Source organism: Bos grunniens, chromosome 17 (genome assembly GCF_055505025.1).
Source record: "Bos grunniens cultivar Pamir isolate PY7600 chromosome 17, Bosgru_T2T1.0, whole genome shotgun sequence".
Lineage (NCBI taxonomy): Eukaryota > Metazoa > Chordata > Mammalia > Artiodactyla > Bovidae > Bos > Bos grunniens.
Genome location: NC_141181.1, coordinates 19,205,670 through 20,359,102, shown reverse-complemented (window position 1 = coordinate 20,359,102; position 1,153,433 = coordinate 19,205,670). Strand labels below are relative to the sequence as shown.

Here is a 1,153,433-nt window from a genome sequence, read left to right as displayed (position 1 = left end):
TTAGTTATCTGTTCCATACATAGTACTGTATATATGTCAGTCCCAATCTTAGGGAGTAGGAGATTTGGGGAAGATAGCAGTGGTAGTTTACAGAAGAGAACCACAAAGAATGATAGGATAGTGTAGTGATGTTGGAAGATGAAAAATCTTTGTGAGGCATTATTGTTTTGAGAAACAAGGAGCCATAATGTTTATTTGAGGTTTTACCAATTGTCTGCTGTGGTATGATATGCCCTGGGTGTTTTATCCAAGTAAAAGTCTGGATCCTGACTCTTAAGCTTCTAATACATTTTGAATACAAGTTAAATCAGCTTTAGAAAGGGCCAATGATGCAGATATATCTCTCAAACACAATGTTGAATGAGAGAAAGTAGATACAAAGGGATGACTTATATTAATGATTTAATTAATAGAAAGCATAGGTAGCTCAACTGGTAAAGAATCCCCCTGCAATGCCGGAGACCCTGGTTCAATATCTGGGTTGGGAAGTTCCCCTGGAGAAGGGATAGGCTACCCACTTCAGTATTCTTAGGCTTCCCTAGTGGCTCAAACAGTAAAGAATCTGCCTGCAGTGTGGGAAGCTTGGGTTTGATTCCTGGGTTGGGAAGATCCCCTGGAGGAGAGCATGGCAAACCACTTTGGTATTCTTACATGGAGAATCCCGATGAACAGAGAAGCCTGGTGGGCTACAGTCCATGGGGTTGCAAAGAGTTGGACATGACTGAGTGATTAAGCACAACACAGCACTTAAAACAAGCAAAGCCAGTCTGTCCTTTACAAAGTTACAGCAGTGGTTGAACTTGAAGGAGGTTGTTACAGAAAAAGGTAAAAAGAGCAGTGTTGAAAATATGCTGTGTCTTGATCTGGATATTGGGGTCACAGTTATGTACATTGTGGGATAATTCATCAAGATATGTGCTTATTAAATGATATGAGTTTTTGTTCTGTAATTATAATTAAAAATTCTAAATAAATTTATTGATAAAATGACAAACATATAAGCTTGAAAAGAAATCTGGAATTTTTTAAAGGCATATTTTGAGCAAATTCTTAGAAGTGGTTAATGGTAAATGATTAAAGGCTCAATGATATTCTCAGTTGTGAAAATGGGGAATTTTTTTCTTTTTAAAGATAATTTTATTTACAATGTTGTGTTAATTTTAGGTGTACAACATAGTGATTCAGTTATACATATACATATATTAATTATTTTTCAGATTCTTTTCCCATATAGATTATTACAGAATATTGAATGAAGTTCCCTGTGCTATATAGTAGGTCTTTTTTTTATTATCTATGTTATGTATAGTAGTGTATGTATGTTAATTCCAAGCTTCTAATTTGTTCCTCTCTTCATGTTTCTCCTTTGGCAACAGTAAGTTTGTTTTAGAAATCTGTCAGTCTCTTTCTGTTTTGTAAATAAGTTCACTTGTATCATCTTTTACAATTATTCCACGTATAAATGATACCATATGATATTTAATTTTGTCTTTCTGATTTACTTCACTATGACGGTTTCTATGTCTGTTCATATATTGCATATGGTAATATAGCATTCCTTTTAATGAATAAGTAATATTCCATTGTATATGTGTACCACATCTTCTTTACCTGTTCGTCTGTCAAAGAACATTTAGGTTGCTTATGTGTCTTGGCTATTGTAAACAATGCTCCAATGAACATCTTTTTGAATTATAATTTTCTACGGATATATTCCTAGGAGTGAGATTCCTGGGTCATATGATATTTCTATTTTTAGTTTTTTGAAGGAATGTCCATAATGTTCTCCATTGTGAAATACCAATTTACCTTCCCACCAGTAGTGTAGGAGGCTTCTCTTTTCTCCACACTCTTTCCAACATTTATTGTTTGTGGCCTTTAAAAAATTCATTTTTTATATAAAAAAATTACTTACTTTTAATTGAAGGATAATTGCTTTATGGTATTGTGTTGGTTTCTACCAAACATTAACATAAGTCATAGGTTTACCCATGTCCCCTCCCACTTGAATATCCTTTCCATCTCCCTCCACATCCTACCCCTCTAGGTTGTTACCAAGCCTCAGTTCGAGTTCCCTGAGTCATCCAGAAAATTCCCATTGGCTATCTATTTAATATATGGTAATATAGGTTTCCTTGTTACTCTCTCCATACTGCCCACCCTCTCCTTCCTGCCCTCCCCAGCCATATCCATAAGTCTATTCCCAATGTCTGTGTCTCCATTGCTGCTCTACAAATAGGTTCATCAGTACCATCTTTCTAGATTCCATATATTTGTGTTAATAGTAAACATTTGTTTTTCTTTTTCTGACATACTTCAGTCTGTATAATAGCCTCTAGACTCATCTACCTCAATGCTGCTAAGTTATTTCAGTCGTGTCCGACTCTGTGCGACCCCATAGATGGCAGCTCACCAGGCTCCCCCGTCCCTGGGATTCTCCAGGCAAGAACACTGGAGTGGGTTGCCATTTCCTTCTCCAATGCATGAAAGTGAAAAGTGAAAGTGAAGCCGCTCAGTCATGTCCGACTCTTAGCGACCCCATGGACTGCAGCCTATGAAGCTCCTCCCATAGGATTTTCCAGGCAAGAATACTGAAGTGGGTTGCCATTGCCTTCTCCATCTACCTCAATAGGACTGATTCAAATGCATTCCTTTTTCAGTTCAGTCACTCAGTCATGTCTGACTCTTTGCGACCCCATGAATCGCAGCACGCCAAGCTTCCCTGTCCATCACCAACTCCCGGAGTTCACCCAGACTCATGTCCATTGAGTCAGTGATGCCATCCAGCCATCTCATCCTCTGTCGTCTCCTTCTCCTCTTGCCCCCAATTCCCTCCCAGCATCAGATTCTTTTCCAATGAGTCAACTCTTCACATAAGGTGGCCAAAGTAGTGGAGTTTCAGCTTTAGCATCATTCCTTCCAAAGAAATCCCAGGGCTGATCTTCAGAATGGACTGGTTGGATCTCCTTGCAGTCCAAGGGACTCTCAAGAGTCTTCTCCAACACCACAGTTCAAAAGCATCGGGCTGAGTAATATTCCATTGTTTAAATATATACCACAGCTTCTTTATCCATTCATCTGTCAGTGGGCATCTAGGTTGCTTCCTTGTTCTAGCTATTGTAAATGGAGCTGCAATGAACATTGGGGTACATATGTCTTTTTCAGTTTTAGTTTCCTCGGGATATATGTCTAGTAGTAGGATAGGTCGTATGGTGGTTTTATTCCTAGATTAAAAAAAAATCCCTATATTGTTTTCCATACTGGCTGTATCAATTTACATTCCCACCAGCAGTGCAAGAGCATTCCCTTTTTTCCACACCTTCTCCAGCATTTATTGATTATTTATAGATTTTTTTTGGTGATGGTCATTTTGACTGGTGTGAGGTGATATCTCACTGTAGTTTTGATTTGCATTTCTCGTGCGTCAAGGCTGTATATTATCACCCTGCTTATTTAAGTTATATGCAGAGTACATCATGAGAAACCCTGGACTGGAAGAAACACAAGCTGGAATCAAGATTGCCGGGAGAAATATCAATAACCTCAGATATGCAGATGACACCACCCTAATGACAGAAGTGAAGAGGAACTAAAAAGCTTCTTGATGAAAGTGAAACAGGAGAGTGAAAAAGTTGGCTTAAAGCTCAACATTCAGAAAATGAAGATCATGGCATCCGGTCCCATCACTTCATGGGAAATAGACGGGGAAACATCCATTATGTTTTATTTTTTTGACTTTATTTTTTTGGGCTCCAAAATCACTGCAGATGTTGACTGCAGCCATGAAATTAAAAGACGTTTACTCCTTGGAAGGAAAGTTATGACCAACCTAGATAGCATATTCAAAAGCAGAGACATTACTTTGCCAACAAAGGTCCATCTAGTCAAGACTATGGTTTTTCCAGTGGTCATGTAATGGATGTGAGAGTTGGACTGTGAAGAAGGCTGAGCACCGAAGAATTGATGCTTTTGAACTGTGGTGTTGGAGAAGACTCTTGAGAGTCCCTTGGACTGCAAGGAGATCCAACCAGTCCATTCTGAAGGAGATCAGCCCTGGGATTTCTTTGGAGGGAATGATGCTGAAGCTGAAACTCCAGTACTTTGGCCACCTCACGCGAAGAGTTGATTCATTGGAAAAGACTCTGATGCTGGGAGGGATTGGGGGCAGGAGAAGAAGGAGACGCCAGAGGATGAGATGGCTGGATGGCATCACTGACTCGATGGACGTGAGTCTGGGTGAACTCCGGAAGTTGGTGATGGACAGGGAGGCCTGGCATGCTGCGATTCATGGGGTCTCAAAAATTGGACAAGACTGAGCGACTGAACTGAACTGAACTGAATAATGAGTGATGTTGAGCATCTTTTCATATGTTTATTAGCCATCTGTATGTCTTCTTTGGAGAGATGTCTATTTATATCTTTTTCCCACTTTTTGATTTGGTTGTTTGTTTTTCTGGTATTGATTTGTATGAGCTGCTTGTGTAGTTTTGAAATTAATCCTTTGTCAGTATTTCATTTGCTGTTATATTTTTCCCATTCTGAGGGTTGTCTTTTCACCTTGTTTATAGTTTTCTTCACTGTGTAAAAACTTTTAAGTTTAATTAGGTCCCTCATGTTTATTTTTGCTTTTATTTCCATTACTCTAGGAGGTAGTCATAGAAGATCTTGCTCTAATTTATGTCATTGAGTCTTCTGCCTATGTTTTCCTCTAAGAGTTTTGTGGTTTCTGGTCTTACATTTAGGTCTTTAATCCATTTTGAGTTTATATTTGTGTATGGACTAGGAAGTGTTCTAATTTCATTGTTTTGCACGCAGCTGTCCTGTTTTCCCAGCAGCACTTATTGAAGATACTGTCTTTGCCCCATTGTATATTCTTGCCTCCTTTGTCAAAAATAAGGTATCCATAGGTGTGTTGATTTATTTCTGGGCTTTTTATCTCATTCCATTGGTCTATATTTCTGTTTTTGTACGAGTATCATACTGTCTTGATGGCTATCTCTTTGTAGTATGGTCTGAAGTCAGGAAGGTTGATTTCTCCAGCTCCATGCATCTTTATCAAGGTTTCTTTGACTCTTGGGGGTCTTTTGTGTTTCCATATGGATTGTGAGTTTTTTTTGTTGTTGTTCTAATTCTGTGAAAAATGCCTTTTGTAATTTCATAGGGATTGCACTGAATCTGTAGATTACATTTGGTAGTATAGTCATTTTTGAAAGGTTGTTGTTGAATCACGCGAAGACACCGGGATTATTGGCCCCTGGAAGGAGAAGAATTCAATCCAGGGCCAGAGACAAGGCTTGATCGCTCAGAGCTTTTGTGTAATAAAGTTTTATTAAAGTATAAAGGAGATAGAGAAAGCTTCTGACATAGGCATCAGAAGAGGGCAGAAAGAGTACCCCTTGCTAGTGTTAGCAATGAAGTTATATACTCTCCAATGAATCCAAAGAATGTCTGGAGGTTGTAAAGACCTCACCAGACCTACTCCCATAATTTACATTTTAAGATAACAGAATTAGCTAGAAGGTTTAATCCAGAGACTGTCCTAAGGCAGGATACATTATTGTTATATAATCCTAAGGAATGTAGAGAAGGAAAAAAAAGTTTGTCCTTTCTTCCTCCTTGAGAATTCCAGACCCCTCTCTCCTTGGGGACCCCTAGACTTCTTATCAACCTGCCTAGGAAATAACTCTCTCATTTTCACAATATTGATTCTTCCAACACAGGAACATGGACTATCTCACCATCTGTTTATGTCATCTTTGATTTCTTTCATCAGTGTCTTATAGCTTTCTGTATGTAGCTCTTTTGTCTCCTTAGACAGGTTTATTCCTAGGTATTTTATTCTTTCTGTTGCAGTGGTAAATGAGATTGATTACTTAATTTCTCTTTCTGATATTTCATTGCTAGTGTATAGGAATGCAAGTGGTTTCTGTGTGTTAATTTTGTATCCTGCCACTTTGCTAAATTCACTGATTAGCTCTAGTAATTTTCTGATGGTATCTTTAGGGTATTCTGTGTGCAGTTTCATGTCATCTCCAGTGAGAGTTTTACTTCTTCTTTTCCTATCTGGATTCCTTTTATTTTATTTTTTCTGCTTTGATTTCTGTGGCTGTGCTGTGTGTGCTGAGTTTAGTTGCTCAGTTGTGTCCAACTCTTTGCGACCACATGAACTGTAGCCTGCCAGGCTCCTGTGTCCATGGAATTCTCCAGGCAAGAATACTGGAGTGGGTTTCCATACCTTTCTCCAGGGGATCTTCCCAACCCAGGGATTGAACCCAGGTCTCCTGCATTGCAGGTCAATTCTTTACAGGGAATCAGTCGATTCCCTGTCTGAGCCACCAGGGAAGCCCATGGCTCCCAAAACTATTTTGAATATTAGTGGTGAGAGTGGGCACCCTTTTCTAATTCCTTATCTTAAAGGGAATGCTTTCAGTTTTTCACCATTGAGAATAATGTTTCCTGTGGGTTTCTCATATATGGCTTTTATTATGTTGAGGTAGGTTCCTTCTATGCCAATTTTTGGAAGAGTTTTTATCATAAACGGGTGTTGAATTTTGTCAAAAGCTTTTTCTGCATCTGTTGAGATTGTCATATGGCTTTTATCTTTCAATTTGTTAATATGGTGCATCTCATTGTTTCATTTGTGTTATATTGGAGAATCCTTGCATCCCTGGGATAAACCCTACTTGATCATGGTGTATGATCTTTTTAATGTGTTGTTGAACTCTCTTTGCTAGAATTTTGTTGAGGATTTTTGCATCTATTTTTTATTTTTATTTTTATTTTTTTGGCCACACTGCATGACATGTGGAATCTTAGTTCCTGGATTAGGGATCAAACTTACACTTCATACTTTGGAAGCATGGAGTCTTAACCAGTGGACCACTGGGGAAGTCCCCTGTCTGTAGACTTTTCAATGGTGGCCATTTTAACTGGTATGAGGTTATACCTCATTGTAGTTTTGATTTTCATTTATCTGAAAATTAGCAATGTTGAATATCATTTCATATGCTTTTTGGCTATCAGGAATTTTTTTCTTAGAGTCAAATATATGCAGGAAGCTTGAGTGTTAATCACAGTAACTATAAAAATGCTACTAGTAATAATCACTGTTACAATTATTAGTATTAATTAACAGACATGGTTGTAAGTGTTTTACTTAAACTAATTTAACCCTTACAATGACTCTTGCTACAGTTAGTTTATCTTTGTTTTAAAAATTCAAAAATTAAGCTATAGAGTGAAGTACCTTGTCTAGGTAAGATGGAAAAAAACATGTTATTTAAGAAAAACTAATCATACATAATTAAAAGAATAAAGGAGGCTGTGCAGCTGTTTAGAACTGGCGATGGAGGAGCCTGGTGGGCTGCAGTCCATGGGGTCGCTAAGAGTCGGACACGACTGAGCGACTTCACTTTCACTTTTCACTTTCATGCGTTGGAGAAGGAAATGGCAACCCACTCCAGTGTTCTTGCCTGGAGAATCCCAGGGACGGGGGAGCCTGGTGGGCTGCCATCTATGGGGTCGCACAGAGTCGGACACGACTGAAGCGACTTAGCAGCAGCAGCAGCAAAGACCTGGAAAGACCATGAAGCTATCTATGTTCTCATCTTGAATGGCCATATTGGGAGTCTCAGGAGATACTGAAAAGCTGTATGGACATTGACTTCAGCTATACCACTGGAAGCTGAATGCTGCGACTCATTTCACCCATTGGTGGAGGTTTGTCCTGGGGACATGGTGAGCTAGAAAATCCTTAGGTAGTGAAGATGAAAGCAGATATTTTGTAAGGGAAGCTTTGTGGGTGCTGGGGATTGTCCACAGCTCCAGATAAGCTCATGTGACCCGGGGATGAGGGTGAATTACCTGGAGAATCTGATTCAGTGCCACCCCTCCCCCTCAAAAAAAACACTTTCCCGAGGGATTTCAGCATGTATCATCTGTCTCCAAGCAGCATATATTTCACTGCTGAAAAATAAAGTAAACTTTTACAGAGATTATAAATTGAGAGATAAGATTATGAATAGTTCAGAAAATTACAGCTCAGAGAAGCCCAACAACTTGTAAGCTACTTCTGCCTAGCCTGTTTTACCCAAGTCATAACTTGTTTTACCCAAGCATCACACCACCTTCCAAAACTTGTCTCCCTTAATTTCTCAAATTCCAACCTTAGTTTATCTCTATGAATAAATGGCAATAAAGTACCTATCAAAACTGCTGCTGCTAAGTCACTTCAGTCGTGTCCTACTCTGTACGACCCCATAGACGGCAGCCCACCAGGCTCCCCCGTCCCTGGGATTCTCCAGGCAAGAACACTGGAGTGGGTTGCCATTTCCTTCTCCAACGCATGAAAGTGAAAAGTGAAAGTGAAGTCACTACCAAAACTTAGCTGTGTAAAAGTCTCCTTTATCAGGTGGTGTTTGGAAGTCTATTTTTAGCAGTATTTTGGGGGTTTTTGCCAGATAACACTAGGATACTTCAACAAGCTTGTTTGACATAGGTTTTTCTGGTGTTGGGATGGGGAGTGAATGGAACATTCCCTCTTTTCTCTGAAATATGTTTTGTTGCTAAAATTTGCATACTTCAAGTATAACTAATACTTTTTGTTACCAGTATTTTTCATGTCACGATGTGTCCCTTTATGTTCTTTATTTACTTGCTAGTGGGATTCATAATATTTCCTTATTCCTTTGTTCCAGTCCTTCATCTTAAAAATGTTACCTGTTTATTCTAAAGTCTTTGGCTCAAGCATATTCAGATTATTGTTTAGACTTATTTCTTTCTTTCAAATTTTGAGTATAGTTGATTTACCATGTTGTGTTAGTTTAAGGTGCGTAGTGTAGTGAATGTTAACTATATACATATATCCACTCTTCTTTAGTTTCTTTTCCCATAAAGTATGTTACGGAGTATTGAGTAGAGTTCCCTGTGCTATATAGTAGGTCCTTATTAGTTATCTATTTTATATGTAGTAGTGTTTATGTCAGTCCTCATCTTCTAATTTATCTCTCCCAACGCAATACCCCCTGGTAACCATAAGTTTGTTTCATACATCTGTAAACTCTTTTCTGTTTTGTAGACAAGTTCCTTTGTACCCTTTTTTAGATCCCACATATAAGCGGTATCACATATTTGTCTTTCTCTGTTTGACTTAGTTCACTCAGTATGATAATCTCTAAGTCCATTCATGTTGCTGCAAATGGGATTATTTTGAAGGTTTTTCTTATGGCTGAGAAATATTCCATAGTATGTATGTACCAAAGCTTTTTTATTCATTCCTCTGTTGATGAATATTTAGGTTGCTTCCATGTCTTGGCTATTGTAAACAGTGTTGCAGTGAACACTGAGGTTCACATATCTTTTCCAACCATGCTTTTCTCTGGATGTATGCCTATAAGAGGGACTGCTAGATCATATGGTAGTTCTATTTTTAGTTGTTTTTTTTTTTTTTTTTTTTTTTAATGAAGTTCCATACTGTTCTCCACAGGGGCTATACCAATTTACATTCTTAGCAACAGTGTGAGAGAGTTCCTGTTCCTCCACATGCTCTCCAGCATTTATTGTTTGTGGATTATTTGAAGATGACCACTCTGACTGGTTTGAGGTGATACCTCATTGTAGTTTTTTTTTTTTTTTTTTATGCATTTAGTTTTAATAGTGTAATCACATTAAAATTCCCAAAGGATCCTAGCGCATAAAGAAACCTGGTTGTAAATTTTTTTTGTTTTTTTGCAATTAAAAAAATTTTTTTTTTATTTTTATTTTTTTTTTGTACTTCTCTGATGATTAGTAATGTTGACCAATCTTTTCATGTTTTAGCTATTTGTTGTTGTTCAGTTGCTCAGCTGTGTCCAACTCTTTGTTACCCCATGGAGACTGAATCATGCCAGGCTTCCCTGTCCATCACCATCTCCCAGAGCTTGCTCAAACTCATGTCCATTGAGTTGGTGATGCCATCCAAACATCTCATCCTCTGTTGTCCCCTTCTCCTCCTGCCTTCCATCTTTCCCAGCATCAGAGTCTTTTCTAATAAGTCAGCTCTTCACATCAGGTGGTCCAAGTATTGGAGTTTCTGCTTCAATGTGTCCTTCTAATGAATATTTAGGATTCATTTCCTTTAGCATTGACTGGTTTGATCTCCTTGCACTCCAAGGGACTCTAAAGAGGTTTCTCCAACATTACAAGTCAAAAGCACCGATTCTTTATTACTCAGCCTTCTTTCTAATCCAACTCTCACATCCATACATGACTACTAGAAACACCATAGCTTTGACTAGATGGATATTTGCTGGCAAGGTAATGTGTCTGCTTTTTAATATGCTGTCTAGGTTGGTCATAACTGTTCTTCAAAGGAGCAAGTGTTTTTTAATTTCATGGCTGCAGTTATAATCTGCAGTGATTTTGGAGCCCAAGAAAATAAAGTCTGTCACTGTTTCTATTGTTTCCCCATCTATTTGCCATGAAATGATGGGACTTGATGCCATGATCTTAGTTTTTTTAATGTTGAGTTTTAAGCCAAATTTTTCACTCTCTTTCACTTTCATCAAGAGGCTCTTCAGTTCCTTTTTGCTTCCTGCCATAAGGGTGGTGTCACCTGCACATCTGAGGTTTTTTTATATTTCTCCTGGCAATCTTGATTCCAGCTTGTGCTTCATCCAGTCCAGCATTTTGTATGAATGTACTCTGCATATAAGTTAAATAAGTAGGGTGACAATATACAGCATGATGTACTCCTTTTCCTATTTGGAACCAGTCTGTTTTTCCATGTCCAGTTCTAACTGTTACTTCCTGATCTGAATACAGGTTTCTCAGGAGGCAGGTCAGGTGGTCTGGTATTCCCATCTCTTCTTTCCCATTCTTTCTCTGTGGAAAGAATTTTCCACAGTTTGTTGTGATCCACACAGTCAAAGGTTTTGTCATAGTCAATAAAGCAGAAATAGATGTTTTTCTGGAATGCTCTTGCTTTTTTGATAATCCAACAGATGTTGGCAATTTGATCTCTGGTCCCTCTGCCTTTTTGAAATCCAGCTTGAACATCTGAAAGTTTACAGTTCACGTACTGTTGAAGCCTGACTTGGAGAATTTTGAGCATTACTTTACTAGTGTGTGACATGAGTGCAATTTTGCAGTAGTCTAGTCAAGTCTATGGTTTTCCCATGGTCATATATGGATGTGAGAGTTGGACTATAAAGAAGGCTGAGTGCCGAAGAATTAATACTTTTGAACTGTGGTGTTGGAGAAAACTCTTGAGAGCCCCTTGGACTTCAGGGAGATCCAACCAGTCCATTATCAAGGAGATCAGTCCTGGGTGTTCATTGGAAGGACTGATATTGAAGCTGAAACTCCAATACTTTGGCTACCTGATGCGAAGAGCTGACTCATTTGGAAAGACCCTGATGCTGGGAAAGATTGAGGGCAGGAGGAGAAGGGGATGACAGAGGATGAGATGGTTGGATGACATCACCGACTTGATGGACATGGATTTGGGTGGACTCTAGGAGTTGGTGATGGACAGGGAGACCTGGTGTGCTGCAGTTCATGGGGTCACAAAGAGTTGGACATGACTGAGCAACTGAACTGAACTGAACTGGTATTGCCTTTCTTTGGGATTGGAATGAAAACTGACCTTTTCCAGTCCTGTGGCCACTGCTGAGTCTTCCAAATTTGCTGGCATATTGAGTGCAGCACTTTCACAGCATCATCTTTCAGGATTTGAAATAGTTCAACTGGAATTCCATCACCTTCACTAGCTTTGCTTGTAGTGATGCTTCCTAAGGCCCACTTGCTTCACATTCCAGGATGTCTGACTCCAGGTGAGTGAGCATACCATCATGATTATCTGGGTCATGAAGATCTTTTTTGTACAGTTCTTCTGTGTTTTCTTGACACCTCTTCTTAATATTGTCTCCTTCTGCTAGGTCCATACCATTCCTGTCCTTTATCGAGCCCATCTTTGCATGAAATATTCCCTTGGTATCCCTATTTTCTTGAAGAGATCTCTAGTCTTTCCCATTCTGTTGTTTTCCTCTATTTCTTTGAATTGATCACTGAGGAAGGCTTTCTTATCTCTCCTTGCTATTCTTCAGAACTCTGCATTCAAGTGGGTGTATTTTTCCTTTTCTCCTTTGCCTTTTGCTTCCCTTCTTTTCACATCTATTTCTAAGGCCTCCTCAGATAGCCATTTTTCCTTTTTGCATTTTTTTTTCTTGGGGATGGTCTTCATCCCTGTCTCCTGTACAATGTCTTGAACCTCCATCCATAATTCTTCAGGCACTCTGTCTATCAGATCTAATCTCTTGAATCTACTTGTCACTTTCATTGTATAATCTAAAGGGATTTGATTTAAGTCATACCTGAATGGTCTAGTGGTTTTCCCTACTTTCTTCAATTTAAGTCTGAATTTGGCAATAAGGAGTTCATGATCTGATCCATAGTTAGCTCCCAGTCTTGTTTTTGCTGACTATAGAGCTTCTCCATCTTTGATTGCAAAGAATATAATCAATTTGATTTTGGTGTTGACCATCTGGTGACGTTCATGTGTAGAGTCTTCTCTTGTGTTGTTGGAAGAGGGTGTTTGCTGTGACCAGTGTGTTCTTTTGACAAAACTCTATTATCCTTTGCACTGCTTCATTCTGTACTCCAAGGCAAAATTTTCCAGTCACTCCAGGTGTTTCTTGACTTCCTACTTTTGCATTCTCCTTTTAAAATGTTTCTATTTGCTTTGCTAGTATTTTGTTGATGATATATGTGTGTATAAAGCAAAATGGCTGTCTGGGGAGGCCTTAAAAATAGCTGTGAAAAGAAGAGAAGTGAAAAGCAAAGGAGAAAAGGAAAGATATAAGCCTCTCAATGCAGAAGTCCAAAGAATAGCAAGAAGAGATAAGAAAGCCTTCCTCAGCAATCAATGTAAAGAAATAGAGGAAAACAACAGAATGGGAAAGACTAGAGATCTCTTCAAGAAAATTAGAGATACCAAGGGAACATTTCATGCAAAGATGGGTTCGATAAAGGACAGAAATGGTATGGACCTAACAGAAGCAGAAGATATTAAGAAGATGTGGCAAGAATACACAGAAGAACTGTACAAAAAAGATCTTCACAACCCAGATAATCACGATGGTGTGATCACTGACCTAGAGCCAGACATTCTGGAATGTGAAGTCAAGTGGGCCTTAGAAAGCATCACTATGAACAAAGCTAGTGAAGATGATGGAATTCCAGTTGAGCTATTCCAAATCCTGAAAGATGATGCTGTGAAAGTGCTGCACTCAATATGCCAGCAAATTTGGAAAACTCGGCAGTGGCCACAGGACTGGAAAAGGTCAGTTTTCATTCCAATCCTAAAGAAAGGCAATGCCAAAGAATGCTCAAACTACCGCACAATTGCACTCATCTCACACACTAGTAAAGTTATGCTCAAAATTCTCCAAGCCAGGCTTCAGCAATATGTGAATTATGAAATTCCTGATGTTCAAGCTGGTTTTAGAAAAGGCAGAGGAACCAGAGATCAAATTGCCAATATCCACTGGATCATCAAAAAGCTAGAGAGTTCCAGAAAAACATCTATTTCTGCTTTATTGACTATGCCAAAGCCTTTGACTGTGTGTATCACAATCAACTGTGGAAAATTCTGAAAGAGATGGGAATACCAGACCACCTGATCTGCCTCTTGAGAAATTTGTATGCAGGTCAGGAAGCAACAGTTAGAACTGGACATGGAACAACAGACTGGTTCCAAATAGGAAAAGGAGTACGTCAAGGCTGTATATTGTCACCCTGCTTATTTAATAATATGCAGAGCACATCATGAGAAACGCGGACTGGAAGAAGCACGAGCTGGAATCAAGATTGCCGGGAGAAATATCAAGAACCTCAGATATGCAGATGACACCACCCTTATGGCAGAAAGTGAAGAGGAACTCAAAAGCCTTTTGATGAAAGTGAAAGTAGAGAGTGAAAAAGTTGGCTTAAAGCTCAACATTCAGAAAACAAAGATCATGGCATCTGGTCCCATCACTTCATGGGAAATAGATGGGGAAACAGTGGAAACAGTGTCAGACTTTATTGTTTTGGGCTCCAAAATCACTGCAGATGGTGACTGCAGCCATGAAATTAAAAGACGCTTACTCCTTGGAAGGAAAGTTATGACCAACCTAGATAGCATATTCAAAAGCAGAGACATTACTTTGCCAACAAAGGTTCGTCTAGTCAAGGCTATGGTTTTTCCTGTGGTCATGTATGGATGTGAGAGTTGGACTGTGAAGAAGGCTGAACGCTGAAGAATTGATGCTTTTGAACTGTGGTGTTGGAGAAGACTCTTGAGAGTCCCTTGGACTGCAAGGAGATCCAACCAGTCCATTCTGAAGGAGATCAGCCCTGGGATTTCTTTGGAAGGAATGATGCTAAAGCTGAAACTCCAGTACTTTGGCCACCTCATGCAAAGAGTTCACTCATTGGTAAAGACTCTGATGCTGGGAGGGATTGGGGGCAGGAGGAGAAGGGGATGACAGAGGATGAGATGGCTGGATGGCATCACTGACTTGATGGACGTGAGTCTGAGTGAACTCTGGGAGTTGGTGATGGACAGGGATGCCTGGCGTGCTGCGATTCATGGGGTCGCAAAGATTCGGACACGCTGAGCGACTGAACTGAACTGAACTGATTCTTCAGGGCTATTGACGTGTAATTTTCTTTTTGTGATGTCTTTCTCTAGTTTTAATATCAAAGTGATGGGTTCCTATTAGAATGAGTGTTCCTTCCTCTGCATTTTTTGGGGGGGCAAGTGGGGAAATTTTCAGAAGAGTGGTGTTAACTCTTCTCCAAATGTTTGGTGGAATTTGCTTGTGAAGATGTCTGATTCTGGACTTTTGTTCAGAGTTTCAGCTTCAGTACTTGTGATTTTTTGGGTCATATTTTATATTTCTTATTGTTTCAGTTTTGAGAGATTGTATCTTTCTAAGAATTTGTCCATTTCTTCTAGGTTTTCCATTTTAGTGGCATACGGTCTTGTAGTAATCTCTTATGATTCTTTGTATTTCTGTTGTATCAGTTGCAACTTCTCCTTTTTCATTTCTAGTTTTATTGATCTGAAATTGAGTCTGCTCCACCCTTTTTTTTCTTGATCAGTCTGCCTAAAAGTTTATCATTTTTGTATATCTTCCCCAAGAACAGTTTTGAGTTTCATTAGTCTTTGGTATTGTTTTCTTTATCTTTATTTCATTTATTTCTGCTCCAATTTTTATGATTTCTTTCCTTCTCCTAACTTTGGGTTTTATTTGGTCTTCTTTGTCTAGTTGCTTTAAGAGTAAGGTTAGGTCGTTTGAAATTTTTCTTGTTTCTTGAGCTAATGTTGTATTGTTATAAACTTCCCTCTTGGCACTGCTTCTGCTATGTTCCATAGGTTTGGTTTATCATGTTTTCATTGTTATTTGTCTCTAGGTATTTATTAATTTCCTCTTCAATTTTCTTTCAGTGACTCATTGATTATTTAGTGACATATTGTTTAGCCTCCACTTATTTTTTTTACAGTGTTTTCCATGTAATTGGTTTCAAATTTCATAGGATTATTGTCAGAAAAGTAGCTCATTATGATTTCAGCTTTCTTAAATTTACTGTGGCTTGATTTGTGACCCAAGATGTGATCTATCCTCGAGAATGTTATGTGTATACCCGAGAAAGTGTTTTCTGCTGCTTTCAGATGAAATGTCCTATAAATATCAATTAACTCTATCTAATCCAGTGTATCAGATAAGTCTTGTCTTTATTGATTTTCTGTCTGGATGATCTGTCTATTGGTGTAAGTGAGGTGTTAATGTTCTCCACTATTATTGAATTACTGTTGATTTCCGCTTTTATGGATGTTAGCATTTGCCTTATGGTTTGAAGTGTTCCAATGTTGGGTGCAAAAATATTTATAGTTATATCTTCTTCTTGGGTTGATCCCTTGATCATTAGGTAGTGTGCTTCCCTATACTTGTAGCAGTCTTTATTTTAAAGTCTATTTTGTCTAATAAGAGTATTGCTACTCCACCTTTCTTTTGATTTCCATTTGCATGGAATATTTTCTCCATGCCCTCATTTTCAGTGTGTCTGTGTCCTTAGGTCTGAAGTGGGTCTCTTATAGAGAGCACATATACAAGTCTTGTTTTTGTATCCATTCATTCAGTTTATTTCTTGTTGGAATATTTATTCCATTTACATGGTAATCTTCAGTATGTATAATCCTGTTGACATTTTATTAATTGTTTTGGGTTTGTTTCTGTGTGTCTTTTCTTCCCTACCTGTTTTTCTTTCTTGTGTTTCCCACCTATAGAAATTCCTTTAGCACTTATTGTGAAGCTGGTTTTGTGGTGCTGAATTATTTTAGCTTTTTCTTGACTATAAACTTTTGATTTCTGTCTTGACTTTAAATGAGAGCCTTCCCGGATAGAGTATTTTTTGTGTGTATTATTTCACAGTAGTCTTTAATCTTTGAAAAAGATGCTTCTTTGCTCTTAACCTTTTGAGAAACTGTTTAAAATATTCATTTTTACTTATCTTTCAAATATAATTATCTTCATATAAATGTTTGTTGTATTATTCAGAAGCACACTAAAATATGACTTTATTTGGGTGAATTGGTGTCTTTAGAATTTTTAGTCTTTTTATCCAGTATTTGGTATGTCTCTCCATCCCTTAAATATTTTAGAGACTTTAGGTAAAGTATTATTGTCCTTATATAGTTAAGTTTGCATACTTTTTTTAAGTTTTATTCTTAAGTATTTTATTTTTGTGACTAGAGTTAATTATATTTTCTAATTTTATATTCTTTTAAATTATTTCATATTAATATATAGAAATCTACTTATTTGTGTGCAGTGCACTTCTTTACACATACATCAGTGACTTTTTAAAAATAGCTAACAAAGTGTGCCAACAACATTTATTACATAACTGTTAATTTCCCAATTAACGCTGTTGCTTCCTAATGATATGTGTTAATACTATTAGTTCCCAAAACATAAATTAATTTCTTCTTTTGTATCTTTACAGTTTATTATGGAAATATGGCTCATTCGAGTTTCATCAATTTGAAACTTTAAAATGGAATTTAAGAAAAGAGTTTCAAATTTCTAAAATTAAAGTTAAAAATTATAATTTGAGTTGGAATTGCATTTTTTTAATGCAATTGAAATGTTGAAATTGTTCAGCAATTTGAAAATGTTCAAGCTTTTTGTTCTATAACATGCTAAACCTCGCATTTCCATCTTTTTATGTACTTGATATTTGATGGTTTTTATTGCTTTCTTCATATATGTTTATTGTAGTTATATTGTGACTATATATGCTATTATGAATGAGTTTGCCATTATTTATTTCTAACTAAGCTTTGTAGGATACAACAATTATTAATTTCCTTGTCAAGAATTTTTCTTATACTGACCTATTGGACTAAATTTTATTTACAAATATAATAATTTATTATTTAAATATTATTCTGAATACTGTCCTTCTGTAAATAAAAACACTTCCCTAATAATTTAACTTTGTACTGTTTTATATCTCCATACATAAGCCATACTTTTTATATAATTATCTCTTTCTTTTTATTTTTTTAATTTTTTTATGCAATTGTTTTTATTTATTCAACTCTAAAGATTGACTGCAGCAATTTTTGGATGGTTGACACCTTAGATTAACACTAATTATATTGCTATAAATTTGGTTCAGGGTCAGAATGGGAATCAGGAAAGAGGAAGAACAATAGCAACAAAAATCTTCAAACACTGAAATGAAGAAATACTTTTTTCCCTTGAATTAATGCTACTTTCCCATAGACTTCCCTAGACTGGTTTGCAGCCTAAGGTCATAGAAAACAAGGCTTGGGCATATGGAAGAAACCGCAGGTTAAGCCATGGTGCCAAGCGAGAGACTAAAACCGCGATCCGAGTGTCAGTCTCAGGCACAGCTTAGGAGCACAGGCAGATTCTCAAATGCGTCCCAGGGTTCTTCCATTTTCACCTATTCAATCCCCCCTTTTCTGGCCAATTCAGGGCTGTACACAACCCCCTCGCTGCCTCTCCTGCTCACACTGTTGTTTACAGGGAACCCAATAGGCACGTGCGGCTCCTGCTGTGACAGAAAGGTAGCAAGAGCAGCCGTGATCCATCTCCTCCTGAACGCCTGGACAGTTGGGCTGGCTGAGGATGGCTTCTTCAGGCCTCCGGAAGGCCCGGAGCCCCGGGAAGAACACTGCTTACCCTTGGGAAACCTGGCAACAGTTGCCTGTGATTTCTGGTGGAAATGACCAATCAGAATCAATCCATCTCACCGGGAAAGGTCAAGGGAAAGAAGCTTCCCTTCCAAAAACGGTAAAGAGAAAACGAGGAGAGAAGAAACCAAAATATTTAGAATGGCAAAATATTTAGAATGGCATAAAAAGTGATATGCGTAAACTTCTTTTTGTTATTAAATCTAACTGTAAGTTTCCTAAAGTCCAGTTACCAAGTTGAATTGTGTGGGAAAGAAGAGAGAGACCGGCTGGAATCTTCCTCAGGAGTTCACGACGTCAGGCTGAGAGGTCCTAGGTTTGCGCTGGAGGAGCCCCTTCCTGAATGAGGGCTTGGGTGGGCCGGGCTCCATGCTGGCTCCAGTCCCATTGGTCCCTGCAGAGTGAGCCTGGCCCCGTTCACTAGTGTTTCCTGGTGCCTGGGGTGGAGCACTCTGGTACCTGGAACCAGATGAATACCACGAGCTATTTCTGTAACGACCCACGCTGTCATGTCGCCCTTGGTTCGTGGGGTCACTGGACTTTGGGCCTTGTGGCCTGTAGCCTTGTCCTCCTCGTCTGTTTCCCGGCAATGCCTCTCGGTGAGGCTGGTAGGATCGGCCACCGGAGTTTGCTGTGGTTGCAAGCGTCTCTCCCGGTGCCGAGTTCTTCTTGTTAGCGCTTGTAAGGCTGGGAGCAGAGGCGCAGGTGGAAGCAGCAGCAGCAGAGGCGTCGCACGGGTTACTCAAAGACACAGATGCAACCAAGCTACATCGACACCGGGTCGAATAGCTGTTCTTTGGATGGGACACTTGTCCAAATGAATCAATGTTCTTCTTCAGGGTCTCTACATCACAGGTGAATCGGGCCACTCGTCCCAGATCCTCATCATATTTACGTTCACTAACAAAGTGCTTGATATCAGCTCTGAGCTCGACCAACTGCTCTTCTGACATCCGAACAGCTACATCAGTCATTTTCTTTAGAAGTTCGGCTTTCTTTTGACGGCTAAGCAAAATTTCCATTGCTTCAGCTTTCACTTTGTCCATTTCAGCAAGCAACGCCACTTCCCGATCCATTAAACAGCTCTGCAATTCGGCAAAAGCTTGTTTCATTTTCTTAATAGAAGCATCCATCTCTTCTTTAACTACAACTCGATATCATGCAAGAGACACTGTGCAGCGCTGGAGGTCTTTCACAGATTTTTCAATATTAGAACCCAGCTTTTTGTTGGTGGAAGAGAGGGGAACATCTTCCATGCCTAGATTTGAAAGCTGAGGTCCTACAGTAGGTCTTGAGAGAGACTTGGCAGCATTCTTATTTTGTTGAGAATTCTGAGTAGAGTGCATAGTCAAAGATCTGGACTCGAAATCAGAGACACCATTCTCCAGCATGGATCCTGTTCTATCCAGCATTTCTGATGGGGCAGACTCAGGATCCTCCAGTTCTCTGGCTTCTATTGAAAGTGTCTCCATACCTTCACTGAGTGAGTCCACAGACTCAGTATCATTGATGGCACCGTTGACATGATAACCATTAACACTACCTTTCTCTGAGGAGGGCGCAGATTGTTCCTCTTGAATGGAAACCGATTTGTTGGAATTGGGATACTGTTACTTGGTTCTGCTGCAGGTTTTGGCTTGCTTTTCTTCTTTTTGTTCTTTTTCTTGCCTGTTACTGTCCATTCTTTGAGTACTTCACTGGCACTACCTTCCATGAATGCTTGTACTGTTTTGTCCACACAATTATCAAAGTGTTGCAAAACCAGGATAATTTCATTGTTACTCTTATTGGGAACTATTGCACGCACTGCATTTATCTTTTCTTTCATGTTTTCAAAAGCTCCTCCTTGGGCCAGTACAGTATTGGACTGCAAATCAAAAATGAATCCTGATGAATCCTTCTGGTTTTGTTTCCTAGACATTTCAGGTTTCTTTAGTCTCAAAAAATGCAGAAGAAAAGTATTATTTTGCCTTGTCTTGGTTCTGACTGTAGTTGTCTTTGATTTAAAAGGAGATGACTGAAGGTGATAAATATAAAATCCTGGTTATTTGAAATCCTGTTCACTAGCCGTCGATCTCCTTTTCTTCTCTCATACCAAATTCATGTCAAGAAATATCATTGCAGACATTCATGTCTCTTTTTCCAGGGAGATTCAGGCTCCTCCATCCATGGGATTTTCCAGGCAAGAGTACTGGAGTTCTCTTTCTTTTTAAATTGAGTAGAAATGCCTCTAATGTGGTGGTTATTAATATACTGGGGCAAAAAAAAAAACTTTTAAAAAATATTTTGGGAGTTATAAATCTTGTTTAACGATAACAAAGTTGTATCATTCACAAAACTTAAATGCTACTGAAGACTTTCAAAGACCATTTACCCTATTTTACTATATATGGCTGCTTTTCATACCTGATACTTATATCAGGTCTTTTGGATATTTATAATCTGGTGCAAATACAGCAGAACAAATGACAATTAAATAGTGCTCTGTTTTTATATTTATGTGATCCCTGACTTGGAAGTATGTTTATTATTCTGAGAAATGCACTTCATCTCTGTCATCTCTCCGATGTAACTGTGCTTCTTATCTCCAAATCAATAAACCTTAAAAGTGCCTTGTAATAGTTACAGTATGTTCCTCCAGGGAGAAATTGTTGTGTTAGGTTTTTGATGGGTTTTGACACTCTACCAATTTCATCTGACAGTGAATTGAAAGTTGAACAGTGCACTGAGCCATGCTGGTAATTTAATACTGTCCTTGGAATATTGTCTGTCAATCTCGAACAGAAAGTCATTATTTGTGAAAACTTGGCCTAAGTTTGTTCTATATCATGGGTTTGGTTTCATCATGAGAGAGAGATTAAGAAGGAATATCTTAAAATAAACATGATAGTCTTATTATTGTTAGTGTAATAATGTTTTTAAGACTGAATACAAGACAACGAAGTAGATAACAGTCAACACCATTCACCATACTTCTGCCTCTCCCACAGTTGCTTCAGTTTTCTTCTATTAAAAACAGAAGACATTGCCTCAAATCCCAGTGCTTCCCTACTATCTGCTGCTGCTGCTGCTGGTGCTAAGTCACTTCATTTGTGTCCGACTCTGTACGACCCCATAGATGGCAGCCCATCAGGCTCCCCTGTCCCTGGGATTCTCCAAGCAAGAACACTAGAGTGGGTTGCCATTTCCTTCTCCAATGCATGAAAGTGAAAAGTGAAAGTGAAGTCGCTCATTCGTGTCCGACTCTTAGTGACCCCATGGACTTCAGCCTACCAGGCTCCTCTGTCCATGGGATTTTCCAGGCAAGAGTACTGGAGTGGGGTGCCATTGCCCTCTCCATCCCTACTACCTATAGGGTCCTAAATAGGTCATTTAAGTGATCTAAGATGCACCTACTTTAACTGAAAGAGGAAATAATGATGAGACAAAGTTTGTCAAGTTTAAATCACTATACAAATGCCATTGCCTTGATTTTGTTGCTCCAGCTTTGAGAACCTTGTAGTGTGGCACCTTACACAGACAGCTTGCTGGAATCTTTCCTGGATTTTCAAGTTTCCATTTCTTTATTGTTGTTGAGTTGCTAAGTCGTATCTGACTCTGCATTTCTGATAGGCAGGACTTGTGTATCTGAAAATCTGTTATAGTAAAACTATCACAGGAAAAGTTTAAAATCAATATAACACATAACTAAGAGTAATTGGAGGAACTGATGAAAAATTTGTAACCTCTAATATTAAGTTTGTCATAATAGTTATAGAAATGAGAGAAACTGTTATAAAAACCCAAGGCAGTCAGGAACCCTTCGAGTACTGAGTAATACTCTAGGGAGTATGAAAATGTCAACTGATAAGGAATCCTAAGGGATTCCTTAGGAGCTTTTTTGATAGATCTTGGAGCTCTGCTGCAGAAGCATGAATACAGGAGACATATGGTGAACTCTGAGGGTACTTTACACTTCAGAAGGCTTTTGAGGATAACTGATCTGTCTGGTAAAAATATAAGGTGATAATTTAAACTATCATAGTGGATATTCACTAGGTACTAGAGGTGCTTTGGGGTAGTAGTAAATTGAATTTGACTCCTACTAATTTTGTATATGTTGGGAAATTTTCCAGAAAATTATTTGAGTCTAGATCTCGTATACATCTGATACATTTATATCTGTTTCAGGTTACTAATCTAAAAATGATATGATAATAAAACACAAACCAAACAGCAAACATACAAATGTTACTCTTTATATGCTTGAAAAATTATGGTTCGCCTTTTTGTGTAAAAATGTTTTTGTTAATAAAGGGAATGGTTCAAGAGATTGAACATTTTTATTCACTGTTAGGAATATTTATTTTTGGTATAGAATTTAAAGAAAAGAACTTGAAATAATTACTTCAGCAGTTGAACTGAGGAACTAAAAGATCAAAGGAATTTCTCACTTATTTCAATAACTAAGAAGTCATAAATCTTTCCATTCTTAAATTCATGTGATGGAATATTATATATGTGAATGGTTGTTTAGTGTGAAGAAATTGTGCAACTGTCAATAAACATATTAAGATGGTGTATAGAATAGGAAAATATTTAAAGTAAGCAAGAAGAGTACTTCCTGAACTACCTTAAGATTAGAGGCCTGTTAGAAAATTTTCATCTTCTAAATATAGTCAGGCAGAAAATTGTTACTCTTTTGAAGTAAGTGGTTAAGAAGCCCAGCTCTGTCATTGGAATGGGAGCAATCAGAGTGGAAGGCAGACTAGCTGAATTTTTTATACAAGCAAAATCATAGTCAAAAAGTGCATACACACACACACACACTTTTTAGTGGTCAGGAAGTTTAATATCTATTTATTATTTGATTCTGCTCAGGATCAGGATTAGGAGGTAACAGCTTTCCAAGGGAAAAGATATAAAAACACTTAGATCTAGAAATACAGTGTTTTCTAAATATTCAAGGCTTATTTGTCTAAGTACTTGAGAACCTTACTGGCTTGTATATGAGTAATGCAAAGTAGATAAAAACCCACTGTAGAATTCTACAATACACAATACATGCTACAATAACTATAATTCACAGAATTCCAATCATGATGATTGTTAAGGTTTCCAAATGAAATGCCAAAGAATGAATGAGTTTCTTAGATTTGGGAAGCCAATAAACAAGGTCTTGAAGTTATTTGGCTGAATCTGTGCTATATGCTTTGATTGCTGGGTATTGGCTTCATTGATGGGCTGAATTGTATTTCTTCAAAATCTAAGGTGGAAATCCTAGCTGCCGGAGCCCCAAAATGTAATGATATTGGATATAGGGCCTTTAAAGTGGTATTAAGTTAAAATAAAGTCATTAGAATGAGCTGCTAATCATATGACTGGTGCTTTATAAGAAGAAGACAATTGGACAGAGATATGCACAGAGGCAAGAGTAGATGAGGATACAGAGAGAAAATAGATGGCCAACCATAAGCCAGAGAAAAAGGCCTGGGAAGAAACCAGCCTTGCTAACACCTTGATTTCAGATTTGAGTCTCCAAAATTGTAGAAAATAATTTTCTGTCATTTAGTCCATCTAGTCTGTGGTATTCTGTTATATTAGCCTAAGCAAACTAATATATCATCCTTAAAAGAGGCCCACCCTCTTTGGGAATATTAGCTGTCTGCTCTCTTATGTCAAAGACTGGAATAATGTAATAAGATAAAATTTTTCAAAATATGAGAATTTTTCCACACTGAGGTGGTGTGACAGAGGGTAGGAAAATGATTCTGGGCTGATATTTTGTATGTAGTGGATAAAACTTTCCATGAAGATTATAGCAAATTTAAGGATAATAAATAGCCAGATTTTCAAGAAACTTTGATAGTCTTTGATAGTCAATAGCAAAGACAGTATTTGAAATAAACTATAAAATTCTCAAGTATTTATTTGGAAGTTACTGACACTGGCCCATTATTGTCTGTAGGCTTATTTGTTGGAGTGGTGGCTTAATAGAGCACTAGGGGTCTAGTCTTGTCGGTCATCACAGAACCTTTCAACTTCAGCTTCTTAGCATTACTGGTTGGAGCATAGACTTGGATTACTGTGATACTGAATAGTTTGCCTTGGAAATCAACAGATATCATTCTGTCATTTTTGAGATTGCACCCAAATACTGCATTTCGGACTCTTTTGTGACTATGAGGGCTACTACATTTATCCTAATGGATTCTTGCCCACAGTAGTAGATAAAATGGTCATCTGAATTAAATTTGCCCATTCCAGTCCATTTTAGTTCACTGATTCCTAAAATGTCAGTGTTCACTCTTGCCATCTTCTGTTGACCACTTCCAATTTACCTTGATCTATGGACCTAACATTCCACATTCCTATGCAATATTGTTCGTTAGCATCAGACTTTACTTCCATCACCCATCACATCCACAACTAGGCATTGTTTTTGCTTTGGCTCCATCTCTTCATTCTTTCTGGATTTATTTCTCCACTCTTATCCAGTAGCATATTGGGCACCTACCGACCTGGGGAGCTCATCTTTCAGTGTCATATGTTTATTGCCTTTGCATACTGTTCATGGGGTTCTCAAGGCAAGAATACTGCAGTGGTTGCCATTCCTTTCTTCAGTGGACCACCTTTTATCAGAACTCTCCACCATGAGCCATCCATCTTGGGTGGCCTTATACGGCAAGGCTCATAGTTTCACTGAGCATTGACAAGGCTGTGGTCCATGTGGTCCATGTTTGGTTAGTTTTCTGTGACTGATTTATAAGACCTTCTACAACTAACACCAAAAAAAGATGTCTTTTTCATCAGAGGGGACTGGAATGTGAAACTAGGAAGTCAAGAAATACCTGGAGTAATAGGCCAGTTTGGCCTTGGAGTACAAAATGAAGCAGGGAAAAGGTTAACAGAGTTTTGCCAAGAGAAAACACTGGTCATAGCAAACACCCTCTTCCAACAACACGAGAAGCCTCTACACATGGACATCACCAGATGGTCAATACTGAAATCAGACTGATTATATTCTTTGCAGCCAAAGATGGAGAAACTCTATACAGTCAGCAAAAACAAGACTGGGAGCTGACTGTGACTCATATCATGAACTACTTATTGCAAAATTCAGACTTGAGATGAAGGAAGTGTGGAAAACCACTAGACCTTTCAGGTGTGACCTAAATCAAATCCCTTTAGATTATACAGTGGAAGTGACAAATAGATTCAAGGGATTAGATCTGATAGAGTGCCTGAAGAACTATGGACAGTGGTTCATGACATTGTACAAGAGGCAGTGATCAAGACCATCCCCAAGGAAAAGAAATGCAAAATGATTGTCTGAGGAGGCCTTACAAATAGCTGAGAAAAGAAGAGAAGTGAAAGGCAAAGGATAAAAAGGAAAAATATACCCATCCGAATGCAGAGTTCAAAAAGAGCAAGGAGTGATATGAAAGCCCTTCCTTGGTGATCAGTGCAAAGAAATAGAGGAAAACAGAATGGGAAAGACTAGAGATCTCTTCAAGAAAATCAGAGATACCAAAGGAACGTTTCATACAAAGATGAGCATAATAAAGGACAGAAATGGTATGGACCTAACAGAAGCAGGAGATATTAAGAAGAGGTGGCAAGAATACACAGAAGTTCTATACAAACAAGATCTTCATGACCCAGATAACCATGGTGGTGTGATCACTCACCTAGAGCCAGACATCCTGGAATGCAAAGTCAAGTGGGCCTTAGGAGGCATCGCTAATAATGTGATAGTGGAGGTGAGGGAATTCCAGCTGAGCTATTTCATGTGCTAAGAGATGGTGCTGTGAAAGTGCTGCACTCAATATGCCAGCAATTTTGGAAAACTCAGCAGTGGCCACAGGACTGGAAAAGGTCAGTTTTCATTTCAGTCTCAAAGAAAGGCAATGCCAAAGAATGCTCAAACTACCACACAATTGCACTCATCTCAAACACTAGCACCCCACTCCAATACTCTTGTCTGGAGGGTCCCATGGACAGAGGAGCCTAGAGGGCTGCAGTCCATGGGGTCGCTGAGGGTTGGACACAACTGAGTGACTTCACTTTCACTTTTCATTTTCATGCATTGGAGAAGGAAATGGCAGCCCACTCCAGTGTTCTTGCCTGGAGAATCCTAGGGACGGGGGAGCCTGTTGGGCTGCCAACTATGGGATCACACAGAGTCAGACACGACTGAAGTGACTTAGCAGCAGCAGCAGCAAACACTAGCAAAGTAATACTCAAAATTATCCAAGTCAGGCTTCAACAGTACATGAACCATGAACTTCCAGATGTTTAAGCGTGATTTAGAAAAGGTAGAGGAACCAGAGGTCAAACTGCCAGCATCTGTTTGATCATAGAAAAAGCAAGAGTGCTCCAGACAAACATCTATTTCTGTTTTATTGACTATGCCAAAGCCTTTGACTATGTGGATCACAATAAACTGTGGAAAATTCTTAAAGAGATGGGAATACCAAAGCACCTTACTTGCCTCCTGAAAAGTTGTATGCAGGTCAAGAATCAACACTTAGAACTGGACATGGAGGAACAGACTGGTTCCAAATTGGGAAAGGAGTATGTCAATACTGTGTTTTGTCACCCTGCTTATTTAACTTAAATGCAGAGTACATCATGTGAAATGCTCAACTGGCTGAAGCACAGGCCTGAATCAATATTGCCAGGAGAAATATCAATAACCTCAGATATGCAGATGACACCATCCTTATGGCAGAAAAAAAAAAAGAGAAACTGAAGAGTTTCTTGATGAAGGTGAAAGAGGAGAGTGAAAAGCTGGCTTAAAACTCAGCATTCAAAAAACTAAGATGATGGCATATGGTCCCATCATATTATGGCAAATAGATGGGGAAACAATGAAAACAGTGGCAGACTTCATTTTCTTGTGCTTCAAAGTCACTGCAGATGGTGATTACAGCCACAAAATTTAAAAATGCTTGCTCCTTGGAAGAAAAGTTATGACAAACCCAGACAAAACATTAAAAAGCAGAGACATTACTGCTCACCAAGGTCCATTTAGTCAAAACTATGGTTTTCCAGTAGTCATGTATGGATGTGAGAGTTGGACTATAAAGAAAGATGAGTACAGAAGAACTGATGCTTTTGAACTGTGGTGTTGGAGAAGACTCTTGAGAGTCCCTTGGACTGAAAGGGGATCAAACTAGTCCATCCTAAAGGAAATTAGTTCTGAATATTCCTTGGAAGGACTGAAGCTGATGCTTCTATACTTTGGTCACCTGAAACGAAGAACTGACTCATTGTAAAAGACCTGATGCTGGGAAAGATTGAAGGCAGGAAGAGAAGGGGACAACAGACCATGAGATGGTTGGATGGCATCACCGACTTGATGGACATGAGTTTGAGTAAGATCTGGGAGTGGGTGATGGACAGGGAAACCTGGAATGCTGCAGCCCATGGCGTCACAAAGAGTTGGATATGACTGAGCGGCTTAACTGAACTGAGGGGCTGCTGCTGCTGGTAAGTCACTTCAGTCGTGTCCTACTCTGTACGACCCCATAGACGGCAGCCCACCAGGCTCCCCCGTCCCTGGGATTCTCCAGGCAAGAACACTGGAGTGGGTTGCCATTTCCTTCTCCAATGCATGAAAGTGAAAAGTGACAGGGAAGTCACTCAGTCCTGTCCGACTCTTAGTGACCCCATGAACTGCAGCCTACCAGGCTCCTCCATCCATGGGATTTGCCAAGCAAAAGTACTGGAGTGGGGTGCCATCGCCTTCTCCAGAACTGAGGGTCTAGTGCTATATTATTACATAGTAGGTAGTGAGTACATTGGAGAAGGCGATGGCACCCACTCCAGTGTTCTTGCCTGGAGAATCCCAGGGACGGGGGAGCCTGGTGGGTTGCCATCTATGGGGTCACACAGCGTCGGACACAACTGAAGCAACTTAGCAGCAGCAGCAGCAGGAGCAATCAGTACATATTTGTCAGATGAATAATGTTGTTTTCCATACACATTTTCCTTCCCAGATTTTATTTTTGAAAATTGATTATGTTGTATAAAGAACCTGTACAAATTTTTTTTTGAAAATTGGCCAGGGTTATTTATCTCTTTCAAATTTTTATCATTTTTTACACTATTATTAGCTTTTTTATTTCTAGAAATTCTATTAAATGATATGTTTAAAATTTCTTTTTTAAGCAACATTTTATGTTATATTGGAGTATAATTGAATAACAATGTTATGTTCAGGTGTACAGCAAAGTGATTCAGTTATTCGTATTTGTGTATCTATTCTTTTTCAAATTCTTTTCCCTTTAGGTGGTTATATAATACTGAGCAGAGTTCCCTGTGGTATATAATAGTTCCTTGTTGATTATCCATTTAAAATATAGCAGTGTGTACATGTCAGTCCAAACTCACTATCCCTTTCTCTTCCCCTCCCCTCTGGTGACCATAAGTTCCTTGTCCAAGGCTGTGAGTCTGTTTCTATTTATAAATAAGTTCATTTTTTTCTTTCTTTTCTTAGATTTTGTACAAAGCCATGTTGTCTTTGACAACATGTTTTCACTCTGTATGACAATTTCTAGGCGCATCCGTATTGCTGCAAATGTCATTATTTCATTCTTTTTAATGGCTGAGTATATTCCACTGTTTGTGTGTACCACATCTTCTTTATGCATTCATCTTTTGATGGAAATTTAGGTTGTTTCCGTATTTTGGCTACTGTAAACAGTGCTGCAGTGAACATTGAGGTACATATATCTTTCTGGACCATGTTTTTCCCTGAGTGCCCAGGAGTGCGATTGTAGGGTCATACGGTAACTCCAGTTTTTTAATGAACTTCTGTGCTGTTCTTATAGTGGCTGCACCAATTTACATTCCCATCAACAGTATAGGAAGGTTCCTATTTCTCCACAATCTCTCCAGCATTTCTTGTTTGTAGATGTTTCGGCATGGCAACCCACTCCAGTATTCTCGCCTGGAGAATGCCATGGACAGAGAAGCCTGGTGGGCTACAGTCCATAGGGTTACAAAGAGTTGGACACGACTGACATGACTTAGCACACACACATTCTGATTGATATGAGGTGTTACTTCATTGTAGGTATTTTTTTTTTAATTGGAGTATAATTACTTTACAATGCTCTGATAGTTTTGGTTGTAAAACAAAGTGAGTCAGCTATATTATGCATATCCCCTGCTTCTTGAGTTTCCTTTCCAGCCACTCTTAGTCATCACAGAGCACTGAGTCGCACTCCCTGTTTTTACAGCAGCTTTCCACTAGCTAGCTATTTTAGACACGGTTGTGTATATATGTCAATGCTACTCTCCCTTCGCCCACTGTTTCCACATGTCAGTTCTCTATGTCTGGGCTTCTGTTTCTTCCCTGTGAATTAGTTCATCTGTACCATTTTTTTGGGTTCCATCTATATGTGTTAATATACAGCACTTGTTTTTCTCTTTCTGACTTTCTTCACTCCATATGATATACTCTAGTTCCACTCACATCACTACAAATGCCCCAGTTTTGTTCCTTTTTATGGCTGAGTAATATTTAATTTCATATACGCATCATATCTTCTTTATCCATTTATCTGTCAGTGGACATTTATCTGTCTTTTGGTTGGAGCATTTAATCTGTTGCTTCCATGTCTGGCTATTGTAAATAGTGCTGCAATGAACACTGGGATTCATGTATCTTTTTGAATTAGTTTTCTCAGGGTGTATGCTCCGTAGTGGGATTACTGGGTCATATGATAGTTCTATTTTTAGCTTTTTAGCGACCCTCCATGCTGTTCTCCATAGTGGCTCTATCAATTTACCTTCCCACCAACAGTGCCGGAGGGTTTCCTTTTCTCCACACCTTCTCCAGTATTTACTGTTTGTAGATTTTTAAATAATGGCCATTCTGGCCACTGTGATACCTCATTGTGGTTTTTATTTGAATCCTCTAGTAATTAATGATATCTATTTGCACGAAATACCTTTCTCTTTCCCCTCATTTTCAATCTGCATATGTCCTTAGATCTGAAGTTGGTCTCTTATAGACAGCATATTTATAAGGGTTTTGTGTTTGTGTCCATTCAACTAGTCTGTCTTTTGGTTGGAGTATTTAATCCATTTATGTTTAAGGTAATTATCAATAAAAGAAAGTGAAGTGAAAGTGGTTTAGTCATGTCCAACTTTTTGTAACCCCTTGGGGTCTCTTGCATTGCAGGCGGATTGTTTACCAGCTGAGCTACTGGGGAAGACCCAGTTATCAATATGTGTGTTATTGCCATTTGTTTCTTGTTTTGGATTAATTTTTGTAGATCATTTTTCTTCCTTTCCTCTTTCATTCTCTTGTGATTTGATGACTCTGGTGCTGTGTTTGTGTTGGCTTTTCTTTTTTTGTGTGTGAGCTCATGTCATACTTCATTGACCTGAGATCATCTATGCTTAATATTTCTTGGTTTTATGTGATTATGTTTGTATAGAGGACAGGTTTTTTTCAAATAGTATTTCAATTATAAAAAATAATTTGTAGCACCATAAAAAATTTAGAAGTAAAAATATATCAAAAATTATTAGGTTGGTGCAAATGTGATTTTGCACTGCGAATTTTAAGTCAATATAACTAGGCTCAAATACATTTTTTTAAACCAAAATAGGGACCATTATAATTAACCTATTTTTTTGCCAACAGGAAATAAGTTTGTTTATTCATATAGTGTAAAAATCCATGCTTTAGGATTTGATGAACTCTTCAGTTCAGTTGCTCATTTGTGTCCAACTATCTGTGACCCCATGGTCTGCAGCATGCCAGGCTTCCCTGTCCATCAATACCTCCTGGAACTTGCTCAAACTCATGTCCATCAAGTCAGTGATCCCTCCCAACCATCTCATCCTCTATCATCCCCTTCTCCTCCTGTCTTCAATCTTTCCCAGCATCAGGGTCTTTTCCAGTGGGTCAGCTCTTCGCATCTGGTGGCCAAAGTATTGGAGCTTCAGCTTCAGCATCAGTCCTTCCAATGGATATTTAGGATTGCTTTCCTTTAGGATTGACTGGTTTGATCTCCTTGCAGTTCAAGGCACTCTCAAGAGTCTTCTCCAGCATTACAGTTCAGAAGCATTAGTTCTTCAGCATTCAGCCTTCTTTATGGTCCAACTCTCATATCCATACATGACTACTGGAAAAACTGTAGCATTGACTATATGGACATTTGTTGGCAAAGTAATGTCTCTGCTTTTTAATATGCTGTCTAGATTCATTATAGCTTTTCTTCCAAAGAGCAAGTGTCTTTTGATTTCATGGCTGCAATCACCATCTGCAGTGATTTTGGAGCCCAAGAAAATGAAGTCTGCCACTGTTTCCATTGTTTTCCCATCTATTTGCCATGAAGTGATGGGACCAGATGTCATGAACTTAGCTTTTTGAATGTTGAGTTTTAAGCCAGCTTGTTCACTCTCCTCTTTCACCTTCATCAAGTTCCTCCCTGCTTTCTGCCATTGGGATGGTGTCATCTGCATATCTGAGGCTATTGATATTTCTCCCGGCAATCTTGATTCCAGCTTGTGCTTCATCCAACCCAGCATTCTGCATGATGTACTCTGCATATAAGAAAACATTTTCTTCCTCTTTCTGGTTGTGTTAAGTGCTTTCCCTGCAAGAAGTTGTTGAGATGCTTGAAGAAGTGGTAGTCAGTTGGTGAGAGATCAGGTGAATATGGCAGATGAGGCAAAACTTTGTGGTCCAATTCATTCAACTTTAAAAGCATTGATTGTGTGATGTGTGGTTGGGTGTTGTCATGGGGAAGAAATGAGCCCATTCTGTTGACCAATGCCAGCTGCAGTTGTGGCAGTTCTTGGTGCCAGTTTTCATTGATTTGTTGAGCGTACTTCTTGGAGGTAGTGGTTTCACCAGGATTCAGAAAGCTGTAGTGGATCAGATGGGCAGCAGTCCACCAAACAGTGACCATATCCTTTTATTTTTGGTGCAAGTTTGGCTTTGGGAAGTGCTTTGGAGCTGCTGCTTGGTCCAGTCACTGAGATGGTCATTGCTGGTTTTCATATAAAATCCACTATCTGTCACAAGTCAGAATATGATGGAGAAATGGTTCATTGTTGTATAGAATAAGAGAAGACAAAACTTCAAAATGATTTTTTTTTTTAATTTTTGGTCAGTTCATGAGGCATATACTTACTGAGCTTGGTCATGTTTTCAAATGGTCAGTGTTAAGCTCTTTGGGAAACTTATATTTGTAAGAAGATCAGCTTTGAGATCTTCTCAATTGGTCATTGTCAATTTCCAATGGCTGGCCACTATGTTCCTCAACATCAAGACTCTCATCTCTTTGGAAAATTTCTTGAACCACCATTGTGCTGTATGTTCATTAACAGTTCTTGGGCCAGATGGGTCATTGATGTTATGAGTTGTCTCTGCTGCTTTACGACCCATTTTGAACACAAATTAAAAAAAAAAAAACACTTGAATTTGCTTTTTGTCTAGCATCATTTTCATAGTCTAAACTAAAATATAGAGCAAGTAATGTCTTTAGCAAAAAATCATAATTCAAGAAATGTGCATTCAGATCAGATCAGATCAGTCGCTCAGTGGTGTCCAACTCTTTGAGACCCCATGAATCGCAGCACACCAGGCCTCCCTGTCCATCACCAACTCCCGGAGTTCACTGAGACTCATGTCCATCAAGTCAGTGATGCCATCCAGCCATCTCATCCTCTGTCGTCCCCTTCTCCTCCTGCCCCTAATCCCTCCAAGCATCAGAGTCTTTTCCAGTGAGTCAACTCTTCGCATGAGGTGGCCAAAGTACTGGAGTTTCAGCTTTAGCATCATTCCTTCCAAAGAAATCCCAGGGCTGATCTCCTTCAGAATGGACTGGTTGGATCTCCTTGCAGATCTCCAAGGGACTCTCAACAGTCTTCTCCAACGCCACAGTTCAAAAGCATCAATTCTTCCGCGCTCAGCCTTCTTCACAGTCCAACGCTCACATTGATACATGACCACAGGAAAAACCATAGCCTTGACTAGACGAAACTTTGTTGGCAAAGTAATGTCTCTGCTTTTGAATATGCTATCTAGGTTGATCATAATTTTCCTTCCAAGTGTATAACATAGCCTCATTTACCTAAGAATCTATTCCAGTATCACACAAAAAATTTCAACAATGCAAAACTGCAATTACTTTTGCACCAACGTAATACATTTTCTTGAGAGTCCCTTGGACTGCAAAGGGATCCAACCAGTCCATTCTGAAGAAGATCAGCCCTGGGATTTCTTTGGAAGGAATGATGCTAAAGCTGAAACTCCAGTACTTTGGCCACCTCATACGAAAAGTTGACTCATTGGAAAAGACTCTGATGCTGGCAGGGATTGGGGGCAGGAGGAGAAGGGAACGACAGGATGAGATGGCTGGATGGCATCACTGACTTGATGGACGTGAGTCTGAATGAACTCCAGGAGTTGGTGATGGACAGGGAGGCTTGGCGTGCTGCGATTCATGGGGTCGCAGAGAGTTGGAAACGACTGAGCAACTGAACTGAACTGAATACGTTCATTGACATATAATGTGATTTAAATAGTACCATGTTCTCATATCCTTATAGAACTGTGTGCTCTTTTCAATTTCAAAATAAGTACCCAAGATTAACATTTATGGGACTAGAAACTCTAGAAATCTACACTTGTAGGATTATACTTTATAATTTATTGACTCTAAATCAAAGCACCTAAATTTATTTACTATAAATAAAACACACATGGTAAATATCTTAAAAATACAATTTCAATGCAATTTTTGACAAAGGAATATTAAGAATTAATTTGAATTATGAACTGTGGTGTTGGAAAAACTCTTGAGAATCCCTTGGACTACAAGGAGATCCAACCACTCCATCCTAAGGGGAATCGGTCCTGGGTGTTCACTGGAAGGACTGATGTTGAAGCTGAAACTCTAATACTTTGGCCACCTGATGCAAAGAACTGACTCATTGGAAAAGACCCTGATGCTGGGAAAGATTGAATGCGGGAGGAGAAGGGGACGACAGAGGATGAGATGGTTGGATGGTATCACTGAGTCAATGGACATGAGTTTGAGTCAACTCTGGGAGTTGGTGATGGACAGGGAGGCCTGTCGTGCTGCAGTCCACAGGGTCGCAAAGAGTTGAACACGACTGAGCGACTGAACTGAACTGAACTGATGTACTCAGTATGATAATCTCTAGGTCCATACGTGTTGCTGCAGATGGCATTATTCTCTTTAATGGCCGAGTAATAATTCCATTGTATATATGGACCACATATTTTTCATCTATTCATCCATTGTTGGACATTTAGGTTGCTTCCAAGCCTTGGCTATTGTAAACAGCACTGCAGTGAACATTGGGGTTTATGTATCATTTTGGACCATGCTTTTCCCTGAATCTATCCTCGGGAATATATGCACCGACTTGATGGACATTGTTTGATCAAGCTCTGGGAGTTAGTGATGGACAGGGAAGCCTGGCATGCTACAGCATAGGGTTGCAAAGAGTCAGACATGACTGAGCAACTGAACTGAACTTATGAATATTCCATTTTGACTATTCTGACATTTACTATAACATATCATGCTTGTAAAAATTATTTGGATTATTTTCAATTTCTTAAGGTATTGAAGATTTAGACATGATTTGTGTTAGCATGGAATTTTTCCGTGTGTACTGGAAAAAGCAATGACCTTTCAGCAGCTCCTTTAATCTCGCTCAGCCTCAATTATTGGTCTGTGAAATGAGTAAAGTTATACTGAGCTACTTAGCTCACAAGGTATGTAAAAGTTAAGTAAATTGATGTATATATAAGAAAGTCATATAAAAGCACCATATTTATACAGGTATCATTAATGTGATCTTGGCTGCCATAATGTTTGTAAACAGCTGAGTAGTATACAGTTTACTTGGGTATTCTCTAAACCAAGATATTTTGAGCTCAATCTCTCCATTACCAGAACAGACAATATATTGTATGTCAACCAATGAAATCTTAAAATATTTTTATAGATATGTAACTCAGTAGTGAAAATTAGGGGAAAAAAATGGACAAAAATGAGGGGAAGGAGTTGTCTGCAATGGGAGAGTGAATGGCACAAAGGTGAATCCAGAAGCAAGAGCTTCAAATGAAAGTGTGTCTTTTACCAGAAGTGTTCCCAGTATAAGTGTATAATAATCCTGAAAGTGACTGCATTTTATGAACCAAAGCAGATAATTGAAACAGGTGTCTGGCATTAGGAGAGATCAAAATAGTTTCTCTTCTTTCTGCTATCAAGATGAGGAAGATGTAGTAGAAGTGCATATTGATTCCAAGGAGACCACCATGCCAGCTCTGTGTAGCACACGGAATTGTGCAAGACATCCCAAATGATTAAGAATGAAAGACAGTCAAAACAAGGGAGCATGATACACAATAAAATAACTTTGTTTTGCTCTTGAATGTCTATTATCTTTCAAAGATATTGAGGCCAGTGATTATGTTTTCATCTGCTAATGATCACTAAAATAGTGTGTATTTTTAGCTGAGACTTAGTATAAAATTTTTTGATTGGCTAAACATGAAATCAATGCAGTGTATATGAAAGATAGCTGTGTGCGTATTTTCTCTGTCAGATTATGGAGGTGAGAGTCTGGAGACATAGTTTAAAATGGGATAAAAAATGAGTTGACTTATGGTCAGAAGTGAAAATTCTTTATTTAAAAAAAAACTTATGGAGTTTTCGAAGGTTACTGAAAACTCCACATATTGAGGCAGTATATCACTATCTTCTAATAGATCTATAATAAAAAGCATTGCAATAAGTTCAAATTCATTGCTGGTGTCAGTTTAGCCAAACATTAATACTAAACATAAGATATGAGAAATAATATTGGATAATATTTTCCCAGGACATTAATTTCATTCTATTTACATGATTTTTTTTTTTAACCAAGGACTCTAGAGTGTATTTAACTACAGTTCTTTTTTTCTCCTAATCCAGTTTTGAAGCCATAACTAGGAGTCAGTCAATTCTCCTTCTTGAACAGCTGGTTAAGTCCATGTTCCCTTATCAGCCTTTCATACTGGGGTCACTATGCACCTGCCCTAATTGCTAAGAGCAGGTTTCAGAAAATAAGAGACAGAGAGAATGAGTGTGAGCTCATGTCAGTATTCCCCAGAGTTTGCAAAATTATTCAGATATATAGGGAGCCCTGGAAACCTAGCTAACCCCATCCTTCTTTTTTTTTTTAATATGATGAAGTCACTAATTTTTTATTGAATTCTAGTTCATTTAAAACGTTGTCTTAGTTTCAAGTGTAAAGCCAAGCCATTCAGTTTATATTCAGTTTATATATATATATATATATATTTGGTTTATATACATTTTTTTTCAGATTGTTTTCCATTATCAGTTATTATAAGATACTGAGTGTAATTCTGTGTGCTATACAGTAGGTCTTGTTGTTTACCTATTTTATATATTGTGATATGTGTGTGTTAATTGCAAACTCCTAGTTCATCTCTTTCTTCCACCTCGCTATCCCCTGTGGTAACTGGAAGTCCCCTTTGTATCTGTAAGTTCTTCTCGATAGCTCCAAATTGCTGTTACTCAGTTCTCAGGTGCAAGTGGCTTTTTGGCCCTATTTGGCAGCCTTCCAGTGTTTGGGGCTGTGTAACAAACAGTTCACCCTTTGACCTATCTTAATGTCATTTTGTTGTGTTCACTGTCAAAAGAATCTTTATATACTGTAAAACAGATAGGTGGATGCAAAATTGATGAAACATGCAAAATGTCTTTAAGCATCTCTTCATCCCCATGGGAACCAAATTATACAGACTCTGATAATGATGAATAGCTATCCTATTAAACACTATTATATGCAAGGACTGTTACATGGATCATTTTTATTTCTTAAAATAAACTTGAAGTTCTGACACTATTAACATTCTATTTTATAGGCCAATTAAAAGCCCTTAACAATTTTTAATTGTTAAGAGATGCGGGGGAGAGAGAGAGAGACTGAAAGAGTGGCTAAGCAAGCCACCTAAACACTGATAAAGACATCTGAAAATTAGCTGGGGAGATTTTGGAAGAAACTGTTTGATGATGGAGTAGATGCTTCTATGCAATTACCAAGACCCATTTTATTTTCCTTCTGGACACACAGCTGCCTAAATTTTGCAACTGCCATGCAATTAAGTATTGTCTTGCACAGAAGTCTAATAAAGTTATGGCAATAAACTTCTATATTTGGGCTATAGAAACCACTGAGGAATAAATCTCTATACTTTTTTTTTCCTTATTGACTTCATGTATGGAAATGACACTCAGAGTGACCTTCGGACCCAAAAGTTAGAGAAAAAACATATAAGGAATCTGCATTTCTTTCTCAGTATTGCAGAGGAGCTACCAACAGGGAGGAATACCTGTTTTTTACTGATAAGAGTGATAAACAAATTGTATTAAATTAGCCTATCAAGTTCAATGAGTTTATTGACTATGTCAACTAGCTTATAAACTGAAACTTATTAAGATAAGTGATTTCCAATAGTTTGGCTTTGTGATGAGAGATTGTGGTTGGGCTATGGTTTTGTAGGAAGTACTAGAAGAGTTAGGCCTTTGACATTTGGGCAATGGTAATGGCTTTAGTTTCGGGCTTGTGGAGATTGAAAATGTGTGCAATATCTCAGTAGAGGTCCTGGAAGGCAATTGGATGTATGCTGCTGGTGGAGAAAATGTAAGAATTCTGCAAAGGAGAATTTGAGTATCAGCAATTCCAAGTCCACATTTCAGAGTGGCATAGAAAAGAAAATGACCTAAAAGGATTAATATGAGATAGAAGTAAAAAAAAAAAAAAAAGGAAAAAGAAGCTATCTGAGGTAACATCAAGAGCAATAGCAATAAACTTTTTAGTTAATTTACTTTAAAAGTAGCCTTTACCTTGATTCTGTTTGCTGCTGCTGCTGCTGCTAAGTCGCTTCAGTCATGTCCGACTCTGTGCGACCCCATAGATGGCAGCCCACCAGGCCCCGCCGTCCCTGGGATTCTCCAGGCAAGAACACTGGAGTGGCAAGAACTCCTCCAATGCATGAAAATGAAAAGTGAAAGTGAAGTCGTTTAAGCAACAACAAAATAAAAAATGGTGTGAACTTAGAGGTGCAAGGAGTGAAGTTAAATGGAGTAGAAATAGAGCAGTGGGATTTTTATTGTAATAAAATAATTCTTTCCATTATGTAAGAGATAACCATATTGGGTAAAAGTAATGGTGAGAATTGTCCACATTTAAATTTTAAATAGTGATCATGGAAGATTGTATTCTAGTTAGAGATTAGTAGGTTTGAAAATACATATAATTCTAGCAATTGGCTCATCTGCTATGAAACAAAGCTAAATGGCACATTTATATCCTGTCCATATAAATGCTTATTCAACCCAAATGGAAGCCATTCTTTTTTAAATGTATTATCCTAGGCTTATTCTCATATAAAATGTGTTTTTATTTTTATTTTTTTAGGTCAATAAAGTTTTTTTAGAAAAAGGTTATTTTATCCTGGGTTATAGTTGATTGACAATATCGTGTTAGTTTCACATGTACAGCAAAGTGATTCCTCTGTGCGTATATGTGTATCTGTTCTTTTTCAAAGTCTTTTCTCGTTTAGGTTATTACAGAATGTTGAGTTCCATGTGCTGTAGAGTAGGTCCTTGTGAGTTACCTGTTTTAAATATGTACTGTGCGGGTTTTTCTGGTGGCTCAGATGGTAAAGAATCTGTCTGCAATGTGGGAGACCTGGGTTCAGTCCCTGTGTTGGAAAGATTCCTCTGGATTAGAGCATGGCAACCCACTCCAGTATTCTTGCCTGGATAATCCCCATGCACAGAGGAGCCTGGCAGGCTGCAGTCCCTGGGTCACAAAGAGTCAGACATGGCTAAGCATGCATGTGTATACATCAGTCCCAAACTTCTAATTTATCCTTCCTCCAAACCTCGGTAACCATAAGTTTGTTTTCTAATTCTGTGAGTTTATTTCTATCTTGTAAATAAGTTCATTTGTATCATTTCTTAAAATTCCACATATGAGCTTTATCATATGATATTTATCTTTGTCTGACTTCTATTTTCAACTTTCACCTTCTGTGATAATCTCTAAATCCATCCAAATAGCATTATTTCATTTGTTTTTATGGCTTAGTAATATCCCATTGCATATGTGGTATGTGTGTGTGTGTGCATGTATTATTTTGAATTATACTTTTTTCTGAGTATATGCCCAGGAGTGGGATTGCTAGATCATGTGGTAGCTCTATTTTCAGTTTTTTAAGGAATCTCCATACTGTTTTCCATAGTGACTCTACCAATTTACATTCCTCCACATTCTCTCCAGCATTTATTATTTATAGAATTTTGATGATGGCCATTCTGACTGGTGTGAGATGATACCTTACTATTGTGATTTGCATTTCACTGATAATTAACAATCTTGAGTATTTTTTCATGTGCCTCTTGGCTATCTGTATGTCTCCTTTGAAGACATCTATTTAGGTCTTCTGCCTATTTTTTGATTGAGTTCTGTTTTCTTGATATTGAGTGGCTATATGAGCTGTTTTATATTTTGAAAATTAACCCCTGTTTATGTGTTTTGGAGATTAATCTTTTTAAATTATATAAGACAAAACAGATTCAAGCAAAGTAACTCATAAAAATTTCATGGCAAATTCATTAGAGGATCATATCTCTATTTTTTAAAAATATTATAAAATTGCCAATATGCTACCCTTCATTTTGACACATAAAATTGAAAGTGACCTTAGGAAAATAATGAATGGCAAATGTGATTCTTAAATGTTAATGAGTCAAGCAATGCTTTATATTTGACTAACAATCCAATTTCTAAAGCATCTATAACAAGAATTTATTGTAATGCTACAATCAACAAAAGGGAAAGCTTTGTGATTTGCTACATGTTTATTGTATCAGTCATTCATCTATGCTATTAACAATCAAGAGATACTCTTCTTCTCTTAGTTTAAATGCCAGAGAACATATATTCCTACACAGTTCCTCAAACCTGGTGCTGCTGCTAAGTCACTTCAGTCATGACCGACTCTGTGCGACCCCATAGACGGCAGCCCACTAGGCTCCTCCATCCCTGGGATTCTCCAGACAAGAACACTGGAGTGGGTTGCCATTTCCTTCTCCACTTCACACCTAGTATGAGTTTACCAAATATTTGTTAAATAAATTAATATATGACAAAGTATAAAAGAACTATTATGTCTTTGTACACTGTAATCCAGTTCTTATTTACCTTCTGAATTTATTCTTATTAATACTATTTATCCCCAGAGTTCTTTATAATCTATAGCAGGTATTAGTACTTTTCTAGGTTCTATAACAAAAGATAGCTGAAGAACATCTCTTAGCTTACTTTGATTACTAAATGTGTTTTGTTAGCCAAAGACAATTAAATTCAGGGTAGCTCTTCTGGTAGGAATTTTTTAAAATGACGCAATGACATAGAGTATTAAGCATAACATTGAAAGCATAAAAATTGAAACTCTCTTTCAAAAGGAAAGAGTAAAGAGATGATGAAAACAAATATGATATCCTTTTCAAAGAGTTACACTTTGAAAAGGAGAGCAAAAGAGAAATTTTAAACATCATGGCTTTTTGGTATCACTTCTTCACTGGTAAAAATATAATTCAAAATCGTTACGTGCTGAAACCTGCAAACCATAAAATTTGGGGTAGTTTTATTTTCAAATACCTGGGGCAGACATGGGGTTTGGCAAGCAACTGATAATTCTTTATGGAGTTTTTATTCTGGTTGCTAAACAAGACACAGGGAAGATGAAACAAAGAAGTTGACAATAATACACATCCTTTGAGAATAACACACATTCCTATTTCAAATTCTGTGTAATCAACATTTAAAGTGGCGGAATACACATCTGGGTCTCACTATTAGGCATTTTTCCCAACATAGAATTGTTCATAGTGTTTGATTCATTTATAACATTTAAGAATAAATGTCTGATTGCAGTAGAACTTAAACATCAACATGTTAGTTTACATCTCAAATGGAAGGCAGAGAGTAAAAATATTTTCCTCAAAAATCAAGGCATTTTTTTTCTCCCCATTCTCTGTTCATGTTCTGCTGTGGCACTTCTAAGTTTTATAATTGTATAAGATCCCCAATAGCAGAAGTTTTTAAGTGACTTGATTTTCTAAAACTTGTTTCAATATGGTGTGTGACTCAGCATGTGTTTATTTACATGCTACAAAAAACATCCCAAATTTCATTTTTGTCGACAATCAGCCACTTTTAAAAATCAGAGTATAGTTGATTTTACAATGTTGTGTTAGTTTCTGCTATACATCAAATTGAATCAGTTAAACATATACATGTCATATTTGTCATTAAGTATTGAGTAGAGCTCCCTGTGCTATACAGTAGGTTCTAATTAGTTATCTATTTTGTATATAGCAGTGTGTATGTATCAATCTCAGTCTCCCAATTTTTCCCTCCCCATTTTCTTCCTTGATAACCATAAGTTTGATTTCTACATATATGACTGTTTTGTAAATAAGTTCCTTTGTACCGATTTTTTTTAGATTCTACTTATAAACAATATCAGATGATATTTGTCTTTATCTTTTGACTTACTTCACTCAGTGTGAGTATCTGTAGGTTCATCCATGTCACTACAAATGGCATTATTTTTTCATTTTTATAGCTGAGTAATGGCACCCCACTCCAGTACTCCTGCCTGGAGAATCTCATGGATGGAGAAGCCTGGTGGGCTGCAGTCCATGGGGCTGCTGAGGGTCAGACACGACTGAACGACTTCACTTTCACTTTTCACTTTCCTGCATTGGAGAAGGAAATGGCAACCCACTCCAGTGTTCTTGCCTGGAGAATCCCAGGGACGGGGGAGCCTGGTGGGCTGCCATCTATGGGGTTGCACAGAGTCGGACAGGACTGAAGTGACTTACCAGCTTAGCAGCAATAATCAGCCACTTTTGACTGTTTTTAATGCCCATCACCAAGTATCATACAAGTTACTGTACTTCATGGAAAAGCCTTATTTTGGAGTTGTATCTTAAAAAAAAAAAAAAAAAACTTCATAGAAAATAAATCATCATTAACTAAACTTTGTTATTCTGATCTTCAAACAAAAATTGATTCAAAACATCACAGACAGTGACAGTTTCAAAAAAAAATGTCATACTACTTGAGATATATGGCCTAGCAAAGAGAAACTTATGAATGAAAAGATTTCTTGTTCAAAGAATTTCATTTCCTAAACATGAAAGTCCATCTAATTTTCTCCAAATGAATGCCAGCTCTAGTATATTTTATGACTACCTTTATTGGTGTTAGTTAGAGCCTGAAATACAATGAAATGACCCTAATATAGGATCTCTCAAAACATTTACTGGACTCTCCAGGAAGCTGTGTCAGCCTAGAATTGGAAGTATTCCAAAACCATTACTTAGTAACTCTTCAGGGAGTTGTATTTAAAAGAATTTCATCTGAATAAGTAAACCCATCTCATTTTTAATGATGATGTAAAATAGCATTCTTCCATTTCAGTGTTTTCCCTTCTTGAACTGATCTTAGTCCTTCTCTGAAGATGGATTGGGTTCTAGCAACTTCTCTGAACACCTGGGAGGAATAAGCCCTGGCTCCTTGCCATTGTTACAGAAGCATTTGTCTCCTGTAAACCTAATTAATGAGTCCTTATCCAGAGATCCCAATGTGATAGAAGGTGTTAAATGACTGTGGACCACCCCTTGTGAAATCATGTCTACAGTAATCATCATGGGGCATGGTATGCAAGAAAAAAATTGTTTCAAAAAGAAGCTGTCATCCTGAATTAACATAATGTAAAATGGCAGAGCACAGATGGTTCTGTGTTTTTTTTTTTTTTTTTTTTAAACAATTAAACCTAAGAACGTAACACAGGGTCTTGGTGTTCATGTTGTGCCAGTGACTTCAACTCAATGGGGAAAGAGTGCTTGGAAAGCACGTTCAGAATAAAAAGTACCCATCAGTCTACTTTTTGTGCCTATGAAGAACTCTTCACAATTTGATTATGGATCCATCTACTACTGCAACCAGGAACAGGTAGTTCCGCATATACCCCAGAATTGACATAGGGCTTCTTGTTCCCATTTTTAATTTACTTTCATTTCTTCTGTTGGCTCCAAAACCACACCTAAAAGAATGAAAAGAACACTTATTTTCAATGGAAGGCAAGAGAAGGAATGTTTAGAAGAGAATTATTCCTCAGTCTGTTAGCTGGACTTAGACTGCATTTAGAGTGAATACATTAAAGGGTACCAAACAGTGGCACTTGCCAATTTCTGTGTATTAAATTTTTTTCTATAAAGTCTATCCATATGAGCTTGAATTGAACCATCATAAACATCTCCAGCAGTCCTATCTCCAGAAAAAAAAAAAAGACTACTACCAGCTGTTTCATATACACAATCACTTGTTCAATCTCAGAGTTCCTGTGTTTTTTCTTTCTTGTCATTGGATTCTACTGTGATTCCAACCCCCAGAGGTGCTTTGACTTTAGCCCCTTTTTTTAAATTTGCTGACCTTCACACCTTTCCAACATACAACCAACAAAAGTTGAGGGATATCCTCCTGCAGCCATGAAGTTACACCCCCTCAGAACTCCAGCCCTGGGAAGCATAACTGATGAAAAATCCCAGCTACTGTGGTTGAAATCCACCACCAAGTTCACACAGAAGCCACCCTTACTCCAGACTTTGTTCAACAACAATTGAGACCGGCAAGGATACTGAATCAGCTCTACTTCTGTGTGTTATAGGACTCCATTGAAGGCAATATGCTTCCATGAAGACAGCAGGTGGTGTCTGAGATTTGCACATAGTCTCTATACAACATCAATAAAAGACCAAAATTAAATATTGTGCTTTTCTTCAGGTTCTGTTAAGCAACTCAAGGGGATTAAATAGTTAATTTTATTCAAATGATGTGATAAATCACTTTTTTCCAAGAGAGACCTGCCTGATTCTGGTTTAGAGTTATTTATATTCATGTATTCAGCACCTAAGGTGGCCCAGATGGTAAAGAATCTTCCTACAATGTAGGAGACCTGGGTTCTGTCCCTGGGTTAGAAAGATCCCCTGGAGAAAGGAATGGTAACCCACTCTCGTATTCTTGCCTGGAGAATCCCATGGACAGAGGGACCTAGTAGGCTACAGTCCATTGGGTCACAAGGAGTAGGACACAACTGAGCAACCAACACTTTACTTATTCAGTACCTATTATTTTTCTAAGGAAAGATCAGTGTCCAAAAATTTTTTTTGTTTATAAATACTTATTGAATTAACTGATATGAATTTTTTTTATCATCTACTTACAGTGGAAAATGACCATCAGTGTTACATATATCAGATCACATTTTATGCAGAAAACCAGGTAGGCAGGGTTTCACTGTTACAGAAAATGTATATAGGAAAAAGATGCAAATAAACAATTCATAGAAGAAATAATATTAAGTAAGCACATAGAAAGCTCCCAGTTTCGGTAATAATGTAAGGAATATAAATAAAAGATACATCTGAGATATTTATCACCTATCACTTTGTCATTGTTCAGTACCTCAGTCTTTTCTGACTCTTTGGGACCCCATGGACTGCAGCATACCAAGCTTCCCTGTCTTTGACTCTCTTGGAGTTGGCTCAAACTCATGTCCCTTGAATTGATGATGCCATTGAACCATCTCATCCTCTGTGCTCCCTTCCTCCTGTCTTCAATCTTTCCCAGCATCAGTGTCTTTTCCAGTGAATTGGCTCTTCACATCAGGTGGCTAAAGTTTTGGAGCTTCAGCATTAGTCCTTCCAATGAATGTTCAGGATTTATTTCCTTTAGGATTGACTGGTTTGATCTTCTTGCTGTTCAAGGGACTCTCTAGAGTCTTCTCCAGGATAACATTTCAAAAGCATCAGTTCTTTGGTGGTCAGCCTTCTTTATGGTCCAACTCTCACATCCATACATGACTACTGGAAAAACCATCACTTTGACTATATGGGCCTCTGTCAGCAAAGTAATGTCTCTGCTCTTTAATGTACTGTCTAGGTTGGTCATAGCTTTTCTTCCAAGGAGCAAGTGTCTTTTAATTTCATGGCTGCAGTCACAGTCTACACTGATTTTGGAGCCCAAGAAAATAAAGTCTGCCACTGTTTCCACTGTTTTCCCATCTATTTGCCATGAAGTGATGGGACCTGATCCTACAATCTTAGTTTTTTGAATGTTGAGTTTTAAGCCAGCTTGTTCACTCTCCTCTTTCACTTTAATCAAGAGGCTCTTTAGTACCTCTTTGCTTCCTGCCATTAGGATGGCGTCATCTGCACATCTGAGGTTATTGATATTTCTCCTGGCAATCCTGGTTCCATCTGTGTTTCATCCAGCTCAGCATTTCACATGATGTACTCTGCATGTAAGTTAAATAAGCAGGGTGACAATGTACAGCCTTGACATACTCCTTTCCCAATTTGGAACCAGTACATTGTTCCATGTCCAGTTCTAACTGTTGCTTCTTGACCTGCATGCAAGTTCTCAGGAAATGGTTAAGGTGGTCTGGTATTCCCTTCTCTTTAAAAATTTTCCACAGTTTGTTGTGATCCACACTGTCAAAGGCTTTAGCGTAATCAATGAAGCAGTAGATGTTTTTCTGTAATTACTTTGCTTTCTCTATGATTCAGTGGATGTTGGCAATTTGATCTTTGGTTCCTTTGCCTTTTCTAAATCCAGCATGTACATCTGGAATTTCTTGGATCACATATTGTTAAAGCCTAGCTTGAAGAATTTTGTGCATTACCTAGCTAGCATGTGAAATAAGCATAATTGTGTGGTATTTTGAACATTCTTTGACATTATTTGCAAAAATGAAAAAAGATCAATGCATGATGGTTAGGAAGACATAGAGAAGTAGTCTATTTTATAGATTTCTGAAGTCATACAACCTCTTTTATGAGGGTTATTTGACAATATAAAAATTTCAACCATGCTTTCCTTTATATACAGAGTAATTCTTAAAATAAAAATACTCATGATGTAAATTGTACTGGTAATAATTAGATGATTTGTTTACCAGCCAGAAAATTGAACCCAATGTAACTTATCAAAAAATTAATAAAATATCCATGTAACTTATGAAGAAAACATACACATCTTCTAAATTTAAAAAAAATGTTTATTTGTGTGTACTTGTTTGCATGTGTGTTATGTTTACTCTTTGTTTTTTAAAAGATCCTGGGAACCATTATTTATAGCATCATCTTACTTTGTTTTCAAATAATAATATGCATATTTGTGTGACAGTAAAAAAGTTAGGAAAGATATGAATCATATTATTAACAGTGATTTACTTTAGGCAGGGAAGATTATGGGGGATTTTCATCTTGTATTTTATAAGATTCTGTACTATTGGAATGTTTTGGTAATAAGCATAATACTTTCATAATCAGGAGAGTAAAACCATTAATTCTAAATTCATTATAATTATGTAGTATTATACTTTTGCAATATAATTTTATATACACTTATACTTTTGTAATTATCCTTTTATAATTATGATTATACTTATATCATTATACTTATGTTTATAGTTTTGGTTTCATTTTGAGAACTAATTCCCTTTTTTCTATTTTAATAATTTGGGGCTCTGTTATTAGGCAGAAAATATGCTTGAGTAATTGAAGTTCATAAAAATGATAACACACAATCCAATCATGTCATGCTGGGCTGATATATATATATATATATATTGCTAATATTGTATGTGTGTGCATACACACATGTATATGTGTATGATTCAAATATTTTCAATTATTTGATTTTGTTCCAAATAGGTATGGTGTCCCATGGACACAAAAATATTCTACAAAATGCTGCTGCATGCTTTTATGCTCTTTGTAAGTAATGTCATGATGAAATAATAATTTACTACCTATCTTTCTAGAGTTCAGCCAACCTATGTGCATAGATTTATAGAGTCAAGGGATCTATTGAAATAGTCATTCCTGGGGGTCAGTTTTCAATCTCCTCTTCCCTTTTAATGACTAAGATAATTTCATTGCCACCTTTGTTTCCAATTCTAGCTCAGAAGACCTCAAGGGCCCTATTGATAATCACACGATCTGAAGGCAGAGATAAATGACCCATTGTGTTTTATTGAGGAGTTCTAATGCAGGAACTGACAGGCTGTGTGAATTACTGAGCTATTAGATCATTTCACAGAGAAAGTGTTGTACTCTTTTGTGTATCTACTTTCCCGCTCTACAAAAATGATGATTCATACATAATTGAAGGGATGTCATTTCAACACTATGGCTAGAATTTTGAAAATCTCAAACAGCTTGTATTTTTTTCATTAGACTATAATTCTTTCTTTAAAAGAAAAATTATGAGTGTGGAGGAGGGATGAGTATTTTGGCTTTTCCTCTCACAAATGTTCTTGAACAGAACTGCTCTCTACTTCCCATACCAGATGGAGGAGTAGAAACATACTGAAGTTTTTGGCAAAGAGGGGAGAAGAACAGTGTAAATCATTCCAAAGTGGTACATCAGGGGAATCCCTGGGGAATTAGCCAAGACCATGTTGTAGGAGAAAAGGGAACTAGTTGTATTTATAACTTGTTCTTATTTTGCAGATTATTTAAAAGGCAGATATTCAAAGACAAAAGGAAATGTGAATCTGGTTATTCTTATGAGGAACTACAAACTGAGCTATGTCCTTTAAAAATGATGAAACCTAAAGCAAAACATATATACATGTGAAAATCCCTGTGTAAAAATCGGACTCACTATTGTCAATACTTCTTACCAGTACACCAATATAGTATATTTCTCTTCACAGGGAAGTGGCTTGCTATGTATAGTATGATGGAGAAAATATGTTTGCCTTACTTTATTTTCAAATTGACCTGTTTTTAAAAGAATTATATATATATATATATATGAAGTCGCTCAGTCGTGTCCGACTCTTTGCGACTCTGTGGACTGTAGCCCACCAGGCTCCTCAGTCCACGGGATTCTCCAGGCAAGAATACTGGAGTGGGTTGCCATTTCCTTCTCCAGAGGATCTTCCTGACCCAGGGATCGAACCCCAGTCTCCCGCATCTCGGGCAGACGCTCTAACCTCTGAGCCACGAGGGAAACCATAAAGATATATATATATATATATATAAATCGGGGTATAGTTACCTTAGAATATTGTGTTAGTTTCTGTTGTACAACAAAGTGAATCAGCCTTATGTGTCCATATATCCCCTCTCTTTTAAAGCCCCTTCCCCAACCATCTAGGTTACCCCAGAGCGCTGAGCTGAGCTCCCTGTGCTGTATAGAGGGTTCCCACTAGCTATCTGTTTTATATATGATAATACATACTTTTTAGTCCCAATCTCCCAATTTATCCCACCCACCTTTTCCCCCCACCATCTCCACATGTCTGTTCTCTATGTCTACGTCTTGAGTCCTGCCCTACGAATAGGTTCATCTGTACCATTTTTCTAGATTCCACATATATGTGTTAATATATGATATTTGTTTTTCCTCTTTCTGACTAATTTCATTTTGCATGACAGATTGAGTCCATACACATGTCTACAAATGACCCAATTTCATTCCTTTTTATGGCTGAATAATGTGTGTGTGTGTGTGTGTACCACGTCTTCTTTATCCATTTGTCAGTGGATGTTGAGGTTGTTTCCATGTCTTGCCTATTGTAAACAGTGCTGCAATGAACATCCGGGTGCATGTGTCTTTTTGAATGATGGTTTTCTCTGGATATACACCCAGGTGTGAGATTGTTGGCAGCTCTGTTTTTAGTTTTTTAAGGAACCTCCATACTGTCCTCCATAGTGACTATCAATTTACATTCCCACCAACAGTAGGAGAGCATTTCCTCTTTGCCACACCCTCTCCAGCATTTACTGTTTGTAGATTTTTAAATAATGGCCATTCTGATGGGTGTCAGCTGATACCTTATTGTAGGTTTGCCTTTCTCTGATGATTGGTGATGTTGATATCTTCACATGTGCCTTTTGGCCATCTCTATGTCTTCTTTGGAGAAATGTCTATTTAGGTCTTCTGCCCAATTTTTGATTGGGTTGTTTGTGTTTTTGTTATTGAGCTGTTTGTATGTTATGGAGATTAATCCCTTGCCAGTTGCTTTCTTTGCAGATTTTTTTTTTTTTTTTCCCATTCTGAGGATGGTCTTTTCATCCCATTTATGGTTTTATTTGCCGTGCAAAAGTTTTTAAGTTTAATTAGGTCCCATTTGTTTATTTTTGTTTAATAATATAATTTTTAATCACTGGGTAATAAGGTATTGCCAGATAACTGTGCATACTGTATCATGAGAGATGATAATATATACAGCCTCTGTATCAGTTAATGTAGCAGTAAGTACCCTGAGAAAATAATGAGCATTAAAAGAGGAAAAAGAAACTTGCTAGGATAATTGTCAGAATTTTAAATTGAGAATAAGCTACCTGAAGTTCAAAAAAGCTAAAAAATATACCTAATTCACTATACCTAGTTAATAATTAATACATCTGAGACTTAAGTCTATATCTGTTTGAGTCTAATGTCTATGTGTTTTGGAATCATGATACCTTGCCTTTCCCATGGAACTGTTAAAATTCACTTTTTCTGTAATGTTGCAAAAATGATTTCATGAGAGAGAAATTTCATTATCTCATATCATTGCATATTTTGAGACATTTTAAAATTAGTTTCTCTAATGTTACTTTAAGATATTTATTTATCTCTCTTCTACTTTGAGCCAAAATGTGTTTAAATTAACATGAAATATCAGAATGACAAAAACTAAAATGACAATTCTGACTTAAGTTAATGTTACTCTCTTATGTTTTATAAAGTTTATCTTAGGTAACAGAGAAGTTAGAGGTGCATTTATAGACCAATGTATTAATGACTGGTGGACTCTCTGTTTTAAATGAAGAATATACCAAATTTAAAATAGTCACGAAATAAACTGAACAAGAAGAAACATTTCCCAATCTACATAAGAGATACTGATTTTTACACTCAATTTACTCATCCTTTGTTTATTTAATGGAATTCTACATTCTCCCTCATAATTTTGGGGAGGTCCTTTTCTATCATTTAGATTTTTCTGCTAATTTTTCTGTTAATCTTGAGCATATTTTTCTTTACATCACAAGCATAGTTATAATAGAGACTTTAAAGTCTTTGTAAATTCAAAAATCTTGTATCTTAGCATTCATTTCCAGTGAAGGTCAACTTGTGTGCTGTCTCCCAGACATTATGAATATATGTTGTAAAAATTCTGTGTTCTATTACATTCCTCTGAAGAGTGCTGAATTTTGTTATTCTTATAGCCATCAGTTAATTTGGTTGGAATATAATTGCAAACTCTCTTTTGAATGGTAGATCTTGCCTTGGGCTTCTTGAAGTCTGGAGTCAGCCAGGAGTTTGAGGGTAGTTTACAGAGTTCAAGGCTCCTATCTGTGACTCGACCTCTTTTGGAAATTTTCCCTTATTTTCCAACAGTTGTGATTGCCTGAAACCGGAAGGATTACTGGCTTTTATCAGTGATTGAGCTACCCTCTATGGCATACGATAAAAACTCTCACACCAAAAGTTGTAAAATCAAGAAATTGCTGTATACCTTCCCCTCATCCAAAGGTTGATTTCCCTCCTGAATCGCTTTGCTTTTGGTTACCTTCTAGTGCCTTTGATAGTTTTGTTTAGGTTTGGTTTTTTGCTTATCTAGGGATATATTTCTGTAATTTTAATCATATCAATTTTATCAGTTCTGTAATTCATTAGCATACTTATTGGGTTGCAAGTAACAGATACAACCTATTCTATCTTAAATCAGAGAGGTCAAGAGCTCACACTACTGAAATATCCAAGGTTGATTTCCAGAATAGCTGGATTAAGATTCTCAGTATCACCAGGAATGTATTTTTCTTATATATATTACATCTTATTTCTGATTCCTCTTCATACGGTTTGTCCTGAAGGATTCTCTCCCCATACAGTTTTTAAAACTCCAGACCTAAATGCTATCAGCTTAAGGACCTCAGCAGAAAGACATCTTTCCCACTGGTTCGAGGAAAAGTCTTAGAACCAACTTGCATTTTTTTGGCTGGTTGATCCATCCCAAACTAATCCCTATGACTGCAGTGGACCAAACACAGATCATGTGTTTTTCCTCTGGAATGCCTGTGAGTCCAGTCCCATCTGGGGCTTCCCTGGTGACTCGGATGGTGAAGAATCTGCCTGCAATGTGGGAGACCTGGGTTTGATCCCTGGGTCGGGAAGATCCCTTGGAGAAGGGAATGGCTACTTACTCCAGTGTTCTTGCTTGGAGAATTCTGTGGACAGAGGAGCCTGGCAGGGGCTACATTTCAAGGGGTCACAAAGAGTTGGACATGACTGAGTGACTAACACTTTCGCTTTCAGTCCCATCTAATCCACATAACCTAAGAGTAAGGAGAGCAATTCCCTAAGGAAAATCAGGTGATAATACTTAATGAAAGAGAGCATAGTAGATAAGTCAAACAACAGAATCTCTCTGTTGGCACAGACAGGAAAAGAAAAACATGTCAAGCTGAGAGAAGGGTAATAACCAGTAACAGATGGTGACCAAAGTAGGCTCTTGTTAATTGACAGCTTTCTCCTTAGTCCTCTTGAGAGCCAAGTCTGAGTCCCCTCTTAAGCACAGTGCCTTTCTTTGACTCTTTTCATTAGAGTTCTGATCTCCCTTCCCTTTGCCACAGAAACAGGGATTTAGTTCAGTTTCATTTTACCAACAGTAAACAAACTATTTTCCCTATGCTGCCCCAGAGCAGCTCCGGACATATGTCCAACAAAAACGTCTCCTTTTCTAGAGGACTTGGAATAAACACAACAACTTTTGCTGGCAACAGTGACCATAATCTACTGAGAAAAGGAAACAGAATCTCCATGTCAAAAAAAAAAAAAAAAAAAGATCAATAAATGCAACATTTTATAAATAGAATAGTTAAAAAGACTAGTTTTTTTGGGTTACAGATAATTTTTGTTCTTTGTGTGATTCATGCTGCTGCTAAGTCACTTCAGTTGTGTCCGACTCTGTGTGACCCCATAGATGGCAGCCCACCAGGCTCCCTTGTCCCTGGGATTCTCCAGGCAAAAACACTGGAGTGGGTTGCCATTTCTTTCTCCAATGCATGCAAGTGAAAAGTGAAAGTGAAGTGACTGCAGCCTACCAGGCTCCTCTGTCCATGTAGTTTTCCAGGCAAGAGTACTGGAGTGGGGTGCCATTGCCTTCTCCATGTGTGATTCATACAGATACATTAAAAGAATGTACAATTTTACTGCTAGTACTACTGCTAAGTCACTTCAGTCGTGTCCGACTCTGTGTGACCCCACAGACGGCAGCCCACCAGGCTCCCCCATCCCTGGGATTCTCCAAGCAAGAACACTGGAGTGGGTTGCCATTTCCTTCTCCAGTGCATGAAAGTGAAAGTGAAGTCGCTCAGTCATGTCTGACTCTTAGTGACCCCATGGACTGCAGCCTACCAGGCTCCTCCATCCATGGGATTTTCCAGGCAAGAGTACTGGAGTGGGGTGCCATTGTCTTCTTGCTTAGAATAAAAATAATTCAAAATTTTTTAAATTAATTAATTTATTTTAATTGGAGGCTAATTACTTTACAATATTGTAGTGGTTTTTGCCATGCATTGATAGGAATCAGCTACGGGTATACGTGTGTTCCCCATTCTGAACCCTCCTCCCACCTCCCTCCCCATCCCATCCCTCAGGGTCATCCCAGTGCACCAGCCCTGAGCACCCTGTCTCATGCATTGAACCTGGACTGGCGATCTATTTCACATATGATAATATACATGTTTCAATGCCATTCTCCCATATCTTCCCACCCTCACCCTCTCCCACAGAGTCCAAAAGTCTGTTCTTTACATCTGTGTCTCTTTTGCTGTCTCACATATAGGGTTACTGTTACCATCTTTGTAAATTCCATATGTATGCATTAATATACTGTATTAATGTTTTTCTTTCTGACTTCTATGTATAAAAGGCTCCAGTTTCATCCACCTCATTAGAACTGATTCAAATGCATTTTTTAAATAGCTGAATAATATTCCATTGTGTATATGTACCACAGCTTTCTTGTCCATTCGTCTGCTGATGGACATCTAGGTTGCTTCCATGTCCTAGCTATGATGTGTCCATTATAATGGCCCTTAATCCCCAATTCATCACAATTCATCAACAAACTACAGAGTTGGTTGTTGTTGTTCTGGCTGATCTTTCCTGGGTGATGTGCATTTATAAGTCATCTTTGTAGTATTAGTAAACTCACTTCTAATATTACCACTGCTTTTCTCTCTACCAATCATCTCTATAGGGAAAGATCTTTTAATTGTTTTTACTATGTTTGGATTTTTTTTTTCTCTTTCTTTATTTGGAGAAAGCTGCTTTACAGCTCTGGTTTTACCTCTATTAACTTGTTTAGACTTCTGATTCCCCTCCCTCACCTATATCATTGCCCATTATATTCAGTCCACTGTAGCAAGTAAAAATTCTGATTCTTATTCATCTACTGTGTGCGTGCTAAGCCATTTCAGTTGTGTCCAACTCTGTGCAACCCTATGGACTGTAGCCCACCAGGCTCGTCTGTCCATGGAATTCTCCAGGCGAGAACACTGGAAGAGGCTATTAAACAGAAGATTCTCTTGAGATTTTATATTAGAGAAACTACATATATTTTGTCCACTTCCCGATTGTTCTGTAAAGAGAAGCAGAATCCCAAAGCAATCGTGAATTGAAATTTGTCGTCTTGTTTGCACATCTTCTGATAGACGTGTTTTCTGCTCACCCCATAAACATGACTATCACCTCATAAGCCATGTTCCACTGTATCCATTGGCTTTTACCATTTCCTCAAATGATTAAGGGAGGAAAAAAAGCTTAAATTGGGCCAAACTTATAAGACCAAAGTACGAACTCACTTTTAAAAGATGGGCTACTTCAATCACTTACACGAAGAAATAAACTATAGCAGATGTTTGTTTTCCCACTTGTCCGTGTATCACCGTATAAAATTGGCAGCGCTCTGCCAAATGGCCTGTACAACTTGCGTTTATATGTGTGTATATGTTTTCATTCATTTGTATGCTCGTATAGACACATGTTTATGTGATACATATCATATTACTCCGTACTTAGGGACAGCATTTACATAGCCCTGTGTCAGCAGTTCATTCATCTATCCTGGGAATAGTGTTAATTGCTCTATTATACTAATGTTTTATATATAACCCACCCTTCAAATGAGCTTCATTTAAAGTTGGCAGTGTTGGTTTACACCTGCAAAAAGGTGAGTATTTTTGTCCTAACTTGGGAATAGAGAAGACTGTTTCTCATCATTTGGTATATACCTAAAGAATAATATTTTTGTTTGCTTTGATTATTATGCAAAGCCACAGGGCAGACTTTGTATTGAAAGAAATTTGCTATAGAACTTTAGGGGAAAATCATGACTTGAGAGTTATGAGAATAACCACATGTTAGATAGGATATTTATTTAAAACATTTGTTTGAATACATATGAGGCAGAGTGAATAGAATTACAGAATTATCTTGTTTATAAATTCACTATTCCATTATTTAGATAGCATTGCCAACTTTAAAAATAAATTTTACCTTTCTTAAGATATTTTACTAATAGAGACTATATTTTCTTTCTTTGCATAATACAAATAGAAAACATTCAGCTATAAATAGGTATCCTCAGTCACACAGTTTATTTGAATAGCATAGATTAAGTAATTTAGAGATATGTGGGGTACTCTAATTCTAATATACAAAATGTGTCAGTTAAAGTATTAACTAGTAATGATCTCCATTGGTCCATGATGATGCGGTATCAATGATTTAGAGGCTTTGAACCATCACATAAGTTTCATGTGACCTTTTTATTTTCCACTCCAACACCAAGGTCACCTTAAAGCTCCCCCTGGGTACAAGTTGGGAGGCCAGTGGCAAAGAGAGAGAGGGAGGGAAGGAGAGGGGGTGAATATACACTTAGACTCCATTTTTAAAATTAAAAGAGGTTCTGTGAAATCTGAGTTTTCTTGAGAGTTTCTGAGGATAATTTGGACTGATAAATTCTCATGTAGTTTCTTCCTTGAATAGTTGTGTCTTCCCAGAGTTCACATCAACATGGTGTTTATTGAACATCTGCTCTATGCCTCTGGGGACTCTGAGAAGGACTAGGAATATAAGGAGGAGAAGCTTGTATATTGATCTCATTATTTCTGTTGTATGATAAATAAATGTTGTCTTAAACGAACTGCTTCAGCAAGTAGTAATGCTTTAAGGCATTTCCTAAGGAGTTAAAAAAATAAAATGGAGTGAGAAGCCCCGCTGTTATATTCAGTTAGTTCTTTCCATTATACTAGCTTAGTTTTGTTTTCCAGGTCTCTAAACAATTACCAACATTATAGGTGAGATAGAAGAAATGTTGACTTCTTGATCTCAACCCCACTTTTTATCTTATTTGTACCATTATCTGTCTCTCAGTATTACTGTTGAGATAAACCTGGATACAGAAAAAGCACCTCCCTTCTGTATATAAACTCAATCAATGCAATAAATAAGATGTGTGTCCTTAGGAAAAGAAACCAAGATATGCTTATCCTTTACTGGATGACTGCAAGATAGAAGAAATGGCTAAAAACATACCTAGATTTCTTTTTTTCAGTTTGGTTACCTAAATAAGTAAGGGCTAAAATTCATCAGAGCTTCTGTGCTATGTTGGTCTGAGTAGAGAAAATAGATGCACAGGTCATAAATTAAGGCCTGGAAACAGCCTGTGAACTTCTGCCAGCAATAGCTAATTTGCAACAATAGGGGCTTCGTGAAAATGACAATTTCAGTCGGCATGGAGAGGAAGGCAGAGCTATTTGAAAGGATGGAGAGCCTAGTGTCTGCCAATTGATGTTGGCAGGGGATTGTCAACCCACTGAGTACTAGGACTCATCAGCATATTTAGTGTTATGAGCACAGACATTGTCTTTAAAAACATAAGCCATGAGAGGGCAATGCGGGCTGCAGACTGCAGAGAATAGCATTTCAGGCAGGTGGATGGCACAAATACTTATAAAAGTTGTGGCAAATGGAAATCAGAATAGAAAGGAACCAGATATGAGGGCAAAGAGAAAAAAGGCCAGAAGTAAATTCACGAGAAATGTGAGTATAGAAGTTATAATAATTTTTTCTATTAATATAATAACATAAGGAACAAATGTTGACTGCCAAAAAAAGAAAAGATAAGTTAATGCTAGCAAATCCAGAAAAACACAAAGGGAATAAAAATTATTCTACTATCATCACCACAAATAGTACTGTTATGACTACTTTAAGATCTTCTAGGATTTTTAGCTCCATAATTTAAAATAATTAAAAGTATTAAGAGTTTGTTTGGACAAATCTATTATAATGAAGATAATGTTAGCTTTCCTTCCCCTACATGTATTATAAACAATTAATCTGTAAATTAGGGTAATTTCAGTAAACACAAATATTATAAAGACCCTCTGTTAACTTGCAGTTTTACTTACATAATAGCAAATAGATATTTTGAGAATATTTGCTCATGTTCATATAATGATTGAAATTAATGAGACTATAAACTAGTTCTAATTATATTACACTAAATTCCTCTGTTTCAGAAAATTTGTGAACAGGTGGTTTATGCCACAGGAAAGCCTTTCAGTTGTTCATTAAATACATAGTCTTACTTAGTCTTAGGTACATCATGCTTTAATTTAGTATTGAAAATACAGGTGATAATACATCTTTAGGTACAGTGAGATACCATGTTAAAGCAGTAACTGATGAGTTTTCCTATTCTAAGCTTTATGGAACTTCTCCAGTTGTATCTACCTTATCTCTCAGCCTGGGAATTGAGTTTACAATTTTCCCTAGAAAAATTATACTTTTAGAGGCACTGAGTACCTGCTCTTCAAACCTTTCCTTCTCAAACCCAGAATAGATTAATACACTCTCACTGATGAAGGGCAAAGAGAGCTTAGGGGGAAAAGGAAGAGAAGCAAACTCTGGACTTCACTGCAGACTTTGCAGCATTAGAACAGGGCTCTGCAGTGGAGCAGGGGTATTGATTGGGTTGCTCACATTGGATGGGAATGGGAGGTGGTCTTTCCACATCCTTTGGGTTCCAGAATACCATAGAGGGAAAAAAAAAATATCCCAGTATCTCCAAAAAATTTTAGGCTTTCATTAAGAGAAATAAGCTACTCTTTCGTTAAGAGAAATAAGAGAGACTCAGGAGAGGCTGAACCCTGGGAACCTCTGTAGACACCAAGTTGAAAAAGTGTCCTGCACACCTCTATAACCATGGCTTCCACAGACTAAAACAGAGGATGGCCTCAGGTCTGCCCAACCTGCCCCACAACCAATTGCATAAAGGTAGGTCAGGTTTTTCTGTCATTAGTTAGAATATGGTTTGACAAATTTTAATAATCCTGCTACAAAATAGAAAAAGTAGAAAAAGATCACTTGTGTTCATCCTTGGGAGTTTCCTGGGTAGCTCAGCTGGTAAAGAATCCTCTTGCAGTGCAGGAGACCCGGGTTCAATTCCTGGATTGTGAAGTTCCCCTGAAGAAGGGATAAGCTACCCATTCCAGTATTCTTGGGCTTCCCTCATGACTCAGATAGTAAAGAATCCACATGCAATGCATGTGGGAGACCTGGGTTCAATCTCTGGGTTGGGAATATCCCCTGGAGGAGGGCATGGCAACCCACTCCAGTATAAAGAGTTTCCCTGGTGGCTCAGATAGTAAAGAATCTACCTGCAATGCAGGAGACCTGGGTTCAGTCCCTGGGTTGGGAAGATCCCCTGGAGAACTGAATGGCAACCCACTCCAGTATTCTTGCCTGGAGAATTCCATAGACAGAGGAGCTTGGTGGGCTACAGTCCATGGGATTGCAAAGAGTTGGACACTACTGAGTGACTAACACCTGTTTTGAATATTCAAACTCGACAAAACTGCATGCCTATTTAGGCATATAAAATATGCCTAAAATAGCATATTTTAGAGCTGCTACTTACATCCTTGGGCTTCCCCAGTGGCTCAGGGATAAAGAATCCACTTGCAATGGCAGGAGATGCAGGTTTGATCTCTAGGTTGGGATGATCCCCTGGAGGAGAAAACGGCAACCAACTCCATCCAATATTCTTGCTAGGGAAATCCCATGGACAGAGAGCCTGGCCAGCTACAGTCCATAGGGTTGCAAAAAGCTGGACACAACTGAGCACACATACATTCTTAATTAACCTCACAGTAACTCTGTGTTGTAGGTGTTACAGGTCCCTACTCTATTCACTCATCATAAATAAAATGTCTTAGAGCTATTAAGGGCCCAAATGTTCACCAGAGTCTGGATATTCTCTGTTAGATGCCTTTTGTGCCCCACCTAACCTCTACAGAGTCCAAATTAATTCTTTTTTTTTTTTTTTTTTAATGGCAACCAGGTTTGAGATGGTGTGGCCTAACAATTACATCTCAGCAGCCATGGGTGCCTCACACTTATGCCTGTGCAATGTGAAAATGAAGGGTTGTTCATTATCCCATGAATGACCTTCGACCAATGGGGCTTGGGAGCCAGGGATCGATTTTTCACTTTTTGTTCCCTTGAGTAAACCATTCTGGCTTTTTAGAATCTCTTGGCATGACTGAACCTCAGTTATCCTCACCAGTAACCAACTCAACAGTGAATCTCCTGCTTTATGTCACTTCCCTCACTTCTGCAGCCTGCTCTCTACCATTCACTCCCCAATAAACCATCCATCCATCCACTCATCTATCCATCTCACACACACTCACATGTGTGCAATAGGATGTCTGTGTATGTGTTGTAGGGAAAGAGCTATGCCACTAATTTTTTTAAAAAAGGTTTAATTTATGGTCTCAGAAAGCTTATGGTTTTCTGGAAAAATTGCTAAAGCTAGAGATTAGGGGAGTTTAGACACTTTTTTGAGACTAATGAGAAGTGCAGCTGGATTTAAAAACTGGACTGAACATTCTCAAAATGTGTTCTTTCCACTATAAAATGAAAACCAGCAATTTATAAGTGCTATAGTTTATGTTGCAATGTTGTTAAAATTTTCACTCATTAAGTATACTGTATTTTCTTCAAAATAGACAATGATGTTAGAGATAAGGAAAATGGCATATTGTATAAACTGATTTAGGTTGTGATGTTTAGCAGCATGTTCAAAAAAAGAAAGTTTGGGTGAAGAACCACGTGAAGAGAGTGGGAGAATAAAAATACAAATAAATTGTTTAATTCAGAGGAGATTAAGTCAGCAGACATCAAAGAATTCATATAAATCATTTGGACCCTCAAATCCAAATAACTTCCTTTCTCTCCATCTACAGTTTGAAATAAAGTCTTTGGAAAAATAATGTCCTGAAAAGTACAAAATTAATTAGTAGACCTCTACTAAAGCTTGAAAGTTATGGCTATATATTGTGTTACTTCTGCCAAATAGTTGTAAACATTTGATTAAAGACTCTATAGAAAGGCTATTTTTCAAAATCACTACAGGTTGTCTTGAGTTATACATATTTGAATTTCAGTGTAGTTAACATTACATGATAATATTCTAAAATATAAGTACTATTCATGATGTCATTTTCTTCTAATCAAGGGTTCATCTTAAATAGTATTATCATATTTATAGAAAAATATACAACTGATCATTATATTTGTTTTAGGGAATTTAAAAGTTCTTCCACAGATTTTCAGAGTCCTCATAAATTCCTGAGGTTTACAGCTCAAAGTCTAGTGGGTACCATAAGGGAGTAACCAGGTGGACTCTGGTGTCCCTACCTGATATTTCAACTAGAGCAGCCTTCCTTAAGTATGTTGCTTTGGCCTCCTGGTAAGATTGGGCTTCCTGGTAACTCAAGTAAAGAATCCACCTAAAATGCAGGAGACCTGGGTTCAATTCCTGAGTTGGGAAGATCCCTTGGAGAAGGAAAATGGCAACCCACTCCAGTATTCTTGCCTGGGAAATCCCATGGACAGAGGAGCCGGTGGACTACAGTTCATTCCATGGGGGACACAAGAATTGGACAAGTCTTAGAGACTAAACCACCACCACCAAGATATAATCATAGGAATGTTTTATTGAAATAATTGAGAACTATAAAAATTAAAGCAATGATGCCAATTGAAAGAAACATGTTATTAAATTTAAAATAATTCAAACAAAATTACAGATTTAGGTGTGTTAAAATGTTTATATCTTTAGCTTGACTTGCAAGGTAACTAAACTTAAGGAGGCCAACTATATGTTTAATGCTAAAAGAATAAGTGCAATTAAATAACAAACATGACAACATAGAAATACATGGTTGGACATTTTACACACAGGTTAAAATTAGGGATATATCATATTTTTAATCACTGGGATTTTAACAAATTCCTTCAACATTTATTGAGCAGCTGCTTTGTGTCAATCCCTTTCTGACAAACAGGGCTATCCCAGTGCACAAAATGCCTTCTTGGAACATTCTAGTGTAGAAAAGGAAAACAACAAAAAGAAACAAACCAAAAGTAAACTATATCTTAGGTTATGTGACAGTTTCCTATGGCTACTGTAGCTATCAAACACAAATTTGGTGGCTTAAAACAACACAGATTTATTCTCTTACAGTCCTGGAGGACAGATGTCTGAAACCACTTTCAGAGCGTTGAAGTCAAAGCATCAGCAGAACTCTTGGGGGAACACTATTTCCTGGCCTGTTCTAACTTCTGGAGGTTACCTGCAGTCTGATTCATGACCTCTTTGCCCTGTCGGGCCAATCTCCTTTCATCACCAATCTCTTTCTCCTTTTTTGTATTCAGTCTCTTTCTCCTCTTTTAAGTGCACATGTAATGGCATTATAGAGCTTGGTTCATATAAATAACATGGGATAATATTCCTGTCTCAATCTCTTTAGTTTCATTACATCTGAAAAGGTCCTTTGGTCATGTTAGATAACATTCAGAAGTTCTAGTCATTAGGACCTGAATATTTTTTTGGGTAATCACCACAAGTGATTACCATGCAACATAAGAGACATTAAGAGTAGTCTTGAAGAGCTATTTTTAAGTAGTGTCATCAGGGTAAGCCTCATTGAGTAACAATTGACCAAAGATGGGTAAACAGTTGGTTCTGTGAATATCCAAGGTAGAGCACTACAGGGAGAGTAATATCCATTTAAAGAGTTTAAGGAGATGTGTCCACTTGTCCATGATTGAATTGGGAAAGAGGATAGAAATGGAATTATAAGTCAGGAAGCAAGTGGAAGGGTTATATAACATTTTTAAGGAAATCAGTTATTCTCAGTGAAATGAGGAGCTGTTTCAGGTATTGGGGTAGAGATGTGACATGCCTTAAAGCAGACTCATTCTGGCTACTGTGTTGAGAGTATTCTAAACAGCAAGAGTGAAAGGAAGGAAATCCATTAGAGAGAGATTGCAGAAAGGTGAGAAAGAGCTTATAGCTGGTACCAGAGTGGTAGTAGAGAAGATGGCAAGAAATGCTCAGACTCTGAATATGTTTGAAAATTGTTCCCAAATGATTGGTCAATAGGTTGAATGGACTATAAATGAGAAATTGAGGAGAAAAGGCATCTCTGAAGTTGTGGACTAAGCTTTAGAAGGAAAGGACTGTAGGAGGATAAATTTAAGAATAAGGTCAGGAATTCATCTTTAGATGTGCTAGTTTGAGATTTCTATTGGGCATCCAAGTGAAAGGTAAAGTAGCTACCACTTGAGCAAGCTGTAGAAGGAAGTATCTCAGCACACAGCTGTGCTTTCAGTTTCAGGGAGATAGTGAAGGGTATAAGGAATTATTCATAATAGTCCAGTTCAGTTCAGTTCAGTCACTCAGTCGTTTCCAACTCTTTGTGACCCCATGAATCGCAGCACGCCAGGCCTCCCTGTCCATCACCAACTCCCAGAGTTCACCCAGACTCACATCCATTGAGTCAGTGATGCCATCCAGCCATCTCATCTTCTGTCGTCCCTTTCTCCTCCTGCCCCCAACCCCTCCCAGCATCAGAGTCTTTTCCACTGAGTCAACTCTTCGCATGAGGTGGCCAAAGTACTGGAGTTCAGCTTTAGCATCATTCCTTCCAAAGAAATCCCAGGGCTGATCTCCTTCAGAATGGACTGGTTGGATCTCCTTGCAGTCCAAGGGACTCTCAAGAGTCTTCTCCAACACCACAGTTCAAAAGCATCAATTCTTCGGTGCTCAGCCTTCTTCACAGTCCAACTCTCACATCCATACATGACCACTGGAAAAACTATAGCCTTGACTAGATGGACCTTTGTTGGCAAAGTAATGTCTCTGCTTTTGAATATGCTATCTAGGTTGGTCATAACTTTCCTTCCAAGGAGTAAGTGTCTTTTAATTTCATGGCTGCAGTCACCATCTGTAGTGATTTTGGAACCCCAAAAAAATAAAGTCTGACACTGTTTCTCCATCTATTTCACATGAAGTGATGGGACTGGATGCCATGATCTTCTTTTTCTGAATGTTGAGTTTTAAGCCAACTTTTTCACTCTCCTCTTTCACCTTCATTAAGAGGCTTTTTAGTTCCTCTTCACTTTCTGCCATAAGGTGTCATCTGCATATCTGAGGTTATTGATATTTCTCCCGGCAATCTTGATTCCAGCTTGTGCTTCTTCCAGCCCAGCATTTCTCATGATGTACTTTGCATATAAGTTAAATAAGCAGGGTGACAATATACAGCCTTGACGTACTACTTTTCCTATTTGGAACCAGTCTGTTGTTCCATGCCCAGTTCTGGCTGTTGCTTCCTGACCTGCATACCAGTTTCTCAAGAGGCAGGTCAGGTGGTCTGGTATTCCCATCTCTTGAAGAATTTTCCACAGTTGATTGTGATACACACAGTCAAAGGCTTTGGCATAGTCAATAAAGCAGAAATAGATGTTTTTCTGGAACTCTCTTGCTTTTTTGATGATCCAGTGGATGTTGGCAATTTGGTCTCTGGTTCCTCTGCCTTTTCTAAAACCAGCTTGAATATCTGGAAGTTCATGGTTCACGTATTGCTGAAGCCTGGCTTGGAGAATTTTGAGCATTACTTTACTAGTGTGTGAGATGAGTGCAATTGTGCGGTAGTTTGAGCATTCTTTGGCATTGCCTTTCTTTGGGATTGGAATGAAAACTGACCTTTTCCAGTCCTGTGGCCACTGCTGAGTTTTCCAAATTTGCTGGCATATTGAGTGCCACACTTTCACAGCATCAGCTTTCAGGATTTGAAAGAACTCAACTGGAATTCCATCACCTCCACTAGCTTTGTTCATAATGATGCTTTCTAAGGCCCACTTGACTTCACATTCCAGGATGTCTGGCTCTAGGTCACTGATCACACCACCGTGATTATCTGGGTCGTGAAGCTCTTTTTTGTACCGTTCTTCTGTGTATTCTTGCCACCTCTTCTTAATATCTTCTGCTTCTGTCAGGTCCATACCATTTCTGTCCTTTATCGAGCCCATCTTTGCATGAAATGTTCCCTTGGTATCTCTAATTTTCTTGAAGAGATCTCTAGTCTTTCCCGTTCTGTTGTTTTCCTCTATTTCTTTGCATTGATCACTGAGGAAGGCTTTCTTATCTCTTCTTGCTATTCTTTGGAACTCTGCATTCAGATGCTTATATGTTTCCTTTTCTCCCTTGCTTTTCACTTCTCTTCTTTTCACAGCTATTTGTAAGGCCTCCCCAGACAGCCATTTTGCTTTTTTTGCATTTCTTTTCCATGGGGATGGTGTTGATCCCTGTCTCCTGTACAATGTCACGAACCTCAGTCCATAGTTCATCAGGCATTCTATCTATCAGATGTAGTCAGTCCCTTAAATCTATTTCTCACTTCCACTGTATAATCATAAGGGATTTGATTTAGGTCATACCTGAATGGTCTAGTGGTTTTCCCTACTTTCTTCAATTTCAGTCTGAATTTGGCAATAAGGAGTTCATGATCTGAGCCACAGTCAGCTCCTGGTCTTGTTTTTGTTGACTGTATAGAGCTTCTCCATCTTTGGCTGCAAAGAATATAATCAATCTGATTTCGGTATTGACCATCTGGTGATGTCCATGTGTAGAGTCTTCTCTTGTGTTGTTGGAAGAGGGTGTTTGCTATGACCAGTGCATTTTCTTGGCAAAACTCTATTAGTCTTTGCCCTGCTTCGGGAGGGTAATAAAACAATGTATTGCCCATTACTGGATACTCCGGGGACTGAAGAAGGCACTTTCTATAGTTCCTGGGATAAGAAGCCTAAACTGATACTGCCTCAGGAAATGGGCCCACGTTCACCCTAAATTAAGAACATCTGGGAAAGTCAGATTTTTTTTTTCCTCCCCTAAATGCATTGTCCCCATTTGGCCCCTGGTGATGATAGAAAATGCTTTTCAGAGGAGTGGCTTTGGTCCCAGGACACAAGGTTTACTCTTAATCTGTGTTGAGGGTACAGCAGGTTCATTAAATGTTCCCCTTTAGTCTGTGCTGCCTCACTTGAGGGAGCCTGGTTTTAATCCCAGTGCCTGGTGCCAAGTGTTGATCTCTGTCTGGCAGGATTGCTTGGAGAAAATGTGACTCCCTCTTGAAGATGATTGATGAAGTTGAGGACATCTGGAAAAGATACTCTGCTTAGCTTGGGTCTCTTCTGGATCCCTGTGCATATAAAGTAGAAATCCTTGGGGAAACATGGTCTTAGTTCTAGAGTATACGTTCACAGGGAATAGATGTTTATATTAGAATTTTGCATATTAGAACACCCTATTCTTTATAATCTACTTCACTCTAAACTAAGTTATTCAGAGCATCCACTAAGTTCTTAATTTCAGCAACTATGTATCTTATTTCTGGACATTCCATTAAAAATATTTCCAATTCTTTTTTTTTCTCATAATGGGTTTTATTTTAATTGTATTTTGTATTTCTTCTTTTATTACTCTGATCATTTAAAAACGTATAGTTTATGGTCTCTTTCAAGTTGTTCCATCATCTCAAGTTCTTGGGATGCGTGCCAATTCTTCTATTTATTTTGTCTGCCACTCACTTTCTTTAGAGTAAATGGATTCTGTTTTTTTCCTAAATTTTTAAACTTTTAGCTCATTAGCAGCTGGCATTTTGTAAGTGTGTGTTTGGGAGGTAAGAGGCATATCAGACCTGACAAAGATTAGTTGTTTCCTTGTGATATCCTATGGGATTCACATGAAACCTGATATGAAGAATTTTCCTTTGAAAAGAGAAATAGTTAATATTTGTTTCTATAGGGTATTTCAGAGGGTGGGTCCCAAATGGGGCTTGATCTGGTTTCCTTGGTGGTGTTGATTTTTAGACTTGGGATTCCCTCAAGATACTGTACATTCTGTACCTATAGTATTGTGTAGTTTAGGCTTGTTTTTTTGATTATTTTTCTCTCTAGCCTGGAGAGTGGAGATATATGCTATGTTGTTTTGTTGTTATTTACTCACTGAGTCATGCCTGACTCTTTGCCACCCTGTGGACTGTACCCCACCAGGTCCCTCTGTCTATAGGATTCTCCAGGCAAGAATACTGGAGTGGGTTGCCATTTCCTCTTCCAGGGGATCATTCCAACCCCAGAATAGGACCGGGATCTCTTATGTCTCCTCCATTGGCAGGCAGGTCCTTTACCACTAGCACCACCTGGGGAGCCACTTCCCAATCAGTGCCCTGGGCCGGGAGCAGTGGCTTGCTTGCTCTTTATTCTTGACTTACTCTTGAGCTATTTATTCCAGTGTCCTGGATCTGTATGAGGATTTCAGTTCCAGATGGTCATCTTTTATGAGCTCATTAAAGTGAAAATGTTAGTTGTTCAGTCATGTTCGACACTTTGTGACCCCATGTTCTGTATGAGCTCACGCTGCTGCTGCTGCTGCTGCTGAGTCACTTCAGTCATGTCCGACTCTGTGCGACCCCATAGACGGCAGCCCACCAGGCTCCGCTGTCCCTGGGATTCTCCAGGCAAAAACACTGGAGTGGGTTGCCATTTCCTTCTCCAATGCATGAAAGTGAAAAGTGAAAATGAAGTCACTCAGTTGTGTCAGACTCTTCGTGACCCCATGGACTGCAGCCTGCTAGGCTCCTCTGTCCATGGGATTTTCCAGGCAAGAGTACTGGAGTGGGGTGCCATTGCCTTCTCCCATGAGCTCATGACCAGTTCTATAATCATTGTGTGTTGGCATTTGAAGCTCTGTTTCTGTCCATAAGGTTCGATTCCTGGGTGGGGAATATCCCCTGGAGAAGGAAATGGCTACTTACTCCAGTACTCTTTCCTGGAAAATGCCACGGACAGAGGAGTCTGGTGGTCTACAGTCCATGGGGTTAACAGGCCAATGCCTGGTCCATCTTCCCCATGGGTTCCTGCAATGTCTTCTCTAACTATAACTCCCTTCCTTATTTCAGACTCTGGAAATCCTTTATTTTATACATACAGCTTTATATTTACTCATTATGCAATATTTGGAGCACAGATATAGTTGCATTGAGAAAGTAAAAAGTAGCTCAATCTACCAACTTCATGGAACTGGATTTTTCCCTACTTTTTAAAAAATCAGTTTTTATTAGAGTAGAGTTGCTCAGTTTCTAGTGTACAGCAAAGTGAATCAGCCATATATATATATAAATCCCTTCTCTTTTGGATTTCCTTCTCATTTTGGTCACCACAGAGCATTGAATAGAGTTCTTTGTGCAATACAGTAGATTCTTGTTAGTTATCTATTTTATAAATAGTATCAATAGTGTATACGTGTCAATCTCAATTTCCCAGTTCATCCCATCCCCGTTTCTCCCTTGGTATTCGTATGTTTGTTTTCTGTATGCATGTTTCTATTTTTGCTTTGCAAATTTGATCATCTATACCATTTTTCTAGATTCCACATGCTGCTGCTAAGTCGCTTTAGTTGTGTCCGACTCTGTGCGACCCCATAGACGGCAGCCCACCAGGCTCCCCCGTCCCTGGGATTCTCCAGGCAAGAACACTGGAGTGGGTTGCCATTTCCTTCTCCAATGCATGAAAGTGAAAAGCAAAAGTGAAGTCGCTCAGTCGTGTCCGACCCTCAGCGACCCCATGGACTGCAGCCCACCAGGCCTCTCCGTCCATGGGATTTTCCAGGCAAGAGTACTGGAGTGGGGTGCCATTGCCTTCTCCGAGATTCCACATATATGCGTTAATATATAATATTTGTTTTTCTTTCTGACTTACTTCACTCTATATGATAGTCTCTAGGTCCATCTACAACTCTACAATTGATCCAATTTTTTTCCTTTTATGACTGAGTAATATTCCATTGTATATACATACCACATCTTCTTTATCCATTCCTCTGTTAATGGACATTTAGATTGTTTCCTTGTCTCGACAACTGTAAATAGTTCTGCAATGAACATTGGGATGCATGTATCATTTTGAATTATGCTTTTCTCTGGCTATCTGCCCAGGAGTGGGATTGCTGGGTGATATGGTAGTTCTTTTTTTTTTTTTTTTTAATTTTTTAATATAAATTTATTTATTTTAATAGGAGGCTAATTACTTTACAATATTGTATTGGTTTTGCCATACGTCAACATGAATCCACCACGGGTGTACACATGTTCCCCATCCTGAATCCCCCTCCCACATCCCTCCCCATACCATCCCTCTGGGTCATCACAGTGCACCAGCCCTGAGCATCCTGTATCATGCATCGAACCTGGACTGGCGATTCGTTTCATATATTATATTATACATATTTCAATGCCATTCTCCCAAATCATGCCACCCTCTCCCTCTTACACAGAGTCCAAAAGACTGTTCTATACATCTGTGTCTCTTTTGCTGTCTCGCATACGGGGTTATCATTAGGATCTTTCTAAATTCCATATATATGCATTAGTATACTGTATTGGTGTTTTGCTTTCTGGCTTACTTCACTCTGTATAATAGGCTCCAGTTTTATCCATCTCATTAGAACTGGTTCAAATGTATTCTTTTTAATGGCTGAGTAATACTCCCATTGTGTGTATATGTACCACAGCTTTTTTTTTTTTTTTTAAACTTTACATAATTGTATTAGTTTTGCTAAATATCAAAATGAATCCGCCACAGGCATACATGTGTTCCCCATCCTGAACCCTCCTCCCTCCTCCCTCCTCCCTCCCCACACCATCCCTCTGGGTCGTCCCAGTGCACCAGCCCCAAGCATCCAGTATCGTGCATCAAACCTGGACTGGCAACTCGTTTCTTACATGATATTCTACATGTTTCAATGTCACTCTCCCAAATCTTCCCACCCTCTCCCTCTCCCACAGAGTCCATAAGACTGTTCTATACATCAGGGTCTCTTTTGCTGTCTCATACACCAGGTTATTGTTACCATCTTTCTAAATTCCATATATATGCGTTAGTATACTGTATTTATGTTTTTCCTTCTGGCTTACTTCACTCTGTATAATAGGCTCCAGTTTCATCCACCTCATTAGAACTGATTCAAATGTATTCTTTTTAATGGCTGAGTAATACTCCATTGTGTATATGTACCACTGCTTTCTTATCCATTCATCTGCTGATGGACATCTAGGTTGCTTCCATGTCCTGGCTATTATAAACAGTGCTGCGATGAACATTGGGGTACACGTGTCTCTTTCCCTTCTGGTTTCCTCAGTGTGTATGCCCAGCAGTGGGATTGCTGGATCATAAGGCAGTTCTATTTCCAGTTTTTTAAGGAATCTCCACACTGTTCTCCATAGTGGCTGTACTAGTTTGCATTCACACCAACAGTGTAAGAGGGTTCCCTTTTCTCCACACCCTCTCCAGCATTTATTATTTGTAGACTTTTGGATCATAGCCATTCTGACTGGTGTGAAATGGTACCTCATAGTGGTTTTGATTTGCATTTCTCTGATAATGAGTGATGTTGAGCATCTTTTCATGTGTTTGTTAGCCATCTGTATGTCTTCTTTGGAGAAATGTCTATTTAGTTCTTTGGCCCATTTTTTGATTGGGTCGTTTATTTTTCTGGAGTTGAGCTGTAGGAGTTGCTTGTATATTTTTGAGATTAGTTGTTTGTCAGTTGCTTCATTTGCTATTATTTTCTCCCATTCTGAAGGCTGTCTTTTCACCTTGCTAATAGTTTCCTTTGATGTGCAGAAGCTTTTAAGGTTAATTAGGTCCCATTTGTTTATTTTTGCTTTTGTTTCCAATATTCTGGGAGGTGGGTCATAGAGGATCCTGCTGTGATGTATGTCAGAGAGTGTTTTGCCTATGTTCTCCTCTAGGAGTTTTATAGTTTCTGGTCTTACGTTTAGATCTTTAATCCATTTTGAATTTATTTTTGTGTATGGTGTTAGAAAGCGGTCTAGTTTCATTCTTTTACAAGTGGTTGACCAGATTTCCCAGCACCACTTGTTAAAGAGATTGTCTTTAATCCATTGTATATTCTTGCCTCCTTTGTCAAAGATAAGGTGTCCATATGTGCGTGGATTTATCTCTGGGCTTTCTATTTTATTCCATTGATCTATATTTCTGTCTTTGTGTTAGTACCATACTGTCTTGATAACTGTGGCTTTGTAGTAGAGCCTGAAGTCAGGTAGGTTGATTCCTCCAGTTCCATTCTTCTTTCTCAAGATCGCTTTGGCTATTCGAGGTTTTTTGTTTTTCCATATAAATTGTGAAATTATTTGTTCTAGCTCTGTGAAGAATACCGTTGGTAGCTTGATAGGGATTGCGTTGAATCTATAAATTGCTTTGGGTAGTATACTCATTTTCACTATATTGATTCTTCCAATCCATGAACATGGTATATTTCTCCATCTATTAGTGTCCTCTTTGATTTCTTTCACCAGTGTTTTATAGTTTTCTATATATAGGTCTTTAGTTTCTTTAGGTAGATATATTCCTAAGTATTTTATTCTTTCCGTTGCAATGGTGAATGGAATTGTTTCCTTAATTTCTCTCTCTGTTTTCTCATTATTAGTGTATAGGAACGCAAGGGATTTCTGTGTGTTGATTTTATATCCTGCAACTTTACTATAGTCATTGATTATTTCTAGTAATTTTCTGGTGGAATCTTTAGGGTTTTCTATGCAGAGGATCATGTCATCTGCAAATAGTGAGAGTTTTACTTCTTCTTTTCCAATTTGGATTCCTTTTATTTCTTTTTCTGCTCTGATTGCTGTGGCCAAAACTTCCAAAACTATGTTGAATAGTAATGGTGAAAGTGGGCACCCTTGTCTTGTTCCTGACTTTAGAGGAAATGCTTTCAATTTTTCACCATTGAGGATAATGTTTGCTGTGGGTTTGTCATATATAGCTTTTATTATGTTGAGGTATGTTCCTTCTATTCCTGCTTTCTGGAGAGTTTTTATCATAAATGGATGTTGAATTTTGTCAAAGGCTTTCTCTGCATTTATTGAGATAATCATATGGTTTTTATTTTTCAATTTGTTAATGTGGTGTATTACATTGATTGATTTGTGGATATTGAAGAATCCTTGCATCCCTGGGATAAAGCCCACTTGATCATGGTGTATGATCTTTTTAATGTATTGTTGGATTCTGATTGCTAGAATTTTGTTAAGGATTTTTGCATCTATGTTCATCAGTGATATTGGCCTGTAGTTTTCTTTTTTTGTGGCATCTTTGTCAGGTTTTGGTATTAGGGTGATGGTGGCCTCATAGAATGAGTTTGGAAGTTTACCTTCCTCTGCAATTTTTTGGAAGAGTTTGAGCAGGATAGGTGTGAGCTCTTCTCTAAATTTTTGGTAGAATTCAGCTGTGAAGCCGTCTGGACCGGGGCTTTTGTTTGCTGGAAGATTTTTGATTACAGTTTCAATTTCCATGCTTGTGATGGGTCTGTTAAGATTTTCTATTTCTTCCTGGTCCAGTTTTGGAAAGTTGTACTTTTCTAAGAATTTGTCCATTTCTTCCACGTTGTCCATTTTATTGGCATATAATTGTTGATAGTAGTCTCTTATGATCCTTTGTATTTCTGTGTTGTCTGTTGTGATCTCTCCATTTTTGTTTCTAATTTTGTTGATTTGATTTTTCTCCCTTTGTTTCTTGATGAGTCTGGCTAAAGGTTTGTCAATTTTATTTATCCTTTCAAAGAACCAGCTTTTGATTTTGTTGATTTTTGCTATGGTCTCTTTTGTTTCTTTTGCATTTATTTCTGCTCTAATTTTTAAGATTTCTTTCCTTCTACTAACCCTGGGGTTCTTCATTTCTTCCTTTTCTAGTTGCTTTAGGTGTAGAGTTAGGTTATTTATTTGACTTTTTTCTTGTTTCTTGAGGTGTGCCTGTATTGCTATGAACTTTCCCCTTAGGACTGCTTTTACCGTGTCCCACAGGTTTTGGGTTGTTGTGTTTTCATTTTCATTCGTTTCTATGCAAATTTTGATTTCTTTTTTGATTTCTTCTGTGATTTGTTGGTTATTCAGCAGCGTGTTGTTCAGCCTCCATATGTTGGAATTTTTAATCGTTTTTCTCCTGTAATTGAGATCTAATCTTACTGCATTGTGGTCAGAAAAAATGCTTGGGATGATTTCTATTTTTTTGAATTTACCAAGGCTAGCTTTATGGCCCAGGATGTGATCTATCCTGGAGAAGGTTCCATGTGCGCTTGAGAAAAATGTGAAAAAAATATGGAACGCTTCACGAATTTGCGTGTCATCCTTGCGCAGGGGCCATGCTAATCTTCTCTGTATCATTCCAATTTTTAGTATATGTGCTGCCGAAGTGAGCACGATATGGTAGTTCTATATTAGTTTTCAAAGGAACTTCCATTCTTTTTTCATTTTTTGTTTTATTTCTTTTTTGGAGGTGGGTGGGAAAGAATTATTTTTTAAACTGTATTAAACTTAAAATAACCCTGTTCTTCATTCTTAATTTTTTTACCTACTCTGTATTCCTCTATTAATATTGCTTCAGTGATTTCTAAACCCTTGAAGACAAATCCTACATGCAAGTGTTTTCAAGATAATATTTTTGAACAAAGTATATATTTCCACTGTGGGAAACACCAACATAATAGTCTCATTATTTGATAATTTCACGAACAGTCAATAAATCCCTACATGAAAACTAATTAGAACAGTTAATTCTAATTTCTCAACAAATATAATTTTTTCAACTAAGTTCAGTTGCTCAGTCATGTCTGACTCTTTGCAACCCCATGGACTGTAGCACAACAGGTTTCCCTGTCCATTACCAATTCCTGGAGCTTGCTCAAACTCATGTCCATCGACTCGGTGATATCATCCAACTATTTCATCCTCTGTCATCCCCTCTCCTCCTGCCTTCAGTTTTTCCCAGCATCAGGGTCTTTTCTAAGGAGTCAGTTCTTTGCATCAGGTGGCCAAAGTATTGGATCTTCAGCTTTAGCATCAGTCTTTCCAATGAATATTCAGGACACATTTCCTTTAGGATTGACTGGTTTGATCTCCTTGCAGTCCAAGGGACTCTCAAGAATCTTCTCCAATACTTCAAAAGCATCAGTTCTTCGGTGCTCAGCATTTTATGGTCCAACTCTCACATCCATATATGACTACTGGAAAAACCATAGCTTTTTTAGCAATTGTATTTTTTGCACATTTTAGGAAATGAACCATTACTTAAAGTTATTCAGAATCTGAAAAAAAAAATTGTTACATAATGGAAATTCTTATAGGGAATGTTATTGATTATTAAGTATGATTACAAAATACTTAATCTCTGTTCATTGACTATATCAATTCAGTTTGCTAATTTTATTAATATTAGCACTGTGTATAAGAATAAATGTAATATAAAATAGTGTTAAATCTTATCAAAACTAAATGGTAAAGATACAAAGCATCATCAGAAAGATAATTATCTGTGTAATAGACAGCATGGAAATTATGTGCTTTGGGTATTTTTTAAAATCTCCATTAATAATTGATTTGTTCAAATCATATCTGATTTTAAAAAACAGAATATATTTAAAAATTTAACTCACCAGTTGGAGTGGATTACAAAAATATTTGACAGACTCTGTATTTTCAGATCAGATCAGATCAGTCGCTCAGTCGTGTCCGACTCTTTGAGACCCCATGAATCGCAGACGCCAGGCCTCCCTGTCCATCACCAACTCCCAGAGTTCACTCAAACTCATGTCCATAGAGTTGGTGATGCCATCCAGCCATCTCATCCTCTGTCGTTCCCTTCTCCTCTTGCCCCCAATCCTTCCCAGCATTAGAGTCTTTTCCAATGAGTCAACTCTTCGCATGAGGTGGCCAAAGTACTGGAGTTTCAGCTTTAGCATCATTCCTTCCAAAGAAATCCCAGGGCTGATCTCCTTTAGAATGGACTGATTGGATCTCCTTGCAGTCCAAGGGACTCTTTGTCTTCTCCAACACCACAGTTCAAAAGCATCAATTCTTCGGTGCTCAGCCTTCTTCACAGTCCAACTCTCACATCTATACACGACCACAGGAAAAACCATAGCCTTGACTAGATGGACCTTTGTTGGCAAAGTAATGTCTCTGCTTTTGAATATGCTGTCTAGGTTGGTCATAACTTTCCTTCCAAGGAGTAAGCGTCTTTTAATTTCATGGCTGCAGTCACCATCTTGCAGTGATTTTGGAGCCCAGAAAAATAAAGTCTGACATTATTTCCACTGTTTCCCCATCTATTTCCCATGAAGTGATAAGGCAAGTATAAAAAATCATAAATAAATTATTTTTTTTAAAAACCCACAATATGAAGAAACCATATAATTGATTATCATGAAATAAAGCAGTAACAATTTATTATATAATGGATCTTAAACTTGGCCTTTCAGTACTGACAAATTTAGGATTTGTATCATATAGTTTTACATCAGTTAAGGATTGTGTCTCCTCTAATGTTATTACTTAAAAATTCCCAGCAATTTACATTTGCTACTCAGTGCCCTTAGTTCCAAGGCAAGTGCTTAATGAAGAAAAACTGAATGGTGAATGAATGAACTGTTGATCAGAAACACGACCAGAGAACCAAAAAGTCACTGGTTAACTAGTAAGTACTTGGAGAAAGACACTCAACTCATTACAAAGGCTTACAAGAACACCTCAAAAAAGTTAAAGGGTCTAAACTTTGTGAAAGTAAAATCCAACGGCTTGGATGGAATTCTGAATTTGTGATTGTGAGAAATCTTTACACAAATCTAGACACCTTAAAGTAATGCTATTTTGTGGGTCTTCTGATCTGCTGAAAATATGCCTCATCTATGCTACCTGATACAGTAGCCTCTAGTCATATATGGCGATTGAGTACTTTGAATGGAGATACTGTGACTAGAGAACTAAATTTTGAAGGTCATCTTAAATCTGATTTTAATTTAAATGGACACATATATATGTCATTATAGCCCTACAGAGTTCTCTGTGATGGAAAATAGATATGGAAGCAGCAAGGATCTAACCAAAAGGAACCAAGGTTGGAAGTAATCAGAGGCAGCTATGCCCTGTTTCTCATTATTGTTGGTCATACATTCCTTTAATGGGTACATATACACAAATATCACACACCATGTGCAGTGTCAACAGAAATCAATCATTATATATGTAATGACTTAGAAACTGTGAACATTTATGACTTAGAATCATGAACAATTCCTGAAAAAGGTACATACTGAATACTCCAGCTGGGAGATAAGTCAGACAAATAAGCATAGATATAAAAAGTTCGCTACTACAAATGAAGTAAGATATCTTTGTCTAAACAGTTGCTTCACTTACAGTGAGGATACAATATATGTGATGTGTCAGTGTGTGATGCAAGTGATGTGCCAATGAGCTTGCTTTATATGTGTAAGAAGATTGTAAATGTTTAAATAGTAAATGGTGTATTTTAGATAGATTATATTGGGTAAAATGAGGGTATCTTATTCTCTAAAGTTACTCCAGCATAAAACTCAGTTCTAGGCATATAAAAGAGAGTTAACTGTTACTCTTTTCTTTTTTATATGCAATGAAAACATATCATTATTCTTTGGAAGCCTTTTATGATGTATTTTTAAAATTAATTCTTGAAACACTGTGTGTTTAGTAAGGCAGGCATTATTGTTATCTATTTTTTCAGAAGCAAATAATGTAATAAACTGATGGACCTAATCCACTACCGTGTATGTAATAAATGAATGAAACCAGGATTTGAAATGGGTCCTTGGGAAATAAGGTTAGCGTCGTTTCTACTCTATGCTCTTGGCCCTCTATTAATGGTGACAATAATGGCTATGATAACTACAGGGGAAAAATAATGATGTTGATAATTATCATCATTTACATGAACTATGAATTAGTTCCTCTAAAGAGATTTACACACACTGTATTATTCTCAAATAGAGCTACCTTCCTCATTGATTGTACAATATTCCCTTTTTCATAATGTGCTGTTGGAAATTATAGTCTTCTTTTAAAATTTTATGTCATATTCAAATAACTTTTTAAGTTTTATATTTTTCCTTTACCTTATGCTATTTCCTCATACATTCTGGTTTACAATATTTTCTTCTTTTCTAGTTTATCAGACTGATTTCTGACTATGATCTTAAAATCAGAAAAAAATTTGGAAGCTAAATATAGTTCAGTTTTACACCAGCTCAAAATACAGAAATCATCACTATGAACAAAGCTAGTGGAGGTGATAGAATTCCAGTTGAGCTATTCCAAATCCTTAAAGATGATGCTGTGAAAGGGCTGCACTCAATATGCCAGCAAATTTGGAAAACTCAGCAGTGGCCACAGGACTGGAAAAGGTCAGTTTTCATTCCAATCCCAAAGAAAGGCAATGCCAAAGAATGCCCAAACTACCACACAATTGCACTCATCTCACACACTAGTAAAGTAATGCTCAAAATTCTCCAAGTCAGGCTTCAGCAATATGTGAACCATGAACTTCCTGATGTTCAAGATGGTTTTAGAAAAGGCAGAAGAACCAGAGATCAAATTGCCAACATCTGCTGGACCATGGAAAAAGCAAGAGAGTTCCAGAAAAGCATCTATTTCTGCTTGATTGACTATGCCAAAGCCTTTGACCGTGTGGATCACAATAAACTGTGGAAAATTCTGAAAGAGATGGGAATACCAGACCACCTGATCTGCCTCTTGAGAAATTTGTATGAGGTCAGGAAGCAACAGTTAGAACTGGACATGGAACAACAGACTGGTTCCAAATAGGAAAAGGAGTACGTCAAGGCTGTATATTGTCACCCTGCTTATTTAACTTATATGCAGAGTACATCATGAGAAACGCTGGGCTGGAAGAAACACAAGCTGGAATCAAGATTGCCGGGAGAAATATCAATCACCTCAGATATGCAGATGACACCACCCTTACGGCAGAAAGTGAAGAGGAACTCAAAAGCCTGTTGATGAAAGTGAAAGTGGAGAGTGAAAAAGTTGGCTTAAAGCTCAACATTCAGAAAATGAAGATCATGGCATCCAGTCCCATCACTTCATGGGAAATAGATGGGGAAACAGAGGAAACAGTGTCAGACTTTATTTTTCTGGGCTCCAAAATCACTGCAGATGGTGACTGCAGCCATGAAATTAAAAGACGCTTACTCCTTGGAAGGAAAGTTATGACCAACCTAGATAGCATATTCAAAAGCAGAGACATTACTTTGTCAACAAAGGTTCGTCTAGTCAAGGCTATGGTTTTTCCTGTGGTCATGTATGGATGTGAGAGTTGGACTGTGAAGAAGGCTGAGTGCCAAAGAATTGATGCTTTTGAACTGTGGTGTTGGAGAAGACTCTTGAGAGTCCCTTGGACTGCAAGGAGATCCAACCAGTCCATTCTGAAGGAGATCAGCCCTGGGATTTCTTTGGAAGGAATGATGCTAAAGCTGAAACTCCAGTACTTTGGCCACCTCATGCGAAGAGTTGACTCATTGGAAAAGACTCTGATGCTGGGGGGGATTGGGGGCAAGAGGAGAAGGGGACGACAGAGGATGAGATGGCTGGATGGCATCACTGACTCGATGGACATGAGTCTGGGTGAACTCTGGGAGTTGGTGATGGACAGGGAGGCCTGGCGTGCTGCGGTTCATGGGGTCGCAAAGAGTCAGACACGACTGAGCAACTGATCTGATCTGATCTGATGCTTACAAAACTTACTTTCAAGTGAGATTCATTAAATTTAAATTCACAGACATAGATAGATAGAATAAAAGAAAGAAATTACTGCCAAAAATCAATGAAATGTGTTTTCCCCTTGGAAGAACCAAAGAGTACATACTGTCGTACTTTGAGTAAAGAATAATTTTCAGCACACTTATAGATCACAACATAAAACGAAATGTATTTTCAATCACAGATGTACACTTTAACTGAATTCCTGCACAGCCAAACAAATGGAATAAAAATGAAAGTTTTCATCCAGCACAGTTTGGCACAATTCAGACAAAGGGATAAAATTATTTACTTATTCATTTTTTGAACTCAATGAAATAATTTGCATGAGGCTAGCCTGGTTCATCCTGAAATAAAGTGAGAGTAAATGGGAAGCTATTACTTTATTGATTTCACATATTTACTACATGGAGAGATTGTGACTCCAAAGATTTGGTAAATGCAAAAGTACGGTTGTAATGACATACCAGACCGAGCCTGGCAATGGACTCACCACAAATGTTAATGGGATTGGACTGGGAAAGAGAAAATGAGAACTAGATCTTTTAACTGATTAAAAACTGATTAAGAACATGTAAAGGAAGTTAAACATATTTAATGTTAGAGCTGTGGTCCTGCTGTTTTAGAACATTTTAAAAAAGAACTAAGCATCTCTCCCTCTCCCCCACTTAGGGCCCCCTCTCTTTGTCCATTCCAAGCTATTCTTACTTTCAGAGTCAGAGGAAGGGAAGTCCATAGCTGAGAATAGGTCTGTTGCCCCAGAGCAGTTGCATATTCCACACAAACTAAAGGCCCCAGCATGGGCGTTAGAGGAACTAGAGTTGTGAGCACTAAAGGAAAATGTTGTCTATGGTGGGTGGTACATTCCAGCAGGTAGTAGGTTAGAACAGATGAGTTATCTTGAGTGAAGCATGAAGATTAAGAATTTGGCTACCTGAGGAAATGCCTGTCACTTTTATACATTGATCCTTGCCTTGATGGTTTTTGTTTTTCTTATTTTCTGACAATAAAACTTGTTTTTAACTATACAAAATAACCAGGGTATAAAAATGCACATTTTATACACAGGAAAAACTGCTGTTGGACTTCAATATAATGTATTCCTGCTGCTGCTGCTAAGTTGCTTCAGTCGTGTCTGACTCTTTGCGACCCCATAGATGGCAGCCCACCAGGCTCCCCCGTCCCTGGGATTCTCCAGGCAAGAACAATGGAGTGGGCTGCCATTTCCTTCTCCAATGCATGAAAGTGAAAAGTGAAAGGGAAGTCGCTCAGTCGTGCCTGACTCTTTGCGACTCCATGGACTGCAGCCCACCAGGCTCCTCTGTCCGTGGGACTTTCCAGGCAAGAGTACTGGAGTGGGGTGCCATTGCCTTCTCCGAACGTATTTCTAAGGTTTCTTCAAGAAAGGAATATTGCCCTGAATTATAATCTTGAGTCTTTACAGAAGATCGTGTATCCCTGGAGGGATAACAGCCGCACTAGGGAAACCCACTGTCTCTCCACATGCACGCTATTGGCATTTGGGCCTCACAGGCTCTGCATCCTGTGGGATTGTCCCATGCATTGCAGAATATTTGACCTTCCTACTAGTAAATGACAGCAGTGTCTCATAGTCATTCAAGGACAAAAAAAAAAAAAAAAAATGCCCCTTCTCAACATATATACAGTGTTTCTAAATAGCCTCTAGGGAATAAAGGTGACTTCGTTTCACCTGTGTTAAATACAATGAAGAAAGATTGCAGAAGAGGGACTTCTGACTCTACCTGAGGCTATGAAAGAGGGAAGTTTGTTAATACATAATGAATAAGGGACAGATAATTATTCTAGATCATTGTTTTATGAGTCATTTCTCCTCTGTGTTTTCTTACTTCTTTACTTACCTGTTGTTCCTAAGATTGTCTTTTTGGTTTTATCTATTGAGCTTTCTGTTTATCTATCTATCTAGTGGCTTTAGATACTTGGTTACAAAAGTACGCTTATTACCATGAAAGGGAACCCCGTTTGCAAGCAAAATTAAATCACAGTGGGTATATACACCAACCATAACAGTACTAACTTGCCTGAACTCCTCTCCTGTTCTACTCCGCGACATTTTCTTGACTTGATTTTAAATAACCTTTCTAGGAATTATGAGTCTGCATTTTAAACTCATTTCAAGCTTCACTTCCCCTGCAAGGCTAAATCTATCTACATGGAAAGTTCAAAAGATGTTGATTCTGTAGTTAGATTCACATGGTTCCATAGCAAGATGGGGAAAGAAACATTCCAAGCGGGTAATGAGATCGTTTGTTATGTTACTGCCCCTCCCCTCCCACCCCTGAGGCCTTCTGACCTCAAACCTGACCTCACCAGTTGGAGAAAACTGTATTGTGCAGAAACAGCCCAATTCAATACAACAAGCATTTTTTGATTTCCCTAGATTTTGTTGTAGTCCTATGCAAGATTGTGTAAGGGCATGGGTGACAGCTCTCAAAGTGCCCAGTGTTCAGGTAAATGGAATAACTGTAATGAAACATGACAGTTGCTCTAACTGTAGGATTGCCACTGACACTCTCACTCCTAATCAAGTCTGTGTTAGTTCAAGTGTCGTCCTCTGAGGGCTCCAGTTTCACTGGATAATCTGATCCAAATGATAGGAGCTAGCAGCTCACAGGACTCTGAGATCAATAATTCCTCATTTTATAATCGGAGAGAATATAATCCAAGTGATAATAACCTGGTCACATTTATCCAGGGAGCCACCCTGGATAAATGCTTGTTAAAGGACATCTAAGCAACTTACATGCATTTTGCAATGGTTTTCTGAAGATTAGGTGTTCAGTTTGTTTTTGTTTTTTCATATTCTGTAAGGATGATTGGCCTCAGTGCAATAAGGAGAAAATGCAGAGGGGAATTATTTGGAGTGGAAATGAGGTGAAATTTTGAAGGTCTAAGGAGATAATTTAGAGATGATGTCTTTAACTGTGTTGTGTAAACATTTATCTTGTATGACCTCAGTTAATCTAATTATTTCCCCCAAAAGGACTTCAATTCCTAAATTATAATTTTATTTGGAGAAATTTAATTGAACATTTTGTAAAAGTCCATTAGTTTTGTATATATATATATGTATATATATGTATATATAGTGATGCTGTGTGCCTGATATCATTACTTCATTAAAAAACAATCTGCAGAATTATAATCATACAGAGCAGAGTTCCTTGTGCTATGCAGTAAGTCCTTGTTGGTTATCTATTTCAAATATAGCAGTGTACATGTCAGTCCTCAGATCTTAGTCTATGCCCCACCAGCAAGCTTTTCCTCTGGTCACCATAAATTTGTTCACAAAGTCTGTGAGTCTGTTTCTACTTTGTAAATAAGTTCATTTCAATCTTATTTTTTAGATTCCACATATAAGTGATAGCATATGGTATTTGTCTTTGTCTGCTTTACTTCACACCCAAAACTAATATAACATTGTTAATCAAATATACTCTAATATAAAATAAAAAAAACAGTGTTGTTCAGTTGCTCAGTCATGTCTGACTCTGTGCAACCCCATGGACTGCAACATGCTAGGCTTCCCTGTCCTTCACCATCTCCCAGATTTGCTCAGACTCATGTCCATTGAGTCAGTGTTGCCATCAAACCATCTTGTCCTCTGTCATCCCCTTCTTTTCCTGCTTTCAGTCTTTCCCAGCATCAGGGTCTTTTCCAATCAGTCAGTTCTTCGTATCAGTTGCCCAAAGTATTGAAGCTTCACCTTCATCATCAGTCCTTCCAATGAATATTCAGTGTTGATTTCCTTTAGGATTAAATGGTTGATCTCATTGCTGTCCAAGAAACTCTCAAGAGTTTTCTCCAACACCGCAGTTCAAAAGCATCAGCTCTTTGGTGGTCAGCCTTCTTTACGGTCCACCTCCCACAACCATACATTACTACTGGAAAAACCATAGCTTTGTTGGCAAAATAATGCCTCTGATTTTTAATACACTGTCCAGGTTTGTCATAGCCTTTCTTCCAAGGAGCAAGCATCTTTTAATTTCATGGCTGCAGTTCACCATCTAAAGTGATTTTGGAGCCCAAGCAAATAAAGTCTGTCACTGTTTCTATTGTTTCCCCATCTATTTGACGTGAAGTGATGGGACTCGATGCCATGATTTTTGGTTTTTGAACATTGAGTTTAAAGCAAGCTTTTTCACTCTCCTCTTTCACCTTCATCAAGAGGCATTTTAGTTCTTCTTCACTTTCTGCCATAATAATGGTGTCATCTGCATGTCTGAGGTTATTGATATTTCTCCTGGCAATCTTGATTCCAGCTTATACTTCAACCAGCCTAACATTTTGCATGATGTATTCTGCATAGCAGTTAAATAAGCAAGGTGACAATATACAGCCTTGATGTACTCCTTTCCCAATTTTGAAACAGTCTGTATCTGCCTGTTAAAATTGAGGATGATTCACTGTTGATCTAAAATAATAAAATGAATCTATTTGTATATTTATCATTAACTAATTGGTTATCTAGATGACTAAGTTTCATACAAATGAAAAAAGACTTGTTTCATTTTCTCTCAAACAATAGCCTTCTTAAAACACTAAACGAGATGCTATGTATTCAATACAATAGTGTACTTCCATTAAAATACTTTCTGCTAAAAGGTCCCCTAGTAGAAAATCTAGACAACATGACCTGCCATCCAGATTCCTTTACATTTTAAAACAAACATGAAGAAAAATGAGTGAATGCATATTTTCACTCAAAGAAAATTTTCAAAGTGCTACATGGTCTTTTGTTTTACCTCCCTTTGGCATCTTAACTTGGCATCTAAACTGCAGATGAAATACATGGAAATTGTTTCCTATATCCTTAGTCATCCATACTGTTCTTGTTGATGGAAGATTTCTATAGGGGAAAATAAAACATTTTCTCAAATAGGATTAAACAGTTGTGCACCTCGTTGTTTTGGGGATATAGTATATCCTAATAGCACTTAGTGCTTTTTAAATACAAGTGATGATTGATACAAGCTACAGTAGGGATGAAGTTCTATCTTTGCTACATTGCTTGCCTATGCAAACTGTGGGAGATATTTACACTTTATGCCAGAAATATGAGCAAGTGTTAGTTTCCATGGCATAGAGGTAAAAAAAGTACAGTGATTTAGAAAAATTTTCCCGGTGATCATAACTCAGTGCACTAGAACATCAGTATGCTCACATTTTGGCTCCAAGTTGAAAATTTTAGAGTTAAATTAATAGAGATAATATGTCCAAACTTACATCTCAGTGAAAAGTTGTTAATGGTTGGTTGGTGATGTGTTTTCCAAGGATCACAAATCTTTATTTTTCATTATTGGCATATGCTAATGATACTAAAAAATGCAATTTGATTTAGCTTTTTTCAGGGGGAAAAAAAGCATAGTCAAAATTCAGTTTGAAAGGAGTAATTCCAGTGTGCTCTTCAGACAGCCACCTAAGCAGATAACCTTGTTTTTATTTTAATGATGTTATAAAAGAACAATCAAATATGAACTTGCTCTTACTTCCATTAAATCTCCCAGGCCATTTGCATTTGTGTACTTTCTGCCTCCCTCCAGTTACAACCTTTAGGAAATGTTATTACTTCAGTCAAATGCTAACCTTTCTGCTCTGGATGCCATCTGCTCTTCCATCTCAAGGATTTTGCTCCTTGATTAACCCCTCTTTCTTGCAAGGTTGGCTTCTTTTTCTCCTCTTAACCAATTCACTGAGCAGAGAAACATGCATTAAATCTCTGATTATCAGGAAAAAAATAGTACAGGCTGTCCTTTCATCTCAGTCTTTCCATCTATGGCTACATTTCTCTGATATCCTTCACAGTAAAACCACTTGAAAAAATTGTTTGCAGTTACATCTTTACTTCCTCTTCATCTCCCACTTTTCTCCTGAAATAATTTGAAATGTCTTCACATTCCACACTTCATGGACATTGCTAATATCATGGTAGCTTTGCCAAATTTAATAATCACTTGTTGGAGTTTATATTTCTTTATCTTCAACAGCATTCAACACAGTTCACAAGTCTTAAAATATTTTCTTCTCCTGCCTTCACTCTTACTGTTCTCCTGGTTATTTTTCTTCGATTTTGAATTACCTTTCTCAAAGATCATTGCTGCTTTCTCCTATTTCTATTGGACTTGAAAGTGTTGAAATGCTTTAGTGCTCTAAGCCCCTTTCTCTGCTCCAGGTAATTTTTTCTCCAGATAATAAATCTCATTGAGAGCAAAGGCTTTAAATAATATCTCTATATCTTTCTTTATTATTGACATCTGTAGACTCATTTCCAAGCGGTCCATCAGTTATCTACCTTGAGAGGAAACTAACCATCCTAAATTTAACAAGACCAAGCAAAATACTTGTTACTCCAAACCTGCTCCTTCTGCTTTCTTATTTATATCGGTAGATGCCACCTCTGTGTACCCAGATGCTCAAGCCAAAACCAAAGAAACATTCTTGATTCCTCTCTTTTTGTCACCGTAGCATCTAATCCACTAGCAGACCTTGTGGTGTAACTTCCAAAATGTATCCCCAAAATACAGTCCCCTTCATTCAATTCTCTACCCAGGAAATGGAGTTTGCATATCCGTAAGTGCTTTACTCCAGTTTATGTGCTTTACTCCAGTGACTTCTTATAATCACATAGAATCTTTTCATCATGCTTAGAATCTTTACATTTCTTTACAATTTCTGAGTCTGGCTATTAGAATCCCATCCTGGTAACTTTACAACTCCTTTCTCTGTCTATTACAACCACATTGACACTCCTTCTATTTCTTATTTGTATATTAGCACATTGTAGAAACGTTCTCCTTTACACAGAATATTACTTTTTCTTCCTGGAATACTCTTCCCCATAATCTTAGAATATCTGGATTTTTCTTATAATTCAAGCCCAGAACTGTAGTGCTGGTTATACAGGCCATCTGTGGTAGCCATATTCAAGTTTTAGCTCAGATTTCATTCATGGAGAAGGACTTTCTTATCACTAAATCTAAAACAAAACAAGAATTAAACAATACAACAAAATTCAGAGTAATTTGTGGAATTTGGAGCAGAAGTGTAAATAAATGTGTTCTGCTATTTTTACTTAGAAGTCTCTGCTAATATTTAAAAAAAATTATTTGTAAAATGAATGATTTTGATCCATCTGTCCCTGAGAATAAACTCTACAATATCATAAAAGCTGACAATCCTGTAAACTATTCTAATTTCATTCAGCTAGACAAATAGCAGGTAATAAACATGTATTTGTTAAACAATAAGTGAATCAATTAAGTAGAAAGAGCATGTGATTTGAAATTAAAGAATTTGCATTCAAGTTATAGGAATGACCTTTTGATACTTTGCAACTTTGAGCAAATATACTATCCTTTCTAAGGCTCAGTTGCCTCAGATTCAAAACTGGGAAAGTAATTCTAATAATAACCTCTCAGACAGAGGTATTTTAAATACTAAATAAGTACTGTGTATGTGTGGGCATGCATGCTAAGTCACTTCAGTCGTGTCTTACTCTTTGTGACCCTATGGACTGTAGCCTGCCAGTGTCCTCTCTCCATGCGATTCTCCAGGCAAGAATACTGAAGTGGGTTGCTGTGCTTTCTTCCAGGGGATCTTCCCTACCCAAGGACTGAATCCACATCTCTTATGTCTCCTGCATTGGCAGGTGGATTCTTTACCACTAGTGCCACCTGGGAAGGCTGGTATATTTATATCTATATCCATATCCATATAAATATCTGTATTTATCACTTTTGCAATATAGAAAGCTTTACAAAAGGAAATGTCATTATTAGGTAAAAATCTCACTTAGTAAATATGATATCACGGATAGTTTTAGTGTTACAGAAAATTTTAAAAAAGACTACAGACAGAAACTGTTATATAAATAGATTGAGGGGAAAATGGAAATGGGAACCTGAATAGAGCTTTAATAGCAAAGCTTTACTCGTATACATGTAATCCCTAAAGATCAGTGTGGTCAGGAATAAGAGTAAAATGAAAAGATAGAATTAAGAATTGCTTTGGCATTAAGTTTGGAGACCAGCAGTCATATAGCACAAAAGCATGAAAAGAGACATTATATAGCTTGTATTATTAGGGCAGAAATACAAAGCAAAATGGATAGAACTTCCAGGTGTAAATGGCCACTTGGACAATCCTACCAAAATGATAGTAGTCCAGTTTTATTTTGCTTATAAATATGAGATGGAAAGAGAATGGATGAAAAGAGTGACAGGGTTTTTAAAACTGGGGAAAAGATATAGCAGAGACCTTAAAGTATTCAGAAAAACTAAATCCTAAGCCAAGAGTGAAAAAACCCAAGAGCTAAGCTGGTGAACAGTTCAGAATTCCTAAAGGTCCAAAGCTTGAGAGCACCAAGCTTTGGGGTTATGGAGAGACGGAAAGCTACAATAAAATATAAGCTTGAAACTCTGTAAAATTAAACTACTTTCTCAGATACACTTCCAATAGCAACTGTCCTTCATGAGTGTAATCATACGAAGACTACAAGGACTGTGAAAGTTGGAGCCCCATATAAACAAAGAGGTAAATAGAAGTTGGGAGAAAAAGACTAGGCTGAAAGATTAAAACTTGAAAATGTAAGCAATATACTCAGAGGGATAAGAAAGCATATTGAATAGGATAAAAAAATATTAGTTTTCCAAAAAAAATGAAGGGAAAGATCTTGGAAATTAAAACTATAAGGAGTCTTCAGATTTCAAACTGAACCACTGCATTCCTTTGGTAAATTCCATTTCCGTTCTCAAAAATAGTGCTTTCACAGTTTCCCTTCTCTCTTCAAGCCTCTTTACCCTCAAAACTTTTCTCCTCTAGTCTCTGCATCTATGTGCAATCACACCACCACAATGCTCAACCCTCAAACCTGCTCTTTCTCATGCTTCCTCTTACCCTGCTCTCCCTGCTATCACTTAACACATAGTATATCACCAAGTCCTGTTGACTCTACTTCCAAAACACGTGCTTAATCCATCCATTTCTCTACATCTCCCTCACTCTCACCCCAGTCTTCATCACTGCCAGCTTGCATTTGGACTACCGCAATAGCGTCTCCCAAATCTTTCTCATTGCACTTAAAATTAAAAGCTAAATTTCTTGAAGTGAAGTGAAGTGGCTCAGTCGTGTCCGACTCTTTGTGACCTTGTGGACTGTAGCCTACCAGGCTCCTCCGTCCATGGGATTCTCCAACTTAAAATCTCAACATAATTCAGGTCCCATCTTCCTTTGAGTTCATTCAACCCCTTTTTCTCTTATTTACTGTACTCACTTCCCTCCAGTCATAATGACTATATTTCTTTTTTTTTTTTTCTTTTCTTTTTAATTAACTTGAATGCAATTACAACATTCCCTGGTGGCTCAGAGAGTAAAGCATCTGTCTACAATGCAGAAGACCTGGGTTCAATCCCTGGGTCAGGAAGATTCCCTGGAGAAGAAAATGGCAACCCACTCCAGCACTCTTGCCTAGAAAATCCCATGGATGGAGCAACCTGGGGTCGCAAAGAGTCGGACATGACTGAGCAAATTCACTTCACTTCACTAATTGCAACATTATGTTAGTTTCTGCTGTACAATGAGGTGAATCAGCTATGAGTATACATATATCCACTCCCTCTTGGACCTCCTCCCCCATCCCACCCCTCTAGATCGTCACAGAGCACCTAGCTGAGGGCCCTGCATTATACTGCAGGTTTCCACTAGCTGTTTTAAGCTTTCCTGGTGACTCAGTCAGTAAAGAATCCCCTGCCGATGCAGGAGATGATGCAGGAGACAAAGGTTCAATCCCTGGGTGGGGAAGATCCCCTGGAGAAGAAAATGGCAACCACCCCAGTATTCTTGCCTGGGAAATCTCATGGATAGAGGAGGCTGGTAGGCTGTAGTCCATAGTAATGTATGTATGTCAATCCTAATCCCCCAATTCATCCCTCCCTCCCCTTCCCACATCTGTGTCCACATGTCCCTTCTCTGATCTGCCTCTGTTCCTGCCCTAGAAATAGGTTCATCTGTACCATTTTTCTAGATTGCACATATTACTCAGCCATTAAAAGGAACAAAATTGGGTCTTTTGTAGAGATGTGAATGGACCTAGAATCTGTCATACAGAATGACTATATTTCAAATGCTTCATTTTTCTTAGAAAACTTTGAGCAAGTCTGAATTTCCCCTAAAAGTGACTTGCTATATTTTGTTTTTTCACTGTTAGTATTGTCACCTAAAACTTAGAGGGGGCTTGCCTGTTGACTCATTGGTAAAGAATCTGTCTGGCAGTGCAGATGTGGGTTCAATCCTTGGGTTGAGAAGATCCCCTGGAGAAGGAAATGTCAACTCACTCCAATATTTTTACCTGAGAAATCCAGTGGACAGTGGAGCCTTGTGGGTTAAGCCCAAGGGGTCAATAAAGAGTCAGGCACAATTTAGCAGCCAAAGAACAACACTTAGAGGACTGACTATCTTTGAAGTCTCATAACATTAAGGCATATCCTGGGTTTGATAAATCCATATTGACTTAATTTGAAATACACCTCACCCTTTAATCTGTCGATTCAACACTTCCTCGATTTCAGGAACACTGTCTTAAATTGTATCCCTGGATATTCTGTTTCTCCTTTTCTTTTTTTCTCTTCCAGGTAACAAAATATGCATACCTTTCTTTGGCTCTATTCTCTTTAATTTTTAAAAAAATTATTTGAGTTTGTTCTTCAAGTGTATTATCTGTGTTGCTGCTCTATTTTCATCCATATCCATTTTTCCTTCTTTCTGTGATCCATAGGACCTCATTTTTGTTATAATTTAAAATTTCCCTTCTTTTTCTTGAGCACCATCAACTAATTTTTCATATTCTTTTGTTGTCTTCTTTTATCCTTAAGACCTGTATCTCTGCTGCAAGTTCCTCATTCATGGAGGCTGAGTTCATCCAGTTCTCTGAACCCCATAGACAGCTGCATAGCATGGTTTCCCCTGACCTGCAGCAACACTCTTCTGCTATGAGCTCTTAACCTTCCTTTTGTTTATTGTGTGTCTTCCTTCCTTCCTTCCCGCTTGCTTTCCTTCTTCCCCAACCCCTACCTCTGTGTGTGTGGCTTGGAATTTAACCATCTTCAGTTCTCAAAGACCTGGAATGATCAGTAGCTTCTGCAGTGGCCCCTCTTCTAAGCCACATGCACAGTTAACTAGTTGCAAGGAAGGTGGCTTTTCGTGTTTCTTTTCACAACCCCTTTCCTTGACACTTTGTGGCTCAGGCAACTTCTCAGTAGCTCCTGCAACCAGTACACCACTCCCATCTTATTTCAGACAGGGTGCCACGAGATTAGCTCATAAAATCTGGACAGTCATTGCATAGTGCATGCTCTGCCAGCATGGTCTTGACTCGGCCCATCAGGCATCTTCTCTCAGATCTACCTTCCCCACATCACCTCCTGGAAGCACATCCTATGTTGTCTGATAATCACATCCCACATCTTTTGTCAGGTCTACACTTCCCACATCTACCAGATCTACACATCTCATGTCATATCTTAGATCAGCTGGTCTGATCTGTCCATCAGATCCGCATGCCCCATGTCATATCCTAGATCAGCTGGTTTGATGTCATCTGTCAGATCTCTACATCCCAAATAGTCTCCGAGATCTGCATGTCTGATGTCCTCCTATAGTGGGTGATCTTAGTCTAGAGCCCGTAAGGGTGGCACTTTGTCTTGTGATCTAGCAGGGTTAGGGTTATACCCCAAAACAATACACAAGAATTGGGAAGAGAGAAGTTCACACACAGGAGGGATCCCCCATGATCAGAGAAGTGTAGTCCAAAGATGCTTTAAGATGGCTGGAGTCCTGACAAATCCATTTTTCCTAGCAAGGTTTTTTTTTCCCTAAAAAATGTTAGCTCTATGAAACCTCCTGCTAAGACCTGCTTGAGATGCTCTGCTATGTTGGTGTTGGACATCTCCTCCTTTACAAGATGTGAATTTGGTCAGGTCTCTGGCTTCTGGTCTCACCTGGAGTGGATATAGTCCTGCTCTAACTCCCTCAGGAAGCCACCTTGCTGTGTGGACCATAGGGGATGGGGATGAATGAGTTAAGATAGTGTAAGCTGCTGAAATAAACACCTATCCATATGATGGTCAACAGGAAATCAGTTATGTAGAGCTCATATAAAGTCCAAAATATGAACTGCTGATTGAAGATGTGTCCCCTCCAGAGGTGACTTAAGTATCCAGGTTACTTCTTTTTGTGTAGCTCCAGCAGTTCCATTATTTGGCCTCCAAGGTCCAAAGTCAAGCTAGAAGGTCAAGGAACAATGGGAGGTTCATAGGTGATTTTATGAGTGAGTCATGGCAGGATAATCATCTGTTCTGCTCACCTTTCCTGACCTCAATCTCGTCACTTCTCCTCACATGGCACCTGAGACCTGGTACGCTTGGTCTAGCTGTGGGTCTTGAAAGTCTAGGATGCACGTGTGACCATTGCAGAGTCTCTGCCCCTCAAGTGTTCAGGAGAATGACACAGACCAGGTACTGTGCTGAGTGAAGGCGGAGCTTCTGATGTGCCATCAGGATGGGACTGTGTTGTACTGCCTTGGTTCATAGGATTCCTCTTCTTTGTGCCTACGTAACGCTTAGGAACACCTAAGCCAGCACCATTACTCTGGTGTTACTCTTGGGAAACTTCCCCGGTGGCTCAGTGGTAAAAATCTGTTTGCCAATGCAGGAGAAACAGTTCAATTCCTGGGTCAGGCAGATTCCCTGGAGAAGGAAATGGCAACCCACTCCAGTATCTTGCCTGGAAAATTCCATGGGTAAAGGAGCCTGGTGGGCTACACTCCATGGGTTCAAAGAGTTGGACACAATTTAGTGACTGAACAAAAACAAAGGAATGCAAAGTAAAGGAAAAAAATGGGAAGAGGGGAGAAGGAAAATCAGAAAGGGAAAGAAGGAAGGAATGAACAAAGGAAACAGGAAAGAAGGTAAAAATAGGAAAAGAAAAAAATGTAGAGGGAGGAGGAGAGGAAAGAAAATCTGCTGTATTTGAATGTTTTGAGAGACGATTTATATTTAGGAAGAAGATTGGAGAATAATTTGATTATACTGCCAAAAAAAATGAGACAATTATTAAACTTATGGAAATAAGTAGATTATTAAAAAAATCATAATAAACCATTTGACATAGTTGAGCATAGGAAAGGTGTAATTGGATAAGAGAATATGATAAAGACTCTCTCTTTAACCAAACTTCATGCGAGCTCCTTGAGTCCTCTTTTCCATGAGACTTCCTCCTGAGCCATGTCTTCTGCCTGCAAAGCCCATTTCAAGCAAGAATCCTGCTAATCAGTTTAGCAAGAATTCCTCCCACCCTTGATAGCTGATCTCATCCCCACTCCTGACATCTGGTCACCTTGGCATGCCTCAGCAAAAATCCTGTTAATTCGGCTTAACAAACATGCCCCACTGCTTGATGTCTCCTCTTAGTAGTTTTCCATCCACTGACTCCCTCACTCTGCTCCTTGGCAACAAATCCCCAGATGTCTTCACTCCATTCAGAGTTGAGCCTGAGCTCTCTCCCCTATAGTGAGAGTCTTGAGTCTGATCTCTCTCGCCTATTGTGATATTCTTGACACCTATTGCAATAGTCCTGAATAAAATATCCCTTACCATTTTAATGAGTATCAAAATATTTTTTCAACAGGTACATATAAAAGAACAAATCCTAACCTTCTGTAGGGGAAGGTAATATTCCTAAAAGAAAAATCAAAACGTACCAGCATTAGTATGGTTTTAGACACATGGAGGTAAACATCAAATGAAAAAGCTTAGGTTTTAAATGGTCACATTTGGAAGTGCGGGGATGTGGGGATTACTTTGAGGAAAGGAAAGGAGGACTTTTGCTTTTTATCAACCATGTAGAATTATTTGTGTGTGTAACTTTTAGTTTTTCTTAAATGCATAGAATACCAAACTGAAAAACAAAATTAATTATGTGTGTTTATAAATACACACATACATGTATTACAATCTATGGATCATTAATATTTGGATAGATGAAATCAAAATCATTTTATCATACATTAAATTCTTAATTACTAAATAATTAAGATGAGCTTTAATGAGTAGTTAGGGCTATTTTCAGGATAGATGTCATAAAAGCTATGTTCTTTTAAATTTGGTCTAAAGATCAGAAGCTGATGAGTAAGATGAATTGACCCAACATTTCTAGTGTGATGTACAAGTCTTTCTTTTCCTAAGCAATATAAAAAGGTTTCCATGGAAATGATCTCCTCTATTCAAACTGCACAGGAAACCCCAATTGTCACCTCCACCCTTTGACCACTGCAGTATGGGCCTTACTTTCTTTTCTGTTTCATCCATCCCTTTTCCATCTACCCACTAACACACAATAGCATGGTCAATATGCTGTGACTTGGAACTATCCACACTCGAAGCAAATAACTGAGACCCACTCAGCCTGAATTGTCCTCTATCTCTCAAGGGAAAGAATAGGACATAAGGAGGGAGAGAGTGGTTAGAGTATATGCCAAGGAAGCAAATGCAGAGGCTCTGAAATATTTTCCCTGCATGCTTGTTTCCTTTTTCTTGGATATCTAATTGGAAGCTGTGAATATCCACCATCCCACTGTTTCTCAGAAGTCTAATTTGAAGCCAATGTGGTTCTGCATTAGAATAAGCTCAGCATTTGCCAATGACGTCTGTGTTTTGCAGGTGTCACTGCCAAGTGCCAATGCTATCCAATATTTGCTCACCACCACCCACGTGGGATCAAACCCACACTTAATAAGACAAGGACTGCATTGTCATGACATATGTGCAATAATATTCCTTGCGTTTAAGCCCCAGAAGCATGGTTATTTAGCTAACAGAGTCTTCTACTATTATCATAGCAGTTTTTCTTCCAGCAGTAAAAGTCTCACCAACTACAGTTAGGCATTTTCTGCTTTCCAATTACTTGCTGATGCTATGCCAAGTACAGAGCAATATTTTCATGTATCATTAAACAAATGCAGTTGTGCTCCCCAAACAGGTTTCATTTTGGGCTAAACTATATCCATTAAAGCTTTCATAAATGGCACACCCTTCAGCTTATAGTTTCTTTTTGCTCATAAATATTTAAGCTGCACAGATAATACCTCAACTTCCCAGCAAGTGCTGCATTAGCTGGGCAATCTTTAAAGCATAAAACTTTGTAGCAGGAGGAAACTAGGAAGGGAAAAAGAAGTTGTACTAATAGCAGAAAATGTAACAGAATCCTAGTATCCCTTATTTTTAAAAATAATATTTTTCCTTCCTACAAATATAAAAGTAATCATTTGAAAGATACATATAACAATGATAGTACATATAAGGGTGAAAAGTAAAAGTGTTAGTCGCTTAGTTGTGTCCGATTCTTTGTGACCCCATGGATTGTAGCCACTGTCCATGAAATTCTCCAGGCAAGAATAGTGGAGCCATTCCCTTCTCCAGGAGATCTTCCTGACCCAGGGATTGAACCTGGGTCTCCTGCATTATAGGCAGTTTCTTTACAATCTGATCCACCAGGGGATCTACACATTTAAAAGTAGTAGGTCCTATGGATTTAAATTTTTAAATGGGCAATTTTTTTTTTTCCTGAACACTTCAGTCAGTTCAGTTCAGTTGCTCGGTCATGTCGGACTCTTTGTTACCCCATGGACTGCAGCAGGTGAGGCCTCCCTGTCCATCATCAACTCCTGGAGTTTACTCAAATTTATGTCCATTGAGTTGGTGATGCCATCCAACCATCTCATCCTCTGTCATCCATTTTTCCTCCCGCCTTCAATCTTTCCCCGCATCAGGGTCTTTTCAAATGAGTCAGTGTCCACTTCTTCACATCAGGTGGCCAAAGTATTGGAGTTTCAGCTTCAACATCAGTCCTTCCAATGAGCACCCAGGGCTGATTTCCCTTAGGATGGACTGGTTGGATCTCCTTGCAGTCCGAGGGACTCTCAAGTGTTTTCTCCAACACCATAGTTCAAAAGCATCAATTCTTCGGTGCTCAGCTTTCTTCACAGTCCAACTCTCACATCCATACATGACTACTGGAAAAACCATAGCTTTGACTAGACGGACCTTTGTTGGCAAAGTAATATCTCTGCTTTTTAATGTACTCTCTAGGTTGGTCATGACGTTCCTTCCAAGGAGCAAGCATCTTTTAATTTCATGGCTGCAGGCACCATCTGCAGTGATTTTGGAGCCCCAGAAATAAAGTCTGTCACTGTTTCCATTTTTTCTGCATCTATTTGCTATGAAGTGATGGGACCAGATGCCGTGATCTTAGTTTTCTGAGTGTTAAGTTTTAAGCCAACTTTTTCACTCTCCTCTTTCACTTTCATCAAGAGGCTCTTTAATTCTTCTTCGTTTTCTGCCCTAAGGGTAGTGTTATCTGCCATATCTGAGGTTATTGACATTTCTCCCAGCAATCTTGATTCCAGCTTGTGCTTCCTCCAGCCCAGCATTTCTCATGATGTACTCTGCATATAAGTTAAGTAAGCAGGGTGACAATATACAGCCTTGACGTACTCCTTTCCTGATTTGGAACCAGTCTGTTGTTCTATGTCCAGTTCTAACTGTTGCTTCCTGACCTGCATACAGATTTCTCAAGAGGCAGGTCAGGTAGCCTTATAGTCCCATCTCTTTAAGACTTTTCCACAGTTTGTTGTGGTCCACACAGTCAAAGGCTTTGGCATAGTCAATAAAGAAGAAGTAGATGTTTGTCTGGAACTCTCTTGTGTTTTCTATGATCAAACGGATGTTGGCAATTTGATCTCTGGTTCCTCTGCTTTTTCTAAATCCAGCTTGAACATCTGGAAATTCATGGTTCACATACTGTTGAAGCCTGGCTTGGAGAATTTTGAGCATTACTTTGCTAGTGTGTGAGATGAGTACAATTGTATAGTAGTTTGAACATATATTGACATTGCCTTTCTTTGGGATTGGAATGAAAACTGACCTTTTCCAGCCCTGTGGCCACTGCTGAGTTTTCCAAATTTGCTGGCAAATTGAGTACAGCACTTTCACAGCATCATCTTTCAGGATTTGAAATAACTTAACTGGAATTCTATCTGAACACTTAGAGTGAAAAATAAGCCTTAACCCAGAGATGTTAATGTAGTAATTATAAGAGTGAAGTGAAAGGAAAGTCTAATTCTGTATTTTTGTCACAGAAAGTTTGAGGTGAATGAAAGACTGTTCTGTACAGGGTGTGAATTGCCTTGGTTTGGTTAGTCGGGGATAATAATCTGGTTGCTAAGAACCAAAACCCAGATCTTCTCTCCTAAGTGAAGGGAGATTAATGTTAAGAATGCAAAGTAGAACCCAGAACCCAAATGCAGTAATTCCTCGGGCAGTAGTTCCCTCCTCTTCCTTTTGGTTAAGCCTCAGAAGCCAAGCTTTGCTCATCTCTCCTTCTGCTCTTTTTCATTCTCTGTAAAAGAATCTTTCTCAGCAAGGTTCTTAGTTTCAATTTCCTCATAATTTTAGTTTATCAGAAGATTTGGGTAAGCACTGAACGAACTTTGATCATGACTTTCTATAACCCTAAAGTTCCAGGAACATCATCTGGAAAACACTTTCTGTAACACATTTCAAATTTTTGGGAGGAAATGATAAAGTCAGCCTGATCATATGCTGAACTCAGTTCTGTCATTCAGTGCAGACATTGATTTCTAGGCTTAACTTCATCAGAAACTAGACCAATTTAACATAAGCAATGTAAATAAGAAACATATTCCACAAACGTCTATGAAAGAGTCTTCAAAAAAGCTTAATTGGAGGTCAAGATTTTAAAAGAAATAGGGATCTTCTTCAAAACAATTTTATATTTTGCATTTGAATTTACAAATTGCACTCATGTACATTTTCACATATGCTTCTTGTAACACCCTTGTGATATATGGAGGGTGGTAGCACTTTATTTAAAAATAGAATACCAAAAGTCGGAAAGGTGTGATAGAATGGCATTTAGGTTAAGCATTTGGACGCAGCTGCTATAAGTACCTGCGGTGTGCCCATAGATTTGAAACTCTTTTTATAGCTCTAAACCAAGCTTATAGAATGAAAAGGGTTGTTTTGATGTGGGTGCTATGGACAAAAAATATGGCGCTAGCTTCTTACCCTCTCATTCTTTTATTCTGGTCTATTGGAAGAATTCTTTCAAGGAAGATAAGCTGTTTATCTGTTGGCTTGAATGAGGCTTAAGTTAGGTTTCCCTGGTGGCTCAGAGGTTAAAGCATCTGCCTGCAATGCGGGAGACCTGGGTTTGATCCCTGGGTAGGGAAGATCCCCTGGAGAAGGAAATGGCAACCCACTCCAGTATTCTTGCCTGGAGAATCCCATGGATGGAGGAACCTGGTGGTCTACAGTCCACGGGGTCACAAAGAGTCAGACATGACTGAGCGACTTCACTTCCACTTCACTTGCGCTTAAGTTAGTTCAGTTCAGTTGCTCAGTCATGTCCAACTCTTTGCAACCCTATGACCAGGCTCCCCTGTCCATTACCAACTCCTAGAGCTTACTCAAACTCATATCCATCTAGTTGGTGGTGCCATCCAATCATCTCATCCTCTTTTAGCCCCTTCTCCTGCCTTCAGTCTTTCCCAGCATCAGGGTCTTTTGAATGAGTCAGTTCTTCACATCAGGTGGCCAAAGTATTGGCGCTTCACCTTTAGCATCAGTCCTTCTGATGAATATTCAGGACTGATTTCTTTTACGGTTGACTGGTGTGATCTACTTGCAGTGCAAGGGACACTCAAGAGTCTTCTCCAATACCACAGTTCAAAAGCATCAGTTCTTTGGGGGTGCTCAGCTTTATTTATGGTCCAACTCTCACATCCATACATGACTACTGGAAAAACTATAGCTTTAACTAGATGGACCTTTGTTGGCCTAGTTATATCTCTGCTTAAGCATGACCAAATAATAATCTACTAAACTGAAAAAAAAACAGCAAAATAAAAGGGATGTTATTAATAATTAAAATAGGATGACAGATATAGTCCTGATGGTCTTATGTCAACCAAGTTCTGTCTCCACCCTTCTTAAGATGTATGTTATGACTCTTTCCTTCTAGAATACAGTTCAGATCCATGGGCCAATCTTCTCTTTCCTGGAGAAAACTTTGTGGTGTGGGAAATTTGTATTTCAAGGGTTGAAACAGAATGAATGTTATTACAATGTCTTAAAGTGTGGTGAGGCCACAGAATTTTTAGTGCTTTTCACTTATTTTTTGTATACTGAAAAAAACCTGATTCTTTCACCATACAGTGATCAGAACCAGGGCCTCATTACCTTAGAGATATTTAGTTATAAGAGTTCTTGAGTAAATATAAAAAGCCTTTTATAGGGAATATGTTTTATAACCTTTCTCTCAAACTTTGACTTGCTTTACAGCAAATGTTTTATATTTTCACCCAAAGTATGGCTTGCTGTTGCAATTCGTTAACAGTGGCTTTTGAAGAGCAAAAGTTTTTAATTTTCGAGACTAAAATATTAACTTTTAGTTTTCATGCTTTTTGTATTAAGTCACAAAGATTTTTCTAGTTGTTCTTCCAGAAGCATTACAACTTTAGATTATACAGCTATATTTAGCATCCACTATGAGTTAATTTTCATATAATTTTTGCATATTCTGTGAAATAAGGATTATTGTTCAATTTCATTTATTTGTGTTTCTATTTACATTTCAGTATCCAAGTGACCCAGCTGGTTAGTTGAGAAGATTAATCTATATGGCTAGATAATATGCCATATTATGGCATATTGTGGCAACATATTATGGCAACAATATGTCAGTTGTTTATCAGTTTATCACTTGATAGGTATTTGAACTGCTGCTGCATTTTGGCTATTATGAATAATGAATATTTGTGTGTAAGTGCCATTATGAATATTTATGTACAAGTGTTTGTGCATACCTGTGTTTTCGATTATCTTGGATTATTCTCAGGAGTTGAATTGCCGAGTCATGTGGTATTTGTCTTTAACTTCTTGAGGAACTATCAAAACACTTTTTATCAAGTCGCTACCACATTTAATTTCCACCAGTACTCTTGCCTGGGAAATCCCATGGACGGAGGAGCCTGGTAGGCTGCAGTCCATGGGGTCGCTAAGAGTTGGACACGACTGAGCTTCACTTTCACTTTTCACTTTCATGCATTGGAGAAGGAAGTGGCAACCCACTCCAGTGTTCTTGCCTGGAGAATCCCAGGGACGGCGGAGCCTGGTAGGCTGCCGTCTATGGGGTCGCACAGAGTTGGACACGACTGAAGCGACTTAGCAGCAGCAGCAATATACCTGGCTTCCAATGTTTTCACATCTTGTCAACATTTGTTATCATCTCTTTTTGATTATAGTTGTTCTAGTGAGTGTGAAGTGTTATCTCACTGAGGTTTCAATTTGTATTTCCCTAGTGACCAATTACATTGATCTTTTCATATGCTCATTGGCTACTTATACTTAATAATTCTTTGGAGAAATATTTATTCAAATCCTTTGCCCATTTCTAAATTAGATTATGTAACTGTTGTTGAGTTATGTGTGTGTTAGTCACTCAGTCGTGTCCGACTCTTTGCAATCCCATAGAATGCAACTCACCAGGCTCCTGTGTCCATGTAATTCTCCAAGCAAGAATACTGGAGTGGGTGGCCATTTCCTCCTCCAGGTTGTTGAGTTGTAAACATTCTTTATTTATTTTGAATACTAGGTCCTTATTAGGTATATGATTTGAAAATATTTTCTCCCATTGTGTAGGTTGTCTATTACTTTCTGATTGTGTCTTTTGAGGCATGAAAAGTGTTCCATTTTTATGAAGTCCAGTTTATTTTTCTTTAGTTGTTGAGGCTATAGGTGTTATATCTAAGGAATTGTCACCTAATTCAAGGTTATCAAAGTTTATACCTATGCTTTCTCCTAAGCATTTGTTATCTTTTGCCTTTAGGAATTTTATTTTATTTTTTATCCTACTTGGATTTTGTTGAGCTTCTTATCAGATGTGTAAATACTTTTAACAAATTTGAAAAAAAAAGTGACTATTATTCTTTCAAGTACTATTTTCCCCCTTCTCTCTTTCCTTTCCTGCTGGTACTCTCACTATATGTATGTTGGTATAGTTGATGGTATCTAACAGTTTTCTCAGGCTGTTTATTTTCTTTTTCTTTTTTTCTTGTTCCATAGACTAAATAAACCCAACTGATCAGCCTTCAGGTGTGCTGACTTTTTCTTCATCTGCTAAACTCTGCTACTGATACCCTCTAGCAAATTTTTCATCTTAGTTACTATACTTTTCAACTCTATTGCATCTATTTGGTTTTATTTTATAATTCATACACCTTTATTGATATTATCTTTCTGGTTAAACATCAAACTAATGTTTTCCTTCAGTTTTTAAACATAGTCCTTTAATTCTTTGAACATAATTAAAACATATTTAAAATAAAGGATGTAGTGTCTCTGTCTAGTAAAAACAGATGGATTTTCTTAGAAACAGTTTCTATTGACTGCTTTTTTTCCTGACTGTGAGCCATAATTTTCTATTTCTTTCCATATCTAACAATTTTTGTTGAAAACTGGATGTTTGAAATAATAGAATATGGCAGTATTTCTCCTTTACCAAGATTATTGTTGTTTGCTAAAGGATATCTCTGAACTAATTGTGTAAAGTCACTTTATCATACTGGCCACTGAAATCTTAATTTGGCTATCAGCCAGTCAACGGGCAAAGATTATTCTTAGCTGTCTCAAACGAATAAGCCTCCCAGTCTCTAGGGAGGCATACTCTCAATACTGTGTGGATCACAATAAACTGTGGAAAATTCTGAAAGAGATGGGAATACCAGACCACCTGACCTGCCTCTTGAGAAACCTATATGCAGGTCAGGAAGCAACAGTTAGAATTGGACATGGAACAACAGACTGGTTCCAAATAGGAAAAGGAGTACGTCAAGGCTGTATATTGTCACCCTGCTTATTTAACTTATATGCAGAGTACATCATGAGAAACGCTGGGCTGGAAGAAGCACAAGCTGGAATCAAGTTTGCTGGGAGAAATATCAATAACTTCAGATATGCAGATGACACCACCCTTATGGCAGAAAGCCTCTTAATGAAAGTGAAAGAGGAGAGTGAAAAAGTTGGCTTAAAGCTCAACTTTCAGAAAACGAAGATCATGGCATCTGGTCCCATCACCTCATGGGAAATAGATGGGGAAACAGTGGAAACAGTGTCAGACTTTATTTTTCTGGGCTCCAAAATCACTGCAGATGGTGACTGCAGCCATGAAATTAAAAGATGCTTACTCCTTGGAGGGAAAGCAACCTAGATAGTATATTGAAAAACAGAGACATTACTTTGCCAACAAAAGTCCGTCTAGTCAAGACTATGGTTTTTCCAGTGGTCATGCATGGATATGAGAGTTGGACTGTGAAGAAAGCTGAGTGCTGAAGAATTGTTGCTTTTGAACTGTGGTGTTGGAAAAGACTCTTGAGAGTCCCTTAGACTGCAAGAAGATCCAACTAGTCCATTCTGAAGGAGATCAGCCCTGGGATTTCTTTGGAAGGAATGATGCTAAAGCTGAAACTCCAGTACTTTGGCCACCTGATGCAAAGAGTAGACTCATTGGAAAAGACTCTGATGCTGGGACGGATTGGGGGCAGGAAGAGAAGGGGACAACAGAGGATGAGATGGCTGGATGGCATCACCGACCCAATGGATGTGAGTTTGAGTGAACTCTGGGAGATGGTGATGGACAGGGAGGCCTGGCGTGCTGTAATTCATGGGGTTGCAAAGAGTCGGACACGACTGAGCGACTGAACTGAACTGAACTGAAACTTCACTTGGATATGTGTAAATATCAGTTCAGTTCAGTTGCAGAGTCATGTTCAACTCTTTGTGACCCTATGGACTGCAGCACATGAGACTTCCCTGTCCATCACCAACTCTTGGAGCTTGCTCAAGCTCATCTCCATTGAATCAGTGGTGCCATCCAACCATCTCATCCTCTGTCATCCCCTTCTCCTCCCGCCTTCAATCTTTCCCAGCATCAGGCTCTTTTCAAATGAGTCAGTTCACATCAGGTGGCCAAAGTTTTGGAGTTTCAGCTTCAGCATCAGTCCAGCAATGAATATTCAGGACTGATTATCTTTGGGATTGACTGATTTAATCTCCTTGCAGTCCAAGGGACTCTCAAGAGTCTTCTCCAACACCACAGTTCAAAAGCATCAATTCTTTGGTGCTCACCTTTCTTTATAGTCCAACTGTCACATCCATACATGAACACTGGAAAAACCATAGCTTTGACCAGACAGACCTTTGTTGGCAGTGTCTCTGGGTTTTAATATGCTGTGTAAGTTTCTCACAGCTTTTCTTCCAAGGAGCAAAGGTCTTTTAATTTCTTGGCTTCAGTCACCATCTGCAGTGTTTTTGGAGCCCCCAAAAGTAAAGTCTCTCACTATTTGCCATGAAGTGATGGGACCAGATGCCATGATCTTAGTTTTCTGAATGTTGAGTTTTAAGCCAACTTTTTACTCTTCTCTTTCACTTTCATCAAGAGGCTCTTTAGTTCTTCACTTTCTGCCGTAAGGGTGGTGTTACCTGCTTATCTGAGGTTATTGATATAACCTCAGTTTTGATTCTGTCCTATGTTTCATCCAGCCCAGCATTTCGCATGATGTATTCTGCATATAAGTTAAATAAGCAGAGTGACAATATACAGCCTTTGACGTGCCCCTTTCCTGATTTGAAACCAGTCTGTTGTTCCATGTCTAGTTCTTATTGTTGCTTCTTGACTTGCATACAGATTTCTCAGGAGGCAGATAAGGTGGTCTGGTATTCCCATCTCTTGAAGAATTTTCCAGTTTGTTGTAATCCACACAGTCAAAGGCTTTGGCGCAGTCAATAAAGCAGAAGCAGATTTTTTTTTTTTTTTCCTGGAACTCCCTTGTTTTTTGATGATCCAACCAATGTTGGCAATTTGATCTCTGGTTCCTCTGCCTTTTCTAAAACCAGCTTGAACATCAGGAAGTTCATAGTTTATGTACTGTTGAAGCCTGGCTTGGAGAATTTTGAGCATTACTTTATAGCATGTGAGATGAATGCAATTGTGTGGTTGTTTGAACAGTCTTTGGCATTGCCTTTCTTTGGGATTGGAATGAAAACTGACCTTTTCCAGTCCTGTGCCCACTGCTGAGTTTTCCAAATTTGCTGGCATGTTGAGTACAGCACTTTCTCAGCATCATCTTTCAGGATTTGAAATAGCTCAACTGGAATTCCATCACCTCCACTAGCTTTGTTCCTAATGAGTCTTCCTAAGGCCCACTTGATTTTGCACTCCAGGATGTCTGGCTCTAGGTGTGTAATCACACCAGCATGGTTATCTGGGTCATGAAGATCTTTTTTGTACAGTTCTTCTGTGTATTCTTGCCACCTTTTCTTAATTTCTTCTGTTTCTGTGAGGTACATACCATTCCTTTATTGTGCCCATCTTTGCATGAAATATTCCCATGGTATATTTAATTTTCTTGAAGAGATTTGTATTCTTTCCCATTCTATTGTTTTCCTCTATTTCTTTCCACTGATCATTGAGGAAGGCTTTCTCATCTCTCCTTGCTGTTCTTTGGAACTCTGCATTCAAATGGGTACATCTTTCCTTTTCTCCTTTGCCTTTAGCTTCTCCTCTTTTCTCAGCTCTTTGTAAGGCCTCCTCCAGACAACCATTTTGCCTTTTTATATTTCTTTTTCTTGGGGGTGGTCTTGATCACTGCCCCCTGTACAGTGTCGTGAACCTCCATTGATAGTTCTTCAGGCACTCTATCAGATCTAATCACTTGAATCTATTTGTTACTTCCACTGTATAATCATAATAGATGTGATTTAGGTCATACCTAAATGGTCTAGTGATTTTCCCTGCTTTCTTCAGCATAAGTCTGAATTTGGCAATAAGGAGTTCATGATCTGAGCCACAGTCAGCTCCCTGTCTTGTTTTTGCTGACCATATAGTTTCTCCATCTTTGGCTACAAAGAATATAATCAATCTGATTTTGGAGTTGACCACCTGGTGAATTCCAAGTGTAGAGTCTTCTGTTTTGTTGTTGGAAGAGGGTGTTTGCTATGACCAGTGTGTTCTCTTGGCCAAACACTGTCAGCCTTTGCCCTACATTGTTTCATACTCCACGGCCAAAATTTCCTGTTACTCCAGGTATCTCTTTGTTTCTGACTTTTGCATTCCAGGCTCCTATAATGAAAAGGACATCTTTTTTGGTTGTTTTCTAGAAGGTCTTGTAGTTCTCCATAGAACTATTCAACTTTAGCTTCTTCAGCATTAGTGGTTGAGGTGTACACTTGGATTACTGTGATATTGAATGGTTTGCCTTGGAAATGAACAGAGATTATTCTGTAGTTTTTTGAGATTGCACCCAAGAACTTCATTTTAGACTCTTTTGTTGACTATGATGGCTACTCTATTTCTTCTAAGGGATTCTTGCCCAGAGTAGTAGGAATAATGGTCATCTGAATTAAATTTACCCATTCCAGTCCATTTTAGTTCACTGATTCCTAAGATGTAGATGTTCACTCTTGCCATCTCCTATTTGAACATCTTTTCCTGCAAGAACTCCAAAATTGCAACTCATTGCTGAACAACCATCCACAGGAGAATATTGGATCCCACCAAAAAAAGATACCCCACATCCAAGGACAAAGGAGAAGCCACAGCAAGAGGGTAGGAGGGGGAAAACTGTATTTAGAACCAAAGCCCATACCCATCAGAGATGTTTGGAGGGCTCAAACAGAAGCTTGTGTACACTAGGAGACCCCACAGAGACTGGGACAGACCTGCCTTTGAGTGTTTGAATGTCTTCTGCAGAGGTATGGGCCAGCAGTGGCCTGTCGCAGGGGCAGGGGTTCTGGGTGCCGTAGACCTGGGTATGGCATAAACCCTTTGGAGAAGGTTGCCATTAACCCCACCATAGAACTGGCATAACTTACACAGGGCTAGGGAAACAAACTCTTGGAAGGCACAAAGAAAACCTTGTGCATAGCAGGACCCAGGAGAAAGGACCCCAAAAGAGACTGACCCAGACTTGCCTGTGCATGTCCAGGAGTCTCTGGAGGAGACGTGAGTCGGTGGTGGCCTGCTGCAGGGTTGGGGCACTGGGTGTGGCAGTGCATGCACAGAATCTTTTGAAGAAAGTTGCCATTATCTTCATTACTTTCAGGATAGTTTGGTCTCAGGTCAAACAACAGGGAGGGAACATAGCCCCACCCATCAACAGGAAATTGGATTAAAGATTTACTGAGCATGGCCCCTCCCATCATAACAAGACCCAGGTTCCCCCACAGTCAGTCTCTCCCATCTGTAAGTTTCCATTAGCCTCTTATCCTTATTCATCAGAGGACAGAGAGAATGAAAATCACAATCACAGAAAACTAATCAAACTGATCACATAGACCACAGCCTTGTCTAACTCAATGAAACTATCAGCCATGCCATGTAGGGTCACTGAAGACAGATGGGTCATGGTGGAGAGTTCTGACAAAAAGTGGTCCACTGGAGAAGGGAATGGCAAACCACTTCAGTGTTCTTTACTTGAGAACCCCATGAACAGTATGAAAAGGCAAAAAGATAGGACACTGAAAGATGAACTCCTCAGGTCAGTAGGTGTCCAATATGCTACTGGAGAAGAGTGGAGAAATAACTCCAGAAAGAATGAAGAGACTGAGCCAAAGCAAAAACAGTGCCCAGTTGTGGATATGACTGGTGATGGAAGTAAAGTCCAATGTTGTAAGAACAATACACACACACACACACACACACACATATATATATCTGTATAAAAATTAAGTATTTTTGTGTCCACATTTGTAATATATAGTGTTCTGTAGTTTTATATATATTTTTGTAATATCTTTCTGTCTTTTAATATCATAACAACAGAACCATCATAAAATGAGTTGGAATCATTTCTATTATTGAATAGTATTGACAATTTCTAATCATTCTCTATTATTTTAAAGAACTTATATAAGATTGAAATTATTTTTCCTTAAACTTTACAAATAATTTAACAATAAATAAATCTGGGCCTGGAATATTATTTATGGGAATACTTTTAATTATGCACTGGATTTTTTTAATAGAAAGGTACAGAGCTCTTATCATCATCTGTTGCCCTTTTTTTTTTTGTTTAAACTTAACATAATTGTATTAGTTTTGCCAAACATCAAAATGAATCCACCACAGGTATACATGTGTTCCCCATCCTGAACCCTCCTCCTCTCCCTCACCATACCATCCCTCCGGGTCGTCCCAGTGCACTAGCCCCAAGCATCCAGTATCTCAAAGAGGACACTAATAGATGGAGAAATATACCATGTTCATGGATTGGAAGAATCAATATAGTGAAAATGAGTATACTACCCAAAGCAATTTATAGATTCAATGCAATCCCTATCAAACTACCAATATTCATCATCTGTTGCTCTTTAACTGAGTTTTGCTAGTTTGTCATTTTCAAAGACTCTGCCTATTTCATTAAAATTATTAAATTTCTTGCCATAAAGTTTATTAAATAATGGAGGATTCCAGAAAGTTTTTCTTATGAGGGTTAAGCTATCTTACTGAACTAGAAATTAAAACTAAGCATTTGAACATAAGAATACACATTATCATTCTTGCTTTCAACAGAACAATGATGTTTTCATACAGTGTAATCTCTGAAAAATTCTAATCATGAGAAAAATGAGGATTTAAAAAGCATTTGATGTTTGAGAATTATTAATAAAATTATTTTTATTTTACAGACCCACTTAAAGTGTTTGATAATTTGATAATTGCTGGCATAATCCATCTTAGAAATTGTCAATACTGTTCACTAAGTTGCTTGGACAAGAAATGTAAGAGAAATTCTACCTTCATTTTTCCTCGTCAAAACCCAAATCCAATTCATCAACAGTACATGGCCAAAGTAAGATATACAAGTATTCAGTTGTTTTAGTTGGCTGTAGATTCAATGTGAATTAAGTGTTATATGACCACCATATTCTGAAATTCCTACCGCCACTGTTTTCCCACCTAGTATAGTTGCTTTCACATCTTATATATGTTTCTTTCATCTATCTTTCCTCTCTACTTTTCTTTATAATATTAGGGAAGAAAGCCACCATCTGTAGGAGGGCTAGCATATGCTGTGCACCACTGCCCACTCCATCATGTTTTGCATCCCAGTCTAGTGCTTACTCTTTTTCCCTGCCGGAAATAATCAAACATTACAACACAAGAGAGAACCATAGACCTCCTAGAGCTATTTGTAACAGTTGCCTTGTGTCTACTTCACTGGTTCCAAATCCACTTCCCAGTTTATTCTGTCTCTATCTTATTTAAAACTATTGAACCAACATCCTCACTGGATCCTAACTCTAGTTTCATGGGCAGAGATCATGTTTTTGTTCTTCCTAGCATATCATAATTGGTTTTACTTAATTGATTTGCCACTCCAAATTCTTCAGTTCCTTTGGCTCCAGCCTCTGGAAACCAGCCTCTAACATGGACAACCAGCCCTTTGCATATTGTAGCCTATGACAGAGAGTGGTTCAGACAACTTCATCTTTAGTTCCCTTTTTTGCATTACTCTTCATCTTTTGCTCATTAATGCATATACTTGACATTCTTATTCTTTCATCCTTCTTTACTTTCTTTCCCTTTCATTCTACTCTTTGTATGATCTGACAAGTATACTAGTTATAAAAAGAAATAATTTTTCTAAGTTGAATGTTTTAAATGGAAGAACTTAACATTCTTTTCTACAATGGAATGTTTATAGATAGCCAACAGATTTGAAATACTATCCAAGATCTGCCAGCAACATATGGTTTTGTTTAGAAACTGTGTTCATATTGAAATAGGATTTTGAACATCCTTTAAACAATCAACTAAAAATTTCAGATAGTTTTCTTAGTTGTTTACTGAAACCAAATAACATATTTTGGCATGGCTCCAAGGATTCATTAAATTGAAAGAATATCATTAAAATGTCATACAATATGACTCAAAGTCAAAAAGTTAGTCAAAAAAAGTCACATTTTGGAAATAATATTTAAATATTTTCCCCTTACTTTGAAAATGGTTGGCAAATTTAGATGTGCAGTATAAAAAGAAAAAATGACAGCCTGTGAAATATTTTACATTTGAGATGATAAGGGCTTTTCCATATTATAGAAGACATCCTATATGGCAATTATAATTTTTTTTTAAAAAGTAGATCAGTATATTTCAAACAAGCAGAGTCACAGAGGAAAATAGGAAAAAAAGTTGTCTTATGGCTTCTTGTGTTCTCTAACTAACTTGAAGCTGGTATTTTTGTTCTAGGATGCCTAATATTTAAGTGTTGCTATTAATAAGATATTCTGATAATATATAAGATTATATTAAGAATCTATCATGCTATATTTATTTGACTCACTGGGCTAGGTAATTGGAATCTCTTTATTTTTCTCCATTTGACCCCCGTCCAGACTCCATTTATTTGCTCTCTTAACCACTCAATGTTTTAATAACTTATTTTCTAGAATCTAGTATTATATACATGAGAATAATAAAATCTTTATTTACTAGAGGATTATAAAGAGTAACATGAACATTTGCTATGTACTTTGAAGTTTTATAGGAACATGATTTTCACATGGAAAGCATTAATTTTTATCAAATAAAGTTGTTTTCATGATTGTTATTATTTGCAGATTCTTGTGGATTAAATCATGGTATGTCCTCCATGTAATCCACAATTTTAGTTAATTCTTTTTCTAACACTTAACATTATACAGGACATCTATAGGAAGCAGTTTTAAGGACCTGACTCCTTTACAGAGAACAAAAGCACCATTGAGAGGCAGCATGGAAAGTCCAATGTGACTTGTGTTAAAAACTGTAACATCAGTTTATATTCAATTGGGCCCCTACAATGAGTACAGTGTCCAAATTACTATAATGTAATTCACATCATTATACTGACAACCTCCATAAACTGTTATGTATTACTTCATATTAAAAAATAATTAAGTTTTGATAGCATCAGAGCACCTCATTGTAACTCAAATCCAGTATAAAATAAATCTCATTTTATTGATCCTCTAGATTAATTTTTGTCTCCTCTAGACTGCCTATAAAGAACCAATTCAGATAATCAAAATTAAGTTTAGTGGGAAGATAATATTTAAATGAATAATAGCTGGATTGCATCAGTAAACTCTTCTTTTCAAAATAGTCTTACATTGAAAGCATACCTAGGAAATAATATAAATGGAATTAAAATGATTTTAAATAGTTTAAAGCTATTCTTATGATAATTTAATCCATCATTTATAATAGCAACCAAAACCACCCTAATACTGATAACAAAGGCTCTAGATGTTTCCTTCCCAAAACACAGGTTAGAGGTCATGACTTTCAAGTTCTTGATATTTCTCTTTACTTTTTAAAAAATAACATTTAAAACACATGAAAAGATGCTCAACATCACTCATTATCAGAGAAATGCAAATCAAAACCACTATGAGGTACCATTTCACGCCAGTCAGAATGGCTGCGATCCAAAAGTCTACAAATAATAAATGCTGGAGAGGGTGTGGAGAAAAGGGAACCCTCTTACACTGTTGGTGGGAATGCAAACTAGTACAGCCACTATGGAGAACAGTGTGGAGATTCCTTAAAAAACTGGAAATAGAACTGCCTTATGATCCAGCAATCCCACTGCTGGGCATACACACTGAGGAAACCAGAAGGGAAAGAGACACGTGTACCCCAATGTTCATCGCAGCACTGTTTATAATAGCCAGGACATGGAAGCTACCTAGATGTCCATCAGCAGATGAATGGATAAGAAAGCTGTGGTACATATACACAATGGAGTATTACTCAGCCATTAAAAAGAATACATTTGAATCAGTTCTAATGAGGTGGATGAAACTGGAGCCTATTATACAGAGTGAAGTAAGCCAGAAGGAAAAACATAAATACAGTATACTAACACATATATATGGAATTTAGAAAGATGGTAATGATAACCCTGTATACGAGACAGCAAAAGAGACACTGATGTATGGAGCAGTCTTATGGACTCTGTGGGAGAGGGAGAGGGTGGGAAGATTTGGGAGAATGGCATTGAAACACGTGAAATGTCATATATGAAACGAGATGCCAGTCCAGGTTCAGTGCACGATGCTGGATGCTTGGGGCTGGTGCGCTGGGACGGCCCAGGGGGATGGTATGGGGAGGGGGGAGGGAGGAGGGTTCAGGATGGGGAGCACGTGTATACCTGAAATTTTTTTAATTTTAAAAATAAAAAAATAAAAAATAAAAAAAAAATAAATAAAATAAAATTTGAGGAGCTCTTTGTATATATGCTAAAGAATTCCCATATATTGTTTGTAATAGATTTAACAGCCATAAGGGAAAGATGCTGTTGTTATTCCCCATTATGGATGTGCCTTGGAGTAATGAAGTATCTTGCTTAAGAGTAAACCCATGAACCTCTAACATGGACTTTAACTAGGACGGCAGAGAGCATTCTGGTTACTATGGAGCTTATGTATATTGGTGACTCTACTTCTGTTTTGTAAATAAGTTCATTTGAACCCCTTTCTCAGATTCCACATAGAAGTGACATCATATGATATTTGTCTTTCTGTATTTGACTTACTTCACTCAGTATGACCATCTCTAGATCTATACATGTTGTTGCAAATGGAGGTATTTGATTTATTCATACGGCTGAGTAATATTCCAGTGTGTGTGTGTGTGTGTGTGTGTGTGTGTGTGTATGTGTGAGTATGTATATATATATATCATTTCTTCTTTATTGATTCCTCTGTCAATAGACATTTAGGTTGCTTCCATGCCCTAAATGCCCATGCTATTGTAAACAGTGCTTCTCTAAAACTGGGAGTGCATGTATCAATATTCTCTATATACAAAGGAGTGGGATTGCTGATCATATGGTAGTTCTACTTTTAGCTTTTTAAAGAATATCCATACCAATTTCCATGGTGTCTGTACCAATTTACATTCTCACCAGTAGTGTAGGAGGGTTACCTTTTCTCCACACCCTCTTAAGCATTTATTGTTAGTAGATTTTTTTATGATGACCATTATGACCAGTGTGAGGTGACTCTTTATTATAGTACAGTGAAAGTCAGAGTCAGACATGACTTAGTGACCGAGCAAGCAGCAAATGATAATTAGTGATATTGAACATCTGTGCTTTTTGGCCATCCGTATGTCTTCTTTGCCAAGAAAATGCACTGATCATAACAAACATCCTCTTTCAACAACACAGGAGGAGACTCTATACATGGACATCACCAGATGGTCAACACCGAAATCAGATCAATTATATTCTTTGTAGCCAAAGATGGAGAAGCTCTATACAGTCAGCAAAAACAAAACCAGGAGCTGACTGTGGCTCAGATCATGAACTCCTTATTGCCAAATTCAGACTTAAATTGAAGAGGGTAGGGAAAACCACTAGACCATTCAGGTATGACCTAAATCAAATCCCTTATGATTATACAGTGGAAGTGAGAAATAGATTTAAGGGCCTAGATCTGATAGATAGAGTGCCTGATGAACTATGGACTGAGGTTTGTGACATTCTACAGGAGACAGGGATCAAGACTATCCCCATGGAAAAGAAATGCAAAAAAGCAAAATGGCTATCTGGGGAGGCCTTACAAATAGCTGTGAAAAGAAGAGAAGCAAAAAGCAAAGGAGAAAAGGAAAGATATAAACATCTGAATGCAGAGTTCCAAAGAATAGCAAGAAGAGATAAGAAAGCCCTCCTTAGCAATCAATGCAAAGAAATAGAGGAAAACAACAGAATGGGAAAGACTAGGGATCTCTTCAAGAAAATCAGAGATACCAAAGGAACATTTCATTTAAAGATGGGCTCGATAAAGGACAGAAATGGTATGGACCTAACAGAAGCAGAAGATACTAAGAAGAGGTGGCAAGAATACACAGAAGAACTGTACAAAAAAGATCTTCATGACCCAGATAATCACGATGGTGTGATCACTGACCTAGAGCCAGACATTCTGGAATGTGAAGTCAACTGGGCCTTAGAAAGCATCACTACAAACAAAGGTAGTGGAGGTGATGGAATTCCAGTTGAGCTATTCCAAATCCTGAAAGATGATGCTGTGAAAGTGCTGCACTCAATATGCCAGCAAATCTGGAAAACCTCAGCAGTGGGCACAGGACTGGAAAAGGTCAGTTTTCATTGCAATCCCAAAGAAAGGCAATGCCAAAGAATGCTCAAACTACCGCACAATTGCACTCATCTCACATGCTATAAAGTAATGCTCAAAATTCTCCAAGCCAAGCTTCAGCAATATGTGAACTGTGAACTTCCAGATGTTCAAGCTGGTTTTAGAAAAGGCAGAGGAACCAGAGACCAAATTGCCAACATCTGCTGGATCATGGAAAAAGCAAGAGAGTTCCAGAAAAGCATCTATTTCTGCTTGATTGACTATGCCAAAGCCTTTGACTGTGTGGATCACAATAAACTGTGGAAAATTCTGAAAGAGATGGGAATACCAGACCACCTGATCTTCCTCTTGAGAAATTTGTATGCAGGTCAGAAAGCTACAGTTAGAACTGGACATGGAACAACAGACTGGTTCCAAATAGGAAAAGGAGTTCATCAAGGCTGTATATTGTCACCCTGTTTATTTAACTTCTATGCAGAGTACATCATGAGAAACGCTGGACTGGAAGAAACACAAGCTGGAATCAAGATTGCCAGGAGAAATATCATATGCAGATGACACCACCCTTATGGCAGAAAGTGAAGAGGAACTCAAAAGCCTCTTGATGAAAGTGAAAGTGGAGAGTGAAAAAGTTGGCTTAAAGCGCAACTTTCAGAAAACGAAGATCATGGCATCTGGTCCCATCACTTCATGGGAAATAGATGGGGAAACAGTGGAAACAGTGTCAGACTTTGTTTTTTTGGGCTCCAAAATCACTGCAGATGGTGACTGCAGTCATGCAATTAAAAGACGCTTACTCCTTGGAAGGAAATTTATGACCAACCTAGATAGCATATTCAAAAGCAGAGACATTACTTTGCCAACAAACGTTCGTCTAGTCGAGGCTATGGTTTTTCCAGTGGTCATGTATGGATGTAAGAGTTGGACTGTGAAGAAGGCTGAGCGCCGAAGAATTGATGCTTTTGAACTGTGGTGTTGGAGAAGACTCTTGAGAGTCCCTTGGACTGCAAGGAGATCCAACCAGTCCATTCTGAAGGAGATCAGCCCTGGGATTTCTTTGGAAGGAATGATGCTAAAGCTGAAACTCCAGTACTTTGGCCACCTCATGCGAAGATTTGACTCCTCGGAAAAAGCTCTGATGCTGGGAGGGATTGGGGGCAAGAGGAGTAGGGGACGACGGAGGTTGAGATGGCTGGATGGCATCACTGACTCGATGGATGCGAGTCTCATTGAACTCCGGGAGTTGGTGATGGACAGGGAGGCCTGGCGTGCTGCGATTCATGGGGTCGCAAAGTCGGACACGACTGAGCGACTGATCTTATCTGATCTGATGTCTTCTTTGGAGAAATGTCTATTTAGATCTTACACACATGTTTTGAGTTTTTGTTGTTGTTGTTACAGACCTGCATGAGCCATTTGTATATTTTGGTGATGAATCTTTTGCCAGTTGTTTCATTTGCAAATGTTTTCTCCCATTCTGAAGGTTGTCTTTGTTTGTTGTTTCCTTTGCTCTGCAAAGACAACCCTTTTAATTTAATTAGATCTTATTTGTTTGTTTTTCTTTTCATTACTCTAGAAGCTAGATCAAAAAAGATCTTTCTGTGATTTATTCAGAGAGTGTTCTGCCTATGTTTACTCTAAGAGTTTTAGAGTATCAGACCTTACCTTTGGCTCTTTATTTTGAATTTATATTTATATATGGTGTTAGAGAATTATACTTTCATAATTTTACATGTTATCTATTCAGTTTTTCTGGCAACACTTATTGAAGAGACTGTTTTATCTCCTCTGTAGATTCTTGCCTCCTTTGTCATAGATTAGGTGGCCATGAGTATGTAAGTTTATCCCTGGACTTTCTGTCCTGTTTTATTGATCTATATTTCTGTTTTTGTGCCAGTGCCATACTGTTTTGATTATTGTACCCTTGTAGTCTAGTCTCAAGTTAGGGAGCCTGATTTCTCCAGCTGTTTTTCAAGATTGCGTTGTCTATTATGGCTTATCTGGTGACTGAGAGGTTAAAGCATCTGCCCACAATGCAGGAGACCTGGGTTTGATCCCTGGGTCAGGAAGATCCCCTGGAGAAGAAAATGGCAACCCACTCCAGTATTCTTGCCTGGAGAATCCCGTGGACAGAAGAGCCTGGTGGGCTACAGTCCACAGGGTGGCAAAAAGTCAGACACGACTGAGCGACTTCACTTCACTTTGTCTATTAGAGATCTTTGGTGTTTCCATATAAATGATCAAAATTTTTGTTTGAAATCTGTGAAAAATGCCATTTTGTAATTTGATAGGAATTGCACTGAATCTGTAAATTGCTTTCAGCAGTATAATCATTTGCAGAATACTGATTCTTCCAATCCAAGAACGTTGTGTATATCTCCATTTTTTGTGTTATCTTTGATTTATTCCCTCAATATCTTATTATTTTTTGTGTACTGGTCTTTTGCCCCCATAGGTATTTTTATCCCTAGATATTTTATTCTTTTCATTGTGATGGTAAATTGGATTGTTTTATTGATTTCTTTTTTCTGATCCTTCTTTGTTCATGTATAGAGTATAGAATGCAAGAGATTTCTGTGTATTAATTTTGTACCACACAGCTTTACCAAATTCATGATGAGCTCTATAGTTTTATGTGGAATATTTAGGATTTTCTATGTATTACATCATGTCATCTGCAAACTGACAGTTTTATTTCTTTTCCAATTTGGATTCCTTTTATTTCTTCTCTAATTGTCATGATTAGAACTTATAAAATGGTGTTGAAAATAGTGGTGAGAGTAAACATCTTTATTTTGTTGCTGATCTTATAAGAAATGCTTTTAGGTTTTTCACCACTGAGGATGAGGTTTGCTGTGGATTTGTCACATGCAGCCCTTATTATGTTGAGGTACATTGCCTCTGTGCCCACTTTCTGAAGAGTTGTTCTCATAAATGGACATTGAATTTTGTCAAAAGTTTTTCTGCATCTATTGAGCTGATCATATGGATTTTAGTCTTCAATTTGTTGATGTGGTATATCACACTGATTTGTGCATATTGAAAAATCCTTGCATCTCTGGGATAAATGCCACATGATCATGGCGGGTGGACCTTTTAGTTTGTTGTTGAATTCAGTTTGCTAGTTTTTTGTTTAGGATCTTAGTGTCTATATTTGTCAGTGATTTTGGCCTATAATTTTCTTTTTTGTCTGAGTGATATCTTTGATTTTGTTATCAGGATTATAGTGGCTTCATAAAACGAGCTTAGGACTTGGAATGAGTTCCTTCCTCTGCAAGTTTTTGGAAAACTTTGAGAATATGTGTGCTAACTCTTTTCTAAATGTTTGGCAAAATTTGCCTGTGAAGCCATCTGGTCCTGGACTTTCATTTCTTGCAATATTTTAAATCAGAGTTTCAATTTCACTACTTGTGCTTGTTCAGTTCATATTTCCTACTTCTTCCTGGTTCAGCTTTAGGAGATTGTAGCTTTTTAAGAATTTGTCCATTTCTTCAAGGTTGTCCATGTTAGTGGCATACAGTTGCTTGAAGTAACCACTTAGGGTCCTTTGTATTTCTATAGTTGTAACTTCTTTTTCATTTCTGATTTTATTGATTAGTGTCCTCTTTTTTTTTTTCTTGATGGGACTAGCTAAAGGCTTATCAATTTTATCTTTTCAAAGAAACAGTCTTTAGTTTCATTGATCCTTGCTATTGTTTTCTCTCTTTCATTTATTCCTGCTCTGATCTTTATGATTTCTTGGTTATTTAATAACGTATTGTTTAACCTCTATGTGTTTGTGTTTTTAAGTTTTTTTTCCTGTAATTTATTTCTAATTTCATGATGCTGTCATTGTAAAAGATGTTTGATATGATTTCAATTTTCTTAAATTTACTGAGGCTTGATTTGTGACCCAATAAGTGATCTGTCCTGAAGAATATTCTGTGTGCACTGGAGAAGACAGTATTCTGCTTTTGGATGGAATGTCCTATAAATATCAGTTGAGTCTATCTGGTCTAATGTGTCATTTAAGACCTGTGTTTCCTTATTCTCTGTCTGGATGATCTGTCCATTGGTATAAGTAGGGTGTTAAAGTCTCCCACTATTATTGTGTTACTGTTGATTTCTCCTTTTATACTGTTAGCATGTGCCATATCTATCTAGGTGGTCTCATCCGGGATGTACAAATATTTGTAATTGTTATATCTTCTTGGATTGATCCATGATCATTATGTAGTGTCCTTCCTTGTCTCCTGTGACAGTTTTTATTTTAAAGTCAATTTTGTCTGATATGAGTATTGCTCTTCCAGCTTTCTTTTGATGTCCATTTGCAAAGAATATGTTTTTCCATCCCCTAACTTTTAACCTATATGTGCCCCTAGGTTTGAAGAAGTTCTCTTGTAGACAGCATATATATGGGTCTTGGTTTTATACTTATTCAGTTAGTCTGTGTCTTTTGGTTGAAGCATTTAATCTATTTATTTTTAAGGTAATTATTGATATGTAGTTTCCTACTGCAATTTTCTTGATTGTTTGGAATTTGCTTTTCTGTCTTTTTTTTTCCATTTCTCTTTTATGTCTTACCTAGAGAAGTTCCTTTAACACTTGTTGTAATGGTGGTTTGCTGATACTGAATTGTCTTGCGTTTTGCTTCTTTAAAGATTTTGATTTTTCTCTTGAATCTGAATGAGAGCCTTGCTGGGTAGAGTTCTTGGTTGTAGGTTTTTTCCCTTTCATCATTTTAAATATATCCTGCTACTCCCTTCTGTCCTGCAAAATTTCTGCTGAAAAATCAGCTGATAACATTATGGGGATTCTCTTATAGTTTCATTGACCCATTTTAATATGTATATGATTTGTTGTTGTTGTTCAGTCACTAAGCTGTGTCTGACTTTTGTGACCCTATGGAGTGCAGCATGCCAGGCTTCCCTGTCATTCACCATCTCCCAGAGCTTGTTCAAATTCATGTCCATTGAGTTGGTGATGCCATCCAACCATCTCATCCTCTGTCACCCCCTTCTCCTCCAGCCTTCAATCTTTCCCAGCATCAGGATCTTTTCTAATGAGTCGGCTGTTTGCATCAGGTGGCCAAAGTTTTGGAGTTTCAGCATCAGTCCTTCCAATGAATATTCAGGACTGATTTCCTTTAGGGTTGACTGGTTTGATCTCCTTGCATTCCAAGAGACTCTCATAAGTCTTCTCCAACACCACAATTCAGAGGCATCAATTCTTTGGTGCTCAGCTTTTTTTATGGTCCAACTCTCACATCCATACATGACTACTGGAAAAACCATAGCTCTGACTACACAGACCTTTCTTGGCAAAGTAATGTCTCTCATTTTTAGTATGCTGTCTAGGTTTGTCATAGCTTTTCTTCCAAGGAGCAAGCGTATTTTAATTTCATGGCTGCAGTCACCATCTGCAGTGATTTTATCGCCCAAGAAAATAAAGTCTGTCACTGTTTCCATTGTTTCCCCATCTGTTTGCCATGAAGTGATGAGACTGAATGCCATAATCTAAGTTTTTTGAATGTTTAGCTTTAGGTGTATATGATTATGTCATTACAAGTGGAAAAGATGTAGTTAAAATAATGTTATGAAACATTTTTCTAACACAGATTTTGATATCCTGAAGATAAGTGATTCTAGTTCATTAGTGATATTATACATATATCTGTTTACTTAGGAAAAAATCTCATGTTCTAAATATAATTGAAATTAACTTTGTTCTCATAGTAAATTTCAGACTTCTCCATTAAAATTTATTTTTATTAAGATTTATGATAAATAACATCTGACTTTATTTTGAAATCAAAGAATTGATAGACTTTTTACACATAGAAGTGTGACTATACACTAATATCATTTATAATGTATTTAAACTCACATACTAATGTAACAAAAAGATTGAAATTAAATAGAGCATCTTTGGTTGATTGCCTCTGGTTCACTTAAAATGACCTTTGTAAAGTGTAAGGTGAGGTCAGATACAAACACATGGTTAAAGGGCTCATGTACAAAACAGGGCAGTCTGTCAGCACAGAAAGCAGTCTGTTCTTTCAGGGGCGTGGCTGTGGTGAATGTGTGAGGTTGACCTGAAATGGTGTTAATTCCAAACCAAACCCATATGTTCAGTCACTACTGCTGCAGTGCTTGTTTGACTTCTTCAAACTGTTAACAGTCACTTTTTACGTTGCTTACAAAAATGGTGATTTTACATATTTATTCAGTGAGTCAGTCTCAAGGTTGACTGACAAAGATTGCAGAGAATTTACTTACCTTAAATCCATATTTCCTTACTCAAGATGTGGTCAGAATGTTAAAGAAGCAACATAGCATGCAGACAGGCGTAGTATAATTCCCTACGGCCTACTTGTGAGAAATAAGTCTAAATTCAAAGATGAAATTGTGCATTCATAAATCACTGAGTGGCATTGGGGGAGCTTGTGGTATTTTCCCTTTGAAAAGGGTTAGGTTGACCCACAAGACAAGAAGGTGAATATATGCTCATTATCCTCAAGGCAGGCAAAGTGAGGCAGCTGAAAGCACTAACTCTAGAGCCTGACAGCTTATGTCTACATACTGCTGAGCTGCTGACTGTGAACTTGGGGTGGGGATAGGGGCTCTTCAACCATCACTGCCTCAGTTCCCTCACCCGTGGTGCAGATAAAAGTAATGCTTCCTAGAAGGGCTTGTTGTGAGGACTGAGTTATACATGTAATGTATTTTAACTGGAACCTAACATAGAGTAAACACTAGGTAAGTGTAATCTGTTTTTAAACTGATATCTTCCTTCATTTTAACTGCCTGGTCGCACAGAGTCGGACATGACTGAAGCGACTTAGCAGCAGCAGCAGACTGAGCCTTGAGAGACAGAAAGTAAGGGAATGTTCTGTCTAGGGAGCTGCTTGGTTATGAATACAGTGATCCAGGCAATGCTGTGAGGTTGTGCTGTAATGGGGTCATTCTTACAGATGAAGTGTCTGCCTGGGCTTGCATCCTAGATTGTCCCTGAAAAGCAGTATTACCTCAGGAGAGTTATTTATCCCCTTTGCCTCTCAGTTCCCCTTCAGTTATGTAGGAAAAATACCTACATCTCATGATTGGGGTGGGGGGTGGGTGGAGTTTCCCTGGTGGCTTAGGCAGTAAAGAATTTGCTGGCAATGTGGAAGACTCAGGTTTGATCCCTGGGTCAGGAAGATCCACTGGAGAAGGGAATACCTACCCACTCCAGAATTCTGGCCTGGAGAATTCTGTGGGCAGAGGAGCCCGGTGGGCTACAGTCCATGGAGTCGCAAAGCATCGGACATGACTGAGCAACTAACACAAGATTTGGGGAGAGATTAAATAGGTTACCACATATAAAGGGCACAGAGCTTTATTTAGATGTGTGTGCTCAGTTGCTCAGTAGCATCCTACTCTTCAGGACCCCATGATCTGCAGCCTGCTAAGCTCCTCTGTCCATGGAATTTTTCAGGCAAGAATACTGGAGTGGGTAGCCATTCCCTTTTCCAGATTTTCAAGAACTGGTGATAGAACCTGAGTCTCTTGTATCTCCTGAATTGGCAGGCAAATTCTTTACCACTGTGCCACCTAGGAAGTCTAGCATGTAGTAAAGTCTATAAAGCTTAGCAGCTTTTATTCAGACAAAGAGAGTGTAAGGCAGAGATAATTTGGATGGCATTAAGTAGGAAGGAGTAGGGAGAAGCAAGGAGTTAAAAATGGGTTAAGAGAATTAACAGTAATAATAAGTATTCTGAGAGAGGCAGAAAATAATACCTAATGGCAGAAAGAAGGATAGGATTGAGTGAGGGTGGTCAAGAGTCTTTCCTGGGTTGGGATCCCCTGGAGGAGGAAATGGCAACCCACTCCAGTTTTCTTGCCTGGAGAATCCCATGGACAGAGGAGCCTGATGGGCTACAGTCCATGGGATTGCAAAGAGTCAGACACGGCTGAGCGACTTAGCACACACACGCACAGTCAAGAGTCTACATTTTTTAAATTCAGTGAGCCATGAATCCTAATCCTAATGAACAAGTTTGTTCATTGTGTGATTTTTTTCCTTTTAAAAATATCTCTAGATTTCAAATTTAATACCTAATTCTGTTATTCTAGTTTTCTATACTTATATTTTAACCATGTGTTCACAGTTTTGGCATCCACTCATACAGTTACAGATATTTCCAAGATGTTTTTAATCTTTTGATATCTTGGAGCTCTCTTATACTTGAAAGAGTAAAAATGATTTGAGGCAATAGTAAGAATGAGGCTCATCCCCAAAAGAGCAAATTTGTCTCTACTTTATCTACATAACCACAGGATAGAAATGTCATCTCACTACTGAGATGTGATGGTGCTGCAAAAGTGGAGGTCGTTCAAATAAGACACAGAGTCCTATCTGGCTAGTTCAGTTGTACACTCACTCAAGCTACTGCCTTCTATTTTGGGACTAACCAGATTAAATAATCAAATATATTCTTTTTCTATTTTAGAAATATTTTGTAATCCTGAACACTTGGGAAAATAGAGAATGGTAATTATGTAACAGAATAATTTATCCCAAAGTACTTACCAAGGACAACATCAAGGCTAATACTGTTGTCAGCTGGTCATATACAAAAAGTCTCCTAAAGTGTTTAATTACAGCCCAAAGAACACATCTGACATTTATTTAAGCAATACCTATTCTATAAATTCTTCATTGTATTAATTATAATCATATAATTGCAATCCCATGGATTGTAACCCACCAGGCTCCTCTGTTTGTGGGATTACCTGGGCAAGAATACTGAAAAGGGTTGCCATCTCCTTCTCCAGGGGAACTACCCAAGCCAGGGATAGAACCCAGGTCTCTTGTACTGCGGGCAGACTCCTTACCAACTGAGCCACAAGGGAGGCTCTGTTCCATAAATTCTTAATTGTATTAATTATAATCACATAATTAGGTAGTTAGCTATTTTCATTTAGACTATTGCTACTTAGTATTATTATGAACCAGCAGATCATAAATAGAAATCATCTAGAAGCTTGCTAGAAAGGTAGGCTCTGAGGCTCCAACCCAGAGTTGCTAGAATTGTAGCCTGATAAAACCCACAGGTGACACTTTAGTAGTAAGTGTAAGATGCATAAAGCTAAACTAGCTTCTCAATGAATGTTCCATATCAGAATCACACACAGGAGAACTCATGGATTAAGCTGAGTTTTTATATGTCAGTCAGCAAAGTAGACAGAAATAGAATCTAGAAATAACTAAGCATTTTAGAGACAGAGAACATGTAATTACCCTAATTAGCAATAAGACAAAATTCAAACTACATATGTGTATTCATAACCAAGATCCATAGGGAAAAAGTAGCAAAAGAGAAAAGCAGTTGGTCAAAGAAGAAAAATAATCAGGAACCAAAATATTCACTAGTGAGTACTAGATTTTTCTGGTTAACTTTTAGTTTTGACAGTAAATTTTTTATTGGTTTATGTTGAGGTGTTTTGTTTGTCTTTTAGTTTCTGCATGTGCAAAGACCAATTCTAGCTCAGAATCCAAAGACAGAGTCAAAAAGTAATTGCACAAATTTGAAACAGAGAGAGTGGGGTAAGACCACCAAGCTAAGTCATCCCATGTCATCTTTCATTTCATTGACTTACTTGAGTCTGGGTGTTCTCTGTTTTGAGTTTGTTGCACTGGGATGACCCAGAGGGATGGTATGGGGAGGGAGGAGGGAGGAGGGTTCAGGATGAGGAACACATGTGTACCTGTGGTGGATACATTTTGGTATTTGGCAAAACTAATACAATTATGTAAGTTTAAAAATAAAATAAAATTAAATTTAAAAAAAATCAAACATAATGCTATAGAAAAAAAAAATAAAAGAACATTCATGATGTTCATCTGTGTAACAATAGCTGCTATACATACATGTTAAGTAATGTATAAATAGTGAAATTTAACATTTTAGGTAAATATTGTCCATTTGGTTAGATAGATGTAATTTTGAAAATCCTGGAAGATTTAGGCAATTATTTGCAGATGTGCGGAAAGAAAGATGGGTTTTCTTTTACTCATTATTGATGCCTTTTCTAAAACCTTTGTTAAATTTGCATTTAGTCACATATTTCCATTGTGGTAATTAAGAGTAAATAAAATTAACTGTTAAATAATCCAACCCAATACAAACCAATACAATACAATTATGTGAAGAATCCACGTAATTCATAAATGAATTCCTAGTAAAGTGATAGTCTGAAACTTTCATAGTCTCTTTTAAAAAGATAATCAAAATTCCCTTTTTGTTTTATTTCTATCTGATGAGAATTTTTAATGTATTTATAGGGAGAAATGTGTGAGAAAAGAAAGACTAGACATTGGGAGAAGTTTTCTTTTGTAAATTAAAAACTGAGATACTAAAGTAATAATTAAAAAGAATGTTTGTAATGTAGTCTATTTTTTCAATTTTTTAAAGATACTATATTTCAGAGTTAGTTAATAATTTTTATTAGTGGGGTCAAAACCATTGTTGATACAGGGCAACACTCTGTCTGCTCTAGCTCCAGGTAAAATCTGCTAAAGTCAGGATTATAACATCTAAATATTAAGGACATTTCTGAAATATCAAAGGCTTCTAAGGTAATCCATTCTGAATGAGTCATTGAAAAAGATACTTCTTCTAGGAGCTAGTTCAATATTTAGTGGTAAGTAAATTAAACTGAAAATCCTTAAAAAGTTTGAAAATATTTTAATTTATCTTTTTCATCTATTTTAAGAACCACTATATTAGCAGAAATGAAAATGTTTGAAAATTACTTCTGCAGTGTTTGAAATTCCTAATGAAATTCCTACGCAGCCATAGGCAATTATAGTTAGACTTCTCATTGGAAATCTAATCCTACGTGATTATTTTACAGAATAGAGAACATTTAATCTACAGGGTCCTTTTTAATCATAAAATGCTGTCTGTTTCTGAAAAGTATGTGTGAAAAATAAGATATAACTTCTCATTTTGGTAAAACTTGACTCCTCAACAATCAATACCCTGTCTGTCTCTCTCTTTCTCTCATTTTGGATGAGGATAAAACTTTTTCTGTGCTTCCCTAGTGGCTCAGTCAGTGGTAAAGAATTCGCCTGCCAACGCAGGAAATGCAGGTTCAATCCCTGGGTCAGGAAGATCCCCTGGAGAAGGAAATGGCAACCCACTCTAGTGTTCTTGCTTGAGATATCCCATAGACAGAGGAGCCTGGTGAGCTACAGTCATGTGGTTGCAAAAGAGTTGGAAATAACTGAGCAACTGTGCTGTGAGACTAAACACCAATAAAAACCTTTTCTGCCCTGCCTTTTTCATTCTTGCCTTCATTTGTTTTTCTAATCCTTTAAAACTTTACAGTGGAGTGCACTTTTAAACTTACTATGCTTTTTGAGCCTCTCCTCCTCTGGCATATTCATACCAAAATATTTCTCCTTCTAAGTTTCAGCTTAAACCCACCAAGTCAACCCTACCTTTAAACTTCATGGCAAACCAGAAATGAAATCAGCATTGGGAAAGTTTTAGAGTAAGATAAGACTATTTTAGTCTCTTTCTTATACTGTAAAGCTCACACCTCTGGGACGTTTTTGGTTACCTTCAGAAGAATGATTTAGATCTTGAATATCAGTACTTTCAATCACTAAAGGAAATGCAGTGATTGTTGTGTGCTGTATAACACTCGGTTTTGCTAATGAAGTACTTGTATATTTATTTCAGAATTGGAAAGCTAGGTGACTTTCACATGTTCACTAACTCTGAAGCTTAAGTAGGTCTTTAAAAGTTAGGGTTCAGTTCAGTTGCTCAGTCATGTCCAACTCTTTGTGACTCCATGAATCGCAGCACGCCAGGCTTCCCTGTCCATCACCAACTCCCGGAGTTCACCCAGACTCACGTCCATCGACTCAGTGATGCCATCCAGCCATCTCATCCTCTGTCGTCCCCTTCTCCTCCTGCCCTCAATCCCTCCCAGCATCAGAGTCTTTTCCAATGAGTCAACTCTTCGCATGAGGTGGCCAAAGTACTGGAGTTTCAGCTTTAGCATCATTCCTTCCAAAGAAATCCCAGGGCTGATCTTCAGAATGGACTGGTTGGATCTCCTTGCAGTCCAAGAGACTCTCAAGAGTCTTCTCCAACACCACAGTTCAAAAGCATCAATTCTTTGGTGCTCAGCCTTCTTCACAGTCCAACTCTCACATCCATACATGACCACTGGAAAAACCATAGCCTTGACTAGACGGACATTTGTTGGCAAAGTGATGTCTCTGCTTTTTAATATGCTGTCTAGGATGGTCATAACTTTCCTTCCAAAGAGTAAGCATCTTTTAATTTCATGGCTGCAATCAACATCTGCAGTGATTTTGGAGCCTCAGAAAATAAAGTCAGCCACTGTTTCCACTGTTTCCCCATCTATTTCCCATGAAGCGATGGGACCAGATGCCATGATCTTAGTTTTCTGAATGTTGAGCTTTAAGCCAACTTTTTCACTCTCCCCTTTGACTTTCATCAAGAGGTTTTTTAATATGAGATGAGTGTAATTGTGTGGTCATTTGTGCATGCTTTGCATTGCCTTTCTTAGGGATTGGAATGAAAACTGACCTTTTTCAGTCCTGTGGCCACTGCTGAGTTTTCCAAATTTGCTGACATATTGAGTGCAGCACTTTCACTGAATCATCTTTTAGGATTTGAAATAGCTCACCTGGAATTCCATCACCTCCACTAGCTTTGTTCATAGTGATGCTTCCTAAGGCCCACTTGACTTCACATTCCAGGGTAGATTCACTTGAAAAAAAAAAAATCAACCAAAGGGAGATTTGTGATATTAATAAAAGAGAGAAACATAGCTAAAGTCCTACAGAAAACTAAATGAAATATACCAAGAATTGTCAAAGATGATTTAGTTCAAAATTCATCCAACCAAGCAATAAATGATAAGGGAAATTTATGGGGGTTAGTAAAAACAGGAAATAGGAAAAATGAGGGCACTGTGGTGAAGATATTGGATGATGTCAATGAGAATGTAATTAGAATAGCACAATGGCGTGTATGGTTATGGTTTTAAAAGGAGACGTGGAAAATTATCCTGTAGTTTGTTTCTGTCTTGAAGCCAATTATTTCCTATCTTTCAAAAATTATATTTCCTCATTTCAATTATAAGTCGATTGTTTTAAATACTTTTGGACATGATAAGTTGAAACAGTCCAAGATTTATAAATTTTTCAAGTAGGATTATTCCTCAAGTCTGTATCATTTCTCATCTCAAAATGTGAATAATATACTAACAATTATGTTGTTCAAAAATATCTTTCCATTGCTCTAAGGTAAACAGCTTTTCTTTCTTTCTTTCTTTCTTTTTTTTTTTGTTTTTGTTTTTTTAACTTTTGGGCACTCTGGAGGTTTTAAATCTAATCTTTGACATTCCTTCTATTCAAGAGTAAAGACAAATCCCCTGCTAAATCTGCCCCAACTTGCAGATTTCTGAACAAAATAACAAATTATTATAACTTCACATCACCAAATTTGGTGTTCCTTTGTTACATGGTAATAGATAACTGATTGAGTGCTCAAACTACCGCACAATTGGACTCATCTCACACGCTAGTAAAGTCATGCTAAAATTCTCCAAGCCAGGCTTCAGCAATATGTGAACCGTGAACTTCCTGATGTGCAAGCTGGTTGTAGAAAAGGCAGAGGAACCAGAGACCAAATTGCCAACATCCGCTGGATCATAGAAAAAGCAAGAGAGTTCCAGAAAAACATCTATTTCTGCTTTATTGACTATGCCAAAGCCTTTGACTGTGTGGATCACAATCAACTGTGGAAAATTCTGAAAGAGATGGGAATACCAGACCACCTGATCTGCCTCTTGAGAAATTTGTATGCAAGTCAGGAAGCAACAGTTAGAACTGGATATGGAACAACAGACTGGTTCCAAATAGGAAAAGGAGTATGTCAAGGCTGTATATTGTCACCTGCTTATTTAACTTATATGCAGAGTACATCATGAGAAATGCTGGGCTGGAAGAAGCACAAGCTGGAATCAAGATTGCCGGGAGAAATATCAGTAACCTCAGATATGCAGATGACACCACCCTGAACACATGAACACCCTGAACACATGAACAACACCCATGAACACAGGAGATGACCCTAATGAATTCAATGATCTAGGAGAATGTTGAAAATTCCACGTAGCTGCTTCTTGATATTTATGGGAAAAAATGTAAAAGGAGAGAGCAGGGTGAGGGACTGCTGTGTTAAGTGTAAATGAGCCAGAATTTGCTAAGTTCAATAATAAAACACTTTCTCTTTCTAGGCTTTTCCATATGACCAAAAAAAAAAAAAATCTTCAAAATTTTGGTGCACAAAATCTAATTCTGTGTAAAACTGTAGGGTTCATATATCAGAAGGAATTGAGATGGGTAACTCAGAAACCCTTTCCAACAGATGGAAGGGCTTATAAGAATTAGAAGGGCATGTTTTTCAAATCCTCCCCATTTAACAATGGGGTTTCTAAAAGTCTTAAAGGACCTTGTTGTCTCAGAGAACGTCATTCAGGAACCCAAGATAGAGAAGGACTTTTGCAAAAAGACTTGTAGATGTGACTTTTAACTAGTAGAACATAATTACATGGAAAACCCACTCAAATTTAGAATTGAAAGTAACTCCAGATAAAAATAAAATGGATCCTTAAACTTTTATGGGCAGAAAGCTGGTTGAAAAGAATTCATGAGCCCAGAGAATGCAGACAAGAAACGCAGACAGTAATTCTTATAGAGCCACAGTAATTCTTATGAGGCCTAATTTGTTGTTGGTCTTGTTCAGTCGCCAAGTTCTGCCAGACTGAGGACCCATGGACTGAAGCATGCCAGGCTCCTCTGTCCTCCACCATCTCCCAGAGTTTGCTCAAATTCAAGTCCATTAAGTAAGTGATGCTATTTAACCATTTTATCTTCTGTCACCGGCTTCTGCTTTTGATTTCTATCTTTCCCAGCAACAAAGTCTTTTCCAATGAGTCAACTCTTCATAGCAGGTGGCTAAGTATTAGAAATTTAGCTGCAGCATCAGTCCTTCCAATGAATATTCAGCATTGATTTCCTTTAGGATTAACTGGTTGGATCTCCTTGCAGTCCAAGGGACTCTCAAGAGTCATCTCCAACACCACAGTTCAGAAGCATCAGTTCTTCAGTGCTCAGCCTTCTTTATGATCCAAAATAAAGTCTCTCACTGTTTTCATTGTTTCCCTATCTATTTGCCATGAAGTGATGGGACCGGATGCCATGATCTTAGTTTTTGTAATGTTGAGTTTTAAGCCAACTTTTTCACTCTCCTTGGCCACCTTCATCAAGAGGCTCTTTAGTTCCTCTTTGCTTTCTCCCATTAGGGTGGTGTCCTCTCCATATCCAGGATGTTTGGCTCTAGGAGAGTGATTACACCATCATGGCTATCTGGGTCATTAAGACCTTTTTTGTACAGTTCTTCAGTGTACTTTTTTCATTTCTTCTTAATCTGTTCGGTTTCTGTTATATCCTTGCCAATTTTGTCCTTTATTGTGCCCATCTTTCCATGAAATGTTCCCTTGGTATCTCCAATTATCTTGAAGAGACCTCTAGTCTTTCCCATTCTATTGTTTTCCTCTATTTCTTTGCATTGTTCACTTAAGAAGGCTTTCTTATCTCTCCTTGCTATTCTTTGGAACTCTGCATTCAGTTGGATATATCTTTCCCTTTCTCCTTTGCCTTTCTATTCTCATCTTTTCCCAGCTATTTGTAAGGCCTCCTCAGACAACCATTTTTCCTTTTTGCATTTCTTTTCTTGGAGATGGTTTTGGTCTCCTGTACAATGTTATGATCTTCCATCCATAGTTCTTCAGGCACTCTGTCTATCAGACCTAATCCCTTAAATCTATTTGTTACCTCCACTATATAATCGTAGGGGATTTGATTTAATTCATACCTGAATGGCCTGGTGCTTTTCCCTACTTTCTTTAATTTAAGTCTGAATTTTGCAATAAGGAGTTCATGATTTGAGGCACAGTCAGTTCCTGGTCTTGTTTTTGCTGACTGTATAGAGCTTCTCCATCTTTGGCTTTTCACCACCAGACACATCCACAACTGAGAGTTCTTTCTGCTTGGGACCAGGCAGAAAGAAACTTTCTTTCTTTCTAGAGCTATTAATTTCCCTCCAATCTTCCCCAGTAGCATATTGGACAACTTCAGACCCGGTGTGCTTATCTTCTGGTGTCATATATTTTTGCCTTTTCATGCTCTCCATGGGGTATTTTAGGCAAGAATACTGCAGTGGGTTGCCATTTTCTCCTCCAGTGGATCATGTTTTGCCAGAACTCTCCTCTATGACCAATCCTTCTTAGGTGGCCCTGCATGGCATGAGTCATAGCTTTGAACTACTCAAGCTCCTTTGCCATATAAGGCTGTGATCCATGAAGGAAGATGCTTTCAAAGGCCCAGCCTCCAGTCCTCCACCCCAAAGGCTGTCCCCAACCCCAAAGGCTGTCCCCAACCCCAAAGGCTGAGTCCCCAACCCCAAAGGCAGAGTCCCCAGTCTCCAGTCTATGGACCTGTACCTCCTGTCAGATAAGCAGTGGCATTAGTTCAGAAATAAAGTATGCTGTAAACATAATATGCTTGAATCATTCTGAAACCATCCTCTCACCTGCGCCTGCACGAACCCCCAGCCCTAGTTTGTTCAAAAAATCATCTTCCATGAAACTGGCTCCTGGTGCCAAAAATGTTGGAGACCATTGGTCTAAAGGATGAAAACAGGCCAACTGGAGTTTACAGTTGTGATAGACTAGTGACTGCTATGCACCTCTTGTTACTCCCTTTTGAATGGGAACATCTATGGCAATTATCTTACATCATCCCCTTGCTCTGTGTCATGTGTGTTACAGAGGAAAGAACTTATTTATGGCCCAGGTCTTCAGACTAGTAGAACTGTACTTAAGGAGCTGCCTACAAAAAGCCAAACCCATGGAGCCTCACCTGCACCCTGGTCTTACCTGAACCTACTTTGGTTAATGAAACTTCAGGCTTTGAGCCTCAGACCAATTGTGTAAAGTGTTTTAGGGTCTTGAAAGAAGGTATATTTTACATGTGGTGAGAATATAAATAATTTATGGCCACAAGGTATACTGTGGCAGTTTTAAAGCATGACTCCAAAATGTTTTGACATTCCTCCCATTGATCAGTAGCTTTATATGCCTCATCATTAAATTTAGGCTCTTCGACAGCTTAACCAAAAGTATAGGCTGGAAGTGATTCTTTACTAGTTTTAGTGCTAAGTCACTTCAGTCATGTCTGATTCTTTGTGACTCCAGACGGTAGCCCACTAGGATCCTCTATCCCTGGGATTCTCCAGGCATAAATACTGGAGTGGGTTGCCATTTTCTTCTCCAGGGAATCTTCCCAACCCAGGAGTCAAACTTGCATTTCTTATGTCTCCTGCGTTGGCAGGCAGGTTCTTTACCATTAGCACCACCTGGAAAGCCCCATACTAGTTTTTAGAGCCAGGGTTTAAAAATGGGTGGATTCTGTTTCCTGAATTTTTCAATTACTCCTGAGACCTAGTCCTTCCCTGTGAGAGGAGAAGACTCTGGGGAGGCCAATATAAAAGAAAATCAAGCCCTTAGCCATCAGTCAGTACTAATTTGCCAACGTTATGAGAGAGCTACTCTGCAGTCTACAGTTGTACTATGAGAAGCAAGGGGCTGATTTCACAGAGTCCTGCTCAAATTGCATATAAATGAGTAAAATAAATAATTCATATTGCTTTATGTAACCAAGTTCTGAGGTGGTTTTTAATGCTGCAATAGATAACTGACACAAGTCTACTGTGCAATGTTTACTCAGCAAACCAAAATGAAGTGATTCTTGGGACTTCCCTGGTGGTCCAGTGGTGAGGACTGGACTCTTTCAGTGCCATGGCCTGGGTTGGTTCTGAACTAAGATCCTAAACGCCATGTGGCATGGTAAAAAAAAAAAGTTATTCTTCAGATCTGTAAATTTGTATCCCTATGTCTTTCATAATTCTTAAATTGTGTTTTCAAAAGATTTCTCTGCTAATTTCTCTGTAATTGATATTATCCCATTACAAATCTATGGCAATACATTATTTCTACCCCTTCCTTACAGGAGCTTAGTGGGATCTATTACTTGCATGTGGGATAAGTCATAAATAAAATTTATACAAAATTAAGCTTTATAGAAGATGAATATTAATCTAGGCTCTCTAGAGAAACTGAACCCACAGGAATGAGGGAGAGGGATTTATTATAGAGAATTGGCCCATGCTCTTATGGAGGTAAGTGTAAAGTCTGCTTGGGCCAGTGACCCCAGGTCAAGTTTGAAGGTCTGACCTTGCTGTAGCAAAGGGAAGAGCTGATGTCCCAGCTTACGGCCGTCAGGCAGGAGAATTCGCTTACTCAGGGAGAAAGAGAGAGAGTCAGCTTTCTGTTCTATTGAGTCTTTCAGTGGTTTGGATCATCAGAGAAGGGATCTGCCTTACTCAGTTCACAAATGTACTTGTTAATATTACCTAAAAACACCCTTATCACACTCTGAAAAGCATTTTGTAACACTACAAATCATGTTTGATGAAACATTTGGGTATCCTATGGCCCATAAAATTAACTGCCACAGGGAACTAGACATCTGGGAGTATGAAGTCAATTGGGCCTTAGAAAGCATTACTGCAAACAAAGCTAGTGGAGGTGTTGGAATTCCAGCTGAGCTAGTTCAGATCCTAAAAGATGCTGCTGCTCAAGTGATACACTCAATGCCAGCAAATCTGGAAAACTCAGCAGTGGCCACAGGACTGGAAAGTGTCAGTTTTCATTCTAATCCCAAAGAATGGCAATGCCAAAGAATGTCCAAACTACCACACAGTTGCCTTCATATCACATGCTAGCAAGGTCATGCTCAATATCCTTCCAGCTAGGCTTCAACAGTACATAAATTGAGAACTTGCAGATGTACAAGATGCATTTTCTGGATTTAGAAAAGGCAGAGGAACCAGAGATCAAATTGCCAACATCCGTTGGATCATAGAAAAAGCGAGAGTTCCAGAAAAACTACTTCTGCTTCATTGACTACACTAAAGCCTTTAATTATGTGGATCACAACAAACTGTGGAAATTTCCTAAAGAGATGGAAATACCATTCCGTCTTATCTGCCTCCTGAGAAATGTGTATGCAGGACAAGAAGCAACAGTTAGAACTGGAACAACATAAAACAACACACAGGTTCAGAATCGGGAAAGGAGTAGGTCAAGACTGTACACTGTCACCCTGCTTATTTAACTTATATGCAGAGTACATCATACAAAATGCCAGGCTGGGTGAATTGCAAGCTGGAATAAAGATTGCAGGGAGAAATATCAACAGTCTTAGATATGCAGATGATACCACTCTGCCGGGAACCATCTCCCGGCATATTGCATATTGAGTGCAGCACTTTCACAGCATCATCTTTCAGGATCTGGAATAGCTCAACTGGAAGTCTATCACTGCCAGGAGCCAGCGTGAGGAACTCCGCCCATCTCAAAGGTCATGAGGAAGGAGGCTCGGCATACGCAAAGGCGGGATCGAGCCTCAGGAGTCCCCCTGGAAATTCTCGAGCATCTACCCCCAAAACCAGAGTCTGCCTACTTTCCGCTTTGTGCTCTCACCTACACCTCTGACTTTACGGGGGGCTGTCCCCCACTACCTCTCTCTGAAAAAAGAGTTAGCTTACAGCTCCAGTTAATAATTCCTGGGTGTGACAGTGTTTAACCTACAAACTCCTTTGCAAGTCCTCTAGCCTGCCTGAATAGGTTTTTCTGGCCACATGTGACTGCTCAGAGCCTCCCAACTGTGAGAGGCATGAGATGTTCTAAACTGTCTAAATACAGATTCCTTTGAGCAGTTAAAAGATTGATTAGAAATTGTATTGGTGAAGGGATTTTCACTTCTTGGGTCAATGTTTGCTGCTAAGTCTCCATATCCCTTACCTGCTATGTCCCTGGCAGTGTATTGATTAATATAATTGGTGTAAGTAGTAGCTTTAATGTTTGTAACCTGGGACCCTTGAGTTAATTCTTTTTCTTGTTATAGCCCACCACACCTTTGCCCTATAGGAATGCAACTTTAATGCTTTTGGAGGGTGGCGCTTGACTAATCACCTTTAGAGAAAAATAAGTTTTCTGAAGAAAGGGTCTTAAAATGTTAACAGGCCTCCGGGCCAGAAGATGATGCAAATCACCTAAACTTTTGCATATGATAAGTTTGCAGGAAGAAAGCCTGGCTTACTGCATGAGTCTACCCCTTCCCCCATTATCCTCTATGCATAACTTAAGGTATAAAAACTACTTTGGAAAATAAAGTGCGGGCCTTGTTCACTGAAACTTGGTCTCCCCATGTCGTTCTTTCTTTCTCTTTCTGGCTGAATTTTTCCTCTGAGGTGGGGAAGCTCGTCAAGCCTACTAATTTTGCCTGGGCTTCTAAGACCTGACCAGGGAGGCCTTAGTGTCTCCTCTCCTTCGGAAGAACGGGAGGATGCCTGTGGCCTTCATAGGTGACATAAATTCCCTGCTTTGGAATTTTATTCAGCCTCTTTTCTTCACTGAATTTCTTCACTGAGCTATCCTTATTTCACCACTCTTTATATCCTTAATTAATGTTTAATTAAGCAGTTGTTTCCTGATCCTCGCCGACGCCGTCCCCGCTTCGAATTCCCTGGATCCACCGGGGCTGGACCCCAGCACCACTCCAATGGGAGAAAGTGAAGAAGAACCAAAGAGTTTCTTGATGAAGGTAAAATAGGAGAGTGAAAAAGCTGGCTTAAAACTCAACATTCAAAAAACTAAGATCATGAGATCTGGTCCCATCACTTCATGGCAAATAGATTAGGAAAAAAATGCAAGTAGTGACAGATTTTTTTTTTTTTTTAATTTTCTTGGGCTCCAAAATCACTGCAATGACTGCAGTCATTTAATTAACATTAATTTATCCTTGGAAGAAAAGCTATGACAAACTTAGACACATTTCTAGTGTATTAAAAAGCAGAGATATGTTTGCCAACAAAGGTCCATATAGTCAAGACTATGTTTTTCCAGTAGTCATGTATGGATGTGAGAGTTGGGCCATAAAGAAGGCTGAGCACCAAAGAATTGATGCTTTCAAACTGTGATGCTAGAGAAGACTCTTCAGAGCCCCTTGGACAGCAAGGAGATTGAAACAATCAATCCTAAAGGAAATCAATCCTGAATGTTCATTGGAAGAACTGATGCTGAAGCTGAAGCTCCAATCCTTTGGCCACCTGATACAAAGAGCTGACTCATTGGAAAAGTTGGGAAAGACTGATGGGAAAGATTGAGGGCAGGAGAAAAAGAGGGCAACAGAGGATGAGATGGTTGGATGGCATCACTGACTCAATGAACATGAGTTTGAACAAACTCCAGGAGATAGTGAAGGACAAGGAACCCTGATGTGCTGAAATTAATGGGGTTGCAAAGAGTCAGACGGAACTAGTCAAAACAACAACAAAATATTTAATGAAATATACTGGAGCTAGAAATCCCCAATCCCCTGTAAGAACAAATTTCTACTCTTGAATAAAGAATTCCCTTTTTCCTTACCCTCAAAGAAATCTGTCATTGTTGAAGAAATATTGCTGTGTAAATTAACTTCTATGTGTGCCTTATTTTTCAATCTGTTCTTGAAAGCACCTTATCCTTATAGATTTGCATTACTTCCTCCCATTGGATGTCTTTAACTGGATGCCCCACTGCTTCGTAATTATACATGCAAGACATTTAACTTGATCTTGTAACAGGATTCATACCAAAGTTTTCTCCAAATGAAAGCACCATAGGTTAAGGCCTCATTTCCAGCCACTCAAACATGTTTTAGGGTAAAAAAATTTCAAATAAACATAGTTTCTAGTGTTCAAATCTTATACAGATTCTTGACTTTGTACAAATATTGACATAGCAATTGCCAATGGTTAAAAAACAGCTAGTGATTACCCTCAGCTACTTTCTAAGATACTGGAGTTCTTTTCAACATTATATTGCATTTGCTACACATCTAATTGTCATTTAAAGGCAAGAATGTAAAGAATTTCAGACCCATTCCAGGCACAAAATTACACACTTAATTAGTATATCTTGCTTCAAAATTTGAAAAGATTGCTTTTCATTTTTAGAATTGGAAAGTGTACTATCATTTTCAATAAATTCAGAAATCACAGTGTGGTATGAAGAGTTATGTATAGAGCTTAATGTATAGTGATTAAATTTCAGTTTCATTTCAGAGATTTGGATATCTTTCTAGAGCCAGTTAAGTCGTCATACAAACTATGAGCCACCTTTGCATATACTCGTTGCTTATTTACCACTGGTTTATCAATACTGAATTTTATAATAGAAGTTAACACAGAGTTGGATCTAATATCTGTCACTAAATAGCTATTTTTGACCTGGCACAAATTATTTAATCTTCTGGAAGCTCAGTTTTCTTGACTGAAATGAGGATAATCACAGTCCCTACCTGATAGAATGATGGCAAGGATTAAATAAGGCAAATATCTTAAATGTTTAACAAAGGGCATATTAAACTTTCAATAGGTGCTATCTGTAATTATTTTAAATATAACATAATTAGTGTAGTGTCTGAAATTAATGTGAGAAAATACATTTTGGTTCCTGAGGAAATTAAGCTCTCTTTTAAGGAAGATGCAAAGCCACTCAGAGAGAGGTTGACCTCCTGTAATTCTATAACATGTGGTGACATTTTCAAGTGATCATAAAGATAACTTCAAGAGTGTTCAAGTTTTATCCACTGTTCCATCTACCCCCACCCCACCCCCACTCCCCTGTTTGACTTCTTACAGTTTTTGTGTACAGTTCCAGGTGTTTCCTCTTTGAAACTTATGGACCTTCTCCATCTTTGTTCCTGCTCTTGTTCTTTTCTTTCCTAATTAGGCCTCTCTGTTAGGTAGATGACTCTTCATATGCACTGGGCACAGATTACTCTTCAATAATAAGTGACACTTCATGAATTTAGAAAGGGGGGTTCAGGAAGGGGAACACGTGTACACCTGTGGCGAATTCATGTTAATGTATGGCAAAACCAATACAATATTGTAAAGTAAAAATAATAATAATAATAATAAAGAAATGATAAATTTTTTTTAAGTCAGTAAAGACAAATTACCATACTCTTGCTAATGTACTTTTCTCTATCACATGGTCACTCATCCAACCATTTCAAGGAAAGATCTAAACAGAGGTCAGTCCTTCCCAAATGAAAAACAACATAGCCTGTGTCAGCCTAGCCCAGGGTCAAATGGTTCTTCTGATCTTTCCATTAGGAGCATCATCTTTTGTTAGGGTTAGACCAGTAGTCATGTGCTTATGAAGATGGGGGTGGAAAGTAGATTCCATCAAGTGTTGCTTAGGGATCTTTCTATGTTAATGCTTAATATGTGCTGAGACCGTAGTCAAGATGGAGAAAAGGTCTGACTTTTAATTTCCATGACTACTCTTTGTTTTGAGCTACTACTGCAAAAAATACAGTAAGAAGGTGGTGTAGATCTTGTTCTAGAAATCAAGTTAGATTTACTTGTCTCCTCTTAGTTAAATTGTGGTTGGGCTAAAATAGCTTGTGGGGCTTCCCTGGTGGCTCAGATGATAAAGGATCTGTCTGCAATGCAGGAGACCTGGGTTTGATCCCTGGCTTGGGAAGATCCCCTGGAAGAAGGGAATCATAACCCTTTCCATTATCTTTCCTGGAGAATTCCATGGACAGAGGAGCCTAGTAGGGTACAATCCATAGGGTCACAAACAGTTAGACATGACTGAGTAACTAACGCTTAATTTGTTTTCCTTCCGTACTTAAAATAGCTTGCACCAGCTTGCTAAAGTAACAGGAATGAAGTGAGCTTTGAAACAACAGTCAGAGTCAGGTTAATAGCTATGACCAGGGTTCCAGAAATAATTTAGCACCACTACACTTAAATTAGAAAGGAAAATGTTGGCTAGAGTTAATGAGCTGTTTGAGGGTCACTGAGATAATTATACAAGAAAAATATTATTTTGCCTTTATGCTTTACAAACCCTGCCTCCTGAGAGAGCAGCAGCCTCCTTTCCTTGGGATGCTTTAAAGATACATCGTAATAATTTACTCATTATGTAGCCCTCACAATATTCATTACAGATCTAAAAAAATACGTCTTTCATAATTAAAAATAAGATATTTCTGACTCATTAATATGCATTGAAAGAAACAAGATAAAAATGAAATCAGTATTAGAATGTAAGTTTCTAATATGGTGGCCACCTCAGCCACCCAACTCCCATATTACTAAGAAAATCCTACCAAGTATAAAACTGCTTTCCTTTACTACTACTCAGTTTGTAAAATCTATTTCCCTCTGGAGATTATATGTCCAACAACAATAAATATAGTGATAACCTGTCTCAACTATTAGGAATGCATAGAAGAATTTTGTCAGTTTTAATGAGATCTTGATGGTATTTAACTAGACCTCTTAAGTGGTATACTAGATGGCCTTATATATGAAGCTTTCTAAGTCAGAATAAGCCAATTCTTTAATCCATCCAACAGAGATAAGAGACAATGCAATCTAAAGTTTATAAGGCATCTACTATAGGCCAGGCTTAGTTCTTAATGAGACCACATTACTAAATTTTAACTATGATCAATTCTATCATCATTCCCATTTTGCAGGTGTACAAATTACATTAATTAGATTCTACAAGGTTCCAAAGCTAGTTATGGAAAAAAATCAGGATTTAAACTAGTGCTTACCTTATTACAGGGTACAATTTCTTACCATTATTCTTTACTACCCCAATTAATGTTTTGAACACAAAAATCATGGCAGGCATTGTGTTACATGTAAGAATAGATAAACATGCAAGTTCTCCAGATTTCACACTTCAGCTGGTAAACCTTGTTCATATGGTCTGTGAAGCATTTACTGTTGCCCAAGGAAAGGAGTAGTTAACCCTATCTCAAGGGAATCTATCAGAGAGGTCTTGAACTTGACTTGAAATATGAATATATGAACAGCAACAGGGTGGGGAGGATAGGCAAGGTAGACTTGTGTGTGAAAACACATGGGATATGGAATAAATGCCATATGTATTCAAGGAGTTAAAATTTTGCCAGTATGTTGCTTTGTCTGGAGTATGGAAATCAAGCAAATCAATCAGGCTAGAAAGAGACAGTGCTGAAGAGTTGAGAACTAAACAAATTTGCATATAATGCTAAAGAGTTTGTATTTTACTCAGCAGATCATAGGAAGCAATTGATAAGTTGTCAAGGGAAGCAGATTTAAATTTAGAAAGTAATTCTCAGGTGATAATTTGAAAAACATACTAAAGGAATACATAGGAAGGTCAGTTAGGGTTCTGTTGCAATAATTATTTTCAGCTGAAGGTAAGGGAGGAAATTGAGTACAACCAGGTTTCTGATACTGGTGATAGAGCTGATGTTAATTTAAAGAAACAGGTACATTAAAAAATGGGGTTTTTCTTTAACTTCTAAAGTGACTCCTGGCTCACATTTGTACTAAAATCCTTGAACTTCTGAAATTAGGCCACCCTCAACTGGCCTCCAATGCCCATCTCAGATATGACCAGAGGATGATTAGATTGGGATCAACTGGAATGAAAAGCTAAGGATGTGGAGGAATTCTGATGGGGAGTTTCTCCACATGGGAGGAAATGAAGGCCTGACCAAAGGATTTATTTCCCTGCCAAGGCAGGAAATGTTAACCTGCACAGTAAGATTTCAGCAGTGTTATGGATTCACAGCCACTGTATAAATCTTAGAGTTCCTTTTCTTCAGTTGAATGTATTATTTCAAGTATACTGTTCTTAATGATATCAGGATACAATTATACATAAAGGGTTGTGATACAGATTACTTGTTTATTCGTTTGAGGGTCATCTGCCCAAGAGGAGCCATTTGTTGTTGTAGTTTAGTTGCTAAGTGGTGTCTTTCTCTTTTGCAACCCCACGGACTATAACCCACCAGGCTCCTCTGTCCATGGGATTTCCCAGGCAAGAATACTGGAGTGGGTTGCAACCTGCATCTCCTGCATTGCAGGTGGATTCTTTACCCACTGAGCCATTGGGGAAGCCCTTTAAATAGGTAACTAAAAGTTAAATGAGGTCCTGTGAGTAGGATTTAGTCCAGTATCACTGGTGTCCTTATGTAAAGAGGGAGACATACTGTGATGTGTATGCGTAGAGTAAGCCATTTGAGCACACAGTAAGTAGGTGCCCATTTGCAAGCCAAGGAGAGAGGGTTTATGAGAAACCAAAACCACTAAACAACCTCACCTATTATGGGTCTATTTTCCAAAAACACAAAGGTAATTGTCTATGAGATGTGATCCCTTATTATGTAGAAACTAGAATGTTAGTTTGATGCCAGAGTAAAGACAAAATGAGGGAGATTCTCTTTCCTTTTTATATTTGGGAGATAGATGGACAAAAGAAACATCTATATCTTAATGTTATAGTGTGATCTATAATCATTTTTGCTCCTTAAATATATGATTACATCTATAAAATCCTCCCCCTGCAACCAAAATTTTTACAAAATCTTTGCAAGAGTCAGCCATATGTGGATCTGCCTATGCTGAAAAAGATTCTACCTCTTTGGGTATATTTGAGACATTAGTTAACAATGAGTGTATGTGCCTAACTGGGCTTATCTTGGTTAATCTTGAATAATTGTAGCTATGAAAAGATTTTACATATCCTACTTTTATTACTACTCACTAACTGATATTTCCAGTATAGCAGAAAGCATATCCTGTTTATAGAGACTTTTCCAAGACACTGTTTTTATTTTCCCCAGTGTTTGCGACAATGGTTTTGATTCATCTTTGCTGCTGCTAAGTCGCTTCAGTCGTGTCCGACTCTGTGCGACCCCATAGACGGCAGCCCACCAGGCTCCGCCATCCCTGGGATTCTCCAGGCAAGAACACTGGAGTGGGTTGCCATTTCCTTCTCCAATGCATGAAAGTGAAAAGTGAAAGTGAAGTCGCTCAGCCGTGTCCGACTCCTAGCGACCCCATGGACTGCAGCCTACCAGGCTCTTCCGTCCATGGGACTTTCCAGACAAGAGTACTGGAGTGGGGTGCCATTGCCTTCCCTAGATTCATCTTTAGACTACACCAAACACACAGTAAATATGGCAGTATATTTCCCATAAAAACAAAATCAGTATATAACTCTTACCTGTTTGAGCAAATTAGAACAATGATTTTTGACTCTTTAATCTAAAAATAGTATACTACAGGCCCAGAATCAGTTAATGAGTTAAAAAGGAAGAACAAATTATATAAATTGTAAGTTGAATTAAATTGGTTTTGGCAACATGTTTACTATGTGTAAATTTGAACAGATCCAACTGAGCTTTTGAAAAATAATTTTAAAATATCCCTAAAGCTATTTTCAAGAAATTTTTGTGATTGAGGGAAAACAAAAACAAGAATGATTTAGTTGAAGTGATTGGATTCTGACAGTTTGTTCCAGTAGGAGTTAGATCCTATCAGAAGCAGGGTGCGTTTCAGTTCAGTCACTCAATCCTGTCCAAATCTATGTGACCCCATGGATTGCAACACACCAGACTTCCCTGTCCATCACCAATTCCCAGAACCCATTGAAAGTCTGTCCATCGAGTCAGTGAGTGCCATCTAACCATCTCATCCTCTGTCATCCCCTTCTCCTCCTGCTTTAAATCTCTCCCAGCATAAGGGTGTTTTTCAGTGAGTCAGTTCTTCTCCTCAGGTGGCCACAGTCTTGGAGTTTCAGTTTCAGCATGAGTCTTTCCAATAAAAATTCAGGATTGATTTCCTTTAGAATGGACTAGTTTGATCTGCTTGTGACCCAAGAGGCTCTCAAGAGTTTTCTCCAACACCGCAGTTCAAAAACATCTATTCTTCAGTGCTCAGCTTTTTTTATAGTCCAACTCTCACATCTATACATGACCCTGGAAAAACCATAGGTTTGAATGGACATTTGTTGGCAAAGTAACGTCTCTGCTTTTTAATATGCTGTCTAGGTTTGTCACAGCATTTCTTCCAAGGAGCAAGTATCTTTTAATTTCATGGCTGCAGTCACCATCTACAGTGATTTTGGAGCCCAAGAAAATAAAGTCTCTCACTGTTTCCCCATCTATTTGCCATGAAGTGATGGAACCAGATGCTGTGATCTTAGTTTTCTGAATGTTGAGTTTTAAGCCAACTTTTTCACTCCCCCTTTCACGTTCACTTTCAAGAGGCTCTTTAGTTCTTCACTTTCTGCATAAGGGTGGTGTCATCTGCATATTTGAGGTTATTGATATTTCTCCTGGCAATCTTGATTCCAGCTTGTGCTTCATCCAGTCTAGCATTTCACATGTTGTACTCTGCATATGAGTTAAATGAAAGGATGTACTCCTTTCCTGACTTGGAACCAGTCTGTTGTTCCATGTCCAGTTTTAACTATTGATTCTTAACCTGCATACAGATTTCTCAGGAGGCAGATCAGGTGGTCTGGTATTCCCATCTCTTGAAGAATTTTCCACAGTTTGTTGTGATCCACACAGTCAAAGGATTTGGCATAGACCATAAAGCAGAATTAGTTATTTTTCTGGAACTCTCTTACTTTTTCGATGATCCAACAGATGTTGGCAATTTGATCGCTGGTTCTTCTGCCTTTTCTAAATCTAGCTTGATCATCTGGAAGTTCACAGCACATGTACTATTGAAGCCTAGCTTGGATAATTTTGAGCATTACTTTGCTAGCATGTGAGATGAGTGCAATTGTGCGGTAGTTTGAACATTCATTGGCATTGCCTTTCTTAAGGATTGGAATGAATACTGACCTTTTCCAGTTCTGTGGTCACTGATGAGTTTTCCAAATTTGCTGACATATTGAGTGTAGCACTTTCACAGCATCATCTTTTAAGATTTGAAATAACTCAGTTGGAATTCCATCACCTCCACTAGTTTTGTTCATAGTGATACTTGACTTCACATTCCAGGATGTCTGGCTCTAGGTGAGTGATCACATCATCATGGTTATCTGGGTCATGAAGATCTTTTTTGTATAGTTCTTCTGTATATTGTTTTCACCTCTTCTTAATATCTTCTGCTTCTGTTAGGTCCGTACCATCTGTGTCCTTTATTATGCGCATCATTGGATGAAATGTTGCATAGGTATCTCTAATTTTCTTGAAAATATCTCTAGTCTTTCCCATTCTATTGTTTTCCTCTATTTCTTTGCTCTGATCACTGAGGAAGTCTTTCTTATCTCTCCTTGCTATGCTTTGGAAGTCTACATTCAAATGGGTATGTCTTTCCTTTTCTCCTTTGCCTTTCACTTCTCTTCTTTTCTCATCTATTTGTAAGGCCTCTTCAAACAACCTTTTTACATTTCTTTTTCTTGGGGATGGTGTTGATCACTGCCTACTGTATAATGTCATGAACCTCTATCCATAGTTCTTCAGGCACTTTGTCTGTCAGAGCTCATTCCTTGAATCTATTTGCCACTTCTACTGTATAATCATAAGGGATTTGATTTAGGCCATACCTGAATGGTCTAGTGGTTTTCCCTACTTTCTTCAATTTATGTCTGAATTTTGCAATAAGGAGTTCATGATCTAAGCTACCATCAGCTCCTGGTTTTCTTTTTGCTAACTGTATAGAGTTTCTCCATCTTTGGCTGCAAATAATATAATCAATCTGATTTTGGTATTGACCATCTGGTGATGTCCATGTGTAGAATCTTCTCTTGTGTTGTTGGAAGAGGGTATTTGCTATGACCAGTGCATTGTCTTGGCAAAACTCTGTTAGCCTTTGCCCTGCTTCATTTTGTACTCTAAGGCCAAATTTGCCTGTTATTCCAGGTATCTCTTGACTTCCTACTTTTGCATTCCAGTCCCCTGTGATGAAAAGGACATCTTTTTTGGCTGTTAGTTCTAGAAGTCTTATAGGTCTTCATAGACCCATTCAAAGTCAGCTTCTTTGGCCTCAGTGTTTGGGGCATAGACTTGGATTAGTGTAATATTTAATGGTTTGCCTTGGAAATGAAGAGAGATGATTCTGTTTTGGAGATCATTCTGTTTTGAGTCGTTTTTGAGATTGCATCCAAGTACTGCATTTTGGAATCTTTTGTTGACTGTGATGGCTACTCCATTTCTTCTAAGGGATTCTCACCCACAATAGTCGATATAATTATCATCTGAGTTAAATTCACCCATTTCAGTCCATTTTAGTTCACTGATCCCTAAAATGTCAATGTTCACTCCTGCCATCTCCTGTTTGAGCATTTCCAATTTACCTTGATCTAGGGACCTAGCATTCCAGGTTCCTATGCAACATTGTTCTTTACAGCTTTGGACTTTACTTCCATCACCAGTCATACCCACAACTGAGTCTTGTTTTTGCTTTGGCTCCATCTCTTCGTTCTTTCTGGAGTTATTTCTCCACTCTTCTCCAGTAGCATATTGGGCACCTACCGACCTGGGGAGTTCATCTTTCAGTGTCATGTCTTTTTGCCTTTTCATACTGTTCATGGGGTTCTCAAGGCAAGAACACTGAAGTGGTTTGCAATTCCCTTCTCCCATGGACCACATTTTGTCAGAACTCTCACCGTGGCCTGTCCATCTTGGGTGCCCCTGAATGGCGTGGCTCCTAGTTTCATTGATTTAGACGGGCTGTGGTCCGCGTGGTCCATATGCACAGGCTGCTGACCTGTACCTCCTCAGGACACTCACACACTCAAAGGCAGGTCTCTCTCTGTCTCTGTGGGTTCTCCTGGTGGCACAAGATTTCGTTTGGGCCCTCTGAGTGTCTCTGGTAGGTATGGGGTTTGATACTAGATGTAATTTCTCCCCTCCTACCATCTTGTTGGGGCTTCTCCTTTGCCTTTGGACATAGGGTATCTCTTTTTGGTGGGATCCAACATTTTCCTGTTGACGGTTGTTCAGCAGCAAGTTTTAATTTCAGAGTTCTCACAGAAGATGCGTGCATGTCCTTCTACTCCAACAGGGTAGAAAGGGAAGGTAGGTGTAATATAAGAAAAGGAATCAACTATAAAGGTATTGATTTTAAATTATTTAACAATAATTTACATTTTGCATTAATAAGATTGGGCAATCTTCATTAATAAAGAAATATGTATGCATTTACTTAAAAGATAACAGATTTTTAAAATATGTTTTTAATGAGTCTCTTTTAAGTATACATGACATGGTCGACAGAAATCTAAGTGACTAGCATTCTGGTGTTTTATCATTTTGCATTACTAAATATCTGATGCATAAATAATTATTGCATATAAATATAGGCTAGTTGTTCAAAATAAGTTTTGCACCATTCAATCCAATGTATATTCTGTAAACTTCAAATCTTATTCTTCAGTGGACAGCAGTCTTTTAACCCAAATCACTTACAGCCTATATTGGTTGCTCCAAATTAAATTTTTATTAAAATAAATCCTATAAATAATTTAATTTTAAGTTAGTAATCTGATAGTTTACTTTATCTAGAAATATACTGCATAGACTTTATGTATATAGAATATTCAAATTTTATTTTTCCAAAAGCTTGAATATCCACCTACTGTGGACATTAAAAGAATGTGAAAATCAGGACACATGCCCATTCTTCCCTGCTCACTAGGGGACAAATATCACTCAAGGGAACAGGTGTTCTTTCCATCCCCTCTGCCAACTTCCTGCCCACTCCCAGGTGATGGTTCTATTGGATACATCAACTGGATGCCAGAGCTTGAAAGGCCCACTACCATTTGGCTTGAGCCCTTTTATATATGGCTTTCAGAAGTGAATGTTAAAGAGAACCTACCGCAACAGACTCTGGGAAAATGTCCAAAATATGTGAAACATCATAATGGAAGGAAGCAAGCAATAATACTGCCCTCTTCTGATTCAAGGAAGAAGGCAAGCAGTTTCAAATGAATATGGGCTTTCCTAGTGGCTCAGAGGCAGAGAATCCTTTTGCTAATGCATTATTGATTATTCTAGAACCACGAGTAAACAAAATTGATAGATAATCTATGACATACTATTGATTATAAAGCAATCTGATTTCTGAGATGCTAACATGTGAAAAAAAATTAATATCTGCTATTTAATGAGTGCTTTTACTTTTGTCAGAAATTGTGCTTAATGTTTTATTTACAGTAATTCACTCTCAGAGCATATAAACTATTAGTAGTATTGGGTATGTTTATGGTGCTATTTCTACAAATTGAGAAAATTGAGGCTTAGAGAAGTTAAACAGCTTCCCCTTGGCTAGACAGCAGACAGAGAGGTTCTCAGGATTTGTACTCAAATTATATCTGAGTAAAAAATTAGGTAGGAAATGATGAGTGCACAGTAACTAAAGGGCAAAAGAATTGTGAATATTAATATTATTTATATCATAGATATGAGGAAACTTGAATAACTGAATCTAATGGGTAAAGTAAAAATAGGAATCCATGCTGCTTCTATATTTTCAAATACAGGGAATTACAACTAAAGCCATTATCCTTACAGTCATGGGAGTATTCTGAAGGGTAACTGAATTCAGGGAAAAGAATATTTGTGTAGGAAAGGCTGAGTTTCCAATAATGTCAGGGAAACGAATTTGTATTGCCATTTAGTTTTACACATATGGGCCTGAAGCAAAGGTGAGTAACCAGGGAGTGGGATGTAAAAACCTATGAGAGGACAGATCGTGTGAGTCTTTAAGGAGGTGAGCAGGACACACAGAACCAAATTAGAGTAAGAACCACAGTTATGAATCAAGAGGAAAAGGGCCAGGTCTGGAGAAAGAGAAACTAGCAGAAAAGAACAGAAGAACAAGAATAATAAAGAGGCTTAAAGATCAAAAGTCTAAAGAATTGGAGAGATTTAATAAAACACGAATTGAGAAAAGGTTATTGAATTGAGGTAGGCAGGTGGTGATATTAACAGAATAATTTCCGTAGTAGGGTGTTTTCAAAAGCCAGATATGCAGAGGATTAAAACGTAAATGAGTTGAAGCTGTGGCACAGGTGTGACTCACATCTCAGGAATTGGCAATAAAAGGAAGAAGGGAAATAGAATGTTACCACGGAACTCTGCAAAAAGGAGAAATTTAAAATGTCAGCAAAAGAGGCATTGGGGAACAAGAATGAATCAAATGCAGAACATAATTTGAAAATGCGCTATAGATAAATGTTTGAGGGGTTTGAGAGTTCTTCTGTTCACTGCCCAATATTTTATTGAGTCAGTATTGTGAACAGCACTGCCAAGGCTGGGGTTGGGATGATGGCTCAAAGCATGCTTCCCGAGCACAAGTTGCTTAAAACTTAGATGGGAAAACTGAGATATTAAAAAGCAACTAAACTATAGCAAATAATATATAGTAGGCAAAGGAGACACAAAGGAAAGGGCCTACCTCAGATGAAGGACAGCAAGGTTGCCATGGAAGTGATGTCCAAACTGACTTTTAAAACCTCAGTGTGTGGAGGGCAAGGGGGCAATGAGAAAAAGCCAGAGTTTAGGGGAGCATTTAGCTCTTTTAGAAAGCTGTACATAGAATGGCGTGGGTCTTGAATGAAAGAATAATGATGGGAGATGCAGTCAAAAAGCGTAGAAGGGTTCATGTGAAGAGGATTCATGTTCTAAAATCATGGCATCCGGTCCCATCACTTCATGGCAAATAGATGGAGAAACAGTGGAAACAGTGAGAGAATTTAATTTTTTAGGCTCCAAAATCACGGCAGGTGGTGATTGCAGCCATGAAATTAAAAGACATTTACTCCTTGGAAGAAAAGCTATGCCCAACCTAGACAGCATATTAAAAAGCAGAAACATTACTTTGCTGACAAAGATCTGTCTAGTCAAAGCTGTGGTTTTTCCTGTAGTCATGTATGGTTGTTAAGAGTTGGACTATAAAGAAAGCTGACACCAAAGAATTGATGCTTTTGAACTGTGGTGTTGGAGAAGACTCTTGAGAGTCCCTTGGACTGCAAGGAGATACAACCAGTCAATCCTAAAGGAAATCAGTCCTGAATATTCATTGGAAGGACTGATGTTGAAGCTGAAACTCCAATACTTTGGCCACCTGATGTGAAGAACTGACTCACTGGAAAAGACCCTAATGCTGGGAAAGATTGAAGGTGGGAGGAGAAGGAAACAACAGAGGATGAGATGGTTGGATGGCATCACCAACTCGACGGACGTGAGTTTGAGCAAGCTCCGGGAGATGGTGTTGGATAGGGAGGCCTGGTGTGCTACCTTCCATTGGGTTGCAAAGAATCGGACACAACTGAGCTACTGGACTGACTGACTGACTGACATTTAGCTACAGCTGTTTATAATCAGGTTGCAAACACACACAGAAAACACTTGTGGAAAGTTTAAGCTGAGTAAAAATATAATCTTCATATGATTCAGAAAATCTCAGTAGATTTTCCATGAAAGCCCATCTTTAGTATTTTTATCAAATAAATGGTATGTTAGTTATATATTCATTTCCTGTGACTGCTGGAACATATTATCATAAACAATGGCTTAAAACAGCACAAACTTATCATCATATAGTTCTGAAAGTCAGAGGATGAAACTGGTCTCCCTTAGGTTAAAATCACAGCTACCCTTCTTTCTAGAGATTCTAGAGGAAAATATTTTTTATTTTTCTTTTTTTTTTTAACCTTTTCCAGCTTTTGAAGGCCATTAACACTGTCTCTCTCTCTCTCTTTTCCTTTTTATTGGAGTATAATTACTTTACAGTGTTGTTAGTTTTTGCTGTACAATGAAGTGAATCAGCTACGTGTATACATACATCCTCTCCTTCTTGGACCTCTCTCCCACTCCACCACCATCCACCCATCCAGGTCATCACAGAACACCTAGCTGAGCTCCCTGTGCTTTCATTCACAGTCCTTTGCTGAATCTATAAATCCTTCTCATGCTACCATCTCTCTGGTTCTCTCTCTCCTGCTTCTCTCTGTTATTTATAAGAACTCCTGTGATGTGTCAAGCCTCCCAGGTAATCCAGAATAATCTCCCCATCACAAGGTCAGCTGATTAGCACATTTAATTCTTTCTATGATTCTTTAATTGCTCTTTGCATTTAACCTAAACAAATCATAGTTTCTGGGGATTAAACATGGATATCTTTGGGAGGCCATTAATCTGCCTGCCACAACTATGTCTAGAGACAGAAGAGACAGTATGCGATGGGAAAGATCAGTAATGAGTCAACAAGCATTCAATTAATATTTGCTATATGCAAAGAACTTTATCAAGTATTATATATGTTTAAATATCAAAAGACATAGTATGTCCAAGAGAGTTGCAGTCAAACTATAAATATCAAGGTCAAACAAACTATAAACTAATACAGCAAATGAAGATAGTATAGTAAAATTTGAATGAATAAGTATGGAGAAAATTAATTAATTTTAAAAATAATAAAAATAAGATGAATTCTACCCAGAAGTGATTTTCTAAAGAAGGTAAGTTGGTGTCCTTGAAGAAATAATAGACATGGAATAATACAGAATGAAGAAAAGCATTTCAAGTAAAAGGGTTTTTTTTTGTTTTTGTTTATATGTGGCCAGGTAACCCATTATTCTTGAAGAAAACTATCATTATGGGGACATCTGACTTATGCAAAGTGGTATTGATCATTATATTTGGAAGATTCATATTTGAAGGCAGAATACCTAAATTCAAACTGGGGGTATTCTCAATTGCCCTCTTATTTCAGAAGAGTCATTATTTCTCCTAGAAAAATAATATATTTTACCTATTCTCTGTAGATTAATGTCATGATCATGGTATGAATGTTCCTTATAAACTTTAGAGTGCTATGTATGTTGGTACAGTTAGAGTAATTATGATGGCCCTTAATTACTGCTGCTGCTGCTGCTGCTGCTAAGTCGCTTCAGTCGTGTCTGACTCTATGCAATCCCATAGATGACAGCCCACCAGGCTCCTCCATCCCTGGGATTCTCCAGGCAAGAATACTGGAGTGGATTGCCATTTCCTTCTCCACCTTAATTATTAGATTGAAGAATTAAGATTCTAATTTATGAAAAATATAAATCATAAGTTTATGATTCACAAACTGCGAGTTATATATAGAGTATTATAGACACTTGATATAGAATTAAAAAGATTAAATCAAAGGGTACAATTTGAAGGCCACAGTTAAAGTAGACTAAGAAAAAAATGAACTAGGTTTGGATGAGGAATAGAGAACTGCACGGACACATTTGCAGTGAAGGTGTTACAATGAAATGCATCCATAGAAACTGGTAATTGACTTGGCAGGGATTGGAAGAAGAGCAAGAATGTAATACCTAAGATTGTGCATAGGAACAAAGGGCTTCTGTGGTGACTTAGATGTTAATATTGTGGGTGAAATGGCTCTGTTCAGGCTTAGCAGTGTTATAATCTGATATTGATGTCTGCCATTAAAGTGATAGCACATATGTGTAGTTTTAGTACCTATCGTCTTTGACAATGAGAAGTTCAGAGATTCACTGTATATGTGCTTATGTTCTTTATAGCAATTACCACAGCACTTTGTACTTCCTTGTCTTTCTAAATTTTGATTACACGTTTCTTAAGGTCAAAGCTGTCTCTTTCTGTCACTGCTTTTCATAGTGCCTATCATAGCAATAGCTCAGCAAATATTTAAATGAATCAAATAGTTACACGGCTTTCCTGAGTTTGTCTCATACAGTTTTTGCAAGTAGCTGTTTCCGCCATGAATTGGCAGAGGCCGTCTCTAGTCAATTTGTGCATCATCGATCATTTAATACACAATGGCTTTGCAAATCCTTGGCTCCCAATAAGTGTTTTCTCAGTTGAGTTGAGGACATGCAACTTTGACAAAAGAAGTCATATAGCATACAGCCACACACTTTGTAAATTACCCTCAAATTACAAAATGGGCTTGATATTCCATTATGGTGACATATCAGTATTTCAGACTGAGTATTGGAAAACCATACATATCACCAAAATGAGAAAATTAGATCTAGGTATCAACTCCATCAAAGGAATATCCTGGCATCTTGGCTGTTAAAGATGGTAGGAAGGAGAGAGAAAAGAAAGGACAAAGAAAAGGAAGGAGAAAAGAAAATTCAAACTCTTTCAGAACACACTTTTTTTCCCTCCTACCTTATATCCAAACAAAAAAGATTTCACTGTTCCCATAGTATAGCAAATAAAATACCTTTTATTAAACTATATTTTTATAATTGTCTATAATAAATTGTTGCTGACATTGAATTCACAGTATATGTTTTGTACATCCTCTGGGGCTTTAAGTCATATCGCAACATGGTCTGAAAATTAGGCAGCTATTTGGTTGGATAATCTGATAGACAATACTTTGCTTTGCTTTTAAGAAGCCCAAATAGCCAAAGATGATCAATGGGAGAACTTTGCAAGGAAGTCTTTTGGTTCCCATATGACGCAACATTTTCTTTCTACTTATCAGTGAGAGGCACTTAATGAAAAAGACTGAATACCTGCCAGAGTCAACAAGACTCATTCCCAAAGAAAATAAAAGAGAACCAAATGATAGCTTGAATAAGTGTTTAGAAATGCTAGTCTTTTCATTTCCTTCATAGGAAATAAGTGGGAAAATAGCATTTCTATTTATTTTTGAATTTATTTATGGAATTTCTATTTATTTATAGAATGTGTATATTTATAAGCTGCAGTTCTGAATAATGAACTCCAGTGGCCATGCCAAATCTCCAGCAAATTGCCCAGCAGGCAGGGAGGTGTGAAGGTGGGGGCAGTGACAGAGTGGAGAGAAAATCACCACCTTTAGTCACTGAAATAGCACCTTGCCTGGAATCAGAATATATAACCGGTATGTCACTGTTTCACAAATCTCATTATGCAGTCAACTACCTATGTTTACTTCACCTGGACCAGCTCGACAGACGACATCATGGTTTGTTCTCAAATCACAAAGTTGCAATATCTTACCAGTCTAGCTCCTAGGTGTAGGAGGACTCAGAAAGATTAAAAACACTCGTTGTTGGTTCAGCGCCCTCCTTAACAATCAGCTGCTCCTCTCCGCCCCTCTGCCTTTCAGTGATTGCGCAGCTCCAGTTCTATTATTGAAGAATGGCTTGAAGAAAACGATACTGCTCTACAGCTCATAACTTCCTTGACTCCCTTCAATTTTCTAAGATAATAGCCAAAGGATGCAGAGACTGTAATCAAGAGCTTCTTTCTTGGATGCCAGTTGACATTGGTAGATCTCTAAGATCAATTTTCTCCTGGCCACCTGTCATCTGAGATGATTTAAAAGGAATTCTCTTTTTCTAACTTGATTTGAAATTGTCTTAGTATCTTCAGAAAACTTTAGCCTAGGCATTAAATGATGGCAATTAAGGAATTTCAATAGAAGGAATTTTTTAGATCAGTGTGCATTTATCTGTAATTTCTATGCCTTTATTTAGAATTGGCTTAGTTTACAATGCTGAAGCACATAAACTGTTTACATTGTCAAAGGATTAACTTTCACAGTTTTCACATTCTACCATTTGGTATATAAACCCTTAGTTATCTTACTGTGGTTCTTATGAGGTTCTCAGTTCAAGATGTAATTGGTTTATATTATATATGTAAGATAAGGCCATGAGTGTGTACATGCTAAGTCGTGTCCAACACTTTGCAATCCCATGGACTGTAGCCTACCATGCTCCTTTGTCCATGGGATTTTCCAGGCAAGAATACTGGAATGGGTTGCCATATCCTACTTTAGGAACTCTTCCTGACCCAGGGATCAAACATGCGTCTCTAGCATCTCTTGAGTTGCCAAGTAGATTCTTTACCATTACACTATGAGACCAGATCTACATTAGCAATATAAATATTTTCAGGATAAAACCTTTACAATTTAAGCCTGTAAAGGTTTTATCCTGAAAATATTTATATTGCTAATGTAGATTTTATCCCTTTTTAATATAAAAGTGTTCTACATTATCTGATATTCTTTATACATTGTTTCCATTAGGCAACTTCCTTCCTTAGCAGTAGGTACTACTTACTATGGTCTTCCCTGGTGGTGGTTCAGCAGGTAAAGAACCCTCCTGCAATGCAGGAGACGTGGGTTCAATACCTGGGTCAGGAAGATCCCCTGGAGAAGGAAGTGGCAATCCACTCCAGTATTCTTGCCTGGGAAATCCCATGGACAGAGGAGCCTGGCAGGCTACAATCCATGGGTTCACAAAAGAGTCAGATATGACTTAGTGACTAAACAACAACTACTGCTACTTATGTAACAGAAATAGTATATGTACTTTGATACCACAAAATCTTAGTCTCCACTGCTCCATTTTTAGGACCCCCTAATTAAAGCATGGGCTTCCCCGGTAGCTTAGTGATAAAGAATTCACCTTCCAATGCCACAGACACCATTTTGATCCCTGGATTGGGAAGATACCCTGGAGAAAGAAATGGCAATGCATTCCAGTAATCTGCCTGGGAAATCCCATGGACAGAGGAACCTGATAGGCTACAGTCCATGGGGTCACAAAAGAGTGAGAAAAGACTAAATGACTAAACACCAACAATTAAAGTGCACAAGCACTTGAAAACTTTTAGACCTTCACTACTTAAAGTATGGCCTGGGTACCAGCAACAGAAGCTCTGGGAGGAAACTTAGATATGTAGAATGGCTGGCCTCACCCTAGGCCAACTGTATCACTATCTGAAGTTTAACAAGATTTCCCGGATGAATTTTATTTAATAGACTGGAGTTTACCACACACTGCTTTAGACATTTTATGTTGCATCATAGATGGCCAGAGGAAGGCAGTCACATTCCTGCCCCTCATCCTTTTAAAAGGGATATTTTTGGAGTAAGAAGATATTGGCTTCCAAGCAGGGAGACTTGCTGATGACTTGTCATACTGGTCGGAATCAATAGCTTCCTTCGAACCCAGATCACTATCCATTGGCTACTGTTTACTGGTCTAATTTTATCACTTCTGGTAGTAGTAATTTTTTCTAAAAGTGCCATTTTTATTTCCTTTTTTCCCTCTTTAGAGCTTCTTTTCTGTCACCATCTCAGCTAAGCCCTTTACTAGTAAAATGGTAAGTACCATAGCTCTCAAACAACCTGAATAACATTCTCCAGTGACATTTTTTCTCTTTCTCTTTCCACCATTCTGGCTGCTAGAAACAAGCACTATTCTAGGCCCAGTTTGAGTTCCAGGAATTGATATTTCTTCCCCTTTCACATGGTTTTTGTTGGAATCAGCAGTTTCTTCACAGACTTGTGCTGATCAGTATTCAGCGGAATATACCACCACAGAGCCTCTCCATAGCTCAGAGGTGTTTTTCTGCATAGTCTTCTTTCTCCTGTCCCCTGATCTATGAACTCTAGCTGCCTTGCTGTTTGTGCACCTCAGCTCCATCCCTTTACTGCAGAGAGAATGCCAGGCTCCAGTGAGCACCCCCTCCTGCCCTGTTGCCAGGCTCCGGTGAGCACCCCCTCCTGCCCTGTTGCCGGAAACTCTCCCGGAACAGAAACCTGAGGCAGTTGGGGGCCCCTTTCCACTACCTTTACCATCCTCGTTTGCTTCTTGTCATTCAAGGATACTTGGTTTTTGTTGTTTGACATCCAGTACCTGAAAAATCACAGCTAGTTTCGTTTTGTTTTTGCTGTTTTAAGCCAGAGGTAAATCCAGTCCATGTTATTTCATCTTGGCCTGAAGTAAAAGGCTCAATTTCATCTTGATGTGAAGTTAGCAAGCAATATTAAAATCACATTTGCATAAAGAAATCCTTTACATTGGTTCTTTAAAACTTAAGCTTTTATTTTAAATAAAATTAAAAGCCATTGTTGAATTTGGAGCATAATGACATGAAAATGTGCATATTTTAAGAGGGGGAAGGTAATGAATTAGGCCCATTTCTCTCTGCAACCTATGTATAGAATATGCTCCGTAGATGCTTTTTGATAATGTATGTGCATGTGTTCAGTCGTGTCCAACTCTGCGACCCCATGGATTATAGCCTGCCAAGCTCCTCTGTCCATGGAATTTTCCTGGCAAGACTAGTGGAGTGGGTTGCCATTTTGAGAAAGTAATCTAGTTAATTTTTTGCCTTAGAACCTGGATAGAGTATCTTATCAATTTATTTAATATAAATGTTTAAAGTATCTATTTGGGTTACTATTTATTTGTCTATTGTAATATTTCAGACTCCACACTAGATATATGATTTTTCCTATTCCAACCTCTTCTTACAAAAATTAGATAAGTATATTGCACCCATTTTGGAAGAGAAAAATGAGACTTAGCAAGTTTAACATCTTTCCTAAATTTGCACATTTGGTAATAAAATTAAATGTCAAGTTTGTCTGGCTGAAGTGTCTATGCTTTGAGACATTTTACATACATTCAAGGTATATAATAAGTACATTCAGAAAACATAACTTTCACTTTTTTGCTCGAATTGAAATCTGACTCTCAAACTTAATCACTGTTTTCCCTGAAACCTTCTAGTGAGCCATGAGATGGGACAGATTTCTTCTTTGCTCCTTATTTTCTACCCTTCAGACTCTTAGCTGCCATCCCTTTTCCATAAACCCCCCAGGTTTGAAGCTCACTTGCTCTTATAGGGCACATTACCTGCCACCTGTCTTTTCTGTCATCTCTGTAGGCCTGGGATTACTCCTCCTTACTCCTAGGAGATTTTAGCAATTGGTTATGATGGGATTCAGAGCACATCACCCCCAAAATATGATGCCTTGTCAGTGTTAATATTTTAAGCTGAAGGAATTTGAGAAATGGCAGGTTCAGAAAGGACTTTGTGACCATCTCCCTGAAACAGGACCTAAGACTCTCATGTGAGAAGTGTTCTTTCTCTACTGGGAGGAAAAGAGCCTTCTCATCTCTAAAGATGGAAGGACATGAGGGGAACCTGAACCATATGACTTACTCAGTTCCCCTCCGTTCACTACACTTACTCAGATGCATGGGTCTATCACATTTTGACGTGATTTCCATTCTTCATCAAAACCATAAAAATGTTCAGTTCAGTCTGTTCAGTTCAGTCACTCAGTTGAGTCCAACTCTTTGTGACCCCATGGACTGCAGCATGCCAGGCTTCCCCGTCCATCACCAACTCCCAGAGCTTACTCAAACTTGTGTCCATTGAGTCAGTGATACCATCCAACAATCTCATCCTCTGTTGTCCCCTTCTCTTCTCGCCTTCAATCTTTCCCAGTATCACAGTCTTTTCCAATGAGTTGGTTATTTGTACCAGATGGCCAATGCCTATCCACAACTGCAGAAAAGAGAATTTTCTTTTGAAAGGCTCTAGCCTAATGCCATCATGGCCCACTCACAGAACAAAGGATTGAGCAAATACCAAAGGGGAGCTTGAAGGCTGCATACCGGCCCCTCCCCGCCTGGAGGCAGAGAGGCAGGCTTGAGACAGCCAGAGCAAGGGGCTACTACAATCTCAGCCCCAGAGATGGCATCTTCTACCAAACTATGAGCAGGCTCCCAGATGCTAACCACGTTTTCCTGAGATCCTGGATGGTTGACATCCGCCAGGAGGGTCACAGCCTGAGATCAACTCTCCAGAAGAGACATATGACACACCTGAGGTGATGCTCTCGCAGCACACCTGGAAAACCAAGCAGCCTGGACAGGGAGGTGATTAAGACACATGGCCCACCTGGGACAATGTGCTCACTATGCACCTTTCACCTGTGCTGCTCAGACCTGGGAAGGGCACAAGGCACACCCAACCCACAAAGACTGAGCCAGAACTGTGTCAGTACCTCCTGTGGAGGTACGGGTCAGCAGTGGCCTGCTGCAGGGCCTGACGCAACAGACCTGGGTATAGCTTAAGCCCTCTTGGAGGAGGTCGCCATGAACCCCACCATAGAACCATCAGAAACTACACAGGACTGGGGAACAGACTCTTGGAGGGCACCAACAAAACCTTGTGCACACCAGGACCCAGGAGAAAGGAGCAGAGACCCCATGAAAAACTGAACCAGACACGCCCATGAGTGTCCAGGAGTCTCCAGTGGAGGCATGGGTCTGCAGTGGCCTGCTGCAGGGTCGGAGGCACGGAGTGCAGCAGCACATGCAAGGGACCTTTTGGAGGAAGTCACCATTATCTTCATTACCTCCACCATAGTTTGGCCTCAGGTCAAGCAACAGGGAGGGAACACAGGCCCTCCCGTCAACAGAAAATTGAATTAAAGATTTACTGAACACATGGCCATACTGATGGCCACACCCATCAAACCAAGACCCAGTTTGCCCCTCAGTCAGTCTCTCCCATCAGGAAGCTTCCATAAGCCTCTTATCCCTATCTATCAGAGGGCAGAGAGAATGAAAACCACAATCACAGAAAACTATCCAAACTGATCACATGGACCACAGCCTTGTCTAGCTCAGTGAAACTATGAGCCATGCCATGAAGGGCCACCTAAGATGGACGGGTTGTGGCAAGAGTTCTGATAAAACATGGTCCACTGGAGAAGGGAATGGCAAACCACTTCAGTGTTCTTTCCTTGAGAGCCCCATGAGCATTATGAGAAGGCAAAAAGATATGACACTGAAAGATGAACTCCCCAGGATGGTAGATGCCCAATATGCTACTGGAGAAGAGTGGAGAAATAACTCCAGAAAGAATGAAGAGATGGGCCCAAAGCAAAAACAACACCCAGTTGTGGATGTGACTGGTGATAGAAGCAAGGTCTGATGCTGTAAAGAACAATAATGCATAGGAACCTGGAATGTTAGGTCCATGAATCAAGGTAAATTAGAAGTAGTCAAACAGGAGATGGCAAGAGTGAACACTGACATTTTAGCAATCAGTGAACTAAAATGGACTGGAATGGGTGAATTTAACTCAGATGACCATTATATCTACTACTATGGGCAAGAATCCCTTAGAAGAAATGAAGTAGCCATCATAGTCAACAAAAATGTTCAGGTTTAACCATTTATTTGACTGGGTCTTCATTTCCTTATAAAGCTTCCCATGTCATGTAAAACAAATTTGTACATGTTTCTCGTACTAATCTGTCTTCTATTACAGAAACACAGCTGAGAAGCTAACATGGATAGAGGAAAGGTATTTTTCCTCCTCCACGGCTCAATGTAACTCTTACTCTGGACATGATAGTCAGTGATTTCTGTTCCATGAAAACGCTTAAATTTTTAAATGTGCTTCTTTTAAAATGTATATGGGTTTCATCTCATTCCTCGGCTCGCTACTCTATAATGGCTCTTGATTTCACTCATACACATATCATTGTAAAAGTGTATTATTTTTAAGTACGGTGACAATATAATGTTTTTTCTAAACAAAAGCACTTTTGAGAGTAAAAGAAAGCAGTCGACAATTGAGCTGGAAAATAGGCAAAACTATAATTCTTCTCAACAGAGTAAGACTTACAGACACCTTATCCATAAGGTCCTACATGAGCTGGCTTCTACCCCATTCTCTTTCCTCTAACACTTGGCTACTCACTCACTTTGCTCAGTTTCACTGATTTCTTTGTTCTTCCGTTAATACACTGACAATTAAGGACTGTACACTGACTGGTCTTCTATTTGGGGAAAGATTCTCCTTCATTGAAATCTCATACAAGGGAGGCGTTTTCTAGCAGCAAACCCACCTCGGCTCTGTGAATTGTCCAAACGCCTTCAGACAGTTCAGTTCAGTCGGTCGATTGTATCCGACTCTTGGCGACCCCATGGACTGCAGCGCACCAGTCTTCCCTGTCCATCACCAAATCCCGGAACATGTTCAAACTCATATCCATTGAGTCAGTGATTCCATTAAACCATCTCATCCTCTGTCATCCCCTTCTTCTGCCTTCAGTCTTTGCCAGCACAAGGGTCTTTTTGAATGTGTCAGTTCTTCACATCAGGTGGCCAAAGTATTGGCGCTTCAGCTTTAGCACCAGTCCTTCCAATGAATATTCAGGACTGATTTCCATTAGGGTTGACTGGTTGGATCTCCTTGCACTCCAAGGGACTTCTCCAAAACCATAGTTCAAAAGCATTGATTCTTCAGTGCTCAGCTTTCTGTATAGTCCAAATCTCACATCCATACATGACTACTGGAAAAACCATAGCTTTGACTAGACAGACCTTGGTTGGCAAAGTAATGTCTCTGCTTTTTAATACACTGTCTAGGTTGGTCATAGCTTTTCTTCCAAGGAGCAAGTGCCTTTTAATTTCATTGCTGCAGTCACAATCTACAGTGATTTTGGAGCCCAAAAAACAAAAGTCTGTCACTGTTTACATTTTTTCTCCATCTATTTGCAATGAAGTGATGGGACCAGATGCCATGATCTTAGTTTTCTGAATGTTGAGTTTTAAGCCAACTTTTTATCTCTCCTCTTTCATGTTCATCAAAAGGCTCTTTAGTTATTCTTCACTTTTTGCCATAAAGATGGTGTCATCTGCATATCTGAGGTTATTGATATTTCTGCTGACAACCTTGATTCCAGCTTGTGGTTCATCTAGTCCAGTATTTTGCATGATGTACTCTGCACCTAAGTTAAATAAGCAGGGTGACAATATACAGCCTTGATGTGCTCCTTTCCCAATTTGGAACTAGTCTGTTCTGTGTCCAGTTCTAACTGTTGATTCCACTTGCATAGTCAGTAAAGCAGAAGTAGATGTTTTTCTGTAATTCTCTTGCTTTTTCAATGATCCAACAAATGTTGGAAATGTTGAACTGTGGTGTTAGAGAAGACTCTTGAGAGTCCCTTGGACTACAAGGAGATTAAACCAGCCCATCCTAAAGGAAATTAACCCTGAATACTCATCAGAAGGACTACTGAAGTTGCAGTTCCCATACTTTGGCCATCTGATGCAAAGAGCCTACTCATTGGAAAAGACCCTCATGCTGGGAAATAAGCTAAATCTAGCCTTTTCTAAATCTAGCTTGAACATCTGGAAGTTCATGGCTCACATACTATTGAAGCCTAGCTTGAACATCTGGAAGTTCTAAATCTAGCTTGAACATCTGGAAGTTCATGGCTCACGTACTATTGAAGCCTAGCTTGGAGAATTTTGAGCATTACATTGCTAACGTGTGCTGCTGCTGCTGCTGCTAAGTCACTTTAGTCATGTCCGACTCTCTGAGACCCCATAGACGGCAGCCCACCAGGCTCCACCGTCCCTGGGATTCTCCAGGCAAGAACACTGGAGTGGGTTGCCATTTCCTTCTTCAATGCATGAAAGTGAAAAGTGAAAGTCAAGTCGCTCAGTTGTGTCCGACTCTTAGCGACCCCATGGACTGCAGCCCACCAGGCTTCTCCGTCCATAGGATTTTCCAGGCAAAAGTGGGGTGGAGTGGGGTGCCATTGCCTTCTCCGTGCTAACGTGTGAGATGAGTACAATTGTGCGGTAGTTTGAATATTCTTTGGCATTGTCTTTCTTTGGGATTGGAATGAAAACTAACCTTTTCCAGTCCTGTGGCCATTGCTGAGTTTTCCAAATTTGCTGGCATATTGAGTGTAGCACTTTCACAGCATCCTCTTTTAGGAATTGAAATAGCTCAACTGGAATTCCATAACCTCCTCCACTAACTTTGCTCATAGCGATGCTTCCTAAGGCCCTCTTGACTTCCCAATCCAGGATATCTGGCCCTGGTGAGTGATCACACCATCGTGGTTATCTGGGTCATGAAGATCTTTTTTGTATAGATCTTCTGTGCATTCTTGCCACCTATTCTTAATATCTCCTGCTTCTGTTAGGTCCATACTGTTTCTGTCCTTTATTGTGCTCATCTTTTCATGAAATATTCCCTTGGTATCTCTAATTTTCTTGAAGAGATCTCTAGTCTTTCCCATTCTATTGTTTTCCTTTATTTCTTTGCATTGTTCACTTAAGAAGGCTTTCTTATCTCTCCTCACTATTCTTTGGAACTCTGCATTCAAATGGGTATATCGTTCCTTTTCTCCTTTGGCTTTTACGTCTCGTCTTTTCTCAGCTATTTGTAAGGCCTCCTCAGACAACCATTTTGCCTTTTTGCATTTCTTTTTCTTGCAGATATTCTTGATCACTGCCTCCTGAACAATGTCACAAACCTCCATCCACAGTTCTTCAGGCACTCTGTCTATCAGATCTATCTCTTAAAACTATCACTTCCTCTGTATAATCATAAGGGATACCTGAATGGTCTAGTGGTTTTCCCTACTTTATTCAATTTAAGTCTGAATTTTGCCAAAAGGAGTTCATGATCTGAACCACAGTCAGTTTCCAGTCTTGTTTTTGCTGACTGTCCATACCCCTTACCCTACTTTTTTTCTTACTCTACAATACTTTACGCCTCAGAAAAAGAAACTGCCTTGAATCAAAATAATAAATTGACTTAAGACATTTTTGTCCTCTACAGAACTGACAAACCTCTAGGAAATCTGGCTCTTTACTTTGTTCATTCAGGAAAACACTGTGATCCATCTCTATGGAAACTTTTAATTGACCAGTTGTGTCCTCTTGGGCATAGTCAGATTCAAGAATGAGATGAAGAGGATGCTCAATTTCTTTACATAGTATAGTAACGAACAGTGAATTTCTGTAGGCCATAGAAGTAGAGAGATGACTGAGAATAGTACAGTTCAGTTCAGTCACTCAGTCATGTCTGACTCTTTGACAGTAGAAATTTTAGAAATATATGCTCTAGAGAGAGGAGTAGCTGAGGTCTTTGGATACTAATGTATAATGCTAAATGTTAAATGGTTCCTTTTCTGTGTTTTAGTTATACAACTACCTTAGCATTAGTCCCCAAAGTGCTGTACATTTCTTCAAAGTACCACAGTGTTGCAGGAACAGATGAAAAATGCAGGGCTCCATATTGGTAATAAAACAGGTAAGGCAAGGGGAAAAATGGACCATTTGAGATGTCAGGAAAATTGTGATTTTGAAATGGGACGAAAAGGACTATCAAGGGTACTTTCTGTTTACTCCCTACAGGTGATCCCTGTCTTTCATGGTTTTTGAGCTACTTTACTTCATCAGTTGTAGAAAACATGTAATAATGCAAATAATGCCTATTCATAGAAATGTAAGTTGGTTGTGTCCAGAAGTTGTATAATCACTAAGTCATGTTCAACTCTTTGCGACCCCATGGACTGCAGTACACCAGGCTTCCTTGTTCTTCACAATTCCCCAGAGTTTGATCAAATGTATGTCCATTGCATCAGTGATGCCATCCAACCATCTCATCCTCTGCCACTCTCTTCTCCTTTTGCCTTCAATCTTTCCCAGCATGGGGTCCTTTCCAATGAGTTAGCTCTTTGCATTAGGTGGCCAAAGTGTTGGAGCTTCAGCTTCAGCATCAGTCCTTCCAATGAATATTCAGGTTTGATTTCCCTTAGAATTGACTGGTTTGATGTCCTTGCAGTTGAAGGGACTCACAAGTCTTCTCCAACACCACAGTTTGAAAACATCAATTCTTCGGCCTTCAGCCTCCTTTAGGGTCCAACTCTCACATCTGTGTATGACTATTGGAAAAACCATAGCTTTGATTATATGAACCTTTGTAAGCAAAGTGATTTTTCTGCTTTTGAATATGCTGTCTAGGTTTATCATAGCTTTTCTTCCAAGGAGCAAGTGTCTTTTAATTTCATGGCTGCAGTCATCATCCACAGTGATTTGGGAGCACAAGAAAGTAAAATCTGCTACTGTTTGCATTTTTTCCCATCTATTTGCCATGAAGTGGTGGGAGTAGATACCATGATCTTAGTTTTTTGAATGTTTTAAGCCAGCTTTTTCACTCTCTTCTTCCACTGTCATTAAGAGGCTCTTTAGTTCCTCTTCACTTTCTTCCATTGATTATTGCCTATGCTATACCAATTTTTGCATCTATTTTAAGTTCATTTTAGCATTTCTTTACTTCATAGTTATTTTAAAAAATTTCCTTTTAGTAAGTAATAACATGTTTTCAATTCCTTCAGTAATTGAGTTAAATGAAATACTTGACATCTGTTCATTTTTATATTTCTAAAAGAGCCAAAATGTTACCTTAAGGAAAGAAAAGTATTCTTTAATGAAGCTAAGACTATCAGAAATCAGACTACTTTGGGCAACATTGGAATATATCTGGCTTAAGATTTTGCAAAAGTAAATAATTTGTGTTCTGTCAAAAGTTTATCAGAAAATTCATCTTTGAAATTATAAAAGGAAGACATGTGTTCTTTCTTAAGTTTTGTGAGTAAATATAGGTATTTACATAGCAGTCTAAATTGTGTAGTAGATGTTTTGAAAATCTTAACCCTTTTCATGCCACTACAGTGCTTATCTGACTATTTAGCTTTTTTCCCCTTTCAAGTATTTTAAATGTGTTTTTAAATTTCTTTTTGTTTTTGGTATTTTTTCCTGTGGAAAGTCTTAAAATCACTGGCTTTTCCCAAATAACAGAGATCAAATTCAGCAAACTTTTTCTATAAAGGAACAGGTAGTAAATATTTTATGCTTTGCTGGCCATATGGTCTCTGTCACAACTATTCAGCTCTGCTGTTGTAATGCAAAAGCAGTCACAGAAAACACAAACAAATGAGCCCCAAAAACTTTTTTGCACAAAAGCAGGCTTTGGCCAGTGGGCCATTGTTTGCCAACCCCTGAGATAGATTATGATTTGTTTACTCAGAGCTTATTATAAAACTATTAAAATAACTAGTTGGAACTTTTGGAGTTAGAAATTATTTAATGTAATTAAGAGTAAGAAGGATAAGACAGATTTTTTTTTATCATTCTATTAAAATGTGTATAGATATAGAAGATTATAAAGAAGGTTAAATAATGGGTAAAAAATATAAAAATATTCTGTAATTCAATAACATTGCCAGTAGCACGGCACGATGAATATAAAAGATCCATAACTAAAGATCCACTGCTTAAAACAAAAAGAAATTTGATCAAAATCAGAGTAAAAGTGAGTCTTCTAGTTCAGTTCAGTTCAGTTCAGTTCAGTCACTCAGTTGTGTCTGACTCTTTGCAACCCCATGAACCGCAGCACACCAGTCTTCCCTGTCCATCACAAAAACCTGGAACTTGTTCAAACTCATATCCATTGAGTCAGTGATTCCATTAAACCATCTCATCCTCTGTCGTCCCCTTCTCCTCCTGTCCTCAGTCTTTCCCAGCATCAGGGTCTTTTCAAAGGAGTCAGCTCTTCACATCAGGTGGCCAAAGTATTGGAGTTTCAACTTCAACATCAGTCCTTCCAAAGAATACCCAGGACTGATCTCCTTTTGGATGGACTGGTTGGATCTCCTTGCAGTCCAAGGGACTCTCAAGAGTCCTCTCCAACACCACAGTCAAAAACATCAATTCTTCAGCACTCAGCTTTCTTTATAGTCCAACACTCACATCCATACATGACTACTGGGAAAAACCATAGCGTTGACTAGACGGACCTTTGTTGACAACAGTCAAAGGCAAATTTGGCTGTGGAGTACAGAATGAAACAGGGCAAAGGCCAATAGAGTTCGGCCAAGAGAATGCACTGGTCATAGCAAACACCCTCTTCCAATAACACAAGAGAAGACTCTACACATGGACATCACCAGATGGTCAACACCAAAATCAGATTGATTATATTCTTTGCAGCCAAAGATGGGGAAGCTCTATACAATCAGCAAAAACAAGACCAGGAGCTGACTGTGGCTCAGATCATGAACTCCTTATTGCCAAATTCAGACATAAATTGAAGAAAGTGGGGAAAACCACTAGACCCTTAAGGTATGACCTAAATCAAATCCCTTACAACTATACAGTGATAGTAGAAATAGATTTAAAGGACTAGGTCTGATAGAGTGCCTGATGAACTATGGATGGACATTTGTGGCATTGTACAGGAGACAGGAATCAAGACCATCCCCAAGAAAAAGAAATGCAAAAAAAGCAAAATGGCTCTCTGAGGAGGCCTTACAAATAGCTGTGAAAAGAAGAGAAGCAAAAAGCAAAGGAGAAAAGGAAAGATATACCTGTTTGAATGACTTCTATGGTGGCTCAGATGGTAAAGCGTCTGCCTACAGTGTGGGAGACCTGGGTTTGATCCCTGGGTCGGGAAGTTCCCTGGAGAAAGAAATGGCAACCCACTCCAGTACTTTTGCCTAGAAAATCCCATGGACGGAGGAGCCTGGTGTCCATGGGGTCGCAAAGAGTCGGACACGACTGAATGACTTCACTTCACTTCACCCATTTGAATGCAGAGCCTTCTAGAGAAGGAGATAAAAAAATGTAATCAACTCCAAGGCTTTGACAGTGAGTTGTCGAAGTTTCAGTCAATTTCTTGTTGTTCTATCAAAACTCAAGAGGAATTTGAATCGAGGAATAGCTCTGATATGCTACATCAGAAGAATATAGCAAAGACAGCAGCTATTCCAGAATAGGCAGAGTATATGCCCACCCCACCCTAAGCCTGAAGATAAGGAATGAATAGGAAAATTCCCTGGGAATTAAGTCTGGTCAGATAATAAAGAAGACACTTAGTGTCTTTTCAGAGGACAAAGCAGGAGTCTTTAATTGCTGTTGTTTCTCTTCGTTCAGTCCTGTCCAATTCTTTGCGACCCCATGGACTGTAATATGGCAGGCTTCCCTGTCCTTCACCATCTCCTGGAGCTTGTTCAAAGTCATGTCTGTTGAGTCAGTGATGCCATCCAACCATTTCGTCCTCCATCGTCCCCCTTTCTCTCCTGTCTTCTGTCTTTCCCAGCATGAGGGTCTTTTCCAATGAGTACGCTCTTTGCATCAGATGGCCAAAATATGGGAGCTTCAACTTCAGCATCAGTCCTTCTGATGAATATTCAGGGTTAATTTCCTTTAGGATGGACTGGTTTAATCTCCTTGCAGTCCAAGGGACTCTCAAGAGTCTTCTCCAACACCACAGTTCAAAAGCGTCAATTCTTCAGTGCTCAGACTTCTTTATGGTCCAGCTCTCATACCCATACATGACTACTGGGAAAACCATAGCTTTGCAAATACAGACCTTTGTCAGGAAAGTAATGTCTCTGCTTTTTAATACACTGTCTAGGTTGGTCATAGCTTTTCTTCCAAGGAGCAAGCATCTGTTAATTACATGGCTGCAGTTACAATCCACAGTGATTTTCTAACTCAAGAAAATAAAATCCATCACTGTTTCCATTGTTTCCCCATCTATTTGCCATGGAATGATGGCACCAGATGCCATGATCTTAATTTTTTGAACATTGAGTTTTAAGCCAACTTTTTAACTCTTCTCTTTCACTTTCATCAAGCGGCTCTTCAGTTCCTCTTCGCTTTCTGCCATTAGGGTGGTGTCATCTGCATATCTGAGGTTATTGCTATTTCTCCTGGCAACCTTGATTCCAGCTTCCTCTTAATCCAGCACAGCATTTCACATGATGTACTCTGCATATAAGTTAAATAAATACAGTGACAATATACAGCCTTGATGTACTCCTTTCCCAATTTTGTTCTGTGTGTCATTCTAATTGTTGCTTCTTGACCTGCATACAGGTTTATGAGGAGGCAGGTAAGGTGGTCTGGTGTTCCCATCTGTTTAAGAATTTTCCCCTTTGCCGTGATCCACACAGTCAAAAGCTTTTGCATAGTCAATGAAGCAGATGTATATTTTTCTGGAATTCTCTTGATTTTTCTATGATCCAAGGGATGTTGGCAGTTTGATATCTGGGTCCTCTGCCTTTTCTAAATGCAGCTTGTACCTCTGGAAGTTCACAGTTCGTGTACTGCTGAAGCCTAGCTTGCAGGATTTTAAGCATGACCTTGCTAGTATGTGAAATGAGTGCAATTGTGCTATAGTTTGAACATTCTTTGACATTGCCCTTCTTTGGCATCGGAATGAAAGATGACATTTTCCAGTCCTGTGGCCACTGCTGAGTTTTCCAAATTTGCTGGCATATTGAGTGCAGCACTTTCCCAGCATCATCTTTTAGGAACTGAAATCACTCAGCTGGTATTCCATCACCTCCACTAGCTTTGTTCATAGTGATGTCTCCTAAGTCCCACTTCACATTCCAGAATGTCTGGCTCTAGGTAAGTTATCACACCATTGTTGTTGTCTGGGTCATTAAGATCTTTTTTGTATAGTTCTTCTGTGTATTCTTGCTATCTTTTCTTAATATCTTCTGCTTCTGTTAGGGCCTTACCATTTCTGTCCTTTATTGTGCCCATCTTTGCATGAAATGTTTCTTTGGTTTGTTTAATTTTCTTGAAGAGATCTCTAGTCTTTCCCATTCTATTGTTTTCCTCTATTTCTTTGCTCTGATCACTGAGGAAGGCTTTCTTATCTCTCCTTGCTGTTTGGAACTCTGCATTCAGATGAGTATATTTCCTTTTCTCCCTGCCTTTTGCTTCTCTTCTTTTCTAAGATATTTGTAAGGCCTCCTCAGACAGCCATTTTGCTTTTTTGCATTTCTTTTTCTCACGGGTGGTCTTGATCATGCCTTCTGTACAATGTCATGATCCTCCATCCATACTCCTTCAGGGACTCTGTCTATCAGACCTAATCCCTTGAATCTATTTGTCACTTCCACTGTATAATCATAAGGGAATTGACTTAGGTCATACCTGAATGGTCTAGTGGTTTTCCCCACTTTCTTCAATTTAAGTCTGAATTTGGCAATAAGGAGTTCATGATCTGAGCCACAGTCAGCTCCTGGTCTTGTTTTTGCTGACTGTATACAGCTTCTTCATCTTTAGCTGCAAAGAACAATAAAAGCCATAAGACATCCTATGTGGTGCTCTGGTAAAGAACTCACCTGCCCATGGAGGAGACTTAAAGAGACTCCTGTTCCATCCCTGGGTCAGGAAGAAACTTTGGAGGAGGGTGTGGCCATCCACTCCAGAATTTTTCCTGGAAAATCCCATGGACAGAGGAGCCTGCTGGGCTACAGTCCATGGAGTTCCAAAGAGTTGGACATGACTGAAGCAACTTAGCACACAGCACTATTCAGTAAAGAGAATATTTGATGGTACATGAAGACAAAGTTGACTATTTTACTGTGCTGTTATGTAGTCCCCTAAAAAGCCAAATGGACCTCACCCAAAATTTGGTTCATGTTGAGACAGTGCCGCACACAGGAAAAGGGTGTGAAAAAGTTTATTACTTATGTAATAAAGGCTCTGGAGAGTATAGGTAGTCTCTCAAGCTATTTCTCAGATCTGAAATGGCTTCAGAAAACAAAGGTGACTGGCTGAAGTTTTTATCATCTTTATTAGATAGGGCTGGAGAAGAATCTTGCTTGGTTTGAATCTCTCACCTGTGCCATAGGAAGGCAACACAAGTCTCCTTATCAGCTTGATCAGGTGTAGCATACCAGGGGAAGAGGGAAGGCTGAGGCTCAAAGCTGTCAATAGTCAAATATAAAAAAAAAATTGAGTCAGACTTCTTATTACATATAATACCCTGTACCATTATCAACATTCACATTATTCATATATTAAAATTGAAAACACATATATAAGAGAATAGACAGAATACATCATGAGTCTATCCCACAAAGACGTTCATAGGTGACAACTTAGCAGATGGTTCTGTATCTGTAGATCTCTAACTTGGCTGTATATTGGAATCATCTTGTGTGTTAGTCATTCAGTTGTATCTGATTCTTTGTGACCCCATCAAGCTCCTCTGTCCATGGAATTTTCCAGTCAAAAATATTGGAATAGGTTGCCATTTCCTACTCCAAGAGATCTTCCTGACCCAGGGATCAAACCTGTGACTCTTGTGTCTCCTGCATTGGCAGTGGGGTTATTTACTGATGACACTTGGGAAGCCTAGAATCATCTTAAAGGCATGAAAATATTTTTGGTATTTCTATCTCACCTCCAGAAAATCTGATTGAATTGATCTGAATCGAGTCTCGGTCATTGAATTTTATAATCTCCCTAGTTGATTTTAAATTGTAGCAAAGTTTAAGCATCACTGTTGGAGAAGACATGTGTGTGTGCACATTTTTTGCAGTAATAAACAGGGAATATAACTATTCATACAGTTTATAAGCAATTTTCATTTAACATATCATAGGATATCTTTCTGTGCCTATAAATACAACACCCACAGCATCATTATAATGCCTGCCTTACTATATCAACATACTGTAACTTCTATCCCAACAAGCCTCTGTGCAGGACACTTACATTATATCAAATTTGTCATATTTTTTAAAACACTTAAGAATATCTTTTATATGTACAATCTTGCTCATTTTTATAATTCTTAGTGAAATTTTTCTAGAAATATAATCACTGACTTATAGAATATAGATATGTTTAAGTCTATTTTCTGTCATCCCTCCAGCAGGAAATGAGGTTGTGTATATCCCTAAAACTCCACCATGCTGGGTATTAAGGTAGAAATAAAAATGTAATTAAATTCTGTAATTTAACTTACTTTAAACTGAACAACAACAATAACATTAAAAAAACACACAAACTCTGACTCTATTTCCTCCCTAACAGCAAGTCTGAAGAACTGATTCATTAGAAAAGACCCTGATGCTGGGAAAGATCAAAGGCAGAGGGGAAGAGGACAACAGAGAATGACATGATTGGATGGCATTACCGACTTGATGGACATAAGTTTGAGTAAACTCCAGGAGTTGATGATGGACAAGGAAGCCTGATGTGCTGCCGTTCATGGGATTACAGAGTCAGACACGACTGAGCAACTGAACTGAACAGTAAGTCAGTTTTCCCAGATTGGTTATTCAGTCATCCTTGATTTGCTAAACTCAGAAAATTTATATCTAAACTGGGGCAATGATAATACCTACCTCACATATTTTCAGGATGAACTAAATTAGTTAATATATATTAAACACTTAGAATAGTATACAGCATATAATAAATACTCAGCATGTGATCACTATTATTTTCATGATCATCGTCCTGACAATATTTACTATATACTGTGAGTCTGTTTCTTGATTCTGAGTTCTGTGGGACTGGATCATAGCTAACTTTGCCCCAGTTGCCTAAGTTTCAGTGAGTATAGCTTTGACATACATATCTTCATATCAGAACATTTTCTGCTTTGTCAAAATGGGCCACTGTTCTGGCTATTTTCACATATTCTATTGAAGAAACTTAAAATCATATTGTCAGATTCAAAAGGGAAATTTCATTCTGTTTTTTTATTCTGCCTGAGTTAAATACAAGTCAATTAGAGCAAGATTTACATTGCTTACAATTCTTTCTACCTAATGGAATGTTACACCTCTTCCTATTGTCAAATTTCCTCTTACATGCGCCTATAAATTGATGTAGTTTTCCTCAGAGAGATTTTGCGTATTCTTATTAAGTTTATGCTAAGAATTTTGTATTTTTATTGATTGTCAAAGGATTACTTTTATGTTATATTTTCTGTTTATACTTAGTATATTTGATTGATGGCTTTTTTAATATTTATTTATAACTGACTGACTTCACTGAATTCCCTGGGTAGTTACAATTCAAGGACATTATAATTCAAGTCTTCTCTTTGTGTGAAGAATGCTGTGTGTAGCAGCTAAATCTTCATTCCGGTTTAGGATGGGATTAAGAGACAGAGTAGAGGGGATAAACTATCCTCAATTTCACCTTTAGAGTTAAAAAATGTGCTATCCCTTTTAGTTAAAGAGTCTGTACTTCATTTTTGGAGTCAAATATTGTCATGACTAATTATAAAAAGTTTTAGGTAAGAAGGTGACTAAGAAAATATAATGTTGTTGTTCAGTTGCTCAGTCATGTCTGACTCTTCAGTTCAGTTCAGTGGCTCAGTCGTGTCCGACTCTTTGCGACCCCATGAAGAGCAGCACGCCAGGCTTCCCTGTCCTTCACCATCTCCCAGAGCTTGCTCAAACTCATGTCCATTGAGTTGGTGGTGCCATCCAGCCAGCTCATCCTCTGTCTCTCCGTTCTCCTCCTGCCTTCAGTCTTTCCCAGCATCAGGGCCTTTTCCAGCATGTCAGCTCTTCTCATCAGGTGGCCAAAGTATTGGAACTTCAGCATCATCCTTCCAAATATATTAAATAGAGCCTTACCTCACAAAATTAACCACCACTGTCCTTTTACCCTAGCAGTTATAACAAGTATATCTCTAAACTTTATTTTCAAAAGTATATATTTGAAGTAAAGTAGCTCTAAGTGTGAAATAGATGAGGAAACAGTGTCAGACATTTTTTTTGGGGGGGGTGGTGCTCCAAAATCAGTGCAGATGGTGATTGCAGCCGTGAAATTAAAAGACACTTACTCCTTGGAAGGAAAGTTATGACCAACCTAGATAGCATATTAAAAAGCAGAGATACTTTGCTAACAAAGGTTCGTCTAGTCAAGGCTATGGTTTTATCCTGTGGTCATGTATGGATGCGAGAGTTGGACTGTGAAGAAAGCTGAGCGCTGAAGAATTGATGCTTTTGAACTGTGGTGTTGGAGAAGACTCTTGAGAGTCCCTTGGACTGTAAGGAGGTCCAACCAGTCCATCCTAAAGGAGATCAGTCCTGGGTGTTCATTGGAAGGACTGATGCTAAAGCTGAAACTCCAATACTTTGGCCACCTCATGCAAAGAGTTGACTCATTGGAAAAAACTCTGATGCTGGGAGGGATTGGGGGCAGGAGGAGAAGGGGACGACAGAGGACGAGATGGCTGGATGGCATCACTGATTCGATGGAAGTGAGTTTGAGTGAACTCCGGGAGTTGGTGATGGACAGGGAGGCTTGGCGTGCTGCTCTTCATGGGGTCGCAAAGAGTCGGACACGACTGAGCCACTGAACTGAACTGAATTCAACTGAAGTGTGCCCCAGTGGACTCCTAGGGGTGTCCAAACTTTTTTTTAAGGTGATCTGTGATATCTAAGGAGAAAGCAATGGCTCCGCACTCCAGTACTCTTGCCTGGAAAATCCCATGGATGGAGGAGCCTGGTAGGCTGCAGTCCATGCTAAGGGTTGGACATGACTGAGCAACTTCACTTTCACTTTTCACTTGCATGTATTGGAGAAGGAAATGGCAACCCACTCCAGTGTTCTTACCTGGAGAATCCCAGGGACGGGGGAGCCGTGATATCTAAATTATCTTGTATAATAGCACTGTTATCTACTTTTGCACTTTGTTGCCATTTACAACAGCTTTGTTGCCATATTTTAATTTCATGCCATTTATGATTATGAAATATTTGTAATAAAACTGGTGTTATTAGCATGAATCAAGGCAGCAGTATGAAGGCTAGTAATCATGGCATTTTTCATGTGCCTGCAGACAAAACAAAAATACAGTTTCAATTAAGAATGCCCTGATGAAACAGTAAAATCTACTAACGTTATTAAATCTCAACCCTTATGCATGCATCTTTTTAAGGCTCTGTGTGACAGTGAGAAATGCACAAAAAGCACTCTGCAGAATAATATGTTGGTGACTGGATGAAAAACACTTATATGACTATCTGAGTAAAGAGGTGAACTAGCCACTCTTTTCACAAAGCACCAATCTTATTTAAAAGAAGATTCCCAAGCTAATGATTGTGCCGGAGTGAGTGAAGTTGCTCAGTCGCGTCCGACTCTTTGTGACCCCATGGACTGTAGCCTACCAGGCTTCTCAGTCCATGGAATTCTCCAGGCAAGAATACTGGAATGAGCTGCCATTTCCTTCTCCAGGGGATCTTCCCAACCCAGGGATGGAAACGGGGTCTCCTGCATTTTAGGCAGACGCTTTACCATCTGAGCTACCAGGGAAGCCCAATGGTTGTTCAGACCTTCATATTTGACAGATATTTTCTTGAAAATAAATTCAGTGAGCCTGTCACTTCAAAGAGAATGACTGACAATATTTGTTATCAGTGATGAAATCTGAACTTTCAGTTGAAAATCAGAATTTTGGAAAGCTTGTCTGCTACCACAGGCTTGATAATTTCCCAATACTTAAAGGTTTTCTGATGAGATTAGAAAAAATAGCAAATGTGTTTTTATGTTATTATTGTACAATCTATCAGAGTTCAGAATATCTACACAGCATAAGGAATCAATTTTCCAAATGACCAATTCATGATATTACAAAATTGTATATGAGTCGATGATCCATTCAAAATGAAAGAGTGATGAATGGATTTTAACTTAACAAACTACAGAAATTTGCTGGTTTCAGATTCCACACCACAGTTAATCTTTAAGAAACTATTATTTAATCAAAGAAGAATATTAACAACCATCTGTAGACGCTATTAAAACACTCCTTTTTCCAACCACATATCTGTGTAAAGCTGAATTTCCTTCATACATTTCAACCAAAACAATGTATATAGCAGGTCAAGTACTATCTGGGCACCCAGATTTCTTCCTTTAAGCAGGCCATTAACGGGATTTGACAGAAACATAAAACAGTTCCACTCACCTCACTGATATTTTTGTTAGGAAAAATAATTATTTTCATAGAATATGTTAGTTATATTAACGTATAATGGATTTATCCTCTTAAAGTTAGTAAAAAAAATATCTTAACACTTTTCTCTATTTTCTCATACTTTAAGTGTTAGTAGCTATAACCCCAGAAAAGGCAATAGCACCCCACTCCAGTCCTCTTGCCTGGAAAAATCCCATGGACGGAGGAGCCTGATAGGCTGCAGTCCATGGGGTCGCTGAGGGTCAGACACGACTGAATGACTTCACTTTCATTTTTCATTTTCATGCATTGGAGAAGGAAATAGCAACCCACTCCAGTGTTCTTGCCTGGAGAATCCCAGGGGCAGGGGAGCCTGGTGGGCTGCCATCTATGGGGTTGCACAGAGTTGGACACGACTGAAGCAACTTAGCAGCAGAAGCAGCTATAACCCACAAAGACACAAATTTTGAGGCATTTAAGACACTCAATAGTTTTTCAGAGTGTAAATTGTTTTAGGACTAAAAAATTTGAGAACCATTGATATGGGGCAGTGGGGTGGGAAGGATTATCTAGCATCATGGTAGAACTTGCCTCCACCAAAATAAAGAGACCTTGATTGAACTTCTAAGAATGCCAATCCCCACTGAGAAATTCAGATTTCACTAAAGACTGTCCTGGAATATCTGAGATGGGTTTCCTGATGAATTTCTGATTCATCCTTCCTTTGGAAATCTTCTGCTCCTGGTTAGCACTAGAAGAGATTGTATTTGGTTACAGTGTTATGTCTGTGAGTAGAAAGAGGCTGAGAAATAGGTGCCATGGGGAGCCTTAAGTTCTACTTAGATTTTAAGTAATTTATAAGCTTTGGGCGACAGAGGATGAGATGGCTGGATGGCATCACTGACTCGATGGATGTGAGTCTGAGTGAACTCCGAGAGTTGGTGATGGACAGGGAGGCCTGGCGTGCTGCGATTCATGGAGTCACAAAGAGTAGGACACGACTGAGTGACTGATCTGATCTGATAAGCTTTGGTGACCTTTATAAGAGCAAACTACATAAAACCAAGTTTATTGAGATGTTTAGAAAATTAACTCCAAATATAATTATGTTTTTGTCTATTTTTCCTTTCAGTTCTTTTATTATTATTATTATTTTATGTATTTTAAATCTCTGTTGCTGTGTGCTTAAAATTTTAGAACTATTATGTCTTCTTGATGCATTTACCCCTTCTTATTACATAATGTTCCTGTCTATTCTAGTCATATTCTTTGTTACAAAGTTGTCTTTTTCTATTAATATAGCCATTTCTGCTTTCTTTTGATTATATTTGTAGATTATGTTTTAAATTTCCATTCAATTTAAAGTAGCTTAGTTATAGATAGTATCTGTTTGGGTCTCTGTCTTCTATTTGGTATGTTCAAAGCATTTATAATACTTTGATATTGATATGTCCATTTTGCTAGCTATGTTCTATTTCGTCTGTTGTTCATCCTGTGTTTCTGCCTTTTGGATTGATGAGTTTTTGTGATTTTATTTTTTCCTTCATTGTTATTCATAACTTTCAAGAAAAAAGATTTTGCCTTAGAATGTATATAAATACACACACACGCGCACACATATAATTAAAAGTGGACTGAAACAAGAGCTGACAACCTGTTACATAGCAATAGGAAGTTCACATGGTAACAACCTAACATAACACATGCCCAGTACCTCTCTCCCATCATTTGTAATACTCCCATCTTATGTTTTACTTTCATGAATGTTATCAGTGTATATAAATTGCTTTCCCATTTGTTTTAGATAGTTTTGTTCTATAGCAATTAATTTTCTTAAGTTTTATGTTTACACTAATTCATGTCGCCTTCATTTCTTTGAGTTGACCTATCTTCCCTCCAACAGAGAATATTGGGCCCCCAAATCTGTGATAGTTTTCTGTTGCTGCATAACAGTTTGTTGTCATTGTTTAGTTGCTAAGTCATGTCTGACTATTTTGCAACCCCATGGACTGTAGCCCACCAGGCTCCTCTGCCCATGGGATTTTCCAGGCAATAATACTGGAGTGGGTTGCCATTTCCTTCTCCAGAGAATCTTCCTGACCCAGGGATCTTCCTCACGTCTTCTGCATTGACAGGTGGGTTCTTTACCACTCAGCCACTGTGTAAGAGGTTACCACAAACTTAAAATGACACCCTTAAAATGGTTAATTTCCTGTTATATGAATGTTACCTAAAAACATAAATAACCATTTATTGAAGCCAAGGATTTTTATTCCCTTAAGTAACTGATTAGAGCTTATTCAACTGAAGGTGATTAAAATGGGGATAAAAAGAAAACAGAAAAGACACATTTATAATCTAAGAATTCCTTTGGTCAGAAGTCCAAATACAGTGTCTTCTCAGAGTCATCAAGGCTGAAATCAAATTTTTAGCTAGGGCTGCAATTTTGTTTCAGATTCTGGTCACCTTCCGTGATCATTCTTGTTGTTGGCAGAATACAATCTCTCACGATTGTAGGACTAAGGTCCTTATTTTCTTGCTGTCTGTTAACTGGGGGTCATTTCTAGAAGCTGGACATGCCTGCCTTTCTTTGCAAATCCTGGCAGATTGCTTATTCAAAGTTAACCTGAAAATCCCTCTGACTTCAGGATGTGGAGGGACAAATTTAGGATTCTACCTCCCACCTCACGTTATTCATGATGCTCCAAAGGTTTCACGTTTGTCTACTGTTTGTTTCTTGTGTTTGGGATGAGATGGGTGTGGCAGATTTTTCTCAATGTCTGTTGCATCTATAGCTTTAAACCTTCCTCTTCAACTTCACTTCAGAGAGGGTCTTTCTCTGTGCTCTTGACCTTCCTCCAGCAGTGAACAGCTATGACTTATAACTCAGATTATTATCTTGCTTGTGGAGGGTAGGAAAGGGGTTCCCAGGTGTTTGGGGTCAGCTTCTATCTTAGGTAGGTAGTATGTTCCTGATTTTTGGTTGTGGAGCCTTTTCTATGCTTTTGCCCATCTCCACCTGTGGTAGGACACTTCTGATTATCTGGCCCCAAGATGTATTCCTGCCCCTCCTCCAAGGGTGGTGGTTGTTGTTTAGTCACTAAGTCGTGTGCCACTGTTTGGACCCCATGGACTGTAGCTTGCCAGGCTCCTGTGTCCATGGGATTCTCCAGGCAAGAGTACTGGAATGGGTTGACATTTCTTCCTCCAGGGGATCTTCCCCAACCAGAGGTGGAACCCTTGTCTCCTGCTTTATAGATGGTTTTTTACTGCTGAGCCACCAGGATGCTTAGAGAGAATTATTTTACATTCTTTTCCCCCAGCTGGAATGGGTTTTCACCCTTGCCCTAAAGGTGATATGATTTGCTATCCAGTCTTGCTGATTCAAGGCTTTTCTTTCATAGAGGAGATAGAGACTAAAAGATGTTATCTTTTTCCTAGAAATGCACCAAAAAACGATTTCTTGGGTCTCTTACCCCCATGTTTTGTCATGAGTTCATAGTGAGGTCTTTGTGGAAGAAACTGTGAGACTGTAAAAATTCAATACTTCTGCATTTTCACGTTTAGCCATACTCAACATTGAACAATTTATTTAAAATTTTGGCCTCCGGAGTATCCTGTATTTGTTCCAGATAGGCAAGTACTAGCATCCTATGTCTCCTTAGATATCTCTGCTTTTCTTTAATATTAGCTTAGGTGGTTGCCCTGCAGCCATAACTCTCTGATAGATTCAAGATAATGGGATTCTGTAGGTTCTCTGATGCTATATTGTTGTCAGTGTGGAAGCAGCCCTCTTAGCTTTTTTACATCCTAGGAAAGCTTGTTAATTTTTGTTGTTATTGTTGTGGGTGTCCATTAAAATCAATTCCCATGAGGATAGTAAGTATACCTGTGGATTCACCATCTCTGATTCTTGTTTGATGAACATTATGTATTTGTTGAATGAGTCAATAAAGATGTGAACAAAAGAATGGTTACTAACAGAAAGGCACAAGAAGGAATTAAACTTTATGATCACTTTTAGATTTTTACTGCCAGATATGTGAGACAAAAATTTGTCTCATTTTTAAGCTACTCATGTGTGAAATTTGTTATAACATCAAAAGAAAACTAATCTACATGGTAGGAACAGAAGGTATGAAGTTAAAACAAACTCAAAGTATGACCAAGTGTTTACAGAGATGGAACCAGAGAAATAAAACCACTAATGTCATTTCTATTTTTATCAATGTGTATAATGTGGTTATTTTTCATAATATAAAATGAATTTATAATTGAACTTTTAAAAGTATTACTACTAATATCTGCTGTATCTATTGCTCCTTGAATTCAGTGGGAATGATTTTTTTAGTACACTGTGTGCACAAATGTTGATCAGAGACAACAAGGATTTTAGTTACATGACCATGACCATGCTAACCATGTTATCACTTAATAGTTTGACTTATTTCATCTCTTGGTACTTGAATCCCTAGATTTATATTCTAGCAAGTGACATCTTTAAAATCCCCTTCTCTGACTGTTATTCTTGGCATTTGTCCAGTCTTGATTTTAACTTTCCCATCTCCAGAAAAAAGTGACATAAACGACATACTTGTCAACATAACAGCTTGTACATGATTTCCCACCAACATCTCATACATTAATGTATCTCACATGTGCATACCTTAAATCTTTCTGAAACCCAAATTTTTACCTGAAATAGACTGAAAATCAACTAGCAATGATGGCAAATTTTCACCAGAAAGGACATTTATAAGATATGAGTGCTTGAAATACATGGTTGTGTTGAAAACTTCCTAACTGCTTGAGTTCAGTTCAGGCTCTCAGTCACCTCTGACTCTTTGCAACCCCATGGTCTGCAGCACACCAGGCCTCCCTGTCCATCACTAACTCCCAGAGCTTGCTCAAACTCATGTCCATCAAGTCAGTGATGCCATCCAACCATCTCAGTCTCTGTCTTCCCCTTTTCCTCCTGCCATCAATTTTTTCCAGCATCAGGGTCTTTTCCAAGGAGTCAGTTCTTCACATCAGGTGACCAAAGTATTAGAGTTTCAGCTTCAGCATCAGTCCTTCCAATGAATATTCAGGACTGATTTCCTTTAGGATGGACTGGTTTGATCTTCTTGCAGTACAAGGACTCTCAAGAGTCTTCTCCAACACCACAGTTCAAAAGCATCAATTTTTTGGTCCAACTCTCATATCCATACATAACTACTGGAGAAACCATAGTTTCGACTAGATGGACCTTTGTCAGGAAAGTAATGTCCCTGCTTTTTAATATGCTGTCTAGGTTGGTCATAGCTTTTCTTTCAAGGAGCAAGTCTCTTTTAATTTCATGCCTGCAGTTACCATCCTCAATGATTTTGGAGACCAAGAAAATTAAGTCTCTCACTGTTTCCATTGTTTCCCCATGTATTTGCCATGAAGTGATGGGACCGGATGGCCATGATATTACTTTTTTGAATGTTGAGTTTTAAGCCAGTTTTTTCACTCTCCTCTTTCACTTTCATCAAGAGACTCTTCAGTTCCTATTCACTTTCTGCCATTAGGGTGGTATCACCTGCATATCTGAGGTTATTGATATTTCTCCCAGCAATCTTGATTCCAGCTTGTGCTTCATCTAATCCAGCATTTGGTATGATGTACTCTGCATATAAGTTAAATAAGCAGGATGACAATACCAGCCTTGACATACTCCTTCCCTGGTTTGGAATCAGTCTGTTGTTTCATGTCCAGTTCTAACTGTTGATTCTTGACCTGCATACAGATTTCTCAGGAGGCAGGTCAGGACGTCTGGTATTCCTATCCATTTAAGAATTTTGCACAGTTTGTTGTGATCCTCACAGTCAAAGGCTTTGGCATAGTCAATAAAGCAGAAGTAGATGTATTTCTGGAACTCTCTTGCTTTTCCTTTGATCCATCGGATGTTGGCAATTTGATATCTGGGTCATCTGCTTTTTCTAAATCCATTTTGTACATCTGGAAGTTCTCAGTTCACATACTATTGATGCCTCACTTGGAGATTTTTGAGCATTACTTTGCTCACAAGTGAGATGGGTGTAATTGTGTGGTAATTTGAACATTTTTTTGGCATTGCCTTTCTTTGGGATTGCAATGAAAACTGGACTTCTCCAGTCCTGTGGCTACTGCCGAGATTTCCAAATTTGCTGTCATTTTGAGTTCAGCACTTTCACAGCATCATCTTTTATATTTGAAATAGCTCAACTGGAATTCCATAACCTCCGCTAGCTTTATTCATAGTGATGCTTCCTAAGCCCCACTTGACTTCACAATCCACGATGTCTGGCTCTAGGTGGATGATCACACCATCATGGTTGTCTGGGTCATTAAGATCTTTTTTGTATAGTTCTGTATATTCTTGCCACCTCTTTTTAATATCTTCTGCTTCTGTTACGTCCATACCATTTCTGTCCTTTATTGAGCCCATCTTTGCATGAAATGTTCCCATGATATCTCTAATTTTGTTGAAGAGATCTCTAGTCTTTCCCATTCTATTGTTTTCCTCTACTTCTTTGCACTGATCACTGAGGAAGGCTTTCTTATATCTCCTTGCTATTCTTTGAAACTCTGCATTCAGATGGGTATATTTTTCCTTTTCTCCTTTGCCTTTAGCTTCTCCTCTTTTCTCAGCTATTTGTAAGGCCGCCTCAAACAACCATTTTGCCTTTTTGCATTTCTTTTTCTTGGGGATGGTCTTTATGACTGCCTCCTTTACAATGTGTTTAGTTCAAGATATATGAAGAATTCTTCAAGGAATAATGACTATGATTAGACCATTTACACCATTGTTCTCCATATATGTGGACCACTAATTTCAACTATGCTTTTATTAATACAGCGATAGATTTCTTGGTGATCCTAAAGTTGCTCAACTAAAATATTGAAATGGCTATGCCCATGAATATGACACACTCTCCCTTTAAAACTTATATTTCTAATCCTATAAGTAAATTGTGTATTTATTCTTTTTTAAATTTTTATTTATTTTAATTGGAGGCTAATTACTTTGCAATATTGTAGTGGTTTTTGCCATACATTAACATGAATCAGACATGCGTGTACCTGTGTTCCCCATCCTGAAACCCCCTCCCACCTCCCTCCCCAACCCCATCCCTCAGGGTCATCCCAGTGCACCAGCCCTGAGCACCCTATCTCATGCATTGAACCTGGATTGGCGATCTGTTTCACATATGAGAGTATACATGTTTCAATGCTATTCTCTCAAATCATCCCACCCTCGCCCTCTCCCACAGAGTCCAAAAATCTGTTCTTTACATCAGTGTCTCTTTTGCTGTCTCACATATAGGGTCATCATTACTATCTCTACAAATTCATATATATGCGTTAATATACTGTATTGGTGTTTTTCTTTCTGGTTTACTTCACTCTGTATAATAAGCTCCAGTTTCATCCATCTCATTAGAACTGATTCAAATGCATTCTTTTTAATAGCTGGGTAATATTCCATTGTGTATATGTACCACAGCTTTCTTATCCATTCGTCTGCTTTAATGGACATCTAGGTTGCTTCCATGTCCTGGCTGTGGTAAACAGTGCTGCAATGAACGTTGGGGTACATGTGTCTTTTTCAATTATAGTTTCCTCAGTGTGTATGCCCAGCAGTGGGATTGCTGGGTTGTATGGCAGTTCTATTTCCAGTTTTTTAAGGAATCTCCACACTGTTCTCCATAATTCTGTACTAGTTTGCATTCCCACCAACTGTGTAAGTGGGTTCCCTTTTCTTTGCACCCTCTCCAACATTTATTGTTTGAAGGCTTTTTGGTAGCAGCCATTCTGAGCAGCATGAGATGTTACCTCATTGTGGTTTTGATATGCATTTCTCTGATAATGAGTGATGTTGAGCATCTTTCCACATGTGTGTTAGCCATCTGTATGTCTTCTTTGGAGAAATGTCTGTTTAGATCTTTGGCCCATTTTTTGATTGGTTCTTTTATATTTCTGGCATTGAGCTGCATGAGCTGCTTGTATATTTTTGAGATTAATTCTCTGTCATTTGTTTATTTGCTATTACTTTCTCCCATTCTGAAGGCTGTCTTTTACCTTGCTTATAGTTCCCTTTGTTGTGCAAAAGCTTTTAAGTTTAATTAGGTCCCATTTGTTTATTTTTGCTTTTATTTCCATTACTCTGAGAGGTAGCTCATAGAGGATCCTGCTGTGATTTATGTCAGAGAGTGTTTTGCCTATGTTTTCCTCTAGGAGTTTTATGGTTTTTGGTCTTACATTTAGATCTTAATCCATTTTGAGTTTACTTTTGTGAATGGTGTTAGAAAGTGTTCTAGTTTCATTTTTTAACAAGAGGTTGACCAGTTTTCCCAGCACCACTTGTTAAAGAGATTGTCTTTTATCCAGAGATCAAATTGCCAACATCCACTGGATCATGGAAAAAGCAAGAGAGTTCCAGAAAAACATCTATTTCTGCTTTATTGACTATGCCAAAGCCTTTGACTGTGCGGATCACAATCAACTATGGAAAATTCTGAAAGAGATGGGAATACCAGACCACCTGATCTGCCTCTTGAGAAATTTGTATGCAGGTCAGGAAGCAACAGTTAGAACTGGACATGGAACAACAGACTGGTTCCAAATAAGAAAAGGAGTACGTCAAGGCTGTATATTGTCACCCTGCTTATTTAACTTCTATGCAGAGTACATCATGATAAATGCTGGACTGGAAGAAACACAAGCTGGAATCAAGGTTGCCAGGAGAAATATCAATAACCTCAGATATACAGATGACACCACCCTTACGGAAGAAAGTGAAGAGGAACTCAAAAGCCTCTTGATGAAAGTGAAAGTGGAGAGTGAAAAAGTTGGCTTAAAACTCAACATTCAGAAAATGAAGATCATGGCATCCATTTCCACCACTTCACGGGAAATAGATGGGGAAACAGTGGAAACAGTGTCAGACTTTATTTTTCTGGGCTCCAAAATCACTGCAGATGGTGATTGCAGCCATGAAATTAAAAGACGCTTACTCCTTGGAAGGAAAGTTATGACCAACCTAGATAGCATATTCAAAAGCAGAGACATTACTTTGCCAACAAAGGTCCGTCTAGTCAAGGCTATGGTTTTTCCTGTGGTCATGTATGGATGTGAGAGTTGGACTGTGAAGAAGGCTGAGCACCGAAGAATCGATGTTCTTCAACTGTGGTGTTGGAGAAGACTCTTGAGAGTCCCTTGGACTGCAAGGAGATCCAACCAGTCCATTCTGAAGGAGATCAGCCCTGGGATTTCTTTGGAAGGAATGATGCTGAAGTTGAAGCTCCAGTACTTTGGCCACCTCATGCAAAGAGTTGACTCATTGGAAAAGACTCTGATGCTGGGAGGGATTGGGGGCAAGAGGAGAAGGGACGACAGAGGATGAGATGCCTGGATGGCATCACTGACTCGATGGACGTGAGTCTCAGTAAACTCCGGGAGTTGGTGATGGACAGGGAGGCCTGGCGTGCAGCGATTCATGGGGTTGTAGAGAGTCGGACACGACTGAGCAACTGATCTGATCTGATCTGATCTGATATTCTTGCCTCCTTTGTCAAAGGTAAAGTGTTCATAGGTGCCTGGATATCTCTGGGCTTTCTATTTTGTTCCATTGATCTATTTTTCTTTCCTTGTGCCAGTACTATACTCTCTTGATGACTGTTGTTTTGTAGTATAGTCTGAAGTCAGGCAGGTTATTCCTCCAGTTCCATTCTTCTTTCTTAAAATTGCTTTGGCTATTCGAGGTTTTTTGTATTTCCATACAAGTTGTGAAATTATTTGTTCTAGTTTTCTGATAAATACCATTGGTAGCTTGATAGGGATTGCATTGAATCTATAGATTGCTTTGGGTACTATACTCATTTTCACTATATTGATTCTTCCAATCCATGAACATGGTATTTTTCTCTGTCTATTTGTGTCCTCTTTGATTTCTTTCATCAGTCTTTTATAGTTTTCTATATATAGGTTTTTCTTTCTTAGATAGATTTATTCCTAAGTATTTTATTCTTTTCATTGCAATGGTGAATGGAATTGTTTCCTTAATTTCCCTTTCATGTTTTCTCATTGTTATGTATAGGAGTGCAAGAGATTTCTGTGTGTTAATTTTATATCCTGCAACTTTATAATATTCATTGTTTAGCTCTAGTAATTTTCTGGCAGAGTCTTTAGGGTTTTCTATGTAGAGGATCATGTCATCTGCAGACAGTGAGAGTTTTACTTCTTCTTTTCCAAGCTGGATTCCTTTTATTTCTTTTTCTTCTCTGATAGTTCTCGCTAAAACTTCCGAAACTACGTTGAATAGTAGTGGTGAGAGTGGGCACTCTTGTCTTGTTCCTGTCTTTATGGGAAATGCTTTTAATTTTTCACCATTGAGGATGTTTCCTGTGGATTTATCATATATGGCTTTTATTATGTTTTCTTCTATGCCTGCTTTCTGGAGGGTTTTTATCATAAATGAATGTTGAATTTTGTCAAAGCCTTTCTCTGCATCTGTTGAGATAATCATATGGTTTTTATCTTTCAGTTTGTTAATGTTGTGTATCACATTGATTGATTTGCGAATGTTGAAGTATCCTTGCATTCCTGGGATAAAGCCCACTTGGTCATGATGTATGATCTTTTTAATGTGTTGTTGGATTCTGTTTGCTAGAATTTTGTTAAGGATTTTTGCGTCTATGTTCATCAGTGATATTGGCCTGTAGTTTGTGCCTGTGTGTGTGTTTGTGGCATCTTTGTCTGGTTTTCCTATTAGGGTGATGGTGGCCTCATAGAATGAGTTTGGAAGTTTACCTTCCTCTGCAATTTTCTGGATGAGTTTGAGTAGGATAGGTGTTAGCTCTTCTCTAAATTTTTGGTAGAATTCAGCTGTGAAGCTGTCTGGTCCTAGGCTCTTGTTTGTTGGAAGACTTCTGATTACAGCTTCAATTTCCATGCTTGTGATGGGTCTGTTGTCTATTTCTTCCTGGTTCAGTTTTGGAAGATTATACTTTTCTTTTCCAAGTTGTCCATTTTATTGGCATACAGTTGCTGATAGTAGTCTCTTTTGATCCTTTGTATTTCTGTGTTGTCTGTTGTGATTTCTCCATTTTCATTTCTAATTTTGTTAATTTGATTCTTCTCCCTTTTTTCTTGATCAGTCTGGCTAATTGGTTTGTCTATTTTATTTATCTTCTCAAAGAACCAGCTTTTAGCTTTGTTGATTTTTGCTATGATCTCCTTTGTTTCTTTTTCATTTATTTTTGCCCTAATTTTTATGATTTCTTTCCTTCTACCAACCCTGGGGTTCTTCATTTCTTCTTTTTCTAGTTGTTTTAGGTGTAGAGCTAGGTTATTCATTTGATTTTTCTCTTGTTTCTTGAGGTAAGCTTGTACTGCTATGAGCCTTCCCCTTAGCACTACTTTTACTGAATCCCATAGGTTTTGGGTTATTATGTTTTCATTTTCATTCATTTCTATGCATATTTTTATTTCTTTTTTGATTTCTTCTGTGATTTCTTGGTTATTCAGAAGCATGTTGTTTAGCCTCCATATGTGTGTATTTTTGATAGCTTTTTTTCTGTAGTTGACATCTAATTTTACCGCATTGTGATAAAAAAAAAAAAAAAGATGCTTGGAATGATTTCAATTTTTTGAATTTACCAAGGCTAGATATATGGCCCAGGATGTGATCTATCCTCGAGAAGGTTCTGTGTGCACTTGAAAAAAAGGTGAAATTCATTGTTGGGGTGAAATATCCTATAGATGTAAATTAGGTCTAACTGGTCTATTGTATCATTTAAAGTTTGTGTTTCCTTGCTAATTTTCTGTTTAATTGATCTATCCATAGGTGTGAGTGGGGTATTAAAGTCTCCCACTATTATTGTGTTACTGTTAATTTCCTTTTTCATATTTATTAGCATTTGCCTTACAAATTGTGGTGCTCCTATGTTGGGTGCACATAATTTATAACTGTTATATCTTCTTCTTGGATTGATCCTTTGATCATTATGTAATGTCCTTCTTTGTCTCTTTTCACAGCCTTTGTTTTAAAGTCTATTTTATCTGATATGAGTGTTGCTACTACTGCTTTATTTTGGTCTCCATTTGCATGAAATATCTTTTTCCAGCCCTCACTTTCAGTGTGTCCCTTGTTTTGAGGTGGGTCTCTTGTAGACAGCATATATGAGGGTCTTGTTTTTGTATCCATTCAGCCAGTCTTTGTCTTTTGGTTGGGACATTCAGCCCATTTACATTTAAGGTAATTATTGATAAGTATGATCCTGTTTCCATTTACTTTGTTGTTTTGGGTTCAAGTTTATAAACCTTTTCTGTGTTTCCTATCTAGAGATCCTTTAGCGTTTGTTGAAGAGCTTGTTTGGTGGTGCTGAATTCTCTCAGCTTTTGCTTGTCTACAAAGCTTTTGATTTCTCCTTCATATTTGAATGAGATCCTTGCTAGGTACAATAATCCAGGTTGTAGGTTTTTTTTCTTTCATCACTTTAAGTATGTCCTGCCATTCCCTTCTGGCCTGAAGAGTTTCTAATGAAAGATCAGCTTTTATCCTTATGGGAATCCCATTGTGTATTATTTATTGTTTTTCCCTTCCTGCTTTTAATATTTATTCTTTGTGTTTGATCTTCATTAATTTGATTAATATGTGTCTTGGGATGTTTCGCCTTGGGTTTATCCTATTTGGGACTCTCTGGGTTTCTTGGACTTAGGTGGCTATTTTTTCCCCCATTTTAGGGAAGTTTTCAACTATTATGTCCTCAAATATTTTCTCATGGCCTTCCTTTTTGTCTTCTTCTTCTGGGATTCCTATGATTCAAATGTTAGGGTGCTTAACATTGTCCCAGAGGTCTCTGAGGTTGTCCTCATTTCTTTTCATTCTTTTTTCTGTTTTCCTCTCTGCTTCATTTATTTCCACCATTCTATCTTCTATCTCACTTATCCTATCTTCTGCCTCAGTTACTCTCCTGTTGGTTGCCTCCAGAGTGTTTTTTATCTCAGTTATTGCATTATTCATTATTGATTGACTCTTTTTTTATTTCTTTTATGTCCTTATTAAACATTTCTTGCATCTTCTCAATCCTCGTCTCCAGACTATTTATCTGTAACTCCATTTTGTTTTCAAGATTTTGGACCATTTTTACTATCATTATTCTGAATTCTTTTTCAGGTAGACTCCCTATCTCCTCCTCTTTTGTTTGGTTTGGTGGGTATTTATCATGTTCCTTTACCTGCTGAATATTTCTCTGCCTTTTCATCTTTTTTAGATTGCTATGTTTAGGGTGGCCTTTCTGTATGCTGGTAGTTTGTAGTTCCTGTTTATTGTGGAGGTTCCTCCCTGTGCTTGGGGTTGAGAGAGTGGCTTGTCAAGGTTTCCTGGTTAGGAAAGCTTGCATTGGTGTTCTGGTGGGTGGAGCTGGATCTCCTCTCTCTGGAGTGCAAGTGTCCAGTAGTGAATTTTGAGGTGTCTTTGTGTTTGGTGTGACTTTTGGCCACCTGTATTTTAATGCTTAGGGTTATGTTCCTGTGTTTTTGGAGAATTAGCTTGATATGTCTTGCTCTGAAATGTTTTGGCTCTTGGGTGGAGCTTGGTTTCAGTATAGGTACAAGGGTTTTGGATGAGCTCTTGTCGATTAATGTTCCCTGGAGTCAGGAGTTTTCTGGTGTTCTCAAGTTTTGGATTTAAGCCTCTTGCCTCTGGCTTTCAGTCTTATTCTTAAAGTAGTCTCAAGAATTCTCCATCCATACAGCACTGATGATAAAACCTCTGGGTTAATGGTGAAAAGATTCTCCACAGTGAGGGAAACCCAGAGAGGTTCACAGAGTTACATGGAGAAGAGAAGAGGGAGGAGGGAGATAGAGGTGACCAGGAGGAGAAGAGGGGGAATCAAAAGGGGCGAGAGCAATCTAGCCAGTAATCAATTCGCTATGTGCTCTCCACAGTCTGGAACACTCAGAGAGGTTCATGGAGTTATACAGAGAAGAGAAGAGGGAGGAAGGAGATAGAGGTGACCAGGAGGAGAAGAGGGGGAGTCAAAGGACAGAGACAGATCTAGCCAGTAATCAGTTCCCTAAGTGTTCTCCACAGCCCAGAACACTTAAAAAGATTCACAGAGTTGGGTAGAGAAGAGAAGGGGGAGGGATGAAGTAGAGGTGACCTGGGGGAGAAAAAGGAGAGTCAAAAGGCAGAGAGAGCAAGCAATCTAGCCAGTAATCACACTCCTAAGTAAAAATGACATTGGAAGATTGGGTTCTTAAAGGTACAAAATTGATGACAAAAACCATAAAGCAAAGATTAAAAATCTAGAGTAGTGGTCAGACTCTCAAAAAGACAATATTAAAAAAACAAAATCACAAAAATTATAAATATATATATATATATATATATATGAAATTTGCTTTAAAAATAGGGTCTTTTTTGGGGGAAGGTAATAGGTTATAAAGAATAGCAAGAAGAGATAAGAAAGCCTTCTTCAGTGATCAATGCAAAGAAATAGAGGAAAACAACAGAATGGGAAAGACTAGAGATCTCTTCAAGAAAATCAGAGATGCCAAAGGAATATTTCATGCAAAGATGGGCTCAATAAAGGACAGAAATGGTATGGACCTAACAGAAGCAGAAGATATTAAGAAGAGTTGGCTAGAATACACAGAAGAACTGTACCAAAAAGATCTTGACGACTCAGATAATCACGATGGTATGATCACTGACCTAGAGCCAGACATCCTGAAATGTGAAGTCAAGTGGGCCTTAGAAAGCATCACTATGAACAAAACTAGTGGAGGTGATAGAATTCCAGTTGAGCTATTCCAAATCCTGAAAGATGATGCTGTGAAAGTGCTTCACTCAATCTGCCAGCAAATCTGGAAAACTTAGCAGTGGCCACAGGACTGGAAAAGGTCATTTTCATTGCAATCCCAAAGAAAGGCAATGCCAAAGAATGCTCAAACTACTGCACAATTGCACTCATCTCACACAGCAGTAAAGTAATGCTCAAAATTCTCCAAGCAACGCTTCAGCAATATTTGAACTGTGAACTTCCAGATGTTCAAGCTGGTTTTAGAAAAGGCAGAGGAACCAGAGATCAAATTGCCAACATCCGCTGGATCATGGAAAAAGCAAGAGAGTTCCAGAAAAATATCTATTTCTGCTTTATTGACTATGCCAAAGCCTTTGACTGTGTGGATCACAATCAACTGTGGAAAATTCTGAAAGAGATGGGAATACCAGACCACCTGATCTGCCTCTTGAGAAATTTGTATGCAGGTCAGGAAGCAACAGTTAGAACTGGACATGGAACAACAGACTGGTTCCAAATAGGAAAAGGAGTACGTCAAGGCTGTATATTGTCACCCTGCTTATTTAACTTCTATGCAGAGTACATCATGATAAATGCTGGACTGGAAGAAACACAAGCTGGAATCAAGATTGCAGGGAGAAATATCAATAACCTCAGATATTCAGATGACACCACCCTTACGGAAGAAAGTGAAGAGGAACTAAAAAGCCTCCTGATGAACGTGAAAGTGGAGATTGAAAAAGTTGGCTTAAAGCTCAACATTCAGAAAACGAAGATCATGACATCCGGTCCCATCACTTCATGGGAAATAGATGGGGAAACAGTGGAAACAGTGTCAGACTTTATTTTTCTGGGCTCCAAAATCATTGCAGATGGTGACTGCAGCCATGAAATTAAAAGACGTTTACTCCTTGGAAGGAAAGTTATGACCAACCTAGGTAGTATATTCAAAAGCAGAGACATTAGTTTGCCAACAAATGTTCGTCTAGTCAAGGCTATGGTTTTTCCTGTGGTCATGTATGGATGTGAGAGTTGGACTGTGAAGAAGGCTGAGTACAGAAGAATCGATGTTTTTGAACTGTGATGTTGGAGAAGACTCTTGAGAGTCCCTTGGACTGCAAGGAGATCCAGTCAGTCCATTCTGAAGGAGATCAGCCTTGGGATTTCTTTGGAAGGAATGATGCTGAAGTTGAAGCTCCAGTACTTTGGCCACCTCATGCAAAGAGTTGACTCATTGGAAAAGACTCTGATGCTGGGAGGGATTGGGGGCAAGAGGAGAAGGGGACGACAGAGGATGAGATGGCTGGATGGCATCACTGACTCGATGGACGTGAGTCTGAGTGAACTCCGGGAGTTGGTGATGGACAGGGAGGCCTGGTGTGCTGCGATTCATGGGGTCGCAAAGAGTCAGACACGACTGAGCGACTGATCTGATCTGAGGTTATAAAAATGAAAATTAAAGGAGTAATAAATAACTTAACGGAGAAGGCAATGGCACCCCACTTCAGCACTCCTGCCTGGAAAATCCCATGGACGGAGGAGCCTGGTAAGCTGCAATCTATGCGGTCGCTGAGGGTCGGACATGACTGAGCGACTTCATTTTCACTTTTCACTTTCACGCATTGGAGAAGGAAATGGCAACCCACTCCAGTGTTCTTGCCTGGAGTATCCCTGGGACGGGGGAGTCTGGTGGGCTGCCGTCTATGGGGTCACACAGAATCGAACACAACTGAAGTGACTTAGCAGTAGCAGCAAAGAACTTAAAAAATAAAAATTACAAAATTATACTAGTAGAATGTATCTAGGAATTTCTCTAGAGTTGTTGAGGACGGTGTGGGGTCAGTTCAGTTTCAGATAGTTCCTTGTTCCAGCTTATACTTCTTCTCAAGGTCTATAAGCCCCTTCCAATGTAGTCAGTGCTAACTACAGGGTTTTACTCTGTTGCATCTGTCACTTCCAGAGCAGTTCCCTCTTCTTTGTTTATTTTGGCTTCTCTGTTTGCAAGTCTCTTCAGTGTCTAATTTCTGCCCTGACAAAAGGGGGCAAAGGTGGTCACTTATTTAGGCTAACTTGTTCAGTTCTGCTATAGAGAGGGAAAGTGAAGTCGCTCAGTCGTGTCCGACTCTTTGCAACCCCGTGAACTGCAGTCCACCAGGCTCCTTTGTCCATGGGATTCTTCAGGCAAGAATACTGGAGTGGGTTGCCATTTCCTTCTCCAATGGGCAGGGAGGAACACTGCAAAAAAATATCACTGGCATGTGTGGGGAGTGCTCACAGGGTCTGGGCCACACTGGGTTTGCCCCCACTCATGGCGCGTGTGCTTTCCAGGTCTACACTGCTCAGACTCCAGAATGCTCTGCAGGGGAACTGTCTAAAGCAGGCCCTGTGTTGCATGCTCTTCCCAGGCCTAAGCCACTCAGGTTCAGGTTCTTAGGTACTCCACAAAGGCACAGACTCGGTTGGGTCTGTGTTTTGTGCCATTCATAGGTCTGAGCAGCTCAGGTGACCAGGTGCTTGGCGAGCGCACTCTCCCAGGTGGGTGGTGGGTCTTATCACCTCCCCAGTCCCAGCCCCTCGGTTTCCTGGGTGTGCCACCAGAGCATCGTCTCAAGTATGCAGTGTGTCTCCTCTGGGGAGCTGATCTCTGACTGTGACTCTCCTGGCAGATGTGAACTGCCCAGGATCCCAGGAAGACTTCATTAGGAACTGGGAGCCTGCTCACAGTTTTGTGGAGGATGCTGTCTCTGGGGCTGATATTGCCCCTCACCTTCTGGCTCTGCTGTCTCCCACCTGCCTCTCTGCCTCCAGCAGGCGGAGGGGCCAGTCCACAGCTGGCTAGCTCTCCTCCGGTATTCACTCAGTCCTTTGTTCTGTGAGCAGGCCAGGCTGTGCTTCAGAGCTTTTCGTGGGAAAGTTCTCTCTCTCTCTTTTTTTTTCTCTCTGGCTATTCCCACAGTTTGGGTTGCTATTTCACGTTAGCTCCCTCAGATTGTCCTCAGGGCCTTCAGGCCGGGTCCCCACCCTATGCATGCAGCCCCTGCCTCCCTGTTCAGCCCTGCTCCCTGATGGCAGACGCAAGTGTCCGGGCTACCTCTCCGCTTGATGTCGCGGCTAGGCGTGTAGTCTGTGGATTCTTTTTTTTTTTTTTCTTCCTGGTTATGTTGTCCTCCAAGATTCTAAAATTCCTCACAGACCCACCAGTGAGAGGGTTTCCTGGTTTCTGGAAACTTCTCCTTCACGACTCCCTCCCTGGGACGGGTCTCCATCCCTAACTCTTTTGTCTCTCTTTATCTTTTATATTTTGCCCTACCTCCTTTTGAAGAGAATAGGCTGCCTTTCTGGGTGCCTGGTGTCCTCTGCCAGCGTTCAGAAGTTCTTTTGTGGAATTTTCTCAGCGTTCAAATGGTCTTTTGATGAATTTGTGGGGGAGAAAGTGATCTCCTCGTCCTGTTCCTCCACCATCTTAGTACTGCCCCCTGTACTTATTCTTTAAATAATCTCACCATACTCTGCCAGTATCTTAAGGTTAAATTTTTGAGGAATTGATTTTCCCATGATTTAGGTTTTGGTTCAACTCTTATTATTTGAATCCCTATTATAAATAGCCCTTTTTATATACATTTATATATATATTAAACTATATATTTATATATTATATATAAATATATATTTTATATTTATATATTATATAAATATATGTTATATATGTTTGTTTATATATGTATTTTAATATAAATATTATATATATAGCCTTTTTATACATATTAGCTAAAAAAGTACTTTAGTGAAGATACTTTGTAAATCTTTGTCATCTGACATATGAGTCTAATCTATGGACAGCAGATAGGAGAGAGATTGTTGTTGTTTAGTTCCTAGGTCATGTCCAACTCTTTGTAACCCCATGGACTCCAGCATGCTAGGCTTTCCTGTCCTTCTCTAACTCCTGGAGTTTACTCAAGTTCATGTCTAGTGAGTTGATGATGCTATATAACCATTTCATCCTGTCATCCTCTTCTCTTCTTGCCCTCAATCATTCCCAGCATTAGGGTCCTTTCAAGTGAGTCAGCTCTTCAGATCAACTGGCCAAAGTATTAGTCCTTTGGCCAAGTATACTAGTGGCCAAGTATTAGTATTGAAGCTTCAGCATTAGTCCTTCTAATGAATATTCAGAGTTGATTTTCTTTAGGATTGATTGGTTTGATTTGGTTGCAGTTCAAGAGACTCTCAAGAGTCTTCACCAGCACCACAGTTTGAAAGCATTAATTCTTCAGTGCTCAGCCTTCTTTATGGTCCAACTCTCACATCTGTACCTGACTACTGGAACAATCCATAGCTTTGACTATATGGACCTTTGTTGACAAAGTGATATCTCTGCTTTTTAATACTCTGTCTAGGTTTGTCACAGCTTTCCATCTAAGAAGCAAGTGTCTTTAAATTTCATGTCTGCAGTGATTTTGGAGCCCAGAAATATAAAATCAGCCATTGTTTACACTTTCCCCACCTTCTTATTGCCATGAAGTGTGGGACCAGATGCCATGTTCTTAGTTTTTTTAATGTTGAGTTTCAAGCCATCTTTTTCACTCTCACCTTTTACCCTCATCAAGAGACTTTTTAGCATCTCTTTGCTTACTGCCATTAGAGTGGTATCAGCTGAATATCTGAGGTCACTGATATTTCTCCTGACAATCTTTATTCCAGCTTGGGATTCATCCAGCCTGGCATTTCTGCATAGAAATTAACTAAGCAGGATGACAGTATACAGCCTTGACATACTCCTTTCCCAGTTTCAAACTGTTGTTGCACATCTGGTTCTAACTGTTGCTTCTTGACTTGCATACAGTTATTTTAGGAGGCAGGTAAGGTGGTCTGGTATACCCACCTCTTTAAGAATTTTCCACAGCTTGTTGTGATCTACACAGTCAACTTCCCTGGTGGCTCAGATGGTAAAGAGTCTGCCTGCAATGTGGGAGACCCAGGTTTGATCCCTGGGTCAGGAAGATCCCCTAGAGAAGGCAATGGCAACTGGCTCCAGTATTCTTGCATGGAAAATCCCATGGACAGAGGAGCCTGGAGGGCTACAGTCCATGGGGTTGCAAAGAGTTGGACACAACAGAGATTCCAAAACTTTGGCTACCTGATGTGTAAAACTGAATCATTAGAAAAGACTCTGATGCTGGGAAAGATTGAGGGCAGGAAGAGAAGGGGATTACAGAGGATAAGATGGTTTGATGGCATCACGGACTCGATGGATGTGACTTTGAGCAGGCTCCGGGAGTTGGTGATGGACAGGGAAGCCTGGCGTGTTACAGTACATGGGATCACAAAGAGTCAGACACAACTGAGCGACTGAACTGACTGAAAGACTAACACTTTATCTTTTCACACAAAGGCTTTAACTTTTGGTCAATGAAGCAAAATTAGATATTTTTAAGGAATTTCTTTGCATTCTCTACAATCCAAAGAGTGTTGCTAATATAATATCTGGTTCCTCTGCCTTTTCTGAATCCAGTTTGTACATCTGGAAGTTCTCAGTTCATGCACTGCTGAAGCCTAGCCTGAAGGATTTTGAAGATTACCTTGCTAGCATGTGAAATTACATGCTAGCATGTAGTTTCAACATTCTTCGGCATTGCCCATCTTTAGGATTGGACTGAATATTGACTTTTCCCAGTTCTGTAGCCGTTGCTGAGTTTTCCAAATTGCTGGCATATTGAATGCAGCACTTTAACAGCATCATCTTTTAGGATTTGAAGTTCAGTTCAGTTCAGTCACTCAGTCGTGTCCAACTGTTTGTGACCCCATGAACTGCAGCACTCCAGGCCTCCCTGTCCATCACCAATTCCCAGAGTGATTTGAAGTAGCTCACTGCAATTCCATCACCTCCATTAGCTGTGTTCATTCTAATGCTTCCTAAGGCTCAGTTGACTTCACACTACAGGATATCTGGCTCTAGGTGAGTGAACATACCATTGTGGTTATCTGGATCATCAAAACCTTTTTTATGTAGTTCTTTTGTGTATTCTTACCATTTCTTCTGCTTCTGTTAAGTCCTTGCTATTTCTATCCTTTCTTGTGCCCATTCTTGCATGAAATATTCCCATGATATCTCCAATTTTTTTGAAGAGATCTCTGGTTTCTCCCATTTTATTGTTTCCCTCTATTTCTTTGCCTTGTTCACATAAGAAGTCTTTCTTATCTCTCCTTGCTATTCTTTGGAACTCTGTATTCAGTTGGGTATATCTTTCCTTTCCTCCCTTGCCTTTTGCTTCTCTTCTTTTCTCAGCTATTTGTAAAGCCTCCTCAGAGAATCACTTTGCCTTCTTGCATTTCTTTATCTTTGGGATAGTTTTGGCTCCCACCTCCTGTACAATGTTAGGGCTTCCCTGGTGGCTCAGATGGTAAAAAATCTCCTGCAATCCAGGAGACCCAGTTTCAATTCCTTGGTTGGGAAGATCCCCTGGGGAAGAAAATGACCACCCATCCCAGTATTCTTGCCTGGAGAATCCCACCGACAGAGAAGCCTGGTGGACTACAGTCAATGGGGTCACAAGAGTTGGAAATGACCGAGTGACTAAGCAATCCCAGAGGTTCAATGCTACGAACTTCCATCCATAGTTCTTCAGGCACTTATCAGATCAAATCCCTCGAATCTATTCACTTCTCTACTGTATAATCATAAAAGGATTTAATTTAGGTCATATCTGAATAACCTAGGGTTTTCCCTACTTTCTTCAATTTAAGCCTGAATTTTTCAATAAAGAGTTCATGATCTGAGCCACAGTCACCTTCAGGTCATATTTTTCTGACTATATAGAGCTTTTCCATCTTTGGCTGCAAAGCATATAATCAACCTGATTTTGGTATTGACCATCTGGTGATTTCCATGTGTAGAGTTGTCTCCTGTGTTGTTGGAAGAGGATGGTTGCTATGACCAGTGTGTTGTCTCGACAGAAATCTGTTAGCCTTTGCCCTGCTTCATTTTGTTCTCTAAGGCCAAACTTGCCTGTTATTCTAGGAAAATTTGATTTGCCTGTTATTCTAGGCAAGTTTGACTTGCCTGACTTCCTACTTTTGCATTCCAATCCCCTGTTATGAAAAGGACATCTCTTTTTTCGTGTTACTTCTAGAAGGTCTTGTAGGTCTTGATAGAACTGTTCAACTTCAGCTTCTTAGGCATTAGCAGTTGGGCATAGACTTGTTTTATTGTAACGTTGAATAATTTGCCTTGGAAATGAACGAAGATCATTCTGCTGTTTTTGATATTGCATCCAAGTACTTCATTCAGACTCTTTTGTTGACTTTGAGAGCTAGTCCATTTCTTCTAGGGATTCTTGTCCACAGTAATAGATATAATTGTCATCTGAATTAAATTGCCCATTCCATACAATTTAGTTCACTGATTCCTAAGATATCAGTGTTCACTCTTGCCATCTTCTGCTTGACCAAATGCAATTTATCTTGAATAATAGACATAATATTCCAGGTTCCTATGCAATATTGTTGTTTACAGCATCAGACTTTACTTTTATCACCACACACCTACAGCTGAATGTCTTGGACCCCTTCATGGATCACAGCTTTGTTGTGAAGTGGCTTGCATAATCTAATGAAGCTGTGGGCCATGCCATGTAGGACCACCCAAGTCAGATGAGTCATAGTGGAGAGTTCTTATAAAATTTGCTCCACTGGATGAGGGAATGGCAAACCACTCCAGTATTCTTGCCTTGAGAACCCTATGAACATTATGAAAAGGCAAAAAAATATTACACCAGAAGATGACCACCTCCCCGACCCAGATTGGAAGGTGACCAATATGCCATGGAGGAAGAACTGAGAAATAGCTCCAGAAAGAATGAAAGGGGGGAAGTAAAATGGAAGCGATGCTCAGGAAAGAGGGAAAACAAGGAGAAATTAAATGAATTATGTGTGCCTTATATTGAAATGAGTAATGTTCAGATGTTTCAATCACATACTTGAATTTGTTCATACAGGGACAAGGGCTCTGGTGTACTCTGATGTACCTGCCCATTAAAACAGCTCAAAGATGGAGTGGATGTACCCTTTTCCCTCTTTCACTATAAAGCTGTGTGCAGTTTTCAGACTGCTGACTGAGTGAAATTTGGCATGGTGGTTTCATTAGCACACTGTTTTGATGAACTGAACTCACCAACCATAAACATCTAAAGTGTGGTGACAGTCAGGTTCATTTTAGAAGGCCTTTGGTTCTGGGAAGTAGAAGAAAAATAATCTACATTATTTGCAAAGCCCTTCTGAGAGCCCTGGTTGAGCATCCGGTTTTGTTAACTGAAATAGAAACAATTTTCTCTTGACTTGCTAGTGTTCCCTCCTCTTGACAGGTACTCAATGAAAGAAACTAAAGCACCTTTGTGTAATTAAGTATTAGCCTGTGAGAGCCACTCTGACTCATTCCTCATTTTAAATTGTTTCCATCTACTTCTTTTTTTTGTCTAAGTTTCTATTGGGTGTTCTGTCCACTTTTCTAACATATTCCTTTACCACTACTATTTCTTTGTCTCTAGTCTTGTGTATCTCCTAAATTTCCCTTAGCCCTGCAAGTCACAGACACACATTGCTTTGTATTTTTGTCTTTCCATCTTTTTTGTTTGAAAATAAAGCTTGAGAGCTAAAGAGTATTCAGTTGAATGTATCCTCAGTTTAAGCAAACTAGGGGCTTTTAAAAATGAATCATGTATTTCTTTGAGATGAATTCTGTTAGTAGAAGAATTCTGCCCTTTCTAAGGGCACAGGAAGAAAAATTTCACATCTGCAGGGCTCAGCCACTTAAAAGTAAGGGTATAAAGCCATTTTGAGGAAATGCTAAGCCTTCAAACTTATCTTACACTGCAGCCAGCTTTTATGGCCTATTTTAGGAACTTAGTATGAGCTCCTCTGTTTAATGGGCAGGTTAATTTTAAGCTTAAAATTATTAAGAATTCCAGTAGAGTCATAAATAATGCAGTTTATAATATTCTTATCAAGCACATAAAGATACATTTGTCTTCCATTAACAACATACTTTTAAAGTAGTCTGACCTCTTCAGATGTGTAAGAGCATGCAATTAGTGCAATTTGTCACAGGTCTTTTACACATTAATAAGATGTATTTAATTGTCTGTTTTGTCTAATTAACTTTTCAGACACTGGCAGCTCTTGTTCTTTTCATACAAAGCAAGTGTGCCCTATTTGCAATTCTAATACTTGACAGAGACTTCTGACCAAAAAGGACTTCCCACATGGTGCAGTGGTAAAGAATCCATCCACCCACACAGGAGATACAAGAGACGCTGGTTCGACCCCTCAATTGGGAAGATCCCCTGGAATAGGAAATGGAAACCCACTCCAGTATTCCTGGCTGGAAAATCTATGAATAGAGGAGCCTGGCAGGCTACAGTCCATGTGGTCACAAAGAGCTGGACATGACTGAGCATGCACAGATGCTGTCTGACCATAAATTCAAGTCTACAAATCTTAGAAAAAGAGCATAAAGCAATTAAGAATCCAACAGAAATAGTGTATATTTTAGAATATTAATATTTTAAGTGTAAGGAATAAGGAAAATCCTGGGACTTCCCAGGTGGCTCTGGTGGTTAAGAACCCTCCTGCCAATGCAGGAGATGTAAGAGACCTGGGTTCAATCCCTGGGTCTGGGAGACCCCCTGGAGAAGGGCATGGCAACCCACTCCAGTATTCTTGCCTGGAGAATCCCATGGACAGAGAAGCCTGGCAGGGTACAGTCCATGGGGTCACAAAGAGTCAGACACAACTGAAGTGACTTAGCATGCATGAAGGAAAATGCTACTTAAAAATAGGTGTCTCTAAATCATGAGATAAATTTATATTACAAAATAAATGGAAAAAGTAAACATTCTAAGAATATATTCATATATAAGTTCCATATAGTCATCTCTCAATATCCATGAGAGATTGGTCCCTGGACCCTCCCCTCATACCAATATCCACAGATATTCAAGTCCCTCATATAAAACAGCCTAGCATTTACCTATAATTTATGTACATCATCTCTTTTGCTTTAAATCATATTGATTACTTATAATACCTAATACAATGTAAAAAAATGTAAATAGTTGTAAATAAAATATAAGTACTATATAAATAGCTGCCTGCATGGAAAATTCAAGTTTTGCTTCTTGGCTCTTTATAAAAGTTATTGGTAATTATTTTGATCTGGGTTGGTTGAATCTATGGAGAGAGAACCCAATGAATATGGAGGACTTACTATAGTTGATTTCATACTTGTTCATTCTTTCATTTGCCATTCTCATTAATTTATTGATTAATTCATTTTTGAATGCCAACTTTCTACAAGATTGTTAGTGGGTGGAGATGTGAAGATTAGCAAATAAAAACACTACTTTTAACAGAATTTATGATACTTGACCATGAAATTAATAGTGAAATTAACTGAATCTTGAAATAAATACCTATACTCTATATGTAAACTTTTATTTTCCTAGTGAAGTGTAGATCAGAGTGAATTTTTGTGACATATTTGTTCAACATGAGCTAGTATATCTACTCCGTTCTTCATATTTTTAAGTGTAAAATTAATATATTTTAAGCACAAGTATTTAAAAAATCATTTCTAAATATTTTAAAAATATTAAATATATTCAAAATATTATTTTAATGGATATAATAATTCTAATAGGTACTGTATTCAACACTAATTCTGCAACAAGTAACCAGTGGGCCCTTTTAAAATTCTGAATCTGTGATTCTGAATAGAAGCTCTATAGGGAACTGTGATGTTGTTTGAAACATGGTATCAAAACTGTATTTACTCAATATGACAAATATTGGTACATTTTACATTCTATATCTGCAAGTATTTTCTTAGGATACCCTCTAGATTTGAAATGCTTGGATCAAAGTCCAAATTTAACAGGTTTTTTTAGAACTCCTAATTCATACAGTTAAATCACTTTCTAGATAATTCCCAGAAATTTGACACTATATGACGATACCATTTTTACTCAACTGTATTATTTTTAAAAATTCATATTTGATTTTAAAAATTCTCTATATTTTACATTATGAGTGATATCTCTCCTGTAGGTATTTGAGTTGTGTGTGCTGTGTATGTGCTTAGTTGCTCATCTGTGTCTATAGCCCGCCAGGTTCCTTTGTCTATGGGGATGCTCCAGGCAAGAATACTGGAGTGGGTTGCCATGGCCGCCTCCAGGGGATCTTCCCAACCCAGGAATTGAACCTGGGTCTCCTTCATTGCAGGAGGATTCTTTATCAGTTGAGGTACCAGGAAAGCCCCATTTGAGCTGTGTGCATAAAATTAAATATTTCCCTATCATATTAGTTACAAAATTTTTTTTAAGAAATGCAAATTTTCATTGTAAAATAATGGTGTACTAGTTAAAACAATGTGCTCTGGAGTCAGAACACCTGGGTTCTAACCATGGCTATGCTTTTACTGGCTGTGTTTTCCTGTGTGATTTCTTAAACTCTCTCTTCTTTAATTACTTCATCCATAGAAGGGACAGTAATAGCATCTATATCATTGAGTTATCATGAGAATTAGATGTAATTCTCTTGATGTAAATTAAAAGATGTAATGAAAAAACATTAATGCAAATCTCTTCAAAAAGCTTTCATTCTTTTAAGCTGGCTGCTATCCTTTTAGCAGCTATAATGTTAGATTGGATTATCATTCTTTTTTCTTCAGGGCTCACGCCCACTCTCATTAGAATCAACCCTAATCTTCTCACACTCACTCACTATAAGCTCTCAGTAAATGTTAGCATCGATTTATTGTTTCACTGTAATGTTAAATATATAGACATTTTAAGTCTAATTACCGTCTGTCCCCATACGAAGATATCACATTATTATTGATGACATACCCCAGGCAGTGCTTTTCATTCCTGTGATTCATTTATTTTATAATTGGAAGTTTGTATCTCTTGTAGAAATTTCACTCACCTGTTTCTCTCATTCCCCTACATGCGTCCCCTCTGGCAAATACCTGTTTGTTCTCTGTATCTATAACTCTGTTGTGTTTGTTCATTCATTTTGTTTTTTAGATTCTACTTATAGGTGAGATGTATGGTATTTGTCTTTCTCTGACTTTTTTCACTTTGCATAATGGCTTTTAGGTCCATCAGTGTTATCACAAATGGCAAAATTCTTTTAAATTGTAGGATAATTGCTTTACAATGTTATATTGTTTTCTACTGTACAACAATGTGAATCAGCCACAAGTGTGTGTGTGTGTGTGTTTGTGTGTGTGTATCCTCTCCCTCTTGAGCCTCCATCACACCCCTGTCCCATCCCTGTGGGTTGTCACAGAGTGCTGAACTGGGCTCCTTGTGTTATGTAGCAGCTTCCCACTGGCTATCTATTTGACACATAGCAGTAGTGTATAGACGTTAGTGCTACTCTCTCAATTCGTTCCACCACAGTGTATTCAAGTCTGTTTTCTACATTTGTGTCTCTATTCTTGCTCTACAAATAGGTTATCAGTACCATTTTTCTAGATTCCATGTATATGTGTTAATATATGCTATTTGTTTTTCTCTTTCTGACTTCACTCTGTGTGAAAGAGTCAAGGTTCATCAGTCTCATTTCCACTGACTCACATTTGTTCCTTTTTATGGCTTTTACATACACTTCAGTGTATGTAATTACAACTTCTTTAACTATTTGTCTGTTGATGGACATCTAGGTTGCTTCCATGTCCTGAATATTGTAAATAGTGCTGCAGTGAACATTGGGGTATGTGTGTCTTTTTTAATTGATTTTTTTCTTAGTGTATATGCCCAATAGTGGGATTGCTAGGTGGTATTAGTTTTATTCCTAGTTTTTTTTTTTTTTTTTTTTTTTTTTTTTAAGGATCTCCATACTGTTCTCTCTAGCGGCTATATCAATTTACATTCCTTCCAACAGTGTAAGAGGATTCCATTTTCTCCACATCCTCTGTGACATTTATTATTTGTAGATTTTTTCATGATGGCCATTCGGATCAGTGTGAGGTGCTACCTCATAAAAGTTTTGATCTGTGTTTTTCTAATAATGAGCATCTTTTCACATATCCATTTGCCATCTGTATGTCATCTTTGGAGAAATGTCTGTTTAGGTTTTCTGCCCATGTTTTGATTGGGTTGTTTGTTTTTCTGATATAGAACTACATGAGCTGATTTTGTAAAAAAAAAATCTACATGTTTTATAGATTAATCTTTTGTCAGTTGTTTCATTTGCAATTTGGCTTCCCTGATAGCTCAGCTGGTACAGAATCTGCCTACAATGTGGGAAATCTGGGTGCAATCCCTGGGTTGGGAAGATCCCCATTTTACTCAATTCTGAGGGCTATTTTTTTCATCTTGTTTATAATTTCCTTTGCTGTGCACAAGCTTTTAAGTTTAATTAGGTCCCATTTGTTTGTTTCAGTTTCTATTTCCATTACTCTAAGAGGTGGGTCAAAGAGGATTTTGCTGTGATGTATGTCAAAGAATGTTTTGCCTATGTTTTCCTCTAAGAGTTTTATAGTTTCTGACCTTCTAGTTAGGTTTTTAATGCATTGAAAATTTGCTTTTCTGTATGGTGTTAGACAGCGTTCTAATTTTATTCTTTCATAAACAGCTGTCCAGTTTTCCCAACACTACTTCTCTGTATCTATGTTCATGTCAGTACCATACTGTATTGATTACCATAGCTTTGAAGTATAGTGTGAAGTCTGGGAGCATGATACATCCAGCTCTGTTCTTCCTTTTCAAGAACATTTTGGTTATTTGTGATCTTTCTTGTTTCCATACAAATTTTAGTTTCTAAGTCTAGTTCTGTGAAAAATGCCATTGGTATTTTGATAGGAATTGCATTAAATCTGCAGATTGTCTTTGGTGGTATGGTCAGTTGAACAGTATTAATTTCACTAGTCCATGAGTCCAGTATATTTTTCCTTTTGATTCATGTAGCTTTCAATTTCTTTTATTAGTGTCCTAAAGTTTTTCAAGTCCAGTTTTTATTTTCATACCTCCTTAGTTAGATTTACTCCTAGATATTTTATTCTTTTTGATGCATTGTAAAAGGGATTGATTTCTTAAGTTCTCTTTCTGACAGTTCTTTGTTAGTATATAGAAATGAAGCAAATTTCTATATATAATTTGGTATGCTGAAATTTTACTGAATACATGTATCAGTTCTTGTAGTTGTTTGTTGGTGTCTCTAGGATTTTTTTTTAAATATATATATAGTATTATGTCATCTGCAAACAATGTCAGTTTTACTTCTTTTCCAATTTGGATTCTTTCTGTTTCTTTTTCTTATCTGATTTCTGTGGCTAGGTCTTTTGATATTATGTTAAATTTGGTAAGAGTGGGCATCTTTGTCTTGATTCTGATCTTAGAAGAAATGCTTTCAGCTTTTCACCATTTAGTAGGACGTGGCTATGGTAAATACTCTTACAGTGGTCATCATTTTGCAATATATAGAAATATCAAATCACCACTATTTTGTGAACTAGGAACTAACATATTATTGTAGAGTTCAGTTCAGTTCAGTCACTCAGTTGTGTCTGACTCTTTGTGACCCCATGGACTTCAGCACTCCAGGCCTCCTAATCCATCACCAACTGCCAGAGTCTACCCAAACCATGTCCATTGAGTCGATGATGCCATACAACTATCTCATCCTCTGTCGTCCCCTTCTCCTCCTACCCTCAATCTTTCCCAGCATCAGGTGTTTTTAAATGAGTCAGCTCTTCGCATCAGGTGGCCAAAGTATTGGAGTTTCAGCTTCAGCATCAGTCCTTCCAATGAACACCCAGGACTGATCTCCTTCAGGATGGACTGGTTGGATTTCCTTGCTGTCCAAGGGACTCTCAAGAGTCTTCTCCAACACCACAGTTCAAAAGCATCAATTCTTCAGCACTCAGCTTTCTTTATAGTCTAACTCTCACATCCATACATGACCACTGGAAAAACCATAGCCTTGACTATATGGACCTTTGTTGACAAAGTAATGTCTCTGCTTTTTAATATGCTATCTAGGTTGGTCATAACTTTCCTTCCAAGGAGTATGTGCCTATTAATTTTGTGGCTACAATCACTATCTGCAGTGATTTTGGAGCACCCAAAAATAAAGTCAGCCACTGTTTCCACTGTTTCCCCATCTATTTGGCATGAAGTGATGGGATCAGATGCTATGATCTTAGTTTTCTGAATGTTGAGCTTTAAGCCAACTTTTTCACTCTCCTCTATCACTTTCATCAAGAAGCTCTTTAGTTCTTCACTTTCTGCCATAAGGGTAGTGTCATCTGCATATCTGAGGTTATTGATATTTCTCCCTGCAATCTTGATTCCAGCTTGTGCTTCCTCCAGCCCAGTGTTTCTAATGATGTACTCTGCATGTAAGTTAAATAAGCAGGGTGACAATATACAGCCTTGACGTACTCCTTGTCCTATTTGGAACCAGTCTGTTGTTCCATGTCCAGTTCTAACTGTTGCTTCCTGACCTGCATACAGGTTTCTCAAGAGACAGGTCAGGTGGTCTGGCATTCCCATCTCCTGAAGAATTTTTCACAGTTTATTGTGATCCACACAGTCAAAGACTTTGGCATAGTCAATAAAAACAGAAATAGATATTTTTCTGAAACTCCCTTGATTTTTTGATGATCCAGCAGATGTTGGCAATTTGATCTCTGGTTCCTCTGCCTTTTCTAAAACCAGCTTGAACATCTGAAAGTTCACGATTCACATATTGCTGAGGCCTTGCTTGGAGAATTTCAGCATTACTTTACTAGCGTGTGAGATGAGTGAAATTGTGTGGTAGTTTGAGCATTCTTTGGCATTGGAATGAAAACTGACCTTTTCCAGTCCTCTGGCCACTGCCAAGCATATTGAATGCAGCACTTTCACAGCATCATCTTTCAGGATTTGAAATAGCTCAACTGGAATTCCATCACCTCTACTAGCTTTGTTTGTAGTGATGCTTCCTAAGGCCCACTTGACTTCACATTCCAGGATGTCTGGCTCTAGGTCAGTGATCACACCATCGTGATTATCTGGGTCATGAAGATCTTTTTGGTACTGTTCTTCTGTGTATTCTTGCCATCTCTTCTTAATATATTCTGCTTCTGTTAGGTCCATACAATTTCTGCCCTTTATTGAGCCCATCCTTGCATGAAATGTTCCTTTGGTATCTCTAATTTTCTTGAAGAGATCTCTAGTCTTTCCCATTCTATTGTTTTCCTCTATTTCTGTGCATTGATCACCGAAGAAGGCTTTATTATCTCTCCTTGCTATCTTTGAAACTCTGCATTCAAATGGGTATATCTTTCTTTTTCTCATTTGCTTTTGGCTTCTCTTCTTTTCTTAGCTATTTGTAAGGCCTCCTCAGACAGGCATTTTGCTTTTTTGCATTTCTTTTCTTGGGGATCAAATCAAATCATTGACTCATGTTTCCAAAGATTTCAAATATAATCTTTGTAACTCGTGTATTTTGTATTCCTAGCATTTTTTTGTGTCTTTCTTCTGTTGTTTTTTCATCTTTGCATTTTTGTCCTCTTCCCAGTTGTGATTTCCCTTTTGAGTCTAAGCGCCTGTGTCTCAGAAGTCTTTTCTTCTTTGATGTATTTGATAACACGAAGGATATAACTCATAGTATTTCCATATTTTATTTTTAAAAATCTATTTTTAGAGATGTACTTATTCTCTGATTTTCTCCTAATCTTTTTGGGAAGAGGGCTTATATTTTTAAAAAATTTTCAACCCTCTGTTAGTGAATAGGGATATATTTATGTGGGCTTGTTTTTTTGCCAACAAGTTGAGTAGGTAGTTGATCTCTCTTGTTGCTGACTTGTAATGTTTTGTCTTCCTCCCAAATAGAACTAGTTCAACCTGAAATGTCCTGCATCTTTTCATTTGATGTTGTCCTGAACATAAAGATGGAAATTTGTTTCAATATCTTTGGAGACTTTGAAGGCTTAGAAAAATGGTACTGATGAAAAATCTGAAGAATTCTGCTGTTCAAAAACAGGTCAGGACATATTTATTGATTATAATCATTATTATAAAACTTGTATTATTGTCAAAATAAACTAGCCACATCCAATTCACAAGTGTTAATAATACCACTGGCAACTAGAATCACAGAATATTGTGGCCACTGAAAACTAGAATCATAGAATATTAAAACTGGGAAGGAAGATAATCATTCAGATCAAGCTCAGAATTATTTTTTAACTTGAAAAAAAGATTTTTTAACTTAAATATATTTATTTTAACTGGAGGATAATTGCTTTGCAGTATTGTGTTGGTTTCTGCCATACATCAACATGAATCAGAAATAAGAATACATTCGTCCTCTGTCTTGAGCCTCCATTCCACCTCTCATCCTATCTTTCCCCTTTGAGTTGTCACAGAAAACTGAATTTGAGCCCCAAACATCATATAGCAAATTTACACTGACTGACTAATTTTACATGTGATAATGTATATGTTTCAGTGCTCCTCTCTCCATTCATCCCTCATTGCATCCAAAAGACCAGAAGCCCAAAGATGTAAAGTAGGGATTTGATGGCAGATTCTGGAATTTGACTCAGAGTACCAAGTGTCAGTGATGTTCTTATGATCAGGAATCAAAGGTTCAGGAATCAAGACACTAGGACAGGAAAACATGAAAAGTTCACCAGTTTGATAAGTAGATAAAGACAAAATAAACACAATAAGAAAAGAGTGACCTTTTTTTCCTGGCCCCTACAAAGATTCTTCCAGAAATGTCTGAGTGTGTGTCATTGCATTAGGAAGTGATAATGTATCTAGACAGCAATAGGTAGATTATATTTTAAAGAACCTAGGACTTAAAAATGTATATTCCTGCCTTACTCGCAGCTGAGATTTGGTATTAATTGATAAAGTTGACAAAGCATGGAAAAAGAGGATAGTTTTTTTAAGTTGCTGTTAGATCCATATCTCAAATCCATTTGGGAGTTATATATGTTCAGTTTTCTCACCAGCAAAATACCAAAAGTGAAATATTTCTTTTGCCAGTTATTAAGTTATTGCCAGTTAAGTTTTCAAGTTATTAAGATTATGAGTGAGATTATGTATATAGTGAATATTCAAAAATCCATTTTCTAGTTCATCTCCATAAAGGACCATTCAGGGGTCTGTTCCTCACATCAGGGCAATTGTCTGAGTCAGAGCACAAACATTTAAGGCTGAGAGTGAAACAGCTGATCTGCGGCAGCCTAATGGAATGAGAATCAGACAGTCCTTGCCCCAGCCCTACATACCCAGGACAGGGATGCAGGTCCCCTGGAAGGCACAGCAGCTTGGAGCTGGAACTTAGGGATTGTGGAGCCATCCCAGGGCAAGGGCTGCTGTTGACTGCAGAGAGATGGATCAAGGGGATGTGAGGGAGGAGATTGTGATGGGAAGTGCCTGTAGAGGAAAATTGGGCAGCCATGGAAGCAAGGTGATACTGCTGAGTCACACGTAGGGGGTGGAGCTATCACCATAGCCTCTCTCTCCCCACATGACAGCATCAGCAGCTGAACAATAGAGAGGCTAGCCCAGAGAGTGCATGACACATGGAACTACAGAGTAGGACCCTAGCCAGGGGGCTCCCCTCTATGTGCCTGACACACTGAACAACAGAGAAGGACCCCAGGCAAGGAAGCCCTCTAAGTGCCTGAACAGGCAGAGCTAAGGGAAAGACTATCCAAAGAGGCCTTTTGATTGCCAACTACAAGAGGCTTGAAAAAAAGACTCTGAGAGGGCCATAAATCCTGTGGTGGAGGCAGTGAAGTCCCTGCACACTTGGTGCCACCAGGGCCCCTGCAAGCAAAGCAGCTGTGCCACCTTCACGCTCATCTCTTACTGGGGCAGAACTGCCACAAGCAAAACATGTCTTGTGTCTATGCGCACAGGGTCACTTTAATCATGTCCAACTCTTGCGACCCTGTAGACTATTGCCTGCCAGGCTTCTCTGTCAGAAGTGTTCTCCAGGCAAGAATACTGGAGCCTATTGGCCAATACTGGTTGCCATACCCTTCTAGAGCACTATATTTCCTGATGCCCTAGCCACCAACATCCCTGAGTAGCTGGTGTTGTCAGAACCCATGGGACCCAGGCAGCTGCACCATCTCCACACCTGGCCCTCATAGGGGCAAACCCAAGTCCTCCAGGGCAGCCTCGGGAGCAAACCCCAGTGGATGACCCACATACAGAGGTAGAAATAAAACCATAGTTGAAACCCAGGGGCAGTGTGGCTAAAGAAGAAGACCCAAAACCTTCCCACCAGCTGTACAAGCTGCAGATTAAATCCACACAATCAACTAGGCAGACTCTGTGTCTATGGAATATATAAAAGCACATTGAAAGCTCCCACAAAATAAAATGCATTAGTTCTGATAGCTGTGGACATTGGAGGCAAGAATACACAGATGTAGGACCAGAATAGTATCTGAGCTGCCCCCAAAACAGGTCCAGGGATTAGCACAGTGCTGGAGGGCATCCTAGAGAGGTGAGGTGGACTATGACTCTGAGAGAGGGAAAGGACTCTTGACAGCAGTGACTCAAGAAAAACATGTATTATTCCTTGTTTTGACTTGTTCTGTAGATTCTTTTGGATTTTTTTCCTGTTTTTTTTTTGTTTGTTTGTTTGTTTTTTACCCCCTGTTGTAGTTGTTAATTTTATTGGCACTATGAAATCTATTTAAGATTTTGAGCTTTTTTTTTTCCTCAGTCACATTTTTTATTGTTGTTATAAACTTTTGTCTCTACATTGGGCATAGCAATCCTCATCAGACAAAATGGACCTTAAAATAAAGAAGATTACAAGAGATAAGGAAGGACACTACATAATGATCAAGGGATCAATCCAAGAGGAAGACAAAACAATTGTAAATATCTAGGCATCCAACATAGGAGCACCTCAATACATAAGAAAAACACTAACAGAAATAAAGGAGAAGTCAACTGTAACACAATAATAATAGGAGACTTTAACACCCCACTCAAACCAATGGACAGATCATCAAAACAAAATTAACAAGGAAACACAAGTCTTTTTTTAATGAATTTATTTATTTTAATTGGAGGCTAATTACTTTACAATATTGTAGTGGTTTTGCCATACATTGACATGAATCCACCATGGGTGTACGTGTGTTCCCCATCCTGAACCCCCCTCCCACCTCCCTTCCTATCCCATCCCTCTGGGTCATCCCAGTGCACCAGCCCTGAGCACCCTGTCTCATGCATTGAACCTGGACTGGCAATTCGTTTCATGTATGATAATGTACATGTTTCAATGCCATTCTCCCAAATCATCCCACCATCGCCCTCTCCGATAGAGTCCAAAAGACTGTTCTATACATCTGTGTCTCTTTTGCTATCTTGCGTGTAGGGTTATCGTTACCATCTTTCTAAATTCCATGTATATGTGTTAGTATACTGTACTGGTGTTTTTCTTTCTGGCTTACTTCACTCTGTATAATAAGCTCTGGTTTCATCCACCTCATTAGAACTGATTCAAATGTATTCTTTTTAATAGTTGAGTAATATTGCATTGTTTATATGTACCACAGCTTTCTTATCCATTCGTCTGCTGATGGACATCGAGGTTGCTTCCATGTCCTGGCTATTATAAACAGTGCTGCAATGAACATTGGGGTACACCTGTCTCTTTCAATTCTGTTTTCCTCAATATTATGCCCAAAGCAATCTTGAGAAAGAAGAATGGAACTGGAGGAATCAACCTGCCTGACTTCAGGCTCTACTACAAAGCCACAGTCATCAAGACAGTATGGTATTGGCACAAAGACAGAAATATAGATCAATAGAACAAAATAGAAAGCCCAGAGATAAATCCACGCAGCTATGGACACCTTATTTTTGACAAAGGAGACAAGAATATACACTGGAGAAAAGACAATCTCTTTAACAAGTGGTGCTGGGAAAACTGGTCAACCACTTGTAAAAGAATGAAACTAGAACACTTTCTAACACCATACACAAAAATAAAATCAAAATGGATTAAAGATCTCAACGTAAGACCAGAAACTATAAAACTCTTTGAGAAAAACACAGGAAACACAAGTTTTAAAGGATACATTAGAGGAGATGGATCTCATTGATATATTCAGGACATTCCATCCAAATGCAGAAGAATACACCTTCTTCTTGAGTGCACATGGAACATTCTCCAGATTAGACCACATCTTGGGTCACAAATAAAACCTCAGTAAATGTAAGAAAATTGAAATCATATCTAGCACCTTCTCTGACCACAATCCTATGAGACAAGATATCAATTATGAGAAAAAAACTGTAAGAAACACAAACACATGGAGACTAAACAATATGTTTCTAAATAAACAACAAGTTACTGAAGAAATCAAAAGGGAAATCAAAACGTTTCCAGAAACAAATGACAATGAAAACATGACAACTCAAAACTCATGGCATGCAGCAAAAGCAGTTCTAGGAGGGAACTTTATAGCAATACAATCCTACCTCAAGAAACAAGAAAAACATCAAATAGACAACCTAACTTTACACCTAAAACAACTGGAAAAAGAAGAACAAAGAAACCCCCAAAATTAGTAGAAGGAAATAATCATAAATATCCAAGCAGAAATAAATGAAAAACAAAAAATGAAAGAAACAATATGAAAATATTAATAAAACTAAAAGCTGGTTCTTTGAGAAGATAAACAAAATTGACAAACCTTTAGCCAGACTCATCAAGAAAAAAAGAGAGAAGAATCAAATCAACAAATTTAGAAATGAAAAAGAAGTAACAACAGACATTGCAGAAATATAAAGAATTATAAGAGACTATTATGAACAACTATATGGCAATAAAATGGATACCCTGGAAGAAATGGACAGATTCTTAGAAATGTTCAATCTTCTGAGGCTGAACCAGGAAGAAACAGAAATTATGAATAACCCATTTAGAAGCACTGAAATTGAAGCTGTGAGCAAAAATCTCCTAAAAACAAAAGCCCAGGATCAGATGACTTCACAGGAGAATTCTATCAAAGATTTGAAAAGTGAAAGTTAAACTCACTCAGTCACATCCAACTCTTTGCGACCCCAAGGATTGACCATGGATCACCAGGCCAATATACTGGAGTGGGTAGCCTTTCCCTGCTCCAGGGGATCTTCCCAACCTAAGGATTGAATCTAGGTCTCCCACATTGAAGGCAGATTCTTTACCAGCTGAGCCATAAGGGAAGCCCAAGAACACTGGAATGGGTAGCCTATCCCTTCTCCAGGGGATCTTCCCAACCCAGGAATTGAACCAGGGTCTCCTGCATTGCAGGCAGATTCTTTACCAACTGAGATATCAGGGAGAAGAGCTAATGCCCATCCTAAAACTGTTTCAAATAATTGCAGAGGAAGGAACACTTCCACACTCATTCTACAAAGCCATCATCACCCTGATACCAAAACCAGACAAAGACAACACAGAAAAAAAAACTACAGGCCAATATCACTGATGAACATAGATGCAAAAATCCTCAACAAAATTTTAGCAAACAATTCAGCAACACGTCAAAAAGCTCATATACCATGATCAAGGTGGGTTTTATTCCAGGAATGCAAGGATTCTTCAATATATGCAAATCAATCAATGTGACACACCATATTAACAAATTGAAAGATAAAAACCATGTAATAATCTCAATAGATGCATAAAAAGCCTTTGATAAAATTTAGCATTCATTTATGATTAAAACTCTTCAAAAATGGGCATGGGGAACCTACCTCAACATAGTAAAGGCCATACATGATTAGTCTACAGCAAACATTATTCTCAATGGTGAAAAAAACAAAGCATTCCCCCTAAGATCAGGAACAAGATAAGGGTGTCCACTTTCACCACTATTACTCAACAAAGTTCTGGAAGTCATAGCTACAGCAATCAGAGAAGAAAAAGAAATAAAGGAATAAAAGGAATCCAGATTGGAAAAGAAGACGTACAGCTCTCACTGTTTGTAGATGACATGATACTGTACATAGAAAACCCTAAAGATAGTATCAAAAAATTACTAGAGTGCATCAGTGAATTTAGCAGAGTTTCAGGATAAAAAATCAATACACAGAAATCACTTGCATTTCTGTATACTAACAATGAAAAATCAGAAAGAGAAATTAAGTAATCAATTACATTCATCATTGCAACAAAAGGAATTAAATATCTAGGAGTAAACTTACCTAGGGAAACAAAAGAACTATACACAGAAAATAATAAGACAATGAAGAAAGAAATCAAAGATGACATAAACAGATGGAGAGATATTCCATGTTCCTGGGTAGGAAGAATCAATATTGTGAAAGTGACTATACCACCAAATGCAATCTACAGTTTCAATGTGATCCCTATCAAATTACCAATAGCATTTTTCACAGAACTAGAACAAAAAATTTTCACAATTCACATGGAAACACAAAAGACTCCAAATAGCCAAAGCAGTCCTGAGAAAGAAGAATGGAGCTGGAGGAATCAACCTTCCTGACTTCAGATTATACTACAAAGATACAGTTCTCAAGACCATATGATACTGCACAAAAACAAATATAAACAAATGAAAAATATATAAAGCCTGGAAATAAACCCATGCACCTCTGGGTACCTTATTTTTGACAAAGGAGGCCAGAATATACAATGGGGCAAAGATGGCCTCTTCAATAAATGGTGCTGGGAAATCTGGACAGTTACATCCCAAAGAATGAAATAGAATACGTCCTAACACCACACACAAAGATAAACTCAAAATGGATTAAAGACCCATATGTAAGACCAGAAACTATGAAACTCTTGGAAAAGATAGGCAGAACACTTGATGACATAAATCAATGGAAGATCCTCTATGACCCACCTCCTAGAGTAACAGAAATAAAAACAAAAGTAAACAAGTGGGACCTGATTAAACTTAAAATCTTTTGCACAGCAAAGGAAACTATAAGCAAGGTGAAAAGACAACCCTTCATATGGGAGGAAATAATAGCAAATAAAACAACTGACAAAGGATTAATTTCCAAAATATACAAGCAGCTCATACAACTCAATGCCAGAAAAACAAACAACCCAAATCAAAAAGTGGGGAAAAAAAACCTAAACAGACATTTCTCCAAAGAAGACATACAGATGGCTGATAAATACATGAAAAGATGCTCAACATCACTCATTATTAGAGAAATGCAAATCAAAACCACAATGAGATATCACCTCACACTGGTCAGAATGGCCATCAACAAAAAGTCTGCAAACAGTAAATGCTGGAGAGGGTGTGGAGAAAAGGAAATGCTCTTGCACTATTGGTGGAAATGTAAATTGATCCAGCCACTGTGGAAGACAGTATGGAGATTCCTTTAAAAACTAGGAATAAAACCACCATATGACCCAGCAATCCCACTCATAGGCATACCCTGAGGAAACCAAAATTGAAAAAGACACAGGTATCACATTGTTCATTGTAGCACTATTTACAATAGCTAGAACATGAAAGGAGAAGGCAATGGCACCCCACTCCAGTACTCTTGCCTGGAAAATCCCATGGACGGAGGAGCCTGGTAGGCTGCAGTCCATGGGGTTGCGAAGAGTCGGACACGACTGAGCAACTTCACTTTCGCTTTTCACTTTAATGCATTGGAGAAGGAAATGGCAACCCACTCCAGTGTTCTTGCCTGGAGAATCCTAGGGACAGGGGAGCCTAGTAGGAGGCCATCTATGGGGTCGCACAGAGTTGGACACGACTGAAGTGACTTAGCAGCAGCAGCAGCAGCAGAACATGAATACAACTTAGATGTCCATTGACAGATGAATGGATAAAGAAGTAGTGGTACATATAGGCAATGGAATATTAGTCTGCCATAAAAAGGAACATCTTTGAGTCAGTTCTAATGAGGTGAATAAACTTAGAACCTATTATACAGAATGAAGTAAGTCAGAAAGAGAAAGATAAATATTGTATTCTAATGCATATATATGGGATCTAGAAAAATGGTACCGAAGAATTTATTCACAGGGCAGCAGTAGAGAAAGAGACATAGAGAACAGACTTATGGACATGGGGAGCAGGGAGGAGAGGGTGAGATGTATGAAAAGAGTAACATGGAAACTTACATTACCATGTGTAAAATAGATGGCTGAAGGGAGTTTGCTATATGGTTCAGGAAACTCAAACAGGAGCTCTGTGTCAACCTGGAGGGGTGAGATGGGGAGGGAGATGGGAAGGGGTTGAGGAGGGAGGGGATATATGTATACCTATGGCTGATTCATGTTGAGGTTTGGCAAAAACCAACATTTTAGAAAGCAATTATCCTTCAATAAAAATTTAATTAATTTTAAAAAACAGATTGTTGAGTGGAATGATTAATTAGATCATCTATATCATCCTTTTTTGTCCCCATTATGAAGTCATGACTGTGAGAAATATATACCTGATTAAAATACACTGGGATATTTTTATTCTATCATTCTTTGGCTTTTGTACAATGAAGCCACTCTGTGAGAAGAGGACAGCAGAGTGTTAGTACTGGGATCAAATGCCAAGTCCACTACCTGCCAAGCTGATGAGCTTGGATAAATTGGTCAGCCTTCCTAAGCCTCAGTTTCCTCAATATTAAACAAGAAAATGAATCATTTCTAGCCTTATTTGAGGATCCATTAATTTATTATATTTGCACAGTATATTTGGCACATACTTACTGAGTGCTTACTAGTGTGTGGATGACAGAGGGATGAGAAGGTTAGATGGCATCACTGACTCAATGGACATGAATTTGAGCAAACTCTGGGAGATGGTTAAGGACAGGGAAGCCTGGCATGCTGCAATCCATGGGTCGCAAGGAATCGGACATGATTGAGCAACTAAACAAGTGCTCATTAAAATACATAGTTATTTTTCAATAATTGCGGTGTTTTATACATTGAAGTTAAACATGTTGAGGATTGAATCTACATTTTTACATGTTAAACCATACATTTTGATGTTAAACCACTTAGAAAAATAAGTTGTTTGCAAATAAGGATCTTATTTTAGTGCTTAGTCGGCTTTCTCAGAATGAATTGAAACTTGAATGTTTGTTAAAATTCATACTTTTAACTATCCTGTAGTTGAAAACTGTGACACAATACTAAGCAGCATACAAGCAATTTTCTAATGTTTTCATTAGAATAATGACATTCTCAGCAATTCTTTCCTTCCTTGTAGTTGTTGAACATTTTATATATAAATTATCATATATATATGTGTATCACAAAACTTAGTGGAAAGTATTCATTGCAAAAGATAAAGCTTTAAGGAGAGCATAGTATTATTTTAAGTATAGATTTTATTTTTATATGAAATTCTGTGGGAAAAAAAAAAAACCCAGCTGAAGTAAGGATTCTTTGTCTGATTCTAGAACACCCAAAATGATGTTATATAAATCTTGTCTTGCTATACTCTGTATAGACTGACAGGGACAGAATGAAAACCAAAGCAAATATGAGGTAAAAATGATTTTTTATTACTTTAGGTATTTCTAGATGTCAGATAAAAATGAGAACATTGCTAAAAATTTTACAGAGTGACAGCTCTGCCTTATGGATAAAATTCTAAAGTTTGATGTATGAGGCAGAAAATGTGAAAAATATTATGAAGTACTACTCTGACATAATGATGGAAAGCTGCTGGAAGTGTGCTAACACCAGAGAAATATAATAGAATAAAGTTAAACTTGGAAGAATGTAATTTTTTAAAATCCTGCCTACCACAGAAACATGAATTTTGGCCTTCAAAAAATGCAAACCACTAACCTTTATTTTTTATTGACTTATAAATGTTCACCTTTATTACTTTGAGATTAATTTCTCAATGAATGCCTTTGTGTATTTATCAAGTATGAAATATAGAAAGTTCTTTAAGAATCGGTTGGTTTGCCATGCTCCATTCCACTAGATTACTGTATGATAAATTACTAATTCAGTGTTGTTATACCTGTATTCTCTCTTCATGCACTCTTCTAAGTGATAGTAGGCATTTGTTTCCTTAGTCCGCATAGTAATCATTACCCTTTATTTACATTCACATTAGTAAATTAGATGATCTATTTCAATGTGTCCTAGCCTTCATCTTTCAGGATGTGAACACCTAACTCAGATTTGGGCAACTGGCCTGACTCTCCTAAAATTTTTGCTCTTAGGCTGATTTATGTCAATATTGGTTCCTGAGAAAATCATCTTTTACTGTCTGGAAGCCTGAACCTGCCCTGAGCTTGATATAGCAATTACTGTTTTGCCTCTATAAGAAACCCCTTTCCTTCAACTAAATTTTGCCTTTGTTAAATTAGCTAAAGTGGTTTCTGAGGCTTAAAACCAAAAAGAAAAAAACAATATAGGCACCATGTTTATTAGTTGAAGGCATGTAGTTGAAAGTGCCACGGTGTTCTTAATACCTTTAGTAAGATAAACCTCCTAGTTCTATAAATAATGCTGTCATGGAATTTTATTTTGAAGGAAATTCTGGTTCACTGATTTATTTCCCCCCATGTATTTCTGATGTTGAGAACACTCCTTATGAATTAGTAAATTAAGTCAAATATTATTTATTATCACATGCATGTAGATAAAAGTTCCTACATTAATTCTACCATAGGGAATCTTTTTTTTGTAAATGCTAACCACGTAATATAATGTATTTATATTTTGCAACCCCATGGACTGTAGCCTACCAGGCTCCTCTGTCCATGGGATTTTCTGGGCAATAGTACTGGAGTGGATTGCCATTTCCTTCTCCAGGGGACCTTCCTGACCCAGGGATTGAACCCAGGTCTCCCGCATTGTAGACAAACGCTTTACTGTCCGAGCCACCAGGGAAGTCTAATGTATTTATATAAGATTTATATTTTTCAGATTGCAGACCAGAATGTGAATTACTTTATTTTATTGTCATGAATGTTTTTCATGAAGTTTTGTTATATATAATATATATTATATTATATATTTGTACAACATATATTTATAACATATGTGATATTAATATATATGTGTGTGTGTGTATATATTCATATGTCTATAGTATTCAGCAACTGATTCAAAGAAAGAGACTTCATTTCCTTAAGAATGCCACTATTCTGAACAATTTAATGGAAACGTTAGAAAATTACATTTATGTTGCTTAGCTTTAGAAAATCTCAAATTTTATGTAATTTACCAGGTGTACACTTTATTTGGATTTAATGTATTATAGGCACCAATGAGAATCATAGCCATACAAATAATTATGTTAGGGTTTATTTCTCACTAGACATATCTATATAAATATTAACATTGAACTAAACATAAAAGGTTAATTGAATATAATTTTTATTCATTTAATTTATTTGCATTAAGACATTTTTGAGTCATAAATGAGATAATCCATGAAAAGCTCAACAGAAAACTGAAGACATCATAAATTCTCGATTAATATTAGTTGTAATACTGAAAATGTAATATGATGATGATGATAATGGTGTTTCACATCAACTTGACAATGATCTTGTCTAAACATTACTTTTTTTATCATTAATATTCTTGTAATCTGGTTAGGATAGTATATATTTCTCACCAATACTTGCTATAATCAAACTTCTGTGTTTTTCTTATACTGATGAGTGTGAAATTGTATCTTATTGCTGCTTTAATTTGTATTTTCCTGAATTGTGCAACTGAACCCTGTAAATTACTTAACTACACACCTTGCCTATTTTTTATTTAAAAATATTTATTGATATAGTTGACATGTAATTTTATTAGTTTTAGGTATACAACATAATGATTTGATATATGTACATATTGTGAAAGAGTACGACAATAAGTTCAGTCAACATCCATCACCACACTAGAGTTACATAGCATTTCTTCCTTATTCATTCATCAGTCAGTAGATACATAAGCTGTTTCCATGTCTTAGCTATTGTAAGCAATGTTGCAATAAATATGGTGAAATATACAAATGTATAACATGTACACATACACACCTATATTTGTATATTTCTATTTTATATGTGTGTGTGTGTGCGTATATATATATATAGAGAGAGAGAGAGAGAGAGAATGAATGATTTTGTTTCCTTTGGGTAAATACTCAAAAGTGAAATAGATGGATCACAAGTTATTTCTAATTTTATATTTCCATCAACAATGCACAAGGGTTCTCTTTACTCCATATCCTCACCAATGCTTGTTATTTTCCATCTTTTTGAAGATAGCTATTCTAACAGTTGTGAGGTGATATTTCATTGTGGTTCTGATTTACATTTACATGATGACTAGTGATGTGGAGTACCTTTTCAATGTACCTGTTCATCAGTTCTGTGCCTTTTTTTTTTTTTGGAAAAATGTCTGTATAGATCTTCTGCCTATTGTATCTCTTTTTCTGTTGTATCCATTCTTTTCCTTTATTGGTCAATTTATAGCCCTTAAACAGTGGCAGTATAGCTGTTTTCCAAATTAAGTGTTGCCATTCCACACTTTAAAAATGTTTTATTGGAGTATAGTTTATTTATGATGTCATATAGTTTATTTATGAGGTGTAAGGGGCTTCTCTGGTGGCCCAGAGAGTAAAGAGTCTGCCTGCAATGCAGGAGACCCAGGTTCAATCCTTGGGTCTGGAAAGTCCCCTGGAGAAGAAAATGGCAACCTACTCCAGGAGTTTTGCTTGGAAAATCCCATGGATGGGGGACCCTGAGGGGCTACAGTCCATGGGGTTGCAAAGAATTGGACACGATTGAAAGACTAACACATTTTCAGGTGTAAAGCAAAGTGAGATCAGTTCTACATATGCATATATCCATTCTTTTTTTTTTTAAGATCTTTTTTTTCCCCATGTATGCCATTAGTTCCCTGTGCTATACAGCAGGTTCTTAGTAATTACCTATTTTATATATAGTAGTGCATATATGTCAACCACAAACTCCCAATTTATCACTTTTTTTAATCCCCTGGTAACCCTGAGTTTGTTTTCTATATCTGTGATTCTGCTTTGAAAATAAGTTCATTTGAAAATAACTCCATTATTTTTAGATTCCACATACAGGTGATATTACGTGATCCTTGTCATTCTGTGTCTGACTTACCTATTTCTCATACTTCCAGTATAAGAATCTCTAAGTTCATCCATGTTGCTGCAAATGGAATTATTTTGGTTTTTCTTTTTTTTTAATATGACTGAGTAGTATTCCAGTGTATTTATGTAGCACATCCTCTTTATCTATTCCTCTGTCGATGGACAGTTAGGTTGCTTCCATGTCCTGGATCTTGTAAATACTGCTACAGTGAATATTAGGATGCATGAATCTTTTTGAATTATGGTTTTTCTCCAGGTAAATGTCGAGGAGTCAGATTGCTGGATTATATGAAAACTCTATTTTTAGCTTTTTAAGGAATCTCCATACTGTTCTCCATAGTGGCTGCACCAGTTTACATTCCTACCAACAGTGTAGGAGGGTTCCCTTTTCTCCACACTCACTCCAGCATTTATTATCTGTAAATTTTTTGATGATTGCTTTACGACCAGTGTGAGGTGATATCTTATTATAGTTTTGATTTATACTATCTTTTGATTTGTATTTAATTTTTATCTAATAATTAGTGATGTGGAGCATCTTTTCATGTGCTTTTTGGCCATCTATATGTCTTCTTTGGAGAACTGTCTAAGTCTTCTGCCCATTTTTTGATTGGATTGTTTGCTTTTCTGATGCTGAACTGCATAAGCTATTTGTATATTTTGGAGATAAATCCCTTCTTGATTTCTACATATGCAAATATTTCATCCCATTTTTGAGGATTGTGTTTTTGTGTTTTGTGTGATTTCCTTTGCTGAACAAGAGCTTTAAAGTTTAATTGGATCCCATTTGTTTATTTTTTAAATTTTATTTGTATTATTCTAGAAGGTGGATTGAAAAAGATCTTGCTGCAATTTTTGTCAAAGAATGTTCTGCTTATGTTTTCCTCTAACACTTTTAGAGTATCCAGACTTACATTTAGGTCTTTAATCCATTTTGAGTTTGTGTGTGTGTGTGTGTATGGTATTAAGAGAGTGCTATAGTGTCATTCTTTTTCATGTAGCTATCCAGTTTTCCCAGCACCTCTTATTGAAGAGACTTATTTTCTCCATTGTATAGTCTCTCCTCCATTGTCATCGATTGCATGAACATAGGTGTGTGAGTTTATCTCTGGATTTTATAGCCTCTTCTATTGATCTATATTTCTGCTTGTGTGTGTGTGCCAGTACCATACTATTTGATTACTGTAGCTTTCCTGAACTCAAGAACCTGATTCCTCCAGCTGCATTTTTCTGTTTCAAGATTGCTTTGGTTATTTGAGATCTTTTGTGTTTTCATCAAATAGTAAAATTTTTGCTCTAGTTCTGTGAAAAATGCCATTAATAATTAGCAATTGCATTGAATCTGTAGACTGCTTTGGGAACTACAGTTGTTTTGCAAAATTGATTTTTTGGATCTGAAAGCTTGGTGTATGACACAAACATCTGTTTGGGTCATCTTTGATTTCTTTTTTCAGTCTCTTATAGTTTTTAGAATACAAATCTTTTGTCTCCCTGTGCTGTGCTATGCTTAGTCACTCAGTCGTGTCTGACTTTTTGTGACTCCATGTAGGCTGTCCGGCTCTTCTGTCCATGGGGATTCTCCAGGCAAGAATATTGGAGTGGGTTGCCATACTCTCCTCCAGGGGATCTTCCCAACCTAGGAATTGAACTGGGCTCTCCTGCATTGCAGGTGGATTCTTGTCTCGATAGTTAGGTTTATTCCTAGATATTTTATTATTTTCAATGTGATGGTAAATGGAATTTTCCCCTTAATTTCTCTTTATGATGTTTCATTGTTAGTGTATGGGAATGCAAGAGATTTCTTTTGTTTGTTTTAATTTTGTATCCTGTGACTTTACTGATTCATTGGTGAGATATACTAATTTTCTGGTAACATCTTTAGAATTTTCTATGTATAATATTGAAAGGTTGTTGCTAAACCATAAAAGATGCCAGGATTCTTGGCCTCCAGAGGAGAAGAATTCAATCCGGGACCAGAGACGAGGCTTAATCACTCAGAGCTTTTGTGTAATGAAATTTTACTAAAGTATAAAAAAAATAGAGAAAGCTTCTGACATAGACATCAGAAGAGGGCAGAAAGAGTGCCCCCCTGCTAGCCTTTAGCTGGATGTTATATAGCTACTGCTGCTACTGCTAAGTCACTTCAGTCGTGTCCGACTCTTTGCGACCCCATAGACAGAAGCCCACCAGGCTTCCCCATCCCTGGGATTCTCCAGGCAAGAACACTGGAGTGGGTTGCCATTTCCTTCTCCAATGCATGAAAGGGAAAAGTGAAAGTGAAGGCATTCAGTCATGTCGGACTCTTTGTGACCCCATGGACTGCAGCATACCAGGCTCCTCCGTCCATGGGATTTTCCAGGCAAGAGTACTGGAGGGGGGTGCCACTGCCTTCTCCATATATAGCTACTGCTGCTGCTGCTAAGTCGCATCAGTCGTGTCCGACTCTGTGCGACCCCATAGACGGAAGCCCACCAGGCTCCTCTGTCTCTGGGATTCTCCAGGCAAGAATACTGGAGTGGGTTGCCAAAGAAGAGAAATGTCTCAGAAATCTTGAAGAAAGACAGATTACCATACAAATAGTTTCATTAACATAGATTAGGAGAACAGTGTATGAGTATAACATACTGGTTTGTCAAGTCAGTTCTGAGCCTAAACCTGGGCCTCTAGGTGGAACCAACTTGAAGACAGAGTCTAGGGTAAGTACATAGTACATTAACATAGCTTAAGACAAACATTTCCATACGAAAAATGCATTGGTTAGCTCAAGGTGTGAGAAAAGTTACGTTCAGGTGGAACCAGGAGTCATTATGGCAACACTGAATTTTAAGAGAAACCTCTTTTTAAATTTGTGTAGAGAAGGGGAAAAAATTTAACACTAATTTGTTTCCTCCTGCCACTCAAGAGAGAGAGAAAAAATGTCTGACATTTGCAGCCTATTTCCTCCGTTTGGAGACCCCTGGCCTTCCTGCCTGTTACCCTCTCAGTATCATGTCATCAGCAAACAGTAACAGTTTCACATCTTCTTTTCCAATTTAGATTCCGTTTCTTTTCCTTCTCTGATTGCCATGGATAGGACTTAAAAAATTACATTAAATAATTATTTTATTTTTTTCTTTAAATCTTCAGTTTTTTCCTTTAACTCTTCTATCTCTTTGTTCAACTTTTTTTTTCTTTTTTGGTATCTTTAAAAATATCAGCCTCCATTCTTTTACCGGATTAGAGCAGGTTCTAAATCCAGTGACTGTTTCCCTTATAAGAATACCTTGTGATGACAGGCAGAGATTAGAATTATGTATTTATAAATCAGGGAAAATCAAGAATTGTTGACAACCAACAGACGCTAAGAAGAGGCAAGGAAAGTTTATTTCCTAGAGCCTTCTGATGAAGCATGGTGCTGTCAGTGCCTTGCTCCAGAACAATGAAAGAATACATTTCTATACTACTAAACCAGTCGGTTTACTTTAATCTGTTACAGTAGCTGTGGGAAAGTAATACAAGTATAGAGATGATTTTGTCAGATCTTATCAACTATCCTGCTTTCTAGAGTATATAAAATGATGTATTAAATCACTGCATCCGAAAAGCTTGTCCCTGTCCATAGATACTTTGACTTCAAAAAAATGTAGGTTCAATTCAAATCCTTGTTTCTATGAAGATTTTAATGAAACAACAGAAAATATAAGTCAAAATATTGCTAATATATTGTCCAGATAAACTTTTTTTTTAACTTCTCTGCATATTTGACAGACAGTGAAAGCATAAATTTTGGCAAATTCCATTCCATTTATAAATTTCATATCAGTGAAAATGAAAAACTTGTTACCTGCTTAATGTCTTACACATGTAAAAAAATGCTGCTAAATAGGGGTATGATTTTCTCACCTAAAGATATTAAGGCTTTCATAATGTAAGTCATAAATAAATAGGGTTTGTTGAGTAATGATCCCCAAAGATATCTCAGTCCTAATCCCCAGAATGTGTGACTGTTACCCTATATGGTGAAGGAATTTTATAGTTGTGAATGTTAATCCTGCAATGGTTAGATTATTCTGGATTACCCACATAGACCATTAAATGGAATCCCACGTGTCCCCCTTAGTTAGATATGTTTCTACAAGAAAGCTTTTACTCTCATGAGCCATAGAAAAGATGCTAAAATGTTGGCCTGTTGTGTGTAAATATTGATCTAGAAATACTTGCATGTGGAGGAAAAATAAAATTTCCTTCTCTAATTTGGAACTGCATTGAAGATGAGAATAGAGATTGCAAGATTATAATAAAATAGAGAGTTACATGCTGTTTCCTTAAAATGTTTGAGAACTTTTGAGGCCATAAGAGGTCTAGAAAAGAATGAATTAACAGCATCTAAATTGACCAGTATTACATGTAGGTTTTGACAAAAATTCAAACTCTGGGAAAAATCAATTTTTTGGAATAGCACTGTTTCAGAATATTTTGATATCATCAGAAAAGAACCAAGTTAAACAGAACTTTCTCATTTTCTTTACTGTAATTAATTTGTATAGAATGCAAGTTAAATTTTACAGGATCAGTGGCCTCTGTGCTTTAAAATCATTTTCCCTAAGAAAGAAATGTTTAAGTTTTTAAATAATATCTAGTATGCTTCCAAATTTTTAAAAATGATGCAATTTCAGACTTAATATATGTAATAAGTTTATAGGTACAAAGGGCCTGATTGACAAATAGCTGATGATCTACCAAAATAAGTCTGTGGATACCAAGTTGGCATTTTGGGAGTTGTTATTGTTGTAGTCAATGAAACAGAGGCAGATTTTTTTTTTTTTTTTTCCTGAAATTCCTTCCTTTCTCTTTGATCCAGTGAATGTTGGCAATTTGATCTCTGGTTCCTCTGCCTTTTCTAAACCCAACTTGAATGTCTGGAAGTTCTTGGTTCACATAATGCTGAAGCCTAGCCTGGCAAATTTTGAGCATAACCTTACTAGCATGGGAGATGAGTACAGCTCTCTGGTGGTTTGAACATTTTTTACTACTGCCCTGCTTGGGAATTGGGAATTTGCTGACATAGCAAGTGTAACATTTTAAAAGCATCATCTCAGGATTTTAAGGAGCTCTGCTGAAAGTCCATCACCTCCACTAGCTGTACTGGCAGCAGTGCTTCCTAAGCCCCACTTGACTTCACACTTCAAAGTGTCTGGCTCTGAGTGAGAGACTACACCATCATGGTTATCTGAGTCATTAAGATCTGTTTTGTACAGTTCTTCTGTGTATTCTTTCCATCTCTTTTGATCTTTTCTGCTTCTATTGGGTCTTTACTGTTTCTGTCCTTTAATGTGCCCATCTTTGGATGAAATGATCCTTTGATATTCCCAATTTTCTTGAGGAGATCTCTTGTCTTACCCTTTCTGCTGTTTGCCTCTATTTCTTTGTATCTTTCTTTGAAGAAGGCCTTCTTGTCTTGCTATTCTCTGGAACTCTGCATTTAGTTGGGTGTCCCTTTCACTTTCTCCCTTGCTTTTCCCTTCTCTTCTTTCCTCAGCCATTTGTAAAGTCTCCTCAGACAACCACTTTGCCTTCTTGCATTTCTTTTGTTGAGGGGACGGTTTTGTTTGTTGTCTCCTGTACGATATTACAGACCTCTGTCCATAACTCTTCAGGCACTCTGCTCACTAGGTCTAATCCCTTGAATCTATTTGTCACCTCCACTGTATATTCCTAGGGGATTTGATTTAAGTTGTACCTGGCTGACCTAGTGGTTTTCCCCACTTTCTTTAGTTTAAGCCTGAATTTTGCCATTAGGAGCTGATAATCTGAGCCACAGTTAGCTGCAGGTCTTGTTTTTGATAACTGTATATAGCTTCTCCATCTTCAGCTACAAAAAATGTAATCAATCTGATTTTGATACTGACCATTTGGTGATGTTCATGTATAAAGTCATTTCTTGTGTTGTTGAAAAATGGTGTTTGCTATGACCAGTGTGCTCTTTTGACAGAACTCTGTTAGCCTTTGCCCTGGTTCATTTTGTACTCCAAGGACAAACGTGCCTGTTTCTCCAGGTATCTCTTGACTTCCTACTTTTTGCATTCCAGTCCCCTCTGGTGAATAGGACTTCTTTTTTGGTGTTAGTTCTAGGAGGTATTCTAGGTCTTGGTAGAACTGGTCAACTTCAGCTTCTTTCAGCATTGGTGGTTGGGGCACAGACTTGGAATAATGTGATGTTGAAAGGTTTGCCTTGGAAACAAACTGAGATCATTCTGTCCTAACTTTCCAGGTTTGTATGCAATACTGTTCTTTAAAGATAGGGGTTTTACTTTCATCACCAGACACATCCACAACTGAGCTTCACTTCCACTTTGGCCTAGCAGCTTCATTCTTTCTGGAGCTATTAACAGTTGTCCTCCGCTCTTCCCCAGTAACATATTGGACACCTTTCAACCTGGGGGACTCATCTTTTGGTGTCGTATCTTTTTGCCTTTTTATACATTTCACCAGGTTCTCACAGCTAGTATACCAGAGTGGTTTGCCATTCCCTCCCCCACTGGATCATGTTTTGTCAATTCTCTGCAATATGACCCTTCTGTCTTGGATGGCCCTCATTGCATGGCTCATAGCATCACTGAGTTTGGTAAGCCCCTTCACGACAAGGCAGTGATCCATGAAGGGGATTTTGGGAATACTAACTTTTAATCTAAAAATCAGCTGTCACCAATAAGTTAAATTCCCAAGTATTTCATGTTCAAGTGTGTGTTTTGAGATTATTTACATTGATATTATCGTGTAGATTGACATCAGGACTTGGTGGAATGTGAGCTTGATAAGCACAGACCTGTAAGTCAGTCAGTCAATTTCACATTGGACTATCCTCAATTTGCCACTCCTGTAAGTTTCTTTACAGAGAAAATGAAATAGACATTTACTTGCTGAAAGTCCTTCACACCTCTATACAATTTTGACAGTGCTATTTGCTACCTAAGAAAAAGGATGTACTGAAAGATACAGGCAATTCAGAGACGTATTATTTTGAGAATAAACTAAGTAAAATTATCTGTTATACTATAATAGAGGAGATAAACATATTGTGGCTGACATAACACAAAGTGGCTACCACGTTGCCCACCTCATACAATTTTGACCCCTTAATTGTGGATAGGGCTTGTGACTTGCTTTTATTTTTTATTATGAGTTTCCTTTTTTTAAGAGCACTTAAAAGTTCACAGAAAATTTTGACAGAAAAGTAGAGATTTCCCTATACCCCTGCCCCCATACATGCATAGCTTCCCCTGTTATCAGTATCCTCCATCATACATTTGTTAAAATTGATGAGCCTACATTGATACACCATTATCTCCCAAAGCCTGTAGTTTACATTTTGTTTCACTCTTGGTGTTGTACATTCTATGGATTTGAAGCTATAAAATGACACGTGTGCATCATTATGATATATTTCAGGTGTTTTCACGGTCATAAAAAGCCTCTGTACTCCACCTCTTCATCCCTCTCCTCTACCTCCAGTTTCTAGCAATCAGTGATCTCTTGATTGTCTCTATAGTTTTATTTTTTCAGAATGTCGTAATTGGAATCTTACAGTACGTAGGGTTTTCAGATTGGCTTCTTTCAGTCATTAATACGCACTTAAATTCCCTCTGTCTTTTCATGGCTTAATAGTTCACTCCTTTTTAGTGCTGAATAATATTCCATTGTCTATGTATGTTGTTCTGCAGGCTCTCAGTCATGTCTGACTCTTTGTGACCCCATGGACAGCAGCATGCCAGGCTTCCCTGTCCTTCTCCATCTCCTGGAACTTGCTCAAATTCATGTCCATTGAGTCGGTGATGCCATCTGACCATCCCATCCTCTGTCATCCCCTTCTCCTCCTGCCTTCAATATTTCCTGGTATTAGGGTCTTTTCTGATAAGTCTTCACTTCATATCATGTAGCCAAAGTACTGGAGCTTCATCATCAGTTCTTCCAATGAATATTCAGGATTGATTTCCTTTAGATTTGACTGGTTTGATCTCCTTACAGTCCAAGGGACTCTCAAGAGTCTTCTCCAACACAACAGTTCAAAAACATCAATACTTCAGTGCTCAGCCTTTTTTATGGTCCAACTCTCACATCCACACATGACTACTGGAAAAACCATACCTTTGACTAGACAGACCTTTCTTGGCCAAGTAATGTCTCTGCTTTTTAGTGTGCTGTCTAGATTCATCATAGCTTTTCTTCCAAGGAGCAAGCGTCTTTTAATTTCATGGCTGCAGTCACCATCTGCAGTGATTTTGGACGGCAAGAAAATAAAGTCTGTCACTGTTTCCATTGTTTCCCCATCTATTTGCCATGAAGTGATGAGACTGGATGCCATGACTTTAGGTTTTTGAATGTTGAGTTTAAAGCCAGCTTTCCTCCTCCTGCTTCACCTTCATCAAGAGGATTTTTAGTTCCTCTTTGCTTTCTTCTGTAAAAGTGCGATCATCTCTATATCTGAGGTTATTGATATTCCTCCTGGCAATCTTGATTCCAGTTTGTGCTTCATCAAGCTCGGCATTTCACATAATATATTCTGCATATAATTTAAATAAACAATGTGACAGTATACAGCCTTGATGTAGTCATTTCTCAATTTTGGACCTGTCTGTTTTTCCCTGTCCTGTTCTAACTGTTGCTTCTTGACCTGCATACAGGTTTCTCAGGAGAAGGTAAGGTGGCCTGGAATTCCCATCTCATTAAGAATTTTCCATAGTTTGGGATCCACATAGTCAAAGGTTTTAGCAGAGTCAATGAGGCAGAAGCAGATGTTTTTCTGGAATTCTCTAGCTTTTTGTTTTTTCTATGTTGTAACAAATATTAGCTATTTGATCTCTGGTTCTGCCTTTCTAAATTCAGCTTGAATATCTGGAAGTTCGTGATTCATGTACTATTGAAGCCTAGCTTGGACAATTTTAAGCATTACTTTCTTTGCTAGCATCTGAAATGAGTGCAATTGTGCAGTGATTTGAATATTCTCTGATACTGCCTTCCTTTGGGATTGGAGTGAAAACTGACCTTTTCCAGTCCTCTGGCCACTGCTGAGGTTTTCAAATTTGGTGGCATGTTGAGTGCAGCACTTTAGCAGCAGCATCTTTAAGGATTTTAAATAACCTACTGAATTGCATCACCTTTAGTAGCTTTGTTCTTAACAATGCTTCCTAAGGCCCACTTGACTTCACACTCCAAGATGTCTGGCTCTAGGTAAGTGATCACACCATCTGGTTATCTGGGTCATTAAGAGCTTTTTGTATGATTTTTCTGTGTATTCTTGCCACCTCTTATTAATATCTTCTGCTTCTGTTAGGTCCATTCCATTTCTGTCCTTTATCGTGCCCATCTTTGTATGAAACGTTCCCTTGGTATCTCTAATTTTCTTGAAGGGATCTCTAGTCTTTCCTGTTCTGTTTTTCTCTATTTTTTGCATTTTTTACTTAATAAGGCTTTCTTATCTCTCCTTGATATTCTTTGAAACTCTGCATTCAGATGTGCATATCTTTCCTTTTCTCCTTTTCCTTTGGCTCTTCTTCTTTGCTCAACTAGTTGTAAGGCCTCTTCAGACAATCATTTTGCATTTATTTTTCTTGGGAATGATTTTGATTACCACCCCCTATTGAGTGTTATAAACCTCTGTCCATAGTTCTTCAGGCACTCTATTAGATCTAATCCCTCGAATCTATTTGTTACTTCCACTCTATAATTGTAAGGGATTTTATTTATGTCATATCTGAATGGTATAGTGGGTTTCCATACTTTCTGCAATTTAAGTCTGAATTGGCAATAAGGAGTTCAGGATGTGAGCCACAGTCATCTCCCAGTCTTGTTTTTGCTGCCTGTATAGAGCTTCTCCATCTTCAGCTGCAAAGACTATAATCAATCTGATTTTGGTATTGACCATCTGGTGATGTCATGTGTAGAGTCATCTCTTTTGTTACAGGAAGAGCACGTTTGCTATGACCAGTATGTTCTCTTGACAAAACTCTGTTAGCCTTTGCTCTGCCTAATTTTGTGCTCCAAGGCCAAATTTGCCTGTTACTCCAAATAGGTATCTCTTGAATTCCTACATTTGCATTCCAGTTCCTTATTGTTGGAGATAGATCTCCGGGACTTGGAAACGGTGAACCTGAACGAACAACACTTGGACAGTCTCTGCAAGGACTGACAAGTTTATTTCTGCAGTCAAGCCTTTTCATAGGAGCAAGGAACAAAGAGCTTAGAGCATACAGCCAGAAGATCACGTACAAGGCTAGGATAAATCAGTAAAACATACTTCAAGGAACAGCACATTCTTAATGACCTATGTGTTTATCCATGACCCATTTTCTCAAGCAATGTCTTTAATGTTTAATTGTTAAATCTAGGCACCGAGCATAGCCAAAAGCAGGAAATGTTCTTCAGCAATCAGTACACAAATGCCTGGGTACTTCTGGCCCTTCACCATTTTCCCACAGACTTTCTCCTTCAAGGCTATTTAGCACTGTGCCTCCCAACACCTATGATGAAAAGGACATCTTTTTTTGGTGTTGGTTTTAGAAAGTCATGTAAGTCTTCATAGAACCATTAAACTTTAGCTTCTTTGGCATTAGTGGTTGGGACATAGACTTGGATTACTGTGATAATGAATGGTTTGCCTTGGAAACGAACAGAGATCATTCTGTCATTTTTGAGATTGCATCCAAGTACTGCATTTCAGACTCTTTTGTTGACTATGAGGAGTATTCCACTTCTTCTAAGGGATTCTTGCCCACAGTATTAGATATAATGGTTATCTGACATAAATTAACCCATTCTGATCCATTTTAGTTTTCTGATTCCTAAAATGTCAGTGTTCACTCTTGCCATGGTGACCTCTTCCAAGAGTATCTGTGTATAATACAGTTTACTAATCTAGTCACCTATTGAAGGAAATCTTGGTTGCATTTTGACAAGTATGAATAAAGCTGCTATAAATACCAGTGTGCGGATTTTTTTGTCAACAGGTGTTCTGCACTTAGTGTAGACAGCAAGGGTTGCAATTGCTGAATCTTTTGGTAGTATGAGGGGTTTAGTTTTGTAACAAACTGCCAAACTCTTCCAAAATTGCTACACCATTTTCCATTTCCACCAGCAATGAATGAGAGTTCCTGTGTCTCCACATTCTCATCAACATTGGTAGTGTCATTTTGGCAGATGTTGGCCATTCTAATAGATGGATAGTAGTATACTATTATTTTACATTGTATTTCTTTGATATGATTGGGAGCATCTTTTCATATTATTTTCCATCTGTGTATCTTCTTTCTTGAGATGCCTATAAAAGTCTTTGGCCCATTTTTTTGATAGGATTATTTGATTTCTTACTGCTAAGTTTTGAGTTTTTTGAATATTTCCTATATGGAGGATAGGTTTTTGGGTTTTTTGTTTTGTTTTGTTTTGTTTTGGTCACACCATATAGCATGCAAGATCTTAGTTCCCAGACCAGGAATTGAACCCATGCCTCCTGCATTGGAAGTGTAGAGTCTTAACCTCTTGACTGCCAGGGAAGTCACTGTATGTTTTCAATAAATACCCTTTATAAGGTATATTTTTTGCAAATATTTTATCCCAGTCTTTATTTCTATTATTTTGGCATGTCTTTCACAGAGCAGAAGTTTTTAACTTTAATGAAGTGCAGTTCATCCTTTATTTCATGAATTGTGCCTTTGGCATTTAGTATAAAAAGTAATTACCATTCCAAAGGCCATTAAGGTTCATTTGTTTTCTCTTGGTAGTTTCATAGTTTTGCAATTTAGATTTATGTCTATGATTCATTTTGAGTTTTGTGAAGGGTGTAAGGCCTATTTCTAGATTTATTTATATATTTATTTTTACATGTGACTGTCTGGTTATTCCACCACTATTTATTGAAGAAATTGTGGTCCATTGTGTTACCTTTGTTCCTTAGTCAAATCCAGGATTCTTGCCTGGAGAATCCCATGGACAGAGGAGCCTGGAAGGTTACAGTCTATTGCATCACAAAAATCAGACACAACTGAGCAAAAGCACACACACACACACACACACACACACACACATCAGTTGACCATATCTATGTGGGCTAATTTCTGGGCTCTCTATTCTCTTCCACTAACCTATTCATTCATTCATTTGCCAGTACCACACTGCCTTGATTACTGTCAATTTAAATAAGTCTTAAAGTCAGTCCTTCATATTGTTGTTCTCCATCAATATTGCATTGACTATTACAGACTCTTTACCTCTCCATATAAACTTTAAAAATGGCTAGTAAATTTCCACAAAATAACTACCTATTATTTCAATTGGGATTATATTGATCTACAGATCATATTAGGAAGGACTGATAATATTGAATCTTCCTACCCATGAACATAGAATTTCTTTCCATTTATTCAGTTTTTCTTTTTATTCATCAAAGTTTTGTAGCTTTTTTCATACATATCTTATACAAATGGAGAAGGCAATGGCAACCCACTCTAGAACTCTTGCCTGAAAATCCCACTACGGAGGAGCCTGGTAGGCTGCAGTCCATGGGGTCGCTAAGAGTTGGACACGACTGAGCAACTTCACTTTCATTTTTCACTTTCATGCATTGGAGAAGGAAATGGCAACCCACTCCAATGATCTTGCCTGAAGAATCCCAGGGATGGGGGAACCTGGTGGGCTGCCATCTATGGGGTCACACAGAGTCAGACACGACTGAAGTGACTTAGCAGCAGCAGCAGCATCTTATACATATGTTGTTTGATTTATACCTAAGAATTTGATTTGGGGTCATCCATTGTGTTTTACATTTTCAGTCCCATGTGTTCCTTGCTAAATATAAGGAAATGATAGACTTTTGTATATTAATCTTGTAATTAATGCAGCCACCTTGCTTGAATCATGCATTTGTTTCAGGAAGTTTTTTGTTTAATGTTTTTCGATTTTTTACATAAGTGGTCACTTCATCTACAACCAATGACAGTTTCAATTCCGGCTTCCCAATCTATGCAGACTTTATTTCTTTTTATCAACTTTATTATTCATATTGACTTCTAGCATAAGGTTTATAAGTAGTAATACCTGAGGACATCCTTAAATTGTACCTGGCGTAGTAGGGGAGCATCAGGTTTCCCACCAGTATGTATGTAATTAGCTGTAGATTTTTTGTGTGTAAATTCTATATGAAGTTGAGATAATTTCCTTCTATTCATAGTTTACTGAAAGTTTTTATAAAGAATGAGTGTTGGATTTTGTTGAATATTTCTTGTATCTACTGATATGATCATGTGATCTTGATTTTTTTCTTTTTTAGCCTATTTATGTGATGGACTTTTTAAATTGATTTTCAAATCTTGAAACTGCTTTCCATAACTAAGTTAAATCTTACTTGATCATAGTGGATAATTCTGTTTATATGTTATTAGATTTGATTTGCTAATTGAATATTCTAAGGGTTCTCTCATTTGACATGAACAGTGTACCTTATCCAGAATAATCAACTACATCCTGAAATTCATGTAATTAATCAGAATTTGTGAGTCATTCTTAGTTTGGTCTACCAATTGAGAATCAACATTACATCATCAACAGTACACACACACACACACACACACACACACACACACACACACGTGTATATACTTCCAGATTAATCAAGTAGAAGTGTCTTATCTCTAGGCTGTGGCTATAGGCAGCAGCATTTAAATATCCCTATGTAAATGCAAACAAATAGAGGAAAACAATAGAATGGGAAAGACTAGAGATCTCTTCAAGAAAATTAGAGATACCAAGGGAACATTTCATGCAAAGATGGGCTCAATAAAGGACAGAAATGGTATGGACCTAACAGAAGCAGAAGATATTAAGAAGAGATGGCAAGAATACACAGGAGAATTGTACAAAAAAGAGCTTCATGACCCAGATAATCACGATTGTGTGATCACTGACCTAGAGCCAGACATCCTGAAATGTGAAGTCAAGTGGGCCTTAGGAAGCATCACTATGAACAAAGCTAGTGGAGGTGATGGAATTCCAGTTGAGCTATTTCAAATCCTGAAAGATGACACTGTGAAAGTGCTTCAGTCAATATGCCAGCAAATCTGGAAAACTCAGCAGTGGCCACAGGACTGGAAAAGGTCAGTTTTCATTCCAATCCCAAAGATAGGCAATGCCAAAGAATGCTCAAACTACCGCACAATTGCACTCATCTCACACAGCAGTAAAGTAATGCTTAAAATTCTCCAAGCCAGGCCTCAGCAATACATGAACCATGAACTTCCAGATATTCAAGCTGGTTTTAGAAAAGGCAGATGAACCAGAGATCAAATTGCCAGCCTCCACTGGATCATTGAAAAAGCAAGAGAGTTCCAAAAAAATATCTATTTCTGCTTTATTGACTCCGCCAAAGCCTTTGACTGTGTGGACCACAATAAACTGTGGAAAATTCTGAAAACAATAAACTATGGAAAATTCCAAAAGAGATGGGAACACCAGACCACCTGACCTGCCTCTTGAGAAACCTATATGCAGGTCAGGAAGCAACAGTTAGAACTGGACATGGAACAACAGACTGGCTCCAAATAGGAAAAGGAGTACGTCAAGGCTGTATATTGTCACCCTGCTTATTTAGCTTATATGCAGAGTACATCATGAGAAACGCTGAGCTAGATGAAGCCCAAGCTGGAATCAAGATTGCTGGGAGAAATATCAATAATCAGATATGCAGATGACACCACCCTTATGAGGGTGGAAATAAAAGATATGCAGATGACACCACCCTTATGAGGGTGGAAGAGGAACTAAAAAGCCTCTTGATGAAAGTGAAATTGGAGAGTGAAAAAGTTGGCTTAAAGCTCAACATTCAAAAAATTAAGATCATGGCATCCGGTCCTATCACTTCATGGCAGATAGATAGGGAAACAGTGAAAATAGTGTCAGACTTTATTTTTCTGGGCCCCAAAATCACTGCAGATGGTGATTGCAGCCATGAAATTAAAAGACACTTACTCCTTGGAAGGAAAGTTATGACCAACCTAGACAGCATATTCAAAAGCAGAGACATTACTTTGCCAACAAAGGTCTGTCTAGTCAAGGTATGGTTTTTCCAGTGGTCATGTATGGATGTGAGAGTTGGACTGTGAAGAAAGCTGAGCGCTGAAGAATTGGTGCTTTTGAACTGTGGTGTTGGAGAAGACTCTTGAGAGTCCCTTGGACTGCAAGAAGATCCAACCAGTCCATCCTAAAGGAGATCAGTCCTGGTTGTTCATTGGAAGGACTGATGTTGAAGCTGAAACTCCAGTACTTTGGCCACCTCCTGCAAAGAGCTGACTCATTGGAAAAGACCCTGATGCTGGGAGGGATTGGGGGCAGGAGGAGAAGGGGATGACAGAGGATGAGATGGTTGGGTGGCATCATCGACTTGATGGACATGGGTTTGGGTGGACTGGGAGTTGGTGATGGACACGGAGGCCTGGCATGCTGTGGTTTGTGGATACGACTGAGCAACTGAACTGAACTGATGTAAATACATCATTATAAGTTCAAAATATATATTAGAATTTGTCTCACATATTGCACATTGGTTCTGCCTCTACTACCAGCCCCCATTTTCTTCTTTTCTTAAAAATATTTCAAGTAGTTATTGAAAAGAAACTGTTAGTCAAATTTAACATTTAAATTTTGTTTAGTGGGTTTAGTTATAACAGTACTTTGTTTACTAGTATCCAGTAATCCTAGTAAAATTTCTTCATCCTTGTTAGTCCATTAAGGCAAATGGACTTTGGTCCCCTGCTTGGGTTGTAGTAAGAGATCCTAGTCATCTAGCCAGTCAACTTATAACATCTCTTTAATTCATACCATTTCACTGGCACCATTTGGAAGAGACTCTGGATTCCTCCTTTGTGTTATTATCACGAAAATTAATCAAGGCTATAGCAAATTGAGTAAATTCATTGTGGTCTTTGTGCAATATTAGGGGTTGAGAGTAGCTATACTACCTATTTTTTATGGTAATCCATTAAATTTTTAATAATTGTTCCATCTATCTCTTTTTTATGTCATTTTTAATTATCTGAACATTCTAGCTGGTTTAATTGTCACAAGAGTAATATTTTATCCATTTAATTTGTATTATTTTCTTCTTAAATTGTAACTATTTTCCCATTATTCAGCCCCATTCTGTGGAAGCTCAGCAAGGATGTACTCTACAACATCTGTCACATCTCTCTGCCTTATGTGACTTTAATCTTTAAAAAAAAAATTATTGGAGTATAGTTGATGTACAATGAGCACACACACCACAGAATTTCAGGTGTACAGGAAAGTGAATTAGTATCAAAAGAATATTGACTCTTTTTTAGTTTCCTTTCCCACTGAGTAGAGTTGCCAGTGCTATAGAGTAGGTCACAGTTATCTGTTTTATCTATAGCAGTGTGCACATGTCAATCCGAGTTTTCCAATTTATCCCTCCTCCCCCATAACCATACGTTTGACTGATGCACCCGCAACTCTGTTTTGTAAATAAATTCACTTGTAACCTTTATTTTTGATTCCATGTATAAGCAATACCGTATGATATTTGCTTTTATCTCTCTGACTCACTTCACTGAGTATGACAATCTTCAGGTCCAGCCATGTTGTTGCAAATGGCTTTGTTTTGTTCTTTTTTTTGGCTGAGTAATATTTCACTGTTAAAGCATGTATTCTTTATCCATTCCTCTGTCAGTAGACGTTTAGGTTGCTTCTGTGTCTAGGCTATTGTAAATAGTGCTGCAGTGCATTTGGGGTGCATGTATCCTTTCGAGTCAGAATTTTCTCCAGATATAGGCCCAGGAATGGAATTCTAGGATCATATGGTACTTCTGTTTTCAGTTTTATAAGGAATCTCCATACCATTCTCCATAGAAGCAATATTGAAACATGCTCACTAAAGACTTTTTAAAAAGTGTTCCACATTCAAAAAAAAAATGCACACAAACTGATGCTCAATATCACTAATTATTAGAAAAATGCAAATCAAAACTATAATGAAGTATTACCTCATACCAGTCAGAATGGCCATTATAAAAAAATATACAAACAATAAATGCTGGACAGAGTGTGTAGAAATGGAAACCTTCCTCTTGGATGAGGGTCACATGTCATTAGGGCTTCCCTAGTGGCTCAGACAGGAAAAAATCTGCCTGCAATGCAGGAGACCTAGTTTTGATCCCTGGGTTGGGAAGTCCCTTTAAGTAGGAAATGGCAACCCACTCTAGTATTCTTGCTTGGAGAATTCCATGGGCAGAGGAGCCTTCTGGGTTATAATCCATGGAGCTGCAAACTGTCAGACATGACTGAGCAACAAACAACACACACGTCATTAAAAAATATGCCTACCTCTCTTTGGTGTCACGTGTATCCACCAAACAACAGATTCATGGGCAGTAAGTTGTAGTACTTGGCAGCCTTTAGATTTTTATCAGTTATTTTTGTTTTCTCCAAAGCAACCAAAAGCAAAGGAAGTACCATATAAATTTCTAAAGATCCATTTAGCTTCCTCTCTGTTGTGGATCTACCACCTGCAATTCCCACACTGGTAAGTGTTCTTTGCTTTCAGTTGTCACAGTAATTGAGTGAGGGCCTCTAAATGGAGGTTGTCAGGAAACCATCCTGGCTTTGCAGATTCTCCATTCTGCCATTTGTCATCCTTCTTTTTCCTAAACCAAGCCTTAGCAATTACTTGCATTATAGAGTCAAGTGTATTACAATTAACCTGCTTATAGTGCCAACTGTAGCAATTAAACAGTCAGATAATTGAAATAACCTATATAGGATAAACTCATTTACAGTCTTAATAAAGGATATGATTCAAGAAGAGAATGGAAGTGCAAGAAATCATCTTTAAGATGATTTCTAAAATCAGAAAGCTTCCAAGCACAGCCTCTAGAATTTTTCACAGAATATGCTTCATTTTCAAATTATATTCCTAAGTCTTATGTTCCTAGTTTCATTGGAGTCAAAGTACAGGTTGACTCAGGGGTCTCCTATATTCCACTGGTAAAGTACCTAAAACCAAGCTGTATAATCAGTTAAACAAGGTGTAAGCCATTAATTAATACATTTTTGATAAACAATGGAGACAAGAGTATAGCATCTCCAGGGAAATTGTGAACTTTAAACAGGACATTAAAAGTACTAGTACCAGCATAATTTATTTTTATGTTGGCCAAGTGTTAGAACCAAATGTTCAAGCATATCAGATTTAAGCATGGAACTACCCTAGACCAGCTTTAAAGCAAACCTATTTTTGAATACCTTTTCCTCATTTGCCAAAATGCTTATTTATTTTAAAAGAATGTTAAATGTTGTCTGATGCTTTTTTCTGCATATATTGAAATAATTATATAGTCTTCCTCCTTTATTTAGTGGTACAGTGTCAAATTGATTTTTTTTTATTAATAGACCTTATTTCTTAAAAGCAGTAATAAGTTTATAGAAAAGTGAACAGAAAGTACAGAGAGTTTCTATATGCTCCTTATTCTGTTACCCACAGTTTCCCCTATTATTGACATCCTGCACTGGTAAGCTGCATTTGTTACAAGTGGTGATCCAAAACTGATCCATTATAATTAATGGATCCATGGCTTAAATTAGGGCTTATTCTTTGTGTTGTACAGTTTTATGGGTTTTGCCAAATGCATAACATCCTGTGTTCCCCTTTATGGCATCATATTGAATAGTTTCACTGCCTTAATAATCTATTTATTGTTTAGTTGCCAAGTTGTGTCCGACTCTTTGCAGCCCCATGAACTGCAGTGTGCTAAGCTTTCTTATTCTTCACTATCTCCCAGAATTTGCTCAAACACATGTCCGTTGAGTCAGTAATGCTATCCAGCCACCTCTTCCTCTGTCACCACCTTGTTCTCCTGCCCTCAGTCTTTCCCAGCATCAGGGTCTTTTCCAGTGAGTTGACTCTTCACATCAGGTGGCCAAAGTATTGGAGCTTCCGCATCAGCATCAGTCCTGATGAAAATCTCTTAAGCTTTACCTATTCATGCATCTGGCCTCTACTCCACCCCCATCCCAAACAGTGGAAAACCTGATCTTTTTACTGTCTTCATAGATTTACATTTTCCAGAATGCCATGTAGCTGGAATCATACAACATGAAGCCTTCAGACTGGATTCTTCTACTAAGCAATATGCATTAGAGGTTCCTCCATGTCTCTTCATGGCTTGAAAGCTCATCTCTTTTTATCACTGAATAACAGTCCATTCTATAAGCATGCCACAGTTCGTTTATCCATTCACCTACTGAAGAACACCTTGGATACTTGGTTGCTTCTAAGGTTGGATATTATGAGTAAAGCTGCTATAAACCACTGTATGTAGGACATAAATTTTTGACTTATTTGGATAGGATTACAATTTATGGATCACATGGTAAAACTATATTTGTTTGTAAGAAACTGCTAAATTGTCTTCCAAAGTGATTGTGCCATTTTGCATTCCTGTCAGCAACATATGAGAGTTCCTGTTGCCCTACATCCTCCTTTACTGTTGTCAGTGTTCTGGATTTCAGCCATCCCAGTGCAAGCGAAAGTGTTAGCCTCTAAGTGGTGTCCAACTCTTTGCAACCCCATGGACTATAAAGCGCCAGGCTCTTCTGTTCAAGGGATTTTCCAGGCAAAAATACTGGAGTGGGTAGCCACTCCCTTCTCCAGGGGATCTTTCCAACCCAGGGATTGAACCCAAGTCTCCTGCACTGCAGGCACATTCTTTACTGTCTGAGCCACTAGGGTAATAGTGTCTCATTGATGTTTTAATTTGCCTTTTCCTCATGACATAAATGTGGAGCATCTTTTCACATGCTTATATCTGGATGTCTTCCTTGTTGAGCCATCAGTTAGTCTTTGGCCTGTTTATTAATCAGATTGTTTGTTTATTTATTATTGATTTTTAAGAGTTCTTTGTATCTTCTGAATACAAGATTGATTTTTTTTTTAAATGTTAAACTTGCATTTCTGGAATAAACTCCATTGGGTCAAAATATATTATTCTTCTTATATATTGTTGGATTTTGTAATACTTTATTAAGCACTTACTATCGATATTCATGAAGTTATTAGTACGAAGTTTATTTTCTGTGATAGCTTTGCCTGGTTTGTGACCAGAGGAATCTCAACCAAATGAAATGTGCTGGGAAGTACATTCTACTCATCTATTTCTAGAACATATTCACTGTAGCTTAATCTTAATTCTTAAATATCTGATACAGTGGAGCAATTTAATACTGGAGTTTTCTTTGTGGGTAAATGTCAATTATTATTTCAATGTCTTTAATAGATATATGAGAATTAAGATTTACTATTTCTTCTTTTGTCAGTTTTTGGTAGTTTATGTCTTTCAGGAATTTATCCTCTTCATTTAAGTTATCAATATTATTGGTGTAAAGTTGTTCCAATATTACCTTTTACCTTTAGTCTCTGTAGGATCTTTAGTGGGGCCCACTGTTTCATTCTTGACACTGATAATTGTGTTCTCTTTCTTTTTTCCTTATTCAGTCTAGGAGACCATCAATCTTGTTGATGTTTTCTAACAAATAACTGGTTTTTTTTTAAAGATTTCTCTATTCATCTGTTTTCTATTTTATTAATTTCTAATCTTGTCTTTATTTTCCATCACTGTACTTATTTAATTTTCTAACTTTTTAAGGAGAAGGACTAATTAATTTTAGACTCCTCATTTTCAATAGAAGTATTTTAAATTGTATATTTCTCTTTAAGTGCTTCAAATTTTGACTTTTTAATTATCACCTAGTTCAAAATATTTTCCGACTTACATTATTATTTTTTTCTTTTTACCTGTGAGACAGTTAAATGTCATTTACCTAAAGTCCAAATATTTGGGTTTTTTTCTGGCATTCTGCAGTTATTGGATGCAGTGTAGTTTAGATTTAAATTTGACTAAAGTAGTTAATGGTGTCAATCAGATGTTCTCTGTCCTTACTCATTATTTTTATCAAGCTCCTGAGAGAAGTATATCAATAACTTCTCCATAATTGAGTGAAGTATATTATGGTCTCTAACCATTATTGTGGATTTGTTAATTTCTCCCATAAGTACTCTCAATCTTGCTTCATTTATTTTAAAGCTCTGTTACTAGGTAATATACATTTATAATTCAGAAAAGTATGCTTACTATAGTATGATTTTGGAAAAAATCACCAAACATTCCAGACATATTTATCAATTTACCTATTATTTATCTACTTATATAAATATACAATACATACTTGCATGGAAAATATGTGTATGAAAGAATGCACAAAGTATCTGAAGGAGGAGAAGAAGAAGGAAGATAGAAAGTAAAACATACAGTTTAGGAGAAATTTTTAATTGAAATTTTACCATATTTGCAATGTAATGGTGGCTCAGATGTTAAAAATCTGCCTACAGTGCACAAGACTCGGGTTTCATCTGTGGGTCAGGAAGATCTCCTACAGAAGGAAATGGCTACTTGCTCAATTATTCTTGCCTAGGAAATCTCCTGGACAAAGGAACCTGGCAGGCCTCAGTTCATGGGGTCACAGAGTCAGACACAACTGAGCAACTAACAATGAGAGAATAGGCTATAATGTTATTGTTTAGAATTCAAATTGCTGTTAAGTATTTTCAAAATTACTTTCAGTTGATAAATATATTTCCTTACTCTCATAAATATACAGACCTGCCCATGCAATGTGTATGCATGTGCACACACACACACACACACACTGTAGCAAGAAGGAAAGATTGAATGTTATTTATTTGTTTACCTGAAGAGATATAGTTTCAAATTCTGAAGGATTAGTGTTTGCATTTTGGTTTGTTTCTGTTGTTGCATATTTTAATTACTGTAATGGAAAGATAATACAACACTTTTTTAAAATTAAGTAATCAAAAAACTTATTTAACAATACTTATTGGGTATACGGTGATCTTCTGAATGATTTGTATGTCTTATGAAAATAATTTCAGGAATAAAGAAATGCAATTAGGATAATTGTACACTTTTTCCCTGTCTTGTACATTTTATTATGTCAAAAGAATAGAAGAAGTCACCATATTTTTCTTAAATGTAATTGCTTCTTAATCATAAAGCTGAATCAATGTCATATACATAAAAAACAATTGATCTCTCCAAACCAGCTAAAATTACCATGCTAAATATTAAAAAAAAATATGGCTTAGGGCTTTTCTGGTGGCTCAGATGGTAAAGAATCTGCCTGCAGTGCAGGAGACTGGTGTTCGATCCTTGGGTCAGGAAGATCCCCTGGAGAAGGGAATGGCTACCTACTCCATTATTCTTGCCTGGAGAATTCTGTGGACAGAGGAGCCTGGCTGGCAGGTGGACTACAGTCCATGGAGTTGCAAAGTCAGACAAGACTGAGTGACTATCTTTTCATAAGAGACTCAGTACTTCAGCTAAATAAGTAACTCATAATTTGAAGATAGCATTTTATTGGGGGAAAATAGTATAAATTCTCTTGCTATGTGTAATTTTGCTTAGTAATTGTGAGTTTATTCTAAGATATATGTTCATGAATTTATTATTCATATTAAAATCTCAAATACGCTTAAGTAAGCAAGAGCTAGAAAAAAAATTTCTATGTCAAAATATACATGAAACAATTTAAATATTATTCATACCACTGCACTGCATTCATTTCACATTAGAAATCACCTTCACTCTAAAGTTAAAATTAGTTTAAATGTATTTTGAATTAATATCAATGCTCAAAGCAAAGTTACCACATCTGAAGGACAGTATCACAACTACTGAAATAGTAAAAATTTATATATTTGGTAGTCATCATTTTTGTAAAATACTAATGTAAGCTAGCACATAATCTTTATTTTGTTTAATGCAAGTGTGTTAATATTTGGATTCCTTTATGAATTCACCTAAATAGAATTAATTAAGTATATGTTGAACATCTACAATATACAAAAACTAGGCTAAATACTACAAAATATAGAGATGAGCAATTGTAATAAATAACAAATATAATGATAAACACAATCAATGACATTAGATACTCAACCTGCTATAGATTGTTGGAGAAAGGGGAAAATCACATGAAGTTTGATGGGTCAAGACATTTTTCAGTGTTAAAGAAATGATGGAGGGAGATAAGACCAGATGAGAATAAATAAGAGAGCAAGAAGATGCCTACTCTGCCAGGATATTACTTTATTATCATTCAGGACAAATGTGAATTGTTGGTACTTTACACTTCATTTGAGAAATGAAGCTTAAGAATTGAAGTAATTCCATGATTTGATTCATTAGATGGAATGTTTGGAAACTAAAAGGGGATCCCACAAGTATTCCTCTTTCAAAATCCAGGACAATTTACAACCTACCTAGCTTTCTGTGTTCTCCTGTTTCTTCTGAAACAGACCCCAGATATGCTATTTTTGAGACCATCTAGGGAAGGACTTCCCTGGTAGCTCAGAGGTTAAAAGCATCTGCCTGCAATGTGGGAGACCTGGGTTCAATCCCTGAGTTGGGAAGATCCCCTGGAGAAGGAAATGGCAACCCACTATAATATTCTTGCCTGGAGAATCCCATGGATGGAGGAGCCTGGTGGGCTACAGTCCACAGGGTTGCAAAGAGTCGGGCATGACTGAGCGACTTCATTATAGGGAGTAGAACAATTCTATATTTATAAACATTCTTATTCCCATGGAGCAGAGATACACAACCTCTTCTACAGACTGCACATGAAAGAGTTTTACAGATGATATATAATTACTATATATATATATATATATATATGTATGTGTATGTATATATATGTGTGTGTGTGTGTATATATATATATATATATATATATATACACTCTTTGAAGATAGCTCTGATAGGCAGCATCTAAGATGGATGGCAGTGATTCCCATCCCTTGACATTCATGCCCAGGTGTAAACCTCTCCACTTCATGTGGGCTGAATTTACCAACTCCTTTCTTACAAAGAGATTTGGTAAAAGTAAAAGAGTGATGCTGTGTCAATTCGGAGATCAGGTAATAAGAGTGTAACTTCAATTACCCAAGGAAGACCAGATGCCACATCTTGAAGCATCCCTGCATGATGCATATCCTTTCATGGAGCAAGGTACTGAGATATGCTAAAACCCAATGAGTGAGTTTATAATTGGATCCCTCTCCAAAGCTAGCCTTCAGATGAGACTGCAGTCCCAGTTAAGAGCTAAACCAAAACCTTAAGAAAGATCAAATTCAGAGGTGACCAGATCCAGACCCACCAAGTCTGTGAATAATAAAAATTATTTTTAAATAGCTAAATTTTGAAATATTTTGGTACATAGAAATAATACAGAGGCATAAAAATTCACTAGACTCAACTCTTTCATGTCTTAATGACACAGCAGTCTTCCCTTCAATCCAAGTGTCCCAGATTGTCACACAGCATCTAAACCCTCTGAACTCAAGTAACATTTGAAGGCACTATTCGGTTACCCACATTAGTAACTATTGGAAATAAATTTGCAATAAATAAAAATATATGAGAAAAAGTATCTTGGAATTAAGAACATAATTTGAGAAAATGCTTTGTTTTTATGCATACTATGTGAAAAGACATAGATAATTTAGTTTTTGGCAACCCCAAAGATATCATAAAATAATCAGAACACTTTAAAGTTTTTTCCTTATTATCATTCATGTTCTTATATATTTAATTACATAATAGATGTTAAGATACTTAGTAGGTTATTGATTATGGATATGAACACAATTTAAAACAGAATTTGAATTTTGTACAGTGGTGTTATTTTATATTGAATATAAGATAATGTCATGTATGGATGATCCATAAGGGAGTAAGATTTGGAAAAGAACAGAATTGTTAAATATGTTAATGTACTCACCCATTATTTTATATCAAGTTCATTGAATATTTTAGTTATTTTATGTCCTGAGTATTATTCTTCAAGGCATTACATCAAGGTCTAAAAGCATGTTTTGGCTTCCATTTGTAGATAACAAAGTCACTTTGTCCATCTTTTTCCTGAATCCACAAGGACAAGAAATGAGAAACAGAAAATAATAAAATTGATAAAATTAAGACAAAGCACACAGAACAAAAAAAATAAAAACAGGGAGTAAGGTTGCCGACAGCAGAAATGATTGGACCAATCATCTGAGCAATAAAGAGAAATGAGAGAAAATTGTCCCTGTGTATATAGATCAGAGTGAGAGGAGCACAGAGAATGACAAATTCCGTTACTTTCTTAGAGGTCATTTCAAGGTGCCCTTGATTGGAATTGCAATGTTTGGATAAAGAAAGAGTCCTGTCTGACTCTTTGCGACACTTTGGACTGTAGCCCACCAGGCTCCTCTGTCCATGGGATTCTCCTGGCAGGAATACTGAAGTAGGTTGCCATGCCCTCCTCCAGGCAATCTTCCCAGCTATCACTAGCACCACCTGCGAAGCCCAAACGACCAAGGAGATACCCTTAAACCACATGTATCACAAAGGTGGGTTAAGGAAAGAGGCTGGAAAGGACCCACCCAGATATATAGTCCTTGAAAGAAGAGTCCCTTTAGGATGCAGGATAAAGCAGCTCTGGGGAACATGAAGCTCTGTAGTTTTCAATCTTATCTGCTAAAAAGAAGAAAATGCCATGTTATAATACAATAAATCTGTGTAGGAAGATTGAGAAGCAAAGGGGTTACATGTTACCTCAAAGACAGAGAATTTTAGAAACTACAGGAAAAAAAATATACAGGTTGGGCTATTACATCTTATGGACCCTTTCCCTCAAAATCTCTTCTTAAAAAAACCTGGATGATGGAGAACAGTCTCTATTTAAGGATGAATGAATTCTCAAAGGGACTAAGCAAAGACAATACTACTTTGGGGTTCCCAGGTGCTGCAGACTTGTAGTTAAGACCATTCAGCGCTCAATGTCTACAGTGTTCTCAGGGCTATATGAGAAAGTACAACTCAAATATTTTCTATTCTACATGTGCCAATAATTCAGTAACTTAGAACAGGGATGCTGGCTCAGTATGTATAAGTTCAAATACTTGGCCACCAGTAGTAGCTATGTGAACTTGAGCCAGTCACTTATATTCTCAATTTCCTCATCTCTAAAATGCAGATAATAGTCCTTTTTAGTAAGAAAGTTATTTCTAGAATTAACTTAGTTAACACTTATAAAAAACAAAATAAACTCAGGTATATAGTGGGCGTGTGTGTGCTGTCGCTTCAGTTATATCCAACTCTTTGCAAACCTATGAACTGTAGTGCGCCAGGCTCCTCTGCCCATGGGATTCTCCAGGCAAGAATACTGGAGTGGGTTGACATGCCCTCCTTCAGGGGATCTTCCCAACCCAGGGATCGAACCCATGTCTCCTGTAAGGTCTCCTGTACTGGCAGGCGGGTTCTTCACCACTAGTGCCACCTGGGAACCCCATATAGTGGATAGTATGCACATGTTAATTAATTAAGGAAAATTAATGTTAATAATTTTCTACAAACAAAGCTAGTGGAGGTGATGGAATTCCAGTTGAGCTATTTCAAATCCTAAAAGATGATGCTGTCAAAGTGCTACACTCAATATGCCAGCAAATTTGGAAAACTCAGTAGTGGCCACAGGACAGGAAAAGGTCAGTTTTCATTCCAATGCCAAAGAATGCTCAGACGACTGCACACTGGCACTCATCTCACACGCTAGTAAAGTAATGCTCAAAATTCTCCAAGCCAAGCTTCAACAGTACCTGAAGGTACCTGTAAAATATCTGGACATAAGGTTTTTGAAGGGTACTTCTTAATTTTCTCAAGCAGTTCTTTAGAACTGTTCCTTTAGATGTCCATCTCACTTGGACAGTTTTTCTAATCCAAGTTTTTTAATTAACTGATATGGAGCTAAAGCAAGTAGTCAAAAATAAGCCTTTTATATTCTCTTATATTTATATAATATAAAATATATTTTATATTGTCATTCAGTTTTATATGTGCTTAAACTTTGATTTTTTTTCTGATTTCTGTTTTATAAATTTTTGCTAGCTTTGATTTTTTAAAATTAATTTCCTCTCCATTCCTTTGTTATGTTTTGTTGTTCTTTTAATTATTTTGTAAACTCAATGTTTCCCTTTGCTTCCATTTTTTTCCTTTTTCTTGTAAGCTAGGTACATTATAGTACTAATTTTTCACCTGAACATTTTACCAGATACCACAAAAGATCTGATGGTGTTATTGCCTTTATACTCTGCAATTTTAGTTTTTATTTTAACAGCTAAAAGTTAAGATTTGGTTTTAAATTTCTAGCTGGTATGTTCTTGGTCTGTGCTCAAGTTCTGTTTTTGCTAATGTTTCAATTTCTAATGTTATTATACTTTGATCAAAAAAAGTGACTCTTTAATAATGATTTCTAAGAATCCTGGTGAAACATATATTAAAATAAAACTTCCTGCGTGCTTGAAAAGTATATTCTATGCATTCAATATATATAAGTACATAAACATGTACCTATTTCTTTGTATCCTACCACAAATATATTATTTAGTTCTATATACTTAAACAGTTTCAATAAAATTATTACTGGCTAATAGGTAAGTAACCCACTCCAGTGTTCTTGCCTGAAGAATCCCAGGGATCGGGGAGCCTGGTGGGCTGCTCTCTATGGGGTCACACAGAGTTGGACACTCCACCTAAAATAAGGGAAAGATTTGGGAAAAATAGTTTGTGGTGTCTTTACGGAACAATTGGGTAGCATATAAGAAATGGAATTATTTCACTTTAATATCATCATTCTGCTTTCTCCAAAAACAAAATTATTTTGAATATTCTTGATAGTACTAGGTGATCCAATTACACATGCAGTATATAAATAAGAATATTTTTGCCAGATGGTGTTACTGTATTTGTGCAAAATTCTGAAGACTCAAACAGTATGGTTGGAAACTATAAGAAACTGTATTAAAGTGGTTAGCTACACAACTATAAAGTCCATAATTTGTGTACATTAACAGAGAAAATCAAATGAGAAAAAAGATTTCATTTGCAACATATCCTGAGAGAAAAGAGAAAGAGAGAGGTATGAAGGGAGGAAAGAGGGGAGAGAAAAAATGATAGATAATATATGGTGGCAGTGTACTTAGAAACTGCAGATATACAAAGAAAACTTGAAATATTTGTGTAAGACATGAAATAAGACTTGAGTAAGTGGAATCAGGCTTCCCTGGTGGCTCATAGGGTTAAGCATCTGCCTGCAATGCGAGAGACCTGGGTTCAATCCCTGGGTCGGGAAGATTCCCTGGAGAAGGAAATGGCAACCCACTCTGGTATTATTGCCTGGAGAACCCCATGGATGGAGGAGCCTGGTAGGCTACAGTCCACGAGGTCACAAAGAATCGGACACGACTGAGTGACTTCACTCACTCACTCAAGTGGAATCATAAACAACGTTTTTTATTAAAACTACTTCATATTTAAGTATGTCATTTTCCCCTCAATTAATCTGAAATGCATGTATCAAATTGTTTCTGGGACTCAACAGTTCTCATGTTAAAATTCTTAACAAAAAATATTTTTGAAAAGGCCAGGATGGTCTAAAGAGAAAATGAGTAGAAGGTAAGTAGTCTCATTAGGTAATGGAAAGATACTTAAAGCTTTAACAATTAAAACAGCTTCATATTGGCCCCCAAATAGGCAGACATTAATGGTGCCAATTAGCAAATTAAGAAGTAAACATGAACAAGTATTGGAAGATAACATATGATAAACTGCCATTCACAATTAGTGAATAAAATGCAGATGCTCTGTAAATGTCAGATACATGGCTAGTCATTAGAAAGAAAGAATGCTGATTTTTAATTCCTCTTGAAACAAACATTAACTGCAAATGAACCAAATAGTTAAATATTAAAAATAGAATCTATAAAGGCACTGTAATAAAAAATATATTTTTAAAAGATTCTTAGTTGAAGAAGTCCCTTATAAGCAAAATTTTAAAAATTTAGATGAAAGTATGCCAAGTATAAAGTAAAAAGAGAAACTATATTCATCCACATAATTGTAGATCGTGATCGTTGTTGTACAGTTGCTAAGTTTTGTCCAACTCCTTGAGGCCCCATGGACTGTAGCGCTCTAGTCTCCTCTGTCCTGCTCTATCTCTGAGTTTGCTCAAATTCATGTCCATTGTGATAGGGATAGTATACTCTTTACATTGGTATATGTTCACTGCACAAATATAACACTTGCTCTATGATTAGGTCCTTCTATTTTTTTTTACTATTCTATGTAAAGCTGTCATGAATATTCTTAAATCTGTCTTTGGTGGACATGCACACTCATTTCTCTTGATAATCCACCTATGAAAGGAATTGCTGATAGGAAACATGTTTGGTAGATCTTACTCAACAATATTCAGTTCACTTCAGTTCAGTTGCTCAGTCGTGTCTGACTCTTTGCAACCCCATGAATCACAGCACACCAGGCCTCCCTGTCCATCACCAACTCCTGGAGTTCACGCAAACTCATGTCCATCGAGTCAGTGATGCCATCCAGCCATCTCATCCTCTATCGTCCCCTTCTCCTCCTGCCCCCAGTCCCTCCCTGCATCAGAGTCTTTTCCAATGAGTCAACTCTTCACATGAGGTGGCCAAAGTACTGGAGTTTCAGCTTTAGCATCATTCCTTCCAAAGAACACCCAGAGCTGATCTCCTCTAGAATGGACTGGTTGGATCTCCTTGCAGTCCAAGTGACTCTCAAGAGTCTTCTCCAACACCACAGTTCAAAAACATCAATTCTTCGGTGCTCAGCTTTCTTCACAGTCCAACTCTCGCATCCATACATGACCACTGGAAAAACCATAGCTTTCACTCGACGGACCTTTGTTGACAAAGCAATGTCTCTGATTTTCAATATGCTGTCTAGGTTGGTCATAACTTTTCTTTCAAGGAGTAAGCGTCTTTTAGTTTCATGGCAGCAGTCACCATAAGCAGTGATTTTGGAGCACAAAAAAATAAAGTCCAACACTGTTTCCACAATTTCCCCATCTATTTCCCATGAAGTGATGCAACCAGACGCCATGATCTTCGTTTTCTGAATGTTGAGCTTTAAGCCAACTTTTTCACTCTCCTCTTTCACTTTCATCAAGAGGCTTTTTAGTTCGTCTTCACTTTCTGCCATAAGGGTGGTGTCATCTGCATATCTGAGGTTATTGATATTTCTCCCAGCAATCTTGATTCCAGCTTGTGCTTCTTCCAGCCCAGCGTTTCTCATGATGTACTCTGCATATAAGTTAAATAAGCAGGGTGACAATATACAGCCTTGACGTACTCCTTTTCCTATTTGGAACCAGTCTATTTTTCCATGTCCAGTTCTCACTGTTGCTTCCTGACCTGCATATAGGTTTCTCAAGAGGCAGGTCAGGTGGTCTGGTATTCCCATCTCTTTCAGAATTTTCCATAGTTTATTGTGATCTACACAGTCAAAGGCTTTGGCATAGTCAATAAAGCAGAAATAGATGTTTTTCTGGAACTCTCTTGCTTTTTCCATGATCCAGCAGATGTTGGCAATTTGATCTCTGGTTCTTCTGCCTTTTCTAAAATCAGCTTGAACATCTGGAAGTTCACAGTTCACATATTGCTGAAGCCTGGCTTGGAGAATTTTAAGCATTACTTTACTAGCGTGTGAGATGAGTGCAGTTGTGTGGTAGTTTGAGCATTCTAAGAAAGGCAATGCCAAAGAATGCTCAAACTACCACACAATTGCACTAAACAATATAGTTGTACTTATTTACACACTCACTCACTATGAAAGAAAATTTACCTACTATAGAAATTGTCTAACAAACGGTATTAGCAAATCTTCTGTTCTAGCCATTGATGGGTATATACTGATACATATTTACAGTTTAATTTGAATTTCTCAGATTATTAATGATGAGCACCTTTTATAAAATTAATTATAATATTCATATATTCTTTTGTGAAGTATCTCTAGTGTTTTGCCCATTTGCTCTTTAGATTTTCTATTTTTTTAATATAAATTTATTTATTTTAATTGGAGGTTAATTACTTATTTGATTTGTAGGAGTTCTTTATATGATCTGAATTGTTGTTTGGTCATTCAGTCGTGTCCGACTCTTTGCAATCCCATGGACTGCAGCATGCCAGGCTTCCCTTGTCCTTCACTATCTCCCAGAGCTTTCTCAAACTCATGTCCATTGAGTTGGTGATGCCATCCAATCATCTCATCCTCTGTCGTCCCCTTCTCCTCCTGCCTTCAGTCTTTCCCAGCATCAGGGTCTTTTCCAATGAATCAGCTGTTTGCATCAGGTGGCCAAAGTATTGGAGCTTCAGCTTCAGCATCAGTCCTTCCAATGAATATTCAGGGTTGATTTCCTTTAGGATTGACTGGTTTGATGTCCTTGCCCTCCAAGGGACTCTCAGTCTGAATATAAGTCCTTTCTAAGTTATATGCAATGTAAATATCTTCCAATCTATGACTTCCTTTTCATCCTGTTAACAGTATCTTTGATGAACAGACAAATTTAAAGATGCCTCCTTCAGTTTTCTATTGCTGCGTGACTACACATTATATTATTTACTCACAATTCTCAGTTGAGGAGGGTATGGCAGTCCCTGGTACTTGCATTTCTTGCCTGGTAACCTGCTTCCCATAGCACAAAAGCAGAATGCCTTGTCTTCCACATTCTTTTAAAGTGCATTACAGTGTCACAATTGTGCCGGTAGACCCAAACAAATATTCTTATTATAGTTTGTATTAACAAAATGCCAAAAATGAATCAAATGTCTATAAATATAAGGCTTAGTAAAGGCATCAAAATACAGTTGTTGAATTAAATATTCAGTATGCGGCTACTAAGATAACGAAGTAGAATGAGCCAAAATATATAGTGAAAAGTGAAAATTGCTTGAGAGGAAAAATGTATATATGTGTGTGTAGGTATAATACCTGTCTTTTGTTTTAAAACTCAGTGTATTTGTGTATATTCATAGGCAAATTATGGTAAGATATACAAAATAATATTAACACTGTTTGCATAGCAAAAAGAGCCTTTTGGAATCTTATATAGAAAAGAGTTTCTCCTTTTCACCCCTTTTTGTCATAGGCATATATTAATTTTCCTTCATATATTAATAAAATATATAAATGTACCATTTCAACATGTCAACATTAGCAAGATAAATAATGCTAAATAAGTGCATATTTAGCACACAATTTACATGGCTGTCATGAAGATATTGTCATTATTGCTTTTGATTTTAAAGTTTAAAGTTCAACCTATATATTTCTAAGTACACAAAAAAAGAATAAAACTTGATGATAATAAAAGCAAGATGAGAACCCCAGTAAAATGTCAACATAATCAGGAACACCCTCAGGCAAAAATGAATTCTCTGAGAGGATTTTTTTTTTTAATGGTTTCAGAAACTTACACAGATGTCTGAAAATAGTATATGTAACAACATCCACACTAGATAAATTTCAGGATGCCACAAAGCATGTGGTGCCAGTTAATAGGAGGCATCACCGTACCTCCTATGGAAGCGTCTGTCAGGAATGCAGTTGACCTACTCTTGTTCACTGTGCTTATTTAATCTTGACTTTCATAACCCTGATAGGAATCATCTACTCTTGCATTCCCCATGCCACACTGTTTCACTTGGGTATTTTTGAGACATTTATGATGTCTATGACTTATGAAAAATCATTAAAATGTAGCATTTTCGGGGGTTCCGATGTCAACTACCAGTTGTCTTTTCCATCTTTTTCTCCCTTGGATACAGTTGTGTTTTCCATTTTACCATTTAATTCATCTTTACTAAAATATCTGATTCTACCTTACTACAGAGTATACAAGAGAGCATTAGGCTTCATCACAGAGACGTTATCAGCACTCACACCTGAATTCTGAGTCAGTCTCAAATGTCATTTCTGTAAATACTTTACAGCACTTGTTTTTCTCCATGGTTTTGAGAATTTTGGAATAAGTAGACATTCGTATTGATGAGATCTGTAGGCCTACTTTGTTAATATAGTACTCCAAAATATTATTTTTTTTATTTTAATCATCGGACTATTTGAGGTCAGAGAAGCAGGAGTGTGTTACTGATAATTTTTAAAAATGATAATTTTTAAAACCTAAGATGTGACTTGGTATTCAAATAAAATTGTGTTGGAAATACAGATTTGAAAGGTAACCAAAGCCCTAAGTTTAGCCTGGAGCAAAGCTTCTAGGCAAACTAGGGAAAAAATGGCTTCCATGGGCATTTGCCTACAGGCAGTATTTTGTTACAGTGGCTATGCAAGTTGCTGAGTTACCAACTAGGCTCTAGGAGCAATTTGCAAAATGCTATGGTTTGAGTGCTTACCCTTCTTTTTCTGTAACTTCTCTCTCGAGCTGGGTCGGAAAAACAGTTATAGCTTTAAGAAAAAAAAAAAAAATGTTCACATTCTACTGCTTTTAGCTTTAAAAGCTCTGAGCTAGTACCTACGTGTTGCAGAAGTTTTGATTAAAAGTTAAGAAAAAAAATCAATACTTTCTGATTCCTGTGATCCTGCTATTGCAATCACTTGCTTTATGATGAATAAAGCTATTATTGTTGCTAAGTGAACCAGAAAAATCTAGACTCAGAGCCAGACCTAAATTATGACATGAAGTCAAATGTCAAAATGAATTTTCACTTTTTTATTGCTTCATGTATTTTATTTACTGTAGTGAACATATAGACTGTGAAAACATAAATGTCATGTCTTCTCTTTGTAAAAAGAACATGTTCTAACCCCCTAGTTGCCAAATTACTGGTAAAATGGGAACATTGCTGCTTTTATTTAAACAAAGAAACAGAATGTTAAGATGCTGCCTTTGTTATTAGTGTAGACAACAAATTATTTTATGCTTTTATTACTCTATATTGCAAATGTGGAAAATAGATGGAAATAATAAATTACAAATAAAATAATTATGATGTAATCTCTAAATACAAAGTACAAAGGCAAATGTAGTGACAGCAGTTTCATGAAATATGTAGAGGGTCATGAGGCATTTATGGAATTAATTGCCTAGTTCTGAATTGAATAACTCTGTGTAAGCACATTACTCATACAGGTATGAAAGATGTTCCTCAAGGCATCAGTGTAAATACTTAAATCACATATCCAGTCCCTAGAATAAAGCAAATATAATAAGCATTACGTTCTTCCCAGGTGGCAATGGTGGTAAAGAACGTGTCCTCCAGTGCAGGAGACGTGAGAGATGGGGGTTTGATCCCTGTGTCAGGAAGATCCCCTGGGGGAGGAAATGACAGCCCACTCCAGTATTCTTGCCTGGAGAATCCAATGAACAGAGGAGCCTGGTGGGCTACAATCCATAAGGTCAGTAAGAGTTGGACACGCCCGAAGCAACTTGAAACATACACATGCAATAAGCACTACAGAAATATCGTTCACCTTTGGTTCCTAGGAACATATGTCCTTTTAGCTTATTTTTATTTTAGGAAGTTTATGTCATCAGCAGGGTTTAAAGATTAAAAGAATAGAAATAATTGAAGCCATTAATATAACATCCAGTTCTCATTTCTATTAACTTTTCTATATTTCAAATGATTATTTTTGCTTCACCTATATTTATGTTAAAATGAAAGATTATCCAACTATACTAACTGTAAAAGCAAATGGAAATTACAAAATATCTTGAGGAAGAAAAAAGAGTGGTTATAAGAACCACTGTCCAGTGAAGCTTTATAAACCAGCCAACAAATCTTTGAAAATCTCTGATATCCTGAGCTATAGGTAAGTTAATACTAATGTAACCAAAAAAGAATAAATGAGAGCAGCACAAAGAATAGAGAAGTGTAAGAGTGAGAAACTGGGCACTGAATGACCATAAAAGCTGAAATTGATCGAAAACTTTGTTAGTGCTGTGCACTGTGCTTTGTACACCATTCTGAATCCCTATATCCCTGCAGTGTGGGTTTCATTATGTAATTATAAAGCCATGGCAAACTACAGTCAGTGAAACTAACAAAGCTGCCTTCAGTTTCTTCGGCTAATAGAAGGCTGCTTTGGCGTCTGAAGGCAAGTTGGCCTCCAGCACAGTTCATGCCTTGCTGCTGCTGGGCTGTCCCTCAAGTTTAAGGATGGCTTCTGTGTTTATTACAGAAGAAGAGAGATGTCTCCCAGACAGGAAGAACCTGACCTGTGAATCATTTGAAAACAAATGATTTGACGACATTTGACAACAAATGATCCATAACTGATGAATTATGTACCAGAATACTGGGAGAAGTTTCAGATAGTCACTAGGAGCACACTCAGTTGCGTATGACTCTTTGCGACCCCATATGGACTCTCGCTCACCAGGCTCCTGTGTCCATGGAAGTTTGCAGGCAAGAATACTGGAGTGGGTTGCCATTTCCTATTCTAGGGTATCTTCCCTACCCAGGGATCAAACCCATGTCTCTTGTGTCTCCTGCATTAGCAGGTGGATTCTTTACCACTCTGCCACCTGGGAAGATTAAGGAGGTGACATTACTGTTGGAAGAATCAAAAAGAAGAAAAAGATGGAGAGATGTAGCTTGTGTTTTCCAAAAGACAAAGAAATTAAATTCTGATAATTATTAGCAGATGTTATTATATAGATCCTGGTTGTTAAGTTTCTAGAATTCAATATTTAAAATTTGTGTGCTTAGAAAATGAGACCATTAATCACCAGAAGTCTTAATTGCTTCATTTAGTACATGTCATTATGACTAATATAATTTTCTCTTTCTTCTTATGTGAAATTAACAAGGCATTTGTCAAGGTTTTTCATATAATCTAGTGGATAGGAACAGAAATGTGGGTGACACAGAAGTTTTGAGAGACATTTTTTCATAATAATTTAACCAATAATATGAATAAAGACACTAAGTACGTTTTGCAAAATTTGCAATTAACAGGAAGGAAGTGGTCATTAGTGAAAGTAATTAAAATCTAAAGGAAGCTTAACATAATAGAACAATCTGCCTAGTAAAATGAACTTAAAAGTGAGTAAATAAAAATTCTTGCATTTAGTTCAAAAAGAATGGAAGAAAATAGTAATGTGGTTGGGAAATAGTCTCTGGGATGTGAGAAGGCTTGATATCTGAATGTTAGCTACTAAACTGAATATCAGTTTGAATTAATACTTAACAGTATGTTGGCATAAAGTACCAACCCATATAATTAATACAATGCTATCCTAGATGACTAGAACTGTAGTTTTGTTAGATTGCCAAACTTCAGAATATTGACTTGGGGTTTGAAATGACCAAAGCTTTTCTCATTGCAGAGCCATCCAGGGATAAAAAAGATTTCCTCTGCAGGTTATATGTTCTCAACTATGGCAGATATCAAAAGTGCATATGTGTATATTATATATGAAGTTGGGGCTTCCCTGGTGGCTCAGAAAGCAAAGAATCTGCCTGCAATTGCAGGAGACCAGGATTCAATCCCTGGGTTGGGAAGATTCCCCTGGAGAAGGGAATGGCAACCCACTCTAGTATTCTTGCCTGGCTAATTCCATGGACAGAGCAAGGTGGTGGGCTACAGTCCACAGGTTGCATAAGAGTCAGATACAACAGAGCGACTAACACTTTCACTTTATATGAAGCTAAGCATTTTAGTTTTTTTCCCTATTTAAAGTGTATAATTCAGTGATTTTTGCTACAACCAAAACTGTACAACAATTTTGCATCCATCACCACAATCGATTTTAGAACACTTTTATTCCCTTTCACACATGCCCTGCCTCCCCCAGTTCTTGGCAACCACTGATTTATTTTCTGTCTCTAGATTTGTCTGTTCTGGATATAGTGTATAAATGGAATCATATGTGGTCTTTCATGACTAGATTCTTTTACTTAGGATGTGTTTTCAAGGTTTACCTGTGTTAGAGTTTGTGTCAAGACTTCATTTATTTTTATTGTTTGATAATCTGTTAACATACTTATCAGTTGATAGACATTTGGATTGTTTCTGCTTTCTGAAAGTTCTACGATTGTTGTGAATAATGCAACTACAAACATTTGTGTATGAGTTTCTGTGTGGATGTATGTTTTCAACTCTTCAAATATATACCTTGAAGTGAAATTGCTGGGTCATATGGGCTTCCCAGGTGGCACAGGGTTAAAAACTGCTGCCAAGGCAGGTGATGCAAGAGATTGGGTTCTATCTCTGGGTCCGAAAGATCCACTCCAGTATTCTTGTCTGGAAAATTCTATGGACAGTGGAGCCCGCAGGCTACAGTCCATGAGGTTGCAAACAGTCAGACATGACTGAGCATACACAAGTACATAGTAATTCTATGTTAACCTTTGGGAAGAATTGCCAGACTATTTTGCTAAGCAGCTGCACCATTTTACATTTCCACCAGCATTATATGCACGTGTGTGCTCAGTTGTGTCCAGCTCTTCGTGACTCCAGGGACTGTAGCCCACCAGGCTCCTCTGTCCATGGATTTTCCAAGCAAGACTACTGGAGTGGGTTGCCATTTCCTACTCCAGGGGATTGTCCCAACCCAAGGACTAAATCCATGTCTCTTACATTGGCAAGTAGATTCTTTACTCCTGTGCCACCATAAAGGTTCCAAGTTCACATCATCATCAACACTTATTATGTCTTTTTTATTATAATTATAATGAGAGCCGAAGAATTGATGCTTTTGAACTGTGGTGTTGGAGAAGACTCTTGAGAGTCCCTTGGACTGCAAGGAGATCCAACCAGTCCACTCTGAAGGAGATCAGCCCTGGGATTTCTTTGGAGGGAATGATGCTAAAGCTGAAACTCCAGTACTTTAGCCACCTCATGCGAAGAGTTGACTCATTGGAAAAGACCCTGATGCTGGGAGGGATTGGGGGCAGGAGGAGAAGGGGACGACAGAGGATGAGATGGCTGAATGGCATCACTGACTCAATGGACATGAGTATGGGTGAACTCTGGGAGTTGGTGATGGACAGGGAGGCCTGGCATGCTGCGATTCATGTCACAAAGAGTCGGACATGACTGAGCAACTGAACTGAATTGAACTGATGATGTAGTATGTCCCTGTGGTTTTGATTTATATTTCTTTGGTGGCTAATATTAAACATTTTTCTTTTTTTTTTTAAATTTCTTTATTTTTTATTACTTTTGCTGCACTGCAGAGCTTGTGGGATCTTAGCTATCAATATTTATCATATAATGAAATAAAATTTAAAACACATATTAATTCAATTAAATTTAACAATAATTAACCTATTACAGTTAACACATGGAGAAGGCAATGGTACCCCACTCCAGTACTCTTGGCTGGAAAATCCCATGGATGGAGGAGCCTGGAAGGCTGCAGTCCATGGGGTCGCTGAGGGTTGGACACGACTGAGTGATTTCACTTTCACTTTTCACTTTCATATATTGGAGAAGGAAAGGGCAACCCACTCCAGTGTTCTTGCCTGGAGAATCCCAGGGATGGGGGAGCCTGGTGAGCTGCCATTTATGGGGTCGCACAGAGTCAGACACAACTGAAGTGACTTAGCAGCAGCATAGTTAACACACAAGTAACACTTTATGAAAAATAGCTATTTTTTTAAAACAAAACCTTAATGACAGAAGTGACACTTTTGCAAATCTGTTTATGGGTGAATCTTTCATGGAGAGGTGGGTTATGATATTCGCTTCTGTATTCAATCAATTATATCTTGGTGTTGGTTAAGGGACATAAAGGAAATCTGGCCTCACACAAATACACTGGAAAAGAGAAGTATTTTAATAGCTTTTTCAGATAATCATGTATTTTGTTTGATATTATACTAAAACTTAACAAGTAGTATTACACTAATGGTTATTTGAAAATGAAATCTAAAACTGTATTAATCAGTTTTTTCTTCTGTGTCATAGTTAATATCTTGATCTATTTTATACTTTCTTTTTAAGGAAAAGCTTTATATTTTAATACCCTTTTCTCAAATTAAAAAACATTGAGATATAATTAACATATTAATTTCCAGGTGTACAGTATGATGTTTCAATATTTCACACTTTGAATGGCTGGATTACCAAGAATCATTTTGTAAATGCAGACATCATTTGGAAAATATTGGTTTACTGAGTTATGCAGACCTTCCAAAAGGTGAAACATTTCATCAGAGAGTATTAATAAAAGTCCCATTCATCAGTACTCATGCTAATCTCATCAGAGAAACCATTAAGTATTGGGAAGCTGTGAGTTTCATACAAGATTTTCAAAATTCTGATTTGAGCTATCAAGCCCAAATTTTATTATTGGCAATAGCTATCAGTAGTAGCTTTCCCTGAAATAACAATTACTATATTCATTTTTTCAGAAAAATGGCTGCAAAATACCCAAATCTACATTACCTTAGTTTACATAACACTTGATTTTCAGTTAAAAAAATTTCATGAAAAGAGTGGCCTTTTCTGTTCATAACTCAAACTATTGCCCTTCCTTAGGACAACCATCGTACTATAATACTTAACAGAAATGTTTTATGTGTACTTCATACTAAGCCATACAGGCTAATAATAAAACAGATGTGTATTTACAAAGATTTTCAAAAATAATTTTTACTGTTTTATTTAGGAAAATCTTAAGTCAGTTAACTCTTTTATTTTTTATTCTTGAAAGCAAATGCATGGTGATGATATTTATGATTATTATTATGCTGCTGCCTTGATTTCTACTGAAGTGAAAAGTGAAGTCGCTCAGTCATGTCCAGCTCTTTGCGATCCCATGGAATGTAGCCTACCAGACTCCTCCGTTCATGGGATTTTCCAGGCAAGAATCCTGGAGTGGGTTGCCATTTCCTTCTGCAGGAGATCTTCCCAACCCAGGGACTGAACCCAGGTCTCCCTCATTGTAGGCACACACTTTATAGTTTAAGCCACCAGGGAAGTCTATATTCCTACTGAGTCTAGATTTCTACTGAGATGCCAGTATTTCTACCAATTTTTTGCATCATCAGTGCAAAGTCAGTATTGCAAACAAAAGGCAAACAATGTCTCATTATTATGAAAATAAGATGACCTTAAGAACCCCTGAAAATTCTCAGAGAACACTGGGATGCTACAGAACATGCTTTGAGAAACTGTGGTTGGAAGTGTGGGATACAGAGCTTTCCTACCTGGGTATGAGTTACAGCTCTGACTTTATCACTGTGAGCAAATCACTTAAACTTGCTTCACCTTATTTTACTCCTATTTAAAATGGAGATAATTATAGTGCTAATCAAAACGGTTATGTGAAAATTAGAACTGTCGATATAGTACTAAATTTTTCTTAGCTCTTGGTACCATATTAATAAAGCACACTTGCTTATTAACTTAGTAGGAGTACTATGTGTTCTGTTAATTAATTGTGTTACTCTATTATCTTTGAAATATTTAGTAATTTAAGTTTTCCACTTCTGTGAACCAGTTTTCTCCATGAGCCAAAAAATGGCAGTTTAAATTAATCTTCTAAAGAACAATACTCCCTTGCTCTAATTTTATCTTGATCTTCAGAAGATAAATCCATTTCTTTCTCTTTACACGTAGCATTTATAAACATTTTTATTACATGGCTTTTCTTTACTTTTTAATTAAAATATATTTAACACATAACAGTGTGTAAATTTAAGGAGTCCAACATGTTACTTTGATCCATATGTATATTGTAATATGATTCCCACTGTAGCAATAATTAGTACCTATGTCACAGTTCGATTCAGTTCAGTCACTCAGTTGTGTCTGACTTTTTACAACCCCATGGTCTGCAGCATGCCAGGCCTCCCTGTCCATCACCAAGGCCTGGAGTTTACTCAAACTTATGTCCATTGAGTCAGTTTGATGCCATCCAACTATCTCATCCCCTGTCATCCCTTCTCCTCCCACCTTCAATCTTTCCCAGCATCAGGGTCTTTCCCAATGAGTTAGCTCTTTGCATCAGGTGGCCAAAGTATTGGAGTTTCAACTTCAGCAACAGTCTTTCCAGTGAACATTCAGGACTGATTTCCTTTAGGATGGACTGGTTGGATCTCCTTGCAGTCCAAGGAACTCTCAAGAGTCTTCTCCAACACCACAGTTCAAAAGCATCAATTCTTCGGCACTCAGCTTTCTTCACAGTCCAACTCTCACATCCATACATGACTACTGGAAAAACCATAGCCTTGACTAGATGGACCTTTGTTGGCAAAGTAACGTCTCTGCTTTTTAATATGCTGTCCAGGTTGGTCATAACTTTTCTTCAAAAGAGCAAGCGTCTTTTAATTTCATGTTTGCAGTCACCATCTACAGTGATTTTGGAGCCCCCTAAAATAGTCTGCCACTGTTTACACTGTTTCCCCATCTATTTGCCATGAAGTGATGGAACCAGATGCCATAATCTTAGTTTTCTGAATGTTGAGTTTTAAGCCAACATTTTCACTCTTCTCTTTCACTTTCATCAAGAGGTTCTTTAGTTCTTCACTTTTTGCCATAAGGGTGGTGTCATCTGCATATCTGAGGTTATTGATATTTCTCCTGGAAAACTTGATTCCAGTTTGTGCTTCATCCAGTCCAGCATTTCTCATGATGTACTCTGCGTATAAGTTAAATAAGCAGGGTGACAATATACGCCCTCTGTCACCACACATAGTGATTTCTTTCTAGTGGATAGAATATCTATAATTTACTCTTAGCAAGTTTGATGATTATGATACATGACCATATACACTATATACATAAATAATACATCACTATATACATAAATACATTATAATACATGCACTGATTTAGATCCAAGTTACTCTTAAACAACACTTGTCTTTTTCTTCTACTCTACTCTCCAACTTCCAGTAGCCACCATTTTACTCTCTCCTTTTACAATTTTGACTCTTTTAGATTCCACATACAAGTGATACCATAGTTTGTCTGTTTCTGTCTGACTTACATCACTTAGCATAATGTCTTCAAGGTCAATCTATATCATTGCAAATGGTAGGATGTCCTTCTTTATCATGGCTAAATAATGTTTCTTTGTGGAGGGGTGTGTGTGTGTGTGTGTGTGTGTGTGTGTACATACCACATCTTTTTAATCCATTCATCCATTGATGGTCACTTAGGTTGTTTCAATATTTTCACTAATTTGAATAATGTTGCAATAAATGGGAATGCATATATTTCTCTGTATTGCATTTCTGTTTCCTTTCTCATACCATATAGTAGATCTATTAACTTTTTTAATATATCCATATTGTTTTCTATAAAGACTGCACCAATTTACATTCCTATCAACAGCATTCAAAGGTTCTCTTTTTCCACATCCTTGCAACACTTGCTATTTCTTTTTGATGCTAGCCATTCTTCTAGCTGTGAGGGGATATCTCATTGTGGTTTTAATTTGCATGTCTCTTATGCATTTACATGTCTTCCTTGGAAAAATGTTTCTTCAGTATTTATACTCATTTTTAAATTGGATACTTTTAATTTTTTTTCTGCCTTTGAGTTATATGAGTTCTTGATATATATTAGATATTAACTCCTTATCCAATATATGGTTTGCAAAATATCCCTCATTTCATAGGTTGCCTTTTCATTTTGTTGTTTCTTCTGCTGTTCAGCTTTTAAGTTCATGTACTCCCTTTTGTTAAATCTTGCTTTTGTTGCTCATGCATTTAGTGATGTACACAAAAAATCGTTGATCAATGTTGAATAATTTTCTATGTTCTAGGAGTACTATGGTGTCAAATCTTATGTTTAAGTCTTTGATCCATTTTAAGTTAAATTTTGTGAGTGATAAAAGGAATTAAATTTCATTGTTCTGCATGTCTTTACCCAATTTTCCCAGTGACATACGTGGAAGAGACTTTCCTTTCCCCACTGGATGTCTTGATTCTATTCTATTCCAGTGGTTTATGTATCAGTTTTTTGCCAGTGCCATACTGTTTTAATTAATATAATTTTGTAGTATGGTTTGAAATCAGGACATAGAATACATATGTCTTTATTCTTCTTGCTCAGAATTGCTTTGGCTATTTGGGGTCTTTTAGTCCCATAAAAATTTTGGATTTTTTTTTCTATGATTGGCTTTGGGTAGTATGGATATTTTATAATGTGAATTCTTTCAATCCATAGACATACAATGTCTTTCCATTTTTCTGTGTGCCATCTTTGATTTCTTTCAACAAAATCTTGTATATTTCATTTTACAGATCTTTCACATCCTTGGTTAAATTTATTCCTGGGTACTTTACTGTTTTTGATAATATTGTAAACAAGATACTTTCTTTAAATTTTTCAAGCCATTTCGTTATTAGTGTGTAGAAATACAATTAATTTCTGTATGCTAATTTTACATTCTCCAACTTTAAATTATTCACTAATCAATTCCAATAAATTTTTGGTTGCGTCTTTGGAATTTTTTGAATATAAAATTGTATCATTTGCCAAAAGTCAATTCTACTTGTTCTTTTACAATTTGGTTGCATTTTATTTCTTTGTCTTGCCTAATTGCTCTAAGCAGGCCTTGCAGTACCATATTGAATAACAGGTGTGAGAGTGTCAATCCATGTCTTGTTCCTGATCTTAGAGAAAAAGTTCAATATTTCACCACTTAATATATGTGCTGTGGGTTATTGTATATAACCTTTGTTATGTTGAGATATGTCGCTTCTATACCTTATCTGCTGAGGAATTTTTATCATGTAAAGATGTTTTATTTGTTAAATACAGTTTCTGCATCTGCTGAGATAATCATGCATTTGTTATCTTTTATTCTATTAATGTAATGTATTTTATGTATCAAATTGTATATGTTGCAACATACTTTCATCCCAAGGATAAATCCCATTTGGTCATAGTATGTAACACTTTTCATGTATTCTCAAATTTAGTTTGCTAATATTTTGTTGAAATTTTTGTCTATTTTTATTAGGAACATTGGTCTATAATTTTTATTTGATTTTAGTGTTCTTCTCTGGTTTTAATAGAGTAATGCTGGATTATTCAATAGAACAAGTTTGGAAATGGTCTCTCTTTTTCAATTTTTGGAAACATTTGAGAAGCATTGGCATTAATTCTTCTTTAAATGTTTGCTAGAATTCACCAGTGACACCATCTGGCTCTGGGCTTTTCTGTTTTGGCAGATTTTTTATTACTGGTTTAATATCTTTACTCATTATTTGGTCTATTCAGATTTTCTACATCTTCCTGATTTAGTCTTGGTGGGTTGTGTGTTTCTAGGAGTAGATAACATTTTTTCCCTAGGTTATATAATTTTTTGGCACACAGTTGTTCATAGTACAGGCATGGATGGTGCATGTTCAGTTGTGTCTGACTCTCTGTGACCCCATGGACTGTAGCCCGCCAAGTTCCTCTCTCTGTCCATGGAATTTTTCAGGCAAGAATACTGGAGTGATTTGCCATTTCCTCCTCTAGGAGATCTTCCTGGTTCAGGGATCAAACCCACTTCTCTTGTATCTCCTACGTTGTCAGGCAGGTTCTTTACCACTGGCACTACTTGGGAAGCCCTAGTTACATGCATACCTCATTTTATTGCCCTTTGCTTTATTGAATTTCCAGATACTACATTTTTTACAAATTGAATGTTTGTGGGGACTCTCAGTCAAGCAAGTCTGTCAGTGCCATTTTTTTGCAATAGCGTTTACTCACTTGTGTCACATTTTGATAATTCTCACAGTATTTCAATTTTTTTATTATTATATTTGTTATGGTAATCTGTAATCAGTGATCTTTGGATGTTAGTACTGTAAAAAGATTGAGACTTGCTGATGTTTCAAATGATGGGTTAACAATAAAGTATTTTTAGCAGTAAAGTATTTTTATGTAAGTTATACACATTTTTAGACATAATGCTATTGCCCACTTAATAAACTACAGTATGATGTAACATACCTTTTATATGTGTTAGAAAATAAGAAAATTGTGTGACTCACTTTATTGTAATATTTGCTTTATTGGAATTTTCTGAAACTGAACCTGTAATATCTGTGAGGTATGCCTATAGTCTCCTATGACCCTATGTTTTTCTGTAGTATTAGTTGTACTTTCCTTTTTAATTTCTATTTTTGAGTGTTCTTTTTTTTTCCTTGATAGTCTAGCTAAAGTTTTCTCAATGTTGTTTATCTTTTTGAAAAACCAACTCTTAGTATCACTGATCATTTTTACTGTTTTTCTCATCTCTAGTTCATTTATTTCCATTCTGATCATTATTATTTCCTTCCATCTGCTAACTTTGGGCTTAAATTGTTCTTTTTTAAATTCCTTGAAGTATGAAGTTAGGTTGTTTAGTTGAGATCTTTCTTATTTCCTGATGTTTGTATATTTTGCCATGAAATCCCCCCTTAGAACTGCTTTTGTAACATCTCATAGGATTTGGTAATTTGTATTTCCATTTTTATTTATTTATTTATTTTGGTATGTCTGTTAAGTCTCTGTAGTCTAAAGCATAGGTCAATTCCAACATTTCCTTTTTTATTTTCTTTCCAGATGATCTATCCATTATTGACTGTAGGGTATTGAAATCTACTATTATTGTATTGCTCTCTAATTCTTGTTTCAGATTTGTTACTATATGCTTAAGATACTTAGGTGCCCAAATGTTGGGTATATATATATTTATATCTTCTAAATGTATTGAGTCCTTTTACTTTATATAAAGATCTTTGTCTTTAGTTACCATTTTCAGCTTCAAGTCTATTTTATCTGATATAAGAAGAGCTATAATAGGAAAAGGAGTATGTCAAGGCAGTATATTGTCACCCTGCTTATTTAACTTATATGCAGAATACATCATGAGAAACACTGGGCTGGAAGAAGCACAAGCTGGAATCAAGATTGCCGGGAGAAATATCAATAACCTCAGATATGCAGATGACACCACCCTTATGGCAGAAAGTGAAGACGAACTGAAAAGCCTCTTGATGAAAGTGAAAGAGGAGAGTGAAAAAGTTGGCTTAAAGCTCAACATTCAGAAAATGAAGAGCATGGCATCTGGTCCCATCACTTCATGGGAACTAGATGGGAAAACAGTGGAAACAGTGTCAGACTTTATTTTTTGGAAGTCCAAAATCACTGCAGATGGTGACTGCAGCCGTGAAATTAAAAGATGCTTACTTCTTGGAAGAAAAGTTATGACCAACCTGGATAGCATATTGAAAAGCAGAGACATTACTTTGCCAACAAAGGTCCGTCTAGTCAAGGCTATAGTTTTTCCAGTGGTCATGTATGGATGTGAGAGTTGGACTGTGAAGAAAGCTGAGCGCCAAAGAATTGATGCTTTTGAACTGTGGTGTTGGAGAAGACTCTTGAGAGTCCCTTGGACTGCAAGGAGATCCAGCCAGTCCATTCTGAAGATCAGCTCTGGGATTTCTTTGGAGGGAATGATGCTGAAGCTGAAACTCCAGTACTTTGGCCTCCTCGTGCGAAGAGTTGACTCATTGGAAAAGACTCTGATTCTGGGAGGGATTGGGGACAGGAGGAGAAGGGGACGACAGAGGATGAGATGGCTGGATGGCATCACTGACTCGATGGACGTGAGTCTGAGTGAACTCCGGGAGTTGGTGATGGACAGGGAGGCCTGGCGTGCTGCGATTCATGGGGTCACAAAGAGTCAGACACGACTGAGTGGCTGAACTGAACTGAACTGATATACACTTTATTTTGGTTTTTACTTGAATGAAATTTCTTCTTCTGTCCTTTATTTTGGACTTCCCAGATGGCTCAGGGGTAAAGAATCTGCCTGCCGATGCAGAAGGTGCAGGAGATACAGGTTTAATCCCTGAGTCAGGAAGATCCCCTCGAGAAGAAAATGGCAACCCATTCCAGTATTCTTGCCTGGGAAATCCCATAGGCAGAGGAGCCTGGTGGGTTCTAGTCCATGGGGTCTCAAAAAGAGTCAGACATGACCTAGCAGCTAAACAACAACAACATCCTTTGTTTTGAAACTATATGTGTCTTTAGAGCTGAAATATGTTTCTTCTAGGTAGCAGACACCTCTGTAACTAAGGTTTTATGACTTTTTTTGCTTCTTAAAATTCAAGAGCCTATTAGAAATTTTTCTTTTGTATTCCAGAAGGTGGAGCTATAGCTCAGGTTTGTGGTTTTTCCCTGGCCTATTATCAGATTAGCCTCTTTGTCTACTCTGGCTCCCTCTAAGTGTTTGCTAATGGGGCCTGCAACAGAGTGCTGTGGGAGGGAGGGGGAAATGTGGGTTTGGCACTTGAGGATTTGGGGATACCCAGAGGCCTGGAAGGGACATCCTTGAGTGGGATACTCCCAGAGGTTTGTGGATAGACTTCCTGCTGAAGTCCTGAAGCCAACAGCAGGGAATATATTCCTTTAATGCCCTTTGATATTCTTATCTGTTTCCTTCTCTTTCTCCTTCTTTCCCCTACCCAGTCATAGAGGTTCCTCCTCAAAAATCAAGAGCTGTTGGAGACAAACAGCTTTCTCCAGATGTAAGCCTCACCCCTAGGGTGGTTGAGCAATCACTCACAACTTTTGCTTCCCACCTCCTTTGCAGGAGAGGTCACCATTACAGCAGCCAAAAGTTTAGTCCCTGCGGTGTAGCTCTGAGGTGGAAGCAGGGTGGCGTGAGTCTCCCTGTCTTCTATGTCCAAACTTACCTCTGTCCTGATTCGATGGAGTGTTAGAATCTCGCCTCTAGCAGGCTATGCTTTTTATAAATTCTTTCTCCATGGGTATCTGCCCAGTTGTACACTCTCCAATTTTTTTTTTTTTTCCTTCCTAATCAAGTCCAGTGGAGTGTGGAGCAGGTTCCCTGAATCCCTTGGATCCACAGCCCTTACCAAATTCTTGTTTGTTTATTTTGGGATGCTCTTGTGGGCTAGAAACCTGGGTCCCTTGGCATAAAGTACAGAGGTACTTTTGTTTGGTTATGAGTATCTGGTTAGTTGTTTTTAAAAAGGAGAGGTAAAAAAAAAAAAAAAGAGGAATGACTTATGCTACCATGAGGCTGACATCATTCCTAATAAATCCTCCAATTTTATAATTCATAGTTTAGAAAGAAAAGATTTCTAGTAGATGTCATCTTCTGGAGAAGTCAAGATTACATAGCCAATGTACATTATCTTTTTAAGTAAATTTGTAAAATATGAGTTTGATTTATTTCATGTATAATTAACAGATTTTTGAAATAAGATATCTATACTTCATTTGAAAAAGAAAATTCTTGATTCCTGTTTTATAAATGAGGGAAGTCAAAGACTATTATGAATCATAAAGGAATATCTACTGTTTGTTGGCAAATAGGATGTGTTTATTGTCGGAAACCTTTGGCAAGTGCTCAGAATTCTGAAAAATATTAAACTCCTGACCTAAGGTAAACAGGTTGAGCAGTAGATGAGAAAACATACAGTATATATGTATTTATGGTAACCTCCTCTCTGCCATACACATACAATTAAAATTAAAAGTCAACATTTTTAGACATAAGTATATATGTGTTAATTTGTTAGAGTTATACTCTAGCCAACTGTGGCTGAATTCCCAGCAGGACCAGTTTCTTAGGCATGCAGCCTGTGTAGCTATTAGAAAGGCCTTCCCACCTCTGGTCAAATGCTCTATTGTTATTATGTTAAATTTCTCTATATTTTTTCAACAGGGGTTCTACATTTTCATTTACCACTGGAACCCAGTAGTAGGAATGAATATAGTTAATTCCATATTCAAGGATGAGCATATCAAGAGACAGACAGGTGGAGGACAATGTAATTTTTTATGATCTGGTCATGGAGTTTTTGCAGCATCAAGTTTACTACCTTCTACTAATATTTATTGGGGCAGAGTTTCCCTGGTGGCTCAGTAGTAAAGAATCCACCTGCCAGTGACAGAGACACAGGTTCCATCCCTGGGCCAGGAAGATCCCCTGGAGAAGGAAATGGCAATCCACTCCAATATTCTTGTCTGGAGAATTCCATGGGCTGAGGAATGGTGAACTACCATACAAGGGGTCACAAAAGACTCAGACACAACTAAATGACAACAAACAATTCATTGGGCCAAGTCACAAAATTCCATCCATTCAAAGGAGGAGAAAAGGACTACCTCTTCAAGAATGAAAATACGTCTATAGTCATTTTTTGGATTTTACCTTCCATTCATGTAGAAATTATATGAGTAGTTAACATATGGGCATTACCCCAAATACAGCTTTTCTTCACAACTCAAAGTAATGCTTAGAAAAATGCATGTTCCTGGGAAAGAGTTAAGAACACAAACTTCAGAATCTAACCCCTGAGTTTGAGTTCTACTTCCTATTGGGATTTTGGCAGGGTGCTTAACTTACTAAGTTTTCTTATCTACATGATTAGAATAATCATAGAAATTACCTTTTATGATTATGCATGTAAGGCTTAAATGACTTGGTACATGGAAAACTATGGGCCCTCAGTATTTTGTTATCTGATATGATAGACTTATATAGACAGAATATAATGAGCAATAAGACATAATGCTCCCTACTCCCTTTAACCTGTCACCTCAGACTCATAATGAAGATTACAGTAGAATGACGTAAAGAGAGTGTATTCCCTTGCTAGAGCTTCAAATGGCTTAACAGAGTGCCACAGACTTGGGGTGGCCTCAACAACAAAAACTTATGTTTTCATAGTTCTGGAGGTAGAAGTCTGAGACTGAGGTGTCAGCCAGCTGGTTCTTTTCAAGAACCAAGAGGGAAGTAACTGTTTCAGGTCTTTCTCCTGGCTTTTACGTGGCCATCTTTTCCTTGTGACCTGACATCATCAGCACTTTGTCAATGTTTGTATTCAAATTTTCTCTTCTTTTAAGGACACCAGTCATAGTGTGTTCAGCCCATCCCAATGGCATTATTTTCATTTAATTAGCTTTTTCAGGACCCTTTCTACAAATAGGATTACATTCTAAGATATGGGGGTGGGGTGATTAGGGCTTCAACATGAATTTCTGCAGGGATACAATTCAGCTCACAACAGACAGTAATTTTGGTGAATATCATTATGGAGAAAATATATTTCGTTGATCAGAAGTTATCAATAATTTGCCACAAAATTTTCCTAAAGTTAATTAGTTTTTGAAAGTAACTGAAAATATCATGAAAGAGTGATTCTTATTTTCATAAGCCTGGATAATGCCATTGGATTACTAATTTCATAACTGTGAAAAAAAATGTACCATATCCCAGCATGTAATTTTTCTCTGCATAACCACTTTCATCAATAAGGCTAGTGGAGGTGATGGGTTCTGGTTGAGCTATTTCAAATCCTAAAAGATGATGCTGTGAAAGTGCTACACTCAATATGCCAGCACATTTGGAAACTCAACAATGGCCACAAGACTGGAAAAGGTCAGTTTTCATTCCAATCCCAAAGAAAGGCAATGCCAAAGAATGTTCAAACTACCACACAATTGCACTCATCTCACATGCTAGCAAAATAATGCTCAAAATTCTCCAAGCTAGGCTTCAGCAGGATGTGAACTATGAACTTCCAGTTGTTCAAGTTGGATTTGGAAAAGGCAGAGGAACCAGAAATCAAATTGCCAATATTCACTGAATCATCAAAAAAGCAAGAGAGTTCCAGAAAAACATCTACTTCTGTTTTATTGACTATGCCAAAGCCTTTGACTGTGTGGATCACAATAAACTGTGGAAAATTCTGAAAGAGATGTGAATACCAGACCACCTTACCTGCCTCCTGAGAAATCTGTATGCAGGTCAAGAAGCAACAGTCAGAAATGGACATGGAACAACAGACTGGTTCCAAATCGAGAAAGGAGTACATTAAGGCTGCATATTGTCACCCTGCTTATTTAACTTATGTGCAGAGTACATCATGTGAAATGCCAGGCTGGATGAAGCACAAGCTGGAATCAAGATTGCCAGGAGAAGTATCAATAACCTCAGATATGCAGATGACACCACCCTTATGGCAGAAAGCAAAGAAGAACTGAAGAGCCTCTTGATGAAAGTGAAGGAGGGGAGTGAAAAAGTTGGCTTAAAACTCAACATTCAGAAAACTAAGATCATGGCATCTGGTTCCATCACTTCATGACAAATAGATAGGGAAACATTTTTTTAATATTAAAAAATAGTGAGAGACCTTATTTTGGGGGGCTCCAAAATCACTGCTGATGGTGACTGCAGCCATGAAATTAAAAGATGCTTGCTCCTTGGAAGAAAAGCTATGACCAACTTAGACAGCATATTAAAAAGCAGACACATTACTTTGCCAACAAATGTCCATCTAGTCAAGGCTATGGTTTTTTCAGTAGTCACATATGGATGTGACAGTTGGACTATAAAGAACACTGAGTGCCAAAGAATTGATGCTATTGAACTGTGTGGTATTGGAGAAGACTTTTGAGAGTTCCTTGGACAGCATGGAGATTCAACCAGTCAATCTTAAAGGAAATGAGTCCTGAATATTCATTGGAAGAACTGATGCTGAAGGTGAAGCTCCAATACTTTGCCCACCTGATGTGAAGAGCTGACTCATTGGGAAAGACTGAAGGCAGGAGGAGAAGGGGATGACAGAGGATGAGATGGCTGGATGGCATCACTGACTCAATGGACATGAGCTTGCACAAGCACTGGGAGGTGGTGATGGAGAGGGAATCCTGGCGTGCTGCAGTCCATGGGGTCACAAGGAGTCAGACACTACTGAGCAACTGAACTGAACTGAACTGAAACCTTGATGGGAGACATGTCTTATTTTATCTCCATGGGACCTTTATATAGAAAACAAATTTAAGCCTCTGCTTAAGAGAACTTAACTGAAATCCCCTTAAAGAGATGACAACTCCAGTGTTTATGTATATCTCTACTCTAACTCAGAGTGAATTTAATAAATAATAATTTTAATACTTAAATTTATTCACTTCCATTAGATTGAACCCCAATATGCTGTTTTGTTCAGTGTTTTCATGCATCTGTGTCTTCTCCCCAAATTGATGGAAAGTTTTCTTTATCATCACAACCCTGGATTTGCCACTTTGCCTGGTGTCACTGTCATCTTATGTGATATCTACCATTTAAACCAAATGTGTGGATTGCTCTAATGTTTCTTTCACAACTTGATTACTAACCATAATCACATTCTGAAAGTCTCAAAAACGTGCAAAGAGGCCAAGACACCAAAAATCTGTATCAGAAGTGTATGAAGTTGCAGTGAAGAACTCGTTTCCTTTTCTGAAGCTTAATATCAAAAGAGCAAAGAGTAGAGGAAGTTGGGGTCCCACAGTCCCAGGAGAGCCATGAACATCTTGGTAGTGACATATCTTCTGTATGCAAAGAGACCCCAATGTGAGACCTTAGTATCATTTTGATTGTTATCAATGGATTGTTGTTGTTGTTGTTGTTTTGTTTTTGAGGTATAATGGACATATAACATTACATTTCAGGTATAAAATGTAATGATTGACTATTTGTATACATTGCAAAATGATCACTACTATAAGTCTAGTTTACATCTGCCACCATATATAGTTACTTGATTTTCTTATCATGAAAACTCTTAACATTTATACTTTTAGCAACTATCAAACACATAATGCAGTATTATTAATGATAGTTACCATGCTATATATTATGTCTCCATAGCTTACTGATTTTATAACAAGAAATGTGTACCTTTGGCCCCCTTCACCCATTCTGCTCACCTGCCTTGCTCACCCCTCCTCCCCCTGCCAGTTCAGCAACTACCAGTCTTTTCTCTGTATCTGTAATCTCAGTTTTGTTTTAATACTGTTTTTTAGATTCCGCTATATAAGTGAGATCATACAGTATTTGTCTTTCTTTGACTTATTTCTCATAGCATAATACCCTCAAGTTCCATTCGTGTTGTTGCAAATGGTGAGATTTCCTTTTTATGGCTCTATATTTTATGGTCGCCTTTTCTCCATCTGTTCATCCATCGATGAACTTCAACACTTTAGGTTTTGTCATATCTTGGCTTTAGCAAATAATACTGCAATGGTATCTTTTCACATTAGTGGTTTCCTTTTCTTTAAATAAATACCCAAAGGTGGAATTGCTGGTATGACTGTTCCATTTTAAATTTTTTGAGGAATCTCCATAATGTTTTCCATAGTGGCTGTACCAATTTGCATTCCCACCAACAGTGCACAGGCGTTCCCTTTCCTCCACATCCTTGATGATGCTTGTTATTTCTTGTCTTTTTGATAAGTTTTTCTAACAGGTGTAAAGTAATTTCTTATTGTGTTTCTGGTTTGCATTTCACCAGTGATTAGTGATGTTGAGCATCTTTTCATGTACCTATTGGTAATATTTATGTCTCCTTGGGAAAAATGTGTATTCAAATATTCTGCCCACTTATTAGATTTTTTTTCCCACTGAGTTGTATTATTTCTTTATATATTTCAGATATTGATGTCTTATCAAATATATGATTTGCAAATATTTTTCCCATTCATTTTGTTGATAGTTTCCTTTGTTGTGAAAATGTTTTAGCCTGATGTAGTTCCTTGTGTTTATTTTGCTTTTGTTACATTCGCTTTGTGTGTCAAATCTATAAATCACCCCCAAGACTGATGTCCAGGAACTTTTTTGTTTGTTTACTTATTTGGCCACATCATATAGCTTGTGAGATCTTATTTCCCTGACCAGGTATCCATCCCAGACTCTTGCTAGTGAGAGTTCAGGGTCCTAACCACTGGACCACCAGGGAATTCCCTCTAGGAGGTTTAATGTCCATGTTTTCAACAGGGTTTTATGGTTTCATGTGTTACATTGAATTTTTTAATCCATTCAGATTTAATTGTTGTGTATGGTGTAAGAGAGTAGTCTAGATTCATTCTTTTGCATGTGACTATCCAGTTTTCCTGTCACCATTTTTTGATGAGATTATTCTTTCCCCATTGTGTATTCTTGGTTCCTAGAGAAGGAAATGGCAACACACTCCACTATTCTTGCTGGAAAATTCCAAACAGAGGAGCCTGGTGGGCTACAGTCCATGGGGTTGCAAAGAGTCAGACATGACTTAGCAAATTTTTAATAAACCCATGCATATATAGGCACTTAATTTACTTCTGGGCTCTACTACATTGTGTTGGGATATATATATGTATATATGTATATATATCTGTTTTGAAGCCAGTAGTATACTTTTTTCCCCTAAATTTTACTAGCTATTTTATTTTTTTAGTTATTTGTAAATGCAAATTAAGATATATTGAGAACTTTTTGCTTATCAGATTGGGAAAAAATAAAAATGAATTTTAAAATTTGATGGGAATGTGATTGTTCTGATTATTATAACTTTGTTATGTAGTTTGAAATCAGGGAGTATAATGCTTCTGGCTTTATTTCCCCCACCCCGCCTCCACCCCTCAGGATTGCTTTGGCTTTTTGCAATCTCTTGTGATTCTCTATAAATTTTAGGATTATTTATTCTGTTTCTGTGAAAAATGCCATTGGAATTTTGATAGAAATTGCATTGAACCTGTAGGTTGCTTTGAATGGTATGGACAATTTAATATATTAATTTTTCTCATCCATAAACCTGGGATATCTTTCCATTTATTTGTGTATTCTTCAATTTTCCTTTATCAATATCTTATAGTTGTCAGTGTAGAAATCTTTCACTTCCTTGGTTAACTATTCTGAGTATTTTACTCTTTTTGACACAATTGTAACAGGATACTTTTCTTTTTTTTTTCTTCACAGGAAAACACCAATGCAGTCCCCCCACTACAACAAATTATGCAGTCCAGTTTCCCACATTTGGAGAAATCGCAGGGGCCAGCATATCTGGAGTGCAATAGATGAGCCTTGCCCTGGGGAAACCACCTTCATGACCATAGTATCGCCCCTGCCAGGTAAGTATGGCATTGTTTTCTTAATTTCACATTCTGATAATAACTTATTAGTATAGAGTAATGCAATCACTTTTGTGTAGTTTTGAATCTTGCAACTTTACTGACTTTGTGTATTAGTTCTGACAGTTTTAGTGGAGTCTTTACTATTTGCTATAGTAATATGTCACCAGTAGATAGAGACTATGTTGCTTCTTCCTTTCCAATTTGGATGCCCTTTATTTCTTTTTCTTGCCTAATTTATCTAGTTTTGCATTCCAATATGATGTTGAAGACAAGTGGCAAGAGTAGGCACTTATTCTTGATCTCAGAGGAAAAGCTTCTAACTTTTTATTGTTGGGTATGATATTAACTGTAATCTTGTCATTAATGACCTATATTTTATTGTGGTACATTTCCTCTATACTTTGTTCATAGATTTATCATAAAATCAGTGTTGAATTTTGTCAAGTGCTTTTTCTCATCTATTAAGATGATTGTATAATTGTATCCTTCATTCTGTTAATGTAGTGTATCACATTGATTGGTTTGCCTTTGTTGAACCACCCTTGCATTCCTGGAATGAATCCCATTTGATCATGGCGAACAATCCGTTTAATGTATTACTGAATTTGCTTCACTAATTGTTGTCCGGGATTCTTGCATGTGCATTCATCAGGGATACTGGCCTGTATTTTTTTTTTTTCTTGTTGGCATTCTTGTCTGACTTGGCATTATGATAATGCTGGCCTTTTAAAAGTTTGGAAGGGTTTCCTCCTTTTCTATTTCTGCAAGAATTTGAGAAGTATAGGTATTAAATCTTATTAGAATGTTTGGTAAAATTTACAAGTGATGCAGTCTCGCCCTGACTTTGTTTATTGGGAGGTTTTTGGTTCTGATTCAACATGCATAGTGAACTTTCTGTTCAGATTTTGTTTCTTCATGTTTCAGTTGATAGGTTTTATGTTTCTAGGGATTTATCCATTTATTTTAGATTTCCCATTTTGTTGGTATATAATCATTCATAGTAGTCTTTTTTGATCCTTTGTATTTCTGTGGTATTAAGTGTAATATCACCTCATTGATTTCTTTTTTTTTTTGTAATTTTCTGGGATTTTCTAAGTGATTTTTTTATAAGATTTCAATCTTCTTAAATTTGTTAAGATTTGTTTTATTGCCTTATATGATATATTGTGGGGGACTTTCCATAAGCACTTGAGAAGAATGTGTATTCCATTGCTTTTAGATGGAATGTTATTACATATTGTTAAATGCATCTGTTCTAATGTGTCATTTAAAGCTGATGTTTCCTTATTGTTACTCTATCTCAATGATCCATCCACAGATGGAAGTCAGGTAGCATAGCCCCCTATTATTATTATATTGATGTGTGTTTCCCCTTTTGAAGTGAAAAAATGAAAATGAAAGTCACTCAGTTGTGTCTGACTCTGCAGTCCTGTGGACTGTGAGCCCACCATACTCCTCTGTCCATGGAATTCCCCAGGCAATAATACTGGAGTGGGTAGTCCTTCCCTTCTTCAGGCTATCTTCCTGACCCAGGAATTGAATCCAGGTCCCCTGCATTGTAGGCAGATTCTTTACCATTTGAGCCACGACATCTGTCAATATTTGCTTTATATATTTAGGTGCTCCTAAGTTGGATGCATAAATATTTACAAACATTACATCCTCTTGTAGGATGTAATGACCCCTTCATCATTATGTCATTACTTTCTTTGTTTCTTATTAAAGTCTTTGTCTTACTGTTATTTTGTCTGATAATAGTATAGCTACCCCAACTACCTTTGGGCTTGTATTTGCGTATAATATCTTTCTGTCCCTCTACTTTTAGTTTGTGCATGCCTTTACATCTGAAGTGAGTCCCTTGTAGGCAGCATATAGGTCAGTCTAATTTTCTTGCCCAGTCAGTCATTCTACATATTTTGACTGGAGAGCTTAGTCCATTAACATTAGAAGTCATTATTTATAGATGTGTATTTTTGGCCTTTTTGTTCATTGCTTTCTGGCTGTTTTTTAGTTCCTCTCTGTCCCCTCTCTTGATCACTTCCTTTGTGGTTTGATGACTTTCTCTTTGGGTATGCTTAGATTCCCTCTTCTTTATCTGTGAGTATCTGCTACAGGTTTTTACTTTATGGTTACCATGAGACTTTCCAATAATATGTGTATTTATAACAGTCAATTTTAACTTGATACCTTAAGTTTGAACACATTCTGAGCCTCCTTCTCCCACCTATATTTTATGTTTGTGATGTCACAATTTACATATTTTGTCATGTATAATCCCTTAACATATTATTGTAAGTTATTTTTTATTACTTTACCTTTTTCACATTCATTCTAGCTTTATACATGATTAATCTGTTACCTTTACTAGTGATATTTTTAATTCTGAATGACAACTTTGCCAGGTATAGTACTCTTGGTTGGAATATTTTTTCTTCCAACACTTAGAATTTATTGTGCCATACCTCTGGCCCACAAAATTCCTGCTGAAAACTAAATTTATAATCTTATGGGTGTTCCTTTGTATATAGCAGGTTGTGTTTTCTTTTGCTACTTTTAAATTATCCTCCTAAGTTTGACATTTTACTTCTAATATGTCTTCATGTGGATTCTTGAGTTAACTTTATTTGGATCTCTCTCTCCTTCCTGGATCTGAATGTTTGTTTCCCTCCCCATGTTAGGGAAGTTGCCAGCTATTATGTCTTGAAATAATTTTTCTGCCACTTTCTTTCTGTCTTTTCCTGTGAATATTCACCCTTTTAATGTGAATATTAATCCATCTGATATTGTTACACAATTTCCCTAATCTATCTGTGTTTTTTCATTCTTCTTTTTTTCATTTTAGCTGCTTGAAGTGAATTCTGGTGTCCTGTCTTTAAATTCATTGATCCTTATTTCTGCTTTGTCTGGTGTGCTATTGAACCCCTCTAGTATATTTTTCAGTTTATTTATTATATTCTTCAGTTCTATGATGTCTATATGGTATTTTCTTATGTTTTCTGTCTCTCTGCTGATGATCTCACTGTGGTCATCTGTTCTTTTCTAGAGTTAGTTGAACCGTTAGTTGACCGTTAATTAGTTGACTGTTCTGTTGAACTCTTTTATGGGGGTATTAACTTATCTCTGTTTCATTCATTTCTTTTTGATTTTCTAAATTGGTCTTCATGCATTAGATAAAATAGCTGCCTTTCCCAGTCTTGAAAGAGTGGCTTTGTGTAGGAGATGAATCTTATTGTTCTATCATGCCCTCACTTTTTTCTCTCAAACTTGTATGATTACTAATGCAGTCTATTTTATCTTTAATGACTTCTAGTAGTTGAAATTGTGCAAGACTTGTCATTGTCCCAGAGGGGAGCATCTCATTAAGCACCTAGATTCAGGCTGATTGGCAGCCAGGCAGCCACTATTAAGGTATGCAGACCTAAGGGACTGCAAGTATAGGTATCACTACCAGAGCCATGCAGTTCAGGGTGCTGCCTGGTTAGTAGTAGTAATGAAAATGGGGGCTCCAGGTATGTATATAAGTTCCTTCCCAGGAGATACCTGTGAGCTGTAGCAGAGTAGAAGGAAAGTGCAAAGATAACATCCACTATTCTATGTTACTGATAGTAGCTCCATAGATCACTAGATGTGTCCCACACCTGAAGCCTGTGTCTCAGGCTGAAACTCCAAATAAGCACAGAAAGACTTTGGGTGTGTTTCAGTCTGCTGTTTGTACAGTGTCACAGAGAATGGAGCCTGTCAAGAACTGTCTCTCTGATTATTATAGTCCCATGGAACCCAGGACACAAGCTCCCCTGGCCACCAGAGACAGATGATTGCATGGCATCCCTTGGTTGGCAGCCACAGAAACCAGTGCATCAGACACTGTAAGAGCTCCCCTCTGGGAGGTATAGCTGCTCTGGAACTATCTTCAAGGTCCCTGGAGAGGATTAGAGTTGGCCCTTACATGTATGTTCAATTAGAATCTGTCCCTCAGACTATAACTGTGATGGTAAGCTAAGAGTGCCTAACTCACGGCTCTGTTGCCTTTTTCTGTGCCATGTGAATAGTAACCCTTTGAATTTTTCTTTCTCCATTGGTTACGGTCCAGTTGGAACCACGAACATAAGACCCACTGGCCACCAGAGCCAGGTGATATACAGATGTCCTCTAGCCACAGACAGTAACTGGGGTGTCAGAGAAAGGGATATCCTTTTCTTTCTGGATGATACCAGTGATCTGGAGTGAGGCAGAGGCAGAGTACTGAGATTTCGCCCAACAACCTCCTTTACCTGAGAGTGCCACCATAGGGCTCTAGATGTGCCAAACTAGAAGGCTGCCCCTCATATCAATGTTTCTGCACAAGCAAATAGATTCCTTTCACAGAAAGACAGAGGGTATGTTTCTTTGCTCTCTATGCAGTGCTCTGGCAGACAGTCTGCCAAGAATTGTCCCTCTGATTGCTCCACTATCATGGGACCTAGGATCACTAGCCACCCTGGCCTCTGAGTGGCAACCCTAAAAACTGGCACACCTGATATAAGAACCAGATACATGTAAAAGCTCCCATCTAGGTGATAATGGTGCTAAGAGTGTGGCAAAGACAGTCCCTGGCCATGGCAATCCCTGGGTGGAGCAAGGCACAGGAAGAGTGTATAGATAACACCCACAGGGAGGAAAGTGAAGAAAAAAGAAGGTGGAATCCACTGGCTGGAGCAAGGCAGAGGTAAAGCATATAAATGGCACCCACTGTTGAGGAGGAGAGGGGCTAGATGGTGCCCCCTGGCTGGAATGAGACAGAGGGAGAGTGAAAGACCGTGCCTGCCAGGTAGCAGGTCCCTAGATACGCACTAAATTAGATTCCTGCTTCTCAGCCTGAAACTTTAGGATTAGCAAATGAACCTCTTTCACCTAATCTGGACATCTCTAGATTGACTGCCTCTGCACTGAGCCCTGAGATGGGTGAGTTTGTACATGAGCCCTTTACGAAGCGTTTCTCGCTTCAGTATGGCACTGTTGCTTTCATGGATATGAGTCTCATTGATTTCAAAGCCAGATGGTTTGGAATCTTATCTTTTATGTGCAGGTCTTAAAATTTGGAGCACCCACTGTGTGGTTCAAACCCTTTATTCCTTAAGGAGAACCTCCAGGTTTTAAGTGCCCTCTTGATTGTAGATCTCAGCACCTGGGGTGGGGAATTCATGGTGAGATTGTGTTCCAGCTTCTGTAACCCACTTCAGTGTGGGGTTTTTTTTGTTTGTTTCATTTGCCTGAAGTATAGGAGTTGCTCAGCCAGTTTTTAAGTTTTTTCTGAGGAAACTGTTACATACTTACAGATTCGGTGTGTTCATGGCAGGAGGAGAGTCCAGAATTCTGCTATGTCACCATCTTGAACCAGAACCCATCTTGAACTTTGATTATTAAAATACAGATAGTTATCACAAATGGAGGGACTAGGAACAGAGAGATAGCACCTAATTGGCTGCACAACTAAGTTTTACATGTCATCTAAAAATAGCAGTAAAATCATTGGAATGGCCATTTTTCATCATAAGTTATTCTTCATAATTATCTTTTGGTATACTAGGTCTAACCATATGAGTATTTATAACCAACCAGTTCTTATCTTTCAAAACATCTCAAATATCTAGTTGGAAAGTGAGGTTCAACACCTTTCTATATTTAGCTTATTTTTAAATTAGGACATTTTTTAAAAAGTTAGAATGAGTATTTCAATTGCAGAAATATATTCTGCTCTTCCAAGAAAGAAAAAATGAAATTAATTTACATAATAGAATACTCTCTTTCTGTGGTTTGAAATACTTTAGAAGTGAAGTCCTGTTTAATATATGGAGTTGCAAGGATACCTGAAACAGTAAAATCCTGGAGAAATATGGCTAATAGATTAAAATTTCCCTATTTATTTAGATAATACAAACTTTAAAAATATAAAAATGTTACTTTAAAAAAATCCACAGTTGAAATTGGAACACAAATACTTATATTTCAACAAGGAACTGTCAACATGCAGCTCTCATTTTTGGTTGAATCTTATTAACTTGCCATATTTTAAATATCAAAATTATCTTGCCTTTTACTTATGGTTTTATTTAAATTTTAATATTCAAATAAGCTAAGTTTAAAAATTTTATGATCTGTCTATGCTTGTTGTCTTGAAATTTAATACTGTTGAGCAACAATTTAGTCATAATCCTCCACAGTTAGTATAAAAAGAAGAAATAAGACTATGAAAAATCAGAGGCTCTGAATGTCTAAGCAAGACATAATCATGTTGTATACAAAAAACTAAGTAATATAATTAATTGCTAACTTTATAAAAATCTTTCAAAGTGAGAGAAACATTTCCTTATGATTAAAAAAAAAATAGGAAGATAGAATTGTGAGGCAGGAAGGAGTTGGAAGAGAGGGGAAAAGGAAAAGAGGAAAGACAAAAATTGTAATTACTTTTGGCTTTCCGTTGACCAAAGTTAATCTTTCTGGTAAAAAGAAGTTCCTCATTTTATAAAAAAGAATTTGACAGAGAACTAATATATTAGAATCAACAGCATTCTCTTTTGTAATCCCTAGGATTAAAGGGAATAGGAATCTTCTATATATTCATGAGGATGTAATTGTGAAAACTTGAGGAAATGTTAAATATTAGGGAGTAAGAGCCACATATGTTATACATGTTAGGTATCAGGAATAAGAGTTATAAAAAGAAAAGTCATAGAAGGGTGGGAAAATCTGGATAAGATGCCATAATGGGGTTGTGGTTAATTAAAAAACATTAAAGTAAAAGATGCTGGAGGTCTTGAAGATTTAGAAAATATAAAGTAGAGTGAAAAAACTCTCAACTATTTTGTCTAGAAACTACTTACATTGGACCACTATACCACTTTTGAAAACAGGTTTTCTGTTTATAAATACCTAAATTTTAGTTCTGAAATACTTCCAACATACAGCACATAAAACAAGCAATGCCATGTCTCTGGGGGCCAACTAGATTACAAAGGCTATGAGAAGGAAACCTTCAGGGGGTTCAAGATTGTTGTTGTTATTATTGAACTAGCAGAAGCCATGCAAAGGATTATAATAGAAGAATCAACATGGTTGGAAGCAGGTTCCCAATTCCTTCCTAGGTCCTCCCAGAATTGCACACAAATTTTAGCCAGGACTGCCTATTGGAGGGAAGAATCTGATAGACCGGAAGACCTCAGAGGTTTCACGGGCTTGTAGCCCTTTATTCTAATTCACTAAACATTTCATATAAGTTCCTCACCACTCAACCACCATTTGTGATCCATAAATAAGTACAGATCAGTACAGACAGAGTGGACAGTCAGGTGCACTGGCCCAAATTCTACCCACTGCAAAGATTTCTCTTCCCACTAACCATTTAATGAAGATTTTAATGCTACAGACTTCCAATTTAGTTTGGTGATATCATATCACATATCACCATCTAGAGGACAGGTATGATCATTTTCTTCATTACCCAGTCATGGGAACTTTCCACGAAGCCATTGATAAGGTTTGAGAAAGACCAGGCAATAAAACAGGGGTAGGTACATGCACTGGGAGTGCAAACTACCTGCTCACGCAGCCTCGTCGTGGCTTCAAGATCTTCAGGACCTCTTCTTCTTCGAGGTGTTGGCGACTCAACAGTGACAGATGGAGTTTACCTTCCAGGAGACAGAGACAAAATAAAAAAACACGTCATTTTTTTTTCAATTTGCAAAACCATGGTTTTTTGTTTTATGTACAGCAGTGAGTACTAAGGAGAAAATTTTTAAATAAAGAAACATTTGAATCAGTTCTAATGAGGTGGATGAAACTGGAGCCTATTATACAGAGTGAAGTAAGCCAGAAAGAAAAACACCAATACAGTATACTAACGCATATATATGGAATTTAGAAAGATGGTAACAATAACCCTGTGTACGAGACAGCAAAAGAGACACTGATGTATAGATCAGTCTTATGGACTCTGTGGGAGAGGGAGAGGGTGGGAAGATTTGGGAGAATGGCATTGAAACATGTATAATATTGTGTATGAAACGAGTTGCCAGTCCAGGTTCAATGCACGATACTGGATGCTTGGGGCTTGTGCACTGGGACGACCCAGAGGGATGGTATGGGGAGGGAGAAGGGAGGAGGGTTCAGGATGGGGAACACATGTATACCTGTGGCGGATTCATTTCAATATTTGACAAAACTAATACAATATTGTAAAGTTTAAAAATAAAATTAAAAAAAAAGAAACATAAAGCAGGTAGAGAAAATGATAAGTCGTTTACAGTGGTGTGGAAAGGTAATAGTTGGGCGAACAGAATGAAAAAGGAGGTAAAGCAAAATGCTGTGTGGGCATCCATGGGGAGAATGTTCCATGCAGAGAGAGAACCTGTGCAAACAGGCTGAGATAGGAGCTTGTTTATATTATTAACGGAGACCTGTGTGACTGCAGCGCAGTGAAAAAGAAGAAGAGTGGAAACACTGTTGATGGCAGCCTGATATTTACCACCTTACACACTTTTATTTCCCGGAGTCAATTAGGAAGCCATTAGAGAACTTTGAGCAGACATGCTACATCATTTGACTGACATTTAAATAGGATCATACAGGCTTCAATATTTCAGAATCGACTGAAGGGGATCAGTGAGGAGACTGTTTCAGTTATCCAGGAGAATCATGTAGGTTAATGGTGTAGGTAGTAAGCGGTGTTTAACCCTTAGGACAAGAGGGTGTTTTGATGGGTTAGTGTTAGTCACTCAGTACTGTCTGACTCTTTTGCAATCCCATGGACTGTATAGCCCAACAGGCTTCACTGTCCATGGAATTCTCCAGGCAAGAATATTGGAGTGAGTTGTCATTCCTTTCTCCAGAAATCTTTCCAACCCAGTGATTGAAACCACGTCTCCCGTGTTCCTGGCAAACTCTTTACTGTAACAGCCACTAGGGAAATCTTAACTATTAGAGAAAGAGAAGAAATGACTTAAAGAAATGGAAAGAACTACGACGAGAAACACTTTTAGAGCTAGACTGGGGGTGGGGTGGGAAATCATATCTGTTCTGGACATGTTAATTTGGGGTACTGCTCAGTCGGTTGTGTACATCTTATATGTATACATAGATAGAAATTGGGAATTAACAGCCTGGAGATGTTTATAGCTGAGACTGTACGAGATCATCATGTGAGTAATCCAGGGAAGAAAAAAGTCTGCAGACTGAGCCCTGGGTGTTGCACTGCTGAGCTCAGAGACAGAGCCATGAGCAGAAGCCAGCATAAGGCAGTGACATGCAGTAGGCAGTAAGAAGCCAGAAATTCAGGAGTGTGTGTGTCTCACAAGAGTGTCAGGGAAGAGTGATGAGAATCACATATTAGACTTTTAAATTTCATTCTCCACATCTTTTAATCCTTTTCATAGTTATGACTCTATGCCAAATTCTAGACATTTTCCTCAAGGGCAGTACAGCAGAGTGGTTGAGAGCACAGCTCACAGAGCCAATCTGCTTGTCACTACCAAATTCCAGCCAGCAAGAATGTACTGAGTATACTTACAAAAATAACAATAAAATTAATAACAAACAACAAAAAATCATAGTCTAGCAAGTACTTCTTTAGCATTTGTAGGCTTGGGAAGCACTCAGTTGGTATTAGTTATCATCTAGCTTCCAGGTTACTAATTTCCGTTCACCTGTTTCTAATCAATTGCTTAATGTGTTAAATGTTTAAATGATAATTTTTAATTTTGGAAACTTATATTTAATTCTTTTCAAATATTCCTATTATAAAAGTCTGTCTTTTATTCTTATAACTTGATTTTATATTGTGTTTTTAATTTGAAGCATATCTTCATAATATCTACCAGTTTGCTTTATTACCTAAATTTCTGAGGTTCTATTCAACTGGCTTGGCATGGCTGTACTTCTCTTATATGAAAGATTTTTGTTTGACTGTTTTGTTGTTGTTGTTGGATTGTGAGTTTGACTTCTGGGCTTTTATTTATAAGGAACCTGTAGGATCAGAGACATTTTGTACTTGCTTTTGCCTAGAACTCCAAGCCTACAGCCATCTTCTGGGTCAACACTTATTTCCTTATGTAGGTTTCTAACTGTAGGGTTTCCAGAACCATTTGGTTACTATACACTGAACCAAAGGGCTTCCCCTGTGGCTCAGCAGTAAAGACTCTACCTCCAGTGCAGGAGACTTGGATTTGATCCCTGGATCAGGCAGATCCCTTGGAGGAGGAAATGGCAAACTACCCCAGTATTCTTGCCTGGAGAATCCTATGGACAGGGAAGCCTAGTGGGCTACAGTTCATGGGGTCACCAAGAGTTGGCCATGACTGAAGTGACTGAGCACACGTGAACCAAAAGCCCGGTAGATAAAGATCCACTGTTTCAGGTCAGCATCCAGGTAGACACACTATTTTCTTCATCATCCCCATGTGTAATTAGGCAGACTTTGTGCACCTTCTTCACAGGAATGGAGGCTCCGAGTGTCTCAGCTTTATGTGGGAGTCTCAGTACTAAATCCTTGCTTAGGTTACCAAGAACAGTAACCAAGCTCTCTCTGCAGTCCCACTGCCAGCTGATTTTCCTATAATCCACCTTGGAGTTCTATTTTGGTTCTTTGCTTGGGGATTTCCCTTTCTTACAGTGAGAATGCCTCTTAAATTTTATCCCACATTTGTAGCAGGGTTAATTTTTGTCAGTTGGGGTCAGAGATTGAAGCCACATTATCTATTTCACCATATTACCAAAGTCACAATCACTCTACATAGGTTTTCAAGCCTGGAATTTTATGTTAAGATTATGTATGAAGATTGTTCAGAGGTATACTGAAGGAATACATAGTTGGCAAGCAAGCTGTAGTTGTATACACTTCCAGGTCAAGGTAAAAATCTCCAGGAATAAAAAAGACAGAAAGATGTGATAGTATCATCATTTGACTATTAAATACTATTTTTCTACCCTTGTAAGCAGGCATTTATTTACCCCACCACATGACTTTCCATTATGCTTATAGGACATAAGCTAGATGAAATAGAAATGAAAATATTCTCAGTAAAATAGCTAAATTAGTCCAGCTATTTTGTAAAATAAAACTACCGGAAGGTTTATAGTTTCAGTTTTATATCAAAATCCTGACCTTGTCTCAGTATTCTTATTTTACAGTAGTCTGTAACATTATGACTACTCTGCAAAAGTTTTAAGTTTCACAAGTTATGAAGTTTATAAAGACCTAGCCGCAAGGAAGGAGGAGCTGAGATAAATCTAACTAATTGAATTTTGCTTTATCAATCTTTTTTAGAATGCTATGCTTGCTTATATTGAGTTTTCAATTCAGATATAGAAGATAATTTGGTACTGAAAAGCAACTGTCTTTGACTTGGCATTAAGAGGATCCATGTAATTCACTATGCTACTTACCTGTTTAGGAAATCAAAAATGTGCTAGCAGAACAACAAAAATTGTTACAGCCCTGCCGGTTTCGTTTTAACATGGTTAATGTTTAAGTGCAACAGAAACAGGAATACAGACAAGAATATGATTTGGTTTGCTATAATTGGAGTCTTTTTTTTTGAGAATCTGTACTACATTTGATAAGACAATATGTATTTAGTTCTGCTGAATAAGGACATATCCAATCTTATGAATGTGTTTGCTGTTATTCAAAATATCATGTAGGCAAATATATTTGAAAAAATAAAATTTTAAAATATTGACTTTTGTTGAAATCATGCAACCGTAACAAAATAATTTCATAAATAAAGTGTGAAGGAATTTACTTAAAGATACTAACACTGAAAATTTTACATAGCACCACCAAATTACTTTGAATAGAAAAATATAAAGAAATGTAGCCTGTGACAGTCCAAGGATACTCCGATCCTGTTTATATTGTTTTCTGTGTAGTAAATTTGATTTTTCAGTTTTAATCAGGAAAAATACATTGTTTTTGCAACTCAGTTTTCTGTCAACTATGTTATTATTCTAAGATTCACTCTAAACATTTCTATGTAATTCCCAAGTCGTTTGTATTTATTATTCTTGTGCTACTTGCAATGTACCTATTAGTTCAGTGAGTTTAACTGTCAGGATTGTTGTAAGTCAATGTCTATGTCAAGTGAGAAGCCAGATGGCAAACCAGTGATAGCTGGGAATTAAACAAACCAAATTTATAGGGTGTATATCATCACCCCACGTCATGTGGATTTACAAAGGGAACTATAAAACAGTGTATATATCCTTTCATGGCATGTTTTGCATGTGTATATTTTTATAGTACTTACTTTCAGTAATTTGCTAGTACTTTTATATTTATATCTCTGGATAAGTCAGAGGAGAATCTGACATAACTAATTAAAACATAAAATGTTTTCAAGGACTAGGGCTCATGTGTATGTGTGGAGTATATACATACACGTATATGTGAAGTGTTTTCCTAGTGGCTAAGACAGTAAAGAATCTCACTGCGACTGCAATGCAAGAGACCTGGGTTCAATCCCTGGGTCAGGCAGACTCTATGGAGAAGGGAATGGCTAACCACTACAGTATTTGGGCTTCCCTGGTAGCTCAGATAGTAAAGAATCTCCCTGCAATGCAGGAGACCCAGGTTCCATCATCCAAAAATTAACTACACTCATTTTTATGCTTTTGATTTGTCCCCACTATTCTATATAACCCAAACATTTCTCTTTGCTTGTATGTTACCTTTGGTTTGGGTTGTTATCCTATTTAATTAAATGCTGGGATTTCTTGGTAGGTAAATAATTGTTTAGATTTCTGCCTAGTAGAACTTCTCTATCCATTACTTTTTCAAACAATTCTTTAAAGCTAAACAGGATTTTTTTTTTCCTTTGCATTGCTTTTCAATATTGTCAGAAATGTTTCCATAATGAAGAGAAAATTACTTCAGTAAAATTTTCATGTTTATTACATCTCATGTACTGTTCACTGTAATGAATAACTATTTAACTATTACTTTCAAAGACTTCCAGCTCAACAGTAATTCTGCTTTCCTCATTATTGCTGTAATATAACTGCATCATTGTAGCTGATATTTTTTGCTTCACAATGATGCATCTTAAAAAAAAAATACTGATTTTTTTTCTTTTAGAGGAGCTGGGCCATTGCTGTGATAAATTCCAACCTAAGAAAGCAGTCATTCAGAGGCTAAGATAGTATTTCATCCACATTGTAAATGCCACATGCCATAGCATCTGAGGTCAGTTCATTCTATGAAACTATTAGTTAATAATATACTTTACACTTTAATATGCTTATACCAAACTCAACAATATAAAGTATGTCATTCTTTTCTTATACAAGTAGAAAATTTGAATGAAGAATTGAACTTTAATTTTAATGGTTAAAAATGGCAAAAACAATTTGCACTCTGCACTTTGTGAAGGCTACAGGTCTTCAGAAGTACGGAGTGTATTTGATGAATCTGACAACGGTGGTTTGAGGAGTCTGACTCCAGGCCAGAGTACCCCGAGTGACCTTTCAGGCCCGACTATAGGCAGTCACACGGACTTTGTTTTGCCAGCCTCATGGGGGAAGCTGCTCTCTCCTCACTAGATTTGTTGTGCAGCCTGCATGTTAGAATTTTCCGAAAAGAGTCACGTGATGGACAAGAGGTTCCTCAAGTCCAGCCATGTTCAGACATATGCTTCTTGGCCTAGGTGCTGCTGCTCAGAGTCCTCTTTATTGGGGCGAGTGGTCCAAGGAACTATTTAGGTGTCTCTGCCGTTGTGGGAAACCTTGAGTAAGACACATTACTTCACTGGCTCACACTTAGGTCACCCCCTTCCCTCCTCGAGCCCCTCAGGTGGATAAAAAGACAGGGGCTGTGTGTTTGGGGGCCACGGTCAGTTAGATGATGCCTCCTGTCAGTCTGCAGCACGTGTCACTGAACCCTTGCCTTGCTGTTCTGTGTGAAGACATGGAGCCCTGGGAAACTGGCATCTATTTTTGCCTCTTGAAGTGCTATTACAGCGAGTCAACAGGCTTGTCTGCTACCTTTAGTTTGGCTTGTTGTCCTAAATGACCACTTTGACAGCTGAGAGCTCCACATGGCTCAGAACTCTTCCCTTTTCCTTTGGTGGCTTTTCTTAAACAATATTCTTTTTATGAAACTAATGACCAAGTAACAGACATTTTTAAATAGTGTGAATTTTATAATGAAGAAAGTATCCCCTTAGAATACAGATAAGAATACTGGCTATATGTATACTCATATTTATAGACAAAGCAAAGAAAAAAGTCTACTTTAAAATAATAGCATATAAAATAGTCATGGTAATCATATAGAGATTCATGATATCTCATTGATGCTACTAATGCAGTGTTTCCTGTGTTCAAAATTGTTGGGTTTTGGTTTCCATTATTAATGTATTTTAAAATATGTAGCTTTATGTAATAACAATGTCATATTCATATGCTAACAATTAATATAATGTAAATGCTGAACCTTTCCTCCTGACACTTTAGGCATTAAATTAATCTCTTGAGAAAGAATTTGTTATTCAGGCTACATTAGTAGAGACCGATATTATGTGCAGGAAAACAAAGTTGCATTGTTTAACAGATGCCTAATTAGCGAGCTGAGCACTTGAATCAAGTGAGGCATGGAAATGGATTATATAGCATTTACATGTGGAGCCCATTATTTATCAATAAGAGTAATAAATGCTGCTTTAAAGGGAAACTCACCAAAGCTTAGTTGAACTTTGAGCTTCTAATTTTTCCTTTTCTTTGATCATTTAAATTACAGTACATAACTTTACCATTATAGCTTCTGTTAAGTTAAATAATTGATTAGTTATCCCAATGAAAAGACTCAGCAACCATAAAACTTGAATCTTGTAAAGCTTTATTTTCAGAAACACACCACAGATATTGTTACATTTAACAAAGAATCTGTGAAATACTGATGAAATACAGCAAGAATTCAGGCACTGCAAAATTCCACAGATGAGCTGAGTTAAGAAGATAGCATTGGTAGAAATGAAATGTTCTGTAGGAAAACAGCTGCTTTGCATAACACATATCTAACCAGTAATGGATTGCTGTATTCTTTTTCAAAAAAAATTTTTGTTTTTAGATCTTTAAGACCATATATATAGCTGGAATGAATATTTTAACACTATTTCTGACTTTCAAACAGATAGAATCTTATACTACAATTGCTTCATCCTAAGTATTATATATGAAATGTGCCTCTGTGATCTAGTACAAACTGCTCTGGGAACAGAAACAATTGCTCTGCCGTTTAGGAGATGGTAAGTGGAGTTTAATCTGACTTCAGCAGGAGGTCAGAGACTCCTCAAATTTAACAACAGAAGTAATAGAATAAAGAAAATTCTGTAGTTTCAGACACAGCCATTACTATATATACTATATATAAATACATATTATATATATATATGTGTGTGTGTGTGTGTGTGTGTGTATTCCTCTGTCAATACCTGCAGGGCTAGTTAAGGAGAAGTATATTCCCTATGATGGTATAACTATATGCTAGGAATTCTTGATAAAGGCAGCTCAAAATACAGTATTTGTTTCAACATCACAATCCCAGGAAAGCATGTAAACCATAGAACTTAAACTTTCTGAAGGAATACTAAATAGTACATCAGATCAGATCAGATCAGATCAGTCGCTCAATCGTGTCCACTCTTTGCGATCCCATGAATCACAGCACGCCAGGCCTCCCTGTCCATCACCAACTCCCGGAGTTCACTCAGACTCACGTCCATCGAGTCAGTGATGCCATCCAGCCATCTCATCCTCTGTCGTCCCCTTCTCCTCCCGCCCCCAATCCCTCCAGCATCAGAGTCTTTTCCAATGAGTCAAATCTTCGCATGAGGTTGCCAAAGTACTGGAGTTTCAGCTTTAGCATCATTCCTTCCAAAGAAATCCCAGGGCTGATCTCCTTCAGAATGGACTGGTTGGATCTCCTTGCAGTCCAAGGGACTCTCAAGAGTCTTCTCCAACACCACAGTTCAAAAGCATCAATTCTTCAGCACTCAGCCTTCTTCACAGTCCAACTCTCACATCCATACATGACCACAGGAAAAACCATAGCCTTGACTAGATGAACCTTGGTTGGCAAAGTAATGTCTCTGCTTTTGAATATGCTATCTAGGTTGGTCATAACTTTCCTTCCAAGGAGTAAGCATCTTTTAATTTCATGGCTGCAGTCACCATCTGCAGTGATTTTGGAGGCCCCCAAAATAAAGTCTGACACTGTTTCCACTGTTTCCCCATCTATTTCCCATGAAGTGATGGGACCAGATGCCATGATCTTCATTTTCTGAATATTGAGCTTTAAGCCAACTTTTTCACTCTCCACTTTCACTTTCATGAAGAGGCTTTTGAGTTCCTCTTCACTTTCTGCCATAAGGGTGGTGTCATCTGCATATATGAGGTTATAGATATTTCTCCCGGCAATCTTGATTCCAGCTTGTGTTTCTTCCAGTCCAGCATTTCTCATGATGTACTCTGCATATAAGTTAAATAAACAGGGTGACAATATACAGCCTTGACGAAGTCCTTTTCCTATTTGGAACCAGTCTGTTGTTCCATGTCCAGTTCTAACTGTTGCTTCCTGACCTGCATACAAATTTCTCAAGAGGCAGATGAGGTGGTCTGGTATTCCCATCTCTTTCAGAATTTTCCACAGTTGATTGTGATCCACACAGTCAAAGGCTTTGGCATAGTCAAAAAAGCAGAAATAGATGCTTTTCTGGAACTCTCTTGCTTTTTCCATGATCCAGCGGATGTTGGCAATTTGATCTCTGGTTCCTCTGCCTTTTCTAAAACCAGCTTGAACATCAGGAAGTTCACGGTTCACATATTGCTGAAGCCTGGCTTGGAGAATTTTGAGCATTACTTTACTAGTGTGTGAGATGAGTACAATTGTGCGGTAGTTTGAGCATTCTTTGGCATTGCCTTTCTTTGGGATTGAAATGAAAACTGACCTTTTCCAGTCCTCTGGCCACTGCTGAGTTTTCCAAATGTGCTGGCATATTGAGTGCAGCACTTTCACAGCATCATCTTTCAGGATTTGGAATAGCTCAACTGGAATTCCATCACCTCCACTAGCTTTGTTCATAGTGATGCTTTCTAAGGCCCACTTGACTTCACATTCCAGGATGTCTGGCTTTAGGTGAGTGATCACACCATTGTGATTACCTGGGTCGTGAAGATCTTTTTTGTACAGTTCTTCTGTGTATTCTTGCCATCTCTTCTTAATATCTTCTGCTTCTGTTAGGTCCATACCATTTCTGTCCTTTATCGAGCCCATCTTTGCATGAAATGTTCCTTTGGTATCTCTGATTTTCTTGAAGAGATCTCTAGTCTTTCCCATTCTGTTGTTTTCCTGTATTTCATTGCATTGATCGCTGAAGAGAGCTTTCTTATCTCTTCTTGCTATACTTTGGAACTCTGCATTCAGATGCTTATATCTTTCCTTTTTTCCTTTGCTTTTCGCTTCTCTTCTTTTCACAGCTATTTGTAAAGCCTCCCCAGACAGCCATTTTGTTTTTTTGCATTTCTTTTCCATGGGGATGGTCTTGATCCCTGTCTCCTGTACAATGTCACGGACCTCATTCCATAATTCATCAGGCACTCTATCTATCAGATCTGGTCCCTTAAATCTATTTCTCACTTCCACTGTATAATCATAAGGGATTTGATTTAGGTCATACCTGAATGGTCTAGTGGTTTTCCCTACTTTCTTCAATTGAAGTCTGAATTTGGCAATAAGGAGTTCATGGTCTGAGCCACAGTCAGCTCCTGGTCTTGTTTTTGCTGACTGTATAGAGCTTCTCCATCTTTGGCTGCAAAGAATATAATCAATCTGATTTCGGTGTTGACCATCTGGTGATGTCCATGTATAGAGTCTTCTCTTGTGTTGTTGGGAGTGGATGTTTATTATGACCAGTGCGTTTTCTTGGCAAAACTCTATTAGTCTTTGCCCTGCTTCATTCCATATTCCAAGGCCAAATTTGCCTGTTACTCCAGGTGTTTCTTGACTTCCTACTTTTGCATTCCAGTCCCCTATAATGAAAAGGACATCTTTTTTGGGTGTTAGTTCCAAAAGGTCTTGTAGGTCTTCAACTTCAGCTTCTTCATAATTAAATGCTAATGTTCTTTTTTGGAGTAGAATCCATTATTTATGAAATACTCTGAAATATTGTGGCTCTAAAGACTTTGATCAGTTTAAACTGCCGTCCATCTTCCCCATTCCTACTCTCCTACCTCTGGCAAGCACCATCCAGGCTGGTGAAAGCCAGCCTACTCTGCTCTTCACTCTTCTTCCCACACTGCCTCCTTAGAGCTGCAGAATCTGCTGGACTGGCTCTGCAATCTCTCTTCTCGTGCTACATTGATAATAGGAGGGGGCCAGGGAAAAAAGGGCAACTATCTCAATTCAACTGAACATTGAAGGATACTTCTGTTCATCATCACTGTCTTTAGATAATACTCTCTGGCCATTGATGACCTCCAGGTGGCAAATAAAAATCTGGCTCTATTGTGAAGGGTTCCTGTGCCTCTTTTGAGAAAGACCCTAAGGCCGTTCCTAGAGAATAGGAGTTCCAGTCTCAAGGTGATCATAGTAGCACTTGACTGTGGTTAGACTAGTTCAGCTTCTTTATAAAGACTTAGGAGGTTGTCTAGTCCCAGATTTTAAGACTCATTTTAGAACTGAGGCACACAGATCCTCTTTGTCCTCAGGAGTCAGTCCTTGGTGCCTTGAAGAAACCATGCAAATCCTACTAAATGTCTTATTTGACAACTATAGTTCTTTGGGAGCACTCTGATATGATGAAACCTGTGGACACCTGTGACTTTGTTGAGGACATTAAAAGATGTCTGTTTGGTGTTAAATGCAGATGTATGAGTACTACCAGGGAGGTTCAATTACCCAGTTAATTTTCAATGAATGTTTTAAAGAAACCATAGCGGATCAGAAAGACTACTGAGTTAAAGAATTATATCACTTAAAGTGTGTGTGTGTACACATGTACATAGAGAGAGACCTATAGTTAGGGAGCCAAAAAGATAAAATGACAGAGAGAACAATTGAGGTAGCAGTGTTTCACCACAGACTTGCCAGTTAGCTTCAAAATCAATGTTTGGAGAACATAATAGAGTCTACTTCAAAGTCAAGTGATATAGAGTTCTCACTGAATCATAATGTAATTGAAGATGTGACAATTTCTGAGATACTACTAAATGCTTCAAGGAAACGGAGAAAGGAAGGAATGGATTTTAAAATGGATAGATTTCTTTTTTTAATATACCTAGAGTAGGAAACTTCCTGGGTAGCTCAAACGGTAAAGAATCTTCCTGCAGTACAGGAGCCCCAGGTCCAATCCTTGGGTTGGGAAGATCCCCTAGAGAAAGGCATGGCAACCCACTCCAGAATTCTTGCCTGGAGAATCCCATGGACAGAGGAGCCTGGCAGGCTATGGTCCATGGGGTCACAAAGAGTGAGACATGACTGAGTTTGCACTGATGGGAGAGTAGGAAAAGATCTATTATGATGACAGTTATCTTTTATCTTAGTGGGAGACTTTGTGGAGAAATAAATGAAATATTTTAAGTTTTGATCAAATAAAGTATGTACCTGATTAAAAAATGGAACATACTGATTTGACATAAAAGCAACTCTCCCTTCTTTATTTTTTTCATATTCTGTCCTCTTCCTTGCAGGAAAAAAAATATTTTGAATTCTCTTGGATCTTTCTTCTGAAACCTAGTTTTATTTAAAATGTGTTTTCTTATGGATATTTTTTTTCACTTTCTTTTTTTTTTTCCTTTTTTTTTCTTTTTTTTCCACTTTCTTTCTTTTTTTATTTTTATTTTATTTTATTTTTTAAACTTCACATAATTGTATTAGTTTTGCCAAATATCAAAATGAATCCGTTTTCTTATGGATATTTTTAAATCATTTTAAACCATTTTCTATACACTTTTTACTCTGGGGGGAGGGAAAAGAATATAGCTCAATAACAAATTTTTTCTCCTCTCTTCCCTCCTCCATTCCTTCCTCTTCTTTTTGTGTTTATCACAATTTTTTTGGTTGCATTTATCATGAGGTTTTATATAACAGTCTCTATGTACACATGATTATTTTAAGTTGCTGATCTCTTCATTTCAAATGCATTTCAAAAATCCTGCTTTGTACTCTCCTCTCCTGTCCTCTTGATTGCTGGTTTTCAGATCACATTTTTGAGTGGGTGATTTCCTACCTTTCTTGTATGTTTGCCTTTACCAGTGAGCTTTCCCATTTTGTAATTTTTTTTTTCTACTTGTGACCTTTTCTTTTCTACCTAAAGAAGTTCCTTTAGCATTTATTGTAATGCTGGTTTGATGGTGCTGAATTCGTTTTGCTTATCTGTGAAGATTTTGAATTCTCCATCAAATCTGAATGAGAGTCTTGCTGAGTATTCTTGGTTGTCAATTTTTCCCTTTCATCATTTTAAATATATCAAGTGATTCCCTTCTGGCCTATAGAGTTTCTGCTGAAAAAATCAGTTGATAGTCTTATAGGGATTCCTTTGTATGTTATTTGAAGTTTCCCTTGTTGATTTTAATATTTTTTGTCTTTAATTTTTATCAATTTGATTACTGTTTGTCTTGGCATATCCCTCCTTGGGTTAAGTCTACATGTGACTGTGCTTCCTGGTCTTGGGTGACTATTTCCTTTCCCATTTTAGGTAAATTTTTGGCTGTTATCTCTTCAAATATTTTTTCAAACCCTCTCTCTCTCTCTTCTCCTCCAGGACCCCTATAATGTGAATGTTGGTGCATTCAACATTGTCCCAGAGATCTCTTAAGCTGGCCTCATTTCATTTCATTCTTTTTTCTTTATTCTTTTCCATGGCAAAGATTTCCACCACTCTGTCTTCCAGCTCACTGGTTTGTTCTTCTGCCTCCTTTATCCTATTGATTCCTTCTACTCTTTTGGGTTTTTTTTTCAGTTATTGTATTCTTCAACTCTTTGCTAAGGATTTCTTATAACTTCTCAATCTGTGCATCTGTTATTTTCCTAAGTTATTGGATCATCTTTATGATCATTACTCTGAACTCTTTCTTTGATAGACTGCCCATTTTCACTTCACTTAGTTGTTATTCTTCTGGGGTTCCTTTGCAGCATATCCTTGGCCATCTCATTTTGCTTAGAATTCTATTTGTATTTGTATGATTGTAGTAGCTTCTTGATGAAAGTGAAAGAGGAGAGTGAAAAAGTTGGCTTAAAGCTTAACATTCAAAAAACTAAGATCATGACATCTGGTCCCATCACTTCATGGGAAATAGATGGGGAAACAGTGGAAACAGTGGCTAACTTTATTTTTTGGGGCTCCAAAATCACTGCAGATGGTGATTGCAGCCATGAAATTAAAAGATGCTTACTCCTTGGAAGGAAAGTTATGACCAACCTAGATAGCATATTCAAAAGCAGAGACATTACTTTGCCAACAAAAGTCTGTCTAGTCAAGGCTATGGTTTTTCCAGTGGTCACGTATGGATGGGAGAGTTGCACTGTGAAGAAAGCTGAGCGCCGAAGAATTGATGCTTTTGAACTATGGTGCTGGAGAAGACTCTTGAAAGTCCCTTGGACTGCAAGGAGGTCAAACTAGTCCATTCTAAAGGAGACCAGTCCTGGGTATTCATTGGAAGGACTGATGCTGAGGCTGAAACTCCAGTACTTGGGCCACCTCATGCAAAGAGTTGACTCATTGGAAAAGACCCTGATGCTGGGAGGGATTGGGGGCAGGAGGAGAAGGGGACAACAGAGGATGAGATGGCTGGATGGCATCACTGACTCGATGGACGTGAGTCTGAGTGAACTCCGGGAGTTGGTGGTGGACAGTTAGTCCTGGTGTGCTGCGATTCATGGGGTTGCAAAGAGTCGGACACGACTGAGCGACTGAACTGAACTGAATAGCTTAGTTAACATTTCTCGACATTGGAAAAGTGGCCTTCTATAGGGGATGCCCCTTGTGTCCCAGCAGTACCCTTGCTTCTTGTCACCCAAAGATCAGAAATTGGCTGGTCCCAGCCTAGGGTCTTATCTATGTTTGTACACTCAGTTCTGCAAGCTGCAGGATCATAGTTTCCTTCCTTCGGTGTCTGGTGCATGCAGATTGTCTAGAGGCTTGTACAGGCTTCCTGTTGAGGGGCGGGGGCTGGTGTCTGTCCATGGGTGGGTGGAGCTGGGTCTTGGCCCTCTTGGGGGAAAGGCCATGTCAAGGGGCATGTCTAGAGATAGCTGTGGGCTCTGGAAATTTTAGCCCCCCTATCTGTTGACAGGTGGAGCTGGGTTCCTACCTCTTGTTTGTTTGACCTGAGGTGTCCCAGCTCTGAAACTTATAGGCTGTTGGGTGGGGTCAGGTCTCTGTACCAAGGATGCAAAATGTCTGCCTCCAGCTGCAGGTCATGTAAGTCCCCATATGTCTGCCACCTGCTTTTATGTCCCCAGAGGGAGCCACAGTCACCCCCTGCTCTCCAGGAGCCCTTCTTAAGACCAATAGGTAGGTCTTCTGGCCCAGGCATCTTGCCCTGGGTTGTGGTGTGCACACAACCTTGTGTGTGCCCCCTAGAATGGAATCTCTGCTTCCCCCAGTCTGTGGAGCTCCAGCAATCAAGTCTCACTTACATTCAAAGCCAAATGCTCTGGGGTCCCCTCCTCCTAGCCCACACTGAGGAGCCCAGTGTGGGGCTAGACCTTTCAGTCCTGCTGGAGAACTTCTATGATACAATTATTCTCCAGTTTGTGGGTCACCCACCCAGGGGGTATGGATTTAAATATATCACAAGTGCACCCCTCCTAACATCTCATGGTTTCTTTATGTCATTGGTTGTTGAATATCCTTTTAGGGTAGATTCCAGTCCTTTTTATCAGTGGTAGTTCAGTTAGTTGTGATTTTGGTATGCTCATGAGGGGAGGGGGAGCTCAGGGTCTTTTTACTCTGCCATCTTGTCCTGCGTATTCCACTTTTCAATATAGTGAGTGATGTCAGGATCTATAATTCTTTTCTTTAAAACCTTTAAGTAAATTTACTTGGTACATACATGTAAAGTACTTACTTGCACATCTATTTCTTATTCAATAAATTATGCAGAGTGTCAAGGAAGACATAATTGGGTTCTATATAGCAGCTATTTTCCCCTTTCTTGACTGGTTTATAGGACAATATTTTCTGCTGCCCTCCCTTCTACCCTTGCATCCTGTTTAGGACTATCCCAAGTAAGTATGCTTAGAGCTATGGCTGACCTTGTGGAGTAAACTACCAATGCAAAAGGATGGCTAAGAAGGAAGAGCATGGGCCTTGATAACTTGAATGAGTCTCAAAAAAAGGAGGGGGGCCCTCTGGGAATGCTTAACTCCAAACAGTTTGTTAAAGAAGATAATAGAAGACCATATGGTTTATGTCAGGTTTATTTGCCTAGTCTCTTACTTGTAGCTGAAAATACTCCTAATACATGATGACTTTTGCCCTCATTCTCTTCTGCCCTCTTTTCCTTCCACTTGGCAACTTTGTTTATCTGTTTTTTTATTTTACCCTCTCAAGCTGGAATAATAAAGATATAAATATGAGACATTTGATTGAGAGGCAATTTCCATAAAGGTTAGAGAATATCCAAAATTAGCTAGAGGTTTAACAGATGTGAATTAAGAAAGAGGAAACCACAGGAAATTAAGCCAGAGAAAGATTAGGAAACAGTACAAGAAAAGCTAAAAAAAATATAGTATCCTATTTGGATCAACAGTTAAGTAGCATTTATCCAGTCATTTAAAAAATAAGAATAATTCATAGGAATTCATTTTAAAATGTGAAATAGAAGGGAAATAAAGATGAAAGCTAAGGATTTAGGACAATCCAAGAATAAAGACACAGTGGAACAGATTAAGGAGTCAGAAATATTCCCAATAGTGAATGAAGTTTTAATTTATGATAGAGATGATTTTCCAAATCTGTAGGGGGGAAGTTAAATCATCTAGTAAACTTGCTGGGAAAATGGATTTTTGATATTTAAAAAAGTGAATTGTTTTTCAGTACACACACATGCACATATACAAATACGTACAGCAAAATTCAACCTAGGTATTTATAGCAAAATATTATAAATGTAGAAAATATGGGAGAAAATCTTTCTGAATACAGGGCAGGAATCTATTGACAAAAATCAAGATAGTATAAGCCATTAATGAAACCTGTAATACATTTGACATTTTATAATTAAAATTAAAATCTTCTGGACACTTGAATCAACATAAACAAGTTAAAAGAATACACAGGGAAAAGATATTGGATACGCATATAAATAAGAACTTTTGTTCAGTCGCTAAGTCGTGTCCTTCACTATCTCCTGGAGTTTGCTCAAACTCATGTCCATTGAGTCAGTAATGGTATCTAACCATCTCATCCTCTGCCGCTCCCTTCCCCTCTTGCCCTCAATCTTTCCCAGTGTCTTTCCCCAGGTTTTTTTCCCCAATGAGTCGACTCTTCATATCAGGTAGGCAAAGTATTGGAGCTTCAGAATCAGTCCTTCAATGAATATTCAGGGTTGATGTCCTTTAGGATTGACTGGTTTGATCTCCTTGCCATCCAAGGGACTCTCAAGAGTGTTCTCCAGCACCAGAGTTCAAAGGCATCAGTTTTTTGTTTTTTGTATTATTCTTTTTTTTTTTTTTAATTTTTAAACTTTACATAATTGTATTAGTTTTGCCAAATATCAAAATGAATCCACCACAGGTATACATGTGCTCACCATCCTGAACCCTCCTCCCTCCTCCCTCCCCATACCATCCCTCTGGGTCGTCCCAGTGCAGCAGCACCAAGCATCCAGTATCGTGCATCGAACCTGGACTGGCATCTCATTTCATACATGATATTTTACATGTTTCAATGCCATTCTCCCAAATCTTCCCACCCTCTCCCTCTCCCACAGAGTCCATAAGACTGTTCTATACATCAGTGTCTCTTTTGCTGTCTCGTACACAGGGTTATCGTTATCATCTTTCTAAATTCCATATATATGTGTTAGTATACTGTATTGGTGTTTTTCCTTCTGGCTTACTTCACTCTGTATAATAGGCTCCAGTTTCATCCACCTCATTAGAACTGATTCAAATGAATTCTTTTTAATGGCTGAGTAATACTCCATTGTGTATATGTACCACTGCTTTCTTATCCATTCATCTGCTGATGGACATCTAGTTTGCTTCCATGTCCTGGCTATTATAAACAGTGCTGTGATGAACATTGGGGTACACGTGTCTATTTCCCTTCTGGTTTCCTCAGTGTGTATGCCCAGCAGTGGGATTGCTGGATCATAAGGCAGTTCTTTTTTTTTTTTTTCCCCATCCTGAACCCTCCTCCCTCCTCCCTCCCCATACCATCCCTCTGGGTCGTCCCAGTGCACCAGCCCCAAGCATCCAGCATCGTGCATTGAACCTGGACTGGCATCTCGTTTCATACATGACATTTCACATGTTTCAATGCCATTCTCCCAAATCTTCCCACCCTCTCCCTCTCCCACAGAGTCCATAAGCCTGTTCTATACATCAGTGTCTCTTTTGCTGTCTCGTATACAGGGTTATCATTACCATCTTTCTAAATTCCATATATATGCGTTAGTATACTGTATTGGTGTTTGTCCTTCTGGCTTACTTCACTCTGTATAATAGGCTCCAGTTTCATCCACCTCATTAGAACTGATTCAAATGTATTCTTTTTAATGGCTGAGTAATACTCCATTGTGTATATGTACCACTGCTTTCTTATCCATTCATCTGCTGATGGACATCTAGTTTGCTTCCATGTCCTGGCTATTATAAACAGTGCTGCGATGAACACTGGGGTACACGTGTCTCTTTCCCTTCTGGTTTCCTCAGTGTGTATACCCAGCAGTGGGATTGCTGGATCATAAGGCAGTTCTATTTCCAGTTTTTTAAGGAATCTCCACACTATTCTCCATAGTGGCTGTACTAGTTTGCATTCCCACCAACAGTGTAAGAGAGTTCCCTTTTCTCCACACCCTCTCCAGCATTTATTGCTTGTAGACTTTTGGATCGCAGCCATTCTGACTGGTTTGAAATGGTACCTCATAGTGGTTTTGATTTGCATTTCTCTGATAATGAGTGATGTTGAGCATCTTTTCATGTGTTTGTTAGCCATCTGTATGTCTTCTTTGGAGAAATGTCTATTTAGATCTTTGGCCCATTTTTTGATTGGGTCATTTATTTTTCTAGAGTTGAGCTGTAGGAGTTGCTTGTATATTTTTAAGATTAGTTGTTTGTTGGTTGCTTCATTTGCTATTATTTTCTCCCATTCTGAAGGCTGTCTTTTCACCTTGCTAATAGTTTCCTTTGATGTGCAGAAGCTTTTAAGTTTAATTAGGTCCCATTTGTTTATTTTTGCTTTTATTTGCAATATTCTGGGAGGTGGGTCATAGAGGATCCTGCTGTGATGTATGTCAGAGAGTGTTTTGCCTATGTTCTCCTCTAGGAGTTTTATAGTTTCTGGTCTTACGTTGAGATCTTTAATCCATTTTGAGTTTATTTTTGTATATGGTATTAGAAAGTGTTCTAGTTTTATTCTTTTACAAGTGGTTGACCAGATTTCCCAGCACCACTTGTTAAAGAGATTGTCTTTAATCCATTGTATATTCTTGCCTCCTTTGTCAAAGATAAGGTGTCCATATGTGCGTGGATTTATCTCTGGGCTTTCTATTTTGTTCCATTGATCTATATTTCTGTCTTTGTGCCAGTACCATACTGTCTTGATAACTGTGGCTTTGTAGTAGAGCCTGAAGTCAGGTAGGTTGATTCCTCCAGTTCCATTCTTCTTTCTCAAGATAGCTTTGGCTATTTGAGGTTTTTTGTATTTCCATACAAATTGTGAAATTATTTGTTCTAGCTCTGTGAAGAATACTGTTGGTAGCTTGATAGGGATTGCATTGACTCTATAAATTGCTTTGGGTAGTATACTCATTTTCACTATATTGATTCTTCCAATCCATGAACATGGTATATTTCTCCATCTATTAGTGTCCTCTTTGATTCCTTTCACCAGTGTTTTATAGTTTTCTATATATAGGTCTTTAGTTTCTTTAGGTAGATATATTCCTAAGTATTTTATTCTTTCCGTTGCAATGGTGAATGGAATTGTTTCCTTAATTTCCCTTTCTGTTTTCTCATTATTAGTGTATAGGAATGCAAGGGATTTCTGTGTGTTGATTGTATATCCTGCAACTTTACTATAATCATTGATTAGTTCTAGTAATTTTCTGGTGGAGTCTTTAGGGTTTTCTATGTAGAGGATCATGTCATCTGCAAATAGTGAGAGTTTTACTTCTTATTTTCCAATTTGGATTCCTTTTATTTCTTTTTCTGCTCTGATTGCTGTGGCCAAAACTTCCAAAACTATGTTGAATAGTAATGGTGAAAGTGGGCACCCTTGTCTTGTTCCTGACTTTAGAGGAAACGCTTTCAATTTTTCACCATTGAGGATAATGTTTGCTGTGGGTTTGTCATATATAGCTTTTATTATGTTGAGGTATGTTCCTTCTATTCCTGCTTTCTGGAGAGTTTTTATCATAAATGGGTGTTGAATTTTGTCAAAGGCTTTCTCTGCATCTATTGAGATAATCATATGGTTTTTGTTTTTCAATTTGTTAATGTGGTGTATTACATTGATTGATTTGCGGATATTGAAGAATCCTTGCATCCCTGGGATAAAGCCCACTGGGTCATGGTGTATGATCTTTTTAATGTGTTGTTGGATTCTGATTGCTAGAATTTTGTTAAGGATTTTTGCATCTATGTTCATCAGTGATATTGGCCTGTAGTTTTCTTTTTTTGTGGGATCTTTGTCAGGTTTTGGTATTAGGGTGATGGTGGCCTCATAGAATGAGTTTGGAAGTTTACCTTCCTCTGCAATTTTCTGGAAGAGTTTGAGCAGGATAGGTGTTAGGTCTTCTCTAAATTTTTGGTAGAATTCAGCTGTGAAGCCGTCTGGACCTGGCTTTTGTTTGCTGGAAGATTTTTGATTACAGTTTCAATTTCCGTGCTTCTAATGGGTCTGTTAAGATTTTCTATTTCTTCCTGGTCCATTTTTGGAAAGTTGTACTTTTCTAAGAATTTGTCCATTTCTTCCACGTTGTCCATTTTATTGGCATATCATTGTTGATAGTAGTCTCTTATGATCCTTTGTGTTTCTGTGTTGTCTGTTGTGATCTCTCCATTTTCGTTTCTAATTTTATTGATTTGATTTTTCTCCCTTTGTTTCTTGATGAGTCTGGCTAATGGTTTGTCAATTTTATTTATCCTTTCAAAGAACCAGCTTTGGGCTCTGTTGATTTTTGCTATGGTCTCTTTTGTTTCTTTTGCATTTATTTCTGCTCTAATTTTTAAGATTTCTTTCCTTCTACTAACCCGGGGGTTCTTCATTTCTTCCTTTTCTAGTTGCTTTAGGTGTAGAGTTAGGTTATTTATTTGACTTTTTTCTTGTTTCTTGAGGTGTGCCTGTATTGCTATGAACTTTCCCCTTAGGACTGCTTTTACCGTGTCCCACAGGTTTTGGGTTGTTGTGTTTTCATTTTCAATTGTTTCTATGCAAATTTTGATTTCTTTTTTGATTTCTTCTGTGATTTGTTGGTTATTCAGCAGTGTGTTGTTCAGCCTCCATATGTTGGAATTTTTAATAGTTTTTCTCCTGTAATTGAGATCTAATCTTACTGCATTGTGGTCAGAAAAGATGCTTGGAATGATTTCTATTTTTTTGAATTTACCAAGGCTAGCTTTATGGCCCAGGATGTGATCTATCCTGGAGAAGGTTCCATGTGCACTTGAAAAAAAGGTGAAATTCATTGTTTTGGAATGACATGTCCTATAGATATCAATTAGGTCTAACTGGTTTATTGTATCGTTTAAAGTTTGTGTTTCCTTGTTAATTTTCTGTTTAGTTGATCTATCCATAGGTGTGAGTGGGGTATTAAAGTCTCCCACTATTATTGTGTTATTGTTAATTTCTCCTTTCATACTTGTTAGCATTTGTCTTACATACTGCGGTGCTCCCGTGTTGGGTGCATATATATATTTATAATTGTTATATCTTCTTCTTGGATTGATCCTTAGATCATTATGTAGTGACCTTCTATGTCTCTTTTCACAGCCTTTGTTTTAAAGTCTATTTTATCTGATATGAGTATTGCTACTCCTGCTTTCTTTTGGTCCCTATTTGCATGGAAAATCTTTTTCCAGCCCTTCACTTTCAGTCTGTATGTGTCCCCTGTTTTGAGGTGGGTCTCTTGTAGACAACATATGTAGGGGTCTTGTTTTTGTACCCATTCAGCCAGTCTTTGTCTTTTGGTTGGGGCATTCAATCCATTTACATTTAAGGTAATTACTGATAAGTATGATCCCGTTGCCATTTACTTTATTGTTTGGGCTTCGAACTTATACACTGTTTTTGTGTTTCCTGTCTAGAGAATATCCTTTAGTATTTGTTGGAGACCTGGTTTGGTGGTGCAGAATTCTCTCAGCTTTTGCTTGTCTGAAAAGCTTTTTATTTCTCCTTCATATTTGAATGAAATCCTTGCTGGGTACAATAATCTGGGCTGTAGGTTATTTTCTTTCATCATTTTAAGTATGTCTTGCCATTCCCTCCTGGCTTGAAGAGTTTCTATTGAAAGATCAGCTGTTATCTTTATGGGAATTCCCTTGTGTGTTATTTGTTGTTTTTCCCTTGCTGCTTTTAATATTTGTTCTTTGTGTTTGATCTTTATTAATTTGATTAACATGTGTCTTGGGGTGTTTCGCCTTGGGTTTATCCTGTTTGGGACTCTCTGGGTTCCTTGGACTTGGGTGATTATTTCCTTCCCCATTTTAGGGAAGTTTTCAACTATTATCTCCTCAAGTATTTACTCATGGTCTTTCTTTTTGTCTTCTTCTTCTGGAACCCCTATGATTCAAATGTTGTAGCATTTAATATTGTCCTGGAGGTCTCTGAGATTGTCCTCATTTCTTTTAATTCGTTTTTCTTTTATCCTCTCTGATTCATTTATTTCTACCATTCTATCTTCTAATTCACTAATCCTATCTTCTGCCTCTGTTATTCTACTATTTGTTTCCTCCAGAGTGTTTTTAATTTCATTTATTGCATTATTCATTATATATTGACTCTTTTTTATTTCTTCTAGGTCCTTGTTTTTTTTTTTTTTTATTCTTCCAATTTTATTTTATTTTTAAACTTTACATAATTGTATTAGTTTTGCCAAATATCAAAATGAATCTGCCACAGGTATAAATGTGTTCCCCATCCCGAACCCTCCTCCCTCCTCCCTCCCCATACCATCCCTCTGGGCCGTCCCAGTGCACCAGCCCCAAGCATCCAGCATCATGCATCGAACCTGGACTGGCAACTCGTTTCCTACATGATATTTTACATGTTTCATTGCCATTCTCCCAAATCTTCCCACCCTCTCCCTCTCCCACAGAGTCCATAAAACTGTTCTATACATCAGTGTCTCTTTTGCTGTCTCGTACACAGGGTTATTGTTACCATCTTTCTAAATTCCATATATGTGCGTTAGTATACTGTATTTATGTTTTTCCTTCTGGCTTACTTCACTCTGTATAATAGGCTCCAGTTTCATCCACCTCATTAGAACTGATTCAAATGTATTCTTTTTAATGGCTGAGTAATACTCCATTGTGTATATGTACCACAGCTTTCTTATCCATTCATCTGCTGATGGACATCTAGGTTGCTTCCATGTCTTGGCTATTATAAACAGTGCTGCGATGAACATTGGGGTACACGTGTCTCTTTCCCTTCTGGTTTCCTCAGTGTGTATGCCCAGCAGTGGGGTTGCTGGATCATAAGGCAGTTCTATTTCCAGTTTTTTAAGGAATCTCCACACTGTTCTCCATAGTGGCTGTACTAGTTTGCATTCCCACCAACAGTGTAAACGTAAGACCAGAAACTATAAAACTCCTAGAGGAGAACATAGGCAAAACACTCTCTGACATACATCACAGCAGGATCCTCTATGACCCACCTCCCAGAATATTGGAAATAAAAGCAAAAATAAACAAATGGGACCTAATTAACCTTAAAAGCTTCTGCACATCAAAGGAAACTATTAGCAAGGTGAAAAGACAGCCTTCAGAATGGGAGAAAATAATAGCAAATGAAGCAACCGACAAACAACTAATCTCAAAAATATACAAGCAACTCCTACAGCTCAACTCCAGAAAAATAAACGACCCAATCAAAAAATGGGCCAAAGAACTAAATAGACATTTCTCCAAAAAAGACATACAGATGGCTAACAAACACATGAAAAGATGCTCAACATCACTCATTATCAGAGAAATGCAAATCAAAACCACTATGAGGTACCATTTCACACCAGTCAGAATGGCTGCGATCCAAAAGTCTACAAATAATAAATGCTGGAGAGGGTGTGGAGAAAAGGGAACCCTCTTACACTGTTGGTGGGAATGCAATCTAGGTCCTTGTTAAACCTTTCTTGCATCTTCTCAATCCTTGTCTCCAGGCTATTTATCTGTGATTCCATTTTAATTTCAAGATTTGGGATCAATTTCACTATCATTATTCTGAATTCTTTATCAGGTAGATTCCCTATCTCTTCCTCTTTTGTTTGGTTTGGTGGGCATTTATCCTGTTCCTTTATCTGCTGGGTATTCCTCTGTCTCTTCATCTTGTTTAAATTGCTGACTTTGGGGTGTCCTTTCTGTATTCTGGCAGTTTGTGGAGTTCTCTTTATTGTGGCTTTTCCTGGCTGTGTGTGGGTTTGTACAGGTGTTTTTTGATGCTCAGCCTTCTTTATGGTCCAACTCTCACATCCATACATGACTACTGGAAAAACCATAACTTTGGCTAGACAGCCCTTTATTGGCAAAGTGATGTCTCTGCTTTTTAATACACTGTCTAGGTTTGTCATAGCTTTTCTTCCAAGGAGCAAGTAAGCATCTTTTAATTTCGTGGCTGCAGTCACCATCCACAGTGATTCTGGATCCAAGAAAATAAGATCTGTCACTGTTTCCAATTTTTTCCCCATCTACTTGCCATAAAGTCATGGGACCAGATGCCACCTTCTTAGTGTTCTGAATGGTGAGTTTTAAGCCAGCTTTTTCCACTCTCTTCATTCACCTTCACCAAGAGGCTCTTTAGCTCCTCTTTGCTTTCTGCCATGAGGGTGGTGTCATCTACATATCTGAGGTTGTTGATATTTCTCCTGGCAATCTTGATTCCAGCTTGAGTTTTATCCTGCCCAGCATTTCTCATGACATACTCTGTATATCATTAAATAATGAGGATGACAGTATACACCCTTGATGTATCTTCCACCCACCCCGCCCCAGTTTGGAACCAGTCTGTTGTTCCATGTCCGGTTCTGTTGTTTCTTGACCTGCATACAGGTTTCTCAGGAGGCAGGTAAGGTAGTCTGATATTCCTGTCTCTTTAAGAATTTTCCACAGACTGATGTGATCCACACAAAGGTTTTCATGTAGTCAATGAAGTTGAAGTAGATAAATAAGCATAGAAATGCATAGTAAAACTTGGATCAAGTTAAAACCATAAGAGATAACTTTGCAAAATATTCAAAGGGTGAGGGGGTAATCAAATTTTAAATATATTTGAGAAGAATGGCTTATCTTACAGTAGTCAGAATACTTCTCCATTACTTTCCTTCTTTAAAAGCCTGAGCCTTTCACCCATGGGTCCTGATATCCTTTGTTAACAGGCAAATCTCCAGACTAAGTGAATTCCCTGAGTTTTCATCCTTCCCTGGACTGACTTCACAGTAATTCTCCATCTTCTGGATTAAGCCCCAAGTCGTATCCTTGTAAATGACCTCTTCTGTTTATTATATCAATAGGGCACCTGGATTCATTTTGCTCAGGTATGTCCATCAAATCTAATTTTGATAGTTTGGTGCTTTTCTATAATTGAGTCCTTACTTTCCAGTGAACAAAACTGGTCCTCCTGTCCGATTCCTTTTCTCTCAAATAACAACATCTTTGAGTCCTGCATCCTCAATTGGCATATATTTAAGATTATTGGATACATTTTGCAAAATAGGAGCTCCTCCATATACATTTGTTACTTCTATATAGGTATATTCTATAACATACACTTGTGTTTACTGATATGGGATTACCAAATTCCACAGTAGGATAATGTTTAAAATGTTTTAAAATATAACAAGTATGAGCTTTCATTAACCATGCTACATAGACAGGGTTTTCTTTCTCAAAATTATCTTTCCTGTAACTCTCCTATTATCCTGAGAAAATATAGGGGGAATATTAATACTTAAAAGATAATTAATAATTTTTCTCCAAAATTCTCTTCCCATTTAGAATAGACAATCATATATTACAAAAAGTAGCTGTAAAATAGATATTTTCTAGGAAGATCTTGAGTCTCAGTCTTAGGTAGCACAGTGCTAATGACTGAGACAGATGGCTCTTCATTACTCCACGTAAAGGACAGACTCTTGGATATAAAGTCGACAGCAGATGCTTCAGGAACTTTTTTAATGAGAAACAAAACAGAGGAGACATTCATAAAAGGCTCATTATCTTATTAAAGGGCAATTAAGCCATACCAACCATTTATTAAATAAAATATATTAAAGAATTAATTATATATCCTGAAAAGGTGAATTTTTCAATGTTTTTAAGTCACTTTTTGTGGGGCTTATTAGATTAAAAAATTCTATACACTTGTAAGGCTAAGTAAAAACAAAAACCCACACTGAATTTCATTTTCCGCTTCTTGAGATTTTAATAATTAGTGTGTTCAGGTGTGATGCTAGTATGCTACAATATTTAAAGTTGTGCTCATAACACTATATAAGTTATGTGCAAATTATAGACTCACTGTCTAAAACCTAGTATTGCCCAAGCTTGTCAAATTTTGTAGCTAAAGTTGACTGCTGAGTAGAATTTTTTAAGGCTTATGTCACATCTGCTGGTCATTCATTTTTCCTATTTTACAAAGTGAGCCATTTAAGTGCAAGCTACAAAACACCTATATTTCTGCCAACATACAGCATGGTAATTCCAATATAAGCAAGTGATAGCTAACATCTGGGCTAAACTCAACCTCACTGTTCAACTTTGGAGTAAGGCGGAAGAAAGGAGCTAGTTCCATGCCTAAATAATAGGTTGCAAATTAATTACACATTTACAAAGCATGCCACTTGTAAAATTTTAAAGACCAAGAAACAAACCTCATATGTAATCTTTTCTGGCAAGTATGAACATACAAAGCATATTTCTGCAATCAGTTGCATACGAACCTTTAAAGGCTCCTTTTCACTGCACTTTTTTATCAAAGTTATTAGTTTGTATTTTCCCTCTTGGTTTTGTTAGTATGTTCTATATTTTTTCAGGTGTTTAAAAAATTTTCCAGGATATTCCAATATTCTGATAAACTATTTATTAAGACATGGGTTCAAACACTTGTGTCAACCAGAGTCATCTGATAACTTAATTTCTACCAATCTTGAGTGACTGCTATAGGCATCTTAAAATCTGGCCGTGATTGCCCCAGCATTCATTGTTATTCATAAGTCAAAACATATAGGTGATGGTAAGGCTTAACTTGCTCAGGTCGTTTTTATAGTTCAAGGATCTTATTTTCCATAGCTTTGTAAATTCTCAATTATCCATGGATATTTTTCACACTTGAAGCTCCACGCTTCCACATTACAGGGATAAAAGTCCAAGGGACGTGAGCTTTTTTATACCTGATAAGATTTTTAACTTGCTCAAAATCAGGCAGGCATGGAAAGATCGTAAATATTGGGGGGAAAATGAACTGAAGAAATGACTTTCAGAGAAAAAAAAAGATAACTACCACTATGCATTTTCTAGAGATTACAGAAAATGGAGTTTAGATAGTTCTGGTTTCTTCTAAAGTTTGGGAATTCAGGACTTTGAATTTAGCTAGGATCCAAATCAATGCACAATATTGACAAATTTTTGTAGGGCTAATATACACAATCTGTTGGGCCATAGATTTTGGACGACTTTGATTAACCCTGAAAAAGGCTATAAGAAGCAACCTATAAAGGCTGACATTGCTCTCAGAACAGCTACAATAGCTATTGCTGTCCATATGTGGGAACCCTCCCTTACAGCACTTCAAATGTAGTAAGTTTCTGGTAATAGAAGCATATAAAAATATGCTTCACAAATTATAGTCAGGTCTTTTTACCTGTGTATGCATGCTCAATCACTCAATTGTGTTGATTCCTTGTGACCCCATGGACTGTACCTCACTAGGCTCCTCTGTCCATTGAATTTCCTGTATGTGTCCAGTATTTTGAAATAATCCCTGGATTAAAAATAACAACCATTACCTTCTAAAACTGTTCCATTGCACTGCTAAAGATAATGGAGCTTATGAAATCCTTTCCTTATAGTTTATTAGGTGAGATATATGTATCTGAAATTGTAATATTGGGTCAGTTCAGTTTGGTCGCGTCCAACTCTGTGACCCCATCAACTGCAGCACACCAGGCCTTCCTGTCCATCACCAACTCCCGGAGTTTACTCAAACTCAGTCAATTGAGTCAGTGATGCCATCCAACCATTTCATCCTCTATCGTCCCTTTCTCCTCCTGTCTTCAATCTTTCCCAGCATCAGGGTCTTTCCCAGTGAGTCAGTTCTTTGCCTCAGGTGGCTGAAGTATTGGAGTTTCAGCTTCAGTATCAGTCCTTCCAATGAATATTCAGGACTGATTTCCTTTAGGATGGACTGGTTGGATCTCCTTGCAGTCCAAGGGACTCTCAAAGAGTCTTCGCCAATACCACAGTTCAAAAGAATCACTTCTTCAGCGCTCTGCTTTCTTTAGAGTCCAACTCTTACATCCATACATGACTACTGGAAAAACCATAGCTTTGACTAGATGGACCCTTGTTTGCAAAGTAATGTCTCTGCTTTTTAATATGCTGTCTAGGTTGATCATAACTTTCCTTCCAAGGAGCAAGCATATTTTAATTTCATGGCTGTAATCACCATCTGCAGTGATTTTGGAGCCCCCAAAATAAAGTCCGACACTGTTTCCACTGTTTCCCCATCTATTTGCCATGAAGTGATGGGGCCAGATGCCATGATCTTAGTTTTCTGAATGTTGAGTTTTAAGCCAGCTTTATCACTCTCCTCTTTCAGTTTCATTAAGAGGCTCTTTAGTTCCTCTTCCCTTTCTGCCATAAGGGTGGTGTCATCTGCATATCTGAGGTTATTGATATTTCTCCCAGCAACCTTGATTCCCGTTTGTGCTTCATCCAGTCCAGCATTTCTCATGATGTACATTTCTCATGATTTAATATATATGTACAAGTTAAATAAGCAGGGTGACAACATAGAGCCTTGGCATACTCCTTTCTTGATTTGGAACCAGTCTGTTGTTCCTTGTCCAGTTTCTAACTGTTGCTTCTTGACCTACATACAGCTTTCTCAGAAGGCAGGTCAGGTGGTCTGGTATTCCCATCTTTTTCAGAATTTTCCACAGTTTGTTGCAATCCACACAGTCAAAGACTTGGCATAGTCAATAAAGCAGAATTAGATGTTTTTCTGGAACTCTTGCTTTTTTGATGATCCAACGAATGTTGGCCATTTGATCTCTGGTTCCTCTGCCTTTTTTCAGTCCAGCTTGAACATCTGGAAGTTCATGGTTCACATACTGTTGAAGCCTGGCTTGGAGAATTTTGAGCATTACTTTGCTAGTGTGTGAGATGAGTGCAGTTGTGCAGTAGTTTGTGCATTCTTTGGCACTGCATTGGTCATATTGGTTACTAGAACAAAATTCACACTCACAGGATTAACAAATTGTACCTAAACTGACAGCACCGTCAAGTATTTTAAGAAATTCAATTATTTTGTAAAGTCTGATATTTGTTTGGAGGAAGTCTAAATGTCAGTAGAAAGGCTATGAAAGAGTAATCTAATTGAGATAACAAAATGTATAAACTTCGGTAAATCATTCAGTGAGTGTATAGGGTATACATGCTGCGTGTCAGTCTTTGTGTTCTATTTGTCTTTTAATTTGTGTCAAGGAAATATTTATGCTACATAAAGATTCATTGAAATCAAAGCCCATATATATTTAGTTGTAATGGCTGTATTACAATTTATAGCACTTGAATCTCAGAATATTGGTGTAGCAATGCAGTGATTTAGTAGAATAATATTCCAGTATTCCAAAAGTCTAATGATCTCTACATCTGTTTATTACTAATGATCTTCTGTATGTGTGTGATTTTTCTAGTACTAGACAGCTGAGTTATTTTGATGAAAAAAATCAGTCTGTCTAAGAAAGAAACATAAAACTTTATTCAAGCCAAGTTGAGGATTATAACCTGGGAACATCTCAAAAAGCTCTGAGAACTGTTCCACTCATGGGAGTTCAAAACACAGTTATACATGTTTGAGACAGCTGTACATTAAATCGTGTAGATAATTTGTACAATCCAGGTCTGCAAGTACAAAATGAATAGTGGGTTATGGGTCATTGTCGTCCCTTACAAAAGAGGTGCCCAATCTCTGGGTTGTGGACCAGTACCTTTTATCAGCTCAGCAGTGGCATGAGATTAGAAATAAAGTACAAAATAAATATAATGTTCTTTAATCATCCTGAAACAAACCCCCTACCCCTGGTCCATGGAAAAAATATTGTCTTCCACAAAATCAGTCCCTGGTGCCAAAAATGTTGGGGATTCTTGCTTTCAAGATTAAGAAGGTATATTATCTCCTAAGGAATTGTCTTGCTGATGCCTGGAGAATGTTCTTTGTAGTTGAGCAGGTTTTTCTGCTGATGGGGCAGTTTGGTCAATGCAGAACGCAAATACACAATGCCCAGTAGAGGGGAGAGATGAGGCCAGAGGACTGAGAAGATGTTTTATGTTTAAATTCTCCTTGACTTGAGATAGAATACAAATTTTTATTTTATTAGTTCAAACTATAGCTGTAATTTACTAACTTTGTAGCCTGGGTTAATTTCCTTGTGCTTCCATTTCGTAAGACAGATAGTAATGGTATCATACTTCTGTGGCTGTTTTGCAAAGAAATGGATGAATATATGTAAAACTCTCCTGCTCTTTTACACTCAAAAAAATGATGGTTGCTGTTTTTATTATTACTTTGTTGAAGCTTTTTGCATACAACATCCCCTGATCTCCTGTGCTAAGAAATCTGGTACAGCAGTGAGCTAGGAGAGATGAGGAATCTGTGGTCTTGGATCTCTGTTCTCTCAGGGATATCAGAAAAGATTACTGAGGATTATTTTATTAGCTGATGAGTTTGAAGATAGGTTAAGAAACCATCTTTATCCTTCAATCCCTAATAACTGGGCTTCAGAGGTGGAGCAGTGGTAAAGAATCTGCTTCCCAAGGAGGAGATGTCAGAGATGCAGGTTTAATCCTTGGGTCAGGAAGATCCCTGGAAGAGGAAATGGCAACCCACTCCAGTATTCTTGCCTGAGAAATACCACGCACAGAGGAGCAACAACCCTAATAATTAGTGTCATACTTGATAATTAATTTTTGCTTCCTCAGTGTTTGATAAATGACAGGCTGTGAGCATTTATATAATGGAAAAAGTACTCTCGGCAATAAAATATCCGAGAAGGTTCATGGTATTCATCTCAGAAGCTCTGTGTTCCAAATCCAAGACAGAGGAATACAAAAGGAGAGTCGGATCCAACACAGAGAAAGTGAAAAGCCCAGGTGACCACAGGAGCCGACTTATTGCCCCAGCAGGCATTAAAGATTTCTCTCTTTTATAAACTGTCCTTCCAATCCTGTGATGGCAAGCAGGCAAGATGTTGTAGAATTGGCAGCGGTAGTACCTGGAATCATGTCAATCCTGAAATAGAATTGGCAGAAAGTAGGATTTAGACAAGAGGGAAGATGGAGCCAAGGGCAAAAAGTCACTCTGTGGAAGGTGGACCTATCCAAGCTACATTTCTTAGACATGAAAGGAAAGAGGATCCACAGTTTTAAATTCCCCAAAGTGATTTATGGCTGGAAACATCTTGTTTTGGGAGTGTTATGGTGTTTGCTTGGCTTTGCACCTTGTAGAGAGTAGGGCTGCTTTATGTGAATGCATTGTGTGGGCCAGTTCTCTAAGAGAAGAAAACTGAATAATTACTGAGCATTTGATAAATCCCTAAGTTGAGGGATATCTCATTGCATCATTTAATCATAGTAATAATTCTGTGAGTTAGTGTCCTTTTAAAAATTTTACTGATAGCATTTTCACGACTTAATTTTTAGCAAATAAAAGGCACAGATTACATAATTTGCCAGACATCAAATTGTCACTAATAATTAAGATTCTCCATAAATACTTCAGGATGAATGAGCTGTAAAACTGCTATTTTCTTCTTTCTTGTGGTTTACCTACAGAAAGAACCACTGTGAATTAGTTCGCTAAAGATTTTTTTGTCTATATGATTAAACTGAATTCAGTTTAGCACCTGTCTCACATATATTTCCTGAAATTTTAGAAACTTTGAAGAACTTATTGGTGACATTCAGGAAAAAGAAATGATGGGTTAGGATATACGGATGTAGGTTAAAGTAATTGAAGTTAAAATAGATCGTATAGAGGCATTGTGTTAAGAAAAGTAAGAAATCTCCTTTTCACAGGTAATGTTACACATGAACAAAGAATGTAAGGAGAGATTTCTTATTCTTTAAGAATTACAGAAAGATTTGTTTAAATAGTCACTAAGTACTTTGGCCACCTCATGCGAAGAGTTGACTCATTGGAAAAGACCCTGATGCTGGGAGGGATTGGGGGCAGGAGGAGAAGGGGACGACAGAGGATGAGATGGCTGAATGGCATCACCGACTCGATGCACATGAGTCTGGGTGAACTCTGGGAATTGGTGATGGATGGACAAGGAGGCCTAGCGTGCTGTGATTCATGGGGTTGCAAAGAGTCGGACACGACTGAGTGACTGAACTGAACTGAAGTATAGTAAAAGATATTATTGGCTCTTACACAGCATAAATGAACTCTTGCCTCTTCTGTAACTCACTGAATGTTGAGGAGGAAAGAAGTATATTTTAAGAGATTCTCCCAATACAAAGGTTTAAACTGCACTGTCATCTCTCTATCAGGAATTCCCCAAAGTTGTACTAGATTTACTTTTATGTTTATATAAAGAACCCATATCTTTAAAATCATGGTTCATCATTCTGAATTTGTGTGTGCTAATTTATCTCTTAGTTGATTGAATATCAAGTAATTTTTCTTAATCAAGGGAGTTTTATTCATGTCTCTAGTTGTTAAGTGTATATATTGATACTTGGGCTTCCCTGGTGGCTCAGATGGTAAAGAATTTGCTGCAATGTGGGAGACCCAGGTTCAGTTCCTGGGTTGGGAAGATCCCCTGGAGAAAGGGAATGGCTACCCACTCCAGTATTCTTGCCTCGAGAATCCTTAGACTTTATGTTCATGGTTTTTAAAATTGTTAATTATTTTTAACTGAGATATAATTGAAATATAACACATTAGATTCAGGTATACAACATAATAAATCAATATTTACATATAGTACAAAATGATCACCATAATAAGTATAGGTAATATTTATCATATTATGAAGTTAAACATTTTTCTTGTGATGTACACACTATTTACTATTAGCACTTTCAAATATGCAACACAATATTATTAACCATAGTCACCATACTGTACATTAGGGCTCCATGACTTATTTTATAACTGGAAGTTTCTGATTGTCTTTACCCACCCCACAGCTAGAAAGCACCAGTCTGTTCTCTGTAAACCATGAGCATGGTTTGGTTGTGTGTTTAGTGGGGTTTTCTTTAGATTCTAGTGTAAATAAGCCTTATGGTATTTGCCTCTCTCTGACTTATTTCAGTTAGCATAACGCCCTAGGCTCCATCCATGTTGTTATGACAAGATTTTTCTCCTTTTTTAAGACTGAATAATATCCAGTTGTGTGTATGTGTATCTATATCTACCTCTATATGCTTTCTTTACCCATTCATCCATCAATGGCAACAGGATGCTTCCCTATCTTAGCTATGGTAATTACACTTTAGTGAATTGGGAGTACAGATATATTTCGATGTTGCTTTTGGTTTTGTTAGGATAAACACCCAGAGGTGAAACTGCTGAATTATATGGTAGTTCTACATTTAATGTTTTGAGGAAGCTCATATAGTTTTCCATAGTGGCTGTACCAATTTACATCCCACAAAAAAGCACAAGGGGTCCTTTTTTCTCATGTTCTTGCCATGTTGTTCTTGCCAACAAAAATAATCATCTTATTTCCCTGATGGTTAGTGATGTTGAACATCTTTTCATGTACCTGTTGGCCATCTGTATGTCTTTGGAAAAATGTCTGTTTAGATGCTTTGCCTATTTTTAATGGATGGTCTGTTATAGAATTATATGAATTTTATATATGTTTTGCTAATATTTTTCATCATTCAGTAGATCTTGTCATTAAACTGATGGTATCCTTTGCTGTAGTCTCACTTGTTTATTTCTACTTTTCAGTTCAGTCACTCAGTCGTGTCCGACTCTTTGCAATCCCATGGACTGCAGCACGCCAGGTTTCCCTGTCCATCACCAACCCTTGGAGCTTGCTCAAGCTCATGTCCATTGAGTTGGTTATGCCATCCAACCACCTCATCCTCTATCATCCCCTTCTTCTCCTGCCTTCAATCTTTCCCAGCATCAGGGTCTTTCCCAGTGAGTCAGTTCTTTGCATCAGGTGGCTAAAGTATTGGAATTTCAACTTCAGCATCAGTCCTTCCAATGAATATTCAGGACTGATCTCCTTTAAGATGGACTGGTTGGATCTCCTTGCAGTCCAAGGGACTCTTAAGAGTCTTCTCCAACACCACAGTTCAAAAGCATCAATTCTTCAGTGCTCAGCTTTCTTTATAGTCCAACTCTCACATCCATACATGACCACTGGAAAAACCATAGCTTTGACCAGATGGACCTTTGTTCGCAAAGTAATGTCTCTGCTTTTTAATATGCTGTCTAGGTTGATCATAAGTTTTCTTCCAAGGACCAAGCGTCTTAATTTCATGGCTGCAGTCATCATTTGCAGTGATTTTGAAGCCCCAAAAAATAAAGTCTGCCACTGTTTCCCTACCTATTTGCCATGAAGGGATGGGAGCCATGATCTTAGTTTTCTGAATGTTGAATTTTAAGCTAACTTTTTCACTCTCCTCTTTCACTTTCATCCAGAGGCTCTTTAGTTCCTCTTCATTTTCTGCCATAAGGGTGGTATCTGCTACATAGCTGAGGTTATTGATATTTCTCCCTGCAATCTTGATTCCAGCTTGTGCTTCATCGAGCCCAGCATTTCACATTTGTACTTTTGGTGTCATTCAAAAAATTATCAACATGACCAACATAAAAAGTTTACTGCCTATGTTTTCTTCTAGGAGTTCTATAGTTGTTGCAGGCTTGTAGGGCTTGAGAACATAAGCCCCTGTGGCCACAAGAGCCAGGTGACATAGGAGTATCCCTCGGGCACAGCCACAAAAATCATGGTGCCAATAAGGGTTATGAGCTCTTTGTGGAATATTGGAGTCAGGAAGACTGTAAAAATGATGTCTGCCAGACTTTATCCCCAGAGAGTTTTCAGTAGGTTCTTAAATGTGTGTGAGTTAGAGGCCTGCCCCTCATTTCAATGCTAGAAGCAAATAACCTCTTTCACAGAAAGTCTGGGAGTGTTTCAGTTGGCTGCCTCTGTGCTGGGCTTCAGGACAGATGAGTTTGAGAGCCCTTTAAGGAACTTCTCTCTATTCACTCTAGCCCTCTGCTTCTCATGGATGCAATCCTTGTTAACCTTCAAAACTAGATGTTTCGATGTGCTCTCAGGTAGAAGTCTTAAAAGCTGGGGTGCTCAATGTGAAGTCAAACCTTTTGCTCCTCAGGGAGAAGGTGGGGTTTTGTGTCCTCTCCTGATGGTGAGTTTGCATCTCAGCCTCTCCTAGCCACTTTAAAGCATTTTCCTTCTTACTCACCTGATACGCAAGAGCTGCTCAGCTGCTTTGTTCACTTGATGTTCTTCCAAGGATGTTGTTCCACATGTAGCATGGATTCAGTGTGTCTGTGGAAGGAGGTGAGTTCAGGATCTTTCTACACTGTCATCTTGAACCAGAACTTCCATTCCTATGTCAAACAAGTAAAAACATGAGTATTATAAAAATATTTAGGAACAGTCAACTGTTGGCTTGCATAAAATTTGCTAAGAAGAATACTGGATCCAGTTATTTTGTGCTGCTTCTTTACAATAACCTTTTTTTTTTTTTTCTGTCTGAATACCATAGGTTTCTTTCTTAATCCTTCAAGTTCAATAATGTTATCAGTATATGTGTGTCATTATTTTATATCAACTTTTCCTGGAACAAATTTTGCACTTTTGGTCTAAAGTCAATTCTTCTATTTCAGGAAATCTATCATTCCCTTTGAATTTTTAAAATATTCTCCTCGTTTAGAAATCCACTCACCTGTTTTCCTGTTTTCCACACTCCTTGTGTTTGTCCTTATTCCTATCTCTGTTTTCAATAGTATTTATTCTGTCTTTTCTGGTTCAAATGTAGTTTTCATTTCTGCAGTGGTTTTATTTCTCTGTTTTCTATGCTTTGCTGATTTATACCTTATCTGCTAATGTGCCTATCTTTTTTAATCACTACTGCAGTTTCCTTCATATACTAGAATTTTTTTCTTTAGTTTATGTGAGGATATGGAGATGTATTTTGTGTGAAATGTTTTCTGTTATTGGGGCAGAATTACTTTTTCAATAGTGTTATCATCTGAATTTTGATTATTAAGTTTACCACTCCTCCCTTTTCTATAGTACCTGTGCATATATTCTTTTTTTTGCCTTCACTTCATCTGTGAATCAGATAATTCTATTGATATGTGGTACAGCTGTTTGCTCAGCAATGGTTAAGGTGAGTAGATGGATATTGATCTGGGATCACAACTTCAGAAGAAACTGCTGAGAATTCAGTTTTTGGCATTCTAACCTCAGGACAAGCAGTCACCAAGGCAGAAGATGTTTGTTAGTTCTCAGTGAAGCTTGTAGCACTTGGGTATTTGTTTGATGGTTAGTGTTGATTTCTGCTTAGTCAGTTCCATTCCTTGCTTTAAAACTGGATGCTACTCATATTCTATTTTCCATTACAGTTCATCACCATGAAAATATGGAGATGGTGCACCAACACTACCCTTCCTTCTTTTATCCATAATGTTTTACTGGGTTTCAGAAGAAACGTAGTATAAACAGCCTACTGCTTTAACAACAATTTTCTTTCTTATTTTGGCCACCGAATTTATCTTTTCTGAATTTCACTTTATAAATTTAATCTGACTCACTTGATTGTGTATATAAATCACAGTTTAATTGGTATTTCCATGAAACCATAAGTAAACGTCTTGCTTTGCATTGACACTTCACATAAAGCATCAATTACCTGACCACTGGGAAAAGCTCTGTGTCACTTTCACAGCAATAAATGCAGTTGTGACATGCATGTCATAATACAAAATTATGAAAAGTGTTTAAAATATTGGGGAGAGGACCTACTGTATAGCACAGGTAGATCAGCTCAGTGCTTTGTAGATGGGATGGGGGTTTCCCAGGTGGCATTGTGATAAAGAATCCACCTATCAGTGCGGGAGATGCAAGAGACACAGGTTCGATCCCTGGGTCAGGAAGATCCCCTGGCAGAGGAAATGGCAATCCACTCCAGTATACTTGCCTGGAAAACCTAATGGACAGAGGATCCTGGCAGGCTACAGTCCATAGGATCACAAACAGTCGGACATGACTGAAGCGACTTAGCATGCACGGATGGGATGGAGGGGAGTGGGAAGGTGGTCCAAGAGTGTGGAGGTCTATGTATACCTGTAGCTGGTTCACTTCATTGTACAGCAGAAATTAATACAACATTGTAAAGCAACTATACCCCAATTTAAAAACAGAACTCCAAATTATTTAAAGCAAGAAAAAATTATTTCTGGACATATCAATATTCACACCCTCTTACTATGCAATTAAATGAACTAGCAACTACTTGCTATTGCATTAGTCTTCCATAAGAAAAGGAGAGCATGTTTAAATATACAACTTCTAAGTACCATTTTCACAATGTCAAATTTACTTTATTCCTTTCTGAAAGGTTTTCTTGTCTCTTTTAGAAGAAAAAGTATAAAAATATTTCCTCAGTATCTCTGTCCATTAATCAATGCCTAATTTTTTGGCATTGCTGAAATAGTGTTTTGCTTCCCTGGCATATCAGATCATTTTCTTCAACTTTTGCATGAGTACATCTGCCTTTCAATTGTAAACCCTCAGTCATAGATCTTTAAAAATCTGTGCTCTCTTTCAGCGTGTCATGATACTGATTTTTTTCTTCCTATCTTAAAAAATCTCTTATTGGCAATATCACTTTGGAATCACTATCTTACATGTTTTTAGTTGTTTCCTATTTTCATTCAGATGTACAATTTAAACTTGTGAAATACACAAATGCTCTGATATGAAAAATGAGCATCTATTTATATGGTAAGACTATCTTAACATATAAATGTGGTTGGACAAAATGAGAACACTGAGTTATCAAATATTATAAATATGTATGTTAGTCGGTCAGTCATGTCCTACTCTGTGACCCCATGGGCTGCAGCCCAGCAAGCTCCTCTGTCCATGGGATTCTCCAGGTGAGAATATTGGAATGGGTAGCCATTCCCTTCTCCATGGGATCTTCCCAATCCAGGGATCGAACACGGGTCTCCTGCATTGCAGGCAGATTCTTTACCATCTGAACCACCAGAGAAGCCCTTAATTATAAATATATAAGACACCAAAATTATTAGAAACTGCTGAAGGTAAGGAGCAATAAGACAGAAATAGGCTTTGAAAATGATGCCTGAGCACTTGGAATGCACTCATTGTTTTCTATAGCGTAAACCTTGGTTTTCAGACCTACAAATAAAGAAATTTACATACAGTCATTGGTTAGCTCTAGGACACTAACTCATATCTATAATATGTTAATGGTGCTGTTTTCTTCACCTACCCCCAATCAAATTAGTTTCTCATGGTAGTTTTTCTACCATTTGATTCCTCTCTATTTCATGGCAAAAAGATGAAGTTTGTGACTTGCTCATTTGTGGGGCTGACTATGTTTGGTGCCACCTTACTTTCCTACTTTCTTTGAGACTGAGCTACCAGCATATGTCCAATGCTATCCTTTGCTGCTTTGTTCCATAAACTATACAGGCGAAGCTCAACAGAGGGTGGTCTGCATCCTACCATAGTTGGTTTGAATGGAAGGGTGCTGTGCTGTGTTTAGTTGCTCAGTTGTGTCTGACTCTTTGCAACCCCATAGACTATAGCCCGCCAGGCTTCTCTGTCCATGGGATTCTTCAGGCAAGAATATTGGTGTGGGTTGCCATGCCCTCCTCCAGGGAATCTTCCAACCCAGGGAGTGAACCCAGTTCTCTCACACTGCAGGCAGATTCTTTACCATCTGAGCCACCAGGGAAGCCTGATTGGAAGGGTAAACCTGTGTAAGTCTTCAAAATACAGTATCCCACTTGACTCTGGATATATGCCACATTTTGCAATATTAACTATCCATTTTACGAAGTCATATTTAATCTCTCATCTACCTCACTATCCTAATTGGATGAGAAAATTAGTGCTATAAAACCCTAAAGCCTATGCTAATTTACCTCATAATAGATTAATGTATTAAAATGCTAATTGTTTGACAGCAAGAAATAAAACAGCCAGGCAAAAGAAAATACTTGTTAGCCGATATCTTTTAAACTGTTATCTTTTAAGAAAAACTGTGTGTGAAATCATGATTATTAGATGATTTTATGTTAAATATGCAATCACACAATCAGGGTAAGGCTTACTGGGTAATCCTGATGGACACTGTCACCACCATCATACAAGTTTGATGCACCTATTTTCTTATAAAGATATGCACATCAAGAGGATAAGATACTTGACTGGTCTATTAAAAGTTCTTTAGTAGAATTACTGAAGATACTAAAATTTTCTTCATTGCCACTCTTTTTCTAGCTTCTAGATAAATACTCATATCATTCACTTCAGGTAAAGAATCTTTTCTTCAGACAGGGTATAATATATTTGAACAAGCTACGTAAGTGGACTTTCTAATATAGTCATTGGCTAGCTCTAGTTTAGTAAGTAGATATTTTCTTTATCTACATACTAAACAACATGAATAGGGCTTATATATTTTTATATCTCCTGTGGCAAAGATGGATATTATCTGCCCCAAATTTTTTTTTCCCAAATTGTTGTGTACAATTCATGCTGATAGAAACTGAGTAGACAATGTATTTTCCAGTCTTCCTAAACATCTTATGTCCATGTGACTGGGTTCTTACCAATGGAATGTGGGCCTAAATTCTTAAAATTCTAGGCCTGGCCATAAAAACCTCTTATAAGATCCTATCATCCTGATTCTCCCTCAAAATCAAGCTGAATAATGTTAAGTCCCAAGGTGACATTGGGAATCTCTGCTGAAGATGGTAGAGCCTCCATCAGCCTGGGTTCCCAAAAGAATGTGTAAAGAAATGCTTCTAGAGAGTGATATCATCAAGACTGTGACATAAGTCATTCTTGGCTTTGCTTCCCCACAACAGCTAACAACTTCCATAGACAAAACATTAATGAGAAAATCCTAGTCCACAGGTGTGAGGATGAAGCACCCCCTGCACCACTGAGACCGAGACGTGTTTCATGAGGAGGTAAGAGAAGCAGCTGCATGCTGACCACACTGCCCCTCCCTCAGGCTAGCAGAGAGTCACACTGAATGGCTGTCCCTGAGTCTATGGTTCCTCCAGAGGGGAAAGAGCAGCCAGAGCAAACATCCACCTCCCCCAGGATTGTGGGTCACTTCTGGGGAGGCCCTACTCTAGTACTGTCCTCCCATGGGGGTATAGGGGGATCTGAAGGGCTTGACTGCTGGGAATCTAATTGTGACAGAGAAGGAAAGGGCTTCCAACAATCAACACTTAGACCTTGGCAAATCAAGTTCCTACCTGCAATGCTCAAGTAGTAATCCTGAGAAGCTTTTGCTATCTGAAGAGCCAAGATGGTGGTGCAGTCTGACTCAGGAACTTGGCACGGTGCAGGTCAGCCTGATTCAAGTCCTTAAACCAAAAGCCTCTGGAACTAGTCTGTCCCTGCCCAGGCAGGGGAGCTAATTCATAGATAGCACCCTTTGCATTGCTGAGTAAAGCTTCCAGCCTCCCCTAAATAGAAAACATTGCCAGAACACCTAGAAAGCCATGTAGCCCACGAATGTTCAAGTGAAGAGTCCAGCAGGCAGAGCTAATTATTCACAGAGCAAAGCCAGTGGCCCCATTTGGTCAGGGAACCTGGGGTGCAGGTCAAATTCAGTCAGGAGCACAAAGAGCCTTAATGATTTGGATCCAGCTCCCCCCCACACTGCCCTAGCAAGAAAACAAATTCATAGCCATGTTCATTGCTAAATCGAGCTTCAAGCTACCCAACCAGATGTTCTAACCAGTGCAATGGGAAGCTGCTTAGTCCACCAAGCAGACCTGCTTAAAGGATAAATTGAACAGACTAGCACAACCTGTGGCTTTCCCCATCTGCAGAGCAAAACTGCTGGTTTCTTTGGTCAGGGAATTCAGTGCATAGCTTTGCCTGATGTGGGTCCTCAAACAAGAAGCTATGCAGGTCCTAGGGACAGTTCTGCTCTCCTGCCAGGGCAGATAAGCTAACTCATAGCACTAACTACTATTAAATATAGAACCTAGTCCTGATTGTCTATGTAAGTCTCATCAGAGAATCCAGGTGACTGCAGAAACCATACTTCAGTCTCACTTGGACAGGGAAGTGAGTCAGCAGTCCTATCCAAATCACCTCAGCTAGCAGCCACCCGACTCTGACCTCAGACCTCAGACAGTTGCCTCACCCCAAGATAGTCCATGATATCGGGCCCAACCTGTCCAAGGGATTTAACTGTGGACACATCTAGAAAGACAAAATGAGCTGACTGGTTAAAAAAAAAAAAAAAAAGGCAAACAACTATCTCTGCCACAGTGGAATTGTAAAGTCTGGAAGATGAGAGCACATTGACAGATACCAAGGACCATGAAAAATGGGTAAACATGTCACCACCAAAAAACTAATAAAGCTCCAATAACTGACCCTGAAGAAGTGGAGATATATGAAGTGTCAGACAAATAGTTCAGAATAGTCCTCTTAAACTTTAGTGAGTTATCAAAAAACACAGACAACTTAATGAAATTAGGAAAACAATACAAATACAAAATGCATTGACTAAAATGAAGAATGCAATAGCTTCAAGAGCAGACTGAACTGTGCAGAAGAATCAGTGACCAACAACACAGGATATATGAAATTATCCAGTAGGAGGAGCCAAAAGAAAAAAAAATGAAAAAATGAAATCCTATGAAACTTCTTGGACACAACCAAAAGAAAAAATGTATGCATTATGGGAATTTCAGAAGGAAAAGAGAAAGAGACACAGATAGTGTGTTTAAAGTAATAATGGCTGACAACTTCCCAAAACTGGGGAGAGAAATGGACATACAGATCCATAATGTTCAAAAGTTCCCACAATGGGGCTATACCTACATAACATTAAAATTAAATTGTCAAAAGTTAAAAAGTTTTGAAAGCAGCTAAGGAAAAGAGATTTAAATAAAAGGGAACCCCCCATTTCTTTTTTGGTAACCACAGTTTGTTTTCTATAACTGTGATTCTATTTCTGTTTTGTATGTAAGTTCATTTGTCCCTTTTCTGGATTCCACATATAAGCGGCATGGTGTTTGTCTGGCTTACTTCACTTAGTGTGATGATCCATAGATTATCCATGTTGCTGCAAACAGCATTATTTCACTCTTTATATGGCTGAGTAATATTCCATTGTGTAAACATACATCTGCACTGTATACTTTAAAAAGATACATTTTATGATATATAAATTATCTCAAACTTAAAAAATAAAGTCAAAGCAGACTGTTCAATTTTTAAATTACTGTTTTGATGGTGTTTGTTTCAATGAGACTCATAATTTTATAATTTATTCCAATTTTAGACATAGTTTTACTCTGAGTGTAACCAAACTTTAAAATCATTGAAAGGTTTTAAATGTCTTTCTATTGTATAAATTTTATTGAAAATATGTAAGTCACTTACATTGTTTCTCATCACTAAGAATTAGGAACTTCTCTAGAAGCTTTTTTTAAAATTATAGTACATGATTTAGTTTGTATTTATGCCCATATTTATATGATTGTTATCAGTAATGATATTCCTCACTAGAAATTTCCAAGAAGATGGAGCCTTATTTGTTTTGATTCACCAGCACCTGGCAATCTGTAGGATATTCAGCAGATATTAAATAAGTATTTATGAATAAATCAATGGATGATTCATTGAAAACAAATGGGAACCTCTGTAAGACTAGGAAGGTTTTTCAGTAGCAATTTTTCAGGCCAGGAAAAAAATGGAGTAATTTATTAAACTGTTGAAATAAAGAAAAAAAATCACCAAACAAGAAATCTAGATCTTACAAAAGCCATCCTTCAGAAATCAAACAAAGACTGAGGTAAGTCATTGCCACAAATTCTGACATATAAGAAATGATAAACGGAATTCCTTGAGTGGAAGTAAAAGCACCCTAATAGTGGGCTTCTTTACCACCACACTTACATCAATGGATAGATCATCCAGATAGAAAATTAATAAGGAAACATAGGCCTTAAATGATACACTAGACAAGGTGGACTTAACTGATATTTATAGAATGTTCCAACTGAAAGCAGTCAAATACACTTTCTTCTCAAATACACCCAGAACATTCTCAAGGATAGATCACATCTTGGGCCACAAATCAAGCCTCAGTAAATTTCAGAAAACTGAAATCGTATCAAGAATCTTTTCTGACAATCCTATAGGATTAGAAATCAATTACAGGGGGAAAAAACCTAAAAAAACAAGTACATATATACTAAACAATGGATTACTGAAGACATTCAAAAAAATACTTGAGACAAATGACAACAGAAACACAACAGTCCAAGACCTAAGAGGGATGTTTATAACAATACAATGTTGTTTGCAGATGACATGATCCTTTACATAGAAAACCCTAAAGACTCCACCAGAAAATTACTAGAACTAATCTATGACTATAGTAAAGTTGCAGGATATAAAATCAACACACAGAAATCCCTTGCATTCCTATACACTAATAATGAGAAAACAGAAAGAGAAATTAAGGAAACAATTCCATTCACCATTGCAATGGAAAGAATAAAATACTTAGGAATATATCTACCTAAACAAACCAAAGACCTATATATAGAAAACTATAAAACACTGGTGAAAGAAATCAAAGAGGACACTAATAGATGGAGAAATATACCATGTTCATGGATTGGAAGAATCAATATAGTGAAAATGAGTATACTACCCAAAGCAATTTATAGATTCAATGCAATCCCTATCAAGCTACCAACGGCATTCTTCACAGAGCTAGAACAAATAATTTCACAATTTGTATGGAAATACAAAAAACCTCGAATAGCCAAAGCTATCTTGAGAAAGAAGAATGGAACTGGAGGAATCAACCTGCCTGACTTCAGGCTCTATTACAAAGCCACAGTTATCAAGACAGTATGGTACTGGCACAAAGACAGAAATATTGATCAATGGAACAAAATAGAAAGCCCAGAGATAAATCCAGGCACATATGGACACCTTATCTTTGACAAAGGAGGCAAGAATATACAATGGATTAAAGACAACCTCTTTAACAAGTGGTGCTGGGAAAACTGGTCAACCACTTGTAAAAGAATGAAAATAGAACACTTTCTAACACCATACACAAAAATAAACTCAAAATGGATTAAAGATCTCAACGTAAGACCAGAAACTATAAAACTCCTAGAGGAGAACATAGGCAAAACACTCTCTGACATACATCACAGCAGGATCCTCTATGACCCACCTCCCAGAATATTGGAAATAAAAGCAAAAATAAACAAATGGGACCTAATTAACCTTAAAAGCTTCTGCACAACAAAGGAAACTATTAGCAAGGTGAAAAGGCAGCCTTCAGAATGGGAGAAAATAATAGCAAATGAAGCAACTGACAAACAACTAATCTCAAAAATATACAAGCAACTCCTACAGCTCAACTCCAGAAAAATAAATGACCCAATCAAAAAATGGGCCAAAGAACTAAATAGACATTTCTCCAAAGAAGACATACAGAGGGCTAACAAACACATGAAAAGATGCTCAACATCACTCATTATCAGAGAAATGCAAATCAAAACCACTATGAGGTACCATTTCAAACCAGTCAGAATGGCTGCGATCCAAAAGTCTACAAGCAATAAATGCTGGAGAGGGTGTGGAGAAAAGGGAACTCTCTTACACTGTTGGTGGGAATGCAAACTAGTACAGCCACTATGGAGAACAGTGTGGAGATTCCTTAAAAAACTGGAAATAGAACTGCCTTATGATCCAGCAATCCCACTGCTGGGTATACACACTGAGGAAACCAGAAGGGAAAGAGACACATGTACCCCAATGTTCATCGCAGCACTGTTTATAATAGCCAGGACATGGAAGCAACCTAGATGTCCATCAGCAGATGAATGGATAAGAAAGCAGTGGTATATATACACAATGGAGTATTACTCAGCCATTAAAAAGAATACATTTGAATCAGTTCTAATGAGATGGATGAAACTGGAACCTATTATACAGAGTGAAGTAAGCCAGAAAGAAAAACACCAATACAGTATACTAACGCATTTATATGGAATTTAGAAAGATGGAAACAATAACCCTGTGTACGAGACAGCAAAAGAGACACTGATGTATAGATCAGTCTTATGGACTCTGTGGGAGAGGGAGAGGGTGGGGAGATTTGGGAAAATAGCATTGAAACATGTATAATATCATGTATGAAATGAATCGCCAGTCCAGGTTCAATGCACGGTACTGGAGGCTTGGGGCTGGTGCACTGGGACGACCCAGAGGGAGGGGAGGGGAGGGAGGAGGGTGGAGGGTTCAGGATGGGAAACGCGGGTATACCTGTGGTGGATTCATTTAGATATTTGGCAAAACTAATACAATATTGTAAAGTTTAAAAATAAAATAAAATTAAAAAAAAAAAACAATACAATGTTACCTCAATAAACAAGAATAATTTCAAACAACCTAATCTTACACCTAAAGCTACTAGAGAAAGAACAAAACCCAAAGTTAATATGAGGAAAGAAATTGTAAAGAACAAAGCAGAACTAGATGAAATGAAGATGAAGAAAATAATAGCAAAGATCAATGAAACTAAAACCTGGTTCTTTGAGAATTTAAACATTGATAAACCTTTAGCCAGACTCAAGAAAATATAAGGATTTTACCATGCTCCTTCATCTGCTGCAATGTTTCTCTGTCTTTTCATTGTGTTTAGTTTACAGTGTTTGCTGTCTCCTTTCTCAGGCTGGAAGGTTATAGTTCCTTTTAATCGTACAGTCTGCCCTCCATGGGTGGCGTTGGATCAGTGCCTTGTGAAGGTTTCCTGGTTGGGGGGATGTATGCCTATGTTGTGGATGGTGCTGGATCTTATCTCTCTGAAGGGGAATGCCATGTCTCGTAGTGCATTTTGGGGTGTCTATGGGCTTGGTATGACTTTGAGCAGCTTTTCTGCTAATGGACAAGTTGTACTCCTGTTTTGCTAAATGTCTGGCATTAGGCATCCAGCACTGGAGCTTGCTGGCCTTTAGGTGGAGCTTACTCTTAGTGTTGAAATAGAGGTCTTTGGGAGAGCTTTCACCAATTAATGTTACATGGGTTTGGGAGCTCTCTGCTGATCCAAAGTTCTGGATTCAAATCTCGACCCATTAAAGGTTGAGAGGCCTGACCCATTACTGTAGCACCAAGACTTCACATGACACATAGCACAGAAAACAAAACCCCAAGACTAATGGTGAAACTACACTCAACAGCCAAGAACACCCAAAGAGACCCACACACTTACAAAGGGAGGAGAAAAAAAGAATAAAAAAAGGATAAAGCTTTTGCACAGCAAAGGAAACTATAAACAAGGTAAAAACACAATTCTCAGAATGGGAGAAAATAATAGCAAATGAAACAACTGATTAAGGATTAATCTCCAAAATATACAAGCAGCTCACGCAGCTGAATACCAGAAAAACAAACAACCCAATCAAAGTGGTCAGAAAACTTAAATAGACATTTCTCCAAAGATATACAGATGGCTAATAAACACATGAAAATATTCTCAATACACTTATTATTAGAGACATGCCAATCAAAACTACAATGAGGTATCACCTCACACCAGTCAGAATGGCTATCATCAAAAAAATCACAGACAATAAATGCTGGAGAGGGTATGGAGAAAAGGAAACCCTCTTGCAATGTTGGTGGGAATGTAAATTGATACAGCCACTATGGAGAACAGTATGGAGATCCCTTAAAAAACTAGGAATAAAACTACTGTATGACTCAGCAATCCCACTCCTGGGCATATACCCTGAGAAAACCACAACTGGAAAAGACACATGTACCCCAGTGTTCATCACAACACTATTTATAATAGCTAGGATATGGAAGCAACCCAGAAACCTAGATGTCCATCAGAAGAAGAATGGATAAAGAAGTTCTGCTACATATATACAATTGAATATTACTCAGCTATAAAAAGGAACAACTGAGTCTGTCTTATGAGCTAGATGAACCTGGAGCTTATTATACAGAGTGAAGTAAGTCAGGAAGAGCAAAACAAATATCAAGTATTCAAATCCTGAAAGATGATGCTGTGAAAGTGCTGCACTCAATATGCCAGCAAATTTGGAAAACTCAGCAGTGGCCACAGGACTGGAAAAGGTCAGTTTTCATTCCAATCCCAAAGAAAGGCAATGCCAAAGAATGCTCAAACTACCGCACAATTGCCTTCATCTCACATGCTAGTAAAGTAATGCTCAAAATTCTCCAAGCCAGGCTTCAGCAATGTGTGAACCGTGAACTTTCTGATGTTCAAGCTGGTTTTAGAAAAGGCAGAGGAACCAGAGATCAAATTGCCAACATCCGCTTCCAGAAAAACATCTATTTCTGCTTTATTGACTATGCCAAAGCCTTTCACTGTGTGGATCACAATAAACTGTGGAAAATTCTGAAAGAGATGGGAATACCGGACCACCTGATCTGCCTCTTGAGAAACCTATATGCAGGTCAGGAAGCAACAGTGAGAACTGGACATGGAACAACAGACTGGTTCCAAATAGGAAAAGGAGTACATCAGGGCTGTATATTGTCACCCTGCTTATTTGACTTATATGCAGAGTACATCATGAGAAATGCTGGACTGGAAGAAACACAAGCTGGAATCAAGATTGCCGGGAGAACTATCAATAACCTCAGATACGCAGATGACACTACACTTATGGTAGAAAGTGAAGAGGAACTAAAAAGCCTCTTGATGAAAGTGAAAGTGGAGATTGAAAAAGTTGGCTTAAAGCTCAACATTCAGAAAATGAAGATCATGGCATCTGGTCCCATCACTTCATGGGAAATAGATGGGGAAACAGTGGAAACAGTGTCAGACTTTATTTTATGGGGCTCCAAAATCACTGCAGATGGTGACTGCAGCCATGAAATTAAAAGACACTTACTCCTTGGAAGGAAAGTTATGACCAACCTAGATAGCATATTCAAAAGCAGAGACATTATTTTGCCAACAAAGGTCCATCTAGTCAAGGCTATGGTTTTTCCTGTGGTCATGTATGGATGTGAGAGTTGGACTGTGAAGAAGGCTGAGCGCCGAAGAATTGATGCTTTTGAACTGTGGTGTTGGAGAAGACTCTTGAGAGTCCCTTGGACTGCAAGGAGATCCAACCTGTCCATTCTGAAGGAGATCAGCCCTGGGATTTCTTTGGAAGGAATGATGCTAAAGCTGAAACTCCAGTCCTTTGGCCACCTCATGCGAAGAGTTGACTCATTGGAAAAGACTCTGATGCTGGGAGGGATTAGGGGCAGGAGGAGAAGGGGACAACAGAGGATGTGATGGCTGGATGGCATCACTGACTCGATGGACGTGAGTCTGAGTGAACTCTGGTGATGGACAGGGAGGCCTGGCGTGCTGTGATTCATTGGGTCGCATAGAGTCGGACATGACTGAGCGACTGAACTGCACTGAACTGAACTGAGGAACCTATTTGCAGGGCAGCAGTTGAGACATAGAAAACAGACTTGTGGACACAGCTGGGGAAGGAGAGGATTGGGCAGATTAAGAGAATAGCACTTAAACATACATATTACCACGTGTAAAGTAGATTGCCAGTGGGAATTTGCAGTATGACGCAGGGAGCCAAAACCTGGTGTTTTGTGACAACCTAGAAGGCTGGGATAGAGTGGGAGGAAGGTTCAAGAGGGAAGAGACATGTACACCTATGCCTGATTCATGTTGATGTATGCCAGAAAACAACACAATATTGTAAAGCAATTATCCTCCAATTAAAGAAAAGAAAAAGGGAGAGTGTTCAAATCAATAAAGTTAGAAATGTAAAATAAGTTACATTGGACATGACAGATATACAATGGCCCATCAGGGATCACTGCAAGGAACTGCATGCCAATAAAATGCAGAACCTAGAAGAAAAGAATAAATATTTTAGAAAGGTACAGCCTTCTAAGACTGAAGCAGGATGAAATAGAAAATAGGAACAAACACACAAACAAAAGTTCAGGACCAGAGGGCTTCACAGGCAAATATTATCAAACATTTAGAGAAGAATTATCACCTATCCTTATGACACTATTCCAAAGAACTGTGGAAGGAACACTCCCAAGTTCATTCTATGAGGCCACCATCATCCTGATACCAAAACTAGACAAAAAAAAAAGTAAGCTACAGGCCAGTATCACTGATGAATATAAATTCAAAATTCCTCAAGGAAATACTAACAAACCAAGTCCGACAACACATTAAAAGGAACACTATGATCCAATGGGATTTATCCCAGTGATACAAAGATTCTTCAATATCTGCAAATCAATTGGGGTGATACACCACATCAACAAAGTGAAGAATAAAAAGAATAAAAACTACATGATCATCTCACTAGATGCAGAAAATGCTTTTGACAAAATTCTACACCCATTTATGATAAAAGCTCTCTAGAAAGTAAGCATAAAGAGAACCTGCCTCAACACAATAAGGGCTGTGTATGACAAACCCACAGCTAACGCCATTCTCAATGGTGAAAAGCTGAAAGCATTTCCTCTAAGATCGGGAAAAGGCAAAGATGTCCACTGTCACCTCTTTTATTCAGTGTAATTCTGGAAATCCTAGCCATGGCATTCAAAGAGGAAAAAGAAATAAAAGGAATTCAAATTGGAAAGGAAGAAGTAAAACTGTCACTGTTTGCTGTGACATGATGCTATACATAGAAAACCCTACAAATTGTGAAATTATTTGTTCTAGCTCTGTGAAGAATACCGTTGGTAGCTTGATAGGGATTGCATTGAATCTATAAATTGCTTTGGGTAGTATACTCATTTTCACTATATTGATTCTTCCAATCCATGAACATGGTATATTTCTCCATCTATTAGTGTCCTCTTTGATTTCTTTCACCAGTGTTTTATAGTTTTCTATGTATAGGTCTTTAGTTTCTTTAGGTAGATATATTCCTAAGTATTTTATTCTTTCCATTGCAATGGTGAATGGAATTGTTTCCTTAATTTCTCTTTCTGTTTTCTCATTATTAGTGTATAGGAATGCAAGGGATTTCTGTGTGTTGATTTTATATCCTGCAACTTTACTATAGTCATAGATTAGTTCTAGTAATTTTCTGGTGGAGTCTTTAGGGTTTTCTATGTAGAGGATCATGTCATCTGCAAATAGTGAGAGTTTTACTTCTTCTTTTCCAATATGGATTCCTTTTATTTCTTTTTCTGCTCTGATTGCTGTGGCCAAAACTTCCAAAACTCTGTTGAATAGTAATGGTGAAAGTGGGCACCCTTGTCTTGTTCCTGACTTTAGAAGTAATGCTTTCAATTTTTCACCATTGAGGATAATGTTTGCTGTGGGTTTGTCATATATAGCTTTTATTATGTTGAGGTATGTTCCTTCTATTCCTGCTTTCTGGAGAGTTTTTATCATAAATGGGTGTTGAATTTTGTCAAAGGCTTTCTCTGCATCTATTGAGATAATCATATGGTTTTTGTTTTTCAATTTGTTAATGTGGTGTATTACATTGATTGATTTGTGGATATTGAAGAATCCTTGCATCCCTGGGATAAAGCCCACTTGGTCATGGTGTATGATCTTTTTAATATGTTGTTGGATTCTGATTGCTAGAAATTTTGTTAAGGATTTTTGCCTCTATGTTCATCAGTGATATTGGCCTGTAGATTCAATGCAATGCCTATCAAGCTACCAATGGTATTCTTCACAGAGCTAGAACAAATAATTTCACAATTTGTATGGAAATACAAAAAACCTCGAATAGCCAAAGCTATCTTGAGAAAGAAGAATGGAACTGGAGGAATCAACCTGCCTGACTTCAGGCTCTATTACAAAGCCAGAGTTATCAAGACAGTATGGTACTGGCACAAAGACAGAAATATAGATCAATGGAACAAAATAGAAAGCCCAGAGATAAATCCACGCACATATGGACACCTTATCTTTGACAAAGGAGGCAAGAATATACAATGGATTAAAGACAACCTCTTTAACAAGTGGTGCTGGGAAATCTGGTCAACCACTTGTAAAAGAATGAAACTAGAACACTTTCTAACACCATACACAAAAATAAACTCAAAATGGATTAAAGATCTAAACATAAGACCAGAAACTATAAAACTCCTAGAGGAGAACATAGGCAAAACACTCTCTGACATACATCACAGCAGGATCCTCTATGACCCACCTCCCAGAATATTGCAAATAAAAGCAAAAATAAACAAATGGGACCTAATTAACCTTAAAAGCTTCTGCACATCAAAGGAAACTATTAGCAAGGTGAAAAGGCAGCCTTCAAAATGGGAGAAAATAATAGCAAATGAAGCAACTGACAAACAACTAATCTCAAAAATATACAAGCAACTCCTACAGCTCAACTCCAGAAAAATAAATGACCCAATCAAAAAATGGGCCAAAGAACTAAATAAACATTTCTCCAAAGAAGACATACACATGGCTAAAAAACATATGAAAAGATGCTCAACATCACTCATTATCAGAGAAATGCAAATCAAAACCACTATGAGGTACCATTTCACACCAATCAGAATGGCTGCGATCCAAAAGTCTACAAGCAATAAATGCTGGAGAGGGTGTGGAGAAAAGGGAACCTTCTTACACTGTTGGTGGGAATGAAAAGTAGTACAGCCACTATGGAGAACAGTGTGGAGATTCCTCAAAAAACTGGAAATAGAACTGCCTTATGATCCAGCAATCCCACTGCTGGGCATACACACTGAGGAAACCAGAAGGGAAATAGACACGTGTACCCCAGTGTTCATCACAGCACTGTTTATAATAGCCAGGACATGGAAGCAAACTAGATGTCCATCAGCAGATGAATGGATAAGAAAGCAGTGGTACATATACACAATGGAGTATTACTCAGCCATTAAAAAGAATACATTTGAATAAGTTCTAATGATGTGGATGAACTGGAGCCTATTATACAGAGTGAAGTAAGCCAGAAAGAAAAACACCAAACAGTATATTAATGCATATATATGGAATTTAGAAAGATGGTAACAATAACCCTGTGTACGAGACAGCAAAAGAGACACTGATGTATAGAACAGTCTTATGGACTCTGTTGGAGAGTGACAGGGTGGGAAGATTTGGGAGAATGGCATTGAAACATGTAAAATATCATGTAGGAAACCAGTTGCCAGTCCAGGTTCGATGCACGATGCTGGATGCTTGGGGCTGGTGCACTGGGACGGCCCAAAGGGATGGTATGGGGAGGGAGGAGGGAGGAGGGTTTGGGATGGGGAACACATGTATACCTGTGATGGATTCATTTTGATATTTGGCAAAACTAATACAATTATGTAAAGTTTAAAAATAAAATAAAATTAGAAAAAAAATAAATAAAATAAAAATAAAATTATATTAAAAAATACAAAATAAAAAATAACTAAATAAATAAAAAGAAAACCCAAAAGATGCCACCAGAAAATAATAAACTCATTGATGAACTCTAGTAAAAGTTGCAGGATACAAAATTAATAAACAGAAATCTCTTGTATTCCTGTACACTAACAATGAAATATCAAAAAGACAAATCAAGGGAACAATCCCATTTAACATCACATCAATAAGAGTAATATACTTAGAAACAAACCTATCCTAGGAGGCAAAAAACCTCTACTCTGAAAACTCTAAGTGACTGATGAAATGGGGCTGGGGAACTCCTTGACTTCAGATCAGAACACAATACTATAATACTCCTAACTACACACTACAAATACAGTGTAGTACTAGCACAAAACCAGAAAAGATCAATGGAATAAGATAGAAAGTCCAAAAATGAATCCATGCACCTATGGTCAACTAATCTACAACAAAGGATAAAGGACTATACAATGAAGAAAAGACAGTCTCTTCAATAAGTAGTTCTGGGAAAACTGAACAGCTACATGTAAAAAAAAAAAAGAAATTAGGACACCATATGCAAAAATAAAGTAGAAATAAATCAAAAATCTAAATGTAAGCCTGGACACTATAAAATTCTTAAGAGGAAAATATAAGCATAACAATCTCTGACATAAATGAGAAAAACATCTTTTTTGACCCACCTCCTAATGAAAATAAAAAGAAAAATAAACAAATGGGATCTGATTGAAAGTTTCCACACAGCAAAGGAAACCATACACAAAATGAAAAGACAACCCACAGAAAGGGAAAAAAATGTTTGCAACTGAAGCGACGGACAGGAGATTAATCTCCCAAGTATATGAGCAGCTTTATGTCAGAAAAACAAACAACCCAATCAAAAAATGGGCAAAATATCTAAATATATATTTCTCCAAAGAAGACATACAGATGGCCAAGAACACATGAAAAGATGCTCAACATCACTAATTATCAGAGAAATGCGAATCAAAACTACAAAAAGGTGTCACCTCACACCAGTCAGAATGGCCATCATCAAAAAGCCTGCAAAAAAAAAAAAAAAAAATGCTGGAGACAGTGTGGAGAAAAGGAAACTTTTCTATACTGTTGGAGGATAGAAATGGGTGCAGGCATTATAGAAAATAGTATGGAGGTTCTTTAAGAAACTAAAAATAGAACTACCATATGATCCAGCAGTTCCACTCCTGGGCATATATCCAGAAAAAAACTCTAATTTGACAAGACACATGCACCCCAGTGTTCAGAGCAGCGCTGTTTACAATACTGAAGACACGGAAGCAACCAAAACATCCACTGACTGATGATACGGTTCTTATATACAATGGAGTATTTCTCAGCCATGAGAAGAATGAAATACGGCCATTTTGCAGCATCATGGATGGACCTAGAGATTTTCATACTACATGAAGTAAGCCCTTGAGAGAAAAATAAATATCATATATCACATGTGGAATCTAAAAAGAAATCCAAATGATATGAGTTTTTTTACAAAACAAAAACAGAATCAGGTATGTAGAAAACATACATGGTTACGAGGGGGAGAAGAGAGAAGGTTGGGATTGATGTATATACACTACTATATATACATTACTAATAAGTACATAATGTAGAGCACAGGGAATTCTGCTTAATACTCTGTAATGACCTATCTGAGAAAAGACTCTAAAAAAGAGTAGGTATATGTATAACTGATTCAGTTTGCTGTGAATCAAAACCTAACACAACATTGTAAGTCAAATGTTGAGGTTTGACAGAAAACAAAATTCTGTAAAGCAATTATCCTTCAATTTAAAAAATATATATATATATATTTTTAATTTAAAGAAAAGTGAACCCTCCTATACTCTTGATGGGAATTTAAGTCAATACAACCACTATGAAGAGAAGTATGGAGTTTCCTTTAAAAACTAAATATAGAACTACCATATGATCCAGGAATTATGCCTAGGCATATATCTAGAGAAAACCATAATTAGAAAGGACACATGTACCCCAATGCACACACTATTTGCAACAGCTGAGACATGGGAGCAACCTAAATGTCCATCAACAGAGGAATGGATACAGAAGATATGTATACACACAATGCAATATTCCTCAGCCATAAAAAATAATGGAATAATGACATTAGCAGCAACACGAATGGACCTAGAGATTATCATGCTACATGAAGTCAGACAGAAAACGACAAATATAATATCATTTAAATGTGGAATATAAGAAAATAATACAAATGAACTTACTTATGAAATGGAAACAGACTCAGAAATCAAACTTACAGTTAACAAAGGCGAAAGGTTAGTGGAAGGGATAAATTAGGAGTTTAGGATTAATATATACACACTCTATATATAAAACAGATAATCAACAAGGTCCAACTGTATAGCAGGAAACTCTACTCAGTACTCTGTAATAACCTGTATGGGAAAAGAAACTGAGTAAGACTTAGCTGCTAGCTGCTAAGTCACATCAGTCGTGTCTGACTCTGTGTGACCCCACAGATGGCGGCCCACCAGGCTCCTCTGTCCCTGGGATTCTCCAGGCAAGAACAGTGGAGTGGGTTGCCATTTCCTTCTCCTAAATATATATAGGGTTGGCCCAAAAGTTCATTTGGGGTTTTTTTGTACAATGTTACAAAAAAACCCAAATGACATTTCTGGCCAACCCAATATAGAGCTGAATCACTTTGCTCTACACTTGAAACTAACACAATATTGTAAATCAACTATAATTCAATATAAAATAAAAATTAAATTGAAATAACAAAATTATAAGAAAGTAATATAAATTTTTCATCAAAGTTAGATTCTGTAATATAACAATGGTGGTTCATTATTATAAGTTGTTTGAAAGTTAACAACAAATGTGGTAGAAGTAATCCTAACTATAGTAATCTGTTATTGGATGCACAATATAAAAGTATATAAAGTGTAACATCAATACCCTAAACTGTGGAGGGGGAAGGTGAATGTTTAGAAATGCTATCAATGCTAAATGGTTATTAGCTTAAAATAGTGTGTTGCAATTTTAAGATATTTCATATAAATCTCATGATAAGCACAAAGAAAAACCCTGTAGTAATTACATAAAAGAGCATAATGGCTAAGCATATTGATACCAAAAGACATCAAAACACAAGGAAAGAAAGCAGGATAAGAAGCTGTGAACAATGAATCTACAAAATAGCCAGAGAGCAGAGAACAAAATGGCAATAGTAAGTCCTTACAAGTCGATACTTACTTTAAATGTAAATGGATATAGTTCTCCATTCAAAAGAATAGAATGGCTGAATAAATTAATAAATAAATAGATTCAACAATATGCTGCTTGTAAGGAGAAGGCAATGGCACCCCACTCCAGTACTCTTGCCTGGAAAATCCCATGGACGGAGGAGCCTGGTAGGCTGCAGTCCATGGGGTCACTAAGAGTGAGGCACAACTGAGCGACTTCACTTTCACTTTTCACTTTCATGCATTGGAGAAGGAAATGGCAACCCACTCCAGTATTCTTGCCTGAAGAATCTCAGGGACGGGGGAGCCTGGTGGGCTGCCACCTATGGGGTCGCACAGAGTTGGCCACGACTGAAGCAACTTAGCAGCAGCAGCAGCAGCAGCTGCAGCTGCTTGTAAGAAACCCACTTTAGCCTTAAAGAAACACAGAGAGTGAAAATAGGGTGATAGTGTGTGAAGGAATGGAAAACACATGGTAACCATAGAAAGGAAATTAAAAATGAGTAGCTATACTTATATCAGACAAAAATATACTTTAAACTAAAAATGGTAAAAAAGAAACAAAAAAGGTGTTCATAATTTTAAAGAGGTCAATCCACCAAGAAGATACAACAATTGTAAATATTTAGGTACCCAAAACTGGAGCACCTAATGTGTAAAGCAAAAACTAATCAAGCTAAAAGGAGAAATAAACAGTAATGCAATTATAGTTAAGGACTTTAAATCCTACTCTCAACTATGGTTAGATCATCCAGACAGAAAATCAATATGGAAACAACAGATTTGAACAATACTATAGATCCAAATAAACATGACAGACGTGTACAGAACCCTACTGACAGCAGCAGAAGACGTTCTTCTCAAGTACACAAGGAACATTTTCTAGGATAGGTCATATCAGTCCATAAGTCTTCCAAATTTAGGAAGCCTGAAATCATATCAATATCTTCTCTGATCATGTGGCATGAAACTAAAAATTAATAAGAGGAATACTGGAAAACTCATGAATACATGGAAATTAAACAACATTCCCCTGAACAACCAATAGATAAAAACAGAAATTACAGGGGAGGTAGAACAAATTGAGCCCAACATTAGCAGAAGAAACGAAAAAAATGAAGATTAGAACAGAAATAAGTAGCAAACAAGAAAAGTACAAAAGGTTAACAAAACTGGGGCTGGTTCTTTGAGAAGATAAAATTGTAAAACAAAACAAATTAGCTGTACTAGCCATGAGATCAGATCAGATCAGATCAGTCGCTCAGTCATGTCCAACTGTTTGCGATCCCATGAATTGCAGCACGCCAGGCCTCCCTGTCCATCACCAACTCCCGGAGTTCACTCAGACTCACATCCATCGAGTCAGTGATGCCATCCAGCCATCACATCCTCTGTTGTCCCCTTCTCCTCCTGCCCCCAATCCCTCCCAGCATCAGAGTCTTTTCCAATGAGTCAACTCTTCACATGAGGTGGCCAAAGTACTGGAGTTTCAGCTTTAGCATCATTCCTTCCAAAGAAATCCCAGGGCTGATCTCCTTCAGAGGACCCAAATCAATGAAATTACAAATGAAAAACAAGAGACATTGTAAGTGACATCAGAGAAATACAAAGGATCATAAGAGCCTACTGCTAACAACTCCATGCCAACAAACTGGAAAATCTAAAAGACATAGAAAAATTCTTAGAAACATACAATATGCCAAAACTGAATCAGGAGGAAACAGAAAATTTCAAAGGCCAAATAGTAGTAAGGAGGTGGAATTAGTAAGCACAAATCTCCCATCAAAGAAAAACTCAGGACCAAGTGGCTTCACTGATATATTTTACCGAACATTTAAAGAATTAATACAAATCCTCCTTAAAGTCTTCCCAAAAAGTCCAAAAGGAAGGAACACTCTCAGAGTTACTTTATAGGACCTGCATTACCCTGAGACCAAAGCTAGGAAAGGATACCATTAGGAAAAAACAAAACAACTGTAGGCCAATATCCCTAAGGAATATAAATACAAAATTCTCAATAAAAACTAAAAAAATGAATTCAGCAGCACAATAAAAGTGTCATTCACCATGATCCATGAGATTTAACCCTGGGATGCAAGGATGGGTCAACATACACAAATCAATATATGTGGTGCTGCTGATTGTGCTCAGTTGTGGCTGACTCTTTGCGGACTGTAGCCCACCAGGTTCCTCTGTCCATGGAACTCTCCAGGCAAGAATACTGGAGTGGGTTGTCATTTCCTTCTCCAAATATATGTGGTATATTGTATTAAATAGGATGAAATAAATCTCCAAATGCAGAAAAGCACTTGATAAAATTCATCATGTTCATGATAAGAATTCTTAACAAATTAAGTATAGATAGAATGAAAGTGCCTCAACATAATAATGGCCATATCAATAACAAGACCACAGCCTGCATCATACTCAATAGTGAAAGATGGAAAACTTTTCCTCCAAGCAGAAGAGTGCCCACTCTCACAACTTCTATTCATTATAGTACTAGAAGTTCTAGCTTGAGCAACCAGGCAACAATAAATAAATAAAGCATCAGCATTGGAAAGGAAGAAATAAAATTGGCTTTTTCAGGTGATATGATCTTATAACAAGAAAAGCCTCCACCTAAATACTGTTAGATCTAATGAATGAATTCAATGACATTCCAGGATACAAAATTAACACACAAAAATTCATAGCTTATTTCTTCACTAATAACAAGTAATCTGAAAAAGATACAAAGAAAATGATCCTATCAAAAATAATAAAATAAAATATTAGGAATAAATTTAACCAAGGAGGTGAAAGATCTCTACACTATAAGACACTGATGAAATCAAAAAAGACAAATAGATGGGAAGGCATCCCAAGTTCATGAATGGAAAGAATATTGTTAAAATAGCCATACTATTACAAGGCTTCCTCTACCAAAATTCCAAAGGCAGTTTTTTGTGGTTTTTTTTTTAACAGAAGTAGAATAAACAATCCTAAAATTTATATAAAGCAAGAATAGACCACAAACAGTCAAAGAAATCCTAGGAAGAACAAAGCAGAAGGCATCATACTTATGATGTCAAGCTATATTATAAAGGTATAATAATCAAAACATCATGACACTGGCACAAAAACAGACATATAGACCAGTGGAACAGAGTTTAAAACCCAGTATTAAACCATATGTATATGATCAACTAACATCTGACAAGGAAGCCAAAAATACCTATTGGAGAAAAGAGTCTTTTCAACAAATGGTGCCAGAAAATTGGATATTCACATGTAAAGGAATGAAACTAGACCTTTATTTTACATCACTCGCAAAAATTAACTCAAAATGCATTAAAGACTAAAATACAAAGGCCAAAACTTAGAACTCCCATAAGAAAACAAGTGGTGAGCTCCATTACATGGATCTTGTCAATGATATTTTGGATATGATACCTAAAACACAAGCAGCAAAATCAAAAATAGTGAACTACATCTTACTAAAAACCTCTGAACAACAAAAGAAATGATCAACAAAATGAAACGACAACCTGTGGAATGGTAGAAAACATCTGCAAACCATATATCTGATCAGGAGTTAATATCCAAAATAAAGAACTTACACAACTCAAAAGCAAAAACTCCCCAACAAATCCAAATAATCTGATTAAAAAATAAATAAAGGACCTGAATAGACATGTTCCATAGAAGATATATGAAAGGCCAACACAGACATCAAAAGATGCTCAAAATCAATAATCATAAAAGAAATGCATGTCAAAACCATAATAAATTACCTCACCACTTTGTCATCAAAAAGAGAAGAGATAATAAATGCTGGCGAGAATGTGGAGAAAAGGGATCCCTCATGCACTGCTGGTGGAAATGTAGGTTGGTGCAGACACTATGGAAAACAGTTCGAAAGTTCTTCAAAAAGTTAAAACTAGAACCACCAGTATTTCCATTTCTGGGACTATATCAGAAGAAATTGAAAACACTATGTCATAGAGACAGCTGCACATCCATGTTCATATAAGCATTATTTACAATAGACAAGGCTTACCCGGTGGCTCAGATGTTAAAGAAACTGGCTGACAATGCAGGAGATCCAGGTTCAGTCCCCAGGCTGGGAAAATCCCCCAGGGAAGGAAACAGCAACCTGTTTCAGTATTCTTGCCTGGATAATTTCATGGATAGAGGAGTCTGGCGGGCTACAGTCCAAGGAGTTGCAAAGAGTCGGACACGACTGAATGACTATCACTTTCACTTTTTTCACAACAGACAAGACATAACAAAATAAGTGTCCATAATGGAAGAATGGATAAAGAAGTTGTGTATGTATATGTATGTATGTGTGTATACACACACACACAAAGAAGTATTATTCAGTCATTAAAAAAGAAGGAAATCCTGCCGTTTGCAACAATACATGCTTCCCTGGTGGCTCAGATGGTAAAGCATCTGCCTACAATGCAGGAGACCTGGGTTCAATCCCTGGGTCGGGAAGATCTCCTGGAGAAGGAAATGGCAACCCACTTCAGTATTCTTGCCTGGTAAATCCCATGGACGGAGGAGCCTGGTAGGCTACAGTCCATGGGGTCGCAAAGAGTCGGACACGGCTGAGCAACTTCACTTTTCACATGGACTTTGAAGGCATTACGTTAAGTGAAGTAAGAGAGACAAAACAAATACTGCATGATCTCATGGAATCTCAAAGAAAAAACCCAGAAAAAAAAAAAAAAGAAACAAAACCAAACCTCATAGAAAAAGAGATCAAATTTGTGGTTACCAGACACACTGAGAGGGAATGGGGTGGGGAGAAGGGAGGGTGTGTTGGGGTTGGAAGCGGGGTGGGGATTGAAGAAAGACTTTCAAAAGATACAAACTTTCAGTTAATAAATAAGTACTAGGAATGGAATGTACAACATGATGACTAGTTCACATTGCTGTATGTATATCTGAAAGTTAAGAGAGTAAATTTTAACAGGTATTTTCACAAGGAAAAAAAAATACATATGCATTAAATATATATGTGTGTGTATACATATATGTAATGATGGGTGTTAATTAAACTTATTGTGGTAATAATTTCAAAATTATGTAAACCAAATCATTATGCTGTATGCCTTAAACTTATACAGGGCTATATGTTAATATCTCAGTGAAACTGGGAAAAAACTTAAAAGTTAACATCTGCTTTAATACGGCAAACTCTAATCAAGTCATCTAATAAAATACAAGGAAATCACGAAATCACTTCTGAGGCAGCCCTGGCAAAGATACGTCTCCTGAATCTAACCATGAGGAAACTTTAGATAAACACAACCAGAGGCTATTCTACACAGTAATAGTCATGTGATCCTCAAAGATTCCCTGGTCAGGAAAGTAAAGGACAGACTGAGGAAATGCCCCATGCTGAAAAGGACTAAAGGAACACGACAACTTAGGTAATGTGTGAAGGCATTATTGGGACAATTAGCAAAACTTGGAGGGCTGTGTAAATTCGATGACAATAGTGTACAAGAGTTAATTTCCTGATTTTTATATTGCATCATTATTATGTGGGAAAATATCCTTGTTTATAGAAAATGCACACCAAAATCTTAATGCTCGTCTTGGAACTGACTGTTGTTTGGAAAGAAAAAGAAAAACCGCCTATCAGTCTTTCCCACCCTCCTTCCTCACATCAACTTCTGTAAGCCACTGAGATTTTAGGGTTGATTTGTTATAATAATAGCTAGGCTACCTTAACAAATGTGCCTCTTGGCTTTCTCAATGACAGATAATTTATTAGTGTGGGACTTGCTGTGCCTTAGCAATTATTGATCCCAGTTGAAACATGTCCATTGCTTCTAAATTCATCCTCATAATGTCTGTAACCTTCCCTTCCAAGTTTCAGGTTTCTTGCTGTCACTACCATATGCTACAGCAAGGGACAGTCAACCAGAGCCTGCACGCCAAGTCAGCCAACTGTCTGCTATTGTGTAACCCATACGTAAAGGGTGGCTTTGCATCTTCAAATGGTTGGGGGGTGGGGGGAAGAATCAAAAGAATAACACTTTGTAAAGTGAAAAATATATAAAATTCAACTTGCAACGTCCATACATAAAGTTTTATTGGAACACAATTATGTCCATTCATTTACATATTTTCTATAGCTGCTTTCCTACAAACAGCAGACTTAGCTATGACAGAGACCATATTGTCCACAAAGCCTAAAATATTTACTAGCTGGCCTTTCACCAAAAAGAATGAGAAAGAAAAAGGAAAAAAAAAATGTGCTGAAGCCTGTCCAACAACAACAAAAAAAGTTTCCCAAGCCAAGTTTTTATTATAAGGCTAGATAGCTGCTAAGAGCACAGGCTCTGAAGCCTGAACCCTGGCTGCTTCATTTATCACCTCTGTGATCTTGGGAAACTGACATATTGTCTCTCTATATAAATATTTGACTGGTCATAATAACAACACACAATTCAGAAGGTTGTGAGAATTCCATGAGTTATTATATAGCAGGCCCTTAAACTATTGCTTAACAATAAAAGTAGCATTTTCCTTTTTACATTTCCTTTTTTAATTTAAATTGTCCATTTCCCCATCATCACACATCAAAGTATAAGGCTATGATTTTATATGGGTAAGAAATTTCACACATGCACAAAAAATACTTTATGTTCCATTTTATGAAATTCAAGACCAAGCAAACCTAACTGGCAGTAATAAGTCAGAATGGTGGTTTCCTCTGATGGTGAGTGGGTATAGGAGTGAATGGATATGGGTGTTGGCTGGTAAGAAATACAAAGGAGCCTTCTGGAGGAATGAATCTCTCTCTGTCTTTAATCTGGGTCTAATTACAGGTGTGCACATGTGTAAATATGTATCAATCTGTATACATAGTTGTGTATTTTAATAAAGTCACTATCATGTTTAAAAGGAGAGACTGAGAAAGGGTAACATTTGTATTATCTTGCAGTGAAGTTTTAGAATTGTAGCTCATCAACAAAATTGGCAACAGTTGTGTACTGAGTGAATGCAAAGAGGCCAAGTCATGGAGTAAGATTCCCCGGAGGGTGGGAAACTGGAAACCACCCCCAAAGGCCACTGAAAATTGGTGAGAATGTTAGTGGAACACTCCAAGTCTAAGCTTTCTTTTGTTGTTCATCAAGTCTCTGAAATCGCCACAGCTTTCTTACTCTTTTTGCCATCCTACATATAAAAATCATCTGGGAAAGCAGGCAGCAAACAGCAGCAGCTGTTACTATTGGCACGGAAGAGAGGAAGAGAGCACGGAGATGGCAGCATGAAGCAGAACAGCCACAGGACGTGGCCAAGTAGCAGCAGCGTGCCTGAGGATGGCAGAGAACTACGCCCGGAGGGTGGCCAGCCACACTTCCACTTTCTAATGCTACAAAGAAAACTTAAACGTGAATATGGTTCTAGTCAAGTCACGAATACATAGCTTATAATTCAAATGCCCTTTACACAAAAACATGCCCCGTTTCTCAGTATCCTGAACCAATGATCTATTCTAACATTGATATCTTTACTAGCATCTTTCAGCTTACTAAGTACTTATGAGTTTGCTAAGTAGATCTTGGACAAGATGAAATACTTTACTTGTCAACACATTTGCTGCTCTCTTTGAACTTCTCAGCAGTTTCAGGTAGCCTGGATAAGTACAGTATAAGTAAGCTTGCATTTACAATGCCTGCTGAGGACAGGAGAACAAGAGACAAAGACTAAGAGAGTACGGCACTTAGAAGAAGACCTCGCATAAAGCCCAAAGGAAGATGATAGGATGAATCCCAATGTAAAATTATTATGAAAAATAAGACTATACAAAAATCTCATGGTATTGCTATGGTAAACAAAAAAAAAAAAGGAAAATTTTTCTATAGCAGGAAAACTTCATCCAAAAGAAAGTTAGTATTGACTAGACTTTAAATAAAAAGCAATATTAAAAACAGTCATATGTTGATAAATACTTTGTTTTTTTTCCAGTAAGAAAACCTAATTCAAAGCTGCTGGTGCTGCTAAATCACTTCAGTCATGTCTGACTCTGCGTAACCCCATAGATGGCAGCCCACCAGGCTCCCCCATCCCTGGGATTTTCCAGGCAAAAACACTGGAGTGGGTTGCCATTTCCTTCTCCAATGCAGGAAAGTGAAAAGTGAAAGTGAAGTCACTGAGTCATGTTCGACCCTCAGCAACCCCATGGACTGCAGCCTTCCAGGCTCCTCCATTCATGGGATTTTCCAGGCAAGAGTACTGGAGTGGGGTGCCATTGCCTTCTCCGAATTCTAAGCTAATATGCACCACATAATAAAGTTTTGTAAAATAAACACCAACTGATAGAATTATGAATAGAAAATCCCAGATTCATCAGAGCAACAGAATTTTAACACACTCTCTTGGATAGATTGCTCTTCCCAAGTCAGAAAGTATATAGAAAAATTAAAGAAAAAAATTAATAAGCTTAATACAATAGGCAGATAAAGAACATGTTTCTCAGGAGTTATTTTAAGCATAGACCAAGCATTTATGAAAACTGATATAAATTTCTATAAATTCAAAATGACTGTTATCATAAAACACCATACCATAAATTTAAAACAATGTAAAGATAAGTAGAACTTCCCATCCAGAGAAGGAAATGGCAACCCACTTCAGTATTCTTGCCTAGAGAATCCTGTGGACAGAGGAGCCTGGTGGGCTGCTGTCCATAGGGTCACACAGAGTTGGACATGACTGAAGCGACTCAGCATGCATGCATGCATTGGAGAAGGAAATGGCAACCCTCTCCAATGTTCTTGCCTGGAAAACCCCAGAGACGGGGGAGCCTGATGGGCTGCCGTCTACGGGGTCGCACAGAGTCAGACACGACTGAAGTGACTTAGCAGCACCAGCAGCTTTGAATTAGGTTTTCTTACTGGAAAAAAAAAAAAAACACAAAGTATTTATCAACATATGACTATTTTTAATATTGCTTTTTATTTAAAGTCTAGTCAATACCAACTTTCTTTTGGATGAAGTTTTCCTGCTATAGAAAAATTTTCCTTTTTATTTTTTTATTTTTTTGTTTACCATAGCAATACCATGAGATTTTTGTATAGTCTTAATTTTCATAATAATTTTACATTCGGATTCATCCTATCATCTTCCTTTGGGCTTTATGCAAAGTTTTCTTCTAAGTGCCGTACTGTCTTAGTGTTTGTCTCTTGTTCTCCTGTCCTCAGCAGGCATTGTAAATGCAAGCTTACTTATACTGTACTTATCCAGGTTACCTGAAACTGCTGAGAAGTTCAAAGAGAGCAGCAAATGTGTTGACAAGTAAAGTATTTCATCTTGCCCAAGATTTACTTAGCAAACTCATAAGTACTTAGTAAGCCGAAAGACACTAGTAAAAATATCTGTGTTAGAATAGATCTTTGGTCTGGTGGGCTGCCGTCTATGGGGTTGCGCAGAGTCAGACACGACTGAAGTGACTTAGCAGCAGCAGCAGCAGAACTTCCCATTAAGCCAAAATTTAAGAATGCAAATCTAAATAAATCCTGAATCAAAGATAAATAATACTAAGAAACAAAAAAATTTAGATGTAAATCATACATAAATACTTATAGAATTGAGCTTATGAGATATATTGAGATAAAAATAAAGTTGAAAGTGTATTTCAAAGGCTAACTTAGAAAAGAAATGAATAAAGATTTAAAATTAATAGGAATTTACAATCTACTTTGATCAAATGCAAAAAAAGATCAAAATATATCATGAGAATATAAAAATAAGGAATAATAACAAAAATTCATGAAATAGTAATCAAAATGTAAACATCCAAAAATGTTTTTTAAGACTAATATTTAAAAACTTCTGATGAAAGTGATAAAAGGAAATGTATTCTCATAAATATGAAAACTAAGAAATGAATAGCTTTCTAGAAAGATAAAATGCATCAAAATGGGCTGAAGAAGAAAGACACTGACACCTTGAATAGTACTACAACCATTTAACACTGAATCTAAAACTAAGTGCACTGTGGTGCTGGAGAAGACTCCTGAGAGTAGCTTGGACAGCAAGGAGATCAAACCAGTCCATCCTAAAGGAAGTCAACCCTGAATATTCATTGAAAGGACTGATGCTGAAGCTCCAGTACTTTGGCCACCTGATGCGAAGAACTGACTCATTGGAAGAGACCCTGATGCTGGGAAAGATTGAAGGCAGGAGGAGAAGGGGACAACAGAGGATGGGATGGTTGGATGGCATCACCGACTCAAAGCACATGAGTTTGAGCAAGCTCTGGGAGATGGTGAAGGACAGGAAAATCTAGCGTGCTGCAATCCATGAGGTGGCAAAGAGTCTAACACAACTGAGTGATTGAACAACAACAAAACTAAGTATCTCTCTCTCCAAAACCCATAGACCTTAACTGATATTACTTATCAGGATTACCAAATAATCAAAACACAAATAATTCCAACTGTCAAGACTCAGAAAATTTTTAAAAAGGAAATATCTTCAACTTCCAGCATAACCTTACATATGCTGTGAAAGGACGTGTGAGAATGGAAAAATATAGGTAAATTCCATTCATCAATAGAGGAACAAAAATCATCAGGAAGGTGAATCTTTTGATATATAAAACCAAGATATACCATGAGCAAGTTGGACTTATTTTGGGAATTGAAGTTTGGTGTAACATTAGAAACTGATTCACTAATTAGTGGATTGAGAAAACCTAGTTGAACATCTCGAAAACACTCCTGAAGAAGTACAATGAAGAGGTTTACCTATTATAAGTACAACACCACATAAATGAACATAAAATATTATTGAAACAGAAAAAGACCCTATGGCCCTTGTCTCCCATGCTCTCTGCCTGTGTTCTTTATGTGGAAAAACTTTGTGTGCTCAGTCGCTCAATTGTCTAACTCTTTGTGACCTTGGGCTATAGTCCACTAGGCTCCTCTGTCCATGGGATTTCCAGGCAAGAATACTGGAGTGGGTTGCCATTCCCTTCTCCAAGGGATGTTCCCCACCCAGGTATCGAACCCATATCTTCTGTGGCTACTCCACTGCAGGAAAAACATTCAGTTCAGTTCAGTTCAGTCGCTCAGTCGTGTCCAACTCTTTGCAAACCCATGAAGTGCAGCACGCGAGGCCGCCCTGTCCATCACCAACTCCCAGAGTTTACCCAAACATTAGCAAAAAAATGAGTTTAATCAGAGAAGTGAAAAAAAATTCAGAAACAAAGGAAAACAGTCAAAGGAGACCAAGTAATAAAACTTTAGTCATTAAGTTTAGTCAAGGACCTTGAGTTCATTCTCAAGGACTATAGATAATATTCTGAGCTCTATCCTGTGACCTGTTTTATAAATCCTGAAACCCCTACCAGGCAGAAGATGTTAACTACATGATGACCAGACTGCAGCCATAACACAAGCTGCCACACTTCTGAGAACTGGCCTCTAGAAAAAGACTGACCCTGGAACTGAAAGTTAATTGTACTTAAAACAATCAAAGTGACTCCGATCAGACCACCAATGACCGATCTCAGGATCATTGTTAGAGCTGACTGTGCTGTTTCTGCATGTTGCTCCCTCCCTCTGTCTGTAAAAGCTCTTGCCCACCGTCAGTGGAGGGAGTCTTGTCTTTGCACAGGCATCTGCCTTCCTTGCTCCATCCCCTCCCCCACCTCTGCACTGCCCCCCTACCCCACACACACACCAAACCAAACTGTTGGTTGCCGGCATCCAAAATAAAACAAATTTTCCTTTCCACCAGCCTGGCCTTTTTATTGGCTTTTGAGCAGCAAGCAGTCAGATCCTACTTTCAGTTACATTATGAATTATAGAGATAGACAAAGTAATGCAGCAGAATAGTGTCCAGCAAAAACGATTGACAAACGTATGAAAACATGGTCAATGGTTTTTGAACAACTAATTAGCCATATTGAAAAATGAAATTGGATCCCCACTCATACCACACACAAAAAGCAATTTTAGGTGGATTAAAATCAATGTAAAAATAAGAAATCATAAAGCTACTAAAGACAATGTAGCAGAATGTGTATCTGATATTGGGGCTAGATAAAATATTAATGAGATAATATAAAACATACAAACCAAAAAGTTTACAAGTTCTACTACGTTAATTAGGACTTGTATTCATAAAAGATAAGTCAAACTTGGTGAAATATTTGCATCATGTAAAACTGAAAATATGTAGAAAATATTTTTTTTTAATCTACAAATGAATATGAGACAGACAATCCCTCCCAGAAAAGTGGGGAAAGATACTATTATAAAAAGAGAAAATAAGAAAAGCTAAATTACCAATAAACATATAAAAGATGCACTACCTTATTAGCTTTCAAAGAAAGTGAAATTAAAATCATAGTGAGATCAGGTTTTATACTCACCAGCTAATTATGCTAAACAAGATTTCACAATTTCAAAAGGTGAAATAATGACAAAGATGCAGAGCAACTAGAACTGTTACATAATGCTAGGAAAAGGCAAGTTGTGGAACTACTTGGAAATCAATTCGATGCTTATTTATTAAAGGTGAAGTTTTTAATTTTTATTTTTCTTTCAACAACAGGCTTACATAGATGCAAAGGCACTGAAGCCAGACAGCTTCAGTATGTATCATGGCCCTTTTGCTAATTAGCTCTGTAAAACCTTGGAATAACACGACCTTTCTCTGACTCAATTTCTTCATCTGTAAAATAATTTTAACTTAGAACACTGTCTGTCATGCAGTAAACATTCAATAAATGTTAGCTGTGCTTGCATGAAGTAATAAAAATCATTTTAAAACAATATAAATCACAGGATACACCTGTTAGCTTTGAGGAAAAATATTTTTTTAGGCATGGCCTTTAAATTTTTAATTAAAAATTATTTTTTTAACTACCCTGACAGGTAAAATTATTTGTGACACATGAAATTCTGATAAAACTGAACTTAAGAACTGGGAAAATACAGTATTTAAATCCGTTTATCACAAAGAGGTAAAGCACGTTCTTAGAACTGAGGGCACTATAATCATTTATAAGCAAATGCCACAAGCTTACCACCCAAAAGGTCTTCCGACCTGTGAGACTAAGAGGACAGCCTTCAGAGCAGAGCTTAATGAAGCTTGCCCTTCTGTTTGGTCCATTAACTCAAGTATATGACTACCTGCTGGAACGCTGAGTCTCTGACAATCTCTGGCACACGCACACAAACCTTCCCATTGCTTTGCATCCTTAGCTGTATATTAGACAGACTCAGGAGTGAAACAAAAAAAATCCTCATCCTCAGGCCACACCCACTCCATTTTAATTAAGGTCTTGAGATGAGCCCCAGGAAGAACATTGAAAAGCTCAGCAGGAGATTCCAAAATGCAGCCAAGGTTAAGCACCATCAGGTTAGAAGAAGCCTCCATCACTCTGCCCTAAAAAGTCCAATCAGTGCCCCATGTGGTCTGAATTTTACTTGACCCTCTCGATGAGCTAGCCTGCCTAGGATTGACAGTCTGAAGCTCTAAAGGTTCAGTTGTTTGTTTGTTTGTTTTCCTTTTGGTATATACATTAAGGTACAAACTTTGTTTTATGTATATAAAGACCAGAAAATGATCAAACCACTGGAATCTGTAGTTTCACCTGAGGTTAAAATCCTATGTAGTGAGACTTCCCTGGTTATCCAGTGGCTAGGACTGCACTCCCAATGCAGGGGGGCTGGTTGGGAGCTAGATACCCCAGGGCCCAACTAAGAAGTTTGCAGTGCAACCAAGACCTGTCACAGCCAAATAACTAAATATTACATATACATAAAATCTTGTGTAGAGTCATACAACTGAGCACGGTATCAGTCAAAAGTATTAGACCAGCGTGCCCTGTCCTTACCTATCACAGAGGCCTGAACCATCGTGTCATAGTCCTGAAACTACCTACAATTGATGATATTTGAACACTCTTCATTCAATCTGCATGAGAAATGCACCAAATAAGCAGAAAAGCAGTGGTGAGATTACTCCATTCATAGAGGAGAAAGTCTATATAGACTCTTTGAAAAGCAAAAACAGTTCACACAGAAGAGTATCTTAGAATCATTCTATTGTCCTTACTGATATGTGATGATCATTAGAAGGTAAGTGCCTAATCCTATTATACAACATCAGCAAATGTCTTTGGGCACCAACAACAGATACCTGTATTATTTGACTTCTGTATTTACATAAAAACATATTTCTTACAAGCTGGCTATTATTTTTTGAGACATTCATTTGCTTATTTTATAGCACTTTCAAAAAGGTTGATTAAACTGATAACATTTTTTAGCATAGATATACAGTTTTAGATATAGTTTATTGTTTTGTTCAGTTTTCTGAAAGAGATTATTTTTTTTTCTTCAAAACTAGTTCTTTACACAGATGCTTAAACCTCACTCAGATATTTCTGCCCACCCTTCACTTTGAGAATATTTTTTTTCCAGTGCTGTGCTGTATGAATTGATTCTTGTCTTCATATATTAAATATATTAACAAGGACACAAACACTATCAATTTTTGTTATTCTTACGGTTAAAAATTCATCTTCTTCTATTTGCAAGCCTAAACATCTAGCAATTTTGAGTAGAATTATTAACAAGCCTAATTCTTTTCTTGTACAAGAATGATTTAAGACACAAGTAACAGCAGATCTTAACTATACTGGGAAAGAAAGAAATATAAAAGATTGGGAAAGAAGAGTTATTATAAATGTACATAGGTGTCTAGAAATGGTCCCTAATTTCCCATTTACTCAAAGATACACGAATCCAACTAATGTGTAAAAAAAATCTCCTTATTATTGGCAGGAAAATTAAGATATCTGACTGAATTAAGGTAAAGCCAAGCCAGAAGATAAGGATAGGTTATGTCCAATATTGGCAATAATGAGAATTCGTTTAAAATGGAGCCAGCAAAACCTATAGCATAAAGCATACATAAACCATGGAAACTATGGTGTATAGAGGCTGTTGACGCCCATGTAAGTCCCCTTTACCAGGCTAATGTACCCGTATTCAGCTGTGAATATTGTTTACTCATGACTCACAGCTGTCCCTTTTGCCAAAGAATTGACCCGGGTCTTGGAATGTTAAGCAACCCTCGTCACCCCTTCTCAGCAATTCACCTAATATGAGATAAAAAGGTTGCCCCTATCCTCAACTTCTCACCTCACCAGCTTCAAAGCTGGGTAAGTTCTGTGATATAATTCAGCTCCAGAGTCCCCTTTGGGATCAGGATAAAGCTAGTCTCACATTCTCTACTTATATTTTTTCCCCTTCCCTGCTTCCCTTCCCTCCCCAGTAAACCACTTGAGTAAGAATCCCCACCTCAGCCTAAGGCTCTCTGTCTGGAAACCTAAACTCTTCCAGTTCTGTAGTCTTAGCCTAAGTTGAGTGAGGAATGTACCAGTTAAAAGGAAATCTGAAATCTGGCTCATGGGGTTTCTAAGCAAATAGAAATCACCTATTTCCACACTCTGTGTGTTTCTCACATCATAAGGCTACTGGCGGCTTTGGTGCAGTAGTCCTGCCATGCTCTTCAGAGATCCCACCCCTGACCGTGAACACGGGTGTCCAGCCCTTGTGGACAACCAGCCTCTTGCTGCTGGTCATGCCTGGGAATGATAACTCTGAAAATTGGCAAAAACTTACTTGCATTTTAGATTACATGACTCTTGCAGTTTGCAAGGCTTTACATTTCAGTGACTTGATGTGTTCTACCTCAGGGTCCTCAGTTATGAAGTAGTGATTTTCTGTCCTGCCCTCACTATACAGTTCCTCCAGACTTGTTTGCTAACCTTTACTCTGTAGGACTCACTGACAAGGGTGTGTCCTCATGGCTCCCGCCCCATGGGAGAGAACACAGACAAAGGCTTACATGAACTTGGGAAGTTCCACAGACTTCTGTTAAGGAATCCAGAAAGATAATATTGGCAAATAACTCTCTGTTCTACACCAGTTCTAAATGCTGTAAGGTACAGGCCAAAAGAAGATACTGTATGAAATTGAAAGCTAGGCATAAGGTTGCCAAATTTAGCTGATTAAAATATCCAGGTAAATTGAAATTTCAGATAAACAATTTTTTCAGTATATCCATATATTACTGGAGACACATTTTACTAGAAAATATTAATTGTTTATTTGAAATTCAGATTTAACTAGGAGTCCTATATTTTCTCTGATAACTCAATCCAGGGGTACACCTAGAAGAAGGCGTATTGTGAGTAGGAGCTACCCTTCTACTCAACCGATCTGTCACAGACGGCAGAAGTGGTTTTCCAAGGGAGGCCAGCTCAGCTCCCCAGGCCTCTGAATGTGTCCATGTGACTATCTTACCTGAGACAACCCAGGCTTGATCTCTTTGCTGAAGGATACCATGCCAAGTCTTCAGCACTCCACTTGGCTAGAGGTGCAAAATACAACACTTTATAGAATTTCCCAGTCATTCACAGCACTCTGGGGAGTGACTCAGCAGCATCTCATCAGCCTTGCCCATCAGAGCCTTTCTCTAAATGTGTTCACAAAGAGCTCCCTGCTCAAGCTCAATGGGGATACTGCAGGTCCTTTGCCCCAATAATGGATGTGAATGGAAAGAATGAGATCCATTATCTTTGGATTTCATGCTTATTTTTGTTATTTTTCCCTACTTGCCCTCCATTGAAAGTATGATGTCCTTCCTGCCTACCCTGTAGACTGCCAAACTAATTGGCCAGATCACAAAGTTCAACTTAAGTTCAGATCCTGGTAAAAATGATGATTCAGATTTCATTGTATATGCTTTCATTTCACTAGTGGAAAATAAGCACAAATGCAAACATAAGTTCATAGATTTCTGTGAGTGACTTAGGCTTCTGTTGTTTGACTCATTTGATGGTAAGGTACACCCAGCGTGTGTCAGTCTTTGCATCTCAGCAACCTATGCAAGGGCTCCCCAGGTGGCACTAGTGGTAAAAAACCTGCCTGGCAATGCAGGAGACATAAGAGACCTGGCTTCAATCCCTAGGTCGGGGAGATCCCCTGGAGGAATAATGGCAACCCACTCCAGGATTCTTGCCTGGAGAATCCCATGGACAGAGGAGCCTGGTGGGCTACAGTCCATAGGGTTGCAAAGAGTCAGACACAACTGAAGCAACTTAGCACACACGCACGCAACCTATGCAAGCTGACCTTCCATCACCCAGAGCCTGCTTTCCAAGTGAGCATGCTGCAGGTCACCCACCTTCACCAACCTGAGACTGACTCCAACCTCCCCACGGGGATCGAGGAGGATGAGAACACATTCCAACGCTGAGTTACAAGACATGGAGCAAGAAAGCATCACGTACTCATTTGATGAAATTACATGTGATATCTGTAAACTAAGAAATAATGGACATATAGATTTTGTAAATAGTATCTTTAGACCTTGTTTTAAAATGACATGTATGCCAATAGGAAAATAGGTCCATTGTAAAAACAGACAATTCATAGAAAAAAATACAAAATTGATTCAATACATAACTTGAGCAGTAACTAACAGATTGAAAATTGAAATGCACACATTAAGAAACGAAACGAGTCGCCAGTCCACGTTCGATGCACGATACTGGATGCTTGGGGCTGGTGCACTGGGATGAACCAGAGGGATGGTATGGAGAGGGAGGAGGGAGGGGGGTTCAGGATGGGGAACACGTGTATGCCTGTGGCAGATTCATTTCGATATATGGCAGAACCAATACAATATTGTAAAGTTTAAAAATAAAATAAAATTTTAAAAAAAGTTAAGGTAAAAAAAAAAAAGAAACATTTTAATCCATTAGATTTTTTAAAATTGGTAAGACAGATAACATCCAGAATTGACAATGAGAAGGAAAAAGAGGCACTTTTATAAAGCACTGATGAAGAAAGTATAAAATGATAACACTCATTTAAACATCACCCTTTTTTAAAAGTTAATATCTGTCAATTTAGCACTTCCACTTTGGGTATATACCTTAGGGAAACTTTTGCACACATACAGAGAGGAATGAAAAGGAACAATAATGCATGGAATAATGAAAGGTTGTAAAAAACCTACATCCACAAAATATAATAAATATATCAACATTATAGAATACTAGGTAGTAATTTTAAATTCTATGTCCATGTATAAAGACATCTAAAATGTACTGATAAATGAAAAGAATAATTTTCAGAAAAATGATGACTTGATTCTATTTATGTAAAAAGTAAGCATAATCAGGACTTCCTTGGTGTTCCAGTGGTTAAGAATCTGCCTGCCAATGCAGGGGACATGGGTTCCATCCCTGGTCCAGAAAGATCCCACAAGCCACTTTACAACTAAGCCCATGAGCCACAACTACTGAGCCTGTGCCCTAGAGCCCGTGTGCCAGAACCACTGACGTCTGTGCTCCACAATAAGAGAAGCCACCTCAATGAAAAGCCCGTCCCTGCAATGAAGAGTAGCCTCCATTCACCACAGATAGAAAAAGCCCAAGCACAGCAACGAAGACCCAACTCAGGCAAAAATAAAAAAATTTTTAAGTAAGCAAAATCAAAATATACCTAGAAAGTAGAAAAAGATTCAAATAGGTAAAGACTAACTAACACTAATAATATTTTAAAGGAGTACAATTTGGGGAGGTGGGAAGAGAAAGTTTCCACTCTTTGTTTGAGGTTTTAAAATAACCATGGATTCACTTATTGTGTAATTATAAATGCACATAGACATATATATGATGGAATAGGAACCACCAGTTTTTCTTGCATTTTACAGGTGGCAGCTGTGTACCTTCTCCTTGGATCAAGGATCTGTCTACTGAGCTGGACTGACTAATAGAACATGGCAGCACTGATGCTGAAACAGTTTCCAGGCCCAGGTCTTAACAGACTGGCTTCCACTTCTTCCTTGGAACACTCACTCTCAGGCTGTTCCTATGGGAAACTAAGCCAGCATGCGATGAGAAGGTGAAGTCATGGGGAGTCAATAGTCCCCAGACAACAGTCAAGAACTATAGGCCATGTATATCAGCCATCTCGGACATTCAGCCTAGCTGACCTTCAACATATGACTACAATAATACTAAAACCTGCAAGCAAGAATTGCCCAGCTGAGCCCAGTCAACACAGAGAGTTGTGAGCGATATTCATAAATTGCTGTTTTAAGTCACTAAATTGTTGTTTTAGTCTTTTTGGAATGATTTATTACATGACAATAGAGAAAAAGAATAATATAAACAATATGCTTTAAAATACTCAGCAATATACATATAAGATTTCAAATAATGAAGATTATGAACTATCAAATCCATGAATCTGGAGAAAGTTAATAAACAAGTTAAAGTTTATTCTCACTGCCTGGTACAGTCTTTGACATGTACCAAATGTTTCATTATTATGGTAAAATAAAGACACAGGAGAGCTATACACACAAGGAAAGGTTAAGAGAGGGGGAGGGTATCTAACCTTAGTGAAAGTGAAAAATATATCTTCTCAAGGATTCTTCAAATTCCCTTCAGCAATTCAGAAATTACACATTCTGCTTTATTTCACACTTGTGTTTTATTGTAATCATCTATTTGTAATCATCCATTTATATATAGTTAACACTTCACCTAACAAAATAAAGGAAAATATAAACAAGCATGTTTTGCCCCAATGCCTTTGATTTATCAGAAAATATTTGTGCCGTGTGTTTTAGTCCTATCTGATTCTTTTGCGACCCTATGAACTGCAGCCTGCCAGACTCCTCTTTCCATGGAATTTTCTAGGCAAGAATACTGGAATGGATTGTCATTTTGTTCTCCAAGGGATCTTCCTGGATCAGGGATTGAACCTGTGTCTCCTGCATTGGCAGCAGATTCTTTACTACTAAGCCACCAGAGAAGCCCCCAGAAAAGTTTACATGCATAGTTTTACATAAACATAATTTTTTCCAATAAAGTTATGAAAATATTTTTATGAGTAACCTAGAATAGGACTTGCTTGAAGGTGTGCATTTAAAGCACAACTCCTCCTTGTAGAAGACCATATAATAATTGTCATATTATGGGACTAACCAATATTATTGTCTTCTTCAAATGGAGGGAAGGTTACCTCCTAAAGAGCTGAAGCTCACCAAAAATGTTTTGCAGCCATGAAATTAAAAGACGCTTACTCCTTGGAAGGAAAGTTATGACCAACCTAGACAGCATATTAAAAAGCACAGACATTACTTTGCCAACAAAGGTCCATCTAGTCAAGGCTATGGTTTTTCCAGTAGTCATGTATGGATGTGAGAGTTGGACTATAAAGAAAGCTGAGTGCCAAAGAATTGATGCTTTTGAACTGTGGTGTTGGAGAAGACTCTTAAGAGTCCCTTGGACTGCAAGGAGATCCAACCAGTCCATCCTAAAGGAGATTGGTCCTGGGTATCCATTGGAAGGACTGATGTTGAAGCTGAAACTCCAGTGCTTTGGCCACCTCATGCGAAGAGCTGACTCATTAGAAAAGAGCCTGATGCTGGGAAAGATTGAAGGCAGGAGGAGAAGGAGATGACAGAGGATGAGATGGTTGGATGGCATCACCGACTCAATGAACATGGGTCTGGGTAGACTCCAGGAGTTGGTGATGGACAGGGAGGTCTGGTGTGCTGCTGTTCATGGGGTCGCAAAGAGTCCGACACAACTGAGCGACTGAACTGAACTGAAAAAAGTTTTGAGTTCAGAGTTCTGAGTATAATAATATTCTTATCCTGAATAAGTGCAAATGTGCACATTGTATTTGAAGGTTATCATTGCTGAAAATAATGCATTGTTATTTTAAAAAATGGTGAAATTGGGAGGAGGATACTATAAGGTAATACTGAGGAAAATGAAGAGTTGCACATGAAGGGCATGACCTTACAGTTACTGGAATGGCCTGTAGTTTGATGCATAAACCTTAGGGCCACAGATGAAATAATTTTTAAAAGGATGGTATAGGGAGGGAGGTGGGAGGGGGGTTCAGGATGGGGAACACGTGTACACCCATGGCAGATGCATGTTGATGTATGGCAAAACAAATACAATATTGTAAAGTTAAAAAAAAAAAAAAAGCTGATCCATTGATTAAAAAATAATAATAATAAATAAAAGTATACTTCACAGTATCAGCATTAAGGTAGATTGTCATCAGTCCACAAAGAGAATGTCACACACATCTGAAAGAAAGTCAAGAGACCGCTGCTCCTAGTTACACATACAGAGCAACTGGGCTCAGTGCAACCCTCATATCAACAACAGCCATAGTCACTGAATAAAATGAAACAAAAACAAAGCGGAAAACAAGCAATGAAAATCACAGAGTTTTATGGCATCACAAAGCAATCAAGGCATCAGAACTTGAGGGGCCACAATCTCAGGGAAAAAGTAAAATCACTGAAGTGAACTGATATTTTCTCTTCATTTTCCTCACAGTATTAAATATTTATTTGTTCTTAATCCACATGCATTAAGAGAAGAATCCAAAATTAAAGTGGCATCTAAAAAAAAGGAGAGTTAAGCAGAGCCTTCAGGAATCTCACAATAGTGGGAAAAAATTATTGCAATTTGGGCTACAGAAGTAGCCAGGACTTGTGGGGCCAAGACCCTAGGGAAAAATGGAAACAATGGAGGACAGAGAATATTCTGAGCTGAATTTTCACTTGAGATTTGTAGATTCATGGGATCAGAAACTGAGATTAGCAGAGTGGAAGCAAAAAGGCTAAAAATCTATGCAGAGCTTCTAGCAACCTCGTATTGCTGGGGAAACAAAAATTGAAGTATGGGCTTCCAGAAGAAGAGGTATTGATTAAGATGCCCTGCTTTCAGTTGAGACTAAAAAAAAAAAAAATTTTTTTGTGTGATACTAGTGGGGATGTAAATTTCTCCCAATGACCTTGAAGAATAGGAATGGGTATTTTTGTTTTGGTACAGGGAGATTCTGCTTTACAAAGTCACTCGGGAATCCAGGCTGCCAGTGGCGATACTGTCTTCAGAATGTGGCTTCTGGGAATTCCCTGGCCATCCAGTGATCAGGACCCCACACTTCCATGGCAGGGGGCATAGGTTTGATTCCTGGTCAAGGAAATAAGATCCCGCATGCTGTGTGGCGTGGCCAAAAAATTAAAATCAATTGCTTTACATAAATGTGGCTTACAAGTGAAATTCATCTCTCACTCCACTGAAGACTGGGAGATACAGATCATAAAGGGAGAACAGAAGCTTTGATGGGCTAGTACATGTAAGTGGTCAGTATCACTTCCAACCACATTCCATTGACAGAACTCCTTAATATGGCCACCTTTAACTGCAAGGGGAATTTAGCTTTGAACTCGAGAGGCAGGTAAATGAATTTGATGACCAGCCGGCCAGTCTCTGCCATGGCCCGTTTCTCATCATGTGTTGTTCAGTCGCTCAGTCGTGTCTGACTCTTTGGGACCCCATGGACTGCAGCATGCCAGGCTTCCCTCTCCATCACCATCTCCCAGAGCTTGCTCAAACTCATGTCCATTGAGTAGGTGATTTGTTCCAACCATCTCGTCCTCTGTTGTCCCCTTGTTCTCCTGCCTTCAATCATTACATGTGTAAATCTCATCATTCACACATATAAAATAGCATTCCTTTGAATAATGCTAGACTTAAAAAAGGTATTTCACAACTTAATTTGATTTTACTACATACAAGTAAAATTTCTCTATGAACATCATTCTCTTAGAGCAAAAAGTTGCCATATACTTAATAACAGCAAACCCAAAACTGTCCAAGCTCAAAATGTTATCTCCAAGCTTTTTGTTGACTTAACAGGAAAATGTAACAGAAACCCCTTTAGTTCTCAGTTTATACATACCAATGATAATTTTTTTACAAAAAGAAGGAAATTCTACAAGTTGAGAAACTAAAGATATAAGTAGCTATTAAAGATTGTAAACTGCTGGGTAGGATGGATATTTATAACCAGTAATGCACATTTTAAAACAGATATTCTCATGGCATTTTGGGCATTAACCCTTTTCAGTAGCTAAACAAATTGCTTTGTGATTAGTTGCTTTCGAGACAAACTGTCATTTTCAGTCAGTTTATTTTATTATGCTTTCAGAATTTACCCACTAGTGTTTAAGGATAAACAACTCTGAGGACGCAGTCCTAATCACTGTATCTTTCTCTAAGATTTTTCAGGGAGATTTGGATGTGCTTTCTGCACAGGTATTAACTTATCAAGTTTTATTTTCGCAATCAAGGAATTGCAAATAAGCAAAAAGAGAGGTCACGATTAAGCAGAAAATGTATTGATTCCTGTGTCCTCCACTTATCATGGAATCTACATTATAAATTTCACCATAGTAGATGGAAACTTTTTCTTTGGTAATAGCTCACCTGGTCTTCGGTTGGGTTTAATGAGAATTAGATACGATTCATCCATTTTATAAGTCCTTGATTCTATTTTAGACATTTGTAAAATACCTTGCCCTCTAATTTATATAGTTTTTTCAACTAATGTTGAGAGATCAGTCAAATAAGGAGGTGAAGCTCTCAGCTAACATTTGTTAACTTGGCTAACATCTGATACGCATTTTCTCCTTGTTCATTATATATATTGTCTATTTATTTTATGCCTCAAATTGATCACACCTCCCATGTAAGATGGATATTATAGGGACTGACATTTAAGTGTTTTGATAGTGTGAGTTAATTAGCACCTTTCCTTCTGACTGGACCATGCCTTTCTAGTCATTAAATATTTGAAGTATTATCATCTCTAGGAATTGCTATCCCATTTTATAGAACTAAGCATCTTAAGAGAAAAGCAGATTTCAGGGCAACCAATGATAATGGTTGACATGCACATCTGGTAAAAGATGGAACAGATATATCAAAATCCAGAAACAGAGTCTTTATAACATGTTATATTTAATACCCTCGTAAAATAAATTGAAATCTGTACTTATGCTCAGTAGATCAGTCACGTCTGACTCTTTGTGACCCTATGGGCTGTAGCCTGCCAGGCTCCTCTGTCCTTGGGATTTTCCAGGCAAAAATGCTGGAATGGGTTGCCATTTTTCTACTCCAAATCTCTACTTGTTCAAAAACTTATTTTTGTATGACATTTATTAAATCATAACTTTATAAAATTTGAGTAACTTGAGGAAAACATATCCATGCACTAAAAAATGTATTTAATTATCAGAATAAGAAACAAAAATTATCATAGTGTAGTATATTCACTGTTATACAGTGCAGTGTGTCTGACGTTACAGGCAGATTAGCACAACATAAACCCAAACCAAATAGTGAAATCCTGAAAACAGCAAGGCATTGGGTTGACCAAAAAGTTTGTTCACGTTTTTCTCTAAGATGTTACGTAAAAACCTGAATGCACTTTTTGCTGTGTGCGTGTGTGTGTTTGTGTGTACTTGACATTACAAAAAGGTATTGGAGCATTAAGGTACCAAGGGGGAGTTTCTTTTCCTCTTCTCTTTCTTTACTTTCATTTTACTCAACATACACACACACACACTCACACACACACAAAACCTTTAAAGCATACAAAATCTTTTTCTCTACCACATAACAATTATGAGATAACTTTAAATAAATCAATCATATTTCGCTTTGTTTTGTTATCCTTGGACTAACTTGAGTACTTATAATTATAATAAAAGTTGAGCAATCAACAGAACTTATTCATATTTACAAAAATACATGTCATCTGGCTCTGTCTGGAGGGAATCTATACCCTAGTTCAATCTTAATTCCTTATAACATATCCATAAATCTCCAAACAGCTAATCATGAAAATATTAATGAAACGAGCACATGCTTTATTTATAAGTCTTGGCTTACTAGGCCCTTATTACATTGCCAGAGAGAAGGAATATTAAAATAAATGATATCTGTGTTCAGCACTGAAAATAAATCAAAAGAGTCACAATGTCACTTATAATAGATTCCAGTCAAGTGTCACTTTGTTGCCTTAAACTGAATTAACATTTTCAACAATTCTAGAATACTTTCAGATAACTATAAATGACTAAATGGAATAATTAAAAACCCTAAATATATGAAGTACTGAAAGATAATGCTTTATATTGTATACATAAAGCAATATCCTTACTAATTTTTAGATTATTCAGAATTATATATCAGGGATTTACACATTGAACCATAAGTTTAAAATTGACTAAACCATGTGCTTTATATTTATAAAAATCAGCAATATAACTTGTGCTGTGCTTACTCTCTCAGTCGTATCTGACTCTTTCCAAACCCATTGATTGTAGCCCGCCAGGATCCTCTGTCCATGGAATTCCCAGGCAAGAATACTGGAGTGGATTGCCACTCCCTTCTCCAGGGGATCTTCCCACCCAGAGACTGAACCTGTGTCTCCTGTATTACAGGCAGATCCTTTACTGTCTGAGGCACTGGGGAAGCCCGTAACATATGGAAGTGCTTTATAAAAACATAATTGATTTCTTTTTTACCTTGTTTGTTAGGGTGAACTATTTGACTTAAAAAAAAATAATTACTTGCTGGAAGCAGAATCCTTCACAGATCCATAAAGGAACAAGTGACTGTTCAGCCAGCATTGCCACCAGGAGACAACATTCTCATTGGACATAACTGTGAGCCACATGTGCCTTTGGGTGAAATAATTTTCAAAATCTACTATTTAAGCAAATAGTATGTCATCTCTCAGAGAAAGCAATGGCAACCCACTCCAGTACTATTGCCTGGAAAATCCCATGGACGGAGGAGCCTGGTAGGCTGCAGTTCATGAGGTCGCTAAGAGTCGGACGTGACTGAGCGACTTCACTTTCCCTTTTCACTTTCATGCATCGGAGAAGGAAATGGCAACCCACTCCAGTGTTCTTGCCTGGAGAATCCCAGGGACGGGAGAGCCTGGTGGGCTGCCATCTATGGGGTCGCACAGAGTCAGACACGACTGAAGCAACTTAGCAGTAGCAGCAGCATGTCATCTCTAATTTCTAGCCTACTATTCTTCCTTATCCTTTTCAAAAACTATTCATGACTTTTCAAATAGTGGCCTCTCTCTTATCTGTTGAGTGGCTGACTTTTTGTGAAACTTCTTTTTACTCCATTAGTCTTGCATTGACTGCTCCAGCAGAAACCCCTTAGAGCCATTTTTCCATTAGAGACATTTCAAAACCCTCTCTCTTCAGACACTCATGCCTTTGAATAGATTGAACATATCTAATCTGTACATATATCCAGCTGTTTAGATTGTGTTAATTCATACATATGGCAGCAGTCAAAATTTAACAGAACGTGCATTTAGAATTGTGTTCAAAACAAAGGATGGCCTGAAACAGGAGTGGCAAGTTGAATTTGCCATGAATTTATACTGTGTCTCACAAATGACCCACCACAGAATTACACTCTCATCAAGAATGACCAGTTAATTAACCTTTGTATAATTCAAAGTCATTCACTCATTACTGCAGGCAAGCAAAGTCATCACAAGGATACCATACTCCTTTCTCAGTACAAGGAAATTGTCACCTTTATTCATCAGAATTTCTGTCTTTGGCTCTCAATGCTAAATAGCTCTCAATGCTAACACCTGCTTTGCCTTTATGCTATATAACATTAAACATTATTGACAATTTAAAATACAGCAGGTATCAACAATATCAGAACTATAACCGGTTTTCTAAGAATTTACTTTCCTATCTTTGTAAAAATCATTTACAAAAATGTCATTGCAACATTTATAATTTCATAAATACATTCTGCATTTAATTAACTAAAATTTCAGGTTTGGGGACCCATTAAAAACATTTCATCTTTCCAGTCCTCTAAAAAGAAATGGGTAACTTCTCTGAAAGTTTTCCCTATTGATTTCTACTATATAACTGTTACCTTCAAAATGTCCATTCTCAGCTGAAGCTTTTCTCCTGAGGTTTGTAACCTCTATTACTTATCAGCACATTCGTTAGTTCTCACTCTAAAACTAAGCTCACCATCCCCCCACAAAACCTGCTCTGCTGCCATGCTCCCTGTCTTACTCAATAGTACTGCCATTTATCCCAGCTACTCTGGTAGGAAATCCAGGTGTTAACGGGACATCACCTTCACTGTCGTCTTTCACATGCACCAGCCACAACCTGAAAATTCTACCTCCTGCATATTTCCATCATCTGTCTACTTCTCTGTCCTCCAACCACCAACTTTTCTTGCTTGGGCATTTGGAAGAGCTTTAGAACTTATCTCTTTGCTCCATTACAATCTAACCTCAATTCTGCAGGCCAATCTTAACTAAAACACAAAGTTGATGATCCTCTGCTGCTGCTGCTCCTAAGTCACTTCAGTCGTATCCGACCCTGTGCGACCCCATAGACAGAAGCCCACCAGGCTCCCCCATCTCTCTTAAAAATCCCTTGATGATTTCCCATTTTCATTAGGATAAAACTCACATTTGTTAAATCCCCTCCATGAATTCTTCCCAATACAGTTTCCTCCCTCCGATACTGTAATGCTTACCATCCCTTCTCACGTATTAAACTTCTTTCAATTGATCTAAGAAATATAATTTCTTATCATCATACATTCATAATTTTTGCAATATCTGCCTGAAATTCACCCTATCAGTCCCTAGATAATACCAGTCCATCATTCACATATCAGTTTAAACACTACATAAGTCAGGAGACTTACTCTCCTGACTTATGTAGTAAGGAGACTTACTCTGACCTGTTAGATTAAATCATGTGCCTGACTGTCTTCCCACTGGTCCTTGTTTTTCCCCAATATTAACATTCTCTCTCGTATCCTCTCTTGTCTTTCCTACTTATCACTTTGAGCTTTTTAATTCATCGGGGTGTGACTCCATCTGCCTTGTGTCACACCAGCCTCTATCACATGCCTAGGACTTTAAAGAAGACATTTCTAGCTTTAGATTCAGACTTTAGACATACCAGAAACTGAAATATTTTTGAAAGCCAACTTAAATTCTGGGGAGAGGGAATTCAGCAGCCCGGATCCTGAGCCAGAGAGCTGATTTAGAATTTAGATCTTCCCCATACTAGCCGTATGACCTTGGTCAAATTACTTAAGCTTCTCTGTGCCTCAGTTTGCTCGTGTGTAATATGAAGATAATCATATTTACCTGATAGCTATATTAACAAGGTTAACTGATAAAATATTTATACAGTGCTTACAAAGTGCCTGGCACATAGAAAACTTACAGTAAATATTATTTTACTAGTATTTAAAGTGGGAAAATACAGAGTCAGATTGTTTGTGTTCAAATTCGTGCTTTGATACACTCTTGTCATCTTGATCAGCTGACTCAATTTTCAAAACGTCAGAGTCCTCTTCTCCATAAAAGAGGGTGGTCAAAGAGTGCATAGTGAAAATAAATCAGTTAATGTTAATGATAGGCTATCTTAGACAGTTGAACTGGGAGAGAGAAAAGTTCTTGCTTAAGTTGAAATTTGGTTCACTTAGAGCTACAGCATTTGTAAATTTGAAATATAAACTTGTTTCTCTAACATCAGTTAAAAACTTTATCCCTTATTGTAATTAAAAATAGATGAACATATAATGCACATTAGGTACAAATGCCCAGGAGTAACAAATTCAACTGAAATAAAATGGAATAGTAACTTGAATGAAAAGTAGTTCCTGTGAACTGGTCCATCTGGGGAAAAAAAAAATGCAAGTTCTTTTTTTCTATGGAGTAAAAGTAAAATATTTATTCTCTTGTTATTTTAAATTGCCTCTCAGGAGTGTTGCAAGATATAACTCTGGACATGATTTTATAGATTCTTTCCTTATGTATATTCTTTTAAACATCAGTTCAGTTCAGTTGCTCAGTCGTGTCCGACTCTTTGCAACCCCATGAATTGCAGCACGCCAGGCCTCCCTGTCCATCACCAACTCCCGGAGTTCACTCAAACTCATGTCCATCAAGTCAGTGATGCCATCCAGCCATCTCATCCTCTGTCGTCCCCTTCTCCTCCTGCCCCCAATCCCTCCCAGCATCAAGGTCTTTTCCAATGAGTCAACTCTTCACATGAGGTGGCCAAAGTACTGGAGTTTCAGCTTTAGCATCAGTCCTTCCAAAGAACACCCAGGGCTGATCTCCTTTAGAATGGACTGGTTGGATCTCCTTGCAGTCCAAGGGACTCTCAAGAGTCTTCTCCAACACCACAGTTCAAAAGCATCAATTCTTCGGCGCTCAGCTTTCTTCACAGTCCAACTCTCACATCCATACATGACTACTGGAAAAACCATATCCTTAACTAGACGGACCTTTGTTGGCAAAGGTCTGCTTTTGAATATGCTATCTAGGTTGGTCATAACATAGATTATGTTAAATTAACTATGTTAACTGAAAGATTAAATTTTTAACTATTACTACTCTTATCTTCCTTGGTCATGAAATGTTAATACCATGTTTCTCTGGTTCCCTCATTCCACTGTGTAGCACTTACTGTGATAGAACTTGTCCTCTGGTACTCACGGCCTGGATATTACATCATGCTGAACCAAATGAAGTTGGAACTAACACCAAATCATTATTATTAGCAATTCATCCTGCCATTATATTTAAGTCATTTCCCTTTATTCCATGCTGAATGGAATCATTACTCTAAATGTGAAATCCCAATACAAACATGTATTATCCAAATTGATCACAATATATACAAATAGCTTAGAAGTTAACAGTATCAGCCAGGCTACTTTTGCATATGGTTTCAAATGTGCTACTGAATGATGCAAATGGAAGAAGTAGATTATAATACATCATGAGAGAAGTAGCCAAAAATATGCTGAGCTGGGCCAGAGGCAAAGCGTCACAAATCAAGCAGACCCTTCACCTATGAACAAGAACATAGCTTTTTCTTTCAGAGTAGTTTCTCAAAACAAAAATAACCCCTCTCCAGTGATTTACAGTGGGCGATTTTCTGTTTTTCGGCTGTATCACAACTTTTGAACATCCTTGCTCTTTTGGGGGACTTCCACTTTTCTGGTTTGAGCTTCTCTAAGGCTTAACCTACAAAACTTGGTTCCCTCTTCTTTGCTGCTCAGGCTCAAGTAATGAGACTGGTGATCACAAATGCAAGACCTCACTTCAGAACTGAGCCACATGAAGAAGGAAAATGTACACAGAACTCACTTTGCTAAAGGGTGGTGGCAGAGGCAGCTGGCTCTGAGAATGGCAGTGGTGGCGAGACTGCATTCCTGGCTCTGAAATCATTCCAGGAGAGGTGGCAGTGAGTTGGAGTTCCTGGCAGGGGGCATGTGGAGAGTGGGAGTGGCAGCAGTGTAGCCACAAGCCAGTTCTGTGGCATGGTTTTGGGCAGTGTTCCTGGAAGTTGAGTCTTGAGCCTGGTTATTTAGACTTATTTACCTTAGCATTCTATAGGCCATCCATTTAAAAAATAATAATAATTGCCTATTCTGCTTTATCAGAGTCAATTTCTGCGCTTTTAACAAGACTCTCTAAAGTTCTTTTAATAACTCCAAATGGATCAACTCTAGCCGGAATTGCAGCAAGAATGGGAGAGAAAGAATGGTGCAATTAAAATTTTAAATTATCATTTTCAAGTGCTGATAGTTGACAGGTACTGTGTTTAAGCCTGTCACATATCATCTCATTTAATCATCACAATACCTTAATGAGGACAATATTATCCCCATGATGCAGAGCAGAAAGAGAGACAGAGATTAATTAACTTGCCCAGGGTCTCAGAGATATTGATTATCAGAGCCCTGTGACACTGTAGATCTAGGTCACCAGTATTCATTCTTACAGCCAAATTGTTTCATATTGCTGATAAGTTTAAAGCAATGAGGCAATGAATCAGCGCACTATTTGCATCAGCTATTGTTATCCACATGACTCGTATTTACAGCTGGCTCTCAAAATTCCATGGGCAGAGAAGCCTGGTAGGCCGCAGTCCATGGGGTTGCTAAGAGTCAGGCATGACTGAGAGACTTTACTTTCACTTTTCACTTTCATGCATTGGAGAAGGAAATGGCAACCCACTCCAGTGTTCTTGCCTGGAGAATCCCAGGGACAGGGGAGCCTGGTGGGCTACCATCTATGGGGTCGCACAGACTCGGACACGACTGATGCAACTTAGCAGCAGCAGCAGCAGCAGCTAATGAGCGTTGAAGTATTGGCAGACTCACTACCCTTTCTTGGCACTTCTCCCATGTTTATCTTCAGGTCTGAGGTTCTTCAAGTGTAAGCCTGGGATCTGCACTTTAACACATTAAACATCAACTTTCAACTTCGCATAGATGAATAGGTTCATCATCCCTTAGATGTTAACATAAAATCAGACTAATCCTGGGTCTTTTCTTATCAGTTCTTAGGAGTACTTACAGAATATAAACAATTTTTTTTATCTGAAAATTTATCTGATTTAGAAAGAACCAACCAACTAGAAACAGAAGACTTTCTCAAAATCCAAGTTGAAAAAAATATTGAAAAATTCTATGGAAATTGACAAGGCAGATCCCAAACTTAAGTATATTTAACACTAGTAACCGTTTGTTATCCCTGGGAATATATGACTACAGAAGCAGTTCAACAGATTTTAAAAAATACATTTAACATTTTAAAAGTTAAATTATTTATAGAATATCAATAGTTCAAAAAAAATCTCTGCAAAGAAACCTAAACTATGTATTGGTTTCTCCTATTTCCAAAAAGATCCACAGTATCTTTACAAGGGGTTACTTAAAAGGCACTTAAAGTCCAAACAAAACATTAAATAAGCAAAACGGGACATGTGTGTAGAGAGTATTTGAACAGACATATAACCTACACCCATGTCTAAGGATTTCTCCTCTGAAAGTTTGCTTAGCTGGCCTCAGTCCTTTGCAGAGTCCCCATCCTGATGTCATACAGACCATTCTTCTAAAGAATGTAAATTGGCTATCCAAGCAGAAAATTCTACTTTAGTGCTAAATCTCCCTTGCTGGGGCTTCTCAGGTAGTGCTGGTGGTAAAGAATCCACATGTCAATACAGGAGACTTAAGAGACATGGGTTCGATCCCTGGATTGGGAAGATACCCTGGAGAAAGAAATGGCAACCCACTGGAATATTCTTGCCTGGAATCCGATGGAGAGAGGAGCCTGGCAGGCTACAGTCCATGGGGTCGCAAAGAGTCAGACACAACTGAAGGGACTTAACATGCATGCGTTCTCCCTTGCTGAAGACTTCGCTTTACTATTTTTCTCCCATCTGTGACCTCAGAACCTATCAATTTGCAGCTATCCCATCCATTGGCCACATTTATTCTTTTTTATAAGGCAGAAGTGATTTTGTTACATTTTTCAAACTTTTTCCTATGTTGTATTTGTGTTTATCACTGTTTCCCTATCTAAATACTGATTGTTTTAATCCCCCCCCATCTTTTTTTTTTTTTTTTGGTCGCTGTATATTTTGATCAGCTTCTGGGAAGAGGAAAGGTGGGAGTCTGCTCTCAGCATCAGCTCTAAGCTCCAAAAGTTAAAGACTTTTATTTGTTCATCACCTTATTCCCAGTGACTAGCAGATCACCTAGTACACTCATTATCCCTAGGTAATCCATTTCTTCCTACTTAGCAGAAGGTAGTTAAAGAGCCTCTTGATGAGGGTGAAAGAGAAGAGTGAGAAAGCTAGTTTAAAACTCAACATTCAAAAAACTAAGATCATGGCATCCGGTCCCATCACTTTGTGGCAAATAGATGGGGAAACAATGGAAACCGTGACAGACTTTATTTTCTTGGGCTCCAAAATCACTGCAGATGGTGACTGCAGTCAAGAAATTAAAAGATGCTTATGCCAAACCTAGAAAGCATATTGAAAAGCAGAAACATCACTTTGCCAGCAAAGGTCTGTATAGTCAAAGCTATGGTTTTTCCTGTAGTTATACATGGATGTGAGTATTGAACCATAAAGAAGGCCGAGCACCGAAGAACTGATGCTTCAAACTGTGGTACTGGAGAAGACTCTTGAGAGTCCCTTGGACAGCAAGGAATACAACCCTTAATATTCATTGGAAGGACTGATGTTAAAGGATTCCAATACCTTGGCCACCTGATGCAAAGGTCAAACTCTTTGGAAAAGACCTGATGCAGGGAAAGACTGAGAGTAGGAAGAGAAGGGGCAACAGAGGCTGAGATGTGCGGATGGCATCACCAACTCAATGGACATGAGTTTGAGCAAACTCAGGGAGATAGTGAAGGACAGGGAAACCTGGTAAGCTGTAGTCCATGGGGTTGCAGAGTTGGACATGACTTAGGAACTGAATAACAACAATAAATTTGCCTTCATAGATTTTGGAATGCTTCCAGGTGATGCCAGTGGAATAGAACCAGCCTGCCAATGAAGGAGACATAAAGAGACTCAGGTTCGATCCCTGCATCAGGAATATCCCCTGGAGGAGGGCAAGGCAACCCACTCCAGTGTTCTTGCCTGCAAAATCCCTTGGTCAGAGGAGCCTGGCAGGCTACAGTCCATAGGGTCGCACAGAGTCAGACATGACTGAAGTGACTTAGCACACAGGCATGCAGATTTTGGAAACATATGAACCAGCATAAGCTCTAATTTCCTAATTTGTAAAATGAAAAAAAAATTTTGCTGCTTCATATGATAGTTAAAGGCACAATCTCTAAATGTATATGTGATAATGCTTTGTAAACTATAAATGTTCTTATCATTAGTTATTTTTTTTTCGTGTATCCCTTGGGTAAAATACATTTCATTAGTCCCTACTTCTTCTGCCTTGGTGTATGAATTCACTTTGATTTCTTTCTGTCAACAGTTTTTCCTCTTCTCCTTCCTAACTATAAGCTTTTCTTGAAATGATATTTGTAGAAATTAAAGTTGATAATTTGAAAAAACACAGTTTTATTTGCTAATAAAAATCTGTCCAGTGGAAGACCTATTTCTTATTAATCAAAACCCATTACTCTGGTCATTGTCATACCAAGGACTGTCTTCAAGAATAAGCCCCTCAGGTTTTATATAGTATTGGTCTCAGTTAATTCAAACATTGAAAATATGCAGTTTAGGAAAACTGTATTCAAATTTGAACCAAGTAATATTTTATTAATATGTAGGAAATGTATTTCCTTCTCATTCAATTTCTAATTAACTAGAACCTTCATTTAAATAAAGATAAACCATGTTTGGTTCTTGGTACTTAAATTCCTACAAAAATAATTCCTGTACTAGCTTTTCAGACACACAGGTCTATACCTGATATTATTCTTTTACTTAATTATGTCAAGAAAAGACAAGATTGTACCATTTATTCATTTTCATATTAATTTAATTTTAGTATTCAAAGATGATTCCTTTATAGTACAAAAGGGAAAAGAACTAAATTGGAATCGTTCTTATCCTTTTCTATTCCAAAATGAAAGATGTCCTTTAAATCATTAATGTTCTGAAAGAACACCAATTTTTAATACCAGAAAAACTTTAGATAAGTTAAGGTAGGGGCTTTTGAGCTACATTTTGTCCTCCCTAAAATTCATATATTGAAGTCCTAACCCCTGTACTTCAGAATGCAACCGTATTTGGACACAGGCCTTTAGAGAATTCCCAGATACAGAGAACAGACTTGTGGTTGCCAAGGGGGAGTGGGTGTAGGGGAGGACGCATCAGGAGCTTGGGATTAGCAGAGGCCAATTATTCTACATACAGAGTGGCAAACAACATGGCCACGCTGTATAGCACAGGCAAACTCTATTCGATATTCTGTGACAAACCATAATGGAAGATAAAAAAGACACACACTGATGACACGGCCTTATGGAAGAAAGCGAAAAACCAAAGAGCCTCTTGATGAAAGTGAAACAGGAGAGTACAAAAGTTGTCTTAAAACTCAACATTCAAAAAACTACGATCATAGCATCCAGTCCCCTCACTTCATGCAAGTAGGTGCACAAACAATGGAAACAGTGAGAGCCTTTATTTGGGGGGCTCCAAAATCATTGCTGGAGAAGGCAATGGCACCCCACTCCAGTACTCCTGCCTGGAAAATCCCACGGACGGAGGAGCCTGGAAGGCTGCAGTCCATGGGGTCGCTGAGGGTCGGACACGACTGAGTGACTTCACTTTCTCTTTTCACTTTCATGCATTGGAGAAGGAAATGGCAACCCACTCCAGTGTTCTTGCCTGGAGAATCCCAGGGATGGGGGAGCCTGGTGGGCTGCCGTCTATGGGGTCGCACAGAGTCGGACATGACTGAAGTGACTTAGCAATAGCAATAGCAAAATCATTGCAAATAGTGACTGAAGCCATGAAATTGAAAGATGCTTGCTCCTTGGAAGAAAAGCTATTAAAAATCTAGACAGCATATTCAAAAGCAGAGACATTAGTTTGCTGACAAAGATCCATCTAGTCAAAGCTATGGTTTCCCAGTAGTCATGGATGGATGTGAGAGTTGGAATATAAAGTTGAGAGCCAAGAATTGATGCTTTTGAACTGTGGTGCTGGAGAAGACTCTTGAGAGTCCCTTGGATGCAAGGAGATCCAACCAGTCCATCCTAAAGGAATTCAGTCCTGACTATTCATTGGAAGGACTGATGCTAGATGAAAGTCCAATACTTTAGCCACCTGATGCGAAGAACTGACTCATTGGAAAAGATGCTGAGGCTGGGAAAGATTGAAGGCAGGAGAAGGGGACGACAGAAGATGAGATGGTGGATGGCATCACTGACTCGATGGACATGATTTTGAGCAAGCTCTAGGAGTTGGTGATGGACAGGGAAGCCTCGCATGCTGCAGTCTGTGGGATCGCAAAGAGTTGGACGCAACTGAGCGACTGAACTGTTATACGTATATTCTTGTAAAACAGTCACTGTGCTGTACAGAAGAAATCAACACAGCATTGTAAATCAACTATACTTCAATAATTTTTTATGAAATTAAAATAAAGTCATCATGGTGCGCCCTAATCCAATATGACTTGTGTCTTTAAGTAGAGGAAACATGGACATGAACGCAAAGAGAGGCAAGATGATGTGATGACCCAGGGCCACACTGTCCCCTCTACAAGCCAAGAAAGAGGCCTGGAACAGATCCTTCTCTTACACCCATCAGAAGGAACCAACCTTTGACATTTAGCCTCCAGAGCTGAGAGAAGATGAAGTTCTATTGTTTGAATAACTGAAGGATAATCCTTCAATTATCCTGCTGTAACAATGCCCTACCCAGAAGCCTGTCAGTGGTACTTTGTTATGACAGCCCTATTAGACAGGCTAGGCACAAAATAGGGGGAAATTACCTCTTAGCCCTAAAAGAATAGGTCTGCTTTCACTGTTATGTAAACTAGTGGCTAAACTTTTCTTATATGCTTCATACTCTTTATAGAATCTTTAAAAATAAATGTGTCTTCAATTCGATAACATGGCCTGAAAGAATGTGATGTTTTAATTACACAATTCAGCTCGTTGTTCATAATAAATGAAAATATACAATTTAATATGTTAGTGCGAGAGGATAAAATTTTATTATCCACCTTCTTTATCATTGCTTCAAGTCTGAATAAAGCAAAGATCATATCATCAAAGATTATATCATAAGATCATAACATATTGCAACATAAAATATGATATGAAAACTGATAAACAGGTAACCCATAATCCAAGCCAACTAATAAAATAATACAGTGGAAGTCCTCCTCCTGTCCTCCTGTAGGAGGTGCTGCTGCTGCTGTGTGCGCTCAGTCACGTCTGATTCTTTGTGACCCCATGGACTGTCACCCGCCAGGCTCCTCTGTCCATGGGATTTCCCAGGCAAGAATGCTGGAGTGGGTTGCCATTTCCTCCTCCAGGGGATCTTCCCTACCCAGGGATCAAACCCCTGTTGCCTGCATTTAGGTGGATTCTTTGCCACCAACCCACCAGGGAAGCCCGTAGTAAGTACTAGTGGTGCCCTATCCACATTCCATTCACAGAAGAGGTGCAGCCTCTTGCATTCATTCATGCAATGAATGAATATTCATTGCAAATAGCTCCCAGATCCCTCCTCCTACTCAGAATTGTCCATGGCCAAATGGGAGCTGTGTTGCCCATAAAATTAAGCCTCCAGAGAAGAGGGAGAAACCAGTAGCCGTGACTGACCTATGTAGGGTGCCACGAAAATGGGACCAACTCCATGATGTAATTCATGCTCCACATCTTCCATGGGCCCAGTCTGAACCCTGCCTCCAGCAGAAACCATTCCAATGACCTTTTTCTATATCATATCCTGATTTATTGGGGCTTCCCCAGTGGCTTAGCAGTAAAGAATCTGCCTACAGTGCAGGAGACACAAGTTCGATTCCTGGGTCAGGAAGATCCCCTGGTGGAGGGCATGGCAACCCACTCCAGTATTCTTGCCTGGAAAAATCCCATGGACAGAGGATCCTGGCAGTCTACGGTCCACAGGATTGCAAAGCGTCGGACATGACTGAAGAGACTGAGCAGCAGCAATATCCTGATTTATTACCATAATACCTGAGAGCACTCTCAGTAATTCACTTACGCAATAATTCAGGCTCTGCCCCTAGGAAAACTGAGCTCAGGCTATTGGTATGAGGAGGAGTCAGAGGAAGCATACTCTACTGATGGGAGTCTCAAGTTTGATTGCTCATCCGTCAGTGGGAACCCATTACTAGGGGTAGGTAAAGTCTCTGGTATACTTCAGCCCTGAGGTGTGCTGGTGCCCCCTTCACAGTCTTTATTCTTTGGCACTGGGTGAATGGACACAGCATAGAGTAGGCAGGGATGCACCAGTTGGTGCAATCATATGGGAGAAATAGTAACTATGAATACTGTGGAGTCAGGTGACGATGGCAAAGTGCTCTGTCATACTGGAAAGAGAAAAAGAGAGGCTTAGAGTTCATAATAAAAACTTTTCAAGCAAAGTAGGAGCCAGAGAGCCTTCTTGAAAGCATTTAAAATGCCAATAATTCAACTGTAGCTAAAGGGCAGTAGAGCTGAAGATCAGGCCTAAGTCTGAGTTGTGAGAGAGGCAGAAGTTTAAAGAAGGTTGCATTTTTTACTAAGCCGAGTATTTCATAACAGACTCAGAGCCCTCCTAGGCAAGAAGTGGGAGCCCTGAGGCTTTGCATGGACATATCTGGGATTAAATCACCTTGAGTACCTGAATTCCCAGATTCCCCTGAATCCTGTATGATAACAGAAGGAGCCACATTTCTTTGTTTGAAACAGGAGCAACCTTTTACCGAAAGACCATGTAGAGCTCCTAAATATAGCACATGCTCCATAGATAACCTGTAAGATAATGGGCTTATTTTCCTTAGGATCTGCTCCCACCTCCATTCTTGGCCCCCTGGACCCACAATTTGGGTCTTTTTTTTTTTTTTTTTTTTTTAAGCAAAATCTGACTGGCAGTGTTCTAGGCCTGCTAAGAGAGGACAGAGATTATATATCAAAGAGCTGCAGAGTTTGGCTAACATGTGCAAGCAGAAAACAAGAAAATGCCTGGAAGTGAACCCTGAGGCTGTAGCATCAAGAGAAGTAGAATATCAAAACAGATATGGGAGAGTTTGTCAATATTGGGACACTGTCCTACGACACAGAGATTAACATGGCTGAGATGGACCAAATACACTTCTGGGTATGGCTTTTAGAAGCTTACAAAACAAAAAGGCTCAAATTAAACAAAGATGAGGTGCCAGGACTGCCAATTCAGACTCTGGAAGAAGAGATAAAAACTCAGAGCAGTCGGTATTCTAGAATGGTTTTACTATTTAAATATTAACAAAGCAGTAACTGACTGCATTTCTTGGAAGAGTCTGGAACACACCCCGTATACCATGGCAGTAAGAAAAGCAGACTGCAAAGAACCAGTAGCATTGTTGGGAAGCTCACCAATGGCTGCTGTCTGCAGGCTGGGTGGGACTGATGGTAAGAGATACTGTCCAAGAACAAGGCTCCTCAGTAGCAGCGAGATGCTAGTATCCTCAAACAGCAGTGGACATAATTACTGTAATAAGCAACAAGGTCAGAACACAATTTGAAAAGATCAGTCTGCAAGAATCTATTGTCATGGATATTAAAATATAATTTTCCTAGAAATTTGTGAGAGGGGCAGTCAATAAGGATATTTCTTAACATAGACAATAAAAATAAATCAAGTATAGATGAAAAGGCTGCAGGCTCAGCTATACAAATGGAAAATCATGATCTTTCCCACAGTTTTCCAACCTGAGCCAGTCCTCAAACTCAGAGCCCGTTAACTGAAGGAGTGACCAAGTCTCCATCAAGAAGGACTATGATACACTGATGTATAGAACAGTCTTATGGACTCTGTGGGAGAGGGAGAGGGTGGGAAGATTTGGGAGAATGGCATTGAAACATGTAAAATATCATGTATGAAACGAGATGCCAGTCCAGGTTCGATGCACGATACTGGATGCTTGGGGCCAGTGCACTGGGACGACCCAGAGGGATGGTATGGGGAGGAAGGAGGGAGGAGGGTTCAGGATGGGGAACACATGTATACCTGTGGCAGATTCATTTTGATATTTGGCAAAACTAACAATTATGTAAAGTTTAAAAATAAAATAAAATTAAAAAAAAAAGAAAAAAAATAAATAAAATAAATGACAGCTGCCTGAAAAAAATAAAAAATAAAAAAAAATAAAACACAATGTTGAGTTTAATAAAAAAAAAAAAAAGAAGAAGAAGGACTATGAAACACCATGCTGATTATACACTATGGTAATTTCTCCAATCCTTTTCTTCCAGGGGACCTAGAGCCATGTACTTGGGTAATACGCATTGAGAATTTCAGATTTCTGTAATCAGATTTCTGTAGGGTGGCTGAATAGAGTCTGATCTGACAAGGCAGAAAGTGCAGTCCTGACTTGGGCTCAGGTCCATACCATCATAGGCCCACTGGACATGTGGTCTACATGACTACATGTCATGGTTGAGTCTCAGCCAGTATTTGTTATTTCCCAGGTTCTCGAATGTATGATTGAAATGGACAGACTTACAGTTGGTAAAACCCCTTAAAAGCTGCTGTAGTTGGAGATATCTCAGTTTTCTATGCTACATTAAAAGAGATTATCACAGAAACTTAAAAAAAAAAAAAATCTGTACGTCAGAGGTCCAGGTGGGCTCAACTGTATTCTTTGCTTAGAGTCTCACAAGGCTGAACTGAACTCTTATCAGAAGTCTCCGGAGAAGTACACACCTCCATGCTTGTTACAGTTTTGGGAAGAATTCGTTTTCCATCTTGTCCTTGCTCTGTGTCTCTTCTGTCTCAGCAAGGGAGAGCCTCCCTCGGGTTGAGTGACTTACAGGAAGCTCTCTGACTTCTTTTGCCCCAAGTTGGCAAGAACACTCTGGTTTTAAAGGGCTTACGTGACTTGACTAGGCCCACCAAGATAATATCTTTTGCCATGTAATGTAGCCCAATCATGAAAGTAATACCTGGGACAAAAATCATGTAGGCTGTATCAGTTTCCTATTGCTGTGCAAACACAAACAAACTTAGGGGCTTAAATGATAGAAATTTATCTCCTGGGGCTCAAAGTCTGAACTGGATCTCACTGGGCCTACATCAAAGTGCTGGCTGAGCTGCATGAGTTCGGGAGGCTCTAAAGGAGAAGCTTTTCAACTTCTTGGCTTACAGTCCCTTCAGAGCCAGCCATGTCAAACTCAGCCTTCCTCACACTGCCATTTGTCTGCTGCCTTTTGCCACCTTCTTTCCCTTTTGAGAACTTTGTGATTACATTGACCCCACCTGCATTATCCATGTTAATCTCCCTCTTATAAGGTAACAATTAGCAATCTTAATTCCACCTGCAGCTTTAATTCTCCTTTGCCATATTCACAGGTTCTGGGGGTTAGGAAATGGACATTTTTAGGGGCTCATTATTCTGTCTACCAGAGGGGCCACCTTAAAATTCTGTCTACCATACCCTGAAACAGCACCCACCAGCCAAGACAGTAAATTAGAAACAACAACAAAAACAATTGCAACTATTGAGGAATTGACTAATCTCCTTGCAGTCCAAGGGACTCTCAAAAGTCTTTTCCACCGCTGTTAAAAAGCATCAATTCTTCAGCAGTCAATTCTAAAGGAAATCAGTCCTGAATATTCATTGGAAGGACTGATGCTGAAGCTCCAATACTTAGGCCACCTGATGCGAAGAGGTGACTCATTAGAAAAGACCCTGATGTTGGGAAAGATTGAAGGCAGGAAGAGAAGGGGACAACAGAGGACAAGATGGCTGGATGGCATCAACAACTCAATGGACATGAGTTTGAGCAAATTCAGGGAGATGGTGAAGGACAGGGAAGCCTGGTGTGCTGCAGTCCATGGGGTTGCAAAGAGTTGGACAGGACTGAGTGACTGAACCTCAACAAAAGTGAGGAAGAGCAGAAATAAGTGTGACCTCTGATGACACAAGGATGCAGGGGTAGTGGTTCTTATCATATTCCTTTTTAAGTCATCAGTTTAACCCGTGGAAAAATTAGCTAATGTGTGGTGGATGAAAATAGACTATGGCAAACCTAACCGAGATTAATCTCAATTGTCACTGACATTTCAGATGTGACCATTTCACTAGAGCATGGTACATCCAATTTTTTTTTTAATTGGAGGATAATTGCTTTACAAGGTTGTGCTGGTTTCTACTGTACAACAACACAAATCCGCTGTAAGTGTATATGTATTCCCTCCCTCTTGAGCTCACCCCTCTAGGTCATCACAAAGCACCAAGCTGAGCTCGCTGTGCTGTACAGCAGCTTCCCACTAGCTATTTCATTTACACATGGTAGTATATTATTTCAAAGTTACTCTCTCCATTTCTCCCACCTTATCTTTCCCCCACTGTGTCCACAAGTCTGTTCTCTGTGTCTGCATCTCTATTCCTGCTCTGCAAATAGATTCATCAGTTAGGGTTGTCCAGTTTTAATCGTACAAGTAGAGCAGACAGAGCCTGATAAGAGCCTTATAAGCCATGACCCATCAGATGGCCACCCCCTGGGCAAGCCATCTGGATAAGCAGAAATGCTAGCCGAAGGAGTGACAGATTATAAAACCCTACTCTTCCTAGAAATTGTAACCAACTAGAAATCAAAATAAGCTGTGCCTGAAGGTAGTAAATCAATGTGAGAAGTAAGAAGATCTGAGTGCTTCAAGTGGAAGGCTATCATAGATGCTCTGGGTACCCCACCCATATTCCCTTTGCCAGACCACTGAGTTCATCCAGCAACTAGCTGCTCCATTCTCACTCTCAGAGTTTCTGAGAATTATACACATTTTTATACAAATTAAGGATATGTATACAAATATTATAAATATAGCTCTAATAATTTCACTGCATTTCTTAATTTATGTTATTTCAAGGATTTTTAAATTTCTTAACTACAGAGAAATGAAGCTAGAGCATTCTTGTATGTGAATATATTTATCTAAATTTGAATCTTTCCAGGAGAGAAATTGCTAGAGAAAAGTGTGTACGCATTTTAACCTAATTGTCAAAGTGGTTTTCTGTCTTTTTGGTAAGTAGTTGAAGCAATTTACAGTATTTCAAGGAAAGTTAATGTGTTCACAGAATTCTGCATTTTTGCCAATACTGGTCTTCTAATATTTTAATGTGTCCTAGTTTCTAGAGTGTGTGATGATCTTATTATCGTTGAGGTTTCATGATGTAGTTACCTGGTTACCTATGAGGTAAAGAATTTATTTTTCATTTCTTTATAATAATTCAGGTTTCCTGTTTTGAGAAATGTCTAAATATATATATATATATAATATATTTGATTATTATCCTGTAGAGTTACCTTTTTCTTATTGATTTACAGTAAATCGTTATAAATTCTCAATATTAGTATTTGTGAAAATTATCTCCAAGGTTATGTTTGCATCTTGTATTATTATTTGTTGATGCATACATTTTTTTTAATTTAGCTTTTAATTTAAAGTTTTCATTTTTAACTTCTTAGAAAAATTTTCCCAACCCCCAAGTCATGAAGATATTTTCCTAAATGTCCTTCTAACATTTATAATCCTTACTTTCAAATTTATCTTTAAATCCTTAGAAGATACTTTTGTTATGAGTTTATCATAACATATGAGTAATCATAATATATCATGAGTAGTTCCAGTACCATTTACTGAATTGTCCTTTCTCTTATCCTGATCACCAATGGTAGCCCTGTCATTTATCACCACTCTTTATAAGGGCCTATTTCTTAGTTTTCTTTTCTTTTTATTGATGAGTCTCCTTCTATATCTTTAAACCAATTACACTGTCCTAATTATTATGTCTTTAATTTCTCTTTATACTTGGTAGAACAGGTTCACAAAATTATTATGGCTATATTACACCTTTCCATTATACTTGAAAAATAGACTTATTGAGTTCCATTAAATTTTACTTGATTTTGATTGAGTATATGGAATAATTAAGTAAACTGATATCTTCCTATACAATTAGAACTTTTTGTCCTTTTACATCTTGACATTATTTTTATAGTTTTTTCTATAATTTCATGCTTTTTCAACATTTCATTTTTAAGTTGTCTAAATTTGATGTTCTTTCAGTAGTCTTTTGTTGAAATTTATTTTTAAATGATTAACTTATTATTTAATATATAATACAATTACATGATTGGAAAGTTAAAAATATCTACTTCCCTTCTCTAAAACATTTTTTCCTTAACCAAAAATACATAATGTTATAAAATTTTAAATATATTTTAAAACTTCTCTTTGCTTATATATGAAAACATGTATATATATTTCCATTTTATCTAAATGGAGTATTATATATATATTATATATAATGGAGTACACAGAGAATATATGTAACTTACATGTATTTTTTAAAAGAATAATTAAATGAACTACTGTACATAACCACCAGCTTTAGAAATGGCAAACAATCCCCTCAGATCCCTGAATCATCCCTAATCACATATTCCATATTCTACTTTATGGCATTGGGAGAGATGCTCTCTAAAAGCACTTCATGTGAGAAGATCCAGTTTTTCTCATCATAGCCCATGGTAACATCTTCGTCATCTTTATTATTGCTTTAGCTGAAAAGTCCATAGATTCTTCATTCACATATATATGTATTCTACAACAATGTCTAGCTCTTCTCCAGTAGCTTTTCTTGTCCCTCCTGTAATCCTGGAGTATGCGTTTCAGCACAGGTTCTGGTCTGTGGTGGAGTGGCTCTGTGGCCATTACCTAGGATAATGCCTAGTAACACGAGGCACAACCGACAATGGCTGTGAATTGGCATGAATATACTTCTAACTCATCAGAGAAGTTGGTGGAATAGCTCCCCATAATGCCAGATCATCTGTGGTCTTTCTATGTCCTCAGACAGTTCATTTGTAATTTTAATTAGGTTAAATTCTTGTTATTTGTAATGTGTCATTATGAAGAACATTTCAGCTATTTTTTTTTCTTGTGGTTATTGCTTTGCAAATTGTTTTTCTCTCCAGAACTAATAGATACTACTAATTAGCTCTAATTGTTTGTTGTTCTGTCGTTGCTTTTTCTAGGTGGATGATCATACAATCTATAAGGAGTGAGTTGTATTTCTTCTCCTTTAAGTCTTATGCCAGTCTTTTGTTTCTTTTCTTATGCAATTGGACAGAATTTTCAATATTCTTTTACATACTAATGATGACTGAGTTCTTTGTTACTTTCCCTGTCTTAAAGAGAATGAATACAGTATTTCGTTAGGGCTTGGGCTATAAAACCTTTTTAAATTAAGGAAGTCTTTTTCCTTATCCTAGTATGCTAAGAGTTTTATTTTTAACAAAAATTTAACTTTATCAAATGCTTTTTCTACATTGACTGAAGTAATATATGATTGTTCTCATTTAGCCTGTTAATATATTAATTGATTTTAAGATATTGAAAAACTAATGTTTTGTAATAAAACCTACATTTTCATAATCTAGTATTTTAAATTATCAAATTCACTTAGCCAATAATCTACTTATAAATTTTGCATGTGTTCCCATATAAAACAGAAAATAGTTCTTTTTTTTGAAGGTTTGGTAGTGCTCACATGTAAAACCTTCCAGGGCTGTAGACTTGAGAAAGGAAAACTTCAACGGCCATTTCAGCTTCTTTATTGCTTATTGATCTGTTCAAATTCCTTTTTCTCATTCTCTGAGAGAAAAGTAATTTACTCAATTTTCTGTTGCCATTTACTGACAGACATAAAAATTTAGCTCATGTTCCATGGATTCCATTGCTTATGCTCTTAGCCATTGTGATAAGTATCACACTGTCATATCTTTAGAAAATATTCTCCCTAAATATGGTATATGAAGGAGGAACTAAATAGAACTAAACCCAGTGAAAATTGTGTACACAGAAAAGCACTTACTTTCCTGAAATAGAGATTGAAGTCCAATATAATGAGGGAGAAAAATAAATCAGAAAGGTTATAACAACCCAGGAACAAATCAAGAGTATAGAATGCATTACTGATGATTGGAAATAAAAGAAAAGAAGATGGTAGATGGCCAAAACAGAAGAACATGAAGTAAAATATAAGATAAATAAATGCTCTGAAAAATGTGAAGTGGAAATATGCAATTTCTTTTGGCAGAAAACAAAACATCTTAGACCATAAAGGAAAAAGGAAGAAAGGGAGAACTGGTAGTCAATGAATTCAGTTACGTATCTTGATGGTGTGAATATCCATTCTTTTCCCTCCTTGAGTTTCCTCCTGTGTGGAAGGAGTGTCATTAGTATAGCCTTCCTAGTCTCTCTCTACTCACTCACTCCCCCCAAAGGATGGAGAATCATTTAAAGAGGATCTTGGCAGAATATCCCTGCCCCTTCCACCTTCTTTCCTTTTGGATGAGTGGTCTCTAGAAAGTATTCTGCTCTGTCCCATCTCCAACCCAGCAGTTCTAGAGGATCTAACTTGAACCCCTCCATGAGGGTCCTGACCTAGGCCAGAGCTGTCAGTGATGCTGGCTAAATCTGTCTGATTTGGGGGTCTCAACATTAGGATTAGGCATAAGCAAAACTTTCCAAAACAGCTTTTCCATTAATTAAGTTTAGATTTGGCTTCTCAATCTGCCCATTCTTTTGTTCTACTTGTCAATGAGTTCAGAACTCAGGAGAGCATAGTGAGCGACATTTTTTTAATTCATCAAGCACCAAACATGTACTAAGACTGATATAAGATAAAGTACATTAGGATTTAGAAATTTAAAAAATAAATAAAACAGTAGATTTTTTTGAAATGGAAATAAGAATTTGTAAAACATTTGCATAGAAGTGAATGCTAAAACTCAGAGAAGGCAATGGCACCCCACTCCAGTACTCTTGCCTGGAAAATCCCATGGACGGAGGAGCCTGGAAGGCTGCAGTCCATGGTGTTGCTGAGGGTCGGACACGACTGAGCGACTTCACTTTCACTTTTCACTTCATGCATTGGAGAAGGAAATGGCACCCCACTCTAGTGTTCTTGCCTGGAGAATCCCAGGAACGGGGGAGCCTGGTGGGCTGCTGTCTATGGGGTCACACAGAGTTGGACACAACTGAAGTGACTTAGCAGTAGCAGCAGCAGAATGCTAAAACTGTGGGAAAAAATATGGAAAATGAGTTTGAAGATCTAACTTTGAGAATGCCTTAAGAAATAGAATGTATATTCCAGAATACAGGGAATTATTTGAAATACTAAGAGGTAAATCAGAAACCAAAAGAAAACCAGTTTTTAAGAAGATTCTTGACAATATCAGATTCCCAGAGGGCTTAGTAAGAACAAGATACAAATGACGCACTTCAAAAGCATATTTCTACATGTGGCAGGAGGTGCGCACCATGGTTTTCCTAGGATTTTGCAAGAGATATTAAGAGAAACTGAGATCAAGAGGGAGGTAGGGAGAGGGAGAGAGAAAGACGGGGAGCAGGAAAAGAGAGAGATAGAGGGAAGAGAAAGAAGTTACAGTATTCTTAAGAAAGCACCTAATGTTTGTTCACTTCCTGGGAAATTTTTTAGTTCTAACATAGTCCACAAATACACTTAACACAGATCTTTTTGCATAAAGTTCAGTTCAGTTCAGTTCAGTCACTCAGTTTTTTTTTTTTAATTTTATGTTATTGTTAAACTTTACATAATTGTATTAGTTTTGCCAAATATCAAAATGAATCCACCACAGGTATACATGTGTTCCCCATCGTGAACCCTCCTCCCTCCTCCCTCCCCATACCATCCCTCTGGGTCGTCCCAGTGCACTAGCCCCAAGCATCCAGTATCGTGCATCGAACCTGGACTGGCATCTCGTTTCATACATGATACTTTACATGTTTCAATGCCATTCTCCCAAATCTTCCCACCCTCTCCCTCTCCCACAGAGTCCATAAGACTGTTCTATACATCAGTGTCTCTTTTGCTGTCTCATACACAGGGTTATTGTTACCATCTTCCTAAATTCCATATATATGCATTATTATACTGTATTGGTGTTTTTCCTTCTGGCTTACTTCACTCCGTATAATAGGCTCCAGTTTTATCCACCTCATTAGAACTGATTCAAATGTTTTCTTTTTAATGGCTGAGTAATACTCCATTGTGTATATGTACCACTGCTTTCTTATCCATTCATCTGCTGATGGGCATCTAGGTTGCTTCCATGTCCTGGCTATTATAAACAGTGCTGCGATGAACATTGGGGTACACGTGTCTCTTTCCCTTCTGGTTTCCTCAGTGTGCATGCCCAGCAGTGGGATTGCTGGATCATAAGGCAGTTCTATTTCCAGTTTTTTAAGGAATCTCCACACTGTTCTCCATAGTGGCTGTACTACTTTGCATTCCCACCAACAGTGTAAGAGGGTTCCCTTTTCTCCACACCCTCTCCAGCATTTATTGCTTGTAGACTTTTGGATCGCAGACATTCTGACTGGTGTGAAATGGTACCTCATAGTGGTTTTGATTTGCATTTCTCTGATAATGAGTGATGTTGAGCATCTTTTCATGTGTTTGTTAGCCCTCTGTATGTCTTCTTTGGAGAAATGTCTATTTAGTTCTTTGGCCCATTTTTTGATTGGGTCATTTATTTTTCTGGAGTTGAGCTGTAGGAGTTGCTTGTATATTTTTGAGATTAGTTGTTTGTCAGTTGCTTCATTTGCTATTATTTTCTCCCATTCTGAAGGCTGTCTTTTCACCTTGCTAATAGTTTCCTTTGATGTGCAGAAGCTTTTAAGGTTAATTAGGTCCCATTTGTTTGTTTTTGCTTTTATTTCCAATATTCTGGGAGGTAGGTCATAGAGAATCCTGCTGTGATGTATGTCAGAGAGTGTTTTGCCTATGTTCTCCTCTAGGAGTTTTATAGTTTCTGGTCTTACATTGAGATCTTTAATCCATTTTGAGTTTATTTTTGTGTATGGTGTTAGAAAGTGTTCTAGTTTCATTCTTTTACAAGTGGTTGACCAGATTTCCCAGTACCACTTGTTAAAGAGATTGTCTTTAATCCATTGTATATTCTTGCCTCCTTTGTCAAAGATAAGGTGTCCATATGTGCATGGATTTATCTCTGGGCTTTCTATTTTGTTCCATTGATCTATATTTCTGTCTTTGTGTCAGTACCATACTGTCTTGATAACTGTGGCTTTGTAGTAGAGCCTGAAGTCAGGTAGGATGATTCCTCCAGTTCTAGTCTTCTTTCTCAAGATCACTTTGGCTATTCGAGGTTTTTTGTATTTCCATACAAATTGTGAAATTATTAGAATACTGTTGGTAGCTTGATAGGGATTGCATTGACTCTATAAATTGCTTTGGGTAGTATACTCATTTTCACTATATTGATTCTTCCAATCCATGAACATTGTATATTTCTTCATCTGTTAGTGTCCTCTTTGATTTCTTTCACCAGTGTTTTATAGTTTTATATATATATAGGTCATTAGTTTCTTTAGGTAGATATATTCCTAAGTATTTTATTCTTTCTGTTGCAATGGTGAATGGAATTGTTTCCTTAATTTCTCTTTCTGTTTTCCCATTATTAGTGTATGGGAATGCAAGGGATTTCTGTGTGTTGATTTTATATCCTGCAACTTTACTATAATCATTGGTTAGTTCTAGTAATTTTCTAGTGGAGTGTTTAGGGTTTTCTATGTAGAGGATCATGTCATCTGCAAACAGTGAGAGTTTTACTTCTTCTTTTCCAGTTTGGTTTCCTTTTATTTCTTTTTCTGCTCTGATTGCTGTGGCCAAAACTTCCAAAACTATGTTGAATAGTAATGGTGAAAGTGGGCACCCTTGTCTTGTTCCTGACTTTAGAGGAAATGCTTTCAATTTTTCACCATTGAGGATGATGTTTGCTGTGGGTTTGTCATATATAGCTTTTATTATGTTGAGGTATGTTCCTTCTATTCCTGCTTTCTGGAGAGTTTTTATCATAAATGGGTGTTGGATTTTGTCAAAGGCTTTCTCTGCATCTATTGAGATAATCATATGGTTTTTATTTTTCAATTTGTTAATGTGGTGTATTACATTGATTGATTTGTGGATATTGAAGAATCCTTGCATCCCTGGGATAAAGCCCACTTGGTCATGGTGTATGATCTTTTTAATGTGTTGTTGGATTCTGATTGCTAGAATTTTGTTAAGGATTTTTGCATCTATGTTCATCAGTGATATTGGCCTGTAGTTTTCTTTTTTTGTGGGATCTTTGTCAGGTTTTGGTATTAGGGTGATGGTGGCCTCATAGAATGAGTTTGGAAGTTTACCTTCCTCTGCAATTTTCTGGAAGAGTTTGAGCAGGATAGGTGTTAGCTCTTCTCTAAATTTTTGGTAGAATTCAGCTGTGAAGCCATCTGGACTGGGGCTTTTGTTTGCTGGAAGATTTTGTATTACAGTCACTCAGTTTTGTCCGACTCTTTGCGACCCCATGGACTGCAGCACGCCAGGCTTCCCTGTCCATCACCAATTCCCAGAGTTTACTCAAACTCATGTCCATTGAGTCAGTGATGCCATCCAGCCATCTCATCCTCTGTCATCCCCTTCTCCTCACATAAAGTTACTTGTAACCTAAGAAGAACAAACAGTACACTGATGAAGGGCTTTACAGTGCATGGGCTTCCCAGGTGGTGCTAGTAGAGTCCGCCTGCCAGTGCAGGAGAAGTAGCAGACATGGATTCGATCCATGGGTCAGGCTGATCCCCTGGAGAAGGAAATGACAACCCATTCCTGTCTTTTTGCCTGGAAAGTCCCATGGACAGAGGATCTGGCTGGTTATACAGTCCATGGAGTTGCAAAGAGTCGGACACGACTAAAGTGACTTAGTACACAGGCCTGTGCACATGAGAATGGGTAAAGGAATTGAGTTTATCAGAAATGTGACTACAAAACGGTTTCTGTGCTTGGCTGGGGACTTTCAATTTTCAGTTCTTGACTCCTTCAAAGTATAAACAAGACAGCAAACAATTAAGAATTTTAAAAACCTGCCACCTTTTATTCTCTTCTTTCAGTTTTACTCCACATTTCCTGATTTTTTCATCCCAGTTTCTTCTTTAAATCTTTCTCCTTTGCACTTTCCTGGATACCTAAATAATATTTAAACCTAGAAAAGGCCTTGCTAGGGTTTGACTGAATTTGAGAGAGAAAGATTGGGTTTGCTATGCTTTTTACCTGTTCATTTACCTCTTTTTTACCTCTTAGTTTATCTTCATCTCAAAGTTCTAAATTGTAAAAAATTAATTCTAACTTTAGAGAGAAGCATGGATCCAGCCTCAGTGGGAGAAAAAAAGTTTCATTTTCACCACTGCCTCCATTAACAGTTAGAAATTCCCAGTATTATTAGTCTGTATTCAATTCTGCGAATGTTGATCCTGAGGATATATACATGCACCATCACTAGATGCTTCCTCTGGAGAAACAGAGACTAGCTCCTCTAGATTTTCCACACCTTATTATGAATATTTAATGGAGACAAATTTAAGGATATGAATAAATATGCAGTAATAACTCATGGGACCAGCAGCTTGGCAGTAATTGCTTCCCTAGACCCATCTTTAGTCTATATTTAGACTCTTGTTCTACCACTGACCAACTTTACTTTCCCAAATCTCCAGTCAGCCAGAAGAGACACATTTCCTAAATGTTTTTATTTAATCAGTACATAAATTATATGTATCTAATCAGTTTATAGATTTATTTTCTTAAATCAAATTCAATCAACTGTGATCAGCAATGAGAGTGAGAGGGAAGGATCATTATGTGGTATAAATTATTGTTCATTTGACATGGCTGAATAGAAAGAGATGAAGAGAAACCAGGAATTAGAAATAGTGCATCCAATACCCATGATCATCAACATTTTTTAATATTACCTATACATAAAATATCATCCCATGTATGATTAAAAACACTTGCTCTTTCCTCACACATTCAGACAATTTATTCTATATTAATGATACATAGAACCATGGTATATGCAGCTTTTGGCATCAAAATTCAATACCAATGTTAATGTCATTCTGTTACCTTTGATATTTTTAGATGTTACCGATATATCCAGTAAAGAATGATTGGGAAAAGCAAACACATATTCGATAATCATAATGCCTATTTAATTTTAAACAAGAAATAACTATGAATTGTATTGTTGTTTAGTTGTAAAGTCGAGTCTGACTCTTTTGAGACCTGCCAGGCTCCTCTTGTCCATGGGATTTCCCAGGCAAGAATATTGCTATTTCTTTCTCCAGTGGATCTTCCCAACCTAGGGATCGAACCTACATCTCCTGCATTAGCAGGTGGATTCTTTACCACTGAACCACCAGGAAAACCATTTCATTAGTGGGTACTAATCTCTGCAGCTAGTAAATAGCTCTTTCCTTTACTCATTTCCGTGTTCTACAGTATTCAGCCAGTACTTCCAATAAGACTTTTTGCCAGATATCTTTATTTAGGTGAATCTAAGTCCAAGTTGACTATATTGGTCTGTATTCAGTGTTCCAATAAGGTTCAGTTAACCTTACACATGGCAAGGTGATAAAACACTTAGGGAATCCTCTGCATTCTACTCTAAGCGCATTTGACCTCCATCATGCTGTAGAAATATTTACTATTGAAAATTTATCATGTATTCATCCAACAATGTAATATGTCTACCTTTATATAAAACAAACACAAAATTGTGTTCTCATATCTAATAAGGGGCCCAAATTTTTGAGATCTTATTTCAGATTTATTGGAATCATTATTATTTTCTCTGGTAGACATGTCATTCCATTTGGTGGTAAACCTTCAGACCCACAGACACCAGTTTAGGAAAAATTTAATAGTCTATTATATGTAATGTTTTAATGAATTCTTAGTCATTATTTCCTTAAATATTACTTATGTCCCAATTCGCTGTCCCCCGCTTCAGAAGCTGCTTGTGTGTCATTCTATCTTTTCTGAAATATATTTTATTTTCTGTATTTTTCACACATGTATTCATCAGTACTACATTTTGGCTATGTCCTTTTCATCTATTTCACATTTAACTTATTAGCTCTTCTGCTGTGTCTACTGTGCTTAATTTTAGTTATTTATTTACTTGTGCTTTAGTTATTGTGTCTTTAAGTTGTAGAAGTCATATTTGGTTATTTTTGCAGTTCCTAGATGCCTTCTGAAAATTTCCAAATTACTTGATTCTACACAGTGAGAAAATAATAGTTTTTCAAAAATAAATGGATGATATCTAATCCAGTTTACAAGCTTTGCACAGCAAAACAAACCTTAAGCAAAATGAAAAGACAACCTATAAACTGGGAGAAATTATTTTCAAATGATGTGACCAATAGGATTTAATTTTCAAATTATATAAACAGCTCATAATATTCAGTAACAACAACAACAAAACCCAACAGAAAATTTGGCAAATGATCTAAATAGACATGTCTCCAAAGAAGACATACAGATGGTTAAAAATCACATGAAAAAATGCTCAACATCACTAATTATTAGAGAAATGCAAATCAAAACTACAATGAGGTTATTACTTCACACCTGTCAGAATGGCCATCATCAAAAAATGTGCAAACAATAAATGCTTTTTAGGTAATAAATTCTGGAGAAAAGGGAACCCTTCTACACTATTGATGAGAATGTAAACTGGTACAGCCACTATGGAGAACAGTATGGAGCTATCATATGATCCTGCAATCCCACTCCTGGGCAAATATCCAACGAAAACCATAACACAAAAAGATGCACGCACCCCCAGTGTTCACTGCAGCACTGTACAATAGCCAGGACGCGGAAACAACCGAAATATCTACCAACAGAGAAATCGATAAAGAATACATGGTACATGTATACCATGGGATATTTCCCAGTCGTAAAAATGTAAGAAATAATGCCATTTGCAGCAACACAGATAAGCTGAGAGATTGTCACACTGGATGAACTAAATCAGACAGAAAAAGACAAACATCATATGTTATCCCTTATATGCAGAATCCACTTTAAAAAAGTAGATTTGTTGAACTTATTTTTTAGAATTTATCCTTAAAACATAAATAGAGTCACAGATGCTGAAAACAAACTTATGGTTACCAGGGGATAAGTGAAGGGGAGGGATAAATGGGCAGACTGGGATTGACATGTACACATTACTATTTGTAAAACGGATAATAAATAATGACCTGCTGTATAGAACAAGGAACTCTACTCAATACTTTGTTATGGCCTATATGGGAAAAGAATCTGAATTAGAGTAGATATATGTCTATGTATAACAGATTTATTTTGCTGTACACCTGAAACTAACACAACATTGTAAATAAAATATAGTTCAATAATTTTTTGAATTGAAAAGATGTAGGATATATATATATAATGGCATATTACTCAGATATTAAAAGGAATGAAATAATGGCACTTGTAGCAACATGGATGGACCTACAGAATATTATATTAAGTGAAATAAGTCAGAGAAATAAATCCTGTGTCAATTTTGTATGGTCTAAGAAAAATAAAAGAAGGGTATTTACCAAAACAGAAACAGATTCACAGATAGAGACAATAAAGTAGCACTTACCAGAGGACAAAGTCAAGAAAAGAAAGGTAAGTTAGGCATATGGGATTAAGAGATACAAACCACTATGTATAAAGCAGATAAGCAATAAGGATATATTATTGTATAATGTAGACAGTTACACCCATTTATCTTTAAACACTTAGATGGAGTATAATCTAAAAAAACATAGAATCACTATGCTGTACACCTGAAACTAATATTGTAAATCAACTCTACTTCAATTTAAAAAAAGAAATGTAAAAACGTATTAGCAATATTCAAAACAGCATGTCAAGACCCAGTTCAGTTCAGTTCAGTCGCTCAATCATGTCTGACTCTTTGCGACTCCATGAATTGCAGCACGCCAGGCCTCCCTGCCCATCACCAACTCCTGGAGTTCACCCAAACTCACGTCCATCAAGTTGGTGATGCCATCCAGCCAGCTCATCCTCTATCATCCCTTCTACTCCAGCCCCCAATCCCTCCCAGCATCAGAGTCTTTTCCAAGGAGTCAACTCTTCACATGAGGTGGCCAAAGTACTGGAGTTTCAAGCTTTAGCATCATTCCTTCCAAAGAACACCCAGGACTGATCTCCTTTAGAATGGACTGGTTGGACCTCCTTGCATTCCAAGGAACTCTCAAGGGTCTTCTCCAACACTACAGTTCAAAAGCATCAATTCTTTGGCACTCAGCTTTCTTCACAGTCCAACTCTCACATCCATACATGACTACTGGAAAAACCATAACCTTGACTAGACAGACCTTTGTTGGCAACGTAATGTCTCTGCTTTTGAATATTCTGTCTAGGTTGGTCATAACTTTCCTTCCAAGGAGTAAGCATCTTTTAATTTCATGGCTGCAATCACCATCTGCAGTGACTTTGGAGCCCCCAAAAATAAAGTCTGACACTATTTCCACTGTTTCCCCATCTATTTCCCATGAAGTGATGGGACCGGACGCCATGATCTTTGTTTTCTGAATGTTGAGCTTTATGCCAACTTTTTCATTCTCCTCTTTCACTTTCATCAAGAGGCTTTTTAGTTCCTCTTCACTTTCTGCCATAAGGGTGGTGTCATCTGCATATCTGAGGTTATTGATATTTCTCCCAGCAATCCTATTCCAGCTTCTGCTTCTTCCAGCCCAGTGTTTCTCATGATACACTCTGCATATAAGTTAAATAAGCAGGGTGACAATATACAGCCTTGACATACTCCTTTTCCTATTTGGAACCAGTCTGTTTTTTGATGTCCAATTCTAACTGTTGCTTCCTGACCTTCATATAGGTTTCTCAAGAAGCAGGTCAGGTGGTCTGGCATTCCCATCTCTTTCAGAATTTTCCACAATTTATTGTGATCCACTGAGCAACTTCACTTTCACTTTTCACTTTCAGGCATTGGAGAAGGAAATGGCAACCCACTCCAGTGTTCTTGTCTGGAGAATCCCAGGGATGGCGGAGCCTGGTGGGCTGCCGTCTATGGGGTCACACAGAGTCAGACACGACTGAAGTGACTTACCAGTAGCAGCACACAGTAAAAGGCTTTGGCATAGTCAATAAAGCAGAAATAGATGTTTTTCTGGAACTCTCTTTCTTTTTTGATGATCCAGCAGATGTTGGCAATTTGATCTCTGGTTCCTCTGCCTTTTCTAAAACCAGCTTGAAGATCAGGAACTTCATGGTTCACATATTGCTGAAGCCTGGCTTGGAGAATTTTGAGCATTACTTTACTAGCGTGTGAGACGAGTGCAATTGTGCAGTAGTTTGAGCATTCTTTGGCATTGCCTTTCTTTGGAATGGAATGAAAACTAACCTTTTCCAGTCCTGTGGCCACTGCTGAGTTTTCCCAATTTGCTGGCATATTGAGAGCAGCACTTTCACAGCATCATCTTTCAGGATTTGAAATAGCTCAACTGGAATTCCATCACCTCCACTAGATTTGTTCATCGTGATGCTTTCTAAGGCCCACTTGCCTTCATATTCCAGGATGTCTGGCTCTAGGTGAGTGATCACACCATCGTGATTATCTGTGTCATGAAGATCTTTTTTGTACAGTTCTTCTGTGTATTCTTGCCACCTCTTCTTAATATCTTCTGCTTAGCATGAGAATAATGTCTCCTTTGTACAATCCTGGCAAGTTTTAGGCTCTCAAGCCTTTCTTAAACATACATGTGACTCATTACAGAATTCAACAACGGGGGTGTAAGTGAATTTATCTAGTTAACAATAACACACATTCATACACTTGGATATCATTATCAATTTTTATAAAGTTGACATAAAAAATAGCAAGCGAATCCAAAATGAACAGTAGAACCACAGCCACCTTAGCTCTGGTATCCAGTAAGTTTAGAAATCTGGATAGCTCAACTCCCTGAGGGAGTTGAGATTGTGTACACTAGATATTAGATTTGTTCTAGCTTATTTTTTGTCACGTCATTCTATGAAGTCTGGATTTTTGTTCAACCAACTGGTGTATCTGAGTCTTTGCCCCCCAGAAATAGTCAAACAAACAAACAATTTCAGGATTTTTTTCATGAGCTGGTAAGATCCAGTTCAACTCAGTTTATGTGTCCCTTTAATATTATCAGAAAAGTCTGCAACAATAGCTATGGTAACTCATCTTTGTAAATGTGTCATCTACCACTTTTCAGCCATAATTAAGTATTATTCAGGGAAATTTCCAGACTCTGCAAAATCTAACCTCCTTTTCACTGGCTAACGGTAGCCCCAATTACCCATGATTGCCTGTTGTGACATATCTTCTTCTCTTTAGAAATACTTGCTTGTTTGGGGCCTATAGCAGCTGAATACTACCCCTTACAGTCCTTATGATAACTGAGCAGTCACCACAGGCTCCTGGGCTTCTGTATTCCCTGGTTACTGTGCTTACTCCAAGGCATCTGAACACTGGAGCCACCCAGCTTAATCCCAGGCTATAAAATAACACTGTAGTCCCCTATCTGCGGCAGGAAAAGTGGCTCTTTGAGCAATTGTCACATTTTACAGTCTCTACAGCCACTGTCTACAGGAAGGGATGTTTTTCATCTCAGATAAGCCAGTTAAGCACAACTGGTTCCAATAACACAATGCACAGGGACTTTACTGTTTCCAACTCCTTTGCAAACGATATACCCACCTAGCTAGTAGAAATATAAAAGTTGGTTTTGCAAGAAAAAAATAACTAGTGAAGTAGCAGAGCACACTATAATCTCTAGGCTTTAAATTTTTCCAGAGACATATACTTAGACAAGATAGAGTTAGACTATATGCAATATTGGCAAATATTCCAACAGAGAGGAACCTGATCTTTGAAATGTCCTATTATCTATAAGCATAAGGAGCAGACACATCTATGTGTCTATATGCAAAAATGTTGCAAGACAATCAGTCATGTATTCTTGGTTAACCACACACTTCTGGTGTAAAAGTTATCAGAAAGTAAGGTTGAAATTCAAAGAGGATTTTTGAAAAGAATTTTGCTTTGAGTGTCACCATTCCCAAAGGAGAATACAGAGTTTACTATACTTTTGAACACAAGCCCAGTGAAAAGGTTCAAATCTAGTCAGTAGAAAGCTTGGTCAACATCCTGTTTTATTTGTGAAATGATCAGTAAAATAATGTCTCTGTCATTCTTTAGAAATGTAAATAGAGGGGCTGGCTGAGGGTCTTTGCCATAGCAGAACATGAGCCACAGTTTTAGGAAAATCTCATTCCCAGAATTAGCTGGGAGAGAGAATTAATGTTTTCTTGAACCAAATATGGGTCTTAATTAGAAAAAAGGTTGGTGTTGGATTATGCTGGATATTTCAGGATAGATAACCAGATAAAAGTAAAAAAAAAAAAAACTTAGGAAAAATAAGCAGAAGTTCATACTGGATGCACAGACACTGAAGAACTAAAGAACCAAGGGAAATAGTGGAACTATGGTTGAAAACTATGATTGATCAATGCACTGAAACTGGGGATGGCAGACATTTTCATAAGAAAAAGGAAACCACCTGATGAGAGTCTACTAGCTTCAGAAAAGGATAATACCATCACACGGCCAGATAGGTGTGACTATCACCAGCCCTTCCCTTCCTTTTCAAGGCTCAGAAGTCATGGCTAAATGAGTAGAGAGACTGGAACTGACCAAGAGTTAGAAGAGCCTGATCTTGCCAGCTCTGTCTCATTACAGCTTGACTTCAGTTCAAAAAGTGGAGACTGAAATGGAATTTGAATTTGTATCACTATTGCTCTGGATCAGACACATTAAATTCCCAATAGAATCACTTTTCTGTGAGCCAGTGGTCAAAGAACTTTCTTATAATTAATATTCACAAGAGAAGACAAAGCAGTCTTTTTATCTAGTTATGGGAAGAACTGGAACTACAAAATCTAAAGTCATAATGGGGGGAAAAAAACATTCACACTTCATGAGTTATGCCTGTTAAATTATTATATGTAATTGTATTACATATTTATATAGTTATATAGTTTATATTATATTAAAATAAAACTTTTAAAATTTAAGTTTTTTAAAGATCTTTTAAAAATTATACCATGTTTAAACTTTAGTTACTGCAAATGTCAAAGTCAGCACTTTTACTCACATTTGTTAGGACACTTTGCAAACCATGTAGCTCATTAACACTTTGAATTCCACATGTGTGGAAACATTCAGATATCCCATCTACCATTGTTATATCCTATTTTCATCTTAGATTAGAAAAAATTTGAATCTCAAGATTAACACTGAATTTTTAAAAAATATTTATACTTCTAAAACAAATTGCTATGTAATGTGACTGTCAAGCTTTAAATCATTCATGTGAAACTGACTATATTCAGAAACATTCTAATGGAAAATATAGAGAATGAAAGGGGGAAAAGGAAAAACTAATGAGCCATGGTTTAGTAAGACATCTGTACTTTTTTTCCTCTCTATATGGGCTTTTCCACTGTCAGTTTGATTAATGGGATGTCTTTAAATGTATCTCCTTTTGGATATCTTTTATCTCAACAAGTCCATTTCATGTTCTTGCCACCAACATTTCCAGTAGCTTTCTTCTAACATGTCAGAATGACAGATAAGTTTTCGTAGTCAGCCTTATAGAGAGCTCATTATTTTTTCAAACCAGTGTAATTGCCCTGAAGGTCCCCAAAGCAAAGAGCCTTGGAGTGCCCTGTGATTTCCAAACTCATGCTACATAAAAGTGTCCATTTCTGGGCTTAAAATAAGAGTTTAAGTCACCGGGCAAGGTCAACTACTGATTTCTTGTAAACGTTTATGAGTTAGTTTGAAATAAACATTTCAAATATCTTAAACAGATCAAATTGATGTTCAATTTTTAATGTAATCCATCTGCGATTTCTTTCATAATAGTTGGCTAATAACAGTACAATAATATATCTAAAATTTACTTAATTCAGGGTAAAGATTTCTGATTGAAAGTTTGAATAAAGTAGCATTTCTATAATACATAATATAAAATTGCAATAAAAAGTACTATTTTTATTCCATAAAATATTTACAAAACACATATTTATGTCATTTCCTTTTAAAAACACTCAACTGAACTGTAAAGTTTAACCATCTACCTAAAATTATTTTTTGTCAGATATTTGTAAAAAAAACAATATTTGTTGGTTTTACTTAAGTAGGCAGAAAGGTATTTAAGCTTATAAATAAATCCACACAAACCTATGGTCAATTAATCTATGACAAAGGAGGCAAGAATATATAGTAGAGAAAAGACAGTCTCTTCAGTGTGCAATGCTGGGGAAACTGGACAGCTGCATGTAAAAGAATGAAATCAGAACAGTCCCCAACACCATGAACAAAAATAAACTCAAAATGGATTAAAGACCTAAATGTAAAACCAGATACTATAAAACTCCTAGAGGAAAACATAGACAAGACACTCTTTGGCATAAATCACAGTATTATCTTTTCGGATCTGTCTCATAGAGTAATAGGAATAAGAACAAAAATAAACAAATGGGACCTAATCAAACTTAAAAGCTTTTGGATGGTAAAGGAAATCATAAACAAAACAAAAACACAACCTACAGAATGGGAGAAAACATTTGCAAACAATGCAGCCAACAAGAGATCAATCTCCAAAATATATAAACAACTTATACAGCTCAACACCAACAAAACCAAATAATCCCAATCAAAAAATGGGTTCAGTTCAGTTCAGCTGCTCAGTCATGTCCAACTCTTTGCAACCCCATGAATCGCAGCACGCCAGGCCTCCCTGTCCATCACCAACCCCCGGAGTTCACTCAAACTCACGTCCATCGAGTCAGTGATGCCATCCAGCCATCTCATCCTCTGTCATCCCCTTCTCCTCCTGCCCCCAATCCCTCCCAGCATCAGAGTCTTTTCCAATGAGTCAACTCTTCACATGAGGTGGCCAAAGTACTGGAGTTTCAGCTTTAGCATCATTCCTTCCAAAGAAATCCCAGGGCTCATCACCTTTAGAATGGACTGGTTGGATCTCCTTGAAGTCCAAGGGACTCTGAAGAGTCTTCTCCAACACCATAGTTCAAAAGTATCAATTCTTCAGCGCTCAGCTTTCTTCACAGTCCAAGGGTCACATCCATACATGACCACAGGAAAAACCATAGCCTTGACTAGACGGACCTTTGTTGGCAAAGTAATGTCTCTGCTTTTGAATATGCTATCTAGGTTGGTCATAACTTTCCTTCCAAGGAGTAAGCGTCTTTTAATTTCATGGCTGCAGTCACCATCTGCAGTGATTTTGGAGCCCAGAAAAATAAAAAATGGGTTGAAGATCTAAATAAGACACTTCTCCAAAGAAGACATACAGATGACTAAGAAGCACATGAAAAGATGCTCAGTATCATTAATAATTAGAGAAAAGTAAATAAAAAATACAATGAGGTACCAACTCACACCAGTCAGAATGGTCTTTATAAAGAAGTCTACAGATGATAAATGCTGGAGAGGGTGTGGAGAAAAGGGAACTTTCCTGCACTGTTGGTGGGAATGTAAAATGGTACAGCTATTATGGAGAACAGATTCCTATAAAGATTCCTATAAAATTTAAAATTTTATAGGAATTATAATATAATAATATAATATAATAATATAATATATATTATATTAATTATATATATTTAATTAATTATATATTTTTAATATTAATTTATTTTTATTAATTTATATATAATTAATAATATATTAATATAATTAATATAATATTAATTATATAATAATATAATAATAAAAATATAAAAAAAATCTTATTCCTATAAGATTCCTATAAAACTAAAAACAGAGCTACAATATGACCCAGCAAACCAATCCTGGGCATATATAGAGAGAAAATTGTAATGCAAAAAGATACATGCACCCTAATGTCCACAGCAGCACTATTTAAAATAGCCAAGACATGGAAACAATGCAAATGCCCATCAACTGAGGAATAATAAGATGTAGTGTGTATATACACACACACATACACACACATATACACAAATACAATGGGCTATTAATCAGCCATAAAAAATAATGAAGTAATGCTATGTGTAGCAGGAGAAGGCAATGGCACCCCACTCCAGTACTCTTGCCTGGAAAATCCCATGGATGGAGGAGCCTGGTAGGCTGCAGTCCATGGGGTCGCACAGAGTCGGACATGACTGAGCGACTTCACTTTCACTTTTCACTTTCATGCATTGGAGAAGGAAATGGCAACCCACTCCAGTGTTCTTGCCTGGAGAATCCCAGGGATGGAGGAGCCTGTTGGGCTGCCGTCTATGGGGTCGCACAGAGTCGGACACGACTGAAGTGACCTAGCAGCAGCAGCAGCTATTTGCAGAAACATAGGCTTAGAGATTATCATACTAAATGAAGTAAGCCAGACGTGTTAAGTAGCATCAGTTGTCTCTGACTCTTTGCGACCCTATGGACTGTAGCCCCCCAGGCTCCTCTGTCCATGGGATTCTTCAGGCAAGAATACTGGAGTAGGTAGCCATTTCCTCCTCCAGGGGATCTTTGTGACCCAGGGATTGAATGTCTCCCATGTCTCCTGCACGGCAGCGGATTTTTTACCACTGAGCCACCAAGGAAGCCCAACAACTATATCAGTTCCATTCAGTTCAGTCACTCAGTCACGTCCAACTCTTTGTGACCCCATGGATTGCAGCACACAAGGCTTCCCTGTCCATCACCAACTCCCAGAGCTTGCTCAAACTCATGGCCAACAAGTCGGTGATACCATCCAACCATCTCATCCTTTGTCGTCCCCTTTTCCTCCTGCCTTTAATCTTTCCCATCCTCAGCATCTTTTCTAATGGGTCAGCCCTTTGCATCAGATGACCAAAGTATTGGAGCTTCAGCATCAGTCCTTCCAGTGAATATTCAGGATTGATTTCTTTTAGGATTGACTAGTTTGATCTCCTTGCAGTCCAAGGGACTCTCAAGAGGCTTCTCAAACACCACAGTTCAAAAACATCAATTCTTCAGCGCTCAGCTTTTTGTATTGTCCAATGCTCACATCCATATATGACTACTGGAAAAACAATAGCTTTGACTATATGGACCTTTGTCGGAAAAGTAGTATCTCTGCTTTTCAATATGCTGTCTAGCTTGGTCATAGCTTTTCCTCCAAGGAGCAAGTGTCTTTTAATTTCATGGTGGCATTCACCATCTGGAATAATTTTGGAGCCTAAGAAAATGTCACTGTTTCCATTGTTTTCCCGCCTATTTGTCATGAAGTGATAGAATTGGATGCCATGCTCTTTGGTTTTTGAATGTTGAGTTTTAAGCCAGCTTCCTCACTCTCCTCTTTCACTTTCATCAGGAGGCTCTTTATATCCCTATGCAAAAATATGAATCTAGACACATATATAACACCCTTCACAAAACTTCACTCAAAATGGATCATAGCCCTAAATGTAAAATGCAAAATTATAATATGCCTAGAAGATAACATCAGAGAAAACCTAGATGACCTTAGGCATGGCAATAACTTTTTAGATACAATATAAAGGGCACAATTCATGAATGACAAATTGATCAATTGGACTTCATTAGCATTAATGTAGTATTAGCTTTTGCTCTGTGAAAGACAACCTTAAGAAATGAGAGACAAACCTCAGACTGGAAGAAAATCTTTGCAAAAAACATCTCATAAAGAACTGTTATCCATGATATTAAAAGAACTCTCAAAACTCAACAATAGGAAAACAACCAACCCCCCAAAAAAAAAAAATGAGTCAAAGACCTAACAGACAGACCACCAGAGGAAATATACAGATGGCATGTAATCATATGAAAAGATGCTCAACATGGTATGTCATCAGGGAAAGGGAACATGTGAGCCACTCAGTCGTGTCTGACTCTTTGCGACACCAAGGACTGTAGCCCTCCAGGTTCCTTTGTCCATGGGATCTTACCAGTTGAGAATACTGGAGTGGGTAGCCATTCCCTTCTCCAGTGGATCTTCTCAGGTCTCTTGTGTCTCCTATTGGCAGGCAGATTCTTTACCACTAGCGAAATGCAGACTGAAACAAGTATGAAAGAAAGTGTTAATTGCTCAGTTGGGTCTGAATGTTTTGTGACCCCACTGACTGTAGCCCATCAGGCTCCTCTGTCCATGGGATTTTTCAGGCAAGAATACTGAAGTGGGTAGCCATTCCCTTCTCCAGCAGATCTTCCCAACCCAGGGATTGAACCCTATTCTCCTGTATTACAGGCAGATTCTTTACCATCTGAGCCACCAAGGAAGCCCAGACAACTATGAGATACCACTAAACACCTATAAGAATGGCCAAAATCTGGAACACTAACATCAAATGCTGGTGAGTATGTGGACTTTAGGAACTCTCAATTCATTAATTGTGGAAATGTAAATAGTACAGCTACTTACTTAATAGTTCTTACAAAACTAATCATATTCTTATCATTTGGTCCAGTAATCACTCTTCAGTATTTACCCAAAGAAGTAGAAAACTTATGATTCCCCAATACCCCCCACAAAATAAAACCTGTATGTGGATGTTTACAGTACTTTTATTCATAACTGCCAAAACTTGGAAGCAATCAAGATGTCCTACAATATATGAACGGATAAATGAGCCATCGGATATTCAAACAATGTAATGTTACTCAGTGCTAAAAAGAAATGAGCTATCAAGCCATGAAACTTCATCAATATAGAGGAAAGTTAAATGTATATTACTAAATAGAAGTTAGTTTGAAAAAGCTATATAATATATGGTTCCAACAACATGACATTCTGGAAAAAGCAAAACTATGGAGACAGTAAAAAGATCAGTGTTGGCCAGGGGCTGAAGGTACTGCAAGGGATGAACAGGAAGATCAGAAGAGTTTTTAGTACAGTGAAAACCCTCTTCATTGTACTTTAAAGATGAATATATATCGTTATACATTTGTCGAAATCCAGATGTATAACACCAAGAGTGAAGCCTAAAGTAAACTATGATGGGGTAAGGGTGTGTCAGTATGGGTTCACTGATCACACCAGATGTACCACTCTGGTGGTGGTTATTGATAATAAGAGAGGCTATGCTTTTTTGGGGGCAGAGCAATATGAGAAACCTCTGTAACTGATTCTCCATTTTGCTATGCTGCTCTATAAATGAAAAAAGAAATGAAAAAAATACTGACAGACCAATTCAAAGATTCACTTTTTTGGTGTCAGGAAAAACAGAAAAATTATTCAGTAGTCATTGTTAAACTACATGCAAAAAGAAATGAATGCATTTTAAAAGATATTTAGTCTGTTTCAGAATCAACTAAGAATCAATTAGGTGAGTAGTTTCCTAAAATAAGTTTTATTCCCACTATAATTCATTACATATTTGTTTAAGCTTTTTATCATAAAAGTTCATTTCTTTCCAGGCAAGATCTAGGACTACATCATACAAAAAGATTTTGTCCTAGATAAGGTTTCTAATATCATCTTATTTGGGGGAGTGTGAAAAGTCATGTATTAATACATACGATGTAGATGTGTGTTATCTGAACTCAAGTCTTCAGAATATCTTAACTTTTCACTACAGCATCTGAAATTCATCAGAAAAATTATTTTCTAGGATCCCCTTTACAGAGTATTACTAAAATTCATATATATATGCAATATTGCATAGGAACCTAGAATGTCAGGTCCATGAATCAAGGTAAACTGGAAGTGGTCAAACAGAAGACAGCAAAAGGGAACATCACCATTTTAGATGGTGATGGTTTAGTGAACTGGAATGGGTGGATTTAACTCAGCTGACCATTTTATCTACTACTGTGGGCAGGAATCCCTTAGAAGAAATGCAGTGGCCCTCATATTCAACAAAAGAGTCTAAAATGCAGTACTTGGGTGCAATCTCAAAAATGATAGGAGGATCTCTGTTCACTTCCAAGGCAAACCATTCAATATCACAGTAATTGAAGTCTATGCCCCAACCACTAATGCTGAAGAAGTCAAAGTTGAACAGTTCTATGAAGACCTACAAGACCTTCTAGAACGAACACCAAAAAAAAGATGTCCTTTTCATAATTGGGGGCTGGAATGCAAAAAGAGGAAATCAAGAGATACCTGGAGTAACAGCCAAGTTTGGCCTCAGAGTACAAAATGAAACAGGACAAATGCTAATCAAGTTTTTCCTAGAGAAGCACTAGTCAGAGCAAGCACCATCTTCCAACAGCATAAGAAATTACTCTACACATGAACATCATCAGATGGTCAACACCAAGATCAGATTGATTATATTCTTTGCAGCTGAAGATGGAGAAGCTCTATATAGTCAGCAAAACAAGACCAGGAGTTGACTGTGGCTCAGATCATGAACTCCTTATTGCAAAATTCTGACTTAAACTGAAAACAGTAGGGAAAACCACTAGACCATTCAGGTATGACCGAAATCAAATCCCTTATGATTATACAGTGGAAGTACAAATAGATTCAAGGGACTGGATCTGATACATAGAGTGCCTTAAAACTATGACAGAGGTTCATAAAATTGTACAGGAGGCAGTGGTCAAAACCATTCGCAAGAAGAAGAAAGGTAAAAAGGAAAAATGGTTGTCTGAGGAGACCTTACAAATAGCTGAGAAGAGAAGTAAAAGGCAAAGGATAAAAGGAAAGATATATCCATCTGAATGCAGAGTTCCAAAGAATAGCAAGAAGAGTTAAGAAAGCTTTCCTAAATGATCAATGCAAAGAAATAGAGGAAAACAATAGAATGGGACAGACTAGAGATTTCTTCAAGAAAATCAGAGATACGAAGGAAACATTTCATGCAAAGATGGGCACAATAAAAGACAGAAATTGTATCAATGTAACAGAAGCAGAGGAGATTAAGAAGAGGTGGCAAGAACACACAGAAGAACTTAAATTGAAAAAAGTAGGGAAAACCACCAGACCATTCAGGTATGACCTAAATCAAACCCCTTATGATTATACAGAGAAAGTGACAAATAGACTGAAGGGATTAGATCTGATAGACAGAGTGCCTTAAAACTATGGACAGAGGTTTGTAAAATTGTACAGAAGGCAGTGATCAAAACCATTCCCAAGATCTTAAATATCCAGATGACCATGATGGTGTGACCAGCCCCCACCCCCCAAGAGCCAGACATTCTGGAGTGTGAAGTCAAGTGGGCCTTAGGAAACACCATATGAACAAAGCTAGTGGAGGTGATAAAATCCCAGCTGAGATATTTCAAATCCTAAGAGATGATTAAAAGACGCATACTCCTTGGAGCGTGAACTTCCAGATGTTCAAGCTGGTTTTAGAAAAGGCAGAGGAACCAGAGATCAAATGGCCAACATCCACTGGATCATCGAAAAAGCAAGAGAGTTCCAGAAAAACATCTATTTCTGTTTTACTGACTATGCCAAACCTTTGACTGTGTGGATCACAATAAACTGTGGAAAATTCTGAAAAAGATGGGAATACCAGACCACCTGACCTGTCTCTTGAGAAACCTGTATATGGGTCAGGAAGCAACAGTTAGAACTGGACATGGAATAACAGACTGGTTCCAAATAGGAAAAGGAGTACGTCAGGGCTGTATATTGTCACCTTGCTTATTTAACTTCTATGCAGAGTACATGATGAGAAATGCTGGGCTGGAGGAAGCACAAGCTGGAATCAAGATTGCTGGGAGAACTATCAATAACCTCAGATATGCAGATGACACCACCTTTATGGCAGAAAGTGAAGAAGAACTAAAGAGCCTCTTGATGAAAGTGAAAGAAGAGAGTTAAAAAGTTGGCTTAAAGCTCAACATTCAGAAAACTAAGATCATGGCATCTGGTCCCATCACTTTATGGGAAATAGATGGGGAAACAGTAGAAACAGTGGCTGACTTTATTTTTGGGGGCTCCAAAGTCACTGCAGATGGTGATTGCAGCCATGAAATTAAAAGATGCTTACTCCTTGGAAGGAAAGTTATGACCAACCTAGATAGTATATTCAAAAGCAGAGACATTACTTTGCCAACAAAGGTCTGTCTAGTCAAGGCTATGCTTTTTCCAGTGGTCATGTATGGATGTGAAAGTTGGGACTGTGAAGAAAGCTGAGCATGGAAGAATTGATGCTTTTGAACTGTGGTGTTGGAGAAGACTCTTGAGAATCCCTTTGACTGCAAGGAGATCCAACCAGTCCATCCTGAAGGAGATCAGTCCTGGGTGTTCATTGGAAGGACTGATGTTGAAGGTGAAACTCCAATATTTTGGCCACCTCATGCAAAGAGTTGACTCATTGGAAAAGACCTTGATGCTGGGAAGGATTGGGGGCAGGAGGAGAAGGAGACAACAGAAGATTAGATGGCTGGCTCACATCACCAACTCGATGGACGTGAGTTTGGATAAACTCTGGGAGTTAGTGATGGACAGGGAGGCCTGGAGTGCTGCAGTTCATGGGGTCACAAAGAGTCAGACACAACTGAGTGACTGAAGTGAACTAACTCCTTGGAAGCAAAGTTATGACCAACCTAGACAGCATATTAAAAAGCAGAGCCATCACTTTGTCAACAAAGGTCCATCTGGTCAAGGCTATGGTTTTTCCAGTAGTCATATATGGATGTGAGAGTTGGACTATAAAAAAAGCTGAGCGCAGAAGAATTGATGTTTTTGAATTGTGGTGTTGGAGAAGACTCTTGAGAGTCCCTTGGACTGCAAGGAGATCCAACCAGTCCATCCTAAAGGAGACCAGTCCTGGGTGTTCATTGGAAGGACTGATGTTGAAGCTAAAACTCCAATACTTTGTCCACCTGAGGCAAAGAACTGACTCATTGGAAAAGGCCCTGATGCTGGGAAAGATTAAGAGCAGGAGGAGAAGGAGACGACAGAGGATGAGATGGCTGGAGGGATGGTATCACCGACTCGGTTGACGTGAGTTTGAGCAAGCTCCGGTTGTTTGTGATGGACAGGGAGGCCTGATGTGCTGCAGTCCGTGGGGTCGCAAAGAGTCAGACACAACAGAGCAACTGAACTGAACTGAATTATAATTCCTACAATGAAAAATGATATTTAATTTTTTTAACAAAAGCTGGAAACCTATGAAAAAGAATAAAACAAATATATTAAGGTCTATCCTAATAACTGAGGCTTCCCAGATGGTGCTAGTGGCAAAGAATCTGCTGGCCAATGCAGGAGATACAAGACTCTGGTTCAGTTCTTGAGTTGGGAAAATCTCCTGGCGGAGGGCACAACAACCCCTTCCAGTATACTTTCCTGAGAATCCTGTGGATGGAGAAGATTGGCAGGTTATGGTCCATACTGTTGCAAGGAGTCGGACAGGACTGAAGCAACTTAGTACAGCACAGCACATGTGGAGAAGGAAATGGCTACCCACTACAATATTCTTGACTTGGAAATCCCATGGACAGAGGATTCTGACTGGCTACAATCCATGGGGTCAGAGAGTCAGATATGACTGAGCATGCATGCATGTAGATCCTAAATTTAATATTAAAGTTTAAAAATTAAATATTAGTTGGCTTGTTTTTTTAAACATTTAAACTAATTGCAATTTTTGTGATTCTTCTTATACTAAAATACATGTATGTATGTGAGAAACATTATCCAGCAAAAAAAGGAGGCCCATCAGTAGACATGTATCATATCAAATATGGGAAAGCAGTCTCAGACTTTTAGGATACCTTGCTATTTTTTCCTATGAAAAACCAGATACTCTATTATTGATGGCATTTTCCATTATGATATGTCATCTGGATTTCACAGTGAAAGGGTGACTTTGATGAAATAATAAAGCAGAGAAAGCAAAGCAGAGTGGATTAAAATATTTATCTTTCTTTTAAAGTTCAGCATGTTACTTCAGTAAAAATATACACAAAATTGAATGTGATGGTGGCTATGTAATGTTAGCTTCTCACCAGTATAAGAGGAGGCATGGAATGTTGAAAGTTGTGTCTCTGTTGAATACTGTATTATTTTGATAATATAGTAGACTAGTTTATAATAAAAATAAATTCTAAAGCTAGTATATTAGAAGGAGAGGAATTAATCTTCTTGCATTTTTCAAGATTTTTAGATAACAGTACTTATGCAGAATATTTTTAATATAGGACCCACATATATATTCACTTTATATGGTTCTTATTAAATGTCTATTTAATTAATCATAGTGTTATCTCATATTCATTGATCTCTCTGGCAGTAAATATTGCTTTCAAAACACACTGAAGGGTAGCAAAGAATTCACTATAATTCAAGATACACAGTATCAAAAATTAGGAGTTATTGTTGTATTAGTTTGGGGGAATAATAAATTAATCATTAAGATGAGCAATAAATAGTTAAATATAGTGATTATTTTGATCATGGATGAATAGGTGTCACCATATTTTGATAATCTTAAATAATGTTAACCACAATGCTTGCGATTTCATGTTACAATTTGACAGTTTTATTAAATTTGTCTAAGTAGAGAGATAGGACACATTATTTTTACCAATTTTTTTTTGTTTTGGCTGCACCACATGACTTGTAGGATTTTTAGTTCCCTGACCAGGGATCAAACTGGGGCCCTCAGCAGCAAGAGTACAGAGTCCTAACCACTGGAACACCAGGGACTTCCCATGATTATCAGTCTTAAGGAAAACAAATCATCACGACAATTTCTTTACCTCTACTCAAATAATAAACCTACTGTTAAAAGATATCCAGAATCTACTATGGACATTATATTGTGGATACAAATAACAATGGATAATTTGAATATCTCGTTCCTAGTCTATAGAAGGTACTTAGTTCAGTCACTCAGTCGTGTCCGACTCTTTGTGACCCCATGGACTGCAGCACTCCAGATTTCCCTGTCCATCACCAACTCCCAGAGCTTGCTCAAAATCATGTTCTTTGAGTTGTCCCTAACACATCAGACAATCTTATTGCAAAACAGAAGTAGGTACAGATACATAAAGTATCCCCTCCTGGTTTGATCTCCTTGGACAACAGGAGATCAAACCAGTAAATCCTAAAGGAAATCAACCCTGAATATTCATTGGAAGGACTGATGCTGAAGCTGAAGCGCCAATACTTTGGCCACCTGATGCTAAGAACTGACTCATTGGAAAAGATCCTGATGCTGGCAAAGACTGAGGGCAAGAGGAGAAGGGCACAAGAGGATAAGATGGTTGGATGGCATCACTGACTGAATGGACGTGAGTTTGAGCAAACTCTGGGAGATGGTGAAGGACAGGGAAGCCTGGCATGCTGCAGTTCATGGGGTTGCAAAGAGTCAGATGTGACTGAGTCACTGAATAACAATTCCCCTCCTCAAGGCTGACATAATCCAGGGTGAGGGCATACATCTTGGCAAACTGGACTAAGGCTAAATTACCTCTTTTACAAATCCTTGTTGAATGATTTCTTGCTGTGAAAAATCTATGCCAAATATTGTTGATCACAGCACTACCTTTTATATATAAAGTAAACATAACCCTGTGCTTCTCCCCTAAGAAATCATAACCTCTCCAAAGTCAGGGATGACACAGGGTAGAAACTAATTGTTAAATTACTGTTCTATTTTCTACTGAGCGGACTTTTTAAGACCTTAAAAATGTAATTGCCTCTATTTGTAGCATTTCATAGTTCACTTAAGATTTTATATTCATTATTGTATATGTCTATGACATCGGAAAATTGGGTGTGATTATTGTGCTCCTTAAGTATTACACAGCTGGTAAGCAGATGAACCAGGACTATAAAAGCAATTCTGATTTTTCATCTATTGTACTTTCCTTTTCAGCAATTTATCATGAAAGAGCTGCTACCATTAAAACAATGTGACGTATTAAGGATACTATTACACGGTGGGTTTGCATAGAGAACTTACTAAAAGTGAATCTAGAAGCAACTTGAAGTTTTCGATACAAGGTGCCCCAAGATTTCAGTCTTCATTTCCTCCTTCCTGAAGAATCATAAAACAGTTATAAAATAGGTCTAATAACGCTGACAGAAAGCCATTTACCTCCCAGTTTTCAACTGAGAAATACTAATCTCTGGGGCGTACAATCTCGAGGTAGCACTCTTGGAGTTGCATTTGCTGGAGGATTTTCCACAATTTAATGGGAAAAAAGTGTTGGCCTGAAACACAGCAGGTGAATTCCCATTTATAGCCCTGCATGAAGCCCACTCTGACCCCTAGAATGGGACAAAAGAACGTCCTTCTTTCTCTTGGATGCAAGGCTTCTGAAGTCTGGAATTTCATCCTAGTTATCATTGTTCTTTTCCTGCTAAGACACTAACATTTGGAAGAGAGTCAATAAAATTTTGCTTAACTTAATTGAATTTTAAAGCACAAACGTTTGCATATTTTTAGCCAGTTTCAACCAAGTTTAAACACTGAACTCTTATTCACTGAGTAAAAGGGGCTTAATGACATTTCCCTTTCATACTTTTTTTGAAACTGAGAAATAGTTAGAACAATCAACTAAATAACTAGGAGGCAGAAAAATTCAAAACAAATGTTTAAATAACCTTGACAGTTTGAACCTCAACTTTCTCATTTGTTCTCAATCTGATACAATTAAATTTAAACTTTATTTAACATTTCTTTAACCTTTGTAAACATTACCCAAAGTCACTGAAACATAGTTTTGATCTGTCCAGGTATCAGGAGTTCAAGAGTTGATTGACTCAAAAGTATTATTTTTTAATTGGAATGTAATTGTTTTACAATGTTGTGCTGGTTTTTGCTGTACAACAATGCGAATCACCCATATGTATACACATATGCCTTCCCTCTTGAACCTCCCTCCCACCACCCATCCCACGCCTCTAGGTCATCATAGAGCACCAAGCTGAGCTCCCTGCATAATATAGCTGTTTCCTGCTAGCTGCTTTATACGTGGTAGTACATATATGTCAATGCAGGTATAGGTATGTAAGAAATACTTTGAATCTCTCAACTTAAAGTATTTCTTATGTGCCTATACCTGCCTCCTCTCACTGCCAACAAGCATGGCAAGAACCCTGGCAGCACCTGGGGATTCTTTCAATGAAAGAACATAGCAGATTGGGGCCTATTGATTCAGGGAGAAAGTGGTTCATATATGAACATGTGTGTATCATTCACATACATACTTAAAAATATATCTATGTTTGTTTTGTGAATATATACAAACCACAAGCCACATTATCCATCACCAGATTTTTTTTTTAATTGAAGATTATAGATAAAGTAACAAAATTAAAAATATAAGAAAATTATAGTGAAATTCAAAATAAATGATGACAATTTATTCTGGAAAAATAGGTCTTGTCTCTCTATAACCCCACTGTTCCCTGAACCACTGGCACTTACAGTGTTGATTACAGGACCTGGAATTCCCTCTCTCTTCTTTCCTGCTTATTCAGATTCATTCATCAAGTTCCAACATATGTACATTCTATTCCCTGGAATCTTCCATGAGAACGCAAGCCCACACTCATCTTACATCACACATGGATATTACCATGGCTAATGTTTAACTTTCTAAATTTTTGTAGGCATTTAGCTTTTATCTTACACATCCATCTAGTTCTTGACTGTAAGCAACTGAACCAACTCTAGATTTATAGGACTAATGAAGCCTATAAATCAGGCTTGGGATATAAGCAGGATCTGGGGATGCTAGGAAACAGGAACATAGTTCAGGTTGGTTCCAGAAACAGTTTAAGATTTGCTATCTTCTACTGTTTCAGTATCTCAATCTCCATGCCAAAAATAATGTCTTAACTCCGTATATATTTGCTATAAAACCTCAAGATTCAAATTCTCAGCAAATTATGTCTTCTCCTCCCAGCAACTGGAGAAAGGACAATCTAGTTTTCTCAGCTTCAATATGGTGACAGTGGAACCTTGACTTTTATCACAACTTACTCCATGAAAGCTCCTCCTAAATGGAGAAAATGTTTAAATTTTAATACGTTAAAATGCTTAGAGATGTCTACAATTTTAAAATTTATAATATAAGCTCACTAAAGTCCCAAAGAAAGGCAATGCCAAAGAATGCTCAAACTACTGCACAATTGCACTCATCTCACACGCTAGTAAAGTAATGCTCAAAATTCTCCAAGCCAGGTTTCAGCAATATGTGAACTGTGAAATTCCAGATGTTCAAGCTGGTTTTAGATAAGGCAGAAGAATGAGGGATCAAATTGCCAACATCCACTGGATCATCGAAAAGGCAAGAGAGTTCCAGAAAAACATCTATTTCTGCATTATTGACTATTCCAAAGCCTTTGACTGTGTGAATGACAAGAAACTGTGGAAAATTCTGAAAGAGATGGGAATACCAGACCACCTGATCTTCCTCTTGAGAAATCTGTACGCAGGTCAGGAAGCAACAGGTAGAATTGGACATGGAACAACAGACTGGTTCCAAATAGGAAAAGGAGTATGCCAAGGCTGTATATTGTCACCCTGCTTATTTAACTTCTATGCAGAGTACATCCTGAGAAACGCTGGGCTGGAAGAAGCACAAGCTAGAATCAAGATTGCTGGGAGAAATATCAATCACCTCAGATATGCAGATGACACCACCCTTATGGCAGAAAGTGAAGAGAAACTCAAAAGCCTCTTGATGAAAGTGAAAGAGGAGAGTGAAAAAGTTGGCTTAAAGCTCAACATTCAGAAAACGAAGATCATGGCATCTGGTCGCATCACTTCATGGGAAATAGATGGGGAAACAGTGGAAACAGTGGCTGACTTTAATTTTTTGTGCTCCAAAATCACTGCAGATGGTGATTGCAGCCATGAAATGAAAAGATGCTTACTCCTTGGAAGGAAAGTTATGACCAACCTAGACAGCATACTCAAAAGCAGAGACATTACTTTGCCAACAAAGCTCCGTCTAGTCAAGGCTATGATCTTTCCAGTGGTCATATATGGATGTGAGAGTTGGACGGTGAAGAAAGCTGAGCACCGAAGAATTAATGCTTTTGAACTGTGGTGTTGGAGAAGACTCTTGAGAGTCCCTTGGACTGCAAGGAGATCCAACCAGTCCATTCTAAAGGAGATCAGTCCTGGGTGTTCTTTGGAAGGAATGATGCTAAAGCTGAAACTCCAGTACTTTGACCACCTCATGCGAAGAGTTGACTCATTGGAAAAGACTCTGATGCTGGGAGGGATTGGGGGCAGGAGGAGAAGGGGACGACAGAGGATGAGATGGCTGGATAGCATCACCTACTCGATGGACATGAGTTTGGGTGAACTCTGGGAGTTGGTGATAGACAGGGAGGCCTGGCATGCTGCAATTCATGGGGTCTCAAAGAGTTGGATACACTGAGTGAGTGACTAAACTGAACTGAAAGTTACAAATTCATTATATCTCATTTTTATATTCTTCACTCTGCTCAAAACAATGTTGGCTTTATGGTATACATTGTAACATTTGCTAACAGACTAGTGAGTAGAGATAAGCATAAGACTGTCTCTTCCAAAGCCAAAATTTCATGTTTCTAAACCTTGATTCAGATAACGATTCTTATATCCCTAGGCCTTCCATAATCAGACAGTTCAGCATATGCTATGGAACAGCTTTAATCATTGCACTCTAACAATAAACAGTGTGCATAAACTGTAACATGTACTTTAGAGAATCCTGCTGCTGCTGCTGCTGCTAAGTTGCTGTAGTCGTGTCCGACTCTGTGCGACCTCATGGACCGCAGCCCACCAGGCTCCCCCGTCCCTGGGAGTACAAAATACAATCCGTTATCCAAAGGCCCTCATAATCCTGATAGAGAGATGGATGGTTTTTCTCATGAGAAACAATTTGGAAAAAAGTCTAAGATAGTCATAAGCAAGTGCATATGATGTATAGAGGCTCCTTGCATGGGCACTAAGAAAATACCAAGTAACCAAAAGATTAATGTGGACTGTGTTTACTTCAAGATCATGAGTATAAATTGATTTATACAGTCTGAATTCAAGGACGAATAACATTCTCAGAGTAAAAATCTGATGAATAATAATATTATGAAGCAGCTTGATTTATACAACACTAATAAAAAGTCCTTGCACTGCATTGGTAAAATAGGTTTTATAATACCAATTGTCAGTGTTTCAATTGAACATATATTTTTTTTAATTTTCAGGCAGGAGATTTCATTTCCTTGAAAAATTCAAGAAGTTTAGCATTTTGAAATTGATAAATTTAGTTCATTAATTCAGATGTCTGTGAGCATTTCTCTGAACAATTTTGCTTCATAATGCATGATTGTTGCATTCTTTCTGATAAACTTGTAACAGAAAGAAAAAAATCACTGAGTGAGAAATTTTTCTGTTTTTCTGTAATATCATTTTCAAAAAGGAAGAAAACAGCTTTGTAAAGATTCAGATAAAGACAAAGCTATTTTTATTATTTTTCCTAAAGGTTCTCTTAACATTATCATATCAAGTTGGAGTCTTTTTGATAAACATGGTGTTCTGATACTGTAGTATTAAGCACAAAAGTAAGGAAACTTTCTTTTTTGTGGGGTCCCAATAGGAAGTAGATTGAATGCCCAATTATAATCATTACAGAAGGATTTAACAAAGAATATTAACAAATAAGTGTAACTTGTATAATGTAAAGAAAACGATTAGAGAGAATGTCAGATCACAGGGTTAACCCTAGGTCCCCAAGGCTAGGTGAGAAGATGCTATAGTTACAAGGAAGGGCTGCCTTAAGACAAGCCATAACCTTCTATCAAAGGGTCTCCATAACTTACTAGCCCTTCCTTCCAGTCTGCTTATTAGGCTCTCAATGGGCCAAATTCTGTTAGAAGCCAATAATGTTGTCCACCCAACTCAGCCTTCTGGGTGCAGAGAACAGGGCAGAGAAAAGTAGGGAGCTGACATGGAGGGGCAAAGGGATTGATTCAGCAAGCAGAATCTTACATAATGTTCCTAGATTTTCACCAGGTTTTCTAGTAAACAAATATGCTGCTAGAGTTTTGCTAAATTAAGACTTTACATTACAAAGGCCCATGGCAGCCCAGTGATAGATTTCACTAAACAGGAAACAGTAATTAAAATTAGTAGACATTAAGAAGTTAATAATGAATCAAAGCATGCCTGTTAATGCACTGATCAATTGTGTATTGTTTAACCAATGCATAAGAATTGTTTATTCACCTGCACATTTCTTAGGAGCGTGACAAAGTTTTAAAGAACTTTGTCACAAACCTCTTCCATGGAAAAAAAATTTAAAGACAGATAAATCTTGTTTCCTTATTCTAAATTAGTAACATTATATTAATTCATTTACTTATCACTCAAGATATATTAATATAAGTCTACTACTTATTTAGTATTGAGTCCTTGAACTTTAGTTCAGCTAGTCAATAAACTCTAATGGAATGCCAACCACTATAAACAAATTAAATTCACTTAAAATACACTGAGTTAATAAAACTTTCAAAATGTAAGTTTTTTTTAATCATTTACCCTTCACAGGAAACTATGCCATTTCCCTTCTTTCTGTTTATTGCTGTTGTGATCCGTGCTGAAAAACCAGCATTTCAAGGATCAGCTATGTGTATGGCTTTACTTTTTAAAAAATATATTGAATTATTTGGTCTGCAAAACATCAAAAGGTTGGAATATCCATCAAATTGCAGATTTCTTAAGGTCAGAAATTATGTTCTCTATTCCACTGGCAATTTTATGCTTCCTTATTCAGGGTCACAAACAGAGCAGTTACTAAGTTCATATAGTTGCAGATCTCAAATTTAAGCTCAGTTCTTAATCTCTGTGCTAGACTGACTGAACTGAGTCATGCCTTATTTTTTCTGCACATGTGAAAATATCAAGCATTCCACTGCCAAATATTTCTTTATGATTTTATCTACCCTCTTAAAATGTTAATATTTCTACTTTCCATAGTATTCTGCTAGTGAATCACTGCTGTTAAATTAAATTAGATGATCTCACATTTTTACATACTTTAATGGCAAGAAATATTCCCAACTCAACAGCTTTAAAACAATATGGCTACATCATCTGCAATCCTGAGAGTCTGTATTCAGTTCAGTTCAGTTGCTCAGTTGTGTCTGACCTTTGCGACCCCATGAATCACAGCATACCAGGCCTCCCTGTCTACTATATTAAGAACAGAGCTCAAACTTAATAATCCACACTCACAACTGAGGTCTGAAAAGGAAAGCTGCGGTGAAATTCTAGGGATATATCTAAAAACAAGTGAGTCATTTAATATTATTATGATACAGACTCCTAACGTGGCAAGTTGCCTCTGCCTGAAAACTATAATTTGTACCACTCAGAAAAAATGGGAAGTCATTTTTGACAGTTCTTTTTTTTTTTTTTTTTTTTTTAAGCAGAAAGCTCTTTTCCATCTGCTTCTAGCTTTCTACTGAGTTGGCTTAAAAAGTTCCTTCGGGATTTTCTGTAACATCTTACGGGAAAATCTGAATGAACGTTTTGACCAATGCAACACATTAATTGTGAAATAGCTAGCTAGTCTGTTTTTATGGAACAACTGACTGATTCCAAATTGGAAAAGAAGTATGTCAAGGCTGTATATAGTCACCCTGCTTATTTAATTTATATGCAGAGTACATCATGTGAAACGTGGTCTGGATGAAGCGTAAGCTAGAATCAAGATTGCCGGGAGAAATATCGATAACCTCAGATATACAACGGAGAAGGCAATGGCACCCCACTCCAGTATTCTTGCCTGGAAAATCCCATGGATGGAGGAGCCTAGTAGGCTGCAGTCCATGGGGTCGCAGGGAGTCGGACACGACTGAGCGACTTCACTTTCCCTTTTCACTTTCATGCATTGGAGAAGGAAATGGCAACCCACTCCAGTGTTCTTGCCTGGAGAATCCCAGGGACAGGGGAGCCTGGTAGGCTGCCGTCTATGGGGTCACATAGAGTCGGACACGACTGAAGTGACTTAGCATATAGCATACAGATATGCAGATGACACCACCCTTATGGCAGAAAGTGAAGAAGAACTAAAGAGCCTCTTGATGAAAGTGAAAGGGGAGAGTGAAAAAGTTGACTTTAGACTCAACATTCAAAAAATTAAGATCATGGCATCCAGTCCCATCACTTCATGCCAAATAGATACGGAAACAATGAGAGACTTTATTTTGGGGGGCTCCAAAACCACTGCAGATGGTGACTACGGCTATGAAATTAAAAGACACTTGCTCCTTGAAAGAAAAGCTATGACCAACCTAATGGAAGTGGAAGTGAAAGTCGCTTAGTTGTGTCCAACTCTTTGCAACCTCATGGACTATTACAGTCCATGGAATTCTCCAGGCTGCAATACTGAAGTGGTAGCCTTTCCCTTCTCCGGGGGATCTTCCCAACCCAGGGATCAAACCCAGGTCTCCCACATTGAAGGCGGATTCTTTACCAGCTGAGCCAATGACCAACCTAGACAGCATATTAAAAAGCAGGCATTACCTTCCTGACAGAGGTCCATCTAGTCAAGGCTATGGTTTTTCCAGTAGTCATGTATGGATGTGAGAGTTGGACTATAAAGAAAGCTGAGCACCAAAGAATTGATGCTTTTGAACTGTGGTGTTGGAGAAGACTCTTGAGAGTCCTTGGTGTGCATAGAGATCAAATCAGTCAATCCTAAAGGAAATGAGTCCTGAATATTCATTGGAAGGACTGATGCTGTAGCTGAAACTCCAATACTTTGGCCACCTGATGCAAAGAACTGACTCATTGGAAAAGATCTTGATGCTGGGAAAGATTGAAAGCAGGAGGAGAAGGGGACGACAGAGAATGGGATGGTTGGATGGCATCACTGACTCGATGGACATGAGTTTGAGCAAGCTCTGGGAGTTGGTGATGGACAGGGAAGCCTGGTGTGCTGCAGTCCATGGGGTCACAAAGCATCAGACACGAGTGACTGAACTGAACTGAACTAGCCTTTAAATCAATAGACCTGGAAGAAACCAGGTGTGAGTAGGGCGTGGGTGGAAGGGATATATCCCATATTACACTACTGCCTGGGTGAAAGAATTCCAAAAAGTAAAGTGTGATTTTTTCAAGGAAATTTAACCCTAAGGATACTGAGTTTGGAGAATGGAAGGTTTTTCTTATTTTCTTTTTTTTTTGTTTGCTTGCTTTAGTATCTTTTTGAGCAATAGGGATGGGGAAATCAGATTTCACAAAAGAATGTTTTTCTAGAAATTGAGTGTTAGACTGACAGATGCACAAATAAACTTAAATTCTAGCTGTGGGGTGGAGGGACCTATAACCATCACCAAGACAAAAGGGAGCCAAGGCAAGTATATTCCAACACTTACCTTTAAAGGAAAACTGAGTCCTATGGAAGGTCATTTCACTTGAGATGAAATAATCAGAAAGTAAAGAAGGGAGTAAGGGAGCAAGGGAAGGAAAGGTAGGGAGGAAGGAAGAGAGGAAGAGATGGAAGGAGGGAGGGAAGGAAAAAATAAACCCTTACGGTTGATGAACAATAGAAAAAGGGAACTAGAAAATCATCCTGAACATTTATGAAAAGTAAATACCTCTGAAAATATTGCAGTGCTGTTTCCAGACAAAAATTCATGAACATATTTGTCACTCTAAAAACTAATGCAAAAAGATATAACATGTATGAAGTTAGAATGAAAATGCAAGAGACAATATTAGGTTGAAATGAAGAGAAAATTAATACAGAAGGAACTGTGAAGAATCTAAAAGTCATAATTTTCTGTCAAGATTCTCCAAAGCAGAATTTCTAACAAGGGCATCCAGACAACACGTGGCTTCATTGGCAGAGGTGATACAAGGAATAGCCATCCAAAGGAAGACCATCTTAAAAACAACTTTCAACAGTTCAGTTCAGTTCAGTTACTCAGTCGTGTCCGAAACTTTGCAACCTCATGAACCGCAACACACCAGGTCTCCCTGTCCATCACCAACTCCTGGAGTCCACCCAAACCCATGTCCATCAAGCTGGTGATGCCATCCAACTATCTCATCCTCTGTCATCCCCTTCTCCTCCTGCCCTTAATCTTTCCCAGCATCAGAGTCTTTTCAAATGAGTCAGCTCTTCGCATCAGGTGGCCAAAGTATTGGAGTTTCAGCTTCAGCATCAGTCCTTCCAAAGAACACCCAGGACTGATCTCCTTTAGAATGGACTGGTTGGATCTCCTTGCAGTCCAAGAGACTTGCAAGAGTCTTCTCCAACACCACAGTTCAAAAGCATCAATTCTTCAGTGCTCAGCTTTCTTTACAGTCCAACTCTCACATCTATACAGACCACTTGAAAAACCATAGCCTTGACTAGATGGACATTTGTTGGCAAAGTAATGTCTCTGCTTTTGAATATGCTGTCTAGGTTGGTCATAACTTTCCTTCCAAGGAATAAGTGTCTTTTAATTTCATGGCTGCAATCACCATCTGCAGTGATTTTGGAGCCCAGAAAAATAAAGTCTGACACTGTTTCCACTGTTTGCCCATCTATTTCCCATGAAGTGATGGGACCAGATGCCATGATCTTCGTTTTCTGAATGTTGGGCTTTAAGCCAACTTTTTCACTCTCCTCTTTCACTTTCATCAAGAGGCTTTTTAGTTCTTCTTCACTTTCTGCCATAAGGGTGGTGTCTTCTGCATATCTGAGGTTATTGATATTTCTCCCAGCAATCTTGATTCCATCTTGTGCTTCTTCCAGCCCAGCGCTTCTCACGAAGTACTCTGTAAGTTAAATAAGCGGGGTGACAATATGCAGACTTGAAGTACTCCTTTTCCTATTTGGAACCAGTCTGTGGTTCCATGTCCATTTCTAACTGTTGATTCCTGACCTGCATATAGGTTTCTCAAGAGGCAGGTCAGGTGGTCTGGTATTCCCACCTCTTTCAGAATTTTCCACAGTTTGTTGTGATCCACACAGTCAAAGGCTTTGGCATAGTCAATAAAGCATAAATAGATGTTTTCCTGGAACTCGCTTGCTTTTTCGATGATCCAGCGGATGTTGGCAATTTGGTCTCTGGTTCCTCTGCCTTTTCTAAAACTAGCTTGAACATCTGGAAGTTCATGGTACACATATTGCTGAGGCCTGGCTTGGAGAATTTTGAGCGTTACTTTACTAGCATATGGGACGATGCAACTGTGAGGTAGCTTGAGCATTCCTTGGCATTGCCTTTCTTTGAGATTGGAATGAAAACTTACCTTTTCCAGTCCTGTGGCCACTGCTGAGTTTTCCCAATTTGCTGGCATATTGAGTGCAGCACTTTCACAGCATCATCTTTGAGGATTTGAAATAGTTCAACTGGAATTCCATCACCTCCAGTAGCTTTGTTCATAGTGATGCTTCCTAAGGCCCACTTGACTTCACATTCCAGGATGTCTGGCTCTAGGTGAGTGATCACACCATCATGATTATCTGGGTCATGAAGATCTTTTTTGTACAGTTCTTCTGTGTATTCTTGCCACCTCTTCTAAATATCTTCTGCTTCTGTTAGGTCCCTACCATTTCTGTCCTTTATTGAACCCATCTTTGCATGAAATGTTCCCTTGGTATCTCTAATTATCTTGAAGAGATCTCTAGTCTTTCCCATTCTGTTGTTTTCCTCCATTTCTTTGCATTGATCGCTGAGGAAGGCTTTCTTATCTCTCCTTGCTATTCTGGGGAACTCTGCATTCAAATGGGTATATCTTTCCTTTTCTCCTTTGCTTTTCGCTTCCCTTCTTTTCACAGCTTTTTGTAAGGCCTCCTCTGACAGTCATTTTGCCTTTTTGCATTTCTTTTTTCAACATGTACAACATATTTATACATAAAATACTGTTTTCATCTCAGCTTGTTTCCTTAGGAAATGTACCCCTGTCACAAATTCCCTGAGTTCACCACATTATAATGCTCTTTTTTCCACTGTGTGTATCAAACAAGGACTTCAGAATTTACTGAGTGCAACACTGAAGTGGTGAAACACAGGGATGCAAAGGAAGGAATAAATAGAGGAACACAAGAGATAAAAGCAGACTTACTATGTGCCAGAGTGGGCATGGTTAGTGAAATATATGTAAAGAAGGAGAGAGGGCCCTCAGCTTTCACACCTGGTGACTAGCAGCAATGTTTCAGATGGAACTCAGACACAAGAATTCAAGACAATTCCAGATGAAGTGATCAGCTGTGCCTACAGATATGATATAGATACTATAAAGATAAATCAGCAAGGGATATAATTCCAGATGAAGCTAAGCTTTAAATAGCCAAAGTACAAATTTCAGTGAAATATAGAACATTAAGATGTCTAAAATTTTTTTTAGATTAATGCCACTTAGATATCTGAAAAGAATCCCTGCCATGAAATGAGAGGATTAAAATACAATCAGCAAAGTATTACAAAGTAGCAAGTTCATCAGCACCAAAGTGTTGCTCATATGAATTCAGATTTGCTAGGTTGGTTGTGTGAAAAGAATTGAAGACAAACAGAGACTGTGCCACCCCATGAACTGATGGAAACGACCAATTTAAAGATCTGTCAGTGACTTACTGGGGCACGACCTGGAGCGATGCACTGAGCTTTGGAAAAGACTGTGGCTTCAGTTGAGAGAATCTAGCCTTGGGAGGCAATCAACCACAGAGTTAATTCATTTTAGCAAAATCTTTGTGTTTTGCTGAAAGACCAAAAAAAAAAAGAAAGAAAGAAAGAAATTATGCTCAAAAATAGGCCATGTAACTGAAAGCTCAAGACTGTAATCACAGAAAATAATCTCTCGGCATAGCATTTTGCAAGTGACTCCGGGTTAATGACAGTCACAGCACTATTAGCCCATCTGCATGCATAAGCAGAAGTGTTCAAGGAATAAATTTAAACTATGAAAGACCTTAAATTCTTATGTTAAACCCTTAGGGCTGGTTTTCCATACAATTAACACATATATCATTTCAAGAGGCAAGTAAGTTAACAGTTTCAATGTAAGGAACTCGAAGTTAAATAAATACAAGAGATATGGATATAGTTTCTCCTGCTTCTGAGAAAATGTAAAATGAGGTGATTTTCCATGCTAAACGTAATTAGTATAATTTTACGCATTTTGGCATTTACATTTACGATGCTTGAATTTTCTTGTATATCTTGAACAACATTAAGCTATCACACTTTTCTCAGTTAAAAAGTTTACTGCTGTGTACGAGAACTTTCCAAAGCAAGTAATATAATTCTTAACATCAATCCTAGGATATTATCCTTTGGATACTGTGTATGTCATTTAAAATGCAATTTGAAATATTTCTCTAGCTACATCGGAAGAAGAAAATTCAGAAATTATATATGAAGATGGTTTACAGGTAGGTTTTATTGTTAATCTGTGTACAAATGAAATTGTGGTGCTCAGAAGAAGCATGTAAACAATAGTTCCACAAAACATTCAGTGTGGCTTTAATAATTCAAAGACTGCATAACTAGAAAAAGAAAACTATAAATGTGCACTATGATTGCAATTAAAAAAAAAATCCCTGAAACTGGGACATTATACTCTGCCCAAGGATATTAGCAGAATTTATTGTATGTACAACCTGTTTTTACCTGACCAGACTTGAAAAGGGATTCTCTTTCCTGGACAATTTTTAAATTGTGGCAGTTCTAAGAAGAACAACAACATATGAAAGGATCGCATTGAACAGATGAAATGTGAGTCACTTTTATTTCATACCAGCCAAAACTAATTAGAACATTGACACTGGTGAGACAGACTAGAAAGCAAAGAAAAGCTAAGTTGAGATATATCAAAACTGAAATTTTAGGGTAATATTTGTAGTCATTTCCTGACATGTTACTCAGTTTGTAAATGAAAGGAAGAGCTATCTGATGGGTAGCTGGTATCTGAGTTAAACATTTCAAATAAATTTTTCATTATATTAAAAAGTACAGAAGTTATTTTCCTCAAATTGTTCATCTTGTTGTTCAGTCGCTAAGTCGTGTCTGACTCTTTGTGACCCCATGGAGAGCAGCAGGCCAGGCTTACTTGTCCTTCACATCTCCCAGAGTTTGCACAAACTCATGTCCATTGAGTTGATCCTGCCATCCAACCAGAGGTGACAGTTCATCTTAGACAGTTTAAAAATATGTTTTTTTATGCTTTTTTTAAAAAATTATAAATTTAAAAAATTTAAATTGTTATGAAAGAAGTGAAGTTGCTCAGTCGTGCCAGACTGTTTGCTACCCCATGGACTATAAAGTCCATGGAATTCTCCAGGCCAGAATATTGAAGTGGGTAGTAGCCTTTCCCTTCTCCAGGGGATCTTCCCAACCCAGGGACTGAACCCAGGTCTCCCGCATTGCAGGCAGATTCTTTACCAGCTGAGCCACAAGGGAATACAGTCTCTGCTGTACAGAAAAGCGAATCCGTTTTTTATATATATGTACATATATCCACTTTTTGCCCCATATAGGTAATTACAGAGTTCTGAATAGAGCTCCTTGTGCTATACAGTAGGTCCTTATTACTTATCTATCTTATGTATCGTAGTGTGCATATGTCAATCCCAATCTCCCAATTTATCCCTCCCCGCCCCTTCCCCTTGTGGTAACCATGCTGCTGTTGCGCCTGTGCTGTGGTCAGTCATGTTTGACTCTTTGCGAACCCATGGACTGTAGTCCGCCAGGCTCCTCTGCCATGGGATTCTCCAGGCAAGAATACTGGAGTGGGTTGCCATTTCCTCCTCCAAGGAATCTTCCCGGCCCAGGGGTTGAACCTATCTCCTGCGTCTCCTGCATTGGCAGGAGGATTCTTTACCACTAGTATTACCTGGGAAGCCCCCTGGTAACCGTTAAGTTTGTTTTTTACATCTGTGAATCTATTTGTATGTATGTGTTTGTAGAACTTAATATTACTGGCCCCCTAAAATGCTTCAACTTGAGGAATAAAAGTGTGATAATTCCATGTGTCTTCATTTTTTTTTAATTTACAATATTGTATTGGTTTTGCCATATATCAACATGAATCTGCCACAGGTATACACATGTTCCCCATCCTGAACCCTCCTCCCTCCTCCCTCCTCCCTCCCCATACCATCCCCCTGGGTCGTCCCAGTGCACCAGCCCCAAGCATCCAGTATCGTGCATCAAACCTGGACTGGCGACTCATTTCATATATGATATTATACATGTTTAAAAGCATAACTATCAGGCTGAGAAGGTATCTAAAAAAGAGTTCTGGTATATACTCACACTCACATAATTTAAATCCATAAACCAGCTAAATTCAGATATGAAGAGTGTCCATCTTAACTTTGAAATGTCATCAGTGTCAATAAATGTGGTTTGTTGAAGTTTTAAGTTCTGGACAGGACTCACTTCTGTTAGTCCAACAAAGGAAAATATTTATGAGTAGATACTCAGATTAGGAAGATTGCACCAGAATGCAACTCATTACTTTCTCCATTGAGAAAATCTGATGTTAATTAAAGTAGATAGAGTGTTTCATAGCATATAAAAAAATCATGAATTTTCCAAAGCTTAATGCACTAAATTGAAGATTATACATTTTATTGTATGATAATATGGAAGCTGATCATAAATAAATGTTGCTGCATGCTGATGTGTGATTATTACTAAAGAGAAAGATTCTATTGATAATCTCTGAATCATGGAACAAACTTTTAGCATGACTGAAAACAGGTTTCGGTTTTGCACAAGTTGTATGAGATGTGCTTTGTTTCACCACACTGGGTTATTTATCTGATGTCTCAGGTATTTTAAAAGTTTATTTTAATATATCTTAGCAAAGAATGAATGTGTCCGATGTTTTTAAATGATAGGAATGAAAGACTAACACAAAAGGTAGCCATATCGAAGATTAGATATTCCACATAATTACCAGAGAAATGGATGAGTGACATGGAGTAGATGGTATTATGGTTTATGAAAGTTATTAAAGAGCAACTTACATATTAAAATAACTATTTATCAAAAGAAGATATACACATATGAAATTAATAGACCTAAAGTCCATTTACTTGACTAAATCTAATTTAAGTACAACTTTCAAAGCTAAACTGTTGGAAACTACTATTAATAAAGAATTTAGGATGAATTTTTAAAATAATTACTTGCCTCATTTTGGATAAAAAATAATAAATATCCTGAGATTGCTATATAAAAATTAATGAACAAAAGCAACAATTCAATAGAATAGGAAGACCAGAAGGGGGAGCTCTCACACCCTATGACAACAGCAGAGCCACATCAGCAGAAGAAAAACTGTCTGGGCAAGGACTCAGCCAATGAAAAGTCCGAAGTCCTTTGTTTACCACAACCCTCCCAACATTGATTTCCCTTCTTAAAAAAAAGTTCTTCCCTTGCTCTGTGGGGACTTAGAGATGGCTTGCTATGGTTGTAGACTCTGAACTGTAATTCTTTGCTGATCCCAAATAAACCCATCTTTGCTGAAGAAATATTTGGCAGTCTGTCTGTTTAAGGTCAACAACTAAAATTGCTTTAAAAACTCTTCCTTCATTACCACTGACATACCATTGAGACTGTTTCTATGCTGTGAGTGCTATTAAAACCACACATAAAAGGGTTTGGGAACATATAAATGGACAGGCAAGAAGCAAACACTTGGTCACACTTAAAACTTTACATAATTATAAACACAATGTTCCTTCAAAGTATTCATACAGGCATTTAATAAGGGCACTGGTATTTTCTTTATACATTTTGTTTAGCTATAATGTGGAACAACAAAATTACAAGTGGAATAATAGTTGTGTTAATTATTCCCAAGCATATTTCCAAATAAAAATCTCTTCAGTTTCTGTAATTTACATCTTTCATCCTGTTTTAGTTGTATTAATTATGGTTATTAAAATGCAATTTTATGTTTGCTGAATCTAGTAGTAAATAAATGGGGGGAAGCAGAATGTAAATATAAAAGGATAGCACAGGGATTCTTTTGTAATATAACTTTCCTGTATCTTTTTTTTTTTCCTGTATCTTGACTGTGATGATAAATAAATTAAACTGCACACATTATAAATTTGCATAGAATTAAACACACACACACAACTACATGTCAAACTGGTGAAATTGGAATAAGGTTGCCAATGATGATATCCATGTCAGCCTGCTGATTGTAATACCATACTCTACTACATAAGACACAGCCATTAGGAGACACAGGGTGAAGGGAACGCTGCATTCCTTTTTACTACTACGTAAGACAATCTTCCGGAGAAGGCAATGGCACCCACTCCAGTACTCTTGCCTGGAAAATCCCATGGGCAGAGGAGCCTGGTAGGCTGCAGTCCATGGGGTCGCGAAGAGTCGGGCACGACTGAGTGACTTCACTTTCATTTTTCACTTTCATGCATTGGAGAAGGAAATGGCAACCCACTCCAGTGTTCTTGACTGGAGAATCCCAGGGACAGGGCAGCCTAGTGGGCTACCGTCTATGGGGTCGCACAGAGTCGGACACAACTGAAGCGCCTTAGCAGCAGCAGCGGCAGCAAGACAATCATCAGTTATCTCAGAATAAAAAGTCTTTTCGTAAGTACTTTAGGAACAAAGGTAATTCAATACACTAACATGAGGAGAGAGGTATTAAGAGATGTTAGGATTAGTAAAGACAGAGAGGTATTAATTCCCAGCTAATTGTCACAGATTTCAGTTCTGCTACATACTTCCAGCTAAGACGCCTTGCAACTCAACAATGGTGTGAAAATCCAGTCCTGAGCTGCTAGAAATTGTTGGAAAACATCCTATTCCTGAACAAACTCTTCTTGTTACGATAACTTGATCACCACAAGTCAGAACATGAGTATTCAAAAGATCTTTGCTATTTTATGCTTCATAAGCATCTGCCTTGTCTTCTAGGTTGAACAAACACTTGCTCTGCATTGTTAATCGTGTGATTCAATGTACCTTACGTTCAAGGACCATCCTTCTGCTTTCTTGATGAGAGAAGTGCCTTTGACAATTTGCCTATAACATTTGTAATAAGGTTCTTAAGGTTTTATTACTCAATTAAAGAATGCCTTATTTCTAGTAGTAAGAAAATATTTTGTTAAAATAATGTCATAAAAGTGCTCTTAAATGGAAAAGTATTATAAGAGCGAATCATAATTTTCTATCTTCCATTATAAATAAGTTTATAATTTAAATTAGAAGTAATTTATGGCACAACAAATTTAATTTATGGTGCACAAAACTGAATAATAATTTAATGAATGGAACAATTCATACCCTTATAAAACAGTTTTATTGAGCTTTGACCTGAATATAATAGCTCATGTAACAAGATATAATTACAGGATTGGATAGTCATAATTTTTTATCAATCTCATGTAAGTGAATTCAACTTTATAAATAAATAAGTATGGAATGTTTTTAACAGCAACAATGTCTTTGATACGTCTCTCATCTTGAGATGGTATCTAAGCTCCACTCGATTTTGACCAATAGCACACAGAGAAAATGAAATTATATAGCTTCGAGGTGGTTGCTGTTTAGTTGCAAAGTCGTGTCTGACTCTTTTTGCAATCACATGGACTGTATGTAGCCTGGTAGGCTTCTCTGTCCACAGGATTTTCAGGCAAGAACCTTGGAGTGGGTTGCCATTTCATTCCCAGGGGATCTTTCTGACCCAGGGACTGAACTCCAGTCTTCTGCATTGCAGGAGGATTTTTTTACTGCTGAGTTACCAGGGAAGCCCATAGGACTAGGTCAAAAAAGAAATGCAGCTTCCAGCCTACCTGTGGGGCTATTTACAGTGGAGTTCTGAGCTGCCAAATGAGAAATTCAACTACTCTAAGGCTTCCACTCTGTGAGCCACCATGAAGAGGCACCATGCAGAGGCTCTCCAGTTGACTGTACTAGCCAAACTCTCAGCCAACAGTCAGAATCACCTACCAGTCATGGGAGTGAGTCATGTTGGATGCTCAGCTCAGTCAAGTATGAAAATAACTACAGGCACAGCCCACAGCTAAACCCCTCCCGAATTCTCAGCTTACAGAACTATGGAAAGGGAAAAAGATGGTTATTTTCACTCACTGGTTTATAAATCACTAGTTTTGAAAGTAATTTGTTATGCAAGATTAGGAATTTAACCCAATAAATGTAAAATGGTAATCAATTAGATAAGAAAGTTAAATATAAAAAGCATGGAGAAGTCAATTATTTTTTACTTGAGCAACAAAGAGTTTTATTACCAGGATCTGCAGTATGAATTTTATTCACTGCAATCCAAGACCAAGGAAATTAGTTGTGTTTCACTGTAGGGTTCAGAATTTCATCTTCCAAATAAGGTTAAAAATTCAAGAGAGGTTAAAACCAAAATAAAATGAGGATGAGTCTTAAAGGTTACCCAGGGAACACTTTATGCACTGAATTGAAAAATTAAAATACAGAATACAAGCTGAAAAGTGGCTTTCAAGTCTCCATTTTGCCTTGATTCATTCAATACAGACAGAACTATATCCTTAAAATAGCCATATTAACTTGCAGCTTAGGTAGAATTATCAAGTAATCAATCCCAGATTTTATTTGCCTGTCCAAAATCTTGGGCCATAACCCAAATCTGTAAATATATTTTGATATTAAATCTGAGATCAAGAAACTTAAGCCAGTATGAGATCTCAATTCCAATCTCTTTATTGTATTATAAATCAGTCTGTAATCCCTGTAAGGTATAGAAATATAAGGAAATAAATCAGATCAATAGTATTAATATTTATGTATTAAGCTTAGTAATAAGTTTTCTAACTATGGTAATCATTCTGTTATTTAAATATTTGAAATGCTTAAAGAATCTGATGTATTTGAAGACCTATCATATTATGCTTTGCATTTAATTTTAAATGCTTAGGTTTACAAAGCATGCTTGGATTGATACATAATAAGAATTTTTATATCTAAAAATTTAGACATTAATTTTTTAGTTTAAGTGCACTTACCGACTATTTGATATATTTGTAAGTCCATCTTTAGGATATTCAGTCTTGAGAGATTCAGATGTATTAAATCTGTGACTATAGTTTGAAATATATTTTATAAATGTGATCAACTTTAAGTGATATAATATATTAAGGAAGACTTTAATCTGTAAAAGTAATTGAATTAATTATGGTCAAAGAAAATGAATTTTCAGTATTTTTACACAAGCTATCAGATTTCTAAATTAAAAGCAAAATTATATGTTATATTTAAATTGATAAAAATAGTTAAAAATTTACTGACTATGCCAAAGACATTGACTGTGTGGATCACAATAAACTGTGGAAAATTCTGAAAGAGATGGGAATACCAGACCACCTGATCTGCCTCTTGAGAAATTTGTATGCAGGTCAGAAAGCAACAGTTGGAACTGGACATGGAAAACAGACTGGTTCCAAATAGGAAAAGGAGTATGTCAAGGCTGTATAATGTCACACTGTTTATTTAACTTATATGCAGAGTACATCATGAGAAACGCTGAACTGGAAGAAACACAAGCTGGAATCAAGATTGCCGGGAGAAATATCAAACATCTCAGATATGCAGATGACACCACCCTTACGGCAGAAAGTAAAGAGGAACTACAAAGCCTCTTGATGAAAGTGAAAGAGGAGAGTGAAAAAGTTGGCTTAAAGCTCAACATCCAGAAAACGAAGATCATGGCATCTGGTCCCATCACTTCATGGGAAATAGATGGGGAAACAGTGGAAACAGTGTCAGACTTTATTTTTCTGGGCTCCAAAATCACTGCAGTTGGTGACTGCAGCCATGAAATTAAGAGACGCTTACTCCTTGGAAGGAAAGTTATGACCAACCTAGATAGCATATTCAAAAGCAGAGACATTACTTTGCCAACAAAAGTCCGTCTAGTCAAGGCTATGGTTTTTCCTGTGGTCATGTATGGATGTGAGAGTTGGACTGTGAAGAAGGCTAAGCGCCGAAGAATTGATGCTTTTGAACTGTGGTGTTGGAGAAGACTCTTGAGAGCCCCTTGGACTGCAAGGAGATCCAACCAGTCCATTCTGAAGGAGATCAGCCCTGGGATTTCTTTGGAAGGAATGATGCTGAAGCTGAAACTCCAGTACTTTGGCCACCTCATGTGAAGAGTTGACTCATTGGAAAAGACTCTGATGCTGGGAGGGATTGGGGGCAGGAGGAGAAGGGGACGACAGAGGATGAGATGGCTGGATGGCATCACTGACTCGATGGACAAGAGTCTGAGTGAACTCCGGGAGCTGGTGATAGACAGGGAGGCCTGGCGTGCTGTGATTCATGGGGTCACAAAGAGTCGGACATGACTGAGCAACTGATCTGATCTGATCTGATTAATATAAACATGGATAATGCAAATTGTCATTTTACTTAAGAAACTCCAATCAGACACTAATAATTGAAAGATTTCCCACTGGTTTATATCAATAAAAAATACAGATGTGAAGGTCACGTAAGACTCCTTGTGACCCCGTAGACTTTACAGTCCATGGCATTCTCCAGACCAGAATACTGGAGTAGATAGCCATTCCCTTCTGCAGGGGATCTTCCCGACCCAGGAATCAAACTGGGGTCTCCTGCAAATAGGCGGATTCTTTACCAGCTGAGCTACCAGGGAAGCCAGAAGTGAATATAATTTTAAAATTTGAAGCCAAATTATTAGTTATTATTTGATGATCTTATGAGACTTAGAACTTGGTTTATTGATTGGGAACTTTAATAAATGTACTCTAATGTGAAGAAATTAAAAAACCTGAGATACAGGGAGTCCACTCGTTATATAGTGGACTTTATAACAGTATAATACTTTACATATCAGAGATCACTTACAGCTAAATACTGGAATGAAGGTATTCTGGATCACAAAGGCCATGTGTGCTTGGGCTACAAATTCACATGAAAGCTGCTTTATAAATATTCCATGAAGTAATTTCATGGGAAATAAATTTTTTCCACTTGGGAAAGAGAGGCCAGGTTCCCTACTGCTTCTCTCTGTACGGTGGGCCTCCTTCAAATTCATTCATTCACTGAGAGTATACCCCCTTGGCCCTTATTACATGCTTCCTAGCCAATATTCTGTTGAGTGGGTCAAGATTTTGCCTCCTGCAACTGACACTTCATGTAGCTATCAAAGAGAAGTACAAGGTGCCCAGAGTTTATAGATTCTCTCATCTCATCTGCTCATCTCCCTAGATCCCTGTATTCAACTTGTTTTTCATCTTAAAGAAGTTTCCTTACATTCTTACAAGGTCTAAAATTCATATTAAAATATGAATTTCAAAATACATATTTTCACATTATTCTTAAGTTAAATAATTTGAAAGTAATCTAGTTATCACCATTCCAGCTCCAAATTTATAATTCTAATAACCCAGAAATCAAAAATAGTAATATCAATCACTTAACCAACAAATAAAAATGAAGTATATTACTATAAATTTCACAATTTTTCCATAATCATATAGAATTGATGAATTTTTCATAGGCTATTCTTTCTTCATCTCAGAGCATCTGATTCAGAAACATTATCAAGGTGACAGCTTTCATAGGTCAAATAAGAAAGGGAAAAAAAGAAAAGAATAACCAGTTTCAAAAATGTAAGAGGCTTTAAGCAATTTTACAAATTTTACTAGAAAAAAAGGAAATATAAAAATCACTATTAGGTAAAACAGTTTCTTTAGTAAGTAATTGATAAGAACATAATGGTAGTTTGTTTTTATTGAAGGCACTTTTTATGCATAGGAAATAACTTAATATCTATGTAGATATTCTTAGCAGAAGCCAGCTTATCTGAATAATTCAGCCCAAATTTATGCTTATAAATCAATTGAGAATATCTCTAACCCAGGCAAAAATTGTACTCTTTTCTGAAATTACAAGGGCAATATATTAAAATGGAAAAACTTTAGCGGAAGAAGTAGTTGATATTTGTCATTACTCCTCCAGTTTCTTGGCTTTGAGACCTTGGTGAATCATCCAAACTCTGGGGCCTCAGTCATTTCATTTAACATAGAGGATTAATTGATTGCCAACCTGAGGCAAGGAAACAAGACAGAGGATTGATGGAAATCTTTTAGAAAGTTTAGGTCAATAATCTGTCATAGTGATTCAGTATTTCTCAACTCCTTCCTTCCTCCTCCTTTCCTTTCTTACTCCTTCCCTCCTCTTTTTTTCCTGTCCTACCCACCCACCACACAATCCCAACATGTATCCTTCCAGCTGCATAGTAATGTTTTAAACCTGTGTGTTCTATCTTCTAAAACACATTTTAGCCCAGAAAGGAACAGGTGTAGACTTAAAAACACTGACTGTCTGGAAGACAATGACTAAGCTGTAGTCCTATGCAGAGATGAAGTTAAAGCTGATTTCAATCACTTAACTTGTTACCAGCTATCCTCTAATTAAAACAAAACAAAACAATGAACCAAAAATGACTACAGATTCCAAAGGTGAAGGAGAATTATGGCCCAAAGTTCTTAGAACCTTCTTGGTCTCCAGAGTTTAAGAATATACATGACACTTATTTCTTCTAAAAAATGGAGCCACAATCTTGGACTTTTTACAGCTAGACTTACCAAATGGAAAGCCCTAGTTATTATTAGCTGCTTGAGTAGTTGAGTTTATATTTCACTGACTTCTCAATCCATTACACAGAGTAATTTTCCTTAGCCAAAAAATGATTTTTATGGTGTGTTCTTAAAAAATCCTAATTATAAAGGAATATGCAATGACTGCTTATAGCTACAGTCCCAGCTCATGATTTATTTTACAAGTCTTTGCTCACAGTTCTTTGCTGAAGACATTCTTTGTGTTTTATTACAAGTTTCTTCCATTGCGTCATGCTCTCAGTGGGATAGTGTGCCTATATTTTATTTTACTCTTGCCATTAATTACCTGGGGGCCTGTATCATGTCTCCCTCAGACCCATTTATTATAATGGTGCCTGCGATATCCCTGCAGCTAGCAGTCTGTCAGCATTTCCATTAGAAACCCCATTTCACAGGGGCTTAAAATTTAGCTGTAAAATTGTGCTTTAGGCTGTACATGTTTAGAGTACATGATATGAAAGAGCTATGAAGCCCTTTACTTTTAGCTCTAAAAAGCCAAATTTGGGGAGGGGAAAATCTGTTTCAAAGTTGATGTGCACATAGGTCTTAATTTTCATGATAAAAACTATTTTTCTAAAACAATGTAGTTCTATAAAAATGTTTGCAGGCTTTGCTTTATTCTTTACAAAATGGAAACATATTTGCATACATGTTATATGAAATTCAACAAATCTAGTGATAGCTATGATTCATATTTCTTTGCTTCTTCATTTTAATTCCACATACATAAAACTGCAGATTTTTAAAAGAATTATGACTTACTCACTGAAAAAACTCAGGAAATGTTCTAATGACAATATAATACTGACCTTTTAAAATGTTTTAAGAGCTTGCTATAGAGCTGTTCATTGGAAAGTATTAAATCTGAATATTATTTGCCATGAGAAATACTTTGAAATTTAGAAATCATAAGTTTCAGAAAAATTATCACCCTGAGGGAAATTGATATTATCTTTATCTTAGGTATGATTATCAGTAGGATTGCCAGATAAAAATATGTAAGACATCCAGTTAAATGTTAATTTTATATTGAAAAAAAAATCCAAAAATTTCTGTATAAATATGTCCCAAATATTGCAATGAATATACTTATATTAAAAACATGTATCTGTTATAAATCTCAGACTCTAACTTAACAGGGTGTCTTGTATTTTCATTAGCAAAATTTGGCAATCATAAATATTATTGATTATATTTAATATTCTTCTAACCTAAGGTGGAGAAATATGGAAACAGTAAGAAAGTTTATTTTCTTAGGCTCCAAAATCACTGCAGATGGTGACTGCAGCCATGAAATTAAAAGACGCTTGCCCCTTGGAAGAAAAGCCAGGAAAGACCTAGACAGTATATCAAAACGCAGAGACATCACTAGATAGTATATTAAAAAGCAGAGACAAAGGTCCATCTAGTCAAAGCTATGGTTTCTCCAGTAGTCATGTATGGATGTGAGAGCTGGACCGTAAAGAAGGCTGAGTGCCGAAGAATTGAGGCCTTTGAACTGTGGTGTTGGAGAAGACTCTTGAGAGTTTCTTGGTTTGTAAGGAGATCAAACCAGTCAATCCTAAAGGAAATCAACCCTGAATTGGAAGGACTAATGCTCAAGTTGAAGCTTCAATACTTGGGCCATCTGATGTGAAGAGCCGACTCATTTGAAAAGACCCTGATGCTAGGGAAGATAGAAGGCAGAAAGAGAAGGGGACAGCAGATGATGAGATGGTTGGATGGCATCACAGAATCAATGCACTTGAGTTTGCACCAGCTCCAGGAGATGGGGAAGGACAGGAAAGCCTGGCATGCTGCAGTTCATGGGGTCATAAGGAGCCAGACACAACTGAGTGACTGAATAACAGTGATTATTTTTCATATTCTTCTAACCTAAAGCTACAATTCAATGTTATAGAATATATGAGAAATAAAAGAATGAGATAATAGTCTTGGATTTTTTAAAAACATTGCGTAAGTTATAGAAACACTCCTCTAAAGAGTAAGCTCCTTGTCAGGAAATACTAAATTGTGGACAGAATTCAAAGTGGAATTACATGACAATGAAGAAGAAAAGAGAGATATGCTTAATGGAAAGAGGCTCCCTAAGGATAAAAATTGAGATCAGTTCAGTTCAGTTGCTCAGTTGTGTCCGACTCTTTGCGATCCCGTGGACTGCAGCACACCAGGCTTCCTTGTCCATCACCAACTCCCACAGCCTACTCAAACTCATGTCCATCACATAGGTGAACACAAAGACACTAAAGGAACAATAGAGTGACAAGAACTAAGAAGGCACTTCCATATGTACAATGCCCCTTGTGCACTCTATCAAATATTTGAGTTATTTCTGAAGTAGAAATCTACTAAATAGCTTTTAAGTACATCTATCAGATTTTATAATAACAACCAAAAATACTCTTTAGCAGCTGCAAGAGACTAGATGGAAACAAATGGAGCTAATAGTTGGAGAACTACTGGAAAATTAATAGCCAAAGAGTTTGGATGACTCGGGTAGCCATAGCAGTTACTAAGGGTAAAAAGAGTCAATCAAAAAAAGTGTCTTCATTAAGCATTAATTAATCATATATCTAAAAAAACATTTATATAATGCAAGAATAGGATTGATAACCTACCAAAACAAGACTTATTTTATATCTAGTTATATGAACTGCTGCTGCTAAGTCACTTCAGTCATGTCCAACTCTGTGTGACCCCAAAGACAGCAGCCCACCAGGCTCTCTACTACAATTGCACAATACATAAACACTATTGTAAAACCAGTCAGAAAGGTTTTAATGACCTGGATAACCACAGTTGTGTGGTCACTCACCTACAGCCAGACATCCTGGAGTGTGAAGTCAAGTGGGTCTTAGGAAGCATTACTATGAAAAAAAGCTATAAGAGGTGTTGGAATTCCAACTGAGCTATTTCAAATCTTTAAAAATGGTGCTGTTAAAGTGCTGCACATAATATATCAGCAAATTTGGAAAACTCAGCAGTGGCCACAGGACTAGAAAGGACAGTTTTCATTCCAGTTCCAAAAAAGGATGATGCCAAGGAATGTTCAAAGTACCATACAATCACGCTAATTTCACATGCTAGCAAGGTAATGCTCAAAATCCTTCAAGTTAGGCTTCAACAGTACATGGACCAAGAACTTCCAGATGTGCAAGCTGGATTTAGAAAAGGCAGAGGAACCAAATTGGCAGAGAATCAAATTGGCAACGTCCATTGGATCATAGAAAAGCAAGGGGATACCAGAAAAACATCTACTTCTGCTTCACAGACTATGTTAAAACTTGGACTGCGTAAATTGCAACAAACTGTGGAAAATTTTTAAAGAGATTGGAATACCAAACTACCTTAGCTGCCTCCTTAGAAACCTGTATAAAGGTCAAGAAGCAATAGTTAGAAGGGGACATGAAACAACAGACTGGTTCAAAATTGGGAAAGGAGTACAGCAAGGCTCTATATTGTCACCCTGCTTTTTAACTTATATGCAGAGTACTTATATGTGAAATGCCAGGCTGGATGACTCAGAAGTTGGTATCAAGATTTCCAGGAGACATATCAACAACTTCAGATATGCAGATAATACCACTCTAATGGCAGAAAGTCATGAAGAACTGAAGAGTCTTCTGATGAGGGAGAAAGAGGAGAGTGAAAAAGCTGGCTTAAAACTCAACATTCAAAAAACTAAGATCATGGCACCTGGTCCCATTACTTCATGGAAAATTGATGGAGAAAAAGTGGAAACAGTGACAGATTTTTATATTCTTGGGCTCCAAAATCATTGCAGATGGCGACTGCATACACTGAATTAAAAGATGCTTACTCCTTGGAAGAAAAGCTATGACAAGCCTATACAGTGTATTAAAAAGCAGAGACATAAGTTTACCAACAAAGGTCCATAGAGTCAAAGATATGATTTTTCCAGTAATCATGTACAAATGTGAGAGCTGTACCATAAAGTAGACTGAGCACCAAAGAATGAAGCTTTAGAATTGTGGTGTTGGAGAAGACTCTTGAGTCCCCTGGACAGCAAGAAGATCAAACCAGTCAATCCTAAAGGAAATCAACCCTGAATGTTCACTGGAAGGACTGATGCTGAAGCTGAAACTCCAATACTATGGCCACCTGATGGGAAGAGGCTGACTTTCTGGAAAAGACCCTCATGCTGAGAAAGACTGAGGACAGGAGAAGTGGGTGACAGAGAATGAGATGGATAGATGGCATCACTGACGCAAGGGACATGAGTCTGAGCAAACTCTGGGAGGTAGTGAAGGACAGGGAAACCAGGCATGTTGCAGTTCATGGGGTTGCAAAGAGTCGGACACCACTTAGCGTCTGAACAATAACATACCTGTCAAACGTGTGAATCCACGTGGAGGGACTTTTACTGATGTAAATTTATGTGGAAGGGCAAAAAGAAAATAAAATCATATGTATAAAAGAAATATGAATCTGAAACATTGTCAAGCAAATATGAATGTGTGGGTCAGAATAAGACACATACTATTTCTACAAGAACTTAAATACATTCGGAGCAATGTGACACGACATAATTCAGAAGTGCTGCTGCTAAGTTGCTTCAGTCGTGTCTGACTCTGTGCGACCCCATAGACGGCAGCCCACCAGGCTCCCCCATCCCTGGGATTCTCCAGGCAAGAATACTGGAGTGGGTTGCCATTTCCTTCTCCAATGCATGAAAGTTAAAAGTGGAAGTGAAGTTGTTCAGTCGTGTCCGACTCTTCTCGACCCCAGGGACTGCAGCCTACCAGGCTCCTCCGTCCATGGGATTTTTCAGGCAAGAGTACTGGAGTGGGGTGCCATTGCCTTCTCTGAATTCAGAAGTATATCTCACCAAATATTTTCTTATTTTCACAAGATGGTTTGGGTTGGCTTTCTACTTGCTTTTTACAATGCTTCTCTGGGTGTAAACACTATTCAATTTGTTCAACTATCATTGAATATTCTCACTTGCAAGAAGTCTTCACATTTTAAAGGTAGATTATTTTTTTAATTGTGGTCTCATACACATGATAAAAACTTCACCATTTTAAACATTTTAAGTGAGATTAAGTACTTTCATAATGTTTTGTAACCACTACCACTATCAATTTCAAGAACTTATTCATCATCTCAAACAGAAATTCTGTGCTCATTAAGTCATAACTCCTCATACCCCCTCTCTATAGCCCCCTAAAACCTCTATTTTAGTTTCTATCTCTATGAATTTGCCTATACTAGGGACCTCATGTAACTGGAATCTCACAATATTTGTCTTTTCAAGTCTTTTTAATTTCACTTATAATGACTTCCAGATTCATCTATGTGTACCAGAATTTTACCATTTTTTAAATGGCCAGAATAATTAGGTGGTAGAGAATAACCTAGACAGTATGCCATAAAGCAAAGACATCACTTTGCCAACAAAGTCTGTATAATCAAGGCTATGGTCTTTCCAGCAGTCACAAATGGTTGTGAGCGCTGGACCATAAGGAAGGCAGAGTGTCAAAGAATTAATGCTTTCAAATTGTGGTGCTAGAGAAGACTCTTGAGAGTTCCTTGGACAGCAAAGAGATCCAACCAGTCAATCCTAAAAGAATTCAACCTTGAATACTCATTGGAAGGATTGATGCTTAAGCTGAAGCTCCAATAGTTTGGCCACCTGATGCAAAAAGCTGACTCACTGGAAAAGACCCTGAAGTTGGGAAAGATTGAAAGCAGAAGGATAAGGGGGCAACAGAGGATGAGATGGTTGTATGGCATCACCAATGCAAGGGACATGAACGTGGACAAACTCCAGGAGATGGTGAGGGACAGGGGAGCCTAGCATGCTGCAGTTCATGGGGTCTCCAAGAGTTGCACATGACTTGGCAATGGAACACCAATGACAAAGAATCTGCTTGCAATGTGGGAGACTGGGTTCAATCCCTGGGTTGGGAAGATCCCCTGGAGAAGAGAATGGCAACCCATTCCAGTATTCTTGCCTGGAGAATTTCATGGAGAGGAGCCTGGCAAGCTACAGTCCATGGGATTGCAAAGAGTCAGACATGACTGGGTGACTAACATACACAACATTCCATTTTATGTATGTGTCACATTTTGTTTCGGAGAAGGTGATGGCACCCTACTCCAGTACTCTTGCCTGGAAAATCCCATGGCAGAGGAGGCTGGTAGGCTGCAGTCCCTGGGGTCATGAAGAGTCAGACACAACTGAGTGGCTTCCCTTTCACTTTTCACTTTCATGCATTGGAGAAGAAAATGGCAACCCACTCCAGTGCTCTTGCCTGGAGAATCCCAGGGACGGGGGAGCCTGGTGGGCTGCCTTCTCTGGGGTCACACAGAGTCGGACATGACTGAAGTGACGTGGCAGCAGCAGCAGCACATTTTGTTTATCAGTTCATTTGCTGGTAAACTTTTGGGTTGTCTCCACCTTTTAGCTAGAATAATTCTGCTATGGACAACAGTATACAAGTACCTGGCTTCCCAGGTGGCTCAGTGGTAAAGAATCCACCTCCCAAGTAGGAGACCCAAGTTTGATCCCTAGGTCGGGAAGATCCCCTGGAAAAGGAAATGACAACCCACTCCAGCATTCTTGCTGGAAAACCCAATGGACAGAGGAGCCTGGCAGGCTATAGTCTATGGGGTCACAAAGAGTCTGACATGACTTCTTAACTAAACAATAGCAATAGCATACAAATATCTATTTGAGACTCTGGTTTCAATTATTTTGGGTATATACCTAGGATATTACCAGATCATATGATAACTTGTGTTAAATTTTTAAGAAACTGCCAAGTATTTTTCACAGGATTTGTATCATTTTACATTCCTACCAAATGTGAATGAGGTTCCAATCTCTCCACATTCATGTAAGCATTTTTATTTTCTATCTTTTGTTTGTTTATAGCCATTCTAATGAATATGAAGAGATATCTAATTGAGGTTTTGATTTTCATCTCCATTATAATTGCTGACGTTAAGCATCTTTTCATGCTCTTGGCCATTTGTACATATTCTTTGTAGAAAAATGTCTATTTAAATCCTTTGCATATTTTTTAACTGTGTTGTTTGTTTTGTTGCTGAGTCATATGAGTTCTTTCTATATCCTGGATATTATTCCCATATCAGATACATGGTTTCCAAATGTTTTCTCCCATTCTGTGGGCTGTGTTTTTGCTCTTTTGATAATGTCTTTTGATACACAAAACCTTTAATTTTGATGTTTATCTATCTTTCTTTGCTACCTATGTTTCTGCTGTCATACTAGACAAGTCTTTAAAACACTGTTTTATGTTAGTGTGCTTGATAAAATAACTGCTTGATCAGATAATTATTTTTTAATTTAAAAAAAACTGTAAATTTTGCTTGCTGCTGCTGCTGCTAAGTTGCTTCAGTTGTGTCCAGCTCTGTGCGACCCCATAGACGGCAGCCAGGCTCCCCCAACCCTGGGATTCTCCAGGCAAGAACACTGGAGTGGGTTGCCATTTCCTTCTCCAATGCATGAAAGTGAAAAGTGAAAGTGAAGCCGCTCAGTCGTGCCTGACTCTTAGCTACCCCACGGACTGCAGCCTACCGGGCTCCTCCATCCATGGGATTTTCCCGGCAAGAGTACTGGAGTTGGGTGCCATTGCCTTCTCCATGAATTTTGCTTAAGTAATGATGGTAAAGCTGAAACTCCAGTACTTTGGCCACCTCATGCGAAGAGTTGACTCATTGGAAAAGACTCTGATGCTGGGAGGGATTGGGGGCAGGAGGAGAAGGGGATGACAGAGGATGAGATGGCTGGATGGCATCACTGACTCGATGGATGTGAGTCTGGGTGAACTCCAGGAGTTGGTGATGGACAGGGAGGCCTGGTGTGCTGCAATTCATGGGGTCACAAAGAGTCGGACATGACTAAGCGACTGAACTGAACTGAACTGAACGATATATCAGCCTGTCTAGCATTGAAATTCAAGAAAATAACAATGAAAACCTCATTAAAGAAAAATATAAAGACAACTGTCGAAAGTTACTGGAGAAAGAACAAAGTGTAGCAGAAATGGCAGAGGCGGGGAGTAGGTGTGGCTCACAGGAGAAAAGAAAATCATACTTATTGATATCTAGGGCCATGAAAGCATGACCTGGTTTGTATGGTACTTGGAGAAGAAAGCTAAAGTCTCCCAGGGCTGAGACACTGTCAAAAGTTGGATACTGGTGTTTCTAGAAGTGAAAATTGCAATGCACAATCTTGTAAAGAGCTAACTGTAGATTGTGCAGTTCTAAAATCAGCATGTAAATTTCCGCCAAATCTTTAGCTGACTCTTAATCTGTGTAAACACAAAAGAGATTCTCAAGAATCCAACAGAAAGCAGTACCTGGTAGCTAAAGAGCTAAACAGAAATTTTTAGCAGCTGCCCAGTACCTGGGGCATAGTTTGCAGACCCCATCAAGTTCCACCAAGTTAAGGAAGCTTGATAAACACTGTTACCCTAGAAAGGACAACGCATTCAAAAGGAGGAACATATCCAAGGACTCAGAGTCACTCCCTATGTTAAAGTACAAAACTGAAATTGGTCTGCTATTCTAACAAACCCTACAATCCAGCTTCCACCAGAGCAAGGCAATTTAAAATTTAATAGTGTGATAGAACAAAGTCAATTTTCTTTAAGAAAAAAATATATGAAGTTTTTGCAGCATATCATCCACAGCATCTAGTGGTAAATCAAATTTTAGTTATGCAAATAAGCAGGAAAATATTATCCATAATCAATAGATGCTGATCTGAAGAGGATCTTGATATTAGAATTAGACAGTGATATTTAATAACTATTATAAATATGTTTAAAATGACCAGAAAAAAGGTGTATATAATCAGTTAAACAATGAAGAATCTCAGAAGTTATAGAAACCTTATATTTAGACCTTATATTCTTTCTGCAAAAGAAAAGATCAGTAAACTGCAGACAAGTAAATAGAAACTATCCAAACTTAAGCATACAGAGAAATAATAAAATATTATTTATTATAACAATACAATATTAGTACAATGATTGCACATAACTCAATGACCCATGAGAGAGACTGCAACACATCATGTAACATTCATGTGGCTAGAGTTCCAGAAACGCTGGAACAAAAATACTTAAGAAACAATAACCAAAATATCTAACCAAAATTTGATAGAAAACAACTACCTTCAGCTCCAAGAATCTCAGTGTACAACAAGAAGGATAAAAAGACATATATAGACCTGAATATATCATAATCAAACTGCTAGAAACAAAAGATAAAAAGAAAATCTTAAAAGAAGCCAAGAAAAAGCTAATTACACATGTAATATTAACAATAAGAATGAAGACTAATTTCTCATCAGAAACAATGGACTCTGATTATCACTGCCTCTCTCTTCCACTGTTAAAAATCCCTGGGATTTCACTAGACCCACCTGGATGATCTGAATAATCAACTGAAGACATGAATAGAACAAAAGGCTGAGTAAGAGGAAACTCCCCTAACCTGACAGATTGTAAGACATTGGTCTTTCTGGTCTTTGGACCTGGACTGTATCATTGGCTCTTCTTGGGTCTTGAGCCTCTTGGCTTTTAGACTGGGGCTTAAACCACTGGCTTTCCTGGTTCTCAGCCCTTCAGTTTCAGGCAGTCTCAGACTGGAATTACACATCAATTGATTGGATAAGCCCTACCCATATTAGACAGAACAATTTCCTTTACTCAGACTACCAATACAAATATTAATTCAATCCAGAAACACCCTCACAGACACACCCAGAATAATGTCTGACCCGATGATATCTGGGTACCTAGTGGTGTAGTTAGTGTGTTAGTCCCTCAGTTGTGTGACACATAAAATGAACCATCATCATAGAAAGTTAAAGGATGCTATTCGTGGTAGGCAAAATAATAATCCCTGCTCTGTGAGGACACAAGAGGAGGAAAGTAATCCATAAACCAGGAAGAGGGGATTCATCAAAAAACCAACCATGATGACATTCTCAGCTGGTTTTTTTAAACTTGTGCCCCCGCGACTATGAGAAATAAATGTTTGCTGTGTAAGCCATCAAATCTATCTCATTCTGTTATACCAGCCCCCAACTGATTAAGACATGTTGGAAAACTATGTATTTATTTTATACTCTAGGAAGAAAGGATCTTCATTGCTATAATAATCTTCTATTTTCCACATGACTCATGGACAATTAAAAAAAATACAGTCTCCAAAATTATAAAGATATCTATAAATGGTATTTTAGTAGAAGAATATTTTAGAGATTCTCATAGAATCTTTAACAGATAATGGTATCAGATTTATTAGTCAGGATAGGCTTGGTTTGGCTGAACCAATAAATATCCTCAGAATATTCCCAGTAGCTTAAACAGAAAAGTTAAGTGTTCTTTCAGATAATATATTCACTGTGATTCAGCTGTGTATTTATTTCTAGGTAATCAGTAATCTGCTTTCCATATATATATATGCTTATTCTTAACATTTAATGAGAGCCTCCCTGGTGGCTCAGTTGGGATTCTTGACCACGTCGGAGACCAAGGTCCAGTTCCTGGGTTGGGAAGATCCCCGGAGGAGGGCATGGCAACCCATTCCAGTATTCTTGCCTGGTGAATCCCCACGGACAGAGGAGCCAGGCCGGCTGCAGTCCATGGAGTTGCAAAGACTCAGACATGACTGAGTAACTAAGCAAAGCACAATATAAATGAGTCATACATTATCTATATTTTTTGATTGACTCTTTTCACTTCGCATGTTTTCAAGGTAAATCCAAATTGTAGCACATTTTCATTATTTCATTCATTTTTATTGCAAAATTTCTAGTTGTTCCACATTCTTACCAACATTTACTGCCTTTTCTTCAGCGATTCAAACATATGTGAAGCATATGTCTCTCACTGCAGTTTTGATTTGCATTTTTGTAGTAACACTGGAACATCTTTTGTTGAGAATCTTTTTTATGTGCTTATTGACTATCTGTATATTATCTTTAAAGAAATATCTACTTAAATGCTTTGCTGATTTCCTATGCTCTCCTTTGAGCTTTATAGTTCTATTATACTTAGGTCTATGATCTGAGTTAATTTTTGTATATGGTATGAAGACGGTTGAACCTCAGTCTTTTGCCTGTGACTATCCAGTTGTGCCAGCACCATGGGTTGAAAGACAATTCTTTCCACCACTGAGTTTTCATGCACACTTTGAACTGACAGTAAATATAAGAGTATTCTCAGCCTGTCCTGCCTAAACTACAACATCTGTTACTTGTCAGGGATTGGCAGAAGGAAATGGCAACCCACTCCAATATTCTTGCCTGGGAAATCCCATGGCAGAAGAGCCTGGCAGGCTACAGTCCATAGGGTTACAGAGTTGGACATGACTAAGTGTGTGTGTGTGAGCGCGCACACACACACGCACACACACATTCATTTGTTGTATGCCCTAAGGATAACTTTCAAAGACAATGAATAGTTGTTTTTAACTTAACTTAATTTTCTCTGGTTATTATTTCACTGGAGAGCAGTCACAGAGTTCCTTATATGGGCATTCCACAGGCAAAATCTTCTCCCTGTGTGATATATTTATTTTATGTGCCCTTTTACTATTGTACCAAGAAAGATGTCCATAATGTGCTTCAAAAAGCAGAATTTTACTTGTTATATAGCAAAAAAAAAAAAAAGAGAGAGAAACTTAGAAATAAATTACAAAATCTAGACCAAAATTATTTTTCAATTTTAATAAAATGAGACTTTCCTGAATAATAGCCATGCAAATAATAGAATCACATAGAAATGAGATTTCTTGGAAAGTATTAAAAGTAACACTACATTTAACATATAGGATGTAATCAAACCAGTACTTTGGGATTGTTTCTCTTAGGATTAGTTTCATCTGTAAGTGACAGAACCTCTATAACAACAGTAGTTTAAGCAAGATGGAATTTTCTCTCGTTTCCATTAAATAAAAAATTCTGAAAATAAGAAATCCAGAATTAGTATATCAACCTGAGCTTAGTCCGTATCCTTCCAGCCTGTTGCGCCAAAATGTGTGTTCTAGCATTAGCCATCATGTTTGCTTTGCAGAAAAAGAATGAGCAAAAAAAGTGGGAAGAAAGACAACAGCTTCCTTCAAAGGCATGACCCAGAAATTGCACATGCAATTACCACATGAACACGTTGTAAGGATAGTTGGAAATTTTTGTCTTTATTCTGAGCTGTATCTGCTCAATTAATATTCAAGGATCTATCACTGAGGAAGAGAAGAACAGTTATTGGGGAAAACTCTTGTATGAATATGGCCATTTTTATTTAATCAGAAGAGTAACTGAACTAATAATCAAAATAAATTTAAAAAAAGGCAAGGTGATTAAAATTAAAATTAATACATACTAATTATAAGAAAAAGTGTATCAAAAAGAAAAATCAAAATATTGAAATTCATTGGGAAAAAAGCACAATCAGGAAATATAAAAATAGAACTTCCCTGGTGGTCCAGCTAAGTCCAGCTAAGATTCCAATTAAGAATCCCTGCTAAAGAAAAAAAAAAAAAGAATCCCTGCTTACAATTCAAGGGACCCAGTTCAATCTCTGTTCAGGGAACTAGATCATACATGCCACAACCAAGAGCTAACATGCCATAACTAAAGATCCTCATGCTGTAACTAAGTCCCTGGGGCAGTAAAATAAATAAATAAACATAATTTTTTTTTTTTTTTAGTTCCTCTTCACTTTCTACCATAAGGGTGATGTCATGTGCATACCTGAAGTTATTGATATTTCTCTTGGCAATCTTTTTTTTATTTTTTTTTATTTTTAAACTTTACAATATTGTATTAGTTTTGCCAAATATCAAAATGAATCCGACACAGGTATACCTGTGTTCCCTATCCTGAACCCTTCTCCCTCCTCCCTCCCCATACCCTCCCTCTGGGTCGTCCCAGCGCACCAGCCCCAAGCATCCAGTATCGTGCATCGAACCTGAACATAAATATTTTTTTTAAATATATAAAATACAATGTTATATTGGATAAACACTAAGAAATAATGTTTGCTTTATCCCAGTTATATGAAAATTCTTAATAAACTATATGACTTCTAGAAAAACACAAAATTCCTAAATTCTTTAAAAAGAGAGGAAGCACTTCCAAAATGACAGTGAAAATCACAGAAAAATCTGTTGCTTCTTAAAAGCAATAACAATGACAAAAATTTTTAAATCAACTTTTTCTGAATTCTGGAAGCTAACTAAAGGCTTGCAATAATCTGAGGAGATTTATTCAATAAAAAGACTGGATCCCATATTAGAATAGAGAGCTCTGCAGCATATAAACTTATCCTATTGTAAAAATCACCTCCCACAGCTCTGAGATAGCTTTGCAAATCAATAGCTTCGCAAATCAATAGCTTCATGACCAAAGTAGTGAAAACCAGCAGCCTACAAGCCATGAGCAGGCAAAATAGGTTTATATCTCTCCAGAAAGACTTACCTCAGAGAATTCATTCTATCTGATCCATCTGGCAGTTGCCTTGAGAACTTGTCCTTATTTGAACTGACTCACAGCTCACTCAGGGAGAAAAACCCTATCCCCAGGGTATTTGTCAAAAATAATCAACAGCAATTATTTAAAACTGCAAATTACTTGAAGCAGTGAAACAAGGTTGAGCAAACAGGAAAAAAAAAAATGTATTTGAAAAATCTAGAAAATTAGATGTCCGTAGGGGGCTTTGAAAACCTCTCCAATACTTCTGACAATATAGATGGTCACTTGCACATCCAGCGCCATGCACAAGACCATGAGATATTTGAGAAGGTCTTAAACTCTCACTCTGGCTGACTGTAAGGCCCTGTACAAGAAAGATGTGTAGTTTAAGGCAGAATTATAATCTGCCAGAGTAATGAAAGTATGTCCGATCATACACACAGGACAAGGGGAGGGGTCAGGGAGTTTTTCAATGTATTTAAGGAAATTTCTATTCATTTATTAGTTGACAACTAAACTAACTGAACAGAGAATTCAGTGGTAGCATATCACAAAATGATGTAGGTTTTGGAGAATTTTTCCTGTAAAATCACTAAAAACAAACTGCAAGAGCAACAACACCAAAAAATAACAACAAACAAATCCAAGGAGACATCTGAGTTCTAAGATTGTCACTGTTATTATTTTAATTATTCAATTTTTATTAAAAAAAAAAATGAGCCATGGCAAAAAAGAGAATGCATACCCCATAGAAAGTTAGTGTTTTTTTTTTTACAATAACAAAGCTTAATTTAAATTGACCAAGAAGAGAGAAGATTCAAATTAGCAAAATCAGTAATGAGAAACATTACTACTGATCTTAAAGAAATAAAAGGAATTATAGAGTAATACTAGAAACAACTGCATTCAGACAAACTGGATAACTTAGTTGAAGTAGATTCCTAGAAAATTATAAACTACTAAAACTGTTCCAGAAACTAGAAAATCTGAATAGGTCTATGTACCAAGTAAATATATTGAATTAGTAATTTTTTAAAAGTTTCCCCAAAGAAAATCCCAGGACCAGATTGCTCATTCATTAATCTACTAATCTTTCACATAAGAATTAATAACAATCCTTCCGGGCCTCTATGAAAATATAGAAGAGGGGAAATCATGTTCCAATTCATTTTCCAAGGTCACTTCTACCCTGTTACCAAAACCAGACAATGATATCACAAAAATAAGAGAGAAATATCCCTTAAGAACATAAACGCAAAATTCTCACAAAAAATATTAGCAAACAGAATCCAACATGTACAAAGATGATTAAACAGCATGACTAAATGGGACTTATGCCAAGAATGTAAAGCTGGTTTAATATTGGAAAATTAACCAATGTACTATACCATACTGACAGAATTAAAAGCAAGAATGCGTGATTATCTCAAAATATGCAGAAAAAGCATTTGACAAAATGCAATAGCCCTCCATGATAAAACACTCAATAAGCTAAGAATGGAAGCAAATTTCCTCAACCTCTAAAAGGACATCTTTGAAATCCCACAGATGACATCATATTTAATGATAAAAGACTAAATGCTTTTCTCCTAAAGTAATGAATTATACAAGGATGTCTGGTATCATCACTTATATTTGACATTGTACTGGAGGTTCTAAGGAGGACAATTAGTCAAGGAAATGAAACAAGAGGCATCCATGTTGGAAATAAAGAGGCAAAACTATCTCTATCCACAGATAACATTATCTTGTGTATAGAAAATCTCAAGGCATGACCAGAAGAATTATTCAAACAAAATAACAAACTAATAAAGGTTGTGGGATCAGTAAACAAAAAATTAGCTGTATTTATATACATAACAAAGAACAATCCAAAAATAATTAAGAAAACACTTTCTAATTGTACTTCAGTAAAACTGGAAAATTATTTTTTTTCTGCACAATATCAAAAAGAAAAAATTAGTTTGAAAAAAATTTAGCAAAAGATATGCAAGAATTGTACACCAAAAACTGTAAAACATTGTTGAAAGAAATAAATAGGGAAATTTCTATTTAAAAGTTATTTTAGATAGTTTTAAAATAGAAACTATCTTTTTAAAAGTTAATATTGCTAAGATGACTATATTCTCCACATGAATCTTTTCCTTCAGTGTAAACCTTATCAAAATTCCAGCTTTCCTTTTGCAGAAAGTCACAAGTTATTTCTGAAAGTCATACGGAGATGGAAGGGAATAGAATAACCAAAGTAATCCTGAAAAAGGACAAGTTGGAAGACTTACTTTTTAAGTTTTAAAATTTAATACTAAACTACACTAATTAAGAAAATGTGATGCTGGCATAGGATTAATGAGATAAAACTGAAAGACCAGAAATAAACTCTTACATTTATGATCATTTGATTTTTCACAAATGTGGGAAGTCAATTCAAATGAGGAAAGAATAAATCTTTCAACAAATAGTAGTTAGACAATTAGATATCTACACACAAAAGAATGGAGTTGTGCCCTTCCTTCATATCATATACAAAATTTAGTTCAAAATGAATTATAAACGAAAGTTAAAAGACAAAACTATAAAACTCATACAAGATAGGAGTGAACTTTCATGAGCTTGGGTTATCTAAAACCTTCTCATATATGCTGTCAGAAGCACACACAAAAAAAGTAAATAAATTGGGCTTTGTCAAAATTATAAAATTTTGTGCCTCAAGGAACACTATTGAGATAGCAAAAAGAAAATTATTTGGTTATTCCTCTTACAGAGAATGAAAAGTGAAAGTGAAAGTGAAGTCACTCAGTCGTGTCCAACTCTTTGCGACTCCATGGGCTGTAGCCTACCAGGCTCCTCCATCCATGGGATTCTCCAGGCAAGAGTACTGGAGTGGGTTGCCATTTCCTTCTCCAGGAGATCTTCCCAACCTAGGGATCGAACCCCGGTCTCCCGCATTGCAGGCAGACGCTTTACCATCTGATGTCCAGAAAAATCTATTTTCATACAAAGAGGCTTTCTTGGGTAAGCAAGATGACTTCTGAGCGGGTACAAAAATGGCTTGAGAGAGTCCAGATTCAGAGACTGATTCCAGTCCAAATCAAAGACTGATTTGAAATTTTTACAGTTGCAAGGGGATGAGGCTGGGTTGTGAGTCCCTGTGTATGGGACTTTTCCCTCCAGTACCAAAGTAGGGAGAACCTAGACTTTCTAATTAGCTTACTCAGCTGTGAAGCAGAAGGGAAATACAGATGGGTAGAACTTAAAAGTGCCAGGAGTCCGACATCAAAAATGAAGCCAGATTCTTTATTACACAACCAATGAGTGGATTTTACAAAATGTAAAATATACATAAAAGTGATTTTATTTGATGATAAAAAGGAATGGCATACTAACATATGCTATAGTATGAATGAACTTTAAGACAATTATGTCAAAAAATTCAGTTACCAAAAAACCCATACATTATCTGATTCCATTTATAATGAAATGTTCAGAACAGGCAAATCCATACCAATCCATACCACTGAAAGTACATTAGTGACTGCCTAACAAGGGGGAGGTGGAGAAGGCAATGGCACCCCACTCCAGTACTCTTGCCTGGAAAATCCCATGGACGGAGGAGCCTGGTAGGCTGCAGTCCATGGGGTCGCTAAGAGTCGGACTGAGCGACTTCACTTTCTCTTTTCACTTTCATGCATTGGAGAAGGAAATGGCAACCCACTCCAGTGTTCTTGCCTGGAGAATCCCAGGGCTGGGAGAGCCTGGTGGGCTGCCGTCTATGGGGTTGCAGAGTCGGACACGACTGAAGTGACTTAGCAGCAGCAGCAACAAGGGGGAGGAATGCTGAAACTGTTAAATAGTGCAAGGTTTGTATTTAGGGCATTAAAAATATTTGAAAATTAGATAATGATGATGGGTGCACACAAAAATCTATGAATATACCAGAAAATATGCTAAAATATTATATATGTGAATTGAATCTTATATGAATTATATCACAATAAAACACACAAACCCAAAATCACTGAAATGTGATGATAATGATTATTTTTGCAATTATGTACAAATCTTGGAAGACATTTATTTTAGTAAGTATACATGCTAATGTGAACATAGTTGTTATGTGGAGTGCTAGAGAAAACTATGTAAATAATGTAACTTTTTATTATTACCCAAATTAGCTGAATGCAAATTTTCATCCCTGATGCTTTGAGTTGGACCTCATTTTTCCCTTGGGGATACCCTGTTTTAATTATTCTGTTTTCATTTTATATTTAATTATCCATTGGAAAAGGAAGCTCTCAATGTGTGAGGCTGTGAGGATAATGTTCACCTCTGATATCCCGTAGAAGTAGGATCCTGGTCTCCTGCATTGCAGGCAGATTCTTCAGCAACTGAGCCACTAGGGAAGCCCTTGACTGGGCCAGTTATGTTTAAGTCTGTCCCAGTGTGGTACGAGTATGAGTTAGACATTATACAGTCAGTTTACCTATAAAGGCTATTTTAGGGGACCATGAACATGATTAAGATTCTATTTAATAGGTTAAATTATTTTATAAAAATTCTTTTCAAGCCAAACTACCTGATGATGTTTAAGGATGCATGGTTACATGGTAAAAAAATAAAGAAAGTGATTACCATAAAGGTCAGTGAAGTATAGTGATTCTTGCCCAGGGATGATCCCCTTCCCTCCTCATCATTTATCTATTTGGCAGTATCTAGAGGCATGTGAGCTTAACACAGTTACCTGGGGATAAGAAGTATATGGAGGACAGAGGAGGTACGAATGTTCTGCTGACATCTAGTAGATTGAGATCATTGATGCTGTTGAATATTCCACAATACCCAGTTGGGCTGCCTTCAACAAAAATTTGGTACTAAGTTTCTACAGTGCTGGTACTCAGTTTCTACAGAGTTTAGAAACTCTGAGCCAGTTAATACGTTTACAGGGGAGAAATATAAACTGCATGTGTGTGTATATATATATGTGTGTGTGTGTGTGTATATATATATGTTATGTATGTTTATGCAGTTTATGCATACTGTATTTAATTTTAAAAAAGCAAAAAGAAGAAAGGGGAGGATGGAAGGTGGAAACTTAGACAGTGACAGGAAATAAAATCATTTATCGTATAATTATCTCCAAATATTTTAGGATGAGGTCTTTCAGACTTTCAAAGAAGGAATAATTGTCACCTTATGTATAGCATTTGAAAATAAAAATATAGCAAGCTTTCCAAATTACTGTATTATGCAAAATAATCCTTTTAAGAAAATATTAATTCCAAACTCATCCTATAAGGCCACCATCGCCCTGAATAAACCAAAGATATCACAAGGAAAGAATATTATAGGCTGGTATCACTGATGAACACTGATGCAAAAATCCTCAGCAAAATACTAGCAAAATGACTATAATAATACATTGAAAGGATCATACACCATGATCAAGTGGGATTTATTCCAGGGCTGCAAGGATTGTTCAATATCCACAAATAGGTCAATATGTTATACCACAGTAACAAACTGAAGAATAAAAACCATATAATCATCTCAATAGATACAGAAAAGGCTTTTGATAAAATTCAACATTCATTATGATAAATACTCTTCAGAAAATGAGCATAGAATATACTTCATTGGAAAAAACCCTGATACTGGGAAAGATTGAGGTTAGGAGGAAAGGGGGAGCAACAGAGGATGAGACGTTTGGATGGCATCATTGACTCACTGGACATGAGTCTGAGCAAACTCTGGGAGATAGTGAAGGACAGGGAAGCCTGGAGTGCTTCAATCCACAAGGTCACAAAGAGTCGGAAATGACTTAGTGACTGAAGACCAACAACAATCTCAGCATAATAAAAAGGCCATACATAAAAAACCAACAGCTAACATCATACACAATGCTGGAAATCTGAAAGCATTTCTCTAAGATCAGGAACATGACAAGGATACCTACTCTCACCATTTTTATTCAACACTGTTTTGGAAGTCCTAGCCACAGCATTAAGAAAAGAAAAAGAAATAAAAGGAATACAAAATGGAAAAGCATAAGTAAAACTGTCATTCACTGTGTTCAGATGCTGCTGCTGCTGCTGCTGCTGCTGCTGCTAAGTCGCTTCAGTCTTGTTCGACTCTGTGTGATTCCATAGACGGAAGTCCACCAGGCTCCCCCGTCCCTGGGATTCTCCAGGCAAGAACACTGGAGTGGGTTGCCATTTCCTTCTCCAATGCGTGAAAGTGAAAATGAAAGTGAAGTCACTCAGTCGTGTCTGACGCCTAGCAATGCCATGGACTGCAGCCTACCAGGCTCCTCCGTCCATGGGATTTCCAGGAAAGAGTACTGGAGTGGGGTGCCATTGATACAAAATTAATAGACACAAATCTGTTGCTATTCTATACACTAACAACAAAATATCAGAAAGAGAAATTAAGGAAACAATCTCATTTAACATCACATAAAAACACTAGGAATAAACCTACCTAGGGAGGAAGAAGATCTGTACTCAGGAAACATAAGACTTTGATGAAAGAAATTGAAGATGACACAAACAGATTGTAACATAAACTGAGTTTTTGGATTAGAAGAATCAGTATGGTTAGAAATGACCATACTACTCATGGCAATCTACAGATTTAATAAAATCTTTATCAAATTAACAATGGCATTTTTCACAGAACTAGAACAACATTTTTAAATTTTGTAAGGAAACACAAAAAGTCTCCAAATAGCCAAAAAAATCTTGTTAAAGAACAACAGAACTGAAGGAATCATACTCCTTGACTTCAGATTATCCTACAAAGCTATAGTGATTAAAAGAGTATGATACTGGCTCAAAACAAACACACAGGTCAATGCAGCAGGATAAAAAGGCCAAAAATGAAACCCACACACTTATGGACAGTTAATCTACAACAAAGGGGGCAAGAATATATGATGGAGAAAAGACAGTCTCATCAGTTGCGGTTCTGGGAAAACTGGACAGCTACATGTAAAAGAATGAGATTAGAACATTCTCTAACACCATAAACAAAAGTACATTCAAAACAGGTTAAAGACATAAATGTAACACCAGATACTACAAAACTCTTACTGGAAAACAGGCAGAACACTTCCTGATATAAACTGCAGCACGATTTTTTTGTATCCATCTACTACAGTAATGGAAATAAGAACAAAATAAGCAAGTGGGGCCAATTTAAACTTAAAAGCTTTTCCACAGCAAAGAAAACCATAAATTAAAAAAAAAAAGAAGAAACCAGACAACTTATGGATTGAAAGGAAATATTTGCAAATGATGCTAGTGCTGCTGCTGCTGCTAAGTCACTTCAGTCGTGTCCGACTCTGTGTGATCCCATAGACGGCAGCCCACCAGGCTCCCCCGTCCCTGGGATTCTCCAGGCAAGAACACTGGAGTGGGTTGCCATTTCCTTCTCCAATGCGTGAAAGTGAAAAGTGAAAGTGAAGTCGCTCAGTCATGTCAGAGTCTTAGCGACCCCATGGACTGCAGCCTACCAGGCTTCTCCATCCATGGGAATTTCCAGGCAAGAGTACTGGAGATGATGCTAGTGACAAGGAGTTAATTTCTCAAACATAAAAGTAGCTCATATAACTTATAAATATCAAAAAACAAACAATTTCTCCAAAATGTGCAGAAGACCTAAATAATTCTTTCTCTAAAAAAGACATACAGATGGCCAATAGGCACATGAAAAGATGCTCAACACTGCTAATTATTAGAGAATTGCAAATCAAATCTAATGAGATATCACAAAATTCTAATTCAAAGAGATACATTCACCCTAGTGTTCACAGCAACACTATTTACAACAGCCAAGACATGGAAGCAACCTAAATGTCCATTGACAGATGAATGGATAAAGATGTGGTATATATATACACATATATATGTATGTATATATACATATACATGTATACACACACACATAACAGAATATTGCTCAGCCATAAACTTGATCAAATAACGCCACTTGCAGCAATTCGGATGGACCTAGAGTTTATTATACCACATGAAGTTAGTCAGACACAGAAAGACAAATATCACTTAGAAATGACAAATATAAATGATACCACTTATATGTGGAATCTAAACAAAATGACACAAAAGAACTTATTTACAAAATAAGAAGTGACTCACAGGCATAGAAAACAAACTTCGATTACCAAAGGGAGAAGCAGCGGAGAGATAAATCAGGAGTTTAGGATTAACATTATACACACTACTAAGTACAAAATATGAAAATAATAAACACCTACTGTATAGGGACAGGGAACTAGATTCAATATCTTGTGATAACCGTTAATGGAAAAGAGTAGGAAAAAGTGTATACATAAGTGTGTGTCTGTGTGTGTGTGTATAACATATATGTATACATACACACATACATAGGAGCCTGGCATATACAGAGGAGCCTGGCAGGGTCCATGGGGTTGCAAGAGGCAGACACGATTAGCAACTAAACCAACACCACCCTGTATATCTGAAGCACTTTGCTGGACACCCAAAACTAACACATTATAAATTAACTGTACTTCAATTTAAGAAATGGTTAAAAAAAAAAAGGAAAAAGAGAGAGAAAATATCACTGAAAAGATTGTTTATTTTACTTGTACTATCAGTGTAAAAAGTTTAACCAATTTGTAGAAAAGTAAATTTAGGTGGAAAGTCAAGCATGCCTTAATACTAGAAAGTTATTAAATATTATATCACATTAACAATTCAAAAAGTTAAGCAAGTCCCCTTCTATTGAGGAACATATTCAATAAAATTTGTTAATTTTCAACTTAGTAAGAAGAGAATATCTTAGTATGAAAAAATATCTACACAAAGCAACATCTAAATAATTAATAACCTGTTTAAGATACTTAATGCTGTAAGAATTCACATTTAAACCAGAAAGAACAAATGTCTATTACTATCATTTAATTTGCACACTTTCCCAGAAATTAGTCCAAAAAGACTTTGAAACAGAAAAAAAGGCTGTATCCTGTTAGATCCTGCACTAGTTTATTCCACATTGTTCCTGTGAGCTTCTAGGCTGTATAATCATTTATCCTTTTGTAGAATGTCAAAATAATGAGATGTTTCATAATGGAAGCCCTTATAATTTTTTATACAAAGTAATATGTGTAAAAGATATAACCCATATTCAATCTTTAACTTTAATTCAGTCCTCATATTCACTGTTATTCTTATCGAATCTTTCCTAATTTCATCCCTAAGACTCCTAGGCAGGGAAGGTGTAAGATTCTGGGGTGGACCAAGAATATGGGTTTCGCATGTTACTTGGCAACTTTTAAGAGGTACAAGTCCAGTAGTTAATTTTTCAAGCAAATAAAAAACATTCTCAACTCGAAACTGCTGTTATCAAAACATCATATATCAGATTTCAAGCATGAGAACAGTTCTGGTGACAAGTCCATCCAGAAGACTTTCTTTTTTTTAATAAGGAGACATTTACTAGTGAGATGTATTTATTTATTTTGTATGCTCATGGATCATGGAAAAAGCAAGGGAGTTCCAGAAAAACATCTATTTCTGCTTTATTGACTATGCAAAAGCCTTTGACTGTGTGGATCACAATCAACTGTGGAAAATTCTGAAAGAGATGGGAATACCAGACCACCTGATCTGCCTCTTGAGAAATTTGTATGCAGGTCGGGAAACAACAGTTAGAACTGGACATGGAACAAAAGACTGGTTCCAAATAGGAAAAGGAGTTCATCAAGGCTGTATATTGTCACCCTGTTTATTTAACTTATATGCAGAGTACATCATGAGAAACGCTGGACTGGAAGAAACACAAGCCGGAATCAAGATTGCCGGGAGAACTATCAATCACCTCAGATACGCAGATGACACCACCCTTATGGCAGAAAGTGAAGAGGAACTCAAAAGCCTCTTGATGAAAGTGAAAGCGGACAGTGAAAAAGTTGGCTTAAAGCTCAACATCCAGAAAACGAAGATCATGGCATCCGGTCCCACCACTTCATGGGAAATAGATGGGGAAACAGTGGAAATAGTGTCAGACTTTATTTTTCTGGGCTCCAAAATCACTACAGATGGTGACTGCAGCCATAAAATTAAGAGACGCTTACTCCTTGGAAGGAAAGTTATGAACAACCTAGATAGCATATTCAAAAGCAAAGACATTACTTTGCCAACAAAGGTTCATCTAGTCAAGGCTATGGTTTTTCCTGTGGTCATGTATGGATGTAAGAGTTGGACTGTGAAGAAGGCTGAGCACCGAAGAATTGATACTTTTGAACTGTGATGTTGGAGAAGACTCTTGCAAGTCTCTTGGACTGCAAGGAGATCCAACCAGTCCATTCTGAAGGAGACCAGCCCTGGGATTTCTTTGGAAGGAATGATGCTAAAGCTGAAACTCCAGTACTTTGGCCACCTCATGCGAAGAGTTGACTCACTGGAAAAGACTCTGATGCTGGGAGGGATTGGGGGCAGGAGGAGAAGGGGACGACAGAGGATGAGATGGCTGGATGGCATCACTGACTCGATGGACGTGAGTCTGAGTGAACTCCGGGAGTTGGTGATGGACAGGGAGGCCTGGTGTGCTGCAATTCATGGGGTCGCAAAGAGTCAGACACGACTGAGCGACTGATCTGATCTGATCTGATGCTCATGGATACCAGAAACTTCCTCGGGGACAAGGTACCCTGTGGAAGGACCCAGCAGAACTGGTTCCATTGTGAAAATACATTGGTTCAACAGCTGAAAATGTGGCTACTTTGGGACAGGTGAAAGGGAGTCAGAGAGCCATGATGTCTCTGGCTATGTTAAGACCAATGAGAAGGTTTTACCACTTACAAACTGATCACTCTCAAAAATGACTACTGAGTATAATCACTTGCACATAAATGACACTGAACTCTGTGTCTCATTATTCCTGTAGTAGAAAGTGGAAAATACTATCTTTAAAACATATGAAATATCATATTTCATACATCCAACTCAATGTACTCAAAAGTAAACACTCAAAATGTCTGCTCGTCATCTTCCTTTGTATTTATTAATGTTACAAAAACTCCATATAACTTTTTCTTCTAATTTTTGAGTTATCCAAACTCTGATTTTAAAACACTCTTACCTCAGAGAGATAAAGGTGATGAAACCATATTTTTAAAACCTGTTTTTTCCATGGGAAAAATTTAATTATTTGTAATACTTTCATTAATTAAATGATTATATTTATTTAAATATGTACTTAATTATTCACCTATGAGCTCATGGAACAACAGACTGGTTCAAAATCAGAAAAGGAGTACATCAAGGCAGTATATTGTCACCCTGATTATTTAACTTATATACAGAGTACATCATGCGAAATGCCAGGCTGGAGGACTCACAAGCTGGAATCAAGACTGCCAGAAGAAATATCGACAACTTCAGATATGTAGATACCACTCTAACACAGAAAGCAAAGAGGAACTAGAGAGCCTCTTGATAAGGGTGAAAGAGGAGAGTGAAAAAACTGGCTTAAAACTCAACATTCAAAACACTAGTATCATGGCATCTGGTCTTATCACTTCATGGCAAATAGATGGGGGAAAAGTGGAAGCAGTAAAGATTTTATTTTCTTGGGCTCCAAAATCACTGTGGATGGTGACTGTAGACATGAAATTAAAAGACACTTGCTCCTTGGAAGAAAAGCTGTGACAAACTCACACAACATATTAAAAAGCAGAGACTTCTCTTTGCTGACAAAGGTCCGTGTAGTCAAAGCTATGGCTTTCCAGCAGTCATGGATGGATGTGAGAGTTGGACCATAAAGAAGGCTGAACCCGAAGAATTGATACTTTTGAATTGTGGTGCTGGAGAAGACTCTTGAGAGTCCCTTGGAAAGCAAAGAAATCAAACCAATCAATCCGAAGGGAAATCAACCCAGAATATTCATTGCAATGACTGATGTTAAAGCTGAAGCTCCAATACTTTGGCCACCTGGTGCAAAGAGCCGACTCATTGGAAAAGACCCTGATGCTGGGAAAGATTGAGGGAAGGAAGAGAAATGGGTGACAGAAGATGAGTTGGTTGAGTGGTATCACCAACTCAATGTACATGAGTTTGAGTGGAGTCCAGGAGATAGTGAAGGACAGGAAAGCCTGGTGTGCTGCAGTTCATGCCGTTGCAAAGAGTCAGACACAACTTAGCAACTGAAAAATAACAATTAGTTGATTATAAAATAAAAATGAACTATCTTTTTAGAAAATTCTTATTCACAATTAGTATATTTTAAAGTTCAGTACCAATTACTAAACTGGAATGATGTTTTATTCTTAAAGTAGTATTTTGATTTTACTTCTAGGCGTTCTCAAAAATATGTATATCTTGCCCTTCAAAATATTTCATTTTTAATACAGAAAACTGCTTTAATTGTCATCCTGGATATCCAAGAAAGAAAAGAGATGATTGAGACTTCTCAGAAAGATGTCACAAGTCATAATTATAATACTTTTATGGAATAACTATTTTCCTTTCTGAGTCTTGCTCCAGAGGACCAATAAAACATTATGGTAAATATAGACCAACGTGTGTGAAATTTTAATCTTATTGTCATGGAAGTTAGTTTAAAAAAATAATTTGAAATTACTGATTTCTAGTTTGAATCTTCTAATCAGTAGTCTGAATCTTCTAATCAACCTACTTTCAAATAAGTTGAAAATAGAAACATCAAGGTATCGAAATATCCATGGCAAAAAATTTACTATTTTCTAGTCAATTTAAGTCAATCATTGAGTAACTGATTAGAATCAGTTCAGTTCAGCCGCTCAGTCGTGTCCGACTCTTTGTGGCCCCAAGAATCGCAGCACACCAGGCCTCCCTGTCCATCACCAACACCCGGAGTTCACTCAAATTCACACCCATCGAGTCAGTGATGCCATCCAGCCATCTCATCCTCTGTCGTCCCCTTCTCCTCCTGCCCCCAATCCCTCCCATCAACAGAGTCTTTCCCAATGAGTCAACACCCCGCATGAGGTGGCCAAAGTATTGGAGTTTCAGCTTTAGCATCAGTCCTTCCAACGAATACCCAGGACCGATCTCCTTTAGAATGGACTGGTTGGATCTCCTTGCAGTCCAAGGGACTCTCAGGAGTCTTCTCCAACATCACAGTTGAAAAACATCAATTCTTGACAGTCCAACTCTCATATCCATACATGACCACTGGAAAAACCATAGCCTTAACTAGACAGACCTTTGTTGGAAAAGTAATGTCTCTGCTTTTCAATATGCTATCTAGGTTGGTCATAACTTTCCTTCCAAGGGGTAAGCATTTTTTAATTTCATGGCTGCAATCACCATCTGCAGTGATTTTGGAGCACAAAAAAAATAAAGTCTGACACTGTTTCTACTCTTTCCCCATCTATTTGCCATGAAGTGATGGAACCAGATGCCATGATCTTAGTTTTCTAAATGTTGAGCTTTAAGCCAACTTTTTCACTCTCCTCTTTCACTTTCATCAAGAGGCTTTTGAGTTCCTCCTTCACTCTCTGCCATAAGGGTGGTGTCATCTGCATATCTGAGGTGTTTGATAGTTCTCCCGGCAATCTTGATTCCAGCTTGTGCTTCCTCCAGCCCAGCGTTTCTCATGATGTACTCTGCAAATAAGTTAAATAAACAGGGTGACAATATACAGCCTTGACGAACTCATTTTCCTATTTGGAACCAGTCTGTGGTTCCACGTCCAGTTCTAACTGTTGCTTCCTGACATGCTTATAGGTTTCTCAAGAGGCAGGTCAGGTGGTCTGGTATTCCTATCTCTTTCAGAATTTTCCACAGTTTATTGTGATCCACACAGTCAAAGGCTTTGGCATGGTCAATAAAGCAGAAATAGATATTTTTCTGGAACTCTCTTGCTTTTTCAATGATCCATTGGATGTTGGCAATTTGATCTCTGGTATCTCTGCCTTTTCTAAAACCAGCTTGAACATCAGGAAGTACATGGTTCACGTATTGCTGAAGCCTGGCTTAGAGAATTTTGAGTCATACTTTACTAGCATGTGAGATGAGTGCAACTGTGCAGTAGTTTGAGCATCCTTTAGCATTGCCTTTCTTCAGGTTTGGAATGAAAACTGACCTTTTCCAGTCCTGTGGCCACTGCTGAGTTTTCCAAATTTGCTGGCATATTGAGTGCGGCACTTTTACAGCATCATCTTTCAGGATTTGAAATAGCTCAACTGGAATTCCATCACCTCCACTAGCTTTGTTCATAGTGATGCTTTCTAAGTACCACTTGACTTCATATTCCAGGATGTCTGGCTCTAGGTGAGTGATCACAGCATCGTGATTATCTGGGTCGTGAAGCTCTTTTTTTGAACAGTTCTTCTGTGTATTCTTGCCATCTCTTCTTAATACCTTCTGCTTCTGTTAGGTCCATACAATTTCTGTCCTTTATCGAGCCCATCTTTGCATGAAATGTTCCTTTGGTATCTCTAATTTTCTTGAAGAGATCTCTAGTCTTTCCCATTCTGTTTTTTTTACTCCATTTCTTTGCATTGATCACTGAGGAAGACTTTCTTATCTCTCCTTGCTGTTCTTTGGAACTCTGCATTCAGATGCTTATATGTTTCCTTTTCTTCTTTGCTTTTCACTTCTCTTATTTTCACAGCTATTTGTAAGGCCTCCCCAGAGAGCCATTTTGCTTTTTTGCATTTCTTTTCCATGGGGATGGTCTTGATCCCTGTCTCCTGTACAATGTCACGAACCTCCATCCATAGTTCATCAGGCACTCTATCAGATCTAGTCCCTTAAATGTATTTATCAGTTCCACTGTATAATCATAAGGGATTTCATTTAGGTCATACCTGTATGTTCTAGTGGTTTTCCCTACTTTCTTCAATTTACCTATAAATTTTGCAATAAGGAGTTCATGGTCTAAGCCATAGTCAGCTTCCAATCTTGTTTTTGCTGACTGTATAGAGTTTCTCCATCTTTGGCTGCAAAGAATATAATCAATCTGATTTCAGTGTTGACCATCTGGTGATGTCCATGTGTAGGGTCTTCTCTTGTGTTGTTGGAAGAGGGTGTTCGCCATGACCAGTGCGTTCTCTTGGCAAAACTCTATTAGCCTTTGCCCTGCTTCATTCTGTATTCCAAGGCCAAATTTGCCTGTTACTCCAGGTGTTTCTTGACTTTCTACTTTTGCTTTCCAGACCCTTATAATGAAAAGGACATCTTTTTTGGGTGTTAGTTCTAAAAGGTCATGTATAGAACCATTCAATTTCAGCCTCTTCAGCATTACTGGTTGGCGCATAGGCTTGGATTACTGTGATATTGAATGGTTTGCCTTGGAAACAAACAGAGATCATTCTGTCGTTTTTGAGATTGCATCCAAGTACTGCATTTCGGACTCTTTTGTTGACCATGATGGCTACTCCATTTCTTCTAAGGTATTCCTGTCCGCAGTAGTAGATATAATTGTCATCTGAGTTAAAGTCACCCATTCCAGTCCATTTGAGTTCGCTGATTCCTAGAATCTTGATGTTCACTCTTGCCATCTCCTGTTTGACCACTTCCAATTTTCCTTGATTCATGGACCTGACATTCCAGATTCCTATGCAATATTGCTCTTTACAGCATCAGACCTTGCTTCTATCACCAGTCACATCCACAACTGGGTATTGTTTTTGCTTTGGCTCCATCCCTTCATTCTTTCTGGAGTTATTTCTCCACTGATCTCCAGTAGCATATTGGGCCCCTACTGACCTGGGGAGTTCCTCTTTCAGTATCCTATCATTTTGCCTTTTCATACTGTTCATGGGGTTCTCAAGGCAAGAATACTGAAGTGGTTTGCCATTTCTTTCTCCAGTGGACCACATTCTGTCAGACGTCTCCACCATGACCCGCCCATCTTGGGTGTCCCCACACAGCATGGCTTGCTCTGGTCCGAGTGATCAGACTGACTAGTTTTCTGTGATTATGGTTTCAATGTGCCTGCCCTCTGATGCCCTCTCACAACACTTACCGTCTTACTTGATTAGAATAGTTCACAGGTAATTTTATTCACTGCATTGTTGTGACAGCCAGAAAAGAAAATCAATGTTTTGATTTAAAGCTTTATCCTATCAAAACTATAGACACACAGGAAAAGGAAAAGTAAGAAAACTTTTCCATTAGGCCACATAATGATCTTTCCTTTCTCTTTCTGGGAAGTGCCCTGAGTTAAAATAAGTAAGTTCTTCTTCTTAATAGTTTGTAGTATATCCTGCCAATAAACAAGTTATAGTTATCCCTCTCCCTTGATTAGACAAATATGAACTGAGAGACAGGCTTGTATTTTGCCCTATGCACGCTTTCAAATAAATTCAGTAGTTTCTAAACAAGGTTTTAGTTAGAAATTTTATCAGTATAAATCATCTTGGAAGAGAAAGCTCGATAGGACAACTTAAATGAAGCTACTACAGAGTGTATTGTAACTGAATGATAATTGCTGTTAGGGAAGAATATTATCCATTTTTCTTCCTCATATCTCCAAATGTGCCAAAGAGTAATGTTCAGAATTAAATACTTAGTATTACTTGTCTAGAACACCCCTTAAGGAGCCTCAAAGTGTCCATCATATGAACAGTTGGTATCAAGCATTGGTTTGTCCAAACACACTTGATATGTATGACTGGTTGGGTAGCGTTTCACTGAATCTTGGAAGAACATTAAATTTCCTCAGCCAGTTATTCTGGAGAGACGTGAGGATTATGAGAAGTCAATGAAGATTTAATTCACTGCATTTCAGATATTTGCTTCCTGGAAAGAGTTCTCTGTTTTTCTGAAAAAAGCACTGGGTTGAGGGGCGGCTCAGGAACTCCCACTGATATTTCCTATTAATATCTGAGGGTAGATGCTCAGATGTGGCTGTCAAAGGATTAACCTGTAAATCTCAGGATATCGACACAGGACAGTGTGTGGACACATGCTGCTGGGCACGTCAGAAGTCTAGAACTACGTAACTAACTTTGACCAATTAACACACCTCAATCTGTGGGTCTTCATCTCCTCTAACTTTGAAGTGAAAAAGAGAGATGTTCATTATGATGGAGTGGTAGTGGTGAGAAAAAAAAATGAGAAAGTTCTTTTTAGTTTGGGAGGAATCTACTGGTTTGTTTTGCTTTTAGTGAATTCTATTTCCCTGTTTATTTCTATTACACAAGCGACGATGTCATCATAGGAATAATACTTCCCCATTGTCAAAAAATTTATCTCAGTTTCAATATCTGCAATGTTAACCAACTTTTGCTACACTAAAAATACATCACAAAGTAAAAATATTCAGTTAAAATTTAAAATTGAAATAGAACCTAGAAGAGTAAATATTTACTTCATTCTGCTTATACTTCTATCGACATAAAAATTATATGTAGGAATGTATAGAGAATATGTGGTACATATGTATAATGGAATACTACTCATTCATAAAAAAGTGAAATAATGCCATTTGCAGTGATATGGCTGGACCTAGAGATTATTATACTAAAGTTAAATAAATCAGGCAGAGAAGGAAATATATGATATCACTTAAACATGGAATCTTAAAAAATGGTACAAACACACCTATTTACAGAACAGAAATAGAGTTATAACTGTAAAAAACAAACTTGCAGTTATCACAGGGGTAGGGGGAGGGATAAATTGAGACTGACATAGAGATACTACTATGTATAAAATAGATAACTAATAAGGACCTACTGTATAGCACAGGGAACCCTACTCAATAGTCTGTAATGGCCTCTATGGGAATAGAATCTTTTAAAAAGTACATATATGTATAACTGATTCACCTTGCTGTATACCTAAAGTGAACAAACATTGGAGATCAACTATAAAAAATATAAATCCAATACAAACTTTTTAAATTAAAATAATAGTTGCACTCCTTCCTCCTGTTTGCCAGCCTATATAGATTCATCATGTCTTTCTTTACAACCACAACAAATAGGTTGAGAATTCTATTCTTTGCAGCAATAACAGATTGTTTCCAAATACAGTCACCCAGCAACATCTTTACATCAGCAGTTGTCTAATGTATGCTTATAATGGAGAATGTAAACATTAAATAGTCATCTAACAATAAAAATCATGCCCCTTTCAAACCCTCCTACACTGTTGCTGGGAATGCAAAGGGGTATAGTCACTGTGGAGAACAGTTCGGAGGTTCTTTTAAAAACTGAGAACAGTGTTACCATATGATCCAGCAATCCCACTGCTGGGCATATACCCAGAGAAAAGCATCATTCAAAAAGATACATGCACCCCAGTGTTCACTACAGCACTATTCACAAAGCCAGGACATGGAAATAACCTAAATGTCCATCAGCAAAGGAATGGATAAAGAAGTTGTGATACATATATACAATGGAATACTACTCAGTCATAAAAAGAACAAAATTAAGCCATTTCTAGCAACATGGATGCACCCCGAGATTCTCATATTGAGTGAAGTAAGTCTGACAAAGAAAACAAAAACATCATATGATATCACTTATACATGGAATCTTAAAAATAATAATAAAGAGCTACAAAACTGAAATAAAGTTACATGCATAGAAAATAAATCTATGGCCACCAGGGGTAAGAGGGTAGGAAAGGATAAAATGGAAGCTTGGGATTGACACATACACACTACTACAAATGAAATAGATAACTAATAAGGTGCAACAGTACAGCACAGGGAACTCTGCTCAGTACTCTGTAATGTCCTATATGGGAAAAGAATACAGAGAGTGGATTAATGTACTTATATAACAGATGCATTTACTGTACACCTGAAACTAAAATAACATTGTAAATCAATTATACCCTAATAAAATTTTTAAAAAATCATGCTGTATTCCTCAAAAAGATCTTCAGGGCATATCTGAGCCAAATAAGGGCTAAAGAGGCCACATTATCTGTTGCACTAGCACATCAGAGTGGAGAAGGCAATGGCACCCCACTCCAGTACTCTTACCTGGAAAATCCCATGGATGGAGGAGCCTGGTAGGCTGCAGACCATGGGGTCGCAAAGAGTCGGACATGACTGAGAGACTTCACTTTCACTTTTCCCTTTCATGCATTAGAGAAGGAAATGGCAACCTACTCCAGTGTTCTTGCCTGGAGAATCCCAGGGACGGGGGAGCCTGGTGGGCCGCCGTCTATGGGGTCACACAGAGTCGGACACGACTGAAGCGACTTAGCAGCAGCAGCACATCAGAGATAGATCTCACCAGCTAGCCCAGCGGTAGGTTCTATAACCAGCAGGTTCTATAATGAGCTGTTGGTTGAATTCTAAGTGAACCACTATTTAAGTTTAAAAATGTGTGTCTGTTCCACCTGTAGCACAAGCTCAGTAACAATTATAATCCATAAATAGTTACATCAATTGTTTATTGTAAACCTACAGAAAAAAATACATATGACTCAACAACAAAAAAAATACCCTGAAAATTAATTCTTATTGTTTTACCTGGTGTTTACTTTTCTGTATATAAAATTTTTGGTATATCAAAAAATCACTGTACAGTGACTTTTTTTTTTTACTTATGATTAATATGAATTTTACTTGTGGTTAAACATGTCATTTCTATGTTATTCATAAAAGAAACAATAGTAGATGGAGAAAACTATACTTCTCAGTAGGTTATTTTGTTCTTTCTGAGGCCCCTCATGATAAATTTTTCTCTGATGACAGGAATTAAAACTTGGTGAACATCAGAAGCCAGTCTACACAGTAAAACCTGCTAAATCCATGCCGGTCCATGCACTTTTCCTTAAAATTATAGATATTACCACAAAGCTGCTAGTGAAATAATCTATTAGAGGTTTGTTTTCCTTCTACCCTGCTTTAGATTATAAATAAATAGAGGATAGAAACCTATTTTATTTTTATATCCTATTATCAATACATCTTACATGATACAGTTAATAAGTTTATAAAAACTTATTTTTAATAAGTTAATAAATTTAATAAAAAGTATATAATATGAAAGCTATTATAATGTCAGAGATTGGATGGATAAGGGTTCAAACTATGGAAAAATTATTTGATATACAGAATTATTCACCTCTAACTAGCTTGTTGTTATGCACAGAGCAGCAGTACTTTGCCTCCCTCTAATCACTAAACATGAATGTAATTGCATTTTTGCCAGGACTCACAATGGCAAGGTCTGGGATTCCATCCATTCTGATTTTTCAGTTCTTTGTCAAATATTAATTATTTTCTCTGACATTGTAAGGGAGGGAACCCTTAAAAGAAAAAATCATCCCCTCTATGTTCCAGGCACACTGGATTATGTATTTGAACCTGATAGCAGTCACATCATTATTTTCATCTCTCCCCTGGAATGTGAGCTACAAGAGAGCAGAGATTTTTTCTATTTCATTCTCTACTGTTTCCCTGGGACTTGAGACAGAGTAAGACTTAATAAACAATCTTCAAATAATGAATCAAAGTAGAAAGGCAAGTTATCATATGACTAAGAGTGTGGGTCCTGATGTCAGACATTCTGGAATGACAACAACTGCAAATTTGCTCCTGTTACTAGTTATCAATCTTACTTTGTCTCAGTCTCTTCATCAATAAACTGGAGATAATAACTATCCAGGTCTTCCTGGGGTTGTTATGAGGACTAAATAAATAATTTTAAGCAAAGAGCTTAAGGGGCTTCCCTGGTGGCTCAGACGGTAAAGAATCCACCTGCAATGCAGGAGACTCTGGTTTGATCCATGGAGAAGGGAATGGCTACCCACTCCAGTATTCTTGCCTGGAGAATTCCATGGACAGAATAGCCTGGTGGGCTTCAGTCGATGAGGTCACAAAGAGTCAGACACGACTGAGCAACTAACACACACACACAATGTGCTTGAAATAGTGCTTTGCACGTATTATACACTGAATAAATGTCACTGCCTATTATTTTTATTATTATTATATTAAATATAAGGACTTTGAACTTCTGAGACTTTTTAGAGCCAAAATTACATATAATGTAACAGAAGAAAATTATTTCTAATTTGAGGCCTGTGCTCATTCTGCTAAACTTTTCTGACCACCCAGGATATTATGATGATGTAGTTTACAGAAGTCAAGTAATACATTAGCAAAATGAGAAAACCAATTGCTTTCTTAAGGAGAACATACATATATATTAATATTAATAGTACAAAATACAATATTGTGTACAACTCAGGCTTAAGACTCAACCTCTAGAGAATTCCAGGGAGTGAGCTCTGCCTTAAAAGCATGAATTGGTAGCTGTGATTGTGATACTATAATGCATGAGGGAGGAACACATCACTGAGGGAGGTAGCCATGGTCTGCAGAGGAGACCACTGCTGAAACCAGTGACGCTCCTGCTGTTCCTGATGGCTTTGGTGACTGGTTTGCCCTCTGGATCCTCCATACAAAATAATCTGATGAGTTTTCTGGCTTCACCTCATACATACATGTCAGCACTCACATCTAAGCCATTTTATTACTTCCTTTATCACTCATCAGATCCACGCGGGCATTTTCCCTTTAGTCGCTTGGGTTGTCACTTTCTCTTTTTGGCTTCTAAAAGCAGCAAGTTCGCCCCATGCCAGTGTTCTTGCCAGAGTGTTAAATCCATGTCCTAAGAAAAGTGCCCAAGACAGTGACTTTTTTTTTTCCAGTTAAAGATTTTATCACACTCTTGTTGATGTTTTCTCTAATTCTTAAGACTTAGAATTCTACTGAGTCACCTCGGAGTGATGGTAGCAATGATTCTGCAGACTACTCTCTGCTGTCAGGTAGAGACAGTACTCATTGTTGAGGGATCAGTTTGACACCAAGGTATTTTTAAGAACTTATTTTTGCATAAGGTTATCACAGCATGAATATATTTTCCAAACCCCAACTCAAGTATTCATGTCTCTATGTCATCAGCTGTTGGAGAATCTCACACATCGAATTTTCTTCATCACTGAAGTGATACTTGATAAAACCGAGGTGATTAGTTCCTATTCCCATTGCCCCCAACACTAGCTGATTCTGCTTAAAGCTTACTTCTTTGTTTTGACTTCACTTCCTTTTTATATAATTTATTCTGGTGAGACATCACATAGCTGTAACTTACTGTAATATTCCTCATTTCATATTCTACCCCATCAGAAAGAAAGAGATCCATCTTGAACATGAAATGGGATAATCCAATGCCAGGTCTACGGCAATATCCAGCTCCCTCCGTCCCTGATCTTCTGAACTGTGGTGTAAACACAGTTTCTAGTTTCAGGTGTTTTTTGGGGTATTCAGTGTGTGTACATTCACATATGCATTCACATATATAAATAGATGATATCACAGTTAAAAGTCAAAGTGTTAGTCGTTCAGCCGTGTTTGACTCTTTGAGACCCCATGGACTATAGCCCGCCAGGCTCCTCTGCCCATGGGATTTCCCAGGCAACAATACCGGAGTGGGTTGCCATTTCCTTCTCCAGGAGATCTTCCCAACCCAGGGATTGAACCTGGGTCTCCTGATATCACAGTATGTATCTGTATACAAGTACAAAGAGTGAACTGCATAAAATTCACTATTAATTATGGTTGTTGTGAAGGGTAAATATTGAAGATTTTTAATATAACTTTCAAATTGCATATGTATGATTTTAATTAATAATTTCAACATATAACTTATCAGCCAAACAAAGGCTTATTGAGAGTAAATGAGAAGACTATTGATATCTATACCAAGGAAATGGCATAAAGGCAGACTGTCCTGGGTAAAGAAGATGCATGTGTCTCCATCCTGTTTAATGCTCATATTTTATACCCAGAAAAACCAGTAAAGAAAGTTGACTAGACCTAGGATGCACTACTCATAATTGGCAAAGTCAGGTTTCAAATACAACTGCTGTGTTTTCAATTACTACTGCTTATATAACATGTCATTGGCCTGTTCTTGTCCCTGTGGTCAGATATGCTCTTTGCTGACTCTTTTTCAACAAGTTCACGTAAGACTTCCTATAAACTTCTTTTGTGAGACTAATCTTTGTGTTATGGATGTCTGTGTACCTCTCATCTCTATTTCTAAATTATGTGTAAGGCATTTATTTCTAATACAACATCAAGCCTTTCAATGTATCTTATTTATCTATAGCTAATAACAAATTGCCCCAAAACTTAGTAACATCAGGCAACAAATGTGTATCAAAATGCTTCCTTTTTAAAGAAAGTTAGCACAAGTTTGCAGCTGACTAGTTTTCTCAGTCTGCTCTCTAGGGTGGAGTGACCTCCTTTTATTTTGTACTTCTCTCTCTCTTTCAGTCCAAGTTTATGATGTTCCTGCTCATAAAATTCTCCCGAGAACTTTGTGGCCTTCTGTGAATCTCACAGAGATTTATTCTAGTAGTCAAAAGCCATACCCACAAATCTCTAAAGGGCATTAATGAATTTCTACTTAATTTAAAAATTGTATGTCAATATTCTATATTTTAGTGATTAAAAAAATCTACAGATAGAAATATTTATAGTCAGTTTTATCATCCTATTGGTTACCTTATTAATGAGTTAAACTCATATTTGACTCATGCTCACTCAACTTATATAAGAATCCAGTTTTAACTCTTGAAAAATATGCTTTCAGAATAGTTCTTAGAAAGCAAGTTTTCTGTTATTAATATAACTTTGTTGATGATGAGATGTCATGGTTTCCTTTTTACTTTGAACTTATGTTTTAACAAAGTATAAAATGATACACAGACATGAATCAGGATAGCACACAATGCCCATTAACTGTTATAAATAACCTGACTTTTACAGGCAACTGGCAGGCTAAGCAGGATTTCTTTTCCTCTTCACAAAATCTTATGAAATTTCTTCAGTTGAAAAGACTAAACAGACTTTGCTGTTAGAAGAATACAATTGGCCTCTGCTAAAATCTTTAAATATTTAAATATTCAATTTATTGGAGTGTATAGTACTGGATTCAGCTTTCCATGTGAGCCATCAAAAATAAATAAAATTATTTCTTTTGTTTTTAACAATTTAAAGTTCATCCTGAGAAGGACCGTTGTCATCTTATTTAATCAGAGTCCATCTCTTGAGTAACAAGTAGACAGAACAGCTGACTTACTTATCTAGAAAGAGATCATCACAGAGATGAGAAATCAAATTTCATCAGTGCCAGAATGACTGAAGACTATCTCTTAGTTCAGGCATGGAGAACTAAGATATAACAGAAAATGATAATAAACTTTGATTTTGTAATTTCTAAAAGTAATATACGGGGGGGGAACCCACTATATAGGCTCATTTTTATAGCATTTTATTAGCATGGAATAATTAGTGCAAAAACTCAGGCTGTCAACCTCAGTGACAATTAATGATATTGAAAGAAGTCACATGTTAGGAAATTCATGGTAACGAAACACATCTCAAAAAGGAGAGCTTTCTGCAGAACCGGTTTCTCATCTTAATTCTAGAATATGGAGATAACTAGTACCATCATCTATAGTTAATGTAACTCATGTCTGTGTTATCGTCTCATTTTTCTCTTGGGAAAGCAGCCCCAAACGTTTATTTAAGGAATTCAGAACAATTTAAACATACCAACTGTTTCGACATCCTTTCTGCCAGATTGCCCTTTAGTCATGTTCTACCTCCAGAATGTATACACTCTTTAATCCAGTGTAATAAATTGTGAAATGATTTTTCTCAGTGAGACAAAAGAGACATTAATTGAAATGCTAGCCTGGCACTGGAATGGTAGGGAAGGCTGATGCAATTATCTAGGAGGACTGTTTATTCCTTCTCCATTCTCTCTACCTCAGGACAAAATTATTATTCAGCCCAGTCAGCTTGAGCATTGCATCAGGAGCGAGATTAGAAAGTACTGATTTATAGGGAGAATTACAGCTGGGAAAAGAAATTCAGATAAGCAATATGAATTAAAGGCTTTATTTTATTTGCTCTTTTTAAAACTCTCTTCTGCTCCTTGCTCTATTTAAGTTTTATAATAATTAATTTAAGCCTTTCACTATTTATGTGTATCTACATGCCTACTGCAAATATGTAACTTTGTATTCAGTTGCTGTTTCATCTCTGAAGCGAGGGAATTCTAATATATTGGCATATAAATCATGCTGGTGCATGATAAATGTGCCATAGAACACTAGGTCCCATGTCCGGGGAGGGAAATGAATGGCCTTTCAAGGGTACAATGTTCTCATAGTCAGTAGCAAATGGTGAGATTTTCTAGGTGGAAATCCTTATCTAGTAGTTCCTACCTTTCCAACATAAGCTAAGTTTACTGAGCTTTCCCTGAGACACATAAATTCATATTTCTTGGCTTCACTTATTTTTTTTTCTTTTTTTTTTTTTAGCTGATAAGAGTTAATAGAATTTTATTATTTTTTTTATGTTTCTCCTCTATTTTTTTAATTCATTTATTTTTTTATTGAAGGATAATGACTTTACAGAAAAGTTGTTTTCTGTCAAACCTCAACATGAATCAGCCATAGGTATACATATATCCCCTCCCTTTTGAACCTCTCTTCCATCTCTCCCCATCCTACTCCTCTAGGTTGAGACAGAGCCCCTGTTTGAGTTTCCTAAGCCATACAGCAAAGTCCTGTTGGCTATCTACTTTACATACAGTAATATAAGTTTCCATGTTACTCTTTCTGCACATCTCAGCCTCTCCTCCCCTCTCCCCATCTCCACAAGTTCTCTTATTTTTAAAACACACCGTAAAATAGCAGATACTAGAGGCTGGAATCCAGACAAGCAGCGTGTGTGCGTGCTTAGCCGTGTCCAGCTCTGTGCGACCCCATGGACTGTAGCCCACCAGGCTCCTCTGTTCCTGGGATTTCCCAGGCAAGAACGTTGGAATGGGTTGCCATTTCCTTCTTCAGGGGATCTCCCCTACCCAGGGGACTGAACCAACACATCTGAGTCTCCTGCATGGGCTAGCGGATTCTTTACCACTGCAACACCTGGGAAGCCCCCAGACAAGTAGAGTGACTTGTAAATCTTGCTTTTCTAAGTGTGGGCCTCTTTCCCCTCATTGCTTCTGGAACTTCCTTGTCTTCCTGGCTATATGGTTTGAGATTCAGAATAACTTATTAGTTAGCAGTACCATATTACCAATATGACTATTTGGGATTAAAAAATGAAAGTATTTTGTACTGTACTGTACACAATCTGTTTAAGGAGACAGTAGGTAGCGCAGGTGTAGAGATTTCCTCTACATACTAATTACCACACAAAATGTCAATAAGCCAAAGAATAGACAGGCAAGGGTTTAACATACTTGCACATTTCAGAATTATAATACTTAATCCTGATAAACTGGAAGCTGGAACCAGTGTCTTGCACTACACATATGCATAGTAATAACTACATGAGCCATTTGACTCTCCAGACAAATCATATTTCCTCTACCATATTGTTTAATCCTTTTGATAAGATTATCCTTAAATTGCTTGAAGTATATTCTCTTATATAGAGGATCTGGATCAGAGACTTTGACCACTAGTCTCAAGAAGGCCAATTATCCTTCCACAAAAGTAGTGGCAAATTTAAAACGTTGCTAAGTTTTACTATAATTAATCTACTTCAATTAATCAGCAATATCCTTACCTATATACAGAATAGTAATAATGTAGTAAGAAACAGTATATATTACAATTTAAAAATACATCTATGAAATCTACAATTATGTTTCCCATTGTATCTTAAACCTATTATACTTCCCTTAGAAGAGCTATATAAAAGCTCTTTTATATTCAATACTTATATTATTTCTATTTTAATAATATATAATATTACTAAAAATAATATGAAAAGTGAAAGTCGCTCAGTCGTGTCCAACACTTTCCATGAAATTCTCCAGGCCAGAATACCAGAGTGTGTAGCCTTTCCCTACTCTAGGAGATCTTCCAAACCCAGGGATCAAACTCTGGTCTCCTGCATTGCAGGCGGATTCTTTACCAACTGAATCACAAGAAGCCCAAGAATCCTGGAGTGGGTAGCCTTTCCCTTCTCCAGGTGATCTACCCGACCCAGGAATCGAACCAAGGTCTCCTGCATTGCAGGTGGATTCTTTACCAACTGAGCTATCAGGGAAGCCCTAAAAATAATATATGATATATTTAATAGATATATTATTATTTAATAATATTTTGTATTATTTATATTTTAAATAATCATTGATAAGCCAAGATTTAAGAAAATGATAGTTGTAAGATGAAAATATATTTATTTCATATAAATATATATATATGAAATAAGTATATTTCATCTTAAGGCTTGTAAGATGTCACTAGAAGTATAATAAACCTAATTTGTATATTATTAATGACAGTTTTCAAGTTATATGTAAACAATAACCGTTGTGCCTCTTTCTGAATCTTATTGCCAAACAACCATCAGACTGTGTAGGTTTTTCTCCAATAACTTTAAAGTATGAAATCTGAAATACAAAAACCACTGAGTTCAAGAGAAATGAAACCCAGAGATCCTTAGGCCCAACCCTCCTGATTTGCACAGAAAGGTTAAAAAGGCAAAGGCTTAATTAGCACATTTGAATGTCCCTCACTCCTAGCAAGTCAGCATTGGAAACAAAGGCAAGTTCAAACTCCTTCACTTTCTTGAAACAATGACTATATATGCTGCAAGCCATTCTGACAGGACAGCATGAGTGTTCACATTTTGACTTGATAGCAAGTATGGTGATTCATATTTCCCACTGACTAATCCAAATGACTACATTACATACGAATCCAAAGGAAAGGCATCCTTGAATAATCTTGTTTGCACAGAAACAAACTTGCACTGAAAAAGATTTGCAAACCTGAGCTAGTGTTGACAGGACTCAATCTGGAACAAGGAAGCTCAGAACTAAGAGCAAACTGATCTTATCTTTGCCAATCCTGAAATTATCAAGGCAAGTTATCAAGCATCTTATCTGCATTAAGGCCTGTAAGTGTTGTGATAAGAATGGGGGTGGGGAAATTGAGGTGAATGGAGATCTTAGAACTGAAGATGGATTCAAATCATGAAATTCAAGATTCTGTGGTACAAGGGATTAAAACATCTTTAGTCCTTCAGAAAGATGCTCTAAAGCTATAGGAAATTTCCCCAAAGTAGCTCGAAGTAGAAAGGCACTAGAAAGATCTGGAAAAGATAAAGTAATATTTATTTAGGACATACTGCATGTCAGAAGGCAATGGCAGCCCACTCCAGTACTCTTGTCTGGAAAATCCCAAGGATGGAGGAGCCTGGTAGGCTGCAGTCCATGGGGTCGCTAAGAGTCAGACACAACTGAGTGACTTCACTTTAACTTTTCACTGTCATGCATTGGAGAAGGAAACGGCAACACACTCCAGTGTTCTTGCCTGGAGAATCCCAGGGATGGGGGAGCCTGGTGGGCTGCCGTCTATGGGGTTGCACAGAGGCGGACACGACTGAAGCGACTTAGCAGCAGCAGCATGTCAGATACTATCTTGGATTGTTTACATTAAAATATTTCCTTGACTCTTCACAACAATCCTAGGAAGTAGATATTTTTTCTGAATATGTGAATTTAAGTTCCTTTTGGAGGGTCCCACATGGTATAGGAGTTCAGTATATATTGTTAGCAAGTAGGAAAGATTTATACAAACCCTGATCAAGCTCAAAGTAGCTATTCCTCAAGAATGAAATTCACAATTTCTAGAGCTGGACTACTTGGGTCTAATTCTGGCTCATCACTTGTATGATGGTGAAGTTACTCCCTGTAAGCATTAGTTTTCTTATCTGTAAGATAAGACTGAGAGAGCTGGTGTGAAGGTTAAACGAAGTAATGTGTACAAATCTTGCACTGTGCCAGGCACACAGCCAAGATCTCAGCCCTCAGCTATTGCTGGTATCATCAATGTTGCCAGCAGAGGGCAAAATATGCCTATAAAAGCAGAGTTCTAAGCATCCCAAAGGCCTCAAACCCTCAGGAGGCCACAAAGAAACATTACATTGTAGGGAGAGACTATTTCCTCTTGGAGAAAAAAAAAATTACTGTGGCTCTAAGCAAATAGTCTGGACATTGGACCAACCACAGGAGGCCCCCCAAAACCAGAGCAAGATCTAGAACCTATAGAAACCAAGAATGGAAAGACTGTGCTTGAGAGGACCAGCAACCTCAACAGCAGGACCTGAGCAGCCCCAGAGGGAGCCAGCTGGGAAGACTGTCTGGGAATCTCCTCAGTTTATCCCAAATTTCCCACATGGATATAACACGAAGGGCTGAGGAAGGCAGGCAAGTCATAGTAATAGTTAGCATCAACTTGGCAATCCTTACAAAAACTTTATGAATTACAAAGAAACTGAGACACAAGGCAGTTAAGTAAATTTAACATCTCAAACTGGCAAAGCCAAGACTCTTTATCTATTCTGTGTTTCTGTAGAAAAGTCTCCAAGAATCCAAGTGTGTCTGCAATGACATGTTTGAGTTTTTTTTTTCTTTCCTTTTTAATCATTCCTCTAGCCCCCCACAAGGCAGACACAGAGGCTTGGCTGAGCCCCAGTGAAGGAGCATCTCGGTCACCACATGACTTGGTCCTTTCTGCAAGAAGGACAATGTTACCCACAAGAGGAATCAGGTTTCTACAACATCCTAAGTCAAGTCTCTTCAAGTTTCCTCTACAATGAGAGAGAGAATGAGGTTATTCTCTATCCATACCAGATGCTTTCTCTCTCTCAAAAGCACTCAAATGCTTTTATTTATTGACTTTGTATGGTGGTGCTTTGGAGTCATGTTTAGAAAGTTCTTCAGTGTAAACAAGAGAAAGATTTGCTGATGTTTATATCATCTAGGTTTCAAAGAAGCAGAACCACTAGGAAATAGATAATGATTTGTGTGTGTGTGTGTTAAAGTACCCTGCAGGCATGCTCAGTTGCCTCAGTATTGTCTGACTCTCTGTGACCCCATGGACAATAGCCTACCAGGTTCTTCTGTTCATGGGATTCTCCCAGGCAAGAATACTGGAGTAGGTTGCCATGCCCTCCTCCAGGGGATCTTCCTGACCCAGGGATCGAACCTGAGTCCCCTGTGTCTCCTGTGCTGGCAGACAGATTCTTTACCACTGAGCTACCAGGGAAGCACAAAGTACCCTACTGTTATTGTATTATTGTCAGTTTCTCCCTTTATCTCTGTTACTATCTGCTTTATATACTTAAATGCTGCAGTATTAGGTGAATATAGATCTAGAAACTACAGAAACCAAGAATGGAAAGACTCGTGCTTGTGACTATTAAAAATGCTATATACTCTTCTTGTGTTGATCTCTTTATTTTTATATAAATAATGATTTTTAAATAGGACTTTGGGGAATTGGGGGAGCTGATTAACTAGTTTCTGTGAAGGGCTGACTTTATGTCTGATGCTGGAGTTGAAAGTCTGGAAGATAGAGCAAGAATACACTCGAACCATAAACACAAGTAGAGCCCATGTGCTCCAACAAAAACTGGTGACGTGCTGCCTTGAAATTGGTAGAACTACAGGAGCTGGGGCGTGTGACATCTTCGCCTCTGACTGAGGAACCAGAGAAACTGATTAAGGCTCCAGAGAAAGGTGGAACAATCGCAGGCCTGGTGGTTGCCACGCAACAACCAAATGAATCATCAAATAAGCAACAGTGTGTAAAATAGCTATTGCTACATTCTGGCTTTCTAAATATCTCAGAAGAATCTCTCACGTGGCCCACCCTAACCAGACACATGTAAGAAACAGGCTTCTGGGAAATGCAGTTCAGCCCGGCCCAGCTGACACAATACAAATGACCACAATCAATCCCTTTTCAATTTGGCATACATGCACATTTTAGTAAACCATACTTAAACTCCAGTAATCATGGCAAAGCCATGCCTCCACCCAACAAGATGCAGTAATATCCTGAGTGCAATCAAAAGCAAGCTAACACAGAGATACACATCCAGGAAGGCAGTGTGAGGAGTCCTGCAGACAGGCATCCAGCAAAGCAACTCTCACTGGAAAAAAAATTACCAAAAAAAACTTTAAGTCTCAAAAAGTGTCCTGAGGATGTATATAAAAGGAGACAACTTCGTTCAAGAATATCTATTGCATCTTGGTACGAAGAGTAAGAGTCTTGTCTCTTGAGCCATGGCTTTCTCACCGTGTCCCCTCCACAGCTCTGCTAATGGAAGATGCGCTCCAGGGTGTGGCCTGGACATGGGACCCCCTCACCTGTCAGTCCCAGAGCTGCGTATCTCCCCCACGACAGGCAAGCCACTAGTGTTTCTCACCACCCTAGAGCCAGGGGCAGACAGGCTAAGTTACAGATGAGGGCTGATAAGTGGCTGTGGCCTCTCCAAGCAGTCTCCACTTTTAGGCAAGAGGCTTTAGTCCAAGTGCAGCAGGCTGAGAATACTGGGGTCTCCATCATCCTCACCTCAGTTCATTCAGTAGGTAGAGGCTTCAGACTAGAAGAGGTAAACCAAAAAGACCAGAAACTGTCAGCCTTGCCCAGTGCCTGCCCATACTAAAGGGGATCATACCAAGAGAAAGTGGGTCACTGTCCCAGCTCTGGGACAATGGTTTCAAGTTTTATACGGAGAAGAGTCAGGACATACAGAGTACACTGAAGGTCTTTCCCAAGGAAATGACTTTATTGACAAAGCATGGGAAGGTTCAAGACAAAGGGGGCTTTGAAAACAAAGGAAATTTAAATGGTAAACAATTAACAGGAGGCTGATCACTCCATCAGAATCCGAAGCTAAGCCACAGAACAGCTAGTTTACCATTAAAATAAAAACATGGGAGGTAGTAACTGTTTCATAATTCCACAAAGGGTAGTTTTGGCAGAAACACTGAGGACATTTAAAGACAAACTCGTATCTACAGAACAAGTTGTCTACTCCAGTAAGAAGAAAGCACCCCGCTCCACTATGGAAACACTCCTGGGCAATCAACCTGACACCATGTAGCTTGCTGATACTCCTGAGGAATGGTGACATGTTAGGGTTCAATGCTGATCTCATTTGATGACATAACTTAGCAGTGACTATAGTCAGACTGGGGAGTGGAAAAAGAAAAATAACCATCATGCCATCATGGTCACTTTGTGTATCAGCACATCAGACAATGGGTTAAGAGGCTGACTGAACTGATTCATCCCCTGGTTACTGAAGGCATTCTGTCTTGAGGTCACCATTTGATAAGCATTCCCACAGGACACAAATATCTCCATATTCTATATAACTTTGACTAACTAAGGGGGGGGAAAAAGGCCACAGTCTATAAACTACTATAAAACCATACTTTCTGACCATATCTTTTCTTTTCTCAAACTAAATTTGAACCACTTACGGAAACACCCTGAAGTTCTGCCCACTGGGAAGGCTTCCCTTTACTACTCTTCTTTAAGGCCTTCCCACAGTGGGGTGGTAGTGCTGCAGCCATCCATTTTTGAGTAGTTCCTGCATTTTCTTCCCTTGGGCCACTGACTATAGAGAACTCCCCAAGTGGCCTTAGGGACAGGCTGAGAAAGAGAAAGTAATGTATTGGAAGTAAGAGTCATCTGGTCAACTTTCTCATGCAATTTCCACGTGCCTTCAGGATCTGGTTCTGCTTTGTTATGCAGTGCTAATGTGCATGACAACTTCATGGTATCATGTGTCAGAACACAGCTAGTTCAGGAAGGATAGCTCAGGCCACATAGTAACATACCACACCATGGTCAAGGGTTCACTTCCTCTAAGATCCAGTAGCAAGCCAGAAGCTGTTCTCAAAAGAAGGTGGTCATCTTTTTGCAAAGAATGACCTACTATTGCTTCAAAATCCTAATAAGTACTGTGTGTGCCACTTTTAGGGAGCTGGCAGAAGGCTCAAGTAGCCTCTCTCTAAGTCCCTGACACTTCAAGCATCATCAGTTTGCTGTGTCTCATGCTCTGCATAGCAAAGCAGCTTGCACAGAGCCTCATCTTGTCCTGAGCCTCACTGAAAGCTGGCCACATATGGGTCACTCAATAAATGGGTCAGAGTAACACTTACAATGAGTCATAAGTTAGTCTCAGAATGCAAAAATGCCTACTTAGGTATTGTGCCTTTTTCTTAGAGGCTATATGGATCAGATGCAGTAACTTGCCCTTCACCTTGTCCACGCTTCAAATGCTGGGGGTATGGGTTCAAACTCTGGTCAGGGAACTAAGATCCCACATGCCATGCAGGATGGCCAAAATATTTTTTTTAATTAAATAAAAAAGTAAGAAAAAGAAAGGGTTACCTTAGTATTCCTCAAAGATAGCTGGAAACCTAGAAACTTCTCTAAGTTGGAAGACCACTTAACTTTGGTGTGATTTATTTCTCACCATCATTCATGTATATTACCAATGTGTTTTGAGTAGTTGCTACTTCCTGCACAACAGGCCCAGGCAGAACTATATAATCACTGTAATGGATGAGCATATTGTCCTATGAAAGCAAACTGAAGAAGATCCCTGTAGTACAGATTATATCATAGATACTGAGAAGTTCATTCATCCCAAAGTAGGACAGTGAAAGTGTGTTCTTGTCCCTGACAGGTAAAATATACTGATTTCTTTTGTGCCCTTTGTGAAGGTGAGTAGCTCTCTACCAAGTAGTATGCTAATCACAAATACTCCAATTTCTAAGTTCTTGATGGTGCCACTGATGCCTATAATCCCTTCAAGAATATGGCATTTCTCAGTTCACTATTTTTGCAAATAGAGGCAGTTCTAGTGAACTTCCTCACAGACCAGGGAACCAGTCTCTTGAGTGTGTCTACTCGGATTATACACTTCGGTACTTGATAAAAAACCACAGAATAGAAATGCGGACCTACTGAAAACACCGTATGAGAACCTAAATCAAAATCCATTGATCACCTAACTTCCATAGGGTCCTACTCTGACCAGTGAACCATAGAGATATTTTGGATTTTCAGGAATTAACATAAATTCAGAGCTAGTGTGCAGTAATCCACAAAAATGTGCAAAAGAGAGTTTCCTGGTGTCACAGTGGGTAAGAATCCACCTGCCAATGTAGGGGACATAGATTCAATCCCTGGTTTTTGAGAATTGCACGAGCCACAGAGCAACTGAGCCTTACATCACAACTACTAAGCCCGCATGCCACAGCTACTGAGCCTGTACTTTAGAGCCTGCAAGCCACAACTGCTGAGGCTATGCGCTGCAACCAGTGGAGCCTGCCCACCTTAAAGCTGCACGCTGAAACTCCTGGGCCCGCACACTGCGACTACCGAGCCTGCATCTGCAACTACTAAAGCCCATGCTTCTAGAACCTGTGCTCTGCAACAAGAGAAGCCACTGCAATGAGAAGCCTGTGCACTGCGACGAAGACTAGTCCCCACTCGCCACAACTAGAAAAAGCCCATGCACAGCAACGAAGGCCCAGTGAAACCAAGAATAAAGGTGATCAATAAACAATTTTTTTAATGAGCAAAAGTCCTGCCCAGTGCCTGGAGGTACCACTGAGGAAGGCCGAGAGGGTGACTGACGTTGTAAATTTGGGGGAATGTAGCAAGATCTTTCTTCAAGGGGATCCAACTTCCCCTTCATTCAAAGGGTTCAGGGTCTGTAAACTAGTTCAAGAAGTGATTAAAAGACTATTTTCTTGAATCAAGTTCTCTATAGACATAAGTAAAAAAAACTATGCCTAAAGTAAGACTTCATTATTATCTGTTAGCTGATTTTCATTATGTTGAAAGACACCACAAATACTGAATTAGCAAATACTAAACCATTGCTCTTAGGAATAATACAGTTAGATTCCTGCCAGCCTCTGGTCGTATTTTAATCAGTCTCTCAATACACAGCCATGTTTTATATATGTTTCTGTTTAAAGACACCTTATTTACATATATTATTTTTTCATTAACATTGAACTCATGGCCAAGAGCATAACTCATACCAGTAAAGATGGCAGATAGTTCCCTTGTTTGCTCCAGCTGGAGTGTGAGCATCCTCTGTGAACACATATGTTATGAATGGCTGCAAAAAAACTGCTTCTGAGGTGGCAAAAACATTCTAGCAAGTAGTCAACTGTGCAAATACAAAATCTGCACATAACAAGGATTGACTATTTTAGTTTTAGGGAACACCATGATCAATCAATCAGCCAATGCCAACAATCTCTGTGAGTCATACTTTTTTGATTGTGGCTTTGGCTCTTCTTGAACTTCCCTGATGGCTCAGATGTTAAAGAATCTGCCTGCAGTATAGGAGACCCGGGTTTGATACATGGGTCAGGCAATCCATTGGAGAATGGAATGGCTACCCAATCCAGTATTCTTGCCTAGAAAATTCCAAGGACAGAGGAGCCAGGCAGGCTATAGTGCATGAGGTCACAAAGAGTCAGACACAACTGAGTGATTAACACTTTCACTTTTGGCTCTGCTGCCTATTATAAAAAGCACTTCCTGAAAGTATTTCTTTCAGGAAGTCTTTGATAAGAAGTGCCTCCACTTGTCCTCTGCCTTCATGGAATTCTGTCATTCTCATTATGTTTCAGGATTCCAGGTTGATGGCCCCAGTTCCCCTTGTAATTTCTGACCTACAGAAAAGAACCATTGAAGAACTTTAAAAATATATTTATCAAATCCATGTGGAAGGGAAAGCCAGACCAGAGAAGCAGCCTCTGAGTATGTCTACTCCAATTACATATTTTAGTACTGGATAAATAACCACAGAATAGGATTGGGGACCTATTGGACACACTGTATAAAGAAAGCCCTAAGCCAAAATCCATTGATCACCTAACCTCTATAAGCCCCTACTCTGAGTGAACAACAGTGATATGGTGATAATCACAATGATAACCAGAGTCCCTCCCAGAGTGGTGATGGGGTCTTACATGGTAAGTTCATTCTTCCTTTTCAATCTTCCTAAGCCTTTGGATACCCTTCTCTGAGATACACTGGGTGATTCTGGCATTTCAGTGTTAGTGTAGGCTACCTTTAAGTCCATGTTTTGGTCAACCAACCAACCAAAGAGAGCAATTCTCAGTTCCCCAAGCTAAAACACTGATTTGGGACTTTTTCTTACTAAACTTATATCTGTAAATTCATCCTGTTCCAATTCTATATTCCTTCTACCTTGATTATATACTCTAAAGTTCCTTTCTCATACATATTCCTCTGGTTCAGCACTATAAACTAGAAATATCCTGCAATTATTTTAGTATGTATTATACCACCTACAGGTAACACTTTTATCATATCCATTTGGGTATTGCTGAGATTTGGGTCTAATAATAGATCTAACAGCCAGAAGAGGTTGTGGAATATGTCCTAAGCAGGATCATTAGTGTCTTACAAGTCTCCCAACTCAGGGAAACCTTTTATAGGTTCTTCAGACATAGATGCTTCAACTTGCCACAAAGGTTTGCCAAAATTTAGAGGTTCTAGATCCTAGCATCATTAGTATCTACCTCTATATCCCTAAGCCAGTTTTCACAGTCCCATTCATTCCCAATCATTGCCACAACTTTAATAAAAGAGAGCCTAGGAGTTGGGGAAATCATCTGCATTGTAATTCAGTCACTCTTAAAATCAGATTTTAGGTTTGATTTCCAGCAATCTCAGCACTGTAACTAGAGGACATGAGTATTTCTCTCAGGGAAGTCAAAGAAGTTTTGGGTCCTTTATGCAGACTTGGGAATTTAAAGTCCTGTGCTTGTCATACATTTTCACCAAGTTTCCTAGCACAGTTATAAGCAACCAATCAATGCCACTACACTCTTAGTTTTAGTGAAAGTTTTTATATAGCAAACAATTGGTCACCTGGAGCCTCACCTATTATAGTTATTTGATCACAAGTATCTACAGGTGATAATTTATATAAATGTTTTAATGTTGCATGGCATAGGCTATCAATATCCTTTTAACCATTGGAAACAGTGTCATTAATACTTTTAGAGCCAATCATATCAAAGAACAAATCCCAGAAAACCCAGAACCAATTCATTCTTAAGATTCTGTCCTTCTAGAACCATTTCTGGTACAAATTAGTATCAGTCAGGATTTTATTAAAGAGACAAAATCACTAGGTTAGGTATATAGGTAAGGATATGCATATAGACAAATTTAAGTGATTCATTACAAAAAATTAGCCTTTTGGAATTTGGGGACCTGATTAAGTAGTTGTCTATGTATTTGATTCGGGAGCTAGAAAGCCATAGGTCAAATAGTTGGGAAGGAAAAGCAGACACAATATGGTAGAAAGAAAAAGCAAGCTGGAATGCATGAGCTGGAGTCCACAAAGACAATGGGAAACCCTTGTTAGTTGTTTATGCTTGAGTGCTGCACTCAATACGCCAGCAAATTTGGAAAACTCAGCAGTGGCCACAGGACTGGAAAAGGTCAGTTTTCATTCCAATCCCAAAGAAAGGCAATGCCAAAGAATGCTCAAACTACCGCACAATTGCACTCATCTCACACGCTAGTAAAGTAATGCTCAAAATTCTCCAAGCCAGGCTTCAGCAATATGTGAACCGTGAACTTCCTGATGTTCAAGCTGGTTTTAGAAAAGGCAGAGGAACCAGAGATCAAATTGCCAACATCCGCTGGATCGTGGAAAAAGCAAGAGAGTTCCAGAAAAACATCTATTTCTGCTTTATTGACTATACCAAAGCCTTTGACTGTGTGGATCACAATAAACTGTGGAAAATTCTGAAAGAGATGGGAATACCAGACCACCTGATCTGCCTCTTGAGAAATTTGTATGCAGGTCAGGAAGCAACAGTTAGAACTGGACATGGAAGAGCAGACTGGTTCCAAATAGGAAAATGAGTTCGTCAAGGCTGTATATTGTCACCCTGCTTATTTAACTTATATGCAGAGTACATCATGAGAAACACTGGACTGGAAGAAACACAAGCTGGAATCAAGATTGCCGGGAGAACTATCAATAACCTCAGATATGCAGATGACACCACCCTTATGGCAGAAAGTGAAGAGGAACTCAAAAACCTCTTGATGAAAGTGAAAATGGAGAGTGAAAAAGTTGGCTTAAAGCTCAACATCCAGAAAACGAAGATCATGGCATCCGGTCCCACCACTTCATGGGAAATAGATGGGGAAACAGTAGAAATAGTGTCAGACTTTATTTTTCTGGGCTCCAAAATCACTGCAGATGGTGACTGCAGCCATGAAATTAAAAGACGCTTACTCCTTGGAAGGAAAGTTATGACCAACCTAGACAGCGTATTCAAAAGCAGAGACATTACTTTGCCAACAAAGGTCCAGCTAGTCAAGGCTATGGTTTTTCCTGTGGTCATGTATGGATGTAAGAGTTGGACTGTGAAGAAGGCTGAGTGCCGAAGAATTGATGCTTTTGAACTGTGGTATTGGAGAAGACTCTTGAGAGTCCCTTGGACTGCAAGGAGATCCAACCAGTCCATTCTGAAGGAGACCAGCCCTGGGATTTCTTTGGAAGGAATGATGCTAAAGCTGAAACTCCAGTACTTTGGCCACCTCACGTGAAGAGTTGACTCATTGGAAAAGACTCTGATGCTGGGAGGGATTGGGGGCAGGAGGAGAAGGGGACGACAGAGGATGAGATGGCTGGATGGCATCACTGACTCGATGGACATGGGTCTCAGTGAACTCCAGGAGTTGGTGATGGACAGGGAGGCCTGGCGTGCTGTGATTCATGGGGTCACAAAGAGTTGGACACGACTGAGTGACTGATCTGATCTGATCTGATCTGACCTTTTGATAAGGGTATCCTACAGAGACTTGGGCCCTTCTTCATGGAGCTAAGCACACATGCTTGGCCCAGGAGTCAGAGAAGCTGAGGTTGGATCTAGCAGTGTGGAATGTTGCCAGCTCCACTATCCCTTCACCAATGAGATGACAGGGCAGGGCAGGGGCATGAAGGAGACACAAAGGGAATGCTGCTTCATGTCTCACTTCCAAATCCCCCACAAGAATCACTCCTAATCTCATCCTAACTAGAAACATACAGGAAAAGAAATTAGGAAACTAATTCATCCTTGCAGGGTGACATATTATAAAGCCACTATAGTATCATTAATACTCCACTCTGAAGAATGTGATGTTCAGAGCAAAATGAGATTTCTGATGCCAATTCCAGGGGAGACAACAAAATGAAATGACCGAAAAATGAGGTGAGCTGGTTTCATTCAAAGGAAGTAGGAAAGACAAAACTAGCACTTCTGAAAGGGAGACATAAAAAAAGGAATAAGGAAGGATGCAAAAGAAGATACTTCTAGCATAGATTCAATGCTGTCTCTATACATAGTAAGAAGACCTAACGGGAAGAGTGAAAAAATGTTTACACTGTAGATACACTCCAAATATATTTCTAATCAGCCAGACTAAGACTAGGTTCTCTCAGGTGATAAGCTAAATCTACAACAGACTGGTTCCAAATAGGAAAAGAAATATGTCAAAGCTGTATATTGTCACCCTTATTTAACTTATATGCTTATTTAACTTATATGCAGAGTACATGATGAGAAATGCTGGGCTGCAGGAAGCACAAGCTGGAATCAAGATTGCCGGGAGAAATATCAATCACCTCAGATATGCAGATGACACCACCCTTATGGCAGAAAGTGAAGAGGAACTAAAGAGCCTCTTAATGAAAGTGAAAAAGGAGAGTGAAAAGGTTGGCTTAAAGCCCAACATTCAGAAGACTAAGATCATGGCATCTGGTCCCATCACCTCATGGGAAATAGATGGGGAAACAGTGGAAACAGTGTCAGACTTTATTTTTCTGGGCTCCAAAATCACTGCAGATGGTGATTGCAGCCATGAAATTAAAAGACGCTTACTCCTTGGAAGGAAAGTTATAACCAACATAGACAGCGTATTCAAAAGCAGAGACATTACTTAGCCAACAAAGGTCTGTCTAGTCAAGGCTATGGTTTTTCCAGTGGTCATGTATGGATGTGAGAGTTGGCCTGTGAAGAAAGCTGAGCACTGAAGAATTGATGCTTTTGAACTGTGGTGTTGGAGAAGACTCTTGAGTCCCTTGGACTGCAAGGACCAATCCATCCTAAAGGAGATCAGACCTGGGATTTCACTGGAAGAACTGATGTTGAAGCTGAATCTCCAATACTTTGGCCTCCTGATGCGAAGAGCTGACTCATTTGAGAAGACCCTGATGCTGGGAGGGAATGAGGGCAGGAGGAGAAGGGGATGACAGAGGACGAGATGGTTAGGTGGCATCACCGACTCTATGGATGAGTTTGGGTAGGCTCTGGTAGTTGGTGACGGACAGGGAAGCCTGGCATGCTGCAGATCATGGGGTCTCAAAGATCCCACAACTGAGCGACTGAACTGAACTGAACTGATATGCCTTGTCCAATCTTGAGAGTTTTTAAAAGCAAATTTATAATTAGAGAATAAAATGTTTTGTTCTTACATAAAGTGTCCCTGCAAGCATACCCCCTGAGGAATTTCCTTAGGCCAGAGCACTAGCATGGTGCAAAACCTTTGGCACTATCCAGACAACTTCATGCCCATCCCAGTAATCTTGCTAGGATTACAATTCATGCAATAGTGAGGAAACTGAGCTAAAGAAATTGGTCTACAAAGTTAACACCAGGCTAAAACTGCCCTCATAGTTACAGGACATGGAACACAAAGAACATTGCCAGCAAGTAAAGGGGTATGGAATTCCGAAAATAGCAGTTCTGAGCATAGTGCTTTGGCCCATTTTCAGGGTCTTCTCACCAACTTTGAGGAGAGAGTCTGTGTGATCATAATGAAAGGGAAAGACATTTAAGGAGCAAATTTTATTATCTGAAAAGTTGCAGAAGGAAAAGTAATTTAGGCATGTTACTTAGAAAATGTAAAGTTCAGTGTCCAAAAACGTTATAACATAAGCCTGGTTCAAAGACTAGAAATATTGACATTAAAAAGGAGAAATAAGATAGCAAATGAGAAAATATACAGTACATTTTTGTCAGCTCATTTCAATTAACCCTCAAGTGTGACAGTGGAAATGACATCTTCTAGTCATGGATAGCTATGTTCCCTCACGTCTAGATAAAGAAAGAACAATGACAATTTGGTGGGATACCTTTAAGAATTATGGGTCTCATTCGTCTTTCATTCAGTGTTTAGCATGTAGATACAAAATAGATACTAACAAATGTATAGCCAACCATCCCAACTACTTAACCACAACCACTTGATCGATGGCTGCCCAACAGACATTATACACATCAGTGATCTGCAGAGAAAAGACACTTCTTTAGGGGTCAATGTCCTTCTTCAAGCTCAAAGTGATTTAAAAGGGCATTTTAAGTCAAGTCGTCCTTCCCTCTCATCATCCTGGAGCACCTTGTTAAACATCGGTAATAGTAAAAGAACATTTAACGATCTGCTGCACATATATCTCTTTTCCAGCCAAATTGCACCTATAAAGTTAAAACCGAACCTCTTTGGATTCTTAACAAACATGAACTGAATATTTTATGATTTGTGCAATAGTACAGTGTGTTGCCTTTTTAATTAGCATATCTGTGCATGCCTTTCTTTCATGGCACATTATTGTTGCAGTAATTCAATAAAAGCACCCTAAACATTTACATTGTGGAGCATTTGTATGATTTATACCAGTAGAAGAGCACAGTGGTGTACATCTGCTTTCAAAGTCATCTCTTTACTTCATATTCATATCCCTTTTAAGACTGTAGTTCTAGAACAATGCTTGTACTTTTTGTCATTCTATTTCTCTATGAATTTCATTCTTTTATATACTCTATTCCCCATAATGTCGCTCAGATCGATACTGTAGAAGAGTGGTAATTTTTTCCTTAAATCTTTCATGACAGAGTAATGGATTATTCCCTTAATCCACTCCACTGGATTTTTACTATTGAAAAAATAAACAGCATTTGCCCCTCCTGGATCACTAACTAGACTTACACTCAGCCTCTTCAAAATGACTCATAAATAGTCAAAAGCACAAGTCTTCCATAGAGAAACTACATACATGTTGAAAGAAAAATCATTATAATTTCTTTAAAGTGCGCTATTCTCTGAAGGATCAATAGCTATTGGAACTAATATGTCAATAATTAGTATTTAAGAAAATGATTTCTTTCCCATAGCATTGCTGGAGGACCAAGTCATACAAACACATATGCTCAAAAAGGTTTTGAATTTCCATCAGATAATTCAAATAGCATAGGAATAAATATCAGGTTTACAGAAGAAAAAGTACAATCCTCTAAGTGAACTGACAATTCTGCAAATGTTAAATGACATTCAGACTTGTTTATATAAAAACTACATTCACAAAGAACTAATAATTACCCTTTTCATCAGTATATTCATATTTCAACACAGCTCCATCCCCTAAAATTTACTCAGTAAATTTTAGCTCAGTAACCAAAATGAGTCTAGATACAAACATGCTAATTTCTTATGCTGCTTTACCAGCAGGTAACTTGATTAATTTGAAATGGAAATAAATCTGCAATCTACCTCTTCGTTTTTCTTCACACCACCTAACTTTGAAGGCACAGAGTAAATTAAAGGTCACTCAGTGACGCATATCTAAAATCCTCAATTTAATCCTGAACACCTACTTTCTGAGAGATTCCATCAATTATGCGCTGGGCGCCATGATCATTAAAGTGTACTGGAGTCCTGAATCCATTGAAGTGTTTTAAAATTCAGCCGGTATAACCCTTCCTGCAAGTGTTTCATTGCTTTTTCCCCAAAGTGTGAGCTCTCTGGGGAGCTGACACAAAGTATCTGCTCCACACTTCAGAAAGGGAGTACCAGTTGCCAGAGTTGAAATTGCTGCTGGGATTACAACAAACTCCCAAACCACCCCGGAGCAGAAATAAACAGATCGTCTCATATGTTAAAATAGTGAGATGAGACCGAAGCACCTGAAACTCGTACACTGCAGAAGCCTTTGTGACAACTTTGGGTAACGCTGATGAGACTTGAAATTAAGGGGATTCGGCTCTAAGAGTGACTGGGGAGAAAGGTAAGGACTTGGAAATAGGACAAGGAAAATGAGATGGCTGATCATTTTAGAAAGTTTTACTCACAGATTTAACCAATAAGTCTTTTCTTATTATAGCATGTATGGCATTTTGCCATGTGGTTTAGTTATTTCTATAAGTTTATGTTCAAAATAGGCCATAATATGCATAGACATGGCCACTCCCAACTATGTTTATTCATCTTTGTGTACCTATAGGTCCCAAGGAGGATATACATTTAATACTTCTTTAAACCGATAAAAATTTAAGTCATCATCAAATGTAGCAAGGCTAGAATTTAAATAATGTGCCAAAGCAGAAAATGGCCAGATAGCTATTTTTAAAGGTACAAACTGATATATTTCTGCCACTCTATAGGGACTAATCATTAGATGTTACAGATGAGCCCTTGAAAGGAATTTTTGCCCATCCTCTAATCACTGCAGATGGTGATTGCAGCCATGAAATTAAAAGATGCTTACTCCTTGGAAGGAAAGTTATGACCAACCTAGATAGCATATTCAAAAGCAGAGACATTACTTTCCCAACAAAGGTCCATCTAGTCAAGGCTATGGTTTTTCCTGTGGTCATGTATGGATGTGAAAGTTGGACTGTGAAGAAGGCTGAGCACCAAAGAATTGATGCTTTTGAACTGTGGTGTTGGAGAAGACTCTTGAGAGTCCCTTGGACTGCAAGGAGATCAACCAGTCCATCCTAAAGGAGATCAGTCCTGGGTGTTCATTGGAAGGACTGATCTTGAAGCTGAAACTCTAATACTTTGGCCACCTCACGTGAAGAGTTGACTCATTAGAAAAGACCCTGATGCTGGGAGGGATTGGGGGCAGGAGGAAAAGGGGACGACAGAGGATGAGACAGCTGGATGGCATCACCTACTCGATGGACATGAGTTTGAGTAAACTCCTGGAGTTGGTGATGGACAGCGAGGCCTGGCGTGCTGCAATTCATGGGGTCGAAAAGAGTCGGACACAACTGAGCGACTGAACTGAACTGAACTGAACTACCCTTTAAGTAAGCATTCAGCATTATTTAAGCATTTAGCACCATCCCAAACAAGAAAATTTGTTCTTTGTTTACAGAGCTCTAAGGAAGTATAAGGCACTGCTGCTGCTGCTAAGTCACTTCAGTCGTGTCCAACTCTGTGCGATCCCATAGACGGCGGCTCACCAGGCTCCCCCGTCCCTGGGATTCTCCAGGCAAGAACACTGGAGTGGGTTGCCATTTCCTTCTCCAATGCATGAAAGGGAAAAGTGAAAGTGAAGTCACTCAGTCGTGTCCGACTCTTCGCAACCCCAGGGTCTGCAGCCTACCAGGCTCCTCCGTCCATGGGATTTTCCAGGCAAGAGTACTGGAGTGGGGTGCCATTGCCTTCTCCAGTATAAGGCACAGTCTTCAGTAAATCATGCCATTAAATAATATTACCTTGTGTCACATTTCCAGGGCTTCCCGGTGGCTCAGTGGTTAAGAATCCTCCTGCAATGCAGGCGAAGCAGGTTCAATCCCTGGGTCAGGAAGATCCCCTAGAAAAGGAAGTGGTAACCCACTCCAGTATTCTTGCCTGAGAAATCCCATGGATAGAAGTCTGGTTGGCTACAGTCCATGGGGTTGCAAAAGAGTCAGATACAACTTAGCAACTAAATAACGACAACATTAAATTTGTATGAATGAATTTATTGACTAATTGGCAATATGTCAATGAGAGAATTTAATCTTAAATGTATTCAAAAGGAAGTAGGCTTTGAAGTTACTAATGAAAGCTAAAAGTCTTCGTGTATGTTAAAAATTCAGTCAAAACTTTTAAAAGTTAATTTAAAAAGTACAAAGCTCCCTCTATGGATTGTTTGAGAGTTGCTATTACAATGCCTGAAAATCAGGTACAGTGTAGAAAAATTAAACTCTGGTTCAGGTCCATTAATTACAATGCAACACCTCAGCCAAACAACAGCTTGGCCTTAAATCAATACTCAATTAAATACTTCCTGCAGTTCTAGCCATTAATTGCTCTGCAGCTTAGAAAATAACATTCTAACTGCTTGTAGAAAGGTAATCAAAATTGGTGTGTGAAACTTAAATTTGGTTCCTTTGTGATTATCTTTCCTCAACAAGGAAAATTAATTTCTTCAGTGACTTATCGTCCATATCTTTCAAATCCACTCAAAACTGTATTGTTGAAAACAATACAGTAACAAGCAATTGATTTTTTTGTTGTTGTTGTGGAATAATATATTTAGTTTGTCTTACAAGGTGAACACAGCAAGATAGCATTCCTCAATCTTCATAATGAGAAGTATCATCATTTCTATGCTAGATCTGTAGATGTTGATGTACAGAACTCCTGCTGCCTATACACTATTGGATACAAAATGTTTAAGGGGTCACATCTAACTGCTGCTGGCAAGGGAGCATTTAATGTTTAAATAGGAAACACTACCCCACTCTGTAATGAGGAATCATCTTTCAGCTCAACTCTAAGCACAATGCAAGTCATCCTGACAAAAGTGATTTACAATTACCCTCCCACTGATGCATTATCCAGAATGCCAATTGTACAGAGGGCAAATACAGAAATGGAGGAGGGAAATGCGGGATTCAGAAGGTTCACTTCAGACAGAGCTGCAGAACCTAGACACACATGGAAATCTTCATATGGCCAATAATAAGGACAAGGGAGCATAACTGAGAAACAATACGGATATGAGCACCATGTAGGCTGGGAATATCAAGTGTGTGCAAACTAAGAATTTAGGAAGTAAGGTTTTTAAACGAAGTCATATCTCAGCCCTACACAGACTGGAGCAAGATGTCAGGGGAGTGAGAAGAGCTGCAGAATCAAGACAAAGCAGATATAAAAAAAGCACCTGGAAGAGAAGCCCTTTCCTCTCCCTCACATATTCCTGGTTTAGTGTGGATGGTTTACAAGTGTGTATCATATAGGTGGCTCTCTTTTCTTTTTTAGCAAGTTTGATACTTATGTATGATGATTGAGATGTACAAAAGCATAACTTCCTGTAATTTTTCCCACTGCATTCAACTTGTTCTCCGAGCTTCCTTTAAAAAACAATAATTGTTGCTTAGTCACTAAGTCCTGTCCAACTCCTTGTGACACCATGGACTGCAGCCCACTGGGGTTTTCCAGGGGATCTTTCTAAGCCAAATAGACCTTCAGTTTCCTGTCTGGTTTGGAAGTTGCCACTCTGCCCTAACAAGAAGTGAAAAGCTGAAAAAACTGAACAGCAACCACTCCTCTTAGATCCCTATGTGAAGTGAGGTCACAGGACACACTGCTCCTACCAAATTCACTGACAGGCAAATACAAAAAAAATTACAACTTACCTGGAGCAGAAGCCTAGGAGCAGACACCTGTAGGAACCAGCACCAGAGTGTAAAACCTGAGCTGTAAGTGCCGAATTGCTCATCAGTGTGGACAAGTCTGAGAGATAAAAACTCCAGAGGTACCCACTCATCAGAGTTTTAACTTTTGGAGCTTTACTGGGTTCTGACAGTGAATATCTGAGAGCACTCCTCTCACACTTTTAGTAGGAGTCAGGAAAAGACATTGTGAAATTCACCAAAGCATTCTGTTTTTCTTAACAAGGTCTGCCCTCAAGAGAATTAACCACAACCTAACTTGCTGGAGTTTATCAGTATAACTGTCCTGGAAGAAGGAAAATTCCAGCCCACTCTTGCCATCCTGTCCCACCTGAGGGGGTTGAAGATAGAGAGATGGGGAGTATAAATAAGAAGCACACGTGAAGCTCACAATTCAGCAGCAGAGGTTCATGAAGACTGAGAGCTCATCAAAGGACCAGAGAATACTTCCCCTCCCCTCACAACTTCCCCCACATTATGAATGGCCTAGTCACGGTAGATCCTTTTGCCAAGCATATCATATCTGGCTACCGAAAAAATTTTACAAGATATACTACAAAGCAAAGACATGCTCTGAAGACACATAGCAAGCATTAGGAGCCAACATGGCAGGGATACTGAAATATCAGACCAGGAATTCAAAACTATTGTTATTAAAATTTTAAGAGTGCTAATGGGTAAAGTTGACATCATGGAAGACATGTGGGCAATATAAGCAGAGTGATGGAAATCCTAATAGAAAGCAAAAAGGAAATGCTAGAGATCAAAAACAGTGTAAGAGAAATGAAGAATTTTTTTTTTTTTTGGATTTAGTAGTAGATTGAGGAAAATCTACACAGCTGAGGAAAGAATTTCTGCACTTGACCATATCTTAAAAAAAAAATTACTGGAGTATAATTCATTTACGACATTGTGTTAGTTTTAGGTGTACAGCATGTCTTAATAAAAACATCCAAAAGTTGAGAAACAAATAGAAAACCAATGAATAGAAACAGAACATAAAATCCACATAGTCCAACCACCAAAGCTGTAACATACACACAATGGAAATACAGGGAGGAGAAGAAAGAGAGAAATTAATGGGATAAATATGGAAACAATAATGACTGAGAAGTTCCCCTCAATTTATATCGGATACCAAAGTACAAATCCAGAAAGCTCAGAGAATGCTAAGCTGGCTAAATGCACCCAAAATGCACATCTACACATATCATTTTCAAAGTACAGAAAATTAAAGATAAAGAAAAAGACACCTTACAGATAGAGAAACAACTATAAGAATTATATTTACACCTGAAGAACAAAAACAAACAAACCCACCAATCCAATAATCTGTACTCTGGAAAAGTGTTCTTCAAAAATGAAGAACAAAAAGTCTCAGAAAATCCCTAAAGTAATCTGTGGACTCTCACTGGCAATAATGTAACATTCTAGGTCTATCAATTTAACAAATATTCCATTGTGATGTGGGCTGTTGACAACTGTGGCAGCCAGTCTGGCTAGGAGTTACACAGGAAATAACTGTACCTTTCATTCAATTCTGCTGTGAACCTAAAACTGCTCTATAAACTGGAATCTGTTTTTTTAAGAAATAAAATCTAGGCTTCTGCAGGTAATTCAGTCACATGTTACTGAAATGTTCTTCTTGGTGCAAATATTTAATTAACAGAGATGTTAATGATATGCACTCCTGTTATACACTTGCCTCTTGATCTCCTCCTCCTGGGGAAGGCTTTGGAAAGCAAGCAGTTGCTGACAAGTCATCATAACCATGGTGGGGGGGCGGGGTGGGAATATATTTTTCAAAAATACTCCTCAGGTCCCAGTGGAATATATCACCCTCCACGTTAATCTTTCGTGACCACCTTTGTTCTTCATGTACCCACAACTGATGCAGCCACAATATCCTTGTTCATGACCAGAGGTCCTAGTATGGTCTCAATTTTTCCACTTCTCAATCCCAGCTCTCAAATGATCTGCTAATCTTCTTCACAAATTCAACCTTGTCCATTCAGGCATGAGGCAATTTCATGATGTTCTCTGTACCAGCTCTTTCAGTACTTTAGGAGGTAGCAGAACATGCAATCCAAGCTTTCTTTCTGCATGAATATGCAAAACTTTCATGTAAAATCCTCCAGTCATCCCGTTTGGGGAGCAGCATAAAGCCTTACCGCCCAGATGGGAACAGAGAACATGCTCCCTTTCCCTGAAATTACCTACAATATGGGAGTAGACCTCCCTCTGAAGCCTCAGTTCATTTTTCTCTCTCACTTCAGTGATTTCCCCTAGCCAAGGACTTTTACCTAAAACTGTTTGGCAGGAAATTGCTCCTAAATCATCCTTCCTATTCCATAGTTTGCAGTAAAAACTCATGTTCAATCTTCCAAACTTCTGTTCCTGATCTGGTGTTTAAAGAGAAGGTTTAATAATTTAGAAAACTGTTTTCAAGTGTCCTTTGTGATTGAAAGTCTAATTTTAATCATCTGAAATGGACTTTAAGAACATGTTTTAAAGTGCAAAGAGCTGACCTTGACTACTTTGTCCTCTGCATTCCAGCTATAACAATCTTAATGTGGCAATATATGAGACTATAGTGGACATCTCGCTAAGTACTTGCATGTGTTATCCATTTTACACTCATAACATTTAAGAAATGATGTTACTGAAGTCCAGGAAGATTAAGAAACGTACCCAAGACTGCAAAGTTGGTGATGAAACCAGGAATGAAATCGGCTTGCATCCTGAGTCCACACTCCTGCCTTCTCTGTTATACTATTTAAAAGCAATCAATATTGACCCAATAGGGGATCACACGGAGAAGGCAATGGCACCCCACTCCAGTACTCTTGCCTGGAAAATCCCATGGGCAGAGGAGCCTGGTGGGCTGCAGTCCATGGGGTCGCGAAGAGTCAGACACGACTGAACGACTTCACTTTCACTTTTCACTTTCATGCATTGGAGAAGGAAATGGCAACCCACTCCAGTGTTTTTGCCTGGAGAATCCCAGGGATGGGGGAGCCTGGTGGGCTGCCGTCTATGGGGTCGCACAGAGTCGGACATGACTGAAGCGACTTAGCAGCAGCAGTAACAGCAGCAGGGGATCACATACAAGAAAGTGAAAATGAAAGTTCACATCAAAATAAGTGTACAAACATATTGACCAGTGCCTAATTTAATGTGCAGTGAAATTTATAAATCTAATTCTGACTGAGATTTCATTCATTCTCAACAAATCTTTAGTCATCCTCAGAAAACCCTGGATTAAAGACCTTTCCTATACAATTACTTTGGCCACCTGATGAAAAGAGCCAACTCACTGGAAGAGACCTTGATGCTGTGAAACACTAAAGGCAAAAGGAGAAGAGGGCAGCAGAGGATAAAGATTCAATGGACATGAATCTGAGCAAACTCTGGGAGACAGTGAAGAACAGGGGAGCCTGGCATGCTGCAGTCCATGGTGTCACAAAGAGTTGGTCTCCGTGAGAAACTCACAAACACACAGAATGAATCACATCATGACCCTTGAAACTCAATGGAGAAATTTTTGTGTATGTATGTGTGTGTGTGTGCTCAGTCATGTCTGACTCTTGCAACCCTACGGACTGCAGCCCTCCAGGCTCCTCAGAGCATGAAATTTTTCAGGCAAGAATACTGGAGCAGGTGGCCATTTCCTTTTCCAGGGGATCTTCCCGACCAAGGGATCAAACCCTCATCTCTTGTGTCTCCTGCACTGGCAGGCGGGTTCTTTACCAGCCGAGCCACCAGGGAAGCCAATGGAGAAACACTCTATCATAATTCAAACACAATCAGGAAACAGGGCACTTATTAAAGATTCACTGTCAGAAGCCATAAGAAGATCAAAGTCTGAAACTTGGATTCTAATGAACAATATTAGAAGTGACTTCTAGTCTAGAGGTATAATCATATTTTCTACTCTATCTGTGCCAAATAAGAACTAGGAGAAAAGAAGATGTATTTACTTATCATATGATTACTATCTTCATTTAAGTCATTATTATTTATACTCCATGTATTAAATTCCAGGAGGACTCAGTATATGTTAGTAGTTTTTGGTATTAAATACAAAAAATTATTATTTTTCTTAACTTATTCTCTTTGATATATATTTTATTATGCATATATTTTATTATATATAATATATATATTATTGTATATATAATATATATTTTTTATTATTGTGTAATAGCATTTACTATTACTAAATCAATGAAAGGATTTATTCTACATATGTAAAATTTAAATACTTAATAGTAAATTAAATTGTAAGTGTGGAATACAAAAGAAAAATGGGCTTGATATCCACAGTATTGTACTGCTATCATGAATCCAGTAACATTGTCCAGTCAGGAAAACAGAAACTTTGACTGATATTTCAATTGGAGGACATTTCATACAGAGAATAAGTTACAAAACATTTAGAAGGGAAAAGGCAAAGTTTCTCAATGATTAGTATCTGCCGTAAGCCACTGTGATCCTAGTCTACCAAGCAGAAGGGAAAGGGTGTTATCTTAGTACAGTCACTGCCCAGCGGAGCTGCTGGAACCCTGCTGTAGCTTCCACTGTTTGGAAGCACTGCTGAAGCTGCCTTGTAGGAATCCATGGCCCGTTCTCCTGTTGTCAGTGCTGGAATCCTGGGGCCCCAAGTTCCTTGCATCTGTCACCGGAACAGATGGAGTCAGGGCACTTAGCCAGGGCTGGTAAAGCACCTGTAGCTACTGCTGCTGTGCTACACCCCACGAAACCTGTGCTGCTGCTGGAAACACGCTGCCTGAGGAGCTACCCAAGTGCTCACCATCACCCTTTGCAACTGCTACTGAAGGCTATGCTAAAAGCTCTGTCTTCCCCACCAAAGCCATGAGGTTTTGGTTATTTTCCTTCCTTCCAAATTTTAATCACCTGCCAGTGCCTTTGCCTCAGTGTTCAAGTCTAACAGAAGCAAACTGGCAAAGAAGTCTCAGGAAGGTACCTTTGGGCATCCAGGCCTCTGTGATGCAGAGAAGAGCACAGAGATCACAAGTGGAGCTGAGAAAGAATGTACAAATAACCTGGTCCCTCCTCCTAAGTTGCTGTATCCTTTTCTTGACATCAATCTTTCAGCTCAGTCCAGTCGTGTCTGACTCTTTGCGACCCCATGAATCGCAGCACGCCAGGCCTCCCTGTCCATCACCAACTCCCGGAGTTCACTCAAACTCACGTCCATCGAGTCGGTGATGCCATCCAGTCATCTCATCCTCTGTCGTCCCCTTCTCCTCCTGCCCCCAATCCCTCCCAGCATCAGAGTCTTTTCCAATGAGTCAACTCTTTGCATGAGGTGGCCAAAGTACTGGAGTTTCAGCTTTAGCATCATTCCTTCGAAAGAACATCAATCTTTAGCAGTCTCCAAAAATTCTTTAAATTGTTTTCTGTTCTTTCTCTTCTGCTCATTTTAAAAGTATAAAATATATTTTTATTTTTTAGTAATTTCTGTAAAATTTAAAATTCTTTGTTTTATATAAAATCCAATTTATAAAGTTCTATCCTTCAATTTTGCTGCATTCGTTTACTTGGTCTAATAATCTACTTGCAGTTTATTTTGGATTTATGTATGTATAATAAAATTATCAGTGAGTAAATGGGAACTTTTATGTTTTTAAATAGTAAACACTTTTTGTAAGTATTTGTATACTTACTTTTGTTTTATTATACTGGATAGTATCTCAAACACAATAATAAATAAAACCTGTAACAGAGGGCATTCTTATTTTCCTTTCCTCATATGAGATTTAAAGACTTCAATATTTCCCCACTAACATGAAGCATGCCAGAAGATTTTCTTTTTTTTAGAAACATTAAACCAGAATAAGGAAAATTATTCTATTTGTAGTTTCCCAATTATTTTTATAAGTAGTTGTCTAATTTACCAAATTTATTGCAGTACCTGGTACGAAGATTTTATGATTTTTTTTATTCTGTGACTGTATGTCTTAGTTAACTGATCTATTTCCAAATAATAAATCTCAAATTAACCAAATCTGGCCACGATGTATTTTATATAGTTGTAGATTCTATAGGAATTTTCTTCAAGATTTCTTCATAGTTGTTTATTGGTGATTTTTCTTCCCAAATGGTTGTTAGTTTTGGTATAAAGGGTATACTGACTCCATAATTCATGTTGAAGAACTGTTTAATATATTTTATGTTCTCTGAAAGAATGTATATAATATTAGTGTTATATTTTTTCTTAAATATTTAGGAGAATTTACCAGTTAAGTCATTTGAGCTATATCTTGCAATAGTATAAACTATGAAGAAATGAATACAAAAGAAAATATTAAATGGGAGTAAATAACAAAGCACCATTCGTGCATCACAGTCTTGTCATGATTAAGGAGCTTGCATAACTCAATGAAGCTATGAGCCATGCTATGCAGGGTCACACAAAAAGGATGGGTCACAGTGAAGAGTTCTGACAAAACATGGTCCACTTGAATGGGAATGTGAAACCACTCCAGTATTCTTGCATCAAAAACCCCATGAACAGTGTAAAAAGGCAAAAAGATAAGACAGCGGAAGATGAGCGCCCCGCCCCACCAAGATGGGAATATATCCAATATGCTACTGGGAAAGAAAGGGGGCAATTACTCATTATCTCCAGAAAGCATGAAGCAGCTGGGCCAAAGCAGAAACGACGCTCAGTTGTGAATGTTTCTGGTTATGAAAGTAAGGTCCAATGCCATAAAAACAATATTGCATAATAAACCAAGAATTTTAGTTTCATGAGTCAAGGTAAATGAGATGTGGTCAAGCAGGAGATGGCAAGAGTGAACATGAACATCTTTGGAAGAAGTTAACTAAAATGGATGGAAATAGGTGAATTTAATTCAGAGAGCCATTATATCTACTGATGTGGGCAAGAATGCCTTAGAAGAAACAGAGTAGCTCTCGTAGTCAAGAAGAGAGTATAAAATGCAGTACTTTGGTACAACGTCAAAAATGACAGAATTATCTTGGTTCATTTCCAAGGCAAGCTATTCACCATCACAACTCTATGCCCCAACCACTGATGCTGAAAAAGCTGAGGTTGACCAGTTCTATAAAAATCTATAAGACCTTCTAGAACTAACACCAAAAAAGATGTCCTTTTCATCACAGGGGACGGGAATACAGAAGAAGGAAGTCAAGAGATACCTGGAATAACAGGCAAGTTTGGTCTTGGAGTACAAAATGAAGCAGTCATTCAGTTCAGTCACTCAGTCGTGTCCGACTCTTTGTGACCCCATGGACTGCAGTACACCAGGCTTCCCTGTCCATTCACTAACTCCTGAAGTTTACTCAAACTCATGTCCATTGAGTCAGTGATGACATCCAACCATCTCATCCACTGTCATCCGCTTCTCCTCCCACCTTGAATCTTTCCAAGCACCAGGGTCTTTTCAAATGAGTCAGTTCTTTCCATCAGATGGCCAAAGTATTAGAGTTTCAGCTTCAGCATTAAGACCTTCCAGTGAATATTCAGGACTGATTTCCTTTAAGATGGACTGGTTGGATCTCCTTGCAGTCCAAGGGACTCTCAAGAGTCTTCTCCAATGCCACAGTTCAAAAGCATCAATTCTTTGGTGTTCAGCTTTCTTTACAGTCCAACTCTCACATCCATACATGACCACTGGAAAAACCATAACTTTGATTAGACAGACCTTTGTTGGCAAAGTAATGTCTCTGCTTTTTAGTATTCTGTCTAGGTTGGTCATAACTTTTCTTCCAGGAGTAAGCATCTTTTAATGTCATAGCTTCAGTCACCATCTGCAGGGATTTGGGAGCTCCTCAAAATAAAGTCTGTCACTGTTTCCACTGTTTTCCCATCTACTTCCCATGAAGTGATGAGACTAGATGCCATGGTCTTAGCTTTCTGAATGTTGAGCTTTAAGCCAACTTTTTACTCTCCTCTTTCACTTTCAGCAAGAGGCTCTTCAGTTCTTCGCTTTCTGCTATAAGGGTGGTGTCGTCTGCATATCTGAGGTTAATTCATATTTTTCCTGTCAGCCTTGATTCTAGCTTGTGCTTCTTCCAGCCCAGCATTTCTCATGATGTACTCTGCATATAAGTTAAATAAGCAGGGTGACAATATACAGCCTTGATGTACTCCTTTTCCTATTTGGAACCGGTCTGTTGTTCCATGTCCAGTTCTAACTGTTGCTTCCTGACCTGCATATAGGTTTCTCAAGAGGCAAGTCAGGTGGTCTGGTCTTCCCATCTCTTGAAGAATTTTCCACAGTTTATTGTGATCCACACAATCAAAGGCTTTGGCATAATCAAAAAAACAGAAATAGATGTTTTTCTGGAACTCTCTTGCTTTTTTGATGATCCAGCAGATATTGGCAATTTGGTCTCTGGTTCCTCTGCCTTTTCTAAATCCAGCTTGAACATCTGGAATTTCTGTGTTCACCTACTGTTGAAGCCTTATTGGAGAATTTTGAACATTACTTTACTAGTGTGTGAGATGAGTGCAATTGTGCAGTAGTTTGAGCATTCTTTGGCATTGCCTTTCTTTGGGATTGGAATGAAAATTGACCTTTTCCAGTCCTGTGGCCACTGCTGAGTTTTCCAGATTTTCTGGCATGTTGGGTGTGGCACGTTAACAGCATCATCTTTTAGAATTTGAAATAGCTCAACTGGAATTCCATCACCTCTACTAGCTTTGTTCATAGTGATGCTTCCTAAGGCAACTTGACTTCACATTCCAGGATGTCTGGCTCTAGGTGAGTGGTCGTACCATCGTGATTATCTGGGTCATGAAGATCTTTTTTGTGTAGTTCTGTGTATTCTTGCCACCTCTGAAGCAGGGCCAAAGCTAATAGAATTTTGTCAAGAAAACACACTGTTCATAGCAAATACCCTCTTCCAACAATACAAGGGACCACTCAAACATGGACATCACCAGATGGTCAATACTTAAATCAAATTGATTGTTCTTTGCAGTCAAAGATGGATAGCTGTATAAGGTCAGCAAAAAAAAAAAAAAAAAAAAAAACAACGACTTAAAGCTGACTGTGGCTCAGATCATCAGATCTTTATTGAAAAATTCAGGTTCAAATTGAAGAAAGTGGAAAAAACCACCAGGCCATTCAGGTATGACCTAAATCAAATCCCTTATTATCATACAGTGGAGATGACAAATAGATTCAAGGGATTAGCCCTGGCAAACAGACTGCCTGAAGACATATGGACAGAGATCTCTTCAAAAATACTGGAGAGATCAAGGGAACATTTCATGCAAGGATGGCCATGATAAAGACAATAATAGTAAGGACTTAACAGAGGCAGAAGAGACTAAGAAGAGGTGGCAAAAATACACAGAACAACCATACAAAACAGGTCTTAATGACCCAGATAACCACAGTGGTATGGACACTCACCTGGAGCCAGATATCCTGGACTGTGAAATCATGTAAGCCTCAGGAAGCATCACTACGAACAAAGCTAGTGGAGGTGACGGAATTCCAGTTTAGATATTTAAAATCCTAAAAGATGATGTTGTTAAAGTGCTACACTCAATATGTCAGCAAATTTGGAAAACTCAGCAGCTGCCTCAGGACTGGAAAAGGATAGATTTCACTCCAATCCCAAAGAGGGCAATGCCAAAAAAAATGTTCAAACTACTACAGAATTGCAGTCATTACATGTGCTAGTAAGGTTATTCTCAAAAATCCTCCCAGCAAGGTTTCAGCAGTATGTGAACTGAGAACTTCCAGATATACAAGCAGGGATTAGAAGCAGCAGAAGAATCAGAGATCAAATTGCCAGAATTTGTTGGATCATCAAAAAAGCAAGAAAGTTCTAGAAAAACATCTACTTCTGCTTCATTGACTACATGAAAGCCTTTGATTGTGTGTATCACAACAAATTGTGGAAAATTTTTAAAGAGAGAATACCAAACCACCTTACCTGTCTCCTGAGTAACCTGTAGGCAGGTCAAGAAGTAACAGTTAGAACCTTACATGGAATAACTGACTGGTTCCAAATTGGGAAAGGAGTATGACAAGGCTATATATTGTCACCATTTATTTAACTTTTATGGAGAATACGTCATGTGAAATGCTGGATTGGTGAATCACAGGCTGTAACCAGAATCAATACTTATGTGAGAAATATTAATAACCTCAGCTATGCAGATGTCACCACTCTAATGGCAGGAAGTGAAGACGAGCTAAAGAGCTTCTTGATGAGGGTGAAACAGAAGGGTAAGAAAGCTGGCTTAAAATGAAACATTCAAAAAATTAAGATCATGGCATCCAGTCCCATCACTTCATGGCAAATAGATGAGGAAACAATGGAAACAGTGGCAGATTTTATTTTCTTGGGCTCCAAAATCACTGCCAACAGTGACTGCAGCCATTAAATTAAAAGATGCTTGCTCCTTAGAAGGAAAGCTGTGACGAACCTAGATAGTTTATTAAAAAGCAAAGACATTATATTTGCCAACAAATGTACGTATAGTCAAAGCTATGGTTTTTCTAGTAGTCGTATCAAATGTGAAGAGTTGGACCATAAAGAAGGCTGAGCACAGAAGAATTGACACTTTCGAAGTGTAGTGCTGGAGAAGACTCTTGAGAGTCCCCTGGACTGCAAGGAGATCAAACCAGTCAATCCTAAAGGAAATAAACCTTGAGTACTCATTGAAAGGACTGGTGCTGAAGCTCCAATCATTTGGCCACCTGATGTGAAAGTGAAGTTGCTCAGCTGTGTCCGATTCTTTGAGACCCCATGGACTATAGCCTACCAGGCTCCTTCATCCATGGGATTTTCCAGGCAAGAATACTGGAGTGGGTTGCCATTTCCTTCTCCAGGGGATCTTCCCGACCCAGGGATCAAACCCGGGTCTCCCGCATTGTAGACAGACGCTTTACCATCTGAGCCACCAGGGAAGTCTTCACCTGATGTGAAGAGCTGACTTACTGGAAAAGACCCTGATGCTGGGAAAGATTGAAGACAGAAGAAGAGGGCAGCAGAGTATGAGATGGTTAGATAGCACCACTGACTCAATGGATACGACTTTGAGCAAACTCCGAGAGACAGTGAAGGACATCGAACTATGTGCTGCAGTCACGGCCTCACAAAAAGAGTCAGACATGACTAAGCAACTGAACGACAACAACAAAAATATCAAAGCATATCAAAGCAGAAGTACCATAATGAATACTCTTTACAAATTTCTTCTCAAAATTAACTATTAACTTAAAAATCTAACAAATTTTTTTTCTCTTTCATTCTTTTTTAAAGGGAACAGAAATAATTGGTGGGGAAAAACTAGGAGGTAAATAAGTTTACTTCATTTGGTGGAAACAGCAGCTCCATCATTCTATAATGAATATAAGAAATAGGATATCCCCATAAAAAATGATAGCTGCTAATTCATAATTCAGTATTTACTACTGTGAAGCTGGACAGTATGAATCATTTTTATAGTTTGTGTCTTTCTAGAAACGTGTCCATTTCATCTTAAGTATGTTCTCTTTTTCTTCATTTCTTTCTTTCTTTGGAATGCATCATCCTGATCAATCTATGATAAAGCTAAGATTCTTTCTTCTACTAGGATAAGTCTACTGCTCAGCTTTTCTATTAAATTTCTCACTTTATGTATTACGTTTTTCAACTCTAGAATTTGTTTGGTTCACATTTTATATTTTTTATCCCTTTAATAGTATTGTCTACTTTATGAGAAACTGTCTTCATATCTCCCTTTACTTCTTCAAGCATGGTTTCCTTTTATTTTAAAATATATTTACAATGACTACTTTGAAGTCTTTGTTAAATAAGACGTCAATCCCTTTCACAGGCAATTTCTGTTTCCTGCTTTTTTTATTAATTTTTTTCACATTAGTCACATTTTCCTGTTTCCTTGTTAGTCTCAATTTTTGCTGAAAACTGGACATTTAAAATAATATATTATAGGAACTCTGGATCTCCCAAAAGTCTGTTTTAATTGTTGTTTATATTTTGGTGATTTGGTGTGACTCAGTGAAGCCTTTTTATACTTTTATATCACTCTTTGGGTGCAGCCTTGGATGGGGTATAGTCACTCTGAAATAACAATGGTTTTAACAGTTCTCTTTTGTCTCTCTCCATGGTCTCTCGGGTTCGCCGTTTGTTTCATTTGGTGTTAGCCTCTATCCACTGGACTTTTCTAATTATACACTCTTTTCTAATTATCAACTCTATTTTGGGGGGCAATGTCCTCAAGACTGAGAATACATTGCTCAACAGTATAATCCAATTAAATTTGGGCTCCTATGAAGGTGATTTTTTGAGGCAGGTCTTTGAGCTCTTTTCTGATTCTATGAGGGTTCTTCTTAGGTGTTTCTTTGCCTAGTTCTCTGTTGAACTAACTCACCTACAGTTTTAAGTTTTGTTTTTAATGAAGAGGAATTATTATTTTCACAGGGCCATTTAGCCTTGAATTTCTCCATATTCTGTTTCTAATGAAAAAAAAAATCAGTTCCTTTGGGAATAGCTGAAGAATTTTCTTTTCCTATAGACTTCCTCTCCCTCTGGACAAACTCTCTAAACCACTATTCTGGGCACCAGGCATGGCAGTAGCCTCTGGTCTTCTCAGCTTGCTTCACTACCATCATGGAACCTCAGGCCTAAAGTGGGCTGGAGTGAGGGCAATCTTGGTCCGAGTAGTCTCAACCTCCCCTGCATGGGGTAGAGGCACTTCATCCTGTGAACTGAAGCAAGGTAGAGGAAGGTAGAAGGCAATGGCACCCCACTCCAGTACTCTTGCCTGGAAAATCCCATGGACAGAGGAGCCTGGTAAGCTGCAGTCCATGGGGTCGCGAAGAGTTGGACACGACTGAGCAACTTCACTTTCACCTTTCACTTTCATGCACTGGAAAAGGAAATGGCAACCCACTGAAGTGTTCTTGCCTGGAGAATCCCAGGGATGGGGGAGCCTGGTGGGCTGCCATCCATGGGGTCGCACAGAGTCGAACACGACTAAAGTGACTTAGCAGCAGCAGTAGCAGCAGAGGAAGGTAGCCCCTAACCTCTCATCCATACTCATCAGGAATTAAGCCTCTTCAACTTGAAATGGGAGGAAATGAGAGATACTGGTAACTTTCCCTCTCAATGGGATAAAGTGAGCTTTGCTTGACAATTGACGGAAGAGAGGCCCTCCTCTTCATGGCCACACCTACCTAGGGTGAAACCTGTGTCTATCTGGGCTAGAACAGAGGAGAAAGAGGAAGTGGATTGAGGCTCACTTATCTTACTGCGATTTTAGATTTTACTGACTGTTTCCTTCTCTCCTGTTTTCCTATGTGCCCTCAGGACTATTTTCTGAAACGTTCATGGTTGGGTTATTTTTTGTCATTTGCACTAGTTTTGCTTGTTTCACTGGGTATCCATCCATAGAGCTCTTCATACTGGTGTCTTGAAAGTGGCATCTCCTGAGCTTGAGTCTTGAAGGTAAGATAATTAATGATGATCCAAAACTATTTAACGTCTTTATATAAGTGATTTTCATTCTTTGTATCCCACTAATTTATTGTTGTATCCCTGGTATGGAAGGCGCTATGACTAAATGTAATTTTCTCTGCTACCTATTTAACCTATTTAAGAAAAAAGATTTTTACAAGTATGTTTTACATCAAGACCAACCATATAGCTTTATGCCCATTTAATCCTCTATAATTATTGCTTCCAACACAATGACAGAATAGATTGGTATCAGAAATAGAAAAACTTCAGATTGCCAGGAGGAGTCCCCTAAAAGGAATATTTATTTTGGGGTTTATGATGAAAATGACATGATTTTAAATGCCATCAACTCAGATCTCTAAACCCAGGTAATTATTTGTATTACTTGAAATAATCCAGAAGAATTTTTGGACTCTTGTAATTCTAGAATTAGAAGTGATTTTACTGGGCATTTGGCCCAACTATTTCAATGATATAGCCACAAATATGAGAGATCACTTGTCAGAGATGAGACAAATTCATATCTTTTGATCAAAGATCACTATAATTCCTTCTACCATGCTGCTTTTTCCAACTGTCTCTTGTCCTCAATTTAATGGTTATTCTAAAACAAAATGGATAACAAGTTCATTTTTATCTAGTTATGAATGAGGATATATCTGAGCAACTCTCTGCTTCTATTGTTTACTTTTAACATGTAATCTGAAAAAATCCATTTAATATATGTGATTTCTAAGTTGTTATGTCTATTTACTCATTACTATTTTCTAAATCTTTAATTTTGATTCTATACATTATGCATCTTTTTCAAGTAGAATCTCATTTTGTAGTTACAAGGGTAACTAAAGTTCACTGTTATTATTGGTTTCTCATAAACGGTATTTGCAGTAACAATTTATTAAACTCCTCAAAATCTGTTGGCACAATTTTTCCACCCTTTTCCAACTAAATATTATTGACTAATGTATATAATATTTTCATTTATTATATTCTTCCCAGTTGGTTGCAAAGCCCTCTATCATTACCTCCCAGTTGACAGCAATTCAGTGTCATCCAAGCAAAAGAACTGCCAAGTAATATTATACAAATAAAATTTCAGGTTAAAACAAACTCAGATCCATTTTATATGTGCAAATAAGTTATGCATGTTACTATTTTTCTCTTAAAAATATTATATTGTATGAGATCAAAGCATAGTGGCCTCCATTAAAATGTTCTTAATTTACTACCTATTTAAAATCACAGCTCAATTCTTATCTCCTGATTACCTTTCCTACTCAACCAGTTATTTCCATAACAATTATCGCGCCTGGCGCATTACAACAGCGCTCGACTATCACATCCAGGGAGACACAGACCACCGTGCGCTTGCTGCTACCTGGGGAGCTGGCCAAGCACGCTGTGTCCGAGGGCACTAAGGCTGTCACCAAGTATACCAGCTCCAAATAAATATAATATGCCTAGCCGCTGTTAACCAAGAAGGCAATGGCACCCCATTCCAGTACTCTTGCCTGGAAAATCCCATGGACGGAGGGCCTGGTGGGCTGTAGTCCATGGGGTCGCTAAAAGTCGGACATGACTGAATGACTTCACTTTCACTTTTCTACTAAAGTATATATTTGTTTATGTACTGTGATTGTGGCTTTTTATTTTCCTTTCCTTCTGTGTGTGTGTGCCTGCTTAGTCACTTCAGTCTTGTCTGACTCGGCGACCCTATGGACTGTAGCCCGCCAGGCTCCTCTGTCCAATTCTCCAGGCAAGAACACTGGAGTCGGTTGCCATGCCCTCCTCCAGGGGATCTTCCTGACCCAGGGATCAAATTGGAATCTCTTGTGTCTCCTGCATTGGCAGGTACACTCTTTACTGCTGAACCACAGCTGAAGCCTCTTCTTTCCTCCTGCTCTTCTTTTAGTACTTAATTGTGTACTCCATGATGGCTGGGACCTTTAGTTTGTTGACTAAGGAACTTTATGTGAATTGGAGATACTTGGCTCTGCTGACTGGTTTAACGATGGATGTCTATTGACTGCTTACTATGTTTAAGGCATTTGAATAAGCTGATAAAGGAAAAAGGAGCTAAAGCCCTGGAGATATATATACATTTAAAATACATTTGATAAGCTTAGCCTTTTTAATAGTACTATAACAAGATATGAGCAATAATAGCAAACCTGGACCTTTTTATTTCCAAATTAATTAGGGAGGATTTGTAATACAACCTGCATCAAGGAAAGAGTCAGTATCTATTGATAAAGAGACCAAAATTAGGTAAACAGAGGGAATAGGATTATTTCACAGAAGACACTAATCTTCATAGTATGGGATATTAGTTTTTTTTTTTTTAATTCCTGAGGGGGAAAAGGGTCTCCCCAAGTTGGATCATCTGGCTGTTCTTTCTCCTTCACACAGATCACTCTTCTTCCCAAACAGGTGCAAAAATCTGGCAGAGCTGGAAGCATTTTCAACCCCTGGCTTATTCTGGGACATGAATTCATTCATTCCTCTATTCATTCATTTGAGCATCATCAGATACACTTTCATCCCGAGATAAGTAAGGGGCAGTATAGGGAAGCCCCTTATTTTAAAAATCAAGTTGAACAAAGAATATGATTAACAAGCCCTTACCCCAACTAACTACAACCAACTTGTCACTTTATCTCAGAAGTAAAATACCAAAATACTACTGTGTGCAACAAACAAAAAGAATTTGTCCACTTGGTTTAACCTAAATGAAAGCACCTTAACAGTCAAGTTAGTCAAATTCCTAACCAAAGCAGAAAGCTTTGTCATTCTCCTTAACAGATTGTTACATGGCAATTCATGTCAGTCAGCATAGCTCTGGGTCTCACAAGCCAGGCAAATTCACTTTAGGAAATTTTGCATTACTAACATCTTCCTCAAGTTGAGACCCAATTTCTCAACCTGAAGCTCCCACACTTTGTTTCAAATTTTCCCCTTAGTCCCTTTGAAACTATATCAAATAAATCTAACTTATCTTCTAAAAGAAAGGGCTTCAAATATGTCACATGTTATAAACCCTTTTTCTCCCCACCCTTTCCATATCTACAAGAATCATCTTCCGCAAGTTAAATATTCTTCATTCTGTTAGTGCTTTTTCATCTGGTGTTAACTTAGAAGTGTCTTGTATTCTGCAAATGGGTTGGGTTTGGGTTTGTTAGTTTTTGCTTTTGATCGACTCTGAATCCAAAATGTATGGTTGAGGGTTGTTTTTTGTTTTTGTATCTAAGTGCTAAGTTCATTTATTCCTATTGAGTTTTACCACACTTAGGATAAAAGACTCTCCCCAGTCTTTTTACCATTTCATTTTGAATACTGTTTTTATCATCCAATAGTTCAGCTTTAGCTAGTTTTGTAACCCTATAGATTTATTCCTGTACCTTCCCTGTATTTCTAAATGACTGATAACCTGCTGAAGAAAATAAATCAATAACTGAAAGTCTAGATAAATTATACCACTAGAAATTTTTCATTGATTATCAAGAAAACAATATTCTCTCCAAATAAGCTATTAAAATTTGGAAGATAAAACATTTAAGACGTATTTGCTGAATGTTTACTATGTGCTAGGTACTCATCTAAGCATATAGATGCAGGATAGGAATAATAAAAACTTTATTATATGAAAGAGTTCATTCATGGTGCCAGAGGTTAGGTAGAAAATTACATAAATAACTGTCTGCTCTATAATCAATGCTACCATCTAGATACACTGAAGACTATATTTCATTTAGGATCTTATTGTGTGCGTACACGCTCAGTCATGTCTGACTCTTTGCAACCCCATGGACTGTAGCCCACCAGGCTCCTCTATCCGTGAGATTTTACAGGCAAGAATCCTGGAGTGAGTTGCCATTTCCTGCTCTTGGGGATCTTCCCCACTCAGGGAGCAAATCCATATCTCCTGCGTTGGCAGGCAGGTTCTTTACCAGCTGAGCCACCAGGGAAACCCTTAGGATCTTACTAGATTGCAGGTTTAAAAACACAAGTATAACGGCTTAAACTACTAAAGGTTAGTTTCTGTTTTGTTGTACATATAAGAAGTACAGTAGGAGGAAGTTGGTTTCTAGGCTGACTCATCAACTTAAAGATATCAAGAGAGCAGATCTTTATGAGTTTCTGTCATTTCCACAACAGTCATAAGACTGTTGGTAGAGCCTTAGGCATTATTTCTGTTATTTAACATCAGAGAAGGATAGGGTGAGATAAGGCAGGACTCCTGTGTCAAGAAAACAAAAGCTTCCCCCACATCAAAATGTAATTTATGTTTCATTGGCAAGTTCAGTTCAGTTCAGTCAGAGAGTCATGTCTGACTCTTTGAAACCCCATGGACTGCAGCACGCCAGGCTTCCTTGTCCATTATCAACTCCTGGAACCTGCTCAAATTCCTGTCCATCGAGTTGGTGATGCCATCCAGCCATCTCATCCTCTGTTGTCCCCTTCTTCTCCCATCTTCAATCTTTCCCAGTGTCACGATCTTTTCAAATGAGTCAGTTCTTCACATCAGGTGGCCAAAGTAGAAGAGTTTCAGCTTCAGCATCAGTCCTTCTAATGAATATTAAGGACTGATTTCCTTTAGGATGGACTTGTTGAATCTCCTTGCAGTCCAAGGGACTCTCAAGAGTCTTTTCCAACACCACAGTTCAAAAGCATCAATTCTTTGGCACTCAGTTTTCTTTATAGTCCAACTCTCACATCCATACATGACCACCAGAAAAACCATAGCCTTGACTAGATGGACCTTTGTTAGCAAAGTAATGTCTCTGCTTTATAATATGCTGTCTAAGTTGGTCATAACGTTTCTTCCAAGGAGTAAGTGTCTTTTATTTTCATGGCTGCAGTCACCATCTGCAATGATTTTGGAGCCTCTAAAAAAAATCTCTCACTGTTTCCATTGTTTCCCCACCTATTTCCCATGAAGTGATGGGACCAGATGCCATGATCTCAGTTTTCTGAATGTTGACTTTTAATCCAACTTTTTCACTCTCCTCTTTCACTTGCATCAAGAGACTCTTTAGTTCTTCATTTTCTGCTTAAGGGTGGTGTCGTCTGCATATCTGAGATTATTAATATTTCTCTCGATATTATTTAATATAATCTCTTGATTATATTAATCTCTTGATTAATATTTTTCTCTTGATTCCAGCTTGTGCTTCAGCTAGCCCAGAATTTCACATGATGTACTCTGCATATAAGTTAAATAAGCAGGGTGACAATATACATTGGCAAAAACTGTGTTAAATGGTCGTGACAGTCTAAAAGTCTGAAGGAAGAAGGGATTTGCCATGGGAACGCAGCTGAGTTTAGTAATAGTATCTCCCAATTTAGGGGCACAAGGGGGGTGACCCCCAAATCTACCTAGACGGCTAGCAAGGGATGAGAGAGGTCCTCTTAGAGTCATTGAATTAATTATGGAAAAATGAATAGGAGTTTTACAGGTGCATAGTAGACAAGGATGAGATGAGCAAAGGTTTCTATAGGAGAAAATGTTACTAGAAATTACAAATGCAGAAAGGTATGAGAGACAATGTTGTGTGGTATAGAAGAATGTAACAGTTGGTAGGACATATGGCATAGTCTTCAGATATGATGTCAATCACGGAGAATTCAAGTGGATTCCTTTGACCCTGACCCCAGCATGTCCTGTATTATGGCTGATTACTTCAGCAGATCTTTCCCTGAGTGCTGTTCAGTGTTTATAACTTCTCGTTTCTGATATGCTCTTTATTTACTCTACCATGGCTTTACTGAAGCAGAATCCTCCTTGGTCCTAACTGCATCATGACCCTGTCTGCCTAACACTCAAATTTGCTGTTCTAGAAGAAAATAATATCACTTTTAAAAATTTTCTTCAGATTGTTCAAATCAGTCTCTTGTCACCTGCATTCTGTTACTTGGAAAAGATTCTTGGTGAATACAAACTTAAAACCTAATAAAGTAACCTTCAGTGAACCACACTTTGGGAAAAATAGCAGGCAAAATTCCAAGATAGTCCCCATGATCTTCACCTCTTTGTGTTACACTCTGCTTATCCCCCTCCTTTGAATGTGGGTAGAACCTGTGACTCTCTTCTGGCCAACTGAATATGGCAATGTTAATAGGATATCCATCCCTTGAGTAAGTTTCAGTATACAGCAGAATTACAGGTTGTCACTCCCATGATTACACCATGTTAACCTAAGATTCAATCTTAGAAGACTGGAATGAGAAACTGCCCTGCTGCCCTCATAAGAAGCAGTCATATTTTGAACTACCTATGGAGAGGACCATATGAAAGAGAACTGCCTGCAACCTCAAGGAGTTAAGGACAGCCTCTGGCTGGCAGTCAGCAAAACACCAGGCCCTTGGTCATATAGCTACATGGAAATGAATTCTTCCAACAACTTGGATGATCATGGTTATGGATTCCCCCAGTCAAGCTTCCAGATAAGAATTAAGCCCAGTGACACCTGCGTGCAGCCTTACAAATACAGATTAAGAAAGCCCAAGGGTTCCTCACATACACACAAGTTAAGACACACATATGGCTTTGAGCTTCCTGACAGATGATACATAAAGAAAATCTATTTATTATTTACCTGATTCTTATTGTTTATATATACTATTTCTCATTTGCATAAATAACAATACAATGGAAATGAAAGTCCCTCTACATTCAAAGTTGTGCAAGCTTTGAGCTTCTGACTCTTAAATTTCAGAGTTATGGTAAATTCCGAGTTAGGGTACATGGTCTCGGTGTTCCAAGCAGAACCACCTAGTCTGTGAATCTAGAGTCTTAAGAACAGTACACCCATGCATGACTGAGAAGCGATGAGAAGGAGAAGGACAAAGAGGGACAAACAGAGCAGAAGACATTACCGTGACCAGGAAGAGCCTTCACACCAACAGACCCACAGGTGCACAAGACCAGGAACAGAAGAGACGCAAGGAGCTGCACCCAGACACATGCAGGGTTTCCTTGCTTGGCCAGTCCATCCACATTAGGTGGTCTAGCTACCAGGGTGCCCACTGATTAATCACACTAGTGTCTCCTCCTCCCTTGGAGGGGCTGAAAATGCTATTGGCAAACACGTGTGTGGCCCGAAGAGAGTCCAGCATGCCAAAGTCTCTCTCACACCCTCTCATTTTTATTCAGTTTTAACCTATACCCAACAATAAAGCCAACTTTCAACCAGGGAAATGGTGTCTCGTTCAGGAGAAGAGCTCTTTCTGCAGCTTCCAAAGTCTAGCAGGGTGGGGAATTATTTTCACCTACTAAGTAGGTCAGAACCACCACCAAACATTAACTCTGGAACACATTTACTACTAAATTCTCTTGCAATTAGCTTCTCGTCGCAAACTGTGCCCAGCTACGCAGTCCAACGTGGTTCATAAGAAAGAGTCAGACAGCGAGCACCAGGTGTTGGTTCTTTCTATTATGGGGAGCAGAACACTGCCCCCAAACGAAGCTGAAGCAGAGAGAGGAATGTATTGTCTCACATAACTGACAAATCAAGATGTGGCACTGCTTCAGACACATGCTGTGTGGCATCAGATCTGGCTGACCTCCATCTTTCAGTCCTTCTACCTTTGTATGGGCTTAATTCCCAGGCAGGCTCCTTCCACGTGAACAGAGGACTAATATTGTCTTGGTGTGTACAACCTTCCACCTATTCAGCCTGAAAGAGAGCTGACCTGAAGGCTCATTGTCACATGCCTATCCCCGAAACAAGAATCCTGTGACAGATTGGCCAGGACTTTGACTTTCTCCAGCCCCCCAGAGACAAAATCAAACACTCCCAAACCCTTGGACTGAGAGCTGGAGAAGGATGGCTTAATAAAACAAAATAGGAGTGCTTTTATTTGCAAAGGAGGAGGACAGATAACCAACAGGCCAAAATAACAGATATTCAGGCACACAAATGGCCATGATATTCCAAATGTAAGAATGGAACATCTTCCCAAATTTGAACATAATGAACACTGTTCTGTATTACCATTTTCTATTTAAATAATGGAATCCACTATTCCATTTTACCATACAGACATGAAAATGCCAAATAAAACTGTATCTCCTTGGTAAATTAAAGTAGTAAAACAGTGAAGTCCAATATGCTTTATATCACAATTTTCTTTTGTGGCTTAGTTCAGATCCATAATTTCATTCAGAAGCCAGGGCAAATCATAAACTTTTATCAGGCATTGTGGGGCTTGAAAAATATATCATCCCCTGAAATGAATGTAACACTTTAAATATTTCCAAAATTTAACAAAACCATGCAAGTCTTTGATAGGTCAAGAGGCAAATAATAGTCCCTACTTGTTAATGATGTTTAGAAAACACAAATGGTTCCTAGATAGCTAGGCTCATTGCTACATTAAATAAACTTGGAATGTTGTTGCTAAGGAAAAAATAGGAGTGGCTATTTTGGGAAAGTCTCAGTCTCTACCTACTCTCCTATAGGATCAGGAGGAGAAACGAAAAACATGCCCAAGGTCCAAGGTATCCTCTGACTAATAAGAAATTTTACACAGTTTTTATATTGGTAGATTAAGTAAAGCAAGGCCATGAGGTCATAGCCTGTGGGTTAATTATCACAAGGTTAGTGAGAAAATTCAATTACCAATGACAAATATAGCCCATAAATGTAAGTGAACAAATACAATTTCCTCACATATATGTTTTATAAGCCTTGCTTACAACCATAGCTTGCAGTTCAAAAGGTTACATTTTAAGGGAAAGCAACGGAACCTTTGTAGTTAATGGCCAAATGTGAAAGGAGAGTTTCTACCCTTCTTGGTGAAAGATAGAAGAAGGCAAATCCATGATGATAAATTGCTGAATCCCCAAGGATGCAAACTGAATAAGGCCTTTGTGCTTCTTGGGTGATACTTTAACAAATTTGGAGTCAGTGGAGATTGTTTACTAGCCCACTTTTATTTCCTCAAGGACTTTTTCATTAACCGTTATAACATACATTTTAATTTTAACATGAAAAGGATTAGTTTCTTTAAAGCTATAATTCTTAATTCTCATTAGCAGATAGTGGTGCTGCTAGTTGCTTTTCTATAAACCTGGAGGAAGCCCCAGATTATCTTTATGCTGTTCCCCTTGATGTTTCCAAAACCCAAGATATTAGAGGCCAAGAGTTGCAACTGTCTTGGTCAGATGCTCTGCCCTCATCTTTCCTTTCTTCAGCACTTAATTCCCAGATACTGAATAACCTTGACCACTTGAGTATCAGCATAAAATTTTCTTTCCATCTTTGGTAGCAGTGCTTCTAGCATGACCTGACTTCACCATTCCCCTGGCCAGGGTCAAGAAACAGATTAAATGCAAAAAGTTAACAAGATTCTCAGTAAGATGAAGATGAGCAGATTCATCAGCAACTATTCTGATGCTGCCTCCCAAGGTTCAGAAATAATAATCCAAAACTAAACATCTTCCCACAAAAGAAATCTGTCAGCACTTATCCTGGCCCCCCTTGTGGTCAACAAAAGTGCATATAGTCAAAGCTATGGTTTTTCCAGTAGTCATGTATGCATGTGAGAGTTGGACCATAAAGAAGGTTGAGCACCGAAAAACTGATGCTTTCGACCTGTGGTGTTGGAGAAGATTCTCGAGAGTCTCTTTGACAGCAAGGAGATCAAACCAGTCCATCCTAAAGGAAATTAACCCTGAATATTCATTGGAAGGACTGATGCTGAAGCAGAAGCTCCAGTACTTTGGCCACCTGATGCAAAGACCTGACTCATTAGAAAAGACTCTGATGCTGAGAAAGATTGAGGGCAGAAGGAAAAGGGAGCGACAGAAAATGAGATGGCTGGATGGCATCATCGATTCAATGGACATGAGTTTGAGCAAACTCTGGGAAGATAGAGAAGGACAGGAAAGCCTGGCATGTTGCAGTCCATGGGGTCGCAAAGAGTCGGACACAACTAAGGGACTGAACAACGACAACATCGTGGTCTGCAGTTATAGTTGAAGACAAACTTATTTTGTGATGTATCTTTCCTGACTCTAGCTAGAACTTTTCCATGTCCATATGGACCTCTAAGCTCTAGGAGATGGCTCTGTAGTCATGGCCTATTAAGAGTGCTGGCCCTGACCCTCAAGGAGGGGAATCTCAAAGCTTGGTGCCACTATTCTGTTTGAAGTAACCTGCCACCATCAAGCCCCAGCAACATCATAGCCATGCACGGTGAAAATCACACACATTAGCCAAGTCTGTTTAATTCATTAGTGCATCAACTGTCTCCTGCAGAAACACTGTCTCTCTTCTCAGACCCTCATGACGCCACATGGAATGTTAATATCAAAGAGATGATCTGCATGCCTATGTATCAAAACAAACTATTGTCATTACCTAGTAGCACAGAACAAGGCAATAGAGGAGAAGATCATAGTCACATCTCTTTTGGCAGAATAATACAATTAAAATCACATTTATAACAATATACCTTTCTTTTAGAGTATTCATCACTGTCACGTGCTTACATTTATGTGTTTTATTGTTGACTATATGCCTGTCTCCCCACTAACTCTTTACTCTTTTAGAGCAAAATGAAACAACAACAAGAAAGTTCTGATTTGTTCATTACTTAATTGTGTGTGGGGGCTCAATCAAGTCCGACTCTTTGCAACCCCTCAGACTGTATATAGCCCATCAGGCTCCTCTGACATAATTTTCCAGGCAAGAATACTGGAGTGGGTTGCCATTTCCTTCTCCAAGGGATCTTCCTGATCTAGCATCTCCTGTGTCTCCTGCACTGGCAGGAGGACTCTATACCACTAGTGCCAGCTGGGAAGCTCCAGCTTAATACCACACCAGGGCTTCCGAAGTAACTCAGTGGTAAAGAATCCGCCTGCCAGTGCAGGAGACGCAGATTCAATCCCTTGGTCATAAAGATCCCTTGGAGGAAGAAATCAACCCACTCTGGTATTCTTGCCTGGACAATTCCACGGACAGAGTAGTCTGGTGGGTTACAGTCCATGGGGTCACAAATAGTGAGACACAACTGAGCAACTGAGCACAATATCATGCCCAGCATACAAGAAGCACTTGAACTTAACAGTAACATCTGAGCTTGTACTAGATTAACAATTCATTCTCATTTTTAGGGGAGGTATATTGGGTCTCGAAAACAAAAACAAAAAATAACCTTGCAAAGAGGGACTTCTCTACAAACATGAATCAAACTTGATTATTCACATGAATTTTCTAAAGTGTGGTCAGACACTCAGTCATGTCTGATTCTTTGTGACCACATGGACAGTAGCCTGCCAGGCTCCTCTATCCATGGGATTCTTCAGGCAAGAATTCTGGAGTGGGGTGCCATTTCCTCCTCCATGGAATCTTCCCGATCCAGGGATTGATTCTACATTGGCAGGCGATTCTTTACCACTGGGGCCACTTCAGAAGTCCAAATTTTCTAATATCAAATACTAAACAGAAAATGTTTCCCCAAATTCCTGAAGAGAATGTAATATTTGAGTTTAGTAATTTTTAATATCATCTCTAAATAAAAGCCAACAGCATGATTTATATTTCCTTCAGTTAAATGATTCCACCAGAAGTCAAGGCCCTGTGACTCACAAACTCAAGATATTCACTGCTTTGACTCAATTCAAGTTAAAAACAAATAAGCAAATATAACTTCAACCACAACCTGGAATATCTAAAGGAGATCTAGAGGATATAATAATTTCTTCCATATAGAGTTTCAGGAGGAGATGGATTTCAAAGTTATATTCTCTGCAAAGCACTGGATTATAAGCACCATGTTCTGTGGTATAAAAAACTACAGACTAGTGAAGGGCAGTGTTGACAATGATTTACAAATCCATAATGCCATCCTCAACAGATGGATATCTTACTTTTAGAAAGCAGGACTAAAAGTTTTCCTTTAGGGAGAAATGAATCTTTCCTGAATATATATTACAATTTGCTACAGTAAAAGATGGAAAAGGCAATGGCACCCCACTCCAGTACTCTTGCCTAGAAAATCCCATGAACGGAGGAGCCTGGTAGGCTGCAGTCCATGGGGTCGCTGAGGGTCGGACACAACTGAGTGACTTCACTCACTTTTCACTTTCATGCACTGGAGAAGGAAATGGCAACCCACTCCAGTGTTCTTGCCTGGAGAATCCCAGGGATGGCGGAGCCTGGTGGGCTGCCATCTACAGAGTCACACAGAGTTGGACACGACTGAAGCGACTTAGCAGCATAGTAAAAGATCAACCTATTAATCAAACCCCCAAAAGCTCTACACCACAGGTAAGAGCCTCCATCCGTGCCATTCAAATGTGCCCCATGGATGGATGGTGGTCTGGATATTTCTACCAGTCCACAGTGATATGAATTCAGAAATTAGTAATGAACATGACAAGACATATAACAATTTGATATTGGCATGCCACCCAAGCACACAATCAGTGCATTATACAAACATATTAGAATGTGACTGCATGAAAATTAAATATAGAATAAGAACTACAACAACAAAATAGTTCTTTATCACAGATGATTTAAGAAGCTTTGACCTAAATGGTTTCACTTGTAAAGTTTTCAAAAAAAGTTTTAACAGTTGCTTAAAATAACCAATAGAAAATTCTCATTAATGAAATTATATAAAACTTTGTTTGAATAGGGGCATCTGCTAGGATTAATTATTTGCACAATGTGTCTAAAAGTAACCAAATGAAACGATTTATTTTAGTGAATGTTATCAAATAAAGTGATGTTAATGCCAGATTGATTCTTTGTAAGGCATATATTCTGATAGTAGAATTGTCCATTCAAGCCAAATAAAACAATGCATTATCATAATATGATCAACAGAATTTACTTGCACTTGGAAAAAATAAAGTTTATTCTTTTTACTATGCAACTCTTCTTACACACAAACTGCCTTCAAAAAAGGATGAGGAATGTTTTGAGAGAGAGAGGTGAGTATTTGGGAAGAGATGCCTAAGCATGATTTTTTGGAATGAAATTTTAAAGCTGCATGATGTCTTTAATTTTCATAAAATATGTATCTTCCAGTAATGACTTACAGAGTAAGAGGGAAAAGGATAGTAGTATTTGGAAATACAAGACAGCATTGCTCTTGCTTCAATGTTGACAGACACCAAAACAAACAACAGAAGGCAGAAATTCTGAAAGTGGAGCCAGTTATACCAACTTTACATACAGGAGGATGTTTGTCAGTGTCTTCTCAAAAATACACAAAAATTTAACTCAGAAGTTTAATCAGCCTTAAATTACCATTTAACACGAGATGAAGTCAGGCAACTCAAAACCGTGATTTAATTTGTCCCTAGAGCATTTGTACCGACCTAATTCTCCCAGTGGTTCTGGCTTATGGCAGTATAAGCAACACTGAACAAGGGTTCATACTGAGTTCTTAGGTGATAACCCACAAAAAGTTCCCTTCCACACAGAGTCCAATTCTGAACTAAGGAAGAGTCACATTATGTATTATGTTCCTGTCATAAATTCTCCAGAGAGTGACAGAAGGAGGGTTAATATCCAAAGAAGCTCCTTGCTCTTCATGTGACAGCGTGATTAAAGTCCTCAGACTTGACATTGGTCAGAGGAAGCTCACAAAATTTAGATGCAATGCTTGGACATTTTAATACAGGTAAGATACAGACGCATTTGTATAAACATGGGATAAACCATGCTGTTTCTCAGAGCAAAAGGGACTTATAAGAAGCTTAAATTACACTGTTCTTGGAATAGTAGTTTTTAAAATCTCTAGGACACAGATAACTGAAGATCTAAGTCCTTGAGTCATTTAAGTAATTACAGTGTTTGGGCAATTGTACTATATGAAGCAGTCGAAGTATTCCAACCAAAGATGGATAGAAGACAATTCTGATAATTTTCCTGCCATTATTGAGATGGAAAATTAACTATCAAGTTAAATGTAGTTCAACACTGGTTTGAAAGGACAAACCCAGTATCTCTACCTGAACTTACGGTATTTGAAATATTGGAATATTGGAAGCTATATGCAAAAGGGTTAAATAGGCTGAGATCTTTAGGAACCCTTTCCATGAGTCTGTCTCACTTGCCTCACTGATTTTCATCTTGCTGCTTCTTTCTCCCTCACATAGCACTTGTCAAACCAAGAACTTTAAGTCTAAAACCTACATTTTTCCAAACATGAAACAGACCAGATTTATTAATTCTCTGCTGATAAGAGAAGAGGAATCATCACTTGCAAAACAGTGAAGGCATTTTGAAGTATTCTTAAAAATAGAATAAAAGAGAATAAAAACTTTCCTTACTTTTTCTTGCTCTTTTCAGAATTGTCATCTCACTAGTCAACATATGGATACACGTAGACACAAGAATACCTACAACCACATCAGATAAACCAAGATACTTTGTCTAAGGCTGAAAAAGCAAATGATGAATTCACTGTAAAGTAACCAGTAACACTGCCTTGGGGGTTAAAATATACATGAAGTTTTCCTAAATATAAAAGTGACTTGCTTTCCAAATCTGCCCCACAGGCTATCTACTCGAGTATTCTTGCCTGGAGATTTCCACGGACAGAGGAGCCTGGTGGGCTACAGTCCATGGGGTCGCAGAGTTGGACACGACTAAGAACTTACACTTTGACTTTACTTTCTACACTTGACTTGACTTCGCTTTCTACACTTGACTGAACTTTTCCATTTATTTCATTTAGTGAAGTAAAATTTTATATGTAAATATAATACAATGAGAAATACGTTTTCCATTAAAATGACTCAGCTCTTTGTAAAGAAACGTACCATCTTAAAAGTTTTCCCTAGAGCAGATTTTCTGCAGGTACCTACAAAAGTCTTGGAAGAAAAGCTATGACCAACCTAGACAGCATATTACAAAGCAGAGACATTACTTTGCCATCAAAGGTCCATCTAGTCAAAGCTATGGTTTTTCCAGTAGTCATGTATGGATGTGAGAGTTGGACTATAAAGAAAGCTGAGTGCCAAAGAATTGATGCTTTGAACTGTGGTGTTGGAGAAGAGTCCCTTGAACTTCAAGGAGATCCAACCAGTCCATCCTAAAGATCAGTCCTGAATATTCATTGGAAGGACTGATGCTGAAGCTCCAATACTTTGGCCACCTGATGCAAAGAAATGACTCATTGGAAAAGACCTTGGTGCTGGTAAAGATTGAAGGTGGGAGGAGAAGGGGAAGACAGAGGATGAGATGGTTGGATGTCATCACCGACTCAATGGACATGAGTTTGAGTAAACTCCAGGAGTTGGTGATGGACATGGAAGCCTGGCGTGCTGCAGTCCATGGGGTCAAAAAGAGTCAGACACAACTAAGTGACTGAACAGAAGTGAACAAAAGTCTTCACAAATAATCATTTCTGGTATATACTAACATATAATGTACTATAAGGACTTTGCAGGTAGCCTAGTTATAAAGAATCTTCCGGGAAATGCAGGAGACACAAGAGACATGATTTTAATCCCTGGGTCAGGAAGATCCCCTGGAAAAGGAAATGGCAACACAGTCCAGTAATCCTGCCTGGAAAATCCCACGGACAGAGGAGCCTGGTGGGCTACAGTCCATGGGGTCACAAAGAGCTGGACGCGACTGAATACACACACAGAATGTAATATAATACCATAACATATAATAATGTATATTATATATGGTATATAGTCAAGTCAAAGAGTTATTACAATTTAATTCAAAATCTGAGCAGGCATCTTCTGCTTTGGTGGAAGTGTCAAATGCACATGATAAATCATATGGAAAAGTAAAGGCAGGTAGAAGGCAACTTTTAGTGGGGAATATGGGTCAAAGGAGCTTCCCTGGTGGCTCAGATGGTAAAAAATCCACCTGCAATGCTGAGACCTATGTTCCATCCCTGGGTTGGGAAGATCCCCTGGAGGAGGACATGGCAACCTACTCCAGTATTCTTGCCTGGAGACTCCCTATAAACAGAGGAGCCTGGCGGGCTACAGTCCATGGGCTCGCAGAGTCAGACATGACTGACCACATATAGCACATATGGGTCAGAGAGTTTAATAGCTTTATCTCTGCCTCCCCAGTACCAATTCCCCCTTTACAGTTGGCAAGTATAAGGGCTTAAAACATGGCACCTGAGGAAAGTTATTTTATAAAATTGCAGGTTGCCTCTAAACCTATAGTATTAATATCCAACAGAAAACCTCAAAAAACCTACACCTGAAGATTATGCATTAGTTTTCCTGCCAAGCCACAGTTCTGGAAACAAACCTTGGAATTTGTAAGGCAATCTTCATAGAATCTGCCAAACATGAAAAAACACATAAATCTGTTGGCACCAACTGGAAAGATGGAGCTTACTCAAACCAAGGATTTAAGGAATGTATGTGGGTTTCTGATGAGAGAGAGAACGAACTGTCTGTCTGGAATAGGTCATGTGCCCAGGTCCTGTGCCAGCTGGAAAGGAAGCCCAACAAGTACTACTTCAAAATATTTCTGAGAAGAATGGGACAGGATGCTGATAAGGGAAAGCCTGAGGGTTCAATTACCCACCATTGTATATCATTCTATTAAGTGGTGGTGATCAGTTTGGCTTTCAAAAGAGAAAAACTGTCAACGTCTAGAGAAAGTGAAGGCAAAGTGTAAGTCGCTTAGTCATGTCCAACTCTTTGCGACCCCATGGACTGTAGCCCACCAGGCTCCACTGTCCATGGAATTCTCCAGGCAAGAACACTGGAGTGGTAGCCATTCCCTTCTCTAGGGAATCTCCCCAATCCACAGATCCAGCCCGGGTCTCCTGCATTGGCAGCCACATTCTTTACCATCTCAGCTACCTGGGAAGCTTGTGAGTTTTAATTTACGCTCTTTTTATTTTTTCTAAACCTAATACTCTGCTTCACATTGTGCTGTTTCTACAGCATGCCCTGTTGAACTGTGGTTAAACTGAACTGAACACATGCTAATCTCTGAGAAAAAGATGAGGTTTTCGTCATTCTAAACATCCATCATGCTGAAGACTCTTAAATCTAGTAGATCACTTTACATAATGGGAGTTTTAAATCAAAATTCTATTTTGGGGACTGTCATTAATAATTTCTACAGGCCCACTTCTACAAAGACATTTTTTAGTTTATACTGGAGCCGAGTCAGTTTATGAAGCTTATGTTGGAGTGGAGTCAAATTCTCCCACACTCTTCCTGCATTTCTTTGTATAATGACCCCCATTCCCCAAACTCAATTTCTGTTGTTAATTTCCTGAGGATTGTATAGAATGCCGCCTAAATGAGAAACATCAGTTTTAAGGATGTAGGCAATGCCTTAATTGATCAGATAAACATGGTCCATTTAGTTTTGCTTTAACTCAGACTTCAAAGTACCAAGCTGTATGTTTGCTCCATTTTGGCAGAAGCAAAAAGCCTGAAACTCTTCAGGAGGTAAGGAAGCAGTGGAAATTAGGCATCTGCCCAACATCTAGGATGAAGAATAAACACTTAGAATCCCTTTTAATTTCTCCTTTGAACTGAAGAGAGAAGGACTCATGAGAACATTTGAAGACAGGAAAAGTACAGTTTTCAAGACCATGAACTTGAACCCATTTGACAGCAGAGGATGTGCTCTCGGGGCCACGGAATACTGGTCTTTCTTCACTGAAGCCCCATCACCCCAATCAAGATATAACATAGGCTCTAAAATCCGCACTCTTCCACCTACGTGCACTTGCCTGTTGTTGTTTAGTCACTCCTAGGCAAGAATTCAGGCCTAAGCTTGGAGAATTCCATGGACTGAATAGTCCATGGAGTCACAAAGAGTCGGACACGACTGAGCGACTTTCACTTTCACTTTCTCAGGCAAGAATACTGGAGTGGGTTGCCCTTTCCTTCCCAGGGGATCTTCCTGACCCAGGGATTGAACCTGAGTCTCCTGAACTGCAGGCAGATTCTTTACCGCTCAGTCACGGGGAAGCCTGGACTTGCCTGGGGAGAATTTACATATGCCTTTTTGAACTTCTAATAGAGTCTCTCTTCTGAGTAACCATTTAAAAGAAGATTAAATTTAATTAGGCTGTATCTTTTTCCTGTGACATGCTGCCTTCAAAGCCCACTTTATTACATCCGTCTACCCCAGCAGAGTACTAATGCTGGCTGACACAGGGCACCTTCAAGATGCAGGAGGAAGGACAGAGATATTTGCACACTCACTTTATCCTCTGGGAGTATATTGGAAAGGGCTGACATGCGACACCTATGCCAGTCCAGCAACATGCCTGAGTAATTATTACTCAGGGACCAATTGACAGGCTGAAGGAGTCACCTGACACCCCCACCCCCGACCTCAGCCACCTGCCCTAGGTAGGAGCTCAGAGCCACCTTGAGTTCTATCATCCATTTACACCCTATTTCTTTTCTAACACTCTATCATTCTCTGAATTTATTAATAACAACTGCACCTCAATAGTAGTTGGTATGAACTCACTTAAGGAGAAGCATCTGTTTTATCCTGAAACCTAGGCATGATCTAATTTATGAACTTCTCAGTCTCATTCACTCTTGAGACAGTGTTCACACATATACTGTGAATAGTATTCATTCAAACAGAAGCAGTGTCGATGGCTTTAAAAGGATTCATGGGAAGCAAGTAACTCATCTGCTATTCAATAATTAGTAAACCACTTGGAAATCATTCCATGTAAGATTCAGAATTTTAATTTTTAATAGGGTAAACTATTAAGAAAAGAGAAAGAAATATGATAAAAAGAACTAAGCATGAAAAAAGATGAAAGTCAGTATCTTCAAGCTGGTATTAAGGATCCATTCCTCTTAAAGGGGAAAAGCAACGCAGCTGCTTTAGAAGCCTTCAATTCTATCAACATTGTTGAGGAGCATAGACGAATATGGTTTTCTCGCTTCATAATCATGTTTTGCTTTAACCAGGATGCTACGGCATTTTACCAACCTTTCCCTACCCAGCCACATCTTTTACAAAGATGAAGAAAGAAAACCAACAATTTTTAAAGCAATTCCTTCTTCATTTTGGTGTGTTTTTCAGCCATGCTGGAGCATCTCTGTGGCCTTGGCTGTGGGCTTACTGTTCAGTTCTCTGGCCTCTAAGGCTCCCCCACTGCTTGGACAGGGGGAGGCAGAAGGTTTGTTTGTGATTTCTCAGTTTTTGCTCTTTCACGGGCATGACAGTGCACAGCAGTCTAGCCTATCCTTTCATTTTTCACTGGTGTAGAGGTGCATAGTCACTTAGCAAAAAAATCCACTGTCGGCTAAAGGCAGCAAAGAGGGGAAAAAAAGGAGTTGGCCAGCCTGGCCTTTCTCTGGGGCCTGAAACTGCCTGAAGTTAATTGCTTGCATAAGAAGAAGAACTGGTGGTGCTGTAATTGAATTTTTATGGAAATAAACAGGTGGCAGATTTACTATAGCTGTGGGGATAGTAGGGGGCGAAATGCTGTAGCCACATTAACCTGTTTAATTTAATAGCTTCAGTACTCATAGGAAAAAAAAAAAGGCAATGTTGCTTCTGGTGTCAGTTGGATGCCAAATGTAAATAACTACGATTACCCTAGCAAGCCCATGTGGTTGAGCCAGAAAAGGGCACTGTGCCAGCTTCCACTCAGTTTGCATGTTTATTAATTAAGCTCCTGGAAGTTTCAAAATAAGAGTTTTAACTCACCAAGAACCCTGGAAAAAGAGGGAAAGGAAAGAATTTGACAAAGAAAAAACATACTGACCGGCAGGTGGACAGACAGACAAAAGCAGTGCTTACATTAAAGGCACAACGGTCCTTGACCAGGAGGTTTTACCAAGAGTCTCCACTACCTGGTACATGAAGGATAAGCTAAAGGCTAACTTTGCACTATGCTTCCCCCCAGTGGTCAAGTTTTGGAAATGCATTTTTCTAGTCAGGAAAGAAAAGCTGGGGACCATTTGGGCGACATACACAAAGAATACCATTAGCTTCTTAATGTATGGAACCCGATGCTCACTTTTAAGCGGAATAATAAAAAGGGAGGTTTGCATTTAAATTGTTGCCAATTTGCAAATATAAAATGTATATATTTGAAACACATTCTAAAGAAAACATATTAAGGGTTATAAGAGACAGATCATATACTATCTAGGAGGCACACCCCTAGCATTGTGAACAGAAAGGTAAAAAAACAGGGGCTTTCTCTGCCAGATTTCTCAAGCTTGGGAAATGTCCTAGATCAGCAGTTTAAATATAAAGCAGGGCTTTCTGAGTACTGTAAGAGACACACAAGAAATGGGGATAAGAGTAAAAGAGTATCAGAAAGTCACTAGATAAATGAGAAATGCTTTATACTTTATTTGAGTCAATAAATCAAATACTTAGTCACCAACATTATCAGAACCAGAGGATCTGAGGGTGAAATTTTATAGTTAGTTTTACTATTTTAGGGTAAGCTTGCAGAAATGACAGGGCCTCTTTAGGTGCTCTCCTTTCTCTCCTTTTCCATCAGTTTTATTTCTTAAGCCCATAAACCTTTAATGAATCATTGCTAGGTACAGTGACTGTGCTCACTGCATTCCAGGGGGGACCAGCACCTTATCTTCTGAAGTCCTTCAGGGCACATGCTTGGGCTTTTCTCTTATTACTCCACACTTCTCCACATCTCTGGCCTCACTCCCCATCTACGGACCAGTGACCCCCATATTTATGATTATTTCAACACCAAACTTGTTCTCCTTCAACCTTGTGTCTAATTTTTCACTCAACATCTTTACATAAATCTGTCAGACCCCTCAATCTCTACAGGTCCAAGAACAAACCTATCATCGCCCCCATTTTATTATCATTCAGTGACATATGGATAGACATATTTTCCAGTGAGTCCAGATTATAGTGAAACAAATGAGCCAAAAATGAGACCCACTCCAGTCAGCTCAGATTAGACAGATAGATAGATACGGGCTTCCCAGGTGGCTCAGTGGTAAAGAGTCCACCTGCAACGCAGGAGACTCGAGTTTCATCTGTGGGTCAGGAAGACCCCCTGGTGGAGGGCATGGCAACCCACTCCAGGATTCTAGCCTGGAAAATCCCATGGAAAGGGAAGCCTGGGAGGCTACAGTCCATGGGGTTGCAAAGAGTTGGACATGACTGAAGCAACTGAGCATGCACAGATATATAGAGATAGAGAAATATTTTCTGCTATACCAGCTAGAAATATGAAAGTATTGTTTTATGTTTCCTACTGCTGGGTACCCAATATTCAATCCGTCATCAACAGCCCATCACCAATCCTCTTAATAGCACTTCCTAGAATACCTCATAAATTCACCACACGATTTCTACATCCATACCACAAACGCTCACTTGAATTGCTGCAACAGCTCAGTGATATCCTACCACTCTCTGTTCAGACCCCTACTGCAGTCAATGAAGTCTTTTAAATATCTGATCATGGCATTGTACCTACTTATAACCATGCACTTGACTTCATGGATAGTCAAGTAAGAGCAAATCCGGCAAGTTTCATCCCCTGTCGACTACTTCAGCATCCTCTCTTGTCACTTCGCCCTTCACACTCATCACTCCAGCCACACTGTCCTTCATCAGTTCCCCAAGCACACACTTCTCTCCTGCTGTCCGTGGTGTCAGCTCCCCCTGCCCCCATTTTGCAAAGCTATTAACAACACCTGCCTCTGCTCCCGAGGACATCTAAGTGTAACTAACTAAAGAAGGACTTCCCTCACCTTCCCTGCTCCCTCCTCCAAAGTCCGTCTGAACACACATACACACAAATGCCAGGGCTCCCTTATAAAACAAGCACTTAGAATTATCTTGAGCAAAAACTGCTTAATTATCTTGAGCCCCAAAATATCTGTGCCACAAAAGAAAGACTCATGAGGATTTGCTCATCAATGTACCCCTGATATCTGGCACAGAGCATGAGTCTTGGTTGGTACTAAAAAAATGTGTGTTAAATGGATAATTGGGTATAATTTATAATCCCTCAATGTATCTCCACGTCTTCTAAGCCCATACTTCTTCCAGACAGACCTAAATAGAGACATGTAAAAAATCATCGACTCTCCATCTTTCATGATGATGTCTTTCATTTTCATGATTCAACTCTGGATGCAATATCACTTTGGATTTTAGTTCTCTGGTAGCTAGGAGCAACTCCAGAAGAGTGGCATTTCCAATTGCAATAGCCATAGACATGGTACAGGGACCCAGTGGAGGTTCCCGCCAGAGACCTATTCCAGTCAGGTAGTCAGAAAAATAACCAGAAGACCAGACCACCTAGAGTCACGCTCCAATCAAAACTCAATTCATAATCTGAAGTGCAATTTGCTGTTCTCATCAGTAGATCACAGCGGTTTTCTCAGTCTCCAGGAATTAGGTAACTCAGCATCAGTGTTTAACAATATCTCATAGCCGTTTTTTCCCCTTTCCCAGGGCATGCTTGGGATATAGATGTTCACTGTATGGAATTTTACAGCTCCTTTCTATTCTATTCACATGTAGATAATACCTAGCATGAAATGCCTGTGTAGCCAGTTTCTAGAAAGTGTTTGTATCCGCATGACCTGAAATGTAAGCAGTCTATTTTTGTCACAAAATCGAAACAATAACATTTGGTACCTGAAAATGTTTATGTGAATGCTGACCCCTGAAAGCACATTACCCTCAGAATGTAATACCGCTATTCTTAATATTTGCTAGATCACTGGTATAAAAGAGCCATAGTTCTTTGGAATTCATTTTCCAAAATGACAGCATCTCCCAGCCATTCAGAATAAATCCACAACAAAGAATAGGCAACCAAATTAAGGGCTCTATAGGAAATAGCCACAGACCCTTTGGTGAAGGCAAGGAAGGCCAGGAGTGATATTATTGCAGTCTATCATCAAGGAATTATGATTATGGAGACAAATCTAAGAATTGGGTGAAAAAGGGAAACTCCCTGTAATGATAGTCCATGTCAGACCTGTACTTCCCAGTTGTAGAATGTTTTCCATAACGCAAATCAAGAAAGGCTAAGGTACTGTCTCCCATTTCAATCCAGGGACCCAGTGGTTCACCAACCATGACCAAAACTTCCTGTAATTCACAACATTCTGACCGATGAGCTTGCCCTGCTGCCCATTATGGTAAGCCAAAACAATTTCACCTTTGAATTCTGTCATGTGACCTCAGATGCCCTACAAGAGTCTCCTCCTCATCTCTATCAAGGAAACAATTTCAACTGAAGAATCAGCCACCAGCATCCTCTGCCTAGAAAGAGCCACAGCACAAACTCTTTTCAAAACTCCCCTCACCAACACATTTCTTAAGACCTTTTTCAGAACCTCTTGGGGGACAAATTAGAGTGAATGTAATTTGTATATGATTATTTTACCCCAGAGTCACTTGCCACCCTTCTCTGTGTTATTCAAGGGATTTTCAGAATCTCAGCTTCACCAACCTAGCCCTCCCCTGAATCCAGATTATAGTCGAGCAAATGCTCCAAAGAACAAACACACGCCTGCCAGCACAGACTGACACAATCACTTCTTTGAAAAACTATGCTTTATCTGTTCAATGTTAATCATTCATATTAGACACCATTTTTCTTACATATATCCCCAAGTTTGGTCAACAACTTTGTCAAAAAAACATAAAAGGATAAAACGTCTTCAGTCAGGTTTTGCAATGCAACCAACTCCCCTGGGACATGTTGATTTGAAATTTGGGAATGACAGTAGGTCTGTAAGTTGGAACTCCCTTGCAAAGTCAGCCCCAGAGAAAAACCAATACAGTCTCCAAGCAAGAAGAGACGGCCCTATCAAACAAGCCGGAAGTACTTCTGAAATCTCAAGAATAGTGATGTGCTGGTAAATGTTGAACAACCCACTCCAGCAAGAGGGGGAGAGGTGCTCCCAAACTGTAGCACCATGGTTGGCATTTGATGTCCATGTGGCCACAGAGAACAGAGCTGGGAAAAAGTAAATGCAACTGTCCCACATAATCCCATGGACAGAGGAGCCTGATGGGCTACAGTCTGTGGGGTTACAAGAGTCAGACACGACTGAGCATGTAAACCACCAGCAGCAGCCATAAAGAGCCAGCTCCAAGAGACCACTGAAGCACAGGGAAAAGGCTAGGGGTCCAGGGCATTGTGCCTCTTTAGAATCAGACCACATGGTCCCATTCTGACCAGTGCTTTCACTCCCACATAAAAAGACCAGCAGGATATTAAGGTAATTGGTATTATGATTCAGCAACCATATCAAACCCGAGTTTCATTTTCAAGTGCATGGAAGTTGAAAGAAGCTGAGAGAATGGAGAGACTCTTTGAGCATTGTTAGAATTCCTGAGATCCAGCCTTTGCCCCAATCAAGAACTTAAGAGGAACAATTTATCATTTACCTTTTCCAGCTAGTTAGTGTTCTCAAAACATTCCTGGTATCCCTATAATCTTTTATTTTAGCTAGTTAGTGACAGCAGCAATATGGTTTCCCCAAAGCCTTTCCTTGAACAGACATTTCATTCCAAGGGAGTCTTTCATTCCAGAGGAAAGAGGCTGTGTTTAATTAGCTCTTCACCACTGCATGCGATGAGCTGCCAGGGTTCTGTCCCCAAAGACAAATGGGATTCATCATTTTCAGCCCCGTTTGCTAATAAGTCCCACACCCTCACTCTTCACTCCACTCCCCCAAAGGCTCCATTCCATTAAACCCATTCCTAAGTACCATTATCTGTATCAGTGAGGTCTTTTAAGTCAAAGGGACATAAACCAAATATGTTTCAGTGAAGGAACAAAAGACATTTACAGAAAAGATATTAGTTAGCTCAAAGAATGATGTGAAACTTGAAAAACCAGGATCAGAAAGGAGAAAGGACCCAAAAGAGATGAGTCAACCAGAAAATACTGCAAAGAAAAAGCCGAGTTTGAGATACAACAGACTTGATGGCCAGCACCATCACCTCTGTCCCAGGCTCTGTGGCTGCTGCTGCCGCCTCTGTTTATAATTTCTCCTCCATCCCCAGGCAGAACCATCCAACTCCCAAGCCAAGACTGCATGCCTGTCTCTAGCTGTATCTCTTCAACCTTAAACATGATCCCTGCCTTTTACCAAATGTGGAAATTCGAGAATTCGCCCCTGAGAGAGAGAGAGTGCTCAGATGCTGAATGGTCGAAAACCATGACAACTGTATTCAATACATAGAAATTGTGCACTTTCATAGAACAGTTTCAAAGAACGGAGAGCAGAAAATGAGATTACAATACAGAGCAGTAAATGAAGAGGAGAGACGACAGAAGCTGAGGCTACTCTTACAAGAAACTCTGTAAGAATAAAAGCAACAATAGCTCGAAAGGCAATGTAGTTTTGGAAGAAATGTTTTCTTTTCCTTTATAAAAGCTAAATGCAAGTCAATCCAAGGGATGTCTTTAAGAGGAAAAGGCTGAACATTTTAGTAATTAAGGGAATAAGAATGAGTAAAATCGGGCAAAATTAATAACACATGTGTTTGGATTAACTTCCTAAAGGATTAGGATAATTCTTTCACTAAAACTGGGGGACATGAAAAAATAAATTCAGGGACACTGTCAGTCAGAGGAGCAAGTTGCAGTTGCTTACTAAATGATTTCTCTCAGCCAGCCCTGACCTGTTTACTTAAACAGGAGGTATGAGCAGTGATCAGGGCTGAAGGGGTGAGGCAGCATTAGAAGTGGGGAGGGGGTCACTGGAAACCATTTAGAAAAGCTACTATGAAAAGGAATCATAAACTAGGCTTGAATAAATTACCTACTCATGGACTTGAGGAACACTTCCCATCTGACTGGCTACAAAGCTGTTACCAAACAGTCACTGAAGTTGGGCTGACAGAATTTTCCATTAGGGGAAAAATGTATATACTAAATCCAGCTTCCCCAGCCATGGTAACAGCCTTCAGCGTGATTATACAAACAACAGATGCAGGAGAAGATGTTAGCTGCATACCCACACACATAAAAGGCACAAATACCTTCCTGCAGTCATGTTAAGTTGAAATAAAATATTGCAAAGGATGAAATGATTGTGACAGATGGCAAATAAGCACCAAATTTCAGTGTTTGGGGCAGCTTTCTCTGTGGTTTTGCGCTGTCTTTGATGGCTACTTAAAGGAACTAGAATTCAACCACCCATTGAGAGAACATAAGAGCACAGATCAGACCTTAGATTCACCTTGGTCTTCTGAGGTTTGTCCCTGTTCCACAGTCTTCCAGATGCATTCTGTAATGACACTCTATCAAGCCACGGAGATGGACTGCCAAAGCCCAATCTGCTACAGGAATCTTCCTAGCAGAAAAGGATGTTTCATCAGAGGCAGTCATTCATCCTAGCCCACACCTCGCCTGCTTCTGATCTTCCACTGTTAAAAACATAACACACTGGAGGAAGATTGTGCTATATTTCATGAGTGCTCCGTGCTGCCACCGAGGGACAGTTCCATCTGTTATTTGCTCTCAGCATTGCTTACTGATAAAACAGGAAGGACAGCTTGCTGATGGGCTCTTTGAAGCAAATGGCTCCTCTCTTTCCTGCAATTAATGTTAATCAATTATTTCTACAGTAGACAGTATGTATGGTACCATGATTTCAAAATTAGTTTCAATAAATTAAGGGCCTGCATTGATTACAAGTGGAGCTCAGTTACAACGCACCTCATGGAGCTTAGTGTTGAGGGCTACCTGCAGGAAATCAAACAATCATCAATGCTGTTTATCATCCCCTCCCAAGATTTTAAGATTGGATGTACACTTGTTGAAATTTCATTTCAGGCACAGTATACCAGAGGGTCTTAGTTTACAGAAAACAGGATTCTCAGTTCAGTTCAGTTCAGTCACTCAGTTGTGTCCGACTCTTTGCGACCCCATGAATCGCAGCACGCCAGGCCTCCCTGTCCATCACCAACTCCCGGAGTTCACTAAAACTCATGTCCATCGAGTCAGTGATGCCATCCAGCCATCTCATCCTCTGTCGTCCCCTTCTCCTCCTGCCCCCAATCCCTCCCAGCATCAGAGTCTTTTCCAATGAGTCAACTCTTCTCATGAGGTGGCCAAAGTATTGGAGTTTCAGCTTTAGCATCAGTCCTTCCAAAGAAATCCCAGGGCTAATCTCCTTTAGAATGGACTGGTTGGATCTCCTTGCAGTCCAAGGGACTCTCAAGAGTCTTCTCCAACACCACAGTTCAAAAGCATAAATTCTTTGGTGCTCAGCTTTCTTCACAGTCCAGCTCTCACATCCATACATTACCACTGGAAAAACCATAGCCTTGACTAGGTTCTAGGGCACCTCAAAATTTAAGAGACTATTTTAGTAAGTAGCCCTTTGGTGGCAGCAAAGGGAAATGGTTCATGAGACCAAAGCACAAATATAACTAAAGTGATTTATTTCTCCCCCAAATTACTCTGCCTTTCCAATCATATAGCATTCCTGTGGTAGAGAAATGAATATATATTTCCTGGCCTCTGCACTATGTTAAAAGAGATTTCCACAGACCTAGAATATGAATCACTTTTTCTAAACTGGAAAATATTCTTTCACCTCAACTTGTCATGCATCCTTTATTTCTTTGGCTTAATACCTGGGACAAAATTTGTCTAGATTTTCTTTCTAAACTAAATATTTTCTCATGTTCTATAATGATCCATCTTCTAAGAAATAATGACTATAAAACTGATATGAGGCTTGTCACTTTTACAGTTTTAGACTAGGAAATTTAACTTTCCAAGCAACACCTATTAGTTCAAAACCCAAAAAAGAAAAGAAAATGAAATCACGATTTCTAAAGACTCCAGGTTAGAGACAGAAGCCTTTGAACAACGCAAGAGTCATTAAAAGACTCTGAAAAGCCCAGGGAGGCAACCATCTCTTCATCCTCGTGGGAGATCAGATGAGAAATAGAACTCCTGCAAGGAAGGAGGATCAATGGAGACAGGAACACCAAGATTGCCGGCTACACAGAATAATGCAGCATACCACCCAAAAGCGCTCCTCCTCAGTACATGTTAATAATAGAAAATGGGAAGAAAGAATTACTGGCACACGAAGAAGGAAAAAGAGGTCTGAGGCACTCCCCGCCATTCACAGGATGCATATAGGAGAAACATTACAAAAATGCAGGCCAGTGCTTCTTCACTCTCCGTGACCATTTCATCTTGGTTCATAGCAGCTCGCAGAAGACGATCTGTGTCGTGTGTGCCCATGGAACTATGAGAGTAAATTTAAAAGCATAGCAGAGATTTGAAACCTAAAGCCTACTGCTGAAAACACAACTGATTGAATTATTAACTTTAGTGAAATTTGAATTACAGCATTCTTTGTCAACTCCATCATTTACTGGGAAAGAAAATAAAGCCCCTTTGAGATGGGGCCACATACATTCATAAAGATCAGAAAGAATAAAATGTCCACTGTGTTTTATTTTTGTCATTAAATCTGTTACCTTCATTGTTTTCTAACTTTCCAAGTACCCTGCCATTCTTAGTAGATTGAAGCAGTATTCAAAACAGCATCAGTAGCAGATACAAACTACTTTGTATAAAACATACAGAAAAGGTCCAACTGTATAGCACAGGAAACTACATTCACTATCCTGTAATATAAAATAGATAATAAGAACCTTCTGTACAGCACAAAACTATTCAATATTCCGTATTATCCTATATGGAATAACCAAAACAAAGAAACAGAGTGGATATATGTATATGTATAACTGATTCACTTTGCTGTAAACCTAAAACTAACAACATTGTAAATCATCTGTATTACAATAAAAATAAATAAAAACAAAAAATCCTGTAATAAGCCATAGAGGAAAAGAACACACACACACACATATATACATACATGCTGCTGCTGCTGCTGCTAAGTAGCTCCAGTCATGTCCGACTCCATGCGACCCCATAGACAGCAGCCCACCAGGCTCCTCCGTCCCTGGGATTCTCCAGGCAAGAATACTGGAGTGGGTTGCCATCTCCTTCTCCAATGCATGCATGCATGCTAAGTTGCCTCAGTTGTGTCTGATTCTGTGCGACCCTATGGACAGCAGCCCACCAGGCTCCTCTATCCACAGGATTCTCCAGGCAAGAACACTGGAGTGGGCTGCCATTTCCTTCTCCATAAACATCTATAAATACACACACAACTGATTCACTTTGCTTACAATAGAAAGCAATACCACACTGTAAATCAACTACATTCCAGTTAAAAAGAAAACAGCACTGATGAAATGAAGAAGTGATCAGAAAATACAGTTACAAAAAACTAATTGAAAAATTATTTTTTAAACACCTCATGATGAGATTAAAAGAAATAGTTACCAGCAAGGTAATTGTATTGTTTAAAAGAGCAGGAACATCACTGGCCTTTGTGTGATGGTTAAATTAAATGATTTTCCTATCGAATCTAGTTATCTCTTTAGGGGGAAATTTAGATAACCCAGGAGCCGCTGGAATGACTACACATTTGACAAACCTCTCTGGTAAGTTTATACTCCCCAAGACATCAGGGAAATAGAAACATTCACAGAGGTTAGAGGAATGAATAGATTCAAGTATTCTATTAAAAAAAAAAAAAGGGAATAGCATGCATTGAACCCAGAGAATAGCCTACCATGTAAAAAATTTCAGCAAAAAATGGTAACTCTGTTTTCCATAATTATGAAGAACACACAATTTAAAAAAGAAAAAAAAAAGGATGTAATATGAGAGACTGGAGTTGAATCCATGGCAACATACATAGAACCAGAAAGATATCAACCTTCTTTTGAGTTTTAGAAACACATGTGTGAAATACTGTAGCACCATCCTTATTATACAGAGAAGGCAATGGCACCCCACTCCAGTACTCTTGCCTGGAAAATCCCATGGATGGAGGAGCCTGGAAGGCTGTAGTCCATGGGGTCGCAGGGAGTCGGACACGACTGATCGACTTCACTTTCACTTTTTGCCGGGGACCAGCCCCGGCTGATCCAGGGTATTCGAAGGAGAGACGGCGTAGGCGAAGATCAGGAAACAATTGCTTAATTAAACGTTAATTAAGGATATAAAGAGTAATAGAATGAGGATAGCTCAGTGAGGAAATTCAGTGGAGAAAAGAGGCTGAAATAAGGATAGCTCAGTGAGGAAATTCAGTGTAGAAAAGAGGCTGAATGATTCAGCCAGAAGGTAAGAGAAAGAACGACATGGTGAGACCAAGTTTCGGTGAACAAGGCCCGCACTTTATTTTCCAAAGTAGTTTTTATACCTTAAGTTATGCATAGAGGATAATGGGGGAAGGGGTAGACTCATGCAGTAAGCCAGGCTTTCTTCCTGCAAACTTATCATATTCTTCCTGCAAACTTATCATATGCAAAAGTTTAGGTGATTTGCATCATCTTCTGGCCCGGAGGCCTTTTTCTCTAAAGGTGATTATTCTAAAGTCAGGCGCCAGCCTCCAAAAAGCATTAGATAAATTTGCATTCCTGCAGAGCAAAGGTGTGGTGGGCTATAACAAGAAAAAGAATTAACTCAAGGGTCCCAGGTTACAAACATTAAAGCTACTACTTACACCAATTATATTAATCAATACACTGCCAGGGACACAGCAGGTAAGGGATATGGAGACTTAGCAGCAAATATTGGCCCAACAAGTGAAAATCCCTTCACCAATACAATTTCTAATCAATCTTTTAACTGCTCAAAGGAATCTGTATTTAGACAGTTTAGAACATCTCATGCCTCTCACAGTTGGGAGGCTCTGAACAATCACGTGTGGCCGGAAAAACCTATTCAGGCAGGCTAGAGGATTTCCAAAGGAGTTTGTAGGTTGAAACACTGTCGCACCCAGGAATTATTAACTGGAGCTGTAAGCTAACTCTTTTTTCAGAGAGAGGTAGTGGGGGACAGCCCCCCATAAAGTCAGAGGTGTAGGTGAAAGCACAAAGCAGAAAGTAGGCAGACTCTGGTTTTGGGGGTAGATTGCTCGAGAATTTCCAGGGAGACTCCTGAGGCTTGATCCCGCCTTTGCGTATGTCAAGCCTCCTTCCTCGTGACCTTTGCCATGGGCGGAGCTCGCTCCCCACATCTCCCCCTTTTTTATTTCTTAAAACAGCCAGATGCAGCTCAGTCGCGAGCTTCTGAATGTTCTGCCGAAGAATCCTGACAATACAAGGAAGAATGATTATGAGAAGCAAAATTAAAGCACCAGCAGCGATGTATCCAAGGATATTAGACAGAATGTTTTTTCCTGAAATGAAGTTAGAGAAAGTGTGAAAAAAGTCATTAGCTGCTCCAGCGGTGGTAAAATCCAGTTGAGAGTGTTCCAGGGTCTGTATTTGATTATGAAGTTTCCCTAAGTCCAGGCCAATGTCAGAGCTGTTCCAAACACCTGAGATATGATTTTTGATTTTTTCCCATTCATAATCTGTCTCGTTTACCTTTAAAGATGTCACGCATATCCACCGGTAATCAGCGTGGCAAGACAGAGCCATTTTCACTTTTAAAGCCTGTAACTCAGTCCCAATATGCATTATTGCCTCTTCTAAGGCGTCTACTCTCATCTCTAATTTCCTATCTATAGCTTCCTGTGTTGCTAGAGTTAAATAAACATTTTTAGACATGGTATCAACATATTGGGCAGTATGCACTTGTTGAGTCAATGATATTGCTGCCGCAGTAACAGAACTAATTGCTGCTATTAAAGCTGATATTCCTAAAATAAGTACCCACAAATCGTCATGATCACATTAAATCTTGTAGTTGTTGTAACACAGTAAGACCATAGCTATCATTTCCTTTTTGTTTCCCTCTTTCATTCTCCCTTCTTCCTTCTTACTACCTTCTCTTTCTTTCATTTCTTTTCCTTTACCCTCTTTCTAACTTTTTCTTTCCTCCTCCTTCTCTTTCTCTCTGTATCTCTTTTTCTAACTTCCTTTTTTCCTTTCTCTATCTTGCTGCGTTCCCTGATTCCTTCCTTCTCTGTTCCTCTCTCCTTTTCACTCTTTAGTTCTTTTTCTATCTTTAGATCTTTCTCTATTTTCTTTCCTTTTTTCTTTTTCACTTTTTTTTCTTTTTTCTTTTTATTTTTCTCTCTTTTTTTGCTTGGGTGAGGCCCCGCTGATGGGGTTTTTCTGCAAGGAGCAGGCTCTGTATATTGTGTATTCTTTAAAAGCTCCTTTGTTTAAAAGAAGTCTTTTTTATCTTTTTCAGCTTTAAGCAATGCTCTGGGAGACTTTGGATGTAAACTGGGGAATTTTTAGGCCCTGGGAGGTGCAAGCGGAGGTGGAGTAGTCGCCTTAAATCAGAAATTGTTGGATAAATTTTTAAAGGTTTGTGTAGAGGGGGAGGGGGCTCGCCAGGGCGCCCAGCCGCAGCGTCCTGTAAGCCCTCTCCTTCCTCAGGAGGTAGAGCACAGTCTCCCTCCTTTTCTTTGTCAATGGCAGAAAATATGATCTGCACAGAAGGTGGAGACCCACTACCATCCACCGCTATAGCCTCTCCCATAGGCTATCCCACAGCCTCATGATGAGGGTCCAGAACATTTTTAATCATATTTATAGGATAAGTGTTTAGTTGTTTTTTCACCTTCACCAAAGTATCTAAATTAACAGTAGCCTCTTTAACAGTTTCAAGATTACTGTATAAAGAGTTGCCATTCTTAGTTTCAGTGTTATCCATGTCAGAAAGTTAAATATAATAGAAGATAAAGCTTTTAGCTTTCAAAAGATCAGGCTTTTCTTTGGCCTTTTAACTTCAGAAACCATTTTTTCTCTCTAACTCTTTAACACTTTCAACACTTCCCACTCCTCTCGCCCTGTCTATCCTACAGGGGGGTCCGCGGCACCCTCGAGTGGGGTCCTAGCCGTCCCGAACCCTGGAAGAACAATAGGGCTGGTGGCCCAGATTGTTCCGGGGGAGGAACAGTAGGCTGGTGACCCAAACTGTTCCAAGGGAGGAGCAGTAGGGCTGGTGACCCAAACTGCTCCGTGGGGGAACAAGAGGGCTGGTGACCCAGTTGTTCCGAGAACGGGGAGCAATAGGGCTGGTGACCCTGATTGCTTTGGGGAGCTTACCTTCGAAAATCCCTGTCTCGGGCACCACCCGAGTTTGCAGGAAGAAAGCCTGGCTTACTGCAACTTTTCACTTTCATGCATTGGAGAAGGAAATGGCAACCCACTCCAGTGTCCTTGCCTGGAGAATCCCAGGGACGGGGGAGTCTGGTGGGCTGCCGTCTATGGGGTCACACAGAGTTGGACACGACTGAAGTGACTTAGCAGCAGCAGCAATCCTTATTATAGACCTACTCGTGATGATCAGCCCTAATATTATTCCCTCTGATACAGTTTAGAAAATAAGTTTCTGCAATTAGCAAATGGACTGAATCATAAGCAACTGTCTTTTGTTCCTGAATTGGCTGCTTTGATTACTCATAGATTCAACTAGTCAATATTAGGGGGAAAATGCTCGTTTTTTCTTTGAAAGAAATTAAGTGCCTATTTTTTGAGGACTTATTTTTTGTGTTATTTTTCAATGAAAGCTGACTGATGTTTAAGGGTGGCTACCTAGATAGCATATTAAAAAGCAGAGACATTACTTTGCCAACAAAGGTCCGTCTAGTCAAGGCTATGGTTTTTCCAGTGGTCATGTATGGATGTGAGAGTTGGACTGTGAAGAAAGCTGAGCGCCGAAGAATTGATGCTTTTGAACTGTGGTGTTGGAGCAGACTCCTGAGAGTCCCTTGGACTGCAAGAAGATCCAACCAGCCCATTCTAAAGGCGATCACTCCTGGGTGTTCATTGGAAGGAATGATGCTAAAGCTGAAACTCCAATACTTTGGCCACCTCATGTGAAGAGTTGACTCTTTGGAAAAGATTCTGATGCTGGAAGGGATTGGGGGCAGGAAGAGAAGGGGACGATGGAGGATGAGATGGCTGGATGGCATCACTGACTCGATGGACGTGCGTCTGAGTGAACTCCGGGAGTTGGTGATGGACAGGGAGGCCTGGCGTGCTGTGGTTCATGGGGTCGCAGAGAGTCGGACACGACTGAGCGACTGAACTGATCTGAACTGAGGACAACATGATCACTGGCTACTAGTAACAGGTGGTTTTCTTTTGACACAGAACTTAAAAGTTTTTAATTATTATTTTGAAATTTTCAGTTGCCTAATGAACACAGGGAAAATGGGCAGCACAGGGCTAGTATTCTGGAAAAAGACTAGAAGTTCTTAAACAAAACAACACAATAGGTGACTACAGGGAGACAGCATTATTTAAGTGTTAAAACTACCTATCATTCAAATGAATGTTTTTATTCAAAGTAACCTCCACTAGAAGCTGTTATTTCAGTGACAACTTTGTTCTAAGTATTTTGAAAATGTCAGTCTTGGAATTAATTTTGTACACAATACCAGCTGTGCAAGAAATCAGGCACTATAGCTTTGCATGTCCTATGTTCTTGGTTCTTTAGTCACTCAGTCGTGTCTGACTCTTGTGATCCCATGGACTGTGACCTGCCAAGCTCCTCTGTCCACAGGATTTCCCAGGCAAGAATACTGGAGTGTGTCACCATTTTCTCCTCCTGGGGATCTTCCTGACCCAGGGACCAAACTCACATCTCCCATCTCCTGCATTGCTTGTGAATTCTTTACCACTGAGCCACCAGGGAAGGCTTGCACATTCTATGTAACAGCTCAAATTCCGTGGCCTCCCCCCAAAATAGCAAAATAAATGTTATTTACTTAGAATATTTGCTGCCTCCTCATGTCATTGATAAAGCCATGCAACTAAACTGAAGAGCTTTTAGAAATTTTAAACTTGTACTGAGAACTATTAATTTCAATACATAATCATAGGCTTAAATTTTTGCATCATCATGTGCTAAACAGACCATGTGAATGGTCATGAACCAAATCACTAATCCACTCTGATTTCACCATTGATTTGGTTACATGAGGTACTCTGTATCACCAGATAAACATGTAGGAAGAAAAGTTGCCTACATAGTGCAGGTGAGATGTCACAAACCAGTTAATATATTTTGGTCCTCGATTGCCACTTTATACCAGCTCAATATTAGTGCAAATTCTGCAGCCAGCTAAGGACTATCACGCACTCCTGACACTGCTGTTTACAATTTCAAGAATGATCATGTCCCTCCACTTAGGAAGACAAACATTTTAGGAGCAAAACTCCTTAAATTATAATCTCCAATCTAAACAAAACCTCTCATTTCTTATCATGCTGAATAGAATTATTCCTCCTTAAAAATTGTTGAAATATTGGCTGATGGAGTATAGCAGCATGGCGAGTTTTTTAAAGGAAAAAAAAAAAAAAAAAAACAAGCAAATGCCAATAATAAGTAGTGAAATAAAAGGACATAATTCCTGTCTTACAAATATTTATACTGTTTCTATAATGGATAATGGCAATATAGAGTATAATAATCCTCCAAAGTCATCACCATATTGCCTTCATTATTGTTTTCAATAAAACATCTTGCTTTCAAAGGGATGGTGGGAAATGTGACTAAAAATGTTTGTAGGTTAATTGCATAGATTACGTGTCTACTGTGTGCTCTATTAGCATCAGTTCAGTTCAGTCCAGTCGCTCAGTCGTGTCCAACTCTTCACGACCCCAAAAATCGCAGCACGCCAGGCCTCCCTGTCCATCACCAACTCCCGGAGTTCACTCAGACTCATGTTCATCGAGTCAGTGATGCCATCTAGCCATCTCATCCTCCATCGTCCCCTTCTCCTCCTGCCCCCAATCCCTCCCAGCATCAGAGTCTTTTCCAATGAGTCAACTCTTTGCATGAGCATAATAGTAGTTAATATTTCTAGAGAACTTACTATGATCTGGACACTATGTTTCACCTGTAGAGAAAGCACTACCAGCCCTATTTCAAAGAAGAGTAGGCAGGAGCTCAGAGAGGCTAGTAACTTGCTTTTGGTTTCATCCCTAAGAAGTTAGTAAAGCCAAAATTTAAATCTAGGTCTAACTCCAGTTTGCATTCTTACTATTTCTGAGAGTTTTGACTAATCCTAGTTGTTGAAATTTTTAGTAGGAAAACTCTCAGTCTCTTGAGGCTGAAATAAACTGTTGTAAATGACAATATCTGTCAGCTAGAGAAACACAATTTAAAACCATGTTTAAATCTGAGACTAAATTCCATGTCCTATTTATCATTTCAACAACAATTAAACAAATTTCTTTCCCTGATGGATTAACACCAGTGTGGCATATGATATATTTGGAATCCACCACCCAGTCTCAAATGGCCAGAAAACAGCAGCAGCTTTCATGTCATTTCTAAGCAAAAGTTGAAAGCCAAAAAAAAATCACTGGCAAAATTCACTCTGGTGAGACTTTCAAGTTTATTCTCCCCTGAGGTTCAAACAAACTTCAGATAATCATCATGAACATGGTAATGAACCAAACTCAGATTCAGGCTATGGCTTCTCAGAAAGTGAGCCCTTCCATTTAGACTGAGGCACAGCTTCAAGTGAGAAGCCAAATGGGGTCAGATGTTCAATAGTTGGAGAAAGCCTCAGCTGTCATATTGAAACAATGTTGACAAGATGGCAGGCTTTAAATAAATCTCCTGTGGAGGTTATTGACAGCATTCTTCCTTTCCCTTCCTTCTTATCCAGCCTCACTGTTTTCTCAATCACATGCCAATAATGCACAGTATTTACCAAGAACAACAAGGACTATGCCACATGACAATATTTTAGCAACAGGAGTCTGTCCTAAGCACACACACAGAGCACTTCCTTGACTCCTCAGCCCAAGATAAAACGTGCTGCTGATATATATATATATATCCTCAGAAAGCCACCACAAGCCTCAGCCACCAGAAATTAATCCTTTTCAGTTAATTTTACTGAATAAACTGGGCACTGAGCACCATGAGTTCTTCTTTTAAATAATCCATTCTGGCAAATGTCCTAAGACTATGGATTGATTCCAGGTAGGTGACATCAATCTATCTTTCTAGTAGCGAGAACCTGGCTTACCAACTTTGAATTAAATACCATATAAGGTTTAGAAATGGGGATCCATTAACTGTTTGAGTGGTACATTTCTCTACAATAGTAACTTGGAATTCATCAAGTATAGCCTAAAAGTTTAGTCCAAATTATGACAACACTAAACTGTGAGATTTCATGATCTTTCAACGGGCATGTGCCATTATCAACTGTAGATTAAGAGCTAGCAAGGCTGTAAGGAAAACTAACTTTTGATACATTACTCCTCTGTTCTAAAATAATTGATCATCCTATAGATATATGAGAATAATAGGAGAATGATATAATCCCAATAAATATAATTTGATATTAAGGAGATATTGTTTTAAATCACTAAAAGCTATCTTTGCCTTTGGAATCTATATAATACTTAATTTCAGCCCATATACCTTTTAGTTGGAGAAGATAATGGCTACCCACTCCAGTATTCTTGCCTGGAGAATTCCATGGACAGAGAAGCATGGTGGGCTACAGTCCATGGGGTCGCAAAGGGTCAGACACAACTGAGCAACTAAGCGTGTGCACGTGTGCACACAGACACACATGTTTGTGCACACACACACACCTTTTAGTTACAAGATTCTCAAGTTGGTAGATAGATATCTCAGTAAGCTCACTGGGGTGTCCTAAACCATCAGGACACTCAGGTAAATGGCTTTATTACAATGAAAAATTGCAAAACTATTAAAATGAAGGTAAACATTGAGAATGTTTAAAATGGGGTCTTAGAATTACCCCATTCTTAGGCTATTCATATTTTTAGTAGTCTAGGAATATTAAAGTCATGGATAATTTAAAAGCTAGACCTTGAAGGCACCAGAAGATGATTTGATTCCATCCTTTACAAATGGATTGCAATGCTTTATTCAAAGGCTACTCAAAGGTGATAGAAGCGTGATTCCCCTGCCTGCTTCCATCACAGGTCTTTTCAGCAGTTTCTCTTGGGAAAATAAAATTGTACTGTTAAGAGAAAAACTAAAAACCATAGATCTTATCCACTTTCTTTTACAAGGGAATAAATTATACACTAATAATATAGATATAATATAAAAATAGATATAGATATAATATAAAAATGGGCTTCCCTGGTAGCTCAGCTATAAAGAATCAGCCTGCAATGAAGCAGATCCAAGTTTGATCCCTGGGTCGGGAAGATCCCCTGGAGAAGGGTATGGCAACCCATTCTTGCCTGGAGAATTCCAAGGACAGAGGAGCCTGGTGGGCTACAGTCCACAGGGTCACAAAGGGTGGGACATGACTGAGCAACATTCACTTTCATCTATAAAATAGATCACCAACAAAGACCTATTGTATAGGTCTATACAAGGAACTATACTCAATACTTTGTAATGCCTATAAGGGAAAAGAATATGAAAATATGTGTATGTGTGTGTGTGTGTGTATAACTGAACCACTTTCTGTATACCAGAAAGTTACACAACATTGTAAATCAACTATACTTCAATTTTAAAAACGGAAGTTGAGAGAGGTGAAAAGATCAAGCCAATGTCACCCACCAAGGCAACGACCAGCTCATAGGCGCAGCAGCTCCTCCCACTCCTGACACTATAACACGTCAGTCCCTTTCAAGAGACAACAGTTTTGTTCATGCTCTTTTTTCTTCTGTCTGCATCACCCAGTCCTGTGTGATTATTATCCTGAAACGTCCTACTCCTTTTTTCCAGCATAAATCCATGAAGCCCTTTAGGGACCCCAGGCAATTTTGTTTCTGTCACACCACTTACCCAAAACCAAAAGGAAACACAAGGAGAAACTGGTGTCAGAGAGAAAAGCCAAAGCTAGGGGGGAACTTCCAATTCAAGATTATCCATATCATTGTCACCATGATTATGCCATCATCTTCATCACCGTCCATTATATTAAACATTGCACACTATAATACACATGTCACTTCATTTGATGACCAATCAACAAGAACTATGAAGTATATTAATAAACTAAGTGCTGGGGAAAAGCAGACTGCTTTGTAATCTCCACAAGTTGCTTAGCATGTGCAATTTCTCTCAGAAAATAGATTTTACAACTTTTGAAGTCGTCTGTTATGCCTCCTGTTACTTTTTTATTACACAGATCTCTAACAAAGAGATGCATTTATAAAAAAAAAACAATCTGCAGATGACTGGTTCACGAAACTAGAAAGAAAACCAACACCCTTCACCACAGAGTCCAGCGACTAAAAGTCAGGCTGAAAGTGGAATCAACCACAGACGAACTGCAGGGAGGCAGCAGCCCCAGTGACCTCTCTGTGGCTCCTGATGCTAATAGCCAAGCCCTCCTTCCTGAACCTTCCATTTCCTTTGTTTTATATATCACTGCTCTCTTCTTGGCTCTTTGAAGCTTCCTTCTCAGTGCCATTGTATGGCTTTGCTGACCCTCCACAGATTTTCACACTTCTGAGCATTTGCTCATGATATTCTTTTCTTGCTTTCCCTCTGCTTGAACTTCTTATCTTCCAAGATTCACCTCAAACACCACTTCCCTTCTAAAGTCTTTTCTGACCATCTAGGCTGGAATGACTTGCTCTCGCCTCTTTTTTAAAAAAAAAAAAAATACTTTTAGTTTTTCAAACAGATAATGCATTCACAGGGTTCAAGAGCCAAAAAACATAAATAGGCATGCACCGAAGTCTCCTTCACCTTTTCATACTGTTCAGGGAGATGGTGAAGGACAGGGAAGCCTGATGTGCTGCCGTTCATGGGGTCGCAGAGAGTCAGACACGACTTAGCAACTGAACAACAGCAACGAAGTCTCCGTTATACCACTGTTTCTGTCATCCATTGTTCCCCATGGGTTGGGTTTTCTTCTGTTTCCATAGATATACAAATAAGCAAAGACAAGTGTAATTTTTGTCTGGTTTTGTACAAGTGGTGGCATACCACAGTATGTTTTGCATGTTGTTGTTGTTTTTTCCCCACTTAATGGGGTGTTTTGGAGAGAGGATATTTTCCTACTAACACAGAGAATATGGCATCATTCTCTCATATTCTCTTTATGTGGAGTATTTTATTGCTTAGTCACAAAGTCTTGTCTGACTCTTGGCAACCCCATGGACTCTTTGCAAGCCCCAGGGACAGGCTCCTCTGTCCACAGGATTTTCTAGGCAAGAATACTGGAGTGGGTTGCCATTTCCTTCTCCAGGGGTAGTAATTTACTGCAGAGCTATAAATAGTATATTTTACTTCTCTTTTATTGATGGAAATTTAAGGCATTTCTAACTTGCTATTTTAAGCAATGAAACAATAGTCTAACAACATACTTTTACACACACATACTATTATATCTACAGAATAAACTGGAATTCTATAAAAAAGTGTGAAATTTTGATAAACGTTTTCAATAGTCCTGAATATTTGTGTTGTAGGAATGCATATATTCTCAAGCAATATGTGAAGTGCTTACCTGCCCCCCATTCTTGATAACACAGTATTAACAAACTTAATGTATCTTAGTCAATCTTAATAGGTAAGAGATGTTATTTCAGTGCAATACTAATTTGTATTTCTTCTTTTATGATTAATATTGAGTACCATTTCATAGTTTTAAGAGGTAAGAATATCATCTTTTTAATGAATTATTTGTTTATACCATTTCCACATATTTCTACTGGGTAATGTGCCAGAGTTAAAGCCTCCTGGAACACACTGAAGATTTTGTGCCAAGAGTCCTAGTCCCAGGAATCTATTTAGAAATGATAGCTTTGAAGTCAATAAATAGAAAAATTCAAGGAAATAAGAGACTTGCCCTTCAAAGAATCCAACATCAATTAGTACTACCTCTGTTCTTTATTTTCCTCCTTGCATATCCTAAATACAAATTTTATGGGTTTTTTTTATAGAAAGAAAAGAACATTTCTAGGATCAGCCACTTATTCTCATTCTATTGCTTCTCAAGTGTTTCCGTGGTTGAATGAAACACAGTAGCATTGTGTTGAAAGAAAACACAATGAGAACAAAGGTTATTGTCCAGTTGTTCAGCAGGGGCGGAAGGCATGGAATACCACACACACGTTCACCCGTAATTTTCTCTTTGGTCAGACTTTAACGAGAATCCGTGATGTCCCATTGCTTTGTTCAGATTCGAGACCTCTGTGCTAGCATGCAACTGTTTAAGAGCAATTCACCCAGACTCACCTTCCCTATTTAATTTTTGTCTTTTTTCTCTCTCTTTTTTTGCCACTGATAATTGCACCAAAATAAACAGCTTTCCTATGGTGCTCAACAGCATTCAAATGTGCCAGGGCAAGGACCCCTTTTCTAGAAAATGAAATAAAACATATGGAAGGAAACTAAGCACTCTTGTCAAAATTATTCCACTGTGAAATTAGTTACATTCCACAGGAAAATATAATCACACCGAGGGGTTCTTTCTTCAGTGACTCTCACACAAACTGCAGCAGGAAAAAAAAAATCTAGTGTTCAGCTTCATAAGCTGTCAGTGCCATTGGCTACTTAAACCCATTCATATTTGATTATTTTCAGTCCACTGCAATTTCTATACAGCCCTGGTGGATATTTCTTTGGTTCATTGAATAAAACATTCACATCAGTCTATGATTGTGTTGCTGCTGTCTTTGCTATAATTAACACAGCAACAGATTAAAAAATACTACTTAAAATAACTGGTATACATTCACTTCCAAACAGAATACACATAAAAAAGATTATTCAACAGAGAGCTGCCAAATGTACTGTAAACTGGAAGTGTTTCAATATCACTTAAACACTCGGCTAGAAGCTAAGTGAACCACATCTCTGCTGTCAGCAGAGCATGAAAGTCTGAGATTTGTTTCAGTTTCCATCCGGTCTCTGCCAGTTAAAACTAAAGACTTCTACAGGCTAAATACATATTTCCATTTTTACTGGCATTGTCCACTTACTCTTTTCTAAGCAATACAGTTCCTTCTCCAGGATGCTTGATCCTTTTATGAAGAAGATATTCTGAAAAGCATTATGGTCTGACAAACTTTTCCAAATTTCATCACCACCCTCATCTCTATGAAGCCTTTCTTGGATGCTCACAGTTGTGAATGGCACCATAGAGAAAATCTAATCGATGCCATTCCTTTTCCTATGAGAACATATCACTCACACACACACACGTACATACACACACACACACACACTTGGGTGCACACAGTTGTGAATGGCACCATAGAGAAAATCTAATAGATGCCATTCCTTTTCCTATGAGAACATATCACTCACACACACACACACACACACACACACACACACACACTTGGGTGCACACAGTTGTGAATGGCACCAGAGAGAATCTAATAGATGCCATCCCTTTTCCTATGAGAATGTATCACTCACACACACACACACACACCAGAAAGAGAAACAAATGCAAACAGAAAACCTGCTCCAAATCCTCCACTGAATTCCTCTTTATTATCAAATCAAATCAAATGTTCTCAGCATGTCAGAGACTCCCACAATACAAGCCTAGATTCTCTCTCTCTCTCCCCAATGTGTTCTACCAATCACTTGAGTGCATCTCCTATTCCTAGTAAACCAGATTACTTGCAGTTCCTGTGACATTAGCATTTTCTCCTGATCTGATCCTGCCCCCTAAATAAGCAGAGAACTGGGGCCCTGGAGTCTAGAGTAGGGTATGTTAGATGCCTGATTCAGAGGGAAGGGAGGGAAGGGCCTAGGGAGGAAGAAGTATTCCTTGTAATCTTATCCATGGGTAGCTGGCATGCAACTAAGAAAATCATCTGAGCCAGATCATCCCTGAGTTGCTATGGAGGAAAGTCATGCAGACCAAACATGTTGTCAGTTTAAATGAGTGCTGCAGAAATAAGGCTTTGGTGATGAAACCAGGATGAGAGAGATAGGAGACAGGAAATATTTAAAAGTGGAGGGGTTGAGATGCAGTCAAAGCTGCAGAAATGAGAGATCTAAAGACTTCCTATAATTGCTGCATCTCTGGGTGGTTGGGGACAGAGTGTGAAGGATGTGAATAGAAGTAAGTGCCGCCTCAGTGCTTCTACTCATGGCATTCTTTCTGCAAGGAATGTCTCCTTCTACTCATCCCAATCATACGCATTCATCAAAACCCATCTTAAATACCGTATTTTCCAAGAAACCTGTACCTATCCCTTCAAAAGAGGCCACTGTCCCTCTTTTTCACTTCATCAGACATGGTTGGTACTTCTTCATGGCCTTTCTTAGGTAGATCATATATTACAGTCTTCAGTTTATTCGTCCCTTTACTATATTATATAATACTGTAAAATTATGGATTTCTTCTTAATATCAACTCTGTGTGTGCACGCACAATCTCAGTCATGTCCGACTCTCTGAGGCCCCATGGACTGTAGCCCACCTGGCTCCTCTGTCCACGGCATTTTCCAGGTAAGAGTACTGGAGTGGAGTGCCATTTCCTATTCCAGCTGATCTTCCCAACCCACGGATCGAATCTACATCTTTTGTGTCTCCTGCATTGGCAGGTGGATTCTTTACCACTAACATCACCTGGGAAGCCCAATATCAAATGTAGCAACTACAAACCCTGGTGCATAACTGTAACTCAATAAATACTGTTAATATTATTTTAACTAACATCTAGGTAGGGAAGAAATATTTGCATGATCTATGGAACAAGGAAAAGGGTAAATGGTCCAGATATGTCTCTAGATGTTCTCCCAGGCGGCCAGCATCACTGGCGTTCCCACGATATGTTTTACAGAGATAACTAGAAATGTTCAGCTTATATTGAATATTTATCATGGGCCTACTTACTCAATTTGCTCATGTGTCAGAGAAAAATCATTCACTATATTCTCAAGGTATATGAAGAATGTTTAATAAATATCACTGCAGAAATATAGAAATGTCCATTTCAATATTCTCTTCCGTTTTTCTGGGCACATCCAGGAAGCCATTTCATCCCAACTAAATCTCTGAGACCAAGACTAATTTAGGTTATGTTGTGACTAAAATTTAGCTTGCTTTCTTATTTAACAATTATCTCTCACTGTATTATCTTTTTGCTAAATATATCATTTTGGAAATAGATGCTTGATATACATATTTCACATAAACCAATGGTAGGATCCATAGGAAAAATCTTACACTGTTACAGGAAATAAAATACTTGAATGTTGTTTGTGTCAGCTGCTAGAAAGATTGAGGTCAAATTTTCAGCCAAGCTATAGCAAAGCCTATTGGACATTATGGAATATAATCTATGTTTAAACATTATCCCCAGATTTATTTTACTTTTCCTATTTATTTCCCTATTTTCCAATTTTATTACCTAAAAAAATGGTATCTTATAAGCCCTTTTAAATATTTATTTTAAAAATGAGGGCTATAAGTAATAAATACATAAAATTAATCTACTTTTCTTGAGACTGCAATATCCTAAAGTCAAAAATATTACACAGGTGTATAATTCTATTAAATAAAAAGAAATTACCAGCTTTAGGATATTTTCTTAAAAGTAGAATGATTTTAAAATTAGTTGGAAGGTGCAAGAAAACTCTAAAGATTTCCTAATTTGCTCCTAATGTTGAGATAAGCCATTTATTCATTTTTATCTATTTTTTTCCCTCTAAGGGTAAGGTAAATAAAACTTCCACCTGGCGATCTCACTTTTACAATTTTATCATAAAGTACAAAGGTTAGAAATCTTGGCTTTCAAAATTCCTTGCAATACTCACAGAGCTATAAAGTTATAAGAAATGCAGAGTGGTACTATTCACTAAGAATCTTGTTTTCCAAGGCTACAGCCATGCATCAACTAAACAAACTATAAATATGAAATATTATTGGCTATTCATCATCTGAAAGACCTTCAATTCAGTTTGGTCGTTCAGTCATGTCCGATTCTTTGCAACCCCATAAACCACAGCACACCAGGCCTCCCTGTCCATCACCAACTCCCAGAGTCTACCCAAACCCATGTCCATTGAGTCGGTGATGCCATCCAACCATCTCATCTTCTGTTGTCCCCTTCTCCTCCTGCCCTCAATCTTTCCCAGCATCAGGGTCTTTTCCAATGAGTCAGCTCTTCGCATCAGGTGGCCAAAGTACTGGAGCTTTAGCTTCAACATCAGCCCTTCCAATGAACACCCAGGATCGATTTCCTTTAGGGTGGACTGATTGGATCTCCTTGCAGTTCAAGGGATTCTCAAGAGTCTTCTCCAACATCACAGTTCAAAAGCATCAATTCTTTGGCGCTCAGCTTTCTTTATAGTCCAACTCTCACATCCATACATGACCACTGGAAAAATCATAGCCTTGATTAGACGGACCTTTGTTGGCAAAGTAATGTCTCTGTTTTTTAATATGCTATCTAGGTTGGTCATAACTTTCCTTCCAAGGAGTAAGCATCTTTTAATTTCACAGCTGCAGTCACCATCTGCAGTGATTTTGGAACCCCCCAAAATAAAGTCTGACACTGTTTCCACTGTTTCCCCATCTATTTCCCATGAAGTGATGGGACCGGATGCCATGATCTTCGTTTTCTGAATGTTGAGCTTTAAGTCAACTTTTCACTCTCCTCTTTCACTTTCATCAAGAGGCTCTTTAGTTCTTCTTCACTTTCTGCGATAGGGTGGTGTCATCTGCATATCTGAGGTTACCTTTAAAATGGGCTTCCCTGATAGCTCAGTTGGTAAAGAATCAGTCTACAATGCAGGAGACCATGGTTCAATTCTTGGACCAGGAAGATCCCCTGGAGAAGGGATAGGCTACACCCTCCAGTATTCTTGGGCTTCCCTTGTGGCTCAGCTGGTAAAGAATCTGCCTGCAATGTGGGACACCTGGGTTTGATCCCTGCGTTGGGAAGATCCTTGGAGAAGGAAAAGACTACCCACTCCAGTATTCTTGCCTGGAGATTTCCATGGACTGTATATAGTTCATGGCGTCACAAAAAGCAACTTTCACACTAGTCACAAACACACCTTTAAAATATGTAGTTCTCTCACTAAAACAAGATGAAAACTTAGAATTTGAAGCTGATTAACAGCAAAAATCACTGCAAGTGTCATGAAATTTCATCAGAACTTATTTCCAAAATTTCCCATCTTTAGTAATGCCATGTCATACATATTTTGCTTTTATTTGTATACTTTCATTTCCAATTAAAATGTTTCAAAAATTAATGTTTTGAGTAAAAAGAGTCATTAAAAGGCCAACGCAAAATATGAAATTTTACAAAAACAGTCTTTTAAAAAATATGTCTCAGATTAAAAGGTTTTTTATGAACTGGTTATTTAAATGTGTGGAAGTGAGCAAATGTTGTATTATTGCTGACTCAAAAGAAGACACTTGCTGTGTGGGCAGAGAATGTGGAAGCTATTTGTGAAGGGAAGAGTTTGTCACTTGAATTAATGTGGTAGACTTGCCTCATAAGTCATCTCCACCATACTGCTCTACTACACTGCTGGGAAGAGTCAAGGTCAATATTCTACTCATTTAGAACATACAGAGCCTATTTATTTACTAAAGGACTCATATCCCTTCATGTGGTCAGGATACAATAAGACTCAGAATAAAAGCTTCTTTAAGAAACCAATTACTCAGGGAAATGAATAAACTATTACATTTGAACAAATATGTCAAAATCTTGCTTGCTCTCCTCTGCAGCTGAATGCCACGCCTCGCCTATCCACACAGAGGAGGTGGTCACCTACCAACTCAGATTTCGGTCCTACTGAATAGGTTCCTTATTACAATGCAATATTGTTTCTCTCTTTATGTCTTCCTTGAAGCCCTGATTTCTATTATATTTTCCCAAAGTCCTTTAAAAAAGAACAAAGCATTCCTTTGCGCAATAGGATTTAAGAATTGAACTTGTTTATGCAGAAAGAGCTCTGTCTTCAACATGGCGGCCAAGCTCTCAAAAAGCAGAAAGTCAAAGCAGTACATGGGAATGTCAGAGAAAAAGAGACACTGAAAGTGTTAAAAACAAACTTTAGCGGGGGTCAGCATTTTGTTTCTGGTTCACTTTTTGCTGAAGGTAAGAACATACTCCATATACCTAGGATAAGAATTCATTCTGAATATTCATATTGATGATTTCTATTTATAGGAAATAATCATGGCTGGTCATAAAAATAACTGAATATGGAACAAATGGACTCTTCCTGGCCCTGTGGGCCAGTTTCCAACAGTGAACATATTCTTGGTGCTATTTTGTTCCCATAGATTCACAAAGAGTGGCTGCTTTGGTTTTCTTGTCCAGAGAACTGGTCCATTCAGCACATCCATATGGTGCCCTAGATTCTATTGAAAAGTCGATGAATCATGTGGGTGAATGGACCACTTCTATGTCCTCATTTTCTTTTCCATTATTTGGGGCTTTAAAACTTTGGTTTGAGTTCATTTTGATTGCTAACTATTAATATTGACTTTATGCTGTGCTCAGTCACAGTCGTGTCTGACTCTTTGCGACCCCATGGACTGTCACCCTCCAGGTTCCTCTGTCCATAGGATTATCCTGGCAAGAACACTGGAATGGGTTGCCATTTCCTGCTCCAGTCTCTCTAGCTGGTTAGAACTGTTAAAGGAGCTAAGAAAATGGTGGGAAAAGGCAAAAGGCTGGGAAAAGACTCAAGGTTGGCACAGGCATGCAGCCAACTAGGATGTCCATTTCCTAATGCTCTGGAAAGATCTCTGTATTAAGCTTTTCTGCTAGTCTTTGCTTCAAACCAAACTGATCAGCAACTTCTGTCAGGGGATATTTTAAAAATACTCATTAAGCACTAAGTATACATGAAGCACTGTTAGAAAGACTTTCAATTACAATTTTTTTTTTTAAATAATTCCTATTTTCACAGAGCTCAGGGTCCTTGTGAAGTCACCATGGAAGTAATACACCTGAATAAAAACTTCTCCAATGACTGGGGGCAGGTTATGAAGAGATGAAAGTGTCTCAGGAGATAAGATATGGAAAGGTTATCTAGCAGAAGAAACAAAGACTATGATAAAGAAAGCGTCATAAAACTGCGACTGAGAAATATAATATCATTTCAACATATGAGAAGCAGGGAATCACTTCCAATTTCTCACCAACTGGGGAGATAATAATGCAACTGGAGCTTTGTGTTTCTACCCCATGCACTTTTAGCTACCTCCTATTTCTATTTATGCACCATTAGCTGGTTGCCTGGAATCTCTGCTACCACATGTTCATCATCCCTGCTCCTCTTTCATTTTTTATGAAAAATGACTCAATTTCTGTAAACAAATGTTCTCATAGGTCTCTATTTCCCTATAATTTTATCATCGTTAGACCTTTCCTTGACCATTTGTAAGCTCTCTAAATTCAACTGTAATGGAGTTTTCAGAAGGGCAGAGGAATCAAACCTGGAGCACATCAAAATTGGTTTCCCTCCTCCCCTGTGAAGTACGGTTAAAATGAATATCAAGGAAATCTATGAAGGCAACTAAACAGATAGGAGATCTCTTAAAACCAGTGAGAAGAAAAATGAAATGAAGCAAAAAGTAATTAATCCCTGCTTCTTCCGCCTGTGGAGGAAACATTGTCACAGGGGCGGGAGTGGGGACGCAGCCACGGAGGGCTCTCCCACTTTGTCTCCCTGCGTTTTCCATGCGACATAAAGCAATCAAACCCCTGGTGCCCGCTTCAGGCCTGCATGCAAGTTGCATCCCTGTGCTTGTAAAAACCCTCCATTCAGCTGGAACAGAGGGGACTAACTTAGTTCTCACAGCAAGGAAGAAAGCACATGGAGCAGAAGTTCAGCTGCAGAACAGACAAGAATACACCGGTGTCTCAGAGGGCCTCCAGCAACCGGAAGCAGAAGAAACCAGGGAGAGCACACACAACACAATCCAGAGCAGAAACGCTTCCGCGTGTTCAGCACGCATTCACCACCCTGCCCTTTCTGCCCGTCAGTTCTCCAATAACTGTCTTAGGTACTGACACTGTACCTCTCCCATTAGTAATATTTTCACTTGTCCAAATATACTTCTGCTCTCAACCTCCTGGTGTAGGAGATAGGATGGTAGAATGGCCACTATTCTCTTGAAAAGCAGATCCCATCTTCAGTTGTTTACTGAACAGCTGACAATAGTTCACTCCTACCAACCACTTCCAGAAAGTCAGAGAAGGAACTGCCCATCACCCTGAAGGAGAAAGAAAGGTAATTTCTCTGTGATTTTTAAATGCATGAAAAGAAAAATCTCTACTGCAGCATTAACTATAAACTGCACAAACATTAAATTGTTTTGAAGATTAAGCTCCCAAGAGCTGCCATGATTAATACGAATCAATGGCATCAGCAAATTTTACACAACAGAAACACAGCAATTGTGAAAAACCAACAAGCACAACTAAATTTTGTTGTAATTGGCTCAAGTCTTCTTAGATGTCATGAAAACGGAAAATAAAACAGTATTAAATGGTACAAAGTTTAGGAATCCTGAATTTGTACCGAAAGAGTTTGATTTTAATTGTAAAATTTTAGGGTAAGTTTTGATTCATAATGTGTTCCCATTTTCAAGGATGTAGTTTTCTTAGGCCAAACACATAGTTTACCATTAATGTAAGATTTTTTCCTATATTTTTGGATCTTTGACAAAAATACTTTATTTAACCCCTTTTCATATCCTTTATTTTTTCTGCCTACTGGAATAAGTCTGAGGTGAATGAATAAGCTATCCAATTTAGCAAGCATTTTCAACCCTTAAAAAGCTGATGTAAAGGTGGCTCTAAGAGATACCCAAGAAAATAGAATGGATCAGTAGGATAATCTAAAGCAGAAGGGTTGTCTCTGATCTTTTCTGCACCTCTACTTATTGTCTAATGCAGGATATAGCATAGACTAGGTTTTCAGACTTGCTGGATGAAACTGGTTAAAGATGAATATGCTTATATTGTAAGAATACAGTAAATTATCATTTGTCACCCAGTTCTTTCAACATGACCTCCACAGAAGTAAGAGAGCACCCTGACTCTTGGAAGTAAGCCTTGAAAGATGGATTTGCCAAAGGAAATGTCAATAAGGCCAGTTACAGGATCATCCTTAATAATCAGATCAATCTGGGCTAAAAATTTAGCTCTGTATGTGTTAATTAGAAGTGATATTATTGGAGTTTTAAAGAGTGAGACTGCACCACAGTTTAACTCAAAATGTCTCTTCAAGGAGGAGTCATGTAAAACAGAAAGAGCACTGAGGCAGGAGTCGGCTGACAGAACTCTATCTTGACTGACTGTGTCCTTTTAAATGAATTTCTTTAATTTTTGAGGTCTCAGTGTGCTCATCTACAAAATGAAACAAGTTGAATTCCCAAATTTCCTATGTATGTCAGGGTGAAACTTTTTAAGTAGCTTGTTGGCTTTCATCTAGAAAACCAACAAATGTGAGATAACCAAAATGGAGGTCTTTAAATTTTAATAATTAATAACAAAAATTGAAAAAAAATGTGATGAAGGGGGCATCTTATTTGATTTCTTCCCCAGGGCCTTGTCTTTCATCATCATTTTTCTTCCTCATTTTTATGCTGTTAGTATCACGGGAGAGCATGTGTGTGCACATCTGATCCCATTTTGACTACCTAGAGGGCTTAGTTTCTTGGATTTCCCATGAGATTCAATTTGCCTGCCTGCACCAGCTCTTTTGTGATTTTTAGTAACTGTTCTCTAATCTCCAATATCACCCACCCTTCCAGAACATCACTTCCTCATCAAGGCCCCACATTTGTCTATAGTCTAATTTTTTTTTCCACAAAGTCTAATAAATCTTTTATTCCCATGGAACTTAGACTGGCTCTGTTCTCCTAACTGAAAGCTGATGGGTACAACGGCATGACATACCACGCTGACCACCAATCAAGTCTCTGACTTGTTTGTACATGTTGAGTCTCTATCTTCAAATCTCTTTGTCCTCAAGAAGATACCCCAAGGGAAAAGGACAATGAACTTCCCTGACAATGTGATACATCCAAAATCACTGCATATTATACATCTATTTTTTTAATTGGAGAATAACTAGTTCACAATATTGTGGTGGTATCTGCCATAAATCAATATGAATCAGTCCTAATTATATTTATATGTATAAAAAATACATATTATATATGTGTGTGTATGTATGTGTGTGTATATATATATATATAGAGAGAGAGAGAGAGACTCTCCGACCATTTCACCACTCCAGGTCATCACAGAGCACCAGGCTGGGCTCCCTGTGTTATACACCTTTTTTTCACCACGTGGAACATGAGGTCTTAAGGGCTGCTTCTTGCTGAAAGAACTTCCCTGCCTATTCTGTGGGTATAAGAAGACAATTAGTATGAAACAGAAATCTTTCTGGGCAGTTCTCTTTTTTAGTATCATCTAAAACTGTGGAAAATTCTTTTAAGAGATGGGAATACCAGACCACCTGATCTGCCTCTTGAGAAACCTGTATGTAGGTCAGGAATCAACAGTTAGAACTGGACATGGAACAACAGACTGGTTCCAAATAGGAAAAGGAGTACATCAAGGCTGTATATTGTCACCCTGCTTATTTAACTTCTATGCAGAGTTCATCATGAGAAACGCTGGGCTGGAAGAAGCACAAGCTGGAATCAAGATTGCTGGGAGAAATATCAATAACCTCAGATATGCAGATGACACCACCCTTATGGCAGAAAGTGAAGAGGAACTAAAAAGCCTCTTGATGGAAATGAAAGTGGAGAGTGAAAAAGTTGGCTTAAAGCTCAACATTCAGAAAACGAAGATCATGGCATCCGGTCCCATCACTTCATGGGAAATAGATGGGGAAACAGTGTCAGACTTTATTTTGGGGGGCTCCAAAATCACTGCAGATGGTGACTGCAGCCATGAAATTAAAAGACGCTTACTCCTTGGAAGGAAAGTTATGACCAACCTACATAGCATATTCAAAAGCAGAGACATTACTTTGCCAACAAAGATCCGTCTGGTCAAGGCTATGGTTTTTCCAGTGGTCACGTACGGATGTGAGAGTTGGACAGTGAAGAAAACTGAGCACCAAAGAATTGATGCTTTTGAACTGTGGTGTTGGAGAAGACTCTTGAAAGTCCCTTGGACTGCAAGGAGATCCAACCAGTCCATTCTAAAGGAGACCAGTCCTGGGTGTTCATTGGAAGGACTGACCCTGAAGCTGAAACTCCAATACTTTGGCTATCTCATGCGAAGAGTTGACTTGTTGGAAAAGACTCTGATGCTGGGAGGGATTGGGGGCAGAAAGAGGGGACCACAGAGGATGAGATGGCTGGATGGCATCACTGACTCAATGGATGTGAGTCTGAGTGAACTCTGGGAGTTGGTGATGGACAGGGAGGCCTGGCATGCTGCAGTTTATGGGGTCGCAAAGAGTCAGACACAACTGAGTGACTGAACTGAACTGAACTGAAAACTGTTCCTGAAAGTAAGAGACAGGAAACTAATTATCAGGTGGAACTCATGTCACTGTCCCCAAGACCTTTACACATTTTAAAATCTATGCTTTGTCTCCTAATAAAAATTAGAGTGAACTGCAGAAAATAGGAAAATGAAAACCTGATATGAAGGATGTATTTAGTTAATGAAAGTCAGTATCAGATGTAAAACATACTAAAAAATAAAAGCAAAACTATTTTATTGACAAATAGATTTCAAGTTGTTCAATGACACAGAAACGTAATCACTAGTCCAAGTGAAGGAAAGTATGACCTTCACTACTTTAAAAGGCACTCTGTCTTCTTTGTCCTATTGTTTTTCCAGTCCATTTCTAAGTGGCAATGCCCTATCAAATGCTCAAATGCAAAAACTTGAGTTCACATAATTGTCAGCACTTATCTGAACTCTTTTTTATTCCATCTTACATTTCTAAATCATGTTTATTTCATAAAGTTAAACTCAAGCCAGATGAAATCCCTTGACAAAAGAATCGAACAAGTCCAAATTGATCTCTTAAGTGGATCAATAGAAACTTAACTGAAATGGATTGGGGATTTTATCAAACTTGATGTAGTAGAACACTAATAAGATCACTTCCAATTCACACATATAGAACGAAATTTTCAGCACAAATTGATCTTATTGCTAAGGATGAATGGTCACCTTTAATAATGGACTAAGGTGGTAAAGAATTCTCTTTTTATTCAAAAATCTTTTTTTTTTCTTTTAAACTATTGGAGATTGTCTTAACTTTTTCTCTTACATTGAACTTTACTCACTTTTTACATGATCAGGTTTGAGGTTTAGGATTGTTTTAATTTTCATAATTTGACCTGGATTTTTAAACTCAGAAATATCTTCTGATGTGTTCTCAAAGGAGAATTTTGTAACAGCCAGAAAATCCATGATGATACAAATGTATTGCTCCAATAAACCATAACATTCCTACAAGCTGTTTGTAAAACAGTGCAAATAATAGTTAGTAAAGCTGTCAGTATGACAGAGGATTGTACATTTGAAGTGCTAGGTTTGTCTATTTGTGACTATTAATGTGATAATCAGGTATGTTTCTTATATCTGTTACATGCTAGAATTTATTAATATTATTCATAAAATGTATGCATGAAAATTTGATGATCAATCTTCTAGGTGGTTTCGGTAAAGACAATATAGTGAAGAATAAAGGCCAAAGACTTTATCTCTTTAAAAAACCCTAATCTACCTCCAATCCATTTGTTTGTTTGTTTTCATTTTATTTTATTTTTTAACTTTACAATATTGTATTGGTTTTGCCATATATCAAAATGAATCCACCACAGGTATACATGTGTTCCCCATCCTGAACCCTCCTCCCTCCTCCCTCCCCATACCATCTTTCTGGGTCGTCCCAGTGCACCAGCCCCAAGCATCCAGTATTGTGCATCGAACAATCCATTTGAAATATCAGAAGATTTATCCATCCTAAAATCCATCTCTTCATGTCTACATGCAGAGACTGGCCTCTGCAATGGTGTCAAATGTTGGTTCAGATTGCTCCCAGCAATTTTTGCTGCTCTTCAGTAAAAACAAAGAGAACTGCTATGAAACGTTCAGATACTTGGAGATTTTACTGGACACTTTGCCAGTGAATGCATGTGGACGTAACTTTTCCAGAATGTTTCTTCCTCCATCTCATATTAGTTAAATAGATCCAAAAGAAGAAAATGTCTCTATACCCAAGAAAATGTTCAAACATTCATGTAAAACTTTGTATCCTGTTCTTGCACTCACTTCTGCCTACTGGTGGGTGTGCTCTGAATTATAAATTCTTAACTGTATTTGCAAACATTTAAGGCATGCTGCAGTCCACGGGGTCGCAAAGAGTCAGATACAACTGAGCAACTAAACTGAACTGAAACATATTTGTGCTTCAGTAAGGAAATACTAGGCTTCCCTGGTGGCTCAGACAGTAAAGAATCCATCTGCAATGCGGGAGACCTGGGTTCAATCCCTGGGTTGGGAAGATCTGCTGGAGGAAGGCATGGCAACCCACTCTAGTATACTTGCCTGAAGAATACCCATGGAGAGAGGAAGCTGGCGGGTTATAGTCCACTGGGTCGCAAAGAGTCAGAAACAACTGAGCGACTAAGCACAATACAAGTAAATAATAAGATAGGTAATATGGTGTACTCTGCTTTTATGTTCTTAAACCTAGAAGGGCTTCCCTAGTGACTCAGATGGTAAAGAATCTGCCTGCAATTCAGGAGCCCTGGGTTCGATCTCTGAGTTGGGAAGATCCCCTGGAAAAGGGAATGGCAATCCACTCCAGTATTCTTGCCTGAGAAATCCCATGGAGAAAGGACCCTGGCAGGCTACAGTCCATAGATGGTTTAGATGGAGAAAATCCACCCAAAACATTCTTGATCTTTTTGGGGCAGGATAACTCAGAAGAGTTTTATATTGGAGTATGGGTCTAAATATGGAGTTCTATATATGGAATTATATGAATTACCATATAAGAATTATATATTATATGGGTAAGACTAGCGATCTCTTTAAGAAAATTAGAGACCCAAAGGGAACATTTCATGCAAAGAAGGGCACAATAAAGGACAGAAATGGTATGGACCTAACAGAAGCAGAAGATATTAAGAAGAGGTGGCAAGAATACACAGAAGAATACACAAAAAAGATCTTAATGACTCAGATAATCATGATGGTGTGGTCATGCACCTAGAGCCAGACTTCCTAGAGTGTGAAGTCAAGTGGGCCTTAGGGAACATCACTGCGAATAAAGCTAGTGGAGGTGATGGAATTTTCAGTTGAGCTATTTCAAATCCCAAAAATGATGCTGTTAAAGTGCTGCACTCAATATGCCAGCAAATTTGGAAAACTCAGCAGTGGCCACAGGACTGGAAAAGGTCCATTTTCACTCCAATCCCAAAGAAAGGCAATGCCAAAGAATGTTCAAACTACTACATAATTGCACTCATCTCACATGCTAGCAAGTCAATGCTCAAAATTCTCCAAGCCAGGCTTCAACAGTACATGAACTAAAACTCCCAGATGTTCAAGCTGGATTTAGAAAAGGCAGAGGAACAAGAGATCAAATTGCCAACATCTCTTGGATCATAGAAAAATCAAGAGAATTCCAGGAAATCATCTACTTCTGTTTCATTGACTATGCTAAAGTCTGACTGTGTGGATTACAACAAATTGTGGAAAATTCTTCAAGACAGGGGACTATAAGACCACCTTACACTACCATATGTAAAATAGATAGCCAATGGAAATTTGCTGTATGACTCAAGGGAACTCAAGCTGGGGTGCTGTAACAACCTAGAGGGGTGGGAAAAGTTGGGAAGTGGGACAGAGGTTCAAAAGGAAGGGACATTTGTACACCTGTGGTTAATTCATGTTGATGTATGGCAGAAATCAGACCGGTATTATAAAGCAATTATCTTTTAACTAAAAATAGATAAATTTTTAAAAAAGAAAAAAAAATACCACCTTACCTGCCTCCTGAGAAATCTGTATGCAAGTCAAGAAGCAATAGTTAGAATCTGACATGGAACAACTAACTGGTTCCAAATTGAGAAAGGAAGATGTTAAGGTGAATACTGTCACCCTGCTTATTTAACTTATATGCAGAGTACATCATGTGAAATGCCAGACTGGATGAAGCACAAGCTGGAATCAAGATTGTTGGGAGAAATATCAATAACCTCAGATACACAGATGACAGCATCTTTATGGCAGAATGCAAACAGGAACTAAAGAACCTCTTGATGAAAGTGAAAGAGGGGAGTGAAAAAGCTGACTTAAAACTCAACATTCAAAAAAATTAAGCTCATGGCAACTAGTCCCATCATGGCAAATAGATGGGGAAACAATGGAAACAGTGACAGACTTTATTGGTGGGGGCTCCAAAATCACTGCAGATGGTGGCTGCAGCCATGTAATTAAAAGACACTTGCTCCTTGGAAGAAAAGCTATGACCAAATTAGATAGCATATTCAAAAGCAGAGACATTACTGCACTGACAAATGTCCTTACAATCAAAGCTTAGGAATTTCCAGTAGTCTGTATGGATGTGAGAGGTGGACCATTAATACAGCTGAGCATGGAAGAATTGATACTTTTCAACTGTGGTGTTGGAGAAGACTCTTGAGAATCCCTTGGACAACAAGGAGATTATACCAGTTGATCCTAAAGGAAATCAGTCCTGAATATTCATTGGAACAACTGATGCTGAAGCTCCAGTATTTTGGCCACCTGATGCAAACAACTGATGCATTGGAAAAGATCCTGATGCTGGGAAAGATTGAAGGCAGGAGGAGAAGGGAAAGACAGAGGATGAGATGGTTGGATGGCATCATCAACCCAATAGACATGAGTTTGAGCAAGCTCCGGGAGTTGGTGATGGAGAAGGAAGCATTGCATGCTGCAGTCCATGGGGTCACAAAGAGTTGGACACAACTGAGCAACTGAACTGATATATGGAATATGGAAATATCCCCTGGAGGAGGGCATGGGAACCCACTCCAGTATTCTTTCCTGGAGAATCCCCATGGACAGAGGAGCCTTGCAGGCTATAATCCATAGGGTCATAAAGAGTCAGAGATGACTGAAGCAACTTAGCACATGGGTCTAAAGCCCTAGAAACTTCTGCAGTGTCTTTTCCCCCCGCCATGGGATGCCTTCTCTGTTCAGCATTGCCCAAAAGCTTGTCTGCATACATACACACACATATACACACAAAGACATAAATGCTGATTTGTCTAATGTAGATTTAGATATGTGTTTCTAAAAGTAATACTGCCATAAGGAGGGTCACACACATCTTTTTAACACTGGGGAAAGTAATTAATATAAAAAACAAACAAGATATTATAAATACTATCAAGTGACATGCAATTACCACTGACTTCCCTGAAGTCAGTCTCTCCTGTGTGTGTGTGTTTGTGGGTGTGCATGCATACACACATGTGCTTAATAGTTGAGTTCTGTCCAACTCTTTGAGACCCCTTGGACTATGCCCATCAGGCTCCTCTGTCCATGGAATTCTCCAGGCAATAATACTGGAGTGGGTTGTCATTTCCTATTCCAGGGGATAATCTGGACCCAGGGATTGAACCTGCATCCCCTGTATGGGCAGGCAGATTTTTTTTTTACTACTGTGCCACCTAGTTCAGTTCAGTTGCTCAGTCATGTCCAACTCTTTGTGACCCCATGGACTGTGCCATGCCAGGCCTCCCTGTCCATCAACAACTCCTGGAGCTTACTCAAATTCATATCCATTGAGTTGGTGATGCCATCCAACCATCTCATCCTCTGTCATCCCCTTCTCCTCCTGCCTTCAATCTTTCCAAGCATCAGGGTCTTTTTTAATGAGTCAGTTCTTTGCATCAGGTGGCTAAAGTATTGGAGTTTCAGCTTTAACATCAGGCCTTCCAAAGAATATTCAGGACTGATTTCCTTTAGGATGGGCTAATTGGATCTCCTTGCAGTCCAAAGGACTCTCAAGAGTCTTCTCCAACACCACAGTTCAAAAGCATCAATTCTTCAGTGCTCAACTTTCTTTATAATCCAACTCTCACATCCATAGCTTTGACTAGACAGACCTTTGCTGGCAAAGTAATGTCTCTGCCCTTTCATAAGCTGTCTAGGTTGGTCATAACTTTTCTTCCAAGGAGCAAGCCTCTTTTAATTTCATGGCTGCAGTGACTTTCTGCAGTGATTTTGGAGCCCACAAAAATAAAGTCTGTCACTATTTCCACTGTTTCTCCATCTATTTGCAATGAAGTAATGGGACCAGATACCATGATCTCAGTTTTCTGAATGTTGAGTTTTAAGCCAACTTTTTCACTCTCCTCTTTCACTTTCATTAAGAGGCTCTTTAGTTCTTCTTCACTTTCTGGCATAGTGTGGTGTCATCTGCATATCTGAGGTTATTGATATTTCTCCCAGCAATCTTGATTCCAGCTTGTGCTTCATCCAGCCCAGTGTTTCTCATGATGTACTCTGCATATTAGTTAAATAAGCAAGGTGACAATATACAGCCTTGACGTACTCCTTTTCCTATTTGGAACCTTTCTGTTGTTCCATGTCCAGTTCTAACTTTTGCTTGCTGACCTGCATACAGATTTCTCTAGAGGGATGTCAGATGGTCTGGTATTCCCATGTCTTTCAGAATTTTCCACAGTTTCTTGCGATCCACACAGTCAAAGGCTTTGGCATAGTCAATAAAGCAGAAATGTTTTTCTGGAACTCTCTTGCTTTTTCGATGATCAAGCAGAAGTTGACAATTTGATCTCTTGTTCCTCTGCCTTTTCTAAATCCAGTTTGAACACCTGGAATTTCATGGTTCACATATTGCTGAAGCTTGGCTTGGAGAACTTTGAGCATTACTTTACCCGCATGTGAGATGAGTGCAATTGTGCGGTAGTTTGAACTTTCTTTGGCATTGCCTCTCTTTGGGATTGGAATGAAAACTGACCTTTTCCATTCCTGTGGCCACTGCTGAGTCTTCCAAATTTGCTGGCATATTGACTGTAGCACTTTCACAGCATCATCTTTTAGGATTTGACATAGCTCAACTGGAATTCTGTCACTCCCACTAGCTTTGTTCATAGTGATGCTTCCTATGCCCACTTGACTTTGCACCATAGGATGTCTGGCTCTAGGTGAGTGATCACACCATCATGGTTATCTGGGTCATGAAGATCTTTCTTGTACAGTTCTGTGTATTCTTGCCACCTCTTCTTAATATCTTCTGCTTCTGTTAGGTCCATACCATTTCTGTCCTTTATCGAGTCCATCTTTGCATGAAATGTTCCCTTGGTATCTCTAATTTTCTTGAAGAGATCTCTAGTCTTTCCCACACTATTTTTTTCCTCTATTTCTTTGCACTGATCACTAAGGAAGGCTTTTTTATCTCTCCTTGCTATTCTTTGGAACTATGCATTCAAATGGGTATATCTTTCCTTTTCTCCCTTGCTTTTCACTTCTCTTATTTTCACAGCTATTTGTAAGGCCTCCTCAGACAGCCATTTTGCTTTTTTGCATCTTTTTCTTGGGGATGGTCTTGATCCCTGCCTCCTGTACACTCTTTAATTAAAATGTTTTGGAAAATAAGTTCATTGTATTTTTTCTAAATGTAAAAGCAATAATGTGCTTATTATAAAATAAATGTTTGGAAAATATAGAAAACTAAGACAAAATTAAAGATATAAAAACTCATTTAATACCACAAATCAGAGGAAAATCACTACATTTTAGCGAGAAACTAGTCTGGGCTTAAGCTGAAAAGTTCTGGAGCTAAAGTGTTGAACTGGAAATGTCTTTCTGTTTCTATACCAAATCCCAAATAGTGGTCACATGTTTCAAATATTCAATGGAAGGAAAGACCACCATTGCAGAAAGAAGCAGAAAGAAAAATGTTTAGGATATTCACAGAGAATAGTTACTTTATTTTTTTACTAAAAGCTAACTAGTTCCATCCCCATTCCACTCACTCGTCTTACCTGATTATATCAGAAATAATTCAAAAGGGAGAGAGAGTAAATATGCATGATCTGACAACTATGAGAGAGAGGATGCTCCAGGCTACTGGCAGCACCAGCGCACTCCATCTCGGCACAGAGAAAGCCCCTATCCATTTTCAGCTGGAAGATAATGTCTCTGACTTTGAGCAACTCATCTCCTTAAGGCCCACTGAGTGGAATATTCCTACCTCTTCTCAAATAAAGAGTCAGAATGTTGTGAGAGGAAACAATGTTTGAACTCCTTGAGAGTCCAGAACCATAGCACAAGATATGACATGAGTATGGGTAACTAACAGGGAGTGGCGACAATTAATTAACGTGAAATAGTGCACTTCCCATGTGGCTCATCGGTAAAGAATCCATCCGCCAATGCTGGCGATGCGGGTTTGATCCCTGGGTTGGGAATATCCCCTGGAGAAGGGAAAGGCAACCCACTCCAGTATTCTTACCTGGAGAATTCCACGGACAGAGGAGCCTGGCTAGGCTACAGTCCATGGAATAGCAGAAGCGTCGGACATGCGTCAGTGACTTCACCACCACCACTACAAAGTGGCCAAGTTATTTAGTGTGAGACAGTGGAGGCAATGAGAGCTGAGGGTCACCTGCTGTGAGGTCCAATGTTATTCCTTCCCTTCCTTTAGTGCCCCTCTTGGGGGGATGCTTCCACTTCCCCACTCTGCTGAACCTGAACTTCCTCTGGCCAAACAAACATGTGTGAAGTGCTGTGAGCTAATGAGGTGCAGAGCTTTTAAGAGCCTGTGAGTGGTTTGCCATGCCTCTTTACTCATTCCAGATAGCTATGGTTCCATCACCTTAAGTTCTAAGGGAAATAAAAGGAACAGATAACTAATTTCTCAGGCAGGATATAGCATGAGAAAAATAAATATGACAGTTATAAGTTAATAGGATTTATGTGTTATTTTATGAATAATAACCTATTCTGATGGATATATGCCAAGTACCAAAGATTTCACCTCAAAGATGAGAGATGTAATAGATGACACCAACAAGAAGGAGTAGAGCAAACACAGCTGTGAGAACTGCAAAAGAGATTTGTTTTTTTAATATAAGAGTGAAAGGGAAATTTCTGGAAGCTGCATACACTCAATTTTTCCCCCACGTATTTGATTTTGAGTCATGTTGATTTTACTCAATGTAATACTGTGAACATTTCTCATGTTTTGAACATTTGGGGAAAGCAACATTTTTAATGCTTATCTATCTCACTTATTTACTTATTGCACCACTGACATTTATCTCCTATTATATGCCATTTCAATACTATAAAAACATCATTATCTTGATACTCAAATTTTGAATATACAATTTTCTAACCTTAGTTGACTATGGATTTTACTTATTTAATATCTTTTTTGTACTATCTCTTGTATTAGATTATAGCTCCTTATATGTACATTTTATGTTTATTATTTTCTCTTAATTTCCCTTGATACTTATCCCAGTAAATTACATAGAGCTAATACATATAGTCATTATAACTTGCCAACTAACCAAATAGTGCCATGAACATGCTTTTCTCCGACTCTTATAGAGATAACTAACAGGATGGTGGGATGTTAACAATAGCTTATGTATGGGTGATGTAACAGCATAAACTTTCATATTTACTTATAGGAAGGCTGATTCTGATTTTATTATATTCTACTTTTGATATAGATGGTCAGGTTCTCATTAAAGTTCCTTAGACAATTTAAGAAAAATAGCAAAAGCCAATACTTAATATATCCAAATATCTATTTTACTTCTTATTCAATAATTAAAAGCTATGAAACACAGTAAGATGTTACAAAATCAAGTTCATGACTGATTCAAATGTGAAACAGATAAGTATGTGAATGAAAGAAAAACTAAAGTCTTTACAATTAATCATCCGTAGATGATAAACATTCATGCAGACAATTTAGATAACCCAGAAGGGAGAGAAGGAAAAGAACTAAGCTTCACTCAAATTATCGTGTATGCTATACAATTAGATTCTAAATTCACCAAATGTAATGTATTGATAAGCTACAGTAGGGTGATAGTTGAGAATGATAGCCAAAATTCTGACTTGAGCAGCAAGGTGATACCATTCTCTAAGAGGGGGAAATATAGGTTGAGGGGCTGAGTTGAAGAGCAAAATTCTCAAATAATCATGGACATGTGGGAAAATGTGAGACCAGGGTGTCTAATGTGTATATACACACAATTATCCACTTGTCAGATTGGTGGTAATTTCCTATACTTATAAACCTGGTTGGCACAGTATCTAATCCTATTCATTAGCTATTAATAGTTATGTCCTGTGATTTAAACTTACAAGAGGACAGAAAAGCAGTGGAAAAATAGCAAAGTGTTTTACTAAGGCAGTAAAGTAGAAATAAATGCTTACACAATAATATGCTTTAACTCATTTGGAGTAAGTGTTGGTCATTAAATATAGTCAAAACAGTTACCATGCTGTGAATTACAGGGTCTTAAACATTCCTTTCACTGATACTTGACTTGTTAAAGGATAATGGTGGGTGGAGAGAGGAGTATCACAATAAATAATTGAAGACAAATTCTAGGCCTGTCAGCAGTGATTTCTTATGTATTATTTTCACTTAAACAGTGAAAGAAATGACGAAGGCATAAATAGAATGAAAGCCAATTTAATAAAGTCTCTCTTTCACAGTTCAGCAACGCTGAATCTAAACCAGTTTTCAGGCAGGGCAATTTTGGCACTAGAATCAGATCTCATGACTGGTTTTCTGGGATCAAAACTGAGATGCACTTCTAGCATTGTCTTTATTAGAATGAGCCAAAATGGTTAATATCTTCATATCATCTAACTTTTTGCATTTTTTCAAATTGATGGTGTCTGCAATATCCTTTAAGTTTACAAGATTTATACTGTAGGTAGAGATGGGCTTCTCTGGTGGCTCAGATGATAAAGAATCTGCCTGTAATATAGGAGACCCAGGTTCAATCCCTGAGTTGGGAAGATCCCCTGGAGAAGGAAATAGCAAACCACTTCAGTAGTCTTGCCTGGAGAATCCCATGGACAGAAAAGCCTGGTGGGTTACAGTCCATAGTATTGCAAAGAGAAGGACATGACTGAGCGACCAATACCACCACCAGAGATGTGCTGCAGATTAGTGAATACTAAGTTGTTTCAGAGTTTTGCGAGCAGCAGTAAATCTACATGAAGAAACACTAGAGACTTTCAAAAGCTAATGGGTCTCCAGTACAAGTCAGTCTACTTTTAGCTTCTAAGAGTGTCTATCTGAACTGCCACTGATCCAAATTTACATCATCACTACAAAATCAAAGCAAGTCACAGTCGTAAAGAACAATCCTATGGACACCAAGTGGGAAAAGGGGGGTGGGGGGTGGGGATGAATTGAGAGATTGAGATTGACACATATATACTATTGATAATGTGTATAAAATAGGTAACTAATAAGAACCTATTATATAACACAGGGAACTCTATGCAATGCTTTGTGGTAACCTAAGTGGGAAGGAAATTCAAAAAAGAGAGGATATATGTACATGTATAGCTGAATGGGGAGAAGGCAATGGCACTCCACCCCAGTACTGTTGCCCGGAAAATCCCATGGATGGAGGAGCCTGGTAGGCTGCAGCCCATGGGGTCGCTAAGAGTCAGACACGACTGAGCGACTTCACTTTCACTTTCCACTTTCATGCATTGGAGAAGGAAATGGCAACCCACTCCAGTGTTCTTGCCTGAAGAATCCCATGGACGGAGAAGCCTGGTGGGCTGCAGTCCATGGGGTCGCACAGAGTTGGACATGAGTGAAGTAACTTAGCAGCAGCAGCAGCAGCAGCATAGCTGAATGACTTCGTTGTACAGTAGAAACTAACATGCCATTGTAAGAAACTATACTCCAAAGAAATTCCTTTTCAAAAAAAGCAAGTCAAAGATTATACTGTATTGACTTGCCACATACTTATAACTGTCTAGAAACAAACTTTGCTTCAAGAAAGTCAGTTAGTTCTGTATATTAATACATACATTCAACCATTTTATTGAGAAGGTATTTAATGTCAGATATCAGGTCAATACTGATATAATCAAAATATTAAGTGTACCTTCCCCATCTCTCTTTGAGACCTAGATATATGACCTGAATTGTGATGGCTGATTCATGTGAATGTACGGCAAAACCACCACAATACTGTAATTAGCCTCCAATTAAAATAAAATTAAAATAAATAAATAAAATATTGGGAAAGTCAAAGCCTTTCTCACAACTGATGTTTCCAGAGCCCTGTTTTATCTTGAAGCCATCTGCTTCCACACCCATCCATTTGTGAAACTTAGTGCTTCTAATGGAAGGCACACGCATGCGGTGGGGGCTCAGTGGTGAAGAATCGCCTCCAGTGCAGTAGCCACAGGAGACACAAATTAATCCCTGGGTTGGGAAGACCCTCTGGAGGAGTAAATGGCAACCCTCTCCAGCAGTACTGCCTGCAAAATCCCATAGACAAAAGAGCCTGGTGGGCTAGATAGTCCAAGGGGTCGCAAAGAGGCAGGCACGACTGAAGCAACTGAGCAGGCATTCCCACACATGCACACCTGGCTATTTCTCAAGTTTAATGATGCTGTTAAACAATGTGCTCCTGGGGCCTCCCTGGTGGGCCTGTGGCTGAGTCTCCACACTTTCAATCCAGGGGGCCTGGGTTCAATCCCTGGTCAGGGGATCCCAAGTGCAGCAACTAAGAGTTTGCATGCCACAAAGAAAGATACCTCAAACCACAACTAAGACCAGCCAAACAAATAAATATTTTTAAAAATGTACTCGCGAGTATGAAATTAACATGGCAGAATGTATAGCCTTCTCCCAGCTCTCTAGTTCCCTGTGTCTCTCCACTAAAACTCTCTTCTCTTCCTCCACTCTCCTCCATCTCTCAAGACCTAAAGGGCAGTGTGCTCCGTGTTCAGGCAGATCTTGCTTCAACAGTGTTTGGAAAGAACAGATCCAGGGACAGCCCTTGTTGCAGTCTCTGACCACCCTCCAACCTTTTTTTCCAGCTGGAACCTTTGGAATCAGCCACTCAGCTGTTCTCCGCCACCTTGACCAACCAATTTCTTTTCTTTTCTTTTCTTTTCTTTTCTTTTTTAGCTTAAAATTCCTTATTACCTATCATCCACGAGCTCTTGGATTTCTCAACTTATTCCAATGAGGTGGAGGCTATCATCAGACACCGGGTCAATGCGCATCTGCGTGCCTCCTACACTTACCTTTCTCTGGGCTTCTTTTTCGACCTCCACAACGTGGCTCGGGGCCGCTTGGGCCACTTTTTTTCCCCACAAAACCGCGCAGGAGCAGCAAGAGGGGGTCAGGCCTCTCTTCAAGTGCAAACCACTGCTGTAGCTGTTCCCTCCCCTTCCTGAACGTGCTGAAGCCTTCTCAAGTCATTGAGTGGCGTGAAACCCAGCCCACTGTGGAAGTCCCCGTGCTCACAGAGAATAACCTGAAACATACCCTTGTGGATCGCACGTCCCAGGTCCTGCCCTTGCAGACCCCTACCTCTGTGACTGCCAGGAGAGCCACACACTAGGGAGCAGGTGAAACTTATCAAGAAGATAGCGACCAGCTAACCAATCTCTGCAGGCTGACTGGTTCTCAGGCTCGGCTGGGCGAGGATCTCGTGGAAACTCTCACCTGTAAGAAGGACTAGCAGCTTCCGAGGCCCACCAGTATTTGCGGTGGGGGGGCGGGCCCTTCTGGTGTCAGGGCTTCTATCTGAAGCCCCTCTCTGCAGTCACTAGTTGGATTTTTAACCACCCTGAAGTTGTCTCCCAAGCCTTGGACCAAATAGAAACAATAAAGCTTCTTGCAGCAAAAAATAAATAAAAGACCTAAGCAAATTCTTTTTCCAGATGCATGCCTGATATTTCTGTCTTATTTTATTGAAATGTTCTAAATCAAACACAAGCCTCTCTCTAGAGAGTCTGTTAAGTTGTATGTTCCAGTAAAACCTCTAATTTAAAGAGCAAGGTTGCTGAATATAACTCATTGCAATGAAGGAAATGTTCAATATTCATCTTGTCCATAGAATAGCCATATGTGACTACTAAACATCTTAAGTGTAGCTAGGACAAATAAGGACCTGAAGTTTTATTTAATTTTCATTAAGTAATGTTTAAATAACCACATGTAGCTAGAGGCTACTATATGGAACAGCACCACTCTAGAGCAAGTAACTTCTGCCAAGCATTCAAGTACTTACTTAATAATCAGGGTTATATTAGCAACCAAGTCAGTAAGTGTATCCTTATAGACCTCATTTTATTCACATTAAATATTTTAAACTCTTAAAAAAAAAAAAAACAAGGACTGATTTAATGAATTAGACTCACCTGAATCAGAGTTTCAAACTTTGAAAGTGAAAGTGTTAATCACTCAATTCTGTCTGACTCTCTGTGACCCTGCTAAGTCTCCTCTGTCCATGGAATTCTCTGCGAAGAATACCAGAATGGGCTGCCATTTCCTTCTCCAGGGGACTTTCCCAACCTAGGGACTGAAGCCAGTCTCCAGCATTGCAGGCAGACTTTTACCATCTAAGTCTTTTGATTTTTAAATCAATCTTTGAAACAAGCAAAACAAAGAGGGCTAGAAGCCCTCCTACAGCTTCCCTGGTGTTTTCTCGCCACATCAGAATACCTTCCAGCCCTGATTAACATGAGATCACTAATAATATATGTGCCTACACTACCTACACAGAAGGGATCTATTTTAATTGTAAAATAACTTCATTTTATACCAAATACCATGACATTTCCTGAAAGGTGATGCCCACACATCCGTAGATTTCATTCCCCCAAATTCACAGATTCCCATAAGCAATCATGGACAGACCAGGTGCATCTGCTCACAGCCTTTCATAGATAGAAGACTCTCAAACTGCTAAATACCATTAGTGCATTTCCCAGCAGTTCTGTAATTAGGATGTTTATAAGAAGCCTTCTAGGTCACCTTTGTTCTTTCTTGGAGGCATTTTCCAAGTAAAGGAAGAGAATGGATCAAAGACTTGATGCTTAAACCTTCACTTCCTACTCAAGAAACTGTGTTCACTGAAGCTCTGCTGAATCTTATGTGCATCCAACAGTTAGGCAGCTATGGTGAGCCCACTCCAGTACTCTTGCCTGGAAAATCCCATGGACGGAAGAGCCTGGTAGGCTGCAGTCCATGGGGTCACTTAGAGTCAGACAGGACTGAGCGACTTCACTTTCACTTTTTACTTTCATGCATTGGAGAAGCAAATGGCAATCCACTCCAGTGTTCTTGCCTGGAGAATCCCAGGGATGGGGGAGCCTGGTGGACTGCCGTCTATGGGGTCGCAAAGAGTCAGACACAACTGAAGTAAGTGACTTAGCAGCAGCAGCAAGATGTAGTTCTATATTTGGTTCAAGTTCAACAATATTAGGGGAGCACTGAAAATGAACTCTTACTATCAGCTTCAGGTTACCTATAATATGGAAATCTAGAGTTTTAATGTCTAATATAGAAGCCACTAGACACATGTTGAGTCCTTGAATGTGACTGGTTCAAATTGAAATGTACTGTGAGTATAAAATGCACACCAGTTTTTGCAGAATTAGCATTTAAAAAAGGAATGTGACATATTTCACTGATAGTTTTACATTAATTACATGTTTAAGTGAAAATATTCTGGATATGTTTTGTTAAATAAATTATTAAAACTAATTCCATTATTTATTTTTACTTTTTTAAATGTGACTACAAGAGCATTTTAAATTACCAATGTGGGCTTGTCTTTTGCAATTCACATTATATTTCTATTGGGCACCACTGGCCTAAAATATCCTAATTCAAATATACTTTTTTTGTTGTTAAAATTCAAAGCCTCTTTTTGATCTCTTGAAATTCTAAGATTTTACATTTCCATGGCACTTCTGCCAATACTTCCTCTATACACACTATCTCTGTTTTGCTCTATCCCAGCTCAGCCCAAAATTCATAACCTTTATCAGTTATTGATTTAAATGAAAGGATTTACAAGTACAGAAATGTTATTGACAATTTATGGGCCAGAGTTGTATCTTAAGATCTCCTGCATTCTCTTTGCTTTCTTACTTTTTCTTTTTATTCTTTGTTCATTCTTCCTTTTCCTCTCCTCTCTCCTCAGGAACAAAACAATCTATCTCTCTTTCTCCCACAAAGCAATTTAGCAGGCATGGTATTTTGTTTAAGCATGCTTTTGAGGTCTGTCTCTTTACCTGTCTTCAGGTAAAAATTTCTCCCCAGGATAAAGTCTAAGGAATGCTTTTTCTCCTCATCTTTTTATTCTTGCAATACAAAGATGAAAGCCACTGGGGAGATTTTTAAGTGTGTTCATAATCTAGAGGAGGATACAGAGAAGTAAAACAAAAATGAAAATGGAATATGAAAAGAGCCACAATCAAACTTTGCACAAGATGCTTTGAGACTATAGGGAACCAACAACACGAATCGTTAATTAAACAGATTGACAAAAGCAATCACAGCTGCATCATTTTGGCTACATTCACCCTATGCTCTAGCCAAGCAACTATGTGACGTTCATCATTCACTCTATCCCAAATTCTCTACTCTGGAGATTTTCATATTTTAATACAATTCTATAACAAACACCCTCATTTAAATAAAACCCTATGGGAAAAATGTGAGCATATGACTCAAATAAAAGCACAGTCATTTTGATTTTGGTGACAGATGCAGGGTCCCACTTATTCACTCCTTTTTGCTATTGTGAAATAGGTAACCCCTAGAGGGACTTTGAGGAGTACAATGTAAAAACTATTGCTCTGTTGTCTTGGCTCCTGAGATATTCTCTTCAGCAATTTTCTAACAAAACCTTTTTCAGTCAGAATTGAGGGCTTTTCTTCCAAACATCCCTAACGTCGGCTTCTTGTTGTTCTTCCCACCCTCAATTTCTTCCGATGTGTTTTCTTCCAACATGGCCTCAACTCTGCTGTCTAAAGGCTGAAAACATCCAAATCTAGACTTCCAACACAATTTTCATCCAGGTTTCAGGTTCTGATAGCAACATGTCTGCTAGATAACTAGGTATCTCTTGTTGGCTTGAAGTTCCACAGGTACCTCCAGATCTACGTGCTCCACACCTCACATGTGAGTTGACAATTAGCATAACCTGAACAATTCTTCCTCCAGTATACCCCATCCCCATTGATGGCACCTCTGAAAGTCTGCTAAGTTAAACAGCTAGGAGTGTTTCACTTTCTCTTTCACTTATTCCACACCATCTTCATAAATTACTGCTGCTGCTGCTGCTAAGTCGCTTCAGTCATGTCCGACTCTGTGCGACCCCATAGACAGCAGCCTACCAGGCTCCCCCATCCCTGGGATTCTCCAGGCAAGAACACTGGAGTGGCTTGCCATTTCCTTCTCCAATGCATGAAAGTGAAAAGTGAAAGTGAAGTTGCTCAGTCGTGTCTGACTCTTAGCGACCCCATGGACTGCAGCCTACCAGGCTCCTGTGTCCATGGGATTTTCCAGGCAAGAGTACTGGAGTGGGGTGCCATTGTCTTCTCCATCATAAATTACTAAGTCCTCCTAAATATTTTTTCAACTTGTCCCTTGTGGTAGACAGAATAATGACTCATCAAATATGTTTCCATCTTTATCCCTCACACCTGTTCATACATGGTAAAAGGAACTTTGTAAAGGGGATTCAGGTAAGGATTTGTGAGATGAGGATAATAATACAGGATAGTATTATCTGGGTGAGTCAATCCCAATGTGAGTCATTATAAGAGGGACACAGGAGGGTCACAGTCAGAGATATGATGACAAAACAGAAGTCAGAGTGATGCAAGGAAGAGAAAATGAAGCAAGGAATGCAGGAAATCTGGAAAAGGCAAAGAAGCAGATTCTCCCCTAAAGCAACCAGAAGGAACACAGTTTTGCTGATATCTTGATTTTAGCCACTTAAGACCTATTTCAGACTTCTGACCTCCAGAAATTTGCATTGTTTTAAGCCATTTAAATATGTGCATGGGTGCTAAGTTGCTTCAGTCATGTCTGACTCTTTGTGACCCTATGGGCTGTAGCTCACCGGCTCCCCTGTCCATGAGATTCTCCAGGCGAGAATACTGGAGTGGATTGCCATGCCCTCCTCCAGTGGATATTCCTGACCCAGGAATATCTTGCATCTCTTATGTCCCCTGCATTGGTGGGTGGGTTCTTTACCACTAATACCACATGGGAAGCCCCCATTTAAATATGTAGTAATTATTAGCACCACTGTATTGCAGCAATAGAAAATCAATACACCCCTTTATCTCAGTCTCAATGTCCACAGCTCTGGTTTAGTTCTTGATGTGTCTTGTCTAAAAAACTGTCAGAACCAATTTACTGTGATTCTTCTTACATGCTAGACTCTAGTCTCTACCCACTACGGGGTTTTGTGAAACTTCCCCTTGCTTCCCCCAAGGAATCATATAAAGATTGTTCACCAGTGTTGTATGTCATTCCATGTGACCTCTGCTTACTTCTCCAGCTTTATGCTTTTATACCTCCCACAAACACCACTTGAGGTCCTGTAGTAGAGAAGAACAAACTTGATTCCATACTGGATCTGTTCCTTATTCCTAACTCTAACCCTTGTGTTCTGTTGCCTGTGCTTAGTCATGCTGGTCCAGCTCCTTTTGTAAAAGAATGTTACCTAAAGCCTGAAACTACAGAATGGCCCCATTCTCAAGGCTCTAATCTTTAAAGGAATAACACTTTTCCATTCATATAGAGATTAAAAAGTTGCAGACAGAGAATAACATAGGAACCCCATGACCTGACCCATGTAGACAGCTGCAAGAACAAAGGATTCCTGAAATAAGGAGTGTGCAACAACCAGCCACACTCCCTCCCCTTTTTGTATAAAATAAGCCTGAATTCTAACCTAGGTAAAGATGATTCTTTGGAACACTAACCTGCCACCTTCCCGGTCTATTTGCTTTCCAGATAAAGTCGCTCTTCCTTTCCCCAGCAGCTTGTCTTTTGATTTACTGGCCTGTCCCGTGGTGAGAAGCACAAGCTTGGAGCCTAACATGGTCTCTGTGCACTCTGTACAATTTCTTCCTCCATGGCATTACACACATTGCACCCACTAGCTAGAATGCTTTCCACAGTCTCCACCCTCCCATACCCCCTTTGCCTGGGTAACCTTTAACGCCAGGTTGATTCATCACCCCTCCAGGATCTCATCTCTATTCTCTTTAGGTGGGATTTGGTTTTACTCTTAAAGGCTCCCATAAGCCCCCCATGCATGCCTCTATCCAGCCCTTATAACACTGTCTTAAATTTGTTTATGGGTCTCTTTTTCACTGTTAATTAGTTGAGAAAAACAGTACACAACAGTCAACTATGGCACACAGTAGTTGCTTTTCTATGTTGCATAAATTTAATTATTCCATTAAACTACATAATATTGTACATCTATGCAAAGACTAGTTTCTAACAAAGGGATGGAAATAACTTAACAGCAAATTGGAATATTGAGAAACTGTGATAGAAACATATGTCACCAGTGAGAGAAATCTTAACGCATGTTATAAAACATCACAACTCATTCTGTTATTTATAACCTGGAAAATCCATCTAAGATAGGAAATGGTGTATAAAACAACCCAGGGTTGCAATGGTAAATTTCTAGTTTAAAAGTAGAAATTACTTTTGCATTGGTATGATGCAGATAAGACTCATATTTGCTCAATGAAGGAAAAAGATTTTATAGGATAAGAAGTAATTTTAAATTGATATTCATATTGGAACTCAAATGAAAGTCTCTGGAATGATCTCCCTTTGCCATATTTATCTTATTATATAGCTGAAAGGTTAATAAGCCCGTCTCAAGGCTTCTTTTTGTTGCTTCATTTAGTATGGAGTTAAATTGTGGAGACTATTTTATGATTCATGCGATATTAGTATTTGAAAATTATACTACCTGGAAACTTCAGATGATTAGGTCAAAAATTTGGCCAGGCAAGCTGAGAAGTGAGGAAGTTTGTTCTATGCTTCGTTTTTCTCTGAAACCCAGAAACAGGAATGAATTCCCTGGATAATGAAGCAGAAGATTGCAGTAATCCACAAAGGAAATGGACTTCTCTTGCTAACATGGCAAACTCACCATCTTTATTCTTCTTAATGTTTTACTGTCTTTTATGGATGACAGATGCATAAGTAACTAAAAAATTGATGGTAATTTATAACATGCATTGACATTTCATTGGTACAAACATTTCTATTACAGCTCCTCAGTATCAATTTAATTTCCTGTAAAACAACCCCCTACCACTGGACAAGGAAATGGCAACCCACTCCAGTATTCTTGCCTCAGAAATCCCATGGACAGAGGAGCTTGAGGGGCTACAACCCTTGGGATCCCAAAGAACTGGACACAATTTATGGACTAAACAACATCAATCATTCTAAAAACTGATTTAAATGGAACACATTCTTATTGCATTACTGCAGTTAATTTTTTCAAAACTATTATCTTTTTAAAATACAGGAGAAGGCAATGGCGACCCACTCCAGTACTCTTGCCTGGAAAATCCCATGGACAGAGAAGCCTGGTAGGCTGCAGTCCATGGGGTCGCTAGGAGTCAGACACGACTGAGTGACTTCACTTTCACTTTTCGCTTTCATGCATTGGAGAAGGAAATGGCAAGCCACTCCAGTGTTCTTGCCTGGAGAATCCCAGGGATGGGGGAGCCTGGTGGGCTGCCGTCTATGGGGTCGCACAGAGTCAAACAGGACGGAAGCGACTCAGCAGCAGCAGCAAGCAGTTTCTCAGTTCATGACCTGTCATCTTGAACAACATGTGCAATGCCTCTGCTGGTTTTGTGGCTGTTATACTGTTGTTATTATTGTTGATTTCCCCGTTCATCTGCATCTCCATTCTCCTTGCCTTCAAAATTTCCCTCCTAAATGCTTTAACTGTCACGGAAAATTGCTGGCTGGTTTGTGCTCTTCATTATCATGTAGTTCTAGGTATTCTATAAATTTTTTACCCAAGAGTACAGATTTATAGACTTTAAAGCTATACTTTTCTAATTTCTAATTTACCATATTATCATCATAGTCTCCAAGATACTGATTCCTTGAGATTTAGGTGGTTTTCCTTGAGTTCCAACAGAAGCTAAATATCTGTGGGTGGTACATGGATGCTCAAAATAATATTTGCTTATTGGTATTAAATACACACATATGTATATACAATTTTATACATCAACATATAATTTATATGTAATTAATTATATAAATATAATTACTATTTTCAAACATTCTATAGCTTCATGTCTTATGTGTTTGATATAAACAATTTCTGAGGAAATGTTAAAAACTTCCAGTCAAAATTGACAGTTCATCCAAATCTCCCTGCCGTCCTACCCACTGCTCACCCCCACTGCATCCCTACTAATAAAGTTTCTGAAGCCAAGAAACTAAAAGGAACATGGAATTGTTAGTTAGAAGTAGAATCATTTTTACTAGCTATAGGCTCAGGGTAGGATTGCGGAAGTCAGGTCTATAATTTGAGTTAAATTGTTTTACTATTTGCAGGATTTTCCAGTGGTAAGAGAACCCGGCAAATTACACTTCCACTCTTAACATCTTCCCACAGCTGGATAAGGTATCCTCCAGGTGAATATCAGCACACCCTGTGACCTATGAGTATCCCAAAGAACCAGTAGTACTATCACCAATCCTTTCCATTATCAATCCTTTTACCAATGGAGGTTTCCTGAACTTTTTCTCAGTAAGCAAATGCAATAATTATGAACAGACTAAAAATAAAATATTTGGTGGCTGGAGAATATGAATAATTTTTAAATGTTTTTATTTAAAGACATCTGAAATGTTCCAGACACATACTGTGTGATTTTGGATGTTTTGGGCTTGATTCCAGCTTGCCTTCATTTTTTTCCTAAGAATACTGCTACTGCTGAGTCGCTTCAGTCGTGTCCGACTCTATATGACCCCATGGACGGCAGCCCACGAGGCTCCGCCGTCCCTGGGATTCTCCAGGCAAGAACACTGGAGTGGCTTGCCATTTCCTTCTCCAATGCATGAAAGTGAAAAGTGAAAGTGAAGTCGCTCAGTCGTGTCCGACTCTTAGCGACCCCATAGACTGCAGCCCACCAGGCTCCTCCGTCCATGGGATTTTCCAGGCAAGAGTGCTGGAGTGGGGTGCCATTGCCTTCTCCGTCCTAAGAATGAGGACCTCCAAATGTTGTTATCACATTAAATGAGTTAGTGTATAGTGCTTAAATAGTGCTAAAGGCAGGTAACATGCATTTGTTAAGCGTTAGCTATTTTTATCTTGCTGGTTGCATTTCACTCTTCCTAGTCATTCCAGCTTCTGGATTTATTCATGTTTTACATGAATGTGTCTGTGTATGTGCGGTATGTGTGTGATAGAGAGGAAACATTTTATAGTGAGTGCAGCCTCTGAGAATTCTTCCTCCTCTAAAATATGTATCCATTCAGTTGTGCAGGAACCTGAAAATCATAACTGGATTCTGCTTGGGGTTAAAATTCATTATCTGACTAAAAGATCTGAGAGTTCATCTGAGTTTTTCTCTTGATTGGAAGATGTGCGTAAATTCAGGCACTGGATACAGAAGGACAGTACAGGGGAAAATAGAGGTAGAATAGAGTCACACAGAGATGGAGATAAGGAATGGAGAGAATGTTTCCCAGCTTCCTGGAGCTCTCTGTTCCAGGCCTGGGCCCTCTCTGAGGCCAGACCACATTCCTGACAAATGGTTCTTCAAGGTATGGCTATAACCATACATCCCATTTCCTCTTTTGCTTCATTACTTGAACTGGTTTCTGTTACCTGCATCTAATAAAGTCTAAGCAATATGTCACAACAACTTGGTTAAGGCTGAAACATGCCCATTAAGGCTGAAAAATGCCCATTAAGGCTGAAAATTGTGTTTTTGATGGATCAGAAGATGAAACAGTAATCACTGTTGGACATCTTTTCTTTAATCACATTCCTGAAACCACAAAGGCTAGAATAGCTGTCAACTTGATCAAAATATGGAAAAAATAGAGAATGACATCAATGGAAGTATTCTGAAACTACAACACATCATGTCGTCATGCAAAATAGACAGCCATCTCAGATCTACAGTCATACTAGGTGCCCTCTGTCCTTTTCCCACTTAATTCCCTTAATCCCCTTGCTCCATTTCCTGCCCATCTCAGGCAAGTTCATTCCACGGGGCTACACTTTTCTCTTTTTACTCTCTGCAATGGAAATCCACCAACTTGGATTTCTGCAATGGAAATCCACCAAGTTGGATTTCTGCAATGGAAATCCATCATTTTCAACTGACAATTTTATTTACCCATTTAATCAAAAACTATTTGTTGGGCAATTAATATTTTCCAGGTACCAGATTATCAGATTGTAGATACGAAATACGTATTTTCTGAACCCGTGAAGGTCCGTTTCTATACAGAGCACTTCTAAAGTGTTGGGGTGAGAAAAAGAAGTGGTTCTTTCCCATAACTGATATTTACTCCCATGTAGAAACCACCATGAGACACTCTTGGCCTCATTCTAGAAAAGTAGTGCCCTAATCTTACTGGTGAGTTTGGAAAGAAAAAAAAAGAAAGCTGACTATACATCTTTTCCCTCTTGGGAGCCATCCTGGCCTCAGAGGGCATTAATTCTGCTGTCCTGCTTCATGTCTTAAGTTTTCCAGGGCCAGAGACCCAAAGAAAGAGGTGTGAATGGGTACAAGACTGCCTGCAAGGGAGTGAGGAAATCTTTCTAACCCCAGAATTCAACAGTAGAAAGCCCACTTGCTCTTAGCTTCTAATATAGAAGAATCAGATTCTTCTATATTAGCTGCATCAACAACAAAGGTGATCTTTTATTCTATCTGCTTTAAAATTTCCACTTATAGCTTAATTGATTTATAATTCAAAAAAGGAAGAGAGGTGTTATGTATAAGCCTTCCCAAGAATATTAACAATGTGTATCTAAATCCTCTCCTCTCACCTGAGTTCTTGACTTATAATCTGTTCATCAGGGGATGTGTCCAGATGGAATTATCACTATCTCAAATTTAGCACTTCACAAATGAAAATGTGCTCTAATCTCCAATCAGCTCAAAAAAGGAAATCAGAAGTTTGCCAGCAAACATGTCTGTTCAGTCACATGCTCCTTTATTTATTTATTTAGCTCGTTCAGGTTGGGCTTCCCTGATGGTTCAGCAGGTAAAGTATCTAGCTGGAATGCAGGAGACACAGGAAATGTAAGTTCAATCCCTGGATCAGGAAGATCCCCTGGAGAAGGAACTGGCAACCACTCCAGTACTTTTGCCTGAAAAATTACACAGACATAGGAGCCTGGTGGGCTACAGTCCAATGGGTGGCAGAGTTGGACACGACAGCACAGCACAGGCTTCACACCATGGAGTCACCTATGACCCCTGCTCCTCTTAATCCTCCAAAGTAAGTCAGGCACAAAGGTTTGACTTTTTTGCTAAATTTCTTATTTATCTGCCCTTTTATCTCCAATCCCAACTAGACTTCTTCATGCCTGTTTATTGCAAAAACTCTTCAGCTAGATTTTGCTGAACCCAGATTTGTCTTCATAAACTCTAGCAGAGCTGACAACTGCCCAGTTGCCACTTTGACCATATGATTCCCTTCAGAAATGCCTTCAGTGGCTTCCATCCTCAGATCACGCTCGTTCTCCTGATTTAAAGGTACTGCCATAAGTGACCAGGATACAGTCAACTTCTCTGTATTTACCACCCTCAATTCTATTTGGACTTACATCCTTTATGAACCAAAGGCAGACTATCCTTTTAATATATGCCTTTCACCAAATTGTAAACCATATATACACATCATCCAAATCAACTTCTACTCTACAATCTCCTTCAAATGTTTAAGGACTAATGCAAAGTCCAACACACATTTTTCAGTTAATCCCATAATGTATTCAATTATGTGTCCCTGTGGTTTATTACAGATTCTTCTTTATCCAAGCTGAATTTGTGTGAGATTCAGCTGAAGAATCATGGTACATTTCCCATACCATAAAGTTCACTGTAAATCATAGATATGAAATAAATATTTAATGACTGATTGACTTACAAATATAAGAAAGTAATTGTTTTCAACCTAAGCGATGATTTGATCCAACATTCGGGAACTTAAGAGTGATTTAAGTAGTAATCAGAATTTCTACTCTGATCTCTTTGACTTTCTCTGTGGCTCGAGGCAAGCATTTTAGCTATTTTGGACTCATTTTCTTAATCCAAAAATGGAAGTAAGACTTGTCATCTGTCTTATTCATAGAAAGTGTTGAGGAGTATCCTAGTCAATGCAAAGCACATGGCTAATACAAAGTTTAATAAAAATGATAAATAACATCTATTACGAAATTGAACCATTGTTCAATTTCTTCTGCCCTTTCAGTCCTTTGATTCAATATTCTCTCACTGGAATCTGAGAGCTGTGATTTGCGAAAGTGCTTTACTAATAATCATAGACTTTCCACATTAACCTTTTCTTATCATTAGCCACACCTGGATGATATCAAATTATTCTTTTAAGGAAATCAATATATCACTATAAATACAGAGAAACATCTGGTAATGGGACTTCAGATTAGGGAGACTTGGGTATGGAAAAACTGCATCAGAGCAAAATGGCAAAATGGATGGTTCCTGACTTCAGTTCCCCTCACAGAAAGAGTGACTAGCAGTGCACACAGACAGACAAGATGCCTTTGTGAAGATCCCAGAACATGGGGACGAAGCTGAAGCACACACCTGGACCACAAAAACCAAGGAAAAACATATTAAAAGGGTCAGGGAACTTGCTTCCTTTTGGCCAAATCTCTCCTACCCCAGGCCAGTATGCTGCCACACCAGGAGGTTCCCCTTCCCCACCAACTTGACCTGTAATTTCTCCAGGGAAAAAAGGAGGGCCCAAGGCAGATACCCAGCTTCTCCAGCATGCAGAAAGCTTCCCAGGAAACCCTCTGAGGTATTGCCTCATGGGATTTCCCTGGGGAACAGCTAGAATTGGGATGGAGGAGCTTACAGATCTTGACAGACAACTTTCTGCTGGTGGTGACGCCTGATCTTAGATTCCAGCCAGCAGCTATGTCCATCTGTAGACCCAAGTCAGTGGCCCTGTCTGGCCAGACAGCTTAGTAGGAAGTTTTGCTCAGTTTCAGTCCACAGCCAGTAGGCTGTCCCAGTGGCAGGGCCCATTCTGTACACTTGCCTAGACAGTGAAGCAAGTCTGCAGCTCCACTCAGCTGCTAAACATAGCCTCCAGCCCTGCCTGACCAGCAAGCCCAGCCAGAGACCTTGAGCAGCTGTGATGCTCACCCTGGAACCCAGCTGAGGCAGAGAGCCAAGTTGGGTGCCCCAACCAACCACAGTACATAACTTCCAGTCCCATGGCATGGCATGGGAGCCCAAAGCATGACCCTAGGCATTCTCGTGTTGAGCCCACACTGCCGCTTAAAGGCTGAACACAGCCATCTTCCTCTTCTGGGCAGAGCCCAGCCGGCCACCCTTTCCCAGCCATGGTATGTAGACTGAGGCTCCACGTGCCCAGGAAACTTGGACAGCAACCCTTACAGATCACAGACTCTAGCACCACCCAACTGCAAGGTACAGCTGGAGGGCCTGCTCCGCCAGGGATCCCAGCCAGAGACAAAGAGTGAATTTCAGCCAGCAGACTCCATGATTACAGACTGTAGCCAGGATTGAACACAGAGTCCAACCAGGGGCACCATCCAGCTGGGTGGGGCACAGCCTGATGAACACAGATTCAAGTATTGTGAACAAAATACAAGCAAATGAAATTCAACATTAAAAGGATTGTACACAATGACCATGTGGGATTTATTTCAAGGATTGTAAAGATGGTACAAATCAATGCAAATCAATAAATAGGATTCGTCATATTAATAGAATGAAAGATTAAAATCATATGATTTTCTCGATAGATGACGAAAAGGCATTTGATAAAGCAGAATACCCTTTAATGATAAAAACTCTCGAAAGATTGGATACAGGAGGAATATACCTCAACATACACATGTATGGCAAACCAAACAGCTAACACCATATTTAACGGTGAAAAGCTGAACGCTTTTGCTCTAAAACAAGGAACAAGAGTGCATACTCACCACTCCTATTCAAAGAGTACTAAAAGGCCTAGCCACATCAGTTAGGCAAGAAAGAGAAATAAAAGGAGTCCAAATCAGAAAGGAAGACGTAAAATTGTCTTCGTTTGTCGATGACGTGATTATATATTTACCAAAAAACTCTTAGACAAATACTTTCTGATCTCACTAATATGTAGAATTTAAAAAGTCAAATTCATAGAAAGCAGGTTTATGGCTACCAGGGACTGAAGGGTGGCAGTAATGGGGAGATGGCCAAAAGCTACACATTTTCTGTTATAAAACGAACACATTCTACACATGTAATATACAACATGGTGACTGTATTAACAATACTGTACTGTACACTTGAAATTTGCTAAGAGAATAGATTCTAAATGTTGTTAACACAGGAAAAAGTGGTTACTGTATGAGACGAAGGATGTGTTAACTAACTTTACGTGATAATCTTTTCATAATATGTATCAAATCATCACCTTGTACTAAACTTACACAATAATATTTGTCAATTGTATCTCAACAAAGCTGGGGGGAAAATGGTATCAGAGAACTCCCTATTTTCCATGGATCTGTTCTTTAAATAATCTCAAATCGTTTTTGTCACTGTTCTTCCCAATTGCTCAAATAAAATTCTTGTTCTCCTGTTGGAAGTGTCACTTTTCATCAATTGTTGATTATGAAGACTGGGAAAAAAATACTAAACATTCTTCTCCATATTTCTACAGAACCAGAAAAATTTCGAATATTTATGGTATTGACATTTTTAAAATTAACCCATTAGAGTCAAATGTATGATACTTTTACCTGTGAGACAATGACTCTATTATAGTAGGTCATTCAAGGTAGACTTTTGTTTAATATTTTCATTTGGACAAAAAATAAATTTAGAAGTTAAGAAGAGATGTAAATTTATAGCACCAGAGGACTACCTCTCAAAAAAAAATTACAAACCTTCCTAGAGATGATAGTTGATGAGGTTCAACATTGTAGATCAGATGTGATCTAACTTGAACAAAAGAGAGGAAAACATGCTAAGGAGAGCCAGCAATAAAATTCCTGGAAAGAGAGATTTATCTCTTTTGTTGATTACACATTCCTGTAGTTACTTTCTCTTTCAATATTATATGTTGAGCCTATTGTACTTTGCAAATACTTCTGGCAGTGTGAACTAATTAGATAAGATATAAGAATAACAAAGTGGTAAAAAACAATTCATCATTTACTACTGAAATAATTATATTTAGAAACTTTACAAAACGATAAAATTTGAAATTTTGATAAGGTTCAATGTTCACGCCACATGCGAATTTCATTTGTCTCTACCATCTCCATCATACTGGGTAAAGACCACAATTTTGAACATTGCCTAATAAGTCCTCTGCAACTGCTCTTCTTTGGAAAGTACATTATGATTTTGTGTTGTGCTCTAGGAACACTGATCTTGCATCTATTTCCTTTAACAAATGTTGCTTTTTTTGGCTCAGGGCCTTTATCACACAGACTGCTTTGCCTATAACCCTTCTCATCCCACTTCCACTTTACCTGGTTAATGAGCACCCATCCTTCAATATGAATTCACATCGTATCACTAGGAAAGCCTTCCCCAACCTCCTAGACCAGATCATATCGGAGTATACTGCATTCTAGCACCTGAGATTTACCCTAATTCTTAACAAGACATATGAGTGATTAAGGGAAAAATATCTATGTCCTCAACTTTTTGAATCATAGGCAATACTAACTCTTAAGCACTGTATCTCTAGCATCATTATACTGCTTGGCATAGGGCAGGTGCTTGAATTTTTGTCAAATCAGTAAATGAATAATTAAACTTTGATTTTAATACCTTAAGTAACAAATTTGAAAGGAAAATGACAATGTGGGAGTGAGAAATAAACATAAGTTTAAGATAGAATCCAGAACATGAAAGAAAATTTTATGGTGTATTGAGATTTTAGAAAATGGAGTACAGAATGATAATAATGACATATTGTATATTTACAATGTTAATTACTATGAGAAAAGTAAGATTAGTCTCTTATTTTTAACAAAAATTAGAATGAGAGGAAAATAACTGGCTTACTCATACATTTCTTAGGGTTATACTCATTTATACTTACCAATTTACTTTATTATAGCTAGAGGGTATTTCAATTTTTATAGTAATTTAACCTGAATTAACACCTTTGAAATTCTCTTTCATGTCTTTCAGAGATTAATAAATCTTCAAAGCTAAACATTTAAAAGGTATTGAATCCTAATTATATTTTTATTTCTAAATTCTTTCAAACATAAAACATTTTAAGATCATAGTTTTGAGTTAATGTCTGCTGGGGACCAGGTGTTCTTAAACTTAAGACCATAAAAACAATAACGTGGCTATGAAGACCCAACCTTCAAAGTCAGATTTCTAGAAAGTCTGAAAATGTAATTCCAGGGCATGTGGAGGCAAAAGCAACAATTCAGTTATTTAGGACCTGCCTACCCATTCCAGAATCAGTTCAGTGCAGTTCAGTTGCTCAGTTGTGTCCAACACTTTGCGACCTCATGAACTGCAACACGCCAGGCCTCCCTGTCCATCACCAATTGCCAGAGTCCACCCAAACCCATGTCCACTGAGTCGGTAATGCCATCCAACCATCTCATCCTCCGTCATCCCCTTCTTTACCTGCCTTCAATCTTTCCCAACATCAGGGTCTTTTCCAATGAGTCAGCTCTTCGCATCAGGTGGCCAAAGTATTGGAGTTTCAGCTTCAACATCAGTCCCTCCAATGAACACCCAGACCGATTTCCTTTAGGATGGACTGGTTGGATCTTCTTGCAGTCCAAGGGACTCTCAAGAGTATTCTCCAACACCACAGTTCAAAAGCATCAATTCTTCACTGCTCAGCTTTCTTTATAGTCCAACTCTCACATCCATACATGACCACTGGAAAAACCGTAACTTGACTAGATGGACCTTTGTTGACAAAGTAATGTCTCTGCTTTTTAATTTGCTGTCTAGGTTGGTCATATACATCAGCTCAAATTTTTATGAATTAGAAACAGCCTAAAATTCACAGTAGAAAATGATTAGATGTAGTTCAGGTGCAAAGTCATTGTGAACCTAAACCAGGAGGTTTAAGAGCCTAATTATGTGTTTTCTAATTTTTTAACACATTTTCAATAAATACATTTCTAGTTATATTCATTAAGATAAGTATATAAAATAAGTATAAATACATACCACATGGTTTGTATTTCTCTTCAAGTGTTTAAATTTAACAGGTGCAAAAGTTATTAATAGTTTCCTTTCTTATTGTTCTCCTAAAATATATTAGGAAAAAGTGCTACTTAATCTCCTGTGTCTACTTCAAAGAGAAGCTGAATCATCAAAGATATAAATTTTCTGTCTATTTCAGACCATTATTTGTTTTCATGCTACTGTTATGAAAAAGATACCTTATCAAGACTGCTGCTGCTGCCAAGTCGCTTCAGTCATGTCTGACTCTGTTCGACCCCATAGACAGCAGCCCACCAGGCCCCGCCGTCCCTGGGATTCTCCAGGCAAGAACACTGGAGTGGGTTGCCATTTCCTCCTCCAGTGCATGAAAGTGAAAAGTGAAAGTGAAGTCGCTAAGTCGTGTCTGACTCTTAGTGACCCCATGGACTGCAGCCCACCAGGCTCCTCCATCCATGGGATTTTCCAGGCAAGAGTGCTGGAGGGGGGTGCCGTTGCCTTCTCCGTTATCAAGACTATAGGAACCCAAATATCTTTCATGGGATGAGTTCATAGTAGGTCATTTGCCATTTTTTCTATTCAAGACCCACTTAGCAACATGAACTAGCAATGCAGGAGGGTGTAGAAAGAAAGGAGAGGAGAAAAGAAAGACTGAAACTCTCTACTTTTCTTATGTTCTGAAGGTAAGACATTTCATAGAACTCCACAGAATCGAAAAGATTGCTTAAAGGTAATACAAACTGCTTCCAAAAGAAAAAAACCTTACAATGAAACCTAATGAATAACCATTACTGTTCATTTATTGAATGTATGAATCTAAAACACTGAAGACTTCCCAGGTGGTAAAAAAAACCACCTGCCAATACAGGGGACATGTGTTCGATCCCTGGTACAGGAAGACTGCACATGCCAGGAAGCAACTAAGCCAGTGCATCCCAAGTACGAGCCTGTGCTCTGGAACCCGCGAGGCACAACTGCTGAAGCCTGCATGCCCTAGAGCCCATGTGCTGCAGCATAGAGAAGCCACTGCAGTGAGAAGCCTGCACACTGCAAGTAACAGTATCCCCCTCACTGCAACTAGAGAGGAGCCCCCCTTGCCACAACTAGAGAAAGCCTGCACGCAGCAATGAAGACCCAGCACAGACATGAATAAATAAATAAAAATCAAATAAAACACTGGGTACCTATTATATACTTCAGTTGAGTAAAAGATAACTACATGTTGCAAATCCGGGCAGAGAAAGGAATTAGGCAAAATCAATTTCAACGCTGTACTATGAGTTCCACTAAAGAAGCGTGCTGCAGAAGATGAACATGGTCGGCAGTCAGATCCTAATCCAACTTGGAAGATGGAATTAGTGACTTTGCTATGGTTTTTCCTGTGGTCATGTTTGGATATGAGAGTTGGACTGTGAAGAAGGCTGAGCGCCGAAGAATTGATGCTTTTGAACTGTGGTGTTGGAGAAGACTCTTGAGAGTCCCTTGGCCTGCAAGGAGAGCCAACCAGTCCATTCTGAAGGAGATCAGCCCTGGGATTTCTTTGGAAGGAATGATGCTAAAGCTGAAACTCAAGTACTTTGGCCACCTCATGCAAAGAGTTGACTCATTGGAAAAGACTCTGGTGCTGGGAGGGATTGGGGGCAAGAGGAGAAGGGGACGACAGAGGATGAGATGGCTGGATGGCATCACTGACTCGATGGACGTGAGTCTGAGTGAACTCCGGGAGTTGGTGATGGACAGGGAGGCCTGGCGTGCTGCGATTCATGGGGTCGCAAAGAGTCGGACACGACTGAGTGACTGATCTGATCTGATACTCAAACTTGAATGTTGGGTAGAAGTATGCTATGTTGGGTGTAGAACATCAATGGGGGAGATTAATATAATTCCTGTAGGTATCTGCAGAATCCCTACATTGTTTCAACTATGTCAGATGAAACGATGGTATCTTTTTCTTTGTTAGACTACTAAAAAGGCATTCAATATTGTGGCAGAGAATATGGAGGTGGCCATTTGCAGCTGGAGAAAGAAATGTGGCAGATTATGGAAAATACTGCATGCTATACAGAAGTATGGGTTTTACCCACCCAGGAAAAAAAGTTAATAAATGTGAAACTATCGAGGATTTTTATCGTCGCTGTGTTTTAGAAAGAACATCCTGGGGAAAACATGTGAGGCTGAATTAGAGATAGACAGGAGATAAGACTTTTGTTAAGACACAAGAAATAAGAGGACCGAACTAGGACAGGCAAAAATGGAAGAGAGAAGTTGCTAGATATTTCAGGGCAAAGGACAGATGAATGTAGGCCATGAGGAGGAATGTCTACAGTGTTGCTGAATTCACCACCACTTTCAGGGTTTAGTATAGGAAATTGTTTTGAAGTGAGACACTCCAACAAATTTACATAATTAGTGAAAAATCCAATCATTAAAACCAAAACCTTCAATTTAATGGAATGTACACTAAAAAATGTATGCTAAATAAAAACACAGCATAAATTTTTTTGGTAAACTATCAAATGTTTATTTAATTTCCATTTAAAGTATTTTCTACTAAAAATATGTACAAAAATATGTATTCAAAGTTTGAACCAGAAGCATGACAGGTATACATGTACATAAATACAACTGAAATAAATGCAATGCAACACTAACATCATATTGCACCAAAATTTATTCCACAAGAAAACACATGCATCAAGAGTTTCCACCAGATGAATGCACACTTATTTCATAGTATCTTACCACTTACACAAATAGCCCATAAACACCATCTGGTAGTGTGATTGCTGTACCAGAACTCTCCCCAGAGGGCAATCATTAAGCTGTAGAAAAATCCATTTTATTTCACATATCACATGCTGGTATAGGTATCAGTGCCAGAGAATCCTAAGAAGCACTGCACACTCCACAAACGAAAGTCCCTTTGCATCATTTGAATTTTCATAAATCTTAGTACTTCTATTGTCTTGGAATACAGATGCAGAAAAGGAATTTTGCGCCTTAAGAATTTATCAATGGATACTGTGTAAAATGTGTATAAAATACACACAGTCCCATTTGCCAAGGTTCACAATCACAATGCTAAGAGGCAGAAACACTGCCGCAGATGAGGACCAGTGAGAATGGTGAGGCTCTCTCCCTCCGACCGACTTCTCCTTCTTCTACTTGAGAGCATCAGGCCAACCCCACCTCCCTCCCTCTTCCAATCAGAGAAACATTCCAAGGTCTTGGGGAATGCATTCCAGACCCAAGTTAATGGATTAGGCTGGCTGGCTGGTCTATTCATTACAATCTAAGCCAGATCAAAGAGACAGCTGCCGACACAGCCCTCCAGGGTAACCGAACTCTTTTCCCACTGGGCTAAATTGATTCCCTTGGTGCAAATTACTGGTTCTTGCCAGAGACTATGAAAGACATTTAAATACATTCACATATAGTACCTAATAATATGTTAATGAACATACCAATACATATGGATATTTTCTGTCCCTTGATAGTTGAAAAAGAAATTATTGTTACCAGGTCAAATCTGAACAAAAAATTCACTAAACCCATTTTTCATAGGGTCGATACAGTTATATATATACAAAAGACAACATGAAAGATTCAAAATGAAATGAATTCTGAGTCAATAAGTAAAAACCATCTCTACCAGTGCATTGCTACCGTCTATGAAAACTAAAACCCAAGCACAACAAAGCCCAGCATCAAAACTTTGATAGCAAACTAGGAAAAATTAAGTTCTCAAAGCATCCAGTACAAGAAGTCCTTTGTTTTTCCTCTTTGTGACTTGTATTTATTATAAAACTGCAGGTAATCAACATGTAGTATCAGTTAAACAATTCTACACCACGTTTGTCCACCCTAAGAGAAGACACTGCATTACATGGTAATAAGCAATGTTTTTGTTTTGTTTTGTTTTTAATACAAAACATCCAATGCTTATGTTTGCAAAGTTCCCCAAATACTGAGAGGTACCACCGAAAATTCATTACTATAGTGCTATAATCCATCTACAAAAAGATAAAAATTTGGGGCAAATGCCTGTGTTCACAATAAGCAAGAATAGAGTGATATGCCATTCTTAGAACATGGATATTGTCAAAAGATGAACCCTGTTTTCAAGATATAAGCATCAATAGTTTAGTTCTAGATTTATAACAGTAGTAATAACATTCACAAGGGAAAACCATTAGATAAAACATTTCTCCAAAAAGAGGATCGAAATAATCCCAGACTTTAAAAAACAAAGAAGAAATAATTCTAGACCATTTAAAATCTTTGAAGGGTTCTTGTGGTTTGTGTGAAAACCATAGTTATATGCTTCCAGAGCAATTAAAAAGTGCTGTGTGGTAGTGTTTGAAGTAATTGACATACACAGTAGTTTAATGTAGATAATTTCTATTCTATTATAATCATACATTCATTTGAAACAATCTGTGTTTTACTTTTCCAAAGTATTTTTACTTTATAGTCCATTAGTCAGTGAGTGAAGATTTGGAATGAAGGAGGAATGCAAGGGAAAAAATAATTCAGAAATCCTTTAAAATAAGACAGTTCAAACTCAAACCAGGGAACCGTACTGCATCACCCTCTAGTGCACTGTGAATGTGTTTCCAAGTGTGCACAGAAAGATGCTAATCAGTAGAAATAAGCTGAGTCCAACTTCACAATCCTCATTTAAGTCAGGCCTCTCAAACCCAACCAGCTACACAGCTGTGACATCCAAAGGCCTAAACTGTTTTCCCACAAGATTCTGTGCAAAATACCCTGTTGCACAAAGTACTCAAATACAGTCACTACTGCAAATGAGATAAATAACTGTGCGTTGGTCTTTTTTTTGTCTCTCTCTCTAGCTTTCAACATGCCCTTTAGAGGCTTCAACAAGAGGTAACAAGAGTCCTTGTTAGGACTCAGGAAGCAAATCTTCTAACCAAGAAAATTAATTCACTTGAAAGTCATACTTTCAAAAATAAAATCAGTAGTGTATCTGTTGAGGGAAAAACGTATGCTCACTTTCAAACCAGTGCATCCATCTGTATGGGCTCCCAGACATCTAATGTTCCACAGTTTCTCTTTCTTGAGAGATCGTTATCTATAAAACTGTTAAGGCAGTTATTGATACTATAAATGTACCCTTGGTCCAAGTAGCCAAAACACACACAGGTAACAGATAGCTATCTGGAGACTGTAACCATCCTCCACCAATATTTTAAAGCCAATGGTAACAAAGAGAAGGTTGTGGGGACTCCTAAGTACCCACAACTAACCGAAGTGGTAGCTTCATGCTAAGAATATCAAGTAATTGTGTAAAAGTAAATTAAGGCTCACTCTTATTTTGAAAATAACTTGTCAAAAAAAACGAAAAATAAAAAGAATCACTGATTAACTAAAAGGAACAGAGAAATGCTTCAAAAATATCACTTATCCTGATGAGGTGACAATATCTCACAACATATGGAAAATTGATGAACTTTCTGTGAGACCATAATGAACACCTTTGTGAATTTGTATCAGATCTAAAAATAGATCAAGCATTTATTTTTAGATGCCAACTAATTTCTAAATGCAACAGAAAGAAGAAAGGATTATCTCTCAAAATTGGCTATTAAAATATCTTCTTAAGTACAGTACTAATAATACCTAGAGGTTACACTTCTAGGTAATATATATATTGAGATATGTTAAAAATAGTTTATCAGAAAATTAACCTAAAATACATTTATAGGTAATAAACTCTGTCCATGGGATTTTCCCAGCAAGAATACTGGAGTGGGTTGCCAGGCCCTCCTCCAGGGGAATTGCCTGACCCAGGGATCAAACCCACATCTCCTGCATGGCAGATAGATTCTTTATTGCTGAGCCACCAGGGAAGCCCTAATAATTATTTTATATATAAATAATGTAAACAGAAGCTGTCAAAATGACTCATTATCTACTCTAATTTGCATCCACCGTGAGCTTCTCGTCAGTTACACAATGACATGCTTTGATTCCTGACTTTGAATGGTTAGGAGAGTTAGGAAATGTAGCTCTGTAAACATGATCAGTACCAACATACAGCATATTACACAGGGTAAAATGAAGCAGGGTTTAACTAAAATCAAATTTCTTGACTCATCTGCATTCAAATCTCAAATATCTCCATATTTCTTTCCAAACTAAGAAAAAGAGCTACAATTAAAATCTCATTCATTGTTTTCCTATCATTCAGAATTGACACATAAAATGTCAAAAGTGCAACTCTCTCCTTATATACTACATATAATATGTATTAGGAGAAAGCCACTCTATAGTTACAAAGAGATAATTTAATTAACTCACAACTATATTCCTTAAAAAATATATCCAACAAATATCCCATGCTTATTTCTAGTGGAAAAAGGAGTGAGAATCCTTTGTTCTCTCTCACAGGGACAGATGCAGATTTTGTAGGGCCAGAAATAAATATATAATTTTGCCAATCTTCTTCAAGAAAAGTAATACAAAATTCTTAATGCAAAATGAGATACAGGACCCTAACAAAGGCATGTCTAAGTGACAGGCACTGAACCTTACATTTCATTAGCTTTTAGGGGTATCTGTGTACAGCAGTTAATTTTTACAAATTTCTCTGACTATATTGCATAATGTTAGACCAAAGTATTGCTACTTCCAATCACATACTACCTTTCATTTCCTGCTACTCTCTATCAGCTTCTATCTTTTCATAACCCATTCCTTGACTGTAAGAAACCAGCTACAGGTCAAAGGTGCACCCTTTTTCAGTTAGCATTACATACATCTCAAATACTAGAGATAATGAGTTTCCTGAAGACTGATTCAGTTCAACATGGAATTCTATTGAGTTATGTAATTTTACTCATGTTAACCATTTGTTGATATATCAAATAGCAATGGGGAAACAATTGTACCAGACACACAAAACAGTCTAGAAACTTCCTTCAACATATATTATCTTAGTGTTAGAGAAACTCTCATGAGCTGCTAATGTAACCTAATACTCTGCCCTAATTTTGCACCTCACAAATGGGATAGATACAGTACAAGTACGTATGCAAATATGTATATATTTTACATATGCAAATGTGTGTATATACATATTGTTATATGTATATAACAATCTACTGTTTATGTTTGGCCATCTTTTCTAAGACAAATCTTTAATCTCCTAATGAAAGACAAGAAGGGAGTTTATTTCTAGCTGACCAAGACACCATTTATAACGGTCAGTTTTCTTCATTACACAGAAGAAAAAAATCTCAGAAAAATAATCCAATATTTTTTAATGGGGGTCAAAAACTTTTACTGAAATATTCATAATTGTGTGAGGAGAGTCATTCCATTTCATCTATCAGACTGCTTGAGCTTTGGAAGTCATTACTAGGTCCATTTAATTCATAGTTAAACACTTGAGAATCTATGTTCCAAAAAAGCAGAACATTTGAAAATGTTATATTAGTTGTTGTAAACTATACTGGCTACTTACACTTTTTGCATTATAATAAACTGATAAAATGTATCTAAACATTTGAAAATGTACATTGGTACAAATATATCACATGCAAAAGTTCAATATATAAAATATATATATGAGAAAATTTTTCCTAAAGATATGAGAAAAAATTATTTAGTATAAAAATACACATATACAAAAAAGTGTATAGGAGAGTTTTCAAACTAGAATCTGCTTGACATAAAACCATTACAAATAAATGTTGTGAATATTAAATGAATGATTACAGAAGGTCTGTGTCTTGTCATGATGTATCTTAAGAATAAGTAGAAATACAAATTAATCATCACTTTAAAAAAATTGCTGACTTTCCATCTCATTAAAATGGCATTACAATTAGAAATTTAACAATGATAAAATCATTTTTTAAAATGATGAAAATAATGTGTAATCTAGTCAATTTGTATAATGATATATTTAAAAGAGAAAGTGAAAGTGAAGTCACTCAGTTGTGTCCAACTCTTTGTGACCCCATGGATGGTAGCCTACCAGGCTCCTCCATCCATGGCATTCTCCAGGCAAGAGTACTGGAGTGGGTTGCCATTTCCTTCTCCAGAGGATCTTGTCCCAACCCAGGGATCAATCCTGGGTCTCTGGCATTATAGGCAGATGCTTTACCATCTGAGCCACCAGGGAAGTCCTTTAAAAGAGAAACTAGAACCAAAACTAAAGAAAAAAAAAATGAGGAGACCTATCTGTCACTGTTGATATAAGCACATTAACCTCAGGAATAATCCAGAAGTATACAAACTTCTCCATGATGCTTCACCATTATTTTTTTCCATTGGGGGGAAAAAAAATTCCAGAAGAGTTTTCTGGTTTAGATTATATGGGCCTAGACTAGAAAAAATAGTATACAAGAAATTTGTTTTTACTTTTAGCAACTATTTAGTGGGAAGAGACATAGACAAATGGGTAAAAGAAGTATAAATTTCACATCCAGTTTTAAGAACCCATGGTAAGAGAAAAGGAAGGAATTTTTATAAATTCATTTAAAGACCCAAACACTAGGTTTGGGCAAAAAATTTCAATCTCAGATATATATTAAATTGAAATTTAATTAATTAAATTTTGAAATTGAAATTAATAAACTGAAAGTTAATGAATTGTAATTGCCTCAAATTATCAACTGTCTATGAACCCAATATCCGTTACTAATTTTAATCAGTATAATTTTTCCAAAAATTCTTTTTTTCACATGGACAAAAATTAAAGAATGAAAAATATTCTGGCTGTGACTATTCAATCCAAGACTTGAGTAAGAGTTAAGAAATTTCATTATATTATTCTTATTTGAAAATTCCCCAATGTTTTCTAAACCTGGCATAATAATACCTGCCTGAATATATACACTGCATGCAGTTTCTTTGAGTGAATTTGTTATTAGTTATCTCTTTCACAAGTTGAATGATAATTAAGGTGAAGAGATTACTGACCAATCCTAAATGCAGAAGTGGAAAATTTTTTAGAAACATCAATTGTAAATCTTATTTAGCGGTGACAGTTCTTCTTTAGCATGCGTGCATGTTGTCATGTCCAACTCTTTGAGACCCCATGGACTGTAGCCTGCCAGGCTCCTCTGTCTGTGGGATTTCCCAGGCAAGACTACTGGAGTGGGTTTCCGTTTCCTTCTTCAGGGGACCTTCCCAACCCAGGGACTAAACCCAAACCTCCTGCATGTCTTTTCCTAATTGATCTGGACAGTTTTGCCCAAAGAGAAAATGTACAAACTGTCAAAATTCATCACCGTGTAAAAACAGCTATGAAATTAAAATATTATTCAGAATCACTAACAATGTATACAGATCTATAGATCTGGGCAATATATTTTGGACATTTTCTCTCTTGGTGATTTCTGTCTTCTGTTGATATTGTTAACTTGAAGATTTAAAATGCACATATTTAGATAAATTTATCAAAGAGTAAATTATTAGTGAAACACATGACTGTGCTTAAGAGAATTTAATACCAAACCGACTATTGCTTTACTCTAAGAAAGGTGCTACATCCTCTCCTGATCAATTAGGCTACCATGAAAACAAAATGGCATGTATCCATGGAGCTTCCTGATAATGAATGAATAAAAAAATCCTAACAATATTCTCAAGAATATTTTTTGCTTAAACATAATTCCTGGATTTGCCTCCTAAACAATAACCCCTAGAAGCTCTTCTTTAATGGATTCATTAAAATTAGGCATACCCTCTCTGTTCTTTGTTCAAAATGCTCTGGGTACAATCCATTAAAACATGAATGATATCTAAGTTGGTATCTATGGGAAGCAGTGCTATGCCCACGTAAAATAAATTTCTTTCCACTGTCCATAACGATGGCACACACTTTTCTTTACCCAAAAGAGTAGAAATAATTTTCACAGTACAGTCATCTACAGTATATAAAAATTGTTTTTACAAAACCCTTATATGCAGAAAACATCTAAGTCTTCAATTTGAAGGTTCTTAGCCATAAGATATCTTACAGACAAAGATGACTAGAATTGTACATTCTACAGTCTTTTTCCCTAACCTCAACAGGTAGGTATAGGGAACTCAATGATCATACGAACTTATGGTATATCTACATGTCAGCTTTCTAGAACTACATGGAGTAATAGTAACTAAATTTCTTAGTAACCACTTTGAAAACACTGGAAAATTAAATAGAAATAACCAATTCCTTTCATCCATCCCCATAGTTGCAATCCTCTGGATTTTCATAAAATGGAGTGAAGATCCATTTTTTTGTTTGTTTGTTTCAGCCTTTGGACAGAAACAAAGCCAAGGATTGAATGCCAAGATTTCAAATGCATTAATTCATAATTTATGACAATCTTCTTCTGGCACAACTTCCAGTATTATTTGTAATGTTCTGGTTATAATGTCTACAAAGAAATAAAGAAGACAAATTTAAAATGCATGGATGTCAGAAATGCATACAAACAACTAAATGCAAGTTATCTGGGGTTGAATATTGAAAACCCACAACCACCTATTTCATAGAGCACTTTCAAGAAATATTTATTTCATTAGAATCCTATCATGTTCAATTAATTTACTTGTCACCTCTGTAACTTCCTATGATGGCTTCTCAGCAAGAGTACATTAATATTTTGTGTTCAGATAAAGACTTTTATTCATGAACCAGGAGGCTAAGAATCTTTTGAGACAATCGGACCAAGGTATAAATAAATGTTCAAAACTATACTTCATCTTGAGTCTAAAATTGGTTTGTTGTTTTTGCACCTACGAGAGTACATCCAATTCTGCAGCAAAATCAGAAGAATCAGAATATAATTTCCAGTCTCAACTTGTAGTATGTTATTGAGCAAAACATATTATCTCCTAGGTAGGGCCTCATTTGCTTCATCAATAGAATGAGGGACCTGGGAATGACATCAGCAAGACAGAGGGCAGGGATGCTTATCTTCTCCCCCTAAACCAAGCAAACAAAAAAAGAAAACCAAGAACAATAAACAGCTACAAATGGAAGAAACCAGCTCAGGCAAAGCTCTAGACAATAAAGAAGCAGTAGCAAAAAGCATGGCGAGCTCAAAAATCAAGGATGGCCACATGGGAAAATAAAGGCAGCTTTTGGCCCCCATTATCCCATTTCCCTGGAGGGAACTGCTAGGCACCAGAAGGAATCCTTTCAGAGGAAGGTCACCACATGAGGAGGAGAGCAGAAGGACCACAGCAAGCCTCACCATCATGGGTGTTAGCAGCTTTGGGTACAAGGGTCTCAGTCTTCAGTGATGCTGACCCTAGCTGATGGAGCAGTCTGTAGCATCAAGGCTCTGGGCTCTGGATCTACTCCCAGAGGCTGGAGCTGTTGCCAAAGTGAGACCTACCCTCAAGGGGCCCAGTTGTTGCCATGCCCCACTCTCACAGATTGGTACCACAGCACACCTCCCCATATGAGACCAGAGCCGCCACTGTTCTTTGCCCACCCCAGTCCCAGGCTTTGCTCCACCATTACCAAGGCAACCTTCCTGGCCTGAGCCCTGCCTTGGCAGGTAGTGGGGGTTAAGACTCAGATCCATCATTGCTGGGACTAGGCTGCCTGTACCCTGAGCTTCACCCCTATCCCAGGTTGAGGCTCTTGAACCATCACTACCAGGAGGGCTACCCATCAGGTTTCAAGTCAGGGCTCTGACTCATCAAGGCTGGGACCAGGCTACCACTGCCCTGAACCTCCCATCCCAGCTTGAGGCTCTGAACTGCCACTGCCAGGGCCTTGCTACCACTGCCCTGTGCCCAGTTCCCCAGAGTCTCAACACAGAGCTCTAACCAACAACTACTGGGGCTGTACCACTCTATCCTGTGAGTGTTCTGCATGGTGGGGAGGGGTGCGGGCAGACTGGAGACTTCAACCTACCACTCCAAGGCTGTACCACTACTGCATTCTGCCTTCTGAGCCCAAGCCACCAGTGCACCTTGTCACCCCAGGGCCCTTGTCACCGCCATATTCCCTCCCCTCATCACAAGTCGCAGCAGAGAGCCTGTGAAACCCAAGGACCAGTTCCACAGGCTACGCACACATGTCGACACCCTACACACCTGTGCCATGCCCACCGCAACTGTGCCTATGCTCCAGGACCCTGGCACTGCAGTAGTTCCACGAGTGCCTGGTCCTATGAGCCCTAGCTCTGAGAGTCAGCACATCAGACCAGGCACCAAGAGGGGTCTCCTCAACTAGACCTCTCCCACAGGCAAAGAGCAACCTCAGACTCCGAAGATACTAATAGCCCCATCTGCTGCCTGTCCTCTGTAGCCTTAGGCATAAAAGACCCCCTATTCCGGCCAAGGTCAGCCAGTGCAGTAGCATGGAGTCTGAATCACTGTGCCTCCTCGGGAACCAAAGACACTGCATCTCACCCAGCAAGTGCTCTCATAGCTACCTCCGGGGGAAAGGCTTTCCCTACTGAAGCCAGTCTGAAAAGGCCAGAAGAGATGACTTCACCTCAAAGGCATAAACATCAGCACAAACCCATCAAAAATATGAAGGAAATACGACACCACCAAAATAATGCAATACTACTCCAGTAACTGACCCCAAGTAAATGGAGGTCTGTGACCAAACTGAAAAAAAAAAAAAACAAACTGAAAATAATGATTTGAAAGAAGCCAAGTGATATACGAGAGAATACAGACAAGTGAATTAACTCAGGAATAGTACATGAAGAGAATGAGGAATTTAACAAATAGAAATCATTTAAAAAATCAAGAAATTCTGGAGAATAAAATACATGAAATGAAAAATGTGATAGCTTCAACAGGTAGGCTCAAAAGAATCTGTAGGCTTCAAGACAGAGCTCTTGGTGTTATCTAGTCAGAGGAGAATAAAGAAATCAAAATAAAAAAGAAGCAAGCCTATATCAACTGTGGAACATGATCTAAAGAAAGAATATCCATATTTTGGGAATCCCAGAAGAAGAGAAGGAGAAAGATACAAAAAATTTATTTAAAAATATAATGGGGAAAACTTTCAAATCTGGGGAGAGATATGGCCATAGTATTGGTATGAGAAGTTCAAAGATTCCCAAACAGATTCAACCCAAAGAGATCTTTATTGGATGCATTGTAGTGAAACTCTCAAAAATCAAGGACACAAAGAAAATCTTGAAAGCAGCAAGACAAGAAAGAATCATCACATATGAAGGAATCTTGATATGACTATTAGCAAATTTATCAACAGAAATCTTACAGAGATTGGGATTGGGATCCCAGGACAGAATGGGATTATATATCCAAAATACTCAGAGGAAAAAAAAAAAAACTACCACCAAGAATACTTTACCCAGAAAAGCAATCATGAAGAAATGAAGGAGAGATAAAGACTTTCCCAGACCAACAAAAGCTGAGGGAATTTGTAGCCATCAGACATTCCCTATAAGAAATCCTATTAGGAGTTCTTTAAGCTGAAACAAAAATACACAAATCAATAACATGAAAATATATGAAAATATGAAGAAGAGGGAACACTTCCAAACATTTTATGAAGCCAGCATTGCCATGATGGGCTTCCCTGATGGCTCAGTGGTAAAGAATCTGTCTGCAATGTAAGAGATGCAGGTTTGAACCCTGGGTCAGGGAAGATCCCTTGGAAGAGAAAATGACAGCTTATTCCAGCATTCTTTCTGAAGAATTCCATGTTCAGAAGAGCCTGGAGAGCTACAGTCCAAAGGATTGCAAAGAGACACTATGCAAAGAGAGTGACTGAGAACAATTACCCTGAAACTAAGTACAGACAAAGACCCTGAAGAAAAGAACATTACAGACAAATATTTTTGGTGAATACAGATGTAAAACTTCTCAACAAAATATTAGCAATCCAAATTCAACAACACATTAAATGGATCATTCACCAAGATCAAGGGGGATTTATCTCTGGAATGTAAGGATGCATTCAATATAGTAATGAAAGTTCTAGCCAGAGCAATTCGGAGAAGGCAATGGCAACCCAGTGCTCTTGCCTGGAAAATCCCATGGATGGAGGAGCCTGGTAGGCTGCAGTTCATGGGGTCACTAGGAGTCGGACACAGCTGAGCAACTTCACTTTCACTGTTCACTTTCATGCATTGGAGACGGAAATGGCAACCCACTCCAGTATTCTTGCCTGGAGAATCCCAAGGACGGGGGAGCCTGGTGGGCTGCCGTCTATGGGGTCGCAGAGTCGAACACGACTGAAGCAACTTAGCAGCAGAAGCAGCCAAAGCAATTAGGCAGAAAAAAAAATAATAAAAGGCGTCCATGTCAAAAACGAAGAAGTAAAATAATCTCTGTTCACAGACAACATGATCTTATATATAGGAAACCCCAAACACCAGTAAAAAGCTGTTGGAACTAATAAATGAATTGCAGTAAAATTGCTGGATATAATACCAACACATAGAAATCAGTTGCATTTCTATACATTAACAATGAATTATCTGAAAGAGAAATTAGAAAGCAATCTCACTGACAACAGTATCAAAAATTAAAACAACTAGGAATAGATAAAACCAAGGAGGTGAAAGATCTGTACACTAAAAACTACAAGACTAATGAAAGAAATTGAAGAAGACAAACCAATGGAAAGATACCCTGTGTTTCTAGGTTGAGAGGAGGTCATACTGGGGAAATGTCCACATAACCCCAAGTGATCTAAAGATTCAATGCAATCCCAATCACAATTCCACTGATATTTTTCACAGAAGAAAAAAAAAAAAACTATCCTAAAATTTGCTTAGAATCACAAAGTAATCCTAAAAGATCAGGAGAGAGCTGGACACATTACAATACTTGATTATATATCAAGCTATATTATAAATAGAGCAATCAAAAGAGTATGGTGTTGTCATAAAAACAGGCCTACAGATCAGTGGAACTGAATGAAGAGTCCATACATAAACTCCCATGTATACAGCCAACTAATTTTTGACAAGAAGGCCAAGAGAATGGACAGTTTCTTCAATAAAATGTATTTGGGAAAACTATATATATATACACCAAAAAAATAAATGAGTAAGTAATATAAAACTTAACTTATACCTAATACCACTCACAAAGATTGACTTAACATAGATCCAAGATTTAAACCTAAGATCTGAAAACATAAAATTCCTAGAAGAAAACATAGGGAAAAAGATCCTTGATATTGGTCTAGGCAATGATTTCTTGGATAAGTTACCAGAAACACAGGCAACAGAAACTTGTTGATTGTCCAGGAAAGCTGCAGGCCAGTGGCCTCCAACTGCATCCCTACACATATAAGGTCTTTGGCTTTCGGGATAAATCAGTCCCACAATATTTCTCTAAATAAAGTTGAGCTACTGAGTCTGCATTTGATATTCTTAGTTATGTAAAGCCAAACAGCAATTGTAGGATTTTTAGCTTTGCCTTTCATGTTCAGTAATTGTTTTTGAAATCAGATGAAACAACTTCTGACCCTGCAAATCTGATTTACCCAATCATGCCTGGTACAAGCACAGGAGCTACAGCCAAATGTGAATAAGCCTACTGAAGTATTGGCACAAAACCAAGCTTTCCCAGAAATCATAATAAGAATAACAGTATTTACGTTTTTTTGAAAAGCCTTCAAAACCCTTTCACAGGCCTGGCTACATTTCACCCTTACAGTGAAGATGGTTTGACCTCCTGAGAAATGTAGACAAGCTTAAACTCATTGAAAAGCTTGCCTGCAGGTTTCACGAGGAGTCTGTCAAATGCATGCAGCAGCTTTCAGTGAAATACCATAAACAAATTATCACGACACACTGTATGCAGACTATGCTCTCAGGACTCTGATTTTGCAAAATCACTGTCCACCACAACGGACTACAGTCACTCTGCTGGTGCTGCCCAGTGTGATCCTCTATAACTCAAGATTCTGTTTAAATACAGCTGTCCTCCACATCATGCCCGGAGCCAGAAGCATCAGCTTCCAGTCATCCCATTCAGTCTCAGCTGGGATGAGGTTTGACTGATAAAGAGAGGCAGCCAAGTAAAAGGGCTGCGGGGAAGCCTGGCTGGGCTTTGCTGGCTCTAGCTAGCTCCATGAATTGCACTACATCGGTGGGGTATCTGCTCCTTTTTCCTTGGGTGAGAAGCTCGTGCCTCTGTAAATAAATAAATAAAGATCCAGAAGAATTAAACACTCCGTCACAGATGGCGGAAAAAAGCTCTCTGCACATCCGACTGTTCCCTTAAGAGCACGTTTTTTTCTTCTCATCCCAGGAACGCTGTCAAATGAAACGTGGTTCAATACTGGCATCCTGTGGCCACAGAAATTCATCAAGTCTCTGAAACTCAGCTCCTCCGGGTCTGCAGTTCCCTGGCTATCTGAACTCAGCAGTCTACCTCCCTGTTTTCTGAATGTTGTTCTGGCGACCTCTTTTTTTTTTTTTTTTTTTAATGGAAGCATCCTCGGTAAGATGGGTTTTGATAAACTATCATTTCACAGGGCTAATATGTTCATGTATATTTGGGTGAAAATATGGTATCAAGGCTAAAGAATGTTCCCCAACAGAACAATCTGATGTTAAATCTGTACACAGGGCACCAAGCAGAGGCTCTCTGGCCTCTGAGTTCACACTGAGTTTCTCTCGCCCCAAACAGAAACAGTCGGGAGAGGAGGTGAGACAGTGGTTCAGACTCTGCTGTGTTGTCTGTGTGTGTGATTTGTTTTGGCCAAAGGCTAGGAAAATACTTGCTACAGCCGCAATAAATATTATGAACTTTCTTTATTTTACTACAAGAATGCTGCCTAAGAGGAAAATCAAACAAAATTACGGAGGATTGTTGCTTTTTGCAGACTCACTTTCAAGGCAGCTATAAAGATAAAGGGTTACAATGATCGCAGTTTAGAGGCAGATTTGCCACGCTCCCTGGTAAGACTCAATGGCGTTGTTGAGAACCAAATAACCATTATGGGACTACTACTACTACTGCTACTTTCACAAATGGCTAACACTACATTTAGAGTCCTTGGAGATGTTCAAAACGCTATTTGAGACAGAAAAATAACAGAAAACTTCAAAATTACATGAGCACGGAAAAACATCAAAGGAGCAAGCAGGAAAATCAGTAGTTAATATGCACCAGCAAAGAAATGAAAGAAAATATGCACATGTTAGCAGAAGGAAAGCTTTGTTAGCATTGGCTGACTACAAACAGGAGGGACAAAATGTTTATTCAATAGGGGAAGTAAAAGGAACTCCTCTCATGCAATCTCTCTCATTGTTCAACTCTAAGGCAACCTGCTCTTCCTAAAATTCTCAAGGTTTTCCATGTGTTCAGGGATTTTAATTGTCTTTAGCTAGTTATTCTGCAATGGACAAAGACCTCCCAGTGGTAAATACTCATCTACTCTGAAAATTAATAATGAGCAATCCTAATGGTAAATATTGTGTAACAAGACTTGGATTTTTTTTTTTTTTTTCAGAAAAAGCTCTATATTTACTGCCTACAGCAGAGAAAACTTTACTAAAGCTATTCTACAGAAAACTAGTGTGATCTGACAAGAAACAAGGATTAAATACACTGCTAGGCAAACAGTGTTGCCCTGTTAGCATTGAAGAACCTAACTTCTACTGTAACACTTCTTTGGGGAAGAATGTTGCTAGCTAGGATACAAAATGCAGGTATAAATAGTAGTATAAGGTCTAAAGATATCAAATACCAAGCTAATAAAAGGCAGTAGCTTAAGTCTATGTTAAAGGACTAGCTTCTAAATGAGTTTGTACAGCACACTAGAGATGCAAAATGTACATAAAGTTGTTTGTTTTTTTATATTTAGTAACACTGACATAATTTATTAATAATTTTACCAGAACTCTCCCTGAACTTTTCACTAGACTTTAAAAAATTAATGATGGTAAAGTAAGTAAATTAAAATGAATGAGAAGAACAAAAGAGGATTTCTAAACTCACCAGCAAGAACACATTTGCTGCTCTGGATATATTTTTACTTCTTTCTCTCTTCCCCCAGGAACCCAGTAAAAAAAGAGCAGGAATTTGAAGTCCAGCAGCTATGGCTTCAAATCCCAGCTTAATAACATGGAAACATATACACTGCTGCTGCTGCTGAGTCACTTCAGTCGTGTCCGACTCTGTGCAACCCCATAGAGGCAGCCCACCAGGATGCTCTGTTCCTGCGATTCTCCAGGCAAGAACACTGGAGTGGGTTGCCATTTCCTTCTCCAATGCATGGAAGTGAAAAGTGAAAGTGAAGTTGCTCAGTCGTGTCCGACCCTCAGCGACTCCATGCACTGTAGCCTTCCAGGCTCCTCCATCCATGGGATTTTCCAGGCAAGAGTACTGGAGTGGAGTGCCATTGCCTTCTCCAAACATATACACTACCATATGTAAGACAAATGGCCAGAAAGAATTTGCTGTGTGATTCAGAGAACTCAAACTAGGACTCTGTAACAACCTAGAGGGGTGGGAAGAGATGGGAGGTGGAAGGGAAGTTCAAGAGGAAGAGGACATGTATGTACCTAATGTACATGACTGATTCCTGTTGGTGCATGGCAGAAACCAATACAATATTGTAAAGCAATTATCCTTCAGTCAAAAAGAAGTAAATTAAAACAAAAATGCTACATCTTCCTGCATTCTGGTTGTCCTATCTGGGTATAGAAATCAACAAATTCACACACGGATCTTGTGGAGGAATGAAAGAGATGATGATATAAGAGAGAATCTCCCAGCCCCTGACAGAGGGTTAGGCTTTTGATGGCTTTTGGCAGAGGCTATTCCTAAGTCCTCTTCCTACCTACTGTTTCACTGTATTTTCTCCTCCCTCAACACACCTGGTCACCAAGCTCTGTTGATTTTTCATCTTTAACATCTTTCATTTTCCTCTGGACCCTGCCAACATCACCTGTATTCAGACTTTTCTCAGTTCAGTCAGGATTACTGTGATAACCACTAATCACTACTCTTGAGAATGTCTTCAGCCTCATGCTCTCTATTCCATCCTCATTGTCCCTATCATCAGGATGACTTTTGTAAAGTACAAATCTGCCCAAGTTGGAATTCTAGGTCTTCTACTTAATATCTTCATGACTTGGAACAAGTTATATGAATTCTTCCATACTATAACTCAAAATCTATAAAATATGGATAAATTTTTCTAGCTCAGAAAGTTGATATAAGGATTAAATATGGTAATATATATATATATATATATATATATATGTTAACACAAAAAATCACTCAATAATTGTCAACTGCTCTTCTTTTCTTGATCATTCTTGCTGTTCCTGTGATTCTCCATGATTCACGAGTTGGGCAGTGTTATAATAAAAGAAACCATGATACTTGAGAACTTTTCAGACTCTACCTGACCCCCCACCAAATCTCACACCACTCATTAAGTAGTGTGTTATCATATAGAATCAATAAACTGCATTCAGCCCAGGATAAAAACAATTAGGTAAGTGAGGGATTCAGTAGAACAATTATGTTGTTTATAGTACTGCTGATAAAAATTCTATGCAAAAATTGGTTCTCCTAAGAAGTGATTAGAGAAAATCAAACTAAATACCCTCAAAGGATTCAGTGACTCTACCCTAAATATCCTTCCTGCCTTTTCTAGAATGCATTAATATATTCAAACTAGCAGTTTCCCAAGTGGTATTTTCAGACTTTAAGGTGTGTATCATATATGTACACAGAGATGGGCTTTCTACAACACAGTCTCTCAAAGGTCCTAAAACTGCTTAAAAGTCTTACCTGACATTCTTCGGAACCACTTGGGTTTCTTGTCCCATATAATAAAGAGATAGTAGGCAGGAATCCCAGTCAGAGTGATGATGAAGCCAATCCCTGTACTAAATGGGTCTGAGTAAAGGGAAAGGGCAACCATGAAGAGACACGTGAAGGAAAACAAAGCTGGGATGAACAGCGGCACCTGGAACATAGCAAAAAAGAAAACCACTTCAAACGTGGCTTGAGAGACAGAAGGTAGATTCAAGTTGAGCACTGCAGTCATATGATCAGGTGATACACTTTGATCATGCAACCAGGTGACAGGCACCATCCTACTTACCTTTCTATGAAAATCTCTTGACTAGGGCACAGAGCAGATACTGATTTAAAAACACTCCTTTAAATTAAAAATAAATCTTTGGGTAGAACAAAATCTAAGGATAAATAAGTGTGTTTCATTAGAGATGCTCTGTTTGAATTATTTTACTAGTTAAGTACCATTATGATTTACGTTTTTGATTGTAAAAGATTGCTTCTTTGATAATTATGATTAGAATCCACTTTAATGTAGAGCCAAGAGCACAGGCTGCTTGTTACATGTTAAAGCCTTTCAGTGCATATTGATTTTCTGTTGGAGATTCACAATACGAACTGACAGGGATAAAATAGGCCAACTCCTATTCAACCACTAATAAAGATGTCACTGGCATTAGGTAATGAATATAATTAGAAACAAATTCTGACAACATGATGGACAACAGTATCTGTGTTATTTCTTAAAAGCAAATACATAGTGAGTTCAAATCAAACCATGAACATTCAAGGCTGAAGCAGATGAGAAGCATATTCATCAGCCTTCCCAAAAGGAAATGCTTCGTTATGGTAAATGGACATTCTATTAAGTGGTAAATTCAGACATCTTCACTTTTGTATGTATTTTACATCTTTATTACTTCTGGAGTGCATGATGCGGAAAAGGGGCAATGTAACAAGTCATAACATTCAAGAATACTCAAAATGCCTTTTTTGAAAAGCAGCATCCTTTTTGGGGGCTTCCCTAGTAGTGCTAGTGGTAAATAATTGGCCTGCCAATGCAGGAGATGCAAGAGAAGCAGTTTTGATCCTTGGTTTGGAAGACCCTCTGGAGAAGGAAATGGCATCCCACTCCAGTATTCTTGCCTGGAAAATCCCACGGACAGAGGAGCCTGGCGGGCTACAGTCCATGGGATCACAAAGAGTCAGACATGATTTAGTTCTTAAATGACAATAATTCCTTTTTAGAGTATTAATTAGTGATGATTCCATATGTATCTGCCTCGCTCTTTCTCTGCATGATTGTCCACAACTATTCAGCATAAAAGAGTAGTCTATACTTTGAATGTATCAGATTAGGCACATTAATGAAAAATCAATGTAACGACCATTTAATGTTAATACTCCTTTTCAAAAGTGCGACATACAAAGCTCAGTACATCACAAACAAACTAATCAACAATTTTTCCAAACTAAAATAAATCCCATATGAAGGCATTACCTGCAAGAGTTAAACGTTTTATTTTAGAGGATTCTGCCCTCTGCCCAAGCTCCTCATCATCAAGTTATGACAGAGAGAGGACCAGATATTAGGAGGAAGATTTATGTAAACCCATGAAGATTGCTGAGGTTACCTTGAAAGGACGATGCATATCTGGGCGTTTGTATCGAAGATAAATCAGCCCAGCAACTGCCAGCCCAATAAAAAGCCACCTGGCAAAACTGAGGAAATTCAGAAGACTGTAGAGGTCTCCAGAGAAGAGCATTATCATTGTCAAAGGGTGCTGGGGGAAGGAAGAGAAAAATCACACTCAGTGAGTTAAAAGGGAACAAACATGATAACAAGCAATAACATCACTACACAATATTATTGTATTTTCCAAATGACTATTTCTACTGATTAACTAGCATCATGATTAAAATCTATACTCCACTACCCTCCTAGCTATATCTTACTCTTTACTCCTACATACACACATACATTGATGTGTTATTTTTCATTGTTTTTCATTAAGAGAATGTGTTTTCCAAGAGTAAAACACAGGACACTCAATAACTCAAAATTTAAAGATCCAGAGGGCAGCGATGGTTAATAACTAACAATAAAAATTAGAAGCGCATCCAATACAAACATTTACAGAAAGCTCTGTGAATGGTGTCTGGTGAGCTCCTGGCTGTGCACACACAGGAGAGACAGCCACGGGGTGACTGTGTGGTCTCCTGAATGCAAAACATGACCTTTCTTTCCCCCACACTTCCTTTCCCCATGTGCCTGCCACGTATGACCCTCAAGACCACAGAAAAGAATGAAGCACAGAGATCAGCATAGCAAGTCTCTCCAGCTGCACATACCAAGGACGGCATGACTGATAGCAGAAGCTTAAAGGGAAAAAAACCCTCTTCACAGAATAAATACATTCTGTTCCCAAAGTGACGTAAACATCCAGATGCCACACAGAGAGTAAACATACTTGACAAAGAAATTTCAAGGAGACATTTTGAAACAAATGAAATTCATGGAGAGAAAAAAAAAAAAAAGTGTATCAATGCATTCTATGGTGGTCCTGACAGCAGATTCCACCAGAGAAAAATGTTACAAAATAGTAAATAAAAAGGAATATAACATTGCCAATGAGGATTTGCGGACTTGCATACCTTCCACAGTCTTCTGTATCCCACATTTTGCAAATACTTTTCTCTGCTTAAAGAATCCTACAGCTCAAGTTTAAATTGTGGTGCTTTTATTTTTTTTTCCCTTTAGGCTGCCCTCAAAAGTCTCACTTTTAAGCACAAAATCACTGCAGTGTCTAGGATTTCATTGACTTTTTCTATGAATGTGTATGCATTTCATCATATGGGGCCTCTGATGAGACATCTGGATATTTGGGGACTGTAGCTTTTAGCTCCACTTTCAATAGAATTGGGACTTTTTACTCTATACCATTTTCTGCGGAGGCTCTAAGTCATTGACAAAAGCCCAGGTAATCATTTCCCTTCCATTTCACAAATTTTTACAAAGGTGAAAGAGAAGTGATTTGGTTATTGCTCCAAAGCATCAAAAGTGCATCAGAACTGATAAAGAATTTGCCTACAATGCAGGAGACCCCAGTTCCATTCCTGGGTGAGGAAGATCCCCTGGAGAAGGGATAGGCTACCCACTCCAGTGTTCTTGAACTTCTCTGATGGCTCAGATGGTAAAGAATCCGCCTACAATGTGGGAGACCTGGGTTCAATCCCTGGGTTGGGAAGATCCCCTGGAGAAGGTCATGGAACCCACTCCTGTATTCTTGCCTGGAGAATCCCCATGAACAGAGGAGCCTGGAGGGCTACAGTCCATGGGGTCGCAAAGAGTTGGACACAACTGAGCGACTAAGCACAGCACAGCATACTGGATAAAGGGAAGCAGTGGAAAGCATCCTGCCTCTCTAACTCCACCATGATACAAAGAGAGCCAATTTAGAGATGAATGAGAACAGAAAGAAATTCTCCTTACTAACCTGTCCTTTGAGGCTATATCTAGATACACATGTTAATATGCATTACCAAAACAATAACAGCTGGCAGAGGAGTGTGCTTCCGGATGTGAATCATGGAGAGGATTTCTGGAAGGTGACCCTCCCGGGATGCAACATAGAATAACCTGATGGGAGAAAAATGTATAATTGATCATTTCCAAGGGGGAAAATCCGGAAAGCTAAGAGAAAACTTGCACCTTCTTTGCACCAAATGGTGATTACTTAGGTTTTGCTTTTTAAAGTAGAGTACATTATGAGAAATCAAATTTTGAATTTTATAAATATCTGCCAAAATATGATTCCTTGAGGAGAAACAATAGCACCATCCGATTCAGTACAGCTCTGCCCCCATATACATAAGCTGGTGGGGAATTTAGTTCTAGATTCCTATTATTACCTGTGTGCTGTCAATCCAACACAACATACACACACACACACACGCACACACACACCAAACATTCATATTTATCTGATTGGGTTTTCATATTAAATCAAAAAGGATTTCTAGATGAAACAGAACAAAAGGGATGCAGATGGTGGGATGATGATTTTTTGTGTCTATGACTTTACTTTTTTTTCTTGTCACCTTTTCTTTAGAGAAACCAAAGATTTTATTACTAGAAATAAAATGCTGTTGTTATAGACATACATCCAAAAAAAAAAACCCCTTGATGCCTGGCTTCAGAGTAGGCTATGAGCAGACAAGCAGTGCCCTCTAATGGACAGAGAAGGACGTGCTGAGGAAGATTTCAATCTCGCGTGTCCCTTTAAAAGCAACAAGTCTGGAGGCGCTATTTCTTTTCTTCTTAAACTTATCCTTATCACATCCCATCTCAAAAACAGAAATGCTTTTCTAGAAATGCTTGAACTACTCACCTGGAGACAGCAAACACACCACCATTCATGGAGCCAAAGCAGGAGAGGGCAACAAAGATCGGAACTGCTAATGAGAAATTTCCCAGGAGCCGCTCAGAAAAGGTCTAGTGAACGGCAGAAGGGAGCAAATTAATGCTTTGCCAGAAAGTAGAATAAAATGAAACAGTTTAGGCCAAACTCGCTCCATGACTCTCTGTTCACCTGGTGACACGTGTGTGTTTTACAATCCTTCTTTTGGGTTAGGGTCAGACTAACCTCTTAGGATAATAATCAAAGGCAGGTAGCCTTGCTTGCTACAAAACTGTGGACAACAGTCTAAACAAGCATCTTTCCTCTACCTTCAAAAAGCAGTGATCCATTTATCAAATCTATCAACTATGATATCTATTGTCTCTGACTCTGGGAAGTAAAAAAAAAAAAAAGCTCAATTTAGAATTTCTCCTTTTGGAGACAGAAATCCTTCTGTATGATACCTTCTCTTTAGTCTGGAAAGCCACATGTTTATAGTGAAGTACAAAGGAAGACTGAGAAGTGCTGCAGATACTTATTTCATATACCAATCCTAGTGTTATGACTTAGAAGTGTGATGAAAAATAAGTGATGACTTAATATGTGTATCATGGATAAGAACAGTTCTGAAAATCTTCTGCCCCGGAAAAATCACATCAGCTGCATCTCTGTTTATCAAGTCAATCCCACCCTCTCAGGTATCTGCCAATTCCTTCTGTAGTTTCTTATTAAAAGCTTAGAATACCAATACAAGTCTGAGGGAATCAAGTCACAGAAAATATAAAAGAGAAGCGAAGTTTATGACATTTCCTTTTATTCTATGGCATGTGCAAGACTGCAGATTTTCATGAAGGATATATTTTAAAAAAAGAAAAAGATGTGGGATTCTTTACTTGTCCTTGAGCAGCTGGCGCTATGTAATTAATGGACCACATTACGCTCGGAGACTAAGTGCTGCCCTTTGTCTAGTAAGACGAGATGACGACCTGACATCAGAAAGCTCTGTGCATTTGGTTGTCTGGTAGAAGTTACAGCAGTGGGCAGAGTCTTCTTTAATACAGTGAACTCGTACATAGGTTCACGAAATGGGATAATTTGTTCCCTGTGGATGTTCCCTGCGGATGATTATTATGAGGTAATAGTGACTATTTTAAAAGGAACCGACATCTAGTGGTGGAAAGTTCTTTTTTTCCACCCTTCATTGTTACAAGGTCATGAATGAGCGCTCTCTTACTAGCTAAGTTTTTATACCAAAAAGTCTGTGCCACAGAAGAACAGTCCCCTAACATGACCTCTGGAAGCAAAAGATGGTCTTGAAGTCAAATAAATTTTGGAAAATGCTGTGAAATTATAAGTATCCACTTCTTTAGGAGTTAAAATACACATTAGCTTCTGTGATATTCTGAGAAGTACAATAAAAATGACATCTGTTTAACTTTGAATAACTCTATTTCCCCAAATTAATAATATCCTAGGAGCTAGTATTCAAAAGGATATATATACTAGGAAAAAAAAACACAAATGCATATGGTCTATTTGGAAATTCTAAAGTGATACTTTGGGGAAAAGATTTTAAGTTAGCATTTAAAAAGTGTCTAAACAGGAAAGAGTACAGAATAAATTGCAATTTGCATATCCCCAAAATGAATTCATTTAAATTCAGTAACTGCCCACCTGTACTTAAAGACACATTGGAAGAATAATGCCTTCTATTCAATGTGTATGTGGAAATGTGTTTTCAAGCTGGTATATGTGGACATATTTTACATGAAATTAATAATACAGAAATTGTATAGGATTGTAGTTGTATCAATGGCTACAGCTGTAGCTATAGCTGTAGTTTAGTTAAATGGAATACGCTAAGGTATGTCCTAAATTTTTAAAATATTCATTATCATTCAGTTCAAAAAAATTACTAAATTACCAAAACACTTTCCACTGGAGGGAACTACTCTAAAACTGCATCAATTCATTAGCCTAAATTCAAACCGGCATTAGCCCAACTTAGACTTACCACCGCCACTGCATTTGAAAGCATCAGTTCCTCGGCACTAATGGTTGTGAAGTAGGCCACGTTTGTTAGCACGTAGCCAACAGTGACAATGGCCATGGATATACATATCGCAAGGGGGATGGTTCTGAAATGCACAAAGGAATTGCTTATTAGTCATCTTTTGTTAGTCATTTCTCTGAGACCAAAGAAAATAACAGGCTCGTTCAAAGCAAAAAATAAAACAGTATGGATAATTACAGGCTCTGTTGGGTATGTATAAACACTTCATCTGGGTGAAGTACCACATAGTCCTTTGTAATTTAATAAGGGCCACGAGGGGAGATACTACATTTGTCTTGCCTACTGCTCTGCCCCAGAACATATGGGTCTGTCCCATTCTTTTACTCCATAGATCTTAGAGCAGTGTTTCCCACACTTGAGCGTGCATCACCTGGACGGTCTGTTGGAACACAGATTGCTGAGCCCACCTCAAGAAGTTCTGATTCAGGAGGATTTGCATCTGTAACACCTCCCTGGGTGATTCTGATGCTGCTGGCCAGGGTACCACACTTTGAGATCCACTGGCCTTTCAAATGCCTTTCAAATACTAATTCACTTGGCTTGACAACCTTTCTAAAACTAGTTTCCAAAAAGGTATTTTGCATTCAGTGTTTTCCCCTTCAGTAATTCTCCTTGCCATCAAATAAGTGTACAGTATTGGAAGCACGGGAACAGGAGGTATCTACCTTTCTAAATGATGGCAATAATAATTTTGTACATAACACAAAAAGCCTAAAAGTGCTTCCAATAATGGCTTTGCACTGCCCTGCTGTGAGTTCAAAGGAAGCTCAAGATCATGAGTATCTATTAAAGCCATAGCACAGATAATCCCATGAAATTAGAGGTGACATGCTGTGAAGTACATATGACCAGACAGCACTGACACCACGCAGCATCATGAAGTATCCGGCACAAATGCAATGTTATGTCTTCATTTAATGCACTTGGAAAGTCAGGAAGTTACTGACCCTAATAATTTGATTCCATGTTACCGATACACATTACTTGCTTAACATAATCACCTCTTCAGACTCTTTCCGGTTCAAGCAACTTAAACCTTCAGCTCCCTGCACAAAGGCTGATGGGGTTTTTTTAGCCATAGAACTTATCAGCCCTCATGGAGCCTTAACCCTGCTGGATGCCACTAATGAAGACCTCCATATAATTTCTTCCAAGATGAAAATACAGTTCTGAAAACAGGAAGGAAAAAAGGCACAGCCTGCCTCACTCCCCAAGCTGGGTGTGTTGAGCACATGAAGTCCCAGCTCATTACACTGAATTCTCTATCCCCTGTTGAGAACAGGCAAACCCAGCCAGTCAGCAACTGCCATTCATTACGGCGCTTGGAGCCTGACACTTCCACTGATCCCCAAAGCCTTAAGCCTCGATGGGGAAACACACTGACCTCTAAAATCCTGGCATCCTAACAGGAAAGGAGCAGATGTTCCACTTCCCCAGCGTGAAGAGGGTCCTATGGAATTTGCTGTTCACACCATAACACTCATTGCTCATTGTGATTGATAAATGCTAAGTGTAAGCAAAGGAAATCACTGGGCCAATACAAAACAGAGGGGTAAATGGCACAGGGCAAATTAAAGATGAATCCTGTTTCTTTGGGTACTTCCCTGGCGGCACTAGTGGTAAAGAACCTGCCTTCCAATACAGGAGATATAAGAGGTATGGGTTTGATCCTAGGGTGGGGAAGATCCCCTGGAGGAGGGCACTCCAGTAATCTTGCCTGGAGAATCCCATGTAAGAGGATCCTGGCAGGCTACAGTCCATGTGGTCGCCAAGAGTTGGACACAACTGAAGTGACTTAGCACACAAGGATGCCTGTTTCTTTGAAAGACAGGTGGCAGATCAATGCAAAGGCGGAAGCAGCTGAGCAAGAAGGTGAACAGGCAGCTTTTCAATCACTCACTGTATTCCTTTAAATTTGAATCCCCAAGCTTCTATAACATCCCAAATAGGGTTCTGAGTTCTTTCTGTGGAGGAGGGAAGCAGAGAGGGAGAGACTTTCTAGAGATTCCTCGCAAGAGGATTAAGAAATGCGAAGGCTCTGCTAATTAAAAGTGAAGTGATTTATTGTTCAGTGCAGTGAAGTCACCTAACCCGTCCAGGACAGGTAGTACTGTCAATCACGTGATGCTGCCACAGAGCAGAGAGAAGTGAGTCTGAAATTTGATGGTGGCTCTCCCAGCAGAGAACCTAGCCTCCCAAGGCAACCTCCCTGTTTCCTGCCCAGAGATTATGGTCTTTCTGAGGGGGGATTTCTAAACTGACTCCAGCAGAAGGGATCTTAAAAAAAATTGAAGTTTCCCGGTTAGTTTCCCTTTCTTTTTTTCCTTCCTCAACTTGTCAATAACAAAAACAACAGCAGCAACTCTGCTATGTACCCTCTACTTTACGTATTTGTCTCATTTTATCCTTGGAAAATTCTGTTATTTAGGAGCATCATCACCATTTTATATATGAGTAAATGAAGTCTTAGTTTAAAGAACTGTTCAGGATACACAGCTGATAAGTAGAACCTGAGAATTCAGCCACAGATCTAGCCTATCTTGAAGTCAAAGCACTTAAAACCACTAAAGAAAACTCTCTCTCATGGATGTGGGTCTTCAAACTCAATTTTCAGAGAAATCATAACTATTGAATATGTATAATGTTCATTGGAAAGCTCTTATCATGGCTGTATTCTTCATGTATTCACTGAAAATGCAGTTTCATGTAGTATGAAGGAAGGGAAAAGACTTATTTCAGGATTTTTGTAAATTATGAAACATTATAGTTCTTAAGAGCTATACTTCAGTGTTTCTGTCTTATGTGAACTATAATGTCAAGGAAATGTTTTCAAAAATCTCAATATTTAGGAAATACTGGTTCCTCCTTAATTTAAAAACAACAAAAGCTCACTGAATAAACTTCCCTAGACAACTCTTACAGAAAAGGAGGAAAAGTAAGCATACACATCAGATAATTTTAAATAGATTATTAACAGTTTTACTATCAGCCAAAAACACTGTATAGATACCAGAGTGGGGGCGGGGGCGCGGGAATCAAAGGAGTTTAAACTATAGGATAAAAGAGGAAAAGGGTCTCAACTTGCAGCAATTCGCAATAAGCCCAGTAATTCCTCTTGAGGTAAAATTAAGCCATGGGAATTGGAGAGGATGAGGCCAGATAGCCACTAGCTTCTGTCCTTAAGGTTCCATTTCACTTTCACAAAGGGAAGGAGAGGAGGTTGTGGCTGCCTTGGCATAAACAGCGATCATTTACCAAGAACAGTTCATTTGTTCAGAAGGGCTTGGCACCATGTGCGTAACTCCTGGATTTCAAGCAGCAAAGCCTAAGAGCCACTGGGTGAGCTGATAAAAGCTCTTAGGCCATGCAGAAGCAATCTTTCTGGAGGCTTTAGATGCAGAGGGCAGATAAGCACAGTTAGTACCCAAGATTAAGGCAAATGGCATATGATAACAAAAGGAATCAAGGGAACTGGTAGGCCACTGATATTTCAAAGCCCCTGTGTTACTGTGGGCTATGCATCAATTGTAAATGCAACAAAAGCATTGTCTTTAAGCTGAATAAAAATGATTTGCACCTATGACTTATACTCTCTCAAATGTTTGTGCATTTTTTTAATGATTAACAATATACTAATTATTAGAAAGATAGTATTGGGAAAAGAGACTTAATCCTTAAGAGCTTTTTTGTCATATCTATCTATATACCTGGCTTCCCAGGTATGGCAGTGATAAAGAATCTGCCTGCCAATGCAGGAGACAGGGGTTTGATCCCTGGATCAGGAAGATACCCTGAGGAGGATATGGCAACCCACTCCAGTATTCTTGCCTGGAGATTCCTATGGACTAGGAGCCTGGTGGGCTGCAGTCCAAGGGGTTGCAAAGAGTCAGACAAGACTTAGAAACTAAATAACAACAATAAACAACAAACTATATACACAGGTCGACAGACAGATGGATATAGTCTTTTCAATTATGTATTAATGGGAAGAATTAAGTGAGAATCTGATATTTTTATTAATTGAAAATAGTCTCCAATTAAAAGGTCTTGGATAGTCTTTTGTTGTAGGCTTATTTTAAATTGGCATCTGTAACTGGTCTATGTAACACATGGATAAATGTTTATTTTATCAGAAATTATTAAATGGAGGTCTCTGGAACATCTGCTTAGAAGCACTCTCATTCTAGGGGTAGGCTTCCTCAGAAATTTAAATAATCCCAATAGGAATGGCAGGTAGATTATATTTGCATAATCTACAAAGTGCTGGCAAATACATTTTATCTCCAAATACACACATGGCATATCATATCCTTTGTGAAATAAAATAGAATATGAACAAATGACAAAATCCAAAACTCACTGAAACAGGAGGCAATTTCCAAACAATTTTCCCTTGTTTGTATTTTCAAACAAGGGAATCAAGGCTCAGAGAGGTTACACGACTTGACAGGCCAAGGTCACAAAAGTAGTAAGCGTGAGAGCTGGATCTGAACCTAGATCTTCCAATGCTAAGTTCCACATTCATGGAGTTTATCTCATCCAGGATAACATGTCTGCTTTGTGCTTACCTGAACTCTAGGTACAAAGTTCCTAGGATTTTTACATGCTGACAAACACATACTCTATTTATAATACAAAGATCAGAAGGCTGATATCTTCTAATGTTACCATGTGACACATTTTAAGCCAAGTATATTTTACTATGCATTTAATCATCACAAATGATGCAGCATGGGATGCATTTTTTATACACTTTGCATCTATATGATTGAGCATCAAAAATGATCATTGTTTCCAGCTTCATATTGGCTAAAAAGACTCCTGCCACAAAAACAGAATTAACAAACCTAGCTTGATTCTTCAGAGCTGAGGAACCTGAAGGTCACAAAGATTTCTGATATTCAGACATCTGAGTAATTCTGTAATCACTTGAATTTCTGGATATTTCTAAAGCTGTTTTATAAATGGCATAAAATCTTCTGAGATTTCTGTGAATGAAAGTAAGTTTCATACGTTCCTCTGTGGATATACCCACTGGGGACCACAAAACTCCTTGGTCCCCAGGCATCTAAAATTGTCTTTGAGCCATGAACTGGGCATGATGACAGTTGCTAAAACCTACTCTTGTGTATACTGGAAACTTCTAAGAGAAGTGCTTGATTCTTCACATTTTTTTTAATTTAAAAATCATTAATATTTTAATGCAAGTATTTGGCATTCAGGAGGAAGCAGGGAGGGGAAAAAAGAGAAATTAAGAAGGGCAAGAACATTAGCATAAGCAAAATAGATAACCAGTGGGAAGCTGGGGCTTCCCCAGTGGCTTGGTGGGTAAAGAATCAATCTGCAATGCAGGCAACACAGGAGACACAGATTCTATCCCTGGGTGGAGAAGATCCTCTAGAGAAGGAAATGGCAACCCACTTCAGTATTCATGTCTGGAAAACCCCATGGAGAGAGGAGCCTGGCTACAATCCATGGAGTTACAGAGTCGGACAGGACTGAGCAGCTAAGTACTTTCCACTTAGTGGGAAGCTAAGTGTTGCTACATAACACAGGGAGCTCAACCTGGTGCTGATGCTCTGTAACAGCCTGGAGGGTGGGGTGGGGTTGGGGGATGGAAGGGAAATTCAAGAGGGAAGGGACATATGCATGCTTAGAGCTGATTCACGTTGTTGTATGGCAGACACCAACACAGCATTGTAAACCAATTATCCTCCAATTAAAAATTTTAAAAATAAAAATTAAAAAAATGGGCATGAAAACAGCAAACTTCTTAATATGAGATACAAATAAAAAGGAAAATGGGATTTTTCACAGAATTTTAAAATTTTTAGTAAACTTTCTATATAACTGAAAAAAAAGCCATGACTGATGTCAACACAAAATATTTAATATTATAAATACTTTTTTGCTTCTGAGTACTTTAGAATCATACATATTTCCCATTTTCTTTATAAGGACCCTGAGGAGACCTTGAAAACCTTTCTCTAGATCTGACCCAGAAGTGACTCAAGCATGTCTTACTAATCCCTTTTTGATCCACCAATTTAATTTTGAAGAATTATTCCATTTATTTTATTACCACTACTGTTAATTTTATCTCACTCCAAATATGTTACAAACCAAAAGATAAATAATAGTATATATCAAAGGAAATCTATATTTTTTCATTCATGTGATTCTTCTTTCATACATTTTTACATAATTTCCCTGTTTCTTGCTCATCTCAAACTCTCCAGAGATGCCCTCTAGAATGGAAATGTAATATCTGGCTAGGTGATTTCTGATGTTTCCAGCAGGGACTGTATTACAAAGAAGAGTTCTTGAATTGTTTTCCAGACTTGAAACAGTTAGATTACAGATGACTGGACTCTGATGAATTGCTTTATATGTTTTCAGTGATTTTGTCTCATTGTTATTTAGTGCTATCATATCTCTAGTTATACACCGCGAGTGGGAACTGGACTGTTAATAACACTACAAGAGAACTGCACTTGAGGAGACAGTTGGGAAGAAGGTGAGGGTTGTCACTGAAAGGAGAAAATGGAGCAAGAGGAAGAATACATTCAATAAAGCTATTTAGAAACATTCTTAGAGGTCCACGGTTCACATTCTAACTTAATGACAATTTCTGGGCCAAGGCTGAACACAGTGATGTGACAAGCAGATTGTCACATAAAGGTACACAGTGATCCCACTGACTTCAAGCATTAAACACCTGCCCTCTGCTTCTTAACTGCACTCTGGCAAAGTTATGGGTATTTTCACTGAGATGCTGTAAATTTCATTACCACTGATGTCTAATCTAAATCTCACCATTTTCCATTGTCCACAGATGAAGAACTCCATAAACAAAAAGAAGATAGAGAAACCTGTAGGGAGACGTAAGAAATGAACAGAAACAGATTAAAAGACTGCAGGCTCAAGGAGGCTCAAGGAACAATGTACACAGATACATGAAAGAGAGAGAAAAGTGCAGCAAAACCGCTCAGAAAAATGAACTAAAGTAGAAACTTACAATTCAGAAACAGGGTAATAAGCAATCAGAAGCATTAGTATAAGCATTTTCAGCCCTAACAACACTTGATTTTTTATCCCACTATTAGAATAAATTCATGCCTAAATAAAATTATTCAGCAAAATGTAAATAGCTTGAGAGTAAATTTTCATTTGCTTGAATTTCATATGCACAAAAAATTTGCATTGTCTGCATCTCATTTTTTCTCATTTTCTCAAGATTTAGAGTGTGTCTTCCAGATGTATTACAGTTATCCATATTTATCATGGATGAATGTAGAGATATTAGTAGGCAAGTTTGAGTGCACAAAAATAGAAACAAAATTGGTTTTTGATAAAATGTTAGCAAGTAAATAAATCAGAAGATAAAATATTTTAATAACAATAAATTACATTTCACACTAATGTTCAATCCTTATTTTTGTTATATTGTTTTTACACTATACTTTTTAAAATGTTATATTTTCCTTGGGATTTTGTGTAAAGTACTCTAAGGTGATACAAACCATTTTTTCAAAATAAGCAAATTCCTGAGATTCAGATGCATAAAGTGAAAGTGAGAATTGCTTGGTCGTGTCCAACTCCAGGCCAGAATACTGAAGTGGGTAGCCTTTCCCTTCTCCAGGGGATCTTCCCAACCCAGGGATCAAACCCAGGTCTCCTGCGTTGCAGGCAGATTCTTTATCAGCTGAGCAACAAGGGAAGCCCAAGAATACTGGAGTGCATAGCTATCCCCTCTCCTGTGGATCTTCCCAACCCAGCAATCGAACTAGGATCTCCTGCAATGTGGGCGGATTTTTTACCAACTGAGCTATCAGGGAAGGCCTCAGATACATATGGCTGAGAAAATGAACTACTCGTCACAATTCTGTGTTCTTCTTTCCAAAGTATTCCTGCGAAGCAGCTATCTAGATGGACATTTCCCAGACTCTCCAGTATCTAGGTGGGAGTGTGGCTCATTCATCCGTGTCGACTGATGTGGCAATTGCAGACAAGGTGGTTAAGAGTGGGTTGCCTTGTTCATCCCTGCACTCCACCCCTACTTCCCTAGTTGCAGAGGATCTACACAGAGGCAAAACCACAATGCGGAAGAAGGAATCTGGGCCACAGAACCAATACGTGGAATAAAATCCACCCGCAGCCAGGGACACCAACAGTGGACTGTTACATGATTTAAAAATTAAATCACGTGTATACCTGTGGCGGATTCATGTTGATATATGGCAAAACCAATACAATATTGTAAAGTTAAAAAATAAAATTAAAAAAAATTTTGAACTTTCGATTGTTAAGAGCCACTGAAAATCTGTGGCTCATTTGTTAAAGCAGCTAGCATTACCCTAACTAATAAGAAAATGAAGGACTTCATTTTATCAAGAGTTTTTGTCGATCTCAGTAAATTAATTTATATGAGACAAAATGGGTCCTCATTAATTTTTATCTTATGTCTTTTGTTTTGTAAGAGACTAGTATATGACATAAAGTCTTTAAAGTGATGTCCCACATGAGAATAAATTAAAAATAAATAAAATAAAATAAATTAAAAAATAAAATAAATTAAAAACATTTGAAAAAGTTAGAATAGTGAAAATTCTATTATTCTTCCAAATTCCCAGAAACAGAGCAAACATAGACCCCATTGTTCACTCTTTTGAAATATAATATCCCCTGCACTTCAATGTATAATTGAAATCAATCAGTATAAGTGAGATCAATGTATAATTGCCTTTTTTTGACCAAGGACACATAATAAGATAATGCAATGTTTAATAAATATACTCTTAGGCTAAGAACAAAGTGATGTAAAATAAATATATCCACTTTGGCATAGTAAGTGAGAATTAAGAGTCAAAATTCCCTCAGGCCATTAACATGAGTCTCAGAAGGAACTGATAACACTTCTCCTACTATAAACCCATAAATCAAATCCAACAGAGGAGCCTGGAGGGCTACAGTTCATAGAATCTCATAGTGTCTGCTGCTGCTGCTGCTAAGTCGCGTCAGTTGTGTCCGACTCTGTGCAACCCCATAGACAGCAGCCCACCAGGCTCCTCCGTTTCTGGGATTCTCCAGGCAAGAGCACTGGAGTGGGTTGCCATTTCCTTCCCCAAGGTATGAAAGTGAAAAGTGAAAGTGAAGTTGCTCAGTCATGTCCAACTCTTTGAAACACCACTGACTGTAGCACACCAGGCTCCTCCGTCCATGGGATTCTCCAGGCAAGAGTACTGCAGTGGGGTGCCACTGCCTTCTCCCCACATAGTGTCGGGTCCTACTAAAGCAACTTAACATACATACGTGCATAGATATAATAACTAATAGGTAAGTAGGTGAACCTATTCTCACTCACTTCAACCAGATCAGTGCTCTTTTACTTGTTTTATGTATTGATACACAACTGAAGTGATCCAGTGCTTTTGAATAGTTTTAACATCATTCCTCCAGATGCTACAAGTCAAATCATGTCTTTAGATAATTTTTGGACTCAATACTGGCTTCCTATTAAAGGTACATGAATTGGGTTCATAAATTGCCTATCTATGAATGATTGCATATATGGATATATTTGATCCTAAAAGTTAAAATAATTTTTCACTGCCACAAATCCTACATATAGGTAATTAAGGGAAAAATTCTTAGCAGGAAAGGTATAAAGTTGATAGGGGAGCTAATAGTTATGTCTTGACTTTAATCAAAATGGTAAATTCACAAGGCCAGGCTCCAGAGAACATGACACAGCAGCTTAATGGAGCTACAGAGAACGGCGAAGATGAGAAGAAAAAGAGCTGATAGGTTAAGCACCTTGCCAGTTAAGAGAGATAATATGTCATTATCAAGAAAGTGATGATGAAGACTCCTGTGTGGAACAGTTGACAGTTCCCTGCAAAGGTCACAAAGGCCCCCAGAATGGCAGAACTTCCTGCAAGCTCCTCTCTGCTCTCCTTGGGCTTTCCCGTTACCAAGACTTGTATACCCAGTAGAAATGGATATCGTCATCTTTTATCTTTCAGCTCAAAAGTTAAACCTTTTGAAAAATAAGCTTTTGTGCTTTATCTTGTATTTGCTAATGCCTTTTCTTAGATTGCAAGGATTCACAGGCAAGCTCTCTCCTTAGGGATACACTGTATTACAAAGTCCAACACAACATGCAATGGTTGAGGGGCCACCTGCCTCAGAAAGAGAAGTGGTTCCCTCATTCGCTCACCCTGTAATTCCCCTTCTCTTACATAGTCTCCCTTAGCCCCATCCTCAAATTCCTATAACCAAGAAGAGAAAAAAATGTACATACACCATCGCAAGTGTAAGCTTTCTTTATGCAAAACCTTTTCTCTGAAGTTTTGCCTTTGATGTTTGTTTTTAACTTGATTTCATAGAATTATGAAAAATTCTATGGACTCCAGTCTGAAGGCTGGTTCATGTTCCAATCATTCGCAGGGACCTAGAAGATCACTGGACCTCTTCAGGCTTAAACTTCCTCCTTAAAGAGGGTGCTGAATTAATGAAATGCAGTGTCCATTTCACTTGGAAGATCATCATTTGATCACTTTAGCAAATAAAGCTGATTTGTAAAGACCGTTTAATAGAATCCTTTGAATACTCAGCTAAGCCCTTGCTCATGTATCAGAGCATCCAAGGAAATGCCTGCTTTTGCCTTGTTCTGTCATCGCTCAGTCGTGTCCAACTCTTTGCGACCCCATGAATTGCAGCACGCCAGGCCTCCCTGTCCATCACCAACTCCCGGAGTTCACTCAGACGCACATCCATTGAGTCAGTGATGCCATCCAGCCATCTCATCCTGTCATCCCCTTCTCCTCCTGCCCCCAATCCCTCCCAGCATCAGAGTCTTTTCCAATGAGTCAACTCTTCGCATGAGATGGCCAAAGTACTGGAGTTTCAGCTTTAGCATCATTCCCTCCAAAGAAATCCCAGGGCTGATCTCCTTCAGAATGGACTGGTTGGATCTCCTTGCAGTCCAAGGGACTCTCAAGAGTCTTCTCCAACACCACAGTTCAAAAGCATCAATTCTTCGGCGTGACTTTCAAACTCTTCTTCTGGGTCTTGAGATTATGATTCTATCCTCAATCAGGAATACCAGCACATTACAACTACCTACATTGTATCAGCCTGGCTGACCATTACAGAAAAGCATTTAAAGGCTAAGTGGTCTGTCCTTTCTCCAAATTCTAAGACAGTGTTTATAGATCAGGTCAGACTTCTGGATGCCACATTAAATGGACAATATTATCAAAGACATTTATATTTCATGCCTTTAGCTTTCATCAAAATGTTATTACAAATATATTTTTTAAAATTATATGAATTTTAGGACGACATTTGTAATAACATTATTAAGGATATTGTCGTTTTATCAGAGTTGTTTATAAAAAAGTTCATTCACTTCACCACTGTTTGTCAAATATCTTATTTATGCTAGACATTGTTATAAGTAAAGTGATAAAGATATAAACTACAATAAAAAATTCATTCTCTTATGGAATCCAAAATTTGAACAGGATAAGACATGGAGTTCCCCACCTCCCATTCTTCACATGATGCCCCAGTCAGTCAGGCTCGGATTGAAATCTCCCCTTAGAGAAGCCTCCTCTCTATTTCAGAGTATGCTCCACAACCCCTGTACTCCTCATTCTCTACTATTTTCAATGTGAGGAAAACAAAACATTTTTAACTCCAAAAGTCTTTGCAAATATCCTTGTATTTTTACACTTAACCAGATTCAACAGAGAAATTAAGAACATTCAACTGAGCACATCAAGGGTCCTGCAAGCATTTGCTCTAAAACTCTAGTGCAAATATTTTCATGAGGAGCTGTCAGGACTCTGTCACTCTCAAGGATAATTCTGCTTTTTACAAACATTGTAATCACATGTGGAGAGTTCCTGGACTATTTGGCCTCTATTATTCATTTATTTATTTGCTTTTTATCAACCTGTTATTTTTGGACATGTTCTAAAAGACATTAAAGCAAGAAGAGAAGATAACTACTTTGGATGTATAAAGGGATTAAAAAACTTAGAAGTATGTTTATAATTGTGATGGAAAAACTCAAAAAACTTAGCAAATTTAAATTACTTCAAGCAAACTAAGCTATCGTTTTGACTCTTCCTTTTATATTATTTTCACAGCTATGAGATAAATCTGTACAAATCTCCCAAAAGAAGACTTTAAAAAAATAAATAAATGGAAGCAATGAAGAGGAAAAAGGAGAAAAATGTTAAGAGGCAGCTTTAACGAAAAAAAGGAATGTTTATTCCATCCAAACCTCATGTGAATTCTAAATTATTAAATCTCTGCAAACACCTGATTTATGAACAGGATAACACAGCCCCTAGCCAAAATCATTTTTAATAAAAAGCAGGAGGTTTCCTGAAGTTCATCTCAGATTTAATATCAAACACAGCAGCCACACATGAACGTTTCCCCATAAAACATGAACACAGCATGGCAGCGTCAGCTGGCAACCATCGGCAGAGACATAGCAGTGCAAACAAACAGGGTGTCCACACCGTGAAAGGATCAGGGCTCGCAACCTAGAGGCGGCAGCCAGTGGAAAGCGATCACAGACTGAAAGATACCACTGAGGAAGGGAAAAGGCACGAGGAAGGCTCACTTCTAAATACGTGATAGCAACTGACTTACTCCCGGTCAAAGCACTGAGCTTCTTGATTGACTATTGGATTGAGAGAGCAACGCAATTGTGTCTTGAGATGATTTCTATACATACATTTGGAACTGTACCAAATAAGCTGGAACCACCACAAGAAAATAAGTGCTAGAAATGATATAATTCAATACTGCATTCTCATTTTGTAAGAAAAGTAGCAAGTGTCTAAGAGATGCATTAAAAACATGATTTGAGTATTTTCCCACAGATGTTTGGTTCAATGATAAGAAAGATGTCAAGGGAAAAACTTATTATTTATAATATATGTTGCTTAGGAATTGTGTATATTGCCATGGTTACACTCTGTGTGGCAAAAGATTATTTCTCAGGAGTATAAATTGAACTAGTTGGATACATACATAATAATTACATTCTTTCATGTTTAATCCCTTACATGGTTGATTCAACAACTATAAGCATCATAAAGAAATAACTTTTGCATGTTTCCACTGAAATTTCTATTGATATTCTGGCATTTGGCATTTTGTTTAAAATGTTTAAAAATATTCCACATTTGTTTAAATATTCCATATTTGTTTAAAAATATTACAAAAGGTGCTTTATCAGTAGAGATCAGGTGTTAAAAAAGAAAGGCTAAAGGGGAAAAGATTAAGACTAATATTATTAGCTGATAACTTGTAGGTTATTTTAATTAGTCAGCATTTAAAAAATCCAATAGAATAAAAAGAATAAGCCAGCAATTAACCATAGTACACAGCAAAAGAAATTTCTAGACTATAAAGAATTCAGTCATATATACAATGTGGGCATGCTTAGTCACTCAGTCATGTTCAACTCTTTGCAGCCCTATGGACTGTCACTCACCAGGCTCCTCTGTCCATGGGATGGTCCAGGCAAGAATACTGGAGTGGGTTGCCATTTCCTTCTCTATGCATATATGCAGAAAATATCTTTATATAGTGCAAGTTATGAGATAATATTACCAAAATAACTTGAAAAACCATGAGTTTTAAATTTCAAAGTACTGCATGGATTCTCTTCCTATGCATGGAAAGCTAAGAGTAGAAACTGTCTTTATACAAATATGTTATACTCATGTTGGTTTATTTAGAGAAAAAGAATACTGATTAAGGCCTCCTTTTCCTCTCAATTAAAAAAAGCATTAAAACTTTTAATAATAAAAATTGCATATTAATTGGTTGATATATCAATAGAGGAGATAAGTGAAACAGAATAGATTACCTTGAAATAAAACCTAGTACATGACATAGAAGCTTAATATATAATAACTGTAGTAAATGTTATAAACTAAGTAAATATCATAAGCTAAAGGTAATATGACTGTTCAAGAAATGATGGGATATTGGAATATTGGGGAAAAATAAAGGATAGATGGATACGTTGGATGGATCACACTTGAAGAAATCCATTTCAGATAAGACAAAATGTTCAATGGAAAAAAATCAAGGAAAAACAAACAAAACATGAGTGAAATTTAAATGATCTAGGATATAGAAACAGTTATGATATAAAAGCGATAGACAGAAAAAATTTTTAATGGTTACATTTAAATGTGCTGCTGCTGCTAAGTCACTTCAGTCATGTCCAATTCTTTCCAACCCCATGGACTGTAACCCACCAGGCTCCTCTGTCCATAGGATTCTCCAGGCCAGAATTCTGGAGTGGGTTGCCATTTCCTCCTCCAGGGGACCTTCCTGACCCAGGATCTAGCCAGCATCTCCTGTGTCTCCTGCATTGGCAGGCAGGTTCTTTACCACTAGTGCTACTTGGGAAGCCCCACATTTAAATGTAATAAATATTTAAACATTTTACTTATTAGTTACTATATTTAAATTCAAAGTTCTATAAGTTGAATCATAAAGAATAATTTATTTATATGAAAAATTCATAAAATGTTTACAAAAAAAAAAACAACAGGATATAAAGAATCAGTGCCCATGATATACAAAGAATTCTGTTGAATCATGACTATTCATGCCCCCATGTGGCATCCACACAGCTACCTGACAAGGAAGAAGTATTAAGCCTCTTGTGTGAAATTGGAACTTAAGGAAGTTTAACTTTTGCTTTTCATTTAACAAAGATTTTTTATAAATAATGATACAATGCTGATTAAGTGTTCTTAATTATCACTATTGGGAAAGGAAATTGATATATGTACCCATTTTGGAAAGCAACTTGGTAATGCAAAAAGAGGCCTTTTAAAATTTCATTGCCTTTGGCACAGTAAAAGGCTCTTTTATCAATCTTCCTAAGAAAATCATTGACTATATACTAAGATTTACATATTAAATACATAAAAACAACATTATTAGACTAAGAAAACTGGGAACATTTTCAATGTCTAAAAGAAAAATGAGTACATACTGATGCACCTACCCAGTAAAATATTATACCACCATTAAAAATGGTATTAGATTTTAAAGATCTAGGAAAATAACGACATGAAATTTAAAAAGTGAGATAGATCTAGATAAAAGAAAGAGTTAAGCTTGACAAACAGCAAATCTAGATGGCAGAGAAGACTTCATAGTTTCTTCAAACTGTTGCGGATGCAGCAATGAGTGACACAGGAGAAACTGCCAATATATAAGCAAACAAGTAAGTACATATTAAAATGCCAAGGTTATGAAAAAATGCCTCTGTATATTTACCTCTACTAATACATGCATGGCACAAATACACACACAAATGGGACAAAACAAAACTATCAATAACAATGAGTACTTACATTTGATCTAATCATGAGATGATAGCTGACTTTAATTTCCTTCTACCTATTTTGATATTCTAAAATGATCATCTATTATTAAGATAAAAGGAGAGAGACTATAGACTGTTACTGAAAATACTATGAAAATCATAAAGTTTTACTTTGACATTTCCTGGTAGGGTACAGAAGACATAAAAAGAAATTTTCTGTTCTATCTCTTGACTAAATCATTTGACCACAACTACACATGGAAATTTGTGTCCTAGCCAGTTAAAAACGGAATAAACGAGGTGTGTTAGGAGAATTATGAGAACGAGATACAGGGTATCTTGTGTTCCTGGGTGCCCCTGGAGTAGCCATGTGAAGCTGGGGAGGCCAGATTGAGAGGTGGGGGACTTCTGGGAGGAGTTGCTGTAGAAATGGAAACTATGCTCCAATAAAAATTAACTGAAAAAAAGAAATAACAACAGTAGGAACTGAATTAGCACTATCTTTTAGAGAACAGGAAACTGCCGCTCTGTTTAGTCACAGAGTTGCATCATAAATTCGACAGTTTGAAAGCACCTACATATTCAAGTGAAAGCTTTCTCCCTTGCTGCAGTTCAGAGTTCAGGTTGTGGCTTGGCAGAAAGACAGTTTCATGGCCCAGACAGAGATATCACTGAGTTTAATTTGCAGCTCCATTCCACCCCCCATCTTTGCCACTGGATCCCCTCTCCCTGGCAAGATCACATGGCATTATGAGAATCAGTAGCTAAATACATACATTTAAAACACATTTAACCTTTCCTCTATCAGACTCCGAGCAGCTATAAAACAGTCTTTTAGAATCATGACCTCCTTTTGCTATCTATCTCATTCATTTTTTTTGTCATTTTCTGGCTCAAAGAAGAAAAAAAGAATTAATCGTGTCTTCTATATCAATTTCTCTTTTGCCTGCCTCAGGCCAAAATAAAGGAAGTGAGATTTTGACTGTTTGACAATATCAATGCAGGGAAATTAAATATTGCCCCTCAGAGAGACTTCAGAGCTCTTTTAAGAACTAGTCTATCTCTAAAGATTAGTTAGAGAAAAGTTTTTAAAAACCTAACCATTTCCTTATAATGGCCTAATATTCAATATTTCCTAATCATCAAGTTTCTGTTTTGATTTTGCAACTAAAAGACCTTCAATAAACGACCTGGAAGAGAATACTTAATTCAAGTAGCCTGGGACTTCTTTGATTAAGTGTGTGAATAACAGTTTTAGAAAGTCGAATGTAGGTAAATGTTAATATATTTGAAAAGCAGTTTTGTTCTCTTCTCAAATGACATACAGGTGATTCCTAATGATTATATTCTCCCCTCAACTGTTAACAATTTCAAGGCTACAATCTTGCCCTATCCATCTCTTAGATTTGTATTCAAACATTATTGCTGCTGCTGCTGCTGCTGCTGCCGCTTCAGTCATGTCCGACTCTTAGCGACCCCCATGGACTGCAGCCCACCAGCCTCCTCCATCCATGGGAGTTTCCAGACAAGAGTACTGGAGTGGGGTGCCACTGCCTTCTCCAATTCAAACATCATTACCTGTTTAGAAAGAGGACTGGAAACGGATCAAGACTGAAACTCCTAAACACAAGCAAATTAACCCACCAATCCAACAACTGACTTCAACTGTTTTATCTTTACAAGGAAAGGGCTGGAAAATTTCATGGCTACTTTCCTTCAAGTTCTAACACCCCAGGCCTTTGTGGTTTATTTTTTCAAGGTCAAGTTCAATGTGTTGTTAATTGTGACAGTGAGTTAGTCTAATAAACTGGGCCACAACAATGCCAATGTGTGAATGGAAGAAGGTAAATGGGTAGAGAACTATTTTTACACAGAGGTAACATGAAAATTCAAACAATTTAGCCCTTTAGAGATATTATTACATGCTTTGCAATCTATTGTTGAATGAATGACCTTGACTGTACAATATTGGAAAAGAAGAGAAAATGACGTCATGAAAGGCCAAAGGAGAGACGATTTAGACACTTTAGGACAGCAGATGCCTATAAAAAGCTCAGTGTGATAGGCAACCTACCAGGTTCTGGAAACAACTCAGTTTAAAAAAATCATGCGTTATAATCGCTAGTCTCTTTCTCATTTTATGGTACATGATTGTATTATAAGCTTTACTTTTTCACATATTATAAAATATTTGATTGTTATGCCATAGACTTAATTTCATAAATTATCTTCCATATAATATAGTATATCCTACCATATAAAATATATGGTGACTCCGATGGTAGAATTCACCTGCAATGCAGGAGACCTGGGTTTGATCCCTGGATTGGGAAGATGTCATGGAGAAGGGAATGGCAACCCACTCCAGTACTCTTGCCTGGGAATCCCATGGACAGAGGATCCTGGGGGCTACAATCCAGAGGGTTGCAAAGAGTTGGACACAGCAGAGCAATTAAGCACAGCACACCGTATAAAATAGTGGCCTTTGTATTTCATCACTGCATTCTCAACAAATTTGCATCAGTAATGATTATTGTTAAGCTTTTGATACTTCTATCTGTCACATGTTTATAATTTTAAGAGAGGAATAAAGAATACCTAAAAGTGGGGTATGAGAACATGGTACAAGAGTAAATAGTTGCAAGAATCATCTGATGTTTAAAAGCTATGAGCTAGACTCCTCAGAAAACCGATGAAATACTACATGTCTTTGAAAAACAGCCTCCGATGTCAGAGATCGGAAAAGCCTAACTCTGAGACTGAGATAATTTCTGCTTCCCATGGCAAAGCATTTCAAACAAGGGTGTCTTTTACCTTGTCATAATGGATTGCAAACCCAACAATTAAGTAGTGCAAAAGAAAAAAAAAATACTTTGCCCAAGTTTACAAATCCTGATCTGATAACCCTTACTGGATTACAAAAGAGCTGATGACATGGTGTTTGATGACAAAAATAAAAAGTAAGTGGCCTATCATTAAATAAGCATCTACTATGACCAAAATAATGTCAGACACATCGGTATATTGTTTCTGATTGTCACCAAAACTTTGCAAGATAAGCATATGAATACCCACTGAACAGTTGAGTAGAAGAATGAATATACATTTTTGAAAGTCTTTACAAAAAAAACTCTCATTCCTTAGGTAGGAAGCATACAATCCTAAATAAATCAATAATTCTAACCTAATTATTGTAAATGTCTAACACTTAAGATAATAGAGCTATCATATATGTGATAAAATTAGTAAACAGATTCAGGGTTCATCATCACATTTTACTGATCATCCTAACAAGTGTATTAACATCTACATTCCTCTTGGCACACTCCACATATCATAAGATCCTGTGGTTAAGGTGGTCCCAATGAGTCAGTTTTCAGAGCTTGTATCTCCCCCTATATCTTCAGGTCTGATAAATTCTCACATTGGGATGAGGGTGGATGCCAATTGGGCTTTATTACCCCTACATGTCCATCCAAACTTCTTACCATTTTCTAAAGTAACTCAAACACTTCAGTCCTGTCCAATCTCCCAATCACTATGTGATCTAGAAAGTGGTCACAGTTGACACTTTTTCTTCCTCAGAGAGGTCTCATAAGTTTCATCCCTTGGCCATGCTCCCCAAACACCTTCTACTTGTTAACCTAGGTACTTGCATGTCATCTACAAGAATCACAGAACATACTGGAGTTGGCAGAAAATTCAAGATTTGCTATTCTACCCTTCCTTTTTTTGCACTGAGACATCAAAGGCTCAGAGAAGATAAAGGATGTAGTTACAGACACAAAATCAAGTATCTCCAGAACCAGACTCGTCATCACTTACTTCAAGTTCAGAGCTTTTTCTACACCAGTGAGAATCTCACTCTGCCTAGCAGTGCTAACTGCCTCCCAGCCCAACTTTTGTCCTGTACCGATATTGCTATTTTCCTTGCCTCCTTACACTCATTTCCCCTAGAATCCAAATGTTTGAATGTCAGATTTTTTAAACCCATCTTATTTAAATACTTCCAAACTCTGATACAGGATTTCTTTTTTTTCAACTATTTTTTTTAATTTAAAGATAATTATTTTACAATATTGTGATTTCTATTTGACCTTAAAAATCTAACTAAGAATTTCTGGATTTCATCTGTCTTCCTAGTATGTGACACCTTCCCCAATAATATAGACCTGTGATGCTGTATATGCTTCCCCACATTGGTTCCTATATATTCAGTAATCTAAAAAGAGAATCTTTATGTTATAGAACTGGAAGCAAGTTTAGGCAATGGTTTCTCTGATTTTTTTCAACCTGAATATCTAAATCATTGTGGCTAAATGATAACCTGTTTAGCTTGATTTTGATCATTCTAATGCCTAATCAAATTCTCTTTGTTTCAACACATATCAATAAAAATTGTATTCTAAAATGAACCCTCTTCTCATTTAATTTAGCCTCAGTTGCTCTTTTATTGGTATGGAGAATAAATGACACCATTTTTTTTTTCATTAAAAAAGACAATTCTATAATTTTCAGGAGAGTTATATGTAGACTATGCTGATTCACTCTTTTTCTCTAAGTAGTTTGTTTAGTCCATATCTTTAGGCTTGGGAGTAAAGAGATTAAGATGCTATTTGATAGAATTTTCTGCCACGTTTTTTTCACCTTGTCTGACTCTAGCAATGGTTCAAGTCCAGGACACAACTACCTTTTCTAAGGTACATATAGCTGATTCACTTCAACGTACAGCAGAAATGAAAACAACACTGTAAAGCTCCAGTGTTGTCAGTTGTACTCCAATTAAAAAAAAAATCATATAAAAGAAGAATGAAATGTGACTTCTTCGATTGGAATTCTCTTCAAACTGTATATATGTCACAAAAAGAAAATCCACTGAACATGCCACCAGGGTCATCCTCCCCAATCACTGCTTCATGTACACCAAAAACATTCAACATACCCCTACACACCCCATCCCATAGGGCTCCTAGATCAGGTCCTAAATTTTTGTAATGGAGGATAAAGCTCACCTCACGCCAACACCCACATATTAACTACAACTGGGTCTTCTTATTCATCTTCACAATCCTTTGCTTTAGCTAAAGGAGTCCACACAATATTCCCTAAAACCCTGTGCCCATCCGCTATCAGAGATGCCCTCACTTCTCTATTCTAGCCTTCCAGGTTCTGCCCTTCTCTAAACTTCCTCTTTCAGAGCCAAGTTACATCCTTAGTCAGGCATTACACCATCACCCTGCATACCCATGGGTCACATCTGTTTTGCCTCCAAGGAGAAGAGCTGGCATTTGAGAAGAACTCTGATGGATGGACCTAGAGATTATAATACTAAGCAAAGTAAGACAGAAAGAGAAAAATACCACGATATCGCTTATATACAGAATCTAAAATATGACTCAAATGAGTCTACCTGTGGAATAGACTCACAGACTTAAGAAATAGATATGTGCTTGTCAAGGGGGAAGGGGGAGGAGAGGGGTGAATTAAGAGTTTGGGACTAGTAGATGCAAACTATTATATATAGAATGGATAAACAACAAGGTCCTACTGTATAGCACAGGGAACTGTATACAATTTTCTGTAATAAACCATAATGAAAAGAATATTAAAAAAGAATTATATATATGTATACTTATATAACTGAATCACTTTTGCTGTATACCAGAAACTAACACAGCATTGTAAATCAACTATACTTGAATTTAAAAAAAAAAAAAAAAGAAAAGAAAAGAAAAGTTCTGGAGCCAGAGAAATAGTCCATTATTATATCAAAATGGATTATAATCCTAGTCTTCTCATGTACTAATTACATGGCCACAAGACGTTAATTCACTTCTATGTGCTTTTTCAACTGAAGAATGGAAATAAGACACATTATATTGTTAAAAATAGTGAAGTGTTACCCTGAAGTAATCCATCTATTACTTAGATAACAAGTATCATATTTTCAATAATGCATTTTTAAATTAGGTGAACATTCACACACATACATACACACCTTTCAGGGCTAAACTAGTACTTGTGTTCTATTTTGTGTCAATTCCGTAGTTTCCTCTCTGGAAATAAAAATTTCAGCACATGATACCAGCCACTCAGATCAAGAACCTGTTTGTCAGATTTCATAAAGGAGTTTCTTGGGAAGAGAGGGAACCTAAAAATAGGTGACTGCACTGGAAATACAAATAGTTCATCCATTATGGCAGCACCATTGGCCAGTGGAGTGATGAAGACAGTATGGGTGTGGGTGTGCAAATATTTGGTTCAGACAGAAAAAAAAAAAAAAAACCTGCCAAGAAATTCATTCTGATTAAGATGCATGAGCTTATTACCACCTGAGGGAGGTTAGAAACTATTAAATAAAAAGCAGTTCTCATCATCTTCTGAACCCTTTAACTACTAATAATTGGGCACTTTGCTAATGGTGCAGAACAACTTTCCAAGCTGATTAATAGGTCATGTGTGTTGAAAAGGCACCTTTGTTCATAAAACAATTATGCGAATCCTCTAATTTTTTCCAAAGATTATTATATATTCTAATCTTTGAAGAACATAGGTTTGAGTTGCAGATGGTATTTGTATATTACTTGTCAGGCTCTTTAACATTTTTTTATTTTCACATATTTTATCCTTACAACCCCATGGGAACCACAATATAGGGATTAATACCCTCTATTTAAAGGGGGGTTAATAAAGATTCAGAAGAAATTTAGAGGTCTGCCCAAGGTGAAACATCTCATTAAGAGGAGACAACATTAGAATTTTTATTCCCTGAGCAAATGCTATTTTCAAAGATTCAGTAAGTAAATATTTTTATAGTTCATAAAACTGAAGGAAATGTTGCTTAACTGGAAAGTCTCAACTCTACTGGGTTCATTTTAGATGTTTACATTATTGGAATACATTTTTAGCTTACACCTATACAGATTCAAAAGTTGCTCATTTTCCTGAGTAGATCGATAAGCTGAGTCAATGTTTGAATACGACTAGAACAAAATTGTCAAAATTATTTCAGGGCATGGCAAGCACACAGCTAGTGGCCTACCCACATCTTATTTCTTCCCATGACGAACAATATGGGATATCCATCTATTTTTGTGAGAATCTTAAACTCTGTTTAACGAATAAATGAATACCAAGCAGCAGTTCAAGAACTAGATATTAGTGTTCTAATAAGTTTTTACCTAGTATAATCCAGAATGTAAGATTTAGTTATGAGCCATCTTTTGAGTACAATCATTGATTTTCAAATCCAGGCATAGAGAAGGGTAGCTTATCTGCATAAAGCAGAATACTGATGATGGGAGCTCCTACAGTGATGAACTCAAAAGAAGGAGACAATCTAATGACCAACATTACTTCTAATTGCGGAAGGTATTTCCTTTCAGATAAGAGGATTCTAACTCTGCAACATCTAGGGTTTGAGGAATTAAATGACATTTGAAAGTGTTGGTGACTTAGTCATGTCCGACTATACGACCCCATGGACAGGTGCCCGCCAGGCTCCTCTGTCCATAGAATTCTTCAGGCAAGAATACTGAAGTGGGTTATCATTTCCTACTCTAGGGGGCACTTCTGATCTGGGGATCAAACCTGGGTCTCCCTGCATTGCTGGTAAATTCTTTACTGTCTTGAGCCACCAGGGAAGCCCCCAAAGGACATTCTTGTTGTACCTAATAAAGTCAAGACATTTGATCCACCCTATTTATGCCAGCCAGCCAATTTATCAATGTTTAAAATGCTTATAGAAATTAGCATGTTGATAATCAACAGATGCAAGTAAAAAATATTGGTACCCCAGTTCAAAAAGGCTACAGTAAGTTTCCCAATGTTTCTTATATGAATTTTATCTGTTTAAAGATATGGAGGAGATTCATATTTGGTAAAGCGTTAGATTAGACAGCATGCAAAGTCCCCCTCCAGTTCTGAAATTCTTTGATTCTATTCATCATACCACTTGCGGTCTCTTGTTTTACATATAATTAATGGGAACAGAAACATGGGGTAGAACCAACACTATTGTTCCTAAAACATATGTTTATGGATTTAGACTCAAAACATAAACTTCAAAAAAATTAAAATTCAAATTTAGAGACAACTAAATTGAAAGGACATAGAACAGTCAAAAGCATTCACCTTCAGATTTTTGCCTCATAATAGGGTTCGAATCCTAAAAATTAAAATATTCTAAATAAAAAAAAAATAATAATAAATAAAAATAAATAAAATATTCTAAATAACTTCCACAAAGCACATGAAGGATTAATATCTGTCTTCTTTGATTACTGCTTGATAAAATATTATAACATAATCCTGTAATTTCTGCACCACTTATTTGACACTTTAGCCTTACATGAACAAGCTGTGTTTGAGCCAAATTTATGCATATGTGAAGCTGAGAAATGCGAAAATTGTGATCGCAGGGTACATCAACCTCATGTTCCATTAGAGAGAAATTTTTAGACCGCACAAAGGCAAGGAGGAGTAACTTGGTGACCTTGTTCTCTGAACACAGAATCATCTCTTCTCTGTGTCATTTGTACAAATCCTGATCTTTTGTCTGCCTCAGTGGCTCAACCAGCATAATTATCCTCCTACTCTGAAAATAGTTAAAAATACATCTGCCAAACTTTTTATATATATTTCCAGAAGAAATACATAAAGTAGAATGATTTCAATTTAGGTTTCAATTATTTCAACAATTGAAGAGAAACACTGTCACATATTAAAATAATCCTAGCAATGCTTTATTGCCATTAATAAAGAGATGCCTCATTTTGCCAAAGAAATCTTTGTAAACTTGGGTATAAACTCAATTTTACAAATTAGCTTCATTAGGAGACATCATGTCTAAGAAGCTCATGTGGCAAAGACTTTTACAAATTAATTCTGCTTAATAATTCGTATTTTTCTAGATACATTTACCTATAGTGAGGTAATTTTCTGTGAAAATTAGTTTACATACCTTAAGAGCATATAACATTTAAGTATTTATAAAAGACACCTTGGGAATACTCTAAGAATGAAAACAATATTACTTTTTAATGTTAAAAAGATCACAAAACAATATTACTATAATCTGTGCATATATACACTATATGCTATTTTCTAGCAACTATTACATTAGAAAGCTAGAAAGCATTTAAGAAGACTTGTCTTTCATAGAAAATTACATCCTTTAAATGCCAAAATGCAAGACAAAAGATTTCAAGTCAACTTTTAATGTTTTGTCATGCAATTTTGCTTCAGCATATTTGGACAATTTTTAAATTGCGTTGTTTTACCATGACTTTAATCATATTAACAGTTTCGTATGTCCTATAAGCAATAGGCATATAAAATCATAAAATATTATTAACAAATGCCTTTACTCTGGCTTACTACAAATCAATAAGGATAAAAACATACATACTAAGAATTTAAGACTGCATCATTTGAACTGAATGTAAATAACATGGTTATGGACCATTTATGAACCACTCTGATCGATCCCAGGACCTTAAAGGTCTTTGGGCATTTTTCCCAAACCAAATTTCTCCTCTTCTAAATTATCATTGGTATAAGGTGTGATGACTTTCAGGCATCAATTCATACAAATTGAAAGCAGGCAAAGTATTAATTAAACTTGACACTCTGATTATTTAAACCTTCTATTAAAGCTGATTAATCATAGCATGTTGATAGCCTGCTCTTCAGTAATGACAGATGATATCAAGGCTTACTGACTTTCTCCAAGTCTACTATTTCCAACTCTTCAGAACAGAAGGAATAAATGAAGTGAGAAAAACACTGGAACAAGTCTAATAGACAGACTGACTAATCTCAGACCCCCAAGGTCAAACTAAAGCAATCCATTTCTTGGCTTTCATCAACACAAGACATGATTTATCCATGTGAAAGCAGGATTACAAACATTATACATCTCAATGATATGTTCTTTGCACCATGTAACTTTTTGAACAATGATAGATTGCACAGTTGCCAGAAAAGTAATGTCATGAAGCAAAAACTCATTATATTTTCAAATAAAAACATTTTGACTTTTAAGAACAACTATACACATTAACAATTATTACTATTGCACACTTCATTTTGGGGGGAAATATCATTTTAAAATTCAGATATTCCTTGGGACTATATATCACCTTAATGGTCCAAACTTTAGACATTTGTGCTCCTCAAAATATGATTCTTACTCTAATATTTATTGTTTGGGGAGCCAGTTACCATGCTATAAATAATTATTAAATGAAATAATTTTATATTACTACAAAATTTTAATGATATTCACTGTGTTTTCACATAAAAATATTTAATAACTCCTAAAGATGGGAATACCAGACCACCTGATCTGCCTCTTGAGAAATTTGTATGCAGGTCAGGAAGCAACAGTTAGAACTGGACATGGAACAACAGACTGGTTCCAAATAGGAAAAGGAGTTCGTCAAGGCTGTATATTGTCACCCTGTTTATTTAACTTATATGCAGAATACATCATGAGAAACGCTGGACTGGAAGAAACACAAGCTGGATTCAAGATTACCGGGAGAAATATCGATAACCTCAGATATGCAGATGACACCAACCCTTATGGCAGAAAGTGAAGAGGAACTCAAAAGCCTCTTGATGAAAGTGAAAGTGGAGAGTGAAAAAGTTGGCTTAAAGCTCAACATTCAGAAAACGAAGATCATGGCATCCGGTCCCATCACTTCATGGGAAATAGATGGGGAAACAGTGGAAACAGTGTCAGACTTTATTTTTCTGGGCTCCAAAATCACTACAGATGGTGACTGCAGCCATGAAATTAAAAAACGCTTACTCCTTGGAAGGAAAGTTATGACCAACCTAGACAGCATATTCAAAAGCAGAGACATCACTTTGCCAACAAAGGTTCATCTAGTCAAGGCTATGATTTTTCCTGTGGTCATGTATGGATGTGAGAGTTGGACTGTGAAGAAGGCTGAGTGCTGAAAAATTGATGCTTTTGAACTGTGGTGTTGGAGAAGACTCTTGAGAGTCCCTTGGACTGCAAGGAGATCCAACCAGTCCATTCTGAAGGAGATCAGCCCTGGGATTTCTTTGGAAGGAATGATGCTAAAGCTGAAACTCCAGTACTTTGGCCACCTCATGCAAAGAGTTGATTCACTGAAAAAGACCCTAATGCTGGGAGGGATTGGGGGCAGGAGGAGGAGGGGACGACAGAGGATGAGATGGCTGGATGGCATCACTGACTCGATGGACGTGAGTCTCAGTGAACTCCGGGAGTTGGTGATGGATAGGGAGGCCTGGCGTGTTGCGATTCATGGGGTCGCAAAGAGTTGGACACGACTGAGCAACTGATCTGATCTGATCTAATCTGAAACAATAACTCCTTCCATAGATCCAAAGCCACTTTTAGAGAAGAAAATATAAATTATAAGAAACACCATGGGAACATTTTTTAACACTACAAATATAATCACATAACAGGAATTTTGCCCCAAATTTTAGTGTTTTATAAGCTTTAAAGAATAGATGAGACTTAAGAAAGAAGTCATGAGCTATTTGGATTCCATTATTAATATTCCATTAATTTCCCAGTGTATCTCTCATTTGCTACATTAAGGAACTGTTCTATAAGTCATAGTCATAATAGCAGTTCAGAAATTATTCCATAAAGCAATGTTAGTTAATTTGAAAGATTTCCACTGAAATTAAATTATATGTAAAGGGTAACTAATTGTGATCATGAAACCTTATTCTACATTCTGTATATTTTAAACCACATCACTACTTTCACTGATCTAAATTAATGATCTCTTTTTCTATCAGGTCACAATTTTAGGGAAATTATACTGCCCAGGTGGAAAAGGACAGTAAAAAGTATTGTATCTCCAGCTGATGATTCACTTCACCAGCTGCCAGAATGCTGCCCATTACAGCACACCTGGACATATGCACCCCTGACTGATTGGGAAGCACATTTATCTTGGCACGTCACAAAGGAGATGGAATAATAATTATTCTCCCTTGTAACTAAAGGTATTTGAGAGCTGTGTCTCCCTACAAAATAATACAAATTACACAGCCGGACAAGGTCTGCATAATTTTACCATCTGTTCTCTATATTCAACCATCAATATTTCCCAAAGCAGTCTGTTTTTTTAAACAATTATGAGTTTTAAAAGACTTGGATTAACTGTCAACATTTCAGAGGATTATTATTTTTAAAATTAATGCATTGAATATTGGTTGATAAATACATATTACAAATTAATACTTTCCATTAGGTACTTTCCATAGTACTTTTTATTAAGGGGATTCTGCAAACTTCTCATATTCTGATTCTGAGAAAATAAATGTGTTGTCTGAGTTTTACAAAGAATCTTCCATGCAAAAAAATGGAATATCTGAGTACCTAACATAAAAGAACAGAAAGAAATCAGAGGTTTCTTTCTTCAGCTGAAGTCTTGGCAGTTACTCATCATCTTAAACTAAAAATCTAGGGATCTGTACTCTTTCCTGAAAAGTTCCTTAGTTTAAGAGCTTAAACTATAATTTTAAATTAAAAATATTCTAGGAAGAGTTAATGAAATTTGAAGAATCATAATTTGCAATAAAAGACAACATTTCATCCAATGTAACCAGTGATAACAACCTTAGTCTTATACAAGTTTCAATATGGTATGAAATAATGTTTTTGTATTTCCTTCAAAAACACCAGAAAAAAAGAATTGCTTAGGACATTGAAAACTAGAAAACATTCTTATGGGAGTAATATTTTACCTTGTTCCAAAAGTAAGAATATAAAAGTATTAGCAACAACCAATTGTGTAGAGATTAAAATAACAGTCACTAATCTACATTCTTTATACATATCAACTCATTACCACAATCCAATAAGACACATACTATTATTATGATTACTTTTTGAGATGAGGAAATCTCTTTGCAACAATGATGATGATGGAAAATCATTGAACCAATACATCAAAGTTCTTTAGTATTTGTATATCTATTGATCATGGACATTATCTATGTGTGAAACTAAGGCTCTTTAAGAAAAAGAAAAGGGGAGAAAGAGAATCCTTGACTGGCATCTCTCTGACAGAATACATCAAAAATTCAGATCAAGCTAATAATGGCATAGTCTTGATATGCTTAATATGCACAATAGTATTATTGTATACATTGAAAACAAAACCTATGCTGAAATTATTAAATAACATTAAAAAAGAATATGAATTATCTCCATGCCACTGAGGTACCATGTCATAAATGTTATATTATGGGTTCACATCCAAACCGACAGTTTGCCCTTGTTTTCAGAAGAAATTATCTCTGATAATGGATTTTAGCAATAGGTCTCTTAAAATGTTTTTAGACTTAAGAGACAGCCATAAACCACAGCTATCTCTTTCACACAAAGCAAATTCAATAAATACTTTACATGAAACCTAGTAAGAGAAGTCTTTTCTCCACATTGCTACTTACACATGAATTATTTAAAAAAAAAAAACAACAGAGCAACCTATTTATCTCTGTAATCAATAGATTTAGAGTCAAAATGTAGTTTATCATTTCAGAGTAATGCTAGAAAAACTAGTTTCTGGTAAATATATGTTCTCAACCACAGTTCTAGTTATAAAGATAAAAAGATTGCTATAAATTTATATTTCTCAATAAAAGAACCTTTTCACATGTTTAAATTTGCATAAAGTAATTTGCATAAAGGTTACATCAGATAGTATGAAATACTGTTTTAACCTCAATTGCTGGGTCGGGAATATCCCCTGGAGAAGGGCATGGCAACCCACTCCAGTATTCTTGCCTGGAGAATCCCATGGACAGAGAAGCCTGTCAGGCTACATACAGTCCATAGAGTTGCAGAGTCAGACATAACTAACTGACTTAGCATGCACACATGCTGGTTTATGTGTCCAAAATTCTGACAACTCTGGTATTTGGCCAGATTTAATCAGCTTCTAATATACTTGCCGCCAGAACTTTAGTCTACCTTCATTTGAATTGTCAACCCTTAGGCATGTTCTCTGAAGTCCAGGTTACTTCATACTGACTCACCTTCGTGCTTGTTTCCCTTTCTTCAAAGTCTGTCCCTTCCTCTCCCTTTATCTTCTTTTCTCTCTCTCCTTTATTACCTAAGGAACACCTGGGGCTTCTCTGGTGGCTCAGTGGTAAAGAATATGCCCGCCAATGCAGGAGACATGAGTTCAATCCCCAGGTCTGGAAAATCCCCTGGAGAAGGAAATGGTAACCCACTCCACTATTTTTGCCTGGAGAATTCCATGGACAGAGGAGCCTGGTGGGCTACAGTCCATGAGGTCACAAAGGAGTCGGACACAACTTAACTAAACAACAAGAATCACCTACTCATCATCTGAGTCTCTGTATAAGCAACATCTCTCTAGATAATATTTCCTCCTTTCATCTCTGTGAGACTGAGAAAATAATCTACTGTGGTACCAATCACACCATGTTACAGTTATTTGATTACATATTTGACTCAATGACTAGACAATAAAATCTTGAATGCAAGTCTTATTCATCATGTAAGATGATGCTCAATAGTTGGAACATGGTAGATATTTAATAAAAGTCAGATGAATTAAATAGCTTCAAAATTCTGTCTTTATCTTACACTGTACTACTTCAATTGTCCTTCTTTTGGATTTCTGGCCATAGATTATGTGATTTTCCTGTATAAAGTCCATTTTTTATACAAATCATAAAAATTCATTTTTCAAAGTTCTAGATTAAAAATAATTCATTTTGGAACATATATAAACCATCATGCCACCTAATTATAAAAGGATTCTTATCAACAACAAAAAGTAAAAGTAGTCGTCCAGCTTCTCAAATTTACAAGTTCCTATGATATTCTACAGCTATTTACAGGCTTTCATAACTACTTGTTCATTAATTACATCATTCTCCTTAGTTGGATAGTTATGAAAAAAATTCACATGAATCCTAGAAATACTCAAGTTTTGGAGTTCACAAATTACGGAACATTTGTGAGCAGCCAAGAGTCCATTTTAAGTTGTATGTATATTTTTAAGAAATGAATTACCTAAAATATAAATCTATTCTTTTATGCTTTCAGGTAATCAGACAATTTAAATATTGGATGTAGAATACACAATAAAGTTATTTACATCTAACTTACGATAAAATCAAGTACATTTTACTGCCCAAGACACTGATGATGATGATGATGAGAAAGCTAATTAGCCCCTGCTGAATTCCTTCTTTAGGTCCACTTTTTAACCATATAACCTTACATTTTATTCCTTATGAATATTTCACAGTAAATATAACTACTTACTTTTCAGGATTTTCTACTTCTTCAGTAACAAAGTTGAGATAAAACCTAAAAAGACATACATAAAGTACAAACCATTAATAAACTTTATGATCACTATCCAAAGTTTCACATTTTAAATATTTATAATCAAACTCAGAATTATAAAAATTTTATAAACAAATAACCTAAGATGAAATTCTCCAACACTAAATGCTCCCACATTTTATTTTTTCTATTAAACATTATTTATGGAGTTCTTTTCTATTTTTTAATTTTTTTATGGAGGTATAACATGAACAGCAAACTGCTTAGTGAACAGTGAACAAATCTTAATGTATAAACATGTAAACAGTATGTAAACAGTAAATGTGTAAATATGTATAATGTATAAACAGCAAACAAATCTCAATGTATATTGATAAATTTTTATTTATTTATACATCTACACAACCAAAACAAAGATCAAAACATAAAACATTTCCAGCACCCTAGAAGGTTCCCTCAAGGCCCTTTGCAATCATCTCTTTCATCCTCCCATAAAGGCAACCACTATTCTGATTTCTATCACTATAGATTAGTTTTGCTCATCTCAATACAATAGACTAATAATATCTGCTTGTATAACTATTATACAATATTCCTTTGTGTTTTGTTTGTTTGTTTGCTGGACTTTATATCTGTTGGCTCTCATCCATGTTATTGTATTTAGCAATATTTCATCATTCTTTATTTTTGCTTTTCATTGTATGAATGTAACACCAATACAGCCTACCACTGATGGGTATTTGAATTATTTACAGTTATAGCTATTATGAATATGGATACCATAAATATGCTTGTGCATGTCCTTTTGGGGACCATACAATCATTTCTCTTGTGCATATACTCAGAATATGATCACTGGATCATAGGGTAGGTACATGTTTATTATTACATTATTATTATTTATTTATTTATTTTTTACCATTTTTGGATTCCTAATTGCATTCCAGCAATATATGAGATTATTATGTGTTAGTCACTGGGGAAATAAAAGTAGGAAATCTATAATCCCTCTCCTTAAAGAGCTCATTGTTCATAGAATGGTCCATTGTGGATATAACAACACAGGAGGCAATGCTAGAGCACGTCCAGGTTACCAGTAGCCAGGGGTGAGGTCAAAACCAGACTGGCAGGTCATAGAAAGCTTTTGAGAGGAGGCATCACCCAAGTTGAGGCTTCAAAAATGCTTAACTATTAGCCCTGGTGAAATGGCATAAGGACATTCCAGGTGGAGTATAACACATACACATGTGAGTGTGGTAAAGCTCTATATGCACAGAGATATGAGCTACAGATAGGTATTCTGCAGTACAAAGGGTGCCCAGGGAGAGAGAATAGAGTGTAAGGACAAGATGCCCTCTGGCTTCTGGGAATCTAGATTTCAGTAGGGGTGACAGGTCAATAAAAACTTGTAGGAAAATAGAAGTATGATAATAACATTTCTCAGTTTTAGGGAATTGGCTTACCAGATATGAACACTGAGGCAAATAGGAAATAAAAAATGGGATAAAAGATTTGCACTTTTAAATTGCAATTTGCAATTTGCACTTCTTCCTTTCAATTCAGTTTTCCAATATGCATCCCATCCAAATAATCTCAAGTCATAAGGCAACTATAAGAACAACATGAGGTAAATATGCCTTATGCATAATAGTAACTATGAAGTTGCCAATTTTTTTGTATATTTAGGCAGCTAATTTTAGGTCCATTGTTAGTCAATATACTATAGGCTGATACGAAAGAACATAACATTTTGAATATTTCCCCCAAGACCTGAACACTTCTGTCATCTCTTACATGACAAGAAGCATTCTAGACACATGATATTTCACTTTCTAGTCCCACAGGGTTGCAAATATTACCCTAAACTTATGGCCCAAGAAAAATTCAGATTCCTTTCCTTCACTTTACAACTCTCCTTATCCCACCCAGGAATGGTGGCTGCCTCGCATCCTTGACTTCTTTTTCCAGTCTAAAAGGACTGCTGGAGACCCTTTAAAGCCCTTAAAGTTCTCTTTCAAGGTTCCAAGATGCAGCAGACCCCTCAGATATGCACACATAGATAACCAAATCGTGAAGATGGGGAAACTAAGGGATCATAATGAATAGAGCTAGACATATAAGGACAAAGACCTTTCCATTTCTTCATTGTAGAGGCTTAGAAAATGTCCACAAAGTAAAAAAGTCATATTTTCATTGTACTCTTCCGTGTTCTTATTATTCCTTAGAAGATAAAATAGCCATTACATAGGTCCACAGAAGCACCGGTCAATAGGAACAAATTCTCTATATAATCTAAAACCAAGTGACTAGAATATAGTCCATCAGCCTTTAACATACTTAAAGTATCTCATAACTTAAAACAAAGATAAGAAAACCTGTCTTATTCCATCTTTATTCACAAGCAGGCACTTGATGCTCATAGTTGAAGAAAGCCAAGACAACAGGCCCAAAATGGAGTCGTTTATGCTTAAGCCTCATGCCACCAAACCAAAACATAATTCAGTTAAAGTTTCACACCTCCCAGAAATGGAATCCAAAACCAGTCAGTTAGGAATTGCATTATTTAAGTATTCTGCCTGGTAGACTCTTGCTAGCCCCTAAATGAAAATAACTCCGTAATAATCAACCTGTTTTTTAGCTTAGTATAACTTTTTTGTTCACACCCTTTCAACCTATAAAAAGCTTTCTCTTTTGTACAGCTCCCTGGAGTTCCGTTCTATCTGCTAGATAGGATGCTGTCAATTCATACCGATTTTTTCTCAAACTCTTAAAAATTTTAATATGATTCAGTTTATATTTTAATAAAGTTAAGGTGTCTGATATTTTAAGGACTATATGTGAAGCAGAAACATTTGAATATCTGAGAGAACGGTAGCAACAAAGGTGATCTAAAAGGTTAGCAGCCAAGGATATTTTTTAATGACTAGAAAGTAATTTTCTAAAAATAGAGGTTGTAGTTATACCAGGAAGGCAAGCAAAAATCAATACTTATATCTGGAATATGCACTCTGAGGGATTTGATGCGTTTGTTATAAGCCCAAGGCAATGGGAAGTACAAGAAGAAAATGAACAAAACAAAATCCAAGGAGGGAAAAAAAAAAAACTCACACAAAAACCACACACACACACTTAGAAATATTTCCAGGCCTCTCACTTCAAAAATAGCCAGTTCCTTCTAAACAGTTGTTTTAGAAACTGGTCTTTTTCCAACAACGTTAAGGAAAGAAAGGAAATATTTATGAAAAAATAACCCAATTTCAAATATTTTCCATAGAGAAAAGGAAAGGACTTGGGACATGGTAGCAGGGTGGGAAGGAGAAAGCTTCTTATTTTGGTCCAAACATTCACATCCTGTGGGAAATATACCTTTATGCTCTCCTAGTCTCCAGTCACGCATCCGTAGCGTTCTCTATACATCTACTCAAGTTCTCTAGAGAATGTTCACAAGATCTATTGTTCCAGCTTTTCCATGATTGCGTATAAAAGGCACCGCAAAGCTAGCAATGCATTCTAATACCCAACTATGAATTATTTTAAAAATAAAGCTTATTCTTTAGATTAGATTTCACACAATGCTAGAAAATAATCCCAGCAGATGCTTTAGAAGACTAAATCCCCTGAGGATACGATTTAAAGGGAAAACACACACACACACACACACACAATGAAAAACTATTTCCTATCACACGGTTCAAAAAAAAAAAAAAAATTCCCACCAAGCAATATTTAGCTTTGGATCAGGATATGGGACTGAAATTGGTTGAGTTCCCCTGGGCCACAGGGAGACTGACATATTTCTCTGAATGCAGACGTTGGCAATAATATTAAAGTTGTTCTGACCCACCTCTGTGACCTGGCTGGGTTAATGATTTCTTTCCCCCAATCATGTTTCTGTGAAGGAGTTTTCATCATTCTAAAAAGGTCCAGCACTCCTCATACACCAACAGCCTGCTCTATTCGCATCCAAGTTCTGGCCTTGCCTTTTTCCGATTCAATGGGTAGGTGGTGACTTGCTAAACGAACAAGGCCTCCCAGACAACAAGGGTCTCGCTGCTTTTACTTACACTGTGGGTGGTTAAGTTCTGAGGACAATGACTGATTCTGTCTCCTTATTTGCAATGCCCCCTACACTTTTATTTTTGCATCAAACATTGTCAGGGCAGGAGCACAGGGAGTGGAGGCTCATTTATGGTGCCCCACTTATAATTCCACAACATAGTCTTTTAATTCCATCATGAAAGACAAAGAAAGGTCAGAGAGGCAGGATCATATTTGGAAAGTGACCACATAACTCCCGCTTTGGGCACTCTTTTAGTTTCCATCTTGTTCCATTTATATCCAGATATTAACTTTTTCCTCTGGAATTCCAAACCAGCAGACTATTTCTTCTAAACACAGCTCCCTTTTTCTAAGACGGATGGCCACATATTAACAAGCAGGTTATTTCTACCTACTTGCAAAGCAGCATTCAGGTAGCTGAACAGCTGTTGGAGACATACAGTTATTTATCTGTCCCATACATAAATCACTTGTATCAGATGACATTCATTTAAAATCTTGGCCTTAATGTCTTATGACTGAACCCTCTAGAATATAAGAAAACCAAGTTTCCTGTTCTTTAAAATAGGACATGGACATGAGGATTCTATGAGGAAAAGTATAATATAAACAAGGGTTCATGTAAACCCCATTTGCCCTGTAAACAGAGTACTGAAATAAATTTCTATGTCTAAGATGGAGCCACTAATCTGCAAGTCAACCCTGAGTTCTACCCTTATTTCCCTGTTTTACATTCATTTTCCATTTTTCTCTTATTTGTTCCTTACTCTTCATCCCATAAAAGCTTCTTGTCTTCCACCTCATTTTTAAGTTTGGCTGGACTCTTGTTTATACCACCAAAACTGTCTTTTTAAAATCTTTCTAACAAGAGTAACATTTTGGGTTTAGTATCAACAAAACTAAAGATTAAGATAATAAGATAATTCAAAATGAAAAGACTCTTTATACTTGGAGAAAGCTATCAGCCCTCAAAAGCTTACAAAAGTGAAGATTTGCTCTCCATAAAGCAGGTGACTTGAGTATTCAGCCCTTGTAGTAGGGGAGTGAGTCGGGTAGAAGAATATTTTAAGATTCCGTGGGAACAGATGCATGGCACTCACAGGCAAAAGAAACTTCATTCAATAGAATTAATCAAAACTCCCTCATGAGGATCTCCACATTCCACATTCCTGACTGAATACTACCAAGCCCCCAACACTTGGCTCTAACTGAAAGCTTCTGTCACCTCCCCAACTTGCTCTGGCCCCTCCTGGTGACCCTCCCAGGGCTTGGCCACTGCCCCAGGGCACTGGAGCTCTGATCAGGCTGAATAGCCATAGAATAGATGATTCCACTGCTAACCCTGGGAGCACAACTCCTTTTTTAATTTTTTTTTCTTGCTCAGCACCACATTGTGCTTTGGACAAAAATAAAGACTTCAAAAATACTAAGACTAACACACATACACAATGGCTATCAAAATATTCCAAAAGTACACAAATATTTTATGCTAGACTCTTCAGAGCTACAATTTTCTAAGAACTTCAAACATTATGCTTCAGATGCCATACTAAAATCTTTAGTTCCTTTACTTTCCTAATCCTCCTCTAGTGCTCTGAATTTCCATAATTCAGTGAGATTAATAGGGTAAAAATTTCATTTATTGAAAAATATATTTTTATATTCCATGCATTAGAGAATAAAATCCTAAAAACTGAACAAAAAGAAATTGTGTTTGTATTTGAGATGCATTTACATAATTTTAAGCTAGTATAATTTGTTGCTTTTTTAGGCTCATAGAACATTCCAACTGCAACTGTACAATTAGCTCGATAAATTATTTTTTTAAAGAAATATTGCTACTAATTACTTCAAAACTGAAATTTAATTTTACTACAATCATTTTGATGTTTAAATAATGGCATTTCTAGTGGCATTTCTTGCAATAATCACCTCAACTGAATCTTACTAGATCAATAAAATTTAATTAGAAAAAATTCCCACTCAGAACCATGGTTATTGTTATTTAAGTTCCTAAACAAAACAAGACATAAATACAAAGCTTAGTGCTTCAACCAAAATGTCATCACACTTTGACATGGATCCACGGAAATGTACCTATGCCACTGTGGTTTTATTCATCTTTTCTGCATTTTTTGTTTTCAAATGTCGAGGAAATTTTAAGGAATGCATAAAGTCCTTTAAAATGTATCAGACTATCTAGTACATCTGATTTCGCTATCCCGTTTACTCCTTCTTGCCTTTAGAGTACCATTTTACCTCCTGGGAACACGCTACTTATTTCTATATCTGAATTCTTTCTTTCTCATAGGAAGGTGGAAAAAAAAAAATCAACTAATCACTATTTGAGCAGACCTTGGAGCTTCAGCTTGGCAGGCTTTTTGACAAACAAAGTACTATTCTTTAATGGCTTTCGGCACTATTACGCCCTTACTGATCCATACTTATAAGTGATTTGTATTGGCTCTCAAGACCCAACATTTGTTTATTTTTTACATTATCATGTTAAATTTACATTATCAAGTTAAATCTAGTATGTGCCTTGACTGGAAACCTCAGTGATTTTGTGTTGAGTTGTATACACAGTGCCTGGCCTGGTGAAGGGAGCTACGTTACCTTCCTCTCTTCAAGTACAGCATAGCATGTTGAATTACGGCTGTTCACAATTACCTAGCAGCTCACTTGGCACTTGAAGTACTTGAAGGAATTAATGAATCATCCAAATCACCAGTTGATAGTGATATCAACTTACCAGCCGGCGTACGCATACATTCCATAATAAAAAGCCAGTGGCAACCCCATAATACTTGCATCTCTTCCTGAAAAGGCATCTTTAAAATACTGTGTTTGCCCTGAAATAGGAATAGAAAGATTAAGGACTTTTCAAACAGCTGGCTATTATTCATTCTTTAACCATAAACATGAAAAGGGGGAGAAGGGGGCTTGGGGATGAACTATATCATTTCAGGTCTAGATTTCTTACTCTCTGCTCATTTCCAACTTTATCTACTAATGCTGTATCCATTATAGAGAAGGAATCCCAAACATATGCTGATTGCCACTAACACTACTTAACATTTATTTTAATAAAATCATGGCAAAGAGGAAAACAACATTTCAAAAACAGTCCCTTGCTTTAGCATGCCTCTACTCTTAACAGAGTTTCACCACGAAAGAAGACTAAAGGATCATCTGTAAATTATAGTGTTTAGAGTGTGATATAATTCTCAACAGCGATGATAATACAGTGCTTAGGAAGAATTATTCAAGGGTCTATCTTCAATGAGGAGGTGGCATGAAACCCCAAAACCACCTTCTCACATCATTTAACTTGCTTTTTTGGCTTTCTCCCTATAGTTCATTAGATACCTACAGGGGTTGCAAAATGCTGTGAAACAAATCTCCTTGGCACTTCCAGGCTTGTTTTATAAAGAAAAACTTATTGGAGCACAGTTGGGCTTACTTATTCATCTAGATACCATCAGTTCAGTTCAGTTCAGTTGCTCAGTCCTGTCCAACTCTTTGCGACCCCATGAACTGCAGTACGCCAGGCCTCCCTGTCCATCACCAACTCCCGGAGTTCACCCAAACCCATGTCCACTGTGTCGGTGATACCATCCAACCATCTCATCCTGTTGTCCCCTTCTCCTCCTGCTCTCAATCTTTCCCAGCATCAGGGTCTTTTCCAATGAGTCAGCTCTTCGCATGAGGTGGCCAAAATATTGGAGTTTCAGCTTCAACATCAGTCCTTCCAGTGAACACCAAGGACTGATCTCCTTTAGGATGGACTGGTTGGATCTCCTTGCAGTCCAAGGGACTCTCAAGAGTCTTCTCCAACACCACAGTTCAAAAGCATCAATTCTTCTGCACTCAGCTTTCTATATAGTACAACTCTCACATCCATACATGACCACTGGAAAAATCATACCCTTGACTAGACGAACCTTTGTTGGCAAAGTAATGTCTCTGCTTTTGAATATGCTATCTAGGTTGGTCATAACTTTCCTTCCAAGGAGCAAGCGTCTTTTAATTTCATGTCTGCAATTGCCATCTGCAGTGATTTTGGAGCCCAGAAAAATAAAGTCTGACACTGTTTCCACTGTTTCCCCATCTATTTGCCATGAAGTGATGGGACTGGATGCCATGATACCATTAGTCTATGGCTAATTTTACTCTCCAACAATAGGGCTGATAATTGTTGCAGAGATCACACGGCACACAAAGTTGAAAACATTTACTATCTGCCGGTTTACAGAGAAGGTCTGTGGACCCTTACCTAGAGAACAGCACTGTTTCCTTCTAGAAGCATGGAAAAGAAACTATATTGAACTTTAAATAGGTTTAAACACATTGTTGCATCAACATGTAGACTGCTTTTATGCATCACAGTTTTCTCCTCTTTGTGATGGGACTTTTCTTCTATATCTTTTGGATAATTAAAAAATAGAAATTCAGATTTAGTCAGTCAATATTCAAAGTAAAGCATAATGAGTTTCTGTTTCCCAAAGAAAATACAAATGAGATTACCTAAATGGGAAATATGACTATTTCAAAATTGGCTATCACATAAGTAAATAAAAGGGGGGGTGGAAGATAGATGGTGTACATAAAACTCTCTTCACACTTAAACCTCAGTTTTTGTTTGCAGTTTCCAGACAACAACATATATATCAATACAGTGTGTGAGTTTTGAAGCCAAAAATGGAGAATATTGTGTTATCCACTAAATGACTCTCTCAAAATATCCAATTCCTAAATATATCTCATTTTTTAAAATGACACTGTCAATTGAGAAATATCTGTTTTACTAAAACATCTCTGTGTCCTCATAGAAGAAAAACATAAATCTTTGAACCCAGATTAAAAACATCTGCTGTATATTGCTTTATCATGATCTGTGGTCTCCTAGGCCTTATGGGACAATATTGCTAAAGTGCAATGCTGAATAATCAATAAAAGATACAAAACTTTGTAAAGATTGAATCCTGAGCACAAAGTGTTACAAAAGAGAATTGTTTCCAAATTTCAGGAGTATTTGGCTGCATACCAGAGATCTCAAGAAGATTAAAGTTATTAGATTCAGAGGAAAGTTTAACAAATCCTCATAAGAGAATACAGAACATACAATTATTTTCTGAATTTCATTAGATCAAAATAAATGTAGAATCTGGGTAAGTAAAAATTTTCTCCTCTTGAAGTTTTTTGTATTAATGTGAAACATATGTGATAAATTAGAGACAAAGAAATATCATTGTTTTATAGTAATAGAGCAAATATACCTGCTAAGAATACTCTCCAAAATATTTAACTTACTTTAAATGTGGTAAAATTCCCAGGTCATTTCTCTGCTAAGTGAGATATATAAGGAAACCTGATCACATTAAGCACTGATAATGAAACTGGAGACAGACCACTGCCATGTCCCCCGCCGCGTGTTTGTAGAAAAGTTTTAGCCTCCTAGGCTTCCCTGAGTTCCAAAGAGCGATTTTAATCATAGAAGTGAGAAAATGCAGAAACAAAGGAAAGCAGTCAAGAAAAATAAAAGAGTAATAGTTTTGCTATAAAGCAAAATTAAAGTTCCTTAATTATTCCTTGGGCTTCCCTCGTAGCTCAGTTGGTAAAGAATCTGCCTGCAATGCAGGAGACCTAGGTTTGATCCCTGGGTCAGGAAGATCCCCTGGAGAAGGAAATGGCAACCCACTCCAGTATTCTTGCCTGGAGAATCCCACAGACAGAGGAGCCTGGCAGGCTACAGTCTGTGGGGTCACAAGAGTTGGACACAACGTAGCAACTAAAACCACCACCACCAGTTGTTCCTTAGGGCTACAGCTGACATCCTGAGTCCTATCCTTGAGTTGTTTCCCGGACATTAAAGCCTGTATCAGGAGGAAGAAGCTAATTGTAAGATGACCATAATCACATAGCCTGCAAATTGGCTGGAACCTAAGGATTGATAATGTTGACCTCTGTGACCTCACCTTTATCATCAACCTATCAGAGTATTGTGCAGGAGCTAATCAGGTACCCTGTGACCTTCTCCCTCACACTCTCTTTAAAAAGCCTTTCCTAAAAGCTACCGGAGAGTTTAGATTTTTTTAACATAAGCTGCCCATTCTCCTTGCTTGACTCCCTGCAACAAACACTATGCTTTCCTTCACCACAATTTGGTGTCAGTAGATTGGCATTGCTGGCCCTTGGGCAAGCAGACCCAAGCTTGATTCAGTAACAATACCATAAATATTAAAGGATCATTCTATTGTAAGTGTCAAAAAAAAAAAAAAAAGCTAAAAGATATGTCATGACTTCTGCTCTCAAGGAATTTGCAATACAGTAACATTTGGGCAACTACACCTCACCTCACCAACATATATAATTAAGTGGTAAAAACTGACTACAGTCTTACATCAAAAAGAGAAGAGAAAAAAATTATCTTTGTTTTAAAGGACTGCATGTCATTTTTTGGAATCTAAATGACTCAGTTTCTGAACTTTCCAAAAATGTAAAAAATTCTTTACAGAAATATAAAGAGCCCAGAAAAGGAAAGCGGTAACAAAATAAGTTACTTTCCCTACATTTCTAATGGATCAGATAAAGTATGAGAAGGCCAGCTCTGTGGAGACCAACATGAATTAGAAAAGTTCATGTTTTCCCTTCAGTGTAAGCTATCGTATTAAAGCTCTTCATTGTGTTTATTTTGAGTTGGCTGAGGTTGCTGAATTTGATGCAAACATTTAGCCGGGAGAGTTCTAAGAAGTCCCACTAGGTTTTATTAAACGCACAGCAGTAGTTCCCTTTTCCCGGGTACAGAAGGACAAATCTTTCCACCTTTGTTGTCGTTTAATGCTTCTACCATCAGCAATGATTTTTTGTTTAATTTTGGAATTTCCTTTTGCCTTGAGTGATCCTACTCTTGCAACTTCATTAAATTTCTCTATAAACTCCTTTTCTTGGAACAGACAACATCAATGTGAACATGAAATATTTTATGTGCCAAAGTTACACATCACTCCTTTATCATTTCTTCTTACTTCCTTACGTATTTCCTACTACTGTACCCATTGTTAGTTAAATAACTCACTAGACCTCCTTCTCCGGAGAAGGTGATGGCACCCTACTCCAGTACTCTTGCTTGGAAAATCCCATGGATGGAGGAGCCTGGTGGGCTGCAGTCCATGGGGTCGCGAAGAGTCGGACACGACTGAGCGACTTCACTTTCACTTTCCACTTTCATGCATTGGAGAAGGAAATGGCAACCCACTCCAGTGTTCTTGCCTGGAGAATCCCAGGGACGGGGGAGCCTGGTGGGCTGCCATCTATGGGGTTGCACAGAGTCAGACATGACTGAAGTGACTTAGCAGCAGCAGCAGCAGCAGACCTCCTTCTCACCCAATAATTTCCCCTGAATCCAAGCAATTGCCTGTGCCTTCCTACCTAGAACAATTAAAACTCTAAATGACATCATTCTCAACCATCTCAACTCTAGAAAGGCAAATACTCCCAGAAATTGGTGTTACATTTCTACAGAAATGCAGATTTTACATTAAAAAAAGTAACAATAAAATACATTTTTACAACTATTTTTATTGTCAGATAGCATTTTTTTTAATGAATGCTATTTCCATATCTGACTCTCCTTCTGTCAAAATTCCATTCTCAAGGTAAAAGGAATAATTAAGAAAAAGTAAAACAATATTTTATCATTTTTCATTATTTTCCAGATATCTTTTTCTCTCTCTAATCTTTAATATATGCTTGAACTACTTTAAAGTAAAAATAAGAAGACATATTTATCTATAGTTAAAGCTAACAGCTTATTTTTTTTTCCACTTTGTGTTTTCACTACAAACAGTTTAGACCAAGAGAAAATTCACTGATGCCTTATTTTGCTGCTTGGCCCAGGCTTAATCCTCTTGTTGCCAATCAGCTGTAAATACCAATTCTCCCCCCACTGTTGTAGGCTTTTAAATCAATTAGATGACAGTATAGAGTCTAAGTTCCATGAGCAGAGAGACTAATTAAGGGATTCTGCTAGTACAAGTGAAAGCCAGTGTTGGAAGAGACCAAAAGCAGACACGTATTTTAAAAAGCATTTACTTTTCAGTCCATACCTTTAATTAGCTGCATCACTCCAGGGACTATAATTATCAGAATTGCTGTGAGCTTGCAAAAGGTTAGGAAAATCTGGATCCGGGCGCTCCAACTGACACTCATGCTGTTTAGGACCATCACCACAGCTGCAAACAAACAGATGAAGTTTCAAAAGGTGAATCCTCACTAGTATACGTGAAGACGTCTTAGGTCCTGGCTACTCAAAGTCCCAACCGTGAACCAGCAGTATTGCCATTCATTACCTGGAAGCATTTTAGAAATGCACAATCTCAGATGCCACCCCAGACCTAAGGACTACAAACATGCATTTCAACCAGATCTCTAGGTGATTTTTATGCACCCTGAGGTTTGAGAAACTGGATAAAATCTGCAGACAGTAAAAAGTTATCTCTTGTTCTTTGTATGGGCTTCCCTGATAGCTCAGTTGGTAAAGAATCTGCCTGCAATGCAGGAGACCATAGTTTGATTCCTTGTTTATGTCAGTAAGAGTGAACAAGGATTGTGGTGCCCTGCAAGGAGATCCAACCAGTCCATTCTGAAGGAGATCAGCCCTGGGATTTCTTTGGAAGGAATGATGCTAAAGCTGAAACTCCAGTACTTTGGCCACTTCATGTGAAGAGTTGACTCATTGGAAAAGACTCTGATGCTGGGAGGGATTGGGGGCAGGAGGAGAAGGGGACGACAGAGGATGAGATGGCTGGATGGTATCACTGACTCAATGGACATGAGTCTGGGTGAACTCCAGGAGTTGGTGATGGACAGGGAAGCCTGGCGTGCTGCAATTCATGGGGTTGCAAAGAGTCAGACACGACTGAGCGACTGATCTGATCTGATCTGATCTGAACAATCATATAAAAATACCTTCTAAGCAAATCCTGAGGTCATCCCACGCAGACTGTGACTCTAGCCTGACACAGCGGACAGCTCTTCTCCTCCCTCAATGCCCACATGCATAGTCACCTGCCAACTTGGGATCACATTAAAAAAGGGACAGAGTTGGGATCACACTCAAGAAGGGACAATGTGTGGAAAAGTGGGCTGGGACTTTATTCTACTTTCAGAATTAGCCTTAGCCAGAACTTTTTGTATTTTGTCTCTACTTTCCAATCAGCATAGTAAGGAGTGACTTTCAACCTACCCTAAATGTACAGGTTTCCAAGATATGTTTTGGAACTTGAAAAAATGTTTTGAATGATAAATCCAAAAGTGTTTCCAGAGTAGGGTGCACACGGGGTCTGAAGCCAGCAGGATTTCTCTTTCTTGGTGATGCTATCTACAATGTCCTCTGCAGTATTCAACCAGCCACTCGCCCGCACTGTGGACCATGAGAATCTTGAGAACAGAACAAGCATCACTCATCTCTGTCTTGCTAGTATCCAGCTTCATCCATGGCCCAGGAAGATCATTAACAGTTTTGTTGAATAAATGAATCAGCTGGATCCTCAGTTTTTAAAAAAATCTATAATACCTTCAGCCAAAAAGGCGTGAAATAAATGGTGGTACTTTCAGGCCAGGCCTCCTATACTATTCTAGAATGACTGAGTTATTCTAGACAGCAGATTTCAACTTTATACACTTTCTAAACCCTCACACTTGGTGTCACTCACCCTCTCCTCCCCACTCCCAACAAATAAACTGCTTCATACCTGACATTTGTAGTTATTAGCTACAAGCTTTATTTTTAAAAGGTATATTCTCCCTAAACAAACAACAAAAATGAATGAAAATACTTCTTGGGGGATTAAAAAAAAACAAAACAGAATTCTTACAATTCAGGTTGCAATAGGAAGCTTTCCATATGTACAGTAATGACTGATCTTCATTGCCTGATACAATCATTAGCTCATTTCAGAATCTAAGAATTGGTACAAATGTTTTCAACACATAATATACAATAGCAAAAATATTTTAAATAATCTAGCCTTCTAAAAGTAGGCTGATTAAGGTATATCTTTTTAAGAGTTTACTATGCAGCCATTTAAAATCATGACACAGTTAAATATTTATTACATAAAAGATGGTTCATAACATGCTAAATTGACATACAGGAAGATAGATAGAAGACAAAGCTACAAACATAGAAAGGAAAGGAAAGGAAAAATTTTGAAGGACTATTTACCAAAACATGAAGAGAAGGTATCTATAGATGATAGAATATGGAATAAGTTTTAAGTTTAAAAGTTTATTTCTCTACACTTTTAAAATAATTCTTGCAATGAACATGAAGCATTAGGTAAAAAAAATCAAAAAAAGCAATTTTCATCTTTGAAAGAAGCTCAAAGATGGGAAGAATAAGGAACCATACAAAGTTAAATAGGGGGTTACTAATGAAGAAATGTTTCAAAGGAGAAATGATGAGAATGATTAGAAAGGCTGAAGCCCCGAATAAGCTATATGGTAGGCTGAGAGAAATATTCTACCTGTGTTTGAAGCTGGAAACATGAAGAACTAGACAGGTCCATTGTTAATTGCCAAGTGCATTATTTTATCAGAAAGATAAAAAGTAAAATGATTTTTCTCACCCCTGTAAAAAGCACTTATATACTGAAAATAATTTAATGCAACTCTGCACTCATCGTCATCATCCAGTGATTCTTGTCCTTTTTCTATGCAAATGACTCTGTGATAAATGAATCATCATATGAAAGGGATTGTTTTTTTAGTTAAGGAGATTCAGCATTGGTCTGAAAATAACTGGACTCATGTTCCCACCAACACAAAAGAGCACTGTTTCCTTTTAAGCAGAGCTCCTAAAAACCCAAACACCATTTCTGAGAGTACTCCACAGTAGAAAAGAGCTATTGTAAAGAGAGGAAGGGAAAAGAGGAGGAAGGAAGAAGAGAAAGAGGAATAGAGGGAGGGAGGAAGGAAGGAAAAGAAGGAGGGGGGAGGGAAAGGAGAGGCATCCTCATATTAGAACCTCTATGTATTTGGGAAGAGGAAAGAAGGTTTGTTACTTTCATAGAGGGTTAGAATCCAATGCCTATTGAAATAGAAAACAAAACTGAGTGCTGGGGATTTTATATTTTGTAAAGTTTTCTTAGAAAAATGGAAGACAAAAATCAAACAAATATTATGAATTGATAATCTCACCTTGCTTTCCTCTCGGGCAGCTGAAGTCAAAATTCTGGTTAAGCCTGATTTCTCTCAAAAGGTTTCTCAGAACCCTGCTTAATCTGAGCATCCAGACATCGCCCTCATTACTCCGTACGCCAAATTCCAGCTGAGATGTACCTCTATGACCCTGAAGGGATACAGCTTAACAAGCACCGAGGCAGCCAGTACAGAGGCCTGCGGAGGTCCTCAAGTGGCGAGAACTGCTGTTCCATCATGTGTCTTTACACAGAAGTTTAAGTCCGCGTATGTTGCTTACCCAACAATATTGAAAAGGGATTTGGGATTCACTAAATGCTAAGAGCTTTCAGAGTTTCTGAAACAAATAGTATCTACTCTGGTTTTTATACACTATCTACTTACACTGTAATGATTAAAGAAATCTGAGCAAGCTTTCATCCTAGCTTTCCTTCCTTTGAATAATAATTGCTAAATTCGTGCATTAGAAATTACCTGTATTGATTTGAGCTTATTATTTTATTTTTTTTGCTGACCTTAAATGTTACCAAAATGAAAATAGACATATAGCTTTTATTTACTTATTAATGGTGCTGATTGGTTCCTAAGAACTGAAATGCAGCAATGAAAGTTATAGGTATAAACTCTGGCAATCAGAAATACATAGGGAAGGGAGTTGTGTTTGAAGAGGATATTTAGGGGAGTGTTAAAAACTGATACAGTGATTTAAGGACTAGCAAGCATTTCTTTCTGTACTTCAGTAATTCAAGTTTGTCTTTTGTTTTGCAGAGTGAGGTTACTAAGTCTGGATATATTGGGTTTTTTTCCCCCCCAGGTTCAGGTTCTCCCTGGCTTCTGGCTACTTTTTGCTAAGCTGGTAAAATATATGGATACTGTATGGATGCATCATGGTGAGCTGAAGTGAATTGTTCCACTGTTCTTTGTAGCAGCTGCCTGGGTTGCCTCCATTTTTCTGTTAGCATTTGTTTCCTGGACAGATTCATTGCACAGAAGCTATGTAGCAATAAACACCTTTATGAAGGAGAGAGGCTATATCTAGGATCTCACTATTGGGAATAAAAATGGTAAGCATTAAACAAATGTACACTATTATATGACACATATTGTGCAAGGACCTTACATGAATATTATTTAATCCTCATATCTGTATGACTTGGTTACCATCATTAGCATTATTTTTCAGATGAACAGCTGAGAACCCGGATATTACTTAACTTGTCCATGTACACAAAGCTAAAGGTGAAGATAAGATTGAAGCCAAGTAAGCTGACTCCAGAGTCCACAATTTTACCAGCAGTGCACAGGTAACAATGAGGAAGCAGGTCAAAAGACACATATGATTTCACAAGTTCTCTCAAACATCTGATGCTCTCTCTCTGCTAAAGTGAAGTAGCTCAGTCGTGTCTGACTCTTTGCAACCCCGGGATCGCAAGGCCCTACCAGGCTCCTCCATCCCTGGGATTCTCCAGGCAGGAATACTGGAATGGGTTGCCATTTCCTTCTCCAGAAGATCTTCCCAACCCAGGGATCGAACCTGGGTCTCCCATATTGCAGGCAGACGCTTTACCATCTGAGCCACCAGGGAAGTCCCTCCTCTCTGCTAAGGATCATGTTTATCTTGGCTGGGATTTCAAGACACTTAGATTCCACATTTTATTTCTCATCCTTCTGAAGGGTATGATTGTTGTTTTGAAGTCCTTGTATATTTCAATACTACATATCTCTACCTAAGAATTGGTTGTCATGGTATTTAGTTACGGTAGAAGAGGAGTAAAGATAGTCCAATTTCGGGTTTAAACAGAGCCACTTTATGTGCAATATTTGAAAAGCTAGCACAGAACTCAGCCTAGACTTTCTTTCATGTAATTTAATGATGCTAGTACAGTTTGAGAAAATACAGTAATGCATTTATAGAAATAGCTATCTCTTTTTCTCACATCATAATCACAAGTGTTATTTTGTTTGCTTTCTCCAATTATTCCCACAGGTGTATAACGTTCTTTATTCACCTATGTAAATTAAATAAGAAAACTGAGACTCAGAGAGGTTGTTAGATGTGTCTGAGATAAGAGCCCACATCTGACATAAGGTACTTTTATTAGAATATTCTGCCAGTCAAGTGTATACTTAAACAGGGTCTGGTTTCAGGAGACGAGAACCAAAAACTAAATGTCATTTTAACTTTTGAACATACTTCAGTGTTTATTGAAGCTTCAAGGAGAGTGAAAATACATGAAGTTCCACAGAAAGTAAAGGGAGCAATGTCCCTTTACCTAGGGACACTGGGCTAGAGGAGAGAAGACAAATGTGAATATATAAGATTTCCCTACTCAACTTCCACATGCCTGACATGCTTGCCAGAATGGACAAGACTTGGAGTACGCAAAACCCTTTTTTCTTTAAAGATTTTTTTTTTTTTTAATGTGGACCATTTTTAAAGTCTTTACTGAATTTGTTATGATATTGCTTCTGTTTCATGTTTCAGTTTTTTGGTTGCTAGGCATGTGGGAATACCAGACCACCTGATCTGCTTCTTGAGAAATTTGTATGCAGGTCAGGAAGCAACAGTTAGAACTGGACATGGAACAACAGACTGGTTCCAAATAGAAAAAGGAGTACGTCAAGGCTATATATTGTCACCCTGATTATTTAACTTATATGCAGAGTGCATCATGAGAAACGCTGGACTGGAAGAAACACAAGCTGGAATCAAGACTGTTGGGAGAACTATCAATAACCTCAGATATGCAGATAACACCACCCTATGGCAGAAAGTGAAGAGGAACTAAAAAGCCTCTTGATGAAAGTGAAAGAAGAGAGTGAAAAAGTTGGCTTAAAGCTCCATATTCAGAAAACGAAGATCATGGCCTCTGGTCCCATCACTTCATGGGAAATAGATGGGGAAACTGTGTCAGACTTTATCATTCGGGGCTCCAAAATCACTGCAGATGGTGACTGCAGCCATGAAATTAAAAGACGCTTACTCCTTGGAAGGAAAGTTATGACCAACCTGGATAGCATATTCAAAAGCAGAAACATTACTTTGCCAACAAAGGTCCGTCTAGTCAAGGCTATGGTTTTTCCTGTGGTCATGTATGGATGTGAGAGTTGGACTGTGAAGAAAGCTGAGCGCCAAAGAATTGATGCTTTTGAACTGTGGTGTTGGAGGAGACTCTTAAGAGTCCCTTGGACTGCAAGGAGATCCAACCAGTCCATTCTGAAGGAGATCAGCCCTGGGAATTCTTTGGAAGGAATGACGCTAAAGCTGAAACTCCAGTACTTTGGCCACCTCATGCGAAGAGTTGACTCATTGGAAAAGACTCTGATGCTGGGAGAGATTGGTGGCAGGAGGAGAAGGGGATGACAGAGGATGAGATGGCTGGATGGCATCGCTGACTCTATGGACGTGAGTCTGGGTGAACTCCGGGAGTTGGTGATGGACAGGGAGGCCTGACACGCTGCGATTCATGGGGTCACAAAGAGCCAGACACGACTGAGCGAGGCATGTGGGATCCAGTACCATGCAAAGGATCAAACCTGCACGCTCTGCACTGGAAGGCAGAAGTCTTAACCACTGGACCACCAGAGAAGTACTCCAAAACTTTTCACCTTTATTAATTTGAGAGAAATGAAGTTGAATACTTTCAAAAGAGGAGAGGAGTAAACCCAACCAGTCTCCTTCATTCACAGGATTTTCCAGGCAAGAGTACTGGAGCAAGAGTACTGGGATAGGTTGCCATTTCCTTTTCTAGGGGATCTTCCCAACCCAGGGATCGAACCCAGGTCTCTCGCATTGCAGGCAGACACTTTACTGTCTGAGCCACCAGGGAAGCCCCAGAGGGGTAATTAGTATTTAGCAATGCCACACTCCCACCCGACTCTCACTTCTCAAGTGATCGGTTAACATTTCACAAACCCTGAAATTCCTTTTCTTCTATGATTTGATGATAACAATATCCTTCAAGTTTGTTCTTCTACACTTGAACTAGAGAATTCAAACTACCACAAATTGCTTCCATCCCTGTAGGAGAACACAGGGAAGCAATTCACACAATTAAACTCTGTTTTCTACATCTCACTAACCTTTCACCCCCGGCAGGCAGAAAATCACCTCTCTCCTCGCTTTGAACCCTACAGAATGTGAGATTTGCCCCCAGGTAAATGTCTCCTTTTCTATCTCCATCTCCACCTGCTGTTGCTTTAAAGCTAAGTTCTCAGAGACAGTCTGACTTTCCCAATTAGGCCATTGATTTATATCACCTGGCACCGAGTTGCAAGACTATCTCATTTCATCTTTCAGTGCTTCTGATCTTAGGAACAAATTTCCTCAGAAACTCAAGCTTGCATCAAAATCTGTAAATTGATGTTATAACTAATGGTAAAAAAGGAAGAACATGACTAAGTTCATCCAAGATTTACTCAGGCTCTTTGTTAGTTACACCATCACCAAACTCTACTACAGCTTTTGTAAACTGCAACATATTTAATCATTCTTACCTATAATTGCTTTAATTTTTTGATTTGAACAGTTTCCATTTACTCTTCTAAAATACAGTTTTCCCTTTAAAATGTTTAACAGAATTGGGACAAATAAAAGAGCTATCTAGATTTACCAAAATGGTAATGTGTTGTCATTATCTAATTCATTACCAGTCCTTCTCAATCCAAGCTGTGGATTTGTAAATGTTTACATAATATATAATGAAAGTTTGCTGTTACAGCTTTTAATCAGTAACCTCTGATTGGCAATTTACAGAGCTCTCAAAATGCTACCACTGTGTTTCTCTTTTCAAATACAATACTTGTGATATGATTCTGCCCCCCTCAGTTGAGAAACAAAAATAAAATGAGTATAACAGTGGCTACTGATCCAGTCCCTAAGTGGAACACTAGATTTATCAAAAACTTTCTATGAGCAAGGCACCACTCTGCTAAAGTCTTAAAAATCTAACTTCATCCTTCCAGAGCCATTCAAGATAAATTATCATCTCACAGATATTTTACGAATAAATAAAACTGATGCTTAATGAGATTTAATATTTAGCCCCAAATTACATAACTGAGAACCCCAACACTATTCCAGTTGTTTCAATTGCAGATTGTTTGCCTCCAGAGCCTGAGCTATAGCCACAGTGCTAAAATGGTTCCAAAAATCAAAATTTCATGGTGTTAGATCTGAGCAAAATCTATTTCATTTACCTCCATTTCCTGCTGCTTGCGAAACGTGAAGATGTGTAACCCTCTAAGTTTAACACATAGGCATTCCATTAGCTTCTCTACTAGAGAAGAATGCTTATATCTCTTCTAATTCAAATCAATCACGAACAAATATTAGTTGAGCACAAACAATATACTAGGGGCTATGTGAAGGGCTGGAAACACAGCACTTAGTTAATCCCCTGGTCTTATGGAACTTGATAAGACGTGTTCCCACAAGAGTATAAAAAGCTACCATTTGTAATTTCACTCTTTAAACTTTTCTAGCATTACTCCAGTGTTCTTGCCTGGAGAATCCCATGGACAGAGAAGCCTGGTAGGCTGCAGTCCATGGGGTCACACAGAGTCCAACACGACTGAAGCGACCTAGCAGCAGCAGCAGCAGCATTACTCAAAACACTGTATATACACTCTTTCAATATCATTTAATCCTCAAAAGACACCTTATGAGACTAAACATGATTTGTAAATAAGAACACTCAGGTGCAGAAAGGAGAAGTGACTTGACCCCAAGTCTCACAGCCGTAGTGTGTGGAAAGGGTAAGATCAATCGAGAACACGATTACCACTCCAGAACTTAGAAATATCTCATTTAAGTATTTTTCTTGGTCTCCCTTCAAATATTCCACATAACAATTATTTTGTTTCATGAATTAAGGGGGGAATCCAGGATGAATCTATTTAAGTGCAGAAATATGGACCCCGTACTAGAGATATTTTGTAACTCCTCACTCTTTCCTGCTAATCACCCAGCTGTCTACTGTGAAATGTTCACCTTTCTCTCACAACAGGAAGTTGGAGTCATATTGCGCCTCACATCACTTATGTCATGATGTGCATGTTCCTCTTTTTTTACTTCCTTTTTTTAAAAAAAAGGTTCTAATATCTGGGCCCAATGATGAAAATGAGCAACTTCCTAATTCGGAAATGATAAAGAAAACTCCTATTTGAGAAATGCTGCTGCTGCTGCTACTAAGTCGCTTCAGTCGTGTCCAACTCTGTGCGACCCCATAGATGGCAGCTCACCAGGCTCCCCCTGTCCCTGGGATTCTCCAGGCAAGAACACTGGAGTGGGTTGCCATTTCCTTCTCCAATGCAGGAAAGTGAAAAGTGAAAGTGACGTCGCTCAGTTGTGTCCGACCCTCAGCCACCCCATGGACTGCAGCCCACCAGGCTCCTCCATCCATGGGATTTTCCAGGCAAGAGTACTGGAGTGGGGTGCCATTGCCTTCTCCGTTGAGAAATGCTACTAATAATCAAACGTTGGAAGAAGACTCTAGTGACCATCAATGGACAGCTAAAATCTGAACACAGAGTGGCAGGTGGTAACACTAGAAAATTCATGAACATAACATACACACCCAACACACAAACACCATTCCATGAGGGTAAGTGCTTATACTTCTCCATGTTATTGCTAAGGAAGGATATTTTATAATTCAGAACATCCATTTAAAAATGGGGTTTTCCCTTGTAAAAGTCTCTTTTTATGCACAATCAAGTTACTATTTTACTAACAAGGTGTTTTGTTTGCCTGTTTTAAAAGATTAGCCATCACATGTATTGACCCAATACAAAATAGGCTTATAATGTCGTATCAGGCATTACACCAAACCCTTATTCTTTTCTTTGTTTTCCAACACAAACCTGGTGAGCAGTTGTAAGCAAGAACACCATGTGAGGAATAGTACCACTATGCAAAAAGTCTCAAGAAATTTTGTCTCCAATCACTTTTGTAGGGACTGTTTTATTTTTCATATTTATACCTATGATACTCACTTATGCCCACAGCTGTAATGAGCTTGATTGCAAGTTCAGGAATTTCACAGTGAATAAAAAATGGTTCCAGAATATAGCGTCCAAATGCCAGAGATATCACAGCAGTGGCTGCAGGGCTAGAAGAAATGCATATTTAGGTTAACCAAAGGAAAAAAAAAATCACACTTTCACTAACTTTTTCTACCTTGAGGTACTGTTACTCAGCACATGGAACATAAATAGAGAAGTCTATGATTTTTAGAAATCTATATTTGATTCAGTTCAGTCACTCAGTCGTGTCCGACTCTTTGTGACCCCACGGACTGCAGCACGCCAGGCTTCCCTGTCCATCACCAACTCCCGGAGCCTCCTCAAATCATGTCCATCTCATCAGTGATCCCATCCAACCACCTCATATTCTGTCATCCCCTTCTCCTCCCTCTATCAATCTTTCCCAGCATCAGGGTCTTTGCTAATGAATTGGTTCTTCACATCAGGTGGCCAAAGTATTGGAGTTTCAGCTTCAGCATGTCCTTCCAATGAATATTCAGGACTGATTTCTTTTAGGATAGACTGGTTGGATCTCCTTGCAGTCCAAGGGACTCTCAAGAGCCTTCTCCAACACCACAGTTCAAAAGCATCAATGCTTTGGCACTCAGCTTTCTTTATAGTCCAACTCTCACATCCATACATGACCACTGGAAAAACCACAGCTTTGACTAGACTGACCTTTGTTGACAAAGTGATGTCTCTACTTTTTAATATGCTGTCTAGGTTTGTCATAGCTTTTCTTCCAAGGAGCAAGCGTTTTTTAATTTCATGGCTGCAGTCACCATCTGCAGTGATTTTGGAACTCCCAAAATAAAGTCTGTCACTGTTTCTATTGTTTCCCCATCTATTTGCCATGAAGTGATGGGACTGGATGCCATGATCTTAGTTTTCTGACAGTTGAGTTTTTAGCCTATATTTGATTAGGTTCTCACAGATATTCCAAATGAAATACTGTCTGCAACTTTGATAGCTAGTTTTTAAACTTCATATCTGCTTAGGAACAAGGCTGGGTGCTATCAGTTTTTCCTCTTCCATCCCATATTTGACTTTTTCTTAAAAATCTAGTTTTTACTTGAGATCCAATAGGGCTGGGCCACACAAGAAATAGTCTCCTTTCTCAGTAAGTCAACAATTAAACTCCAGCAGAGTAGGAATGAGTTTTAATAGCACAGTCTAATGGGTTCAGAAAAGGAACACAGAACTCAACTTTAAAAAATTAGTATTAATAAGTGTTCATTGCAAATATATGCTTACATGCTTGACATTGTATTAGTCTAGATTTTTCCAAACAGAAAAACCTTGAGAGCCAAGTGATTATTCTTAATTCCATAGAAATATTTAGGTGAAAAGTATCTGTTGAAAAACAAAATTAGTCTTGTAATTTTATAGAGAAAACATGAATGAGATAAGAAAATGAAATAAGGTCAGGTATATAGTAAAACAGGTAGCAAATGATTCTATTTTAGCTTTTCAACTTTCTGTTAGAAAATGACACAGGCCTTTCCAGTTTAAATATACTGCATATGAATGCATGTTAGTACACAGGCAAGTCAATGGAATTATTAAATTTCCCATGCCAAGTCTTCCATTTCAGTTTATCTCCCATCTCATGCTTACTCAACCTCCAGGTCCAACCCCTAGATTGTCAGGAAACCAACCACCATTATGCATTCCAACCCTGACCTGCTGGTATTAGAAAGCAAGATAGATTTATTTATTTTTAATTGGAGGATAACTGTTTTACAATATTGTGCTGGTTTCTGCCATGCATCAATAGGCATACATATGTCCCCTTCTTCTTGAACCTCCTTCCCAGCTCCCACCCAACCCCAACTCCCCTAGGTTGCACCAGATTTGAGCACCAAATTTGACCTCCTTGCATCATATAGCAAATTCCCACTGGCTATCTATTTCATCTGTGGTAATGTAGATGTTTCAAGGTTACTCTCTCAAATCACCCCACTCTCCTCCTCGCCCATGTCCATAAGTCTGTTCTTTAGGTCTGCATCTCCACTGCTACCCTGCAAATAGGTTTATCAGTACCATCTTCCTAGATTCCATACATATGGGTGAATATACGGTATTTGTTTTTCTCTTTCTGACTTCATTGTGTATAACAGGCTCTAGGTTCATCCACCTCACTAGAACTGACTCAAATGTGTTCTGTTTTATAGCTGAGCAAAATTCCATTGTATGTATATCTTCTTTATCCATTCATCTGTCAACGGACATCTAGGCTGCTTCCATATCCTGGCTATCGTAAACAGTGCTGTGATAAATACTTGGGTGCCTGTGTCTTTTTCAATTATCATTTCCTTGGTGTAGATGTGCAGAAGTGAGATTTCTTGATTTTTTTTCCCAAGACAATCTCCTCCTGACCACAGCAAGACATTTTTCTTATTCTATATCATTTATAAATTTCTGATGTATAAATTAAAATCTAGTCATGTCATTTTAGTGCTTTCCAAACATAGAATCCACAAAAATCCTTCAATACAAGGCTCCATCTAGTCAAAACTTTTCCTTCCTCTTCAGTGTGCTTCCTCCCACTAGAAGGACCTGAATACCCTTTGCCTAGAGCCCCTGAAACTCACTGACAGTTTCTTATATCTCAGGTCTTAGTTCAATCTTTTTCCCAAGGAAGCTTCTTCAGTCCTCTGATTGCATTAGATCTCCCAGAGTATACTCTCATATGGAACTTCATAGCTCCCCTTTCACATGTGTATCACAGTAGTAACTTTTTATTCTCTTACATGATGTCTTGATTGATAACTGTTTCCCTCACTTGACCATGAGCTTCATGCATATGACTGTGTCCATATTAATCACTATTTCATCCTCAGTGTATGGGTAAAGTGTCTAGTAAAGTGTCTGTCACACAACAGAAAACTAATAAATACATGGTGAATGTATGAATTCAAATGACCCCGATGTATGATTTCAAGATTTGTTACAAATTATTTCTGACAAAAGTGGCTTAATCTGAAGTACAATTTTAATAGTAAATATTTAGGTACCATGGGTACTTTCAATGGAAGAGGAATGTTATATTACTCAGGTATTTTGTCAATCTTCAAGTCATTCATTACTCTGAGAGAACAACTGAGTAATGTGAGTCCATATTACAAAGAAATACATGAATCCATTACAAAAGCTTCTAGAATATAGTTAGGTAATTGCTGCCATAAACACATACCCAGTGAAGTAGCTGTCTAAGGTAATATGATTATAGGCTACTTGAGAATAAGAACTGAGGCTCACTTCACTTCAGATCTTTTTAACTTGCCATACACCATTCAGTAGCAGTTTGTGGAATGAATAGATGAATGAATGAGCACTGTGTTGGTGCTACTACTGCAAATGGAATGATCAAGTCCATTATAATGCTGAGCAATTAACCAAAGTATGGCTAACCAGCCAATACAATTAGCCAGTACATGGCTGGAGAAGGACTCAAGCTCAGCTGCATCAGGCCCCAAAGCCCACTATTCTGACAGGCCACCACTCTAAATAAGTATTGTACTTATTTGAATACTGAGTGTATTTTATTCAAACTATTGCCCCCCAAAATAAAGTCTGACACTGTTTCCACTGTTTCCCCATCTATTTCCCATGAAGTGATGGGACTGGATGCCATGATCTTCGTTTTCTGAATGTTGAGCTTTAAGCCAACTTTTTCACTCTCCTCTTTCACTTTCATCAAGAGGCTTTTGAGTTCCTCTTCACTTTCTGCCATAAGGGTGGTGTCATCTACATATGTGAGGTTATTGATATTTCTCCCGGCAATCTTGATTCCAGCTTGTGCTTCTTCCAGCCCAGCGTTTCTCATAATGTACTCTGCATATAAGTTAAATAAGCAGGGTGACAATATATAGCCTTGACGTACTCTTTTTTCCTATTTGGAACTAGTCTGTTGTTCCATGTCCAGTTCTAACTGTTGCTTCCTGATCTGCATATAGGTTTCTCAAGAGGCAGGTCAGGTGGTCTGATATTCCCATCTCTTTCAGAATTTTCCACAGTTTATGGTGATCCACATAGTCAAAGGCTTTGGCATAGTCAATAAAGTAGAAATAGATGTTTTGACTTTATTTTTTGGGGCTCCAAAATCACTGCAGATGGTGATTACAGCCATGAAATTAAAAGATGCTTACTACTTGGAAGGAAAGTTAGGACCAACCTTGATAGCATATTCAAAAGCAAAGACATTACTTTGCCAACAAAGGTCCGTCTAGTCAAGGCTCTGGTTTTTCCAGTGGTCATGTATGGATGTGAGAGTTGGACCATGAAGAAAGCTGAGTGCCAAAGAATTGATGCTTTTGAACTGTGGTTTTGGAGAAGACTCTTGAGAGTCCCCTGGACTGCAAGGATATCCAACCAGTCCATTCTAAAGGAGATCAGTCCTGGGTGTTCTTTGGAAGGACTGATGCTAAAGCTGAAAGTCCAATACTTTGGCCACCTCATGCGAAGAGTTCACTCATTGGAAAAGACCCTGATGCTGGGAGGGACTGGGGGCAGGAGGAGAAGGGGACAACAGAGGATGAGATGGCTGGATGGCATCACTGACTCAATGGACGTGAGTCTGGGTGAACTCCAGGAGTTGGTGATGGACAGGGAGGCCTGGCGTGCTGCAATTCAGGGGGTCACAAAGAGTTGGACACAACTGAGTGACTGAACTGAACTGAACTGATTAGGGTTGGCAAAAAAAATCTGTTAAGGATTTTCCATGCCATCTTAATGGAAAAACCTGAATGAACATTTTGGCCAACCCAATATAACTTACTGAAAGATTGAAGATTACTAAATTTTTCAACTGCTATTCAGAAAGAATTTAATACATGACAATCAGTGCATTTAATATATGACAATAAGTAGCATTAGAGTTACAAAAAGTGAGAGACCTGGTTTTATATACTTGAAATGCTTGCAGTTTTAACAAGAAAACAGAGCACAGATTCCTAAAATATTCAATAAGAATATAAGCCAGCATGTTCAATGTCAAATGAGAAGCAGAGACTGCATTTTTTTTTTTTTTCAGAAGAATTAAGAGAGGAAAGAAATACTATAAACTAGGGTGAACAGGAAATTAACTGTGGAAAAGACAGAACTTAAGTTGACCTTTGAAGAGTAATCTTCATGTTATCAGAAAATAGTGGAAGGCACCTCCCAGGCAAATCCCAGAGTTTAGAAAAGGAACAAAATACTTCTTTATCATTATTTCATAATAAAAAGTTTTAAATAATGCAAAATTGCTTAAAATGAGAACAGACTTAACAAAGATGTAAATACTATTCTAAGCTTTTTACTACAAAAGAGACTCCTAGGACTATAAAAATCAAGATTAGTGTTAAGTCAATACATATTAGCTCTGCATTTACCACTTAGCTCTAAATGATAGGATAAGAGCTCACAGGAGCTTTCAGCTGTGTAAGTCTGATAAGTTTACAGTAAGAACAAGTTTCTTTAATTATTTCTGTTAAATTCTGCTGTTAGAATGTGCTAGTCACATTTCATGGAAGCAGTTTGCCTTAAGGATAATCTGAAGACATCATAAGTTTCCCACAAAACTGGAGGAAATTTGCTATTCAGAGTGACTTAGCATTATTTGGTTTGATTTTAAACCAAGGCAATCAGGAAGGGGAATGTATTCTCACAACAATATAATCAAAAAGCGTTTTGCAACTGTAGTTCACTGATTTGTTTAATATGAGGTTATGAGTCATTGTGACAAGTGTGTGTGTGTTTGTTTGTTTTTTTTTTGGTAGAATATAAAACTCGATGACATACTAAGTTGCTAGGAATAGAGGTTTCCTAGTCACAAAAAACTGAGTAAACTTAAGACGGCTTAATGGTGTAATCTACAAGAAGGAAAACCCCAGTTCCTAGGAGAACATTTAAATTTTGTCAAATTACAATTTATAATCAAACAAAAGGTCTGATTTATCATGGTAGATTTTGACAATTCATATTCTTTTAGGTCAGCATTTTTCCTGAAAATGACTTAGAGAATAGCTGAATATTAACAACAAGCAGATGCTTTGAAAGTTTGGCATGGTTAGAAGATTACTGCCAGCGGCAAAATGGCACTAAAAACATTAATTGAGAAAGGTAGTTCATCCCAGATTTTATGTCCTGAAGGAGACCTATTTACCACAAAGTCATGCGTATTTCTAATTATTTAAAAATAATCAAAGTGATTCAAAAATGGGATAATGAATAGATTTATTTTTCCTTAATCTTTTTTCTGTCTAGGCTCTTACCGTATAATGAGCAGTTCTACCCAGACTCTCACAAAAGCTGGTAATGGGCCAAAGACTTCTAGAATATATGTGTAATGACCACCAGATTTCTTTATACTAGTTCCCAGTTCAGCGTAGGACAAGGCTCCTGTGAAATAATTGTGATAAAAAGGCACAAAGTTAAAATATTACCAAGTCATCCGGCAGTAGAATAGACACAGCAATATTTCATGAGATGATACTACATCCTTTGGTTTGAATGACACCCTTTTTCAAAATAAACAATACGAATCAAATTCCTAAGAACCTCCAAATTCCCCTTGTAACTTCCTCATGCTTGAACTCTGGTTCATTCTGTTCAAGATAATTTTATTTGAAATGGTAAAGACAAACTTCTAAAACAATATAATATTATTAAGAATTTTAAATCTCAAATCTGAGAACAAGAGAAAGATGCCAATAACAATCCATTTTTGAACATAATTTCACATCAAGACAAAGAATTATATCATATTGACCTCATTATATTGAGCATCCTTTTAATAAATAATGTTTTTGTGACACATCAAAATAAATAAAATTCCTCTCTTCTGTAAAGTATGGACTCAAGGTTTTGGAAGCCTTCATTCAATTTATAGGATATATTTTGTTTATCAACAAAATTAATTTGACTCAGATATTCTATTTTTAGGAAAGTTTGTTATAGATGTATTTCAGAGTATCCTTCCTGGGTGACTGAAATAAAAGTTTTGAAAAAGAGATGCTTTAACGTATTTATGAACATGGAGATAAAATTAATTACGAACCAATTTTTAACATTTAGCAATAAAATTCACAAAGGCTTGAGCAGATTATGTAATCTCCCCAAACCTCAGTTTCATCCTCTGAGAAATAAAGATTTTAATTCTCACTTCATAAGGGGATTGTGTGTATAAGTATGAAAATGAATGCCAAGAATAGTAACGGGCCTGGTACATGGAGAGCACCTCATGAAATACAGCTTTACCTACTACTATGAGCAACTTACTGTATATATAATGAAAAGTATATCTTGACATTATATGAAAAGTTCTACCCATACTATTAAGTACTCAAATGTAAGACATAATTTCTGCCTGAGCTATTCTGGAGACTAAAAGCGTGAGAAATCATTACTAATCAGTAGAGCTTCAGGTAGAACTGTCCAACATAAATGTAATTTGGATATTCAGCAAAATCTTAGTGTTGCTTATCCTATTTCCAAAACTAGCACTGTATCAAAGTCACCTGGGAACAATTTTTTAATTAAAATAAAAAATACTAGCACTAAGGCCATCCCCCAGACCTACCCTCTGATCAAGAAAGGCCAGACTCTTCAACAGAGGCATCAAAGAAAATCTATTATTTTAAAATTAGCACAGCTAATTCTAAAGTAACTTAGTCTACAGATGGATAGTTGGGAATTACCAATACAGTTTGCCCATTTAAAACTAACTATAATTAGTTGCAGTTCATTCTCTATTGGAAACCAGTTGCCATGTTGGTAGGCTGTACAAAAAATCATCCAATATTAAATGTTATTGGAAAGTGCCTTAAGAACCTCAGAATTTATCTCCAGAGACTCAATACCTAGACCTGTGTGTTCTTTCGTTAAACTCCAGGATGGTTGCCCCAGGTTTAAATTGAGTTCTGGGGAAGTGAAATTTTCATTTAAAGGTCTCAAGCTCCATAACCATATTAGTCAGATGAAAACAGTTCAAAATAGGATGCAAGAACCCATGTATTAAACCTGGCTTTAAACAAAATTGTAAACACAATATACACATTCTATGCTCTTAGTTCCAGAGTTTTAGGACAAAGAATTTTTTCCCTTATATTTTGCTTTGCTTCCTATTAGGAAGGCATTCCTGTCAAAAGTTCCTAGTAGCTCAAGTGACCAATGTAATGCAAACATCGATAAATAGATTAGTATAGAAGCATATTCCCTGTGATTAGTAATCAAAGAATACCAACTCAAGTGTAAACTTAGCTAGTCCCATTAGCTTATTTTTAATCACTTGAGATGACATACTTACGCAGAAGCATATTTTCTTAGTACAAGTCAACACCACTTTAACTAGTTAATGCTCAGAGCCACCCATTTTATCATATCTGAATAGCCTTTTATAGTGTATAAAAATGGAACTACGTACTGGGAGCTGCATGCACACAGGACATAAAACCCAGGAAACTGGTTATGGTTTCTCCTATTAGACAATGATTTATTCTGAATGTACCAAGTGTTGGAGAAGATTAAAGGCTGAGGGCACACAAAATCATTTAAGAAGATCAATAATTAGGTTTCTTTTTGTCTATAAATGTGTATGCCACACCATATGAATACCATAAACCCTTTGTAAACACCTAAATATAATTCCTCTGTTGATATTTCTATACTAAGTTTTTATTTCAACAAGTTTTCTTTAAAATACTTTCTTCCTAACCATGAAAATTTGAGTTCTCTAGATAAATGCTCAAACCAATGCATGAAAACATTGCCAAGACCTTCAGAATAAACAGGCTGGTCCATGTAGGACCAAGAGTTATTAGTACTTGGTCCTAGAGAGTTAGGACAAAGAGTTAATACCTTTAAAGAGCAGTATCTTTTGGAATAAAAAAGCACTATTTGCCAGAGAAGAGCAAATATGTCTTAGACATTTTCCCCATAGTATAAATACAATTTAATTTTCTTGACCATTCACCAGTCTTTAACACCTTTACAGCTAACCCAAGAAGCATTCCAGTCATATGCACACCTCATGAGGGGACATTTATTACCTCTTTATTATTAATTATCACATCAATAAAAGAGATCTAGGTTTTGAAAAAAGTTAAAAATCACATTTTTCTACCAGTTCTGTTGAGACTAACTCTGCAGATAGGTGGACCAATGACCTGTGTCTCCAAAGATCAAGTGAACTGTAAACGAAGAAAACAGCTGGGCAAAAAGCAAACTAATACCCAATTCCAATTTTACAATTCATATTGCAAAAATTTATGGGTACTGGGGAGAGATGAAAAGTATAAAAAAATGTGAAATATGCTCACACCCTTGCAATAATCCGTTACAAAAGGAGCTGAATTATGTGCCATCACACTTCGATCCACATTCAAGGACTTTTGAAAGAAGACTAGGAACTGACAAGCACATGAAGTAAAAAAATTAAAAGGGAAAAGACTGCCATCCATTTGTTTTGCCAATAAAAAGTCAGTAAAACTTCTGCTGAGCACTCAGTTCTGTGTCTAAATAGGCCACACTGGGTTTCACTTCACAGGTGTTTCATTCAGCTTGCCAGCTGCCAAGACACCCCAAACATACCTTAACTGAGCACAAGTGCTGGGTACAGAAAGTTCACCTGTATTTTACTGGGTCATCAAAGTTAGCATCAACATTCAATGCCAAAGGGAAAAGTCAGAACATAGAGTGCCTTGGTCAGGAAAAGAGAGCATAGATTTAGGATGCAATTTCAGGGAACTCAGCATTCTGCCAACAGTGGACAGTGTGCTTAGATAGCTCGCATACCTCCCCTAAAATCAAAAAATCTGGGGTAGCCTTTGCCATTGTTTTGAAATCTCCCTCTGCTCTCCCAGACAGCACAGTGCTCAACCCCACAGACACACCCCCAGAGAAGCAGGAGCACTCACCAAACAGCGACAGGACCCCACAGACCGTCCAGACCACCAGGGACAAGCCCACGCTGCCTGTGTTCTGGAGCACGCCCTTAGGAGAGATGAAGATTCCTGCTCCGATGATGGTGCCAATGATGATGGAGATGCCTCTCAACAGAGTGATTTTCTTCTTCAGCACAACTTTCTCCTGCCCAGGTGGCTCCTTGCCGCCCAGGGCAGGCAGCCTCCCATTAACACTGCCCTGCAGGTAAGCCCCACTGGAGATGGTGGACACCACAGGCTTTCTGACCATGGTAGTGACCCGCAGGGGGGGAAAAGGAAATGGAAAAAAAAATTGTTTTTTAATTCCAAACTTTCAACTGTGGTGTCTCTTGGGTTGACTGACCGATCTGATCTCTCCTTTTTGCTTTCAGATTCGTTCTCAGTGATATTGTGCTGCCAGGTAAAAGATCTAAGGTGTATTTTCACCTTCCGCGATCTAATTACACCTCAGAAACACCTGTGTGGTCTTCCATGGTGTTCTGGCTCGTTCACCTCCCCGACTACCTCTGCTGCTGCGGCTGCTGCTGCCGCCCTATCACTACAGACCAGATCAGCTTCCTCATGGGCTGGTATTTAAGCGCCTGCCTGTCACACCAACTTACTCCAGCTAGATGATGATGCAAATTCTCCAGGTTTGCATCAGCCACATGAGAAAGCTCCAGCATTACTCAGCTCTTTTTTTTTTTTTTTTAACACGAGCAGCAAGTTGCTCAACTGACCAAAGCTTTCAAAGAACAAAGCACACACTTAAAAGGGATTTTAACCAATCCAGAAGTAGTAAATTCAGAACAGACCTTCCCAGAGATTTCAAGCAACTCCTAGTGAAAGCTCTTTACACGAGAAGAAAATTAAAAATGAAACAGGAAACGATCACTACGTTGTAAGAAGTTTTTTTTTTTTTTCTTTAATGTACATATGAAATAGTTTACACCAACCTTTTAATCACGGAGCATAATACAAAGCTGCACTGTTTATAAAAACAAAATTTAGTTTTCATAATGCTTCCTGCTTACTTAAATTTCTTTTTATTTGGGGTTTCCTAGCAACACAGTCAAATCTAATATTTACAGAGCTAGAAGGATTCTGTATAGCTGCTGTCACGCACAAACTGTGAGCTTTACTTAAAGATAAAAACTATTTCTTACTACCAATAATACACCAGTACTTAAAATTGCCACCTGAGTATGACTACTTCAAAAATTAGTGACTCCAGAAAATAGACATTTTTTGATTCTTATTAGTGCTAGGTGACCTCCTAAACTAAGTATTCATAAAAGATATACCCTTCATTTGCATGTTATTCCAACAAATTACCAAAAATATCTAATTTCAAAATTAGCATTTAAATGATATAAAAACATGCATATAACAAAACTTGAAAACAGATACATAGAATAAAATTGAGAAAGTATTCACATTATACAGGATTTTTGTCTAAAGTGTACAGACTATTGTTACATTATGATTATAAATTTTAAATATATTAGAAATATAAGCTAAAATTAAAATGTTTTGTTTGAAATAGTAAGAAAGGCAAACATGTTTAAACCCTATTAACTTTCTTAATCAAGTGTTCATAAAACAAATACCAAAAGAAATCTCAGCTACCACTTTTGGCTGTGGTCATAGGTGGCTGTGGGTTTTAGTGAGGAAATTAGTTATCATTACTCTGAATCTACATTTACAAACACTATTAAATATGTTTCTAAACATCTGAGCAAAAACAGCAGCAAACGTGCGTGTGAGAGGTGGCAATGGGGATGAGGAGGGAAGCCAGGATGACACAGGAAAGAGGCAGCCACTTAAAAGTGGAGATCAGACCATTTTCTGTTCTGTTGGCACCTAAGCAAATTACACCACATCAATGCAAGTAACTGAGGCTGCATCATTTCCCTCTTGTATAATCTACCTAAACCCAAGTACTTTGCTTTGAGTATACCAAGTTAGGGTTTTTATCAAGCCAAAATAAATACTTTTTCCCAGCTGCATGTTTTTCAAAAAAATGAAAATGGTTAGTTTTCCTCATTCAATCTTGTTGAAATGCCAAAGAAAGAAAGAAAAGGGGGAAAAAAAGAAGCTAAAGGAAAATTCTTCCTCTATTTCTCTTCCTCCTCCTACATGTCCTTCAATCACACAATTCTCTTGATTCATGTACATAATGAAGAGAGGAGAGGCCTTTGTTTTCCAAAAAGGGGAAACAGATTAGCTGTGAAGAAATATGAGTTAAAAGTAGCATGTTAGAATCTCAGGGAACAGTTTCCCATCTCTAACTAACATAGAGCCACAGTTTAATTTTAAATTTTGTGCTAAATGACAGAGCTAATAAATTGACAGTAAGGCTGCACTCAGACAGAAGTTAGATAAAGTCTAAAGGAGGAAAAATATTCTTTTAAGAATAAATAACACTCCCCCTCCAAACAAGGGGAAAAAATGTTGTTGAAGTTTGACTAATGGCCAAAAGGATTGGACTATCATATAAATAGAGTCACATTCCAAAACTCTGCAAAGCAGCAAATAGTTACCAAAGACACCAGTATATCTCATCCAATCACATGGAAATCTGCAGAAAATGTAGTTTACAGAGAAAATGTTGAGTTATTTTCAGGGTTACCTTAGAAATCAATAGTCCTAAACTTATAAATTAAAAAATTGTATGGTCTTAAAATATGTGTTACCATAAAAATCAGTTCTAAGCAAATGCATTTATAGTCTCCCCCTGCTTTAGGCCTTATTTTAAGCATTGGGAGATTATTCTAGTGTTATTCACAAATATTAACTTAGTGCCCAAAGAATAGCCACCACAGCAGGGTTACCTAAATGTCCAACAGAGGAATGGATAAAGAAGATACGGTGTATATATGGTGTATATATACACCGTATCTTCTTTATATAATATTCCATATATAAATATAATGGAATATTACTCAGCCATCAAAAAGAATGAAATACCGCATTGCTCCGATATGGATGGACCTAGAGAGTGTCAAACTGAATGAAGTAAGTCAGACAGAGAAGGAGAAAAATAGTATGGCATCTCTTATGTGTGGAATCTAAAAAGAAATGATACAAATGAACTAGTTACAAAACAGAAAGAGACACATAAATTTAGAGATTGAATTTATGGTTGCCAGAGGGGAAGGATCAAGGAAAGGGATAGTTAGGGAGTTTGAGATGGACATGTACACACTGCTATCTTTAAAATGGATAACCAACAAGGCCCTATCCAGGGCAGCCTGGATGTGAGGGCAGTTTGGGGGAGAATGGATACGTGTCTATGTATGGCTGAGTTCCTTCACTGTCCACATGAAACTATCACATATTGTTAAATGGCTATATCCCAATACAAAGTAAAAAGTTTAAAAAAAAAAGATCCAAATAGATAAAAGCACAGAATTAGGTATTGTGGGACAGAAAAGAAATGAACCTACAGAAACCTCAAACACTTTTACTATAATTTAAAGGAATTTTTCCATCTTCAAACTGCCTGGTAGAGCCATAAAAGTATTTATGCTCCCTGACTCCCTCCCAAGAAAATAATACAAAAGACAACCTATAGTCCCAGTGATATTTAATGCAACATTGTTTACAATCACAGATATTTTTAAAACAAACTAAATATCCAATTACTAGAAGTTACATGAACTATGAATTATAATACAGATCATTGAAGTTTACAAAGATTATGTGGAATAAAAAGCTATTAAATGAAAACAGAACAATTTTTGACACAGTAATTAAAACATTAAAATTATGTCTGCATAGAAGACAAGAACTAGAAGGTAAAATTCAGTTTGACTTGTCAGGGTGTTAGGGTGACTTGGCAGGGTGAAAAATCAGTTTGCCTTGTCAGGGTGTTAGGGTGACTGAATCCTTGTCATTTGGCTTCTTCTCTTTCATTTTCATTTCCATGAATGCTGTTCATGCAAAATTTTTAATTGCTTTTTTAAAAAAGAATCTAGCTATTGATGATCTATTTTATCTTAGATCCTATTTTACCCTCCATAAAATAGGGATAAAAATAATATTTAAAAAGATGTAATATATCATTGTAGCTCCCCTTTTCTGGTGATAACTTCTGTCCCATGATTATTAATATGGGCATATAATGAATACCCTGGCCAAAGATAATCATCTCCCCACCTGCAGGGTATAGGAGGAATGTGGCCTGAGCCAGGATATTTCTAAACCGATTAGGTTTATTTTTTCTCATCTGTTGGAAGTTGTAAAGATATGACCCCAGAACAACTGGTGGCCCTGTCCCCTGCCATGTTGAGGAAACCCTCATGAAATAAGAGAGTAAGCATAGAAGTGGGATACTTAGAAAGTCCCAGTACCATCAAGCCCTCTTTTACTTCCTAAGTAACCCAGATGGGCTGTGGATCCCGAAAATCTTCCTTTAATTCTATAAAGCTATCATTAAAATGTGATTTAAAGTTCTTTGATAGTATCTACTAAAGTTAAACATATAGATACCTTTTGACCAACAAATCCCACTCTTATGAATTTGCCTCCCCAATAACAAGGCAGGACATTCATGTACCAAAATACATGGATGAGAATATTCATAGCAGCTTTACTTACAGTAGCCAGTACTGAAAATAATGCATATATATATATAAACAGTAGAATGGACAGATGCATCACTATATTTGTTCTGTGAAATATTACAAGATAATGAAAAAGAATGGACAATATAACAATGTACAGCAATATTGATAGCTATTACATAGTGTTAGAAGACAGATGCAAAACATACATACTGTATGACTTAATTTACATAAAATTTAAAAACAGTAACTTCTATTGTGTGAAAACTCTGATAGCTATCTTTGGGGGATAAGTGGATTTAAGTGATTGGGGGAAGGGGGCACAGAGGCAGTTCTAGGATCCTGTGTGCAACTTAACAACCTGGTAAATACCTATGTCTTTTAACTGGGTTGCATACTTATATTTAATACTTTTCTGTATGCATGTTAAAATTCATTTTTTTAAAAACAGGTATTTTATTGGAAATTCATGGCATTCTCTCAAAAATAGATCGAGCAGACAAATAAGCACACCATAGAAAATCTGCAGATTATGATTAACAAATTTAAGATGGTCATTCTATAGAGAACTTCCTATTCACCAAATAAACAAAACACAGATTATTTTAGAGCATATAGAAAGCATTATCCAAAATGCCATGTCTAAGACACAACTGAAACCCAATAAAGTTTCAAAAAATTACACACAAGCTACACACTCTTACCATTATGCAATAAAATTAGAAAGCCTTGTCCCTGCCTGGAGAATCCCAGGGACAGGGGAGCCTGGTGGGCTGCCGTCTATGGGTCGCACAGAGTCGGATACGACTGAAGCGACTTAGCAGCAGCAGCAGCATAAAATGTAAGACAATAAATCTTGCATGTCTGTAAGTTAAAAATCATACCATCAACTTGTTTTTAGGTTAAAGAATGATTGTGAGAATAAATATTCAGAAAATAATTAAAATTGTATAATAATAAAAAGTATATGTTTGAATTTGTGAGACTCCGTGAAAAGTTACTTAAAGGAAAACTGAAAGCTATAAATTACATTAATAAGAATATAAGGAAATTTTAGAGCAAAGTAGTTACATGTTTAACACAAAATTTGAGATAACTAAAAAATTCAGGAGTAAGAAAAGTAAGAATAAAAGCACAATAGAAAACATTTCTAATAGCAAACTGTAATTTTTGCCAAGATTAATATATAAGAGTTTGACACATTGAACAAAAACTTAGGAAATTAATTAAATGTAAAATAAAAATAGAGAAAATATCTTAGCAAGATGAAGAAAGTTTTTCAGTAACAAAGAAATATAATGAAAAGAACTATGTGCCAGTAATATAAAAATCTGTGGTAAATGGACATCTTTTTGGAAAACAGATAGATACTGAAATGGCAGTTAAAAAAAAAAGAGAGAAAAATTAAACAAACAGAAAAATCGAATTACCATTTAAGGTGAAAATCAAGGATATCCTTAATGCAAAAAAAAAGAAAAAACTAGGCTTCATTTGCTTTACAGAGATGCGTGCATGTTTATTCCGTCAGTTATTTCAGACTCTTTGCAACCCCATGGACTGTAGCCCACCAGACTCCTCTGTCCATGGGATTCTCCAGGCAACAATACTGGAGTGGTTGCCATTTCTTCCTCTAGGGAATCTTCCAGATCCAGGGATTGAAACTGTGTCTCCTGCGTTGGCAGGTGGATTCTTTATCACTGAGCCTGGAATCACAGGAATCTGTGATTTACGGAGGAGGCATACCAAATTTTTATGAACTAAAAAAGTTTTTTTAGTTCTTATTTATTGTATAACTTATTTATGAATTAAGTAAGTTATTCAAGAGAATGAAAAAAAAGAGTAACTATCCAACTCATTTTTCTGAGTCTAGTGTAGTAATCAGCAAACTTCTGTAACAAGCCAGGTAGTAAATATTTGGGCTTTAAGGCCACACATATTCTTTGTCCAGTATTCTTCATGTGTGCATGCATTTGTGTTTTCCAACACCTTACATGTATACCTGTGGTGGATGCATTTTGATATTTGGCAAAACTAATACAATTATGTAAAGTTTAAAAATAAAATAAAATTTAAAAAAAAAGAAAAAAAATAAAAATGTAAAAATTATTCTTTGCTTTTGTGCAGTTTACCAACCCTTGGTCTAGTAGTACTTTGATTGCAAATAGGATAAAGTAATGCAAAGTCACTGAGCTAACTATGTCAGATGATTCTGTAAATAATGTTTTATTGAAGCATTGGCATGCCCACTTATTTGTATATGGTATTTGGCTGCTTGGACAGTATCACAGCAGAGGTGAATAACTGCAACAGAAACTGAGTAATTCACAAAGTGGAAAATGTTTACCATCCTACTCTTTACAGAAAGTTTGATGATGCTGGCCTAAGCTATCATAAAGGCCTAAGGGAACATACAAAAAGTTTGACGACCTTGGCCTAAGGGAACTGCTAACCCATTTCTTCTTTGATTTTCTCCTACTAATAACTCTTCTTGCACATTCATTGATTGCTAGTCCTATAATATAGATATGCTTCAGACTTAGGGCATTTGCAAATGCTGTTCCCTCTGCCTGAAATTCTATTCCCTTAATATTTACAGGTCTCATTCTCACCTCCTATACAAACTTTTATCACAAATAATCATTTTAATTCAATTAGTTTTATTCATTTTCTCTGTACCTCATTAGATTGTGAGCTCCCTCATCTTGGACTGAATTTTTATTTCTGTATCTTGAATGCCTACCCTATAATGTATTATAGACTAGTAAGTATTGGATATATATTTGACAATTATTAAATCCCTGAAATATAAACAATATTATTCTATAGCTCTATAGGGAAAGAAAAAGGAGTGGATTGAGAGAAGAAAGGACTAGCCAAAAAGTCACATCATTATCTTTCATAGCAAAAAGTTGATATATAACATACAAAGCAATAATAACTGCATTATAAATATAAATAATATTATAATTTACATTCTATATTTATATTATATATAAATGTATAATGTATATGTTGTTATATAATCTATATTACTTGTATATAAGTATAAAATTTTATATTTTACAATTATAATGAAAACAAAAATAACTGTATTATGACAGGATAGGCATATTATTTAGATATATAGACACAAATCAGGCTCTGGGGCATGTGTTGTGTTTGGGGAGCAAGAAAAAGGGTAGGGGAAGAATGAAAAGAGGTATTAAAAAATAGGGACATCTGTTCCTGTTAAAAACTTTGTAGAATAACTTGAATTTTCAAACTATCTTATTTTTGACTAAAATAAAACAAAAAAAATAAATAAAATCACTGACTCAATGCACATGAGTTTGAACAAGCTCCAGGAGATGGCGAAGGACAGGGAAGCCTGGCATGCTGCAGCCTATGGGGTTGCACAGAGTCAAACACAACTGAAAGACTGAACAACAACAATAGCTAAATTCAGATAAAATAGCATAAAAATAGGAAGTGATCAAAATTTCTAATAGCTTTTTATTTGAGCATTAGGAAGGTAGATATATTAATCAATTTAGATTATATAGTCATGTATTCATATGAATTATTTAAAAGTAATTATAAAAGGGGAAGGAAAGAAGAAACAAATGCAGGAAGGATAAAAAGAGAAAAAAGAAGTGATCCATGACTCCCAAATCAAAAGAAAAGAGCAAAACCTCAATTATCCCAAACTATAATTAGGAAAAAAGGGGTGAAAGGGCAAAGTATGGGCAAGCTAAATAAAATGAACAAAATTAGATTATAAAAATATATCAAAATATATGAGTAATATCAATAAATTTAAAAGGATTAAAAGCATATGTTAAAAGACAATGATTTAGACTGAATTATAAAGAATGAAGATACAGTTAGGTTCTATTTACAAAGAGCATATGAAATTAAAGCAAAATAACTTGAAGATAAAGAATTATTATGGATGAAGTCATTGTGAAAATTAAGACATTTATGTACCTAAAATATAGACACAAAATAAGTGAAGCAATTATGATCGAATTACAAGGAAAATTTCATACACAACTGTTCTTGGTAATATCAACACTATTAATATTTGTTGAATCAATAAAAAAGAGTTTTATCAATTGTAGGCAATTACTGATGTTCTACCAAATTTCCTTATATCACAATTTTTGTTTCTGTGTACCCATTTCCTGACTTGTTATTCTGGTTTATAAAGGCATAGCTGTGACTGTCCTCAGAGGACTGCCTGTAGACTATTGGAGTCATTTCCTAGGTTCATAGAAAGAAAAGTACCTCGAAGTCTACATCCCTTAAGAGATATCAGTCAATGACCCACTGATCTGATTATATGAAAGTCCAAAATCCTTGCCTTGAGTTGAGAAATTTTCTAAGGTATAATTCTTAATTATAGAGTTCTTCCTGAAGAATCAAACTGAAACTACCTGAAAAGTTGTATAACAAAAGTTGCATATTCACTATCTTATTTCTCCTCCTTGCTCTGCTTTCTGTATTCCTTTACTAGTTTTCATGAAAAAATTTCTTTATCAATCGCTTACATATGATCCTTCATCTCACAATCTTTTTCTATAGAATCTGAACTAAGATGATTGATATATTGAAAGTAGTCCAGAATGTAAATTCTAAAAAAAAAACGTGCTAGGGTTGTTTACTCACTCATCTGTCAAATGGCAGTGAGGACCCCATCACTAATGGCAATTAGAGCATGTATAGCCCATTTCAGGCTTTTATATTGCAATTACTAAGACTCTTGCCTAAGGTAAAATGGGGGGGAAAAAAACCTACCATTGGAAAGGAATGCATTGCCCCGTGCAAGCTCTTTGGTATTTGAGAACATGAGAAACATTCCTCAATATCAAAACTAAGTAAAAAAAAATAATATTTTGTTACCATTATTTAATATTATCTATGAGGTACTATCACAGCATTTAGACAAGAAAAATAAATATTTAAAATAAAAAAGAGAGGACAAAAATTCCATTTTATGATAAATTACCTGGGAAAAACAAAACATTCAGCAATAATAATAAAAATTCCTATAAGGGTCAAAGAATTTATAAAGTAATTAATAAAAACAAATAAATATAAAAATATATTTATAGATTATAAATATTTACATAGGCAAAAAGTTAAATGAAAACAATGAAACCAGTTATGTCATTTATAATAACAATGACAAATTTAAAATTAAACAGTGAACTTAAAAGAGATTTGTAAACTTGTATTTTTAAAAGAATCAGCTTCACCAAATAGAAGAGTATGTCATATTCGTGGGTAGGAAGACTAATATCATACAGCTGTCAACTTCTTAGTTGATACACAGGACATGATCTAGATGAAAATTCTGAGTTAATTTTGTTTTTAACTAGAAAATAGATTCTGCACTTACAGAAGAATATTATTTCTTAATTATGAAAAATAAGAGCATTAAGGGAATACTAGGTAATCAAAATATACTACAGCTATTCATTAGTTCGGAGAAGGCAATGGCACCCCACTCCAGTACTCTTGTCTGGAAAATCCCATGGACAGAGGAGCCTGGTAGGCTGCAGTCCATGGGGTCGCTAAGAGTCGGACGCGACTGAGCGACTTCACTTTCACTTTGCACTTTCATGCATTGGAGAAGGAAATGGCAACCCACTCCAGTGTTCTTGCCTGGAGAATCCCAGGGACGGGGGAGCCTGGTGGGCTTCCGTCTATGGGGTCGCACAGAGTCGGACACGACTGAAGCGACTTAGCAGCAGCAGCAGCAGCAGCATTCATTAGTTAAAATGTATGGCACCAGTACATTAAAAATTGAGTAATAGAAGAAAAGACAGAGCCTAGTATTGATCCAAATACATTCAGAACTTTATGATAAAAGTATCATCTCAAACTACAGAGGAAAATACAGACTATTCAATAATGACATGGACAAAGCTGGATAATCATTTAGAAAAACAAAGTTGGGTCAGTTCTAAACACCAGAGAAACAAAACCCTAGCAGGTCAAAGGTATACATGGAAAAATAAAATCCTAAAAGTCCTATAATAAAACATGGCAGAATTCTTCAGAATCGAAGAATGAAGGAGGTTTAGTGAACTGCTAAAAACTCCAGAAGTCATAAAAATGATAATATTAAGAGGATATGAAATTTAAAATCCATGTAGCAATTAAGAAAAAACCAAATGAAAAAAATAAAATAGGAATGATATTTTAATATCACAGTCAAAGATCTAACCTTTTAAAATAGTTTTATACAAGTAAATAAGAAAAACCCTGGGTGTTCATTGGAAGGACTGATGTTGAAGCTGAAAATCCAATACCTTGGCCGCCTCATGTGTCAGGCATTACTGCGTTAGGCATTACTGACACTCATGTGAAGAGCTGACTCATTGGAAAAGACCGTGATGCTGGGAGGGATTAGGGGCAGGAGGAGAAGGGGACAACAGAGGATGAGATGGGTGGATGGCATCATCGACCCGATGGACATGAGTTTGGGTAAACTCCAGGAGTTGGTGATGGACAGGGAGGCCTGGCATGCTGCAATTCATGGAGTCGCAAAGAGTTGGACACAACTGAGTGACTGAACTGAACTGAACTAAGGAAAAAGACAATCCAACAGAAAATGAGCAAAATATATGAATAAACCCTTCATAGAAAAGGAAATACCAAAGGCATTCATATAAACAAATAATCAACCTAACTCATATTGAAATAAACACAATTCCATAAATCAAGGATGTATTCAAAAATGACAGAACTGGTCAAAAAAGACACTTTCTTGAAGCAGCTCCTATGGTACAAATTTGGGATAATCTGAGTATCAGAAAAGAAAATGAATACAAGAGATTATAACATACTTTTGTAATAGCAAATACGGTGTACTTAGGAAAGAGTGAGAGAGAAGGAAAAGGAGAAAAGAAGAAAAGTTTTCTAAAGACTCATTGCTAATATATGTAAAAGGAGGAAAAGAATTAGAAAATCAATATTCTTGCAATTCAATGCAATAATTGATTCAGATGAGGATTAATACTGAATATCAAAATCAGTGGATAAAATGTGTCATAAAAGAAAATATTCACATAATCTTGAGTTCTCTCTCCAGAGATCTGTTACCACCTTAAGTAATCAAAGTAAATATCATCAATAAAGACAATTGATGTAAACAATATTGATAAAACTCAATATCATTTGTGTAAAATCTTGCAGAAAAGGTCAGTTTTCATTCCAATCCCAAATAAAGGCAATGGCAAAGAATGTTCAATACCACACAACTGCACTCATCTCACACGCTAGCAAAGTAATGCTCAAAATTCTCCAAGCTAGGCTTCAACAGTATGTGAACCAAGAACTTCCAGATGTTCTAGATGGATTTAGAAAATGCAGAGGAACCAGAGATCAAATTATCAACATCCATTGGATCATTGAGAAAGCAAGAGAATTCCAGAAAAATATCTACTTCTGCTTCATTGACCATGCTACAGACTTTGACTGTGTGGATCACAATGAACTGTAGAAAATTCTTAAAAAGTAATGGGAATAGCAAACCACCTTACCTGCCTCCTAAGAAATCTGTATGCAGGTCAAGAAGCAACAGTTAGAACTGGACATGGAACAACAGACTGGTTCCAAATTTGGAAAGGAGTACATCAATGCTATATATTGTCACCTTGCTTATTTAACTTATATGGAGAGTACTTCATGCAAAATGCCAGTCTGGATAAAGCAACAAGCTGGAATCAAGATTGCAGGGAGAAGTATCAATAACCTCAGATATGCAGATGACATGACCCTCATGGCAGAAAGCGAAGAACTAGAGAGCCTCTTGGTGAAAGTGAAAGAGGAGAGTGAAAAAGCTGGCTTAAACCTCAACATTCAAAAAACGAATATCATGGCATCTGGTCCCATCACTTCATAGCAAATAGATGCAGAAACAATGGAAACAATGACAGATTTTACTTTCTTGGGCTCCAAAATCACAGAAGATGATGACTGTAGCCATGAAACTAAAAGACGCTTGCTCCTTGGAAGGAAAGCTATGATCAACCTAGAGTGCATATTAAAAAGCAGACATTACTTTGCTGACAAAGGTCCATCTAGTCAAAGCTATGGTTTATCCAGTAGTCATGTATGGATGTAAGAGTTGGACTATAAAGAAAGCTTAGTGCTGAAGAACTGATGCTTTTGAACTATGGTGTTGGAGTAGACTCTTGAGAGTCCTTTGTACTGCAAGGAGATCCAACCAGTCCATCCTAAAGGAAATCAGTCCTGAATATTCATTGGAAGGACTGAAGGTGAAACTCCAATTCTTTGGCCACCTGATGTGAAGAACAGACTCATTGGAAAAGACCCTGATGCTGAGAAAGATTGAAGGCAGGAGGAATAGAGGATGAGATGGTTGGATGGCATCACTGACTCTATGGACATGAGTTTGAGCAAGCTCTGGGAGTTGGTGATGGACAGGGAAGCCTGGCATGCTGCAGTCCATGGGGTCACAAAGAGTTGGACATGACTGAGTGACTGAACTGAACTGAGTGATAAAGAAACAATCAGAAAAATGCACAGTAGGAGAAAGTCTATTTAACAATTAAAATTTCAAAAACTCAGTGTAATAAACAAGGGAGTAGGGGGTGTATTACTATATTGCAGTGCATGCGTGGTAGTCATATCTGACTCTTAGCAACCCTATGAACTGTAGCCCACCAGGCTCCTCAGTCCATGGGATTCTCCCATGGACTAGAATACTAGAGTGGGTTGCCATGCACTCCTCCAGGGGATCTTCTTAAGCCAGGGATCGAACCTGCATCTTTTATTTCTCTTACATCGGCAGGCAGGTTCTTTACCACCAGTGTCACCTGGGAAGCCCATTCTATGTTAGAGGAAACTAAAGAGACATAATGCAATTTATAAAACTTAATTGGAACGCAGATTTAAAAAAAAAAAAGAATATAAAAGATTTATTTGGGAAATCTGGGGATATTTAAATACAAGTTGTGTTTTTTGGATAATATAGGAAACTTTTGATAATTTCCTTAAGCCTAATAAAACAATTGTGATGCATAGAAAAATATTCTTCAGCAATAGGTATGAAATATATGTCATGATGCATGCAAATTTCCAAATTGTTCACCAAAATATTTATAAAGAGAGATAAATTAAGTCAGTAAAATATTATCATATCATAGTCTGTAGTTATAAAGTTTCAAAACATCAATGCCCATCAAAATTGAAATGGTTTAATAATTATCCAAATATGCTCTTTAAAAAACTTTAAATATATGCCAATATAGATAGATTTATAAAATATAATATATATGATGTGATATATATGGAATATAATGTGAAATATATGAAGGACAATAATTACAGATATAAATGTCACTGCATAAGATCTCTGCAAGATAATTGAGCAGATGGGGTTAGAATAGGAGGGAAATTCTCACTATATACATTTTTTAGTGCTATTTGATACTACTGTGAATTAACATTTTAATAACCACAACAAAAATTATAACAATGGAGAAAGTTCCAAAAAACATAGACGAAAGAGGGTAATTAGGTAATAATAAAAGTGGAAATAAATAAAATAAGAAACAACAAAAGCAACATAGGTTTCTATGAAAAGCTATCAAGTTAAGCATACTTTTGGCAAGATGGATCGAAGTAAAAAGACTTGGCAGATGTTGATCCTTGTAAAAGAAAAATAGGGCTCATATGTACCAACAAAATACAGGTTTAGAACTATGCTAAAGTAGTACAAATTCAAAACAACTTTTTCAAAAATTATATTAAATGAGCCATCTTTAAAATATATATATATTACCACAATGATTCAAGGGTAAACAGAAATTTCAAATTCTTCAATAGCAATTAATCAGCAGTTTAAAAATCATGCATAACAAATGCACAAAAAGCATACAGGTATCTATGTAGGAAAGATCCATAAACAATCTAAGAATGCATAATTCATGTCTTAAGCAAACTGTCACCCAAAGTAATAAAAGAGAAAAAACTCCAAATCTTTAATTATATTCTTAATGTATTATACTTACATATTTATTAAATAATAATTCATAGTGATCATCAGGCTATCTCAGTAATATAAAGTAATTACCCTGTTTTATTTTTCCATCATAACAATTTATTTTTCATCACTGGTGAGATAGAAATAGAATATTTCCCAAGACCTAGTACCTAGCATGAAGTATTCCCTCAATAACATATGTAGAATTATAAAAATACCCCCAAAATTAAGTATTTATAAATTTATCACATTAAGTTGACACAAAAGTTACCATAAACATAGAGATAGGCCTTATCTGAAAAATAATATTTATTATTTCAATAAGAGAAACACAAAGTTTAGAATATCTATTTGCAAATCTATGAGAAAAGGTAAACAAGCCAAGACAGAAAGGGCTTAATCAAATATTTCAGATAAGAAAACCCAATTGGGAGAAAACATAAGAATGTGTACCTCATTAGGTACACAACCACTTTATTGAAAAGTGCTAGTAATAAATGTTACTGGAGGCCAGCACCACTTTGGGAAATCAAATGAGGTTTATGTACCAAAAGCACAGAGAAGGCAGCAAGTGCACTCAAGTCTATACCTCAGAGTTGTTAACTACATTCTGTGGCATAGACAGAGGTTCAAGTTCACCAGCTATCAGTTCAGTTCAGTTGCTCAGTTGTGTCTGACTCTTTGCAGCCACATAGACTGCAGCATGCCAGGCTTCCCAGTCCATCACCAACTCCCAGAGCCTGCTCAAACTCATGTCCATAGAGTCGGTGATGCCATCCAACCATCTCATCCTCTGTCGTCCCCTTTTCCTCCTGCCTTCAATCTTTCCCTCCATCAGGGTCTTTTTCAATGAGTCCATTCTTTACATCAGGTGACCAAAGTATTGGAGCTTCATCTTCAGCATCAGTCCTTCCAAGGAATATTCAGGACTGATTTCCTTTAAGATGGGCAGATTTGATCACCTTGTGGTCCAAGGGACTCTCAAGAGTCTTCTCCAACACCATAGTTCAAAGGCATCAATTCTTCGGTGCTCAGCTTTCTTTATGGTCCAACTCTCCCATCTATACATAACTACTGAGAAAAATGTAGTTTTGACTAGACGGAACTTTGTTGGCAAAGTGATGTCTCTGCTTTTTAATATGCTGCCTAGGTTTGTCATAGCTTTTCTTCCAAGGAGCAAGAGTCTTTTATTTTCATGGCTGCAGTCACCATCTGCAGCGATTTTGGAGCCCAGGAAAATAAAATCTGTCATTGTTTCCATTGTTTCCCCACCTGTTTGCCATGAAGTGATGGGACTTCACCATCTATGGACCATTCACCAGCTATCGACCATGACATACGAATGAGATGAGTGAGTTCCCCCTGGCTTTCTGTTAGCATGACAACTACTCTCCAGATCTGGCCTGATGTAATAATCCTGGGGCAATTCTGCATGTAAACTAATCTGAGTAAGTGCCTGGACCGCCTCCCCAGGGCCAGGTCTAACTTATCCATTTAAGGAGTGTACAACCCACTATTTGATAACTTTCTGTATGTCTTACTCGTAGACATCTTAGCCAGCCTCATAAGCCTCCCTGGGGTCAGTATAGTCTCATCTAAGACAGAATTAAAAGAAAAAACACACTCTTCTCAAATACACGTGGAACAGGTACCACGGTTGACATACACTAAAACCACAATACATATTTCACACCTTTTCTGAGAAAATGTATACACATTATGTTTTCTGACCATAACACAATTAAGTTAGAAGTTGAAAATAAGAAAATGAAAATACACATTAAACAGAAACTTTGATCAAAAAATAAATGGTAAGAAATTTAAAAATTCTTAGAGATGAATAAAAATAAAAGCATTATGTATCTAAATTTGTGAAGAATAGTTTAAGGCCTTTCTAGGAGGGGAATGTATAGCCTTAACTATTCACTTTAGAAGAGAAGAATGAATAAAAACTAAAGAGTAAATGTCCAAAATAAGAAATTAGAATCAAACAATAAGCCCAAAGAAAGTTAAAAAAAGAAAATAATTTTAAAAATGAAATAAAAGAGGAAGATGAATAAAGAGGTCAATAAACTCTAAGTTGGATATTTGAAAGATGACAAAAGCAATCCTCTGGTAATACAGATGGATGAAAGAGATGCAGAATGCACACAAAACTTTATGAATGATAAAGGAAACATAATCCTGATGATGTAATTGAAATTTAAAAAGATAGCAAGCAAATATCATCAGCAATTTTATTTAGATTTAATTGAAAACATAAAAAACTTCTTAATAGAAAATTCAGCTAACATAGCTAATCTGTGAAGACACGGAACACCTGAATTGCAATATAACTACTAAAGAAATTGAAGAGTTGTAGAATGTTAACAGTAACACAGATGGTTTCACAGATGAATCTTACCAAAACTTCTAAAAAGTAGTACAGTTGGAAATTACTTACCCTAAAACCCACCAATTCTACTCAGCAATTTAACTAAGAGAAAGATTTACACATCCACAAGAACAACCAGAAAGCAAAAAATTACAAACAACCCAAATTCCCTTCTACCGCAGAATTATTATGTTTTTTCCACACGATGGAGTGTGAAAATTAAGAAACGATACACTGCATGCAACAACATGGCTGAATCTTGCATAATGTGAACTAAAATAAAGTCCCAAAACCACTCAATGGGAAACTCTTTTCATGAAGTTTAAAAGCAAGCAAAAGCAAATACACACACAAACAATTCCTAAGTGGCAAGGAAATGATAAACATTTTAAAATTCAGGGTTATGGGATCTATATGAGAGTTCATATGCATTCATGACATTATTTATAAACAAAGAGACAGGTAAATAAAAATATGGCTATGCATGGACTAGTAATGGTTTTGCATCTTGAACCTAGGGATATTATGAATGTAACACTTGCGATCCTAAAGGAAATAAAAGTAGTAATTGTACCTTCCAGTCTCCTGGTAACAAATCTTAACCAGCTGTTTTACAACAGGAAATGAAAGAAAAATTAACATTTCACCCCTCTCAGCTTGACAAATATGAAGATGGATAGCACCAACATTTGGTGAGGATATGGGGAAAAATAAAAATATTGATCTGAGAATGTAAATTTATGCAACAATTTTAGAGAGCAATTTAGAAATATCTAGAGAAGGTAAAGTTGCACTTGCCATATGAGTTATAAATTTCACTTCCAGAAATCTACCTTAAGGAAATTCCCACTCAAGTGCTTAAAGGAGACAAGCACAGGATCTCACATTGCAACATGTTTATAATGGCAAAAAATGTGGAAACCTCTTAACCATTTGTCATAGAGGAGTAGATAAACTGTTTATTTCCTATAAAATGTGATACACTTGGTAAAATGCATGAACCAAATTTGCATGTATTAACATCTCAAAAACATAAGATTAACTGAAAAAAAGCAAGTTCCATCAGGATACACACAGCATGATTCCATTTATATAAAGCTTAAAAGTACAAAATACAATTCTGCATAGCATAGCATTTATGAATCCATTCTATATGTAGTGAAAGAACAAAAAACATAGGGAGTTAACGAACTCCAGAAGAGTGGCTACTTTTGAAGAGAAAAGAGAGGGGAAGAGTTACAGGAATGAGGCTCTGCTGGGATTGTTAATGTTTTATTTCTTTCAAATAAAACAAAATGTGAGCTCCAGAAAACATGGCAAAACAACCTCTGTTAAGTTCAAATTGTGCACGCTGTGTTTGTTATATTATTTTCCAAGTTTTCCGTGTGTTTAAATGATTTCATCAATAAAATGTAATGGAATCATATGACAAAAATCTGACATTTCAAAGTTCATGTAAAATCCCAGTAAGCACCATCATCTCCAGGAATAATTCACAACACACACCAGTAAGGGAATCACTGGAATCTTTAGTATGGTAGGATGTGTCTAGTCTTGCTTGTAATTATTTTACTTAACTAAGTCTAAATTGTGACTCAAAAGAGATCTGGGGAAGAATACTTATCCTCCTATTAACATACATTTTTTATCAGTCATCAGGGAATGTCTGAAAGCCCTCTTTTGTAACAGATGGTTGAGGCTATATTAAACCTAAACAAACTAAAATCATTCATAAATGAGCAATTTCAAAACACCTAGAGTAATTAAGATCTTCAGCTTTCTGCACTGTGGTTTTTTTGGAAAATCTGTGAACTCCAGAGAAAATACTCAGAAACAACAAAGGATATAAATTATAAGTATAAATGTAGATATAAATATGTGCAATTTAAATATCATGATTCTTATGATATTTCCATTTCAGAAACTCAAGTTATAAACGAATCACATTCTTTGATTTCAATCATGATATTGAGTCATCACAATATAGGTATAGTCAAGTCTCAACTTGGATTTCCACTCTTTGTTCTTTTAAGAAGCAGGAAATCTTATAATCCCTGAAAAGGATACACCCTTTACTGCTACTGACAGCATAACTACAATCTAATTAATGTCAGTGTTCAGTAGATTCATTGTTAGAGGCCCTGTACTTCATATCAGGAATAAGCTTATTAAAGAAATTTTCCAAATAGTAGTAACAAATTAAATCATTGCTGTATGGAAGGGAGGGTGAAATCCTTTTCTCTCAGTTCAGTTGCTAAGTCATGTCTGACTCTTTGTGACCTCATGGGCTGCAGCATGCCAGGCTTCCCTGTCCATCACCAACTCCTGGACCTTACTCAAACTCATCTCCATAGAGTCGGTGATGCCATCCAATCATCTCATCCTCGGTCATCCCCTTCTCCTCCTGCCTTCAATCTTCCTCAGCATCAGGGTCTTTTCTGATGAGTCATTTCTTCACATTAGGTGGCCAAAGTATTGGAGTTCATCTTCAGCATCAGTCCTTCCCATGAATAATCAGGACTGATTTCCTGTAGTATGGACTGGTTGGATCTCCTTGCAGTCCAAGGGACTCTCAAGAGTCTACTCCAACACCACAGTTCAAATCATCAATTCTTCAGCACTCAGCTTTCTTTACAGTCCAACTCTCACATCCATACATGACCACTGGAAAAACCATAGCTTTGACTAGACATTTTATTCACACATTTTATCTGTTAAACAAAACAACTAATAAACTGTGAATTCAAACCTAGTTAATTCAGTCATGAGTTATATGAAAATCTCATTGTGAAATTCAGGGCCAAAATTCACCAAAGTAATTTCTATAAAATGTCTAACTCACTTTAGCAGGTGTCACAAAGTACTATAAATAAATTGCAAAATCAAAAACTAGTAATGTAAAATTATTTCACTGAAATTAGATTATTTTAAAATTTGCTTAGTAAGTATTTGAATTAGTTTTTTAAGCAAATTCTCTTTCCACTTGAACATCCCGCAAAAGCATATAAATGATATATGAAGTCGTATAACCTACCATACATAGCTCTTAGATGAGAACATGCACTTTGGAAGAACCAACCCAATTCATTGACCTCTTCAATCTATGCTTTTCCCATGTGCATCTGTCAATTGACTCCTTCCTTCAGCAAACATCTGATGCATATTTAATCATGTGCCTGGCATTACACAAAGTGAGAATATTTAGTATGCTAATAAAAATAATAATAGTGGTAATAATTATGTGTGTTATATATTGATACCTGGCACTGAATAAACACTTTACCATCCCTGCCTTCATGAAGTTTATAGTTCAGTAGGGCAGAAGCAGCTAATAAGTTTATTTTGATTAGAATAATTGGTAAGAAAGGATTCTATAGGAGTCTAAGTGACAGGGAAATGGTCTGAAAGTCAGGATAATGTCCATGAGAAAGCACAGGAACATCCTTGATTTCCACCAACCACCCCTCCTTATTTTATCCCAGTTGCCCAATACTGCTTTTCTCTGAAAACCGATGCTGTACTCCACAGACCTTACTCAGCCTTTTCCTACTGCTTACCCCTTTCTTTCCCATGTCCTGACCTGCCCTTGATAATAAACTCATACTTGGCCTCCATCTCCATAGTTACGCAAATATCCTTTATCCTAATGAATGTGCAAAGACTCACATGAACACACACGAGCAGTTACTTTCTTGCATCAAATAAGCAAAACCAAAGAGAATGCAGGAATTACTGACTGAAAGCTACCTTTTCCCAAAATTCTTCTCTCATTCCTACCTTGCCATCCATCCTCTTTCATTGCAGAGGAATAAATGACAGCAAGAAGGAAGAAAGGAAGAAAGAATAAAAGAAGAGGAAACAAGAACAGAAAGAAAAAAGTGGAGAGAAAAATGAAAGGGGGAGAGAAGAGCATCCAACAGAAAGTTCATGATCAATTTTGAAAACATTGGAGAATTCTGACATCCCTTTTTTATTCTCTCCCTTGTTTCTTCTTCCTCTCCCTTTTGTTTTTCTCCTTGTGTTCCTTTTTATCTCCTTTGGCCATCAATACACATAAATGCACAAATCGCATAACTTACACCATGAGATAAATATGCTCAGAGTTCCTTCCTACATGCAGATAACACTGTAACGCACTAGAGGTGGTGGTGGTTTAGTCGCTAAGTTATGTCCGACTCTTGTGACCCCATGAACTGTAACCCGCCAGGCTCCTCCATCCATGGGATTCTCCAGGCAAGAATACTGGAGTGGGTTGCCATTTCCTTCTCCAGGGTAATGCAATAATAAGTCCCTGGAAACAGCGTTGCATAGTATTGAGGTCACCTTCCTGATCTGGAGACTTTTGCCTGATAATCCTCCTTCCAGAGAGAATGCCAACTATTAGAAAGTTGCTAGTTACCCCTTACCTTCTTTCATCTTCTCTCTCATTCTCAGACCGCCTAGAGCTTCCCTCGTAGTTCAGTCGGTAAAGAATCCACCTGCAATGTGGGAGACCTGGGTTCGATCCCTGGGTTGGGAAGATCCCCTGGAAGAGGGCATGGCAACCCACTCCAGTATTCTTGCTTGAAAATTCCCATGGACAAAGGGGCCTGGCGGGCTACAGTCCATGGGGTCATGAAAAGTCGGACACTACTGAGCGACTAAGCACGGCACAGGGAAACTCAAGCCATGGCAATTGGTTTGCCTTTGCCTCACTCCTAGTCCAGTCTATACTTAACACCAAGAGACATCATTCCACAGACCAAATCACCATCACAGCCCTGGTCTCGAGAATGCATTTGCTTCACCAAAGAGGAATTCTTTCCTAGTTTTTAAACTAACAGGTTCTTTTTCTTCCTCACTATTATTTTGAAAATATAATTGTGAATAAAAACGCAAGGTAAAGCAAAAGCAAACAGAACAAATCAATCGCAAAGGAATAATATCAAAAGGTAAAATATGCTATAGCAAGTATGTTTACAAATTCTGGCTAGTGCCTTATAGAAGCGGCACTACACTGAAGCAATTATAATGGAATTCTCTCCCACAAATACAAGTTTTATTCACCTTGTATACATATATGTGTGTGTGTCTGTTAGGGGAAGCACACTGATTGAAAGCACCCACCCTGGCCAGGTACCATGGTAGCCATTTGCATGAGTTGTTTTATGACAGGAGATCCTGATGAGGAATATGGAACTAATAAGCCACCCCTAACCAGAAGAGTTTGGGAAAGGTCTAAAGGAGACACCACGTGTCCGTCTACTTCCCAGAATCCCTCTTGCTAGCATCCATCCTGCAACATGTCTATGTATCCAACAGTCTCTAAAATAGGAAGAAATAGTCTAATATGTGGCATAACACACTGTGAGGAGAAACGAAGAATTTAAACTATAGTGAGCAGTCAAGTGGTAAGAGAAACCTCAGAAATACAGGCACAGTGATTGTTACTGAGTTCAAGCTCGCACTGCTCACACAAGATAGGCCAATTAATCAAGAGATGAATTGTTGGGGCAAGAAATAGCAAATTTATTTGGAAAGTCAGCAGACTGCAGAAATGGTGGACCAGTATCCCAAAGAACCATCTTGCCTGGATTTGGGTGCTAATTTCTTTTCCAGAACAAAGATGAGGAGGTGAGAGGTAAAGTAAAAAGGTGATAAATTGTTGTGACTATTTCCTGTTTCCAGCCAGACACAGAGGGAATAGGGTAATTTATTCTTTCCTGAAGCCATTCACAGGTGGGTCAGGTCAGAATGTGTCCTGAGCAAAATAAAAGGTGTTTTAGCTTAACAGTCAGGTATGGGAGGCACAGTCCCCAGAGATGGGCTAATATGTATACTTTAAACTATAGGTAACATCCCTTTAGTGATTAACTTATAGCAAAAGCAATAGAACACAAAGGTTAATGTAAAAGAAACAGATTCAATGTGGTGTCAGATTCGCTCTTCCCTATTACATTATGACCATATAGGTTGTTCAAGTCTGTGTGTGTATGTGTGTGTATTTCTATTGAACTAGAAATGACAACCACAAAACACACAGCAAGTGTCCATTTGTTCTGCTTCCCCTTGAAACTCTGAGCTGATCAATCTGCCAAGTTAATGAGCAAACTGCAACACAGCAATCTGTCCCATCCAAGCCTGCGATGATCAAACACCACACTTGTGAAAGAACCAAAGAGGAAAGCCAGGATACAGCTAACCAAAAACATACATCACATCCCAGAAAAGTGTCAGTGAATCTGGAACAAACACTTTTAACACAAAGTAAAGGAAAAAATATCAAGACTTGACAGGTGTTCAGAAGAAAGCTGAAAAGGTAGGGAGAGGATGATAAATGAAGCTGATGTGGAGAGAGTGTGTTGACAATTTTGAAGCAATGCAGGTGGTTCTGCTGTGCGTGGGGATTGCAGACCCCAGTACAGCATGATTGACAGTAACTTAAATTTGCAAAGCTCTAAGTTGGAAGTGAGTTTTTAATTTGGCAAAGACGCCTTTTCCTTCCATGAACATCAAGTCAGAATGCATCCATTTCAGTTAAACAGCCAACTGCAAAATTCAGTGCATTTGTCATAACTAGTATTTGACCACATTTTTGTGGTTTTGACTTCTTAATGAGAATGGTAGGAAATTCTACCAATTACAGCACTGAAGTTTGTATATTTAATATGCCAAAAAGTAAGGTTCAAACTGTACCTACTGGTCTCATGTATCTTTTCTTAGCAAACTGAGTTAAAACTGGTTTGCATATTAAGAAAAGGAAAGAAAGGAGAAAGAAAGAAAGGAGGGAGAAGTAGATGGAGAGAGGAGAGAAATAAGGAAGGAAGTCACTTTTTAAAAAATATGTTTATGGCTGGATGTTTTATGGTCATGTTAATTGAGAATGCCGTATGAGAAAAGCATCCAGTTATAATAACTCATGTTTCTCTGACATTTTAAATATGAGAGGAAGAAATTGAAGTCGACCATTTTTATAGGCTTGACAGAATCAAAATATTTTTGCTGTTTTAAAAGATGAAGGTGGGGCAATGTATGACATGGAAAGTCTTCCAAAGAGAACATTTTTGGTGGCACACTTAAGGAAAATGGTAAATCAGGTTATTTATTGCTGTCATCCTTCAATCATCCTTTTTCCTCCTTTCAGCAGAACATGTGTTTGTTGTGTTTTTGATCTACTGTAATCCTTCAACTAAATCCACCTTTCGCTAAAGTGGCCCATACAGAGACATGGGTTGGTTCGATCCCTGGGTTGGGAAAATCGCCTGGAGGAGGGCATGGCAACCCATGCCAGTATTCTTGTCTGGAGGATCCCATGGACAGAGGAGGCTGGCAGGCTACAGTCCACAGGGTAACAAAGAGTCAGACATGCCTGAAGTGACTGAGCACAGCACACACACAGTGAGGCTCGGCCTCACTCACTAGGAGTTAGGATCAGAAAGTCTTGTCACCATTTCCCCCATAGTCAAGAATGAGATCGCTCTTGGTCACCTGCATGCCCAATCTGTCTCAACTCCACAACACGCAAGCCCAGCTCACGTGAATAATTTTTTGCCTCAGTCTCTCCACACGTTGTCTTCACTGTAAGTAGACCCCTACTACCTTGAATGCATCTCTGCATGAGCCCTTGACCTTCCATCCCTCTCAGGAGCCAGAGTTCTGTAAAACTCCCACCCACCACCACCAGCAAACTGAATACACAAAGCCTGAGTCTTTATCTGCCACATTCAGCTAACATATCCTCATAAGGCTGTGAGGAACATGTGACCTAATGAACACAAAGTACTCAGTGCAGTGCCTAACAGATGACATAAAATGCTTTTGGCTTCCTTTCAAAAGAAGGGAAGTCATAGGGAGGCAGGAGACAGATGGGTCCAGGGCTAAGCAGCCGGAGTTTGTCCCCTGTGGACAGATAATCCAAAACAGCAGATGTGAAAGAGGAACTGGGCCCTGTGCAGATAAAAGACCACATATTCCTCATTCTCAAAGTCAAGGAGACCCTCCTGACAACACGTGAGCAGAAAGGCTCCTTGGAGATCAAAAAGGTTTGTGGTGTTGTTGAGTTCTGCCCCAAGGCCACAACTGTGAGGCCCTGTACCAAGGCCACAGAAGCAGAGCCCAGAACCAAAGTCACATCTGAAGCTGACTGAGCCTCTTTGTAACCACTAACAAAAGCACCTCATCCCCCAGCCCACATCATCACTAACAGGCTTCCTGACTGCCAGTTAGGCAAAGATGCCAATTCCAATAACCACTAAAGTGCCCTAAAGTGAAATTTGCTCAGTCGTGTCTGACTCTTTGCAACACCATGGACTATACAGTCCATGGAATTCTCCAGGCCAGAAAACTTGAGTGGATAGCTCTTCCCTTCTCCAGGGGATCTGCCCAACCCAGGGATGGAACCCAGGTCTCCTGCATTGCAGGTGGATTCTTTACCAGCTGAGCTAACCAATCACCTAACACCAACCTTCCAGCAGGAATTTTCTTCATCTTCAGGTTATAAAAATTGGCTACTAACCCACAAAAACTGTCAACTCTCCCTGGTCTATGGCCCCCTATGCTTGTAGTACGCACATTGTCTCTGCTCTTTGTCCTTAATAAACTCACTTCCTTCTGAAATGCTCTGTGTCTGGAAATTTTCTTCCAACCTGCGCTCAGACTGCCTCAATTGGTGTCACCTCACAGTAAGTGATATCAACTGCTCATAGCTGCCTCTTCGCTAGAATCCATCGTGGCTAAGAGATACATGTGCACATATGGGAGGACCCTGAGATTACCAAAAACAAACTCAGAACCAGGGAAATAAAAAAACAAAAATGGGGAGGACCCTGAGATATACCAAACACAAACTCAGAACCAGGCAAATACACAAACAAAAATGACTGACCAAAGGAAAATCAGTATGACTGCCTCATAAAAGTGATTCAAGCTACCATAAGAGTGAAACTGTCTGAGTCCAACCGTGTGTCTAGCCATAGGTACTCTTTTTTACTCCAAATAAATTCTTTACTTGTTTGACAACTCTGCAACTCTACATAGAAATCCATTTCTACACGTCTGATGGGCCAGGGCCTTGTCACTGACCCCTGGTCCCTGGTGGTCTAGTGGTTAGGATTCAGCACTCTCACTGCTAAGGCCTGACTTCAGTCTCTGGGTGGAAACTGAAATCCTGTTTCAAGCCACTCCAGGCCAAGGCCAGCCAAAATCAACAGAAAACAATAAGTATAAATTTATACTGGGCCCTTGGTTTATTTAGCAAGTGTCATTAAAAATTTTGACTTAAAATCCCTGAATAATGTATTTTTGCTTTTTGGAGGTTCCTCCATATTCTATTTAAGAAAACAAAGACAAAGAAGAAAAAGCTCCATTCCCCAAATTGTGCATATTTACAAATGATATTTGAAGTAGGAAATGGCAACCCACTCCAATATTCTTGCCTGGAAAATCCCATGGACAGAGGAGCGTGGTGGGCTACAGTCTGCCATGGGGTCACGAAACAGTCAAACATGACCAAGCGACTGAGCACACATACACAAACGACATTAAAAATTTCTGGGAAGATAAGACACGGAAAGCTTATTTTGGGATCTCTCTATATCTCCCATATAAGCAGCAAAGGCCTGAAACCCACAAATAACATCTACAACACAATTAAGTGAGAGTCTCATACAAATCCCGAAATAGGAGTCAGTGGCCACAATCCATCAAAAGCTTGAAGAACCAGAGTGTCTCCAACTGTTAAGGAAAATGTGGAAAGGCAGAGGGGACTTCTGAGGGCCCTGGTGCCTGGAGAAGCCAAACATTGCCAAGAGGTACTCAATGAAGAGCCAAGTAGGGCCGGTTCTACACAGCATCAAAACTTCAGGTGGATCTGCTGCTCCCGTTCGTAGGTGAGCACAAAGGGACCACAGAAAGGTGTGGTGTGGCTGTGCTGGAGGATTTGGGCCTACCAGGCTCCTGAAACTGAGCAGATGAAGCTACCTTCCAGGATGAAGCCTGCGCTAAGGAGACACTCAACCTGTAACATGACACTGGGGCAAAAATCTGAGGGAAATAGGAAGTATGCTCGTTTCCTACTGTTGCTGTAGTAAATTACCACAGACTCAGTGGCTCAAAGCAAGAGAAATTTATTATCTTGTACTTCTAGAGGTGAAAAGTTCCAAGATCAGTCTCACTGGGCTAAAGTCAAGATGTCAGCAAGGGCTGGCTCCTCCGGGAGGTTCTAGGGGACAATCCATTTCCCTGCCTTACTCAGCTTTTTGACACTCCCTGACTTCCCAAATGGCTCAAAGGTAAAGAACCCACCTGCCAAAGAAGGAGACGCAGGTTTGATTCCTGGATCAGGAAGATACCCAGGAGGAGGAATGGCAAACTACTCCAGCATTCTTGCCTGGAAAATCCCATGGACAGAGGCAGCTGGAGGGCTACAGCCCATGGGGTTGCAAAGAGTCAGACAGAACTGAGCATGCATACAAGCTTTCTTGACTCATGGCTCCTCCTCACTCCAAATTCCTTTTTCCTACTCTTCCCTCTGAGCTCCTGCCTCTTGCAGAAGAACCCTTGTGATTACAGAGGGGCTAACCTAGATAATCCCATTTTAAGATCCTTAAACACATCTTCAAGTTTTTTGTTGCAATACAATAAAATGGCATAATCAGAAGTTTCAGAGATTAGGATATGTGTAATCTTTGGGGGGATATTATTCAGCCTATCACTGGAAGCAAGCTAAGACTAGCCTTTCTTATGAAATGCAAAAGAGGAAACATCTTCACTTATGTTCACATTTCTACTAGAACTCTAAACAATTTCCTCAGGCTTCTCAGGAAAAGTTTGCGTGTTAACTGTCACTGGAACCTGAACAGAAGTCATTTCGAAGATTAAAAAAAAGAAGGTTTAGATTGAAGGTAAATATCTATTCACTTGAATCTATTTGAAACTCTGTTATTTCCTTAGAAATACTTAATTAGAATGCCAAATTGTACATCAGAATGTACTGTACAATACTGTACATCAACGTTTCACTATTAAGCATGACATTAGCTATGGGTTTGTCATCTATGGCCTTGATTATGTTGAGGTAGGGTCCCTCTCTGCCCACTTCCTGGAGAGTTTTTATCATAAATGGATGTTGAATTTTATCAAAAGCTTTTTATGCATTTCTTGAGATGATCATATGGTTTTTGCTCTTCAATTTGTTAATGCATTGTATCACTGATTGACTTGAAGATACTGAAAAATCCTTCCATTCCTGGGATAAACCCCACTTGATCATGGTGTATGATTCTTTTAATGTATTGTGGATTTGATTTGCTAGTATTTTGTTGAAGATTTTTTTTTTTGTCTGTGTTCATCAGTGATATTTGCCTGTAATTTTCTTTTTCAGTGGTATCTTTGTCTAGTTTGGGTATGGCAGTAAAGGTAGTCTCATGGAATGAGTCAAAATGTAAAGAGCACACATTTATGAATCAATTTTTTAAATAGCCTGACACTATTGAGTATTAACATGTGAACTGAAATAATATTGATATTGACACAGAAAACTGTTTCCTGAGCTTCAGACCTGCTACAAAGTATATTAGGTGGAAATATAAAGGTATTTTCATCTTCTCATGGTCATTAATACAAAAGGCAGTGTATTTTATTAAAAACTAATAATAAGGCTTTATAGCAAAATAAGAATTTAAAGAAAAAGTTTTAAACACATACACAGACATAAACATTTTAAATCTCATCTAATGTCTTAGTAAGACTATTTTGATAGTAAGACTTGGTAAGATTATTTTGCATTTTATAAGAAAGGCTAGTCTTCGCTTGCTTTCAGTGATAAGCTAAATAATATCTCTCCAAAGATTGCTAAAGAAGACTATTAGAATCTGGACTCTGAAATGTGGAATTAGATCATCTAGAAAACCTCATGGATGGAGGAGCCTGGTGGGCTGCAGTCCATGGGGTCACTAGAGTCGGACACGACTAAGCGACTTCACTTTCACTTTTCACTTTCACGCATTGGAGAAGGAAATGGCAACCCACTCCAGTGTTCTTGCCTGGAGAATCCCAGGTACGGGGAAGCCTGGTGGGCTGCTGTCTATGGGGTCGCACAGAGTTGGATACGACTGAAGCAGCTTAGCAGCAGCAATGTGACTCACTGGCTTTATGATCTTAGACAAGTTGCTGAAACTCATTTTCCTCTCTATAAAATGAGAATAAGCAATGTATATACTACCTCTTAGATTAGTTGTAAGGATTAGATGAGATTGAGAGTAAAAGTATTAATCATGTCTGACTCTTTGCAACCCCATGGAGCCTACCAGGCTCCTCTGTCTATGGAATTTTCCAGGTAAGAATACTGGAATGGGTTGCCATTCCCTTCTCCATATTATGCAATGTTAAATCTTTACAGGGTTTAGCCATTGAGTAAAGCTTTCGATAAACATATGCTATGCCTCTTATTTACTTATTCATTTCACATTTTAAGATTTTAAATAAATCATGTTCCCTTTTTCACAGATCACTGAGAATGCAAAACCCAGAGTAATTACTGTTCTAAAGCACTGAGTCCCCTTTGGTTGCTCCCCTGGCTTTTTACTAGGGCTTTGTGAAAGCAGAAGGGCCTGGAAGTTCCCTCAGTCCTTTTCTCTCCAGCATTTACTTCTCCCTTCAGTCCATTCCTGTATCACTTTCCTGCCAGTCCTGGGGAATGATTATTCCTTCCTGTCTCAGGGCATTTACCCTTGCTCTCTCCACTGCCTGGAACACTTGAGCCCCAGGAATCTGCCAGCTCCCTCCCTCTTTCCAGTCTTGAGCAGGGAGGCCATTCCTGACCACCCTGGATGAAATAGCTCTTAATTCCACACAGCGCTCCCAATCATTTTCTGCCTGATTTTTCTCCAAAGCATTTACTCCCTTTCTGTTATATGTCATAAATTACGTATTTATCTTACCTAATGCTTGTCTTTCCCACCCACATATAAACTCTAAGACATCAGGAAATTTTGTCTCATTTGTTCATTGTTACCTAGAATAATGCTACAAAGATATAAGATATTTAGGTGCTATTATTTAAATTGATGACTCAACCGTTTTTTTTTTTGTTTGTTTTTGTTTTTTTCTATTAAGGAAGTGCCAGACCAGGGCCCTATTTGCACTGCAAACTTCTAACATCATCAGAACAGCATGTTCCCCTCTATTTTTCTCCATTGTCAGAAACAGTTTATGGGGTTTCCCTTATAAAAATTTTTATGTATACCTAACATAGAAGGCAATGGCACCCCACTCCAGTACTCTTGCCTGGAAAATCCCATGGACAGAGGAGCCTGGTAGGCTGCAGTCCATGGGGTTGCTAGGAGTCGGACACGACTGACCGACTTCACTTTCACTTTTCACTTTCACGCATTGGAGAAGGAAATGGCAACCCACTCCAGTGTTCTTGCCTGGAGAATCCCAGGGACAGGGGAGCCTGGTGGGCTGCCGTCTCTGGGGTCGCACAGAGTCGGACACGACTGAAGCGACTTGGCAGCAGCAGTAGCAACATATAGTTTGGAGAAGGAAATGGCAACCCACTCCAGTATTCTTGCCTGGAGAATCCCAGGGATGGAGGAACCTGGTGGGCTATCTATGGGGTCACACAGAGTCGGACACAACTGAAGTGACTTAGCAGCAGCAGCAACATATAGTTTAATTCTCAAGTCTCACAGAGAAAACCAAAAAAGACTGAAATATCTTCTATAATGGGAAAAGCCCAAAACTTCCTATTATAATTCAATGAAATGTTTCTTTCCCTAGCAACAGCCATCTAACTGCTACTGATGCTTTACCCTTCTAATCACATATGGTCCCACTTAATGCTTACAATAACTCTGTGGGTTATATGCTACAATCCTTATTTTACAGATGAGGGAACAGAATCTCAGAGAGCTTTAAGAAACCTGACACAAGGTTAGTAAGTCCCATGAGGAGTGATTTCAATGTAGAGGCATCTTTTTCCAAAGTCTATGTTCTTGGCACTTTGCTATATTGACTCTTCAACTGTGGAAGGTCTGATATCATTTTCAAAGTGTCTTGAAGTCTAAAACCACATTATTTTCTTGTATCCTTAGAGATAAATTATTATTTGAAGTGCATGTGCAAATATTTCTACTCTGTGCAATTTCCCATAAAGATAAATGCTTTCTTTTTATGTTTTTTTTATAATATGTGAAACTCCAAATATAGCTTTTTAGTGAAACATCCTCTGTACCATTGTGGAAGGCAGTCATCACTTCTGTTGATAAAGGGATGGCGTAAGAATAATCAGGATATCTATTTAAGATATAACTTGGATCCAGGAAGAAACTCATTTATAACGTTGACTAAGGAATAGAGCAAACCACTGGAAGGAAGCCACTTTCAAAAGAATGCAGACAAAACTAAAAACAAAAGGAGGAAGGGGAAAAAAAAACCACTGGAGTCAAGGCAGATTCTCTGTACTAAGAAAGAAATTAAAATAAAGATGGAGAAAACATCCCACAAGTGTGAAAAATTCTTCTGTGTGAGTAATATCAGATAGCATATAATGCTCACAGAGTTAGAGTTGAATTGTTGTCAATTGATTCTAGAGGGGCTTATTTTCCTGACAAATCAATGTGCATACTGCATCTTCCTAAAGAAAAAAAATGCTCAATCTGAAAAAAGGATTACTCGGAGCCCTGCCAAGGAGATTACCAGTTTATTGGAGAACAGCCTATATTTTATTTCTGCATTTTATTGAGACCATTATTTTAGCAACACAAATATTTTTCAAAATCTATTCCCACCTCTTTCTCTCTTGGCTTTCTGAAAAGTATCAAAGCTCAACAGAAAAATGCTATCATTTTGAGCTGACTGGCTTGCATAAATTACTTCCAACAATCTCCAAGGATATTTCATAGCTAGAGATTTGTGTCATTCTCCTATTTTTAAAAATTATATCTAAATATACCCCAAATGTTTGTCCAATTATAGTTTTCTTAATAAAGTAATCGTGCATCTAACTGGCCAATCACTTTATCATGTATTTCATACTGCACTTGTTGACTAATAACTGTTTTAACTAAATTGCAATGTGTACATGTGTGTGTGCTTAGTCCCTCAGTAGTATCTGACTCTTTGTGATCCACTGAGCTGTAGCTTGCCAGGCTCCTCTGTCCACGGGATTTTTTCAGGCAAGAATATTACAGTAGGTGCCATTTCCTCCAGGGGATCTTCCTGACCCAGGGGTTGAATCTGAGTCTCCTGTGTCTACTGAATTGCAAAGATTCTCTACCTGCTGAGCAATTGAGGAAGCCCTAAATTGCAATATATAAATACACTATTCAAAAACTGGGAAATGTTAAATATTTTAAGGTCATAATTATACTTTATTCATTTTATTTCTAGGGGGAACATTCAAAGGGCATTGACTTTTTGCCCTTTTATTCATTTGCAATATATACAGGCACCAGTTTACATTTGTTACAGGGATTCAGTATCCCAATCTTATTTAACTCTCATTGCTCTGCATCCCAGATCAGGGAGATGTGAAAGCAAGTTTTGGCTTTAGCTAAAATCATTCATTTCCAGACCCTTAGAAAAAGTGCTTTTTCCAATATGCTGGAGAACCTTGGTGCCAACTATTGCTGCAAAGCTCTGTTGTAAAAGACAAAAATTTTGGTAGCTCATTTTTTTTTTTTTACAAGTTTCTGTCATTGGCTATTTTTTTTTCTTTAAACTTTATTATTATTTTTTTTAATTTTATTTTATTTTTTAACTTTACAATATTGTATTGGTTTTGCCATATATCAAAATGAATCCACCACAGGTATACATGTGTTCCCCATCCTGAACCCTCCTCCCTCCCCATACCATCCCTCTGGGTCGTCCCAGTGCACCAGCCCCAAGCATCCAGTATCGTGCATCGAACCTAGACTGGCAACTCGTTTCATATATGATATTATACATGTTTCAATGCCATTCTCCCAAATCATCCCACCCTCTCCCTCTCCCACAGAGTCCAAAAGACTGTTCTATACATCAGTATCTCTTTTGCTGTCTCGTATACACGGTTATTGTTACCATCTTTCTAAATTCCATATATATGCGTTAGTACACTGTTTTTCTTTCTGGCTTACTTCACTCTGTATAATAGGCTCCAGTTTCATCTACCTCATTAGAACTGATTCAAATGTATTCTTTTTAATGGCTGAATAATACTGTATTGTGTATATATACCACAGCTTTCTTATCCATTCATCTGCTGATGGACATCTAGGTTGCTTCCATGTCCTGGCTATTATAAACAGTGCTGCGATGAACATTGGGGTACACGTGTCTCTTTCCCTTCTGGTTTCCTCAGTGCGTATGCCCAGCAGTGGGATTGCTGGATCATAAGGCAGTTCTATTTCCAGTTTTTTAAGGAATCTCCACACTGTTCTCCATAGTGGCTGTACTAGTTTGCATTCCCACCAACAGTGTAAGAGGGTTCCCTTTTCTCCACACCCCCTCCAGCATTTATTGCTTGTAGACTTTTGGATCGCAGCCATAGCTCTGTTTTAAAAGACAAAAATTTTGGTAGCTCTTGGCATAGTGAGAAAAGACATTCAAAATTACTGTGGACAAGGGGTGAAAATTCTTGAAGACTCAACCAAATACAACTACAATCAGAAATTTTACTACACCCACACAATGTATTTTTTTATATTTTGAGCAGAATCAGGCAGACACAAACAAAAAATGTATTCCTTAGAAACCCATTTTCAAGGCATATCTTTGTGCAGTAAAAATAGGCACCTTCCAAAAGACAAAATGAATAAAATTAGTTGAACTACAAATGTGAAGCACATAACATAGACAGGATGATTTGTTATGATCTTCAGATACAATGAGTCTTAGATTCATAAATAATTTCATGTATAACTGTTCATCTACTCTCTTGACATTGGTCATGCCACTACCAACAATGACTTTAACTAGATATTGAGTAATCGTACATTCACTTTCATAGGCAAAACATTCTCTGACATAAATAAATGCAAAAATAAACAAAGAGGATCTAATCAAACTTACAAGCTCTTGCACAGCAAAGGAAACCATAAACAAAAAGACAACCATGGTGTAGGAGAAAATATTTGCAAATGATATGACTCACAAGGGCTTAATTTCCAAAATATACAAAGAGCTCAACAACAAAAAACCAAACAACCCAGTGGAAAAATGGGCAGAAGACCTAAATAGACACTTCTCCACAGAAGACATACAGATGACCAATAGGCACAAGAAAAGATGCTCAACACTGCTAATTGTTAGAAGAATGCAAATGAAAACTACATTTAGGTACCACCTCACACCAGTCAGAAGGGCCATCATTTAGAAGTTTACAAATAACAAATGCCTGGAGACGGTATGGAGGAAAGGGAACCATCCTAAATTGTTAGTGGGAATGTACATTGGTGTAGCCACTATAAAAAACAGTATGGGGATTCCTCAGAAAACTAAAAAGAAACTTGCCATATGATCCAATAATCCTACTCCTGGGCATGTGACTGGACAAAACTATAATTTAGAAAGACACATGCACCCCAGTTTTCATAGCAGCAATATTCGCAGTAGCCAAGACATGCAAACAACTTAAACATCCATTGCCAGATAAATGGCTAAAGAAGATGTAGTACATATATGCAATGGAATACTACTCAGTCACAAAAAAGAACAAAATAACACCATCTGCAGTAATTTGGTGGCTCTAGAGATTATCATATTAAGTGAAGTAAGTCAGAAAGAGAAACCATATCACTTGTATGTGGAATCTAAAATATGACACACGTGAACTTTGCTAAGAAACAGAAGATTCACAGACATACAGAACAGAGACATGATTGCCAAAGCGGGAGAAAGGACAGGGGAGTGATGAAGTAGGAGTGTGGGTTACCAGATGCAAACTATTTTATATAGAATCGATAAATAACATTATCTTACTATACAGTACAGGAAACTATATTCAACATCCTATGATAAACCATAATGTAAAAGAATACTTTTTAAATGTATATTTATATAATCGGGCTTCCCAGCTGTCACAGTAGTGAAGAATACGCCTGCCAATGCAACAGACATGGGTTTGATCCCTGGGTTGGAAAGATCCCCGGGAGGGAGAAAATGGCAACCCACTCCAGTATTCTTGCCTGGAAAATCTCATGCACAGGGGAGCCTGGTGGGCTACAGTCAATGGGGCTATAAAAGAGACATGACTGAGCACACACACACACACACACACACACTATTTTTACACATAACTGAATCACTTTGCTGTAGAGCAGAAATTAAAACAACATTGTTTAATTAGGTCCCATTTGTTTATTTTTGCTTTTATTTCCAATATTCTGGGAGGTGGGTCATAGAGGATCCTGCTGTGATGTATGTCGGAGAGTGTTTTGCCTATGTTCTCCTCTAGGAGTTTTATAGTTTCTGGTCTTACGTTGAGATCTTTAATCCATTTTGAGTTTATTTTTGTGTAAGGTGTTAGAAAGTGTTCTAGTTTCATTCTTTTACAAGTGGTTGACCAGTTTTCCCAGCACCACTTGTTAAAGAGATTGTCTTTAATCCATTGTATATTCTTGCCTCCTTTGTCAAAGATAAGGTGTCCATAGGTGCGTGGATTTATCTCTGGGATTTCTATTTTGTTCCATTGATCAATATTTCTGTCTTTGTGCCAGTACCATACTGTCTTGATAACTGTGGCTTTGTAGTAGAGCCTGAAGTCAGGTAGGTTGATTCCTCCAGTTCCATTCTTCTTTCTCAAGATAGCTTTGGCTATTCGAGGTTTTTTGTATTTCCATACAAATTGTGAAATTATTTGTTCTAGCTCTGTGAAGAATACCGTTGGTAGCTTGATAGGGATTGCATTGAATCTATAAATTGCTTTGGGTAGTATACTCATTTTCACTATATTGAATCTTCCAATCCATGAACATGGTATATTTCTCCATCTATTAGTGTCCTCTTTGATTTCTTTCACCAGTGTTTTATAGTTTTCTATATATAGGTCTTTAGTTTCTTTAGGTAGATAAATTCCTAAGTATTTTATTCTTTCCGTTGCAATGGTGAATGGGATTGTTTCCTTAATTTCTCTTTCAGTTTTCTCATTATTAGTGTATAGGAATGCAAGGGATTTCTGTGTGTTGATTTTATATCCTGCAACTTTACTATAATCATTGATTAGTTCTAGTAATTTTCTGGTGGAGTCTTTAGGGTTTTCTATGTAAAGGATCATGTCATCTGCAAACAGTGAGAGTTTTACTTCTTCTTTTCCAATTTGGATTCCTTTTATTTCTTTTTCTGCTAATTAAACTTAAAAGCTTCTGCACAACAAAGGAAACTATTAGCAAGGTGAAAAGGCAGCCTTCAGAATGGGAGAAAATAATAGCAAATGAAGCAACGGACAAACAACTAACCTCAAAAATATACAAGCAACTCCTACAGCTCAACTCCAGAAAAATAAATGACCCAATCAAAAAATGGGCCAAAGAACTAAATAGACATTTCTCCAAAGAAGACATACAGATGGCTAACAAACACATGAAAAGATGCTCAACATCACTCATTATCAGAGAAATGCAAATCAAAACCACTATGAGGTACCATTTCATGCCAGTCAGAATGGCTGCGATCCAAAAGTCTATAAGCAATAAATGCTGGAGAGGGTGTGGAGGAAAGGGAACTCTCTTACACTGTTGGTGGGAATGCAAACTAGTACAGCCACTATGGAGAACAGTGTGGAGATTCCTTAAAAACTGGAAATAGAACTGCCTTATGATCCAGCAATCCCACTGCTGGGCATACGCACTGAGGAAACCAGAAGGGAAAGAGACACGTGTACCCCAATGTTCATCGCAGCACTGTTTATAATAGCCAGGACATGGAAGCAACCTAGATGCCCATCAGCAGATGAATGGATAAGAAAGCAGTGGTACATATACACAATGGAGTATTACTCAGCCATTAAAAAGAATACATTTGAATCAGTTCTAATGAGATGGATAAAACTGGAACCTATTATACAGAGTGAAGTAAGCCAGAAAGAAAAACACCAATACAGTATACTAACACATATATATGGAATTTAGAAAGATGGTAACAATAACCCTGTGTACGAGACAGCAAAAGAGACACCGATGTATAGATCAGTCTTATGGACTCTGTGGGAGAAGGAGAGGGTGGGGAGATTTGGGAGAATAGCATTGAAACATGTATAATATCATGTATGAAACGAGTCGCCAGTCCAGGTTCAATGCACGGTACTGGATGCTTGGGGCTGGTGCACTGGGATGACCCAGAGGGAGGGTAGGGGAGGGAGGAGGGAGGAGGGTTCAGGATGGGGAACGTGGGTATACCTGTGGCGGATTCATTTCGATATTTGGCAAAACTAATACAATATTGTAAAGTTTAAAAATAAAATAAAATTTTAAAAAAATGTATTAAAAATAAAAAAATAAAACAACATTGTAACTCAACTATACTTCAACAAAAAAAATAAACTTACACTCATTGTAATTTAAAGACCATCTCGTTAAGATGATCCTAGTTGCTAGCTTTTTGGAGAGTTTGCTACATTCATTGAAGTGCTGGGCATTTATTTCTCCTTTTAATCTTTATAACAAGGGCATGAGAACTTACCTCAAGGGGTTATCTTGAGGTCTAATGAGTTCACATATGCAAAGTGTTCCTAGTTTATAATAAGAATTCCAATAATGCTAATCATTTGGTAAGTAAAATTATTATCTACATTTTACAATTAGAGATAACCCTTAAATTAGAATCCATGCTCTTGTCCACAATTCTGTGTTCAGTATGAACTATTTATACATGAAATTTGAACTCATGTGTAGGAGAAAGGAGACAGATTCTCTTACCATACAATTATACTTCCCTTGAGCTCATTTCTCACTAACCTCTATTTCATGGCCTCTCTGACAGTATGTTCTCTTGCTGCAGAGTGAATTTTGAGGCCCTAAATAGGCAATTTCTTACTTCCAGGAAAGCATATTGCATCTTATGTCTAATTGTTTGTTTCAAGGTCTCTATTTTCTGAAGCATTCTAGGGTTTGCTCCATCTCTTTTCGATCTCTAACCCACCTCATAATCCCTGACCTCTCAATATTTTTCATTTTTTCTTTACATTGAAGGGTATGCTTAGAAACATATCTGTCAAGCTTGCTGTTGGATTCTTAGAAAGTAGCAACTTTGTCAGAAGTCTGGGTTGTTTTCTACAAAAACCCAATTTACTAAAATTGTAAGCTTCTTAGGAAGCCTGGGTCAAGAAGCTGCATCTTTGGCTGACTTGCTCCAAAAAACAATACTCATCAGAATTATTTTTAAAATATCAGTTAACAGTATTCAAATTCCTACTATACCAAATATTGTACAATTGTGAAGCACAGTTCCAAGATTTAGTCTGCTTATTTTCCCTCCATTTAACAGGTCTGAAATACAAAAGCAAATTCACAACTTCCATCCATTAATAAATTGTCTGCTTTATCTAATGAGTGGAGTAGAGTGTACAATTACACAAGGACTACACAACACTCAAATAATAAATCACCTTGGTATTTAGAAAATATTGTGCCATGAATCAAATCTTTATTATAATCATAAGATATTTTATGGTATATCAGAGTGACTATGAAATATTACACAAATTTTCAACATGAAGTTTGTAAAATTTTCCTGATACTAAATTCACATTTTATACATATTACTATGATGGTCCTGCTCCCTAGAAGGATCCCCACACTGCAGGGTGAGTGTGATAGATCAATAATAGCCCTTGTAGTCCATTCTACACAGAATACTAACGGGACACCAGGCAAATGATTTGCCTTGTCTCCATCTCAATTTTTTTCATGTACAAAATGGATATATTAACACAATTCTGAATTGTTTATAAATTCTATCCAAAAAAATCTCTCAAAAGGCCATATAATTTTCAAAAAATTGATAACATATTATTCATAAGAATGATTTAGTCATCATATTGTATATTTAATATCTATGGTGTTCCTACTTAATAATTGAAATTTCATGCTACCACACCACATTTCTGATAAAATTAAATCATTTCCTATGCTACATGAAGCAGTTTTGTAATTTATCCTACTTAGAATGTCTCTATGATAAATATTTCATTGATCTTTATAGAAAAAATAATATCTATATGAAGAAAGCTTTGATAATATACAGATGTTGCACATAACTTTTCAACTGGGTACTTTTTAAAAAAAATTCTTTAAAGTTATTACAAAAATTAAAAATGTTTCAGAGGGGCAGAAGTGTTTCATTTTATTGTTAGGATGCAAATTTTCCTACCAAATTATCTCTCTCCCCTTTGCCTGTGGGCTTCTATTTTCTACTCTCAAGTTAGAAATGCTGTGTGAACCAGAAAACACATCAGAAAGTAAACGCAAATGTACCACTGTAAATCACACCCATTTTCCAAGCACGGATATTGGTGTCGCTTTTATGAAGTTTTTATGTTTCTTTAGAATGATCTCTGCCCACAACAACTTTGCTTATCAATGGCTTTAGAAAATATATTCAGACAGGAGGCACAATCAGCACTGAAGACCAGGATACTGGGAGGGGGGAATACAAATTCATTTTGGATAATACTAGAGATTTATTCAACTATATGCCCCTGGGTTATGATGTCTGATGGCTGTGTAAGAATGCAGTCATGGTATCTCCCTCTGCAGTAGCTGTCAGAAACAAGAGATTTGAATCACATTTTTTTTTTCAAGTAGGTTTTTGTAATGAGAGGGAACATATCAGGGAGAGTGGAAATCAAATTATTTTTTGCTCTTCCCTTCTAAATCACTTTAAAACAGACTCAGAGGTTGTTTTGCTAAGGAATTTGCTAGCAACACACAAATAACTCCGTTTTCAAAGTAAAATGAACAAGGATGGTATCACTATAAACACATCAGCTATCTTTCTGGACTTGTTCTGGTTATCTCATCACTAAGTTTTTGCTTGATGTAAGACTGATGATTCCTTTTTAGGATACTTATATTGGGAAAAAAACATGATTTGAAATAGAAAGCCAGAAAAAAAGATCCAAGCTATGGAGTATCAAAAGAAAACCTCCATTTGGCCCTACTGTTTTTCTCTCTAAGGTATTGGTCTTTATTGTTTACCTAGACTGTCAGGGCTAGGAATAAGCAACACAATTATCTAACCCATCTCCCCATTCTCAAATAAAGGACCTTTGGATTAATTAATGAAATGCAAAATTATTTCTGCACCATAATAATTCAATATTTCCTGTTACAAATGTTCCTTGCTTCTGTCCCTAATATTGCTGTTTGTTCCAGAGAACATTCTTCTCAACAAAGTAAAACTCAAAAGTGCACAGCAACTGGAAACTTTACTTTTGAATATATTTGTCAATATTACTGTCCAACTTTAAAGTCTTAGACTTAGGATTCAGTACAAATTTTTTATGGTTACCCAGTGACCTCAGGATAGGCCACACTTCATCAAACTGGTGGTATTATGTGCCGTTCAGTGTTAGGCCTGCTAAATCAATTAGAAGAAACTTAAACTGAAATACAGGCTGTGTCTTGCTAGAATGAAAATTCAGATGTTAGGTCTGTTTTACAGTTTGATATGTACCCTTGATCTTCAGTTGTCAGAGTAATTTTGGTTGTTTTTTTTTTTTTTATGGTTTAAAAAGTATTTACAGGTGTTAGACCACAGCTCTTTTAAGCAAAATTATTTTTTCACAATTCAGATAATTTAATAAGTACTTTGTTTATAGACTACATCTTAGTGTTACTACTGGGATATAACGTCATAAAACAGTAAGACAAAAGTGCGACCTCTTATGGTCTAATAATTAAAAATATGCAAGTGGGTATTTATTGGTTATTTACAGATCCACTCACACTTGAATGTATATTAACTGTAAGTCACACAATCAAACATTAATACATCATGCGTAATTTAAATTTTTTATTCAAAATCTGTAAACTAAACACAAAGTTTGACAATTTGCAGACTTGCAAAGCACAGACAAGCATTTTCAGTAATCAGAAATGATGTGTTTTTTTTTTCTCTTTTCTCTGATAGGAACTCTGTGGAATCCCTTCAGAACATCAAAGTAATGTCTGGTGGCAAATGGAGTCAGGAAGTATATCTGTGATCATTTTCTCAACTGAATGGGAATAAAGGTTTTAATAGAAATTTGTGGGAAAGATGGTAACAATAACCCGGTGTACGAGACAGCAGAAGAGACACTGATGTATAGAACAGTCTTATGGACTCTGTGGGAGAGGGAGAGGGTGGGAAGATTTGGGAGAATGACATTGAAACATGTAAAATATCATGTAAGAAACGAGTTGCCAGTCCAGGTTCGATGCACGATACTGGATGCTTGGGGCTAGTGCACTGGGAGGACCCAGAGGGATGGTATGGGGAGGGAGGAGGGTTCAGGATGGGGAACACATGTATACCTGTGGCGGATTCATTTTGATATTTGGCAAAACTAATACAATTATGTAAAGTTTAAAAATAAAATAAAATTAAAAAAAAAAAAAAGAAATTTGTGGGAAAATCTCATTGTTGATGTAACAGACAGGCAGGAAAGACGAAGGAGAAGAAAGGTAAAACAGAAACGAATGCTATGTTGAAGTAAATCTTTATCCTGTATCACATTCCACTGGATTTACTCAAGGCTACCCAGGGTTATAGGCTTCCCTGGTGGCTCAGTGGTAAAGAATCCGCCCGTAATGCAGGAGATGCAGATGTGGGTGTGATCCTGGGTCGGGAAGATCCCCTGGAGGAGGAAATCGCAGCCCACTCCAGTATTCTTGCCTGGGCAATCCCATGGACAGAGGAGCCTGGTGGGCTACAGTCCATAGGGTCACAAAGAATCAACATCTTTTCCCAATAAGAACTGTCTCTAAGCATACTATTTGCTAAAATCTGCATTGCTCCAAAGTAAACTATTTTTAGAAAACTAGATTCAATTTAATGGGAACATTTAAAACCAGGAAGTTTCTAACAGAATTTTCAAAAACTACCTAAGGCTTTGTGAATTTTTAAAATAAAAATTCCTATTATGTACAGATTATTGGGCAATATTTGTATTTTAAAAGAAATATAACTGTAAAACATAAACATAATTATGCTCGGCTACAGCATTTCACATTTTCCAAAATGTTTTAACATACTTCACCTTAGTTGCCACAACACTATATTATAGGTTAATTAGTTATTATTGTACACCCCGAGTATTCGCTGTGCAAATTGCTCTCCCTGCTTTCAACCAGCAGCATCTTTTGTTCTCTTCTATGACAACAAAAGAAAGAAACTGAGCTCAACCTGATAGGGAAGTCATGAAGATTTCATCTTCCATGCATCAGTTCCCTAAATCCTAATTGAAGTATTTGTTATCTAACTTTGGTCCCTACTTAAATACTTGAAGATCGGTATGTTCCCTTGTAGGGGAAGACTAGTTACTGTTGGTAGGGATGTGATAGATACCGTTTTTGTTACAACGCTTAAAACCTGAAACTATGTACATATCATGTGTCACAAACATCTGTATTTCCACAGACACAAACATGTGACTGCTATCTAAGTTACAAATTCAAGAGTGTGATAGGGAAGAACAAATCTGACTTCTTGTTAGATTTATTCCTTCTGATTTCATCTTTGTGCTCTGTGGCCTGTGCTTAGTCATGCTGGCTGTGCACCTTTTGCAAAAGAACGTTGTCTATAGCCTAAGATATACAGGACAGCCTATTCTCAAGGCTCTGACCTTCAAGCGCCCGTTCATATAGAGATAAAAAGTTGCGAAACAGAGAATAACATTTGTTTAGTTGGAGGTTTGTGGGAACATTGTGACCTGCATAGGTGGACAACTTTAAGAGCAATGGGATTGTGACACCAAAAAGTTTGCAACAGATAACAACGCCCCCTCCCTCACCTTGCCTTTAAAAGTCCTTTGCTGAAACTTTTTGGGAAGTCTGGGATTTAGGAGGCATGATCCCTTCCCTCATCTCCTTGCATGACCCTGCAATAAACCTTTCTCTGTTTCACATATTTTGGTTTGTTTGGCCTCACTGTGTATCAGGCACATGAACTTGCATTCAGTAACAAAAATGCAAAACAGGCAGCAGCAGAATTCAATGTGATGAGGAATATTTTATTCCCAGACTTGGAAAGATGACTTTTCGACTTTGGTATTCCACCCGTATCGTGGCAGAGAGAAGAAAAAAAGAATTTTAAACTGAGATTCCTCAGATGCTGACCATATTTAAAACTACAAACATTATCAGTTCTTTTAAGTACCTGGACAATAAATTGTCAATAGGGCAGAAGTGATTTAAAGATTTAATTCTTTACGTGGATGACTAAAAGTGAAATGAATATAAAGATTTTTAGTATATACATAATACTGACCAGTATTATTCTAAGGGTATTATTGATGTCTTATCAAGTGAGCAAAGAGACTGTCCCAGGTATCCTGGTCCTAACAATTTTGTGGTTTCCCAGAGTTAACCATGTTTCTGGGTTTCCCAGCCAACAGAAAGCAGAGATCAAAATTTGTAATTTATAGGTATAATATAACCCCAACTGTCAAATTTTACCTGTTGGTTTGCCCGAAAGCTGAAATTTCTCCCAGAGGGAAAAAATGAAATTTACAACTGTGTCTAAGTATCTACTAATGCTTCTTGGGACTGAGAGAGGGCAACCAAAAGGACCCATATTTACAGATGCTCATACCCTGAGAGAGCATATTTTACAAAGGCTGAAGGAGATGGTGAAGGATGCTGGATAGCCTCCTCTGACCATCAGAGGAGAACCTATCCACAGTCAATGACACAGGAAGCAAAGATGTGTTTACCACAAAGCAAATGAAGTTTTAAGGAATATCAATGTGCTTAAGAGTTTAAGGAAGTCTTCAAATAGTCATGAAGTTTCGTAAATTTAGCAAACATACAGTGTTTTATGTTGGACAACCAACTAATGACTATCAACTCCATCCCAACCTCTGCTCCAGTTGGAATGGTTGCAGGCATGTTTGGGATCCAGTAAAGCAGAAGTTGAGTCAATGATACATTTATATTGAGTTTAGTTAGTGTTAGTCGCTCAGGTGTGTCCGACTCTTTGTGACCTCATGGACTATAGCCCACTAGGCTCTCTGTCCATGGAATTTCCCAGGCAAGACTACTGGAGTGGGTAGCTATTCCCTTCTCCAGGGGATCTTTCTGACCCAGGGATCAATCATAGGTCTCCTGCATTACAGGCATATTTTTTACCATATAGTTCATCCTAAAGGAGACCAGTCCTGGGTGTTCATGGAAGGACTGATGCTGAGGCTGAAACTCCAATACTTTGGCCACCTCATGCGAAGAGTTGACCATTGGAAAAGACCCTGATGCTGGGAGAGGGATTGGGGGAAGGAGGAGAAGGGGACGACAGAAGATGAGATGGCTGGATGGCATCACCAACTTGATGCACATGAGACTGAGTGAACTCCGGGAGTTGGTGATGGACAGGGAGGCCTGGCATGCTACAGTTCATGGGGTTGCAAAGAGTCGAACACGACTGAGCTGAACTGAAACCACCAGGGAAGCCCCATATTGAGGTTAATGAGGTATATTCCTATGATTCTTAGTCACATATGTGTGTGGTTAGGTTACTGCCAGCTGGGTGAGGCTTCCAGGAACAGGTGACCACATCCATACTCTCAATTACATGATACAACAGGCAGATCCAGAGATTAGCTCTCAGTCGGAGAAAATCCTATAGCACCTGGAGCCAGAGCATGTGGGGAGGGAAGTGAGATGTAAAGTGTACAGAACCAGAAGCTATCTTGTGGGAAAGTGTTCCAATCATTACAGAAGTTAAAATTGTAAACAGAGAATGTGATTGACATTGACGTCAAGTCAAAAGGATTGGCTCCTGTCAAATATACACTTTATAAATAAATATATACAATTATAAATACACTATAGCAATTTTCTTAAATATCACAGTCCCCAAAATTGACATTATGGAATCAATAGTAAGTGGTGAAAACATCAATAAAAACAAATTTTAATCAGATATCCCAGAGGAAGGATGAAATGATCTTCCTACACTTTACAGAAAATGTTATAAAATTCTTATGTGTAAAGGTGTTCAGAGAATATTCTGCCAAAATATGGAAGAAGAAAGTATTTTAGTGGTGTGGGGAATTTTTTTTTTTTTTGGTGTTTTCAGCATTCAGTGCAGTTCAGTAGCTCAGTCATGTCCGACTCTTTGCACAGCCAGGCCTCCCTGTCCATCACCAACTCCCAGAGTTCATTCAAACTCATGTCCATCGAGTCGGTGATGCCATCCAGCCATCTCATCATCTGTTGTCCCCTTCTCCTCCTGCTCCCAATCCCTCCCAGCATCAGGGTTTTTTCCAGTGAGTCAACTTTTCTCATGAGGTGGCCAAAGTACTGGAGTTTCAGCTTCAGCATCAGTCCTTCCAATGAACACCCAGGACTGATCTCCTTTAGGATGGACTGGTTGGATCTCCTTGCAGTCCAAGGGACTCTCAAGAGTCTTCTCCAACACCACAGTTCAGAAGCATCAATTCTTCGGCACTCAGCCTTCTTCACAGTCCAACTCTCACATCCATACATGACTACTGGAAAAACCACAGCCTTGACTAGACAGACCTTTGTTGGCAAAGTAATATCTCTGCTTTTCAATATGTTATCTAGGTTGGTCACGTGTTGTGATTTCCCAATTCTGTATCAATAGCTTCGCTCATAACTAAATTTGTACTCATACTGTGTGTGCTTAGTCACTCAGGCATGTCCAACTTTTGTGACCCTATGGACTATAACCCGCCAGGCTCCTCTGTCCATGGACTTCATCAGGCGAGAATATTTGAGCGGGGAGCCATTCTCTTCTCTAGGGGATCTTCCTAACTCAGGGATCAAACCCAGGTCTCCCACATTGCAGGCAGATTCTTTACTGTCTGAGCCACCCGGGAAGCCCTGTACTCATACTGTTTTATCCTTTCCTTAAAGAGTTTCTACAGAATTATATAAGCTAAAGGCTCAATGAAATCCATGCCTTCCTTCTCCTATGAGGTGCATTAATAATTTTCCCTCATTTATATCTGAATCAGGATGTTAAACAGGGCCTGCCAGTGGTTGGAGATTGCTATATAATCCCAAAGCTGAGGATTATTGGTGTTAAATATCACACACACTCTAGAGACAACCAACCGACATATCACCACAGAATCTACTGAGTGTTATGGCTGCTATCCCAAACATCACACAGCCTACCCCAGCCTTCCATAAAAGCAGACCACCACATTCCAAAAGAATGAATAAGAATCAAGAGTCATTAGTCTAGGGAGAGACTGTTATGGCAGGTCCACCTTACAAGCCTTCTCTACGTGCCCCTACTCTGAGAGGCAGCCTGTCTGGACAGCATCAACGGGTTCTCACGCTCTCTGGCTGTCCTTGGGCGCCATTCTTGGGGAGAATTGGCACAATATGGTAGAGAGAAAGGAAAGCTGTTACCAAGAGCTGCAAGAGTCCAAGGGTACTAAATTTATTTATAAAGTCCAAGGGTACATGAATTCTTCATGAGATTCCTATATCCTTCCTACACCTTTTAAGAGAGTCCCTTTGTTAATGAACAAATTTTACTGTTTTACTTTGATCACATTATCACAAGTTAGATTTTCACTTTCTCATCCATAGGCTTTCCCAGGCGAGTTTTTTTCCACCCCCCTCAATTTTTGTGGTGAAATGTTCAACACTTTGTTAACCACTTGCAAGTGTACAGTTTAGCAGTATTAAGTATATACACACTGTTGTACAACCATCACCACTGTCCATTCCCAGAATTCTTCATTCTGCAAAATTAAAACTCTGTACCCATTAAACAATAACTCCCATTCTTCCCTCCTCCCAGTCCCTGACAAACACTAATCCACTTTCTGCCTTTAAAAAGACAACCCACAGAATGGGAGAAAATATTTATAAATTATGTATCTGATTAAGGGTTAATATTCATAATATATGGAGAACTAGTGAAACTCACCAATAGAAACACAATCTGATTTTTTAATGCCAAAAGGCTTGAATAGACATTTCTACAAAGAAGATATACAAATGGGCTTCTCTTGTGGCTCAGACAATAAAGTGTCTGCCTACAATGGGGGAGACCCAGGTTCGATCCCTGGGTCAGGAAGATCCCCTGGAGAAGGAAATGGCAACCCATTCCAGTATTCTTGCCTGGAAAATCCCATGGATGGAGGAGCCTGGTAGGCTACAGTTCATGGGGTCGCAAAGAGTTGGACACAACTGAGCGACTTCACTTCACAAAGATATACAAATGGCCAACAGGCACATTAGAATATGTTCAACATCACTTATCATCAACAAAATGCAAATCAAAACCACAAGGAGATATCACATCATAACCCACTAGGATTAAAAAAAAAAAAAAAACACACAAAATAACAATACAGATGAAGCTTTGGAGAAATTCAAACTCTAATGGCAGCCCACTCCAGTACTCTTGCCTGGGGAGTCCCATGGACAGAGGAGCTTGGTATGCTGCAGTCCACGGGGTCACAAAGAGTTGGACATGACTGAGCAACTTCACTTTCACTTTTCACTTTCATGCATTGGAGAAGGAAATGGCAACCCACTCCAGTGTTCTTGCCTGGAGAATCCCAGGGATGGAGGAGCCTGGTGGGCTGCCATCTATGGGGTCGCACAGAGTCAGACACGACTGAAGTGACTTAGCAGCAGCAGCAGCAGTGCACTATTGGTAGGAATATGAAATGGTGCAGCCACTGTGGATAAAGAGTATGAGAAGAGAAAATGTTAGTTGCTCGGTCATGTCTGACTCTTTGTGACCCTATGGACTGTAGCTTGCTAGGCTCCTCTGTCCATGGAATTCTCCAGGCAAGAATACTGGAGTGGGTAGTCATTCCCTTCTCCAAGTGATCTTCCTGAACCAGTGAGTCTCTTCATTATAAGCAGATTCTTTACCATCTGAGTCAACAGAGAAGTACGGTAGTTGTTAAAAAAAAAAAAATACAGTTACCATATGCTCTACTAGTTCTACTTCTAAATAGGTATGCAGAAGAATTGAAAACAGGGTCTCAAAGAGATATTTTGTATACTCATGTTCACATGTTTAGCATTGTTCACAAAGCTAAAATAGAGGAGCAACCTGAGTCCATCAACAGACAAATGGATAGACAAAATAAATGTAGTATACATACACTGGAATGTCAGTCAGCCTTAACTAGGAAGTAAATAGTCTCTTTGTCCCTTAAATTTTTTTAAACACTCATTATTTTGACTCATTTGGAATGTGCTATTTCTTATTTTCATTCAAACCAAACATATCTACATAAACTATGTGACGGGGGTTTCAAGAAAACCACTAAAAGAAGTTAGATGTCAACCAAAAGGGGAACCAGGCTCTCAAATAACTTTGGACTTCAGCTTATTCAAAGAACTTGCTGACCTTCCCTCTATGCGGTGGGGTTTCCTGTCAGAGACAGGAGCTGAGGGGACTCAGAAGAGGTCAAACAGGAAGACAGTCTCATAGGTCAGGGAACTGAGCACGAGGCGGTCACCTGCAGAGCCTCCTGAGTATGCACGTGCCCCATGAGAAGGCCTCCATCTGAGCGCCTGCCACTCCAGGCAGCAAAGCAAAACTCAGAGAATCAGTCAAGAGGGAACGACTTAGTATCCTGTGCTCAGTTACACAAGACATTTTTCTCTTTCCTTTCCCCTTTTCCAAGCTCCAATGCCCTGGAGGATCCAAAGTCTATTAGAGCAGGGTGACCAGATAAAATACAGGATGCACAGTTAGATTTGAAATTCCAATCAACAGCAGCGACAAAAAACATCAGTGTAAGTATGTGCCATGGAATATTTGGAATATATTTATAATAAAATCAGTTCAGTTCAGTCGCTCAGTTGTGTCTGCCTCTTTGTGACCCCATGGAATGCAGCACGCCAGGCCTCCCTGTCCATCACCAACTTGCGGAGTTTACTCAAACTCATGTCCATTGAATCAGTGATGTCATCCAGCCATCTCATCCTCTGTCATCCCCTTCTTCCCCTGCCTTCAATCTTTCCCAGCATGAGGGTCTTTTCCAGTGAGTCCATTCTTCGCATCAGGTGGCCAAAGTATTAGAGTTTCAGCTTCAACATCAGTTCTTCCAATGAACACTCAGGATTGATCTCCTTTAGCATAGACTGGTTGGATCTCTTTGCAGTCCAAGGGACTCTCAAGGGTCTTCTCTAACACCACAGTTCAAAAGCATCAATTCTTCTGTGCTCAGCTTTCTTTATAGTCCAACTCTCACATCTATACATGATCACTGGAAAAACCATAGCCTTGACTAAACGGATCTTTGTGGGAAAAGTAATATCTCTGCTTTTTAATATGCTGTCTCGGTAAATAGTTCATCTAAAATACGAATATAACTTGAAATCTTGCTTTGCTTTTTATTGTTGTAGTCATGTTTTTGTTTGTTTGTTTTCTGAATCTGACAACCTAATGTAAGAGGAAAGAGACAATGTCTCAAGATTAGAGCTATTACCATCTGACCCACAAATACAGTTTAGGGCTGATCAGTTAGGAGGAAGAGAAGAGAGGGTTTTAGATCAGAAATGAGATTGAATTCTAAATTGTTCTAGATCAGACTAGACTTTTTTCCCATGAAGAAGGAAGGGGAAAGTTCTAGCCACTCAGTCATGCCCAACTCTTTGCAATCCCATGATCTGCAGTCCACAAGCCTCCTCTGTGCATGGAATTCTCTAGGCAAAAAAACTGGAGTGGATTGCCATTTCCTTCTCCAGGGGATCTTCCCAACCCAGGATCAAACCCAGGTCTCCTGCATTACAGCAGATTCTTTACTGTCTGAGCCACCATGGTGACAGGGATAAAAAAAAGTCAAACAAGCTCATGTGTACGTGCCCCACCAATTTCAGGTTTGTTCTATAAGACAATTTAATGCTCAGAACTTGATAAAACATCAGATACAATCCTGTGTGTGTGTGTGCGCGCTCAGTCATATCCATCTCTTGAGACCCCATGGACTGTAGCCTGCCAGACTTCTGTCCATGGAATTCTCCAGGCAAGAATACTGGAGTAGGTTGCCATTTTCTACTGCAGGGATCTTCCCAATCCAAGGATCGAACTCATGCCTCTTGTGTTTGTTGCACTGTCAGGCAGATTCTTTACCACTGAGCTATGTGGAAAGCTACAACCCTGGACTGTCATTAATTCTATTGTGGAGCATATTTGTCTATACACAGGTAACTACCATTCTTAGAATAGACGCAATGAGTTTTCAGAACAATGGTCATGGATGTCTTCAAGGACAGATGGAAGAATTTTTTCTAATATAAACTTATTTATTTTAATTGGAGGCTAATTACTTTACAATATTGTATTGGTTTTGTTTGATAAGGATTCTCAGAGATCAGTGCAGACTTGGGAATTACCAAAAAACTGAGTCGGGGATGAAAATGAGGACTTTCCAGCCTCTTCTGTAAAGCCCTTTGCAGACATAAAGTGCTTGGCTAGAGGTTCAAGCGGAAGAGCATGAGTGCAGCCTTGATAGAGCTTGCTGAGTTCTCTGCAGCCTCCAGAGACCTCTCATGAAAAAGGCACATCTAGAAAGCGACACTTAAACACCACCTCAGATACTCTGTTTTTTTTTTTTTTCAGAAGACTGAATCCTTTTTACGTTTTAAAACAAATTTAAATTTAGTTTTTATTTTATACTGAACCTCTTCTTAAAGAAAGAAAAAAAAAAATGTTGTTTAAGAATGGCCCACATCTTACAACCTGACATCCCTCCCTAAAGAACTTGGGCATGACATCAGAGAAGGAGGCTCATTTAATAGAATAAAAAAATGATTGTGCTCTTTGGCCTTTTATGGAAATCAGGAAAGCATAAAAATACAGAGAATCCTGGACCTGTCCTAGGGGAAGAGTCTTCAGAGACCTAGCTAAAATAGATTATTGAGATACATGTCCAGTGTTCTCTCAAAGCTTATGAAGCTAATTTGGGAAAAGGAGGAGAGGGAGATCAAAGTCAGTGAAGACAGAAAGAGGAAAAGATGAGAAACTGTTGACAGTCATGAAGATCCTGGGCAGGCTTTAAACGGAACAGATAACTCCTTGTTCAGTGATAACTTCAAAGGACTGAGACTCGGGAAATCAGACAGACTAACCCTGTTTCCTTGATAGAGTGTTCAAGTATTAGATGCCAGTGTGGTAGATCTTCTCATGAACTAATGGAATACTTCTCAAAGGTGAAAAGTAATATAGAAGGCCTACCTTGCAGAGAGAGAGATAAATTAACCTGCATAAAACTGTTGGAGAATCCCTTTCTAAGGTAGCAGCATTTATGGTGAGGAGTCAGCCTTACAATACAGAGTAAGACTTCAAGGTGAAAAGCAGCTTTGCATGTTTGAGGTACTAAGTAGAAATCAATTTGGCTGAAGCACCATGAGAGAGCAAATGGCACCAAAGGGGTTAGGGAGGCATTGAAGAAATAAGTGAATAAACGTATGATTACTCTGAAGGCTGTTTGCACTCCACCGATCAGTCAGATCTGTGAAGAAAGGATGCTCTTGGTTCAAAATAAGTACTGGCTGTTTTTATACATGAAAGAAAAATAAAAGGAATCCCTAAAATCTACAGATAGAAAAGAATTTAAAGTCTTGGGACGGACAACATAAATGTGGGAAGTAGATACGGGTTTCATGGAAAACTTCTTGCTCCAAGAAAGCTGACAAGGCAGGGATTTCCCACCCCAGAGTCCGCGTTTTTGGAAAGTATCAGTGCAAAGAAAACTTCCCTTGTTTCTTTGCATGAAACTACAAGACGACCATCACTCAAAACAGGGGTTACAGACTGTGTGCTCAGGATTTTCTTTACTGGCAAAGAAAATCTCCTAGATGGCTGGTTTTTAAGGAGACAGTCATCATTCCAACTGGCAATTAGTAAGTGTCATATGGATTTCCCTGGTGGCTCAGTGGTAAAGAATCTGCCTGCAATGCAGCAAACGCAGGTTTGATCTCTGGGTTGGAAAGATAGCCTGGAGGAGGAAATGGCAACCCACTCCAGTATTTTTGCCTGGAAAATATTCTTGAGAATCCCATGGACAGAGGAGCCTGGTTGGGTGACAGTCCATAGCGTTGCAAAGAGTCAGACATGACTAAAGCGACTGAGCATACAAATGTCATATGGTCAATAGTAAGAACTATTAAGGTAACTATGACCGTAAGTGTCCATTTCTTGAGACTAAGGAGAATTAAGTCAAGAAAATAGGCCTCTAAATCATAAAAATTTGAAACTAGACAATAACTTGAAGTGCAAGTCATCAATCTTTCTATTTTGCAAACTAAGAAAGTGAAACAAAAATAAAGCAAGTGATTTAGGGACAGCTGTGACAGGTTCAATGACTGCTAATTTAGTGTATGTCCCCCCGTGTTCATCCTTTTACCTCCGTTTATTATAAACAAAACTTTAAATTCACTCAAGAAAGTAAGTGGTTTCCAAGAACAGCCTTTCCATTCATGAATTAAGTGAATGGAATGGAAGTTTTCATCTATTAAATTCTAGCAAGAGAGAACTCTGGTGGGGGAGGTAGTGCCTAACATTGCCTTCTCTCAGACTACGTAGTAACTTGCAGAGGTACTGACTTGTAGTTCACACTTATGATGTTGCTGGAGGAGCCAAGCTATAGCTGGCCCAGAGAACTTCCTGCAGGAACAACCAGTTATTAGAGAAGATAAGACTCTGAACTCAGAAACAAAGGTCTATAAGAATTCTTTGCCAGCAAAATGTAATGCAGAAAAAGTAAATACTCTTTTGAATGACCTTTTTATTTCAAGGACAAGCATCTACTTCTTTTTAGTATAAATAGTAAAACGTGTGTAAAAGATATAGTAAAATTTATACTATAAATTGTTTAAAAAGGGGCAGCAATTGAGGAATAATTACTAATATTAATTCTAGAGTTTGGGATTGTGAAAATTTGGAGATGTCAACATTTCCAAGCACATTTAAAAATCTTATATCTCAAAGTAGATTTAATATCTTTTAAATAATCAGCTCTTGTATTTCAGTTGCTTTTTGCTCCACAATCAGAAAGGTATTTTTCTCCCTTGAAGGTAAAATGTTAAAAATATATACAAACTGCTGATTTACAGAATGTGATCCTAGTAAAACATTTATCACCTCTGAATCTCCTAATCCACTGCAATCTGTAGTTCTTTTTGCTATAAAATGATGTTTTAGGCAGAATATGAGCCCCCCCAAGAAATGGCTATGTCCTAATCTTCAGAGCCTATGAATGTTAGTTTACACTGCAAAGAGCAATTTACTGTACAGATGGATTAAGGTGTTAATCAGCTGACCTTTAAACAAGCATATTATCCTGGAATATCTACATTGGCCCATTTAATCACAAGATCCTTAAAAATGAAAAAGAGGGCAGAATATTCAGTGTCAGAATTACAGTGTGAGAAAGACTTGAATGGCCATTGCAAGCTATGAAGATAGATGGGGGCTAGGGCAGTGGCACTCCTCTCCAGAACTCTTGCCTGGAGAGTCCCATGGACAGAGGAGCCTGGTAGGCTGCAGTCCATGGGGTCGCTAAGAGTTGGACACGATTGAGCGACTTCCCTTTCACTTTTCACTTTCATGCATTGGAGAAGGAAATGGCAACCCACTCCAGTGTTCTTGCTTGGAGAATCCCAGGGATGGGGGAACCTGGTGGGCTTCCAACTATGGGGTCGCACAGAGTCGGACACGACTGTAGTGACTTAGCAGCAGTAGCAGCAAAGTCAAGTTGGAAAAGGCAAGAAAACATGTCCTCCTAGAACATTCAGAGAGAATGCAGCCCTACCCTCATCTTGATTTTAGCCCGATGAGACTCATTTGGACTTCTGACCTCCAGAAGTCCAAACAATTTGACTGAAAGTTGATAAATTTGTATTGTTTTAAGCTACCAAGTATGGTAATTTGTTATAGAAGTCACAGAAAACTAATATCCATGACAAAGAAATGAATATCAAATGACCCAGGTTTGTGAACAATATTAAATTAGTGGATTTAAGAAAAATAACTGAATTTGGAAATTAACAACTTCATGCCTCACTTTCCAAAAGAAATTCAATAAATTTAGCTTCTAAAAGAGCATGAAAGCGGTATTTATGCACAGAGTATACAACGTGTTTAATGTTATTTTACACCAGCCACATTCTCTATTCTTCAGAACAACTACTTCTTTTAAACTTCTGCACTATTATAAATTTTAAAATTAATCTGTACCATTTTAGTTTCTTAAGTACTCAAATCAATCACTTAGTATTTACTGAGCTTTCTCTGCCCAGCTGTTCTCATAGAATTTACAATCATATTAAGTGACTGGTTTTTATTTTTTAACATAAAAATAATGGTACAATAAAAGTAGGGATATATAAATAAATCAGATGGAGTGATCTGAGGAGATTCTAATAAATATTCATGGGAATGTTAATAAAATGATGTTTTTAGTCAAGACTTTAAGGAAAAGGATTAAATTATTTGATATGTTTGCAAACTCTCAAAAACCAGAAATACAATAATACAGACACATGAAACAAATATAAGTGCTTACTTTTTAGAAAAATTATTTGATTCATATTTATATTATATAATAATGTCAGTCATTATTAACAAACAAGTATGGCTCACAATTTGAATAGGGTTACTCTTATAAGGAAAAAACTACATTAGTCATTACATATTACAAAGTCTTTACTTGGGAATTTTTATCTTCACATACATTGCATTTATTATTGGTATGCTTTATTAGAATTTACCTTGAAACTACAAAATCAACAAGTGTTTATGTTAACACACAGAGTAAAATAAATATGATAAAGAAAAAAATGACAAATCTTGTCTTCTCCTATCACTTGGTCAGTTAAGATACCAATATTAAAAGCTTAACAGATATTTTTCCTAACTTTTCTCTACACTAACACAAAATAACAAAAATGTATTTCTAAGTATTAGAATGTGTTGTTTTTATAAAAGTCTGGCCTTTTCTTAAGCAAACTTGTGTTTTCTCACTTGTATTTTCCTCTTTGATATTTCACGGATATCAGTATTATCTGTGACTGCATAATATTTCATACTTTAGATGGCAAATACACATCATTTCTTCAATATTTTCCATTAATGAATATTTTCAATTGTTTCCACAGAAAACAGTGCTGATTCACACATTGTTTTATCTGTATCCTTACATATTTATGGTTTATATCCTTAAGACAGATGCCCCAAACTGTACTGCTATGTTAAATGGAATCAACACTCTTAATGTTAGTAGATGTTATCAGATTGTTATCAAAAGTTGTGGAATGTAACTCACCGGAGTAATGAATGAAAATATCCAGTTTCCTATTCTCTAAATAACTGATGTTTCTATCTTTCAATTTTCAACAATCTTATTGGTGAAAACGGACTATTAACTGATCTTTTAATTTCTCTCAGATTAAGCATTTTTTCAAACATTTATGTTCTACTTGCCTTTCTGTTTCCATGGATGACTTACTTTGGTCTTTTGTTTAGTTTTTGCATCAAGTAGTTTTACCTTTCATCTCCTTCTTAACTAGGTAAGAGCATTTTATGTTTAGGATACTTATACTTTCTGCTTCCCAGGTGGCACTAGCGATAAGAATCTGCCTGCCGCAGGAGATGCGAGAGACATGAGTTCAGTGCCTGGATTGGGAAGATCCCTTGGAGTAAGCTATGGTTAGCTACTTCAGTATTCCTGCCTGGAAAATTCCATGGACAATAGAGCCTGGTGGGCTATAGTCCATGGGGTCACAAAAAGTCAGACATGACTCGGCAACTGGGGGCACACACATGCATGCACACACACACACACACACACACACACGTGTACACTTATTCTATCAAATGTGTTGCAAATATCTTCTCAGAAATGATTTTTTATATTTTGATGTTTTATAAGTGTGCTTTCTATGTCTAAAATTTTAATTTTTATAAACTCAAATTTGTAATTTTCTACTTCTGTAGTACCATTAAAAATTTTTATTGCAAGTAAAGTATTGACTAAGCACATTGCAGTGATCCTTCTAGTTTCCCATTTATTTATTCAGTATTGAAAGTATCCTGAAACTGACTTGCTTGAAGTAAAATACTAAATTCTCTAACATTATATTTTACTGAAAACTATTTTCAAAACACAACAATTCTGCTTTAAAATTCCTAAGGAATTTCTAAAATTGCATGCTTTTTTGTACAATGTCAATTTAAAGAATAGATTTTTATTTGATTATTGAGATATATTTGAGAGTTGACATTTGTTGATGCAATAGAGGTGTCATTGGCTAAATTGCTCCCTAGAATATTAAGAACATTCTATTATTATCAATATGAAATGTTGTCCCTGAAAAAAAGAAACAATCAGATAGATAAATGCATCCATGTGTTTGCCTGTAATCAAATGAAGAAATTTAGAGATGGATTGCTAGTTTGGGAGACAGGTAAATTAGCAGGCAGGGATAAACCCATCTGCAACTTGATATATAAAAAAGATTTTAGTTTAGAGTAAAATTGTATCATACTTTGTATTATCTGAATCTTCCTCAATCTAGTTTCCCCTTTATGGTCGTATGAAGGCAATAATAACTAAAGTAAAATTTTTTCATGAAAATCCAAAATCAGTGTAAAAGATAAATCTTACAGAAGACCCTCATTACAAGCAAATTGATGGGAAATTTCTCAGAATGATCACATTAATTCTGGCACATAGTCTGTATAGAAACCACCAGTTGCCAACTTGTTGTTGTTAGTTAGTCACTAAGTCATGTCTGACTCTTTGTAACCTCATGGACTGTAGCATGCCAGGCTTGTCTATCCTCTACTATCTCCCCGAGTTTGCTCAAATTTATGCCCACTGAGTTGGTGATACTACCTAACCATCTCGTCCTCTGAGTAAATCAAGTGGCAAAGAAAGTTATTCAAAAATCTGAGTGGCATAATATGAAAGACAGAAAAATACCATAATTTCAAAAACAATGACACCATTCTATCCCATTCAATTGAAAATTATCAGCATAACCAGTTTTTCTCTATTTGATAACCACTGTTTGCTCCTTAATGCAAAATAATTATACAAAGGAATCAATAAGAAAACAATGGATTATAAATCTCCAGGGAATCTTCCCAACCCAGGGATTGAACCCAGTCTCTTACATTATAGATGGATTATTTACCAGCCGAGCCACAAGGGAAGTCCACAGATTATAAAATTATCACTTAATTGTCAAAATGATAATACCCAATACTTTGTGTGTACTATGGGGAAGGAATCATTTTAAGTGCTTTAAATGAATTAATTTATTCCTAATAACACCTTGAAGTAAGGCCATTTGTTATCCTCATTCTACAGACGAAAAAAGTGAGTTATAAATAGGTTAAATTATATGCTTAGGTCACAAAACTACTAAATTGCAGACATGGGATTTAAATCCAGAAAATACGGAGCTAGAGTCTATACTCTTCACCATTATGCTACAGTGTATTGTGGAAACATACAGATAGAAGAAAGAATGTTATTCTTTTCAAAAATATGGTCAATGCTTAACTTAATAGCTTGTAATATTAATCTACTAGAGCACTTATATTGAAATTAAAACTTCTTCAGTTTAGCTAAGTTTATAATAAAGGGATTCTACTTCATTTAAAGACACTATTGTTACAAAAATGTGTTTATATATTCTGTTTATATGTTACTGATTTTAGTAAAAGTAGATCAGGTAATATAGACCAACTCTTCTGCTAAAAACAAATAGAAAGTTTAGGGTAAACATTAATTTTTTTTTTTTACACTCTCAACTATCTTAACTAAGCAGTCATGAATTTCAAAGCCAATATCTGGAGATGAGGAGAGAATGAAAGCTACAGTGGCTAAGAAAGTTATTTATAATTCTGAACACCATTATATGAGTGATTTGGAATTAGCACCATTCTGAAAAACCATTAGTCATCATTACACCATTGTATTCTATTCAGTTGAGCAGAAGGTGACAAGTGAATCTGGCATTTAGACCCTCTTTTCTGCCAGGGATCCCCTGATTTCTGAATTAGTATCCATCAGACCTAGAAACTGAGCAGAGCTTTTGTTATCCTTGTGAGGCAAAGGGAGAAAGTTTTAGCATCTAAGGTCCTGGTAAATCTCTTATTCTTTAAATTGGAAATCTAAAAGGTACAACTCAGTAATTAGAGCAAATAAGAAATACATCAACCTTCATGGGGACTGGAGCTTATCTTTAAAGGAAATATTCAATAAATGTGATAAAATAGTCTTGGAGAGAAATAATTCTTATCCATCTGAGAGAAGCCAAGACAAATAAAGATACTTGTATCTTAAACCTCAAATTATTTCTACAAATTTTCACACTAATAGTCAACACTTAATCACAAATAAATAAGCACAGGAAGAAAAGGGTTAATTTGATCAAAACAAGATAAACAATAAACAGTAGAAACAGACCTTGAGAGATCCAGATAAGCAAGAAACTTTAAAATAAATATGCTGCTTAAGTTCAAAAAGGGCTTCTCTCGTGATTCTAGTAGTAAAGAACCCACATGCCAACACAGGAGACATGAGACGTGGGTTCAACCCCTGGGTCAGGAAGATCCCCTGGAGGTTAAGCTTGGCAACCCACTCCAGTATTCTTGCCTGGAGAATCCCATAGACAGAGGAGCCTGGTGAGCTAGAGTCCATGGGGTCGTGCAGGTGGGCTGCCGTCCATAGGGTTGTACAGAGTTGGACATGACTGAAGTGACCACAGTGCATATCCAGAAGCAAGTCAAGAAACTAAAATATACAAATGAGAATTCTGGCAGAAAACTAGACACTATCAGAAAGACTAACCAAAGGTTACAGTGAACAGAATGTAAAGTCAGTGGACAGATTTAACAAAAAATTAGACACAACTGAATAAAGAATTAGCAAAGAAGAAAAGCAAAAAAGAAAGTAAGCAACATAAAGCATGGAAAGACAAATGCAATATATAGAAAAGAGCGTAGAAGATATAGGGGATATGGTAAAACGTAAAATGGTTTGATTGGAGAGGACAGAAGGAAGGGGACAAAAAGAATATTTGAAGACATAATAACTGATAATTGTTACAGTCACATATTTCCAGTTCCATACCCTAGAGTCTTCAAACGTTACAATCATACATTGAGATACTATAAAGAAATGAAAGTGAATGAGTTTCAGTTGCACCAAAACAGGTTGGATTAATTTTATGTACATAGAATTGAGACAAGGAAGCCAGACACAAAACTGCACATATAGATACTTATGATCTATATACATAATATAAAGTTCAAAAACAGACAAAATTTATTATAATGTCAGAAGTTAGAAGCGTAGTTTGGTACCTTTTGGACTAAAGAAGGGAATACTGATTAAAGGATCACCAGGGAGGTTTCTGAGTACTGACACTGTTCTATTTCTTGACCTTGGTGCTTTATCCAGGCACATTCACTTTGTAATAATCCCCGTATATTTTTGTTTACTTTGTAAATGCTTCATATACCTTAAATAGAAGCTTAAAAATAAAGCAAAAGTAATATTATAATGCATTTATTATAGAGAAAATATTAATTATAAAACAAAATTTCTTATTTTAACATGGCTCTTAAATTAAGAATTACATTTTAAGATTTATATTTTAAATATGAAACAATTTGTAGGACTAGAGACTGTTTTCATTTTCCGTCCTTTTCATAGTTTCTATAATTTGGGACTCCCATGATGAAAGAAAAGAGAAGGAAGTTTAATATACCTTACTTCAGAAAAAGAACTTTGTGATGATGCTTACACAATTCTTCCTCTATTTTCCATTTTCCTAATTCCCAAATGGTCAGATAGAATGCATCAGTACTGAAAACTATATGTGAATATCTATACTTTTTCAGAATCATTAATTTTTTCTATGCACTAAGATACGCAGGAGGAACTTTCTACCCACAATATTCATTCTGGTTTGGAAATTATCTGATTAAGCCGAGTGAGCAAATCTTGATTGCTTACTTGGCATGAAATCACTATTCTACAAAAATCTTTGTAATGGACCTTAAAGATCTGACCTTAAATCATATTTTAATGAGACTTGAAGTACATATAATCATAAGTAGCTGAAATAATTTAGTGATTTTAATAAGAAAACATCAGCATGCCAAACATAAAGCCAATGTGTAAAATCATCTTCTCACGATAAGGTGTGAATACTAAAACTGAGGAGTAATTTCATTGTTTAATAAACTTAGGAACGTGAAACCTATTTACAATTAAAACTGTAAATAACTGTTGATAATCTAAAACATTAATTATCCTGAGATTTGCCGAGAGACCTGAAAAGACAATTTTATAAGTGTAAGAAAAGCAATAACTTCAGTAATAAATGTTGAAATGTCAAAAGAAATATTATAATAAATAATCTATGCATCTCTGCATACTTTTAAAAACTGTACAGGTAGTTTTATCCTTTTGAAAGAGGGCAACTTGCAAAAGAATAACAAAAAGTTAATGTACATCACTGTATGTTTTATATAAATAAATTTATATATATAAATAAATTGTTTTATATAAATAAATCCATGAATAAGCAGGTATATAGATCCATCTGTATCTCTATTATTGTGTTTATCACATCATCCTAAAACTACATATTTATTTAGTCTTCCACTGCACTTCCAGCCATTAGGTGGAACAATACATTTTCATATCCCCAAGATCTTATGGTGCTCAATAAACATTTGTTGAACTAAACTGAACCTTTCAAAAGTAGTCTTATTTCTACAATTCCAACACCGTAACACTAGTTACCACTGTCTTATTCAAAATAAAGAGCAGAAAAATAAGGTTTGCGGCACAGACTCAAAATTCATTCTCTCCTTTTTATTAACAGAACTCCAATTTTCAGCTGTGCACCTGCTGCCCAATAGAAAGTCAACCTTTCCCTACCCAACTTGTAGCTTAGTATGAACATTTTAGCCTGGGAAAATAGACAGACATATTATGTATTAAAACGTATATTAAATTAGGAGTTTATACACACTGCTGCTGCTGCTGCTAAGTTGCTTCAGTTGTGTCCAACTCTGTGTGACCCCATAGACGGCGGCCCACCAGGCTCCCCCATCCCTGGGATTCTCCAGGCAAGAATACTGGAGTGGGTTGCCATTTCCTTCTCCAATGCATGAAAGTGAAAAGTGAAAGTGAAGTTGCTCAGTCGTGTCCGATTCTTAGCGACTCCATGGACCACAGCCCACCAGGCTCCTCCACCCATGGGATTTTCCAGGCAAGAGTACTGGAGTGGGGTGCCATTGCCTTCTCCATTATACACACTACTATATATTAAATAGATAATCAAAAAGGATCTATTTAATAGCACAGGGAATTATATGCAGTATTTTGTAATAACTTATAATGAAAAATAATCTAAAATATATATAAATCACTGTCATACACCTGAAACTAATATTGTAAATCAACTATACTTCAATAAGTATATATGTATTAAATTAATATATATAACTTTATGGTAAGCATACAATCAAATTCAGAATACTCTAATGCTGCAAGATGGCAGTGTGTCAACCACTTAACCATAGTATAAGAGTAAAAGAACAAACAATAACTATAGCTACAATAATTTGTCAATGAATACTCAGTATAAAAAGAGGCAAATTGAGAATCAAAAACATAGAAAATATTATATAGCAATTATAAACCAGAAAATTAATAAATAAAAAATTAAAACCAGAGTGACAACAAAAAGCCATACACAAAGGAATGGACTAAAATGATAGATTTTGTAGAATTGATCAAAATTAATTTGATATTACCATAAAATAGACTGTTATGTCTACAAGATGTTTTATGTGAACCTGATGGTAACCACAAGGGGAAAACCTACCAGAGATTCACAGAAGATAAAGGAAAGGAATTCAAAGCATAATACTATAGAAAATCATCAAAAGGAAAGCAGTAAAAGAAGAAGAGGAGAAGGCAATGGCATCCCACCCCAGTACTCTTGCCTGGAAAATTCCATGGATGGAGGAGCCTGGTGGGCTACAGTCCATGGGGTCGCTAAGAGTAGGACATGACTGAACGACTTCACTTTCATTTTTCACTCTCATGCAATGGAGAAGGAAATGGCAACCCACTCCAGGGTTCTTGCCTGGAGAATCCCAGGGGTGGTGGAGCCTGGTGGGCTGCCGTCTATGGGGTCGCACAGAGTTGGACACGACTGAAGCAATGCAACAGCAGCAGCAGCAAGAGAAGAAGAAAAGAAGGGAACTTACAAAACGATTAGTAAATGGTATTAGTAAGTTCTGACCTATCAATAATCACTCTAACTGTAAACTGATTAAATTCTTCAATCAAAAGTTGTAGAGTGGCTGGATGGAGGAAAAAAACAAGGCTCAAGTACATGCTATCTACAAGAGAATCACTTCAACTTTAGGACATACATAGGATCTATGGGAAGAGATGGAAAAATATATTTCATCTAAATAGAAACCAAAGGAGAGTGGAATAGTTATTCTGAGACAAAATAGACTTTAAGACAAACACCATAAAAATAAACAAAAGTTCAGCATATAATAATAAAGGGGTCAATTCATCAAGAGGATATAATGATCATAAATATCTATGCAACCAATATTGAAGTATCTAAATGCTAACAGATCTGAAGTGAGAAATACACAAAATACAATAATAGTAGGGGATTTTGGTACGTGATAGTCAATAAGGAAAAGTCATTAAGACAGTCAAAGAAATATTAAAATTGAAATACACTTTAGACCAAATGAATCTAAATAGAACATTCTATCCAACAGCTGCTGAATACACATTTTTCTGAAGTACACAAAGAAAATCTCTAGGGTAGATTATATAATAATTCACAAAACAAGATTAAGCAAATTTAAGATTAAAACTGAATCAAATATATTTTCTAACCACAGTGGTTTGAAACTAAAAATCAATAACTGAAGGGAAAGCTGAAAGTTCAAGATATGTGTAAATTAAGCAACACATTCTTGAACAACCAATGGGCCAAGGGAGAAATTAAAAATATCTCGAAACAAATAAAAATAGAAATAAAGCATACTAAAATCTATGGGATATAGAAAAAACAGTTCTAAGAGGGAAGTTTATAGTGATATATGCCTATATTTAAGAAAAAAGAAAGATCTAAGACGTACAACCTAAGGTTACAAGGAATTAGAAAAAGAAAAACAAACCAAAACCAAAGTTAGTAGAAGGAAGGAAATAACAAAGATCAGAGCAGAAACAAATGAAATAGAGACCAGAAAGATAATAGAAAAGATCAACGAAACTAAGCAATATGTTTTGAAATGATAAGTTTACAAACCTTTGGCTAGACTAACAAAGGAAAAAAGAGAAAAATCCAAATACATAGAATCAGAAATGAATGAGGAGACATTAAAATAATAGCACAGAAAAACAAAGGATTTTAAGAAACCATTGTCAACAATTATATTCCAACAACTTGGATAATCTAGAAGAAATTAATACATTCCTAGAATATAGAACCAACCAAGACTGAAGCAAAGGAACAGACAATGTGAACAGACCAGTGACAAGTAGGGAGAGTGAAGCAGCAATTAAAATTTTCCTAACAATGGAAACATCAGAACCAATTCTTCTTAAGCTATTCCAAGAAGTTAAAAAGGAGGCAACATTTCCAAATTCGTTTCACAAAGCCAGCATTACCCTAACTTAAGTCAGATAAGGATGTTACAAGAAAGGAAAGCTATGTCAATATTCTCAATAAATGTAGATGTAAGATCTCTGAATGAACATTAACAAACTCAATTATATGACACATAAAAAGGATTATACGCCATGATCAAGTGGAATTTATCCCTGGGACGTAGGAGTAGTTCAACACAGGTGAATCAATAAATGTAATGCATTACATAAATAGAACAAAAAATATATGATCATCTCAGTAAATGCAGAAAAACCTTTAGGCAAAATACAACATCATTTCATGATAAAAGCACTCAACAAATTGGAATATAGAAGGAACATGAGTCAACATCATAAGCAACAAAGGAAAAAGTAAGTATATGGGACTTCATCAAACTAAAAAAATATTTTACTTTTGCATAGCAAAAAAAAACGAACAAAATGAAATGGCAAAAATGTTGCCATTTCTAAAAAATGGTAGAAAATATTTGCAAGTCATATATCAGATAAGGGGTTAATATCCAAAATATAAAAGAAATTCATGCAACTCGATAGTAAAATGCCAAACAATCTCATTTAAAAATGGGCATAAGTACTGAATGACCATTTTTTTCCAAAGAAGACATAAAAATAGCCAACAGGTACATGAAAAAGTATTCAATTTTACTAATTATCAGAAGAATGCCAATCAAAACCACAGTGAGATACTAACTCACTCCTGTTAGAAAGGCTATCACCAAAAAGACCAAGAGATAACAAATGTTGGTGAAAATACAGAGAAAAGGCAATCTTTGTGCACTGTTGGTGAGAATGTAAAATGGTACAGCCATTATGAAAAGCAGTGTATAGTTTCCTCAAAAAAAGCAATCCCACTTCAGGGTATATATCCTATGGAAATGAAATCAGGATCTCAAAGAGATATTTGCACCCCTATGTTCACTGCAAATGACACTAGATCGTGTCTTAAAACCCAGAAACATCACTTTGCTGACAAAGGTCTGTCTAGTAAAAGCTATGGTTTTTCCAGTAGTGATGTACAGCTGTGAGTTGGACCATAAAGAAGGTTGAGTGCCAGAAAATTGATGCTTTCAAGTTGTGGTGCTAGAGAAGACTCGTGAGAGTCCCTTGGACTGCAAGGAGATTAAACCAGTTAATCCTAAAGGAAATCAACCCTGAATATTCATTGGAAGGACTGATGCTGAAGCTGAAGCGCTGAATCAGTTGGCCACCCGATTTGAAGAGCTCATCACTGGAAAAGACCCTGATGCTGGGAAAGATTGAGGATAGGAGGAGAAGGGAGCAACAGAGGATGAGATGGTTGGATGACATCATCAACTCAATGGACATGAGTCTGAGCAAACTCTGGGAAATAGTGAAGAACAGGGAAGCCTGGCATGCTGCAATCCATGAGGTTGCAAAGAGTCAGACACAACTTAGTGACTGAACAACAACAAATGTTCACTGTGGCATTGTTCACAACAGCCAAGGTATGGCAACTACCTACGTATTCAACTATGGAAGAATGGATAAAGAATATATGGCACATATGTATGGCGGTGTGTGTGTGTGTGTGTAACCTATGTGTGAGTGTATATACACACATAGGTAACGACATTCAACCATGACAAAGGAGAGTCTCCCACTTGCAACAAGAGGGATGAACCCAGAGGATATTACGCTGGGTGACGTAAGCCAGACAGAGAAAGACAAGTACTATATGATCTCACATACATGTGAACTCTAAAGAAGCCAAACTCCTGGAAAGAAAGAATAGAATGAGGGTTGCCAAGGGCTGGGGCTGGGGGAAATGGGGAGATATTGGTTAAAGTTTACAAACTTCCAGTTACAGGGTAAATAAATACTGGGGATCTAATACACAGCATGGTGATTACAGTTAACAGTACTGTATTGTACATTTGAAAGCTGTTAAGAATCTTACATGTTCTCACCACAAAAAAAGAAATTGTAATTATGTGAGGTGATAGATATGTTCACTAATGCTACTCTGGTAATCATTTGACAACATCTGCGTGTATCATATCAACACATTATACACCTTAAACTTGCATAATGTTCTATGTCAATTAAATCTCAGAAAAGCTGGGGGAAAATAACCTATGAAATAGGTAGCAATGCCGTTCCTGTATTACAGGTGAGAAGACCAAGTCACAGAGAGATTATTTTGCCGAAGGTCACTGACTTAGTAACTGGGTTTTGAACCCAGAATTCTGGCTCCCAAGTCTGTGCTCCTAACAACTATCACTGTTTCTAAAGTACTTAGGTAAAGGAGAGTTAGAAACAAAAATATTTCTGTAAAAACTCTTCAAGCTGTACACTTATTTGTGCATATTTCTGTATGTATGTTACATCTTAACTTAAAAATTTTAGTTTAAAAATACACTTTAAATAGAACTAAGGGAATTCTTATCACACTAGGTACAAGAAGTTTGTAAAACCAGGGCTGCTAACTTTCAGAAGGTTCTAGGCAATTAAAACCTGACATTTGTTAGGTAATAACAAATAATGGAAGAAGAGGAAGTCCGCAGATTTGAAAGGAGTTATTTTAGTTAAAATATCATTTTTTTAAACCAAAAGAACTTTAAAATCAAAAGACCATATATACTCAAAGACAGCAGAGAATAAAGGAACTCATCAATAAAGGAAGACAAAATTAAAAGCAAGGGCACGTATGATTTGACAACAGATAAATTCATCACACAAAGATGTCGAGAGCTGGGGTTGCCAAATAATACGACCCACAGGGTAAATTCATCCCACTTCCTATTTTTGTTAAGCACAGATTTAGTGGAAAATAGCACTGTGGCTTAATTTACTTATAAAGTTGTTGGGACAGAGATACAATAGACTATAGACACTGAAAATAATTACTATCTGGCTCTTTATTGAAAAAAAATTGGCAATCCTTGATCTTGAAAAGGTTAAAAATTTTAATAACCTGTGATTAATAATATTCTGTGAAATGAGATCCAATCTAATTTTTAAAATGTCTTCTAGAAAGGCAATGCGACTGACTTTACTTTCTTAGTACTTCTAGTGTATGTACATGTGTGTGCTTAGTGGTAACTGCATTTTGAAATCAAGGCCACTTAACTGTTAAATTAGAATTGGGAGTATAGATACAAAATGTTTTAAATAAAATGGAGATTAATTAGTAATTCAAATGCATTAACATTACATGAATGGTCAATTAAACAACTAATTATGTTGAAAAATTAATTGCCTGCTTAAGTAGATGACCACACCTCACCATGTAGTCTTTCTCAGCCCACACAGGTGTTCCATGTCTCCTAGACTTCAAAAATGATTTGGCATTCATATTTAATGATTGGAATAGCCAGACACATTTTTAATTGTTCACTTATCTAGTCACTCTACAAGTATGCAATGAATGAGTATGCTAGGAAGTATGTTAGCATTTAGGAATATAGCAAAAAAAGATCATACCTAACCTCAAAAAGTTCACTTTTCTCTCATTCTCTCTTCTATGTTTTAGGTTTCATTCAAAAAGCTACATATTCCTATGGCATTAAGTTTATACACCAAGCCATCTCTGTGGATGTGGAACCCACAGATACAGACAACCAACTAAACTTCTATAATAGAATGGACAAAGAAAGAAACATTTCTAATGTACAATTGATGTTGAAGGAAGATTGATGGTTGGTAAAACATTTTCCTGGACCCATTGGTTGTACCCAGGCTGGCTCTCAGGATGGTGTGGAGGAAAGAGGTGAAATTAAATTGAGCCAGTTTATTCTACATAACTAAATACCATCAACTTCTTTTCATTTATTTTTTTAGTTGCAGGATAATTGCTTCACAGAATGTTGTTGTTTTCTGTCAAACCTCAACATGAATCAGCCATAGGTATACATATGTGCCCTCCCTCTTGAAACTCCCTCCCATCTCTCTCCCCAACCCACCCCTCTAGGTTGATACAGAGCCCTTGTTTGAGTTCCCTGAGACATACAGCAAATTTCCACTGGCTATCTGTTTTACATATGGTAATATAAGTTTCCATGTCACTTTTCACACATCTCACCCGCTCCTCCCCTCTCCCTGTGTCCATAAGTCTGTTCTCTATGTCTGTTTCTCCATTGCTGCCCTGCAAATAAATTCTTTGGTACCATCTTCCTAGATTCTGTATATATACATTAGTATATGATATTTATCTTTCACTTTCTGACTTACTTCACTCTGTATAATAGGCTCCAGGTTCATCCTCCTGAGTAGAACAGACTCAAATGTGTTCCTTTTTATGGCTGAGTAATATTCCATTGTGTGTAGGTACCACCACTTCTTTATCTATTCATCTGTCAATGGACATCTAGCTAGCCTCCATGTTCTAGCTATTGTAAATAGTGCTGCAATGAACAATGGGATACATGTGTCTTTTTCAATTTTGGTTATCTCAGGGAATATGCCTAGGAGTGAGATTGCTGGGTCATATGGCGTTTTATTGCTAGTTTTTTTTAAGGAATCTCCATAACATCTTCCATAGTGGCTGTATCAATTTACATTCACACCAACAGTGCAAGAGGGTTCCCTTTTATCCACACCCTCTCCAGCATTTATTGTTGGTATACTTTTTGATGATGGCCATTCTGACTGGTGTGAGGTAATATCTCATTGTAGTTTTGATTTGCATTTCTCTAATAATGAGTGAGTGACATTGAGGATATTTTCATGTGTTTGTTAGCCATCTGTATGTCTTCTTTGGAGAAATGTCTGTTTAGGTATTTTCCCCACTTTTTCATTGGGTTGTTTGTTGTTCTGGTATTGAGTTGTATGAGCTGCTTGTACATTTTGGAAACTCATCCTGTGTCGGTTGTTTAATTTGCTATTATTTTCTTCCATTCTTTGGATTGTCTTTTCACCTTGCTTATAGTTTCCTTTGTTGTGCAAAAGCTTTTAAGTTTACCCATGTCCAACTTGTTTACTTTTGTTTTTATTTCCATTACTCTAGGAGGTGGGGCATAGAGGATCTTGCTTTGATTTATGCCGAGTGTTCCGCCTATGTTTTCCTCTAAAAGTTTTATAGTTTCTGGTCTTACATTTAGGTGTTTAATCCATGTTGAGTTTATCTTTGTGTATGGTGTTGGGAAGTGTTCTAATTTCACTCTTTTACATGTATCTGTCCAATTTCCCAGCACCACTTATTGAAGAGGCTGTCTTTGCCCCACTGTATATTCTTGCCTCCTTTGTCAAATAAAAGGTAACCATAGGTGCATAGGTTTATTTCTGGGCTTTCCATCTTGTTCCATTGGTCTATATTTCTGTTTTTGTGCCAGTATCATACTGTCTTGATGACTGTAGCTTTGTAGTATAATCTGAAGTCAGGAAGGTTGATTCCTCCAGCTCCATTCTTCTTTCTCAAGACTGCTTTGGCTATTCAGGGTCTTTTGTGTTTCCATATGAATGGTGAAATTTTTTGTTCTAGTCCTGTGAAAAATGCTAGTGGTAATTTGATAGGGATCCCACTGAATCTGTAGATTGCATTTGGTAGCATAGTTGTTTTCACAATATTGATTCTTCCTACCCAGGAACAAGGAATATCTCTCCATATGTTTATATCATCTTTTATTTCTTTTATCAGTGTCTTATAATTTTCTGTATACAGTTTTTTTGTCTCCTTAAGTAGGTTTATCCTGGATATTTTATTCCTTTTGTTGCAATGGTGAATGGGATTGACTCCTTAATTTCTCTTTCTGATTTTTCATTGTCAATATATAGGAATGCAAGTGATTTCTGTGTATTGATTTTGTATCCTGTGACTTTTTAAAATTCGCTTATTAGCTCTAGTAATTTTCTGATAGTATCTTTAGGGTTTTCTATGTATAGTCATAGAACACAGTCATAGTTCTATAGACATAGTCATGTCATCTGCAAACAATGAGAACTTTACTACTTCTTTTCGGATCTGGATTCCTTTTATTTCTTTTTTCTTCTCCAATTGCTGTGGCTGGGACTTCCAAAACTATGCTGAACAATAGTGAGAGTGGACACCCTGTCTTGCTCCTGATCTTAGGGGGGAATGCTTGTAGTTCTTCACTATTGAGAATAATGCTTGCTGTGGGCTTATCATATACTATCTTTGCTATGTTGAGGTAGGTTTCTTCTATGCCCATTTTTTGAAGAGTTTTAATCATAAATGAGTGTGGAATTTTGTCAAAAGATTTTTCTGCATCCATTGAGATTACCATACGGCTTTTATCTATTTGTTAATATGGTGTATCTCACTGATTGATTTGAATATATTGAAGAATCCTTGCATCCCTGGAATAAATCCAACTTGATCATGGTGTACGAGCTTTTTAATGTGTTGTTGAATTCTGTTTGCTAGAATTTTATTGAGGATTTTTCCATCTACGTTCATCAGTGATACTGGCCCATGGCTTTCTTTTTTGTGTGTTGTCTTTGTCTGATTTTGGTGTCAGGGTGTTGTTGGCCTCATAGTATGAGTTTGGAGGTGTTCCTTCCTCTGAAATTTTTTGAAAGATTTTTAGAAGTATAGGCATTAGCCCTTCTCTAAATATTTGATAGAATTCCCCTGTGAAGCCATCTGGTCCTGGGCTTTTGTTTTTTGGGAGATTTTTTTATCACAGTTTTTATTTCAGTGCTTGTAATTGCGTTGTTCATAATTTCTATTTCTTCCTGGTTCAGTCTTGGAAGACTGAACTTATTCTAAGAATCTGTCCATTTCTTCCAGGTTATTCATGTCATTGCCATATAGTTCTTCATAATAGTCTCTTATAATCCTTTGTATTTCTGCATTGTCTGTTGTAACCTCTCCTTTTACATTTCTAATTTTGTTGATTTGATTCTTCTCTCTTTTTTTCTTGATGAGTCTGACTAAAGGTATGTCAATTTTATCTTCTCAAAGAACCATATTTTAGTTTTATTAATCTTTACTATTGTTTCTTTCATCTCTTTTTCAATTATTTCTGCTTTGATCTTTATGATTTCTCTCCACCTGCTAACTTTGGGGTTTTGTTCTATTTTTTCCAGTTGTTTTAGGTTTAAAGTTAGATTGTCTATTTAGGTTTTTCTTGTTTCTTGAGGTAGGATTGTATTGCTATAAACTTCCCTCTTAGAACTTCTTTTGCTGCATGCCATGGGTTTTGGGTTGTCACGTTTTCATTGTCATTTGTTTCTAGGAATTTTCTGATTTCCCTTTTGATTTCTTCAGTAACCTGTTTGTTATTTAGAAACATAGTTTAAGCTCCATGTGTTTGTGTTTTTTACAGTTTTTTTTCTTGTAATTGATATCTAGTCTCATAGTGTTGTGGTCAGAAAAGATGCTTGATACGATTTCAATTTTCTTAAATTTACTGAGTTTTATGACCCAAGATGTGGTCTATCCTGTAGAATGTTCAATGTACACTTAAAAAGGTGTATTCTTCTGCATTTGAATGAAAAGTCCTGAATATATCAATGAGATCCACCTAATCTAATGCATCATTTAAGACTTATGCTTCCTTACTAATTTTCTGTTTGGATGATTTGTCCGTTGGTGTAAGGCAGGTGTTAAAGTCTCCTATTATTATTGTGTTACTGTCAATTTTTCCTTTTATGTCTGTTACTGTTTACCTTATGTATTGAGGAGCTCCTATATTGGATACATAGATATTTACAATTGTTATGCCTTCCTCTTGGATTGATCCCTTGATCATTATGTAGTGTCCTTCTTTATCTCTTGTAATATTCTTTATTTTAAGCTCTACTTTGTCTGATATGAAGATATCTACTACTTAAGAACAAAACTAACTAAAGCACAAACTGGAAAACAAAACTAAAGCAAGGTGCCAACTGAGAATAAAGCAATGAAGACAAAACTAACAAATATGGTGAGAAAAAGAAAGAAAGAATAGAAATGCAATTTAAATAGATGTAGATAAAGATGATTTAGATATATTAAAGATTAAATGCAAGGGGGAAAGAACAGTCAGAAAAGCAAACAAACAAATGTAGAAAAATAATAGGTTTAAAATATTTAAAAATTAAAATTTAAAAAAGAGGAAAGAAAAAGAAGAAAAACAACAAAAAAAGGAAAACTCCATAGAAGCGCAAAAGGCCAATGTACAGGAAGAGGTTTATAACAGCAATAAAAACTGTGATTGAAAAAAACCTCAAAGGCTTAATTAGATTTCATAGTGCTAATAAAATTGACAACTACAAAAGAGGGGGGATCAAAGGGAAAAACAAGGAAAAAAATCCAAAATAAACTACAGAACAAGTCAAAATATAAGAATAATAAAATTTTTTTCTTGAATCTGTGCTGTCAGTGTCCTTTCCCCTGCTGGGAGTCACAGTCCACCTCGCCTCCCTAGGACAGCCTCCAACACTGCGCTGGTCTCTGGACATGCTGTGGGGGCAACTCAGACTCTAATCTGGTCTTACTCCTGTGTGTTCTTGCTGTCAATGTCCACAGCTATCAGAACTAGAGTGTTTTCTTTTGTGGGAGCTCGCAATGTTCTTCTATATATTCTATAGACACAGAGTCAGCCTAGTTGGTTGTGTGGATTTAATCTGCAGCTTGTACAGCTGGTGGGAAGGTTTTGGGTCTTCTTCCTTAGCCACACTTCCCCTGGATTTCAATTGGGATTTTATTTCCACTTCTGCATATGGGTCGTCCACTGGGGTTTGCTCCTGAGGTTGCCCTGGAGGACTTGGGTCTGCCCCAGTGAGGGCCAGATGTGGAGGTGGTACAGCTGCTTGGGTCTCAGCGGTTCTGGCAGCACCAGGTACTCAGTGGAGTTGGTGGCTAGGGCAGCAGAAAATACAGTATTCTAGAAGGGTATGACAACCAGTATTGGCCAATACACTCCAGTATTCTTACACGGAGAACCCCACTAACAGAGAAGCCTGGCAGGCCACAGTCCACGGTGTCACAGAGTTGGACACAACCAAAATGACCCCACATGCATAGACAAAGGACTTTCCTTTGCCTGTGGCAGCTCTGCCCTAGTGAGGGCTGAGTGTGAATGTGGCACAGCTGCTCAGGTCTCAGGGACCTTGATGGCACCAAGTGTGCAGGGACACAGACTGCCTCAGCTGCAGGAGTTATGGCCCTATCAGAGTCTTTTTTGCAAGCCTCTGGCAGCTGGCGAAGGCGGCCTCTTTGGCTAGTCTTTCTCCATAGCTCTGCCCATTCAGGCACTTAGAGGACTCCCTTGCCTGGGGTCCACCTCTGTCGTTTGGTGAGTCAGGCACATATAGAGGCCCCCATGGTTGGGGTCCTACTCTGTAGATTGGCATGTCAGGCACTTAAAGGGGCACCCTGGGTGCGATCCTACACTGTGGTTCCACTCATCAGGTATTTGATGGGCCGGTCTTTCCATTGTTCAGCTGCCAATGTTGGTGTAGGGGGAAAGAGAGGCTACGGTGATGACTCCACCCGCTATGCGTGACTCAGCAGTATCACCTTGCTTCTATGGCTGCCTGGCTTTCCTCCTCCCTTATGTCCCCTCAGTCAGTCTCTCCACAGCCAACAGCAGCCTTCGCCCTGGGATTGCTCCACAATCCCTACACTTCAGCCCCCGGCCACTGCGCCTTCTAGGGGACCTGCATCCCTGTCTGGGATACATATGACTGCGACAAGGACCGTCTCCTTCTCATTTCATTTAGGCTGCCACAGATCAGCTGTTTCATTCTCAGCCTTAAATGTTTCTCCCCTAACCCAGACAATTGCCCTGATGTGGGGATCGGACCCCTGCTTCAGTTCCCTCACCCACCAAGGGCACGTCCAGTCCTACTAACACTGCTGTTTCTTCCCCTGGTTCCTTCATCCTACCAAGTTTTGCATGGTTCTATGTATTCTTTTCCAGTGGTCAGGTACTCCCGTCTGCTCCCAGCTGGTGTTCTGCAAGTACTTCTGTGTCTGAAGATCTGAAGATGTATTCCTGATGCCTCTGTGGAGAAAGATGTACTCTACATCCACCTACTTCTCTGCCATCTTTCATCCAGTTTTGTATTTTCTTTTTTTTTTAACCATCAACTTTTGATTCCTCCTGGATAACTTGGAAACTTTCCTCTATAACATTTTGGAAATAGAGATGGAAGATGGGTTTTGGGTGGAAGGTGAGGGTGAACCCCAGCAATATTTGGGAAGTCTGGGGCCCAAAGAAATACATGAATGAGTGATTTACATACATGAAGAATATCTGACCAAAGTAAAAAAATTCAGAATAACATCTAATATTCAAGTTTAACTGGTTTCCTATTCTGAACTATAATGAGTTTCCATTGTTTCTGTTACAGGAAAGAACTGACTCCAAGTTGGATCTGTTTCTTTTACTTTAACCTTTGCTTTCCAGTTGCTTCTGTTCACTAAAGAATACTGTTTATACATAATGGCCTGCCTAAGGAAACCATCCATTCTGAAGATCAGCCCTGGGATTTCTTTGGAAGGAATGATGCTGAAGCTGAAACTCCAGTACTTTGGCCACCTCATGCGAAGAGTTGACTCATTGGAAAAGACTGTGATGCTGGGAGGGATTGGGGGCAGGAGGAGAAGGGGACGACAGAGGATGAGATGGCTGGATGGCATCACTGACTCGATGGATGTGAGTCTCAGTGAACTCTGGGAGTTGGTGATGGACAGGGGGCCTGGCTTGCTGCAATTCATGGGGTCGCAAAGAGTCGGACACAACTGAGTGACTGAACTGAACTGAAGGAAACTCTGCCCCTCAGATTGAATATTAAACCAAAATGCCTTTGTTCAGGACTATAGCATGGCTACAGGAAGGAAGAAATTAACACATCCCCTCTCCAGGCTTGCCATTCTAGGTGATATTTGCAAGATTAATGGCCTTTTCACTTTATAATATTTCCTCACCTCTCCCCATCTCTAGTCTTTGAAAGAATCTGGCACCCAGACCTTGATGGGATGATTATTTGGAGAGATTAGTCTGCCATCTTCTCAGTCAGCTGGCTTTCTGAATAAAGTCATATTGCTTGCCTCGACACCTCCTCTCTGTGGCAAGCAAAGGGGGTTTGGACTCAGTAAAATTTCTAGATTTCTCAATTTCACAACACAACAACCTTTGGCTAATGATTCTCTTCAGGATTGAAGGAGAAATGTCCAAAGTAGGGGTAAAGCCCCGAGAGACAGGAAGGTACAGGCAGGGGATGATGAGAAATGATGCAGGATAGAGTCTAGGGTTGCAGCTGCAGGCAGGCATGCACTGGGAGAGTATAAATGCTGGCAGACAGGAATTCACAGAAACCCTAGAAAATGACACTGAACGTCTCACAATGTGTGGTATGGGGTCTTGAGTGTTTTATTTGGACATAAAAGAAAAAGGCCCCAGGAAGCCTTGGGGGCTTGGAAACTTTCAGCATATTATTATAAACCTGATTTTTGCCTTATGTTATGCTTATTTAAATCATAATGACCTCCCCCAGTAGAGTTCAAGCACATGTTGTGTTCATATTTCTCCAGTACCAAGTTAGTGTGTTATAGAATAGGGGCTCATTAAATTAAAGAGGGAGCGGATTTTAGAAGTAGCAGGAAGACTGCATAAAGATGATGATTTTAGCCTCAATGTAAGAAACAATATAGAATTGGCTGAGGGCTAAATAAATTACATTTTTCTAGTTGAGTTTCTGCAACTGAAAACAGTTTCTCTACCATTAAGAGTGAGGCAGGGTGGGAAGTAGGTCAGGGAGTAGATGTTCAGAATAGCTGTGAGTGAATTTGAAAAATGGAAAGAACTTTTTCTGTCACAAAATGTCAAGCTGGGAGAAAACAAAATTAAAGAAGAGAATATATTTGCTTTTGAATAAAGAGAAAATAGAAACCCCTAACATTGATTTTGTAACAGAGAAGAACAAACCTGATTCTATGTTGAATCGATTCCTTTAGTGCTAACTCCTGTGCTCTGTTGCCCGTACTTAGTCATGCTGGCCCTGCACTTTTGTAGAAGAATGTTGCCTACAGCCTGAAATATACAGGATAGCCCATTCTCAAGGCTCTGACCTTTAAAGGTATAACACTTTCCCATTCATATAGAGATAAAACAGTTCTACAACACAGAATAACATCTGTCTTTTTGGTGGTTTATAAGAACACCATAACGAGATCTACATGGGCAGCTGCAAGAACAAAGGACTCTGGTATCAAGAAGTTTTCACCAATCAACCACATAACCTCCCTTTTCAGTATAAAAGAAGCCCGAATTCTAACTTGGGTAAGATAGTTCTTTGGGACACTAAGCCACTATCTTCTCAGTCTGTTGGCTTTCCAAATAAAGTTGCTATTCCTTGCCCCAACAACTTGTCTCTTGATTTATTCACCTGTCATGTGGTAGGCAGTACTAGCATGGACCTGGTAAAAATTGGCTTGTTATATAGATCATACACGATATAGATCAGAGATTTCTAAACATGACTGTACAATATGGAAAACATATGCTCAGGTTCAACATCTGGACATTCTGATATTTTTGGTCTGAGCAGAACTTTGAAATCTGTATTTATACTTCCTACAACATACTGAAATCCTAAAGGAAAGTTTCTACTCCTACTGGTCTTTTTTAATCTTAGTCTTGCATGCTTACTGAATTAATGATGTGTTAACCATGTAATATTTGCCTGTTGCCTTCAGAAATTCAAAATTGTTCAATAAAGATATTTTAATCTAATCGAATTTTCACTCTGTTTTGCTTTAAATGAATCCTCACCATACCAGTATTATATAAACCTAATCCACTCAACATTCTGCCTAATAAGCAGAAAACTTAGGGAATGGCTAGTGTAAGGCTTTTGATTAATAAAAACATTGGTAGCAAAAAAAAAGAACCAGAAAAATATGTAACTTTTTTACTATGTCATTAAGTGGACAAGATATTAATAGTAATAGAAACATAGAGAAAATTTTGTTTTCATGATTCAGACTATCAATTTGTAATTGTTTTCTTGCATTCACCTTACATACTATAATAGATCAATTGATTAATTACTTGAGAAACAGAAATAGAAAGAGAAAAAGATAAAGACAACAAGGAATCTTACAATTCAAAACAGGACACACAAAAATCAAATTAGAAAAAGAAAGGAAAATCCATATTTCCCAATGTAAGTTATTCATTTGTTGTTTTACCTTAAATCTAATAATATCCATTTCTGGCATATAATTATGTGGTTCTGTTTCAGATGGTGATGTAATAAAGGTGACTTCCGTGCATTTACTCATCATCTGCTCAAGAGATTCTAAGCTGGGCCACCAGTTTTGTCTAGCAACTTAAATGGAGAAGGTACAAGACATTTTTAAAGAAAAAGAAGAAAAAAATTGTTACAAGACATTTTTAAAGAAAACTAAGAAAAAAAATTGTTACAAAGCTCATTTTCTGATAGGAAATAGAATAGTTTGGTGTCTACACAATACCCACAAATGTTGTGACATAAAAGTTTTAATGATTTGAAACTTCCTAAGGAGGAAAAAAGTCTGCTTCCTCCAATTGAAAAAGCACAATCCTGAAATAGGTAATCCTATTTCAACCCTGCTCACACCATACCAGAGCTTTCATATTATTTATATAACATTACCATCATGTTTCCAAAATGTAGACTCAATTTTCAAACATACACATACAGCTTTCTGAAAGAGGATTCAACTGATGAATACATTTTATTTAGTTTATTTTCCATGAGAACTCATAATAAGTCAAGAGTATATTTTATAACTGATAGAATATTAAAAATGAGAAAATACTGCATTCAATTCCCAAATTTAGTTAGTGATTTTTTTTTTCTGTGTCAGTGAAACTGTGTTATGCTGATGCTGAGTCTAGCCTAGATAAAGAGGAAATTCCTTGAAGTCATGAGAACTGGGGAAAAGATCAGGGTGATATCGATTGTGCATTTAGACCAGGTGCTATTAATTTAACAAGTTATTGGACCATCCAAAGGTCATAGCTATTCCAGTACTTCATTCACTTTCCACATAATCAGAAAGGTACTTCCCTGTCCCTGTTAGATTAACAGAAACTGACTAAGACCTGACAAGTAATAAAAATAAACTGAAAGAAGAAAATTCAAACAGTTTTAAAGTTAACCAAGATAGGTCTCGCATTCACACTTTTCTAAAGAAAGAGAATAAGTATTTTTGTAAGCATGCTGAAACCTACTCCTAAGTACTCCCTAAAGCTGATTGCTGAATTTTCAAGAATTTGGTGAGCCAGTTGTTAAATTATAAGCAGCTTGAAACTAGCCATAGTAGAAGTATCTTCAATAGGGAAGTCAGCAAATGCTATAAGTCTGGGCCTTCTTTTCCCCCAGAGAAGCAATTTACCTGCACAGCGCATACAAAAGCATGTTATAGTAGAATGCTTGCATTTTAGAGGGTTTCCCTTATGGCTCAACTGGTAAAGAATCTGTTCGCAATGTGGGAGACCTGGGTTCGATCCCTGGGTTGGGAAGATCCCCTAGAGAAGGGAAAGGCTACCCTCTCCAGTATTCTGGCCAGGAGAATTCCATGGACTGTATAGTTCATGGGGTCGCAAAGAGTTGGACATGACTGAGTGACTTTCACTTGCATTTTAGAAAGAGATAAAAAATATCTTTTTATTGAAAAACATTTGCTTTGGGACAACCGATTCTCTTTTTCAAGATGCAATCACTTTTTATGTTTCTATTTTTAAAAATTATCTGGAAAACAAAAAACTCTATGATCAGAGTTTCTATTTTTTAGAAATTATCTGGAAAACACACAAAACTATGATGTTTCTATTTTTAGAAATCATCTGGAAAACACACAAAACTCTATGAGGAGACATAATTTATCTTTAAAGCAGTATTTTAGATCAAAAAATAGTTGCCCTAGTTTCAACTTAGTCAAATGACCAAATGTCATTTTCAAATATCAATATTTCTAAAGATACATGAAGTCTTCTCACCTTAAGCCAAATGGAAGCTAAATAAAAACTAAATTACACACACACACATACATACCCCTGACTTAGGCCATGCTCTTCAATCCAAATACAGTGATAGTCATCCACAAAGATGACATCCCTTTTGCTGTCTGAAATCTATAGGGAAGATAGTAGTGCTCTTAGCAGGCATAACCCAGCTAAATGTGTTGGGTTATATCTTCTCTGAAGATATCACAAAGCACCAAACAATAATCCTTCACTTGAAATTGGACTGTCTGCTCCAGTGAAAACACAGGCCTCTGTGACCCTGTATTGGGAATAAAGGGAAAAAATCTCTGATTTGACCTAAAATTGTTATATATGAAGATTTCATATGTGAATATTTTGAGAAAAAATTAAAAAAATTTTTTTAAACCAAGACATTTTAGAGCATGAAATTTGGTCCAACTATGGGACTAAATGGGTCATCAATATCACAGTCTGTCTTTAACATTATAATAAATACTGAAGAATATATTTCTTGGGAGCATAACAGTATTCATATAATTGATTTTCATATTAAAAAGTGACCAGGTCTCCGTGAATCTGTTTATAGAAAGGCTCACCATATTGAGAGAAGAAGGCTATTGCGGAGCAATATAACATAAATAGATGTATATTTGCTACATGTTCTGTGAAAAGAAAAAGTCCATATAAAGCTTTTATGAAGCTTAAGACTCTTGAATCAAATCTTAGTAGCAATTTTAAACAAAATTTCTTTTCTAAGAAAAAGCAATGAGAATGCCAGCTCACAGGAGCACAAATATTCTACTGCACATTTTGTTAGGAAAGATGCTGTGTTTACAGAAATAAATAGAGGTTAAAGTTTAAAATAAATGTGGATGAGTTTTTTAATTTAACTCCATTTTAGTTTGGTCATGAATACTAAATACACATATCCAAAATCTGCTCTAATGAACACTAGTTGGAGTGTCCCTTGGAGTCCCTATAATACTTACGTTATGTTCCCATCTCAGGGCCTTTGCATGTGCTATTTTCTCCATGTGAAATGTTCTTCTCCGTGATATCAGGATGACTCACTCCCTCACTTGCTTCAGGCCTTTGCCTAAATACTACCATGTGAATGTGTCCTTCCAAATAAAAGAGCAAATTTCACTCCCTCCCTCCATCCTGCATTTCCAGTCTCCCTCAGTCTTTCTCCAAATCACTTAGTATCACCTAATACAGAATACGCACACTTTTAAAATTATTGTTGTCTATTGTCATGAGAGCAGAATCATTATCTATTCTATTTCTGAGTCCCCAAAGCAATGTCTACATGTCGTGATAGTTTAATTAATAAATCTGAAATAAATGAAAATAGCCACAAGGTCAGAAGGAACCCAAGTGTTCCCTGACAGCGTCAACATTAATTTATTGCAAAACCACAATTACTGCCCTTCAAAATAAAACATTGTTGCATTTAAACATAGTAAATACTATTTCTGCAGAATCATTTTATTGAATCTTTGTATTATTCTAAGGCATAAAAGTATTTTTATACATCATCAAAATAAAGCTATTTATATTTATAATTTTATAGTCTAGCATGCAAAATATAAGAGAACAAAGAGTTTTATGAGCCAAAATTCTAGAGGTGGAGAAATTAAATCAGAATATCAACTGAATCTTAATAATACTGAATTTGTGTTTCCAATAGAGAAGTGTAATTAATTTACAAGTATAAATTGAACATCAACCTATAGTTTGATTCCCAGTTACTTTAAAAGAAGTATTATCTGAATTATATATTATATATATATGTAGCCCACAGTGATGGATGTTAATTTCAAACTCACAGACTTAATGTCTGAAGTGAATAATAAACATCTCTAGAAGGTAAGAATAACCACTATTACCAGCATACTTTCTATGTTTCAGGAATTGTGCTTATATTAACCAATATCCTACAACAATCCCGCAGGCAGGTTTTTCTTTCCCATTCTCATGGACTTTTAAAAGAAGAGGTACTAGGATTTTTGCACAAATTTATGTTGAAGTAATCAGAGAACATTTGGGTTCTTCCTGACCCTGTGATTACATTAATTCATTTAAGGTGTATTAACTGAGTGATCACTATATACAGACACTGCTTAGGTTCTTAGCAGTGAATAAAACAGATAGTGATAAAATAAATGACTGAACAAATAAATAAACCAGGGAAGAAGTGACAAATCTCGCTCACAGATGAATTCAGAATAATGTATGGAGATATTCTCCTTTCAAGGATATGGAGTTAAAACCCCTCCTACTTTTGAGTGTGGGCTATACCTACACACTGACTGACTTTCTTCCAGAGAAGAGTGCAGAAAAGGGAGAGAGAAGAAAAGGGAGAAAAAGGGAGAAAGCTGGCCACATTTCTTCTGCAGGTGATCAAGGATAACATCATCAGTCATGGTGATAGCCTGTGTACTTGACATGATGTGATGGGAATTGTACTTCACCTCTATGTTCTTCCCCAAAAACAGATAACCTGAGTCTAAGCATGAGGAGAATGTCAGATAAATCCAAACTGAAGGACAGCGTACAAAATACCTGATGAGTCTTCCTCAAAACTGCCTAGGTTCTCAAAAACAAGAAAAGTCAGAGAAACTGTTACACAGAAGACTAATGGGCATGGCAACTAAATGTAATGTGCATCCGAAAACAGAAAAAGACCTGAGGGGGAAAAATGAGTGGAATTCAAATACAATGTGGAGTTAAGTTGATAATAATATACTAACACTGGCCCTTTCACAGTGACAAATGTACCATTTGGGTGCACGCTCAGTCATGTCCGACTCTTTGCAGCCCTATGGACTGTAGCCCGCCCAGCTCCTCTGTCCACAGAATTTTTCAGGCAAGGATACTGGAGTGGACTGGAGGAAATGAAAAATGGTTTGCCATTTCCTCCTTCAGGAGATCTTTCCGACCCAGGGATTGAACCCATGTCTTGCATCTCCTGCAGGGGCAGGCGCATTCTTTACCACTAGCACAATCTGGGAAGCTTTGCTGTCACAAAGTCATGTCCAATTGTTTGAGATGCCATGAACTGCAGCACGCCAAGCTTCCCTGTCTTTCGCTATCTCCAGAAGTTTGCTCAAACTAATGTTCATTGGGTCGGGGATGCCATGCAACCATCTCATCCTCTGCCACCCCTTTCACCTCTTGCTCTCAAATCTTTCCCAGCATCAGGTGCTTTTCCAATGATGTAAAATGTTAATAGAGGAACTGAGATAGAAACAGACAAGAATTCTCTGTACTATCTTTGTGACTTTTCTGTAAATCTAAAAACATTCTAAAACTAAAAAGTTTTAAATATCTATTTAACACATTTAACCCCTTAGACAAAAATTAAAAAAAAAAAATACTCCCATTCCCAGACATGTTTTCCAAGCTATCCCTATGCGCACGCGTGCACACACACACACACACACACAAACAACAACAATGACAAAAATGATGTAAATTGCTGTCCAACATATTCACACCGGAACCACCACAGACAGTGATCACCTTGGATGAGTGGGGGTGACTCCATTGGCCAGACAAAACAGAGACATTGGAAAGTGTAATTACCTGGATGAAAGATTTCGGTTTTTCTAATTTCAGGGATGGATAAAAGCTTTGCAATCTCAGTTGAGCACTGGTGCAACAGGGAAATTTCCTTCCCATGCATGAGCAAGGGCTCATTAAGAATATCTGTTACTTAGGATAAAAATCAAGAAGGGGTTACTTTGGAGATGTTGGAAGTAGACTACAAAAGAGGGGCGCTCTGGGAGCAGCGAACCACAGGAAAACAACTGCTAGAGAGACCTTGGGGAGTCCAGGGGGAGGGAAGCTTGTCTGCTCAGCGGAATGTCAGTCTGAATGTTCTGAGGGAGAGATTCCTGACTGAGGGAGACCATGAGTCAACAACTCTGTGGGTCCCACAGGCACCATATGGGAATTGGAGACGTGAGGTTCACTGGTTTTGTTGCTGCTAATTAAACCTCTCTGTAAAATCCACGTTAAGAACATTTGCAAGTTAGCATATACTTTTTACCATGTGGCACAAGGCAGTGAATTTTCATCCTCTCATAGTGTAAATTTACAATCCATGACACTGGTATTTTGAATGTAAGGAATTAGGTGTAATTTTCAATATAAGAGAAGCCCAAACAAAAAAATGAGGGCCAGAGGAAGCAGTATCACAAGCTGATTTTTGTGCATTCTGCATCTCTTATCATGTCTACATTCCTCAAAGAAAAAAGGAAAAACACTTTGTATTTGAAAATGAAATCTTTCTTCTGAAAAAGAACCAAAAGAAAACATGCATACTTCGTGCAAAATAAAAAGTGTGTGCCTTTCTGTTGTGCTCTGGTCACTTATTGCTCATATGTATGATTGCCCTCCCTGGTGTAATAATTTATTGCCTATTTGTTCACTATTCTGTAGGCCCACTTCTCTGTCTTTGGCTGCATGGATGACTCCATTCGTGGTAATGAACTATGTCGTGGGTAATTACACCATCAAGATCCATCTACCTTAAGCCCCCACATTTGAAACCTTCTCAGCATTCAGTCCAGGAAAGTGAAAAAGTGCAATGACCTGCAAAAATAGAGACCTGAGAACCTCTGGAGATATTAGGTTTAAGCTTAATAGTGAGTCATTAATAAATAAGATGCAGTATAATTATCAATATGAGCCACATTTAATAATTAATACCTTGCAAACAAAAGAGAAATGAAATACTGAGTGGAATTAGACAGAGGTTATATTCTGTTCCCCTTGAAGATCCTGCTTTGAAGGGGAAATCACAAACTACTGAAAATTATAGAAGAGCCATTTCCCCAAAGCTCACGTAGTGAATCACTTAGCAAACAGGATTCTTAGCATTCATCCATCTGTGCTCTTACAAGCTTTCCTCATGCTTAATTCTAAATGTACAACTCCTCCCATCTAATTACAATTTTTCACCTTTCATTGAAGTATCAAAAGGTTTTGGTAGAAGTGTGTGATTAATAAAAATGAGTGGGAAAAGTAGTTAAATATAGCATCTTTCATATGCCATTCTTATCATCTGGGATTCTTAGGCTAGAATTTGTTGGCTGTAACCTCTAGTTTCTGCTAATTCCAATTTTTGATGATCTATACTTTGTTGAGTAAGGAAGGGAAGGGAACTAATAATTACAGAGCAATCATCATGGGAGATGGATTATCCCATTGGTTATTTCATGGAATTCTCTAAACAAGTCTCTGAGATCAGGCTTGTTAACACCAATTACTAGACCAGAAATTTCAGGTTAAGAGAGGCCAAGTTAGAGACCCAAGTCTTTAGTAATAGATTAAGAATGCAGAAACTTCTGGTCTTTCCAACTCCTAAGCCTGTTATTTTCCAATTCTGGGCCCTAAATGTATCTATAAATAGAATATGAAAATGCTTTGTAAGTGACCATATCTAAAGTTAAAGCTATTTATCTAATATTTTATCAATACTCCAAAATTTTAAGTATGTCAACAGTTAAGAAAACAAAGAATAATCACACTTTCCAAGTCACTGATTGAGATGTGAATCCAGTCATTACCAGCACTGCTGGCCAACTGAGTCTGTAATAAAAGGAGAGAAATAAGCTTCTGCTATCACTCATAAAACCAGCCATTTTACCAACCCATCTCCACTGCACCAGCCACTGAGCAATACCCAGATGTTAGAGGGAAGGGTTACAATTTCTTTCCATACTTTTTAACTAGCACAGCAATTCTAACCCTCATCATGATATTCCAGTTAAGTTGGAATAAAAGCAGAGGGTCTCCAGATATGTTATAGAGTATCAAATGTAATGTGTTTCTTTTTTTTTTTTTTCTCACTATCTTCTGCTAGGAGACCAAACACTTACCAGGATCTGAGTTTGTTTTTTTTTTTTTTTTAATGGAATGTTGGTTTCATAATGATCATGAACCCAAGCCCTGTAGCATCTATGGTTTCAGTTACCCCAATTTCAATTTTTCCCACAGGGCATCTTTTAGGGTGCTGGGAACACAGTAGGCATTCTATACCTTTGAAACTGAATAAATGTGTGCACGGATCTCAGATTCTGTTCATCTGTTCAAAATACTCATCAGATTCTGTTCATATTTTTAAATCTTACAGTCAAATTTTACTGAAAACACACTTGTAAGAGAATTATAATAGTAACAATAGTAAAAACAAATACTGCATATTAAACAAGTGTAAATACTTAAACACTAGGAAAAGGACTCAATGCTTATATTAGTCAGTGATTTCTCTCTGATTAGAACAATACAAGGAAGACTTGCATTTTAGAAATTCTCTTGCTGCAAAGATCACACAGGCAGTTAGCATCACCTCCGACGATCAGAAGAAAAATGAAAGAGAAACAAACATACCATAGGAAATATGAACTTGGTATAAACCTGTCAAAAACAACTATTCAAAGAAAATTAAATTCAGATTCCCTAGATAGATAATCTCTCAGAACAGCTGCAAAGGAACACATTCACCCAATTTCAGGAAATGCCCTTCCTGCTTTGCAGTGGTGCCTATTTGAACTCAAGCCTATTTAAATTCTAGCCACTCTTTCAAAGCTCAGGTCATTGTATCTCCTTCCTGAAGCCACTGGTTTTTGTTTTGTTCCTTTTCCCCTTTCCTAAGTGACCTAAGTGAAGGTAGGGTTGCGTCTCACAAATTCACATATAGCACATACAGTACAAGTTTCTCTGACATCGTAAGGCGGTACACATATTTTCACATGTCACTCTCATCACTAATACAAGAAACTGAGCCACCTGAATGTAAAAGTTGCTAGCAGTGACTACATTTCTTCCCTGTAGCTAGCAGTGAGCTGGACACAAATTACACTCAATAAACGCTCACTGACTGACTTCTGGGTAAATGCAAAACAATTCGCTGGTTTTCTGTGCAATGCTGTGTTTTGGCATGTTTTCATCTTTAACTATTTTGTTAGAAGTTCTTTATCTCCTTTCAAATTATTTTCTGAACCCTGACATGCAAATATTTTCCTCTCCTCTTGATTAATCTAAATGCAGATCAGATCAGATCAGTTGCTCAGTCGTGTCTGACTCTTTGCGACCCCATGAATCGCAGCACGCCAGGCCTCCCTGTCCATCACCAACTCCCGGGGTTCACTCAGACTCATGTCCATTGAGTCAGAGATGCCATCCAGCCATCTCATCCTCTGTTGTCCCCTTCTCCTCTTGCCCCCAACCCCTCCCAGCATCAGAGTCTTTTCCAATGAGTCAACTCTTCACATGAGGTGGCCAAAGTACTGGAGTTTCAGCTTTAGGATCATTCCTTCCAAAGAAATTCCAGGGCTGATCTCCTTCAGAATGGACTGGTTGGATCTCCTTGCAGTCCAAGGGACTCTCAAGAGTCTTCTCCAACACCACAGTTCAAAAGCATCAATTCTTCGGCACTCAGCCTTCTTCACAGTCCAACTCTCACATCCATACATGACCACAGGAAAAACCATAGCCTTGACTAGACGAACCTTGTTAGCAAAGTAATGTCTCTGCTTTTGAATATGCTATCTAGGTTGTTCATAACTTTCCTTCCAAGGAGTAAGCGTCTTTTAATTTCATGGCTGCAGTCACCATCTGTGGTGATTTTGGAGCCCAGAAAAATAAAGTCTGACACTGTTTCCACTGTTTCCCCATCTATTTCCCATGAAGTGGTGGGACCGGATGCCATGATCTTCGTTTTCTGAATGTTGAGCTTTAAGCCAACTTTTTCACTCTCACACCTCATTAAATCTGATCTGTAAACTGCCTCTTCCAGGAAGTCCCCCCAAGGCCCAGGTGGGTAGCCATCTTTCCTTTAGCAGCTGTCACTTAAATAATGCTGTTAAGTTGGTAAACCCCTGTTACCTCACACTATTCTTCAGTGTTTTCCACTGTACCTCTTACTTCCCCAAGTAGATAATAAACTCCCTTAGCTCAGGGGTATGTCTTCTACTTTCTTTGTATCCCCCACAATAACAGGCACATGAAATCTAAAGAAATGTGGATTGCTCTGGTTTCTCATTGATATGCTCTGTATTAATTTTGTTTTTTCTTCTATCCTTAGTTAGTTGATCCATCGTATACTTTTTTTCCAGCCAAAGAGTGATTGCTTTTTACTTTACAGCTTATCCACACAGGGATTTTATTAATAGCTCAGACTACTTAATATGTGCAAGACATTTCTCTGTGATTTCCAATATGGTGTTTTTAAGAAACTTCCAGTTCTTGAAAATTTTTAAGTTTTTTTTTTAAACTTCTCATTTCAATTTTTTTTTCTAGTATTTGGCCACAGTTTCTTTTTCTAAAATCAAGGAATCAAATAATGGATTTTTCTTCATTACAGCCGTAATATTTAAATAAACTTAGGCCACCTCATGCGAAGACTTGACTCATTGGAAAAGACTCTGATGCTGGGAGGGATTGGGAGCAGGAGGAGAAGGGGACGACAGAGGATGAGATGGCTGAATGGCATCACTGACTCGATGGATGTGAGTCTGAGTGAACTCTGGGAGTTGGTGATGGACAGGGAGGCCTGGTGTGCTGCGATTCATGGGGTCGCAAAGAGTCGGACACGACTGACTGACTGAACTGAACTGAATTATGTTATGATAAGGCATTCGCCATTAATTACTGTATCCTTTCCTTTTTGCTCCTTATATGCACTCCATGTGTTTGTCCTATGAGCTATGAAAGTCTTGCTTAGAGAAGTAGCTGTCTTATGAAATCACTGACAGAAATATTATTTTTTTTAAAAGTCACACTTTCTCCCATGCTATAAATCTGTAAATTATTATACTGAATATATTTTTATTATTAAATTAACAGTGAGTTTACAGAGAAAGGTGTAAGTCTCTGAACTTCCTAAAAATTGTTAAAATTGAGGTAATAAAGTTTTGCTTCTTTGTTTTCTCAAAGAGGTCTCTAAAAGAAGTGCATTAGTCAAACATATTTAATATTCATGTATAAAGTGAATACAGAAAAATAGTATGATAAATAGAGTATGTAAATGTTAATGGATATGGACTTTACTGGGATGATTTACACTTTTATCATCATTTGCAGAAAAATATAACTCAAACATTTTAAGATTTTAATAAGGAATTTGAACAATAAATACACACACATTTATGAAATTGTCAGTTACTTAATCTAGACAACTGAAATGTCATTTGTTAAATTAAGACCTCATGATAAAAATGTGTCTCTTCTAATTATTCTATTGGTTAAAACAATGCACTCTTTCTATCAATATCAGAGATTTATAGATTTATGAGCTTCTTACCATTGTAATTGTTCTTGCTCCATAAATAATATGTGCTTTCTTCAAAGAAATTGTAACTCTGAAGTGGGAAAAGTATAAAGTTATTTTATGTATAGATCAGTCTTATGGACTCTGTGGGAGAGGGAGAGGGTGGAGAGATTTGGGAGAATGGCATTGAAACATGTATAATATCATGTATGAAACGAGTCGCCAGTCCAGGTTCGATGCACGATACTGGATGCTTGGGTCTGGTGCACTGGGACGACCCAGAGGGAGGGTATGGGGAGGGAGGAGGGAGGAGGGTTCAGGATGGGGAGCACGGGTATACCTGTGGCGGATTCATTTTGATATTTGGCAAAACTAATACGATATTGTAAAGTTTAAAAATAAAATAAAATTAATTGAAAAGGCTAAAAAAATTTAAAAAAAAAAATAAAAAGTCATATAAAGGAGATGAGGAATATTGAAGAATAGAAGTTAATATTGAGGAGAATATATATTGAAAATAACTGCAGGTTTCATAATTAACTATATAAAATAGACTCAAGGCTTGAGTACTTTCATTTTTTTAACAGTGAGTCATGTATATATGGCTTGTTATAATAAACATATGTCTGGCTGCCTGAATGCCAGCCCACTCCACTTCTCTTTCCTATCATCTCTTCTTCCTTTCAGTATCAACTCTCCCAAGCCCCTTCCTCAATTTATCTCTTAGTTTCTAAATTTATAATTAATTTCGATGTGAATAATGAATTATTTTGTGACCATTAAAGCGACTGAAACAGGCAAACATCATGAAGTTTAAATATTAGTCATCAGGTTGTGTCCGACTCTTTGCAACCCCATGGACTGTGGCCTGCTAGGCTCCTCTGTTCATGGCATTCTCTAGGCAAGAATACTGGAATGGGTTGCCATTTCCTTAATTTAAAAAATTAATGTTCAATTTTCCTGATGCTAAGCAATGAAAGATTCTGGGCATAGCATCATGCTGTCTGAATTCTGAGATGTCTCTCTATAACTTACAGTAAGGGTTGCTGCTTATTTTTCTATTTGAATCTTTCTTTACTGGCACCCCTTACCATGTATCGTAGGCCTATGGTATCTTATGTTTTCCACAGTGCTGAAGTGAGATGGAAAAGTAACATCGCCACAAAGCTCTGAGAGCAACCTAGAGAGGGGCTCCCGTTTCTTACATGCCTCTTTTATTTTTTTTTTTTTGCTTCAAATTCCTTCCCTTCTCTAAACTTCCTTTCCTCCTCCTAGCCCTCAATCAGGACTCAGCTGAGGCACCCCTCTTCTTGTTTCTCTGCCTCTGTGCCCCCTGCATTCATCTTTCTTGGTCCTCACTACTGCTCTGTAATTGCTTGTTTCCTTGCTTATCTTCAAACCACTCTGCCGGCCATACTGACGGTCCCCTCTAAGTGGGCATTCAGTCTTCACTTCTGTGTCTCTGCTCAATATCCACCATGGTGCCTGAATTACAAACCTGAATCAATGAAAACATGGCAGAATACATGAGCAGCTCTTTCTTCTCACAGGACAGTCTAGACTTGTATCCTGGCTCAGACTTGTCCTCTTCCTCACTCACCTTTTTATCTCCTGTAAATTACTTCAGGACATCTGGTCACTCAAATGGTCTAGTCATCCAGGACCTATCCTTTCTCACACAGGCCATGTCTTTCTAATTAAAAGACTTTCTATACTGTATGCAGTGAATATCAAGACTGGGTTCAAATGCCCCTCCCTCCTGGTTCCCTGAACACGTCATTCATAACTCTTATATAGCATGAATTACACTGTCCCATAGCTAGTAATGCATCTATCCCTCTTTCCCATCACTCTGAACTCTTCACCAGAAAAGAACTGTTCAATTTGTCCTTTTACTTTCAGAGAGTATAACTGATTTTCTCAAGGCCACAAAGCTGGCAAAAATGCAAAGGCAAGCCCAGATATTCTGCCTGTAAGTCTAGCACTCTAAAAATATTTTCAGAATTTCACTTTCTTTATTTTTTTTCAGAATTTCACTTTCACTTTCACACATGCCCAGGAACTTTATTACTTTTAATAATATTAACAATAACACCAAACATGTGTGCATACACACACACACAAAACACACCTTTTCCTCTCTCTCTAAATTATGCCTCAAACAACCCTGGAAACCAAAATAAATGTAGATGGTGAATAAAGGGGCTGTTGTTAGGAAAAATTTTAAATAGAAAGCCAGATATCAGCATATATTCCTAAAGCTATGCAAAGTCCTATTGGTGTTATTTTCCATTATTATGCAACTTCCTTTGCTCATGTTTCCCACTAAATCATTAGAGTCTTGATGCACAAGATGAAGACTAATGAAGGCCACCTAAGTCGTTTTCACATCTCTACATGGAAAAAAAACTTCTGAAATTTCTGTCTATGAAAGCCAGTTTTTGAGAAGAAACTGCCAGTTAGGCTATATTGGAGCCCAACTGCAACCAGCCAATATCTGGTGTATTTTCTAGACGGTAGACATCTTTCCTATTTGCTGACAGAGCTCAAATAACTCAACAAAGGGTGCTGGGCAGGATGAGGGCGGGAGGACTTATTAAGTAGGCCAAGGCAACTTGAAATAAGTGCAGTCTGAGCACAGGTCTTGGATTCTTGAGGCTTTCTGAACTGTAATCCTAGCTCAGACACTGATCCCTCCTGTGACCTGGGATAACGACTCAACCTTCTTCCCTGGATTTCTAGATCCTCTAAATAGGGATAATAATCCTGACCTCAGAAGGCTAGCATATGAATTAAACATCAGAGACTTCTGATCTTAAGGACAGGCAGAATGAAGCACTGCATTCCTACAGATTAGTAACACTTTCAACTTAAGTTACCCAGAACTATTTCTGCTGAAGGGGCAAGAGATGGCTGATTCAGGTATTTTCTTTCCTACAATAAGAGTTTGCTTTCCTACAATAAGAACAGAACAAAACACGGTGGTGATTTGTTCATTGAATTAGTGATTTTATTGCTGCATAACCAATTACCTCCAAACCTGTGGCTTAAAACAAAATATTTATTATCTCACAGTTCCTGTTAGTTAGGAACATGAGCATGGCTTAGTAGGGTTCTCAGACTCAGGGTTTTTGACCATCAAGATGCAATCAATATGTGAAAAGGAACTCCAATCATCTCAATGCTCAAATGAGAAAGTACCTGCTTCTACACTCACTTAGAACATAGTTGTCAGCGGAATCTAGTTCTGCATAGGCTGTTGGACTGAGGGCCTCAATTCCTCACTAGCTATTGGCCACAGGCTGCTCTCCATTCCTTACCATATGGGCATCCATGTATGGCAGATTGGCATCTGACAATTGGCATCTGACATTGGCATCTGACAATCAACATGGCAGATTGATCAACAAAAAAGGTTTAAGTAAGAAGAGAGTTGTGGGGAGAGAGGAGGTGAGAGAGAGACAACAAGGAGGAAGTCAGTCTTTTGTAACTTAATTTCAGAAGTGATGCCTCTTTTGCCATATTATATTAATTATAAGTAAGTTGCTAGGTCCGAGCCCACATTCAACGGGAGGAGATTACCCAAGGACATGAACACCAGGAGTTAGGGTCCATTGGAGGCAATATGAGAAGCCTATCTGCCACAAACTTCTGTATGCTTTGTGCTGTGCTAAGCTGCTTCAGTCATGTCCAACTCTGTGACCCCATGGACTGTAGACTGCCAGGCTCCTCTGTCCATGGGATTCTCCAGGCAAGAATACTGGAGTGGGTTGCCATGTCCTCCTCCAGAGGATCTTCCCAATCCAGGGATCAAACCCACGTTCCTTACACTCCTGCATTGGCAGGTGGGTTTTTTACCACTAATGCCACAGCCAGATCCCTCTGTACACATTCAGTTCAGTTCAGTCGCTCAGTCATGTCCAGCTCTTTGCGACCCCATGAATAACACCACGCCAGGCCTCCCTGTCCATCACCAACTCCCGGAGTTCACTCAAACTCATGTCCATCAAGTCGGTGATGCCATCCAGCCATCTCATCCTCTGTCGTCCCCTTCTCCTCCTACCCGCAATCCCTCCCAGCATCAGAGTCTTTTCCAATGAGTCAACTCTTCGCACGAGGTGGCCAAAGTATTGGAGTTTCAGCTTCAACATCAGTCCTTCCAATGAACACCCAGGACTGATTTCCTTTAGAATGGACTGGTTGGATCTCCTTGCAGTCCAAGGGACTCTCAAGAGTCTTCTCCAACACCACAGTTCAAAAGCATCAATTCTTCGGCCCTCAGCTTTCTTCACGGTCCAACTCTCACATCCATACATGACCACAGGAAAAACCAAAGACTTGACTAGACAGACCTTTGTTGGCAAAGTAATATCTCTGCTTTTTAATATACTATCTAGGTTGGTCACAGCTTTCCTTCCAAGGAGTAAGCTTCTTTTAATTTCACGGCTGCAATACCATCTGCAGTGATTTTGGAGCCCAAGAAAACAAAGTCTGACTCTGTTTCCACTGTTTCCCCATCTATTTCCTATGAAGTGATGGGACCAGATGCCATGATCTTTGTTTTCTGAATGTTGAGCTTTAAGCCAACTTTTCACTCTCCTCTTTCACTTTCATCAAGAGGCTTTTTAGTTCCTCTTCACTTTCTGCCATAAGGGTGGTGTCATCTGCATATCTGAGGTGATTGATATTTCTTCTGGCAATCTTGATTCCAGCTTGTGCTTCTTCCAGCCCAGCGTTTCTCATGATGTACTCTGCATATAAGTTAAATAAGCAGGGTGACAATATACAGCCTTGACATACTCCTTTCCCTATTTGGAACCAGTCTGTTGCCCCATGTCCACTTCTAACTGTTGCTTCCTGACCTGCATACAAATTTCTCAAGAGACAGGTCAGGTGGTCTGGTATTCCCATCTCTTTCAGAATTTTCCACAGTTTATTGTGATCCACACAGTCAAAGGCTTTGGCATAGTCAATAAAGCAGAAATAAATGTTTTTCTGGAACTCTCTTGCTTTTTCCATGATCCAGCAGATGTTGGCAATTTGATCTCTAGTTCCTCTGCCTTTTCTAAAACCAGCTTGAACATCTGGAAGTTCATGGTTGCTGAAGCCTGGCTTGGAGAATTTTGAGCATTACTTTACTAGCGTGTGAGATAAGTGCAATTGTGCGGTAGTTTGAGCAGTCTTTGGCATTGCCTTTCTTTGGGATTAGAATGAAAACTGATCTTTTCCAGTCCTGTGGCCACTGCTGAGTTTTCCAAATTGGCTGGCATATTGAGTGCAGCACTTTCACAGCATCATCTTTTAGGATTTGAAATAGCTCCACTGGCATTCCATCACCTTCACTAGCTTTGTTCATAGTGATGCTTTCTAAGGCCCACTTGACTTCACATTCCAGGATGTCTGGCTCTAGGTCAGTGATCACACCATCGTGATTATCTGGGTCATGAAGATCTTTTTTGTACAGTTCTTCTGTGTATTCTTGCCATCTCTTCTTAATATCTTCTGCTTCTGTTAGGTCCATACCATTTCTGTCCTTTATCGACCCCATCTTTGCATGAAATGTTCCCTTGGCATCTCTAATTTTCTTGAAGTGATCTCTAGTCTTTCCCATTCTGTTGTTTTCCTCTATTTCTTTGCATTGATCGCTGAGGAAGGCTTTCTTATCTCTCCTTGCTATTCTTTGGAACTCTGCATTCAGATGCTTATATCTTTCCTTTTCTCCTTTGCTTTTTGCTTCTCTTCTTTTCACAGCTATTTGTAAGGCCTCCTCAGACAGCCATTTTGCTTGTTTGCATTTATTTTCCATGGGGATGGTCTTGATCCCTGTCTCCTGTACAGTGTCACAAACCTCCGTCCATAGTTCATCAGGCACTCTGTCTATCAGATCTAGTCCCTGAAATCTATTTCTCACTTCCACTGTATAATCATAAGGGATTTGATTTAGGTCATACCTGAATGGTCTAGTGGTTTTCCCCATTTTCTTCAATTTAAGTCTGAATTTGGCAATAAGGAGTTTATGATCTGAGCCACAGTCAGCACCCAGTCTTGTTTTGCTGACTGTATAGAGCTTCTCCATCTTTGGCTGCAATGAATATAATCAATCTGATTTCGGTATTGACTATCTGGTGATGTCCATGTGTAGAGTCTTCTTTTGTGTTGTTTGAAGAGGGTGTTTTCTATGATCTGTGCTTTCTCTTAGCAAAACTCTATTAGCCTTTGCCCTGCTTCATTCTGTACTCCAAGGCCAAATTTGCCTGTACACCTTATACGACATCTAATTTCCTCTCCAGCATGATTGATATTCAGCAGTGTTTTTCAGTGTTAGCATAAGCTTTACTACTTAGTAAAAACTTGTATAACATTGTTATAAGATGCAAAAGAGCTCTTAAAGTGTCGCAGCGAATGTTAAAATAACACCAGAAAAGTCCCCCAAATCACTTGGGGAAGTACAAGAACACTGACTTATCACCAACAGTGTGGATTGCAGGAGACCAACAAGGATGGCAGGGGGTCTGTGCCAGGGATAAGGTGACATTTCCTGTGACAACAGCATCAACTCAGTTTATTCAATTAGTTCAAATGTGTTTTCTAATACCGGCTTGCAAATAATGCAGTTCTTGAAAATTGGAGGCGGGGGGAAGCTTAGATTTGCCTTAGTTCATATTCGTGAGACTTTATTAACAGGCTTCGTCACACTGTCCCAAATTTGTATAAAATATGCTCACACTCTATGTCTTTGATATGTGAATATGTTTGTAAAAATAAAGCCTGTATTCCATAGATATTTCTATGTAAAATGTTACTGAAATTTGATGTTATTTTATTTAGATTGCAGTGTTAATTCAAAGTCATATTGTTGATACTCACGTAAGTTATCTAGTCTTGCAAGAGGAAAAAAATTGTTCCTGAAAGTATGATCCTATTTCTGTGTTGTTATGTACACACACATGTTTATGTATATATTTGTATAACATATATAACTGCGATTGTTCAAATAATGTGGACAGATTAGAGGAAAAATATATTACTGCTCTTATGAAAACAATCCAAGTTACATTATTTACAAAGAGAGAGTCAACATCATGATTTATACATATCTGCTCAACAGTAATCATTTGCTTGGAAAGATAATACTTAAGAACACCTAGTCAACTTCCACTGTAATATTGTTGAATACATATTTAATGAGACATGCTCCTTTAAAATGCTTACTGAAAGAATCCTCTAACAGTTGTGGAAGATACTTTTGCTTACCAGTCACTCTTTTCCACAAATTTCTTCTTTTTCTGAAAAGTTTTGTATTTGTTATTTCCAAGCACATGGCTATTTAGATCATCCCTAATCTAGTGGTCTGAAATAAGATACATGACAAAAGATATACTTTCATTTCTGCATCAAACAGAACAGAGGAGAAAAGTAGGACTTTTTTCCCCTCAAACTTTGTTTCTATGATGAATTAGTTGCTGACTTCATGGAGAAAAATTCCCTTCCACAAGGTTTCAAAGTGTCATTTGTGGATCTAAAAAGCAGAAGCTCACTGTGAGCCAACAGTTTGAGCTCTTAAAACTCTATGACAACCTAGAGGGGTGGGGTGGGGTGGAAGGTGGGAGGGAGGTTCTAGAGGAAAGGGACATATGTATACTTATGGCTGATTCATGTTGATGTATTGCAGAAACCAACACAACACTGTAAAGCAATTAAACTCCAATTAAAATAATTTTTTTTAAAAACTCAAAAAAAAAAAAAAAGAAAAACTCAATGCAACTTAGTTTGTGTTAATAGAGGAACAGTAACTACAAAAAAAGGGAAAAAATTGCTCATGTTTCCACTCTCTTCTGTTCACTTGTCAGACCATATTTAAAATAAAGGGTTTAGTCTTGGCATTAAATTCCAAGAAGGACATTTATATACCAGAATGACTGTGATCAAAGGCCATAGGATAGTAGTGATATAAAAGATAATCAAAGGATTCATGGACGCTGTATTAGTCTGGGAGGGTTGCCATAACAAATTGTGTATCACAAACTGGGGGTATTATCATAGCTCTGGAAGCTGGATATCTGAAATCAAGGTGCTGACAGAGCTGGTTCCTTCTGTAGACTGAGAAAAAGATCTATTCCATGTCTCTCTTCTTCCTGTATCTTCATATCATCTTCACTCTATGCACATTCCTATGTCAAAATTCCCCTTTTCATAAGGACATCAGTTATATTTGATTGGGGTCCACACTAATGACCTTACTTTAACTTGATTACTTCTGTAAATACCCTGTCATCAAAAAAGATACAGGATTATGATTCAGCACATGAATTTGGGGAGGTACTAGGGTTAGGAATCCAACACATGAATTTGGGAAGGACACAATTTAACCTACAATGAATTTTTATGTTTAGTAAGAAATGTATTAGAAGGTATATATAAGTATTTCAAATTTCTAAATGACTGGGCTGAGACGGATGATTTTTTTTTTTTCCTGGGCTACTCTGAAAGAATAAAATCTGAAATGAATCTATGAAGTTAGGGAAGTTAGGGAAATAAAAGATTACCACTAAATATAAGGATATACATTCTTTGAGAGGATGTATAATCTCCTATAAGAAATGCTTTGTATCTTGCAGTCACTGAGAGAAGAATGTAAAGAATGTAACTGCTAGCTACTGACATTGGACTTCTTTTTTAATTTCTCTCTGCCCTGGCTATTGTCTGCATGCTATTACTGTTTAGTAAAATGAAGATAGATAACTAACACCTACTTCCTATGGTTTCTCTGAAAGCTAATTTAGAGGATGTATATTTAACATCCAGCACAGTGCTCAGCACAGATTAGAACCTCAGGTAAGATAGCTATTAATATCATTATTATTACTAATAGGAATTTTCTAATGATTGTAAGGTGTTGAAATAGTTCTTAGGAATGAAAATTGTGGCTAAAGGATCACTTTACTAGATATTATTATAGGAATTCTTATGCTGTTCAAAGGTTGGATTGAGGATTTTTTAGGTCACTTGTAAATTATTACAATTTATGGTTCTAGAAGGTAGATGATAATTTGAAAGTAGATTCAGCAGCTTTGTTTATATTGAATACATATTCCCCTCTGAACACATACTAAGGTTTCTATTACTTGCTTTGGTTGTATTATCACTCCTCAACTACTTAATTTCTTAACTTGTTGCAAAATTTTCCCATCATGTGTTTGATTAATGTTTAAAAATATCTGTACAAACACTAACATCAATTTTAATGTAATCTCCAATGTCAAATTTTATCACAAAAAGCAGTACTGAATATTCTACTGATGTAGCAGCTCTTGGAACTGAATGTGTGCCTCCAAATTCAAGTTCATTGTGAATTTATTAGAATAAGTTCAAGTTAACCTCATTCTCATGCAAGGATATATACAGACTACATTACCATTCATTTATTGATTCCTAATTCACCAAAATACACCTTGGTACCCTGTTATATGCCACTCTGTGCTAGGCTTTAAGGACACAAAAATAACAACAACAACAAAATTCCCATCTTCAGAGAGTTTTCAGCTTAGTGCTAAAAATATCTAGGAAGACATTCCATTTCTGATGTATTAGTGCTACAACAGGTGAAGCATAAGTTATCATGGGGGTAGATGGGATGAGCACCTAACTGAAATTTTGATGGTCAAGAAGGACTTGGCAATAGAAATATTTCTCAGCGTAGACCTATAGGGTTAGTAGGAGTTCACAAGTGAAAAGGTTCTAGAAAAGATTCTAGAAGATTCTAGAAAAGAAAAATAGTATGTGTGAATGCTTGGGATCAAGGAAAGTCATGTATCTCTGTGAAAATATTGAAAACTGAGGACTGGGTATTTATAGAAACTCTTTGTTACCTTGATATCTTCTTTCTTACCTCACAACTACACACTTTAACATAAACACATGACTGAAGACAAAGAGACAGAGGTCACCTGGGTGGGCGTCAGATCACCAAGGTGCTTCTGAAATGCAGGCTCCTGGCCCCACTGCAAGCCCACCATGTTAAAAGTGAGAGTGGATACAGGGTGGAAGTGGGAATTGAGATGCTGCGTTTTAAACAAGTTATTCAGGTGATTCGTATGAACTCTAAAGTTCTGGAAGAACTGCTATCTATCTATTTCCAGTCCTAAGAGGAAAGACTGAGGGCCTTTTAAGTATTTCATAGTACTTCCCAAAACCTTCACAACAGACTGGAGTGTTGAAAATGGTATTTTCCATCTCAATTATTCACTTTCGTTCCTCTTCCTAATAGTATGTCTATCTTTTGCCATGTGACTTGCAGTGTTTCTCTTTGGGAAAGTCATACTCCACCACCACCACATTTACACTTCACTTGACCATGTATGTGGTTAGCCAAAAAGTTCATTTGGGTTTTCCGTAAGGTGGTATAGAAAACCTGAAAAAACTTTTTGACCAACACAATACCTTACTATGGCCAATGCAATGTAAGTAAAAGTAATAGGGATAAAACCTATTTATCACTTGGGCAGATGCTTCAAGTGTCATTGCATGGCTCCATCTCTGCTGTTTCCCCCACCACAGGACTAAGGCCTTATCTTTATTAGCCTGGAGCCACAAATGAAGAAGTTATGTGATACAGAGTCACAACTCTTCTGGAACCTACATAGTCTTGAGCAGAAACAAATAGATAAATAGACCAGAAACAAATATTTCTCTAGCAAAGATGAGTTTATTGAGATCAGCAGAGGACTGAAATTTGGGGTGTGCAACTGTGGTAAGCCACATGCATATTCCCCCACAGCAAGGAAAGGAGAATTCTTTTATAGAGGGGAAAAGGAAGTTGGTAGGGCTGTAGTAAACAAAGAATTCATGGGTTTTCATTGGCTCAGCCCTTGCCAGGAAAGAAGAGGAGTCTTTCTTCCTGTTGGACTGTGCTATCAACTCAGGACATGAGACATCCCCTTTCTGGGCTCCCAACTCTATAAAACGGAGCTTTGTGTTTATTAATTTTTTGCGGTGGATAGAGTGAGAAATAAACTATTAATTTTGTAAAGCAAGGAGATCTTGAACTTATATTTTATTAAGGGTAAACATGGGTTTCTCAGGTGGTGCTAGTGGTAAAGAACCTATCTGCCAGTGCAGGAGATGTAAGAGACGCAGTTTTGACTCCTGGGTCTAGAAGATACCTTGGAGGAGGGCATGACAATCCAATCCAGTATTCTTGCCTGGAGAATCCAATGGACAGAGGAGCCTGGCGGGCTACAGTCCATAGCGTCACAAAGAGTCGGACACGACTAAAGTGACTTAGCACTTAGCAAGGCAAAACATAGAGAAAGATTTCTGATCCAAAGAGATAAAACAGTTTTTTAAAATGTTTTTCCCTAAGACAAAATGTGGCCTAAGGTAGGTAAGGCCACAGTAACATAAAAAGGAATTTGCAATGCCTCTAAGTTGCTGCAGTATGTGCACCTGGCAATACTCAAAAAGACCAGACCCGATATGTACACAGTTACCTACTAGTCACCAAGCCAGGCTTCAACAGTACATGAATTGTGAACTTCCAGATGGTCAAGCTAGTTTTAGAAAAGGCAGAGAAACCAGAGATCAAATTGCCAATATCCATTGGATCATCGAAAAGGCAAGTGAATTCCAGAAAAACATCTACTTCTGCTTTATTGACTATGCCAAAGCCTTTGACTGTGTGGATCACAACAAACTGGAAAATTCTTAAAGAGATGGGACTACCAGACCACCTGACCTGCCTCCTGAGAAATCTGTAGGCAAGTCAGGAAGCAACAGTTATAGCTGGACATGGAACAACAGATTGGTTCCAAATAGGTAAAGGGGTACAGTCAAGGCTGTATGTTGTCACCTGCTTATTTAACTTATGTGCAGAGTACATCGTGAGAAACGCTGGGCTGGATGAAGCACAAGCTGGAATCAAAATTGCCGGGAGAAATATCAATAACCTCAGATATGCAGATGAGACCACCCTTATGGCAGAAAGGGAAGAAGAACTAAAGAGCCTCTTGATGAAATTGAAAGAGGAGAGTGAAAAAGTTGGCTTAAAATTCAACATTCAGAATACTAAGATCATGGCATCTGGTCCCATCACTTCATGGCAAATAGATGAGGAAGCAATGGAAACAATGACAGGCTTTATTTTGGGAGGCTCCAAAACCACTGCAGATGGTATTGCAGCCATGAAATTAAAAGACGCTTACTCCTTGGAAGGAAAGCTATGACCAACCTAGATAGCATACTAAAAAGCAGAGACGTTACTTTGCCAACAAAGGTTTGTCTAGTCAAAGCTATGGTTTTTCCAGTAGTCATGTATGGATGTGAGAGTTGGACTATAAAGAAAGCTGAGGGCCAAAGAATTGATGCTTTTGAACTGAGGTGTTGGAGAAGACTCTTGAGAGTCCCTTGGACTGCAAGGAGATCCAACCAGTCCATCTTAAAGAAGATCAGTCCTGAGTGTTCACTGGAAGGACAGATGCTGAAACTGAAACTCTAATACTTTGGCCACCTGATGCAAAGAGCTGACTCATTTGAAAAGACTCTGATGCTGGGAAAGATTGAAGGAGGGAGGAGAAGGGGACGACAGAGGATGAGATGGTTGGATGGCATCACCGATTCAATGGACATGGGTTTGGGTGGACTCTGGGACTTGGTGATGGACAGGGAGGTCTGTCATGCTGCAGTCCATAGGGGTACAAAGAGTCGGACACGAATGAGGAACTGACTGAACTGAACGGAGCACAGTAGTCCCACCCCACCATGGCTCCCCAGCCTGCACTGTCTCGTGAACAATGAGAGCTCTAATCTGTCTTCAAAACACTACAAGGAAGGCTTGCTTGGCCTGCTCCTCTCCTACACACACACACACACACACACACACACACACAGTTTGAGCAAGAAAGAATACCACTGCACAAACTGCCTATAAATATGCAATCTATCTAATTTCTTCCTGGCTTTTCCTGTCTGCTTTTCCAAATTCACCGTCTCATCTTCCATGGCAACAGGACAAGACAAAATGATTCTGTTTTAATATTCAAGGGCTGTTGCTCCCAGACAATGTAGAGCTGTTCAGCGAAAAGCACTATTCAGCATACAAAAAACTCCTTTAACTCTTCCCTTCTCATCACTTGTGAATTAAAGATTCTCTGAACAATATTTTGCCAGATCCCTGATTTAATGTTCCTGACAATATAGGCTACAAACATGAATCAGCATGAAAAATAAAGTGCATGGTTGAATCATTTGCTATCCACTCATTTCTTTCTATAAATCAACAAAATAGCAGGATTCTGAAATGGATATGTAACATTAGCTTGGCAATAACCATTTGGATTTGGAGTCCTATACATGGAAAGAAATTCCCAGAAGCTATCTTTTCTAACTCCTTGTCTTCTGAAGTAAATAAAAACATTATGCAGACTTTTAAAAAGAAGAGTTCTGAAAGATGCTGGAAACAAGTTTAATATGATTATGCTAAAAATATGCATGCAGGTCTGCTCTGTACCGAGGTGACAAATAAGTCAAATGGAATTTTATTAAAGCAATTATCACATGCCATTTGTGCTTCACGATTAGTCTGGCATCCCTAGATAGTATAAAGGCAAATGTCTCTGATGATAAAAAGCCACTAATTCCTCCAGGTATAATTAGAGTCATATCATTTGGCATAATGTGCTTTAAAATGGTATGTGGCTACGTTCAAGGCCCCAAGATATATCAAATATAATTTTTCAAGTGTGCTTAAAGTTGCTAACATAAGCTGTAGCCCCTAGTTTCCAAAATTTACTTCAAGTGCAAAGAAGAAATGCTTCCATAGGAACAGAGGTGTTCAGGAGTCACAGTATCCTTCACTCCATGACCCAAGCCAACTGAGTCAGAGATAATGATAATTGAGGTCCCTCTTATTTCCTGTCTTGGAAGACCATGATTCTGCTGAACTGTTTATATTCAACTCATAACAAGATCCCAGGATCATCCTGCAGTTTCTAATGTTGTGGTCAATACTGGGAACACAAGGGTGTTCTAAACTCCACCAAGACTTACTCCACGGGAGCAATTCCTGGCCCAAGATAACCACTGGAAACCCCATGAGCTATTTATGAGTTCTTTCCCCTTCTTCCCAACCAAGGAATCCAAGATAGTCCTAAAAGCCTAGGAGCCACACAGTGCCGCACTTCCTGGAATACCTCAAATGGGCCCAGCATTGTTTTCTAATCTTAAGGAACCTCCAGATTCTTAGAACTGACAGGAAAGAACATACACACACACATGCACTGATTATGGGCTAGACTATGTGCTCAGAGTTATAGTCAAGCAAATACTAAGATGCCTCTTCAAAGTTATGGGGCACAAAGTGTCAGGTTTCGTTCATGAACTGGCAGTCACTACAAGCACCCCCAATCTATTAAATGTACCATCGCTCTGACAGGGACGAGGATGCCCTCCATCTCCCAGGGATTACTTTACTTCTCTTACACATTCTTCTTACCTAAGTTTCTTTCCTATTGCCCCTTCCAAAATGTACGGCCATACTAAGAATGCCATCCACACTGGTTAGGGCATTTGCTCATTAAAAAGCCAACTCTGAGCTACATAAAGAGCCCGAGATCATTAGAGGTGACAGAGCATAGAATTTTTGAAATGAGTACCTCCCATAAGGCTTCAAATATCACCTTAGCCGTTTATGACTCTCTCGGTGTGTATTTTATACACCATTTATTTAAAACAGCTTTGAGAGAAGGTCATTCAGGTATTTGGATGTGGGTTAACATCTAAAATGAACCATGGTTTATTATTATTCTTATTGCCCGCTTAGTAAGGATAGAATAGTAGATGGTGGAAGACTATGGCCTCATTTGAGAAAGTGCAAAAACAGCACTTTTCCTTCACTCACATTAGAATGAATTTTTAATATTTAAGTCTATAACCCTTTAGGAGTGAAAGGTAATTTGGTGCAGAGTATATCTGTAGCTCATTCTTCTAATTCTCAAACATAATGTTCTAACCCAGGTAGAGAAGAGCTGTAGCAAAAGGATATTAGCGTCTGTAATAGTGTTCTGTTCAAGTGCATTGGGTCTATAAGACAATCTTATCAAGTGTGTTTCAGAATAAGTGGCAGCTTTATGTTGAAGAACAAGAGGAAGTAGTGAAGGATACCACGATGCATCATAAACCTGCAAGATTTTTTACAAGCTGAGATAGATGTTGAGATAATGAGAACAGATTTACTTGTCAGAGGCTCTGATGTCAAAAACCAGGGTTTTCTATAATTTTCAAAAAGAATATTTTAAAATATATTCACAACACAGTAGCACTCAATAGCAAATGATGATACACAGAAATGTATGTAAATTAATTTTGAAAATAAGCATCTACCTCTGATTGTCAGGAATGCCTATGGGTAATATGAGAATTACTTTAAACACTGTGATATTTTTGAATGTTAACTTTTGCAAGCTTATCTCAAGTTTGTTCTCATTTTTCTGGAAATAATTGAAGGGTCATACACAGAAAGACTAAAAACAATTCATTTGAGACTCTGAGTAGATTTTTATGCAACTTCTCCACAATTGGAAAACTTAGTAATCACCAGGCACAAGATGAATCTCCATCATAAAAACATTTTTGAGAAGAACAGAGAAGAAGTTTAAATGGTTAGTATTCAGAATATAAAGAGGTTAACCTGGGATGCCCCAAAAGTGTATTTTAAAACTCCTGATGTTCAATGAATTTATTAACTTCAGAAAACAGTGGGTTGTGAAGTTAAAAGTTTGCTAATATTACAGAAGTGTTAAAAGAATTCAAGAATGAGGATTTTAAGAGCTTCCAGGGGCCATCCTATTCCTTTCTATGATGCCCTCTGGGTAAAGCCTGGGTACTCAGAATCATGCTAGAAAAGATACTTTAACCATTTGTTCCTTACTGATAAATGTAATCATTGGACATTGAGTAAAGAATCTATTTGGAAAGTATTCAGAATCAAAAACTTTTTTGAAGATTGTCTCAAACTGGCTTAAGAAATGAAAAACTGAAGAAAAACACAGATTGTGCCAGTGTATAATGCAGACACATGGTGAACACCATTTTCGAGTTTGACAAGCAAACTTGGTAGAATTTTATTTTAAAAATGTAAGGGGATTTCAAGCACTAGATCCTATTATTTCCCTCAAGACCAGTACCCCCAGCTGCTCCAAGTGGAGCAGCAAAGTGAAATTAACCAATTCCCTTGAAAGGCTGAAGTGGTTCAGCTTCAGGGGGCTTGTTAATTTCCCTTCTCCAGGGTTCTCAGTGAGGCCTGGGAGCAGAGCTGGGAGGCAGACAGAAAAAGTGAAATTAACAAGCTTTCTAAAGTATTGCAACCCCTACTTCTTTCAAGGGAATTGGTTAATTTCACTTTGTAACTCCATTCAGATCAACTCAAGTTTGAGAAAAGTTCCAATTAAAAAGAGGGAAAGGGGAGACAAAGACAACTGGGTAGGAAAGCAGGAAATGGATAGAATTTAAATCAATGACCTCAATCCAAGGTATTCCCCCCAAAACACTCAAAACATGTTACCTGTGGGGATTACAAACTATTTTTTTTTAATTTAACAGAGTAAAAAAGTTTATTTTTCATTTTTTGTTAGTTTTATTCTTCCTTAGAATCTTGACAGAATTTCTGGAACACAGACATATTCTACTTTATCTGAATCACATGGTTAAAGCCTCTTTGTTTATGTCTGATCCATAAAATCCTCATTCACTGTCTCCAAATCTGGATGATATCAATATCTGTACCCATTTCCAATGGGAAATAACACTATCAAGTATTTTAAAATGTAAAAAGAAAGAACGAAAGCAGCAGCTAGAAGTGACTTCTTATAAACATTTCCTTTAATTTAGAAAAGGGAAAAAATGAGAACTAAATAAGAAAGTAAGAAACAGTTTTTAAAAATCAAAGAAACTAGTAGAAAAACTAAAGGGATGATAAGTGGAGAGGCTTGAAGGGAAGAGATGTGAAAATAGTCAAGTGCATATCAATATCAGTTCAGTCACTCAGTCATGTCCATGGACTGCGGCGTGACAGGCCTCCCTGTCCATCATCAACTCCTGGAGTTTATTCAAACTCATGTCACTGAATTGGTGATACCATCCAGCCATCTCAACCTCTGTTGTCCCCTTCTCGTCCCTCCTTCAATCTTTCCCAGCATCACAGTTTTTTCAAATGAGTCAGCTCTTTGCATCAGGTGGGCAAAGTATTGGCGTTTCAGCTTCAACATCCGTCCTTCCAATGAACACTCAGGACTGATCTCCTTTAGGATGGACTGATTGGATCTCCTTGCAGTCCAAGGGACTCTCAAGAGTCTTCTCCAACACCTCAGTTCAAAAGCATCAATTGTTTGGCCCTCAGCTCTCTTTATAGTCCAACTCTCACATCCATACATGACTACTGGAAAAACCATAGCCTTGCCTAGATAGACCTTTGTTGACAATGTGTCTGCTTTTTAATATGCTGTCTAGGATGGTCATAACTTTTCTTCCAAGGAGTAAGTGTCTTTTAATTTCATGGCTGCAATCACCATCTGCAGTGATTTTGGAGCCCCCCAAAATAAAGCCTGTCACTCTTTCTTTGCTTCCTCATCTATTTGCCATGAAGTGATGGGACCTGATGCCGTGTATTAATTTCCTGAATGTTGAGCTACAAGCCAACTTTTTCACTCTCCACTTTCACTTTCATCAAGAGGCTCTTTAGTTCTTCTTCCCTTTCTGCCATAAGGGTGGTGTCATCTGAATATCTGAGGTTATTGATATTTCTCCCGGAAATCTTGATTCGAGCTTGTGCTTCATCCAGCCCAGCATTTCTCATGATGTACTCTGCATATAAGTTAAATAAGCAGGGTGACAATTCACAGCCTTGATGTATTCCTTTTCCTGTTTGGAGCCAATCTGTTGTTCCGTGTCCAGCTATAACTGTTACTCCCTGACCTGCATACAGATTTCTCAAGAGGCAGGTCAGGTGGGCTGGTATTCCCTTCTCTTTCAGAATTTTCCACAGTTTCTTTTGATCCACACAGTCAAAGGCTTTGGCATAGTCAATAAAGCAGACATAGATGTGATTCTGTAACTCTCTTGCTTTATCGATGATCCAATGGATGTTGGCAATTTGATCTCTGGTTCCTCTGCTTGAACATCTGGAAGTTCACAGTTCATGTACTATTGAAGCCTGGCTTTGAGAATTTTGAGCATTACTTTACTAGCTTGTGAGATGAGTGCAATTGTGTGGTAGTTTGAGCATTCTTTGGCATTGACTTTCTTTGGGATTGGAATGAAAACTGACCTTTTCCAGTCCTGTGGCCACTGCTGAGTTTTCCCAATTTGCTTGCATATTGAGTGCAGCACTTTGACAGCATCATCTTTTAGGATTTGATATAGCTCAACTGGAATTCCATCACCTCCACTAGCTTTGTTCATAGTGATGCTTCCTAAGGCCCACTTGACTTCACATTCCAGGATGTCTGGCTCTAGGTGAGTGATCATACCATGGTGATCATCTGCATCGTGAAGATCTATTTTGTACAGTTGTTCTGTATATTCTTGCTACCTCTTCTTAATATCTTCTGCTTCTGTTAGGTCCATACCATTTCTGTCCTTTATCGACCCCATCTTTACATGAAATGTTCCCTTGGTATCTCCAATTTTCTTGAAGAGATCTCTAGTCTTTCCCATTCTGTTGTTTTCCTCTATTTGTTTGTACTGATCCCTGAGGAAGGCTTTCTTATCTCTCCTTGCTACTCTTTGGGACTCTGCATTCAGATGCTTATATCTTTCCTTTTCTCCTTTGCTTTTGGCTTCCCTTCTTTTCACAGCTATTTGTAAGGCCTCCTCAGACAGCCATTTTTCTTTTTTGCATTTATTTTCCATGGGGATGGTCTTGATCCCTGTCTCCTGTACAGTGTCACAAACCTCCATCCATAGTTCATCAGGCACTCTGTCTATCAGATCTAGGCCCTTAAACCTATTTCTCACTTTCATTGTATAATCGTTAGGGATTTGATTTAGGTCATACCTGAATGGTCTAGTGGTTTTCCCCACTTTCTTCAAATTTAAGTCTGCATTTGGCAATAAGGAGTTCATGATCTGAGCCACAGTCAGCTCCCGGTCTTGTTTTTACTGACTGTATAGAGCTTCTCCATCTTTGGCTGCAAAGAATATAGTCAATCTGATTTCGGTATTGACCATCTGGTGATGTCCATGTGTAGAGTCTTCTTTTGTGTTTTTGGAAGAGGGTGTTTTCTATGACCTGTGCTTTCTCTTGGCAAAACTCTATTAGCCTTTGCCCTGCTTCATTCTGTACTCCGAGGCCAAATTTGCCTGTTACTCCAGGTGTTTCTTGACTTCCTACTTTTGCATTCCAGTCTCCTATAATGAAGAGGACATCTTTTTTGGGTGTTAGTTCTAAAAGGTCTTGTAGGTCTTCATAGAACTGTTCGACTTCAGCTTCTTCAGTGTTACTGGTCGGAGCATAGACTTGGATTACTGTGATATTGAATGGTTTGCCTTGGAAATGAACAGAGATCATTCTGTCATTTTTGAGATTCCATCCAAGTACTGTATTTTGGACACTCTTGTTGACTATGATGGCTATTCCATTTCTTTTAAGGGATTCTTGCCCACAGTAGTAGATACAATGGTCATCTGAGTTAAATTCACCCATTCTAAGGCATTTTAGTTCGCTGATTCCTAAAATGTGAACATTCACTCTTGCCGTCTCCTATTCGACCACATCCAATTTGCCTCGATTCATGGATGGTGACTGCAGCCATGAAATTAAAAGATGCTTACTCCTTGGAAGGAAACTTATGACCAACCTAGATAGCATATTAAAAAGCAGAGACATTACTTTGCCAACAAAGGTCCGTCTAGTCAAGGCTATGGTTTTTCCTGTGGTCATGTATGGATATGAGAGTTGGACTGTGAAGAAGGCTGAGCGCTGAAGAATTGATGCTTTTGAACTGTGGTGTTGGAGAAGACTCTTGAGAGTCCCTTGGACTGCAAGGAGATCCAACCAGTCCATTCTGAAGGAGATCAGCCCTGGGATTTCTTTGGAAGGACTGATGCTAAAGCTGAAACTCCAGTACTTTGGCCACCTCATGGGAAGAGTTGACTCATTGGAAAAGACTCTGATGCTGGGAGGGGTTGGGGGCAGGAGGAGAAGGGGACGACAGAGGATGAGATGGCTGGATGGCATCACTGACTCGATGGACGTGAGTCTCAGTGAACTCCGGGAGTTGGTGATGGACAGGGAGGCCTGGCATGCTGCGATTCATGGGGTCACAAAGAGACGAACACGACTGAGCGACTGATCTCTAATCTCTCTGATGGATGCAACATTCCAGGTTCCTATGTAATATTGCTCTTTACAGCACCGGACCTTGCTTCTATCACCAGTCACATCCACAACCGGGTGGTATTTTTGCTTTGGCTCCATCCCTTCATTCCTTCTGGAGTTATTTATCCACTGATCTCCAGTAGGAGATCACCTACTGACCTAGTGCATATAAGTCACCTTAAGGACATGAGGCATCACATTTTTTAAGGTATTGTTATAATAGAGGAGAACAAACCTGACTTCTCACTGGGTCTATTCCTTCAGCTGTAACCATTGTGTTCTGTTGCCTGCAGTTGGTAATGCTGGCTTCGCACCTCAAAGAATGTTGCCAATAACCTCAAGTACACATAATTATCCTTTCTCAAAGTTCTGCCTCCCAGGCTTAACCTTCAAACCAATAACTCTTTTCATTCAAATAAAGATAAAAAATTTTTGCAGAACAGGAAACAGCATTTGTTTTGTGTAGGTTTACTGGAATATCATGATCAGAACTACATGGACAGCTACAAGAACAAAAAATCACCATGTCCCTTCCAAGGTCTGGCCCAGTACCAAGGAGTGTCCAACAATCAGCCAAACTCCCTCCCTTTTCAGTGTAATAGGAGCCTGATTTCTACCTTGGGTAAGATAGTTTGGGAGGTCATTGGTCTGCCATCTTTTTGGTCTGCTGGCTTTTCAAATGAAGTGGTTATTCTTGCCTCAACACATCTCTCAATGTATTGGCCTATTGTACACTGAGCAGTACAAGCTCAGGCTCAGTAACACAGTGAAGGAGACAAGTAAATACATGTATTCAACTTATAATATCACTAAATAATGGGAAACGTTTTACTAAGAAGCCCTAGAATATGTAAAATTACTGAAATAATGCAATATATCTCTTTGTTGTTATTGTTCAGTCGCTCAGTCACATCCGACTCTTTGTGACCCCATGGACTGCAGCATGGGGTATACCCCCTGAAATACAGCTCTTCGCCTAGTGTAAATAGCTAATCATTAAAATACTAGTTTCTTAAAATATCTATAGACCATTTCTGTTCATGTTTTTCTTTTATAAAGTATGTAAAATCCTTTCTTTAGAAATAATCTTTTATCTTCAACACACATCAGCCAACAATATTAAAACATTTAAGGATATATAAAGTATTTTTGTAAGTACCATGATGAAATAGAAAAGGCACAGCTTTGATGCCAGATCACAAATAAAATCTTAGTTTACCAGTTTCTAGGTAGATTCCACACATGGTCTTGGGTAAATCACTGGCCTTTTCAAAGAAAGAAATGTCAACTTTTAGAAAATTAGGTAATGAGATCCACCATGAGAGACTGCCTGATTAGAGGATATGTATGTAATGTTTCCAACACAATGAATGGTTAGTGTCCAGTGAATGGTGGCTATTATTATCATTTTTAAATTTCAATATAGATAAGCCTAAAGCTGAAGTAATTTAAGAAATTATCTAGTTTAGTGGTTCCCAGAACTAGTTTTGCCTCACTTACCTGTATGGAGCTTTGTAAAGATAGAGATTTCAGGATCCCACCTCAAATTTATTAGATCAGAATCTCTGTAAGTGTTGTCCAAAAATCTATTCCCAATCCAAGATATTATGTTTATGAATGATACTTAAATAACTTCAGTCATTTGCTAATACCTCACAGCAGCAACAAAACTAGAACTGAAATTCTGTGTATGCCAGCTTGAGCTTTTCTGTTATGCACTGTATCTCTACAGTCAGCTACAACATTATGGTGCCTTAGGAGTCCAATTAGTCTTCCTATTTTTTTTTTTAAACATTTTGTGGTCTGATTCTATTTACAGTTGGTAAATCCCACTATCTTTTTTTCTAAATTGCAGATTATTCATGGCACACAATATGCAAGCATATATTTTGACCACTTTCTATATATTTTTCTTATTACTTTCTCAGCTTTGTTTATAGAGACAGAGCTAAATCAATAATTCAGATATATCAGCTTCAATAACAACATGTTTAAAAAATACTTAACTTTAATATAAAGTTATACTTCTAAACAAGATAGAGTAACAAGAACCATGTTTCTCTTATATAAAACAACTGCAAACCTGGGCAAGATATATAAAAATGACAGTTCTTAAGATACTGGACGTCAGGGGCTCTTAAACAAGGAAGTTTAGAACATGCTACCCCAAAATATGTTCATTTGGCATATTGGCTATTTTGAGCTAAAGGTATCTGAAAAAACATCAGATGCAAGAAGAGCACTTTTCTTCCTAAAAGCAAGAGATAAAAATTCCAAGGAAAGATTCCTTACCTATATCAAGAGGAAAATAACATTCTCATCATCAAAGACTGGGAGTCAAGGCCAAGAGAAATCTATACAAACATACTTTGTTAAAATAACTCTAACTTTCTTTTAGCCTTCTCATACATGTTACTTACTTTTCCACATTACTGCTTTGTTCAACCTATTATATAAGCACTTAAGCCTAACCAGTTGGGTCTTCATTTTTCCCATGGAAGGCTCACAAGTGCATGTAAAAATAAAATTTGTATGCTCTTCTCCTGTTGATCTATCATATTTCAACTTAATTCTCAGGCCTAGATCTCAAGAGGGCAGAGGAAAAGTTTTACCTCCCTTCACACTGAAGGGCAATGATCCTTGCCTAATTAAAAATAAAAAAGATAGTGCTTGCAATGCCCCAGCTGACATCCTAAAGAGAGTTTCCAGGCCAGAGTGTAGAGAGAGAGCTTCCCTGGTGGCTTAGATGGTAAGGAATCTGCCTGCAATGGGGGAGACCTGGGTTCAACCCCTGGGTTGGGAAGATCCCACCCCAAGAAGAGGGCATGGCAACCCACTCCAGTATTCTTGCCTGGAGAATCCCATGGACAGAGGAGCATGATAAGGGTCCATGGGGTGGCAAAGAGTCTGACACAACTGTGTGACTAAGCACAGAGCACAAAGCGTAGAGAGAGGAGAGTTGGTACAAGCTAAAAAAAAAGCTCAAATCATACAAAATATCTTCTCTGACCACAATTTAATTAAATTAGAAACTAACAATGGAGGAATTTCTGGAAAATCTCCAAATATTTGGAAACTAACACTCTACTAAAGAATCCATGGGTCAAAGAAGAAAGAAAAATTGAAATAAGAAAGTATTTTAAAATAAATGAAAACACAAATATCAAAATTTGTGTGATGTAGACACAGCAATACATGAGAGGAATGTACCAGTATATATGTTTTTTAAGTCTTCATTCTCCTTTTAAATGATAATTTCTTAAATGGAACAATTATTTAAAGCCACTAGCCTCTCATGTGTGTGCAATCATGTCTGACTCTTTGGAACCCCATGGATGGTAGCCCTCCATGCTCATCCACCCATGGAATTTTCCAGGCAAAAATACTAGAGGAGGTTGCCATTTCCTACTCCAAGGGATTTTTTGACTCAGGGATCGAGCCCACATCTCCAGTGTCTCCTGCACTGGCATGCAGATTTTTACCCAGATTCTTTACCGTATGAAGCTCTGTATAGGACTAAGATGCCTATATCAGAAAAAGAGAAAGGTATCAGTTTCCAGCTATAGAAAAAGAAAAGCAAAATAAATCTGAAGTATTAGATAAAAGAAAAAATAAAGTGGAAATCAGTGAAATAGAAGTCAGTAGAATAGAGAAATGAATTTCTGTAACCAAAATTTATTTTAGAAGATTAGTAAAGTCTACAAACTACTAATCATACTGACAGATGGGGAAACATAAATTATCAACAGCAGAAATAAGAGGGGTGACATCATTACTGATTTTATAGATATTAATCATATTTGCTATTTGCTAAGTCACTTCAGTCGTGTCCGACTCTGTGTGACCCCATAGACGGCAGCCCACCAGGCTCCCGGGTCCCTGGGATTCTCCAGGCAAGAACATTGGAGTAGGTTGCCATTTCCTTCTCCAATGCAAGAAAGTGAAAAGTGAAAGGGAAGTTGCTCAGTCATGTCCGACTCTTCGCAACCCCATGGACTGCAGCCCACCAGGTTCCTCTGTCCGTGGGATTTCCCAGGCAAGAGTACTGGAGTGGGGTGCCATCACCTTCTCCATATTAATCATAAGGGGACAACTTATGATTGTTAACAACTTTATATTAATATGTACATTTGTTAGACAAAATGGACAAATTCCTATAAAGACACAAATTATCAACTTAATTTAAAAATTGCCTAAATAGTCCCATATATGCTAAAGAAATCAAACTCAAAATAAAAATCTTCCCACAAAGAAGAATGGTAGGGAAAGATAACAAGTGGAATTAGGAAATTTTGGGAAATGATAGGTTAATTTTATTGTGGTGATGTTTTCAAAGGTGAACACATGTCTAAAGACATCAAATTGTACATCAAATATTTACATATGTGCAGTTTATTGAATGTTAAAGAAACTGAGAAAAATATGATGTAAAAAACACTGACTGCATTCACTAAAGCTGTGATAGTTGGTAGACAATTTACTCAAGAGGATACCAAAAATTAACAAACAGAAACATGTAGCTCCAAACTTCAAAAGTGGTCAAAGAGAACCTTCAAGCAGAGAGTAAAAATGCTTCAAGTTTAATGACATGGTAGATCTTCTAGAGTGTTATTTTCCTTTTCTGGGTCAAATATGATTGTTTGAATTTCTGATTTTAAAAAATATGATATTCTTTAAAAATTCTGCTTATTATACTAATGGAGAAAGAAAACTATAATAATTATTACTGGAATGTGGACACTATTCATTTCTCCCAGTTTTTAACACTAATATCTGCTTCATTTTTTTTTCGGAGGCCTCTTACGAGAATAAAATAAAATAATGTGTCTGAAAAAAGGTTTTTCCTACAAAGGGTTTAAAGTTTCTAATACCTTGAGTAAGCCAGACCACAGGGTGTAATAGAAAACATTGTATTCTTTCCTTGTCTGCCTGTAGATACCCATTCAAAGGTGATTGTTTCAACCTCCAGCACCCCCCACACATACTTCTGGTTTACACTAGAATCTTGGGAAAGTCTCATGATTTTTCTGATAAAGCTCACATAATTAAAAAGTCTTCTTCAGTCTCTCAAGCTGTTCTGGGACCTTAATGACTCAGTTCAGTTCAGTCGCTCAGTCGTGTCCGTCTCTTTGCACCCCATGAATCGCAGCATGCCAGGCCTCCCTGTCCATCACCAATTCCCGGAGTTCACTCGGACTCACGTCCATCGAGTCAGTGATGCCATCCAGCCATCTCACTTCTCCTGCCCCCAATCCCTCCCAGCATCAGAGTCTTTTCCAATGAGTCAACTCTTTGCAGGAGGTGGCCAAAGTACTAGACTTTCAGCTTTAGCATCATTCCTTTCAAAGAAATCCTAGGGCTGATCTCCTTCAGAATGGACTGGTTGGATCTCCTTGCAGTCCAAGGGACTCTCAAGAGTCTTCTCCAACACCACAATTCAAAGGCATCAATTCTTTGGCGCTCAGCCTTCTTCACAGTCCGACTCTCACATCCATACATGACCACAGGAAAAACCATAGCCTTGACTAGATGAACCTTTGTTGGCAAAGTAATGTCTCTGCTTTTGAATATGCTATCTAGGTTGGTCATAACTTTCCTTCCAAGGAGTAAGCGTCTTTTAATTTCATGGCTGCAGTCACCATCTGCGATGATTTTGGAGCCCAAAAAAATAAAGTCTGACACTGTTTCCATAATGACTAGGTTCTGCTCAGAGTACTACCAACTCTGTATTAAATTTAGTGCTAAAGCATCTTCTCTGATTTATATTGACCACCTACAGTGGAGGAAGATAGAATGAATGTCTCCTTTCCTTTTTTTCCTCTTTGTGCTTCAAAACCTATTCCCTCCGCTTGCTACTATGAATGTATCATCTCTCTAGGATCTAAACAGGAGGTAAAATAGGAAAAAAGACAGGAGAGTTCCTATATAACAGGTACCAGTATCTCTGTATTGCCTTTTAAAGCAGACCCTTTCCCTTATGGGAGCACTCATGGGTTCTTGGGAGACCCTCAACACAGGAAAGCTTTTACTAACAGTTCTCAATGCAGGTACTCCTTGTGTAATTGTTTGTAATTCTTTCCTAAGCCCCTGGGCATCTGGTTGTATACTACCAATATCTTTCAGCTGAGTAATCTTTGCCTCTTCAAGCAGTCCTCTTGAACAAGATCTAAAATGACCCTCTACCACCTCTTCTCTCCTGTAGCTCACAATCTGTCCCTGGGAAACTGCCTAAACTTTGTTGTCATTAAGAATGCAATTACATGCTATATTTATTTCACCAGGCTTCCCTGGTGCCTCAGCTGGTAAAGAATCTACCTGCAATGTTGGAGACCTGGGTTCAATCCCTGGGTTGGGAAGATTCCTTGGAGAAGAGAAAGGCTACCCACTCCAGTATTCTGGCCTGGAGAATTTCATGGACTGTATAATCCATGGGGTCGCAAAGAGTTGGACACAACTGAGTGACTTTCACTTTATTTTCTAGGGCTGTGTAACAAAGTACCACAAACTAGGGGGATTAAAATCATAGAAATATATTGTCTCCCAATTCTGGAGACTAAAAGTCCAAAAGAAGGTGTTGACAAGGCCGTGATGACTCAGAAACCTGCAGGGGAAAATCACTATTGGCCTCTTGTACCTTTTAGTATTTGCCAGTAATCCTTGGCATTCCTTCGCTTATATAGATACATCACTCCAATCTCTGCCTCTGTCATCACATGGACATTATCTTCTTGTGTGTCTCTGTCTTTCCTCTTCTTAAAAGGACACTAGTCTTACTGAATTAGAATGGCAACCCACTCCAGTACCCTTGCCTGGAAAATCCCATGGATGGAGGAGTGTGGTAGACTACAGTCCATGGGGTCGCAAAGAGTCGGACACGACTGAGTGACTTCACTTTCACATAAGTCAGTATTGCCTCATCTCAACTTGATTACATCTACCAAGACCTTATTTCCAAATTAGGTTACACTTATAGGTACTGGGGGTTGGAACTTCAACAAAGTTTTTAAAAGGGAAGAAATTCAACCCACAACACATACTAACAATTCCAGTGGTAGCCCTGAGCCTTAGTGCCACTAGATCTTCAAGTTGATGCTCACCTTGCCAATTTCTCAGACATGAGACAAGCACCAACCTCAGTGTCCCTTAAGCTCTCTGAATGACTTCTTTAGAGCTCCTGTTATTGCATTGAGGTGAGAGTCAAACACCCCTTTCCCATCCAACATCCACTTCCTTTAAATTCCCACATAGCATGGACCATGGGGAGAGGTAGCAGTCATTGTATTATGACCTCAGTCAAAGCTGAAGCCAAAATAGCTCAATATTTACACATACAATTATGGGAGTAGTTTAACGACATTTCTGTTAAAGCAGATGCATACCAAGCACATGCACATATGTCATCAGAAATTTCATTCTCAGAGGTTTAAATAAAATCCTACCTCTTCCAGAATAAAAGTGTTTGCCTTCTTCTTGCCTCCTTAATGGGTGAAGCTAGATGATCTTTATGGAAAAGGTGCATGGTATTGTTACTCAGTCACTAAGTCGTGTCTGACTCTTTGTGATCCCATGGACTACAGCATACCAGGCTTCCCTGTCCTTCACGATCTCCTGAAGTCTGTTCAATTTTGTGTCCAATGAGTCAGTGACGCTAGCTAAACATCTCATACTCTGCTGTTCTCTTCTCCTTTTGCCTTCAACCTTTCCCAGCATCAGGGTTTTTGTGCATCCATAGGTAATAAATCCAAAAGCACAATAACTAAAATCAATCATGAATAAGACTGAAATTAGCTGTACCCTAAAAAGACATCCCTCCATAATATTTTTGTTAAATAAATAATAAAATTGGTACTTTGACATCTTTCACCTAATTGGCTTGTAGGTGAAATTCAGATGAGAATTAAAGTGGCTGAAAATAAGCATGAAAAAGCAAAAGTGAAAGAAGAAACTTAAAAGATGGGAATAATCGAGAAACTGAGTAACTGTTTCGAGAGTTATTGAATACATTTAAAATGATAAAAGGTAGAGTAAAAAGTGGTTTTATTTCACATGAGTCATGAAGAAGCTAACTTTTGTAGAATCTATTATGAGAAAACGATTAGCTGCACATATAAAATATAACATCATATGACTGCATTTATAATTGTTCTTGAAAGATGGAATGTACATGATCACATACTTATAACACACATGGCCACCCATTGCATAGCTCATGGCCCCATTGATCACAATTTTACTTACTAAGTACCAAGAGCTATATGAATTCTACTTGGGAGAGGATCAGATCAGATCAGATCAGTCGCTCAGTCGTGTCCTACTCTTTGCGACCCCATGAATCACAGCACGCCAGGCCTCCCTGTCCATCACCAATTCCTGGAGTTCACTGAGACTCAGGTCCATCAAGTCAGCGATGCCATCCAGCCATCTCATCCTCTGTCGTCCCCTTCTCCTCCTGCCCCCAATCCCTCCCAGCATCAGAGTCTTTTTCAATGAGTCAACTCTTCCCATGAGGTGGCCAAAGTACTGGAGTTTCAGCTTTAGCATTCCTTCCAAAGAAATCCCAGGGCTGATCTCCTTCAGAATGGACTGGTTGGATCTCCTTGCAGTCCAAGGGACTCTCAAGAGTCTCCTCCAACACCACAGTTCCAAAGCATCAATTCTTCGGTGCTCAGCCTTCCTCACAGTCCAACTCTCACATCCATACAAAGTACATACAAAGTACATACATACAAAGTAGGGAAAACCACTAGACCATTCAGGTATGACTTAAATCAAATCCCTTATGATTATACAGTGGAAGTGAGAAATAGATTTAAGGGCCTAGAGCTGATAGATAGAGTGCCTGATGAACTATGGAATGAGGTTCGTGACATTGTACAGGAGACAGGGATCAAGACCATTCCCATAGAAAAGAAATGCAAAAAAGCAGAATGGCTGTCTGGGGAGGCCTTACAAATAGCTGTGAAAAGAAGAGAAGCGAAAAGCAAAGGAGAAAAGGAAAGATATAAACATCTGAATGCAGAGTTCCAAAGAATAGCAAGAAGAGATAAGAAAGCCTTCTTCAGAGATCAATGCAAAAAAATAGAGGAAAACAACAGAATGGGAGAGGATAATGATAGTTAATTCTTCTTTTCTAAGTTTCATCAAATAATATCTTTTTTTCTAACAATATATATTGATACATCCATTTGAGCTTTTAATCTAATTATGTATGTCCAAACTACATCATTGTGTCAAAAAAGCTGCTTTGTGCTATAACAATTTTAATCATGTATAGTAACACCTCTCCCTCCTCTGACTGCCTGCATTTACACGCAATTAATTTAAACTGCTTCCCTAGTATATGCTTTATTCAATTATACCAAATTACACTATTCTCTGTGTAGTACTTTTTGTAAGTCATGCCAGCATTAGTGACTTCCTATGACATGTAAGTGGTTAGAATTACAATATCTTCTTAGGAAAACCCAGCTATGACATTCTCTCACTTCTTTATTTCACCACCCCAACCTCTACCTCTTTGAGACCCTCCATTCTCCCACAGAATGATTCCAACAGATCTATTTAGTTCCCATTTTATGAATGAAAGTCATCAAACTGATCTCAGCTCCAGCTCATTATCCAAACTTTTGAATAAATGTTGAAAACACATGCTATGTTTGAGCAACAAATATTCCAAGCAAATTGGGGTTCACTTATGTGGAACTTAATGGAGAACCTTAGAAAATGTGGGAGGTAGAAACAATAGTTTTTCACTCCTTTCTGTTACATTCCACACAATTGCACTCATGTCACATGCTAGTAAAGTAATGCTCAAAATTCTCCAAGCCAGGCTTCAACAATACATGAACCATGAACATCCAGATGTTCAATCTGGTTTTAGGAAAGGCAGAGGAACCAGAGATCAAGTTGCCAGCATCCACTGGATTATCAAAAAAGCAAGAGAGTTTCAGAAACACATGTATTTCTGCTTTATTGACTATGCCAAAGCCTTTGACTGTGTGGATCACCACAAACTGGAAAATTCTGAAAGAGATGGGAATACCAGCCCACCTGACCTGCCTCCTGAGAAATCTGTATGTAGGTCAGGGAGCAACAGTTAGAACTGGACATGGAACAACAGACTGGTTCCAAATAGGGAAACAAGTATGTCAAAGTTGTATATTGTCACCCTGCTTATTTAACTTCTATGCAGAGTACATCATGAGAAATGCTGGGCTGGATGAAACACAAGCTGGAATCAAGATTGCCAGGAGAAATATCAGTAACCTCAGATATGCAGATGACACCACCCTTATGGCAGAAAGGGAAGAGGAACTAAAGAGCCTCTTGATGAAAGTGAAAGAGGAGAGTGAAAAAGTTGGCTTAAAGCTCAACATTCAGGAAACTAAGATCATGGCATCCAGTCCCATCACTTCATGGCAAATAGATGGGGAAGCAATGGAAACAGTAGCAGACTTTATTTTTTTGAGCTCCAAAATCACTGCAGTTGATGACTGCCACCATGAAGTTAAAAGATGCTTACTCCTTGGAAGAAAAATTATGACCAACCTAGACAGAATATTAAAAAGCAGAGGTTTTAGTTTTCCAACAAAGGTCTGTCTAGTCAAAGCTATGGTTTTTCCAGTAGACATGTATGGATGTGAGAGTTGGACTATAAAGAAAGCTGAGAGCCGAAGAATTGATGCTTTTGAACTGTGCTGCTGGAGAAGACTCTTGAGAGTCCCTTGGACTCCAAGGAGATCCAACCAATCTATCCTAAAGGAAATAAGTTCTGAATATTTATTGGAAGGACTGATGCTGAAGCTGAAACTCCAATACTTTGGCCACCTGATGTGAAGAACTGACACACTGGATAAGACCCTGATGCTGGAAAAGATTGAATGTGGGAGGAGAAGGGGACGACAGAGGATGAGATGGTTGGATGGCATCACTGACTCAATGGACATGAGTTTGAGTAAACTCCAGGAGTTGGTGATGGACAGGGAGGCCTGGTGTGCTGCATTCCATGGGGTCGCAGAGAGTCGGACACAACTGAGAAACTGAACTGAACTGAACCATTATTTTCTCCCTCTTCTTGCCTGCCCTCCTTTCATTCTCCAGTTCTCTAGCACTAACATGATGGTCAATGTGAAAATGGCCTAAATTCATTTACAAGAAGGCATTATATGTCTAATAACTTATGCCTTAGGAATAATTATATTTCCAAATACAAAGGGAAAAAACTCTTTAAAACCCTGGACCAGTACAAAAATAAATGAGTTGCAGAACTGGAAGAAACATTCATCTTTCCTCAGATCTCATTTTATTCAACAGATATTTTGAGGGCCAATATATATTTTCATGATGATAGCATCCTTTTATATTACCCCAATCTATTCTATCCCAGTATTAGTTAACATTTGTCTATTTCTCTCTGACCTGTGAACTTCCTTCAGGCCAGAATAATAGCTTATTTAGTACTGACATGATAAATGTCTGAGAATTCAGTTCTATCCAGTTCCTCACTTTATAGTTAAGGGAAAGAATATACTGGAATGTTCGGGGACTTCCCCAGTATCATACATATGGTCAGTGGAAAACAAGTGAAAACCACTAGCATTTTAGGCACTGGTATAGAAAAATACCAATGATGCAAACCTAGAATAACCTGGGAGGAAGATGGCAAAGGAAGTGAATACTGTATAGAAAATGGCTGGAGTATTAGGGGATTTTGGACCTTCAGTATAAAGGATTTCAGGGGCCTATAAATTCTATTTTTCAAAGTCTTGAAGGTATTTAATATGACAAATGAATATACTTTTGTGTCTATCTTCAGAGACAGTAATAAAACCAAGGTTTGGAGAAGTGAAAGGAAATCAGATAACTATCAGTTTAGGTATAACTGATTTATTGAATCAGCTGGACTCAGTAGGATGCAAATAGAAAGAAAGCAGGAAGAGAAGGAAGGAAGGGTGAAAAGGAGGGAAGAAGAAAACAGTCCCTCTGCCCATTCAAACATGCTCAGGGGGTCCCTCTGTCCCCAGCACTAAGGGCATCCAGGGCCAGCCTCTTAGCCCCATCTAGTCACAAGAACAGTCTCATCTCAATAATTTTAAAAGCCTCATCCAATAATGTAAAAATTCTGAACCTCATCCTCTTGGAAGCTCGCTCTTCCCTTCCTTCCCCGTATCTGGGCTGGAAATCAGAAGTGCATGAATGACTGACCACCTCTCTCTTCCCAGTTCGCCCTCTTCTCTTGATTCATTTGATGGCTCCAGGATCAGATGCAGAGAGTGAACAAAGTTGTGTGAGGTTGCGGGAGTTACTGTGGTCAACTGTCTCATTGGTGTTTGTGTAGACTCCTTGTAGATCTTCAACTGAGGATCCTCGTCTGCAGTTCACTCACCATGAGCAAGGCTGTTTCTCCAACTGGCAGTTTAAGACTAATCTGGACCTCTGGTGGTCACCTCTGCTGAGGTCTTCTTGCCCCTTTAGTCAGTCCTTGTGGGTAGGATACCTTTCAAACTGACCTAAGTCAGTTCCCTTCAAGCCTACATGTTGGTGCAGACACAGCTGGAGCAAATATAGCTCATCCCCAAAGATTTGCTTCCATCTGCCACCAGGAAGGGGCAGGTCCAGTCACAGCCTCTCACTGTTAGACTGAAATCTAGCAGAACCCTAAGGGACCTTCTCAGGACAGACCCCTCCCCTTCATATCCTCTGCCTGTCTCCTGTTTGTAGAAAAGCTGCAGTTGCTCAGGCCTCCCTTGAGTCACAAAAGCCTGGCTCAAGAATTAATGACTAAAGGATGTGAACATGTAGTGATAAATGAAGCAGTTGGGCAAGGAGAATAGGTAACAATTTACACAGTACATTATCCATATGGCGGTCACAGAATCTTTAGCTTGTCACTGAAATAAACAGATAGCAGTACCTGATGCACACTTCCTGAATTGATTTACAGATACTAAAATCCCCATGGATGGAAAAACTTAACTACGTGATGACCAGGAGACCTATTGGAGCCTGAGGGTTGGTAATGTTAATCTCTTTGACACCATGCTGTTACATCACCATCAACCAATCAGCATTGTGCATGAACTGATCACATACCCTGGGATGCCCCTCCTTCACCTGGCCTTTAAAAATGCTTTGCTCAAGTCAACTGGGGAGTTCAGGCCTTTCGAGCACCAGTGGTCAGGACTCCTTGCTTGGTGCCCTGCAGTAAACACTGCACTCTCCTTCAGCACAACCCAGTGTCAGTAGATTGGTATTACTGGAAGAGGTAAACCTGGTTCAGTAACAAGACTGGTTACAAACAACTTGAGTAACACGTCTTTAAATATCAAGAGCTTGACCAACACACATCAACTAGGAAAACCTCTTTGCTCATTGAAACCTGATCCCTTCCCTAAAGCCTTCTCACTTAAGAGTGGGGAGGAAAATAATTAATTCTTCTTGCCCCATTCCAGCAACACATAGAAGATATCGCCAAAGAAATATCTTCCCTAAAGCCTTTTTAACCTCCATCTTTCATTTAGGGCTGTAGGTGGGTATAATAGTCCATACAGGCAGACCCAGGTTAGGATCTAGCTCCTTTGCTAGACTCTACAAGTCTAACTCCTTGATTGAGAATGTTTTCTAAATTATTCATTGGACTTCACAGGTGGTGCTGGTGGTAAAGAATCCGCCTGCTGATGCAGGAGACATAGAGATGCATGTGCAAGACCTGGCTCAGGAAGATTCCCTGGAGGATGGCATGACAACCCACTCCAGTATTCCTGCCTGGAGAACACTATGGACAAAGGAGCCTGGTGGGCTACAGTCCACAGGGTCACAGAGAGTCAGACATGACTGAAGTGACTTAGCATGTCTCCAATTTGGGCCTTTGGAGAAAAGACCACTGAATATCCTGTTGCTTACATACATTTTTTTAATAATTAGAATCGTACAGAAAATGTAATTGTCAGCCTTGTGAATACCAAAGGAGTTCAAACAAAGGCTAGATCTCAGTTTGAGACAGTCATTGCATAGCAAAGTTTGTAGCTCGGATTGGGAAGTCAATCATCTCAAAGGTATTTTTTAGCTCTTAAGACTTGATGGTCTTAAGACCATTGCTTCTGTAGAAAATGTGTAGAGAGGTTTCCCTAGTTCTCAAGGACAAACAGAGGAAAGAACTTCAACAGAAAACTAGAATATGATGCAACTCAGTAAACATCTACACATGTCCTACTTGGCTATCATTTATTTGATCTCTTCTCATTTTGTTTGAATTGGCATGTCATGATAGAACCAAGCTTGTTATTTCAACTTTAACATAAGATCCCTAGAGGGATAAAAGGAGAGTTCTGGGTTCAGATACACCGGGGATTCAGATAATCAAAAGAAGTTTAAAAATAAAATAGTAACAACATAGGAATAGTTATGTGGAGACAGTCAACATCACTCTATTTAGAAATAATTACTAATAATTACAATAATAACAATGTAATTTTGTTCTTCTTTCCTTCAGGTTCCTTCATTTTAATTGCACTCTGGTATTTTAGTGCCTAGGTCAGATATTATCTGGCACAGTTAGGGTCCTCCTTGCCTCTTACAAAGTTATTTTGGTTTAATTTTTGTTCAGTAACTGAAAGAAATATTTAAACTCTAGAGTAGCTTTTTTCTAATCCTCTTACTCTGGAGTTCATCAACACACATACTTTTTGTTTTGTTTTACTGTTTCTGAGAAAGCCTGGATGTGGGATTCATTACTTCTCTAAGTGGTCTTAAGGAATTCAGATGCACACACACACACACACACAAATATATAAGCAATGCAGATCTAATATTTTCATAAGTAAGATGGGTGAAAAGGTTAACATTTCATACTCCATAACCAACAACTTAAACTCCTCAGATTGTTATGCCTCTACTATCCTCTTCAGCTAAACCTCCACGAAAGTTTTTTTTTCTTCTTCTTCTTTTGACCTCTCCCTTCCCTCCTGCAGTATCAGACTCTGCACTCTTTCTCCTTTCTCCCAGATTTCCCTCAGAAACTTCCAATTCTTCTCTTCTTTATATGCAGAGTAAATCCTCTCTACCTTAGTACCTACTGTGCATTTGCACATGTGAACACATCCGGGAGATGTTGAGCCAATAAAACTTCCTTATGACAGGTTCTGCCTTCCTGCAAATACAATATTAACTCCCACTTTTGATTACCAGAACATGCTCCCATGGCTTGCCCTCTGTCTTCCCTAGAGGTTCATCCAGATATTCTAGCAAAGGAGAATCCCTATGTTTCAATATGACAGCTGAGTGAAAGAATGCACATTTTCTTCGTGAATTGCTTCTCTGTCCTGTCAACTAAAGCTTATTGGAAAATCCCTGGTAGTCACAGCATAAAATTCAATCAGATGACATGAATATGTGACAAAGCACGCTCTTAGTTATGGAAAGTGAAAAAGATGGTATCACTGTTGTCCTGAGCCCTGGGCCTTGAAAGGTCATCAGTCCCCACACCCCAAAGTCTTTGCCAACGGGACATGCTTCCTTTCCAGGACCCACATTTCTCATGGCCCTGGGGATTACATTCCACGAGTTTTATTTCCAACCATGCATCTACAAACTTGTTTAGATGAAAAGAATGACAACATGATCCAGATAATTATACCATGAATTTATAGGGCACTTTTCTCAGGAACTCAGAATTCTTCTCAAAGATCTAAGACTCCTCATCATTTCACTTCCCTAAATATCATAATCTTAAAAGTAATGATTAGACTCATCAATGCAGACTATTTCAAGAGTTTAAGGACATCTTTAACAGTTAGCCCTAAATAGAGAGAACTAGCATATTCCAGGAGTGATGAAATAGGAAGCTGGTGGCAAGTTATGGTGCCTGCAGTGGTTTTAAAGGAGATTACCTTCTGCTTGAGTAAGGTATTAAGACACGCATCAGGGATCGTTAGGGAAGGTGTTCAGTAAGTGTCGGCCCCAAATAATTACAGACCACAGTTTCTTTTAAGACATGCTCCCTACTTTCTGCATGGTGGTAACTGCCTCATACCACCTGCTCTGTCACACTGCCTGCCGGGAGTGTAAGGGACAAGACTGGCTCACCTGAGGTTAATGATTACCCTGTGGCTTCTATGACAGTGTACACGTTCTAAAGTTTTCCTGCTGGATTATCACCCGGCAACTTCCAGAGAAGTGCACAACATGTCCAAATTACTGGCAGACTCCTCCACTGACGTGTGTGTATGTGTGCGAGTGGATGTCTAATCAACAGAGTTGCCGTAGTACTTTAGAACTAAGTTGCAAAAAGAAGAACCAAAGGTGAAGAAATGAGTCAAAATCATCTCTCCCAAGGTATACTGCTGAACCAGAGAAGGGATTTCCTTTGAGGGGAGCAAAACTATGTTCATAAGGGCTACCTGCATAGACAGATATTCTGCCCAATTGCTTTGAATTGATGTTTTGCAATGTGCAAATAGGTATGAACACACACAAAAACACACAGCAAGAACTTTCATCTACATTCCTTAAATACCACTTTGACTGGGAAAGCTTAGGTCTTAACATGGTTAGAAGACCATAATTTGGGCCCAGCAAGGCTGCTTTTTATGTTGAGAAAATGAAAGCCTTTTGAAGATTAATAGGACTGTGGGTCTCCATTCATTTTGCAAGGGCACAGCCATACTGATTCCTGCAATATAGCAATTTAAAGAGAGCAAGTATCAGCCTCACCTAAGAGAAATGAATCATGAAGCGATCTTCCCTAGATTGCCCCCATTCCCTCACTCTCTCCCAGCCGCCCTCTCCCCTCAACCTCTGTTTGCTGGGTCAACTTCCCCCTCCCTCCAGGTACTTCTGAGAAAATTTCACTCACACTAGACAGCTCAGTAAATATAAAAATACATGAAGGGGTCAGACACCTTGCCCAACAAATTAGCAAGTTTGATTCAGCACATTCGAATTTCCTGAAATCATATTTGGAGTGTTCTGGGAAGTTTTCTTCCTTAAGCCAGTGAAGTGAAGTTGCTCAGCCGTGTGTGACTCTTTGCAATCTCATGGACTGCAGCTTGCCAGGCTCCTCTGTCCATGGAATTTTTCCAGGCAAGAGTACTGGAGTGGGTAGCCTATCCCTTCTGCCAGGGAAATTCCCGACCTGGGGATTGAACCTGGGTCTCCCACATAGAAGGCAGACGCTTTACCCACGGAGCCACCAGGGAAGCCCTCCTTAAGCAAAGGTGATGCCAAAAATAGGACGTTCCCCCAAAATGCATTCATCCCATGGTTCAGATGCATCCACAGGAAAACACAACTGCCCTGCTGCCGTCCCCTGCCTAGGTCCCTAATGAGGCTCTGCTACTCTTCAGGTCCTATAAGTGGCTCTTTTTTTTTTTTTTTTTTACTACCTCTTGGGCTTGCAGCTGTGTGGCTTTTGGTTTGGGATTATTTTTAAAAAGCCATGTCTAAAGGCAATTCATCTAATCAGAGAGTTATACCCTGACTTCCTCTTTTATCATTTTCCAGTCAGACTCAGGCTACAGGTGAAATCCTGCAGTTTCTTTGTTTAACATTAAAAATAATTTCATTTTCCATCCAGAAGCTGGTCTTACTGATCATGTTGCTGCTTAGAAGCCTGGAGAATCAAGGCTTTCACCTCACTTTTAGTAGTGAAAGATGGCAGATAATCCTAATTAAGAAAGAAACACAGGTGGGGAGAAAGACTGCAATACAGAAGAAGAAGAATAACAACTCTACTGTAGGAGCTATTTTCATAATCCAAAAGAGAAAGAGAAATTGTCAAGGCAGCAGGAATTGCTTTCAAGAGCTGGCTCCACTCTAAGACTAAAGCAGAGATGTGGCTAAATTTACTCAGATCACTTCCTTCTTCAGCTCAACTGAGGATTTCCATTTAATCTAGTACTGCCAAACCTCCAGTTCAGTAGAGAATGCCACAACTTCTGAAGGGGAAAATGATTTGTATTCTAGAAGCAAAAATGATATATTTTACTATGGCATTAAGTAAATTTCCATTCAGAAGATCTGAAATGTTTTTTTCCCTAGCCATTATTTCAAATCATCAGTTAAAAATACTCAGTTTGAGGACTCAGAGGTGAAGTAAGAATGTCAACGCCTGCGGTACTGTGACCTGCTGTGGTTGACGGCCAGCCTCCTGACTTGGGTGTCTAAAGTCATTGCTAAACCATTGACCATTTGTTCATTACAGCCCAGGGGAGTGGTAATGAACACCATCAAGGGCAGCATATCGTAAATGCTGAATCTGAACGCAACACAAAAAACATCCAAGAATGGCAACATATCAGTAGCTTTTGGATACATGGCTCCCATAACAGAAAATAGATTTCCTATATACACACAATAAAGAATAGAAAGTAAAATTATTTCCAGAATGTTATAGAGGAAAGGCATGGGCTTTAGAATCAGACAAACCTAACTCCATGTAAACACATAGAAATAATACTGCCGACTGGACACTTCATACTGTTCACAATTGGAATAGTTTCTAACTGGTATCACCAACTCAATAATGCAATTGTGGAAAACTCTGGGCCAAAAAGTATTGAATACCAAGCATCTCTCATTCAGCATTGCAAATTTATAGAAACATTCTTTAAAATTCAGAATTTCAGACTCTCACAGAGTCTAAAGGACTTACCCAGAGCAGTGACAGAGATCCAACTATTGGAGAGATAAATTCAGGTTCTGTTGTATCTAGAAAAGGATAAATAAATAATCTCAATTGATTTCCTATTGCATATGAGATATTTTATATACAGCTCATTTATTTCTTAGGGCACTGAAAGCATTATCTCCATTTTACAAAGGAAAATAATTGAAACTAGAATAATAGTAGTAATGTCCATGATGACTGATTTTATTAACATTATAGTTCATACTTGGAGGGACAATTTGTCAGTTACTATACTAACTGCTTTAAATGTATAACCTCATATAAACCTCTCCAGAAAATGCAGGAATATATTTGTATCCCCCTTACAGATGAAGAAATTGAGGCTTGCAGAGTTAGAGTCGGGCTTCCCTGGTGGCTCAAATAGTAAAGAATCTGCCTGCAATGTGGGAGACCCAGGTTCAACCCCTGGGTTGGGAAGATCCCCAGGAGAAGGGAATGGCTCCCCACTTCACTAATTTTGTCTGGAGAATTCCATGGACAGAAGAACTTGGTGGACTGCAGTCCAATGCACAAGTCAGAGTAAGGTGCCCAGATCACACAGCAAAACAATCAGACCAGGATTAAAACTCCGTAACATCATCTAGGCCACAATCACCTAGGGAGACAGACATGATTACTTTAATTGCTATAAGTCTTTGCATTTTGTAAGTTACTGGTTATGTGACATACAGTAGGCCTCTCTAAATTACTGCTAACAATAATTAAAATAATTACAGTAATTAAAAGTATAGTCACTAGGAAAATAAAGGTAATATTTAGAGCACACAGTTTGGAGAGGTCTACCTACATTAGATGAACAAATAAGAAGCTTTGTGTATACAGCTTCCCTAAACTGCTTACCAAGAAATCTCATGATGATATAAAAATTAATTTGAGCACCAATAAATACATTCTTGTATTGATTTCTCTTCATCACTTAACATGTATTTGATTTAAAGCATAATTAATGAATGACCTAAAAGGGTTTTGTTGTTGTTGTTGCTGTTGTTGTTATTTTTTTTGCTATTTTTTTTTTTTTTTGCTATTTTTGCTATTTTTAAAGACAGGAACTCTTAAACATTTTGTTTCAGTCAAGAACACATTTCTTGATTATAATTACCCTAGAAAAATTATGTGTGTGTTAGTTGCTCAGTCATATCCGACTCTTTGTGACCCCATGGACTGTAATGCTCTAGGCTCCTCTGTCCATGGAATTTTCCAGGCAAGAATACTGGAGTGGGTTGTCATTCCCTTCTCCAGGGGATCTTCCAACCTAGGGATTGAATCTGGGTCTCCCGCATTGCAGGCAGATTCTTTACCATCTGAGCCACCAGAAAAATTATGAAAGATCTTAAAACATACACATTTATAAACTAAAAATTCTGTGAAAAGGCTTAGAAATATTCTCATATTGTCCTAAAGCACTTGTAGGATTGCAAAGTACTCTTCCCAAGTATATTTTCAAAGCCAGGTTTTGGAGCCTCAGTGTTGTACTTCCCGACTGTGTGAAGGGTCAGGAGCCTTATCCTATGAATGAGCACCTCTGCTTCCCAGCATCCCTCACAGTTAGTTGGCCATGTGATTGACAGCACACAATGCAATATGGGAAGAAGTGATGTAAGACCAGGCTCCTAAACTATTCCAAGTAACTTTTTGAACTCACTTTCCTGAGTCTGTGCATCTGGAAATGAAAGTCTCAAGATATGGTGAAGTTGCACAACAGAAGGACTCTAATACCTCAGTAGCCTCTTGGAACAAAGCTACCCAACTAAGAAACTCTGATGAGTATTTGTGGGTGAAAATTAGCCTTGACTGGGTAAATTCATAGAGAATCGTTTTAATAGCAGTCAGCCTTTTTTACGGTGACCCTGAATCTGGAAAATTTCATAAACTTCATAAATTTCCCATGGGGATAAAATTAAATAATAAACTTAGGTGTATAGCAGTTATCCCCCCTTCTTTACATGAGTTTGAATCTGCATACTGTAAGCTTTTGTGTGTCTATATGTGTGTATTAGCTAATACAGAAAGTTAAATGTTCTCTATGACATAAAGACACATACATATATATCTAAATATACAAACACACATCTCATCCAGTCCATACATTCTTCCACTGCTAAAATATGAAAAAGAGACACTCGTTACAGTGCCATTTGGTGGTCATCAGATACAGAAAAAGAAGGCAGTAAAACATGAATTTCAGAACAAATTTTGGTATTCATGCTAGACTCCCACCAGTACTTTTCCTCTTGAAGCAACATAATTAAAGACTCTGATTCATATAGAATTACAAAATTCATGTGATCATGAATCAATTCCACATGTGATTCATATAGAGTCACAGAATGACAAGCCCACAGAGTGAACTTAAAGAACCCCTCCATACTGAAGCCCCAAGCTAGAGTTTGGGCCTATATACCAAAAAGAAGACCCAAGAGAGAAAGCTGTTTCAACTATAAAAAAGAAGAAAGTCCTACCATTTGTGACAGCAAGGATGAACTATGAAGGCATTATTCTAAGTTGAAGAAGTCAGGGAAAGACAAATACTATATAATCTTATTTACATGTGGGATCTTAAAAAAACAAATGCACAGGAATAGAAGTCAGATTGGTGGTTGCCAAAGTCAGAAAGTGGGGAGTGAGAAAAATGTATAAAGGTGATCAATGGGTACAAGCTGTAAGTTATAATTTACAAAAAGAATAGGTTCTGAGGATTTCATGTACAGCATGATGGCTACAGTTAACAATACTATCTTATATATTCAAAAGATGCTAAGAGACTAGTTTTTTTTTTTTAATTGTAACTTATATGAGGTGATGGATATATTAACTAACTTTATTTTGGTATCATTTGCAATATATACATATGTAAAATTACTGCATTGTACACCTCAAATTAAGCATGTTATATGTTAATTATACTCCAGAAAGAACAATTAGTGGACTGGTTTGCTGTGGAGAAAGGCCTCATCCACCCCTCACTCAATCCTAATGAAGAGCTTCAAGAGAGGGGACCGTGATGTTGGGGGGAAGCAACGGTTTGGAGTCTGACTCCCACCTGAAAATTCCAAAAAGCAGAATGGGGTTAGAAAGCTCTTCCAGGAGGAGGAGGAGGGAACGAAAGAGCAGATTTCAGTGGCCTGCGTTCCCACACGAGGTTGACACAAAGCATGCTGACGTCTTTTCCATCAGGAGATGAAGGGCCACAGCGTCACATACAATGTGACAGCATCTCTCGAGTCAGAGTGTATCATGTACATCAAGAGGAATGTAAGTGAGAGCTCTTCAGTCTTGAGAGCTCCCAGAAGACTCACAACTTTATGACCAAGAAACAGCACCTTTTAATTCCAGTCAGGTCCTAAGAGTCTGAGATCAAGTCTTGTATGAACCAAGTCAAGTAAGATATCCAGCCCACATATCTGCTCCTCTACAGTTCAAGAGGATCAGGAATCACAGTTCCTAAGCTGATGGGAGGAGAACTGGTGCAAAAAGAACAAGCTGACACACACTCTTCCCCAACTGTAAGCTGTCCACAATTGGTCTTAGCTAAAAAGCTCTAACTTCAATGGAGCTGAAGCTTTGTCTGTAACGTAGAACTAAAATTCAAGAGATGTCTAAAATGCAAAATTGACATCTTTTGATGCCACATTTTATAAAGGTTGCGAGGGCAAGAGACTTTTGAGAATCATACATGGGTTCTGTTTTGCGTAACTCTCTCCAGTTGTATTCAATGACCCTACGACTTTGTATTTCCTAAGATTAATTAGGTAATGGAGTTTCCATCTTGAGCAGAGGAAAATCTAGCCCCTTAAACAAAAGGTTTAAGAGACTATGGAGAACAAAATAATTACACCACTTCCCATCAGATCAGATCAGTCGCTCAGTCGTGTCCTACTCTTTGCAACCCCATGAATTGCAGCACGCCAGGCCTCCCTGTCCATCACCAACTCCCGGAGTTCAATCAGACTCACGTGCATCGAGTCAGTGATGCCATCCAGCCATCTCATCCTCTGTCATCCCTTTCTCCTCCTGCCCCCAATCCCTCCCAGCATCAGAGTCTTTTCCAATGAGTCAACTCTTCCCATGAGGTGGCCAAAGTACTGGCATTTCAGCTTTAGCATCAGTCCTTCCAAAGAAATCCCAGGGCTGATCTCCTTCAGAATGGACTGGTTGGATCTCCTTGCAGTCCAAGGGACTCTCAAGAGTCTTCTCCAACACCACACTTTAAAAGCATCAATTAATCGGCGCTCAGCCTTCTTCACAGTCCAACTCTCACATCCATACATGACCACAGGAAAAACCATAGCCTTGACTAGACGGAACTTTGTTTGTCTCTGCTTTTGAATATGCTATCTAGGTTGGTCATAACTTTCCTTCCAAGGAGTAAGCATCTCTTAATTTCATGGCTGCAGTCACCATCTGCAGTGATTTTGGAGCCCAAAAAAATAAAGTCTGACACTGTTTCCACTGTTTCCCCGTCTATTTCCCATGAAGTGGTAGGACCGGATGCCATGATCTTCATTTTCTGAATGTTGAGCTTTAAGCCAACTTTTTCCCTCTCCTCTTTCACTTTCATCAAGAGGCTTTTGAGTTCCTCTTCACTTTCTGCCATAAGGGTGGTGTCATCTGCATATCTGAGGTTATTGATATTTCTCCCGGCAATCTTGATTCCAGCTTGTGTTTCTTCCAGTCCAGCGTTTCTCATGATGCACTCTGCATATAAGTTAAATAAACAGGGTGACAATATACAGCCTTGACAAACTCCTTTTCCTATTTGGAACCAGTCTGTTGTTTCATGTCCAGTACTAACTGTTGCTTCCTGATCTGCATACAAATTTCTTAAGAGGCAGATCAGATGTTCTGGTATTCCCATCTCTTTCAGAATTTTCCACAGTTTATTGTGATCCACACAGTCAAAGGCTTTGGCATAGTCAATAAAGCAGAAATAGATGTTTTTCTGGAACTCTCTTGCTTTTTCAAACATGATCCAGCAGATGTTGGCAATTTGATCTCTGGTTCCTCTGCCTTTTCTAAAACCAGCTTGAACATCTGGAAGTTTATGGTTCACATATTGCTGAAGCCTGGCTTGGAGAATTTTGAGCATTACTTTACTAGCGTGTGAGATGAGTGCAATTGTGCGGTAGTTTGAGCAGTCTTTGGCATTGCCTTTCTTTGGGATTGGAATGAAAACTGACCTTTTCCAGTCCTGTGGCCACTGCTGAGTTTTCCAAATTGGCTGGCATATTGAGTGCAGCACTTTCACAGCACCATCTTTCAGGATTTGGAATAGCTCAACTGGAATTCCATCACCTCCACTAGCTTTGTTCATAGTGATGCTTTCTAAGGCCCACTTGACTTCACATTCCAGGATGTCTGGCTCTAGGTCAGTGATCACACCATCATGATTATCTGGGTCATGAAGATCTTTTTTGTACAGTTCTTCTGTGTATTCTTGCCATCTCTTCTTAATATCTTCTGCTTCTGTTAGGTCCATACCATTTCTGTCCTTTATCAAGCTCATCTTTGCATGAAATGTTCCTTTGGTATCTCTGATTTTCTTGAAGAGATCCTAGTCTTTCCCATTCTGTTGTTTTCCCCTATTTCTTTGCATTGATCGCTGAAGAAGGCTTTCTTATCTCTTCTTGCTATTCTTTGGAACTCTGCATTCAGATGCTTATATCTTTCCTTTTCTCCTTTGCTTTTCACTTCTCTTCTTTTCACAGCTATTGGTAAGGCCTCCCCAGACAGCCATTTTGCTTTTTTGCATTTCTTTTCCATGGGGATGGTCTTGATCCCTGTCTCCTGTACAATGTCAAGAACCTCATTCCATAGTTCATCAGGCACTCTATCTATCAGATCTAGTCCCTGAAATCTATTTCTCACTTCCACTGTATAATCATAAGGGATTTGATTTAGTTCATACCTGAATGGTCTAGTGGTTTTCCCTACTTTCTTCAATTTAAGTCTGAATTTGGCAATAAGGAGTTCATGGTCTGAGCCACAGTCAGCTCCTGGTCTTGTTTTTGCTAACTGTATAGAACTTCTCCATCTTTGGCTGCAAAGAATATAATCAACCTGAAATACAACACTGTAAATCAACTACACTTTACATTTTAAAAAGTAAAATTTTTTTTAATTTTAAAACTAAGGTTCTGATTCTCCCAATCCAGATACAAATCATTGCTATAAAAGGCAAGAACCACTGAAAAGGAGAATGACATTAACATATTTGGGTTTTAGAAAGCCCATCCTGATGCTTGAATGGGAAATATAAATAGACTAACTCTAGAGACTTTAAATATAAACACTTGCTAGGAGCTAAATACAATTATTCAGGTGAAAGATGATGGGAATCTGAGCTAAGGTAAGGTAAGGGATTCAACAAAGGGAAAAAAATCAGGAGATAATTAAGAGGCAAGATTAACAGATCTCAGTGACAAAATTGGATATAAGGAGCAGGAAAAGAATTTTTAAAGATTGATGTTCGGGGTTCTGACTTGGGTGTCTATGCTTAATCACTAAGTGGTATCCAACTTTTTGCAACCCCATGGACTGTAGCCCACGATGCTCCTCTGTCCATGGGATTTCCCAGGCAAGAATACTGGAGTGGGTCACCATTTCCTTCTCCAGGGGATCTTCCCGATCCAGGGATTGAAGCTGTGTCTCCTGCACTGGCAGGCAGATTCTTTACCACTGAACCACCTGTCTGCAACTATATTACAGTAGCAGCCCCAAAATATTAGCTGTAACTTGGATAAGGATTGTTAAGTTAGATCCAGTCCTGGGTGGCAGCATTTTGCTATATCACATCATCTTGCTGTGGTAGGCACAATAAAGCCACTCCCACCCAAATCCCCAACCCCACGCCACACACAGATGTCTATTTTCTAATCTTGGAACATTTTAGGTTACATAGGAAAGAAGAATTATGACTATGTTGGAATTAGGTTGCTAAGCAGCTGATTTTATTTTATTTTTTAATTTAAATGTATTTATTTTAATTGGAGGCTAATTACTTTACAATATCGCATTGGTTTTGCCATACATCAACATGAATCCACCATGGGTATACACGTGTTCCCCATCCTCAACCCCTCTCCTACCTCCCTCCCCATACCATCCCTCTGGGTCATCCCAGTGCACTAGCCCCAAGCATCCTGTATCCTGAATCGAACCTGGACTGGTGATTCGTTTCTTATATGATATTATACATGTTTCAATGCCATTCTCCCAAATCATCCCACCCTCTCCCTCTCCCACAGAGTCCAAAAGACTGTTCTATACATCTGTGTCTCTTTTGCTGTCTTGCATACAGGGGCCAAAGAACTAAATAGACATTTCTCCAAAAAAGACATACAGATGGCTAACAAACACATGAAAAGATGCTCAACATCACTTATTATCAGAGAAATGCAAATCAAAACCACAATGAGGTACCATTTCACACCAGTCAGAATGGCTGCGATCCAAAAGTCTACAAGCAATAAATGCTGGAGAGGGTGTGGAGAAAAGGGAACCCTCCTACACTGTTGGTGGGAATGCAAACTAGTACAGCCACTATGGAGAACAGTGTGGAGATTCCTTAAAAACCTGGAAATAGAACTGCCTTATGACCCAGCAACCCACTGCTGGGCATACACACTGAGGAAACCAGAATTGAAAGAGACACGTGTACCCCAATGTTCATCGCAGCACTGTTTATAATAGCCAGGACATGGAAGCAACCTAGAGGTCCATCAGCAGATGAATGGATAAGACAGATGTGGTACATACACACAATGGAGTATTACTAAGCCATTAAAAAGAATACATTTGAATCAGTTCTAATGAGGTAGATGAAACTGGAGCCTATTATACAGAGTGAAGTAAGCCAGAAGGAAATACAGTATACTAAAGCAGCTGATTTTAAAATGGAAGAGTATCCTGAATAATCCAGGTGAGTCCAATGTAATCACAAAGAACCTTAAATGTGGACGAGGGAGGCAGAAGAAAGTTTTGAGTGATACCATGTGAGAAACACTCAACAGCCTTTGCTGTTAAACCAGGGTCCAGGAGACAAGAAATGCCTGCAGCCTTAGAAGCTGAAAAAGGCACTTCCCTAAAACCTCCAGAAACAAGTACAGTATTGCTGATACCTTGATTTTACCCCAGTGAGACCCATTTTCACCTTCTGACCTGCAGAACTGGAAAATGATAAATTTCTATTGTTTTAAGTCTCTAGCAATTTGTTACAGCAGAAATAGGAAATGGATACTCTTACCGTTTACCCTCCCTTAGCCAATCACTGGCAAATTTGTTTACCTCTAAGTAATGCTTTAAGCTTTTCTTGACTCTTTGAAATGTATGAGCTGGTTACTATGCGCCTACAACTGTGTGAATACCTCTATACTAAAGTAAACTACAAGGTGTATTTCCTGTTAACAGTTGGGCCCATTGAATTATCTCAGTACAAACATAAAAGAAAAAAGAACACTTTGTAAAGCAGTCTTTTTTTTTTTTTAACCCTGCTTATCTAATCATCATTCAACCAAAACATTTCTCAAGTAATAAATAATTTAGTCATAAAACTTAGGCAGCTTTCTGTCATAAGGTATAATATTTATTTTGCTGTTGAATTAATTAATGTTTGGGAAATGCCATGTAAATGTTAGCTCTTATCCTTTCCTTATTTATAGTAAGTACATAACCTTAAATTTAATTCCATGCAATAGAAAACACAGTGAAATATATGTGATAATGATGGATGAACATTATTTGCCCTTATGACTTTTTCTATAATCTATATATAATGTTTGGAACTCGAAATGATGAGGGTAATATCTCTCAGGTCTAGCTTGGTCTAATACTCAGGAAATATAGATGTGAATGATTTTGGCTGCAAGACTTAAATTTGAATGTGAAGCCACTACATTTTTCACATAATTTTCAAACAAGGGAGGAGGAGATGGGGAGGAGGCAAGACTGTCAACTCTGTGCCTTTGGGGCAATGAGACTATTATATGCATTTTATAAGGTCCAATATATGTTTCCAAATAGAGATAAAGCAAAGACAATTGTGATTCTGTTTTAAGGTCGTAAATGGTCGAACATGAGGTTTATATTGTGAATCACTCCATGGAAGACAAGTCCCACGTGGAGCCATCTATCATATTCACTGTGCCACTTCCAGATGTTCCTAGTGGCTAACAGAAAAGAGCAGTGGGGCTCTCAAAGACAAAGACTGTATCACCCTCTTTGTAGGGCAAGGAGTGATGAGAGTATTATTTTCCACAAAGTTCCAGCCAGACAGGCAAAGGAGCAAAGAATCTGGCCCTCTGGGTTATCCTTAGTTATTACACTACCAGGTAATAAGGATAAAAATGCAAAGTGGGTGAAGAAGATATACATGAATTATATAGGTAACAGATTGAAACTTGACTCCAGGCACAAAGCAAGCTACAGATATTCTACTATAGCATTACAGAATTTTGCACCCTTGTCTAAGCTCTTAAGCCACAGAGACACAAAAGGCCTCTCTATGAAGATACTACTGGAAGCTATAATTTGATTAAGGTTGAGGTACTGTGGTTATAAATTGCATGCCAAATAACAAATATTTTAAACACTCAAAAATTGTTTGTTGTCTTTCTTAAATTTGAACCATATGCCATAAATCTCAAAATGCAGGGTAATTGCAGTCTCTGTGGCATGTCTGTTTGTATAGCAAAACCTGTATTTGAGCATCTCTGGAGAACTAAGGTGTAATCTGCCACAGCTGTGTAATTGAAGAAGCTCTGATGCGTGGAACTGTACAAGTGATTTTCAACTAGCAGAGCTCAGGATTTTTTTTTTTTTTGAGAATGAAAGTGTAGAGTTCTGGATTATAACTGTATTTCTACCACATTAAAGGAGCTCCAAAATGCTCACGCTATGATAGAAGCAGGCCTCAAGGATTCTACAAGTACAATTTCACCTCTACTGGATGATGTGATCTTTAACCAACTTTTAAAAACCATAAGCAAATTTCATCTGAACTCATATACGCAGTGAATCCAGGGTGGGAGTGTTCATTCAAACATATGCTTTACAATGAGTAAACATCCTGAAATAGGTCAACTTCCTGTTCATGTTATCTGCCCCTCCCAAATTCTGAAACCAAAGTTACCTTATGACCTCTTTTGCCTACGTATGCATGATTGTTCCAATCACCCAGAGAGACTCTGGTGCATTGCTCAGTACTTAGACCCTTTCATAGTTTACGCTCCCTAGAAGCTTTGTGGCCCCTTTTCCACTTCATTTCCTTGAGATTAGTTGGTTTGTCACTGGGTTTTCTTGGGTGAATTGTCTTTCCACCAGGAATCATCAAAAGAGTTTAATTTCCAGATCTTGCCTTAATGAAAAAAGAGCTGCAGCAGTGGCTGTGGCCCACTCTTTGGTTCACCCTTGACATGACCTTAGCACAACTTCAGACAGGAGATATGACCCAGCTCCCGCTCTACCCCGAGAGAAACTAGCTAAAAGGGAATGCCACAGGATCACCAGAGACCACTAAGGAGCTTCCAGCTTGTTGTTAGCCATTGAAAAGAACACGTCGTCTGTGGGACATGGAACAGCAAGGGCTCTCTGTTCTCTATAAATAGACCTTGAACATTAGCAGGAAGTACAGCTCCTCACAAAGCGCTCTTGCAAGGTCATTACCCAGAAGGGCAGACTCTAGGAGCACAGCTCGGAAGGGCCTCACGTGATTGAGAGAAGGGGGGCTGACTCTTCAACCTCAACCACCAATGTCAGCCAATGCAAGAGTCACCAAGATGGCAAATGCCACAGGGAGATGATGACACTCTGTTCCCCTCTGCCTCCTTACGAGCTGGACATGACTTAGCAACTAAACAACACCAATAAATTTTAATTTGAATCCTTATTATTGTATAATACCCCTAAATTTGCAAAAAGTATAGGTGCTTTTAATAACAACACTATTATAAATGTTACAATCAGTCCATATAAAACCCACCCATGAACTTCTTTGCTAGATTGTAAACTCCGCGAGAGGAATATATTCATTTTTGTATATTCAGAACCTGGTATATTTGGTAGAGAAGTGTTTATTAGTTTGAGTTTTTTCCAAATGTACCTTGTGTGTTGTCTATATTATCCTCAGCATGGCCATTTTCTAGTTCCCAGAAACTTTGAATAATGAAGTATAAAACAAATATTTAATGAATTTCATTCATATACAATGAAACAAGATCAATTATACCATATCTTGGTTCCTTTGTACCTTTCAATTTACTTATTTAATAGATGTGAGTGAACAGAAGGAGCAATGCAGGAGACATGGGCTCAATCCCTGGTCGGGAAGAGCCCCCGGAGGAAGAAATGACAACCCACTCCAGTATTCTTACCCAGAAAATCCCATAAACAGAGGAGCCTGGCTGGCCAAAGTCTGTGTGCATGCAAAAGAGTCAGACACAACTGAGCAACTAAACAATAACAATGACAAAGTGAAGATAGCGTAGTAGAAGGAGGTACATTCATCTTCTCCTGTGAGAGCTCCAAAAGTGCAACTCGCTGCTGAACCACCATCAACAAGAGAATGTTGGATCCCACCAAAAAATGATCCCCCTCGTCCAAGGGCAAAGGAGAAACCCCAACAAGACAGCAAGGGGGGTAGGGTGCAAAATCATGTTTAGAATCCAACCCTATACCTTCCAGAGATGCTTGGACGGCTCAAACAAAACTTGGTGTACACCAGGACCCAGAGACCCCACAGAGACTGAGCCAGACCTGCCTTTGAGTGTTTGAATGTATCCTGCGGAGGCACGGGTCAGTGGTGGCCTGACGCATGGGGGAACTGCCTGATTTCTGCTGGTTGACAGGACCTCCTTTTGAAGGAGGTCACCATTACCACCATTACCCCTACCATAGGTTGGCCTCAGGCCAAACTACCAGGAGGAAACACAGCCCCATCCATCAACAGAAAATTGAATTAAAGATTTATGGAGTAGTCCCTTTCACCTTATGGCAGAAAGCGAAGAAGAACTAAAGAGCCTCTTGATGAAAGTGAAAGAGGAGAGTGAAAAAGTTGGCTTAAAACTCAACATTCAGAAAACTAAGATCATGGCATCTGGTCCCATCACTTCATGGCAAATAGATGGGGAAACAGTGGAAACAGTGACAGACTTTATTTTGGGGGACTCCAAAATCACTGCAGATGGTGATTGCAGCCAAGAAGTTAAAAGATGCTTGCCTTGGAAGAAAAGTTATGACCAATCTACAGGTTATTAAAAACAGAAACATTACTTTGCCAGCAAAGATCCGTCTAGTCAAAGCTATGGTTTTCCCAGTAGTTACGTATGGATGTGAGAGTTGTATTATAAGGAATGCTGAGCACTGAAGAATTGATGCTTTTGAACTGTGGTGTTGGAGAAGACTCTTGAGAGTCCCTTGGACTGTAAGGAGATCCAACCAGTCCATCCTAAAGGAAATCAATTCTGAATATTCATTGGAAGGACTGATGCTGAAGCTCTAATACTTTGGCCATCTGATGCAAAGAACTGTCTCATTTGAAAAGACCCTGATGCTGGGTAAGATCGAAGGTGGGAGGAGAAGGGGATGACAGAGGATGAGATGGTTGGATGGCATCACCAACTCAATGGACATGAGTTTGAGTAAACTCTGGGAGTTGGTGATGGACAGGGATGCCTGGCATGCTGCAGTCCATGGAATCGCAAAGAGTCAGACATGACTGAATGACTGAACTGAACTGAGCATGGCCGCACCCATCAGAACAAGACCCAAATTCCCCCACAGCCAGTCCCTCCCATCAGGAAGCTTCCACAATCCTCTTATCCTTATCCATCAGAAGGCAGACAGAATGAAAGCAATAATCACAGAAAAATAATCAAACTGATCCCATGGACCACAGCCTTGTCTAACTCAATGAAACTATGAGCCATGCCATGTAGGGCCACCCAAGACAGCTGGGTCATGGTGGAGAGTTCTGACAAAATGTGGTCCACTAGAGAAGGGAATGGCAAACTATGTCAATATTCTTGCTTTGAGAACACTTATGAACAGCATGAAAAAGCAAAAAGATAGGACACTGCAAGATGACTCCTCAGGTCAGTAGATGCCCAATATGCTACTGGAGAAGAGTGGAGAAATAACTCAAAGAATGAAGAGACGGAGCCAAAGTGAAAACAATGCCCAGTTGTGGATGTGGCTGGTGGTGAAAATAAAGTTTGATGCTGCAAAGAACAATGTTGCATAGGAACCTAGACTGTTACAGGTCCATGAATCAAGGTAAAGTAGAAATGGTAAAACAGGAGATGACAAGAGTGAATATTGACATTTTAGGAATCAGTGAACAAAAACGGACCAGAATGGGCAAACTTAATTCAAATGACCATTTTATCTACTACTATGGGCAAGAATTCCTTAGAAGAAATGGAGTAGCCCTCATAGTCAAAAAAAGAGTCCAAAATGCAGTACTTGCGTGCAATCTCAAAAATGACAGAACGATCTCTGTTCATTTCCAAGGAAGGCCATTCAGTATCACAGTAATCCAAGTCTATGCCCCAACCACTGGTGCAGAACAAGCTGAATTTGAATAGTTCTATGATGACCTACAAGACCTTCTAGAACTAACAACAAAAAAAGATGGTGATGGGCAGGAAAGCCTGGCATGCTGCAGTCATGGGGTTGCAAAGAGTCAGACATGAATGAGCGACTGAATTGAAACACAAGGAGAGTCACATGTTAGGATTTTAGATACATTTAAGACCATGAAAATCCTCAATAGCCGGAGATAGTTTACTGTAGAAATTCATCAATTTCATCAAAATGAACTTCTGATCAACATGGGGAAAGTACATGTACTAGTAAAGCCTGCATAGTTACAATTGTGCCCTGTCTTCGTCTCTTTACTTTTGCTGGCCTGTCCAGAAACGGAGCAAATGTGGAAAAGGTTCAGGTGTATGATTTTCAGTGCATGGTCTTCTGGATTACCCTGCCCACTTCTTTCAGACCAGAGAAGTCTCGTGAAGATGCCAGATTTTGCAAGTTTGTCCTCATGAATTACCCATCCTTTGCCCAGTTTCTGTCTCTTGGAACCCAGAGTAGCTTGCAGTTTACATCTAGTCTGGTCCTATCTAGCTCTGCATCACTGAGCAAGCACGGGGGAGGAGGTCAGTGAAGAGAAGAGGGATCACCATGCTCCCAGCTTCACTCAGGCAACAGACTGCCACAGCTCTATAGCCTGGAGTGAAACCATCATTATCCAGAGCTTGAAAATCCCCATTAGCAGAACACTTACAGCATTAGGAGAAAATGTGCTTTTCTTTAGGGGTGACTGGCTACAGGGCTGCTCCCTGTCAGTCAGGCTCTGAAAATCTTCCCCTCACCACCTTCTCCCCACTGGATGTCACACTCAGGGCAGCTCCTCTCTGCAGTGGAGATGGCACCTCATATATCCTCAGTAAAGGTATAACATGGAAAGATGAAAAAAGTAACTATTTTTTAGAATTTTTTCTTATTGAATATAGTTGACTTGCAATGTTGTGTTTCAGGTGTACATTAAAGCATATATATATATATATACATCTGAATATGTGTGTGTGTGTGCTTAGTCACTCAGTCATGTCTGATTCTTTGCTGCCCTTTGGACTCTAGCCCAACAGGCTCTTCTGTCCACAGGAATTTCCAGGCCAAGAATATTGGGGTGGGTTGCCATGTACTCTTCCAGGGGATCTTTCTGACCTAGGAATTGAACCTGCATCTCCTGTGTCTCCAGCATTGCAAGTGAATTGTTTACCCCCTGAGCCACTGCAGATGGATTCTTTACCCCCTGAGCCCTAAGGGAAGCCATGTATATGTATATACATTCTTTTTCAGATTCTTTTCCATTATAAGGTATTACAAGATACTGAAAATAGTTCCCTGAGCTATATACTAAGTCCTTGTTATTTATCTGTTTTATATAAAGTAGTGTGTATCTGTTAATTCCAGACTTTTTAATTTGAACCTGCATGAAGTGTTCAGATAAGATCCCCAGGGCAATGAAGCCCACCACAGCCCAAGTAAAGGACGAGTGGTCAGGCGGAATAGAATACAGTTATTCTTATGCCTGAACTTACTAATTCGAGAATCTGGATCAGTTAAGTGCTTCATTTGTTTCCAGATTTCCATGATGTTAGACAACTAATAAGAGCTTATGGGATTTCTACAGTCTTTTAACACACATATATAAAAAGCATGGTCACTAAATGACCAGAGAAAATTTCCAAGAACCCTTTTATACAGTAGAGCCCGGAAGAGCCTTTCAGGTCTTAATGGTGAATCACATGAATACATCCGGTCAATACCCATTACGTTGAGATAGCTCTTCAAACAGTGAAAGACACCCTGGGTTAGTGGTTCAGAGCATGGCTTTGGAGCTATACTGCCAGGCTTAAAACCCTAGATCTTTTCTAGGATTTTATGACTATGTGAGTTATTTAACCTCTGTGCGCCTCAATTTTCCTACCTATAAAGTGGAAGTGATAATAATGTACCTACCTCACTCATAATAATTAATAAAAGTGATGAACTTGTAAGAGTGTATGAATGTGGAAGCACATAGTAAGTGCTTAATAAGCATTAATTACAATATCTAAACTGGAATTTACACATTTTGTGAGGAGAAAAACAGAAAAAAAAATAGTGTCCAGGTTCTGTCGTCTGTTGGGAAATGAGGAAGTACAGTTTAAAATAGTTTTTAAAAGAAAAAAACAAAGGTCCTAAGAGCATGAAAGGAAATAAGACCCAAGACTGTTGTGGTTATAGATTATATGCAAGAAGGAGAAAGGTCTTTAAACTTGGTAATAAAGTTAAATGTGTTTTTCATGAACATTTAAAAATGTATGTGATTGAATCAGCCATTCATTCAATTTTAAATTAAGAAAAGCCTTCTAGAGAAGATAGAGAGCAATCTAGACAACAAAAATGGGGATTAAAAAGCCACTATTAATTTGATTTCATATCATGTCTTTGTAAGATTAATATAAATGCCTATTAAAGTAGACTAGTCTGTGATCAAATTTTACATTAAAAGTTTAACTCAGGCTGTGCTCAGTTGTGTCTGACTCTTTGCAGCTCCACTGACTGTAGCCCACCAGCTCCTCTGCCTTTGGAATTTTCCAGGCAAGAATACTGGAGTGGGTGCCATTTCCTACTCCCGGGGTTCTTCCCGACCCAGGGATTGAATCCATGTCTATTGTGCCTCCTGCATTGGCAGGCAGGTTCTTTAACTACTAGTGAAAATGGCACCCCCACTCCAGTGTTCTGGCCTGGAGAATCCACGGACAGAGGAGCCTGGTAAGCTGCAGTCCATGGGGTCGCTAAGAGTCAGACACGACTGAGCGACTTCACTTTCACTTTTCATTTTCATGCACTGGAGAAGGAAATGGCAACCCACTCCAGCGTTCTTGCCTGGAGAATCCCAGGGACCGGGGAGCCTGGTGGGCTGCCGTCTATGGGGTCGCACAGAGTCGGACACGACTGAAGTGGCAGCAGCAGCAGCAGCAGCGCCACCTGGGAAGCCCTCAAATCAAGCAAGTTGTCCAAACAAAATATACTATTGCTTTCATATACAAGCACATCTAAATAGCTATTCCAAAATAAAAAGTAAGAAGAAAAATGCTTGTTTTTTAACTGCATCCCAAGGGTGGAGTAATGGTATTAGTTTCACTTGGGATTTATTTGCGTATTCATTACATGGATGATGCAAACATGTCAGTTTTCTCACGGCCATATTAGGATTTGAACAAACCAAGAATGTTTTTATTGGAGTCTGTTTGCTTTACAATGTTAAGTTTCTTATGTATAGCAAAATGAATCAGTTATATGTGTGTGTGTGAACTTTTTTGAACTTCATTCCCATTTAGGTCAACACAGAACAAAGTAGAGTTTCCATACAAAACCGAGGCATTTCATATCACTGACCACCATCCCTAACTTTTAGGTTTTAAAACTGTGGCCCACATAAGAGAATCAACTTGTCTAAAATTATAAATAGGGTAATTCCCATACATGTTTGTTTCATATAAAGAGAACTTGCTCTCACTCAGGGGAAGACAATATAGTACTGCACTGCCCGTGCACTAGTTTCCCAGGTGCTGTAACAAATCACCACAAATTGGTGGCTTGAAATAACAGAAACGTCTAGAGCCAGAAGTCCAAAATCAAGGCATGGGCAGGGCTGCACTCCCTCTGTAGGCTCTAGGACAGCAGTTCCCAATCTTTTGGGCCCCAGGAACCAGTTTCATAGAAGACAATTTTTTCCATGGACTGGGGTGGCGGATGGTTTCAAGATGATTCTAGCACATTTACTGTGCACTTTATTTACATTGTTATTACATCAGCTCCCCCATATCATCAGGCATTAGATCCTGGAAGTTGGGGACCCCTGTTCTGGGAGAACATCCATTTCTTGCATCTTCCAGCTTCTGGTAGCCATCAGTATCCAGTGGTTTGTGGCCTCCTCTCTCTCTGTTCCCTCTTCACATCATCTTCTCTGTGTGGGTCTAACTTCAAAACTCCTTATTTAGAGCCTATCCAGATAATTCTGAAAAAAGCCTCAAAATTCTTAACTTAATCTCATCTTGGGCCTTATAAGTTATACTCATGGGCTCTGAAGCCTCGGTTGTAGACATATATTTGTGGGGCTGGTGGGGTTGGGGAGGAGTGAGGCAGGTTACCACTTAGTTCACTACGGCCAGGGAGAGCCAATAAGCCTGTTGACGCCCCTAAAATAGAAGTTCGATCTATGAGGCTTCAGATGATAAAATCTTAAGAAATTATTGCCTTTTACCAATTACCTAGCAACTCACTCCTCTTCATTGAAATGTCATTACAGAACTGCAGGATTCTATCATTAGTAAACCATTTTTTTCTATCTCTGGGTCCTGGTTAACCTTGACATGTGGACTCTGATTAAACATGATAGATTGGACACTTCCAACGATCTCCATCCATTCTTGAAAGTCCAATAAGAATCCAGTTAAGAAACAGAATAAGTAAACACATACAAGGTGAAAATGGAAGAAGATAAAGAGCAGAAGAGATATATTAACCAAATTTTGGAAGATGGAAAGCAGGTGAACAAGTGTTAACTGACTTAACAGAGCAGAGAAAGACAACACTAATTTCGCGAAGACAGAAGTTAGTAAGTCACACATTAATTCATACATAGAAATTCCAGAAAAGCTAAGGAACTGGAGGCAGTAGTTACCCTCAAAGGCCAAGTGACAGGTGAAGATTCAATAATGCCTTATCTGTAATTCTTAAATCCATCATTTCTGAAAACCCAAGTTTTTTGTTTTTTTTTTTTTCACTTGGCAGCAAACCTTGACATTATCCAAACTAATTTGCTATCAAAATTACTTAAAACACATTATATTAATAATAGTCCTTATTTACCCCTCTTCATATCGATCTGACTGCAACCCAGTTTTTCACCTGAAATCTCTTGAAAGTAAAGTGAAAGCATTAGTTGCTCACTTGTATCTGACTCTCTGCAACCCCATGGACTGTAGCCTGCCAGGCTCCTCTGTCCATGGGATTCTCCAGGCAAGAATACTAAAGTGGGTTGCCATTTCCTTCTCCAGGGGATCTTCCTGACCCAGGGATTGAACCCAGGTCTCCTGCATTGCAGGCAGATTCTTTACCATCTGAGCTCAACATCCAGAAAACTAAGATCATGGCATCTGGTCCCATCACTTCATGGGAAATAGATGGGGAAACAGTAGAAACAGTGTCAGACTTTATTTTGGGGGGCTCCAAAATCACTGCAGATGGTGACTGCAGCCATGAAATTAAAAGACGCTTACTCCTTGGAAGCAAAGTTATGACCAACCTAGATAGCATATTCAAAAGCAGAGACATTACTTTGCCAACAAAGGCCATCTAGTCAAGGCTATGGTTTTTCCAGGGGTCATGTATGGATGTGAGAGTTCGACTGTGAAGAAAGCTGAGCGCCGAAGAATTGATATATTTGAACTGTACTGTTGGAGAAGACTCTTGAGAGTCCCTAGGACTGCAAGGAGATCCAACCAGTCCATTCTAAAGGAGATCAGCCCTGGTTGTTCATTGGAAGGACTGATGCTGAAGCTGAAACTCCAATACTTTGGCCACCTCATGCGAAGAGTTGACTCATTGGAAAAGACCCTGATGCTGGGAGGGATTGGGGGCAGGAGGAGAAGGGGATGACAGAGGATGAGCTGGCTGGATGGCATCACCGACTTGATGGACATGAGTTTGAGTGAACTCCGGGAGTTGGTGTTGGATAGGGAGGCCTGGCGTGCTGTGATTCATGGGGTTGCAAAGAGTCAGACACAACTGAGCAACTGAACTGAACCCCTCTTCATATTCATGTTCCACTGAAGAAAATTCAGTTGTTTATGGAGCCTGTCTTAGGTCCCACTAAGAATATGAATTATGCATTATTATTTTCTGAAATCTTTTTTAAAAATTCAGATGGAATTGCTTATGAAATGGCACAGAGGGAGAAGAGTAAGACAAGTAGTGGGTTGGGGCTTCTCACACTTTCTGAGAATTTTGTTTCCTTTTTGGTCCCCCAAACCAGGCTTTTCCTGGAGCTTTCTTTGAACCATAATGCTTACTTCCAGGGTTCTGGCTGTGTTAGGTATAAGTCAGGGATACTAGAAGAGAAAAAAGGGAAAACTCAATAGTGGTTTGGAGAAAAAAAAAATCACAGTGAAGTTAGAAGTTACTAAAGTGACTGCAAACAATAAAATCAGAAATGAAAGAAGGGACATTAAAAATAACAAGAAATACTAAGGAAAATAAGAAACTACTATGAACAATAAAAAATCAGATAGCCTAGAAGAAATAAGTAAATTCCTAAAAACATACAATCTACCAAGGCTGAATCATGAAGACAGGAAATCTGAACAAACCAATTATTAGCAAAAAGACTGAATCACTAATCAAAATCTCCCAAAAGACAGAAATCCAGGATCAGATGCCTTCACAATTAATTCTACTAAATATATTAATATAAAGAAGAATTAATAACAACTTATCTTAAGCCCTTCCAAAAATAATAAAAAGAAGGCAATACTGCTAAACTCATGTTTTAAGGCCAGCATAACCTGATACCAAAACCAGATAAAGATCGTTACAAGAAAATTGCAGGTTAGTATCCCTGATGAACACAGATGCAAAATTCCTCAACATACTAGCAAACTAAAGTCAACAGTACACTAAAAGGATTATACACCATGATCAAGTGGGATTTGGTTCTGAGATGTAAGAATGGCTCAGCATCCACAAATCAATGTGATGCATTGTTTTAACTAAACGAAGGGTAAAAATATGATAATATCAACAGAAAATAAAAAAGCATTTCCAAAATTGAACATCCTTTATGATAACTATCAGCAAACTAGGAATGGATGAATATGTCTCAACATAATAAAGTACGTATATGACAAACTCACATTAATCGTACTCAATGGTGGCAGGTTGAAAGATTTCCCACTAAGATCAGGAATAAGACAAACGGGGCCCCACTCTCATCACTCCTTCAACGTGTTATTAAAAGTCCTAGCCAGGACCATTAGGCAAGAAGTAACAAAAGTCATCCTTATCTGAAGAGAGGAAATAAATACTTCCTCTTACTGAAGATACAATCTTATACATAGAAAACTAAAGATTACACAAGAAAACTGCTAGAACTAATGAACAAATTCAGTAAAGTTCCAAGACACAAAAACATACAGATATCAGTTGCATTTCTATGTACTAACATATATACTAATTATCTGGAAAATAAATTTTTTTAAAAATTCCATTTATAATAGCATCAAAATAATAATACTTAGGAATAAATTTATCAAAGGAGCTAAAAGATCTGTATACTATAAATAATAAGACACTGATGAAAGAAATTGAAGAAGATACAAAGATGGAAAGGTATCCGATATTCATGGGTTAGGAAAATTAATATTGTTAAAATGTCCATTCTACCCAAAGCCATCTACATGTTCAATGCAAATCCTATCAAAATTCCAATGGGTTATTCCCATATATAGAAAAAACAATATTAAATTTCACATGGAACCCCAAAAGACTTTGAATAGTAAAGGAGGCATCACGCTTCCTGATTTAAAACCTTATTATGTAGCTATAGTTACCAAAGCAGTATGGTAATGGCATAAAAACGGACACATAGATCAATGAAACAGAACGGAGAGCCCAGAAACGAACCCATTTTCATACAAACATACATTATCAACTAGTATTTGACAAGGAAGGCAAGAATACTCAATGGGGATAGTCTCTTCAGTAAATGGTTTTGGAAAAATAGGATATTCACATGTATAAGAATGAAACTGGCCCCCATCTTTCACGACTCACAAAAATGAACCCCAAATGAATTAAAAATGGCTATAAGAAAACTGTAGAGGTTTTTTCCGAAAATTTGAACTAATTTTATTTCTTTCAGACATATACCCAATAATCATCCATAAAATAACTTGATTTTAACAATGGGCAAATGACCTGAATAGATATATTTTCAAAGAAGGCATAAATACAGCCAATCATACATGAAAAAATGCTTAGTATCACTAATCATCAGGGAGTTGAAAATCAAACAACAATAAGACATCACCTCATACTTTTCAAATGTCCGTTATCAAAAAGACAAGAGATAGCAAGTGTTGGTGTGGGTGAGAAGAAAAAGAACACTTGCATGCTGTTGGTGGGAACACAAATTGATGCAGCCACTGTGGAAAATAGTCTGGAGTTTCCTCAAGAAATTTAAAACAGAACTACTACATGATCCAGCAACTCCACTTCTGCGTATATATCCAAAGGAAATAAAATCATTACCTTAAGGATATATCTGTATTCCTATGGTCATTGCAGGATTATTCACAATATCCAAAGTATAGAAATAATCTAAGTATCCTTTGATTAGATAATTGGATCAAAAAAATGTGATACACACTCATACACAGGAATATTATTCAGTCTTAAAGAAGGAAATCCCACCACTGCAAAAACATGAATGAACCTGGAGGTCATTAAGCTAAGTGAAATAAGCCCAACACAGAAAGACAAATACTACGTGGTATCACTTTTATGTAGAATCGTAAAAGATTCTTTTGATTAGAAAGTTATTAAATTTCCTGGTGTTCTTGCGCATGTTGAAAGAGCCACAGACAACTAAGAAACAAAAACCAGAGCAATTATTATCTTCAATAAAAGCAAAAAGAAATATAGGAAAGGAAACACTAATTGTAACAGTTCATATGGCTTTGCCATGCACAATATTTATATATCATAAAATGAAAGCATCAAATATCAATTTGATATGATCAATATATTACCAAAAAGCAATTCAACATATGGTTAATATATATGTTCATGAGAAGAATGGGGCAAAGGAATTAGGGAGTGAATGTAGGGAACTATAGGTCGATCTAAGAAAGATACTATCTAAAATTTAAAATCAAGAACCAGACAAATGCATTTTAATTTAGAAATGAGAACGTAGCTATTAGAAGAAACAGGTGAAAAAGATGAAAGCTATCACTCTGAGACAGAGACCTAGGGTGGCTTGACTTGAGCAAGAGTTTGTTATTTTTCATTACGAATCTCTGACTTTTTAAAATATGAATTAACTCAATATAAATAAAAAGCAAATTAATTTTTAATACAGACTAGTGATTGTATTAGCAAATAAATAAGATTAGTATTATTGTAATTTCTTGCCTGTACAAGTTTAATATTTTACCTCCTCTCACCTTCTAGCTAATCTGCATTTTTTCCAATCTAAATTGCTGCCTCTTTTTTTGCCAAATTAACCTTTCTACAGTACAACTCAAATTATATTCTTCTCAAAAACTGTCAGTCACTAAACTTACTCATCTGGCATGAAAGTTCTCCAGAACTTACTCCCCAACTATTTTTCTTCCACTTAATCTAGAGATTGTTTGTGCAGCCATTTTTGCGTATTTTGTTGGAAGCAATGAGGATACAGTGATGGACAAGATAGACATAATTCCAGTCCCCGAGACACATTCTGCATACTTCCTGCCAACACCCTTTTTTTCTACACCTTTGTTCTAATATTTTTGGCTTTTTAGCCCTCTCCTTCTTCTTCAAGTGTGTATACACAAACCCTGGTTACTCTTCAAGGCAGAATGCAAAGACTACCTCCTTCACAAGGTCTTTTGTGACTCTGCACCCCTCAGGGGAAGTTAATTTTTTTCTTATGCAAACATCCTTTGGACTTTAGCCCTGCGGCTTGTATGTACTTACTGCTTTTCCCAGGATTATAAAAACTCATAAACATGTCTTCTCAGGTAAAACCTGAATTCCTGGAGAACAGGTTTCTTACAGGTTCATTTCTATATCCTGCACAGTACTCCTCACAAAATAAGTAATAAGCAGTTATTTAGAGAATCCATTTGGAGGTTTCAACCTCTAGGCACCAGAGGCACCGTATAATACTGACATTTACTTCCTATTTTCTGTTAAGTAAACATTTTATTTTAGAATCGCTTTAGATTTACAGAAAAAATTCAAAGGCATTAGATTTCCCATGTACCCAATACCATGGGAAATTCTTCTTCTTATTATTATTATTAACAATACGTCTTATTGTTATTATTAACAATACGTCACGTCAATATGGTACCTTTGTCACAATTATTGAACTAACATTATGTTGTGTGTGTGTTAGTTGCTTAGTCGTGTCCGTCTCTTTGCAACTTCATAGACTGTAGCCCACCAGGCCCCTCTGTCCATGGGATTCTCCAGGCAAGAACACTGGAGTGGGTTGCCATTTCCTTCTCTGAAAGGAATTATAGAAAGAAAGAAAATGAAGTCGCTCAGTTGTGTCCGACTCTTTGGGACCCTGTGGACTGTAGCCTACCAGGCTCCTCCATCCATGGAATTTTCCAGGCAATACATTATTAAAGTACAGTATTGTATTCAGTTTCCCTGATTTTACTTAATGTCGTTTTTTCTGTTCCTAGATCCATTCAAGACACCGCATCACACTTAGTTGTCCTTCCTCTTGGCTGTGATAGTTTCTCAGGCTTCTTTTAGATGACTCTACCAGTTTTCTATTGCTTCAATAAAATATTACACAAATGTAGTCACTTAAAACAATATAAGTTGTTTATCTTCCAGTTCTGTAGGTCATACATCCAATCCAGGCCTTGGTGGCCTAAAATCAGGTGGTCCAGAGAGCTTATTTCTTTCTGGAGGTTTTAGGGGACAATCTGTTTCCTTACTTTGTCCAGTTTCCACAGGCCATCTACACCCCTACCAATGGCCTCTGATAATTCTGAAGAAAAGCATTCAGGTATTTTATAGAATGTCCCTCAACAGGGATATGTCCAATGTTTTTCCCATGATTAGACTGTGGTGTGGGTTTTGCGGGGAAGGACATCACTCTAGTAAAGTAACACGCTCCAATATCAAGTATGCACACATGCTATCAGCCTGACTTGTCACTGCCGCGCTGTGCTTAGGTGCTCAGTCGTATCCGACTCTGCAACCCCGTGGACTGTAGCCCGCCAGGCTCCTCTGTCCACAGGAATTCTCCAGGCAAGAATACTGGAGACTACCCTCCTCCAGGGGATCTTTGCAACTCAGGGATCAAACCCAGATCTCCAGCATTGCAGGCAGATTCTTTACCTGAATCTGAGTAAAGGTAAGCCATGTTTACTGAGCCACCAGGGAAGCCCTGTCACTGCTGAGGGATCCTAAGTCACCTGGTGAGGTCGTATTTATCAGATGTGGTAGACACAATACTCACTACCAGATGCGCCTCTGTCCTAAACCCTGGAGACTGTGATTATCTTAGGTTGCATAACAAAGAAGAATTAAGGTTGCCAGATGGAAATAAGTTCAGCTAACCTTCAGATAGGGAGGTTTCCCTAATTACCTGGCTGGGCCCACTATAATCAAAAGGCAGAAGAGAGAGTCAAAGAAATGGATGCAATGAAGGAAGCAACTCATGATGATGTGATGTGAGGAGAACCAGACAGGTTGTTGCTGGCTTTGAAGACAGAAAAAGTGGGTCATGAACTAAGAAGATGGGCAGCCTTTGGAAGCCAAAAAAACCAAGGAGGCAGATTCTCCTTTAGAACCTCCAGAGAGGAATGCAACCCTACTCCCATGCCTGACCACACCTTAATTTTAGCCCAGTGTTAAACCTCATACTGTAAAATAATTGTGTTTTATTGTTTTACACCACTAAGTTTATAGTAACTTGTTACAGCAGCAAAACTTGTACTTGCTTTTCCCTAAAAAGGTATTCTCCACCCACCCCAGCCCCCCAGTTCCCACAGTCTGCTCTTTGGAAGGGAGGCACAATGCACAGTCCATACTTGAGGAGAGGGAATTACACTCCACTTCCTTAAAGGTAGAGTAGCTGCATAAATGTTTTGGAATTCTTCTATGGGAGAGATTGGTCTATTCTTCTCGATTACCTAATTATTCATTTATTTATGTCAGTATGGACTCACAGATATTTATTTTATATTTCAGTTTATTAGATTTCCACCTTACATCCTCTTGGCCAAAAACGGGTCATACACCCAGCCCCTGGACCAAAAGGAGCTGTGTGACTGATTTTCACTGATTGTGATTCACCACTGGGTCTGCATACAATGTCCATATACCCACCCACCTAGTCAACACCCCACAATAAGCTCATGGGAGAGGGTAGGAATGCATCGTTTGCTGTTCAGTGGGCAAGAAACCCTGCATGCAACTAACAGATAATCACTTTTGTTTTTGCTTTGTTTTAATACGAAATGAGTTCAAAGACATTGGTGTTCTAAATCTATCAAATAGAGACACTGTACTGACTAATTTATCATCACATTTGAAAATAAATTTTTTTTCTGGTTTTGACACACATAGGCAGCTGAAAAGACAAAAGCATACTTTTCACACTGAAGCAAGTTTTGTTTTGTTGTTTTTCCCTAAAGTTAAAAGTTTTAAAAGATTTCAGGAGTTTGCTAAACATATCCCAACAAAAATCCCCGGAAAACCAATTTACAAAATGATAGAAAACAAATTGCCTGCTTTTTTTTTTTTTTTTCATGTCCCCAGGTATCCAATCGTCATCATTTTAGTTGTCTGTTAAGAAAACTTGCAGATGTACATTAAGCCCCTAATCACATGACTTTTCAGGTAAATTGTCCTGGATAGTCTGGATGGGCTTGACTGAACTAGTTGGAATAATTTAAAAACAGGAATGAAGTTTCACTAAAAGAGAAAAAAATTCTGTCTGTGGACAACTGCCACCCTTGCCTGAATGTTCAAGCTTGCACATGATCTCTCTTCCTGATTACCTGCCTGACAAATTTTGGACTTGTTTAGCCAGCCCCTGCAATCATATGAGGCAATTTCCTTGTAATAAACATCTCTGGCGCTGTCTCTCTCTCTCTGCCTCCCTCCCATATCTATCTAACTAACCATCCATCCATCCATCCACCCACCCACCCAACCATCCATCCATCCTACTGATTCTGCTTCTCTGGTTGAACTCTGACTGAACCACTTAGAGACAAATAACTTCAAAGAGGTCCATCTTCTGATTTTGATTAATATTATACTAATATCCCCTTTTCATTCTAATATTTTATTATGCTTTTTTCTTAAAATTGTATCAACTTTTAGAGATAAAGAATTAAATGATTTCATTGTTATCCTTCAAGTGTTAAATGCAATCAACATTAATCACATTCTGTAGAAGGAAATTTCATCTGAGCTTGGCTCAATTAGAAGGGAAGGACAGAGATGGGGGAAAATCTAGGGCAGAGTGCAGAAGGTGGGGATGTGCATTCACAAGATGAAAAATAACACATGTTGACATTTTGACAAAATAAATACATCTCAAACATCTGCTGGTTTGGGAATGTTTTGAGTACTCCACAGGCTTGTTGACACAGTTCTAGAAGTAAACAAGAATCCAATACCAACTGACTCCAGCTCCTGCCTTTCAACAGGGGCCAGATAACAGTACTTTTACTTGCTTGAAAATTAAACCACTTTAAATTCCTTAGCTGCAATGACACTCCCAAGTTTTTTTTTTTCTCTCCATTATGATTGTCCAGTCTTTACTGCCTACTTGGAGAATAATTAATGAACCACAGGAAATATCCTTTCTCATGAATACATAGCAAGAAATTTCATCAGGCAATAATCTCTCGTTCTTGGTATCTCACTATAATCCAAGTAGCACAGGGTTTGAAAACATAACTTCTAGGTTTGACTCCAATCAAATCTTGTAGCATAACACTATCTCCTTTCCCTCTTTATTTTTCACCATAATATCACTTTCTAACATCCACTATCATGGATTTATTCATCTTGTTTATTGTCTTTCTTTCCCATTAGAATCTAGAATATAAGTTCCAAGAAGGCTGGGATATTTGTCTATGGATTCACTGCTGAATTCTATGAAGTAGCACAATGCCTGCCCCATAGTCAGTGCTTACTAAGTATCAGCCAGACAAATCTCACTGTTACAAGCCTGTAACATGTTGGTGCCCAGTTTACTAGATGGTGATGATGGTGAAAATGATAACACATGTGATCCTCTGGGATATCTCAGTAACCTGAACTCAGAAACTTTCTTTAGGGATTCTAACACCTGCTTCTATCCAAGCAGAATGAAGTTAGAGTAATATAGGTCAGAAATAAAGCATTCATTTTACCTTTTCTCAGGATTTACTATTCTGTTACTTATAGTTCTTTGATTCTTTATCTACAGCATTGTCTTGGGTTGGAATCCAGTGAGAAATTTGTACTAAGTAGGGATTTGGGAAGAACCTTTTGCTGCTTGTCAAGTCAAGTTATTCAGCCAGTAAGCAAACAGAATTATTGTTGCCTGGCATTCTGGTGCAAGTGATGACCAGTAAGGCCTTTGTTCCAGGAACTAGGTAAAATTCCAAGAAATTTTTCTTCAGACATAATCAAACTACTTTATGCTATACTTTGCAGTTTATCCTTCTTGTTCATTTTTTTAGTGGAAGTGGAAGAAAAACGGACATCCCTTCTGCCATAAAATTCTGAAGACAGCTTGCAAATAAACGCTTTTGAATATTCAATTTTGAACCCTGAGACCAAAGAACAGAAATTTGCAAGGCTTCATTCTTCAATAATGTGACATTGAGAATGAATAATTGAATGTTAAATTTAAAATATGAATGAAGTCCTCAGGGGCACACAAGATTGTTAACAGTGGCTGTCTCTGGGTCACAGAATTTTTGTTGTTGTTGATTTCTTTATTTTTTCAAGAGTAAGCATGCATTATTCATATACATATATATTAATTTTAAAAAGGAGGTATTTTTTTCCTTAAAACAGCATTTCAAGTCTTGGGGGTAATAGATATTTTGCAAATGTCTTCAAAGTCTTATCATTAGCTAAGTAGAATGGGAGAAAAGATAAAAAGCAAGTAGAGTTGAAAACAGGTAACCATGGGTCATGTAAGAAATACACAATCAAAAGTTCAATAAACTGTTTTCACAACACAGTTAACTGAAATCATTTATAAGCAACTTCTCTTGGCCCTACTGATATTTTCTCATAAATGCTAAGATATCATTATATTCAGGGACTGTAGGCTATTGGAGGAGACAAAACATGAAACACATTTTTGACTAATAATATTTTATTTTAAAATGCCATTGATCTTAAACTACCTCCACAATTGTAAATTGGGGGCTTTTCAAGTAATTTATAGGGAAAAACTGTGAAGTTTATCTCTTGAAATAAAATGAAATAATACCTGCACTTCCTACTTTGGGGAAATTTATGTTAAATCCCTTCGACAGGCAGAGATGACAAAACACTGAGAAATATTTAAAGATTTCATTTCTCTTCCTGATAACGACAAGGTTCATTTTGTGCTCTCAGAGGGGAAATCAAATCTGATTTACCTTCAACAACTTCAGTGCCATGATCCACATTTCACATTCTTTAAACAGCCTCAGCAAAGCAAGGATATTACTGTCCCTTCACAATGGGGTTGATCAACTGCCAAATGCCTGAAATATCATCAAATGCTTTCATTTGAAGCTACCTGTTTCTTTATCATGATGAAGCATGATGCGCAGCATGTGGCAACCCATCATAATCTTATGGGTAAAAAAGAAACTTGATTTACACAACCTTTCTTTGAAAGGGCAAACAATAGTAGCAGTGAAAGGATGGACTACAACTACATGTATTTTTTTCCTTCTTGATTTTTTGTTTGTTTTGTTCCACCCAAAGAGCAGAATATCTCACTCCTTTCCTTTGCCCTGTCTGAGAAAAACCAAATAAGATTTGAAAGAAATCCCAGAAGCATCTGAAAAATAACACTGACCAGCCTCATTCTCATAATCCTCAAATTACTATTCTGATCTTGAATCCCGAGCAGACTGGCAGTGAGATGAGAGGAAACATTCGTGCCCAGGCTATGAATTTAAACATCCAGCAGAAAAAGGAATTAAAGGATTTAATCATTCTACCAAGCTCGTAAGGTGTAGCAAAGCAAATCTTGGTAGCTGCCTTGACTGAATTGGAGGGAAGATTGTTGGCAGCTTATTGAGGGTAGGTGGGAGTTGTATTTTATTGTTTCTAGTCTTTTCCATGAACTGAATCCAAGGTGGTCAAATTTGTAGTGCAAGGTCCAACTCTGAGGACCATATCCCTGAGCCCACTCCAAGTTATCATGCTGGTCCCTTTGGGTTTTACTCTTTCCTTTGTGCCAACAGCCATACATTCTCAGTGATAAGATTCGGAGGTAGAATGAGAAAGGCAAAATAATCTATTTTGTTCTCAGAGAGATACCAAGATAAAGGCTATAACTCCAGCCATCAGTGTTACCCTCCTGTACAGCTGAGGGTGGGAAGAATTAGTGCTGTCAGGAAACAATTCATAGCTCAAGGAAAACAAAGCAAAACAGCATGACAAATTCTAATTTTAATACAAGGTATAATTAAATGCCATATCTCCCCTTTCTGAAGCCTAAAAAAGTTTGAAGGAGTTGTATCAAAGTTGCTTGGCCTTTCCATTCAAAAGAATTTCTTTAGAATGCTGTATTCCCCACCAACACATGGATCCTCTTGCCATTCATTAAAGACCAACATAATGTATTTTTCTATTCTGCCATTAAGTCTTGTTATTGGTCTACTTTTCAAATGATATTTTTAGGCAACAAAAATCACTGAACTATTTTACTATCTCTGAGGACACACACATATACTTTAGAAGAAAGAACATATATAGAATATTCTATTTATCTCTAGAAAACTAGGTTTGAGGTAAGAATGAAACTGAAACTAAGAACTCTGGGAATTTCAGGGGAATGACATTTTTGTCTTCAAGGGCATGTCAATCACTAACAAGGACAAGATCTTCTACCTACAAATGTAGTTCTTGTACCACTAGAAATAAAGAGCAGGAATCCATCTTAATTTGAATACCATTCTCACTGCTGAGCAAACTCACAAAAGGAGCTCGTTAGTGCCACCTGAGGTGACAAGTTTATGGTTCTGTGATTACAGCTGCTAATAAATGAACTGATGATATGAATCTGATTAACTAAAATCTCTGTTCATCTTGAACTATATTATAAAAATCAAAGTCAAGTCGATGTGCTCCGCAGTATTCAGATGTAATGAAGCCTAAAGCTCTCACCACAAAATGAGAATTATGTATGGTGAGCTATTATATTTAACCCGAAATATTTTGGGGGCTAATAACCCATACCCCACTGCTCATCAAAATGCACCAAGAGAAAAGACACTGGTGAAATCGGTCAGCTAACACTACTGTCATTTGCGATTGTTTCCACCACTAAGAGCATCGGTGTAAGCACATCTACACGTAGATGTCTTAGATGATCTTCCCAGGGAAGCCACATTGATCCTTTTCTCCATTTAACATTCACTGGAACCAAGCAGAACCCTGTAGGGTCTTCCCAGCAGCAGATCCCTTCATATCCCCCATTTCTTGTTTGTAGAAAAAAAAAATAAAAGCTTTAGCCCCATAGGCCTCTCCTGAGTTCCAAAGAGCAGACTTCAGCAGTTATTAATTACAGAAGAGAGGGAATGCAGAAACACAGGAAAGCGGTTTAACAGAAAGTAGCGATAGCTTAAACAATAGTTGAGCTATAAAAGAAAGTCACAAGACCCCTAGTTCTTCAAGAGATCTAGATAACAACCTGATATATGTCCTTGAGTTGTTTTACAGATGCCAGGACCCCACCAAACAGAACTACTGACCATAAACACAAAAATCTCACACTGGTTGGAACCCGAAGATTGAGAATTAAGATTTCTAAAACATCAACCTGTTACCTCCCCACCTACTAAGGAGAAGAATATCCACAAGTTGGTCATGCACCCCTAATGTTGCTTTTAAAAACCCTTCCATAAAATCCATGGGGACAAGTTCTTTTAGCACCAATTGCCTGTTTTCCTTGATTGATGCCTTGCAAATATACTTTCCTTCACGACAACTTGGTATCAGTAGATTGGCTTTAATGAATCTTTCATTGGGAGAGTGGACCCAAACTCAGTTCAGTAACACAACTATTAAATCTTGATTTCCTCCTTTGATAAGAATTTAATGTGTATTCAATAAATGTTCACAGACACTTGGAAAATTATAAAATGAACTATAGAGTCAGCACTTTAAAACTAGTTAGCTAGGTTATATTTACCATGTTTACATAGACATTTAAACACAAGAGACAACTGTTTTTAAAAATGGAGAGTCTTCTTATATAGATCACATAGTAAGCTTTAAGTAAATTTCAAAATAAAAGAAAGGTTATTTTGGAATAAGTTGAGTCTAAGAAATGTTCTTAGAGGAACATAAATAAATATGGGATTTTATCTACAGCTCATTTGCTGTATTGGGTTGAGAACATTTGACAAGAAGAAGTTGACAGATATTGAAAGCAGTAAGAGCAAATATTGATAAGGTGGGGACATGTTAAGACATTTTAAATACTGGGATGAGAAAATCTCAACCTTAAAAGGGCAAAGGAAATACTGTATTCTTAATGAGAGTGACATGATAGAAGTGATGCTACAAGAAAATTACAGATTAAGGAATGAATATGCAAATGTCAGGGATACTTGTGAAGAGATTGTTGTGGCAATACAGGTCGACAATAATGAAGGCCTTGATTAGTTTATGGAGATTAGAATAAATAACCTAATGACTGAGAATGACACTGATAAATATGGATCTGTAGGATCTAGTGACTGATGAGCTGTGAGAGATTTTAGGGGAGATAAATATGAAAGAGAAAAGTGACTTGAACATTTTGATACTTAGAGATGGGAAGAAATGTCATTTTAATCAATAAACTTGGAAAAATGGAGGAAGACATACTTTGGGAACTACTCAAGTCTGGTATATAGGATTTTGCAGTAAAGGACAAAAATTCAAAGAGAACTGCCAAAACTTTAGAGTTGAGAGAGCCTTAAGGATGATGGGGTTCAAATTCCCAGCAGCTCTGTCTCAGGAATCTTTTCTGTAATTCTCCTAACAGAGGTACAAACATTTTGTGTTTAGAGACATTACTAGGAACTCCTTCCTTATATTGAATTAAAATTTACTTTCTTGAAACCTGAACTTAAAATTTCCATTTCTACCTTCTGGAACAAAACTGGACAAGACTATGACCTATTTCATGTAATAACTTTTCAAATATATGGCAGTCACTGCATCCCCCTTTAATTCCAGCTTTTCAATATTAATCATCCCCTACCTAGTTTCCTCAGATATAGCTCATTGACATCATTTATAAACTTTTTATTATCATAGACTAATAGGCATCATGCTGCTGCTGCTGCTGCTGCTAAGTCACTTCAGTCATGTCCGACTCTGTGTGACCCCATAGACGGCAGCCCACCAGGCCCCCCCATCCCTGGGATTCTCCAGGCAAGAAAACTGGAGTGGGTTGCCATTTCCTTCTCCAATGCATGAAAGTGAAAAGTGAAAGGGAAGTCACCCAGTCGTGTCCGACTCTTCGCAATGCCATGAACTGCAGCCTACCAGGCTCCTCCATCCACGGGATTTTCCAGACAAGAGTACTGGAGTGGGGTGCCATCCCTTCTCCGATAGGCATCATGAATATCTCCCAATTATGAGAATTACTGATTACAATGTTAGTCTTATGCCTGGATTTTAATAATTCTCTCTTACAATAAAAGGACAGGCAACTTTCTTTTCCTGCAAGCAACGAATATAAAAACTACATTCAAAACTAAAACATCTTATGTCTATTGAAAACTCAAGACCAGCAAGTCTGAAGAATTTGTGCTTGAGATTCTATCTTAAATGAAAGAATAAATTTAAGTGAATCAAATTCAATTTCGCAAAGGTTTGTGATTTTCTACTTGTATTCATGCTACAAATTTGTCAGGCCATAAAGATTTTAGAAAAATTATTGTTATTATTGTCTGATATTTTTAACAATGTGTTTGCTTCTAAACCTTGAGGTGCACTCATGAAAAAGAAAAATCCATTTAAATATCTATTATCTCTGAATGGAGACTGAATTTGATGAAACCTCCATACAGCTAACTAATGTTTGCCTACCCAAATGACTTTTGCTCTGGCATTATGCCTCAGAAAATAAATTATTATTATTTATGATCATAATAATGTGTATTTACATAATAAGTTTCTCAGAGGAGTTGAAACCAATTTTTGCTTATTCTACAGCACCTCTCATTTGTAAAAGTCAAAGAACTGCAGCTCTGCTGCTCCAAGAGGGAAAACGTGTTAGAAAGGCATAGGCCAATCAAGGCAAAAGTCAGTATTCAATGTGCCAGCAGTTAGAGAAGGCCCATGAATCTTGTGATTCAGCACTCATAATCTTTACATTCATTGTGAGGTACTCTTATAAAATAAAAATATTAGAATCTTAAAAATAAATGTGCAATATTTTAAGTACCTACTGTGTGACCGACGTTATATGACACAGAACAGGAGTGCTCAGTGGCTCAGTCGTGTCCAACTCTTTGCAACCCCATGGACTGTAGCCCACCAGACTCCTCTGTCTGTGGAATTTTCCAGGCAAGAATACTGGAGTGGGTTGTCATTTCTTCCTCCAGGGGATCTTCCCAATCCAGGGGTCGAACCTGTGTCGTGTGTCTCTTGCGTTGGCAGGTGGATTCTTTACCACTAGTACCATCTGAGAAACCCCTGGAAGAAGTGCTGCAGTCTCAAATCTGAGAAGGCAAGATGACAAAACAAGAAATAACTTCAGACTCTTGTAAGAGAGGATATAATGGCTTCTTTAGGGAAAGTGGCAGCATTGCTAAATTACAGGATAAGAAATAAAAAGAGCTCTGTTTTATTCCCTACTCTGCAACCAACCTGGGGCTAGTTATTTATCCCACCTGTAAAATGCAATAAAACTACATACCACCATCCTATCTCAGAAGGATAGGTGAGGATAAATTACCTGTAGGTGCCTGGAGTTTCACAAAACGTGTTGTGATATACAAATTATGTAACTTTCATCTTGCTTTTATAACTCATTCATGGCCCTTACATACTGAAGGGTACCTTTGGTGGTCTAGATAGCATCAAAATACATCCAACATTCCTCTTCAATGTCTCCTGAGGATTAGCTGAAGCTCAAGCTAATATGATTCACTGATTGCACATTAAATCATGTAAGATTGAGATGTACAAGGCCTCAATTTATTTTCATAATATAAAATTAACCTTGTAGGTACAAAATCACAGCATTATTTTATAATTATAGGTATATCCTCTGTGTTTATGAGACATTACAAAATATCTGACCTTCTCAGTGTAGGTTAGCTAATTATTTTGTATCTAACAAGAGTGAGTTCATGAAACCTGTATCTCAATGTGTGACCAACACTTCTTCATCTTACCAGCTTCAATTACCATTGTTCTTGACACATTAAATAAATTTCATATTCAAGAAAGAATTGAGAATTTTAAAACTTAGCTAATCTTGCCCCAGTGACTGTTGTTTATGTAACATCAGACTCTTAGTGTAGAAAAAGCATAAACGAGTTCCTATTTATTTATCCATAGGCTTGTTTCCTACTAGACTATCAGCAGCTACTTTGGGGCAGAAAATTAATTTTTTAATTCATGCTTGTAACCATAGCTCCCAGAAAGATACTTTCCACAGGGTAAGCAAACAATAAATATTTCTAGCATGTTTGAGCAATATTTGTATTGAAAAGATATGGCTCTTTCAGTACCAGTGCTATTATGGCCAGTAGAATGTTGTCAATTTTTATTGGTCAGGTTTTAACACTGGTCATGCTCAGATTTACATGGGTTTTGAATAACTGCAAGTCTAAAACCTGTGATTCCATCTAATGAAGCTATATTTACTCATTTTCCCTTTTGATAATCATTCCTTAAAGAGCCCAGCACAGTGCAGGCATATAATACAGTAAAATAATCACTGATAAATTTAATGCTCTGAAAATAGCTAAAATCAAGTCATGGGCTCATTTTTGATCATAGCAGATTTGGAAAATATAGAAATCATCGTTTCCTATTCTTTAATTACAAATGTTACATTTTGCGGAGAAACATCTCAATATTCAAATGTGTGTAAAGGCATTGTAGTAAATAAAGACTGAATCTTGAATGTGATTTTGTAAGTAGAAACCTGAGAAATACTTGATGCCAAATTTTTGGTAGAATCATTCTGCTTGACCATCACACTATCCTTCCTCAGATTCTTCTCAACCATTTGCTTGCTATCTCCTTCTTGTGAGCAAACTCACAGTAAAACTGTATTTTTAATACAAAGGTTGGAGCTCAAGAATTTCACTACACATCACAGAAGTCCTTCATATAAAATGACAAAAGTCAAAGTCCACATATTAAGACATAACTATGGAACTAGATGGGATACTGTGAAAGAACTTATTTTTAATGTATTAATTCTGTATGTCTTGTAGCACTGGTACACAATCAAATTGACATTACTCAAGTTAGCTGCTATTTTTTAATAGTTTATTTAATTTCCATTAAGAATAGTAAACTATCAGGTGCCAATATAAATGCAACTGAAACAAAGCTTGATCTTGAAGAGCTTATAGTACCTTTGTAAGAACAAAACACAGTACCAAGAAATGGGTAAGAATAATTATGAATAGCAAGTTAATAAGTGAAGCCACAAACTACTTAGTGAACATGTAAGTCTTTAGGGAAAAAGTTGCTAATGGTTCACAGCAGAGGTGATTTCAGAGGCTAGCAATTCCCACAAGTAGATTTAATAGGTTACAGCAGATCAGGACCAGTTTTATTTACCATTCGCTGGTACCATGTGAATAAGCAATGTAAACTGGTCACAATGTTCATGTAGAAAAGTGGATGAATAAAGCCAGGAAAATGACAACAACCAGGTTGTAAGAGGCTCCCCAGAGCACATGAGCTTTGGTCCTGAAACTCTTGAGTATTCAGTCCCCCTCAGAAGGAGGAAAGGAAGAGGGGTTAACACATGATTGCACTCATATTAAAAATAAGTGGTGGCATCAATTTGGAGAGATGAATTAAGATTAAGAAAGAGATTTTCCCAGAATCAGAAAGCTTATCTTTTAGATCTGAGGTAAGAGAAAACTAGGAGTTTTGGTAAATCAATATAACATATAGCATCAAAGGGGAGGGGATGAGCAATATCAGGGCTTGAGGTAAAATTTCAACAGGAAAATGTGTTTATTCTATTCTAGTACAGGAAATCCTAGACTTTCTAGCTTTCAACATAGAACTGAGAATAAATACAGTATCTTAAGAACCTATTTCAAAATTTGTAAGAAATAAGAAAATAGTTATGAAATCATTTACACACTTAGCTAGCTACTCTTATCATTTAAAAATTCTATAAGTCAAATAGCTATGAATCTTCTCTTCTCCAGTCTTAAACATAAGGTAAAGACTGGGAATATTTATAAAGCTCACACAAATCAATTATTAAATAAATATTAACCCTAGGGTAAGTTAAGAAATGACTACAAATGATTTTTCATCTTCTTTTCCTGCCACTAGATAAAAATGCAGCTTCACAGGTGGTTCAGTGGTAAACAATCTGTCTGCAGTGGAAGACACAGAAGACACGGGTTCAATCTCTGGGTCGGAAAGATCCCCTGGAGAAAGAAATGGCAAGCCACTCCAGTATTCTTGCCTGTAGAATCCCATGGCCAGGGGAGCCTGGCAATCTATAGTCATGGGGTGGCAGAGTCAGACACTACTTAGCAACTGAGCATGCATGCTCAATCAAAAAAAAAAAACGTGCTCAATCAAAAATCCTTTTTATTAGTATTCAATTCACAGTGAATAGAGTGGTTCTGCATTGTTATTGTGATCAGAGAATTTAATCAAACTGTAAAAAAAAAAAAAAAAGAAAGAAAGAAAAAACAAGCAACAATTTTGTTTTCCCTTCTGGAAGTTAAATTGCATGTGGAGAAATAGTTGCATATTCTCTTCAACCCTCCAACTCTGAAGTTCAGTTTCAACCTAATTTATTGATTCTACTTTACAGTGTTTCGATCCCCAATGAAGCATCTCTCAGGGGCTTTGGGCCTGGAATCAAGAACAATATCAAAAACTACAACTTGAAGCTACTGCTAAATATAAGAATAAGGAAATTCAGAAGCAACCAAGCATTATCAAAAGGCACCAAGCAGAGGAGATTTAGCTTGCTCACTCATTTCTTCTGGAGAGAACTTAAAGTAAAAGTACTCTTTGTTTTAGTTATAAAAGCACACTTTTTCTCAATAGTGTTGTTGGGTGTCTATTGATCCAATATGGTGGACTAAAAAACCCTTTAGTCGTACAGTTTTTGTCTCTGATAACTCCATCCAAAAGTGGACACAGGCTAAGGCAGTAGGCTCCAAACATTCACTGTAGCTGCTTCAGAACCACGAGAGGGTTTGTTAAACAGATTGCCGCTCCTCCCCACCAGAGTTTCTGACTCAGTGGGTCTTAGGAGTGAGATAGGAAAAATACTCAGATTTTGTTTTCCAACAGGTTCTGAAGTGCTGCTGATTCTAGGACCCAGTTCTGTAAACACTGGACTAAGGGAACTAGAGACAAAGCAGACAGAAGAATGGAAATTGTAAAGATTAGGCTCCTCAGAATCCAGCCGAACAGAGAATTCCAACCCAGAAATTTAACTACAGATGAATGTGCTATGTAGAAGGCAGAAAATATTTTCATATCCTTCTAATCAGTGCTTCCCAGATGGAATGTTCAAGATTAATCTCATGTGCCTAGGAACTACAAAGAACTAAAGATCCAGAATAAGGAGCAATGCTGCATAATTCATTTGTCTTACATCACCACTCCCCATACATGCCTTTCCTTACTGTGAACTTCAGCAAATGTGTGCATGCCTATGAACCAATACACTCTCCACCAGCTCCACCAGTAACAACTGCAGGGCAGGCACAAGAGTACAAGTGGAGGCCCAAATAACCATGTTTCTAAACATGTAAAAGTTATAAATCCACCTAAAAACCTATTAAATAAAATACATTCTCTATTTATTACTAGGTTTCCCTGGTGGCTCAGACAGTAAAGAATCCACCTGCAATGCAGGAGACACAGGTTCAATCATGGGTCAGGAAGATCCACTGGAGAAGGGAATGGCAACCCACTCCAGTATTCTTGCCTGGAGAATTCCATGGACAAAGGAGCCTGGCAGGCTACAGTCCATGGGGTTGCCAAGAGTCAGTGGGTCTTAGGAGTGAGATAGGAGTGAGATGACTGAGCGACTTTCCCACATACACACACACAATGACTGGGCAGGTTCAGTTCTAATTTAGAATATGCAGACATAGAGTTTTGTACCTAAATATTGAGGCTCCAGAAGAAGCAGTCTCCAGCCCACAAGTAACCCTCCTCTTTCCAACTTCAGCTCTGACTTACTGTGAGGGGCCTGGAGATTTGTCTATACCCCACAAAACAGCTGCCTCTCCTTGGGCCTGCAGCATGGACATGGTAGCATGGTCTACCTTGGAAAGGTGGTCCCATTCAGTTGCAGGGTGGATCATCTGAAGGCTTGGCTTAGACTGGTAGATGCCCTCCCCATGTAGCTCACCCTCATGACTGGCAGTGGTGCTGGCTCTTGGCAGGAAGCCCCAGTTTCTCCTTACCAGGCCCTCCTCATAAGCCTACTCGAAGGTCCTCCCTATATGCTGTCCAGTTTCCCCAGGATATGAGACCAAGGCAGAAGCCATAATGCTTTCTCTATGACCTTGTCTCAGAAGCCACATACCCTCACTTTCATCCTATTCTGTTGGTTACAAAGTCTACCCTGATTCAATGTAGGAGGGGAAAATGCAAAAGCATGAATATCATGAGGAGTGACCCACTGAGGACCATTTGGGATGCCAGCTGCTACAAATGACCCTCTATGGACTCTTCTCATTCTAAGATTTTATGACTGGAGGGAATTTGGAAGTTATTAATAATAGAGATGGGAATACCAGAATACCTGACCTGCCTCTTGAGAAATTTATATGCAGGTCAGGAAGCAACAGTTAGAACTGGACATGGAACAACAGACTGGTTCCAAATAGGACAAGGAGTACGTCAAGGCTGTATATTGTCACCCTACTTATTTAACTTATATGCAGAGTACATCATGAGAAATGCTGGACTGGAAGAAACACAAGCTGGAATCAAGATTACCGGGAGAAATATCAATCACCTCAGATATGCAGATGACACCACCCTTATGGCAGAAAGTGAAGAGGAACTCAAAAGCCTCTTGATGAAAGTGAAAGTGGAGAGTGAAAAAGTGGGCTTAAAGCTCAACATTCAGAAAACGAAGATCATGGCATCCAGTCCCATCACTTAATGGGAAATAGATGGGAAAACAGCAGAAACAGTGTCAGACTTTATTTTTTTGGGCTCCAAAATCACTGCAGATGGTGACTGCAGCCATGAAATTAAAAGACGCTTACTCCTTGGAAGGAAAGTTATGTCCAACCTAGATAGCATATTGAAAAGCAGAGACATTACTTTGCCAACAAAAGTTCGTCTAGTCAAGGCTATGGTTTTTCCTGTGGTCATGTATGGATGTGAGAGTTGGACTATGAAGAAGGCTGAGCACCGAAGAATTGATGCTTTTGAACTGTGGTGTTGGAGAAGACTCTTAATAGTCCCTTGGACTGCAAAGAGATCCAACCAGTCCATTCTGAAGGAGATCAGCCCTGGGATTTTTTTGGAAGGAATGATGCTAAAGCTGAAACTCCAGTACTTTGGCCACCTCATGTGAAGAGCTGACTCATTGGAAAAGACTCTGATGCTGGGAGGGATTGGGGGCAGGAGGAGAAGGGGACGACAGAGGCTGGATGCCATCACTGACTCGATGGACGTGGGTCTGAGTGAACTCCGGGAGTTGGTGATGGACAGGAAGGCCTGGTGTGTTGGGATTCATGGGGTTGCAAAGAGTCGGACACAACTGAGCGACTGAACTGAACCGAACATTCCATTGAAAATACTTAATTTTAGAGATGCATAAAATTATCCATAGAAGGCAAAATAATGGCCACCAAAAAATGTCCATCCCTCATCTGTAGACCCTGTGAATATGCTACTTTACATAGGAAAAGAGACATCGGAGATGAGACTTGAGTTAAAAACCTTGAGATGGGGAAACTATTCTGGGTTATTCAAGTTGATTCAATCTAATCACGTATGTAGCTAAAGGGTCTTTCTTGGCTATAGTCAAGGGGAAGTGTGAGTATGGGAGAGAGAATCAGAGGGATGGCAGTATGAAAGCTCAGTTCCCCTGCCATTGCTGCCTCTGAAGGTGGTGGAAGGAGCCAAGAAATGCTAGTGGTCTCCAGAAGCTGGAAAAGGCAAGAAAACGGATTCTCCTCTCATGCCTCCAGAAAGGAACCCAACCCTAAGATGCCTTGACTTAGCCAAGTGAGATTCACAATGGCCTTTTGACCTACAGAACTTTAACAACACATAGGTGTGTATTCTTTTGTATTCTTTTTATTCTACCACTATATTTGTGGTAGTTTATTACAGAGAAAACTATAATCGACAATGCAATTTCAAGTTTTCAAACCACTTGATAATATTAAAATCTTGAATGAGTTCATTATTAATAAGTATAGAATATTATCTTATGGAATTTGTAGCTCCTGTATCACCTACATTATATTTTATTTCATTACATTAACACTCAAGTTTTGCCTTGAGACCAAACTGACAAACAAATCTCCTTAGTTATAAATGTATTGTGGTGAAACTGTTTTCAAGGGCATCTTCCACCTCTCAGGAGACTACATTGGATTTCATTTCTAACAACAATTCTTATAGAAACTGTTAAAAGTAGATGAGATTTAGAAATCACAAGGACAAGCTTTGAATGGACTAGAAGGTTGAGAACACGTATATAAGAAATAAATTTGATTGTGTAAAAATGTGGTTGTATAAAAACACTGCAAACTAATGTCAGTGTCAGGTTTAAGTATGGGTAGGAAAAAGGTATTAATTTTTTTGACCAGTAAAATGTACTTAATAGCATTTATCGTTTGTTATGCTTGCGTTTGAATACCTAATATCAATATACTGTAAGGGCCTGGGGGAGCTATCAAGTTTAACACTTTATTATTAATCTCAGAACATGGACAACATAAAACGAGAATACAAGAAAATATTAAACATTAAATTATAGTTAAAATTAGCAATAGAAGAGATGACAAGACAACAGATGATAAATTTCCAAATAAATGACTCAGAATAAATTACATGGAACTTCAAATGAAGGAAATGTGATTAATTGAGAAGATGATGGAGATGCTATTTTACCTGGGTTTTGAAGAGGGCAAGGAATTGTATAGTAAGAGAAAAGAGGAAAGAAATTCTAAGTAGCTAATCTAGAGATGGGCTTCCCTAGTGGCTCAGTGGTAAAGAATCCACCTTTTAATGCAGCAGATGCAGGTTTGATCCCTGGGTCATGGAGATCTCCTGGAGAATGAATTGGCAACCCACTCCAGTATTCTTGCCTGGAAAATCCCATGGACAGAGGAGCCTGGCAGGCTACAGACCATTGGGTCACAAAAGAGTTGGACATGACTTGGACTAAACAACAACAAATCTAGAGATAATAAAATACGTCTATACAAGTCACTAGGTTATAATTATTGGTGACTTATTTAGGAAGTTTTTTAAGGATGAGAAACATGTCTCACACTTTTACTCCAGGATTTATGAGTCCAAAACATATAGTGCAAACTCAATAAATATTTACTGAGTGAAAGAGATGACTTTTAGAATAGTAAAGTTATAGAAAATATACTTAAATTTTTACAAAGTACACCTAACTCATTTTGTAAGATGAACAAAGGTCCAAAAAGAGGATCAGATGCCTCTTAAAAGGTTATGTTAACTTTCTGAGAAGAGATCATCAAAACAAGAACTGAGTTGGCAATGAGAGAGAAGAGATACATGGCATGTCAAAGAGAAGGAAATGAAAGAATTCGATGTTGGGGTATGGGAGGAGTCAAGACAAAGTTGAACCTTTAGATCCTACATAACTATGATAATGAAAGTGATAATGATACTAAACTATGATAATGAAAAGTGAAAAGTGAAAGTGAAGTCGCTCAGTCGTGTCCGACTCTTTGTGACCCCATGGACTATGGCAAACCAGTCTTCTCTGTCCATGGGATTTTCCAGGTAAGAATACTGGAGTGGGTTGCCTTTTCCTTCTCCAGGGGATCTTCCCGACCCAGGGATCGAACCCAGGTCTCCCGCATTGCGGGCAGAGGCTTTACCCTCTGAGCCACCAGGGAAGCCAAGGACGGGGAAAGAGACTGAGAAGACAATTAGTAGGTAAAGATGCTTAGTGCTGTTTTTTACATGTGGAATGAATGATAAAACATATGAAAACCATATGGACCATGGCAGTGTGCCCTAGTAACTTAGGAGGGAGCATACATATTTGAAAGCTATGTGCACATCAATCATAATTGGAACCATGAGGAAGGATGAGATCACCAAATGAATTCATGGAAAGAAAAGAATAAGGATACAACTTGGGAGACTCCCACATTTAAATAAAGGAAAGAAGAGAAACAAGTAAAGGAGAGAGAAAAACAACAGAGATGCTCAAGGAAGGCATGAGAAGCCAGAATAGGTCAACCATCAGGACCAAAAATCTTCTGGAAAAATAAAAGGAGTCTTTGCATTGAGGAAGTGTCTTTGGATTTGTTAGATGGTGACTTGTGACTCTTGAAAAGGGTATTTTCAGAAGAATGATTGGCAGTCATTAATATTGTGTATCTTTTTGCTTCAGAAACGTATTAAGTCATAAGTTAAAAGTTAACATATTGAAATAAAAAGAATAGGGCTCTGAAGGAGTATTCAACATCCCACCACACTTCCTCCTCATAGTTTCTACTATGTATGTATCCAAAGAAGTCTAAGTAGTTGCAGGTTAGTGAAGCAGCTAATGATCAAAAGATTCACCACATAAGGTCAGGTGTACGTAAGTGGAGGAGTGTGCCTACACCTTGAACCTTGAATCGAGGGAAGCTGACAACAGAAAGGATCTAAGAACCTCAATTGTATCCTGATCTGTGTGGACCCAAGGCTCCTTACATAGAAAATTGAAGTTAGTGTGGGCATTTCTTTATTGTTGAAGGGACACCTAATATCTGGACCACAGAGCAAAGAGAGTAGTTTCTCCACAACTCAAATAACCAGTGCAGCAACATTTGCCTGATGATACAGAACAGAGGGAGTTTCTTCTAAAATAAGTATTACCTTTACCAAATTTACATCAAGAATTTATAGTAAGGCTGCAAAATGAAAATATGTGAAATTAGCAAAACTGTGGGTTCACAAAGTTATATCTCATATGCCAGTAGATAAACCACACCACCTCCACTCACACTGACATTTTTGTCAACACACTCTGCTAATTATTCAGGATAGTATTTTTCATAATCGGCAAGGCCATGCCCCCTGCATGGATTTCTCAGTGAATGTTGAAAAATTGCTAAATACAATTTATGTAATTTATTTTTGTCACTGATCTTATTAGTGCTTCCATTGCCGAACTGTGGGTGGATGTGTGTATGAAAATGCAGTCTTGACTTTTTCAAGAAAGAAGTTATATAACTTTACACTTCATAAATTTAACAACCAAAATGTTATCTGTAATAAGTGTTTCTGGGAAGCACTGTTTTACCACTGACTGGTTTGATGGGAGTTGATTAGATCATGATTTTTCATCTGTGTGTTGTTACTGATACTGGCTCCATTCCAGTTGGCAGAGAAGGTGTCTAAACACTCACAAACAAAAATTACCCATAAAACCTGTGACAGGGTTCTCTGAGTTCATAGCTACAGATCACTGCACATCTGGATGGGTTGTTTCAGCTGAGTTTATAATGTCACATCCCTTGTAAACACGACACACCTGTCTCTCTCTTTAACAGACAATTTTTGAAGCTGAAGCATTTATTTTCTCCCAGAACTCAGCAGTGACACATTATTTACTGATATTGAAACAGGAGCCCCGAAAACATTGCAGGATTTTCATCCTTTTGTCTTTAGAAGAAGTAACCCTTGACTTAAATAAACCAGAAGAAAAAAAATCAGTCCTGTTTAGACATACAGGGGAAATTAAAAGAGACACAAATGGGAGAATCAAATTCTCGATGATTCCCATTGCCTTTTCAGAGATTCAACAGAGGGATTTGTAGCTATTTTCATTTTTCACACGTTGAAAGTCACTTTTGCAGTCAGTGTTACAAAAGATTATCACCAAACTATCTGTGAGCATCCACTATGTGCAAGGCTCTCTGTTAATAGACTTATAACGTTACAAAGGGGGGTATCACTGTCGTCACCCTGCTCCAGAGGGACTTACAACCACGCAGAGGAGAGATCAAGAATGCATGAAAAGATGCAAAACCAGACAGCAAGTGGGTGTCAACCACACGTGTGCATCTGTGCTCAGTTGTGTCTGACTCTTTGTGACTCTATGGACTGCAGCCTACCAGGCTCCACTGTCCATGGAATTTTTCAGGCAAGAATACTGGAGTGAGTTGCCGTTTCCTTCTCCCGGGGACCTTCCTGACCCAGGGATCAAACCCACATCGTCTGCATTAGCAAGTAGATTCTTTACCACTGAGTCACCAGGGAAGCCCTGTCAACCACCTGCAAGGTGGGACTAAAGCAAATGATAAACAGAAAGTACCTGTGTCCATAGGAAGCAGGAATGAGGTCTGATCTGCATCAATCACTGGTTGCTACTCTGTCCATCACCTCAAAATCATTAATTTCAAATGAATCACTTTATTGCAGAAGCCTCAGGACCAATTTCCAGGCATGCTCATAAACTATACACCAGATTTTCTGTTCTTCACCCTAGTGTTCCTCTGCTTGGCCTCAAATATCTAATGTAATTAGATAGATATCTAATGTAATTAGATATAGCACTTAAACAGTGCTAGGGTATTTGGAGTTGGAGGTTGAATAATTTTCAGGACAAAACTTCTGGAGGTGTATCTTTATAATTATGGCTCATATGAAGTGGTGGAAGGTAACAAAAATGGAAAACAGTTTCTGAAGAAGATGTGTTCATAAATTTTTTTTTATGACCATAGGATTTAACTCCTATTATTCAGCATTGGTGAATTAAAATTGCCTTGATCCTTTCATAACTCATTCACTTTATTCTGTGTACCTTTATTAAGTAGCTACTATATGTCAATTTCTCTGTTGGGAGCTAGGAAAACAATAAACAGTCCTGCCCTCAAGGAGTTTCCAGTCTGGTGGGGGAAACAGACAAGGAAATAAGTGACAGAGAAGAATACATGTGATTCTACAGATGCACAGAACAAGGAGGAGGGAAACCAAGAGTGGGTGATTCGTGAGCTGAGTTTTATGAAGATAAAGAGAAGGGAAAGAACATAGCAGGGGAAGGAGACAATACATTGTTTACAGTTCATATGGGCCCATAAACCCAAAGGGTTCACAGGACCCCTTAACCCAAAACAAGGATTCACAAATACAAACTACTATATATAAACAGATAACCAACAAGGACCTACTGTTTAGCACAAGGAACTCTAGTCAGAATTCTATAATAACCTATATAGAAAAAGAATCTGAAAAAGAATGGATATAAAAAATTGAATCACTGTGCTGTACACCTGAAACTAATACAACATTGTAAATCAACTATACTTCAATAGAAAAAAAATGTATTAAAGAATATAAATGGGGCGAAGATGGCCTCTTCAATAAACGGTGCTGGGAAAACTGGACAGTTACATGTCCAGAATGAAATTAGAACACTTCCTAACCCCATACACAAAGATACACTCAACATGGATTAAAGACCTAAATGTAAGACCAGAAACCATAAATTCTTAGAGGAAAACATAGGCAGAACACTCGATGACATAAATCAAAGTAAGGTCCTCTATGACCCACCTCCTAGAGTGATGGAAATGAGAACGAAAGTAAACAAGTAGGACCTGATTAGGACCTGTGCTTTTGCACAGCAAAGGAAACTATAAGATGAAAAGGTGAAAAGACAACCCTCAGAACGGGAGAAAATAATAGCAAATGAAACAACTGACAAAGGATTAATTTCCAAAATATACAAGCAGCTCATACAACTCAATGCCAGAAAACCAAACAGCCCAATTAAAAACTAGGAAAATGACCTAAACAGACATTTCTCCAAAGACATACAGATGGCTAACAAACACATGAAAAGATGGTCAACATTTCTCATTATTAGAGAAATGCAAATCAAAACTACGATGCGATATCACCTCACACCAGTCAGAATGGCCATCATCAAAAAGTCTACAAACAATAAATGCTGGAGAGGGTGTGGAGAAAAGGGAACACTCTTGCACTGTTGGTGAGAATGTAAATTGATACAGCCACTATGGAAGATGGTATGGAGGTTCCTTTAAAAACTAGAAATAAAACCACCATATGACCCAGCAATCCAACACCTAGGCATATACCCTGAGGAAACCAAACTGAAAGACACACACATCCCATTGTTCATTGCAGCACTGTTTACAATAGCTCTAAGTCTATCAACAGATGAATGGATAAAGAAGTGGTGGTACATATACACAATGGAATATTATTTAGCCATAAAAAGAACACATCTGAGTCAGTTCTAATCAGGTGGATAAATCTAGAATCTATTACACCTATTTACCTTCTCACTCCTGAGAAAGTAAAGTGTGACTTATATCCCTAGAGGGTTTCGAAAGAGAAGCTGAGCATGGTAGCCCAGCCCCTTCTCTCTCCTTTTCTTTGGGAGAAATAAAGAAAGAGAAATAAAGTCAGAAAGAGAAATAAATATTGTCTCCTAACACATATATACAGAATCTAAAAAAATGGTAGTGAAGAATTTATTTACAGGGCAGCAGTGGAGAAAACTGGAGAAGGCAATGGCACCCCACTCCAGTACTCTTGCCTTGAAAATCCCATGGACAGAAGAGCCTGGTGGGCTACAGTCCATGGGGTCGTGAAGAGTCGGACAGGACTGAGCGACTTCACTTTCACTTTTCACTTTCATGCATTGGAGAAGGAAATGGCAACCCACTCCAGTGTTCTTGCCTGGAGAATCCCAGGGACGGCAGAGCCTGGTGGGCTGCCGTCTATGGGGTCGCACAGAGTCGGACATGACTGACATGACTTAGCAGCAGCAGCAGCAGTGGAGAAAACAGACACAGAGACTAGACTTATAGACTTGGGGAGAGGGGAGGAGAGGGTGAGATGTATGGAGAAAGTAACATGGAAACTTACATTACCATATGTAAAATAGATAGCCAACGGGAATTTGCTGTATGGCTTAGGAAACTCAAACAGGGGCTCTGTATCAACCTAGAGGGGTGGGATGGGGAGGGAGATGGGAGGGAGGTTCAAAAGGGAGGGGATATATGTACACCTATGGCTGATTCATGTTGAGGTTTGACAGAAAACAACAAAATTCTGTAAAGCAATTATCCTTCACTTAAAAAATAAATAAATTTTTTAAAAAAGAATCAGTTGAAAATAATTCAAAGAAGACAGTAGATGGGAGCCCAGAAGAAAATGTATATTACCAAAGAAAGCTAGAGTGGAGGATGCACCGTGGGTGCATCTGTGGGTAAGTGGACACTGCTAGTCAGTTGGCCAGACTTACTTCTCCAGCCACCGGCCATGTGGGACCATAACAACATGGAGAACAAGCCAACTCCCAAAGTAAAGGAGAGAGAAGGGGCTGGCCTACCACGCTCAGCTTCTCTTTCCAAACCCTCTAGGGATATATGTCACATTTTACCTTCTCGGGAGTGAGAAGTATATGAGGGCATGGAGAGAGATCAGAAATGTTACTCTAGTGGCTCTTCTTCCACATTCATAGATATTAATATACCAGGAGTGGGAAAGAAACATTCCTCCCTAACATTGTCCGATGCACAGACATGAAAGATCATGGCCTGAAACCCCAAGTAAGTTGAGATGGCAGAAGCAAGTGTATGTTAACAGATGCAGCTGAGGATGAGACTTGCTGGGGAGCACAGAGAAAAGAGCTGAAAATAAGAAGCCAGGCGTTCTCTATATTTTACGCCTTAGTGCCTACCCTGTCCCCTATACCATCAAACCATTCTGACATCAAATCTAATTTAACTGGTTTCAGTATTTTCATACCTGTGACTTAAGTATTGGTGATATTGTTAATCTGTGGGAAATACATGATTAACCAGAAGTCAGGAGGCAGGGTAAATGTCTAAATGATGGAAATAATAGGAACACTATTCACTAGAAGCAATAGACTATCCTTTCAGTCTATTCATCTGTGTATATTCTAAACTATAGTGTTACTCTGAAGGTTTGGAACCAGGATAGAATTGTATTTTACAATTGTAAAATTGTAAACATACAATTGTATGTTACAGAATTGTATTTTACATATAAAAATGATCAGTCACAAGAGTTCATGTAGTCATTTTTTAGTTATTAGTCATTAAATTACTTGTGGAAGATCAATTATGCCAAGACATTTCTCTTAATATGCTGCAAAATCAAGATTTCCATCTGACCAGCGGAAACAATTTTCTGAAGGAATTAAATGATTTTGAAACAGTTGTTTCTGATTAACTCTATCATTAAAATGAGTACTTGAAAATACTCTGCCTTGTTCTATCTATAAAAGATAATCTACAAATCAAAACCACAATGAGATTGCCTCATGCCTTTTAGAATGGCTGTCATCAAAATGTCAAGAGACAATGAGTGTTGGCGGCGAGGGTGTGAAGAAAAGAATATCCTTGTGCGTTGTTGGTGGGAATGTAAATTGGCACAGCCACAGTGTAAAACAGTATAAGTTCCTCAAAAACTTAAAAATGGAACTAAACGTCAAACAGGAAACATCTTTTTAACAGCGCTCCTCTGTTGTTTCTCTATCCACTGACTAAAAATTGCATCAGTGTGAAGTTTTCTCCTCTAAAATGGTACTCAAATGTCCTGAACACAAACAAAGGAAGGGTGCCTTTATTTGCATGGTGTCACCTCACCTTAGGAAACTCTCTCCCTCACTTCCCTCTACTCTGCTAGGCTAGCAGGGCCCTTTGATTCCTGCTACTGCAGTTCCTGTTTGCTCTCAGGTTTGTTTGATCACTCAGGGCACAGCTGAACAGCAAGGAGCGGTTGCCTTCTGGCACCTGTTTCATATTCGACAGTAGGTGGTTTCTCACCCGTCTGGCTCTTGCTTTAGGACAATAAGTGACAAGATGTTAGTTCACACAGCACGACTTACGTAACTGACAAAAGGAAAAAGATCAGGCTGAAGGTTTGTTCTGTAAATCAGTGAGATTTTCAAACCAAGAGTAAAAGTCTTTCCCAGCATCCCAAGATAAAGATGACTCTGCCAAACCAATAAAGGGCAACTCAATCAAGAGACATGAGTTTGAGCAAGCTCTGGGAGATGGTGAAGGACAGGGAAGCCTGGTGTGCTGCAGTCCATGGGATCACAAAGAGCTGGACACGACAGAGCAACTGAACAACAATGATCAAGAGAATGAGTCAATGGGAAGAATGTTATTTTTAGGTTAATTTCATTCAACCAGAGATCCCTTAGGGTGTCTTTTAGGGATGAGTTGAAAACAGAAAATATTATTTATCATTTATTGAAACAGTAGTCATTTTAATAAAATGAATGTAAACCTAGAAAACCTAGAAAAATGTAAACCTAGAAAAAATGTCTACCCCCAGAGTTTCAAAAAGTCAAAAATAACACAATTTTGCATGACCTGATAAAATTTATGTAAGTGCTAACTTCTTGCTTAGAGATTTTAGCTTCCTTTAAAATGTTAGAAAGTCAAATATTCCTCAAGAAGATAGCTCTGAAATAGTTGTTCTTTGCATTTGAAATTAATGTTTTGAGTCTCAGTTGTGATTTCTTATCACAGCTCCCAAGATAAATTCCTGAGAAGTTACACAATTGGCACAATGCAAGATGTAGATTTCTCAATGAATCCTGAACCCTTGCTGCCTACGAATAGTTCTCACACTGCAAACAAGATTTTCAAGGCTGTCCAATGTTTGGTTACCATGTTCTATATGAATTTAAGAACAAAACAAAAACATGTGCATCCCTCCAGAATCTGGAATTCAAATCTCAATGCACTTTCCTATAGTTATAGCTAACGGGGACAATTTCCTCCCAAATTCAAGGAGCCAGTTAGGTCTTACCAGGCAATGAAGTCAAGTCCCTCTCTCCACCAGTCACATATCTATCCATTTTTAAGTTAATTTTTATTGGAGTATAATTGATTTACAATGTTGCATTAGTTTCTGTTGTATAGCAAAGTTAATCAGTTATACATATATCCACTTTTTTTATTATTATTATGGGATTATTTTCCTATATAGCTCGTTAGAGTACTAAGTAGAGTTCCCTGTGCTATACTGTAGGATACAATAGGTTCTTATACACAGTTATATATTTCAGAGAAGGCAATGGCACCCCACTCCAACACTCTTGCCTGGAAAATCCCATAGACAGAGGAGCCTGGTGGGCTGCAGTCCTTGGGGTCGCACAGAGTCGGACACGACTGAAGTGACTCAGCAGCAGCAGCATACATACATTTTCTATATGTCAATCCCAGTCTCTCATTTATCCTACCCTTGTCCCCCTTGGTTATCATAAGTCTGTTTTCTACATCTGTGACTATTTCTGTTCTGTAAATAAGAGTATTAAGATGGCTTACAATGATAGACCTGTAAGATTCCTTTCGCCTCTACTTCCAAGAACTAAACATTTTTTGTGCGGGCTTTGAAAATAAAGTAAAAAATAAAACAACTTTCACAATTCTACGATTTAATTTTTGAAATGTGACTGGAACAGAGGTCAAATACATTGAAATACCAACCAAAAAAATGGTTTCAGTAAGCTAAAAACAAATGGTAATCATATATATTACAAGATTCTATTTTTCTTTAAGTCCAAAAAATTATTAGAAGAATTATTAGCAATAAATAAAGTTTAGAGGTAGAGTGAAACAGCTATTATACTAGTGACCAAAGAAATGGGTTCATGCCAGTTCAACCACTAACCTCAGTGACCTCTCCAACATGACATTTCTGAGGCTCTGGACAATAATTGCTCTATTCACTCGCTATACTAGGTGGCTGTGAAGTTCAAATCATAGCATGTACATAAAGGTGCTTGATAAACTGTAATATACCCAGAACAAGTTTAGATGTTATTGTTCAAATGTAAAGTGTTATGATTTTGTTAAGGTCATGTGAAAACTGCCCACACTATAGTCAGTATCTTGTAATAACTTGTAATGAAACAGAAACTAAAACAGAATAACTGAAATACGTTGCTGTATACCTGAAACTAACATAACATTGTATAAATCAACTATATTTCAAAAAAATATTTTTAAGAGTGTGATTTGAAAAATTCAACTGCATAATTATAAAATCTCCATGAATCAACACAGCACAGCTTACTTCTTATTGCATTAATCTTTACTTCCATCTTTTGCCCCAATCATGTCATATAATCATACATTTTAAATATAAGAACAGTATTAGTCAACTTCTAGTCCCAAAACACAATTTTATAGACCAGGAGACCGAAGTACAAATATGAAATGAAGTGACCCAATATAAGAAGAGTATTAGTCAACTTCTAGTCCCAAATCACAATTTTACAGACCAGGAGACTGAAGTACAGATGTGAAATGAAGTGACCAAGGTGGTGCCCACAAGGGCCTGACTGCAAGCATAAGACATCAGCTGACAGTGGGGATTCAGCCTCAGTCTTCTTTCCTTCTGACTACCTTCATGGCTGATAATAGTTTTAAGAATCAAGGATGAGTCCCAGAGTCATTGACGACTAATAAGTATCCATGTGCAAGAGCACAAGTGCCATAGATATCATTTCTATGAAAGGTAAAAACAACAACCCAATTTGATCAACTGTATTATTTGTGTTTGAAAAGCATCCATACTGACTGGACAAACACATCCAGGCCCTGCACATCTGTGCTCCAGAGCATCACAGGGCTTTCAATCACACTCAGCTCATTCTTTGAGAAAGACTGGCTTCATGCTGAACCCAGCGTGAGGACTACAGGGCAGGACACCAATTAGCGGAGGCATTTGTTCCAGGTTGACAGGACCACTGAGCAGGGAAGTTCAACAGACCCCAAGCAATGATGGAAGCATGTCCTCTGGCAGGAAATAATTAAATGAGAAGTAAAAACTTTATCCTTCATGGATACAGGCCGGATATATATTCAAAAAAATCTGCCAACTTCAGAAAACCTGATCAGTTGCTAATTCCATGTGACCTTGACAAAGCTGCTAGAAATTGTATTGTTATCCCGTGCCACCTTTCGTATGTGATCTACATTTATTTTTTTGACCTTCTGCAGGATGGGCTTCGCTGGTGGCTCAGATGGTAAAGAATCCACCTGCAATGCTGGAGACCTGGGTTCGATCCCTGCGTTAGGAAGATCCTCTGGAGGAGGGCATGGCCACCCACTCCATTGTTCTTGCCTGGAGAATCCCATGGACAGAGAAGCCTGGTGGGTTACAGTCCATGGGGTCACAAAGAGTCAGACACAACTGAGCGACTAAGCACAGCACAGGACAGGCATGGGAGCAGAGGTCGCCACTGAGTTAGCAGAGTTATCAGACAGAAATTACTTCCTGACATTAAAAACAACTATAATTATTTGCCTCTCTGGACAGCAAATGCCATTTTACTTTTAGAGTTCACAAGTTCCCACTTAGCTATAATTTTAAGGTATATTATTTTCTATGCTTTTATATCACAAATTGTTTTTAGAGGGGGAAAAAAGTAATCTAAGTGGCCATGTGTTGGCTGTATTTTCTTGCAGCACATGCTTTGTTTTTTCATTCCAATTTCCAGATCTAATTCCCTCAGTCTATTTCCAGTCAGACTGATCCGCTAGAAAATACTAAGAAAAGATCAGAAACCAAATCCTATGGTAATATCCTCAGAAATTCTAAACAGCTCTAAGAGGTTTGGCCTCAGCCCCAAACATTAACATGATCGTTCAATTTTAATGAGGTCAAACAAGCTGTTGGGCATCTGGCTGGTGGTCAAGTTCTTGACCTGAGTGGGGCAGGCTATCTTGTTCTTACAAAGAATATAAGACATAGTGACAGGTGATAATGTAATGCACGAAACTCCTGCCCTGGGCCACTTCGCCTTTCACCCCACTGGGACCCCAGAGGCAACCACACTTTAGCCAGATGTAAATAGTAGCTAAAGATCTGAAATATAACCATGTTTTTGCAGAGAAAAAAATATTAAGGGATTTAAATAAATCCCTAACATTTGTCACATCAAAAATCTATATCCTTTTACAATTCTTCCCCCTAAATGTAATATTTGAAAAAATTGAGTCATTCCTGAGTAGACTGCTTCTTCTTTGAGTACCAGCAATATATTTAGGTCCAAATCATTTACTAATTATATAGGGAAGCTCATTTGAGGCCAAGATCAAAAAAGGAGGGGAAAAAACAACTTGAGCATGAAATCTTAGAAATTTGACAATTGCTTATATTTTCCTTCCAACTGATCATATGAAATTTTCATCTTAATATCATGATCAGTACAGAGCCTGCCATGGTACCAGTGGGGGCCATGTCACCAAATACAGGAAGGGCAAAAGCACCTATAAACAATTTTAACACTTACTTTTAAAATTAAACATTGATATTAACGCATACATACAGGAATGAAAAAGAAAAAACACTGAACTCTAGCTACCTTATTACAGATGTTGCGATGTTCTCTAATAAAACTTGAGAAAGTACTTCATTAAAAAAATGAGTAAGGCAAGTAAAGTAAGAAGCTTAATGGCTTTTTCCTAATTCCTAGTGAGAGAAATAGCATATGAACCAGCAGCCACACAGGTGAAGATGAACATTTTCTGAGATCAGGGAGAGGACCCCCTTGAGTCCTGTCCTACCCTTAAGAGTGTGTATGGGGTAAAAATTATTTCACCAACTCCAAGATTCTTTTACAATGCACTCAACAACCTAATAATATGACTTACAAATCCTAAAAGGTACTTTTCTGTGCCATGATGAACATGTGGGCAGGAGATCAGGGTTGCTGTACACTAAGGAACACCATCCATTAGAATGTCCTACAATGTGGAACATACTCCAGAGATACACTGTCCAGTATGGTAGCCACTAGCACATGCAGCTATGTGTACATGAGTACATGAGATGTGGCTACTGTGACTGAAGAACTGAGGCTTTTGTCTTATTTTAATTGCTTTAAACTTAAATACGGAGAAGGCAATGGCACCCCACTCCAGTACTCTTGCCTGGAAAATCTCATGGACGGAGGAGCCTGGTAGGCTGCAGTCTATGGGGTCGCTAAGAGTTGGACATGACTGAGCGACTTTACTTTGACTTTTCACTTTCATGCATTGGAGAAGGAAATGGCAACCCACTCCAGTGTTCTTTCCTGGATAATCCCAGGGATGGGGGAGCCTGGTGGGCTGCCGTCCATGGGGTCGCACAGAGTCGGACACGACTAAAGCGACTTAGCAGCAGCAGCAAACTTAAATAACCACAGGTGGCTAGTAGCTCCCTTATTAGACAGGAAAGCTGTAGAAAGCATAAAACTTGTGGACTGGTAATCAGCTAGATGTACTAAAACATGCATCAGTCTGCACTGGAAAATGAAAAATGTTACTCTACTTTGACAGATCTATTTTAGTTCCATCACCACCACCGTTTCAGTTCTCTAACATCACCTGCTGTTGGATTTCTGAAAACTAGGAAATAAAAACTAGGGGAGAAAATCTCATGAAGTCAGAATATTCCAGGTGGTAGAAAGTATCAGTAACATGACCACTTATACATGCAACCCATGTGTAAAGATTACATCACACACTGCATTATGCCGCCTACTCATGCATATGACAAACAAATTTACCAAAAGCTATGAATAACAACAGATATTTAGCTTGGAGAAAGAAGTTTAAACTTGACTTAATGAGAGTTTTCAGACCAATGGAAGGGTTCTTTTAAGAATCAGCTGTTTTTCGCTTCTGGGCAGAGGGTCCAAAAAGAAATAGCCAAAAGTTGTATCAAGAAAATACAGATCCCATGCAAAGAGCTTTCTTCAAATTTACCATGAGGTAGTGGAAAAGTGTGCAGAGAGAGACTATAAAGTTGCTAACCCAGGATACGGTCATACACGCCACGTGCCTTAACCCACTGATGTCATTCACTATATACTAATTCTGGACTTATGTGCTTTATTTCAGCTGAGTATGTTTAGCTGAGTTTCTTACATAACGGTCTTGCTATATCTTTTCCAGACTTTCAACTCCCACATAGTCTAGTGTGGATGCATAATTACTTCCTTAAAAGTAGACGCTCCATCCAGGTTAATATGTTCAGTTGAAGTTAATAAACTCTCATATATGTTGTTACTCAGGCTGTTATTGAGTTGTAAAATGTACAATGTGCTTGGCACATTGTATTGAGGTACAAATGATGCAAGTCTTAACCTGAGGGCATAATCTACAATTTAGTCAAGTGAAAGATAAAGAAATGGCTATGATTTGATTATTCAAAACTTCTATTGGTAGGTAAGCTCTAGGGGGGAAAAATGAGTTCTTAGAAGCATTATGGAGCAGTAGGAAATGACATTCATTTCAACTTTGAAAAATTAGGGAAAATAAAAAAGAAATAAGAAGGAAAAATTGACGTATTGGGAAAGAATTTAGAGTGAGTAATACACTTGGTGTATATTCATTAGCAGTCAACAGTAAATTTAGAGGATTAATTATTAATGATGTTGCAGAAAATCTAATCCTGCTATGGGCTATAGTTATTACATGTGGTTTTAACAAGCAAAAATAATGTGAGCACAACATTCCTTCTCGGAGTTTTTGTTTTGTTTTGTTTGAGGCTTTCATCATTCATTGTTTGCCCCTAAAAGATGAACTGTAATACAATACTACAGATGCAAAACCTTCAGGTCATTCACTTGCACATTTTCAGACTTCTTGTCAACACTTTGCTTTCAGTGATCAGTGAATCTTTGAGACAAGGTTTTCCCACCTTCAACCCAGCAGCAAGCAAAATGGAAGAGCTGAAATGCAGGAGTTATGCAGGAGAAACTTCAGGTGGTCAACAAAAGGAGGATGGATTTGAGACTGCCATTGACCAAAGAATAAAAAAAAAAAAAAACACCTGAGGCAAAGAAAAGCTAGGAAGGTTGAAATTTTAGCAGCCCTGCTTTCCTGTCTCCAGTTCTTGACCTCACAGAAGCTATGGGCAGATGTGAGAGTGAGGGTTTGTAAGAATGACTCCTTTGCACTGCTTTCAACAGATCATCATCTGAATCCACCATCAGTGTGACACAGACCACAGGAAGCTCTGGGCTGACAATCAGATCGTCCAGCCTCTAGCTGGTGAGGCTGCCATTCTTAGATTTTCCTTAAGTCTCCTGAGCACTTTATGACAGGTGCCACTGGGTAACACACCAGTAGGAAGGTGGGTTCTGGAGTCAGACTGCCCGAGTTCAAGTTTCATACCACTGGCCAGCTGTGTGATCTTAGGTAAGTTAATTACACTTCCCAGACCTCAGCTCTCCCAACTGTGAATGAGGACACAGTAACACTGACCTGATAGGCCGGGAGTCCAGGAGACCCTGGATTTCAGGAAATCCACAGAATAGTGCTTGGCTTGGAATAAACAATTTATTACTTATTATTTACTGTGTTGATGTAGTATAACTGTATTTTCCATAACAAACAAAATTATTGATATTTAACAACTACTTAACAGATAGACATGGCAGTTTTCATGGTTGGCAAATCTCATTAAATAGGTTCCTAATAGCCAACTGGTATTTAGTGAGCATATTAGTGGTCTTATTGCCTTTAGATTAAACTCCTATTTCAACCATTTAATTCCTGTTTTTAACACAGCTCCATTCTTTTAAAAGAGCCATATAAACTTCTCTTATAAAAGAATAATGATGTTCACTGGCTCCTTTCCTTCCCTGTTTTATTGACTACCTAAATCCTTAGAAGTATTTGGGCAAAGTTATTTTGAGCTGTTTAATCCTGCTGGATCATTTGTTGTTGTGAAATTATTTCCTGTCTAACCATAAATAAAATACACTTATGTAACTTCCTCTTTTACATCTCCACAGTTTCTGATTCACAGACAATCTTAATGTCACCTGAAGAGTCTCTTTTTATTTGGCAACACAATATCTATCTTTATGCTCTTCTTTCTTTCCCCTTATGCCTTTTCCCCTTGTGAATAACTTCAATCCTATCATTTCTCTTCCTACTTGCAATATCAATATTATCCTAACATCCTGTTGATCTGTACTCTCTTCTCTCCCATAGGTCCCATCAGTATAATTCTTTCCCTAGATTGACTAACCAGCCCAGTTTAATGTACTGTTTCTTGGACTGTCTTCAGTTGATTATCACACATTTATCAAGCACTGAATAAAATACATGGCTCGTGCCACAGTATAAAAGATCATTTTCTACTAGAAAAAACATACATTTACTAATCATACGGCAAAGAGCAAGCTGACCCCCTGCTTGAGATCTTGCAGAGAAGTACAGAAAACTCACAAAAGTCACCACAGAAGACTAGACTGTAAATATCTGTCAAGTTGTCAGCTGTAAACACCTGCCAAGATGCTAAATCGCCACACAGGGAGCCAAGAAATAGTATCATTGCCTAGTTTCTTACCTCTTCTTCCTCTCCACCCCCAAACCCTGAAGAAACTTCTACCAGTGAGTTGGAGAAGAAAAGAGGAAGTAGAAGATTAGGTAATAAATCCCTACCACTCCCATTTTACATTCGGGCTTCCCACTGAGCTGCCAGAAAGGAAGAAGCCTCAACTTTAACTCAAAATTGAAGTTTTTTATTAACACATGCAACTGACAGTAAAATTACTAAACTGAGACAGTTGTCTGTGACCTTAAGTTACCAAAAAACTGTGTTGCCCAAGAGTGACCAGAAATGCCCTGGAGCCTGCCTAATGTTTCACAGTGATGGGAAAGTCTCATCCCACAGTCCATGTTTAGAAAGATAAGAGGGAGGGAAAAAAATCAAAACTGCCTTTATGACTAGAGTCTATGTGTCATCTCTGTTCAATGTGTCAGTTGCTTGTTAAAAGAGAAAATGGCAATCCTAGGGGCCAAAAAGGCTTCCCCAGGAATGAAGACGCCAAAGCACAGGAGCACTCAGGGACCTGCCTTGAAATCAGGGAAACCATCCTGAGCAGGAAACATGTCGCTTGTCATCACTGGTCACTCCTTCATGTTTTCCCCTGCCTAAGGACATGGAAAGGTGCCAAGCTTCAAATATCTCCATTCTCCCGAGCTGCTGAGAAGGAATTATATAACATGTCTCTCCCTTGCCTCCCAGGAAGATAAACATTCTCATGAAGAATTATAATTATCCTTTTAAATAATGACTTAAGCATTAATGGAAACATTATTCTTCTGCATGATAATATTGCCATAACTTAAAGACACAACTTACGTTAGCACCAACTGTCCAGAGAAGACATTCTAAATCAATGCAAAATAAAAGCATAGAAAACATATCCCGAGACAAACCAAGAAATGCACATTGCTTTGCATTTGTTAAAATGTAAATGTAAGCATGAGGCATAAAATGATAATATTAAACCAAGAACTTATATTTTGTAGAATATCATGTAACTTTGCTTTCCTTTGAGGAAACAAGGAGAGCAAGAAACATAGATTCATGAGACTGTTCACTATTGATTTGAAGGCAATTAGTAAAATATTTGGCATTTATTTTTTAATGAATGAAGGAAAAACCAAAGAAGGCTGTAGTATCATTCAAGAAAAAGAATTATGCCCTGAAAGATTTGAAATAATACTGAAACTCCATAATTACATGAAACTCCCCCAAATAGCTCATGTAGGCATCTTCTTCCAATCTGAGGTAGAGGTAAAACCTCAATGTCTGTTTCACTCCCTGAAACAGGTGATCTATTTTCTAAAACTATCTAATGTTTGCAAAAGATAAGAGAGTATTTGCTCTGTTTGTTTTAAATCGACACATCCTAACTGATTTTATTTTATTTCTTAGACCTTAAGGAATCATACCCCAAAGTCATTGCGCTATAGGAAACAAATATTTGGGGATCAAGAGCCTTAATGGGAGTTAGAATTCTTGCTCATTCACATTTCAGATGTGCCAGACAGTGACCACAGATTTCAAAAGCTTCACTGGTGGTTCACAAGGTAAAAAAAAAAAATCTGTCTTCGATGGGAGACCCTGGGTTGGGAAGATCTCCGAGAGGAAGGAATGGCTACCCACTCCAGTATTCTTGCCTGGAGAATTCCATGGACAGAGGAGCCTGGCAGGCTACAATCCATAGGGTTGTAAAGAGTCAGACAGGACTGAACAGCTAACACTTTCAAAAGCTTAAACAGTACAAATTCAATTCAATTTTTAAGTTGCTAGGAAGATATAAGATAATGAACATGAACTTGTACAAAAAATTATAAAGTAATCTAAGATAGTGATTTATTTTTTCTAACACTATTTATCAATGAGAAAATTCCATCTCACTAAAGGACAAAAAAAATAAATAGGAACAGAGAGAGAGAAAGTATAATGTTATGGATAAGGATTACATCTCTCTCCTTACCCTGCTTACTCCAATATGTAAATGGAACTACAAAGAACAATAATTTAAATAAAGAACGGGTCATTTCAAATTGAATCACAAAGGCCTCCTGCAAATCCCAAACCCACTCATTTTAACAAGTCATGTGCTGTGTGTGCTTAGTCACTCAGTTGTGTCTGACTCTGCGCTAACCTATGGACTGTAGTCTGCCAGGCTCCTCTGTCCATGGGAATTCTCCAGGCAAGAATACTGGAGTGGGTTGCCACGCCCTCCTCCAGGGGATCTTTCCAACCCAGGGACTGAACCCAGGTCTCCCGCATTGCAGGTGGATTCTTTACCATCTGAGCCACCAGGAAAGCCCAAGAATACTGGAGTGGGTAGCCTATTCTTTCTCCAGGGTATCTTCCCGACCTAGGAATTTAACCGGGGTCTCCTGCATGGCAGGCCGATTCTTTACCAGCTGAGGTACCTGGGAAGCCCTTAACAAGTCATAGGGTAACCCATTAACTTCTCTGTGCTACTTACAGTGGTGGCTCTTTCAAACTCTGTCCTCTTCCTCCTTGCTGTGATCATTCCTTCAAGACAGTGGCTGAGAGCTTACTCTCAAATAACTTTTCAATGTCTAGATGTATTCCCCAGATTCCTTATATTTTATTCCAATAAAGTTATATTTCACTTCTTCCATTCCAATTCTGCATCAAGATAGAACTCTGCTTTTAGAGCTTCTGCCTTGGCAGTTTGGGACAGGAATAAATTTTCATCTGTAATTTAATAATTCTTATCTGTTTAGTGGTAATTTGCATTTTACTGGAAGTCCCAGTATAAGAACAAAATTTCTTAAAATTCTTTTCCTAATTTTAGTTTCCAGATTTTAAAAACAGTAGGGATAAATTTCAGAATATATAAAAAAGTGTAAGTTTCATGTACAAGTAGCCATGGCTAAAACACTAGCATGCCTTCATAGAATCTTTCTAAAGTAATTATTTGCGGGGGTTATTTTTGCTATTCTTTAATATAATAATAGCAATTACTTTAATAATAATTTAATAATAAGTAATTATTTAATAAGTATAGTAAACTTCATATTGCATACATTTTTGGTGTCTTCTTTCACTTAATATCATAAGCATTTTTCATGTCAAAAATTATGTATGTGATAAGGTTTAATACAAGCTAAAAGTGATAAAAGTGAAAGTGTTAATCACTCAGTCAGGTCCAACTCTTTGTGACCGCATGAACTATAACCTGCAAGACTCCTCTGTCCATGGAATTCTCCAGAAAATAATACTGGAGTGGGTAGCCATTCTCTTCTCCAGGGGATCTTCTTGACCCAGGGATTGAACCTGGGACTCCAGCATTGCAGTCAAATTCTTTACCATCTGAGCCACCAGCAAGTTAAGAGTTTACTACTTGAATCATCCATCCATCTATCCATCCATCATGTGCTCAGCTATGTCAGATTCTTTGAGACCTTATGGACTGTAGCTCACCAAACTGTTCTGTCCATGGGATTTCTCAGGCAAAAATACTGGAGTGTATTGACATATCCTCCCCCAGGGGATCTTCTTGACCCAGGGATGGAACCCACACCTCCTGGATCTCCTACATTATAGGCAGATTCTTTACCACTTGAAATCTTCCCAAACGCATAATGATGAAATGTAGGTTGCTCTGTCTTGGTTTCTATCAAATGCCAGTTTGTTTTCTACAGAAGTTTGTATCAATTCAATTTTTTTTTTTAATTTTCAGGAATAGTTTTCTTGTATATCAGGAATAGTTTTGAATTGGAGCAAATGCCTTTATAGCACCAATTGAGATATTCATCCATTTTTCTCTTTAACCTGTTGAAATGTAAGCTGTTACCTTCATTTTTTCTTCTCTTCTAGTTTTTCTGCACTACAGCAGGAAAATGTGATCAAAAATATTTCTCCTTTTTCAGAATGCTCTGAGAAGTGCATGTCTTTGGAAGTGATTCTAAATACTTGAATCCATTGCTTATAATATACATATTTAAATTAAGTATTTCAAGCTTTGACAATAGGGAAAGAAGTTTAAGGATTATTTTACATAAATGTAGAAGGATATTTTCAAATCTCTATTTCATTTATACTTTATAGTTTATCTACTGAATAAAAGCTATAACCACACCCAAAAAGTGATTTAGGACAACACCGGATGGCAAGTCACTGTTTCTCCCTCGAGCAACCATTTCCTAAGAAACCCTTTGAGAACTTTGTTAGAAGGTGACCAGCCACCCTGATTTGTCCTAGTCTGAGAGGTTTCCCAGAATAAAAGACTTCCAGTGCTAAAACTGGGCAGTCCCAACCTAGTGGGCATGTTTTAGTCACCCCAAAACAATTTCCCATAGGGAAATATCAGATGCCTCAAATCTTGAACCCAACTAGCAAACCAGTTCCTGATGCAGACATTTACACTTGTAATCCTCCTACTCTGACATGGGAAGTCTTTGGCCTCATCAACTGAATGATCATGATATACTTTCTTTTTAATTGGAGGATAATTGCTTTACAATATTGTGTTGTCCTTTCTTGCTTACTGTATTCCAGTCACTCTGGCTTCTTGCTCTTCTTCAAACATTTTCACCAGCAGTTTCCTCTGCCTCTATCCTCTTCTGCCAATTATCCAAATACTCAAATGGTTTGCTCCCTCATTCAAATTTGGTACAAATCTCACCTCCTCAGAGAGAACTTCTCTGACAACCCTTTATAAAATAGGCTTCTCTCCTTCACTCTATATCCCTTATTTTCTCTTCATCATAGTTGTAATCACCTAACACATGATCATGTATTTGTTTAACATTATTTTCCCCTTCACTAGACGGTAAATTCTAGAGGGTAGGACAGACACTTTAGAGCTATTTGTGAAATGAATAGGTGAATTATATGAGATAATGGTAAACCACAGACTCTGGAGTCAGAATGCCCAGATTAAAAACTCAGCTCTACTTCAAACAATTACATTACCTTGAGCAGGTAATACAAATGAACTTCTCTGGGCCTTAGTTTCCCTATAGGTAAAATGGGGTTAACAATAGCCCCCTCCTCAGAAGGCTGTTGTAAGGGGAAAATAAAATAATATAGTTGATGTATGAAGAGTAATGCCAGATATGTGATAAGTCATCAATGAATGTCATTGTGTTTCTATTATTCCACTTAATGAATATGTTTCCAAATATTTCACATATATAGAGCATCAAGCTGGTACCCTCTGAATATGATTATATGAATAATCAAAATCAAATGGCAACTATATATCACTGTTCAATTTTTCAGACTTTATTCTAGAGTTTTCTTAATGCCGTACTCTCTCAAGGGGCCATTCCTGTTTTGCAGAGGTTTCCATTTCACAATCTAGACTCTGGTTTCAGGCCGACTGCTAATCCAACACTTCTGAACTGAGTAATAAGTGACTGTCTAAGCATGTCCTGTGGATTTTTTCAGCAATGGGCTGGTCATTTGCATTGTGAACAACAGTTGTATTGGGAATTGTTGCTTTAATTTCTAAAGCATTTACAAAACCAGTTTCCCTGAATAGGATCATTTTCTGGGTCATAAAACACACAAAATTTGGTTTAGTTGGGCGCATCAGTGGAAGGTTTTGTCATGGATTCCACCAGCAGGGCCTTCTTACAACATGTCATATAAAGTTTTCTGAAATTTTACATAATTGAGCAGATGGTTTAGCTCCCTGATATTGGCCATAATGGCCTCACAAATCTTTTGATTTCATTTGTAAAATTTGAATCTTTAAACGATGATCACAAAGGTGGGATGGGGAGGTCACGGGGAAAAACTTTTTTAAATGATTCAGTATTATCATCCTGTGTGTAGGGCTCTCCTGGTGGCTCAGATGGTAAAGAATCCGCCTGCCATGCAGGAGACCCGGGTACATTCCCTGGGTCGGGAAGATCCCCTGGAGAAGGGAATAGCAACCCACTCCAGTATTCTTACCTGGAGAATTCCATGCACAGAGCAGCCTGGAGGGCTACAGTTCATGAGGGTCACAAAGATTTGGACACGACTGAGCAACTAAAACACAAACACATACATGCATGTGCCTATAAGTGGTCAACCGAGAGAGGTTCTTGTTCATAATCTTCCAATCTATTGGGTTCAGGATGTTTGGAGAAAGAAGGAAGCAGAGTTTAAGTTTAAAATATGGCTTGCGTCACTCACTGAAGGAAAAAATAAGGGTCAAGACCAGCAGGCTGAAGCTGGGCAACAACTACACCTCAGTGCTCCGCACATCAATTGTGTGGCTGTCTTTGATATGAGGGCAAATCGTAGCCCCTCCCTACTGTGAACTGCTCCGTGGCCCACAGGGAGGAAGGGGCTATGACATTCAAATGGACCTTGTACTCAAAGTTAACAAACTTCAAAATGTCATCTGGAAGAGAAACTAGTAACACATATCAAAAAGAGGTCACAGTACTGTTTGAAGATCTATAAAGGAGTCACAATCTTTGTTCAAGGAAGCAAAAAAATTAAGGAAATTCTTGGTAGGGCTGTTTTGAACTAAATGTGTGCTGTGAAGTTCTTCTGATTATGGAAGCTGCTTTCCTATTCAAGAATAAAATAAAATGCTCTTGAAATGCAAATAATAAGAATATACTTTGGAATCAAATAGTATCTAAAAGCAAATTCTGAAAAGTGTCCCCAAACTGTTTATTTAAAGACATTCTGGTCAAACTTCAAGGTGGAACCTACAGGCAAATATTTACCTAGATTACTTGAAAAGGATTTTCATTAATTTTCATTGTCTAGCTTTATTTCATTGATTTCTACCATTTAACTTTATTTTCAAAGATATCAAATTCTTGCTTTAAGTTAAATGATCGATGATAATATATTAAATAATAGAATTCGAGATTTTCTAAAACTGAAGAACTCTGCAAATAACTGTAATGAATTATCCTCAGAATATAAACAAACACATAAACTGTATTCCCCCAGGTCACATCAAACAGGATAGCACAACTAATAACAATGAAAAACTTGTCTTAGACAAAAAACAGTAGCTGGAAATTCCAGTTGTAAATCCTTTATTCACTAGTTCAAGAAGGTTGCCAAACTCCTTCCCTTGATTTTACCACATGATTATGACCATCATCTTTTCCGATGTGTATCCTCCATTTCCTCTATTTTTCCGCCAAGTAGCTCTGTTTGTGTATTATTTACTGGATTCTGGGGAAAGCTGTTGCTTCTCTTTGTGGCCCCGTCAGCTCAGCTGAACCCAGGATCTCTGGCCTGCAGTGATATATCCTGTCCTGAGGACACAGCTGCTCTCCAACTCAGCCTGAATTTTGTGGTTCAACTCTGTTACTAGGCAACAACGCCATACGAGCTCGGGTGCTGCGTTCATATGGATACTCTCGTCTCTTCAACTAACCTTCTGTAACAGTCTCCTCTCCCTAGCATCTGAGACAGGCCTTTGGAGAGTGTTCCAGAAGATAATTAGAGCATTAGATAAAGCTTATATAAACCTATTCATAATCCCCCAGGGCTATGCCCCCGTCCCACATTTCGATGTCTGTCAGAGGGAAACCCTAAACCAAAAGAACTTACTCAAATCTAGCTCCATTCTGTCACGGACCAGTGAGATTAAAACCTCAATTAGCTGGTTCTTTTGTCAAGAGACTGGCCTCAGGCAGAGCCTAAATGAGCTCATTGTTCGTCAGTCCTCCTCTACCCAAAGCTCCAGAAGAGCTGGTTTATGCTCTTTGTGCTGTAGCCTGGGGTGGTTAAAAGGTCACAAGAGCTGGGTTTGAATCCCACAACAAGACCTGAGTTTGAATCCCAACTCCCTTCTTCTTTGAACATGTTTTTAACCTATTTTGGCTGGAATAAGTGCCTAAAAGACGAGCGAGTGTTCCTCTCAGAACATCTTTAAAAATAGTGACTTTAAAAGAATAGAAATAATTATACAAAGCAAGCTTGCAGACAAAAGAAGGAATGACTGTTGAAGCCTAAAATGATTAAAGTATAATTTGGCATAAACCTGGGATATCACATAACTTCATGATATACTCAATGGCTAATAATAGATATCTGTGAATCAAAGCACTTATAAATTTATTACTTACAGGTAATATTTGTTTAATTTTTAAAATAATAACATCATGTCTTTAAATAGTTAGGTTTAAAACACTGTCCCTGCAACTTTTTGCTTTTATTTCTGTCACAAATTTATGAAATATAAAATACTCCACAATGCCTTTACTACTAGTTCTGTAACAAATACATACAGAACTGTAAAACACATTTCATGCCCGATTACTGTTTTTCTATCTTTGTGCACTAGTGTAATACATTCTATTTGTATTGCATTTTATTTGATTGTAATACATTCTATTTGGCTTAACAACTTGGGTATCTTATCAGTTATGGCAGGGCTAGCATGAAGCCTCCTTTGGGAGTAGGGAGTTTGGAAGGCTGAGTAGGAGCAGGAGGTGAAATAACAAGATAATATATCTTCAAGTGTGTAGCTAGTAACATGATGACTGATTCTGGCTTCAGTTCAGTTCAGTTCAGTCACTCAATTGTGTCCGACTCTTTGTGACCCCATGAATCGCAGGACGCCAGGCCTCCCTGTCCATCACCAACTCCCGGAGTTACTCAGACTCACATCCATCGAGTCAGTGATACCATCCAGCCATCTCATCCTCTGTCGTCCCCTTCTCCTCCTGCCCCCAATCCCTCCCAGCATTAGAGTCTTTTCCAATGAGTCAACTCTTCGCATGAGGTGGCCAAAGTACTGGAGTTTCAGCTTTAGCATCATTCCTTCCAAAGAAATCCCAGGGCTGATCTCCTTCAGAATGGACTGGTTGGATCTCCTTGCAGTCCAAGGGACTCTCAAGAGTCTTCTCCAACACCATAGTTCAAAAGCATCAATTCTTCGGCACTCAGCTTTCTTCATAGTCCAACTCTCACATCCATACATGACCACTGGAAAAACCATAGCCTACCCCATCTACGAGGTTAGGGGCGGCAGCGGGGAGGAGCCACCCCACGCCCAAGGCCAGGGGCTGCGGCCGGGAGGAGCAACCCCACCTCCAAGGAGCAGTGGCTGCGTTGTCATCGTCGCAGGAGGGCCTTAGAGGAGCTTTTCCACGTTCAAGGTCAGAAGGGGTGGCGGTGAGGAGATAACCCTCGTCCAAGGTAAGGAGCAGCAGCTGCACTTTGCTGGAGCAGCCGTGAAGAGATATCCCACATCCAGGGTAAGAGAAACCTAAGTAAGATGGTAGGTGTTGCAAGAGGGCATCAGAGGTCAGACACACTGAAACCATACTCACAGAAAACTAGCCAATCTAATCACACTAGGACCACAGCCTTGTCTAACTCAATGATTCTGGCTTATATGGGTATTAATATTATCAGACCATTGGTGATATAAAATGTACAGTGAGTCAAATTCTATGTGAATTGATGCTTTTGAACTGTGGTGCTGGAGAAGTCCCTTGGACTTCAAGGAAGTCCAAACAGTCAATCCTAAAGGAAATCAACCCTGAATATTCATTGCAAAGACTGATGCTGAAACTCCAGTACTTTGGCCACCTGATATGAAGAGCTGACTCATTGGACAAGACCCTGATTTTGGGAAAGACTGAGGGCAAGAGAAGGGGGCAACAAAGGATAAGATGGTTGAATGGCATTGCTGACTCAACGGACATGAGTTTGAGCAAACTCTGGGAGAGATGGTGAAGGACAGGGAAGCCTGACATGCTGCAATCCACAGGGTCACAAAGAGTGGGGCACAACTTCATGACTAAAGAACAAAAGCACAAGGATGCTTTAAGATTATCCAGAAGACCTCAAGTAAAAATCTAAGAGAAGTCCTACAAATCAGCTGCCAAAGCTAAGATACATCAGCCAGGGATTCCCCCAAGGATCTGAGGCACATTGTTAAGATGGAAACTAGCCACACATTGCCAAGTCCAAGGTCCATCCCAGATAATTTCTAATCAACATTTATCGAGTTTCTCCAGAATGAGTCAGGGAGGGCTAAGAGGTCTGTCTGCCATCAGTGAACTCGGCGGTGCTGGGACTACCACTTAGTGCTTCCTGGCCTTGGTTTCTTCTGCTACAAACTGGACAAGATCACGTGCGGTTCCATCCAGAGAATTCCTCTGCTCACGTAATGGAATCATGGTCATTTACTGGAAAGTTTTATTCTCAAGTAAAGTCCATGGGAGGCCAGAACATAAAACTTTCCAACTTCGAGCACTTTTCTATTTTAAGCATCATTATATTTGAGGGAAAATAGCCCCAAATGTTTTTATACTAATTCTTCTTAGCAACTTCCTAACAGTCCCTAAATTATTCAAATTAAGCATCAAGTTGAGACATCCTAGAGCAGCTATACGTTTAGTTTTAAATTGCCACCTTTATATTTTACATATCATTGAATTTTCAAATAGTACAATTAGCAACAGGGCAGAAATATAAGTGAATTGAATTTAACCTGTGAGGCTACAGGGAAAGAAGTTTTTAATCACTAGATGTTATGTAGCATAACTGAATCAAGTTGTTTATGATAATTTTATTACTTTGGTCCTCTTTTTAACAGAGTTATTATATTTTCTCATGATGTATGATATCATACTTTCGAAGCCCTTTCAGTAATTGGAACTCCAAGAACCTGACTTTTAAGGCTCGTTAATGTGAAAAATTATCGTAAAAGTTGAATAAGTACATTTGTTTCATTTTAGTTTGGACCTTCCAACTATGAAAGACATTTTCTGTACGTATGACAGTATTTCTGATTAGCGGTCACCTCTTTTTGTCAACACTGTCTTCATGAATTGCATTTACATTAGACCCATTTGTAAGAAGAGAGTTTTAATTTTTCAAACTAAAAATGTCAATGTGTCCATTTTGCCCCAATTGCACATTTTGTTTGAGAAACCCTACAGCAGGGGTTTTTAACCTCAATTGCTCTTTAGAATTACCTTGGGAATTTGGGCAAAAAAAAAAAAAAAAAAATCTGTAACTGGGCCTAGTTTCAGAACATTTAAAGCAGAAACCCTGGAGGTGAGCAGCAGGTATCTGTATATTTTAAAGCATTCACTGGGGATGTTTTTTGGCAGGACTGAACTGCTGGCCTAGAGTAACCACTTACCTCAAGGAACTTGGATCTATTTCTATTGCATTTTACTCTCGGCATTCCCCTGCCTGTACCTACTCTACCACAATGCACTCTAGTTTTTCTGTCTCTAACAGATTTTCAGCATGCTCTTGAAATAGTAGTTCATTTTGTCTTTCTTTTTAACAATTTTATATAGCTGGCAGCACACATATTACCCATTTTACAGATCAGAAGCCCGAAGAAACACAGAATTATGACTCAGATGTTCTTATGTCAGATTTAGTGCATTTCCCATCCCTGGAATCCCAATGTCTGCCTTTAATGACTCCTGGTCTGCATACAAAACTGAATCTTGAGACCATCCAAAGAAAATTGCAAAAAAAGTAGAGGGGATTCATATTCTGCATATTGGATGCCCACTGCCTGCCTGTATTCAGCCCATGAAAATTCCTTTCAGAGTTCTGGCAAGGCTTTCAATGCTTTGTTTTTGTAATTTTTCTTACTAAAGACCAGTCTTTTGAATAATTAATTAACTAACCAGTTTTTAGCCAACTATCAATTAGTTGAAAATTATTAGTGAGAACTGTGCTCTAGCCTGTTTTTCTCTGTGACTTTACTATTCATCCTCCAGCTCCTCTTCCCTAATTAAAAAATTCTCAACTGTTTAACACTTTCTTCTCTCTGGCTTCCAGATCTGGAAAGAAAAACGAGAACCTTTCGATTCTGGTAACATATTTTAAATGCATATGATTAAAATGTTAAAATTAAAGAAAAATATCACATACCAAGTATTTTCAGAGCACAAGGTATCTTGATTCCAAGATCTGCTAACCCAGCATCATGTGCATGCTATCAGTGCTTTTGGTAACTCAATCTAAAATCTCAACTTTTTTCTCAACAATAAATCTATTCTTTTGCTTTAATAACCCAAATGATTGGTTCAACTGTCCAATTCTATTTCTGTATAAAGCAGACCGTAGTAATATATATGAAATATAGCTATACAGACTCACAGATTTAGAAAACAAACTTACAGTTACCAAAGGAGAAAGGTGGTAGGGGAGGGATAAATTGGGATTAATATACATACACTATGATATACAAGACAGACAACCATCAAGAGCCTACTGTATAGCACAGGGAGGTCTACTCAATATTCTGTAATAATCTAAATGGGGAAAAAATTTGAAAAATAGATATGTGTATATGTGCAACTGAATCACTTTGCTGTACACCTGAAATACAATATTGTAAATTAACTATACTCCAATATAAAATAAAAATAAGAATATAGCTGATGAAAAGAGATCTGTAGGAATAGGAAAATAAATTATATTTTTAATTTTAAAATATACATAGTAATTAAAGAAGTCTTGCAGATTGATTCCTATTTATCAGTCTGTGATAAGCTGAAAGACAGACATCCCTGGCCAGTCCAAACAAACAGAGAAGAGGCAAGAATTTCCCTGCAACCACTACATAGAAGGAGCATAACACGGGGTATCACCAAAGAACAGAAATCCTGGGTCCAGTGCCAACACGCCTCAGTCTTACCTCAGTTTCCTTATCTACAAAGTGAGGACAACAAAGGTCTCTGCCTCATAAAGTTTTTGTAAGAATTTAAAAACTTAATGTACATAAAAGCCTTGTAACAGCACCTGCCCCACAAAGCAAGGGCTACCAGCTAAAGTGTTAGCTCATATTATCATTACACATTTTTGGCACAGAGCTACTTTTAACTCTTCCCTCCTCATTCTTGCTCTCTCCATAGTTACTATACAACCATAAACTTGTTTCCAAACTCTGAAATCGGTGTCAGAACATGAACTTCTAATGAATTGAGGCAGTGGTGACAGCACAGGGTTTCCTAAGTCGGTAAGTGAGAAACCCAAAAGTGTATGACGAAAACAAGAGAGGCAAAGTGTTAGGGGAAGCACACTGATGGAAGCCGCCCACCCTGGCCAGGCACCATAGTAACCATTTGCATGAGTTGTTTTATGACAGGAGATCCTGATAAAGAACACGGAACTAATAAGCCACCACCAACCGGAAGAGTTCGGGAAAGGTCAAAAGGAGACACCATGTGTCCGTCCACTTCCCAGAATCCCTCTCACTAGCATCCATCTTGGCTGAGCGATGCGTGAACCACCAGGAAAGACTCTGAATTAGAATGATTGGCCATAGACCACCTGGAAACTAATCCCATCACCATAAAACCCGAGACTGCGAACCACACGGCAGAGCTGTTCTCCTGGGTTCTCTTACCCTACTGTTCTCCATCCGGGCGCCCTTTCCCAATAAAATCTTTTGCTTTGTCAGCAAATGTGTCTCCTTGGACAATTCATTTCCAAGTGTTAGACAAGAGCCCAGTTTCGGGCCCTGGAAGTGGTCCCCCTTCCGCAACAAAAGGAAGCTCATTTATCTGAATGACAAGATCCAGTAGACAGGACATGCAGAGCACTGATCCACCAAAGATAAGGTCATTCCTGAGATGGCCACAGTGATTTCAGAACTCCCCAGCTTACCTTGAGCTCAGTGGCCCCCCACCAGCAGCACATGCATGTGCCTTCATACCTCTCCCCAACACACACTGCAGCACGTACACACCGTCAAAAGTTCTTGCCCCAGTAACAAAGCAAAGGCCTGAAATCTGAGCACATGGGCCTCAGAATTTAGGCAGAATTTAAAACATCTCTAATGCTTTGAATTTCTATTATTTGTAGCAATATTAATAAAGCACTCTTCGAGGCACATTCCTTCATTTGCTACTCACTCTGATCTGTGTCTTCCTTCTTTCTAATTGCAGAACAGTCTGACCCTAATAAGGTTTTTTGACATTATGTCCCTGGATCAGAAACTTTTGAACAGCCTTTAGAAGTACAAGAGTTTGGGCGGCACAAATATAAAGACATGATTATAGTAACTAATATATATGAGCATTGTCTTAAGCACTTCACAAACAGTATTGAATTTAATCTTCATAATTGACTAGTTAAGCACTACTTAATAAATCAAGTGGACTTTGAACTCAGCATGGCTGGATTATACAAGCTCACATTTTTACCAACTAATAATATTTTTGCACACAATTGGTGGAGAAAGGATAAAACAACAAATCTCTTGAACATGATTTGGGTTATTTAGAATTAACCAGCTAAATAGTGAGAATAGAATTTTCTACTTCAGACAGAGAACAACTTGATACCTCATGTATATATACACATGGCTCATTCAAATCCTATAATATCCTTTTCTCCAGGGAGAATGAAATTATATAATTTGAAACTCACACCCTTATTACTTAAAATGAACAAAATAGATTTTTAAGTTTGTTGGAATTTAAAACCTAGCAATAGAATTACAGTCCTTATACCTTTGGCAATGACCCTGATACTGCATAAATGCCACTAGTGAATGAAAACTAATTACAGTTCTTTCAAACTAAAAAGCAGTGACTGAATACCACTAATTATGCAATGAAGCTAACAATAATGCTAAAGCGTTAGCAATAAATGTATTCACAAGAAAGACAAATAAAGAATAAATGTAGCAAATCATCTATTGTAGGGGGAAAAAATGGCAAATACTAAAATCTTCCTGTAGTACACAATGGGTATTTTTAAATGCTTAATTATCATACAATGATTACTTCTAGCTCATCACAAAGGCAATTTTCATTGCTGTCACAAATCCCCAGATGTATCTTTAACACATATTGATGTTTGTGAGTTGTGTATTAATGGAGCTATGCCTAGGCTCACATGGCAAATAGCTAGAGTTGACATTCAGTTGTGCCAAGAATCATAGATCAATTTATAAGATCACAGTTATCCAAATGATTGGGAAGGAAGAAATTCAATTTTATTTGGATTGGGGGGAAGTAATTGCCTTCAACTGTGTTAACCTGGCCAAATCGTTCTTCCACGTGGACTTCTACTATAGTCTAATTAGATGCTATTAAAATCCTAAGGATCCAGTTGGGAACATATGCCAGTTTTATCCTTGATGTAGTCTGATTTAACAGAGACTTAACTGGAGATAAGAGAGAGAGAGAGAGGCAAGGAGACAGTATGAATGCCAACCTATTATAGCTGGGTATTTATTTCAATAGTGCAATAGGCAACCCCGTGATCCTGCTCAATACGCATTTCTGCAGAGCGAGCACGAGATGAGAAACCAGAATCTGCTCTCACCTCTCCTTGGCCTCAGTTTTCCTGTGTCTCTTTTGGGAGAAGCACCTCACTTGCTCCTGAGCTAAAGAACTTTCAAGGGTGATTTAGTAAATGTGCCTATATGTGATTTTTACTTTCCTTGCTCTCTTTAGGATCTAATTGTTGCGAGGAAATTACTAACACTGAAGGTGAGTTTTCTATGATAATTTACATTTTATGCAAGTGAACTGAATATTTTAATAAAGGCTTAATAGTTTGAGCTTGGGTAAGTGATATTTTAGAGGAGAAGCTACAAATACTGTAACTAATATTAGAGTAAGAGACAGAAAACTAGGTTCCAGAACTAACTTGGAAATTAATGTGACCTTGAAAAACTTATACCTACTTACAAAATAAGCCATGATTCTGTTAGGGGAAGCACACTGATTGAAACCGCCCACCCTGGCCAGGCACCATAGAAACCATTTGCATGAGTTGTTTTATGACAGGAGATCCTGATAAGGAATACGGAACTAATAAGCCACCACCAACCGGAAGAGTTCGGGAAAGGTCTAAAGGAGACACCACGTGTCCGTCCACTTCCCAGCATCCCTCTCGCTAGCATCCATCTTGGCTGAGCGATACGTGCACCACCAGGAAAGACTCTGAATTAGAATGATTGGCCAAAGACCACCGGGAAACTAATCCCGTCACCATAAAACCCGAGACTGCAAGCCACGCAGCAGAGCTGTTCTCCTGGGTTCTGTTACCCTACTGCCCTCCACTCGGGTGCCCTTTCCCAATAAAATCTCTTGCTTTGTCAGCAGATGTGTCTCCTTGGACAATTCATTTCCGAGTGTTAGAAAAGAGCCCAGTTTCAGGCCCTGAAAGGGGTCCCCCTTCCTGCAACAATTCTATTACTTTTAAGCATTCTTAGTACTAAATTTCTATCTATAGTATTTCTGAAGCTTCTTAATCATTCTAAAGTTGGGGGGGGGTGGATAAATACTGTTTAAAACATGAAATAAAGAAGGAGAAACAAAAAGGAAAGTGAAATTGAAAGACCATAACACCAACTATATGTCAGTGGAACTAATTAAATAACAGACAAGGAGACCCTAAATCTCCTGGACCTTAAGCAGAGGGGAAGGGACTCAGAAAACCACACATAATTATGTGAATAAAATTCAGTGCAAAAGTGAGTACTTATTTTGAATGAAAAAGGAGTGACAAATTACAAATTTTGAAGGAATTTTAGCTTTTGAAGTAAAAAATAAAGGTCAAATATTACACTTTTTAAAAAGCTTTTGTGCTTTCAGGGCAAAGGAGGGCCTAGTAAATCAACAAATTCAGCAAGACTCTCAGAGCTAAAAAGCAAAAGCAGGGCTTCATTCTGTATTGAGAGGATTCTGATAAGGAAAGGACTGTGAAACCCTCAGAATTGGCCATTATTTTCTTTGCTGTTACAGGAGATCCAGGACAGTTTCAAAGAGGAGGAGCATCTGGGTCCAAGGTCACACAGGAGGCACTGCTTGTGTTCACACTTGCCTATGCTAAGTCACTTCAGTCGTGTCCGACTCTGTGCGACCCCATAGATGGCAGCCCTCCAGGCTCCCCCGTCCCTGGGAATCTCAAGGCAAGAATACAGGAGTGGGTTGCCATTTCCTTCTCCAATGCATGAAAGTGAAAAGTGAAAGTGAAGTCGCTCAGTCGTGTCCGACTCTTAGTGACCCCATGGACTGCAGCCCTCCAGGCTCCTCCATCCATGGGATTTTCCAGGCAAAAGTACTGGAGTGCACACTTAGGGGGTAGTAAACTCTCCTCTGGGTTACCCAAGTGGTGCTAGTGGTAAAGAACCACCTGCCAATGCAGGAGACCTAAGAGACTCAGATTAAATCCCTGGGTCAAAATGAGGGCATGGCAATCCACTCCATTATTCTTGCCTGGAGAATCCCATGGAAAGAGGAGCCTGGTGGGCTACTGTCCACTGGATCGCAAAGAGTCAGACACGACTGAAGTGACTTAGCATGCATGCACACACACTCTCCTGTAGCACCATAAAAGCCACAAAGTCCATAGTAAAAATAACACAGTAAGTAATTTTCTGTCATACTCTATATTCTTTCTGGCTGCAAACTCTTGATTTCCTTTTCATATGATAATGTTGCAACCCAAACATCCTTAAATGAGCATTATCTCTATTTTATTTCATACTTAAAAATCAATAATATATATCTGTTGCACAATAATGTGAATATACTTAAGACCACTGAACTATTCACTCAGAAATAGTTAAGAGGGTAATTTTTATGTTATATATTTTACCATGATTTTAAATTTTTAAATCATTTTTTAAAAAATCAATTATAGGATAATTTAGAAAAATTTCTTTCAGCTTCATGATTCATGATATACCTGTCAGTTGAAAAAAGTACATCCCAATCATGGTGCTGGAGAAGACTCTTGAGAGTCCCTTATACAGCAAGGAGATCAAACCAATCAATCCTAAAGGAAATCAACCATGAATATTCATTGGAAGGACTGATGTTGAAGCTGAAGCTCCAATACTTTGGCCACCTGATGTGAAGAACTGACTCAATGGAAAAGACCCTGATGCTAGGAACGATTGAGGGCAGGAGGAGAAGTGGGCAACAGAGGATTAGATGGTAGTATGGCCATCACCAGCTCAACTGATATAAGTTTGAGCAAATTCCAGGAGATAGTGAAGGACAGAAGAGCGTGGCGTGCTACAGTCCATGGGGTTGCAAAGAATAGGGCACAAATCAGTGACTGAACAACAATAGCAAAAGTTAATAATTATGTTGTATTCAGTGGACTTATTGAGGATTTAAGCTCAGAATACAGCCTCTCAGATAGCTCTGAGAAACTGTTCCAAAGAGGTAAGGGAAAAATCAGAATATGTAGGAGTTTTTCAAAACAAACAAAAAAAAACTAATACAAAATAAAGGACTTGGAACATCAAAATATTACTGCTAATAAAAGAAACAGAAAGAAACCAGACATCTCAAGTTAAAATGTTTAGTGTTTTTCTATGATGAGAAGATGCAAGAGTCTAGGCTTATTGAAATTTTTTTTTTTTATATGCGCCTTAACTAGTATTTCGAAGAAGGCAATGGCACCCCCCTCCACTACTCTTGCCTGGGAAATCCCATGGACGGAGGAGCCTGGTAGGCTACAGTCCACGAGGTCTCAAAGAGTCAGACAGGACTGAGCAACTTGACTTTCACTTTTCACTTTCATGCATTGGAGAAGGAAATGGCAACCCACTCCAGTGTTCTTGCCTGGAGAATCCCAGAGACGGGGAGCCTGGTGGGCTCCCATAGACCAGGTCACACAGAGTCAGACACTGACGCGACTTAGTAGCAGCAGCAGCAGTAACTAGTATTTAGGGCCAATATCCTGTTTTTCTCTATCCTATATCCCCTCAGGATATACTGTTGCAGGTGGTTGCAAGGGTTGATGGCTTGATGGCCTCAACATTGTTTGTTTATTGAAATGGCAGGTGACATTCTTTGTCTGCAAAGTACACATTTTTATGACTGCTGTCAAATTAGGAGAAATCACTTTACAAATTAAGCCCTTCCAAGTTTGCCTATTCAATGAATAATCTTAAATAATCTGAATTGAACAGTTTGTAATTGATATCCTCATTGTAGTATGGCATGATAAGTTTTATGCTATCTATATTTCTGTGAATATTTATGTCAAAATATCAAGAACTTTAAATCTTTTCCCATTATGTTCATAAGATTCATTCTTCTTCATTAGTTGGGTTATCAAAAATCTAAGACCCTATTCCTTATCTCTACTGAAGATGTATCTCTTTTTCTAAATCAGCTACTTGGGTAGGATTTTTTTTTTTAATGTTACAGTATAACTTTTTAATATTCCATTTTTATCTTAATATTCTCTTAGCTCTTTAAAAAGTTTATATAAGAAATGCCAAAAAAAAAAGGGGGAGGGGGTGGAATTGAAACATTACAAAACATTTTTCTGAAATGTACTTCAAACGAAGTATCCGGGCTTTATCAATTGTTTTGAATAAAGGGCTTTTTTTTGTTTGGGTTTCTCTTTCAAATGTCCTTAATTCCATTAATACACCCAAGTTGCTGGGCTCAAGGCACTTTAAACTTCAAACCATTTCATTACCCATGATCTCCAAAGACAAACCCTAGTTGGCATATGTCTTTAAAATTCTCTATCCAAGCAATAAACAAGAAAAAAAGATAAGCTGTTTTCACTCAAGTAGTTTCCAAACTCAAGGACAGATGTGGTGGATGGTGGCCAGCAGATGATGGGGCCCGAGTAGCTCTGGCTTGGGCTCCTCTACCTCCCACTGAACAAGGTCAGCACCAGGATTTGGGAGACAGGAGACAGGGTGAGTATTTGCTACAGGACATCCAGCAAAAGAGACTTTGAAATTGACACAGGCTTTGAAGAGAGGACTGTGAGAAGAGAGACATAGCCACAGTTCCTCAATAATAAAAGGAATTTTTCTTGAAGGCTCCCAGTTTTCTTCTTTGGGAGGGCAAGAAACATGCTGGGATTAGAGACTGCTGGTCTTCAAAGCTTCACCAGTGCCTTCTCAGTTGCTGTTCTTGCTAGCTATCATTTAAATGCTCATGGACATATCTGCCAAACAGGTAACTATATCCCACTAAATCCAAACTAATGGTGTCCTTGATTCAACTCACCCTCAACCCACCATGAAGCACCCACAGCCATTTAAACACTTAAGAGGAAAGGACACTTCATGGAGAAGGAGTCAGAATTGGGAATCGAGGGTTGTTAATCAATTCCAGATAAACTGGCTCATTTTTGCTAAATATTTTCAAATGTATGATCATGTAAACCCATTCCTATAGCCCCTTCTAAGGTCTAAATGGGACCCAGACAGGTGAGTGACCCTGGATCTCATGCTTCATTTTCTACATGGTAGATCCTCTCATTTTTCACTCCAAGTTTCCTTACGACAGAAGCTACATCTTTATCTCTTCAAACTCGGCTCCTTGCACAAAGCATGATGCAGTGTGGGTGCACGTGAATCAGGGACTAACAGGCCAACTTCAATGCATATAAGACACAAAGTTAGAAAGAGGGGGCATTTAACTCTTCATGCCAAGATGAAGACAGGGACCACAAAAAGCTTCTGAAATGTTTGAAATAAAATATTATTTACGAAGAATGTTGCAGGCATTTCCAATTGATTTTTTTCTACCCTTAATCTGCTCTCTCCTTCATAAATTTGGGAGATTAACCATTAGGTGAGTCTGGTGAGGAGGCTGGGCTTACGTCTTGGAGCAGAAACCAAAAAGTTCAGGGCTATGTTTTTCCTACCTCTAGGAGGCTATGTTTGGAGAAGGCAATGGCATCCCCCTCCAGTACTCTTGCCTGGAAAATCCTATGGACAGAGGAGCCTGGTAGGCTGCCGTCTAAGGGGTCACACAGAGTTGGACACGACTGAAATGACTTAGCAGCAGTAGCAGCAGGAGGCTATGTTACAGGAATATGGCCTAAGCTTTGCCAATCAGATACAGTCACTAAGTCCTGCATCAGAAGTTCATGATAAGAATCCATGTTAGAAATGGCAAGAGTATCTTCTAGTGTCCAGGGGCGGAGGGCCAGCCATGATGCACGGTTCCCAAGGCACAGTGGTGGTGATACCAGAGCCACAATTCATTACCAAATAGCATCTCTGGAGATGCAGACCTATACAGAAATTTATTCAGCTTCTCTTCCTTTGTCTCCTGATAACAAACTTTTCTGTTGTCCTCCTGCCCCTCTGACCATTTCTTCTCTGTCAGCTTTAAAGGCTTAGTCTGATTTTACCAGTCTCAAAATATTAGATCCTCAAGGTTCATCCTTAGGCCTTCTTCTTTCCTCGCTCTGTAATCTCCCTCTGGTAACCTCCTCCACCTCTCGGTACCCCAGTTCTAGATACCATCACCTCCAGATCAGACTACCACAGTAACTTTGTCCTCCCAAATCTACTTCTCATGTCTCCTATCCTCCACCCAGCCTCTACAAACAAATCTCTATAGTAAATCATAGTAGTTTCTCCAAATGGCAATCAGATTTACCCCCTCTTCTTTTTAAACCCCTCATTGGATTAACAGTGCCTTTAGAATAAATACCAAAATCCTTACCCTGGCTAGAAAGTTCTGTGCTGTCTTGCCCCATCCACCACCCAAAAACATGACACGTGTCTTTTGATGGAACCAGACAAGCCCCTCTCTCCTAACTCTCCATTCAATAAACTGTTTATTTTCATTTTCAAATCTCAGTTCAAGTATAATGTCCTGAGGAAAATCCTCCCTGACCGAGACCAAAGTCTGATCTCTGCCTATATGTTCCTCCAGAATCAAATACCATTCCTTCAGAAGACTTACCATTTAGAATTATCCATTTGGGTAGGTAATTATGGAGTTCTATGACTAAATCTCATTAAAGGATAAAAACTCTGAGGAAGGAACCTCAAGTTTGTTGTTGTTCACTGTCATGATCCAAAAAATTCAAAGTACATATCCATGGAAGTTTGCAAGAAATATGTTGAAGGACCAAGTGAAAAAAGTTTAATGTTTAAAGAACTTAGTACTAATTTGTAAATAACACCCAACTTTCCCACTGTCCCCCTTGCTCAAGACCTGGGACCTACCACTCTCCCTTCCTTCCCTTCATTCATTATTTAACCATCCATTATCAGCATTCATTCTCGGAAATTTTCTCCTTCATTTTCACTTTATACTGTCCACACCTCAATACAACCATTCTTTCAGAAATAATTTTATAATATTGCAAGGCACAGATCACTGCCTTGTCATGGCTAAGGGGCCTGTGTAACTCAGCGAAGCTATGAGCGATGCCATGTAGGGCCACCCAAGACGGTGGGTCATAGTGGAAAGTTCTGAAAAAACGTGATCCACTGGAGAAGGGAATGGCAAACCACCCCAGTATACTTGCCATGAGAACCTCATGAACTGTGTAAAAAGACAAAAAGTTCTAACACTGAAGGATGAGTCTCCCAGGTTGGAAGGTGTCCAATATGCTACTGGGAAAGAGCAGAGGGCAACTACTAATAGCCCCAGGAAGGATGAAGGAGCTGGGCCAAAGCAGAACTGATGCTCAGTTGTGGACTTGTCTGGTGATGAAAGTAAAATCCACTGCTGCAAAGAACAATATTGCATAGGAAGCTCGAATGTTAGGTCCATGAATCAAGGTACATTGGACATGGTCAAACAGAAGATGGTAAGAATAAACATCAACATCTTAGGAATCAGCAAACTAAAATGGACAGGAGTGGGTTGATTTTATTCAGATGACTATTAAATCTACTACTGTGGACAAGAATCCCATAGAAGAAATGGAGTAGCCCTTGTAATCAATAAGAGAGTCCAAAATGCAGTACTTTGGTGCAACCTCAAAAATGACAGAACGATCTCAGTTCATTTCCAAGGCAAGCCATTCAACATCACAGTTATTCAAGTCTATGCCCCTACCACCAATGCCAAAGAGGCTGAAGTTGATCCATTCTATGAAGACCTAGAAGACCTCCTAAAACTAACATCAAAAAAAAAAAAAGATATTCTATTCATCATTGGGGATTGGAATGCAAATGTAGAAAGTCAAGATATATCTGGAGTAACAGGCAAGTTCGGCCTTGGAATACACAATGAAGCAGGGTAAAAGCTAACAGAATTCTGCCAAGAGAATGCACTGGTCTGGTCATAGCAAACAACTTTTTTCAACAATACAAGAGATGACTTTACACAGGGACATCACCAAATGGTCAATACTGAAATCAAATTGATTACATTCTTTGTAGCCAAAGATGGAGAAGCTGTATACAGTCAGCAAAAACAAGTCCTGGAGCTGATTGTGGCTCAGATCATCAGCTTCTCAGAGCAAAATTCAGGCTTAAACTAAAGAAAACCAGGAAAAACACTAGGCCAGCCAGGAACAACTTAAATCAAATCCCCTATGAATATGCAGTGGAAGTAATGAATAGATTCAAGGATGAGATCTAGTGAACGGTATACCTGAAGAACTGTGGATAGAGGTCTGCAGTATTGTACAAGAGGCTGCAGACAAAACCATCCCAAAGAAAAGGAAAAGCAAGAAGGCAAAGTGGTTATCTAAGGGGGCTTTACAAATACTTGAAGAAAGAAAAGAAGCAAAAAGCAAGGGAGAAAGGGAAAGGAACATCCAACTAAATGCAGAGTTTCAAAGAATAGCAAGGAGAGATAAGAAGACCTTCTTCAATGAACAATGCTTAAAAACAGAGGAAAACAACAGAAGGGGAGAGACTAGAGATCTCTTCAGGAAAATTGCAAATATCTAGGGAATATTTTGCCCAAAGATGGGCACAATATAGGACAGAAATGGTAGAGGCCTAGTAGAAGCTGAGGAGATCAAGAAGAAATAGGAAGAACACATAGAAGCACTGTACAAAAATGATCTTAATGAACTGGATAACCACAATGGTGTGGTCAGTCACCCAGAGACAGACATTCTGGAGCGTGAAGTCAGGTGGGCCCTAGGAAGCACTGCTGTCAATAAAGCTGTCAGATGTGATGGAATTCCAATAAAGCTATTCAAAACCCTAAAAGATGATGCTATCAAAGTATTGTATTCAATATGTCAGCAAATCTGGAAGATCCAGCAGTGGCCACATGACTGGAAAAGGTCAATCCTCATCCCAATTCCCAAGACAGACAGTACTAAAGAATGTTCAAACCATTAGAAAATTGCACTCATCTCCCATGCTAGTAAGGTCAGGCTTAAAATCTTGCATGTTAGGCTTCAGCATTACATGAACCAAGAACTTCCAGATGTCCAAGTTGGGTTTAGAAAAGGCAGGGAACCAGAGATCAAATTGCCAACATTCACTGGATCACAGAGAAACCAAAGGAATTCCAGAAAAACATCTACCTCTGTTTCATTGACTATGCTAAAGCCTTTTACTGTGTGGATCATAACAAACTGTGGAAAGCTCTTAAAGAGATGGGAATACCAGACCATCTTACTTACCTCCTAAGAAACCTGTATGTGGGTCAACAAGCAACAGTTAAAACCCTGTACAGAATAACAGATTGGTTCAGGAATGAGAAAGGAGTACAACAGGTCTGTCTGTTGTCACCCCATTTGTTTAACTTATATGCTGAGCATTTCATGAGAAATGCCAGGCTGCATGAGTTACAAGCTTGAATCAATATGGGTGGGAAAAACATCAACAACCTCAGATATGTGGATGATACCACTCTAATGGCAGAAAGTGCAGAGGAACTAAAGAACCTCTTGATGAGGGTGAAGGAGGAGAGTGGAAAAGCTAACTTAAAACTGAATATTAAGAAAACGAAGATCATGGCATCTGGCCCCTTTTAGTTCCTGGCAAATAGAAGGGAGAAAAGTGGAAACAGTGACAGATTTCCTCTTCTTGGCCTCCAAAATCACTGTGGATGGTGACTGCAGCCATGAAATCAGATGATTGCTTTTGGCAGGAAAGTTATGAAAAACTTAGACAGTGTGTTAAAAAGCAGAGACATCACTCTACCAACAAAGGTCCATATAGTCAAGACTATGGTCTTCCCAGTGGTCATGTATGGTTGTGAGACCTGGACTGTAAAGAAGACAGAGCACCAGAGAATTGATGTCTTAGAACTATGGTGCTAGAGAAGACTTCTGGGAGTTCTCTGGACAGCGAGGAGATCAAACCAATCAATCTTAAAGGAAATCAACCATGAATACTCATTAGAAGGACTGATCTTGAAGCTGAAGCTCCAGTATTTTGGTCACCTGATGTGAATAGATGACTTATCGGAAAAGTCCCCAATGCTGGGAAAGATTGAAGGCAAAAGGAGAAGAGGGCATCAGAAGATGAGATGGCTGGATGGCATAACCAATGCAATGGACATGAACTTGGGCAAACTCTGGGAGATGGTAGGGGACAGGGAGGCGTAGCATGCTGCAGTCTGTGGGGTTGCAAAGAGTCAGATAAGACTGGGCGACTGAACAACAATGCTTGAGACTCTTCTCATAGTGCATCCCACGTATTGCTGTAAAACTTAGTATATATATACCAAAAATAACTAAAAGATTTTTTTTTAAGATTTTTATATTATAACCTTATAGTGAGGGAGACCATCAGAGGTTGAGTTTTTAACAATTTCCTAACCTTAACAATTTCCTAACCTAGTTGGACAATTTCCTAACGTAGTTGGACACGACTAAGTGACTTCCCTTTCACTTTTCACTTTCATTCATTGGAGAAGGAAATGGCAACCCACTCCAGTGTTCTTGCCTGGAGAATTCCAGGGACGGGGGAGCCTGATGGGCTGCCGTCTATGAGGTCGCACAGAGTCAGACACGACTGAAGCGACTTAGTAGCAGCAGCAGCAACCTTATTAACCTAGTTCATCAAAGCCTGAAATTGATGCATCTAGATAACTTCATTTCCCAAATGTTCCCAGCATAAAATACCACCTTACATTAGGACAGTCTAATCATATTCTGATTAACTTATAGCTCCGATTTCTCCTTTTTGTCTCAAATTGGTCTCATTTCCTAGAACGTCCTCATCTTGTCTGGACTGTAGAAAACTATAATCTACATACAATAGAGGCCTCACTCAGCCCAATCTCTCACAACCTCAAATGACAGAAAATTGCAAATGAAAACAATTCCAGTTTTTACCCTTTTCCACCAAGGGGCAATATGGCAGAGGTAAGATCAAAATATACTCAACACACTGCAAAACATGATAAATCCTTCTCTATTTCCACTACTTTCAATATTATCCAATTCTTTCTCTTAATCCCAAGTTTCAACCCAAAACATTTTCTAAATTTAGTCCATAATTCTTCACCTTCCCCCCAATCATCTCTAATTTGAACTTGCCCGCCTTTCCCCTGATAGTGATCCCTAATAGTCCATTCTTTATATTATAAATCTTTTTGTCTCTTTCGCTTATTTGCATTGCCATTGTGTGCTGCGTGCGTATGGAGTGAGATATATAGAAGTTGGATTACTCTTAGCTGAGTCATTTTTGTCCCTGTTCCATAATACTGTGCATCCTTAAAAATGAGTTTTAAGAATTATTTCTTCCATAAAACCCTCTGTGATAGTTTCATCATATACTTTATACACTTACATAATTAAGTTCTGTATCACAAATCTTTTGGCTCTTAAATACACTCAGTGATCAAATTTTAAAGCTGAAAAACTTTTAGGAGATCCTCTAGCTTAATTCCTTCCTTTTTTCAGATGAGAACATGAAAACTGTGTTTCTCAACCATTTTACAGATACATGCCTCACTGCCTCCCACTAGACTCAGTTACTAGAGGGTGCAGGACAGCTGTGCATACTTTCATCTCTTCCTCAGCCCAATGACTGAGGCACAAAATAAGTAAGTACCTAGTTAATGTCTAAAGTGAATAAGTAAGAGATACAATGTCAAGAAAATTACAAAAAGGGAGTACTTTGCCCAAATTTAATTTCAAATAAGAAAACTAAAGCCTGGAGCTGGTAAATGCTTTATACACGATCACACATTTAGCTAGCACGCAGTGTAAAGGGGGCTTCCCTGGTGGCTCAGGGGTAAAGAATCTGCCTGCCAGTGCAGGAGACACCGGTTCAATCCCTGCCTGATCCAGGAGGATCCCACATGCTGTAGAGCAATTAAGCTCGTAAACCACAACTATTGCCTATGCTCTAGAGCCTGGGAACCACAACTCCTGAAGCCCGAGCACTCTAGAGCCTGTGCTCCGCAACAAGAATGTGTGCATAACAAGAGAAGCCACTGGAACGAGAAGCCCGCACACCACAACTCGAGAGCAGCCCCTCCTCTCCACAACTGGAGAAAAGCCCATGCAGCAAAGGAGACCCAGCACAGCCACAAATAAATAAAATTATTTTTAAAAAAGAACTCAGTGTAATGAATTTAAATATATGATTTTGAATTTCATATATATTGTCATATATTAAGCCCTGCCATATATTAGTATCATATACTTCAATTCATATATGTGTGTATGTATATATATACACACACGAACTACTATGAAAGAAAGGGAAGAAATCAATGCCAATTCAAGATAATAGTTCACAGTTTTATCTGAAGGGTAAGGGAAGATGAAAATAATAGGAGAAATGTGCCAAAGGGGTATCCAAGGGTGTGGTTTTCTAACAGTGAATGGTGGGTCCATGGGAGGGCACCACACTGCTATTCTTTTGCCCTATGAATGTTTTTGTAATGATAGCTTTCTATTAAACTATAACACACCTATGGAGAATCACATAAATATTAAGTGAACATGTCAACAAGTTACAAATAAGTGAACACATCCATGTAACCAGCACACATAGTGGGATACAGAAATTTACAAGAACCTGAAAGCTTCTTTAGGCTCTCTTCCAGTTATCACCCTCCACAGGAAAACACTATCCTGACTATTAACAACATGGATTAGTGTTGTCAGAACAGAGCTGGAACTTCATACAAATGGAATCATGCATTAAGTACTCTTTGGTACCTATTTTCTTTTCCACAATATTTCCGTGGGAGCCAACCATATTGCTACTTATAATTCCTATTTGTCCTCTCTTATAGCTGAATCATCTAAGAGTACTCCTAATTATTTATTCTTTCCACTATTGATGAACATATATATTCCCTCTGGCTCTCATAAACACTGCTGCTATAGATTTTTTTTGTCCACACACAAGTATGTATTTCTGTTAGGAATACACTTGAATATGGAACTGCTGGTTCATAGAGTAAATATATGTTCAGCTTTAGTAGATACTAGGAAATTGTTTTCTGAAAAGATTGTATCCATTTATATCCCTACTAATAGTGTATGAAGTTTAAATTGCTCAGCATCCCCACTAATACTTGCCATTATCAGTCTTACAGTCACTCCAGTCCTAAATGTATTTTATTAATATTTTGTATTAAATCAAAATTTAATAAAAACAAAATTTTAATGTGGAACATTTTAAAAATAAAAGTCCTTATGATTTAAGAATTTGCTTTTAATTGAACTTCTTATATCCCAAAAATCTGAACATCTGCTACATATTATGTGAAGGATTGGTAGAATGATAGACTGACATTGTTGTAAACACAGGTAATGACAGAGGCAGATCAGCATGATAGTTAAGAGCCAAGCTCTGACCACAAACCACTGGAAATAAATCTCTGATGCCCCATTTATCAGTTGTATGATTTTAGACAACTTACTTAAATATGTTTGCCTGAGACTGTCCACCTACAAAATACCAACAACAATGGCATATGTGTCACATTATAAAATTGTTGGGATTCAATGAGTTAATATATGAAGTACTAAGAATAATGAGGACTACAGTAAATAATGAATTAATATTAGTTGTTCTTATGGTTTCTAAACCTACATGGGATTATTTACATATATATAGTTGATTCTTAAATGACAAGGGTTTGAACTGTGTGGTTCACATACAATGCGTTCTTTTTTCAATAGTAAATGCTCAGTGCTATACAACCTTAGGTTGGCTGAACACCAGAATGAGGAACCACATATACAGAGGGCCAACTGTAGAGCTACACACAGATTTGTGACTGCTCAGAAGATCAGTGCCCCCAGCCCCAGTGTGATCAATTATACACATACTTTTGTACATTAGTTTTTTATTACCTCAGCTTGTATGAATTAAATGTAAATCACCCTTCTTTTTCCCCATTCCAATTACACATCTAGAAAAAATATCCCATGGAAGGAAGGGAAAAGGGAAGGGAAGAGAGAGAAAGAAAGGAAAATATAAGCACAATTACTTCAAATTTCTACTTAAATTTACCTAGACTCTGGCAAAGCTTAAAGAAAAAATCATGGAATACATTAAAGTAACTTGACCAAAGTACCCAACAACAAATAAAATGAAACCTAGAGATGTGAACTGCTTTGTGCCATGACACATATCAAATTAGTAAAAAAGAAAAAAAAACATATATATATAAAGCCCAGTAACTCTCAACCCAGTGCTCAGATATTTCTCCAATAAAGTTTCCCTATCTGTAGCAAGATTTAAGATGCTAGAATCAAGATTACCAGGAAAAACAACAACAACCTCAGATATGCAGATGATACCACTTTAAAGGAAGAAGAGCAACCAAAGAGCCTCTTAATGAAGGTAAAAGAAGAGAGTGAAAAAGCTAGCTTGAAATTCAACATGCAAAAAACTAAGATCATGGTATCTGGTCCCATCACTTCATGGCAAATACAAGGGGAAACAAGGGAACCGGTGACAGACTTTGCTTTCTTGAGCTACAAAATCACTGCAGATGGTGACTGCAGCATGAAATTAAAAGACGCATGCTCCTTGGAAGGAAATCTATGACAAACCTAGACAGCATATTAAAAAGCAGAGACATTACTTTGGTCAAAGGTCTGTACAGTCAAAGCTATAGTTTTTCCATCAGTCATGTACGGATATGAGAGTTAAACTATAAAGAAGATTCAGTCAGTTCAGTTCAGTCATTCAGTCATGTCCGACTCTTTGCGACCCCATGGACTGCAGCATGCCAGGCTTCCCTGTCCATCACCAACTCCCGGAGTTTACTCAAACTCATGTCCGTTGAGTCGGTGATGCCATCCAACCATCTCATCCTCTGTCGTCCGCTTCTCCTCCTGCCTTCAATCTTTCTGAGCATCAGGATCTTTTCAAATGAGTCAGCTCTTCACATCAGGTGGCCAAAGTATTGGAGTCAGCTTCAACATCAGTCCTTCCAATGAACATTCAGTACTGATTTCCTTTAGGATGGACTGGCTGGATCTCCTTGAAGAATTCTTTCTGAAGAATTTATGCTTTCAAGTTGTGATGCTAGAGAAGACTCCTGAAAGTCCCTTGGACTACAAAGAGATCAAACCAGTCAATCCTAAAGGGAATCAATCCAGAATATTCATTGGAAGGACTGATGCTGAAGCTCCAATCCTTTGGCCACCTGATGCAAAGAACAGACTCATTAGAAAAGACCCTGATGCAGGGAAAGAGTGAAGGCAAAATTTGAAGTAGGTGTCAGAGGATGAGATGGTTAGATAGCATCATCAACTCAATGGACATGAATTTGAGCAAACTCTGGGAGATAGTGGAGAACAGAGGAGCCTGGTATGCTGTGGTCCATGGGGTCACAGAGTCAGAAACAACTTAGTAACTGAACATGTATCTTTTTGAACTGCTTTTCATAATTATAGATACTACTCTGAGGTCTAACTTGGTTTCCTTTCTTTTCTGTTGACAAAATCTTTACTTCTAAAATCTCATCCAATCTCATAGCTAATTCTGGCATCTCCAAATTTGAGTTCTGTGTTCCCAAAAGACTGTTGGATACCACAACCATGTTTGATGTTGAAACTCACCATGTCTTCAAACTCAATGAGTCTAAAATCAAATGCATTTGTTTCATTCCTAATGGAACCACCATCAGTTCAGTTCAGTCGTTCAGTCGTGTCCGACTCTTTGCGACCCCATGAATCGCAGCACGCCAGGCCTCCCTGTCCATCACCAACTCCCGGAGTTCACTCAGACTCACGTCCATCGAGTCAGTGATGCCATCCAGCCATCTCATCCTCTGTCGTCCCTTTCTCCTCCTGCCCCCAATCCCTCCCAGCATCAGAGTCTTTTCCAATGAGTCAACTCTTTGGAGTCAACTCACATGAGGTGGCCAAAGTACTGGAGCTTCAGCTTCAGCATCATTCCTTCCAAAGAAATCCCAGGGCTGATCTTCAGAATGGACTGCTTGGATCTTCTTGCAGTCCAAGGGACTCTCAAGAGTCTTCTCCAACACCACACTTCAAAAGCATCAATTCTTCGGTGCTCAGCCTTCACAGTCCAGCTCTCACATTCATACATGACCACTGGAAAAACCATAGCCTTGACTAGACAGACCTTTGTTGGCAAAGTAATGTCTCTGCTTTTCAATATGCTATCTGGGTTGGTCATAACTTTCCTTCCAAGGAGTAAGCATCTTTTAATTTCATGGCTGCAGTCACCATCTGCAGTGATTTTGGAGCCTCAAAAAATAAAGTCTGACACTGTTTCCACTGTTTCCCCATCTATTTCCCATGAAGTGATGGGACCAGATGCCATGGAACCACCATACATCCAAGCAATTACTAAGCTTCCTTAACCTCTCCTCCCCTTTGCCACCTTCCCTCCTCTTCCTTCCTCTTTAGACATTTGCTTGTCAAATCCAGTGTGAACCCTCTCTATTGTGACATATTTTGTTCTCTTCTTTGCTGCTGCTGCTGCTGCTGCTGCTGCTAAGTCGCGTCAGTCGAGTCCGACTCTGTGCGACCCCATAGACAGCAGCCCACCAGGCTCCTCCGTCCCTGGGATTCTCCAGGCAAGAACACTGGAGTGGGTTGCCAATACCCTAATTCAGGTAAGTAGTGACTTATCTCTGAACTGTAGTTTTGAAATGGCACCCCCAAGTTCCTTGCCCCCAGTCTCTCCCTATATTTAATCCATTTCAGTTTGCCACAGTTAGTCTCCTCAGAACATTGCTAAACTCACTGACTCAGCCCTCAAAAACCTCCTGACTTCCCTTTGCCTGTCAAAGAAATTCAGCTTACTTCATCCAACATTCTGATTCTCCTCCCTCAAGCCCCACCAAACACTTGTAATTTCATTTCCTGTTGGTCTCTTAAAACTGAGTCAAAAAACATAAGAAGTGGGTGCCCATAAATGACCTATCACTTCCTCTCTTTGTAGCTACTAATATTAGCAATTATGCCAGAAATGCATCTCCCCTCAAATGTAATTTCTATCCTTGAAATTTAGAAAAATAGTATAGATGATCTTATCTGCCAAGCAGAAATAGAGACAGAGAACAAACATATAGACATGAAAAGAGGGCGTTAGGATGAATTCAGAGATTGGAATTGACATATTTACACTACTGATACTTTGCATAAAATAGATAAACAATGAGAACCAACTGTATACCTGTACTCAGCACTCTGTGTTGACCTAAATGAGAAAATCTGAAAAAGAGGGGCTATTTTGTATACGTGGGCTTCCCTAGTGGCTCAGCAATAAAGAATCTACTCGCCAATGCAGGAAACGTGGGTTTGATCCTTGAGTCAGGAAGATCCCCTGGAGAAGGAAATGGCAACCCACTCCAGTCCTCTTGCCTCAGAAATCCCATGAAGAGAGAAGCCTGGTGTGCTACAGTCCATAGGGTCTCAAAGAGTTGGATACAACTTAGCAAGTAAACAACAATATGTATACATAAAGCTGATTCAGTTTGCTATACTACAGAAACTAACACATCATAAAGCAACTATATTCCAGTAAATAAATAAATTCTGTCCTTCATTCAGGACCCAGAGAAACTGTCATAAATCCTTCCATAAACTACTGAAAATCTCATTCTTGTCTTACACAAGTAATACTGTATTTACGGTTACACTATGAGACTTACTCTTTCCTATCTTATGTAATATATTTTTATGCTACTCATTAAATGGTGAGGTTGGCCAGTACAGTGAACCTCCATATGCTCTACATATGGAGCAATTCATAACCCAGTTACTTACTCACTACTCAAGTGACTTTAAGCACAGTAGTTGACCTTATGTATATCATCTCTAAAAACATGGTTAAATTTCACTTCATCTACTATTGTAAAGATTAATTGTGCATGTAAAGTGCTTACTATACAGCTGATACTCAAACAGTAGCTGGATCTTTTCAAGCTTCATATGTGTCAGATTTCACAAATTAATCTCACTTAGTGCACACAACAATGCTATCAAATAGGCTTCATGCCATTTAGCATTTGAAGAATCTGAGGATCAAGTTGCATACACAGGAAATGACAAACTGCCTTGTTTTTATATATTCATAATCCTCACTGGAAATATGCCATGTACATAATAGCTGCCTAGTTAATAATAGCAAAAAAAGTGAGTGCTTCAAAGTGTTCAGATATAAACAAGAAGAATTTATTGAACAAAACCAAATAAGACAGTAGCTATATAATAAGTCAATCATAGTTCATGTTTTATGTTACATTTCTTTATGTTGTGAAAGAAGCTAATTAAGTAACTTATTTAAAAGTCATCCTAAATGTGGAAGTCATCCTGCAAAAGAGGACAGAAGTAGCAAAATACTATCCTGCTTCAGGCAAAGCAAACTTAATTTATCTTCGGTAAGATAATCCAAAACATCTGAAAGGCAGTAATGACAAAAAAGACCCAGAGAGGAGAATGGATAACAGATGACATATGGGCTTGCATTACAGTACAGAGAAAAAAAAAATGGGAAGGAGAAAAAAAAAGCCTAATGTAATTTTGCCATAAGCTCAGAGGAATTGTGATGCTGTACAGAATTTCACCTAGAAAGCTCTGGTCAATTCTGGATATCACCGTGTGTAATAGTTGTAAAACACTGGAGGCACTTCGGAGGAAAGTAATAAAAGTGAGCCGAAGAATAGCTGGATGCAGGCTGAAATCTACACGAGGCTTCTGAGCACAGGTGGACTGTAAAATTCAGTCCCGACCATTTACTTCCATTAAACAGCAGCAAAGAACAGATCAGCTTGAACAATCAAAACGATTTTGTGAGCGTCTACATTTGTGCGTGCAAACTTATTACATCTCTAAAAACATCAGTATATCGTCTTTTGGCAGAACTTAAAACCTAGAGACAATGGGCCACTTCCCAGTTTTCTCTAGATATAGGACAAGTAAACTCAGATTTTGTCTCCAGAGAAAGTTTAACCTGCCACAAGGAGTGGGCCAAGTAACATTAACAAGGAGAGAATGAGCATCTTACTAGAGAAAAGGCACAGTACCTCTAAGGTTAAGAGGCTGGGTTCTCTATGTGCCTGGGTTCCAATCCCAACTCTGCTAAGGATTCAGCTATGTTGACCTTGAGCAAATTACTCAACCTTGCTAAAACTCAGCTTACTGAAAGAGACCTAATAACAGTACTTACCACCAAGGGAGGTAATAAAGATTAAATGAACTAATATATCCAGTGCATGTAGACTAGCATTTATTAAGTGTCAGTTATTACATATTCCAAAGACCAGGCTTGAAATTAAATGACAAAGCAAAACAAAGCTTAGAGGAAATCATCCCAAATTTATAGTTAGAAATTCTGGGTTCAAATTGGAGTCAGAGGACTTTTTTGATGTGTGACCTATGAAATACCCTGGCTCTTTGTGACTCAGTTTTTCCAGATGCAATCATTCTTTTTTTACATCAAATTATTTTTATAATGATAAAGTTACATAAAAGAAGGAAAAGTGAAAAGTGCTAATCACTCAGTCACGTCCAACACTTTACAACACCATGGACTGTAGCCTGCCAAGCTCCTCTGTCCATGGGATTCTCCAGGCAAGAATCCTGGAGTGGGTTGCAATTTCCTTCTCCAGGGAATCTTCCTGACCCAGGGAGTGAACCCAGGTCTCCTGTATTGCAGGCAGATTCTTTACAATCTGAGTCACCAGGGAAGCCAGGAAGAAGGAAGGCTATTTTTAAAAGGCTAGGTATTACTTGATTATTATTTTTAGCACATCTAAGAGTTCACAGTGCTTAATAGATGTTCAGTAAATGTTCATGTTAGATGTACCTAATGATAAATTGTTATGAGGTAATTACTTGAGAAACTGTTTTGAGGTAATTATTCAGAAAATAGAATACAAGAGAAGAATTCTCATAGCTGACATAAAGAAATTCACTGAGAAGTGTAAATTATTGATTCAATGTTCCAGATAATTATCTGAAATCCACTGTTGTATTTTATAATCAAAGACTTGTACATAACATATTAAGAATTGAAGATATTTTTCTAAGAAAAATAAACCATATATAATTACTAAATTTAAATTATATCTAGTATGTATCAGGGGGCTTCCCCAGTGGCTCAGTGATAAAGAATCCACCTGCCAGTACAGGAGACACAATTTCGATCTCTGGGTAAGGAAAAACCCCTGGAAGAAAGAAATGACAACTCACTCCAGTATTCTTGCTGGGAAAATCCCATGGACAGAGGAGCTCATGGGCTACAGTCCATGGGGTCTCAAAGAGCCTGACATGACTGAGTGACTGAGTATGTACGCATATGATATATCAAACTATCAGATCAAAATTTCAGCTATTTCAGAAATGAGATCAATGAATAACATCCACAAAGTACATACATCAATAGATTCAATTAATTCCTCTGGAACTAACTGTAAGAAGCAAAATGGAGTAATTTTCTACATAGCATCTTTACTATGAAACCTTTTCAAAGACATTTTTTGTGGTAAAACAAGGAATTTTTTGACACCTCACATCCTGATTTCTCCAAAAACCAACTGAAAATGTGAAAAGATGAAAAAACTCACATAAATTCACAGTGGACATATTCTTAAGGCAGTTGTGGGAGGAAGAAATGTAGGAAATGTGAGATAATGACCTTCTTGATGACTAAATTACATGTGGTGGTGGTGGTTTAGTCGCTAAGTCATGTTCGACTCTTGCGACCCTGTGGATAGTAGCCTGCCAGGCTCCTCTGTCCATGGGATTCTCCAGCAAGAATACTGGAGTGGGTTGCCATTTCCTTCTCCCCAACCCAGGAATTGAATCCGGGTCTCCTGCACTGCAGGCAGACTCTTTACCAACTGAGCTACAGGGGAAGCCATATGATGATCTAGTACTTTGATTGTCAACTGAAGTGAGTTGACCATCCATCAGTTAACTTCTTAAAACAAGCTGAAGTATTATTTTCCAAACATGAGTTCCTAAGCATCTCATTTCACGGAAACTACTCCTTGAAATTATTTCTTTTTCAAATTTTCCATCTCTATCACTTCTCTTTGTAATAGAGAACCTATATGTATTTTCTAACCTTTAGCCCTAATATTAAGACACCGAAGTTATAGATTAAATATAGTAAGAATAACACTAAAAACATTTCCTGAGTGTACACTATATGCCAGGTAACTGTGGCATAGCTTTTAACATTTACATAACATTTTAATCTATTAGAGCATTTGACCCTTGTAACAATTATACAAAATAAAAAGATATTATCCCTATTGTAAATTTTAAGAATCTACACAAACACCACCACACTTACTAGAAAAATTGTAACAGCATTTCCATTAAAGTCAAGAATAAGAGAAGAATGACTCTTTTGTCATTTTTCTTGTACGTAATACTGTTCTGAAATTTCTAGCTAATGAAGTATTAATGTTGCAATGGAAAAGAAAAAAGTTATTTTATCAACATATGGCTTTATTACTCAACATACAAAATTCAATAGAATTAACTTTAAAAACCTGAACAACGAGAACAAAAAAACATTGCAGCATTTAGGTTTGTATTTTGGTTACTGATAAAACAACTGTAATAAACATTGGCTTGAATACGCAAAACTTATTCCCGCATGTAATGAGTATGGAGGTAGATGACATTCTACAAAATCATGAGGGAGCCAACCTTTTCCAGCTTTCTATGCTGAAATCCCTAAGGAATATCCTCATGGGTCCTGACTCTAGCAATACTGCATTCCAGCCAGAAAGGAGAAGGAAAAAATACAGGACACACACCCTCCCTTAAAGAACTACCATCCAGAACTTAGCAGTTGGGCTTGGCATATATGGTCTATGTTATGTTGTGGTATGTTCCCTCTACAAACCCTCACTTGGTTGAGTTTTAATCACAAATGGATGTCGAATTGTTTCAAATGCTTTGTCTGTACCTATTGAGATGATCATATCATTTTTATCCTTCGTTTTGTTAATGTGGTATATCATACTGAATGATCTGCAGATGTTGAACTATCCCTGATTCCTAGAATAAATCCCACTTGATTATGGTATATGATCCAGTTCATGTATTGTTGAATTCTGTTTGCTAATATTTTGTTGAGGATTTCTGCATCTATGTTCATCAGGGTTGTTGGCTAGCAATTTTCTTGGGGAATTCTTGCCCAGTTTTGGTATCAGGGTAATGCTGGCCTTGCAATATGAGTTTGGAAGAGTTCCTTCCTCTTCTGTTTTTGGAAAATTTGAGAAGGGTTGGTATTAATTCTTCTTTAAAGGTTTAGTAGAATTCATCAGTGAAGTCATCTGGTCCTAATGTTGTAATGTTGTTGGCAGGTTTTGGGTTACTGATTCAATCTCTTTTTAGTAATTGGCTTGTTCAGATTTTCTATTTCATCAAAATGCAGTCTTGGTAGATACTCTTGTATGTTCTTTTCTTCTAGGAATTTCTTTTCTTCTACATTGTAAAATGTGTTGATGTATAGTTGTTCATAGTGCTCTTATGATCCTTTGTGGTGATATCTGCAATCTCTGCTCTTTCATTTACGATTTTAGTTTCCTCTCCCTTTTTCTTGGTGGGTCTAGCTAAAAGCTTATCAGTTTTATCTTTTCAAAGAACCAACTCTTAGTTTCATTGACCTTCCGTAATATCATTTTATCTCTGCTCTAATCTTTGTTATTTCCTTCCTTCTACTAAATTTGAGCTTAATTTGTTCTTCTTTTTCTAGTTCCTTGAGGTGTAAAGTTAAGTTGCTTACTTGAAACTTTGTTTATTAAAGAAGGCATTTATCACTATGAACTTACCTCTTAGAACTGCTTTTGCTGTATCACAAATTTCAGTATGTTTATTTTTAATTTTTTGTCTCAAGTTATTCTTTATTTCTTTTTTGATTTTTTTCTTTGACCTGTTGGTTTTGCAAGAGCATGTTATTTAATTTCCACATATTTGTGATTTTTCTAGTTTTCTTCACGTAATGAATTTCTACTTTCATACCACTGTAGTTAAAAAAATATGCTTGTTGTAATTTTAATCCTCTTAAATTTATTAAGACTTTTTTGTGGCCTAATATATGATCTATCTTGGAAAACATTCCATGTGCACGTGAGAAAAATGTACATGCTATTGCTTTTCAGATGAAATGTTCCAATACATGAAATCTAGAGAAAGATTAACAAGACTAGAGGCATCACACTCTTTGATTTCAAACTATATTACAAAGCTAAAATAATTAAAAGAGAATGCCATTACTAAGAAGACAAACTGGTAGATCAATAAAACAGAGAGCCCAGAAATAAAGCCACACATACATAGTCAATTAATTTATAAAAGATGAACCAAAAATAGACAATGAGGAAAAGTATTAGAAAAACTGGACCTTAACAGGCAAAAGAATAGAACTGAACAGCAACACATTAAAGAATAAAACTCAACCACCATCTTACGCTATAAATAAAATATAAATCAAAACCACAATGAGGTATCATCTCATACTTGTTAGAATGACTATTATCTAAGTGACAACAAATAACAAATGCTGGCAAGGATGTGGAAAAAAGAAACCTTGTGCACTGTTGGTGGGAATGTCAATTGCTGCAGCCACTATGGAAAACATTATGAAAGTTCCTAAAAAAAAAAAAAAAATAGAACAAGCATATGATCCAGCAATTAGACTTCTAGCTATTTATCCAAAGGAAAAAACACTAATTTGAAGAGACATATGCACCCATTGTTCACTGCAGCATGATTTACAATAGCCAAGACATAAAAGCAACCTAAGTTGTACACTGATAGATGAATGAATACAGAGGATGTGAGATATATATATATATATTCATCCATAGAATAAATAATCTTGTCATTTGCAACAACATGGCTGGATCTCCATGGCATCGTGCTAAGTCAGTTAAGTCAGACAGAAGAAAACAAATAATGTATAATCACTCATATGTGGAATCTACAGAAAAAGCAAACAAACAAAAAGCAAGCTTATAGATAGAACAGATTGGTGGTGTCAGATGTGGTGGGGATAGGAAAGGATAAATATGCGAAGGGAGTCAATAGGTAAAAAGGATAAAAATATTTCCCTAAAATGCAAAACTGTAGGAATTTAATTGTACATTTTTGGACTGGTTGCTCAGCTACACAAAGATTAAATTTTGTTATATTTAAAATGCAAGTCCTAGCAATATCTGCTTCAGAGTCTGTCAAGAGCATCAAATGAGACTCTGTATGTGGAAGTCCTGTGTGAACTTTAAAAAATACATCAGGATTAGATGGATATTTATTTACAAATACTTTTGTATATATAAACCTTGTGAGAATCAGATGATCTTTATGGACTAGGCAAGAGTTAAATTGGCAGAGACAAGAAGTGATGAGTCAGTGTGTGGGGAAAACGATACAATGTTTTTAAAAGAAGAAGAAAGGGACAGACCTTTCTTGGAACATAGACCAGAACACACAGGATTACTAAATCTCTACATTCTATGTATCAAATTTCCATTTAAAATAAATGTTATTGGTGTTTAACATTTTCCTTCTTGGAGTATCAAATATCCCAACTGCCTAAAATTCATTTTAAGCGAGATATAATTTTCAATGAAATTAATGTGACTTCTGATACCTTCATCTTGGTTTTTTGTAAGTGTCCCAGTCCAACAATCACATGATAAAGAGTAAATCAACTTTAAAATAAAAATAAAAAAGATTCTCCGCATCATTTGTCATCAGGGAAATACAAATTAAACAAGGTATCATTACACATCTATTTATGAGAATGGGTAAGATCCGAAACACTGACGACAGCAAATGCGGCCAAGTGTGTGAAACAACATGCCCTCTCATAGATTACTAAGTGAAGTCGCTCAGTCATGTCCGACTCTTTGCGACCCCATGGACTGTAGCCTACCAGGCTCTGAGGAGCCTCTCGGTCCATGGAATTTTCCAGGCAAGAGTACTAGAGTGGGTTGCCATTTTCTTCTCCAGGGAATTTCCCTACCCAGGGATCAAACCTGGGTCTCCTGCACTGCAGGCAGACACTTTACCATCTGAGCCACCAGTAAAGAATAGATTACTAAAAGAAATGCCAAATGGCATGGTCACTTGGAAAGATGGTTTGACAGTTGCTTACAAAACTAAACTTACTCTGACCATACACTTCAGCCATTGCACTCCTGGCATTTACCCAGAGGAGCTGGAAACACACCCACAAAGGAACCTGCATGTGCATGTAGTAGCTTTATCCTTAATTGCCAAAACCTGGAAGCAACCAAGACCTCCTTCAATAGGTGAGTGGATAAACTGTCATACATTATACGATGAAATATTATTCAGCACTAAAAACAAACTATCAAGACATGTAAAGACAAGGAGAAATCTTAAATGCCTATTGCTATGTGAAAGAAGTCATACTGAAAAGACTACAGACTTTATAATTCCAAATACATGATAATGGAAAAGGCAAAACTATAGAGACAACAAAAAGATAAATGGTTTCCAGGGCTGAGGGCTGGGGGGATAAATAGGTGAAGCAAAAAGGATTTTTCTGGCTGAACACTAGCTGTTCTCATAAGCGAAAATTATATGATTTCATTTTACGCCACTGAGATTTTTATGGTTTTTTTTAATGCAACATTATTATGACAACATTTGACTAATACACCTACCTATCAAATACACACATTAAGACAACTATAATTACAAAGCACTGTGCCAAAAGGAATATGTTATAATTTCAGAGAACTAACAATATAACAACTAACAAAGCAATATCTGCTTCAGAATCTGTCAAGAGCATCCCGTGAAAATCTGCATGTGAAAGTCTTTGTGAACTTTAAAAAATACATTAGGATTAGTTGAATGTTTTTCAAAAGTACATACTAGGAGAAGGGAATGAGACTGTGATAGTGTATTAGTTACAAAGCCCTGTTCCTTTAGTGTTATTATGCTATCTAGTTTGGAGATGATAAAACAGAGGTTCAATAATTTCTCAGAAAATGGTAAAAATAGGATTTCTGCTTAGGATTTCTGGTTCTGAATCCTATGCACCTCAAGTAAGTTTCTTCCCAAACCTTCTAGTGAAAAGAACGTAGTCTCTATAGTTTTGAAAATTTTACTCATCACTCAGAAATCAAACAAAGTTATATTCTAAAGCAGGAACTTCCAGGTTCATTTCAAGTCCCTAAGCCCTTGATGAGCTGCTTTCCTCAACAAAAACGTCTCAAAGTGGATGCAAGATATTTATACAGTGTTTCCTAAGAAAAACACTAGAAACTAGATGAAACAGAAATCCATTGTAGAGAGAGAGGTGAAATCTCAATGTCAAAACATCCACCTTTAAGACATGAACATATTGTCTTTCCAAAACAGAATTTGGAGTTTTCTCATCGATACTTATTTATGAAAACTATCTTTTATCTAAAACATATACTCTGCAGCTGGTTCGGGAATGGATATCTAGCCTGTCATAGGATGTATATCATTATGTAAAACTGATGATCTCCCCGTCCCTAGGGCCATATAGCATTTTCTCTTTTATTCTTATATCTCAGGAGGAGAATACAGAGACATGACAGGAGTTACTTTTTCTCTAGTGTGAACATTTGGCAGGGATGATATCATTTCCAGATGCTTTCTTATTTTTCATCTGTTTGATGATCTTACTCAGAGAACTGGAAGGTTTCTAAGTTTGGCTCCATCTGGGTATGATGGAGAAGAATGTTGAAAGCATTCTCACCAGCAGAGTCTCCTTGATCACTGCTCAATGTAGCTTCCAATAGGTAAAATGACTCCTCTCTTTTCATCCTGTCCAGGTGTAGAATAATCTATAATTAATCAAATTATTAACACCTATCAAGGCCAATAAGAGAGAGTGTAATCTGAGTACCCTTCATGATTCTGTTGTCCAGGCTGTAGTTGACTGATTTGTGGAATCAGCGGCTGCTCTACAGGCAGGATGCCTACAAACTTCAGATTTATAAGTTATTAAAAGTACTTTAGATGAGTTCACAGTGATAAAAACGTTGGGCACAGTCAGATGACTCCAGAAAAACATGTACTTGGCCTAAGTTTAACATGACTGATTTCCTCTCTAAGTGCTTTGATCTAATTATGTTGGGAATTTTACAAATACCATTTAGGTATCTTATGGTTACCTGTCCCTGATGGCTCGGTGGTAAAGAACCCGCCAATAATGCAGGAGACATGGGTCCAATCCCTGAGTTTTGAAGATCCCCTGAAAAAGGAAATGGTAACCCACTCCAGTATTCTTGCCTGGAGAATTCCATGAACAGAGGAGTCTGGTGGACTCCAGTCCATGGGGTTGCAAGAGTCTGACACGACTTAGCGACTAAACCACTACCACCACCATAGTTACCTGTCAGGTTAAATGTATTTCCAATAAAGTAATAGAAAAATGTGTAAACTAATCTAATTACCAAGAAGTAGTATACACAACTTACCTATACAGAATTCAACTATGCCATGGTTCTTTAAACCAGAATATCTAACAAAACTGGAAATGAGCAGAAAAAACTTAATTTAAGGAAAATGGAAATACGTGTGACAAAATCAATCCCCTTCTCAAAACCCATTTATTTGTGTTTTCAAACATTTGCAATAAACCTGTTTTCCATTCCCTATAGCCAGAATTGATCATTTTAAATGACTTAGGACCAAATTTGGAATGTCTAATCTCTTTAAAAATACAACTTTTTAAAATTTGGTGTTCTGTTTTCTCTGAACTTGTAAGATCACATAATGAGAGATTATGTTCTCTTCTTCAGAAGAGTTTGGAGACTTTCATTCCAAAAGCAACATACCCACAGACTGACTAATTTGAGAGGACTAAAATACAACATTATACTTTCCTTCATCTAGAACAGCAGTGCCTTGAAGGTCCCACACCTGTACAGCACCAGGAAAGCAAAAGCTTCACACTCCATTCTGTGCACACCTAACAGCACTGAGCTCGTCTAAGTACTTACATTTTTAGTGCTAGCACTAAGGATAACGAAATCTGTGGTGAACATTTTTGTTGTTGTTTAGTCGCTAAGTTACGTCTGACTTCTTGCAACAAAATGGACTGTAGCCCACCAGGATCCTCTGTCCATGGGATTTCCCAGGCAAGAATACTTGAATGGGTTGCCATTTCCTTCTCCAGGGGATCTTCCCGACCCAGGGATCAAACCCATGTCTTTTGCTTAGCAGGCAGATTCTTTACCACTGAGCCACAAGAGAAGTCCTGGCGAACATTTAATCCCATCTATAAAACTTTATAATTTTCCTTTTACTTTCCATGAAATTACTGTGATTTGGGGGAAATCATACCAAATGATCATTTCTTCATGCCTTCATTTCAAATTTACTATTATTCTGTTTACACCAAAGCATTTCTCTTTCATATTTTTTAGAAACACACATAACCTTCATATCACGTGATAACCATGTCTTTACTGGGAGCCCAGGGACAGCTGTAACAGAAGTAATGTCTTTGACACAGGAGTTTGCACATGTGGCTCAGGACATCCGCAAGGCTCAGCTGGAAGTCCCTTTCCCTTGGTTTCCACTCTCCTGCTCCCTTTCCCTCCTCCAGGGTCCTGGCTTATCCTGCAGCTCGCCCTTTGATCTGTTCCCATTTCCAGTCGGAGAAGAGCACAGTGACGCTTTCTTCTTCAAGGACTAACATTTATAAAAAAAAATTAAAACAAGGTTATTTCCTGCTAATGCTGATGGCATTTATACACTAAAATATCTCTCCTCACTGAGAGTAAAGTTGAAAGGATTAAAGAAATGAAAGACCATGTTCTGTCCACAAGCATTTTCCCCCTAAATCACAATGAGGTATGAAAAGGACAAGGGTCTTACTGAAGCCAAGCCTTTCTCCATTCTATCAGTACAGCAGGAATCTGGCAGAACTTCTTCCAACAGAATCCTTTGTTCTGTCTCATTAAAGAGCACAGAACCATAACCTCAAACCTATATGATCGAACAGCAATGGAGGCGATAAGCCTTTCCCTTGTGAAGCGATAGATTTCCAAATGTAGAGATTTCCTCTCTATTTGCAAAATAGCATATATAATTTTCTCCTAAGATAGCACATCAGCCTGTGTCTAAAATGTTGGTGTTGTTGTTGTTTAGGAAATTTAAGTGTTTTAAAAAAAAAAAAAGTTTTTGAAAAATTTTCTCTGTGAAAATCCCAAACCTAACAAAACCAGAGTTAACAGTGAAAAATGTTAACTATTAATTAAATATATCCTTAAGTATCCATTTTGATCAAAAATTTATAATTACTATATTCAGTTGAACTAATACAATTATGTAAAGTTTAAAAATAAAATAAAATTAAAAAAAAATTTTTCCAATCAAAAAAAAAAAGAAATTTAATGGGCAATCTAACCTCTTCAAAAAGAAATCATAGTATGAACCATAAGATAAGGGATCCGCTTAGATTTTATTTTCATATTGTCCTCTGCATATCATAAGCTAAAGGGTTTTTTCTTTATTTAGAACAAGTGAGATGAAATAGTTGTTATTCTTATTTTGATGTTCTTGAAGGGCAGATCAAATGAAGCTTATCCACAATAATAATGATTGATGAGCTTCGTCTAATGATAATCCTTAATACCTTAGAGAACTCTCCCAATAGATGCAAACAGCAACAAAATTCCTGCTCAGTGAAGGGCACTATGAGTACACACAAACATGTGCAATTATTAATTTTAAAAAATCACATATGTTAATCCCAAATGCCATAAAGGAAGGAGAGCTGACAAGGTAATTCCAAATTCCTGGCTGTTCATCCCAGTTGTGCCACTGAAGAACAGTATACACTGGGGAATTTCACAAATTTCAGTGAAATTTAGAGTCCACAAGTATAAAACAGACACTCGTTAAATTGTTTCTTTCCCCTCTTTGATTTTAAACTCTATGAAGTTAGAAATATTTTCTCTCTGGTTTAGTTCCATTTTACAAGAGTCCAGCTAATGCCTGGCTCTTAGTGTAAATGCACCATAAATATTTGATGGCTGAAAGAATGAAATCTATCAGCATTCAATAAATATTTAGTATATAGCTCTGTGCTTCCCTGGTGGCTCAAATGATAAAGAATCTGCCTGCAATGCAGGAGACTCGGGTTCAATCCCTGGGTCACGAAGATCCCCTGGAGAAGGGCATGGCCACCCACTGCAGTATTCTTGCCTGGAGAATTCCATGGACAGAGGAGCCTGGTGGGCTACAGTCCATGGGGTCACAGAAAGTTGGACAGGACTTCTCAACTAACACTTTCACTTTTCCTGTGGTCCACGCACTGTTCTAGTTACTCAGCAGAAGGTTGTAGAGAGTAGGGGTAGGGAGGAGAAAATAGAAAAATCCCTGTGTTTGTGGAGCTTACATTGCAATAGGGTAGGCAATTAACAAAGCAAGGCGGTAAAATTGATATCAAAAGAAAATACTTACAGCTGGAAAGGAAAATATGAAAAACTGGGGGCTGTGAAATTTTAGCTAGGATCGCCACAGAAGTCCTTGGTAAGGTGACCTGGAGGAACTGTTATCCACGTGCCTATCTTAGAAACAACCATCCCAAATACAAGGAACAGAAAGTATGAAGACCCTGAGGTAAGGACTTCCCCAAAACAGCACAAGGCCACCATGTCCTATAGGAGTAACAGGAATGGAGGAGGGGAAGGAGTCAGAGAGGTGAAGGGGAAGCATCAAATCCAAGGATTTGTGGGTCATAGCAAGGACTTTGGCTTTTATTCTGCGATGAGACAGGAAGCTGCTGGAAGGTTCTAAGCAGAGAAGTGATAGGATCTGACTTGAATGGGATCACTGACTGCTGTGTTAATAACGGACCACAGGAGGGCAAGGTAGAAGTGAAATAAACACCTGCCTGGTAGCATTAAAGATGACTCAAAAAGACATGTGCAGAGCCTAGCACAGGCCTGGCACTCATCACCCTTCCTCACTAAAGGAGAGATGATAAACATTCTTGCAGACACACACACACACACAGAGCCACCAAGAGGTCACCGCTAACAATCCCAAGAGACCCAGTCTCCTCTCTGGCAGCCTAGGTTGTGATATTGAATTAGTATGAGCAAAAATTATAATGGGCTTTGAAAACAAAAGAAAGGACCTGAGCATCTAATTTATAGACAAAGATTTTAGGCAAAGGGCAGCAGTCACCTTATTTATCATCCTGCCCCTGAACAAGGGCACTCGTTCCCTTAATGGTGAGGCATCAAAGGGTTGTGAGTATGCTGGGAATTTAGCTTTTATCAAAATGTTTATATTTAAATTCCACAGCACTAGCATCAAAGGACAGCCATTCACATCAACATCTTCAAACAAAACACATGGAGTGCTTTATACTCACTCGTGTTTGGTGTGTTTTCCCGAGGAAAAGCTAAAAGCTACATGAAATGTAACAAAATCCATGAACGCTAATTAAATTCCTTCTTAAAAGCCCATCATTAGGCATTAACTCAGGATATCTTAGTCTCTGAAGGAGTAGCTGGTTAGTTTCATTTCTGCTTAATAAAAAAAGAACCCAGTGATTTGAGGGGAGGCTGTCCAAGCTTTCCTGACCTTGTTAATAGCCAGCTGAGGTGGCACTTCCCTTCTTACCCTCTATTCTTCTTGCTCACAGATGTTGAAAGACTCCTTGTCTCAAGGCTACCCTCAGTTCAGTTCAGTCGTTCAGTCGTGTCCGACTCTTTGTGACCCCATGAATCACAGCACGCCAGGCCTCCCTGTCCATCACCAACTCCCAGAGTTCACTCAGACTCACGTCCATCGAGTCAGTGATGCCATCCAGCCATCTCATCCTCTGTCGTCCCCTTCTCCTCCTGCGCCCAATCCCTCCCAGCATCGGAATCTTTGCAATGAGTCAACTCTTCACATGAGGTGGCCAAAGTACTGGAGTTTCAGCTTTAGCATCAGTCCTTCCAATGAATACCCAGGACTGATATCCTTTAGAATGACTGGTTGGATCTCCTTGCAGTCCAAGGGACTCTCAAGAGTCTTCTCCAACACCACAGTTCAAAAGCATCAATTCTTTGGTGCTCAGCTTTCTTCACAGTCCAACTCTCACATCCATACATGACTACTGGAAAAACCATAGCCTTGACCAGATGGACCTTTGTTGGCAAAGTAATGTCTCTGCTTTTGAATATGCTATCTAGGTTGGTCATTACTTTCCTTCCAAGGAGTAAGCGTCTTTTAATTTCATGGCTGCAGTCAAAATCTGCAGTGATTTTGGAGCCCCAAAAAATAAAGTCTGACACTGTTTCCATTGCTTCCCCATCTATTTGCCATGAAGTGATGGGACCGTATGCCATGATCTTAGTTTCCTGAATGTTGAGTTTTAAGCCAAATTTTTCACTCTCCACTTTCACTTTCATCAAGAAGCTCTTTAGTTCTTCTTCCCTTTCTGCCATAAGGGTGGTGTCATCTGCATATCTGAGGTTATGGATATTTCTCCCGGCAATCTTGACTCCAGCTTGTGCTTCTTCCAGCCCAGTGTTTCTCATGATGTACTCTGCATAGAAGTCAAACAAGCAGGGTGACAATATACAGCCTTGACGTATTCCTTGTCCTATTTGGAACCAGTCTGTTGTTCCGTGTCCAGTTCTAACTGTTGCTTCCTGACCTGCATATAGGTTTCTCAAGAGGCAGATCAGGTGGTCTGGTATTCCCATCTCTTTCAGAATTTTCCACAGTTTATTGTGATCCACCTCAGTGCTATTCCTGAGAGGGTTTTCAGCAATTGATTCAACAGTTGACTGAATGTCTATTTTGTGCCAGGTGCTATTCCAGGTGCTAATGATACAGCTGGGAACCAATCGAGACACTGCTGTCTGGAAGCCTACCTTTCACAATCTGCACAGATTAAAGCAGAAAAGGAGAGAATAAGAAAGAATAAACAATCTCCAGATCCTCCCTTCACTGCATTTCCACCATGAACCATTCCTACCAGGTGACCTCTGGGAAGGAAAACACTTGAGAACAGATCAGGGATTTCCTGGAAAATGTTGATGGAACACATTTTACTTTTAGGGACCTAAGTACATACCATACCACCTGTGTGTTTTCTGTGTCTTTACTTGTAGTATTGAGCCTAAAGAAGGACGGGGGAAATGTGCTGGAACTTTGTTCATAGCACATAAAGCACAATTCAGAAATATAAGGTTTATTGCTTTTTAAAGTATCTTTTGAAACTTTGGCATTTTCCCTTTAATTATTATTTTTATCCATTTTAATTTTAGTTTCGTCAGTTTCTGCATTATCCAGACCTACTGCTTTGTAGGTGGGCTTCCCTGGTGGCTCAGCAGTAAAGAATCCACCTGCCAATGCAGGAGATGCAGGTTTGATCCCTGTGTCAAGAAGAACCCCTGGAGAAGGAAATGGTGACCCATTCCAGTGTTTTTGCCTGGGAAATCCCATGGACAGAGGAGCCTGACAGGCTATAGTCCCTGGGGTGGCAAAAGAGTTGAATGTAGCAACTAAACAACAACTGCTTTGCAGAGGATGTTTATGACAATTATTCATTATGTAAGACACTTTTTGACATCCCTGGCTCCAGAGGCAATTCAAGATCAATCACAGCCAATGAATGGGTTTAGAGAATTATACAGAGTTATTAATGCTTGACCTTAATTTAAGGTATTAGTGACCTTAAATGGCTTAATTAGATGGAATGGAAGATGTCCACAGTTGGGGAGAAGTTTTTCTCTCTCTACCACTAGGTAAAAACAAGAGATTCAAGTTAACACTGTGAGAGACAGAATCTGAGCCCACCATCAAGCTCTTAAGTGAATCAAACTTGAGGCTAAAGCAGATGATAAATTTCTTTATTGTCTAAGCCAATCTGGTTCAGGTACTCTGTTACTTGCAGCCCAAAGCATTCTATCAACTACACACTGGAATTGTCACAGCTCTGGGCAAATGCAGGATTTATTTGCAGTTCAGATTCTGAGTAGAAGAAGATTCTTCACATCACAGAATCTTTTTAAACTTTCCCTGTTTTATGACATGAAGAAACCTGTGCCAGAGCACAAAACTCTGACCCTGGCAGAGAATACAAACAGAGCTCTCAGGTTAGACTTTAACACTACAGACCTGTTGCATTTTGAGGTTACTTTAAGTACTCAAAGATAGCAGTTTAAACAAGTATATTAGTTCAGTTCAGTCGCTCAGTCACGTCTGACCCTTTGCGACCCAATGGACTGTAGCACACCAGGCCTCCCTGTCCATCACCAACTCCCAGAGTTTACTCAAACTCATGTCCATTGAGTTGGTAATACCATCCAACCATCTCATCCTCTGTATATTAGTTAAGATCATATTAAATAATAGGGTCTTATAACAGAAGTCCTACAGACAGCTTAACTGTGTAGGACAGGCACAACTTAGGACACAGGGAAGAGACTCCAAATGGTACTACACTGGTTCCATCCCTAAGTGAAGAGGAATGTGAGACTGAAAACAGAAGCTGCTACGGATGTCTTATATAGTCTATCATACCAGAAGATACATCCGGCATATTTGTGTAGTACTAGGAGCAGCATACATGTGTAGTATTTTTACAGTAGTACTAGTATTGTTTTCCTTATAGACCATTCATCAGCAGATCCTGCTCTTAAACCCACACTTGAAGTGTTTTTCATCTGTGGATACATTGATAGATTAGGGTAAATCCTCTGGTAGACTGTGTGCAACAATGTTTCCATCAATTCCTCCCATTCCTGGAAGCACATGCCTTTATAAACTGCTTGTGTTACTCTTCTTCTCAAGGTGGAACTTGTTTCCCTCCCCACTGATGTGGGCTGACACTCCAGAAGGGACACTGTGTAGTTTTATACTGGACTTCCAAAGGTCTCACAGTTTCTTCTCTTGCCCTTTTGCTGCCATGGAAGGAAGCTCGGCCTCACCTTCCTGGGGATAGGCTGCGAAGGTGGAGACCCAGCCATCACTACGGGGGCCCACACATGTTCTTGAGATCATGTGGGGCCAGCCAGCCCCCATTCGAAATACCAACTGACAATGGCCACATCAGGGACATCTATTAAGATCTGCAAAAGTCACCGCTCTGAGCCTAGCCCATGTTGCAGAATTATGAGAATAAATTGATATTTCAAGTCACTACATTTGGGGATAGAAAACTAATTCATCTTCCATGACTATAGAAGTCAGGATTATGGTGCAAATTAAAATGTATTCCTACTTTAGAAGCTTTCTTTTTTTCCCTGGATGTATTACATATTATGTTACAAATAAATGTCTTAGAAAGGCCAGTGAGAGTTCTGAAGGAGGGAGTTGTCTTGGAAGCAAAACCATCTATCCTCTGCAGAAGGTCTAGTTCCTTCCATCCTATCCCTATGACACTCATCCTTGCCCACACAACTACTGTCCCATCTACCTGCCGTCAGTCCCAGGAGACACTGTCCACAAATAGAACTGGAACAGTAGAAAACCATGTTCCCATTCTGCCAGACACAGCCACCGACAGTGGCCACATGCCACAGTCCATCAGTAAAATCGTTTACATGCATTATAGGGTGAGTTCGGTGAGCTGGTCTGAGGACCTAATACCCATATGCTGCATTAGTTAGGAGTTCCAAACCACTAACTTACAAACCCATTTTGTTACAGTTTTAACCAGCTGATTCAAAAGTAAGCTCAGGAGGGTGCAATCAGGAGACAGTTTTATTCTCCCACTTTGCCTTCTGGCTCATTCCATCCAATAATCTGCCTCGTGATAGTACTGGGTTCAGACCCCATACCTTTTCAATCACCCAGGCTTTTTAAAATTCTAGTCAATTCCAATGGATTTATCTCTGAGCTAATTCAAAGTTTCTCCCCTCCTTTCAGCATAAGTCTTTCCCTGGATGTTAAGCCTAGAAATTCTAGACTCTAACCGGGGATTTCTCAACCTCGGCACTTCTGGTAATTTGAATCAGATAATTCTTTGCTGTGGGGGCTGATCTGTGCACTGTAGGATGTTTTGCAGCATCTCTGGCCTCTACCCAATTCATGCCAGTAACACTTCCTCCTGTTGTGATAACCAAAAACTCAGATATTGCCAAATGTCAGTGAGATTTCCCCCTGGGAGGAAAACCCCTCTTGGTTAAGAACCACCACTCTAGACCATGCACTCCTAACAGGCATGATTTCATCCCCAAGGGGATGAAAATTGCTTCTCAAGGGATGAAAACAAGTGTTAGATGACCCAATAGTTTGTGGGTCCTCCAAAGGGCCACAGTATATAAGCTTATAGTGTACCTGTCGCATCAACAACTCACAATTGCATGCAAAAAGTTAGAAATGGCTCTGTGAGGGAGCAGCAATGACTACAGTTGAGAAGTGCTGCCCTAGACTAAGAGTGAGATATGAGATCTGCTCTTTCCCTCTCTTCTTCATTTACTCTGCCAGGGTGGGTAAGACCAGAAGCTGCAGGGCTTTCTTAGCTGGTGCCATGTCATTGTTCCTTGACTATTGAGTCCCCTCTGTTGTGGCAAGCATCCATATGTGTCTCCTTAAAGTGGGGACCTCAGCGGTTTTTAACAGCTTCCACTTCCCACTCTGTATCATTTCTGATGTGGGTAGTACACCCTCTAACTGCCCTCTAGCAGTTAACCCTCCACTGCATCTTTCTACTGGGAGTCCCAGGTCTCTAGGCAATTCTCTTGGATGAGACTTTTTTAAAGATGGTGTTGGTTTGGCTCCCTATCTTGGTTCCACTGGCCCAGAGAAAGTCACTAAGGGTCACCCTTCTCAGAAGTTAAAGCAACCCTAGCCAACACCAGCATTCATACTTCTCCCTGACAGAGTCACCAGTTTCTGGGCCTTCAGACTCCAGCAATCTCCTCTCAGGATCTCAAGAGTTCCCCAGCTCTCTGCTTTAGTATCAATACATACACCAGCCTCAGAAAATACAACTTGTGGCTGAGCAAGCCTCCAGGCTGGAAGCCAGATGCAGGAGTCCCCTGCTAGGGGGCTATGTGTGTTAGCCACTAAGTCATGTAGGACTCTTTGCAACCCCATGGACTGTAGCCCGCCAGGCTCCTCTGTCCATGGGATTCTCCAAGCAAGAATACTGGAGTGGGTTGCCATTCCCTTCTCCAGGGGAATCTGCCCAACTCAAGGACTGAACCAGGTCTCCTGCACTGCAGGCAGATTCTTTACCATCTGAACCACCAGAGAAGCTCTAAGAACACTTCCCTGGTGGTTCAGATGGTAAAGAAGATCACCCCTTCAATTGCCTTGGAGGAGAAGCCTCTCTCCCCTCTCCCCATCCACTGTTCTCTCAACACAGGTGGTTCCTTTTACTTACACGGGCTGGAGACAGTTAAGCAGGATTGATCATTTTCTAGGGATCTATATAAAATCTCTGCAAAATATTTTGTCCTCAACTTTGAGATATCATTAAAAATTCTGAGAGAACAGGATAACATTCATTAAATATCCAGTAAACCAACCCATTTGTCGATTGTGACTATGTGGAAGGAAAAATCTAAGCCAATGTGTCCCTGTTTGTATGCTGAAAAACCCAGTGATCCAACCCAGTGATTCTACTCATTCACAAACATATAGTGAGTACCTTATCAGGAGTCCTCGTGGATATTATAGAAACAAGTTCAGCAAACTCTCCACTCTCATAAAGAATTAGTCCAGCAAAAGAGTACAGCCTATGAATAATGTAACACCAGACTGCAGTAAGTGCCACTGAAAAACAGGGAAGGTGATGCAACAGTGAGTGAGTGGAACAAAGGCAGGGTGGGGAAGGGACGGGAGTGCTGTTTTAGATGGTGTGGCCGTAGGAAGGGTCTTTGTGAGGGAAATATCTGAGCTGAATCCAGAACAGTAGGGAAGAGCCAGTCTTGGGAAGATCTTGCAGGGAATAATTCCAAGAAGAAGAGCAAATGCAAGGGCCCCGAGCAGGAGAGGGCTGGGCATGTCCAAGAGAGGAGGCAGTTGTGGAGCTGGGTGTCCTGACTGTGGGAGGGAGAAGGCTGTTTGGAGTCACATTGCTCATAGACCAAATCTGTGTCACACGTGTGTGTGCTGCAGTTGTTCAAATTCATGAAACCTGTAAATGACAGACATGTCTTGAATATGTTACAAAATGTCTAGCAGCTTTCTGTCATGAGTTGAGAGATGGTGAACTCTGTTGATGTTGCAAGTCCTTACCTCTGAAAACACTAGAAACCATTCCCTGTTCTGACTTCCTGATACTAGATTTACTTACACAAAATTGAGTTTCCATTTTTTCTTCTATTCTGAAGAGAAATAAAAGTGTGCAAAGAGGGAGATATGTACAGACTCATACTGTATCTTTGAAAGGGCCAAAGTCTATATGTGGTAGACAAACCTGAGAATAGTTGATGGTATAAGCAGAAAAACCAGAGATCACCTTCAGGCAAGTATCTCTGGGTTCTTGATAAAAACATCCCTCTCATATAAACACAGTATTTGTTATCTCCAGAGTCATGCATATTTACATTCCAAATAACTCAAAGGAGAACAAGAACTGTGTAGCTCATCACATTAGCAGGCACAGATTTTTACAAATAGAGATGATAAATATACGCAAAGTTATAAATTGAAAGCAGAGTGTTTTTAATGACTGATGCCAAAATCATCACAGAACTACCTCTAACTTACTATCAGAAGGGTATTTACCATAATTGACTTTTTGTTGTTTTACCTTGCCTTCGACCCCGTACACCAAGCTCCTGAATTTAAAAGAGGAAGTGATTAATGTGGCAAGTGCAGAGACAGTCAAGCTCCTAGACACCAGTGGGGACCTGCGAGAAGCCTGATAAATAATCATCATCACCACTTCTCATACTCATTCCCCCTTCCACTGCATCTTTCAGTGAGCCCTTTAAATGAGAGGTCACTTATTTTAAAGCCAAATATATCTCTGTGCTTTCCAAAACTTATTGATGCCAGGGTCAGGAAAAGATATTTACATCTGAAAATGCTGAACCATGGTACTCTAGCCACAGGAAAGGTTACTTGTATAAAAAAATAGAAGCTTGTATGAACATGATTTCCATAACCATTTTTTTTTTCTACTCAGAAAACAAACTCTTGCTTCTGCTTTGGCTTGGAAAACTTCATTTTTAGGTATGCCTTCTGCTCAAATTTCTCCAGAAGACAAATCCCATATCAAAAGCCTTGAAGGGTGAATGCAAAAATCCTTTCACTTTGAGGGGAAAATAACAAAGCAATCAATTCTGGGAGTGTGGATGAGGGAAGAACAATGGTTTTGTGACATTAAAAAACTATAGTGGATTTCAAATTCATTCTATGTAGGATGTAGAGAATTCAAAATGGAATACCCAGTTTCTAATTTCTTAGTAATCAGGAATTAATAAAGACTCTTAATTCAGTTTTGTTTTCAAAGATCATTTATATCTCCCTCCCACTATTACCTATTATCTTTCCATCCTATTGCTCCTTAGGTCCATTCTGATAGTTATTAGTTTACAAGAAATTGTACTTTCTCTTTCTCACAAGCAGTAAAGTAAGTCAAGGCACAAGGAATTAGATACTGCAGAAAATTCAGTTAACTCATCACTGTACGTATAAACAGAAATGCAATAAGCAGCATGCGGAGGGAAGAAAGATGGGAAGGAAGAAGTGAGAGCGCCCCATTCAAAGCATCTCACTGGTTCTTAGATTACTGCACCCGAGATAACACTTCTGTTTCTTGTCAGCTTCCTGCTTCATTCAAATATGCCAAGATTATTCTATGTTAGTGGTGGCTCAGTTATAATTTGCTTCCTCCTCCCTCCCTCTCTCCAAAGTTTCAAGTCTAAATCTCTTGAAGTTGGAGTTCCAGTAACCATGAGAAATACGTTGAGTTTAAATCTCAGCTCTGCCCTACAATACCAAGTCATTTAAACTCAGGGAATTCCAGTTTCTTTATAAGATGAAATCAAGATACAATAAGACAACACAGGTGGCAGCTCCCACTCCTGACATAAAGTAATTGCTTCCCAGAACTTAAGGGTGATTCTGGTATATTATATCTCTGTCTGAGGAAATTCTTTCATTTATTGTTTATTTTACTCTTCTAGTCCTTTACGTATTTACTGAACATAAAACATATACCAGAATTTGAGCCAGGTGTTCGAGATACAAGACATGACACAAGTCCCTAACTTTAAGGAATTTGCAATCAAATGGGAATTGGAAAAAGAGACATTCCCAAAGGGTCTTCACGATATGTTAAACATCTGCTCTCATTTGCATCTTAATACTTGAGCCCTATGCATCACTAGAACAAATTTTAAGGCAAAAGTCACTTTCTTAAAATTATTCAAGCCAAAACTTTGTTTTTACTACATAGTACCTAATATAATGAATGAAACAAAGTATAGAACAAAGGAATTTACTATTTAAACCTAATAATTGATTATGGATATTTATAATAACTTTAAAATTTTTCAGATATAATAAAAAGGGATCTCATTTTTGACAGATCTATTATAAGACAATACTCAATTCCCTCCAGCTTCTCTTGGTATGATTTAAGTCATATCACCAAAGAAAATCTATGAAAGAAAGAATCGATACGCTAGGCAAGGACTCATACCCTTCATAAAAATTAACTCAAATGGATCCATAGACCTAAATGTAAAATTCAAAACTATTGCTATAAAACTCCTAAAGGTAACATAGGCGGAAATCTAGATGACCTCATTACGGTGTTTATATGTAACACAAAAGAAAATCTATGAATGAAAGAATTGATAAACTAAGACTTCATTAAAACTATAATGTCTGCTTTGCAAAATACCATGTCAAGACAATTAGAAGACAAGCTACAGACTGGGAGAAAATATTTGCCGTGCCAGAGTCAACATCACCAAGAAAACATCAACAGAGAAAAAACAGAAGAGAAAAAGTCCAAAAATAGTGTTTTATTAGTTTGTGATATTGTAAAACAAATGTCACTAGACATTCCCTCTAATATCTTTTGGGTCCCTGAGTTCAAGTGGAAAGATCGCTGATCTACTTGTTTCTTGCTTTCTCCTACAAAACAGATTGACAGGTGGATTCCAAGAGAACATCATATCTGGCTGAGCACTGACTATAGAAAGGAACAAGGAATTTGAAAAGAACAAAAACAGATACCCATAAATATAGTCAACTGACTTTTGACCAAAACAAAAGGAAATAAAATGGAACAAAGATAGTCTCTTCGACAAATGAGGCTAGAACTGGACATCCATATGCAAAAAAAGCCTAGACACAGACTTACATCCATCACAAATATTAACTCACATGGGTCCATAGGTCTAAATGTAAAATTCAAACCTATTGATATAAGATTCCTAAAAGATAACGTAGGAGGAAATCTAGATGACCTTGTTTTGGTGTTTAAATATAACACCAAAGACAATTAATGAAAGACTTAATAAACTGGACTTCATTAAAACTAAAATGTCTGCCCTGCAAAATACCATGTCAAGAGCATTAGAAGACAAACCACAGACTGGGAGGAAATATTTGCAGAAGATACATTTGATAAAGGACTGTTATCTAAAATATACTAAGAACTCTAAAATTCAACAAGATGAGACAGAGACCTTAACAGACACCTCACCAAGGAAGATGCAGATGGCAAATAAGCATGCGAAAAGATGCTTCACATCACTTGTGGTCAGGAAAATGCAAATTAAAACAGCAACAAGATTCTACTACACTCCTAATAGAAAGGCCAAAATCTAGAACATCGATAACTCCAAATAATTGTGAGGATATGAACACTGCTAGTGGAACAATGTACTGCTGAGGGAACGAAAATGGTATTGCCACTTCGGAAGATAGTTTGCTGGTTTCTTACGAAATTAAACTTACTCTTACCATAGAATCTGGGATTCATTGTTCTTTGTATTTACCCAAAAGAGCTGAAACCTTTTATCCTCACAAAACCTTACAATGGATATTTACAGTAACTTTATTCATAATCACCAAAACTTGGAAGCCACCAAAATTTAACCATTCACCTACTTTCCTTCAGTAGGTGAATGGTTAAACTGCAGTACATTCAAGCAATGGAATATTATTCAGAACTAAAAAAAAGAAATGAGCTATCAAGTCATGAAGAGACATAGATGAACCTTAACTGTGTATTACTAAGTTAAAGAAGTGAAGTGAAAGTCACTCAGTCGTGTCTGACTCTTTGTGACCCCATGGACTAAACAGTCCATGGAATTCTCCAAGAGAGAATGTTGGAGTGGGTAGCCTTTCCTTTCTCCAGGGGAGCTACCCAACCCAAGGATCGAACCAAGGTCTCCCACATTGCAGGCAGATTCTTTACCAACTGAGCTATGAGGGAAGAAGTTAAAGAAGCTTATCTGAAATGGCTACATCCTATATGATTCCAAGTATATGACATCCTGGAAAAGAAAGAATGAATTATAAAGACAACAAATAGATCAGTGGCATGAGGACAAGATGAACAGGTGGAAGACAGAGGATTTTTAAGAGAATGAATATATTCTGTATGATGTGATAACGATGGATGTATGTCATTACACCTTTTTCCAAATCCATAAAATATACAGCACTAAGCACAGACCCTAAGGTAAACTATGGACTTTTGATAACTATGATGAGTCAATGTGGGCTCTTCCTTGGTTAAAAAAAAAAAAAAAAAAAAAGTACCATTCTCCTGAATGATGTCAATTATGGGGGAGGTTATACATACGTGGAGGCAAGGGGTATATGGCACATCTCTGTACCTTCATCTCAATTTTATTGTAAAAGCTTCCCTGGTAGCTTAGCTGGTAAAGAAGCCACCTGCAATGCAGGAGACCCTAGTTAGATTCCTAGGTCTGGAAGATCCCCAGGAGAAAGGATAGGCTACCGACTCCAGTACTCTTGGGCTTCCCTGGTAACTCAGATGGTAAAGAATCCACCTGCAACACGAGAGACCTGGGTTCACTCCCTGGGTTGGGAAGATCCCCTGGAGGAGGAGTGGTAACCTACTCCAGTATTCTTGCCTGGAGAATCCCTGGGACAGAGGAGCCTGGTGGGGTACAGTCCATGAGGTCGCAAAGAGCTGGACATGACTAAGCACAGCACAAAACTACTTAAACATGACCAATTCGGTTTGGTATATGGTCAACAAACTCACAGCATATTTTAAATTCTCTTTACTAGACATTAGTATTGGTGTTGGTATTTAATGATAAATTTTAATTAAAACCAATTAGTTTTTAAATTTAAATGAAATAACTGATAAATTACATTTAGATATGTAATATTAATAAAGAATTCATTCAGGAGAGTACCTTGCAGAACCTATTTACTTGATTTGCTTGTTCTAATTATCTTTTCACTTTTTACCCCGACCACTAATTTTTTCAAACACTCTACATGGGAAGACTGAATGACACCCAGCAGCAGCACACTATGAAAAAGCCAAGACTGACCAGATAATTCTGAATCACTGGAGCACAGATAGGCAGATTGTCCCAAGGCAACGAAACCAGAAAACTCACTGACACAAAATTCAAATGTTCCTGAACTGAAACTCCAAAATAGACTATACTCCAACAGGGAAGATAAGGATTAAAGACAGTGAGGCTTTCTCACAGGACCAAAATAGCCAGTTCATTCAATCCATGAAGTGGTGGAAAAAGCCAATTGGATTGCTCTGTTCATCTGGAACAGAGTTAAGTCAATCAAAATAATCAATTCTGTTAGTCCACACATTAAGTGGGGAAAAGAACAAAGTCAATTATCAGGGACTCTGTATTAAATACAAAACAAAGTTTTGTTCTATAATGGATATTTGACATGTGCTAGTATTTTTAGCCTGCTCTATTCTGAAATATACATCAGTTCCCACGGAAACTAGAATAAGGAGATGCAATTAAAGCTATCAATGAGCATCTCTTTCTCTCATCTAAATGAGCTACTTTGGTTTTATCCCCTCTTGCACACATCAGATCAGATCAGATCAGTCGCTCAGTCGTGTCCGACTCTTTGCGACCCCATGAATTGCAGCACGTCAGGCCTCCCTGTCTGTCACCAACACATATTAGTCATCAATTGTGTCAGCCTGAGGAAAAATTAATCATTCAAATGGATATTGTCAATTCCATTCAACAAACTCTTGTTCAACATCTCCATCAGGGGTGCTTACCCTCCTCTTGAGGGTGATGGTCTACTTTCAGAATCTGAAGAAATTTGATGGACCCTCTTCCTAGAAAAATGACATATACTGTTGACATATACACATACTCTCAAACACATGAAATACTATCAGTTTAGGGACTTCACAGATTCTCTGAGCCATTAACTCTGGGTTAAGAACCCCTGTCTCATGTACCTGAAACCGAGCTAGGCACTGAAGTCCCGAATTAGGGAAAACCTTATAGATAGCAAAACAAATTAAAACATTCCACGAAGTAAAACAGTCTGGTATCATGCAAAATACAAAAACAAGGCAACAGAATAGAGTCTGGAAGTTTACCCACACATACATGAGGATTTTATTTGTAAGATTTATAATCACGTTATTTCAACTTGGTGGGGGAAATAAATCATTCAATAAGTGGCATAGGTAAAAAATAGAATGAAATACTACTATTTGTAGCAATATGGATGAACCTCTAGATGATCGTACTAAGCATAGTAAGTCAGAAAAAGAAAAACACCATATATTATATGGCATTATGATATTACATTGCAATCTAAATATGACACAAACGAACTTTTTTATGAAACAGAAACAGACTCAGAGACAGAAAACAAACTTATGGTTGGTTAACAAAGGGGAATGAGAATGGGGGAGGGGTAAATTAGGAGTTTGCCTTTAGCAGATACAAACTATTAGATAAGGTCCTATTGTATACTCAATACCCTATAAAGCCTAATGGAAAAGAATATGAAAAATATATATACACACACAACTGAAACACTTTGCTGTACACCAGAAACTAATACAACACTGCATGAAGTTCTTCCCTATCTTTTCCTCCAGGAGTTTTCTGCTTTTAGGTCTTATTTCAAGTCTGTGGACTTCCCTGGTGGCTCAGATGGTAAAGCGTCTGTCTACAATGCGGGAGACCTGGGTTCGATCCTTGGGTCAGGAAGATTCCCTGGTGAAGGAAACGGCAACGCACTCCAGCACTCTTGCCTAGAAAATCACATGGACGGAGGAGCCTGGTGCAGGCTACTGTCCATGGGGTCTCAGAGTCAGACACGACTGAGCGACTTCACTTCACTTAAGACTCTAATCCTTTTTGAGTTAATTTTTTGTATGATGTAAGAAAAGGATCAATTTTCATCCTTTGGCATGTGGCTATCCAGTTTTATCAGCACCATTTACTGAAAAAACCATTAATAGCACAATTTCCTCACTGTGTATTCTTGGCACCTTTGCCAAACATCAGTTGACCATATATGTGTGGATTTGTTTCTGGACCATTCTTTTCCATTGGCCTGTATGTCTGTTTTTGTGCCAGTATCATATTGTTTTGATTGCTGCATTATAATATATGTGAAATCAGAAAATGTGACGCTTCCATCTTTGCTCTTGCTCAAACTTGCTTTGGCTATTAAGAGTCTTTTGTGGGTCTACACAAATCCAAGAATTTTTTTTTTCTGTAAAAAACACCATTAAAAAAAAAAAAACACCATTGAGAATTTGATAAGAATTGTATAAATATGTAGATAATTTTGGGTAGTATAAACATCTACACAATATTCTTTCAAACCATAAACATGTAATGTCTTTCCATTTATGTCTTCTTTCATTTCTTTCACCCATGTTTTATAGTTTTCAATGTAGTAAGTCACTTTAAGTTTATTCTCAAGTAATTTGATTTTTAGGCTATTGTAAATGGGATTGTAAACTTCCTTTTTGGGTACTTTTGTTGTTGTATTGCAAAAGCAATCAATAAAATGAAAAGACAGTCTATGGAATGGGAGAAAGTATCTGTAATTCATACCCATGATAAAGGGCTAATATCCAAGATAGATAGAAAATTCCTACAACTCAGAAAAAAAATTAAAACATGGGTGTGCTGCATGCATGCTAAGTCGCATCAGCTGTTCCAACTCTGTGCACCCTATGGACTGTGGCCCACCAGGCTCCTCTGTCCATGGGATTCTCCAGGCAAGAACACTGGAGTGGGTTGCCATGCCCTTCTCCATGGGATCTTCCTGACCCAGGGATCAAACTCACATCTCTCACGTCTCCTGCATTGGCAGGTGGGTTCTTTACCACCAGCGCCATCTGGGAAGCAAAACTTGGGCAAAGGGCCAAAATAGATATTTTCCCAAAGATGACATGCAAATACCCAATAGGTACATGAATAGGTGTTCAACATAACTAATCATCAGGGAAATGCAAATCAAAGCCACAATGAGATATCACCTCATACTTGTTATGGGGGTATATTGAAAAACAAAAAATAACAAGTGTTTGCATGGATTTGGAGTAATGGGAATCCTAGTACAATACTGGTAGGAATGTAAATTGATTCGGCTACTATGGAAAACAATATGGAGGTTCCTAAACAAATTAAAAACCGAATTACATATGATCTAGCAATTTCACATCTGGTTACATATCCAAAGGAATTGAAATTAGAATCTTGAGGGTATATCTGCATTTCATGTTCACTGCAGCATTGTTCACAATAACCAAAGTATGGAAGCAAACTAAATGTCCATCAGTGAATGAATGGGTAAGAAAACGTGATTGTATACATACATACATTGGTATAATATTTAGCCTTAAAAAAAAAAGGAAAATTCTGCTATTTGTAATAACATGGATGCCAAACACAGAAGGACAGTTACTATACGAGAACTTATATGAGGACTCTAAAATAGCCAAAATCATCGAAGTAGAAAGTTGAACAGTGATGGCCAGAGGCTGGGAGCAGAGAGAAAGTGAAATATTAGTCAAAGGGCACAAAGTTTCAGTTTTTCAAAATGAATAAATCCTAGAGATATACCATACTATATCACAGGGCCTATAGTCAAGAACACTATATTGTATACTTAAAAACTGGCTTAATAGGATATATAGTATATTCTTATCACTAACGATTATTATAATAATTAATAGAGATGACATGTAAAAACTTTTGGAGGTGATGAATATGTTTATGGCATGGATCATGGCGATGGCTTCACAAGTGTATATTTATCTTCAAACTCATCAGTTGTATATATTAAATATACACAGCTTTTAATATGTCAATCATATCTCAATGGAAGTTATTTTTAAAAATTAAAAGTATTTTTTTTTTTACAACAAAAGACTTCAGAAACAAAGTTGGAGGCAAGTGTCTGACAGAGAGAAAGAAAACATCCAAAACAGATTCTACAAAGGCTTAATATCTGTGGTGTATAAAAATGACTTGCCATCAGTTAAGGAAAGTCAAACACAGTAGAAAATAAACATCAAATTAACAGGCAATTCCCAGAAGAACCAAAAATGACCAATAAACTTATAAAAGGTGACCACCTCCCTGGTAATCAGGAAACTACAAAGTTCAATGCACAATACTATAGGCAAAACGTTACACAGCGGATCTCTAGAACTTACTCATGTTGAAAAATTTAACTTTATATCCATTGAGCAGTTAGCAGTCCTATTTTTTCACCTCTCAGATTTGCAGTGGCAAAAAAAGACATACTAAGTGTGGGTAAGGAAGGCAAAAGTCAGGCATTCTTATGCACTTTTAAAGGGAGGAATGTAAATTAATGCAATTTTTTAGAAGGCAATTTCAGGGATGAAATTCAAAGAATTTAATATCCAGTGTGGCAAAGGCCCTGGCTCATCAAAGCAGATACCAGCTATAACCAGTTGACAATATCCGGCCAGTACACTCTTCCCTACACACATCGTCTGAATATTAACCCCAGCCGTATTTATCTAATCTTGAAGTACGCATGCCCTTTGATCCAGCAATTCTATTTCTGGGAATCTATCTCAAAGAAATTCTCTATCTATACAAAGATATACATACATTGATGTTTATTTGTCATTGTTTCAAGTAGCTTTAAGAAAGGAAAAGCAAACTTAATTGCCATCAAAAATGAAGTGGTTAAATAAATTAAGGTGCATTCAGTATTAAGGTGCATATAGTATTCCTATGGAATACTATACAACCATTAAAAAGAATGCCATGAACCTAGAAGGATCAATACAGAAAAAGATGGCTCAGTGTAAGGGGCAAGAAAGGCAAGTTGTAAGTCACAGAACTTGCATACTTAAACCCACATATTTTAAAAATATGCATCTGTCTCTATGTGAAAGTACACATATAGCATAATACGCATAAATACATATTAATACATATAAAAGAAGATGCAAGAACATGCAACACTAGATCTGAGTCACCTCTGGGAGAGAAGGATGGAAGGCAGAAGAGGGAAATAGCATTTTGCTTTGCGTATTTTGCATTGAAGTTTGAATTATCCATAATTAGAATACCGATAACTTTTTTAAAAGACATAAAAATATATATAAGGAAGCCCTCAAAATACTAGGCACACTCCTCAAAATCACTGCATGGCTTAAGGGAACATTTGCTTTTAGAGTTGAAAGTCAATGTCATTTCCCAACATATAACCTGAAATACTCAAAGTGTATGTATGGAATGAGCCACATCTCAAGGGCAGAATTCTAAATGGAATTTATTGAATCATTTTTAAATTAGCTAATTCTCAGTTTTAAATATTTGACCTCTGGGTTTTACCCAGCGTCCTTATATTCTCTTATATTCTGAATTTTGTGTTTTTCTTATAGGAGAATTCCTAGAAACACATAGTGAAAACAGACTAACTCACTTGTTAAACATGGAATAGTCTGAACCAAAAGCCCAAATGTATAATTGACTCCATATTTTTCAGAGTTGAACATCATTTGCAATTGATATTCCTCTCCATAGTTACGGTATTTTATTTCATATTCTGTATCACTAACTCCACAAGGTGAATGGCCAAAGACTTTCAGTTATAAAATCTCTGTGCCTAACTCTTTAAAGCCTATTATACCTACTGTACAATGCATCATAAAAGAGAAACTTGGTTCTGAAGACAGAATTTAAAGACAACTCTTAGAAATATCTAGCAAAAATCTATATACATTAGCTGTATGCCTCACAGACAAGAATACAACCACTCAGAGGATGTTGGATTAGGTAGCCTTAACCAGGAAGGGAACAGCCATCTAGATGAGGAAGGGAGCTTGCCCTGGGAAATCTATTGCTGGTGTTTTCTGAAGAACTGTACTCTTCACAATCAAATATGTTCTAATTCACAGTAGGTGCTGAAACATTTCCTGGGTTAAGTTTATTAAGTCTATATCATTTTTAACATCACATATTCACCAAATTAACACTTTTAGAAGAGCTTCATCAAGGAGTAAAAGAATCACAAAACTCTCATCTCAATTTTATACCATATTCTCACTCAGAATGCCTGGAGAACAGAGGAGTAATTTGAGTAGATGGAGTATATTTTCCTTAGGTAATTAGATTGTGCTTTCATTTAACTTGGACTTCCCTGGTGGCTCAAACAGTAAAACATCTCCTGCCCTCAGTGCAGGAGACTGGGGTTTGATCCCTGGGTCGGGAAGATCCCCTGGAGAAGGAAATGGCAACCCAATACAGTATTCTTGCCTGGAGTATTCCATGGATGGAGGACCCTGGTAGGCTACAGTCCATGGGGGTCGCAAAGAGTTGGATATGACTGAGCGACTTCACTTTCATTTAACTTGTCTGATATATATTCCTTTTAGGTTCAGACGAGACAAATGAACCATCGTTCTCAAGGTGACAAGAATGTTCAATGAATTTGGGATAACCTAACGTGGTGACTGCAGACATGAAATTAAAAGATGCTTACTCCTTGGAAGGAAAGTTATGACCGGTTAACCTAGATAGCATATTCAAAAGCAGAGACATTACTTTGCCAGCAAAGTTCCAGCTAGTCAAGGCTATGGTTTTTCCTGTGGTCATGCATGGATGTGAGAGTTGGACTGTGAAGAAGGCTGAGTGCCGAAGAATTGATGCTTTTGAACTGTGGTGTTGGAGAAGACTCTTGAGAGTCCCTTGGACTGCAGGGATACCCAATCAGTCCATTCTGAAAGAGATCAGCCCTGGGATTTCTTTGGAAGGAATGATGCTAAAGCTGAAACTCCAGTACTTTGGCCACCTCATGCGAAGAGTTGACTCATTGGAAAAGACTCTGATGCTGGGAGGGATTGGGGGCAGGAGGAGAAGGGGACGACAGAGGATGAGATGGCTGGATGGCATCACTGACTCGATGGACGTGAGTCTAAATGAACTCTGGGAGCTGGTGCTGGACAGGGAGGCCTGGTGTGCTGCGATTCATGGGGTCGCAAAGAGTCGGACATGACTGAGCGACGGAACTGAACTGACTGAACGTGGTGATGGTTCAAATCTATACATGAGACAATCAAAACTCCATTATCCTTGCAGTAATTTTGGCCCATTGATTTTGCTTCAAGTTTTAATTGTGAACTTGACTTTTTGGTGAATTTATTGTGTGAGAATACACTTATTCAAATAAAGTTTAAACAGTGTTAATGTAGACATGCTTATATCCTTTAAGAAAGACCAAAGAGCTTTTTCACTGTCATTAACTTAACATGGTTCCACAAGGCAGAGTCCAGTACTTTTCTTTCCCAAGCCACTAAAGTCAGAAATTTCAAATAACTGGATATATTAAAGCCGGAAACATGTCCAATTTAGGTCGAATTTTTATTTTTTTGCTGCTCTATCATAATTTACAAGAGACCTTGTATAGCATCTAAGCTCATCAAATCTTTTGAGAACAAAATGTACTGAGTGCCATAAAGAGGATTTTTGTTTCCACTGCAATTCAAAGCATGATGTTCTAGAAATTGAAACTGCATAACAGAGCAAATATTCATGCATTCTCAGCTGTTTCAGGTTAGTTCTTTCAAGAGGTCATGGCTTTAAATGCTCACAGGCAAAAGCAAGATACCTATTTGGGTGGTCAAGTGGAGATAGATAAGGTACATAGAGAACAAGGTTTGAATTGCCTACCTAGCCCTAATGTTTCAGAAGAGAGAAACAGTGCAGGATGTGCACACAGGAATACTACTAAAGCAAGGATTATTCCATTTCAGATCCGGTGCAAGTCTGACCACTGGAGGTCTGTATTTTGTCAGGTGTCTAGGCAACAAACCTGGCAGGTGGCTAGCAAAATCTGGAGGAAGTGAAGACTTATTGTTTAACCCACATTCTTGACATAGATAGGAAAATATAGCATAACTGAGGTTATGCAGTCAGCCCTTGGGAGAGCTGGTCTCCCATTTCTCCTTCACCTAATCTTTCTAGGCTATTGCTCTGATACGGGCATCAAAGCCAGTAAAAGCACATTTGAAAATGAAAGGTCTATCACATTCCACGCTTCTTTTGAAACATCAAAAAGCCACATAAAGAAGCGGTAGGACTAGAAAAAGCTGACAAGGAACAGGACAGTGCCTGTGAGGACGTTAGGAATAGCTGGAGGTGAACCAATGTGAGGTCTATGAAAAGGCGAGGGAGAGAACCAGGAATTTGCTGCTGACAAGATGAAACAGCCCACAGCTGTGTCATGCTAATAAAAAGTTAATTTCAACTTTCAGACACTTTTCATGGTACTTTACAGTTCAATGGTACCAAACTCATCCACTGTACTGCATCACCTGCAGAAGCTGAATCTATTTACCAGCTCCTGGATTCCAAATAGAATCTGAGGAAACTATTTTATTCCTGGAAGATGTCCATGAGGTTAAAAACATTCGTGACCAGGTTGGACAGCTATCCCAATGTCCTTGCAAACTTGAGCTGCAGTCTTAAAATAAGCCCCGAAACACAGACACAGGGGGATCAGGAGCTTTTCCTTAGCCACAGTTCATGGCATCACTGGCAAAATCTGGGGTTAAGCAGAGTTTCAGCTGGAATAAAAAAGAAAATCTTAAATTTCTTGATAAATCTGCGGTCACTCTTATGACCTACTTCTTTCAGGCTGAAAGAGACAACCTACAAAACTTTTTTTAAAAGCATGTCACTAAGTTTTCTACTATATTATTTCCTGACCATAAATCCAAGCTGTTGTGTATACATAGAAGCTGCCTCCAGGAATCTTGTACTTGGTGATGTTTAAGAAATACAAGTAGAAAACAAAAATCCAATCATTGCTCACATGCACATCTTCTCGGTGTTATTGTGCCCTGCTTTCAGAAAAAGTCATAGTGACTCTTTCACTGTAGAAAGTAGGCTAAGCATTACATTTCCTACAAATACCGTGTGATTTCAAAGTGCCATGTATTTGAAATTGAAAAGCCTGAGTGTGAATCTCAGCCTTGTCACTGATTATTTCATTGTAAGCAAAATATTTAACCCTATCCCAGGCTGGAATGTCCTAAGGTGAGATTTAATAAAAGCTGCCCCGCCCTGTTCACCTTACAAGGATGTTTTGAGGAGCAAAAAAAAAAAAACTTTCCGAATAGTAAAGTGTGCCATTATTAAGATTCAGCAACAGCCAGCAGTACTGAACACTGAATACTTTCAATGTTCAGTTCAGTCACTCAGTCATGTCCAACTCTTTGCGACCCCATGGACTGCAGCACACCATGCTTCCCTGTCCATCACCAACTCTCGGAGCCTATTTAAACTCATGCCCATTGCATCTGTGATGCCATCAAACCATCTCATCCTTTGTCGTCCCCTTCTCCTCCCACCTTCAATCTTTCCCAGCACCTTTTCCCAGGGTCTTTTCCAATGAGTCAGTTCTTCGCATCAGGTGGCCAAAGTATTGGAGTTCCAGCCTTAGCATCAGTCCTTCCAATGAATATTCAGGACTGATTTCCTTTAGGATGGACTGGTAGGATCTCTTTGCAGTCCAAGCAACTCTCAAGAGTCTTCTCCAACACTACAGTTCAAAAAAAGCAATTCTTCAGTGCTTAGCTTTCTTTATAGTCCAACTCCCACATCCATACATGACTACTGGAAAAAGCATAGCTTTGACTAGATGGACCTTTGTTGGCAAAGTAATGTCTCTGCTTTTTAATATGCTGTCTAGGTTTGTCATAGCTTTTCTACCAAGGAGCAAGCATCTGAATTCCATGGCTGCAGTTACCATATGCAGTGATTTTGGAGCCCCAAAAAATAAAGTCTCTCACTTTTTCCATGGTTTCCCCATCTATTTGCATGAAGTGATGAGACTGGATGCCATAATCTTAGCTTTCTGAATGTTGAGTTTTAAGCCAACTTTTTCACTCTCCTCTTTCACTTTCATCAAGAGGCTCTTTAGTTCCTCTTCACTTTCTGCCATAAGGGTGGTGTCATCTACATATCTGAGGTTATTGATATTTCTCCGGCAATCTTGATTCCAGCTTGTGCTTCATCCAGCCCAGTATTTCTCATGATGTACTCTGCATATAAGTTAAATAAGCAAGGTGACAATATACAGCCTTAACATACTCCTTTCCCAATTTGGAACCATTCTATTGTTCCATGTCCAGTTCTAACTGTTGCTTCTTGACCTGCATACAGATTTCTCAGGAGGAAGGTCAGGTAGTCTGGTATTCCCATCTGTCTAAGAATTTTCCGGAGTTTGTTGTCACCCACACAGTCAAAGGCTTTGGCATAGTCAGTAAAGGAAAGGTAGATGTCTTTCTGGAACTCTCTTGCTTTTTTGATGATCCAATGGATGTTGGCAATTTGATCTCTGGTTCCTCTACCATTTCTAAATCCAGGTTGAACATCTGGAAGTTCGCGGTTCACAGGCTGTTGAAGCCTGGCTCGGAGAATTTTGAGCATTACACTGCTAGCGTGTGAGATGAGTACAACTGAGTGGTAGTTTGAACATTCTTTGGCATTGCCTTCTTTGGGGATTGGAATGAAAACTGACCTTTTCCAGTCCTGTGGCCACTGCTGAGTTTTTCAAATTTGCTGGCATATTGAGTGTAACACTTTCACAGAATCATCTTTTAGGATTTGAAATAGCTCAATTGGAATTCCATCACCTCCACTAGCTTTGTTCATAGTGATGCTTCCTAAGGCCCACTTGACTTTGCATTCCAGGATGTCTGGCTCTAGGTGAGTGATCACACCATCATGGTTATCTGGGTCGTGAAGATCTTTTTCTGTTTAGTTCTTCTGAGTATTCTTGCCACCTCTTATTATTTTCTGCTTCTGTTAGGTCCATACCATTTTTGTCCTTTATTGTGCCCATCTTTGCATGAAATGTTCCTTTGGTATCTCTAATTTTCTTGAAGAGATCTCTAGTCTTTCCCATTCTATTGTTTTCCTCTATTTCTTTACATTGATCACTGAGGAAGGCTTTCTTATCTCTCCTTGCTATTCTTTGGAACTCTGCATTCAAATGGGTACATCTTTCCTTTTCTCCTTTGCCTTCAGCTTCTCTTCTTTTCTCAGCTATTTGTAAGGCTTCCTCAGACAGCCATTTGCCTTTTTGAATTTCTTTCTCTTGGGAATGGTCTTCATCCCTGCCTCCTGTATAATGTCACAAACCTCCAGCCATAGTTCTTCACACACTCTATCACACCTAATCCCTTGAATCTATTTATCATTTCCACTGTATAATCATAAGGGATTTGATTTAGGTCATATCTGAATGGTCTAGTGGGTTTCCCTACTGTCTTCAACTTAAGTCTGAATTTGGCATAAGGAGACTGAGCCAGAACTGTGTCTGAGTGTCCCCTGTGGAGGTACGGGTCAGCAGTGGCCTGCCTCAGGGCTCTGGGTGCAGCAGACCTGGGAATGGCATAAGCCCCCTTGGAGGGGGTGGCCATGAACCCTACCATAGAACCACCAGAACTTAGACAGAACTGGGGAAACAGACTCTTGGAGGGCACAAACAAAACCTTGTGCACACCAGGACCCAGGAGAAAAGAGCAGTGACCCCACAAGAAACTGACCCAGACATGCCCATGAGTGTCTAGGAGTCTCCGGTGGAGGCGTGGGTCTGCGGTGGCCTGCTGCAGGGTCAGAGTGCAGCAGTGCATCATGGGACCTTTTGAAGGAGGTCACCATTATCTTCATTACCTCCACCATAGTTTGGCCTTAGGTCAAGCAACAGGGAGGGCGCACAGCCCCTCCCATCAACAGAAAATTGGATTAAAGATTTACTGAACATGGCCTTGCCCATCAGAACAAGACTCAGTTTCCCCTTTAGTCAATCTCTCCCGTCAAGAAGCTTCCATAAGCCTCTTGTCCTTATCCATCAGAGGGCTAACAGAATGAAAACCACAATCACAGAAAACTAACCAAACTGATGATATGGACCACAGCCTTGTCTAGCTCAATGAAACTATGAACCATGCTGTGTAGGGCCACCCGAGATGGATGGGTCATGCTGGAGAGTTCTGACAAAATGTGGTCCACTGGAGAAGAGAAAGGCAAACCACTTCAGTATTCTTGCCTTGAGAACCCCATGAAAAGGCAAAAAGGTATGACACATTCAACGTACTTGATGAATTAATGGGAAAATCAACTACTTATAACACTAAGGAAATTTGTGTTTTTTCAGTCGCAAAGTCATGTCTCTTTGCAACCCCATGGACTATAGCTCACCAGGCTCCTCTGTCCATGAGATTTCCCAGGCAAGAATACTAGAGTGATTTGACATTTCCTTCTCCGGGTGATGTTCGAGACCCAGAGGTCGAACCCACATCTCTTGTGTCTCCTGCATTGGTAGGCCAATTCTTTACCACTGAGTCACCAGGAAAACTCAAGGAAATTTGTACCATACACATAATTAAATGTTTTATGATTCATGATTGCAATATTCTTAATATTCCACTGCATATCTCTAAAGATATTAATTATACTTGATATATTCTGTTTGCTATATTAACTCTTTTTCTTTGGATTTTAGCTCTTCTGATCATTGAATTTAATGGCTCACTTTTACAGAAATGCTTCTCATCAAATGTTTGGTGAGACTTTGCTATTTGAGTACCTTTGTTTTTGAGAATGCCAGTTGTATGATCTTTTCTGCTCCAACCTGATAACAGATTATTGTGGAGCAATGTTGAGACATAGGGATTGGTGGGACATATTGATATATTTCTTTTCATGAAGATGAATCCCAGACTCTCTTGGTCTTGGTAACTACTGAAAATACTGCTCTGCCTATGCGGACCCAACACCCAGTGACTCCATCTGCTGTGGGGACATGAAGCTACTGAGCCATTTGCAACAAAAGAGTAAGCCTTAGGGGAGAGGAGACCAGCCCAGATGGCACAGGCTAGCTGATCCAAGGCCCCTTTGCTATTGCCCTCTACTGCCTGAGCTGAGAAGACTGCCAAATGGGTCCAAATTGCACGTGCCTTTCTAGTGAATCTCTTTGAATCCATTTGCTTCCTGTTTCTCAGAACTATTTCAATTTCTCATCCTCTTATAGGAATCCATTCTTTATTATTATTATTATTGGTGATATGACGAATTTGCTAAGTGAAGTATGCACAGAAGAAATTAGATTGGAAAAATCCCCAGGCAATTGATTTGCTTATCATTTTATCCATCCATAAGACCATCCATTTATTATGAAAATAACAAAATTTTGGTCAGAAAATAGTACAATAAAGTTTCCAAAGGAAAGTGATTCTACTTCCTACTTTACTCCTTCAGACTTACTACCAAGTGGTAACCACAGTCAACGGTTTTTTGCATGCCTTTCCAGAACACTTCTGTATAAATACATGTCTGTAGACATTAAGTACGGACTTTTCTTTTGCTTAACAATATACAAATTAGCCCATGTAGAGTCATTCATTTTAATGGCTATGTAACATTTTATTATAGAATTGCATTAAATATTTTAGTCAATCTCTTGCTAATGGATGTTAGGTTGCTTCTTGGTTTTGTTTTGTTTTGTTTACTTTTATTATTTTTTTTTACTTTTATTATTATTGTAAATAATAGTGCAATGAACAATTTTTCTTCAGACTTCTCTGGATATTTATGCAAATCAAACCAAAGGATAAATCCCTAGAAGTGGGAATTACAATATTTGCACATTTTAAATTTTGATAATGTTGTCCAGTTGCACTCCAAAAAGGTTGTACTAATTTTTACCATTCCTGCACACATATATGGAGAAGGCAATGGCACCCCACTCCAGTACTCTTGCCTGAAAAATCCCATGGACGGAGGAGCCTGGTAGGCTGCAGTCCATGGGGTCGCTAAGAGTCGGATATGACTGAGCGACTTCACTTTCACTTTTCACTTTCATGCATTGGAGAAGGAAATGGCAACCCACTCCAGTGTTCTTGCCTGGAGAATCCCAGAAACGGGGGAGCCTGGTGGGCTGTCATCTCTGAGGTCGCACAGAGTCGGACACGACTGAAGCGACTTAGCAGCAGCAGCACACATACATGCCTGTACCCTCAACATCATCCACTGTAAATTTCCACATTTTGTGCTAATAACTACCACAAGCCTATTAGGTGAAAAATTATGATCTGAATTTGTGTTTAATTATGAATGCAACTGAAGATTTTTCATATGCTTCAAAAGATTTTTTCTCTCTCCAAACTGCTTTCTCATATCTTTTGCCTATTTTTTGAGATCTTTTTTGTATTTTTCTTGTTGACATATATGAACTCTGTATTTTGAGGATATAGGTGTATATACAGTGAAGATACAGTAAAAGTTGGTACAATCTCTATGGAATACAATTGGACATGTATATATATTTTTTACAGTTTTTGTCTTTTACCTTTAATTACCATGTGTTTCCATAAAGGAGCTTTAATTTTTATAGCAAAATCCTTTTGTTTTTAAATAAATAGGTTGCTTCTTACATAAGAAGGTCTTACTCCAAGATTATAAGAAATTTTTTCCATGATGCCTTATAAAATTTTTACATGTCTGCATTTTGTCTTTATAGCAGAAATCTAATTTTTTTCTAAAATACCTAAACAGTTGTCTTAATAGCACTTATTAAATAATCTTTTTTCTTCACTGATTTAAAATGCCATCCTTATCATACACTAAATTCCCTGAAGTATTTGGACCTACTTAAGATTCTATTCTGTTCCATTGATCTGCCTGCCTATGCAGATACTGTAGAAGTAAATACATTTATGGAGCTATAATTTAGCATATGTGGGTATATTTCCAGGCTTTAGTTATTTGTATTCTACAGTATATTTATTTGTCACTGTGTTCCTCTGGCTTGACTTCCTCAAGGGCAAAGATTATGGATTCGCCTCCCTTTGTAATTCCCTAAAACACTAGTCTCTGCCAAGTTTGACATTACAGAAACAGAAATCAAGCCATGTCCTTTAGGCAGAAAAAATGATGAAAAAAACTTTTGACCCCTAAAGATAACGTACAAAACACTACAACAATTAATTCTTTTCATCAAATGTACTTCCCTGTTAAAATGTTGGTATGTTTGCCTGTTACTGAGAGTAAGTTTATCATAGTGTCCTCTTGGTCTAGGTTTTAATAGAAAGGCAATGTGAACTAACATTTAGAGAGTGGCCCAATCCATTGAGAATAGTACACATTCCATCTCATTTAATATCACCAATAGCCTAGGAAATTGGTATCATTAATCTTACTTTAAAAAGAGGAGATAGGTTCAGAGAAGTAAGTTAATTTGCCAAGTTAGTAGTGGCAAAGCCTGGATTCAACCCCAAGCCCACTGACATGAATATGTCTGATTGAAAGTTTGGTTACTTGACTTGATATATAGCTCTAGAACATTCCTCTGCTCTCCCATGCTGCCTCTCAGAGACAGAGTTCCCCGAGCAAGGATGTGAAATAATTTCTACTTCTTGTGCCAGCTCAGCAGTGGCTGCCTAGGGCAACAAACAGAGAATAATCCCTAGTTGCAACCATGCTCAGCAGGAAACAGGACCATGATAAATGACCAGTGTCTGCCACGGACATTGGAGGCAGGCATGGCAGTGTAGCACACTATGGTTGCCACTGCCCTAAGCACAACACTGGGAACCAAAGAAACATTTTACTGACCTCATAGTTGTGTTTTGGAAAAAACTCTTTACAAAATTGGTCAAAAAACTTCACTTAGTAAATAAAGCCTCAGTTCAGTTCAGTTGCTGAGTCGTGTCTGACTCTTTGCGACCCCATGAACTGCAGCACGCCAGGCCGCCCTGTCCATCACCAACTCCCAGAGTTCACTGAGACTCATGTCCATTGAGTCAGTGATGCCATCCAGCCATCTCATCCTCTGTCGTCCCCTTCTCCTCCTGCCCCCAATCCCTCCCAGCAGCAGAGTCTTTTCCAATGAGTCAACTCTTCGCATCAGGTAGCCAAAGTACTGGAGTTTCAGCTTTAGCATCATTCCTTCCAAAGAAATCCCAGGGCTGATCTCCTTCACAATGGACTGGTTGGATCTCCTTGCAGTCCAAGGGACTCTCAAGAGTCTTCTCCAACACCACACTTCAAAAGCATCAATTCTTTGGCGCTCAGCTTTCTTCACAGTCCAACTCTCACATCCTTACATGACCACAGGAAAAACCATAGCCTTGACTAGACGGAACTTTGTTGGCAAAGTAATGTCTCTGCTTTTGAATATGCTATCTAGGTTGGTCATAACTTTCCTTCCAAGGAGTAAGCATCTTTTAATTTCATGGCTGCAGTCACCATCTACAGTGATTTTGGAGCCCAAAAAAATAAAGTCTGACACTGTGTCCACTGTTTCCCCATCTATTTCCCATGAAGTGGTGGGACCAGATGCCATGATCTTAGTTTTTTGAATGTTGAGCTTTAAGCCAACTTTTTCACTCTCCTCTTTCACTTTCATCAAGAGGCTTTTTAGTTCCTCTTCACTTTCTGCCATAAGGGTGGTGTCATCTGCATATCTGAGGTTACTGATATTTCTCCTGGCAATCTTGATTCCAGCATGTGCTTCTTCCAGCCCAGCATTTCTCATAATGTACTCTGCATATAAGTTAAATAAGCAGGGTAACAATATACAGCCTTGATATACTCCAAATAAAGCCTAAGGAGCCAATAATAAAAATAAATTTTGAGAAATAAAGTAAATAGAAAAGAGTATTCTGTACGGTATCCAAAGCAGCTTGAGAAGGGAATGGGAACCCACTCCACTATTCTTACCTGGAAAATTCCATAGACAGAGGAGTACAGTGGGCTAAAGTCCTTGGGGTTGCACGAGTCAGGCATGACTAAGTAACTAACACACACACACACATATCCAAAGTAGACCAGACCTGCCAACTTGACATACTAAATGTTCAACGTCATTTTGTCACGATTCTTGGCTCTTCAAGTCCCAAGGAGGTCCCCTTAACCTTCTGTCTGTGCTTCACCAAGGCCTCTGACTCAAACCAGTTTTCCACAGCAGAAGAGAGGTGAGAAATTCTAGGCTGGTAGGTAAATGGCACAGCATCACATTTACCTTGTTGACAGCTCCATTCTAGAACTAGATATCAAACCAAGCTACTGAGCTTTGAACCAAGCTCTATCCAGATTTACCAGTTCTAGAAAGTGGACTCCTGAATTTATGAGATAATCCATAGCTCCCAGAGCAACATACAGCCTCTCTGGAGTAGCCATTTGGGGGGCACCCAACTCCTGCCTCTCTTCCTTTCCCTTGTCTGCTAAGTCACTTCAGTCATGTCTGACTCTTTGTAACTCTATGGACTATATCCCACCAGGCTTCTGTGCCCATGGGAGTCTAGTTGGCATACTGGAGTGGGTTGCCATGCCCTCCTCCAGGGGATCTTCTTGACCCAGCAATTGAACCTGTGTCTCTTACATCTCCTACATTGGCAGACACGTTCTTTACTACTAGCGCCAGCTGGGAAGCTCCTTTCCCTCAGAGATTGGCGATTTTATTTAAGTATCCAGTTTTATCTAGGTATGCCCACCCCCAGCTTCACGTGACTCAGAAAGGCTTAGTCCCACCCCAGCTCCTGACAGTCCACATGCAATCCCACGACCCTTGTCAGTGACTAGACTAGCAATGGTGCGTGACTGTGTTCAGCGTCCTGAGATGCAGATAGAGGTTTTGTTCTCAGCATCTGGGGAAGGTCTTCCTTATTCCTCTGGGACAGTACCAGAGTACAGCTGTTTCTCCTCTTCCAGCCAGTATTGTGTGCCAGTAAGAGATATGGAATTGCTGTAGCCACATCTCTATCCATCATCAGTCAGAGGAAGGCAGAGCTAAAGAATCATAGGAAAATGGATCAGGACTCAGCTCTGATGACCACAATAACTCTGACCTCGTAGGTACTGAATCAGTTGATATGTTTACACTGTAAGCCGGCACTTGCCTCTGAATGCTTCCTAGCTGACTTCACACATGGACCTCCACCACCAGTCTCTGAGGTGGTCCTCCCCAGAATCTAGACTAGGTCTCTCTGAAGCGACTTGCCTGCTTGAAGGACAGTTTAAGAATTAAGAGCATAGGTTCAAAGCTTGGCCCTGGCACTTATTTCCTGTATGACCCCAGACAAATTATTTAGACTTTCCATGCCTCAGTCTTCTCATCTGTAAAGTGGGGACAACCTTAATATCCCAGAATTACATCAAGATTAATGAGAGAAATCAAATAAACTGCTTAGAACCAGGTCTGGCATATAATTACTATCGTTATTACATGAAAGTTGGTAATGCCTTCTGCCTAATTTTCGGCACCCCAACAGCAGGACCTCCATTCCACACTCCCTGTGTCTACTTGGATCACCACCTGTAATATCCAACCTTGAATCCAACCCAACAATCTTACTAGCCCCTGAACCCTGGTTATTCTGAGTTTCTGACTCTTTTCACATCCGACTATAGTCACTGTTATTTTCCCATCCAGGAATCCTAGAGAATATATAGCTAATATGAAGCCTGCAACCTAAACACATACAAATCTGGTGCTAGAGGGGTTCTTGTAGATTTATCCACTTTTTCTTGCCATAGCACTGCTTCTTAAGGACCTGCTCTTGTGGGTTCGTGTATACAGAAAAGTTACTAATTACTGTTCCTATCTGGCTTTGTTTCTCCCTGGACAATCATCCTGCTTCAGTAGCCCTTCTCCTTCCATTTGGCCACAGCTGTTTAATTCATTTGGCATTATTTTTTGCTTTGCTTTGGAGCCACTCCGAGCTGTTATGCTGAATTCCAAAAAGCAGACTGATCAGGGAAATTTTCAAATACATCTTTCAAGTTTCTTTTCTGCTAGAAAATGAAGTTCAACAGTCCTTATACCATTAAATGTGGTTGTTGAGTTGATGGGACGATTCCTCTAAAAGCACATACCTAGGGCTGTTTTCCATTCCCTGGCATCCGCTTGTCTGTCACTTTTCATGCAGCTTCCCTGGGAACTGTGCCATATACAGCTATCATTTTCTGCTTATAAAGAGGAAGCTGGAGATCAGGATCGTTAGATTCTATAAACCCTTGAATGCTTGAGAAATGCAAGCGACAAGCTATTTTACAGGGCTGCTGGAGACGAGGAGTGGAGGGAGGAGAAAAGAAATGACTGTATCTTAAAACTCAGATGCTTACCATTCTTATATGATCTAAAGAGACAGGAATTCAAGTTGAGTATCTGAATTTTAAAACAAAATAGACAATGCAATGATCTTTCCAGCAAAATAGCTGCAATACATGTACTGCCCTGAATGGGAAAGAGAAGAAAATAAGAGAAACGAGATAAAATGAAATGTAAGGAAAAGAGAGAGGGGGATGGGCCAGGGACAATGCAATTAAGACTCTTGTAGTTTTACATGAATTCTGTTACATAAAGGGAGTTAAAAAAGAAAGAAATATGAGAGTCAAGCTGAACTTCAGAATCTATGATTCTCTAACATAGACTATTTCCTTACCTGATTTCAACAATTTCAGGCGGCCAATTCAATGTTACAGAATCTCAGAAATGATTCATGGAACCAAAGAAGCGACTTTGGAGATCCTAAACTCCCTGGTTCAAATCTGAGAATATTACTTTCCTGTTTTTCTTCAGCTGCTCTCCAGTTCCAAGGCAAATTAGTAGAAATCTAATGAAATTTCAACATGTGGGCTGGATCGTTCTTTTTTAGCGTGGTTTGTATAACCTTTCCCCATCTTCACAGATACTGAGAGGCCTGTTTGGTGTGCATTTTAAATTCTTGCTCTTATACAAAATGGAATGCTCCTGAGAAACCAAAGTGGTAAAGAACTTGGAGAGGGTGATAAAACCTCGTTTTTGCACTGTTGCTCAATGACACTGCGCAGCTGAAGCTGCCAGGCAGTGATGGCCATTGAAATGATACTGGCCCACCAGCCCTTGGACAGGAAGAAAACTGACTGTGAGAACTTGGATTTTATTGAAAATCAAAAGCCAGCTGACACAATGCTCTCGGCACTCACCCAGGAAACTCTTAGTTGAAGTCATAGGCTATAACAACACCGTGAAAAAGATTCAGAACCTAAACCTCAGGGACTTGTTTTTTACACACACACACACACACACACACACACCAGGGTAAATTTTATATTAGTATAAGTATTTTATATTAGTATAATTTTATATTAGTATACTTTTATAAAAGTATATGAAAGGATACAGGAAAGGGGTGATTTAAAAAATAGTATACTATGGCCAAACACATGATGCAGTTTTAAGTTCAATAAATAATCATAATAGAGCCTGAAAGCATAGAGTAGAAAAATGAGCAAAATAAGAATATAATTATTTTAAGGCTGTTCACTTTTTTTTAGGTAAACATAAGGCGGTATGGGTATACACAAAAGCACATGCAATCGCTCACGTGTTCCACAAACGACTACTGAGCCCCTACTCTGGGTTGGTGTCTGTGCCATGTGCTGTGGCTACCATTTTGAAAAAGACAACATTTCTACCCCTACAGAACTTCATTGGAGGAAATGAGAGCTAAATGAATATGTTTATGTAGCCAGAGTCAATGTCTATATATAATCAAGATTAGCCACTTCACTTAACATACATACCAGGAAAAGGTAAAAGCCTATTTGAATCTTAGCACATTTTCACAGACTCCAAAACATATTTTTCTAAAGAGCAGAATGATTGCACACCAGTCAGAATGGCCATGATAAAAAGTCTACAAATAATACATGTTGGAGCAGGTGTGGAGAAAAGGGAACCCTTACATTGTTGGTGAGAACGTAAACTGGTGTAGCCATGATGGAGAACAGTATGGAAGTTCCTTAAAAAATTAAAAATAGAGTTAGCAACCTCACTCCTGGGCATAAATCTGGAGAAAACTCTAATTTGAAAAGATATGTATCCCACAATACTCACAGCAGCACTATTTACAACAGCCAAGACACAGAAGTAACCTAAGTGTCAATAAACTGTGGAAAATTCCAAAAGAGATGCAAGTACCAGACCACCTGACCTGCCTCTTGAGAAATCTATATGCAGGTCAGGAAGCAACAGTTAGAACTGGATATGGAACAGACTGGTTTCAAATACGACAAGGAGTATGTCAAGGCTGTAGATTGTCACCCTGCTTATTTAACTTATATGCAGAGCACATCATGAGAAATGCTGGGCTGGAAGAAGCACAGGCTGGAATCAAGATTGCCAGGAGAAATATCAATAACCTCAGATATGCAGATGATACCACCCTTATGGCAGAAAGTGAAGAGGAACTCAAAAGCCTCTTGATGAAAGTGAAAGAGGAGAGTGAAAAAGTTGGCTTAAAGCTCAACATTCAAAAAACTAAGATCATGGCATCTGGTCCCACCACTTCATGGGAAATAGATGGGGAAAAAGTGGAAACAGTGTCAGACTTTGTTTTTCGGGGCTCCAAAATCACTGCAGATGGTGACTGCAGCCATGAAATTAAAAGATGCTTACTCCTTGGAAGGAAAGTTATGACCAACCTAGATAGCATATTCAAAAGCAAAGACATTACTTTGCCAACAAAGGTCCATCTAGTCAAGGCTATGGTTTTTCCAGTAGTCATGTATGGATGTGAGAGTTGAACTGTGAAGAAAGCTGAGCGCCGAAGAATTGATGCTTTTAAAGTGTGGTGTTGGAGAAGACTCTTGAGAGTCCCTTGGACTGCAAGGAGATCCAACCAGTCCATTCTGAAGGAGATCAGTCCTGGGTGTTCATTGGAAGAACTGACCCTGAAGCTGAAACTCCAGTACTTTGGCCACCTCATGCGAAGAGTTGACTCATTGGAAAAGACTCTGATGCTGGGAGGGATTTGGGGCAGGAGGAGAAGGGGACGACAGAGGATGAGATGGCTGGATGGCATCACCAACTCAATGGATGTGCGTTTGAGTGAACTCTGGGAGTTGGTGATGGACAGGGAGGCCTGGCGTGCTGGGATTCATGGGGTCGCAAAGAGTCGGACACGACTGAGCGACTGAAGTGTCAATTAACAGATGAATGAATGGAGAAGAAGTGCTCCATTCATTGTATATATGTGCATGTGTGTGCACACACACAGTGGAATATTAGCCATAAAAAAGAATGAAATGATGCCATCTCCAGCCACAGGGATGGACCTAGGGATTATCATATTAAGTGAAGCCAGACAGAAAAAAAAATATCATTTGATATCACTTATATGTGGAATCTTTAAAAAATGAAACAAATGAACTTATTTACAAAACAGAAATAGACTCACAGGCGTAGAAAACAAATTTATGGTTACCAAAGGGGGAAAAAAGGGAGGGATAAATTAGTAGTCTGAGATTAACAGATACAAACTACTACACATAAAATAGACAAAAAGGACCTACTGTATAGCACATATTCAACTTGTAGTAATATACTTGTACTACAACTTGTAGTAACCTATGATGGAAAAAAATCTGAAAAAGAAGAGGTATACACACACATATACATGAATCATTTTCTGTACACTTGAGACACAACATTGTAAATCAACTATATTCCAATTTTTTAAAAATAGAGAATGATTATACCTATGAAATATATATTCTTTACCACTTCTTATCTAAGTTGACATAAAGAAACTGTCTTAGGCCAATGAGTATCTGAAATAAAGATCTGTCACTTTCAGCAAATCAAAGCATTTCCATCTCTGCTTTGTTATCATTAGGTTTAACACTTTCAAGTTTTCCATTTTCAAGTAATTTTAAAGTAATCAAGAAGTACAATAAAATATTCAAGTAATTGGACAACCAACCATATGAAAACACAAATCTGCTGAGAGGAAATAGTCATCTGACACATAGCTTCACTACAAAACAACTTGAATTTTTGTCTCCTGCTATAAGAAAGTTCAAATTTAATGAATCAAAAGTGATTTAGAAGAGTGGAAGTGTAACGTAATAAAAGGATGGTTTGTATGGAAATTGAATTCAAAGAAGTCTCTGTAAAGTTAAGCACACACGCTATGCTACTGTAATTAACAGAAATCAATAGAATTAATAGACCATCCCACTACAAAGCTGTCCTGTGATCCAGAATTCCAGATGTGCTTACCCTCTCTAAGGTGGGGAAAAACAGGGGTCTGAACCTCGGAGAGCGGTTCAATGGAGCCATTAACATGATATGTGCCATAAGACTATCCCATTAAGAGGGTAAGGAAAATCAGATGCGTTAGTATTCTACTCAGAGTTCAGGGATGAGAGAACAGGGACCAGGTGATTTCTATGTATCTATCCCTTTCTACATATCTACACTTAATCATGTAGGTAGGCTAGTAAGAATGGAAATAGGCCATATATTTTTTTAAGGTAGCCCTTACAAAACCCATTCTGTAACAGCAGCCGTTAGTGATTCCTTTAACCTCTCTGAGGCTCAGTGTCCCTCAACTCTAAAATGATAACTGAAATAACTCACAATAAGACCGTACTATTATTCAGGGACATAGAAAACACCCTACATGGATTACTGATTAAACAGGCTAGTATAGCTTTTAACAGGTGACCAAAACAGCAAATCTCGGTGAAAGAACAAATTTATCTAACTCTTGATGAAAGTGAAAGAGGAGAGTGAAAAGGTTGACTTAAAGCTCAACATTCAGAAAACAAAGATCATGGCATCTGGTCCCACCACTTCATGGGAAATAGATGGGGAAACAGTGTCAGACTTTATTTTGGGGGGCTCCAAAATCACTGCAGATGGTGACTGCAGCCATGAAATTAAAAGACGCTTACTCCCTGGAAGGAAAGTTATGACCAAGCTAGATAGCATATTCAAAAGCAGAGACATTACTTTGCCAACAAAGGTTCATCTAGTCAAGGCTATGGTTTCTCCTGTGGTCATGTATGGATGTGAAAGTTGGACTGTGAAGAAGGCTGAGCGCCGAAGAATTGATGCTTTTGAACTGTGGTGTTGGAGAAGACTCTTGAGAGTCCCTTGGACTGCAAGGAGATCAGCTCTGGGATTTCTTTGGAAGCAATGATGCTAAAGCTGAAACTCCAGTACTTAGGCCACCTCATGCGAAGAGTTGACTCATTGGAAAGACTCTGATGCTGGGAGGGATTGGGGGCAGGAGGAGAAGGGGACGACAGAGGATGAGATGGCTGGATGGCATCACTGACTCGATGGACATGAGTCTGAGTGAACTCCGGGAGCTGGAGATGGACAGGGAGGCCTGGCGTGCTGCAATTCATGGGGTCACAGAGTCGGACATGACTGAGCGACTGAACTGAATTGAACTGAATGGTCACTCACTGACAGTCATCTGGAGGGGGGCCCACTGTGGTGTCAACCAGTGGCTGGGCAGGACCACTAGGGGTCTCGGTAACTGTTGCCTGGTAACGGGTACAGGGTAACGGGGGCATAGCAAAGTTCACATGCTTTGGGTTGCACTTGGCGGCTATTACATTAGCAACAAACTCCTATAAGGTACAAGCATATATGACCAATGAGTAAAGAATTTCAAATGTCCTATGGAATACAGAGTTTAATTTCTGATAAATCAAGTGCCTGTCTTCTTTTTCACATTTTTGGTTTGGTTTTTTAAAAACATTAATTTCTTACCTCATTTTTGTTTACTTTCCTAATCAAATTTATTTTAGCAGAAAACTATTTGTTGTAAATTCATGATTTTTATCTATTTACAACTTTCAACCATCTACAGAATATTATTTTAAAAATATATAAAATACAAAGTTTCTATTCCATAAGTAATTGAACATCTTGTTTTAAACTCATTGTCTAATCTCATTAACATTTTTCTAAACCCATTAGTCTCTTAGAAGTCACATTTTTCACTTCCTAGTTTTCAAAGGCTCTTTGTCAAATACTTTATATTTTCTCTAAACTGGGTTGAATAGACGTCAAAACACAGCAATCATTGCTACATTCCACGTATATCACTTTCTCACAACACTATAAATAATAGATAAAAATCAATAATAATTTTATGTCTGATTGCTGGTTCAATGCCATTTTGTAGGAAAGAATCTCTGTGTGGATTTCTCATATTCTTCTATTTTCTCTTAAGATAGTCAGTAATTTTGCAAACTTTTTGTCCTCAATCAGATAAATTATTCAGGGTTCTTTAAAAATAAATAGACTTGTGGGTAGGACACAGAAACATTCTACCTCAGTTCCTCTTCAATAACGTTAGATCTAACTAGACAAGATGAATTTGTTAAAGGTTTTGTGCTTATTTTTAGGAAAATGGTGACTGTTTAAGAATATGTATTATTTGTCACTAAATGCTCAAAATATATAAACTAGTTAATTTACTACATAATCTCTATATTGATGTTAAAAGAGCCAGAAAATTGGTATCTACAAGGAATGCCACAAGCTGACCATCATCAGAACATAATCTATACCTGTAAGAGTGTCTCTCAGAGCCAGGAAAGTATAATGCTCTTTCAGGGCTCCTTGAAAAAAAATCAGAGTAAGCAAGTTATACGGAAGCAACAAGCAACCTCCAAAACCTCAGTGATTTTAGACCACAAAGCTTTCCACCTGGCCCACGCTCTGTGTCCATCACAGGTCAGCAGGGGCCTCTGCTTCTTACAGCCTCTCAGGGATCCAAGCCAAACCACTGGCTACTCCATCTGAGTCCATGCTTAAACATAACTAAAGGAGGAAGTAAGAGCTTAATGAATCAAGCATTCAGCACTAAAGATACTTCCTGAAAGTCACAACCATCACTCCCTCTCACACTTGATTAGCCAAAGCAAGCCCATGGATCACTCAAGTTTGATGTGAGCAGGGCAGTGTGATTTCTCCATGTGCTAAGGACAAGTGGACGAATTTGGTGTGCAGCACTCACGGCTGTCACAGCCCCTGCTCCCCTTCATTGTCATCAAGAAAAGAAGCAAGAGGCAGTTTTAAAAACTGACCCAGCAAATGCTCAGACACCTTTCAGTGAAATCTGTCTTAGTGGTGGTTTAGTCGCTAAGTCATGTCCAACTCTGGCGACTCTGTGAATGGTAGCCTGCCAGGCTCCTCCGTCCGTGGAATTTCCCAGGCAAAAATACTGGAGTGGGCTGCCATTTCCTTCTCCAGGGGCTCTTCCTAGGGATCAAACCTGGGTCTTCTGCATTGCAGGTGGATTCTTTACCGACTGAGCCACCAGGGAAGATCCAAACTTCAAACTTGGACTCCAGAGGTACAGAGATAGAGAGAGTAAGAGCTACTGTTTTCCCTCATAGCATTACCTACTTGTATATACAAATATGTAGCAGAAAATGATCCTTTCTTCCTCTTGTGTTTCCATCATACTGCTAAATGTGAATGTGGGTAGCTCCAAAACTTCCCAGAAAAATTAGGAAGAGCTTAGTACAAACTTGAGAACATTAGGTCCCTAATGTTTAGACTCTACGCCAGATGCTATTTTTAGTGGTTTGTATGTACCATCTCATATTAGATTGGCCAAAAACTTCATTCATTTAACAGAAAAACCTGAATGAACTTCTTGGCCAACCCAATATAAGACTTCATAGCCATCAAATGAAGTATGCAGATACTAAGATCACCCCATGCTTTGAATGAGGAAGGTTGAGGAGATCATTGAACATGTTGGTGAAGGAAGAAGGAATCTGCCCCAGCTGTGGACTCCAGAGCCTGCACTCCTAGCCCACACATGACACTGAGTTATACTGGGAAAGTGTTTTATTATAAATGCCATTGGAACTTGTCTATTTATATGAACGCCAATTTACAATCATAATTCTGAGACAGCATTCCTAAGCAGCATTCCAGCGCATTCCCCTACACAAAAAAATAAACATAGCTCTGCTGTTGCTGCTGCTAAGTCGCTTCAGTCATGTCCAACTCTGCATGACCCCATAGATGGCAGCCCACCAGGCTCCCCCGTCCCTGGGATTCTCCATGCAAAAACACTGGAGTGGGTTGCCATTTCCTTCTCCAATTCATGAAAGTGAAAAGTGAAGTGAAGTCACTCAGTCGTGTCCAACTCTCAGAGACCCCTTGGACTGCAGCCTACCAGGCTCTTCTGTCCATGGGATTTTCCAGGCAAGAGTACTGGAGTGGAACATAGCACTAGCTTTTAATTTTGTCAGATTCCTTCCATACATCAAATAGCAGGACATATAAAGAGAATTTTTGGAACAACTCCATAAATTCTACATAGCTGTAAGTTAATTAGAAAAATTTTAAATATTACCAAAAGTGAATAAGACTAAAGTTCATGAAGAGTATACTGAGAACATGACAACATTCAGAGCTGTCACATTTTATAACTGTGGGAATGACATTCGTGAAAGCCATGTAAGCGTCGCCCTCTGGAGTTGTGCAGTATACAATGTGCGTGACCATATGTTGAGGTCCTGATGTCTTCTACAGTGTTGTCGCCTACAGTCTTGCTCCAATATGTTGTGTCTTGACAAACAGTCCTACTTTGGTTTTGGTTTTCCAAAGAGCCTTGAAGAATCTAATACCTTAAATTCTTTCCCAAATTGATAGCAGAGAATGTTGTCACACTGATAAGCATTATGAAATTCAGTCTTAAATAAGCACAATTGATACTCTCATTCTATTTGCTAGAAAGATCAGTGTCTAGGCCTGTATATGTAAATTATGTTAATTGAACTGGGAATCCACAAAAACAGCTGAATTTAAAAACTGTATTTACTTGAGAATATCAAAAGAGCTAGTCAACTCTTTCAAAACTTTGTAGCAATATACTGTTGTTGCATTATACTTTGTGTGTTTGCTGATGTCTATGGGGGAAAAAAAAAACATAATATTTTCAAGAATACAAGAAAGAAAAACCACTTCATCAACTCCAACAGCGTCCTATCTCAATCTCCAGAAAACTGCTGGTTTATTCCTCTCCTTCCAAAGCACCTCATTATTGGTCCCACGGCATCCCTCCACTACAGCTATTGTGTCTTAATTTTTTTTTTCTTTTTTTCAATTCTCTAACCCACCCAGTTCAGCAAGCCGCTGTTGATCTTGAGAAATCCTTTGCTGCAAATCCCACAGAGCTTCCTTCTGCAGAGAACTGCCCCCTTTGAAGACTTGCCCCAGGGGTCTTTGTGCTAGCTGCTTCAGTGAAGGAAGAAAGAGGTATGCCTTAGGTAAGAGCGTTTGCAAAACCATTTCAAACGGTATTTGTATACCTTCGTAGTCATCATAGATTCTCTGCTGACCTAAGAGATTTGCAGCTTTATAAAGGCTGCTGCAGATGCTTAGAATATTCGTTAATCTTTTTTTTTTCTTTTGAAACAGGCCCAAAAAGAAATGACTTGTGGGCAAATATTGATTTCTTTTCCAAAGATCAACTATTAAGTACAAAGGACACCTAAACGTGAAACCAAAAGGTTTACATTGTCAGACCGGGACAGAAGATGGGGAAGCAAGGCTGTGCTTTCCTATTTCAAAACACAAGGGCTGAGGTACAAGTCACGATATAATGCCTGTGGCATGCCCTCTGAGAGTCTACTCTGGAAGCTGAAGGGAAATAAATGAAGCAATTTTTGGATATGATTTTCAAGCTTAAGCCTTACATGCATATGAATCAGCAGGGATCTTAGTAAAATGCAGATTCTGCTTCACTGGGTTGGGGTTGGAACCTGGATTCAGTATTTTTGATTAGCCTCCTTACTGGTGCTTGTCCAGGGACCACACTCTGAGCACCAAGTGCCTGGGCCACTTGCTAGTAGCAACTGACCATGGTGCCCCACAACAGCAAATGTCTAGGTTCTTTCCAGCAAAAAAAGGCATAAGAGGCACTGATGCTCCATCTGCATTTCCTGCCTCAGAGAATAAAGAAACATGAGGAGCCTCCCAGGGGCACTCTCTGCCCACGAAAAGATTGCATACACATGAAGCAGGGATTGAGGGAGACAACCAGGTTGGCACAGTGAGCTGGGTGATCCCTCTGATGAGGGTCGGGGACTCTGGTTTGGCTTCCACATTACCAGCCTCAGTGAGGTGGAACAGAGGATTACAAAGGGATAAACTAAATGGCAATTGCAAGTGTATTGTTGTGGTCACCAGCAACTTTTCCATCAGTATTTTCTATTTCTTCAAAGCCGTATGGAGCAGTTAATCTATTTAGGTGATTTCTTAAGAGAAAACGAACAATAGATGTTCCCAAGCGGCAAGTGTAGTAAAAGTTAAAAATGATATTTTCTTTTATCCCAGAGCCTCCAAAAAGTCCATAGATCTTACTATTATCATAAAAATAAATGACAAAAGGGATTTAGTTCAGTTAGAAATCAGCCTGCTATTGGCCATGCAGCGAAACTTAAAACACACTGGTTTCTAGCCTTCGGCCCCTTCCAGCCTCAGTATGGGGATAAAAGTCCAATATGAAAGCTTCTAATGATGTACGATTTGAAGAGCTGGCTATTTGAACAGAGATCATGGCCAAAAAGTGAGAAAAAGAAGAATTTCAGATCCAAGACTAAAAATAGTAGATTTATGCTTAGGTGGGTTTGTTCCCTTAGTGAATGTGCCATTCATCTGACTGAAATTCTTCCAGGTGAGTTACTTTCTCTGTCCAAGAGTATTTGCTCTCTAAAAAATAATAAAGCATTTATTCCTAAGCTAACAGTTCTCTCCAGTTGAGTCACAGACTTTGGCCACATTTGCAAAGAAACATTTTTCACTGACTTTCCAAAGACATAGATCAATTTTGTAAGTAAAAAAAAAAAAAGAAAGAAAGAAAGAAATCAAATGTTTAAAAGCCAAACATGATTGTACCAAATCCACATGGTAGAGGTCTGGATTGAAGAGCAATTGGAAGAATAAAAATGGCTGAACAGAACCTGACCTGATTTATATTATTATTCCCACAGACAATCTAATTGGTGAGCAGAAGATGTAGCCACCAAGACAGGGTTCTAGGGACTCTTCCTCTATCCTAGTCCCCAAATATCTTTTGCCTAAAATTCCAAATGAGACACCTTAGTCCTACTAATACATCCAGGGGAAATAATACATTCAATTGTATTTGATTCCCTGGTATATTTGCATTGTTTTGATAATCAGAGCTCCTTATAATCTAGCCATGATAAATTTTGTTTTCATGAAGGGAATAAGAGGAGGAAAAAAGGAAATGTCAGGTTCAGAACCAAATCAGGACTGATAAGCAAGTCATCTAGAGTGAGGACAAGGGTATTCGGATATGTGGAGCCTGAATACTGAACTGGGCCTTTGCCAAAGGCAAACTTAATATTTTTTAAGTTTTTGCCTATAACAATGAAAGCCATCATGGAATGACAGGTGAAAGCTGGCACTGCACATCTCAAGTGAAACATCCATGGGACCTCAAAGAGAGACTCTTTTCAATTAGAAACACAAAATGACTGACATTAATCGTTTGACAAAATCTGGGTAAAACACACTAATGAATATCATCCATCTTATCTGTAGTCAAGGTATTCATAATAGACAGGAAACAAATCTCTTAATATCCAGGATCACTTATATGCTCTTAGGAAACATATTTTCCCCTCTGGCAAGAAAGATTTTTTTGTATTAAACAGCTGTTTTCACCTCCCCCTTAAAAATGGTTGTGATTCCCCCAAGTTCAAGTTCTCTAGTCAAAATCCATCAAAAGTTGCTTGAGGCTAAGAAGCGTGCACACTGCCTTTTATGCCCATGAGAGTAAAGGTGTGGGGGAATGGGTGCCACAGTAACAGTCACATAAAAAAGATTTTCAGCAGATGCTAGACACAAATTCTCCTGGTCCTTGGTCTCGTTTTCTGCTTCACCACGTTGCTCCCTGCTCAGTGTCCTTGATGCAACTCTGAACATCCTGAGAATGATTTTCAAGCCAAATACATTTTGACAAGTGTGGAATGGATGCCTCTCTGAAACAGAGAGAGGAGCTTGACAGAAAAGATGAAATCTGCACATATTCCTTTGCAAGCAGGACTTGCCAGTGAATCGCTCAATTCAGAAACTAATCCCTGCCCCTATTTTTCATTGTGTGAAGTGTAATGTGTGTTCCAGCAGCTAATGGATCTATTTCTGGCCACGATGCCATCTTTGGGATGCAATCTTTGTAGAGGGGTGGCAGATCAACCCTGGCTTCCCAGTAACTCTCGATCTCAAAGCAAACTGACATGTTCTTCTGGAAAGAGAAGCATGAGGATTAGGAAGCTTGGCACAGATGAAATGAAGAGAAACACAATACATTTGTATTTTTCTTTAGGTAGCTAACTGAAGTCTCTTCAAAGCATCAGGGTCATTTATTCACTTAGTACACACATGTATGTGGATGCATACACACTCATCACCTTGAACCTTTCTTGACACAGGGGATAAAGAGTAAGCAGGTCAATGCCCCTGCCTCCATGGAACTTACTCTGTAGGAATCCTAGACAGACAATATAGAAACCAAAAAGTCCTGTGTATGTGTAACATGATGCTGTGTAGTAATAAGCACTGTGAGTTAGAATAAACCTGGGTAAGGGGATCAAGGTGAAGGTGGAGTATATATCCAGTAGGCTCATCTGAGAAGGTAATATCGGAATGAAGACTTCCATGAAACCAGGGAAAGTCCTTACAGAGGTCTGGGGAACAGAGCTGTCCAAGCAGAGGGAATAAAGAATATGGTCAAGGCCCTTAAGTGGGCAGCAAGCTCCCTATTTTTGAGGAATACCAAGAACCAAGAATAGAGCTGCGAGTAGCAGGAGATAAGCTTATGTGGATAGAAGAGGGCCTTGCAGACTAAAGTAAGAAGCTGGAATTCCATTTTGACTGAATAAATACACTAGAGTATTTTGAGCAGTAAAGTCACTTCCATGACCTGATTTACATTTTTAATCAGATTACCTGGTGCTCTTGACTTGGCAGTGGGCAAGATGAGAAGCAGAAAAACCAATCGGGAGTCTGAATGGCAGTCTTGGACTAGGAAAGTGATAGTAAACATGATGAATTGATTATATTCTAGTTCTATTTTGAGGTTGAAGATGATTTTCTGATAAAGTGAGATTTTCTGATAAATGTGAGGTCTGTGGGCTAGATAGACATCAAGGATAACTCCCAGTGTTTGATCTGAACAATGCAGGAGAAATAAGAGACGTGGGTTCCTTCCCTGGGTTGGGAAGATCCCCTGGAGGAGGGCATGGCAAACCCACTCCAGTATTCTTGCCTGGAGAATCCCATAGACAGAGGACCCCAGTGGGCTACAGTCCCTAGAGTCACAATGAGTCACACACAACTGAAGCAACTTAGCACGTGCTGAGTGAATGGCAGTGCCATTTATGAAAATGAGAGTAAGAACAGTTGGGGAAAAGAAAATCAAGAATTCTATTTTGAAGCTGTTAAATTTGAAATTGCTTTGTAGACATCCAAGTGGAGATGTTGAAAAGAGAGTCAGACATACACATCTGGAGCCCAGAGAAAAGTAGAAGGCTGAAAATATGAATTCAGAACCACCTAAATATAGATATTTAAAGCCATGACAATGAGTGAGATCACTAAGGAGAGAACACAGAAAAATAGAGGAGACAACCAAGGGACTGAGCCCAGGAGCACTCCTCAAATTTTTAAGGTCAAGGAGAGAAGGAGCCAGCCATGAAGAATGGGAAGACACAGTCATTGCTTTCCCAAGGCAAGAACAGAGAAAATAAGGCAAGAGCAGAGTAGAAACCAAGTAGAAAATGTGCTTCCAGAAGGAGGACATGAACATCTGGGCCAAGGGCTGCTGATGATTGAGAAATGCCCCTGGGATCTGGCAAGATAGGAATCATTGCCATCCTCAACAAGAAGGGTTTCAGTGAAGCATTGGAGATGAAAGCCTGAATTTCATGAACCAAGGAATAAGAGTAAAATATAAAACCTTCTTTTAAGGAGAAAAAAAGACTACCCAAAAGGGGGTGTGAAATCCAGTCTAGAGTGAGTGACTTTGCCAAGGGAGACTGTAGAATATCTTTAAATGCTGATGGGAACGATCGTATAGAAAAGAGGAAAATGATGCTGGAGAAAGAGCATCTAATACCGGAGCAGAGTGCCTGAGGACGAAAGATGGGGTGGGATCTAGTGCATCAGTGGGCTTTGAAAGAAACAGAACTGTTAATCTACTGCAACAAAAGGAGGCCAAGGACATAGATCCAGGGACAAGGGCACTGCTGAGAGTGAGAACAGACAGAAGCTCTCTTGCATTTGCCTTTATTCTCACAGTGAAGTAACAGACAAGGCCATCAACTTAAAGTGAAGGGAAAGGGTATCAGATGCTAGGGAGCAGGAGATGGTGTGAAACAGCATCTCAGAGAGTGGTGGAGAGAGATGATCAGAGAACCTAAATGCTGTCCAGACCATGCACTGAGATCGGAGGTCACAGTAAAGTGACTCTCTCTCCCCCACTGCCTCAACAGTATTGCTGGTTGGAAAATTTAGCTATCATCTCTACATTCTAAGATTTTTTTTTCTATCTTTTTAACTAGTGAGAATAAAACTAATAGGGATCATGTTATAAAAGGCAAAAAGAAACACGTGGGAGAATTCTTAAACCAAACTTTAAAATCATAATGGTCTTTAGTCTCATTTCGCTCTATACATAAATCATCTCCATATATGCTTAGAAGTCCATTTTCTCTGATTCAAAAAGCACTGCACCATCAGGAGACCTACTTCTAATCTCTATCATTAGAAAACTGTGTGATCCTAAGCAATTATTTAATCTCACTGAGGTTACCCACCTCAGTATCCTTTCTTCACACTTTGTGGGTAACAGAGCACTTGATTCTTAACTGGGCACTGACTCCCAGAGATAAAACTGTTTCCCAACTTTCTTTGCAGCTAAGTGTGGCCACGGAATTAAGTTCGGGACAATGAGACGTAAAGAAAAGTTGTGTGAGGCAGGTTTTAGGAAATTATAGTCCTTATCTGCTTTTTAATCTCTTCCTCCGTATTAGCTAGAGTCCCAATAATCGTGTAGAACCATCCTAAGAAAAGCCATGAGCAAGAGAGAACCTGGGTCTCTAACAATTTCAGAGAGCCCCCACAGCAGTGGAGTCCCAACCTGTAGCCTTCAAAAATATGAGAGAGAACTCTATCATGCCAACTAAACTTGATCATGACTGATCCTGATCGACTCTAAATCTCAGTTTTATTCTTCTTCAGACTAAAGCTGCTGTCAAGTTTCCTGTGCAAATGCAGAAGTCTCATTTACAATATAGTGCTATCGCTCTGTTTCAGAAGTCCAAGCAGGAAATCTGCAATACCTAGAATTCAAGATGTCTGGCTCCAATCATTGATTTAATGCTAACCTGAAATCTGTTTAGTATTACCAAGGGGGTTAAATAAGCAGTTCAACTCCTTTCTTCATATTTCTCTTTCCACAGAGGTGGGTGATCAGACTGTTTGATCTCTCCAGCTCAGTGACACAGTTCTGACACCAGGCTCAGATTGGGATATGGGGCAAAGGGGGCCTGCTGAATACTTTCTATGAGCCCCTGGAACCCCCACACTGCCCCCACAATGTCACCAGTTTGAACAGTCTACTGTAATATGCAAAAAATAAGAATCAAAAATTATAACTCTTGCAAAATCTCTCCCCAAAGTTATGCTTTTTTTCCCTTTGCTATCCTAAAAAAGAAAATGAACACTATCTGCTCTTAGGATTTATTCATTAACCTGGGGCACCTGTAGTTTCATTTGTAAACAGCAATCACAAAAAGGATGGAGAAAAATTGCCAGACAAAAGCAATTATTCAAAACAAGTTTTATGAAAACTATGTCTTTAGGAAATAAAAATTTGAACTTCAGTTATTTTGCTAATGTGTACGTAACTTTTTAAAACTGTATTCCACGCTCCATTATTATTAAACTGGAGTAGAACTCTTTCCCTTGAGTTGTCATTTATTTAAAATATCCCTGAATTTTCAGCCAATTTAGGGAAATGCAACTTGCAGGAGAAAAAAATTTATATCATGTTTTAACAAAATTTATCTTTTGAAGAAGCAGTTGAGCCTTCTGCACCCTGTGCAAATAGCATGGAGCCAACAGAAAACACTGTAAGAGCCAGCAGTGGAAATCTGTCTCTGTATTTTCTTTTGATCTCCCTGGATTTAGTGCCCTCATGAAGTGCGAATGCAATATATGCATGTCACAGCATGGCAGAGGGATAATACATTTCCCCCTGCTTCACTGAACATGAGTTGTGTATCTTGCCATCTTGAGAGTCCACAGCACAGTACATTTATCCCCATTAGAAAAGCTCACTCCAGTAATATATGGATGCTGCAGCCATTTATGACAAATATGTAAAATCATAACCTTGCACATTCTAGGGATGGGGTGTATGTACTTGAATCTATTAACCATACATTGACAGATTTTCATTAAAACTAGATTTTCAAGCCCAAGACTAAGAGTGCAAATATATGGATTATATTTGTATATAAACGCAGTTCAAAAAGGCTATAACTTTAATTTCAAGACAGAAATAAAGAATAGCGCTTTCCCCTTTGGCCATATAGGAATTCACTTGCCCATCATGAGCAAAAATCTATTTAGAACAGAGTACATGTTTATAAGTATAGTTTGATTACTCTGTGATAGTACATTCGGCTCTTTCTAATTCATTTATAATCACAGCAATGAAAGACTACATTTTTTTAAATGATCTCAAAATAAGGGAGTATTTATAGCTTAAATCCCAACAGCTACTAGTATGTAAGCTTGGGCAAGTTTACTTAACCCAAGTCTCAGTTTGCTCATCTGTGAAATGGGGATAATAATGATATCTCCCTTAGGATTGTATGTAAAGTGGTACTCAACAAATGTCAGCTGTTTACATGATGATGATTACCTCAAGACCCTCACCAGAATGCTAGTAGAAAGCACTAAACATAAGTGAATTAGAAAAGATGGGTAAGCTGCCAGGACTGTGCGCTCCATGTATCAATCCTCCAGGGGTCGAATGTGGTGTCCCTAAACACAACTAAGAAATAGATGTTGAGAAGTACACACAGGCCTGATAAACTCAGAAAAACTCTGGGTTCTATCGTCATAACTCCAAATTTTAAATCTGTGTCTACATCTAACTGGTACACAGAAATACCTTCTAGCAACCCCACAACCAAGAGAATCATGGCCAGGGAACACTTGAAGCGAGCAATAGGGTTAGTTTTCTGTCCTCTGTAACCACAGGTTGCAGCATTTGCATCTTTTCAATCTCATGGTTTATATTTCTTGGAACAGATTGTGTAAAACACTAATTAGTTGATTCTCTGTGTTGATAAGGCTATCAATACACTACTCAAATTCTTGTGCTTTGAGGATAAAAGCCATGGCATTGAAAAATAATGTTTCACACCATTTTCCATAAAGTTAAAGATTCATATACATTACCAGTATTAAAATCTCATAGGTATTCTTAACATACCTGTTTCTCCAATTAACACAGCACAATCATTAATAACTATATTATGTGATGAACTCATAATTGCAGCCAAGCAGAAAATAATTACCATCTATCAGCTCTCATGGTTTTACAAAAGCGAAATTTCCTTTGCTTTAGAAGTTCCCCAGAACAAATAACAGTTTTACACTGGCAACACTTTCATTTTGTGAACCAACTGCCACATGTCTCTATAAAGTTGTCATATATCCTTCTGGGCTCGACTCACATGCAGCAGTTTCAATTTTAAAATCTAATCCAAGGGCAAATCCTCCTGATTCCATTGTGAACACCTGGTACCAACAACAGTGAAAAATACTGGATCTCTTTCAAATGAATCTTCATGTGAAAACAAGTGACAGTTATCTCTCAGAATTATAAAACAATTAATTAAAAGCAATTAATTTATGTCAGCAAGCCAACAGCAAATACACTCAGATGCATTCTTGGGCAATATACACTTGGAGGTACAAGAGTCCTTGCCCTTGGGGAGTTTACAGATCATTAGAGAATAAGATAAGGGGCACAAATATGTGTAACATAAGGCAGGTGGAGAAAAAGGCCTGAGAGAAAAAATTGATTATAAGGTTCAGAGGAAGACAACTCACAATCAAATTAAATAGGCATCATTGAAAAGATGCAATGTAAGGTTGGTGGAACTTCATCCAAAGAAATAAGATTGGACATTCCTGGCAGAGGGAACCGCATTATGAAAGGCCTTAGTGCAGGAAGATACAAATTTTGCAATCAACAAATGGCCCTGGCTGCTTGAGTCAAGAAGAATCTGGGTAATGAACTTCTGCTGTTTCTGCTACCCAAAATATACTTTGATGTTGCCACAGATACATGCAGCCATGTAACCATTAAACTATTATCACAATCAAGAAATGGAGTATTTCCATCCCTCCAAAATTCTCACTCAAGCCCATTTACAGCCATTTGCTCTTAACCTCTGGCCTCAGGCAACCATGGTCTGCTTTCTGTCGCTAGGGATTGGTTTTGCCCATTCTAAAATGTTCTGTAAGGGTAATCATATAGCCTGAATCTTTGTGTCTGGCTTGTTTCACTCAGAATAATGCTTCTGAGATTCATCCATGCTATTTGGTATATAGTAGTTTATTTATTTGCATTCCTGAGGAATATTTCATTAAATGGATATACTATTATTTATTCATTTTCCCATTGAGGGACATTTGGGTTATTTGAGGGGTTTGGCTATAATGACTATGCCAAAGCCTTTGACTGTGTGGATTACAATAAACTGTGAAAAATTCTGAAAGAGATGGGAATACCAGACCACCTGACCTGCCTCTTGAAAAACCTATATGCAGGTCAGGAAGCAACAGTTAGAACTGGACATGGAACAACAGACTGGTTTCAAATAGGAAAAGGAGTATGTCAAGGCTGTGTATTGTCACCCTGCTTATTTAACTTATACGCAGAGTACATCATGAGAAACGCTGGGCTCGAAGAAGCACAAGCTGGAATCAAGATTGCCTGGAGAAATATCAATAACCTCAGATATGCAGATGACACCACCCTTATGGCAGAAAGTGAAGAGGAACTCAAAAGCCTCTTGATGAAAGTGAAAGAGGAGAGCGAAAAAGTTGGCTTAAAGCTCAACATTCAGAAAACGAAGACCGTGGCATCCGGTCCCATCACTTCATGGGAAATAGATGGGGAAATAGTGTCAGAGTTTATTTTTGGGGGCTCCAAAATCAATGCAGATGGTGACTGCAGCCATGAGATAAAAAGACGCTTACTCCTTGAAGGAAAGTTATGACCAACCTAGATAGCATATTCAAAAGCAGAGACATTACTTTGCCAACAAAGGTTCGTCTAGTCAAGGCTATGGTTTTTCCTGTGGTCATGTATGGATGTGAGAGTTGGACTGTGAAAAAAGCTGAGCACCGAAGAACTGATGCTTTTGAACTGTGGTGTTGGAGAAGACTCTTGAGAGTCCCTTGGACTGCAAGGAGATCCAACCAGTCCATTCTGAAGGAGATCAGTCCTGGGATTTCTTTGGAAGGAATGATGCTAAAGCTGAAACTCCAGTACTTTGGCCACCTCATGGGAAGAGTTGACTCATTGGAAAAGACTCTGATGCTGGGAGGGATTGGGGGCAGGAGGAGAAGGGGACGACAGAAGATGAGATGGCTGGATGGCATCACTGACTCGATGGACGTGAGTCTGAGTGAACTCCGGGAGTTGGTGATGGACAGGGAGGCCTGGCGTGCTGCAATTCATGGGGTTGCAAAGAGTTGGACATGACTGAGTGACTGAACTGAATCCCTTAACTCTATATAGCCCCTCCTCCCTCTTCCCATTAGCATCCACTAGTTCTCTATATCTGCAAATTTGTTTATTTTTTGTTATAGTCACCAGTTTGTTGTATTTTAGACTCCACATATAAATGACATCATACAGTATTTGTCTTTCTCTGTTGAGTAGACATATAGATGTGAAGGGTATGTCAGAGGCACCCAAATCAAGAGAAGAGAACAGCAGCTCATGCAAATACACAGTGATGAGAAAGAACAAAGCTCATTCAGCGAACTACAGTCAGTGGGTGGAACTGGAGAACAAGCTATTGGAGACAGGGAGTAACTGCTGAGGATAACGCTGGTGATGATTCCTATCAACAAAGGTAAGATAAAGGTTTCTTCCCTTTCTTTTAAACAAACTTTGACTTTCATTGCATAAGAAAATCAGTCATTTTCCCCCCAAAATTCCACCTTCATCTAATACCTTCTAGCTGTGTGATCCTGAAAAAGCAGAACCTCCCTGGATCTGTTTTCTCACTTGTATCACAAATAAAACCTCCCTGAAGTTGGTGAAAAGACTGAGCTAATACATGTAAAATACCATGTCAAAGATAAACTATTTAGATGCTCACCAAATGGTTTACCCCTCCTGGGCACAGTCGGAAATATGTTTTACAGCAACGTATGGCCCTAGGTGGGCCAGGTTTGACACTAGAATGTGAGCCCAATGATGGTGTCAGTTCTGGGCTAAGGGAGTTAAGAGCAGGTAATAAGCTTTTCTCAAGATCTTTCTCTCTTTCATGGTAACTTTGAAATCCATATGCTGAACATACACCAGGAAGAAGCCTGGCTTCTTGAATGGAAGCCATGGAGCACAACCCTTTGGCTCCAACACATACTTACCTTCAGCTTACCCCACTGCATTGTGATATATTGTAGGGGAAATTTTTTTTTTTTAATTCTGTTAAGATACTAAAGATTTGGGGGTTTTCTGTTACAGTAGTTATCCTATCCTGATTTATTCCAACATTTTCCCCAATGTTTAGCACATAGTAAGTACCCCCAATAAATGTTAGCTGAGGATGCTACAACTGTTATTTGTTGTTTTATTATTATTACTTGAGACAATAGGGCATAGTAGTTTAAGTTCAAGTTCTGGAATCAGGCAACACTGGGTCTAACTCTTGATTCCACATTTACCAACTTGCTTTGCCAGTTCCTTGGTCTCTTGAGCCTCACTTTTCACTTATCCACTTGCCTGCCTTGGAAGGTCGCTGTGAGCATTGCACGAGATGGAGCATGTAAATCTTTTCACAAATGCACGGAGTGAGTGCTCATTAAGTGCAAACTGCTAGTAACACTACCTTGAGAGCAGAATCTGATACTAGGGAAGTTTGAAGATTTACCACCACCTCATTTATGGAGAAACACCCAGTGAAGCAGAACTCCCCTGCATCTTAACATCTCAGCCAGAAAGTACAGCATGCCTTCCTTTCTGCCCCCAGGTCATGTGCAAGAGTGGACTGGTCACTTTGGCACCCTGAAACCTGACTGTACTTTCTGTAATCGCCCCAGGAATGTGTACTCTGAATGCATATCCATAATATGGTCAGGTCAGTAATCACTCTAGCTGGCAAAGATAATAATGTGTTAACAGATCAGGCCTCCAGTGCTCATAAATTATTCTTTCTCATCTTTCTGGGCAGGTAGTTCAGGAGTGCAGGGGATGTGAGTTGTTACTGGCCACTGAGGTCTTCTGGTAGCTGGTTCTCTCACTGCGAAAGCTCCCGGCATGCTCCATTTTCCCAGAGCCACCGGTTGCAATCAAAGCATGCTGGTAGTTGATATCTTCTAATATTTGTTGCTCTCTTTCTGCCTGGCACTTGTGGCTCCATCTTGACACGAAGCCGTTTCCATTATTGCTGTTAGTAACTAAATAGCCCTTGGACTCTAGCTGGGAAACACAGCCAGAAAGTGCTTAGTGTTACCCTATTTCCTGCAAACAAAAATCCTGACAGCTTCAGGCCCATTTTTACTTTATTATTTATACAGCCAGGCCATTTATTGCAAGACACTACCTCTCTCCAGCTTGGAATAGGCAAATTATTCCATTTTCTATTGTAAATGGTGCAATTCCTGATTCAGCAGCCTCAATAGGAGGCAGACTTGGGATGGAAGGATTTGCACATTTGTTGTTGAGAGCAGAAAATCATTATCTGTGCCCTGTTTTTCTCTGGCACTTAAAACAGAGGCGGGATTGAAGAGACAGATATTCATATCACTTTAGCCTTTGGGTCAGGTTATTGCTGGAGAGAGAGAAAGAAAGAGAGAGCTTGGACAGCACGGATTCATTTTAATGGTCTATTGGTTCCACTTAGTGAAGGCCTATTAATTGTATAACATGCGTCTGTATCTGTGTCTTTCAAATAACATTTCTAACCACCTGGGGAACTGCTCAGAAGACACAGAGGGATAAATAAAGAATGGGTGCAATTAGGCAGTTACGATCAAGGATGGAGAAAGGTTTGAAAGGAGAGATGGGAAAGATGCTCTGACTTCAATGCCACAGGATATTTTTAATTAAAAAAAAAGGCTCTAGTTATGAAAGTCTTTCTTTCATAAATTGCTACACAAGCAATATAAAGACTGAAGAAGTAAATTCATCAATGAGGGGATGACATGTATTATGAAAAGTAGGAGAGCCAGGAGTTTTCTTATTGAAAAGACACTTACTTTTTATTTGGATAAAAACCTGGTAAAATTACATTTTTCCTTCTTGTCTATCATTTCCTAATGAAATTCCATTTGGATGAAATATGGGAATTAATAAGTATTTTTGGTATGTTTTTAACCCCACCTAGTGTCCCATGCCCACTGAGGGACCCCAAAGTGCATCTCTGGGGAAATTTCAAGAAGCATCTCGATCCCCGTGTAAGAGGAGCTGTCCAGTCACAGGATCCTTGCCCCTTCCTGACAGCTCCATTCACCCAACCTCTGCCATCACAGAGCATAAAGTATTAGGGGACAAGGGGCTTTCTTTAAGTATAGTGTTTTGATTATCTCACCTTAGAAAAAAGAAAAACAAAAATTTTTTTTAAATATTTAGATTTTTTATTATGTGTTATTCTCTTTTATTAGAGAGAAGGAAATTAATGGCAACAGATCTTTTCTCTTTGTATTTGAATTACTCCATTTTGATTTGCTGGGAAAGACAAAGTATCCAACAAAAAGTGCCTTTGCTTCTAGAACATTCTCAGGTGGAAGGACTAAGTCAGTTAGGAGTGAGCCCTTTTTGATGTGGCCACCTTGAGAGAGGAGGATTAGCCAAGATCAGGCTCTCTCCCTGACGTGGCCACTTTGAGAGAGGAGGATTAGCCAAGATCAGGCTCTCTCCCTGACGCCTGAGCAACTGGGAAACCATTGTAAGAGGACCAGAACTCATCTCTGGCTAGAGCGCACACTTGGCTTCTTTTGGAGGATGTTTTATTTTTTAATTTAAATTTATTTATTTTAATTGGAGGCTAATTACTTTACAATATTGTATTGGTTTTGCCATACATCAACATGAATCCGCCACGGGTGTATACATGTTCCCCATCCTGAACCCCCCTCCCACCTCCCTCCCCGTACCATCCCAGAAATCAATTCAACTCCATGGCTTTTGGATGAGAGCCCAGCAGTAGACAAGCTGCAGTCCAGGAGGCAGAATCAATATGGTGCCCACTACCAGCCAGTCTGAGTCAGACAGGGACACCTGGACAGTGAACTTATCTTGGGCCTACAGGTGGCTGTTAAGGAAATGAGTGGTTGATATCTCTACTTCAATCATAGTCCACCACATACTCAAAATACAGGCTTCTGCTTTAAAAAGTCTGAGTGCTATTAGTTAAAGGAGTAACTAATTCTATTTTCCCTCCTGACAGGTAGGACATTACAACAAGCTATTTCTCTGCTAAAATGGGCCTTCTTATGAGTCCAGGATGAGACCTAGGAGTTGAACTGTGATATAAGTCCCAAGGAGGAAAATATAGTGCCGTCTTAAATTCCATCAAACACAATTATGAACAGCAACAACCTGTAACATTCAGGACACTAGAAGTAGTATATAGGGCTTTCCTGGTGCCTCAGTATGTAAAGAACCTGCCTGCAATGCAGGACACCTGGGTTCCATCCCTGGGTCAGGAAGATCCCCTGCAGGAGGGCATGGCAACCCACTCCAGTATCCTTGCCTGGAGAATCCCCATGGGCAGAGGAGCCTGGCAGGCTATGGGGTCACAGAGTTGGACATGCCTAAGCAACTAAGCACCGCACGGTAGTATATAGGACTTAAAGTTCAGCCTGGAACTGGGTTTAATTAAAAGCATCATACTTCAACTTTCAGAGTGTCTCCTTTAGCCCATACTACAGAGATTGTTATACAAGCCTCATGCACTATCAGCCAGAGACCACCTCTCTTATTCTACAATGCAATTTAAGACCTTCAATAATAGCCATATATGACTTTATTATCCTTACATTATGAAGCTTAGTGTCCTCTACTTGGCAATTCAAAAGCACTTGCTAAATAAAATTAAATGGAATGGAATTAACTTCTTGCAAAGACTAGAAATTTAGCAATTTAGTGTATTTTCCCCATATGATCCTACTCTGTGTGACTTTGTTTCAGTTGAATGACGCACCTAATTAGGGGGGAAAAAATGCTTTGTCCTCCACCTATGACAGGGGTGATCAAAACTGTTATGTTTGGGGAACAATTTTTCAAAGTTGGGTTACCCCCTTATACATAAGACCAAGTAGAGAATCACAGCTAAGTCATATAACACCACTGATTAAACAAATATATTTCATAGGTACTAAAGAAGCATGGCCAGATGGTGAAAGTCACTCAGTCATATCTGACTCTTTGCAATCCCACAGACTATACAGTCCATGGAATTCTCCAGGCCAGAATACTGGAGTGGGTAGCTTCCCCTTCTCCAGGGAATCTTTCCAACCCAGGGATCGAACCCAGGTCTCCCACATTGCAGGCAGATTCTTTACCAGCTGAGCCACAAGGGAAGGCCAAGAATATTGAAGTGGGTAGTCTATCCACAGGAAGATCCCTGGCCCAGGAATTGAACCAGAGTCTCCTGCATTGCAGACGGATTCTTTACCAACTGAGCTACCAGAGAAGCCCTCAAATAGGTTTAAATCAGTCTTTCAAGATAGAACTGACTAGGTTTTAACTTCTTGTCATGAGGACCTATTACTGATGACACATTTTACATATTTTATCTACTGTTCTTAACAGATAAAAATAGACATGTAAGAGGGAGCAGTCATCTACCACTCTGCTCTCAAAAACTCAGATGGCTCTGATCATTGTTTAGAGAAAACCACCTCCAACTCAAAGGCCAGAGAAAAAAGGAAAGAATTAATACTGTTTTAAATACTTTCAAACTATTCTTGTTCAGCCATAAAAAAGGGAGGGTATGGGGAGGGAGGAGGGAGGAGGGTTCAGGTTGGGGAACACAGGTATACCTGTGGTGGATTCATTTCGATATTTGGCAAAACTAACACAATATTGTAAAGTTTAAAAATAAAATAAAATTTAAAAAAAAAGAATGAAATAATGCCATTTGCCCCAACATAGTTGGACCTAGATATTATCATACTAAGTGAAGTCAGACAGAATGACAGGTGTCATATATTATTCATATGTGGAAGCTAATTTTTAAGAGATATAAACAAACTTATTTACAAAACAAACAGACTCACAGATTTAAAAAACAAATTTATGGTTACCAAACGGAAAACCTGGGGGGGGCGGCATAAATTAGGAGCTTGGGATTAACATACATACACTACTATGAATTAAATAGATAACCAATAAGGACCTACGGTATAGCACAGGGAACAGTATTCAATATTCTATAATAACACATCAAAAAAGAATCTGAAATAGAGTAACTACATGTATTGGGTTGGCCAAAATGTTGATTCAGGTTTTTCCATAGGATGTTAAGAAAGAACTTGAACAAATTTTCTGGCCAACCCAATATAACTGAACACCATGCTGGATACCTGAAACTAACACAATGATGTAAATCAACTAGATTGCAATAAAATTAAAATTAAAAAATAAATAGTGTCAAAATAAACCTTACAAGAGAAAAGATAAACCCAAACAACATGGAGGAAAAAATATTTGCTAAGGAAATGTATCATTCACTGTCAATACATTAGGGAATACAAAGCCAGTTCTATAGCAGCTGCTGGATCATGCTTCTAAGGGACAGCCTTTTTACCTTTTCGTGGCATATGGAACAGCTAGAAAATTATTAATATAATCCTCATTATCGCAAAGCATACTGTGAAGTGAAAGTGAAAGTGTTAGTCACTCAGTCGCCTCTGACTGTTTGCGACCCCATGGACTGTAGTCCACCAGGGTCCTCTGTCCCTGGAATTCTCAGGCAAGAACACTGGAGTGGGTAGCCATTCCCTTCTCCAGAGGATCTTCCTGACCCAGAGATCAAACGGGGGTCTCCCGCACTGCAGGCAGATTCTTTACCATCTGAGCCACCAGGGAAGCCCAAAGCATACTTTAGTAAATATCCATTGTGGACTGAGGTGACCTGCAGGGATTGAGAGGCACACCTCAAGCCCAAGGAGAGGTGCATCTCAAGCACTATTCCTTCTAGAAGAGTGACTGGCAAATTGTGCAGAGGGCCAGACAGCAAATATTTTGTTGACATTTTGCCTAAGTAAGTGTCTGTCTCAACTATTCAACTCTAGGTTGGAGCACAAAATCAGTTACAGATAATACATAAAGGAATGGGCATGGCTGTGGTCAATAAAACTTGACTTGCAAAGACAGGAAGTGGTGGGATTTGGCCAATGGGCCAAAAGTTGCTGACCCTTACTCTGGGAGAATAAAATGGGAACTGAGTGAGTAGGCTTTGCACACACCACCCCCAAATACACACACAAGGAAGCTTTATTCTTATCTATTTTGCCTACTGAGTTTCCATGGGAGATATTGCCTTCAAATATTTTTACAACTGAAAAACAGATAAGTAAAACTTTGAAAACTAGTTTAATAAATATTATAAATATATATATACACCTTCATTAAAAGGACAGCATTATTTAACTAAATTCCACTACTTTTTTCAGAATCTAAGATTCAAAAGAAACCAATATTTGAAGAAATACTAACACCTAGGCACAAAGAAAGTTATTTTACTCACTAATTTTTTTAATGGCATCTATTATTTTCCTAAATCTAGATCCTTCTTTTTAGTTTCAAAGAGAGACAGGTTAGTTTAATCATTTGGTTTTGGTTTATTCACTTCTATACTTCTCTACTTACAAATATTGAAAAATTTTCAGATCCTTGGGATGTTTATGAGCTCTGATTAAGTCAGTTATAACTAAAGCATGAAAAGAAGTTCCAGCACTTTTATTTACTTTTTTAACTAACTGATATATTTAGATGCCAAACTACATGTGATACCTGAAGGGGAAAAGTTTCTGGGAATTAAGAGTGGGAAGGATAGATAACACTTTAAACTCATCTTTACCTACCATTCTTCAGTTTCTCTACTAATCCCAGGGAAAGCTTCCAGCAGACTTCCCCTTTCAACTTAATTTGCTAGTAGTTTTCACTACATATAAAATAAATAATCAACAAGCAACTACTGTAGAGTACAAGTAGCTCTACTCAATACTCTGTAATAACCTAACTGGGAAAAGAATCTGAAAAAGAATAGATGTATGTGTATGTATAACTGGGCTTCCCAGCTGGTGCTAGTGGTGAAGAACTCACCTGCCAATTCAGGAGACAAAAGAGGATGCAGGTTCGATCCCTGGGTCGGGAAGATCCCCTGGAGGACGAAATGGTCAACAACTTCAGTATCTCTGCCTGGAGAACCCCATGGAAGAGGAGCCTAGCGGGCTACAGCCCATGGGGTTTCAAAGAGTTGGACACAACTGAAGCGACTTAGCACACACATACACATATGTATAACTAAATCACTTTGCTGTACATCTGAAACTAACATAACATTGTAAATCAACTACACTCCAATATACAATTTTTTTTAATCTCTCCACACTGTCACAAAAAATGAAAATAATATTCATTTAAAATTTCCTAATAGTTTTCAAACTTCAACTGTATAATACTTAATTAGGGATGCCCAACGGAGATGCAAAATTCAATGAGTCTCATTCAGAAGATCTGAGGTCAGGCCCAGGAATCTGCATTTTTAATAAATATCCTCTGTGAGTAATGTACACTTTGGGAAACACCACAGTTGAGTGAAATAATGATATATATTACATCGATTTATAGCAACAGGTTCTTACCCTTCTGAAAAGTGGGAGAATCAGAGAATAGTATATTTTTTAGACAAGGGTTCTCTACTGAGATTTTTTTCAATGACATGTTTGCTCTAGGTATCTGAAGAGTATTTTAACTTCTTTGTTATTCCATTTTCTGGTATTCACTGACATCTACTCCTAACAAAATATTTTAAAAAGGTACAGCAACACAACTACAAGATATGATCTATATTTTAAAGCAGCACTGGTTTGAGACCTTTCTCAGATGTCTTTGGGGAGTTGAGTTTATATTCTATTCTAAAAGAACCAACTCTCAGTAGACACTGGTGTTATTGTCAGACAAGTTGAAATCATTGTACAAGGATATTTTTAGTCAGTTCCAGATTTCATTCAAACAGTATTAAAGTTTCTTTGTACTTCATTTTCATGAGAAGTAACTGCTATAACTTCTAAGAAAAAAAAGAATCATAGGAACTAGAAGTATTGATCTTTGATGAAAAAATGTTTAAAAAAGGAATTTATGAGAAAGAGCAAACTACGTCTAGAGTACTAAGTGCAAGCATAGTAACAATCTGGAAACACTGAGAAGATACAGTAAACACTGCATTGTGAGAGTCACATTTAGCTGAATACAGCGTGCAAGACAAAGAGAAACGGGTCCTATTTCTGCGTGGTTTTCTGTCACAACTCCAAGTTGCTGATGACATAGTTTCAGCCATTTTTGAAAAAATTGTGTTTTGGTGCACACAAGTGAAGCTCTTCACTAATCCAGGACTGCAGATGTGAATGCAGCACGGGTTTATTTACAATCAGGCCTCATATTTCCAAAAGGAAAATCCATTTCTAAAAATCTTTAGGAGACTTAATGTCTGCAAAAACTCTCCTCCCGCCCCGTCCCCTCAAGGGTGTCAACTTGTGATGGGTGAATCAAACAATCAACTTGACGAGGAGCACAAACATTAGAAAATAGTTCGCGACCAGCGCCGTTGCTGCGGGGGATTGTGGGAGCCACCGCGTCCCGCTCGCTTGGAGAGTTGTCCGCTGGTTCTCAGCTTGAAGAAGATTCTACAGTCCTTATTGATCCTTTTTCTTGGCGTTACCATTTTTTGAAGCAAAGTTAACCTAGTTTTCTAGTTGATCTTTCTTTTTGGCCATCTTTAAAAAAAAAATTTTTTTTTTTAATCTATAAACTAGACAAGAGATAGTTCTACAATGTCCAAGTCATTCCAGCAGTCATCTCTTGGTAGGGACTCGCAGGGTCATGGGCGTGACCTGTCTGCAGCAGGAATAGGCCTTCTTGCTGCTGCTACCCAGTCTTTAAGTATGCCAGCATCTCTTGGAAGGATGAACCAGGGTACTGCACGCCTTGCTAGTTTAATGAATCTTGGAATGAGTTCTTCATTGAATCAACAAGGAGCTCATAGTACACTGTCTTCTGCTAGTACTTCTTCCCATAATTTGCAGTCTATATTTAACATTGGAAGTAGAGGTCCGCTCCCTTTGTCTTCTCAACACCGTGGAGATGCAGACCAGGCCAGTAACATTTTGGCCAGCTTTGGTCTGTCTGCTAGAGACTTAGATGAACTGAGTCGTTATCCAGAGGACAAGATTACTCCTGAGAATTTGCCCCAGATCCTTCTGCAGCTTAAAAGGAGGAGAACTAAAGAAGGCCCTACATTGAGTTATGGTAGAGATAGCAGATCTGGGAGCCATCTGTATGGGAGCCACCATACAGAGTACCTAGGGACGATTGGGAAGAAAAAAGGCACTTTAGAAGAGATAGTTTTGATGATCGTGGTCCTAGTCTCAACCCAGTGCTTGATTATGACCATGGAAGTCATTCTCAAGAATCTGGTTATTATGACAGAATGGATTATGAAGATGACAGATTAAGAGATGGAGAAAGGTGTAGGGATGATTCTTTTTTTGGTGAGACATCGCATAACTATCATAAATTTGACAGTGAGTATGAGAGAATGGGACGTGGTCCTGGCTCCTTACAAGAGAGATCTCTCTTTGAGAAAAAGAGGGGCGCTCCTCCAAGTAGCAAAATTGAAGACTTCCATGGACTCTTACCGAAGGGTTATCCCCATCTGTGCTCTATATGTGATTTGCCAGTTCATTCTAATAAGGAGTGGAGTCAACATATCAATGGAGCAAGTCACAGTCGTCGATGCCAGCTTCTTCTTGAAATCTACCCAGAATGGAATCCTAACACTGATACAGGACATACAATGGGTGATCCATTCATGTTGCAGCAGTCTACAAACCCAGCACCAGGAATTCTGGGACCTCCACCCCCATCATTTCATCTTGGGGGACCAGCAGTTGGACCAAGAGGAAATCTGGGTGCTGGAAATGGAAACCTGCAAGGACCAAGACACATGCAGAAAGGCAGAGTGGAAACTAGCCGAGTTGTTCACATCATGGATTTCCAGCGAGGGAAAAACTTGAGATATCAACTCTTACAACTGGTGGAACCATTTGGAGTTATTTCAAATCATCTTATTCTAAATAAAATTAATGAGGCATTTATTGAAATGGCAACCACAGAAGATGCTCAGGCTGCAGTGGATTATTACACAACCATCCCAGCATTAGTATTTGGCAAGCCAGTGAGAGTGCATTTATCCCAGAAGTACAAGAGAATAAAGAAACCTGAGGGTAAGCCAGACCAGAAGTTTGATCAAAAACAAGAGCTTGGACGAGTGATACATCTCAGCAACTTACCTCATTCTGGCTATTCTGACAGTGCTGTCCTCAAGCTTGCTGAGCCTTATGGGAAAATAAAGAATTATATACTGATGAGGATGAAAAGTCAGGCCTTTATTGAGATGGAGACCAGAGAAGATGCAATGGCAATGGTTGTCCACTGTTTGAAAAAGGCCCTTTGGTTTCAAGGGAGATGTGTAAAAGTTGACCTGTCTGAAAAATACAAAAAATTGGTACTCAGGATTCCCAACAGAGGCATTGACTTACTCAAAAAAGATAAATCCCGGAAAAGATCTTACTCTCCAGATGGCAAAGAATCTCCAAGTGATAAGAAATCCAAAACTGATGGTTCTCAGAAGACTGAAAGTACTGCTGAAGGTAAAGATCAAGAAGAGAAATCAGGTGAAGATGGTGAAAAAGATACAAAGGATGACCAGGCAGAGCAAGAGCCTAACATGCTTCTTGAATCTGAAGATGAGCTACTTGTAGATGAAGCAGCAGCAGCAGCACTGCTAGAAAGTGGCAGTTCAGTGGGAGATGAAACAGATCTTGCTAATTTAGGGGATATGGCATCTGATGGGAAAAAAGAACCTTCAGACAAAGCTGTGAAAAAAGATGCAAATGCCAGTGCTTCTGGAGCTGCAAAGAAAAAGCTTAAAAAGGTGGACAAGATCGAGGAACTTGACCAAGAAAATGAAGCAGCGTTGGAAAATGGAATTAAAAATGAGGAAAATACAGAGCCAGGTGCTGAATCTGCTGAAAATGCTGATGATCCCAACAAAGATACAAGTGAAAATGCAGATGGCCAAAGTGATGAAAACAAGGAGGACTATACAATCCCAGATGAGTATAGAATTGGACCATATCAACCCAATGTTCCTGTTGGTATAGACTATGTGATACCTAAAACAGGGTTTTACTGTAAGCTGTGTTCACTCTTTTATACAAATGAAGCAGTTGCAAAGAATACTCATTGCAGCAGCCTTCCTCATTATCAGAAATTAAAGAAATTTCTGAATAAATTGGCAGAGGAACGCAGGCAGAAGAAGGAAGTTTGAGATGTGCAAGAAGCTTAATGATTTCAAAGAAAATAATGGTTCTTTGTTTTTTAATGTTAACCTTTTTTAAATACAATACTGATAGTTAGAAGAAAACTATTGTACTCTTTTGTTTTAGTGGAAAATAATAGATAATAGATGTCTGTTCATGTGTTAAGTGTTATAGCAAAAATACATATACGGTTAAGTTATGAAGAATTGTTTTTGTTTTATCAAAATAGTAACAGACAGAAATACTTTGTAGAGACTGACTTCGTATGCTAAAGACACTTGCACCACTAAGAAAGATATGTAGAAGCATTCAGAGAAATGAAATTTAGTAGTTCCAAGCTTCAGAGATATGTCAAAACTTTTGATTCCATTCAATAAAGAACAAAACCAATTGTATTTTTATTACTTTCATCTGAAACATTCCACATTTTAATCTGAGCCTTGCAGACTTTTCATTTGGAGTTTGAAGCATTTTTGGTTTTGTTTCATTTATGGAGAACTTCACTAATGTGAGATTGGTAATTAAAATGCAGGTGCAGTTTTCTTTCAATGTCATGTTGTTGTTTAGGTAATAAGACATATTAAGTAATTGGCTTTAGATTTTGTAATTTTTTCCCCTAAGTTCCTGCTAGATTTCGTATTCTAGAAGTTAATGTATTTTCAGTGAAATGTAAAAATATTCCCCTTCTCTTTGACCAGTATTAATTTCTTGAGATCTTATTGCTTGTCACTTGAATCCTGTAGCTGTCATACATCATCTGGTATAAGCAACATTTGATTTTTGAAGTGTGTAGACCATCTCTTTGTATTTTCAAGATGTAATTTTACATTTCTGCATTTTAAAAAAAGTTTGGCCATAATCTTAGACGCACGCTTCGAATTCATATACTTGCATATGTGACCTTTGTGAACAGAAATTTGCATGTATAATCTGTGTTTACTTGTAACTTTCTGGTTATATTATATACTGCTTATATCTGTGGATTCAAGTTTCTTAAGTGAGTACCAATAAAAAACAAAAACCTAGGCCATGTTCATTGGTTATACATGTTTGAGGTGTTAACCAATATATTTGTCACAGTTGTGGTTTTTATTTACTGTTACACTTTCTTGCATGCTTTAACAAATTACTCCATTTTTAATCTAGAGTGTTCTAAAAACTGCTACTAAAAATCTGAGTTTAAAAAAAAAAAACACCAAAAAAGAAAATAGTTCGCAACTCTCACGATGTCTGTCACCTTTTAAAAGCTTTCAAGTACTCCCCTCCCCTTTCTAAGTTATGTAAACCAGAAACCCAGGAAAGCAATGAAGTTGGCTGGTCTGGAAGATAATTCACATTCCCAGAGTGAAAAATACTGCTTATCCGCTCTCATCTCCAGGCCACATGCTACATCACATTCACATTTCAATACTGACTCAGCCTATTACTTGCCTCTTTCATGTGGTTTCCTCCTCAAGATTCATCTCCTCAGAAAACTGAGTTTTGTACCAAATTTCTGAAACTCTGTCTTTCTACCTTGCCATAATATATTTCCCTTGTTTATTTTACCACATGATATCTTATCAATGAAAACCAATACCCCCTGAAAGAGAACTGGTTTAAAGTCCTCTTTAAAGATATAAAGTATATAGATATAAAGTGGTGTATATCAAGTGTTTGTCTAAGGATATTTTCATGCAACAGAAGCTCTTTGAGTGTGGTCTGCAGTCAGAACCATCAGCATCATCTTGGTGGTTTAGTCGCTAAGTCATGCCTGATGGACTGTAGCCCGCCAGGCTCCTCTGTCCATGGGATTCTCCAGGCAAGAACACTGGAGTTGGTGGCCCTTTCCTCCTCCAGGGGATCTTCCCAACCCAGGGATTGAACCTGGGTCTCCTGCATTGCAGGTGGATTCTTTACCAACTGAGCTACAATAGAAGCCCCAGCATCACCTTGAAAAAATGCAAACCTCCACACCTATATCCAGACCTACAAAATCTACATCTCCGTTTTAACAAGATCCCAAAGTGATTCATATTGTCAGAATCACTTCCTAAGCCCAAGATGGAGCTATTCCCACCTCGGGGACTTTTGTCAATAAACCTGAACATAGCTAACTTCCTGGCCCCATAAATATTCTGCTTAGCCAAAAATCTAGGACATTCTATTAGCCAATCATCAAATATCAAGCCAGCTCTGGGCTGTGTGCTGCTGCTGCTGCTAAGTCGCTTCAGTTGTGTCCGACTCTGTGTGACCCCATAGACGGCAGCCCACCAGGCTCCCCTGTCCCTGGGATTCTCCAGGCAAGAACACTGGAGTGGGTTACCATTTCCTTCTCCAATGCATGGAAGTGAATAGTGAAAGTGAAGTCGCTCAGTCATGTCTGACTCTGTGCGACCCCATAGACAGCAGCCCACCAGGCTCCTCCGTCCATGGGATTTTCCAGGCAAGAGTACTGGAAAATCCCATGGACGGAGGAGCCTTGCTTATTCCTTCTTACCCACAACAAGGTTGACTGTATGGCTCCAACCAATTAGATACTTTCTATCGTTCTCTTCTTGTTCTTCATTCTTTATCCTAAGAAACCTTCCTGTCCTGTCTTCTGCCCCATTTTGTTATACTCTCTGGATGGAGATTGTCCATTTTATGAAGTGTTAGTTTGTTTTTATCACCTCAATTGTCTTCTTTCATTATTTTTTAATAGTCTATACTTCAAAATTTAAGAAGCAGAAGTTCTTGCACAGGCAAGGAATCTGGGCAGGGAGGAAATCAGAACCACCAGGGAGGGTGTTCTATATGCCCATCTAGCTCACACACTCATAGGATTCTGATTCTGCCATGTCCTATGAGACTGCCCTGGAAGGATTGGGTGGAAGACATGCTGGAGATATTTCTTCTGTTTTTCCTGGTGGGAAGAGTCCTAGGGTGTCATTTACCACTCTGTCTAGGGTAGACCACACAGAAGGTCAAATTCTGGAGAGACAATTATTTTCAAACAAGCTATTATAGCTTAGAACTCCAGTGCAGAAGGCAGTGCCTGACATAGAATAGGTGTATATGAAGAGCAGCAAAATCACAGATGAAATGCAGAACCATTTCAACATCTTGAACAAAGCTTCTTGGTAGGATGACACGAGATCACCTCTCCTTGTAGTTTCCTTGCTTTGTGCAAGTCAAACCTTTGTTTGTGGAATTTGTAGTCTATCCCAAATACAAACCTCCACAAAAACAGAGTAGAGTTTGGTTGGGCTAGTAAATCAAAGCTGCTCACTGACATCATAGGGTATGTATTCTAAAATTTTGAGGGCTTGTTTAAGCCTAACTATATGGCATGGGAATGGTGAGAACTTCATAAATGCTGCTGACAGACTGACAAGATTCACTCACCACTGCCTTGGGTCTTTGTGACTCAGTTCAACCTCAAAGGAAAAGAATTCACAGACTTAGCCATTCATTCTAAGCTGGGCAGCCTTTCACAAATGCAGAGGACTAGTTGCTTCTATGTCTGCGGATTGCATATTGCTTATTATTGGCATGACATTCCAGTACTGAAGAAGTACAAATAGTGATCCCTGAAGCTTCTTTAACCTTTTAAGAATATAGCAACTTAATGGTTCGCCTCATTACACTCCCCAGACCTTCCCCAGGATGACAGCCTGAATCAGAGGGCTCAGCTGCATCCCTCATCACTTTTTTTCACCATTTCCCAGCACAGCAAATGTCCTGCGAGCACAGACAGAAAACTCAAACAACCATTCCTCAGTGTTTGAGTCCTTCAAGTCCCTGGGCACATTTCCTAACTATTAAACCATGTGTGTGCTTTCAAAACCTGAACTTAATGAGATTTGCCCACCCTAGCTGGCCCTAGGACAAACCCTTCACTAGAAAATTCCTCTCTGTGGTTTTCCTATCACAAAGCAGGAGCACCAGTGCAAACATAAAAGCTCACAAATCTGAGATAAGGTACATAAAGATGAAAATGGTGCCAAAAGGCTGGAAAGGTTTCCTGAGATGACCACTGCTATCATATTTGGTATCAGATATGAAAGTCCCGCTAATGTGATCCCAGCTGCCATGCAGACTCACCAGGAGGCTTTACTATCCACAGCGCCCTACCCCAAACGCATGCTGCACCCCCACAAGCTGCCCCACAGTGAAGGCACACTAGTTTTATACGGTCATGTCCTCCATTCTACTCGCTAATTGTCTGTTCATCTGTGACGGCCCTGTTCCTTGCTCAAATAACCTCTCCTTCAACCCTCCCTGAATTGCAGCTTATTTTCTATCCTGCAAACGATAACTTTATACAAACCCTATTTTACAGCATATCACACTTACAGTGAGTTTGTACGTATGTCTCAACCCTAGAATGTACAATATTTCAGACCAAGAATGGCACCTTATGTATCCTATGGCCAGCTGAGAAAGTACTTGACTTTGTGGAAATAAGAAAACAAAGAGCAATTAATAGTTTTTAATGCCCCAAATCAGAGAGATTTTTAGGAAACATGTAAGACCCACTAACATGCCTCCCTGTTTTGGAAAAAAAAAAAAAAACTATGGATAAAGTAAATGCAAAAATATAATGTAATGAAAAGTCTAATAACACAAATGAATGAAACCAGGACTCACTCTCCTGCAGAGTTTAAAAAGAGAACTACAGAAATTGCTCCCACTCAGCAAGAGTTAATTCTGTTTATCTAAACCGAAGCAATAATCCCATTAATCTGAATGACTGAGAAGCTTCTCAATCTTTATAGGGACCAATTTCATCACGTGGTTCCATAACCATATTATTGTGTTGAAAATGTTATTTAAATACTAATATGAGAACATGCCAAAGCAAGCCACAAGTGATATACTTGTATTACTTTTCAATTCAACAATGAAGTAATAAATAAATAAAAGGAAATAAAATTAGGACCTAGAAAAACACCTTGAGGAGATAAAAGTTTATCTTTGAAAACCACCATTCTTTATATTAATTTCAAATATTTTTTCTGAGAAAAATCCATGCCATGTTATCTAGCTATGTGTGTTGAGAATGAAGTATTTTCTTTACATGGTTGCAGTAGACATTAGAGAAAATATTTTCAGTCTAAGAAGTACATGACATGTCCTTTGGTAAACAGGGATATAGATGAAGGAAACTATTCATCTCTAATGTGCTTTAACTTCTAAGTAAACAGTCACAAGAGCATCAGAGAAAAAGTTCTCCTTTTCAGGAAAAATATGATTCTAGAATATTTGAAAATGTTTCTGGCAAAAGCATGACAAGAAGGGCCAAACACAGGATGCTGAGTTTTAGACATTCTTATTTTTTTTTTCATACCTAAAAAAATCCAGATTTTCTACCCTTATAGAAGTTTCCTCCCTGACATACCTAATGTACATAACCATTTTCCTCACTCAAATTATTTATATACTGGACTGATATAATCCTCTGGAAGGGGTCAAGTTCAAAGGTCAAGAGTTCAGGCTCCATATCCCAGCTCTCCCACTTGAATAAATTTGGACAAGTATTGATGGTTTCACTTCTCTGTCTCATTTTCTTAATCTATAAAATGAAGCTGATTAAAAAACATACCATGTTTTCACTGGGAGATAAGAGTTTTCACATTTTAACCTTTCTGAAATAAGGAGCTATCTTACAATGGCTTCCGGACTAAACAGAATTAAAGTTCTGCCAGAGAGGGCATTCCATGCTCCTGACAGGAGATACCCTCCCTCCACCAGTGCAGAGGAACCAGACAAGTCTTCCTTCTTTACTCTTCTGGGTGAGGAATTTCTTTCATTTATTGTTATCCAGAAGGTGGAGATCCAAGATTTACCTGAAGGTCTCCTATTTTGTGATTTCAACATTGATGATATGATGAACTATCTTGGAGAGCAGACAAGAGAAATACATGAGAAAATGCACAGAGAGAGCTCCAGAGCAACACATGGTCGGTGATCATTAGCATCAAAATCTGCTGACTATCACCTCTGTCATACTATCAATATCCGTTTGTCACAAATAGATCAGCATGTTAATTACTTAATCCTCTTAATGTTGAAAACATGTCAAAGTGAAGAAAGCCATTTGAAATAGTCCAGCTAAAAAGAGCTCTTTGAAATAGCCCTTGTGCATGGCTCAGGGGGCCATGGCCTATGGCTAGCTATGGCCTCAACCGAACAAGACTCACTCAGCCCATGTTTCAGATATGATCTTGCCGAATGTTTCAAATCCCTCTTCTGGTTAAGACTGGCTACACAGCAAGTGTTCCCTTTTCTGTTAATGGAAAAAGGGATTTAATCTCACAGAGTTCCTTCTTGTTGTTCAGTTGCTAAGCCATGTCTGACTCTTTGTGACCCCATGGACTGCAACATGCCAGGCTTCCCAGACCTCTACTATCTCCCAGAGTTTGCTCAGATTCATGTGCATTGAGTCAATGACACCATCCAACCATCTTATCCTGCGTCACCCACTTCTCCTGCCCTCAATTGCCAGTATCAGGGTCTTTTCCAATGAGTTGGCTCTTCACATCAGGTAGCCAAAGTATTGGTGCTTCAGCATCAGTCCTGCCAATGAATATTCAGGGCTGATTTCCTTTAGGATTGACTGGTTTGATCTCCTTGTTGTCCCAAGAACTCTCAAGTCTTCTCCAGCACCACAGTTCAAAAGCATCAATTCTTCAGTGCTCAGTCGTCTTTCTTTACACGTTCGAAATGGACTCCCTGGAGTTCTATGCTGCTGCATCAGCAGGGCAGGTAATTCTCTTGGCATCCCACAGACTAGCCTGAAGGTCATGCTACTCTGCTAATTCAGGAAAACATAATTACACAGCAAAGAGCCGCTTCCTTTCTAATTCCTCTCTCTGACACACAAAGTTCCTGCGATTTAAGCTGTTTAAATGCGAGGGTGTCCACGCACTTACTCGGTGAGAATGTCCACATGTACTCCAAGGGCTCTGGACTTGGACTCTAGACCAGAAAAGGAGCTTGTTGATGGGCTCAGTGTACCGCCAATGTCAATAATCTCTCTCCCTTCCCTGGTTCCCAGTCCTTTTTCTCTGATGCTGAAGTATGAGAGAAGCGGATGAGCGATGGCACATCATGCAGCCCTTTCAGTAAGGCTTCACTACACACCTCCAGGGGCACTTTTCACATCACAATCTGTGTGAGCGGTGCCCCCAGGAATTATCCAGGCCGCAATCTGTGAGATCACAAATGGCGGCTCCGGGACCAGTAACTGAAATCAAGGCAAAGTTCTCAGAATTTATTTATAATCAAAACATTCATTTTGATTCATTTGATAATGCCACAACTGACAAAACATCATGCCTTAAAGAACAGATAGCTTACAACTATTCAACTATGATTTTATAAGTATTGGCTTTATCGAAATCTATCACTTATCTATACCGCAAATAATCTAATGGATAACATACACGAGGCATGCAGCACTTACAAAACCATCTCTTCATCCAGCAAAGCCACTCCTTGGCCTATATCCAGAAGAAACTATAATTCAAAAAGATACATGCACCCCAGTGGTCACAGCAACACTATTTACAACAGCAAAGATACGGAAGCAAACTAAATGTCCATCAATAGATAACTGTATAAAGAAGATGTAGTATAGTTATAAAAGGGAACACTATTGAACCATAAAAAGGAATGAAATAATGTCATTTGCAGCAACATGGACCTAGAGGTTATCATATAAGTGAAGTCAGACAGAAAAAGACAAATATACGATATAACTTATATGTGGAATCTAAAAATATATAAAGTCACTTACAAAATAGAAACTCATAGACATAGGGAACGAACTTACGGTTACCCAAAGAGAAGTAGGGGGAGATAATTTAGAACTTTGGGATTAACAGATACAAACTACTGTATCTATATTTATTTTACTATAAAATAAACAAGCACCTACTATATAGCACAGGGAACTACATTCAATATCTTGTAATAAACTGTAATAGAAAAAATACAAATATATATATATATCTATGAATCACTTTGTTGTATGCCAGAAACTAACAACACTGTAAATTAATCAAACTTCAACTTTAAAATTTTTTTTAAATTAAAAATAATCTATCTTTTTATTTACAAGCACCAAACTGGTACTGACTTAAGTGGTACAAAATACCAGAGGGTTCCTTAGGCCTCCAGTTTATCCCCCAAGTCTATCTCTTCTCAAAAATCTCCATAGGAGATCTTCACATTCCATGGTTACCCATTCCAATAAGTCACAGTTCTTAAGGTCACAATTTCTTCCTGTTCTTAACAAAAATCCATCCTTTCACAACTGAAGGCATTTTTGACAGTGAATCCTTGAGAGGTAAGGAGAGTTCTTTTTGTCATCAGTAGTTCATAATTCCAAACTGTAAGTCCTCCCTAAAGAAATCTGGTATTTTGAAATATCTCCTGCCCCAAATAAGAATTTCCAGCACCACCACATGGCTATGTTTTCTGTATCTATAATCCTAAATCAGATTCAGCCTTTCAAAGTTATGATAAAGTTAGAAATACTGCTCAAGTATAATGAAATTTTGTCCATCAGCACTGGCTATTCAACCTATACAGAATTTTGCTTTTTCATTTTCAAACTTTTTATTTTATATTGGAGTATAGTTGATTAACAATGTTGTATTAGTTTCAGGTCTACAACAAAGTGACTCAGTTATATAAACCTGTATCTATTCCTTTTCAAATTCTTTTCCCATTTAGGTTTTTACATAATATTAAGCAGAGCTCCCTGTGCTGTACACAATAGGTCCTTGTTGGTTATCCAGTTTAAATACAGCAGTGTATACATGTCACTCCCAAACTCCCTAACTATCCCTGCTATGTTCCCACTGGTAACCATAAGTTTGTTCTCCAAGTCTGTGAATCTAAGAAAATATTATTTCTCTAGATCATTTGATATTTTGATTCATTTTTTAAACAGCCTTTATTTAATGCTCTCCCACCCTCAGTCTCCATGGATTTGGACGAATAAAGTCTGTACTACCTCATTAACCTTCTTCATTATCATACTACAAAGAGCAGAAAGGGGGCACTTTTTCCTTTTGGGGCAGAACAAGCAGGCAACTATACCAGGGTAGGAGCAGCCCCCAGGGCCCAGAGAGGGGTTGTTAGAGCCTGACCAGAGCCAGAAGGTTTCCCCACATTGGGGCAGCCCATTTGGAGCGTTAGAGCTAAGAAGTGGGAAGATCGGCTGGATGGTAAGGAAGAGCCTGAGAAGTGTAGACAGTGTCCACCCTGGGAGATGACCCCACCCATGAGGAGCATCTGAACTACCACAGGGAGGAGAGGAGGGATCCACACAGGGACAGCCTGGGACAGCTATCAGATGTGAGCAGGGTAACAAGGACTTCCTTGGGATGGGGCCTGGGGGAGAAATGTGGCGTGAGGTGCTGGAGCCCAAGCAGGGGAGGAGGCTCTCAATGTGGGAGAGGAAATGACAGAGGTGACAGTAAATCGGCTATTACAGGGAGAGAGCAGAGAATAACTAGATGAGGAGAGTGGGTGTAGTCTTCTCACTACTGATGAAGTAGGTTACAGATGCAGTAAGTAAAGCAGAATGGCCCTGTGACATCGTTGTATTGAGTAAGAATTGGAGGTATGGTGTAAACTTGTATTATTCAATAGATGGACAGAGAGAGAGACATAAATAGTTGTTTGAATATGTGTGGGTTAGGGTTAGGGTTAGGGTATATATATATATATATATACACACACACATACATACATACACACACACACACACATGTGAGTATACACAGATACACATTTTTCCTATGACTAGTAGCATCAATATGTCAAGAGCAGTGAGCACACTCATTGCCCATATCTGGGCTCCTGAATACCATCCTCCAGGGAAAAGAAGCAGGGCTGCTTGAAGAACAATCTGAATCCAGGTCTGGGGAGAAGAAATGTAAGATGATCCAGGAACATCTGTTTAGAGCAAAGAAGTACTCAAAGCACGACAGGGATATATGCCAAAGTGTGAAGCAGCTTCTACTGCCAAATCAGGAAAACTTAAGTATCAAAATAACGATGGTGATGGATTATCACTTATTGAGTATAATAGGAAACTATAAATCCATGAATGAATAAATTAAATGTCTGGTGATGAATGAGACATTTAGTTTCAAAGTAGCTCTCCTAAAAACAGTCATTAATTATGAAGGGAGAAAGTAATTTTGCAGTGGAGAAGCCTGGAAGGTGCTACCTTTATCAAGTAATCCAAGTGAAGATTCTCAGTACTAAGATATGTCAAAATTGTGTGCCACCAAGATGCACTGAAAAGAGCACAGAATCACACCTGCAATATCCCTGAAACATGCATAATCTGAATCACAAAGTAACAAACAAACCCATATTGAAGGGCATTCTACAAAATAAATGGCCTGCAATCTTTAAAAATTTCAGGTCATAAAAGTCAAGGAAGTCAGAGAAACTGCTTCACAGTAGGAAAAACTAAAGAGATATGACAACTAGATGTAACACATGATTCTGAACTGGATATCTTCTATCAAAGATATAACTGAGATAATTCACAAAACTGAGGGCTAGATAATAATGTATAAATATTAACTTCCTCCATTTGATTATTATTCTGTGGTTACAAGAAGATAGTCTTTGTTGGAAATACACACTGGAGCATTGAGAGAATGTGGCATGGCATCTTACCTTTAAACAGTTCAGGAATAAAATTCTTTGTACTGTACTTTCTGTTTTTCTTTAAGTTATGTGATGATTTCAAAAAATTTAAATGTATTTAAAAATCAGCTAGATATACAGGATGGATAAACAACAAGGTCCTATTCTATAGCACAAGGAATTATATTCACTATCCTGTGATAAATCATTATAGAAAAGAAGATAAATGAATATATATATATATACACATAACTTTACTGTAAAGCAGAAATTAACATTGTGAATCAACTATACTTCAATATAGATTAAAAAAATTCAACTAGATATAAAGAATACAGGGAAAAATCAGTAAACTTTGAAAACATCGTATACTAGGTAACTGAATCAATGTTAAATTTCCTGAATTTGATATTTTTGCCACGATAATAAAAGAATGTGCTTGTTCTAAGAAGATAAATGCTAAAGTATTCTGATGTTAAGTATCACGATGTCTAGAATTTACTCTCAAATGGTTTAGAAAAAATATGAATAATAAAAAGGCAGGTATATCTACACACAGAGCATATGTGTGACAATGTTAACAATTGGTAAGTCTAGGTGAAGAATACAAGGGAACTCCTTGTACTCTTCAGGAATTTTGAGGGTTTCTTCAAAATAACTTTTAGAATAAAACAAAGTAAAAATAACTTGGACCATGGTTTCCGATCTTAGCTGCATATCTAAATCACCAAGGGAACTTCACAAAGGAAAGATTCCTGACATACACCCCAGTTTTACAAATCAAATACAGGAAGCTTAGGGATGGTGCACTGGGATGACCCAAAGGGATGGTATGGGGAGGGAGGTGGGAGGGGGGTTCAGGATGGGGAACACGTGTACACCCGTGGCAGATGCATGTTGATGTATGGCAAAACCAATACAATATTGTAAAGTAAAAAAAATAAATAAATTTTTTAAAAAATCTCAGAGTTCTGCCTGGAAAGATTTCAAAGTTTTCAGGGGTTTGAAAGTGTCTCGTCAATGAACAGCATCTGGGACCCACTAATCTATTCTGTCCCCCTCATTTTACAAATGAAGAAACGGAGGCCCCAAAAGGTAAAGGGTCTTACTTAAGGTCACAACATTGGGTAGTGGCAGAAAGACGACCAGAATCTAGCTCTCCTGACTCCCAGTTCAGTGTTCTCTGAGCACAATTCATAAATGGTTGACTCTCAGTAGGATTGTTTTTTTTAAAAAAAATCTTGATCTTCAAAGCTTTCTCAACTTAAAATGCCATTCCTTTTGACCCTAAAGCTTCCCACAGTGCTGTGCAATGCAGCTGTGACCGCCCTGGAGCACAGAGCTGAACTGGAGGCCTGGTCTTTGAAAACACAGATACTGGCTTGTAATCATCCTTTCAAGTCAAAAAGTCAAATCTCTGAATGCTTACTGGAGTTTACGGGTTTCAACCCTAAAGGAAATAAAAGCAGGTAGAAGAGAAAACTGAGGGAAGCAGGTACAGAGTCTTGTTGGAGATAATTTCTGATGAAGTCTCAATGAGCTTGACTGAAGCATCGCCCCTCCCCCATCTCTAGAATGCAGAAGCAGTTCTGAAAAACCAAGAAATCCTATGGGTTTACACTGGTACTATACAGTGAAATCTCTGTGTATTTCCTACCAAGCATCTCTGCTTAAAAGAAAAAGGAAAAGGATAAATTATAAAAGGTTATTCTTTTGAGTCCCTTTGCTGAGCTAGTTCTTGTTGCAGTGAAGGAAGCCTTATAATCATATTTGTGCAAGAATTTCTGTCCAGACTTGCCGAGCTTTGTCAGCACAAAATGTTTATAAACTGCTAATGTACAGTGGGTTTTTTTTTTTTTTTCAGTCATTTTGGATGGTTTCATTTAATTTTACTTCTCTCCACCTATAGACCAAATATTTCATTCCCAGAGAGAGAAAAGAAAAAAAACAACTCATCTTTGAAATCCACTATCCTTCTACCATATAAAAAATTGGGAAACCAGAGGATGCAGTTATGGAGCTAAAGGAATCAAATCCCACTTCCTGGCAGTTTACATATGAAATTCACAACATTCGAAGACTTCTACCTACTTTAGCTACATTTAGTATAATCCGCTAAACAGGACTACTGTCAATCTACCAGCCCATTACAGTGTCTACTTACCCAGTCATGCCACAATCTTTGGTTCTCCTAGATGCCGCCATAAATTGGGGTATTTACAGCATGGGAATGGGGCAATGTCGTTCCTGTTATCAGTGATAACCTGTCTGTCTAAGAACATATTATAAATCTAAGCAGATATCCTTCTAATCATCCAGGCCAGAAGCCTAAGAGTTATCGATTCCCTCTCCCTTTTCTCTCCTATGCAATAAGGCTCCAAGTGCTGCAAAGTGTATCTTTTCCTTTTCTCTTGGGTCTGTCCTTTGCCTTCTGTTTCCAACGCTTGGGCCAGTCACTCAACTATCTTTGCCTTAGATATTTCCAGTGGCATTCTAATTTGTTTCCATGTCACTGATCTCTCAGTTTTTCATTCATTCTTTATGATACTACTGAGTTAGTTTGTTAAGAAGATAGAATTTATTATACTATGCACTTATTCAAAAGTATTCTTTGACTCCCCATGGTCTACAGAATAAAGCCTTTGCATGGATTTTGCAGCTCCACTCGACACTTCTATCCATGTAATCTTGCCAACGCAGGAGACTTTAGAGACGCAGGTTCGATCCCTGGGTTGGGAAGCTTCCCTGGAGGAGGGCACAGCAATCCACTCCAGTATTCTTGCCTGGAGAATCCCAGGGACAGAGGGGCCTGGTAGGCTACGATCCATAGGGTCACAAAGAGTCAGACACAACTGAAGCAACTTGACACAGAACAATTTTCCCTATCCCTTTACATAAAATATTTCATCCACATACAAGAAATCATTTACTTCAGCTTCTGTGCTTTTGGACTTCTGGAAACATGATGGACTGAGATGATGTACTTAAGCTCAGCTCTTGCAATAGATGCATGAAAATTCTTAATGAAATAAAACATGTCCAAAAAATCAAATACACAGCTACCTCAAAAGAAATAAGAGTAGGATCTAGGTTGAAGAAACAAAGAGTGATGGGGAAGCTATTACAATAAGCAGAGGGTGATGCCAATAGGGTTTAAGCTCCAGATAGCAACTGAGGTGGTGGGGTCAGGGAGGGGGTGGTGGGGTCAGGGAGGGGCTGGTGGGGCAGAGGTTCTAACATATGTATGTGGAGAAAATAAGTAGCCATTGGCCTGTTTTGTCTTTTTTTTTTAAAAAGGGAAACCAGTCTAAAACCCTGAAAAAAATTCAACAGCCTAAAAGATCTGGCCCATCTCTGAAAATGAGACTACAAAAATTTTGACCATTAACCCAGAGAAAACTGCAAGGAAAACTGCTATTTTACTGAGCTTGTTGGGACGGAGGAAGGTGGGCAGAAAGATCTCAATCAGAAGTCAAAACCAGAAGCCCAGACATTACCTCTGTTATAAAAAGACCTCAAACTAAAAAACGGTCTACCTTGCTTAATAGACTCCAAGCAGAAGCAAATGGAAATCTGTTTGGTGAGGACCCTTCCACAGCTCAATGCCCATGGAAAGGTCCCAAAATTAAACAACACCCATAGAAGACGATTTTACAGTAAAAAATTATAAACCTCAAGAAAAAACAATCCACCATGACCCAGAGAAGACGCAACAAGCAAGACAGTAGTTCACCAAAAGCTACAGATAGTAGAACAATCTGACAAATATTGGAAGGAGAGGTACAGAGTTCAATTGGACCTCATGGCTAGACAAAGAAACCAAAACAAAGGCAACAGTGTCTCTTTTAGGAGTCACGTGTTACCTTGATATTTTAGAGATTACTTTTATCCACTTACATAATAAATACTACACTAACTTCATAAACAATAGCTACTTACTTCTATTTGGAAGTACCGGCTTAGAGCTTATAAGATTAGATTTTGTAATTAAAAGTTCTGAGTTCATCCCAATCCTGCCACTTACTGGCTACGTGACCTTAAATTTATCCTTTTCCAAGCTCCTCATACATAAAATGGGAACAATGGTGTGTATCTTGCAGGACTGATGAGAGAGAGTGAGATGGCTCTGTAAAGTTCTTAGCCTAGGGCTTGGCATGAAGAAGTATTAAATAAATGTTGTTATTCATGCCAATTACCTTGAACACATGATTATATATCCTTACAAGAATCTTATAAAAAGATATTACCTCTGCGTCACATATTAAGAAAGAGAATTCAGAGGTTAATTTGCCTAAGGTAACACTGAGAGTAAGTGGTGGAACTACAGTATGAACCCAGATACCTTTGACTCCAAAACAAACTGCCATAGTCAACCTCCACATGACATTGCTAAGCTTACTCAGGACCCAAGATACTTAACTTTCAGATTCCCCACTGACAGACAATTCCTATGTCTTAAGTTTGCTTATTCACTGAATGTATTCATTATTTTTCTTATGCAGATCTAAGTACTGTGTAAGGTACAGGATCTACAGTAGACAACAATGCTCCTTGCAATCTAGTGAGACCATCAGAAAGTACCTAAGAATGTGTGTGTGTGTGTGTGTGTGCATGCGTGTATGTGTTTGTGTGTAAGTGTTGGGAAGAAAATTCCAGGTTGCAGTAAGAGTCAGAAGTGGAACCTACCGTAGCTGGTATACTGTGGAAAGTCATCTGCTAAAGGTAAAATTTAAGCTGATTCTGAAAATATTCAGGGGAGGCAGTATGTGAAGGGTGAACAGAAGAGTGACCCACAAAGAGGGGCATTGTGTGCAGAGGCTGGGCTGTAGAAATCCCCTTACCATATTGGAGGACTTGAAACAAGGCCAGAGTGGCTGGAGTATAGAGAAGGGACAAGAGAGTGAGGAGGAAGAAACCTGGGGGCTGAACATGGGAGGGGTCAAAATGTGGAGTTGTTCTCAGCACAAAGGGAAACCAACTGAGAGTCTTTAAGTAAAAGAATGACCTGATCTGATACTGCTTTTAAAGCATATTAGGTCTAACTGGGCTTCCCAGGTGGTGTAGTAAAGAATCAGCCTACCAATGTAGGAGACCCAAGACACATGGGTTCAATCCCTGGGTCGGGAAGATTCCCCTGGAGTAAGAAATAGCAACCTATTCCAGTATTCTTGCCTAGAAAATTCCATGGGCAGAGGAGCCTGGCAGGCTACAGTCTATGGGGCTGCAAAGAGTTAGTCATGACTAAGCGACTGAGCACTAGGTCTAACTGGAGAATGGACCTAACAGGTAAGAAGCTGCAAATGGAGAAACCAGGTGGGAGGCTATGGTAATATTCTACCACTAGGTAGGATTGAAGCAGAGGGAAGTGAGCTGCTGCTGCTGCTGCTGCTAAGTCGCTTCAGTCATGTCCAACTCTGTGAGACCCCATAGACGGCAGCCCACCAGGCTCTGCCTTCCCTAGGATTCTCTAGGCAAGAACACTGAAGTGGGTTGCCATTTCCTTCTCCAATGCATGAAAGTGAAAAGTGAAAGTGAAGTCGCTCAGTCGTGTCCTACTCTTAGTGACCCCATGGACTGCAGCCCACCAGGCTCCTCCGTCCATGGGATTTTCCAGGCAAGAGTACTAGAGTGGGGTGCCATTGCCTTCTCCGGGGAAGTGAGCAGATTTGACATATAACTTTTTGAGAGAAACTGGAAAGCTTTGCTGATAGATTGGAGAGATTCTAATAGGCACATTCATTTAAGATTCGGCCCGATGAATCTTGAGTCACTGCTTAGTCAGTATGGATTGGCTTCCTCTGGGCTCTGTGTCTATTCCCCACCAACCAGCTATGACCAGGGAGGGGGACCAGGGGCAGAGTGAGGGCTAACCCTTGGAGAGGCTGCAGATGAGGCAAACTCTAGGAAAATGGTGATTACACCGCTCTCTTCAGCCTCCCACACTGGAGAATGAGCTCCTTGATGACACAGATCTTCATTTTGTGTAACTTGCAACCCTCCCACCAATTAATAATGCCTATTACATAGTACATGCTCAATAAATATATTTTTAAATAAACTACGTCACTCAAGACTAAAATCAATGCCATATGAAAGTGAAAAGCTGCCTCTTTCTTCTTCATCTCTTTTTCTTTTCCCTGTTTCCATATTCCTCTCTTCCACATAACTAGTATTTTTTTTAACTTGCTGTCAGACTTTACCATTCAGAGACAACCAAAACAAAAGAAAAAAAAAAATGGTACAAAGAGAAAATCAGCAGTTCTGTTCAATAATAGCCAATTGTTTCCCTGACAGCATCCAGACAAATAGTCTAAATCACAAATGCATTTGTGACCCTCATTTTGGAAGGGCTGCTCTAATCTTAGTGACTGGAATTGAACTTCAAAAATGGGTATCAAGGTCCTTGGGGGCCCCTCAATTTTCTGTTCCAACACCCCAGTGGCTGAACTGCTACCATCCTTTTTCATTGGCTTAATAAAAATAACAAGAAAAACCATAATAGCCAAATTTTTTCTCTCAAATGCCAATGTAGAAAGCAATCATTCCCAACTCTAAGGCAGTAAAAAAGAAAAGAAAAAAGCGATGTTGAACAATGCTTTATTTTTACCTCATTTATTTCTCAATTTTTATCCCCAGATTAGATATATACCTATAGGAGACAATACCTCAAAGCTGCAGAGTAGTTTAAAGTTGCAAAGCAGATTAAGCAAAGAATTATGTATAATCACCACTGAATCCCTATGTCCATCACTCTCCTCTCATGCCTTTATAGAAGTCAAAAGGTAGTCTAGATTTAAAACGAAAAAAATCACAGCATGACTGGAAACGGGTTCCAAGAGCTCCTTTTTAGGAAACAGCAGATCATGAGCAGCCCTCATCAGAGAAAATAATATTGGGATAAAACTCCAACTAAAATGCTATGGAGACTTAAAGGCAATAAGGATTTTACACTATGATTGCTTTCAGATTTTTGCTAGGTAAAATTCTCAAAAATGTACAAGTTTCTTAGCTCCCCATACACAAATAAATGTTAATACATGCATGAATATAGGATGCAGATGTTTAGTGAAAAGCTAAAAATACATTTCTGCAAACATCGTCCCCCAGGATATTTTATACAAATGCATTTGAATGATTTATATAATTATATGGCTAAGTTCTTCAGCTAAGAATGCTTACATATTTATTGTTTGAATAATAATAAGATATTTGAATGGGCATATTCTTCAGTTAGTAAATGTTTCTTCCAAAGGAAAAGGTTCTCACAGACTCACAACATGAACTTAAATGTATTTTATTCCAAATTCAATGGACATCACTAAAACTTAAATATGAATAAAATGTAAACATATACTTACTGTTCTTATATAATATAAAAATTACATTAATTCCAAATGACATTGTTTTGTTGAAACTGAATAGCAAATTTAATGAGAAAGATAAATTTCAGGTCTAGTTCTCATTTATTGTAACTACAGTTTAACTTCAATGACAATAATGTGGAAAATGACTTTTAAATAGTTATTTTTCCAAAGAGGTTATTAATAACCTCAAATTTTGTGTCCCATTTCAGGATAATCAGATTGCACATTTCTACAAATCAGCAAATGAGGCAAAAGATTTCTCTTGATATTTCTATAAAGCTATCTTGTTTCCTTGATTATAAGATTAGACTTGTGGCATTATTAAAATCTGAATTGAAATTGGCATCGAATCCAATTATAGCAGGAACCAGGAGAAGAAAACTACACACATACACACACACACACACACACACAATTACACTTAACTTCTAATAAACTACTGTAAAATGGTGTGAACAAAGGTGAGACTCAGGAATACATTCATCCCAAATCATAATATATCACTAACTTCTATGGTACAGATGCTTTTGAATTTTGCATACCTCTAAAGAAATATGCCACATTTTTTCAAACACAGTTTTTCTGTATTTGAACTATGAACAATCTCCATTTGCACAGTGTGCTAAGACACTGTTTAACCTTTACATGGTATGAAACAACCATAAATATATATACACGAGCACCAAAACCATGTGAAATGCTGTTTGTCCACGGTTTATCCTAATTTTTGGTTATAATCCAAATAAAACATGAAATTTAAAATGTCTTCTACATAACTCAGATACCTAAGAATCCATTCAGACACAAATACAAACAGACACAGATATATACATAGATGTACATACGTGCGTGTGTGCGTGTGCACACATACACACACACAATAGTTTTATAAACGCTAGTCCTTTAAAACAAAGACAGTCAACACTTTTTACCCCTTTGCTCACACATAAGTAAACAATTGAAGGAGTCTTCCAATAATTTTCAGCTCAGTACACTCAGTCACTTTGGTGGCTATTTATAACTCCATTTATTCCTATTCTACTCAGAAAAGCATATTAGAATACAAGTCACATGAATTTATAGAGATAATCCAGAGTATGAATTAATTTATTTACAAAGTAAATAAATTTTACTCTGCTAACCTAAATATTTAAATTTAGTTTAAATTTAAATATTCTAAACTAAATATTTAAATCATAATTAATATAAGATTATTTGTAGCACATTTTAGAATACTAGGAATATCATTAATTTCACTATAGTCATCATCAAAAATCAAGCAAAATTTAGGGGAACCCTGGAAGAGAGGTGAGTCACCATTAATTTGGACACAAATTTTATTTCAGAAACTCTCATCATTTAGATACCAGAGATTAATGAAAAATAAAATATTCACTGCATTATTTCAAATTGTTTATGTCATTGAAAGATAATGCACTATTTGGTTTAACTCACAGTTTGATCTCTATAGTATGAATTTCTAATATTTTAAAAAGTTTATTTATTATTTATTTGGCATGCACCGGGTCTTAGTTGTGCCACATGGGATCTAGTTCCCCAACAGCAATCGAACCCAGGCCCCCTGCACTGGGAGAACGGAGTCTTAGCCACAGGACCACCAAGGAAGTCCTCTAATACCTTTTTGACCCTAGGCATGTTTTTTCAAAAACAGTCTAAATGTAAACACGTAACTCAGCTCTAAATGGGTTGACTAATGTTAAACTTAAGTTAGATGTCATAATGATACATACCTAATAAATTATTTTCAAAAATGCTTTTATTCTTAATTTAAAAAAACTTTCTAAATTTGGGGGTTTTCTTCTGGCTAATTTACACCTTTAAGAATCATTTTTATTATTGGATTCGGTTTAGAGACAGTCATTAGAATTAAGAGCACAGGGGTTGGAGACAGGATTTGGACTGATGTCTGACTCAGCAGCCTACACGCTGCACGATCTTACTTCTCTATGCCTCAGTATCCTCCTTCATAAAGTGAACACTGTGATACTTAACCATACTATATGAGGGTTCTTACAAGAACCACATGAGATAACACAGTATAAATCATTTCTATACTGCCTGGCACATAGTGTTCAGTAGATGTTGCCATTCATTGTATAATTTGCCAAAGTTCTTCAAATCAAACCTTCAGTATACTAATGTCTGTCTTGCTATTTGATGAGAAGTCTAAAATCCGGTGGTTTTCCTCACTCCAAAATGGCAGTAATATGATCAACTCTTCTGTATTCATATGTATTACTTAGTCTGAATTTTGTCTTAATATCAAGAATATCTGGCTAACATTAATTCTAAGAAGTTTCTGAATGTTAAATTCTTGCTTAAAAATCAAACGAAATCTGCCACATTTCAATCTTTAAAAGTGCCAACTGTAAATCAACTCTACTTCCAACAAATAAATAAGTAGCAATTAAAGGTCAGTAATTATTAGCACATTTAGATTTAATGTTAGTTTAGAAAAACAAAACTCTCATTTGTGAGATTATATAATTATTCACATTTTATTAAAGAGAATGCTGAAGTTCAGAGCTCAAATGACTTGTCCCAGACTTACACAAATGGAAAGTAGCAAAATCTTAGTAAAATTCCAAGTCAGTTTGATTCCAAAATATGGATTCTTTCCATCCTACCTTGAAGTTTCCAGACATTAGAGCAACAACACAGCCTAGGATGAATCCCAGGTTGCTTTAGCCCAAACAGTCACCCCTACCACCTAACTACCCAAGTTACTAAATAATTAGGTTATTTCCTTATGTTTAAAAAACAAAACAAAACAAAACAAAAAAATAGTAGGTCTCCTGTAGCATACCCATGACATCTCAAATTTTCTCCTGAAGAAAAATTATTTATAGCATAAAAGGGACCATTTTTCTAGTAACATGCATGCTTGAGTCAATGAAAATTGAGAATTTGTTCCAGTTTCCAGTTGGAAGTTCAGGGACATCTATTCTTTGTAGTGAAGACTGGGCCTTCTTTGTCAAAAGAGCCACATTCTCCTGCCAAGCATTCAGAACCAGATGGACACAGGGCTGGGGGGATGCCCCCCCTATTAAGTTTCATCAACCATTGTGGGTGACAATTGTCAAGCCTAGGTCATTCCTGAATACAACTAGAATTGTCAGCCAAGACCTCCTGCTGGCAAGTCCCAGAAAGTCCACGGGGAAGATCAATACCGTTTCTCTTTCTTTGTGAAATCCTCCACGTGTATCATTACGGCTCCAGAGGAGACATTCAAACTTAAGGCATTTATTTTCTTAAAAGAACTTAGGTGTGAGATGCCTGAGTACTGAAAATGAAAGACTACATTCATAATTACACAGGTTGTGGAAAATTACTGCTGTTCAGAGGCTGGCTGTGAGGGTGGATGAAAAACTGAGTTTTTCTATCCAGAAGTTATCTAATTCCTTCAGCCACTCGCACTCCCAGCCCCTATCCATAGCTTTACAAATTCTCAAATTAAGAGTCTTAAAACAGAAGCCTCTATTTTGGCAAAGTTTCATTAATATTCATGTTAAGTCCAATTGCTCATACCAGGATTACTTACACATACTGTTTTATTTCGGCTTGTAAAAGATATTTTTAAAGATACATTCTTTATATTTGTATCATGTATAATATAATTATAGACTACAGGATACTTTTTTGGAACATCAGGTACAGAATGTTGTCTTAATCATCCAGTTCAGTTCGCAGCATATTATTAGCACTGGTTAATAATATGGCATTGCCTTGTTTTATCTCACTCCCTGTTAATTCTGTAAGTCCACTCACATTCCTCTCTCCCCTAAGCCAATGGTTGTAACGTGTTGGACGTGTATCTGTTTACAAGTGCTCATGTTGTTCTCTTTTGTATTTTATAAAGTGGTATATTTGTTGGCTATTTGCTTTTTGACTCAGCAACATGTTTTTTAAGTTTAACCTATGTTGAGAGCATCTATTTCTTTATATTCTGACTGCTGCTTAGAGTTTGTATGTTATTTCTCTCCCCATGAAGAACCCTCTCTACCACAGCAATGAGTATTCTCATACACATATTCTTATGGGTCAGATGACCATATTGTCCAAACCAGGTCCTTTCTGAGAGTGAATGGGGGCTATGATTACCAGACTTGCTCAGGAAAACCAGGTTGTATGATCAACCAACCAATGGACCTAGGTGGGACCCTTCATGACCTACGCCAAGGAGCAGTGTGCAAATGTTCTAAGTACTACCAGATAGCTCACCAGAAGACAGCATTAGGCTACATTCCCATCAGTCCAGACATGCTTTCCATTTTTTATATTATTTTTATTGTAATATTTCCTGCACTTACGTTAAGATGTTTTTAATTATGAAGTGTTCTTTTAAAGGCATGTCAAGTAAAAACTAAGCCAAATACTTAAAGTCATAAAAACTAGAGCAGCATAGGATACAGCCAGAAGCCAAGGGCATTCTCAGAGCCATATATTCCTTTCTGTCCACAATTGATATTCTCTGCACAAAGGCATACTGGTAAAGTCTTATATAACATTTCCAAATCTTTTCTTCCATGAAGATACACTTCATGACACTCACATTTAGAACTACTAAGATTTGTCTAGGATCCATGATGCGTGCCCACTAACTGTAAAATCACCTCTTTATTTCACACTGACTGTTACCCAACACTGTTAAAACATCAGTCTTGAGAACTTGGTGATTTATTTCAGTATGTAAATACACTTTGCATCAACCATCCTATATAAGGAAATCTTCCAAACTGCTAAAGCTTAATCCTTTTAGTGCCCAAAGCTCATTTAAATTCTATACATACTTCCCCGAGATTAAAACCACAACTAAATACAGAAACAAGTGCTTTAGAATAATTTCCCTGTACCACCCAGTTCCAGCCCCCAACAACTCGTATGGCTCCCTGGATAAAGATTTGCACTGTTTATTACAGGAAATCTATGAAATGCAGAACTTTTTATATACAAATGAGAGATGATATATTATAAGGTTACCAGGAGATCTGAAATCAGGTAATATAGACAAAGATCATCGAAAAATGTAAAGATCTAGCAATATAATCATTGAAGAGTCTCCCCGTTCCCCCAAACACCTGGATATATGGGAGGTTATAATGGATAGCTGATAAGCCACAGTGGACATTGACTCCTGGGCAGCAGATGGGCTCCAGGGCAGCAAGCAGCAGCAGTGAGGTGGTGTGGCCTCTGCTCCTGGGTGTCCTCCAACATTGGCTCCAGCCTTCTGCAGACCCCCTTCCCAGCCACTCCAGCAGGGCCTTTGCCTCAAACCCTGGGCACACGTTGACCAACACCCTGTGGCCACTGTAGATTTAAACACTCAATGAGGACAGCAGTGGGTGAGCCAGGGCACCAGGCACATCATCCAGCTACGCTGAGCAACTGAAGGCATGTTCCTGCTACTTAGGGCCTTACAAAATGTGGTCCAATGAAGAAGGGAATGGCAAACCACTTCAGTATTCTTGCCTTGAGAACCCATGAACAGTATGAAAAAGCAAAAAGATATGACACTAAAAAGATGAGCCCACCAGGTCAGTAGGTGTCCAAATTACTACTGGGGAAGGGTGGAGAAATAGCTATAAAAGAATGAAGAGTCTGAGCCAAAGCGAAAATGATGCCCAGTTGTGGTTGAATCTGGTTGTGAAAGTAAAGTCTGATGCTGTAAAAACAATATTGCATAGGAACCTGGAATATTAGGTCCATGAATCAAGGTAAATTCGATGTGGCCAAACAGGAGATGGCAAGAGTGAACAGTGACATTTTAGGAATCAGTGAACTAAAATGGACTGGAATGGGTGAATTCAGATGACCACGAAATCTACTAATGTGGGCAAGAATCCCTTAGAAGGAATGGAGGGAGTAGCCCTCAGAAACAAGAGTTAGAAATGCAGTACTTGGTTGCAATCTCAAAAATGACAGAATGATCTCAGTTTATTTCCAAGGCAAACCATTCAATATCAGAATAACCAAGTCTATGCCTTAACCATTAATGCCAAAGAAGCTGAAGTTGAACAGTTCTATGAAGACCTATAAGACCTCCTAGAACCAACATCCAAAAAAGATGTCCTTTTCATTATAGGGGACTGGAATGCAAAAGTAGGAAGTCAAGAGATACCTAGAGTAACAGGCAAGTTTGGCCTTGGAGTACAAAATGAAGCAGGGCAAAGGCTAACAGAGTTTTGCCAAGAGAACATGCTGGTAACAGCAAACACTCTCTTCCAACAACATGAGACAACTCTACACATGGACAACACCAGATGATCAGTACCAAAATCAGACTGATTATATTCTCTGCAGCCAAAGATGGAGAAGCTCTAAACAGGCAGCAAAAACAAGACTAGAGCTGATTGTGATTCAGATCATCAGCTCCTTATTGCAAAATTCAGCCTCAAATTGAAGAAAGTAGGGAAAACGACCAGGCAATTCAGGTGTGATCTTAATCAAACCCCTTATATTATACAGTGGAGGTGACAAATAAATTCAATGGACTAGATTTGGTACAGAGTGCCTGAAGAACTATGGATGGAGAGTCATAACATTGCACAGGTGGTGGTGATCAAAACCATTCCCAAGAAGAAGAAATGCAAGAAGGCAAAGTGGTTGTCTGAGGAGGCCTTCCAAATAGCTGAGAAGTATAGAAGCAAAAGGCAAAGGAGAAGGGGAAAGATATATCCAACTGAATGCAGAGTTCCAGAGAATAGCAAGGAGAGATAAAGAAAGCCATAAGTGAACAATGCAAAGAAATAGAGGAAAACAATAGAATGTTTTCTATTAGAGATCTCTTTAAGAAAATTGAAGATACCAAGGGAACATTTCATGTTCCCATGTGCAAAGATGGGCACAATAAAGGACAAAAATGGCAAGGATCTAACAGAAGCAGAAGAGATTTAGAAAAGGTGGCAAGAATATACAGAGGAACTGTACGAAAAAGCTCTTCATGACCCAAATAACCACAATGGTGTGTTCACTCACCTAGAGCCAGACATACTGGAGTGTAAAGTCAAGCAGGCCTTAAGAAGCATTACTACGAACAAAGCTAGTGCAGGTGATGGAATTCCAGTTGAGTTATTTCAAATCCTCAAAGATGATGCTGATAAAGTGCTGCAGACATTATGAGAGCAAATTTGGAAAACTCGGCAGTGGCCACTGGACTGGAAAAGGTCAGTTTTCATTCCAGTCCCAAAGAAAGGCAATGTCAAAGAATATTCAAATTACCATACAATTGCACTCATTTCACATGCCAACAAGATTATGCGCAAATTCCTTCAAGCTAGGCTTCAACAGTACGTGAACCAAGAACTTCCAGATGTACAAACTGGATTTAGAAAAGGCAGAGGAACCAGAGATCAAATTGCCAACATATGTGGGTCATAGAAAAAGCAAGAGAATTGCAAAAACAAACAAACAAACAAACAAACATCTGCTTCACTGACTATGTAAAGCAACAAACTGTGGAATATTCTTAAAGAGATGGGAGTACCTGACCACATTACCCGCCTCCTGAGAAACCTGTATGCAGGCCAAGAAGCAACATTTAGAACCTTACATAGAACAATGAACTGGTTCAAAGTTGGGAAACGAGTATGTCAAGGCTGTATATTGTCACCCTGCTGATTTAACTTACATCTAGACACGTGAAATGCCGGACTGAATGAAGCACAAGCTAGAATCAAGATTGCCAGGAGAAATATCAACCACCTCAGATATGCAGGTGGTAGAAACCACCCTTATGGCAGAAAGTGAAGAGGAACTAAAGAGCCTATTGATGAAGGTGAAAGAGGAGAGTGAAAAAACTGGCTTAAACCTCAACATTCAAAAAATGAAGACCACGGCATCCAGTCCTATCACTTCAAGGCAAATAGATGGGGAAACAGTGGAAACAATGTCAGATTTCATTTTCTTGGGCTCCAAATCACTGCAGATGGTGACTGCAGCCACAAAATTAAAAGACGCTTGCTCCTCGAAAGAACAGCTATGACAAACCTAGACAGTGTATTAAAAAGCAGAGACATCACTTTGCCAACAAAGGTCCATCTAGTCAAAGCTATGGTTTTTCCAGTAGTCATGTATGGATGTGAGAGTTGGACCATAAAGAAGGCTGAGGCCCAAAGAATTAATGCTTTCAAACTGTGGTGCTGGAGAAGATTCTTGAGAGTCCCTTGAACAACAAGGGAATCAAATCAGTCAATCCTAAAGGAAATCAGTCCTGAATATTCATTGGAAGGACTGGTGCTGAAGCTGAAGCTCCAATACTTTGGCCACCTGATGCGAAGAGCTGACTTATTGGAAAAGACCCTGATGCTGGGAAAGACTGAGGGCAGGAGGAGAAGGGGGAGGCAGAGGATGAGATAGTTGCATGGCATCACTCATTCAATGGACATGAGTTTGAACAAACTCAGGGAGATAGTTAAAGACAGGGAAGCCTGGCGTGCTGCAGTCCATGGGGTCACAGAGAGTCAGACAGGACTTAACAACTGAACAATAATGATGAGACAAAGTAGAAGAGGAGAATGTCAGAAAAGATATTGAAATATTAACATCTGTGGCATCTTGGTGAATGCTTCCTTCAAGACAAGCCTGGATCATGATTTATTTTATTGGCTTGGTGCACCAGCTATCATGAGGGTAACAAACTCTCTTAAGCCAGCCTTTGACTTCCCCATGCTATTCATGGCCCTTTAAGGGGACATACAACTATTAAAAAAAAGAGTCTATGTATGAAAAAATAGGTGTAAACATAATATTTGGCAATAGCAGGAAAGACAAATAAATTACTCCTGCTTTGATCTTAAAACATTAAAATTCAAATTTTTTTATATTGCTAAGTAATGAATGCCATGAACACTCTTATGCCATAGGTCATGCTTGTTTCCCCCACCCTAGTCACATATCCTTGACCTCCACATCGTCTTTAATACGTTTCCTTTTGACTAGTTCAAGTTACAACACCACTATTTCCGGAGTGTGCATATAGTCAATAATGGAAAATAAGGTCTTTACTAATGGGCTACTTTTGCCATTTCTATTTCTAGTTATGCAGTACTAATAGAGAAAAAGTACTTATCTTTCATTTTATATCCAAGCACTCCAAATTCTATTAATTCTAGTAGTTTTGGTTTGGTTTTGCTTTATTTCATCTTGTTATTATTGTACAGTTTCTACTTTGTTTCAGTTTTTCTCTGCTCTAAGAGAGTACCTTGATTTCTCTAGATAAATTGTTCGCCCATGGAGACATATTTTCTTTCCCAATTTATACTCATTTTCTTAGCATTATTTTTCTACATTTGCAAGTCTGTCCAACACTGTTTTATAATAAGGTAACGATTTTTCTTAGCTCTTGATTTTATTAAAAGTCAAAATAGTTTAAGTGATTCCATATTTTAAATTGTATTTATTTACAAGTTTCAGAAAATATAATTTACCCCATTTAAGTAATACCTCTCCCTTACTTGGTTAAGGGTGATTGCTGACTTTCCAAATGCCTTTTCAGCATCCATCCATATCACCAGTGTATGTTCGAGCCAGTTCACCCTGGCTGGGGGAGACCCAATCATGCAAATCCCTTCTCAACTCCATTCAGTGCTATCATGTCAACTAATAGTTGAACTGTTGTTGAAGGGCCATAAGGGAAGTATTTGCACCATGGAAATCAGCAAATTCAACAAATCAGGGCTTTTTCTTTTTCTTTTTTGAGAGTTGGTTTTTGAATATTTACCATAGATACCATTGAGTATGATTATATATTCTTTCTCCTTTGATTTAATTTACATAATCCATTCAATCAACAGATATTCATTGAGCAGACACTATATAACAGGTGTTGTTTTGGATACTGGAGATACAGCAGTGAAAAAAACATCCAAAATTCTTTCTCTCATGCAGCTTAACATCTGCTGGAGTTTACATTCTGTGATGTCATTGTGTTGATAGATTTCCTGATATCTGACTACTTACACTGGAATAAATCCTAATTGGTCAGAGTGTATATTTTTTAATGTACTATTGAATTGAATTTATTATATTTAAATATTCACATCCATATTCAGTGATAATAGTCTTTAGTTGGAGGGTTGTTTTTGTATTGTATTGATGAGGTTTTTCTATTAACGTCAATCAGTTTACATAACATTAATTGAGGAACTTTCTGATTCTGATTCTGGAATAGTAAAACAACACTGTAATCACCTGTTCTTTAAAGGTTGGCTGAAAACTCAGCTGTGAAACCATCTGGACCAGGGTTTTAATATGAGATCTCTAATAGCCCTCCAGTCTCTTCGTGTGTCCAAACATTTTTTTTTCTCAGCATAACATATCTTTATATCAAAAGCATCCACTTTGTTTAGATTTTCAAGCTTATTAACAAAGAGTATCATTAAGTATTATTTTTAATTTTAAAGCCCTACTTCATTTGTGTTTTATCCTCTTCACATTGTCTCTCTTACTTTTCAGATTTGTGGAGGGTTTCATTTAAATTGTTATTCTTTCTAAAGAAGAAGCCCTTGGATTTATTTTACTCTCCACTCCTTTCACTGTTGTTTCTACATTAATTTCAGCTTGTATATTTATTTGTTTCTTCTCAATATCTTTTGGCTAATTTTATTCTCCTTTTTCTAAAGTATCAAATTCCTTTATTTTTTATGTTCTTCAATAATTATAGCAATCAGTGTCATGTTTTCCTCTTAATAAAACTTTATAAATACAGATTTCTATATGAAGCAATATTTTTATTTCAAGACAGTTTATAGTATCAGTTTGAATTTCTTTTGTGATTTCAGAGTTAATTGTGGGAGTATACCTTAATTTTCAAGTAGTTGATACTTTGGGTTACCTTTTTTTTTAGTTGAATTATCATTAACATTTTGACCCTTCATGTTTTTTGCTTTTAAATTTGTTAAAGGTTTTGTGTGTGTTCGTGTGTCTGTGTGTGGTGGTCAAGTACAAAATCATTTTTAATAAATGTTCCATGAAAATAAAAGAGTAGATATTCCATATGTAGACGTAAAGTATGAAAGTGTAATGAACAGAATTTTGTGCACCTGGCAAACAAACAAAAAAATCCATACGTTTAAGCCCTAATCCCCAATGTGACTGTATTTGGAGAGATAAGGTTTAATGAGGATGGGAACCTTATGCAATAGAACTAGTGCCCATATATCCATATAAGAATAGAAGAGATACCGGGAGCACATATAAACAGAGGAGAGTCCACCTGAGGATACAGCAAGAAAGCAGTTGTCTGCAACAAGGGGAGAAAGTGATAGCTGCTCAGTCGTGTCCGACTCCCTGCAATCCCATGGATTATACAGACCAGAATACCAGAGTGGGTAGCCTTTCCCTTCTCCAGGGGATCTTCCCAACCCAGGGATCGAACCCAGGTCTCCCACATTGCAGGTGGATTCTTTACCAGCTGAGCTACCAGGGAAGCCCAAGAACACTAGAGTGTATAGCCTATCCCTTCTCCAGAGAATCTTCCCAACCCAGGGATTGAACCAGGGTCTCCTGCATTGCAGGCTGATTCTTTACCAGCTGAGCTACCAGGGAAGCCCAACAAGTGGGGAGGCCTTTGGAGAAAGTAAACCTACTGACATGTTGATCTTGGACTCCCAGCCTTCAGAACTGTGACAAAATTAAATTCTGTTGTTTTCAGCCAACCAATGGTATTTTGTTATCACAGCCCTAGGTCTCCAATACAGAGAAATAGGGGGAAAGGTAACATCAAATTTATTGGTTATATATATTATTTCTATTTTCTTGCTTACTTTGGGCCTGCTAGATTCAAACCATTTGGATACCATATATGGAAATTTCCCATTATATTTGTATATTTATCAGAATCTCCTTGTATTTCTAACAGTTTTTGCTCCATTTATTTTTTTAATATAAATTTATTTAAATTGGAGGCTAATTACTTTACAATATTGTATTGGTTTTGCCATACATCAACATGAATCTGCCACAGGTGTACACATGTTCCCTGTCCTGAATCCCCCTCCCATATCCCTCCCTGTACCATCCCTCTGGGGATGCTAGGGGCTGGTGCACTGCTTCATTTATTTTAATGTTCATACAGGTTTATAATTTACTCATAAATTTTGCCTTCCATAATTGCATAATATCCCTATTTATTCTGTTAATGCTTTTGATCTTGTTTAGTGTTTTTAACTTTAGTTTGATTAATTATGGTCTAATATTAACATTGACTTTAGTGTTTTCTGTGTGCTTTTTTCTTAACCAAATTTATATTTCAAACATCTTTTCCATCATTCTGCTTTAAGTGGGTCTTATTAATCATTCACTGTAGATTTTTTTTTAACCTGCTGCAACTATCTTTGGCAGTCTATGTACATTTAATTTCCTAGGTTTTATTCTTCCTGTAATATTTAGTATTCATATAATTTTGATGTTCCCTTTCTTTGACTATGGGCTAGTTTAACAATTTAGAAAAGGCAGAGGAACCAGAGATCAAATTGCCAACATCCGTTGGATCATTGAAAAAGCAAGGGAGTTCTAGAAAAACATCTACTTCTGCTTTATTGATTATGCCAAAGCTTTTGACTGTGTGGATCACAACAAACTGTGGAGAATTCTGAAAGAGATGAGAATACCAGACCACCTGACCTGCCTCCTGAGAAATCTATATGCAGGTCAAGAAGCAACAGTTAGAATCGGACATGGAACAATAGACTATGTCAAGAGTCTGTCAAAAGAGTATGTCAAGGATATATATTGTCACCCAGCTTATTTAACTTATATGCAGAGTACATCATGAGAAACGCTGGGCTGCAGGAAGCACAAGCTGGAATCAAGATTGCCGGGAGAAACATCAATAACCTCAGATATGCAGATGACACCACCCTTATGGCAGAAAATGAAGAGGAACTAAAAAGCCTCTTGATGAAAGTGAAAGAGGAGAATGAAATAGTTAGCTTAAAACTCAACATTCAGAAAACTAAGATCATGGCATCTGGTCCCATCACTTCATGGCAAATAGATGGGGAAACAGTGACAGATTTTTTATTTTGGGGGCTCCAAAATCACTGCAGATGGTGACTGCGGCCATGAAATTAAAAGATGCTTGCTCCTTGGAGGGAAAATTATGACCAACCTAGACAGCATATTGAAAAGCAGAGACATTACTTTGCCAACAAAAGTCCATCTAGTCAAGGCTATGGCTTTTCTGGTAGTCATTGCTTCCCTGGTGACTCAGAGGTTAAAGCGCCTGCCCGCAATGTGGGAGACCAGGGTTCGATCCCTGGGTTGGGAAGATCTCCTGGAGAAGGAAATGATCCCCTGGAGAAGGAAATGGCAATCCACTCCAGTATTCTTGCCTGGAGAATCCCATGGAGGGAGGAGCCTGGTAGGCTACAGTCCACGGAGTTGCAAAGAGTCGGACACGACTGAGTGACTTCACTTTCACTTTCATGTATGGATGTGAGAGTTGGACTATAAAGAAAGCTGAGTGCCAAAGAATTGATGCTTTTGAACTGTGGTGTTGGAGAAGACTCTTGAGAGTCCCTTGGACTGCAAGGAGATCCAACCAGTCCATCCTAAAGGAAATCAGTCCTGTATATTCATTAAAAGGACTGATGCTGAAGCTGAAACTCCAATACTTTGGCCACCTGATGCAAAGAACTGACTCATTTGAAAAGACCCTGATGCTGGGAAAGATGGAAGGTGGAAGGAGAGGGGGATGACAGAGGATGAGATGGTTGGATGGTATCACTGACTCAATGGACATGAGTTTGCATAAACTCCAGGAGTTGGTGATGCACGGGGAGGCCTAAAGTGCTACAGTCCATGGGTTCACAGAGAGTCAGATGAGACTGAGCATCTGAACTGAACCAAACAATATTGGTACTCAATGACAATTTTTCTTTTTATAAGGACATTTTACTGAATTCTTTACTCCCACTAGTGCAAATTTCATTCCTGAAACTCACAATATGCCAATTATTTTCACCAATAAGATGTTCCATGTTCCAGTTGCTTTCTGCCTAACTTAATTAGATTGGACCTTCAGAATACTTTACCTTCTCTACTCTCTAAACCAAATGATTTTAGATTGATTTTATTTCACCTCTTTCATCATATCTAACAAATTCCTAAGCTTGGCTTAATTTAGTACTGTGATTTTGGACTATTATTAATTCCATTGAAACATGCTGGTGGTGGTGGTTTAATCATTAAGTCATGTCTGACTCTTGCAACCCTGTGGACTGGAGCCTGCCAAGCTCTATCCATGGGATTTCCCAGGTAAGAATACTGGAGTGGGTTGCCCTTTCCTTCTCCATTGAAACAGCTCTTTTATTTCAACAATTTTTGTGTTATAATTTTGGGGTATTCTCTCATACAATAGGCATAACCCATTTTATTGAGCTTTGTCTTCCTGCGCTTCACAGATACTGTGCTTTTTACCAATTAAAAGTTTGCAGCAACTCTGCATTGAGCAAATCTATCAGTGCCATTTTTTCAAAAGCAGTTATTCATTTTGTTTCTCTCTGTCACAGTCTGGTGATTCTCAGAATATTTCAAACTTCTCATTATTACTATTTTTTTACGATGACCTGTGATCAGTGATTTTTTTATGTTACTATTGTAGTCATGTAAGACAGTGAACTTAATTGATAAATGTTGTGTGTGTTCTGCCTGCTCCACTGTCTAGCTGCTCCTCATTTCTCTCCCTCTCTCTTCAGGCCTCCCTATTCCCTGATACACAGTATTGAAATTAGGCCAATTAATAACTCTATAATGGCCTCTAAGTGATTAAGTGAAAGGAAGAGTCACCATCTCTTGCTCTAAATCAACAGCCAGAAATGATTAAGCTTAGTGAGGAAGGTATGTTAAAAGCCAGCTTAGACCAAAAGCCTGGCCTCTTGTGCCAGTCAGCCAACTTGTAAATACAAAGGAAAAGTTCTTGAAAGAAATTTAAAGTGCTAAGTCAGTGAACACAAAAGTGGTAAGAAAGCAAAACAGCATTATTGCTGATATAAAACAAATTTTACAGTGTACTGTATAGATGATCAACCAGTTACAACATTCCCTCAAGTCAAAGCCTAATCCAGAGGAAGACCCTGTGAATATGTGTCCAACTCTTTGTGACCTGGTGGACTGCAGCCCACCAGGCTCCTCTATCCATGGAATTCTCCAGACAAGAATACTGGAGTGGGTTGCCATTCCCTTCTCCAGGGAATCTTCCTGACCCAGGGGTAAAACCCAGGTCTCCCACATTGAGGCAGATCCTTTACCATTAAGCCACAAGGGAAGCCCCCTAGGTCTCGTCAGTTCTGTGAAAAGTGAGAAGATGAGGAAACTGCAGAAGAAAAGTATGAAGATAGCAGAGGTTGTTTCATGAGGTTTAAGGAAAGAAATCATCTTCATAATATAAAAGTACAAGGTGAAGTAGCAAGTACTAACATAGAAGTTGCCCACAAGATCAAGTTAAGATAATTAAGGAAAGTGGCTTCACAACAACAGATTTTCAACAAAGACAAAACAGCGTTCTAACGGAAGAAGATGCCATCTGAAAGTGTTAGTCACTCAGTCGTATCTGACTCTTTGCAACCCCGTGGACCCACTGGGTTCCTCTGTCCACGAGATTTTCCAGGCAAGAATACTGGAGAGGGTTGCCAGGCCCTTCTCCAGGGCATTTTCCTAACCCAGGGATTGAACCTGGGTCTCCTGCATTGCAGGCAAATTCTTTACCATCTGAGCCACTGGGAGGACTTTCATAGCTGGAGAGGAGAAGTCAATGCCTGGCTTCAAAGAACAGGATGACTATTGTTAGGGGCTAATACAGCTGGTGACTTTAAATTAAAAGCAATTCTTCTTTGCATTTTGAAAATCCTAAGGCCCTTAAGAATTTATGCTAAATCTACTCTGCCTGTGCTGTATGCATGTAACAACAAAGCCTGGATGACAGCACATCTGTTTACAAAATGGTTTACTCAATATTTTAAGTCCACTGTTGAAACCTATTGTTCATTTAAAATGGAAATTATTTTTCATTGGCAATGGCAACTATCATTCCTTTCATTTGGCAATGCACCTAATCAATCAAGAGCTCTGATGGAGATGTACAACAATATTAATGCTGTTTTCATGTGGGCTAACATAATATCCATTCTGCAGCCCATGGATCAAGGAGTAATTTCAACTTTAAAGTCTGAAAAGAAACATGTTTTGTTAGGCTATAATTAAGTGCCATAAATACTGATTCTTCTGGTGGATCTGAGCAAAGCAAATTAAACATTTTATGGAAAGAATTCAGTAATCTAAATGCCATTAAGAACATTTGTGATTCATGGGAAGAAGTCAAAATATCCACATATACAGGAACTTGGAAGAAGTTGACTTCAGCCCTCATGGATGACTTTAAAGGGTTCAAGATTCAGTGCAAGAAGTAACGGCAAATGTGGAAATAGCTTGAGAACCAGAATTCTACAGAGCCTAAAGATAATAATGACTGAATTCTATAATCTCATGATCAAACTTGAATGGATAAGGAGTTGCTTCTTATGGATGAGCAAAGAAAGCAGTTTTTTAAGATGGAATCTAATCCTGCTTAAAGATACTGTGAAGATGGCAGAAATGACAACAAAGGATTTAGAATATTACAAACGTAATTGATAAAGCAGTAGCAGAAGATTGACTCCAGTTTTGAAAGAAGTTATACTGTGGGTAAAATGCTATCAAATAGCACCACCTGCTACAAAGAAATTGGTCATGAAAGGCAGAGTCAATTCATGTAGCAAATTTCATATTTTCTTAATTTTAAGAAATTTCCACAGCTACCCCAACCTTCAGTAACCACCACCATGAAAGATTACAACTTGCCTAAGGCTAGTACTTCTAAGCAATAAAGTATTTTTAAATTAAGGTATGTATATTTTTTAGACACAATTCTATTGCATGCTTAATAGACTTCAGTATGGTATAAGCATAACTTTCATATGCACTGGGAAATCAAAAAAGTTGTGTCTGTAGCTACTGGGATATTTGCTTTTTTGCAGTGGTGTGGAGCCAAACTTGGAATATCTCCAAAGTGTGTCTGAAAATTTAAACATATAGGTACTGCAGGCTTCACTGACCATCACTTGCCTCTTCATCTTACCCTGTATTAGTGTCTCTTGTATTTATTTGTTGCCTGAATAGGGCTTTCCCTGTAGTCTTTTTCTTAGATGAGACAACCATCTACATATTTAAAGACTTCTTTTATCCTGAGAGATGATTATCAGCACTTTTCCCTGGGGCATTTCATGTTTTCTAGCTTCCAGGTTGAAGATGAAAAGTCTGATGCCAGCCTGATTCTTTCTTATTTTCAGAGTAATTTGTTCTTTATGCCCAGAAGATTAGAAAATATTCTTATTATTCCCAGGGTTCAGGAATATTTCCAGGAGATTGCGTATGATTTTATGTTTAACTTTGTGAGCTTCTTTAAACTGCAGAGTCAATGTTATTTTCAGATCAGCCAAATATTTTTAATCTTTTGTTTACCTCCCTTCCATCTGTTGTGTTTTTTTTTTTTTTTTCCTTCCTCTGAAATCCTATCATTTGTTTGTTGGGAAATACAAATATGTCAACCAAATCTGTTATATTTTCCCTCAGGGTTTCCAGTTCTTTTTATTTTTGCTGTGGCATTCACATTATTTCTTCCATTTGAACTTCTAGGCTTCCAGTTCTCATCTCACTAATTTCCCTCTCAATTTATCTACCAAATTTTAAGTTGAGAAATCATGATTTATTTGCTTGTCTTAGATAAAATGTGTCTCTTTATTCAGTTACTGAATCTCCCTCATGTGCCAATACCTTTTAGCTTATGACATTATCTGTTTCCTCCGCAGTTCTGCTTCACTGGAAAATTGTTGTTCTGGGTGTACTTTCCTCTAGTCATCCATTCATCTGTTTAACAAACATGCTGTATGCCTACTATGCATAAGACGCTTTTATGGATGCTGATGATACAGTGGTGGAAAAGACAGAAGTCAGCCCCTGCCCTCATAGAGGTGAAAAAGACAAATGAAATGCACAATGTCAGAGTGATCAATGACTTAGAGGATACAAGGTAGGGAAAACGACTAAGAAATTTAGGATAGATTGCATTTTTATGTAGTCAAGGAAATCTTCAATAAATAAAAGCAGACAGAACAAAGACTTCAAGGAGGTGAAAGCTTGGGGAGATGAACATGCCAGCAGGGGAAACTCAAGGTGAGGGGGGGTCACAGCAGAGCAAGTGAAGAGGGTGCGAGTAAAGAGGGTGTGAGAAGGCAGTACATTCAGAAAAGGTAGCAGCAGCCAGACTACATAAGCCTGTCTCAGCGTCACCACCTTGCACAAGTCTTGGGGAAATATTTACACCAGAGTCTGTATAAATGAGAACCTCTGTAGTATTTAAAAAAAAAAAAAAAAAAAGCATAGACCAAAAGAGGCTAGTTAGAAAGTCACCACATTATTTGGGCAAGAAATAACAATAGTGTGTACCATGCTGGTAGCAGTAGAGGTGATGAACAGTGGTCAGATTCTGCTTGTGTTTTGAAAGTAAAGCCACCTGTTCATTCATTCATTCAGAGCCAACTTCTTGGCCACTCAACCCATTCAAGAATGCAGAGCCCCATATTTAGAAGGATCCCATACTTGGTTTAATGCCCTGATGTGGTCATCCTGAAACTCACAATAATTTTTGTAAGAGGGGACCTGAATTTTCACTTTCACTGAATCCACAAAATGTAACCAAATAACATAAATATTTATTTAGCATTTATTACTAGAGGATCTGACATTGCATCAGAGGAAAAAAAAACAAAAATATGACTGTCCTGGTCTTACAAGGATGAAGCACATAATGGCCAATAAACATAAACCAGTTAATTAGCATGTTAGCAGTTTATTTGTGCTATGGAGAAAAAAGTAGAAGCTGGTAAAGAGACTTGGGGGAAAGCATAGAGCATATGATTAAGTGAGGTGGTCAAGATAGGCCTCATTGAGATAGTGAGGTGTCTAAAGATACTTAAAGGAAGTAAGGCAGTTAATGAATATAATATCTGGGAAATAAGGCTCCCTATGAGCAGTTTAACTGTGGTGCTGGAGAAGACTCTTGAGAGTCCCTTGGACTGCAAGGAGATCCAACCAGTCCATTCTGAAGGAGATCAGACCTGGGTGTTCTTTGGAAGGAATGATGCTAAAGCTGAAACTCCAGTACTTTGGTCACCTCATGCGAAGAGTTGACTCATTGGAAAAGACTGATGCTGGGAGGGATTTGGGGACAGGAGAAGAAGGGGACGACAGGATGAAATGGCTGGATGGCATCACTGACTCGATGGACGTGAGTTTGAGTGAACTCCAGGAGTTGGTGATGGACAGTGAGGCCTGGCATGCTGCAGTTCATGGGGTCGCAAAGAGTCAGACATGACTGAGCGACTGAACTGAACTGAACTGAGGAGCAGTTAGTGAAGACCCTGTGATGGAGTGTGCTGACTCTGTCCCAGGAGAAGCAGAAGCAAAGAAGAAAGGAGGAGATAAAGAGGACCCATGCTGAAAGGCAGATACTATAAGGCCTTGTAGGCCACTGAAGCTCTGACTCTTACTGAATGAAATCAGAGCTACTGAAGGGATTTGATCAGAGGAGCTACTCTTTTTTTTTTTATTTTATTTTTAAACTTTACACTATTGTATTGGTTTTGCCAAATATCGAAATGAATCCGCCACATGTATACATGTGTTCCCCATCCTGAACCCTCCTCCCTCCCCATACCATCCCTCTGGGTCGTCCCAGTGCACTAGCCCCAAGCATCCAGTATCGTGCATTGAACCTAGACTGGCGACTCATTCCATATATGATAGTATACATATTTCAATGCCATTCTCCCATATCATCCCACCCTCTCCCTCTCCCACAGAGTCCAAGCTACTCTTGACTGTTTTTGATAGGATCACAGCTGTTTTAGAGAATCAACTGTAGGAAGGTCAGGATAATCTAACCAGCTGGAAAACTATTACAATAATCCAGATAAGAAGGGACGGTAGTTCAGGTCAGGTGATAGCAGAAGGGGTGGTAAAAAGTGGTGACATTTTAGACATACGTTGCAGGTGAAGCCAACAGAACTTCCTAAGGGATGGATGTGGCATGTGAGATGGAAGAGTCAAGAATGACTCCCAAGTTTTGGTCCCAAGACAATGAAAGAATAGATATGCTAAGAGAGTGGAGGGATAAAAAGGAGAAAGTCTGGAGAAGACAACCTCAAGTCCCAGATTTAGACTTGACTTTGGAATGTCTCTTAAGAGCCCCAAGTGGAGATGGGGTAGAGTTTTGTCAAGACATCAGCCAAGGGGTCTGTGCTGGAGATATAGACTCATTGGAATATTGATGGTATTTAAAGTGCTGAGGCTCTGAGGTGATCAAGGGGATGAATGGTGCTAGGGAAAATGACCTACCACTAAGCCCTGAGGGTACTTCAACATTAAAGGACTGGGAAGAAGAGAAAGAACCAGCAAAGAAGATGGAGAGACAGCAAGCAGGAAGTAGGAAGTAGAGTCACAAAACAGTGGGAGAAAAGGAATAGGAGACATTTGAATATAGATAATTCTAAGAATTCTCTCTTCAAAATGCAAGAAAGAAAATGGCTCAAAGCTGGCAAGGAAATAGATAAAATGAGTGTTTAAGAGGTTAAAAATAACAGCACATCGGCAAGTTAAAGGGAATAATTCAGTAGACTCAGGAAATGGGAAGAACTGCTGGAGCTATGCCCTTGAGTAGGAAATTGATTTATTCCACAGTGAAGGTGTTGGCTAGCTTTAGATATCATGTGTTCACCTATGATTCTGTCACAGGAAGGAGAGAGGAGAACATGGCTACAGATATGGATGTAAATTAATGTGGCCACTGGAATGTATGTAAGATCAGATCAGTCGCTTGATCGTGTCTGACTCTTCGCGACCCCATGAATTGCAGCACGCCAGGCCTCCCTGTCCATCACCAACTCCAGGAGTTCACTCAGACTCACGTCCATTGAGTCAGTGATGCCATCCAGCCATCTCATCCTCTGTCGTCCCCTTCTCCTCCTGACCCCAATCCCTCCCAGCATCAGAGTCTTTTCCAATGAGTCAACTCTTAGCATCAGGTGGCCAAAGTACTGGAGTTTCAGCTTTAGCATCATTCCTTCCAAAGAAATCCCAGGGCTGATCTCCTTCAGAATGGACTGGTTGGATCTCCTTGCAGTCCAAGGGACTCTCAAGAGTCTCCTCCAACACCACAGTTCAATTCTTTGGCGCTCAGCCTTCTTCACAGTCCAACTCTCACATCCATACATGACCACAGGAAAAACCATAGCCTTGATAGACGAACCTTTGTTGGCAAAGTAATGACTCTGCTTTTGAATATGCTATCTAGGTTAGTCATAACTTTCCTTCCAAGGAGGAAGCGTCTTTTAATCTCATGGCTGCAGTCACCATCTGCAGTGATTTTGGAGCCCCCAAAAATAAAGTCTGACACTGTTTCCACTGTTTCCCCATCTATTTCCCATGAAGTGATGGGACTGGATGCCATGATCTTCGTTTTCTGAATGTTGAGCTTTAGGCCAACTTTTTCACTCTCCTCTTTCACTTTCATCAAGAGGCTTTTGAGTTCCTCTTCACTTTCTGCCATAAGGGTGGTGTCATCTGCATATCTGAGGTTATTGATATTTCTCCCAGCAATCTTGATTCCAGCTTGTGTTTCTTCCAGTCCAGCATTTCTCATGATGTACTCTGCATATAAGTTAAATAAACAGGGTGACAATATACAGCCTTGACGTACTCCTTGTCCTATTTGGAACCACTCTGTTGTTCCATGTCCAGTTCTAACTGTTGCTTCCTGACCTGTATACAGATTTCTCAAGAGGCAGATCAGGTGGTCTGGTATTCCCATCTCATTTCAGAATTTTCCACAGTTTATTGTGATCCACACAGTCAAAGGCTTTGGCATAGTCAATGAAGCAGAAATAGATGTTTTTCTGGAATTCTCTTGCTTTTTCCATGATCCAGTGGATGTTGGCAATTTGATCTCTGGTTCCTCTGCTTTTTCAAAAACCAGCTTAAACATCTGGAAGTTCACGGTTCACATATTGCTGAAGCCTGGCTTGGAGAATTTTGAGCATTACTTTACTAGCATGTGAGATGAGTGCAATTGTGGGGTAGTTTGAGCATTCTTTGGCATTGCCTTTCTTTGGGATTGGAATGTAAACTGACCTTTTCCAGTCCTGTGGCCACTGCTGAGTTTTCCACATTTGCTGGCATATTGAGTGCAGCACTTTCACAGCATCATCTTTCAGGATTTGGAATAGCTCAACTGGAATTCCATCACCTGCACTAGCTTTGTTCATAGTGATGCTTTCTAAGGCCCACTTGACTTCACATTCCAGGATGTCTGGCTCTAGGTCAGTGATCACAGCATTGTGATTATCTGGGTCATGAAGATCTTTTTTATACAGTTCTGTGTATTCTTGCCATCTCTTCTTAATATCTTCTGCTTCTGTTAGGTCCATACCATTTCTGTCCTTTATCGAGCCCATCTTTGCATGAAATGTTCCTTTGGTATCTCTGATTTTCTTGAAGAGATCCCTAGTCTTTCCCATTCTGTTGTTTTCCTCTATTTCTTTGCATTGATCTCTGAAGAAGGCTTTCTTATCTCTTCTTGCTATTCTTTGGAACTTTGCATTCAGATGCTTATATCTTTCCTTTTCTCCTTTGCTTTTCGCTTCTCTTCTTTTCACAGCTATTTGTAAGGCCTCCCCAGCCAGCCATTTTGCTTTTTTTGCATTTCTTTTCCATGGGGATGGTCTTGATCCCTGTCTCCTGTACAATGTCACGAACCTCTGTCCATAGTTCATCAGGCACTCTATCAGATCTAGGCCCTTAAATCTATTTCTCACTTCCACTGTATAATCATAAGGGATTTTATTTAGGTCATACCTGAATGGTCTAGTGGTTTTCCCTACTTTCTTCAATTTAAGTCTGAATTTGGCAATAAGGAGTTCATGGTCTGAGCCACAGTCAGCTCCTGGTCTTGTTTTTGCTGACTGTATAGAGCTTCTCCATCTTTGGCTGCAAAGAATATAATCAATCTGATTTTGGTGTTGACCATCTGGTGATGTCCATGTATGGAGTCTTCTCTTGTGTTGTTGGAAGAGGGTGCTCGTTATGACCAGTGCATTTTCTTGGCAAAACTCTATTAGTCTTTGCCCTGCTTCATTGCATATTCCAAGGCCAAATTTGCCTGTTACTCCAGGTGTTTCTTGACTTCCTACTTTTGCATTCCAGTCCCCTATAATGAAAAGGACATCTTTTTTGGGTGTTAGTTCTAAAAGGTCTTGTAGGTCTTCATAGAACTGTTCAACTTCAGCTTCTTCAGCATTACTGGTTGGGGCATAGACTTGGATTACTGTGATATTGAATGATTTCCCTTGGAAACGAACAGAGATCATTCTGTCGTTTTTGAGATTGCATCCAAGTACTGCATTTCGGACTCTTTTGTTGACCATGATGGCTACTCCATTTCTTCTGAGGGATTCCTGCCCGCAGTAGTAGATATAATGATCATCTGAGTTAAGGTTGCCTCTAATTTCTTTCATTTTCTCTGTAGTGTAGGAAAACAAGGCACTGAATCAATAGAAATTGCTGATGGACAGGGTGTGGACTACACAGAAAAAGACAGTGTGGACTATCCAAAAAATAGAGAGAGAGAGAAAAGGATGACTCCAAGTTTTTGGGCATGAACAATGGGAAGGATGGATTTGCCCTATCTAGTGGTGAGCTGGAGCTGGCTCATACTGGCCCAGGGATTTGGTGAGCTGGTTGTTAAACATTAAAGTTAAATTACACAACTTGCAACCAAATAATTTATATTAAAAACAAAAACACAATATTCAACACTGATTAGTTTACTGTATTTCATCATTAGGGATGAAGTTATATATATAATAAGTTCTCAAAGTTATTTACATTTATGATATCTGTATGATGTAAATAGCACACAATGGTGTGCTGTCTTCTTCCTAACTGTGCATTTAGTGATGTCACATTAGTAGCCTGAAATCAGCCATAATAGGATTATTCACACCACAGAAATTGGAAAATGCTAACAAATCAGAGCTTGGTGTATCATTTTGTTGCTGGTCTAGACTTAAGTGATAGAGAATATGTATCGTTCGAACATACAGGTATGTGGTTCTGTGCTTTTACAATGTGGTTTGACATTGTAAAAGCACAATATATTGGGGAAATATTTTTCTAGTATTCAAAACCCTTTATGTGACTCAACAAAGAAGTCACTGTGTCACCAATAAATGAGTGAAGTTCCAGCACACACCACTGTTGCTTCACATCCATCTCAGTCATTAAATAAAAATAACCAGCATGCGTGTTGGGATTGTGATTGTTCATCAATTGCAACCATAGATATCTTTTTGTTAAATGTCAACAAAAGCGTTCTGTAAGAATCAATTCGCTATCGGTAAAATGCATGACAAAATGTGTGTGTAATTTTTTTTTTTTTAGAAAAGCAATTGCAAACATTTAGCAGCTCATGCCTGCTTTTTCCTAAAATGGAAGACGGGGGGAAGTTCGTGGAAGATTATCATCAGTACTACATTCCTTTGTCTACCTAGTGGCTGTATATCCTTAGCGCATTACTAATTTTCTTTGTCTACTGGTCACTCACTTTGGGGATAGCAGTAACCCAAAGAATGGCAAGAGAAAGAGAACAAGGACATCACCCAGGCTCTTCTTCGTTCCCCTTAGTTCCATACAACACCCCACAATTCCTCAGCCCCAAGAAGTCCCCCTGAATTTCCAGCACCAGTGTAGACACAGAGGAGACTCTAAGGGGGATGGTGGCCTTGAGGGAAACCTCTGAGCCTACTCAAGCCGATTCAAGCCCCAAGGTTAGCTGTTTATGTCCCACGGCTTTCAGAGGAGAGTGTAGAACTATATTCATGCAGTCATCCACCTGCCGTTATGTTGTTCTCAAAAACTATGTGTAAAAGGGAAAGAGGGCTAGATTTAGATACAACAAAACTAGCTTCTGGTGCCTCACATTAGGCAAATTGGTAAATATTAACTGGGGAGTTTGGGCTAGGTCTGGAGAATTCAATGGACCGTATAGTCCATGGGGTTGCAAAGTTCAGAACTGACTGAACGACTTTCACTTTCACTTTTGGTCTAGGTCAGTTTGAAGTTCTTTCTAACTCTAAATTTCCATTCAAATTTATTCATCATAAGGAGCATCAGGAGACAGTAACAAGGTGACTACTGACTACAGAAGGCTTTGGGTTATGCTTTAAAATTGGATATATTTTAAAGAACCTGTGGCACAAATTATTCCCTCAATGAGAGTCTCAATTTACAAGGGAAAGAGCATTTCATTAGCAGCAGAATGAAAACTTGAGACGATATTGACCATATACTTAATCAATAGCATAACTTTTTTTTAAAATTTTATTTTATTTTTAAACTTTACAATATTGTATTAGTTTTGCCAAATATTGAAATGAATCCACCACAGGTATATCTGTGTTCCCCATCCTGAACCCTTCTCCCTCCTCCCTCCCCATACCCTCCCTCTGGGTCCTCCCAGTGCACCAGCCCCAAGCATAACTTTTAAGTTTGTCTTTTAGAATAACGTACTTTTAAGTATAATCAAGACAACATCAGTGACTCCATCACTATTCCTATCACAAATCAAAGGTCACCCTCTTTGTGGCAGAGACCATTAGTGCTCACAAAATATTCACGTGTCCCTTCACAGACTGCAGCCTTCCTTGAAGTCAGCTTGCCAGGTGACAAGGTTCTGGCCCAGGGCATGTTAGCAAAGTGATGAAAGCTACTGCTAGGCCTGGCTTTTATAAACATCCTACAGGATGCCACCTTCACCATGGTAAGCCACTGATATTTCATGAGTTTGCTTGTTGCAGCAGGTAGCACTAATTACCGTGATGCATGGACTCCCTGTTTTCCATAAACTTCCTACTAATTTATAGATCAAGTAACAACTTCTCATCATATTAAACCCCAATCCTAACTCCTTTACCCTTCCTCCCAAGAGGGCAGACGCTGAAAGTATGGTTCTGCTCCATGTGACAAGGCAAATATGCTATGAGTCTAGTGTTTATTTCTAGTTTCATTTTATCATAGTAAGCCGTAATAAATTCACAAGTAATCCTGTTCTGTGATTTGCAGATGCAATAAAAATAATTATATTTCATGAATGAAACGGCTAGCTAGTAGGTTTAAGTTCTCTATGCTATGCTATGCTAAGTCACTTCAGTCGTGTCCGACTCTGTGTGACCCCATAGACGGCAGCCCACCAGACTCCCCCGTCCCTGGGATTCTTCAGGCAAGAACACTGGAGTGGGTTGCCATTGTCTTCTCCAATGCATGAAAGTGAAAAGTGAAAGTGAAGTCATTCAGTCGTGTCCGACTCTTCTCGACCCCATGGACTGCAGCCTACCAGGCTCCTCTGTCCATGGGGTTTTCCAGGCAAGAGTACTGGAGTGGGCTGCCATTGCCTTCTCTGTAAGTTCTCTAGTATTCATTATTTTAATTTGTACCTTAAAATGATTGTAGGTTCATGAGAAGTTACAAAAACAGTGTATAGAAACAGTATATAGAATTCTTTCATCCTTTCCCCCGGCTTCTCTAATGTTGTATGTTGTGTAACCATTCTACCTTATCAAACCAGGAAATTTATATTGGGACAATACTATTTGCTAGACAGCAAAACTTACTGAGCTTTCATTGGTGTTTATATGCTTTCCTCTGTATGTGTGTGTGCACATTTCTATGCAATTTGACTCCATGTAAAATTTGTGTTTCTGACCTGTTCCATCACACAGGGGGACTCGCTCATACTATTACATCGCTTTATATTTATACCCACTCAATATCCTCTCAATGCTATTTCTGTCCTCCAGCCACCACTGTTCTGTCTCAAGTTTTATCATTTTGGGAATCTAACATAAATTAATCATATAGCATGTATACATTTTGAGACTGATTTCCCCCCATTGAGCAAAATGCCCTTCAGATCCATCCAAGCTGTATTATCAATAGTTTATTCCTCTTCGTTGCTGAATAGTATTTCATTGTATGGATGTACCAAGGTCTGTTTAACCACTCATCTACCGAGTGTCATTTGGGTTGTTTCCAGGCTGGGGTTATCACAAATAATGCTGTTGTACAAGTTGATGTACAAGTTTTCATTTGAATATAGATTTTTATTTCTCTGCACTTAGTGCCATGGGTGTAATTCCGGGGCTTATGCTAAGTGCATATTTAGTTGTATAAAAAAAAAAATCAGACTATTATCCAGAATGCTAGTATCAATTTATATTTCCCAGTGATACATGACTAACCCAGTTTCTCCACATCCTTGCCAGCATTTGATGCTGTCACTGTTTTGGATTTTAGCTGTTCTAATGTGTGTGTGTGTAGTGAGAGCTCCCTGTGGTCTAATTTGCACTTCCCTAATGGTTCTATCGTTGAACAGTTTGGGGTATGTGTGCTTATTTGCCTGCCACATTTTCTCTTTGGTGAAATGTTCTGTCCATGTTTTCTGCCCATTTTCTAATTGAATTGCTTGTTTCTTTACTCTTGAGGTTTGAGGGTTATCTCTATATCCTAGATATCAGTTCTTTTACAGATATATGACTTCCAAGTATTTTCTCCAGTACTTATTAATTTCCATACATGTATTTCAAAGAAAAGCTCAAGTTCTCACAAATTCAAATGAGACTGAATAAAGATGTTGAAAAATTGGGGATACTTTAGGAGACAATGAATATAAACGTTACCAACTTCTTCTGAAACAAGAAGAAATAATCATTGCATTCTAGGTAACAGATGCAGGAAGGTTATTAAGATTCAGTAGGAAAAAGTTACATTTTAGTGTACCTACAGAAGACTGATTTTCATTATCGTAAATTGAAGACAGAAAGATAAGAACATTGAAGTGATTTACTAAGAAGTTTATCAAGCATATGTCAATATAATTATTTTTTTAATCCAACAAGAAAATAGGTGTCAATAAATAAGTCATTAATAAGCTAAATGGACTTGTTTCCAGTATATTGAAATTGAAAAAGAAGCTTATTTAAAGATTAACACAGACATCAAGAAATACATTGTGGAAAGATTAAAGGGTACTGTTAATCAGCTAAGTATGTGTTTGCCTCTAAATAAGAGAAAGGTCTAGAAGCAAGAAAAAACAGGAAAAATAAAAATGTTTCATTAACAAAACCAAACATGCAATGCATTAATTAAATACCAAGAACAATTATCACTAATTTTTTTACATTGAAAAGAAAAAACAAGTTATTTTAATAAGGGTGAGAAATGGCTATTTGCTTACTACCTGAGGAAATGAAATGACCCTCCAGGGTAGTTTCAAAAATACAACACTTTAGTAATTAAAATAAAATTATAATTACAATTAATGGATTAGATTCTGTATGTATGCAGATAAAGTAGTAACATAACTATGCATAATGATGAAAACAGAATTAAGTGTTATTCATGAGACCTTACTTTGTATCATCAAATTCTAGAGAAACACTGGGCAATAAAGATAATGATTTTTAACAGGTGTCTTCACCTTGTATTAATGGAATTAATATAGTTTTTAAGATTGCACTAAAACCATCTGGTAATTTATCTAAACCAGACTATTGTGAAAACTGTAAATTCTGAAAAATCCCATTTCAGATGAAAATTCTACTCTAAAAAATAGCCTTGAATAAGTCCTATTTTTAGGGGAACTCTGAACTGCAAAAAAAAAAAAAAAACTACTGAATTTCTTACCTCCATAGCCTAAAATAAAGGAAAAACTATTTCATTATATTCTTTTTTTTTAATTTTTATTTTATTTTTAAACTTTACATAATTGTATTAGTTTTGCCAAATATCAAAATGAATCTGTCACAGAAAAGATGGCATGACTCTCCACATCTGCTCCTGGTTTTGGAAACAATCATAGCTAGAGCTTCACCCAAATCCCACATCTGGGAGTTGGAGTTGACCCCAAAAAAGTCACCATGCCTGGACCCTAAGTTTTATCTTATCATCGGAAACCACTCTTTCTTCTTAGCACCACCAGTCTATCAATAGCACACACATCAGATCAGATCAGATCAGTCACTCAGTCATGTCCGACTCTTTGTGACCCCATGAATCGCAGCACGCCAGGCCTCCCTGTCCATCACTAACTCCCGGAGTTCACTGAGACTCACGGCCATAGAGTCAGTGATGCCATCCAGCCATCTCATCCTCTGTCGTCCCCTTCTCCTCTTGCCCCCAATCCCTCCCAGCATCAGAGTCTTTTCCAATGAGTCAAATCTTCGCATGAGGTGGCCAAAGTACTGGAGTTTCAGCTTTAGCATCATTCCTTCCAAAGAAATCCCAGGGCTGATCTCCTTCAGAATGGACTGGTTGGATCTCCTTGCAGGCCAAGGGACTCTCAAGAGTCTTCTCCAACACCACAGTTCAAAAGCATCAATTCTTCGGCGCTCAGCCTTCTTCACAGTCCAACTTTCACATCCATGCATGACCACAGGAAAAACCATAGCCTTGACTAGACGAACCTTTGTTGGCAAAGTAATGTCTCTGCTTTTCAATATGCTATCTAGGTTGGTCATAACCTTCCTTCCAAGGAGTAAGCATCTTTTAACTTCATGGCTGCAGTCACCATCTGCAGTGATTTTGGACCCCAGAAAAATAAAGTCTGACACTGTTTCCACTGTTTCCCCATCTATTTCCCATGAAGTGGTGGGACCGGATGCCATGATCTTCATTTTCTGAATGTTGAGCTTTAAGCCAACTTTTTCACTCTCCACTTTCACTTTCATCAAGAGGCTTTATACCCAGGTTTGAAGACCTTAATCTTTCTCCACTGTAACTATTGTATCAGAGAGCCATGTGTTCTGCCAGAACTTTATCTGGGAAAGGGTTAATTTTATTACCAAAGCCTGGATACCAGGGCTTTTGAAGCCTTAATGAGCAGAAGCCCCGGAAACTATCATTTCAAAGCCTTGAGGTCTTCTTAAGTAAGCCTCCTGAGAGGTGGCAGCAGAAATGCTCCCACCTGTGGAACATACTTTCTCTGGGGGAAGTCAGCAGAATGGGTCCTTTAATTACACAAATGTAAAGAATTGATCCATTGATCCTGAAGGAAACTTTGAAGTCACCATCAACGTGTTTCAAGTTTCAGAAAAGTTGTTTTAGACAGGTTGAGTGTGCTGATTTGATAAGCAAAGAGGACTCTGTTTAGGATCTGCCATTGTCTGGATAGGAGAGAGGAGAGTGGGGTGTGGGTAGAGGATGTTAGTTTGCGTTCAGTATCACTGATGCAGTATTTCAAATGACTCCCTGTGATTGTGGAGGGCGTTTTGTGTGATTTGTGTTGCTGTTGTTGGTGTTTCACTGCCTTTTATAGTAAACAGAGATCTGACACTGAAAAGATGGCCAGAAAAACTTACAGACTTTGTCTTCAATTCTCATTGGAGGTGAAGTTGTGAAAAGGAGCTATGCTGGGCAGTGCTTAGCTCTCATGCTGTGGGTTTTCAAAAGACAGCAAAGCCAGAATGCTCAGATGTTTGTCTACTGGGCACTGTCGAGCAAGATCTTGGGTGGTTTCTCCTGAAGGGAAAGGACATTCCCATAGACAATCATCTTGAACCAAAAAATGGTTTGAGGAGTTCCTCTCCCTCTTTGAGCCACATGGTAATTGGGCTTAGGCTTCAAAGCAGCTACTCAGAGCCCTGGAAGAGGGAAAGGGGAGGTATGGAGGATGGGGTTTTTGGGGGTTCCAGCCAGAGGCCAATTAGGACTGTGAGATGTTGAAGAGCATGCAAGTCTCATAGCTGGTTGAAGATTTATTCCCATGGTGTTTTCCACCATTATCCCTGAACTGTCAGTAAAATCTTACTTAATGAATTTGGTATCAGTTATGTGTAGACCACAACAAACTATGGAAAATTCTTCAAGAGATGGGAATAGACCACCTGACCTGCCTCCTGAGAAATCTATATGCAGGTCAGGAATCAACAGCTAGAACCAGTCATGGTACAACAGACTGGTTCCAAATTGGGAAAGGAGTATGTCAAGGCTATATATTGTCACCCTGCTGATTTAACTTATATGCAGAGTACATCACGTGAAATGCCAGATGGATGAAGCACAAGCTAGAATCAAACTTTCCTGGAGCAATATCAACAACTTCAGATATGTAGATGACACCACACTTATGGCAGAAAGCGAAGAAGAAGTAAAGAGCCTCTTGATGAATGTGAAAGAGGAGAGTGAAAAAGCTGGCTTAAAGCTCAACATTCAGAAAATGAAGATCATGACATCCAGTCCCATCACTTCATGGCAAATAGATGGGGAAACAATGGAAACAGTGAGAGACTTTATTTTCGTGGGCTCCAAAATCACTATAAATGGTGACTGCAGCCATGAAATTAAAAGCCACTTGCTCCTTGGAAGAAAAGCTATGACAAATCTAGATAGCATATTAAAAAGCAGAGACATTAGTTGTCGAGAAAGGTCCATCTAGTCCAAGCTATGGCTTTTTCCAGTAGTCATGTATGGATGTGACAGTTGAACTATAAAGAAAGCCGAATGCCAAAGAACTGATGCTTTTGAACTGTGGTGCTAGAGAAGACTTTTAAGAGTCCCTTAGACTGCAAGGTCAAACCAGTCAATCCTAAAGGAAATTAGTCCTGAATATTCACTGGCAGGACTGATGCTGAAGCTGAAGCTCCAATACTTTGGCCACCTGATGCAAAAAACTGACTCACTGGAAAAGACTCTGATGCTGAGAAAGATTGAAGGCAGGAGGAGAAGGGGACATCAGAAGATGAGATGGTTGGATGGCATCATGGACTCGATGGACATGAGTTTGAGCAAGCTCTGGGAGTTGATGAAGGACAAGGAAGCCTGGTGTGCTGCAGTCCATGGGGTTGCAAAGAACCGGACATGACTAAGCAACTGAACTGAACTGTGTAGTAAAGGTTCTAACCTAATTGGGAGTAATGAAAGAAAAAACAGGACCAGAAGAGTGAGCTGTACGAGTAGACTGGAGCTTCAAGAGGTGACAGACTGAGGCCTTGGTTGGACTGTTTGCTAGAAGCCTGGAGAAGTTCCACTAAGACATGACTTCTGAAAGAAAAAATTTAAAGTAGGACCATGAGAGACACTAATATCCTAAAAAAATTCACAGCAGTTGCAAACTCAATATCAATGACTATTTATGCTCAGATAGAAAATTCAGACTGGTATTGAAACAGGAGGGAAGGGGACAGAGCACTCTTTAAAAGAATTACATAGCCGTATGCCATGACAAAAACTGGCTAGAACCAATTAGATCCAAGATGGTGGAAGATCGGACTTCCAGTGGACCTTGAGCTTCATTATGTGCTCATTGTAATGCGTTAGCATGCTAAATGACACAACTCAGGTGTCATGACGGTTTAGACGCTAACCATAAAAGGCCCAAAGCGGGCAATGGCCTCATTCCTGGAAAGTCCCACCCCTTCCATGAAAGAGATGTATTAAAATACTACAACTATGAATAACAACCCTGTAACAGTAATCCTCCCACTCATTAGCCTATGAAATTACCCGGCCCATAAAAACTATTCAGGCAATATTTGGGGGCCTCTCACCTTCTGAGACGGTCCATACTCTTGTCTGTGTAGTGTATTTCTCCCAAGATCATTCTTGCCTTTTGAGATGGACTGCATTCTATCAATGAAATGTAAATCCCTCTCTAAATAAATCCACTTCTTACCTATCACTTTATCTCTCACTGAACTCAGTGACAAGCCATTAAGAACCTGAGCTTCATTAAGTCCTGAGACCAGGTGTGTGATTTCAATTAAAAGACCATGGATTCAAGTCCCTGCACATGGGTTCAAGTTCCAGTCTGAATTGGGTAGTTTTAGCATGGACTGGAAATGCAAGCAATAATAGCTATGTTTCAATTTAATCCCTTCCCACTTTATTCTTTGCACCATCATCATCCTAATCCAGATCCTCATGGCTCAATATCCAAATTCATGCAACAACGTTCCAACTAGAACCTGGAAACCCAGTCATTCTATCACATGACCTGAATGACACTATGAGGTTCATCTTCATAAAACAAGACTTTATCATAGGGCTGTTTCACCCACACAAATCATCTGCGTTGGCACAAAATTTCACATCCTGGATCAGCAATAACAACGCCAGGGTCCAAAAGCAGAAAAACACAGATTTTAAAGAACATGAAGGAATTAAGCAAAAACCTGAGCTGAGCCCTTCACCAGAGAAGCAACAAGGACTCAATGTAACCTGTCTTGACCCAGTGACACCAGCCAGAAGGCAGGCTAGATCAGACTCCTCCTCTGAGAGGAGTGTGAAGGTGTGTGCGTGTGCGTTTTTGGGGGGAGGGGGTAGTGCTGTGTGGAGCCTGCCACACAAGCCAGGACATCACAGCAGCCTCAGCTGAAAACTGCAGGGTACAGTACCCCACATCCCCCGGGTAAACTTGCCCAGGAATCCTGACAACAGAGGATGATTAATCTCCCCAATCAGAAGTTGAAAATAATGTGTGATACGGTAAATACTGCATTCTGACCAGAATTGCACACAGCTAATTAAGAATGACAGACGTCACACGTCAATCAACATTTACAACTAACGGACCCTGTAACCTGCCTGTGGCCTCTTCGGCAGCACAGAAGACAGCGTTGAAAGCCACAGTGCTTCCCCTCAGGTTGCCAAGATTGAGGGGTGAAATAAACAAGAGACGTTCACAGTAAAAGTGTGTGGGTCTCTAATGAAAGGGCACACAAGATGCCTTGTAAACTTATAAGAGGTTCATATAACTTGGACCCAAGGCGGATACAGGAGAACTCTTTAGAGGAGGTAACACTTGAACTCAGAGAAGGCAATGGCACCCCACTCCAGTACTCTTGCCTGGAAAATCTCATGGATGGAGGAGCCTGATAGGCTGCAGTTCATGGGGTGGCTAAGAGTCGGACACAACTGAGCGACTTCACTTTCACTTTTCACTTTCATGCATTGGAGAAGGAAATGGCAACCCACTCCAGTGTTCTTGCCTGGAGAATCCCAGGGACAGGGGAGCCTGGTGGGCTGCCGTCTATAGGGTTGCATAGAGTCGGACACGACTGAAGTGACTTAGCAGCAGCAACACTTGAACTATTGAGATTAAGTAGGTGCTAGCCTCGTATGAATGAAGACATATTCATTTCTTCTGTTTCCTGAAACAAATTATCACAAGCTTGGTGGCTAAGAGAACTGAAATGTTTTCACTCACGGTTCTGAAGGCTGAAGTCAGTATCCCCAGGCAAACACTGGCAGGACCGCGACTCCTTGGAGGCTCTCAGGAGAACAGTTCCTTGCTTCTTTCAGCTGCTGGGGAGCTGCTGGAATTCGCTGGCTTCTCCCCACGCCACTGCAATCTCCGCCTCTGTCTTCGCCGTGCCTTCTCCTCTGTGCGGATTAAATCTCCCTCTACCTTCTTCGTAAACGTATACAGCTGATAGTACTTAGAGCCCACACAGGTAATCAAGGACTATCTTGCCATGTTAAGATCCTTAACTTCATCACATATCCAAAGATCCTTTACATTCGTTTTCCACAGAAGGTAACATTCACAGGTTCAAGGATGAGGACATGAATATCTTTTGGGGTCTACTTTTGACGTGCCACATAAAGGGTCAGAGAACGGCATTTCAGGAAGAATATGAGACACTTGCAAAGGCTTCAAAATTGCAAGAGAGCAAGAAGGATTTGGGGAGAAAAAAGGAATTTAATATGGCTCAGGTGTTGTTTGCACTTTGCTCATAGAGAAGCAGCAAGCTGAGGGAGTAAGGAACGTCTGCATAGCAAGGGCTTTATAGCTTGTTCTACAATTTAAAGGAGCACTTCACAAGACCGCCTGAACACCCCTGACAAGATCTTGGTATGTCAATGAACATTACAGACTGCTCTGGGGCAGTTTATAATGAAAGACAGGAAAATATAGACCTTGTTGTTGTTCAGTCACTAAGTCATGTTCCACTCCTTGCGATCCCATGGACTGCAGCACATGAGACTTTCCTGTGCTTCACTATCTCCCAGAGTTTGCTCAAAATCAAGTCCATTGAGTCAGTGATGTTATATAGACCTTAAAGAACCTGAAAAAGAAAGGGAACCATCACAAGGACTAGGGTTCCCATGCTCTAAGAAGCCAGGCAGGCCTCTTATATAAGGAACCATGTACCCACCAGGTAACTGAGGCCTTTGGGGGAAACGTGGAGACATGAGTTAACTGCTAACCTCCGGCTGCTTCTATTTGAGCCCCTCAGTTATTCCTCTCTAAAACATCTCAAGGTGGAATTTGTGGTTGGGATAAACTAGCTTATGTGAGCCTCTTCCGTGGGGAATCCTGGTTCTCAAAGAAGCTGGGGAAATCTCTTTCTCAGAAGCTCCTTCATCCTGTCCCGTGCATGCACTCACCAAAATTTTCCATTTTTCTAGTCAATGACCAGTGTCAAAAGAAGGGCCTCTCTACCCATCTCCTTTTCCCCTTAATAACTTTAGTTTCTTCAAGTGAGAGAAGAGAGAAATGGGTATTCAGAAAGAGTGGAGGGACGGAGGAAAATAGAGGAAGGAGAAGCAACTGACTAGACAGAAGCAAGTTAGTAAGTTCACTAAGTATTTACCAAGCACCCCCTATGTAAGCACTATTCTAGGTGTGCAGAAGATAGCAGGAAACAAGACATAAGGAACTTAATTGCAGAAGCTGTGCAAAGCCATTCTGGAGCTCCTACTCCATGCTTGCTGCTGCTGCTGCTAAGTCGCTTCAGTCGTATCCGACTCTGTGTGACCCCATAGACGGCAGCCCAACAGGCTCCCCCGTCCCTGGAATTCTCCAGGCAAGAACACTGGAGTGGGTTGCCATTCTCTTCTCCAGTGCATGAAAGTGAAACGCCATGCTTAGCACTGCACTAAGCTCCATGCATTCCCTCCTTAAAGAAAGTGAAAGTCACTCAGTCGTATCCGACTCTTTGCAAGCCCATGGACTATATACAGTGTATGGAATTCTCCAGGCCAGAATACTGGAGTCGGTAGCCTTTCCCTTCTCCAGAGTATCTTCCCAACACACGGATCAAACCCAGGTCTCCCACATTGCAGGCAGATTCTTTACCAACTGAGCCACAAGGGAAGCCCATTCTCTCCTTAAGCCCCAAAGAAATAGGGATGAAACAAGAGTTTGAAGGCAGAGCTAGGACTGCCCTCAAAACAGAGATAGAGGTAGAAACAGAGACAGTTTATGCAAAATTATCTGGTTTCATCCTTACCTATAGAACCCAATTTTCTGTAACTTATTCATCTCAGACTTCACTCTGGAATCAGATGGTTTTCCAGAAACCTCAGCCAAGTCAAGCAAAAGAGTTCCAAGGATAAATAAAGGAAAGTTCCTAAGTTTGACCAGCACTCTGGGCCATGTTAAAGTGAGGCAGATTTGGCTGGATACTCTGGTTATTTATAGAGCGAGTGAACACTAAAGCATGCTGCACTTGCAGATGGCTAGGCCAGATGATCTGTCACGATCCCTTCCAACTCCATTTATTTTGTGATTTTTTATTTTTGCCCTAGTACCTATCACAAGGACTAACAAGTGAACCATTATTAAGTGAGGAGAAAAGAGGCCAGACAAAAGATTTAGAAAGGATTTTATATCATAAAATCAATTAAAATAATATAAAGGGGAGAACTGCGTTTCTTATTTGAGAAAACCTCATCAGCAAGGATACCTTCCAGTCCTTGTGCCAAAGGCGATTTCCTGTAATCGAAACGCCTGAGGCCATCAGATGAGCCCACTCATTTAATAGACAAGGCTACCTTGACCCAGAGAAGGGACATGGCAGGCCCAGGTCTTCTGAATCCTTGTCCAAAGGTCTTTTAGCCAAATCACAGTTCAAATCATTTTAATACAGACTTCCATCTCAATTAAGGAACTTCTGACTCATTCTGGACCCAGTAAAAGTCAAAATAGATACATCTGATATGCTAATGTGCATGATTTGTGATTACAATATAATTTCACATATACATTTATATAAAATTTAATGATTATACATAGAGACAAGTTCTCTAATTCAGAAGCTATACTGAGAAACTATTTAACTCTTTTATAATAAGAACATAACACTAGAGTAAATTATAGCCTCAGTGGTACATTATGTTATGTCTTATTAAAATAATTTCCGAGGAGATCTAATGTAAATCTGAAATTTGGCTCACATCTGAGTTCCCCCTGGGATTGTAAAGGATAATCTGACAATGAAACATCCTAGCTAGAAACTTATATTCATCTGCATAAACATAAGAAAAATATTTTATCTGGGGTACTACAGGACTTGTGTTTTTTTCCTAGACTCCTTTGTTTTTAATAGGAATATGAGATTTTCCAGTCAAGAAATATCTCTTTGGGTGTCAAGAATAGGAGGCAAACAGCAAGATGTTTTAACCTAGGTCTCAACTGAAGCGACTTAGCCGCAGCAGTGGCAGCAGAGTGAAGAAAGCACAAACATGCCTGTTTGGAAATCTAGTCCATCAATGGTTGGCTGTGTTCTATAACAGTAAATAACTTAAACAACTCCTTCCATCTATACATGACTGACTCAATCCAATGGCTGATTGAGATTTGAATAGATTAACTTCTTCCTGCTGTTAAGCAAAACAGTTTTCCAGTCATTCTATTAAAAATATCAAACATCTTTCAGAACATGACCAGAGATTTTTTTTTCCATCTTTCCAGTAGACACTGTCAAATAAAAAAACTAAAATTTAGTAATGAAGTTGATGTCCTTTATTCTAGGAAAAACAATCCATGGATTAGGGAAGTACAGTGCCTCCCAAGCAGAGGAGCCCTCTTCCCTGGGGATTTTGGACAACAGTGAGTTTTACAGAGTGTTGGAAGCAGCAGGGCAGAAAGAGGGCTTGATTGGCTTGGGCTGCATATCTGACCTTACTTAGAAAGATCAAGGAATTACACATAAAGTCCAGGGTTGGCTTGGCATTTAGAGATTGGTTGATTGGAAATACTGGTTTATGGTCAAGCAGAGCATTTACAGGAAAATGAATGTTCCGTTTGCTGACATGGCACCCTAGGCAGGAGTGACTCCATTTTGGGCCTAAAAATTTACTTTAATGCTTCTTATTCTGACAACCTGTATCAGCTATGGTCCCACCTCAATGCAAAAAGCAGTAAGAAGCCAGGCAAATCTATCATTACCTATACAGGAAGCATCAGTCTTTATTTACGAGGAAAATCAATGCTCACAAAAGCCTCTTTGAGATAGCTTTAGGAGAGAAGTATGCATTATTACCATGATAAAATAACTTTGTATTGAGTAGCTAGTAAAGAAATTAACATTTATGGAGTACTTACAATTAGCTAAGTACTTGAATTACTTATCTCATTTTGTCCTCACAAAAATCCTATAAGGTGCCCATTTGGCAGGAAAAGAGGGAATAAACCCATAATGGTTAATAGCCCCAAGCCACAGAAAGTAAAACTGTGGACAGAGAAACCCAGTTCTTTCCTCTCCCTCGGGTTTCTGGCCCTTCATCACCTGGAGATTTTTCTCATCAAATAAAGTGAAAGGAGCATTGGGATCAACTTCCCAGAATATAAGAGATGGCCTTCTCTTTTCATTCAAGAAAAGGAATTGCAGATGAAAAAAGACTGAAATTCCTTTTGTAGTAATTATGTGTTCGTTGTAGCAGTATTTACCCAAGAATCTCAAGGATTCTGTAGTCATGAATTGTCAACAATCATTAAGGAAAATCCCTGATGATTGCTTTTGCCTCAGATCCTACAGCCCTTGCCAAGTAAAACCTTTTGTCATCTGAGAACACCAATATTTGTTGCTGGTTCTCTGGAGGGCATAAGAGTTAAACAGAGGTGTGTATGTTCTCTAAATGGATTTCACTCAACAAGAACTGAACACCTAACAAGACAACAAGAACTTGTGATTTATGAGAGTTTCTAACTGATGGGAAGTCTGCTAACATCCACAAAGGCTCTCAAACGGAGGAAACCACACAGTATCTGTCACAGGGTTACACGTACTATTTTAAGCTCTTATGATGAGGAAGATTTTCTGCCAAATATGGTATGTGTCCAAGAGGGACAAAAATCTGTTAGACTCTTTGGTTGCTTTAAAAAAAAAAATCCTATTTAGCATCATTTTAAAATAAATTATGACCCGAAAGAGTACCATCTTAGAAATCACAGTGTCCATGTAAATGTATTCAAATTTTAGGAAAGTTTTGTTATAAATCACAACAGACCTAGATTGTGTGTGTGTGATTCCTTATACAAGGAAGACATTCCTCCACTCTCCAATATTCAATAGCTGGGTCTATTGAAAACTGACAATATGCAGATTAACAGGAGAAAAGGTATGCAAATTCATTCATTTTTAATATTACATCACAGGAAAACAACATCCCCAAAAAGTGGTGAGATTGGAGAGTTTATATTCTGACTTAATGGGGGAAGGGGAGCGGAGGTGTAAGCCACAGAATAAGTGGTTTTTAGGAAAGATGAATGAGCCCTTACTAGAATAGATGCAAGGTATGATAGTTTGTGACAAAGTTTGTCATTTTGTGACAAAGAAGTCAAAGTGGTGAGACTTCCAGTCTCTCCTGCAATAGAAGTCAATGTTTCCTAGTTGTTGAAACTCTGGGGGAGGGGATTGATGACAGTTTACTTCCTTTGGGAGGATCTGTCCTCAGGCAGGTAAGGGGAGTTCAGAGGAAACCTCTGCCTGCATCTGCTGTTTTCCAAGTGCCTTCAGCTCAAAATAATCCTATGTCAAAGATTTTAGCACCCTTTATTTTATATCATTATTTTTCTGGATTATGCAATGTCAAGTTGACTAAAGATGCAAACTATGCTTCCCCAAAATATCCTTCTCTGTATGGTTCCAGGTTAAAGTGGTCCAAAATAAAGGAACTTGTACCAAAACTCCGAATGTGGATATAAAAGAGTAAGCACAGTCAGACATGGTCACGTCAGAGGCAAGTTCTGCCCTCTGGATCCTCTGCTCTGCACTGAGTTCTTCTTCCTGGCTGCTGGCTTCCAGGCAATGGCCCCAGGCCCACAACCAGGCACAGAACTGGGGGCCCCCAGGGGCAGCATCGTCCCCAAGGCCTCTGCACAGCTCTCGCGATGCAAGAGCTGGATGTGGAAGCTCTAGCTTGTCCACCCATGCAGGACTCCCAGCAGGCTGAGGGCTCTTCCCTGATCTGACTCCCATTTCCAGAACTTCACCTCCCCAACTCATCTTACAGCTGCCTAGGGACTCATTCCTATAATTTATCCTTTCTTCCAGAATGCACAGAGTGACTCTGCTTTTTCAAATGAATTCTAACTGATAGACCACACATATATACAAACACACACATTATATATTTCATAATTATTTACTAAATTATTTATATATAATATAGTTCTTATATAGGTTACTGTTCAATGCCCAGTACAGTATCTGATACAAAACATGTGTTCGATACTGGTCAAATTCAAAATTAGTGGAGAATTAATTTTTAGATCACTTACAAATACTCTTCTACCCAATGGAAATCAATGCTCAGTAGCTCTTGAAAATTACACCAAACATCAAAGAGCTATTAAGCTTAATTTCAAAATGTAAAACTAAATAGAATATGCTTTTTAAAAGTAATATTCAAAAACAAGTTTCCAGACCTGATCAACTGTATTGCTTTTCTGCAGTACCATGTCAACTCTATTCATTTCTTTAAAAGGAGGAAATTTCAAACATATAATTGTAAAGTGACTACCCACCACAACCCCATTTCTGTGTTATGTATCTGGGTTTGTTATGTTGCCTTCTGATGTTTATCCCTTGAAAATAGGCTAGGACACTCATGGATAGAGAAAGTCTGCCCAGGAAAGGAAAATTGTCTTCAAAAAAGGAAACTAAGCCAGATGAGACTGACTCATGGAGGCTGGACAATGAAGAAGCCTGGTGATTCTTCTTCTGGGCTTGGATTTTGAGGAGAGTGGATACATATGTAGTCAAGGGTAAGTAAAGCTGCTCCCATCACCTGGAAGAAGACCAGGAGCTAAGAAAGGTCTGTATAATAGAATATAGGACATTGAGCAAGACATGCATTATAATTAAGATTATCCAATTTATACCACCCTGTCCTGATGAATCCTGGAGGATTACCAGGAAAAGAGGGACTGTGTCTATTTTGCTCACCAATGAACCTCTAACCCCAGCACAATGCAAAAGCTATGGGTTTTCCAAAAGTCATATACAGATATGAGAATTGAACCATAAAGAAGGCTGAGCGCTGAAGAACTTTTGCTTTCAAACTGTGGTGCTGAAGACTTTTGAGAGTTCCTTGGACAGCAAGGAGATCAAACCAGTCAATCCTAAAGGAAATCAACCCTGAATACTCATTGGAGGGACTGGTGTGGAAGCTGAAGCTCCAATACTTTGGCTACCTGATGCAAAGAGCTGACTCACTGGAAAAGACCCTGATGCTGAGAAAGACAGGAGGAGAAGGGGACGACAGAGGATAAAATGGTTGGATGCGTCACTGGCTCAATGGACATGAATTTGAGCAAACTCCAGGTGATAGTGAAGGACAGGGAAGCCTGGTGTGCTGCAATCCATGGGGTTGCAAAAAGTCGGACACAACTGAGCAACTGAACAAGAAGCACAATGCCTAACATACAGGAAGCATCAATACACGTTTGTTAAATGACGAGTGACTGAATATTTTCTAATGTCATCACAAAAGTCTTATTTAAATAGGACAACCCGGTCTAGCTGTGCTATGGAGACAAAGAAAAGGGGGCTGAATCGACACCTGGCCTAGAAAGGGAGTAACATATGCTGCACACCCCAGCCCTGAGCCAGTGAGGGTGGGCAACACAGCAGTCATGAGCATTATTTTTAAAAAGTGGGTTCATGAAGAAAAGGAAAAGATACTCTAGTCCAGTCATTTCCCATCAGGAGCTTCTCCCATTCTCTTTCTCTGGTTAGTTTTAAAGATTCTGTTTTTTCTACTGTGAAAAGAAAATCAAAATGGAGTTGATATTGCTAAGAGATCTATCTTAAATGGAGCATGGAGGCCACTGAGGAAGCATGACTTATGCACATCTCAGCCTGCATGGAATCTGACCTTTCAACTACTTATTGTCTGGTTCAAGATACTTATCAGACACTTAGCCTGAAGTGACTAGTGATTCCTTAAGGACAGATGTTCCCCAACTTGCCTAAGAGTCAATCACATTTCTTGCCAGGAAACTTTAACAACCTTGTTGCTTTTTGTCTTTTTAAGCTCCTGACTCTCTTCCATAGGACACTCTGGGTTTTATCTAATCTGTGCCTCTTGAATTGAAATTAAGACTCCAAATAAAGCTCTCTGTTCTTTGCAACTTCAATATTGACTATTGTTTGACACTACTGGTATAGAAAAGTCTTTTATTAAGAATCTACTGTAACAGTGTATTGAAAAATTACTTGTATTTTGCTGTTATCTGCTACAGACTCATCAGAACTAAATGAAATGTATCTCTCTCCTCCCCAGGAGAATAGTCAGTCATGTAATTTTTCCTCCCAAATCAAATATTTGGGTTTTCCTTGACGTCAGGGGAAAGGAGGATGCTTTTCCAGTGTGAAGGTTGAAAAGGAGATAAAAGTCAGGCCTTTAGCTTTGTATAAATCCCTCAATAGGCATTTTGGTTTCCAGTGTCTGCTCAAGAGTTCTCAAACTGGTGGCCCAAGACACTCTTTCTTTCAGTTTGGTTCGTCTGATGTGTATTCAGTGTTTAAAAGTGTGTAAATTAGTTGCAGTGGAGAGAAACAATAGAGCTCAAAGTTCTTAGCAATGACCTGACCAGCACTTGATAGGCCCAACTTTCCAGGGACCAAGGCCTCCTTTATTCAGGAGGGCAAATCAACCTCTTAGGACTTTCTCACGTGACAGATGGCATTTCCAGATTCCCCGCATAGCTTGTATTCACTCCACACTGCTCAGTGCCTGAGCTCAGAACTCTCTTCCCTACACCCAGATGGCTTTTCACACTGGCATTGTTAGCAGCAGAAGATGTGCGCCATTCTTCCAAAGGAAGTTGCATGTCCAGCAGCCTTCCCTGACCTAGCACACTCCCCTGTGGGGTGATGAAGGGACAGAAGACTACATGCCTATTCTTGACCCTCAGCTTTGTAAACTCCCCCTCAAAAAATATGATTTCTTAATCCTCTCCAACTGACACTGTAATACTTGTCTTTATAACTTGCCATAGTTCCCCATTGTCAGTATTTAAAAAATGAGAGGTTTTACATGTAAATCTAAATTACCAGTGTGTCTTAAAAGAGCCTATATTCCCAAATGGCAGCAAACAACTAAAGCAAAGAAGCCAGTGCCCCAGTATTTCTTGAATTCAAGCTTAAGCTGTCATTTAGCATCATGTTTGCCCTGTGATTTACCTGACTGTAAAGTGAAAGAAATGTGGGAGATTTCTTCAGCTCAGAGCTCCACCCTATACTTACCCCTGCAACACTAATTTAGACCGCTCTGGCCTCTGTAGGAACGTGTTACATGCTGATCTAAGTTCACTAAGAGATTCAGCCAGATTGTCAAAAGGGGGGAATGAAGGAGACTGTGTGTTTTGAGTGCAGGTGAAGGGACCAACACGAGGAACTGGAAATAGAAGAAGCCACATAGTTTCCAAGAGGAGGACCTATGAACTGTGAAAAGGAACACTCAACAGACATTGCCGCTGCATTGCCCTAAGTAGAAATTCCAGAGAGACAGTGGAAGACCAGCCTTCCATGAGGCATTATGTGCAGCCAGGAGTGATGGTGAAAAGACATCTTGTCAGGACTGCAGAAGTTGCTCTACATGTAACCCAAAATAAGGGTTGATTAATAATATTGGGTTCCTCACCCATAGTGGTGAGGCTTAAATGATATCAATATTTAATCATGACTCAGGAGAATATAGACTGGAAAAGCCTGTATCTTTGTGCCAGATAGCTCCCATTTTCTCTCCAAAGCTACTCTCCTCGCTCCTCCATCTTGGTCTCTGCTCCCAGGCAGCTAACTTGCAGATAACATCAAAATACTCTGGCTTCCAGTTGAGTTCAGTGAATGGGAAGTTCCCGTGGTTCTGTGAAGAAGAGCAGAGGCTCCCTCCCAGCAAGGTCTATTCAAGCTGGCTGTGCCCCTGCAAAGGATACTGCTCTTCCCTAGGAGGCTAAAGCTACACCACTCTCTCTAAGTGCCCCAGACCTGAGGGTGGTAACACCTCCACTTCTGCCAGGCCAGGTTACTACACCATTCCCTGTGGTTCCCTGATACTGTGCCATTTTAAGTACAGCCGTTGAAAATAAACTTTTATTCAATTAACCTGTTTCAAGTATGTCATCTATTTCCTGCTGGGACTCTGACTGATACAACATCACTGTAATAGAACAGTTCACATCTGTCACACTAAGAAGAGCAACATTACAGCCACAGGAGTAGCAGTGATGCGATCAGAACCCAACTACTGAATGCAATTGCTCCAGGTCCAGAACAAAAACAGCTTCACCTGAGATCACAGGGCTGGTTATATAACCAGAAACACAACACACACTTGCTTACAGTGGGAAAAAAATTCCACAAGTTATACTGGAATCCAAGCTGCCCCCCTCCATTATATTTAAATTCAGCATTCAAAACACAGAATTCTATTCAATAAAAGCCTAAAGTAGTAATTGCCAACTAAGAGAGAAAGTAAGAGAGGGAAACAGAAAAGACGACATTTTTAAAAAGAAAGAAAAAATTCAGGACTACAGAGAAGAGATGCAAAGAATATAACAGAATCCGTGCTAATTGGATGGGGTCAGAGATTCTGTATGTGCCTAGTAAAAGGCTTCTTACACAGTAGTCATACACTGAAGGTGAAACATGAGCTTTGAGGTACAGCCTTGTGAGTTCACAGACCTCCCATTCCACCAGATCCTGCACCCTTTGAAACCCTTGAGCAGGTCATGCTGAGTATAGGGTACAAGTCGGGGTCCAAACAGTGTCTTCCCATATACACCTGAAGGAGGGGAGCAAGAGATGAGATATCTTCCTAGTTATGACCTGAAACATTTGATAGGGGTATAGGAACTTTCCTAGATTTAGGCTCAAAGATCATGTCTATGGCATAAGAAGAGCCGAACCCAGGCTTCCACCTGGATATCTGATCCCTTTTCTCAGTGCAGTGCTTCCAAGCTGTGGCTCTACAGCAGTTCTTGTTCTGTCACACAGAGGGCAGCAGAGGACTAAGGTCAGGTCAGCTATTGCGATAGAAATGTTCATCAATGGTAGGGGGGCACTGTGAAAGTTAAAGCTGTAATTGTATGAGGAGCTTGCTTTGTGTGAAGGTCTGGGAAATAGCTGGTGTAAGGTGGAGTCACATGGAGCTCAAAAGCCTGGCTGCCCTGAAAGTAGAAAGTTACTGCACTAGCATGCAGTTAGGGTATCTTCATGACCACTGGCTGGAAGCAGGTGTACAGGGATAATGTGTGGGCTGGGAACTGGGGCATCTTCCACAGGACCTTCCAAAATTTAGACAAAGTCTGCAGTCACAGTTCACAGATGAGATATTCAGAGGGACTGTGGAGTCAACTTTGCTGTCTGGCCCAGGCCTTGGGGTCCAAACTTCACACAGAATTTACAAAATTTTTCCAGATTTTAAGTGTATTCAACTGAATATGGATCACAGACATCACGTTTGTGCAGGGATTAAAAGAAAAAAGAATCTAACTTTTATGCTGCCTAAGATAAAATGAAGATCATAGCATCTGGTCCCATCACGTCATGGGAAATAGATGGGGAAACAGTGGAAACAGTGTCAGACTTTATTTTTTGGGCTCCAAAATCATTACAGATGGTGACTGCAGCCATGAAATTAAAAGACACTTACTCCTTGGAAGAAAAAAGCAGAGACATTACTTTGCCAACAAAGGTTCGTCTAGTCAAGGCTATGGTTTTTCCTGTGGTCATGTATCTGTGAGAGTTGGACTGTGAAGAAAGCTGAGGGCCGAAGAATTGATGCTTTTGAACTGTGGTGTTGGAGAAGACTCTTGAGAGTCCCTTGGACTGCAAGGAGATCCAACCAGTCCATTCTGAAGGAGATCAGCCCTGGGATTTCTTTGGAAGGAATGATGCTAAAGCTGAAACTCCAGTAATTTGGCTACCTCATGCGAAGAGTTGACTCATTGGAAAAGACTCTGATGCTGGGAGGGATTAGGGGCAAGAGGAAAAGGGGACAACAGAGGATGAGATGGCTGGATGGCATCACGGACTCAATGGACATGAATTTGAGTGAACTCCGGGAGATGGTGATGGACAGGGAGGCCTGGCGTGCTGCAATTCATGGGGTCACAGAGACTCGGACACGACTGAGCAACTGAACTGAACTGAAGATAAAGCCTCTGGGAATTGGTTCAGGGGCTAGGATTGACTCAGGAACTGATTTCTTATTTGGAAGAAGCATTTATCCATCACTGGTTGAGCCTTGCCCTGGGAAACACTAACTCTCCAACATTCCCACTTCACAGCTCCCTTCTGTGTCCCACAAAGGCTGTGTCACTAAAGAAGTCCCAGGGCCAAAAGTCAAAGTCACAGGAGGCATGCTTGAGCCAAGATACCATCAGCACAATGCGAGTCAAAACCTGCACAGACCACAGTCAGCTCCTCTAGCTATAGTTGAAACCAGAAGTGACTCCAAAAGGATGCGAGGCAAAGTATAAGGGGTGTCTGGCCTGCAAAGGATCTTGGGAAACTGGATTCATAATTGGGACTGTGCTTAATGAATATGGAATTAGAACCGAAAGACTCAGATGCTCTTGTGGTATATTTGGTCCCAGCTACAATAGATCTTGAAGAATTAGATTTGTTTCTATTTATACAATGTTCAAAACCAGATAAAACTAACACATGATTTATCAGAAAAAATACTGAAAGACTTTGAACAGGCAAAAAAATTACTGGGTATCTTTTCAATGACATAATGGGAGTTGCCCAAACCAACCTCCTGGGTTACCTGATTCTACTGGTCAGTGCCTTTTATTGTCCTAGATCTACTATATAGCTCTTTAAGTTGTAGACAATGGATAGTAATACAATTTATTACTTGTCTATACATACACAAACGAATTTTGTCAGGTAAAGAGTAATTGACTACTGCCCTGTAGATACTGGCTGATTTTGCATCTATAAGCTAATTCATTTCAATATCCCTAATTGGCTATACGTGTGTCTATCCTTTGGATTCCCTTTGAACTGTTTTGGATTTTGTTTTTTTGTTGTTGTTTTATATTTTACCAGTTTCCTCACTAATTAATGAGTTAAAAAATTGCTGACCCATATGCATATTTGTATGAGAGTCATGATTTTACTTCTGTTTATGGATTCATGTTTAATAAGGATAAGAAGTCATGATAGTAGGAGTAGGTAATAACTGAAGGGTACCTAAGGCAAATGGGACTCTTGGCATCCAGGGGGCTGCTGAAGTGGTAGTATGTTCTTTTTCCAGGTATGGGTGCTGATTATACAGATAAGCCCTTTGAGCTGCAGACTAAGGCTCTGTGATTTTGACTATATGTTGTACTTGAATGAAAAGCCTGTTTTTTCATGTAAAAATAAATAAATGTTAAGCAAAAAGTATTCAGTGAAATATTTCTCCCCAGCTAACCACTTCTCACCTTACATTAGCCACTGTTACTAGGATGTATTTCTTTTTTTAATGTATCATTCCAGACAGGTTTTTCTTTCAAGTATATACAAGTAAATAAGGATACAGATCCTTATTCCCCCACCACTTTTTTTTGCACAAAAGATAGCACCAAAGATACGATATACACTGTCCTGTGCCTTTTACTTTTCACTTGACAATGAATCTTGGAGATCTCTGCTTATCAGTACATACAGCGTCGCCATCCTTTATTTTGGCTCCATTGTATTTCATTAAATGGATGTGCTACACTTTATTTCACCAGCCCTCTCTATTGATGGGCATTTGGGTTGTTTCTAATCTTTGACTTCATAGAAATATATCAAGCTCTTAGATAATAAGAAGAAAAAGACAGGAAGGCAGAAAGGAAACAAGCATGGAAATCGGAGTGGGAGAGGTCATCACTGGCACAAAGGCTGTGAGCGTTTGTGGGGGTGGGAATGTCTAAGATGTGGGTTGGGGGACTGTGACATTGCAAATCAACTATTTTCTTGAGAATTTTGCCCTCCACCAGCTTTGACATTTTTCTTTAAAAGGTTACTTATTTTAACAAACAAAAGTCAACCAGCATGGCCTTTTCTCTAGTGAAGCAGGACAGTATGCATACTTGGGACATACAGAGGTCTGCTGAACAATAATTCAAATACTGGCGTCTCCCTCAACTCTGAAAATGACAAGAGAAGCTGATTCCAAACAGCTAGTATTTTATTTCCAGGAATAAAATGCCAACAACTTAACCACCTCCCCTAGAGCAAAGTGAACCAGGTTGCTAGGCAGGCCACCAGAGGCTGGGACTCCCAGAGCCACTGCTGGGCAGAATGACAAGCCCAATTTGTAATTCCTCTTTTAGTTTCTATCCCTCCAGGATTAAACTGCCCAGCTACCTCTTGCTAACCGAAATTTATTATATCAAGAAGCGCCATGTTCTTTCAGTTCTAGAGAAACCCAGTGTGAACTGGGAAATACAAAACAATTGTTCTCATTTGCACAACTGTGTGGGAAAGAAAATAAGATTATGGGCATCAAGGGAAACCTTAAAATTTTCCCCAGGCAAGAAGAATTGACTTCCTGTGCTCCAGGATGAAGGCTGTGGAGAATTTATTGCCTGACCTAGCTGAACAAAAATAAGGAGCCTCATAAAGCTAGGCAATTTACACACATACACACAGGCACACAACCAAAAAGTCTCTGGGATGTGGTTTTTGCAAATGTGTTAATTCATAATGAAAAGGTAATTGGGATCATTCTAGTGGCCCTTTCTTCCTTTTAGACTGCCTCAGTGGCAGACCTCTGTCACATCAATTTTGGGTGTTAATAAATCAGTTTCAGTGATTTTATTGTCTTAAAAATAACTGGGCTACTGCAGAGTCTGCCTTGGGGAGGTTGGTCTCCAAGGAGGGAGCTATGTAACAGCCAGTCCGTTCTGATCTCCCAGTTATTGACATGCAGAAAAAGAAACATTCACTTTTAATAATAGGGCTCTCTTTCATGCAAAGATAGTAGAGGATTTCTGAGAATAAATAATTCATGCTCCTCCAAGCTCCCTGAGAATAAATTTGTTCCTTTTCTGTTTTGTTTCTCTTCAAGATATGACATCTTAGGAAGAAGGGGCTAGGGGAAAGAAAGTACTTTCTGCTTCTGTGGATATAACACACTGAGTGTTTCATTCCCTAGTGCAACAAAACCTCAAGATCAACAGACAAGAGCTGAAAACCTTTTCCCACTAGACACAGTGCCATCTAAGTGCTCTCTCAAAAGATAGCATTTCATAAACAGTCTCAACAAAGGGATGTCACTTTTCCCTTTACTATGCAGGCACTACATCACTTTTTTTAAAATGACCATAGCTAAATCCAGCATGAAATTGATTACATTTTGTTGATCACATGACTCTCTGATTATAACTCCTGCTGCATTTTGAAAGAGATTTATATTCTCTGTGTATTTGAATTCATTTTCATTAAAAGAGAAAAATAGATTGTAGTTTTCCAGTATACTGTCGTGTGTGTGTGTGTGTGTGCGCGCACAACTCAGTCATGTCCAACTCTTTGTGACCCCAAGGACTGTAACCCACCAGGCTCCTCTGTCCATGGAATTTTCCAGGCAAGAATACTAGAATGGGTTGCCAATCTCCTCTACAGGGGATCTTCCTGACCCAGGGATCGACCCTATTGGTGGTCTAAAATTTCAGTGTATGTTAAAAATCATCAAAGAAATTTGTCTAAAAACAGATTCCAATTCCTTGCTTCTTAAAGCTCCTATTCATTTGTTTGGTGACGGACCAGGTAATTCTGATTTTCCTATAGCACAGTTTGAACAACACTCCACTCTAATTCTAATAACATATAATGTGGCTTAATACTTGTTTTTAGACAACATTTGTGTCCCCCAAAAGTCGTATGTTGAAGCCTGACTGTGATGGTATTTGGAGGCAGGGTCTTTGGGAGGTAATTAGGTCATAAGGGTATATCCCCTATAGTGGGCACAGTGCCCAGATGAAAGAGTTAGCTCCTTTCCTCTCTTCCACATGAGAGTACAAACCAAGAAACCCATGGTGCTAGCATCCTACTCTCAGACCTGCAGACTCCAGAACTGCACAACTTCCAGTCTCCAGAGAAATAAATGCTTGCTGTTTAAACAACCCAGTCTATTGTTGTTGTTCAGTCGCTAACTTGTATCCGATTTTTTGCCACCCCATGGGCTGCAGCACACCAGTCTTCCCTGTCCTTCACTATCTCCAGAAGTTTGCTCAGATTCATGTCCGTTGAGTCAATGATGCCATCCAATCATCTCATCCTCTGTCACCCACTTCTCCTCCGGCCTTCAGTCTTTCCCAGCATCGGGGTCTTTTCCAATAAGTCGACTCTTCATATTAGGTGGCCAAAATATTGGAGCTTCAGCTTCAGCATCAGTCCTTCCAATGAATATTCAGGGTTGATTTCCTTTAGGATTGACTGGTTTGATCTCCTTGCTGTCCAAGGGACTCTCAAGAATCTTCTCCAGCACCACAATTCAAAAGTATTAATTCTTTGGTGCTCAGCTTTCTTGATGGTCCAACTCTCATAGCCATACATGACTACTGGAAAAACCATAGCTTTGACTAGATGGATCCTTGTCAGCAAAGTGATGTCTCTGCTTTTTAATACACTGTCTAAGTTTGTCAGGGCTTTTCTTCCAAGGAGCAGCCAAGTCTATAATGTTCTGTTATAGCAGCTCAAACTAAGATAATACCGTTACAAGAATTTCCTCTATGACATGATTTCATTGTTCATTTCCTAACACTAACTGTTGCTCTTCATGTGCCCTTGAATGGACTACTCTTTTGAAGGAAATTACATATTTGGATTACATGAATGGTGCTTTGGGGCCATAATTCTTGGTGGAATTGAAGGAGGAATAGAGAAATGTTATAAAAGCTAAACTCCTGGGATACTGCTTCAAACACTGGGGACCAACAGGTTTGTTGAAAAGCTGATGAAAACTATTGCTATAACAGAACATTATTGACTGGGCTGCTCCTTGGAAGAAAAGCTATGACAAACCTAGACAGGGTATTAAAAAGCAGAGACACCACTTTGCTGACAAAGGTCCACATAGTCAAAGCTATGGTTTTTCCAGTAGTAGGAAAAAGGCACATCCACACACATTTCATATCATTTCAGTTGTTTTACAGACCTGAGGATAGAGATTTTCATCATAAACTAATGTGTTTCCACATCACAAATTTAAGGTCAAATCTTTACTTGAGCTTAGGAATGTGAAGGCACTATGCCCTGTGATGAGGTGGTGGCTACATTTAAAGTGTTTTTGAAGCATGAGGCAGGTCTTTCAATTCCAAGAAATACAGGACGCTTGTCTACAGACATTCCATTTACAAACTTTCTAATAAAAAATAAAATTTAGGACATAACCAATTCACAGACTCCATTTAAAAAAAAGCCAAATTAGATCATTTTAAGTCTTAAAGTATAAAAATTTAAGAAGGAAAATGTTAGGAATGGAATAAAAAGAGGGTAAATTTTTTTATCTTCCCCAAACAAGCTCAAAAATCTATAATTTTGCCTATTTTTTTGGTTCTGTATAAACAGAGTAGAGCATTCTGTTATGTCTTTGTGATTATTTCCCACATGGACTACCTACTATCTCATATATAATAATTCAACAAAAGAAGGGAACAGTAGCAAGGTCTAAGCACTGCCAGAAATTCCATGAAGATATTCAGTTTGCTCATCACACTTTATCTTTCTCACTGCACATTGAAAGGAATGGTGAGATCATGTCTACAAAGCTAAGTGAGCCTCTCTTAAAAAAAAGTATTAATCCAAAACACTGTTTTATCATCATAAAATGGAATACTGCTGCCATCTGTTTATTTCATATAAGTTCTAGAATTAATAAACTAAGACTTTTTTAAAGATTGTATTCATATAAAATATTATATAGTTAATAGCAAATGGATTGCACAGAATATATTATGACAAACAAGATATTTTTTAAAGGGCCTAGAGAAGAGAAATTGAAGTCGTTAGAAGGGCTGATTAAAGGAAGGTGAAAGGAAGGCAGAGGTGGAGGAGGATTCACCTGGACAGTAGACACTTACCTCTCACTGTGTAAGAGACTACCACAAGGCAGAAGCTTTTTTCTTTTCTTTGTTTTTTTTTTTTTTGGCTTGGCTTGTGGGATCTTAATTGGAGAAGGAAATGGCAACCCATTCCAGTGTTCTTGCCTGGAGAATCCCAGGGACAGGGAGCCTGGTGGGCTGCCATCTATGGGTTCACACAGAGTCGGACACAACTGAAGCGACTTAGCAGCAGCAGCAGCAGCAGTGGGGTCTTAATTCTAAGAGCAGAGACCAACCCGCACCCCAGGTAGAAGCAGAGTCCCAGCAACTGGAACACCAAAGAATTTCCAAAACTTAGTGCCTTAAAATAAAAATTTGTTTTTAAATATGTGGGTCAGCAATTTGCAACAGATGCAGCTGAAACGATTTCTTCTCTGTTCCATGTGGTTGAGTTGGGCTCACTCATATGTCTGGCGTCCCAGCTGGGATGAAGAATGGCCAAGATAACTGGGGTCCCTGGGTCTCTCTCACCCTCAGGAGACAGGGTTCCAGGAGACCTAAAACAAAAACTTCAAAGCCTTGCAAGACCTCGCCTCAGATCTCACATTATGTCACTTCCACCATAACATATTTATCAAAGTAAGTCTCAAGGTACCCCAGACACAAATAGTGAGGCCATCAGCCCACCTCTTGATAGGAAAAATTATAAAGCATTTGTGGCCATATTTATCTACCAAAGATACTATTCTGTAAAACTGTACTTCATGTAACACTAGACTTTTTTATCTGGAGAAGAGGCTGCACTTCATTAACACTATTGACCTGAGTGCTGAAGAGTGATTAGTGCCATAAAAGTGGTTTATAATTGTTTCTTGAGTTATGGTATTTTAGGGATCAAAAGTGCAGAAGGACAGATGGAATGTTTGATAAATGCTGGGTCCATTTGGTAAATTATTTTGGTAAAAAGTACCAAAAACTATAAGAAACTCTTCCCTCTATCTTTAATAATTAATATAAATTGATAGATGAACAAATACGATACAGATACTAACATCTAAGATAAAATGGTTTTGTAATTCAACATTGAATATAGGATATGATGAATCCATGGCCTAAATAACCATGCCCAACTATCCAATAACCTGTTGCTCACATAAGTTGTTTTTAATGGGTAGGGGGAAAAAATCATTTCAATGAGAAAAAAATGAGTTGTGATGTAAGATAATATCAAATCTTTCTAGATATTTTCCTTTATCTTTCCATTGCAAAAATGAAGGAAAAATACAGAAACAAGCAAAGAGGGAATTTTGCTGGGTTGGGAGTTAGGAGATGTGTATTCAGTCCTACTGTGCCAGAAACATTACATAGGTACAGGTTCCTCTAAGTGATCAGAGTGGTAGTAGATAATGCATACAGTTCTTCCAGTTGTAATAAAATCACACACACATGCACACACATGCACACACAAACACAGATATCCATATGTATAAACATGCATGTAGACAGGGAAAGAGAAAGAAACTCACAAAAAGCAATAGCATCTTCAAGAAAAGAGCATAATTAAGGAATTTATTTGTTGTTAGTTCTCTTGGCCTTTCATTCCCAAAGCTAATTATTCAAAAAATATTTATATCCCTAAATCTTTCATTTCATTTTTTAAAAAGCCTTTGATATTCCATTTATGCTGAACACGGTAGATTTATTTTTTAAGAGTTCTATTAGCAAATATTAAAGACAATAATTCTAAATTTGTCCCACTTTGAGAATATCATCAAATTAGAGAATTCTAGAAATGGAAAGATCTAGTATACTTCAGGTTTTAGCCATGAAATATATACTGATATAGCTTGCATTCATAAAGTTCCATTTTCAAAGATTTTTCAATCATTGCCCGATATTGAATATTTCTATGTACCTTTATGAAAGAGGTATATATCCCTCTATGAAAATTAAAAGCTGATAGTATTGTATCAATTTTGCATATAAAATAACTGACTAATAAATTGATGATAGAAGATATTACTATATTTTTGTTAGCAAATGACATATTAACCACTGACAACTCAAGTAATAGAAAAACTTGATCAGATTCAATATATTTCCTTCAAAGGCAGGTGAAACTTTTTCAGTTCTGGAAGTGTACTTTGATAGGTTGACAAGCTTTAAATACAATTAACAGAGATTTCTGCTATCAATCACAATAGAGATGAGAAATGATTTATCCTCCCACCTAAAGGAATTGAAAAGCAGGCAAAATATATGGTGGGGAAATAGTTTTAGGACATTGAACATCAGGCAACACAGGACAGTGATTACTAAGAGAGGGAAAAGAAAACAAGTCCTATAATACCTCAGCTAACCGACTGGAGAGAATTTCTAAGGTGTAGCACATAGAGGAGGGATCCAGGAGAGACAGAGAAGTATCTCTGAGTTGAAAGAATAAAGCTGAGAGTGCAGGGAGGACAAGACCCTAGACTTTGTAGGGCAGAGTAGAGAGAGGAGACAACTACAGAAATTACAGAAAATCCCAGTAGAAATTTCAGGGTAATATTTGTCAGCACATGTGCACTGGGACGACCCAGAGGGATGGTATGGGGAGGGAGGAGGGAGGAGGGTTCAGGATGGGGAACACATGTATACCTGTGGCGGATTCATTTTGATATTTGGCAAAACTAATACAATTATGTAAAGTTAAAAAAAAAAAGCTAATGTGAAAAAAAAAAAAAAGGAAACTACCTGTGACTCAGGAAAGAAGTGGAACACAAAAAAAAGCAGAGGAAAAAAATCTCTGGAATTCATATAGATCAAAAATAGTGTCTGTTTCCCCTAGTCAAAGTGGGAAATCATTAAATTCATGAGATATCAAATAGAGTGTCCAGAATGTACTGCCTCAGTATTGGGACAATATTAGATGCAAGCTAAATGCTGCTTTAGTCCTGCCTAACAAGGCAATGGCACCCCACTTCAGTCCTCTTGCCTGGAAAATCCCAAGGACAAAGGAGCCTGGTGGGCTACAGTCCATGGGGTCGCTAAGAGTTGGAGACAACTGAGCAACTTCACTTTCACTTTTCACTTTCATGCACTGGAGAAGGAAACGGCAACCCACTCCAGTGTTCTTCTCTGGAGAATTCCAGGGACGGGGAGCCTGGTGGGCTACCATCTATGGGGTCGCACAGAGTCAGACACTGAAGCGACTTAGCAGCAGCAGCAGCAACAAGGCTTAAAAGCAAGCCTAGGAAATCAAACTATTCAAGGTATTTAACTGTAACCCTAAACAAAGCTCAGGACATTTATGAAGATTTCAAAAATATCTAGTACTCAACAAGATAAAATCTCAATGTCTAGCATCTAATCACAAATTACCAAGCATGAAAAGAGGTAGGAAAATATGACCCATAATATGTATAAAAATAAATCAAGCAAAAATCACCCAGAAATGACACAATTGGTAGAATTAACAAAGATATTAAAATGATTATTGTAACTTTATTCCATATTTTCAAAAAGCTAGATGAAAAGTTGAACATGTTAAGTAAAGACATAAGAAAAATTCTTCAAAAGATCAAACCAAGCTTCCAGAGATTAAAAATAAATATGACTGAGATGAAAGAAATATCTTGGGTGTCAGAAGATATCTGTCTTACTAGCAGATTAGATACTGTAGAAATAAAACATGAGTGAAAATGGATCCATAGCAATAAAGACGCTCAGGAATGAAACAAAGAGTAAGAAGAAATTTTTAAAAAATGAATGAAGCAACAATGATCTGTGAAAGAACTACATTCAAGGGAGAGGAAAAGGAGCATTTGAGAAAGTAGTGGCCAATTTTTTTCCACATTTGATGAAAATAATAAACTTTTTATAATTTTATAAAATTATAACAGAGCTCCAAAAAGTTCCAAGAACCTCAAGCCTAGAGGCATGGAGAAAAGTAAACTAAGACACATCATAATAGAATTGTTTAAAACCAATGATAAAAGAAAAATACCTTAAAAGCAGCCAGGATAAAAAGAAACATCATGGACAGAACAAAATAAGAATGAGAGTGAACTTGTCTTTGGAAACAATGCAAGCCAGAACAACATATTAAAAGTACGGAAGGAGGGCAGGAGAGTCAGCCTTGAATTTCATACTGCGAAATAGTCAAATTAGAAACATTTCAGACATATAAAATCTTAAAGAATTAGTCACCAGCTTTCCTGCTGTACATGAAATATTTAAGAAAGCCACTTAGGTGGAAAGAAAACCACATAGAAATCTACATATACAAAAAGAAACAGAGTGCCAGAAATGGGAAATACATGAGTAAATATAATCTTTGTTCTTAAATTTTATATACCTTTTAAAAACCAACTTGTTAGAACAGAAATAATGTTGTGTGGGGTTTATAATGTATGTAGAAGCAAAATGTATAACAATAATAATACAATGTCCAGTATACAGGAAATGGAATTATTATGTAAGGTTTAATTACACACATTAAGTGGTATACTATCTCTGAACATAGATTAAGACAAGTTAAAGATGTATACTATAAACTGTGAAATGACCACTAAAAATGCAAAACAAAGAGTTAGACTAATACACTACCAGACAAAAGAGATAAAATAGAAAAATTAAAAGTAACCCAAAAGAGAGAAAAGAACAAAGATATGGAATAGAAAATAAATATCAGGATATAGATTGCAAGCCAACTATATCAATAGTCATATTAAATGTAAATGGTTTAAACACCCCAAATGAAAAGCAGAATTGTTCAGATTGGACCCCCCAAAAAAGCAAAACTCAACTACATATGATTACTGTAAGAAACCTACATTTAAAAATAAGAACACAAATGGGTTAAAAGAATGGGAAAATGTATACTGTATTAATGGTTGTCTAATATTATTAGCAGCCTAACTGAAACTTTATTAGAAAACCCTTCTTAAGCTTAATTTCCAAATTATACAAACAGCTTATGCAACTCAACAACACCAAAAAAAACCCCAATCAAAAAAATGAGCAGAAAACCTAAATTGACATTTCTCCAAAGAAGGCATACAGATGACCAATAGACATATGAAAGGATGCTCATCATTACTAATGATTGTTGCTGTTCAGTTGCACAGCCATGTCTGACTCTTTGTGACCCCATGGACTGCAGCACGCCAGGCCTCCTGTCCAGCACCAACTCCCAGAGTTTTCTCAAACTCATGTCCATTGAGTCAGTGATGCCATTCAACAATCTCATCCTCTGTCACTCCCTTCTCCTGCCTTCAATCTTTCCCAGCATCAGGGTCTTTTCTAATGACTCATTTCTTCACATGAGGTGGCCAAAGTATTGGAGTTTCAGCTTCAACATCTGTCCGTCCAATGAATATTCAGGACTGATTTCCTTTAGAATTGACTGGTTTGATATCCTTGCAGTCCAAGAGACTCTCACAGTTCCAAAACATCAATTCTTCAGTACACAGCCTTCTTTATGGTTCAACTTTCACATTCAAACATGACTACTGGAAAAATCACAGCTTTGACTAGATGGACTTTTGTCGGCAACGTAATGTCTCTGCTCTTTAATATGCTGTCTAGGTTGGTCATAGCTTTTCTTCCAAGGAGCGAGCATCTTTTAATTTCAAGGCTGCAGTCACCATATGCAGTGATTTTGGAGCCCAAGAAAATAAAACCTATTACTGTTTCCATTGTTTCCTCATCTATTTGCCATGAATTATTAATTACTAGAATTACTAATTACATGATTTCTAATTACATGATCACTAATTAATAATTACATGATTCAGTTCAGTTTAGTTCAGTCACTCAGTCGTGTCCGACTCTTTGCGACCCCATGAACTGCAGCATGCCGGGCCTCCCTGTCCATCACCAACTCCCGGAGTCCACCCAAACCCATGTCCATTGAGTCAGTGATGCCATCTAAACATCTCATCCTCTGTCATCTCCTTCTACTCCTGCCCTTAATCTTTCCCAGCATCAGGGGCTTTCAAATGAGTCAGCTCTTCTCATCAGGTGGCCAAAGTACTAGAGTTTCAGCTTCAACATCAGTCCCTCCAATGAACACCCAGGACTGATCTCCTTTAGGATGTACTGGTTGGATCTCCTTGAAGTCCAAGGGACTCTCAAGAGTCTTCTCCAACACCACACTTCAAAAGCATCAATTCTTCTGCGCTCAGCCTTCTTTATAGTCCAACTCTCACATCCATACATGACCACTGGAAAAACCATAGCCTTGACCAGACGAACATTTGTTGACAAAGTAATGTCTCTGCTTTTGAATATGCTATCTAGGTTGGTCATAACTTTCCTTCCAAGGAGTAAGCGTCTTTTACTTTCATGGCTGCAGTCACCATCTGCAGTGATTTTGGAGCCCAGAAAAATAAAGTCAGCCTCTGTTTCCCTGTGTCCACTGCTTCCCCATCTATTTGCCATGAAGTGATGGGACCGGATGTCATGATCTTAGTTTTCTGAATGTTGAGCTTTAAGCCAACTTTTTTACTCTCCTTTTTCACTTTCACCAAGAGGCTCTCTAGTTCTTCCTCAGTTTCTGCCATAAGGGTGGTGTCATCTGCATATCTGAGGTGATTACCAATTACTAATTACATGAATTACTAACTACTAGAGAAGTACAAATCAGAACTATAAGGAGGTACCACCTTACACTAGTAAAAATGGCAAATAACAAAAGCTGGAGAGGGTGTGCGGAAAAAAGGGAAACTTCCTACAAGGGTAGGTAAAGAAACAGTATGGAACATCATCAAAAAACTAAAAATAGAGTTGCCACATCATCCAGCTGTCCCCCTCCTGGGCATTTAACTGAGCAAAACTACAATTCAAATCGATACATGTACCCCTACATTCATAGCTGCACTGCTTACAAAAGCCAAGACATGCAAACAAACTAAATGTCCATCAACAGATGAATGGATAAAGAAGATGTGGTACCTATAAACAATGGAATACTATTCAGCCATAAAAAAGAACAGCAAGGAAAAAAAAAAAAACCTTTAATGAAATAATGCCATTTGCAGTAACATGGATGGACCTAGAAATTACCATAAGTGAAGACAAATACCATACAATATCAAAGAGCTTCACGACCCAGATAATCACGATGCTGTGATCACTCACCTAGAGCCAGACATCCTGGAATGTGAAGTCAAGTGGGCCTTAGAAAGCATCACTACGAACAAAGCTAGTGGAGGTGATGGAATTCCAGTTGAGCTAATTCAAATCCTGAAAGATGATGCTGTGAAAGTGCTGCACTCAATATGCCAGCCAATTTGGAAAACTCAGCAGTGGCCACAGGACTGGAAAAGGTCAGTTTTCATTCCAATCCCAAAGAAAGGCAAGTCCAAAGAATGCTCAAACTACCGCACAATTGCACTCATCTCACACTCTAGTAAAGTAATGCTCAAAATTCTCCAAGCCAGGCTTCAGCAATATGTGAACCGTGAACTTCCTGATGTGCAAGCTGGTTTTAGAAAAGGCAGAGGAACCAGAGATCAAATGGCCAACATCCGCTGGATCATGGAAAAAGCAAGAGAGTTCCAGAAAAACATCTATTTCTGCTTTATTGACTATGCCAAAGCCTTTGACTCTGTGGATTACAATAAACTGTGGAAAATTCTGAAAGAGATGGGAATACCAAACCACCTGATCTGCCTCTTGAGAATTTGTATGCAGGTCAGGAAGCAACAGTTCGAACTGGACATGGAACAACAGACTGGTTCCAAATAGGAAAAGGAGTTCATCAAGGCTGTATATTGTCACCCTGTTTATTTAACTTACATGCGGAGTACATCATGAGAAACGCTGGTCAGGAAGAAGCACAAGCTGGAATCAAGATTGCTGGGAGAAATATCAATAACCTCAGATATGCAGATGACACCACCCTTATGGCAGAAAGTGAAGAGGAACTCAAAAGCCTCTTGATGAAAGTGAAAGTGGAGAGTGAAAAAGCTGGCTTAAAGCTCAACATTCAGAAAACAAAGATCATGGCATCTGGTCCCATCACTTCATGGGAAATAGATGGGGAAACAGTGGAAACAGTGTCAGACTTTATTTTTCTGGGCTCCAAAATCACTACAGATGGTGACTGCAGCCATGAAATTAAAAGATGCTTACTCCTTGGAAGGAAAGTTATGACCAACCTAGATAGCATATTCAAAAGCAGAGACATTACTTTGCCAACAAAGGTCCATCTAGTCAAGGCTATGGTTTTTCCTGTGGTCATGTATGGATGTGAGAGTTGGACTGTGAAGAAGGCTGAGCACCGAAGAATTGATGCTTTTGAACTGTGGTGTTGGAGAAGACTTGAGAGTCCCTTGGACTGCAAGGAGATCCAACCAGTCCTTTCTGAAGGAGATCAGCCCTGGGATTTCTTTGGAAGGAATGATGCTAAAGCTGAAACTCCAGTACTTTGGCCACCTCATCCAAAGAATTGATTCATTGGAAAAGATTCTGATGCTGGGAGGGATTGGGGGCAGGAGGAGAAGGGGACGACAGAGGATGAGATGGCTGGATGGCATCACTGACTCGATGGCCGTGAGTCTGGGTGAACTCCGGGAGTTGGTGATGGACAGGGAGGCCTGGCGTGCTGCGATTCATGGGGTCACAAAGAGTCGGACACGACTGAGCGACTGAACTGATCTGATCAAAGACAAACACCATATGGTATCAGTTACATGTGGAATCTAGAAAGATGGTAACAATAACCCTGTGTACGAGACAGCAAAAGAGACACTGATGTATAGATCAGTCTTATGGACTCTGTGGGAGAGGGAGAGGGAGGGGAGATTTGGGAGAATGGCATTGAAACATGTATAATATCATGTATGAAAAGAAAAAAAATAAATAAAGTATGACACAAACGAACGTATCTAACAAAACAGAAACAGACACACAGATATAAGGAACAGACTTGTATTTGCCAAAGGGGGTCGAGGAGGGATGCATTGGGAGTTCGGGACTAGCAGATTCCATTATAGAATGGATAAACAATAAGGTCTTAATGTATATCACAGGGAACTATATTCAACATCCTGTAACAAACCATAATGGAAAAGAGTATATATGTATAACTGAAACATTTTGTTGTACAGCAGAAATTAACAAAGAATTGTAAATTAACTATGCTTCAATAAATTTTAAAAGGAAGCCCTTTTCATCCATACATGTGAAAACATAATATCCTAGATTTTTTTTTTTAAGTTCTGTAATTGCCTTTTAAAATGGTAATTACATGATGTTGCATACTAGTTCCCTGGGAGTTAAAGGAGAATGAAATCTCTGAAAACAGGAGATGAAAATGTCTTTCTTTGTATTTTATTTCTTTTCTTTTGGCTCTTTTTCTGTTGACTGAACAGTAAAAGAAAACAGCAACATAATCTTGAGCTCCTTTTGCTCAATGCACCAACTGCATTATTGATCTGGTATCATAGTGTATATAAAGCAATGTTTGCTTCAGTGACTCCAAGCTGTATTCCAAATAAAAGGCTCTATATACAAAGACAGATTCCTACAAAGGTAAATTGAAGAGAAAATAATTATTTAAGCTCATTCTATTTTCCTTCCCACTCCTTTCTTCTCATACAGAACTATCATTTAACCAAATTACATTGCTTTATTATGCTAGATTACGGAACATCAGTTACCTTACTCAAAGATTTTTGTCAAGTTATATTTTGAGGAAATTCAGCTCTATGGGTGAAGTGCCATAAGAAAAACTAAATGCATAAGTATTCAAAAGAAGTGCCTATGGTTCATATAAATAGTTTCTTTCTTTCTTTTATGAGTAAAGGTTTATAAAGTTGGGCAAATAGGGAATGAAAGCCAAGGGGAGGATATAACATGGTAGCATCAGTTGGATGTGGTCTAGGTTAGAGGCAAAGTAGGAGTCAGGGCATGAGACCCCTGCATGTCTAAATTTGAAGACAAGTGAGGACAGGACAAGGGGATAAAGTCTAGAATCTTGACTGTAGATGCAAGGAATTAAAAAATGGTAAAGTGAACTGATGTGTCATTAAGCAGATTCATGAAAAAAAAGTGAAAAGTGAAAAGTCATTCAGTTGTGTCCAACTCTTTGTGACCCCATGGACTGCAGCCTGCCAGGTTCCTCTGTCCATGGAATTCTCCAGGCAAGAATACTGGAGAAATATACAGAGGAAACTTAGATGATGAGGCCAATTTATCATCTGAGCCTGTGAACACCTGTTTTATTTCACAAACAAAATTCCGGCTTTGAATAATAACAGAACCAATCTCATTTCTTCATGTTGATCTTCAGTGCTACAGAATCCACTGTGTGTGTGACAGGCCTTGACCCTGCAGCAGAGCTAAAAGTTTTAAGAAATATGGGAAGATTCAGGTTCAAGCATTGCTTGTCGATGAGCACAGATGGGTAGCGGGAGTAAAACTATCACCATTCAATTGCCAAATGAAACTAATTATCTGCTCTCTCAGGTTTTTGTTTTGTTTTGTTTTGTTTGTAGATTTTTTTTTATGTGGACCATGTTTAAATTCTTTATTTAATTTGTAATAATATTACTTCTTTTTTATGTTTTGGCAACAAGGCATGTGGGATCTTATCACCCCAATTAGGGATCGATCCTGTACCCCCTGCATTGGAAGGTGAAGTCTTAACCACTGGCCCACCAGGAAAGTCCATAGGTTTCTTAAATGCCTTTTGATTACATTTCATCCTAATTCTTTACTATATGTTGGGAAGACTCTAATTATTGGCCCCTTTTCATAAAGAGGTAGAAATTATCAATAAATTGATCCTGCCTGGACCTCTTGGGAAGAAACAGCTTAAACCTACACTCTTGTACTCTCTCTAATACACTGTTTTGTCCCCACAAGAACTGAAAATACAGTAAGAAAAATTTCAAATGTTTAATTCCAAATGAATTCATGCCTTTTCTACTTAACAAAATAAACCACTTGAAACTTAAAATTCAGATATATTTGTTATGGCTCAGATATTCTGTAATTCATCATTCTTGCCAAAAATATACTCATTTCAGGTATATTCTGCACATGATTCTGAGGGAGATCAAATGTACAGTGGAATCAGTAAATGTGAATAGGTACTAATTTGAGCACCTAGTACGCTGAAAAAAATGTCAAGCCAAGATGTAGGGAAAAACCTGACCCTCTGTTGTCTCCGTGGCAATCACTATGTAGAAACCCTGTCCATGTTTGCTTTTCCTAAATTCAGTATTTAACTGCCCATTTTTATATCTCCTATGGGTCTCTGACATAGGGAAGTACATCTGTTGAAGTCAAGTTTTAAAGTGAAAAAGTTGTTGGTTTCTTTAAAACCCAAGAAGATGACTTCATTAATATGTATGCTTACATCTTATAACAATCTGGGTAAAAATCTATAAAGTATGATCATGTTCAATTCTTAAAGTAAGGGATGTTTAAAAGGCATGGGATGGGCAAGGGTGGTAAAGATATAGAATTGAGGCAAAGAGGAATGATCTGTGCTGTGGATTTGAGAAAAGACACTGGGGTAAGAAAGAACAAGGAAGAGCTGAAGCACTTTAGCAGGATAACTGCTGTCACTTTCTGAGCCAACAACTATACTTCCATCATCTCTAAGCCTTATATCAACCCACAAGGCAAATAACATAATCTCCATTTTACCAATGAGAAAACAGAGGCTCAGGTAATTTAAATAAGGACTAAGGTCAAATACTTGTGCCAGAGTCATGTTTAAACACGAGCTTCTAAAGTACCAAAGCCCAAGTGTACTTCAGTAAGCCACAGGAAGAAGAGCCCTGACGGCCTCAAATGACCATTTACAGAGATTAAACGGATAATGGAAAGTCATTGGAGGTTTTAAACAAAGAAGTGTTAATATCAAATCTGGATTTATAAAAGAGTCATCTTCCCAAAAGTGAATTAGGGAAGTGCAGTTACAAAATATTTCCAAGAACAAGGGTTACCAGGGCCTAGATGTGGTCAGGAGAGCATGCATGCAAAGAAAGCACGCAAAGGCAAGGGCAGATGGAATGCCAGCTATGCCGAAATACGACCACACAATTTGGAAACTCATTAGTCAGAAATTGTCTTTATACATCTGGCTCCCACGGCCTGCACCTGAGCTTTGTCAGATTGTCCTGTCAACCTGATGTAAACCTACAAACTGAGGCAAATCCCCTGACATCTCCTCATCAGGACAAAAATAGGTGTTCTTTATTAAGTGCTTGTGAAAAGTGAAAAGTGTTAGTCTCTCAGTCATGTCTGATTCTTTTTGACTTCATGGACTATAGCTGTCAGGCTCCTCTGTCCATGGGATTCTCCAGGCAAGAATACTGGAATGGGTTGCCATTCCCTTCTCCAGGGGATCTTCCCAACCTACGGATCGAACCCAGGTCTTCTGCATTGCAGGTGGATTCTTTACCATCTGAGACACCAGGGAAGCCCATTTATTAAGTGTTTACTATATATTACCTCTTTGATAAGCATAGTAAATATATCATCATGGTTAACCCTCTTAGCTGCAACTAGGTATAGTTATCAGACACTTTGTAGGTAAAGAAACTGAGGCTTCTAGGTAAATTTGTTAGCAATACTCCAGTTCTGAGTTTACTAACAATCAAAGCCTATATATATGTTAAACTACTGGGCTGGACAACTTCTCCTGAAATTGATCTAAAGACCTCAAGTTCCAAATACAAATTCTTTCAAGTGTACACTCAAAAATTCAGTTCAGAGATCCAAATTTAAAGAATTGCCCAATTGAGGCCTATGGGATTCCCTGTTGATGGAAATGCTTTTCCCTGTGAACCAATAGAAGAAGAAGAAGAAGAAAGAGGAGGAGAAGGGGAGGGAAGAGAGAGAGGAAGGAAAGGGAAGAAGGAGGGAAGGATAAGTCAGTCTAACTTTTACATTTCTACAAAGTCAGACAACTGTCAGTGCTAAAGCAACGAACTGCCCTTCTTCCTCTTCTTCTATTGGTTTCCTCTCCATTTTCAATGTACTCTTCCTGGGACATGACAAAGAAACCACCGGAGTTCTCGAATAAAACAAATGACAAAAGTAATATGTAATCTACTGAGAACAAGAACAAAATTTAAGATCTATGCAGTATTTGATTTTTCAGGTGTATAATGTAGTTTTAGTGCTAATTTTAATGAAGCTAGATTCCCTGTGGTTCAGTTCAGTTCAGTCGGTCAGTCGGGTCCAACTCTTTGCGACCCCATGGACTGCAGCACCACAGGCCTCCCTGTCCATCACCATCTCCCAGGGTTTACCCAAACTTATGTCCATTGAATCAGTGATGCCATCCAACCATCTTATCCTCTATCATCCCCTTCTCCTCCTACCTTCAATCCTTCTCAGTGTCAGGGTCTTTTCAAATGAGTCAGGTCTTCGCATTGGGTGGCCAAAGTATTTGAATTTCAGCTTCAACATCAGTCCCTCCAATGAAGACCCAGGACTGATCTCCTTTAGGATGGACTGGTTGGATCTCCTTGCAGTCCAAGGGACTCTCAAGAATCTTATCCAACACCACAGTTCAAAAACATCAATTCTTTGGCACTCAGCTTTCTTTACAGTCCAACTCTCACATCCATACATGACTACTGAAAAAACCATAGCCTTGACTAGATGGACATTTGTTGGCAAAGTAATGTCTCTGCTTTTGAATATGCTGTCTATGTTGGTCATAACTTTCCTTCCAAGGAGCAAGTGTCTTTTAATTTCATGGCTGCAGTAACTATCTGCAGTGATTTTGGAGTCCCCAAAAATAAAGTTAACCACTGTTTCCACTGTTTCCCCATCTATTTGCCATGAAGTGATGGGACCAGATGCCATGATCTTAGTTTTCTGAATGTTGAGCTTTAAGCCAACTTTTTCACTCTCCACTTTCACTTTCATCAAGAGGCTTTTGAGTTCCTCTTCACTTTCTGCCATAAGGGTGGTGTCATCTGCATATCTGAGGTGATTGATATTTCTCCCAGCAATCTTGATTCCAGCTTGTGCTTGTTCCAGCCCAGCGTTTCTCATGATGTACTCTGCATATAAGTTAAATGAGCAGGGTTGACAATAAACAGCCTTGACGTACTCCTTTTCCTATTTGGAACCAGTCTGTTGTTTCATGTCTAGTTCTAACTGTAGCTTCCTGACCTGCATACAGATTTCTCAAGAGGCAGGTCAGGTGGTCTGATATTCCCATCTATTTCAGAATTTTCCACAGTTTATTGTGATCCACAGAGTCAAAGGCTTTGGCAAAGTCAATAAAGCAGAAATAGATGTTTTTCTGGAATTCTCTTGCTTTTTCCATGATCCAGAAGGTGTTGGCAATTTGATCTCTGGTTCCTCTGCCTTTTCTAAAACCAGCTTGAACATCTGGAAGTTCACGGTTCACATATTGCTGAAGCCTGGCTTGGAGAATTTTGAGCATTACTTTACTAGCATGTGAAATGAGTGAAGTTGTGCGGTAGTTTGAGCATTCTTTGGCACTGGAATGAAAACTGACCTTTTCCAGTCCTGTGGCCACTGCTGAGTTTTCCAAATTGGCTGGCATATTGAGTGCAGCACTTTCACAGCATCATCTTTCAGGATTTGAATTAGCTCAACTGGAATTCCATCACCTCCACTAGCTTTGTTTGTAGTGATGCTTCCTAAGGCCCACTTGACTTCATATTCCAGGATGTCTGGCTCTAGGTGAGTGATCACACCATTGTGATTATCTGGGTTGTGAAGATCTTTTTTGTACAGTTCTTCTGTGTATTCTTGCCACTTCTTTTTAATGTCTTCTGCTTCTATTAGGTCCATACCATTTCTGTCCTTTATTGAGCCTATCTTTGCATGAAATGTTTCCTTGGTATCTCTAATTTTCTTAAAGAGATCTCTAATCTTTCCCATTCTATTGTTTTCCTCTGTTTCTTTGCACTGATCACTGAAGAAGGCTTTCTTATCTCTCCTTGCAATTCTTTGGAACTCTACATTCAAATGGGTATATCTTTCCTTTTCTCCTTTGCCTTTTGCTTCTCTTATTTTCTCAGCTATTTGTAAGGCCCCCTCAGACAGCCATTTTGCTTTTTTGCATTTCTTTTTCTTGGGGATGGTCTTGATCCCTGTCTCCTGTACAATGTCACGAACCTCCATCCATAATTCATCAGGCACCCTGTCTATCAGACCTAGTCCCTTAAATCTATTTCTCACTTCCACTGTATAATCACAAGGGATTTGACTTGGGTCATACCTGAATGGTCTAGTGGCTTTCCCTACTGTCTTCAATTTAAGTATGACTTTGGCAATAAGGAGTTCATGATCTGAGCCACAGTCAGCTCCTGGTCTTGTTTTTGCTGACTGTATAGAGCTTCTCCATCCTTGGCTGCAAAGAATATAATCAATCTGATTTCGTCATTGACCATCTGGTGATGTCCGTGTGTAGAGTCTTCTCTTGTATTGTTGGAAAAAGGTGTTTGCTATGATCAGTGCATTCTCTTAAAAAACTCTATTAGCCTTTGCCCTGCTTCATTCTGTACTCCAAGGCCAAATTAGCCTGTTACTCCAGGTGTTTCTTGACTTCCTACTTTTGCATTCCAGTCCCCCATAATGAAAAGGACAAGTTTTTTGGGTGTTAGTTCTAAAAGGTCTTGTAGGTCTTCATAGAACCATTCAACTTCAGCTTCTTCAGAGTCAGTGGTCAGGGCATAGACTTGGATTACCGTGATATTGAATGGTTTGCCTTGGAAACGAACAGAGATCATTCTGTCATTTTTGAGATTGCATCTACGTACTGCATTTTGGACCCTTTTTTTGACAATGATGGCTACTCCATTTCTTCTAAGGGATTCCTGCCCACAGTAGTAGATATAATGGTCATCTGAGTTAAATCTACCCATTCCAGTCCATTTTAGTTCGCTGATTTCTAGAATGTCGACATTCACTCTTGCCATCTCCTGTTTGACCATTTCCAATTTGCCTTGATTCATGGACATAACATTCCAGGTTCCTATGCAATATTGTTCTTTACAGCATCAGACCTTGCCTCTATCACCAGTCACATCCACAACTGCACATTGTTTTCACTTTGGCTCCATTTCTTCTCTTTCTGGAGCTATTTCTCCACTGATCTCCAGTAGCATATTTGGTACCTACTGACCTGGGGAGTTTCTCTTTCAGTATCCTATCTTTTTGCCTTTTCATACTGTTCATGGGGTTCTCAAGGCAAGAATACTGAAGTGGTTTGCCATTCCCTTCTCCAGTGGACCACATTTTGTCAGAACTCTCCACCATGACCCATCCTTCTTGGGTGGCCGTACATGGCATGGCTTAGTTTCATTGAGTTAGACAAGGCTGTGGTCCTAGTGTGATTAGACTGGCTAGTTGTCTGTGTCTGTCTGCACTGCGATGCCCTCTCTCAGTGCCTACTGTCTTACTGGGGTTTCTCTTACCTTGGTTGTGGGGTATCTCCTCTCGGCCACCGCTCCTCATGGAGTGGTTCCCTGCAACCTATTCAGATTCAGCCTAACAAATAGTTATCAACTGTCGACTAACACTTTCACTTCATCTACTATATGCTCTGTTGGTAATCTAAGTACAAAGAAGAATATGGGTTTCCCTGGTGGCTCAGATGGTAAAGAATCTGCCTACAATGCAGGAGACCCAGGTTCAAACTCTGGGTTGGGAAGATCCCCTGAAGAAGAGAATGGCTACCCACTCCAGTATTCTTGCCTGGAGAATTCCATGGACAGAGGAGCCTGGCAGGCTAAGGGGGTCACAAAGAGTCAGATACAACTGAGTGACTAACACTACTTTTTTCATGAAGAATATAAAGAGATTTGCAAATTTGTGAATGTGGCCCCTTGCTTTCAATAAATTTACCCTACAGGATGTATAAACAGTGCTCAGATGACAAGAGCAAGCATTGTAAGGCCAAGGCCACAAGCCAAGTCAGGATTCACCAGGCCAGTAGGAATGTGCCATCTTCACACGATCTGTACACATCTTACCTCAATCTTATCTCATGACCTGAAAAAGCACTGCCTCAGGAGAACACGTTCATGGTGTGAAACTACATCTGTAGACTTTCCAGAATAAATATCCCCAGTTCCTTCAGTGATACATACATATTAATGCACTTGAGAAACACTGAAGCACAAGCTGGAATCGAGATTGCCAGGAGAAATATCAATAACCTCAGATATGCAGATGACACCACCCTTATGGCAGAAAGTGAAGAGGAACTCAAAAGCCTCTTGATGAAGGTGAAAGAGGAGAGTGAAAAAGGTGGCTTAAAACTCAACATTCAGAAAACGAAGATCATGGCATCTGGTCCCATCACTTCATGGGAAATAGATGGGGAAACAGTGGAAACAGTGTCAGACAAGTTTTTGGGGACTCCAAAATTACTGCAGATGGTGACAGCAGCCATGAAAGTAAAAGACGCTTACTCCTTGGAAGGAAAGTTATGACCAACCTAGATAGCATATTGAAAAGCAGAGACATTACTTTGCCAACAAAGGTTCGTCTAGTCAAGGCTATGGTTTTTCCTGTGGTCATGTATGGATGTGAGAGTTGGACTGTGAAGAAGGCTGAGCGCCGAAGAATTGATGCTTTTGAACTGTGGTGTTGGAGAAGACTCTTGAGAGTCCCTTGGACTTCAAGGAGATCCAACCAGTCCATTCTGAAGGAGATCAGCCCTGGGATTTCTTTGGAAGAAGTGATGCTAAAGCTGAAACTCCAGTACTTTAGCCACCTCATGCGAAGAGTTGACTCATTGGAAAAGACTCTGATGCTGGGAGGGATTGGGGGCAAGAGGAGAAGGGGACGATGGAGGATGAGATGGCTGGATGGCATCACTGACTCGATGGACGTGAGTCTGGGTGAACTCCGGGAGTTGGTGATGGACAGGGAGGCCTGGTGTGCTGCGATTCATGGGGTCGCAAAGAGTCAGACACAACTGAGTGACTGAACTGAACTGAACTGGGCCTCAGCAGTAAATAAAGAAGTCAATGGTGATGATGATGGTGATAATGGAACAAGAATGATCCTTACTTCTACAACATTCACAGTGTGAAGAAAGAAGGAAAAGAAACTCTGATGATGCAATGAGAGGTGGGCTATGACTAGGGCAACAAGTCAAGTTCAGGATCATTTTCCACACTGAGTTTGTCTGTGACCCTGTCAGAATGTGAGAAGAAAAAGAAAACGCAACATCCAGAGACATCTTGAAATAGACAGCACACTAGCATACATTTTCTCTACTCTTTCATCTGAGTTTTGAAGATCTACCAGGAGTTGAGCAGGCAGAAGTGGCCAAAGAGCAGGAGTTAACCATGAAAGAAACAGCATGAGCAAAGCCTGATAGGACCTGTCACCTCTACTCTGGGTTCAGCAGAGTAGTCAGCCTCCAGGCCACCATTTAATCAGCTTTCATCAACTTCTCAACCATTGAGGATACCCCCACCACTACCACACAATCAGTTTGTTCTGCATGTGCCCCTGTGAGCTCCAGGTTGCCAAATACTGGCTCCCTATCCTTGTATTTCTCGTGTTTCTAATGTATATGCTCTTGAAATTTTGCTTTGTCTCCTTGGCTTCTGTCTCCTTAATCTCTTTGCAAACAGTCCTGTTGCTACTCTGATGTGTGTCCTATCACTGCTGCTGTTTCTAGCTTCTGTATCTGACCCCTATTCTTTCCTCACTTGCACAAATCATCCAAGTGCAGAGGAACCTGCCTCTGCCCTTGGAAATATATCACAGGCCAATTCTGGGGCTCCAGACCCATAAAGCCAACTTCCAATTGAATATCAATAGAGATTTTCCCATGTAGGCATGAAATTAAGACACTTGCTCCTTGGAAGAAAAGATATGACAAACCTAGACAGTATATTAAAAGCAGAGACATCACTTGGCCAGCAAAGATCTGTATAGGCAAAGCTATGGTGTTTCCAGTAGTTATATACAGATTACAGACACAAGAGTTGGATCATAAAGAAGACTGAGAGCTGAAGAATTGATGCCTTTGAATTGTGGTGCTGGAGAAGACCGTCGAGAATCCCTTGGATACCAGGGAGATCAAACCAGTCAATTCTAATGGAAATCAACCCTGAATAATCATTGGACGACTGGTGCTGAAGCTCCAATACTTTGTCTACTTGATGGAAAGTGCCGACTCATTAGAAAAGACACTGATGCTGGGAAAGACTGAAGCAAAAGGAGAACGGGGTGGCAGAGGATGAGATGGTTAGATAGCATCACTGACCCAGTGGACATGAATCTGAGCAAACTATGGGAGATAGTGGAGGACAGAGGAGTCTGACGTGCTACAGTCCACGGGATGGTAGAGTCAGACACAACTTAGTGACTGAACAACAATGAGATCTTCCCAGGGAAACTCAAACTGGACCTATTTCTCAAACATGTTCCGCCTCCTCAGTCTTCTCTCTCATCAAATTATAACTTACCAAGTCAAACTGATAAGAATTCTGGAAATCAAACTGGACTCCTCCCATATGGCACCTTCCTCCTCCCCAAGCAAAGTGCTATTGATGTCAGTTCCTTAGTAACTTGAGAATCTGACAGCATCTTCCTATATTTACTGCCTCAGTTCAGGCCCTTATAACTTTTCACCTGGACAACTGTTATCAGTCATTTCTCTGGCTTGACCTATCACTTCTAATTCATCTTCCAAACTGAAGCCAGAGTGATCATTCTAAATTACATTATTAATCATCTCACCTACTGAAGCCCTTCCCTGCTTCTCAGTGCTTCAAGGATGAAGTTAATCCCCTTTCTTCGGCCAACAGTGGCTCCAATCTACTTCTAGCATTGTCTTATGCCATTCACAGATGCACACACACACACACACACACACCCCATTCCAGACACACCAAACTACTTCCCACTCCCAAGTGCACCCCTATCTTCTGCATCACTATGTTTTTCCGTGTGTTTTTCCCTCTCCATGGAAACCATTCTCTCCATCTGTCTCTACCTGGTCCACTACTCTTATCCACCAAGAATATACCAAGGGTTAACCTCTTTTCTGTGCTGTCTCCCCACATTGGGCCCCATGTAGCTTGTTGTTGGCCCACATGTCAGTTGCCCTGACTAGACTCTTTCTTTAACCAGCAGACGATCTGCATTATTAATACACGCCTAGCACAGTACCTGGCACGTATCAGGCACTCAAGAAATGCTTGATGAACAAAGATGCCATTTTTCATCAACATGGTTTCCACACTCTTGTGTCCCCTTCTTGTAGCTCACTGGATGTTTTGTAATCTCATTATATATATGGGGTAATTAGAACTAAGCATAATATTACACAGTAGTTCAGCCAGCAGTATTAGCCAACCCCCTGTGGTTCAATATTTTGGGAGCCACAATGCAAGGCTCATATCTAATGTCAAATAAAATGGTTGGTTTTCTTTGGTTTGGCTCATGCCTTTTGGTAATCAATTTATGAAATTCATTTTTCAACTCTCTTGTTCCTTGCCTTTTTTTGTTAGTTTGATACTTTTATTTTGGACCATTAGTAAACCCTATTAATTTAGACCCATAATTCTATCTTGGATTCTGAATCTCTCATTCAATATGTTATTGTTAATCTCAGTTGAATACATTAGCATGTTAGGTAAGAATTTATTTTATGTATTAATCCAAGTTTTTAGAAAAAACAAACAAACAAAAAAACTAGGAATGAAATCTTGAAGGATGCCACTAAAAACTGTTTCTAGATTAACACTAATCAACTAATCCTCATTCTTGGGGTAAATTTTTTTAACTTCCTGGTTACAGTGCATATTTATGAGGTATCCTGAAAAGCCCCACAGAATCATTTGTTGTGGTGTGTAATGATCTAAGTCTATCAAACAGTATTCAAGGTTAGTTTAAACATGACTTGTTTTGGGTGAACACATGTATCCTTTCAAATTCATCTATTAAACTGTTTGGCAATTAACATCAAGCTACCAATAGAAGCTCTGGGGACCTGCATCTTTCCATTTTCTCAAAGTCAGCACATTTTCTATCTTCTGGTGCCCCTCCTCCAGGGCTACCAATAGTGTGTTTCACTACACTTCTTCATGAACTCTTCATTTTTTCATGAATTCTCTGCATCATGGCATGTGGATTCCCCTAAAGCCTTAACTCACTTAATACAAATAGAGATTCTCTCACTATTTCTTGAGTTACCTCTTTCCAACATTTCCCTACCCTTCCAGTTTTAAAATCAATCACCTTCATGGAAAGGAGAGGAGAAAATTCAGAATCATACAGTTGTGCATTCCCTTCGGTCATCAGATCAACACTGCAGTATTTGCCCCAGGCATTCTGGCTGCTCTACCACAGTATCCTCACTCCAGGCAAAGCAGGACAGTCCACCGGTGAGAGGTCTGGATGAACCAAACATTCTGATTCAGGTTACATTGGAGCAGCTTTCTCATTTGGTCCTGTTGTATAAGCTTTATTTAGAATTGCCCTATGTCTTTCTAAAGCTCAGCATTCCTAACACTGCATGAGCAGTTTCTTAGCATTCTTTTCTTTCAGTTGTTGGTTCATAAACCCTCCTTCCATCTTTCCTCCTGTCCTTTTAAAGAAAGGATCTATCCTATACTTTTTTCCAATTCCATCAGTCTTTATTACTATGAATCCAGCAAGTTTCATTCACATTTTCTCCTTGGCCTAACCTGGTAATTTATCAAACATTCCCAGCTGCTACAAATTTCACTTCCTGTAACTACTAGCATATGCTGAAAACTGTACTTATTTATACAAGCTGTGCAGAATTTCTCACCCTGCTTAGACAGGTCCCTGACCCAGGAATCTGGAAAAAAAAAAATCATGTTCTAAACAACTTGCTCTAGGTCATTATTTTTCATCTAAACTTAGAGCCCCTCCTTGACCCCAAGCTGTGCTCCATATCCTGTAAGCTCTCTGTACTTTAACTGCCACAAAATATTGCAGACATCTGATCTTGAGATCAAAAAAGTATAAGACTAATGTTCACAATATGGCAAAAGGAGTTTTCTTAACCCTCCCCAAAAAGCTAATGTACAGGCTTTTTTTTTTTTTTTGTATTCAAGATGCCATCTGGGGCCATACAGTGCCATGGACAAGGATAAAATAAGATAAACTGGGCTCAAGCCTGTATTACTTCTCCAGAGAAAACACCAATGCCATGATCGAGGCAAAGTCTCAAGGGGTGAACATGTCTCAGCAAACCCTGGCTCCAAGATTTTACTTCCAAAGCAGGCAATTTATACATGACTTCACCAGTCCATACTATAGTTAAATTTTCTTGATTTTCACTGAAAACAAAAAAATTTTCCATGATGTATTTATGTGAGGCCACTGCAGCCTTCCCCTGCTAGCCTCAGGATGAAGCCACCTAAAGACTGGGTGAGAAGAGAAGGAACAAGATGTGGAGCCTGAGGCCCTGCGTGTGAAGCCTGCCGTGACCCTGTGCCCCTCGCTAGATGAGTATCACACCTTCTCACCATACAGGCAAATGTCTTTGGCTGTAACAGTAATGGAAATTCTCTTTGACTTTTCTTTATTTCTGTGGCAGGTTGTCCACATCCACATGTCATTCACGTCTGTAACACAAGCACAATACAATTAGTTAGGTGGACCATCCAAAGCTGTGCATATTTGTTGTTCTTTAGTAGCTGTGACCCCATGTACTGCAGCAAGCCAGGCCCCATGTCCTTCACTATCTCCCGGAGTTTGCTCAGATTAATGTCCGCTGAGTTGGTGATGCTATCTAACCATCTCATTCTCTGCCACCCTCTTCTCTTGCCGTCAATCTTTCCCAGCGTCAGGGTCTTTTCAAATAAGTAGGCTCTTCGCATTAGGTGGCCAAAGTATTGGAGCTTCAGCTTCAGCATCAGTCCTTCCAATGAATATTTAGGTTTGATTTCCTTTAGGATTGACTGGTTTGATCTCCTTGCAGTCCAAGGAACTCTAAAGTCTTCTCCAGCACTACAATTCAAAGGCAGAAATTCTTCCGCACTCAGCCTTCTTTATGGTCCAACTGTCACATCCATACATGACTGCTGGAAAAACCATAGCTTTAACTATATGGACCTTAGTCAGCAAAGTGATGTCTCTGCTTTTTAATACGCTGTCTAGGTTTGTCATTGCTTTCCTTCAAAACAGCAAGTATCTTTTAATTTCATTGTTGCAGTCACAGTCCACAGTGATTTTGGAGCCCAAGAAAATAAAATCTGTCACTGTTTCCACTTTTTTCCGTTTTATTTGCCATGAAGTGATGGGACCAGATACCATGATCTTCATCTTTTGAACGTTGAGTTTTAAGCCAGCTTTTTCACTCTCCTCTTTTACCTTCATCAAGAGGCTCTTTAGTTCCTCTTCACTTTCTGCCATTAGAGTGGTGTCTGGATATCTGAGGTTGTTGATATTTCTCCCAGCAATCTTAATTTCAGCTTGTGATTTATCCAACTTGGCATTTGGCATGATGTACCCTGAATATAAGTTAAATAAACTGGGTGACAATATACAGCCTTGTCATACTCTTTTTCCAATTTTGAACCAGCCCATTGTTCCATGTAAGGTTCAAACTGTTGCTTCTTGATCTGCATACAAGTTTCTCAGGAGACAGGTAAGGTAGTCTGGTATTCCAATGTTGTTAAGAATGTTCCACAGTTTGTTGTGACCCACACAGTCAAAGGCTTTCAGGTAGTCAATGAAACAGAAGAAGATGTTTTTCTGGAATTCCCCTGCTTTCTCTATAATCCAGTGAATATTGGCAATTTGATCTTTGGTTCCTGTGACTTTTCTAAATCCAGCTTGTAGATCTGAAAGTTCTCAGTTCCCATACTGTTGAAGCCTGGCTTGAAGGATTTGGGGCATAACATTACTAGCATGTGAAATGAGTGTAATTACATGGTGAAGTGAAGTGAAATGAAAGTCACTCAGTTGTGTATGACTCTTTGCAACCCCATGGACTACACAGTCCATGGAATTCTCCAGGCCAGAATAGTGGAGTGGGTAGCCTTTCCATTCTTTAGGGATCTTCCCAACCCAGGGATAGAATCCAGGTCTCCCACATTGCAGGTGGATTCTTTACCAGCTGAGCCATCAGGGAAGCCCAAGAACACTGGAGTGGGTAGCCTATTCCTTCTCCAGCAGATCCTGCCAACCCAGGATCTCCAGCATTGCAGGCAGATTCTCTACCAGCTGAGCTACCAGGAACTTCCCAACTGTATAGTAGTTTGTACATTCTTTGGCACTGCCCTTCTTTGGGATTAGAATGAAAACTGAACTTCTCCAGTCCTATGACCACTGCTGAGTTTTTCAAATTTGCTGACATATTGAATGCAGCACTTTAACAGCACCATCTTTTAGGATTTGAAATAGCTCAACTGGAATTCCATCCCCTCCACTAGTCTTGTTTGCCGTAATGCTTCCTAAGGTCCATTTGACTTCAGACTGCATAATGCCATGCTGTAGGTGAGTGAACACACCATCATGGTTATCCAAGTCATTAAGACATTTTTTGTATAGTTCTTCTGTATATTCTTGCCACCTCTTTTTAATTTCTTCTGCTTCTGTTATGTCCTTGCCATTTCCATCCTTAACTGTGCCCATTTTTGCATGAAATGTTCCCTTGATCTCTCCAACTTTCTTGAAGAGATCTCTAGTCTTTCCCATTCTATTGTTTCCCTCTATTTTTTTGCATTGTTCACTTAAAAAGGCTTTCTTATCTCCCCTTGCTATTCTCTGGAACTCTGCATTTAGCTGGGTATATCTTTCCCATTCTCCTTTGCTTTTTGCTTCTCTTCTTTCCTCAGCTATGTGTAAAACCTCCTCAGACAACCACTTTACCTTCTTACATTTCTTTTTGTTTGGGATGGCTTTGGTTATCACCTCCTGTACAGTGTTACAAACCTCTGTCCATAGTTCTTCAGGCATTCTGTCTACCAGATTGAATACCTTGAATCTATTTGTTTAGTCTAATCCAGTGCATAATCACAAAGGATTTGGTTTAGGTCATATCAGAATGGCCTAGTAGTTTTTCCTAGTTTCTTCAATTCAATCCTGAATTTTGCAATGGAGAGCTGATGATCTGAGCCACAGTAAGCTCCAGGTCTTGTTTTTGCTGACGGTATACAGCTTCTCCATCTTCAGCTGCGTAGAATATAATCAATCTGACTTTAGTATTGACCATTTGGTGATCTTCATGCATAGAGTCATCTCTTCTGCTGTGGATATAGGGTGTTTGCTATGATCGGTGTATTCTCTTGAAAAAACTGTTAACCTTTGTCTTGCTAAATTTTTCACTCCAAGGCCAAACTTGCCCATTATTCCAGATACCTCTTGACTTCCTACGTTTGCATTCCAATCCCCTATGATGAAAAGAACATCTTTTTCTGGTGTTAGTTCTAGAATGTCTTGTAGGTCTTCACTTCAGCTTCTTTGGCATTAGTGGTTAAGACATAGACTTGGATTACTATGATGTTGAATGATTTGCCTTGGAAACGAATGGAGATCATTCGTTGTTTTTGAAATTGTCACTAAGTACTACATTTTAGACTCTTGTTAACTATGAGGGCTATTTCATTCCTTCTAAGGGAGTATTGCCCACAGTAGTACATATACAATGGTCATCTGAATTAAATTCACCTGCTCTCATCCATTTTATTTCACTGCTTCCTAAAATGTCAATGTTCACTCTTTCTATCTCCTGCTTGACCACATCCAATTTACCTTGATTCATGGACCTAACATTCCAGGTTCCTATGCAATATTGTTGTTTATAGCATTGGACTTTACTTTTACCACCAGACATAGCCACAAGTGAGCATCATTTCTGCCTTGGCCCAGCTGCTTCACTGTTTCTGGAGCTATTAGTAATTGTCCTCTGCTCTTCACCAGTAGCATAATGGACACCTTCCAACCTGGGCGGCTCTTCCTCCAGTGTCACATCTTTTTGCCTTTTCATATTGTTCATGGGGTTCTCACAGCAAGAATTCTGGATTAGTTTGCCATTCCCTCCTCCAGTGGACCATGTTTTGTGAGAACTCTCCTCCATGACCTGTCCATCTTGGGTGGCTCTGCACAGCATGGCTCACAGCTTCCCTGGGTTCCATAAGCCCATTCGCCACAACAAAGCTGTGATCCATGAAGAGGAAGTCACGCAAACCTCATATAATACCAAGTCTTCAGAATTGGGTTTGGGGACTGGTCTTTTACAGGTTATGTCTTTCGATCAACTGCTTCTATAAATGACTGATCACCTTCTTTCCATGCTTTGGTTGTTTGTTTTGTTTTCCCTAAGTTTCTTTTCAGAGAGTAACTTCCACTTCAATCTTAATGGTATCACACTGTTACCTCCATTTACCACCCACAAGGGGTTGAACTAAATGTTCCTTAAGGTCCTTCCCAGCAGTAAAATTTATGACTCTATATAAAAACCAGTTTCACTATCTTCTAGAGATTACACATAAATGCTTTTCTTTTATCTGAGCTCATGTCAGGCGGGACCTCCTCTAAATCTAAAAGCAAAACCATTTTACTTAGGATCCTTTTAGAACAAATAGAAACAAAACAAGTGTCTGGAAAAGGAGTCTGTTTTCTGAAAGAACAAAAACATGGAGTATTTGTGCCCTTTCATATATAATTTTTACTGTTGGGAAAATTATTTCATACTGTCGACTTCTCACAAAAAGAGGTTCTAATAAGCATTTGGAGTAACATACATGATGGTTCACATTAAGAGTAAAATAACAAACTCTCCAGTGAGTGAGATCTTGTTCTGTTCATCTCACTCTAAAATCACGTATCTTTTAGTGGGCCTGAATCCCACTGGTGAAATGAATCAATAATGCAATACCTAATCCTACATTGAAGGAAATTTGGAAATACCTTTTTCCACACCTGGCAAAATCTCGGAGCTATGAACAGAGCAGTACTGTGCATGCTGTTTTAAGGAGATGGCTTTTTTAGTCAACAGGAGGAGAAATAAAACGTGGGTAGCATGTGTCTCTCCCTGGTTTGGACCTGTCACCGATGCAGAGGCTGCTGGGTGGTTGAGGCTGACGCTCTGTGACAGTGGCAGCATACTGCTGGCTTAGGACTATGGTGATACAGTTCAGGCAGAACCTCTGTAACCCTCATTATCTGCCCCTGTGGATGCCGCTCTGCTCCCTTCAGAATAAGGGAGGAATTATTAGTTATAATTCTACTAATTATAGCTTGGTAGAAAAGTTGGATGGGTCCAGAGCCCATGCCCCGAGGGAAGAACAACGTGAGGTAAAGATTGGAGGGCTTTTTTGGTGGTGCTTGAAGATAATTATAGGGTTAGAAACCAATTCCAGAAAGAGAAAATAATTTAGCCAAGCCCAGACTGTTTTCATAACGCAATAGAGCTGCCTTTTAACATGAAACACTAACTGGTTTTCCCCGAGGGGGCGAAATTCTCATAATGTCAGTCTCCTGGATGAGAGGCTCTGACTTAAAGCACCAGGCAGCAAGTGGGAACTCAAAAGCTCTACGTGCATGCCCGTTGCCATTTTCCATCCTTTTGCCACGGCAGCCAGGATGCCATCTCACTCATTTTGCTGCAGGTCCTCCAGCCAGCAAACAGAAAAGATAGCAGACCCCTGCAGTATGTCCTGCAGTTTACAACATGACGTTACCTGTAAACTGATTCACATGATAAAAATTAGAACAAAAAGTGGAGATCGTGAATAATGATACTGACTCATCCTCAAGCACTGGAACATTCAATGGGCAATCAGCTAATATCAAAGAATGTAGTCCTTCTCTTTAGAATATTATGACCCAGGATAATTATTCTAATAAGCATTCTGAAGCAGAGTCACTGTAATACTACAGAAAGAATTACAAGTTCATTTTAAATGGCCTTTGTAATGGGCTGGGAGTGGGCAATAAAGCTCCATGAGGGGATTTGCCACTGGTTGGGAATAATAGGCTTCAGGTTTTTATTTTGCAATTTAAGATTCCTCTGATTTTTTTGGATTCAGAGCAACAGCCCCAGTTATAGGTAGCCATTATCTGGGTGCACCACTTAAAAATCCACACCCTAAAAAATGGGCCCAGAGCAGTAGTTCAACATATGGCAAACTAACAGAAAACCAAGAATCAAGGCAGAAGACTATATACGTGAGGAATAACATAATTCAGCATTTCACAAAATGTGAGACGTGTTCACGATAACTTTAATCAGTGGGGAAGACAGTTTTTCAGTATTAAATGAATATAAGACACAGAATTAAACACCAATGAAGTGCAGAATGAGAAAGCTATTCTCTTTTCAATCCATCAACCCATTCCATTTAACTTTATTTAAATTTGATGCTTCTCTTTAGCACTTCCCTAAAACTTGCTACTTTCTCATTTAATCAAAAAGACAGCAGCCATCAGGTATCAACTTATAATTTAATGATACTGTTTTGTCTTTATTGGATGTACTTTTTTACGATGGCTTTACTTTTATGAAAGCTATGATTGTTGTTCTGTTTATGATAGTAATACAACATTTCAACTTAAAATAAATATACTTAATTTTTTCAAGTGAGTTCCATTTGGGGAAAACACTATGCCAAAAACAATGCAGGTTGTATGTGGATTTGACAAAAGTAGTGAAAATCGTAGAAATGCTACCATGCTCACTGGCCTCTATCCACTGGAAGCCAAAGCTTCCCTCCTTTCATTGTCATGACACCAAAAATGTCTCCAGATGATCCCAAATATCCCCCCGGAGGAAGAATTGCTATGGGTGGAAAATCACTGATTAGAGCATAAGGTTTCTGAATAATTGTTTTAGTCAGAAGGCAGACAGGGAATAATGTTGGGCTTTTTGGAAGTGACAAGGTGAAGAATTCTGAGGGTTGAAAGCCATCAATCAAACTGGTACAGGAAGTCAGAGAATGTTGGGTAGGTATGTTGTAATAAAGAAAGAGATTTCCTGTGAGGGTTTCTCCCATCCACTGGCTCATTCAAATATATTAAAATCAACCATCCTACTTCTAATAAAGGACTCCAGATCTGAATCCCCCAAACACGGTTGCTGATGGCCTTTGCCTTTGCAATTTATTTCTCCATCCAACCAGCCAGTAGAAGAGTGTGTGAACCTTCAGGGGTAAAACACAAGCCTGAGCCTGCCAGTCTGACAGGCTCAGTAGGCTAAACCGGCCTGACTTTTTTTACAAGTTGTTTGGCAGCCTATGTATTTAATTTCATTCTTTTATTTTATGTTTTGGGTGCATATGCCTAGAGGCCTTTGGACAATTGCCTCTTTTTTAATAAAGCTAATAAATGCCCATAGGAAATTTACCTATATCTAAACTGACATAACAAAGCTGATACATCAGAGGGGTCAGGCATGAGAGAGTCCAACAATTTATATAAACGGAGGAAGCTGGCATGGATTTGAACTGCCTGGAGTTATTACTCAGGCACTGGCAGTCTTCCAGGCTGTTCGTAATTTTAAATAAATTCTGATCTTGGTGATGTATACTTATTGATCAAGTTTTCAGAAAGTCATCACCATGTACTCTTTGACTACACATCGATCTGAAGTCTCCACAGTTCCTGAGAGAGGTCTGGCATTACATTAGCTATTATCTGTACCACAATCCATCCTTCTATTTGAATCAAGCCTGTGGATAAGTGACTCATTCTTTCCACTTACCATGGAAAGAGACCTGGATGGTATATGGAAAACATGATTCTTAGGTTCTATATCTCAATTCACCACTAATTTTCTTCTCTTATTTCACTTCAGATGAGCCTGGTGGGCTGCAGTCCATGGGGTCACAAAAGAGACACAATTTCGCAACTAAACAACAACGACGTCCACATCCTAATTCCCAGAACCCATCTGTTAGGCTGTGTGGTAAAATGGAATTAAGGTTGCTAATCAGCTGACCTTAAAATAAGGGTATTATCCTGGACTAGCTAGAGGATACCAATGTAATCACAAGAGTCCCTTAAACATGGATATGAAAGACAGAAGATTTAGTGTCTGAATGATACAATGGGAGAAAGAATCGACCCTCCTTTGCTGGCTTAGAAAACAGGAGGAGGCCACAAGACAAGGAACACAGGCAGCATCGAGAAACTAGAAAGTACAAGGAAATACATTTGTCCCAAGAGACCACAGAAAGGAATGTAGTCCTGCCCACATCCTGATTTGAAGCCCACGGAAACCTGTAGTATTCTTGTAACCTGCAGAACTATAGATAATAACCTTATGTCGTTTTAAGCCACCTGTACTCATTTGTTCAGAGAAGGAGATGGCACCCCACTCCAGTACTCTTGCCTGGAAAATTCCACGGACAGAGGAGCCTGGTTGGCTGCAGTCCATGGAAGAGTCGGACACGACTGAGCGACTTCACTTTCACTTTTCACTTTCATGCATTGGAGAAGGAAATGGCAACCCACTCCAGTGTTCTTGTCTGGAGAATCCCAGGGACGGCAGAGCCTGGTGGGCTGCCGTCTATGGGGTCACACAGAGTCGGACACGACTGAAGGGACTTAGCAGCAGCAGCAGCAGCTCATTTGTTACAACAGCTTTAGGAAACTAATACAGTGATACTTCTGAAAACAGTAACCACACAGACGTTAAAAAAATGATTTGTGACAGTTCTCTAACTTCCTAACAATTAAGAAAGAATGAATTAGAATGACATCAAAAGCAACCTTTTCAGGACCTGGAGTCTACCCTGTCCTAGGATGGTTACCCCTGGAAAATCCACTTCCTCTCCATACTCCCTTTAAGCTCAGGCTCCCTCTGTTCCTCAGTACCTCCAGCCTCAATCATTCACACATTCCCAATCATTCTTTGACCCAAGAAAAAGTGAAACACATTTCTAGAATATAAAACAGAATTTAGTAAGCATTTAACATTTATTTTACTGTAAACTCTCTCGTTTATCATGTTCCCCATGGATTCCTCTCTCCTATATGTTTCAACCCCTAGTAATCAAGTTCTATAATAAAAATATGTTTCAGAATCCTCAGGAGTTCTTTATTACCAACAACGCTGTGTAGTTTAATAATTTTACTCAGTCACTTGGCAAACTTCGAACATATACATGGTGCTGGGTGGAAGCACAGACAAATCTCAAAGTTCACAAATTAATATGACATAAAATAGGAGGAACATTCGTTTATTCCACAAATATTTACTGAACATGTAGCTTACATCGGACATACACTTAACTCGAGTGCAAGACAGAAACAAGAGCTCTATAAAAGAGCTGCAAACAACAGTAACAGTGAAAAGACAGTCGTCAAAGTGACAGTGAAATGAAACGGGCCACTGCTCCAAAACCCAGTACATACTTCCCAAACAGACAAGAATGAGAAGTTAAAACAGAAAAAGAAGAACATACCTCACGGTCAAAAGATACAAAGCAAATTCCAAACACTGAAACTCAAGTATTTTGTATGTCAAGTATGTCTCATCCACCTTAACTCAGTACCCACTTTCGCATATTCTGTGTACCACCACTTACTTTTTATCCTGGCCCACAGATGATTAAAGAGAGAAAATTGGAAGAAACTGCTAAAGACAGTCACACCAATAACAAAAATAAATAGTATGTAGTTTGGCAAGAGCAGAAGGAACAAAAGACAATCAAAAGCAAACACTCTTAATCTCCCAATTTATCCCTCCCCCTCTTATCCCTGGTAACCATAAGTTTGTTTTCTACACATATAACTCTGTTTCTGTTTTGTAGACAAGTTCATATGTACCCTTTCCACACTATTAAATACAAAATAGATAATTAATAAGGACCTACTGTATGCACAGGGAACTCTATTCAACCTATATGGAAAAAGAATTTTAAAAGGAGTGGAGATATAGATATATACATATATATATAATCGATTATATATATATAATTATATATAATGTATATAATATATACAATTACTATATTATTATGTAATTAATATATATTAATTTATATTATTCTGATTATATTATATTTTATATTATTTTATATATAATTAATATATGTAAAATAATATATTATATATTAATATATAATAGATTGTGTATATATAATATATAACTGATTCACTTTGTTGTACACCTGAAACTAGCACAATATTTTAAACCAACTAGACTCCAATGATTATTTTTAATTTTGTAATTAACTATAATGGAAATTAATCTGAAAAAATATATATAACTGAATCACTTTGCTATACACCTAAAATGCAATATTATAAATCAACTATACTTCAATAAAAAAAATATATATATAAATAAACAAAAGCAAATGTTCTCAGAGTGGCGGCAATTATGTCATAGGCATACAGCCTGCACCAGTGAATAAACCCTAACACCATCCCATTCATACGTTCCACACAGTGACTCGGCTTCCAATGATTCTAAGCAAATGTTCAAATTCTGTTCTGCATATCCTATTTAGGAAAGCAAGGAAGTAGGCAACCACTTTTACCAACACTGCATCAGAATTTGTTAAAATCTTTTTCTAATCCAAAAAAATGAAAACGATAATTACTATAACCTTTTAGAAAATCTTACCAAGAATAAAAATACAATTGAAACGTCATTAGAAAAGAGGTAGGGTCACAAACACCAACTGAGAAGAGAGTAAATGTTAGAACATATGTCAAATTTTACAATAGTATATTTGAAAGATTGTATGATATGAATAATTTTCTAGGAAAATGTGAATTATACTAAAAAATCATAAAGTAGAAAACTGAGTAAGTTCATAAAACAGTATGTTGAAATGTTAAAATCTTTTAAATTGTTGGGCTTTTTGCAGGAAAATGATTCAGTGTTCCATGTACTGTGAGCCCATGGGTCACAGAGAGCTGAGCAGCATGGGCAGTGGGTCCATGCAAATGGATAAAGAGGATTTATTCCAGCACTAAAACATATTAAATATGTCACTGTGTCAGAAGCCAGGCAACAAGGATACCCAGAATATCACTGTCTGCTATTAGAAAAATCATAGTTCAGGGGAAAAGATTCAAGTAATCATCTTGGGCTGGGAGCTCATTTGCAAATGTCATGTTGAAAATATAACTCTATTATGAAAAAACTGTTTAAGTTCATCACTAATGCCTGACATTTCAGGATGGTCCTTGCTCTGTTTTTACTAATCACACTCAGGGTAGCTCTGATTTTCATAGTCCCTCTGACGATTAGAATGCTGAACTTTACTGAAAAGTTTCTGGGAAAAGCTCTAAAATTTGATTTTCTAGGTAATCTTAGCAAGTCAACTAACAGAGGTCTTCAGCTCTTTCCCTTCGTATAAATCTAAGGCACTGAAGCAGCCTATGCTTTATGAAGACCAAATAAAGCCATAAATAATATCAGTGCATTCTGGAAAAAGAAGTTGCTGTGGAATCTCGGAATGGGAGAATCCACCCCTTTACTTCAAAATGAGTCAGAAATATGCATTTGCCTTGGTGACCCCGCTTCTACCAAAACTGCACAAACTCCAGGATGCAAAAAGCCAACATTCCACATCACATATTCTGCCTCTGCCAGAGAAAAACAAACATCAGCTGACAGATCCAGACACATGTCTAGTATCACTAATTCTCCCCATTCCCATACACAAAGAGAGAAGGAGCAAATTTCTTAATCATTCTTCTCCCTTAGTGTCATCCCAACCTTAATTAAGAACTACATAGTGAACAATAGAAATGGCTACTATGTATAGATCATTTATTCTGTTCTAGGCATTTGTAAAAGGATTATCTCATTTAATTGTCACAACATCTCTATTCTGTCAATATCGTATCCATTTGCAGATGAGGACACTGTGACTTGGAAAAGTTGAATAGCTTGCTTAAGGCCACACAGGCCAAAAGTGGAGGAGTCATACAACAATATGCCAGAGGCCGCCCTCCTAACCACTATCGTATTAGTGAACGCGAGTGCTTTGGAAGCTGTACAATGGCCTGTTATAATTTATAAACATAGGCAACTCGCAACAATTTAAACATTTATCTCCATCTTTGCTAGAATATTTATATGCTCTAAGAGTCTTTACATGCTCTAAAGTGATTAATCTAAAGATTAATCACTTTAAAAAATTTGCTGAAAGAAGGGAAAAGGTGCTGAAGCCAAAAACAAAATTGTATAATAGGAAAAACATGCAAACTAATCATCCTCAAGCTCTTTCTGCTCTCAAAATTGACCCAATTTTTTAAAGAGGAACTCTTTCCCATTCCCTTAAAATCTGTACTGGCTCATTGTTTTTCTTGTACATTTCACCCAAGGCCTTGTGTCACTTCAGTTGATAAGCACTATTAGGGTTTGTGCCATGCCACATGCCCAAGGTGATGAACGGAAGGACTCGTTGGAAAGAGCATGAACCGACCATTTTTCTTGTAAAATAAAAAAATATATATATATACTGTTTTGAGTCCTAATTAATTGGAAAGGTTTTACCTTTAAAAGAAGCAAGTATTAGTGGAAATAGCACAAGCCCTAAAAATCAAAAATTGTGTCTAGAATTGTTGTTGTTCAGATGCTAAGTCGTGTCTGACTCTTTTGAGACTCCATGGACTGTAGACTGCCAGGTTCCTCTGTCCATGGGATTGCCCAGCCAAGTGTGTTTCCACCACTCAAAAGACAGCACACCTTGGGGAAAATTTGTCACCAGCTTCTTTAGACTCAGCTTCCTCCTCTTTAGACTCAACTTCCTCCTCTACAGGATGGAAACCATAATAATCCCCTCACTATCTTCCACACTTGTTATAAAGATCCAATCAGTGCAATGTGAACCATATTTATAAAATATAAGGTATAACTACTTATACAATGTAAGATAGTACTATAATGATGATATACTGAAAAGTATAAGAAGTAAAAATGGGGTGAAAATGTATCAAGAGAGTCATAAGCAATTATAACATGTCTCTCCTGGGAAAGTGAAATATTAGTGATAGCCATAAACTATTACTCTGTAGAATCATACCTACTACTCAATCTTACATGTAACAACATTTTAGGACTTCCCTGGTGGTCCAGCGGTTAAGACTCTGTGCTTCCAGATGCCCTGGACTGTATTCTGGTCCATGGAATTTTCAAGGCAAGAATACTGGAGCGGGTTGCCATTTCCTACTCCAGGGGATCTTCCCAACCCAGGGATTAAACCCTCATCTCCTGCATCTCCTGCACTGGCGGGCGGATTCATGAATGGATACATGTATGGCTGAGTCCCTTTACAGTTCACTTGAAACTCTCACAACATTGTTAATCGGCTATACCCCAACACAAAATAAAAAAGTTTTGAAAAAAGACTGCATTTCCACTGCACAGTAGGCATTTTTGATCTCCGATCAGGGAAGATCCTGCAGGCCCTGAAGCGCAGCCAAAAAAAGGTTTGTAGACTTCTGGTTTCCTGTTTCACATCTTTCATGTAGCATCCTCTTACACATTGAGAGACAGCCTTCAAGTTCTCCTAAGTCTTGTCTTCTCTTGGTTGAATGTCTAGAGTTTTCCCAATTATTCCACATGGGCTAGAATTCACAAGACCTTTATCATCTTTGTCTTTTCACTGAGTTTTGTCAGTGCCCTACTTACAGTGAATATAATGTTTCAGACACAGTCAGAAGACCATAGGAATTACTGCCAACTTTGATCTAGGTTATACACTTTCATAAAATGCAAACTTTCATTGCCTTTTGTTGGAATGTACTGAATATCCCAGGTGTCTTCATCATATGTATTTGCCTAACAACACTTACAAAACCCTTTTTTTAATCCTAAATACAGGATGTCACTTTTATCCACCTGAAATATGATTTTTTTGAGTTCTACCTATCTTTCCAATATGATGAAGTCATCTTGAATGATGATTCTCATCCATCATATTATCTTTCTCTCCCAGGTTCTGTCATCCACAAATTTGATAAGCACAACTTTTATGTCTTTATACAAATCATGGGTAAAAAAAAAAAAAAAATCCAAGACAGATTTTGAACAAATTTAACTAGATTTAAACCTCTGTTTAAAGAGTGTCTAAATACTGCTTTCCAGGTGGAAAAGTCACTCATTAGACTAAATTCTTTGGGAATGGATATGAACTAGCCATGAATCTCCCTCCTTATGTTCCTGGTATATTTCTAGAACTGTGCTGAACTTCCACGTGTCTGACAGGTTTTCCCATTTTCATAATACAGACACCATTTTTTCATGTTTGATCATTTAGATCTTCATTTTTCCATGATTTTAAAATAACTGCCCAAAACAAAAACCCAATATTACACGCACTGAGTCCTTTAGTGGCCTGGGATCATGTCATCCATCAAAAAACTTGAGGTTTTGTTTTTTAATAGTTAGAGACTACCCAATGAGTGAGACTATTCATCTCATGTTTCAATCACATACCAAATACTTGTGGTCTCATCTGCCCAGTCTGAGCACCATTCTCCCTGAGGAAACAAAATCAGAATTGAATTTGAACAGTCTCTGCCGTCTCCCTTCTGTTTGCATCACACCATCTACAACTAGGAGAAAATTCCTTTTTTTTTTTTTTGTAGAAAATTCCTTTATTATAGTGCAAATAACTTTCAGCAGTGACATCATAATGCTAAAACACATTTAGCAACATTTTACACCACGCAGTAAATAAGAAAGTGTTTCTTTGAAAATATGTCATCATAGGAACATTATTTCTACATTAATAATGTAGCTGGAAAATGCCAAGGGTGTTTCTCTCAAGGCAAAAGGGCTCCCTCCCTCTTTTTGGATATTTTCTTTTTAATACAAATGAAAGGATTTGCCATTTTAACAAATCATCAACAATTCTAAGAATGATCCCTTTGGAGGTTTTGAACTAAGGTTGGCATGATTTGAAATGGGGTTTCAAATTTTGAGAAAATTCTTGACTATCCTTTTATTACTATAACTCTAAAAGCATCCCTTTGTTGTTTTTACATTTTTCATAAACCTTGTGAGGGTGTTTGTATTTGTCGTATTTTCCTCTTTTCCACCTATATCTGCTCCTTTAAAATCTACATTCAAAGAACCAACATTTTCTGCACCCACACTTTCCATAATTGAGCATTCCAAATTTCATCCCAAGAGCCCCCATCCCTCTTGAACTTTCTTCCCTTTCGGAGTCACCTTTCTCTTGTAAAACAATTACCTGCTTGACATCATGCCTGAGCTTTTTGCCTTACTAGAGAATACTATCAAAGGGTCACAGAATTCAGGAAAAAAATTTAATAGCAGTAATATAAAAGTAATTTCAAATATTATTATAAGTTATTATCAACCATAAATCCACTGGCACTTAATTAAGAAGGAGAATAAAAGGATCATAAGTATATGTACATATTAATATAGAAAGTATCACCCTAGGAAAATCCTAATTGCCAAATAAACAACCTCAGCATCCAGAAAGAATCTATCAAATTGAAATCTGTGTCCTTCACCCTGTAGGGATTACAGTGGTAAAAGAGACAGAAAAAAAAAAAACCTTTCCTAATGGAATTTATATTCTAGAGAAAAGATATGCAAGAATAAGTAAATAAATAAACCATCAAATGAAACAGATTGAGAATAAAGATAGTACTCTTTTAGATAAGTCAGTCAAGGAAGACCTTCCAGAAAACTGATATTTGAATTAGAACCTAAAGCATGAGAATGGTCCAGTTATACAAAGATCTGGGGGAAAAAGCAATTCAGGGAAAGGAACAGTCTTGGGCAACATCCCAAAGATGTTCAAAAGGAACAAGAGCATCAGTCAAAGCAAACCTGTTCAGAAAATAAAGCAAAAATTCAGGAATTCAAAATATTAGAAATACCTGTAAGTAAGCCTCAAAACATACCAAGGAAGCTGATATAAAATAAAAGCACAGTGAAAGAAATATTTGAGAGTTACGTTACATCAGAATCATCCATATATATATTAACTATAACAACTTGCATACCAATAAATGTTATTCATACATGACTCTACAACTTCAAATCTATCTTTGATAATTACATGTTTAATAGTTGGGTTGATAGTTCATTGGACCGACTCAAACACCAGTTTTCTCTGCTGCTACGCCAAAGTTGCTGAGAACTGCTGTCTGACAGGTGAAAATATGTATCTGCTATCTTTCCCTCTGTCCTTTCTTCTCAAGAGAATTATCTGCTGGTGACACTCAAGTCCTGGCCATTTGCAGAAATGATCAAGACAATGAGTAGAGCAGGGAGTTGGAGAAAGTCCAGAAAGGTAAAATTGATTTATATAAAATAGGCCACAGAATTATCCTCAAAAGTAAAGTGAAAAATCTAAGAGCCTCGAGGAGGCAGTGGGGAAAGAAGGGACAGAGAATGAGGATAAGGCAACACTGGGTAGAGCTCTATGAAAGAGAAAAGAGAGATGTGCGGTAACAGCCGCCATGATAAGTGACACGATGGAGGGGAAACACTAAAATTTACTTTCAAGAAGTTTTATTATATATTGTATGATATAATTGCTTCCTTTCTGCATTTGCAGGAGACCTTCAGGATAATCTTGCATTACTTTCCAAGGTTTTACGGGGTAAGATTGAGAATGATAGCCCATTTTGATGCAATTTTATATGCATGTTGGATGTTCTAATACAAATTCATGAATCACAACCTCAGTTGGGTCCCAGCTAACTGTTGCTTGAAAACATTTCACTTTTCTCCCAATGGATTCTCTTTTCTATCTTCCAAAATGTGTTTTTCAAGCCTTTTCCCTTTTTTCCACATTTCTGACCCTACTAATGACTATTTTGATGATTAATTCACTGAAATAATTGAGAATATCAGAATCACTCACCTTCTAGCCCCTCATCACCTTCCTTCATCCATTATTTCCTCCTCCTCTCTGACTTTAGAGGAAACAGGAGCCAATCCCTTTCCTAACTAACTCCACACTCTGTATGGCAGTCCTAGCTTTCCTGGCTCACGCAGGATAAGGTGCCATCAGTCAATCCATTTTTCTTTTCCATACTCTGTCTCTGAGGCAGAGCCTCCGTTTCCTACTTCTTCACAAAATGGAAGTTACTCCTTAGCCCAACAGTTCCGCTGCTGGAAACATATCTTTGAACAACCATCATACAATATACAAATGCATAATCCACATACCCTTTTTCCAAAGTTTCTCCCCAAAAATATTACCAAGCACACAGCTGTTATCTCTGAGGGACTTTAACATCTCTCATTTTATTTGATGGTATTTGAATTTTTACATCCAGGATTTATTACTTTTTTAAGAAAAACAATATGGATTTTTTGAGGAACAACTCTTCACCTGCGTCAACTAGCCATCCAATGCTACAGACACTACTTTTGAGATGATATTCAAATCTAACCATTCCCTCACATTGTCCTCACCCCTGCCAATTCTCTGAGTGTCTCAGGTATTAACATAATAGCCCAGGAGCTCACTGCTTGACTGAGCTTCCTGACTCTATTTCCACCCTTTGCAATTCTCCTTCCACAGAGCTATCTCTTCTAACATTCTAACTGGGCAATGTCATTGTTTAGGCTCAAGTACCTTCACTGGTTTCCCATCACCTCCTAACTAAAACAGAGGCTTCTTACAAGGTATATAAAGCCTTGAAAATATACCCCAAACATCTTTTCATCTCCATTTATCTCCTTTTATAAAACTTCATGGGTAGCAAGACTAGAGCTCACCTTTGAACATGAGCTTCCACCACTTAATCATTTGCTAGAGTTTCTTCCTAATCTAGAGCTCCCTTCCTCTTCGCTTCAGACTACATCTAAATCCTACTCATCCAAACCACACCCATCACCCTGTGAAGCTACACTCATGCCACCCACTCATTAGGATCAGTCATTGCTTCTTTGTTCTCCAATGGCATCCTGTCTCCAACACTGAATTTACGCTAGTAAAGTAATGCTCAAAATTCTCCAAGCCAGGCTTCAGTAATATGTGAACCGTGAACTTCCTGATGTTCAAGCTGGTTTTAGAAAAGGCAGAGGAACCAGAGATCAAATTGCCAACATCTGCTGGATCATGGAAAAAGCAAGAGAGTTCCAGAAAAACATCTATTTCTGCTTTATTGACTATGCCAAAGCCTTTGACTGTGTGGATCACAATAAACTGTGGAAAATTCTGAAAGAGATGGGAATACCAGACCACCTGATCTGCCTCTTGAGAAATTTGTATGCAGGTGAGGAAGCAACGGTTCGAACTGGACATGGAACAACAGACTGGTTCCAAATAGGAAAAGGAGTACGTCAAGGCTGTATATTGTCACCCTGCTTATTTAACTTATATGCAGAGTACATCATGAGAAACGCTGGGCTGGAACAAGCAGAAGCTGGAGTCAAGATTGCCAGGAGAAATATCAATCACCTCAGATATGCAGATGACACCACCCTTATGGCAGAAAGTGAAGAGGAACTAAAAAGCCTCTTGATGAAAGTGAAAGTGGAGAGTGAAAAAGTTGGCTTAAAGCTCAACATTCAGGAAACAAAGATCATGGCATCCGGTCCCATCACTTCATGGGAAATAGATGGGGAAACAGTGGAAACAGTGTCAGACTTTATTTTTGGGGGCTCCAAAATCACTGCAGATGGTGACTACAGCCATGAAATTAAAAGACGCTTCCTCCTTGGAAGGAAAGTTATGACCAACCTAGATAGCATATTCAAAAGCAGAGACATTACTTTGCCAACAAAGGTTCGTCTAGTCAAGGCTATAGTTTTTCCTGTGGTCATGTATGGATGTGAGAGTTAGACTGAGAAGAAGGCTGAGCGCCGAAGAATTGATGCTTTTGAACTGTGGTGTTGCAGAAGACTCTTGAGAGTCCCTTGGACTGCAAGGAGATCCAACCAGTCCCTTCTTCTTTGGAAGGAATGATGCTAAAGCTGAAACTCCAGTACTTTGGCCACCTCCTGCGAAGAGTTGACTCACTGGAAAAGACTGATGCTGGGAGGGACTGGGGGCAAGAGGAGAAGGGGATGACAGAGGATGAGATGGCTGGATGGCATCACTGACTCGATGGCCGTGAGTCTGAGTGAACTCCGGGAGTTGGTGATGGACAGGGAGGCCTGGCGTGCTGCGATTCTTGGGGTCGCAAAGAGTCAGACACGACTGAGCAACTGAACTGAACTGAACTGATAGCATACTTAGGTTTAAGCCTTACTTCCCTCAAGACTGTGAGCTTTTTGAAACCAGAACTAAATTTATTTATGTGTGCATTCTTTTCACATAAAAAATATGTGGCATATACTAGTTGCTGAATCAATGTTTATTCTGATGAGCTTGATACAATCACTTGTATCAGCACCAAAGTTAGTTATCTGATATTGTTAGTATTATTTTCTATTTTGACTGCTTTAATTTCTAAGCTTTACATAAAAATATTACAATTAAAAGTTTAAGTGCATTTTTGAGTTTTATTCTTAATTTGAAAGGAAAGGGAGCAGAATTTATGAACATTTTACTCATAAATTTGGCTCTAGTTGCCTTTTATTGAGTATCTACTGTACGCCAAGTACTGATTTAGCATAATGCACTCATTGTATCATTTCATCTGCCAAAGAAACCTGTAGAGTACAGCAGATACAATTTTATATCCATTTTACATATAAAGAAGTTGAGTCTCAGAGAAGTAATCAGTCCCAGATCATAGGGCTGGCTATGTGGACCTGTCAGGCATCAAAGCAAGGTAATCTGATACTGGTACCCATACTCTCTCAACTCTGTCCCACTGTAACCTCATCAACTGCTTTAGAGGGAGAATTATGATGGCTGGGTGGAGACTCCACAAAAGAAAGTAGACTGGAGTGGGCTGACATCACAGGCTGTGCCCTAGAAAGTCCCAAGAAAAATATCTCTTATTGATTAGAAAAACGGAGTAAAGGCAGGGGGAAGTTTGGGGGACAGCCATTATGTACCCAGGTGTTTGGGAATACAAGAAATCCCTTGTCCTTTTCAGATTCATGGCTTGGAACACTAGGTGTGATGAAATCTGCTCCTTCTTCTCTAGGGTCCCCTGGTTTAAGCCCCAGCCACCTCCCCTATCCCTTTCCTTGAGAAAAAACTCAAAAAACACCCTGAAAATGCCATTGGAGCCTATACTCACCTTGGTCTTTTTTATCCTTGTACTAAACTGCAGATCAAAGGAGGGACTAGGAAGACAAATAAAATTAAAATCTTAATGTAAAATTAGTGTGATTATTTTGAGAGTCTCTCAATCAGGTTTGTAATGTTTTTCCATCCTTGTTTGAAAATGTCCTTGGGCTAGACAGGAGATGTCTTCAGACTAACACTCTAGAGATAACAAATAGAGAGAAGAACAATCTGGGAGCAAACACTTATAAAATATTTGCGATCACTTGCTCTGTGTTCATTGAGCTTTTATTTCTAGGCAGGCTATTTTGTTGTGCATAAACCAGGAAAATGTTATGTTTTATTTCACATACTGTAAACCTAAGATTCTGCTCTATATCCAAAATCTATAGTGATTACTTTTGTTTCTTTTCTTTAAATTTCTCCTCAGAAGTCCTGCCCCCTTCTTAAATGGGGCTGGGGTTGGGGGTGCCTGAAGATTCAACCGAGAAAAATCCCTCTGAACACAAAGCCAGATGCCAAATATGTCTACCGAAGGAGAATTACCCCACTTCTCCTTATTCATGTTCTGCCCTTAAGTCTTATATGTCTCATTAGATCATAAGCCCATAAGGGAGAATTCATGCTTTCAAGATCCATTAGGTGAGTAGTATATTACACATGCAAAAAAAAGCTTATCTTTAGAAATATGCAATCATGTAAAGTTATAAAAGTCATGGAGGAAAAGGACTGACATTTCTTGTTAAAATTATCTGCAGTTTCATATCTAAAAGTGCTTTATTCCTAATATTAACCTCCAGAAAACCTCACAGGTTAATGGAAGGAACCTTGGCTGGGAGTCAGAAAACCAGGTTCTAATCCTAATGCTTCTACCAATGCATCCTATGAAATTGGACCAGTTACTTTACCTGTTTGTGGGAGTCCATGTAACAGGTATATAAATCCTTCATACCACCTCACAGGGAGTTCTAAGCAACAAATGAAATGTTAAAGTGCATTCATTAGTTTAAAACAGTAATTGATTGAGATGGTGGTTGTTATCATTATGCCATTTGCTTTTTAGTTCACCATGGTGAAACAACACACACATTTCCCTTTGCTCCCTAAAAGGGAAGCAAAATATGAATAATACTGTTTAACAGATACAAATCCACGAAGCACAAACAACAGGAGATGAGAAATAATTAACATGTTTGGAAAAGGTAAAATGAATCAAAGAACAAGAGTGAGGAGAAAGCTGAGTGCCAAGTGGCTAGAGACAGAATCAATTCATACCCCCAAACTAGGAAATGCTCAGAAGTTAGAGGCATCAGTCATTTCAGGAGGCGTGAGTGAGGTGGGTGCTCTACTAAGGGAGTTGAATATGATATCAATGATATGTGAATCTTAAAAATTTGATATAAAAACATTTTAATGATACAAGATACTTACAAAACAGAGAGACTCAGATATAGAAAACAAACTTATGGTTACCAAAAGGGAAAATGAGGGGAAGGATAAATTAGGATTTGGGGATTAACAGATACACACTATTACATATAAAACAGACAAATAACAAGGACCTATTGTATAGCACAGGGAACTATAATCAATACCTTGTAATCACCTATAAGGGAAAATAATCTGAAAAAGAATGTGTGTATGTCTGTGTGTATATAACTAAATCACTTAGCTTTACACCTCCTGAATATAATGTGTATGAGTGTGTTAAGTCACTTCAGTTGACGGACTACAGCCTGCCAGGCTCCTTTGTCCATGGGGATTCCCTAGGCAAGAATATTGGAGTGGATTCCCATGCCCTCCTCCAGGGGAATCTTCCCAATTAAGGGATTGAACCCACATCTCTTATGTCTTCTGTATTGGTAAGTGGGTTCTTAACCACTAGCACCACCTGGGAAGCCCCCTGAAAACTATTACAACATTCTAAATCAGCTATATTTCAATAAAAAAAATTAAAAGAAATCTGAGGATCAAGAATAGTTAGAACTTCTACAGTCACTTCTTCTATGTATGGAGAAGATCCTGTTTCATGGTAACAGGAACAATATATATATAGAGAGAGAGAGACATTACACAGAAATCAAGAGAGTTAAGTGTAGGGCTAAGTACTGAACAAGTTGGATTTAGAAAAAGCAGAGGAACCAGAGATCAAATTGCCAACATCTGTTGGATCAGAGAGAAAGTAAGGGAATTCCAGAAAAACATCTACTATGTTTCACTGACTACACTAAAGCCTTTGACTGTGTGGATCACAACAAACTGTGGAAATTCTTAAAGACATGGGAATACCAGACCGTCTTACCTGCCTCCTGAGAAATCTGTGTGCAGGTGAAGAAGCAACAGTTAGAACCAAACATGGAACAATGGACTGGTTCAAAATTGGGAAAGGAATACATCAAGGCTGTATATTATCACCCTCTTATTTAACTTATATGCAGAGTATATCAGGCAAAATGCCCAGATGGATGAATCACAAGCTGGAATCAAGATTGCTGGGAGAAATATCAACAGCTTCAGCTATGCATATGATACTGGTCTAACGGCAGAAGGTGAAAAGAAACTAAAGAGTCTCTTGATAAGGGTGAAAGAGGAGAATGAAAAAGCTGGCTTAAAATTCAACATTCAAAAAATAAAGATCATGGCATCTGGTCCCATCACTTCATGGCAAATAGATGGGGAAAAAATAAAAACAGGGACAGACTTCATTTTCTTGGGCTGTGAAGAATTGCTGTCAATGTCGACTGCAGCCATGAAATTAAAAGACACTTGCTCCTTGGAAGAAAAGCTTTAACAAATCTAGACAGCATATTCAAAAGCAGAGATGTAATTTGCCAACAAAGGTCTGGACAGCCAAAGTAATGGTTATTCCAGTAGTCATGTATGTATGTGAGAGTTGGACCATAAAGAAGGCTTAGTGCCAAAGAACTGACGCTTTTGAACTGTGGTGCTGGAGAAGACTCTAGAGAGTCTCTTGGACTGAAAGGAGATCAAACCAGTCAATCCTAAAAGAAGTCAACCCTGAATATTCACTGGAAGGACCGATGCTGAAACTGAAGCTCCAATACTTTGGCCACCTGATGGGAAGAGCTGACTCATTAGAAAAGACCCTGATGTTGGGAAAGGGCAGAAGGCAGGAAGACAAGGGATTGACAGAGGATGAGATAGTTGGATGGCATCATCAACTCAATAGACTTGAGTCTGAGCAAACTTTGGGTGATAGTAAAAGACAGGGAAGCCTGGCATGCTGCACTCCATGGGGTCACAAAAAAGCCAGACACTACTTAGAGACTGAACAACAACAAGTACTGAACATCGAGATTCACCCTTCGGCTTCATTCCAAAAATTCTCAACCACCTGACATATTCCATGAATACAAGCATAAAATATATCCTACTTATGTATTTAACTGGTGATTCAAAACCATGGTGGTAAATACCAGAAGACTAGCCAAAAGCATGAAAAGTGGTTGCCTAACAGGACTGGGAACCCCTATATTGACAGTAAAATTCTTGAATACTAATAAATCACAGAAAATGTATTAATTTGAACTTTCTTTAAATATTTCTTTAAAGATTTACCTTTCAAAGAAACCAAAGTATAGGCTCTTAGGAGTTGATATATTCCCCACTTTTGATCTTATTAGCAAAACACGATTAAATCTAACAGATGGGGACTGTAATAAAATTACACAAAATGACACATGCAAGTTAGAAATTTTTTAGGCTGAGTCAGCCCAGTCAGAGCAGAGTCACATGTGTTTGAGAGCATTTGCTTGATAGTCTATTACTTGTAGAAAGAGTGTCTTAGAGGGAGAGGCATGGGTATTCTGGCCTTCCCAGGTGGCATGAGTGGTAAAGAGCCCACCTGCCAATGCAGAAGATGTAAGAGACATGGGTTAAATCCCTGGGTCAGGAAGATTCTCTGGGGAAGGAAATGGCAACCCAGTCCAGTATTCTTGCCAGGGACATCCCAGGGACAGAGGAGCCTGGTGGGCTACAGTCCATGGGGTCGCAAAGAGCTAGACAGGACTGAAGTGACTGAGCACGCAGGCACACGTGGGTATTCTGGGGTCCACCCCCCAGATGGCCCTGGTGCCAGCTATCTGAACTGCCTTTTTTACAGAGAACCTGCCCATTGTCTTTAGCCCCTTCCTCCTGCCTCTCCTCCTGATTCATCCTACCCAAGCTATTTCCAAAGTGTGGGTCTGATGGAGTCGCCCTTCTTCTATAAATCCTTTGATGGTCCCGCCCATCCAGCCAGTCACCAGCCTCCTCACCCACTGTGCACACTCATCAGAAACTACTCACCGCCCCCTCAACTTTCCATGTGTTTTCATGTCTCCCTACCTCATGGAAGCTCTTCCCCTCTCTACAGTGTTCTGCTCTGTCTTTCCTGGTAAAGACTCACTCCTTGAAAACACCAATTTAAAAATCATCATCCGGTTTCAACCCAACAGAGCGAAATACTTGCTCATTATTCTATATTCACTACTTTTATACCCTGAGTTGGGCTTCCCTGGTACTTCAGCTGGTAAAGAATCCACCTGCAATGCAGGAGACCCCACTTCAATTCTTGGGTCAGGAAGATCCCCTGGAGAAGGGATAGGCTACCCACTTCACTGGTGGCTCAGACGGTAACGAATCCACCTGCAATGCAGAAGACTTGGGTTTGATCCCTGGGTTGGGAAGATTCCCTGGAGTAGGGCATGGTAACCCACTCCAGTATTCTTGCCTGGAGAATCGGCATGGACAGAGGAGCCTGGAGGGCTGCAGTCCATGGGGTCACAAAGAGTAGGACATGACTGAGCGACTAAGCACACACAGACATATCTTGTGTTGCAATTGTTCACTTCAATATCTGTCTCCCCTCCTAGACTAGGAGTTCTGAAGAGCGGGGGATCAGGTTTAATCATCTTTGTATCCTCAGTACCAAGCAAAGTGTCAGACACACAGCCCTCAGGGGGAGCTGGTGGAATATACCGGCAGGAAGTGAATTAATTTCACATTAATCTGGGCCAGGTTTACACCTTATGTTTGAATGTCTATATAATGCCAATGTGAGAAACTATGACTTACATTCCCCAGTTTACATTGGCTAACACCTAAGTTCCCAGGGCATGAGGTCTAAATATCCCCTCAAACGCTGGAACCATATCAATACTCTTCTCCCCTTAGAGATAAGAGAGAAGAAAGAATATAGCACAGTGGATGAAGCTAGTACATGTATCACTTGGAGCCGGTCATTTCTTAATATCCCTCTCCTTCACACAACAAAATTATTTTCTGTCATAAGCATTATTTTCTTGAAGTGCTCTAATTATCAATTTAAAATGAATAAATCTTACTTTTAATTTTCCTGGTAGGATTCAAATTCAGTAAAATATCTCATGAATGAACTAGAAGGTACACTTGCCAAACAAAAGATTACACCTTGCAATCCATTTGTGCTCAGTTTTCTCTTTAAAATATTAAACACAAACAGAAACTCCAAACAGTCACAGTGTGACAGAATTCAAGTAACTCGAGTTCCCCTCTTTCATCTTTACGGTCACATGTCGCCATGGTTAATTTCTAACCTACTGGGTTTTGGGGGTTTTTTAATTAAAGAAAAGATTGATTTACAATGTAAATAGTTGATTTACAATGTTGTGTGAGTTTCAGGTATGTGTGTGTATGCTTTGCTAAGTCACTTCAGTTGTGTCCGACTCTGTGCGACCCCATAGACGGCAGCCCACCAGGCTCCTCCATCTCTGGGATTCTCCAGGCAAGAACACTGGAGTGGGTTGCCATTTCCTTCCCCAATGCATGAAAGTGAAAAGTGAAAGTGAATTCGCTCAGTCATGTCCGACTCCTAGCGACGCCATGGACTGCAGCCTACTAGGCTCCTCTGTCCATGGGATTTGCCAGGCAAGAGTACTGGAGTGGGGTGCCATTGTCTTCTCCGTGTGTGTATACACACACACACACACACATATATATATATATATGTATATATTTAATATATAGTGTTCTTTTTCAGGTTCTTTTCCATTATAGGTTATTAGAAGATATTGAGTATAGTCCCCTGAGCTATACAGTAGGTCCTTGTTGTTAATTTTTTATATATATATATATATATAAAAGTGTGTATCTGTTAATCCCAACCTCCTAATTTATCTCTCCCCCATCTTTCCCCTTTGGTAACCATAAATTTGTTCTCTATGTCTGAGTCTAACCTATGGTTTAAAAGCAAGAATATGATGTACCATGAGCTGGGAGACAGAAACTGTGCTCCACGGGAGCGCGAACAATTCCCAACCCTAGAGAACTTACTCTCCAAACCAATGCATATCGCTGACTTGGCCTATGTCAGGGCCAACTGTATGATCTGGACTTCTCCAAATTTTCTCCACACAGAACACAATTTTTATTAAAGGAAAGGGAATAAAAACAAGTGCAATGGGAAGCTTAGATATATATCCATAAAACTCAACAGTAACCCCAGCAATTTGTGAGTACTTAGGCCAACAAAATGTATGATTTGGCTGGAGGTGGAGGCAGTGGTGCTGGGGCCTGGCATTGTTAAAATTGCTGGAGCTTGGTGACAATGAGAAGCACACCAACTCACAGTTTTATTACTGCTTTTCAATTCTCAGTAGGCAAAACATCCTTTTATTGGCTCCCCCCAGGAAGACTTCAGGAAATATCTCCTTCCCCCTTGCCCCTGGGCATTACGGCCTCTTCCCACTTCCTTCTGAGCACAGCGAGGAGCAGGCAGAGGACAGGAAGGATCAAGGCTCTCCTGGAGAACAGAGCCAGGGAAGCCCGGCCTGCGGAGTCAGAGATGAGTTTGTGCAGCCTTCCAAATGAGCCTGATAGCCTTCGTGTCCAGACTGCAGCCAACCACCAGCACGCAGCCACCGGCCACCTGCGGCAAGGGCCTTGGACAAACTTTAAAGAAGGCCAACTCTATCAACCCCCTACTTCCTTATGAATTTGTCTCCCCAGGTCCTATTGTATCAATTTGCTAGGAGTGCCATAATATAATACCCAGGACAGGTGGCTCAAACAACAGAAATTCATTCTGTCATGCTTCTGGAGTCTAGAAGTGTGAGATCCAGGTGTTAACAGGGCTGTTTCTTCTGAGGCTTCTCTCCCTGGATCACAGATGATGGTTTCCCTCTCTGTCTTCACATGGGCCTCCCTGTGTGTGTGTGTGTGTGTGTGTGTGTGTGTGCGTGTGTGTATGTGTGCATCCTAATTTCTGCTTCTTATAAGGATACCAGTTAGGGCCCATCCGTATGATCTCATTTAACCTTAATTACTTCTTTAAGAGCTCTATCTCCAAATACAGTCACACGGTGAGATCCTGGTTAGGACTTCAATATATGAATCTGGGCGGATACTGCTTAGCCTCTAGCACCCACGCTCTGACCCCAAGGCCCCCAACCCAGCACCCTCTCCTCTCCTCCAGATTTAAAGCTCACCATCCACTTTCCACACCTGGAACATCTCGCTTACCCATCTTTCATTTCCCAAACCCATGTTCTTTGTCTCTTATATGTCCCTTGTCTTGCTGATATGATTACTGGAATAACCAGCCTTCCTCACCCAGAATAAACAGCACTTAAGAGAAGCTGGCTAACTACAATGACGCACTAGTAGAACATACAGATGACGGGGATGGGGGTGAGAAGTGTAGGTCTTTCAGGCACCTTTTGTCCCTTCTACTTAATCCCACCAGCATCCCCTTGCTGCCCATCCCATTCCCCAACAAGCACACAGAGTCTGCAAGATTAAAGTACAGAGACTTCTTTCAACAGCACATTTCCTCTGCCTCCACTCAAAGCCTACATCACCCCTCTCCCAGGCAGTAGACAGGGAGTTCAGTAAAACACAGCATGTCATCTCTCGGAGAGACATATGAGGATCATTATAGAATTACATTGCAAAACAAAAGTTTCCATATTTGTGAGTTCTCTTAGATAGTAATCTTCCAAAGCTACAGTTTGACCGAAAGCACATTGGAATTAATATAATAACATCTCTGTCCAGCCAGCCTCCAGTGTGGCACCTAATGTCTAGGGTGATCATGCCCTTTTTTAATTATTTTTTATTATTTTATTTTATTATGTAATTAGCCTACTGTGGGGACAGAAAAGTTCGGACTGCATCTAAAAGGAACACATTCCTGAATGGACATTGCTACATACGTCACATTATATTTTATCTGTCAGCTTTGCTGTTATCCAGAAAAACTATTCTGAAAAGTATATTAAACTCATTAAAAACAACGGAGCAAAAAAAAAATGCCAAGTACTTTTGGCACCATTAACCACAGCTTTCCACAATCACATATGCAGTTTTCTTCTGAAGCTTCCTGAGGAAAAGGACTGAGTCTTTTGGTACCACCAGAAACCTTGGCAAAACAAGGTGCTAGGTAGCTACGTGGGTCTGAACTAAATTGAATGGAATGAGCGTTTGCTGGCCAATAAACACATAAATAGCTTATCGATCTTCACCAGTTAATTCAGTGTTAGAAAGAAGATCAGAACACAGATTTCCATGTGACTATTTCAAACACTAAAACCCTCCAAATTTCTGAGTTTAAATAACACTTTCCACATTTCAGATGTAAGAAATTTAAATACAGCAGAATTTTTCTTTTATCTATTATTATATCTCTTATCGTTATTCCTAAATTCTTCTCCACACTTAAGTTTGATCTGCTTAGCATTTAATTATCCAAAGTGCACCAAAAGTCATCTGTGCCTAAGAAAAAACATAAAACACACAATTTAGAGAAGAAGAAAAATATGATATTCTGTATTATCTGACTTTCAGAAAATAATTATGTATGCATGTAGAGCTTACTATGAAATAGGGAATAATTTAACTGTATGACTCTCATATTCAATTGTTAATTACTTTTCTGTTGGCCTCAAGATATTTCTATTGCATCAATGGAAAACCATAATCGTCCTCCAGTGACCAAAATTATACATCAATTGCTAAGAATATTAATTAAGAGCTCTTTGTCTTCATGGAAAACCATCTACTTCCTACATCAAAGGCATTGAGTTACAGCACTATAAAAAATTTACTTCAGTTAAAATTTCTAATCAATGGGATTATAGGTTCTTTTGCTGTTGTTGTTGTTTCACTTCTGGCAAGACAAATCTTTTAAATGAAGTAATTAACCTACAACATTTTGTCTGTAAAAGAGCCTATTTCAAAAGAAAATGAATGGTCCATGTTTGACTTCTAAAAAAATACATATTACAGAAGGATGGTCTTCCCTTGTGGCTCAGCTGGTAAAGAATCCGCCTGCAATGCAGGAGACCTGGGTTCAATCCCTGAGTTGGGAAAATCCCCAGAAGAAGGGAAAGGCCCACTCCGGTATTCTGGTCTGGAGAATTCCATGGACTGTATAGTCCATGGGGTTGCAAAGAGTTGGACACAACTGAGTGACTTGCACTTTCACAGAAGAAAAGCTGTTTAGTTATCGAGGCTTTTAATAACTGAGCAAGCAGAAGCTGGGAAAATCAATCCGCTGTGTTTGCTGTGTGCCCAACCCCACTGTGGCAGAGAATATAGTGGAGGCTATGAAGAGTCTTCATAATCGTGTACTCACCCTCCTTAGAGAACACATTCCAGTGTCTACACACACACGCATACACGTACAAACACGTTTGGTAAAGTATTAGGGTATTTGGAAGGGAAGACACTCATTCTTACAGGCTTTGTTTTCTTATTTCCTTCTTTGTCCTTTGAGAACAGGAAAACCAAAGTGAGGGGTCAGTGGATGGAAAATTATTAAAAGAAGACATGAAGGATAGAAGGAATTTTGCTAAACCAACTTATCAGGATTTCTTGCTGCAAGCAGATCAAGGATTTATCCATCAAAAGGGAGGTTGAGGAACTTGATCAGATCCTAGGGTTATCAGCTATCAAGGGTTGGAGGACTCGACTTAGCAAGATACTTGCCAAAACTGGGCTATGCAGGTCTGGCAAGGACAGGGCTAAGGTCAAGGCTTAGTTAAGAAGGGGATCAGAGGAGCCTGACTAAAGTTTGGTCAAGGAGAGAATGTTTATCAGTGCACACAAAAACTTGTACACTAGTGTTCATATGAGCATTATTTATTCTGGCCAATATGCAGACAACCCAAGTGTCCATTAACTGATGAATGGATAAACAAAATGTGGTTTATTCACACAATGGAATGTTATTCCACAATTTTTTAAAAAATGAAGTATTAATATGTGCGACAACATTGGTGAACCTTGAAACATGATGCTAAGAAGCCAGTTACAAAAGACCACATATTGTATGTTCCCATTTATATGAGATGGACAGGAAAGGCAACTCCATAGAAACAAAAACTAAATGAGTGATTGTCAGACTCAGGAGAAAGGGAGAGTGTGGAGTCACTGGTGATGGGTTCAGGGTTTCTTTGAGGGTACTGAAAATGCTCTAAGATTACACAGTGGTGACAGTTGCCTAACACTATAAATATACTAAAAACCCTGAATTGCATGCTTTCAAAAAAGTGAATTTTATGGTATGTGAATTATACCTCAATAAGACCATTAGATCAAGATTGCTGGGAGAAATATCATTAACCTCAGATACGCAGATGACACCACCCTTATGGCAGAAAGTGAAGGGGAACTAAAAAGTCTCTTGATGAAAGTGAAAGAGGAGAGTGAAAAAGTTGGCTTAAAGCTCAACATTCAGAAAACTAAGATCATGGCATCTGGTCCCATCACTTCATGGGAAATAGATGGGGACACAGTGAAAACAGTGGCAGACTTTATTTTTGGGGGCTCCAAAATCACTGCAGATGGTGACTGCAGCCATGAAATTAAAAGACGCTTACTCCGTTATGACCAACCTTGATAGCATATTAAAAAGCAGAGATATCACTTTGCCAACAAAGGTCCATCTAGTCAAGGCTATGGTTTTTCAGTCATGTATTGATGTGAGAGTTGGACTGTGAAGAAAGCTGAGCACCAAAGAATTGATGCTTTTGAACGGTGGTGTTGAAGGAGACTCTTGAGAGTCCCTTGGACTGCAGGGATATCCAACCAGTCCATTCTGAAGGAGATCAGTCCTGGGTGTTCTTTGGAAGGAGTGATGCTAGGGCTAAAACGCCAGTACTTTGGCCACCTCATGCAAAGAGTTGACTCATTGGAAAAGATCCTGATGCTGGGAGGGATTGGGGGCAGGAGGAGAAGGGGACGACAGAGGATGAGATGGCTGGATGGCATCACTGACTCGATGGACGTGAGTCTGGGTGAACTCCTGGAGTTGGTGATGGACAGGGAGGCCTGGCGTGCTGCGATTCATGGGGTCGCAAAGAGTCGGACACGACTGAGCAACTGAACTGAACTGAAAGACCATTAGATAAAAAAAAGAGTTCTCAGATGTTTCCACAAGTGAGGTCCCAGACATGCATTAATTTGCTCAGTCCTCTCTTTCCCTCTCTTCTTCCTCCACAGCAATAGAAAAATAATTACCCTCACCTTGCCATGGAGACCAGATCCACTATCTACAATTCCTGCCTCAGCCCTGAGCTCTCCTCATCAATGCATTCTGATTACAAAGGTTCTGCTGGAAACTTCTTTATACCCCAACAGTCACTAATATGTCCCCCTTTTAAAAACAGGAAATAAAAATTGTTAGATTTCACTTCTAAGTCTTGTGGGTCTTTTAACTCAATAACAAAATTTTCATATTAAAATGAAGTGTGTCTGTTGTAGTTTCAAGGCATGCATGTCCAATAAGGTTATCTTAGATTTTTTAAAAGTTCAAAACATGAAAGATTATCATGCAATAGTTACAGGGGTGCCTAATACATATGATAATGATATAATCAAAGAAGACAATAATAGTTCATTCAAAATGAACAACTACAGCCTTAAATCACTATGATTAAATCTCATTTAACTCATCAGTATTTATGCCCATTCAGGTTATTTTGAGGACATGTTAATAAAATATTAAATGTATAAATAATGACTATATTGAGAGAGGAAAACTGTTCTATACAAATCAAATGGAGCATGGCATGTGGATATGCCATAAAATCATTTAGCTGACTACATACAAGCAGTCACAAAATGCTTCTTTTGATAAAATAGCAATGATTCCAGGTGTCTAACTAGACTGTTAACATGTTAAAATTACAACCATCCATTATGCTTAACTTTAGAGAGCCCCAACCTGAATCTTGATTCTTGTTCCATGTAGTTTGAACACTTCAGGTGGCATAATTTTGCCTAATTCTTACTAGTCAAAATTCTTGGCTGATTTGAAGAACAGGAAATCAGAGGGATACTGAGATCAGTTAACTCAGAGAAACGGTGCTGGGAGTAGCTGTTACGAGTATATAATCTTATAGAAAGGCCAAACATAGAAGCTGCTCATCAATTATTTTCATGGTTTATGAAAGAAAGAATAACTGTAAACAGATTCAAACAATCTGAGAATTTCACCTAGAATCATATACTTCTGCAAATAGCAGAAAAAAACCTGCTATATTAACTTAAACAGATAGAGGTCTCCACAACTACAGCCCAGGAGTAGATAAACCAAGGCTGATAAAGTGGCTCAGTGATATCATCGGGAACCAACCACTCACCGATCTTTCCGCTCTACCACCCTAGCATGTGAGCCTTTGGTCTCATACTTGTTGCCTCACGGTTGCAACATGGCCTCCAGGCATCATATTCAAGTTCCAAACAAGAAAAAATGGATTGAAGGATGAAAGAACTGTAAAACTTTCTCTGAAATCTCTAATATGTTTCTGCTTGCATCTTATTAGTCAAAATTACGCCAACAGGTACCCCTTAATGTAAAGTAATATGGGAGGGTAATTTTTTTTAAGTCCTTATGGAAGAAAGATAGATGGATATTGGGTAGGCAACTAACATTAGATTTTATAAATTCATTCTCAGTGGTTTGCAATTTTTCCTCAAGAACTTTTACACTTTACTTTTTAGGTTTTCATATTGATTATAAGTTACTACTTTAAATGTTAAGCTAGAAGACCACCTTACAGTTATTTGAGCCAGAACTGAAGTGTGATTTTACCCATGTTTAAATCTGTATATATGGTGGAACTATGCCAAATATCATTACTTTAACTGTCATGACCTAATGAGAAAAGTCAAAAAACAGGAGGTGAACAATACATAAGTGATATGGTTGAACAAAATAAGATTAAAGGACATTAGGGCATGCTATACTGTTAGAAAAAGTAGATAAAGCAGTTTGCAACATCATTAGACAAGACTTGGTCTTTGGTGAATCTCTTGAAAATGTATATTTCCAAGCAAAGACACAAAGGTATTTGGAACCATTTTATTATTGCTTCCAGTGTTTGGAATCTAGGAAGGCAGAAGAACCATCCACTAAAAACGGCACTAGCCCCCTAACTTAGGCATTTGATTAACAAATGGGTATGTTACTGTTCCAAAACCATAATACAGAAGCTGTAAAAAAAAAAAAAAAGGAAAGAAAAGAAAAGCAGGCATATGCACATTACTGTGTCTAGCAAGAACAACTTTCTTCTGTAGCTTCTTAATTTAATTTCATAATGACTTCTTAGAAAAAAAAAATTACCAACCATAAATAAAAAGAAAAAAAAAATCACTGGCTTTAAAGTCATTTCAAATATGGCTGAGAAATCTGATGAGCTTCCATCTTGCTGGCCAAGAAGGATGGCATTGTGTTGTGACTGAGATCTTGCCCAATCTCAAAGCATTTTCCCTTCCATGGTAAACAGAACTGCTACAGGCATCAGTGCCAAGCATTTTATTACTCTGACCAAGATAGCCTGTGGAATCAAACTAACTGTGTCAACCTGCCTGGATTGCTAAACAATCGGATAACAATGGACACTGACACGAGTTTCCAAAAGTATAATACAAAGCATATTGGCTTCAATTTTTAAAATCTAGGAAAGGAAGGGCTTCCTTTTATTTCCTCCCTTTGGAGAAGGCCATTCTTTGAAAGCTCTACAGCCTCCTGGAGCAGTTTCAGTGGTTTTGAACATTCTTCTCTTCTCTTTAAAGCCTCGAAAATGGGAAAATGCCATTATATAAGGAACTAGCCACCATCAGTGGGACCATGACAAGCACGAGGTTTCAAAATGAACATGAAATGGCAGATTTTTCCATTTAAGGGTCATCTACTTAATGAGCCCCAAACCATGTTCAAAATCCCCCCAAGGCAGTCAGACTTTTCTTTCCACTTAAGCTATATGTGTTCAGTCATTCAGTCATGTCTGACTCCTTGCAACACTTTGGACTATAGCCCACCAGGCTCCTCTGTCCATGGGATTTTTCAGGCAGGAATTCTGGAATGGGTTGCTATTTCCTCCTCCAGAGGATTTTTCTGACCCAGGGATAGAATCCACGCCTCTTGAGTTTCCCACATTGCAGGCATATCCTTTATCACTGAGCCATCAGGGAATCCCATTTGAGTTATATCTTTATCTTTTTCTCGGATAAATGCTCATGAGTTGTGCCCTGCCATAGGCTTTTTCTGCTTTATTGACTATACTAGAGTTTTTGACTGTGTGGATCACAAAAAACTGTGGAAAATTCTTAAAGACATAGGAATAGTAGGCCACCTTAACCTGCTTCCTGAGAAACCTGTTTGGAGGTCAAGAAGCAACAGTTAAAACCGGACGTGGGAGAAGAGACTGGGTCAAAATTGGGAAAGGAGTACATCAAGGCTGTATGTTGTCACCCTGCTTATTTAACTTATATGCAAAGTACATGATGCGAAATGCCAGGCTGGATGAAGCACAAGCTGGAATCAAGATTGCCAGGAGAAATATTAATAACCTCAGATATGCAGATGACACCACTTGACACTACCCTAATGGCAGAAAGCGAAGAGGAACTAAAGAGCCTCTTGATGAAAGTGAAAGAGGAGAGTGGAAAAGCTGGCTTAAAACTCAACATTCAAAAAACTAAGATCATGGCATCCGGTCCCATCACTTCATGGCAAACAGATGGGGAAACAATGGAAACATTAACAGTCTTTATTTTCTTTGGCTTCCAAATCACTGCAGATGGTGACTGCACCCATGAAATTCAAAGACGTTTGCTCCTTGGAAGAAAAGCTATGAGAAACCTAGACAGTGTATTAAAAAGCAGAGACGTTACTTTGCTGATAAAGGTCCGTTTAGCCCAAGCTATGGTTTTTCCAGTAGTGATGTACAGATGTGAGAGTTGGACCATAAAGGAGGCTGAGCATCAAAGAATTGATGCTTTTGAACTGTGGTGTTGGAGAAGACTCTTGAGAGTTCCTTGGACTGCAAGGAAATCAAACCAGTCAATCCTAAAGGAAATCAGTCCTGTATTCATTGGCAGGACTGATGCTGAAGCTGAAGCTCCAATACTTTGGAAACTTGATGCAAAGAGCTGACTCATAGAAAAGACCCTGATGCTGGGAAAGACTGAAGGTAGGAGGAGAAGGGGACGACAGCGGATGAGATGGTTGGATGGCATCCCTGACTCAATGGACATCAGTTTGAGCAAACTCCAGGAGATGGTGAAGGACAGAAAAGCCTGGTGTGCTGCAGTCCATGGGGTCACAAAGAGTCAGACATGACTGAGCAACTGAACAACAACAGGTTTCTTTGGTATACAGCCTTACCCTTTCTCACCTCACCCCTTATTCTTCTGCAATGTAAGCACACTATTCAAAGCCATTTAGAAACTGTAAACACTCAGCCTTAATGAAAATGTCACATGGATAGTATGAGAAAAAGATGTTAACCAACACAGCCACTACTTAATTCCTGGTGGAGCTAAATTTCTAGCTATGAGTTTCAATTCATCTGGGGTCCCAGGAGGCACAAGAAGATCCCATTTTTAACTGTGAAACAGCTCTGTGTAAAATCCCATTTCCTTTCTTCCTTTTATTTTTTTTGTATTTTTCATACCAAAACTGGTTTAAGTCCTCTCTTTCTCTCATCTTCATCCATAATTTCCTACCTAAACTCTCCCAGAGATTATGAAGACTCCTTTATTTTCTCCCTGCTCCTTCCACCCTCTCCTCTTTTCTTCCCAACTGGACCAAACAAGTGCAATGAGTACTCTCCAACACAAGTCTGCCATTTTGGAATCTTTTTTTTTTCACTTCACCCAGCTGTTAAGCTCAATCTACATAATAGAAGGCAGGGTGTAATACTAAACAGATGTCTCCAAAGTTGACCTGGGGATTTGGGGAGGGGGCATATTTATTGAAACTTCATGAAATCTTGTTCACATATGGCTTTGTAATACTATCCAGGCTTCAAGTGATCCAAGGGCTTCTTTTCCACATGAAAGCTACCTCTCTTCTTTATTCCCCAGTCTGCATAATTAAAGTCATAATGCTTACTGTCCACTTGGTCATCAATACTATCAGGCACTGAAAGAGCAGGATTTGGTAATGAGGTGATCACTCAGAGTGCAGCCTGACTCTCTTTTTAGGTTATTATCTAAGTAAAAAATCAAAATTCAAAAAATTCGAGTGTATCACTCACAAATTCTCAAGACTGTGCGGTTAACTTGAGAAATTATGAGTTCGAGGGTCTCTGAGGTCCTTGCCAGCTCAGACATTCTTTGTCTCCCAGTGAACTGAGGTAAGTCAACCCAGAAAGGTGGTTTGATGCCTGAATGCCACTGTCGACTCTCTTAAACTTTAAATCACTTTTCTTCACGGACTCTGAGGCTGAATCCAAAGATTAAACAGCTTTCTCAGCAGAAATAACAAGAGATACATCTCACAACTGGCACTAAGTGAACTCCATGGCATTTCACAATGACATGTTTCTAGGGCGATGAGAGGGAGGGACGCTTCCACATATAAGACTTTGTTCTTAGGGGGCCCTGGGAACTGGCTGACCAGTCAGGCTTTTCTGCAGGACTCACTGCAGGCTCTAGGGGAGAATCTACCATGGAAACGAGGACAGGATGCCCATGCAAATAGCTCCCACCCACCTGTCCTAGAGCCTGAAGTTCACACCATAAAAAAAATTGATTATTCCATTTCCAATTCTTCCTTGTAAACAAATACCCTGTGGAGGGATGACACTTCCACAAAATATTAGCCACTTCCCATTGTCAAGCCGTTGTTAGTGCTCTGCCGCTTCACCACATCATTCCCACAATACCCTGCACTCTCCTGTGCCCTGAATTTCATCCAGTAGACCCTCCAGGGTTCTGCTTAGATGCTCACCTCCTACCAGGACCTTTCCCACTGCATTTGAGAGTGAACCTCCCTCTTGGCTTACTTATTATACTTTTAATCACACACTGTTTATAGTTGTTAACTTCTCTCTCTCTCTCCAGCTGAATCTCAAATACGCTTTAAGGTCTTCAAACAGAGTTTAAATCATTATTCTTTTTTTTTTTTTTTTTTAATATCCTAGAGCTAAAAGTTAATCACAACTTTTTCAGACATTAGGTCGAAAGTGACAAGAGAATGAATGTGATACAAGAGATGATTGTTTTGATAAGGGAGCAAACGGGGAGAAGCAGGGCTGGGTGGTCACTGCCACCAGGGTGTACAGAACTACAGAAGGCAACAGGGAACCCTCCTCACCATCCTGCCAACAGCTCTCTGAGCTTCTGACTTCCTTTTTCCCTGCAAATTTGGCTGAGTGGAAAGGCCAAGGCTGTCCCAAGGTGACAATCTAAGGCTGCGCTGAAATGTTTGGCCTTTTTCTTTTTCCTGGTTGATTCATGATTTGTCATCAAGAACCACACAGGAAAATGTGTCCCCTACCTTACTGTTTGCCTCATCTTCAAAGCAGATGAGCCATTTCTGGGACAGAAAGGCTACGAAGCTGCTATTGTAAAGAATGTAACATAATGTTAGGCCCATGATCACACAGTTGCACAGACCCCTTTCGTCTGGTCAAGAAATAGATTCCGGAATACAAGGTACCGTACATTCTTAAAAGGTCCAAGTCCTTCATCCATTCAAAAAGTCTCGCACTTTAGACTCCCCGATCTGTACTGTGAAGGGCCAGGGAAACTTTCTGCATTAATTATGCATGAGGACCCCTGGGGACAGACTGAGCCAACAGCCAAATAAACATGTGCTATTTCTTGGCCCCTCCCCTCCCCTCCCCTCTCTGGAGCAGTGACCCTGGGGGAGGCACTTATGACTGTCATCAATTTCAGCACAGCCACATGAAGCAGGGAATGTGAATGAGAAGGCAAAGATCAAAGAGCAGGAGATGAAACCAGGGGAAGAGGCAGAGAAAAAGAGAGAGGGGGATAAAAGAGAAATGAGGGCAAAGGAGAGCCAGGGAAAGAAAGAGGAAGGAGACAGGCTGGGACAGAAAGAGACAGACCAGTAATGAGGTGGTTTGTCCTGTTGCATTTCCTCTTCTTGATATTTAAGCATTTTCCCCCGGAGCACTCGCCTTCCTGGCTGAAGTGGGTGGGATGACACTGGGGGCTGAGCAAAGGGCACTGGGTTCCGGTTCTCACTGGTCCCTCACTGGATCCTACACAGGCTTCTCTGCCCAGACACTTGAAAGTATCCATTCTAGTCAGCTCAGCTGTTCCAACTAAATCCATATCCATCAAATTATCATTTCTAGCAGTGATAGAAAAATTAATGATTTCTTGAAGGGACTATTGTATTTAAATATTTCAAGCCTGTTGGTGTGATATGTGTCAGCAAGAAAGAAACATATTGACTCGGAGCTGCAGCTAATGCTGGCTTTTATAAATATCCTGTCAGATAAATAATGGCTCTCAATGGATCCAATATGATGTACAGTTCTAAAGCAGGCAGGGTTTTGCCAAGAGGCTCAAAGGAAACTGCCATTGCAATACCGTGGGTTGAATAATGGGATTTTCGTTTATCTTTCCTACCAGAGAAGGCAACAGCAGAGAGATGGGCTCGGCAGGCACCAAGGTGAAGGTTGATTGATTCATCAGATTCCACAAAAGTTCCAAATATCAAAGGCCTTGAGCTGAGAGCATCCAGAATCCATGAGTCCATCTGAGAACCAGTCAGCATATGTGGGGCACTCGAGGGCTGCCCTGCTAGAACAAGCAGACTTCCCTCTCAGTTGAGGAAATCTGTGGACAAAGCAGGAAAAGCCCCAGGGCCTAGGGAGTTCTGATCAGGATAGAACACTGTAGTGACTGGGGCAGTGTAGACAGTTCAACTGTTAGGGAATTGGGTGACCAAAACTGCTCACCTTGGCCAGGCACGATGACAACAGCTCGCAACAGGAGGTCCCAGTAAAGAGCTCAGTGCTGTCCCCACTGAAACTAACCAGGAGAGTTTGGGAGGGGTCAAAAGGAAGAGGGAAGACAGAATGGGTCCTGACAATCTCCCAGAAACCCTCACGCTAGACTACATCTTGGCTGAGCAATGCATGCACCACCAGGAAGGATGCTGTGTCAGAATGATCAGCCAGAGACAAACCAGAAACTCACCCCATTACCATAAAACCTGTGAGCCACGTGGCAGGGCGGTCCTCCTGAGTTCCCTTACCCTGCTGCTCTCCACCCCAGCACCACGTTATGTCCTCTCAGACAATTCATTTCTGCCTTCCTGTAACACAACCACTTATATTATGTCTCATCATCCCTCTTTTCTCTCCTCCCTTCTATCATTTACCCTTTTTTTTTTTTTCATTACACATTTGAGAACAATTCTTGCTACAGACTAAGTCTGTCCTCCCGCAAATTCATATGTTGAAACTAAGCTCCAACGTGAGGGTATTAGAAGGTGGGAGGTAATTTCAGGAGGCAATTTCAGGAGGTAATTTCAGGGAGGTAATTAGGTCATGAGGGTGGAGCTCACGTGAGCAGAATTAGTGCCCTTATAAGACAGACTCTACAGGGCTCCCTCACGCCTTCTGCCATGTGCTGACCTTGACTTCTGCTCATTCTAGCAGGGGCAACCCTCAAGTGCCCCACCGAGGCTGCCTGGGCGTTTATGAACCAGAAAGCGTGCTCTCACTGAACACTGAATCTGCCCACATCTTGATCTTGAGCTTTCCAGCCTCCTATGAGAAATCAGTTTAAGTTGTTTACAAGTCACTGGTCTATGGTATTCTGTTTTCACAACCTGAGCAGACTAAAGACAACCTAATCAGGAAACTCAAAAAACGTTATTTTGCTTCCTGTTAAGGAGTTCACACAAATGTTAGGTGGTGGAGGGGTGGATGGAGGGATTACAACTTCTAGATACAGAGGAAATGGAACTGTTGTCTGTGGACTTCAATTACCCATGGAGAGTTGAGTACTGACCCTATTACACTGGCATCCCATACTTCATCTTCAAAAGACATTAGTAGATGAGAAGTTAGAGAACTTTAAAATCCTAAACAACCTCATTTGAAGTGAAACACACACTTTGCTGACCTACTCAGGGTTTTAATGTTGCCTTCTATTCAAAGCAATTGAGAATCTCTGCTCTTTAACAGATAGAGTTGAAAGATTAATTAAAATGTGGGTCAGAGAATGCCCTACCATATTTCATATGGGGACATGGCACAAAGTGACCATGCAAACCAACAATATTCAAAAGACCTCATCTTAACTGACATTGTTTTTGTTCAAAAGTTAAAATAGAACACAACTTCTCAGAATAGTCCCACTAGCGACAAGGCCACCACTGTATAAACTTTCTTCACATAAATTAGATATCCCTATGTTCCTGCCAAGGATTCTTCTAGGCTGCTAGTGACTAGAAGGGAAGAGAAACAATATTCAGACATACTTTCTGGGTGTGTATTTGGCTTAACTGAGAGAAACATTTCTTTCCCATCCCCAGACATCATGACCTTGAGTTTACAGAATGACTGTGGCATCACATGCTTGGGTGTTTCATATTTGTAAAGGAAATGGCCTTAAAATCATTGATCCTCAACCTTTTTGGTACTAGGGACCAATTTCATGGAGACAAATTTTTCCATGGATGGGGCTGGGGAGATGGTGCAGGTGGTAATATTAGCAATGGTTCAGGCAATGCAAGGGATGGGGAGTAGTAGATGAAGCTTCACTCACGTGCCAACCACTCACCTCCTGCTGTGCGGCCCAGTTCCGAACCGGCCAAGGATCGGTACTGGACCTCTGCCATGGGAGTGGGGACCCCTGCCTTAGATGACAACAAACCAAATGGCCCCCTGCCTCCCAGGTGCTCAGCTCCTTGGATACATTTTTAAAGTTAGAGAGAGTGGTCCATGTTTCTATGGCATCTACTCACTTGTCTGAATTGAGCTCAGTCTGAAAGCTAGAAGTTGCCTTGAAACTCTAGTTATTCACCCCTTTAGCCCTCTCTCTTGGTAACCACAAACTGTCCCATCACACACACCATGTCCCATCACGTTCCCACTGGAACATCCTCCCTTCTTCCACAAAACCATCCTTTCAAATTCTCACTGTTCATCTTGCAGACATGAGGTTATCATATCCCGGAAATGAATGTTGACCCCTGGCAGCCCCACAGTTGGTGAGTATAACCCTGACTCCAGCTCCACTGACAGCTCCTCATGACGCTTAGCAACCTGGCCTCCCACACCAGCTAGGACTGTTGCCCACCTGTCCTCCCGTTTCCTCCTGGGGACCCTGAAGCATGGGCAGCATCATGCAAATGTGTGGTGTTTCCCATCCTCTGGTCCACTCAGACTGGTCACAATTCTTAGTGTCCAACCACCACTTCCTACTGGATGCTTGAGGCTCTACTGCCACAATACTCTCCTGTCTTTTCATTCCCTGGACTTCGATACTCCTCTAAATTCAGACACAATTTCTTTTAAAAAGTGATATCGCATGACTAGCAAGAGGGAAAATGTTTCCTCCAAAATTTTTGAAAAGACAGCTCCAAGGGACAGCAGTTCTGTTCACTCATTAAACCACTCTCTACCACACTGTATACTAGAGATACAGCAGTGGACAACAGGCAAGGTCCCGCTCTCATACAACATACATCCTAATTGAGGGGAGGCCAGAGGACAAATAGAGGGCTGAAAAGGAAATAAAAATAAGCTGGATGACTACACACTGATGGGCCCTCAAAGTAGACTTCCAACACAAGCCCCAAATCTGACACCGCTTCAGGAAGAGGGCAACAGATTCTACGGTTAACGTGCAGTAACCCTTCCACTTCTCAGAAAGTGATTGTGTGGGTTCTTTTGTGATAGGCAGAGGAATGTCCTGCTTGTGATTCCATCATCCAGTAGGCTGGGAGCTATGCTGGCTAGTGAAGTGACCTCTCTCCTTGTATGTAGAATGCCCCCAAATAGGGGCGAGCATATTCTTTTAATTATATTTGTGTTCACCCACAAGCATATGGGCCAAGAAACTCATAACGATTTAAAAATGCATCTTTTCTCCTACTTTCACGATTCTATCCTCATTCCTAAAGATCTTCCCAGCTTTTCTATCAGACTTCAGGGACATCAAAATAAAAATCTGAAGAGTTGTTTCTATTTTACTTAGTTTTCTATGTCTTTATAACTCTCAAATCATTTTATCTCTTCCTTCAAAATGTTTCCAGGCCTTGCTATCATCCACAAACGAGCTAATTCTGACCCTCTTATTTCTCTTTGAAGTGATCTTCCTACCTTCTTTATCACGATTCCTCGGGTTATGGCATTATCTTCTCACTTGAAACAAGAAATAATCACTAACACTCTTCCTCCACCCACAGCCCCTAAACCACAAAGAAACCCCCACTACCCTGACCTCTAATTTGAAAACTACTTTTCTCTGTTATCCTCAGAATAGATTATATCTGCTGCTTTGTTCTTCTCCAAGATCCTGCTGTCAACTGGCAACAGAAGCGGCAACAGCAGCCACTTTTCCAGGTCCTCAGCTCCAGATCCTGCTTGCTCTTCTCCAGCTGACCATAGGCATCTCACCCAAAGGGAGCAACAGCTATTCTGGAAAGCTTTTCCACGCCAGCAGCCAGGCCTTTGAGACTCCAAAAGGAAAGCCCAGGAACACGTGATGATCCTCACTCAAAGGTTTTCAACAGGAAGTAGAGTATCTCCAAAAGCAGATAGAGTTTAGCCAAGAGAACACACTGGTCATAGCAAACACCCGCTTCTAGCAACACAACAGAAGACTCTACACATGGACATCACAGGATGGTCAACACCGAAATCAGACTGATTATGTTCTCTGCAACCAAAGATGGAGAAGCTCTATACAGTCAGCAAAAACAAGATGGGGAGCTGACTGCGGCTCAGATCATGAACTCCTTACTGTCAAATTCAGACTTAAATTGAAGAAAGTAGGGAAAACCACTAGACCATTCAGGTATGACCTAAATCAAATCCCTTATGATTATACAGTGGAAGTGAGAAATAGATTTAAGGGACTAGATCTGATGGCTAGAGTGCCTGATGAACTATGGAATGAGGTTCGTGACATTGTACAGGAGACAGGGATCAAGACCATTCCCACGGAAAAGAAATGCAAAAAAGCAAAATGGCTGTCTGAGGGGGCCTTACAAATAGCTGTGAAAAGAAGAGAAGCGAAAAGCAAAGGAGAAAAGGAAAGATATAAGCATCTGAATGCACAGTTCCAAAGAATAACAAGGAGAGATAAGAAACCCTTCCTCAGTGATCGATGCAAAGAAATAGTGAAAACAATGGGAAAGACTATAGATCTCTTTAAGAAAATTAGAGATACCAAGGGAACATTTCATGCAAAGATGGGCTCGATAAAGGACAGAAATGGTATGGATCTAACAGAAGCAGAAGATATTAAGAAGAGATGGCAAGAATACACAGAACTGTACAAAAAAGATCTTCACGACCAAGATAATCACGATAGTGTGATCACTGACCTAGAGCCAGACATCCTGGAATGTGAAGTCAAGTGGGCCTTAGAAAGCATCACTGCGAACAAAGCTAGTGGAGGTGATGGAATTCCAGTGGAGCTATTTCAAATCCTGAAAGATGATGCTGTGAAAGTGCTGCACTCAATATGCCAGCAAATTTGGAAAACTCAGCAGTGGCCACAGGACTGGAAAAGATCAGTTTTCATTCCAATCCCAAAGAAAGGCAATGCCAAAGAATGCTCAAACTACCGCACAATTGCACTCATCTCACATGCTAGTAAAGTAATGCTCAAAATTCTCCAAGCCAGGCTTCAGCAATACGTGAACTGTGAACTTCCAGAGGTTCAAGCTTGTTTTGGAAAAGGCAGAGGAATCAGAGACCAAATTGCCAACATCCGCTGGATCATGGAAAAAGGAAGAGAGTTCCAGAAAAACATCTATTTCTGCTTTATTGACTATGCCAAAGCCTTTGACTCTGTGGATCACAATAATCTGTGGAAAATTCTGAAAGAGATGGCAATACCAGACCACCTGATCTGCCTCTTGAGAAATTTGTATGCAGGTCAGGAAGCAATAGTTAGAACTGGACATGGAACAACAGACTGGTTCCAAATAGGAAACGGAGTACATCAAGCCTGTATATTGTCACCCTGCTTATTTAACTTATATGCAGAGTACATCATGAGAAACGCTGGGCTGGATGAAGCACAAGCTGGAATCAAAGTTGCCAGGAGAATTATCAATAACCTCAGATATGCAGATGACACCACCCTTATGGCAGAAGGTGAAGAGGAACTCAAAAGCCTCTTGATGAAAGTGAAAGAGGAGAGTGAAAAAGTTGGCTTAAAGCTCAACATTCAGAAAACAAAGATCATGGCATCTGGTCCCATCACTTCATGGGAAATAGATGGGGGAACAGTGGAAAAAGTGAGAGACTTTATTTTTTTGGGCTCCAAAATCACTGCAGATGGTGACTACAGCCAAAAAATTAAAAGACGCTTACTTCTTGGAAGGAAAGTTATGACCAACCTAGACAGCATATTCAAAAGCAGAGACATTACTTTGCCAACAAAGGTCCGTCTAGTCAAGGCTATGGTTCTTCCAGTGGTCGTGTATGGATGTGAGAGTTGGACTGTGAGGAAGGCTGAGCACCAAAGAATTGATACTTTTAAACTGTGGTGTAGGAGATCCAACCAGTCCATTCTAAAGGAAGTCAGTCCTGGGTGTTCATTGGAAGGACTGATGATGAAGCTGAAACTCCAATACTTTGGCCACCTCATGTGAAGGGTTGACTCCTTGGAAAAGACTCTGATGCTGGGAGGGATTGGGGGCAGGAGGAGAAGGGGATGACAGAGGATGAGATGGCTGGATGGCATCACTGACTCGATGGACATGAGTTTGAATAAACTCCAAGAGTTGGTGATGGACAGGGTGGCCTGGCATGCTGCAATTCATGGGGTTGCAAAGAGTCGGACATAACTGAGCAACTGAACTGAACTGATGCTGATGCTGAATCGAGGATGGTAGGAATAAACAGCCCATGTCTCTAGCCATCCTCTGCTGTAAGGCCATACCTCCTTTCACAGCAGCTGTGGTTGGCACTTCAGAACTGTGCATCTTTGTGAACTCAAAAAAAATTTTTATTCTCAAATAAAACATGAGAACTTTTAAGTATTCCAAACCAGAGCTTTAAAAATACAATTCTGGGGCCTTCCCAACAAGGCCCCCAAGCCATCTTCCCAGCATTATCTTCCCCAAGCTCCCCTACGCAGACATCAAACTCCTACCAAAACACCTGAAGCATCGTTTCCTAATCAAACCAGCATTTTCCAACCTCTGAGCATCTTCTCTTCGGATTCCTATCTTGGAATGTGCCTCATTCTCAGCCTCTATCTGAAGTGTCTTCAACTGCTGCCTCCACCATGAACCATTCCCCACCCCTCAGCCAAAATCAGTCTCCCCGGCCCTGTGCTCTCCCAACACACTGCTTATAGGTCTATAATAAAAATGGCCGTGTGCCGTCTTGTCTGATAGTTGTTGACTGTAAACTCAATGAAGGCAAGTCCTGGGTCTTAGTGATTCTGGTAGTCCCTCCAGCATCTGGCACATACAATAGGCAATCTCTAAATATTTGTTACATGTAAGTGATCATAAATTGTGACTGCTTCTCTTTAGTGATAGTTTGTGGAGGAAACAAATCTTCTCTTGTGAATATGGGATTGTCTCTTTGGGAGTCCCTTGGACTGCAAGGAGATCCAACCAGTCCATTCTAAAGGAGATCAGTCCTGGGTGTTCATTGGAAGGACTGACCCTGAAGCTGAAACTCCAATACTTTGCCCATCTCATGCGAAGAGCTGACTCATTGGAAAAGACTCTGATGCTGGGAGGGATTGGGGGCAGGAGGAGAAGGGGACGACAGAGGATGAGATGGCTGGATGGCATCACTGACTCAGTGGACATGAGTCTGAGTGAACTCCGGGAGTTGGTGATGGACAGGGAGGCCTGGCGTGCTGCGATTCATGGGGTCGCAAAGGGTCGGACACGACTGAGCGACTGAACTGAACTGAATTGAACTTCTCTCTCTTATATGCTGCTGGAACACTAAGCAAAGTGTCTGGTACACAGTAATGATTCCATACATTTTTATCACTGGTGGAGGAAGAACAGGATGATGACAGAATGAAGAGAAAGAAAAAGAAAAGAAAGAAACCACTGCCATGGTTTACAGATAGCCATAAATTCTTTGACGCTCCTCCCATGAAGAGGTGTGGTCTATGGCCCCGAATGTGGGTGGGCTCTGTAGCAGCTTTGACCAATGAAATGAAGGAAAAATGACACCATCTCAGTTTCCAGGGGAAACTCTTACAAGACTGGCAGCTTTCACTGCCTGTCTGGATCTCTACTTTGTTGGAAGGCAGTTGCCATGCAGTGGAATCTTCAGCAGCCCAAGGAGAGATTTCTGTGAAAACTAATCAAGGCTCCAATCCAAGAGCCCCAACTGAGCTCCCAGCTAATAGCGCACCAACCTGCCAGCCATCTGAGTAAACCATCTTGGAAGTGAATGTTCCAGTCCTTGTTAAGTTGCCCCAGCCTGAGGCCACTGGAGCAGAGCAGTGCCCATCCAAATTGCAATTCAGAAACAAATTAAATGCATGTTGTTATCTCAAGCCATTAAAGTATTGGGATCACTTGTCAAAAGAACAGCAAATAATTGGGACAACTGCTTAGCTAACTTTCTTTTCATCTTTTAAGGTCGTAGTCTCATATTTTGAAAATCTAAAAGTTTCTTAGGTTTTTAAATATTCGTAATATATTCATAATATATCAGCCTGGCCAGTTAATGAATGAGCTACTCTTTCTGAGTGAATTAAAATCTGAGGGTGGCTTTTAAACTGCCCTTCATCAAAAACTCTCTCTGGTTGGGGGATGAGCAGCAGGCAGGCCTCCCCTCTCTGTTTCAACTAAAGCTGCTCCTCTTCCCTCTGTTGTCATGAGCTCTCCTTAAGAATCCATCTGAACAAAGGATTCTATTACAAAATGTCTGAAAAATGCTGTTCTAGAGTCTTAGACCCAGCAAATCTGAGACTATGTTCTGTGCTAGTAGCTCTGACCACTTTCATGAACCAGTAGAGCAGCAGCTTAAATTGTTTTCCATTTGCAGGCAAAACTAAACTGAAACCCTAGTTACACTGTCTACAGTCTCTCCTGTGCTGGGCATTTTTGCTTCTGCCTGGGGTATGTGGTACATGAAAGGCAACTCATGTTGCTTCAGAAGCTCCCGCTACTAGCAGCAAAACAGGGACACCTGCTTGGAAAAATTCCTCCCAGGAGTCACGGATGACATTTCTGAGAAAGATCCCAGAATGGCACATTGAAAATTAATAAGCATACCAAGCAAATGGCTCCTGTGGAAGATGTACCCTTGTTCATTCAGCAGAACTGTAGTGGCTGTGCAATGACCCCACTGCCTCCCTGGGCCACCACTTCAGCACTGAAGGCATTTCACATTATTTCTTATAGGTTTAGCTTGCTTCAGACACTAGGACCCTATATATCACCAGTCAGGGGTGATTTAAGGACAGACAGGTCAGAAATATAAGTGTTTGGGATGGAAAATGACCTTGGTAGTCCCATCTGATTTTAGGGTCAGATTCTAGTGACAGGACCTGACCCTCCTCCCATAACGGTACCCACATTCCCTCAGTGTCCAGACACTAAATCCTAGCCTTGCTCATCCTCGGTTTTTCCCCAAACCAGAGTCCTATCATTTTCTTTGTCATTCAGTCTGGGCTCTGACAGACTTCTTGACAATGATGAACATCTTCCTGAGTCTAGGCATCTTGGCTCTTCCGGTCTGTATCACATTTTTTTTTTTTTTTTTTTTTTTGGCCACACGGCATGGCATGTAGGATCTTAGTTCCTCAACCAGGGATCGAATCCACACCCCCTGCAGTAAGAGCCCAGAGTCCTGACCTCTGGACCACCAGGGAAGTCCCATCTTGCCTCTTCCAGACTCCTCACTCCTGGGCTGCACCTCCCCACAAGAACACCGCTGGTCACCTCTTGCTGGTTGGCCTTCACACTGGTGCTTCTCAGAACAACCCACGGCACGCAGGGTGGCTTGCTCCATCCCTGCAGGCAGAGTCGACCTCTCAGGCCCCACCTGAGAACTGTTCCTGGGATGTTGTGGGGCTACGAGGGCTGCCGTAACATAGGACGGACCACAGACAGATCAGGTGGCTTAAACAACAGAAACGCATCATCTCCCAGCTCTGGAGGCGAGTGATCAAGATGTCAACTGACATATATACACTACTATGTATAAGATAGATAACTAATGAGAAAACACTGGATAACTCAGGGAACTCTACTCAGTGCTCAGTGGCGACCTACATGGGAAAGAAATCTAAAACTGAGTGGATATATGTATATATATATGACTGATTTACTTTGCTGCACAGCAGAAACTAACACAACACTATAAAGCAACTAATCCTTTAAAATTATTTTTTTTAAAGATCAAGATGATAAGATCAAGGTACTGGCAGGATTGGCTCCTTCTGAGGACAGGGAGGAAAGGACTGTCCCAGGACTCTCTCCTTGGCTTGTAGACGGTCATCTTCTCTCTGTGTCTCCACATCCTCTCCCTCCATGTGGTATCTCTCTGCCCTAATTTCCTCTTTTTCTAAGGATACCAGCCATACTGGATTAGAGCCCACATTAAATGTCCCATTTTCATTTAATCCTCCATAAAGACCCCATCTCAAATGTAGTCACACTCTAAGAAACTGGGGGGTGAGGACCTCAGTATACGAATGAGGGGCTGCACACAACATCCTGTAACAGAGACCATCCCTCTGGTTCACTTCACCCCACTGTCCACTTAGGCCTGAGCTTGAGAGAATCTCGAAGCACTGATGTTCAAGTCAATCACACTCCATGATGAAGAAATCCCAGCTTAAACTAAATGGTGTTCAGTGCCAGGCCTCCAATATGAGCGTGTCTAATTATCTGGTGAGGCACGATGGCCAGGACCCTATTGTCACTTGACAGACTAAGTTCCTGGAGTAAACTGACCCAAAAGAGGCCTGGAAGACAAGCAGCCAGTGAGAAAGAGCGTGGTGACTGTCACCTGGGTATTTCTTCCAACTCCCATATTTTGGGAAGAAGGGGAGGGAAATAGACTTCAAATTAAAACTAAAGAAGCTATTTTTATTTTTTAAATGTTTTTAGTTTTTGAAGTATAAGCGGTGCTGCCTTGCTACCTGGCTAATAGAGAATAACAGTATCCTTATTTCTGGGCTTAAAATAGCATAGCCCGCTACACTGGTGGCTCAGAGCACACAGCAAAGCTCTGATGACAAGGCATTCTGGTGCCTTGAGTGGCTGCAGCAATAGCCAGCAGAAGCAGGAGCGGGGAGTGGCGAATCGACCAGACACCTCGTGGGAGATAACCTTCTAGCTCATAAGCACACATAAGTCACATCACAGAAACTTCCAGAAACTACTGGAGGAGGTGGAGGTCATTCTGCAAGGTGCTAGAGTTCATATCTTAGCAGGTAAGAGCAAGAGTGAACAAAATGTGAATTGTCTCAAAAAAAGACTTTTTGTGTGTGCCTAGCTAGATAGCTAGGGCTACCAAAGTCACAGTTCAAGAAAAGATCTCTATAACAGTGAGATTTTTAAAAGAAGAGCTCGTGATTGACGGTAATGCCATTTCAATTTGGCTGTAGCAAAGTCAGATAGATTATGATTTAATGTTAGCATCTGGTCAGTATATTTCTTCCAGTAACACCTTGTTAAAGACATGCATCCTCTGTCTCCTTGAGCACAGTCGGTTATCTTCTTCATTTGGGCAATGGACCTGGGTGTTAGGGAAATCTGGTGAAGAGACATGTGATTTCACCCAGCCCCATTATTATGACATCATTAAAGAAAAGTGATCAAAGTTGAAACCTCTTAAGGTCGGCTTCATTTGGAAAAATAAAATTCCCAGAAGGAGCACATGAGCCTCAGGAGACTTCCTACAAATCCAGCAGCACCAACTCCAACTGCATAAAATCCAATAGTATCATCGAGCCCCATTGTCTCTTATTTGTGGTCGGTAGTAAAAACCAGTGCTGCTTGCAATGAATCCACCATCTAAGGTGGAAGGTTTATGACAACCTTATTTTCCTTGTCACAAAGTACAAGGGAAAACCAAGTTGAGAAGGGAAACAAAGGGCAGAAATCCTGAGGCTAAATTACAGGTTTATAGACCCATGAAATATTATTAGCCTGGTCAAATTCCTACTGAGCTTCTGCATTCTGTTTATTCAGATTTCTCTGCAGCTTCAGCAGGGCACCATGCTCGACTGCCTCGTGAAGCATTGTTATTTAATCGTTGATGCTTTCAAGCCAGCTATGAAAACAATTCCCCACAGAGGTTTTACATTAGTTTAATTTTTCGAAGCTTTGCAAAAAAGCTTTAGTCTTACAGAAGTACTACACAGAGATGGCAAGTTTTATCAAGTTTTTAACAGAGCTATGACCGATGGGTGATGATGAATATGGACCGCCAATTTCAATGACCTGAGAGCTTCAGTCTTGCAAAGCACGTGACATAGAATCTGATAGGTGTGCAACAAGTGTCACTTCCCTTCCCATTCAAGGCGATCAAAGCGCAGGCCTCTATTCAATCATAGCACAAATATTTAAATAGTAGCCCTAACTTCTGTCTGAGACTATATGTTCCCTGATCAAAGTTCACGTCTTTAAGGAGGTCCTTCCGCTTTGCTACTGTAGGAATTAAGCGCCCAACTGAATCACTCTTAGCCACTGAGCTGGGCTTGTCAGTTGGTTTTGTAGAGATCAGAGGGCACACAGAAGCTATGCAGAGCAGGGACACAAAACTGCCTGAGTCTACTGTGAAGCCTGTGTTGCCTTGCGACAGCAGCCAAAGCAGAAGATTCACACAGATGACATTCCAGGGAGGAAGAATTCTGTTTGCCTCCACACGCCTTCTGCCTTCTGATCTCAAGTAAAAAGGGCGGAACCACCAAAAGTGGTAGACACACCCTGCCCTCTGCCTGGGAGGGGCCACAGGCCCCCTTGCCCTTCAGCTTCTGGTGGAATTTAGCCAACTGGGTGGCCTGCTGGAAGATGGAGGGAGAGAGGAAAGTCGTGGCAAGGTAGCACTCCCTTGGGTTCTTCCAGCTGACTGTGAACCTCCACTAAAGGCTACAGGACCCGTCAGGGTGGCCCGCCCTACCTAACTTTCTCCTTCCAGGCTCCAGGAACATCCCTCCTCTCACCTTGAGGGTTTATAGGGGTGAAGACTGCACTCGGGCACTTTACCATCACTTGTAGATTCCCTGTAACCTGCCCACGGCTTTGTAGTTTATCTCTTTATTAAACCATCCCGGAGTTATCCTTTAAAATGGTAGCATGTAAGTGCCCTGTTTATTTGGGAACTCACATTGTGCGTGTCAGTACAAGGAAGACTTGTCAGTCACATTGAGATGTATGACATGAAATGACAATCACTGAATACATCTTTGGACACCATGTCCAACTTCCCCCGTTCATTCTTTCAACCCACATTTATTGGTTGACTTTCTGTGTGATGAATCAGACACAACCTCAGGCACACTGGTGGATGCAATGCACTAGCCGGGCAGCCCCAGCAAACCCATGGTGGCGATGAAGGCACTTGGCCTGCCATGTATCTGATCTCTGGGCTTCCCAAGTAGTGCTAGTGGTGAAGAACCTACCTGCCAATTCAGGAGACATAAGAGACACAGGTTCAATCTCCGGGTTGGGAAGATCCCCTGGAGGAGGGCATGGCAACTGCCTACAGTATTCTTGCCTCAAGAATCCCACGGTCCGAGGAGCCTGACAGGCTGCAGTCCATAGAGTCGCACAGAGTCGGACATGACTGAAGTGACTACGCACGCTCACATGTATATCTGATCTCCATGCCCTGCTGGAATTCAGGCCTTCATGAGTAGAAAGCTCCCACCTGGCATCTCCCCAGTTCATCCTCTGCACATCCTCTGCTGCAGCCGCCTTGAAAGCACAGAGTTCACAGTGGCATGGCTGATTCAGGGAGAATTGTCAATCCTGAGCATGCTAGGGAGTCCTTGCCCATCCTTTTATCCCATGTTCCTAACACACCAACACTCGTTGTTCCTCCTAGCTGCCAAGCCTCTGAACACCTCTGTGACTTTCACATACTGTTCTAGCTGCTTAGAATGCCGTTTCCCCATTATCTTCCTGGAAAATTCCTAACTCAAGTCAGTCTACAAAGCCTTCCAGGAAGCAGCCGGTGGGACTAAACACTTCCTCCTGTGTGGTCCTATAGCAGCCATTGCACACCCCTGTCCCATCACTCATAATATTTTGCTACAAAGTTGCTTAGTGCACTGTCTCTCCTGCTATGCCCAGATTGCTGGCAGGGATGCTGCCATCTTAATTATGAAACAAAATGCAACTGTAAAAGCTGCCCATAGCTATCTCTACATTCTAGCTGGTGTGACTGATTTATCTTTGGAGAAAACTTGTTTTTTTTTTTCAAATTGGGGAAAACACTATGGCATGCTTTTTAATTTGCAAAGAATGTGCCTGAGGTCAGATATGAAAAGAGGAAGACAATAAGAAACCAAACAATGTCAAAAATCAAGCCCTTGGGGGGCCTGGGGCACCCCTAAGGAGACATTATCCAGCTGCTAAGACAGTCCTCCCCGCTCTTCTCAAGTGAAGAGCCTGAGGCTAGAGAAAGGGAAAGCCTGGATGAGTGGCAAGTGACTCACTAGCAAAATGATGGCTGGCCAGGGAGATGGGAGGTGGGTGATGGGAGATGCTTTTGGAGCAGTGAAGGCCAACATATTCCTCAGGCTTTCCTTGTCTAGGTTACAATTCTCTCACAAGGACTTCTAAGGTGCCACTGTGACCAGTTCACCCCTACCCCCGAATAGCAGCCTTAGGCAATGAAGGAAGAAAGTGTGTTTATGTTTTGAAACAAACCAGAGCACAGACAGCTCCTGGAGAAGTAGAGGCAGAGGAGAAGAGGTGATGAGAGAATCCCAAGACAGAGCAGCACCCAGAGAAAGAGGTGACACCAGCAGGCATAGGTATATCCTCACACAGCCCTTAGAAAGAGTGACTGGATTTCTGCAGTTCGCAGAATAAAGGTACAGGTCACTTAGGCTCACAAAATGAAGAGTGATCCTGGAAGGCTGACAATTTTTTATACACTTGAGTTACATCTATATTTTGAGCAAGTCACATGATTTTGGGCACACTGAACACACTTTTAAAAAAATTTTGACAAGTGGATGGATTGATGGATGGATGGATGGATGGACGAATGGATGATAAAGGAATGGGAGTTTTGCTTCAATACAGCCTCAAGCATTTGCTTCCTGACAGGGCCACCATGTTTCTTTCATCTTGTTACTTTGTTCTTATAAGGCCTTAAGGGAACTGGAGACCGTAAACAAAGAGAACAGATCCAGTAATGACAAGTCCAGGGTAATAAGGTAATAACCTTGGTTAAGACAGAGGGGAACAACGGGCTAATTAGTACAAGACATGTAACAGCTCATCTAGACTCCAAGATGCTCCCTCTCACCTGAGCCGCCAGCCAGCCTCACCTCCACAGCAGGAGCAGATGAAGCAGGTCATTCTCTCAGAGGCAGCATCCAGTGTGTTCCCAGTTCTCACTTCCCTGGACCACTAGAATAACGCTGAGAGCCTGAAGGTCTAATTTCTGTGTGCCATGGGGACCAAGAAACAGAAAGCAGCCCTGAAGAGAGGGGCATCCTGTGTGTTCTGAGAGGCCCCAGAGAAGGAGAGCTGGGCTGGAGTGCTTCCAGACCAGAGGTCTCAGGAGCCTGGGGTCAGTAACTCAGTGCTGGGGAGCAGCTCTTTGGAAGGCACTGCATTTTGTCTTAGGAAGCCCCAAAGCTTCATCCTCTGCAAAGTGGTTGAGGAGGGTAGGGTACAGGAAGTCACAGCCCACATAGAGGGCCCAGGCACGCTGGGCGCTCAGAAAGACGGCTGGGACCCAGCTTCGGTGTCAGGGCCACACTCGGCCTGGGGCACCCACACATCCCCACGCCGGAGCTGCCTGGGAACAGGACTCTGGCCTGGGAAAGGAGGCCGGGGCTGGTTGTCCCACCAACGGCAGTTCTCCAGTCGGCTGTTTACTACTGTAAGTGCTTCTGCCAAAGAATGTGAGAGGCGGGAAAGGTCAGAATTGTGAGCTGTCCATCACAGCTCATGGCTCAAAGTCTTGACAAGAAATAGGAAAATGACAGAATTAATGATGAAACAGGAGACTGAACAAAGGGGAAATGACAAGCCAGCAAGGTTTGACAGTATGTTTAGATTCTATATTCACTGCCTCTCAACACAGAGGAGGGCAGAATGATAGATATCAGCACACAGGAAAGACCCTTGGGGTAAACGCATCCCAATGCTTTGACCTCTCAAGACAATAACACTACAACACAGGTGAATGTTATTAGCAAAAGGTTAGTTGTCGGTTGAGAGAGTCCACATTTGGAATTTGTTTCTATTGTTCCTGTGAGCACGCTCTTGTCTGAAAGCACAAAGCAAAACACTTCACTTTCTAACATATAATTAGAACTGTTTGTTAGTAGGTTTTCAAGTTATTAACCTGAAAATATATAAATTTATGTTTGGATTTTCCTAGACATAAAAAAAAATCCCAGATGAATGGAGAGAGTAGCATGTAAACATATACACTACCATATGTAAAATAGATAGCCAATAGAAATTTGCTATATGACTCAAGGAAATCAAACCAGGGCTCTATAACAACCTAGAGGGGTGGGAAAGAGTGGGAGGTGGGAGGGAGGGTTCAAGAGGGAAGGGACACATGTACACCTATGGTTAATTCACATTGATACATGACAGAAACGAAACCAATACTGCAAAGCAATTGTCCTTCAATTGAAAATAAATAAATAAGAATCCCAGAGGAGAGGCTGGGACTTATTTGAGAATATAAGTGAAATCTTGAGTGCAAAATAAAGCTCATGTATCCATGAAAAATGTAACTTCACCCCAAAACCCAGAGTGGTTAATAAGTCCTTAAGTATTACAGAGATGGAAGGAAGGGAGGGAAGGAAAGCACAGATTTTAGAAATCTCCAGACCCAAGACTGATTCCCAAACTCCCCACCTCTTTTGCAGCCACCATCAGCATGACACTGACCCTCTCCAAGCCCCACATCCCTCTCCGTGATAATGGCAATCATGACATCTAAGAAGGTAAGGTTTACATGGAGCATGGGGCAGGCGCTCAGGGAAGATGGTTTCCCTGCTTTCTCCCTTCAGAATGGCGTTGGGTAAGCAATACTGGATTTCTCCCTTCAGAATGGCGTTGGGTAAGCAACACTGGATTTCTCCCTTCAGAATGGCGTTGGGTAAGCAATACTGGATTTCTCCCTTCAGAATGGCGTTGGGTAAGCAATACTGGATTTCTCCCTTCAGAATGGCGTTGGGTAAGCAATACTGGATTTCTCCCTTCAGAATGGCGTTGGGTAAGCAACACTGGATTTCTCCCTTCAGAATGGCGTTGGGTAAGCAACACTGGATTTCTCCCTTCAGAATGGCGTTGGGTAAGCAACACTGGATTTCTCCCTTCAGAATGGCGTTGGGTAAGCAATACTGGATTTCTCCCTTCAGAATGGCGTTGGGTAAGCAATACTGGATTTCTCCCTTCAGAATGGCGTTGGGTAAGCAATACTGGATTTCTCCCTTCAGAATGGCGTTGGGTAAGCAACACTGGATTTCTCCCTTCAGAATGGCGTTGGGTAAGCAACACTGGATTCTTTTATAAAGTCCTGAACTTCCATTTGTGGAGGTAGAGCAGTCACGAGCCAGAAAAGAGAAGTGAACTAACGAGTAAAAATGAAGCACAAGGAAAGCAATCCTCAGAAATGAAAAATTGTTCTCAGTCACTGCAAAAATAGAATGAATATTTACTGCTAATGTCTCCTAGCAGGCAGAGCAAAATGCCCACAAATGCACTGAGAGCTTACTACAGAGGGCCTTTTGACACCACTGAATTGTGACAGAAGGCACCCCCTTCTCAGTGCTCGCCTCTGCTCAGAAGCAGCTGACCATCAGAAGCAGTGAGCCATCTTCCTTTCAGAGTAGAAACTTGAGCAGAGATATCTTAAAAATAACCAACACACTCATGATATAAGTAAGGGTATAGATTCAAAACACTTGGACATCCAATTTCAGTTTAGGACAGGTGTTCCCAATATTTAAAAAATATGAGATGTCTTTTTTGCCATGCCAACTCCCCACGTGTTAAGAGCTGCCCTTTCAGTAGCTATCAATTAGGAAAATCCATAATCATAGAAAACAACTGTGAATCCCCATTTCGAATGTGATGCTGGAGAAGATGCTTAAGAGTCCCTTGGACAGCAAGGAGGTCAAACCAGTCAATCCTAAAGGAAATCAACCCTGAATATTCATTGCAAGGACTGACGCTGAAGCCAAAGCTCCAATACTCTGGCCACCTGATACAAAGAACTGACTTTCATTAGGAAAAGACCCTAATGCAGGGAAAGATTGAGGGCAGGAAGAGAAGGAGGCAACAGAGGATGAGATGGTTGAATGGCATCATCAGTGCAATGGACGTGAGTTTGAGCTAACTCTGGGAGATAGTGAAGGACAGGGAAGTCTGGCATGCTACAGTTCATGGGGTCACAAAGAGTAGGACACAACTTAGCAAACGAACAACAAAGTACCCACATACATTGAAAAATAATCATGACATATGTGTGTAAAATATTATTTATCTCACCAACAAAAGATACAGAGCAAAAACAGCTTTCTGGACCCATCACAGCAGTGTTGTAAACAAACTCCCTTCTCCTAAAGGTGCAGAGCCCACAGATGAAGAGCCACTCACTGGGGCACTGAGTCTCTGGTTTCTTTTATATAAAATCTCCATCAAAAGAAGCTGAGGATGAATAATGATTTGTGTAGTTTTGAAGCAAAAACTTTAAAATAAGAAAATGAGGATGGACCTAGAGATTATTATACTGAGCAAGGTAAGTCAGAGAAAGAACAAATATCATATGATATCACTTTTATGCGAAATCTAGAAAAATGATACAAGTGGGCTTATTTGCAACATGGACTCATAGACTTCAAAAACAAACTTATGGCTGCCAGAGGGGAAGTGGGGGGAAGGAATAAGTGAGGAGTTTGGAATTAACATATACATACTACTATATGTAAAAATAGATAATTAACAAGGACTTACTGTATAGTACAGGGAACTCTACTCAATAGTATGTAATAACATAAATGGGAAAAGAATCTGAATAAGAATGGAAATACATATATGTATAACTGAATCACTTTGCTGTATACCTAAAACTAACACAAACCTTGTAAATCAACTATACTCCAATATAAAATAAAAAAATTTTAATAGGAAAATGAAGACAACATTCAACTCCTGAGAGTATATTTATCCTTGATGTTATTTATGCTATTTATCCCTGTTATATGTTATTTATCCCTGATGTTATTAATAAACCAAAGAGTTTTTTGTAAGACCAATATTTAGGATTATAATCTTGCTTAAAGAAGAGAACAAGCATCCTAATACATGTATTCTGAAGCACTAGAAGAAAACAATAATGAAGAGAAGGCCACTGTTTTCACAATGACTTTTTGGCACAATGACACAGCTTTATCTCAGAGTCTCTTGACTGAGAGAGACTCTGATTAAAAGAATACTGATTAATTACAATTTTTAATAATGGAACTCTGTATTGCTAGATGAAACCCCAATTTGCCATAAAAGGGAACAACTCATAAACTAACCCAAAGGAAAGTCCTTAAAATCCAGTTGTTAAAACAGAAGGAAAAACCCCAAACATTCACACAATTACTCAGTGTGATTGGCCAAGAATCTCAGGGGAAATCAAAACATGTGACCAAACACTTTCTTCTACTGCCTGAATCTCTTGAAACTGACAAAAAATGATCTACAACAACATCTACACCAAGTCATCACAGGATCAAACACTCGCCTCCAAAAAGAGACCAAAAATGCCATTTTCACAGGACCATTCCCAGGTACTGTGTCTGTGGATTCGATTCATATGGTGTGTCACATCATATCTTCAGCTGGAGGCACACATCCGTCCCACCCTGCTGGAACAGACTTGAGCATCTGCCTTCCGTGCTTGGTTATGGTCTTCATCAACAAATACAGCAGCAAAGAAAGAAGGCCAGCAAAATTATTCACCAGGGACCTGTTTACATTTGCACTGTCAATTCTAATTGGTTTTTTATGGAGTAAAATTCTTCTGCCCTCATTAGAAGCATGATTGCCTGTCAGTGAGTCTAACATGTTTGAATTCCCACGAGGGGTGTCAGACGCTCCATCTTGCCTACTGCTCAGGTAGGATCAAGGACAAGGTGCAGTCAAAATTTTATACATCAGTCCTTGAAAACACACGGCAAATCCCACTCCACCCACAAGTGCTTGTGCTTCACCACGCCACTGGAGAACTCTTGGGTTCTTCTGATCTTAGGCACTCACAACTCGGAGGGTCCTGAAATAACCAGGCTGACCTTGCCTTGTAGGAGGAAACTACTACTTCCTCCCCTTGTAGGAAGAACCTATACTAGCTTCTTGGGTCTTCTTGGAATAACTGACAACAATAACTAGAGTATCCAAGGGCTTCCCTGGTGGCTCAGATGGTAAGGAATCTGCCTGCAATGTGGGAGACCTGGGTTCAATCCCTAAGTCGGGAAGATCCAAGGGCTTCCCTGGTGGCTCAGATGGTAAGGAATCTGCCTGCAATGTGGGAGACCTGGGTTCAATCCCTAAGTTGGGAAGATCCCCTGGAGAAGGGAATGGCACCCCACTCCAGTATTCTTGCCTAGAGAATCCCATGAACAGAGAAGCCCGGTAGGCTACAGTCCATGGGGCTGCAAAGTGTCGGACACGACTGAGCAACTAATACACACACACACACACACACACACACACACACACACACAGAGTATCTGAAGGCAGACAAGGCTTATGACCACTGAGAGCCACCTCACCTGTGTCAGGTTGGTGCTGTGCTGTACTTCATCACTCAGTCATGTCAGACTCTTTGCAACCCCATGGACTGTACCCCACCAGGCTCCTCTGTTTGTGGGGATTCTCCGAGCAAGAATACTGGAGTGGGTTGCCATGCCCTTCTCCAGGGGATCTTCTCAACCCAGGGAGCAAACCCAGGTCTCCCACATTGCAGGCAGCTTCTCTTCTGTCTGAGCCACCAGGGAAGCCCAGGTTTGAGGTAAGGGTTATTTCTAATAACCCAGCAGATGGGAGAGAAAAAACCTGGGTATCGTGGAGGGTAGGAAGTTCTCTGATGGGTAAGAGGAAGGAAGCCTAGTGGTCAAGCCTTTGCCTTCCAATGCAGGGGGTGCAGGCTCAATCCCTGGTCAGGGAGCTGAGATCGCCATAGCCCCCACAGCCAAAACACCAGAACATAAACAGAAGCAATACTGTAACAAATTCAATGAAGACTTTAAAAATGATTCACATCAAAAACATTTTTAAAAATTAAAAAAAAAAAAACCAATTACAACTCAGTAGAATGATGATTACACCCACTGTTTCAGTGGAGGGAACTGGGGGCTCAGAGCGTCATTTTCCCACAGTCCCAGAGAAAGTAAGTGGTCTAGCAGGATGGAGAGTCGAATATTGCAGCTCCCATCCTATAGTGGCCCTGGGTAGAGGCCAGCCCTCCAGACAAATGGAATGTGGCAGGAGCTGACTTGGGGGCCTGGGGACTCAGAAAGTGTCCCCGCTAACAGGATGGATAGAACCATAAACCAGATGCCAAGATGGGGAGATCTCTGAGCACAAATACTCTCCTCACCCAAACCCTCCATAAAATAGGTTCATAATTTGGTCTACTTTCAGTAATTAACTATAAAGAAAAAAGAGGAGTTTACTAGACCAAAAACTATGGTGGGAGAGAAAGAAGTCACCCTCTAGCTCCTTTGTCCTTAATTTCCAATCATTGGAAGGACTGATGTTGAAGCTGAAACTCCAATACTTTGACCACCTGATGCAAAGAGCTGACTCATTGGAAAAGACCTTGATGCTGGGAAAGATTGAGGACAGGAGGAGAAGGGGACAACAGAGGATGAGATGGTTGGATGGCATCACCAACTCAATGGACATGGGTTTGCGTGCACACCGGGAGTTGGTCATGGACAGGGAGGCCTGGCGTTCTGCAGTTCGTGGGGTCACGGACACAACTGAGCGACTGAACTGATACTGAAGTCATTCCAGGAAACTTTCTTTTCGGGGAATTTTTAACTAAGATCAAATTAGATTGCTTTACAACTGAGTGTCCATTAATAGATAAATGGAAAAAGAAGGTGTAATATATATTTGCATGTACACACACACACACACACATATATAATATAATGGAATACTATTCAGCTATTAAAAAGAACAAACTTTTGCTATTTGCTGCACCATGGATGGACTTAGAGGATATTGTGCTCAATGAAAGTCAGAGATAGACGACTACCATATGGTATCACTTATGTGTGTAATCTAAAAGAATATAACAAACTAGTGAATAAAGCAAACAAACAAAAAAAGCAGACTCACAGAGAACAAACTAGAGTTTACCAGTGGGGAGAGGGGAGAGGCGAGAGGCGAGAGGGGAGAGGCGAGAGGTGAGAGGCGAGAGGGGAGAGGCGAGAGGCGAGAGGCGAGAGGGGAGAGGCAAGAGGCGAGAGGGGAGAGGGGAGAGGCGAGAGGCGAGAGGGGAGAGGGGAGAGGCGAGAGGGGAGAGGGGAGAGGGGAGAGGGGAGAGGCAATGTAGCTGGGCAGGGCCGGGGGGCAGGTTACTATGGGATTCTATGAAGTCATGTGTGCGAAACTTTTGAAAATTGTATTTCACTCTAGAGTTTAAAGAATCTTGTATTCAACTACAGAACTCAGATTGCTTCATCCTCCGAGCCCTAAAATATTTGCATTTTAGAACTTTACCCCATTTCTTAGTATTCCCCAGCCTGAGTTTCTCTTAGAGATGCTGCCTACACTTGAGAATCCAAGATCTATGGAGGTGGGGTCAAGGCAACCATATTCTTAACAGCTCCCCCCGCCCCAGAAGGTTCCGGAGCAAACAAAGTGAGAGGCCCAAGGTATAAGGCAGGTTAGCATTTGTGATTGGATCTCAAGCAGTCAGTGTCTTTGTTTACGGAGAAAATGTGGAAGGACTGAGTTTGGACAGGAGGCCCTGAGATGTGGGCTGGTTGTAGGGAAACCCACTTTCTCATCACTGTCCAAATTCTTCTCCAAGAGGTTTAAAATCAATTATACAGGAATATCTGAAAAAGTTCTCCCATTGAAAGAAAAAAGAAGCAATGTAAATATCAATCAACAAACGAATGGATAAAGAAGATGGGGTGCATATAAACAAATAGAATATTACTCAGCCCCAAAAAAGGAATGAAATAATGCCACTTGATACAACATGGACAGACCTAGAGATTATCACAGTCAATGAGGTAAATCAGGAAGAAAAAGACAAATATATATCACTTATATATGGACTCTTCAAAAATGATACAAATCAACTCATTTACAAAACAGAAACAGACTTCAGTTCAGTCGCTCAGTCGCGTCTGACTCTTTGCGACCCCATGAATCGCAGCACGCCAGGCCTCCCTGTCCATCACCAACTCCCGGAGTTCACTCAGACTCTTGTTCATCGAGTCAGTGATGCCATCCAGCCATCTCATCCTCTGTCGTCCCCTTCTCCTCCTGCCCCCAATCCCTCCCAGCATCAGAGTCTTTTCCAATGAGTCAACTCTTCGCATGAGGTGGCCAAAGTACTGGAGTTTCAGCTTCAGCATCATTCCTTCCAAAGAACACCCAGGACTGATCTCCTTCAGAATGGACTGGTTGACTCTCCTTGCAGTCCAAGGGACTCTCAAGAGTCTTCTCCAACACCACAGTTCAAAAGCATCAATTCTTCGGCGCTCAGCCTTCTTCACAGTCCAACTCTTACCCCTGTAGAAAACAAACTTAAGGTTACCAAAGGGGCTAACAAAGTTCTGGGGGAGATAAATTGTTTGGGATTAGCAGATACACATTACTACATATAAAATAAACAACAAGAACCTACTGCATATCACATGAAACTGTACACAATATCTTGTAATAATCTATAAAGGATTAAGAATCTGAAAAGGAATATGTGTGTGTGTGTGTGTGTGTAACTGAATCACTTTGCTGTATACCTGAAACTAACACAACTCTGTAAATTAACTATATTTCAATTTACAAAAAAAAGCAGAGACGTCCCTGTTGGTTCAGTGGCTAAGACGCCACACTCCCGATGCAGGAGGCCTGAGTTTGATCCCTGGTCGGGGAAGTAGATCCCACATGCTACAACTAAGAGTCAGAGCGCCACAACTAAGACCCAGCAGAGCCAAATAAATAAGTGAAGAGAAAGTGGCCCAGAAAGAACAGAGGACAAGAACGTAAAGACGGGGTCTGTCTGCCTACTTGCTTGTTTGCACTCATGACCTAGGCTGGTAAGCAGTTTTGCCTGCTGGCTGGCTTCCGTCTGGCCGCCTGTTGAAATGACTTGCTATTCAGCCCCAGCCCTTTAAGGATATAAAGCAGGAAAACACTGCAGCCGCTATCTCTTTTCCTTCCTCTACCCCCTTCTTCTCTACTGGGAAGCCTCCTTATTCTTTTCCTCTCCCTCATTCTCTGTTCTCCATGTCCCAGCTTTCTTGGACAACGTCACTATACTTGGCCTCCAGACACTTCCTTCTGTTTGGGTTTTTTTCTCTCCCTTCCAACTTCAGGAAGCCTTCTGTTCTAACATCCCTCCTTTCCCTGCCACTCACCGGCTCACGGTTTGGTACCCAAGCTGTTTTCTGTTTGCTGGCAACACGCCTCGAATTCCATTCTGCCACAGGATTTAGCTCTAAGTCAGGCAGTAAATGGGCTCTTTACAAATCTAGCTTAATTTAAAGAACTCTCTCCGTGAGCTGCATTTCTGGGGACATTTTGCAAGGGTGTTAGCAACTAGACTGCATCCACGTGCTTGTACAACAGCAGACTGGCTGCTGTTTCTGTCACTCTGAGAGACTGAAGGTAAGGTTCAAATTAACTAGCAAGTGTAAACCACAGGAACCCAGAGAATGGTTTCGCAGAACCTTTTTTCCTTTTCTCTATTTGTGTAATTTTAGTCACTAAGGCGTGAGGTGCACAGGTCTGAGTGTCAGCTTGGTGGAGGCAGCAGAAGAAAAATGTGTTGACTGATCAGCTTGGGGCCAGTTTGGATGCTGGAGGATGGGAAGATGGGATACCACTGATCATGACTCCACAGCTCAGCCTGGATGACTAAGAGACTTGTGGTCCCTCAGCCATTTAGTCACTAAGTCATGTCCAACTCTTGTGACCCCGTTGACAGTAGCCCGCTAGGCTTCTCTGTCCATGGGATTTTCCAGGCAAGAATACTGGAGTGGGTTGCCATTTCCTCCTCCAGGGGATCTTTCTGACCCAGGAATTGAATCTACGTCTTCTGCATTGACAGGTGGATTCTTTACCACTGGGTCACCTGAGAAGCCCAATTCTTATTTCTTTGATATTTTATGTCCTATCCCTTTCTCACTAGGTCTAGCTGGGACCATGGACATTTGGATCCTAAAGCAATTTTTTTAAGGGTTCATCTTGACAAACTGTCACCTGGCCTTATACATGCGTTAAATCTCTTTAAAAATCTTTGAAAACCTACACTAAACAGGGTGCTTGACTGCCAGACTGGGTCGCTAAGCAGGAGGCACCACTGTGGCAGAAATCCATGGATATGCAAGACTCCGGTGTCTGGAGAAGACACAACCTAACTCTTTCTGTTTTGAGAGAGCAGCTTCCATGGTGATTAAGATCTTTCACCCTACCATGAAACAAGGAACTATGACAATGAGTAAACCTCCATTCTCCTGTCCCTCTCTGGATGATGATGAGGAGAGACCTGGCCAAGACACAAACAGGAGGGCACAATGTATGATGAAGAACAAGAGAGTCTGCTGAAATGTGGAAAACTACATTAATAACAGAGGGGCTGCGGTGTAAACCAGCCCTTCCGTATCACAGTGCAACAGTCAAGCTCCATCATAAAAACAAAAATAAACAAAAATAATCCATGAAAAGTCTGGGTATTGTGGGTGCAGCTGGGTCTTTCACTGGCCATAGGTAACTACTTAACTTTAAGTTAATATGAATTAAAAATGTAGTTCATTAATCACAGCAGCCGCATTTCAAATGGTAATAGCCACAATGGGCCAATGCCTGCCATATTGGACAGAGCAGATACAGAGCTTCCTTCTCAGCACAGCAGGTCCTGCCAGACAGTGCTGCTCCAGCGTATTCTGACCCAATGGCATACTCTGACCTGCAACATGGGGAATCGTTCCTGAGCCAGAAGAAAGCCTTACAAAGTCATGAGCAAGAGGGAAAATCCAACCACTACACATAGAGGGGAGCGGCCTGACCCGGGCAGGGCAGGCGTTGCTGCCTAGCAGCAAGGCTCCAACTGAACACTGAGAATTCACCACGGACGGTGCAGGTCAGGAGGAGGCAGAGACGGGAGCATCTCCTGCCAGATCGATTGCTCCTTTTCTTCTGCCTGAGGGTCCAGCGGGGAGCAGGGAGGTGAGGAGCAATTCCTCACATAAATGAAGTGGGAAGGCAGGGCTACCCCAGCACTCCAGGCCTCTGAAGCCAAGAGAGCCAATGTGATTAAATAATTGCACGGTCTCACCTTGCCCAGTCAAGCTAGATTCCAATGAGGATAATTAATCTTTATAGTGCCTGTTATCCCCTGCCCTGTGCATACTTCTGCTCCTGTTCAAAGTCAAGTTTCCCAAACTGTCTGCTTCTTGCACAAGAAGAAAAGGGTAGAGGAAGCGAAATAGACTTCCTTGTAGAAGGACATAAATAGAAAATTACCTTTGGAGCTAGTCTTTATGAATCCCCCTCCAAAAATGGTGGAATCACACTGGAAAGCATATGTGAAGTGAAGTGAAAGTCGCTCAGTCACGGCCGACTCTTTGCAATCCCATGCACTATAGAGTACATGGAACCCTCCAGGCCTGGGTAGCCTTTCCCTTCTCCAGGGGATCTTCTGAACCCAGGGATCAAATCCAGGTCTCCCACATTGCAGGTGGATTCTTTACCAGTTGAGCCACCAGGGAAGCCCATAAGCATATGTAACTGTCTATAAACAAATGTCAGAGAAACAAAGATACTTGGGGTTCATAGCTATTCTTGGAGGGTGAATTTTAGAACTTGCCTTTAAGAAACCCTCAGCCTGTGTAATTCCATGAGCCCAGAAACAAAACAATGACTGGGACAAAGAAGAAAGCCAATGCAGATACCCAGCCTGACCTCAGTCCCCAAGAAACTCATTGCTCAAAAGCAAAGCCAGAAGGTGGGCTACATCGTGAACAAACACAAAATCCATGTATTGATGGAACTTCTTCCTAAAACCGACGGTTGGATTTGTTTTTAATCCACCCACACTTTATCCAGTAATAATATGAGTCAATTTAAAAGATGCAACATTTGAGCATCTATTTATTTTGTATCACTCCCTGTAAAATGATAGCTTGATTCCTTTAAAAGTGTGTTTGTATGGGTGCATAAAAGTAGTGTGATCCCTAGAAACTTCCCAGAATCACGCAAATTGTGAGTGTAATTTCACACCAAGAAAGAGGAAAGACAGGGCTTTGCAGTCAGCTCTGCACATATCTGCCAGCTCCACAAAATGACCAGCAATGCCAAAGACGACCAGCAATGCCAAAGACGACCGGCTGCCAGGCCTGTCTGTTCCTAGAGGGGAGTAGGTAGGGGAGTAGCTACTTGGCAACAAGACAGAAGGACAGTGAGAAAAGATGGGAGAGCCAAACAAAAAGTGAGGAAAAGGAAAAATAATCTCTCACTGCATTATCCACCACCCCTAAGTGTGTATTAATGAACCGCTAAAGTATGCCCTGGAGAGTCTTAATACGACAATATTAAACTCTGTACACCAAGAAAAGCAAAGATGGCACGTTATAACAAAGAGGGTTTGGGTTCTATGTTGTTGGTTTTCTGGTTCTTGCTAATATTCTGGTTTTTTGTTTTGCTCACTTGGATGTATTTTCCTTTAAAGGGCTGCTTGCCACCGAGCCCATTTTCCAACCAAAGTGCAATGCTGCCCCCTGATGGTGGAACACTGTAAGAGCACTTGGAGAAATCGAGACTCTTCAAGGCAAACTTCTTACAGTTCTGCCTAGATTTCATTTTGCTATCTTTTCATTCTCCGAAGTGCAAATATTTCATCCTTAAAGATCCTCTGCACAGAGACATTTTCTGGCTCAGGCTGGTTCACACCCGTAATCAACATAGCCGTTTTATTCTAAAACATGAACTGTGTGCTGATTACAAAACAAGCAGTGGTGGGGAGTGGATTTCTCCCCCTTTTTGCTTATAAATTAAGCTTTCTCCCCAGAGAAGGCTCAGAAATCAGGCCTATTTTATATAACCTTTAGAATCCTGATTGGAATTCTCACTGGAAAGACATTTACTGAGAACTCAAGCTCGAGAAATCAATGCTGGGCCTGACAGACATTCAGCTCCCAGACAAACGTATTTGATTTCAGATCATCCTTCAATCTTTGTAGCAGGAATAAACCTGAGACTGAGAACAATGCAGGTGACGCTCTGCACTATCAGAAGCCGCCCTCCTGAACTGCGTGAAAACACAACAGCTATCTGAGAGAAAATTATACGAAAACACGTGAGGAGGGGTTGAGTGGAGAGCTCCTCCCTCCACGGTCAAGCGTTATAGGATCTGTTTCCTCAAACCACGACTCCAACCACCTGCATCAGAATAACCTGGGAGTGTGTTAATGCCTATTTGGGGGCCCAGTCAAGGTCTGTTAACTCTGGTTAGGATCTAGAAGTCTGCATTTACCTTGCCTCTTACTAAACCTTGAGTTCCAATGAATAAAATTTAATAGAAAATTTTAATTTCCATTAAGAAAATTCTCCTATTCAGGAATTCCCAAACATTACACAGATAAAGGATAACCAAAAATTTTTTTAAATCTATCAATTGATACATTTGCTTGATTTTCTACAAAAATGAAAAGATATCACTTGGTCATGCAAGGCACTCTTCAGCTAGTAAACAAACCCAAATCATAAACACGACTTGATTGTTTCCCAACTGTACTTCTTACCCCAAAGCCATGCTTTTGAAAAGCCCTATCAGGAAGTAGCATAAAATGATTGATTAAGCAGAAATCACTGTGGATGATGACTTCAGCCATGAATTTAAAAGACGCTTGCTCCTTGGAAGGAAAGCTATAACAAACCTAGGCAGCATATTAAAAAGCAGAGACAGCATTTTGCCAATAAAGATCTGTCTAGTCAAAGGAATGGTTTTTGCAATAGTCATGTACCAAGGTGAGAGTTGGACCATAAAGCAGGCTAAGCACTGAAGAACTGATGCTTTTGAACTGTGGTGCTAGAGAAGACTTTTGAGAGTCTCTCAGACTGCAAGGAGATCAAACCAGTCAATCCTAAAGGAAATCAACTCTGAATATTCATTGGAAGGACTGATGCTGAAGTTCGAACGGCCATCTGATGGAACGAGCCAACTCACTGGAAAAGACCACGATTCTGGGAAAGATTGAAGGCAAAAGGAGAAGAGGGTAGCAGAGGATGAGATGGTTAGATAGCATCACCAACTCAACGGACTTGAATCTGAGCAAACTCCAGGAGATAGTGAAGGACAAGGAAGCCTGACGTGCTGCAGTCCATGGGTCGCAAAGAGTCAGACATGACTTATCGACTTAACAAGAAGAAATAATTCACTATATCAGAAGATAAGACAACCATGAGAGTACCACACAGCTCTCAGCCCTCATAGAGAAGAACCTGACAAAAACAGCCAAAAAAAGACAAAAAGAAAACAAACCAAGAATAAAAAGAAATCCAAGCAAGTAGTACTGGCTATTTGTCACCCCTTCTGAAAGGACTGGCTGCCCCTGGTGTTGCCTCCTGCTCCCCGTCCCCTCCCCTGACCCACGGTTCTCAGCCTCTCTCTGTCATCATTTCGTAGCCACTTGTCATCTGATCCAGTTCCAGGACGTGGTGAGAATGGACTGTGCCCTGGTCCTGCCAAGCTGGGCTGAGGTGCCCGCCCAGCCAGACTGTCTCCATGCATGCTGTAGCGTGTGGCTGGGGGCCAGGACCGATGGGCTGTATTTCATTTCCCCTTGTTTGCCGGATGTGTCACAGCGGGGCACAGCAAGAGATGGAAATGGGCTGTGTCTGCCTCAGGGAACCTGTGAGGATGAAAGGAGGTCTGTGAGCTCTGCAGACCATCCCCTCAGTCACCAGCAGAAAAACCAGACCCTCCAAGTTCCACTGCCCGTGTGCCAGGAGGGCAGGACCTCAGCGCCACCAGGCTGGGCTCACTGGAGGACAGTCATGAAAAGGAATCTCCCTTGTGCTCACCCCAAAGGGAGAGCAGGCTGATGGTGAGATCGAGGAAGGTCCCAGGGGTTAAGCCGATGCTCAAGAGCAACAGCTGCAGAGGAAGTTCTAGAAGCCTGAATGATTAAGAAAACAGCCTGTTGGAGGGTGTGGAGAAAAGGAAACCCTCAAACGCTGTTGGTGGGAATGTAAATTGGTGCAGCCATTGTGGAAGATGGTAGGGAGGTTTCAACAAAAAAACTAGAGTTATCATATAATCCAGCAATTCTACTTCTGGGCATATATATCTGGAAAAGAGGAAAACTCTATGTACCCCAGGGTACACAGAGTACCCCATGTACCCCAGTGTTCACAGCAGTACTGTGAATAGCCAAGGCACAGAAGCACAACCTAAGTTTCCGTCAACAGATGGATGGATAAAGAAGATGGAACACTACTCAGACATAAAAAGGAATGAAATTCTGCCATTGCATCATAGACGGACTTGGAGAATATTATAATCAGTGAAAGAAGTCAGACAAGAAAGACAAATACCATATGATAGCACTTAAATGTGGCATCTAAAAAAATACAACAAAGGAGTGAATGAAGCAAAACAGAAGCAAATTCACAGAAATAAAGAACAAACTGGTGGTTACCAGTGGAGAGAGGGAAGCAGGGAGGGGCAATTCAGGGGTGGGGGGGAAAAAGGGCCATTACGGGATTATATGAAATCATGAGTGTGAAACTTCTGAAAACTGTAAACACTATAGAATTTAAAGAATCTTTCATTTGATTAAAAAAGAAAGAAAGAAAAGAGCCTTTTGGTCTATTCTGAGGAGGGATATGAGGGCCATGTCAGGTCTGTTTGTTTGGGGAGAGAGATCGAATATTACAGAGCATCCTTTAATTTGCTATAGAATTTCAATACATCTGCTGAAGTGGTTCCTAAGTCACTACAGCAAAGAGAGGCCTAGGACAAGAATTTACCTCGGAGGCTGGCTGTTAGTGTTTATGTCTGGCCGCAAAGAGAAGCAAATTGCAAATTTAACGATAAAACAGTTTAGAAGAGAGAAGGGTTTTTTTTTTTTTAATGTATTACAATAAATATATATGAATCCATGTACTTTCCCAGAGGTAGGATTTGAATTTTCCTAAATCAGCTAATGTCTTTGTCAATTCTCCATTTGTATCTGGCCTATGTCACATCTTAAAATCCATACCACTTTATATCTCTCCTTAATTGCTCCATGTGGGTAACTTGCATTTAAAACTAGCTCTCTTTGCCACCTGACCTTTAGAAGAAGATCAGAAGGTAAATTTTTCATCCTCCAAAACTACTATATTCCATACACATGAAATAAATCGCAAAGAACACAGTCGAACAGAAATTCAATTAATGTTTTTGCTATTTTCAACCCTGTATGAGGCTGAAAACAACTGTTTCAAGCAAAGGGGGTGGAAAAAAGGAATCCAAAAACGTATTGATATTGCTTGTTTATAAAAACAGATTTTCTACTCTGCTTTTGGTCCTTCCATTGGCAAATATCCACAGCCTAAACCCTCGAATCTGTGACTATGTTATCTTAAATGGCAAAGGGACTCTGCAGATGCAATTAAGTCAAGGAACTTGAGTTGGGAAGATTATCCTGGATTATCTGGTGGATTCAATGCAATCACAAGGGTCCCTCCAAGAAGGAAGCAGGGGATCTTGTTCAAAGAAGGACCTGCCATGCTGGAAGCAGAGGGAGGAGTGACGTGACTGTTAGCTTTGAAGATGGAAGGGGGCCCCTGTCCAAGGCATCCGGGTGGCCTCCAGGAACTCTGGAGGCCTGTCGTCACTTGCATTCTGCCCCGTGAGACCCATTTTGGACTTCAGCCCTATAGCATACAAAATCTGTGATGCTTTAAGCTGCTAAACTAGCAGACATTTGTTTTGGCAGCAACAAGAATAGTCTCCAAGTCCTTTCTGAAAGGAGTGATGACAGCCAGTCTCTATGTCTCAAAAATGGACAACACGGCGGTGGCCAAACATTCAAAGTCAGTGATATTCCTGGGCATCATTACGATCCCACACATACTTTACAGCCTTGGGCGCCAACTACCAACACAAAAGCAAATTTCCATTGAGCATTTTTGTCAAAGTTATTAAGGATTCATCACAGAGGACACTGGGAGGATGAAATCTACTCATGGAAACTGACCTGGAAGCCATGTGGGTGATTTTATCATTTCCTCTGATCCTCGTGATTAACAAAGAGTAGACAACTAACACAGAAATGGCTGGTGTTTGTTTTATTGGAGTGCAGTTGGTTTACGATGCTGTGTTAGCTCCAGGTGCATAGCAAAGTGAATCAGTTATACGTATATATGTATCCACTCTGTTTTACATTCTTTTCCCATATAGGTCATTACAGAGTATTGAAAAGAGCTCCCTGTGCTGTACAGCAGGTCCTTATTAGTAGTAATTACCTGTTTTATATACAGTAGTGTGTGTATGTCAGTCCCAATCTCCCAATTTATCTTTCCACATCGTGTACTCTTTTAAAAAATTTTATTGGAGTATAGTCATTTACAATGTTGTGTTAGTTTTAGGTGTACAGCAAAATGATTCAGTTATACACACACATATATCCCACCAAAGGCCATTATAGGATATTAAACATAGTTCCCCCTCTATACAGTAGGTCCTTGTTAGTCCTTGTTAGTAGGTCCTATTTTATATATAGTAGCATATGTCTGTTCATCTCAAAACTCTGTTCCCGCCCCCCGCCACTTTCCCCTTTGGTAACCATAAGTTTGTTTTTCTAAAACTGTGAGTCTGCAGAAACAGGTTTTCTTAAGTGAGCCAGAGAGCCCCACTAAAATGGACTTCCTGACCTGCATCTCTACCAGATGAACCAGAACTCAATTTTGTTGCTAAAAACAGAAGGGATATGTGCCTCCCAGTCATGGAAGACCACGGAAGGGATGAGTGCAAGGGGAAGGCTTCCCGGAGCCCCAGCTCCCCATCACAGAGGGAAGATGATGGCCACGCCCTCACCAAGAGGGAAACCCAGGGTCTGACTTAGCTTCGTAAATGCTGCCTTTGAATTGGACTCTAAACATGGACTCCTTCTAGGGTAGCTCAGGAAGAATACGCTGGGACACAATGTCCCAAAGTGAAGGGCTCTCGGATACTTTTCTCTTCTATAATCAAGACCCTGGACATTCCACTGTTGTGCAAATACTTACTCTGATACCTGAATGCGGGAAATACTCTTATGTGTTTTTTTTAATAAGACTATTTTGGTCTTTCCCAAGCCCCACTGAAATATTGAACCCCTAGAAGCTTTTGCTTTCAGTGACGTTTCACATCCCAAAGACTCTGGGTTTTGTTTTTCTATCCAATTCTGTCTTCTTGGTTTTTAAATTAACGGTGTCTTGAGAGCTGGCCAGGAGTAACAAGGGGGTTTGGAAGGGAGAGAAAGTGGAAAATGAAGAGGCAGCGAGGGACTCACTCGAGCAATCAGACAAACAAATCATCTGTCTTCCGGCTCGGGTGGCGAGGGAGGGAGAGCATCCTGCCCAAAGCCCAGAGCAGGCGGGTGCAGCAGACCCTCTCCAGCTCTGAGGGAGAGCGAGAAGAAAAACCCTCCCTTCTCTCCAAGCAGTAAGGACAAAAGAGAAGGCCACGTCCGGCTCATTAGGAATAATAGAAATTGCTGACAATCATCTCTAATGCATTGCCAGTTTTCTGACAATGGGCTCAGCAATTAGTTTGTCAATTTTTAACCAAATGCAAAAATAATAATTATCCTCTGAGGGAACTTCTGCCCGGCCCTTCCACCTTTCACCTGAGGCCCTGGAGGCTCCAGGCACCCTGCATTGGTCTTTTGGCATCTGCCACACCCACTTCTGACCAAGGAACTCATCCACCTCCTTCCCAAGGTCTCTCTGGAAATCCAGCAAAAAGCAGAAAAAGACTTACAGAGAAAACAAGTTTATGGTGACCAAAGGGGAAAGAAAGTGGGACAAATGAAGAGATTAACAGATACACACTACTATATACAAAACAGATAAACAACAAGGACCTGTTGCATAGCACAAGGAACTATATTCAGTGTCTTGTAATAATCTATAATGGAAAATAATCTAAAAAATAATATACACACACACACATATAAGAGGCTTCCGTGGTGGCCCAGATGGTAAAGAATCTGCCTGCAATGCAGGAGACTGGGTTCTTCAAACCCTGGGTTGGAAAGATCCCCTAGAGAAGGGAATGGCTACCCACTCCAGTATTCTTGCCTGGAGAATTCCATGAATGGGCTACAGTCCATATGGGATCACAAAGAGTCAGACACAACTGAGGGACTAACAACATATATAACTGATTCAATTTGCTGTACACCTGAAACTAACACAATATTGCAAATTACGCTTCAATTTTTAAGAAAGGAAATTCAGTGGAAAATCATGGTCTTTCACCCCTTCCTACTCTGGGTCCCATGCTGCTGCTGCTGCTGCTGCTAAGTCGCTAAACCTTCGAAAAATACATTTTGCCTCCCTTTTGAACCATTCGTCATCCTTGGTTTTAGCTGAGGCTAAACCAGAAACTGGCCTTTTTAAAATATCTGACCTCTGACCACCTCATATTAAATTACTTTCATGATTAAAAATCTGCAGCTGCCAAGAAAATCTCTCCGTCTTGCTTCCCAGACTTCTATCATAAGAAGAAAGTGCAGCCCTGTCTAGCCCTGGTGGGGAGCTGACAAGCCCAGAGAAGACCTCCAAGGGCACTGGCTGGCCGAGCCTGGAAAGGACAAGATGAGGAGAAGTAGCCAGAGGCGGAGGGGGAGACATCCAAATATCCACCTGAAGCAAACAGCCCGGTGTTTCAGGTCCTGAACTGGCGACGAGGACCCACACAAAAGGCCTGACTGATTCCAGCCGTGACATTTCTAGCAGATGCCTCCATGCCTTGGTGTTCCTCTTTCTCTCCCAAGATACAATAACAACAAACCCTGTGACCACCTCTTCTCCGAGCACTTGAGAGAAAACACTCTGTGAATCCAAAGTCCAGCAACCGTGTCACTAATATTGCCACCACGCCGGATGCATTCTTCCCAGGGTCGAGATGGTTTGATGGACATCCTTGCCACCATGTCCTAATGCTGGACGGCAGGCTGAGGGACTACAGAGAGTGTGCTGGCCAAGGACGCAGGGTGAGCCAGCAAACTCCAGAGCAGATTCTTCCTCCTCCTCCTGAAGCTATATGTGAACCTACCTTTTTCCAAAGAAAAAAGCATGATGGGAAAGCAGGAAAGGCCACTGCTATAACAACCCCTTGTGTTAATAACATCTGTGCTTTTCTCCCACGGCCCTTCCCCAAGTCTCCCGTCCTCTTGCAAGTGTCCCTCAGAAAAAATCAACTAAGAGCTTGTTTCACCCTGTGCCAGGAGCTCTGGTGACATTCCCACATTCTCAGGAACCTTCACTGACACTATTCTGTTTGCATCCTTCAGGGTTCATAATATCATTTTAATTATATGCTTGTTCACTTTTTTGTCATTCTCATAAAAGCAGAAGCCAGATATGATTATACCCATCTTACAGGAGATGGGTATATATATATATATATGTGTGTGTGTGTGTGTATATATATATGTTCTGAGTCACTTTGCTGTACACCTGAACCTAACACAACATTGTAAACAAACTGTATTTCAATTTTAAAGAATAAATTAAAATTTTTAAAAATAAAATGAAGGTAACCTTGAAAATAAGAGTCACCCCACTCAGATGGTAAAGCATCTGCCTGCAATGTGGGAGACCTGGGTTCAATTCCTGGGTCGGGAAGATCCCCTGGTGAAGGAAATGACAACCCACTCCAGTACTCTTGCCTGGAAAAATCCCACGAACGGAGGAGCCTGATAGGCTACAGTCCATGGGGTCGCAAAGAGTCAGACACGACTGAGCGACTTCACTTTCACTGTAAAAACAAGTAAAAATAAATAAATAAAAGAAGCTCAAGGTCCACCTCCTCCTTGAAGCTTTGCCTATTAATTTCTCCACAATTGCTGACCTTTTCAGTAGACTCTCATCTTTACTTACATAATAGCTTACATGAGGGCTATTTGTCTACCTAAGTTATATAATGATTAGAAAAGAAAGGAAACTGGAGGGAGGGAGGTCAGGAAGCGAAAATGGAGGTAAATGGATTTCAGAACAGAAGGAGGTATTTGTGCAATGCAGCCTTGAAAGAGAGAAAGGATGCTGAGGAGAGAGGCCAGCTGGGGTCTGGAGAGCGCCTTCTCCCCGTTGGGAGGAAGGAGCTGGGACACACAGACACACATTCACACATGGGGGGCGCATTCTGCCTGGTTCTGCTATATCCCAGCACAGAGTTGCCATGCATGAACATACAGTGATGCAGTCCTGGGTACTGGGCAGGGAGAGGGGAGAAGTCCCTGGCTTAAGGAGAGATTCCTCCCCAAACTGCACCAAACCACAGCTCCACCTGACCAAGGCTCCCCACACTCTCCCTATTGGAAACACCGCAAGAGCTTCTGGTCTATCTACAAACAGCCTGGGATGGGGATGGAGGGGCGAGGGGAGGCTCAGGCAACAGACTACAAAGTTGGAGGGCAGAAACCCCGTCCATTCTTACGCACACCTGAAATGTCGAGAGTAGGGTTGTGCTTCATACTGCCTATGCTGTGTGTTTTCCTATCAACCCCTGCTGACTGCCGGACCATCTGCACTTTAGCAGAGCACTTCTAATATGTTCAGACACAGAGAAAATGAGTTCTTCGCCCTCCCGGGCTCCTGCATCTCAAGACAGCACAATTACTTCTTCGGATTGCTCTACTCCACCCCATTTGAGGTGCTTGGCTCTCTCAAGGGTGAGCAGAGAAGATAGGACTTAAGATGCAAAGTGGAAAACTGCTCTCTGACTATTGCACACAGTATTATAGTGTGGCAAGACTCTAGGAGCAGCTGCACACGCAACTGAGCCCAATCACAGCATACAGCAAACCCAGAAGCATTTAGGGGTAGAACCCCCCCATTGCCGCCTTCAGAGATGGGCCCATCCATTTGGCTCACATTATGCAGGACAAAGGAGAGAGATGTAAAGAATCACCTGTTTACCAGTTCTTTATTCCATTACAGCTGGGAACAGAAGCTGACACTGACAAGGTCCCTCCTTGAGGGATTATATATTACAGCAGAGAAATACCTTAAAGACAAATAATCCCCGAGATCATCACACCTCCACTGACCTGTCTGAAGACTGCTGCAATTAGAGACCATGGTCACTAATGTGGCATGCAGCTCCGAGCGCCTGCATTTACTCTGATCCTGCAGAAATGACCCAGGATGGATTTGGTGGGCACAGACTTCATCTAAGTTTGAATTCTGTGGGTCTGATTCTGATTTCTGGGAGTTTGGTAACTGTGCTTTTGTTAACAAGATCTTTCTCAGCTTCTGCAGCGTTTACAACATAAGATCTCTAATTTGGGCTTAAAACGCTCACGAAAATTAACTGCATTACTTTAAAAAATGCAACTGGGGAGAAACGGAGATGGAAAGAACATCACATACCACAGACTCCCCATGTTTGCACGCTTCCCCACCATCAGCAACTGACAATCATAGACGCCACCACTCCAGCCCTTTGGTCAGACCTGATTCTGCGACCTGGGGACGTATTAAGAGCTCCATTTTACTGCTTTTCATCATAAGAGATGTTGGAAATCTATTTGGGATAGGACGGGAGCATCGAGGCTTTATCTGTTATATTACTTAAAAAACATCCAAGACCCCAGAAGCAAAGCTTCTAGAGCACCGTAAAACTGGTTTTTTTCTATAATAATAGTAGCTTTCACGTGCCAGGCATCACTCTAAGCATTTTCCTTTCCCCAACAACTGAGGAGTAGGTTGAACCACGGATCAGGAAAGGAAGCTTCCCAAGCCACACAACCCGCAGACCCCAAATGCAAGCCCAATTTAGCTGGCCCTCGACCCCCAACCCATCACTCTGATACAATGTCTGCTCTAAACTGCTCCCTTGCTGTTGTTTACTCATTAAGTCATGTCAGATTCTTTTGACCTCACATTTTGCAACCTTACAGACTATAGTCCAGGAGGCTCCTCTTTCCATGGGATTTCCCAGGCAAGAATACTGGAGTGGTTTGCCACTTCCTTCTCAAGGGGCTCTTCCCCACCCAGGAATCAAACCTGTGTCTCCTGCATTGGCAGGCAGATTCTTTACCACTGAACCACTAGGGAAGCCCAAACTGCTTCTTACACCAACCCCTCCCAAAATTAGAGATCCATTAGATTATGATGGCCAAATCCCCTGCACATAAACAATACTTAAAATGCCTTCCAGTCATGAGTTCAGTAAAAGCCAGCCAGGTGAATTTCAAGCCTACAAGGCAAAGGATGGATCAGTCCAAACAGAATCAAGAAACACGGGTGTGGATGTTTAAAGGAGAAAGCTAGCTTATTCAGAGCACAGCCAGGCAGTGTGCTGCCTCCAGGGAGTGGTCAGCCGGCTGTCTCCAAAGAGTCTAATTTCTTTGCTGCACAGAGTGGACCCAGGTCTTTCTCAGAGGCAGTCAAGAAAGAGCAATATGTATAAAACCAGAATCCCAAAGTATTAAATTCCAACAAAAATTGATCCGCCACGTGAAACACAATGCAACACAATCCACCCCAGTCTCCCTGTAGACTGACCCACAGGAAGTCAGCTGGTAACCAGCAGGGGGCTGGTGAACTGGAATACCTGTCCTTAGACGCGGGTTTCGTGGCCTCTCTGCAGGATGGCTTATCACCGAATCTAGCTCCACAGTAGAGACAGCCGTGTGAATCAGGCCTTTCTTCGAGTGGCTGAGGCTTCCTCTTCCATGGACAAGATTTTGAGGTGGGGAGATTTCTGAGCACCTCTGTGCTCTCCACTCATGACTGAACGATCCTCCTCGAGGGGAAATTCTGCCAGGTTATAACCAAATCCTTGCCTTCCTGGGAATTGGTCTGTCTCTATTAAGTGATGTTCACATATCTGTACAGTGTTCTCACAAGGCGCACAGTTGGGCTCCGGGGGAAGCCAACTTTCGGGGAGAAGGTCTATTAAGGGGCGCCCCTGGATCACCACCTGTATAAGGGAAATGGGGGAGGAGGCAGGAGTGGGTGGAGGGGGACACTGGGCGACAACATGACCCCAGGAAGTGCTCAGCCAACCCCTCAGGGAGCCCTGGAGCTGGGATGACTTCAGCGGTGTCTCAGGTTAGGGTGAGGTGGTCTGGCTGTGGACCCTGGAAGTGGGCAAGGTGGCCCTCCACAGCCTAGTGTGGTCTAGTGTTCGTTGCTCGGTCGTGTCCCACTCTTTGCGACCCCAGGGACTGTAGCCCACCAGGCTCCTCTGTCCATGGGATTCTCCAGGCAAGAATGCTGGAGTGAGTAGCCATTTCTTTCTCCAGGGGATCTTCCCGACCCAGGCATTGAACCCGGGTCTCCTGCATTGCAGGCAGATTCTTCACCATCTGAGCCACCCGGGAAGCCCCTAGAAATCCCCAGAGGAAGCTGAAAGCTGAGACCTCTGTCCGTGGCACCTGGGCAGTTTGGGAAATGAGTCTGTCATTCCTGGAGGGGCACATGGGAGACACACCACAGCATCCCCCACAAAGGAGAACCCTAAATTCCTGGAGAAAGCCTCCCTCATTCGCCACCAAACTGAAAACCAGAGAGGGAGGGAAGAGGCGGTGGGGGCAGGGAGGGCTACCTGGGGTTTTGAGCCCGCCCAGCCTGAAAGCCTCCAAAGGACAGGAATGCCTCCCTCCTGCTGGGGCTGCCCTGCAGCTTCCAGCAAATTCCAGACCTCCCGTCCCTTCCTGCTCCCCGACTCCACCCTCCATCACCCCCAGGGCCAGGCTTTCTCTCACCTCAGGATCTTCGCACACACACCCTACTGCTCCCTCCACTGGGACACCGCGGTGCCCTCTCCCCGCACCTGAATCCCATTTCCCCTCAGGCATCAGCTTAGATCCAAACCCCTCCCCAGAGAGATGCAGTCCACCTGCCGGATGATCTCACAGCTCCTTCACGTCTCCACCCCAGGTAGTTCTTCTATTTATTTCTGGGCCATCCCACTTTCTGTTAGCCCCTCAGTTTCCTAAAGGAAGGGACCATGTCTGTCTTACTCACCATGGTTTTCCCAATGCTTGGCACAGAGCCTGGGAACTAACAGGCACATCATTCACTCACTGAGTGAGTGAATGAATGAATGAAGGCATAAATGAATGAATTCCAGCAATCGGGGCAGCACTGGAGAGTGAGAAGAGTCCCAACTCTGAGATGGCTCTAAAAATGATCCCACTCCTGAGACAACCCTCCCAAACCCCAATGCAGTGCCCCAGCAGAATGCTCCAGCAGCTCCATGCTCCTTTGCCAGAGACCTGGCAGAACCTGTGTTCACTGATCTTTTTTCATCCCCACTACACTGCATTAATAACATCCATGAGAGTAGAAGCCATTTCTATTTTATCCATTTTATCCTCAGCACTAGTACAGGGCCCAGCATATAATGGGTCCTCAAGAAATATTGCTTGAATAAATAAAAAAGAGAGAAGTGCATTTATTGAGGAGAATTCAGGGAAATATTTTCAAATTGACACTGGCATTAAAGTGAACTGAAATGGTGTTGAGCTTCCAATAGAGCTATAAATAAATGAGCAGGGACTTGGCGGGGGGAGGGGTCTTCTCTGAGAAATGGGGAAGCCCTGGGCACCCACAGAGAGCGCCCCTCTTCCATGTGAAGCCTTATGAAGCACTTGACACAGCTGGTATATTTCAGCAATGGTTGAAATCACAGCCACACTATACCACAGACTCACTGAGCACCCAACAAGATGCTGAGCATTTTATGCAGACAGCAGTATCTCTTTAAATGTATATAAAATCACAGTGATGCAGGAATTGCATGCCTGCTCAGTCACTCAGTCGTGTCCAACTCTTTGTGACCCTGTGGACTGTAGCCCACCAGGCTCCTCTGTCCATGGGATTCCTGAGGCAAGTATAGCATAGTGGGTTGCCATTTCCTTCTCCAGGGTATCTTCCCAACCCAGGGACTGAGCCCAAGTCTCCTGCATTGGAAGGCGGATTCTTTACCACTGAGCCACCTGGGAAGCCCCGATGCAGGAATTACTATCCCCTTTTTTCAGATGATGAAATCAAGGCTTAAAGAGATCATCACCTGCCCCAGGTATCAAGCTAGTTAGAGGGAGAGCAAGAACTGAAAACCATGCGTGCCTGCCTCCAAAGTGCATGCTCGTCTCCAGTGTCTCGTAGGCTCCCCCTTCCATAGGACACAGTTTCTCCAACGCAGTGAAGGGAGTGGGGTTTAAATGTGAACACAAAATAATACTGGGGTTATTTTAATAAAGCTTTTTAATATCTTGACACCATCCCAATTTTCACCATATCACACCCACAAGGAAGGCAGAGCAGAGCTCATTACAACATCTAGAGGACTTAGCAAAGCATCCACTTGGAAATCCTGACGGTGGTCTGTCACCAGTTCCAGTGACTTCTTCCTCCGTATCTATTCAGCCAAGTCCCACAGGCAATATGCAAAACCTTTGCAAAGCTTACATGGAGCCTAAAGATTTTTCTGAATGTACCCACAGCAAGCTACTTACATTGAAAGTGTGTGTTTAAAATGCACTTCTGGCCAATTTGTGAGGCAAGAGAGAAAGGGAGGCTTTAGGTTTGCCTCTGTGACAGCATCGCAACAATGAGCCGGGTCGGGGCTCTGTCTTCATTTTGCCATGTCATACCTCAAGGAAACTGCAGGTTGGTATCAGAGGTCTAAAAATTAATGTATTAAAACATTTTTCTTAGTTTTTTAAATTTATGTTTCCATGGTAACAGAGCCATCAACCAACAAATGTGTCATTTTCTCCTACAAATAAATAATGTTTTCCCCAAGGAAGAAAATGATAATAACACATTTATACACTTTGATAAGAAACCTATCTTGGGAGCTTCCAAGAAAAGTCTTCCTTTCTTTTCCATATCTCCTTCCTTAAAGACTTGTCCATGAACTAAAGTTTCTGCATCAAGGAAAAAATAAAAGTCTAAAAAAGCTTTTGGTGTCATGAAAACATGAGTTACAAACCCAGGAGAAAGATTTCAGCTGGCCTTTTTCTTAAATCAAAGAAAATCCTAAGATTATTTTTCTTCCCCCTCAATTTCCCAGTGTCTGAGACATCCTGAGACAAATCTACTGCTTGGGTCAATTCTGGAAACCTAATAAGCCCCACTGGCCTCTGGCCAGACATTATCAATAACCCCATGACCATTAACTCATCCTGGAACCCACTTCCTGCCTCCTCCCTGCAGGCACCCGAGTGTCACTTCCACTGTCCCTTCTTCAATTCCCCTCTGGAAACGAGGCAGCTCATCCTCCAGCACTCCTGGGAGCCACAGAGCAGCCATAAAATCTCCCTGTACTTTCCCTGGGCATCCATGGAGAGGAAAAGGCCCTCTCCTCCTTAGGTCAAACCTCAGCATCTTTGAAACAGTGAGAGTCAATTTATTCAGGACTAAATTTAATGATCTGCCCAACAATGTTGTGCAAGAGTATGATGTCATATAAAAGCATGAGGAATCAATTTTTTTTTTTGGCCAGAAGAATTGACAAGAACTTGATTCACAGTCATAGGACACGGGATATAGGATGTCAGAAGGGATGAAGAACCAGTGAGAGGAGTATTGGATGGTGGTTTTAGCCCAGTCACCTGGCTGGAAGCCTGTCCCAGTTCTATGACCATACAGTTATGCTTCACTTTCCGAGATCTGCCACGGTATTGAGCATCTTAAAGGTCATGCTGTATTACACACCAACAGGGAACTTCCACTGTGGCAAGATCCTCAAGACAACCCAATGCCAGCCCAAGCAGGATGGAGGGCTGGGGGGTCACCAATGTCTGGTCACCTGCCTGCCAGACCCTCACCTTGCAGGGGTGGCCACCTGGCCCAGAAATTCCAGGGGTGCCAGAAATGGGTTCGGGGGGCATACCCCAGCTGCTTCCCAAATGGATATCAGTTCACTGGGCCCAGCATTCTCAGGGACCTGAGGGGTGACCTGGCCAGCCTTGTCTAGCCCCATGGAGCCTATCCCACTGACCGCAGTTCTGGACCCCAGGCTTCCACAGGCAGGATTGGGCTGGGGGGGCATCAGGCATGTGTTCAACCAGGGTGGAGTCAATTTCTTTGACCATCCTTTCCATGCATTCCATCCTGGACTGAGTCGAATGAGTGACAGCTCTGAAGAGAACTCTCACGCCTTGATTTCTTACAGACCAACACCAAAAAAACAGACAACCCAATCAAAAACTGGACAGAAGATCTAAAAGGACATTTCTCCAAAAAAGACATACAGATGCCAAAGGACACATGGAAAGATGCTCAACATTGCTAATTATTAGGGGAATGCAAACCAGAATTACGATGAGGTATCACTTCACACTGGTCAGAATGGCCATCATCAAAAAGTCCACAAATAATAAATGCTGGAGAGGGTGTGGAGAAAGTGAAAAGTGAGTGAAGTCGCTCAGTCGTGTCTGACTCTTTGTGACCCTATGGACTGTAGACTACTGGCTCCTCCTTCCATGGGATTCTCCAGGCAAGAGTACTGGAGTGGGTTGCCATTTCCTTCTCCACCTAAAGTGTTAGTGGGAATGCAAATTGATAGACTATGGAGAACAGTATGAAGGTTCCTTAAGAAACAAAAAAACAGAGCTACCATATTATCCAACAATCCTATTCCTGGGCATATATCTGGAGAAAAACATAATTCAAAAAGAGGAATGCACCCCAATATTCATAGCAACACTATTTACAATAGCCAAGACATGGGAGCAACCTAAATGTCCATCAATATTTGTTGTTATGCTTCAGTCTTTAAGTCGTGCCTGACTCTTTGCAAGCCCATGGACTGCAGAATACCATCAACATAGGAATGGATAAAGATGATGTGGTACATATATACAAGGGAATATTACTCAGTCATAACAAAGAATGAAATAATGCCCTCTGCAGCAACGAGGATGCGCCTAGAGATTGTCATACTAAGTGAAGTAAGCCAGAGACAAATACCACACGTTATCGCTTGTACATGGCATCTAAAACAGTGATACAAATGAAATTATTTATGAGACAGAAATAGACTCAGACACAGAAAACAAACTTATGGTTACCAAAAGGAATGGAAGTGGGTAAATTAGGAGTTTGGGATTAACAGATACACACCACTATATACAAAGTATATAAAGCAACAGGAACCTATTGTACAGCACAGGGAACTATACACAATGTCGTGTAATAACCTACAATGGAAGAGAATGTAAAAAAGAGAATATATATACATATAAACAAGTCACTTTGCTGTATACCTAAAACACAACATTGTAAAGCAACTATATTTCAATTTTTTTTAATGTTTTAAAAAGTGCTGACAGATTTCTCCTACAAAGTAACATGTTTATGTACCTATACTCTCTCTTATCTTCTGTGTTTTTTTTCTAATGTCTTTTATTAAAAAGGAAAGAGAAAATAAGAAGAAAAGCTAACCACGTAAGGCAGAACCAGGCTCCCAAAATGGAGAAAACGTCATCCTTGGATCTTCACGAGCCAATTGTGACCGGCATCTCTCACCATGCACTTCCTCCCTGTGGACTATAAGGAGAAGTTTAGGTGGGAGGTCCTTCGGCAGGTTCCCCTGAGCTGTTCTAAATTTGTTCAAGCCACAAACTTGTTGGCTTGACACAATACAAATGTATTGTCTTACAGTTCAAGAGATCAGAAGTGGGAAAGAGTGTTAGAGGGTTCACACCAAGTTGTTGGTTGAGCTGTGTTCCTTCTAGAAGCTCAAAGGGAGATTGTGTCCTTGCCCTTTCCAGCTTCCAGAGGCATCCGCAAACCTTGGCCTGTGGCCCCCGCCCAGCAACCGCATCACTCTGATCTCTGCTTCTTGGCTTCTGACTCTCCTGTCTTTCTCTTTGACTTAAAAAAGATTCTTGTGATTGCACTGGGCAATCTAAGATTATCCAGGATAAACTTTCCCATCTGAGGATCCTTAATTTGATGACATCTGCAAAGTCCCCTTCGCCATGTAAAATACCATGTTCACTGGTTCTGGGGATTAGACACGGATGGGGGGCAGGAGGTGGCAGTGGTCCTCTGTCTACCACAGTCTTCTGGGAATTTGGGGATGGTCCAATCAGAGTGGAGAGTGGGTGCCTGCCAGAGGACACTCTCATTATCAAAGTCTCCAAGCCATCTTTGTTGTCTCTGCTCGTTCTGCTTGCTACTTATTTCCACTTCTGCATTTCCCAGTTAACGATTCTCTCCTGTTTCATCTCTCCCTGTCTTTGGAGTAACATAGTTCAGGATAAGACATAACGCTCATTCCAAAGCGAGACAAGGGTGCTGCAACTGGCCTGCATAAAAGAAAAATAATCTCAGAGTGCAAGTTTACTAACTTTGTGCAAAATATCTTGGGAAACTCAGACAGCCAAATAGTGTCAATCAGCATTCCTGGCACATTTGCTCATTAAATGCTATGCGAGTCGAGCAGGTCTTTATCGTCGTTGAAATAGCAAATCTGCGCATTTTGTGTGATTCAAAATATTTGTAATAGAATTGCTACTCAATATATAAGCATGGCATCAGTCTTCACATTCCAATTCTCTCTTGATGGTGAAGAAAAGCATTGTAGCCAGCAGTATAGCTCTGGGGAGTTTTGCCCATGATAATAGAGTATTTTGGAGAGTAAGGACGAAGGAGGGGGGAAGGCAATTGTAAAACTGAGAGACAGGATATGGGGCTCTATTTACTAAGGGAAAAACAGTTGGAAATACACTGCAGTTGTTAGAGAAAATAAGAAAGTTTCTTGAAAATTAAATTCAGGGAAGATAATATTGAAAACAAGAGGAAATGAAAATTCTGATTTAAAGCAGATACTTTTAAGAAAAAGTGAAGTGATGATAAACATTTTTTCAGATACCTTCTGTTTATTTCTTTTGTAAATGTACAAAATTTACAGTTTTTCATTTTTCTATTATAGGGTTCATCATTTTTATTGATCGTATGCACTCTTGGTGTATTAAGGTTATTACCATTTTCTTCTGAAATATGAATTGCAAGTATTTTCTATTTGTCAGTCCTATTTGTGGTAGGGACATTTTTCTATGCAGATGTTTTAAATTTGTAATCATTCAAACTACCAGTTTTTTCCCTCATGCATTGTGAACTGATTATTAAGCTCAGAAAGGCCTTCTGGACAGATTATTAAAATTTCACCTACTAGTAATCAAAAGTGCAAATAAAAATGAGGTTTAATTTTTTACCTATCAGGTTCAGTCCTTTATTTCCTCAAAAATATGTCCGTCAAGTGTCCATTATGTGATAAGCATTGCACTAAGAGCTGGGGATCCAGATATAAAGAAAACATTAAAAGAAGTTCTGTCCCTGTGACATTTACATTCCATTGGGTCCAGATAAACAGTAAGATGAATACATAAGCTGCATAATATACTAGAGAAGTGCAATGAAATAAAACAAAGCTGGAAAAGGAGATGAAGGCTACTAAGGGTGGGACAGGTGGCATTTTAATATGATCATCAGAGAAGGTCTCCCTAGTGAGCCAGGCTAGTGATCCAGGCAGAACTCTGAACTGGAGTGAAATCCTGAGGCAGGAGCTGCTTGATCTGCAAGCAACGAGGCCAATGTGGCCAGAGTGGGAGAAAACAAGGGTAAGAATGGACACAGGTGGCGGGGGCGAATCTCACCCAGGCCCTGTGGGACAGTGCAAGGATTCAGGTTTTTACTCAGAACGAGATGGGATGGCGTTGGAGGGTCTTGACTAGGGGGTGATATTATCTCATAACTTCTCAGAATCACTCCAGCTTCCACACAAATACTAGAGTCTCCTGGAGGTAAGACAACCTGCTGGGGCTATTGCACAAATCCAGATGAGAGATGATAGTGATACCATGTGATAGCAATGGAGGGCCATGTGATAGCAAGGACCTGAATGTCTGAGCAATGAGGCGAAGGAGGCATCAAAGTTTTTGGCAATGGAAAGGATGAAGTAACTTAACTGTGATGGGAAAGCTGTGAATGAAGCAGGCTTAGATATGAATATGTGTGTGTGTGTATTAGTTGCTCACTTGTGTCCAACTCTGCGACCCTATGGACTGTAGCCCACCAGGCTCCTCTGCCCATGGAATTTTCCAGGCAAGAATACTGGAGTGGGTTGCCATTCTCTTCTCCAGGGGATCTTCCCAACTCAGGGATTGAACCCAGGTCTCCCACATTTGCAGATTCTTTACCATCTGAGCCAATATTAATAGTAAGAATCTAAGTGGGATGTCAAATAGTCAGCTGTATCTACGAAGTACATTCCCATGGTCTCTTCCATCTCTGAACTGGAGATAGAACCACCAGCATAGAGTGGAATTTAAAGCCATGAGGCTGAGTGAGATTACCAAAAGATGGGCAAAGATTAAGAAGATTGACAATACCAAATATTGACAGATACCTAAGAAAACACACATTCTCATATGCCCTCCATCTAAATCAAGATAAACCATTCTGGAAAGCTTAGCAACATGTATCAAAATTTAAACATGCATATCTTTTTAATTGAAGTATAGTTGGTTTACAATGTAGTGTTGGTTTCTGCTGAACAGCAAAGTGATTCAGTTATATATCTGTTGTTTAGTCACTAAGTCATGTCAGACTCTTTTGCAACCCATGGACTCCCACTTTTGCAATCCCATGGAGCTCCCATGGAGCTCACGAGGTTCCTCTATCCATGGGATCTTCCAGGCAAGAATACTAGAATGGATTGCTATTTCCTTCTCCAGGGAATCTCCTTGACCCAGGGATCAAACCCACATCTCCAGCACTGGCAGGCAGATTCTTTACCACTGAGCCACCTTGGAAGCCCTCAGTTTTGTGTGTGTGTGTGTGTGTGTGTGTGTGTGTATACATACATATATATATATAATTTTATCTATTTATATATATATATACATATATAGTTTTATGTACTTATATATATGAAAATATATATACATTCTTTTTTAGATTATTTTCCATTATAGGTTATTACAAGGTATTAAATACAGTTTCCTGTACCATAAAGTAGGAACTTGTTGTTTGTCAATTTTATATATACCAGTTTACATCTAAATATGCATACCTTTGACCCAGCAATTCCAGTTCTAGGAGTTCATTTTAAGGAAGAAACCAAACAGGTGAGTAAAAGTAAGAATGCTCCAACCTAAATATCCAAACAAAAGGGGATTCATTATTTTGGCACTCACATGATTAATACTCTACAGAGAAACATAAAATATAAAGATTTGTATTTATACACATGAGCTATCATATCCATAATTACTAAATATAGACTACTTTAGCAAATTTAGTATAATACAGATAGGCCTGGGAAGGTTCTTTATAGTTTAGGCTACACTCTAGGAGGAGACAGTTGTTCTAATCAGGAATACACACCCTGATGTCAGCTAGCATCTTATCAGAAAGGCCACACTCGAGAGGCGATTACTAAAAGCCCTTCTGTAATCCATGTCTCTAATGAACAAGAAATGGTTCTGCTAATTAGCATACTGAATTTCAGAAATGGATTTTCATAGGTGAAATTAATGGGTTGTTAATGAGCGTAATGGATATTAGAAATGGGCAATCACTGGTGAAATTTGTAGAATTCAGATTTGTGAATTGGGTAAAATGTTTTAGAGACACCTCCTCTCTTCACACAGAGTAAAAAGTAACTAGAGTGGCCTGAGGCTACATTTTCAGGGATGTTCCCTGAGTCTTGATTCTTAAATACTCCTGCATCCAGCTACAAGTTTAAAGACTTCAAGGTGCCTACTGATGAAATTAAGGGTGAGAGAAGGTTGTCTCAAGAATTCAATGGGGTGTCGAGTGAACTTTTTATGGAAGTATTGGTTGGAGTCCCTCAGAGAAGAAATTACAGGACTTCAGTGAATTTACAGGTTAGATGTATTATGCTTTTTTTTTTCCTGCTTGCTAACAATTGCTTATTTGCAGAAGATTTTCATATTTGGTAGAATTAGCTCTAAGATACACTTTCATAGATAATATGAGATCCAGATCACGAGATGAAGCTAATGCTCAACCCTCTCACTTTTCAGATGGTCACTCTTTTTCACCCAGAAAAATCCAAGGGTTGTGCGTGGTTCACACAAACAGATGCCAGGGTCACAATTCAGAAAGGGATATCACATTGACACACCATCTGCCCCAAGACTACAGAAGTGGGATCCCTGGGACAGAAAAGAAAAGGGCTGATTCTTGGGTTATATTATTATAATCAGGTAAAAACATAAAGCTCAAATTGTCTTTGAAAATAGGAAGTCAAAACAGAATGTGCAAAGACAAAGAGAAGAGTGAGAAAATAGCCAGGGAATTCCATCAACTTAGTTCAGTTCAGTTCAATCATTCAGTCATGTCCGACTCTTTGTGACCCCATGGATTGCACCATGCCAGACTTCCCTGTCCATCATCAACTCCCAGAGATTACTCAAACTCATGTCCATTGAGTCGGTGATGCCGACTCAACCATCTCATCCTCTGTTGTCCCCTTCTCCTCCTGCCCTTAATCTTTCTCAGCATCAGGGTCTTTTTCAAAGAGTCAGTTCTTCGCATCAGGTGGCCAAAGTATTGGAGCTTCAGCTTCAGCATCAGTCCTTCCAATGAATATTCAGGACTGATTCCCTTTAGGATTGACTGGTTTGATCTCCTTGAAGTCCAAGGGACTCTCAAGAGTCTTCTCCAGCATCACAGTTCAAAATCATCAATTCTTCAGTGCTCAGCTTTCTTTATGGTCCAACTCTCACATCCATACATGACTATTAGAAAAACCACAGTTTTGACTAGATGGACCTTTGCTGGCAAAGTAGTATCTCTGCTTTTTAATATGCTGTCTAGACTGGTCATAACTTTTCTTCCAAGGAGCAAGCATCTTTGAATTTCATAGCTGCAGTCACCATCTGCAGTGATTTGGGAGCCCAAGAAAACAAAGACTGTTACTGATTGCATTGTTTCCCCATCTGTTTGCCACAAAGTGATGGGACCAGATGCCATGATCTTTGTTTTCTGAATGTTGAGTTTTAAGCCAACTTCTTCTCTCTCTTCTTTCACTTTCATCAAGAGGCTCTTTAGTTCTTCTTCACTTTCTGCCATAAGACTGGTGTCATCTTCATATCTGAGGTTATTGGTATTTCTCCCGGCAATCTTGTTTCCAGCTTGTGCTTCATCCAGCCTGGCATTTCACATGATGTACTCTGAATATAAGTTAAATAAGCAGGCTGACAATATACAGCCTTGACCTACTCCTTTCCCAATTTGTAACCACCCTGTTGTTCCACGTCCAGTTCTAACTGTTGCTTCATGACCTGCATACAGATTTCTCAGGAGGCAGTAAGGTGGTCTGGTATTCCCATCTCTTGAAGAATTTTCCACAGATTGTTGTGATCCACACAGTCAAAGGCTTTGGTGTAGTCAATAAAGCAGAAGTAGATGTTTTTCTGGAATTCTCTTACTTTTTTGATAATCCAACAGATGTTGGCAGTTTGATCTCTGGTTCCTCTGCCTTTTCAAAATACAGCTTGAACTTCTGGAAGTTCACTGTTCACATACTGTTGAAGCCTGTCTTGGAGAATTTGGGGCATTACTTTGCTAGCGTGGGAGATGAATGCAACTGTGTGGTAGTTTGAACGTTCTTTGGCACTGGAATGAAAACTGACCTTTTCCAGTCCTGTGGCCACTGCTGAGTTTTCCAAATTCGCTGGCATATTGAGTGTAGCACTTTCACAGCATCATCTTTTAGGATCTGAAATAGCTCAACTGGAGTTCCATCACCTCCACTAGCTTTTTTCATAGTGATGCCTCCACTTGACTTCGCATTCCAGCCAGCTCTAGGTGAGTGATCACACCATGGTGGTTATCTGGGTCATGAACATCTTTTTTTGTATAGTTCTTCTGTGTATTCTTGCCACCTCTTCTTAATATCTTCTGCTTCTGTTGCTGCTGCTGCTGCCACTAAGTCACATCAGTCATGTCCGACTCTGTGCGACCCCATAGACGGCAGCCCACCAGGCTCCTCTGTCCCTAGGATTCTCCAGGCAAGAATACTGGAGTGGGTTGCCATTTCCTTCTCCAGTGTATGAAAGTGAAAAGTGAACGTGAAGTCGCTCAGTCGTGTCCAACTCTTAGCAACCCCATGGACGGCAGCCCACCAGGCTCCTCCGTCCATGGGATTCTCCAGGCAAGAGTACTGGAGTGGGTTGCCATTGCCTTCTCCAGGTCCATATAATTTCTATCTTTTATTGTGCCCATCTTTGCATGAAATGTTCCCTTGTTATCTCTCATTTTCTTGAAGATATCTCTAGTCTTTCCCATTCTATTGTATTCTTCTATTTCTTTGCATTGATCACTGAGGAAGACTTTCTTATCTCTCCTTGCTATTCTTTGGAACTCTGCATTCAGATGAGTATATCCTTCCTTTTCTCCTTTGCCTTTAGCTTCTCTTCTTTTCTTAGCTATTTGAAAGGCCTCCTCAGACAACCATTTTGCTTTTTGCATTTCTTTGTCTTGGAGATGGTCTTGATCACTGCCTCCTGTACAATGTCAGGAACCTCCATCCATACTTCTTCAGGCACTCTGTCTATCAGATCTAATCTCTTAAATAGCCAGCTGGAAATCGATATTTCACCCCATTCCTACTTCTGTTGCCCCCAAATTTTTTTCAGTAGTAGCATTTAGGTATCAAATTACCTAGAAACTTTCTTCTCCATTTTGCCCTGTCTCAGGATCAATCATTATGTCCTAAATGACCAAATGCATTTAGATATTCATAAATTTGACGTATTTACTCTAGCTTTCCTACTCTGTCTCTCCTCCCATGGGTGGTCAGCAGTATTGATGAGTTGCTTACCTATCATTAATTTTAACTAGCAAGTGTTATTCTTGGTTGTTCAAATTACTAACATTTTCCATCAATTCTATTTTCCCTCCTTCCTCTCTTCCTTCATTAAGTAATTCCTGATTTATTTCCCCTTTTATGCATCCTTCCCTTCCTCTCACTCTCTCTTCTTATTTCTAGTCTCTGGCAATCCCAGGCACCTAAAGAAAATAAAAGTAAGTTAAGAAGCAGCCTGGTGAGTACAGGTCCCCAAGAGAATTTCATGGCCTGGGCAATACACCCTCAACATTACAGAAAGGGCAAATCTTTACAAACCTACACTCAAAAACTTGTCCTCGGTGAAACTGGAAAAATAATAATCAAATGATAAAAGTTTTCCAAAAGCTTTTCTCTGGCTTTCTAAAGGCAGGATAGAAACAGATATAGGTGAGAAGACAAAAATCACAAAACCAGAGAACGCAAGACTAAGAGCACTCTGATAAGAATCTCAAGAAACATTATTTCCTCTTCAAATGACATTTAAAAAAAAATACTATTTGATTTGAAACTCACCAATCTATGTCTGGATGAACATATGTTACCACACAATTATTCCCTTTTGAAGATCTCCACTGCCCAAAAACCAGCAGGAAAAGGGAATGTTCTGGCAGTGGGTGGGCCACAACCCATGAGCGGCCTGACCCCTTTAACTGCTTTAAGTGGCTGGCTGTTTCCTCTCTGTGGATCTTTTTTTTCCCCTTCTCCCACTGCTATGACTGTTGCTCCTGCTTTGCAAGGACATGTCATTTTCCTTATCACTCTCTCTCCCCCTTCTTAATTGGCCTGCAGTAAAAATACAAATTGCACTACTGTACTTTATCATGAGCCATTTGATGGGCCAAAAATGCCTCATAAGTACCGCCTAGAGGATATAAATCAGACCTGCTGACTCTTCCAAGCACCAACTTTTTATATCTTGACCCCCGGATGAGGCCAGGGGATGGTAATCATGCCCACTCCCCTGGGAACATTCAGTTAGCCACTGCCTGTCCATTAGCAAAGACAGCAAAAAGGTGTGGCCTCTGTCTGGCACAAGACGAGTGCACAGCTCAAATCTCTCCTGTCCATTAGGTTTAACGCCTGTTGTACTTTATGAACATGAAAAGCCTGTCTCAATTTTTCCTCCCTCTCTCTAGGTAATAGTGCATGGAATGAATGTCTGCATCCTAAAATGGCAGCTAAGCTTGGTAATCTTCTTTAAAGTCTCATAGCCTGGCAAAGACAACCTCCTTTCTTGGAAGCAAAATCCAGGAAAACCGTAGTCTCAAAAAGGCTGGGGGAAAAAAAAAAAAAGTGAGGTTCTAGCTAGACAAGCATAAGAAGCTGTCTCCTGAGGTATTGTCTGCTTCGCTGTTCCCACCCTGTATGTACAATTGTATGTTTCACCAGGAAATGCTTATTGAAAATCTACTTATGTTATATGATGATACAGGTTTATTGTAAGATTTCTCAAAGCTTGATTCTTTGTGTAAATCTCACCACAACTTTCTTGCATCAGATACTTTGGAATTCAAATCACTGTGCATACTCTGAAACATCAGAAAGAAGAAAGCAGGTTAAAAAAAAAGTTCAATGTGAATAAAAAGCAAAATGGTACAAAAAATAAACGACTATGATCTAATAATCTGTCTTAACTTATTCATGCAGTAGCTAACTTACATGCCATAAGTATGTTCCTCTAGGGCAGAAGCTATGTGCCAAAAACACATCTTTACTTATAACTATACCTAACAGGTATATGCCCATAACTCAGTATGGATTATGCTAGGACTTCAACGTCATATTTTTCCTATTTTAATGCATCATTTATAATTTTCTCTAAGGTTCTGTTTCCCCTACCTCAGGCCATTTCTTCAATATCTCTATTTCCTGTTTAGAAGTTTTCAAGAGTTCCAGTGTTTTGTAGCCATCATGATTTTTTTAAAGGCATTCAGCTCCAAAGGGAGATCTCAATGCATTCCACCAGCAATTATCAGAGGAACTCCCAACATAGTCCTTGCTTTCTGATGTTATTGTGCTTTCTGCTTTTATGTCAGAAGCCAACACATCACTTAGTGATGCCTCACTCTTCTGCCTTCATGATTCTTCCAGGTCAGTCAATGTTAAGTTCAGTGAACTGGAGGTTTCATGCTCAATTCCTTTCTAAAAACAATCACCTCCTCTCAGGCAATGAGTCCACAGGGAACAGGTCTGGGAACAGAACCCAGGAAATGCCAACATTCAAACTCACAAAGAGAATGAGCAGGAGCAGTGAACAAGAGTGAAAGCAAAACAGGACCAAATGGCATCACAGAAGCCAAAGAAAGAATTAAGGAGGAAGGGCGCCATTAGGAGGACGCACAGAGGGCCAGGAGAAGATTAAAGAGTAGGCTCTCACCAAAACCAAGGGAAATGCCACAGAAAACAGAAGGTGATGTTCAAGTCCATACATGAGGCAGTGTAGCTGGTAAACCACTTGCCAGGAAATACCATGACTACTATTTCCCTTATAACCTAACACCTAGCACAGTGGTGCCAGATAGAGGATAGAGGCATAGACAAACTATATACAATGAGCATTAAGTAGTTTCCAAGGATACATTCATATATTTTTCTGCCTGAAACACAGGAAAATATAATTTAAAATGTTAACTCAGCCGCTATGGAAAATAATATGGAGTTTCCTCAAAAAACTAAAACTACCATTGTTGTTGTTGTTCAGTAGCTAAGTCATGTCTGACTCTATCATATGACCCAGAAATTCTGGCTCTGGGTACATATCCAAAACCAAGGCAAAGACACTAATCTGAAAAGACACTTACACCCCGATGTTCACAACAGCACTATTTACAAGAGCCAAGATATGGACGCAACCCAAGTGTCCATCAACAGATGAATGGACAAACAAGATTATATATTCAATTACATACTCAATGTATAATTGAATATTGCATGGCCATAAAACGGAGTGGAATTCTGCCATTTGCAACAGTATGAATGCACCTAATATTATGCTTCGTGAAAGAAGTCAGAGAAAGACAAATATTATGTGTTACCACTTATATGTGAAATCTAAAAAATAAAACAGATATATATAACTAAACAGAAACACCCAGAGATATAGAAAACTAGAGGTTGCCCGTGTTGAGAGGGAAAGTGGGGAGGGACAAGATAGGGGTAGGAGATTAAGAGATACAAACTACTATGATTAAAACAGATAAGCAACAAGGATGTATTGTACAGCACAGAGAAAGATAGCCATTATTTTTTCATAACTGTAAATGGAATATAATCCATAGAAATATTAAATCATTATGCTGTACACCTGAAACTAATATAATATTATAAATCAACTATACTTCAATTTGAAAAACAGAAGAAAAAAATCAACTCATACATAGAGTGATGCTGGTGTTGCAGTTTATTCGCTCAGTAGT

The 1,153,433-nt window shown here is 38.7% G+C and overlaps 2 protein-coding genes, 4 long non-coding RNA genes, 2 other non-coding genes and 1 pseudogene across 16 annotated transcripts; 2 read left to right on the top strand and 7 right to left on the bottom strand.

Moving 5' to 3' along the window:
* Positions 1-17,575: 17,575 nt before the first annotated feature.
* LOC147355103 (spermatogenesis-associated serine-rich protein 2 pseudogene) lies at positions 17,576-20,396 on the bottom strand (annotated as a pseudogene). The gene has a single exon (XR_015143933.1). The product of XR_015143933.1 is annotated as a spermatogenesis-associated serine-rich protein 2 pseudogene (transcript).
* A 51,589-nt stretch (positions 20,397-71,985) lies between these two features.
* On the bottom strand, positions 71,986-72,093 carry LOC147355102 (U6 spliceosomal RNA). Its single transcript, XR_015144933.1, has one exon. It is a non-coding gene; the product is annotated as a U6 spliceosomal RNA (small nuclear RNA).
* Positions 72,094-201,775: 129,682 nt separating this feature from the next.
* Positions 201,776-353,086, top strand: LOC147355100 (uncharacterized). 2 transcript variants are annotated; one of them, XR_015144216.1, is made up of 4 exons: positions 201,776-202,024; positions 269,775-269,926; positions 317,680-317,784; positions 352,226-353,086. It is a non-coding gene; the product is annotated as an uncharacterized LOC147355100 (long non-coding RNA). The 2 variants fall into 2 exon arrangements; XR_015144215.1 differs by lacking the exon at positions 352,226-353,086 and adding an exon at positions 339,339-340,312 and having other exon boundaries at positions 201,777-202,024.
* Positions 269,770-269,934, bottom strand: LOC147355101 (U1 spliceosomal RNA). Its single transcript, XR_015144948.1, has one exon. It is a non-coding gene; the product is annotated as a U1 spliceosomal RNA (small nuclear RNA).
* Positions 353,087-379,594: 26,508 nt separating the features above from the next.
* Positions 379,595-1,019,463, bottom strand: SLC7A11 (solute carrier family 7 member 11). Of its 7 annotated transcripts, none has more exons than XM_086346709.1 (14): positions 1,019,013-1,019,463; positions 833,176-833,452; positions 799,179-799,234; positions 668,561-668,687; positions 662,274-662,389; positions 652,184-652,309; positions 646,828-646,927; positions 639,993-640,037; positions 609,229-609,352; positions 607,206-607,309; positions 606,358-606,454; positions 604,449-604,598; positions 602,806-602,983; positions 585,571-593,471 (listed from the first exon to the last, which is right to left on the bottom strand). In XM_086346709.1, the coding sequence occupies exons 6-14, from the start codon at positions 652,299-652,301 to the stop codon at positions 593,404-593,406; spliced, it is 984 nt and encodes a 327-aa protein (XP_086202835.1). In that variant the 5' UTR covers positions 652,302-652,309; positions 662,274-662,389; positions 668,561-668,687; positions 799,179-799,234; positions 833,176-833,452; positions 1,019,013-1,019,463; the 3' UTR covers positions 585,571-593,403. The 7 variants fall into 7 exon arrangements, with proteins under 7 accessions (XP_086202833.1, XP_086202835.1, XP_086202834.1 ...); XM_086346708.1 differs by having other exon boundaries at positions 833,180-833,452; XM_086346710.1 differs by having other exon boundaries at positions 833,363-833,452.
* LOC147355099 (uncharacterized) lies at positions 544,507-567,587 on the bottom strand. Its single transcript, XR_015144214.1, has 2 exons — positions 565,897-567,587; positions 544,507-545,970 (listed from the first exon to the last, which is right to left on the bottom strand). It is a non-coding gene; the product is annotated as an uncharacterized LOC147355099 (long non-coding RNA).
* On the top strand, positions 963,949-966,745 carry LOC147355098 (matrin-3-like). The gene is given in 3 exon segments (XM_086345912.1): positions 963,949-964,598; positions 964,601-966,476; positions 966,599-966,745. Coding segments are annotated over 3 exon segments (2,397 nt in total). The 5' UTR covers positions 963,949-964,091; the 3' UTR covers positions 966,613-966,745.
* Positions 1,019,464-1,116,503: 97,040 nt separating the features above from the next.
* On the bottom strand, positions 1,116,504-1,138,053 carry LOC147355096 (uncharacterized). The gene is made up of 3 exons (XR_015144208.1): positions 1,137,884-1,138,053; positions 1,136,728-1,137,096; positions 1,116,504-1,121,483 (listed from the first exon to the last, which is right to left on the bottom strand). It is a non-coding gene; the product is annotated as an uncharacterized LOC147355096 (long non-coding RNA).
* A 1,316-nt stretch (positions 1,138,054-1,139,369) lies between these two features.
* LOC147355095 (uncharacterized) lies at positions 1,139,370-1,152,394 on the bottom strand. Its single transcript, XR_015144211.1, has 3 exons — positions 1,151,857-1,152,394; positions 1,146,211-1,151,546; positions 1,139,370-1,143,442 (listed from the first exon to the last, which is right to left on the bottom strand). It is a non-coding gene; the product is annotated as an uncharacterized LOC147355095 (long non-coding RNA).
* Between the last annotated feature and the right edge of the window lie 1,039 nt (positions 1,152,395-1,153,433).

Excerpts from the sequence above, each read along its gene's own strand:
- SLC7A11 (XM_086346706.1), bottom strand. The coding sequence starts at position 672,479 with ATGGTCAGAAAGCCTGTGGTGTCCACCATCTCCAGTGGGGCTTACCTG. Across the intron at positions 668,688-672,202 it reads TGGGGTCCTGTCGCTGTTTG|GAGCCTTGTCCTACGCTGAA; the intron begins GTGAGTGCTCCT and ends ATTATTTCACAG. Across the intron at positions 602,984-604,448 it reads ATATGCATCGTCCTTTCAAG|GTGCCGCTGTTCATCCCAGC; the intron begins GTAACCTCAGCA and ends GCTATGTTCCAG.